Source organism: Sciurus vulgaris, assembly GCF_902686455.1.
Source record: "Sciurus vulgaris genome assembly, chromosome: 12".
In the NCBI taxonomy this organism is placed as follows: Eukaryota; Metazoa; Chordata; class Mammalia; order Rodentia; family Sciuridae; genus Sciurus; species Sciurus vulgaris.
The window spans coordinates 20,771,250-21,924,682 of record NC_136473.1 but is presented as its reverse complement, the minus strand read 5'-3'; the positions used below and the strand labels follow the sequence as shown (position 1 = coordinate 21,924,682).

The 1,153,433-nt window shown below is 37.1% G+C and overlaps 6 protein-coding genes and 3 pseudogenes across 17 annotated transcripts; 5 read left to right on the top strand and 4 right to left on the bottom strand.

Moving 5' to 3' along the window:
* Positions 1-57,580: 57,580 nt before the first annotated feature.
* On the bottom strand, positions 57,581-153,088 carry PRTFDC1 (phosphoribosyl transferase domain containing 1). The gene is made up of 9 exons (XM_079106344.1): positions 152,896-153,088; positions 143,822-143,928; positions 138,538-138,721; positions 74,894-74,959; positions 64,676-64,693; positions 63,244-63,326; positions 62,719-62,765; positions 60,161-60,237; positions 57,581-58,815 (listed from the first exon to the last, which is right to left on the bottom strand). Exons 1-9 carry the CDS (start codon positions 152,941-152,943, stop codon positions 58,768-58,770), a joined length of 678 nt encoding a protein of 225 aa, XP_078962470.1. The 5' UTR covers positions 152,944-153,088; the 3' UTR covers positions 57,581-58,767.
* LOC306641277 (protein mono-ADP-ribosyltransferase PARP6-like) lies at positions 76,828-79,425 on the bottom strand. Its single transcript, XM_079106340.1, is given in 3 exon segments — positions 76,828-77,411; positions 77,414-78,192; positions 78,194-79,425. Coding segments are annotated over 3 exon segments (1,761 nt in total). The 5' UTR covers positions 78,841-79,425; the 3' UTR covers positions 76,828-77,076.
* A 24,403-nt stretch (positions 153,089-177,491) lies between the features above and the next one.
* ENKUR (enkurin, TRPC channel interacting protein) lies at positions 177,492-200,937 on the bottom strand. The gene is made up of 5 exons (XM_079107823.1): positions 200,426-200,937; positions 190,825-190,970; positions 187,649-187,872; positions 183,845-183,991; positions 177,492-180,925 (listed from the first exon to the last, which is right to left on the bottom strand). The coding sequence occupies exons 1-5, from the start codon at positions 200,500-200,502 to the stop codon at positions 180,752-180,754; spliced, it is 768 nt and encodes a 255-aa protein (XP_078963949.1). The 5' UTR covers positions 200,503-200,937; the 3' UTR covers positions 177,492-180,751.
* On the top strand, positions 180,950-214,451 carry THNSL1 (threonine synthase like 1). 9 transcript variants are annotated; one of them, XM_079107820.1, is made up of 4 exons: positions 201,194-201,318; positions 206,064-206,245; positions 207,306-207,449; positions 208,895-214,451. In XM_079107820.1, the coding sequence occupies exon 4, from the start codon at positions 208,941-208,943 to the stop codon at positions 211,185-211,187; it is 2,247 nt and encodes a 748-aa protein (XP_078963946.1). In that variant the 5' UTR covers positions 201,194-201,318; positions 206,064-206,245; positions 207,306-207,449; positions 208,895-208,940; the 3' UTR covers positions 211,188-214,451. The 9 variants fall into 9 exon arrangements, with proteins under 9 accessions (XP_078963947.1, XP_078963940.1, XP_078963946.1 ...); XM_079107815.1 differs by having other exon boundaries at positions 207,290-207,449; XM_079107816.1 differs by lacking the exon at positions 201,194-201,318 and adding an exon at positions 201,327-201,599 and having other exon boundaries at positions 207,290-207,449.
* A 127,021-nt stretch (positions 214,452-341,472) lies between these two features.
* Positions 341,473-847,931, top strand: GPR158 (G protein-coupled receptor 158). Its single transcript, XM_079107813.1, has 11 exons — positions 341,473-343,169; positions 377,207-377,312; positions 583,173-583,275; positions 596,701-596,924; positions 711,462-711,530; positions 775,505-775,614; positions 817,429-817,667; positions 833,573-833,711; positions 837,840-837,945; positions 840,693-840,839; positions 841,651-847,931. The coding sequence occupies exons 1-11, from the start codon at positions 342,268-342,270 to the stop codon at positions 843,121-843,123; spliced, it is 3,618 nt and encodes a 1,205-aa protein (XP_078963939.1). The 5' UTR covers positions 341,473-342,267; the 3' UTR covers positions 843,124-847,931.
* On the bottom strand, positions 435,828-436,775 carry LOC306641339 (WW domain-binding protein 2-like; annotated as a pseudogene). Its single transcript has one exon. The product of its transcript is annotated as a WW domain-binding protein 2-like (transcript).
* LOC306641338 (Golgi apparatus membrane protein TVP23 homolog B-like) lies at positions 506,721-540,804 on the top strand (annotated as a pseudogene). The gene is made up of 3 exons: positions 506,721-506,777; positions 539,955-540,307; positions 540,636-540,804. The product of its transcript is annotated as a Golgi apparatus membrane protein TVP23 homolog B-like (transcript).
* LOC306641442 (serine/threonine-protein kinase Nek6-like) lies at positions 592,480-593,435 on the top strand (the record flags this gene model as incomplete). Its single annotated transcript, XM_079106493.1, has 1 exon — positions 592,480-593,435. The coding sequence occupies one exon, from the start codon at positions 592,480-592,482 to the stop codon at positions 593,140-593,142; it is 663 nt and encodes a 220-aa protein (XP_078962619.1). The 3' UTR covers positions 593,143-593,435.
* A 234,677-nt stretch (positions 847,932-1,082,608) lies between the features above and the next one.
* Positions 1,082,609-1,091,473, top strand: LOC306641440 (DET1 homolog; annotated as a pseudogene). Its single transcript has 2 exons — positions 1,082,609-1,082,702; positions 1,089,740-1,091,473. The product of its transcript is annotated as a DET1 homolog (transcript).
* The last annotated feature ends 61,960 nt before the right edge of the window (positions 1,091,474-1,153,433 follow it).

Below are 1,153,433 nucleotides of genomic sequence, written 5' to 3'. Positions count from 1 at the left end.
AGGCACAATATGAATCATCCGTGTCGAGTGTTTGCCAAAATAGGAAAAACTGAGGTGAAAAAGCGATCAGAGGAAGAGTCCTGAGATGCTCCTCTGTGACCAGAGCTGATTTGAAGCGTTCAGTTTATTTCTAAGGATCATATTTTAATAAGGAGTGACAGCAAATAAAGATCAATTCAATAAGGAAGGGGGGAAAGAACCACATTCCATGAAGAATAGTTGAAGGCTCTAAGGATGCAGAGCCTGAAAACATAAGTCTAAAAATACAGTGGTGTTTAAGTATCAGCCGAATCTTTCCTCTAATAAGAAATCCTGTAAAAGAAGTATTATATTTGTACCCTCTTCTCTGGAGGGCAGGACCATTCATGGATTCTTTCAACAAATGTGTTGAGTACCTACTGTGCATCTATTAAGCAAGGTTTTGGAAACACAGAGTACCACATCAATCCTTCCTACCCCAAGGAACATAGCTGAATGGAACGAAGGACCAGTTCCAGCCTTCCGTAGGTTGTATTTTGCGTATTTTGTGGCAGCACTGTTTCCTTCTATCTGGAATTGTTTACCGTCCTGACTTATGGCCTGTGTGTTCACGTCGCCATTCAGTGTAAATCTTTCAAAAGCCTCCAATTTCATTTACGATAAAATCCAAAAGGGACCCAAAGGCTCATTCGCAAATTTCCGTATATTTTCAATATTGTCTTCCACTATACACTCCACACTCCAGCAGCTGAAAATTAATTTCTGTTCTCTGAATGCTCTTTCCTACTGATCCACCATAATAACTCAGTCACCACCCACAACATGAAGCCTTCCATGACTCCACCTGGCTACGTGGCATGAGCCCTTCCTCTGGCTCCCAGGGCACCCAGTGCCACTTTGTTACTCGTCCCAGTGCATGGTGACTGTCTGTTCACTTATTCTCAGCATCAGGCAGGGCAGATGGCATAGAGTTGGTCCTCAACAAGTGTTCGCTAACTATATCAATGAATAAATGATACATAATCACTCCGGTAGTTCAGATGGCCCCAACAGACAGTTGTCACCAAAGATTAAAATATCATTGACTTTCAACTTTGGATAACGAGTCTCAATAAGGGAATATGAGAGATGTCCTTGGAAATTTTACTTCTTCTAAACTTAAGCTAGAGGGGTCATAAGCAACCGGGTAACAGGAAGCACTCCCGTAAACTCTTATCACAGAGATGTAAGAGGAGGCGATGAATTGTTGACAGTCACTTTCAGAAGGTTATCTCCATTTGCTGCTCTGTAAATTGTCCTCACATTGCAAGGGACACTAGCATTTCCCTCCTGTGTGAAGGCTGGCACAGTGCAGTCCGTGCGTTGGGTCAGTAAAACAATCTCACATGAAGAGCAGCACGTTGTCGGTGGGTTGTGCCAATCTGGGAAAACAGTGCTTCCTTTGAGAGACACAAAGAGCCACTGTCCTTTACTCTCTCTCTCTCTCTCTCTTTTTTTCTTCTCCAAAAACTGTTAAGAGTCCAAAACTCACTGTGGAGATCACAAATGCTCCTGGAAGACTGAGCAGAGGGCTCCAGTCATGGCACCTGTAGAATTTCAGCCAAAACCAGTCCACAGGACACAGCCTACAGATTAGGGCAGTCAAGCCTCCTTTTTGCCTAGACTTTAATCTGAAAGAACTCCACCAAAAACAGAAAGTCCCTTTTCTCTCAGCATCTATCTGTTCCAGACTGTTCATCCTCGTCAACAGAGTGAAGCAGGTCCTGCATGCCACAGTGTATTCTTGGAAATGTTTACCCACATGCCAGTGTTTTCCATGACACTGCCACTCCATTCTCTTAATATAAAAGCCTTAGGAATTATTTAAGTGGAGACTTGGTGACCATCTATACAGTGAGTTCTATGTTACCTGGGAAGTTGGACTGGTTAACCACTAAGATCCCTTCCTGGACGTGAAACTAGGAGATTGGAAGAGGGAACATATAATTCATGCAAATCTGTGGCAACCCGGTGGTCACATTAATATCTAAATGGCTGAAATGTGCATAGCACTGCCATGAGTTCAAGTGAAGAGGACAAGGGTCATTAGGAGAGAAGGCTTAAGGGGCAGTGATACTGTTAAGAATTTACATAAGAAACTTCCACTGGGCACTTGCCATATGTCAGGCGTGGCTGGAATCATAAAGATGAAACTCAGATTGCTTTCAGACGAGTAGTGAAAAGAGACACACCTGGCCATTACAATAACATGACATCGGTGGCTCTGTACTTATGAACTATGTAGGTGGCCAGGAGGAGCTAACCCAGTCTGGAGGCAGCATAAAAGAAGACTGGTTGAGTGAGGTGACAAGTTAATTTAGGCTTGAGAATGAATAACAAGTGCATTTGTTTGGAAGGAAGGCATGGGAATATGTTCCAGGTAGAGGACAGAAAAAGCAACCAATGAAGTGTGAGAGATCGTAGCAGACTCAGTGAGCTGCACATAGCTCCTTGGCATGGTGGACTTGGAGGATTCATGTGAAAAGAGGACAGGAGACCCCCTGGAGAAATTAAGGCCGACTAGACTATGAAGAACCTCCTGCCTTGGGGAACAAGGGAACAAGGAATCTGCCAGTGACCTGCAGAGGGGCAAGACTTCAGAGAAGGAAAGAGATCAGAGGCAGTGGACATTCCAGCCTCATTATCCCAAGCATGGCAGGATTGACTGAAAGGCCTATGTAAGCCAGGGCAATAGACTTCTCAAGAAAGACAAGAATCCCTTTCCCTCCATTCCCAGTTATACTCGAGTATAGTGAGCCCTCTGTATTCTTGGGTTCTCCAACATGTGTACTCCACCATGTACAGATTTTTCTTGTCATCATTTGCCAAAAAAAATAGCATTACAATCATTTACACAGCAATGATATTAGGTATCATAAGTCATACAGAGATGGTTTGAAGTCTGTGGGAAGATATATGAGGTTATATGCAAATAAGATTTTAAATAAGAGAATTGAGCATCCATGGATGTGGGCATGCACAGGAGGTTCTAGAATCAATACCCCGTAGACACCAAGGGATGGTTTACTATGTAAGACCCTGGAATTATGTCCTAAGACATGGGTGTAAAATTCTCAAGTAGTTAGATATCTTAGTAACCTGGATTAGGGGTCAGAGAATATGTGATCAAAAAAAAATATGGCAGTCACGGAGCAAGCTGGCGGGTGAGCCAGGCCGCCTACATCTCGGGGGTAGGCGGCGGGCAGCTATACCGTCCAGTCAGCAGGCCAAGGACAGACGTCATAACTGAGTGACTCCGCCTGACCCCTGCACCTAGGTCGGTGCCATCACTGGTTGGTCACAGTTGTGGAGTGACCTGGCGGGCGAGTCAGGCGGCTTGTATCGCGGAGGTAGCAGGCGGGCACCCAACCCACATGCCTTGCGGTGCTGGGCAGCGGGTAGCCAACCCGCCCAACCACCAGGCCAAAGACAGACGCCATCACTGAACAACCCTGCCCGACCACCACGATGAGGTTTGTCCCCATCACAGAGTTAGCCAGACACTTCTTTATAGGCTGGTGCAGGCATTTTGAATTACTCCTGAGGGCGGGGCCATCATCATTGGAAGGGCAGCTCCCTTCTTGAGAAGCCTACAGGAGGCTAGAGGACCTTTGACAAGACCCAGGAGCCAAGGAGAGGAGGTATTGAGAGACTCAGGACCAACTCAGAGCCACCAGGGAATATACTCCACCTGAAGGCTACCATCCCTAGAAGGCCAGCTTCCTCGTGGAGCACCGCATTATCAAGTTCCTCCAAGACTTCAGGCTACTGAAGGCTAAGAGGTGAGTTATTGGAAATCTATAGAGACAATGTTAATCAATAGAGGAAATCTGCAATATCCCAGAGATTCACTATTAGTGGGGTAGACACCTGAACAATATGAGAAAACAAGGGAAGAAAATGTCCCAAACAAACCTAGATGGTATAGCAATAAAATCCAATGACAGCATGGTAGAAGAAATGTCAGAAAGGGAGTTCAGAATATACATAATCAAAACAATCAGGGAAGCAAACAAGGAGATGAAAGAGCGAATGCAGGCATTGAAGGAGGAGATGAAAGAGCAAATGCAGGCATTGAATGATCGCACCAATCGACAGTTAAAAGAGCAAATACAGGAAGCAAAAGATCATTTCAATAAAGAGTTAGAGATATTGAAAAAAAAAACAAACAGAAATCCTTGAAATGAAGGAAACAATAAACCAAATTAAAAACTCCATAGAAAGTATAACCAATAGGATAGACAGTTCTTCTGGAAGACAGAACCTTAGATATCAAACACAAAATATTTAATCTTGAAAACAAAGTTGAACAAACAGAGAAGATGGTAAGAAATCATGAACAGAATCTACAAGAACTATGGGATATCATGAAAAGGCCAAATTTAAGAATTACTGGAATTGAGGAAAGCTTAGAGAAACAAACCAAAGGAATGAACAACCTATTCAATGAAATAATATCAGAAAATTTCCCAAATCTGAAGAATGAAATGGAAAATCAAGTTCAAGAGGCTTATAGGACTCCAAATATACAAAATTACAACAGACCCACACCAAGGCACATTATAATGAAAATACCTAACATACAAAATAAAGACAGAATTTTAAAGTCTGTGAGGGAAAAGAACCAAATTACATTCAGGGGGAAACCAATACGGATATTAGCAGATTTTTCAATCCAGACCCTAAAAGCTAGAAGGGCCTGGAACAACATTTTTCAAGCCCTGAAAGAAAATGGATGCCAACCAAGAATCTTATACCCAGCAAAACTTACCTTCAAATTTGACGATGAAATAAAATTCTTCCATGATAAACAAAAGCTAAAAGAATTTACAAAAAGAAAGCCAGCATTACAGAACATTCTCAGCAAAATATTCCATGAGGAAGAGATGAAAAACAAAGAAGCAAATCAGCAAAGGGAGGAACTATCCTAAAGGAATTGTCAAATAAAGGAGGAACCAAGTCGTGTCAAAAATAAATAAATAAATAAATAAATAAATAAATAAATAAATAAATAAATAAAATGAGCCAAATGACCAGGAATACAAAACATATTTCAATAATAACCCTGAATGTTAATGGCCTGAACTCATCAATCAAAAGACATAGACTGGCAGATTGGATTAAAAAGAAAGATCCAACAATTTGCTGCCTGCAAGAGACTCATCTTATAGAAACAGATACCCATAGACTAAAGGTGAAAGGATGGGGAAAAACATACCATGCACATGGACACAGCAGAAAAGCTGTAGTATCCATCCTCATTTCAGATAATGTGGACTTCAAACCAAAGGTAGTCAAAAGGGATAAAGAAGGACATTTCATACTGCTTAAGGGAAGCATAAATCAGCAAGACATAACAATCATAAATATCTATGCCCCAAACAGTGGCTCATCCATATACATCAAACAAATCCTTCTCAATGCCAGAAATCAAATAGACCACAACACAACAATACTAGGTGATTTTAACACACCTCTCTCACCACTGGACAAATCTTCCAAACAAAAAATGAACATAGAAACCATAGATTTCAATAACACAATCAATAATTTAGACTTAACGGACATTTATAGAATATACCACCCAACAAATAATGAATACTCTTTCTTCTCAGCAGCACATGGACCCTTCTCTAAAATAGACCATATATTATGCTACAAAGCTACTGTTAGCAAATACAAGAAGATAGAGATAATACCTTGTATTCTATCAGATCATAATGGATTGAAATTAGACATAAATGACAGAGTTAAAAACAGAAACTACTCCAACACCTGGAGATTAAATAATACGCTATTTGTATGATGAATGGATAACAGAAGACATCAGGAAGGAAATTAAAAAATTCTTAGAGGTAAATGAGAACAAAGAAACATCATATCAAAATCTCTGGGATGCTATGAAAGCAGTTCTTAGAGGAAAATTTATTTCTTGCAGTGCATTCAATAAAAGAAAAAATCAACAAATAAACGACCTAACACTCTGGCTCAAAGCCCTAGAAAAAGAAGAACAGAGCAACACCAAAAGTAGTAGAAGACAGGAAATAGTTAAAATCAGAGCTGAAATCAATGAAATTGAAACAAAAAGAATTAAAAAAAAATTGACAAAATAAATAGCTGGTTCTTTGAAAAAATAAACAAAATTGACAAACCCTTAGCCACACTAACAAAGAGAAGGAGAGAAAAAACTCAAATTACTAAAATTTGGAATGAACAAGGAAATATCACAACAGACATGATTGAAATACAAAACATAATTAGAAGCTATTTTGAAACACTATACTCCAACAAAATAGAAAATCTCGAAGACATCAACAAGTTTCTAGAGACACATTAATTACCTAAACTGAACCAGGAGGACATACACAATTTAAATAGTTCAATTTCAAGTAATAAAATAGAAGTCATCAAAAGCCTACCAACAAAGAAAAGTCCGGAACCACTTGTTCTCAGCGAGTTCTATAAAACCTCTAAAGAAGAGCTCATTCCAATACTCCTCAAAGTATTCCATAAGATAGAAGAGGAGGGAACCCTCCCAAACTCATTCTATGAAGCCAATACCACCCTGATACCTAAACCAGACAGAGACACATTGAGGAAAGAAAATTTCAGACCAATATCCTTAATGAACATTGATGCAAAAATTCTCAACAAAATCTTAGCAAATCGCATACAAAAATATATTAAAAAGATAGTGCACCATGATCAAGTGGGTTTTATCCCAGGGATGCAAGGTTGGTTCAACATCTGGAAATCAATAAATGTAATTCACCATATCAATAGATTTAGAGTCAAGAATCACATGATTATTTTGATAGATGCAGAAAGAGCAGTTGATAAAATACAGCACCCCTTCATGCTCAAAACACTGGAAATAATAGGGATAGTGGGAACATTCTCTAACATTGTAAAGGCCATCTATGCTAAGCCCATGGCCAATATCATTCTAAATGGCAAAAAACTGAAAGCATTCCCCCTAAAAACTGGAACAAGGCAGGGATGCCCTCTTTCACCACTTCTATTCAACATTGTCCTCGACACTCTAGCCAGAGCAATTAGACAAACCAAGGAAATTAAAGGGATACGAATTGGAAAAGAAGAACTCAAACTATCACTATTTGCTGAAGACATGATTATATATTTAGAGGAACCAGAAAATTCCACCAGAAAACTTTTAGATCTCATAACTGAATTCAGTAAAGTAGCAGGATATAAGATTAATGCTCATAAATCCAATGCATTTTCATACATAAGTGATGAATCTTCAGAAAGAGAAGTTAGGAAAACTACCCCATTCACAATAGCTTCAAAAAATAAATAAATAAAATACTTGGGAATGAATCTCACAAAAGAGGTGAAAGCCCTCTACAATGAGAACTACAGAACACTAAAGAAAGAAATTAAAGAAACCCTTAGAAGATGGAAAGATCTCCCATGTTCCTGGATAGGCAGAACTAATATTGTCAAAATGGCCATACTACCAAAAGTGCTATACACATTCAATGCAATTCCGATTAAAATTCCAATGACGTACCTTATAGAAATAGAGCAAGCAATTATGAAATTCATCTGGAAAAATAAGAAACCCAGAATAGCTAAAGCAATCCTTAGCAGGAAGAGTGAAGCAGGGGGTATTGCAATACCAGAACTTCAACTATCTACAAAGCAATAGTAACAAAAATGGCATGGTATTGGTACCAAAATAGAAAGGTAGATCAATGGTACAGAATAGAGGATACGGCAGACACAAACCCAAATAAATACAATTTTCTCATACTAGACAAAGGGGCCAAAAATATGCAATGGAGAAAAGACAGCCTCTTCAACAAATGGTGCTGGGAAAACTGGAAAACCATATGCAACAGAATGAAACTAAACCCCTACCTCTCACCCTGCACAAAAATCAACTCACAATGATTCAAGGACCTCGGAATCAGACCAGAGACCCTGCATCTTATAGAAGAAAAAGTAGGTCCAGATCTTCAACTCGTTGGCTTAGGATCAGACTTCCTTAACAGGACTCCCATAGCACAAGAAATAAAAGCAAGAATCAATAACTGGGATAGATTCAAACTAAAAAGCTTTCTCTCAGCAAAGGAAACTATCAGTAATGTGAAGAGAGTGCCTACAGAGTGGGAGAATATCTTTGCCACTCATACCTCAGATAGAGCACTAATTTCCAGAATATATAAAGAACTCAAAAAACTCTACACAAAGAATACAAGTAACCCAATCAACAAATGCGCTAAGGATATGAACATACACTTCACAAAAAAAGATCTACAAGCAGTCAGCAAACATATGAAAAAATGTCCAACATCTTTAGTAATAAGAGAAATGCAAATCAAAACTACCCTAAGATTCCATCTTGCCCCAATTAGAACGGCAATTATCAAGAAAACAAGCAACAACAGGTGTTGGCGAGGATGTGGGGAAAAAGGTACACTCATACATTGCTGGTGGGGCTGCAAATTAGTGTAGCCACTCTGGAAAGCAGTATGGAGATTCCTCAGAAAGCTTGGAATGGAACCACCATTTGACCCAGCTATCCCACTCCTTGGCCTATACCCAAAGGACTTAAAATCAGCATACTACAGAGATACAGCCACATCAATGTTCATAGCTGCTCAATTCACAATAGCCAGATTGTGGAACCAACCTAGATGCCCCTCAATTGATGAATAGATAAAGAAACTGTGGTATATATATACCATGGAATATTACTCAGCCATAAAGAATAATAAAATTGTGGCATTTGCAGGCAAATGGATGCAGTTGGAAAATATCATGATAAGTGAGATAAGCCAATCTCAAAAAATGAAGGACGAATGATCTCGCTGATAAGCAGATGATGACACATAATGGGGGGTGGGAAGGTGGCAAGAATCGAGGAAGGAGGGACTGCATAGAGGGATAAGATGGGTGGGAGGGGTGGAGGGGGAGAAAAAAATAACAGAATGAAGCAAAAACTATTACCCTAGGTAAGTGTATGATTACACAAATGGTATGCCTTTACTTCATGTACAAACAGAGAAACAAGATGTATCCCGTTTATTTATAATAAAAATGAATTTAAAAAAATGTATATATGACATTTTTTAACACCACAGTTTGTGGATTGATATTTATACCTAATATATGTCTATATATGTAATATATGTATATGTATAATCTTATTTAGGCCTCAAAATAACTTTATACATGAAGCAGTATTATTCCTGTATTATAGTAATTAAAAATGGAAGTTACATAAAGAATTAAAAAAATGAAATATTCTCATTCAAACACTTTATTTTACAACTGAGGCTAAAAAGGTTTTGAAAAATCTAAATGAATCTTTAAGTTCAAAGACCAAGCCTAGAGAAAAGCCTAAGGATGCTAACTTGCTTTTATTGACTGACTGACTGACTGATTGATTGCAGTGCTGGGCCTTGTGCATGGTAGTCATGCACTCTACCACTGAGCTACATCCCCAGCCCAACCTAACTTGCATTTTTAAATTCTAAATTTTATCACTAGTGCTTTCCCCTTTATAAGGCAGGCACATTTCGTGGAGACATTGTACTTTTTTTTTTAAATTTTTTTTTCAGTGCTGGGAATTGAATCCAGAGATTCGTGCATGCTGAGGTGCTTTACCGCTGAGCTACACCCCCAGCCCAAATATTGCTTCTTGTTATTTATTTATTTATTTGTTTGTTTATTTTTAAGAGACAAGTTGCTATGATGCCCAGCTGGCCTTGATCTTCTGGGTTAAAGTGATCCTCCTGCATCAGTCCCCCCAAATAACTGGAACTACAGCTACTTGAAATTTAAATAATATAAGATGATAGGAACATCTAGGGCAATAAAGGCCCTTCCTGAGTCTAATTGGGTTAATTAACCTCTTCCTGAAAAATTTTCTGTCCTGCTTTTCCGTAGAAGAACAGCAAATAAAAAGAGAAGGAAACTTCTGGAAGGGTTGCTGTTGATGATGAGGCAAGAAGGGAACCCAAAAGTCCTGTAGCCTGGGGACAATGACACAAGACCTGTGACAGTGACTTGAGCTAGCTGGTGGGCCAGGGACAGACATTCCAGCTCTGTTACAAAACTCTTGGCTGAAGAAAGAAACTACTAAAAAAAGCCCACTAGGTGCCAGGAACCCTCACCTGTGTAATCTAATTTAATTGAAGTAAGAATACTGTGTGGTAGGTGTTATTGCCACTTCATGGGAGAGAAAACCAAAGATCAAAATGGTTAAGCTCTTGTCAGTCAGAGAGCTAGAAACTGGAAGGGCTGAGATTCAAAACCAAGTCTTTCCTAAACTTCACCCACTTGCTTTGGCTTTAGTTCCTTCACTCCCAGACCCCCTCATTATTTTCTATACCAACCACCCTCAGTTTTTCTACTCGTAGAAAGGGTGGAGGAAAGGGCTAGAAAATTGAGTGAGTAAATATGAAAATGTTTTGTAAGAAAAAGGTGTAAAATAAAGGGAAAGAATTCTTGGGGTAGAAAGAAATGTGGGGGTAGGAGAAGCATTAGCTCCAGGGCCCCATACTCAGCGGCAACAATCAGAAGCATTTCAATTCCATTACTAGAACAGGAGGGGCGGGAGCAGAGAAAACATGCTGTACTTTCCAGTGACTTTTTTTTTTTTTTAAGGAAAAAAAAAAAAAATCCTTGGTGAACTAATCTTGAACGTGAGGAACTGTTCCTTTGTTGTCCAGCTGCTGCCTTTGAATCCTGTGTTTGTGTTACCGACAATTGCCACGGAAGTGTTTAATTTCATTTATTTATTATTCATATCCCTCCAACTTCCAAAGATCAATGCTGGGCATGGAAGTAAAGCGTTTAAAATTTTTATACTCTAGATCTTATCTAAACGACTTGGTTTTGCTGATATGTCCGTTTAAAAATTACGGAGCTAATACAACCATCAGTGTGGAGGGTCAGGCTGCAGCAGTTGACTCGAAAATTAAAGTATTTGGATGTGACACCGAGGTCTCATGCCAAGGACATACTGATCTGCAACTGAAGAGCTCAAACAGGAGAGTCACAATCTTATTCTCTTCTATGTCGCAGAGATGCTCTGCTGATTTAATCTCTTTCATCTGCCTTGCAGCTCCCAAATCCACAGTTATTTTGAAACCATGCAAAGGCCTGGGAGCAGTGAAGAGCCTGCTCCCGGGGACAGGAACGCGGCTGGGACCAGAGATCCCTGCGGACTCTTTGTTCGGTCAGCAGAGGATTCTCTCGGTGGCCAGCTGAAGGCCTTTTCTTTGTGTCGTGATTGACAGACATGAATTAAATATCACCCTCCTGAGCTTTCTGATTGGTGAATGGTGACGTATTATAAGAATGACTTGAGAAAATGGTGCTTCATGATGGTGGGGCGGGGGGGGGCAAGACCAGAAAAGCAGGGTTTTTTTCAGCTAATTCTGAACTGACAAAATAGCAGAGCCCCTGATTCTGGGTCCTGTTTTTTTTTTTTTTTTTGGCTGGGTCTGCCTGTTCAGATCCTGAAAGGGATGATTCTGGAATGGCCTCGGAGAAGAGAAAGGATGAAACCAAAGGAAGTAAAAATTTGAAAAAGAGAAGAGGATGTGTTTTCTTTACTGACGTTTCTGCAAATGTGCTTCCAGCGTTTTGTTCTAAAATGGGCCTGGTATTGTCCCTGAGGCTTTCCCCTGCATCCCCACCCCCCCAGCTCAATTTATCAGCAAGGCAATTAGTATTCCTTAGGGCAGTACTATGTGCAGCAGAGACCATGCTATTCCCAGCATACACTGCACAGCCTTGGGCGTAAACAGCTCTGCGGACACAATGCTCTGGTTTCGAACGGGCAGAAGCAGTGTGATAAGAAAGTACAGAGAGAAATGGGAGAGTAAAGAAAGGCATCCCAGAATTCTAGATGATGCAGCATAAATGTGGCTAATTAGATGAGGAGGGAGTCAACAGGGTGCAAGGTGATCCCAACAAACTTGATATCTAGTCTAAGAACCAAGGAGGGGTTTGGGTGCATGCAAAGTAAGGTGTTTGAGTTGGCTTAGATGGTGAACCCTTAGAACAGAAAAGGGTTCTGAAAGCATGATTATGTGCACCTGTAGTCCCAGCTACTTGGGAGACTGGGGCAGGAGGATGCTTGAGCTCAGGAATTTGAGGCCAGCTTGAAACCGGTCTCAAAAACAAAGCCATAAAACAGAAAGGAGTGATTGTAATGGTAACTCTCACAGTGGATGGGAACTGCATTTTAAGTCTGCCTTTATATTTTGCACATAATGATGTTTTCTGATGCATCTAACATATATTTCAAAGTGAGAGCAGATAGGGGTCTTAGGTTTGCCAAGTGGGTTTGCTAGGCGGATTTGTTACCAGTAACACTGATGGAAGAAAACATGAAGGCAATTTTTTTACCCACCTTCTAATAAATATTGGGGTGGGTTTTTTTGTTTTGTTTTGTTTTGTTTAATGTTGAGGTGAACACAAAGATTTCTTCTACAAGATGAGAAGAAAGGAGAAGTATTTAAATGTTGGCCAGACTTTGGATAGTAAAAAGGTGACTTGTGCAAATAGTTTCCTTGCTGGGAACTTCTTCCTAGGTCTGAAAATTTAGTATCAGTTTTAGGCCAAGGGGTCAGGGACAGGCTCAGAATCTTCAACTACGACAACTTAAGGGGCCAGGTTCAGGTGAGTAGGTGAGAATAGGATGAAGTTACCCAGCTGAATTGCAGAATCCTAAACCAGGCATTGCCATGGGTCAACTGGGAAGGGAGGTGTAGTACAGGGATTAAGAAATTCTGGGCGGAAAGTTTGGAAAGCAGTTCCAAAATCCTGGCAAGAAATAGGAGACCATAGGACCAGAAATAGGCTTGAGCCAATGAGTTCACTTGGTCTGAAATCTGGAATGTCCTTGAAGAAGCAAAAGTGGACCTTGGCATGGACAAGTTGGGGAGGTGAGGTGACTCATGGCTCTGGTGGGACGTGTTGGCGTTGGTAGTGAAGAGAGAAGCCCAAGGTCAACATGCAGGAGTGCAAAGCTAAGGGGCTAACCACTTACCTTCTTTGACTGCTGGGGGGTATCATTCTTCTTTGGGGATTAAAGTGTAGGAATTTTCATGTCCATGAAAATTATAATCTAGGTAAGTTCTTATTTAAAGACTGAATAATTTGAGTTAAACTGCTGGCTACAGTGGTAAACAGATGCCTGCTTGTTGAGCATTAATGCACCAGTGCCAGCTCCAGGGAGCCGTCCTACACTGGAAGAAAATGTGAGGAATAACAAATATGCTTTTTCAGTAGATCAACAGCTTGCTGAGCTGCAACATGGTGCATCCACCCCCTCTCCACCATATTATTTTTTCCCTTTGCTAAAGCACACTATGTTGCTAGGAAGATTTGTTAGCTATGTGTTTCTTCGGTTCCCTCATGAATCCAAACAGTTCAGTTCTAAAGTCTTGGATATGATTTCTGTCTCAAAATGCCACCAAAGGGAATAGGATTATTAATTGTAAGAGAGGTGGGCTGGGCAATGGCAGAGTGTCTTTGCTTGCGAGGGCTAATCCTAACCCTCAACGTGATGGTATCAGGAGGTGAAGCCTTCCAAGGGCCACGTGGTGGGAACTTGGTCTTCAGTGTGGCAATGCTAGGAAGTGATGGCTCTAAGCAAGAGGTCCTCAGATCACTGGGGGGCACTTCCCTTAGGTGGAGTTCTTATGGGGCCTTGAATTAGTTCTTATGAGAGGGTTGTTGTAAAAGAGCAAACCTATCTCCCTCTATCTTGTCTTCCTATATTGTGACATGATTTTTCCCTCTTACATGTGCTTCCACCACTGTGATTTCATCTGCCATCAGGTCCTTATCGGAGCTCAGCCAGTGCTGGTACCTCAAACCTGTAGATCTGTGAGGTACCAGGGGATTGACCACAGGGGTGCTTAACCACTGAGCCGTATCCCCAACCATTTTTTATTATTTTGAGACATAGTCTCACTAAATTGCTTAGGACCTCACGAAGGCTGGCTTTGAACTCATAGTCCTCCTGCTTCAGCCTCCTGAGCCGCTGGAATTACGGTGTGTGCCACTGTGCCCCCTTTTAAAATAAAGTTACTCTACCTCAGGTATTTATACTAATAAACACTGGACTACTACAGGAAGTGATTAGGTCATGAGGATAGAGAACTCATAAATATTAATGCCCTTATGAAAGAGACCTGAGAAAGCCCTCCTTTTGCCACGTGAAGACACAGGAAGAAGATGCCATCTATAAATTAGGAAGTGAGTTCTGAATAGACCCTGAATCTGCCAGCACCTTGAACTGATACTTCCTAGCCACTAGAAGTATGAGAAATAAATTCTGTTGTTTTTAAGCCACCTAATCAATGGACTCTAACACTTAATTACCTCTTTAATAACTCTATCTCCAAACACAGTCACATTCTGAAGTATTAAGGGTTAGTACTTCGACATATGAATTTGGGGATGAGGGACACAATTTAGTGCATAACATTAGAGTCTTAGTGCTATGAGCTTCCCTGAATGCCCAAGAGATACAATTGGGGTCTATAAGATTTATGGACCTATAACTAGTCAATTTTCATCTCAGCAATCACACATCTATTTAATATCATACCTATTATTATCATACACCCATATAATTGTCATGTCAATATCAATAAATATTTACTGAAAGAATGAATAACTCTCTGTCTTCTAAAGACTCACCCTTCCTCATAAGAAGGATTTGACAGTTGAGAGGGAGGCCAACCTCTCAGGTTACTCTGTGGATTGCCTCCGATTGAATGAGTTGCTGGCAGTCTCCAGTGGACTATCAAGCTTCATAAATAATTCAAATTAAACAACCATTGTCAAAATAAATTAATAGAGTGCTCTTTATGACATAGTCACTTCAGTTTCCTTAAATCTGTTGGTTCATTCACCAAAAATGTCAACACTAAGGCCTGAGGCTGCCTATCATGAGTATAAGATTCTCTCCTAGGGATGGAGGGAGAAATTCTAGAAAAAGAATCTCCTTCAAAATGTGAGTCTCCTTCTGTGAAAGATAGCAGATTGGCAGGGATGGAAACAGGAAATTTTAATTTCAAGTCCAATCCAGTTATTGGGCCTACTCCACACAAATTTGCTGGAGTAAACCTGACTGAACTGTGAGTCTCACCCTAAAGGATTCTAGCAAGATTTTGTTGGCTGTAGCCTTGGAAGACAAGGCTTTATTCCGGGAACAGTTTTTCCTTGGCTAATATTTCATTATAGTCACAGCAGCCATGAGACAATGTTAGGAACACCTCTAAATCAGCACAGTACTTAGCAGGATGGGCAAAGTTTGAGTCAGAGCCAGGAGAAGAGATGAGGAATTCACTTCTGTAATATCTAAGTATCAAGGTTGGGAGGATTCTTTTTTTCGTATTGTGATAAAGTATGCATAATATAAAATGTACCATTTAACCATTTATAAGAGTACAGGTCTGTGGCATTAAGTGAATTCACATGGTTGTATGATTATCTGTAGAGCTTTTTCATCTTCCTCAACTGAAACTCTGTACTCATCAACATTAATTCCCCACCCCCAGTCCAATATCCCCAGGCAACCCCCTGTTCTACCTGTGTCTCTCTAAATTTGACTCCTCTGGGTACCTTAGGTAGGTGGAATCGTATAATACTTGTCCTTTGGAGACTGGCTTACTTCACACAGCATAATGTCTTCAAGGTTCATCCTTGTTGTAGCATGTGTCAGAATTTCCATCCCTTCTAAGATTGGACAATTTTCCATTGTATGTGCATACTGCATTTTGTATATCTACTCATTCATCAATGAATGCTTGGATTGCTTCCACCTCTGGGTTATGGTGACTAGTGCTGCGGTGAACATGGATGTACGAATGTATGTTCAGGTCTCTGCTTTTAATTTTTTTTTTTTTTTTTTTTTGCAGTGGGGTGGTAATGCCAAGAAGTTAGGTTGTTGGTTGGGTTGTTTCTTAAAGCCAATCCTCTCAGCCCATCCTCAAGCCAGGAGGGAACCACAAGGACAAATGGGCACAAGCAGCCCTAAAACTGAGGAGAAATTGGGAAAATTGGGTGAACAAATGTCAGAGAAAGGAATCTAAGAAGTAGGAATTCTACCTTTGACCTTCTGAAAGATTGTTTACCAGGAAGCATTTCTGCTTTCATATTAAATATTACCTGTTTTAGTCAGTCCTGTGACTAAAGGACCCGACCAGAACAATTGTAAAGGAGAAAAAGTTTGAGGGCTTATGGTTTCAGAGGTCTCAATTCATAGACAGCTGGCTTTATTTCTCAGGTCTCCAGGTGAGGCAGAACAACATGGCGGAAGAATGTGGCAGAGGGAAGCAGCTCACATGATGATCAGAAAACAAAGAGAGAAGAAGACTTCACTCTCCAGATACAAAATATATACCCCATAGCCATGCCCCCAATGAACCACTTCCTCCAGCCACACCCCACCTGCCTCCAGTTACCACTCAGTTAATCCCACCAGGGATTAATTCACTGATTAGGTTAAGGTTATAACCCAATCATTTCTCCTATGAACCTTCTTGCATTGTCTCACATGTGAGCTTTTGGGGGACACCTCACATCCAAACCATAACATTACCTGTTGATCCCATAGCTCCACATCCGTTCTATTTTACCATGTGTTCCACTTTCTACATTGGAGGTTATTTATACATGTAAGTTTCCTATTGAACTGTAAACTTCCTCAGGGCAGTAACTGTGCTTCCTACATCTTAGAAGCCCCAATAGCACCTACTTCAATCTCAGGAGCATGCTTGGGGTCAATAAATATTTACTAAACAGATGAAACTAATATTTAACATTAGATAAACAGATCTGCTTACTCATTTCCTGGAGTTCTTCAAAGAAAGCACCACACTCATGTCAACTTATATGTTATTAATAGTAATTGAGTAACCAGAGGAAGTAATGATACCATTGCGGGAAAAAGGAGGAAAAATGTCTGAAATATATGCAATTCCAGGTCTGCTGTAAGTAGATATTGGAGAAATATCTACTAGATATTGGAGAAAATCTAGAGAGAACTCGGGAAAGATTAGCAGAAAAATGAAGACTCTGGAAGCTGTCAGGTGATAAGCAGTTGAATGAATTGACTATTTAGCTTGAAAGAGAAGAAGACATAAGGGCAGAAGCTTTATAAGAGCTTGCAAATACTTAAAATTGCTTTCTTGTAGAAGAGGAAGCAGATTTCCTTTTGCTTCAGAGGTAGGTTCAAGACCAATAGGTTTAAGAACAAGGAGACAAGATTCAATATGAGAGAACTGTTAACCTTTTAAAGTTGAGCTCTTCAACAGTGGAGAAGACTTTTAAAAAGATAGTGAGTTCCTTGTCAGTACAGACGGTCAGAAATGTGGAAAGGGAAATCTAGACTAGACCCCATAGATTTTTGTTTTGACCATCATAATTTTTATTTCTAAGTTTCTACTAGTTTCTAAAAAGAAAATGTCCTGTTCGGTTTCAAGGATGCAATATCCTTTTTTGTTTCTCTGAGGATATTAATCCTGTGTCCTCAGAAAAAAAGAACTTCTGCTTATTGGGTTTGGTATCACCCTTCAGGATACTGGCTTTTCTCAGTTGACATTCTTATCTGTGAACTCATATTCTTGCTGGAGTCTCCTGATAGCCTCTCTGGTTGCTTTCTCTACTTCCTAGCATTCTCAAGCAGCAGGGAATCTACCTATTGACAGGTGAGGGGATGCCAGTAGTTTGTCCTCTGGATATGGGATTCCTCACTATTTTTGGTTGTTTCCAAGGCATTCTTCCAGAGTTTACATTATTGCTCTTCCCTGAGGTCAGACACATCTCTTTGGAAAGGAGGAATCAGAGCTTGGCCCATCCAATGCGCCAATGTACTTTTGAAACCAGTCAACCGTTTTTCTCTGGGCTCCCCTCTTGCTCCCTGTAACTGCCTCCTGCCAGCTTGAAGTTGGGAGCTCAGAGTATTCTAGAATGATTTCTTCCTTCAATGATAGCCTTTTGCTTTTTGAAAAACAACTTCCTCTATTGATCAGTCCTGCCTGCCCTTTCTTATTTAGGAATTCCTTTTTCTTTCTGGTCCATCAAGAATATCCCTTCCTGTTCTCCAGTTATTTTATGGGTTTATTATTTTAAACATGTAATCTCTTTTCTGTCATTTTTAGGCATCTGTGCTCATTTAACCATCTTAATCCAATCTCCTGTTCCTTCCAATTCTAAATGTAATGATTTTCTGAATGCAAAAGGCAAAGTAAACAGAAAATGCACACAAATAAGAGAAATGCAAATCAAAACTACCCTAAGATTTCATCTCACCCCAATTAGAATGGCGATTATCAAGAACACAAGCAACAATAGGTGTTGGCAAGGATGTGGGGAAAAAGGTACACTCATACATTGCTGGTGGGGTTGCAAATTAGTGCAGCCACTCTAGAAAGCAGTATGGAGATTCCTCAGAAAGCTTGGAATGGAACCACCATTTGACCCAGATATCCCACTCCTTGGCCTATACCCAAACGACTTAAAATCAGCATACTATAGAGATACAGCCACATCAATGCTCATTGTGCTCAATTCACCATAGCCAGATTGTGGAACCAACCTAGATGCCCTTCAGTTGATGAATGGATAAAGAAACTGTGGCATATATATACAATGGAATATTACTCAGCCATAAAGAATGATAAAATTATGGCATTTGCAGGCAAATGGATGAAATTGGAGGATATCATGCTAAGTGAGATAAGCCAATCTCAAAAAACTAAAGGACGAATGATCTTGCTGATAAGCGGATAAGGACATATTGATGTGGGTAGGAGGGGTTAGCGTTAGGGTTAGGGTTAGGTTTAGGGTTAGGGATAAGGAGGGTGGTAAGAATGGAGGGAGAAAGGAAAAGAGGGGGTGGGAGGGGTAGGGGGGGAAAGGGAAAAAAATAACAGAATGAATCAAACAACATCGCCCTATGTAAATTTATGATTTTTAATAAAAAAAAGAAAAGAAAAAAAAGAAAATACACACAAAAAAGAGCTCATTTTAAATCTGTGATTTCTGATTATAACAATAATAACACAGAGACAAAATCCAAGATCATTTATAATACCAACATCAAGCAGCATAGTACTAATGACCATCGATGTTTTGAAATATACATGAAATATACATGCATACCCATACACTCCATTTATATGTACATACACACATCTGTGTATATAATGAACAAATACATAACTTACTATAAATATATATTGATATTTATGCTACTGTTGCATGCATAGATATATGGAATGAGAATAAACTCTCCAAATAACCTTAATTATACTTGCGTTCCCTCTTAAACAGTTATGTGATTATTTCAATTATCAAGGCAAGCATAAACTGCTGGTTACCTTTTTTCTGAACCCTTTTATTTTTTTCTCATTTTCCTGTATCTTGTGTTCTTCTTTTACACGCTAACAGAGGCTTTGTTTCCTTTCCTATGTGTATGCAAGGTGTAGCACACTCAAAAACAGGGCACCCTAGGTAACTGGAATAACACGTCCACATTGCTTTTCTAAATGAATCACTTTGTGTGTGTGTGTGTGTGTGTGTGTGTGGTGTTGGGGATTGAACCCAGGGCCTCGGGCATGCTAGGCAAGCACTCTACCAACTGAGCTATCTCCCCAGCCCCCTCCAGCCACCTTTTTTTTTTTTAAATCAAAGGAACTGTGAATGCAGTTTTATAAATCTAATAGTGACCCCAAGATGGTTTTCTTAAAAAGCAGAAGCCTGGCACCATGGTGTGTGCCAGGACCTGTAGTCCCAGTTACTTGGGAGGCTGAGGCAGGAGGATCACTTGAATCTGGGAGTTTGGGGCCAGCCTGGGCAACATAGCAAGAAACCCATCTTGAATCAATCAATCAATCAGAAGATGCCACCCCAACACAGTCCTGTTCTCTAAAGGTATCTGCTTTGACACAGCTTCCTGTGGCCTTTTCTCCATAATTCTAAATAACATGTTTATGTTGCTATTGTTTTGGATTTAGACAATTATGGAATTTAATCATCTATTAGATGAGGATTTGGTTTTCTGCTCTCCCTGCTTCTCATTCTTTCTGACTTATATAATAATTCTTGGGGAAATCCATCTTCAGAGTTTACATTATTGTGACCATGTACATTATTTTTTGGCTAAGGCAAGTAGAATAGCATGATTATATTCCTTTTCCTATTCAATTTTAAAATATGTTCCTGGAGTTATTGACTCTTTAATACCTTTTTTAAATTATGTAATCATTAATTTTAAGCGCTCCAATAGCTCTGTAATATGCCCCTTGATTCTATTTTCCACTCAATCAAGTGCATCAGTTTTTGTTTCAAATCTGGGAGCTCTCCTGCCTGGATCTGGACTGGTAGTTTTCCATACTTCCTTTATAGCTGTCATCCTGTGTTGGATTCTGGGCTTCCTATAATTTTACCCTAACTTTCCCAAAGAATATCATTCAGTATTTTGTCATTATACTTGGTTAATTTGACTGGATATAGAAGTCTAAATTTAAAAAAAAAAAAAGTTCCCTCAGATTTTTCTATGTACTCACAGATGATAATTTAATGCTGTTTTATTTTTTGACAATTTTTTAACTTTTTTTTTTCTCTCTCTCTCTAGAAAATTATAGGATTTCCTCTTTATTTTTTAGGTTGTGAAACTTCCCAGTGATATTTGTGATTTGGGTCCTTTGCAGTAGGCCTTCCACATCTCAAATTGAGAATAACTTTTTGTTACCTGTATGTGGGAGTGGGAGAGTGAGGTGGGGTAGGTAGCCTTTGTGGCTCTATGAAGACAGGCAGAGAAGCTGCACTGCATATGCAGACTTTCTTCCAACACGTAGCCCTCCTTATCCCTGGGGTATATGTTCCAAGGTGTTCCACAGCTGCCTGAAAGCAGGAGAGTGCCAAATCCTGTATTTATTGTGTGTTTTTCCTGTACAAATGTACCTGTAGTGAAGTTTAAGTTATATGTTAGTCACTGTTAGAGATTAACAACAACTAATAATAAAAATAGAACAATTATAAGATTGTACTACAATTCAAGTTATTTTATATTTAGGAATGATGTCCAGAGTTTTCCATTTAACATTTTTGGGACTACAGTTGACTACAGGTAACTGAAGTCACAGAAAGTGAAACCTTGGATAAAGGGATAATATCCCATCTATATTTTCAGTTTATACTGCATATAACTTTCAATATTATTTGACGATTCTAAAACCTGAGGCTTTCTATGAATCTGGGAGGGCAAACTGTCTCTTTTTAATTTGTTGTTCTTCTTTGCAGGCACTTCAGGTAGTTGGGGTTTCCATGCTGGATTGCTATCTCCCTCCCTTTTCCTGTGTTTAAAAAAAAAAATTGTTAATCTATTAGTCATTTGGTCTTTTCAACCTTTTACTGTTTTAATTCTGATATTTTATTAGACTTATTTAGCTTGTGTCAAACCCACCCTATTTAATCAAAAGTCTAAAGAGCGTTCAGTGAGAGTCTTTGAAACTTGAAATGGCCATGTTTGCTGAGGAGTTATGGGGGACAGGACAGGACAGGACAAGGAGCAGGGATATATGGTTTCTTTTTTCTTTAGTAAACTTAAGTCATTGGCCCCTGGCAGTGAATGATACAGACAAGATCATCGACTAGCCTGAGGTCCTATCTGTTGCTGAATCACCATCCCCTCTGTGTTAGTCAGCTTTTCAAATACCTGGGAAAAACAACTTAGAGCAGGAAAGATTTATTTTGGCTTATGATGTCACAGCTTTCATTCTGCAGTCAGCTGGTTTCTAGGCAGAAGCATCATGGTGGAAGGGCATGGCAGAAGAAAGCTGCTTAGCACCTGGCAGCCAAGAAGTAGAGAGAGAGAGAGGAAGGGGCAGGGGCCAGGATATAGACCCCCAAGGACACACTCCCAATGACCTGCTTCCTCCAACCAGATCCCACCTCTCACAGTTCCCAATAATTAATCCAATAGTGAGGACATGATCCAATCACTTTCTCAAAGCCCTACCTTTGAATATCGCTGCCTGGGAAACAAGACATATTAATCTTTGGGGGAACACTTCATATCTACACACTTTAAATACCCCCTTGGGTGTTAACAATTAAGGTATCCATTGCTGCAGACACATGGGCTGACCAAGCACTACAGAGGTAGGAGTTGCTGAGTGCCAGCATTTGCAACTCTGCTATGAGATCATAACCCTATGTTACTTCATCTTCAGGCTCTAAACATCGCCTTTTTCTCTTTCTTGAAAACTTCAGCAAAAGCAAGAATAAAATAAAATGCTTGCCACTATAGTTTGCTTGTATCTAAGATGATTCATTTGTCATGCTTTCTGTAATATGAATACCCTTCAACTCTCCTAGAGTTGATAAGAACCCAGGATAGAGTCAAATCACTTGGGTTTGAATTCTGGTTAATTTTTTATTTATTTATTTATTTATTTTTTTAGATATAACTTGTTAATCTTGTGACCTTGTGTAAGATAATCTCTATGCCTAAGCTTCCTAATCTGTGAAATGGGGATACAATATGAATCAGCTCCCAGGGTCCATAGCAAATATAAAATTTAAAAATAATGTCACTCATTTAAAGTAATATATAGGTGCTTGCTATGATTATTGCTGTTGTTATTTCAAATGACAGGATGTTGGAAGTGTTACTTTTGGTTTTCAAGAAGCCCATTAGAGATAAAACAGAATGGTGTGGAGTCACAGGTATTGATCAAATATAAACTGTGGAGCTAATTTCTTAGCATTCAAGCCTCAAATGACATATAAGGGAGTCCTTTTTGAAGACCCACCATATCCATTTTCTATATTAGTTTTCAATATTTTCAAGACAAAACTTCAAGTATGCCTAATAAAGCTGCACACTATACTCCATGCATGAACTGAATCGGTCAAGGAGATGCTTTGTGTGAACACGCAATATTCCTGTATTTCCTTTTTCCTTCTCTTCAGGAAGTCCCCTTTCTCATCTGGTTCCTTTCCTATAAATAGCTCCAATATGCTTGGAAGGACAAAACTAGTTTTAGGTTTGACTGAGAAGCTGTGCAGTATTGAACTCTTGCCCAACACTGAGGAAAGGTAGGAAGTTCATGGAGGTTGGAGGAGGTCAGCAAGAACTAGCAGACTTATCATTGTCCTAACCTTGATTTCCTTCCCAAAGGAGGATCCCTAGAGTGCTGGAAAGACCATGATCCAGTGTCTGTTGGATCCATGTTCCAGTTTGATTCCTAATTCAGTTTCTCACAGTTTTATAAACTGTGCTTTCTTCACCTATAAAATAAGTACTTCTTCTCAGTGTTGTAGTGTAAAAAGGAGTGAGTTAGCATATGTCAAAATTGTTTGGTATAGCCTAGAATCCCTTTAGTTTTATTCTTTGCTCCTTTCCCACTAAATGTAATTACCAGTTCATAAATACATCTTCCATCTTCCCATGGAAAGATGGGATCTGGCCCAGGCAACACCAGAATGCACAGGGTTCTGCTGAGATTATACTTATAGGACATTCATTTTTGAAGGATCTGCAGAGGTAAAATTTTTCAGGGCTATCCTTAATGATCTCTGATAATGGTTTGTTTTGCTCAACAATTCAATCATGTGCATCTAATCAATTTAGCAGTATTTTTTAAAGCCCTGGCCAGTGTGCTGGGTAGTACAGAGGACATAAAGGAAGAAGAAAAGAGCTTATAACTTTGTGAAAGAAGCCAGAAAAAGTAGACAAGTAATATGGAGCAAAACCAAGTAGTAGACCATGGACCAAAGTCTGGAGATATGTTGTAGTTCAGGGAAGAGAGACTGAGCTTTGCTGGCCTTGTTCACTCACCTGTGCAGTAGAGCCTAGAGTTCAGTGGAACTGTCATCACCTCTTCCAGAGATACCTGGGGTTTGGGGGGTTACCTGCTAGTATAGGATGGGGTCTGGGGCCTTCTGGGAATATGTGCACATGCTGATTTATCTTCTGGAGCCAGAACACTTTCCTAGCTCAATGTTGTTTCAGAACAGGGTTGTTTTCTCATCTTCAGGGGAAAAAAAAATCCCCAAAGGGAACATGTTAGTGGATACAGCAAGTTCTTTTCAGAACATATTTTGTGCCAGGCTCAACTGCCTACTGATTTTTAATTTTGCTAATTTGCTAGAAGTAGGGCTTCAATTTTATAGCATGAAGTCTTCTCTAGACCACAGATTCCGTTTCTGCCTCCTTCCCCACCCAATTTTGCTCAGAGAGGAGGGGAGGCTTCTGTTTCAGGCATCAGTAAAATACTTGACACATCCATATTATTTCTCGTTCATTTAACTTTAAACCCCCTGAAAATGCAACTAAAACTAGCAACTTTGTGCCCTTCAGTTAAGGTTATGGTTGTTGGAAGTAGTGGTTGATTATCAGTAAATGCCTTTTTTCCCTTTCCACTTGCGTAAGGATTGGAAGATAGACTTTGCCATGCTAAATTCTGCTTTCCTTCTTTACTTCTACCCTTGACCTGATTTAACCCACAGTAATATTATTTCTCCTTAATTTGATCAGGCAATTTCCCATACTGGAAAATTCCTAGTTTATGTTTTATGGATAAATAAAGGCAGATCTGTGTAGGAAAGATATTAATTTCTTGGTTCTGGCTTCCCTCTTCAATTGCAGTATCTCTGAAACTCTTGAAAGTCCACACCAATTTTCTTTTTTTCTTTTGGTGCTAGTTGGTGTTTCACATGTGTTTACAAACAAGGCTTTCCAGAGTTGGCTTTGTTTTCTCTTCTACTTTGGCTCCCTTAGGAGATGTCATCTTCGAAGTTGCGGCAAAGCCCTCTGTTTCAGCAAAGGCCCCGACACTGGGTGAGCTATTGGGGCTGCCAACTGCTGCTGAAGCCACTGGCTACCACTGAACGCATTGTTACTCCAGGGTTGCTGTGCCTGATGTTGCGGTGTACCTGCCAACATCATGCTGAGACAGTGCCATTCTGATGGACCCACTTGCTGCCCATGGACATTACCCCCACTGCTAGTTCTGGGGTACATTCTACAACTCCTAATAGGACAGCCACCACAAAGTAGGTGCTGGTCTGGGAGCTGCAAAAGCTGATTCTATATGCTGCTTCTTGGAGTGACAGTTTCATGGTGTCCATAATGCCCTATGCAGAAATGGTCTAATAGAAATAGGGACAAACCTTTCTGTAAACTTTAGGGTCACAGAGTAGGGTTGCTTTATGCTCCCAAAATCTCACAGAGTTTTGCACTTCCCATTTTGCTTGCCTTCTTCTCTTCCCCCAGTGAGATTCTGATGCTTGTTCACTAAGGATGAACCATTAGAAACGTCTATATTCCAGACCCCATACTATTTGTACCTATCACGTTGAACAGTTTGGTTTGAGCCAAACCATTGAGTAATTTCTCAGGGGAGATACTGTTCCTCAAACCATCAATCTACCTCCAATCCTCCTTCCAATCTCCAACCATGAGCAGTTTGTAAACCTATTTTTGTTGCAAAGAGGTATGACAGTATGATTAATAAAGGACTTTCAAGGATAAAAATAAATTTCATTATGATAAAATTATGTGGAGAGTGGAATGGATATAAATTCAAGGTGAAAAAGAAAACAGGATGTCATCTTTCTAAGTATTAAACAACAGTTTTCATATATATTTTAGTGGATGAGAATGGGTATTAAATCATCTACATAGTTAGATTCCGTCGGATGCATGTACAAGTGATATGCAGTTTCAGTTTCAAATATTAACATTTAAAGTCCACTGGAAATTACATCCTTGGCAACTATTAAACTTATGTTGAAAAAATTTTAATGTTGTCTTTAAAATAGCTGAAAAAGTGCATAGCTTTTCTTTTGTGGGTGAGTTGGGGGGAGTTGTGAACAAAATGTTTAAGGACTTTAGAGTGTTTTGCAAATATACTCTGAATGACTATTTTCTATGACTTCCTTTCATGTGTTGTTTATCCATATATATATTTTATATGATAAATGTGTTTAAATACTAAATCGAAATACTGGTGACCGCAAGTAGACTGCAGATTACCAGTTACTAGATCAAGGAGCTCATCCTGCAGGGAACCACGTCAACATTTCTATTTTAAAGCCTGATCTGTTCTCATTCTCTCTTGCCTCCTCCTCCTCCTCCTTCTTCTGTTCTGTTTTGTAGTGTTTAAAAAAGGAGGAGGAGGAGGAGGAGAGGAGGGAGGAGAAGGAGAAGAAGAAGAAAGAAAGAAAAACAGAGAAGTAGCAAGGAGGTTGGGTGGGAAGGGGACATAGTTAGCCTTCTATGTGAAGTTATTTTTATTGTCACTCCACGTTTCAAATATTAGTTGAGATGAAAGAATTGTGAATAAAATTGGAAACTTGGTTATCAAGAGCACCTTTCCTAATTGGAAAAAAAAAAATAACTGTCACAGGAAAAAGTGGTTCACAGGGACACTCTTTCCAAGACTATATTTATGCTCTTCTTTGTTGGTTGCAAGAGAAATAGTTTGCAGAGGTTAGAGATGGAGAGAAGATAGGGAGTTCATTCAGCAAAGGAGTTGCAGAAAATCGGGGTCTTTAGGAACCGTGGTTAAGTATAACATTCTTTTGCTAAAGCAATCACAGCCAGCAGAAGGTCAATTTCTGCCTGCAGCAGGGACAACTGAATAAAGGCTTTTCATGCCAGAGGTGCTGCACAGAGTTGAGCATAAGCCTCACAAGGCTTCAGACTAAAGAAAAAACTGGGATTGAGTTTAGTTCCTTTTCTCCTTTGCCGTGGCAATGAACACAGAATCACATTTAACAGTGAAAACTGGAAATGTAGCTAATCAGGATATCTTAACATCTACGTATTTGTGTACAACTTAAATAATGTTCTAAATTTTACTTACTCCAGATTTATTGGCAAATTTTGATGAATTGCTTGTTAGACATATTCCGTTAGGTATCTACACACCATTTTATATTTATATGTACATATACATATAGATACACTGATATGTTTGATGGCAAATGTTTAGCTTACAGCTTCTCATGCAAGATATTCTGTCAATTAACACTACAGTCCTAGGTTAAACCCAAAATGGTTGGTTTGCTTTATGTAACAAAGTCTTCAAATGCTATTGCTTATCAACCAAAATCGTAGGCACTGTTCTGAAGAGAAAATGATCAATGTTTCCAGGACAACCCTTGCAGAGCCAAGCCTCAACGGTCACATCTAAACACCCAGACAGAGGTGGTGGCTGCAGTTGCTTAGTCCCAAAATAGACGTTTGGGATGGGCCCATTGCCTGTCTTCCTAGACTACCTCTTCTAGTTTGAAAGCAGGCTAGAAATGGCCTGGGAGCTCTTCTGATGGTTTAAATATGTGTCCTCTGGTAGGGGGGCCAAATTAAACCGAAAGAACCACACAGTGTTTTCAGAATCACTTTGCAGTTACCATGCTGTTAAATGACCAGTTTGGACACAGATTCTGCTGCCTTAGAGCAAAGCCACATCTGGCAATGTGGGTATGACTGTCCCCTCTGCTCGGGAGTCAGAAAGTTATGAATGAAGTTTCCTTGTAGAGATTGGAAATTGTTACCCCCAAAGCCTCACCTCTGAGTAGCCCAGAGGTATGTACATCAAAGGGGGCCTCTATTTGCTTGTTTTTCTTAGCCAAGTGGGAGGAGGAATGTTGGAGAGCTCAGGACATTCCCAGAGAACGGCAGGGCCCTGAGTTGGTATGTTGTTCCCAATTCTTTTCTGAGGCTGATAAACTGGCTCGGGCACAACTGTTCACAGCTGCATGTAGGATGTCGCAGGGGACACAATGGCTGCTGTGTGTGCTAGAGTACAAACAGTCCCACACAGGACCAAGCCTGGGAAACAATGGGGCCACAAAGAACCTTCAATATAATGCATTCATTTCCTGTAATAACATTGGACTACGGGAGGCCCAGGGGGCCAATTCTACCTGACCAAGAGACCCTCCACTGGACATATCATTTTAGAAGCTCACTGCTCATTAAAATGAAAGACACACGTAGAAAGAAGGGAGCTAGCAAGTGATTGGTTCTTTTTATTTGTTCTGCGGAGCAAGATATAATTAAAACTATATATTTTTATGCCCAGATAAAACAGTGTGGTAAAAGTACTGTAGAAATGCTAGAAGCTATTTCAATTTTAAGTCCTTCTGACACTAAATGCTCATGATTCACCATTCCTGCTAAAAATACTGGCACGAGGCACAAGGGGCTTCTTTACTTCTCAGCAGCCCTGGCTGTTATTTGAGCTTCCATCCTCAGAGGGGAAGAAGCCTCCATTGGGAATTGATTTAAGAGAGTCTCCCTAATAATAATGCTAATGAGAAGAGCTAACACCTACTGAGCTCTTTTTATGTAACTGGCCCAGGGTTTTTTTTTTTTTTTTTGGTGGTGCTGGGGATGGAACCAAGGCTGTGTGTCCCTCCCACTGAGCCACATACCCACTCATGACCCAGTTCTAATTGCTGGAATTTTCACAAGAACCCTTTGATATGTGTTCCATTAACAACCCCAGGTGAGAAACAGAGGCCTCTGGAGTTTAAGTAACTTACCCAAGTTCACACCTAGGGAGCCTTGTCAAATAGGCACCAAGGGCCTCCCAGGAAGGCCCTTTGCTGAGGGGCATTCCACCAGACCAGGTGGCTGCCTCACCCCATGTCTGCGAATGGCACAGACAGCTCTCCCTTGAGACAGGCCATTGAGAGGGCTCCCAGGGGAGGAAGCATTTTGGGGAAGAAGGAGCTTCTTGCAAGGAACCTGGTGTTCTTTTGTGTCTGAGAAAGGAACATTTGGAGTTGCAATCCCAATAACAAGGCTGCTCACCTCCAGGGATGGCAATAAAACATAGCAGGGGATCTTCCAGGGATCAGCTCAGAAAATCATCCAGGTGCTGTCACTCAGCCATTAAATATTTCCTAATATTTAATGTGCCTCAAAAATGTTCAAGATGTTGGGGAAGTCTTGGCAGGGTCCAGAGTGGCAGTGGGAAGAGAGAGGGCAGGCTGGAAGGAACAGCATAGAAACAGAAACGCTATGGATGCATTATCCTTTGGAACTAAAAGAGACTTTAGAAGTCATTCAGCCATTTCCTCATTTTATTATTGAGAGGCTGAGGGGCAGGAGGCCAGTGCCCCAGCTAATACCACTCAGGTGGTTGGATACAGGGCCAGGATTAAAATTGAGGTCTGCTCCCTGCACCTGTGTGAAAGAATAAACCCAGTTAGTACATGGATTACTTACTTAAACTGAAAACTGAAGGCTGTCCTAATTAATATCTTGGCAGGGATATGTCAGAAAAGAAATAGAAAATATAATTCCTCCCATCCCAAGACTTGTGATTTCTCTTGTGGACACACGCCATACATACATTCATACATACATAAATGTAACTGCTGGTGGATATAAGTAGACATTTACCTCATGACTCCGGTAAACGTGTCAGAACAGAGAAACTTGAGGGATAATCTGGTTAGGATGGTGGTAACCCAGGAGGAAATAGATAAAAGGGATGTGAGTTGGAAGAGAGAAAGTAAGAAGCATTCAACGTGGAAATGGCATTTGTGCCAAAGGATAAAGCAGAAATGGGTGACACCCTTGCTCGTAGGCAGTGAACAGGTTTGTTTGGCTGGTCCAGTGACCGTGTATCAACAAGTAATGAGAAATGACCTCATGAAGAGAAACCAGATTTTAAAACATTCCTGTCATAACTTGAGGCAGCTAGCTGTCTGACATTTGAGACACTGAAGAATCTGCCCTGGTTTGATAGCTAAGGAACTAAAACAGTTATAGGCACAAAAGAAAAAGAAAAAGGAAGCAAGCAAGCAAGCAATTACCTGCAGTTTCCCAGCAGGCCACATTAGCAACCATCAGTAATTGTAATGCTGTTAACTGAGCTACATGAATCATTGCAGAATGGTGATGGGGTTACTTACTATATAGTCCAGGTGTGCTACTGTTTCCAGGGATATGATGGACACATCCTAGGCATGTTTTTTTTTGTTTTTTTTTTTTAACAGGAGTGTTTTGTCATAATAATTCCAGTAGAAAATCATCCTTTTTAATGTCATTGAAAAGTAAGGAGGCCCAGGAATTCTTGGAGGACGTAAATAATCAATAGATACTTCATGGATATTTAAAAAAGAGTGAATACAATCCCATGCCTGTAATCCCAGCTACTGGGGCGGCTGAGGCAGGAAGATTGCAAGTTGAAAGCCAGCCTCAGCAACTTAGCGAGGCCCTATGTGACATAGTGAGATCCTGTCTCAAAATAAAAAATAAAAAGGGCTGGGGATGTGGCTCAGTGGTTAAGTGCCCCAGGATTCAATCCCTGGTTCCCCCACTGCCCACCTCCAAAAAGAAAGAATACAGTTACAGGGCTTATTCTCCCTGTCACTGACTCAAGCAGAGAAACAGGCATCTGTTTATTACGACTCTTCCTGCGCTGCTGGCCATGCAGCATTTTGTCTGTCTTGCCCTTAATTAGTGATTGTTTTAATCAGCTTTCCATCTCGGTGACAAAATACCTGAGAAAATTAGCTTAAAAGGAGGAAAAGTTTATGGTTTTCCTAAACTTTCCATAACCATTGGCTTATGGTTTCAGTCTATCACTGCTGGGTCTTATTGATTTTGAGTCTGTGGCATCATGGTGTGGTGGTGGAGGCTGCTCACCTCATAGCAGCCAAGAAGCAAATAGAGAGAGAGAGAGAGAGAGAGAGAGAGAGAGAGAGAGAAGGAAGGAAGAGACCTGAATCCCAAGGCACAGCTTCAATGATCTAACTTCCCCCCATTAGGCCCCACCTCTTAAAGTTTCCACCATCTCCCAATAGTAATAGCACCACAGGTTGGCAACGAGGTCTTTTGCATCTGGACCTTTGGAGATGTTAAGATTCAAACCATACTAGGTGTTCTCTCTCCCTGCAGAGAAGCAACGATATTGCATGAATACTGGCATGTTCTTGCGTTGGACGTTCTGGCTACCACTTTGTAGAGCACATCAGGGGGCAAACCTCAGTGGGAAGCAGAAGTCACAGCCAAGGGCTCCAGAAGCAGAGGGACTTGAGAAGCCCCGTGAGGAAAGCTCCAGTTGTTCTTTTTCATTTGCCCATTCTCCTCTGATCAGTCAGCAGGCAGGCTTTTCCCTCAAGCTCTAAACTAGAACAGATGGGAAGGATCTAAGGTACCTGAAAAAGGACATGAGCAAAGAAAAGCTTTGCATTTTAATAAGAAAGCTATCTGGTCTTTGTCGAAGGACAGAATGAACAGGGCTGACCCCTACTGAGAGGGAACTGAGGATTATGGGAAAAGAGTGTGTTTGCATTAAAGTAGGCCAGACCATCACATCAGTTTATTTAGAATAAACCAAATCAGTTAAATAAACATGTGTTGGATACTCAGCATGTGTTGGAAACATTTAAAACATCTTTGAAGAACCTTAATATTTTTCTCTTTCCAAAATGCATTTGTTACATTGGATACCTGAAGTTTAGAAGTTGATATATTTTGAAACTGATATTTTTTTTTTTAGTGCTTTTTTCTTCTTTTTTCTTTATTACTATCCCCTAGTTCTTCATTAACCTTGTTTTCTTCCAATGTCTGCATGGCTAAATTATGAGAAGCCAAGGAATGGCTTGGATTGGGGATATACTAGGTGGCCTGCCACATTGCCAGCAGCCATACAACCCAAGGAACATTCGACCTTCTATCAGCTGGAGACTCTTGGAGGCAGAGGAGCAGCTAAACCTCCTCATCTGCCTCTTTTCTTTTCCCCTCAATCCTGGTGACAGTTTTGCAGGTTCACAGTTTGGGGCTGTGTTAATGTGGGAGCTCACAGTCCTGTAGAATTTGGTATGACAGTTCTTGGTCCTAAAAGGATCTTGGCAAGAAAGGAGGAAGAAGGAAAAAAATGGGAGCTTTTTGGAATAGTGGTTTCTCCTCCAAAGGAAGAAAGTATCGTGAGGGTGACTGACTTAATCCCAGTTTAAGAGAGCTGAAGACCAAGGAGGATGTAAATCATCCAGCCTGGGGTACCTTATTCCTAAATTTCTGTACTAAGCACCAGCCAACTTGAGTATCAATCTAGGAGAGACCTATTCCCTACATTATATGAGTCTTTCCTATAACAGGCTGCAGACCAGAATCAGAAGGTTCTGGAAAGTGGAGAGAGCATACAGGGAGAGTCAGAGGAAAGTGTGTGCTAGTCAGGGAGTGGAGTCCGTTTTGACTTTGCCAAGTTATTTAACTTTCCCAAGCCTCATTTTACTCATCTGAAAAATGGGAGGAAATTCAGAGTAGGTTCTGGAGGCAGACCAATGAAAATTTTCCTCACTTTCTAGTGGTTTGACCTGGAGAAATGACTTCCAATCTGTTGTTGGCTCTTTGCGGTTCCAAAATCCATGGATATTTGTCACTGCCTGCAGCAACAACTTGCACGGGTCTTATGAGTGGTGGAGTGGAAACTGAGGCACTTCTATCTTTCTCTTTAGTGCACTGCTTTCTTGCTTGTTTACTTATAGAGGATAGAGGAAATGAGGTTTACTTGCTTTGAGAGGAGAGAGAGAGAGACTTTGCTTAAGAGAGAAACTTGCTACGCCTTAAAGTCCTGCATCCTGTGAACTAAGGGAACTAAGGGTACGTCTACCTAAGGTGCCCTAGTGATGCGTCTCAGTTCTCAGTTCTGCGATCTGCCTTCCTCCGCTTCCCCTACTCGCTGCTGCCCCGCGTGTGTCTAGCTACTTCCGTGTGTTTTCTTCTAGCTGCTGCGTGTGTCTTCTTCTCTGGCTACTGCCCCGCCGCGTGTCTTCTGCTACTGCTTTTCTGCTAATGGCTGCTGTCCGTGTGTTTCCTTTCTTCTGGCTGCTGTTCGTGTCTCTGTCTCACTCCACCTACGCTTACATCACCTCCAGGAGGCAGAGAGCAGGGCCACGCCTCTTACGCAAAGATTAGGCAAGACGCTTCCAGCAGGCAATTAGTGCTCGGGAACACATGCGCATACATTGTGTGCGTGGACGAGAAAATCACCTGAGTGTGCTTATGTCAGTTAACCTCCTCACTGCCGATGTGATCAGGCACCATCCCGGCACCGCCAACATGGCACAGCCCCCAACACCAATCTTCCAAAGTTATTTCCTCTTGTGTAAAATGAGGCAGAATGATTATTATCTACCTTGAAGAGTTGTAAGAATTAAATAGCACATATGAAATGTTTAAGACATTGTTTATACATGGTGTTCAGTAGATATCAGCAATGTATGGTAATAGAAAGGGTTGAAGATTAGACAAATGCATTCAAAACACCAAGTTATCTGCCATACGGAGGGCGGTTAATACGTATTAGATCTCATACGACTTGGAGCAACCCAATAAATATTTGTTGAACAAATGCCTGAAGGAGGAAGTGTTCTTTTTTTTTTTTTTTAGCGGTTAAACATTTACTTCATTTATTTATTTATTTATTTATTTATTTATTTTATTGTAAACAAATGGGATACATGTTGTTTCTCTGTTTGTACATGGCACAAAGGCATACCATTTGTGTAATCATAAATTTACATAGAGTAATGTTGTTTGATTCATTCTGTTATTTTTTCCCTTCCCCCCACCCCTCCCACCCCTCTTTACCCTCTATACAGTCCTTCCTTCCTCCATACTTGCCCCCCTCCCTAACCCTAACTCTAACCCTAACACTAACCCGTCCCTCCCCCCCCATTATGTGTCATCCTCCACTTATTAGCGATATCATTCGTCCCTTGGCTTTTTGAGATTGGCTTATCTCACTTAGCATGATATTCTCCAATTTCATCCATTTGCCTGCAAATGCCATAATTTTATCATTCTTTATGGCTGAGTAATATTCTATTGTATATATATACCACAGTTTCTTTATCCACTCATCAACTGAAGGGCATCTAGGTTGGTTCCACAGTCTGGCTATTGTGAATTGAGCAGCTATGAACATTGATGTGGCTGTGTCTCTGTAGTATGCTGATTTTAAGTCCTTTGGGTATAGGCCAAGGAGTGGGATAGCTGGGTCAAATGGAGGGTCCATTCCGAGTTTTCTAAGGAATCTCCACACTGCTTTCCAGAGTGGCTGCACTAATTTGCAGCCCCACCAGCAATGTAAGAGTGTACCTTTCTCCCCACATCCTCGCCAACACCTGTTGTTGCTCGTATTCTTGATAATCGCCATTCTAATTGGGGTGAGATGGAATCTTAGGGTAGTTTTGATTTGCATTTCTCTTATTACTTGAGATGTTGAACATTTTTCCATATGTTTGTTGATTGCCTGTAGATCTTCTTCTGTGAAGTGTCTATTCATTTCCTTAGCCCATTTGTTGATTGGGTTATTTGTATTCTTCGTGTAGAGTTTTTTGAGTTCTTTATAGATTCTGGAGATTAGCGCTCTATCTGAAGTATGATTGGCAAAGATATTCTCCCACTCTGTAGGCTCTTTCTTCGCATTGCTGATAGTTTCCTTTGCTGAGAGAAAGCTTTTTAGTTTGAATCTATCCCAGTGGTTGATTCTAGCTTTTATTTCTTGTGCTATGGGAGTCCTGTTAAGGAAGTCTGATCCTAGACCAACAAGGTGAAGATTTGGGCCTACTTTTTCTTCTATAATCTGCAGGGTCTCTGGTCTGATTCCGAGGTCCTTAATCCATTTTGAGTTTAGTTTCGTGCATGGTGAGAGATATGGGTTTAGTTTCATTCTGTTGCATATGGATTTCCAATTCTCCCAGCACCATTTGTTGAAGAGGCTATCTTTTCTCCATTGCATATTTTTGGCACCTTTGTCTAGTATGAGAAAATTGTATTTATTTGGGTTTGTGTCCGTGTCCTCTATTCTGTACCATTGATCTACCTTTCTATTTTGGTACCAATACCATGCCGTTTTTGTTACTATTGCTTTGTAGTAGAGTTGAAGATCTGGTATTGCAACACCCCTTGTTTCACTCTTCCTGCTAAGGATTGCTTTAGCTATTCTGGGTTTCTTATTCTTCCAGATGAATTTCATGATTGCTTGCTCTATTTCGGTAAGGTACGTCATTGGGATTTTAATTGGAATTGCATTGAATTTGTATAGCACTTTAGGTAGTATGGCCATTTTGACAATATTAATTCTTCCTATCCAAGAACATGGAAGATCTTTCCATCTTCTAAGGTGTTCTTTAATTTCTTTCTTTAGTGTTGTATAGTTCTCATTGTAGAGGTCTTTCACCTCTTTTGTGAGATTGATTCCCAAGTATTTTATTTTTTTCGAGGCTATAGTGAATGGGGTAGTTTTCCTAATTTCTCTTTCTGAAGATTCATCACTTATGTATAAAAATGCGTTGGATTTATGGGCATTGATCTTGTAACCTGCTACTTTACTGAATTCACTTATGAGTTCTAAGAGTTTTCTGGTGGAATTTCCAGGTTCCTCTAAATATATAATCATGTCATCAGCGAACAGGGATAGTTTGAGTTCTTCTTTTCCAATTCGTATCCCTTTAATTTCTTTGGTTTGTCTAATTGCTCTGGCCAGAGTCTCAAGAACAATGTTGAATAGAAGTGGTGAAAGAGGGCATCCCTGCCTTGTTCCAGTTTTTAGGGGGAATGCTTTCAGTTTTTCACCATTTAGAATGATATTAGCCATGGGCTTAGCATAAATGGCCTTTACAATGTTAGAGAATGTTCCCACTATCCCTATTTTTTCTAGTGTTTTGAGCATGAAGGGGTGCTGTATTTTATCAAATGCTTTTTCTGCATCTATTGAAATAATTATGTGATTCTTAACTTTAAGTCTATTAATATGGTGAATTACGTTTATTGATTTCCTGATGTTGAACCAACCTTGCATACCTGGGATGAAGCCCACTTGATCATGGTGCACTATCTTTTTAATATGTTTTTGTATGCGATTTGCTAAAATTTTGTTGAGAATTTTTGCGTCGATGTTCATTAAGGATATTGGTCTGAAATTTTCTTTCCTTGATGAGTCTCTGTCTGGTTTAGGTATCAGTGTGATATTGGCTTCATAGAATGAGTTTGGGAGGGTTCCCTCCTCTTCTATTTTATGGAATACTTTGAGAAGTATTGGAATGAGCTCTTCTTTAAAGGTTTTGTAGAACTCGGCTGAGAACCCATCTGGTCCCGGACTTTTCTTTGTTGGAAGGCTTTTGATGACTTCTTCTATTTCAGTACTTGAAATTGGTCTATTTAAATTGTTTATGTCCTCCTCGTTCAGTTTAGGCAATTCATATGTCTCTAGAAACCTGTTGATGTCTTCGAAATTTTCTATTTTGTTGGAGTATAGATTTTCAAAATAGCTTCTAATTATGTTTTGTATTTCCATCCTGTCTGTTGTGATATTTCCTTGTTCATTCCGAATTTTAGTGATTTGGGTTTTCTCTCGTCTTCTCTTTGTTAGTGTGGCTAAAGGTTTATCAATTTTGTTTATTTTTTCGAAGAACCAACTATTTATTTTGTCCATTTTTTGTATTGTTTCTTTTGTTTCAATTTCATTGATTTCAGCTCTGAGTTTAACTATTTCCTGTCTTCTACTACTTTTGGTGTTGGTCTGTTCTTCTTTTTCTAGGGCTTTGAGCTGTAGTGTTAGGTCGTTTATTTGTTGAGTTTTACTTCTTTTATTAAATGTGCTCCATGAAATAAATTTCCCTCTAAGTACTGCTTTCATAGTGTTCCAGAGATTTTGATATGATGTTTCTTTGTTCTCATTTACCTCTAAGAATTTTTTAATTTCCTTCCTAATATCTTCTGTTATCCATTCATCATATAATAGCATATTGTTTAATCTCCAGATGTTGGAATAGTTTCTGTGTTTTACTCTTTCATTTATTTCTAACTTCAATCCATTATGATCTGATAGAATACATGGTAGTGTCTCTATCTTCTTGTATTTGCTAACATTAGCTTTGTGGCATAATATATGGTCTATTTTAGAGAAGGATCCATGTGCTGCTGAGAAGAAAGTGTATTCGCTCTTGGTTGGATGGTATATTCTATAAATGTCCGTTAAGTCTAAATTATTGATTGTGTTATTGAGATCTATGGTTTCTTTGTTCAATTTTTGTCTGGAAGATCTGTCCAGTGGTGAGAGAGGCGTGTTAAAATCACCTAGTATTATTGTGTTATGGTCTATTTGGTTTCTGAAATTGAGAAGGATTTGTTTGACGTACATGGATGAGCCACTGTTTGGGGCATAGATGTTTATGATTGTTATATCTTGCTGATTTATGCTTCCCTTAAGCAGTATGAAATGACCTTCTTTATCCCTTCTGACTAACTTTGGCTTGAAGTCCACACTATCGGAAATGAGGATGGATACTCCAGCTTTTTTGCTGAGTCCATGCGCATGGTATGTTTTTCCCCATCCTTTCACCTTTAGTCTATGGGTATCTTTTTCTATGAGGTGAGTCTCTTGCAGGCAACATATTGTTGGATCTTTCTTTTTAATCCAATCTGCCAGTCTATGTCTTTTGATTGATGAATTCAGGCCATTAACATTCAGGGTTATTATAGAGATATGATTTGGTTTCCCGGTCATTTGGTTCATTTTTTAAATTTTATTTATTTATTTCTTTGACACAACTTGTTTCCTCCTTTATTTGACAATTCCTTTAGGATATTCCTCCCTTTGCTGATTTGCTGCTTTGTTTTTCATCTCTTCCTCATGGAATATTTTGCTGAGAATGTTCTGTAATGCTGGCTTTCTTTTTGTAAATTCTTTTAGCTTTTGTTTATCATGGAAGGATTTTATTTCATCGTCAAATTTGAAGGTAAGTTTTGCTGGGTATAAGATTCTTGGTTGGCATCCATTTTCTTTCAGGGCTTGAAAAATGTTGTTCCAGGCCCTTCTAGCTTTTAGGGTCTGGATTGAAAAGTCTGCTGATATCCGTATTGGTTTCTCCCTGAATGTAATTTGGTTCTTTTCTCTCACAGCTTTTAAAATTCTGTCTTTATTTTGTATGTTAGGTATTTTCATTATAATGTGCCTTGGTGTGGGTCTGTTGTAATTTTGTGTATTTGGAGTCCTATAAGCCTCTTGAACTTGATTTTCCATTTCATTCTTCAGATTTGGGAAATTTTCTGATATTATTTCATTGAATAAATTGTTCATTCCTTTGGCTTGTTTCTCTAGGCCTTCCTCAATCCCAATAATTCTTAAATTTGGCCTTTTCATGATATCCCATAGTTCTTGGAGATTCTGTTCATGATTTCTTACCATCTTCTCTGTTTGTTCAACTTTGTTTTCAAGGTTAAATATTTTGTCTTCAATGTCTGAGGTTCTGTCTTCCAGGTGTTCTATCCTATTGGATATGCTTTCTATGGAGTTCTTAATTTGGTTTATTGTTTCTTTCATGTCAAGGATTTCTGTTTGGTTTTTTTTCAATATCTCTAACTCTTTATTGAAATGATCTTTTGCTTCCTGTATTTGCTCTTTTAACTGTCGATTGGTGCGATCATTCAATGCTTGCATTTGCTCTTTCATCTCATCGTTTGCTTCTCTGATCATTTTAATTATGTACATTCTGAACTCCTTTTCTGTCATTTCTTCTGCCATGCTGTCATTGAGTTTTATTGATGTAACATCTAGATTTGTTTGCATCATTTTCTTTCCTTGTTTTCTCATATTGTTCAGGTATCAGTTGACCGCTGAGATATTGCAGATTTCCTCTATTGACTTACAATGTCCCTGAAGATTTCTATATATATCCCCCCTTAGCCTTCAGTAGACTGAAGTCTTGGAGGAAGTTGATAATGCGGAGCTCCACAAGGAAGCTGCCTCTCTAGGAGTGGTGGCCTTCAGGTGGGGTATAATCCCTGCTGGTGGGCAGAGGTGCCTCCACTCGTTGACCAATGGTCATCCAAAGGGGACCTAGGCTGCGGGCTGAGGCAAGGCCTGTTTGGGCCTGAGTCTCTAGTTTTACCGTCCTTGTGGGGAAACCTCACCCGGCAGGGAAGACTCACCCGGTGGGGAGGTCTCGCTGGTCAGTACCCTCCTAGAGGTTCCCCTCAATTACAGCTACCGCCTGGGCTGGGCTGCCTTCCTCTGCAAAGTTCTCAGGGGCCCGGCCCTACCTCCTGGGCCTGGGAGCCTCACCCTTCGCAGATGAATCTCCTTAGGCTGCCCCTCCTCAGAGAATATGCCCGCAGGCCTGGAACCTTCACTCCGCCCTAAGCCTGTCTCTGTGCGGCTCTTCCACCCAGAAGCCTCCTAGATCCTGGGACCCTGCTCTGCCCCTAATTGCCTGGCTATGCGGCCCCTCCTCTGAGCAGCCACCTGGGGCCCCGTACAATCTCTCTGAGTCCCAGAGACCCGCCACATGCCTCTTCCTCCAGACAGCTGCCCAGTATTCCGGTGCGGTCACTAGGAGTCCAAGAAACTCACTGCGTGCCTCCACCTCCCACCAACCACCCGTAGCCCTGGGCAATCAATCACTCTGAGTCGAAGTGACCCTCCCCGTTCCTCCTCCTTCTCCAGATAACCCCCCGAGTGTTCAGGAGTGGTCGCTCTGAGTGGCTCTGAATCCACGGGACCCGCTGCACGGGTCCTATGGGCAACCGCCCGGAGCTCTTGGTGCGGCCACTCGAGACCAAGCGACCCACCACGCTTCCTCTCCAGGCAGCCCCCCTGTGTTCAGGCGCTGTCACTTTAAGTCCAAACAACTCACCACTCGCCTTCTCCTCTGAGCAGCCGCCTGGAGCGCTAATGCAGTCACTGCGAGTCCAAAGGACCCGCCGCGCTTCTCCTCCTCCTCCGGGCAGGCCCCGGGGTTCAGAAGTGGTCTGAGTCCAAACAGCTCGCCACGCAGCCTCTCCTCTGGCAACCGCCTGAAGCTCTGGTGTAGTCACCCCGAATCCAAGCGGCCGCATTCCTCTTCCTCCTCCTCGTCCTCAGGGCAGGCCCCGGGGTTCAAAAGCGTCGTTCTGAGTCCAAACAGCTCGCCGCGGAGCTTCTCTTCTGGCAACCGCCTGTAGCTCTGGTGCAGTCACTCCGAATCCAAGTGGCCACGCTCCTCCTCCTCCTCCTCAGGGCAGGCCCAGGTGTCCTGAGTCCACACAGCTCTCCTCGCCACTCCTCCCCTGGGCAGCCGCCGGAGCCCCAGTGGTTGCTCCGAGTCCCAGTGCTGTGCCCGGAAGTGTTCTTATACTCTAAGTATATTAGCTTTCTATTTGCTATAACATATTACCACACATTTAGTGACTTAAAACAATTCAAATTTATTATTTTATGATTTTAGAAACCAGAAATCCAAAAGCACTTTCATTATACTGAAGTCAAGGTGCCAGGAAAGCTGTGTTTCTTTTAGAGACTCCAGGGGAGAATGTTTCCTTTCATTTTTTGGTTTCTAGAGACCTCTTGCATTTCTTGGTTTGTGTCCTCTTCCTCCAGCTTCCAAGTCAAGAGTGCAGGATTTCCTAATTTCTCTATGATTCTGAATCTCTCGTATCACTTCTCCTTTGATCCTACTCTCCTACCTCCTACTTATAATGACCCTTGGGATTACATTGAACCCATCTGGATAATCTGGGATAATCCCCATCTCAATGTCCTTAATTTAATCATACCTGCAAAGTCCCTTCTGCCTGGAATGGTGGCATATGAACAGATTTGGGGAAGCACGGTGTGGCCATCCTTGGGGGCATTATTCTGTTGACTACAGAAGGAGTGAGTAAATGGCATGTTGCACATGAACCTCCTTCCAGAGCCTCTGTTCACCATGTGACCTTGCCTGATGTGTCTCGCACTGAACAATTCTGCCTGGATCGTATATAAATTCCAAAGGCATTTGATTTCTCAATGGATCTTGCCAACTTCTAGCACTTTAACAATCTTGCGTCAGAGAAAAGGGTAGTTTATGATGAAGGTAAACATCTCTAGCTATCTCTTGAGCTCTACTTTGTTCCAAGTTATTCTGAGCATCTTGAGATTTGCTCTTACCAATAGTTTACCTAGCATTTATTATGGAATTATGCATCATAGCCACATGGCAAGGGGGCCCATTTGTCTCTCCTGGGTTTCCAGATGAGTAGAGCTAGGGCTAGAAAAGATCAGAATTAGAGCTCAGAATTAGAAACTCAGCCCTGCGGAAGTCAGAATGGCTTGAATTCTAAATATTGGTATTTTATTTCTTTGCCTCTAACTGGAAAAGAAGGGTAGAGCCTATTGGGTCTTAACTGTTGGCACTGTAACGTGGAGTTACGGTTTGGTGAGATTAAAATGCTCTTTGTTCCCTGTCCACTGGCATACTTTCTAATTTGCATCTAACTTAAAGGTTGCTACAAAAGGAATGTTTTTGAACTTGTCACTCTGAACTAGCAAGAGCATAGGACCTTTTCAATGACTTTTCCCTTGGTGTAGAAATGAGTTATCAAGACATTCTGGCTTTCTGATTAAAATTGGAACTTCTTAAAAAAAAGTTTTAAGACTATGATCAGTTCAAAGATGGTTGCCAAAACAATTTGTACTTTAAAAACAAAACCCATCTGTTCAAACTAAAACAACTCCACAACTCTTTTAGCCATAGTTTGGATAAGGGTAACTTAAAAAACTAAGATTTTTATACCCTTATGACAAAATCAAGATTCAGACAAATATTACCTGGTGTATCAGTAAGCTTTCCATTGCTATAACAAAACACTTGAAAATAATCAGCTTATAAAGAAAAAAAGTTTTATTTTGGCCCATAGCTTTAAAGATTTCAGTCCATGATCAGTTGATCCTGTTGCTCTTTTAGGCCTGTGGCAAGGCAGCACATCACGGTGGTCAGCACTTGGTAGGGCAAATTGCTTACCTCATGACAGCTGGAAAGGGAAGAGAGAGAGAGGGCACAAGAGAACAGAGTCTCACAATTTCTTCAAGGTCGCACTTACCAATGACCTACAACTTCTCACAAGGCTTGTCTTAGAGGTTTCCACAACCTTCCATTAGCACTAAGCTGGGAGCCAAACCTTTAACATATGGGTCTTAGAGGGACATTTCAGAACCCAAACTATAGTACCTGGACCTAGAAATATTTAATAATTATTTAAAAGCTGTTGTGAAAAGCAAGGACTGAGATGAAGAGAATATTTAGAGATGAGTGACAGGAAAAATGTCAACATGAAGTATTTACATATGGCCATATGTAAACGTATGTATAATACTAAGTGATAAGAAATATTTATATATATGTATCTATACCTATAGATATAGATAGATATAGATATATATAGATATAGATAGATATAGATATAGATATATAGATATAGATAGATATATAGATATTCTCTCTGAACTGAATCCTCACACTAACACAGGGAGTGGGTATTATCTCTATTTAACTGAAGTGCAGAAAAGTTAAGCCACCTGTTAGTTGATGACAAACCTGGGCTCAAACACAGGCCTTCCTATTTCCAAAACCTGTACCCTTAACTTCCTGCCTTGTATACTGCCAGTACATACTGTGAAAGGTGGAATAAATGATTTAGTTCACCTTCTTTATTTTAAGTAGGAGCTCCAGAGAGGTAAAATGATGTATTAATAACATAGTTGGTAAGAGGTTGGGTGAAAGAGTAGAGTGATTTCTAGTAAATTTGCTGCCATTAGTTTCTAAGGAACATGAAGATGACTTTTTTCCTCTCTTAGCTTTTATACTTGAGGAAATAAATGTATCTCTGGGGTTGCAGAGATTGGGAAGAATATTCCTTTGATCGGGCAGCATAGACCTGAGTGAGTTAGCTGAGCTATCACTTTGGAGCTGAAGGGATGACCTGCCCTCTATTAGGCACAACTGTCGAGCTTTGGCTGGAGTAGCAGTGGACCATGAAGGCAGGGCAGAAAGCCAGGAGCAGGCTGGGAATACCAAGAAGCTATGGTTGGAGCCCATAGCAATGGGGTGAGCTCAGGTCCAGAAGTCTGGAGAGCAGACAAGAATCTTCCTGGGCCAAGACCCGGTGCACTGAGACTAAGCAGTTGGAACTTCCTTTAGCTCCTGAAGCACCAGCACCCAGCAGGCCAATCAGGCAGCCTGGCATGTTGCTCTGACGCAGCCTCTCTTGGGTCCTGTATGTGAGAGCCCTGGGCCAGAACTGCTCACAGGCCAGTTCCTTGTGAGCAAGCTTACATAGCATGTCCCTCTGTACTTTGGGAAATATCACACTCACGGGATTGCTGGTTCATTTCCATAAATGAGGCAAAAATCTGTTATTTAAAAAAATATGCCTTGTTATCCAACTAGTTTTGAGTTGGTGCTCAAGATCAGTGTTAGTTAAATATAATCATTTTGGGGATGCTTCACTGATTTTTACAGGGCCCATGTTTAGAATACTAAAGAGTCACATTAATGAGACATGTTCATAAAGGGTCAATGTCTTGCCATCTATTAAAGAATAAATATATGTCACATGAATGAATGAGCCTGAAACGACACAACGAGAAGATATATGCCTTTCAGAGGTCTAGTAATTCCATAAAACTCCTTTATTCGAACTTTAGGAGGCCTACATAAACCCAAAGGAACTAGGAACTCATGGATAGTGAAATACTTAGTATATACTGTCTGGGCAGTGAAGAAACCATCCATTCCTGTCCTTACAAAAATGAAACTTAGGTACTGGGGTGCAATGGCAGAGCACGTGTGTAAGCATGCCAAGGCCCTGGCTTCCGTCCCCACCCACCACCGCCCCCCCCAAAAATAAAAGAAACAACAACAACAACAAAAAGAAACAGATTTAATAAAGCGATTTGGGGGAGAGTAGTAAACAGAGTGCGGGTAGGAACTCCTGATGAAGGGCAATTTCAGGTCCTTGCTTCACAGACTCCAGCTCAGAAAAGGGTCTGCTCAGTTGCCTAAAGCCTATGTGTACCAGCAGCAGGTTAGGGAATGAGTGAAATGCCAGATTCTCAAATGTTGCGTGTGGGAGCATCCCAAACAGGATTTTTAGTCACTTGGATTCTGTCCCAAACACCCACAAAACAGAAATGGACCTCAGTGCAAGAGGGAAGAGCAGACCTTTTGAAGAGAGCACATAGCTAGTCCCTTGCTTCTTTCCAAGTCCTCTTTAGATTCATTCATCTAAAAATGAATCTTCCATCCCATTCTGTAGGTGAGTGTAGGTATGAACTAATTGCAATTTTCAATAGATTTTTAAAAAATAGAGTGCTGAATTGTTTTCATATTTCATTTCTAAAAACTCTTCTGTCTGAAATCTGGGAATTTCTAAAAGCCAATCAGATTTGGACAGGGTAAATGATGTAACATCTTCGGTGCTTAGCAAAGCAAAACAAAAAAACAAAACAAAACAAAAATCAAGTGCATGTGTCATCTTTAGGACATTTTGAGACAACAACAGGTTTTTTCATTCCTTCCTCACCACAATGGGAAAAAAAAATTTAAGTGGATTTTTTTTATAACTTTATTTAGTATTGTATGTGGTGCTGAGGATAGAACCCACTGCCTCACGCATGCTAGGCAAGCGTTCCACCATTGAGCCATAATCTCAGCCCCATAATGAGAAATTTTAAAGTAAAATAAACTTTGGAAATAAAAAACTTTTCTGGGAAAATATTAATGTATTTAGAATTATGATAACAAACATAACAAAATTTACCACCTTAACCAATTTTTTGTATCTTATTAATTTTTATTTCTTGATTTTTTAAATTTTTACGGAATGCATTTTGACTCATTGTACACAAATGGGGTACATCTTTTTGTTTCTATGGTTGTGCACAATGTAGATTCATACCATTCGTGTAATTATACATGTACATAGGGTAATGATGTCTGTCTCATTCCACCATTTTTCATACTCCCCCTCTCATTCCCTCTACATAATCTAAAGTTCTTCCATTCTTTTCTCACCCCTAGCTCCCCCACCTTCATTATATATCATCATCCACTTATCAGGGAAAACATTCGGCCTTTGGTTTTTGGGATTTCATCTTACTCCAATTAGCATGGCTTCTATCAAGAACACAAATCATAAGAGACATTGGCATGGGTGTGGGGAAAAAGGCACACTTGTACATTGCTGGTGGAGTTGCAAATTGGTGCGGCCACTCTGGAAAGCAGTGTGGAGAATCCTCAGAAAACTTGGAATGGATCCACCTTTTGACCCAATTATCCCACTTCTCAGTTTACACTCAAAGGACTTAAAATCAGCATACTACAGTAACACAGCCACATCAATGTTTATGGCAGCTCAATTCACAATGGCTAGCTTGTGGAACCAACCTAGATGACCTTTTATTGATGAATACATAAAGAAACTGTGGCATATATACACAATAAAACCATAAAAACCATAAAAAAGAACAATATTATGGCATTTGCACCTTAACCATTTTTAAATGTCCATGCAGTTCATTTATGTTAGGTATTTACATTGCTGAGAGACATATATATATAACTTTTGCATCTGGCAAAACTGAAGCCCTAAATCCAAAGCAACAGTTCACCATTTCTCCCTCCCTTCAGCCCCTGGCAAACACCATTCTACTTTCTGTTTTTCTGAGTTTACCTACTTTAGATATCTCATGTAAGAGGAATCATAATGTTTGTCTATTTGCGAAAGACTTATTTCACTTAAGATAGTGTCTTCAAGGTTCATTCAAGTTCATTTATGTGACAGGAACACCTTTTGTAAGGCTGAATAATATTCTGTATTCAGTTGTATGATGTATGCCACATTTTGTTTATTTATTTATCCCTCAATGGACATTTGAGTCATTTTCCCCTCTTGGCTACTATGAATAGTTTCTCCTCTTAACAAAAAAAAAAAATACAAAGGAATAGTAATTTCTTTTTTTTCCCCACATTTTTAATTGGTGCATTACAATTGTACATAATGATGGGATTTGATTCTATGAATTTGTACATGCACAGGATACAATAATGTAATTTGGCAGATATCACTCCTCGGCACTTCTCCCCTCCCTCCCGACCTCTCACCCCTTGATCCCTTTTCTCTACTGTTTTCCCTTTGATTTTCATGATATCTGCACCCACCTTTCTTTTCCTCTTTCCTCTCTAGCTTCTACATATGAGAGAAAACATACTCTTGGCCTTCTGGGTTTGACTTATTGAACTTAACATGTTGGTCCCTTGTTCCATTCATTTTCCTGCAAATGACATATTTTCATTCTTCTTCATGGCTGAATAAAACTTCACTGTGCATGTATACCACATTTTATTTATTCGTGTATCTATTGACGGACACCTAGGCTGGTGCCATAGGTTGGCTATTCTGAATGGTGTTGCTATAAACATAGATATGCTTGTATTACTGTAGTATGATGACTTTAATTCTTTAGGATAAATACTGAAGAGAGGTATATCTGGGTCATATGGTGGTTCCATGCCTAGTCTTTCGATGAACTTACATACTGATTTTTACTAATTTACCATCCTACAAACAATGGAAAAGTGTTCTTTTTTCTTCACATCCTCTCCAGCATTTATTATTATCTGTATTCTTGAGGACTGCCATTCTAACTGGTGTGAGATGAAATCTCAGTGTAGTTTTGATTTGCATTTCCCTAATTGCTAATGATGTTGAATATTTTTTAATATAATTGTTGGCCACAAATAGTAATTTCTTAAACTGGGATACTGTGTTGCCCAGAGAAGACCGAGGTATTTAATGTCTCACTGAGGGATGGAGATGAGGGAAGAGAGATGCTGGTCGCCCTTTGAAAAATTACCAATGCCTGAAACTATGCCAAGACCTCAAAGAATTTTGCCGGAAGCATCTCAAGTGTATGGGCTAGTTTTCCCTCAAAACAAGACAAATTATTTTAAACCAAAACTACTTTCCTTTTGGACTTGTTGAAACAATTTAGTCTTTAATGAAACATTATGGAAAAAAGATTGAATTAGGATGCAGAAATATTACATTTATTAAAACACTTTAGACCACCAGATATTAAGTGACCCATACACTTTGTAGGAGGCGAAAATACTCTCAGGTAGAGATAAGCATGAAGCATCTTTCGCTGAACACCTTATTTACAATCAAATGTAATGATTGATGATCATCCTATATTGGATGTGAACATTTTTCTGCTAAAAGGCATTTTCATCATTTTAAGTATCAAGGGCCAATTATTTATCTCTTTGTTAGCTCAGTTTGATTATAGTGTATTGGTTACCTCCTAAAGTATTGTTTTTTTTCCAACAAAAGGGAAATGCAGACACATGGAGAATGACTTGAACTATGTTATTCCTTTTCTACCTAAAGAAACAACAGTGGAATATTTTACAAGGATCTCTAAGAGTATGTAATTCTTTGCAGACAACAGGCTTATTTCCCTACTTCCAATTCAAAGCATAATAAGCCACTAAGCAAAAACATTAACATTTCCAGGGACATGTTTTGAGACCATATCATGTGCAGTTTATCTCTATTTTAAGAACTGAGTCAGAAAGGATGTGAAAAACATTTAGGTAGAAAAAAAGGAGTTGATAAAATCTAGAGGTACATTTTGCAAAATCTGATCCTTATCTTCTTTTTAATGATTGTCGAAGAGACCACAAAAATTCCATGATATAAATTTCTCTAAAAGAAATATTCTGTATATAAAGTATGTAACGCTGATATTTTGTTCCTTCTCATTCCCAATTATTTCTAGTTTTCTTTTTTCAAGTTTGGACCAACTCTGAACAAATAAATAGAAGAGATTTAGGAATCAATCATTGCAGAAGTTTATGGTGCAATGTTTGACCAAGTCCCTGCATGTGTTACTCTTTTAGGAAAAATTTAAGTTGCCAATGTTCGACTACATGAAGAGAGCAACAACTCAGAAAAATGAAAGCTTGCCAATCGCAGAAACATGTTGTCCAGAAAAATCACTGATTGTAAAGAATACCATCTCTCCTTATATAAGCTACCAGATGTTGTTGAACCGAATTTTTAAAAGAAAAAGCTTATGAGTCATAGGGTGCGACTACAGTTAAGCAGTTTAGCGACTCGGTTAATTAAAGCACGTTGTGGTATGTGTGATAAACAATGTTATAAAATGAGGAAATGTAGATTTTGCACCCAACAGGATTGAATTATTGAAAATGCTATTTAAGTTATAGACTTGAATGGTATTGAAACTAGATGCTATGTAAGTGAATAGTGCTATAGACCTGGTATGTGATAAAAATCAAAACTACATTAGGGACAATAAATCTAAAATGCCTTGAGACACATTTTGCTTTTGATAATCCTAAGGATAACTTTATCAAGATATATGCACAAAGAGAAGTTCATCAACATAGATATTTTAAACACCAGTAAAAATTGCCTTTGATCCTTGCTCATGAAAATCTTACTAGCTTAACATAGTTGAAAGGACATGAAAGTGAAGCCACCACTTCCATGACCTTGCACTCTTTTTTTGCACCCCAAGGCACATTTTAGAAGAATCTTTTTTTTTTTTCCCTGCAGTGCTGTGGATGAAACCCAGGCAGGGCCCTGCACATGATAGACAAGTGCTCTACTACTGAGCTATACCCCAGCTCCATTTATTATTATTATTATTAGTAGTAGTAGTAATAGTAGTACTAGCAGGGATTGAACCCACAGATGCTTAACCACTGAGCCACATCCCCAGCTTTTTAAATTTTTTTTCTATTTTTGAAACAGGGTCTTACTAAGTTGCTCATGGCTTCACTAAGTTGCCGAGCCTGGCTTTGGACTTGTGATCCTCTTGCTTTAGTGTCTGACCAGAGAATTGAGAAAAATATCCTTTTTGGAGTGAAATGAACCTTTCTTTCCAGTGGAGATCAGGAACCCTTGGACTTGATTCTCAAGAATGGAGGTGCCCCCCTTTACCTCCTACCTTTTCAACTGAATCCCGATACACCCAAATCTCTGCCCCAGTCTTAGATCTCCTGTTAAGTTCTTTATTCTTTCTTTAGGGGCCAAATTTCACTTTCTTCTTTGCAATTTTCTTCTCTGTCTTTATCAAGTTTTTATAATAAAAACTTGTTATTCCTGGAACGAGTGCTGGTACTCTAGAAAGTCAAATTAATTATTAGGTTAATAGAACAAAATAACTTTGTTAGCTCCATTTCATTCAATCAACAAATATTTAGAGATACCATTTGTCAAGTTGATGAAAGTCTTCCTGATTTACTGAAAGATTTAATCAGGTAATGATGTTGGATTTTGGAAAAGTTATTTTTGTATTTGTTGAAATGATTATAAGGTTTTCCTTTTTTAGGTTATTAATATGATGAATTATATTGATTTTTGGATGTTAAATCAACCTCATAATCTTAGAATAAATCCCACTTGGTCATGATGCTATTCTTTTTTATACATATTGAATTTAACTTACTGATGCTTTGTTTAGAAATTTTTGCATCTATGTTCATGAGGAATTTTGGTCTATAATTTCTTTTCCTTGTAATATTTTGGCTGGTTTTTATCAAGGTAATATTGTTCTCATAGAATGAAAAGTATTCCTTCCTTGGTAATTTTTCCTAAGAGTTTGTGTATAATTGGTATCATTTTATCCTTGAATGATTGGTAGGATTCACCAGGAAAATTCTCTAGACACAAAGTTCTTTTCTGTGAGAATTAAATTAAAATTTCTTTAATGCCTACTGATCTGGTTGGGTTTTGTTTCTTTTCAATTGAGCTTTGAGAGTTTAAGCCTTTCAAGATAAATCTATTTTATCTAAGTTATCAAATTTATAGGTGTATAAGATTGTTAATTACATTCTCTTATTATCCATTTAGTATCTGTATAACCTGTAGTAATGTAACTGCTCTCATTCCTAATATTAGTAATTTGTGTCTTGTTAAAAGACAAAAATTACAACCAATTTTAGTTTAAAGATCTTAATTGACTTGGCTTTGTGATTCTAGAATCAGGCAATATTTCATTCCAGAAAATTGAATAAATAATTCTGATGGGCCAAGCAGGGGAGATTGGTTTAATAGACAAAAAAAAAAAGCTAAAGAAAGCAGAAACCAAAAAAAAAAAAAAAAAAAAAAAAAAAAAAAAGAGCTAATTGGTCATTTCAGAGCTAAATTCTTTATAAGATAGGAACAGGGAGACAGAACAATAGAAAAATAACTGATTTGTTAGCATCAGCTTACTTTTTTGGGGTAAGGACTGAAACTTTTGGAACTTCATTACAACTGGACTGTTTAAGAAATTTGTCTGTTTTTCCCCATTTCTTGGAAGATCAGATTGGTTTTGGTTGTGGTGATGTGGAATTTAAGCATGAGTAACTACATTTTGATTTTTTGTCTGGTCTCTTGGGGCCTGGTGTAGGAGCTTAGTTCAAAACAATGGCCTCCTGTATTATTTGAGTTTTCTTTCTGTAGTTCCCCCTGACCATTGTGCCAAGATTTTATTAGTTTTATTAATCGTTGAGTCCATTTATATATTCATGGATTTTATTATTTTTTGATGTGATTTATTATTGATTTTCTTTCTGATATTTACTATTTCTTATCTCCTACATACTTTGTAATTAATTTGTTCCTTCTTCTAGTACTTGAGGTGAAACTGAAGTTCTTAAGTAATTCAGGCAAAAGCAGAAATAACCTATTTAAAAGCTTTCTTTTCTAATGTAGGTGTTTGGTGCTTTAAAACTTCACTTACTATTCCTGTAGCTGAATCTGACAAATTGTGGTATGTTGTGCTTTCATTTTCATTGATTCAAAATAATTTATTCTCCTTCTGATTTCTCAGTTGTTCCATAATTTCACTCTGTTACTTAGTTTCTAAATATTTTGCAACTTTCCAGAAATAGATCTTTGTGTTATTGATTTGTAATTTTATTTCCTGGTGGTCAGGGAACATATTAGATATTGCTTAAGTCCCTTAAAATTTTTTTCGAGATTTTTTTCAGACTATGGCATATCTCTGTAGATGTTCTATGTGCCCTTTAAAGGGCATAGAGTGTGCTATAGATGTCAATCAGGAAAAGTTGATCTATATTATTATTTAAGTCTATTACATCCTGACTGATTTTAGACTTGCCTGTCCTATCAATTATTGAGAGAGGATGTTGAAACCAATGACTGTAATTGCAAATTTGTCTATGTCTCCTTGTAGTTGTTGGGTTTTGACTCCTGTATTTTGAAGTTCTTTTATTATGTGCATAAACATTTAGGATTGCTATATCCACTTGACTGCCTTATCGTATCTTTCTTTATCTGTCAATATTCTTTGCTCTGAATTCTACTTTGTCTGATAATAAAATCACTTCAGCATCCTTTTCATTAGTATCTGCGTGATGTGACTTTTTCATATATTTACCTTCAACTAATCTGTGTTTTTATACTTAAGTTTGTATCTGATAGGAAGAATTAGGTCAGGCCTTGGACTTTTATTCAACCTGTGCCTTATAAATGGGATGTTTAGACCAGGGACTGAAGTACAAAGTTTCAATAATTTACCAGAACAGCTCACAGTCCTCGGGAAAATACTTATTTTTACTGGTAGACTATAAAAGATACACATGAAGGCTTGTCAGGCCCTCAGCACGGTGTTCATTAACCTGGAAGCTCTCCCAATTCCATAGCGTAAGAGTTTATAAAAATCTCAGTCTCCAAATTGCCCCCCAACTCCCCAGCCCCCCCTAGCATTTAGTGTATGGGACCAAAAGTTCTGACCTTCAAATCAGTTAGTCTTTCTGTTGACCAGTCTCATTCTAACGGTATTCCAAAACCCACCCTAAGTCACCTCATTAGCATAGGGGGTTTCCTAAGGAGTAACAAAAGACACACCTCTCACTCAGGAAATTCTGGGAATTTTAGAAGCACTGTGCCAGGAACTGGGCACAAAGACCAACCGTATCTCTTACTCTGCCATACCATTCTTCCTTATGGTACATATTATATAGTTTACATACATTTATATAGTACATACTATATTGAAAATGAATTTTGTGTATCATATTTATAATCTTACATATTATTTATAACATAAATAAATACTATATATGATGTATAAATACTATTTAGCATTTAATAGGTAAAATATGTCTTTAGATCTGATATATATATCAATTTATTATATATCGTTTATATATACACATATACATATATACATATTACATATATAAATAGCATAGCTAGTTATACTGTTGTGTCAAGAATCTTCCTCCTGCATAGTTTCTTGTCCAAATAATGATGTAATTTCTTTATATAAAAATAGAACCTCGGGCTGGGGAGACAGCTCAGCTGGTGGAGTGCTCGCCTCGCAAGCACAAGACCCTGAGTTTGATCCCCAGTACTGCAAAAAAAAAAAAAAAAAAAAAAAAAATAGAACCTCAAAAATTCTAAAATTTCAGTATGAATTCACATGTATAGAATGCTTGGTAAGCAAAAATTATTTTACCATTTGTTATACTGTAAACTTATGCAATTTAGTAGAAATAAAACTTCTCTTTGAAAGTCTTCATAATTTATTCCACACACTATCAGTAGGCAAATGTGTTTCTATCTGGATAATCAAGGTATATGTATTGTCTTGTGGGTTTTTTTTTTTTTTTTTCTTTTTTTTTGTCATCTTGTATTTTCTCATTTGTGGCTAGGTAGTATTCTGTGAGTCTCAAAAATCAGCATAAGCAGGTATCTTTTCAATTATGTATTATGATTACTGAAAAACCCTTCACTGATCTTATAGGAAATGTGCAGCACACACAACTTTTCTGCGTGAAATTATATTTTTTGAAGGTGGTCACAGCAATATGTATAATCCATTCCACTTGATATTCTTAGAATATGATGTTACTATCCCTCTGACAATGTGTGCTTCCTTCCTGTGTCTGTCCCCTGCCTTAACTTACAAAAGGTTGCAGAAGTGATCCGGCCATATAAAAGGCAATATGGCTTCCTCTCTCTCTGGAAGACATGTTGTGCTTTCTCTCTTTCTCTCTTTCCCTGCCTTTGGAACACAACCACTATGTTAAGAGGAAACCTGAACCACATGAAGAGTTGCATGTAAGAGTTGCAACTGAACGATTCTGCTTAGTCCCCAGCTGACGGCCGTCATCAACCAATAGACATGCGAATACATATGACTTCCGGTTAGAGATATCCATGGAACATTCTATGATAAGGGAAACGTCTTGTGTTTGCCCTGTCTAAAATGATAACATACTACCACATCAGGTTATTGAGCAATTACAACATTGCTAGGGTGAATGAGAAAGTGAAATTTTAATTTTATTTAACATGAATTTAAATAACTATATACTTACCTTTCCCACTCACAGCTGCATCATTACTCAACATACACTAGGCTCTGGTTATAAATGAGGTCACAGTAACACAGGCTTAATTCTCCTACTTGAAAAATGTAGAATTTCAACACCCCACTCTGTCTTCATGTTTTCTACTTATTCTGAGAAAAATCTATTGTGGTAGAAAAATCTTCCTACTCCTGGAGGGGATATTGCAAACAACGGCAAAAAGCAAACAAACCATCTTGGTTGAGTAAAGTAAAAGAAGATACCCTTTTTATAAAAAGGCACCCTTCCCTGAGGGCTGATGGCAGTCATCAGCCAGGGTCCATGGCTGACAAGTGTGGCATGGCCTTCCTGGGCTCTGTGTCCTGACACAGGGCACCAGCTACACAGGCTGCACAACTTAACATGGCAGCTGTGCTTTCTCTAGACTGCTCTGGACTTTCTCTGTGTCTGTCAACATTCTCTCTGGGCTCCTTGAGGAGGCCTATGGCACACCAAGTCTCTGGAGGGTGAGGTTCTGGGTTGTGTACACTCCAGGCTCGAGTTCTCTTTAAACTGTAGAGCCCTTGTGGTCCTAACATGGAGCTGTTTTCCGGTTCCTACTTGCACCAAACTTTGCCACAATCCTTAAGAAAATGTGGAGAACAGCCTGTCAGTTCAACTGTGCAGTATAAAGGCTACAAGAAACCAGTTCCTTTGAATGGTGTCTTTGTCTTTTGCTTTGCAAAGGGTTCAGAAGCAGTCATGGGGTATGTATGAGTTGGAGCTACCAAAAGACACATGAGCCCTTATCTCTGCACACCTCCCACATTAAGGTACAGATTCCCTTTTCTTAATAGTTTCCTTCCATCCTGGAACCAGCCTGTCCACTAGTCCTCATGGGTCAACTTGGGATCCAAAGGTACTCCAAGACAGCAAAGTAAGTAAAACTGCCCAATGCTATCTTTGCCTAAATTAGCCAGACTACTGGGTGGAGACTGTGCTTTAGGGTTACAATTTTCTAGAACTGGACTACTTCTATTACAAAAAGGACAGAGCCCTGCCTCGTCCCTTAAATCATCCTTAAATCACCGACAGAGATAAACAGCCTGAAGCGGGCTGCAGATATCCCCAACCCTCCTCCAGGGTACCTTATGGAACCCCGACCTCACCCTGACCAGAGAGACATCCAGGCAGGTCTGGATGTGGGGATCCCCTGGAGAGGGAAAGGTCCCCCCTGGAGTCACACAGCAAGCAGTCTCCGCTTCACCCCCACCTCCAGGAGCAGAGCCCCTTGGGTTCTGCCAAGCCTCTGCAGTTCACCCTGCTGTGGACCCTCTAACTAGCCCTTCCTCCCTTCCACCCAACCAAACCTTTGTCAGTCATCTTGAGGGGAAGGAAGGGAGGGGAGTGGAGAGAAAGGGCCATCAGGTCTCCGGCTGCCTGGGTTCCCATTGCACACATCCTCTCCCTGAGGGAGAAGCCCGACTCCATTAGCACTTATTGGTGGCCTCTGCCGTTAAATGGGCGTTGTATTGTCAGAAAACGGTCCTTCCTAATATTTATCGTTCCTAGTATTTATACTTATTTATTTCCTTTATCTGCTGATTGTCTCCACATATTAAACTGAGGACAGGATCGAAGTAGATGCTCAATAAATATGTGTTATTCTAGACATGGTGGCATATGCCTATAATCCCAGGGACTCCTAGGGCTGAAGCAGAAGCATTGCAAGTTCAAGGCCAGCCTCAGCAACTTAGTGAGGGCCTAAGCAATTGAGTGAGATCCTGTCTCAAAATAAAGAATAAAAAGGGCTGGGGATGGGACTCAGTGGTTAACTACTCCTGGGTTCAATCCCAGGTCCCCAAAATAAACATGTGTTAAATGAATAAATGAATGAATGATTGACAGGACAGCCTACAAGACCCTGTAATGAGCTAATGCTGCATCTCCTACCCTCCTTAGGGCAATCTCCTACCCTCTCCTCTCTCTGACTCCATTCCAATCTTTCCTCCTCTTTGCTGTTCCTCAAATACACCAAGCATTTTCCTGAAGTGGGGGCTTTGGCGGCTGCTGGTTCCACCTGGACATTCTTTTCCCAGAGGACTGCATGGTAAACTTCTCATTACTCAGTTCCATCCCAAAAGGTCACCTTCCAAAGAAGCTCTTCCCGAATACCCCACTGAACAACCTCCCATCTCCATCACTCCTTTTCTATTTCATTCTGATCAGACAGCACTTAGAGCTGTCTGAAACTGTTTTGCATATTTCTTGTTTTCTTATTTACCTGGCTGTACATACACATTGTAAAGTTCACTCCAAGAAGGCAGGAACTACAGCTGTCTATCTTGGGTCCAAACTGTCTTCCCAGTACCAATGATTGGGGGAGGAGGAGCCCAATACCAAAAGGAGCTGGAAACCATTTTGTCCATGATACCAGGTCTCTGGAGCTGGGATGTTACTTTCTCTCTTCACTGGGAAAATACAAGTTTGTTCCAGAGGAAGCTGAGCAAATGCCTGACTATGCTCTGAAAGGCTGTTTTCATAGCCTTGGAAGAGCCAACACATGGAAAACCATGTTACAGTCAAAGACAGCCAAGGATTACACAAGGCACACTGGGATTTGACTATTTGCAGTTCACATTTGGGGGTACACAGTTCAACATATGGTTCCAGTCCATGTAAGAAAAGGACAATTTATAATGAAGAGTTTTGATTTGTTTGGAAATTATGTTGATTATAACTGAATCAAAATCTCCCAATAAAACACACACACCCACATCCCCCCCCCCCCCCCACTAATTGGCTTTGGAACACTGAGTTAATAAGTAGATTTGTTGTTAATCAGGTAATAAGCTCTTACATTTTTGTTGTAAGATGAATAAACTCAGTGGTATTAAAAACTAGAGTTTTGCAAGTGAAAAGGAAATACTATTCTTCCCAAGATGCCTTACTTGTATATTACTGTAAAAATATTGTTTGATAGGAAACAAATTGTAGGGATGGTTAAACTTCTTATGTATTTAGCGTTTCTTCTTCTTCGGTCTTAACTATACAAGTTCTCAAAATCTTGTAAAATAGATCAATATCTTTTCTAATCTGAATAAACACACAATTCTCAAAAATGATACCAATGCTTATAAAAATTCAATGTGTGTGTGTTTGTGTGTGTGTATTTGGTACTGGGGATTGGACATATGTAGTTATAACTGAATCAAAATTTCCCAATGAAACACACACACCCTTGGCCCCCCACTAATTTAATTTGGTTTAGAACACTAAAATAATAAGTGGACTTGTTGTTAATCATTGAATTCATATACACTGAATTCAATGTGTGTGTGTGTGTGTGTGTTATTTATTTATTTTTTTGGTACTGGGAATTGAACCCAGGGTATTCTACCATTTAGCTACATCCCCAGCCCTTTTTATCTTTGAGACAAGAGATTAAATTGTCAAGGCTGGCCTCAAACTTTCGATCCTTCCTGTCTCAGTCTCCTTAGTCACTGGGATTACAGATGTGCGCCACCACATGTGGTAAAATTCAAGATTTTAAGAAAATCTTTTTGTACTATATAATGTATAGATGATTTGTATTAAGATCATATGTGTGCCTGGATTTTTCTAGGTCTTCTGATAAAAATGTGGCATGGTAGAAAATTATGTTTAGAACATTAATTCTGATATTTCAAGAAATTGGCCAGCTTTATACATATTATTAATCTGTAACTTGGGTACTAATTCTTCTATTGAGCAAACTGGAGGGATTCCCTTTGCTGACTCCCTCCCTTGGGATATCTTTCTTATTTCTTTATTTTTATTTTTACAGACTGCATTTTGATTCATTGTATACAAATGGAGTACAACTTTTTGTTCTTATGGTTGTACATGATGTAGACCATTCGCATAGTCATACATGTACATAGGGTAATGATGCCTGCTTCATTCCACTATCTTTCCTTCCCCTGCCCCCTCCCCTGCCCTCAATTCCCTCGACACAATCCAAAGTTCTTCCATTCTTTTCTTCCTTGGGATATCTGGGTGTGGTTTGTTTTCTTCTTGGACTGAAACAAAGATATGCAGAAAAATCTTCCCTTACAACTAAAATTCCTTGTTCTTATAAATGAGCCTGGGGGAGGGGAGGCCCAGGCTCATTTATAAATTAGCCTGGCTTAATCATTTGCTTATATTTTTAGTGCATAAATTGGATTTAAACCAGGTTAACAAAAATAAAGCCACAGGATAGCATTGGCAGTGGTGTATTGAAGTTACTGGCTCATATACATTTTAATAGCTAAAAGTACACAGAAAATATGAAGGTGGAAGGACAAACAGTTAGCAATTATGAAATGTAACAAGTTTTCTTTTTCTTTTTATTAGTTTAAAAGAAGCTGGAACCTAATAACAATACACCACATATGGCTCAGAACCAAACAAAGGCTGCTTATTATTATCATTTTTTTGCATTTATTTCTTTTAGAAAGTGAGGAAAAACAGCTCTATTGGCATTCCAATTTATTTTCAATTAAAATCCCCATAAATTAGAAAATGTCGCAGACAAGAATGATAAACAACAACCACAAACGTGTTATTTGGAAAAAAAAAAACTTATAGGTATGCTTGTCTCCTGTAGTACCTCGGATTGTGCAATTGGTCTCATAAGGACACTTAGGGAAATAATTCAACCTCTGTTCCTCTTTCGGACAAGACTTAATAGTGTCTTGCCCTTTGATGCAAATAAGAGGAAAAATTTATACTTGCTTAGTTTAGTGCATTGAAAACAGTCCCCACTCAATTCCGCCATTTGCTCAGGTCCCGCACGGATGAAAGGATGCAGCGTAGGAGCCAGGGCCTTGCTGCCATTGTGTCTTTTCTCATTAAAATGCAGAGTATTAAACACAGTTGAGTACATCCATGCATACACGACACACTGTCATCACATACCGGAAGCTCCGATCAAGAGCACTAAGCAAAGGCTCATTTCATAACATCATTAAGATTCATCGTACCCTGCGTTTCTGAAAGGCTTTGTCACAGCAGATAATGATGTCCTGTCAGAAAGGCACAAACAGGAATTTATACTAAGTTATCCTTTCCCTCCTTTTTTAGTATGGGAATCTAGCTGCATTCCTAGTATGTCGGCTTAGGACTTACATTAAAAGGTTTCCCAGTTCTTAATAGTATAAAATATTACAGAATTAGGGTGTTAAAAAAAAAAGTTAGGTGAAAAATATTTGAGTAACTAGGTGGGGTATTCCTGGGAATGGTAGTCAAGCATAATGACTATCAAAACAAAAGAAGGTGTAACTCAGGAGTGTGAAGGTGGAGAGAACTTATGAGTCATTAGGTGGAGTGTTGAATTTGGAACAAGTCAAATAAAAGCACTGCTTTCTTTTCCTTAAGAACCTTTGGTACTCTTTATAGCTCAGAAAAGAAAGCTCTCACTTAAAACATTTTTCTTTTACATCCTGCTGAGTGAAGTCGCCCGGGGAGACAGACTTTACTGGCTGGCTTCCTGAGTGTAGTATAGTAGTGAGAACGATGTTATGGGGAGGTCGATGGTATGAATTTGCTTCTTCAGACTCGATATTTTTCTTTACCGTGTTCATTGATCACGCATATGTGCTGAAACAATAAGGGATTTACACGTATCAGTTTCTTAACAAAATACAAGGTACAGAAAATGTGATGTAGCAATAATAGCATGCCACCCTCTGTTGGTTTTTGCTCATTTAAACATGTATGTGTGTATTTTTGCATAAAATCTAAAGAGGCCCATCCAAATACTTGGTGAAAGGTTCTTTGTTTTATTATTATTATTATTGTTATTTGGTATTGGAGATTGAACCTGGGGTACTTTCACACCGAGCCAGGTTTTATGTTTTATTCAGAGGCAGGTTCTTGCTAAGTTGCAAGGTTGGCCTTAAACTTGTGAGCCTCCTGCCTCAGCCTCCGGAGTTGCTGAGATTATAGGTGTGCACCACTCTGCCCAGCTTCTTTGTTATTTTAGTTCTTAGCCCAAATTGAATTTGGTTCCCCAGGTACCCAAAACCAGAAACACCAAGGGTTCAGCATGCTTATCCCTGATGGAGACAGAAATCTCCTACTAGTGACAGCTGCTTGGGTAAATGGAGAAATAACAGTGGAAATGAAACATGGACTCTTAATCACCCCTTTCTGGGTAGCAAGACATGGGTTAGGAATGTTTTTATTGCAAACAACAGAAATGGAGTCAGGCTAATGTAGGCTAAAAAAGGGTGTGGGAGGGTTATTGGTAGGATGCCAACAGAATCCAAGGAAGAGCTGAGCAATGGAATAGGTGGAAGGCAGGAACAAGGGTGTCTCAGACTGGCCCATGGTGCTTGGGGGTGCTCTCTGGGGCTTATGTCCAAAGACCTTAGGTCTCTGTGACTTTTGATTTAAGTATCTAATTTCTAGGAGTAAGATACTGATTGCTCCATTTTGGGTAAAATGTCTACTTCTACATCATTCAGGATTGATCAGGGCCACAAACTGGGCCACACTGGGGGTCCGTGTCTGTGGGTTGAATCCATTTCCCCAAAAGCAGTAATAATAGTAACAAGCTGCATGCCACTGTAATTGGAACCTGTTAGACTTCAAGTACTGACATGAACCACTTTAGAGAATATTAGTTATCATTATGATTGATTGGACATAGTCAATAACTATGGAGAAAAATCAATGTGGAGCCATAATTGTGTTTTTTTGCTTCCTATTTCTTTACTACAAAATAGAGATCATCATCATTTGCTTCCATCATCCTAATCCCAACCTTGCAGGGTGGTAGGAGTGAACAGGGAGTACAGATGCAAATTGCCCAATATATCAGGACACAGAAGAGACCCAATAAATAATGATTACTAGTATTACTATTTCATTGATTTGTTAAATTGATGTCGCTGTTAAATTCTTGTGGAAAGAGGATTAGGGCTTAGCATGTAAGACTTACATTCAGATCTCTGAAGTATTCATTGTAATCTAAGGCATATCCCACCACAAATAAGTTTGGAATCTCAAATCCCGCATCTTAGCAGAAAGAGAGAGAAAAAAAGAGTACATAAGTCTAATGTCACCATATGCTGTTTTTGGCACTTAAGCAGTGAAGACTTTGCATTTGGACAGAAGTAAGAAAGACTCATGGTGAGCAATGCACATGACAAGCCCAGTAGGAACCTCGGCCAGAAGGACTACTTGGAGAAATAAGGCAAATAAGCAAACATATGTGACTGGACTCCTAGTGCACAGCGCTGAGGAAGGGCTCAAGAAGCTCAGTGGCTAAGAAGTGTGTGAGTGAGTCATGTGGCCCTGTTGTTCCAAAGCAGGCAGTATGTAATGACATACTGCCAAAGAAAATTCTCTGAAAAGCATTAAGGGCAGTTCAAACAGAAAGTATCACAGTACTGCAAACATGAACAGGTGCCCAGATCGCAGCAACTGGGAAGCAGTTCTACAGAATCAGTGTTCTGGGTTGGTTAAAGGGCTGGAGAGCAAAACCTGGGGGACAAGATGAAGGGAATTGGGATAGTTCAGGAAGAGAATGCTAAGGCTTATTTTAACGCTGGTCTTTGAGTCCACAATGCAGAGGTTATTAATTAGCTCTTTATCTCTAATGAGGGCAGAATAAGAGGAAATGGATTTAAATGCAGCACAAGGTACTTAGGGTGAGTAAAAGAAGACTTTATTGAAAGGAAGGAGATTTTTTTTTTTTATTGAAAAGGGTTCTTAAGAAACAGACAAGAGCTGTCCTTCTTCAGAGGTCCTGAGACAGAGTAAATGTGCCTTGGTCTAATGAGTTTTCAAACTTTTTCAGTGTTTTGGGATCTTACAAGTTTATTTATTACAGTATAACAGAGAAGAGATGGGCTTGCTTAATTTATTAAATGGTACTTGGTACTGCTGGTGGGCTTATAGACAGTTAGCTCCCTGCTGATTACACCCCACCATTTCCATTCCTATGACCAAAGACTCTCTCATGGAGACACCAACGGGTTCCTACATACTGAATGTGCTAGAGGTGCATTTTCTAGGGGACCCAATTGCAGGATCACTGGTCAGGAAGCCTGTCTGATTCCTCCAAACTGCAGAGTTTCTTGCAAAAAAATAAAGAGGAGAAAAGTGCCCCATCACTCAATGGCAAAGGAGTGCAGCTCCTACACTTACATCTGCAACTGCCATTACTGAAAACAGATTGCCTGGGTTCAATCTTGGCCCTACGGCATGGCTATGGCCTATTTAACATCACTGTGTTCCATTTCTTCACCTGTTAAGTGGGTATAACAACAGCAGCTACCTTTAGAGAGCGGTTGAAAGAATGAAACAAATTACCTGTGTAGCTCCCTGAACAGTGTCTGGCACACCACCAGCTTTTTCTAGTGTCAGCTGCCATTATTTTACTTATGGTATTGTCATAAGTCACATAAGACAAGAAATTTGTAATAATTGGATATGTCTGAAATGACTCTTTTTCAACTTCATTTCAATTATTATCTCAATCTTATATGATTTCCTTATAAAATTTCTGTTTGGTAAACTTAATGACATACAGATTAGATTCCTGAAGCCACAACCAATGGGAACACACGACTGCGTCTGTCTGCACAGAACTGACAAGGTCTAGAGTCAGTACATCCAGCAGAGGAACGAGACTTGTTTTTAGACTAAAGAGTCACTGGCACATGACCCATCCATACGGTGCCTGTCTCTGATGTTTGTTCAGCTTGCTGATGAGAACTGTAGCCAAATTATCCCAGGGGCTTTAGAACAAATGTAAGTTATAAAAATCAAGCTGAATTCTTCCTTATGCAAGTGAAAAAAAATTGCCTCTAGTGTTAGAATAATAAATAATCTGGCTGCTTGTTTATCGTTTCTGGCATCAAAACTAGTCCTATCATGGGAGGAGGGGGAAAGTGGCCTAGATGAAGAAAGCTCTCTAGAACACGTGTCTGAAAGTGTGAAGACGGTACCTAGAGATATCTGCTCCGCCTCTTCTCTTTAGAGGTGGTTGGGAGAGATCTCATATTCCCCCTCCTGTGTGCTAAAATTCAGACTGGCTAAAGGTCACCATTGTGCATTGTCTGTAAATAGTTTCTGAAGGTGGAATGAGGAGCCTTCTAAACTCTTTCAGTGCCTCTGTGACTGATAGCAGCCAGGCAGGAATCCTGTGTCTGAAACAGCGCAGCACGGTAACTGTTCTTCCGCCTGGAAGCTGATCAGCTAAGTTCTTTGAAGTTAAGGTGCTGCATGAAACCAAAACATAATAATATCCAATGCACTGGAGTTTCTGTGAAAGATGCAAATGAGTTTTAAGATCCTCCTTTTTAAAGGGTCCTAATCTCCATAAGGTGGAGAAGATAATTTGTGGGACTATCAGTCCTACAATTTTCTGATTGCCAGAAAATGCGGAATCAATTATTCTTAAGCAAAAAACAAAACACTACCCCCCAAACCCAAAAAACATACCAAAAAACAAACAAACAAACAAAAAACCCCAAACCCAAAAACACTTACAGTCAGGTCTAAAGCCATCACTTCTAGGTGTTCTCTTTACCAACAAACTGTCATTAAAACAAAACAAAAGAAAAAAAATTGTTTCAGTGATTCCAATAAAGTATGCATTGCAGATAGAATTAAACATCATTGAAGTACGTATTTTTTTTCCCTTGAGCCTGTGGAGCATCGTTACAACCCTCTTTTAATTTCTGCCCTTGCTGCTGTGGCACTACATCAATGGTTCAGGATAAAAAGAAGAGAGCCCAGCAATTGCACAGGGGCTCATGCAGCTGCTCCTGGAAACGGCTTATGGATGGTCAAGAGGGGCTCAGAAACACAGCAGAACACGTCCTTTCCCCTTTCCTCTCTCAGGGTAGCAATCAAATGGGCTATTTTTCAGTGTGATCAAATCATAACACTCTGGGATAAAGGGCCAGTGATTAGGAGTAGACATGCTTTTGGAGAAAAACCATTCTGTGTTAGGATCCCTCTTGGGCTTGTTTGGAAGAACAGAAATCAGCATGCTGTGAATGTCTTACTCACCTGGCTACCTTAATCATGTTGGGCTTGTATTTCTCTATGCTGGTGAGCAGGGCTTTCATGGTCCTTCCAGTTCCAACGACATCCTTTGCAAAAGGACAGACAAATTCAGTAAAGTGCATTTGAGCAGCATAATAGCTTTCTCATCCAGAGAGATTTTCCTTGTTAACAATGCATCATAATGACAAATGCCATCTGACTGCAATCAAGGAAGCAGAGTTGGTTCTGTTTTCTTAGTTACTTCTCTCTGGAAGCTGGGTTTTGGGGGCATATACTGGTGAATATTTCCTTGCATCCTTGAGCTGTGTTGAAGGGGCAAATTTGGCCTTTGGAGACCATGTGCAGCTTCTCCTGGTTGAGTATATTGGGACTCACGCATGCACATTCAAGGCCTAAATTTGGCCCTGAGGTTATGTAACACAATACATGACACATGAATTTTCATGGACATGGGATGTACATCTGAATACACTGAATGGATAAGCCACCTCCTCCTTGTCCTCCCCACTCACTAGGGGATTCTCTGGCTGGGAAGTGAGATGTGTCTGGGCAGCAGCTGGTGACAGCCTGTGAGTTCTGAGGGTCTGCGGCTGCAGTGGGCCCAGGCTCATCTCTGCTGATGAGCTGCTGCTGCTGCAATTTATTGTCCTTGGGACAGAAATCAGCTGTCAGGAGCTGATTATCCACACAACAGGTCTGAATTTAACCAGGGGTGGGCAATTCGTTTGGCTGGAGGGTCCACGCCACGGGTTGTGTGCAGTCAGAACTGAAGACACAGAAGGCGCATTCAGGCAATTGTGGAACAAAAGCCCGAGATCAGCTCGCCTGAATTTCTGTCAACTGATAAGGCAGGCGCGCTCCTGAAGGAATCATGGCCATTTGCTGTATCAGTTTACTGCTGCCATAGACTAGCTCTTTTTGTTCCTTTTTTTTTCTTTTTAACAGAAAAAAAAAAACAAATTTAAAAGGTCATAGTTTTCCCTTAGATTGCCATTTTAAATAGGTTTTATTTATGATTTTAAGGCTGCAAGTACTTGAAAATTGATGCAAATCATTAGAGGACATTAGCAGAATCCTGAATTAAGGGTAAAGAGAGTTCTAACCTTAATTTTACTGTTAAATAAATTTGATTCTGGGGGCTAATTTACTCTTCTCTACTACTGTCTGATTCACAAATAGGTATAAGAACCAATTTAGTCATGCATGAAATTGGATATAAAACAGGATAAAGTACCACACAGCTATTACTGGAGAGCTTCGATTCTGAATTATTTGAAGCTAGCAATTATAGTTGGCCCCTATTTGATAAATGTGGAGAACTACACACAGGGGGACTTGGTAAATCCTTGGCCAATTCAATAGCAAGTCGTACATTTTAAAACTCACCCTTAGGTTCATGCAACTCCTAAACACGGAAAAGGAAAAGCCAGCTTACCTCAACAATGAGGACATTCTGAAATAAACAAAACCCATACTTTAGAACATGATGACAATCTGGCTCATGAGATAAACACAAGCTTGGCTTAGTTAGAATCTCAGTTTGTGTAGTAGGTTTTTCTCCACCCGTCTAACCCCAATGATTGGAGGTAAGCTAGGTATTTCAGAAGCAGTTTAGCAATCCTTCTTGAATTACTTGGAGTTACAGTTTTAGTATGTATATTCAGGTTAGGAGCAGGCTTATCTTAGACCATAATACCTGTCTGAAAAGCCATCCATAAAGTGATCCCACTTCAGTAACTCTGCTCTATGTCCCCACTCAGCATTTCTTTGGGATGCAAAGCTTACTAAGGTTTCTCCAGGAAAACAAGTCAACATAAACTGAATCACTAATGGAAGCGGTGGTGGGGAGAAACACATATCCGCTGTGACTGCTCTGTCCAGTGATGCCACCCAAATCCCCAGGGACTTAGTGTTTACCCTGGGATTTTCAACCCTGAGGAAAGGGGTGGCTAGAGGGCGCTGTTAGGGGTCTGGTATAGATTCTTGGTGACACGATTAGATCCCTTGCTACATGCTAGTAAGGCATTCATCTACTTCTCCCTGCTTATGCTTGTTTTTAATTTCTTGTTTGATATCTATCTTCCCCACTAGACTCTAAACTCCACTTGGTAGGGATCATGTTTGTCTTGGGTACAACTGTATTCCCAGACTCGGCCATAATGCCTGCATATAGATACTCAATCATTATTTTTGAATGAAATAATAATAACTGATTAAGCTTATTAATGAGTTCATATCAACCAATTAATTGAATTAGTAGTAACATGTCAATGCTGTCCCAACAAATTAAAATATGACTGTTAATATGCCATTCCAATGAACTCTGTTGAGAATATTCCCTCAAAGTAATAGAATTTTTTTTCTTTCTTTGGATTACCTTTCATTTACCTGATTTATATAATATTTTAGAAATTGGACCAAATCTTAGACAGTAGGTATCTAAGTTCTTTCTATTGCAAAAGATTTAATTAATAAAAATGCTAACCACCCACTCAACAATTCTGCTAAATCTGTACCACATGTCACATATTCTTCCATAGAAATATCCTTCTGGAAGTGTTTTTCTCTCAGGCCTGGTATTTGTATTAATTAAATACATTAAAAATTTAATTTTATTATTAAGATGCAAGATTATATTGTCCACTTTGGAGTGGGGCAAGCCATCATATCCCCTATTCTAACAGTCATATTGATAGAGGAGTCCCTTGGCATTTTGAACATGATTTGCTATGACTTTAAACATTACTCCGTAGCAGTTAGTTGGAATGCGTGTTTTTCATTTGATTGAGGCTTATCAACCAAGCCTACTGGCCAACCAGGAAGAATTTCATGGTTAATTCGCTGGCTCACAATCTTTTTCTTTCAATTTTAAGAAGAAATATCTTTCTAAAATATGTTAGTGTGCATTCTTTTCTAATTAAGCAGAGTATACTGAAAAGAATTTGACCTGATTTTTTTTTTTCTTACGGTGCAGAATATTGCAAAACAGAAGTGTCATCTTTGAAAAGATTAGCTACAACTTTTAGCAAACAGTGGTGGTTGGGAATTGGGACTTGGATGTGTACCAATCCTGAGATATTTTGTCAAAATTACTCAAACACCTTTTAAGATTAAAAGGTTTGGCAGGGTGTGATGGTGCATGCCTGTAATGTCAGCTACTCAGAAGGCTGATGCAGGAATATCCCAAGTACAAGGCCAACCTGGGCAACTTAGTAAGACCTGGTCTCAAAACAAAATTTTAAAAAAGGCCTGGGGATGTGGTTTAGAGACAGAATTCTTGCCTACCACATGCAAGGGCCTGGGCCCTGTATTCTGGGGGTGGGGGATTAAAAAATTAAAAAAAAACCACTCCACTCCCACATCACCTCTCATCACACCCAATTTTGCTTCCAACAGGCAGTCACGTTTATTTCTTTTAGGTGTTTTTCTGGCTACTACTTTTGTATATCTAATATATATATATATGTATATATGTGTGCATGTATGTATATATACACATACATGTATATATGTATACACACATTATAAATATATAAGATATATTATAAAAATATGTATTTTTACATTACTGTGGATTGAATCCAGGGCTTCAAGCATTCTAGGTAAGCAAGCTCTCTACCACTCCAAGCTATGCCCTCAGCCCAGTATATATTTAAACATATGCTTTGTTTTGGGCACAATGGCACATGCCTGTAAATCCAGTTCCTTGGGAGGCTGAGACAAGGGAGATCACAAGTTTGAGGCCAAACTCGGCAACTTAGCAAAACTCTGTCTCAAAATAAAAAATAAAGAAGGTTGGGGATGTAGCTCAGTGGTAGAGTGTCCCTAGGTTTAATCCCTAGTACCCTTTCTGCACATATAATAAATATAGGTTGCTAGTTTAAAAAAGTGTTTTCAAGTATAAATATTCATTTTTAAATTATAGAAAGTGCACATATTATAATATATAAAATACATGTATACTTATAAAAGACAGTTTATACTTTCTATAATATATAAATAAAAATCACATAAAGTTTGAAAACAGAACATATAAAGATTTTCTAATTTTTGTGTATGTGTTTGTAATGTTGGGACTAGAAACCAAGGTCTTGTGCATGCTAGACAAGCACTCTACCACCGAGCTATCCCCTAACCCTAAGAGTTTCTAAATTTTTGATGTATATTTAACTGTTTAAGAAATGAAAAAAAATGTTTAGGTACTTTAAAATTAATTAAAGTCATGACATTTTCTATTATGCATATCCACAATATTATCACATCTAACAAAAATAATGCTTGGATATCATATAAAGTCAACTACATAGTCAAATTTTTTTAGTTGTCCTTAAAATGGCCTTTGTGACTTGTTTGTTCCATCTGAGACCATGCATCTGATCTTGCTATGGTTTCAATGTGTCCCCCTCAGTTCTTGTGTGGGAAACTTAATCCCTAATTCAAGGATGTTGGAAGTTAGGGCCTAATAAAAGGTGATTAGGTCCTGAGTGCTCTGCCCTCAAGAATGGATTTTTGTCATTTTGCAGGAGTGGGTTAGGTGTTATGAGACTGGATTATTATGAAAGCAATTTAGGGCCTCCTTTTCTTTTTTTTACTCTTGCTCTCTCTTGCCCTTCTGCCTTCCACCATGGAATGATGTAGCATGAAGGTCCAAGAGTACAGAAGATGTAACTATCCTAACTTTAGGAAAAATTTTCACTAGTGTCTAAAGGACCTAATCTCTTTATATTTTAATGTACCAAGAAGAGATCCAAGAGCCAAAGGACTAGCATATAGTAATTGCTCAATAAATGCCTGTGAAATGAATGAACAATTTTGCCCACACTTCTTTTACTTTGTCTAGTTCATTCTACTTTTGATGTATTGCCTCCATATTTCCTTAATGATTTGAAATTTCCTCTTAATCAAACTATAATTCAAAAAAAAAAAGAAAAAAAAACTATAATTCAGGTCTACAGCTTTTAATTTTGGACTAAGCAATCTTCTAAAATACCCATTTTTTTGAGTGGGCAACCTCGGAAAATTTTTTCTGAACACGCTGTGCTTTGGAAACACTTCCAATCTGATAACTCTGATCACTGAATCTGAGATGTTTGCCAGTTACTGTCTTAGTCATCTCATCACACCTAGCTCATTCCCTCCCAGAAAGCCAGTAAAATCTGCAGCCTGGGGGCTGCAAAATCCTGTGGGGACTCTCTAGAATGTGTTCTTCCTTTGCTATTGCATGAGTCTGATCAAAGCTAGTCACATTAAGTTCCCTAGCGAAGAAGCAAGCAAGAAAGGAGAGAATCAGACAAATTCTAAACGATTTTCTTAAAGAGGTTATTCCTATTTTTAATCTTTTAAAATAAAATGATTAGCAAACCACACTGTCTAATCTGCAGCAATGCAGTTTTGCAGCTGTGGTCACACTACTCTGAGGGCCACGGAGTCGTGAAGATGAGCTGTATAGTGATGCCGAGCATGAGTAGGAGTGTGACTATAAACCTCACAGAGAAAGGAATGTAGTCCAGCATTTCATTTTATGTGATAATTCACAAAATTGCCAGAACCATCCGTCAGTGGGTATTTCCATTATTGTTCTCAGCCTAGTCAGATCCAAAAAAAAGGAATGATTTAAACAGTTTAGGCAGCCAAGGGGGGAATTTTGGCAAGTTCCGATGCTTCGTTCTGGCATTTGATTAGAAACTTCTTTGGGGGTGGCGGTGGGGGGGAGCATGTCTCCTGAAATCTTGCACTCAACCTGCACATCTGTGTCTCCCTGTTGCCAGACAGGGGTCTGTTTCCCTGCGTTTGGTTTTATTCCACCCTTTCAGAGATTTCTCTTGAACATGAATAAAAATCTTGCTTTAATGGATACACACATTTTATGAAGTGCCAGGATTAAATCAACTTTGAAAAAAAATCAGCCAGTGAGCACGTCGTGCAGACAGCTCAAAACACACCAAGTAAAATGCTTTTAACATTGTGAACCGAAGAGGCCATTTAACTTAATTGTTAGGGCTCCCTCTATTCAACAGCAATGACCTATTTAGAACCATGACTCAGCCAGCTTCTCTTGAAAGCAGAAGAAAGGAAGAAGAGAGAGAGAGAGAGAGAGAGAGAGGGGTGTGGGCATGGGAGCTGTCTAGAGACTCCTTTATCTAAATATTTTAACTCCTATGTCTTTAGAGAGTTCCAGAAATGACATAGTAGTTACAGGGTGGAGGATCCTGCTAACTCCAAGCATGGCAAAATGATGTAGGTGAGTTGCTTCCCCATGTTCTACAAAGTTCTTTCATAAACAAACTTCATGTAAAAAAAAATGCTTTCTATCTCACTTTGTTTTTGATGCTGCTCTTCCTCCGCAGTGCGGTGCTCATCCAATGCACCTGCTCAGGTTACTTCCTCTCCCTTCTCACCCTTCATTCTTCCCTCGGTCACGTTCCTTCTTAAACACAGCTCCACGATGTCACCTCAGCTCAAGAGCTTTGTGGCTTCCCTTTATTTTTCTGAGCAGGTTCAACTCAATGTATTCTATACACCAAACCCAATATACATTTTCAGATGTTTTCTTATTATTTCCCTGTTTCTGACTCATTTCCTGCATTCATGCTGGTCCCCTCCTGTCTAGCTCTCCTTCTTTCCCCTTCTTCCCCCATTCCACCACACTTTTCCTCCCTCTTCTGTGTTCTTTCCAGATCTTCTAGTCCCAAGTAAGAAATGCACCCTCCTTTCTCTAAGATGATTGCAATCCCAAGGAATCCTTCCTTTTTGGATTTCTTTAAGACCAAGGAAAGACTACTGGAGCTCTTCTCTGGGTGCTGAAAATTAAATAAGAGAAGATGTGTACAAGTGGCTTGCAGATAATAACAATGATAAATGTAACTTCGATATAAATTTGGTGGTGGAAAAACCGTATGATGACCACATGAGTAGGGGTAAGTGAGGTGATGGCTTATTAACAACCTTTTCATCCAGGGCAGACATTTATCAAAGTTTCAGACTTTCCTTTACAACTATTAAGACAAAGACCCGATAATTGTTGAGTGCCTCTTCCTTTAAATTTTTTTTTTCTAGTGACTACCTATTTTTCATGATAGAAAGATTCTAGGAGGCCTCTGAAAGTTCTTTCCTTAAAAACATTTTTTAGTTGTTGATGGACAAAATACCTTTATTTTATTTATTTATTTTTATGTGGTGCTGGTGATTGAACCCAGTGCCTCACACATGCTAGGCAAGTACTCTACCACTGAGCCACAACCCCAGTTCTGAAAGTTCTTTTTCAAAGTCCAACTCCCAATGGACAACCTTTCACCAGCAGGCTGAAGGATGGCTGAACAGCGCAGGTCACGCGAATGCCTTTATCTGTTCAAGCAAAAGGACATTCCAAAAGTTGAGTCAAACTTTTCTTCGCTTCTCCCACCCTGAGCTGTGTAGCATTTACTTCCTCAGTCCTTTGAATCTCTTGCAACACCAAAGCTCTTGGGTCCCTACAAAGAGACTACTCCCTCCCTCCCTCAACACTTCTCCAGTGCTAACCTAGACAGCTGGTTAATGTGCCCTTTGGCTTGACCTCGGCCTTCATTTAACTTGCACTACCCTCCAAACCAAAGCAGCCAAAGAGATCTTAAAATACAAACTGGATCCCATCACTTGCCAAATGCAAACTTGCCAATTTGGCTAAAATTTACGATTTGTTCCTGCCACATCCTTTTTCCTGAAATTAATTGAAAACTTCTTTTCGATTGCTATGTGAGAGGATCATGCACTCGCTATTCACCAAATATTTATCCCAACCTGCTGTGGACTCGGCCCCGTGCGATGCTGGAGAGAGGATGGGGAATAACATAGACATGGTGCCTGCCCACTTCACGCTGACTTTCCAGTGGGGAGACAGGAAAATAAAAGCCCCAAATAAATACTACGGGTTGTGGAAATATAAGGTAGAAAGTCATAAGCAGGTTGGAGGAGAGGACAATGAAGACAGATAACTTATAGGGAGGACATCAAACATACATCAAAGAGAGTCCATAAGTCACAGGATTGGGGTAACAGAAAACTTCATCAAAGCAGACAAGCATCAGGAAAACGAAATTGGTATGTCAAACCTCTTCTAGCCATAGTTAATTATAACCCCTTAAGGGAATTACTGTTTCAAAACCATGTCACAACTGTTTCTTGTGACCAGGTCAACATGACCCTCACAAAGAAAATTTGCTGAAGGCTGTACCAAGGGTAATAAACCTTTGCATGGTTAAGGCAAGAACAAAGGAACCCAAATCCTGCAGAAAGCCCGGACCTCTGCAAAAGCTATGCTTTTCCCTTGGGAGACGGTCTGCTCAGAGCCTCTACTGAGCATCCTTATCCTCACTCTCTCTAATAGACTCCTGCCTGTTACTCTGAGTGCCTTAATTGAAGTATTTCCTGTGGGATCACAAGAAGTGGTCACTGTGGATCTCCATGGTCACTTTGGCTCTGGGGATCTCCCCTACAACAAAGATGGTTATAATGAAAACAGCACACACCCAGAGAGATTAACCAGGCAGGGCTAGGAAGGGTATAGAGGGCGAGATACTGAACTCACTTTAGACAACAAGTTAGGGAAGGCCTCCAATATTGAATGAGATATTTGGGTTGAGATCTGAAGGGTAGGAAGAAAACAGAGACCAGAGAGAAGCCACAGACTGTCCAAGGTTTTGGCAGAAAGGGGTTTAGCCAGTGCTGTGAAGAGAGGGCCAGTGATGGAAAAAGATGGGCTATGGAGAGGCAGGGCCAGATCACACAGGCTACGGTGAGGAACTTGGATCATATTTGCAGAAGCACGGGGAGTAGGGTTGCCAAGTAAAAATACAGAATATCCATCTACCTCTGAATATCAGGTACAACAAAAATTTTTTAGTATAAATATGTACCAAATATTGCAGGGGACACACTTATACTAAATATGCATGGGGGATCTTTTACTAAACCTTTGTTCATTATTTAAAATTCAAATTTAACTAGGCATCTTTTGTTTTGTTTTCACTAGTCTGACAACCCTAATTAAGAGGCCATTGAATGGATTTCAGTTGGCAAGTGATGGAATCAATTTGCATTTTGAAAAGATCCCTTTGGCTGCTTCTGGGAGAATGGTCTGGAGGGTAGCTAACATTAAGGGAAGGTAGAAGTTCAGGGACATTAGTTAGGCAGTAGAGCAGCTCCAAAGGAGAGAGGTGGCCTTGCCCTAGCCTCTCAAACCTTGATGTAGACAGGAATTGTCTGGGATCTGGTTCAAATGAGAACTTTAATCCAGCAGATCTGGGGTGGGATCTGAGATTCTGCATTTCTAATAAGCCTCCACATGGCTCTACCTTGCTAATTCTTAGACCAAAGGTCAGCAGACTACAGCCTGTGGGTCAAATCTGGTCTTGCTGCCTATTTTTGTCAATAAAGTTTTATTGAAACACAGTCACATATATTTGTTTTGATAGTGTCTACATGCCTGCTTTTACACTTTAACAGCAGAGTTGAGCATTTTAAGAGAAAATGGCTAAAATATTTACTATCCAGTCCTTTATAGAAAAAAATTTGCTGCTCCCTAACCTGGACTTTGAGTAGCATGGGTCAAGACTTGGGTGACAAGCAGGGAGATGAGAAGAGTGGATGGATTCGATATATTTGAAAGTGTATGGTGTGACATGCATGGCTCATCTAGCATTCCCTTCTGATTGGAGCTGGGCACCCGGAACTGCACAGTCACTAAACTCAAGTTGCTGTGACAGTTGATAACCTGACTAATCAGCGTTGATTCATCTTAGAAATATTTACCTGGTGCACTCTAAGCCCAAGGAGTTCTATTTGGCACATGTTTAAACATATATAGAAGTGCATCTATCCACACACAGAGAGTGTAAAGGTACAACTAAATGGTACCTAGGAACCTGGAAGAAATCATTTGTCATGTCAGTCAAAAATTAAAGGCAGATTCCTGCTTGTATGTGCCTGGTTTTCCAGCTCTTCTGCTTTCCCACAGGGACTGCTTTCCCACAATCTCTGCTTTCCCACAGGGGTCTCTGCAATACTCACAGGAGGAAATGACAAAGCACAGAGCTGTCACCCCTTCTGCTGAGTCCATTCCTAGTAAGAGATACCCTTTCCTCTATTTGCTCTGGCCCTGCCCCCTCCCCCATTCCAGCTCTTAAAGGGAATATTCAGTTGTGCTCACTTATGAGGAAAATCACTTTAAAAAGGTGGGGTGGGGGGGTTGGGGAGATAGCTCAGTTGGTAGAGTGCTTGCCTTGCAAGTACAAGGTCCTGAGTTCAATCCCCAGCACTGCAAAAAAAAAAAAAAAAGGTGGGGGGGGGTACATTTTATGAGGAAGGAGAGAGGAACACAATTCTATGTGCAATTTTTTTTCTTGGCATTTATTGGGGACTCTTAATTAAGAGTTGGCACTTTGACAGACTTCATAGCAAAAGCACAAGGCAAGATATTTCCCTGTGTAATAAACCTGTAAGGTAACCTCACACAACAAAGTGCTAATATGACTTACCATTTAAAGACCACTCCAGGGTTGTGTAAGGTTATGAATTTCTGGAAATTGCTTGGAGTATTTTAGTTTTCTAGGATGTTGTTTTATGCACTCATAGAGTAACATCAAATGATGGTCTGGTGACGCCTTAACAATATCAAGTTAACTCCAATTGCCATGGAACAAAATTTATTATCAGATGACACTTTAATACTTGGAACTGCCAATGCTGTCTCCAGAATTAGGGGAAGTAAGCTGTTTTGTAGTCAGAGTCTTTGTGGTTCTGTATCATTCCCATTATGATACATATTTTTATTAAATGTGGCTGCTACTCTTTGTTTCCCATCCGGAGATTGTGTAACAATAACAACCGCAAGTATGAGAGATTAAGCTTGTGTAATAGACTGATCCATTTGACTTAGAAAGCTGAATGTGTTGGAGGATAATGAATACAAGATAGGTCAGTACAGGTGAACAAAAACAAATTCTGCTTTGCTAGTCGCTTTCATTCACAGTAAATTTGCATTTCAAATCACATTCCACAAAGATCATCTGCTTTATGAAACAACTCTTCCTTCCAATTTAAGTATTTATGTCAGAATCCAAATCCAGTCTTTTCACTTCATAATTAGGCATTAGCAGCTTTGGAACTCCAAGGTAAAATTGGAAGTATGTTTTTCCCCATAATCTCATAGATTACTTTGTAATATTGGGGGGAAAGGCAAAGGCCTAAAAGGTGTGTTCTCAAGTTTTTATTCTTTCCTCCCTCGATTTTGCACATTCAACAAACTTGTTTAAATTTCTTACTATGTAGTGCCCAGTGCTGAGGCATAATTAGAGATAAAAAGCAGACCAACACCGAGATACCTTCCTTTTCAGAAAGAAGGTGCCTGAAAGGATGAGCAAGGAGGGCCAGAATTTTTGCTATCTGAAAAAAATTGGAATTGGAAGCTTGGAGAAGGATTGGGTCTGCCTTGTGTCCTGGAAACATTCTAAAAAGCATATTTTAGAAGGAAGAAATCATTAAAAGGACACACAAATCTATTTGCACGAATTAGCAAACCCCGGAGTGAATCTGAAATGCATTGCAAGTGCTAACCTGAAATGAAGGTCACTGATATCCCCAGACATCAATGTGTACTGAGCAGAGTACATTAACAAACCTTTCCAGCCAGTGTTGAAAGATCCTCGCCTCCAATTATCTGCATCTGGCCCATGGATTGGTCATTCTACAGGGAAAAAAAAAAAAAAAAAAAAAAAAGATAATATTTTATTGCACAAAAAAACCTTTAAAGCATATTTCCCATGTACCCAGGGGCTAGATTGCTTCTTACAAATACAGCACAAATAGCTAGCACAGACTCATGGTTGCCTATGGTTACCAAGAGCCACTCTCCTGCACTGTGCTTGAGACAAAGCCTCTAATGACTGGCAGCCAGAGACTGAGCCTGGAGGGGGGATGGAGAGCGCAGAGGGAAAAAAATAACCTAATTTTGAAGTAAAATGCCACGGAAGATGTTTGAACCTGTCCTGAGGCAGACAGAATTGTAGATAACAGTCAGACTCCTGGACTTTACTCAGGTGGAGGGGGCTGGGGAAATAAAGCATTTGCCAACAAGCCCTACTTATGGGCCTGCAGTAGAGACCAATCAGATTCTGGTTCCCTGAGAGACTGAGGATTCCTCTACTCCTTGCCCTTGGAGTCCAGCCCCTGATTTGATGTCAAGGGCAATTCTAGCAGGCTGTGGAGTTAAGAAGTATTGCACTCAGACCTTCTGACATAAATGACTCACCCTCAGGAAATTTCTGTAGTTCTGGGAATATGAAACCCAGGACCATACTTAGAAGACTTTTTAATTCAAATCCTCTTAGGATTTATGATTATTCACTTTCACAATGTTTGTGTATAGTACATTATCCTTCCCTAATACAACCTCTTAAAACAAATAAAAATGGATTATTATATAGTGAGGATCTCTACAGAACAGAGACAAAACAGGAAACAGAACTGGCAACTTGTCATCTGGCTCATTAGAGACACCCGTGAAAGGAACTGAAGCAGATAGACTCAGGGAGTCTGCTTCATGACCAAGCAAGAATGCGGTGATGTTGCTATTCCTCAATCTCAACGATAGCCTCAGGGCGAAGACCATATAGGCACCATATGTGCATGGTGCTGATCCAGGACACTTCTTCGGTTATTGGTATAAACAGTTGTTCCTTTTGCCAGTTCAGCACTCTCTTCCCTAGTCCTGGCAAGCAGGCCATCCCTCTTTCTAGGGGAGTCCATTCCATAGGGTTCTGGTAGGGCCGGACCTCACCGACGCACACCAATCATCAATGCCAGAGGCTGTGCTCAGCCTCTTCCCTTTACTAGTTACTTTCCTTAAGAATTTTCTGGGACTGGTTCAAATTAGATTCTGTCGCTTGCAACTGAGAATCCTAGAATCTAGAGGTATAGTTACTTTGTCAGTGTTATTGGTCATTTGGGAAGGGAAGAGGTAGCCAAACCACTAATAGGACAGTTTTGACAATGAAGCACCCTTTGTCTTTTTACCTTCCTGATCAAAAGGTGGCGGGAAGAAGACCTCAAAGTTTTTTACTTCTTTTTTTTATACTTATTTATTTATTGATTTTTTAAAATTGTAAACAAATGGGGTACAACTTGTTTCTCTGTTTGGACATGAAGTAGAGGCAGACCATTTGTGTAATCACACATTTACATAGGGTAATCGTGTTTGATTCCCTCCCACCCCTCCTACCCCTCTTTTCCCTCTATACAGTCCTTCCTTCCTCCATTCTTACCTCCCTCCCATCCCCCATTATGTATCATCATCTGCTTATCAGCGAGATCATTCATCCTTTGGTTTTTTGAGATTGGCTTATCTCACTTAGCATGATATTCTCCAATTTCATCAGTTTTTTACTTCTTGGTAAAGCATTTCTCCTCACTGCAGAGGACTGGAGGGAATGCATGAAGGCAAAGACAGAGGCTTACCCTACATTACCTAGTAGCTCATCCTGAAGGGGGTCCACTTAATTAGATTAAAACTAGCAATCTTCTTTTTTTTTTTTTTTTCCCAGTCCACAGCACCTTCCATTTTATTGTTTTATTTACAGAGTGAAGTCAATTGGGCAAATCAAGGGTTGGAATCAGTCTGGGCCATCCAAATGTGGAGTGGTTCCTGGGTCAGTCTCCACCATGAAGGCTGTCTCTTCTATCCTTTTCCTGTCCCTTAACAATGGCCCCTTGATTCCTCAGGGCAGTCTCACCTGCTGCTCCTGAGCCCTTTAATGAGGGCAGATGGATCCTGGGGAACAGGGTGGTATGAGGGCTGGGGCCCCCTCAGTTTGTGTAAACCTGAGTTCCGATCACTCGCATGATTTCCTTCTGTATCTTGGGGTCCTGAGTATTAATGTTGGCATCGCCCACCTGACCATCCTCATATACAAAGAAGAACCTTGTGCAGACATGGTCGGACACAGGGCACACCCAAATGTTCCCATGCTTCTGGAGGTCCTTAGATGTAATCACTTCACAAAGTGCTATACAATTTAGATTCCGACTCTGCAGGAACCTTGACTGAATGGATCGAGTCTGGGGGATGGTATTCATCCTGTTATATCTCTGGACCAGCTCATCCTTGGAGGGCATCCTGTGCTGTCCTTTTCCCATTCCTGCAGTTTGGTGTAGGATGCATTGACCAGCCCATTGCGCAGGATTGAATGCCAGTTCTCGATGTGGGACCCATGGAAGGCAAAAGTGCTGCCATAGAGCTTCTTGGCGGTCCGGAACTGAGCCTCCTTGGCAGGAGGGCTGCTCAGCAGGAGGAACTGGTGTGAGGTGTGCATGAACTTCAGCTGCCTGCTGAGAGGTAGTTTGACAATGTGTGACCTGTTGCTAGAGATGATCCACTGCAGGAGAGGATGAGCCAGGGGGTCCAGCTTGTCCATCTGCTTCTTGATTTCTAAATATGAGCCCTGGGTCATCTCCCAGATGGACATTACACTATCCAGAGCTTTCTGAAGCCGCTCATAATTTTTCTTCTTAGGGTTAAAGGCCAGAGTCTTGGGATCAGTGGGGTCCACCACAGAGGGGTAAGGCTCAAAGATGATACTCTTTCTAGGGGATTCCAGAGCTGCCCTACACATGGCCACCAGCAGATCCACCACCTCTGCTCCAGTAGCCACCTCCTCTGCAGCTCCAGACATGACCCCCAGTGTGTAGAAGGAGAAGACGCACAGTTCACGAGTGCAGACAGCTGGCTTGAGCATGGAACCATTCTGGAAGACATGCTGCTCATCACACACAACACAATATTCATTCAATGTTGGAATCCTCTGCTCTGCATACTTCATGATCTTGACAAGGAATCCATACTCCAGAGTGGGAATATTCTTGCAGTGACCACTGACCTGGGGGCTGGGAGGGTAGCCAAACACCTCCACTTTGGGGTTCTTTAGTACAGGAGATGGAACGGTTCATGAGGCGCCCAACTCGAAGCTCTGGTACACCCAGCTTGCCTTTCAGCATGGAATCCTGTATGATGGGGAAGCTGGGAGACTTGGGGATGGGTGAGAAGATGCTGAGGCCAGCTCGGAACTTCTTGATGGTACCACTTGCCTTGAACCAACTGTGCCTCTTCTCCTGCTGGGTCTTCAAGAAATCGTTGCTCAGATGTTTCCATTGTTGGGATGTGAACATACCCAGGATCTTTTTCAACTGAAGACCCAGTCCAAACCCTTCCTTATTTGATGGCTGGAACACCTCAATTGATGGTTCTGGTCCATCGAGGTACTGGGAGAGAGAAAATCGCAGCCTTAACACAATAGGTTCTGTCCGGAGGACCTTCCAGGCTGTAGATACTTCCTCATCGAGGAAGCTGATGTTGATGTGGAGATCAATGTCCACGTCATCGATAGTTCCATATTCTCTGATGGATACAGAGTTCTCACTGTAGATCTCCTTCACAGCTTCAATGTCAGAATCGAGCTGTGGGTGTCGATACAGGTCAGCAGCACAGCTCCCCTGAACTCCATAGAGAAATTTCTCTGATTCATTATCTCCTTCTGAATCATCATCATTCCAGAACTGGCCTTTGATGTCCATTGGGTCAGTAGGTCACACACACTTCCAGGTCAGTGCTAGGCAGCACCCCTCCATACCACCAGCTGAACCCAGACCAACAAGATGGGCATTTAGGAGGCCACAAAGAGAGACAAGGGAGGGAGGTGATGTTAGGAGCAACTGGAGATCGGCTGGGGATATCAGGCTCTGCTATTGTGGTAACAGGTCACTGTTATGTATACACATTCACTTTTATGTGTCCTTCTTTAACGGTAATGAACCATGCTGGGTGCAGTGGTGCAGGCCTGTGATCCCAGCGACTTGGGAGGCTTCAAGAGCAGCTGAGAACCAGAATAAGAAGATCTGGGGTTGGGCTTGTGAACTTTGAAAATAAACAGTCAAGTGCTGATCTGGATGATCACAGAGGAATAAAGAGGGAGGCACTAATGTCCAGGCTGGGTTGTCTTGGGGGAGAGTGGTAGGATGACAGCCTCACAGGCCAGAAGTAGCATTTCAAGGTCTTTAACACTGTAGAAGTCAAGAAAAACTCAGCATCTTTCCAAGGGCTGTTGCTGCTTGGTGTCTGGGCGACCCCGGGCCGCGCGCGGCCGCCGCTGAGGGGACGAGCGGCCCCTAGCAATCTTCTTATAGGAACTGATCTCAAAAGGAGAAAAGTCACAGAATAGCCACAATTCACTGATCCTTGGCTGTTTTTGTACAGGTGAATGCAATCTTACAGCCACAAGCAAGCAGTCAAACAGTGGTTAAGAACTTGTCAAAAATGTCAAAGGAAAACATTGCTTTATTACTTCTAGGAGCTGAGATACAGGACTTAACATGGGAGGACTATCTGCATATTAGACCCGACTATGTTGTTACTAGCAGCAGAAAAAATAAAATTTCAATACCTTCAGGGGACTGGGGTATACAGAATTGGATACAAGTACTAAACCACAAAGTTTAATGTAACCAATGAGACTTATTCTGCCAGATCAAAGTAAATTTCACAATAATGCTACTGTTTTCATCTCCATTCTATTGAATGTATATCTCCAATCTACTGGTTTTTAGTTTTCTTTTTTTTTTTTTTTTTGGTTTGTTAAAAACAAAAAAAGATTTTAGAAAGCTAAATAATGTGTTCAAAGTTATACAGTTAGTGTGTCATCAAGAAAGTCTTATTTACAAAGGCCTTCCTTAGTCTCTTTCTAAACATGTTTCAAATATTAGATTTGTTGTCATTAACCCATCTGGAACCTATCTGAGAGTGTATATAGTCAATTATTCCAATAGCATTTATTGAATTGCTTATTACTTTTCCTACTGGTTGGAAATGTCATTTTTATCATATCATATCATGCATATCATGCTCTATGTAAAGGTCAGTTTCTATATTCTTTCAATCTAACATGCCTATTCTAACATTAATTAATATAATGTGTCCAATGAGTTAATGTAACTTTTCAATTAATTGTAAATAGAAAATAACCTGTCTAGTCCAATACTCAAATGATATTTTTAAAAAAATTATCATAGCTTTCTAATATGTCTTAGTATCTGGTAGGGTAAATCTCAATTTTTTGTTGTTCTAAAAAACTGTCTTGGCTATTTTTGTACATTTTTATTCCTGTCTGGTGGGTTGTTTTGAAGATAAAATGAATTAATACATATGGAACACTTAGAACTGAGCATGACACGTGGTCTACACTCAGCACACCAGATACTCAATTTTATAGTTTAGATCATAAGTGTCCCCATGTGCTAAAGGTTTGGTTCCCAGTGTGGTATTATCAGGAGGTGGCAGAACCTTTAAGAGGTGAGGCCTAGTGGGAGGTCTTCAGGTCATTGAGATATGCCTTTTAAGGAGGTCGTGGGACCCTACCTCTTCCTCTTTCTCTTCTTGGTTAAAAGGTGAGCAGGCTTGCTCTGCCACATACTCCCACCATGATGTGCTGCCTTGCTATAGGCCCAAAAGCAACAGGGCCAACTGATGGTGGACTGAAACCTCTAAAACTGTGAGGCAAAATAAACCTGTCGTCTTTATAAGTTGACTGTCTCAGGTATTTGTTATCATAATTGAAAGCTGACTAATACACTCAGTAAATATGATTAACTTCTTTTTCTTCTCTTTTCAAACCCAGGGAAATGGGTTACTCCTTAGTCCTCCACAGGTATACCAGAGTCTGGGACTCCTGCCGGGATGTGAAAGGAGACTTAGAGGTCCAGCTTCTCCACTCACAGCTTCCTACAAACTTTGTTGCTCTCATTCCATTAGGCTGTCATCTAACAACCTGGTGACTCTACTCTTGAACCTTTAGAGTTCTGTGTAGCCACACCCCTACTGGTCATTGATATTCCCTTCAAAGGCATTTAGAGGATCATCATCTTTATTCTGCTGAGTCAGTGCCCGTGGTTGATCAGTTTCCCCTTTTAAGTCATGTTGACATCTCTTGTCCATCGAGGTCTTCTCCCTCTGCTTTTGGTCCTTATTTTATTTTTTCATTCTTACTTCAGCAGGGTTTCAGGAGGGAATAAATTCAATTGCTGGTATCCAATCCACTGCATTTATTCATTCATGATCTCTTTGGAATGGTTCAAAACTATCCTACATTCTTAGGATTGATGTTTGCTTTAAACATCTTTTTTCTTTTAATGATTCTTGGGATTGAACCGGGGCCTTGCACATGCTAGGCGAACGCTCTACCACTAAGCCACATCCCCAGTCCAACATCATTGGTTTTGATTTGATAACATTTTATTGGGGATTATTCATCTATTTTCATAAGTAAGACTAGACTATAATTATCTTTTGCTGTCTTTGTGGATATTTAGAGCCAAGTTGTGTTAGCCTCACAGAAGAGATTGTCTTGTCTTTTTTTCCTATGCTCTGAAAGAGTTTTTAACAAGTAGACTTATCTGTTTCACTAAGGTTCTGTTCATCTCCAGTTTACAAATGAGGATATTGAGACAATGAGAGTTTAAGAATCTTTCCCAGGGCTGGGGATATAGCTCGGTTGGTAGAGTACTTACCTCGCAAGCACAAGGCCCTGGGTTCAATTCCCAGCACTGAAAAAAAAAGTCTTCCCAAAGATGTGCAGATAGTGAAGGAGCCCAAGATTTGCCTGGCTCACATTACTACTGTTGTAACCCTTATCCTCTCCCACCCCAATATCTCCAGAAAAAAGGAGCACAAAGTGAGTACATCTTTGAGAGCAGCATGGAGATGGAATGGGCCTGGCTGAAATAAGGCATAAAAGCTGAAATGGCTAGGAGAAATCAGTATCTTGGTAGAAATTCTGGTCCCTAAAGGTACATGGGTTTATTTACACACTAAAGAAAATCCCTGCCATTTAGTTTGGGTATCCTTGGAAGAAATATTTTGGAAATTACTAGGAGACCTGATCGGTAGATACTGCACAGCACACGCACAAACAGCCCAGGAGGTAAGGCAGTTCCTCACATAGACAATTTGGACAGTTTAGATAATGCTTAGGAAAAACAAAAAAAACAAACTGAGGAAGAGAAACTATTGTGGATATACTGTCCTTCTTCTTTCCTAGAAGAGGAAAACCAAAGAAAATAAATAAAAGAACCACTCTATTTCTCAAGTCAGAGTGACTTGCTGCAAAATCGACATGCACAAAACCATTTTTCAGTATTCTCCACCTCCAGAGTCACTTGACTTGCTTTTCCCGCCCCCAGCTATTCCTCCTGATCTTTCCTCCTGGGCCCATTGAGGACATTGGTACCATATCAGATGGACAGAGGTGCCACACAGAAACCAAAACATTTCATTGTAAGAAGCTTTAATGGGCCAGGTGTGGTGGGGCACACCTGTAATCCCAGCAACTCTGGAGGCTGAGGCAGGAGGATCACAAGTTCAAAGCTAACCTCAGCAACTCAGTGAGACTCTATCACAAAATAAAATATAAAAAGGGCTGAGGAGGGCTGGGGTTGTGGCTCTAGAGGTACAGCGCTCGCCTAGCACATGTGAGACCCTGGGTTCCATCCTTAGCACCACATAAAAATAAAATAAAGGTATTCTGTCCACCTATAACTAAGTAGATATAATCTTAAGAAAAAAAGAAAAAAAAAGGGCTGGGGATGTGGCTCAGTGGTTAAGAGCCTCTGGGTTCAATCCCATGTACCAAAAAGAAAAAAAAAAAAAAAAAAAAAAAAAAAAAAGCAGCAGCTTTAATGTCAAACTGGAGAGTTTCTAATTAAAACCTTGCAAAGGGCTCAAACAGATTAAAAAAAAAACAAAACTCAGAACATTGGCTACCAAGCCAGATCATTAGGACAGGTGAATTGGTTTCAGTATTCCCAGCTGTACAAGTATTGGTTGGTATAGGACATGACTCTTAGTTGGGTCCCTCAGTCCTTTAAGCTGCCTGGGGTGACAGTGTACAGAGTGGAGGGCAGTGTCCTGAGCGGCTATGGCGTTTGCACCTGGTCCTGGCTTCGGCAGCTCCACTTGTCCCTGTTGTGTTTATTGGATTCAGAGCAAGACACTGGCGGAAATGTTCTGCTACCAAAATAACTAAATAAGTTTGAAAACCATCATGCTAAAGCTTCTCCGCTCTACCCTGAAACTTACCTTCTTTTCTATTTCCTATTCATTTAAATCTTTTAGCTCTGAGATCCTTTTTTGTTTAGAAACTCATTTTTACTATCTCTGCAGAGTGAGTCACGAGAAAGGAGACCATGGAGATTAAAGGAATAGGTAGCTGGTGTCCACGTACCCTGGGACAAGCATGTCTGGGTTCCAGGCACAACTTCACCTTTTATTAGTTTATGACCTTGAGGAAGTGATTTAACCACTCAGGGCTTCAGTTTCTATGTAGAAAAGAGAATATTCATGGTCTCATAGGATTATTGGAGGATCGAATGAATGAATATGCATTAAGCACTCAGGAAAGTGCCTGGCACTTTTCTACTTTGTTAACAGTACCTAAAGTTTGTCTTGACTTCTTGCCATCTAACTTTGGTCTTAGAAACTGGCATACCTGCTTTGCTTCCTAACCTTGGCTTTGTGACTTGCTCTTTGTTCGTTCACTGAGCACATTGTGAATACACGTAAGCCACGTGCTCTGTGGTTGGGGTTTACTGTGTCTGATGGCAATAAGGGAGGCATGTGGTTAAGAAGGACTGAGATATTTTCATTGCCACTCTGTATCATGGCTATTGTTGAGAAAAGCCCATCTATGTGTTTTCTTGGGGTTTCTCGTGACTGCCCAGTGGGCCATTTGGTGGGTATAATTTCCATCATTTCACTTGTCTGTTTTCATCAATAGACAGAAACCACCTGGCGATCCCTGGAGTACCCATTTTTGTACTTAGCAGCATGCACCATAGATTCATGATGGTCATTCTACAGAGCCACGGGTAGTCAGTAGAGCATGGAGTTGACTGGAAACTGCTCTACCAGATGGTGGTAGGCGGGCTGAGGCGGTGTCTCAGTGTTAGCGTGTGTGCTGAGCACGCGCAAAGCCCTGGGTTTGATTCCCCAGCACCGCATTAAAAAGGGAGGCTGGAGTTGTAACTCAGTGGTTTATAGCCTTTACCAAGCATGTGCAAGGCCTTGGGTTCAATTCCCAGCACTGCAGGATATAAAAAGAAAAGATGGCAGTGGAAGCTATCCCACAGGACACGAGCATGGGTGGCCTAGTTCCTGATATTTTCCAGTCCTGGCTACATTTTCAATTTTGGTATCATAAAATTCTTCCCTAAAAATCTACCACGTTAGCTTAAGAGAATTTAAAGTAGATTTATGCCACTTGTCAACAAAAGAACCTTGTCTAAGATAACGCTCTAATTTGTAGGACAAGTCATTAATATGCATTCTGACAATTACGGAGTTACCTGTTCCTTGTGACCACCTCTGATGAACACCATGGGCCACAGGAGGCCCGGGGAGTGCCGGCACACATCGCGCTGTTCTGTCCTCCGTGTTCTTGCTCATGCCCATCTTGCCATCTTTCTCCACCTGGGTAATTCTTACTTTTTCTTTAAGACTTAGTTTTGGCATCTTCTCTTCTAGGAAGTTTTCCTGGAATCCCCGGACTTCATCTGCATCTGTGTCCCAATAACACTCTATGCATATCTGGATGTTAACAAGCCATGACTGAAAATTTCTGTGAATGTTGAAATTGCCAGGGGAAGGAAAAGTTCCAGCATCTTGGTCTGTTTCCATCCTAACAGTCTCCCCAGTGTGGGCACTTTGTCTCATTCAGCATGTGCTGAGCCTTCCTGAAGCACCTGAGCATACATGTTTAGTACATTTTTTAATACTTCTACCCCCACCCACTTTAACATGAAGTGTATGCAAGCAGCCCTTGATTTTTCTTGTTTTAAATACGGTTCCCAGACCGCTGAAAGAAGCTTATTGCTCAAAGGGAGATAAAAAAAAAAAAAAAAAAAAAAAAAAAAAAAAAACCCTCAAAATTAAAAAAAACGAACACACAGGAGAAAATATCTATAAAAAATTGAGGACAGCTGGGTGCAGTGGTGCACACCTGTAATTCCAGTGGATCCCGAGACTGAGGCAGAAGGATCACGAGTTCAAAGTCAGCCTCACCAATAGCGAGATGCTAAGCAACTCAGTGACACCCTGTCTCTGTGTAAAATACAAAATAGGGCTGGATGTGGCTCAGTGGTTGAGTACAACTGAGTTTGATCCCCAGGACCCGCCCCCCAAAATATTGAGGAACAGAAACAAAGCAGACTTGAGCCTCTTGGAAGATGGGAAGATAAACAGCACAGATCTTCCTCTGTCACACCTGAGTGATTCCACTTAACTATATATCATTGTCCTCATTACCATTATTTTATTTTATTTTTTGCGGTGCTGGGGATTGAACTCTGGGCCTTATGCTTGTAAGGCAAGCACTCTACTAACTGAGCTATCTCCCCAGCCCCCATTATTTTATTATCTTACTTTCCAATCTCCTCGATAAATGCAAAAAGCTCTGTGAATTCTGAACATTAAAATATGAAAGTATGAATTATTGATATTTTAATATCAGCAATTCACTGGATGATTCATAAAGGATATATTTTAAAAGACAATCATTTTTAACCAGAAAAAACAGACATATGTTACTGTGTACAATTTAGTTCATTGGAAAGTAGGCATCCCATTTGCAAAGTCCCTGACTTTGGTGTGCCTAACTTTGCAAAAGCGATGTGAATTTCTGCATGGACAAAATGGCTTTCTGCTTAGTGACAATGATTTATTAGTCTATTGTGATTGGTATTCCGCTCCACCCAGTCTCCAGGAGGGTACTGGTTAACTTAGAGTAATCCCCACCCGACAAAGAAAGGCTCTTTCTTTATGAGAAATAAAGAGATGTTGGATCAAGAAAGGACCACAATGATATGATGAGGATATAGGCTAAAAGGAAGAATGAAGGGTCACCAAGAAAAAAGGACAAAGAGGAGGAGGGGAGCCAATGGGCTTCACCTCGATTTTGTTCTAAAAGATCCCAGGAAAAAGGAAACTCAGTTTAAAAACAGATTCAGAGACTTCGCTTTACATGAACTTTGTTTTAAACCTTGAAGCAGGATATCCTTCTGTTTTGAACCTTGGTATGGACTTCTTGTTTTGATTTAAATTATGTTTTAAAATCATGGAGCAGGACAAACAAGCCGAGCCTCTTGACACATCTGAATGACCCCAAAGACTTTAGTCAAGTCTGTTTGAAAATGGAGATGGCCACGTGCCAGTGGTGACTCTTTCTTAAATGACCCTTTTCTGTGCCCAATTTTCCCCCCTCAATAACCCAGGGAAGAATTTTAACTTTAAAAAATAATCAAATAAGGGGCTGGGGCCCTAGCTCAGTTGGTAGAGTGCCTGCCTCGCATGTACAAGGTCCTGGGTTCCAACCCCAGCACCACACGCCGAAAGAGGGGAAGAAAACAAAAGAACATTGTTGTTGAACAGCAATGAAATCCTGAACCAGCTCTCATGAACTTGTTTTAGACTGCTAGGGAATGGAAGGGTGATAAGGAAGAGCCAAAGGAGGAATCAGAGGCAGATCCCATGCTGGGAAACATCCGGGACACACACCACTTTTTGGCACTAGACTAGATCTATCTTCATTCCCACCCGACTTTAGTCTAGATCCAAAAAAGTTCAGCTCTGTGTATCACTTCTCGGCTCTGGCTCTTTCTAAAGATGCCTTTGCCAGAAAAATGAAAGTTCAATTTTGTCACAGCAATGGGCATCCACCCCCAAAACCAGATTAGAGGGCCCCTCCATATCACAAGTTCCAAAACATAAAGACATTTTTTTTCTTTGAAAGTTCTGTAACAGATTGAGCTAATGGGAATTGGATAAGAGGGACATATGTGTTGAAGTGGGTCTCTCCCTTTCTTCCAGAGCCAAGTTTGTTGCTGGTGGAGATGGTGATGAAGAAAAGAACCACCTACCTGGGGAGGTCAGACAGAGGGAACAATATTTTCCAACTGGCCACCCTAAATCACCCAGGGTAGATGTCCTAACAGGCCAAGTTCCCCAGATAATGGCGCTTCCTCCTATTTCTTGGCTCATTGGTCATAGTCTTGGAATCTGAGTCAGAAAAGGAAGGCACGGAGGAGAAGAACCTAGCTGCTCCAGACCCCTCAGGAGCGGAGGACTTTGGATGATATTAACCTGTCAGTAGGTTCACTGATTCTGAATCCCATCCTGGGTTCGGTGGGTCCAGTTCCCACCCAAAAGCCCTGGTCTCCAGCTTATGCCCCACCTGCCCAGCAGATACATGGCTCCCTTCATGCTTAAAACCTGTGGGGATGAGCCCTGCACTTTCAGTTAGTTTCTAGGTCAGGGGATATGGATAGAAAAATGAGCCCAGGAGCTTGGGCAAAGTTATTTAACACTTGGGGTAACACTGATGTGCCCAGGGCAAGCATATCTGCATTTACTCTTGCCCTGGGCACATCAATGTTAGGGCCAAGCTCCACTGTTAGAATCATGAGCTGAGCACTTATAAGGACCAGGCACATCCTTACCATGAATCCTAAAACAAGCTGATGAAGTGTGACCCAGCAATTGCAGTCCTTGGTATTTCTCCAAATGAGTTGGAAAAGTTATCTGTCTGAAAAACTGCTCATGGATGTTTGCAGCAGCTCTATTCATAACTGCTAAAACATAGGAGCAACCAAGACATCCTTCAGTTAGGTGGATGGAAAAATAAACTGTGACACATCCTGAAAGTGGACTATTATTCAGCACTAATAAGAAATAAGCTATTGAGTCATGGAAATAAACAAAGGAAATACAAATGCATAATACAAAGTGAAAGAAGCCAATCTGAAAAGGCTTCATACTGTATGATCCCAACTATGTGACATTCTAGAAAAGGCAAAACTATGAAGACAGAAAAATTTCAGTGGTTATCAGGGGACGGCAAGGAGAGGAAAGAGGGAATTGCTAGAGTACAGAGGATTTTTAGGACATTAAAACTATGCTCTATGATACGATAGTGTGGATATATGTCACACAATCGTTCATACCCACAGACCCCACAACATAAAAAATGAACCCTAATGTAAACTATGGACTCTGGATGATAATGACCTGTCAATGCAGGCTCACCAATTGTAAGGAATATCCCACTCCAGTACAGGATGTTGTCAATGGGGGAGGCTGTGTATGGGCGGGGGGCAGGGGTATGTGGGAAATCTCTGTACTTCTAAATCATTTTTCTGTGAACCTAAAACCATTTAAAATTATCAAATCTGTTTCTTCAAAATCCTATGAAGTAGCACTTATTGTTGTCACTCCAAATGTTAAGTAACTTTGCCCAAGGTCCCATGGCTAGAATGTGATGTTACTGGAGCCAGAGATGAGATTAATGAACGCCCCCACCCCTACCCCTGCCCACTGTGGTCAACTTGTTCCAAAGCCTCCACCTGACCAGCACATCCTACAGCTTCTCTCTTGGTACTAATCACAATCTGCCTTTCCATGTGACTGAACACTATATTCCCTCTCTTCCAGAGCTTCCTAGTGTTTTGAGCATGAAGGGATGCTGTATTTTATCAAATGCTTTTTCTGCATCTATTGAAATAATCATGTGATTCTTAACTTTAAGTCTATTGATATGGTGAATGACATTTATTGATTTCCGGATGTTGGACCAACCTTGCATCCCTGGGATAAAACCCACTTGATCGTGGTGCACTATCTTTTTAATATATTTTTGTATGCGATTTGCTAAAATTTTGTTGAGAATTTTTGCATCGATGTTCATTAAGGATATTGGTCTGAAATTTTCTTTCCTTGATGAGTCTCTGTCTGGTTTAGGTATCAGTGTGATATTGGCTTCATAGAATGAGTTTGGGAGGGTTCCCTCCTCTTCTATTTCATGGAATACTTTGAGGAGTATTGGAATGAGCTCTTCTTTAAAGGTTTTGTAGAACTCGGCTGAGAACCCATCTGGTCCCGGACTTTTCTTTGTTGGTAGGCTTTTGATGACCTCTTCTATTTCATTGCTTGAAATTGATTTATTTAAGTTGTGTATGTCCTCCTCGTTCAGTTTAGGCAATTCATATGTCTCTAGAAACTTGTTGATGTCTTCGAGGTTTTCTGTTTTGTTGGAGTATAGATTTTCAAAATAGCTTCTAATTATGTTTTGTATTTCACTCGTGTCTGTTGTGATATTTCCTTGTTCATTCCGAATTTTAGTACTTTGAGTTTTCTCCCTCTTTCTCTTTGTTAGTGTGGCTAAGGGTTTATCAATTTTGTGGGGATGTCATCTGAGGAGATTGTGACTGGGTATGTCTGGGGTCCAAGAGTCTGCATTTCAACGGGCAATGGGGCTGCTGCAGATCCACAGGCCACCCTCGAAGTGGCCATGAGTCTATTTCACTCATGCCAATTTGCTGGCTAAGTTCAGGGCATACCCTGCGTCTTATCATGTTTATACCCTGCTGATGCTCCCCCTCCACCCAGAATGTCTCTCTGCCACATCTCTGACTGTCAAAAATCATAATCACAAGGAGACAGCCAAATTAAGGTCTACTGCATTACAAACTATCACCTGAACTTCACCCACCACTACTGTCAGTCAAAATGGATTCCTCCGCCAACCTGCTTCCTTCCCATTTAGCACCAATTATGCAGACTTGTTACTTCCTGCTTGCACTAGTTACTCCGTGTTCATTGTACATATATGCATCTGCTCACTTTTGCTGCAACTTGAGGCGAGGGACTTTATATCTCTCTTCCTTATAGGCGCCTCTCCACCCTGAGCAGCCTGACTTTGTCTTTAATTTACTCCTGTGCCCACCTCCTTTCCTTTTATGAAAAATAAAAGAGGAAAAGGCAATTCCATAAATATTTATCAGGGCTGAGTGGGTGAGCACTTTACATATGGCATTTAAGTTAAACCTCACAACAGTCCAAAAGGGAGGGCGTCACTGCCCCCACTTTATAGAAGAGGGGTCTCGCATCAGGGAGTTTAAGTTAAGGGGAGGACAAAATGGAAGCCTCTCTTATTACCACATCATACTCTTCTACACAGGAGGCATCAATATATTCATCCTTATATCTTTGTAAACTAAAAAGTAATGTCATATGTTTAAGGCACACCTAGAAGGCAGTGGTATGTTTATGAAACTCAAAACAATCAAACTTAAAACTAGTCAATGATTTCTAGATTAAATGCAATCACATAAGGAAAAAAAAAAGGAATTATTATGATCAGTGGTAATGCCTGATTTAACCAATTAATTACTGAGATACTTTAATAAACTTACTTCTCATTTACTACCACCTGCCTGATATGATCTGAATGTTTATGTCCCTCCCCAAATTTACAAGTTTAAACCTATCTCCAATGGGATGATACTAGAAAGTGCACCTTGTGAGGTGATGAGCTCATGAAGGCAGAGTCCTCATGAATAAGATTAGTACCTGTATAAAATGGGACACTGAGAGCTGCCTTGTCCCTTCCACCAAGTGTGCACACCGCGAGAAGGTACAATCTAGGAACCAGAACTGAATCTGCAGGATCCTTGATCTGGGACTTCCCAGCCTCCAGAACTGTGAGAAATAAACTTCGGATGCTTATAAGCCACTTCATCTATGGTATTTTATTACAGCAATCTGAACAGTCTAAGATAGTGCCTCACCTGCTTCTCAAGTTAATGTAAGGAAAATATTACCAATATGTGCAAATACTATGAAAAATATATCAAAATTTTCAAGTGCAAAAAGAATTTTTTAATGATATCTTTAGGCATAATACAGAGCGAAATATACTCAAAATAGAAAACTAGGTGAAGACCACATAACAAGTGTTCCATCTCCTGTTATTGTTTTTTAGATTTATGGTCTTTGGTAGAACTTCTTCAGGTATCTAATGAGACATGGATGATATATAAAGAGGTCAGAGAGTAGAATAGAATGCTTCTAGAACCACCTTTCATTTTTCAGAATAAGAAAATATGGTTTATTTGATGTAGGCATGCTGATTGGCAGTGCAGGCTTGCAAATTCCTTCAGTATTGAGTCATGTCTTCAAAACTGGGTGGGGCGCTGAGTTATTAAATTTTTTCTTTTCCTCTGGAGACCAGGGCTTGGAAAGCTGAAGACTACATGTGAAATGAGTTGGGTGGTCTCGGGAAAATTCTGTGTAAACAGCATTGCTCATCTAAAAGTAGCACAGAACACTGCACATCTGTCTGTCCATATTATTCCAGCAGAATCTGGACTCCATTAATGTGCCTGAAGGATAAATTAGTCTCTAATAAATGTTTTTGTAATCACAGTGAAAAGGAAGCTTCGGGACACCAAAGGAAATGAGGCTGCTGTACCGATGTGTTGGCGGAAGCCTGGAAGAGGCTGGAGGAGGAGTGGGAGAAGGAAGGAGACCACAGCTGCATCTGACTTGGAAGGGCTGGGCCTTCTCTAAAAGGGAAAAGGCGGTTCCCGGTAAGTGGCTCCTGTATGGTCCTTATTCTAGCCTGCCAGTGAGAAATGCAAAGTGCCCTTGGGAGGCAGACTCTGCTCTTGGTTTTTGTGTAATAATCTAAGAACAGCACCTCAATGGACATGCGGCAGAGGCTACGGACCAGACACCCTCTGTGCTGTGAAGGTCAGGCACGGCCACAGGATATGGCTTAATAAGGGCACCTGGGCTGGGTTGTTTTTGCATCCAGGTATTGTTAGTCCTGTCCTTGTCAAGTATGTGTTGTCACTGGCTGATGAGCACAAGGTTCTTCGTTTTATTTGGAAAGAATTAGAAGTTCAATTGAGTCAGTTGTGGCAGGGAAGAGAGACCAAGAGGATAAAGGGAGCTATGGACTCCCTTTTGTGCTGGCTCCTTTGACAATAAACTGGTTGAACTACTTTCATCAGAGACTGAAAGGTTTTGAGAGAGGTTGCCAGGTGCAGTGGCACACACCTGTGATCCACCTGTAATCCTGGGCACTTGGGAGGCTGAGGCAGGAGGATCCCAAGTCTGAGGCCAGCCCCAGCAACTTAGTCAGGTCCTAAGTAACTTAGTGAGACCCGCTCTCAAAACAAAAAATAAAAAAGGCTGGGGATATGGCTCTGTGGTTAAGCGCCCCTGGGTTCACTCCATGGTGCAAAAAGAAAAACAATTTTGAAAGGTTAAAGCCAGAAGTAAGGTATGTTCAGTGTGTTCAGGACTGTTTAGGGCCCCCAGCCTCTGTGGGAAACCCAGCTCTGCCTTGAGTTGGAGGACTGGCAGCTTTGCAAGGACTCCTGTCGCAGACATGGTCACTTACAATAGGCACTGTCAAACAAAGGTTTCACAGATGACCCAGATGAGGGTCCTCAGGCAGAAACACGGAAAGCAGGAGCTGCAGCAGGGGCTGTTGGAGGGAGTGGCAGGTGCTCAGTGGTCACTGCAGCTCACACATAGGCGGACCCACTTGAGGACCCTGAGAAATAATGGGAGAATCCTTGTTTGGATTGGGAAGGTGGGAAAAATTCAACCAAATTCAGTGTACTATGGGCATACTTGTAAAAGGATCCGATTTTGTATTTATTGCCTGGTAATGAAGGCCAAAGGTTAATACTACATGGAAGATGACATTGGGTTTTGGCATTTCAGGTGTTTATTCTTATATGATCTTCCTTTGATTATGTAAAATTCATTTCCTCTAAAATTCAGTGATATCCCTAACACATGGAATCTGTGAAACTTCTTCCTGATATGGCAGCTTGTCTTTAAATTAAATTATCAATTAATGTACTTTGCAGAGCTGGGTACTAAACCCAAGGCCTCATGTATGTTAGGCAAGTGCTGTACCTCTGAGCACTTTTTCTCATTTTTTCTCATTTCAAAACATTTGAAGAAAAAAATTTACTATTGTTGTAGTTTTAACATTTCATTATACTTTGGACAAGTCACTTTGACTGCTGCAACTTGCCAAGATGGAATAACAAAAACCAGATTTATCCTCTTTCCTAAAAAAAAAAAAGACTCTGAGACAACAGTTTTGAGACAGTGGGTGTCAGGCAACAATGGACAGCAATTTTTGAGAAACAGAGATGAAGTGGCTCTATGATGACTCTAGCTTATTGTCTTGATAGGGCTATCAGGCCACAACATAGGGAAGGAAAACCCAGGCAGTTCCCACGGACTGTGTGTGTGGAGGAGACAGAGCTGAGAGTCCAGGAAGACCGAGGGAGCTGGAATTTCAAGGACACAGTACTAGAGAGGAGAGAGCTGACCAGAAAGAGAATTCAGCAGAGTCCTCAGCAGACTGGCAGATGCATATGAGAAGTCTAGGAAAGAACTCCCCGTTCCCCCGCAACCTGAAAGATTGGAAGGAACAAGGCTTGATTCAAACAAGACACAGAAAAATACCTCTTCCCATGAGTAGAGTACTCTGGCAAGTCTTGCCCCAGTAATGAAGAATAATAAGCCCTAGAAGGAGGATATGCTCTGGACCCATCTAGTAAATCATAGAAACAAAATCTAAAACAATCAAAGTGCTTCCAAGTAACTTAACTGCAACCTAAATGAGGTTCAGGTATATTTATAGGAATAAAACATGTATCCATCAAAAAGCACATGAAAACATGCTCAACATCACTAATCATTAGAGATGTGCAAATCAAAACCATGAGATATCACCTCACACCCATTAAGATGGTTACTTTTTAAAAAAAAAAAGTGAAAAAAAAAAAAAAGAAAAATAGCAAGTGTTGATAAAGGATGTAGAGAAATAGAAACCCTTGTGCACTATGGGAGGTCATGTAAAATGCTCCAGGTTTTGTGGCAAACATAAGGGATGTCCCTCAAAAAATAAAAATACTCTATTATATGATCCAGAAATCCTATTTCTGGGTATAATTCCAAAAGACATGAAAGCAGGATGCCAGGGAGGTATTTGCCCACCCTTGCATCATTCATAACAGCCAAAAGGTGAACTCAAATATCCATCAAGAGATGAACAGATAAACAAAGTGGGGCCTGTGCATATAATGGAATATTATTCAACCTTAACAAAGCAGGAAATCCCGTCACATGCCACAAGGATGAATTTTAAGGATATTATCGTCTGTGAAATAAGCCATTCACAAAAAGACACATATAAGTTATCTAAAGTAGGTAAACTCAAGATAAGCAAAAAGTAGAATGGTAGTTTCCAGGGACACAGAAGAGAGGGAAATGGGTTATTGCTGTTCAGTGGATAGGGTTCCAGTACTTCAAAGTGAAAAAATTCCAGAAATCTGTTGCACAACCATCTGAATACACTCAACACAATTACACTATGTACTGAAAATGGTTAAAAATTCAATTTTATGTTGTGTGTTTTTTTTAGCACAATTAAACATGATTTTCAAAATCCATTCCATGCCAGGATACAATTCACAATGTTTGACATCCACTGAACGATTACCGGGCATACACAGGCAAGAAAATGAGGAGAATAATCAATCCATCCAAACTGACCCAGAACTGACCTAGATGTTAGAATTAGAAGACAAGGACTCTAAAACAGCTATTAGAATTGTATTCTGTGTTTTCAAACAACCACATCATGAACTGCCATGATGTGAAGAGAGTCACGTGACAGGAATGGTGGGCAGGTCCCAAATGACAGTCAAAAATAAATAGGGGCCTCAGGCACATGACCTCAGGAAAATGAATTCAGCCAACAACCCGAAGGACCTCTGTAGTGATATTTTCCCTAACTCCATGTAGCCAGCTGACAACCTTGATTTCGACCTTGAGAGACCCTGCCGCAGAAACCAGATGCCAGATTTCTGGCTCATGAAAATAGTGACATAATAAAAGTATATTGTCTTAATACATTCAGTTTGTAGGAATTGGTCATGCAGTAAAAACAAATTAATACAACTGGAAAGGATGAACTGTAGACTAGATACTGTAGAAGAAATGATTCGTGAGCTGGAGAAGAGAAATAGAATAAGCAAAATGGAACAGAGGAAGAAAAAGAATGTTAAAAAATGAAAAGATCTTCAGTGAGCTATGGGCTAACTTCAAGATGTGGCCTAATGTATAATGAGAATTCCTGGGAAAGGGAAGTGGAGAAGAAAACCATTAGAAGAATGGCTGTAAAATTTCCAAATTTGATGACAAGTGTGAATCTACAGATCCAAGAAGCTCAATGGAGCCCAAGGTCAAGTAACATGAAGAAAACTATGTCAAAACATGAAAACCACAACCGTAGACTTTTGGCTAAAAACAATACAAGTGTTAAGGTAGTGGACCAACACATTGAAGGTACTGAAAAGAAAACTGCCAACCCAGAAGTGTTTACACAGCAAAGATACTGCTCACAACTGAAAGTGAATAAAGAACATTTCAGACAGAAGCTGACGTCATTCATCACCAATAAATAGGTTCTACAAAGAATGTTATAGGAAAAACCTCAGGCAGAAGGAAAACAATATTAAAAGGAAATTATGGATATTCTTAAAGGAATAAAGAGCATCAGACATGATTATTAAATATAAATGATTCTTCTCTTGCTGGGGAGATAGCTCAGTTGGTAAAGTGCTTGCCTTACAAGCACAAGGCCCTGGGTTTGAGCCCCAGCACCACAAAAAAAAATAAATAAATAAATAAAATAAAATTTTTTTTTCTCTTTAAAAACAACTTCTAAATTTGAAAACAGTTTTAAACTTAAAAAAAGATTCAGTGCTAGTATACAAAGGGTTGCTGTATCCCCTCACCCAGTTTACTCTACTTAAACATCTTACATGACTATGATACATTTTACCACAACTAAGGGACTAACATTGGTACATTATTACTTCCATTTCTCTTTCAGTCAAGTTGTGCATTACCAAGACAGAAGTTATGGGATCAGAATTTGGGTGAATTAACTGTGTTCATATTCGAGAAAGAAGACTCACTTCAAATTCAAACAGTTCAGAAGGAAAGTATCCAACCTTAACAAAAAGAAAAAAAAAAAGAGTTTTATGGGCCCATGACTTAATAAATAATAATATATATTAATAAAGTCTTTGAAAACACTGGTTCTTTTCATTTTTGTATAACTAGAAGAATATCAGTTTCATTAATTACAATAACGCTACTACTAATAATAACTAACGTAACCTTCATGGTGATGGATGCTGTCTTGGATTTTACTTATTTGATTAAATAATTGGTAGAACCAGAATGTGGATCTAGGCCTCCCACGTAGCAAAGTCCTCAGGTTTGACCACCACGTTCAACTTCAGGCAAATAATACAAATCAACTTGGCAAAGGTCTATGGTCAAAAATGAACATCCACAGGCTCCTGACTTATCAAGTCTACTGGAAATACGATAGGGCAAGACAGAGGAAGTGCAAAACTGCCTGCCTCCTGATAACATTTCTGTGGCCCTTGGAGGAAAGATTAAAATAGGGCACCTCCGCTGGTCTCTGGCTATTGGGAGCACTGCTTATGCTGTGAGTCATGCTCTTGGAACTCTGCCTCCGTGGACACTGACCATTGACCGTCACTCAAAGTCGCACGACAGGAGACAAGGTGGGTTGCTCTGTCAGGTCATGTGTAGTCCCCCACTTCCACTTCATGCCATTCAGGTTTCTATGAAAACACCTTGGGATCAATCCAGGCTTGTGAATGAGTCAAAGTGGCCAAAACCCGGGTTCCTACTTGGCTGTATCCAGAGATGCCTCATTTTGAGGTTTTATGGAAAATGTTACTTTAAAATGTTTCAGTGTTGAAAGTTCAAGTTTAAAAACCCTCAGCCTCTTGGAAGATACAGTGTAGTTACTAAGACTGTGGCTTTCGAGCTTGACAACTTGGGTTCAAACCCAGGCTGTGCTACTTGTGGACTAGATACCTTGGGCCTCACATACAGCCTGGCTCAGGGTGGGCATCAGAAAATGGTCATGATGAGCTTGAGGGGGATCAGGTTAAAATTCAGAAAAAGAAGGGGCCATGCCTGTGGTTCGTGAGCTGAACAAGACTTGGGGTTTGACTTCCCAGATGGGTTTGATAAGTAAACAGAGGGGCTTACCTGTCGGACCAGGCAAGTATTCTACAATCTCTGGATGCTCTTTAGCAAAAATTCAGTCCCTCTCTCATGTAAGTGTGAAAACTAAGGTCTAGGGAAGTTACGCCTTGTACCAAATTTAAACCAGAAACCTGTATCCTATAAGCCACTCTGCTTCTATATCTCTGTAGGGTTTTTTCTTTCTTCTGGAAATTTTTAAACTTTCTTATTCAAATATATAAAGTAGTTTCCTATGTTTGAGTCAGAATATGTGGGAGGCAGTGCAAGGGAGGCCTGGTGTGAGCTTAGGGAAATAGTCCAGTTCTGGAATAGAAGTGAAAGGAAACCTAAAAACTTGGGCGGAAGAGGTTGGGGGAGGGGGAGACAAATTAAAAAATGAAAATCAATATTACAACGCAATTTTTAAACCCATCACAGCAACAATATTAGTATGAACCTGCTATATAAAAATATTTCCCACATAATAGTTTTCAGGTCACTTCAAGTTATGCAACACGTATTTTAATCTAAAAATAAAAGTAGTTCTTTCCCCTTCTTTCTTTTCCTGCACCGACACGGTGAAAACGCTCCAGCCTTGACTGACCCTCTAACCACATTGTGCTCATATCACATAAATAGAGAAGGAGCCTCAGGTCCTGGAAAACAGGGGTCTGGAAGTCAACAGTAGGTGCTCTGGAGTCTTTGATTATGGAGAAGTGGCCTTTGCTCAGAGCCTCCTTGAGAGAATCCCAGAGTTCACAAAGATCATCTCCTGAGGTTGTCATGCTAGCTTTAGTCTGTTCCCAACAGAAGGGGAGAAAAAGACTAGAGAAAATGTGCCTATTTGAAATCACCACCGAGGAAAGACAGGGCCATTCACACTGTCGTGGGAAGCACTGGCTTCAAGCACAGAAAACCCATCAGAAAAGGAAAAAGTGCTGCAATGCGTCCTGTGAAATCCAGGTCGTTCCAAACACACAACCAAAGGACAAACTACTGTAGGCATTAAAATAAATAATAAATACAACTGAGAGCCCTGCAAACAAAGTCTCCTCCTTAGTGGTTAAAGGGCTTTCCCATTCCCCGTCAGCCAAACAAAATAGAGCAAAAATACTCCGGTTACCTGCTATTTATTTCTTAGGATGCTTTCCTGTTAGCATTTCCTCCTCCCATCAGAAAGAAGAAGGCTGTTAGTACTCTGGATCAAAATTAGGCAAAGAGATGTTTTAACCCAACTCCTTGATGGCAGGAAGCCCTGTTAGCATTTTGATAGAGTGAGTCAGTCAGCACTCGAGGCCTTCCATGGAATGATAAGAGAGCCATGAGCAGTTCTAGAGTGTCTAGAACTTGATGGAAATCCAGGGCTTCTCTGTAAGAATGACCTGTTTTTCCCAAGAAATGCAAACTAAAAAAAAAAAAAAAAAAACAAACAAACCAGTGAGTTGGCACTTTCTGCCTACAAAATTGAGAAACAAATTAAAGACATAGAGTGATAATATCTGGAGGTGGCGACAACATGAGAAATAAACACTTTTCCAAACTGACGGTTGGAAATAACACATTAAATACAAATGCTTTGCAAGGAAAATAATGTATCAAAAGCTTTCATTACATTTGGTTTTAGGAGGTAGCCTAATGAAATTGTCAGAGATGTACCTGACATTATGAATAAGGATATTTATCACAGTGCTATTTATGATGCAAGAAGACTTTAAGCAGTCTAAATATCTGGTAATAAATACTGAAAAAAAAAATCTGTAAATATATGTATATAATGGAATGCTTGCTAGTCATTGAAAGGGATATTGTAAAGTACTCTTTTTGATACGTGTCTAACTCAGGAATTTCTCAGGTAAATGTGATAGGAGGCTCATTTGAACTAATTTAAATGGAAAGATGATTGATTAAAAGGAAGAGTTGAACAACCAAGCTTAGAAAGGCAGGATGCCAGACAGTTTGAGTGACGGGGACACTCTAGAACCAGGGATGTGGACATTGGGAGCCTCTTCCTTTAGTCTCTGCTTCCACTCCAGCTCTAAACTCACTTTCTAACCAAGAGGAAAGGCTTTCTCAATCTAAATTTCAGTGTGAAAAATTCCAAGATGCGATTGGTCTGACTTGTATCATATGTCTATGCCTTGGACCAATCATTGGTATCTATGAGCTATAACGATTAGCCAACCTCATATTGGATATCATTGCAGACTGACTATTTTTTTTGCCTAAAATGCATATGCTGAAATCCTAATCCCCAGTGTGACACAATAATGACCTAAGGTTGCTGGGAGATAATTAAGGCATCTACGGTTCAAAAAGGCTCTCACCAGAATCCAACCATGCCAGCACCGTGCCTCCAGAACTGTGAGAAACAAATTTCTGTTGTTCATAAACCATAAGTCTATGGTGTTTTGTTATAGCAGTCTGAACAAATACTAGGCTGCTATAACAGAGTACTTAAAACAAAGTACTAACACAGGTAATTACACTTACATCAACTGCTGTGCTCCAGGAGGTCATTTGGATCCCCAAGAGAACAACACTAGAGTGGATAGAATATCACAGTCAGGTCCATTTTGGAAATTGCTGGGACAGAGGAAGTCAATCTGTGTCTGCCACAACTTCAGGTGATAATAGTACTTGTCAGTTCTTTCCACAATAGTTAGTCTTCTTGTGAGGTCAAGGAACAACTTTGTTTCACTTCATTGCAAGTAAAGGTATTCCTTTATGACCAGGTGGTTAGGATTGTACTCTTGGAACTGTACATGACCTTCTGCAGCTACACTGTTCATGTGGGGCCAGAATGAGCTGTTACCACTGACAAAGGATAGCACCCTCCACAAAACATAGCAGGTAAGAACTGGCTATAGGAAAGACTTACCTATCAGATTAAAATCTAACAGAGCAGTTTGAATATATACTAAATTCCAACTAACCAGAAAGTGGACTATATCATGCTATCATTGGAGATGCCCTACTTGAACCAGGTATTTTAGAGAGAGAAAATACAACATAACTCTCTAAAATCCAAATTTTGAAGACAATAGAGACAGATGACTATGACAAATGATGGTCATTTTAAACACATTACCACAATAATACAATGTCCTAATTCAGTTACAGAATAGCTGACAATGTTGCAGGAAATCTTTTGAATTGCACAATAATGCTCTTTTTGTAGATTTTCTTTATTATCAACATGGGCATCTGTAGACTCTATTGGTATTGGGGATTTAGAGAGTTAGTAGAAAGTAAATTGGAAATGAATTCAGATTTCATTTAGGAAGAGAATAGTGGATATGTAGGGACTGCTAGCTGGAAACTGGTTAAAAATCAATTAAAACAATTTTAGTCATTCTATACTCCTGATCAATAGGTAGAATTCCACAGGTCATCTAATTTACTGATGCAACCTAACTCTCCTTTATGAAAACCAACTCCTTTATTGGATACCATTTCCCACATTGTTCCCTGAAGAGAACTATTTATATCTTCAGAATTTTTCTTCCAAATGCAAACTCTGGTGAACACCTAACCTAATACTGAGGAGATTCGAGAAAGAGAAATTGCACTAGTGTGGCTACTGACAGCCACACTGCTGGGGCAGTGTGGTTTACAAAGATGAGAGGGAATCAAAAGGTCACACAAAGGCTGTGGCTTTGTGGCTACCATATTATATAACCTCAGACAACTTGGAATTTTTGCATCTGAATTTTTCCCATCAACTTTTGCAGTGCCAGAAAGTTGCACTTGCACTCCAAGCAAATTAATGCAAAGGGAACACCTCAGACCTTTCTAGAATCTTGAGTAGAGACAGAAATAGAAGGAATGTGCCAACTAATTTTGTGAGGATAATTTGATAAAAAAACAAAAACAAAAAAAAAAAACCCTCTGGCATGAATAGCTCTTTATTCTTTTACATATTCTTATCAAATTCATTCCTTGAAAAAAAAATCATACAAACCAAATCAACAAATCAATATAGTATTATTTGGAAGCCAGTTAATGTGAATTTTAGTTCCTAAATTTTATACATGGCTATTTTTAGAATTAAAAAACCAACTATCTAGATTAAGAGTTATTTACAATGACTCCTCAGGATGAACATTTTATATAAACAAAGTCTTGGCATAAAGGCTATATTTAAAAAGAACACTGTTTTCCAACGTACATCACTAAGAAAGAAGTTTATTTCATGGCGACTTGTCACTGACAGGTGTTTAAAATTAGAGTTTGCAATTCTGTATCTGAAGGTTGGAACTTACACTATCAAATGTCAAAGGAATAATGACTTAGAAATCAAAGTCTACTACTGGAAATATGCCTAATTTTCTAAAATTCTTCAGAATCCTATGCCTCAGATAGCATCACAGTTTAATAGAACATTGTATCTTGGTTTTTTTTTTTATGAATCTATGTATCACAAGGTCACAATTAAAATCCATCTATTGCTTCTTGTTACTTGAATGGCTGAGCAGGGTAAGATCAAATCAGTAAGAGAGGGAAACTGCAACTACATAAGAAAGAAACTCAATGGGTGTTTCTTTGTTGGCATAATTTCAGCAATTAGAGGAGTAAAAGAAATGAGTTGGCATGGAAACATGAACACGTTGTCATCATGGGATGAAAACAGAAGTTGTAGATGGAAAGTTGCTTTTAAGAAGAAATGACTCCCAGGGCCTTCACTGCACTAAAACTAACAGGAATTTTGTGAACAGCTGAAACAGCACAACTTCATCTCTAACTTTCCACATGTTGTACTGGTCACGTGTAGAATCAATGTGGTGTTTCATCACTCTGCATTTGCAGTGAATTTCTCTTCCCAGGCACATGAGTATCCAACTCCCCAACAGATGGCCAAAGGCAGGGCGACCTGTCACAGGTACCCACCCCCAAGAGCCAAAGTCCCAGAATTTCATCACAAATCTTACTGCAATTCCTGCGACATTTATCTGTGGAGTGGGTAGTTGTTAGGAGGAGGCTGGGAGCAGAGGAGAAGACTGTGTTCTAGTTACAGTCCCCTCCCTGCACAGCTGGCGTTGCTACCGGCAATGAAAACTGCTGTATTGAAGGGGTGAAAGACGGCGGCTTGATGGCTTAGAGCAAGAGATGAATTACTCATCAAAGCTGCCAGTTTAGCTGGATGGGAGAAGGACAGAGATTGCCCAGGAATTTTTTTTCCCCTTAATCTTTAAATTGCTCTTTTGGAAAGCAACAATTCACATTCTAGTTAGGCATTAATCCCTGCCTGGCTTGATTGGCCAACTCATAGAGCTGTGGACTGATGCCAACAGCTCACTATTGTGGGGCCCCAGTTTATTTTTATCTGCTCCATGGCCACAGACTGCACCTTAACTACAGTAGGGCATCCTGAAAAAAAAAGTGCCTGTCTGCTGGAACCTTAGATCAGGAAGGAATTCTAGTCTAGCTCAGTCCTTTTACAGACAAGAGGCCCAGTGAACTTCTCCAAGTCTAGAATCTCGACCTTATCAATTCCAATTCAGTGCAAACTGTCTATTTTAGGAAAGGAGATTTTTCCTAGGTGTTCCAGGGGAAGCTGACTTTTACATTTTCCTTCATGCTTAGACCAAAGAGAAAAACATTGAGGCATAGAAAGATTTCTTCTCTCACCACAGAGTGACAAGGTACAAAGAAGCAGGCCTTGTGAGCAAAAGCAAACAATGTATACTAACAAGAGTAGCTGAGTACTTTCTCCCTCACTGTCTTTGTACTGACATAATAGTTGGCTTAGAGATTCATTTATTTATTCTTTCCACAAATATCTGTTGATTTTAAGAAGGCTATAAAAGGTGGAGTAGGTTATTTGGCACAAATTTTCTCATATAAACAGAATAGCAGATACAGAGATTGTTGTGGAAAATGAGGATTGAATCATTCTCCCATACTGAGTAAATTATTAAGCATGTTTTATAAGTTGAAGACTAAGAAGGCAAATAGTAGAATACTATTTGTTAAATTTTCCTAGGTGCTCCAGAGGGTGGGTTCACTTGGTGACAAATTCACTGAGCTATACATTTCTTTGGTTTGGACACTTTGTGATATGCATGTCCCATGTCAATACAAAGGTTTTATTTTTAATGTAGACAATAGGAAGTAAATAACAGGCACAATCTCTGTTCTCGAGGAACTTCAATTTTAATGCAATCATTCTGTAATATTTATGGAAAAAGAAGTTCTGGAAGAGCATGAAGCCTTCCAGGGTTGGTCTTGGCAGAAGCAACAGTAGGAACTCATTTTCCTGGTTTGATATTCTTTCCATTCTGTGCTTCCTCAGGTCAGCAGTGTGATGTTCTGCATAGGGCCACCTCTGAAGAGGGCTGCTGAGAAAATGTACCATTTATTCTTTGTTGACCTGGTACTAGTCTTTCTAAAGTTTAAATTGAAACTTTTAGTCTTTGGATTAAATAACCAGTAAAGTTCTGAAATTTAACAGAGATGCCTCAATTTGATAAAGCTTATCCAATAGGAATAAAGGAAGTTGCCTCAATACCCTGACTGGGTTTCAAATTTATACCATCGAGATTCTCTTTTGTTAGAAATTTTTTTAATTTTAATATCTGCAAGTCTGAGAGTCTCCTTAGCATTTTCAAAGTTAACAAAGGCTACCATGGGGAAGTATTCACTTCTGTTGTTGTTTGCTGTGTTAGGGATGGAACCCAGGGCCTCATGCATGCTGAGCAAATGCTCTGCTACTGAGCAACATCCCAGCCCTGGGAAGAATCCACTTCTGAGGAACATGTCACACTATCATGCATCTTCATTGAGATGTCTCTCCCCATAGGTGTTCATATGACCAAATATGACTTTCCATCACAAGGCTGGGGGTGTAGTTCAGTGGTAGAGTACTTGCCTAGCATGCATGAGGCCCTGGGTTCCATCCCAGTACCACACACATACACACACACACACAAAGAGCAAGTGGTACCACAGGGCCCCTGCAAGGCTTTGAGGCAGGCAAGCCAGTACTTGTGATATAAGGACACATCAGAGGCATGCCAGACAGTTGCACAGAAGTCTGGGAACACCTCAGGCCCATGGCACTGGTCACCTTCTCTACCACCTCTTGGATTCTGCTTCTCAGAATTAATAGTCCAGAACATCTAGGAACATCCCAGAATATATCTGAACTTGTAGGGACGTCTAACCATCCCAGAAGTACCCAGAAAAGACTAAACCATGATTCACGCAGATCACCCTTACTTGGTCCTTTACCTATACAACTGATTCCTTCTGATGTGGGTTCCTCAAGTCCTATCCTCCCCCTAAACCCAGTTTTTTGTTCTTTAGTCCATCTCTTCCACAATATCAATTTCTATCTATATGCTCATGGCTCCCTGTTTTATTTTCATCTGTTGCCAAGATAGGTCTACAGTACCAAGGTTTGGCTTCCTAATGGCCCACTGGAAACCTCCATACATATGTGTATGTATGAGAGTGTCTGCTTTCTTGCTGGAAGTTTCTTTACCCTGTGTTCCTTCTCTTAGCAATGGATCATTAGCTATCAGATGACTTAGCCAGAAACTCTAAGTCATAAAATTCCCTTTTATCTACCATATTAAATCAGTTATCTATTAACTTAGTCACCTAAATAATGGTGTTAGTAGTTGTTTCATTACCTATTTCATAATAGTCTGAGAAAAATTATAAAATCCACATGAATCACTTATATGGTGCCCAAATAGTAAATAGTTAATGAATTAGTTCTAACTAGTCCTATTAACTGCTTTGATCAGATGGATAAGTAGATAGCAACACACATATAGATAAATTGATATGTAGATACACAGAAACAATTCGGGACTAGTGTCTGGCACTTTAGGTTAATTATTCATTCAAAAATATTTATAGTGTACTCCTATGGCTAGACACTCTGGTTCTGGGGATACCTTAGTGAACAAAACCTTGTACCTACTGTCAGGTACCTTATACTTGAGATAAGAGAGACAGGCAATACATATATAAATAAACAATATATCATTCATTAATAAATTATATCCAGAAAATAACAGAATAAGAGGGACAAAGGACAGAGGATACTATTTTAGATACTCTCTGATATAGTGGTATTTAAGAAGAGATCTGAAGGATGCAAGAATACCTGTATTTCATTTCATCCTGCTTATAATTTTTAAAAGTATTATTATATCTTCTTTATAGGCAAGAAACTTATGGTTCATAAAGACTGTTATTTGTCCCCCCTCAAAGTATTTCCAAAGTCTCAAGTTAAGGCTTCAGTTTCTGTCTGCTGTCCTTCCATCCTTGCCTTAGTTTAGAGCCTCTGCACGTTTTGCCTGGATCATTCCAACAGACTCCTAACTCACCTTTCCATCCTGGACTCGTCTGTCTCCAAAGGCTTACCTTATAATGACCTTCTACAACACACATGGGCTCTATCAATTCCTTGTTGGAAACCCTTCCATGTTTTCCTATGTTCTGGACTGAGAGGGTCAAGGTCAACTCCTCAGAGGCACACCGGGCTCATCTTCGTAGACTGGCTACCTGGTATATCCCACGCATACAGCGCTCCATCTATTCCAGATTCAGGCTTCCTTCTTCCTGCCCCTGTGGATGCCGTGTGTGGCTGTGGATTTGGTTTCTCAGCTCTAATTTCGCATCTCCTCTTGGTGGTATGGAGACCCCTGTCAACTGACTTCTTCAATGACGTTCATAACTCAGCTGAGAGAGCCTCCCCAACCCCATCTGCTCCCATGCTTTGCTTATATATTTCATTAATAGTTCTGATTACATTGTTACTGACAGGTATTCTCCGAAGTCAAGAGAGACCAGGTCCACCCATCTTATGAGAGTCCTGACATACTGAATATAAAGAAATCTTAAGCATTACAGAAGCATAGTGTACTTTGAATTTTTACATCACACACACCCTCAAACACAGATGGAGTATGCTGACACCTGGAACAAATGACCTGTGTGAATAAATGAATGTCTTACGTGTGGAACAAAGAGAATATCTCTCTTGATAACATGGACAGAATATAAAACAGAATATAAAACACACAGAAGGACCACAAAAGGCTCTCTCTAAATTATTTTATGTATATCTGCGCAATGCTAAGGGGTCAGTTAACTGGAACATTTTTATTTGTCAAAGAAATAAAAAGGAGATTGCTGTAAGAACTCATTTCATAGGAGCGACTGTGGCTACAAAGGTCATGTGCAAGGGGTTTTCCTCAAGTGAGAGCTGGCTTGAGGCCTATGAGCTGCTCACTCCCATCTGGGCATTGCAGGCTCTGATTCTGAAAGGCAGACAAGAATCTGCCACAGGAGTAGAGGAAGGGACAAGATGTCAGAAGTTCTTGATACTTTTCTTGGTTTTGTCATTATTTCATTTCTCCATATATGTCTGGAGTATAGGCATACAGTTATATCCACTTAGGATATAAAGCAGCTTATGTTTTACTCCCCTGAATATAAAAGTCATAAGAATCCACTATAGAAAAATGGGATAATGTAGATAAGTATAAAAATGGAAAACTACTTAAGAAACAGGGACTGAGAGATCATGAGCTTGAATGAGTTAGAATTTCTGCAGGATAAAAGCATTCATCTTAAATCACTTCTAGGTCAATTCCTCAAAAGAAATAATTTCTGTTAAAATAGGAACATAATCATTTCGAAGTTATTACCCTTCACTTGAGTTCAGAATATCCTGGGTAGTTTCACCAATACTACTGAAGAAGTTATATTCTTTCAAATGAAATACTTAATAATAATAAAAAAAAAATTTGGAGTGTTGTTTTCTTTCTCTTTCTATCCTTTTTTATTTGAAAACCACAACCAAAGTCATTTCAAAGTGAAGTATTCTAACCAGCATAAATAGAGAACACAGAATAAAAGACTATTTCATTCTGGAGCCAGACAACAAAATGTCATGACCTTTGTCCTAAGAGTTTGATTTTCAGAAAATTTTCTTTATAGAGTTTTCTAGCAATCAAGTGTTTGGAACATTAAATGTGGGAAAATTTTACTTGAGGGCAACACTGCTTTCTAGGATGTGGTCCAAGATATTTAAAACGAATGTTGAATAGGGCCTTTTATAATAGTTTCACTGAGTATTGCTATATCCACAGTGAAGTCCCCTGAGGCTTAGAGCTACATCATGCGCTTGTACCCCCACCATGCCCTACAGATACCCTCAGTTCATTTTGTTGAATTGCATTCGATTGAATATGCCTTTTTTTTTTTTTTTTTTAAAGAACTGGAGGGTTACTATATTGTATTTCAAGGCAATATTTTATTGCAATGCTTCTTTACGTATTTTGTTGTTTTTCATAATCTCAGCCAAAAAGAACTATATTATCAAGAGCTAAATGTCTAGTCTTCCTCTCCCCTATAGGACTCTTGGCATCAGCCAGGGTTAGAGGGACTGAGCACTAGATTCCTCCATGTGTTACTGTGCATCTCACTGGACCTGAGACCTACTTACACTCTGTCTCTGGTAACTGAGATCCAGTTAAAAACAATGGAAAACAGTGGACAAACATTGGAAAGTTAACCCTTCTTCCAAACAGCCCCTTTGATTCCAACTACCTTGAGAAAAACAGATCTCTGGCAGGGGTAAGTATGCAGGAAACAGGGCAGCTTTTTTTTTTTTTTTTTTTTTTTTTTTGGTACTGTGGATTGAACTCAGGGTCCCTTGACCACTGAGCCACATCCCCAGCCTTATTTTGTATTTTATTTAGAGACAGGGTCTCACTGAATTGCTTAGCACCTCACTTTGCTGTGGCTGGCTCTGAACTCATGATCCTCCTGCCTCAGCCTCCCAAGCCACTGGGATTATAGGCATGCACCATCGCCCCTGGAGAGGGCAGCCATTTCAAACATAAAATTTCCACCCTGGGATATTCAAACCTGCAGAAGACATTCAACCTTTCTGAGCCTCAGTTACCTCATGTTAAGTGGGGAGAAGAACATCTACCTGCCTACAGTGAGCAAGACCTGGGGTTCAACCAGCACTAGGAAAAAAAAAAATCTACCTCAAAGATCAGAAAGAGATCTTGCAGGACTTTTAATAGGTACCTGGGACACAACTTCATTTTTATTATAAAATATCCATTACCCATCATCTCTGAGTTCAAGATTCATTTGTTTGTACTTTGGCTTCTCTTCATACAAGGCTGAGTCCATCTGAGCACAAGGATGGAGTATGACTTATTTTCCCCCAAAATTCATAGGATCAAGCAGAAACAGATGCAGAGACTTCCAGCAAATGTTACTTAATAGATGAATTTTAAAATATTGCACATATTTCTTCTTAATATTTATAGCTTTATATAGGCCAGAAAACATCCCTTTAATAGTGAGAGATGAATATGCTACCCTTGGAACTATATTTAGATTTAAAATGCTTCTGTTACATATTTTATCTTCTCTATTGAAAAATACCTGTTCATCTCATCTCATCTCACTTTCTAGTCCAAGTCCATGAAACCCTTAGCACCTGAATGAATTTAGGTGGGAGTCTAATTTAGCAGTTCAAGGGCTTTTCTTAGTGCCCATAGCCAGACCTTCCTATGGACTTGTATGCAGATATAGTCCAATGAAACAAATAAGCTTATCCAATATGGTGAACAATGGTGGAAGCTAGGAATTCATGAAGTGTGTGAAGAATAATCACTCTTGACAACTCACATGTATTTTAAGGACTAGGGAAAGAAGGTGGCTTTGGTTGAAGAAAGAAGATTGCATTAAAGTCAGGAAACCTAAAGCTTACCTTTCATTTTACAAGTCGAGTGACCACAGGCAAGTCAGCACATAACTCAAAGATTCTTTATATTCAATCTGTCTATAATGAAAGTAATTATCCCTATCTTAAAGATGCTAGAAGATTAAGATAATGTACGTGAAAGCAAAGTGTATGACGTCAGTAAACACTGTCATTGATGTTAGTTGAATGTGAATCAATTAAAAATCTCTCAGTATGAGAGAGAATATTTTTCTCTCTTTGGGAATGTGTACTTATAAATCCATCCAGCTTTCATAAAACCTAATACAATCTATAAAAAAGCAAGTCTACAAAATCATTTAATCTTACTTATTTTACTACAAAAGGATTCCTTACAAATTAAACCACCATTGGATTCCATGAAATAAAAGTTGAACTGGAGGCAATTAAAATTCAACACAATTTACAAAAACAGTTATTAATACTTGACTTTGCAGATATTTAAAAAAAAAAAAAAAAAAAAAAAAACCCTGAAAAGGAACTGTGATCTCCATCTCACGAAGAGCTAGCTATCTAGAGAGTTAGGGAAATTTTTTTTTTTCCAGATTGCTTAAACATTGTACATCTATACATTTATCAAATCCTAATTAAAATATGCTGACCTCAAGAATAAAAAAAGTAAGATTTGTAATTACTTAAAAAATCAGTTCTTTATACAATTTTCAGATACCAATTTTGGTATATAATTCAGTGAGCTATGACAAATACATAGAGTCATGGATTTGTCACCATAATCATGACACCATGCTCCCATCACCACAAAGAGCCCCTTTGTACCTCTGTGTTTCCTTCCCCTCCACTTGTCACCTCTGGCAAACAATGTTGTGCTTTCTGCTATGACTTTTTCTTTTTTTGGTTTCATTTAGTCATAGTCATACAGTCTGGCTCCTTTAGTCAGCATACAGTATTTGAGATTTGCTCATGCTGCCATTGGTTTCACTTCTTGCATGTACCTCATTCCTGTTTATTGTTGACTGTAGTATATTCATGGATTTACCATGGTTTGTTTATTCCTTTACCCGTTCATGGACATCTGCAATACTTCTATTTTGATTTCTCATGAATAAAGTTACTATGAATATGTATTCACATACCTTGGTGTGAAAAAAAAAAAGTTTTCATTTGGATAAAAATATGTAGGAGAAGGATTGTGAATGACATGGTAAGTATAGATTTAGTTTATAAGAAACTGTCCAAGATATTTTCAAGGTGGCTGACTTGTTCTACATTCCCACCAGCAGTGTATGAGGGTTCTGACTTCTCCACTTTCTCCCCAATAATTGTTACTACTTGACCTCTTTATTTCTAATTGGATAACTTCTTGGTCAGTGGCATCCTAGTGAATGTGAAGTGGTATCTTAAGAGTTTGATTTGTGTTTCCTTGATGACTAATAATATTGAGAATTTCCCAGATTCTCATTAGCCATTCTTAAATCCCTTTGGGTAAAGTGCCTGTTCAAACCCTTTGCCAATGTTTAAAAAATGGATTCTTTGTCTTCTTTTTAATGAGTTGGTAAGAATGCTATATGTCTAGAAAAGTGACCTTTATCAGATATGTTTTGCAAATATTTCCTCCCAATTGGTGCCTATGCTTCAAACTTTGACATCACCCTTGACACCTGTCATTCTCTTTCACCTCCCACCCAATCCTCCTGGCTCTACTGTAAAATGTCTCCAGAATCTGCAGCAACCTCTTCTCTGGTCTGCCTGGTTTTGCCTTTGCCCCTCCATTTTCAAACCATAAATCAGATCATGTCACTCTTTTACTAGAAAACTTTATTATGAGGAAAGCTACAGATGGTTATAAAAGTAGAAACCAGACTTGACAAGTATACAAGGCATTCTTTTCATTAAATAAAGGATGTCAAATATGGCATAAAAAAAAAAAAAAAACTAATCCTATTTACCCTTGAAATTTCAGGCATTTTATGGAGAGAATACTGACTTTTCTAGGTCTTCCCAGTTTGCAAAGCAGAATCATAGTACAGGAACTCTATGCTGAAACAGAGATAAGCCAATACTTAGCTTCCTCTTGTTGGTTCAAAGTTAATTTAGCTAAGAAGAATGTGTAATACTGTCAGGGAATAATGTTGAGCAATCTTGGGGTTCTTACTGTTCCTCTTAGTTTGACCCTTTAGGTGACAGCATGTGTATTTATCAGATTTGTGAGATGATTAATTATTCAAATTTTAATTGCAATAGTTAACTGTTGAGTGTAATCACTGATATGCTTGTTACTATGATTTCAAACACTTTAACCTGGAATAATTCTTTATGCCCAGATACTTGGTTAAGTAAAATTCTACTATGATCATGACATATAGAGGGGTTAGAATCAAGTCAGGCGGGGGTTTCAAGATGGCGGCCTAGAGGGTGGCTGCATTTCATGTTGCTCCAGGACTCAGGATTCAAAAGAGGAGATATTGGGACGCTTGGGACCAACTCAAAGCAGCCGGGTGACTCTCACCCCCTGGGGAGGCATCCCGGATGGGACAGTGGTCCCGGAACGCAGGAAACTTTGTGAAGTAGAGCTGCCGGCGAGATGCCCCTCCCCCCGCTGGAGCAGTGAACTCCGACAGCTGGGAGCGCCGTAAAGGAGGCCGCTCGGCACAGCGCTGGGACTCGGAGCCACCACTGGGGCTCCGGCGGCTGCCCAGGGGAGGAGTGGCGAGGAGAGCTGTGTGGACTCAGAACACCGGGGCCTGCCCTGAGAAGGAGGAGGAGGAACGTGGCCACTTGGATTCGGAGTGACTGCACCAGAGCTGCAGGCGGTTGCCAGAGGAGAAGCCGCGCGGCGAGCTGTGTGGACTCAGAACGACGCTTCTGAACCCCGGGGCCTGCCCTGAGGACAAGGAGGAGGAAGAGGAGCACGGCCGCTTGGATTCGGGTGACTACACCAGAGCTACAGGCGGTTGCCAGAGAAGGGGCTGCGTGGCGAGCTGTTTGGACTCAGACCACTTCTGAACACCGGGGCCTGCCCAGAGGAGTAGGAGAAGGAGGAGGAGGAGCGCGGCGGGTCCTTTGGACTCGCAGTGACTGCATTAGCGCTCCAGGCGGCTGCTCAGAGGAGAAGGCGAGTGGTGAGTTGTTTGGACTTAAAGTGACAGCTCCTGAACACAGGGGGGCTGCCTGGAGGAGAAGCGTGGTGGGACGCTTGGTCTTGAGTGGCCGCACCAGAGCTCCGGGCGGTTGCCCAGAGGACCCGTGCAGCGGGTCACGTGGATTCAGAGCCACTCAGAGCGACTGCTCCTGAACACCCGGGGGGTTATCTGGAGAAGGAGGAGGAACGGGGAGGGTCACTTCGACTCGGAGTGATTGATTGCCCCAGGCTACGGGTGGTTGGTGGGAGGAGGAGGCACGAAGTGAGTTTCTTGGACTCCTAGTGACCGCACCGGAATACTGGGCGGCTGTCTGGAGGAAGAGGCCTGTGGCGGGTCTCTGGGACTCAGAGCGATTGTTCGGGGCCCCAGGTGGCGGCTCAGAGGAGGGGCCACACAGCCAGGCGATTAGGTGCAGAGCAGGGTCCCAGGATCTAGGAGGCTTCTGGGTGGAAGAGCCGCACAGAGACAGGCTTAGGGCGGAGCGAAGGTTCCAGGCCTGCGGGCATATTCTCTGAGGAGGGGCAGCCTAAGGAGATTCATCTGCGAAGGGTGAGGCTCCCAGGCCCAGGAGGTAGGGCCGGGTCCCTGGGAACTTTGCAGAGGAAGGCAGCCCAGCCCAGGCGGTAGCTGTAAATTGAGGGGAACCTCTAGGAGGGAACTGACCAGCGACACCTCCCCACCGGGTGAGTCTTCCCTGCCGGGTGAGGTTTCCCCACAAGGACGGTAAAACCAGAGACACAGGCCCAAACAGGCCTTGCCTCAGCCGGCAGCCTAGGTCCCCTTTGGATGACCATTGGTTAACAAGTGGAGGCACCTCTGCCCACTAGCAGGGATTATACCCCACCTGAAGGCCACCACTCCTAGAGAGGCAGCTTCCTTGTGGAGCACTGCATTATCAACTTCCTCCATGACTTCAGCCTACTGAAGGCTAAGGGGGGATATATATAGAAATCTTCAGGGACATTGTAAGTCAATAGAGGAAATCTGCAATATCTCAGCGGTCCACTGATACCTGAACAATATGAGAAAACAAGGAAAGAAAATGCTGCAAACAAACCTAGATGTTACATCAATAAAACCCAATGACAGCATGGCAGAAGAAATGACAGAAAAGGAGTTCAGAATGTACATAATTAAAATGATCAGAGAAGCAAACGATGAGATGAAAGAGCAAATGCAAGCATTGAATGATCGCACCAATCGACAGTTAAAAGAGCAAATACAGGAAGCAAAAGATCATTTCAATAAAGAGTTAGAGATATTGAAAAAAAACCAAACAGAAATCCTTGACATGAAGGAAACAATAAACCAAATTAAGAACTCCATAGAAAGCATATCCAATAGGATAGAACACCTGGAAGACAGAACCTCAGACATTGAAGACAAAATATTTAACCTTGAAAACAAAGTTGAACAAACAGAGAAGATGGTAAGAAATCATGAACAGAATCTACAAGAACTATGGGATATCATGAAAAGGCCAAATTTAAGAATTATGGGGATTGAGGAAGGCCTAGAGAAACAAGCCAAAGGAATGAACAATTTATTCAATGAAATAATATCAGAAAATTTCCCAAATCTGAAGAATGAAATGGAAAATCAAGTTCAAGAGGCTTATAGGACTCCAAATACACAAAATTACAACAGACCCACACCAAGGCACATTATAATGAAAATACCTAACATACAAAATAAAGACAGAATTTAAAGGCTGTGAGAGAAAAGAACCAAATTACATTCAGGGGGAAACCAATATGCATATCAGCAGATTTTTCAATCCAGACCCTAAAAGCTAGAAGGGCCTGGAACAACATTTTTCAAGCCCTGAAAGAAAATGGATGCCAACCAAGAATCTTATACCCAGCAAAACTTACCTTCAAATTTGACGATGAAATAAAATCCTTCCATGATAAACAAAAGCTAAAAGAATTTACAAAAAGAAATCCAGCATTACAGAACATTCTCAACAAAATATTCCATGAGGAAGAGATGAAAAACAAAGAAGCAAATCAGCAAAGGGAGGAATTATCCTAAAGGAATTGTCAAAGAAAGGAGGAAACAAGTTGTGTCAAACAAATAAATAAACAAAATTTTAAAAATGAACCAAATGACCGGGAAACCAAATCATTTCTCTATAATAACCCTGAATGTTAATGGCCTGAATTCATCAATCAAAAGACATAGACTGGCAGACTGGATTAAAAAGAAAGATCCAACAATATGTTGCCTGCAAGAGACTCACCTCATAGAAAAAGATACCCATAGATTAAAGGTGAAAGGATGGGGAAAAACATACCATGCACATGGACTCAGCAAAAAAGCTGGAGTATCCATCCTCATTTCCGATAATGTGGACTTCAAGCCAAAGTTAGTCAGAAGGGATAAAGAAGGTCATTTCATACTGCTTAAGGGAAGCATAAATCAGCAAGATATAACAATCATAAACATCTATGCCCCAAACAGTGGCTCATCTATATATGTCAAACAAATCCTTCTCAATTTCAGAAACCAAATAGACCATAACACAATAATACTAGGTGATTTTAACACGCCTCTCTCACCACTGGACAGATCTTCCAGACAAAAATTGAACAAAGAAACGATAGATCTCAATAACACAATCAATAATTTAGACTTAACGGACATTTATAGAATATACCATCCAACCAAGAGTGAATACACTTTCTTCTCAGCAGCACATGGATCCTTCTCTAAAATAGACCATATATTATGCCACAAAGCTAATGTTAGCAAATACAAGAAGATAGAGACACTACCATGTATTCTATCAGATCATAATGGATTGAAGTTAGAAATAAATGAAAGAGTAAAACACAGAAACTATTCCAACATCTGGAGATTAAACAATATGCTATTATATGATGAATGGATAACAGAAGATATTAGGAAGGAAATTAAAAAATTCTTAGAGGTAAATGAGAACAAAGAAACATCATATCAAAATCTCTGGGACACTATGAAAGCAGTACTTAGAGGGAAATTTATTTCATGGAGCGCATTTAATAAAAGAAGTAAAACTCAACAAATAAACAACCTAACACTACAGCTCAAAGCCCTAGAAAAAGAAGAACAGAACAGCACCAAAAGTAGTAGAAGACAGGAAATAGTTAAACTCAGAGCTGAAATCAATGAAACTGAAACAAAAGAAACAATACAAAAAATTGACAAAATAAATAGTTGGTTCTTCGAAAAAATAAACAAAATTGATAAACCTTTAGCCACACTAACAAAGAGAAGACGAGAGAAAACCCAAATCACTAAAATTCGGAATGAACAAGGAAATATCACAACAGACAGGATTGAAATACAAAACATAATTAGAAGCTATTTTGAAAATCTATACTCCAACAAAATAGAAAATTTCGAAGACATCAACAGGTTTCTAGAGACATATGAATTGCCTAAACTGAACGAGGAGGACATAAACAATTTAAATAGACCAATTTCAAGTACTGAAATAGAAGAAGTCATCAAAAGCCTACCAACAAAGAAAAGTCCGGGACCAGATGGGTTCTCAGCCGAGTTCTACAAAACCTTTAAAGAAGAGCTCATTCCAATACTTCTCAAAGTATTCCATAAAATAGAAGAGGAGGGAACCCTCCCAAACTCATTCTATGAAGCCAATATCACACTGATACCTAAACCAGACAGAGACTCATCAAGGAAAGAAAATTTCAGACCAATATCCTTAATGAACATCGACGCAAAAATTCTCAGCAAAATTTTAGAAAATTGCATACAAAAACATATTAAAAAGATAGTGCACCATGATCAAGTGGGTTTCATCCCAGGGATGCAAGGTTGGTTCAACATCAGGAAATCAATAAACGTAATTCACCATATTAATAGACTTAAAGTCAAGAATCACATGATTATTTCAATAGATGCAGAAAAAGCATTTGATAAAATACAGCACCCCTTCATGCTCAAAACACTAGAAAAAATAGGGATAGTGGGAACATTCCTTAACATTGTAAAGGCCATTTATGCTAAGCCCATGGCTAATATCATTCTAAATGGTGAAAACTGAAAGCATTCCCCCTAAAAACTGGAACAAGGCAGGGATGCCCTCTTTCACCACTTCTATTCAACATCGTTCTTGAGACTCTGGCCAGAGCAATTAGACAAACCAAAGAAATTAAAGGGATACGAATTGGAAAAGAAGAACTCAAACTATCCCTGTTCGCTGATGACATGATTATATATTTAGAGGAACCTGGAAATTCCACCAGAAAACTCTTAGAACTCATAAGTGAATTCAGTAAAGTAGCAGGTTACAAGATCAATGCCCATAAATCCAACGCATTTTTATACATAAGTGATGAATCTTCAGAAAGAGAAATTAGGAAAACTACCCCATTCACAATAGCCTCGAAAAAAATAAAATACTTGGGAATCAATCTCACAAAAGAGGTGAAAGACCTCTACAATGAGAACTATACAACACTAAAGAAAGAAATTAAAGAACACCTTAGAAGATGGAAAGATCTTCCATGTTCTTGGATAGGAAGAATTAATATTGTCAAAATGGCCATACTACCTAAAGTGCTATACAAATTCAATGCAATTCCAATTAAAATCCCAATGACGTACCTTACAGAAATAGAGCAAGCAATTATGAAATTCATCTGGAAGAATAAGAAACCCAGAATAGCTAAAGCAATCCTTAGCAGGAAGAGTGAAACAGGGGGTATTGCAATACCAGATCTTCAACTCTACTACAAAGCAATAGTAACAAAAACGGCATGGTATTGGTACCAAAATAGAAAGGTAGATCAATGGTACAGAATAGAGGACACGGACACAAACCCAAATAAATACAATTTTCTCATACTAGACAAAGGGGCCAAAAATATGCAATGGAGAAAAGATAGCCTCTTCAACAAATGGTGCTGGGAGAATTGGAAATCCATATGCAACAGAATGAAACTAAACCCATATCTCTCACCATGCACGAAACTAAACTCAAAATGGATTAAGGACCTCGGAATCAGACCAGAGACCCTGCAGATTATAGAAGAAAAAGTAGGTCCAAATCTTCACCTTGTTGGTCTAGGACCAGACTTCCTTAACAGGACTCCCATAGCACAAGAAATAAAAGCTAGAATCAACCACTGGGATAGATTCAAACTAAAAAGCTTTCTCTCAGCAAAGGAAACTATCAGCAATGCGAAGAAAGAGCCTACAGAGTGGGAGAATATCTTTGCCAATCATACTTCAGATAGAGCACTAATCTCCAGAATCTATAAAGAACTCAAAAAACTCTACTCCAAGAATTCAAATAATCCAGTCGACAAATGGGCTAAGGAAATGAATAGACACTTCACAGAAGAAGATCTACAAGCAATCAACAAACATATGGAAAAATGCTCAACATCTCTAGTAATAAGAGAAATGCAAATCAAAACCACCCTAAGATTCCATCTCACCCCAATTAGAATGGCGATTATCAAGAATACGAGCAACAACAGGTGTTGGCGAGGATGGGGAGAGAAAGGTACACTCATACACTGCTGGTGGGGCTGCAAATTAGTGCAGCCACTCTGGAAAGCAGTGTGGAGATTCCTTAGAAAACTTGGAATGGACCCTCCATTTGACCCAGCTATCCCACTCCTTGGCCTATACCCAAAGGACTTAAAATCAGCATACTACAGAGATACAGCCACATCAATGTTCATAGCTGCTCAATTCACAATAGCCAGACTGTGGAACCAACCTAGATGCCCTTCAATTGATGAGTGGATAAAGAAACTGTGGCATATATATACAATGGAATATTACTCAGCCATAAAGAATGATAAAATTATGGCATTTGCAGGCAAATGGATGAAATTGGAGAATATCATGCTAAGTGAGATAAGCCAATCTCAAAAAGCCAAAGGACGAATGATATCGCTAATAAGTGGAGGATGACACATAATCGGGGGGGAGGGAAGGGTTAGTGTTAGGGTTAGAGTTAGGGTTAGGGAGGGGGGCAAGTATGGAGGAAGGAAGTACTGTATAGAGGGTAAAGAGGGGTGGGAGGGGTGGGGGGAAGGGAAAAAATAACAATGAATCAAACAACATTACTCTATGTAAATTTATGATTACACAAATGGTATGCCTTTACGCCATGTACAAACAGAGAAACAACATGTATCCCATTTGTTTACAATAAAAAAAAAAAAAAAGAATCAAGTCAGGCATAATATCTCTTATCTGAGTTGTCATTTCTGCCAGAAAAGACCCTTTCAAGTTAGTCTAAGGTTTACAAAAGCTCTATTAGAATATATTTTTATTCAATTCATATAGTCAAATGCTAATAAAGATAATGCCACTTAGGGCAATGATTTGTAAGGCAGATTTTAGAATCTATCTCTAATATAAGAACTAGAACTCACATGAAGGGCAGGAAGCACAAAGCATCTGCAGATTCAAGATGCACAAATACTTGAGTCCCATGTGGAGAAATTGGAGTACCATGTTTTTTTGGTTATTGTTGTTTTTAAATTGGGTTAGATTTTTAAATTCAAGGACTAATGAACTTTTATGTTCCCTTTGGAGAAATTACTTGACTTCTGAGAAATGTCTATTCTGTTTGAATTTTTTTAAAGTTGATAAATTGAATGACCATGAACTGTAATATAAAAAACTAAATCCAAAACCCTCACTGCCCTATGAATCTCTTGGCTAAAGTGTTCCAAGATTATAGTCTCAAGTCAGATAGAAAAAAATTAATTGTAGAACCAGGCCTTAGAATCATGTATTTATGTAAGAAGACAAAGATAATAATAAAAACAAGTAAACATTGTTCTAGGACACAGAACCCATTTGCTAAATTTTCCAATATTTTATTCAAGAGTAGAAATATTTTATTTCTACCAGAAATATGCCACTTTGGCCTGAGTTACTTTGAATATAGAAAGTCATGATGCATTTTCAAAAAATCATTTCTTAGGCATATGCTTTCTGCTTTCTATTTTGTGAATCACATGGACACAGGCTCTCAAGTGCGAGTGTATGAGAGTAGGAATGAAAGCAGATCAAAGGTGAGCTTAAGGCCTTTTAGTGCCTCACAAACACATACTTCTTGGCCTGCCAACATTCTTAGGCAGCAAGGTGTTCTGTTCTCAGCATCCCAGGGGTGTTGTATTATCTTAACCTTACACATGCTTCGATCTGGTTTAAAGAGCAGAGTTTAAGAGAAGTCAGTGAAATTTATTTTGGAATATATCAAGAAAATATGACCTTGAGACCTGCTCTGCTTCTTACAAGGTCCCAGGCCATAATAAATGTCTTTCAAAGAATAGTTTTAAAACCTGTGGTTCTAGCCAACCTCTTGCCCAATTAAGTTCATATCAATAGATGCTTCCTCTTTGCTGCATCAGAGCAAGTAGACTGTACTTTAGGCCTAAATAAGACATAATAATAATAACAATAATAACAACAATGATAAATAATTGTTATTTACTGATCTCATGTTTGGAAGAGACAATACTAAAGTTCTTCCATATGCCACTCAATTTCTTGCTCAATAAAAAGACCTTTCATGAGATATGCATGATTAGTCTTATTTTACAGATGAGAACACTAAAATTCAAAAAGGCTCAGTAGCTTGGCATCCAAAATTTGCATGATACTGGAATTTGTACCAGATACATCTTTATTCTAAAGATCATACTTGTGGCTTTTTTGCGTTGCTTTTTATTATGCTTGCCTTTCCAAGACTTCTGACAACGTGTGGTTCTGGGAAATGGCTCATCTAGCTCTGCTAACATGCTTCTAAATGAATAAAAGATTCAAAAAGCATGTCAGATCAATGTAAATGGCAAGACCAGAGCTTCTTATTTTCCTTTTAATGACCCTTTCCACAGTGGACTTCCATCACCCTGGAAGCAAGGTTAGAATCGCATATGCCTTCTAGACAAGGAGACATTTCAGTGTTTCACGCCATTTCCTATGACTGGTTGTCTAGATTAGGTGCATTGTGAACACATCATGGTTTGCTGAGCCCTTATCAATGTCACCAACAAGTTCCACTTGGCTAAATTAAATCCATTTTCAGTTTTTCTGCCATATCTATCAACTGCATCTGTTGGTTGACTGGATCCTCCTCCACTTGGCTTCCAGGACATTAATCCTTGGTCACTCCTTCTCACAGTCCTTTACTTGGTTTCATTTTTTCCTTCCAGTTTCTAAGTCTTTGGCTCAGTCCTTACGACTCTCTATCTATCCTCACTCCTGGGGTCAACCATTCTTTATCATGACTTTAAACCCCTTCTATCCACTGGTAATTTTAAACTAATAACTTCACCTTCAGCCTCTTCCCTGAACTCCAGACTGGTACATCCAGCTTCCTGTTCACCTTAGATGTCTGAAACCCAACCCTAGATTTCTTCTTCCAACTCTCCTCTTACCACACCCATCTCCATTTTAGTAAATGAAAACTTAGTTGATAATCTTTGCTCAGGTCAAAAGCCTTGGAATCATGTTAATGTCTTCCAGTCCAAATTCATCAGTAAATCTGGGTGGTGGCTTGTCTTTACCTCTAAGATAGATACAGAAGCCAGTCCCTCTGTAACTATGCTGGTTCAAACTGTCTCTCACTCTCACTACAGTTGCTGCACTAGCCTTCCACATGTCTCCTGGCTTCTACTTTCATTGGCTTTGCTCTATTCTCAACACAATGGACAGACTAATTCTCTAAAACATATGGCAGTTGGCACTACTCTGCTCAAAACTCAGTAGACTTCCCACTTACTCAGAGCAAAAGGCCCCCATTACTTCTCTCAATCATCTATTAGATTTTGATTGCTTCTTCTTGGGCTGCCTTTGCCTTTCTTCAACTTGCCAAACACATTCCTGCCTAAGGGTCATTTCACTTTCTACTTCCTCTTCTGGTAGCGGACTTTCCCTATCTCCATGGTCTGCTCCTTTGTTTCCTTCCAGTCTCTGCTTCAAATGGTCCATACTTTAGAAACCACCTTCCCTGACCCCCTCCAGCCCACTCCATGTCTCTGACCCAGCTTTATTTTTCTGACTACTGTTTTACTATTTGACATGTTTCATATTTTCCTGTTTTATTTTCAATTTCCTGTCTGTTTAATCTAGAATATAAGCTCCAAAATGGCAAGAAATTTGTTTTGCTCAGACATATATTCTTGGCACCTAGAACAGGTTCTGACCATGGTATAACTGTCTGTGGAGGGAATGGATTATGCAGATTTGTACTTATTAGAACCCCCAATAGCATCCATCATCTCCTCTTTCCTGACTAGGCTGTCCCTTTCATCTAAACTTCAGACTTTCCCTTACAGCCCACATGCCATATGCCACATGGCAAATATTTATGAGTTCCCATCACCCAATAGTTCCTTGCTTCCGGTGCCACTGAGGACCCAGACTCTAGCCTTCTTTTCTCTCTGCCATCTCAGTAATTAGCTGAGTCCTTATACTCATCTTCTCAATGTCCCACAAAGATTGCCACAATTCTAGGAGTCACTTATAGACAAACTAACATCTTGCTCAAAAAAGAGAGATTTCTTCCCATCATCTATTTTTCTCTAGGGAAACAAATCATTCCTTCTGGGAAGATTCTCAGCAGGTTTCCCTTTACTATGTCAAATGTTCATTTCTTCAGGAAATCAAGGTGCGGGCATTAGTAGCCTCTGTAGTGGAGACTAAGAAATGTGGTAGTGAAGGTTACTGGATAGGAAACAAGAATATCTGCTGCATATATATGTACATATATATATATATTTATTTATTTATTTATTTTATTGGCACCAGAGATTGAACCCAGGGGCACTTACCAATGAGCCACATCCCCAGCCCTTTCAAAAATATTTTATTTAGAGACAGGGTCTCACTGAGTTGCTTAGGGCCTTGTCAAGTTGTTGAGGCTGGCACTGGGATTATAGGTGTGCACTGTTGCATCAAGCTTCAGTGCATATATTTTTGACTTCTAAAAATTTTTTTTCTCCTCTTATTTGTCTTTTCTTATTGTTATAGTCTTATTCTTGCTTTAAAGATACCAATATCTTCTTCTGTCTTCACGGGAATATTAAATATAATATTTGGAAGTTTTCTTCTGTTCCCTGCTTTATCTCTAACTTCTTGAGCTTCCTTTTACAAGCTTGTTTTCTTCCTGATTTTGCTTTGTTTGATTGTTCTTTCATATTACAGACTGTTCTCCTTGTTTGTCTTTTTATACTTAAATATGAGACACCAGAAGCACCTCCTGGAAGGTTTTATATGTCCATCAGGGGCAGAGATTGGTGACAAATGGATTTACTAGCAGGTTCTCAAGCAAGCAATGTCTTTTTCAGTGATGGTTTCCCAAATGCAGTACGTGCAGGTGTTTTTCTTTAGGTTCATTTAGTTTCTTCAAAGAACACTCATCAATGGGGGCTGGGGCTTATGATATGCATGCTGCTAAGGAAGGGTGCTGATAGTTCTAGAAGCTATTAGAGGGATTGTAGCTGAATCTCCCCACACCTCTGCTTTAATTGGTGTCCACACTTTTGAAAATTTTTAAATTCATTTTCTTCTGAAAAATTAGTCTTCAGGTTCCTGCAACAGTGGAGGGGGGTGAGGTTGAGTGGGAGAGGAGAACAGTTACCAGTTGAAGTGGGTTTAGGGACCAGGGAATCCACATGGTCTACGAAGACATCAGCGCACTATCTGCTGTGCCTGAGTCTACAGAGTGCTGAACCTACAGATCTTGAAAGCCAACCTCAACATTTTATAAAAGAGGAAAGGAAAGCCCAGAAAAATGAGCTCCTTGCCACAGTGAATCTTGGTTGTTGGGTCCTTCTCCTGGGTGGCAGAATGGAGAGGCTCCTGTACCTTTGTGCTCTCAAGTCAGGCTGCCTAATTTTGCACGGCAGTTTCACTCTCAACCAGGGCTGTGATCCTGGGATGGTTTCTTAAACCTCCTGTGACTTGCTTTCCTCCCATGTAAAATAGGAATAAAATAACAGCTCTCAAACTCATGATGTGCACTACTGAATTAATATTTTTAAAACACTTAAAATGGTACTTTCACACAATAATCAATTAATCAATATTGTTATTAGTTTGTATATCTAACTAAGCTTTAACAAACCTATATATAGTACTATTGTACTAAGAAGATTTTAGTTTAAGGCATGTAAAAGACAACTTATTCTAGTTGGTTTGTTCTGCCTATAGAATAGTCTAATAATTCAGTTGGCAAAGGAAAATGACTGTCCTTGGAAAAAATCTACATTCAACCATCCATTTGATCTATGTTAAAATATATTCAACAAAAGAAACATTGAATTACATAATCGTTTTCACAATAAATATATTCACTAATCTTCTAACATTACTGACACTTCTCTTTCAAGAGTGTTACCTAAAAGCATCTAAAATATTAATTTTTTGCAGGTCCAAATTGACCTGCACTAAAAGTAAGTGGGTTTTGATTTAAATATAGGAATAAAACTAGGACATGTTTCTTTCACAGTTAAGTCTTTCCCTGTCTACAACACAATAGGTACAAGTGATTTAAAGAAATAAAAGCATGTAGAAGAAAATGCAGTAAAGACCACAATTGACTTCCCTGTGTGATCTGGGCTCTGAAATTGGTGGGATAAGTGATGTGTTAAAACGCTATTTCCAAGCTAATAAGTTTTCTTTGAGGAGGAGGGACATCATACTTTTTCTTAGACGCCTTAGCTTTATGTGCCTGCGCATGCGTTTTGCAGTGCTAGGCCCTTACAGGTTGGGGCAGCCTGACTCTGCCTTTCAGCTGCTTGTCCTAATTAAAAGAGGCTCTCCACACACAGGTTTGTAGGGCCCCAATGTTCATCCCAGTCCTTCAGCAAGGACTCAGGAGAGCTGCAGAGAGGAAGGAGTAATTCCGGGCTTCTACACGTCACATGCCGACCAACACTTCCCATTACTGTGTTAGATGAGCATTTTTAGCAAAGGCATCGCTGACTCATCACCAGCTGCAGGTCCACCAGACCTTTCCTGAAGCAGCCCTGCCTGTTATCGCTAGCAGTGGCCTGAGCTGCGGGGCCCTTGACGTATTGTTGGGCCCTTTTCCTCACTGACAGTCATCCTGTTTTTATGGCATTATTCTCTAATTTCGCAGTGTCTGAATTTCATTTGTTGTCAAGGAGAAAAAAAACGCTAGGCAGAAAGACAAACAAATTAAAAAAAAAAAAAAACTATTTTCAAAACTATCCTCCATGTGAATATCAAATCGATAAGGAGAAAATTAAATAGTCCTTGCCCTTGAATGTCATGGATCCCAAGCATTTTATTATGTGTTGGAATTACCTAAGTCGTTAACAATGATAATGTGCTTAATAAGGGCACACTCATAAAGAAAAGCATACTGTAGTTTAAAACAAAAATAAAGCCATTAAGTTCAAACTATTTTAGTACAATGATCATCATAAAAGATTTGTAAAGAGATTATTTTCCCTTAATTTTTTCTCCAAGCTATTTTATTATATAATCGACTTTTTCACTCCAAATTCACATTATTTCCTGGTAATTCGACTACTGTGTAAAGTTCATGTGTTTTATAAAATACATATGGAATATGTAATTTCATAAAGACTATTATGGTCTTGATGCTAAGTTTTATATTCTTCATTAGTTATAAAATGTTGTTAAAATAGCCCAACTTATAAAATAAGGGCAATTATTTTGTTGCCAATAATTATTTTTGTGCAGAAAATTATAAATTATGTAGCCATAATAAATAAAATACCTTTTCAAAACAGACCAGGTACAAATAAATTGATAGACAACCTAATTTGTGTGTGCATACATCATGCTGATTCCATGGGACCAGCATGCTTTCAAATGATAAATGGGCAGAAATGCAGATCCCCAAAATATTTTTGGCACCTGCAGGCATCTGATGCAATCAATACTCTTGTACACACACTTTCTTATAGGTCATGCCCTGTCTGGTTTCCAGATTCTACAGCTTTCTCTCCTAGCAAGAGATTCCTACTCCCATTTACCTATTGGTCCAATCCCACAGAATCTCTAGGAACAAACCTGACTTTATTTGGGACTAGAACTCTTTGGACTTGCTAGGCACGCTACCAGAACCTACCAGCAGGTACTCAGTATCATGCTTCTTGTGCTGGCTTTGACCTTTCTGCTTGTTCTCAAGATCCAGTACCCACTGTGTGTTCTGGATTTGTGCCTGGTCCTATTGGCTGTGCCTAAGTCCCTTCTTGGAAGCTTGCCCTGCATACCTAAAGAATTGGGGAGCTTCCTTCTCCTGCTCATCTACCTCCTAGGGATTGGAGTCTTTTCCTTTCCCTCAGCTCCAAGATGAAGCTGTGCTGTTGTAATTCAAAGTCCTGATTCAGAAGTGAAGCAGAGCTGAACTCCTTAGCCATGTATCCTTAGGAATCCAACTAACATGAGTGGTCTTGATGTCCTCAAATGAAAAGGAGATGTTATTAGGAGTCTTCTGAGGGTTTAATGAGTTAATACATATAGAGCTCTTAAAACAACAGTTGTCCATAAGTGCTCAGTGAATTTTTGGTTTTATTTGTAGTAGAAACCACTTACACAAGTTGGTAGAGACCACCTACCTGGTACTTGGAGCTCCAAAGGCTGTTGTCTTTCATTATCTTTCTATTAAACCTACACTGGACTTCAACTTTCATCTGCAGTCAAGTGAGTCCATTCCCCAAGATGCCCCATTCCAAGGCTAGCCTTTGTTTCTTGTGCTGAGTTCAATCCCAACCTGTTGTAGCTAGCTGCATTATTTGGTTGTCTCTATAATTTAATAATCACTGCTGCATTATTCTCTCTCTCTCTCTCTCTCTCTCTCTCTCTCTCTCTCCCTCCCTCCCTCCCTCCCTCCCTCTCTCTCCCTTTGGTACCAGGGATTGAATGCAGGGGCACTTAACCACTGAGTCACATCCCCAGTCCTTATTTGTATTTTTTTTTTTTTTTTTTTTTAGAGACAGGGTCTCATTGAGTTGCTTAGGGCTTCACTAAATTACTAAGGCTGGCTTTGAACTCACAGATCCTCCTGCCCCAGTCTCCCAAAATGCTGGGATTACAGGTGTGCACCAATGTGTCCAGCTTGCATTATTCTCATATTTGCCCTCTCAGGGTTTGCTTTTCATAAGGAAAGGCAAACCCTAGCAAGTATCTCTACAGAAAATTAACTTCAAATATAAAAAAATGTACATTAGTAAAATGTATGGATATTTATAAATAAAGAGTATAAGGAGCAATTGCTAAAAATGTTAACATTAATCTTATTATTCACATGGACTTTGTTTCACTTTTAAAAACAGCAAAAAGCTGGGTGTGGTGGCATGCGCCTGTAATCCCAGCAACTGGGGAGGCTGAGGCAGGAAGAGACCAAGTTCAAAGCTAGATTCAGCAATTTAGTGAGGCCCTAAGCAACTTAGCAAGACCCTGCATCAAAATAAAAATTGTTTTTAAAAAAGGGCTGGGGCTGTGGTTCAGTGGTAAAGAACCTCTGAGTTCAATCCCCAGTACCCAAAAAATAAACAAACAAATCAACAACAAAAACTTTTACTTGATAGAATTAGAAATCTCATGTAAACTTGCCTAGAGCAATGCTAGGTGACCTTTCTGTTAGCCGAGCTAGATATTTACTTTATGCCAAGTTTCTTCATCCCTGCATCCAGAAAGTCAGTAGTAAATATATCTCAAGAACCAAAAGTTAAGGAGGAAACAGGTAATGCCATGAATGTAGCAGATATTTCAGTGTCTGTCCAGACATGACACAGAAAATACATTTTGGTTTTTATACTTTTAAGGCTTAATGTGGGTTGAATGATTCAAACTCCCAAGGCCTATCCCTGCATTATTCTTTAGTAAATAAGTCTTCCTCTGAAGACTACAAAACTTTAAGACTTTTAATTTTTATTAATTCCAAATTACACATTATTTTTACATTTTAATAACTCAAAAATCAGGATGTATCTTAACCCATGACATGTCATGGCTTCACTTTTTCTTTCTTAGTGATACAAAAAGTAACAGTGTACTTTATAGTTTTAGATGTAATGAAATATGATAAAATTTGGAATTTCTTTTGTCTTTCATTCTCCCTTTTCTATTCTTTTATCTTCTACTTTACTTTCACTCTGTTCTCACATGTGTGTGTGTGTGTGTCTGTCTCTGTGTGTGTGTGTGTGTGTGTGTGTGTGTGTGTGCGTGCCTACACAACTGCTTTGGACCAATTCAGCACCCCTGATGAACTGGGAACTCTTTTCCAGATAAGCCAATCTCCAAAGAATTGCAATCCTGTTTTCTCATTCTAAGCCCAAGATGAGGCTCTGCTAAGGACAGATTGCCTAGCTCCAAAAGAAAAGGAGGCACCTTTTCAACTTAAGGTACCCTTCCTACTTGGAAAGGCCGGTGTAGGGTGAAGTGAGAATTACTATGTACCCTGGCTTTGGTAATCCATCCTGTTCCCATTCCTCATTAGCATGGATGGTCAAGGACTGACTTAAATCCTTTGTTTTTTAACTATGGGAACAAGAGAGAAAAAAATGAATTTTTACATTTCTCTTCCCTCATGGGAATAGGTTTGTGGCCAACCCTTAGCTCTAATATGCCTCTTTAATACTGATGCCAGCTTCCCCCGGGGCCCATGTCCCTGTGTGGCAAATCTCTCAGTCCTACAGGGTTGTGATTTGAGTTGTATTTTAGCTCTGAAAAAACTTTCTCTGGATGTCGCCCCCACACCAGCATTACTAATTAATACAAAGCAGTGCACATTCAGACAACCACGGGGATGGATCTAGGGCAACTCCAGCCTGCTTAAAATAGAATTCCTTCTCAACTCTTAAAATCTTGAAGTTTACAGAAGATTTTACTTTTCTTGCAAGTTAATTAGCCAAATTAGAGGAAAACAAAGAAATCAGAGTGTTGCACCCTGAACTACACCTTATCCTCACATTGCATTGTATATCAATTAATGAATCTTAAATCAGGGCAACATTTAAGAGAGAGAGGGGGAAAAAAAAAAAAAAACAGAAAAAAAGCTTGGCCAATAATACACCCACATACAAAAAAAACCGGCTGAAAAGTCACTTGCTGGCACCTAACAATACTCCATCTTCTCTCAAATCCTGTTTCTCCATTCTAAGCCTCTTAGAATAGATATTTTAAAAGGCCTCCTACCCCTACCCTGTTTGGGCTTTCTCAAAATACACTCAATTGGGGAGCTCAAGGGGAGAGAAATTATGCCAGTTTCTCTTTGATTCAATTCTCTACATGCTCGGGAGGGAGTAGGGAGCTTGGAGCTCAAGGCTCCTTTGCAATCCTGCCAGAAGTGGCTGCCCAGAGTACAGCAAACTTCAAGTGAATCCAGAGAGAGCAAGCAGGTGTAGTGAATATGTTTAATCCTTTTGGAATATATCCATGACATAGGGGAGAAAGATGGGAAGAAAATCGTGGGTTTCCCATGCTCTACAAGGAAAACCTAGTGTCAATATTTATTATTCCTTTTCTTAGAAGGTACTTCTTCACAGTTTATTTACACAAAATGTACAACATTTTAGGGAAAAAAATAAGCATTTGATCATCTATTTGCAGACTATCACTCTTCTAGCAATTTTAGGAAGTGGCTTACCTGGTTAGGTAAATGTCAAAATAAAGCTCAGGAGAACATGATGCTGATTCACCTGGGGAAAATTTCTCTCCTTTTAGTCTAATTCATCTCAACACATCTCTAAGGAGAGAGTATGTTTTTGTGTTCACAATCCTGAGTGCTGGAGTCATACTCGGGTTTGATTATTAGATCCTCCACTGGCTAACTGAACTTTTGCATGTTATTTAACACATGAGGCATCAGTTTCCTTATCTGCAAAGTGAGTGTAATAAGATTACCTAATTGCTTCTCATTTTGGGTCTACCGTTGAATCAATTGAGTTTTGAGTTTCCTTTATTCTTTATTCTTTTTTTTTATTATTCCTTTTCATCCTCTCTACTGTTTTAGAAATCATACATAGCCTTTCTATTCTTTTAGATGTTGTCCTTGAATTTTTAATAGGCACACTTAAGTCTGTAAGTGAATGACATCTCTATGCTCACTTAAATTAGAACATGAGATGATTTTACTCTGATCATCACGTCCCACTTATAACCAGGTATTGACTGATATTGTAATTCCAGCTTGCGTGCTATATCACCAAAATCTGTCATAATCAATATTGTTATTTCATTATTACTTTAACCAATCAATTTTTTTTTCTGATTTACCTACATGCTTGTCACTTTCCATATCACATTCATTCTTTTGAATTTGATTTCCTTCTTAATAAAATACATTCTTTGGAGAGTGCATTCAGCCAGTGAAGTTTTGGAGAAATTCTTTTAGACTATGATTACTATTTTTATCTGACACTTACAAGAGAGTAAAGATGAGCTGAGAATTAACTCTAAGTTAACAGTCACTTTCTCTTGTTATGTTGACCATACTACTCCATGTCTTCTGATTTCTGTTATTGCCCTTGAGAAATCTGTTAATAGTGGGAATTCCTTGATTGGAAGTCTTTCATTTTTAAAATATTTGTTAGCTGTTGACAGACTTTTATTTTACTCATTTATTTATATGTGGTGCTGAGAATTGAACCCAGTGCCTCACACATGCTAGGCAAGCACTCTACCAGTAAGCCCCAGCCCTGGCAGTCTTTCTTTTCTCTCCAGGTGTCTGTACAATCTTCTGTTTGACTCTGGTGTTGTTTTCAGTTTCCCTGTGACACATCTAGGCAAGGTCTCACTGTGTCTCCTGACACTGAATACGCATGTCTTTCATTGACTCTAGTGTAGGATTAGACCTTATCTTTTTTTTTTTTTAATATTCTTTAGTTGTCAATGGACCTTTATTTATTTATTTATATGTGGTACTGAGGATCTAACCCTGGGTCCCACACATGCTAGGCAATTGCTCTACCACTGAGCCACAACCCCAGCCTAGACCTTATCATTTTATATTTATTTATTTATTTATTTTGGTGTTGGGGATTGAACCCAGGGCCTTGTGCATATGAGGCAAGCACTCTACCAACTGAGCTATATTCTCAGCCCCAGACCTTATCTTTTTAAAAACTGTCTCCCCCATTCTCTCTAGCCCTTGCTGATGGAATTCCTATGTGACATATTTGGGGTTTTCCAGTCTATCTTTCAGGTATCCTCTCTTTCTTATATTTTGTTTCTATCCATGCTAGCTTATGGGTCATTTTTTTTTTTAAGATCTGTGTTCCAGTTCAAAATTTATACCAACAACAACATTTAATCTACTGTTTACTCTATCTTATTCATTCAATTATTATCTTTCTTTCCTCTGGTAAACATTCTATTATTTCATTTCTGAAAGTTCTCAATTTTTCTTTTCATGTCGTCTTATCTTTTCTTTAATATTCCTTCATTTATGTATTTAGTCATGATATGCACTATTATTTTGTATTCTCTTTCACATCATTTATTTACCTATCTTTGCTATTGCTTTCTACCAGCCAATCTTACCTATGGTGGATTGTTAATATGCATCATTGGTAACTTTGATTTGTACACTCAGGTTAAGTGAGGAGTTATCTACAGCAATCCTACTCATATAGAGATGTTGTCTGCAGAAAGGTTTTGGACTTGCTTCTACCAGGAACTCTGGGTGCATCAAGGCCTGACACCAATTCCAATATTAAAATCTCAGGCTGGAGTTTCTCAGATGACACAGGAAAGGTAAATTTAAAAACTTCAAGTTCACATATGGTACAAACTTACATTTAAAAATTGCCCAGGGGCCAGGCAAGGTGTCACATGCCTACAATTCCAGTGACTCGGAAGGCTGAGGCAAGAGGACTGCCAGTTGTTCAAAGCCAGCCACAGAAACTTGGTGAGGCCCTAAGCAACTTATGAGACCCTGTCTAAAATAAAATATTAAAAGGGCTGGGGATGTAGCTCAGGGGTTAAGCACTCCTGGGCTCAATCCCCAGCACATCTCCCCACCCCTAAATAATCCAGGATATATTTTACTTTCCCACCCCAGCTCAGGTCAAAGAAAGACAAGCTAGCTTCTTAGGGTCTTCCATTACAGAAGGGTGGATTTTTCCCAGGGGTGCATCAATGTGGACACTGGCTTTGTGTAAGAGTATCAGTCAACTTCTAGTTTTATCTGAGTCCAAGGATTTATCGTCTGTCTCTGCATGAGTGTTAAACCAGGTAACTGACATACTTCCTCTCCACCCCTGCTTCTGGGAGGACACAGTTTACAACTACCTTCTGATGTTCATGCTCTTTGTTTCTACCCCTTGAATATACCTTTGCTTCTGGTGAGCTCAAGAAGGCATTTAAAAGGCTTTTCAAATTATATTTCACCTACTATTTTTTATGTGTTTGCAGTGGATTTTAAAGTTATCCACAGTATTCCATAAAATTGCCAACCAAACTGTGCCAAGGCACATGCATGTATGGGTTTGAGAAAAAGGAAATATTTTTTAAATGTGATACAGTGGTAAAACATAAATACGTGCTCATGAAATATGGTGTACTTTTAGAACAGCTGAAAAAGGAAGCCTCACGTGTGGGTAAACTCTTATGAGAGATAAGGGATACTCATCTTTTTTGTTAAACACTGAATATCTTCATAAATATTGTTAAGACAAACTACTAAGTAAAGCCACTTGCATGCACGACGGATATCATCCATGTAGTGACTTTTCTCTCATGCAATCTTTGGGTTTTCTCAAGGAAGTTTACTATTTCTTAAAAGCAAATGATTATAAGATGATAATATTAATTATATGTATGTACTTAATATTTCTCCTACATATATTATAGGAGGAAAATATAACCAACTCGTTTATCGATGTTAGGAAATACATTAATATCTCATGGAACAATAAAGTTTTGTGGAAAAACCTAAAAAATTCTCTGAGGAATGTTTATATGCACAAAGGCACAGGCTTGAGAGGCTGATGGGTCCAGGCTCTGACACAATATTGGCTATACGACATTAGGTTAATCTCTCTGATCTCCTGTTTGCTCGTGGGTAAAAGAAGTGACACCTTGCAGGATTTCAGTCAGGATTAGATGAGATAATGAATTATTCGAGCAAGTGCTGATAGAACATTTAATAAGAGAGATAAAAGGAAGGATAAAAACAAAAAAGGGAGGGAAAGAGGAAGGAGAACTTGAAAGGTTAAGGAATTCAGGTTGCTAATGTGCTCTCATTTCATCGAAGAACAGTATATTAGCTACACCCTCCTATAAATTAGTCTAATGCTATTTCTCTTTTTCTTTCTTTTCTTTTCTTTTTTTTTTTTTTTAGAATGGGCTTAAAAAACAAACTTTATTTCAATTACCAAAAAAAAAAAAGTCAACTTTGAAACATTTAGAAGATCTCAATTTAACTCATATAGTCACATAACTCAAAACAGCAAACAAAAACAGTTTCATGTGCTTAACCACTTTTAATAATGAAATTTTAAAAAGAGGAAACAGACTCCCACACAGTTTAGGAGCTATTTAGGCAAAGCAAATATTCCTTAAGCAAAAAGACAGCATTAAAAACTAAAAACTGGGTTGGGGATATAGTTCAGTTGGTAGAGTACTTGCCTCTCATGCATCAAGGCCCTGGGTTCAATCCCTAGCACCACACACACACACACATCACTAAAAACTAAAAATCCATGAAGGGAATGGAGGGGGGAGGGGAATAGGAAAGACAGTAGAATGAATTTAACATAACTTTTCTATGTTCATATATGAATACACGACCAAGGTAACTCCACATCATGTACAACCACAAGAACGGGATCCTAATTAGAACAAGTGATGCTCCATGTATGTTTAACATGTCAAAATACACTCTGCTGTCATGTATGTCTAAAAAGAACAACAAAAAAGACAAAAAATGTTTTTTATTAAAAAAACCCCACAAATCCTCAAATTTACCAAAAATGTCTCTTGAAGCCTTTGATACACATTTATTCGTACATGAATAAACAAAGATTTTAATATAAAGGAAATCAAGTCTGGGTGCTCACCCTTTGTTCTAGCACAATCTCCTGCCTTGCCTTCAGTTTTGGCCCCACACCTCTCACACCACAGTACCACCTGTGCTGTGCTGGTGTGTGTTCAACCTGATCGGCTTACTCTAAGCGAGACCTTGAGCTCCCACTCACAGATCCTGTCTGTGGCTCCCTATTCCCTTAGAGGTTTGCACAGCCTTATATTAGCATTGTAAATGAGCTTGGGAATTTCAGGTATCCAAAGGTAAGTATATATACACAATTCTGTTTTACTGCACAGGTCACAATATGTAGCAGGTGGTTATATAATCAACAATAAGTTAAGATGAATATTTATAATTTAGACAAAAACATCAACTTTGTCCCTAACTACCAATAAACAACACAAATTGCCAGTATACAAAGGCTGTGTTTGTTCTTCGGTACAGTCCTGAGGGCTCATACCACTTAAAGTATGTTAAATATAGAACTCATGACACATTTCTGGTCGCATTAGACATGAAGCACAGGACACAAGACCTTAAGTATCTTATACTCATGAGTTGTCTGTGCCATGTATGTAACGGAAAGGCCACTTTTCAGATAGTTACTCAATCACATTTGCCTCTTAAAAATTATTAGCATGCCAGTTTCTAAGTAATCCTTTCTAGATTGCTAACATTCATTCAAATTCATTTCATGTCTCATGGAAAGTTTAATATAACAAGAAAGAGAAATCAAATTGCCCAGAGCCCTTCGATGTTTGTAGGCATGGTCCCTTAGTAAACTGTGGAGGACATTAGGCAACTGACCTCTCTGGGAAAAGGGCTTTCAAAGTGACTTATGAATGCTAGTGGCTGGAATGAGAAGATGCACAGCCTTCAGTAAACTTTCATCTTTCTATCCTTATAAAGAAATCTAAGGACTGGAGATGTGGCTCTGTGGTAGTGTTTGCCTGGCATGTGTGAGAACCTGGGTTCAATCCCCAGCACCACAAAGAAATAAACAAATGAATAAAAAAACAAACAAAAAGTACATATGCACACAAAACAATCAACATTATTAAAAAAAAAAAAAAAGAAATTTAAACAGAATCATCAAGCAACAGGGTAGGAAAGAACCAAACTACACCATGTTTTTGACCAGCATCTACAAGAGTGCAGAGTCCCAGAACTTCTAAAGCAATCAGCAGGATACTTGAGTGACCACTGTTCCTTCCCAGATGTTTTTCGAGATGTCTGTGTCCTATGAATAGGCTTGGAGGTATGCAAAAGCACTAAATGCCCTCAGAAGAAAGTGGGCTAGTCCTGTTACCTTACTTGATGGTACTTATTAGTTTAATGTTTTTATTGGTCTCTACCCTTGGGTATATGCAAAGAGCTCAAGTGTGTAAAGGGACGGTCAGCTCAAGCCTAATCTGACACAGCAGTTAGTTCATCTCTGGGTGGGGACAGCTTCCGTGCCCTGGATGGACAGCTGTTCATGTCATAGCCCAGACTATGAATATGAGTTTCCTGTCCATTTCTGAACAAATTTAATTAGGGGAAGCCCTGTCTGAGTGAGCAGTCAGGCAGTGTTTTACATGAGATATTCATTCAGGATATGATCTGAGTCGCTTTGGTGACAAACAAGAGGAGAAATATTTGATAAGAAGGGAAGAGACGTCACGATCATCCTTGAGTCCTACATGACCTAAGGTGTGAGACTGGATGAAGGTGGTGAAGATTTAATGTCAACTACTGCCTTCCTCTTCCCTTAGAACCCTGGGTAGGAGCCCCCACATCCTGGCCCCAGGGAAAAAAATGGTGATTTGAAAATATCTATCTAGACATAGCAATAATGACCACAATGTCCCTGGAGTTTTAGAAGTACAAATGTTTATTCTAAACTAGTACCACATAAACATGAGTTAACAGGGTATATAAGCCTCAGAATGTGTGCCTATAGGTGAAAACCTTGGTAAAATAAAGCAAGGTTGTTTGGAGAAATAGACAATGAAAAGTTAGAGCAGTACAGTTTAATTTGACATGGAGTATGGTGCTATTAGTTTCAGCAAGATCAACTATGTTCAAGGTCATAGAATAAGCCTCCACAAAATCAAAAGGATTAAAATCTCATATTCTGTAAATTTACGCAACAGAATTAAGCTAGAAAAATATAGAAATTCTGGAAAACCCCTCAAATATTTGAAAATTAAACAACATGAAATAACCAATGAGTGAAAGAAGACATCACAAGAGAAATTAGAAAATAATTGAACTGAATGAAAATAACAATATATAAAAAATAAGTGGGATGTAGCTAAAAATGTACTTAAAGTAAAATTTATAGCATTACATATTCATATAAGAAAACAAGAAAGGTCTCAAATCTATGACCCATGCTGACATCTAGGAACATAAAGGCAATTAATCCCAAAGCAAACAGAAGGAGGGAAATAATAAGATAAAAGCTAAACTGGTTTTTAGAAAAAGTATAAATTGAATGAACTGAAAAAAGTAAGATAATAAAGAAAGCCACAGCCGATAAAAAAAAATTGTCAAACCTCTAGGCATATTAGTGAAGAAAAAGCAAAAGACAGACTATATGATTTAATAATACCAGGGATGAAAGAGAAGATATCACTACAGACCCTACAGACATCAAAGATAATATAAAATATTATAAGCCTCTTCATGCCCTTAAATGTGAAAACAAACTTACATAAAATATACAAATACCTTGGAAGACACAAACTATTAAAGTTCACTCAAGAAGAAAAATAACTTGAGCACAACTCTATCAATTTTAAAAAACTGAATTCCTAGTCTGAAAAACTTCTGACAAAGAAAACTCCATGTCAAATGGTTTTACTGGTATGAAAATGGGGGGGGGGGGGGGAACCCAGCTCACTGACTGGAAAATATATTCAAAACACATATCTACCTCACGATTCACAAAGTATGTGAAAAACTTTCAAAACTTGATAATAAAAAACAAATAACTCATTTTTTTAAATGGGCAAGATATTTGGACAAACACTTCACTAAAAAGCTATAAGAATAGCTAATAATCACATAAAAACAGGTTCATCAGTATTCATTGAAGGAATGTAAATAAAACCACATGAAAGGCTAGCACCTATTCAAATAGGTAAAATAAAGGAAAATAAAGAAAAAGTAATGATAGTAAGTGCTGTCAAAATGTGGAACAATTAGAACCTACATATTGCTGCAGAGAATGCAAAAGTATTCAATTACCTTGGTAAAAAGTTCGAAAATTTTTTATACACACTCATCATATGACCTACCTGTTTTGCCACTAGATATTTACTCAAGGAAAAAGAAGACACAAGGTACACAAAAACCTGCTTGTGATCATTTACAACACTTTGTTCATAATCACTCCATGTATCCTTCAGCTAATGAATGGATTAAAAACCTGCTATATCCATGTTATGGAAACCTGCTTAATAAAAAGAAATGAACTGCTGATATATACAATGTGGACGAACCTCAAAAGCATTATATCAAGATTTACAGAATTACTAAGGCTACAAGGTGTGATTTACATGACATTACAGAAGGAGAAAACTCTAGAGACAGAAAGCACATCAGTGATTGCCAGGGTGTAGGGGTTGTGGGAGAGGCTGGCTGCAAAGGACACAGGGTATTTTTTTGTGGTAAGGAACTGTTCTATACAAGATTATCAAAGTTATCAAGATTTACATGACTGCATTTTTTGAAACTCACAGAACTGTGAACTAAAAGGGATGAATGTTACTACATATAAATCACTCCCCAATAAGCCTGGTTTTCATATAAAAAAATATTTTAAGGGGCTTTTTCAGAGCTGTTTATTAGGAACAAGTGTAATGAGGATCAGGGCCAAATGAACAAGAGAAAAAAAAAATCTCATAAGAAGAGGGCACGGCTACTTAATCCAAGGTGAAGGGGAATTAAAGAGAGAAAAAAATTTCTAGACAGGATGGAGTCAATGAGCTAGGATTAAGGTGTTTGTAACAAATGAGCTTCAACCCAGCCTTAGAGATCATCAGGAAGTAGAGTGCATATCTTAAGAAATGAGAAGAATTTGCATCTGCGTTAGACCTGAGGCAACTGAGTCACCTGAAGAGTGGGGTAAGCTAAAATGGTCCTTGGGATTGCTGAGCTCAGGTGTACATATTCTGAATAATCCTTGCCACCTAAGTGTAAGTCAAACTTATAAATACAGTAGGAAATTACTCCCAAGATTAGATGACTAGTCAGTTAACTTTGATTTCATCAAGAAGTAGATTATGCTGGGTGAACATGACCTAATCAGGCGATCTTTAAAAGACAGGCTGGGCCCTTCCTGAATGGAGATTTTCCCACCTGGCTTGAAGAAGCAAAAGTTACCTTGTGTGTGAACTGCAAAGACCTGAGGGCAGCTTCTAGAAGCACTGAGAGGTCTTTAGTGTCCAATCACCAAGGAATTCTAACAACAATCAGTGATCTTGGAAAAATGACCACAACCCTCAGATGATCAAAACCTGAGCCAACACTCTGTCTTCAGCTCAGTAAGACTGAGCAGAGAACCCAGACCTCTGACCCAGAAAAACTGCAAGATAATAAACTTGTGTTGGTTTACACCATTAAGTTCATGGTGATTTTGTTATATAAACAGAAAGTCAATTCAAAGACTCATTAATGAATTAAAATGCTGTCAAGCTAATTTAATCAATGAGAATATTTTCATGGCTTTGACCCCAAGAGATTCTCAAACAACAGTAAGAAAGTTTTAATGATTTGCCATGCATTGAATCAAAAAGCATCACAAAAGTTAACATTATAAAGAGAAGCCTAAGGGGACCATATCTTGGAGAATAAGTTCTGTCCAGTGGTGGCCACAGAAAGCCCATCATAAACTGGTGGAATGGTCTTCCACTGGAGGTTCCTTGGCTTGGTATCCTCACACTTGATAATGTGCTATCTCTACAGGCTTCCCTTCTTTATCACCAGTCCATGACTGCAGATACCCAAGTACACTGTCTCCTCTCTGGGCTGGACACCCTCCCACAGGTCTCCAGGGCCAAGAGCACATCCAGGGCAAAAGGATATCAGCATTCACAGAACTTTCTTAACATTCTCATTTCTGAGGCCGGGCACCAGGAAATAACCACATTAGCTTTATCACCATAAAAGAATGTATGAATCATTCCTCAAGGCTATCTCTGCATATGTGAAAATAGGAAGTTTTATTTTTCTTCCCCCCAAGAATATTTTCTGAATCCTCATAGTAGATTGTGATAGTCTTACAAATTAAAAAAAAAAAAAATTACATTCTTTATTTTCACTTCAATTTTTAAAAATTACACATTTTCATTATTAGTACTTTTATACAGACATTATTAATTTTAAATATCATGCAGTAAAAATGGAACCTATAATAGCTTACCTTGTAACTCTTTAGCCTGATGAAATCAACCTTCATAGAGACAAATCGATCTGAATTTCGGCTGATGTTCTTAAGGTGTTCTACAAGATCAGCACAGAATTTGTAACCACCTTTAAGTACACACAGGACCATAATGTCGCAGTATCCTATGTCTTTCATTATATCCTTTGCCAGCCGCTCAATTCTGAAAGCAGTTAAGGGATAAAAGACATATTAAAGTGCAACTATTTCTGAGTGTTTTTGTTCCTTTAATAAAAATGCATGATGTATTAAACAGATTACTCAGGGGAGTGTGGAGAAAAATTTGGGAAACAGGAAAGCTTTGTTAAAGTTGGACACAGAGTGTTCAAAACATACTTCTGATAGCTGCATCATTAATGGTACATTCTTGGCACCTCATGTCACAAAAATGATTAAGGTATAAAGTACAATGTCAAAGAACTTGCATGATATTATTTTATCACCATGGTGCCTCGTTGTTAACCTCAACAATGTTATGATGGCATCTGATGACACGCTCACTTTATGGCAGACAGAAAGGAAATGGAGAGTGACTCACTCACCTTACTTTATAGGAGACTGGAGGAAAAGTCAGGCCCGTTGGAACCATCAAAAGAATAATGTGTCTTGCATTCAACAGAGGCAGCACGTCGCCTATGTGAAAGGTACAACTGCCACAGGCAGTGTTTCCATGGAGCACAATGCAAAGGAAGCCCCCTGGAGTTGTGCAATAGCAGCAGCCTTGGTCAGCTGCCTTGAGCTAGCTGGAACTGTTCTTGTATCTGTTTCTAGTTGTCTGTAAGTCCACTGCCCGTGGACCATATAACATCAAAATGTAAATGAAGGCAGGATCTAAGACACACACTTTTAAAAAAAAATTCCCACTGGCACTTCAAACAAATAGAAATAGATTAAAATAGATATAACTAAGTTATACATATAATATTGTATTACATGCATTTGACATATACTATATATAGCATAACATATTTTATGTGTATATGTGTGTGTGTATATAGATATAGATATAGATATAGATAGATAGATAGATATATAGAGAGAAAATGGTAACCATAGTTTCAGGCAGTGTTTCTCAAAACATGATCATCAAAAAATGTATATCAGGGATGGGGTTATGGCTAGGTGGTAGAGCTCTTGCCTTGCATGTGCAAAGGCACTGGGTTCGATCCTCAGCACCACATAAAAATAAAGATATCGTGTCCATCTACAACTAAAAAATATTTTTAAAAAAAGAATGTATATCAGAATATCTGGTATGCTCCTTAAAAAGGGACATTTTTTTCCAGCATAGTGGACTAAGGGGGGTTAACATCTTGTCTACAAGCAAAGAACTACAAAGCTGGACAAAACTCAAACACAGCCATTTTAGCATTCTAGAAATCAACCAAAGGCATATAGCAAAGCAGACACTCATGAAAACACTGAATACTGGATAGAAGTCTGTGGCACTCTTGCCTGGGGTGCCCATCACCCCCAACTCCCACCCCCAGCTGTTGTTTACCCATGTTGTTCAACCAGCACAGGATTCTGCCACAGGGAATTCACTTGATGGGGAACCCTGTAAGCTCGTCTGGCCACATCAGGAGCATGGCTCCATTACCCTGAACTTGTAGTCTCCATTATGCAATGAACTGGCAAACCAGTTGGGATCTGATAGGGGGTTCCAGGGGACTGGAGTCACCAGGCAAGGGTACACAATTATTTCTTCATATATGTCAAGTGGACCAGAGGCTTGCATGTATGTGAATGTAAGAGAGCTGGGAGTGGGTGAGAGGGGTGGGAATAAAAATCAGGGAAGACTTGAAAAAGGTTGGCTGGACACTTGAACCTGTTTGCCAGCCCCCAGATACATCCAACAACAGAGAGGAGCCTTCCTGTCTCTAAGTGGTCACTAACCACTTGTAGACTGAACACTGTGCTATTTAAACACAGGGGGAAACCCTAGTAAGCTGGCCTTAAAAATAAAACCAAGAAAATCAAATGGCTCAGTCATCAGAGACCACACATTGTGGAAGAAGAAGACAAGAAAGAAAGAAAGAACAACAGCAGTGAGTAGAAAATTGTTACAAATAAGATAAATATTAAACTGTATCAACTACTGCTTTCAATGTGAAAGATCTAAATACACCAATTAAAAGATAAAGAATGTCAGAGTGGATAAAATAGAGTCTCCACTACATGCTGCTTACAAGAAGCCTACTTTGAGGAGATAGATTAGTAAAGGGATGGAAAGACAGGCCATGTTAACACTAACCAACAGAAGCTGCAGTAGCTATGCTAAGTTCAGACAGTAGAATTCAGAGCAAGGAAAATGATCAGGGATAAAGACAAATTATATAATGATCAAGGGATCAACACTCCAAGAAGATATAACAATTCTTAATGTGTATCCTCTTAACTACAGAGGGCTCAAAAAACACACAAAACTGCAAGGAGAAATAGACAAACCCAATATTGTGCTTGGACATTCCATAGTCCCTCAGTGAGCAACTGACAGACCCAACAGACAGAAACTCAGTAAGGACATAGCTGAATTGAGAGCACTATCAACCAACTGGATCTAACTGACATGTACAGAATACTTCATCCAATAACAACAGAATACACTTCTTCATAAATGATACCAATCAGAAAATGAAAAGACAAGCCACAAACTGGGAGAAAATATTTGTAAATCATATATCTGATAAAGTATTTGTGTCCAAAGTATATAAAGAACTCTTAAAACCCAATAAGAAGACAAACAATTGAATTTTTAAAAATGACAAAAAACTTGAATAGACATTCTCTCCAGAGAAGACACGAACAGTATATTAATGATTAGGAAAATACAAATTAAAACCACATCAAGATATCATTATATATTATCAGAATGGCTCTAACCCAGAGGACAGACAGTACAAAATGTTGGAAAGTATGTGGAGAACGGAGAACCTTCCTATATTGCTTGTGGGAATGGATAATGGTGCAGTCACTTTGGAAAATAATTTTCAGTTTCTTAAACTTGCCAGAAAACCCAGAATTCCACTCCAAGGAATCCATTTAAGAGAAATGAAAAGATACATCCACACAGATACTTGTATGTAAGTGTTCATAGAAGCATTATTCATATACTCAAAATTGGAAAACCACCAGCGACTCAGGAGGCTAATGGCAGGAGGATGGTAGTTCAAAACCAGCCTCAGCAACTTAGTGAGACCCTGTCTCAAAAGATAAAATAAAAAGGGCTGGGGATGAGGCTCAGTGATTAAGCACTTCTGGGTTCAATCCCTGGTACCAAAAAAAAACAAAAAAAAAACCAAAAATGTCCATCAACTGGTGAATTGACAACTAGATAATGCATGATTTTATTTAAATGAAACATCTAAAAAAACAAATTTACAGCCAAAGAAGGCAGATTAATGATTGTCTGACATCAGAGGTGAGCGCAGGGGTGAACTGCAAGTAACATTTTTAGGATAATGGAAGTTGTAAAGCTGAATTGTGAAGATGGCTACCCAAGTATAAAAGTTCCCTAAAATCATCAAATCATTCACCAAACTGAATTTTGTAGTATATAAAGTTTACCTTAATGTTTATTTTTAAAGTGAGAATGGACATTCCTGGTCCTCAACCCAGACTACTGATTCAGGGTTTCTAGACATAAAAATGTGTTCACAGAGTAATTCTCCTATACAGGGAGAAGGCCCAGGGTCATTTTATCCTGGACCAAATAATGTTTTAGATCTGGATGCAATTAAAATTCATAAAATTCAAGTAAAAAAAGCAAAAAAAAATGTTTAAACCAGGGGCCTCTCAAACTGCTATTAAGGGAAATCTCTTCTCAGACATTATGAAGAAGTGAACAATATAGTCTCCCTCTGCATAAATAAAGTTAGTTTAATTGCTTAAGGCAAGCAGGTCCCCTCTGCCATTTTCTGTATTTTAATAAGCTAATGTTTGTTTTCAAGTGCCAACTGGGAGAGTTACCAATCTGGGAAATGCAACATTTCCCAAGCTTATATGATCATGGAACTTTTCTCCCCTCTGAGAATCAGGCTTATAGTCCATGGAAAAGTCATCTCAGGCCACAAGAAACCTCAAACTAGAACTTATTTTAATAACATATTATAAGTTGGGAAAATAAGCAAAGTGCAAATCTTATGTAAAATCTTAGAACCTTGATGAAGGAATGAGAATTCCATTTGCTTACTGACAGGATTGGTGGAAAGATAATATCCTGGTAAGGTGACCATTTAGTGTTTCTCAAACTTTGTTTTGTTCTGAGGACTCAGTTCATAAAGTTACATTTTAACTCATAATTATATAACAGATTAAGGAACTGTAGAGGCAGAGGAACTAAACTATACAACTTGAGGGAAGGATAGATGGGGGTTCCCAAAGTCTCAGCTGGCTCCTACTCCCTACAGCCTTCCCCATTTAGAAATCTGGGCCTCTAGAGAATCTGTAGGATTCCAGAGAGTGCCTGATAAATACCAGGAAACTTGCTTTCCGTATAAATATGAAGTCTTAAGTATTTCGACCTTTGTCCAATAACTTAAAGGTATAAGAACCTCTTGAATCAAGACAGTTTTGTTAAAGGGTATGACCTATAGATCCTGATGCTGGTGTTGGGCTGAATTAGAGGTGGACCTTGAAAACCAAGTGTAAATGCACATGATGTAGGGGCTTCGAGAGAAAATGTTGCCTTTGGAAAAGCTAGCAGGCTGCAAAAACCCAGAGGATGTCAATGTAGATGCGCAGGAAAGAACTAGAAATAGTATGCTAGAAATAGTTTTCTGCAGATAGTTTTAAACTGCAAATATTGTCATTACCAAAACATTACCACTGGCCAGGAAATGCAGTAGTCCAAAGACTGGCTGACCAGGATACTTGTTCCAAGAGAAATGAAAGGGGAGGACAAGGTCACCTCTTGGCTCTTTCTGATTAACTCAAGGGTCTATGAAAGGCATGAGACAAAGATTTTGGGGTAAAATCAGTGCTTTCCCAGCACCCATTTCCATGTCTCTGTATAGGACATTGTCCATGTGAGCCTGGTACTTACAACAGCTGTGTGTATAGCCTTTCTAGTACTCCCCTTGGACAAATGTCCAAGGATACCATTCAGTGAAAGCATAAATTCATTGCATTCCAAATTTGCTGTCCTATAAAAGGTTCTATCACCCTAAAAAGGGCTTGAGACTAGGGCACCCAAGTACATTATAAGATTCACACAAGAGTGGGCCAGCATGGGACCAAGGTTGCCACAAAAAGTACCACTCACCTGTCCACAATGATGCCATGAGGTATGAGCACATATTCCAAATCTCCATAATAGTGCTGTGGGTACGTGAACAAATTTAAGTCATACCCTGGCCAGTTGTCTGTAATCTGTAAATTAAATTATTTTGGTTATGGTATTTTTCATTGGAAATTTATTTTTAAAACATAAATAAACAGCAAGAACAATAAAATTATGGTTGAAAAACAAACCAAAGATAGATCTACAGATCTCAATATAGCCTTAAATTATATTCTCTCAAACTATGAAAAGCTCAGTTGGGAAAGGTCATTTGTTTACTGCTAAAATGAAAAGAATGCTCCATTCCCAAATACCGGCATCATACAATAGAAGCATAAACTTGATGGCTTATAGCTAACCTGATAAAATTGTTTAGAAAAAAGGACATATGTGTAAGTGCTAGAGGTTTAGCTCAGTGAGAAAATGCTTGCCTAGCATGTGTGAGGCCCTAGGTTTGATCCCCAGCACTGTAAAAAGAAAACAAATAAATATAATATATATATATATATATGTACACACACACACATATACATACATACACACACACACATAATTTATATCTAAATTATAAAATATAAATAGGACTTTTTTGATATTGGGGATTGAAACCAGGTGCACTTTACCACAGAGTTACATCCCTAACCATTTTTAATTTTTACTTTGAGACAGGGCCTTACTAAGTTGTTGAGGCTGGCCTCAAACTTCTGATCCTTCTGCTTCAGCCTCCCAATTTGCTGGGACTGCAGTATATGTATAACACTGTTATGGTAATTTATTACATAAAGATATATGTCATTACATTTCTATTCACTGTCAATGTCTCATCTGCCTGAGAAAGGTCATCTATGAATAACATATTCCTTCCAGCGTTAAGAGTGGACCTAAACTTTTAACTGGTCCAGTCAATAAAGTAAAGACTTTAAAAGGATGTACTATGGTAGGAACTTAAGTCAGTCCTTTCTGGGAATGTGATGGTCCAGAAAACTGGCCTACTCATGGAAAGACTGATAACAAGTCTTTACCTTGTTTAAGACTCAATGTGCAAGTTTCATGGTCAGAATAATAGAGACAGAGGAGAAAATGAAGGTGAAAGTGGAATTACATCATTTAGAAAGGATGCAATAATGAAAGCATTATCTACTCAAACCATCATATACTCAAACATGCAGTAGCTATATACTGACTTCTTGTTCTTTCTCCTGTATACTTTCACCAGATTCCTCTGTCCAGCTATCAGCTTTCAAAGGGCTTTCAAAGCCCTTTATAATGCTGGCCTTCATCATCCTAGTTTTCCAGGCCAACTCCCTACACCCCTTCCCTCCTCAGATGGGTGTCCAGTCATGATTCTTCCTAGCTCAATCTGTCCTGCATCTGCATCCTTTGCCTTCTTCCCCCTCTACCTCTGTATTCCAAAGAAGTTCAGTCAGCTCCCACTTCTTCCTGGAGGCCTTGCTGGCTGTTCCCACCCTCTGATCTTTTCTTCTCAAATTCCTGGTGCCCCTTATAGCCCTCTGTTCTAACAAAGTCTCCAACCAAGGTCCATGGGGGACCTTCTTGCTCCATCTATTCTGGTACTTACGCCATCTAATCTGCTGTTGGTTTAGAGTCCCTTCATTCAGTGCTGGGCCACTGCCCTGATTTCTACTCTTCATTCATTCAGGGCTCAAATCCAGTTCCCCTTTGCTGAGGTTTTGGAAGGGGACTTGAGGTCCAGCCTGCATACACTCCCATTGCAGTTCTAGTTTCTGAACCGCCAGGCAAACCAAACTCATGCTATTTATCCCTCCTCTATCTCAGTAAAGACCAGCTCATTCTTCCACTTGCTCAGACCAAAACCTTGAAATGGTCTCTGATTCCTTTCTTTCATCCTCCTCATGCAGCCTTAATAGCTCAGCCTGTCTTCAATTCATTCCTTCAATATTTAAGCAGGACCAGTCCTGAGTACCTCTGCTGCAATCTCTCTACACCCATCCTGGCCCATGCCACTGTCATGTCTCCCCAGACTACCGCAGTAGCTGCTAAACTTGCCTTCCTGATCCACTTGCAGGCCCTCCATGTGGCAGCTGGAGCGCTCTTTTTAAAATGTACATCATTATCCTAGCAGACTTGTGCTCAAATTTTGAGAGTTTATCATTTCACTTGGAATAAAATCCAAAGTCTTTGCCAGGGTCCATACGGGTCTATCTCTCTGATGTGTCCCCCAGAGCCTTCTTCATCCTTCACTCTACTTCAACCATTGTTCTCCTTGCTGATCTTTACATCTGCCAAGCATGTTCCTGCCTCACGAACCTTGCACCCGCCATTTCTGAAGTCTACAGTATATTTCCACTGACTGTTCGTGTGGCTTGCCCTTTACTTCTTCCAAGTCTTCATTCAATGCCACCTCTACAGAGAGACCTTTCATGACCACGTACATAAAATGGCACCTCTCCTTCCCCACCCTCTCTGTATCCTTCTTATCCAGCTTTACTTTCCTTCACAGCACTTATTACCATTGGATGTGACATGCATGTGCATGTGTGTGTGTTCTGTCTTGTCTCCTCCCACTGAAATGTTAGCTCCTTCTGTTAGAGACTGTATCTTATTCTTTATTCAATTCCCAGTGCCCAGATCACTGACCTGGAATAAGGTAAGTGCCCAAAAATGTTCAATGAATGAATGCATGATTGTCTCCACCCACATGCTACCCAACTATCTGAACTTCAGTCTCAACTCTCAGTTTGTCTCCTTGCAATAAAGAACACCACTGTTCAAGGCTCTGGAGATTCATATCTATCATATCTATTGGCAGACCCAGGGCCAACGTGTGGGTGTCATCTGCATACTTGAAAAGCATCGCATTTGCTCTACCTCTGCCAGGAAACTGGCTTTTACCCTGAGGATTCCTTGGGCTGCTATAACCCCTGACACTAGAGCAGCTGGTCAGAGCCTGGCCTAACAGCTGCACTCGAGAGATCTCTAGCCTTTAGAAGAGCCTCTATCAGGCACAGTAAAGACCATCCAAGGACCCTGAGGAGCACCGTCCCCCATGGAGACCATCTAAACATTTTCTGGCTCCCCTTCTGGACCACACGCACTATCCACTCTGCTTCCTTTCACCCTGCTACTGGCGACACTATTAACTAAGGGTCTTCTGAGTTCATTATTTTCACTGTGCAAATCCCTTGTTGCCCTCTGATCAGACTGAGTCTCAGAGACGACTCCAAGTTCAAGAGATTTGTCTCTTACTACTGTGATGTTAGTGAAATCACTTATTCTTTCTGAGACCCAATTCCCTCTCCTTTAAGTAAGACACAATAATACCTATGGACAGGGATGTAGTAAAAACAAGAAGCAGCAGAATAAAGTACTGAGAGTATCTAGCACATTAGCATAGAACAAGTGCTTAAGAAATAATGCAAAAAAGAATGCTAAGAAAAGGGAAAAGATGATTTTAAAAAATGACAAACCTACGCATAAAAATTATAATGGCAATCCAGAACTCAGAGGCAACAGAAAGGCAAGAGCATAGACTTAAAAGTCTACACACATCTGGGTCAAGTTTGTTAGCCATGGAACCCTGGGCACATTAACATCTCTGAGTTTCAATGTATTCATCTATAAAATGAAGTCAATGCTTGCATCATATGGTTACTGTGAGGATTAAATGAGGGAGATAATGGTTATAAGACATATCAGTATTTGGTTTATAGTACTTACGCAATAAATGTTAACCATTTAGATGTACTGAAACATAACTGTTTAGTTACAAATTATATAGTTTAGTTCATTTACAGAAGTACCTCAAATCATCAAGAATACAAATAATAAATACTGGCAAGGATGGGGGGAACACTTATATATTGCTGATGGGACTGCAAATTAGTACAACCCCTGGGAAAATCAGTATAGAGATTCCTAAAAGCACTGGGAATGGAACCACAATATGACTCAGCAACCCCACTCCTTGGTATTTATCCAAAAGAACTAAAATCATCGTACTATACCAATACATGCACACCAGTGTTTATAGGAGTGCAATTCACAACAGCTAAGTTATGGAATCAGCTAGGTATTGGTCAACAGATAAATGGAAAAAGAAAATGGAGTTCTACTCCATTTTACTCCAATGAAATTATGTCATTTGCTGGTATACTGATGAAAGTAAAATAAGTAAAATAAGTGAAAATCAGAAAGTCAAGAGTTGGAAGGTGTTGTTCCATCTGTGGAAACTAGAGACAAAAAAAGAAATAAAAAATGGATCTCAGGAAAATAGAAAGGAGACTAGTAGAATAGAGGAAGGGGATGGAGAGGAAGGGAGGCAGGGAGGAAAGGAGAGTTACTGGGAAATGAAATTGATGAAATTATGTTATATGCATGTATGAAATATGTCACAATGAATCCCACTATTATGGATAATTAAAATGCATGAATAAAGCATTTTAAAAATTAGTAAATATTTTTTAAATGAGTCAAATAATTAAAAATAAAGAAGTGACTCAAAGCTATTTGCCAAAGTCTTATTACCTTAGTGAAAGCTGTAAATTTCAAGTGGAAGAAATTTATTTCCCTAAAACTATTCTAGAATCCCAATTGGCCATTACTCCCAATTAATCTGAAATGGTGCTTTCAATGTTGAGATTAAAGACAATGAGAGATGAAGGAATTACTGGTTATGTTTTTTTTTATTCAAGGTGCAGGCAAATTGTGTGGCAAATAAGTCTACTCTTGGAGGAACGGAGGGTGCTCTGCACCTTAGATAATTATGTTATTCACTTGCTTTTTTAAAAACCACAACAAGAAACCATTAAATAGTTTCAGTATCAGAGATAACAGGCTCCAAGTTTATTCAGCACAATGCTTTCTCTGTTCAAAGAGGCAAAACATCACCAAGCTGGGCAAGTGACAAACACATTAACTGACTCACTTTATACAGCGTTCAAATCCCAGAACTAATTCTCTTGTTCTCATTTGAGGATACACTGAAAACCCTCTTTCCGAGTCATTAAAAGTTGTTTTTTTCACCCTTAGACTATTTCTTGCAAGTTTAATTTTTCCTTAGAGAGAAAATAGTTTGAAAACATACACTACCAGCTACTCTCCGCTTCTGCTCACTTCTGAGCTCCACACACTTGACCCCCATCTCACCTGCAAGCCACTGACACTGGTTTTCAGGCTCACCAGCAAAGAGGAAAGGAGTCTCATCCCTTGGCCCTGATTCGAAGAATCCCAGAACATCAGTTGGCCCAGTCCAGTTCCAGGAAGGGTGGAGCTCTGTGAGGGGAAGCCCACCTCAGAATCATGCTCCTGGAAGAATGAGTAGAACCTGTGCTAACGGCAGGGCCCCATGTTCTGCCAGGAGAGGAATGAGAGGGTTTTGACAGATCACATAACACCTTGTATTCCACAGGCCTGCCTCTTTGTGGTGGGTTCAGCATCCAGAAGGTAAAATTCATAACAACCAAGTAAAGCTGTACCTATCCCTGGTTTTGCCTCTCCATCCCCATGGAAAGAGGAGAGAGGGAGAAGAATCAACTGTAAGAGAAACAGAAATTTTAGACTTGTACTGCTACCACGTGCACAAATGTAGGTACTAACCCTCGTTCTTTTGATAATGCTTTTGCAAAAAAAAAAAAAAAAAAAAAAAAAAAAACAGAAGCAAAAATATCTAATAACCTGACCTCCAAAAGCCAGGTGGGGCAGATAACATCTTTTCTTTTCCTGAGAAGTAACAATGCGGCACCAACCAGGAGTTCAGTGACCTTACTAGCTCCAGATCAAGTAATGACCAATTCTGTGCAAAATTTTTCAACTCAGGGGGTACACACATCTCTTATTTAACAATTAGTATATACTATCATTTGTTGTTAATAATCTACTAATGTTCTACCTGCCCAATTTAATAAAAAGTCACTTGTGAGCAAGAGCCATCTTAAATCTCTTAATAATTCTCTTCTCTTGGAAAATTATACTTGTCATGTTTAAATCATCTGGTTCTATTCATCACCAAGTTTCTGCCAACTCAGAGTGTTCTTTTCCACCTCATTTCTGGACAACTCTTTGAATGATTTACTCTAGTGCCTACCCTGAAGATCCTTCCAACTATCCTAGCTTATAGCTCCTCACCTGTCCTACAGCAAGTTACTTCATCCTAACTCCACCTTAGCAATGCATTCACACAGCCCCTCAGCCACTGGGAGCATCCCCACCACTAGAATTCTCCCCTGGAATCACAGTTCCCTATGCAGCATAGTATTTGAAAGCTGGTTCAAATTCTGCTTATGCCATTACTAGTTATAGGACCTGGATAATCTGCACACATTCTCTCAGTGCCTAATTTCTTCTTCCATAATAAAATGGAGAGTTATAACTGACCTATCTCACAGATTTGTGAAGATTCAATGAATAACAGTAAAAGCACATAGGAAGCGCTCCATAGATGTTTGCTATTATACCCTTTTTCTCACTGGTACTAAAACTTCCTTTTGATATTTTTGTACCTTACTTTTTAGGGCTCTCTATTTTACCCTCTCCAGCTTTCCTTTCCTTCCCTATCTTACATAAGCTTCCTTCAATCAGCACCTTGAATTTTCTCTGAACTTGACTTGCCTGCTTATTTCCAACTTGAGGTTAATCTAATTTTCCCAAATTCTACTGCAGACAGTGACATAAATGCAGGGGCCATTTCCATCATACAATGATTATTTTTGGTGGGCCCTCATGCAGTTTAGCAATTATTCATCAGCTCCAAGCCCCACAGGAGCAGGTGCAGACTGTGTCTCCTCTCCCTGTCCCCCTCACCACTTCTCTGCATCTTGCCTGCAAAAGGGCCTCTACTGATAATAATAAATTGGGCTATTTACACTGTTATCTCATTTGCTTTTCAGGCTTCAGTAATCTACCTATCTGATTAGTGTATCTAGGTTTATTTTGTTCTTTTTTAAGCATACCTAGTATTATATGGTAGTGCAAAATGGTAAATATTCAAACATGGGATGGTTGTTTAAAGGATTCTCACCACTAATGGGTTTGTAATTGTTAAACCCAAAGGCCTCTTTCCCATCTTTATCCTACTGGCTCTTCCTGTAGCATCTGACACTATTGGTGACCTCATGACCCAACCCCCATCATAGAACTTTCCTTTGGGCATCTACCTGCTGCCCTACTGGCTGACTGTTCTCTCCCATGCTGCTGTTCCTACTTGGTGCCTTTATCTCCTCCTTCACCCCTCTTATATTTGGGGCTTTCCAGGTATCTATTCTTAATAGTTTTTACTTTCTTCATTTTTATAGGATGTCATCATTCACTCTTAAACATTAAATATTACTTTTGTTGATGATTTCCAAATCTGTTATTCTCAGGAATTCAATTATGAATTTCAAATTACCTATAAAGCACCCCCACCTGTGAGTCCTACAGACTGAACTGAGTTGAACTTAATGATTTCCCCTTTTCACATTTTTATCCCCTTCCCATTCGCCCCACCCCTCCTCCTGTCCATCCTCTTCATAGCAAGTGGAGTGATTTTTGAAAAAACAAATCGGATGCCCTGATTCCTTTGCATTTGGTATGTAGCCCTGTGTCCTGAAATCCTCACATGGCTACCTCCTATCTACCCTTCTGATCTCAGCTCAAATGTCACAAAAAGGCTATCCCGATCACCTGAGCATAATCATTGATCCCCATCCCTCCTTCAATTTCTCTCTACGCTGCTACCCTCTTTCAATTGCACACAGTTGAAATTACCTCCTTTATGTGCTTTCAAGTTGCTTGCTTGTGTCCCTCCTCTAAAACACGAGTTCCATGAAGGCCAGGTTTTTGTCTTGCTCCTGCCGTATGGCCAGAGCCTAAAACAAAACACCCCTTGGAACCCAGCAGAACAGTCAACATGTGTGGCATGAATAAATGACCTCCAACTTGAAGAAGGAAAGGTCCTTCTGTTGAATTAAGAACTGAGCAACAGGCCTGACTCAGTAGCTCAGACCTGTAATCCCAGTGACAGCGGAGGCTGAAGAGAGGATGGCAATTCAGGCCAGCCTCAGCATTAAGTGAGAATCTCAGCAATTTAACAGGACCTGTCTCAAAAAAAAAAAAAAAAAAAAAAAAAAAAAAATTAAAAGGTCTGGAGATGTTGCTCAGTGGAGAAAGGCCCCTGGCTTCAATTCCCAGTACAAAAACAAACTAACAAACAAAAAAAAACCTCCCACATATTTCAACCTAAACAGTTCTATTGGAGTGGAGGTGTTTCTTTACCCCATGCTCTCATTCTAATTCAGCTGATTCATTTTCACAGATTATCTGTGGATTACAAAATGAGCTCTGAAAGAACCATCACCACCTTTCACACTAAACCTGACAAGGTCAAAACTACCACCCCTATCTCCCATCCCTCCAGCCGGACAAACTACCAAATATTTCACACACATCATCTCCAGTTCTCTCCACAGGCCCAGCTTGCTTTTCTCACTTTTCCAGATGAGGCCTGGGGCACTCCGCTAGTTTGCACCAGCACTTGTGCACAAAGCCCCACCCCGGGTTCAAAGGCTCCAAAGCTCCAATTCCGTCCAGGAGAGCTCCTTTAATAAAGGGAGCTACTTTATTTCCTAGCTGCTCTCAGGAATCCTCAGTTATCTTTTCTGAAAACAAAACTTGAAGCCCACACTGGAGGAGTCAGGATGCAACACAAAAAGGAGAGTAGCCAGAATGGCACGCGAGGGTCTTTGCAGACCCGCCCGCTCGCAGAAGGGACTCGTGGAGGCTAGTAGGAGTGGGGACCCGCACGACGCAGGCTAATCGCCCGGGTAGCGGATTCCTGGTCAGGGACGGAGGGGGGACATTGAGAACCAGGGGTAAAGGGACGTCGGTATTAGGCACTTCGTCAGTTTGGGGGCGGGGAAGGGAGGATTGGGTTTGAAGATGGAAAGGATCCCCGCCGGGAGGGAAGAACAAAGCAGTGGCCCGCTCTCTCCCGAAGGCATTTCAGGCATTTCATCTAAAAGGAGGGTGCCAAGAAGGGAGGGGAGGGGAGCGAGCCGGGAGCGCACGACTCGGTCCCGAAATCGGGAGTTTGCATTTACCACGACGCCTCGCCCGCAGTCTGGCGCCTCCTCAGTGCTCCCGGCCATGTTTCTCCCGGGGAAAGCGGGAAGGAAAGACCGGCGCGGGAAGGATCCAGGAGGCCGGGGCCGGGCTGGGGGATGGGACGCAGGGCTGGGGCTGGGGCCGCCCCGCCCTCGACCAGCCGGCGGGAAAGCGGGGCCTGGCGCGGCGCCAGCGCCTCGGCCGCTGCGCCCCCTACCCGGGCTGGTCCCCGGGGCGCGGCGCGGGAGCAGCTGCGGAGCAGCGCCCGCTCCACCTGAGCGCAGGCCGGGGGCGCGTCCCAGGCGGCCGCCGCCTGCCGCGTGTCCGTCTGCGAGCCCGCGAGCCCCGCCGCCTGCTCGCGCCCCGCAGGGACTCGCAACCAGGAGGCTGCCGGCGGCTCGCTCTTTACAGAGAGAGAAAGCGCTCCCTCGTCCCCCTGCCCTCCCAAATCCGCCGCCCCAGCCCCCGGGCTAGCAATCTCTTTGACTCCTCCCTACCAGTTTTTATGCGCTCGTTTGTCCCCAGTAAATGCAAGAAAGAGCCGCGATTCCGCGGGTTTTCAAGTACTGTTTTGGACAAAAAGTATCCTGGATGGTTTCTTCCAGCCTCCGGGCCAGGAGTCGGAAAGAGCCACACGATTGCTTTTACCTTGGACCATACCCGCGGCGATCGGCTTAGGGCCGTTCTTAAAACTCCGTTCCGGGCCGGGGGCAAAGAGGTTGTTACAAATGAGTGTATCTGCTTCACCACTTTCATAAGACCAGATGGTCAGATTTTAATTGTTTCGGGTTGCAGCTGAAAACCACGACTCTCCTTTGGTTAGAAATCTTTGTTTTATGAATCTGTTGTTCAATCCAAACCCCAATATCAGTTCTCTCCCAGCCCGACGCCCCGGTTCTTTGTCTTTTCCTCCAGTGTCCTGCTTTCCCCGTATTGTATTCATTCCTCTGGTCTCTGACATCTCCTCAGGTGTCACACACAGCCCGGCTTCGGTTTGAAGCCCTGAACTGAAGACAGATCTCTTGACTCAGCCTCTCCAAAACTCTCTGTTAAATCTTGGAATTCTGGCAACACGGCGGGGAGAAGAATGCTGATTTTGCGGGGTTTGAAGGGAAAGTAGTTATCAATCAGTTCATGTCGCTCTGGATTGGAAAAATAGTCATTCAGACGTGGTGGCCTCACCAAGCTTAGCACCGCTGGCCTTTGTGTCTTCTCAACGTTATGTGCAGTGCAAGGAAGACGCCCCAGGGGTCCCCAAGATTAAGCAACAGACATGGACTGGCTGCATAAATGGGAGATGTTTCCTGGTGCAGAAGTAAACGGTTTTCCTCAGTCATTGTCCGAGGCCCTTATTTTTGAACCATTTCTATAGTCTCTTATCTCTCTTCCCAAAAATAAAAGACTATCTTCTATTTTCATTTTTCAAAGACCAGGCCTAGAAATCATATTCATAGCCAATGTCCCTGAATTGTTCAGGAACTGAAAAGATCTACCCTGGTGATGATGAAACTTTTGAGTTCACTAGACTGGTTAATGACGCTTTGCTGGCCACACCCCTTCACTGGTTATGATGGAGAAGATCTGTAGGGGGATCAGAATTCAGTACTGCTCAGAGACACCCAGAAGATGCGCTGTGTGTGGTTCACAAACCATACTTAAGATGTGGTTTGTGGGCTGGGGAGATAGCTCAGTTGGTATAATGCTTGACTTGCAAACACAGGGCCCTGGGTTCGATCCCCACCACCAAAAAGAAAAAGATGTAACACTTGAGTACCTTACCACTTCAGTATCACACTGAGCCTCTTATGGCTCTTATGCATGAGCCACACTGGAGACTTCAAAATATGTCCCAGGACTGGGGATGGAGCTCAGAGGTAGAACTTGTGTTTAGCATGTGTGGGATCAATCTCCAGCATGAAAGGAAGGTAGGGAGAGAGAAAGGAAGGAAAGGAGGAAAGAAGGATAGAGAAAAGAAAAGGGGAAAAAAATCAAAAGAGTAGTTGCAACATAGAAATTAAAAAGCAACCACTGACCAGCCCCTGGCACTATGGAAGATACAAGGGAAATGGTAGATAAATCTTTTTTCCTTGCAAAGACCATTAATTTAAACAGAAAACCCAATAGGTTCATATTGAAAAAAATGTAACTTGTTTGAAAGAAAGCAGGAATTTTATGAATGTGCATTTGAGAACATCCATATAGACACAATTCATAAAGACCAAAGAATGGTTGACAAGTATTTTTTAAAAATCAAATTCATTTTATTTATTACCTTTGTATGTTATAATTATATTTTGTATGTTCTGATTATACTTTAATACTTTGGACAGCATTAATTAATTAATAAGACTTGATATCAAATAGTATTTGCAAAGACCAGTATTGAAGAATAACAACTCATTTGTTCAGGCTTTATTCTAAATCCCTCATTATAGGATTTAGAGGCAAAAAAAATCTTTTTAAATCTCAAATTTTTGTTACATATCTAGTGGTATAGCTTCGGAATAGGATTCCAGTTTTTCTAGCAACAATCCATATGACTTCAATGAGTCTAAGCCAGTTATATGAATGTAATATACTTCAATTTTCTCATCTGAAAGGGAGGAATACATTTCTTTTCTACTACATATGACAATGAGACTAATGTGAGATAACGTGAGAGAATTTGCAAAATGTTATGGAACTGTAAAATATTATTAATTGGAGATGCTGTCAAAAAATTCATGCCCAAATATAAAATTATTCCATGTGAAAATATTAGGGAATTGACTTTTAAAATTGATGTGACTAATCAGGGAGAGTGATAATCTGAGGAAAATCTGGGACCGATATGAACATACATACAGAAAAATGAGAAAATTATTAAAATAATAGAATTTTCCATTAAAAATGATGTTTTAGCTTAGACTGTACATTTTCTAATAATTCTATGAAGGATGTGCAAGAACAAAGATGTGCATCTTTGCAAAGTTAGTAACTACTAAGTATGTTTGCATTTCTTTGGCATTCTCTTTACCTTCTTTTAGTTGTAGAGTCTTTGCATTTTAACTTCTAAAATTATCTTGTGCCCTATCATGGTGAAAACGCAAATATTTATAATTAACTGAATTCTCCAGGCTGGAGAATTTTTACTTTTTTTTTTTAATTTTTTTACTTTTGTCCTGTAAGTACATACAAATCTTTTGACATTTTGGTAGTTCTTTGGCTTTTGCCAGTATGAATCTGTTCTTGAAGGAACAATTCAATCTATTCACCTAGGTATTCATAGCCAGTTGCTTAGTGACACTAGATTGGAAATTCAGAAGGGCATTTAATTCTAAGTCCTAAAACATAAAATAAATAAATAAACTTTTAGCCTGGGAATTGTGTTGAAATACATAAACATCTGAAACTTCATGACTCAGATTGTTAGTCACAGAGTTACTGGTTAGAATCTGGACGAAATCCACTGTGGACAAAGGCCAGTAATAATGATGATGATATTTTGCTTTTCCATAGTGCTGAACAAAACACTCTGCAAATGCTACAAGCACAAAAGAAAAAGTGGCAGGATATTTTCCTGTAAACACTCAGGCTAAGTAAGAATCTTGCTAACTTTTTAATTTTTCCGATCTATATAAATACAGCAAAAAGAAATGCAGTTGCAAATAATTACAACAAAAGCCAACTTAAGCAAAAGGCTCATTAGTATTCGATTAACATAGTAACCCTTCTTTCCTAGCCTCTTGTTTGAAGCAGACTGAATCCAATGTGTATAGTCCTAGAGTGTTAAAAAAAAAAAAAAAAAAAAAAAAAAAAAGGCTCCCTAGTAGTTCATACTCATAAAGCCAGGGGAATTACATTTTGTATTATTATACTTTCGTTAGTAATTAACCTTCCAGTTGAGAACGCACAGGATAGATTGAAGACTGCTCTCTTGCAATAATGTCAAACATGAGCAATATCATCAGCAGTAAGTGCTGGGCTGCTTCAGAGATATCCTCCCACTATCTTCCCATCTGACCGGAACAGGAATTGGATAGCTTCAGAGAAAAAGAATAATGTGTCCATGTGTTCCTCCAGATCTCAGAGTCCTGGCAGCCAACCTCAACTCTCTTGGCCACTATAAAGCAGTCACTGAAAGGACACAGCTGCAGAAACTAGGGACTAAGCACTAAATAAATCCACAGGGTTGGAGGCAGAAATTACATACATGACCCTAATATAGTGCTCTGTGGCTACAAATGAATAGATTAGCACCTAATGATGCTGTGGCAGCTTGTGCAAAATTAGTTGATGCCTCAGCCGGTGCTGAGTTTGGAAAGATGTCCACTTTGAAAAACAAAACAAAACAAAAACCAAAAACCATACAGAAAACAAGGGGCCTCCTTAATCAAAAGTAACTTTGGCTGACATGGTAGGGAGACTAAGGACCAACTTGAATGGAAAAGGAGCTGTTTATTCTCTTAGCTATAGGTACATCTCTTCGTATCAGAGTTGGTGTATAATACTCACTGGTACAGTTATTGCCAGGTTCTGAGTTTGCATTTTAGAATAAAGGTAGGGAAGTTTGTGAAACCTGTTGGGGAGACGTGGTTTAAGGAAGACGTGGTTTAAGAAACTGAGAAAGCAAAAGATTGAACATTGATAACACTTCCCCAAGTGTTTTAATTTCCTTTTTTTATGCTTGAGGAAGACAACGCTATGATTCACTAGGTCTGAGGAACAATAAGATAATTAAAGTTAAAACAGACCTCGGTGTTGTAGGATCTCTAGAAGACTTTGATATGCCAATATACACTGTCAATGTTCAACAAGACTTTTACAAAATGAATTGTTTCTTAAACTTCTTTTGACAATGGAAAACTTTTTAGAGGGTGGGCAAAGTTTTTAAAAATTGCATTATTATGAAATATTTAAATTCATGGTTTTATTGTTATCTCCAAATAAGAGGTATATAGGGTCTTAAAGACACATTAAAATGAATATTTTCAGTATAAGAATTTTTTCAAACTGTTTATTGGTATTATTTCTTTTCGAAAATGTGCAATAGGGCTGAACATTATGGCACATACCAATAATCCCCATACTCAGGAGACTGAGGCAGGAGGATTGCAAGTTCAAGGCCAGCCTGGGTAATTTAGCAAGAACTTGTCCTAAAATAAAAAAAACAAAAAGGGCTGGGAATGAAGATCAGTAGCGGAGTGCGTGTATGGTCCTGTGTTCAATCCTCAGCATTGCAAAAAAATAAAATAATAATAATAATAATTAATAATAATAATGACCACAGGAGCTTAAATGGACATGGTGTAGGCCTTTTTCAAACTCTGAAAGACTTTGGCTTTCTTTATAGTTTGGGACAGGCTTCAAGTTGGTGTGAATCTTTGTATTTGTCCTAGGAAACAAGGAACTTTCCGCCTGCATTCTTCCCCACCTGCCACTAATCAGCCTTCTGAGTAGCAAGAGAGATAAATCCTTCTTCCTGTGGCAATTCCCTTTTGCATCTCTTAGGGAAAATGCAGTGGCTTGCAAAGGCAATTGTTTTTAAACATGGCCAGCATGTAGAATAACCTGGTGAACCAGGAAGCAAAGCAGAGATGCACGATCACAGGTCACACAAAGGTGTAGGCAGGCTAGACTTGTGGTCTACACATCCAGCTCCCTTCACATTCAGAACAAGGGGAGTCTGTTGCAGCACCCAAATGAATAATCCTGTGGTTTACACGTGGAAATACAGAGTTCTTTGTATTTTCTAACCAGGGATCTCTTAACTACACTTACTCCTTCAGTAGTACCTGTACAATTCGTAGCAGTTTGAACCTGACTTGCAGAGGGTCCAATTTGCTAAGTTTTAGCCATTCTGTTTATAACTTTAGAAAAGAAAATTAGAAGGCATTTTTCTATTTTAAATCAGTATATGAAAATTGTCAAGCTTGAAAATATAGAAAAAAAAAGTAAAATATAAAGATGTTGTTATCTTCTAATTTTGTGAGTCTGGAAAATTTATCTTATATAGTTGTAGCAAAATGCTTGCTTTTTATTCTCTGCTTTGCACTCCAAGTAAAATAAACATATACTACAAGTGTTTTTTCCATGGTATAATGAACATCATTTGAAATAGCAATGCCATCATTTATTTAGCCATTCCCCAATATACTTATATTACTCACGAATTTTGATTTTATAAATACATATAAATATGTGTTTTTGTAATATAACATTTATATGCATTCTATTTCTGAAGGATAAATTCTCCAGAAATGGAATTTCTAAGTGAGAGGGTATAAATATTTTAAGACTCTTGATATAGATTGCTAAATTTAGCTTACGATATTAATGTCTTTCTTCAATGAAAAACTAAAGTAACTCTTATGGGATCTTTAAACTAAAAGTGAATAAAATTGTATTGTTAAAATGAGGTTTGAAAGAAAAGAATATTAGCTAACATGTTAGAAACTTAGTAATTGGAACTAATAAGAAAAGTCAGTTTGAATTTGTGATTAATTCTTCACTGTAAACTACTTTAAGACAATGTGTTTTTAACGTTGTAGTTCATATAGTAATACCTAGACTAATGAAAAGTTTATGTGCTATTTCAGGCTTTGGGCTCAAAGTCAGACAGACTCAGTTTCAAAACCAGACTCTACCACCTGAGCTTGGACAAATTTCTTAGCTTTATTTTCCCCATCTGTTCAATGAAGATAATGTCAGTTTTTTGTTTCTTAATATTATTGCGAGGCTTATATAAGGCAATGTACTCAGAGTCCCAAGTACCCAATGGGTGCTTGATATATTTTATCTATTATTAAAACTGGATAATTTTAAATGGAATTCCTGGTGAGTTAGGATTTGTGTTAATGAAGAGATCAGCTGAATTGTTTTTTAAAAAATTAACCTACAATCTATAAAAGCTTCTTTATGTAAACAAGTTAACATTTTTCAGTGAAGTTCTTTTATTTCTGGTATTAGCAACTTACACTCTTATAGCATATGATTCTGGTGTGTGTGTGTGTGTGTGCGCGCGCATGTGCGCATAAAACAAAAATCCTCAATGAGAAATGTTCCTGTTGGGATAAAATGTAGCTCAGTGGAAGAGTGCTTGCCTAACAAGCATGAGACCCTGGGTTTGAACCCCAGCACTGCAAAATTAAAAAACATAAAAGAAAGAAAGAAACTAAGAAAAACTCTCGTTTACCTGTTTAGTATACTAATAGTGATGGATTCTTCTGAATTTGGGCCTATTTATTTATTTATTTCAGTACTGAGTGCTCTTCCACTTAAATATATCCCCAACCCTTTTATTTTTGAGTTAGGGTCTCCTTTAATTGCCCAGGAATCTTAAACTTGTGATCCTCCTGCTTTGACTTCCTGAGTAACTGGGATTAGGGTGTACCACTGTACCCAGCTCAGATCTATTTTTAAAATTATCTCTTCCTTAGTTTTTATTTTATATTAGAAATAAAAAATAGCTTGATATAATGCTCTTAATGTTTGAAATATAAAGAACAAAAAAAGCTAACTTCAAATAAATTACTATATACTTCAAAGAAGCTCTATATCAACAATAAACATATCATTAATCTCAATATTTATAGTTTATTTCTAAGGATCAAGTGTAACTGGATCAAATTAAAATTTTTTGGGGGTGGGGTGGTGGTACCAGGAATTAAACTCTGGGGGATTTAAGCACTGAACCACATCTCCAATCCATTTTTGTTGTTTTGGTTTTTGGTTTTGGGGTTTTTTTGAGATAAGGTCTCACTAAGTTGCTGAGGCTGGCTTTGAACTTGTGATCCTCCTGCCTTAGCCTTCCAAGCTGTTGGGATTACACACCATTACGCCAGCCTCAAATTAAAAATTCTAAATTAAAAATCAAATGGAAATGTTTTCTAAATGTCTCTTTAAGAAAGAATTGGGGAAGATGTTATACATACAGAAAGGTCATCCCTCCCCAGAGGCAGAAGTGCTGTGAATTCAGCATTTGGGCTGAAGCAGCTTTCTGCTTCCATATGCCATTTCAGATGCTATTTGGTTGGTGTGGGCCATGGTTTTCTTGCTTTTGCACTTACCTTACCTTAGATTTTCCACTGTTTTTCAGCTCAGTAAAACCATCTTGATTTTTCTGAACCTGAACTTTAAGCCAATGTTGTCATTATCTGACTGTTTCTCAACTTGAGGAAAAAAAGTCAATCAAACTCTCTTTGATTCAAACCAAACTCACAAAAACAAACACCTCTAAATGTCACATAGGTAAGAACTTTCCAAACCACTTTAAATTAAGGTGATTTTTGAGGAATAGGACACTCAGGAGAATCTATTTCTGCTGTGCAGGTGGTTCATGCCTGTAATCCCAACAGTTCAGGAGGCTGAGACAGGATGATTGCAAGTTCAAGGCCAGCTTCAGCAATTTAGTGAGACCCTGTCTCAAAATTTAAAAAATAAATAGACTTAAAGGGCTGGGGATGTGGCTCAGTAGTTAAGTGCTTCTGAGTTCAATCCTTGATACCACTCCCCCAAAAAAGAATCAGTTTGCATAGTAAAGTCAAATGCTTAACCAAGAAATGATTTCTTTCAACATCCAAGATTGATGTCATTGGCTTTTCATTCTCCGATTTCTCTGCATGTTCAGCACAATTAGCCACAGAACTAACACCCAGGTCACCTTTTACAGAAAATAAAGAAATTAGAGATGGCTGACTCAGGCTTCTCTGTGGGTCTGGGGATTTTGCCAGAGCTTAAGTGATATAGACAGACTAACTTAAAAATTATAAATGTCATACCTGGACTTTGTGTCCATTACCTTTTCACCTTGATAGTTAAGTCATATTATTTTGTTTTTTTCCTGGTGCTGGGGTTGAACCCAGTGCTTTGCGATGCTAATCAAGTACTCCATCACTGAGGTACACCTACAGCCTTCATCTTATCTCCTTTATTATGATTGTGTGTGTGTGTGTGTGTGTGTGTGTGTGTGAACTTTCTGCATTCTTTTTCAACATTTTTTTCTAAACCTTAAAACTAGTTTGTATTTCTGAGTTCTTGCCTTAGGCATATTTTTTGTGATCAATCCAGTTAAGTAAGACAACTGATTGAATTTTTCAAAGTAGCAGGGTTAGGGGCTACAGGTGTAGCTCAGTGGTAAAACATGTGCTTAGCATGCATGAGGCCCTTGGGTTCAATCCCAGGCACCAGACGGACTTGAAAATGGTAAACACCGCAAATGGTTATTGAGGTTGGTATGTGGGTAGTTGGAAAAGCTAACACATAGATTCCCAGTGATTTTTCTTATTCTTAGGGACATCAGACATTTTGAGAAGATTTTTACAAATCTCTTTCTACATCTTCTTCTTTTAAAAGAAAAATGAATAGGAAAACTCCGACATTAAAAGCAAATCACTCCGGACGTGGTGGCTCATTTGTGTAATCCCAGTAGTTTGGGAGGCTGAGGCAGGAGGATTGTGAGTTCAAAGTCAGCCTCAGTAAAAGCCAGGTGCTAAGCAACTCAGTGAGACCCAGTCTCTAAATAAAAAATTACAAAATAGGGCTGGGGATGGGGTTTAGTGGTCGAGTGCCCCTGAGTTCAATCCCTGATACCCCTCCCCCCAACAAAGCAAATCATGAAAAATATAAAATGATGGAACCAAAAATTCTTAAAAGCCAAGTATGCTTTTTCAATAGAGGCAAATAAAGAACATGGTGGAAATAATGACCAAAGACTACTCCCCCATTCCACACAGCACGTTCCATGGACGTCTAAAGATGGATGGAGAATGTGAGAGTCTTCCCTGTCTTCTTTTAAGAGCTACAGAGAGCTCTGCCATGCTGTAGTTCTCTAGGTTTGGGAGTTGAGAAGATGTGGGCGATGGGGTGCCCACATATCCACATTTTACATATATGTACATTTCCGTACGTTTTACCTGGCTTTATACCAGGGTTTCTCCACATTACATTGTGGACATTGGAAGTGCTATAATTCGTTGTTCTGCAGGTTTCTTATTAATTGTATTTGTATGTGTATATATATAAATTAAAATATATATAAATTATAATATATTCATAAGTATTTAGTGATTTCACTGGCTTTGGGCCATTAGAAGCCAGTAGAACCCCCACTTATGACGACCAAAAGTGTGTTCAGGAAGTGCCAAATGTTCCCAGGGCAGGGGGAACAAAGACATCTCTAGTTAAGAACCACTGCTCCTAGATTAATAGCTTCTCTACTGGCTTTAGTTGTTTTTTCCCCTGATTTTAGGAGGTTAAGGAAAATATTAGGCCCATAGCTAACAGACCCAGGTCTTCTTGGATCTGTAACAATAGGAGAAGAGTTTGTGGGAGAGGTTTCATTCTTTAATGCTTCTTGGATTATAGGAGCAAGAACATAAAAAAAGATTTTGTTTTAAATATAGAGAAACATAAATGAAAGTTCAGGTCCAAAAGCAAAACCAAAATTTGGCAACTCCCCTTTCTTTTTATAAAGGCTCAATCGTTTTCTGTTTTCTCCTCACCCCTCAAAATAGGAATTTGGAGTTTATAATATTAATAGACCTCTGAGGGTCATTAATGTTCTTCCTTTTCATATAAAGAAAGGTGAGTCTCAGGAGGCTGAGCGACACACTTAAGACCACGTGCAGAAGGCTGTTTTAAATCCACGAAGCTTCAAGCAGGATTCCAGAATGAACTCGCCTTCTGAGACCTGCCTGTAGTGTAGAGATGTTTACCCTGAGGTGAGCAAGCCGCTGTCTGGGTGAGCAGCCTGCTGTCGTGGGAGACCTGGAATGAGGACTCCCACCACAGAAGTCTGCGGAGACCTGCCTCTGCCATTAACTGCACCATCTGGGGACGCAGTCCTGAGGGTCATTTCCTCCAGGGGGAAAATGAGAACCGCCACGATTGATGTGACCATTGTGATGACTGCATTAGTGCCTTTGTCATTTTCATCCCTTTTACTCCTCTGTCCTCCTTTCCCTTCCTTCTCCACTGGTGCATTCCTCGCAAACACCCAGGGCCTCCGATCACAGCCCTCCTGTGCTTGTCCACTCTCGTTCTGAATCCCAGCACTCTAGAGAGGTTTTTGGAAATTAAGTTCACAGTCATGGTAAAATTAGCTTAGAGCTATGATTGGCAATTTCTTACTACTCAAAAACGATTTCTTTAAATTTCCAAGGGCTTTAGTTATCTATGAATTTAAGAAATCAAGTTTTCTGTGATCAGGGACAGAGTAGGGGTGGGAGTAATATTAGAGATCATCTAATTCAGCAAGGGTTCCTTTTTTTTTTTTTGGTACTGGGGATTGAACTCAGGGGCACATGACCACTGAGCCACATCCCCAGCCCTTTTCTGTATTTTATTTAGAGACAGCGTCTCACTGAGTTGCTTAGGGTCTTGCTAAGTTGCTGAGACTGACTTTGAACTTGAGATCCTCCTGTCTTAGCCTCCTGAGCTGCTGGGATTACAGGCATGTACCATCATGCCAGGCAAGAATTACTTTTATTGATGCTCAGTTCTTTGGAGGGCACCCCGTTTCATTTTTGATCAGTTTCAATTATTGATAAGTTCTCATCCTGCTCTCCCTCTACTTTTTTTTTTTTTTTTTTTCTGGAAAAACACTAGTTGCACCTTTTCCCTCATTCTTTAAGGAGTTATATGGCCTTCAGCAAGTCATGAATCTATAGTTACTGCATCTAAAAATGTCACAGGGTTGGTTATGTAGCTCAGTTGATTATGTAGCTCAGTAGCCCTGTGTTCAATCACTAGCACCCCTAACTGCACAACAAAACAAAAAGAATTTTGTACCTGAGTATGTCAAATACAAAATAATGAAGCTAATCCATAGCCACTCAACCATCTGAAACCTTTTCTCATTTCTTACATTTAGTGAGGGTTGCATAACTTGGAAGGGTACAAAATCCCCAGTGATCTAAACTTTCCATTAAAGAATACTATGAATATGAATATTAAAGCTTCAGAATAAGAGATCTGACTGAGAAAATGGATTATATTTGCTTTTGCCTGTGCTAGATCTGAAACGGCCCTCTAAGGCCCGTGTGTTAAAGGCTTGGTCATCAGTCTGGGATGCTTCTGGGAGGTGGTTGAACCTCGACAAGGTGAGGCCTAGAGGGAAGAAGTTAGGTTATTGGGGTGTGCCCTTAAAGAGAATATTGGGATCCCAACCCTTCCATTCTCTTCATTTCTCAGTGACTTGAGGTAGATATCTCTCCTCTGCCATATGATCCTGCCATGGCCCAAAGCAACAGGGTCAAATTGCCAGGGACTGAAACTTCTGAAACCATGAACCAAAATAAGCCTTTCCTCTTATAAGGGTATTTATCTCAGGTATTTTTTCACAGAGATAAAAAATTGATTAACACAGCTTTTGATAATATTTGGAGACTTTATAATTTGGATTTGGAATGTCTCTGAACTTGGTTTCCAAATGATGGCACAATTAGGAGGTGGTGAACATTTTAGGAGGTGGGGCTTAGTTGGAAGAGGTAAGCCTTGGAAGGGTGTATTTGTCCCTGGATCCTTCCCAGCATTCTACTTCATGACTGCCATGGTAACTTTCCTTTCTCATGCCTTTCAGCTCTGATGTTTCTGCCTTGCCATAGACCTATAAGCAATGGAGTCAGCTGATCATGGCCTAAACCTCTGAAACCATGAGCTAAAATCTTTCCTCCTTTGAGTTGATTTTTCTCAGGCATTTTATCATAGCAACAAAAAGATGGCTAACACACTCACTTAATAGAGGATGCTTGTAAGAATACCCTAAGAAGAATACAACCAGATTCATCATCTTCTTCCAGAAGAATATAAATGTTAAGTGTACTCCAAAGAGAATATAATTGGAAACTTCTGGGTATGACCAGAAGACAAAAACTTGAAACTGTCACTTATGTGATTTGTTCTTTTGACATGTATACCCCCTTCATAATAGTTGAGAAAATGAAATCTGTGCAAAGTGCTTGATAATAAAGTGACCAACAAAGGAGAGATTCCATTATGTGGAATGTGCAATTTTCTCATGAACTTCAAAAGCAGTATCAACTTTCTCTTGAACTGCAACACCTTCCAGCTTTCTGCAGCCCTTTCCCCAGTGCTGTGGGCCTTTTTCTGGACCTCAGAAATACCTTTCATCTGAGACACTTGCCAATGTCAACCAAGCAGCCTGTGCTGCCAGCCCAGTTTCCTGACGCCCTTTCCACTATTCCTTTGTACGGTCTTGCTCAGATAGAATATAGGGATCAAACTGGATGGAATATGGGACAAGAAGGATACTAGAGATTAAGGGAAACCCTAGTAGGGTGTACTTCAGGTGCCCTTTAGAAGCCTGAGTTTGCTTATGTTCAGGCCTGAACATCCACTCTCCCCAATTAGTACATCTATAGCCAATCATTAGTGATGAGATCTCAGACCCTTCCCTAATCTCTCTGTGCCTGTTTCCCTGTCAGTAAAATAGGATGATAATCTTAAATTATAGAGTTATAATGAGGACTAAATTAATTTAGGTTAAGCATTAAAACACAGACCCTTATAAATGCTATCTGTGTTTGCTAGTATTACTAGAGATGAAATGTGACCATGTCTCTTTTTCATTTTATTGGCTATTCAAGGCTTTGAAATGCTGTGATCACTTAGTTATCTTTAACCTAACTTAATAAGCAAATTTGCTCCCTATTATGAGCAAGATCCATTGCTTTTTTCATCATAACAGGCCAGGAAGATTCCAGATTCTGTGGGTTCCGAGTTCAGTTTCTGTATCTGCAAATTCAAAGCTTCTAAGTCTTCTATCCTGGTGTGTGTGCGTGTAAGTGTGTGTGTGCGTGTGCGCACGTGTGTGTATCTACGCACACTAAAGAGTGGCAGAGATGTATCCAGCTGGTCTGGACTGGCCATTCTTCTGTCATTACTCTACATAATGAAGCCGTGTGATTTCTTTCATCATGTGCAGCTGGTACCACCTGGTCTGCCTTTAATGGACATGATGCCCAGAAATGATGAAAGGCTTTGGCTCTCATAAATGAGAATATCCCTTCAGATGTGCTGAATACTCTCCGTGAAGGTAGGGCATGAAAGATCACGGATTTTATTTCTTTTCTTTCTTTCATTAAGCCCTAATATTTTCCAATGCTTTACTCTTTGCTTAATTCTCTATTCAGGGACTTGAACGGATTTTACAATAGTCTTTTCAGCAGTCTCATCATTATCCTGCCCCTTCTTTATGCCTTTATTTGGACAGTAGTAACCCTTGTATGCGTGAGATATATATTGTCTAAATAATTATGACCTGACACCCAGGACTGAAAGAGATGAGCCATAACCAAAAGACATAAGGAAATATAATAAAGCAATACATTTTTCTAAAAGGATCTAAACAGATTCCTGTAGATGAGTCCTCTGGTAGCTCTGATCATCATTGTGACACTGCAAATAGTAGAAAATATTTACAGAAATTGTCACAAGCTAGACTTTTAAAAGCCTATCTGTAAGTAAGCTTTTGGGTTCTCACTGGCTTTGTTATCAGGAACAGGTTTTCCCAAGCCCAAAGGCGAGGACCTCCTCTGTGTCTCTTTTGCTTTGTCTTTTACACTCATCCTTTTCCAGGGCTGATGCCCAAGGAAGCAGATCATAAACCTAACCATTCTGTGGTGCTCCTTCCTGGGAGGTCTGAGAAGGCACAAATGGGACGTCTGGCGGAGCCGACACAGTAGACTTAGAAAGTAGGAAGAGCCTTCCATTTTCCCGATCTCCTTCTCACAGATGCCCACAGCCCTGCTTGTTAGGTGGCTGATGAGTTATGTTGTCTAAGCTCCTCCCTGTGGTGTTGCACCTAGACCTGCCTGGCCCACTACTGCTGCACATGTAACTGGTCAGTCTCCTCCCCTACCCCTACTCCTCTGTTTGACTCTGACTTCTGCTGGGGCTTCTCTATTCATTGGGCTAAGCTAGTTCAGTAGTGTTTGATAAGACTTGATGGTGAAATTTCTGACACTGTAGCAAGGTGATGAAGGCAGGTAGGATGTTTGAGAATCCTTAGTACCACCTACTCACCCCACATTTCTCTCAGGGCACTCCTGTATGCAGGACTAGCTACCTTTGGAGGCACAAAAGATATATCACATAGGGTCACTCACTCTCTCTCTACTTTCTCGGCCCTTGCATTTGACTTCTTTGTAAGTAGCAAGACAAATGTTTCCAGTTCTTAAGTAAGCCCAGGTGTTTTTTTGTTTTGTTTTGTGTGTATGTGTGTGTGTGTGTAGTACCAGGGGTTGAACTCAGTGAAGCTTTACCATTGAGCTACATCCACAGCCTATTTATCTATTTATTTATAGATAGTGTTCCATTAAGTTGTCCAGGCTGGCCTCAAATTTGCAATTCTCCTGCCTCGGTCTCTCAAGTAGCTAGGATCACTGGTGTGCTCACCATGCCTGGCTCCAGGTTACTCTTTTAGCTATGAAGGCTCACAACTCATCACTCTGTAAGTCATGGTTGATGAGAATGAAGGGTTACATGCTTAAGACATGAGGAACATGTCCTCTTCTGTAGGTCTATCACAGAACTACAGAATCCACGGATCCCTTTCTATAAATGAGCTTGTAAAAAAAAAAAAATTACACAAAAAAGAAAGAAAATGGAAAAGGGGGCCACGATGCTAACTTTTCTAACAGAGTACAAATTGGAGTTTTGCTGTATTTTTTCTTTGCTTTAATAAGATTGTAGCATATACTCTTCTCCCCACCCCCCCACCCCTTTGGTAGCAGATACTTTCCAAAGAAAAATACAGAGACCAGGGAGTTTGGAAAAAAAAAAAAAAAAAAAAGGCTGGAGAGGGCCTTTTGTTTGCAAAAATACAAATAAAAATACTTTTCAAAACTGCTACTTAAGTGCTGTCAATAGTTACAAAGCCCCTGGAACCAATGAAGTTTGTCAAGTAGAATTATATCTTCGGCCTTTATCCTTTCTTATCATGAACATTCTTTTACCATTCCCCAAGGAATTCTAAAACTGTTCTAAGAAACTTTTGCATCATCCTAAACTTGCATCTGCTCAGCTTGATTGCCTTAGTTAAAAAAAATAAAATAAAACCTTACTCTTTAATATCATTTTGCATAGCAACATCCCAAACATAGCAAACACGATGATGCATGGAAAATACAAAGAGTCTGGGAGAAATACAGCTATGGAGGGACTGGGCATGTATTCCCAGAAACCACTTGAGGACAGTGGAGTTGCTCTCCCATGACAGCTGTAAGGGTCCCCGCCCATTCATGGTTCTCATTTCCTGAGGCTCTTCCTTAGCAATTCTTACAAACAAAGTTTTATTTTATTCTGAAATCAGGTGAAAAGGAAAAAAAATCAATGTTTATTGAAAGAAGAAAAAATCCTTTCAAGATGATGTGTACTCCCATAAGGATGGACTGCATATTTTAGAAGTATAGTAAGTTCTAAAATGGTTACCATAGGAACAAAACTTTCCCCCCATTAAGTGGAAGGATAATCACTGTAGTAAATTTCCACTCAAGTGTCTAAGTTACCCAAATTAAACATCAGTTGGAATTCAAACCCAACTGATTGTCTATTTGAACCCAGCTGATTGTCTATTTGACTGTCTATTTGAAAGGTGTGTGTTAGATGAGGAAGAGGTAAGAGAAACTGTTTTCCTTCAGAACATTCGCACACCCAATAATCATACTATAGGTCTACTAAACACTCAGCCTCAATTTCCCAGGAAGGCATCGTGCCCGGTCTCAACTGAGGTCTGCTGAACAATATCACAAGATTCTCATCCTAGATCCCAAGGACTTGTTCTGAAGAAGACAGCAAATACAACATGCCACCCTATAAATGGATATGAGGGTTATGATTATGGAAGCCTTCTACAATGAACTGGCTCTGAGCGAGGTCTTAAAATATGGGGTCATATCTAGGAAGAGCAGCACGTGCTGGTGGAAGAACCAGTGCCACCTTCCTTTTCTCCTAAGATGCACAATTCTTATATTTGTACATCTCTGAAATCATGCTGCTTTAGAACTGATGGTGTCTCCTAGTCACTCTCAACTAGATGGCAGCTATGATGTAAGCAACATTAGACACACATGAGCAAACTTGGTCATTGTCACTTCTGCTGAGTTTCACCCATGATTGACTCTATGTACATTAACTGACATTTAAAATATCTTACAAAGGATTAGATTACTCTTCATTCCTGACACAAAAGTCTTGTATATACAGCAAGATGTGGAAGCAGGCTGAGTGGTAAAGTTTGATATTAATTGAAGGAAGTGGCCTTCATGGAGGAATTGACCATTGTCATCAAGGACAGAAGAGGAGTCAACAGTTTGGAATAAAACTCCCAGAGACAACTGTAGAGGCCTTTTGTATGACAAGTTGTATCATTGTCCCGGCTCCCCAGTGGCACAGAAGATATGGCAAAATAAGGACACAGACACTTCTGAGTGAAGAAGTGATTTTACTGAGTCCACTGTTAATGTAAGATTTTTTATGATTGCCTCCGCCTTCATCTTTTTATATTATGAAAGAACATGAAGAGGATGTTTGAAAAACTACATTACCAGCTCATTTTTCTAAGTTGTGTACTGTCAAAAACTGTAAGAGGTCACTAGCTTGAATTAGGCTCTTATACTAGGATAAACAGGACCAAACCAATAGAGTTTAGTCACAGTAACTGAAATTTGGTTGATCACAGGAGACCCTGTAGCTATGAGCTATGTAGGTTGTAATCTACTTCACTGGGTTCTATGCTGCAATTTGATTTTTCTAAAAAGTTATCTGATCTTCTTGTTGGTTAGAGTTCTCAGAACCTGCTCTGATTCTAGATACTGCCCAATTTGTGAATTTTTTTTCTCTCAAATGAACTATTAGATTTTTAAAAAAAGAGTACATGAAGAAAAATTGCTCAACAACAAAAAAAGCTGTTTCAAAAATAAAAATAAAAATCCCAAGAGATAAGAAAATGTGAGTTTGTTAGAGACTTTTTTCCCTTAGTGGTATATAAGAAAATAATAAATCTTACTATGAAGAAATTTTAGATTCAATAATGTGCAAGTATGCAAAATGATGAATAAATGAAGTATGATCTCTTATAACATATAGTAGAAATGTAGAAGTTTAATATGCAGAGTAGGGGCAGGGCAGAAATCAAATTCCATAAGATCCCTATTAAATATTAATAAATATAATACTTTTGGAAATTCTTTTTATTAAAGTTGATTAACTGTCTATAATATTGAGTTCTGATGTAAATTTTAAAAGAATTTAATAACAATAATAGTTTAAAAATCTATTTTGAGAAATTTGGCCTTGATGTGTGTATTAAAAGGACTGTAGTTATAAAATATCTAAAGATTCACTATAATTTAATTCTATTTATATGAAAAGTAACTTAGCTGTTGAAAACACCATCTTATTAATCAATGCCAGATAATACTCAAAGTATTTTTATGTCTCATGAGATATAACAGGAACATAAAACTAAATGACAATGCAACAATATATCTTTTATGAAGGGGATTATTCTGATTAAGGCATTTGGCTTACATTTTTACTTTTGAGAACTTTCCCTTTTTAACTTTTAAAAAAGTATACTGGTCCACTGTCATTAACTTGCTTGGCTAACACTGAAATAAGAAATTTTGAAGACTTAGAATTTTGGCATATTTTTCATTTTATTTTTTATGTTATAAAATGTACCTAGAGGAAACAGTCTTTTAGGATTTATTACTGTATTTTAATTCCCCAAAGGTGTGTCAAAGGAATTTTTAAAAAGGTTTTGGGTGCATTTACAAAGGAACAAAGCAACTTAATGGTACAGTAAAGTGGTAGTCCAAATTCTAAGATGTTATGATTTGAGGCCCAACTCACCAATCTCACTGTTTAGACCATCTATTCGCATAAGACACTCATGTTAGCCAGTGCTGGACATCATCTTACCATGTGGGTGGCAGCTGCCTGTCATCTCCATAATGCTGAAGGAAAGCCAGGGAATTTGTTTCAAAGCATTTGTCCAGATTAAACCACATGTGGCCTCCAGGGTGCTCTGGGCCTAAAGCCGAAGCCTGCTGGCTGTGTAGAGCCATCAAGCTTATCCAGGAAAAAAAAAAAAAAAAAAAAAAATGGACTGTCTCCTCAAAGCCAATAAAGATAAAAGAAACTTGGTTTAGTCCAAAACAGCACAACTCATGGGTGGGAATTGCACAAGATTAAGGTTTGTCCTCTGTGTTGGCCCAGAAAAACCAGGGAATAGGAAATTAAAAAAAAAAAAAAAGAAATGTAGACAGCTGCTGAGTCCCTCTGTTTTTTGTTTTCCTTGCTTAAAAGAAACTTTAATTGAACAGTTAGCTTTGTCTTAACTCTTTTGGTAACTAGGGGGCTGTAAGCACATAATAGCAAACTCTGGTTGTTATGTCCCCTTAGGTGATACTACAATCATTATCATATCATTGGAATAGAATTCTATAAAAGATAGGACTTGATAGGATTTCTGTATCTTAGAGAAGTTCAAGTCCTCATAACAGTCATTGAATAAGGAAGCGTGTAGGTGATAGATCGGAAAGCTGTTGACCCTCGTTATCCTGTGGCACACCATTTGGTAAATTGTCACTTGGACTGTCATAAAAGAAAAGCCACATGCCTATCCTACCCCTTCCAGGAAACTAGTTGGAAAAACTGAGATTACTGTGGCAGGTTAACTGCTTCTAGCAAGATAGTGTGAAAGAGAAGGATCCAAGCACCAAGAGTACAGTTTGCATGGAGAGGTGAAAGTGAATAGAGGAAATTCTATTGTGTGCCAACCAAGGTTTTCTCTGTATGTAGCCTGCAATCTAAAGTTAATAAATGAGTGCCTTCCCGGTATTTGGAAAGGCTGTCAAGAAAGAGAAAAACATAAAACACTGGAAGAGATAGACCCAATACAAGCCCCACCACCAGGATGTTGAAAGCAAATCTCAGATGGTTTCAAGAAATCCAGACAGGAAAATTCAACGCACTGTGGCCCAGGGCAGGGCAGGATCCCACATTCATGGCCTCTCTTCCATCCACAATGAAAACATAGGCACTTTGAAAGCCAATAAAATCATTGCTTCCTTAATGAGATCCACACTATTGATAGTGTGTGGCTGATAATGAATGAGACAACAAAAAAGCTATTCCTAACATGAATGCTTATAGTGATATATGATGTCTGTTTTGGCAGGAGTCTTCTGATCTCCAGAGACTGAAAAAAGACAACCAAGGATCTGTCAAATAGGTGTAATTCTCCTCTATATACATCCATGATTATTTTTATATTATGCATATAATATAAAATTCCATATACAAATATATGGAATATTATTTAGAAAGATACATGAAAATTGGTCCTTGTGGTTGCTTCTGAGAATTCAGTGGCTATAAGAAAAGGGCATAAGGGATTATATTCTCCTTATTCACCTCTGGTTAAATTATAAATTTTGGACCATGTGTATATACCACCCAATCATACCCATGTTAAAAAAAAAAAGTTCCTAATAAAATTACAAGTGCACCTTGTAACTTTTGACTCAGTTATTTCTAGTCTGGGAATAATATCCTACAAATATATCCAAAATGTACAAAATGATGTGTTTTCAAGTTCATTCTCTGCAGCATTGCTTTTAATAGCAAATATTAAAAGAAATGAAACAATTTAATTACCCAACAACAGAGCACTGGTGAAGTATATTGTATTTATTTATGCAATTCAAGAGTGTACACTCAGAAGAAATATAGAACATTCTGTATTGACGAAAAATAGTTCTAAAATATTACTAACTGAAAAAGGCAAATATTATTGCATACTCTCATTTGAATTAAAACAAAAGTGAAAGGGATACAAATATGCATGTTATATAACTATATATGTATATGTGTTTATATGTGCCCTTGTTTTTATAAAATATTTCTGAAAGTAATTAAATTATAACATTGGTTGTTTCAGGGAAGGGAGAACTTGTGGCAGAGGTTTGGGGGTGGGATGAATCTTTTTTTTTTTTTTTTTCTGGTGCTGGGGATTGAACCCAGGGCCTTGTACTGGCAAAGCAAGCACTTTACCAACTGAGCTGTATCCCCAACCATGAATACTTTTTATTCCAAAAGAATTCCACATATATTTTCTACATCAGCAGTGTCATTTCAATAAGTGTTTTCTTGCTTCATAGATCACACTCAAGTGCTTAAGGCAAAACACTTTTACTTATCCAGTCTTATTTCTTATACAAGCAGCATTCTTTAGAGCAAAAATTCTGCAGCTCAAGGTCATATCTGCATGTGAAGTTTTCAAAAATAATATGTGCATGACCTTTTTATACCAATCTAGTGGAATGATGTTTTTCAGTTTGCAGGTATAATTGGCATTCACTTACTCAGGTGCTAGTTTCACTTCTGTTTCATCAGGTACATGATGGTGTGAAGAAAAAAAACATGCTACCACCTCTGACCTCACTCAACATTTTTTTTTTTTTTTTTACTATGAAGACACAGCTCTGTTGTGGGTGGTCTCATATCACCCTAGGAATACAGATCATTGAGAATGCTCTTTTATAATTGGGACCACTCTTTGTAGACAAAAGGACATATCTCTGTTTCTTTTTTTATTTTTCTCCTCCCATCCCTCTCCCCTTCTCTCCTTTGCTCTCCTGAAGTCCCTATTGACTTTCTTTTAGCATTAGTTTCTTAGATTGTTTATTTAAAATATTTAGAGTGAGCAATACCCTGTGGTCAACAACCTCAAATTATTAAAGAAGAAATTTTCATTCCCAAAGACCTAAAAATCAGTGATGTTTTTGCTTTACTTAACATTCTTTCTAGTGTGGCAGTTGATGGTTTGGGGTTGGAAAGTGTTGGGGCAATTCATGGGCTCTGAATCTGTGTTTTCTAGCACTCTGATCAGTTTGAAGATGGAACTTTTGTTAGCGCTAAGTTGAAAATAGTATTATATAGTTTAGTTTTATAGTTATAGACAGAACTCGAAAGAGGGTTGTACAAAATAAAGTTCAATTTCTTTGTTTTACAGATGAGGAAACAGTGATTTTCCAAGTCATAGAATAATATATTAGAGTACAACATGCTGATTTAAAATATATATCATCGCGTCTCTCATAAGAAGTTAACCCTCCAAAAGTTATCCTGCTCTTTTTGTTGCTTATCCTTGTTTGTTTCTTACTTGGAGTAACTGGTGTTTATAAATTGTTATGGTTTAGATATGAGGTGTCCCCCAAAAGCTCATTGTGTGAGACAAAGCAAGAAAGCTTAGATGTGGATTGGGTTATGAGAACCTTAACCTAATCAGTGCATTAATCCTCTGATATGGATTAACTGGATAGGTTGTGGCTGGAGGAGGTGGGTTATTGGTGTATATCTTTGGGGTACATATTTTGTCCTTGGTGAAGGGCATCTCTCTCTCTCTCTCTTGGCTTCCTTATTGCATGTCCTGAGTCACTTTCCTCTACCACATTCTTCTGCCATGATGTTTTGTCTCACTTGGGGTCCAGAGTAATGGAGTTGGCCATTATGGACTGAGACATCTGAAACTGTGAGCCCCCAAATAAACTTTTCCTCCTGTAAAATTGTTTTTGTCAGGTCTTTTGACCACAGGAACAAAAAAAATCTGACTAAAACAAACAATCACCTTCTATGATTTACTAAGAACTTGGGAATAAGAGAAATGAGATGGTCCTCTCGAGACTTGTGATATTAACAAGCATTAGCCTCCTTCACTACTTAAAAACATTCTTGCACTATCAAAGTTCCCTTCCATGGATGTTCAAACTGTATTAATATGGATTGTATAAATTGACACATGGAGTCATCTGCTCATGTTGTGGCATTGACCAATGACATTACCCTGTCTAGAGAGATAAAAGGATTTCAATGGGTGACATTGGAGTACAAATATAAAACAGAGCAGGGGCACCAGTGTAGATATGGCCCTGAATCTTGCTAACAGCAGGGGAGAGGAAGTCTTAGTAAGGTGTTGAGAATTTCTTCTGACTTCTTTGGCCACTAACCTGTGTTTTATCTACTTATTCCAAGTCTCCCATCAGATTTCCAAATGGTAGAGTGTGCATTCATTGACTTATCACTTTGTCCCAAGGTAAGAATCTTATTTGTTATTATGAATTATCAAATTTATCACTCTAACCTAGATCAGTTTCCAGACTCGAATCTGTCCTCCTATGTCTCAATCTAGCTCTTGACCAACCTAAATTTACAACTGAATGTCACAGAATTGTTGTAAGCATAACATATCCATAATGGCATTCTTGATTTCTTTATATCCTCCTCCAATCTTCTCTAGATTTCCTCAACTCAGAAAATGGCACCCCAACTTCCTGGTTGCTCAACTCAGAATTTAGTTGTTATCCTGGAAACTTTCCTCTTCCTCTCCTTTCATCCACAACCAAGTTATATTTTACCTCCTAAAAATATTTCTAGAGGTCAACAACTGAGCTTCATCTCTCTTACTGTAAACTTGGTCTGTACCATCATCTTTTCCAACTGAACTGTGAACTCCCTCGTCTCCCTTACTCGTTCTCTGGTCCACTTTAATCCACGTAGTAAGGGGCTACTTAAAATAGATTACAGGGTTTGGACATTTAGCTCAGAGGTAGAAAGCTTGTCCTAGCATGTGCAAAACCCTGGGTTGGATCCCCAAATACATATATACGTACTTACATAAATATAAATGTAGTTTGCAATCATGCTACCTCTCTGCCTAAAGTACATGAATGACCCTGCTCTTTTTTCATCTTCAGTTAGTACCTTTGTCCCAATGGCTGCCTCCCTTCTATGGGTGTCTCAGATCCTTTGCATGTTATTCTGCTTCAAATTCTTTCCCCTCTGCAGTTTTTCTCTTCCCACATCACCAAATTTCTACTAAAATTCTTCAGTCTAATTTTAGATGTTAGCTCCTACAGAATCTGATTTAGGACTCCCTTGATATTTTCTTGTATAATATCCTATTTTTTTCAAAACACCAAATTAAATTTATAGTTATAAGTGCATTTGTGTGATTTTATTTATGTCTTCCTTGCATAACCTATTTTGTTCACTTCCTACGTGCCCAGCTACTAGAAGTTTGTGGCATTAATAGCCAATATTTGTTGAACAACAATGAATGAGCTGTGTGAGCTGAGGAGATTATTATAGAATAATCTATATTTCTTTTTCTTTTGACTCTATTCTAGCCTAAGTACCTTCGATTATGATTTGTTTTCTTTATATCTTGACCCTGGGAGATAATGTACTGACTGAATTATTTAGGTGAGAGATGTTTCTTAAAGACTGATGCTCAGGTTCAAGTGCATTGTTTATTTCGTATGCAGTTTTTCTCTAAGGTCCTGAGAAAAATTTGAATTGTACTCCCAGACTTGAGATCAGGTCCTGAGCTCCATTATTAATTCACTAGTAAATATTACTCATTAGGGCCTTTATTGGAAGCAGTCTTGCAGATCTTTTCCCTCAACCGACTCTGGCACAATTACTTAAAGTTTACCTTTCATTTTGGAATGTCTGTTCTGAGGTACTTAGAAAGGATTGCCAAAATTTGGCCAGTTCTAAAGATAGAAGTTACTGGATTAGAGTTGTGATCATCTGTGTTGTGCCACTTAGGAGTTTAACCAGGCTAGGACAATCTTAGGTTAGACTCGTAAGCCTTTCAGTCAGGTCCTCTCCTGCAACCAGATTTTATTGGTTTGGCAAATTCTATTGACAGTATTATAACAGGCCTAGTGCCAACTGGACAAAACTACTACAGAACTGCAAGAATATTTACTAAGAATTGTTTGCAAAAAATTTAGTCTTTCTGACTAGGCTGTTAGAAAAATATTGTTTCAGTCATTCTCATCAAAATGCTACAAAGTATAGTTATTAGTTAGTCTTACAGAAAGTGTAGCAGAGAAGATCTCATAGCATAGTCAGTGTCTGAACTGAGACATGAACTTGAGACTGCCTCACTCCTTGCCCCTGAACTCTTCACTACTGCATGAAATTGCCTCTTCCTGATTTGATCATATACCAACTGTTTGGTATGGTATCACCTGGCTTATTTGGAAACAAAAAATTCCCATCCTTTGATTTATGTCATGAGAAAAAATGCTACTGGGTCATTAAAATACACATTTGGATATTGTTCATGAATTTATTCAATAGAAGATTTTTTTACTATCTTCTATATACCAGCTATTTTATAGTATCTAAGGAATGCAGATAAAAGATATATCATAGCTTTTTCCCCCCGAGAAACTTGCAGTCTCACGGGGAGCAGAAAAATATCCAGATACATATAATACAACATGATCAATGCTGTAACATAATGCTGGATTCTAAGGAATCAAAGAGGGGGTGCTACAGAAAATGTGATGTGAGCTGACCCTTGAAGGTCAGGGATTTGCCTAAGTAGATTCCCAGGAGAGAAAGAAAAGGCTAGTTTTCTGGGCAGAGAAAACCATGTGTGTAAGATCTGGGAGGCCTAGAACCTCAGTGTTAATTAGCACATTGGTTACAAAGGTAGGGGAAAGGCTGCATTTGCAAGACTCAAAGCAGAGAGATCATAGCAAAAGAACAGATTATATCCAATCTTTATTCTTCCACTCAGGAGTCTTTGGAACAGACAGAAACCAAGCCAAACTAGCTGCAGTAATATGTTTGACCTTTTAGGCTCAGGTTGTGTACCACAATGAGGACTGCGATCTGTTTTTTCACTCATGATCTTAAGAGAATCTGATCAGTAACTGGTTGCCTGAGTCAGGGTCTATGGCTCCTCTGACTGATGGGATACCCAGAAAATGGGCAGGAAGGGAGAGAGAGAATGGAGAGACTCTGCACTGTACCTCTCCAATGTTGGGGGTCCCAGGGTAGGGAATGCCCTCCTAGGAACAGACAGGCACCCTAGGAAGACTGAGTGACAAAGGCAATGAAGTCCATCTAGCACAACATTGTGGGTCATGGAAGAAACATCTGGACTTTTTAGTGAACTTTTACAGAAAGCAAGAAAAAAAATCTGTTAAAGTCACAGTTATCATTTTAATATTTAAGGCAACTCCTACTCACAACTCCAAAGCATAACATCCATAAGGCTGAAATTTAGAGTATTTTTGCATCATTACTGATTGTTAATTATTTAAAAATAAGTACGTATAGCAATAATTTTACAAATAAAATGCTCCTCTAAGCATCTTACTCCTAACTCTGGCGGGGAAGGCTGCTGTACCAGGAGAGACACTAGACAAAAAGAGATTGAGTCTCTGAGTGACATGGAATACAGGGCACACCCCACCTTGTTCACATAGGACAGTGATGGAAATGAGAAGTTTAGCTTTTTGTTATCAGACAACTAAGAGCTGGGTTGCTTTGCTAAGCAACTGCAATCACTCACTCAGAGAATGTAGCAGGCTGGTATGCAACCTTCCTAAGCCTGGCCCTCTCGTGGTGCTCCCCAGCTCTGCATAGGTTAGGAGTCACCCAGTCTGAAAGTCTGGGTTTCTATACAACAGTGTGGAAGGGGTCTTATTGGCTCATTTACAGCATAGTACTGTAATGTAAGCAAGAACTGAGTTTCTATTATAGTTATGTTAATAATATATTTTGGGTTTACTGTTGAAACTGTTAGCCTACCCTCAATAGTATTTTGGGTGAGAATTTATCATATACCATCCTTTGTATTTATCAAACAATATCCTTTATTTTCTGTCTGCTCTAGGATTAATAAAGGAATGAAAAACATGCACTTTAAATTGCACCAAAGGATGTAAAAACAGTTTAAAATGAAATTTCAAAATAGTTATATGTAAACATTTAAAGGAAGGTTTTCAACAATGCGTTCAAATTCTGTTTATAAAAAAGCTTGAAAAGGACTGTCTATAGAATAAAAATCAGTGTAAGTAGTAGAAAATGTCATATTTCACTGACATGTTATAGTTTCATGTTTTACTAACTTTTCTTAATTTAACATTTCATAAAAGAATCTTTTCCTTTTTAGATATGTATAGATTGGTTTCTTATTTTCAGTGAATGACAGCTCCATTTACATGAACTTATTGCTAAATAGATTACATAATCTTATTAAAAGTAATTTTAGAATTCACAAAATAGATAACAGAAAAGGACCCAAATGAAAAACATAACACAGTTTAGTGAAATATGCACAGTAAATTAGGGAAAAAAGCAGAATATCAATGTTTCATAAGTCAGTGTGAGAGACTACTCTCTTCAATCATCCCTCATGATGACTTTTATAAGTCGTCTTCTTGATTTTGTAAGTTATCTTCTTAAATTTGTTCCTTCACATATAAGCTTTTCATCATATATTGTGTTCTGAATAGTGAAAATATTTGCAGTTGGGAATAACAGCAAATGACAAAGATTACCTTAGAATCTATCTTTTAAATTGCAGAGCTCAGAAACAATATATAGAAACACATCACAGTAGAAAAAAAGCATATGCTTCTATTTTCAATTCAAAATATAATTTTTAAAGTTATGTTCTTTGTATTGTGCAGTCCAGAAAAAATACTGAAGTTCTGAGTGTTGGTTATTTTTCAGGGTCTGAAAATTAATGTTTATGTGAAACAAGTACATCATAATAATGAATTATATTACAGAATTGGAACACATAACCTCGAACTTTAATGGTTTGCTGATAGGTAGAAAATGTGAAACTAATAAAAACTTTTTTTCTTTTTCACATAAGTAAATAATTCAATTGTTCTTTAAACATTGCTTAAGCATTTTGATAAAGACTATTATTCCCTTCATAGTATTTTTCTCTTTGAAAAACTTATGGTTTCATTTTTATATCTTCCATGTTTTTCCTACATTAAATTACTATGCTTTAAAAATCCATTATTATTTATTAGCAATATAAATAATTTTGTGCTTTTCAATTACACCAATGTCATGTTCTAGCTGTTTCATTTCTTTTTCCAGCTTCTGTTTTCGAATCTTCTTGGGTACGGAGTCTATGAAGACTGAGAGGGACTGGAACTCTTTGTGCACCTCTTCCCAGTTCTTTTTCAGCCCCTGAAAATGTACACAGAACTGAAGATATTGAAGCAAACTGCAAAAGTAAGTAAATGGTAAAGAAGAAACTGTACTGATAACAAAAATTATAAATAGGTAAAAGAACTGATGAAAATAACTTTTAAAATGATACGTATTTACCGGGGACTTGGCCACAGTAGTGAAAAATATTATACCGAGGCCAAATTCTGTCCTTGATTGTCTGCTCAGTCCCCATTGGGAGTATTTATTTGTTCTGTTTTTAATGTTACTGTACTTGTTTTTACCATCAAATACGCATATGCAGGGTTATGAGTGCTATGGAACTAAGCTGATAGCAGAAATTTTGTTAAAAACCAATAACTGAGAATTGATACTTCCAAGAAAAGGACATTTTTAAACAGGAAATTATGTTTTATGAAATTTTTACTTTTTTCTTCAGATTTTTTTAATCCTCATTTTTCAATAGAGAAATCACACCAGAAGACTTGATTCTAACTTGCACGGCCATATTTTCTTAAATTTGACAAAATGCGATTGTAAAAATGCCAAAAATCAATTTTGCAAAAGATGATCATTTATATATCTTTCCAATATATTAGAAAGAAGTTGTCCTCCATATAGCCAAGGGATCTATACTTCCCATTAACGTATTCTAGGAATGACTGGAATGTCATTAAATGTATCCTATATGCTAATTCAATAATGTAGTTAATGTTTTATAGTCTCAGAAATCAACAAATTCAAAATTAGGGGTCTCTTAGGAGTTGTAAAGGTTATTTCTATCTAGTCCTAGTTATCATTTCTTATCACAGTGCACTAGGGGGCTCCACTGACAAAACGATCTTAAACTTCTTCAATGAATTAACACTCTCATCATTCATTATAGGCACAGATCATTTTACTATCATGAAAGAAAAAAAGTAAAACAGATGGTATTATTTAAAATATTGCCTGGAAAACATGGTCCTTGAAAAACCATCGCCATAGCTTTAGGTTTAAAAGAGGTTTAGAGGTGTCTTATATAATAAAGCCTCATAATAAGATTCATAGTACAAATTCACACTTGTGGAAAGTTTTTGGGGACAATGTACATTTCAATGATAAAGTTCCCTGCTTAGGTAAAAATGGTGACAGAATAGGGGACACTGTATAGAACAGAGTTATTGGGGGAAAGGGCAACTGTCCTTTGCCCCTAATTGAGTGAGACTTTATCAAAGACCTGGGAAAAGGAAAGACAGAGGGGAAAATACCCAGGTTAAATTCTAAAAAGAGGGAGATGGGTTGACATAATTCACAATTGTCTCAATAGGGCATAAGACATATTCCAAAAAGAAAGCCTCAAAAGGATTCTATTTCTTCATGGTCTTTCATTATGAAATGTGAAATATGTTCTCATGGTGCTCCACAGGGGTGCCTGTTGCAGAGAGAAATCTATATATGTATGCACTTTCAAATATCAAAGGTTTTTCATAGCTAGTTGGGTGCTATTTCCATATTACTTGTGGTCACAGCAGCTATACTTTTTCTCTGGATTTTCTTTTAGAGGACAGTTTGCTTTTATCTTTTTTTTTATCTTCTAATATATACAACAATGTTTGGATCAAAGTCAACAGATAGAGACGGAAACTAAATATAACATTTCGGATTATGTTGAAGTAGCCTCCTTGCTGCTTTTAAGATACCCCCACCTTTTTTAAAAAATTATTTTATTTAAAAAAAAAAAAAGTCTTTTATCTATTGCAACAAAGCTCCGCCCTCTCCCCAGGACCCACCACATGCTGGGCAAGCACTCTGCCACTGAGCTACAGTCCCAGCTCTTTCTATTATTTTTATTTCTTAATTTTTCTCTCTTCCATTTTAAAGCTGAAATAATATTGTTAATTTTGAAAAAATTAGGAAAAGTGGTCATATCATAAGGAGAAGTGGTCATAAGAAATGCCTTTCATTTCATGTTCCTTTTGTACCTACCATGCCCTCAGACATTCTCCATCTTCTTACCCTGCTCACTGATGAGGGGTGAAGGGCAGGAGTTGATTCCTATGGGCTGTCCCCCTGGTTCTTGTGCCCTTTGGCTTCTGACTGAGTTTGGCCAAAGCAAGCATGGTGGGGAGGGAGAGAGGCTGGGGCATTTCTTCCCCCTTTCCGACACTGCCTGGATGCTAGTTCTAGCTGCACTGACTGTGACAGGTGGCCCCTCTTCAGGCCCAGCTTTTACTAGGTCCTGATAACCCCATCACCAGTCCCTGCCTTTCAAGCCCAGGTGGTGGTAGATTCCCCTGTTCTTAGTCCTGGGCACCCTCAGTGTCCCTTGATGGCGTCATCAATCCTACTTCACTTCTGGAAGAAGTTCCTTAAATTCTCTTTAGAACCCCAGCTGAATGTGCTTTCTATTTCCTGCTTCTTCCTTTTGGTACCTCCTATACCTCTCATGGAATTTGCAATCTTTAGGGAGACAGAGACACCAAATGCAGTCAGCCCTCCAAAATGAGGGTTCTGCTCCCATGAATTAATAGGAAAGATTTAAAAAATTGGTTAGGAATAGTTTCAATTATTCTAGAGCTCCATCTAGTGAAAAATATCTAATTTTATGGGCCTTATTTTTATTAATGGACATTTATTTCTTTTATAAATTTGGAGGCATAAAAATGAAAATAAAAACAATTTTTTTGCCTTATTTATATGTTTGTTGTAAGAGAAGGTGGGCTTCCTTACGATGCAAGTACGCTAAGTTGGAAACAGTAATATTCAGTGAGTTCCTATATTAAAATTTTTGATCTCCCAGAGGGTCAACTTTGCTGCATTGAGTTTGTGACTATATCCAAAAGAGATCGTTCTGACTTCAAAGTGCTGGCTTCAATAACCAAGTAGGGCTGATTGGAAGGTCTTTCAGAGGTGTTCTAAAGACTTACTCACGAGTATAAATCACAGAACACTTACCTGCAGAACTGCGTCCCTCTCTTCATCAGAGAGCCTTTTCATTGCTGCTTTCTTAAGGTTTTCCTGGATATAATTGTCATATTCTTCTTGGGCTTTCTTTATTTCCTCATTTCGTTTACATATGTATTCAGGTGTAATACCGTAATCCTGTAAGGATTTTTTAGGAAAAAAAAACCCAATATTCTGAATGCAATCTTACATAAGTGCATAAAGCGACCAATGACTGGAGAAAGAAAATTCATTCAAAAACATTGAACATGACAAAATTTAGTGGCTTCCCCATGGAGAACTAGTTGATTCCATCTTTTCAAACTGAGTTGTTGTTTTTCCCTTTTCTGTATGTTTCCAGTGCCTGTTCTCATGACTCGATCCTTTACCCCTAAGAGTTGACTTTTCTTTTCTTTATATTATGTGCTTTAGCTTTTACCTAGAAATCTCTCAAGTATCTTTGAGGTCTCTCTTTCATGGTCTTTTTAAATAAAAGAAGACAAATGTGCCCAAGACATTAGAAAAGTAAGTTCTTGAATCATGTGAAGCATCTCAACTTTAAGATAAAATTGACCTGGGGACCCTAAGGTTATTTTTAGAAAGGCAAAATACATTTTTAGATTCCTGGGCTGCTTAGAAGGACTGACAGTGAAGACATCAGCTGTGATTCTTTTAGATTAGCGAAATTGATGTCATTGTCTGCAGAAACAGAATGACTCCATGTTCACTCTTCAAAAAGTATTGAGAAATGTATGTGGTGAAAGGTGTAATAGTCAATAACAAAGGCAAATTTCTGCTCTCATGGAATTTGCGCTCTGTGGTGAGAGAGATTCATCAAAACCAGACTGCAGTCAGTCCTCCATATTTGAAGGTTCTGTATCCATGGATTCAACCAACCATGGATAGAATATATTTTTGAAAAGGCATGTACAGAGTCTTTTTCATGTCATCCCCCAAACAATATAACAACTACTTACATAGCATTTACATTTGTTTTGAATTTATCAGTAATCTAGAGATGATTTAAAGTACACAGTAGGATGTACATAGTTTATATACAAACACTACACTGTTTATGTAAGTGGCTTGAGAATCTGCAGATTTGGGTATCCACAGGGGACCTTGGTGGACATTCCATGTGGATACCAAGGAAGCACTGTATGAAATAAAAGAAAGCAGAATAAAGGTTAGAAAGGTTAAAGAAAATAACAGAGGCCACTTTAGAGACCCTCTGAGGAAGCAGCTGCTGAGAAGCCTGGTAGTCACTGAAGTTATTCCCAATGTTCTGGTTCTTCTCCTCCTGAGCATTTGGTAGACCAACATTTTCCTGCTCTCGTTGAAGTAAAATGTAGCTATGTAGCTTGACTTGTCCAGTGTGCGTAGAGGTATCAGTGAATAACCTGCCATGTTGTTCTTCTGTTGGGCCTAGTGACAAGCAATGTTCTGGGTTTTCTGGGTCCAAGAAGGACAAGAAGCAGGACCTCTAACAACCCTCTATGAGCAAAATAATAAAACTTTATTTATTAACAAATAATAAAACTTTGTTGCTTTGATTTACTGGAATTTTGGGGTTGTCACCTCAGTGTCACCTAACCCATCCTGACTGAAAAAGGGATAGAAATCCTATATATAAGAGTGTTCTGGAAAGTCACACTGCCCTATACAAATAAACTCTGAGAGCACAGTATTTTGGTTGTTAGTGCAGTAATAAACAGATCAATACACTTCAGAAAACACTGAGGGAAAGAGCTCATTATAGCTCAGCACAACTGATATTCATAATGTTGATTCTGTAGCCTCACACAAGACTAAATTATATTTGGTAGACTGTTTAAGAAAGGGAATAGTGGGATACATTTTGGGGAAAAAAATCTGATAAGTGGACAAAAGCTTCAGTGATCTGATATATTCTAGGTGTTGAATCACTGAAAGTAGGTGTATACTATTAACATTAATAAGTGCATATAATATTCATTCTTTGTTGTACTTTTATTAAGTACCTAGGTATTGCATTAAGTTCTTTATCTACTTTACATCATTTAATCCTCAGAACAACCAATGACTTCTTAGAGATCACAGAAGTAGAATGTTGCAGTGTCAGGATTTGAAATAATGTCTCACTGCTATTGCTATAGACCTCATGTAATCATCCTTCAGTTTGTTTTCACAAATTGTTTATCAATATACAAATTTATTTGGAACTAAAACATGAAGTTTACTCAGTTAAACAAATGCTTTGCTTTTAAAAGTTTTATTTACTATCTGATTTATTAATAATAGATTTTTAAAGTTTAACCCTGATAAGTGAAAATTAAGTGGAATAAGTCTTTCATGAGACCTGATTACTTAGTCAGTGACACCAAGAGGATGGTAGGTGCACAGTCTTGTCATGGTTCGGTAAACAAGCACAAGTAGATTAACCTGGTGTTTTTCTGTTTCCATGACGGATTCTCCAAATTTTCTGTTCAAAACTGAAAATATATTGAAGTGGAGAGGTGAAGCACAGAGCATTCAAGATGCGGACAGAGTGTGTGCAGGAGGTGGTGGCATAACCACCAAGGAAGAGTTTCTGTGTGATCGTAGAGAAATAATAAACCGGAGTGACTTTAAGAAGCCAGGAGAGAAAATCTGCAGTTTTTCCCAAGAATGAGACAAGGGCTATGAGCCCCTTCCTGGGGCCAAGGAGGAAGCATCGAGAGGAGCCTTGAGACACTGTCAGCATGTGCGGCCAACTCCGAGTTTCCTGCTACAATTTTTCTAGTGGTGATCTTAGTCTACCGAGTGTTTCACAGAAAATAAGTTGTGCTCTCTGAAAAATGGCCTTGAGCGCTCTGTTCTGATTGGCCACAGCACTGGATTTATCACGGTAGATCTCTGGACTACTTCAATGCAAGACCCTTATATATCACCAATGGCAATTTTTCTTTTTCCTTCCTGTCTCCCCCTTTTTTTTCTTTCCTTCCTTGCTTCTCCCCTTCCTTTCTTCTGTTCCTTCCTTTTCTCTCCTGTTTCTTGCCACAACTCACTATTCTTTTTCTTCAGGATTTTGGACTCATTTTAACATGTTTCAAGCACTTTTTATGCTTTATAAGTATACTAAGTATACAAAGTAAAACAGGATTTGAAAGCTTTTCTTTGTAAGGTTTTTATTTCAAAGATCGTCTATATCTACAGCAGTAAACCCAAGCGTCTATAATGCCTACCAATGAAATTATATGCCCAGCTTATAAATACCATTTCCGATAGAAATGAAGGACCTGAAGGAACTAGATTGTTTTAAAGTGCTCTCAAGGCTTTGCATCAAACGAAAAACAGATCAATATACTCATGTTAAAATAGTAATGTGAATGATTTAAAGTACACTGATGGGATGGATAGCTCTAAAGCTGTACTTCTCTTCATTTCTCTCATTCTACTACCAAATTATTGCAATTGAACAACTACATCTTAAGATCTTCTGAAAGGTCATTCCTTCTAGCTATAGTAGTGATTGTGCTTTTAGTGACATTTTCACCTCACCCCAAATTAAAATCTTTCAGAAAACATTTGTTATAATTATTAAATATATCAATAACTGAAATTAAAGAACACAATTATAAATTTCATCCACTGAACTCTGTGGTATTGTTCATTACAATTTCTCTGTAATCATCATGTTAGATTTGGACCAAACACAGATTGCTGAGGAATGGGAGTGGGCAATCTAGATAATTTGTTCAGTGAAAGCACTATTAATGATAACATAGACAGTTATGAGGAATACCACATTTGAGTTATTCAAGTCTTAGTTCTCACATTAAACATGACAAAGGCTACCTTTTTATTGATGTACTTTGGAACTAGTCCTGAAGTTTCAAGATCATGCTTGTCCCCAGTTCTTTTGTCAACATAAATTGGCTTAGGCTTTTTAGCCACTCCCATGATGACATCAGCTGCATTTGTATTTATAAAATTTTTTCCACTCTGTATTCCCATAACTGGATGGTCAGTCCTCAGTGGTACAGCAGGCTTCTTGGGCTGATTCCTATCAAATTTTTTCTCTGTTAAATATAACATTTCCTTGTTAACATTAAGTATCAACATTGCTACTCAATACTACTTTTAATATCCAGATACTGGGGTTCCATTAATAAATTCAAATCCAGTAAAAAGTTCTTTTCTTATCCCCAAACTTATTAAATTGTGTACATTAATTATGTACAGCTATTCATATGTCAATCATACCTCAATAAAACAGTTAAAATGTTAAGGAATCAAAATACAAAAATATTAAGTGCAACATAATCATTAATATGTTGAAAAAGAGTATAAAATCTTAGAAGGATGAGCATTGTAAATTATATGCTAGCTCACTAATACATTTTTACTGACTATTATTAAATATATTTTTATAAAGACTACAATAATAAATGGTCAGTTCTGTTTAAAGTGCTTATATAAGAAACACTAAAAACTTCTGAGGGCTATCAATATTACCAATAATTGCTTCTGCAAAGGAAAATCACTGTAAAATCACCAACTAAATAAACTGAACTTGATATAGTGAAAGGCTAAGAATCTATGGATTTTTTTCATCAAAGCTATTGTTATAATAATGTATAGAAAGCATGTAATAGCTGTATACCCAAAACACAGCTTAGCAAATAAAACATCACCAGTATAGTTGAAATTTCTTATCCACTCCTCCCTGACTGCCTCTCATTCTACTTCCTAGAATGTATCTTATTTCTTTATACAGCATGCTTTTTATTAATCACAGATGAAATTATTTTTACACAATATCTTCAGCTCAGCCATTCCAACCAATCTGTTCTGGTATAGCTACATCGACATGGTTTGTCCAAATGCTAAAATGTAAAGTACTTATAATTTATTTCCAAGAACTGAAGGCAAGGTCTTACTCCAATCTTAAGCTCATCACAATTTCTAGGGACTTTGACTTTATCCATTTCTACATTGTTTGACCTTGTTTGTTCATGGGTTTATATAACTTCTATTATGAGAAAAACAATACCTTTTTGTTAGAAGTCTATGGACTGGATTAATCTCATCAGAGGCTGAATTGAATTCCTAATCCCAGCACCTCAGAATGTGAGTATCTTTGGAATTAAGGTCCAAAGAGTTAAGATGAAGGGACTATAGTGGCCCTTAATCTGAGTGGTCCTCATAAAAGGAAATTTGGACAGACATTCATAGAGGGGAGACCATGTGAAGACACAGAAAAGAAAACCATCTATCTCCAAGCCGAGGAGAAATGCCTTAGAAGAAACCAACCCTGCTGACCTCTCAGTGATGGACTTCTTGCCTCCAGAATTACTATGTCTCACTGGACAGTTTTGAAGTTCTTGCAACACTCTGATTTTGTGTGTGTATGCATGGCACTTGGGATTGAATCCAGCGCCTTGTACATGCTAAATATACACACTACCACTGAGCTACATCCTCAGCTTTAAACCTGAATGTCTTAGTTATTCTTCAGGATAGTTAAAATTTGCATTTGCTTTTTGCTTTACAATATTTATGAGAGAAGAGATAGATTTCAGGAAGAAGCCTTATTTAGTCAGTAAGACTTATTTTTTCATTTATGTGATATATAGAACAGTTGTATTATGTAATATGCTTAGCCCTAGGGACATATGAGGTCCCAAGAAATATTGCTGGTCTTAAGGCATTGAAAATAATCAAACTCTATTTTAAGATTTTCCAGTGTTTTCAAAAGGTGTTAGTCACAAAATGCCAAGATTCCACTAGAAGAAAATAGAAAAAAGACTTTGGAAGTCACTAATTATGCATGAATTTTGTATTTTAGACTTGCTTCTTTCATCTTTCCTGACAATTACCTTACCCTTTATCATGGGGTATGGGTTATTTGAGAGGGTTATGGGACATAAAACATTTCCACAGGGCGATGTACTTTCACTTTTGCCAAAACATACACCCCTATCTGGGCTTGAGCCGTTGCATTATTTCCTTGATCCCAGTAGACATAAAAAGGTCAACATTTTACAGAGATAGACCAATTTGTCTCTTTTCTTTACTGCCCTAGGACATCAAGGAAGACATACATAGGATGGGAAGAATTTGCTTCTGTGCATACTTTGACACATATCCATTTCCATACACTCTCTATTTTCCTAATAGCCTTCTTTCCTGATATCAATATACTCTATGACTAGAATCAAGCACATAACTTTTGAGGTCCACTACAAAATGAAAACACAGGGCTGCATGATCAAAAATTTAAGAATTTCAAGATGGCAAAAGCAGAGCACTAAGTCCAATATGGTATCCTTCTAAACGCAGGGCTCTGGGCCACTGCATGGGTGGCACATTCATGAAGCTGCACTCATTCATGAAACCTCTTCCGTACTTAAGGGGTGTGCTTTGTGGTCACAGAATTCTGGGAAAGCAAAAGCCTATACTCAAAAGTGAGCCTGGTATTGCTTTGCTTTAACAACTGGTAGTAACAATTGCAATTTTTACCTCTTGGAAAAAAGACCAGAGAAAGAGCTTGGGGTGTAGCTCAGTGGTAAAGCACTTGCCTAGTATGTGCAGGGACCTGGGTTTGATTTCTGCACCAAGAAAAAAAAAATCAACAAAATTTAGATGCTGGGCAATCTTGCTTGTTAATCAGAAAGTATCTGGGGTTTTGGACTTCTAAAAATAATGTTGTATTTAATTGAAGACACATGAGTAGGGATTAAATGATGAGGCACATAATGCTAGAAGTGGGGCTCTACTGGATAATCCAAGATGTACTTCAAGATGCTTGCCCTATCAAAACACTATTTTGGGGGCAACTTATCACTCCCCACTCTCTTTTTCTACTATATTCTCTACTTTTACTTTCTTCTGGCCACCCAAATTCTGTTTACTATGAGATAAAGTTGCTATTACCTATTCACATTTAATATTTGTTGGCAATAAAATAATTTTAGTTAAATTAGCTTCTAATATTTTTAATATTAAAAAGAAAGAGTGATAAAACCTACTGGGTGGTAGAGTTTTTTCCTTCGAATGCTTCTTTAGGAAATCCTTTGGAGAAGGTACTTCAACTTTAGCTGGTCCCATAGTTTTCATTGCAGTTTTAATTTTTTTCATGTCATTTTTTATAGTTGTCTTAAAAATTGATTTGTACCTGGAATTAAATTTATAGTCACAGTGTTTATTTTTCTCGTAAAAATATTTAAAGTTTAAAAATAGGTATACATTTCTAATTTACATATGTCTATATTCATATGGAGAAGGAGAGCAATAAAGCAACTGATATGAGCTCTGAGAATCAGGCTTATGAAATCTAGTTGGAAGCACTGGTCTGAGAAAGAGGTACCAGGGCAAAGATATTGAACACAATATTTTCTTATTATCCTCTGAACATCAGTAGCATGGGTTGTGATGTACCCTCTGTCATTCCTGATATTAGTAATTTGTCTCCTCCCTTTCTCTCTCCCCACTCTGATTAATCTTGCTAGAAATTTATTAATTTTCTTGACCTCAAAGAACCAGAATTTTATTGATTTTCACTAATGGGCACATGTTCTCCATTTTTATGATTTCTGCACTGATTATTATTATTTCTTTACTTTAGATTTAATTTTCTTTCTTTCTGTAGTTTCTTAAGGTACAAGTTTAGGTATTTGATTTTAAACCTTTTTCTCTTTTTCTAATATAGGTTTTTGTTTGTTTGTTTGTTTTGTTAGGGATTGAACTCAGGGGCACTCGACCACTGAGCCACATCCCCAACCCTATTTTGTATTTTATTTAGAGACAGGGTCTCACTGAGTTGCTTAGCACCTCACTCTTGCTGAGGTTGGCTTTGAACTCTTGATCCTTCTTCCTCAGCCTCCCAAACCACTGGGATTACAGGTGTGTGACACTGTGCCTGGCTCTAATGTTTTTAAAGCTATAAATTCCCTCTTAGCACTGCTTTAGCAACATCCACAAATTTTAATCTATCATGTTTAACTCAACCCAAAATACCTTTAAATTACATTTTAATTTCTTCTTTGAGAAGTTTGTTTAGATATGTTTGTTCAGTTTTCAAATATTTGGGGTTTCCAGATATCTTTCTAAATGATTTCTAATTTATTTTCCTTATAGTTAGAGAATATACTTTATGTAACTTCAATCCTTTTAAAATTTGTGATACTTGCTTGATGACACAAAAATACGGTCCAGTCTGGCTAGTGTTCTGTAAACACTTGAAAAAAAATATATTATGCTAATCGTGGATGGAGTGCTTTTTAAATGACAATTAGATCAAACTGGTTGAGGATATTTTAAAGTGCACTTACTGTTTTCTTGTGATTTCGTACCTTTTCTATTTCTGAAAGACAGATATTGACATCTCTTGACTATAATTGTGGATTTGGTTATCTCTTCTTTTAACTCAGTTTTTACTTCATATATTTTGAGGTGCTGTTAGTGTTGCTTTATCTTCTTTAAAAACTGACCATACTTCATCATTATAAAATACATTGTTCATTCCTTTAAAATTCTGTACTCTAAAATCTACTCTGTTTGATATCATTATAGACACTCCAGCATTCCTTTGATTGATGATATATGATTTTCCATTCATGGAGTTTTTACTTATCTGTGTCTTAATTTTTAAGAGTCATTTCCTTACAATCAATATAGAACTTTTAACCAATCACTTATATTTGGTATATTTAGACCATTCACATTTAATGTAATTTAATAAGTATGTTTGTTGTTAAATTTTACATGCTGCTATTTCCTACATATCTCATTGATTATTGCTTCTCTCTATTCTGCCTTGGTTTTGTTTAATTTTGTTGCTTTACGGTATACATGTTTAACATTTCATAGTTTACCACCAAGTATATACCCTTCATATTTGCTTTAAGATTTGGGGCAGGGATATAGCTCAGTGTAGAGTGCTTGCCTAGCAAACATGAGGCCCTGCACTGCTGAAACAAAACAAAATGCCCCAAACAACCACCACAAAAACTTACAAAGCAACACTCATCTGCACCTTTGTCCTAGTATTGTCACATATTTGACTTCTCTCTGTGTCAAAAACCTCATAATTCATTGTATTTAAAAATACAGCCAAACATATTTTAAAGGGATTTGAAAAAAACTTTCATATTTACCCATAAATTTACCATTTCCAGTAGTCTTCATTCTGTTGTGTTACTCTAAGTCGCCAAATGATACCATTCCCTCAGCACAAAGAATTTTTTTAAATTTCTGGCTTTCATTGTTTCCCAGCAAGAAATGTGCTGTCCTTTTTTCTCTTCTGTATGTGATATTTCTTTTTTCTCCTCTGGCTGCATTTTAAGATTTTTCTCTTTATTACGAGTTTTAATAAATTTGATTATAATGTCCCTTGACATTATAATCTCTTCGCGTCCTCCTCCTCCTCCCCCTCCTCCTCCTCCTTCTCCTCCCCCTCCCCCTCCTCCCCCTTCTCCTCCTCCTCATTCTCCAAGTGTTCCATTTCTCCAGCTTCCCCTCCTTTTCTGTGATTACATTTAGACCTATATTCTGCTGCTTGATATTCTCTATAGCTCACCAGTACTCTGTTCTTCTTTTCAGACTTTTTTCTCTGTGTTTAATTTTGCATTGTTCCATTCTTGTCTTCAAATTCAACTATATTTTCTTCTTCAGTGTCTTAGCCACTATTAATCCCATCTGGTATATTATTTCCATTTTGGACTTGGTATGCTTTATGTCCAGAAGTTAAGATTTGGATCTTTGGGTTATTGTTGGTTCCTCTTCCATTTCTCTCCATATCTTCTTTTAAAATATGTTTTATTCCTTCTAATTAGTTATACATGACAGTAGAATGCATTTAGGCAATTTGATATATCATACTTAAATGGAGGATAATTTCTCATTTTTCTCATTGTACATGTTGTAGAATCACATCAATTATGCAGCCATGTATGTACATAAGGTAATAATGTTTCATTCTACTATCCTTCCTATCCCCATACCCCTCCCCCCCCTTCATTCTCCTCTACCTAAAGTAACTCAATTCTTCCCTAGTGCCTCACCCCCCTGCATCCTTATTGTGAATTAGCACGTACATATCAGAGAAAACATTCAGTGTTTGGTTTTTTGGGATTGACTTATTTCACTTAGCATGATCTTCTCCAGTTCCATCCATTTACCTGCAAAGGCCACAATTTGATTCTTCTTTAAGGCTGACTATATATGCCAGTTTCTTTATCCATTTGTCTATTGAAGGGCATCTAGGTTGGTTCCATAATTTAGCTATTGTGAATTGAGCTGCTATAAACATTGATGTGGCTGTTTGTAGTATGCTGATTTTAAGTCCTTTGGGTATAAACCAAAGAGTAGAATAACTGGGTCAAATGGTGGTTCCATTCCACGTTTTCTAAGGAATCTCCATACTGCTTTCCAGTGTGGCTGTACCAATCTGCAGTTCCCCCAGCAATGTATTAGCGTTCCTCCCCCCCGCCTCACCACCCCCACGTCCTCGCCAACATTTATTTTTGCCTGTATTATTGATGATTGCCATTCTGACTGGAGTAAGATGAAATCTTAGAGTAGTTTTGATTTGCATTTCTCTAATTGCTAGAGATGTTGAACATTTTTCATATATTTGTTGATTGACTGTATTTCTTCTTTTGTGAAATGTCTGTTCAGTTCCTTAGCCCAAAAGCAATCACGAAACGCATTTGTAAAAATAAGAAAACCAGAATAGTCAAATCAATTCTTATCAAGAAAAGTGAACCAGAAGACATCACAATACCAGACCTTGAACTATACTACAGAGCTACAGTAACAAAAACAGCATGGTATTGGCACCAAAACAGATACATAGACCAATCGACAGAACAGAATATTCAATCAATGGTGCTGGGAAAAATTGCAAGCCACATGTAACAAAATGAAATTAAACACCTATCTCTCACCCTGAATGAAACTCAATTCAAAGTAGATCAAAGACTTAGGCACTAGAACAGAGACCTTGTGCCTAATAGAAGAAAAAGTAGGCCCAAATCTTCACCATGTCAGCATAAATGTGAAGGATTCAAACTAAAATGCTTCTCCTCAGCAATAAAAACAACCAATAATGTGAAGAGAGAGCCTACACATTGGGAGAAAATCTTTACCAACATGCACCTCAGATAAAGCATTAATCTCTAGTACACATAAAGAACTCAAAAAACTTAACATCAAAAAAAACATTTCTCAGCCTGGTGTGGTAGAGGCAGGAGGATCAAGAGTTCAAAGCCAGTCTTGTGACCCTGTCTCTAAATAAAATACAAAACAGGGATGGGGATTTGTGGCTCAGTGGTCAAGTACCCCTGAGTTTGATCCCCAGTACCAAAAACAAAACAAAAAACAAAACATTTCTCTCCATATCTTGATTCTGCTTTCCAGTACCTTTCTGAACACATGACGAATAAATAAAACAGCTGTTTTAATGTCCTTGTCTATCAATTCTCTCATCTATGTCATTTGTATGTCTGTTTCATATTGACTAATTTTCCATGTTATGCTTTGTATTTTTATGTTTCTACATATGCCCAGTGGTTTTTGATTAGATGTTGAACACTGAATTTTATAAAATTGATTACTCAGTTTTTCTCTTTCCTTCTTTTGGTATTTTAAAAAAATTTTTCTTCAGCTTTATTCTGGGATAGTTATAGCCAGAAACAATGTGGCCAGTTTAAAGTTTGCTTTTTAAGTGTTACAGTAGGTCCAGAAGAACTTTTAGTCTAGTGTTGACCCCTCAACTGAGGTAATATACTTCTGAGAGCTTCTCTCAATGTTCTGTGTAGTAGGAGGGGTCTCCACTGACTGTTGGAAACATGAATTTTACCTGGCACTGCAGTTTTCTTGTGGTGATTTCCTTGCCTGCACTCATTCTCTCCTCTCTGGTACAATGTACTGAATTCTAGTGACTTGCCTTCCCAAACTCTAAATTCTCTCCCCTTACAGGGAGAGTCCTAGGCTTTGTTTAAATTCTCTGTATGGAGTGTGTTAGGACAATTGTAGGATTTGCCTCATTCATTTCTTTTATTTTAGGGAAGAATGCTCTGGGCTTCCTATTGTCTAGTGTTTGAAATTTATTATTTCATATATTTATTTCAGGTGTTCTAGTTGCTTAAGATGAGAGGTTAAATTCCATCCCTAGTTGGAAGAAGTTCAGCTGTACTACTTTTAACAATTAGTAATTTGTATTCTCTTCTCCCATAAATTTCCAGATAAATTTATTTGGAAAACCACTGATTTGTTGTTGTTGTTGTTGTTGCTTTTAGGGGCCTTTCCTCAATCTTGAACTCATGGCCTAAATTGAATGAGTTCATTAGACACCTTCAGGAAATAATATTCAGGTCAAATATATGCTTTAAAATTCCAATGGAAGTTGGGAATGGAAGAAATAGTGTCATAATTAATGACATAATTTCCTGAGTGAAACAATATATGTCTACTCCTTCCTCTTTTTAAATTGCAATTTTATGATTCAAAATGGTTTTGTGTATGTGAACCAAGAACCTACTCATCTGTTATAAAAATATTCTATTTCATATGAATGATAATTTTTAATTTTTCCAAATTAATTATAAAAATAAATGAATAAAATCTAAACTCTGTTCATCTTTCCAAATTTTCAGAATAAATTGTTTTCTTTCTATTTCTGTATGAATTGCAACTGGATTTTAGAACTTAATGTGGTATTTTTTTCTTGTCAGTTTATATGAAGCTTACTCTTTCTTCTAAATAGTTGCATTTTATTCTATTTTCTGAATGGTGTAGTTTTATTATAAAGATCTAGGAGGTAACTTTATTAGATAACCAGCTCTATTTTCTATTTATTATTTGATACGGGCTGGAGCAATTGATTATTGTCATCTTCAATAAATATGCCACAACTAAATCACATTGTCAACATGAACCACATAATAAGTCAGATCATTAAGACCCCAGGAACACATTTTTGTAATATCACAAAAAAATGACTGCTCAAAGTTTGGGATAGTTTGAAAGAAATTAATTGGGACTTTCTTTTCCCCTGATGGGTGAAGATGGGCAACTGAGTAACAACTGTCTCTGTGTATTTTGTGTGGATCAACAAACTCTGGATATTAGACTCTATTAGAAAGTCCTCCAAATTATTTCTTGAGGAGAATGTTTGCATGTACATCAATACTCCATAAGCTCACCTATGGGCATTGAAGTGAGTCTTTAATTCAGTCTCACAACTATATCAAGTAATTAATTTTTCAAAAACAGATACTAATTCTATCTCTAGCCTGGTTAGTTATCAAAGCTATGCTCTGTACTTTGGTAACAAAACTGTATGTCATTGAGTATAATTATTATTTTGCTGCTGTGAAATACCTATTGCAAGTTAGGTACTGTTCTATGATTTTCACAATAATTATTTAATTCTCAAAACAACCCTAAGACACAAGTAATATTATCCTAGTTTTATGGAAAACAGGCCTGTAAAGTTGATGTGAGTAGGGAGAACAAGAGCTGAGACAGAGGCATACATCTGATATTAAGGCCCAGATCTTTAATCAGTCTGCACACTGCCTGAATAAATAAAACTAGTAAGCACCTTTTGCTTCAATAGTGTGCATATTTTTAGTCTTCTGATGATTTATTATGTAGCATGTACTTTCATTATTTATACACATACTTTGTTCTAATGTATTGGGACAGATTTCAAAGAAAATGGGAAATGATGACAGTACTAACACACCAAACATACTGTTAATAATACTAGTAATAACATTCTTTTTTATTATTACTGGATATCCATCTTGACTAACTTTTTAAAAACTAAAATTATACACCCCTTTATTTTACCTGTGTCCTAGAAGACAGTCTTATTCTTTAAGAATTTGAGTCATAGTGTCTGCTTAAGATAACAGACAGATACAGACTAATACACTTTCCTTCTAAAAACAATTTCTTATACTACAATATATTATATGTACTGCTTAAGATATTAAACCTTACTTTGTAATCGAATAAACTTCTAAAAAAAGTTCACTTACCTGCAAATTTCCCTGGCAACAAATTCTAAAGAATGGTGTTGGCATATTTTATTCTCTCAACATCTTAAGTTATATATAAAATTCCAGAGAAATGTGCTAATACCTCTTACTATGTGTTATATTATCTATAGAAATCTAAATGAGAGGTAACAACTCAAAATAAATAGCAAGCCAGTAATTGTATATGGTAGCTGCAATTTCCCTTGCTAACAAAAATCCCGTTTATGTCCTTCCCCTCATCCATATGTTTGAAAGGGAAAATTGCCTTTTGGATAATTTGAATTATCCCTTCCATTATAGTTTTCCAGATTTTTAATTCTTCTACATTACTCAAGTGATTCTAATAATTGTACCATATCTTCATTTGTAGAACTCTTTTTCCTGGTGATTTTGAATCTTTTAGATAAAAAGCAAGGTCTAACTGTGTGTGTTGTATAAGCATGAGAAGAACATTTGGATAAAAGTAATGCAAGAGATAAAAATGTGTTTTATTATTGTGGAAAGCTGCAGATTGCCTAGCCACATGAGAAATATGAATAGTAGCTTCTGAAATTAACCATAAGACTCTGCGACCATAGATTATAACAATGGTAATTTTAGCATAAAATATAATTATGCCAAAAACAAAGATTTTGGAATTTTTTTTATTTCTTTGAATATAAGTTCATTAAAAGATCTGCTGCTTTCCTCAATTAATATCTTCCCTATAATAAGTCAGCAAACTAAATAGGAAAGATCCTCAGGATAAAAATGGCAATGTCATCTAAGAATTCATAATAGTTAAGAAACAGATTGTTCAGCAAAGTCAGATACATAACCAGACTTGAAAAAAGAAAATGTTATAAAGACTTCAGAACTCTTAGGGTATAATATTACATAATATAATATAATATAATACTTATATAGGTATAATATTATGTAGGTATAATATTACAGATTGTTGCTGAGAGCGAAAACTGACTTCACCCTAACAGAACCTGTTCTTTTGACACACTTTTAGATGCTTTTAATTTCCTCTCACCTTGAGTCCTTTTTCTACATATTTCTTCAGAATAAAAGCTAGGCAAGGAGTTTGTGCTGCCATTCCAACATTTCCAAGAACTAATATACTAGGGCACTGTTATACATAAGAGCTCAGTTAAAACTTTCCAAATGATTATTCTTTTAAGCTTTTTTGAAGAAAGTTTAAATGCAGTAAAGCTTTTAAATTTATCAAAGAACATAATACCTATCTAAGAAAAATCTTAACATTCAAATTTAGTATTCCATAGAAGGTACAATCTATCAAGGTGTTACAGAGAGAAGGAACTTTATCTTGTAAAGTATACAGGAATTTTGGATCAAAAAGTTGGGTCAGCAGTACATGATTTGAACATTCATAAACTCTGAAAACTGTATCATAGTTCAGTTTACACTCCTCTTTTCTATTTCTACTAAATTTTAAGATCTAATGGAAATACAATAAAGATATTGCTCCAATTAAAACCAGATACTCAGGTTTAAAATTGAAGGACTTGCCCATTTGTTGTTGCTACACACCCCAAGCAAATGTTAAGTAAAAATAATTGATCATCATTCTCAAAAGAGTACTTAGAGACTATCTAATCCACTTGTTTTATAGATCAAAAAACAAATGAAAACTTATTCAAGACCCCCAAAATAACTAGTTTCAGAACTTAATTTTTAGCCTAGTGCTCTTTTAAAGGTAGTCTTGACATACATAAGGAAAAGGATAAAGATAAAAGAAAGGACATATTTCAAGTCCTATGAGGAAAGAGATTTTCTCCATCAGTTAACTTCTTTTCTCTCCATAGATTTGAGTTCTAAGAAGTACTTACACAGGCGAGTAAATGGAGTGTTACTGGTGGTTCCCTTTATGAGATTTGGGTGAAATTAGTGGGTCCTAACAATTATGTTAAAATTTTAACTAAATTGCATATTTCTGGGTCTCGTCAACCATTATTCCTTCGAGTATGCCATTAAACCTGAGAAAGACCTTAAAATCTATTCTATCTACTTTGTTTAACCAATTAAAAAATTGAGACTCAAAAACAAATGGGAATTTATTTTTTACAGTAATCTTGGGGGGAAAATACTCTGCCTTTAGAGGAGCAGTACTGCAGTTAGAAATACAATACTGAGTTCCTGAAATCAAACATCAAATGTCCTCACACAGAATAATAAAACTGATTTTTTTCTTTTGAATAACAACATGACATAGTACGCTATTTTGTACAACACATCACGTACAATTAGATAAATTACAAAAATGACAATGTATTAACAGGAGATGAGCTGTAACCCAATAAAATGACCATCTTACAGCACTGGCCTGTCATGTCCTCAATTGTGAAATGCTAAACACTTCAGATTTTTCGACCTCTAGGAAGTGGTCATCCAAGGCTACTTCACTGAGACAAAAATATATTTTATTTTCTTAAAGTCCATCCATATTCCAATAAAATCATACTGATATTGGTTTTAAAAAAAAGTCCTGTGTTATGTATGCTTAGTTAATCTGGACGTGGAATCATTATTTCCCATTCTGGTTTCAAGTGATAATCTTTGCTTACCCACATACCTAGGAGGCTGAGGCGGCTCCTTCAAGTCACTGGGTATGAGGTTATAAATGCTCTCAGTAAAGCACGATGAATCCATGTTCACCAAATGACTTCTTAACTCCTGTCCTCAACTTTTCTCACTATACCAGTATCTCTGTCCCTTTCTTCACCCCTTCCCCTTTCTTTTTCTTGCTTCCTTGCCTTCTGAAGGAACTCAGGTTTCTCTTTCACAAAATTCCCCCCTTTGACCCCTTCTTAGCTGTTCTCTCTTGGGAAGAAAAGAAAATACCCTTTCCATTCCTCCCAGGAATGCTTAGCGTTGTTGACCATGCGGTTGCTGTAGCAACAGTTACTAGGCGACGGGAAGTGGAAGGCCGCATTGCAACCAGGTTGCCTCCTATCGTCTTTCTGCAACGCTTTTTCCTGTCTGAGATATTCATACGGAAGCCCTTGTGCCTCTGGAAGTAAAAGGATGAAAACAGTGTCCCTTAGAAATTTTGCTTTTTTTCTCGCTTCGTATTTTTGGAGACAAAAAACACCACAGCCAAAAGGTCAGGGAGTGCGCAGGCGTCACGCACTAAAGCCCCAGTGCGCAGGCCCCAATCCTGGCGGGGGCCAGGCGAGCGGTAGCGGCGGAGTTGACCCGCGGGCCAACGTGGAGAGCCGGGCGTGGGAGGGGAGGAGCCCAAGGAGGTTGGAGGGCGGAGCGCTGGGAGAATCACGTGCTCGGCGATCCGAGGTCGGGCGTGGGGCGGGGACGCGCAGGTCGACGCAGGCGCAGAGGCCACGGCGCGGGGGCGGGCCTGCTGAGAGCCGGGGTTGCGGGGCTGTCTACCGAGGCGGTACTGGCGGTTTATGGACCCTTCTTCCCATTTCCTTTCCTTTCTCCCGTCTTCTCAGTGTGATTTTCTTGGTGAGTTACTGGAGGAGAAAGAAAGGAAAAGTAGAGACCAGTCCGTTCCCATCGCATGCCTTCCTCCCATGGTTCCTTCTTGCCGCTACTCAGTTGTAATCTCCACCCTGCGCCTATTCTACCTGCTGCTTCTATCCGAGGCTCCTCGGAAGCCCCCCTCCCCGCGCAGCCCTGCCCAGCCCCGGTACAAGTGCACGCCCGCCATCCCGCCTCCACCTGCTCCATCCACCTGTGGCGCCCTTGCCCTCCCCTTGGCCTTCTGCGCTCTCCTGCGCTACCCGGTGAGCCTCCGCCCCGGCTGCCCTCTGGGCGGGCCCTTCCCTTTAGTCGTCTGCAGACCAGTGCGCGAGCAGCGGAAACTGGGAGCCTTGTAAACCGAACCTTGAATTTTTGCCCATGTTTTTATTTTTTAATTTTCGTTCTGAGAAGCGGTTTTATGCCATTTGGAACCAGTCTTCTTTTGGTCTATTCACATGTGACTACTGAAACTCTTTTAGAAGCCTTTACTCGAGCCTTTAAAAGACATTTTGGTTATGTGATTTGGTAAGGTAGATGTATGACTCTGAACCAGCTTTTCAGAGGTCACATGACCAGGGAAATAGATGTGCCCATAGAAAAGGGAGAACATCGAATTTGGGGTTCTTACTACCTGGTGACTTGTGGAAGGATTAAATAACATGCTTGGCAAACTTTAGTTCCTACCTCAGGCTTTGCTAAATGTGTAGATCCTTATTTGGGGCCCTTACTGAATTTCCTTAGGTAGAATAAATTTAGTTTTTTTCTTATTAAGGTTGATCGGATTTTAAATTTTATTCTGGGCGTTTAACAAACATTTCAGATGAATGCTCTTTTGGGGACGATTCTCCTGATATTTTCACATCAGATTTTGTCTTCCAAATAATTTTAGATGAATTTAGATGTAAGTTTAGACCAATTTGTACCACTTTGCCCCTTTCTTTTCCCTCTGAGTATTTTTGTTTAGCATGTAAAGAGAAAAATTATTTGGGGAATTTTTCCTGTACTTGTTAAGATGTGAACAAAAGATTCATAGAATGGTAACACTGTTAGCCAAGTGGATAAAATGCATTTTGCGCGCGCACACACACACGCGCGCACACACAATCATCACTGGGCCTCGAGCATGCTAGGCCAGTGCTCTACCACTAAACCACATCCCCAGTCCCAAGGCTTTAACGTTTTCCAATCGGAAGGAACCCTTAGTATCGTCATATCCTGAAAGACCCAGTAAACATCAACTGGTATTAGCCTTGATTTCCAGGGTTGACAGAAATAATTGCACTAATATCAATTTATTTATTATGATTTTAAGACTACTGGATAGAGGGGTTGGGGATATGACTCAGTTGGTAGAGTGCTTTCCTTGCAAGCACTAGGTCCTGGGTTCAATCCCCAGAACCTCAAAAAACAAACCAAAAAAAAAAACTGAATAGAATTTGCTTAACTGTAGCATATAGAATTCACAGTCATGATGAAAAATCTTGTTTGTAAAAGAACTTTGTTTCCTTAGACATTTGGTCTAATTCTGATTGCCTTTTGAAAGTGTGTTTAAACAGTATATTTCGAATTTTTATAATTCCCTCAGGATGACAGTACTGTTCAAGAAAATGCCTGTGTCCAACATCATGTCTATAGGTAATGAGTACTGGGGTACAGCTTCAGGAGTTAGACTCTACAATACTATAGGCCTTTGCAGGCTGCATAGTCAGCTCTGCCACTGTAGCTCAAAAGCAACCAAATATAATATTAAATAAATGAACATATGAAGGAATCAACAAATGAGCAAAGTTGTATTTCAGTGAAACAATTTACAAAAACAGCAATGGGACAGATTAAGTGGATAGATTGTAATTTGTGCAGATAATCTAGTGTAAATGGTATTGTACATCAGCAGATTAGGGTTTTTTGCTAATGATTTGAATCTATTTAAATAAAAATGGCTGTAGATAGTGATATAAATAAGAGTTTGAAAGGAAAATAAACCCCTCATAAAAGTAACTAGAACATTTTTAATTATAATATTGAAAGGGTACTTAAAAATCTTTTCATTCAAATACTTAAGACTATTGGTATGGACCATTAACAGCAGGACTAACAATAGATGACTAATGACAGGAAAAGCTTGATGAGATTCAATATAAAAACAAAGATAAGTGATGAACTTGTAAAATGACTGTAAGATCTTTGTGATTACGCTGTGGCCTTAGACTGTGTGATTCTTCCACCAGCTCTACCTCTCTGTTTCCTGGGAAGTAGGGGACTAACTGAAGGCCTGTTAGGTTTTGGGTCTGTAGTGAGCAGAGCCTTACCTCCCCTTGGCTAGTATATCCCTGGTGTACTTCCATCTTATTGTTATTACTTATTGAAAAACTGTTGCCATAAAAGTGCAGTAAATTTAAATAATTTTTGAAAATGTCAGTACTCTTCATAAAAAGATAATGAACTAGATGTAGAGAGTCACTTTTCTGAGAAATTTAAAAAAGAGATTGTATTTAGAATGATCAGCATACTTATGGCAAAGACTTTCTTTCAGTAGATCCTTGAACTACAGCTAGTTTTCATGAAATGATTTTTGAAGTGTTATATCTTGTGTTTTGGAAAGTCATATAATAGCAAGCAAATCTTTTTAAATTTATTGCACATGCTAAATAATTTTTATTAAACAGGGTTTTGAGGAGTCCCCAGATAATTTTATAGTAAATTGAAAAATTCTTATGATTTTGCGAGTAAAAATTGACATGTTAGAGTATAATTTTAGTTGATTAACATCTAATGGTAAATTTAAAATATTGTAAATAGGTTGCTGAAAACTATTATGTACTTCATGTTTAAATATGTAAGCGTAGTAGCATTTATAGGAAAAATTTAAGTTTCTATAATTTAAATTATAAAAATTTAAAAAATTTAAGTTCTCTATAATTTTTCCTCTTGAATTCTTTAATTTTGGTCAGCTTGTCACAGTAAAATTGTCAAAATCTTGGGCCTGAGGTCTCATGATACTTAAGTTCATAGGTACAGGTGGACATTCTGGTTTTGTTTCTTAAAGCTCTCTTACTGACATGCCCTGTCTTTTTATTTACCTTTTGGATGAAAAGTGTCTTTTATATCTATAAAGGATCCATTAGAATTAGTGGCTCAGAAAACTTCCACTGTAAGATGTGATCAATAGGGAAACATTTAAAAATTACTAATATGAGGAGTTGGGACTGTAGCTCAGTGATAGAGCTCTTGCCTAGCATGTATGAGACCCTGGGTTTGAGGCCCTGGGTTAGATACCCAGCACTGGGGGGAAAAATAATTTGTAATGGAGTTGCATAGAAATCTATGGAATTAAGGAATGTAAAGCATTTTTGTGGAGAACTTGCTTTACAAAAAATATTTAGAATTAGCACTATAGTGAAATCTGATTACTGATGTTCAAAATACTTGTTTTGCTTTGTTTTTTGCAGTACTGAGGTTTGAACCCAGAATCTCATACATCCTAGGCAAACACTTTACCACTGAGCTATTATCCCCAGTCCTTTATATTTTATTTTTATTTTATTAAAATAAACTTAGGGTCTCAGTTAGTTCCCTAGGCTGACCTTGAACTTGTGATACTCCTGCCTTCTGAATAGCTAAGACATTTGTTTTTCAATAGTTTTGGGGTTTGACTCTTAAATGATTGCCTTCCATTTCAATTCATATAGTTTTTGCCTTTTGAAGAAAAATTGCTTATTCATGACCACTATAATGAAGAACATATTAAAATATTAATAAATGAAAAGATTTAAATAAAAAGTTTTGAATAAAAGAAAAATAATACCTCACTATTCATGAATTCCATATTTTTGATCTCCTACTTGTTAAAATATATTTGTAACCTCCAAGTCAACACTGAGTACCACTGTTTAAAAAAAAAATCATTCCTGAACAAATGCAAAGCAGTGAAAAATTTGGTGTCACATGCGTGTTCCTACCTGAGGTCAAACACGGTGATACTGTCTTCTTGTTCTCATATTATAAATGAATGCCTTTTCCACATTCTATTTAGTGCCACATTTTCCACATTTTTGTGTGTTTAGTGAGTGACTTTGGTAATTGGTCCCTAAGCTAATGCTGAAGTGCTGTGTGCAAGAATACTGTGATGTGCCTTACAGAGAAAACAGGTTTGTGCGATTACCTTCATTCAGGCTTGAGTTATAGTACCATTGACTGAGTTCACTGTAAGGGTTGAAGAGTGTAAATAAGATGTCTTTAAAAGGAAACACACATAAAACAAGGTTATATGTTGGATGTGTGGGCAAGAATCTTGTGACCAGAGGCTCACAGGAACCTAACCCTGTTTTTCCCCTGGGAATAATGGTTCAGTAGGCACTAATTCAACAACAGTGGAGACTTTATTGGACATAATTACCATGAATAATGAGAATCAATAGTATTACCTCTTAAGTAAAAATCCAGTTTACAGGATGTTACACGTGGGTGCATTATCCATATTCTTTTGTCTTCGTTAGCTTAAAATAGACTTGTATCAAAGTTCTAAAATTAATCCGTGGTTAAATGTTACAAAATAAAATTTGGGGTATAGCTTAAAATTCAATTCATCTGATACTTGTTATATGCTGTAGCACTTAACTGCCTTCAGCTAGTCTAAGGAAGAGTTAGTCAAAGTATGTTGGTAGAGAATTTATAAATTGAACTGCCATAGTTTTCTCTTTCAATTCATATCTATTTTGCTTCCCCAGTCTTTTGAAAAAGGGAAATGAGAAAATAAAAAATGAGAAGGCATAAGGGAAGTAAGAAAAAGAAAAATTGTAATGTTTGCCTTACAGTCTTCTCTAAATGAAGTTGATGTTAAATATTGTAGCAACCAGCATAAAGTGGAAGATAAAAGATTCAGTATCCGTAAAACAAACCAGTTACTCAGGTAATTCTTAATAATTCCTGATACAGAGATCAAAAAAGAAAGTTACGAATTGTGAACACAAAAGGAGACACTGTAATATTATAAGCAGGAGCTTCTTGAATAGGTTAATTAGGCTGTTTTATATAGTGCCCTTATAGCATGTAGTACTAAGGCGTACAGTCCCAGAATGCAGTTTAGTAAATGGCTGTTATGGTTCAATTCTCTCTGGTCCTTGGATTACTCCAGGGAAAGGATCAGACTCTGCATAGCAAAATAGTTCTTAATGCAGGGATGATTACTACTGTTTTATCTGAAGGTTTATAAACAAACGAAACTATAAAAACATATGCCTAGGCTTGTGCTTGGATATTCTGATTCAAGTTACATGTTCTTAGTCCATTGTCATCCAGTGACAACGATTGTTACTATATATTAATAGTCTTCCGTGCTAACCACTATGATATATGTTTTGAATTTATTATGGACCCATTTTAAAGTTAAGAAGTACTTGTGGAACTGGGGTTATAGCTCAGTGGTAGAGCGCTTGCCTAGCACATGTGAGGCACTGGGTTTGATCCTCAGTGCCAAATAAATAAATAAATAAAAGTTATTAAAAAGTAAGAAGTACTTGTGTGGCAGATGCTTTATTTAGGCTTTATGTATATATTATGCAAATCATGAAGTGATTCAGATGAATAAGACACTCCGAAAGAACAATTCAGGCATTTCATAGCTTTAGTCTGTCTGATTTTTCCCCCCTCTGATTAAATCACTAAAATTTCAGGTGTATTTGTTAATATTTGGTTATATTGTCTTTTTAAAACCTGATGATAGAAATACTTTCAGTACTGTTCAGTAAATTTATTTTCTATGACAAATACAAATGTTGAAAAAGAAAAACTAGTATCTTAATCTTCTAGTAATAGATATGGGGAAACATGAAAAGGTGAATTTTTCTGTCTTTTAAAAATTTCAGATGGATTTTTAAATAATAAGGTCTTTACATTGTAGAGTTTTATGATACTGAATGCAGTTAGGATTAACTTGAAATTTTTTCCCTTACAGATTCTGTTTTTTTCAGAGATCACCTTTGCTCCAGAATCAACAAACTTCGTCTAAGATTGGTTCCTGTATGTCCCGTGTTTACAAGTTAGTGGAGTTAAGCCATGCACACACAAGCTGAAAAGTCAAATAAGGAAATGAGTTCTTTCTTTTGACAGTTCTTGTAAGTTAAACCAAGAATTAGCTTAAAACTGTTTAAGCATTAAATTACCAGTTTAGCTTAATCAGTAGCACATGATTTAATTTTTTCAAAACATTTAAATATACCCTTTAATATTTGGTGTGACTTAGTTATATATTGGTTCTATTAGAGAACATGTGAAAAGCCCCCACTGTGTGTGTGTAAAGTCACTTCAATATGAGTGAGTATCGCAATAATTATTTTTTGCAGGGGTTACTAGGGATTGAATCCAGAGGCCCTTAGCCACTGAGCCACATCCCAGCCTTTTTTAAAAATTTTTATTTAGAGACAGGGTCTTACTGCGTTGCTCAGTGCCTTGCTTTTGCTGAGGCTGGCTTTGAACTCATGATCCTCCTGCCTTAGCCTCCCGAGCCTCTGGGATTACAGGTGTGTGCCACCTCACCTGTCTTGCAGTAATTATTAAATTGCATTTTACGTGATAAAAAATTGACTTACCTAGCATACTTACCACAGAGTATATTTCCAGAGACAGGGACTTGATCAGTATGGAGAATTGTAGAGGATCTTTAGATGCCAGAATAATTTTTTCCTTTCATCATTGTAAACCTCCCTGAATTTCTTGGCTATCTTCTCTGGAGTCCGGAATTTGAGTTAAATCTTGCCACTAATAATGTTATAGGAACAAAACCAAAAATGATGGGCCCATGCAGATAAGTTATAGACATAGCCTCTGACTTTATTGATGAGTATTAACTTTTTCTTAACTGTTTGCATATTATACTTTCGCTTTTTTAAGACCTTCAGTGTGAATAATATGTAAGAATTATTCTTAATGTGTATGTAAAAAGCACATAGGAAAGAAAATGTCATACATTTGTCTGTAGTTTAGAAAATTAAGCATTTTATAAGCTAATATGTTCTTTTATTCTAGTTTTCTATTGTGAATTCTATAATAATAAATTGGTAAGTAATATGATAATACATCAACCTGTTCATATAGCTAGAGATACTGAATATACAGAATATTGTTGACTTCGGTGATTACAAGTTATTAGCACTCCAACTGCAAATTCTCTTGGTATCTGTTATAAAATATATAAACCAATAAACCATAGAACAATTTTTGTTACAGCATTCCATAAAAGTACATGCTATTTTGATTTAGTATATAGTCTAAAAACATCTATGATATGACATTTTCTGATTAAGTTTTCTGTTTATAGTTACTTTTTTGTGCTGGGAATCATACTTTTTGAGGTGTTTTTTTCAAGTATATTTGAGATTTGAAATGATAATGAAATATGTGAGAATTTGAATCAGGATTTTTTTTAACTGTCCCATATACTTAGAAGATTTTTAAACAGTATATGGGTAGTGGGCATGGTTATATTCAGTCCTATCAGTATTTTAATAAGTTTGTTGATCTCAGTAACCAGATGTCTCTTTTATTTTCATGTCTTTAAAAGGGCTGAACCCAATTATTAGGTTTGCTTGGACAGAAAAGTGAAGAGAATGCTCCATTTTAACCGATATCAGCATCTGAAACAGATAATACAGAAATGTTTTTCTAGTATACATGTTAAAACAGATAAACGTGCACCGCTATTTCTTTCAAGAACTGTTGCACTCACAGAATTAAGGAAGTCATGGTGTTCAACCCACTCTCTTTTGGGAGACAAAAATATTATCCTAATGGGACCTCCTGGTGCTGGGAAAACAACAGTAGGCAAAATAATAGGGCAGAAACTAGGTTGTTGTGTCATAGATGTGGACGATGATATCCTTGAAAAAACCTGGAATATGAGTGTGTCTGAAAAATTACAGGATGTCGGCAATGAGCAATTTTTAGAAGAGGAAGGAAAAGCTGTTTTAAACTTCTCTGCATCTGGAAGTGTGATTTCCCTTACTGGGTCCAATCCCATGCATGATGCTAGCATGTGGCATCTGAAGAAAAATGGCATAATTGTATACCTGGATGTACCCCTGATGGATATAATTAGCCGTCTAAAACTAATGAAGATAGATAGGATTGTAGGTCAGAATTCTGAAACATCTGTGAAAGACTTACTTAAGTTTAGGAAACAGTATTATAAGAAGTGGTATGATGCTCGAGTTTTTTGTGAAAGTGGAGCTTCCCCAGAGGAGGTAGCTGACAAAGTACTGAATGAAGTTAAAAGATACCAAGATGTGGACTCAGAAACATTCATTTCAACAAGACACATTTGTCCTAAAGACTGTGAACAGAAGGTTTCAACAAAATTCTTCAGCGAAGCTGTGATTGAGGGCTTAGCTTCTGATGGTGGACTGTTTGTTCCTGAGAAGGAGTTCCCAAAATTAAGCTGTGGGGAGTGGAAAAACCTAGTCGGAGCAACCTATGTAGAAAGAGCACAGATACTGTTGGAAAGGTGTATACATCCTGCAGACATACCTGCTGCCAGATTGGGGGAAATGATTGAAATTGCTTATGGGGAAAATTTTGCCTGCTCAAAAATTGCTCCCATCAGGCACCTTTCAGGCAACCAGTTCATCTTGGAATTGTTTCATGGACCAACAGGATCATTTAAGGATTTATCTTTACAGCTTATGCCTCATATTTTTGCACATTGCATTCCACCAAGTTGCAATTACATGATACTTGTAGCTACTTCAGGAGACACAGGGAGTGCAGTCTTAAATGGTTTTAGTCGTCTTAATAAGAATGATAAGCAAAGAATAGCTGTGGTCACATTTTTTCCTGAGATTGGAGTAAGTGATTTTCAGAAAGCACAAATAGTTGGCAGTCAGAGAGAAAATGGATGGGCAGTGGGTGTCAAGTCAGATTTTGATTTTTGCCAGACAGCTATAAAAAGAATTTTTAACGATTCTGATTTCACTGGCTTTCTGACTGTGGAATATGGAACAATATTAAGTTCAGCTAATTCCATAAACTGGGGCCGACTGCTTCCTCAGGTAGTTTACCATGCTTCTGCCTATCTTGATCTTGTTAGCCAAGGGTTTATTTCTTTTGGAAGCCCAGTAGATGTCTGTATTCCCACAGGAAACTTTGGAAACATATTAGCAGCAGTGTATGCCAAAATGATGGGAATCCCTATTCGAAAATTTATTTGTGCGTCCAATCAGAACCATGTTTTGACCGATTTTATAAAAACAGGACATTATGATCTAAGGGAAAGAAAATTAGCTCAAACTTTTTCACCATCAATAGATATTCTCAAATCTTCAAACCTGGAGCGACATTTACACTTGATGGCTAATAAAGATGGACAGTTAATGACAAAATTATTTAATCAGTTAGAAAATCACCATCACTTCCAAATTGAAAAGATTCTAGTTGAGAAACTTCAGCAGGATTTTGTAGCTGACTGGTGCTCTGAAGGAGAGTGCCTGGCAGCTATTAACTCTACCTATAATGCTTCAGGATATATTTTGGATCCACACACAGCTGTTGCAAAAGTGGTTGCAGACAGAATGCAAGACAAAACTTGCCCAGTGATTGTCTCATCTACAGCTCATTACTCAAAGTTTGCACCTGCTATTTTGCAGGCTTTAAAGATTAAAGAAATCAACCAAACTTCATCAAGTCAGCTTTATTTGTTGGGTTCGTACAATGCATTACCTCCACTACATGGAGCTTTATTAGAGAGAACAAAACAGCAAGAGAAGATGGAGTATCATATTTGTTCAGCTGATATAAATGTCTTGAAGAGTCATGTGGAAAAACTAATCCAAAATCAATTCTTAGGAAAGTTCTCTGAGTAGAATATCTTTTCTTGGTGATAAGCATGCAATAATAAATCTCAAGTTGATTTGGAGTACAACAGCATTTGTTTCTATGTAAATGTACACATATATATGTATATATTTTTGTTAATTTTTGGAACTTCAGTGGCCTAATTTCTAGGACTGATCATCATACCTACACTGTACCTCTTTCAGTCCTTAATCTAGAAGTGACAACTGGTGGCATAGTGCATGGAACCTTTTGCTATCATGCTTTGCTTTGTGCTCTTGAGGGGTATATCAGTTTCTACTCCCTCATCCCCACTTTTAATGGACCAAAATGTATTCAGTTTTGCACTTTAAAATATTTAAGTTCAGTTGTTAAGTGCTACACTTGTAACCATTTACTATTTCTCTATTGGCTAGAAAGCTTTTACTGCTCAAAATAGCTAACTTGTTTGGAGGAAGTAGTAAGTTTATCTGGTAAGGTTAGGGCCACTATTTGTAACCATTTTCAAACTCCGTTTTGGACTAGAATTAATTGTGTGTATCCTACACTGTCTAAATTAGGTAAGTTCTCTGTCCTTCACTCCTCTTTGTTTAGTTAGGGGGATGAAGTTTGAAAAGCAGACAGTATTTAAATCCAGGATGTAACAGTCATCTACTTAGCAGTAGATATAGAAATAAAATTACCTATTTCGAGAGGTCAGTTCTCCAAAATTAAGTGTCAATAAAGATATATATATATATATAGTTATAGACAGCAGCTTTCCCATATTATTGGAATCCATTTCTGTATAATTGATCTATCGACCCTTCAGTACACAGTGTTTGTTTTGTGTGTGTTTTTTGTTTTATGGCAGCTATGCAAACACTGACTAATGCACATATTTAATTTGCATTACTATGTATCGACAATAGATTTTAACTAAGATATTTGAAAATTTACTGCATATTTTATTTCTGAATTAAATATTGTCGCTGAAAGGACCCATTAGTGTATGGGCTACTCTCAACCACAAGATGGCATGCCTAACATAATTTGTCTTTCATGATAACATTCTGCCTCATTTTCTGGGAGAATTACCTCCATGAAGAAATAATATTTAAAAGTTGTAATGATGAAAAGATTTCAGCAAGTTAATAAGCAGGAACAGTTTTTAGGAAGTGTTAAATTATGTTAACATTAGATCTTTGACTTCACTTCTATAATGTAAGTTATAAAGTTAAAAATAGAAAACCAAGAAAAATAATGGAAGTTTCAAAATTCTGCACATATTCATGCATGTATGCTTTTTTTCTTCTTTTTTCCTCTGGTGGTACTAAGAATTGAACCCAGGGCCTTGCACATACTAGGTAAGCATATCCTCAGCTGTATCCCCAGCTTTTTGAGGCAGGATATCACCAATGCCAAGCTGACCTTGCATTTGTGATCCTTCTTCCTCAAACTCCTCAGTAGCTGGGATTATGGGCATACACCACCACTCCTAACTGACTGTGTATTCATTATTTTATAATTTAAAGATATTTGTTTCAGTAGATGATATGTTTAGAATATGCATCTGAATGTTCACTGTGTATGAGAATGCTCTATTTTTGTGAAAGTGGGAAGGACAGTGAAAAAAAAAGACTGATTTCTGTCCTGAAGAACTGTAGTTAACAAGAGAACACAAACATCGAATCGTGCAACACGAGTTACTGCAAGATAATATTTGAATAAGTGAAAATTGAGTGATACTGCTAATTGCTAAAACATTTTAAAGGAAATGATTGTTAAGAATGATCAGAATAGGTTTCACAGAAGACATCCTGAGATGAGACTTGAAATGGGAAGATTGTCTAGGTGAAGAAAGGGGGAGACATTCTTGGCAAAGGCCACATTAGCAGGGGAAGTAAAATGGTCAGGTTCACCAGCATTTATTTGTGGTTACTTCACTCTTCCACTGTTTAAAATTGTCATTTCATGTCTCCATTTCTTGAAAATATGGCCTTCCACTTTCAGCCAGCAACCTTGTTTGATTTGAGAGGAACAAGTTACCATGAATGACATCTCTCAGCCTCCCCTCATTAAGTGTATAAATCTGCTATGCCCATTAACATCCTTTCTTCCTTCCCTTTGATGGATTCCGGAGCATTCCTCCTTCCTTCAGAGAGCAGTCTCTTCAGATACACCTTGTAACTTGTTCCCTTGTCTTCAACTTCTCCCATCCAGTGGAACCTTTCTGTGGCATTTAGATGCTCTCTGCATTAAGAGCAAAACCTCTCAACACTCACATTTCCCTCATCTATTTTTCTTTATGCCCCAACCAAAATTCTTCAAAGAGTTATCTACATACAGGGTTTCCATTTTCTTATTTCCTTCACAGTGTATAAAATGTGTATAGTTGAAGGATGAATAATAAATACCTAAGTACTCAACCACCTCCTGAGCCATGAAGAATAGAATATCACTCAGACATTTGGTTCCTGCTGTGGTTTGTCTTTGATTACATTCACTTACCTCCTCCAGAGGTAACCACTATCCAAATGTAATCATTCCCTTTTTTAAAAATTGCTTTGCTTTGTTTAGTTTTGACTTTTTGAATTTTATCTAAATGGACTCATACTGTATTTGTGATTCTGTGACCTATTTATCTCAGAAACTTTAAAATTCATCCAGTAAGATGAATTAAGCCATAGTTAATTGATTTTTATTAAATAATAATCTATTGTGTGAATGTCACTACCTATTTCCCAATTAGTGGGCATTTTGTCTAATTTGTATCTTTTAAAGATAAATTTTTGTAAAGTTTGTGTTCAAAGTTAGTGAATATGGACTTCCAATCATCTGTGATTCTTTATGATATATAAAACTAGTTTTCAGATCTTGACATTATGCAAAATGTATGGGTCATTTATGAAATGAGTAATCAATTTTTAGTCTATGGTTATAATTATAGCTTTAACTATCTTTGAAATTATTTTACAGTATCAAATATAGTAAATTTGTAAGATTTTTGAGAAATATGAAAATTTAAAGTTACATATTTTGGAAATCATAAAAAGTTTCAATCAAAATAGAGTTAAGACAATAAATTTGTACAAGATTTCAGTTAGAGTTTAATAGCGATTCACTTTCAGAAATAATCATGGATGGCATTTATTGTTTCTCGCAATCCATTAAATCACTTATAAACATAATTCAGACTACTTAATGTAAGTTTTAAAAAAAGTAACTTTATGTGAACATCAACCCTATGAAAATATTATATTGTTTTTGTCTCCATCCAGGAACATGAATAAAATCTACATATGAAATAGTTATTTGAGTGGTCCCCTTTTTGTGCACTCCAACCACTAATATTAGTTTTATCTCTTTAAAACTTTACCTTTAAAAACAAATAGACTCTGGGCTGGGGATGTAGCTCAGTGGGTAGAGTGCTGACCTGGCATGCGCGAGGCCCTGGGTTCAATCCCCAGCACCACCAAAAAAAAAAAAAAAAAATACTCCTTCAAAAACAAGCTCTTTTGACTCAAGGAACCAAAGCCAAGGAAGTTGCCAGTGTCATGGAAAAGGGGACTTGTCGAAGTCAAGAAACCAAGCAATATTTTGATCAAAGTCCCACATCAAAATTTGGGGTTGCTTCCTATAGAAGTATGCCTTATTTAAGTTTATCATTTTTCCTTTAAAATGCAGGGTTATGAGTGGCAGGTAAATTTAATTTACAAATATTAGTGATTTTAAATATAACCCACAATGTATCTCCCCTCCCCCCTTTTTTAAAACTTTATTATGGTGTTGGAAATTGAACCTAGGTATGTGATACCATTGAGCTATATCCCCAGCCTTTTTTAAAATTTTGAGATGGGGCCTCACCAAGTTCCCCAGATTGGCCTTAAACTTGTGACCTCCTGCCTCAGGCTCCTGAGTAGCTGGGATTACAGGTGTGTACCACTGCACCTGGCTCACAACGTATTATTATTTGGGGATTAAACTTGGACACTCAACCACTGAGCCACATCCCAGCCCTATTTTGTATTTTACTTAGAGACAGGGTCTGAGTTGCTTAGCACCTCACTTTTGCTGAGGCTGGCTTTGAAGTTGAGATCCTCCTACCTCAGCCTCCCAAGCCACTGGGATTACAGGCATGCACCACTGTGCCTGGCTTCACAATGTATTATTATTTTTTTAAAGTATTTTTTTAGTTGTAAATGGATGCAATGCCTTTATTTTATTTATTTTTATGTGGTTCTGAGGATCTAACCCAGGGTCTCACACATGCTAGGCAAATGTTCTGCCACTGAGCTACAACCCCAGTCCTGCAATGTATTATTTTTAATGAACAAATTATATTTGGAGAATGATCCTGAAATGATTCAATACCATCTAATAGTAAACAATGGTATCTTGTGAAATTTTTTTTAAGAGAATGCTGTATTACCATTTTTCAAAGTGGGAACTTTAGATATTCCGGAGCTCATAAGAGATGTCAAAATTAGAATAAAGTCTCTAGGAACCATTTTGTACAACAAGAAGTAAAAATATTTTGAACAGCAAACTGTCTTCTTAGTATTCCCTGAGGCATATGCTAATTTTAAATGACTAATATTATTTCACACTAAAAGAGACTTACTTATATTCATGATGATCTTAAAATGTTTAACTATATGCCCAACAATACAGTTTTTTTGAAATCAGGTGGTAAATAACTTGCAGCATGCTTGGCAGTACTGGTCTCAGGTATATAATCCATGTACATCAGTTTCTTTAAAGAAAAAATTTAAATGTTTGTAACACTCATGTTTTCATTGAATGAAAAGTACTTTTGAGGAAAGAAAAACTTTTTGTATAAGATTTACAGTTCTTTGAGGAAAGAATTTGAATATTTTCAGTTATTACCTAAGATAACTGTTGTTTGGTCAAATGAAACGGAGCATCATCTAATTGTGTTACCCAAAAACTCAGTCCTTATCCCTGATGCCAATCAAATAACAAGGACACAGTTTTGAGAAAAAGGAAAAAGAAGTTTTATTGCTTTGCTAGCAGAGGAGAAACAGGGGACTCCTATTCCAGAGGCTGTGATTCTGCCCATCCAGGGAAACAGAGGACTTTTAAAGAGGTGATTTGAAGGCTATATTCCTTGTTCTCTGCCCAGAATTGTAATTCACTTGTTAATTTGCAAGGTAATCATTTCTGAGATCTTCTGGTGCCATCCCCAATTACTTGGTTCCTGTGATGGATGTGTGCTCAAGGACAGATAATTCTGCCTAGGATGGGGGAAGTAATCCTGTTTCCCTGGAGACTAGGGAGGGGGAAGAGGAAGAGAAAGAAACATGGCCCTTTTAAAAATAAGTTGTGGTGGCAGCAAAACCAGGACTACATTCAAGCATAAAGTCAACCACAGTTAACAGTAGGACCTAAAATTAATATTTTGTTTTTACTTTGGCACAAAAAAAAAAAAAAAAAGATTGTCAAGGACACCTTTTTTGCTCCATTGATCTGAAAATTGAATTGTCTTTTATTTCTCTGATCTAATTTTAGTTAGTGCCAGCATCTGTTAACACTGATTATAATTGTCAAATATTTTGCTAACATTGATAAATTTAATAACATTAAAAAGCAGCATTAACAGAATTAGGAACCGTAGAAAGAAAAGGGCAAATAAACTGGTCTTGGGCTCAGGAGTGGAGGTGGATGTGGGGTGAGATAAGCTGGCAAGGGGGTCTTTGATCTCTATAAGCTATGTTGGTATCAGAACTGATATGAGAGTTTTTGAGAGAGGGAAATTTATTTTTGAATTTCTACTGCAGGAAACAGTGTAACTTACCAAAATTTTATCAAAAGATTATATTCCAGACATTAATTTGGTCTTTTCTAGATAATTAATCTTCTGTACCTCAGTCTTTCTGTGGGTCATAGATGAGCAATACTTATCATTTGCCCCATTCTGTGGAGAACAATGACTATTGGTGTTACCAAAAGCTCAGTCCTTATCCCCGATGCCAATCCAATAATGAGGACACGGTCTTGAGAAAAAGGAAAAAGAAGGTTTATTGCTTTGCTAGCAAAGGAGAACAGAGGGGACTCCTGTCCCAGAGGCTGTGATTCTGCCCATCAGCAGCAACAGGGAGCTTTTAAAGAGACGATTCAAAGGCTACATTCCACACGTTCTCTGTTGAAGCTGTAATTCACTTGTTAATTTGGGAGAGTTATTTCTGAGACCTTCTGGTACCATCCCCAAAGTCTGGATTACTTCTTTCCTATGGTGGGTGTGTACTCAAGGACAGATAAATCTGACTAAAATGCAGAAGAAAGATAATCCTGTTTCCCTTGAGATTAGGGAGGTGGAGAGATTATGGAGGAGCAGGGAGAGAGGAAAGAAATATGTCCATTTAAAAAATAAGTTTCAGTAGCAAAGCAGCAAGGGCTATATTCACAGCATAAAGTGAAACACTGTTACATTGAGATCAATATCTGGACCATCTTTGAAGTAAAGTTGCTATGTAAATAATTGCTATGTAAACTGGACTATTTTGTAGTGACCTGGAAATTAATTCCTCAGTTGGGAATATATGCCCTTGCTCAGAAATGCTAGACTACTCAGCCAACTTGATACAAATGGTGACTGTTATGGTTTAGAAGTGAGGTTTTCCCCAAAAGCTCCTGTGTTATTGCAGAAATTTTTCAGAGGTAAAATTATTGTATTATGAGAGCTGTAACCTTATCAGTCCATACTAGTTGGAATGAACTAATGGGTTGATAAATGTAGGCAGGTGTGGCATGGCTTGAGGCATTGGGTCATTGGGAGAGTGGGGAAGGTGTTGCTGTGCCTACCTGACCACATGATTTAGAAGCCTTTGGAGCTGGTTAGCAGTAAGAGTTTGGAAAAGTTTGGAGATATAGACTGGAGAAGCTGTAGAATATTGGAAGTGAAATTTGTAATGAACAATTCTGGTGGGACCTCAAAAGACCAGAATGCAGACAGTAAAAATCATGCTTATGAGGGTTCAGAAGAGAATGTGAATTCTATTGAGAATTGAACTAGAGGACACTCATGTTATATTGTGGCAAAGAACTTATCTATATTTTGTCCATGTCCTGAGACTGTGTGGGGTCAAATTTAAAGGTGATGGACTAATCCGGTGGAGAAAATTTCAGGGCAGCATAGCATTCAGGCTATGGCATGGATATTGCTGGCAGCATTTAGCCAAGTTTATTTTGATTATCAGGAACAGAGAGCAGAGCAGAAGGATTTTTAGAATGTGCAGTTTGGCCAGAAAAGAGCACATAAATTTGGGACCAAGGAAGGTGTGGTTGTTGAAGAGATGGTCACAACTAAAAAGAAGTAAAGTACTTTCTACAGAGAACATAGAAAAGATCCCTTGAGGGCATCTCAGGAATTGGCAAGACCACATTTATTGCAGGCTCAAGGGTATAAAAGTGAAAGTGAAAATTCCTTTGAGAGAGACCTTGGGGACACCCTGGTTTCACAGGGGAGGAGAGGTGGTTGGGAAGTTGTTGATCATGCTCAGCTGCCCAAGCAAGCACTCAGGCTGTTGCAGCCTTGGTTCAAGGTGGCCTGCTCCCGAGAGGGTGATGCATGAAGCTGTGAAGGTGAGATTGAAACTGGAATGGAGACAGGCAGGCTAAGAGAGAGAACATGAGTGCTGCAATGAACAAGGTCAATGGGGTGGGACTGCTCAAGATCTTTGGAGAGAACATCTCTCTACCATGTGCCCCAGATACCAGAGATGGAGCTATAGAAATGGCTGGATTTTCGGTCTTTCTTTGAACCCATCCCTTTTTTCCAAGACCCTATTCTTTCCTTTGGGAATGGAAATATTTACTCTGTACCATTATATATTGGCTATATGTAACTCATTTTTTTTTTATTTTTTATTTTTACAGTGCTTACAACCCTGTAAAAGTTTGCCTTGAGTTTCAAAAAGACTTCAGACTTGGACATTTGGGCAGTATTGAAACTGTTAAAATTATGGGACTCTTGGAAATGGACTAAGTACATCTTGCATTGTGATATGGCTCTGAGTTTTTGGGAGGCCAGGGACAGAATGTTATGGTAAAACTCCTGTATTAGTGCAGGAATATCCAGAAGAAAAATGATTGAACTAATCAGTTTATTCTAGTTTGAATGGATTAACTGGGTGATAACTTTAGGCAGGTGGGTATGGCTGGAGAAGGTAGGTCACTGGGGGCATCCCTAGAGGTGTTAATTTTCTTTGTGCCCCTTCTCCTTTCTCTCTCTCTGCTTCCTGGCCATCCTAATAGAAAAGTGCTTCTACACCATGCATTTCTGCCATAATGTCCTGCCTTACCTAGGGTCCAAAGCAATGGAGTTGGGCCACCATAGACTAAACTGAAACCATGAGTGAAAACCTCTAAGTTGTTTTTGTGAGGTATTTTGGTCACATCAATGTAAAACTGACTAACACAGTGGCCTATTTCTTTCAGAAGGCAGATGGTTTATCCTGGGGAAGTGGATTTCAGAATATATAATATGTCAGAATCAATTTGGGTGCTTATTAGAACTACTGATTCCCCAGGCTAATCGTTAGAAGTTCTGGTCCATTAAGTCAGAAATGGGGCCTGGAAACTTGCATTTTTAAAAATCATTGTTAATTATGTACAAATACTCATAACCACATATTTACAATTTTAGCCATTTTTAAGAATATAGTTTAGTAGTGTTAATTTTATTCATGTTGCTGAGCAACCCAGCTCCAGAACTCTTCATCTTGCAAACCTGAATGATACCCATTAAACACCTCCCTATTTCCTGTCATTCTCAGCCCCAGACAGCCACCATTCAACTTTCTGTACCTGTGAGTTTGAAACTTGAGATACTTCATACAAGTGGACTCTCACCGTGTTTGCCTTTTTGGGACTGACTTTAACTTAGCATAATGTCCTCCAGGTTCATGCATGTTGCTTAAGCTTGTTCATCTATTCATCTGACTCTGGGCCTATGGATCGCCTCCTCATTTTGGCTTATTGTGAATAATGCTGCTATGAACATGTGCATACATATACAAATACAGCCATACTTTCAAGACCCTATTTTCAATTTTTTTTGGATATATATCCAGAAGTGGAGTTTCTGGATCAAAACATTATTCTATTGATTGTCATACTGTTTTCCATAGTAGATATACCATTTATGTTCCCACCAGTGCAAATTTGTATTATTTTTTACTTTAAAATTTTTTTATTTGTTCTAATTAGTTATACATGACAGCAGAATGCATTTCAATTCATTGTACATGAATGGAGTTCAACTTTTCATTTCTCTGGTTGTATACACGATGTAGGTTTATACCATTTGTGCAATCACACATGTACCTAGGGTAATGATGTCCATCTCATTCCACCATCTTTCCCACCTCTATGCCCCCTTCCCTCCCTTCACTCCCCTCTGCCCAACCAAAGTTCCTCCATTCTTCCCTTGACCTAACCCCATTATGGATCAGCATCCACATATCAAAGAAAACATTTGGCCTTTGGTTTCTTGGGATTGTCTTATTTTTCTAAGCATGATATTATCCAACTCTACCCATTTACCTGCAAATGCCATAATTTTATTCTCCTTTAAGGCTGAGAAATATTCATATATATATATATATATATATATATATATATCACAGTTTATCCATTCGTCTATTGAAGGGCATCTAAGTTGGTTCTACAGTTTAGCTATTGTGAATTGAATTGCTGTAAACATTGATGTGACTGCATCACTGTAGGATGTTGGTATAGACTGAGGAGTGGGATATCTGGGTCAAATGGTGGTTTCATTTAAAGTTTTCTAATGAATCTCCATACTGCCTTCCAGAGTGATTGCACCAATCTGCAGTTTCACCAGTAATGTATGATGTACCTTTTCCCCCAAATCCTCACCAACACATTGTTGCTTGTACTCTTGATAATTGCCATTCTAACTGTAGTGAGATGAAATCTTAGAGTAGTTTTGATTTGCATTTCTCTAATTACTAGAGCGTTGAACATTTTTTCAGGTATTTGTTGATCAGTTGTGTATTTTCTTCTGTGAAGTGTCTGTTCAGTTCCTTAGCCCACTTATTGATTGGGTTATTAAATTTGTATTGTTGTGTCTTAAAATAAAAAGCTATACATATATCTGAAAAGTAAATTTTTAAAAGCTAAAATATAAAACCAGTTCCCTGAATATACTCCTTCCCATACCGCTCCCCAGATGTAATCACTTCCAAATCAGCTGTTGCCTCTGGCATTTTTCCTCCATATTTGTGGATAGCATGCTATACTGCAGTTTTAAAGGTTAGCTTTAGATATGAACTATTCATATTCTTGTATGAAAGATTAATATTTAGTTCTACCCTACTGTCCTATATCACTACTCTCTCATTTTCTTACCTCCCATTTTCCTAATAATAGATAAAATTTGGATTAGATGAAAATTAGTGTTTGCATTATTAGCAATTATGAGTATTACCTTCATTTGAATTATATAGAATAGTATTTCATTTTATTTCATTTTGAAGTTAATAATTATGGTATTTATTCCATTTGTTTAACTCTATGTGTAGCAAATTCATCTCAAACTTTTTGCCAGATGCACAATGTTCATGATTCTAATTTCATTAGATAATCTAAACAATTTTATGTTTTCATTGAAGATTTCCTTCTTGTAGCTCTCTATCCTATTTTAAGGCAGACTGTACAATATAAAACTTCTAAGTACAGTGGAACTTAAAATGTATGGCCTGAATTCATTTATTTAATATTCATACTTATGTATCTACATATCTACTATCTAGATATAAATGTACATCAATATCTATATATATGCATACATACATATAAAGTAAATGAGCATCTATTCATGAAAATAGGGTAGAAAAAGAACAAGTAAACCCACATAAAGATTTAAGAATAAAGGAAAATCCAAGTAACATGATCGAAGTACATGTCTTCATCAATCACAACTGTAGATTGTGGATATAAAAGTTAGGCAAAAATCAATGAAAGCCTTCTGTGACAATCAGTCAGCTATGTAGAATTTGTAGCAAAGACATTTATTATTTGTAGTTTGATCTTATACATCATTTGTATCAGTAAAATGATTATAAACTATATGCATATACACTCTTTTTTTCAGAGAGCCACCAACTCCCACTGTACTAAATATATGTCAAACACATACTATTATCTCTCTAAAATCTGGAGACTTTTGAATTCTAAAATGCATTTGCCCTATAGGTTTAGATAAGGGATTATAAACCTGTTCATTTTGGCATAATGTGATTTTCTAATGTAATAGAAAAAAATGGGATAAAATAATATTTCTATTGGATAAAATGGCCTTATTAGAATGATTGTACATTCAAAAGTGGAAAAATTTAGGATTATTATATTTATTCTGAATTTTATAAGACTCAAGTCAAGTTACAGAAGTTTTCAGGAAAAATTTTATTTGCCCTTGGTGTTACCTTTTCTCTGGAACTATCTAACATGCTTGATATTTTAAATATAATTGATTGACATAATATTTAAGAAACTTCCAAAATCAACATAGGTCATTTTCAGAAAATGCACCATTTCTTGTAAAATCCACATATGTGTACAGTACTCCTCTGTTGAAGTAATGTAGTTTAATCCTGAAAGATCCTAATATCTTTTTTTCCCCCATAGGTTTCTGTGTATTTTCCAGAAAAAAGTCATTAGTTCAATGGATACTGCTTTTTCTCTTAAATATTATAGCCTGCTATGAAGAAACACAAACTTTTCTCTTGAGAAAAGTTGACTATAACAATATTTTACTGGCAATAGAGAGAAGGAAAATATTAGTTTAAATCAGGTCAAGAGCATGAAATTCCTTCTATGTGCCAAAAGCTGTACCAAGATGAAATTTTATTTTAGGGAGAAAACAATCAAAGTTCAAATTATCTTTTAAATGTCCAGGTCATTCTTATTTAAAGAGGGAAAAATGCACAGGATCTTTATAATTTTGAAAATTATTACATAGTTTATATAATTTCCCCAAGACCTTAGAAAGGTCTTGAGGAAATTATAGAAAGGGCAGTAGTTCCAACTGAGAGGTTCAGAAATTACATTTTGTCCTTGTACACAGAGTTGATCAGACTTACAGATCCCATCTCCTATTAGTTATGAGAGAATAATGTACAAACAAGAATATAAATTTATTGACTTATAGTGGTTGATACATTTTGACAGGTGACTATAGATTTCATCTTCCCCATTCAGGACTTTACATCCTTTATATAAAGGTGTCTAAGAAAGAGAACAAAGTCAGTTGTTTTCTGATAAATGTGAAGTCAAACCAAAGAGAGAAGGATCAATCTAGGAGATATTTCATTCACAATTGTCTGCAGCTGTCCCATAATAAAGAATATCTCTTTAGGGAACGAGATATTCTTACCTATTTGACTCAAGGTCATTCTTTGGACAGTGCCAGACATTTTACTGCTAACTCGTCATGTTTGGGTCTCGGTTCACTAGACTTCAAAGTCACACATACTTTGGTTGAAATTTTTCAGATATGTTGCAAAACAAAAAAATTATAGCTCTGGTCTTTGGGAAGCTTATGGAGAACTTAGGCAAGTAATTCATCTTATTACTATCCAGCATGTTACATATTGTAATCAGAACCAGACAGAAGCACAGCTGCCCAAAGAAAGCTAATTACATATTTGGCTCCTTTCAAAGTGATGTTCTTTATTTGTTTGACTTTTTTCTGGGGAGACCACTGACCTCTACCTCACACGCAGTGTAGAGAAGGATGGGCAAAACGTCCACTGGTGAACGGCCCTAAGCAAACTTGTATAGGCCAACTAGCAAAATAAAAACATGGAAAGTAACCAATTCACCTCTTTGAAAAGAAAGTTTAGAGTTCATTTATTGCTATTCGAGCATATTGTCAGGGCATTTTAGCCTTCTCATTGCTTGAGGTTTGTCAGTGTTGGCCTCCCAACCACACAGTGTTGATAAATAGTTTTCTCCATCTGCAATATTCTGAACGGTGTTTAAGTCTTCTTGAAGACTGGTTCTCTGGATACTTGCCCGGCTGACTCTTCCCTAATCCACTTCCAGCTGTGATGGTCTTTTACACCTGAAGCTGTGTGATGGTAGCCATCAAGAGAGAAATCAAATCAGGTTCAGGGATAAAAGAAGGCATTCTGGAGGAAATGATCACATACATGGGAGTCAAAGTTTAAAGGTCAGGTGATAGTCACATAGGCAAATTAGTGGCCGGAGGGTAAAATATGGCTTAGCGAATGGTATATATATTGTTCAGTTTGCCTGAAACAGAGTGTCTGTATGGGGTTGTGAAGATAAGTAGGAAATCAGGCAGGATCCATGAGTTGACATCTCTCTGAAAACTAAGAAGTGTCACTGAAGAATTTTATGTAAAATAGCACAATCCTCTTTATTTTAGAAAGCTCATGTTGGTAAATGAGTAAGGGTAGAGGAATTAGACTTTTGCTCCTGAGAGCAATTAGGAGGCAAAGAGGAAGACAGTTTCAAGAAATATTTAGGAACTAATGTTATATGATTTGGTGATGGATTAGATGAAAAGGGCATCGAGAGAGATGCTGTCCTGGAAAGTACATGGATGGTCTCACCATTCTCAAGGATGGAAAATATAGGAGGAGATACAGATTTGGTGAGGAATGGAGTGGGGAGGCAATTTTGTTTTATATGTCTAACTTATTAAACATTTAATTTTTATTTTTTCTATCAGATCTTAAAATAGATGATTTCCAAAGTCTCTTTAGGGAAGAGAAAGAAAAATGACTCAAATACTAATAAAAACTGAGAGTTTGGAGAACTTTTACCTCCAAATGAATTTCTATTTCTTCCTCCAACTTCTAAACCTGTTTGCTCTTCTTTCCTTTTGCCTCTCCTTCTTACGTTTTCCTAAAAGTGGCTTCCTAAATCCCATCCATCCACCTAACAGCCTTTTCAAATTAATAATTCAGGATTTACTTCACATTATTGTTCCCAGAGCAACAACATACCTGTTCATTTCAGCTTTAGTGTTTATGTGCTATTTCTAACCCTTCTATGGTTAACTTACTCAAATCCTGAATTTCTGTCTTAAAAAAAGTTATTTTCATTATTTAATTACATGTTTATTTTAGAAATTCAAATTTATCGGTGCCTGCCACAATATCTATATATTATTCTCTAAAGGTAAATTCCTAGTTACTTGATTTCTTGGTGTACTCATTCTGTTAACCAGCAGGAAAATAGATCCTCAACAGATTATTGAATTTCAAGCTTGTTGGGTAGAATTTTTTAAACTTTTAACTTGTGGGCACTTTCTAAAGTACATAAAAGAATAAAATATGTCAGATCTCTCTGGGTACCATTTTTCTTCACTATCTACTCCCAACTTTTTATGTGCATTTTTAATAGGATAAGATATCATATGAAATGATGATTTCCTTTTAAATGATGCCATTTACTTTTTTGATGGTTGGGAAAAATGATAGAAGTCTGAAAATTGTCCAAAAAATTCCCATAAAGTTTATGCTCAAGTAACATGGAAACACACTACATTATTGATCTTCTAGAGCTGACTATGCCCATATGTGTGATAGGCATTTTTAATATTACATGAATTAGACTTTAGACATTTTGTTAAATGCTAAGTGTTATCAAGAGTATAAAGATACTCATTACAGTGACAGTGAGCACTTTTCTCATCTGTACAGATGTCTGTTTCTTAATTTATAAACTTGATATATACCTGTTATAGAGATATAATAAAATAATGCGTGTGAAAAGATTTTTAAAATATTATGAGTACTATTATTGTCTTACATTTTTTGAGAACTTACCTTAGGGGAGCAGTGATTTTTTTTTTTTTTTTTTTCACGAACAGCTTCCTTTTCTGGGAATGATTTTTTAAAAAAATATTTTACTTTAGTTGTAGGTGGACAAAATACCTTTGTTCTATTTTTATATGGCGCTGAGAATTGAACTCAGGGCCTCATGCGTGCTAGGCGAGTGCTCTACCACTGAGCCACAACCCCAGCCCTCTGGGAATGATTTTAATGTCACCAAGTACAATCCCGACGAACTGAATGAGGAGGATTTCTGAAATGAATACCAAAAGAACTGCTAAATATGATTTTTACTCCACATTTCTATTTCAAATTATTTTTTATAGTTACCAAATGGTATCTATTTCTTATAATGTCAACTATGCAGAATGACCTGGAATTACTTGTTCAGGACTAGGAATGAGAAAGATTCAATAGTTGTCAAAGGTAGTATGAGTTATTTAATTAGAATGTTTATTCTGAGAATTGCTGAGATCACTTTGATAATTTGTTTGCAAAACAGATGTCTCTGCAATGAGCTCAACATTTTATTGCCATGAATTATGATAGTCATTTTAGCAGAACATTGCTTTAAATTATTTACTCTGTTACTATATAGATTTTCAAAAATACCTTTGAGAAATGAATTTCAAGTTACATTATAATTTTAAGTGCTAGAATTTTTAAAGCTTTAAATTCTTTTCTTATATTTGGATCTTGGTGATGATATCTGCTTTAAAAGCAAATTCATTCAACTTTTCTTGACTATTCCAAGTCAGTCTTTTAATAGGGACAGTTTTTATCTTGTATTCTCCTTTAGAATGGTCACTAATTGTCCTGAAATTTGCTTTGTCTTCCCCTATGTGCAGTGTATAAATGGGTGTCAAGGTTTTAAACTGAAAGGTATTATTTTATTAACCTGTCACTGCATAACTGTTAGTTGTTACTATAACAACTAAGATAATCAATTTATACAGAGAAAATGTTTATTTTGTCTCACAATTTCTGAGTTTCAGAGTTTCAGTCCATGGTTGGTTGATTCCATTGCTTCTGGGCCAGAGATGAGGCAGCACATCATGATGTGATTTGTGTGGTAAAGCAAAGCACTCCTCTCATGGCTGGACGTGAAATGAGAGAGAAAGAGACCAGGGCCCAATGTCCCATCGAGGGAGCACCCCAGTGATTGGAAGATCTCTCAGAAGGTCCTACCTCTTAAAATATCCACCATCACCCAATAACATCAAGGTGTGAACTTTAGCACATGAACCTTTGGGAAACATTCCAAACCTAAATTATAGCAATAACAAATGACCACAAAACTTGGTGACTTAAAATAGCCACCATTGGTTGACCCTGTGGATCAGGTATTCAGGCAGAACTCAGTGGAGATGATGGTCTTTGTTCCACATGGTGCTGGCTAGGAAAGCTCAGGTGGAGCTGGAGGATCCAGAATAGTTCCCAAGCTCCCAAGTGTGGGCCTTAGTGCTGGCTGTTAGTTCATACCTCTTTTTTCTTCCTGTGTCTTTTCACATGGTTTCCCATCCTCCAGGGCCTCTCTTCTCTTGCGACTTTTCTCTCCAGAAGGATAGCTTTTCTATAGTTGCTGGGTTTCAAGAGCAGAAGCAGAAGCTACTTGACCTCTTAAGGTGCAGAACATCACTTGCAGTATGTTCGACAGGTCGAAGCAGGTAAACAAAGCCACAGACGAAGGAGTGGACTCAGGGAGGCATGATGCTTTGGAACAATTGAAAACACTACCATAGTTATATAGGATGATTTTTTTCAAGAGGAATTCCCTTAAATCATGAAGACATGATTTCTTGGTCATGAGTTGAAAATTTTAATACTAAAATGAAATAATGTTGAAAATAATGCTAATTTCCAAACCTAATGATCGTTTGACCATTTGGTCTATCTTCCTTACACAAAGATGGAATACTGTCTTTCTTCCCACAATAAGAACTTGGTGTGCTTAAGCTCAGAAAATACATAAGTTCATGCCTTTTAATAACCAGCTTTCAAAATTTAACAAGATTGTAGACATCTATGTCAATAAATATGAAAATTATTTTAAATGGCTTAATAGAAGTTTATATAGATGTACAATAAAACATTTAATTCCTCCCCTTCTGATAATATGTATTTATTTATAGTTTTGGCTATTTCAAATAACACTGTAATGAGCATCCTTTTGCATTAGAATCATTCATAGAAGGGAATTCTAAGATAAGTGGTATAAACATTTGAAATTTAAAGAACTTTTTAAAATTTGTTCTTTTTAGTTATACATGACAGCAGAGTTACTTTGACATATCATACATATATGGAGTGTAACTCCCCATTTTTGTGGTTGTACATGATGCGGAGTTACACTGGTTGTATATTCATACATGAACATAGGAAAGTTAGGTCCAATTCATTCTACGGCCTTTCTCATTCCCGTAACCCTCTTTTCCTCCCATTCCCCCGTCCAACCTGGTGAACCTCCACTTTTCCCCATACCACCCACAACTATCATGAGTCAGTGTTCACGTATCAGAGAGGTTATCATTTGAAATATTTTTTTGAGACTAGGCCAATCCTTTTAATCATTAATTACTCACATGTACCTTCAGTTCTTTTTTAAAAATTTATTTGTCCGGAGCCGGCAGGTCATGCGCCCTGCCTTGCCTCAAGGTCAGGCGCTTTGACTCATGGTCACGCCCCCTGCCGTGCCTCATGCTGAGCTAAGATGGCGCCTGCCAGATGCTGGCGGGGCGTGCCATTACCTGTTTACACACCTGTCAGACTATACCAGGTGCATCACACTAGATTGCGTGGTGCTTCATGATTGGACAATTACACTTCCTTATTGGAGTTCTGGCGCGAGACTAGTCTTGCCTTCGCGCGCTTTACTCTGATTGGTTTCTGTACTTTATATTAACTGTGTTAATTCTTCTAATAAACGAGACTTGATCAGGCTTTTGTCTTGTCTCCATTTCTCGTGTCTCTTGTCTCTTTCAATCCCAGCACCCCGCTCCAGGTACCCGTTGATGTCCTGCAGGCCGGGGCATTTATTTATTTTGATTTATTGTGCACAAATGGGGTACAACTTTTTTCTCTACTACGCGAAGTAGAGTCGCACCATTTGTGTAATCATACATGTACATAGAGTAATGATGTTTGTCTCACTCTGTTATTTTTCCTTCCCCTCACCCCTCCCCATTCCTCTTTTTCCTCTATACAATTCATCCTTCCTCCACTCTTGCCTCCCTCCCACCCCCACTTATGTATCATCATCCGCTTATCAGAGAGATCATTCGGCCTTTGGTTTTTTGGGATTGGCTTATCTCACTTAGCATGATATTCTCCAACTGCATCCATTTACCTGCAAATGCCATAATTTTATTCTTCTTTGTGGCTGAGTAATATTCCATTGTGTAGATATACCACAGTTTCTTCATCCATCAATTGAGGGGCATCTAGGTTGGTTCCACAATCTATCTATTGTGAATTGAGCAGCAGCATTTGAAAATTTTAATTCTGTCCAGCAAAGCAGCTGTTCCTGTCTTGTGGTTTCCATGGTTCGACAAGAAACTGCAGTCTTTCAGATGTTTCCTTGTGTATCTTCCCACACCCCACCTGTTTTCAGGGTTTATCTCTGTGTCTTTTATTTTCAGCAGTTGAAATATGTTGGTTTTCTCTGAATTTATCCTGTTTGAAGTTTATTGTGCTTCCTGAATATGTAAATTTATGCCTCTCTCCAAATTTTGCTAAGTTTCTGGCTATTACTTTAATAATTTTTTCCTGTCCCAATTTCTTTCACTCATCTTTTTAGAATTTTGGTTACATGTGCATTAGACATTTTGATGTTATCACATAGGCCCTGAGGTTTCATTGTGGTTTTTTTTTGTTGTCTTCAGTCTTCTCTCTCCCTATTCTTCACACTAGATAATTTCGATTGATGACTATAAAGTCTATGGACTTCTTCCTGTTATCCCCATCCTTCTTAAGAGCCTACCCAGTGATTTTCTTATGTATTTTTCAGTCCTAAACCTTCCATTTGGTTCTTTTCCTTGTTTGTTTTTTCCTCTGCAGAGATTGCCCCTTTTTTGAGGGACATTCTACAAGGTACCAGTCTCCACTATTCAAAAATGCCAAGGTCATGGCTGGAGACATAACTCAATGGTGAAGCACTTGCCTAATATATGCACAGCCTTGAGTTAAATCCCTAGCACACACACAAAAATTAAATTAAAAGGCAAGGTCATAAGAGATACAAATTATGGAACTATTCAAGATTAAAGGGAACAAAAGAAACATGACAACTAAAAAAAAAAACCTGTGATCTTCTACCAGAAATTATTTTTCTTTTTGTAGGTCGTTTGATAAAATTTGAATACTGTACATTAAATAAGAATATTATATCAAGGTTAATTTTCTGAATTTGATAATTGTGATGTGGCCATGTAAGAGAAAGCCCTGGCTATTAGGAAACTCATATGAAGTTTTAAAATATATATATTTATATTTATATAATTTTTATAACTTTCTTTATTTTGTTCTGAGGATCAAACCCAGTGCCTCACATGTGCTAGGCAAGCACTCTACCACTGAACCACAACCCCAGTCCTATTTATATAATTTATAGAAAAAAAAAGAAGCACCATCTGTAACTTACCCTGAAATATTTCAGGAAAATATTATTTTACACTGAGAAAAGGAGAGAGAAAAATGGAGAGAGAGAGAGAGAGAGAGAGAGAGAGAGAGAGAGAGAGAGAGAGAGAGAGAGAACAATTCTGAACTACTAAGGACAATATTGGGACAATAAAATTCGAGAAGAGTATTTGGATTAGTAGCAGCATATAAATGTTAGTTTCCTGAATTTGGAAGTTGTGGTACAGCTTTATATGAGAGTAACATTGTTGTTTTTGAAATATTAAAGGATAAGGAGGCACCAAATTAAAGTTTGGAAATTTGAGAAGAGAAAAATAATTACTTACAATTCCACCACTTTAATCTAATTGTGGTTACCATTTTCCTTTTTCTTTATATTTTTTTAATGTAAAAAAGAAAAGTGATGCTTTAAATTTTTGCCAACAATAAAACTTTTTAAAAATGCTGGAATTTCTCAAAGCTATTGAAATAAATAATAACAAAATTTAGTCAAATAACTTCAAAATATCATTAGTTATTCATGTTCCTATATTACTAAATGACCTACCCTGAACTGAGATTTTATTTTAAGGATAAGACTTCTATTTCTTGACATTTTATGGGAAATGAAGATATTATATTAGCATAATAATTTTAAAAATGTAAGTTGTAGTAGTGAGGAAAATAATATGATTATTCCATAAAAAAACTCTCCAAGAAATATATAGCTGCAAATATTTATAGAATACAGTATATTTACCATAAAAGTATAAGCATAACTGATAGAATGATGATCAGTTACCATGATTATGTAAATCAAACATTATTTCCAGAAATTAAAAAAATCAGTTTTGGTTTGATTTAGCATTGATTAAAATTAAAAATTTTCTCACTGTCCTTTCGGTCGACTGTAAAATAATTAAAAAGTATGCAAGAGGATGTAGAATACTGCTTAACAAATGCCATGAGAGCTTGATTAATTAATATGATTCAGTTTGGCTATTTTATCTTCTTCACAGAGGAAAAAAAGAGATATCTTGTGGTAGAATAATCAAAATGATATTAGAAGTCATATCTTTGCAAAGCCACAGTCATCTATTAAAAGTTGAAGCACATTCTACCAAAATCAGAATCATACTCATTGATAAAAAAAAAAAAAAAAAAAAAGAATTCATGACCAATAGTGCCTGTAGGTTTTTGATGAGAACTGTCAGTCCTTAGAACAGTTACCTCCATTTCTCATGTGTGTGGGAAGTTCTAATCCCATAACCTAATTTTTTCTTTCGTCTAATAATCTCAGTGCTGTAGTTTGGTTCACGAGTCTCCCACAAAGGTCCCGCATTAAGGCTTGGTTTCAAGGTGGGGCTATTGGGAGGTGGAACCTTGGAGAAGTGGAGCCTAGTGGAAGGTCTTTATGTCATTGGTGGTATGTCCTGGATAAGGACTGTGGGACCCTGGCCCCTGCCTCTTCCTCTGCTTTGATTTCTGACCATGAGTTGAGCAGTTTTGTCCCACCACACGCTCCCACCATAATGTACCTTGTCACAGGCCCAAAACAAGTGGGCCAACAGTTCATGCACTACAACCTCCCAAACCATGAGCCCAAATATCCCTTTCTTTTTGCAAGTTAGTTATCTCAGGTGTTTCATTATCAGAGTGTAAAACAACACACTGTCTGAGATCCTTGAGGTATAAGAATATTGATATCCTGAGATATAAGATTTTTTCCCTATATACTTTAGAAGCAACACCGTCGCTAGATCACCTTGTATCCAAAATCCTGGCTGTAACCCCAGCTTTGGGACTTAAACTCTATATGTCTTGGTTTCTTCATTTAGAAAACACACAAATAAAAATAACTGTTTATTGGGTTGTGAGGATGGCATGAGATAGTAAATAGAAAGCAATACAATCCTTTTATCTCTGCAAAAGCATGGATGGCTCTCTCATAGGATGAGTTTGAAATAATCTTGTTCCATAAAACATTAAAATTGTATTATACCTTCCCATGATCAGATCGACTTTTTTAACTGAACTCAGTTCTGTTTTATCCCAAACAGTTTATTAAAGTGCCCAAAGAACTTTGTTAAAAGGTTTTTGTCCTTGAAAGTAAGTCCTATGTTATTTTCTATCTCCTAGAAATTCAAGACAGTAGTAGAAGCTTTTTTTTATTTTTTAAGGTGGGAAAAGTGAGAATTTGCCATTTGCAAGCTAATTTGTGGTTTGAGACAAACCACTAGACTCTTTACTTTTCACCAAATGAAATTATATTTTTGGCAACAAGACGGGGTGATCCACTGAATCTGTAAGCAGTTTAAGTATTGTCTATCCAAATTCTTACAGTTTGAAGAACAGAAAAATCCATTTTTATTTCATAAATTTAATCCAGTGTAAACACAAACTTTCAAGGTTTGTTCATAGATGCTAATTACTCTCTTCAGTTTTTCCAAGATGAGGCTATTATTGGATGTCAGCAGTAGGATTAAACCTCAGGAGCATGTGAGGCCACTGGAAAATGCTCCATTGTCTCATTCTTTCTGGGTCACTCAGTTCTTGATTATCCAGACTAATTGTGGGCAGGGAAAGCATGAATAATTGAATTGTACAGACAAACTCTTGTATCTTATTTTGGCTGAAGATCTCACTCGTCTCAACCCCATTTTCCCCCCAGAAGAGCTAACAAGTAAGGCGGAATGGTCAGTTTCCTGTCCTCACTCTATTTCCTCTGTTCTTTCAAAGAAGTATGGACAAATGACAAGGCATCACGCACCCAAGTTCCCCGTTTCCTCTGCCATAAAGGAGCCATATCAACAATGAGAGAAAAATCAGGGAATTTACGTAATAATTCCTTGAATAAAGTAGACCTGCCTATTCTAGAATTTTCAGGTTCTAAAAAGGAAGACAGATCTTGAGCTTGAGTTTGACTTCTGGCTTTTCCTTTTCTTGACCACTTTCTTACAGTCTTAAAGACTATTCCCCTTTGTCCCATGATAGCTTTTTTTTTGGCACCTCAGAAGTAACAATGGAAATAAACATTGACGATCTCAGCAGTTTTTGTAACACACACATAGCACGAAAGGAAAGCATATATAATGGAGTTGGTTAGGCCTTATTTTAATTTGTTTTATTTTCCACTAAATATTTTTCTGGCCATAATTTCTCTGTTTTTGTAGTTTTGTCTTTCATCTCCATGAAACACAGTGTCTGAAACATTCTTCAAGGTCAAAACCCTGTTCCTCCTTAAACCCCCACCTCTACACCACAGAGAAAGTGGTATCATACTGGTAGCACAAATGGCTTCCCCACAGCTCTTCTGGAGATCTTCTGTGGGAGCAATTAGGAAAGTCCCACATCTGCATCTGGTTCTCTCACAAAACCACAGGTCATGGGGTGGAAGCAAGCCAAGGAGTATTGGCAAGAAGAGGAAGAAAGGAAAGAGCTGAGATACAGAGGACTTTTAATTGATAAGTGGGAAAATAAGCACCTAAGCTACAAATGTCAGCCTCAGGTTATAGGGACGGCCAAAAGAAGCACGTTAGAGGACCAGCACTGGGAGTCTATCTCCACATGGCCTAGAGAGGGTATCTAAATTCAAGTTCAGGATGTTCATAAGCATTGAAAAGTATCCATAAGTCTTATCAGTTTCTGAAAGCAAAACTGGGTTCTGAATCAGCATTCCAAGGCAAGCAGGGACAAGCAGAAGATCAGCAGGTCCAGGTCCACATGAGGAAGAACAATTAAGCAGAAAGAAAAACAAGCCCAGGCCCCAGTCAGGGGATTCACACCAAGCAGAAGATGCGGATGAGAAGCAGAGTCCTGCACAGGCAATGGTCCAAACCAAGAGCCAAAGCAAATTAGATTCAGCGCATGAGCCAAGTCTCAGCTGTTCTCAGCCCTGGTTTTATGGCCGTTTGAGGGGTGTGATCAGGCTAGGGTTTCACAACATGCTGGGAATCAAGGAGAGGCTGGGGTTCTTCCACAGTCATTCTTAGATGTCGCAGTCGATTCTGGTAGAGGTCTTTGGGTATGTCCTTGCCCCAGTGATTTGGGATAAAGGCAAAATTTCATTTTTTTTTCTTCATTTTTTTCTTAAAGGCAGATTCACATCAACTTGGAAATGTCTAGTGTTTGCTAGAAAAAGAGGAAATGGAAATGGAAATGAGAAGAGAGGAGGAAGGAGGAGAAGACATTCAGTGTCTTCTAGGAGGCTGTACATATAGAATAGTGATTAAGAATGCTGGTTTCATAGTACCGATGCCTTTATTTAAATGTCATTTCTACCATTTACTAGCTGAGTGACCAGGGCAAGTTACCAAAACTCTTTATGTCTCATCTGTAAAGCGAGGACAATAAAAGTATCCTTCAAGACGCTATTGGAGCTGGATATGGTGGTGAATGCCTGTAATCCCAGCAGCTCGGGATGCTGAGGCAGGATGATTTCAAGTTCAAAGCCAGCCTCAGCAACTTCCAAGGCTCTGAGCAACTTAGTGAGACCCTGTCCCAAAAGAAAAAAATAAAAGGGGCTGGGGCTGGGGCTCAGTGGTTAGGTGCTCCTGGATTTAATTCCAGGTACCAAATTAATTAATTAATTAATTGAAAAAGGTTATTGGAAGGATTTACCCTAAATTGCTTAGAAGGGTACCTTGCATAAAATAGTTACTCCATACATTCTAGTTGTATTTTTGTTCTCTAGGGGCATATTCTTGTAGGTAGTTATTGATCAAAAACTCTTTAAGGTGCTGGGCAAACTATGCCAAACAAAATATACATAGGAAATAATAATTAAACAATTTAGGAATCTAGAAAGGGTCTGTAAATCGAAATTCATGGAAGGTAAAAAATGACAGCAAGTGACATGAGATGACAGGAAACAATCATTCTACTAGTTAAGTTGTGAAAATGGAAAGAGGGAGGGCTTCTTGGAGAGACCAATAAGAGAAAGCATGTCCTCATGAGAAACATTTTACTGTAATGACAGGAGCAAGTGGTGACAGGAATGTACAGAGGAGACACTGAGACCTAGGATTACATACTTGGGTTTATGGAGAGTGTCTTAAAATGATGTAATGGTGTCAAAAAGAACAAAGGAACTCTTTTAAAACCAATACTCCCTCTGAGAATTGGACAAAATATTAAAAATATGTTTGATTGGAAAGCTAACATGACGGTGAGGATTTCCTGGGCCAAAATTCAAGAGAGAAGGGGCCTCAGAGAGATGAAATCATTGGTGTCATGGTTACCTCTCGAGGCTTTCTGACGGCGGAAGCCAGAGCTGAGAGACAGAGCGAAGCTTTGGACTGTTTCATGGAATGGAGGAACAAAAATTGGGAAAACAAATCTGTGGGGTGAAGTTTAAGGATCCAAGGAGGAGAGTCCCTGATAAGTCCTCCAGGCTTTCATTTGGAATCCTCAATGTAGGTTTTGCTATTCATGAGCCTTAGTTCTTCCACAGAAATTTCAGGGTATATTTGTTGAATTCCTCAAAAAAATCTGGTCAGAATTTTGATTTTGTTAAGTGAATTAATTGGGGAGTTGACATCTTTATAATAATAAGTTGCCCTTTCCAAAGACCTGGAATGCATCTCTCTTTATTCAGCTCATTTGGATATCTTTTTTGAATTTTACACATTTCTCTTCAGACATGTGTTGGTCAGCTTTCCATTACTGTAACAAAATACTTGAAATAATCAACTTAAAAAGAGAAAAGGTGATTGCTGCACTGATGTCATGAACTACAGGGAAGTGAAGACAGATGCAAGTTCACACAGTGAACATATGTGTGTGCCAGGGAATGAGGAACAGATATGACATAGATTTGGAACACTCTCATTTATGCCCCTTTCCCTAGTAAGACAAGAAACAAAGACACTTAATGTAGAATAAAGATCACAAGTAAAGTCAAATTATCAAATGTTAAGTATGTACCCTACTTAATTTTCAAAAGGTTAAAGGGCATTTTCTGATGGTGAGGCTGTCATTAAAATTAGCACAACCGTCATCTTTGCACTGGTGAATTGTGATATAGTAAATTTGTTTGTAATTCAAAGTTTACACTTGCTTTTAACGGAAGATTTACATTCCTGCGTATATGCCTTATAGGCACTAACAGAAAATCAGATAGTTTATTATCTATAGAATTTAAAAGCTTCTAGACTTAAAAAGAGTAACACAAATACTATATAAACAAAAGCATAAAACTGAATGTAGTTGTAAATCTTACCCAAAGAAAAAAATGATTTCAGAAGTTCATAGTCTTTTTTTCTATTCCTGAAATATGCCTACTCATTTTTCTTCTGATTTGTTAATAGAGAATAAACGTTTCCACAATTTGAGATAAAATTTGAGATGCAAATCTTCCTGGGAGAATCACTAAATATATTCATATTCCCACAAAACTGCATTGGGTTCTTTTGTGAATGTTCAGGAGAGAGGCCACCAAACCACTGAAGCAAACAGGGCTGAAGCAGGAATCTAGAGAGGCCCCAGACAAATCTGGTTTCACCAGCTGACCATTCTTAAAGCCTCTTCCCTGATCTCTGAAATGATTCTGTTTCATTGTTAGGACACCTAGTGGCTTGTAGCCATATCTGCATCCACAAGACATACATTTATAAAGTAATGTTGGTTATGATTTTTAAAACTGAGAAAAAATTTAACATTGGTTACAAAATCCCAACTTTAGTCCTAGAAAACAGATCAGAGAGCTCTGATGTACAAAGAGGATGGACAGGCAGGGTCTCTTATGGTAGACTATAATAAAATGATAGTATAAAAATGTGAGAAATGCAAACAGTTTGACAAGAAAAAGCAAACAAAAAATGTACCTAAATCAAGCCATTTCCACCTGGAAAGTAGAGATAAATATACAAAAAGTTCAATCTTACAGATCCTGATAGGAGGTGGCCTCATTTGGGCCTTCTAAATTTTCCTTTATCATATCTTTTTTATAAGAATTAAAGATTTTTATCCATTATGACAAGATGTATAATGTTGACTGAACATTTCTAAATTTTCAGTAATACTTATCTAGTGAATACATTTATGTCAGTCATGTTTTTAATAAGTAATGGAGAAAATAAAATGTAAGGAATCTAATTTTCAATTAGGCACTGATTATCTTCAAAAAATTTTTTTTGTAAATTGGAAAATTATACTATACTAAAATTATACCATTGACTGTACTTATGGGGTATAAAGTAATATGATGATATATGTATATGATGTGGAATGATTAAGTCAAGCTAATTCACATATTCATCACCTCAAACACTTATTTTCTTGTGAGTGTGTGGTGAGAACATTTGAAAGTTACCCTCTTAGCAATTTTGAAATATACTACACATTGTTAGCTGAAGTCACCATGTTGGATAATAGATATCAAAAATTGTATTCCTCCTGTTTAAGTGAAACTTCATCCTTTGACCAACATCTCCCCATTTTCCCCACCCGGCAGCCTCTGGAACCATGATCTACTCTCTGCTTCTTTGAGTTTGTTAGATTCCATATGTAAGTGAGATCATATAGTGTTAGTCTTTATGTAGGCACCAATATTCAAACTTCTTCTACTATCAACAGGTAAATGAAACAGCTCAATGGAGCTAGGTGATTTAAGGTTCATAGAACAGTAATATATCAACAGTACTACCTTGTTTTGTTATTGTGCCATAGTTGACTCAATCAATTTTCTATCTTTGGTGGATTAAGTAGTTTAAACTTATTTATTTATTTAATTTTATTTTTTTGGTACTGGGGTTTGAACCCAGGGGTGCTTAACCACTGAGCCACATGTTCAGCCCTTTTTTGTATTTTATTTAGAGACAAGATCTCACCAAGTCACCTAGGGGCTCTCTAAGTTGCCTCAGCAACTTAGAGATCGTCCTGCCTCAGTCTCCCCAGCTGCTGGGATTACAGGTGTGTGCCACTGTGCCCAGCAGTTTAAAATATTTGACTGATGCAAATGACCCTTCAATGAGCATCCTTGCCCATAAACCTTTATTCACAGCACAGATTTAAAAAATTATAATGAAATATTTAAGACACACAAAAAGTACAAATCATAATAAAAGTACTTGTGTACTCACTGCCTACCATAAGAAATTAAACTTTACCAATAGCTTTGAAGCCCCCATACATACTTCTTGATCTCCTTTCTTACTCCAGTGGTACCCTCCTCCTGACATCAGTGTTTGTCATTTGGATTATTTTATTGCTTCACTACTTGGTGTGCAGCTCTAAGCCGAGTATACAGTAACCATTTAATGTAACTTTTTCAGATTGCAAATATAATGCATGCTCATTGGAGGGTCGGTAATAATTGTTTTAAAATGTACGCTGTTTCTATGTTTACAAACATAGGAACTTGTTTCTCACCTCATTTAATTGCATTGCTTCCCTTTCCCCATTTCAGAGATGAAGAACAGAGGTTCTGAGAGATGAGTAAATACTTTCATATCTCCTGATTAGCAAGGGAAGGAACCAGAACTCACATCTGGATCCTTTGGTTCCATGTTCCGTGGTCTTTCTGTTAAAATATCCTGCTGTGGTGCCACCATTCTCCCTTATTAAAATCCCTAGTCAGTGACAGCTCTTGTTTCTCACTCTTCTCCTTGCACCCTTGTGACCTCTTTTTCAATTCAAATGCCAAGTTTCATGTTTATTTAAAACAGATTTTGCTTGTGTGCCAAAATTGTATAAAGAGAAGAAATACAATGTAGCAGTTGCGGGCCCCGCTGGGTGGTGCACACCTGTAGCCCCAGTAGCTTGAAAGGCTGAGGTAGGAGGATCCTGAGTTCAAAACCAGATTCAGCAATGGCGAGGTGCTAAGCAACTCAGTGAGACCCTGTTTCTAAATAAAGTACAAAGTAGGGCCAGGGATGTGGCTCAGTGTTGACTACCCCCGAGTTCAATCCCCAATACCAGAAAAAATTTAAAAAAATCATATTACCTTTCTTGTCAAGCTTAACCTGATGTTCTCTGAAAGACCTGCACATCAAAATGGTGCTTGAACTGCTCCCACATAGTATGACCTCTGTCCAAAGGCATGAAGCTCTCCCACTGAATTCAGGGAGCAAAGAAATTGGCAAAAAAGAGACTTTCCTTACGATGACTCTCTAGATTTGACCTGAAATGGAATGTCATCAATTTAACAGAGAAATCTACCAGGGAAAAAAAGTCTTTTTTTTTTTTTTTTTTTTTTTTAATTTGGCACTCTATTTCTTTTTGAGTGGCTGATAAAATGATATAAGGGAGCTCTTTTTTTGTATCCTCAGTTGCTTTCCCTTTCCCTTTCATTGATGTTATCTCAAAATATTATGATTCATCTGTCTATTCTTGCAGTGCCATCTGCTATCTAAGTTTTCTTTCGGGGAATTCAGGCCACCAACTGAAGCAACTCTGGCATTTCAGGTGTGAAGAAGACTCTGATGTTCTTATGGGATAGTTGTTTTCTGCTGGTGTCAATTTATTATATTGCTTTTACATAGACGTTGGTGAGGAAGATGTATCATTATCATTTCATCATCATCATCATCATCATCACAATAAGGGTCACAGAGGGTGTTGACTATAACCCTGGTGCCATCTTTAGACTCCTTGAGCATAAATACTATTATCTTCACTTTACAGCTGAGGGGACTAAGGCTTAGCAAGGTGAGTCGCCTGGCCGGAGTTCACCCTGATAGTGAGAGACAGAGTCAGATTTTGAATCCGGGTCTGTTGGAAATCGAAGTCTGTATTCAGCAAAGAGAAAGGTATTGGTGAAGCAGGTGTGTGTCATGAACTGCAGGCCTTACGGAGATGACAATATCTGCCTAATACCCTAGGAGGTCCCAGTTCAAAGAGAAGGAAAAACACGTACAAGAAAACTTTCAGTGCAGTGTTAGTTATGATGACTGAGGGGCTAGCAACCCTTCAAGTGAGCCTGGGGAAGATGAATTTGGGGGGAAACTAGGGATTTAAGAGGGCCTTGAAAAGATAGACTTCATCAGCTATTGATAAGGATTAGTTCCATAAAGAGAACATAAAAATGTTAAGTCTTGGGCTAGAAAGGGGCACATTGGTAATTACATCATTAAGATAAGAAGATCAGATGATCTGAGAGGTGTTGTTTAGAGGGAGAAATACCAGGAAAGCCAGAGGTCACTTTGTGGAAGGACTGAAATCCTATTAAGAGCACAGGGTTGCAAGACTTAGTGAAATGTTAATGCTAATGGACTTATTAATGCAAATGTTAATGCTAAAGGAAGTGACTTATATCCCAAGTGGCTAATGGCCCTTGTGGTAACACTGGGATGTCAGTATGGAAGTATTTGTTCTGTGTATTAATGGTGCAATGACAAACTCTGTCACCTCGAATATCACATCCAGGACATGCTCTTGCTGAAGCAGGTACCTGCAGCTACGATGGTTGTCAAGAATGGCCATTATGGAAATAAGCCACGTGGGTTCTGGAATCAGCACATATGGGGCACCTGAAGATGAATAATCATACCTGGAGAAGGACTGGTCTCACTTTTTTCAGATCAAGATTACTGTCAAGTACAATGTGGGTTTGTGGACTTATCCCGGATTTTAAAACAGACTAAGAGGAAAACTGGTGAAATCTAAATAAAGCTTATCATTTTGCTAATTAAAAAAAAAAGGGTTGTAATTTCAATTTGTAATTTCAAATTGTAGTTGGGCTAATTGCAAACATCTAATTGTAAAGAGCTTTGATTTAAATGATACATTTTTCTGTGCAAATAACATGAGTGAATCAACAACTCAATTATCCAAGTAATGGCAAAGTGTCATCCATTATGTTTGTGTTGATTGTGCTCTTGTGTGAATTTTTTCACTTATTAATATGGTGAAACTGGATACTATAAGTATGGAATACATCAAATAATGTATTAATTTCATGAGAGGATCCAAAAATATTCTGCCAAATTATTTTGATGATTCCTGTAATGACTAAAACCTTTCAAATTCTTAATCCTTTTTTTCTCACGTCATTTGCTTGACAAGGAAAAACAAAGAGTTAAAAAGAAAAAGTAGGGTGTTTCCCATGTCTTACTATACATAAATTTTTATTATAAAATCTTTTTCTAAAGATGACTCTTTTTTCTCCAAATAAAAGATTATTGAACTAAAAAAAAAAAAAAATGAAAAAAGATTAGTGTCAAGGAGCACTTTTCTAAGCTCAGGAAGACATATTTTACTTGGCAATAAATTCTCCCCAAAAGCTTAAGTACCATAATTAATAGTATTTGATAAAAAGTAAAGACAAAATGAGATATATAATAGAATATTTACATAAGCTTAAAATACATTCATCCAAAGCAATGCACACTTTTGTAAAATCATGTACTTCCACAAAGATACAGACTAAACTCACCAGAATGTCTGCTTGGGGAAGGGGAGGGGAATGGGGGTAAGAGTGTTGACTTATAAGAAGTTTTGACTTGAAAAAACAGTCAAGGCTTGTAAAGTTCAAAGCTAATACTGTGTCAGAAACAGATAAGTAATTCAATCCTCTGCACCTATGATCCAAATTAGTGTTCAAGCATGCACACACACACACACACACACACACACACACACACACACACAATGCCCTTAAATTGCTTTTCGGTTCTTGCCTTAAAACTCTGGGAAGATTAAGAACACCAGGTTTATCTTGGTGGCCCTTTTTGGAAACAATAAAGTGAACAAATACAGTGGCTACATAATGAGTCTAGACTTCTAGATTCTGGAAAAATCAATACCAGGATGCTGCTGCTAAGTCTACTATATCAAAATTATAACTCTTATGTTAATCCTTCTGTGGGACAATGAAATGGTCTTAACTTTTAGCAGCCAAGCACACACAAAAAAGTTGCTGCCTCAGGACACTGCTGGTGGCTAGGTTTTAGAATCTCCTCTCCTCCTGTCCTGACATGCATTCCTGTCCAGGAAACACCCTGCATGTGTCTTTGAGTGACCCTACTCACTGAATCCTGGAGAATGTGAAGTTAGGCATTTATTTCAGATCAGCAGAAATCTGATGACGCAAACGTCTCCTCCTGGCATATACATATGCACACGCACATAGGGCTGCAGATGTAGCTCAGTGATAGAGCCCTTGCCTAGCATACGCAAGGACAGGGGTTCAATTCCCAGCATGGTAAAGGAAAAAAAAAAAAAAAATCACACACACACACACACACACACACACACACACACACACACACACTCATGCTAAAACAGTGCCTGTCTCTTTCCAGCCTGAAGTTAGATCCACAAATCTCTCTTGCATATGTTAGCCTCCGCAATGCCAAGCCCTAAGAGTAGGCCTGGCAGGAAGCCAGGAATCCTCTAATGCATGCCACTTGGGTTGAAGCAATTCACACCCAGCGCCAACTGGTTAATTATTTCCCTTCTCATTCAGAAATACCTTATGGCTGTTTTTACCTTTCTCTCCCCTTCTTTTCCTTTATCAAATAAAGCAGAGATTGGCTCTTCCCTTTGGCCCAACTCCATGCTGATTAGAAATGAGGGAGCTGATTCATGACTTAGAAGGTAGCCAACAGGAAAGAGAACCAAGACTCAAAGGTCGATGGAGACCTGGAGGGACCCTCTGAGACTCGTACACAAACCAAATACTCCAGGAAACCAGGCAGAGCCCACTTTTCCCACAAGTCCCTGCTTCAGATTTTGATATTCCCCTTTTTACCTTAAATTTCTATTTATGAGGACACTGATTGATATTCATTTTTGTCTTGCTTTCTCAGTATAGTTTTATACTATGGATAGCAGACCTGTAAAAGCATAAAGAAAAATTTATATTGCAAATAACCACTGGCAGCTTTCCACCTCTTCATGAGGGGAGGGGTCTGTGTCCCTCTCTGCGCTATCTCCAGGACCTTAGACCAGTGTCGGGAGCACACACTACCAGGAACAATAAATGCCAACAAACACTTGTTGCATGAAACTACAGTCTGGTGGGAATAGGAGGATATACTAGTCACTGTTGACTTAGGGACAAGACTGAAAAAATCCCAGAGGAACTGGACCTGTTTCACCACTTTGCCTGGAGCAGCCTTGTATGAGTTTTGTAGGGCGGGAGGTGATAAAGCCCTGTTATCAATACCTGGTTGTCCTAGGTGAGTGGGAGTCTAATATATGCAGCCCTTTCATCTGCCTGGGCTTTTCTCCTTCGTGAAGGCGGGGTGCCTGGGAAGCTTGCACAGCAGACCTGTCTGTACAAGGAAGCCAAGGTAATAGGATGCTCTGGAGTTTAATCCTACCAGAGGAGAACCTAAAGGTGACTCAGAGTCTAAAAATGTTTTGTGCAAACAGACCAGGTGCCAGTCTCCTGGGTAATTTGGCTGGGCTGGAACAGGCTCCAGATGAGGAATGCGGGTCTCCATTCTCATAATACAGCTCCACTAAGGAGCCAAAGAATACCTCAACTAGAAATCAGTCCAGACTGCTTTAATTTCTCAAATAGATCAGGAGCAGAAAACACACTTCTCATTCTCCACAAGTAAGGTCTAGTGAGAAAAAATAATACGCAAAAGCCTTAAACACAAATGAATGGAAAAAAGCACATTACCCACCTCTCCACATGTTTCCCATGTACACATACACACTGCATCAAAAATCCAAAGCTGAAGAAATCCAAACAAACAGCCAAAGCATTGGAAGTCTCATATGCCCGACCAATTGTAGGAAAGAACCATAACACCTCTCCCTCTAAAAGAACACAAGGAAAACCCACAAAGGATCATTCCTCTCAAATGATAACTCTGTACCACCTAATGCTTAACAAGGACTCCATACAAAACGGATCTCACATTCAAAATTGACTTGAAATTGAACTTTGGGAAAAACAGCAGTGAATAGGAATGAACAGGTTGATGCTTCTGGTATTTCTTCACTAAAATATGTTTAGATGTAATGTGCAAAAACTAGGATAATTTAATGAGAATTTCTCAGGCAGAGCAAAAGCTACACGGCTTTCCCAGAAACATGTTACAAGTTCCTTGAGATGCTTGAGAATGGGTAGCCAATAAATCATAATAAAATCACAGTATTTGACAAAAAAAAAAAAAAAAAAAAAAAATGCAATGCCACTTCCCCAGAAGGAACAGTTTCAACTTTTTTGTTGTTTGTGGGGGGACTGGGAGTAGAACCCAGGGGTGCTTTATCCCACTGAGCTATATCCCCAGTCCTCTCTTCAGTTTTTATTTTGAGACAGGGCCTCACTAAGTTGCTAAGGCTGCCCTTAAACTTGAAATCCTCCTGCCTCAGTCCCAGAAGTTGCTAGGATTACAATTGTGGGCCCCTGTTCCAATTTTTGCCACTTGACTTCATAAAACTTTGGAGGCGGAATCTAAACTGAATGGTATGTAATCCACACTGATAGCAAGGTAGACCCCAGCCTAGCAGTGCATGGGGTGAGATGTGGTATCAACGACTCATATTTCTTTAGATGAGAAGAGAAAGTCTCTGAAGTCCCTTGGTAGACTATTTGCCCAGATGCAAAACCTTTTAGCATAAGAATGTCAGTATTATGTGGACAGCCACCTCCAGGCATCCTCTGTTTTCATGCTCCATGGCAACCAGTCTCCATGGGAAAGTCAAGGTGCCAGACACCTGTGACAAGGGCCTGATCACCGAGATGGTTTGCAGGTGTATGGTGGGTGGCTGCCAGACACATCCAGGTGCGGGAACTAAACCTATCCCATGGGCAGCACTAAAAGCAAATCCCGTGCCTCTTCCCCTGCCACTGTCCCTGTCCCTGTGTGTGTGTGTGTGTGTGGCCCCTTCTGACTCTTTTGCGTCCTCCATACCTGGCCTCTGGAGGAGCTAGAGCGGCAGTTGGCATTGTAAAACCCTCCAGCCTGAAGTGGCTCTTTGTGCCTCTCTTTGTTTTTCACTTTCTGGTTGGTCCTGGTCTTCCTTGCTCATTTCCAATTTGCGAGAGGAGGGGAGCGCAGAGGAGAGGAGAAAAGAGAAAGGGAGAGGAGAGAAAAAAAAGCTCTGGCGCTCTACAAGCTTTGGTGACTTTTCCTTTGGACAGGATGGCCAAAACAGCTAGGTTGTTTTCCAAGTTCTGGTGGCAGTTAAGGCTAGTCTCAAAAATATGGTAAAATCAAGTTTTTATTCAGATTTTTCCAACAACGTCTTTCTTCTCCGCTCTCCAATCTACAAATTTCCCTTGTCCACCAGACATCCCCATAGTCAGTGACCTTCAAACACCCAAGGTACTGCTCCGTCTGGAACCTAGGTCTGTTCATTCCTTTTTTCTTTCATCCCTGTCTCTTTGGTCTGAGAAATTGAGTATAAGGTGTGATTGTTCATCTTATTTGTTTATATTTGCAGTGCTGGAGAATTGAACCCAGGGTCTCATGCACATAAGGCAAATGCTATACCACTGAGCTACACCCCCAGCCAGCCCAGGTGTAAATGTTTGAATGAATGTACATCACTGGGTTATAAACTCCAGCTGTTCGCCGCTGTTGCCTGAGTATTTAGAATAGTTCATGGCACACAGTAGGCATTTGGTAAATATGTGCTGGATCAAAGGATGCAAAATTGTGGATTGTCAAGAGGACCAGCAGCAGCTTAACGCCCTCAGGGTATTTGTGCAAAAAGAATCCTATACCAATAACCACTACACCAGTACTTGTTAACTGCAGCTTCCAGGTTACTCCATGTAGTCTCAGGCTAAGACATGTGTACTTCCAGCAGCTTGATGGTCTCATGTTTGATGGGTTTTTGTTCAGAAATCTCTCTGGAACCCCACCAGTGACATCATTTTGAGAACCTCTTTTTTTTTTTTTTTTTTTTTGCTTATAAATAAGCCTAATTCTGCACATGTAGTCATTCTCCTCTTGAGTGACATGTTTTTGTTCTTTCCTCCTTCCCGCTGATATTCCTTCACTTACAGGAAAAACAAATAAATGTGTCTGTTATTTTTTTAAAAAATAGGGACTCGTGGAATGTTTGAGGAAAACCTTGGGTTTGCATGGCTATTCCCTGTCTGGGAGGAGGTGGATCTGCCTCTTGCCATCTGTCCCCCTCTGCTTTTCCTCTTTATGTGTCTCTCCTGAGTGGTTGTCCTGTTTCCTGAGGCAGGAGACTGTCTGCAGGCACAGCTGGGAAGGAAGCTCTGGCCAAGCACTCAGGCTGATGATGTCTCTGGAGCTGGCTTTCTGGCAGCCAGTGACACAGCAGGTCTGGCCTCATCCATTACTAATTGTTGACACTTGTTTAGGGAGGAACATGTTAGTAACAGCACACACCTTGTCCGACCATGCTCAGGCCTGGGCAGAGAAGACCGGTGGTGACTCATATGTCGGAAGAGAGCCCGGTCACCTGGGCTGCCTGAAAATGACATGGAAGGCAGAGCCAGGAGCAGCAGAAGCTCCCCCTTTCCTGCAGTCAGCCTCCCTGTCTTCCCTGTCCTCCATCCCGTCTGTCCTCCAGCCCTGCCATGCATGCCCCCTCCCTGAAGTCAGCTTCCCTATTGCCACCTTAACATAGGCTGCAGCCACAGGGGGTGGCGCGCCTCTCTCTGTCACTTGCTTTTCACTCCTTGGTGCTTTTACATCTCATTCCTCTGCCTGTCCTCTCAAGTCTATATTGATTTGGTCTTATTCATGCTTCAAAGCCCAATTCAAGCATTTTCTCTTCTTTGAAATTTCTCCTGCTTCCTTTTGCTATGGGGAAGCCGTTTGTGTAAAGCCACACGCCGGGGGCCATTTTAATATTGTGCTGCAGTTGCCCGCAGGTGTCTCGGTGTCTAGCGCTGCGTTCATCTCGGTGTCTACTTTACCTACCAAGGGTTGGTGTGTAACACACCCATAAATAGCCATGAGCTGATTGTGGAATGAGCCAGACATTCCACACTGGGTGACAAATGACACTGGTTCAATAGATGGAACCTGTGTGGATGTTTGGAGCACAACATCTGCAATGCCAAAGAGCTTTCCATCTTCAAGAGCCCCCTCACATCTGTTCAGCTCTTCCCAGAGAAAAAGCCTCATATACTTGGGGTTAGGAGTGATCTTGCTGGTCTCCAAGCACAGTGATTGTTGTTGGGAGGGACCCGCCACCTGGAGAGTGGCAGATTTCATTGATCACTGTGTTTGCACCATGTCAATGATTAATTTTCCTGGAATTTTTCATATTGTATGTTAGAAATACCGAGACTGAAAAATCAGTGCTTGCAGTTAGGAGAAACAGCTATTGAGTTTCAGATGGCGGTGTTCATTCCTGGAACAGGGAGGAATCACATGATGAAGACTCCAATTTCCGCCAAGTAGGAGGGCTAAAGTGGAGGCAGAGAATGCCAGGAGATTCTTGTAGTATTTCAGGCAAGAAGGTCACAGGGGGCTAGGCTAGGCTGCCAGTGTGAGAGAAATGGAAGAGTTTGTCCAAAAAGGCTCATTCCAGTCTTTTGGAAGGTCATTTATAATGCTCCAAAGAGGAACAAAGGTTAGAATTGTGCCAAGATAAAGAGAGTATCCAAAGAAACAACTCCAAGGAAAGAAGGATTTTTCTATCATTGGAAGAAAATCATAGAATTTTCTTTATATTATGAAAGCATAATGCACTTAGATTGTGTTTAGATTCCCCCTGGCAATATCTAATTTCTTGAATGATAAGTTGAATTGATGTATCACTTAAGCTTCGTGGCATTGGCGATGATCTCAAGGCATCCAAAGAAACCATGGGCCCTATTTCCCAGAATTATTTAATCTGATCTTGAGTTGTCCCAACAGGCCTGCTTTTAACAACAATGATGGGTTTTATTTCCAAATAAGAAATTTTATTCAAAAGTATTGTGTTTTTTCTTCTATGATAGCCATGTATCATTATTGGAGAAGACACGGGTAATGCATTCAAAGAATACCAAAATGATGATCTTTTTACCCTGATTCTCTCTTTGCCTGAGGCTGGAGGTACATGTGGGAGGTGGTAAAAAGGGAATGAATTCCATGGGAAAACTGAACTTCTCTAGACCTCAAGTGCCTCTAAGTACATATCGCCATCTTCTTAGACCTGGAGGAAAGTTGATTCCCCAGGCCTACTTTCTGCTCTTTCTGCCATTTGATCCTATTAAGGTTTGAATCTTGAATGTCCCTTAAAAGCCCATGGGAAGGCTTGGTTCCCAGCCTGTGGTGCTATTGGAATATGGTGGAACCTTTAAGAGGTAGGGCCTATCAGAAGGAGGTTAGGTCTCATCAGGTGGATGCCCTGGGAAGAAATACTGGGCTGCCAGTCCCTTCCTATTTTTTATTTATTTTTTTTTATTTACTTCTCCACTACCATGAGGTGAGCTCAACCATGGTGTTTCCACCATGATGTGCTTTCACAGACACAAAAGCAATGGGACAACTGACCATGGACTAAAACCTACAGAACTGTGAACCAGAATAAAACTTTCCTTTTTAAAGTTGATTATCTCAGGGATTTTGTTATATTAATGGACTATACCTATTCCCACTCCCTATTGTGTGAGTTTGGGAGTGTTGGGAGTGAGTGGCTTCCTAGGAAGGGGCTTCTGGGTGCATCCATGTTAGAACAGAGAAGCTTTGACTCACCCATGGGGAGATGAATTCATATTCTCCATAACCCCTGAAGAGTCTCCAAGCACTTTCCTTCTCTGAGGTCATAAAAGTGCTTCAAGTAGGAGCTCATAGACTTTTTTCCTTCCTTCCTTCCTTCCTTTCTCTCTCTTTCTTTCTTTCTTTCTTTCTTTCTTTCTTTTTCTTTCTTTCTCTTTTCCTTTCCTCTTTTTTTTTTTGTGCCCGGGATTGAACCCAGGGCCATATAACCACTGTACAACATCCCCAGTGTTTAAAAAATATGTTTACTTAAAGACAGGGTCTCACTAAGTTGATGAGGCTAGATTTAAACTCATGATCCTCCTACCTCAGCCTCTTGATCACAGACTCTTAAAAAGTGAAAGGTAGGGCATCTCATTTAAATTCTCATCAAGTACAGGAATCCCCTTCCTATTATCCTTGCCAGATAGCACCAATTTCTACAAACATTACCAGAAATAAAGAAATCAGAACTGTTTACACCACTCACTATTGTACACTTCAAAGGCCAAACATTTCTTTAAGCTAAAGTCTAATTTAAAATGAAGTGACATTATGGAAAATTTATTTACTTTATGGTGATGTGTTTACCCTTGAAGATAATTCTGTTTTAGACTGCACTGAAACATACATAATATTTTAGGGAAGAGGCAGAGGGCTCGTGATCATCCTGAAATTATGTACAAAATCATGTGCTCTTTAATATTTTTTTTCTGGAAGTTGGGCCAGAGCTTTTATGAGATCCTTTAAGTCTAAGGGTCCCAACTGGTTCGGTGACGTCCCGAAGAGCTGCGTGAAGTTGAGGATGTGAGGCTTAACGGAGCGTGGACGGGGCCTCGCTCAGAGGGAGACTCACTTGATCCCTGCCTGGTCACTTGTCCAGCGTGCCAGGCTTTCTCTTTCACCCAGAATAAGTCCTTGTTCCTAAGCGCAACGAATGTGCAATCTGTCCCTAGGCCAGCCACGCGGAAACGTGATGCCATTGGGCTTTTGTTTCAGCTTTGGCTCTCTTTTCTCAGGCGTGTCAGCCTGTCTGCGCCCTGACTTCTCTACGTCAGCACCGCCCCACTGGGGCACAGGCACGAAGATAATGGCGGTGTTTGTGGAGTTGGAGTGTGTCACTCGGGTTTTCAGACAAAGGGATGGCAGAATCTCATGCATGACTAAGTCATCATCCTGCACACCGGTTCAGGAAGAGGAAATGACTGGGGCGCATCACTCAGAGGGTGTCTCTCCTCGTCCTTGGGGCGAGTTCCTCCAAACAAACACTCAAAGGGACACTTTCCCCTCTCCTCTTCAGTCGCAAGCCTATGGAGGGGTTACATCATCTCTGGGTTGATTTACCTTAAAATACTTCAGCATAATCTACACCCTAGGAGGAGTGAAGAGGCATTTGAAGTATCCTAATCAGGCATCCACATTCCAAAGTGGTTAGTTAGCATTTAAAATACCCTAATTAGGGATCAAAACTTCAGAGGCCGTTACTTAGCACTTCAAATATTGTTACTGAAATCTACACAGAGGATGTGTTCTTCAGCATATGAGATGTTAGAAGGGAAATTTTCATTCGTGGAATGGGTGGTATTCAAGTGATGCAGTTGGCTGGAAAGACAATGGTGTTTCCTGCCATTCCGGCCTGAACGAGGTTTAAGAATGTAGCAAGCTTAAGATAATGCCTCCACAGATAGACTGGAGGTCCAGGGCCCCAGGCCACCTGCAATCTCTGCATCCCTGCTCCCATTATTTATGCAGGACTCTGTGTTTCATCTTTAGGCTATGGTGACATTCCATGGCAGCACTTCTAGCACAGGGCGCTTATCAGAGGTGTCTGGGGACAGAGCAGAACAGGTGAAAGGACAGTTTCTGTGTAAACCAGCTAGTGAGGTAGGGAGAGGAGAGGCAGATAGGCTCCACCTATGGACAACTGCTTTACTTGTCCATGGTTCCAGGGAGTGAGCACATGGGCAACACTAGGTCTCAAAGAAAAGAAAAGATAAACAAACTAAAACCACATACATATGAATCAAATTTCTCCTGTCCTGTTCGGGATCCTTCAAGAGTTTTCAAAGCCACTGTGTTAAATATTTAATTTAGCAATGATGCATCCGTTGCTATAGCTACTTCCGTGCATCGGCAACTATCACTTCCCCCCAAATAATGTGTTGCTTTGTTTTGCTTCATGTACACACTCCATTTCATGGCCCAAACAAGCTGTGATTATTTCTTTCCTTAGGACTTTCACATATCCTGTTTTCTTGGCCAGAAACATTCCCCCACCTAATGCTCTGCTATGTGGTAACTGTGTGAATTTGCTAAGCCACTTACCATTTCTAAGCTTCAATTTTTCTCATCTGCAAAATGGGGGCAGGAACTACTGGATTCCCACTAGATAATTAAGAAGGGGCTCAGTGCTTGACAATGGAAAATTCATTTTGTGATCCTTATTTTTATAGTTGGTCACCTAGGTAATACTAACTTCATGAAAACTCATCTCAAGAGCTTTCCTCTCTAGGAGGTTTCTCTGGCCCTGTGCCTGCTTCATGCTCCTACAAAGTCTGGCCAACTTCTATGGAAGTGTGTACCATGTTCTACCGTACATTTCTTTCTATGTGTTAATCTTTACCTAAAAACTATTAGCTTCTCAAGGGCAGGAACTGTGCCTTGCCTTATGTCCCTAGAGCCTAGTATATAATAAATACTTAATTGGTATTTAATAAATGAATGAACAAGTGCATCAGCTAATTGGCAACACCTGGTTCCATGAACAGAGACACCTGGGAGGGGACTTTGAGAGTAGCCATGCCATGGTTGTATGGTAGTGAGGAAGAAAAGGAGAAAACCAAGTGATTTGGAAGTCACAGATAGACTTTAGCTGCATAACTGGAAGCATTTCTGTGACTACTAAAAAACAGAATGGATACCCCTGTGGAATATTTTTTTCCCTCCAAAGATTAACAAAAGTTAGTAAATTGAATTCATCTACTAGATAAGAGATTTGCCTAGGAAGTAATAACTATCTCTAACATTCCATGATGATTCCATATAAGAAATAAAGTTTTGTGAACACAGTCACAAGTGAATATTTAGACTTTATTGCATATTGATTCTGTATTTTAATATCCTCTCTCTTCTCCTAAGTACACTTTCAGCTTTTGAATGATCTGTATTTCTTTTCAAATCAATTCTGTTATGTTTATATGTACTTATCCTGTATGTAGCAAATATATAAGGTAGTTTTATTGACAAGATGATATATTCTGTGAGATTTCTCCTTGGCTGTTGGGAAATGGATATAGTGTTGTAAATTATTCATATAAAATTGTTGGATTTGGGGCTACTTACTAAAAGCACAGGGACAGCAGGAGAAGATGTTTTTGTTTTCAAATCAGAATGGTTTGAACCCCAGCTGGATTTAAAACCCAAAATTAGGTATATCTCAAGTTGAACTATACAATGCCATTAAATGCTGAAAAACTTTAAAAGCCTTCAGAGAATTGTCCAACTCAAAATAAATCCAACACCCAAACTATTTTTTCCAATGCCAGCTGTCAATTAAACGGGGATCATTCTCAAATTGTAGCTGTGTTCCAGCCACATAACCAGGAAACTACCCACGTTGCCTCTGAGGTAAATCTTTCTACTCACTGATGAAGACAGAAGGGAGTTTTGCACTAAGCAGACAGACTTTTTATCTTGGGAACAGGTTAAAAAAAAAGATTTAATCTACTCAACAAGAATGATCTTCCCATTTTTGTTTTCAAAATAAGATAATGGTAGCACTTTTAGATGTTTTAGTAAATTTTCCCCTGAAATTTCTTTATAAAAGAAGCTGATCATTCCAAATATTTATATCTCGTAAACAATTTTTCTTTCTTTATGGATTTCTCCCTATTATCAGCTGGGCTAGTATCTAAGATAGGACAAAAAATATGCCTATAGATGTTTCTTTTCAGCACTATGTAGAATGAAGACAAAGATAAGAAGCTAAAATAAATAGATTCGAATCATTTTGAGAATTATCTGACTTGACTCCCTGTCTAGGGTATATGAACAGAACATTGGCTATATCTTGAATCCACCTGAACCCATGTAGACAAGATTTATTGACATTCAACCTTAAGAATTTTCCTTGGCTTTGGCAAAAGATAAGTACGCTATTGTTCTTCATGATAAATGTGACAACTAGTCACACCTTGCAGATTACATTAAGAGGGCTAAAATTCCTAGCAAAAACCTGTGTGTAACTAAGAGGCTTCATAGCCACTAACAGAAACAAGCCATTATATAGTTTCTGCAGGCATTTTATTATTTGAAAATTTACATCATATGGTGCTTAGGACAGGTTGATGATAAACTCCATTAGGTTTCTCAACAGATTTCATGTTGTATAAAGTTGACAAGATAATGACATTTCCAATCTCAGTATACCAAGATTCCTTTTTTGTTTTCTTTTCTAATATGCCATGCCAACAATAGAGGGAATAAAATAACATGAAACATATCAACGGCTGGATAATGACATTAATCTTAGAGGAATGCCTTTCTCAAAATTCTATGTCATTCTGACTTTTTAATGGAAAAATTTTAAGGAATCAAAAGGGAATGTCAGGGTGAGAATGTTTTTAACCAGAGGAATAGCTTGGATTTTAGAAAACTGTGTTATAGCAATTATTGCCTTTTTAGCATTTAATAGAATTAGAATTTCACTTCCTGTTTAAAACTTCCTTGCTTAGAAAGCAAGAGAACAAGGAAGAAAAAGGAGAATTCCTTCATTAAAGTCTGGCTGAAAATTTGCCTTAAGATTCTTTATCTCTTTCTGAAGAATAATATTTATTTTTGAATGTATATCAAGTTCCCTAGAAATAATGTTCCTAAGTATGGAATTTTCTTATATTAAGCCATCTCATAAGACTAGAATATTGGTGGCTATGAGAAAGTTAGGTATTTTAATTATTTATTTCTTATCTTAAATTCTGAAATCAAAATAGCCTTGAGCTTTAAGTAGGCATCCTACACCTCAACATTTCCCAACTATTGATGGAAAAGAATAACTCTGCTTTATAGGAAATAAGAAAATAGTTTTCTCCTGAACCAAATGTGGGTGATTTTGGCCTGGGTATATGAATTCAAGTTACCCCGAATGACATGTTCCACCATGGAAGAGGTTACATAAAGATTGTAGTCACAGGACAAAAGTCATAAGTCAAAACATTTACCAACTAATTGTGGGAACTTCAGGTACAGGTGGGCCATAGCAAGGAAGGGAAATTCCTTCTGTAGTTTCAAATGTTATCTTATAGCATTCTTGGCTTTAGGGCTGGTGGAGGCTAGAGGTCGGCTAAGCTCAGTGATACATTCTGAGAAGCTTATCAATTAGTTGGGAGAATGATAAGTCAGATAGAAAAGTCAAAGCAAACGGCTATTAAAGGGCACAAGATAGTCCAAGATAATTTTGGCTCTTGACCTACAACATTCCATCTCTCCACGGTCACAGTGTTCTGGAAAAACAAGGTCTACCTGCCTGCAGGATCTTTAATAGAGGTTCACCTTCTTTGGAAAACTTTAGTTCATGTGACATTTTGGGAAGAAGTACATCAGTGTATTTTAAAGCAGAGACATATTAAAAATGAGCTTGTTTTGAGTTCTGTTTTATAGGGCCTGAATCATATTTTCTGTCCATTCAGGACGCTGGGGAAGTGACACACTTGCCATTTAGGTCCTCTCAGTTTCTTTGTTGTTTCTTAAAGCCATGCTAAGTTGCCTGTTGAATACTACTTGAGCAACCTCATTCTACTGTTGAGAAACACTTCACCCTGTGGTTGTTCTCTGGTTCCTACTACCAATACCCTCGACTGCTAGAGTAGGACTCTCTTTACATTTTTTTCTTAAATATGTTTATCTATATTGATGTGGTGTCTAAATGTTTAAAGTAGATGCCTCAATCATTTCTTCCCACGGAATAATTTCCCTCCTAAAACCAGTAACATTTGTCGAGCTAAGGAAGGTACACAGCCAAAATACCTCTCTGTAATTATAGAAAACCATAATGGCCTTCTAAGTTACTTATGTGGTTATGTGCTTTAAATAGGGTTGGGAGGGAGGAGGTGGGAATGGAGAAGGCTGAATCTTTGTCTATGGCCTAGTGACCTCCACTGGACACACAACTCAGAGAAAGATACTTATAGAATGGCAATATTTGATGCATACTTTTATTTTCTGCCCTTGAATATCTGAGTTTTCTTTTAGTAAAAGCACTTACGGGTAAGAAAGCAAAAAGAATATGAGAAAAACCCACAATAAGATCTCTGCTACAAAATGGTGGTTGTGGTCAAAAAGTGTGTGTGTGTGCATGCATGTGTATAATCACATGTGTATATAATCATGTGTTATGTAGACAAATATTGTGTTCTCTGTATATATGCACACACACGCATATATACACAAGATCAGATTCTTAACAACCCCTTCTTTGGTTACAATGGCACTCAGAGCAATTACTTTAAATTAAAGGTAATTTTTTTCATTTTAACAAAAGAATTGAGGATGTTTACTTTGAAAATATGATGATGTGGAGGTGGTGAGGAGGGAGTAGAGGGGACCAGAGAGATGTTTTCAGTGTGAAAGATTTGTCCCATGGCAGAGAAATTTGACTCTGAGAGATGATGTGAGGCAGATGTAAACTGTTGAGGAAAGAGTGAGATCCAATGTGGAGAAGTCATAGTGAAGAATACTTTTCTCAAAATGTGGAAGGACTTTCTACCACATCAAGCTGCCTGAAGTGGACTGAATTGAAGTATCACTTTTCTAGGGCGCCATGAAGAGAACTTGTGCATCAGGTGGGGAGATGGCCTCTGAGATTCCTTCTGCCATAAAGTTGGGTGATTCTGTTTTTTAAAATACAAATAATATGCACAGGCTTTGTACTGAATTTCCCTCTGGACTCTTAATTTTTTTCAGAATTCTGGCTGGAGTCAATGGTTATTAGAAGAGCAGCTTGCTTAAAGGACTGACTTTGTCTCCTATCCATCCCAAAACCATAAGTGTGCTATTCAGATGCCCCAGACTAGGTATGGTCTAGCCAGATGTTCTGAATGAATGTCTCAAGGGAGACAGTGTACATTTTCAACATCAGTGTCAATGAAATGCATTACATTAACACACTCAAAAGAGAAAAATAAAAAATAAGAATATGAGTGAACTTAAAATAAATTCGTTCACCAATAGAAGGCAGGCTAATAGCTGATTAATATGTAACAGTAGCAAGAACTAATCTTTGACTATTATTATTTGAATGCCTATTGTCACAGTTTTGTCTCATTCTATCTTCATAATTTTATGAATTAGTTACAATTATTAGCCTAATTTCATAAATGCAGAGGTGTTAATTACTGCCCAATCACAAAACTAACATTCAAAACTGTATCTGTCTTCCTCCACTCCCGCCAGTCTTAACTCAGAAGAGATTGGGGCTTCCAGATATTCTAGGTGGCCGCTGTCCAAGTGAATCACGCTCTCTGTGGAAGGTCTTTGACCAAGAACTTGGAAAGATCACACCAGTCTCAGTCATACAATCTCAGCACCATTTAGAATTTTGGAAACCATAATGTGATCTACATGTAAATAATAATATATATAACAGTTAAGGAGGAGATAAAGAAATTAGGAATTTGAGATTATTTAAGTTAACTGGGAGAAATTTGAGGAAGTAGACCAAGGTGTACTATTCATTGCAGCTAATAATATACTCTCTCTTTTTCTCTGAAGATAAAATTAAAAATTTTTGAGAGAAATGGTTAGGTCCAATATGAGGAATAAGTTTTTGGAAGAGAAAATTGTAGAATTTAGGAATATATTACAAGGAAAGTTATGACTTTAATTACTTATATGAACCGATTTGTGCTTTGACTACATAAATGACTACATGACAATTTAAAAAGTCAGTGAAGAAGAAAAAGTCTGAAATTACTGCTTATTATCATGTAGTCCTTTTTTTTTTTTTTCGTACTTTCTGAGTTTGGTTTACTTCACTTAACATAATGTTCTCAAGTTCCACCCATTTTCCTGCAAATGACATAATTTCATTCTTCTTTTTTTATGAAAATCTTTTTTATTTTTATAGACTGCATTTTGATTCATTGTACACAAATGGGTACAACTTTTCATTTCTATGGTTCGTATAGTCTTTTTAAATACATTTTTGTTTTTTTTTTAAATGTTTAGTTATAGATGGACACAATATCTTTCTTTATTTATTTTTATGTGGTGCTGAGGATTGAACCCAGTGCCTCACATGTGCTAAGCAAGTACTCTACCACTGAACCACAACCCCAGCCTCTCATATAGTCTTAAAAATAAAAAAAATAAAAAAAGTAAAAACTTTCTTGCTTTTGAATTAGTTATATGAAAAGAAAATCAGGACCTGCTTTGCTTTTTCCAAATGACTGTGCTTTGACATCAGTGGCACTTTGGAAAGCAACATGAGCTCACACTTTCGTGTTTTTATCCCACTCCTGTTGACCAATGTCTGAGTTGGAAGGTTAAATGGAGGTTATTCAGGTTGTCTCCCGCTGCCCCCTGATGCTTTTGGATGACTGTTCTGGTTCTCCGACTAAAAAGTACAATTGTCTCCAGTCTGCGTGCTAGGTAAATCTGGGTAAGGGTCTGCGATGAGCTTGGCTCTCTTAGCAACAAAAATAAATCAAAACATGTAAACCCCTGGGAAACCACTGAATGTGTGATATACCCATGTAATTCCATGATTCTTTCATTCCAAGATAAAATACTAACTAGTAGTTTCCAATAGGAAATTGGGATGTTAACCCCTTGAGAAAGCTGACAGATCTGTCCCCTGGGAATTGATAAAACTTGCTGCACTCCAAGAAAGAGACCTACAAGCGCCCTCCAGCATTTGCCTTTGCCTGATGTACTTTCCAGGTTGTCTTTTGTTTCCTCTGCTATGGGCTGGGGTCAGTAAGACCCTTCACCTCTGGGTGGGAGTGAATTCTGATACAGTTTGGGCTCCCAGTTTCTCAGTGGGAGCCAGACTGAAACTAGTCTTCAGGGAATACTACAATCTTGTTTATCTTCCCTTGGCCCCAACTCTACTTTCCACTAATTCCCCCTGTCCTGCTTTTGCCCTCTTAAGCCAAAACTCTCTTGAAGGAGAATCCTCATCTCAGGCTGTGCTTCTAGGAAGCCTGAACTGAGATACTTGGGCATTGCTGAGTTTTTCTATGCTAGAGTACTTAACTCTGATTGAAAGAATGCTGCACCTTTAAAAGCTTCAATACCATTTTTTTCCTGAGCTTATGTATGTCAGTGCTTTGTTTGTTTGTTTAGAACTAATTCTGGTTTCTTCCTTTTCATGTAGGGACAGATCACATTAGAGTGAAGGTGGGGTATTAAACACTTGTCACAAGCTGGAATTGGCTTCAAAAAGTTTGTTCCTACTGTCTAATTACTGACACAGTAAATGGCTTAATGTCTTCTCTTTGGTTCTCTGCTTTTTACCATATATACATGTTGAGGTATCTTCTTTAAGAACCTGTCTGGAAATTCTTATTTGGTGTCCATGATCACCGTAGTTCTGTGTCCCCAAGGTCCCCAAGCGCATGGAGGATAGCTGTTTCTTTTCCTCTCATTTTTCTTCCCCAAGGGGAAGCATCTTCTGTGGTTTTCTCTTTAGCTCAGCCACACGCTGGTTCTTAAATCAGGCTCCAAAGGAGATTGCGATGATTGCACTGAAGCCCTATAATTATGCCATTCTGTGTCACCCTGAAGCAATAACACAACAATTCCCCAAACTGAAGAAGGAAAGAAAGAATATAAAACTGTTTTTTTCCAAAGGGAACCAAACTTAAAATTGGGAAGAAAAGTTTCTCCAAAATTTTAGCACATTATTGGCTGCTAGGATAAAGTATCTGAGGGAAACTGTCAAAAGATTACAAATTTAGTTTCTATCAGTTAATCATTTGCAGTTTGCAGTCTAGGCAGGTAGACAAAGTCTACCACAAAAAGATTAAAAAAAAAAAAATGGAAAAGCCTTGTAGGAACATTTACAGGTTCAAAGTCTACCGATTAGTCCACATGGACAATGCAGACAATTTCATGCTTTCCATTCCATGTCCCCCTTCCCCCACCAGCCCCCAGTGTGGACTGAGACTTGCAGGCAGCGGAAGAATAATGGGAGAGTGACTTCAAGATTCATCACTAGGTTCTTACTAAGCTGTGGAGCCTTCCTGACACGTATTTAAGAGAGCTCTTTGCTCTTGCTACCTGTCCCCTCCCACCCCATTCGAGTGGGGTTAGCTTGTGACTTATGTCTTTGGCTACTTAATTTCTTTAGCTTCCTATGTCTGCCCATTGATAAATCCTGACTCTGTTCTCCAAATCTTCATAACTTTCCCTTCTACAGACCCTAACTACTTACCTTCCTCCTTTTCCACGTAGCCTTTGTTTACATGAGTTATAATGTCACTGGTAAATGGTATTGTACCAGTAGCTGGCATAATTGTTGTGTAGAGTCATGTGACTCACTAGAAAAACTCTAAGTATTCATTTGCATGCTTCCAGTAGTCTCAATCATTCTAGTCTTCTTGCCTCTATCTCCCCAGATTATTCTCCTCCCAAACACTGCCTTGTGATCCCTCAGATGGTATAGGTCTTAGAAAGAATATAAGTTCAAAGAGGTACTTGTTCTGTATCTGGAAGAGACACCTCTGTTTTCTTTCAAATTTTAGTATATTCTTGAAACGTTCCCTTATCCAGGTAGTTATTTCTTATTAACACCACTTTACCAAGTAATGTTCTCTTCCTCAAACGGCAAATATATTTTCCATGGTAAAAAATGCAAATGTCTTTTTATGTGTAAAACACATCCATTTATAGATACCTGCAAATGAGCAGATAAATTCTGTAAAGTACAGAATCCCATTCCATTTATGCTTTAACACTGAAAATTATTTGGGTCATTTATAAGCAATGGGAGCTGAACTAAGGAGAGTAAAAATAAAACTCAACAAATGGTAACTCATTTTTTTTTTTTTTTTCTGTTTTGTCTGCCTTGCAAAGTCATTGGAGCAAAGATTTCAAAGTCCATATATTAGTTTGGCTTTTATTGGAAAAACTCGTTTTCATTAGGCAATGCATTTGTTGGCACTGTCACTTTTTTTTCTTTTCTCATTTTTGATCTTTGAGATGAGTGATTGGCTGAGTCCTGTGCTGCCCTCCTGCCAGAGAGGCAAGTGAAATGTGTCCTTGGCATAACCCCACTTTCCCTTTTTCAGCCTTTATTTTCTCTCCCTCCCTTCATTCCCACTCCTGCCTGCCAGTGCATCTACCTGTCACTCATCCCCTCCTCTTGGTTAGTGTTGCAAACTCCCTTTTAGACAATTACAAAAAAGTAAGCTGTCTCTCTTCTCAGAAATAATAGCATCTCCATATAAACTTACTTCCCTCTGATTATAAACTCAATAAACACTCATTTAAGTAGGGTTTTTGGAAATAAAAAAAAATTTAGAAAGACTAGACTATGTAGGGCAATTTTAACTGTCATTCAGAGATATTTAGGATTTCTGTGCCTTTACTGTTTTTTTCTAGTTAAAATAGTTGAGATCATTTTGTATATTTGTTCTCTAATATGCTACTTTTCACTTAACACCAATTTTGGAATCATTTTCCAAGTCATTAGAATTATGACTAAAGCATAATTTTAAAGAATTCATTATAATAATAATATATCCTGCAGATTCTTTCTTTTCTTTTTTTTTCTTTTTTTTTCTTTTTCAAACCAGGATTGAACCCAGGGGTGCTAAGCCACTGAGCCACACCCCCAGCCCTTCTTATTTTTATTTTGAGACAGAGCCTTGCTAAGTTGCTGAGGTTGGCTTTGAACATGGGATCCTCCTGCCTCAGTCTCCAGAACCGTAATAGAAAATTTTTGAAGACTTGAAGAAGAAGTCTTTTTTCAACACTAAATTGCAGGAATTGGATAAAAACAGTAGATATAATTTTGAAGGAGAAAAGGGTCTTGCTTTATTTACTTGCTAAAAAATGTCAACTACCTTTGAGTATGTGCAGAGCCAGGAACGCGTGAAGCAAATGCCTATACTGGGACTAACAGGTAAGATAAGGGTGTGGTGAAAGGTGACCGGTTTTCGGCTAGTGAATTGAGATGAACTGCTTCCTAGCTTTTTATTCTGTATTCATCATTCTGAAATGGAAGCCTGTCCCTTCTATGCATGTTGATGTAGTTAGTGCTCTCTCCTGTCAAATTTAAATACAGAGTATGGCCCCTCACTGATTTTTTTTTTTTTTTTTTTTTTTTTAAAGAAAGGAGTAAATTCAAGAATTAAGTTTTCTCCTAAGGGAGATGTGTCCGAGGCAGAAGTGAATTCTGCCAACTTCCATGGTTGGTCCTTCAGATGACAGTATTTTTTGGAAGTTCTTCCCAGCAGAGATCAACAGAAGGACCCTGCCTCCCTCTAGTGGCCAGCACCACCAAGCAAACGGGATGATTCGGTCCAGGGAAGTCCACAGGCCGAGTCTGTGTCCTTAAATGCCCTCCTGAAATAATGAAAGCTGTGTTTCTCCAGGAGCCCCTTCTTCCTCCACGGAAGTTTTTGTCTTTAGCAAGCCATCTGTGGCTATTGCTGCCATAAGACAAGACATCAGGGCAGGATTTTGTTTTTCTCCAGGGCAGCATCCTGGCTTCTTTCTTTTAGTTAATTCAATAGTCTACTGAGTTATGTCTTGTTTGTGACTTGTTCTGTCCAGATTTACTTCATGTTGTGTCATGGACAAGAAGCATTCCTAAAACTAACAGGACAAGAAGAATTGTTAATACCAACAGGGGACAGAATAGACCAGCTAGGAACCTGACAATGCTTACGTAATCCATGGAGAAAAGCCTCAAATGCTCACGCTTTTTGTAAATTCAAAATTTTAGTAACATAGAGAAATACAGAAGAGAATACTACAAGCATTACTAGAAAACTCTTGTTATATCCTTTTTTATTTTCATGTTTCCAGGTGCCTCAGATAGCCAGACAGCTATTTTAAGAATGAATTGGGAAACTTCCCTGTGTGCACAGTCTAAATCCTTTACTGATCTCTTCATGTGCATATCTAGAAGTCTGACCGTGGCAGGTGAGGCAACCTGCTTCCTGACAGAGTACCCACCTACCTACTTTCTACCTATCTGCCTACCTACCTACTTATCTACTTAACACAATCTTTTGGAAAACTCCGGGTCTAGGTTTTCTTCTTTGTTCAATTAGAGAATTGAACCAGTTCTCCCAGTTCTAAGAACAGTATTTAGTTGCTTCTTAGAGAACAACCTAGAGGAAGATCATTCTCTTTTCTCCATTGTATACCACCATCATTACCAGCTCATGATCTAAAGCAAATTCCATCCACGGAAAAGGAAATATTTCCTTTTTCTAATTTCTTACTCAAGTGTCCCCTAAATGTTCCACTGCTGTTTCAACCAGGGCATCTGAACATCTCAGTCTGTACTTGTTAAAAAAAAAAAAAAAAAAAAAAAGAAAAGAAAAAGAAAAAGAAAAGAAAAAAAAAAAAGCAACTTGCTGGAACTTGATGTGCATCTGCAATGGGTGAAGACAAATGTGCCCATCTCATGGCGACCTCCAGAATGAGATGACTGGATTCAAGTTCTTTGCCTTTTATTGAAATGAAGATCATAGAGCACACTATAGTTCTGACCTGTGCAAATACAACAAGCACTTCAGTCCAGAAACAGTTTCACTTTTTTTTTTTTTTTTTTTTTTTTTATTAGGCTGGGCTTTCAGTATGTGTTTGAAGGAGAGCTATTTATGGGCTTGCAAACAAAGTGCTGAAGGAAAGGAATTTAAAGGATGTTCGTAATCGAATGAATTCAGGGGGTTGTATTTCAAGAGGCTAAACTGCACTTTAACCCTTCACCTCCTGACCCACGTCATGCTGTTCCTCCCTGGCCTGGGAGAGATGGCGGATCAGGCGCTGGGGGAGGATTCGCTTGCATGGCCTTGAGAAAGTTGCTTCTTCAGTGTGCTGGCCCTTGTCCTGACTGATGGTGACCTCCTGACAAATAAGGAAGGAAAAGAAGTTCAAGACGAGAAAGTCCTTTTGGTGGGGTGCACTCATGCTGACTGGGTTATTTGAACCTCATTCCAGACTTGGTGTTTTCGGGGGCTGGGGATGTGGCTCAGTGGTAGAGCACTTCCTTAGCATGTGTGAGGCACTGGGTTTGACTTTCAGTATCACATAAAAATGAATAAATAAAATAAAGGTATTGTGTCCATATACAATTAAAAAATTAAAAAAATAAAAGAGTTGGTGTTTTCAGAATTTAGTCATGGGGAAATAATGTATGAATTATTATTACTATTATTATTTTGGAAATAAAGTGGATGATAGCTGTGTTAGCAATGCCCAATATTAAGTAAAACCACTGTCGATTTTAAAACCAAAACAATTTGTTAGCTAAAGGTATAATTAGCAGGTGAGGCTTATTTGAATGCCTGCAGGATCACCTCTTTCCCTCCTTAGGCACCGAGAATGACTACTGATGTCAAAGTCTTTTTAGTTTGATTTTGTCCTGCTATTCACAACTTAGTCTTTTGCCATCTCGCAAGCCTGGGTTAGGGAACATTAAAAAAATACCTATTTTTTATTTAAGTGGATGGTTACCTTTTTAAAAGTTTAATGAGGGAGGTGGTTAACCCTCCCGCTAGAACAGGGCTGTACCATGATTCCCAAAATACTTGCACATGATGTTAATAAAAGATGTTCCCGAAAAAGGTTTTGTGCTCGAAAGAATTTCGTTAGCATTTCTCAAAGAGAACAAAGTACTCCCTGTTTTCACTGAAACCTCAGCTGACCCTGCTGCTGTCTCATCCCATGACTGGAGATAGAAGGAATGAGAGCATCCTTGTGCCCCCTGGCACTTGGACTTGGTCAGAGTAAAGTTGCGGGTCTGTTGCTAGGGAGTATGTGCCTCTGGATCAAATGATTAGATGCCAGTGTTGAAGAAGGGCTGCATTCAGAGGTGCAGGCAGCCTGTTGTGCATTAGTCTCAGCCATTTCCCAGGCTGCCTGGTGTTCATGCTGCTGCTGCTAAGTCATACTGGGCAGGAAGGCCTTGTCCTGGTCTCTGCTCTGGCTCTCTTTCATCAGATACCCTCCCCAAAGGGAAGCAAAATGATACCTACTTAGAGCCTGTGGCCCTTCTCCTTTTTAAACGAGTGGTGCTCAGAATGTGGTCTCCAAAACAGCAGCATCATCACTTTAGGAATTTGCCTGAGATGCAAATTCTTGGACCTTAACTCAGAACTACGGAATCAAAAAATCTGAAGGATGCACCTAACAATCAGGGTTTTAGTAACTCTCTTGGAGATAAAGATGCTTGCTCAAATTTAAGATCTATTGTTCAAATCTAGACCATCTTCTGGGACTCCTGACACCCAGGAATAACCTGTTGGATGTCTGTGAGTCCACCTCCAGGGCTTGTGGAGGCCTCTTTCCTAGGTCTGAGAAGATATGTACTCCAGTGTCCAAAAGCAGCTCTCCCAGGAAGGTTCAGAGGTAGCCAGAGCTTGAGCTGGTGGTTTATATTCATATCTGGTATATCTGGGTCATGATCAAAGTAAGTTTTTCAGAGTGTGAGGATAGAGTATAATTGAAGTTTGTTAGTTTGATTTAACTTTTAAATATTTAGACATATGGTGTACAGGTCTCCACTTTTACTCTTGTCCTGGTCTCTGTAAATGTTAGAGGCGGACCTGCTGCTAAAAGTTTGTTATTTGTTTCATTTGTTTGCTCATTTTTATATTAATTTATTTGATGTCTATCTTTTTATTTATACTATTTGAGGCATCCTTATCATTATCTTTATTTCTTTAATCATGATTTCTTTCAGTTCTTTGAACAAATTTAAGATGGCTACTTTGAAGTCTTTTTCTGTTGCTTGCCTGGTGCATTGGTCATACCTGTTTTTGTTGTTGTTTGTTTTTTGGGATTTTCTTTTTGCGTGTCTTGTAATTTTTTTTGGTTGGAAATTGAACATACGGCAAACACAATACTTGCTGTGTCCTAGAGCTTGTTATTGTTAGTTGCTTGTTTATTTGTTTCATGTCTGACTGGATCATCTTAGTGAAGGCACCCCTCTCCCCTATCACCTCCCCACCAATACACACAGATTGTTAAGCTTCTGATTTTGCTTCTCAGGGAAGTGCAGCTTTGTGATGCCTATAGTCAATGTTCTGTGATGACAGAACATTGTGTAAGGCAGTCCTCTTCCCTTTTCTTGACCATTCATAACTGTTGGCCCCAATCAGTTATCACCGATTGCACTATTGTTTCCTTCTTTTTTTGTGGTGGTGGAGGGACTGGGGGTTGACCTAGGGCATTTAACCACTGAACCACATCCCCAGCCCTTTTTTGTACTTTATTTAGAGACAGGGTCTCACTGAGTTGCTTAGGATCTTGCTAAATTGCTGAGGTTGGCTTTGAACTCTTGCTCCTCCTGCCTCAGCCTCCTGAGCCACTGTGCCCAGCTACACTACTGTTTTAACAATGTCTTTGGAACCAAAATTGCTCTATAGGCAAAGATAGATAAAATCATGTTCAGGTTCCTTAGAAGAAACAATTCCTGGGGTCATTGTTTGATATTATTCCAATCTCAGAATGTGTCTGTCCAGTCATCTCCTTTCCCAGCTCTATAGAAAATTAGCCTGTCTACCCTTTAACTGTGTCTTTGCTGAAACTACAAATCTCCTCCCAGTTGTCCCCATCACAACCTCCTCTGTACTTGAGAACTCTCTTGGGCTTGAACTTCACTACATTCTGCCTCAAATGAAGTCAGTTTTCTTGAGAAGAGAATAGGATTTTCAAATCAGCTTCTCCTTGCCAAGCAAAATCTCTGAGCTAGGGATCTGGAGCTGAGAGTGGGGACAATGTCACCCTTTTCTCTGGGGGACACCACTGCTTTCGGACGTGAGCCATTTGGTGGTGTGTGGGTGGGAGGCAGTATCTTGAGGTCTTCTCAGTTTTCTTCTCTGAACCAGTACCTCACAAGCTGTTCCAGGAGTGATGGGAGTTTCATTATTTTTAGCAGTATTGCACCCAAAGTGAATCCTGCCTGCCATGAGTGGAGGCTGAAAGGAACCCCCAATTCTCCAGCGCATTTACTCACAACTTGACTTCAGAAACAGGATGCAGAAATGCTGATGTCCTGTTCTTTCTGGGAAGAAAGGCCTCCAATTGAGAGCAGATGAACAAGGGATCCCTGAGTTCTTGATTCTACCAGCAGTAGAGTCTGCTTTGAGGAAATGTGAAGGACTCAGATAACACACTCTCCTTTTTCTCCCTGAGTTTTCACAGATTTTTCTTGAATAGGTGGTTCTTCATTTGCTGCATGCCAGTAGGGCTTTTTTAAAAATAATTATCTCAGATTTCACCGGAATGCATGTCTACAGAACTTCCATACGACAATGCCTGACGTTGCTCTTCCTATTAATTTATTTGCACATTCTATTGATTAGCTACTGCGTGTCAGGTGTTATAGTAAGTATTTGGAATGTGGTGGTGGTGAAAGAGGACATGGTTCTTTAGTTTGTGATCTAACTAGGTATTTGGCAAAAGGGAATTCAATAAATCTTTAACAAATAAAGAATGGCTAACAAGTGTTTTTCTTCCTATAATAGCCTTGTTCTTTTGGGGTGTTTGCCCAATCTTCTTCTAATCCCAACTATGTTGAATGAGTGTCAGTGGCTGTTACTGTTATTATTCCCTGTTATTTTTTTCCCTTTGCCTTTGGTGACCTTCAATAAGGGTTTAAAAGTGTACTTTTATCAAAAGGTCACAGGCTTGGTAACTACAATGGCATATTCTTAGCATGGTACTGGCCAGGAAAAATGTGATTTGGGGTGGTGTAGAAGACCAATCTGTACTCTTTCCCCTGGGATTCTCTAATTTACTTTTTTCTTCCAGCATCTGATTATGTCCTTTCCAATGACCCAGAATGCGCTTTCTTTCTGATTATTATTGTCCTCTTAGGGAGACACTACAAAAAAGTTGGGACTGAAACTATGATAAGAGGAAAAGTGAAGTGTGTGGTCCCAGAAAACTAAAAGAAGAATCATAATGACCAGAAAAGAAGCATAGTAAAGTTTCTTTTCTTGAACTTTGTTTGTATATTCAGGTCAATCAAAAATGTTTTTGGAATAAATCCTGAAATAAATATTTCAGTACATAAAAGGGATAGAGTACAGCTAGTCAATAGATTTTCTATCTACCTAGCAGTGTGAACTTCAATATTTTTGTTAGAGTTGGATATAATATTTTGTATCAATAATTCCCACCACTAAGAGCCTGTCAGTCTGGAATGAGGTGAGTAGTTAATGGGACCAGAGGAGGACATGGGATGGGTATAGGTTGGAAAAACTCTTCCCCCAAATACAGATTTAACTTTAGGGAATGAATTGGGTGCTTCCAGAAGCCTGCTGCGTAAAACTATGATCTCAGTAAATTCCAAAATGAGAATGTTCCCTCCTCTAGTTCATTATGTCTCTGTTTCTGCTCTGAACTAAGGTACAACTAGACCCAATAAAAAAAATGTTATTTGAGTGCCTAAATAAGCAACCCTGGGAAGTGATATTCTCTAGACACAAAATGGAGCTCTGATTCTCTTCCTGCAACTTGGGAAATTCAGGCAAGGAAGGATTGGATTGGCTATTGAATAAACTTTTCCTAGAATGACCAGGGTAGTCTCATGTTCATGTGATTTTGTTTTACATAAAAACAGTTCATCAAATATATAATTTTACTTTTACACTTTCCCAAGAATTTTCATACCCTTAACTAAACAAAAATTGTTATGCATATATTTATTCTTTTAATCAATTCAACAAGCACTTTATGGTGCTAATATGTGCCAGACATGGTTTCAGGTACTCAGATAAAGATGGTAAGATATGGAGAATCACGGCTTCTGGGACAGGAGTCCCCTGTGTTTTTTCTTTGCTAGCAAAGCATTTAATCTTCTTTTTCCCTTTTCTCCAAACTGTGTCCTTGTTATTGAATTGGCATTGGGAACAAGGACTGAACTTTCAGCAACAAATTTGGTACCGCAGATGGGACTTGAGAGCAGCCCCTGCTTCAGCTTTCTTGGGCAGGCCTGGCTCCCCAAGGAACCCCACATCCATGCTGAGGATTCATGGTGCTGGCGAACTTGTTGAGAACCAACTGCAGGAGAGTTAGGAGATGGGTTAATTTGCCTCGGGTAGAACCAGAGGAGCTGTTCCTGAGTAAAGGGAGGGACTGAGAGGCCGTGCCAGCAGCTGTCAAACCTCCTTTTGCTTCAGGAAACTCCTGCCTTCTCTCCCTGGACAGTACAGGTTGCTTCATTGTGGTTCACTCTGAAAAAAAAAGAAACTGAACTCAGTAAAGTCATGATAACTTTGACCATTTGTTAAGTCCCCCGGTGTGTGTGCCAACACCCTTGATTCCACACATCTGGTTCCTCTTCATGGGAACATCTGGTCCCTTTTTGTGGGGACATCTGTGGTGCCACTGGTGTAGGAGTCATGGTTAAGCAGGCCTCAAGAACCTAGGGATACTTCTATTCTAGGTTCTCATCTGTTTGTTGGCCTTGGGCTTGGGAATTCCTTCCGGTTGTCTGTTTTGTTTGTATCTGCTACTGCCCCTTTTAAGACAAGGCCAATACTGCATTGATCCTATAGGTAGTCTCTTGGGAAAGATCTTGGCTGGTCAATTTAAAGGTCCCCATCTGTTGGCCATGGTTTTGGGGCTCCTCTCTAGTTGTTTCTCTCTGTGTTTCTTTTTTGTACAATCTTGCAATTGGAGTTGGTCTGTCAGAGGTAAAGTATGTTTAAGAAATGGCCACCTATATGTATAAGCCTGACTAAGATAATATTTTACTCTAATGATCTGGCTTTTGAATAGCTTTCTGGATTATTACATAATCTTGCAGTTGGAGTTGGTCTGTCAAAGGTAAAAGAAGTGGTTGGGAGTGGTGGCACATTCCTGTAATCCCAGTGGCTTGGGAGGCTGAGGCAGGAGGATCACAAGTTCAAAGCCAGCATCAGCAACAGTGAGGGGCTAAGCAACTCAGTGAGACTCTGTCTCTAAATAAAAGGGCTGAGGATGTGAATTAGGGGTCAAATGCCCCGAGTTCAATCCCAGCACCACTATCTCTCTCTCAAAAAAAAAAAAAAAAAAAAAAGAAGAAAACATAAGTGGAAGAAATTTATATGTGCAGGTCTGTCTGTTTTAAAGGTCCCCACCTGTCAGTCCTGGTTTTGGTGATCCCCTCTCTCATCTGTGTTATTTTGTAACTGTTTCTAAACCTATAAGACATGGGCTGTGCTGCGTTGATCTCACCAGTAGTCTCTTGAGCAGAGAGATCTTGTTGAATGGGCCACCTATACATATAAGCCTGTCTAAGACAAAGATGGTTTACGGTAACTCAATCTGACCTTTGAATGGTTTTTCTGGACTATTATACAATCTTGACATTGAAGTTGGTCTGCCAAGAATAAAATATATCAAAGAAATTCTGTATGTACCGGCATTTATGCAGTTGCATGATAAGAGGTCTGAACCATCAGGAACTAAGTTGAAGGTGCCAAAAAGCACTGCCTCTGGTGTGTAAGGATAGCTGGACACAAGATAGGGTTGAAAAGATTTAAATCTTTTAAACCCAGTGCTGTACTCCCAGCACTATTTCTCAGCCTGGTCCCAGGCAGCCACAGATCATCTCACTGTGGTCAAGGACATCAGCCCTAAACTGGGGGGAAAAAAATCCCAGAAAAGCTGCCTGGGTTGCAGTGAAATAGCCAAAGAGAACATGGCCTCTGCCCTGCCGTCCAGCCCTTTTGCCCATGGGGAGTGGAGGCTGCTGGCCACAAAGGATGTGGCAGTAGGTTTCAGCACTGTTAGTTTATGACCTGGGAACAGGAGTAGTCTCCCCTTTTGAGATCTGACAGGCAGCTCATTTGGCCAAGAGATATCCATCACTGGGGCAAAGCAGTTCTTGCTGTAACCGTATCCCATCAAACTAAATGCCTGGGGAGAGTGGCGGAATAAATAACTGCACCCAGAAAAGGAAAAGATGGAAACTAAGGTCAACGCATGTTTTGTAGGCAGCCTCTGCAGAAGAATCTGCAAGGAAGCCTAGGAAAGGATGGAAAGGGCCACCTCCACTGCATATCAATATGCCTAATATAAGAAAAAGGTCCAAAAGGAGCCCCTGGGTACAATTGACAGTGGGGAACTCACTTAAAGTTGATGACATCATGATAATGATAAGGCAGACAGGTCAGGCTCAAAAATATCCTGTGCTCCAACTCTTTGAATGCTACCTGGGAGAGAAAAGATGAAGTTCCAGTTTTTGTATATGCCAGACTGATGCCTCTCCTAGATGAATTTTTTTTTGTGTAAATTACATGCACAGATACCATTCATAAAGATTGTTTCAGAATATGAATTTAAGAAAGGGTTTGTAACTAAAAAAATATAAGAATGTTATAGGTATGGAAATATTTTAGTATGGAAAATTAGAAGGTAAATGAAATGTTTCTCTATGAGAAAGTATTTTGTCTGGTATAGTAATATTCTTGGGCTAAAGTCCAAGATGAAAGAGGACAAAACTAAGGATGTAAAGAAGTTGTGAATTTTTAAGTTGCAGAAGGTTTGCAGAAGGTAAGTCTCAAGAAGTTTGTGTTTGTGTTTAAATTGGCTATAATTAGCACAAAGTTATTTGAACTTTAATGTACTGATATGAAGCAAAGTCTGAAACACTGATCTTTTCTTTTCTATCAAGATAATTTTCTTGTATTTTTTAGCTTTTATTATGTGGGAAAACTAAGCCTTAAAGGAATTAGGGTTTGTACCTGTTTTAAACTCTTAAACATGCTTACTTTGTAACTGGTTAAACAAACAATTGTTATTTAGGTTATAACAACATAGTCAACACCTGAAATATATGTGACTAGGTGTATGTATGCATCTGAGAACTGTATCTGTCTAAGCCTCATCTAAGAGTTATGTAAAAGTTTATAAAATGAAGGTTTATGTAAGTTTATGAGCAAGATAACCAATAAGTACTCTCTCTTTTATACATTGTATCTGACATAGATGGACCACACTATCATTTGAAGACCCATCTTATATCTGGCTGCTTTGACTAAATCAATTTCTGATCGTTAACACTATTTCCTAAATGTATAAGAGATTTAAGGCTATCTTTTTATTTTTGCTAGTACTGCAAACCCATTCAGACCTGTGATTATTGCTACTGTACACTATGGATTCTAAATTGTACTTTAAAGGTCAAACTTAATTAAATGCAAAGCTTAGGGGATAGCACTTCACCACATTGGTGTTCTGCAAACTATAATTATGTGTAGCAATAGTCTCAGGTTAGTACAGACATAACAAACTTGGTTGGTATTTATTCATGTCATTTGATGTTTTATAGCTGGGTAAAGTAATCTGTTGTCAATAAGGTATATATACAACTTTGTGTTGCTCTTCTCACTGCAATAGGAATTTAAGTGTATTTTTCAAAGGTAATAAGCAGAGCCTGATCTGTTTAATGGTGACATTGTAAAACATGGAAGCATTTTGCCACTTTTCCACAAAAAGAAAGTTAAGCTAATAAAAAAAATGATGGTAAGATATAGTCTCTGACCTGAGGAAGTTCACTGTCTGATGTATTAATGAATTCATATGATCATAATTACAATTTGACAATCTTCACAAAATGCTGGTGGGAGAGGGTTGAGGGAATACACACAGAAAGAGCCTAATTTTGACTGGGTTGAAGGGCATTTCAGAGAAAGCTTATTCTGGAAAAATTCTGTCTCAGCATAGGAGAACTGGCTTGAAGATGCCCTGAACAGAAGAAATAGGCTGATGGATCCAGGATTATGTAGAGTGGAATTTATTGGGGACATATTGACAGAGGTATGGTCCTGGGTGGCGGGAAGGCCAGTGGATCCCTGGGAGTCAGAAGCAGAGGGAATATATACTGACAAAAGTGACTTCATCTCAACCAAATATCAAAGACTTCAGGTACCGTTTGGGTGCCGATGGTGCCAGGATCAAGTCATAAAGCTTCACGTGTTGTTCTTACGGCTTTGTTTATTCATAGTATGCTGGGAAACTACACAACAAAGACCTACCATCTTCAGGAGCAGTCATGGCAAAGCAACTCAAGATGGCTTCTAAGTCAGGTCAAGCTGAATCCTGACAAGGATTCTTAAAGGAGAGGACACTAAACTTGATTCTTCAGAGATTGGGAATACCTAAAGACTAGAGGTTGGGTAAGGGCATTTTGGATCTAAGGCCAACCTACATACAGACACAGAAGTGAGGAACCCAAACACTTCATTTTGGAGAACTGCCAGAACTGGGTTTATTAGATCACTAACGTGCAAGGTGAGAGATGAGAAATAGTGGTGCTATCCTGGAGAATCTTTTATGACTCATTAAGGAGATTGGACTTTTTTCTCTAGGCAAAGAGGAGTGATTGGAGTGTTTTAATGTGGTGAGGGGCATGGCCAGGTTGTTAGCCTTGTGTAAAATGGATTGGTGAATTGAGGACAATACCAGAGATTGTTAACTAATAAGTGATTAGGAAGGGTAAGATTTGAGAAATAGTGTAAATCTGTAAGAACCGGAGACTGAATGTAAGGATGACAGAGGGGGAGTAACCATGATCATCAAAACACACAAGCCCCACAGCCAGTCTCATCTTAGGAGTAAGCTCAGTAACATGTGTGTTGTGATAAGCTACCTGTGGTCCCTCCTGTGGCTCCAAATACCTTGGATTGAAAACCCCATGCCTGGAATTGTATTTTATTTTTTTAAATTTCTTCACATCTTAAAGTTTCCTCTCACCCCACCTGCAACCAAGAATCTATAATAAAAGGTAAAAATGACTAAGAAGCAAATATCTTTAAGATCTGCTAATGTGTTAGCTAGAAAAAAATTGTTAAAAATGTTGAGCAGAGGTTTTTATAGATTATAACCGGATTATCTAAGTGTATAGTTTGAGGGTATGTTTCTTTCTCTGGAGTTTTTTCACGATTGAACCTTTAAAAAAATGAATCTTTTTTGTCCTTTTTCTTTTTTTGAGAGGAGGAGATGAAGAAGTAAAACCAAAGGTATGTTTCCCCTAGCAACTTGATTTGAGCTATCATAGCATCACTAAGCAAAAATAGCAACTTAATTAAAGAATACAGCTCTGTGGAACTTTGCCAGCCTGCTGGGGAAGGTCAGACTACTCCAAGAACCACACAGAGGGTCAACATTTCAGAACTGGATAGGAATTTGCCTGAGGTGTAGACTGTTTAATGAATCCAACAAATGTTCTTTATGTACCTTCTATGAACAGTACAAGCAAAAACAAACGTTTCTCTTTTCTGAAGCTCTTGTTTTAGTTGGAGTTAGGGGGTGGGGAGAGAGAGAGAGAGAGAGGATAAGATGCAAGAGAAGGAAGAGGAGGAGGAAAGAATTTCAGATGGTAAGACGTGTTATGTAGAAAGGAAAACAGGGTAAAGGAGCAGTCAGTGACTGGTGGGGACAGAGGCAGTGTAGAGTGAGGGCATTGCTCATAGCAGGATTTTAGTGACTTGAATTACCCAGTCACATTTGACTTCTGGAGTGGATCACGCTTTAGCAACCACTTCCTGTATTCAACATGACTTTTTCTTAAGAATTGTAAAATTAAAAGAAGAATCATAATGACCAGAAAAGAACCATAGTAAAATTTTTCTTTTCTTGAACTTTGTTTACCTATTCAGGCCTATCAAAAACTTTTTAGTAAATCCTAAAATAAATATTTCAGTACATAGAAGGAAAAAAAGTGCAGCTATTCAGTAGATTTTATACCTACCTACAGTTTGAACTTCAGTCCTTTGGTTATAATCTGATATCATTATATTTCATGTAAATAATTTTCTAGTAATGATTAAAATGAATATTTATGCAATGGGAAGATCTACAAAAAGTAAGATTTAGGAAACTATGAAATAGTGCCACAATTTTTTTCTGAATTCATTCTTTAGTTTCAAAACAGTTTATCAATTAAAATGAACACATTTGAAGTTAAAAGATATCACTAAAATTTAATAAAATACTTCATGTGTGAAGTATTTCATTCATATATGAACTAAAATTTGTATCTATCAAAAACTAGATTTTAGCTCATAGTTGTTTCCTTGTTGCATTATTTTATTTTATTTTTTGGTATCAGGTATTGAGCCCAGGGGTGCTTAACCACGGAGCACATCCCCAGCCTTTTTATTTTTTGAGACAGGGTCCTGCTAAGTTGCTTAGGGCCTTGCTAAATTGCTGAGGCTGGCTGTTAACTCACAATCCTGCCTCAGCCTCACAAGGATGTACCACTGAGCCCAGCTTATTGTTTTATAATTTAAGTACTAAATGAAGACAAAAATCCACAAGTAGTCACATCAAATGACAAACCTGAAAGTAAAAATTCATCCTTATAAGCATTGTGCTATTTTTGCTTATTGAAAAATCTACTGTTTAAATGCAAGAACATATGGTACACAGAGATTAAAGACATGTATTTCACTTAAACTGAGCTCAAAAGATTTTGGAGTGGCAAAAACTTACTATCTAAAGGAACAATTGTAGCTCAGCCTGAATGTGTTACTTTTGGGGGCCAGCTGTGTAACTGGATTTATACAAATTTAATTCCATGGGGAATACAATGTGTATTCAAGGACAAGTTATAAAAATGTGATAATTTGACACTTGAATGCACACACACACACACACACACACACACACACACACACAGAGTTTTGGGGATTGAATTCAGCAGATGCTCCACCACTGAGCTATATACCCAGCTCTCATTATTATTATTATTATTATTATATCTCAAAACTGAGTCTTGCTAAATTGCTCAGACTTCTTTGAACTTGCAATCATCCTGCCTTGGTCCCTTAGTAACTGGGATTCCAGGTGTGTGCTCCATGCCCTGTGACACTTACATATATTATTAATACACAATAATAAATTGCCACAATTGCTCAAAACTTAAAACAGCTAATGGCCCTTTTGGGGAGAGTGTTAGATTATTATTGACACTTTAAATTTGCTGGTGAAGGTGATTAAAAAATGCAAACTGATTTTTGTCAGATTTTTTTCCTTATTTATTTATTTGATGATACCTGGGATTGAAACCAGGAACACTTTGCCACTGAGCCACATCCTCAACTCTTTTTTACGTTTTTTTTTTTTTTTTAAACAGGGTCTCCCTAAATTGCAGATGCCTCAAACTTGTGATCCTCCTGCCTCAGCCTCCATCGTTGCTGAGGTTACAGGCATACTCCATAGCTTGGGATTGGTTAGATTTCTTTCTGCTTTTCAATTCCCCAGAGGTAATGTCGCTCTTATCATCCGCACTCTGAGTTTAAGGACTCCAGTTGCTCTTCTGTTTTTGTTATGAGTTTTCCTAAATTCTCCTTCCCACCTACCTGGTACCTAAAATTCTCTTAATTTATTTCACTGTGATGCAAGACCTTCGGAGGGCACACCTGGATTAGTAAGTATGTCTTGGTCCTGGTGATTAGATGTAATTTATTTATTTTTCTTGTGGTGTTGGGGACTGAACGCAGGGGGCGCTCTTCCACTGATCTACATCCTCCCCTGCTCCCTGACGCCCCCCTTTGTGTGTGTGTGTGTGTGTGTGTGTGTGTGTGTGTGTGTGCGCGTGTGTGTTGTTGTTGTTGTTTTGTTTTTTTTTGAGATCCAGTCTTGCTCATTAGCTGAGACTAGCCTGGAATTTGTGATCCTTCTGCCTCCGCTGCAATTAACAGGAGTGCGTCACCCTAGCCATAGTTTTTATTTTAATCCGAAAGTCTATCCGAGTCCATCCTGGGAATAGAGACATTCATTCTTCCATTCATTGATTCCATCTGTCTAATAATCCCATAATATGGGCCAATAAAGATGGCAGGGTTGTGTCCTAAGGGAACGAATCGCACAGTCTCTGGAAGAGACAGCCACGCGGAGCAGCAATTGACAGGCGGCACGACGAGGGCTGGGCGATTATTCCCAGGGAACCCGGGGCTCTGTGAGGGGCTGGTGGATGGGGAGCTGATAGGCGACACACTGGGGACGAGGGGCTGTCGATCATGTGTCTCAGAGCCTGCGCTGTCGTCTGTGCTTCACCGCCGAGGTGGGTTCTGCCCGCGCCGGTTACTCCGAAAAGACTCATTTCCGCTGCCTTGGGAGACAATAAAGAGGAAAGTGGCTCACCAGCGGGGAGAGGAGGGATGGAGAGATTGTGTGATCCTCTGCAGGAAAGGCAGAACCTTCTTCCTTAACAAACACCCCCGCCCCCACCTCCTGTGGTGACTCTCTTCAGAGTCCTGCTTCCTGAGAGGGGCTTTGATATGAAATGCAGCATGAATCTCCTTCGCATGAATTTCCTATTAATTAGCACAGTACTTCCTCTCTGCGTAGACGCTGGCATGAGTTTCCATGATCCGAGGTAACTGAACTCTTGCCAAACTGTCTGTCTTGCACCTGCTTTGCATAATGTGCTTTGTCTGAGGTTGGACTTGGGCAGAGCAACTGGTTCTGGGACACTCTCCCTGGAGGAGAAGATTTTGTAAGCTGTGGTATGTGAATGGTTGCTGCCAGCGAGTCAGAGCACATTCCAGTAGGGTAAGGCTGGGAACTGGATGAACTGGGCTGGCCTTGGTTTATGCATCTTGTAACTGTTTTCTTTGGAGCCTGGGGGAGAGGGAAAGGCCAAGGAAAATAGTTTGAATAAGACAAGTCTTGAGAAGCCCTGTGCTCAGTCATTTCAAGTCAGTGTTGACATAGCCTCTTTGACAAGGGGCATGGCCAAAGACTGATGGTCAGCTAATTAGCATCTGAAAGCAATGGCAGGAAATGGAACAGAGGCAGGCTCCGCACAGCTCCACCAGTTGGAAAAGAGAATGAGAAGAAGGGTAACTATCCATCCTTGCTTCTACCTCCTCCTCATCATGAAGCTCGACTACCTGATAAATGTCAGTTGAGTCAACAGAAGTGGATAATGCCACTTGTGAACTATATGGTATGGAGAAAATTCACTTTTCTGGACCTCAGTTTCCCCTTCTGAATACTGATGGGTCTTTTTGATCTGGAAGATCTCCCTTCTTGTGCTGAGACTATGGTTTTCAAATTCAGTTCTGACCTGGGTCGGGGATGAGGAGGATGTGGTGGGCAAACGAGCTGATATGTAGAGATCCCTCATTTGCCTGTGTTTTGAGGAGCTGAGAAGCTGGTGAGCAGGAGGGGCACTGGCCGTCATTTGTTCAGAAAGGGTTTATTCTTACATCCAAGCAATCACAGGTTGGCTCTTGAAGAAGAACAATGCGAGGCCCTTGCTCTCAAGACATATTCATATAGATGATAAATGAAAAACAACTCAGGATTAAATAAGTGCAGCCTCAGTACCCTCACAGGAAAGCATCACATGAAGAGACGTCCACTGAATGTCAGGGAGAACAGGTTGTCAGAATGCAAAGTGTACTGATTCATTGCTCCAGAAACATCTACCGGGTAACAGTACTAGAGCTCTTTGGGGGAAAAGAGAAGTGGCAGGAGTTTGAAAACTGGGATGAATAAGGCCAAGGTCATAGGGGGCTATGTCTTAGAACAAAGATGGGGAGAAAAAAACAACCCCCAAAAAATGTTCCTCAGCCACACACTGTGTCCTCTAAGCTGGGTTGCCAGGAGGCCCATGGGCAGCCCCTCTAGGACTGTCTGTTGCAATGAAGGGAACTAAATTGCAAGAGCTGCCAGATTAGTGCCCTCCTCCTGGGGTCCACACATCTGCTCACAGGACAAATTTTTCCCACCTCCCACAGCGTGGCTCAGTAAAGGACTCCAATAAAGAAGTCACAGGAAGTACAGTCTGTGTCCACTGGGGCTGAACATGCTGGCAAGCTGAGCTTGGAGTCACTCCTCCATCTCTACAGGAACACCGAAGCAACCCGCATCGCTGCCTCCCTCTGGGTAACTGCTTCTTTTTACTCCTTCCCCATTGTAAGAAAAATGCAGCTCATTTCGGGTCCCAAGACAGCTCAGATTCTTGAATCCAGGGGAGCAAGCACTCTGGGGTGCCTGGTCTGAGTAATGACCCCAACGAACGCACCACCCAGAAAACCACTCTGGACACGGGAACTCACACAGGAGATTTTATTAGGCGGACGACCAGAGTGTTCGCTCTCAGGACTGGTGGGGGAGAGAGAGAGAGAGAGAGAGAGAGAGAGGGAGAGAGAGAGAGAGAGAGAGAGAGAGAGAGAGAGAGAGAGAGAGGGAGAGAGAGAGAGGAAGAGAGAGGAAGAGTTAGAAAGAGAGAGAGATTGAGAGAGAGAGATTGAGAGAGGGAGAGAGGGAGAGAGAGAGAGAGGAATTTCATGGGCTAATGATAATTGGGCCAATTGCTGAGGAGGAAGTTCGCAGGTTAGCCACAGGACCAATGGCTGCTGTGAATGTTCACAGGCTGATGAGCGGACCAATGGCTGGCTAGGCTGTTTGCAGACTGATGAGCTGGGTTGTAAACTGGTGTGTGTCGGGTGAAGGGGCAGAATAATGGTGGCAGCACAAGGGCAGATCTGATGTCAATACCCACCACCAGCTTATCAGACCCATTGGCTATTTTGGCCCCTTGAATCTCATCTCCAGTGCCTGAGACACTGGGTTACCTGTCTAAATGTCTAGGACAAGTTCTTGGTACCTATCTAGTTTGTATCTCATCAGCTGTGACCCAGGGAGGCCTATTCCTCCACCATAGAAAGGCTTATTCCTCTTTCAGAGAAAGGAGTGTGCACAGAATTTTTCCTCCAAGAAGTCTCTGCTGCATTCCTGCTGCTATCAGAGTATGTCTGCCTTTTTAATTACTCACAAGCAGAGCAGTCTCCTCTTCTGTTAACCTGGGGTGGACGGTGAATTCCTGAGGACAAGAACAAGGTCCTACAGTCATTTCTGCTTTCCAGGCATGGAACATGAAACATGGGATATTTCTGAAACTCCATAAACCTTTTTAAGTGGGGGCAGTGAATGAGTGGTCACTCAGGGTTATCTGCAACAAAGGGGTAAGAGAGAGTAAGGAAGTCAGGACAGGCATAGGGTGAGACTTTATCCGTGGCGTTCTGTCTCTCCTCGGCCCCACAGAAGACCCAAATCTGCTGTATGAAACTCATTTTCTTCACACATATTTCCTATTAATGAACACAATTCTTCCTCAACAGATGAGTTGGCCAGGACCTGCAGAATCAGAGCTATTGGAGTATTTGCCAAGCCGTCCATCTTGTGCCTGCTTTGTAAAATGCCCTGTGTGGGTTGCCTAAGAAATGACACTTGGCTTCTGCTTTGACAGGAACATCTCAACCTTTGCGGATCCTTCCATGTCATAGATTTTGCACTCTTGGTCTTCCCAAAGCCCAGTTTCAAGATCACTTTGCACTCGTGAATGAGCTTCTCATGAGTGGGAGGAGTTATCCTTTGAGGCAGGGTTGTCACATTCAGGGATGTCAACCACTAACTATTTAACAACCACCAGCCCTTCCTCATGCTTACTGGAGACTCTGTTTACAGTATGTCCCCCGTCTTGTCATTCTAATGGAATAGACATCAACAACAGGTCACAGGCAAGTCTGAGTACCCAGTTCCTCTCTCCCCAGTTGCAGTCTTTTCTTCTCTGAGGGAAAACTCATTTCTGTTCCCTGAAAGCCACTTTTTAACTCATTGTCCATTGCCTTAAGCGGAATACCACGATTCACTTACTGAAGTTTGGATAACGAGTCCCGGGGCGTGGGGGGGGGGGCAGTGTTTGAATATATTACAATACCAAAATTCCTCTTGATTTAAAAAACAAATAAATCAGCCAGGTGAGGTGGCACATGCCTAAAATTCCAGTGGCTCAGAAAGCAGCTGAAGAAAGGATTGCCAGTTCAAAGACAACCTCAGCGATTTAGGGAGACCCTGTCTCAAAATAAAATATGAAAAAGGGCTGGGAATGTGGCTCAGTGGTTAAGCACCCTTGGGTTCAGTCCCTGGTCCCCAAAAACAAAATAAAACAAACAAAAACTAACCAAATAAACCCAAATTTACAGACATTGTCTCATTCCTCTTCATTTTGAAATAAAGCCAAATATTTACTTAGATACTCTATTTATCCTCCTGGAGAATGTCCTGATTTGGGGCACTTAAGGAAGATGAAGTCATATTCAGGTGCTGAAATTCACACTGGGTTAGAAGGAGACTCATCCTGTGACTCTTTCAAGTGTATTTGGTTCTGATTACAAATGTATTTTTAAAGTTTTCTTAAAAAAAACCCAAAGCTCTTCATAGTTATAAACAGTCTCTAGGACTTATGAAACACAATAGTTTTTTGTTTTTTGTTTTTTTTTTTTTTTAGATGTGGATGGTAAAATGTCAGAGTTTTCATAATTGTTGGTTATAAAAATCTGTGTGGACATGTGTTTTTTATTAAGATATAACCTCATACACCATCCATTCATAACACATTACTGACTCTGCTGCCCCTATTAGCAGCTGGAAAAAGAAATGGAAAATCGAATTGGAAATGAATTTATGTATTCATTTAGCTTGGCTAATTAACTGCTGAAATAATGTCCCCGCTTCTTAATGGGCCTTCCACTTGATGGATAAGGCAGATGCCCCAGACGAGGTGACAGCTCAAAAAGGCACCTGGCTTATGATAATGTTTGTCAAATACATGACAGGAAAAAGCAGGTTGGAATGTTCTATCTGCCAACAAAGTAGATGCTGCCAAGCCTGGAGGCAGTTGACTGACAGCCTGTTTAAACTGAGGCTGCTTACATAATAATAATAATAGCATTTTTTAGTCTTGATAATGCTAATGTATGCAAATTCATAGGCAATACATCCCATGAGACTATTGTGGACATGAAGTCTAACTGTCCGAATACAGGGAAAGCTGGAGAATCCAGGGACAAAGTCTGAAACTTGATTGAATATGAGTTAAATTTGTCTTTTGGGGAAGGGGGAAAGGCAAATTATCCATGTCGTTACAGTTTCGTCAATTGTCAGCTTGCTGAGACCACCTCTAGCTTGCAATGGAAAAAACATTTTTTTAATTAAAGATCTTTTAAAAATGAAATGTATATATTTCTGGCCTTTAAAAACCTGACTGGTGTTAATTTAGAACATTTCCATTTGCTTCTCTTGGATATTACAAAGTTAATTGTGTTAAGTTGGAATCATTTACCTTCCCAAGAATGCCAGAAAGTATATATTATGGTGTAGATTTGGTGTCCCCCAAAAGGGGGACAATGTGTGAGACATTGCAGGAAGGATTAGAGGTGAATGGTTGAGTTATGAGACCCTTCACCCAATCAGTGAATTAATTCCCTGATAGGGATTAACTGAATGGTGACTGTAGGCAGGTAGGGTATGACTGGAGGAGGTGGGTCATTGGGGGCATGCATTTGGGGTATATATTTTGTCCCTGAAGAGTGGCACTTTCTCTCTGCTTTTTGGTTCAAATCTCTGAGCCCCTTTCTCCACCATACTCTTCCACCATGATGTTCTGCTCACCTCCAACCCTGAGGAATGGAACCAGCCGTCTATGGATTGAGACCTCTAAAACCATGAGCCCCGAAGTAATCCTTTCCTTCTCTAATTATTCTTGTCACGTTTGTTTGGTCACAGCAACAAAAAAAGCCGATGAAAACGGTATGTAAAAGGTAAATATTGTCACTTTTGTTTTGCAGTGGGGAAATTGACATTCAGAGAAATGTTGGCCTCCACTCAGTTTATTTTTGGAGCAACAGGAAGAATTTGCCCCTCTGATTTCCAGTAAATGCATTTAAAAAAATATCTTCCTCACTAGGTGACAGGTTAGGGGTGCCATAACACTGACCATGCTGATCATCTAGATCTACTGGAGCTGGAGAAGGGATGTGGACCTCTTTCTCAGATGTAGTGAGGGAAGAGCAGCTCTCAGCCCATGAGTGAAGACTTCAGGTATCTCCTTTCCTTTCTCAGTTCTTTCTGACAACACTGTTCACTAAGATTCTAATCAGAGTTTTATCCTTCTCAGCCTTTTACTGCTTTCTGAATACAATAGAATATTGGACAGATGTGTTAGGAGACAGACAGATGAGGGTGGTGGAACACAAGGTGAAGAGAATAATTCTATAAAATGGGCCCCTTGTACTGATCCCACGTGCTTTCTTTCCAAGAAGCAATTTACCCTGCAGCCCTGCCTGACCTAACTAGACAGAATATGTCACATTCCTCAACCAACTACCTGATATCTGCAGGAGAAATGCAGGCCAGAGATAATGTTGATGGGAGGAACCCAGGAGATTTTGGTGATCAGATCCTGAGACTCAGGGAGGATAAGGATAATTTCTCCTAAAAATAAAATTCGTAAGAAAGTAAGATTTAGAATCCAATTAGAAATGGTCAGAATGGGCCAAGGTGACCTAGAGTTGCCATCGCAGTGGGTACTTGAAAGTATGATGTCACCCTGCTGTCAGTCTAAAGTCCAGGTGGACCTGGGTGGGACTGGAAATTTCTTTGGGATCCCCAATAAAACTGGAGTTCTGGAGAGGCAAATTGTCCCCCTTCTCTCTGAAAGAACCTTCCCACCTTGAGAGTGATCCCTTTCCATTTTCCTATTCCTTCAATAAACTCATTCCTGTTACTCTGAGTGACATATCTGAAATCTTTCTGACTTGATTGTAAGAATTGGAGTTTGAAAGGGGGTCTTCAAGCTGCCTCAGTTTCTTGGAAGGCCCCAGTTCTGTAACAATATGATCACAGCTAGTTTTAGGGCACTACCTACCCTATATGCGCAGTGTAACACCTGCATTTATTTATTTATTTCCTACCACAGTCTCCTAAATGGGTCACATTATCCTCATTTTACAAATGAAGAGCCACAACACAATGAGGCTAAATAACTTTTTCATGCAACTGATAAGTGAAGATCAGTGACTTGAATTTAAAGAGCAGGCTTGAATGCCTGTGGTCTTACTGCTTGTTCTTCCCTTGTCACTCCTGTTCTGAAGGGAATCGTACTGGGGTTCACTGTCAGATGGCCTACCACATATTTGCCTTCAGTTTCTATAGGGATGTTTTTTAACAATGATTTCTTCTAAAATACTGAAACTCAGGTCCTTCCTACAGATATTCTGATTTAATTGGCCTGAGTTGGTAGACAGGGAAGTTTTAAAAAGCTCTCTGCATAATTCTAACATTGAGAGTTATCATAGGATATCAGAAATGAGATAGAACTCATTGTCACCAACTCTCCTGGAGTCCAGCTGATCCAGGATTCCCAGCGGTTCCCATGTGGTGCTTTCTTCACTCTTAGGGTCACCTTTGCTGTCAGTCATATGCAATGGATCAGGTCAAGGAAAGAGCCCTTTAGTGGTGTTGCCTATTTTGACCATAATTTTCTTCATATTTATATTTAAAATTTATATTTATCTTGCTGTGGATCTTCACTTGTGGAGAGCGACAATGATACTACCTGTTGTCTCTCCTGGCTATTTATAAGACAAATATAAATTTATCATTTGATGTGGCATGAGGAGTTCAGTTTGGAATCTTTTAAGTGCCTCCATCATTTGTACCTCCATTATTTTGTGGGTGACCACCGTGCTCAGTTGAGGAAAGCCTTCTAACTGCTGTTTAGGTCTCTTTTGAAGATTACTAAGGGAAAAGTTCTCTTCCTTATAATGGTTTGCTAATTTCAGTGAAGTGCTATTGATGTCCCAATCTTTACTAATCCCAGTTTTGACTTTAGTTGATCAGCTTATAAACTCATTAAGGGCAGATTCCTTAATCTTAGAACTATTCTCTCCAATTTTAACAGTGATTGGATTAAGTTTCTGTTTTAGTTCATTTTATGTTACTATAACAAGATACCTGAAAGTGGATAATGTATTAAAAAAGGTTGAGTCAGTTCACAGTTTTAGAGATTGAAAGCCTAATCATTCAGCCTCAATTAAGGACTTCTGACTACATCATAGTATAGCAGATGGCATCATGATGAGAGGAGAGAGCTGTCACATGGCAAGACAGGGAGTAAGAGGGATTCATAGACCAGGCTTGCTATTTTTCTTTTTATAACAACTTGCGCTTGCAGGAACAAACTAGGACCCTTCAAGAACTATATTTATTCCTTCCAAGGATTATATCCCTAATGACCTATCAATTTGCCACTGGGTCTCATCTCTTAAAGGTCATACCCCTCACTCCCATGTTAGGGACCAAGATTCCAGCACATGAACCATTGGGAGGTACATTCAAACCATATCCAAATCATAGCAGATGAAATAATGTTGGGCAGAGAACATGACAGCGACCAGGAGCCATTAGCTTAGAGTCAGTAGTAATTTTAAGAGAAAATTGAATTCTGTAACTTTCCTTCAGGGTGGTGTAGAAGGGAAGTAGTAATTTGGTTGTTATTTCTATTTTGTTTCCACTTTTATCTCCAACCAGGCTATAATCGGTAAGGACCAACAAGAAAAATGGCCAGTGGAGCAGAGATGTTCACCTTCTTCTAAATCTTAGGGCCAGTGTATTCTAAAAAGGAATTCAAAACTACTAGTCCATAGTGGGATTTTTGTCAGTTGGTATAAAAGAGGGTAGAACAATGGATTTTTTGATCTCTCTTGTCATTTCCCAATTTAAGACGCTTTGAGGGGCTGGGGATGTAGCTCAGTGGTAGATCGTTTGCCTAGCATGTGCAAGGTCCTGGGTTCGATCCCCAGGACCACCCACACATACACCCAGAAGACACCCTGTGATGGTTCTCTATTGCCTGGGACCCATTTGTCTGATTTCTCTTCTCCTCTCCAGGTCCCATCTCACCCTGTTCTTCACCACAATCCATACGTGCCATGGCTGCAGAACATGCCTTGCAGCCTCACACGCATTGGTCTTCTTTTAAGATGTCCTTTAAATTCACACGGCCCTGTCCCTCTTGCCCATCTTTTATGACCCAGCTCAAGCCTTTCCTCCTCAGTGAAGGACTTCCTGTCACCTTCCCCAGTCATCTCCCATTATCACTCACCAGACAGTACCCTAGTCGCCACTGTGTCTGAGTGCTGACGACACTTTCTCACAAATTCCTCCTTAGATGACCAGTTTACCTTATGGATCTCTGAACACTCCTGACTGTAGATACAAAGGCCCTAGTGCTCAACCCTGATTTGGCACAGATACAGTGTGACTTTTGGCAAGATGCTGACATCTTAGTTTCTTCACCTATGAAATAGGGATATTAATAGGATTGTAGAGGAGATAAAAGAGGTGCTGCATACAATAATGCATTAGGAATAAGCAGATAATTAATATGCATGGTACATAATGACAACAACTTTTACATTAACCAACATAACTAATGCAGCACTTATGTTGGGTTCTAGCCTAAGGGATTTACATACTTATCTCTCATTGATCCTCTGTGTGAAACTATTACTATTCCTATGCCTAATTATAGATTAGAAAACCAAGATTAAGTAACTTTCCCACCGTCACGCAGTTTGTAAGGGATAAAGATGAGATTTGAATCTAGGTAGTTTTGCACCAGAACCCATGCTATTCAAGTGATCAATGTATTTGAATTATTATGCAGCAAAAATGTGAGTAAAATCTACAAACCAATCTCAGCCTGGTAACCAAGGGCCAATGAATCAATCCACAGGGAAATTCTGTACCTGGTCAGCCTTATTGGTCAGATCTAACCCTGAGGATTATTTCCAGTCCCCTTCCTTACACACAGACCAAGACACAGGCAAAGGAAGCCTCTTTTCATCTTCATGGAGTTCCAGTTTGTTTCCAAATAAGCAAGAAACTAAAAGCTCAGTATCCACAGAGGTTGTACCTATTATCCTGACATAGAAATTGCTTAAGGAGAATGTTTGATAAAGAATAGAAAGTCAACTTACAAAAACAAGCAGAAAACTAAGTCTGGTCTCTGCTCTGTGAGCCTCGCACTGAGACAATGTGGCTTGTGGTACTGCATTTGGCAAGTCCATTTACACTGGGGAGGGAAGAAGGCACATTTCAGTTCAGGATCTTGCGTTCCAGGTGGTGGGGAGCCCTCTCTAGAGCCATAGCACAACACTTCACCACTAGGGGGTGCCTAGACATTTCAGATAGCTACCAGGCAAGTAGTCCTTTCAGGATATGAGCTTTCCAGCTGTCCTGAGCATCAACTGGGGGAAATGCTGCTATAGGATTGAATGAGGTCAGCTTCAGCCTTTCTGAGAGATTCAGCAATCCTGTAGCCAATCCTTTCTCAGTGACCCATGTAGCAGTCCCTCCCAACCCCAGCTCCTCAGACTCATCCTTAGATGGGTGGCTCCAAGGGGGCTTGGAGGAAGACAGTGGTCCTGACCCAGTTCTTACTTGACATAGACTGGATCTTTCTCGTGTCTTTGTCCGTGTCCTTTCCTGTTCCATCAAACAGGATGTCAGGTAAATCTAAAGAACAGCCCTTCTAGAAAACCAGAAACTGAGCCAGAATTAGAGTAAGACAAAGAGGCAGGTCTACGTTTGCAGGACCCCGAGAGTGAGAGTCGACTTTCATTTTATGCCCAAGGCAACTATCTTGAGTTCTCTTAGTCACATCCCTGATTTGCCATTGTGCCAGGTACCCAGTAGCATTGAAAAACTTTGTTTATTTTTTGCTGCTCTTTTAATATCTCACTTCACATCCCTCCACCTCCAACCTTCTAAACCCCATATATCTTCTTGTTCATTCCTGTTAAAGCATTGGTTGATAAGGAATAACGTGGATTTCCTAATTAAGGGCATTGAGAATAAAAGTAGATAACATTTATTCAGAGATTACCATGTCAGGCCCTCTTGTAAGTGCTTTGCAAGTATTGACTCAATTAATTCTCTCAACCATATAGTGAAGAAGGCATCTATGGTACAGATAAGTTAATTAAGGCACAGAGAGGTTAAGAAAATTGCCCAAGATCCCCACGGTAGACGGTGGAGTCACAATTTGGTTCCGGGGAGTCTATATTGCAGAGCCTTGACTCTCAGCCTTTATATGTTGCTTCAGAGATCTGAAATACTGGACTGTGGGTTCCTAGGGGGCAAAATGGGGTTGTGATTTCATGGTTTTAATGCGGATCCCCAAGTGATGTCTACTTGCAGGCTGGCCATGACAGAGAGCTGCTGACCCCGGGTTTACGTTTGAACAGATTCTTCTTCTTCTTCTGAATAAATGGTTTGGCCTCTTAATATGGACTTATTACAACCCTAAAAACTGGATTTACTTGTATCTTATTCTAATCTGGTTGCCACAGATTGTTGAGAAGTCTAGGAGGGAGGAGCCATATTTTACTCATATTTCCATTTCCCATAACTCTGACCCTCAGGCTTGGTGAGCTCACTAGATGTTGTTCTACTGGAATTTGACTCCTTTTGTCTTTATCTTGAATTCTGGGCTGTGGCAAAGCTGCTTTACTGGAACAGGAAGATGACCACGTCCTGCCCTTCATCAACCTTCTTTTCTTTCCTCTTCCCCACTTCTAAACAAGGGCTGCATGTTTTCTTTATTCAGATTTTACATGTTGGGATTGGTTCTTTCTGATAATTGTAACAGAGAATAATATATCATGCATTTTTGGTTATATCTTTTGAATGTATATGAGTAAAAAGGGCTAGAAAAAAATCTACCTTTTATTTCTAGTTGCTTGCTTTCAATCCAAATGTTATTATCTATCAATTTGAATGCTTTTTCTCTGCCTCTTGCTTGCTTCTCTCCCCTTAGTGTCCTTTTATGGGCATTGCAGATCATTCATTTTGTTCTCCAATTGCTGATCCTCAACTTTCTGACAAAACTTCCTTCCCATCCAAATACGATTTTAAAGATAGAGGTCTGTTGAACAAATACATAAGTCCCAGGAATCTCCAGGATGCAATTATGTCTCCTGAGCAACTGAGTCTCTGAGGGACCCTAGATTCTTAAAGGAGAAAACAAGGTCAGTAGTATCCAGAACAATCTAGAACCCTTAATCTGACATGGAGCAGGCAGGATCTCTGGACCGGGACACTGAGCCAGAGATGCTCTTTTCCAGGTTGTGGGTGAAAAGGCCTCACTTGCTGCATGTGGTTTTTCCAGTCCATGCCTGCTGCAGACATTCACATGGTCTTTTATCTTCTGCCGCCCTGTTTCAAACACATTGAAAATAACTTTCTCCATATCACCCTCCATATGGTGGTACCTGATCAACCCCGCAGATCTTTCTTTGTTCTGCATCCTGTCATCACCTAAATCCTAACACTTAATTAAGGACTTTTCCGGAGTTGCTCTATAGAACTAGAATTTTTTTAGAATCGTTTTTTGAAATAATGACTTTGTGAGGATCTGGAAGATTATGGGTAATTTCCTACAGTTGTATATTTTAAACAAAATTTGGCTTTTGTATTATTTTGGTATCTGTGAATCTGTTGCTTTATAAAAATCCTCCAGATTCTCTCTGCATGATGTTTTTTCTCATTAAAGATGCAGACCTAGCATCCTTGGTGTCCCCTTCTGTATACCTCTGTGGTTGTCAGCAACCTGCTGAAGGTGAGGGTCTCCCAAAAGGGGACCTAGGAATTATCTACACTTTACAAAGATCCGTTAGTATCTGGAAACAATTTACCTTACCAATTAAGGCATGCATTCTGCTATTCTGCAAAGGCTCACTCCCTAGACCTAGTTTTTGGGGTATGGGTCCTGAAATTCTTTCTTTGCCATACTTACGTAACCTTCCTGATTGTGCATCTGGAACCTCCCTTTGTGTGCCCTGGAATTTCGGGACCAAGGAATTTTCCACTATCTCCTCTTACACATTTCCCATGGACCGGCCTAACTCCTTTACTGCATTCCCTTTCTGTATCTTTTAGGCTCTGCCTGTGGTGCTTCACAAATTTTCCAACTAACTAAATTGAAACTGGCTCATATGAATGCTGGAGGAATGATTAAATGCATGGAAGCATTTAATAAATATCGCCTTTGAAAATGATCGCTTTTCTGATTTTCTCATGACAATGATGAACCTCTTTCAATATTTCTTTATGCCTATGAATAGATTATCAAAATGGATTGAGCATATTTTTTAAATCTCAGTTCCTACTAATATTGACAAAACACCTATTTTTAGTTTGCTAAGGAAGTAGCTTCAATTGGGAAAGGTGACTTAAAAAAAGAAAGAAAGAAACCCTAACTGAAATATAATCAATTGGAAAAGGATTTTGATGAATTATTTCATTTTTCTTCTATGAAACACAGAAAATAATGGGAACAGGAAAGTGGAAAGGGCTGCTCATCAAAAAATGTTTTAAGAAATTTTCTGGCTTCTATTTCAGAAGGTTTACATTGACATTGCTAACAGACAAACGAAGAAAAAGGAAATGTGGCTCATTAGTTGGTATTTTTTGAAAGACTGATTGATAATATTTTCATGTATTTGAGACAATCAAGGACAGAAAGCAATGTCACAGGATATGAGTTACTCCCCATGATGGTGGAGAGTCCAGTTGATACATTGGGACCTATTTTCTATCAGTCATGTGATGTGTCGCTGTATCCCTCCCACAAGCTTCCTTCACGTCCCTTTCTCTGATTTTTTCACATGACTGACTTCTTGTTAGTAGGGCCTTTTCCTAAATTTTTTTCTTCCTGATAATCTAGTCATACTGTGCTTACACAAAGGCAAGTGCTAGAAATGGGGATTTCAGGACAGGACACAGCCTTCCTCCTCCTTTGAAGGGGTAATGGCTTTATTCAAGACAGTTTACACTAGGTCTTAACAACTTATGTAAGTCACCAATGGTCTTCCTTTTCTAGATTCTAAGGCAAAACTCTATGTCACTGAGCCCAGGTGGAAAAGTCTTTCCATTTCACAGGACAGTGGTGGCACTTCTAGTTGGGGTGGTTCTTCCAAGCCCCCATCAGCCCCTTTATGGGGAATGAGGTGAGGTAGGCAAGTCTGGCAATGAATTGGTATGGACAAACTCACTAATTTGCTTTGTATTTAAAAAAAAAAAAAACTATTATTATTATTTTTTTCTACCTGTAGAAGTGGTAAGTATGACTATAAAATTTCAGGTAAAATATAAAGAATTACGTTAAAAACCCACCAAATGAGAGTGCTATTAAATTTTGGTGTCTTTTCTTCCATATTGCATTTTGTGAAAAGGAAAATATAAACACTTTACCAAATATCTGTATCTCTATACATCTGTATATCTATATCTAGACATGCCTTCATCTATCATCTATCTATCTATCTATCTATCTATCTATCTATCTATCTATCTATCTATCAATCATTTCTTTTACAAGACCAGAATCATGTCCTACATACAATTTTGTATCCTGATTTTTTTCCCTTAGCATTATATGGAGGTCATTTCCTATGTCTTTAGATAGTTCTTAGACATAATTTTTAATAGCTGAACAATAATTCAGATATGACTGTTAAAGTGATTGTAACATAGTTAATATAACTGGTCTCCCATTATTCAACATTTCAATCATTTTACTGTTATAAAGCAAAGATACATATTGTATTCTTAGTTTCATTTCTTAGGATAGATTTCTAGAAGAATAATCTAGGGGCCATGTGGTAGGAGCACTTCTGAGTATATTGCCCAGTTGCCTTGACAAAGGTGGTTGCAATTTAAAATTCCATCCTTAGTGGATGAGAATCTCAGTTCCAATGTAATTTTATGAGCACTATGTGTGTATATACATGCATGTGTTTGCATGCATGTAAACATAACTTTTCAAATGGATAAAATGGGATAGATAAGAAGAGATGGTGCCAGTTTTTAACTTGCATATTTTATAACTAGTGAAGTGAGTATTTTTATTGCAGATAATTGAATAGAACAAATGATTAGTTATTGGCCTGAATTATATTCATTTCCCTAGTGGATTTGTAAAGGCTGTTGAGAGATTTGTATATATTTTTTTCCCTCCCTGCATATTCTTTCTTATCTTAGAAGCCGAAATAAAACTAGCTTTGTACATTTAGGACTAGGCACTCCATATGTATTGAAATGAAATGTCAATCATAGAATGATCGTGACATTTCAGAGCAAATCGGATCATAAAAGCAGAGCACATAGCAGCAGAAAGAGAGGCAGGGGATAGTCTGAATCTGGCATAGCAAACAGTAGTATTGTTGGAGAATTTGAGACTAAATAAAAAATGTGAGAAGGAAATTAATAACAGTTCCCTCAGTTTCATTGGTGCTATTCTATTCCAATGAATCCAGATGCCATTAGTGAGATGGGCAGCTTCCGTATATAAAATCCCCTGGGAAGATTAGAACATCTAGTAAAGAACATTTACTCTGAACCAGCACTGGGTTTGAGTCAAGCATTTTACATTTAGGTTTCAAGCCACCTTAGCAAAAATTTAATCTTTTCTTAGTCGCAGTGCTATTAACTGCAACATGGGGATAATAATACCTACTTCACTGTGTGTCATGAGGGTGAAAAGAAAGAATTTATATAAGCCCATAGCACAGTGTCTAATGCACAGAAGGAACCCAATAAATGGTAGCTGTAATTTTGTGATCACCCAGGGTCATGAAGTGTCATCAATAGCCAGTATCTTGTGCTAAGGTCACTGTACCATGTCTCTGTGTCACTTTTGGAAAGTAAAGTCATGTTAAAATAAATTAAATTCCTTCTCATTAATATAAGTTTAACTATGTGACCTGTTCACTGGTTGATTTTACCACCCATCCCCATATGTGCCAAGTGATGTCTTTCTGAACCCAGATGGGAAGAAAAAAATGACCCAACTTGAGGAAATGCAATCAAGTATATATCAAGTGTGTTTTTTTTCACCCTTCACTCATGTTAGTCTCTGGATATGACTAATGAAATATGATAACAGACAGGGATGCAGGACCCAGAGGTCTCTGATTCCAAACTCTGTGCTTTAATTGACCACATAGTTCTTGCTGTTAATAGCATTGGGACGCTTGAATTCCTGCCTCTGACTCCTAGAACAGCTTTATTTCTATTCATTTTTCACTTATCTCATAGTTTAAACTCCATTTTAATAATATACTTTATACACACGTACATAACTTGGATACTTAAAATTTGATATTAGAAGGATTGGATATTTTTCTCCCAGCTCCACTTCCTACTCCTTTTATCCCCACAACACAAAACCCATGTGTCTGAATATTAGATATATAATTGTTAGTTAAGGGATTTACCCAAGGGAACTCAAGAACAGAGACAAAATAGGAACATTTTTGACACATGCAATTCAAATGCTCCCTAACGATAAATCACTGTTGGGATTAAAAGCAACCATCCATGTGTCTTCTTTAGCCATTCCTTTTCATTCTCCTGCACTGCCTTGGCACTGTCCTTTCATGGAAGATTGTTAATAGTCCTTTCAGATACCGCAGGAATGGGCTCCCAGGAAGGTCCCTGACCTGAGATGGACCCCCCCCCCCCCCCCCAGAGCCTGCCAGAGTGGGAGCCCTGAGCTGTGCTGGCACAGGCTGGCTCCCTGGCAGCCCTTTAGATTTCCCTCCCTCATGGTTTGGTGGGCCAGGAATCTGGTTGCCATGGCAACTTCAGCAGCCATTTCAGGCTGGAGGGAACATTCCCTAAGGCTCCTCTCCATCTGCGTGTCCTTGGCGATTTCCCTGCCTTGGGGAAGTAGGTGGGGAACCACTTCCTCCAGGGATCTCCCCAAGCTCACCGATGGTATAAACGGGCAGGGGAACTGTGTTGCCATGGCAGCAACTCCTCTAGTTCTTCCACTTGAACAAAGTCTGACTCAAGGGATCTGCCTGGTGCTCCCAACGGCAAAGTCAGCAAGGAACTGCATTATCATAATGGCTTCCACAGGATCTTTCCAAGAGAGGGATTGGCTTTGTGGGGTGGCAGCTGGAGGCTGGGCAGGGAGTTTGGCTGGAGAGGCTCTGTTCCCAGGGATCCCCCTGCCATGGTAACACTCTCAGTGGCAGGGACCAACAGGCCTCGCACCAACTAAGCCCCAGTGCTGCCTTTCAGGGCTGTTCTTGTTCTACCATGTTCCCTTTCTTCTTTTTATCAAACCCCAGAAATTCTTCTGGCATCTCCTCTCCTAATTTTTACAATCAATGTGTCAAAGCCTTTCCCCTGCTTGAGATTCATTTTAAGATATGATGCTGTCTTTACCTGTGTTCACCTTCTCTGCTGTTCACCAGAGTTTCACAAGAAATTCCCCCCCTTTTTTGGTCATAATATTTTCATCGGTGCATTACACTTATATATAATGGTGGGATTTGTTACTACATATTTATACATGCACTTGATACAACAATGTAATTGGTTATATTGGTATTCATTTATAATGATTTGTTATAATGCTATTCAGTATCACTCCACAGCATTTCCCTTTCCCTCCCCTCCGGGCCCTTTTTTCTACTCTAATGATCTCCCTTTTCTTTTACTATTTCCTTTCTAACGTCCAAAGACACAACCCATGAGTTTTTGAGTTTGGCTTACTTTGTTTAACACGATATCCTCAAGTTCCATTTGTTTTCCGACAGACGGCAATTTCATTCTTCTTTATGGCTGAATAAAATGCCACTGTGTGTATTTATCACATTTTTTTAATTCATTCATCCATTGACAGACACCTAGGCTGGTTCCATAGTTTGGCTGTTGTGAATTGTGCTGCTCTAAACATGGGTTTGCGTGTTTTGCTGTAGTATGATAACTTGAATTCTTTTGGATAAATAATGAGGAGTAACATAGCTAGGTCAAATGGTGGTTCCATTCTTGGTTTTTTGAGGAAACTTAATACTGATTTCCATAGTGGTTGTACTAAATTACAATCCCACCAACAGTGTAAAAGTGCTCCTTTCCCTCCGTGTTCTCTCTAGTTTTTATTATTTGTATTTTTGATGACTGCCAGTCTACTAAAGTGAGATGAAATCATAGTGTAGTTTTGAGTTGTATTTCCTTAATTGATAAAGATATTGAATAGTTTTAATCTATTTGTTGGCTGTCTGTATTTCCTTATTTGAGAAGTGCCCATTTAGTTCATTTTTCCATTTATTAACTGAAATTGTTTTGGTGTTAAGTTTTTTGAGTTCTTTTTATATTCTGGGTATTAATCCTATGCCAGAAGAGTAGCTAGCAAATATTTTCTCCAATTGTGTCGATTCTTTCCTCACTTCTTGTTTCCTTTGCTCTGTAGAAGCTTTTTAAATTTGATGCCATCCTATTTATTAATCCTTGGTATTATTTAGGGGTCTTAATTGAGGAAGTTTCTGCCTGTGCCTATAGGCTGGAGAGCTGACCCTACATTTTTTTGTAGGAGCTGCATAGTTTGTGGTCTAATTCCTAATTCTTTGATCCATTTTAAGTTGACTTTTGTACAGGGTGAGATAGAATGATCTTGTCTCATTCTTCTACATATGGATATCCAGTTTTCCCAGCACCATTTGTTAAAAAAGCTGTCTTTTCTCTAACATATATTTTTAGCGCTTTTGTCAAGGATCAGATGACTGTATCTCTCTGGGTTTTTCTCTGTGGCTTCTATTCGGTTCTGTTGGTCTATGCATCTGTTTTTATGCCACTGTCATGCGGTTTTCATTACTATAACTCTGTAATATAATTTGAAGACGTGCATTCTGATGCCTCCAGTGTTGCTTTCTTGGTTTAGAATTGCTCTAGGGAAAAAAAATCCCCTTTGAAAAAAAGCAGTTTTGTAGGGAAGATAATAAGGATAAAAGTGAATTACAAAAATAATTGTGAAAATGTGGAACTAATTCTCTAAGTTATGATTGCTCATCCATGTGAGGGCATCCTTTCTTTTCAACCTGCAAACCGTCTTCTTATTTTTGGGCCTGGAGCCTTTGGGAGGAACAAAGGTGGCTTTGGTGTTTCAGCATCTGGGTTTGAATCTTGTTCTAGTCTATTCTTAGCAACTGAGAGACCACAGATGAATTACATGCTCCTTCTTGGTCTCTACTTTCTTATATGTCGAAGGAGAATGTAAAATGCCTGCCTCAAGGAGTTGTGGTGAGACTCAAGAGAAAGAATACATATGAAAGTGTTTTGTCAGTACCCAGGCACTTTACAAACCTTTGTAATTTTCATCCCCATGGGAAACTCTTTGTTGATAGATTGATCTGGTTAGTCATTTAACGGATTAATATGAAGCTCCTTTTCATCTTTCCCTGTAGGCAGTTTCTGCAACCTGCACTGTTTCATCTGTGCAGTGGGAGAACACGTTTCAAAGTGCGATTTTTTTTGGAGATTAAATGAGATACAGTAGTCACAAGCAGAGAGTACCTGATCCATTAATGGGGATTATCATTATTGATTACCTACTATATTTTCTTATAGACATCTCCTCTGGAGGCTTAAGTGAGTGAGTAGCTGTGGCTGGACCTGCTTCTTTGTATTCTCTCTTATTCTAAAAGGCTGAAAATTAGAAAAATAGGGAAGAACCATAAAATCCCCCTGCAGCTAGTGACTGTGCCCCAGGACCAGGATGAAATTCTTCCAAAACCCCTTGAGGAGTATCATGGGTCAGCAAATTTGCCCCTGAATTTTGGAGCAGGGACCAATGGTTTGGTACAGATTTTTTTTGCCTCTTCTTCCTTCTTGGTGTTCTTCCGTCCATCTCAGCCAAGAGTCAGTACCCCCACAGTGACACTCTTCGGACTCTCACCCAGGCCTGCACCCTCTCAAGAGCTTCTGTGGCCTCTTAGACCTTCTCAGAGTCCCCCTTCCTCCAGGCTTACCTGACCCACCACAGGCGATTCCTTTCAAGTACAACTCAGCGTTCAGCAGCTTAATCAATAATTTATAGATAAGGCATTAAAAAGTAATGAACACTTAAAACACTGCCCCTCCCAGAAAATATTTTTGCATTTCAACTGGGGCTTTCAAAGGCTTCTCTCCTAACCCCTTGTGAAAGCTTTCATAACTACATCAGCCTGCGGTGACTGAGCGCTCCCCTCCCCGAACTACCACTAAACTTACAGCATTTCAGATTTAATTGTGCTTTAATTATTTCATGTGCTAGTCTGTTCTCCCCAGTGAGATTGTAAATTTCTTGAGGGAAGATTTTTTTTTTTAATACCAGGGATGTGTGTGCCATAAAATGAACTCTCAGTAAAATTTTTATAATTGATTAATAATGGGCAGAATTTCTTTAACCAGGAAAATGGCCTTCTAACACATGGAGGTACATTTGGAAGGTTGAATTCTCCTAAACTCCTGATTGATTCTAGCAACAACTATTTTGGGTATCCTGTCTCTATATACTTCCTCTTGGATAACCACAGTAGAATGATTCTATTTCAGTGAGGATGTCATTTTGAGTGAGATAGCTTGAAGATAATTCTTAGGATGGCTTTGTATAAATTTACACTCAAAGAGACAGGACCTGTAAATATACTGTATTCAAAATGCCTAATTATTTCTGATAAACCACTGGATATCTTAGTTCCAGGAAGACCAGGTTTAAAATAGGTCCTATTAAAGGAAGTGATGCATAATGGAATTGCATCTTCCTTATTGATTGGATATTTTTAAGATGTGCCTTTTACTCAGAACCAAAGGACAGAAAATAAGAAAAGCATAAGCCAAAATAGTTGAGTCACAGAAAAACAGCAGGTAAAAGAAAATAAATGTTAAAATTAGCTAGGTTATCTCAGTTTGCCAAGAATTTTTTTTCCCCCCTCTCAGCAATGAAAATGAGAGAATTCTTCAGTCTTAAGACTCCTCCAGAGAAAGACTGCTGGTCTCTTGTTTCTTCAGGTATAAGTTATGGAAGGAAATATTAATAATATCTCACAAAGTTTTATCAACTGTGACAAGAATATGTCAGGGTAGAGTTATTCTCAAAGGTAACATTCAATGCATCAAATTCCTTTTTCTGGTGGATAAATTAAAATGCCCTTTAAAAGTCAGAACATTAGTTCACAAGGGTCAAAGGAACACCAATGTAATGCCAAGGAGCCTGGCTTTCCACTGAGGGCTATTTGCAGAATCCAGTCATGCTTAGTTACATACTCAGATGAAAGCTAGGTAAGGAGGACTCCAGGATGAGTTTTTCCTTAAGAAATCACTAGAGGGAAAGTTGGGTACCTTGGGTCATCAGATGGGGACAGAGACTGGGAGAGAAGCAACATGGTCCCAGTTGCTTTGGCCCCCCTATTCAGAGGATGTGGGAGTAGGGTATAAAGAGGTCAATTATGCTGCTCCCAGGTTCCCCTTCAGAACTGAGGCATTCAATTTCCTAGTCTGTGGGGCTGTTGGCTATTGAGAGTTCAGGGCTAAGTCCTTCCCAGGCAATTGCCAACTATTGAAGAGAACTGCCTTGCTATGCTCAGGCCTCCTCTCTGCAGGGAGCAGCCTCCCAGTGACCTGTTGATGGTGGGCACAGGGGAGGAATCAAAACCCAGCAACTTGGGTGCTGAAGGGCCACTCCAGCTCTACTGCTCCCTGTGTGATGGCCACTGAGACCTTCTTTAAGACTGCACCACAGATCTGTTTGTCCTTTCCCAAACCTCTTTCCTTCTATCCCTCATGAGCATTAATCCCAAGAATATTCCCCACAAACTTCCTCAGACAGATCTCCAACTCAGAGTCATCCAAACTAGGACAGAACATGTTTTAAATTTTGAACTAATATCGAGACTTTTTACCAGCAAAGTTTACCCTGGATGATAGAAATCCAGAATCTTAACATGTGAGAGGGCAATGTTAGTTGATATTATAGAGGGGGACCGAAACCCAGAGAGATCAGAGGACTGAGGACATGAAGGAGATGCTGTAGTCTGGTCAGGCCTAGAACCCTGGTGGGATGACTCCCAAGCCATATCCTGCCTGACATCTCCATGATGAGAGGCAGGCAACTGATAGGTATTTGGAAAGTGACTCACTCCCTTCAGAGTAAAGAGTGATAAGAAAGACTGAACCAAAGAAGGGCCTACCCCATTTCTGCAAAGATGTTAGATTTGTGTTGAGAAGGAGCTTCAAGGAGGTATTGTGGTCCCATGGGTGCTGATTCTCCTTCAGTTTTTTTTTTTCTTTTGATGTGACGGAGCTGTGATATGAAGTGGATAATAAATGTAAAGATGAATGAGGAGCTAAAGAACCCTCTGGGCTTGGATAGCTCAGCTGGTCCCATAATAACAATCTTGGCAAGGAGGACTGCTGCCAGAGTAACAGCAGGCAAGTCACCCTGCACTCAGACAATCTGCAGAGTTAGTGTGTGACGAGGCATCCCAATGATTACACTCTCATTGTTTGGTTGGTTATTCTTACAAAACGCTTTACAGGCACTGATTCATTTCCCCCAACACCACTCACTGTATTATTGCCTTCTTTTAGGAACTGGTTCTGAATCTTTCCAGTTCAAGTCTCCCATGGTGCATGCACATTGTTGCTTTCCTTTCTAGAAAATCCCCCTTTGCTGCTTCCTAACACAATGTTCGTAGGTGGAACTGACTCCTGACACCCTCAGCCTCATCCAAAAGGGAAGGTTTGGGTCCTGAATGACCTAAACCAATCAGCTACTCCCACCTATGTTGCCATGGTGACTGTCTTAGAGATTACCTTCTTATTGCTAAACCTATGACAGTCGGTCCCTGAAACGGTGCCCAGAGCTCCGTGATCAGTTTCAGGTGGGAATGGGAATGCGTTGAATCAGAGTGGAAGGGTTGACGGCTGGGGAAATGAAAGTTTTCCCTTCTCTTAAATGGAAAGATGTGGAGCTAGGAGGTGTGGGAGTGACGCATCCATTCTGTTCATTCTGTCTTAAAGGAGCCTGACCTTAAGATGAAGCTAACACGTAGAGGAAGGTCGAGGGAAGACAATGGCCAAGACTGCTGGAGTCCTGATCAAACACATCTGATCTTCACCTTTCCTCGACACTCCTCACTTACACATGCTGTTTCTTTCCTTGGTACAGTTTGAATTGGATTTTCTGTTTCTTGCAATCAAACATATGCCACTGGACAGCTTTCGGAAAGGCCACCTCTTTCACATGGAACTCTGTTCTGGATAGCCCTAGTCAGAAATTCAGGAAGAGCAATTCCAAATAGAAAATAAAACTCTGGTCAAAAGGAAGTCAAAATATTAAAGAGCTTCCATGGATGGATTTTATGCAGTTTTGACTGAGCTTAACCTGATGCCCAAGTCCTCTAATTAGAGGTGATGTGTATTGACTTGTCTAAATATTGAGTTTTCCTAAGTTAGTCTGTAGTATTTGTGAGGACAAGGGAAATGCATCACATAAATGACTTAGATGTAACCTTACAGTGCAGAATAAATGTTTGCATCCCGTAAGTGCTTAGAAAATCAGAGTTGAACCCAAGTAAAGTCAGTTCCTGTCTTTGCCATCAGCACATGTTCTAGAAATTGAGAAGAAAGGGCCTTCCCCTTGTCACTGCCAAGCCTTGGGATATAAAGCAAACTCCTGTGACCAGACTTCTCTCCTGTTAAATCACCAGCAACCAGTTCAGGGACTGGCCTGGAGTAAACACTCAAATACTTGTTGAATAAATTCTTTTTGCATTTGGAACCACAAAACTCAAGTTGTCCCTTAATTTTGCAGAATTCTGTTTTTTCATTCCTCAAAATTCTGTTTTATTTTCACCTTTCTCTTAACATCTTCTCTTGCAAACTGATTCTCAACTATAGACTGGAATTTACAGAGGTTGGGTGCTGGGGGAAATGGGAAATAATGGTCAAAGGGCACAAAACTTCAATTAGATCTCTCTTTTTTTTTTTTGGTGATCTATTACTGCATGGAGAATATAGTTAACAGAGCACTGTACATTTCTAAATTGCTAAGAGCATAAATCTCAAATGCTCTCAGCACAAAAAGACATGAAATATTTGAGATGACAGATATGCTAATCAGTTATATTTAATTATTTCATATTGTATTCATAAGTCATAATATCACTTTGTATCTCATTAATATATACAATTGTAAATTGTCAATCTACAATAAGGAAAACAAAAACTAATTCTCAGACAATAATTTGGGGTTAAAGGTGAACAAGGAAAGAGTGGGTCTTCTTTATATTTCCACTAGCAGAGTCTTAGGTTTCCCTCCATCTGCACACATTTATTTATTCATGTAATAGATATTTTTATTGGGCATTTATTCCAGTCAGGCCCTGTGTACAAAGAGATAAAAAGATAGATGAAGTTCCTTCCCTTGTGAATTTTAGTGGGAGAATAGATACAAATAATGAAGTGGAACAAAGAAATATAAAGTGTACTTTCAGCTAGTGGTTATGTGCTCTGAAGAAAATACAAGAGGATACAGAGCTACACAGGAACTAGGTATGGGGTAGTCAAGGAAGGGCTCTTTAAACAAGTAACATTTGAACAAAGACCTAAATAACAAAGAGAAAGTCATATGTTATGGTTTGGCTGTGAGGTGTCCCCCAAAACTCATGTGTGAGACAATGCAAGAAGGTTCAGAGAAGAAACCATTGGGTTATGAGAGTCTTAACCCAATCAGTGAATTAATTCCCTGAGAAGGATTAACTGAGTGATATTTGAAGTGGCAGGGTGTGGCTGGAGGAGGTGGGCATTTGGGCATGGTTTTGGGGTATATATTTGTATCTGGCAAGTGGAGTCTCTCTCTGCTTCTCGATGTGAGCTGCTTCCTGCTGCCATGCTATTCCGCCATGATGTTCAGCCTCACCTTGAGCCCCAAGGAATGGAACCGGCCTTCTATGGACTAAGACCTCTGAAACCATGAGCCCTCAAAAATACTTTTCTTTCCTAAAATTGTTCTGGTTAGATCTTTTAGTCACAGCAGCAAAATAACTGACTAAAACACTATATTAAGATTCACAGGAAGAAAATCCAGGAAGAGGGAATAGCAAAACCAAAGCACCTGAGGTAGAGTAGATGTGATTTGTTCTGGGAGTAGCAAGAAGACTGGAGCAGTAGGAGAGGAGGTCCACGGACTGGTCAGGAGATGCATCCTGTAGGGGCGATGACCCATCTCCCTGCTTTCCTGTCACAGGAAAATGGACGAATCCTTCCCACTGGAAGCATTCTGTTTTGTTGCTCTCTGTGCCACCAATGGCTGCCTGTTTTCCCTTCTTCCTCTGGCCTCACCCTCTGTCTTTGCTGACTCCTTAATGTCACTCACCCTCTCAATGTCAGAGTGGACAAGAGCTCACTCCTTGGACCTCTCCTCTTCTCTTCCTTTCCCTTTCCTATCCTTCCCTTCCCTCTTCTCCCCTCTCTTCCTGTTCTTTCCTTCTTCATTGCTCTCTTTCCTGCCCCCTCCCCTCTGATTTTATCTATTCCCTTACCTTAAACGTCATCAGTGTAGTCACCGGCATGGGACAGCTTAGATTTACATACTGTATGTAGCTTCCTATTTTACATCCCTACTTGGATGAAATAATAAGCACCCTGAAATTAACCTCTTTCCAGGCATGTACTTCCTGAAGTTTCCTGTCAATGGCACCATCCGGTGTTCAAGCCGAGAACCAGAGTGTTATTCTTTTCCTTACTCCCCACATTCCGTTCATCACCAAGCTTTGGTTCTACCTCCAAAATCTCAAATCAGCCCCTTTAACTCCATTTCTTTTGCCACTAACCCTTCACCTCTCACATTGATTAGCTTTTCTTTCTGTTTCTGTCCTTTTTCCTGGGAACTGTGAAAAAAAATCTCTCTTCCAATAAAGAAAAGGAATAGTCTTCAAAAACAAACAAAAAAGTAAGTCAGATCGTGGGAACTCCCTGCTTACAATTCTTCAATATCTTCCAATAATTTTTATATTGTACTAAAGTGCACATAACATAAATGTACAGTGTGCATTTCAATGGCATGAAGTACATTTACGTTATTTTTTAAAAATTAATTAATTTATTTTAATTAAAAGTCATAAATTTACATAGGGCAATGTTGTTTGATTCATTCTGTTATTGTTTTCCCTTTCCCCCCACCCCTCCTACCCCTCTTTTTCCTCTATTCAGTCCTTCCTTCCTCCATTCTTACCATGCTCCTTATACCTAAACCTAACCCTAACCCTAACCCTAACCCCTCCTAGCCCCCCTTATATGTCCTCATCCGCTTATCAGTGAGATCATTTGTCCTTTAGTTTTTTGAGATTCACTTATCTCACTTAGCATGATATCCTCCAATTTCATCCATTTGCCTGCAAATGCCATAATTTTGTCATTCTTCATGGCGGAGTAATATTCCATTGTATATATATGCCACAGTTTCTTTATCCATTCATCAAATGAAGGGCATCTAGGTTGGTTCCACAATCTGGCTATAGTGAATTGAGCAGCTATGAACATTGATGTGGCTGTATCTCTGTAGTATGCTGATTTTAAGTCCTTTGGGTATAGGCCAAGGAGTGGGATAGCTGGGTCAAATGGTGGTTCCATTCCAAGCTTTCTGAGGAATCTCCATACTGCTTTCCAGAGTGGCAGCACTAATTTGCAGCCCCACCAGCAATGTATGAGTGTACCCTTTTCCCCACATCCTCACCAACACAGATTGTTGCTTGTGTTCTTGATAATCGCCATTCTAATTGGGGTGAGATGAAACTTAGGGTAGTTTTGATTTGCATTTCTCTTATTAATAGAGATGTTGAACATTTTTTCATGTATCTGTTGATTGCTTGTACATCTTCTTCTGTGAAGTATCTGTTCATTTCCTTAGCCCATTTGTTGATTGGGTTATTTGAATTCTTGGTGTAGAGTTTTTTGAGTTCTTTATAGATTCTGGAAATTAGTGCTCTATCTGAAGTATGAGTGGCAAAGATATTCTCCCACTCTGTAGGCTCTCTCTTCACATTACTGATAGTTTCCTTTGCTGAAAGAAAGCTTTTTAGTTTGACTCTATCCCAGTGGTTGATTCTAGCTTTTATTTCTTGTGCTATGGGAGTCCTGTTAAGGAAGTCTGATCCTAAGCCAACAAGTTGAAGGTTTGGACCTACTTTTTCTTCTATAAGATGCAGGGTCTCTGGTCTGATTCCGAGGTCCTTGATCCATTTTGAGTTGAGTTTTGTGCAGGGTGAGAGATAGGGATTTAGTTTCATTCTGTTGCATATGGATTTCCAGTTTTCCCAGCACCATTTGATGAAGAGGCTATCTTTTCTCCATTGCATATTTTTGGCCCCTTTGTCTAGTATGAGAAAATTGTATTTATTTGGGTTTGTGTCCATGCCTCTATTCTGCACCATTGATCTACCTGTCTATTTTGGTACCAATACCATGCCATTTTTGCTACTATTGCTTTGTAATAGAGTTGAAGATCTGGTATTGCGATACCCCCTGCTTTGCTCTTTCTACTGAGGATTGCTTTAGCTATTCTGGGTTTCTTATTCTTCCAGATGAATTTCATAATTGCTTGCTCTATTTCTGTAAGGTACACCATTGGGATTTTAATTGGAATTGCATTGAATGGGTATAGCACTTTTGGTAGTATGGCCATTTTGACAATATTAATTCTGCCTATTCAAGAACATGGGAGATCTTTCCATCTTCTAAGGTTTTCTTCGATTTCTTTCTTTAGTGTTCTGTAGTTCTCATTGTAGAGGTCTTTCACCTCTTTTGTGAGATTGATTCCCAAGTATTTTATTTTTTCTATGCTATTGTGAATGGGGTAGTTTTCCGAATTTCTCTTTCTGAAGATTCATCACTTATGTATAAAAATGCATTGGATTTATGAGCATTGATCTTGTAACCTGCTACTTTACTGAATTCACTTATGAGTTCTAAGAGTTTTCTGGTGGAATTTCCAGGTTCCTCTAAGTATATAATCATATCATCAGCGAACAGGGATAGTTTGAGTTCCTCTTTTCCAATTCGTATCCCTTTAATTTCTTTGGTTTGTCTAATTGCTCTGGCTAGAGTCTCAAGTACGATATTGAATAGAAGTGATGAAAGAGGGCATCCCTGTCTTGTTCCAGTTTTTAGGGGGAATGATTTCAGTTTTTCACCATTTATAATGATTTGGCCATGGGCTTAGTGTAGATGGCCTTTACAATGTTAAGGAATGTTCCCACTATCCCAATTTTCTCTAGTGTTTTGAGCATGAAGGGATGCTGTATTTTATCAAATGCTTTTTCTGCATCTATTGAAATAATCATGTGATTCTTTTTTTTTTGTTTATGCTTTTTTTAAATTTTTTTATTTTATTGTAAACAAATGGGATACATGTTGCCTCTCTGTACATGGCGCAAAGGCATACCATTTGTGTAATCATAAATCCACATACAGTAATGTTGTTTGATTCATTCTGTTATTTTTCCCCTTCCCCCCACCCCTCCCACCCCTCTTTACCCTCTATACAGTACTTTCTTCCTCCATACTTGCCCCCCTCCCTAACCCTAACTCTAACCCTAACACTAACCCTTCCCTCCCCCCCATTATGTGTCATCCTCCACGTATTAGCGATATCATTCATCCCTTGTCTTTTTGAGATTGGCTTATCTCACTTAGCATGATATTCTCCAATTTCATCCATTTGCCTGCAAATGCCATAATTTTGTCATTCTTTATGGCTGAGTAATATTCCATTGTGTATATATACCACAGTTTCTTTATCCACTCGTCAATTGAAGGGCATCTAGGTTGGTTCCATAGTCTGGCTATTGTGAATTGAGCAGCTATGAACATTGATGTGGCTGTATCTCTGTAGTATGCTGATTTTAGATCCTTTGGGTATAGGCCAAGGAGTGGGATAGCTGGGTCAAATGGAGGGTCCATTCCAAGTTTTCTAAGGAATCTCCACACTGCTTTCCAGAGTGGCTGCACTAATTTGCAGCCCCACCAGCAATGTATGAGTGTACCTTTCTCCCCACATCCTCGCCAACACTGTTGCTTGTATTTTTGATAATCGCCATTCTAATTGGGGTGAGATGGAATCTTAGGGTGGTTTTGATTTGCATTTCTCTTATTACTAGAGATGTTGAACATTTTTTCATATGTTTACTGATTGCTTGTACATCTTCTTCTGTGAAGTGTCTGTTCATTTCCTTAGCCCATTTGTCGATTGGATTATTTGTATTCTTGGTGTAGAGTTTTTTGAGTTCTTTATAGATTCTGGAGATTAGTGCTCTATCTGAAGTATGATTGGCAAAGATATTTTCCCACTCTGTAGGCTCTTTCTTCACATTACTGATAGTTTCCTTTGCTGAGAGAAAGCTTTTTAGTTTGAATCTATCCCAGTTATTGATTCTTGCTTTTATTTCTTGTGCTACGGGAGTCCTGTTGAGGAAGTCTGGTCCTAGGCCGACATGTTGAAGATCGGGACCTACTTTTTCTTCTATAATCTGCAGAGTCTCTGGTCTGATTCCAAGGTCCTTAATCCATTTTGAGTTGAGTTTTGTGCAGGGTGAGAGATATGGGTTTAGTTTCATTCTGTTGCATATGGATTTCCAATTCTCCCAGCACCATTTGTTGAAGAGGCTATCTTTTCTCCATTGCATATTTTTGGCGCCTTTGTCTAGTATTAGAAAGTTGTATTTATTTGGGTTTGTGTCTGTGTCCTCTATTCTGTACCATTGATCTACCTGTCTATTTTGGTACCAGTACCATGCCGTCTTTGTTACTATTGCTTTGTAATAAAGTTGAAGTTCGGGTATTGCGATACCCCCTGCTTCATTTTTCCTGCGATGGATTGCTTTAGCTATTCTGGGTTTCTTATTCTTCCAGATGAATTTCATGATTTCTTGCTCTATTTCTGTAAGGTACACCATTGGGATTTTAATTGGGATTGCATTGAATCTGTATAGCACTTTTGGTAGTATGGCCATTTTGACAATATTAATTCGGCCTATCCAAGAACATGGGAGATCTTTCCATCTTCTAAGGTTTTCTTCGATTTCTTTCTTTAGTGTTCTGTAGTTCTCATTGTAGAGGTCTTTTACCTCTTTTGTGAGATTGATTCCCAAGTATTTTATTTTTTTCGATGCTATGGTGAATGGGGTAGTTTTCATAATTTCTCTTTCTGAGGATTCCTCACTTATGTATAAAAATGCATTGGATTTATGAGCATTGATCTTGTAACCTGCCACTTTACTGAATTCACTTATGAGTTCTAACAGTTTTCTGGTGGAATTTCCTGGTTCCTCTAAGTATATAATCATATCATCCGCAAATAGGGATAGTTTGAGTTCTTCTTTTCCTATTCGTATTCCTTTAATTTCCTTGGTCTGTCTAATTGCTCTGGCTAGAGTCTCAAGAACGATATTGAATAGGAGTGGTGAAAGAGGGCATCCCTGTCTTGTTCCAGTTTTTAGGGGGAATGATTTCAGTTTTTCACCATTTATAATGATTTGGCCATGGGCTTAGTGTAGATGGCCTTTACAATGTTAAGGAATGTTCCCACTATCCCAATTTTCTCTAGTGTTTTGAGCATGAAGGGATGCTGTATTTTATCAAATGCTTTTTCTGCATCTATTGAAATAATCATGTGATTCTTAACTTTTAGTCTGTTGATATGGTGAATGACATTCATTGATTTCCAGATGTTGAACCAACCTTGCATCCCTGGGATAAAACCCACTTGATCGTTGGGTGCACTATCTTTTTAATATATTTTTGTATGCGATTTTCTAAAATTTTGTTGAGAATTTTTGCATCAATGTTCATTAAGAATATTGGTCTGAAATTTTCTTTCCTTGATGTGTCTCTGTCTGGTTTAGGTATCAGGGTGATATTGGCTTCATAGAATGAGTTTGGGAGGGTGCCCTCTTCTTCTATTTTATGGAATACTTTGCGAAGTATTGGAATGAGCTCTTCTTTAAAGGATTTGTAGAAGTCGGCTGAGAACCCATCTGGTCCCGGACTTTTCTTTGTTGGTAGGCTTTTGATGACCTCTTCTATTTCATTGCTTGAAATTGATTTATTTAAGTTGTGTATGTCCTGCTCGTTCAGTTTAGGTAGTTCATATGTCTCTAGAAACTTGTTGATGTCTTCGAGGTTTTCTATTTTGTTGGAGTATAGATTTTCAAAATAGCTTCTAATTATGTTTTGTATTTCACTCGTGTGTGTTGTGATATTTCCTTGTTCATTCCAAATTTTAGTAATTTGAGTTTTCTCCTTGTTTCTCTTTGTTAGTGTGGCTAAGGGTTTATCAATTTTGTTTATTTTTTCAAAGAACCAACTATTTATTTTTTAATTTTTCCGATTGTTTCTTTTGTTTCAATTTTGTTGATTTTGGCTCTGATTTTAACTATTTCCTGTCTTCTACTACTTTTGGTGTTGGTCTGCTCTTCTTTTTCTAGGGCTTTGAGCTGTAGTGTTAAGTCGTTTATTTGTTGATTTCTACTTCTTTTGTTGAATGCACCCCATGAAATAAATCTTCCTCTAAGTACTGCTTTCATAGTGTCCCAGAGATTTTGATATGATGTATCTTTGTTCTCCTTTACTTCTAAGAATTTTTTTAATTTCCCTCCTGATGTCTTCTGTTATCCATTCATCATATAATAGTGCATTATTTAATCTCCAAGTATTGGAGAAGTTTCTGTATTTTATTCTGTCCTTTATTTCTAATTTCAATCCATTATGATCTGATACAGTACAAGGTAGTATCTCTCTCTTCTTGTATTTGCTAATAGTAGCTTTGTGGCATAAATAATGGTCTATTTTAGAGAAGGATCCATGTGCTGCTGAGAAGAAAGTGTATTCGTTCTTTGTTGGATGGTATATTCTATATAAGTCGGTTAAGTCTAAATTGTTGATTGTGTTATTGAGATCTATGGTTTCTTTATTCAATTTTTGTTTGGACGATCTATCCAGCGGTGAGAGAGGTGTGTTAAAATCACCTAGTATTATTGTGTTGTGGTCTATTTGATTTCTGGAATTGAGAAGGATTTGTTTGATGTATATGGATGAGCCAATGTTCGGGGCATAGATATTTATGATTGTTATGTCTTGCTGATTTATGCTTCCCTTAAACAGTATGAAATGTCCTTCTTTATCCCTTCTGACTAACTTTGGCTTGAAGTCCACTTTATCTGATAAAAGGATGGAAACCCGTGCTTTTTTACTGAGTCCATGCGCGTGGTAGGTTTTTTCTCATCCTTTCACCTTTAGTCTATGGGTATCTCTTTCTATGAGATGAGTCTCTTGCAGGCAGCCTATTTTTGGGTCTTTCTTTTTAATCCAATCTGCCAGTCTATGTCTTTTGATTGATGAGTTCAGGCCATTAACATTCAGGGTTATTATTGTGATATGATTTGTATTCCCAGTCATTTGACTCATTTTTGTTTTTTTGACAGGATTTGGTTACTCCTTTATTTGGCTATTCCTTTAGGCTATTTCCTCCCATTGCTGATTTGCATTGTTGTTTTTCATCTCTTCCTCATGGAATATTTTGCTGAGAATGTTCTGTAATGCCGGCTTTCTTTTTGTAAATTCCTTTAGCTTTTGTTTATCATGGAAGGATCTTATTTCGTCATCAAATCTGAAAGTACGTTTTGCTGGGAATAAGATTCTTGGTTGGCATCCGTTTTCCTTCAGGGCTTGGTAAATGTTGTTCCAGGTCCTTCTAGCTTTTAGGGTCTGGATTGGAAAATCTGCTGATATTCTTATTGGTCCCCCCCTGAATGTAATCTGATTCTTTTCTCTCGCGGCCTTTAAAATTCTGTCTTTATTTTGTATGTTAGATATTTTCATAATGATGTGCCTTGGTGTGGGTCTGTTGTAATTTTGTATATTTGGAGTCCTATAAGCCTCTTGTACTTCTTTTCCATTTCATTCTTCAGATTTGGGAAATTTTCTGATATTATTTCATTGAATTGATTGTTCAAATTTGGCCTCTTCATGATATCCCATAATTCTTGTAGATTCTGTTCATGATTTCTTACCATCTTCTCTGTTTGGTCAACTTTGTTTTCAATATTAAATATTTTGTCTTCAATGTCTGAGGTTCTGTCTTCCAGGTGTTCTATCGTATCGGTTATGCTTTCTATGGAGTTTTTAACTTGGTTTATTGTTTCCTTCATTTCAAGGATTTCTGTTTGTTTTTTTTTTTTTTTCAGTATCTCTAACTCTTTATTGAAATGATCTCTTGCTTCCCATATTTGCTCTTTTAACTGTTGATTGGTGCGATCATTTAATGCCTGCATTTGCTCTTTCATCTCCTCTTTCAATGCCTGCATTTGCTCTTTCATCTCCTCATTTGCTTCTCTGATTGTTTTAATTATGTACATTCTGAACTCCCTTTCTGACATATCTTCTGCTGTGCTGTCATTGGGTTTTATTGATATAGCGTCTAGGTTTGTTTGGGACATTTTCTTCCCTTGTTTTCTCATATTGGTCAGATGTCAGTGGGACTCTGTGATATTGCAGATTTCCTCTATTTGCTTATAGTGTCCCTGTAGATATCCAGTGTATCACCTCCTAGCCTTCAGTAGCCTGAAGTCTTGGAGGAACTTGATAATGCAGTACTTCCGAAGAAAGCTGTCCCTAGCCCACTACTGGTTCTAGGGCTTGGAGCTGGCTCTGTGTGGAAAGGCTCTCACTGGGGGACCTGCTCCGAGAAGCTAGCCTGGAAAGGCGTTTCCTGCCGGAGGGGGCCGGGGTGCAGGCTGCTTGCGGAAGTCCCTGGCTGCCCTGTCCTGTTCCCTGAAGCAACCTGCGGGCAGGAACTAGCCGCCCTGGTTCAGGGAATTGAAGCTTGGTTCTGTGCAGGAAGGCTCTCACTGGGGGGCCTGCTCTGAGATGCTGGAGAATCTGGCCCTGTGGGAGAAGCCCATCACCGGAGTGCGCATGGATGCCTGGGGAGGACTCTAGCTGCTCTGCCCTACTCTAATAAGCCACCCGATTCCGGGCCTGCGGCCCAGGCAGCGCTTCACCAGGTGGGGGAGACTGACCCCGATGCTCTATTTTAGTCTGAGTCTCTCAATGCCTGCCTTCTTGAATCCTGGGTTCTGGAGCGACTGGAGATGCAGTCACCCTCTAGTCCGCCATCTTGGATCGCCCCGTGGATAAAGCCTGCGGCCGGGGGTTGGGGGGCTGGGGGGCAGGTCCGCCTGGAGAGGTCTCTGGCTGCCTTGCCCTGGTCCCAGAGGCTTCTTGCGGGCTGGAGGTCACCGCTGGCTTGGGGACTTGTGGCTGGCTCTGTGTGGAAAGGCTCTCACTGGGCGGTCTGCTCTGAGAAGCTAGCCTGGAAAGGCTTCCTGCTGGAGGGGGCTGGGCTGCGGGCTGCTTGGGGAAGTCCCTGGCTACCCTGTCTTGGTCCCTGAAGCAACCTGCAGGCAGGAACTCGCCACCCTGGTTCAGGGAATTGAAGCTTGGTTTTGTGCAGAAAGGCTCTCACTGGGGGCCATTTACATTATTATGTGTCCTCCCGGCCAGACGTTTTTCATCATTGAGAACTGAAATACTGTACTCATTAAACAATGACTTCCAACTTCACCCTTTCTGCAGGCCCTGAAACTCCTACTGTAATTTCTATCTCTATGAGTTTGAATATCCTAGCTACCTCACGTAAGTGGGAGTAGAATCATATACCAATTGTTCCTTTATTTGTTGTTTTTTTTTTGTTTTTTGGTGCTGGGAATCGAACCCATGGCCTTGTGCTTGAAAGGCAAGCACTTTACCAACTGAGCCATATCCCCAGCCCCAACCTATTCTTCCTTTATTTCATTTGGTATAATGTTTCCAAGTTCAGTCATGTTTTATCAAAAATTAAAATTTCTTTTTTTTTAAGGTTGAATAATATTCCATTTTATGTCTATACCACATTTTGTCTATTTATCTGTTGATGGACATTTTGGATTGTCTTTACCTTTTAGCCCTTGTAATTAGTGCTGGCAGAATATTGGTATACAAGGATCTGATCCAGTCTGTTTCCAATTCTTTCATACATATACACCTAAAGTGAAATTGCTGGATCAAATCTATTTTTAATTTTTGAGAAACCATCATACTGTGTACCACAGTAGTTATACAATTTTTTATCCCCACCAGCAATGCACAAGTGTTCCAATTTCTCCATAACATCACCAACAATTGTTAATTTCTGTTTGTTTGTTTTTAAACAGTAGCATCCTAATGGGTATGAAGTAGCATCTCATTACAATGATTTCTATAGGGTTAATGATGTGGAGCATTTTTTTCATGTAGTTATTGGTCATTTGTAGATCTTCTTCAGAGAAATGTCTATTCAGTCCTTTGTCTATTTTTGAATTGAGTTATTTATTTAGTTGTTGAGTTGTTCAAGTTCGTTATGAATTATGGATGTTAACTGTTTATCAGATATATGATTCACGAATATTTTCTTCCATTCTGTGGGTTGCCTTCTCCCTTTGTTGGTCCTGTCCTTCGATGCCCCAAAGTCTCACATGTTGATGAAGTTCACTTTGTCTATTTTCCCTTTTGTTGCCAGTGTATTCAATGTTATATTGAAGAAACCACTGCCAAATCCAATGTCTTGAAGCTTTCCCCCAACATTTCCTTCTATTAGTTTTATTAGTTCCTACATTTAGGTCTTTTGTTTGCTTTGAGTTAATTTTTGCATACGGTGCTTCAATAACTTTAAAAATAAAACCCAAACAAGATCTAGCATACTTTCTGACTTTATCTCAGCATCCCAACCTCCCCACCCCACGACATGACACCCGGGACGGCCCCCTTTCTGTGTTCTTAGCACATTAAGCTTTGGTCTGTCTCTGAACCTTCATATTTATTCTGCTCAGGTCACTCTTTGCAAGGGTGGTTCACTCTTGTCCTTCAGGTTTCAGTTCAAATATTTTGTTCTTACAGAGAGTTGAACTGGCTATTCTTTCTTTTCTAGCTCTTTCATCTATTCCCCTTTCCCAGGCCATTGTTTCTATTTCAACCCATTTCTTTCATTTTTAACATTTATAACACTTAGAATTCCTACAAATGTCATGTTGATTTGTTGGCTTGTTTCTTGTCCAACTCCTTTCCCATAAATGAGGGCATGTGTCTGCCTGGATGACTGTTAATCCCCTGTGTCTAAACACTACCTGGTGTGAGCAGGTCCTCCAAACAGTTTTGATAAATGAATGTGTACAAGAATAAGTCACTGGATGCTGGGGAAGTAGCTCATCGATGCCTTTGTCAAGAATTCTCTCTCTCTCTCTTTTCTTACTTGCTGTCTGCTAATCCTCAGAACTATGGAAAAGAAACCTAAGTCTCTCTTTTAAGATGTTCAATCAGTCTATCAGTCTATCAGTTGAGAAATTAATGGATTAAAACTGCATATTTTCCTTTATGCCTATTTGAGATACTATGGTTCAAATCTACTTAAACTCTAAAATGTGCTGTGCCCTGTTTGGATGTGACCTTCCTTTCTGTCCACCAGCTGACACATGCTGCTCTGTTGTTTCACTCTGAGAACTGATGTGCTAAACTTTTGGAGCATGATAAATGGGCTTTTCCAGAATGGAGAGGAATGGGGGTGGGGTGTGAGTGGGGGTCATGGGGTAGTGGTGGGTGTTCAGAGAAAGAGTCAATCCTGTGGGACTATCTGCCCATATGCAATATTGCATGAAAATGGTCCTTTGTTGATTGTTGCTGATAGTTATAAGGAAAGAGAAAATGTATACATAGATTCCCATTGGTGTGTAGGAAGTAATACTTCTTTAAGTCTTTCAAAAAATTACCCAGTCATGATGAATATGGAATTGGGCAATAATCATTTTTTCTGGTGGGAACTTATCTTGGCAAATAATTGCCACTGCTAAGCAAAATAAGGAGCAGTTTCTAATTTCTATTAGGTTGGAATAACAGAATAACACAATAACAGGGGTATGAGGAATGCTCCCTTTTCAAGATTGTTTAGAAAAACAAGAATATTTTCTGTAGAAGTGCAAACAATGGTTGGCCAGCCAGAAGTATGTTCTGAGTCTGATATTTATGTCCATTGGCTAGCTGATGTTGAGGAGATCCTGTATGGAGATGTCTTTGCTTTATGTGAATCTTTTCCAAATGGAGGAGGGGTCAAACTCTTTCTCCCTCTAGATTTTGTTTTATTCAGGCCCTCAACAGATTGCATTATGCCCACCCACAGTAGGGAGGATCTACTTCCTGAATTCACTGAATTCAAATACTTAATCTCATCTGAAAACTGATTTAAAAGTACACCCATAAATAAAGTTTAGTCTGGCCCAGTCAAATTGACACATAATATTAACCATTAAATATAATCTGCTTGACTCCAGGCTCTCGAAGGAAAATGCCTCATCTGATTTATCACTGATCTCTGTACTCTATGGTATCAGGGATTTCATAAACAAACATTGGTAGTAATGATAACAATAATTAATACTCATTGATTCCATACACTGTGGCCACGCATCAGGCTCTGTGAGTTATTTGTATTAACTTAGTTCTCCCAATAACTGCTTGAGACATGTACTATTAAAAGTTATGTTATCTGATGGGTAAACAGAGCTGTTCATTAACTGATATTTATGTCTATTGGCTAGATGATGTTGAGGAGAAACTACATGGATATGTCTTTATTAGCAAATATTGACCAGGCCACTGACTGTAAAGCCTATGATCTTAACCTTTACACTATAATAGTAGGTAAGAAGTAAATGTGTGTTGCCTGTTAGGTATGTGTGCCATTGGGTGGTGAATCCTATTTGACTCTAGACTTTTGATGTAAATCAAAAGGATTTACATTGGTTTTTACCAGTTTTAATCATTATTAAATTTGGAAGATTTCAAGGATATCAAGTTATGGTAAGCCTTAATGCTCATTTATTTATCATTCATTCAAATGCAAATATTCAAATATTCATTCATTCAATCAATATTTTTAACAGAAACCATGTGCCAGGTATAATAACATGACAGAGAATAAAATAAAATATGGTCTGGGCTTTGGTATAGCTTACCTTCAAGTGAGAGTGTCAGATAGGTTAAAAAAAATTATACTGATGAACACGTGAATTACTGCAAACTGAGATGTCCCATAGAAAGAGGAATAGTCCAAGTGTGCTCATAAGAGCAAGCAGTCCAGAGCAGGGTTGGGGAAGTTTCCATAAAGAAGGTGTCATTCTGATGTCCTCTGAAGAATGATTGGAGCCTACCCAGGAGACAGAGTGTGGTATGGGTGGGGAGAACAGTCTAGGCAGAGGGAGCAGCATGTCCAAGTCCTGGGCAAAAGGGACCTCAGCACATCAAGACCTACAGTAGTAAACTTGTCCACAGTGAGCAAGCTCAACTTAAAACCAAGCAAGACTGAATCCCAGCTACTCAGGAGGCTGAGGCAGGAGGAATACAATTTGAGGCCAACCTGGGAAACTTGGGGAGACTCTGTCTCAAAATGAAAACAAAAACAAACAAAAAAAAAAAAAAAGAGAGAAAAAAGGAAAAAATAATCACTGAACCAGTTTGCTGTATACCTGTATCTATCTCTATATATGTATATATATGCACAAGTCTTATCCATATAGTTTCTATAAAACTTTATTTTTTCCTCTATACATACATACTATGAGAAGTAAAATCATATGTAAGTACTATTCTATAAAATTTTTTTTTCTTTTTTTTTTAACTTGTACATGTTAAACAAGATACCTCTACCACTGAGGTTTCTATAAAGTCCTTATAAAGTTCTTTAAAATTTAAATACAATATGAACATTCTTCATGTTCATATTTCTTACCACTTTCAATAGTAGGATATTTTATTGTATGCCCCAAAATTTATTAAATAAACTCTTTAATATTGTATATTTAGTGCTGTTCATTGTAAATAACACCAAGATAAGTATTTTTGTAGAAGACTGTTTTTGTATATTTTTGATTACTTCTTTTTATATAAACATCTAAGTTTTTGAGACTTATTGTCAAATCTTACTTCTATTTATAAGCTCATATGTACTACATGATTATACATTTACCCCTTCCTCACAAACCTTACTATTTTCTCTTTGATTTTAAGTCTCTGTCAATACAAAATTCAAAAATGGCATTTATTCTTGTTTTATTTCACTCTCTTGCTTACAGCTGAGATTCTCCCTTTGAAGGAAGGGATCACATCCCTATGCAATTTCCTCTGAGATACAGTTCCATTTCTCCCTTTAGGGTTGTCCTTCTTAACCCAGACTCTGAGAAGTCTTGTTCTCTTGTCTTAACTCAGTCTGTAATGTCTTCCCCAAACAGGATTTATTCTGTCTTCTCATCCCCCTTTCTGGGACTTTTAAAATACTTTCTTGACTAAAGTCACCTCTTTGTTTTTCCATCTGAGGCTTTTTTCTATTTCTCCTGGCCAGAATTGCCTAGGAAGCTGAAAGCCTAGTTCTGTTTCTGGAGCATCCCTCAGTCCTGAGCAGAGATAGGTGAGCCTGGGAGTCCCAGGCAATTGCCCTCAATATCCTGTGCTGAGATTGCCTGGCTAGACTTGGCTAGAACACTGCTAGCTCTTTGTAATAGCTAGTGTATTCTCTGCTTCTCCTGATGGTTTTCTTTCTGTATTCACTTTCAAATGCATGCCAAGAGAGTGCCCAGCTGTAATTTCCCTGAATCATTCTTTAATTTTCACATTGCTCTTATTCTCCAAGGTCATCCATTACTTATGTGCTTCCCTCCCACCTTCCACCTCCCCTATTTCTTTCACTCTCATTCTGCTCCTGTCGGTCAGAGGTGTGAGCAATGGCTCACGTCATCCCTGGTCCCTCACGCCATCCCTGGCCTCTGATGCATCGCTTTAATGACACTGCTGACTCCTACACAGTTCTCCTAAAATTCCTCCATTAGTCATTCCTTTGGTCAGGGCTCTTCAGGTCCTTTTAAAATTCATAAATGCTCTCTGAGAAGGTGGCACATCTAGCCACTTTTTAGCTATTAGTTTGTTTAATCAACTAGGTTCAGGGAACAAGGCCATGGAGCGATTTTTAATAAAGTGACTAGGGAAATATGAAGCAATACCCTGGAAGAGAGGATTCCACAAGGAATCAGCAGCCCTGGAGTGGTTCTTTTTGGAAGTAGGAGATGCTGACAAGTGAAGAGCGACTCCAAGAGCAAACCACGTGCTAAGCTGGGTGGAAAGAATGGAGGATGATCATCCTGCTGCCATCTTGGTCTCTTCAGACTGGCTTATACGGTGGGAGGTGGGGAGGGGCAGGTTACAACCATGTGACTTAGTGTCTGAGTTAGGGCACTCCTGAGAGTGAAATGCAGAACTCTCAAAAATTATACAGGATCGACAGGTATAAATAAGGATTATCCTAGGCAAATGAAGATGCAAGACTCTCCTAATTACAGAAGGGACCACTGAGGCGTCTTTCTGCAAGGCTCGATGAAAGAGTTTTCCATTTTTTTCCAGGAACCAAATGAAAAGTTTGCTTCCGTCTACCAGGTCCTCACATACAGTCATAAGATAATTGTTCATTTGAACATTTTAAATGCAGTGATTCTTATTTGTGTATTCTTGGTTTGAAGTGAAAAGTGGAAGATGAGAACAGATTCCAAATGGAGAGACAGGTTGGGGCCCTATTGTGAAGGGCCTCGAGCCTCAGGCTGAAGAATATCAACTTAATCCTGTCTGCAGAAAGAAACGGCTAGGCGAAGGAAGCAAAGTGACCTACAGTTTACAAATATTCCACCTTCCCCTGACTGTCGTTTTGTTTTCTGTGGTTGCAGTTATCCATGGTCGACTGTGGTTCAAAAATATTTAATGGAAAATTCCAGAAAGAAACCATTCATAAATTTTAAGTCGTGTGTCATTCTGAGGGTGACTTGAGCACAAGCACTATGCTGTCATGACAATCAATCTGATGACCTCGGTAGCTCTTAAGTGACTTACAGTGGGTAGTATGCCTAGAGTGGATGATTCACGTCCTGAGTGGGAGGGAGGGATGGTGGGAGATTTTATCAACTACTCAGACAGCTTCCTGGGGATCAATGGAGAAGGTCAACAGTAGCTTAATGCTATGACACAATGCCTATGCCATTCATCCCACTTCCTCTTATCACTTAGGCATTGTATCACCTCACAGCATCTCAAGAAAGAGGACTACAATACAATAAAATACGGTAACTATGGTATATTGTCAGAATTCTTCGCTTTTATTACTAGTGATTGCTATTAGTCTCTTACTGGGCCCAATTTACAAGTTAATTTCACCATGGGTTTGTAGGTATAGGAGAAAATGTTGTATAGGTAGGGGTTGGTACTATTTTAGGTTTCAGACACCCACTGTGGGTCCCTGCGGGTCAAGGGGAACTATTGTGTCACCCCAGAGAATGAGCAGGTTTAGCATACACATCAAAAGTGGAGATATTTTTGACAGAAAGCTCAACATGACCATGGTACCAGTGAAGGTGGAAAGGAAGTGAGCAGCAAAGGAAGTCACAGATTGGGTCTTGACTGTCCCTCAGAGGCCCGTGAGTTCAAAGGCTTGTTCCCCAGAGTGTTGCTACTGGAAGGTGGTAGAACCTTTAAGAGGTGGAGCCTGGTGGGAGGTCTTTAGGTCATGGGGTTCTGCTCTTGAAGAGGACTGTGGACCCCAGTCCCTTCTTCTCTCTTTTCTTTGCTCCCTGACTAGCAGGTGAGCAGTTTTGCTTGACCACACACTGTAGCCAGGAGGTGCCGCCGGAGGCCCAAAACAATGAGGCCAACCAATCTAAGACTGAAACTGGGAGCCCAAATAAACTGCTGTTATTAAGTTGAGTACTGCAAATATGAAACCTGAGTAATGGACGGGAAGAGGTGGTTAAATGTGAAAGACCACGGAGAGCTAGAATTGATAACACTTGGTGAATTGTCTGATACGGGAAACGAAGAGGAAGGAATTGAAAATGCCTCAGGGTTTTTAAAAAAGTGATTAGGTCAAAGGCTATGCTACTAGACCAGATCAGGAACACAGGTAGAGGAACAGGATTGGAAGCAAGAGAAGTTCTCTCTTTTTAAAATAAAATTTAAAGAACGTGTATTGTGGGCCAGGGCTCTGCTGGTACTTTTCATGTTGTCTCACTTAATCTTCTCAACAACTTTCTAAGACAGATTCTGTCATCATCCTCTTTTTATAAAGAGGAAACTAAAGCACAGAGAGGTGAAGTGCCTTGCTCTGGTCCACTCAGACTCTACTATTTCTTAAAAGGAGCCTTAGACCTCTAGTTATTGACAGAATCTCTTTGCCCAAAGTTCTTGTAGTTATAACTCACAATGTCCAATGCAGTTTGAATTTAAATGTATATTAACCAAAAGTATGTAAAATTTTAACTTCCCTCTGCCAGTCTCACAAGCCACATTTAAATGCTCAGTGGCCACATATGACTAGTGGCTATCATAATGAATAATGCTACATACAACATGTACAGGAAAGAACATAGTATATATAGGGTTTGGTACTATCTGTGGTTCTACACTGAGTATTCTATTGGATAGCTATCACTTAACTATCCATCATGTCCGAAGCCAGGATGAATAACGTCATCATGTGTAAGACTCCCATTAGCTCAAACTTTGTATTCCCCAGGTCTCATTGTAGCCCTGTGAGGGACTGAATGTGTCCTCCCGAGTCACAGGTTGAAACCCTAACTCCCCTTGTGACTGTATTTGGAGATAGGTCCTGTAGGTTAAAGAAGTTTAACCTACAGATTAAAAGAGGTCATAAGAATGTGACCCTAAATGGATAGGTCTTATTTCTTTATAAGAAGAGGAACAGACATCTGAGATCCCACTCTCACTACAGAGAAAAGGTCATGCGAGGACCCAGAGAGAAGGCAACTCACTAGAAGAGAAGTCTTACCAGAAACCAGCCCTGCTGGCACCTTGATCTTGGACTTCTGGTTTTGAACACTATAAGAAAATAAATTTCTGTTGTTTAAGCTGCCCAAACTGTGGTATTTTGTTATGGCAGCTGATTAATATAATTGTTCTTTAAGAAACCCAGCCTTGAAACCAGGGATGAAGAACAGGGTTGCCCCGCTCCCATCCCTGCCTTTCTTCTGATTCTATCTTCAGTGTTCTCTTTTCTTCCCATTTGTGCAACTGCCCTAGCACTTACTCATATTTGAGATACTGAGCTACCTTTTCCCTGCTACCACTCTCAACAGCTACCTCTCTCTTCTACAGTCAATAGTAGCAACAGCATCACACTGGAAATTGCAATAAAAACGACAATTTGCTGAGTGTAAGCCAGTAACTGCACTAAGAACTTGAATTATTTAAATTTTCACCAAGACCCTGTAAAATCAATAATATTCTCACCATTTTTGAATGGGAAAACAGGCTCATATTGTTCAAATTAAGGCAAGTCCTATCTCATTTTTCCTGCCTCATTCTATCCTCAACACGTACTTGGTGCTTTCTTACGTTTTCAAGCATGGAGTCAGTTTCCCCTACTAGTCTGGAGGCTTCTTGAAGACAAGTACTGTGTCTTATTTTATCTGGTTCTTTCTACTTACCTGTTTCTCAGTGATTTGCAAACTTCTCTTTCTAGACACTATCCCTTATTGGTGATAGTCCTCAACTTTTGGTCTTAGGCTCTCTCCTCTTCTTGGTCTGCACTCTTTGCATTGTATTTCCATGGCACTTTCGACTCCATTACTGACCTTTTGCACTGTTGAGTATTGTACCAGGGACCTCAACTCTGCAAGCACTTCAGGCCTGCCAGGCATGCAGGCCAACCACTGTGTTGTGGCAGAGAGTAACCCTATGCAGAAAAATGCTGGAATCCACCAGAAAGTACTAGAATCTCTGGCAGGGCTGTAACTAAGGGGAGACAAGTGAGGTGCTTAGGGTCCAAAATTTAAGGAGGTGCACACTCTCATAATTGTGGAATGCTGAGCTTGTACTTGCATGACCCTGAAAGCGAGTTCTGGCCTTGACCTCTGGGGTGACTTCAGGAATAAGCTTCGGGTACCAATTATGTCTGCTATCATCCCAGGTATCCTTTGAAATTTATAGTTGTATAATACAATACTCTCTGCCTTATATTACACTTAGTTATGTGCAGGTCTATCCCATATTTATATCCTAAGTTTCTCCCCCACCCCCCTTTTTTTGATTGAATATAGGGACACTCTATCACTGAACTACATCCTGGTCCTTTTTATGTTTTATCTTGAGACAAGTTCTTGCTAAGGTGCTAAAGTTCTCTCTAAGTTGCTCAGGCTGACCTTGAACTTGAAATCCTCCTGCCTCAGCCTCTCAAATTGCTGGAATTTCAGGTGTGTGCCACCACACCCAGCTAAATACCAAGTTCCTTGAGAGCAGAAACTGACTCATCCTTCTAACCTCTCTTCCCCAGTGCTTTACAACATGCCACTCACAAAAAAAGTGGGTGTGATTTTTATTTGAATTCCCTCTGTCCTTGGCCTACCTTTGCAGAAGGCTATATAAGTGCTGCCATTCATTTCCTTCTGAGTTTCACCTTAGACCAGCCAAGACATAACTATAAAAGAGTTATGGACAAAAGGGAGTCAATGAAGGAAAAAAAACAGGACAGATCAATTCCAGAAACAGAGCAGAGCAGTGGTTCTCCAAGTGTTGCTCCTAGACCCACAGCATAGCTTCTCCTGGGGTCTTGAAAGACATGCAAATTCCCAGGCCTCACCCCAGACGTAACACATCAAGAGCTCTGGGAACAAGCCTAGCCATCTATGTTTCTGTAAAGCCTTTGGGTGATTCTGAGCTAGAGAATGATAGGGTAGTGAATCAGCCTTAGCACTGGAAGAGATATCTTGATATTAGCCAGAGGGAAGAAACTGTAACCTTAGGTTTCAGTCTTGTTCAGCAGCAGAGCTGAGCAAGACGGACGGACCTGGGGGAATGTGGTTCTGTTAAAAAAAGATTAGAATCTGCAGTGCTTTGATATTAAACACAGGGCTTAGTGTGTGGAGAGTTTCAATCTGTTGAAAAGAACCAAAAGGATCCTGAAGAAACTGCAGAGTGTCAGAGGACTCTCAAGTGGAAGCAAGCCTACCCAGAGGAGAGCCAAATGTCAGAGCAGACACACAAGCAAGGCAGAGGACCTGAACTTATAAACTATCTAATACTCTATTTAAAGAAAAGGAACGAATCATATGAATTTGCATATACAAATCAAATACTGATTATTTTCTTCCTTGCTAGGTTGCTTGCTTTCACAGAGCTAAGGACGAACCGAGGGCCTCATTCATGGTAGGCCAGGCTCTATCACTGAGCTACATGCCCAGCCCTTAATGACTTTTTAATTGTTTGAGATTGTGTTTCTGTCATTCCCTCAACCTGTGCCACTCAAGGCAGTCTCAATTTCTAGCCCCTCTGCCTCTATAACAATCTCATTAATTTTCAGGTATTTTCAGTTTACTCTTTATATAGAGATCCAATATCAAGACTCTAGCAGATTTGGTGTCTGGTGAAGGCCCACTTCCTGGTTCATGGGATCTTTTCACCATAATCTCTCATGGTGAAAGGGGCAAGGAAGCTCTCTGGGGCCTCTTTTGTAGAGGCACTAATCCCATTCATGAGGGCTCTTCACTAGTGACCTAATCATCTCCAGATACCCCATCTCCCAATACTACCACATGAACTGGACATGTGGATTTTGAAGGGACACAACATTCAGCTGGTAACAACATACATGGTTCATTGTTTTAGACTGTCAAGCAATTATTTTTGTAGTGTTGAGGATCAAACCCAGGGCCTAAGGCATGCCAGACAAGTACTCTACCACTGAGCTACACTGTCTTAATTACTATAGCTCTATCAAAAATTTTGTTATCTGGAGTTTAAGAACATTCTGGTTTTCAAGCTCATCTTGGCTATGCTTGGCCCTTTGTATTTTCATTTCTGTCATAAAATTAGCAACTATCATTTTATTATATTTTTATTGATATCATTTTTTTATATAAAATGTCTAGCTGGGTTTTTAGTTGGGCTTAGATGGAATCTACAGTTTCAATTAGAGGAAAGTTGATATTTTTATAATATCAGCTATTAATATCTTCTATTGGATTAACATCATCTATCTTTCCCCTATTTGGGCTTTTTAAAAATATTTGGTAGTTTTCTGTGTGGAGTCCTTGCAAATCTTTCCCTTTTCTTGAAACTGCTCTTCATTTTTTACAAATATTGCATTTTTAAACTATTTGTATCAGTAGTAAAATATGACCAAGTTTGTACATTGCCCTTGCATCTGACAAACTTTTAAAACTTATCTATTAATTCAAGTACTAATTAATCTATAGATTATTTTGGTTTCATATATATAAGCACAATAATGTTGTCATTGAGTAATGATAATTTTTATCTTCTTTTTCACTCCTCATATCTTTTAATTTCTTTTTCTTAATGTCAGAACTTTTATACAGTGATGAATAAAATATTAAGTTTGATTGCTGTACTGGAAAATTAAAATATAATTTATTTAACCCAATATTTAATTGAAGGACATTTAAATTAGTTCATTCTCTTTTCCAAAACTGTGTTGTGAGGGAGCATCTTTTCATATATATTTTTGTACAGTTGTGTCATTCATTTCTTAGAATGTGTTCCAGAATTTGTTGAAATAATCCAATTAAATGCATGAAAGTAAATAAAGCATATTTTTTAAACAAGCAGATGCAACTGTCAGAAAACAATGCATTTTCTTAGAAACTTCTTTTGTTTCAGTTATAATGGGATCATAATTATATGGAAAAAATCTACAATCTTGAAATATGAATTTAGTTAAAAGAAGTACTTTTTTTTTGTGAAATATAAGAATATCTATCTTTTTGCACTAATGGACTCCTGACTTCCTGGGATTCTAGTGTTCATATTGTATTTAAAAAAAATCTCTTTCATTGTGTCAGAACTGCCTGATCTCTTGACCTGGAGAAAAATGCATTTGTCCAGTGTTTTCTTTTGATATTGAAAAAAGAAAGCAGAAAGAAGGGAAAGGGGAGAAAGGAGAGTGAGGATTGAGGGAGGGAGAGAGAGTAAAAGGGAAAAAAAAGAAAGTGTAGATAAATGCTATGAGAACTTCTTTCCTCCACTCTCCTCCGTTTCAATGTCTCAGAGTAGATGGAAAACAGAACCATCTGTAGAAGATTCCTGGCTTTGTTCCAGAGTCTACATTCAATGACAGCATAATTCCCCAGATTTGTTCCCCTGGTCTAGTAGAAGACGTTCGTATCCCAGAGTGACTGAGATCTAAGTCCTGTTTTTTGGTGGTGCCCCAGGGAGTTAGCAAAATCTGAGCTGCTCACCTGCCAATGGGGTGGGATCTTAGCAGGGTTGTCAGATAAAACACAGGATGCCCAGTTAACTTCAAAATTCATGTAAATAATATCTTTAAAATTTTTTTTTGTAAGAGTATGACCCAGATATTGCATGGAGCAGACTTATACTAAAGAATTATTTATTTATCTGAAATTAAAAGTTAATTGGCCTTCTTAGTTTTTTATTTGTTTGTTTGTTTGTTTTACTAAATCTGGAAATCCTGGATTGCAAACACATCAGAGCTCATGTTTGTATGGGCTGAGATTCCTGTGGTCCATGCATGATCTGGCACACATATAAACACTGGCTCTGGGTCTGTATAATCAGAGCCAGTGAATATCTTAGTGATAAATAGTGTGGACAGATCCCAATGACTGTATCCCTGAATTGCACTGTTTGAGGACCTAGAACCTGAGACCAATCTGTATAGAAAAGACAAATCTTTCCAGAATGATCAAGACTGAAGTTGTGATTTGCTCATTGAGATAAAATATTAAAGTAAAAATACATTTGGTTTCTAGAATATTTAAAAGCCATATTTCCTTTACATCTGAGTTGGTTAACTGAGATTCTTAATCGGAATGATTCAAAAACAAAAATGAAGAAAAGTTCGGAGTTTTAAATTTTGGGTGGTTCACAGCTCGACTCTTGTTTCCTAATGATCAGATCTCAAGAAAAGGCTTTGTGTTGAAGGGGAGCCAAACTCAGGATTCAGGATGGACATGTGGTGACAGCTGTCTACTCTTGCATCTGAATATGTCCTCATATTGTTCCTCTGCTTTTCCTGAGGTGCCTCTGAATTGCAGAGTAGTTGGTATGGGAAATCTGCCTTGCTCAGAACTGCAGGGCATGCACTAACCTGGCTTACTCTGCTTAGTCACAAGCATTGCCCCCGCCTGCCCCTTCAGAGCTGTATGATGGCAGTGGGAGGTATTAGTCATTCTTAGTTCTACAGAATGTGGCCAGGATCAGAATCTTCAAATTCAGCTCATCTGAATGGGATCCCCATTCAGCTATGTGTGTAGGAGGTAAAAACATCTTCCATGTCATACCTATTGTTCATTACTCTAGTGCTTGGACTCCAACCTGCATGTGGTTCCCCTGTTCCTGGCGAGTTCAGCTGAACCATGAGCAATTGCAAGGACTTCTTTTGTCCTCATGACGTACAACCATAGTTTGTAGGTTACTGTTCAACCCTAGGACTGCAAAGGCCCCCAGCATACTCTTTTCAATCCCAAAGAAAGAACTTGGAGGACTGAACAGAGAGGGTTTGGACATTTTATTACTCAAATGCTCTTCAGTGGCTATAGGCTGTCCTACAATGGAGGGCTGTACTGTGCCTACAAGCTAGAGGAAGGTATAGGATAGGTTTCATGCCCACTGAACAGAAGGATTTCTTCAGATGTTTTATGAGTTTTCTTTTACTTTATAACCAAGAGCTTTGATCCTCACCTAAAGATTGAAAAGAGAGGAAGTGGCCAGTTTTCCTCTTTGTTCCTTGGTTATCCTATTCCTCAGGGTCCCTCTTATCTTACCACCTGGAACAAAAAGCTATCCTAGGCATCGTCTAGTGTTTACCCCTACAGTAACCAAGTTTTTTTCTCAGTTATTTTCCCCTAGGCTCACATCCTGAACTTGGACTTCAATGCGTTATCATTCCTATGACAAGAAAAAAAAAAAAAAAAAAAAAAACTCATAAAATTCAAGCCTAACCAGGAAAAGATGGTTTATGAAGCATAACTGAGAGATCTTAGAAGAACTATGAGGCTGAGCTGGACCACCCACACAGTGCTGCCTTTCTACCAGCTTCCCTCTGGTTTCCTCTGACCTTTGGAGGCGGTTTGTATTGATTGGTTTTGTGGAGGATGCTGCAGGGTAAGGTGTGGGAGAAGCTTTTCTCACTAAAAAGGGGATCCTGGGTCCATATTTTTACTTCAGCTGCTCAAATGACAAGTTTGAATAAGGAAAATATTCCTGAAAGAGGAATTCCTGTGGGTAAACTACATAGAGTTAGGAAAGAATTTTATTTTTTAAAAAATTAAAAATTGTTTCCTCTTCACTTCTTAATGCCTAAAAACTTACCTCTTATCCTTTGGGTCCTGTGCTTTCCTGGTCTTTGTCCCAAATTTGCCCTCATCCTGAAAGGGAGTGGATGTGAGGGTGGGGAAACCCAGCTTCTTCCTTAGACATTGTAATACAAAACCAATAAACTGGAGGAGAAAACAACTTTATCATAATTTGCAGGAAGCTCTGTTGTGGCTTTTAGGAATTCACTGATTCGGGAGTCATTTGCCAATGTCAATACCAATTCCCTTTTTTTTTTTTCCTGAGAACTACTTTTTTCCATGACTGCCAGGTCAGTTTTAGAGATAGTAACGTATATTGGTGATCAAGGAATTGCTGTGTGAAGTGTAAAATTCTCTTCCTGTATTATGCAAGATAACTGAAAGACATCTTATTATTCTGGGGTTCCAAAAACATGGCTATTTTTCTAGCTTGCTTAAACATCTAACTCTTCATCCTACCATTTCTCATCAAATAGCTGTTCACTACCACGGTTTCCTGATGTTTAAAAAATACTCTTGCAGGAGTGTTTCTCTTACTATCAGAAAGGGGCTTGATCTGATACCTCTGATGCCTTTGACGTCTAGGTAAACACTGAGATCTGCTTCTCTGGGATATCTAGCTATTTTCTTCTTCCAAGATGACTTAATGAAGGTACTTTAGGATGTCATCTTTCTTCCCTGAATTCATGCCTTAAATCTTTTTAAGGGAAAGATGCCCTTCTAGATGGGGAAAGGATCAAAACTTTGTTTTATTTTTCGCATTTGTCTGAGAGAATCCAAGAGATAGTTATCATTGTCAAAAATGTGAATTGTTTACTATTTGTGGCTAGCTTTCAGGTATCATAATTATCATAATATATATTATTAAGTAGCTTGGATTAAATTTCTGGTAACTCTTACCTGATTTCAATATTACTATTTGTATTTAAAATCCAGGAAAATTTCATCTGGGACCAGGCTGTTCTGTCATTGATCACAACTAGCTTTCTGAAAAATTATGCAGGGCCTCTGTGATCTTGCTGTGTACCCCATGCTGGAAGCTTAGCTCCCCTCCTGGTGGGGACACAGCTTCTCATTTCCTCAGCCTTCTGTTCATGACTTATGGATCAGATAGAGGATGATGTTTGCTCCATCTGGAAAGTGGGTCAGCCAGTCTTTGAGGAGACACATGAAGGCCCAGAAATAGTGCTTTAGATACAGACTATCTACATTTAGAGACTGAAAATGAAAAGAAGGACTTGACCCTTAGAAAGTGAAATTAATCTTCAGCCTGAGGTGAACAGCCGCTGTTGAAGATGAAGGCTCAGCGATGTGTTTGGCATAGGGCAAAGGATTTGCAACTGTTCTTAGCACAGGAAGGCACGGAAGAAAAATCCTTCCTAATTTCAAAAACCTCCTCCAGAGGCCTGCCTGAGCACTGAAACTTTCCACAGGTATATTGCTGGATTGGCAGGCTAAGGTCAGTGAAAAAAGCTCACTGCATGACTCAGGAAGAGAAAAGATGGTGGCACAAAAGGTAGCCTGGTAATGTAGCATGTGAGATCATTCACTTGAGGCCAAGCCCATGGAAGCAATGAAAATTGATACTAAGTTCTTCCCTTTTCTTCTCTTCCTTTTCCATTTCTTTCTTTGGCTTTTCTAACTGACCCCACAACCTTCGATTAACCATAATCCTTGGTTTCAATATACTTTCATCATTGGTGAATTCATTATCTGGTTTTATTTAGTTATTTTAAATAAGCACCTGTGAGTCCACCACCTAGTACAAAAACTTGGGCATTGATAATATTTACATTTAATTCTATGGCCCTTCCCCACTCCATCACAATAGCTTACCTCACCCAGGGAGTTTAAGCACTTCCCTGAATCCTACGTGGACAATTCCCTTGCAATTCTAGACTGCTAAACTCTTTCCCAGAGCTGATGTGCCACTTCACATTCCTATCGCTGCATGAGGGTTCATGATTCACCACATACCCATTAACATTTGTTGTTGTCTGTCTTATTTATTACAGCTCTTCATATGGGTGTGAAGTGGTATCTCATTGTGGTTTTGATTTTCATTTCCCTAATGGCTAATGAGGTTGAGCTTCTTTTCATGTGCTTATATAAGCCATTCACATATCTTCTTTGAGAAATATCTGTTAAGAGAATTGGTAGTGTTTGAAAGTTTTAAGGGAAGGGAAACATGTATTTGTGGTTTTTTTCAACAGATGAAATTAGCTTCTAACAAAGTTGGACTTTGAACTGGAGAGTGCCAATTACTTATAATGGAAAAGAGTAAACAGGTTAATAATCCAGTATGAAAGAACTGGTACTCAAGGGAGCCTGGAGTTTGATGCCTAAAATAAGTATTTGGGTTAAATATGTGTCTTAGACTGTTTTTTTCTGTTGCTATAACCTAATACTGTGGATTGAATAATTTATTAAGAAGGAAGTTTTATTCTGCTTATAGTTCTGAATGTGAAATTCGAAATTGCGTGGCAGCATCTGGTGAGTTCTTTCTTGCTGTTAGGACTCTACAGACTTCCAAGGGCATCACCTGGAGAGAGAACAAACTTGCTAACTTGAGTCTCTTTTCCTCTTAGGAAGCCAGTAATGCAAATATGAGATCCTCACTCCCACATTACCCCACCTAATTCTAATTATTTCCAAAGGTGTTACCTCTAAACACCATTATGTGAGATCATGTGGTACTTGTCTTTCTGTGCCTGGCTTATTGCATCTTAACAATACCCTCCCAAGTTCATTCATGTTGTCTCTCAAGTTTCTGCTTTCATCAGTGAGGAACTGCCATTAATAATAGTGTTCTGTATGCACGTGATGTGCATACATCATGTAGACGTGGTCTTGGGCACTTGAAGTACTCAACTTTCAAAGACTCCTGTGTCAAAATGGAAAACCAAATCCTAAATCAATTGTAAGGCCCCCAAAAAAGGAAACCCCAACTCTGTCCCATGGATGGACGGCAACCCCAATCAACCGCAGGAGGCGTCACTTGATGCAAACCGCAAGAGGTGTTTATTCCAGCGCGCTGGGACCCAACTCCAGGAGTCGAGTCCCTAGCAGAAAATCTTGTAGGTTTATAAAGGCAGAAACCACACATCGGGAGGAGTCACACATGAAAGGGGGAAAAGGGGGGACAAAGCTGCCGGGAAATTTCAAAGGGGGGTCTGGGTTTGCTGATAACATACAACATGTTTCACAATGTTTTACAATAGGGCGTAGATTCTGGTCAATAGTTTCTGGTAATCATTCTGTTTGATCACTATCTGGCTATCTGGCTCAATTTATCCTTTTATTCTCTGTTTGGGGCTGTTTCTTGGAACAGCTTTAAGGGCTTTGTTTCCATTCCTGGGAGGGTGACCTTAGGGAGTTGAGATGACTGGGAGGGTGACCTTAGGGAGTTAAGATAACTGGGAGGGTAACCTCAGACAGCTTAAAAAAATGTCCATTCTTTCATTTCCCCATTTTCTTTTCTGGTAAGTTCTAATCATGGAACTTCTGTCTCTATATACTCTTCTCCAAAGCTATTTCCTTGGCGGAGGGACTGGTATTGTTGCCTAAGCATTAGTACCTGTACAGCACTTATTCTTTCCCTGATGAAGGTGACTAGGCGATTTCAGGCAGGCAAGAGCCGAGGGGGCGGGCAACCAATTAGCAGCCCCTTGTTTGCAGTCCTTGATAAACAGTCCTTGATAAAGGCAGGTAAATTTGGTAATCAATGGCCTCCGGAGATCCTTGACATTCCATTCTTCCAGGGGCAGTCTCCAACTTGCAGAGGCAAATGACCTCATGGTTTCATTTCCTCGATTTGACCCGATCCCCTATTTCTACACTAACTACCTATTCCCAATTCTGGCTTCATTCCCCCCTTTAGCTTTAGGAACCCATAACTGCTTGTTAAGAAAATGAAAAGGGGCGTCGGTCATTCTGGCTGCTTCGAAGCTGAATGGGGGCAGCGAGGGGCAAGCAGTTTGGAGTTCCTTCTTTTTAAAAAATCGGGTCAATCGAGGGGTCCCAGGAAGAAGCCTGGTTGGAGAAGAGCAGGTTGTAAAGTCGTCTGGGGGTGGCTGCTTCTATGATAGAAGAACAAAAAGACATGAGTACTGAAATGAGATTAGCACAAAGTAAATGTTGCAGCATCTGAAATATGCCACTGAGTATCATGAAAATGACAGAAGTTAATCTCTCACCAGGAGGTGGAAGAACTGAGAAATTGTTCCCATAACTAGGCCTAGCAAAGGCTGGAGAGGACAAGGCCTTTATTTGGGGACTTTAACATTGCCATAGATGTCCCCAAAAAATATAGTTAAGCTACTTAATGTCATCTGATTTTGTAAAATATCCCTTTATTGGTATAACCTGTGTTTAGTAGAGATCTCTATACTTCTGTTACTTAGAAATAGATAATCATACTGGCAAACATAGATTAAGTCTACCTGTGTAGCTTAGGAAGGTCTGCAGGCCTTAAACTGACTAAAAACTTCTGACTCTGGCAGTTTCTCTGATAGTTATCAGGCTACATCTAAAGTTACATTTAACTATTATTTCCTTTAAATGCCCAAGAATGGCTATACTTTGGTTTTAACTGTTTTGCTGGGTGTCTAAGATCAAGCTGGTCAAATTGACCTGGTTCCTGTCTTGTTAAAGAGTCAGCTGAGTCCCACAGGGGTCACTCGTACAGAACTTAAGAGCGGCTCCTTAGCTCCACCAGTGACTTTGGTTAGGCAGGGTCTCTTGATGGGGTGACTTCCTTTAGAAACATCAAGGGATGTTTCCCCTTTTCCATGACCCTCCTCTGCAGCAGATGCACTGGATGATTTTTCATCCTCTAGTCAACAATCTCCTTGATCAGGAGGTTGTGTGACCCAGAGTTGCAACGCTCCTTAGAGAAGTTCTCTTACTCCCTGGGTTCAGGCTAACGTTGAGGGCAAGACCCAAATATGGACTTTTCTTGACCTCTGTATTTAACTCCAATTTCTAAGTTTGATCTTAATTATCCAGCAAGCCAGTCTCACCAGTCATAAATTAAGAGTAATGGGCTTTAACTTTGATGTCCATAACTTTACAGTTATTTACCCTTTTATCTAACTGGAGTCTGCATTAGTACTGGAAGTTACCACTATCTATTCTATAGGTGATGGCTTATTATCACAAGTTACCTAGGTTGTATATTCTTGAAGCAGCTACTTCTGCAAAATATTAACAGGTAACAGTTTTACAAAATGAAATTAGCAAGAGTAAAAATATATTCAGCTTGTATAATAGCTATCTTGAATTTCGATTGAGAACTACATTCTATCCCTATTTGAGATCACAGTACTTTTACAACAAGAACCAATCTTTTGACTATAACTTTAAATAAGCTGAAGTCTGGCTTATTTTGGAGTCACTCTAACATGCAGTAAGGTGGGAGGCAGAGCCTTATCTCAGGTAAGGCAGGGCTCTTTACAGATCTTAAGTGTTCTAATTCTGATGTTGATCTTTGCTTCTTCCTTAAATATCATTAAGTAGTTTACATATACTGTTTCCTGAGTCTATATAAACTTTATAATTAACACAATTTAACATAGTATCTAAAACATGAATCAAAGAAAGGCTGAAAGAGCTTTTGTTATTTCCACAATCCGAGAGTGCTGGGACTCGAACCCAGGCCTCCCGCTTGAGAGTCAGGAACTCTACGAGATGAGCTAAATGGCCTGCACTGAGAGAGCTTTTAACTTTCCTTTTGTGATTAAATGGCAAAATGTTTTCATGTTTCACAATATTAACCTTTAAACAAGTCAGACTCTAATGTTTAGAAATACATTTACACTTGAAATTCTTTATCTCAGTGTAAAAAGTAACAAATTTTACACATACCCTATTGATAGCAGGTTCTATAATAGAACATTAAATGATAGAAATAAATCTCCAATAAAATTTACTCTTTATAAGTTTAAGATTACCATTACAGACAAGTTTAATCTGGAGGATAGCAGAGCTTAATAAATTCCTTGCTTTAAAAACTTGTGGTCCTGAAAAATATGAACACATTTAATATACAACTAGTGACCATTTCACAAATACCTTGACACTTTTATCTTACCAAATTGAGTTTTTAAAGAGAAATGTATACTCTGTAACAAAGTACAATACTCTATAATAGTTGTTTAATCATAATTGTATACACCCCAATTTTTAAGACTAATTGTTCTAAAGAATAAAACTTAATAGACACAAAGTTAAGAGTAAATTAGTGTTTCAAATCCTTGTCATTTTACCATGTCATTCTACCATATAGATTAAACTTTGGTTTATATCAGAACGTTAGTATTTCACCTTAGGAAAAACCTTCAATAGTTTTAGCTGTCTCACATACATATAACCAACTTAGTTACACACAAACTTGTTGAAACTTGCCCTTTACTTACATAGACTTTCTTAGCACTTACTTAGACCCTCATGTATTTCATCACACAAGCACTTTCTTACCCAGAAACATTTCCTTTTTCCTTTTACTAAATATATTTCCATACCCAGAACCTTTTATTTTCTCTTTCCTACTCGTTGACCCCTTTTTGTTCACATTCTGAAACAACTCTTATGAAATTTCTGAATTTAGATAAATTACTCTATTTTAATAAGATTAAATATTCTGTTGTTTATAGTACTCTAATTGAAACACAGTTGAAACTTTTGGGACCCTTTGTATATAGAATTGCACTTGTTAGGACATACTCTTAGTAACCTTGTTTTTAGTTTAGTGATGACACAAAGCAAGTTTAAACCCTTTTATTTACCAACCTATGAAAACACCAATAATGTTTAAGTATGATACCCCATGGAATTCAAGGAGTTAAAAGTACTCGATGTTATTTAACAATTAGCATTTTAACTTTGTAAATTAATCAGATGTCTCTACAAACACATTAGAGTAATCCCATACATGTTAACTCTAATTCACTTATTCTGTAAAAACCAAGATATCAGACAAGTGTCCTGAACAGTATTTGCTGTCTCTTCCCTGTTGAAGAAAAGTCCTAGAAACAATTGATATTAGACATTTTATTAACATCAATATTTTATTAGCTTGACCACCTAGAGACTTGCAAGTTATTTTCAAAGACATTTTACTCTTATTAGTTTACCCAATTTGAACCTTTTTAAATCACGTGAATTAAAAGTATCTGGATCCATTTTTAAATTTTAATTTTAGGAGCGCTCAGTTTTGATACAGACAAAACATGACATCAGACAGCACAACATACAAATAACACAAAATCAAGCCCTTGTAACTTTATAGGTGAATCTCCATTGCAGTGTAACAGATGTTCAAAAACTCTAGTTGAATAAAAATAGAACTGATCAAAAAATCATGAGCTCAAAAAAACATATAATTAAAAATATAGCATTTACTTTGCTGGAGTTTTAAAGACTCTTTTTACCTTTTCTTTCCCTGGGTTTGAGACTGGTCTCCTACTGAGCCTTTAGGCTTCTTTTATTTATATTTCAATGTAAGCCTGGACTGAGATCTGGAAGGATCTAACAGGTTTTAACAGAAACTCTGTGTCTAAGGCATTTTAGCCATCTCATCCGGACAGGTTGGATGTTAAAATTATGAGACCTTATTTTTCATTACTTTTGAGACTGAAGCTACTTTGCTAAGTTACCCTTCAGGGCTGTCGGGAGGGGGAGTCCAGAGAAGGAACCTTTGGGGTCCACCCGAGAGTAGCCCGGGCCGAGAACCCCCCAGTTGTTCCAACCCTTCCTCCACCTTGTCCGCCACAAACACACAACAGAACCAGATACAGATGGGCGCCAATCTCTGATCCACCAATTGAACCCCATCAGCGCCCTTACCGACGGAGACTACCAGGCGTCCCTGGCTCTCCTTCCACCCTTAGGGCGTCCCCCAGGGCTGCAACCTGTGGCCCCCCAGGCACGTCTACCGGCCACTGTCCGGCCCCTCTCACGAGTCACCGAACGGCTGCCACCGAAACCGAAAGCGCGCTCACAGAACCAGACCAACTAACAAAACACAAGACAAAGACAGACAACTTCGGGGTACCCCTTCTTACCTCCAAGGTCGACTCCGCGGATGAGGGGGGCCGTCTTATCCCGGACGAGCCCCCAAATGTAAGGCCCCCAAAAAAGGAAACCCCAACTCTGTCCCATGGATGGACGGCAACCCCAATCAACCGCAGGAGGCGTCACTTGATGCAAACCGCAAGAGGTGTTTATTCCAGCGCGCTGGGACCCAACTCCAGGAGTCGAGTCCCTAGCAGAAAATCTTGTAGGTTTATAAAGGCAGAAACCACACATCGGGAGGAGTCACACATGAAAGGGGGAAAAGGGGGGACAAAGCTGCCGGGAAATTTCAAAGGGGGGTCTGGGTTTGCTGATAACATACAACATGTTTCACAATGTTTTACAATAGGGCGTAGATTCTGGTCAATAGTTTCTGGTAATCATTCTGTTTGATCACTATCTGGCTATCTGGCTCAATTTATCCTTTTATTCTCTGTTTGGGGCTGTTTCTTGGAACAGCTTTAAGGGCTTTGTTTCCATTCCTGGGAGGGTGACCTTAGGGAGTTGAGATGACTGGGAGGGTGACCTTAGGGAGTTAAGATAACTGGGAGGGTAACCTCAGACAGCTTAAAAAAATGTCCATTCTTTCACAATCATGAAGTAAATTCCCATTGTTCTCAAGGTAATGTGCTGACAAAAAACAGACTCTAACAACAAATGGATATATATAGCATGACATGCTTCCCTCCAGCAAGTGAAACAGACAAAATTCAGCAAAGAAAAAAAAAACTGCTTTCCATCTTTTTCTATCCACAAAGTCCCTTTTCTTCAGCAAATTTTGTTTTAAAATTTTTTTTTTGTCAGTTTTAGTTTGGATGAGAAAGGGGGTCCATTAATGATTGACTTGAATTGAGTTGGGTTTTCCATAATTTGATCTCATTTTTAGTAAGAGCTGTATTGGCCCCTTCCTGTGCTGCTGGATGTCAGATCAGTGTCATGGAAATTCATTTGGATAAGGGCTTTGCCTCAATACTTTCAAGATTTTTCAACATAAATATACTTTCCTGTCATTTTCTTCCCTTGTGGTTGGGAAATTTTTTAAGCATCTTCGTGTTTACAGAATTATTTTGTGTGGGGTGGGGAGAAAGAGAGGGACACTAGGAATTTGAGTCAAAGTGTTGTGACTATATAGTTGACACTGTGCTTAGTAGTACTTTTTAAGAAAGCACTTCAGTGGGAATGTAAGAATAGCCCGAGTCATGCCTTTGCAGTAAAAAGCAGAGGAGATGACTCTGGAAAGAGTTTGAGTGTTGTTGGAAATGATGCTGAGAGGGAGTAAGTGTTTTAGGGTAAACTGGAGGCAGATGAGAATAAACTGCTAAGTAAAAAACATAGGCATCTTGGGTAAGCTTTCTAGGTTGAAAATAGATGAACTAAAGACATCTTTTTTCCTTAGAATATCCCCAACATCTTTTCATCTATTGATATTGACTTTCTCCTCCTTCCACGTAAAATACATGGAAAAGTGTTAAGTATATAAAGACAACAGATTGTCATGCTGTAGAGTCCTACTAGCAAGAATGACCTCACCAGAAGCTGCCATGCAACTTCGAATTTCACATTCAGAGCTATAAGCAGTATAAACCTTTCTTCTTAATAAAGTATTCAATCTGTGGTATTCAAAGTGAGATCCCAGGACAAGCAGTGTCAGAATCACCTGGGAAGTTGTTAAGACTGCAGATCATCCCTCGGCAGGGTGGTGCATGCCTGTAATTCCAGACACTTGGGAGACTGAGGCAGAAGAATTGCGAGTTCAAAGCCAGCCTCAGCAATTTAGTGAGGCCCTAGCAACTTAGCAAGACCATGCCTTTAAATAAAATATAGAAAAAGAGGGCTGGGGACGTGGCTCAGTGGTTAAACACCCTTAGGTTCAATCTCTGGTACCAAAAAAAAAAAGAAAGAAAAAATGCAGACCACTTATTCTCTCTTCCAGACCTAGTGAATCAATGATTTGGGGAGTGGGATCTTTAACCTGTGTTTTGATAAAAGCTCTTTAGGTGAATCCAATATGGATTAACATTTGAGAACCACTGGTATAGTGATTAAGAGAGTGGCATTTGGAACCAGATGACTGTATTTCTTAGGACAATTCATGTTTTTTCCCATTGTTTCTTTCCTGTAAAATTTTAACAGCACCAAATTCATAGTGTTGTAATGAAGATTAAATGTGCTAAAATGTGCAAAATTCTTAAAACAGTTTTTGGTCATTCTAAGTGCTGTGCAAGTGAAGTAATAATAACAATAATTAATGATACTCTTTACTGGCACGCCCCCCCCCCCCCCCACCCCCTGCCTCAAACTAAGTTTCACAATTCAAAGCCAGGCTTTGTGTTTACCAAAGCTTTTCTTTTCATATCTTAGACTTGTTTTCCATGGCTCAAGGCAGTATTTCTCAGTATGGGCTCCTTGGATCATTTGCATCAAAATCAAACTGAGGTTCTTGTTAAAATGCAGATTTTTAAATTCTACTCAGATCTACAAATCAGAATTCTCTAGTGCTACTTCTGTATGCTGAAATTTCAAAACTACCACTCTTGGAAAAAAAAGACTATAATCTTCATTTTGCAAATGGGCCATGAGACCCAGGGATGGCATATGCTTCAGGAAACCCAGAATCTCAGTAAGACCATAAGTAATAACTAGATTTCTGGTTTTGTGCTACATCGAAAGACTATGCTGTGTCTCTGTATTTTTATTTGCTTTATCAGGAATTTGGTTGGGGTTTGTGCCATTTTGTTTCCTGAGATTCAGCATTATTTAATCTAAGAATAATGTTTACCTTGTAAGCCTAGGAGTACCAAGAACAATGAGTTCTTGGAAAATATACCTAGAATATTATTCACCACAGCTGCAATTGTTCCAATTTGGATTATATAGCTAATATATCACTTTTACTTTACAGATTAACTGAAGGGCTCAGAGAATTAGAAGCAGGTCTCTCAACTGCCTGTCTAGTATCTTTTTCCTACATCCCACTGTCCTAATTCTTGCTTTGATTTATTTTGATTTTTGGTACCGGGGATTGAATACAGGGGTGCTTTACCACTAAGCTACATGCCTAGTCTTTAATTTTTTTTTTTTTTTAATTTTGAGCTAGGGTCTCATTAAGTTGCTTAGAGCCTCACTAAATTGCTGAGGCTGGCCTTGAATTTGCAATCTTCCTGCATCAGCCTCCAGAAGTCAGTGGGATTACAGGCATGTGCCACCACACCTGGCCTAATTCTTGCTTTTAAATGACTTAAATTTTTTTTTTCCACTTATGCAGTATAGCATTAAAAAATAAAGACAGTCATGCTGGAAGAACATTGAAAATTATCATTGATTATGATATGTAGAGAGAAATACATTTATTGATATATATATAATTTTATACAGATTATATAAACAACCCTTAAGTCATTTATTAAAAACTACAACCTACAAAATATGACTTCACTTAAAATTTACAAAGAAAAATACCACCTATATTGCTCACATACTATGTAGTCTCAGCAGTTTTTTTATCTACTTTGATTTCTTTTACTTAAAATAGCTAACTTCATATCTTCCTTTTTATAATAGAATAAATCAATCATGTAATAATTCATAACTCTATTATATAGTGCTTTTTTTTTTGGTATCGGGGACTGAACCCAGGGGTGCTGTACCTCTAAGCCACATCCCCAACCTTTTTATTTTTTATTTTGAGACAGGGTCTCACTAAATTGCTTAGGGCCTCTCTAAATTTTGAGGATGGTCTTGAACTTGAGCTCCTTCTGCCTCAGCCTCCCGAGTTGCAGGGATTACAGGTGTATGTTATGTTACTGTGTCCAGCACAGATTGCTTTTTCATCAGTGCAGATTTGTTCTAAAGCAATTGAATTGACTTTTCAGGTTGTGATGTAAAAGCCTTGAGCTTTTCCACAGAGTCTACAGGTCTTGTATCCATTGTTCAATTATAGTCAAGCTCTTCCCCAGTATAAATGTGCATTTAGACAATTTAGTTCTTAATTCTGAGATGTGCACAGGAATATTTATCTACATCTACAAATTATGTTCATATAATTTCTTATCTTGATTACCTTATGATTTGCCTTTTACTTCTATTGTCAGTACTTTTGTATCACTTCAGCTTATCATAGTCATCTTCCATTTCTCTCTCCGGCTAAGGATAGAATATTTGTAGGCTTGGTGCTTTCATAAAGTAGGCCCTCTGTATAAGGTCAGATTCTCTCTGTTAGGTTTAGCTAGTCCATGACTGCCTACTATCTGATTTACTCCTCATTCTCTAGGTTTCATTTTAATTGTCACCTCCTCATGGTCTTTCTCTCCTCTCTTTATATAAGAAGCTTCCTGAACCCATACCTTGTTCTCTTTATCACTTCACGGTGTGTATTTCATGGTATTTATTAAAATATGTAATTAGCTTGCTTATTTCATTGCCTTTTTTATGTCTCTACCTTCTTGAACATAAGAGCCAGGTAGGGAGATGAAATGTCTGTTTCCAGACAATGCTTGATACACAGTAGAAGTTCAATAAACATTTGTCAAATGAGTGATAAGTCTCATGTGAGTTAGAATGGAATTTTGTAGTCTGCTTTGAGGGAATGTGTGTGTGTGTGTGTGAAATCTTGATTGCCAGTTAGAACCTTTTAAAGGATTATTTCCTTGATTGATGAATACTAAGACACAGATTGTTTACCTCAGCTTCCTTGACTCAAGCCTATTAAATGGACCAGACTTTATAAAGCATTTGGACCTGAGTGCCTTGACTTGTTTGAACCTTGATGTTCTTGAGCTTTCTGGACTAAATTGCACTCTCTTTCAGAGTTTGTGCTTTATGGCAACTTCTGACCTCAGGTGGTTATTGAGCTCTTGAAATGTGTCTAGTGTGAAGTGTCATGTGCTGTAAACAAAAACAAACATCAGATTTTAGACTTAGTATAAGAATGTAAATAGATCATTAATAATGCTTGTTTCTTATTAAAATGATAATCTTTTGGATATGTTGGGCAAAATCAAACATTATTAAAATTAATTTCATTTTTTCTTTAAGCTTTTAAAATACACTATTGAAACATTTAAAATTATTTAACATGGCATTTCCATTGGGAATTTCTAGACCCATGTAGTTCACGCCAGTTTTTTGACAATGGAGGCTGAAGGTAATCCATTGAAAGGGATTATTTTGTTGCATAAATCTCTCATAGTCTGCTCCTTTCTTGTTAGATGTTGTGTTAGTTTGTTCATTACTGGGACAAAAGACCTGGGGAAAGAAAAAACTTCAAGGAAGAAAGATTCATTTTGGCTCATGTTTCAGAGGTTTCAGTTTATGGTCAGTTGGCTCCATTCCTCTGGGCCTAAAGCAAGGCAGAATATCATGGCCGAAGGGCAAGGCAGAGGAAATCTGCTCACCTCATAGCATCCGGGAAGCCAGAGGTGGAGAGGAAGAGGCCATGTCATGCCCCATGATATATTCTCTCCAATTAGACCCTACCTCCTACAGTTACCATCACCTCCCATTAATGCTATTAATTTATTAATCCTTCAATGTATTAATCCACTATTGAGGTCATAGCCCTCATGAACCAATCACTTGCTGAAAATCCCATCTTTGAACATTACTGCACTGGGGACCAAGTCTTAAATACATGAACCTTTGGTAGACATTTCAGATTCAAATTGTAACAGATGCGCACTGGAAGGAGGAATGGCACCCCTGGATAGTGGCTCATGGGCTGCTCCGGTACCACCTAAAAGTCAAATCCTGAGACTCAGATACAGTTTGTGTCCCAAGACACAGAAATTTAACTGTCTTGTCAGTACTTCAAAACAATACTGGAATCAGAACACAGGTCTTTTGATTATGCTAAGTCATTAAATTACTTATAAGGGGACCTACTAATATAAGAATATCTTCCTTTTTAACTTAGGTACTAGAAAAATTGAAAGAATTATTAGTAAGTTATATAGATTTTCAAAAATTCAATTAATGAGGAAATTATACCTCAGATTTTAGATGGTTATATAAAAGAAAAATCATAGTGTATATTTTGGTAGATGAAGCAAACAGAAACTCATTGTGTAATTATTGCCACAAATGCTATAGTAAAGCATTAAACTGAAATGAACTTTACTTAGGAGCACATATTGCAAAGCAAAATTTAAGCAAAAAGTTGGATATGAACATGAAATCTGTTTGTAAGTAAATTCAAGCCTAATAACTATTCTTTGCATAGCTATAGAACCTACTTGGAGATTGTGAATTGCAGTTTGGAAAACTGGTTGCTATATCTTATTCCTAAAACTCTCATTACTGGCATATGAGGCAGGCTTCTCTTGAGGTAAGGAAATGGGAGTTTTAAGTAGTTGGTTCATCGTCATGACCTTCTGGTTCATTCATTAACTTGGCAAATATTTACTGAGAAAATACTATGATACAGGTATTCAATATACTACAGTGAACAAGCTTGAAAAACATTTTTGCTCCTTTGGAATTTACATTTTAGTGCCTAGGTATTGTTATGGTCTGTATAATGTTTGTCTCTAAAGGTCCATGCACTGGAAGCTTGGTCCTCAGTGTGGTGGTGGTGTTGTTGAGGTGGTAGAAACTTTAAAAGGTGGTACATAGTTAAATTAATTAGTTTATTGGGATTCTACCTCCACGAAGGGATTAAAACTTTGTTAAGAGTGGGTCAGGTTGCATGGGATTGGATTAGTTCCTACAAGAGTGAGTTGTTATAAAAAAAAGTCGGTTTAATCTCTTGCTTCCTATTCTGCTATGTGACCTCCCTCTTGCTCTTCCTTATGGTCCCAAATATGACACCATTCTCTATGTTCTGATGTGGCCAGAAGGTCTTCACCAGGGGCCAAAATGATGATGACACCTAATCTTGAACTTTCAGTCTTCAAAACTATGAGCTAAATAAGTATCTTTTCTTTATATATTATCCAGTTATTTTGTGATAGCAATACAAAACAGACTAAGACAGATGTTTCATCAACAGAATGAAATGAAATGGTACATTAAATCTAAGCAGAACTATCTTGGAATGCTATGAGTGACATTTTTGTTGGTTGGGAATTAAAAGTGAATTTGGGATGTCTACACTATTAATCTATTAACAAGCTCAAATAACTCAAACTGTTAAGTGATTTTCCAGTGGTTTAGGGGTTTTGGCATACCTATATGGTTTTTTCTTCTACTGGGATATCTCAACTTATAGCTAATCAGAAGTCTCAGTTTTTACCTACCAATTCTAGGAACATCCAGTCAGAAGAATTTCCCTTCTCGCCCAACACCGATTCATTCACTCTTTCTCATTCTTATTCACTCAGAGTCCACAAGTTATGCCCCTTTGACTTATTCTCTCCCTTATACATCTTTATGTTCTTACATTTTTCACAGGTTCCCCAATTCTGGATCCCAAGAAGAGATATCTTAAGTATAGCATTTTTTTTTTCTCTTAAAGCTCAGCCAGTAGATGTCTCCATTACTCTCTCAAAGCTGAGAGCAGCTTCAGCAAGTAGGTTTTAATCATTTCTTTAACCGTCAACAAGGAAGAGGATTTGATAATTTGCCTAAAAATGAGCAGATGCTCGAGAGGACACGTCTCCATCCTACGTCCCTCCCCTCCAGTTTCAGTCAGAAATGAAAACGACTCCCTTCTCCCTCTTTTCCAGGCAAAAGAAAAGGCTGATTTAACTAAGAATTGAAGACACCAACACCCTCCTCCTCAGTACGTCCAAGTTTCCTTCCTCTGAGCCGCCCGAAGCTCTGCTTCTCCCTCACTCCCGCCCACCCGTCCCTGTCCCACCCCTGCAGGTTTCCGAGTCATCCGTGGACGCGAGTGGGTGAAAGGAGTCTCTGCGCGGCTGCCTCCCGCGCCCCCGCCTGCTCCTCCGCCTCCTCGGTGCCGCCTCGGGTTCAGCACTGGACAGCTCCCGCCCTAGCCCAACAAATGGCAGTCAGCTGATTGACAGAGGAGCCGACCAAACAGGGAGCAAGACGGTTTGAAGCCGCCCTACAAGGGTTTGGTTGCGGCCAAGCTGCCTCTTTAAACTGGCTTTCCTCCCGAGAGCAGGGAGAGGCGGCAGTGTGGTTTGTGGCCAAACCTAAAGGCTCCAATTAATCAGCTGCCTGGCCCTCCCGACTCCAGAGAAACAGGCAGGTCTTAAAAGAAATCTTCGCTCCCTGGGACTCTCTCCTACACTCGCTGTGCGGTTCTGTGTGCGCGCTCGGTGCCTCGGGGCGAGGAGGTCGGGAGGAGCCAGAGCTGGGAGGCGGGAACGACCTGCCACGGTTGAGATGATGGAGCAGCGTCTTCGGCGGCCGCGGTGGCAGCAGCAGCAGCAGCAGCAGCGACCGCGGCAACAGCAGCAGCTCTTGAACACACCTCAATGAGAGCCGCGGTGGAAGCGGCTGAGCAGAAAGACGTAAGCAGGCTAACTATAGCCGCCAGGAGCGCGAGGGGATGTAACCTGTTCTGCTCAAGGCTGCGAGGTGCGTAATCCCGAGCGGGTGCAGCCAGCACTGCCACAGGTGATTTGATTTCCTGTAACCGCAGTTGAGCCAGCTGGGCCAATTTCGAAACATTTGTATTTTAAAGTCGTTTTGGACTGGGTGCCGTCTGGAGAAGAGGGAAGACCTCTAATGAAAGTCTTACTGTTGATAAATTGAGGACCAACATTTAAAAAGTGACTCCTCCCGTTACCTCCTTTCCTCTCTGCGAGACAGATGGGGGCCATGGCTCACCCCTTACTCCTCTGCCTCCTGCTCGCTCATCTGGAACTGGGAGCTGTAAGCGCCAGCCGCGACCCTCCGGGACGGCCGGATTCCCCTCGAGAGAAGACCCTGAGGGGGAAGCAGCACGCGCAGCAACTGGCTCGAGTCTCTGCCTCGGACCCCTCGGCTCCCTGGAGCCGCTCCACCGACGGCACCATCTTGGCGCAGAAACTCGCCGAGGAGGTGCCCATGGACGTGGCCTCTTACCTCTACACCGGGGACTCCCACCAGCTGAAGCGAGCCAACTGTTCCGGCCGCTACGAGTTGGCAGGCCTGCCGGGGAAGTCGCCAGCCCTAGCCAGTTCCCATCCCTCCTTGCACGGGGCGCTGGACACGCTGACACACGCCACCAACTTCCTCAACATGATGCTGCAGAGCAATAAGTCTCGGGAGCAGAACTTGCAGGATGACCTGGAGTGGTACCAGGCGCTGGTACGGAGCCTCTTGGAGGGTGAGCCCAGCATCTCTCGGGCGGCCATCACCTTCAGCACCGAGTCGCTGTCCGCGCCGGCCCCTCAAGTCTTCCTCCAGGCCACACGCGAAGAGAGTCGCATCCTGCTCCAGGACCTGTCCTCTTCCGCACATCACCTGGCTAACGCCACTCTGGAGACCGAGTGGTTCCACGGCCTCCGGCGCAAGTGGAGGCCCCACTTACACCGCCGAGGTTCCAATCAGGGACCCCGGGGCCTGGGCCATAGCTGGCGGCGCAGGGACGGACTTGGCGGGGACAAGAGCCATGTCAAGTGGTCTCCGCCTTATCTGGAGTGCGAGAACGGGAGTTACAAGCCTGGATGGCTGGTTACTCTTTCCGCTGCCTTCTATGGGTTGCAGCCTAACCTGGTCCCAGAATTCAGGTAGGGAGAGGAGAAAAGGGCAAAAGCAAAGTCGTCCTTCCGTTTGGAGGGTGGGCGCGTGCGTGGGGGAAGAACACTTAGTTCTCCGTGACACTTAGGTTTCCTACCGTCGGAGCAGAGACATGGGCTGAAGGATGCCCCAGGAGGGTTCATGTGTTCAGTGGCGAGAAGCCCCCACTTCTGTCAGTTTCAAGTACCCAGGGAAAGTCTTCATCTAGAATCAGTTTCCCTGGAAGCAGCCAGGGAAGGGGAAGCACTTGGTAGAGCTGAGAGGCTCCTCAGCAGCTGTATGCTTCCCTCCAACTTTCAGGATTGCAAGGAGGGGAGTTCCCCATTAGGAGTAGTGCTGCAGAATTTGCCGAGTGTGGGGTGCACCCGGCAGCAGAGTGGAGGTAGAGAGAGTTCCTGTGTCTGCCACTTTGGGTTTGCCTCTGTTTTCTGCGTGTACAGTTTAGGGGACCAGCCTGTTGTCAGTCAGTTACCAGAGCGTATAATTAAACCTGTGCTATCCCCTGGGTAGTTCTGGCGACTCAGCAGTGAGTCACTCTCAGCAGCCGAGCTGTTTCCAGGATCCTCATTTGGCAATTTAGTCAGTGTACTCCTTCTACCCATCTTCCCCCTCTCCCCGATCCATCTTCCCTTCCTGGTGCCTTCTTTCTCTTGCTCCCTGTGTTAGGCATACGTAAGGGCCTTAGAGCCCTTCGTACTCTCCACACACTTTATAAATGAATCTAACTGCATTATATTAGGGATGGAGGAGTCAGCTCTAACCAGATTCACGCAGGAAGCTGAGAGGAAACTTAAAACAGTTCTATATTTACTGTCTGGAGGCACAGTATGAGCTGAGAATTCGAAAATGAGCAGGTTTTAACTTCAGTCCTGAGAACTGCTGACCTTTGTGGTGAGAACTTGTAGAAGCAGGTCTATGAATGCAAGGAAGGAGCAGAAACTCTAGAGAGGGGTTGGGGGAGAGAAGCAGATTCTCTGGGCTCCTCCCCAGTTCCCAAGATGGGAGGCTCTGGAAAGAAGTTCTTGAGGGGCTGAGGTTGCTTCTCTACCTTTGGGAAACCTGGGGAGAAGGGAGAAAAAATTGTATGGGTATTTTTTTTTTGTCTGACACAGCAAGGATGATAGATATTAGGTCAAGTACTGTGTGGGTAAGTGAAGAAAATGAGAAGACTTGTCTTGGCATTGCCATTTACTGCTGAATGGCCTCAAACAAGTTGATTAACCTCTCTGGGCCTCAGCTACTTTTCAATCAAGTGCGAGAGTTGAACTAGATGGTCCCTAGGGATTCAGAGTTATAAAATTCTGTAGCTTTTAAGGCTGGTGACACTCGAGAAGACATAATTGAAAAACAACCCCCTTTCATTGATTCCTTATGACATTATTGTGTGTGTGTGTGTGTGTGTGTGTTCATGTTCATGAGTCTTTTAAAGATTGTATCTTAAAGCAGTAACTCACTTTCAGGATAATCTCATTTCCTCTTGATTCCTGCAGGATCCTATTAGTAAGAGCTGAGCCCAGCTTTGAATCTTTGCCATATTGTATGCTCAGAAGAAGAAAGATCAGCAGATGCAATTCACTTCCAGTAAACTGTTTATGGTCTTTAGACGGGCCTTTTCAGGGATTCTCAGATCTATCTATCTATATATGCCTTTCTGTCTGTCTATCCATCTGTCCTATTCTATTCCAACATTCACTATATATCAGGTTCTGTGTTATTTTGCAGGCACTATCTTGATCAACTCTCACCATGATCCTGTGAGTTAGGTTTTATTATTTTCTCTGTTTTACAGAAAAGAAATTTGAATCAAAGGCATTAAACTTCTCACCTAAGATGGCACAGCAGTTAAATAGTAGAGCCAGGATTTAAATTTCCCTTTATACTTTAAATCACTATGGTAAACTCTATTTTATGAAGATGGTCTTGAAGCATTGCATACATTATATCTACTGCATAAAAATAAGTGTACTTTCAAGGGTCAGATGTGAAGAATGGGGATGAAAACCATTCATTTTCAGAATTGTTTCTCTTAAGGATGGAAAGCATAGGTTGCCTAAATGAACTCAGTGCCTCCTGCCAGCCAAGGTGAAAGACTGACTAACACAGAGAGTCTGAGGGGAGAACTCACCTGCCCCCTACACTTTTTTTGTTGTTGTTGTTGTTGTTACTATACTGAGAAAACAGTTTTCTCTTTAAGTACTTCCTTAGCCATCAATGGCCATCAGCCAAGGCTCAGAGCCAGGCTATTTAGTGTCTAACTGTCTACAGAAGCTGGCTGGTCTTGACAGCTTCACAAACTGCAGAATTAGGGCTCCTGTCCTGCCTTTCAAATACTGTATTGAAAATATGTACAGATTTTAACTAGGAGAAACCTTAAAGGGATCATATAATTGCCACCTGTTGTTTCATGAAGAAACAATGGAAAGGTAAAGTGAAAAGAAAATCACATATCAAGTTTGTAGCAACAGCATACATAGGCCTTTTGCCTCTGGTTTACCCTATGCTTGGTAAATGTATGCCCGAAGCATATTTCTGTGGCTTTCTAGACCTCTGCACAAAACCTATGTTGGAGATATGTTTTATTCTCTATCATCTTTTAGGACCAAAAAAAAAAAAAAAAAAATAGCCCATAGAACATAGATGTTGATTTCAAAAAAGGATTATATCATTTATTTTACATATTTGAGATAATTCTTAAATGGGCTTTTCCTGTCTCTTCATACTTACTAGAGGAAAGGTTGTTTTTTGTTTTTGATGTTCTAAAACATGTATTCTAAAGTTCTACAATATAAGTGAATATTAATAGGTAAAGTAAGAGGATAAACCTGATGTGAATTTTTGGAAAACTGATGTAGGACTCCTAATTATGATTTTAAATAGTATTTGAACATGTAAAGTGTTATTTGCAAAAAGTCTTATCTGTAATGAAAAAAATCCACTGATAATGATTTACTTATGGAAAAGAAAAGGAGACAAAATATTGTTGTTAATACTTCCATTTAAGATCAGCCAATATTTCCCCAGATCTTGTCTATAAGCTTCAGGCATTTCAATCATATTATATTTTATTTTTTAAAAAAATGTAAATACAAAAACATGAAGTTCAAAAGTAATGTGAAGAACATGGTCTATTACCTTTTTTATATTACTGTTGTTCACTATAAAAGTCACTTGGAATAAATTTTATTCCCATCTCTTTCAGAATGACACAAATATCTTAAAATTTTAAACCTTGAATAAGACAAACATAGGAAGAGAAGTCTATTGCTCATTCCTTTTCTCCTATCAAAAGTGTGGCACTAATTTCTATTAATTAAATGTTTCTTGAGTCTATTGTTATAGACTGATAGTATAAACATTTCACATTTCATTTTCTGTCCTACCAAAAAAGAGAAAGTAATAATTCAAGGTGTTCTCTAAAATATTTATTTATGATATTAAATTTGTAATGTCCTTGTAGAGTTTTTCTTGAGGTTAGAGTTCTTTGGTTTGCATACTAATTTTTCTTTTTGGAACTTAAAGTGCTACAGAGTTGGATTCCATTTTGCCGAATTCCTAAGTCTCTTTCTTGCGGTGATTGGAATTGTTACAGTGCCTCATGTGGGTAGAAGATACTTCAGTGTTTGTTGAATTTAAATGAAAGTTGAATTCCTTTGGGAATAACTTCTTTCTTGGTGAGCTGAAAGGAATTGTGAATTTGTTGGGTTCTGTCTTTTCATTTTGTAACTGAGAAAACCGAGATGCAAAGAGCTAAAAAAATTAACTAGAAGTGGCAGAGCTCTTTTATGTCAGGTTAGAATTAATGGGAAGCAATATCCATAGAGCACCTATTTAATGGCAGATGTTTTACTGATACCACTGCCTTTAATTGGTAGATCTCTCAGGTAGTTAAAACCTCAGAAAAGTTGAGCAATCTGCTCAAGTTCACACAGCTAGTAAATCATGGAATCGAAATCAAATTTATATCTGTCTAGCTATGAAAACTCTAATTTTCCATTATAATATGGTGCTTTATACCTTTTGATTCTCAATCTTGTTTTCACTTTTCTCATTAAAAATATGGTGTTAGTTGTAGTCAATGAACGTATTTGGCCTAAATAAGTGATATATACTTATTCTTTTTTGGTGGGTTGTACAATCAGATATATTGTATAGTGAGAATAATATTAGAGTTGAGTGACAATGTTGCCTCAAGTCCCCTTTTTGTCTCTGACAGTCTGTATTATCTGTTTGGAAATCAGTGTCTGCATAATTAAAATGTGGAAATGGGATTGATGATCTTCACTTACTTTTTAACTCTGTTCTATAAGTTTTTAAGTGCCCAGTACAAATGATCAACAAGCAGTTTTGGAAACAGGGCTAATTCATGTAAATCCAGTACATTGTTAAAATGATCTTGATGGAGGAGGAATGTCAGATCGGCAGTTTGGCTTTATAATGCTCACCTTCTCATAGAATATTCACAGAAAACCCAATCAATGTATTCTGAGTTAAGTATATACACTAATGAAAATGAGAACTCCATTTCAAAATAAGAATAAACCTGAACTCAGTTTCTAGATTTTGGAAGACCACCTGAAATTTCTTTAAACTCAACTTGAGTTTTTTAGATTGTTCACAGATATTATTATAAACCAGTGTACCTCTGTAAATTTGTTGAAGATGATCAATGTTTGGCTATTTTGGAATGCTTTACTTTTGAAAACAATCCATTTTCAATTTGCCTCTCTTGTTGGCTTTATTATCATTTTTTCTTTCTTGTTGACTTTAAAACTTCAAAAAGAACCATTTATTGTGGTGCAGCAACAGCAAAGGATTATCTTGACATTTTGCAGAATATGCATTTGGAAGCTGATGTGGGATTTCTAAAACTGCTAAATAAAGAGTGTATACCTACTCTCTAGAAAGAGAATTGATGCTCTCACTAGATTGACTTTACAGCCTAAACTTCTGGATAAGTCAGTTACTTTCAACTTGAGAAAGACAGCAGTTTGCTATAACACTGTCCAGGTTTTAAGGCCTTTTGCAGTCTTTAGAGTGCTATTGAATTCAATCTATACTGCATTTTGTGATTTTATTTCCATATACTGGGATGTCAAGAAGTATGTTGTTGATGTTATTTTGCTCTTGGTTAGTACAGTAGCAAGAGAGCCTTATCTACTTTCTTTTCAGTTCTGGTTTGATGTTTGAAGGGTTATTTAAGCCAAATTACTAATAGCACACATTGGGATTTTGATAACTTTGGCAGCTTGATGGTTATTATGTGCAAATAGATGTTTCACTGGTACTGGGGCTACGCTTTGGAGAGTTCAGCCAACAGCGTTATTAAACTGTTTCCCAGCACTTACGCATTAGTGGGACTTGTTTTGCTGGTCTTTTAGCCTTATCTGTTTTGCTGCTTTTAGTAACAATTCATTTCTATGTGCAATTTCCACCTTGGCCAGGCATTTGCTCATTCAACAAATCTTTTTTCCTATAGGAAATTTACCTAAATATAAAAATATTTAGGTAAATGGCTATTTCATGAAATACTTCTTCAGTTTAAAAGATAAATCCTCTTGCTTAAAAGTCTTTCAGAATTTCTTTTCCTTCCCCCTTCTTTCCTTCAATGCCAAGTCTAGTATAGCAACCGGGACTGAATTTCTTTGTTAGACCTAAGAACGTTATAGCACTTCAAAACAATCACAGGTTGCATCTAGCTTCATTACCTTCGTTATAGGTAGAGTTTACAGAAAATACAGATTAACTTAATTGTGATCCAACCCCAAGATTGGAAAATTTATTTTTCCAAAGTAAAACTCTGTTACCTTTTTGTCCAAGAAGAATCTCTTTCTTTCACATGCATTTACATTAGAGTTACTAATACCTCTAGTTAATTGAGATTCAGTTAATTTTTATTGTTGTAACTTCCTCCATGTAAAACATGTTAACTGAAAGATGACAGTGTAGAATATTTTTCTTAGTCTGCTGAATTAGCAAAGTATCCAGTGCCCACATAACTCAAGAAACCTTAGAGTTACATAAGGCGTTGGGTATTGCTTTAGCCTCATTTTCTCACCATTTTTTGTGTTCTCTCCAATGTGTATGCCTTGTTACATCACTATTGGAAGTACTTGTATGGAATAACATTACACATGGCTTTTATCTGGGAAAGGGGAAAAGGCACGATAGTAAAGAAAAATGTATTTTTTCAATTCTAAGATGTGCTTTCTTATATTTTGATGTCTCTCATGTTGAAGTATGTCTTATGATGGATGGCATGTCATTTTCAATTGGCTTTATTTCTTTTGGTGGTACATAATATCACAGTGCATCTTATGAGTTAGTGGCATCATATTTGATGAAATATGATGTTAGAAAGTGGAAAAATAAATTCTGAGTTTTCAACTGTAAAATTCTATTATCTATAACTTATCCAAGATGCAGCAAAGTTTGTACAGATGAAAATCTGAAATGTAGTATGTGTATTACATTGCTAGCTTTCATAATAATTTTGTTTAAAAAGATGAGTTACGGGCTGGGGAGATAGCTCAGTTGATAAAGTGTTTGCCTTGCATGCACAAGGTCCTGGGTTCAATCCCTAGAACCACAAAAAAAAAAAAAAAAAAAATACATTAAAACATATGACCTTTTTTTTTTTTCTTTTGATACTGGGGATTGAACCCAGGGTCTTATACATGCTGCGCAAGCACTCTACCACCAAACTACATTTGCAGCACCACCCCCTTTTATGGGTACTGGGCATGAGCCCAGGGGCACTTTAACTACTGAGCTACATCACAAGACCTTTTTAATTTTGAGACAGTGTTTATCTAAGTTGCATGGGGCCTTGCTAAAGTTGCTAGGGCTGACCTTGAATCTGCAATTCTCCTGCCTCAGCCTCCCAAGTGACTGGGATTATAGACATGCACTTCCAGCCATTTTTAATTTTTATTTGAGACAGGGTCTCATTAAATTGCCCAGCCCATCCTTGAACTTGTAATCCTCCTACCTCAGCTCCCACATAGCTGGGATTACAGTCATGTGCTCAGTTTACATTTTCTTTTTAATGTATGTGAAATACACAAAATATTGGGCTAGAAACTATACAAACTTTAATTTTTAAATTTATTTTTATTTACTTTTAGTTATTATACATGACAGTAGAGTATATTTTGACATATTTATACAAGCGTGAAGTGTATCTTATTCTAATTAGGATTCTAGTCTTATGGTTGTACATGATGTGGACATTCACTGTGTATTCATATATGTACATAGGAAAGTTTTGTCTGATTCATTCCACTATCTTTCCTATTCCTGTCCCATCTCTCTTCCCTTCATTCCCTTTTGTCAAATCCACTGAATTTCTATTCTTCCCCTTCCCAACCCCTTATTGTGGGTTACCTTCCACATATCAAAAAAAAAAAAAAAAAAAAAAAAAAACAGAAAACAAAAAACCATTCAACCTTTGGTTTTTTGGGACTGGCTTATTTCACTTAGCATAATAGTTTCTAGATCTATCCATTTACTGGCAAAAGTCATAAAGTCATTCTTTTTTATGGCTAAGTAATATTCCATTGTATATGTATGCCACATTTTCTTTATCCATTCATCTGTTGAAGTACCAAGGTTGGTTCCATAGCTTAGCTATTGTGAATTGAGCTACTATAAACATTGATGTGGCTGTGTCACTGTGGTATACTGATTTTAAGTCCTTTGGATATATACCAAGGAGTGGTATAACTGGGTCAAATGGTGGTTCCACTCCTAGTTTTTTGAGGAATCTCCACGTTGCTGTCTATAGTGGTTGCACCAATTTGCAATCCCACAGCAATGTATGAGTGTACCTTTTCCCCACATCCTCACCAACATTTACTGTTACATGTATTCTTGATAATTGCCATTCTGACTGGAGTGAGATAGAATCTCAGTGGTTTTACATTTCTCTAAGTGCTAAAGATATTGAACATTTTTCATGTATTTGTTGACCATTTGTATTACAGAAACTTTTATTAGGTTAGGTAGGGATTAAAAAATCTTCCTCATTCCATCTGGCAAAGTATTTAACTCATACTGTGGGAAAATGCTGAGGATAGTGAGAATAAAAGACCACTGATATACTAAGAATAGGAGGCAGTAGATATGCCTTCTCTTTCTAAAGTGCTTAAAGGTTTCAGATTGGAAGTAAAAAAGTGTTTTGCAGTAATGTAACTAGTTTTGGTTACAGACTTGTGGTGGAAATGGAAATTTTTTCTTTTTCCTCTTGTTTTATGACTCAGGTCACTGGGTAGAGCAGGATTTCTTATCCTTGGAACTACTGACATTTTGGGCCAGATCATCCTTTTTAATGGGGATATCTTGTTCATTTTTTAATATTTTGCAGCACCTCTGGCCTCTACCCACTAGATATCAGTGGCAATGACCCCTTCCCCTCAGTGTGATAACCAAATGTGTCTATAGACATTGCCAAATATACCCTGGGGCAAAACTGCCTGTTTGAAAGCCACTGGTGTATCAAGGAACATATATGACACATCACGAACATAATATACTATTCTGAGGTCATTCTTATTTCAAGGATTCTGCATGTATGTGTATATGTGGGTGTATTTATATAATGTGTCTACACGTGTACTTATGTGTACATGTACACTTATATATAGTTGAATTTGTAACATTCTATTTATTTAGAATGTACGATCCTTGTGTATATAAAATCAAATGAATGAGAATTAGAAAATTTGATGAATCAATGGAATATTAATTTATATTTAAATGTAAATTGTGAATATATTTTCAGTTTTTTTCCCTTTGGATATGAGGTAGAATGGAAGACATTAGTATAGGTAGAAAGAAGACATGTGTGACAACACACACGTGTGACTGTGGATTAAATGTCCACTTTCCCATGCATTTAAAGGCCAGGTTCAAAAGTCACTTTTCCAATTCTTTTTATCACAAACAGCACTATTAAATCAATTGTTGGACCTTATCCACAGGTCCACCAAAGTAATACTGTTTAAATTCACAAAGTAGAACGCATAAAAACACGAAGGTAAAAATGACCCACCTCTCAGTCCTGGTAATGGTCAACATGTCAGTAAATGACTCCCATTGAAGTAATGTTCAACATGCCCAGTGACCACCCAAAGGAGAACTAAAAACACTTTCTTAGATCATGTCTCTATACTATCAATCTTATATGTATAAATATCCCTAGCTAAGATGTAGCTAGTGAGTTTTTCTCCAATGCCTGCACTGTCCCCCATCTCCGAGTGTGTATTTCTTTCTCTCAGTAAATTCATTCTGTGCATCACTTTGAACCATCCTTAAATATTTTTCTGTCACGATGTTAAGGACCCAGGGCCCAAATTGAGGTCCACCACCCTTTGGGGGACCTCCTCAGGACCACATTCTAGTGATATCTCGATTTATTGTAGTGTTCTTGTTTTATTTTGGCTACCTTTCTCTTTTTCCTTCTTCTTTCAGTCTTGGCTTTCCTGCCTATTGTGTCCCTTAATTCTGGGCGTTTGGGTTTTCCAGCTTCTCTGATGAGATTTCAGTCAAAGAATAAGCTATTTCTAAATGTTTCATCCTTGAATGTGAATGGATACATTGGGATATTTGAAATGTAAGGGAAGTAGAAACTGAAAATCCCAAATTCCTTGCAAAAATCAGTTTGGAACTTTTCATACTCCCAGGTTTAAACCTGCAAACTGAAATGCTTTACAGATATAATTATCAAGCGGATAAAAGATGAGACACAGTAAGCAAACACCTGGCAAAGAAATTCCTTTTCTTACCTGCATGTTTAGGGTGACATCCTACAGGTCCTTGACCTCTTCCAGACTGGCATCTGACAGGTTCTGTTATTTGGCTTTTCCTGACACACACTCGGTTGCCTTTTATGGTGCGTTCTAAGATGTCAAGGGGCTGCCTGAAGAATTGCAGGCAAGAAGTGAGATTGGAAGAGCCAAAAAGAGACCACAAAGGTCTGCAACATGAATTTTGAGGGGGCTGACTGTCCATAATAGAAAAGAAGCATAGGAAGGCATTTCTCTCATTAGTACAAAAGTTAGAATATTGGAATTATGGATTTTAGGTAATAAAATCATCACTATCTTCTCCAATATGACATCTATGTAACTTTATATTCTTTTTTCTTTCCCTATCCTCATACTGTTGTATTAACTATATTTTCATTTTTTTGTTACTTTAAATTTATATCTACAAATTTTAGATAGTCTATTCTTTACCTTTCTTCCTTTGCCTTCCTACTCTTGTAATCTATTCCAATATTTTTAGATAATTAAAAATGATACCATTAATATTCTATGATTATAGTAAAAAAAAAAAATTCTGTGTTTTGTCTATTAGTTGTCTCCGAGAGCTGAAACTTGGATAATTGAATCCATGACACTTTAGGAATGTTTCAAACTTCACTGTTCAGCAGATCATCTCTCTCTTTGATCATTTGCTCAAAACCATGCTACATTTTGTATATGTCTGCATCAGAACTTTTCGTGTATTCCTTCCTAGTCCTTGGAGTTGCTGACTGCCTGTCTTTTAATGTTAAAGAGACAAAAAGGAACCAAATGATTTATTCATTTCAAAAATCATTTAACTTCTTAAATCAATTATTCTATTTGTTGAAGAAAATTCACATTTTTGCTGGAGACATTCTTCTTGGAGTCCCATAATTTTGACAAGTTGCTTTAGGTCTTCTGCAGAACAATCATCATGGAAGTCTTTTCAAATTATTGACCTTTTGGATGGTCTATAGACGTTATCTTCTATTCTTTGAATTATCACTGTTGATTCAAGTTTCTGTCCTTTGGCTTGTTCCTACCTGTTCTCCTCTATGCCATCAGTTCTCCTAAAATGCAGTCCTTAGTTGATCATTCATTTTATGACTGAATGACTAGGTTAATTTATATCACTAGCTGGCATGGATTCTTGTGACATATGGGTAGGTCTTCTTGCTCAGTACATCTTTCTGTCAGGCTTCATTTACTTTAGGATGTCTGCAAAGGAAGTTGGCAGTCTCCGCTCCCACCTAGACCTTTACTCTAAGAGACTCTGGTAGCTCTAATAACCATTCTAGAAGCTTAATTTTGTTTCAGGCATTTCTTTCAACTCATGTACAGAATAGTTTTTGTTTTTGTTTGTTTGTTTTTTTTTTTTAGGTTGGGAATAAATGCCATCATTGTATACAAGGGAGGGGATGTGTCACCCCACGCAACTGTTTACAACAAAGTCTTTTAATTACTCTGAAGTTTGCCTCAGTTCCTACTTCTACTCTTTATATTTGCTGACTTTGAGCTTAGTATCTTTCTGGAAGCTCTGTTGGAGGAGTAGTTTCCTTCTTCTGAGCATATTCTGAGCTTAACTGCTACCACCCTGACTCATTATCAGGATGATTTTGTCAAATCCCTGGTCAGCTTCAGAATTGTACTTATTCCCTCTTGTACTTACTTTCTGTCATTTCAGTTGAATGTGGAGGGAAGAGGATAGAAAAACACAAGCTCAACTGACGATCTTGAACAGGAACTTGAACTTGGTTCTTCTGATCTGTCAGCTTATCCTTATATCTATTCATATTCAACTTTTTTATTTATTAGCTTTGTTTCCTTAGGCAAACCATTTCACCTATTTTTGTCCCAGATTTCTTTATTTAGGGAGAATAATATCAGTCATATGTAACTGCAATATAAATTGGGGAGAATAATACCAAATATTGTTTAAATGAGGGTAATTTTAGGGCATCTAGCATAATGTCTGACACATAAGAAGCACCCAATAAATGATAACTGAAAATTTAGGGTTCAAAGTAGACAAACTATACATGTAGTTTACATCTGAGTATCTAATTAAAACTCCTTTTGAAATTCAATGGGAAAGATTTTTATTGTCTTTATTTTCTGTTATTATTTCTGCATACTCTAGGAGTGTTGGCATACTCTATGTATCTTACTCTGAAAGATTACCATGTAGAGCTTCATATATAATATAAAAGTACAGAAAAATATTCAGAATTTAAAAAATCTGTACAGATTACCGGTTGTATAATATGACTTTAATATCTATATGAATAAGCCATTAGAGAGAGAGAGAGAGCAGTACACCTAAATGTAAGACATTGTTAATAAAAGATATATCTTTGCTTAGATATTGCAAATACTAACATAAATGGCATGTTAATTAAATCCCTGGTAATTCTAAAGGTACAAGACAGCTATTATATATTTTAAGACAGATTACAGTATTTACATTACACATTTATTTTCTCTGGCAGAATATGCTTTATCCTTATTTTTTTCCCCTTGCAACTCAAAAAAAGTATAACTTTGGATATATTATATGATTTCCCTAGAACTTCTCATCTGTAAGTGTTTTTACTTTTATAGGACTGTCAATAGAAGTGACTTCCTTGTTTGCATTGGGTTCCCTGATAAGGAAATACCTTAGCCCATTCAGAAATGATCATATCCAAAGAGGTACTATAAGAAACCCTGTAGATGTGTTTGTTAAAATAAATTGTAGCTCAAAATTATTTCAGCAAAGGAAAAAAACCCCACATCATGAAACATTTGTCAGCTCCCTCTGCTAGCGCAGCCGACTTGAAATATATTTTTCAGGGGGTCAATCATCTATTATTAGATTCTGAACCTTAGCAATTTTAAAAGATGTTATGCACTTAATTTTGAAAAAGTGTCACCCACAGGAGTACCAAAATACAAAGATTGTATTTGTGGATGAAGGGTCAATGTCCCATCCTAATTGACCTTATTTCATTTTACATTTCTTGGTTCTTCTTAAAAATCAAATTTGAGTTATTTCTAACATATAAAATGTACAGACCTTTTGAAGGAAAGTTTGACCTGATTGCCAAAAAGACTTCTTAGAACAAGAAGCCAGACAGATGGAAGACGAGTGTACTATGTAAAGTTTTGGCAAGCTTCTCTGGACATGTCTGCTGCAAAGTGGTGTGGGGGAGGAGAACATTTTCTTTAAGACAGACTGCTGTCTAATTCTTTTAGATGTTTTAGAGGAGATCAGGTCTTACCAATCATGTTACCACAGGAATATCAAGTCGTGATTGAAGCTGGGTAGTTATATGGTTGAAAATAGATTTAAATTAATTTCTGGCAATATTTTGGGAAGATTATTATTACATAATGGCACTAGAGAAAAAAGACTGCTAAAAATACCTCTTAAATTTGGCCTTCTAAACAAACAGAATATCTTTTGATGATAATATGCTTATATAACTAAAGCTAATTGTTTTGTAGAAGTGCAAGGGGCAAAAATGCTTCTTAAGTCTGCACAGTGGGTCACCATACAGCACTGAAGGGAAAATGTGAGTATTTATCATGAATTGTGTTCAGTCACCAATGGGCCAACTAAACAGTGTGAGATTGTAGAACACAATCATACCAACATTATCAACTTACACTCTGGTTATGGTTGTTCACATAGGTCCTGTTGAGAGTTTGGATGAAGTCTGACATCATGATGATAAAGCAACTTCTATGATTATACCACTGATATTTTCATCCTTGCTTGTTTTAAGAGACCATGCTAAAAAATACTTCTAATCAGTTTGCTGAGATATAGAGGTTTATCTTTTAGTTTTAAAAATAATTATTTACTTTCCTTCCCTGGCCCGTATCATACACATTTGTTTGAACAGATGAAAGAGGTCCACTTTGGGTCCAAATATAGATTCTTACATATGCAGGGTCTTAATAAAGTGTTGATTAACGATCAGAAGAAACCATTTGATTGGTAGAAGAGAAAAGTTTGGAAGACTTTAACATTTTTACTCTGGAGAAATTTTAGGGAGTGAAATAATTATTCTCTAGTTTTAAACCATCATTTTTTTCTATTATAAAATACGTACTTGGAAATTATGGAAAATAATGATCATTCAAAAGGAAAACAAATTCTAATTACCCACAATCTTTATGCTCAGAGATATCATTGATAACATTTGGTACATATTGCTGTAAAACATACATATTAAAATATTGTTTTCTAAAACATATCAAATGTCATTGTGTTTTGATTTATATTTCAGAATTCATTAGTTTTATACAACACTATTGTTAATGGCTGTATTTTGTGTACATGTATTCAAGATTTACTAAAAATGTAGACTTGATTTCTTATGATTAAATAATTTACTTACCAGAAGACAGAACAATTAATCATTGATTTATAAAGGTGCTAATTCCTATCCAGATTTCACTAGCAAACTAAAAAGCTAGTTTGTTACTGTTTTATAGATTGTCAGAAGACAAAAGACTTCTGGCTCAAAGAGAAAGGACTTAATTACTCTAGTTTCCCAGTTTCCAAATCTGCTCAAGTCTCATGGGGGAGGTACAAAGAGCTCATGATAAATACCTGCACATGTAATGGATTTCATTGTAGTAGGTGAATTCTGATTTCAGGGATTCTTCAATTTTATAGTAAACAGAAAAAAGCCTTCTATTTGTCTGGTGGGAGACATTACCGTACTACAAGTTTGCCTACTGCAAAACACAACCCTAGAAATGATCTAACTGAACAAGTCAGGACCTTTCATCCAACAAGATCTAGGTATGCTCCAGGACTATGCTGTACCCAACAGGTTCCTTTTGCTATATAAATTTCTCGTGATTACTTCCAGACAGATTGCTTACCTTACTGTGGTTCTATTCCTATCTTTTTTTTTTTCTTTTTAAACAAAATTGTTAAAGATTTTGAGTCTAAGGTTATGTTACTACTAGTTTGACTTTATATGATTCTATTTAAGGAATCATAAAGGTATGGTTGGAAGAAAAAGCAAATTTTTGGATTAGGCTTCATTTACAAGACTTTTACAGATTCAGATAACAATGTAAATTTAAAATATTTCCTAATAGCTGTAAGTAAGTTACTTTTGACATTATTTAGTCCTTTTAAGCTATATGTAAGACATATATATTATATATATATATGACAGTTATATTTTGTGCATAGTACTTTAGTAAAGACTAAATGAAATACTGTGTAGTAATCATTCTTCGAAAACTTAAAAGAGCTGAATGATTATAGGATTTTAAAATATGTTTTCTACATGACATATTTAATTGTGCGGAGCAGACTTTATAGAATGTGTTTACGTTGCTCACTAATCATGTAGCTTAATGTTGGGCAGGCTTAGAAATTACTATTATCTTTCTTTATTTTTCACTTTCTGGCATACCAAGTCAGTAATGATTATTGTGTATCTCTGGTGAATGTTCAGGGGTTATTTTTCCTATTTTTGCTTTAATATTAGCAAATATCATTAGAGATAGAAAAATTTGAAAGAGAAAAACAGTCTCCTAATTACTGTGATAATTGTAAGAGGGAGAGAAGGAAGTAAATAGTGACTTCAAAAGTTAATTGACCAGTAAAGAAATGGTTGTATTCAAGAGGTTTTTGTAAAAGAACAAACAAAATTCACATTTTATGTGTCCCCTATTGGTACTCATAACATTCTTTTATTAACTGTCTCACCACCAGTACAGGTTGTCAGGATATTCTTTTGTCCTATGCGACACTATATGCTTGTATTATAACTGAGAAATAAAAGAGGGAAGTGTTGCAACTGTGTAACATGCTCTGGCAGCCAGAACAACCTAACATTTTCCAGTTAGATGGTGGCCTCTACAAGTTATTAAATTAGCAGTTCCAAAACCTGCTTTTTATTTGAAGTAATCTGCAAACTCATTAGCGTCTGTCTACTTTGGAATTGCTTGAGGAATATGGTGTAGGACAGTAGATCACGTCTTAATTCCTTTGGGCAGCTCTCTTACTTTTTGTGTGTAATGTGTAAATTCTGTGAAATATTGTGTTCTGATCTTCTTTTTGGGTTACTACTGTTAACTACAGTTAGATTTATGCACAACTCCATCTCTTCCTCTTATAAGGCAAACTTTTAAAAGATCTCCATGTGCTTACTACATTGACCATACCTAAACACCTCAGTCATGGCATAATGCCATATCAGAGAGCAGAAAAAAGTAAAAAGAACCATGCATTCAGTAATGGTTATTGGGCTGATGAAAGTTCACAATACTGTATTGATTATATGCCCTACTTCATTGCTAACTCCTAATCTAACAGTCAGTGCTCAGTGCATTTTGTGTGAATGAATAAATTTTATCTTTCTTGTTTTTATTCTCATTATCTTTTAAAAAAGCATTTATTAATTTTCCTGTTTATTTTTCAATGGTGAATGTTAGATATTCCCTCATGTATTTTACTAGTGATTTTAAGAGGTGAGAATTTGACCCCTTAAAAGGGGTCCTGAATAGCAATTACTCTATGAATAGTATGCTAAAATTCACAAGTTAATGTTTCACAAAATATGTCAAAGCTAAATGTATCCTACAACACATTACACAGTACGTATTTTGGATATAGAAATGTCAGAACAATAGAAAGCCAAAATGTAAAGTTTTTTTCTTAATTTATTCTTTTTAGATATACATAAGAGTGTATTCTGACATATTATACATTCATGGAGTGTAACTTATTCTAATTAGGATCTCATTTTTCTGTTGTACATGATGTGGAGTTTTACTGGTGGTGTATTCATGTATGAACTTAGGAAAATTATGTCCGATTCATTCTACTGTCTTTGCTAGTCCTATTCCTCCCTCTCTTCCCTTTATTCCCCTTTGTCTAATCCATCCCATTATCTTTTAAAGAAGGATACCCTGTGCTTTGCATCTACATCACTCCATAGCATGGAGCCTTACATGCATAGGAGATACACACACACACATACACACACACAAACATAATCTATCTGTAATATGTGTGCAAAAAATCAATTATGGAGTATTGTGGCATGTTGACACTGAAATTTTTTCTGCTGAACATAGTCAAGTAGCTGCTATACGTAGAATGATTAAGAGATTTCAAGTTGAACACAAAGTTTTGAGTTTCTTTTTTGATACAGAGGAGCTGTGTTTCAGATAAGTTTTTTAACCTCTGGGACTCTATTTTTCAGTAACATGGAGATACCATATTTCTCAGATGGTTTCTGGAAAGTTCTTTATAACTGAAAAGTGTTACATATTTATGAAGTGTTTTATTGTTAGCATTATCTTTTTATTTTGATCTTATTCTTCCAGATCCTGTTCGGTATCTAGATCTTCTTTGGCTTTGTTCACTCAAAGACTTGTGATTCAAGTTTTAATCTACTAAAGGAAAAGTTAGTGTGATCCTGAAATAATCCAGATATCATCCTATATTCACTAAGTAAGCTGGTACCGAGCACTGTTTTGGTCAGTTTTTTTTTTTTGTTTTTTGTTTTTTTGCTACTGTGACCCAGAAGACTTGACAAGAACAATTTTAGGAAGAAAAGTTCATTTGGTGGCTTATGGTTTTAGCAGTCTTAGTCCACAGATGGCTAACTCCATTTCTAAGGGCCTGAGATGAAGCAGAACATCATGGTGGAAGTATGTGGCAGAGGAGAGCAGCTGGGAACATGGCACCAGGAATCAGAGGGAGACTACGCTCAGCTCACAAAATATATAACCCAAAGACATGTCCCCAGTGACCCACCTCCTCCAGCCACACCTGACCTGCCTACAGTCGCCATTCAATTAATCCCTATCAGGGAATTAACATTACTGATTGGGTTAAGACTCTGATAACCCAATCATTTTACCTCTAAATCTTCTTGCTTTGTCTCACACATGAGCTTTTGAGGGACACCTAATATCTAAACCATAACAAGCACCAAGGACATGGTAGACTTGCCAAGTATTTTCTCTTGGTACTAAGGCCCTGGGAGAACAGTGTTCTTTGTGTTTTTGTACTTTTTGTAGTTATGGGCTTGAGCTAAATGATAGAGACACTGGATGTTTGTGTGAACAATATTTTATCAGGGTGAGAGGCCCCAACTGAGGAAGATACCCAAAGATGACTTAAGCTAAAAGTCACTGAAATGTGAATCTAGAATCCTCTAGTTATCTGGTGAAAGAAAGGAAATCACTCTTCTTACATTTCAATAAATCTCTTTCCCAGGATTCCATCTCATTTGTAACTGGGTTATTCTGCATTCAAATAATTTTCATAATTGCTGTATATCTCATTTTTAATTCACACAACTCAGCTATAACCAGGTCTCTATTGCTGTATTGTCTTTATTATATGCCCCAAATTTCTGGGTGTGAGAATTTCTTTGAAAGATAAAGTTAAGAGCAGGATTTCAGGATCAAAGGGATGGGTAAATGTACTAAATATAAAATTGCTGTTTAGACAGACTGCATGTCTATATACCCTCCAGCAAGGATTCTGTAGCCTTGTATTCCTGTCAACTCTTGGCATTACATAACTTTCTAATTTTTTGCCAGTCTAATGAATGTGAAGTGATAGCTCACTATTGTTTTAATTTGCATTTCTCTGATTTCTAATGACCTTGAGCATCTCTTCATATGCTTGTGGGCCTGTTGTGTTTACTTTTCTGTAATCTGCTTATTTATATTCTTTTCCCATTTTCTATTCTGATTCCTATATTTTTTTCTCGGCTGCAACAGAGCTTTGGGTATTTGAAATATTTCCCTGTCAATTTTAGACACTGCAAAAGCATCTAATCTCATCTTTCAATTGTTTGTCTATAATGTCCTCCCTTGTACAGAATTTAAAAATTTCTGATGTTATTTAATCAAAATGTTGCCTTATGGATAATGCCTTTGTGGTTTATGAAGTTTTTCAATAAATCATCACAGAAATATTATCTGATGTTATCGACCGTTAGCTTTTTTCCCCCAGGTCTTGAGTTTACCTGTGTGCAGTGATATTGTGTATGGATCCAGTTATTATTTGAACCAATGTAGTGAATTATTTTTCAATGCTGTTATTCTATTTTATACAGATTACTTAATATTCATCTTTGTGTTTAAGTTTTCTTTTTTTTTGGTCCATGGCTTCGTTCGTTCACCCTAATCGGGTAGTATGTCTTAACATTTGGTTGGGCAAATTCTCCTTCTCTTTTCTTTTTAAAAGCTTTCATTATTCCTCTTAAACTTAAATAAGCTATTAAGTTTCTTAAAAATCCATCTAGAATTTTAATTGGTTATACATGAAATTTACAGCTTAGTTTGATGAGACTTGACAATTTTATTACGATCCATTATCCTCTTTGAAAGCATGGGATGTCTCCTCATTTGTTCAGATCATCTATTTTGTTCTTCATTAGCATTTTCAAATTTTCTTCATAGAGGCTTTGTGCAGTATTGATTAATTTACTGATTTTGTTGCTCTTTAAAATATATTTTTAGTTATTTTTTATTGGTGCTGTTGGTATAGAGAAATGATAATGATTTTCATTCTTTGATCTGCAAACCAACAACCTTGCTGAACTTTCTTATTGTTCTATATTTTCCAGTTCATTTTTTGCTACATAAATGGTCACATCATCTAGGTTGATTCCACACTCTGGCTATTGTGAATTGAGCAGCTATGAACATTGATGTGGCTGTATCTCTGTAGTGTGCTGATTTTAAGTCCTTTGGGTATAGGCCAAGGAGTGGGATAGCTGGGTCAAATGGAGGGTCCATTCCAAGTTTTCTAAGGAATCTCCACACTGCTTTCCAGAGTGGCTGCACTAATTTGCAACCCCACCAGCAATGTATGGAGGAAGGAAGGACTGTATAGAGGGAAAAGAGGGTTTGAAGGGGTGGGAGGGAAGGGAAAAATAACAGAATGAATCAAACAACATTACCCTATGTAAATTTATGATTACGCAAATGGTATGCCTTGACTCCATGTACAAACAGAGAAACAACATGTATCTCATTTGTTTACAATAAAAAAAGGTAAAAAAAAGGTCACATCATTTACAAATAATGATGATTTAATCTCTTCTGATCTTTACCATCTCATATCTTTTAGTTTATGTTTGTTTGTGGTACTTTCAGTAATGTATTACACAACATCAACGATACAGTAAGCATTCTTGCCTTAAAGGGAACTTCTTAAAGAATAAGTCTCTCCTTCGTATAATTTTGCTAGAGGCAAGCATTATCAAAGTTAAGAGTTTCTTTCTATTTCTAGTTTGCCAATTTAAAAAATATAGATGTTCAATTTTTTAAATGCCTTTCACATTGATTAAAGCATTTTTCTCGTTTCTCTCAAAAAATATTTTTAGTTGTAGATGGACACAATATCTTTATTTTGTTTGTTTAGCTTTTTTATGTGGCAGTAGGGATTGAACCTAGTGCCTTGTGTGTGCTAGGCAAATGCTCTACCACTGAGCCACAACCCAGTCCTCTCATTTCTTATATTGTGAATTTCATTGACATATTTTCTGGTGTTCTATGTATTGCATTGGCTCATGATGTATAATTATTTTAATATTTATTCAATATTTCCTTTAGGATTCTTGGATATATATGCATTGTTAAAATATGGCTACTGTTTTTTTTTTTCTGGGTATTGTAATAATCTTTTGGTTTGGAATAAAAATCACATGAAATGAATTAGATGGTTTCTGTTCTTTTTTATTTGTAAACAATCATGAAAACAGAACTGTTCTTTAACAGTTTGGTAGAATTCATATACAAGCCATATAGGATGGAAGCTTTTCTGGGAAGTGAATGATTAAAATTTTTATGCTTATTGTTCTATTCAAGTTTTCTGTTCCCTCTGGGGACAAATTTGATATTTTCTATTTTCTATCAATTTATACTTTTCCTCCAGATTTTTAAGTTTGTTAGAGAACAGGTAATCATAATACTTATTTTACACATTTCCTTTGTATCTTTTCACTGTTTTATTTCTGTACTTTCTATTTGCACATTTTCTTTTTAACATTGCAGGACTCCCTTATCTTTTCTTGTATCTAAAAATTTAAAAACTGTTTTGAAATAATTTTAGATTTCAGAAGATTGGAGAGATGGTATGGAAAGTCCCCAGATTCTCACCCACCTTAATGTTCTTAATTACCTTTTTAAAGAGGCTATTTCCAAATACAGTCACATTCTAAGATATTGGGGGGTGGGTACTGGGCATTGAAAGGGGCACTCAACCACTAAGCCGCATACCCAGTCCTATTTTGTATTCTATTTTTTTTTTATTTTGCAATTGGAACAGAATTTATTGATTTTATTTTTTTATTTTTGCAGACTGCATTTTGATTCATTGTACACAAATGGGGCACATCATTTCATTTCTATGGTTGTACATGATGTAGATTCATACCAGGCGTGTAATCATACATGTACATAGGGTCATGATGTCTGTCTCATTTAGAGATAGGGTCTCACAGAGTTGATTAGCGCCTCACCATTGCTGAGGCTGGCTTTGAATTCACGGTCCTCCTGCCTCAGCCTCCCAAGCCACTGGGATTACAGGTGTGTGCCACCATGTCTGGCTTCTCATATACTCTTCGCTCAGTTTTTGCGATAATATGTTTTACATAACCATAATAAAATTCTCAAAACTAAGGACTATTAGTACAACACTATTAACTAAACCACACATTTCATTCAGACTACCCCAGGTTTTCCACTTATACCCTTTTCTGTTCCAAGATCCAAAGCAGGATACATGTTATGGGCTAAATTGTGTTCTCCTTCAATTTAAATGATGAAATCCTAACTTCTACTACCTCAGAATGTGACAATATTTGGAAATAACATCTATAAAAAGGTAACTAAGGACATTAGGGTGGATTTTTTCCCATTTTAAAAATTTGTCCTAAATAGTTATACATGACAGTAGAATGCATTCTGATACATTGTACACAAATGGAGCATAACTTATCATTCCTCTGGCTATACATGGTACCGGTAGTGTAACATACATGTATATAGGGTAATAATGTCGTCTCATTCTACTGTCCTTTCCATCCCCACCCTCTGACCCCTACCCTCACTCCACTCTGCACAAAGTTCCTTCATTCTTCCCCAGCCGCCAGTCCCCCTACTTCGGGTCAGTATCTGCTTATGAGAGAAAACATTTGGCCTTCGGTTTTGGGGATTGGCTTATCTCACTTAGCATAATATCCTCTAGTTCCATCTATTTACCTGCAAATGCCATTTCATTCTTCTTTAAGGTTGAGTAATATTCCACTGTGTATATATACCACATTTTCTTTAGCCTTTCATCTGTTGAAGGGCACCTAGTTTGGTTCCATAGTTTAGTTATTGTGAATTGAGCTGCTATAAACACTGATGTGGCTGTGTCACTGTAGTATGCTGAGTCCTTTGAGTATAGACCAAGAAATGGGATAGCTGGGTCAAATGGTGGTTCCAAGTTTTCTGAAGAATCTCCATACTGCTTTCCAGAGTGGCTGCACTAATTTGCATGACCACCAGCAATGTATGGGTGTGCCTTTCCCCCTACATACTCGCCAACACTTACTATTGCTTATATTCTTGATAAATGCCATCTTGACTGAAGTGAAAGGAAATTTTAGGGTAGCTTTGATTTGCATTTCTCTAATTGCTAGAGATGATGAACACTTTTTTCATTTTTGTTAATTGATTTTATTTCTTCTTCTATGTAGTATCTGTTCAGTTCCTTAGACCATTCATTGATTGGGTTATTTATTTATTTATTTATTTATTTATTTTGGTGTTTTTTGAGTTCTTTATATATCCTGGAGATTAGTCCTCTATCTGAGGTGCATATGGTAAAGATTTTCTTCCATTCTGTAGTCTCTCCACACTGTTTCCTTTGCTGAGAAGAATTTTTTAGTTTGATTCCATCCCATTTATTGATTCTTGATTTTACTTCTTCGGCTTTCGGAGTCTTGTTAAGGAATTCGGTTCCTAAGCTGACATGATTTGGGCCTAATTTTTCTTCTATTATGCGCAGTGTCTCTGTTCTAGTGCCTAAGTCTTTGATCCACTTTGAGTTGATTTTTATGCAGGGTGAGAGATAGAGTTTTAATTTTGTTTTGTTACATATGGATTTTCAGTTTTCCCAGCATTATTTGTTGAATAGGCTATCTTTTCTCTAACGTGTTTTTGGCACCTTTGTCTAGTATAAGATAACTGTACTTATGTGGGTCTGTCTCTGTGTCTTCTGTTCTGTACCATTGGACTACACATCCATTTTGGTGCCAATACCATGCTGTTTTTGTTACTATTGCTCTGTAGTATAGTTTAAGGTTTGGTATTGTGATACCTCCTGCTTCATTCTTTATACTAAGGATTACTTTGGTTATTCTATATCTCTTATTTTTCCAAATAAATTTCACGATTGCTTTTTCTAGTTCTATGAAGAATGTCATGGGATTTTAATAGGAATTGCATTGAATCTGTATAACACTTTTGGTAGTATGGCTATTTTGACGATATTAATTATGCCTATTCAAGAGCATGGGAGATCTTTTCATCTTCTAAGATCTTCTTCAATTTCTTTCTTTATTGCTCTGTAGTTTTCATTGTAGAGTTCTTTCACCTCTTTTGTTAGATTGATTCCAAAGTGTTTTTTTTTTTTTTTTTTGAGGCTATTGTGAATGGGGTAGTTTTCCGAATTTCTCTTGCAGTGGAGCTTATGTATAGAAATGCATTTAATTTATGGCTATTTATTTAATATCCTGCTACTTTGCTGAATTCATTTATTAGTTCCAGAAGTGTTTTGGTGGAATTTTTTGGATCTTTTAAATATAGAATCATATTGTGGGCAAATAGAGTTTGAATTCTTCTTTTCCTATTTGTATCCCTTTAATTTCTTTGGTCTGTCTAATTGCTCTGGCTAGAGTTTCAAGGACTATGTTGAACAGAAGTGGTGAAAGAGGGCATCCCTGTCTTGTTCCAGTTTTTAGAGGGAATGCTTTCAGTTTTTCTCCATTCAGAATGATGTTGGTCTTGGGGTGAGGTATGTTCCTACTGTCCCTATTTTTTCTAGTGTTTTGAACTTGTAGAGGTGCTGTATTTTGTCAAATGCTTTTTCTGCATCTATTGAGATAATCATTTGATTTTTATCTTTAAGTCTATTGATGAGATGCATTACGTTTGATTTCCGTTTGTTGAATCAATCTTACATCCCTGGGATGAACTCCACTTGATTGTGGTGCACTATCTATTTAATATGCTTTTGCCAATAGAATATTATTTAAAAAAATGAAGACACAGTCAGGCACAGGGAAGTCCACATGAAGACACAGGGAGAAGGCTGTCATATACTAACCAAGTGGGGAGGCCTCAGAAGAAATCAACTCTATTGGCACCTTTATGCTGAACTTAAAAATGATTGTGAAAAACCAAAGTTTTGCTTTCACCAAGTCTCAGGTATTATTATGGCACCCTAGAAAATGAATATATCACATTACATTGGGTTGTCAAGTTTCCCTCGTCTCTTCTAATCAATTTCTCAGTCTTTCCTTGTCTTTTAGATAAAATCTCTTATCAAACATATGTTGACATTTTGAAGAATATAAGGTGTTTTTTTCAATGTCCCTCAATTTGAATTTGTCTTATGGTTTATGATAGACCGAGTTTATGAACTTTTTAAAAAATACAATAAATGGGAATCACCCTTTTCGTTACATCATATCCGAGTTCATGGTATCAATATGCTTTATTATTGGTGATGTGAACTTTGATCAGTTGGTTGAATAGTTTTTGCTAGATTTCACCCCTGTACAGTTCCTCATTTCCCTTTACCATAGTTTATTCATTAGAGTCACTAAGTCAAGCCCACACTCAAAGGGAGGTGAAGTAACTTCTTGGAAGGAGGAAGTCTTACAGACATGTTAAACACTGCAGTACTGAATGTTTGGGGGATACTTTTGAGGTTATTCAAATATCTTGTTTCTCCTTAAAGTTTTTCCCACTAATATTAGCATTTGTTAACAGGTCTTGCCAGCAGCAATGATTTCTGGAGTGTTCTAAAGATTTTCTGTTTCCCTCATTCCATCAACATTTATCAACTGAAATTCTTCTGCAAGAAAATTTCCCTTCCTCATTTGATTGATTTATGAGTATGGATATATGAGTGTTTGTGTGTGTGTGTTATGGTGCAGTGTTGTCACTTTGCTCCGACTTCTGAAACTCGGAACTCTTTTAGGTTGACTCCTTTGTCCTTCTAATGTACTTATCTCTTTGTATTAACTTTTGCCTGTTTTATATGCATTCTCAATCTTTGTATTTTCTCTTGTATGTCCTCACTTTCCTCTTCTAGAATTAAATATTTAGTTTTTTTATAAAAACATATTTCCTGATAAATGTATAGTATTTAAAACAACAAATTCCTTCTCTCTTGTCAATGTTACATAGAACTTTTTACTTGTTTCGTTTTCACCATCATTCACCCCTAAATATAATTTCAACCTAAGTGTAATGTACAAATAACTTTATTTTTCAAACAAAATATATTTGTTATCCTTTTAAGAAACTCAATTCATAATTCAATGCACTATGGGTAAAAGACATTGTATGACATTAATTTTTTTTGTAATTTGAATTTCCCTTTGCAATACAATTTGGTTTACTTTATTTTTTTATTTTTAAAAATTTATTTTGATTCATTGTATACAAATGGGGTGCCACTATTGTTTCTCTGGTTTTACATGAAGTAGAGTCACACCATTTGTGTAATCATACATGCATATAGGGTAATGATGTTTGTCTTATTGTTATTTTTCCTTCCCCCAACCCCTCTTCTCCCCTCTTTTGCTTCTATACAATCCATTCTTCCTCCATTCTTGCCTCCCTCCCATCCCTGTTACGTATCATCATCTGCTTATCAGAGAGATCATTTGGCCTTTGGTTTTTGGGGATTAGCTTATCTCACTTAGCATGATATTCTCCAACTGCATCCATTTACATGCAAATGCCATAATTTTATTCTTCTTTATGGCTGAGTAATATTCCACTGTGTAGATGGAATATTTCCACAGCTTCTTTATCCAGTCATCAATTGAAGGGCAACTAGGTTGGTTCCACAATCTAGCTATTGTGAATTGAGCAGCTATGAACATTGATGTGGCTGTATCTCTGTAGTATGCTGATTTTAAGTCCTTTGGGTATAGGTCAAGGAGTGGGATAGCTGGATCAAATGGTGGTTCCATTCCAAGTTTTCTAAGGAATCTCCATACTGCTTTCCAGAGTGGCTGCACTAATTTGCAATCCCACCAGCAATGTATGAGTGTACCTTTTTCCCCACATCCTCACCAACACCTATTGTTGCTTGTATTCTTGATAATCACCATTTTAATTGGGGCGAGATGGAATCTTAGGGGAATTTTCACTTGCATTTCTCTTATTACTAGAGATGTTGAACATTTTTTTCATATATTTGTTGATTGCTTGTTAATCTTCTGTGAAGTGTATGCTCAGTTCCTTAGCCCATTTGTTGATTGGGTTATTTGTATTCTTGGTGTAAAGATTTTTGAGTTCTTTATATATTCTGGAAATTAGCGCTCTATCTGAAGTGTGTGTGGCAAAGATTTTCTCCCACTCTGTAGGCTCACTCTTCACATTGCTGATAGTTTCCTTTGCTGAGAAAAAGTTTTTTTTAGATTGAATCTATCCCAGTTATTGATTCTTGGTTTTATTTCTTGTGCTATGGGAGTCCTGTTAAGGAAGTCTGATCCTAAGCCAACAAGTTGAAGGTTTGGACCTACTTTTTCTTCTATAAGATGCAAGGTCTCTGGTCTGATTTCAAGGTCCTTGATCCATTGTGAGTTGATTTTTGTGCAGGGTGAGAGATAGGGGTTTAGTTTCATTCTGTTGCATATGGATTTCCATTTTTCCCAGCACCATTTGTTGAAGAGGCTATCTTTCAGTTTACTTTTGATAAATATTTGGTACATGTTCTGTGAATGGGCTAAAAAGTACTTTATGAGTGATGTGATGAGTTCCATATATGACTAACAATTAAGTCCACTGATTATAATATTTAGATACTTGCTACATTTGTTCTTTTGTTTGATCTATTCATTTTTCAGAGAATACATCAACATTTCTACTTACAATTGTTGAAATATTTCTTAACTTAGGGCAACTGTTGATAAATACTCCCTACCCTCACACATGTACATACATATATGCTGTTGATGACTACATCTTGACCCACTGTTCTTTTCCCAGCATAATAAATTTCCCGTTACCTATTTCTGTGCAGGAATTTCTTGCAAAACCTAATGACATAAAACAGCATTTTTTTTTTTTTTATAATTCTGTGAGTTACAAATTTGGGTAGTTTGTTTTGGTTATATATAACTATATAACTATATCTACATCTGTATATCTATATATGTATATTTGATCATATATAATATAGTATAAAATAATGTAATATAATATAAAATAATATAATATAATATAATATACATGGGGTGGCAGGTACTGGAGGATCCACTCCTATGATTGCTTTTTCCATGATGTACTGGGCAACTGGGCTGGAACATTTGGAACAGTGGATATGTGGGCACTGCTTGGTGATCTTTCTTTCCACACAGTCACTTCATCTGGCATCTTAGTCTTCCTCACAGCAGGATAACCTCAGGATACCTTCCCTTCTTTAATGCAAAATGCACTGAACCCCTTTTAGGCAACACCCCTGCCCCCAACCCCGGTTCGTTCTATTGTGTTGACTTGAAGCAGAGATTCAGCCATCCAAAGGTGTTCCAGAAGAGGATGGAGTTTATGTGCATGGTTCCTTGAGTTAGTACCTCTTAATCTGAATGCCTGTAGAGAAACATTATTTGTCCCCTTTCTTCCCCTCCACACTCAACATAAAATTGTGGTAAAGGTATAGGATAGCAAAAATAGCACTCCAGGTCAAAAACCAGGGAAAGAGAATACAAATATCAGTTCATAGGTCCGGGCAATTCTGAAATCCACTTGAGTACTTATCACCAATTCTTTTTTTTTTTTTAATCAGGACCTAGTTCTGCTCCTTGGAAGTACTTCTCTGAAGAGCCTGGTTTTGTCCTTTGGGCACTTTAATCTATCCACTGATTTCATAGTCTCATCCTGTGGTGGTTCTTTGCTCTGCAACCTTTGCATATTTTGAAAATATTTTGCTAAGAGCAAAATGAAGATAAGAAACAGTTTTATATTCAAATCTAGCAGTCCTGAATTTTTATAGTTTTTCTAAATTTTGCTCAAAAACTGAACAGCTTCATAGCAGAATTATTCACAATAGCCAAAAGGTAGAAGAAAGCCAGATGTCCATCCACAGATGAATGGATAAAAAAAAATGTAGTATTGACATATAATGGAATATTACTCAACCTTAACAAGGAAGGAAATTATGATACACATTAAAATACTGATGAATCTTTGGGACATTATAGTAAGTCAAATATGCCAATCATGAAAATATAAATACCAAAAGATCACACATAAACGAGGTAGAGTATTCAAATTCATAGAGATGGAGAGTAGTGGAGAGTAGAATGATGATTCTACTGTAAGCACTTGGCAGTCAGAGAATGGGCAGTTGTTGCAATGGGCATAGAATTTCAACTTTGCAATATAAAAAGAGTTGCTGCTGCACAACAGCATGAATGTACTTACCATTACTGAACCCTATGCTTAAAAATGTTTACGATGGTTAGTTAATTTTAGGTACATTTTACCACAATTTTTGAAAAAGTGGAAACAACAATAAATGAGGCAGCTCTTTCTTTAGTCCATATTTTTCATTTTGTATTTCTTATAGGCAGCTAGAAAGAGCCAGGAAGTACTCTCTGTATTTGCCTAGAAACTTCCTCAGTCAGCTCTGGAAGCTCATTTTTTCACAGGTGACAGTTTGCCAAAGTTTCCGTCTACTATGTAACAAAGGTCCCCTTTCTTCTGCCTCCAGAATTGTCTTCATTGTCCAAGACTTACCAGTTTATTTCTACTTTCATTAAACATCACTGAGGCCCTTTAAGCTCTGCCTCTGCATGGTCCCAAAGCCAGTGCAATATATTATTGTTATTTTTTTTTTTTTTAATGGGAGCAACCCAAATCCAGGTACCAGATTCTGTTCTATCTATTGGTAGAAGTGAAAGACTGATGGCAGCTGGTCTAGCAGCACCTGTTTTCATCAACTTTATTTCAGCGGGACTTCTGCCCTGATATTCCATCAGTGTTAACTGAATGAACTGTTACTGCCAATATTTTTTGCAGAACCGGAGCCAGGAATTCTCAACTGAGGTAACTTGGGGAAGAAGGAAAAGCAGAATCTCAAAGCTTTCCTTCAGTCTATCCAGTCTCTCTCCATCCTTTCATCCACAGTAGTTAAAAATATTTTCTTGCTGAGATTTTCTCTTCCTCTCTCTCTCTTTGGTCATTGTTACCTTACCTACTTCTTGCTTCTTTTGAGTATTGTATATTTTCTCCAAGACTAATTTTGGCTGTGGGCTGACTTAGGAGTTGAGGAAAAAATGTAAACAAACAAACAAACAAACAAAAACGATACAGGAAGCTATGTGTGGTGGTGCACACCTGTAATCCCAGCAATTCAGGAAGTTGAGGCAGGAGGGTTGCAAGTTGAAGGTCAGCCAGAGCAACTTAGTCAGACCCAGTCTCAAATAAAGTCTGGGGATGCAGTGCAATTGTAGAGTGTTTGTCTAGCATTCATGAGGCTCCAGTACTGCAGAAATGATGTGAACCATGGAAATTTTAGTCTAGGTTTGTAGAAGCAGTAGACTAAAATAATGGAGTGAGGTAAGTGATCTGAAGAAGGGAAACATAGTGCATTCTGGGGAGAAAGTGGCTTCTAAATAAGATTTGGAGTTCAGGGAAGGCTTTAGAACAGGGTTAGAGAGAAGATAAAATTCAAGCATGGTTTAGGCAAAGGGACTCCAGTTATAAACCATCTATAAAGGAATGACTGTGTGAGAGCATGAATTCTTTTGAATTTCAAATATAATTCTAAATTATCTAGAATAAAAAAAGTATGCATGAGTGCAGAGTAGTCAGAAGTAGGAGGAGCCTAATAATGTTAGACTCAGGAGCTTGAATTCCATTCTTTTAAAAAAGTTTATTCTTTTTTGTTATATGTGATAGTACAATGTAATTTGATATATTATACATACATGAAGTATAACTTCACATTCTTGTGGTTGTACATGATGTGGAGTTACTCTAGTCATGTGTTTACATATGAACATAGGAAAATTATGTATGATTCATTCTACTCTTTCCTATTACCACCCCCTTCCCTTCATTCCCCTTTGTCTAATCCAATGAACTTCCCTTTTTCCTTTCCTCCTTATTGTGTGTTAGCATCTGCATATCAGAGAGAACACTTGGCCTTTGGTTTTTTGGGATTGGCTTATTTCACTTAGCATGATATTCTCCAGCTTCATCCATTTTCCAGAAAATGCCATAATTCCATTCTTCTTTATGGCCGTGTAATATTCCATTTATGTATGTATACATTTTCTTTATCCTTTCATCTGTTGAAGGGCACTTAGGTTGGTTTGTATTTTATTCTTTAGGAAAGTAAGAATATTGATCTTGAGCAGGAAAATGTCAGGATCAGATTTACATCTTGCAAAAAGTACATAGATAGCAGTGTAGAATATTTAAAGTATAGTGTATGATATGAGAACCCTGAAATGGAAACATTCTAAAGTCTTGGAATAGGCACTAGTCATGAATTTTGTGGTCAATTGTTTTTGTAAAATATGCAAATTTAACCTCAAAGTTCTTTTTCTACTAAAATAAGACTCCATTATACTTCCATTAGGTTGTGGGCATTTTTGGAAACCCACTAATAGGAAGGTCAGGATTACTTAGTCTGAATTTAGTAACAGCTTAAAGTAGCCTGCAGACACTTCTGTGTATAAGTAAGTTATTGGTGCCATTCAGGTACAGACTCGGCTACTGTTAATACTTTAACTGCCCCTGGTGCCTATCCTTCTGGAAGTTCTAACACACTGTGATGCAAATGTGTTCATTCTCAGTGAAAGAAGACCCCATGTGGCATAAAATTCACAACCTACAAACCAGAATTTTTAATGAGAACAGCAGCAGACAGAACCAAATGGCTATTATTAAAAATATCAGTCGGATGAGACATGATGGTCTGAATCCAGGTAGTGGTTGTAGAAAAGGAGCGGAGGGTCAAGACACAAGCAGCACGCAGGACGTGCAACTGAAGGCGCCTGGCTACTGTTGGGCCTCGGAGGCCTATTCGCTGACAAAGAGCATGAGAAGAATCGCCCAAGCTCGTTGGTTTCCGGAATCTGATGTTTCACAGCACAGGAGGGGTACCCGGGTGCTTGTGGGATACCAAGGTTGTATTCTGCACTCTGATTTTATCCATCCTCACCTTCCGGATAAAAAGCTGCCAAACAGCAGCACTTCCGGGCCCTGGGAGCTTCCCAGTGGTGCCCGCTCACCGGATGTGGGAGCAGCACTTCCGCCCCAGTGGCCCAGGTCCCTGGGGACACAGTGCGCAGGCGCGCTGGGCTCCCAGCAGGGCCTCGCCTAAACCAGCGTTCGAGGGGTGTAGGCCTTTGGGGTTCTGCTTCCGTTTTAGCTGAAGGCTTTTCCCCAGCAAGAGAATGTTTTCTTCCCACTGAATCCCCCAAGCTGCCACTTCCTCTGCAGGAAGTCTGCGGGCCTTCCCCAGAGCTTTGTAGTCTCCAGGCGCCCAGGCCAGGCGCTAATGATGAGTCAGCCCCCATTTCCCAGATGGTGAACGCATGGCTCATTACCTCTGGTGGTTTGCGCAAGGCAAGGCCAGAGTGCTTCAGGAATTGGGTTTAAAGTCTGTGCTGACGTTTTGGTTTTCATATATGAATTTGGAATCAAGGGAGAAAGCTCCCAGGGATTAAGATGCCTATTTTTGAAATCAGTTTTCTCCAGGAAGGAGACCAAATTCATTGCAGCCTTTTGTGATCCCAGTGCTAGTATGCCAGAGATTGTGGTATTTCCACTATCTTGTGGCCAAGCTCTGCCACTGTTGAGGATGTTAGCGGGAAAACTTGACCTCTTTATTGCTCACAGTTGTGGTACAAATAGAAATGCAAATTTCGATTTGTACAAATACTTCCTAAACATGATATTCAAAAGAATAATACCCAAAATGTGGTGGACAACAGTGGTTCAGTGGAAAATTTAATGACAGTGGTAATTGAGAGTGTGAAAATGAACTGCTACAATTGTCCCCTGAACAACATGGTGAGTTAGAAATGTCATCAAGGCTTTTTCTGACCCCCTATTTAAAAAAAAAATTTTAACCTGTGTTTCTACTCCCTTTCTATTTGCCCGCTTAAAATTTTCCCACCCCATAGTATCATTTCTTCAATAACACATAGTATAATTTACTTATTTATTACAGTTAATTTTTGTTATCTGTCCATCCCATACTAGAATTAAGCTCTGTAAATGTGATGGCTTTATATAGTTCCTGAAATTTAGCATCCATTCTCCATTACACTTTGATATTACTTAAAATGTCTCCTCTTTTGGTGTTGCTTTGGGGCCAGACCTGTTGTTTCATCGTTGTGTCCTCCATTGCATATCATACAGTGGTATGCACAAACAGTAAATATTTGTTAAAAGAGTGAACGAGTGAAGTAGATTAAAACACTAGGTTACTTGGCAATCCATTTATCACATGAACATTTCTTTTATGGTATTGTGGTCCACAACAATAATGTTTTGCAAACTGGGGTATGATGTGATGAAGGATTTGCATATTTTCTATGATAATTTCTGAGTTTTTATTTTAGTGATCATCTGAAAAATTAAATATACTCTGAGTTATCTTGATATCCCAAATTGGCAGGTATCATTTGTTTTTGTGTGTGTTTTGGGCATGTTAGCACTAGTGCTTTGTTATGAGTTAAAGAAAAGAGCAGAAGAAAAAAAGTAAATGAAGTCCAAATGACTATAAGCCTTTCTGTTGAAAAATTTCACAGTAGTTTGAAAGGAGAAAAGAAATGAGAGAAATGAATCACAAGATGTAAAACAGAGTTCCACGTTCCTGTTTTGAAAAGGAAAGATATAGTATTAGCAAAGCATCATCACTAATTTTCTTAATATTTAAATTTAATTAATATCAATTGAAATTTAATTTTTGTTAGTTTATATACATTTATTTGTAATATTTCTTTTTTGTGGCTGTAAGAGCTAAAAAGTGAGGAATTTGAGCCTGTTTTTGTTTTAGATACCAATATTTCAAGTTGGTGTGAGACTTTGAACATATATTTTTACTTAACAGTTATTTTTACATAACAGGGGTATTTATTTTTTTACTCAGGTTTGTGAAAATATATGTTACAAAGTAATAGGCTTTAGGAACCAGAGCACAGACTATTCAGTAGAGTCCAGGTTTGACAATTCCACGTAGGACAGGTATTTCTGTAGCTGCTGCTGCTAATAGTACTTTTGGAACTAACAAATAAGGGAGGAGTATTAGGAAAATGTAGAAAATTGCTTGAAGAAAATGGAAGTATTTTGTTAAACTTGGGACTCTGTAATTTAGCTTTTGGCTCTGAATTTGTGGGTTCTCTTTCTTAGTGACTCCTCAAATGACTAAGTGAAGTGTGGTCTTTTTATTTCCAGGTTTAAAAGAAAAAAAGGAGCACTTTTGTGAATCTCTATGCCCGGTGTAGGATATTAGGAGCTCTAAAGAGCTGTTTAAAGTTATTGTGATGGAAGATCAGAGGAAAGAGAAACTTAATTTTATGATCCTGTTCTACCCATTAACTCCCTCAACCTCTCTGTCCTGGGTCTTACAGTGGGAAATAGGAATAGAGAGAAATGAGAGGAGGGTGTGGATGTGACTTACTTTAATAAGAGGGATTTCTTTTTTTGAGCAGGTGTTTCTGAGTCAAGTTTTCTACCATGTTCAGAATAATTGTCTGAGGTTCCAGTCAATTAGAAAATACTGGGTACCTGTTATATGTCAGGCATTATATGAGAAACTGAAGACAAGGATCAATACAGGGTCCCTGATTTTGTTTTGTTGTTTATCTTCACTTGGTACACTGTAGTTAAATATAAGTGGGCAATTTAAAAAATTTTAGTAGATTTTGCTGATTTGTCTGATTTCCAAAGAGTTTGAAATTGTTAAGGGCTCAAATTGATTTGGTTGTTTCATCTTTTTCTGTTTCTAGGGGTGTCATGAAAGTTGATATAAATCTTCAGAAGGTGGACATTGACCAATGTTCAAGTGATGGCTGGTTTTCAGGAACTCATAAATGCCACCTGAACAATTCAGAGGTAAGAATATGAAAATAAAATTCTCTGAAATTAGAAACTGAAAAATGTATTACTTTTTATATGTTGTATTTGTGTGCGTGAATGAACAAAAGGCATCCTACTAAGGAAAAAAGTCTGTGCTGATCTCTATACTGCCAAGTGAACTGAAAGGTGGGGAGAAAACAAGTCTGTGCAGAGTAACAGTTCACTTGGGCACTCTTAAGAGAAAGCCAAAAGTAAGATTATGCTTGAAGTTCAATATGAGTTAAAGACTGACCCTATTCTTCAAGTGGGCTAGAAATTTAAAATAACCATGAGGTGAGGAAACAGTCCCAGGAATATCAACCAGATTATGAACACTTTTATGGAATATAATGCTTATTGAGACCTTGATGGTATTCATTCAGTTACAGTGCCATCTGCTACAATGCAATAGAGAAGACATGGCAGGGCAAAAATCAAGGAGAAAACTATATGTAGGAACCTCAAAAGGTGTATATATTTGTATGTTTTTTCTAGTTTTTAAATTCCTTTCCATACTTAATTTGATGGGATTCTGGTTGATATGGAACAGAGATCATGATTGTGGAAACATGACTGTCACTTGTCTTCAGTTTAGAGAAGACGTTATGGAATATTGATGATTTCATTTTTAATAATTTATTGTATACACAACAATGCTATAAAACAAATGTACAAAACATTCTGTGATCTTAAGTATTTGGACTGTTCCAATATTGGTCCCATCAATTTGTGAGGAAAGTCAGCTTGACTTATTTAAAATAGAATATTTCTACAAATGTGGTAATCCACATCTTTAATTTGATTTTTTGCTATTTGTGACTAGTAGTTGTACATAGTACTTAGTGTGGTTTTAAGGTAAGACATTTTACATTGGAAGGAAACTTACCATGAAGCACACCTTAAATCCGTCACATTTCCACCATGTCTCTCTGATCCCCTTCAATTTCCTCAGTATCTCACATAGCCCCACTTCTCCTCCTGCATCTCTACATAGCCAACACCATACCCACCTCTGACCAGTTGGGACTCAGTGATATACATGAGTGTCTTGTTAGCTCCCCAAAAATAAAGATCCTCTTTTTGCCTCCTTTCCCTGTATTTTGCTTGTGGTTTTGAACATTTTTGAGCCTCCAGTCTCATCTGGGTGATTCTGGAATTTCTAAAGATGTGAATTTCAATCATTAATTTGGTGAATATTATTAGTCTGATTGATTATGATCTCCATGCCAAGGGCACATAGCCACTTAATCATGGTCTTTAGCCTGGGTGAGTATTTTGCCACATGAGTCTCATTGTGGATGTTGATCTGTATGTACTCATTTCTGTATAACCTTTGTTCAGTGGTGCTCCAGGGTGATTCAATAAGCAGTCTACAAACAGGAGATAGTTACTTTTCAGTTTCTTTTTTTATGATTGCCACTTGCTAGTAGTGGTTTTGTTGTGGGTTTTGTGTCTTTATAGCACACTTATTTATTTGACTAGATGGTCATATTTCAAGAACCTCTTTCTGCTTTTGGAAAATGGATTTATTTTCATTACATCAGGAATATTAATTTTTTGGATTCTGTGTCTTTTCAAAGCTTTCAAATAAACTGTTATTTCAAGATAAAATATTATTCTCTTATGATTAGCAAAGATCAGATTGAAATATGTAAATTTTAGGATTATATGTGGGAGCATTGTCTTTATTTGATTCCTTTTGGAAAACTGGAAAAGCATATTCTACAAGAAAATTGACAGTTCCATTAATTTTACTTGAAAATGTTGTAGGAAGAGGTTCAGTAATCAGAAAATAATACGAGGACACTGGATCTGTTGAACGTACATTTTGACTTGAAATCTGTCATCTTCCAACCCCTTTCCAAATATGGGAGATGGGAGTAGGGGATTTTTGTGTCCTGGGCTGGGCCTATGAGGTTCTTGGTGATGTTATGTCTTACACAGGATTGTCACGGAACTCTTCACACTTTTTTATCACTGTCATTAGGCTTCTCTAAAGTCCTGTATGTGGTGATGTTCACTCTAGGCACCTGCAACAGCTCCATATCACATCCTCAGTTTAGTTACCAGGAGTAGAATTACACTTTCTTTTCTGGACTGATATGAATTGGAAATTAGAAGCTGGCTTCTCATGACATTTTTCTTGGGAAAATGTAAAGAAAATTCTCTTCTGGAGCATTTTTCATTAGCTTTGACTTTCCTTTGTCCATCTAATCTGATGTTACTAACGTCAAGGATCATTGTGTGAATTGGTCTATTTTGGGAAGTACTTAATATGATTCACATTTTAGGAAACAGGGTCCTTTCTTTATAACTGTGTACATCATTAGAAATAGAGGCATCATTCATGGTTCACAGTGGGTTGTATATCTTGCCAGTGTTTAACGTTCTTCTCTTGTAAGTAATAGAGGAACTCACAAATTTCAAAGTTTTAAATGAGGTTGAGCTTTTCAGTTTTTAATTTTTTTTCAGTGTTGACTGTTCATTTCCACAGTATGCTTAGGCAGAAGAGCAGGTCTGATGTTGGAAATAGATAAGTGGAATGGGACCTAATGACAAAAGGTTCAGGAAAGATTCAGTCATGGAATGGTTTGTGAAAAAAATGATTTCTCAATGACTTTAGATAGGTACAGGTTCTAGGAGGATAGTAAGTTTATTGGTGTTTTTTTTTTTTTTTTTTTTTTTTTTGATACTGGAAGTTGAACCCAGGGGTGCTGCTCTACATCCCCAGCCCTTTTTACTTTTCATTTTGAGAAGAATCTCTCTTGGTTGCTTAGGGCCTCACTACTTTGCTGAGGTTGGCCTGGATCTTAATGATCCTTCTACTTCAGCCTCCTGAGGAGCTGGGATAATAAGCATGTGCTAACTATACCTGGCAGTATTTTTTGAAGAACATATTGAAACAAGATCTGAACTGGCACTCTGCACTGGTTTTCATGATTGTATTGGCTTGTATGTCTTCACAGTTATGAAGACATAGGTCACTGCAAGTAGACTTGATTACATTTCAGTATCCACTTAGTTCCTAATCTATTTTCATACACTGAGTGCATAAAATCCTCACCTACAGAATAGTTTATTAAAAACATAAAATGAATTGTATTAGTTTTTATTTTAGAGATTTTCTTTTGCTTTGTCTCCACTCTAATAATTAATGCTGTTAATCATATTTCTATAGGAAAAATGCTTTCATCACATCTGGTATGTGTATATTTTAAATTTACACAGTGTATGCATCTTTTATTATATTTATGTATGCTCCTTTAAATTAGAAAACTTAAGATTGACATAAAGATGAAATATTTTAATGTAAATTATAATATTTTGTAAAAAATATCTTTAACAGACCAAAATTATTGACTCATACTTTTTGCAAAATTTTAGCAAGAATAATTGTGTCATCATTTTTGAAAGGTTAGTTTAACAATTATCAATGCAGTGATTCAAAGGTTAAGTTCAGTTTATTTTTATGCTAAGATTTAATATCTGTTGTAGTCGAAAAGATGCCTCACAAACACATATCAATCCAGACTGAAGGAATAAATTATTTAACATGGTTGCTAAGTTATAAGTTAATTTTTTTAGTTTTATCTACCAATTTTGCAAAGATTTCTGCACATAGCTGGCTGTTTTTTGTGTCTTACCTGATATTAATTGGTCCCTGCTAACTAATTGGAAACTGGGTATTATAATATTTTATTTCATATTATTTAAAAAATTTTATATATTTTTAAAAATTTTAAAGAGAATTTATTAAAACCAGAGAAGAAAAAAACATTTTTTATTTTTATAGACCATTTTGATTCATTGTACACAAATGGGGTACAACATTTTCATTTCTGTGGTTGTACACAATGTGATTCACAGCTTTCATGTAATCATACATGTACATAGGCTAATAATCTCAGTCTACTATCATTCCTTCCCCGCCCCTCCTGCCCCATTTTCCTATACACCATCCAAAGTTCCGCCATTCTTCTCTTGCACCCCCCCCATTCCTTCCCTCCCCCCCAGTTATGTATCATCATTCACTTAAAAGAGAAAACATTCAGCCTTTGACTTTTGGGGATTGGCTTATTTCACTTAGCAAAATATTCTCCAGCTCCATTCATTTACCAACAAATGCCATAACTTTATTCTTCTTGATGGCTGAATAATATTCCATTGTGTATAATACCACAGTTTCTTTATTCATTCATCAATTGAAGGGCATCTAGGTTGATTCCACAATCTATTGTGAATTGAGCTGCTGTAAACATTGATGTGGCTGCATCACTGTACTATGCTGATTTTAATTCCTTTGGGTATCAGCTGAGGAGTGGGATAACTGGGTCAAATGGTGGTTCCATTCCAAGTTTTCTGAGGAATCTCCACACTGCTTTCCAGAGTGGCTGCACTAATTTGCAGTACCATCAGCAGAGTATGTGTGCCTTTTCCCCCACATCCGTGCCAACACTTACTATTCCTCGTGTTCTTGATAATGGCCATTCTAATTGAAGTTAGATGAAATCTTAGGGTGGTTTTAATTTGCATTTCTCTAATTACTAGAGATGATGAACATTTTTTCCTTGTATTTGTTAATCACCTGTATATCTTCTTCTATGAAGTGTCTGCCCAGTTCCTTAGCCTGTTTATTCATTGAGTTCTTTGTATTTTTGGTGTAAAGTTTTTTAAGTTCTTTATAAATTTTGGAGATTAGTGCTCTGTCTGAAGTGTGTGTGGAAAAGATCTTCTCCCACTCTGTAGGCTCTCTTTTCACATTATCGATTATTTCCTTTCCTGAGAAAAACCTTTTTAGTTTGAATCCATCCCATTTAATGATTCTTGCTTTTTATTTCTTGTGCTCTGGGGGTCTTGTTAAGGAAGTCTGGTGATAAGCCAACATGATGAAGATTTGGGTCTACTTTTTCTTCTAGTTGGTGAAGGGTCTCAGGTCTAATTCCTAGATCCTTGATCCATTTTGTGTTGAGTTTTGTACAGGGTGAGAGATAGGGGTTTAATTTCATCTTACTGCATATGGATTTCCAGTTTTGCCAGCACCAATTGTTGAAGAGGCTATCTTTTCTCCATTGTATGTTTTTGGCACCTTTGTCTAGAATGAGAGAACTATATTTATGTGGGTTTGTCTCTGTGTCTTCTATTCTTTACCATTGTTCTGCTGGTCTATTTTGATGCCAGTACCATGCCATTTTTATTACTATTGCTCTGTAGTATAGTTTAAGGTCTGGTATTGTGATACCTCCTGCTTCACTCTTTCTGGTAAGGATTGCATTGGCCATTGTGGTTCTCATTCTTCCAGATGAACTTCATGGTTACTTTCTCTGTTTCTATGAAGTGCGTCAGTAGGATTTTAATTGGAATTGCATTGAATCTGTATAGCACCGTTGGCCACTTTAATATTAATTCTCCCTATTCAAGAACATAGGAGTTTTTTCTATCTTCTGAGGTTTTCTTTAATTTCTTTCTTTAGTGTTCTGTAGTTTTCATTGTAGAGGTCTTTCACCTCTTTTGTTAGATTGATTCCCAAGTATTTATTTTTTTGAGGCTATTGTGAATGGAGTAGTTTTCCTAATTTCTGTTTCAGAGGATTCCTCACTTATGAGTAGAAATGTATTAGATTTATGAGTTGATTTAATATCCTGCTACTTTGCTGAATTCATTTATTAGTTCCAGAAGTGTTTTGGTGGAATTTTTGAATATTCTAAATATAGAATCATGTTATGGGCAAATAGTGAGAGTTTGAGTTCTTCTTTTCCTATTTGTATCCCTTTAATTTCTTTGGTTTATCTAATTACACTGGCTAGAGTTTCAAGGACTGTGTTGAATAGAAGTGGTGAAAGAGGGCATACTTGTCTTGTTCAATTTTTCTCCATTTTGAATGATGTTGGCCTTGGGCTTAGCACAGATAACCTTTACAATGTTGAGGTATGTTCCTACTGTCACTAGTTCTTCTAGTGTTTTGAGCATGAAGGGGTGCTGTATTTTATCAAATGCTTTTTCTGCATCTATTGAGATAATCAGATGATTTTCAACTTTAAGTCTATTGATGTGATGAATTATATATATTTATTTCTGGATGTTAAACCAACCTTGCCCCCCCCAGGTGAACCCCACTTGATCATGGTGCACTACCTTTTTAATATGTTTTTGTATTCTATTTGCCAGAATTTTGTTATGAATTGTCGCATTTATGTTCATAAGAGATATTGGTCTAAAGTTTTCTTTCCTTGACGTGTCTTTGTCTGGTTTCGGTATCAGGCTGATACAAGCTTCATAGAATGAGTTTGGAAGGGTTCCCTCCTTTTCTATTTCATAGAATACTTTGGGGAGTGCTGGTTTTAGTTCTTGTTTAAAGGTCTTGTAGAACTAGGCTGAGAATCCAGCTGGTCCTGGGCTTTTCTTGGTTGGTAGGCATTTGATGGTTTCTTCTATCTCATTGCTTGAAATTGATCTGTTTAAATTGTGTCTGTCCTCCTGGTTCAGTTTGGGAGGATCATATGTCTCTAGAAATTAATTGATGTCTTCAAGATTTTCTACTTTGTTGGAATATAGATTTTCAAAATAACTTCTAATTATGTATTTCAGTAGTGTTTGTCATATTTCCTTTTTCATCATGAAGTTTAGTAATTTGAGTTTTCTCTCTCTTTCTCTTTGTTAGTGCGGCTAAGGGTTTATCTATTTTGTTTACTTTTTCAAAGAACCAACTTTTTGTTTTGTCAATTTTTAGAATTGTTTCTTTTGTTTCAATTTCATTGATTTCAGCTCTGATTTTAATTATTTCCTGTCTTCTACTACTTTTGGTATTGTTCTGTTCTTTTTTAGGGCTTTGAGATGTAAAGTTAGGTCATTTATGAAAAGTGAAAAGTGACCAGAAAAACCACTCTGGATGCAGGAACTCACGCGAGAGATTTTATTTGGCAGACGAGCAGTGCCTGCCCTGGAGAGTATATATGGTGGGGGAGCTTTTCTTAAGTAGTCGAATTTTGCAGGCTAATGATGATTGGGGAAAGTTGCTGATGAGGAAGTATGCGGGCTAGGGATCAGGCCAATGGCTGCAGAGTACAGGTTGACGCGTGGACCCATGGCTGGTTAGGATTGCAGAGTGACAAGCTGGGTTGTGAGATGGGAGCAGGAGGAATTGCTACAGTGAAGGGGTAGGGGAGCAGTAACCACTAAGGGGGTAGCCCCATGTGCCTGGGGCTCACCGCGCTTGCCTTCCCCCACCTGCACGCCCTGCACCTGACTGCCCATGAGAGAGCCCTGTGAGGTCATACAGTGCACTGGTCCTAGGTAGCCCGAGGCCCGAGGTGAGGGCCAGACTGCAGGGCAGACCTAGCACCCACCTGCTGCCTGGCAAGTCCATGCAGACAGAGTGCTGCACCAGCAGCTGCGGACTTGGCTGTGCTGGGTCCACCCACAGGGCAACCAACTTGAGTTAGCAGCCATTGCAGCTTTATATTTAATTTAGTTGTTGACTCTTTATTCTTTTCTTGAATGCGTTCCTTGCAATGAATTTTTCTCTTAGTACTACTTTCATAGTGTCCCAGAGAGTTTGATATGTTGTATCTTCATTCTCATTTACCTCTGAGAAGTTTTTTATCTCCTCCCTGGATGTTTTCTGTTATCCATGATTCACTCAATAGCATATTAATTCGTCTCCAGGTATTGGAGTAGTTTCTGTTATTTATGTTGTCATTGATTTGTAATTTCATTCCATTATGATCTGATAGAATACAAGGTAATATCTCTATTTTTTTGCATTTACTAAGGGCTACTTTGTGGCATAAAATATGGTCTATTTTAGAGAAGGATCCATGTGCTGCTGGGAAGAAAGTGTATTCGCTTGTTGATGGATGGAATATTCTATATGTGTCTGTTAAGTCTTTAAGTAATTGATTGTGTTATTGACTTCTATGGTTTCTTTGTTTAGTTTTTGTTTGGAAGATCTATCCAGTGGTGACAGCAGTGTGTTAAATTCACCCAGAATTATTGTGTTGTAGTCTATTTGATTCCTGGAATTGAGAAGGAGTTTTTTGATGTACATGGATATGCCATTGTTTGGGGCATAAATATTTATGATCATTATGTCTTCCTGATTTATGTTTCCCTTAACCAGTATGAAATGTACTTCTTTATCCCTTCTAACTAATTTTGGCTTGAAGTCTGCTTTATCAGATATGAGGATGAATACCCCTGCTTTTTTACTGAGTCCAAGTGCATGGTATGTTTTTTCCCATCCTTTCGCCTTTAGTCTGTGGGTATCTTTTTTCTATGAGATGAGTCTGCTGAAGGCTGCATATTTTTGGGTCTTTTTTTTAAAAAAATCTAATCTGTCAGTCTATGTCTTTTGATTAATGAGTTTAGGCCATTAACATTCAGGGTTATTATTGAGATACGATATGTATTCTTGGTCATTTTGGCTTATTTTGGTTTTTAATTTGACTTGGTTTCTCCTTTGATTGGCTTTTCCTTTTGTGTGGTTCCTACCTTTGCTGACTTTTACTGGTGTTTTTCATTGCTTCCTCATGGGCTGTTTTGCTCAGAATGTTCTGTAGTACAGGCGTTCTTTTTGTAAATTCTTTTAACTTTTGTTTATCATGGAAGGATTTTATCTCATCATCAAATCTGAATGTTAGTTTTGCTGGGTATAGGATTCTTGGTTGGCATCCATGTTCTTTCAGAGCTTGAAATATATTGTTTCAGGCCCTCCTAGCTTTTAGGGTCTTTTGATTGAGAAATCTGTTGATATCTGTTTTTGTTTCCCCCTATATGTAGTCTGATGCTTTTCTCTCACAGTCTTTCTCTCATGGCCTTTAACATTCCAGCTTTATTTTGCATGTTGGACATTTTCATTATAACATGGCTTGGTGTATAGCTATTGTAATTTTGTACATTTGGTGTCCTGTAGTCCCCTTGTATTTGATTTTCCATTTCATTCTTCAGGTTTGGGAAATTTTCTGATATTATTTCATTGAATAGATTATTCATTCCTTTGGTTTGTATCTCTGCCTTCTTCAATACCAATTAATTCTTAAATTTGATCATTTCACGTTATCCCATAATTCTTCGAGGTTCTATTTATAATTTCTTAAATAAAATTTATTTTCAAGATTAAATATTTTGCCTTCATTGTCTGAGGTTCTGTCTTCCAGGTGATCTAGTCTGTTGGTGATTCTTTCTATTGAGTTTTTAATTTGGTTTATTGTTTCCTTCATTTCAAGGATTTCTGTTTTTCTTTCAGAATCTTTATCTACTTATTGAAATGATCTTTTGCTTCCTTCATTTGCTCTTTTAACTATTTATTAAAATGATCATTCATTGCCTGCATTTGCTCTCTTATACTAGCCTTTATTTCATGGATCATTTTAATTATGTACATTCTGAACTCCTTTTGTGACATTTCTTCTGTGCTGTCAGTGTATTCTATTAATATAGCATCTTGGTTTGTTTGGGGTGATTTCTTCCCATGTTTCTTCAAGTTGTTTGTGTATCTACTCCTTTAGCAGTAGATCTGAGGTATTACAGTTTCTCCCTATGGGTTTATAGTGTCCCTCCAGGTCTCCAATACCTCTCCTTTAAGGGGGAAATCAGTATTAGCAGTACCCAATATAAACAATAAGCAGCCTTAAACCAAATAGCCCCTATTAAGATGTTAACAGTATTGTGGTAATAAATAGAGATGGTGAGTTTGATTATTATCTACAGCATAAACAATAGGTTTGCAATAAGGTCTACAATTTCTAATGGTGGACAAAAGGGATGGGTGGCTCATGAGATAAGTGAGTATAGACGTAGTAGATCATAGGAAGTATCAAGAAAAGGTGGTTGTTAGCATGAGAAAAGGGAGAAAGAAACTCTGAGGAAACAGATAAATAAGGGAAAATAGAGCAAGGAAACAAAAAAACTACATCAAAACTTAATATACAACTCAACCTCCCAGTCTTCAGTTCCCTAATGCATGAAAGGCACTGGATAATGAGCTTCTGGTCTCCAGCAGGTGTCCCAGGATGGAAGTTGCCCCTTTTTAAAGATGGTGACATCCACATGGGGAATAATCCAAGATGGTGACAGAGGTGTCTTGATGGGGACACGTGGGGATCGTGGTGGCTGGTGCTGTAGATTCTTGCAGAGTGGGCTGGGGCTAGTAGATCCAGTGGTGCTGTTTTACTATTTTAAAGGAATAGGTTGAAAATTATCTGAATCTCTTCATGTGGATTGTTTAAAAAACCTGATTAGGGAATTTTATTTTCAAGTTTAAGCTGTGGAGCTCTGAATATTTATAGACTTTGACAACAGAACAATAAAACACTAGAAACATTTTCAAATTTCTGTTTTCAATGTGCTCACTTTAAGAGACTTTCTTATGTATTGTTAAAATGTTACTTTTACTATGAAGGAATGGTTTATGTGCTTTTTGAAAATGTCCTGTACGTAGACACTATTGACATTTACTTATCATCACAGATGAGTTGAGCAAATTTAGAACATTTGCCTTTTAGTAAGGCATAATCCATAACCAATATTTAAGCTCAAGGACAAGTATTTTGAGATAATCAGAAAATATTTGTGTGGGAAGATTATCTGAGTCATGAAGCATTGTAAATGTTTTACAATTTGAAATAATATGCTGGGACTGGAGTTGTGACTCAATGGTAGAGAGGTTGTCTGGCATGTGTGAGGCCCTGGGTTCAATACTTCAGTACCACATATAAATAAAATAAAAGATTCATTGGCAACTAAAAAATATTAAAAAATAATATGCTTTGTAAATCTGAATGGCCAAGTGTAGATGGTAATAATTGAAATTTGAAAGCTAAGAAAAGAACCAAGTAACTACTGTCAGTATTTCTCTCTTCAAACTCCAAGTTTTTCTTCAGGATATCTCAAGTATTTTACCAGATTTGTGTCATATGAAGTATGGACTCAGTGAGGGCATTCATGTTAATCCAAGTCTCGAATATTAACAAAGCTTACCTGATTTTTTTCTCTCTCCCTCCCTCCCTGACTCCTCACCCACCCCTGCTTTCTCTTTCCTCACCAGGGATTGCACTCAGGGGCACTCGACCACTGAGCCACATCCCAGCCCTATTGTATTAAAAATTTTTTTTAGACTACATTTTGATTCATTGCACACAAATGGGGTACAACATTTCGTTTCTGTGGTTGTACGTGATGTATGTTTGCACCATTTGTGTAATCATCCATGTACATAGGGATAATGGTGTCTGTCTCATTCTACCATCTTTCATACCCCAGCCCCCTCCCCCTCTCATTTCCTTCTGTATAATCTAAAGTGCCTCCATTCTTCTCTCACCCCCCACCCCCATTATGTATCATCATCCACTTATCAAGGAAAACATTTGGCCTTTTGTCTTTTAGGATTGGCTTATTTCTCTTGGCGTGATATTCTGCAATTCCATCCATTTACCTGCAAATGCCATAATTTTATTCTTCTTTATGGCTGAATAATATTCCATTGTGTAGATATATCACAGTTTCCTTATCTGTTCATCTGTTGAAGGGCTTCTAGGTTGGTTCCACAATCTAGCTCTTGTGAATTGAGCTTCTGTAGACATTGATCTGACTGTGTTACTATGCGGATTTTAAGTCCTTTGGGTATAAACTGAGAAGTGGGATAACTGGGTTAAATGGTGGATCCATTCCAAGTTTTCTGAGGTATCTCCATACTGCTTTCCATAGTGGCTATACCAATTTGCAACTCCACCAGCAATGTATAAGTGTGCCTTTTTCCCCACATCCATGCCAACACTTATTATTGCTTTTGTTCTTAATAATAGCCATTCTAATTGGAGTAAGATGAAATCTTTGAGATGTTTTAATTCCCAGCCTATTTTGTATTTTTATTTAGAGACAAGGTATCACTGAGTTGCTTAGTGCCTTGCTTTGGCTGAGGCTGGCTTTGAACTTGTGATCCTCTTGCCTCAGCGTCCTGAGCCGCTGGCATTACAGGCTTGCGCCACCATGCCTGGCTCCTTTTTCTTTAAATAAAATTTAAACATAAACAGAAATCCTGGTGTTTTCTTCTTAGATGCCAGTTACCCTCTTAAGTACTCCTGCTTTGAAGAATACTTTTTGAGGTTTTCATATTTACTGTTCTATCCAGAATTCCTGGAATAGTTGTGTTGTCAACTCAGTCATTTCTTAATATTGCTCTAAAAGAGTTCCCCCAAATCTCTTCTTTCCTATGGAATATTTTGAGTAAGAATCTATTTTAAACAACTTTTTAAAAATCTTTTTTCCTCACACTTTTTAAACAGTGGATTATAGTTGACCATATTGAGGGGATTTATTGTTACATATTTGTACATGTGTATAATATAACAATATAATTTGACCTTTGTCACTCCCCAGCATTTCCCTCCTCTCTCCTCACCTTCTGCTTCTTATCCCTTTGTCCCCTTACTGTACTGAGCTCCCCTTGATTTTTAGGATATCCACCCCCACCTTCATTTTCCTTTTTCTTCTCTAGCTTCTGCATAAAGAGAAAACCTTCTGAGTGACTTATTTCACTTAACATGATGGTCTGTACTTCTGTCCATTGTTCTGCAAATGCCATAATTTTGTTTTTCTTTATGACTGAGTAGAACTCCATTGTGTAAATAGGCCAGATTTTCTTTATCCATTCATCCATTCATTGATGGATACCTAGACTGGTTCCATAGTTTGGCTATTGTGAATTGAGATGCTCCAAACATGGGTATACATGTATCAATGTAGTTAGATGACTTTAATTCTTCAGGGTAAATACTGAGAAATGGTGTAGCTGGGTCATATCGTGGTTTCATGCCTAGTCTTTTGAGTAGCCACCATATTGATTTCCATAGTGATTGTACTAATTTACAGTCCCACCAACAGTGTAAAAGTTAAACTAATTTTATTAGATATAAGTTAATGGATATCTAAAGACACATTTATAAAATATTAGATAGTAAGAAAGGCCACAATCATATTGAACAGAGAAAAACTGAAGTCATTTTCTCAAAAAACAGGAACAGGATGAGAATGTCCACTCTCACCACTCCTACTCAACATGGTTCTTGATACTCTAGCCAGAGCAGTCAGGCAAGAGAAGAAATTAAAGGGATATAGAGTGGAAAACAAGAAGTCAGATAATCTTTGTTTGCTGATGACATGATTCTTTAATTAGACAACCCAAAAAACTCTACAAGAAGACTTCTAGAGCTAATAAATAAATTTAGCAAAATTGCAGGGTACAAAATCAACATACATAAATCAATCACTTTATTATACTCCAATAATGAATATGCTAAAAAAAAAAAAAAGAAATTAGGAATGCTATCCCATTCACAATAACCTAAAAAAATTTTAGGAATAATTCTAACCAAGGAGGTAAAAGCCTTTGGCATTAAAATTGTAGAACACGGAAGAAAGAAATCAAAGAAGATGGAAAGACCTTCCATTTTCTTAGATAGGAAAAATTAACATTATCAGAATGGCACACTACCAAAAGCATTATGCAGATTCAGTGCAATCTCCATCAAAATATCAATTACATTCCACACTGAACTAGAAAGAAATTATTTGGAAGAAAAAGAGATCCAGATTAGCCAAAACCATCCTGAGCAAGAAGAGGAATGCTGGAGTTATCACAATACTGGACCTCAAATAGAGCTATATAGTAAAAAGCAAAACAAAACAATCAATAACAATAACAAAAAACAGCATGGGATTGACACTGTTAGAAATACTGAGATGCTGCAGGATATCAAACATGCTCAGAAAAGGGTGGGCAAGGCAAACTTTACTTCTGCTAGAGGGTGATACTGAGCCTGGCTACCAAATGTATCTGAGCTTTCATCCCTAATGCAGGACTCCCCCTAGACCTAATAGGAGCAACTTGAGATTACAGTCTACATAATTGGCTAATTTTACAATTGGGGAGGGCAAAGGGAAGGGCTATAGTTAAAATGGCTACCACTGGATCTAACATTCCAATAAAGGCTAAATAGTATATTCTGACAATGGACCATCAAACTTTCTATTTCTTACAAGTTCTCCCTTTTTCTTTTTATACCCTTTGGTTTCATTTTCATTTTTGTTCTTGTACCCTTTGGTATTGCCATCCAGCCTAGATGTATTACTTTTTTGAGGTGGAAATCACCCATGGTAATGAGTTCTCCCCATTTTAGCAGTTCAGATAGCCATACGGTGACTAGGAGCAGTTGGTAAGGTCCTTTTCAGCTTGGTTGAAACTTTTCTTGCTTCCAGGAAATCAGGTTGCCATGCTGGAAGTGATGAATTGTAAACTCCAAAAGGGGAGTATGAGCAGAAGTTCATAATAATCATATCAGCAAAAGTAAAGAAGCACAGATAGGCCTCATGTTGACTCAGAAAAAACTTGTGACTCTGATAGAGGTTTTTGTGATATTTATTAGGCACTCCTGCATAAAACCCCCTTCATTTCTGACCTCCCGGTTTTGCTTTTAGGAGGACTGACACAAATGTATACCTCAAATAAAGGAACCATTGTCTTATCTCTTAAATGTTCACGTATGGCTGTGTTTTTGTTATACTTTCCTGTCAGGTGTTTAAGACCAAGTTGGTCAAAATTGACCTTTTTTCTGTCTACTGTTAGAGTCAGCTGAGATTTGTTAGGGATCATCTTGGGAACTTGTTAGAAACCTCTTGACTCCTTCAGATTTTAATTTACCAGTTGTGCCATCTTTCAGGATGGGTCAGAGTCTTGCTGACCATAGTTGGCTTCCCTTGGAAGCATCAGGGACATTTCCCTCTCCAGTGACCCTCCTTTTTGCAGAATGTACACAGGTTGGCTTCCTGTTCTCTAGGGTTCTCTTGATCTGCCTGTTGGGAGGTCAGCTGACTCACCAGAGTTGCGAGACCTTTAGAGAGTCTCATTATTCTCTTGAGTATTGGCCAACCTAAGAGAAAGGGCCAAAATTTTGGATATTTTTCCTTGGCCCTTTTACTTCCTTCTCATTGGTTTCCAAGTTTTGATTTTAAACATAAGCAGGTCAGTTTCACCAGTAACTTTAATGTCTATAAGTTTATAGTTACCCCTTGCATTTAACTTGGGTTAGTATTAGTACTGAAAATCAGCTGTATATCCTATTCTGTCTTGTAGATGATATGTGGGTATTATCTCAAATTAACTCAGATTGTTCTGTTAAAAGGAGTACTTATTTAAAACACTAAGGCAAAAGTTATTAAGGTCTATGAGGAAAATACAAAATAAATTAAAAAGACCAGAAACATATTCAGTTTATATAATAGCTTTGAACCATGAAACAATTTCTATAATAATACTAATATATGTTTGGTATCTATTTTGTGTACATAAAGATACAAAAATTTATCAACTCAATCACATATGAGATTCTTAACACAAATTTTACTTTCTTTTAAAACTCTCTTTTTTGGGGGTACCAAGGATTGAACTCAGTGCTACTCAACCACTGAGCCACATCCTGAGCCCTACTTTGTATTTTATTTAGAGACAGGGTCTCACTGAGTTGCTTAGCACCTCAGGCTAGCTGAGACTGGCTTTGAACTTGCAATCCTCCTATCTCAGCCTATAATCTTACATATCTTTTGTAATTTACCCACACATTTACTTAGTTTTGTCCTATATTCCCTGTTTATTTTAATATCACAGTAATCTTTATAATAAAAATCTATCCTTTGAACATTAGTGAGCTTAAGTCTAACCTACTTTGGAGTCCTAACATGGAGTAGTGAGAGGCAGAACCTTATCTCAGGTAACACTGGGTTCTTGCAAATGACACAATACAACATTACATCTGAAACATGAATCAAACAAAAACTAAGAAAGTGCCATTTTTTTTTTTTTTTTGTGGAAAAAGTGGCATAGGACTTCCATGTTTTAATTGTCAACCTTTATAACAAATCAGGCTGTCTTTATTATCTTTTTTTCTATTTTTATTTTTAAATTTGTTATAATTAGTTATACATGATAGTAGAATGCATTTGAACACATTGTACACAAATGGAGCACAACTTCTCATTCTTCTGACTGTGTATGGTGCAGAGTAACACCAGTAATATAATCATACATGTATATAGAGTAATAATGTCCATCTCATTTCACTGTCCTTACCCCCACCACACACACCCTCTCCCCTCCCATCACTCTCTTCTGCCCAATCCAAAGTTCCCTCACTTCCCTCCCCTGTTATGGATCAGCATCTGCTTATCAGAGAAAACATTCCACCTTTGGTTTTTTGGATTTGGCTTTTTTACTTAGCATGATGTTCTCCAGCTCCATCCATTTACCTGCAAATGCTACAAGTTCATTCTTCTTTATGGCCGAGTAATATTCCATTGTGTATATATACCATATTTTCTTTATCCATTCATCTATTGAAGGGCATCTAGGTTGGTCCCACAATCTCGCTATTGTGAATAAAGCAGCTATGAACATTGATGTGGCTGCATCATTGTAGTATGCTGATTTTAAGTCCTTTGAGTATAGGCCAAGGAGTGGGATAGCTGGGTCAAATGGTGGTTCCATTCCAAGTTTTCTGAGGAATCTCCATACTGCTTTCCAGAGTGGTTGCACCATTTGCAGTCCCACCAGCAGTATATGAGTGCATCTTTTCCCCCATATCCTTGATAACACTTATTACTGCTTATATTCTTGATAAATGACATTCTGACTAGAGTGAGATGAAATCGTAGAGTAGTTCTGATTTCCATTTCTCTAATTGCTGGAGATGATGAACTTTATTTTATATGTTTGTTGGTCGATTTTATTTCTTCTGTGAAGTATCTGTTCAGTTCCTTAGCCCATTTATTGATTTTTTTTTTTTTTTTTTTTTTGGTGTTAAGTTTTTTGAGTTCTTTATATATCCTGGAGATTAGTACTCTGTCTGAAGTATGTGTGGTAAGGATTTTCTCTAAATACATTTAAATTTCACCCCAGTGTAAAAAGTAACACAAAATTATATATATATGTTTATGTACATATTATTATACATATATGTAATATATATGTATAATATATGTATATGTATAATATATATACATATTATTGATGACAGGTTACCTTTATCCATTTAAAGAACATTAAATGAGATAAATAAATCCTCACTTTTTTTTATTTCTATATAAATCTGGAGGAGAGCACCACTACAGACCACTTTAGTTTGGAGAACACCAGTTTGTGAAGTGATCCCCCAAGCTTTTAGATGTCTTTATATCTCTAGTCATATGTATTTAGGGTGTCTGGCAAAACCAACTCAATTCATGTTCTGAAAAACTGTTCAGAAGAGAATGGACTCCCATTAATACCTCTCTTTTAAGGGGAATACACACACACACACACACGTATGTATGTATATATATGTACATATTTGTGTGTATGTTTATAAATATATATATATATATTTTTTTTTTTTCCCCCTTCCTGGGGCAAGTTATTTCCTCCTTAAACAGAAATTTGGTTACAATAACATTGATCACCTTTCTCAGGGTCCCTTTGGTCCAAACGACCTTACTTACTTTTAGTGTTCGTATTGGGGTAGGCTTTGCTTTCTTTTCCTGGAGGCACTTACAATTGAAGCTGTTGGTCTTTGGGTGAGATGGTTATGTGTACATTTGTTTTACATAACAGAGTTTACCCCAGGAGAGGAATGGACAATCTAGCCTATATAAGAACAAAAGAATGTAAAGAACAAAACCATGCCTCATTTTTTTGCCCCAGGTTGCACTCAAGGGGTTGGAGCACAGAATATTGTAATGCCATCAACTTTAAATGAGTTCCCCACTGTCAGTTTTTCCCAGAAGCTCCTTTTGGGCCATTTTTTTTTCTACTGGGCATATATGTAGTCAATGGAAGAGGCCCTTTTCATCCTTTTCTTTAGACTTCCTGAAGATTCCTTTGCATAGGCTGCCAAAAAAACAGGTTGGCTTTTGTTTCTGTTCCTCACAGGCATTATATACTGTAAAGGCACTATCAACTGGTTGTGAGGGCACTTCTGTCTAAGGAAGTTGACCATACAGAGACTGTTAGGGACCTCTCCATACTGAAATCAGCATAGCCAAGACATAGATGCCTGCATACATGGGGACACCAAAAGACCCTTGTATTTTAGCTGTATGGGCATCAGGCAAGACTTCACCAGAAGTGTTCCCTGGCCAAATGGGGAATCCTGCCAGGTCTTAAAAGGGGAGACCATTTTTGTCCCCATGTTATAATCTAATAGTTCTGGAACCCATTACTATATCTTTTGTGACTGTCAGTTTTCACCCTCTGAATGAGATAAGATAGTTAATCACCTGGCACTCAAGGTAATGAGTGCAAATTAAGTTTTTTTTTTCCCAAATGTAAAGGCCAGACCATGAGGTTAAACATTTCTAGTCAATTCCTTTGTCCCAGCGTGGTTGGAAAATGGAAGTGGAGATGGAACCAAATGGAGGTTACAGAAAAATTCAGACTCAGGGACCGAAAGGGCACAGTCATTTAGAAAGTTATGGGCCAAGCCAACAACCTTGGTACTCTCCCAATGCCTGTGCAACATGTATTCTAACCATTAGCTCCCACATTTTCTTAATATCTGTTCATCATGGAGTTTGATCAATTCCTTTATCCAGAAGACATAAAAACCTCTGTTAGGTTCCTCTTCTCATCACAGAACCTCATCTTCTCTCAAATATTACTCCTTTTTAATAGATTACTTTACTCTTTTTACAACACTTTAATCAAAACATAGCTAAAATTATTTGTATGCATGTAGAATTACACCTGTTAGAATTTTAACCCTTAGTAACCTTGCTTTTAGGTTAAGACACAGAATGAGCAATCTTAAACCTTTTTTTTTAAGTTACCAATTTATAAAATCATATTTACTAGACCCCAATATATGTTACCTTATGGAATTCAAGAAGCCAAGAGTACTTGAATTTATACTTAGTTGATGTTTTAGTATTTTAACTTTACAAATTAATCAGATGTCTCCTCCGAGAAACACATTTATGAAGATTAATCCTGTTTAGGTTGAAACTAATTTGCCCATTTCTACCTTAGGTGACCCATGAAAACCAAGGTGTGAAAAAAGTCTAGTTAACACTTTGCCAGTTATTCCCACCAAAGAAAATTCCTTAGAAGCAATGGACATTGCACTTCAAACATTTTATAGAAACCAACACTCTGATAGACTGGCCACCTGGAGAAACATATGTGTTAGTAATTTCAAAGGGATCTTTATTCTAACCAATTTAGATGGACCCTTTGTAAAAAAAGTTTTATTTAACTGTGAACTGAAAGGCATTTAGATTCATTCATTAAATTTATGTGTACTCATTTATCTATAAGCCAATCTTGATGCCTTGTACATGATATAGACAAAAGCACATATATAGATCTGATGTATAATACACAGGTTAAAATAGAGCCTGTCACAGATTTTTATAGTATGACCCAGACATGAAAACTGTTGGTGCAAGTGGGAACATTAGAAATAGAATCTGTCAGCCGTGGTGGATGCTGAAATCAAAGAACCAGGTGGCCACTTATCCTCCATGGCAACAATCTACTCCCACTGTCACCACTTTATTTTTTCTGCTTAGGATTCTTCAAAGAAAAGAAGACTTGTACATATGGGATCTTTCCATATGCTTCCCTATTCCTAGGCCTAGAATTTTTATTCCTCATTTTTTTGGTAGGTTCCAGTAATTTAGTTTCCCGTGTACTCAACTCTCCCCCTTACTTTTGTTGGTGAGACTGGTAATACGTACAACCCGTCTGAAAAGCAGTCTGGAGATTCCTCAAAAAACTCGGAATGGAACCAACATATTACCCAGTTATTCCACTCCTTGATGTATATCCCAAAGATCTAAAATCAGCATACTTTAGGGATACACCCACATCATTGTTTATAACAGTGTAATTCATAATTGCTAAGCTATGGAACCAGCCCAGGTGCTTGTCAATAGATGAATGGATAAAGAAAATTTGGTATGTATACACAAAAGAGTTTTACTTAATCATAAAGAAGAATGAAATTATGGAATTTGCAGGTAAATGGATGGAACTGGAGAATGTCATGCAAAGTGAAATAAGACAGATCCAGAAAATCAAGAGTTGAATGTTTCCTTTGATTTGTGGAAGGTAGACCAAGATAAGGAAAAGGAAAAAGTGGAAAGGGATTCAGTGAAAATAGAAGAAATCAGTAGAGTAGGAGAAGGGGATTAAGGGGGAGTGTAGAAGGACAGGAAAAAGGAAGAAACTGTGAAAGGAATGTGGATCTGACCAAACTTTCCTATGTATATACATGAATATACCAAAGAATTTCACTTTTATGAATTTTTATAAATCACTAATTTAAAAAAATCTTTAAATAAATAGAAGAGAGATCAGTAGAGTAGAGTACAGGGAATGGGAAGGGAGAAGGGAGGGAGAAGGAAAGTATTGGGGACTGAATTAGAGTAAATTCCATGCCCTGATTGTGTAATTCTGGACCCCAACATTATGTATGATTATAATGCACTAATAAAAAATTAATGATTTATTTTACAACTATTATTCATATATCTCTAAAGCTATGTTGTCCAGTGTGATTGCTATTAGCCATATGTGGTTACAGAAAGTTAAATCATTTGAAATTGAACACAATGAAAAATTCTGGTCCCTGATTTCACTAATAGGATTTCAAGTGTTTAATGGCTTGTAGCCAGTTGCTACCATATTGAACAGGGTAGTGAATAATTCTATTCTCGAATATGGTGTAGCTAATAGTGTAGTCAAACTAGACAGGTATGGAAAACTTTCAAATCCCTTAATTATTTTGTGCAGTTGAATTAGCATTATTGCCTTCAAATTCACCAAGGGATATTTAAGGACAAATTTGAAGGGAATTTTGGTTTATGAAATCTTCTCATGATATACTGTACTGATTTAATTTAAATAAATAATGAGAACGTTACATACATTTTTACATTCCATTATTTCACATTGGAATCTGTAATAATCTCCATTATTTCACACTGGAATCTGTACCAATCTTTCAGTAAATGTCAATGACATAAATATTTAAATCCCCATTGTATTTGTAGTAAAACTTCTCTTTTCTTTTATTACCAATACAAAATGTGGTTATTTAATGTAAAGTCATACTGTCCTGTTAAATGAAAGACAATGATCAAGTGTTCATTTGTACCTAGCGCAGTGTCTGACATTGTGTTGAAATAATGGAGACAGCCCACTCTGTTGTCAGATGGCCTTCCTATAATCTTCAGCCATTGTCTTTGATGTCTTCCACTCCAGTTGCTCCAAATAAAATTGAACTTTTTTTCCTCATAGTAATATCCATTTAGATACTCAAAGACTGTTTCTAGTTACCTTTTAAGTCTTCTTTCTTCTAGACTGAATACGCTGTTGTTCAATCAGAAATCCTTGCTTTCCTGGGCTTAGCCAAAATAAGCCATAGTGCAACTCTGTGGCTCTCCATTAAAAAATTTTTTTTACTTTATTTGTAGATGGACCAAATACCTTTATTTTATTTATTTATTTTTATGTGATGCTGAGAATCAAACCTAGTGCCTCACACATGCTAGGCAAGTGCTCTACCACTAAGCTACAACCCCAGCACTCCATTTGTTTTTGAAACTGTGAAGTACTAACTTGTTTTATTTTGTTATGCAATCTTTCTAAAATTAGTATAATGTTAACCCCCTTCCTTGGGTTTTTTGCTCCTGAGTTGGACTTGAGATTCTAGAATGGTTTACAAGTTAACATTAGAATCATATAAATTGTTGAAGGAAAAGCAGGCTCTCAATTTCAGATATTTCCAACAACCAAACCAAGAGTTCACCAGTGCATATCACCATCTTATGATTGGGCAGGAGGTGGGGGGAGAGAGAGAGAGAGAGAGAAAGGGAGGGAGAGAGAGGGAATCTGTAGTTGGAAACTAAGTGACATTAAGCTATTTCTTAGTTGTCTAGATGTCTCCTCCACTATTAGAACACTGTACATCTTTCCTAAAGTGCAGTTGAAGCTACTTTGTGTGTTGTGTTCTGGTTAAATCCTATGCCACTGTGCCTATCACTGTCTCATGTAACCCATTTTTGACTTAAGTCTCCTCATATCTAATTAGGTAAACAAGGTGTTTCTGAGAACTATTTAAATTGTTCCCCCTATTAGTCTTAGTAATTTTTCATATTATTATGGTCAATAAATTACATGCTTTATTTTCTGTGAGATACCTTTCCAACAGATGAATTCAAATTCATTGTTTTTATTCAAGCAATATATATTTATCAGTACTGGGTTGAGTATACACTAGTAAGACAGAAGGAATTATAATCTAAACATAATTTCATTATAAAATTTAATTCTAAATAATTTAATTCTAAAAATTTAATTATTTAATTCTAAAATAATTTAATTCTAAAAGAATTCTAATTCTTGCACTTCTGTAAGTACAAGAATTTGTCTATTAGATTTGGTAAATAGTAAAAATGTTATACCAAATTTTGGTGAGGATATTTTCATACATTATTGGTAGGAATGCAAATTGTTATTTAACTTTCTGGCAATGTGGCAAAAAAATGTATCACCATTCAAAAGTATGTACTTCTTTGTTACATCTGTATATTTTTTACTTCTATAAGCAACTTATTAAATATTATGAAATTGTCTTAAGTGTATATGTACTAGACTCCTCATCACAGTATTATGCATTGTAGCAAAAATTTGGAAACAATGTTAAATGAACAACAACAAATTGGTCAAATAGATTCTGATGCATCAAAAATCCACAGTGCATTTAAAATGAATATCATTCTTTATTCATTGAAATGATAAAAGAAGCAGGTTCTCCAGTATAGCTTAGAAATTAATGAGACTTTTGGAATCTAGAGAAAAGTGATGTATGAGGAAAATCTTTCTGGAATGTATTTCATTGATAAATAGGGATTTGGTAATAAGCAGATACCTTTTTTCCTGGAAAGTGAGCCTTTTTAATTATTATTATTATTTTTTGGATCTTCAGGACATCAATTTTATTATGAAGTTTGTGAGAAATTTATGAAGAAATGTCTCTGCTCTACCAGAAACATGGGAGAAAGGACAGAGAAGAGCAGTGCAGGGGCAATTGTTCAGGGAAAACAGGCTCTGGTGTTTCTCCCAGGTGGGGGCAGAGGAGACTCCTGTTGGCCAGGTGGATCCACAGGTGCCTCTGACTGCGCCTGGTGCAGAGAAGCCTGAGCCAGCTTGCACACCTTGCTCCTGCAGCTGCGTGGAGTCCACAGAACTGATGCCCAGGCCCTGATGTCTGGATGCAGAGAGCACAGCATCATCTGACTTAGCTTTCCATCACACAGGAGCCACTCTCGTTCTGCCTCTGCCAAGTTTCTCCTCTCCAGTCATTGGAGCCCCTCCTTTCCTGCCACAGGGCACGCAGCAACACAGCTGGCGGAAGCAGGTGGCAATCCTCCTGCTTCCACACCTTGGGCTGCCCCGTGGAGATATCTTTGGAGGAATGGTTGGGCTTCTGAGATGCAGGGGCCCATTGGGGGCTATGCAGAGCACGTGAGTCCTTGTGTGCAGCATACGGAGATGGGTGCCAGGCATTCTGAGGTCCTTCTGCCCTGTCTGCTGGGCCTCCTCAGGGAACTGATGTTCATGGGGCAAGGGGAAGGTGGGAAGGGCAGGATCGCTGGTGCTCCTCCTTGGGAGGACGGAGCCATCAGAAGGGTCTGTGAGGCGTGGGTGAGGTCCAACCCCTGGTTGCTCAGGCCTCCCCTTGAACATGCAGCCTGGCCCCTGGCTTAGCTGGTGCTGAAGGATCAGGCAGGCGGCTGCCATATCTTCAAACTTTCCACTAGTCAGAGACACCCAAGTCTCCTATGGGTTGTAACCCATGTCCAACAGGGCTGCCATTATGGCGGGGTCTGTGCCTTTGGGGAGTGACTCACTATCCTGATGGGGTGAAGGCTCCTCACCCTCCATCAGCCATGGGTGCTGAAGGATTTTCTCTACTGTAGGGCGCTGCATGGGGTCCAGGATGAACATATTATGGATAAGCCTTTGTGCTTGGGGAGGAACACGGTTAGGAATGTGATATCTTCCCTCCTGATCTGCCTCACCATTTCTGAAGGGAAGATTGTCCTAAATGGGCATTGTCCTGTTATCATATAAATCAGAATGATGCCAAGTCTCCACACGTCGGCTGGGGGCCCCTCGTATTCTTGGTACAGGATAATTTCAGGAGCAAGGTACCCAAGAGTCTCACAGCACCTGCGCAGCTTCTGCCCAGCGCTGACCCTCAGTCTGAGGCCAAAGTCGATGAGTTTGCAGTTGCCACCCGCGTCCACCACAGTGTTTGGCACCTTCCGATCTAGGTGCACAATGCCATTGCCCTGGCAGGTGCCCACTGCACCTGCGATCTGCCGGAACACTCTCCGAGTTTCCTCCTCCTGCATGCTCCCTGGACAGGATGTAGTTGAGTAGTCAGTCCCCAACCACATGCTCCATCACCAAGTAGATGTAATCATGGGTTTCAATGACCTGAAATAGCTGGATCACTTTGGGGTGTTCCGGTGAATTCATCACCCTTGGTTTGGAGAGGGCCACTTTCCTTTTTACCTTTGCCAGGACTTTCACTGCAACCCCTACCCCAGTGAGGAGATAGTGGGCTACCTGTACCTCGAAACACCCACCACACCCAATAATCCCCAGGACCTCATAATGGTCCTGGAAGGCTGTCTCTTTGCAGGAGCTGGGCCGCTGCAACACTACACTAGTCTGACTACTCTGCCTGTGCATCCTGAGCAGGAACCCCAACTAAGGATGCTAGCTAAAAAGAAAAAAAAAAAAAAAAAAAAAAAAAAAAAAAACCAAAGCAACAAACCAAAATCAAAAACAAAACAACTTAGGACCAGACTTCCTTAACAAGACCACCAGAGCACAATAAATAAAAGCAAGAATTATTAAATGGGATAGATTCAAACTAAAAAGTATTTTTCTCGGCACAGGAAACAATTAATAATGTGAAAAGAGAGCCTACAGAGTGGGAGAAGATCTTTTCCACACACACTTCAGACAGAGCACTCTTCTCCAGAGTTTATAAAGAACTTAGAAAACTTTACACCCAAAATACAAAGAACCCAATCAATAAGTGGGCTAAGGAAATGGGCAGACACATCACAGAAGAAGATATACAGGTGATCAACAAATATATGAAAAAGTGCTCATCAACCCTAATAGAGAAATGCAAATTAAAACCACCCTGAGATTTCATCTAACTCCAACTAGAATGGTTATTATCAAGAACACAAGCAATAAGTGTTGGTGTGGATGTGGGGAAAAAGGCACATTCACCTGGTGGAGTTGCAAATTGGTATACACTCTGGAAAGCAGTATGGAACCACCATTTGACCCAGCTATCCCACTCCTTGGTTTATAACCAAAGGACTTAAAATCAGCATGCTACAGTGATGCAGCCACATCAATGTTCATAGCAGTTCAATTCACAATAGCTAGATTGTGCAAGCAACCTAGATGCCCTTCAATTGATGAATGGATAAAGAAACTGTGGTATATATACACAATGGAATATTACTCAGCCATAAAGAAGAATAAAATTATGGCATTTGCTGGTAAATGGATGAAGTTGGAAAATATCATGCTAAGTGAAATAGGCCAAATCCAAAAAACCAAAGGCTGAATGTTTTCTCTGATAAGTGCTTGACAAAATATAATGATGGGGAGTGATGGGGGGAAGAGAAGAATGGTGGAACTTTGGATGGTGTAGAGGAAAAAGGGGTGGAAGGGGGTGGGGATGGAAAAAACAGTAGAATGAAACAGACAGTATTACCCTATATATATGTATGGTTACACGAATGGCATGAATCTACATTGTGTACAACCATAGATATGAAAAGTTGTACCCCATTTGTGTAAAATGAATCAAAATGTCTGTAAAAATAAAAAAAATTTTAATAAAACAAAAAAATCCAAATCAAAAAAACCAATATCCAAAGACCACAACCACCAACCACCAACCACTAAATGCTCTAACTATCTGCGAGTCTGACAGGTCATCACCAAGAGCTTCCTGTACTTAATGGACAGAAACCCAGCCATAGCCACCCTCTTATATACCAGGTGTTTGAGGTACCCTCACAGCGATTCCTGGTGAGATCAGAGCAAGAAATGACCCAGTCATGTGTGGCCATAACCCCCCAGTGGTCATCTCACTAGTGGGCCTCCAGGACCTTTCCCAATTTTGGAAAAAGAATAAGAATGAACTCTGGAACCTTTTTGCTTTTGGGTAATAGAGACCGATGTTTGCTTTTTGAGAAATTAAAATCTGTATCATACTTTCATTGACTTTTCATTTTAAGTTTAAAAATCTGAAATAAAAGTTGACTTTGGAAGACCTCAACATGTCTATACTCAAGGTACCCCATCCCCCTTTTCTTCCAACTCCAAATAATTGGTACCAAAAGGATAGTAACAGCTCACTCACATGGTGACACTATACCAAAATTCTTTGTTTCCTAAGACACTGTGGAGCATGGTACTAATACCTATGGGCGTGAAAGAGAGGGAAGGATTCATCCTAATTTCCCCATAAAGTACTCAATGAATATATCAGTAGAAATACTGCAACCCAAAATGCAGTGGGTTGATACATTCAGTGTGACAAAGGAGAAAACGTGAAGGCTAAAAATGCTGGAGCCATCTAAAATGATCTTCAACTCTATAATTTATTAACAGAAATTAGCTTCTCCCATTTCTTTTGACCTCTCTTCTTCTTGCCAACATGGTATAGCTGGAATCTGCAGCCCACTGACCAATGTGGACAACTGAATGAAATAATGATATGAAATAATTTTTCTCCTGTGTTCTTAGAAGTATCTGCCATGGTGTCACCGGCTTGCCCTTTTACATGTTATGTCTCACTGTTGTTCATAGACTCTTCCCTGAGAGAACCTACCTTGTAGTTGTGTAGTTGATTGGGAGCTGGGGCTCCCTGCATGTTGCCTGGCATCTCGAGTGTACCATAGTGCATATTCCTGCTCTTGCAGTGGCATTTGCTCAACAGGAACTAAAGCAAAAGAACAATTGGCAAAAACAGCTCCGAGCCTTTTTAATTTTGAGAAATGTGGAATTGAACATTCCAGTTTTATGGAAATATGTGCTGGGTGATTTGTATAAGCTAGCTCACAATTAAAGGCAAGAGGGCATATACAATCTCAAAATAAAAATCTATCTTTTAAATGTTAGGTACCTATATCTGGACCGTATATGTATGAGTTGGGAGGAAGGATGGAAAGTGAATTTGAAGAACTTTGAGACTGTGAGGAGGTAGCAGATTTATGTTCAGAGATTTTCCTTTTTGACTTATGGCAAAGATTGCTAAGGCAAATGGAAACACAAAAATCAAAGTTTATGATAAGAAATGGATGAATCCATGGTAAAGTCTGTGGATAGATTTCCCCTTTCCTGATGCTTAAGCTCAATGGATTTTATGTAAGAGTCTAAAAAATAGTTTCTTATTGACACCAATAATGACTGAAACTACTGAGTAATGCTTGGTTTTGTGTCAAGAATTGTTCTATGTGAAAAAAATAATTGTTCTATGTACTTTATTTACATTAATTTAAAATCTTTGTAGTCCTCATTTTATTGATGAGAAAGCCAGACCTACAGAGGTTAAATAATTGATGTTTAATCACACAATTGATGTTTAACCACACAATTAATAGTTGGCAGATCTGGGATTGGAATCCTGATTTATCTGATTCCAGAGCCTATATATTTTTTTAAAACTGCTGTCTTATACATCTTCTTATTTCTTAGGAAACATGACCCAGACAAATTTGTTTAGAATAAGGACTGAGCATGTGGGGAGTTTTAGATTGTAAACTATATTAACTTTGGGAATTGGGCAGCAGAGATTATGGAATATTAGCCTGTGTTGGATGTCATTTAAGATATGGTGCAGATCCGATACACAAGCGGCTTCTGGGACCAGGGCTGGGCAGCCAGAGACCTCTCCAGGCAGCATTGTCCCACTCCAGCTGCAGGCTTTTTCCACGGGGCGATCCAAGATGGAAGACTAGAGGGTGACTGCATCTCCAGTTGCCCCAGAACCCAGGATTCAAGAAGGGGAGGCATTGAGAGTCTTGGACTAAAATAGAACCACGGGGTGAGTCTCCCCCACCCAGCGAAGCTCAGCTGGGCGGCAGGCCTGGATTCGAGTGGCTTATTAGAGTGGGACAGGGCAGATAGCGTCTCCCCCAGGCAGCTCAGTGCAGTCTGGTGGTGGGCTCTGCCCACAGGGACAGATCCTCCAGCCTCTCGGAACAGGCCCCCCAGTGAGAGCCCTTCTGCACAGAAGCAGCGCGGCCAGCTCCGGCCCGCCCCGCTGCCAGCTCCGGCCCACCCGCAGGTTGCTTCAGAGACCAGCACAGGGCACCAGGGACTCCCCTAAGCAGCCCAGCCCCCTCCGGTGGGAAGCGCCTCTCTAGGCTAGCTTCCCGGGGCAGACCGCCCAGTGAGAGCCTCTTGACGCAGAGCCAGCCACAAGTCTCCAAGCCAGTGGAGATATCTCCACGCAAGCAGCTTCTGGGACCAGGGCTGGGCAGCCAGAGACCTCTCCAGGCAGCATTGTCCCCCTCCAGCTGCAGGCTTTTTCCACAGGGCGATCCAAGATGGCGGACTAGAGGGTGACTGCATCTCCAGTTGCCCCAGAACTCAGGATTCAAGAAGGGGAGGCATTGAGAGACTCAGACTAAGCTAGAACCACGGGGTGAGTCTCCCCTACCCAGTGAAGCTCAGCTAGGCAGCAGGCCCGGATTCGAGTGGCTTATTAGAGTGGGACAGGGCAGATAGCGTCTCCCCCAGGCAGCTCTGTGCACTCTGATGGTGGGCTCCGCCCACAGGGACAGATCCTCCAGGCTCTCGGAACAGGCCCCCCAGTGAGAGCCCTTCTGCACAGAAGCAGCGCGGCCAGCTCTGCCCCCGCCCCGGCCAGCTCCAGCCCGCCCACTGCCAGCTCCAACCCGCCCACAGGTTGCTTCAGTGACCAGCACAGGGCGCCAGGGACTTCCCCAAGCAGCCCAGCCCCCCTCCAGCGGGAAGCACATCTCTAGGCTAGCTTCTCAGGGCAAATCACCCAGTGAGAGCCTGTCAACACAGAGACAGCCACAAGTCCCCAAGCCAGTGCTGACCTCCGACCTACAACCAGTCTCTCGAACCAGGGCTGTGCAACAAGAGACCTCTCCAGGTCTCTCTCCCTGGAACCAGTAGCGGACTAGGGGCAGCGTTCTTCGGAAGCACTGCATTATCAAATTAATCCAAGACTTCTGGCTACTGAAGGCTGGTAGGTGATACACTGGAAATCTACAGGGTCACTATAAGCCAATAGAGGAAATCTACAATATCACAGAGTCCCATTGACATCTGACCAATATGAGAAAACAAGGGAAGAAAATGTCCGAAACAAACCTAGATACTATATCAATAAAACTCAATGACAGCACAGCAGAAGAAATGTCCGAAAGGGAGTTCAGAATGTACATAATTAAAACAATCAGGGAAGCAAACGAGGAGATGAAAGAACAAATGCAGGCATTAAACCAAACGGAAATCCTTGAAATGAAGGAAACAATAAACCAAGTTAAAAACACCATAGAAAGCATAAACAATAGGATAGATCACCTAGAAGACAGAACTTCAGATATTGAAGACAAAATATTTAATCTTGAAAACAAGGTTGACCAAACAGAGAAGATGGTAAGAAATCATGAACAGAATCTACAAGAATTATGGGATATCATGAAGAGGCCAAATTTAAGAATAATTGGGATTGAGGAAGGCTTAGAGAAACAAATGAAAGGAATGAACAATCTATTCAATGAAATAATATCAAAATTTCCCAAATCTCAAGAATGAAATGGAAAACCAAGTACAAGAGGCTTATAGGACTCCAAATATGCAAAATTACAACAGACCTACACCAAGTCACATTATTATGAAAATACCTAACATTCAAAATAAAGACAGAATTTTAAAGGCCGCGAGAGAAAAGAATCAGATTACATTCAGGGGGAAACCAATAAGAATATCAGCAGATTTTTCAGTCCAGACCCTAAAAGCTAGAAGGGCCTGCAACAATAATTTACCAAGCCCTGAAAGAAAATGGATGCCAACCAAGAATTTTATACCCAGCAACACTTACTTTCAGATTTGACGATGAGATAAAATCCTTCCATGATAAACAAAAGCTAAAGGAATTTACTAAAAGAAAGCCGGCATTACAGAACATTCTCAGCAAAATATTCCATGAGGAAGAGATGAAAAACATCGATGTAAATCAGCAACGGGAGGAACTAGCCTAAAGGAATAGCCAAATAAAGGAGAAACCAAATCATGTCAAAAAACAAAAATGAGTCCAATGACTAGGAATACAAATCATATCACAATAATAACTGTGAATGTCAATGGCCTGAACTCATCAATCAAAAGACATAGACTGGCAGATTGGATTAAAAAGAAAAATCCAAAAATATGCTGTCTGCAAGAGACCCATCTCATAGAAAGAGATACCCATAGACTAAAGGTGAAAGGATGGGAAAAAACATACCATGCACACGGAACAGCAAAAAAGCTGGAGTATCCATCCTCATTTCAGATAATGTGGACTTTAAGCCAAAACTAGTCAGAAGGGATAAAGAAGGACATTACATACTGCTTAAGGGAAGCGTAAATCAGCAAGACATAACAATGATAAATATCTATGCCCCGAACATTGGCTCATCCATGTACATCAAACAAATCCTTCTCAATTCCAGAAATCAAATAGACCACAACACAATAATACTAGGCGATTTTAACACACCTCTCTCACCGCTGGATAGATCGTCCAAACAAAAATTGAATAAAGAAACCATAGATCTCAATAACACAATCAACAATTTAGACTTAACCGACTTATATAGAATATACCATCCATCAAAGAACGAATACACTTTCTTCTCAGCACCACATGGATCCTTCTCTAAAATAGACCATGTTTTATGCCACAAAGCTACTGTTAGCAAATACAAGAAGATAGAGATACTATCTTGTACTCTATCAGATCATAATGGACTGAAATTAGAAATAAATGACAGAATAAAAACCAGAAACTTCTCCAATACTTGGAGATTAAATAATACACTATTATACAATGAATGGATAACAGACCATCAGGAGGGGAATTAAAAAATTCTTAGAAGTAAATGAGAACAAAGACACATCATATCAAAATCTCTGGGACACTATGAAAGCAGTACTGAGAGGAAGATTTATTTCATGGGGTGCATTCAACAAAAGAAGTAGAAATCAACAAATAAACGACTTAACACTACAGCTCAAAGCCCTAGAAAAAGAAGAGCAGACCAATACCAAAAGTAGTAGAAGACAGGAAATAGTTAAAATCAGAGCCGAAATCAACGAAATTGAAACAAAAGAAACAATCGGAAAAATTAACAAAATAAATAGTTGGTTCTTTGAAAAAATAAACAAAATTGATAAACCCTTAGCCACGCTAACAAAGAGAAAAAGGGAGAAAACTCAAATTACTAAAATTCGGAATGAAGAAGGAAATATCACAACAGACACGAGTGAGATACAAAACATAATTAGAAGCTATTTTGAAAATCTATACTCCAACAAAACAGATAACCTCGAAGACATCAACAAGTTTCTAGAGACATATGAATTACCTAAACTGAACGAGGAAGACATACACAACTTAAATAAATCAATTTCAAGCAATGAAATAGAAGAGGTCATCAAAAGCCTACCAACAAAGAAAAGTCTGGGACCAGATGGGTTCTCAGCCGAGTTCTACAAAACCTTTAACGAAGAGCTCATTCCAATACTTCTCAAAGTATTCCATAAGATAGAAGAGGAGGGAACCCTCCCAAACTCATTCTATGAAGCCAATATCACCCTGATACCTAAACCAGACAGAGATACATCGAGGAAAGAAAATTTCAGACCAATATCCTTAATGAACATCGACGCAAAAGTTCTCAACAAAATTTTAGCAAATTGCATACAAAAATATATTAAAAAGATAGTGCATCACGATCAAGTGGGTTTTATCCCAGGGATGCAAGGTTGGTTCAACATCTGGAAATCAATAAATGTCATTCACCATATCAACAGACTAAAAGTTAACAATCACATGATTATTTCAATAGATGCAGAAAAAGCATTCAATAAAATACAGCATCCCTTCATGCTCAAAACACTAGAAAAAATTCGGGTAGTGGGATCATTCCTTAACATTGTGAAGGCCATCTATGCTAAGCCCATGGCCAATATCATTCTAAATGGTGAAAAACTGAAAGCATTCCCCCTAAAAACTGGAACAAGGCAGGGATGCCCTCTTTCACCACTTCTATTCATCATTGTTCTTGAGACTCTAGCCAGAGCAATTAGACAAACCAAAGAAATTAAAGGGATACGAATTGGAAAAGAGGAACTCAAACTATCCCTGTTCGCTGATGACATGATTATATATTTAGAGGAACCTGGAAATTCCACCAGAAAACTCTTAGAACTCATAAGTGAATTCAGTAAAGTAGCAGGTTACAAGATCAATGCTCATAAATCCAATGCATTTTTATACATAAGTGATGAATCTTCAGAAAGAGAAATAAGGAAAACTACCCCATTCACAATAGCATCAAAAAAAAAAATAAAATACTTGGGAATCAATCTCACAAAAGAGGTGAAAGACCTCTACAATGAGAACTACAGAACACTAAAGAAAGGAATTAAAGAAAACCTTAGAAGATGGAAAGATCTCCCATGTTCATGGATAGGAAGAATTAATATTGTCAAAATGGCCATACTACCAAAAGTGCCATATAGATTCAATGCAATTCCAATTAAAATCCCAATGATGTACCTTACAGAAATAGAGCAAGCAATTATGAAATTCATCTGGAAGAATAAGAAACCCAGAATAGCTAAAGCAATCCTCAGTAGAAAGAGCAAAGGAGGTGGTATCGCAAGTCCAGATTTTCAACTCTATTACAAAGCAATAGTAACAAAAACGGCATGGTATTGGTACCAAAATAGACAGGTAGTTCAATGGTACAGAATAGAGGACTCGGACACAAACCCAAATAAATACAATTTTCTCATACTAGACAAAGGAGCCAAAATTATGCAATGGAGAAAAGATAGCCTCTTCAACAAATGGTGCTGGGAAAACTGGAAAACCATATGCAACAGAATGAAATTAAACCCTTATCTCTCACCCTGCACAAAACTCAACTCACAATGGATCAAGGACCTCGGAATCAGACCAGAGACCCTGCATCTAATAGAAGAAAAAGTAGGCCCAAACCTTCAACTTGTTGGCTTAGGAGCAGACTTCCTGAACAGGACTCCCATAGCCCAAGAAATAAAAGCAAGAATCAACAACTGGGATAGATTCAAACTAAAAAGCTTTCTCTCAGCAAAGGAAACAATCAGTAATGTGAAGAGAGAGCCTACAGAGTGGGAGAATATCTTTGCCAATCATACTTCAGATAGAGCGCTAATATCCCGAATCTATAAAGAACTCAAAAAACTCTACACCAAGAATCCAAATAATCCAATCAACAAATGGGCTAAGGAAATGAACAGGCACTTCACAGAAGAAGATGTACAAGCAATCAACAGATATATGAAAAAATGTTCAACATCTCTAGTAATAAGAGAAATGCAAATCAAAACTACCCTAAGATTTCATCTCACCCCAATTAGAATGGCGATTGTCAAGTACATAAGCAACAATAGGTGTTGGCGAAGTTGTGGGGAAAAAGGTACACTCATCCATTGCTGGTGGGGTTGCAAACTAGTGCAGCCACTCTGGAAAGCAGTATGGAGATTCCTCAGAAAGCTTAGAATGGAAATACCATTTGACCCAGCTATTCCACTCCTTGGCCTATACCCAAAGGACTTAAAATCAGCATACTACAGAGATACAGTCACATCAATGTTCATAGCTGCTCAATTCACTATAGCCAGATTGTGGAACCAACCCAGATGCCCTTCAGTTGATGAATGAATAAAGAAACTGTGGCATATATATACAATGGAATATTACTCCGCCATGAGGAATGAGAAAATTATGGCATTCGCAGGCAAATGGATGAAATTGGAGGGTATCATGCTAAGTGAGATAAGCCAATCTCAAAAAACTAAAGGATGAATGATCTCGCTGATAAGCGGTTGAGGACATACGGGGGTGGGGGTTAGGAGGGGTTAGTGTTAGGGTTAGGGTTAGGTTTAGGGTTAGGGATAAGGAGAGTGGTAAGAATGAGGAAGAAAGGAATGTATAGAGGGAAAAGGGGGTAGGAGGGGAGGGGGAAGGGAAAAAAATAACAAAATGAATGAAACAACATTGCCCTATGTAAATTTATGATTTTTAATTAAAATTAAAAATTAAAAAAAAAAGATATGGTGCATAGGTATTACATAAAGTATTTGCTATGAAAATCCAGCATCTCTCTTATTGAGGAGAGGAATTAAAATTTTTATAATTGTTGAATTTGTTCTAAAGTCTAAGGTTATAAAGAAAGAGATTAAATGCATTCAACATTAACATTATAGATATTTGTTATAGGTCTTTATCTGGGGCTTTATTTTGGCCAGAATATTCAATTTTTGAATAATGATATAGTAAACAAGTAGTTAAGAATAACATATTCACTATAAGTTGAAATCAGACATGAAAATGATATTTCTGGGTTGGAGGAATAGATCAGGATGAAATTTAATAGAAATAAAGGTAAAATCCTGATATGGATCCAAAAACCTATCTTTTTGGGCATAGGAAGAATGACATAGTTTGGTTATAGTCTATGTAAACAATATTTGGGAGAAAAATAAAAAATTCAGTATGAGTCAATAGTATGGTGTGGCTGCAAAACAAAAACAAATGCCAACACAGACTTAGGTTGTTATCTAGACCTGGGGAGGTTTATGTCTTACTGTGTTCTAAACGTAGCAGAAAATGCCTGAAATAATGTGTCAAGTTTCATTTCTCATATTTTAAAATATGTATAGATAAAGTGGGACACTTTGAGAACAGAAAATAGTATTACTAAGGACTTTGAAAGCTTGTTTTTGGAAGAATCAAAGAAATAGGGGATATTTTTCTCAGGAACCATGTATGATCAGATCAGATAACTGTCTTCAGTTATCAAAGTACTTATGTGTATATTTATATTTATTCTCAAGGGTCCAGAAGCTATGCTGTGCTTTACTTAGCAAATCATAAAAGACTCTGTTTAGCTCAACATTAGTGGAACTTTTTAGTTATCTGAATTGTTAAAAAATTGAAAGTATACATTTTTTTAAACAGGAGTTTGTGAATTTGTCAGAGTTATTCAACCTCACATTGCCAAGGTGATCACTTGCTGAGGATGCATTTAGATTTAGTATTTCAACAGTGAAAGATGCCACATGACGGTTTTGTGGGGCTCATAGAAGTTTCTTGCAATATTGACTGTGTAAGTGGACTATATATTTCTTTAAGTTTCTCTGCAATCCTAAAATTGTATACTTCCATTATACTATAAAGGGAACTATTAAAAAGTGTTTCCATCAAAAGAACACTCTCATCCTTGCATTAATATTATCAATATCTTGAATTCTCACATTTTATGAGCTTTTGTTTTGCCAACCCCAATGTTTGCTCATTTTTCTCTGTGATGATAACGTATATTAACATGAATTAGGATGAATATGTAAGAGATACCATCCTTAGGTGTATGAGTTGTTTTTTGCTAACTGTCATACTCTTGTTTCAATTTATGAATGTGACTTGGTATGGTAGTAATGTCCAGTTTGAAATAGGATCCAAGGGATAGGATCTATTTTGGTTTAGATGTGAGGTATATCTCAAGAGCCCATGTGTGAGACAGTGTAAGAACATTCAGAGGTGAAATGATTGGGTTATGAGAGCCCTAATCAGTGCATTAATCCCCGATAGGGATTAGCTAGGTGGTAACTGTAGGCAGGTAGGATGTGATTGGAGGAGGTGGGTCCCCAGGAGTGTGCCTCTGGGGTATATATTTTGTCCACAGTGAGCCAAGCTTAGTCTCTTTCTGTTTCCTGGTTGTCATGTTCTGAACTGCTTTCCAATACCATGCCCTTCCACCTTAATGTTTGCCATCAGCTTGGGCCCAGAGCAATGGAGTTGGCCTTCTGTGGACAGAGACTTCTAAAACCATGAGCCCCAAGTAAACTTTTCTTCATCTGCATTGTTCTTGTCCGGTCTTTGGTCACAGTGATAAAAAAGCTGACTAAACAGGATCCATCTTCTTGGGTAGGAGTTGAAGGCTGTACATAATTGTCTGGGCATCGGTAGAAGGGCTGGTATTAAGAGAAGGGACCTATTCCTCTCAGAGAATTAGAATACAAACCAGAATACCAGAATAAAACAAAAGTGAATATGGAAGTTGCAGCTACTGTGTACAGGGATGCCAAGGGGAACCACTACATGTAGTATTTAAGTAAATTTTATGTTCTTAACCATTGCTGAAGATAAAACACCCCAAATGCTGCCAAGGTTTTCTGTGGCTTAGGAACCAGGATAGTGCTCAGTTTGAAGGTTGGAGATATATAACTTATGTAGTGGGCGTAAGAATAGGCTGGAGAGAGACCGACTTGCATATACCATCAGATATGAACTCAAAGTACCAGACTTCCTTGATCTTTTCAATTTTGGTGAGCAGTTAGTGAACAGATTTGGAATATGTAACTAAATTTATAAAGGAGCCAATCAGGGAAAAAAAAAACCTACCTATTAAACCTTTGCTTTTGTCATATTCAGTAGCAGAAAAATTGCTACTTGTCCAATTCTAGATATAAGAGGCAATCAGAATAGATAGTGAGTACCTCAGTGTGCCTTTTTGGGGGTTAAATATAACTTTGCATCATTAGCTTATGTGGGAAAAATCCCATTATGACAGCAAATCGGATCTAATCTGGCACTCCCTCTGCTACAATTATATAAAATATGGTGGAAACTTGTCAAAGCTTTCAGTGAGAAATGAGGCTACTGATGCTTGGCAGCCCCCTTTTGAGCACACTGAAAAATCATGTTGCTTAGCTACAGCCCTTGGCTGATTTAGAAAGCTTTAACTGAGTGTATTATACAAGAGTTAAACTCCATTCCTTGATATCCTTTTTTCCCCCTAAGATAAAAAGCCTATTTATCACCATGATATTTTAAAATATCTTTACTAGGTCATTTATGTGTATTCAGCCAGGCCAGATTTCCATGTATCATTGTTTTCCCTCCCCAGGGCTTATACATTGAGAGAGAACAAGTGGGTGGTTTATAATACAAGCAGAACATAAAGTATTAAGATAACTTGAAAATGCCTTTGCCCTTGAAGTAATGTGCAAGTGACTGTTAATTTCTTTTTTTTGTCATTTGAAGTTGTGTTTTCGTCTTTCCTTTAGCTTATCATAGTTTGGGTTGCTGTTATATACAAAGTGGACAAGATCATAATTAAATGTATAATATTTTATTATATTTTGATATTTAAAAATACAAACTCATATGTAGGTATGTGGAGAGATGTAGAGAACAGGGAATTTAATTGAAGAAGGAGGAATAAGAACTATAACAAAAAGCCTTTGAAAATAGAGGAATTGGGAGAAAAAACAAAAAGTTATAAATGGAGACAATTTACAGCAATTATTTCATGTGAAGTAGAAAACTGTATAAAGAGAAAAATGTTTGATGGTCAGAGTCTATTTCAATGGGATGAAAACCCTGAGGATCTCCTAAGAATTGGGGGAGACTCTAAGAGGCTTTTGATTCATGCTCTTGTCTTCAGGAGGGATTATCTTTACACTGTTCTAAATGTGTGAATATCCACTTTATTTTTATAGCTCTCCAGAAAAGAGAACTGTCCCTCAGCAATGCTTTCTATTATCTCACTATAATTATTGTAATAAAGTGAAGCCATGACCTAATCTTGATTATGTAATTATTTCGGTAGATTTTACTATTGGCTTGTCAGTACAATCTGTTTTGTGCATGCAAAGCAGTTTTTCTCTGCTGGTGCTTACAATTCCATGATCACCTGGAGGAAATTCTGCAGAGTTGATTTTATATTTACATCGGAAATAGGATAATGGATAATTGTCTCACAGGCTTGGCTCCATTATAATTCTAGTTCTGTTGAAGCCCAGAATTCATAGATTTACAAACTAAGCAACCCTATTTATAACTGTTCTTTTGTTTGTCCCAAAACCACCTCATCTGCTACCTTTTTTTTTTTTCATCTAATGTAGTCATTTTCAAAGCATGGTAATGGGAATCTTCAAGATGCTGTCCAGGAAATCTGTGAAGTTAAAATGATTGTCACAATAATTCAAAGCCATTTTATTTGCCTTTTCAACTCTTCTTTCTCTTCTGAGTGTACAGAGGTTATATAAGGTGTGATGTCGAAACAGATGGAATACAGAAAGAGATGAGAATCTGGTTGTCTTGTAATAAGACATTAAAGAGATTTGCAGAAATGTAAAACAAAGGTACACTTCTTGCTAGTTTTATTTTGAAAACAGTTTTTTTCAAACAAATTAATAAATATTTTTGAAATTTAATATTTTAATACTTAAGATGGTAAATATCAATGGTATGAGTCACATAAATAAAGCTCTGGGACACTCAATAATTTTTAAGAACCTAAAGGAGTTTCACGACCAAAATATTTGCAAGATCTGAGCTACTGACTGTGTTTTTGATGCTTATTCTACATCCTGTGCTTTCTCACTTTTCTTTACTTTGATTATTCTGCAAAAAGATCTTTACAACCTATCTTCTTTCCTAATCATTTCAGTCTCAGACCCCACTGAACTCTCAGGCCAGTGTCATCAGAATTGGTGGATGACATAAGAATAATAATCACATTAATTAAAATAGCAATCTAAAAATAAATTTAGTTTGATGTGAATTTTCACCCTAGCGAATGCATTACAAATAAAAATATTCATGTGTTATTTCAGCTACTATGTAGTTTGAATGAAAAAGATACTTTTAGGATATTTATTTATTTAATTACTTAATTTGCACTGGGGATTTAACCCAAAGGTGCTTTACTACATCCCCAGCTCTTTTTTACTTTTTACTTTGAGACAGGGGCTCACTGAGTTGCATAGGGCCTTGTTAAACTGCTGAAACTGGCTTTGAACTTGAGATCCTCCTGCCTCAGTCTCCTGAGATACTTTGGATTACAGGAGTGTGCCACCACACCCAGTTTATGATTTTTATTTTGGCTTCATGTTTTAAATAAATTTGATGAAAATACCAGAGAATGGAATATACTGTATTTTACTCTCTAAAATTTTCATATTGGAATTTTACATGTAAATTGAAAATCACATTCTAAGACCTGTAGAACACATTTTAAATATGTGTAAAGAGCAATGTATCTGTTAAACTAGTACCGTTTATTAATAACTTGAATATATGGTTGCTAGTCAGATGACCTTTTCAGGTAATGCCTCAAAAGTGTTCTGAAGATCGGTTTGAAATTTTGCACCTATCATTTGATAATCTGGTCAGCAGAGTAAAACAATATTTTGTTTTTAACAAGCAATTGTGAATTTTAGTGGTTTTTTTGTTGTTCTACAGTCAAGACATTCTTAGGACCAAATGAATTCCATGCATATATGCTGAAAGGAAAATTGATTCAGTATTTTATTCCTTTGTTGAAATAGTTCACATATTGAGGCATCTCTTTTTTTTAAGTGAGAGACATCACAGCGTTTTCTTTAAATAGTTGTAATAACTTATTGGCAGCTACACACTGATATTTTGTTATACCTGCCAAATGATGTATATGTTGGAGCTAAGGGTGGGTTAGGGAGTAAGGATGAATAGAAATAAAATGCTGCACCTTTTCTCCTAGGTCAGAGTTGATTAGATTTTGAACTATAAAAGTTCTTGGTAGCGTAGTCTCTCTGGTGTCAGTGTTAGCATTTCCTTTTCCCTCCCATATCCAGTGTTCTTGATGAATTTACCTCAGTATTTCATGAATCCATTTTCTTCTTGTTCTTACCACAGCTGACTTGGTTCTCAATCAAATCATTTCTTCCTAGGATTTTTTTTTCATAACTTTAATGATTTAAAAAATTATATATGTTTGAATTGTATAGCATGATGTGTTGATAGAATGGTACCTTGTGTAGTGGTTACTGTAGTCAAACAAAGCAACGCATTTATTTTTCTCATTACAAGAGCCCTACAATCTTTGAATCTCTTAGCTTCTTTGAATTTCTGCAGTATTCTCTGTCTTAAGTTTTATTCCTCTTTAATTCATCACTTGGATTGCTGCAAATGAAATTTTTTAAAAAAAAATTGATATGATGATTATATCATGCTGATTTTTTTTCTTGATATAGTGTTGCTTAATTCAGTTAAACGTGCTAGTTTGCATTCAGACTGCCTATATTTTTTAACCTTCCTGTATCTCAGTTTTCTGTAATTTGGGATAAGTCTATGTGTGTAAAATGCTTTGCATGGTACATTCTTTATAAATGTTAGCTATTCTCTACAGAACTTTGTGTGCTTAAAACTAGCACTTATTTATAATTGTTTCTGTTGATCTTATGTACTAGACCATAAGCTCCATAAAGGCAGAAACCACATCTTTGTTTTTTAACACTGAATTCAAGTACTATAAAAATGTCTAATAAAGGTGCTTCACAAATATTTGTATTGGTTTTCTAAATCTAAATTCCATCTCTATGTATAATATCCAGCTACCTACCTTCCTCTCTCATGTCTTTCTGCATTTATTTGCGCATGCTCTTCCTTTTGAATAACACACTATTTCCCACTTTTAAAAATTTATTTTAATTAAAAATCATAAATTTACATAGGGCAATGTTGTTTGATTCATTCTGTTATTTTTTTCCCTTCCCCCGTACCCCTCCCACCCCTCTTTTCCCTCTATACAGTCCTTCCTTCCTCCATTCTTACCACCCTCCTTATCCCTAACCCTAAACCTAACCCTAACACTAACCCCTCCTACCCCCCCTTATATGTCCTCATCTGCTTATCAGCAAGATCATTCGTCCTTTAGTTTTTTGAGATTGGCTTATCTCACTTAGCATGATATCCTCCAATTTCATCCATTTGCCTGCAAATGCCATAATTTTATCATTCTTCATGGCGGAGTAATATTCCATTGTATATATATATGCCACAGTTTCACACTTTGGCTACCTGGTAGGATCCTGCTTACCCTTTGAAGAAGCGTACACTTCTGTGACCTCTTGGTGGCCCATTCATTGCTTGAGACAGAACAGATGATGGTTTCATCCTGTTTGCCACTATTATATATTGCATGTATGTTTTATTTTAACGCATATAATACTGTACTAAAGTTTTCGATCACTAATAGTGATTAAAATAACTGCATTTATTGAATGTCTTCCCTTTCATTTTGTCTTCATACTTATGAACACACATATGTATAAAGTTATATTTATTCCTCAAACCAGTCCTAGAAAATACCTGCCATTATTCCAGTTTTACATTTGAGAAATCTTAGGTTTATAAAATTTAAGAGATTAATATAGATTATGTATCAGATAAAATTTTGACTGTTCAGTTGCTCGTACCAGAGTATCCTGAGGCAAGGCTGTGACCTAATAATACATCTCATGGGAACGGCTGTTCTTGTAGTTTATGTTTATGTGTAACATCATGTTCATGCAATAGAATATCTTTTATTGTCACTGGTTTCATCACTATTTCACAGCCATCAGAGGTTCAGGTGAATCTGCCAGGTACTCCCATTTTCTTTAAGGAATGAAAGATTCCAGGTAAACCTCTTTACTCATGAAATTTCCTAGTATCTGAAAACCTTCTTGGATATTTACATTTGAATTTGCTTTGTGTTTTACTTCATTTAAGTCACTGAAAACAGCTCCAATTAAAGATGAATAAAAGTTCAATTAAAATTAATGGTTGTAATTCTTATTAGGAAACTATTATCATAATACTATAATCAACTACTATTATTTTTAGAATCACATAAAAACTCTGCATATGCCTTAATGACTTAGTTATGTGCTTTAGTTTCTTTTGTTTTTGAGAGATGTAGTTTGTAAAAAGGGAATAAAGAATTCAGAGTAGGTGGTTCTACATACAAATTAGTGATTACTCTCAATTCATCATTGTCAAGTATTTTTGTCATTTATCTAGATTTGAAAAAATGAATGAACACATGATACTTTAAAATACTACATCTCTCTTTTTGACATATAAATAATGAGCTTTAGAAATACTATTTATCAAAATCCATATAAATCCTCCTCCACAACCAAACTACCAAATTAAAAAATTAGCTGTGTTTTTTAAAAATATTTTTTAGATGTTGATGGACCTTTATTTTATTCATTTATTTTTTATGTGTGGTGCTGAGAATTGAACCCAGTGCCTCACACATGCTAGGCAAGCACTTTGCCACTGAGCCCCTAGCTTATATTCTTGGTACCAGGTTTTGAAGTGTATATTAATGTGTACCTGGAAAACCTTACCTTTATTAATTATCAGTCTTCCATTTCTTTCTCTCCTCTCCTTCACTCTTCTCCCTCCCTTTTTTTCCTTTTCCTTTCTTTTTTAATTTCCTTGTCTCTTGTATTTTCTTCCTTTCCCTCCCCTCTCTTCTGATTTCTTCCATTTTTGCTTTTCTATTTATTGTCTTTCTTTTCATTTTTAAAAAAATCTTTACTGCCTCCCAGAAAGAGAAATGAAAACAAGATACTTGGATTTCCAGTAAGTGCTGGGCTGTGAAATTGCACAATTTGGGCCAAGGTTCTAGGAATCCCAAACATTCCTAAAATAGTGGTAGAATGTTTTTAAACAAATGATTATACTGTTAATATCTGTTAATGAATAGAATAATGCAATAAATGCCTAATTGCATATCACTAATCACAACAGTTTTATATATACTTGAAAACTAAGACATAAATGGTCAAGATTTTAAAATTTGAACTAAAATGATTACTTTGTATGTTTTCTTGCATTTTTCTGACAGCTTGTGACAGCTGCATGACTCCATGGAGGATTATGAACTATGGATTATATACTACTTTCAGAAAGTTTGTGATTTACTTTGTGGCTCATCTAGTTCTGCTTTAAAAAGCAGAAACAACTGTAAGACCCAAATGTAAGACTCAAGCAATCAAACAGAATCAAGAATGGATTAGAAAATAGGATTTATTTCCATGGAAGCCATACTAAATGCCAGTGCAAAGAATCTTCCTTAAACCCAGTAATCTACTCTGAGACTATGATCACATTTAGGTCTGTTCCTCAGAACACCATTATTAGAATATATTCTATTGGATTGCTGTACACATGTAGCTTCACACATTTTATAAGCATTTTTTGCATGATGATTAAAGAAATCTAATAAGTTGTTATGATTAACTTTGCCTGGCTGATACACACTGCCCTATATTTTCTCTACTAGAGAAGATATAAATGAATAATTTGTAGAGCTCATCTTGCTTACATGTATCTGCCAATAAATTATAAAATATTTTTTCTAGAGTATTAAATACCGGGCATGTTACAGTCAGCTGCAATAAAATTTATTTTTAATTTGGAAAAAGGAATATTTAAATTATCCTTCCTCTTCAACTTATTTTTGTATTATTTTTCCAACCTCAATTTTTAGTGGAGTGTGCGGTTTGAAAATAAATCTACCAACCCTGTAGAGTCTTTTCAGAGTTGACTGCATAATTTAAAATTTTACTTTTACAAAATTATTTCAAAATTGCAAAATTAACACTAATTCATTATAGTTTTTTAAAAAACACAGAGATGTAAAAAAAATAAATAAAAAGTTATCTTACACATTTTCTATCCCCCATTAGTCTCAAATTTTACCTTTGCCCACACCTCTCTAGTATTGGATGTGAGCTTTCTTTTTTTTTTTCAATTTGATGAGTAAAATATGTACTCAATTATTTATTCTTAATTATTTATTCAGTTTTGATTTCTCTAATAATAAGGTTAAACATGCATATGTACACATTTACATTCTTCTAAATAAACAATTCTCTGAAAAGAATGAAAGCATTTCTGGGTAGTATTAGATAATATATACTTTACTAAAATTTCCCAGTTATGATAGCTCCCTTTTTTTTGTAACAGATTGAAACCAGGGGTCTTAACAACTGAGCCACACCCCCAGTCCTTTAAAAAAATATTTTATTTAGAGACAAGTTCTGAGTTGCTTAGGCCTTGCTCAATTGCTGAAGCTGGCTTTGAACTCATGATCATCCTCTCGCCTCAGTCTCTGGAGCTGCTGGGATCACAGGCGTGCACCACCATGCCTGACCCAGGCATGGTATCTTGAAACCTAGAAATTAAATTCAGAAAAACAGGAATGGAAATGGAATGTTATGCTAGTAAAATTGAAAGCAGGTTGAATTCCTATTCATTGGATATAGTTTCATTTTCCTATTATCTGAGGCTAACAGAGATCTGGTTTTCACTGATGAACTCCTTACTTGAATCATTTCTTTTTTCTTTTTCCTGTGGTGCTGAGGATTGAATTGAACCCAGGCCGTTGTGCATTCAAGGCATGCATTCTATCAACTGAGCTATATCCCCAGCCCCTCTTACTTGAATCTTTGCAGTCAAAGGTGGATATCAAGAGATTTAAATATTATGAATACTTCTTTGTGCCAATTATCAGTTTATTTCCTCACAGCTCCAAATTTATACCCCTTTGCTATTTCTTGTGATGTTGAACCTGAACCCAGTAAACATTGCCCTTTTAACAGCTGGTATAATGTTAAGCTTCCAAGTAGATGATGTTTAAAGAGATACTTCTTAAAGAAAGGGATTTTCCAAAATGTTTTTTCATTCTTGTTCTGATGGTGAGTTGCACCATGTGGCTTGTGAGATAGTGGCTCATCTCTTCCATGGGTTTTGAAGGCACTCATGGGCAACTGGAGCAGACAGTGGACTCACATTATGGAGATTTTCACCAGCATTCCCAAAGAATGGGAATTATTATTCTCCTTCTCTCCCTTCTTTGTGTATTTTATAGTATTTTCTTTCTTGAACATGTGAAGTTTTTCTTTGTCATAGCTCATTTAACATTTCCTTCTATGAATTATATCAACTCTGTAATTTCTTGGAAGTACAGTGACTTTGGCCTTCCTGAATTCTCAGTTCTGTCTTTTCAATTCAGGAAGATGATTTGATTTACTTTCCCTGTGGTTAGGCCTGAAAAGTCTCTGTGGGCAGTAAACTAGGGCAATCATAGGTCTTAACCCTTTTCTCCTTCTCCCAGGGATTAGTCTTCTGATTTTATTTTATTTTTTAATTAAATTTTTACTGTTTTTGATTTGTTTTAATTAGTTATACATGACAGCAGAATGCATTTAGACACATTGTAAGTCTTCTGATTTTCTGGCATCAAATTTTTACGCTTTCTCTCTCCCCCAAGTATTTTTATTTATTTAACACAGTAGGGCAGATCTGTTCTTTGTTATCTCCATCAGGGTTGGAGTGGAAGTCTATTTCTGTTCTTTTTAATAACCAATTAAACAGCATTTTAACAATTAATATTTTTAAAAAGTGCTGTGTGCAGTAACATACATGTTTATACCATTGCATCTGCTTACCATTCTTTGTTGCCATATTAAATTGGAAAAGACTTCTTTGGAAAAGAAGAAGTCAAGTTATCAGTTTGCAGATGCTATGATCCTATACTTAGAAGATACAAAAAACTCAACTAGAAGACTGTTAAAGCTAATAAAAACATTAAGCCAAGTAGCAAATTATAAAACCAACATATGAAAATTAATAGTTTTCTCTTACATTAGCAATGACTCTACTAGGAAACCATTCAGAATAGCCTTAAAAAAAAGGAAACCTAAGAATAAATCTAACCAAGGAGGTGAAAGACCTTTCAATATAGGACATTAAAAAGAAATTGAAGAGGACACAAGAAGATGCAAAGACCTCTCATGTTCATAGATAAGCAGAATTAATAATGTTAAAAAGGCCATACTACCAAAAGAAATACATAGATTCAATGCAGTCCCCATCAAAATACCAATGACTTTCTTCATAGAACTGGTCAAAGCAATTCTAGCCAAATAAAGCAATGGTAGAAGCATTACGATATCTGACTTCAAATTGAACCGCAGAGCTTTAGTAACAAAGACTGTGTTGATGCTGCCATAAAAATAGACACACAGATCAGTGGTATAGAATAGAAAACAAAGACAAATTCACATATATACAGTCATCTAATCTTTTTTTTAAATTTATTTTTATTGTAAACAAATGTGATACATGTTGTTTCTCTGTTTGTACATGAAGTAAAGGCATACCATTTGTGTAATCATACATTTACATAGGGTAATAATGCTTGATTCATTGTTAGTTTGTCCTTCCCCTCCACCCCTCCCACCCCTCTTTTCCCTCTATACAGTCCCTCCTTCCTCCATTCTTGCCCCCCCTCCCACCTCCCATTATGTGTCATCATCTGCTTATCAGCGAGATCGTTTGTCCTTTGGTTTTTTGAGATTGGTTTATCTCACTTAGCATGATATTCTCCAGTTTCATCCATTTGCCTGCCAATGCCATAATTTTATTATTCTTTATGGCTGAGTAATATTCCATTGTGCACATATATATATGTGTGTGTGTGTGTGTATGTGTGTGCGTATGTATGTGTGTGTGTATGTGTGTGTGTGTGTTTCTCTATCCATTCATCAGTTGAAGGATATCTAGGTTGGTTCCACAATCTGGCTGTTGTGAATTGAGCAGCTACATTGACGTGGCTGCATCATTGTACTATGCTGATTTTAAGTCCTTTGGGTATAGGCCAAGGAGTGGAATGGCTGGGTCAAATGGTGGTTCCATTCCAAGATTTCTAAGGAATCTCCACATTGCTTTCTAGAGTGGCTGCACTAATTTGCAACCCCACCAGCAATGTATGAGTGTACCTTTCCCCCCACATCCTCGCCAACACCTATTGTTTCTTGTATTCTTGATAATCGCCATTCTAATTGGGGTGAGATGGAATCTTAGGGTAGTTTGGATTTGCATTTCTCTTATTACTAGAGGTGTTGAACATTTTTTTCATATATCTGTTGATCACCTGTATATCTTCTTCTGTGAAGTGTCTGTTCATTTCCTTAGCTCATTTATTGATTGGGTTATTTGTATTCTTGGTGTAGAGTTTTTTGAATTCCATATATCTATATATATATATATATATATATATATAGATATATATATATATATACAGATATATATATATATACAGATATATATATATATATTATATATTAGTGCTTTGTCTGCAGTATGAGTGGCAAAGATATTCTCCCACTCTGTAGGCTCTCTCTTCACATTGCTTATAGTTTCCTTTGCTGAGAGAAAGCTTTTTAGTTTGAATCTATCCCAGTGATTGATTCTTGCTTTTATTTCTTGTGCTATGGGAGTCCTGTTAAGGAAGTCTGGTCCTAAGCTGACATGTTGAAGATTAGGACCTACTTTTTCTTCTATAAGATGAAGGGTCTCTGGTCTAATTCCTAGGTCCTTGATCCATTTTGAGTTGATTTTTGTGCAGGGTGAGAGAGAGAGTTTTAGTTTCATTCTGCTGCATTATAGATTTCCAGTTTTGCCAGCACCGTTTGTTGAACAGGCTATCTTTTCTCCATTGCATATTTTGGCACCTTTGTCTAGTATGAGAAAATTGTATTTATTTGGGTTTGTGTCTGTGTCCTCTATTCTGTACCATAGATCTACCTGTCTATTTTGGTACCAGTACCATGCTGTTTTTGTTACTATCACTTTGTAGTAGAGTTGAAGTTCTGGTATTGAGATAACCCCTGCTTCACTCTTCCTGCTAAGGATTGCTTTAGCTATTATGGGTTTCTTATTCTTCCAGATGAATTTCATGATTGCTTGCTCTATTTTTGTGAGGTACATCATTGGGATTTTAATTGGAATTGCATTTAATTGCATTTTGGTAGTATGGCCATTTTGACAATATTAATTCTGCCTATCCAAGAACATGGGAGATCTTTCCATCTTCTAAGGTTTTCCTTAATTTCTTTCTTTAGTGTTCTGTAGTTCTCATCTTTCACCTCTTTTGTTAGATTATTTTTTTGAAGCTATTGTGAATGGGGTAGTTTTCCTAACTTCTCTTTCTGAAGATTCATTACTTATGTATAAGAATGCATTAGATTTATGATCATTGATCTTATATCCTACTAGTTTACCAAATTCACTTATGAGTTCTAAAAGTTTTCTTGTGGAATTTCCTGTTTCCTCTAAATATATAATCATGTCATCAGCGAACAGGGATAGTTTGAGTTCCTCTTTTCCAATTCGTATCCCTTTAATTTCTTTAATCTGTCTAATTAATCTGGCTAGAGTTTCAAGGACAATGTTGAACAGAAGTGGTGAAAGAGGGCATCCCTGACTTGTTCCAGTTTTTAGGGGGAATGCTTTCAATTTTTCACCATTTAGAATGATATTTGCCATGGGCTTAGCATAGATGGCCTTTACAATGTTAAGGAATGTTCCCACTATCCCTATTTTTTTTTTAGAGTTTGGAGCATGAAGGGGTGCTGTATTTTTATCAAACACTTTCTCAGCATCTATCAAAATAATCATGTGATTTTTGACTTTAAGTCTGTTGATATGGTGAATGACATTTATTGATTTCTGGATGTTAAACCAACCTTGTATCCCTGGGATAAAATACACTTGATCGTGTTGCACTATCTTTTTAATATATTTTTGTATGCAACTTGCTAAAATTTTGTTGAGAATTTTTGCATCAATGTTCATTAAAGATATTGGTCTGAAATTTTCTTTCCTCAATGTGTCTCTGTCTGGTTTAGGTATCAGGGTGATATTGTCTTCATAGAATGAGTTTGGGAGGGTTCCCTCCTCTTCTATTTCATGGAATACTTTGAGAAGTATTGGAATGAGCTCTTCTTTAAAGGTTTTGTAGAACTCAGCTGAGAACCCATCTGGTCCCAGACTTTTCTTTGTTGGTAGGCTTTTGATGACCTCTTCTATTTTATTACTTGAAATTGATCTATTTAAATTGTGTATGTCCTCCTGGTTCAGTTTAGGAAATTCATATGTCTCTAGAAACCTGTTGATACCTTTGAGATTTTCTATTTTGTTGGAGTATAGACTTTCAAAATAGCTTCTAATTATGTTTTGTATTTCAATCTTGTCTTTTGTGATATTTCCTGGTTCATTCCGAATTTTAGTAATTTGAGTTTTCTCTCTCCTTCTCTTTGTTAGTTTGGCTAAGGATTTATCAATTTTGTTTATTTTTTCAGAGAACCAACTATTTATTTTGTCTATTTTTCTGTTGTTTCTTTTGTTTCAATTTCATTGATTTCAGCTCTGATTTTAACTATTTCCTGTCTTCTACTACTTGTGGTGGTGTTCTGTTCTTCCTTTTCTAGGGCTTTGAGCTATAGTGTTAAGTCGTTTATTTGTTGATTGTTTTCTTCTTTTATTGAATGCAGTCTATGAAATAAATTTTCCTCTAAGTACTGCTTTCATAGTGTCCCAAGATTTTTGATATATCTTTGTTCTCATTTACCTCTATGAATTTTTAAATTTCCCCCCGATGTCTTCTGTTATTCATTGTTCATACAGTAGCGTATTATTTAATCTCCACGTGTTGGAGTAGTTTCTGTTTTTTATTCTGTTATTTATTTCTAATTTCAATCCATTATGATCTGATAGAATACAAGGTAGTATCTCTGTCTTCTTGTATTTGCTAACATTAGCTTTGTGGCATAAAATATGGTCTATTTTAGAGAAGGATCCATGTGCTGCTGAGAAGAAAGTGTATTCACTCTTTGTTGGATGGTATATTCTATATATGTTCATTATGTCTAAATTAATCTTTGAAGAGGTGCCAAAAACTTATAGTGGAAAAGAGTCTCTAGCAAATGATATTGGAAAAACTGGCTATCCATAGTAAAAGAAAAACTCTTATCTCTTAACCTGCATAAAAGTCAACACAAAATGGATCAAAGTCCTAGGAATTATACCAGAAACTATGAGACTTCTAGAAGAAAATGTAGGGTCAGTACTTCAACATACAGGGCAGGCAATGACTTCATTAGGACCCCCAAAGCTCAGGAAATAATGGTAAAAGCTAATAAATGGAATGGTATCAAATTAACGCTTCTATATAGCAAAGCATAGTGTAGAAAAAGAACCTATAGAATGGGAGAAAAATCATTGCTAATCTTCTGACAGAGGATAAATATACAGAATAAAGAACTCAAAATAGTTCACACCAAACAAACAAACAAAAACCAACCCCACCCCATCAATAAGGGGCAAAGGAACTAAATAGACACTTCTCAAATGAAGAAATCAAATGACCAACAAATACATGAAAAAAATGTTCAACATCATTAGCAATTAGGGGGATGCATATCCAAACTACCTGAGAATTCATCTCACTCCAGTCAGAATGGCAGCTGTCAAGAATATAAACAATAAATGCTGGAGAGGATGTGGAGGAAAAGGAGCACTTTTACACTATTGGTGGGATTTTAAATTGGTACATCACTATGACAATTAGTATGTGGTTTCCTCAAAAGACTAGGAATTGAGTCAGTATGTAACCCAGATACATGATTCCTCAGTATTTATACTGAAGAACTAAAGCCATCATAATACAGCAATACATGCATACCCATGCTTATAGCAGCAAAATTCACAAGAGCCAAACTGTATAACTAGTCTATGTATCTATCAATGGATGAATTGACAAAGAAAATGTCATATTTAGTAGTTTTATGTTCAGCCATGAAGAAAAATGAAATTATGTCATTGCAGGAAAATGGATGCAACTTGAGAACTTTATGGTTAAGTGAAATAAACCAAACTCAAAGTCAGAATCATATGCTTTCTCTCATGTATAGAACTAAAAGTATTGGAAAAAAAAAAAAAGAAATTGCCAAACTGTTTTTCAAAGTGGATGTATCATTAATCCTTGCTATTGTCTGTATTTTACAGTCATCTTAGTGGGTTTGAAGTTATATTTCATTGTGGCTTTAAGTGTATCCTTTTGAATTAATACAATTTTTGAGAAACCAAAAAATAAAAGATATTTACAATTTAGTTTTCCATCTAGGAACAGGGTTCTCCACATATTTTTATACTTTTACACCATTCATCAATTGATTATAATTTGCTCGATACAGTTATTTCAAGATTTGGCTGTTCTGGTGACTGGAGGCTTTGTTCCAGTGCAAAGTAAGTAAATGTTCAGTGTCCTAGTTTGTATAGATTCCTTGTTTCTAAACCAGGGACTAAACAGTATAGGAGGAAAGAAGGTGTTTGAACAATCTTTTATAGATTGCTGATTGTCATTTCCATCAGTTTTGAACTTAGTTGAAATCCCTGCATTGATACTGGCACTAAAGTGGTGGTCAGTCCTCGTTTCAGTTGTCGTCTTCTCCGTGTCTTCAAGGACACTCTAGCAAGAACATGGGCATTCACCAAATGTCATTGTGAACTGAATTTATTTTCTTCCATTCTGAGCATAGTATTCCAGAAGGATCGAGTTATCCAAGAATACTTTCCTACTATGTTATTTGCTCTATTTTCATAGTGATGTCTTCACGTATCTGATTTTGCTGAATGTTTTCCTAAAGCCAAGAACTGCTAGATCTTTTGTCACTCCCCTGCTTTACCAGCTCAGTAAAATTCTGAGATCCAAACTAATACACATAGATTATTATTAATATTTCTTCCTCTATCTTTCTACCTATGTACATAATACATAATATCTACTTCATATAGTTTTTAATAAGACCATTTATTCAATGATAGATGTTTATTTATTTTCCATTAGTTACCTGTGACTAAATTTAAAATTAATTCAAATAAAATAAAATTTAATTTCTAATCTGCACTAGTTTATTTCAAGTATTTTATGGCCATGTATGGTTAGTGAGTATCTAATGTATGGGACAGAACAGAATTGGACAGTTACTTTATTGAGGACAGTTCTATTGCATGTGCTAGCATATTGGTAGTTACTGTTTGCTCATTTCTTAAGATATTGAAGATACTATATTAAACAAAAAATTCAATAATATATATCAGGCACTTAAAACTATAATAATTAGCATTTGATATATTTTTAGTTTTAGTTATCATCTATTAAATACCAACTCTTGATAATACCAGAACTATTGACATTTAAAAAATTAGTATAATATTGAAGTTTGTATCTTCTAAGGTTTATAATCTTGGTGGAAAGATAGAACATCTGCCTTAATACAAGATAAAGAGCAAAAAATGTCAATTACTCTACTACAGATTTCCAAGAGCATCAGTTAGTCTCTTGGGATTGAAATTACTAATAGAGTATTTTATATCCTAATGAAGATTGTATTATTCCATTCAAATGACACCGTAAGTGTGAAGTAGGTGTTCTCAGAATTTAAAGATTAAAATGTTCACTTTTGACTGAGGTGCTTAGGAAAGATTTCAGGACTTAGTTCTTTAAGAACAGGAAGAATTTTGGTTAGAAATGTATGTGTTCTAGTCTGTTTTCTGTTGCTAAAACAAATTATCTGAGGCTGCATAATTTATAAATAACAGGTGCTTATTTAGCATATGCTTCTGTAAGGCCAAGAACATGGCACTGGCATCTTTTTGCTTTTGGTGAGAGCCAAGTACTGTCCCATGCATGATGAAAAAAGGGGAAGGAAAGTGTGTGTGTGTGTGTGTGTGTGTGTGTGTGTGTGTGTGTGTGTGTATGTGTGTGTGTGTGTGTTGGTGTTTAAGAAATCACATTGTGAGAATGGAAGCAAGAGACCAAGCTGAGGAAGTCAAACTTGCTTCCCAACAATCCACTCTTGAAGTAAATATCACACTCTCACTGTATCTACATTAATTCCTTATGTGCTTAGTACCTAGTGTGCCTGGTGCACTGTCTGCCAAAAGAGTGAATGCATGGTTTATGAAATTAGGGTTAAAGAAACAAGCAGAAATTTATATCATGTACTTTGTGCTGGATTTATATGTGGTAAGACATATACATTTTTCAGATATCCAAACCAAAATTTAGTACCAAGAATTGATCAATCAGTAAATATTTACTAATTGTGAGTAGACCTATCTTTCAGATGAAATTTCTTAAAATTCTTTACTTATGAGCCAAAGTTTACTTTAATGAAGATACCCAACCATTTGGACCAACTTTCTCAATGGTTTATTTTCTTATCACTTGTTGCTAGTATATTGATTAAGTGGACATATTTCCTTAAAATGGATCCTTCTTATTTTTAATAAGAGTATGAAGAAAGTGATGAGTTCTGAGCATAATTGGATTATGACTACTTTTGATGCTAAGGGCATTTCCAGAGAAGTTTTTGCTTTTCCATGTAAAAATCTTGTTATATGGTTTGTTGGACTTCAGTAAACTTAGGATGTACAAATTATTTTTGACTTTGATACAACTGAATTCTTATGGCACTGGGGGATAGTTGCTGGATGATGAAAATAAACTTTTCTATACCTAGACTCATTGAGACAGACATACCAAGGGAGGCATTTTTAAGCATTTTGTACTTAATAAGTAGTTAAGCATCCTCAGTATATCCTTAACAAATGCTGATGAATGAGTAAATGAATGGTTTGAATGAATGAAATGTTTGTATAGACTACACATGGCATTTTTTCTGAGCAAAGAACCAATTTTAATGGCCATATGGGTTTGTGGAATTTGAAGGGAAACACACACAAAAAAGGAAGCAGCAGCTGTTGATAGCATAAAACAACCTAAGACACACTTAGGGTAATTAATCCACAGATGTAGAAAAACTTGGCAGTAGACCTGGTGGTGAATCTTCATTACATTAATTAGTATCAGAAGCTAGATGGATGGAGTGTACCAGATGTTGAAATAAAATAAAATTTCAAAATCTGGACAGTAGAAAAGCTGACCATCAATTTTATGAAAAATATGTAAGCATTAATTAGAATCATAGACTTTAAAAAAACTTACAAATAGAAATGAATTTATATAGGCAAACAAATCTTCAGTATTTCTGAGTGAATTCCTTGGAAAAAACTAGATTGAAAGTAAGGTTTGTCTCTATAGTTCTTGATTTCCTTTTACTCTACTGCCAGATAAATCAAAGGAATGTGTGGAGAAGGTTAATTAAAGAAAAATACATCATGTATTAGGACTAAATTTTAACAGAAACTTTGAGGTTGACTTTCTGATAAACCCTCATGCATTCTTCCTGATTGGGATATCTTTGTTGATTTGATTGGAAACATTTAGATTTAGACTGAATTTTCCTTTACTTAAGATTAATAACAGTAATGTAAACAAGAAAAATTATTTCTATTAACTCGGTAACTTTTGAATGGATTCTCTCCCCTTTTTATTTTTATCATTTTTTGTCAATGAAATATGAGTTATTTGAGTCTTGCTGCTATATTCAGGGAATCTCAGAGAGCATATATTGTGTGGTCTGTTTTAAAACTCATTCAAATAGAAATAAATTCAGTAGGTATGCATGTTTTCTTCATTGTATTCCCCAGAAATTAGCTAATCTCCAACTTGTTAATCTACTGGATACCCAGTTCTTGGCCATACCAAATCTGGAATTCACTGTTCTGGTAACATGGCAGGTTCCAGGCCATAGTTCATAAAACTGAAGTTGAGACATAAGACAGACAGAATCAATGAGTTCCTGTTGCTGTTAGATGAAGTATAATGTTGTCATTATGACCCTCAAGATCATCCATACTAATTTTATCCAATTTAGTTAACTTCCCACCCCATACTTTCTTCTCAAGATACATTATCTTTCTAGTATGTGCTACTACTCCTTTTTCTAGCTCTTTTTAGTTACTGATGTTTATTTACCTGCTTAGAATGTTTCCTCACTCTATAGTTAAATTTACCAGTTCTTCAAAGACCTATTATCTCAATGATTAATATGAGCAAACTATATTTTGCTTTAAAATGGAAGGAGTTTTCTATATTTTGCTACTCACTTTGTTCTTTAATCATGCACTCTTTTTGTAACTTTTTGCGTATGTTTCAAAGTCCATCTCAAATGGATATTTTTGAAGACCTTTCCTAAATTACCTCTCTTATGTGAAATTCTTTAGCAAAGAGTCAAATTTAGTTGAATGCCTATGATTCTGTGTCATTCTCTACTTCTGCTCATTCTTCCAAACTAGTTTAGATATCAACTACTCTATGAAGACAGCTTGATTCTGAAGGAATACTCCTTTAACATAAGTTATCATAGCACTGAATATATTTTTCATAGCAAAATTTTGTGTCTGTAATCCCTTTTTGTCTACCATGCTCTTCTAGGATAGACTATATTATTTGTTTGTAATGTATCCCCCAGTGCCAGCCACAGATATGATGCCTGACACAAAATGGATAATCAATAATTGCTTGTTAATGAATGTTCAAAACTGTGAATCCTCCATCTCTGGTAAGATTAAGTTATTTAAGGGTATCCTTTATGTGGCTTTTATGTTTAGCATAGAAGATTATATAAAGAAAATGTAATAATTGTTACCTGTTTCTATGTGACCCTATTTAAGTAAGAAAAGGAACACTGGAGGAGACTTGATGGGCAGTAAATGTTTATAAGAATTGAGGGCCTAATTTTCCTAAGTCCAATAATTTTAGTCTTACCCCATCCACTTAGAACAAGAATCTTTTTTTTTTCTGTTTACATAATCATAGACATTTCAGGGTATAGTTATCTGGGTTTGAAAAAATAAATAAAGCCCTTTGCTAGTCTCACAAGCAAAGGAGCAAAGGCTGTAATGAATTTCTCCACGCTGCTATTATCACTACTGTTTATGGTTCATACATTTAGTAGCTACTTCATATCTTCATGTGTTTCTTTTTTTTTTTTTTTCAATATAAGTTTCCTTTTATTTTGAAATTGAAACAGCGGAATCAATTGGTTTGTGGCTAAAACAACCTTCATGGGGGAAGAAAACTGGAGTATTTATCAAAAGAACAAACTCCAAAAGTCTGAAGCCGGCTGCCCCGCCTCCCCCAGACAGAGTAAAGAACAGATTAGGGTGAGAGGAAGGGTACAATCAAATCCAAGGTGGTGAAGGCTGGCAGAGTTCCAGTAAAGTACAATTTCTTCATGTGTTTCTCAGTGATTACTTGAGATTTTGTGCTCCAATTCTCAAGTAATACCAGAGATCTATCAGGGCAGGAGCCACTACCTTTTCTTTATATAATATTCTTTTGCCCATCATATTTTAAGATAGGAGAATCCCGTATATGCTAGAAATGAAACTCTGTAGTACTACTTATCTGAGTATAATTCATATCTTAGAATATAGTGTTGATATTCAACAAGATCAGAGAAGGCATGCAGAAATTCAGACGAATCCACTGTTAAATACCTCCTTATTTCATGTCTTCATCTTTTCATAGTAGCCAAAGTACAATCCCCAAAGCAGATCTGAGTTCTCATTCTAAATCTCAAGCTCAGCCTTGGGATGTCAGACAGCTCCATCTTCAGTTATGAAACAGTGAGACACTTGAGGAGTAGGGATACTCATGACTCCAACACCATCCTGGATAAACGTCAGAAGATCATGGACAAAAAATGATCAATGAAGACAGTTTGATGCTCTTCAGAGTGTAAATAGTTGCCATCTTGGGGTCCTTACCTCTTAATGCTTGAATGTTTTCTTATCTTGAAGCTAATTAATTAGTATTTAAGTTTATTTTTCCTGGATTTCTGGTTTATTTAACCAGATCTGCATATATTTCTTTTGGGTCTGCTCTTTTCACTTTATTTCATTAATGCTACAATGCTTAGAAAAACTTTGCAATATACTCTACATTTGTTGACTCTTTGGGTATTACCTGTCTTAGTCACTGCTTCATATTTCTTCTTGATTCTAAACCATACTTCATCCCAAATAGTAGTTCTGTCCATTGTTCCTAGAGAATATAGACGTTTCTTCAAAAGCATCTTTATGTATTTGGGTGCTTTAAAGTAATGCCAGTTCAGCTAAAGGGGAAGTAAGGGAAGAGCCCAAGGAGAGAATCAGTGTGTTGATTGTCAGACAACTTGCTCTCCACACTGAGGAGACCATTATAGGTCTGGACTTCAAGGGTGGCCCTGGCCCTGGTCAGGTCTTGTGTGTGTGAGTGAGTTATAGGATCAGGAGGTCTGATTATTTCTATTAGCATATGAAATGCAGTGCTCAGTGAAGAAGAGAGGATATTTTAAAAAAGCTGCATAAATAGTAACTTTGAAACTGTCTACTTATTTCTGGAATATGACCTACTCTTCAAATAAAACTGAATTCCAGTTGATTTTTGTGTGTATGTTAAGTGGGAGGTAGAGTGTAAGACTGATTCTCATCCTTGGTTTGTGACAGCATGGACAGTCTCCAAGGTTGTGGTAAATTTTTGCTTTTAAACCTATGAATTATAAAAATATTGCTTATTACACCATTGCCACTGAATATTTATTTTATTTTTTAGTACTGGCGATTGAAACCATGGGTGCTTTACCACTGAGTTATATCCTCAGTTCTTTTTGTTTATTATTTTGAGACAGGGTCTTACTAAGTTGCTGAGGGTCTTGCTAAATTGCTGAAACTGGCCTTGAATTTATGATCCTCCTTCCTTACCATCCAAGTAGCTGGGATTTTATGTTTGTGCCACCCTGCCTGGTAGCATAAAGCTTTTTTCACCCCAAGGTGTAAACAGGGTTTATTTCACATTAATTTATTAAGAGGATTTTTTTTTTTTTTTTTAGTCAAATAGGGAATTCTCTTTAAATAACCATCTCTCCTCACTTGGGTGGCTGATCCAAGAACAAATGAGCCAATCTTTGTGTATCCAGGGGGCATGATGCTTAAAAGGGAGGGGTAGGCAGAGAGGCCGCAGTGGGTTATGAACAGTATGCTGGATTGGGGGCCCTTCTTTCTTAGCCCTCCTGGCAGCCTCCAAATGGCATGATGGATGCACTCTATGGCTCCAGTTGAGAAGCCCCTTGTAGGGGGAAGAGAGCTTAGAAGGAAAACAAATTTCAGAAACACTAGCAAGGGAACAGAGGGACTTCTTGCCCAGCCACATTGGGCTTCCCCTGAAGCCACAAACCCTGGAGGCTTATTGTAAAGCTCCTGAAGTCAGAAGTGGCAACAGAATGACCAAGAACGGGGAAGGCAGACCAGTGGAAGGAATTTGAGTCAGTTGTGGCAGCTCTTTTGGCCCACTGGAAATACATGTGGCTGGTTTGATGGAGCTCACAAGACTTGAGTGTAGAATGGCTACCAGAATGAGGGACTGGAATGCGTTAGAGCAAGTGGCCAGAGAGTGAAACAGAAACAAAGGGAACATCCCATGCTCCTAAGCATAGCCCCCCAAATCATAAGAAGGGCACTGTGGGCTTGACTATCTGGCACCTATACAGAAGCCATGGACCCTGTCTTTCTGCAACACTAGTTCCTGGTAACTTTTTAAAATCAGACTTGGGGAAGAACAAGACCCTCCCTGGCCTCCAGCCAGATGCAGTCCCACAAGGAGGAGAAGGAAAGGCCCATAAGGGTGGGAACAGGGAAATGGGCAGGGTCTACTGGGTCTTTTTTCTTCTGGAGAGTAGTAGGGAGGTGGTAAAGGCTAGCTTGTGGGCATGTAGACATTGTGTGGGTTGCCTGGGTTTTAACAAGAGATAGCAGCTGCTTTTGTGGTCTTGGACTCAACTGCAAGAGTGGAGGGGACATCAGAGCCACTGACTGGAGGCTGCATGGTGCCCAGACAGGGTGGTGGCAGGGACTGCATATATCCCATGGTGCCATCCATCATGGGGATCCTGGATAGAACTCAGGTGCGGGTGGTGGATAAGGGTTCATTCCATTGGTAGGGAATACATTCCATTGACCACTGGTGGGGGAAAGAAATAGACCCCACTGGGCTTCCATAGGCTCCATAGGAGCCTTCACTTCTGGAGGCTTGAGATACCACCTGGAGCATACCCTGACCAAACTCTATGTGCCCCCTGATGTGAAGGTTAACTTGTATGAAGCAGAGCCTTTCCAGCTACCTCCTGCTTCAGCCTTCACTGTTCCCTTGATACAGTTTGCGCCAAACACAGGCTGCTTGAGCTCACAGTCCTTCATGAGATTAAAGGACATCATGGAGAACTGTATGGCATCTTTCCCCTTGGACAGAAAGATGACCTGGTAGAGAGGTAGGGTAGTGCCCTTCTTGGTCCCTGTGAATCTCTGGAACATTTTTCATGTAATTAAATGTAAGTTCCGCGTGATCATAGGACATGAGGATATTCTCAGTGGTGTTGACGATCACTCCGCTGCCCTCCCAGTCATTCTTGTTGAGTGCCATAGTGTCTCCCATGAAACTTCTTACAGAGTAGGAAAAGGTGCTTTGAATTGGTCCCACCTTAGAGAATCCTCTTTACAGAGGTATTGGAAATTATGTTTCCAACACAATCAGCAGACCTAACTTTTTATAATTTTATTAAGAATACTGAGAAGGATGGGAGATGATGCTAATTGTGAAATCAAGTCTGAATCTTGAAAACATCAAAGAACTATTTCAGATATAGCTAAGAATTATGAAATGTTTTATAATGGTTATTTTTTACATTGTTAGGCATCATTCAATTAGCAGTATATAATTGTTATTATAAAAGAAAGATATTCTAAAGCTAATTAGAACCTCTATTTTAAAGTAGATCCTTGTTTCTGTTTGCTTCAGTTCCCCATTGTAGGACCAGACAGGGCGATTGTTGGTACATAGCTATGTCATCTCTCATGACAAACCTACTCTAAACTTTTTGAGGATCATTCCTTTAATAAAGATGGTGAATGAGTCCCTTTAGCCCCTTTGAAGGTTTTACCCTTCTTTATCCATTGGAAAAGCTCATTTACAGTCATTTCTAAGGGCTTGTTCTTTCTGAGTTAGTGGAAATGCCAGATTTGGTATTGTAGAATACAAACCACAAAAATATGAATATTATCTTTCAAGGTCATGACACTTTCCCAAAGACATATAGAGAGACTTAACTATGTATTGGAACCCAACAAATATTTCATTACCATTTCTTGGCTTGTATAAAACGATTTTTAAAAAATTGGTTTGTTTCAAATTTTGAAAATGATTTTTCAAATATTCAGTCAGAACTTCTGACTGAGACACTACCAATTGAAAAACCACTAAAGTTCTAATATTTACTGTTAGTTTAAGTCAGCAAATATGTGAAAGATTATGAGCTGACCATTATTATGGATAGAACAATAAAAAACATGGAAACTGCCCTTAAGGAGCTTAACATCTTGTTGGGTGTGGGGTTAAGTGAGAATCATGAAGCAAAGAGTACTTAGGCAATTAGTGATTGAATACTAGGAGTTCTAACTTTTAAAGCAATTAATGGTGATTCCTATAGAAACAAAATTATTTTTATACAAATTAAATGGTTACTTCTTCATTCAACTGATTGATAAATGAGGGCTTTTGGATGCAACACTTTGGCAAGCATGGGATACTTTCTGTAGTGCCTTCATTATGCTCTAGGATATTATAGAATAGGCATTCTGGTCAGTATGAGGGAATTGTATATACTTAAATATTGAGGAGTGGTCTCCAAATAAACTGATTATTCTGAAATCATTCCATTGAAAAATTCAGATTTGGTGAGGGCTGCTGCTGTCTTTTAGCCAACTTGGAAATTTTGGGGAATGTGCATCAATCTTAACAGAAAAGATCCAAGTTGTTTTTCTCTGACATTGTTTCTAGCACTAAATGGTACCATTCTCCTCTTCCTAGGAATGTTACTTGCACTTTAAATTCATTGAGATGATAATTTGTTTTTTTTTAAACTTATGAATAGTTTATTTCTAGCATTTTACAGTTCATATTGATAATTTGTTTTTTATTGAATTAAAACTTGATGGTATGTCAACTACATTATTAAATTATTACCTTAAATACCTTTGAACACTGAACTTAGTTTTGTACAAAAGTAATTTCTTTAACTGGTTATAGTGAATTTTATTTTTTTAGAAAATAATCTAAGTTTTTCTTTAGACTAGAGAAGGAGTCCCTCTTTGAGCCAGTTACTTATTGGACCTAATACTAAAATGTATTGTTTTTATACTCATAAAACCTATGAAAAATCATTTTCAAATTTATAGAGAGCTTGAATAAGGGGAACCCTAAGTCAGGGAATCCACCTTCAACTTTAAAGAGATTGGAAGGAAATTGATTCTCAGGTGATAATGTCGCTCAGAATCTTCTTTCACTTAGTCAGAGTATAATTATAGAAAGTATGTGATTTTTACAAGCCCACTGTGGAAAAAGTATTTGTAAGGTAATGACATCAAGTGTTCTGTCTTTGGATTCCTGCTATTCTGGATGCTATTTTCATCAGTCTTTCCAGTTATGTAAATGATTCATGTTCATTCTCTCTCTGCCCCTCCCTTCCCCACCTCTGCAAATTGTTCTTTTACTGAGAGCAATTCTAGCACTAACTGCTCCATGTACATAATTTTGACAAGGATGTCTTTTTTCTCTCTCATATTCTCTTACAGCTTTCAATATATCTTAGTTCATCTTTGTCTGTCAAATCACCAGGTACCTTGTTGGATGGAAGATTAGAATGGCTGAGTTTTATTTCTTAAATGCTGTTATTAGTTTTATTTTGCTACATGACAAATTACCTCAAAGTTAATTGCTTAAAAATATTAATCTGTTATTTCAGAGTTTATTAGGTCAGGTGGAGAGTCTTTGACTTAGGGTCTCCATCTCAAGATCTCAAGATTTCATTGAGGTCTGTGGTATTATCAAGAGCTTCGAGTCCTCTTCCAAATTCATAGTGGCTGTCGGCAGAAATCACTTTCTTGTGGTTATATGACTGAGGTACCTGTTTTCTTACTGAATGTCAGCCAGGAATTATCCTCAGCTTCTAAGCAGCTGTTTTCAGGTCCTACCATATATTTCTGTCACCTAGAGACTTGCCTCTTCAAAGGTAGCAGGTGAATTTCTTTCCCTTTTGAGTAACTCTTCACCAGATTAAGTCAGAACCATCCAGGATTATTTCTCATTTGACTAAAAAAATCAACTCTTTGAGGATTACATCTAAAAAAGTCCTTCATCTTAGTTGTGTCATATAACTTAATCATGGGAGTAAAACCTGTCATTTTCACTCATATTCAAGGAGAGGGGATTATAAAGGGTATTTGAAAAAGGGGGCAGGAATTTTGAGGGCCACCTTAGAATTATTTTTTCTACATATGCCATATCTTTTCAGAATGAGTTTCTGTTTTCAGCATTGGTTCAAAATAGAAATGTTGACTTGCTGGCCTGATTGCTCTGTCTAGAATTTCAAGAACTAAACTGAATAGAAATAGTGAGAGTGGACATCCTCACATCCTTGTGTTGTTTCTGATTTTAGAGAAAAAGCTCTCAGTTTTTCTTCATTCAGTGTGAGTTGACTTTGAGTTTGCATTATATAGCTTTTATAATGTTTAGGTAAGCTCTTCTATGCCTAGTTTCTCCATTGTTTTTAATATGAATAGTTGCTAATTTTTTTTTTAATCAAAGACCTTTTCTTCATCTTTTGAGATGGCCATATAGTTCTTGTTCTTAATTCTCTTTATGTGGTGAATTGCACTTATTGTTTGTGTATGTTGAACCAACCTTGCATCACTGGGATGAAGCCCACTTGGTCATGTTTATTATCTTCTTAATATGTTTTTGAATGGTTTGCTAATATTTTATTAAGGATTTTTGCATCTATGTTCATCAGAGAGATTGGTCTATAGTTTTTTCTCTAGGAAACTAGTGCTATGAGATACATTTAACTACCCAGAACACTTTGTGCTCAGAGTCAGATGGAAAAGTGTAAGCCATTTAAGAGTAAACTATGTAAGAAACTGACCATTCAGATCACTTCATCACCTCTAGATAAAGCATTCATTTATCTATTTATGCATTCAACATGCATTTAATACAGAACTTAATTGCATTAGAGGCACCATAATAATTCTTATAATTTTGTTATTCCAGTTTAAAAATAAGAATGCTTAAGTGCAACCGGTGTTCATTGAACCAGCAGGGGCCTCTTTTTAGCCTTTGAATTTGGCTGCTAGAATGATTTCTTTCTCCCTTTTTTCATTCCTGTTTTTATCATGAAAAATAGAATACATACAAATGAATGTATATAATGCATATTAATAGAGTAAATAATAATAAAGTAATAAAATGAAGACTCACGTAAATACAATTGAGCTTTAAAATAAATATTCGAAATCTCGCGAGTTTCTCCCAAACTTTTGTCTTTCCCTACCAACAAAACTATTTTTAAAGAGCTTTTATAATCTCTAAAAATAATTTCTTTGACAGTCTTCATAGTTTTACCATATATGTTTACATCTCCAATAATAAACGTTTTAGTTTTGATGTTTCAAATATTTTATAAATGCAATTTATATTTAATTTACTTAATGTAAAGTTTTTGACATTGCAGTGGATATTCTTAGCTGTTTTTATTTATTCTATTTCAGTGTTGCATACTATCATTTGACTATATCACATTTTATTTTTCAATTCTATGGTTAATGAATGCTTATACTTTTCAGTTTTCCAGTTTCTATTTTTTTTGTCAGAAGCATAGATTCAATAAACATCCTTGAAAATGTCTCACTCGTGCATGTATGAAGAATTCTAAGGAATTGAATTGCTTGACTATAGACTGTAGATATGATCCACTCTGTCATCTAGTGCTAAATTGTTTTCTAAAGTTTCTCTACAAATTTGCACTCCTACAAGTAGTTTTATGAGAGTTCCAGTGCTTAACCAGACCTTCAGTCCTTGACACTAACTGATTGACAGGAAATCTTAGTCTGTTTGGGCTGCTGTAATAATTTTCCACAAATGGAGTGGTTTTTAATCAACAAAAGTGTGTTTCTTACATTCCAGAGGCTGAGATGTAAAAGATCAAAGGTACTACTAGTTTCCGTGTTTGATGAGGGCTCCCTCTTCTGGTTCACAGATGGCACCTTCACCCTGTGTCTTCATGTGGTAGAAGGCAAACAAATTCCCTTAAAGGGCCACTGTTGAGGGCACTAATCTCACTCAAGAGGACTCCACCTTTATGACTTAGTAACCTCCCAAAGGCCCTGCCTTTTGATACCATCTCATTGGGGATTAGGTTCAACATATAAATTTTAGGGAGGCACAAACATTTAGACCATAGCAGTGGTCTAAAATAACATTTTATGGGGCTCTAAATTTTTATTTGTTGAAATGAAATTGCTAATGAGATAAAGTTTTTATTTGTATGATTATTGATCTTTGATTTTTCTGCTATGTGAAATACCTATTTTGTTTTCTTTGTTTCTTTTGGTTTGCTTAACATTGATTTGTGAGGTTTTATTATATGTCGTACATTTGAATTCTTTGATGACTTAATATAATGTAAATATTTTACCTTTTATTATGACTTGTCTTGTTTCTTCTCTTTATGGTGTCTTTGAGGAACTAAAGTTTGTGATTATAATCTTGTAAACTGTTTTCTTTATGATATGTACTTTTTGTATCTTATTTAACAAGTCTATTCTTATCTCAAAATAATAGAAACATTTTTCATAATTACTTTGAGTTTGAAGTTTAACTTTCGCATTTAAGTTCTTTATCCATTTAGAATTGATTTTTGTTAGAATATAGGAATTCATCTCATTTTTTTTCAGTTAAACTAAAGGTAGGAAAACTTTCTGTAAAGGACAGGACAAAATTATTTTAGATTTTTCTGGTCACGTGGCCTCTGTTGCAACTTTGCCACTGTAGCATAAAAGCAACCAAGGACAAAATGTAAATGAAAGGGCACTGCTGTGCTCCAGTAAAGCTTTATTTACAAAAAATAGGGGTTAGCCTGTGTTTGCCCACCTGTGAAAGAGATAACTGTTTCAGACAACTTTTTGGCATTTTGTCCCCCACTGCTGTCCAGTGCCTACTGCTTTGTATAATGTTTCCCTATTTGTGTGAGTCTGTTTCTCAGCTCTGGATTTTCCCAAAGTTTTAGTTGTCTATCCCCAGTCCAATATCTCACGTCTCTTGTTTTTGATAAAATTTGATATCTAGCTGAGCAAGAAGCTCCCTCTTGATTGGTTATTTTCAGTTGTGTCTTACCTTTTCTGGGATGTTCCTCTTCTAAATAAATCTTAAAAATTCAATAATCAAGTCTCACAAAAACTCCATTTAGAATTTGATTTTGAATTATATGGCATCCATATGGGATTACTAACAGTAGAATATTGCATTTCTCATTTCGAACACTTTGTATCACTTTTTATTTGAATCATCATTAATGTCTTAAGCTAACATTTAAAATATTCTTTAATGTCTTACTCATCACTTTAGATTTATTCCTTCCTATTTTATTTTTGTATTGCTATGGGAAATGCTTTTAAAATATAGAGTTTTGTAACTATTGTAGATACCTACAATTTTAATCCAATTTTTATGTTTGATCTTATGTGTATTTACCTGGCTATACTCTTAATAAATCAGTACTTTTTGTGTGTGGGGGGTTATACTGTTGCTTTTGTACAATAACAGTTTTGTTTCTTCCTTTCCACTCATTTTTTAAATCTTATTTTATTCTGCTGGCTACACCCTGTAGTCCAGTGTTGAATAGATGTGATAGAGAGTAGGAATCTATTTTCACTGCTTTTAAAAGAAAAATTTTACTATTTGACTATTGTATATTGTATTTGTGACAGTTTTTTATTTATTTGTAAGATATACTTTATTAGGTTAAGGAATTTGCCTTATTTTCCATTTTGTACTTGATAATCACAGTGTCTTATTTGATCCTTGATCCTTTCCCCCTATAACTCCTTCAAGGAACCTTATTTGCATGCAGCAGTAGCCATATTTCTTAGTGTCTTATCTACAGAAATTCTTTAGACCTGGACTGAAGTGTGTTCTTCCAGAGGAGAGTTGTGTATGATTTTGTTAGTGCAGTTGTTAACCATCTCGTGACCTCTTTGTAGCCTGAGACTTTTTATGCCACATGGTTAATAAGAATTCCTCCATAGGATAGACTTCTCCCCTTTTCTTCCATGGAGGCCAGAGTTTAAAACTAAGACTGACTTTTATTATTCCTTTGGTGGCACAGTTTTAGTTTGTTTTTGTTCCTATCCAGTTTCATGTTCTACAGATGTCAAAACCCTTGAAAGGTACCTGGTTTAAGGGGATATCTCTAATCTGATTCACCCTAAAAGGCCTGTAGTCTTTGTCTTGTGCTGTCCTATGCAGCTGGTTAAAACTCAGGGTCTAGGTTTGAAACAATTGCTAGATCTCCAAAGCGACTCCTGATTCCCCTGCTATTTATTGTTGTGGATTTGTGCTCAGTTCTGGCCTCTGATGAGTTCTCTTAATTTCTTGTCAACTGAGCGAGGGAGGGAGGCAAGAAAGGAGGAAAGATGGATTGTATAGAGGAAAGAGGGGTGGGAGGGGTGGGGGAAGGAAAAATAACAGATTGAGATAAACATCATTTCCCTATGTGTATGTCTGATTACACAAATGGTATGACTCTGCTTCATGTACAACCAGAGAAATGTTTGATCCCATTTGTGTATAATCCATCAAAATAAATAAATTATTTAAAAAAAGATTTTAATTAGCATTTTTTGTTGTGCTCTACCTGGAGATTATATGAACATGAATTTTTCTATATTGCCAAAACCAGTGCTTCCAATTTGACTTTACTCAAAATCATAGAGCATTGCTATGAACTAACCTACCTGACCACAGCTACACTTTACATCAATGGTTCTGTAATCTTGCTGTATGTCACAACCCACCTGGAAAGCTTCTAAAAATCCTGGTTCTCAGGGCACACTCCAGATTAGTTAGAGTATCTCAGGCATTACTAATTTTTAAAACTCCTTACAGAATTCCATTGTATAGCCAAGGTTAAGAAAAATTGTTTAAAATCTAGCTGTTCATTTTGATTCATGTCTATTCCAGTTCACCTGCTTTTTTTCACGTTACTCAACAAGATAGCTCCCTTCTAAAGCTAGCTGTCCACACTCACATAAAACACCAAGTTCCTGATACTCCTGACCTACTTCTTCATATCACTAGACTTTCTAAGAAACTAAGTTTGCTATACCTATGGTTGATTGAATAACAACATATTTGGCTTGTTTTTACTTTTCAAAACATTATTTTAAATGTCTTTCACCCTTTGCAGTGCTTTTCCTTTACAAGAAGTTTTCAGTGCAAAGTATCTTAATTTGCTAATTAATTCTGATAGACTATTTTCAGAGTCTTAGAAAATCAGTGTGTGATATGCTTAGGTTATGAATAGCTTAGCCCAGAAAATGGTGTAATTTCAGTGGGACAAATTGGAGCCAATTAACATGGAAGTTAGTTGTCTTCTTGAATAATGCAGATTTGTTGAGAAAAGCACTCTGTTTTATTTATAAAATCATCCCTGCTTTTAACTGTTATGACTGCCATAGCCCTTTTCCTTTTGGAGCAGCTAGATCAGATGTAGCAAAACAGGTAAAGTTCTGTCATCATACTGTGTTCTAGATCAGTGTATGTTAATTGACCGTAACACATTATTAAAGAATGCTGTTTTATGACTGTGTTTCTTATGATGCTCAGAACATCTACAATATGTAACAAGATTAGAAATTTATAATTATTTCTTCTGAGGAAATAATGACTATTTCTTGAAATTAAAACAAGTTTTTTCATTTTCTGGAGATTTCTTTAGGGCTTGGGACCAAATACGGTGAATAGAGTTCTTGCTACAATATTAGCAAATACTTAGCTTTACGCATTAATTTTAGAGTATACAAGATAAAAGATATTTCCCAAAGTGAACAGATGGTTTAACTAGGAATGGCAGACTTCTCATGATTTAATAGTGAGAGAAATCACATTCTTTGGGTGTGCAATCGGGCAAGTTGTTCTTTAGAAGCCTGCTATTTCTTTCTATAGTAGTGGATTATTATCATTGTTTTCCTCAAGAAAACATTGTGTGCAATAATTAATTAATGATTACAATGCATTTTGGAAAGGATTCTGAGTAACTTCTGAGTATTTTGAATTTGTATATCTGGAGAGAATGGATATGGAAAAAGGTTGGAGAAAATTTTTATTCCCAAATTATATATATATATATATATATATATATATATAAGTTGCTGAGGCTGACTGAACTTGAGATCCTCCTGCCACAGCCTACTGAGCCACTGGAATTACAGGTGTGTATACCTGGCTTATTCCCAAATTTTGTGATTGTTTTTTCTGACTTTTTTGGTAATAGATTTAGTTTCTTTATGAAGATGCTATTATAATTTTATCTCATGTTTAAAAGTTTTGTTTCTCCTATTGTACAAAAATTCTGCTGCTTTGTGATGACCATAAATGCCTAGAAGTGGCTATATGTCCAATACATCGCATGGTAAATTTTCATCTTTTGGTTTTTGGAGACATTTCTACCCTAATTGGATATGTTGTGGTATGTTTTTCAATAAAATTTTCCTACACAGGTGTTTTTGACTGTGACCCCTAATTCCCAAATCAGAGATGTAGTAACTAGTTTCCAAAGATATCTCCCTCCTTGTGAATCACACACATTGGTATTTTTGCCCCTGTCTAGTTTTTTACACATCGAATATGAACTTTCTCTGTGTAACCAGAATGTTTCCAGATTGTGTGGTACGTCTTATAAAGCTAGACTGTAAGATGCCGTTGTAGCTTCAGTTATGATTTCTTGGCATGCTTACTCTGGGAGAAGCCAGTTGCTGTGTAAGAAGTTCTACTCACCTGAGAGTTTCATGCTATATGATACCCAAAGCATCTAAATAGGTTATATGGCAAGAAGGAGAATCAATCAGTCCAGAGCTATTCTAGTTGTTCCAGCTGAAATGCCACATGTGTGAATGAAGAAATATTTTGATGGTCCAGACCAGTCAGGCCATCATATGACCCTAGACCCTGTTGTCAGCTCACTACAATTGTATTAAAGAACCCAAGCAAGAGCTGCTTAGGTGAGACTAATGCATACATACAACAGTAGGATAATAGAAATTGTTGTTTTAAGCCTGTAAGCTTAAAAATGGTTTGTTACACAGCAAAGAGAACCAGAATAAGAGGACTTAGACACTGATTGCTAAGTTGTTATCGTAATGTTTCTTCATTTTGATTACCTTTGCCAACAGTGTCATGCACATCCTTCATATACCAAGACGTTCTTCTGGTTTTTCTTTAGGTTTTATTTGTTCATTCATTTTTTAAAATTACTTTTTGATTCACTGTACATGAATGGGGTGCATCTTTTCATTTCTATGGTTGTGCATGATGTAGATTCATACCATTTGTGTAATTATACATGTATGTAGGGTAATGATGTCTGTCTCATTCCACCACCTTTCATACCTCCCCATTTCCCTCTACATAATCTAAGGTTCCTCCATTTTTCTTTCACCCCCCACCCCCATTATATGTCATCATCCACTTATCAGGGAAAACATTCAGCCTTTGGTTTTTTGTAATTGGCTTATTTCACTTAGCATATTCTCCAATTCCATCCATTTATCTGAAAATGCCATAGTTTTATTCTTGTTTATGGTAAATAATATTCCACTATGTAGATATACCATAGTTTCTTTATCCATTCATCTGTTGAAGGGCATCTAGGTTGGTTTCACAGTCTAGCTATTGTGAATTGAGTTGTTCTAAACATTGATGTGGCTGCATTATTGTAGTATGATGATTTTAAGTCCTTTGGGTATAAACCAAGGAGTGGGATAACTGGGTCAAAAGGTGGGTCCATTCCAACTTTCAAGACATTCTTGAAAAAAAATTTTCTTTAGACAGGGTCTCACTAAATTGCTTAGGGCCTCACAAAGTTGCTGAGACTAGCATTGAACTTGCAATTCTCCTACCTCAGTCTCCTGAGTTGCTGAGATTACAGGTATGCACCATCATGCCCAGCCCAAGTCAATTTCTGTTTTAGTTAGCTTTTTTGCTGCTGTAACTATAAGATCTGACCAGAACAATTGTAGAGAAGAAACAGTTTATTTGAGGGCTCATGGTTTCAAAGGTCTTAGTCCATAGAAGGCTGGCTCCATTTCTTGGGACTCAAGGTGAGGCTGAATATCCTGGCAGGAGAGAGTGGCGGAGGGAAGCAGCTCATATGATCAGAAAGCAAAGAGAGAGATAGATAGATAGATACACACTTCACTCTCCTTATAACAAAATATATACCTCAAAGCCATGCCCCTAATTTCTACCTCCTCCAGCCACACCCTAACCCTTCAGTTACTACTCAGTTAATCCCTATCAGGGGATTAATTCACTGATTTTGGGTTAAGAGTCTCACAACACAATCATTTCTCCTTTCAACCTTCTTGCATTGTCTCACATGTGAGCTTTTGGGGGATATCTCACATGCAAATAAATTATAACAATATTCTTCAAACTCGTCACAATGATATCTAACAGTTATCTATAGAAGCGCTGGAGACTATAAAGGTCTTGCTTGCTTGAAAGTAGAATTGAGGCTTTGCGACCTGTTTTTAATATTTCAAAAAGGCTAACCAGATGGTATGTTAACCAAGATAAGTAAGGCTGCCCAGTTTACTCAACACATTTCTTTGCTTTTGGCTAGATATATATCAACTTGTTAGTAAATCTTAGGGAAATGAATTATACTTAAATATAGACTTTTTTTTGTTAACTGTTTTGTTTTTATGGTAGAATGTTTTAAAGTATGGGATTCTTATAAGGAGAATAAAAAGGAATTTTTTAGTGTATGTTAGACTTTATTAATATTTCCCAATATCTACTTCTTCTTCCTTCCCTTTACCTGTGGGCTGGGCCATGTGGCTGGTTCTGGTCAATGGACAACGGTCTCTGAACAGATAAGATATGTGTTATTTCTGAACTGAAGTATTTTATTGTTGGTGGAAAACATTACACTTTCTCTTCTCTGTTGCAGTAAGTAATAAGGTGATGTGTTTCAGACAGTGAAGTTTCAAGAAGGAATGCTGATATCCTGGATCCTTAAGTGGCTATGTAGAGTCCAAAGGTTGAGCACATAATATTTTTTGTTGTGTAAATCCACTGAGATTTCAGGATGAATTTTTAAAATGTAGCTTAAGCTAACCTACTTTATTTCCCCTTTCTTAAAATAATGACCTATAGCATGAGTGGGAGTGATGGTGTATTTCACTGATCTATAAGCGTCTACCTCTGATTAGTTAATTGCAGAACGCACTCAGCAGGGCACTGAGAAAATGAAAGAACTTTTACTTGGCTGCAAATGAGAAGGGGGAGGTTGTGAAACTGGTTTCCTAAGGAATGATCCTAGATGGAACCATCTGGCAGAGTGTTAAGCTCTGCAAACAAAACTATCCTTTCTGGTTTTGTTCAGAACTGTTCATCTTTTTGTTGTTGTTCTTCAATAATCTAGTTTCCACTTGGATGCTTATATATATATATATATAAAATATATATATATATATAATCTACCTATATATTAGTTATAGGTAGACACAATACCTTCATTTTATTTTTATGTGCTGCTGAGGATCAAACCCAGGGCCTCATGCATGCTAGGTAAGTGCACTACCACTAAGTCACAACCCCAGCCCTTAAATGATATTTTTAAAATGAAAAAACTTATATCATCACCCCTCTGCTTAAAATGTTTCAGTGGCTTTACATTGCTGATTGGATTAAGATCAAAATTCTTGGACTGGTGTGACTTAACACAATTTTCTTCTGTGTTTCTCATTTAGACTACTAGATTTCTGAAGGCATTTTCTTTCTTTCTTGAAACTTTTTCTTCACTCCCCGTCCTTCCAGCCTCCTGTGGTTCTCCTGATTGATCCCACTGAGTCTTTAGATCTCGGGCCGCTCTTCACATTTAGGAATCTTACTCTAAATCATTAAGTTTCTTTGTGGGGAGGTTTTCATAGAACTGGGTTTCTTTTCTTCAAAACAGTCATCTCAGGTCTTTAATTTGTGTGTTTAAGTACAATTATTCGATGGATAGTAGTTTTGCACTTCATTAAGATAGGACCTTGTTTGTGTTTCCTCACCATTTTTTTTTGGCCAGCATTCAGAAGATGGAATGAATAATCCTTGTGAGCCCTTTACTGTGAACGACCAAAAAGTTCAAGTGGATCTGAGGAACTGAAGGGAAGAAGTGATCTGGAGTACTTTTCTGCAATTCCATATTCTGATCACTGAATTTTCTTTTATAAAGGAATTAGATTCACTTTAATGGAAATAAAACTAATTGGAATTGACTATTTTTAATATTTTAATTGTCTGTTTTATATATTAAGCTTCCAGAGTGCCCCATTTCTTTTCTTGGTAGAGAGGTAAAAGACAAAGGTAGCATATAACCTTGCAAATAAACTATAAGTAATAGTTGCTTTCAGTAAATATGTGTTGAATAAGTGAATGAAAATATTTTAGAAAATACTGTGAATAGTTCACAATCTCATTAATATTTTTGAATAATGAGTATGAGAATGATCCTAAAAAAAAGTATGTTACTGAATTTTTTTTGGTCTCTGAAGATGGTAGTGAAAATTTTAATCTGGCATCTCCTTCAAAGTCTTTAATTCATATTCACTGATTTTATCTTAACTTTACTACATGCTACTTTTACTCAGATGAAATTACAATTGCAATTACCTTTCATTTGGTTATTTAAGAAAGTACTCTTGAGAGATGTTACTTCTCTTGTGGTTTTAGTCTTTGTACTCTTTATTCAGCTTTAAATTTCAATCAAATGTGGCTAAAATCTCTTTTGTGGCATGGAAGCAAAAGTGATTACATGAAATAACAGGGTCTTAAAAACAGTCATCATAAACAAATGATATCTAAAATATTTATAAAGATTAGTTATGATTTCATGGAATTATTTTGGAACTGTATATAAAGAAGTTTGTAACCTCACCATAACTTTCACTCTCTAAAAATGTGCTTTTTAATTTGACAAACTTCTTCCTGGCAAAACCTATCCTTTATTTTAGTACTGTGGTTAAACCCAGTGTTGTTTTATGTAGAAGTAACATCTTATTTTTTACATGTTTAATGATAGGCCCAAATTCTTGGTTACAGCTTTTTTTCTACTCATTTTGAAAATGAGTAGAGAATTATTTTTTGTGTCTCCCCAAAATATCCAACATACTTTGCCAAAGGAAGTACTGAATAAATATAATTTGAATTAGTGGAAGTGCAGAAGGATTACCCAAAAGGTGGGTATTAAATAAAAATTGTTTTTTCTTATTATTTCTCTCAATTTCATTATCCCATGCCTTCTATAATTAGAAATATTTACTATAATTTACAATTTGTACATTTGAATTGTGTAGAGCACTGACAATTAGTGATGCTACCAAAGCATGAATTTTGTCTTGTTTTGTCCTTTTGTAGGCAGTAATCTTAAGTGCAATGCATGTAGCAAGTGTGTCCAGTTTATGTACTCTGATATATATCAACAATTGGTATTTCATATACCAACTTTCTGAATAGTTAGGATATCAGCTATTCAACTTGAAAATACTGTTTGTATGAACATTTTTAAGGTGCTTTGCTAGTTTTTGATTAAGAGTTCTTAACTGATGACCTATCTCTGTAACTGAGTAAGTGTTAGGATATCTGGAAAGTCTACTGTTTTATATGAAATATTGTTTATATGTGCCTTTTTCAAGGGAACATTTTTCTGGATTAGGTCAGATCATAATGAGATCTACGACTGCAAGACTCATTGAATTGTATTTGCAAAAGTGGTGAATTTTACTGTGAGTAAATTCTGCCTCAGTACAGCTAGATCTCCCTCTAAAATCTCTGAATGAAGATTCTCAATGAAAAATACTAGTAGTAGAAAGCAGGAGACTTGGAAGTATGTTCTATATAGAAAGTTCAGTTCTGCCCTTCTTTCTAAAATGCAACCACAATAGTTCCCATTTTTGTGTGAGCATCTATAGTCTCCATGGAAATGGAATCAGAAGATGGGATAAAATATAGAAGAGTAGATTAGTCATGTTGTAGCCATGATGCCATCTTGATCTTCATATGAGCACCAAATAAGGTCAATGAAATGTCATTGCTGTTCAGTAAATTCTTTTCAAAAGAACTAATGCTATATAAAAGCTGTGTTAGGAACTTCCTGAATATTAAGATGAAGAATATACCCCTGTGTTGTTTACTCTTTTTTTTTAATTTTTAATTTTAATTAAAAATCATAAATTTACATAGGGCAATGTTGTTTGATTCATTTTGTTATTTTTTTCCCTTCCCCTCTCCCCTCCTACCCCTCTTTTCCCTCTATACATTCCTTTTTTCCTCATTCTTACCACCCTCCTTATCCCTAACCCTAAACCTAACCCTAACCCTAACACTAACCCCTCCTACCCCCCACCCCCGTATGTCCTCATCCGCTTATCAGCGAGATCATTCGTCCTTTAGTTTTTTTGAGATTGGCTTATCTCACTTAGCATGATACCCTCCAATTTCATCCAATTGCCTGTGAATGCCAAATTTTGTCATTCCTCATGACGGAGTAATATTCCATTGTATATATATGCCACAGTTTCTTTATCCATTCATCAACTGAAGGGCATCTGGGTTGGTTTCACAATCTGGCTATAGTGAATTGAGCAGCTATGAACATTGATGTGGCTGTATCTCTGTAGTATGCTGATTTTAAGTCCTTTGGGTATAGGCCAAGGAGTGGGATAGCTGGGTCAAATGGTGGTTCCATTCCAAGCTTTCTGAGGAATCTCCATACTGCTTTCCAGAGTGGCTGCACTAGTTTGCAACCCCACCAGCAATGTATGAGTGTACCTTTTTCCCCACATCCTCGCCAACACCTATTGTTGCTTATGTTCTTGATAATTGCCATTCTAATTGGGGTGAGATGAAATTTTAGGGTAGTTTTGATTTGCATTTCTCTTATTACTAGAGATGTTGAACATTTTTTCATATATCTGTTGATTGCTTGTACATCTTCTTCTGTGAAGTGTCTGTTCATTTCCTTAGCTCATTTGTTGATTGGATTATTTGTATTCTTGGTGTAGAGTTTTTTGAGTTCTTTATAGATTCGGGATATTAGCGCTCTATCTGAAGTATGATTGATTGGCAAAGATATTCTCCCACTCTGTAGGCTCTCTCTTCACATTACTGATTGTTTCCTTTGCTGAGAGAAAGCTTTTTAGTTTGAATCTATCCCAGTTGTTGATTCTTGCTTTTATTTCTTGGGCTATGGGAGTCCTGTTAAGGAAGTCTTCTCCTAAGCCAACAAGTTGAAGGTTTGGGCCTACTTTTTCTTCTATTAGATGCAGGGTCTCTGGTCTGATTCCGAGGTCCTTGATCCATTGTGAGTTGAGTTTTGTGCAGGGTGAGAGATAGGGGTTTAATTTCATTCTGTTGCATATGGTTTTCCAGTTTTCCCAGCACCATTTGTTGAAGAGGCTATCTTTTCTCCATTGCATAATTTTGGCACCTTTGTCTAGTATGAGAAAATTGTATTTATTTGGGTTTGTGTCCGAGTCCTCTATTCTGTACCATTGATCTACCTGTCTATTTTGGTACCAATACCATGCCGTTTTTGTTACTATTGCTTTGTAATAGAGTTGAAAATCTGGTATTGCGATACCACCTGCTTTGCTCTTTCTACTGAGGATTGCTTTAGCTATTCTGGGTTTCTTATTCTTCCAGATGAATTTCATAATTGCTTGCTCTATTTCTGTAAGGTACATCATTGGGATTTTAATTGGAATTGCATTGAATCTATGTGGTACTTTTGGTAGTATGGCCATTTTGACAATATTAATTCTTCCTATCCATGAACATGGGAGATCTTTCCATCTTCTAAGGTTTTCTTTAATTTCTTTCTTTAGTGTTCTGTAGTTCTCATTGTAGAGGTCTTTCACCTCTTTTGTGAGATTGATTCCCAAGTATTTTATTTTTTTTGATGCTATTGTGAATGGGGTAGTTTTCCTAATTTCTCTTTCTGAAGATTCATCACTTATGTATAAAAATGCATTGGATTTATGAGCATTGATCTTGTAACCTGCTACTTTACTGAATTCACTTATGAGTTCTAAGAGTTTTCTGGTGGAATTTCCAGGTTCCTCTAAATATATAATCATGTCATCAGCGAACAGGGATAGTTTGAGTTCCTCTTTTCCAATTCGTATCCCTTTAATTTCTTTGGTTTGTCTAATTGCTCTGGCTAGAGTCTCAAGAACAATGATGAATAGAAGTGGTGAAAGAGGGCATCCCTGCCTTGTTCCAGTTTTTAGGGGGAATGCTTTCAGTTTTTCACCATTTAGAATGATATTGGCCATGGGCTTAGCATAGATGGCCTTCACAATGTTAAGGAATGATCCCACTACCCGAATTTTTTCTAGTGTTTTGAGCATGAAGGGATGCTGTATTTTATCGAATGCTTTTTCTGCATCTATTGAAATAATCATGTGATTGTTAACTTTTAGTCTGTTGATATGGTGAATGACATTTATTGATTTCCGGATGTTGAACCAACCTTGCATCCCTAGGATAAAACCCACTTGATCGTGATGCACTATCTTTTTAATATATTTTTGAATGTGATTTGCTAAAATTATGTTGAGAACTTTTGCGTCGATGTTCATTAAGGATATTGGTCTGAAATTTTCTTTCCTCGATGTATCTCTGTCTGGTTTAGGTATCAGGGTGATATTGGCTTCATAGAATGAGTTTGGGAGGGTTCCCTCCTCTTCTGTTTTATGGAATACTTTGAGAAGTATTGGAATGAGCTCTTCTTTAAAGGTTTTGTAGAACTCAGCTGAGAACCCATCTGGTCCCAGACTTTTCTTTGTTGGTAGGCTTTTGATGACCTCTTCTATTTCATTGCTTGAAATTGATTTATTTAAGTTGTGTATGTCTTCCTCGTTCAGTTTAGGTAATTCATATGTCTCTAGAAACTTGTTGATGTCTTCGAGGTTTTCTGTTTTGTTGGAGTATAGACTTTCAAAATAGCTTCTAATTATGTTTTGTATTTCACTCATGTCCTTTGTGATATTTCCTTGTTCATTCTGAATCTTAGCAATTTGAGTTTTCTCCCTTTTTCTCTTTGTTAGCATGGCTAAGGGTTTATCAATTTTGTTTATTTTTTCAAAGAACCAACTATTTATTTTGTTAATTTTTCCGATTGTTTCTTTTGTTTCAATTTCGTTGATTTCAGCTCTGATTTTAACTATTTCCTGTCTTCTACTACTTTTGGTGTTGGTCTGCTCTTCTTTTTCTAGGGCTTTGAGCTGTAATGTTAAGTTGTTTATTTGTTGATTTCTACTTCTTTTGTTGAATGCGCCCCATGAAATAAATCTTCCTCTCAGTACTGCTTTCATAGTGTCCCAGAGATTTTGATATGATGTCTTTGTTCTCATTTACTTCTAAGAGTTTTTAAATTTCCCTCCTGATGTCTTCTGTTATCCATTCATCATATAATAGTGTATTATTTAATCTCCAAGTATTGGAGAAGTTTCTGGTTTTTATTCTGTCATTTATTTCTAATTTCAATCCATTATGATGTGATAGAGTACAAGGTAGTATCTCTATCTTCTTATATTTGCTAACAGTAGCTTTGTGGCATAAAACATGGTCTATTTTAGAGAAGGATCCATGTGCTGCTGAGAAGAAAGTGTATTTGTTCTTTGTTGGATGGTATATTCTATATAAGTCGGTTAAGTCTAAATTATTGATTGTGTTATTGAGATCTGTGGTTTGTTTATTCAATTTTTGGTTGGACGATCTACCCAGCAGTGAGAGAGGTGTGTTAAAATCGCCTAGTATTATTGTGTTGTGGTCTATTTGATTTCTGGAATTGAGAAGGATTTGTTTGATGTACATGGATGAGCCAATGTTCGGGGCATAGATATTTATGATTGTTATGTCTTGCTGATTTACGCTTCCCTTAAGCAGTATGTAATGTCCTTCTTTATCCCTTCTGACTAGTTTTGGCTTAAAGTCCACATTATCTGAAATGAGGATGGATACTCCAGCGTTTTTGCTGTGTCCTTGTGCATGGTATGTTTTTTCCCATCCTTTCACCTTTAATCTATGGGTATCTCTTTCTATGAGATGGGTCTCTTGCAGGCAGCGTATTGTTGAATTTTTCTTTTTAATCCAATCTGCCAGTCTATGTCTTTTGATTGATGAGTTCAGGCCATTAACATTCAGGGTTATTATTGTGATATGATTTGTATTCCTAGTCATTGGACTCATTTTTGTTTTTTGACATGATTTGGTTTCTCCTTTATTTGGCTATTCCTTTAGGCTAGTTCCTCCCATTGCTGATTTACATCGTTGTTTTTCATCTCTTCCTCATGGAATATTTTGCTGAGAATGTTCTGTAATGCCGGCTTTCTTTTAGTAAATTCCTTTAGCTTTTGTTTATCGTGGAAGGACTTTATCTCATCGTCAAATCTGAAAGTAAGTTTTGCTGGGTGTAAAATTCTTGGTTGGCATCCATTTTCTTTCAGGGCTTGGTAAATGTTGTTCCAGGCCCTTCTAGCTTTTAGGGTCTGGATTGAAAAATCTGCTGATATTCTTATTGGTTTCCCCCTGTATGTAATCTGATTCTTTTCTCTCGCGGCCTTTAAAATTCTGTCTTTATTTTGAATGTTAGGTATTTTCATAATAATGTGCCTTGGTGTAGGTCTGTTGTAATTTTGCATATTTGGAGTCCTATAAGCCTCTTGTACTTGGTTTTCCATTTCATTCTTGAGATTTGGGAAATTTTGATATTATTTCATTGAATAGATTGTTCATTCCTTTCGTTTGTTTCTCTAAGCCTTCCTCAATCCCAATTATTCTTAAATTTGACCTCTTCATGATATCCCATAATTCTTTTAGATTCTGTTCATGATTTCTTAGCATCTTCTCTGTTTGGTCAACCTTGTTTTCAAGATTAAATATTTTGTCTTCAATATCTGAAGTTCTGTCTTCTAGGTGATCTATCCTATTGTTTATGCTTTCTATGGCGTTTTTAACTTGGTTTATTGTTTCCTTCACTTCAAGGATTTCCGTTTGGTTTTTTTTCAGTATCTCTAACTCTTCATTGAAATGCTCTTTTGCTTCCATTATTTGCTCTTTTAACTGTTGATTAGTGCGTTCATTTAATGCCTGCATTTGTTCTTTCATCTCCTCATTTGCTTCCCTGATTGTTTTAATTATGTACATTCTGAACTCCCTTTCGGACATTTCTTCTGCTGTGCTGTCATTGGGTTTTATTGATATAGTATCTAGGTTTGTTTCGGACATTTTCTTCCCTTGTTTTCTCATATTGGTCAATGGGACTCTGTGATATTGTAGATTTCCTCTATTGGCTTATAGTGACCCTGTAGATTTCCAGTGTATCACCTACCAGCGTTCAGTAGCCAGAAGTCTTGGATTAATTTGATAATGCAGTGCTTCCGAAGAACGCTGCCCCTAGCCCACTACTGGTTCCAGGGAGAGAGACCTGGAGAGGTCTCTTGTTGCACAGCCCTGGTTCCAGAGGCTGGTTGTAGGTCGGAGGTCAGCACTGGCTTGGGGACTTGTGGCTGTCTCTGTGTAGACAGGCTCTCACTGGGTGATTTGCCCTGAGAAGCTAGCCTAGAGAGGCGCTTCCTGCTGGAGGGGGGCTGGGCTGCTTGGGGAAGTCCCTGGCGCCCTGTGCTGGTCACTGAAGCAACCTGTGGGCGGGCTGGAGCTGGCCTGGGCGGGCCGGAGCTGGCCGGGGCAGGCCGGAGCCGGCCCCGCTGCTTCTGTGCAGAAGGGCTCTCACTAGGGGGCCTGTTCCGAGAGGCTGGAGGATCTGTCCCTGTGGGTGGAGCCCACCGCCAGACTGCACTGAGCTGCCTGGGGGAGACGCTATCTGCCCTGTCCCACTCTAATAAGCCACTCGAATCCGGGCCTGCCGCCCAGCTGAGCTTCGCTGGGTAGGGGAGACTCACCCCATGGTTCTATCTTAGTCCGAGTCTCTCAATGCCTCCCCTTCTTGAATCCTGAGTTCTGGGGCGATTGGAGATGCAGTCACCCTCTAGTCCGCCATCTTGGATCGCCCCCGTGTTGTTTACTTTTGATGTTCTCTAAGACAGATTCAAAAAACCTAGGCTTTATTATAGGCGTTTGCCAATAACCTGTTTAAGCAATAACTTGTGGCTTTAAGCAAATTACAGATTCTTCTTGTTTCATTTTCTTTACCTATAGAATAGGATACATTTTCTTTTTCTGTATCTCTTAATATTTAGATTCCCTGTCATTGAACCTGGTACATGGTTGATATTTCATTCATTTAAAAAATGAATCAATAGAGCCATGGGGCTGGGAGTGTAGCTCAGTGGTAGGCTGTATATTTAGCATGCACAAGGCCATAGGTTCTATCTCCAGCACACACACAAAAAACCCAGTAAATTTCTGATAACTACTAATAATTAGTTGATAGATCCATTTTGGTTTGAATAGAGCTGATGGATTATGTGGAAAATGGAAAACATGAGGTTGGATTTTCATCTATTTAGATCTGACATATATGTTCAAATATTTAAGAGTAAGTTAACCTATGATAAGATAGTATTATTCCAGGAAGCAGAGTTTGTGAAGAAGTTCTATTTCATGTTCTTTTTCCATAAAATGTTTTTAACATGATGGGACTAAGAATGATAAAAATGCATGGAAAATATTTGGAAATTGTGTGTTTTTTACCTAATGGCTGAAAAACCTGTGATTTTTCAGTCCCATCTTCGTTCCACCCTTGGCCATGTTTTGTTTTTTATTATGTCTTAGGACAGAAGGATAAAACGATGGTTTAAATTCCAGTTGCACTTTTACTGTGGGACATTTAACACATCATCTTTTTGATTTATTTTTCTTAATGCAATAACAACATTAACTAACAATATCAAACACTTACTATGGATCATTCATGTAAACTTTACCTGAGTTAAGTTACTTAGTCATTAGTAAAATCGTACAATGAAATTGCAACTGTTTTCCCCAGAAAACTGAAGAACAAACCTGATGTTTCCAGGCTCTGTCACAAATTTATGAGGATATTTTTACCAATGCAGTGAGACTCTGATAATCAGAAGTGTTCATAGGCCTTCGTAATATTTCATTGTGGTAACAGTTTTTTTAGTTTTAGTATGCGAAGGGAAACTATCATTTCTCTCGTTAAGTATCTTGAAGCTGAGCTAGAGTCTCAAATTCTATAATCTGAAAGTTCAGACTTTTGAACTTTACATTGAGAATTCAAGTTCTTTTGGTCATATTTGATGAAGAAAGAAGTAGTTCTGCTTTTCAAGCACAAAGACTTGTAGAGCTCTGTACCTTTTTGCATTGCTGATTGCTATTGATTTTATAGACAGAATCTTCATCAGGGTATAAAGTAATATACAGCAGATATCTCATTGTAGCTTCAGAAAGGTAATTTCATCACCCATTGTTACATACTTACAGTAAGAGGGAAGAATTGTTATTTAAAATTATAAGAGTCTTTCCAGGAATGTGATTTTTGCCTGAGGAACACCATATATTATTTGTGTTGTTGAAGAATACATAGTCTTCTGTTCACCCAAATGGCTTCTTTTTTCTCCTATTTGCAGGGGAAAACTTGGCACTGAATTTGGAAGTAGAACTGGTACACTTGGAATTTTCTATAAAATAGAGTGAGGAGGATTTGAAATTCCTGAAAGGCTTGTTTGAAATGTATGAGAAGGAGGAGATACGAGAAAGCCAGGCAACAAAGCAAGTGGTTTGTGCCTACAAATTATCTACTTTTGGATGTCCCTAAGGCACTCCAGACCCAACACAGCCTACTCTGATCTTTTGAATGATGCTCAGCTCCAACCTAGCTCTCCTCCATGCTCCCTGTTCCAGTGAATGACACCATCTTCCACTCATTCAAGCTAAAAATCTACAAGTTGTCTTTGACATCTCCTTCCCTATCACCTTATGCAAGTCCTATTGATATTTTGTTATAAATATTTTTGTCTGATTTTCTTTTTGTGGTACTGACAATTGAACCCATGACCTCACACATAGGTAAGCACTCTACCATTAAGTTACACCTTTAGTACTTTTTTCTTTATCACGTTTATTTAGAGACACGTTCTCCCTCAGTTGCTCCAACTTATGATCTTCCTGCTTTAGTTTCCTGAGTAGCTGGGATTATAGGTGTGTGCCACCACACCTGGTTCTTGCTTTTAATTTCTATCTAACAATACCTCAGTTCAAACTAACCCAATCTTAATTTTCTAGTAGGTCTTTTCATATTCATTGTTGTCTTCTCTGCTCTGTTCCTTTCATTGAAATTAAGAGATCAATATGCTTAGTTTTTTTTTTTTGTTTTTTTTTAATCTGTATCACTGCCTTTAGGATAAAGTCCTAAGTTCTTATCTTAACCTATAAGGTACTGCATGCTGTGGCCCTGACCACTCCTCTGTCTTTGAGGTGAACCACCACTTCAGATTTAAACTCTAGGCTAAAGCTTGTTTCTTTTGTTTGTTTTTGGCTGCCTAACTGGAACACCCTACTCATGCTTGTATACCCATACATTTTGTTGTTGCCCAAGTTTCCCTTGACCATCCTGACATTTGTCAACCCCAACAAGTTGTTTTGAACCCAAACAATTCTTTTGTTTTAAGGAATAAGTATAGGATAAACTCAGGTTAACAAGCACATTAGATAATCCCATTATGGGAAAAAGAAATTAAAATTGTATACTTTGAACTAAGAGAAAGAGAACAATCAAGGGATACTCTCCAATAAAAGGTTAGTTCTTTATCAAAACAGTATAAAAACCCCTAGACAGAAAGCCACAATGGTACCCTCTTTGGGACTCCTCCCGTGCTGTGGGAGCTTTCCTTGTTTGCTTCTAATATATCTGCTACCAAATTCTGACTGTCCATCATCTGTGTACTTCATTCTTCAGGTGCATGAGGTAAGAACCTTCCAGTGCTCACATGGCCCCATGTTACATTTTCATACCCTTCTCTTACATATTCTTGAGCTAGTGACAGTGGCTTGGTTTTCTTTTAGTTCCTCCAGTGTCCTATGCCCCTTTCTACTTTGGGATACCTATGTGTTCAGTTAACTGCTTGGATCTCTCTTTCTCCAATTTTTATGTAGTTTGTTCATTCTCTTCTTCAGTAATCTGCTCAAATAGCATTTCCTTAAAGAAGCTTATTCTGGCTTCAACCTAGGTTTGATTTCCCTGTTACGTTACTTGTTTTCATGGCATCCTATCCTGTTTTGTCAGAGCACTTATAATGGTTTCTAATTATGTATTTATTTATATGGTGGTTTTATTCATGTCTGCTTCTTCCATTGTATTTAAAATTACATATGTTTGTTTTAACCCCAATTTTTAATTCCTAGTACAATGCTAACATAAATTCAAATAATGAATGCAAGAATTGATATTATGGGAAGCCATTTTATTTACATACTGCTTGATGTCCAAAGGGTTTTCTCTTTCAAATTGTGTTTCTATAAGTGGTGATGGACATACACTATTCCATCCACTCTTATCACAAATTTATCACATGGGAGGTGAATTTAAGGGTTTAGAATGTGGCAGCAGATATCAAGGACTTTTAAATGTTGTCTGTGCTCAGGTCTATTTGAGTATGTAAGAAACACAATATTATATTATCATAATAAGTTTCTTTGTGGACAGAAATGCTCAGTAGTGTCCTTGATTGGTTCTTTGGCAATTATGAATTCTTTCTGAGTCATTTTAAACCACCTTATATCCTTTTTGCCATTAAAGAACTCAGGATAGCTGTCTAAAATTCAGGTCAACATTGGTAAATAAAGTTATCTCATTTTCAAGTCAAAGAAATATTACTGAGCTTTAGCGTAATGTAGCCCTGTAGTCCACTGATAGTAATGTAATTTAGTAATGCTGTCAGAGAGTTAAAATCATTTAGCCATGAGCTTTAAAAATTCTTGCTAAACATTTTAAGTATTAGGAACATATTGTTTGGTTATTTGCTTTTATAATTCTTTGCCACTTTTTTATTTAAAGAGAAATTTTGATTGAAGCTTATTCAGATAATGGAGATTGCATAATGTACTCTTTGCTCTGGTAGATTATTTACTTTCCATATTTTCTATCTTCCCTCCTCTGCTTTTTATTCTTCTTTACCCTCCTCTCTCTGGCCCATTTTTCTCTACCCTTACTCAAAACTCCAACTCTTATTTACATGCTTTCATGTTTAAGTCAATCTATAACTATAGAAAGAAATGTCAGTGTTCTATTTTGAGCAGGAAATTACCTTCTTAGAATGTTTATAAAAATGGATTACTTCTCTCAGGATATTCATTCATCAAGACAGAAGTTGGTCCTCCTGTACAAAATGGAATGGAAATAGAAACAGTCAAAATATACTAGGATAAACACAGCAATCAGAGATTGGTTGGGGAGTGGAAGCTTAATTTGGAGGAGAAATGTTGGCTGCTTGTAAGGCAAAGAAATAGAAACAGCAAATGTTCCTTTCAATTGCAGCAAGAGAAAAATGTTATCCAGGGATGTGCTAGTCTTTTAAAATTTTATCTAGGACTGCTTTGAACCAAGTCTGCACTACTAAAATTATATGTGAGGTACATACATATATGTCAACATCACATCATTATTTCATGGGATTTTGATCATAAATGCTAGAGAACACTAGGTGCAGTGGCACATGCCTGTAATACTAGGTACTTGGATGGTTGAGGCAGGAGGATTACAAGTTTGAGGCCAGCATGGGCAACTTAGCAAGACATTGTTTTAACTTTAAAAAAATAGAAAAATGGGCCGGGGATGTAACTTAGTGGCAAAGTGCTTCTGATTCAATTCCCTGTACCACACATGCATATACAGACAACAACACAACAACAACAACAACAACAACAAAGCCCCCCAAAACAAAAAACCCATAAACAAAAACTGGGACTGTAATTCAGATGTTCTGATTCCAACATAATTCCCCCCCCCCACCACCACACTTTTTTTTTTTTTTTTGTACTGAGGATCAAACTCAGGGGCACTCCACCACTGAGCTACACCCCCAGCCCTCTTTTGTATTTTATTTAGAGACAGGGTCTCACTGAGTTGCTTAGCACCTCGCTTTTGCTGAGACTGGCTTTGAACTCATGATCCTCCTGCTTTAGCATCCGGAGTTGCTGGGATTACAGGCGTGTGCCACCACACCCAGCTCCCACACTTTTTTATGTCACTGCTTACAAAAACTGTAATTGATTTGTGGTTCTTGGAGATTTACCTCGTATATCACCTGTCCTTCCTTATCATATTGAGTTTGCTGTATGGAATATAGTCATTGGCGCCGTTCTAGTCATACCTCCAGCACTGGCAGCCTCGTTGTCAACATAGTACATTATGCAGTCTAACTAGGGTATTGTCAGTTTCACTGAGGGAGAAGTTGTTTATTTGAAAAATGGGTTACATTTAAATATTCATCCTAAGAATATTCTAGGGCTTTGATACTGTAACTTTTTTCTCACAATATATTAAGTATTCTATTTTCTATTATATGTTGATGACTGCATTTGCCTTACTTTAAACATATTTTTGAGATGAAAAGACTTGTAAGGTAATTTACACCTATTATCACTAAAGTATTTAAAGAAGTCTGGGTAAATAGGTCTACTATAGATTTTAAGAGTTTTAGGGAGAAAACATTTATTTCCTTTCCAGTCCACTCTCTCTCCTATACCTTCTTTATACAGTGAAAAAAATGGTCTTTGTTTTGACATGATTTTTCTTTTTTGTGTGGTTTAGGAAAAGAGGCAAGTTGAAAGTACACATAGTTTCTTCTGACTGTCCTTTTGTAATTGGGGTATTTTTCTTTCCACCTGGTCCTGCTATTCAGCCCTCACTACCCACATTTTTAGTAAAGTTATTTAAAAGTTATTTACATACCTAATATTGTTTTGATTTCATTGCTTAATTCTTTGTAAATGATTTTTATTTAAGAGATAGTCATTTTTCTTCTACTGTCAGAAAAAACACAAACGTGTTTGATCAGTACAGTTTTATTAATTCATGTGGTCAATCACATTCTGTGTAACAGGTGAAGAATAAAATAGGATTGGTTCTAAAGTAAGCAAATCTTTATATCTCCAAATAGTAATGATATAAAAGGAACATAAGAGAGCTCTATTGAAGAAATAATTTAATGTGAAGATTAATTTATATGTACTTCCTCCTCCCTCAGTAGGTGTTAATTAGGTACTAACAGGGGTGATTTGAGGTAGATTGTAAAACAACTTACTCCTCAGTATTAAATACATAGACTATCATGAGGATATTGATAACAGCTGAAAAACAAATGATCAAGGTTGGTGAGTGTATATTTTTGAGGTAGTAATATGACTTACTTGATATATTTCAAAACCCAATTAATGCAGATGTATTAAAAATTAACTTTGCTTGACACCACTAACCATCAAAGCTATTTAACTGTTAGGCACTGATGAGATATTATCAAATATTTTAATTATTACCAAATGTTATAAAAATGAAAGAAACATCTTGATTGTATTCTTTGGTGTATTCTAATGAATTAAATAAACCATCAATTGTAAATATAGTTTTTTTCTTCATCATTCATATCCTAAACCCTAAATTTTGTGTGTCCTAAGAGTTATAGTGATGCAGAAACAGGAATTACTTTTAGGAAAAGAATACTGCTGGAATAACAGAAAATTATTCTTGTTTGAAAGAGTGATTGGGGCCATTTGTGTAGATAAAAATGTATTTCCATAATTTAATAACTTCTTCAGTTCTTAAATACTGCATAGCCTCTTGGTAGTAAAAGAGTACTGGGATTTTTTATTAAATCTCCTTAAAAATCTTCTAGAAAGTTCAGTTCCATAGGCATTGTTTTATAGTTCCATAGGAACTTACATAATTTGAGCTTTGTTTAGAAATACATTTCTAAAAGTGTGGTGGTCCAGGTCTACCCTCATCAGAACTGTCTGAGAAACCTGTAAAGCATACATATTTTGAAAGTCTCCCCAAAGTTTCTGAATTCCTGGCTTAATAAGAATCCTAGATGAGTCAGACAAGGTGGCACATACCTGTAATCCCAGCAACTCCAGAGGCTGAGGCAGGAGGATCTAGAGTTCAAAGCCAGCCTCAGCAAAAGTGAGGTGCTAAGCAACTCAGTGAGACTGATCTCTAAATAAAATACAAAAATATGGCTGGGGATGTGACTCTGTGGCCAAGTGCCCCTGAGTTCAGTCCCTGGTAACCCCCCCGACCACAAAAAAAGAATCCAATGTGATTAATTCTAATACCCCCAAGCATTGAGAACCACTGGATTATTGAGTAGTAATCCTTTTCCTTTTCTAGACCTCTTCCCATTGAAAACTTAAAGCTCTTTTTCTCTACTCCAATTCTTCATTAACAAATAAAATAACTGAAGAGACAAATGACTTTCACATTTATTACAATCTTTTAAAATATTCTTTCTTCACAAGCTGCCAGAAAGATTTGGGAAAAATTTCAAAAGGGAAATTGAGATGAGAATGCTTGAAATTTAAATGTTTCTAGGTCTTTTTTTCATTTTATTGCTTTAACTCAGACATTGTACTGAAGATTTGTCATGATAATGACCTGCTAGTGACAAAGCACTTATGTATTTTTTTTTTTTTTAATTCTTAAAACTAGTTAGAAGGAAATTTGGATTATGTTGTTCTGTTCTGTCATTTTACATGTGAAGAAAATGATGTTTAGCTAGGTTTTATGAATTGATTGAGATCACATTCCTAATTGTCGGCAGAACTGGTATAGGAACCCACCTATCCTGACTCCCATACCATTGACTTTTGTGAGGGCCTGTTATTATAAAGGTATTTGGAATTATTTATTGAAGAACAAATTGTTTAGTAGCTGAGACATCATCTTTGAGTTGTTATTCTTAATAGTCTCACCATTTCCCCAGGTCTGTTTCTATTTATTGTTAAGTTGTGGGCAAACAGCTGAAAAACATTTCGGTATTGAGTGAGCTTTTGTGCAGATTGTACTTTCCAGAGGAATTGGATCCCTGCTGCTTGAGGTTGAATTTGGTAACACTTTATTCCAGGTGTCAAGGCATGGTACGTTTAATTAGCATTCCCTGTAATAACACTGATCAGTGTGAATTCTGTTGATTAAACATGGACAGTAGTATTACTGTACCCTGAGCTTCAGAATCCACCCACATGCTGTTATATGCTCACTGGACTTAACTTTCTTGCTCAGTTTTGATTTATTTTTGGTACCAGAGTTTGAAGCCAGAGTTGCTTAACCACCAAACCATATCCCCAATCCTTTTTTTATTTTTTATTTTTTATTTTGAGACAGGGTCTCACTAAGTTGCTTATTTTTAGAGAGAGAATTGCTAAGTTGCTGAGGCTGACTTTGAACTTCTGATCCTCCTGCCTCAGCCTCCCAAGTCACTTGGGATTAGAGGCCTGTGCCACTGCACCTGGCAATCAGTTTTGATTTAGAAAAACAAAAATTGCTTTCTCTTTCTTCTTTTGGATTATGTTTAGTTGATCATTTTTGGACATGGTCAAAATATCCAGTGGAACTGGTGTAAGAATGTGTTTTTTTGCCTCTTTGATTCTGCAACAACTCAGTTGAGAACTTCAAATTTGAATGTCAGCATTTTTCACAGCATTCTATGGTGATAAAATCTAGAAGGAGGGCCAAGAAACATGAATATTAATTCAAACAGATCAGTTGAAAGTTTTATATTTGGACCACATCTGGAAAGCGACAAGGCAAGAGTGATACCATAAATTGAATGTGAGAGGTATCACATCCTGTGCATGAAAAATAGTAGTCCTAGAAACAGAGTCTGAGGAGCCAATAAATTGATTTTCAAACAAGAAAAATGCTTTGTGTATCAAAAAACTAAGCAAGGAATAACTGAATCAATTCCAGAGATTTTGAATCAAGAAAATGAAAGGCGAGTTGAATGAATTGGGATTAGATTTGTCACAGAAGCTGTAAGGACATAAACAAAAGAGCAGTGAACATATATCCTAGACATTTTTTTTTTTTACCCAGAGTATTACAAAAGCATTTGCATATTGATTTAATTTTAATTGAGACTTTGCAGAGAAAACTAAAAAGTAACAGGAGTTTTCAGTTGTAGTTAAAATGAATAAGATAGCACTATTCGCTCCCATAGGGATAAGAAATCATATAAAAGCTTATACCTCTGGTAGATTGATGGATATTATATTTCAAATAGCTGAATAAAAAGTCCCACATTTTTTATTGAATAGCTGACTTCATAAAAATAAAATAAAATATAAAAGTTCACCCCTCCCCCCAAAAAAAGAAAACCCCCACCCCCCAAAATAGGGAAATGAAATCAGAGATCTAATCAAGTTTGGGAACTTGGACTGCTGTGGGAGCAAATGCTGTAGCATGAGGTTGTATTGCAGATTATTGGCTTTCTGGCATGGTACTCAGTGGAGACCAGACCTAAGGTGCTATCATAAAGGGGTTAAGTCTGGACTTTCAAAGGTTCAACACTCTTCAGAGTAAAGTGGCCTAAGAAAAAAACTTCACTTCGCTGGCGAATTGAACAAAGAAATCCTTCAGACACTATGACTTCGGTTTCAAAGAGGGAAGACCTTTCTTGAGAATTTGCAACTACAGGCCGCAGGCCTGACTTCATGTGGATCTGGAGTTTAAATAACTGCTTAGTAGGAGACATTTAAACAAAGATATGTTTTAAAAATATCTATGTTTGGAGACTCCTCTATGTTGCCTAGCCAAAGGATGTGCAGATTGTCCCTGTGTTCATTTACAACTAAAAATATTTTTTAAAAAGAAAGGCACCTGTGATCCAAGACCTTGGATTCCCACAGACTGAGTTTAACCAAGTAGTATAAAAACATAATGTCCCAAGCAAATTAATGAAAATAACAACAGATTTAGATTTTCTGATACTTCAGATTTTGGTATTATCAATGAGATAATATACTTAATATGGATATAAAGATGGAAAGGAAAAAGTGAACAATAAATGAGATGTTATTAAATATAGCACACAGATTTAAAGACAAACATATTGAAATCAAATGCAATTAATAAATTTAGAAGTCAGATATGTTATACCCAGATGAAGAAAGAACTGATGAACTGGAAGATTAATAGGGAAGTTATGCAGAGTTCAAACGTAGAGGAATAGAAGAAAAATATGAGAGATTGAGACACATGGAGACTTAAATAAGAAACACTAACATATAGCTCACCAGGTAGTAGGTTAACAGAATTGAATGAGGAAGAAGCAATAGTCAAAGGAATAATGCCCTAGAATGTTCCAGGACTAATGAGTTATACAAAGGCTTATTCTAAGAAAATCAAGTGTATCTTATTTACAATAAACGAAAAGAATCCACATGGCACCATCTCATGGTAAAACTGTAAAATAATAAAAACAAAGAGTAAAGTACTGGAAGAAAAATTTCTATAGAATCAAGTACTCACAAATTTATATTTCAAGAATGAGAATTGACTATGTAAAAAGCTGAGAGTGCCTACCATTAACAGACCTTCTAAGTAGAAAATAGAGAAAAGAAAATGATCCCAGAAAGATAATTCAGATTTAAAACAATGGTGAACAAATCTATACAATTATATAAATGTGAAACTTTAATTACATCTTCAGAAAATAAATCTTATCATTAAAATTATGGACCAAATAGTATGTATGCCAGGCTCCTGGCTGATTAGGTCTAAACTCATTGTATAATTTGGAGGAGGATAAATGATAATACTACCAGCATATATAAATTTAGTGTGTGATACGCCAACCACGTTCTGATTGTTATTTGTGTATTAACCTACATTAGGGATCACAATAACCTTACGATTAGTAATGTAAGTATTAATCATATAATATTAATGTAGTTACTAATGTAATTGCTAATTACATGATAGTATCATGATTAGTAATTAGTAATGTTGTATACAGTTTACAGATGAGAAAACCAAAAGCAATACAAGTGAAACCAGATTCAAGTTCAGATGATCTGCTTTAAATCCATGATCCTCATCACTAGGCTGTACTGCTGGCAATTAATTTTAGACATTTATGCATGGCAGCATTTAAGGATATCCACTAAAATGAAACTAGTGTGTAACTATGTATTAGAGGTGAAAAGTGGAACAAGAAAAGAAAAACTGTTAGCAATTCTAAAGAAGCATAGAGATATCAGGGCAAGTGAAAAGTACAAAATAAGATGGTAAAGGTTGAATTTTTCTCATCTGAAAATCTGAAATCTGAAAAGCTCCATCATGAAACTTTCATGCATAAAGTTATTTTAAATATTGTATAAAATTACCTTATGGCTATGTGTAACATTTGTATAAAACATAAATGATATCCATGCTTACACTTGGGTCACATCCCCAAGATATCTTATTATGCATATGCAAAATTCCATAAATATGAAAGATTAAAAAAAAAAAAAATCCAGCATTTGAAACATTCTGGTTCCAAGCATTTTAAGTAAGAGATACTCAACCTGTAGGGTATTGTCAGATAAAATAGACTTGAAGACAAAAAGTACTATTGGTCTTAGAGACAGTCACTATATAATAAGTCAGATATAATAAGTCAATATATATAATTACATAGTAATTATACTTATTACATAAGTTGAAAATCTTCTTTTTTTCTGATACTCTTACTTAATTCTGTTAATTTCCCTGTAAGCATTACTGTAGCTGAATCCAATAAATTGACCTGTATTTTCATTTTTATTTAGTTCAAAATATATTTAAATTTCTCTTAAGGCCCATGGGTTATTTATAAATGTATTTAATTTAAAATTTTTGGGGGTGTTCCTGATATGTTTCTGTTTTTGATTGCTAGTTTAATTTCTTTTGGTCACAAATCATACTTTTTATGATATAGTCTTTTAAATTTGTTGAGGAAATTTGTGACCCAAAGTATGGTCTGTCCTAGTAAATATTCCATGAACACTTGCACATAAGACACACTCTGCTGTTCTTGGGAAGACTGTTCTGCTACAAGAGGATCAAACTGATTGTTAGTGTTTTTCAAATCTGTTATAGCCTCACTGTTTTTCTGTGTAGTTATTCTATCAGTTTCTTAGTGAGCTGTGTTAAAAGTCACCACTTAACAGTTGTGGATTTGTCTTTTCCTTCTTTTAGTTCCATTAGTTTTTATTTCATTTATTTTGAAGCTTTGTTGTTAGTTATATGTATATTTAGAATTTTTAGTCATCTTGGGGAATGTTTTCTTTATCATTAATTATGTACCTATGATATTTACCTCTGATATTATTTCTTATTTTGAAGTGTACTTTTTCCTGATATTAATATAGCTATTTTAGCTTTGAATAATAATGTTTGAATAATAATAATAATCTTTTTCTGTATTTTTGTCTGTATTTTAACCTTTTTATTTTTAGGATGAGTTTCTTTTCCATAGCATATATTTGAGTCTTACTATTTAATCAGATTTGACAATCTTTATTTCAATTCACATGTTTAGATAATTTACATTTATTGTGATTACTGATGTTTGGATTAAAATATAATGTCTTCCTATGCATTTTCTATTTGAATTTTTGTTCATACTTTTATATCTCTTTTATTTCTGCATTATTTATGATTCCATTTTATCTCCAGTATTGGTTTTTCACTTATAACTTTTCTTTAAAATATTTTAATGATTGCTATATGGTTTTTTCTATATATCTTACTCAGAGTCTACCTTCAAAGAATATATTCACATATAGTATAAATAAGCACATACAATAATAAATGTTGGTGTGGATGTGGGGAAAAAGGCACACCTTTACATTGCTGGTGGAGTTACAAATTGGTGCAGCCATTCTGGAAAGCAGTATGGAGATTGTTCAGAAAACTTGGAATGGACCCACCTTTTGACCTTCATCCCACTCCTTGGTTTATACCCAAAGGACTAAAAATCAGCATACTACAGTAATGCAGCCACATCAATGTTTATAGCAGCTCAGTTCACAATATCTAGACTGCGGAACCAATCTAGATGCCCTTCAACAGATGAATGGATAAAGAGACCGAGGTATATCTACACAGTGGAATATAATTCAGCCATAAACAAGAATAAAACTATGGCATTTGCAGATAAATGGATGGAATTGGAGAATATACTAAGTGAAATAAGCCAATTACAAAAAACCAAAGGCTGAATGTATTCCCTCATAAGTGGATGATGATATATAATGGGGGTGAGGGGGTGGGGGTGAGAGAAGAATGGAGGAACTTTAGATTATGTAGAGGGAAATGAGAGGGAGGAGGGGAGTATGAAAGGTGGTGAAATGAGACAGACATCATTACCCTATGTACACGTATAATTACACAAATGGTATGAATCTACATCATGCACAACCATAGAAATGAAAAGATGTACCCCATTTGTGTACAATGAATCAAAATGCAGTTTGTAAAAATAAAAAAAAAATTAAAAAATTAAAAAAAAACCCCAAAACCCCAAACTCATTTCTTTTAGCGTAGGCATACTGACAAAAAATATTTTGATTTATATAAGACAAATAGTTTTTCTTCTTTTTTCTTGAAAGATAATTTCACTAGCTATGAAGTTCTGGATTGACTTTTCTTCTTTTAGTCCTTTAAAAATGGGAGTCCATTGTAGTTTGACTTGTAGAGTTGCTTATTATTAGAAATCTACTGCAGGGAGTGGAATTGTAGCTCAATGGTAGAGCACTCTTCTAGCACATGTGGGGCACTGGGTTTGATCCTTGGCACCACATAAAAATAAATAAATAAAATAAAGGCATTGTGTTCATCTGCAACTAAAATACATTTTAAAAAATCTACTATAATTCTCACCTTTTTTTAAATCTATATAATATTTCTTTTTTGTCTGATAGCCTTCATGATTTTTTATTTTTTGGTTGTCAGCTGTTTGAAACTGATATGCCTAGATATGTGTATGTGTTGCATGCTTGCACATGCATATGCACAAGTGTGTTTTCTTTTGTTTTAATATATCTAATTGGGTTATCTAAACTGTTTGATCTGTGGTATGACATCTTTCATTAAATTTATTGTTCTTTCACAAATCTTGGGTGATCTGCTTTGATCCCCCATCTTTGTTCTTTTATTAGTTTGTGTATTTTATTGACTATCTTTAAGTTCACTGATTCTCTTTGGCTGTGTCAAGTCTACTGACTGTCAAAGACATTCTTAATTTTTGCTATCATGCTTTTCTTTGTAACATATCCATTAGATTCTTTCTTTTTAAATTTTTTTTGTAGTTATAGATGGACAGCATTGTTGCGGGCTGTGCCATGTGGGCTGCATTGGGATGGCGCCTGGCGGCCAGCCGGAGGTTGCTTTGATCACATCAGCAGTGAGGAGGTTAATTAACATAAGCACACTCAGGTGATTTATCATTGGCCGTATTCAATTAAGTCCATGCACACACGCTTGCACAGGTGTTCCCAAGTGCTCCTGCTTGTGCCTGCTCGTTTTTAACCTTTGCCGTGATAGGGCAGCTGGCTCCTCGCCTGATCTCAACTGGCATGGCCCTGCCCTCCGCCTCCTCGAAGGAATATAAGCGGGCAGTAGGCAGAAGGCAAGAGAAAGCAGCTAGCAGTAAGAAGAAGCAGCTAGAAGAAGCAGCTAGCAGAGAGAAGAAGCAGCAGCTAGCAGAGAGAAGAAGCAGCTAGAAGAAGCAGCTAGCCCTCAGATAGATAGCACCTAGTTCACAGGATGTGGGATGCACCTCTAAGAAGAAGCAACAGAACTATAAGAAGAAATAGATCTCTGATAAGCGTAGCAAGCCTTTCTTTCTCTAAAAACTTCCTGATAAGCAAAGTCTCTCTTTCTATAAGCAAAGCCTATCTTTCTCTCAAAGTTTCTCTTCCTCTAAGCAAAGTTTCTCTTCCTCTAAGCAAAGTCTCTCTTCCTGATAAGCAAAGTTCCTCTAACCTCTAAGTAAAGCCTATCTTTCTCTCAAAGTCTCTCTTCCTCTATAAATTAGTGAATATAGGAAAAGTAGTTTATTTTCAGTCCACCTCCGATAAATAACTGCACAGTTGTTGCCGCAGGTGGCGACACAGCATGCCTTTTATTGTTTTATTTTTTTAATGTGGTGCTAAGGATCGTACCCAGTGCCTCACACATGCTAGGCAAGTGCTCTGCCACTGAGCTACATCCCTAGCCCAGATTCTTTGTTGTAGTTTTGTCTGTTTGCCAAAATTACCCATCTGTTCTTACATGCTGTCTACCTTTTCCAGTAGAGCCTCTAACACATTGATAATAGTATTTTAGATTCCCTAATAATTATGACATTCCCTAATGATTCTGATATTTGAATCTGGCTCTTCAGATCATTTAGTCTTTTGACATTATGTATATTTTAAGTTTCCTTCCTTCCTTCCTTCCTTCCTTCCTTCCTTCCTTCCTTCCTTCCTTCCTTCCTTCCTATACTAGTCATTGAATCCAGCCTTATGCATGCTAGGCAAGTGCTTATCACAGAACCATATTCCTAGCCTTCTACATGCCTGTAATTTCAGCTGCTTGGGAGGCTGAGACAGGAGAATTGCAAGTTTGAGGCCAACCTGTGAAACTTAGTGAGACTCTGTCTTAAAAAAAAAAAAAGTGGAAAAAAATGGGCTTGTGGGATATGGCTGTGGTAGAACACTCACCTAGTATGCATGAGGCCCTGGGTTCAGTCTGTAGTAGCACAAAAAGAAAAGAAGAAAAGGAAGAAAGGGAAGAAGGAAGGTAGGAAGGACAGACAAACTTAGCTGAATTCTTACTGGTATATGACAGTATGTGTTAGGTAAGTAAATGCTTGTAGCTGGTACTTGTCTTCCTTTATATTTAGCATTAGAGTTTGTTGCCCGGCTAACTCAGGTCTTTAATGAGTTCAAGAAAAGTTGGTGGGGGGGCTTTCAGATAGTTCCACATTTTCTAGGATACTTTTATTATAGTAAGGGTGGGAGTGATGATCTTTCCAACTTTGTACATCTCAATAGAAGTTGACAGTATCCATCCATTGTTCCTTTTTGTAGTGCTGATCATCAAACCCTTGACTTTATACATGCTAAGTAAGAGCTCCATCTCTAGGCTATCCATTCTGTTTTAATGAGAGAATATAAAAATTTGAAATAGGTATTTCTAGAATATATTCACAAATTACCAAGTTCTTAGATCCATTTTTGCTCAAGTAAAACTCCCATTGAACAATTTTTATATTCCTTTATCTGCCTTTGCACCATTAGTGAAAGGTGAAATATCAAAATAATAACTAAAGTGTATATGGTGTCTTCTGTGTACCAAAAACCATGTTAAGCACATTTCACATATTAACTCATTTAATCCTCACAAGTTTTATGATATTTTTAAAGAAAATGAAACATTGAGGTCAATCACTTGTCAAAGATAACACAACTTCTGAATAGTAGATTTGGAGATTGAACTCAAGTTTTTTCAAGCACTTTATTGTTTCTTAAATAAAATTATACAGAGATGATGAATCAAGGTAATTAGAATTCTGAAGAGCATGTAGGCCTGCCTTTTCATTTTACAAATAAGGAATCATAAGCAGATGAATTAAATGACTTATCTAGCGCTAACTTCATAGTTTGTGACTGATTCAATGTAGAACTAAGATCCTCCATTTCTCATCCTATTTTTATTTAATAATAACATTTGATTACAAATGCAAGTATACTTCCAGTGCTCCAAGCCCAGACATTCATTTTTAAACTATTTCTCATTTGGATTAGCACTTATTTATAGGTTCAGCTAGAATGGTGGAAATGAGGGTAATTTTCAGATTGCCATTTAATTATATCACATCTATTTATATATGTCCAAGAACAGAACACATCAAAAGTTAAAATATCCATCTTTGTTCAGGCAGGGAAATAATTGAATATCACAACTAGAAATTTTCTTTTAAAAGGCCCTTTCCCTCCATTGTTTGTTCACCAGTATATTTGATTGTAGAAGATATTTGTTTCACTCAGACTTTATCAATTATAACTGACTTATTTTGTTAGTTCTCTAAAAGACTGGATTTTAAACATACAGTTCATTCATTTTCAGAGCCCTGTTCTGAACTCTTACCTTCTATTTAATACAGTTCTTGTGGAACTTTGTAGACTTTTTAAGGACAGAGTCTCTACCTTATATTCTTTTTTCTTTACCTTTATATGATGGTCACCTACATGTAGGAGACTCCTATAGTGGATCAGGAGTCAGAAAACTTCAATTATTTATCATGTTCAGTGACTTACAAGTACTTTGGCCTCTAGGAAATGTTTTACTCTTTTTGAGTGTCTATTTTCACTCCTACACTGTATGATGTATAAGGGTTAAATTATATTATTCATTAATCTCTGAGCATTTTTTGATCTCCTATTACCCCAAGACCCAATGATGGGCACTGGGACCACAGAGTTGAAGAGGAGGACATAGTCGCTACTTCCCAATAAGTGCATAGTTTAGTATGGGGACTGATGTGTAAATAATTGTGACATATGGTGAAATATATGTGTTTAATTTAGGAAGGCATATCTTAGAAAGTACAGATTTTAATAAAGGGTGGATTTAAAATATAAATATGTTTTCACTAAGTAGGTATGGAGAAAACATTTCAACAAAGTGAAAAGTAATTACACATTTTCTGTGTGCATCAAGAACTAATCAAGGGGGAGGTTTACAGAAGGTTCCTTTCATGGCTGCTCTGTGGTATGAATCCAAGAAAACAGACAGGCAGCTTCTCAGCAAGGTAGGTTAAAGAAAAAAAATGGGGGGACTTTACTGGTATGTAGTACTGGACACTCAAAGCATATTGGGGAATCAGGAGGTTGGATATAATAAAGAAGAAATCTTCAGTATCACAGCAGTGGCTGCAGCTGGAGGCATCAGTAAAGCAAGTTAAAATGGAATGGAAAGCATCAAAAACAATAGGCTAACCTACTTGGAAGGCAGAGTTTTAGGCAATGAAGAGAAAATGTATAATCTTGAAAATAAAGTTGACCATGGAGAAAAGATATGAAGAGACCATGAACAGAACTTCCAAGTAATATGTGATAACTTGAAAAAGACCAAATTTAAGATTTATTGGGGTAGATGAAGGCTCAGAGATACAAACCAAAGGGATGCACATTTTTTTAAGAAATGACATAATATCAGAAAATTTCTCAAACCTAAAGAATGAAATGGAAAATCAAACACAGGAGGCTTATAAGGACCAAATATACAAAATTACTACAGAGCTATACCAAGAAACATTATTATGACTATGTCTAACATACAGAATAAGCAGAGAATTTCAAAGGTTGCCAGAGAAAAGTGACAAGCAATGTTTTAGAGGAAAACCAAATCAGATCTCAGTTGATTTCTCAACCCAGATCCTCAAAACTAGGAGGTCTCAGAATAATATATACCAAGTCCTGAAAGAAAATGGATGTCAACCAAGAATACTAACCCAACAAAATTAAACTTCAGAATCGATGATGAAATTAAACCTTCCATGATAAACAAATTTAAAAGAATTCACTACTAGAAAACCTGCTCAACAAAATGTACTCAATAAGATATTTCATGAAGAAGAAATGAAAAATAAGAATAAAAACCAGCAAAGGGAGGAACTACACTAGAAAAATAGTCAATCAAAGGAGGAACTAATTCAAATTAAAAACCAGAAATAAATCAAATGACAAGGAATAAAATTCACCTCTCAATAATAACATTGAATGTTAATGGCTTAAACTCATCAATCAAAATACATAGACTGGCAGATTGGATTAAAAACAAGACCCAACAATATGCTGTCTCCAAGAGACTCACCTCATAAGCAAAGACATCACAGACTGAAGGTAAAAGGATAGGAAAAAAACATATCATTCACATGGATCACATAAACAAGCAGGAGTTGTGATCCTTATAAGAGATAAAGTGGACTTCAAGCTAAAGTTAGTTGGAAGGGGACTAAAAAGGACATTTTATACTGCTTATGGGAATTATATAACAAGAAATAACAATCATAAATATTTATACCCCAAACAATGGAGCATCTGTGTACATCAAAGGAACCCTTCTCGATTTCAAGAAGCAAATAGACCACAACACATTAATACTGGATTACTTTAATTCACCTTTCTCACCACTGGATAGAACTTCCAAACAAAAACTAAATAAAGCAGCTATAGAACTAAATAATACAATTAATAATTAAAACTTAACAGACATATGTAGAATATTTCATCAGTCAATGACTGAATACACCTTCTCTCAGCACCAGGATCCTTCTCTAAAATAGATCATATCTTAGGGCACAAGGCAACTCTTGGCAAATACAAAAAATTAGAGATAATATCTTGCATTTTTCCAGATCATAATGGACTAAAATTAGAAATAAATGATAAAATAAAAAAATAGAAGCTACTCTTAACACCTGGAGACTAAATAATATGCTGTTGAATGACCAATGGATAGAAGACAAAATCAGGGATAAAATAAAACAATATTTGGAGGTAAAGGAAAATGGAGATACAACATATCAAAATCTATGGGACACTCTGAAGGCAGTGATAATAGGAAAGTTCATTGCATTGAACGCATTCATTGAAAGAATAGAAAGTCAACAAATAATAACCTAACATTACATCTCAAATCCCTAGAAAAAGAAGAACAAATCAAGAACAAAAGCAGGAAATAATTAAAATCAGAACTGAAATTAATGAAATTAAAACAAAAGAAACAATTCAAAAAATTGACAAAAAGTTGGTTCTTTGAAAAAATAAATAAAATTGTAAATCCCTAGACAAGCTAATGAAGAGAAAGAGAAAACTCAGATTACTAAAATTCATGATGAAAAAGGAAATACCACAATGGACAGTTCTGAAATACAGATGATAATCAGAACCTTTTGAAAATTTATACTCTAATAAAGTAGAAAATCTTGAAGACATTGACAAATTTCTACACACATATTACCTACCCACATTGAATCAAGAGGACATAGAAATTTAAACACATCAATTTAAAGCAATGAAATTGAAGACACCATCAAAAGCATACCTTGAATGAAAAGCCCAGGACCATATGGATTCTCAGGCAAGTTCTACCAGAACTTCAAAGAAGAAGTAACACCAATCCTTCTCAAATTATTCCATGAAATTGAAAAGGAGGGAAACGTTCCAAATTAGTTCTATTAATCTAGTATCACCCTGATAACAAAACCAAAGACACATCAAGGAAAGAAAACTTCAGATCAATGAACAATGAAGCAAAAATTTTAATGGAATACTGGCAAATCACATACAAAAACATATTAAAAAGGTAGTGCAGCATGATCAAGCAGGGTTCATCTGAAGGATGCAAAGTGTTTAGATATACGGAAATCAATAAACATAGTTCTTCATATCAATAGATTTAAAGTCAGGACTTACATGATTATCTGAATAGATGCAAAAAAAGTATTTGACAAAATTTAGCAACTACTCATGTTCAGAACACTAGAAAAACGAGGGATAGTTGGAACACATCTCAACATTATAAAAGCCATATATACAAAACCCAAGGCCAACATCATTCTAAATGGAGAAAGTTTGAAAGCACTCCCCATAAAAACTGGAACAATCAGGGATGCTCTCTTTTACCACTTATATTTAACTGAGTCCTTGAATCTCTAACTAGAGCAGACAGATGAAAGAAATTAAAGGGATATGAATAAGAAAAGAAGAACTCAAACTACCATTATTTGCTAATGTCATGATTCTATATTTAGAACACCCATAAAACTCCACCAGAAACCTTCTAGATCTCACAAATTAATTCAGCAAAGTAGCAGGATATAAAATATACACCCCAAACTCAATCACATTCCTATACATCAGGATAAATCAACTGAAAGAGAAATTAGGAAAACTATCCCATTCACAATAGCCTTGAAAAAAAATTAGAATCAATATAACAAAAGTGGTGTAAGACCTCTTCAGTGAAAACTAGTGAACTCTAAAGAAAGAAGTTGAGGAAGATCTTAGAAGATGGAAAGGTCTCCTATGTTCTTGGATAGGCAGAATTAATATTGTTGAAATGGTCATACTACCAAAAGTGCTATACAGATTTAATGCAATTCTTATAAAAATTCCAATGATATTCTTCATAGAAATAGCAAAAGCAGTCATGAAATTCTTTTGGAAAAATAAGAGACCCAGACTAGCCAAATCTTCAGTGGGAAAAATGAAGCATGAGACATCAGAATACCTGACTTTAAATTTTATTGTAGAGGTATAGTAACAAAAACAGCATGGTATTGGTATCAAAACAGACATGAATACCAATGGTACAGAAGAGAAGATGGAGACAAACTACATACTGTTATCTCATATTAGACATACATAGTACATATGATGGATTTTATAGCCTCTTCAACAAATGGTGCTGGGAAAATTGGAAATCCATATGTAGCAAAATGAAATTAGACCCCTATCTCTCATGTTGCACAAAACTCAAAGTGGATCAAGGACCTAGGAATTAGATCAGAGACCCTGCTCCCACTAGAAGAAAAAGTAATCTCCAAATCTCCATCATGTCAGCTTAGAATCCAAATTCCTCAATGAGACTCCAAAAACATTTGAAGTAAAATCAAGAATCAATAAATGGAATGATATAAACTAAAAAGCTTTTTCACAGCAAATGATACAATCCAGAATGATACAATCTCTCTCCACAGAGACAGCCTTCAGAATGGGAGAAAATCTTTGTTACCTACACATCAGATACAGCATTAATCTCCAGGATATATAAAGAACTAAAAAAACTTAACACCAAAAAACAAATAACCCAATCAATAAATGGGCAAAGAAACTGAACAGACACTCATAGCAGAAGATAAATGGTTAGTCAACAAATATGTGAAAAAATGTTCAACATCTCTAGCCATTGAAGAAATGCAAATTAAACTACACTGAAATTTCATCTCACTTCCTCAGAATGGAAATTATCAAGAATACAAGCAACAATAAATGTTGGCAAGAATATGGGAGAAAAAGTTACAATCATACATTGCTGGTGGGACTGAAGATTGGTGCAGTCACTCTGGAAAGCAGTATGGAGATTCCTCAGAAAACATGGAACAGAACCATCATTTGACCAAGTTATCCTACTCCTCAGCATATACCTAAAGGATTTAAAATCAGCATTCATCAATGTTTACAGCAGCTCAATTCACAATAGCTAAGCTATGGAACTATACTAGGTACCCTTCAACAGATGATTGGATAAAGAAAATGTGGTTCATATACACAATGGAATATTATTCAGCTCTAAAGAAAGATGAAATTATATCATTTGCAGGTAAATACATAGAACTTGAGAGTATCATGCTAAGTGAAATAAGCCAGCCCCTAAAAATGAAATGTCCAAATGTTCTCTCTGATATGAGGATGCTGTCTCACAGTAAGCAGAGGGGAGGTTCACCGACTTGGACAGAGGGGAGTGGGGCGGGGATGGAGAGGGTATGGGAATGGGAAAGACAGTAGAATGAATGGGACATAATTTTCCTATGTTTATATATGAATATACAACCAGTAACTCCACATCATGTACAACCAAAACAATGGGAAGTTATATTTCATATGTGTATGATATGTCAAATACATTCTGTTGTGTATAATTAAAAAGAACAAATAAAAAAGAAGAACAGGTCAAGGCCTACTCATGAGTAATTGTGATTATTTTTAAGAAAGTACTTATGAAAGGATTATGAAAATTATAACTGGAATTTGAACACCATCTCATTTTGTTATCTGTCCTGTGGATAATAACCTTAGAAAAACACTGGTTTTAAATTCCCAGATAAGATATGAAGATAAGAGTGACAAGCTAATACTGTACTTAATTATAAGTAATTGTATCACAGAAATCTTCATTACCATGAACCATATTAACACTTTTTAAATTGCCTTGACAATAAAATCATCACACAACTGGTTAACCTATGAGTTCACAATTCCACAGCAAACATAAGGTAATACTGTGGCAAAAACAAAACTCATCCAGTGCAGAAAGAAGCAGAAAAAAAATTCAGATTGAGTATGGTTCTTTTTAGTGGTATACCTAAGGTATTTCATACTTTGCACTTGAAATAATTCCATTTCCTGTATTCTCATTTTCTCATGTGACTGAATTCCTGTTATTCTTATCTACTTGTGCAATGCCATTTGGAATATTCTGGAGAAATTTGCTTCCACAGGTTAGAATATAAGATGAAGAATATCAGGTAAATTAGATAATGATATTACATGATACACAATGTATAAATAATACTGATAGTCTGTAGAATCCATTCATAAAGCAAAAGAGGATAATTCATATTGTGGTATACCTTAAAATAATTTATCAGGGCATGACTTCAAAAGGAAAGGGAAGGACAGTAGAAAACATCTGAGGAAGAAATAGATCAATACTCAGATAAAGTGATAATCTGAAACTGTAGCTTATTTTCATGAAAGATAGAAATATGCTAGACAATCAGGTCATAAATGACTTGTATTCATGTGTATCAATTATTCAAGTATACCAGGCAAAGTATTTGATGCAATAAATATTTATTTTTTAATTTGAAGTACTTTATTTAGCTCTCTTTCACTCAGAATGTTGGGAAAATAAAAATATTGTTAGTTTCAATACACCTTTAAAATATATTTGTCACATTCTTTGAATATATTTGTCAAAACTTGCAACTAGAGATTTAGTTCATTTCATTTTTTGAAAATGTTGACCATTTAACATACTTGGCAAAGCCAGTTCTCATTGTCTAATCAATCAAATAAATCAAACAAACATTGTGATAGGAAAAAGAGTCTGATGTTATTTCTCATTTCAAAAGTACTTTATTGTGCATTTTTGTGACAGCAACTTAACTTACAAATTCTTACTCTGAGATATTTATTTATAATATGTATTCTCCCACTTTCAACCTAAGTGCTAAGGGATGATTTCTGTTTATGTTAGTTCTTCCAAATAATTATACTTTGCATAAAATTGCTCTTTGAAATGTATAATTATAGATCATATACAACATATTTCTTCTATTGCCCAAGAAGACCCAAAGTTCTGTACATTAAAAACAAAAATTTAACCAAATTATTGTAAATTTAACCAAATTATTTAATTATTTAATGAGAACAATTGGCACAATTAAAAAGTAGAGAGTTTATAGTACTACATTTTTATGCTGTTATTTTAAAATTTGCACATTGGCTTCTGCCTGAAGCTGTATTTTAACATAAATGGTATCATAATATGCATCTTTATATCATAACTTTTATATTGTGAATTGCTGTTTCTATCTTGTTAAAAAAAGAAATTTAAGTCAGCTTACAAAGACTGTACAAAGGAACAAGATAACATTCAATAAAACCAGTAGGTAAAGAAAAAATTCAGGAGAAAGAGAAAGGATAGGAAAAAATAAGATGTGTGAGGTAATATTATTCTATTATCAAGAACACAACAATAATTGGCATTGGTGTGGATGTGGGGAAAAAGGCACACTTTTACATTGCTGGTGGAGTTGCACATTGGTGCAGCCACTTTGGAAAGCCATATGGAGATTCCTCAGAAAACTTGGAATGGACCCACCATTGACCCACTTATCCCACTCCTCAGTTTATACCCAAAGGACTTAAAATCAGCATACTACAGTGATGCAGTCACATCAATGTTTATAGCAGCTCGATTCACAATAACTAGATTGTGGAACCAATCTAGATGCCCTTCAATTGATGAATGGATAAACTGTGGTATATCTACACAATGGAATATTACTCAGCCATAAAGAATAAAATTATGGCATTTGCTGGTAAATGGATGGAGTTGGAGAATATCATGCTAAGTGAAATAAGCCAGTCCCCCAAAACCAAAGGCCAGATGTTTTCTCTGAGAGGTGGATGATACATAACAGGGGTTGGGGGGTGAGAGAGTGGAGGAACTTTGGATTGTGTAGATGGAAATCTGCAAGGGAGGGAGCAGGGGAAAGAAAGATAGTTGAATGAGACAGACCTCATTACCCTATGTACATGTATGATTACACTAATGGTGTGAATTGTGTACAACCATAGAAATGAAAAGTCATACCCCATTTGTGTACAGTGAATCAAAATGCAGTCTGTAAAAATAAAAATAAATAACATTTTAAAGAAAACAAATGTTATGAGATTGCAAATGTAGGCCACAAATTTATTTTTTAATAGCATAGTAAGAGGGAAATGTGATCAATACCTGATTTATAACATTTTGTAGATTAAAACATATTAGTTGTTTAGGAGAAGCAACAGATATTAATTCTGAGTCTATACAGACATTTCTTTTGTATTTCATCATGAAGAAGCTACAGTGGTTTCAACTTCACTCTGGTATCAAATATACCCATGAGTTTCATGAGATTGCTTCTAATAACATCCATTTTTATGGTCTCAGTTGTTGGTAAATACTATACAGCTAAAATTAACATATCTTGATGGATTTAAAGGAATCATTTAAATTAATAATTCTGTTTTCTTTAGACGTCAGAAAGTCTGGAATGAACTTGTTCTTTGTTGTCTTAAAAGTAATTTTTCAAGATTACTTTTTTTTTTTTTATTATTTCCCTTTGGAAAATCTTCCCATGAGAGTAGACTGGTAACAATATTTCATTGATCTGGTTAAGGTTTTCAATGCAACTGTCCAGCCTTTCTTTTTATCACTCAATATTAGCTTCTGTATAGCAGAATTACTGAGAGAGGGAGTGAACAATTTGAGAGTAGAAAATAAATAGAGCTACATTTAGTAATGACTTAGGAGGAGTATAAAATTTGAAGCTGATAGATGAAAGAATGGGTTTTAAAGATAGTAACTTGTTATACAAATATAAGTCCTATATCATGTACAGAGTTACTTTTTATCCCCCCACCCCACACATGGTAAGAAATTTATTCCTTAGACAAAATGTACAAAATTCAGGATTCTTTATGAAATTCAGCATTCTTGGTTAGACTTACTTTTTCCAAGGATTTTCACTTTGCTTATAGCAAAGCATACCTATTTGTTCAGAAGCATGTGGTTCATTAAGAAAGCAAACAATGCTGAATAATGTTAAAAATCACAAAAGTTATAAGATTACGGGAGGAGAAATCAGTCATAGTGACTTGTCTGTGATTTCCACTATTATGAAATGAATGAGAGACTTGACCAATTACAAAGAAAGATAATACACAAAAGGTATCTTTTGCTATTGGTAGAAAATTGTCTTCTACTCTTTTCTTAATCAAGGACACAAGCTTATTGATTTCTAAATGATCTTTTGAGGTTTTTCCTTTGTGCATTAACTATAAAATATATAATCCTTTCTAATAGAGAACAGAGGAATTTGCACTACACTATTAATTGTTTCATTCCATGTGAGGGAAAAACTTGACATGGCTACTGTGTGAAGTCAAAGGAGATGTTTGACCATGGAGCTGAACCTGGTTCCGGACCCTTCCCTGTACATAGTAGATGTAGTCTTACACACTAGGTGGGCTCGGCACGCTTTAAATAAACAGGAATAATCTTTACACTCAGGTTAATCTTTGTTTAGAAGATAATGCAACAGCTAGCAAATATTTGCCCCTACTGGTGATGGTACTTTTGGATGCAAATTTCTAAGATTTGCACATCTTGACCATTTTCTTGAAAGTTTCTTCTTGTGATCACTGTATTTTTCTAGGTAATCATTTAGTATTGGAGAGACAGAGGATGCCAGAAAATCAGAAATTATTTCTTCATAGAAAGTGGTGTACTTGCTTCTGTGTCATTCTGTCTCCTTGACCCTTTTTTGGGGATTTTAAAAAAGTTCTGAAAATCTAACTTCATATGCTTTAAATGTGGTAGATTTATTTACAAATAAATACATTTTCTTTCACATTACCATTGTTGACCAACCACATTTGTATTTCTATTGTATAATCATCAACTAATAAAAGATGTATGAGATTGTAGTTATTTGAGCCAAGGGAAGGACTGCTGGTAAAAAGTAAAGAAACACGTATCTTAAGAGGGGAGATAATTTGGAAGACTTGGGAGTCACCATTATTTAACAGAATTTTTAAACAATAATAAAATTATATTTTAATAACCTTATAATTTAAAATAAAAGGAGTAAAAATCCCTTTTTATATGAGCTTAGTTTGCTCAGAAAGACATGTTCAGTTTGTAAAGTCATCTTTTTTTGAGACTTTTTGAATGTTTTATATATTTTTATTCTAATTATTCAAGATAGTAAAATGCATTTTGGCACATCATACATAAGTGGAGTATAACTTCTCATTCTTCTGTTTGGACATGGTGTACACCAGTCATATAATCATATATGCACATAGGTAATAATGTCCAATTCATTCTATCATTCCTATCCTCAAGCCCCCTCCTCTTCCTTCACTCCCAGCTGTCTAGTCCAAAATTCCTCTATTCTCTCCCCGACATTGTGAATCATTATCTGCATATCAGAGAAAACATTTGACCTTTGGTACTTTGGGATTGGCTTATTTTGCTTAGCATGATATTCTCTAGTTCCATCCATTTACTGGCAAATGCCATAATTTCATTCTTCTTTAAGGCTGAGTAATATACCACTGGTCATATATACCACGTTTTCTTTATCCATTCATCTGTTGAAGGGCACCTAAGTTGGTTCCATAGTTTAGCTCTCATGAATTGAGCTGCTGTAAAATATCAATGTTGACTGCATCACTGTAATATGCTGCTTTTAAGTCCTTTGAGTATAAACCTAGGAGTGGGTTAACTGGGTCAAATGGTGGTACCATTCCAGGTTTTCTGAGGAATCTGCATACTGCTCTCCAGAGTGGTTGTACCAATTTGCAGTCCTGCCAGCAATGAATGAGTGTATCTTGTTCCCCACAGTGTTTATTGCCAGTGTTTATTGTTCCTTGTATTCTTGATGATTGCCATTCTGACTGGAGTGAGATGGAATCTCAGTGTAGTTTTGATTTGCATTTCTCTAATTGCAGGAGATATTGAACATTTTTTAAATTTATTGATTGATTGTATTTCTTCCTCTGTAAAGTGTCTGTTCAGTTCCTATAAAGGCATCATCTTGCTCAGTTTTCTGAGTCGTGCTTGTGACTCACTGGGCTGGCTTTGATGATGATGAGTCATTTTAGAGTTTCTGGGACTAAGACTGTCTGACCACCATGGCTTTGTCTTTGGTTTGTAATCAGCAGAGAAAGTAGATAAATATTAGAGAGGATCATAGAGATAGCAAGGGGAATATGGAAAGAAAAGCCTATGATTTTAATGTAAAACTTCTAGTTGGTAAAGGGTGAATGATTTGTGCAGTAAAAGAGACTATTCTAGCAGTGTTCTAATATTGTCAAGAACTCCCTTCTTTTCCTCTGAGCACAGAAGCAAAATTCTCCACAGGGATCGACATTCTCTTTGCCTTTTAAAACATAAGGTTACAGTAGGGTAGAATATTGTCTTATTGTGATTCATAAGAGGTCATTTCCTTGATCCAAGATATCTAGCTTATCATGTAAATACCTGGAAATATAGAATGCATAGAAACTGAAAGCAAAATGAGAAGAATCATTAACTACCAACAATATTCTAACCTCTACTGGTCAATACTTAGAAGACGACATAAAAATTGCTTTGCCAATATTTTGTTTGGAGATTTTTTTTCCCTTTCCCTAGTTTTCTTCCTGTCAGTACCTCTGTGTCTCCCCCACATATAGCCTAAACCCTGAGTTATCCATCACTCTTGTTTCTGATGACCTACCTTAATTCTATTGTTGAATTCTCTGTTCAGAATACATCCTATATACATGTACTTCTCATTGCTTTCACTGTTAAGTCCATATGGTGTCCAAACCATCACAGTGTCTTATGTGGCCCTGTATGGTAGTTTCCTATTTGGTAGCTCGACCAATTTGCTTGCCCTCTGTAAAGTCTATTCACCCATCAACCTGAGTAATTGATTAAAAAGACAAATCAGATTGTATCTCCCCTGCTCAGAATAGGAGAAGAGATGGATTTCTTCCCCTTTATCCTCCAAATAAAACCTGAAAAGATTCTTTATGGTCTACTGGGACATTTTATCCTTTGAATGAGCCAAATTCTCTCCACACTGAGGGCATTTGCTTTGTCTAACATACTTTCTCCCCCAAGACCTTTTACAAAGCTCTCTTCTTTAGATCTTTGTTCAAATATCACCTCAACAAAGAGACCTTTCTTAACTTCCCTTTGAAAAAGAATGTCTTAGGTCAGGAATCCCAGAAGTAGGGATCATGTGCTCTTGTGAAAGTCATTTATTGAGAGAGAAGGGAGAAGGGAAATTAGAAAAATATTATATGAACAGGAGGAAAAACTAAGCTAAACTGAGCTGGGAACTTCTATCTGGAGATGATACATAATGGGGGGTGGGAGAGGAGCAAGAAAGGAGAAAGGAGGGACTGTATAGAGGGAAAAGAGGGGTGGGAGGGATGGGGGGAAGGAAAAAATAACAGAATGAATAAAAAATTATTACCCTAGGTAAATGTATGATTACAAAAACGGTATGCCTCTACTTCATGTACAAACAGAGAAACAAGATGTATCCCATTTGTTTACAATAAAAATGAATTAAAAGAATGAATCCAGGAAAAAAAGAAAATGGGAGAAATTAATTACATATATTTTATTTAACTCAATCTGTTAAAAAGTTATTTCAATACGTCATCAAGGTAAAATTACTAATGAGATAATTAAAATTCTTTTGTTTTTGCACTAAAAAATGAATTCAAATGAAGATTAAAGATGCTGGGTCAATCATTTTAATTACCAGGCAACATAGATATGAGTTATTTATAAACCATAATTTATCTATCTTCCCATCTAATCTATCTATAAAAGTATATCTATTTATATCTATCTATCTATCTATCTATCTATCTATCTATCTATCTATCTATCTATAACACAATGTAGATTTTAGGGCAACAGATCTAGAGTTAAATTTCTGCTTGTATTAGTAGCTGTGAATTGTTTTGAGACTCCTTCTGATGAACTGGAATGTCCCTGCAACAACAAATGAAATCTGAGAAGTTTTTATAGAATGTTTGCTATGTTGTAAATTGAAAAGTGCATGCTTACACTTGGAAGTCAGTGATATCTGGGTTAGGCATGTAACATTTCTGAGCCTCAAGTTCCTTCTGTGTAAAAGGAGTAAATAGTGTGAGGCTTATGCTTAATGGAATGCTTGATGAGACATATAGACATTCAGTAAATGCAACCTAATAATAATAATTTAGATGATGTTCTATAATGTTAATAGATTACTTCCATTTAAACATAGTTCCTATACTTTAGCTATGCTGTATGATAAGGTTTAATGCTAATGTTCCAAATGTTATAGTCTCTGTTTTATTTCTTTAATTCTGTTTTCCCATCTTATTACTAATAATTTTTTTTTAATTTTGCAAGCATCTGACATTAAAGAGTACCACCCAATAAAATAGAAAAATTTCAGAGCAAACATTTTTTGTGTATGTGTGATACTCAGGATTGAACCTAGGAGCACTCTACCACTGAGCTACATCCCCAGTACTTTTCAATTTTTATTTTAAGTTAGGGCCTTGCTAAGTTGCACTTACTGGCCTTGATCTTGAGATATTCCTGTCTCAGCCTCGCGAGTCCCTGGGATTACAAGTATGAACACTGACTCAGAACAATCTATTAAAACATGTCTTAAAAAAACAGATTTAGGACCACCAAAGCTCAGAAAATGATATCAAGTGTTAATAAATGAGATGGCATCAACTTCTGCACAGCAAGGGAGGAATGTGAAGAGCTTATAGAATGGGAGAAAATCTTTGCTATCTACTCTTCTGACGGAGGATTAATATCTAGAATATAGAAAGAACTCAAAAACCTTAACACCAAAAAACCTCAAATAACCCAGTTAATAAATAGCCAAATGAATTAAAAAGTCTTCTCAAAAGAAGATATATAAATACACGAAAGAACATTTAACATTATTAGCAACTAGGAAAATGAAAATCAAAACAACACTGAGATTTCATCTCATATCAGAATGGCAGTCATCAATAATACAAACAATAATAAATGCTTGAGAGGATGTGGAGAAAGGGAACATTTTTACACTGTTGTACAACCACTATGGAAATCAGAATGAAGGTTCTCAAAAGATTAGACATGGAACTACCATAAGATCCAGTTATACCACTTGTTGGTATTTATCCTGAAGAATTAAAGTCATCATACTACAGTGATGCATGTATACTCATGTAGCAGCACAATTCACAATAGCCAAACTATGGAACCACTTAGCTATCCATCAGCAGATGAATTAATAAAGAAAATGTGGTATGTATACACATAGTTTTTGTGTTTTTTTTTAGCTATAAAGAAAAATGAAATTATCATTTGCAGGAAAATGGGTAGAACTTGAGACCATTATGTTCAGCAAAATAAGTCAAACTTAGAAGGTCAAAGGTCATATGTTTTCTCTCATGTGGAAGCTAGAGAGGAAAAAGGAAAAGAAAGGTGGAAGGTGTGGGGATCTAATGAAAATCAAAAAGGGAAATCAGTAAAGGATTGGGGTAGGAGGAGGAAAGGTGGGGGGAATTGTTGGGAGTGATATTGGCCTAATCGTTACATTGTGTGCATGTATGAATGTATAACAACAAATCCCTTCATTATGTTCAAATATAATGCACCAATGAAAAATGTGGAAAGAAAAAGGATTCAAAGTTCCTTTGTTATTTTATAAACAATGAATTTTGACATTAAACTGACAAACTACCTTTCAGAAAATGTACTTTATTAAAAGACATTTACTGCAAATTAACATACCAGTGTTGAATTTAAGTCTAAAATGGCCCTTCTAATTCTCTTAAGGATGCAGTACAAGTTTGTTTTTTTAAGCAGCTTAAGATCCATTTTTATCTTTCTATTAATTTTTTTCCTTTTTAAAAATTTTTATCAGCTCAGCAAGAATCCTGGCTTTGAATTAAAAGGGGGGTTGTCCAAACCTATGGATAAATCATAAACTTAAACATCATGGTGAGTGTTTTTCTCAGAACTTTTGTTTCTTTTTATCCTTCTCTTTCTCCCCTCCGCCCTATCCATTCATCTGTTAGCAGACAGGTTGTTTCTCCATCTTGGCTCTTGTGAATAGTGCAGTGAATGTGGGAGTGCAGATATCTTTGTAGCCGTGTTTCCCTTCAGATGGCACAAATTGCCTTTATTTTAGTACAAATTTTGAATGAAGTGTTTTACTTTATTATATGTTAGAAGTATTCTGTATCAGTGTTGTTTTGCTGCTCTCACAAATACCTACACTTAGTGGCTTAAAACTCCATGAATATATTTTGTGCTCCTGTAGCTTAGAAATACTGACACAGGTCTCACTGGGCTAACATCAAGGTGTCAGCAGGGCCACTTTAAAGGAATGTGTAGGGAAGAATCTATTGTCTTTTGAAGCCTCCACAAATCACTTATGTTCCTTGACTTTTATGGCCTTTCTTCATCTTCAGAGACAGAATTTTACATCTCTTTGATCATTCTTTCATGTCTCTCTGACTCTCTCCCACCTGCTTATCCATGGTACTATCTCTATTTTAAGGTAAGCAACCTTAGCTGAATTCTATTTGCAACCTAATTCATCTTTACTATATAAAGTAACATTCACAGCTTCTGGGGATTAAGATGTGGGCATTTTGGGGGTTGGGTTGGGGCATTATTCTACATATCCCACATTTTTAAATAAAAATTTCCTTCATTTGAGTCGAAATCAACTAGGAACTACTGTCTGTTAGAGGTTCTTAGGCAACTTTACTTAGTAGACAAATCGTTTTAATTAGTCTCACAGTGTCTATGCAGACATACCTTTTTGCAATGAGTTAGGGTAAGAGAAACCAGTATTTTTTAAAAATTTTTTTATTGTAAACAAATGGGGTACAACTTCTTTCTCTGTTTGTACATGAAGTAGAGGCATACCATTTGTGTAATCATACATTTACATAGGGTAATGGTGTTTGATTCATTCTGTTAGTTTGTCCTTCTCCCCCACCCTTCTCACCAATCTTTTCCCTCTATACAGTTCCTCATTCCTCCGTTCTTGCCTCCCTCCCACCCCCCATTATGTATCATCATCTGCTTATCAGCGAGATCATTCGTCCTTTGGTTTTTTGAGATTGGCTTGTCTCACTTAGAGTGATATTCTCCAATTTCATCCATTTGCCTGCAAAGGCCATAAGTTTATTGTTCTTTATGACTGAGTAAAATATTCCATTGTGTATGTAGATATATATACCACAGTTTCTTTATCTATTCATCAATTGAAGGGCATCTAGGTTGGTTCCACAGTCTGGCTATTGTGAATTGAGCAGCTATGAACATTGATGTGGCTGTATCTCTGTAGTATGCTGATTTTAAGTCCTTTGGGTATAGGCCAAGGAGTGGGATAGCTGGGTCAAATGGTGGTTCCATTCCAAGATTTCCAAGGAATCTCCATACTGCTTTCCAGAGTGGCTGCACTAATTTGCAGCCCCACAAGCAATGTATGAGTGTACCTTTTTCCCCACATCCTCGCCAACACCTATTGTTGCTCGTATTCTTGATAATCGCCATTCTAATTGGGGTGAGATGGAATCTTAGGGTAGTTTTGATTTCCATTTCTCTTATTGCTAGAGATGTTGAACATTTTTTCATATATCTATTGATTACTTATAGATCTTCTGTGAAGTGACCATTCATTTCCTTAGCCCAGTTGTTGATTGTGTTATTTGTATTCTTTGTGTAGAGTTTTTTGAGTTCTTTATAGATTCCGGAAATTAGTACTCTATCTGAAGTATGCCTGGCAAAGATTTTTCTTCCACTCTTAGGCTCTCTCTTCACATTGCTGATAGTTTCCTTTGCTGACAGAAAGCTTTTTAGTTCGAATTTATCCCAGTTATTGATTCTTGCTTTTATTTCTTGTGCTATGGGAGTCCTGTTAAGGAAGTCTGGTCCTAAGCCAACATGTTGAAGATTTGGACCTACTTTTTCTTCTATAAGATGAAGGGTCTCTGGTCTGATTTCAAGGTCCTTGATCCATTTTGAGTTGATTTTTTGTGCAGGGTGAGAGATAGGGGTTTAGTTTCATTCTGCTGCATGTGAATTTCCAGTTTTCTCAGCACCATTTGTTGAAGAGGCTATCTTTTCTCTATTGCATGTTTTTGGCCCCTTTGTCTAGTATGAGAAAACTGTATTTCTTTGGGTTTGTGTCTGTGTCCTCTATTCTGTACCATTGATCTACTTGTCTATTTTGGTACCAATACCATGCCATTTTTGTTACTATTGCTTTGTAGTATTAGTTGAAGTACTGGTATTGCCATATCCCCTGCTTCACTCAACCTGATAATTGCTTTAGCTATTCTGGGTTTCTTATTCTTCCAGATGAATTTCATGATTGCTTGCTCTGTTTCTGTGAGGTACTTTTTAATTGGAATTGCATTGAATGTGTACAGCACTTTTGGTAGTATGGCCATTTTGACAATATTAATACTACCTGTCCAAGAACATGGGAGATCTTTCCATCTTCTAAGGTTTTCTTTAATTTCTTTCTTTAGTGTTCTGTAGTTCTCATTGTAGAGGTCTTTCACCTCTTTTGTTAGATTGATTCCCAAGTATTTTATTTTTTTCGATGCTGTTGTGAATGGGGTAGTTTTCCTAATTTCTCTTTCTGAGGATTCATCATTTATGAATAAAAATGCATTGGATTTATGAGCATTGATCTTATATCCTGCTACTTTACTGAATTCACTTATGAGTGAATAAGTGAATAAGTAAACTTATAAGTAAACTTATGAGTTCTAAAAGTTTTCTGGTGGAATTTCCTGGTTCCTCTAAATGTTTCATCATGTCATCAGCAAATAGTGATAGTTTGAGTTCTTCTTTTCCTATTCGTATCCCTTTAATTTCTCTGGTCTAATTGCTGTAGTTAGAGTTTCAAGGACAATGTTGAATAGATGTGGTGAAAGAGGGCATACCTGCCTTGTTCCAGTTTTTTGGGGAATGCTTTCTGTTTTTCACCATTTAGAATGATATTTGCCATGGGCTTAGCATAGATGGCCTTTACAATGTTAAGGAATGTTATCACTATCCCTATTTTTTCTAGTGTTTTGAGCATGAAGGGATGCTGTATTTTATCGAATGCTTTTTCTGCATCTATTGAAATAATCATGTGATTCTTGACTTTAAGTCTGTTGATATGGTGAATGACATTTATTGATTTCCTGATGTTGAACCAACCTTGCATCCGTGGGATAAAACCCATTTGATCATGGTGCACTATCTTTTTAATATGTTTCTGTATGCGATTTGCTAAAATTTTGTTGAGAATTTTTGCGTCGATGTTCATTAAGGATATTGGTCTGAAATTTTCTTTCCTTGATGAGTCTCTGTCTGGTTTAGGTATCAGGGTGATATTGTCTTCATAGAATGAGTTTGGGAGGGTTCCCTTCTCTTCTATTTCATGGAATACTTTGAGGAGTATTGGAATGAGCTCTTCTTTAAAGGTTTTGTAGAACTCAGCTGAGAACCCATCTGGAAACCAGTATTTTTCTCTAAATTGTTTTAATCTCCAGGTAACTCTTTGTATAGAAAAGGAATCAAAGACTTCTGGTACTGAAGTCTTTGGGTGAAGGTCTTAGTTCCAGTGGTCCCAACAACCATGCTTAGCCACCCAGCCCATCTTGCCAATCAATGAAATTAGTGATGATAAAGGACAGGAAGGGAGCTTTAAGCAGTGTTGCCATACCAGGAAGAATAAATAAAGGGATGCAGTGATCAGAGATTTGTCCTCAAGGAACTGACAGAAATGGCTAGGTTTTACAGCAAAGGGAAACAAAGGCAAGGGTTGGGGTCTGTATGAGTGAGGGGATTGCATAACTGGCAAGAATAGGTCATCTTTGTCAAGCCCCAATCTGGGCGATCTTTCTCTCAGGACTGGTTCTGTGAACCTCTGTGAAGGTCATCAGCACTTGAGTGGTGATTCATTTCCCAGGAGGTGATTGCACCTGTGGAGGTGGGTAGCCATGGTTAAGTCGTGGGGTAGCTCCTGCTTGAGGAGTGATCTGTTCTGCAAGACTACCATTGCCTGGGGTAGTTTGGTGCCTTGTCATAAAGATGCTAACCAGCTAGGCTTTTGTTCTTGGAATCTAAGGTAACTATATAAAAAACTGGTTCAGGGAAAAAAAAACTTGAAAAGGCAAATGGAGTCAGAGAGGGACAAATGGAGTTAGTTGGGTCAGTGACTGGGCCCTCCTTCCATTCTTTCATTTCAGCCATTTGTGTACTGTCAACATAAGCTTTATATGATAACTACATAGGGTTATTCCTGCCATTTTTAATACCTTCAAAATATATTATGAAAAAGGCATATGTATCTATGAATTGGACAGTTGCCAAGGGGAGGAATTTTTCAGAAACAGTGTTCCTCAGTAAAATCTGTCATATATTTCAGTTTCTCCATTTTTAAAATAAAATATTCTTATGGCCTTTTAAGATCCTATGTTCTAGTTTTAAAAGTCTAGCCCTCTAAGCCAGTTCTTAACTCTGGGTATTCATTATAAATTAAATAGAAAATGTCAATGTCTGGGCCTTACCCTTAGGGATAGTGATTTAATTGATCAGATTCTTCAAATTTTATTTCAGTCAAGTGTTCTTTCCAAAATAAAGACTTTTCAGGGTAAAAGGGATAGAATAAATTAAAGTGAATATTAGTAAGGAAACAGTGTACCTGGAATGATTGAAGAGCTTACAAATGAACACTTATTTGCTTTGAATTACTTCCTGACCTAGTTAAATGATATTCTGTATGTTGGGATTATGAGGAATTTTTGAAGAATTGGAATGGTGTGGAAAGGCAAATGTTTTTACTTTCAAAAAGGGAAAGTGGTTCTGTAATATGTATTGTAAATTGATACCTTTGCCATTTTTTAATGAGATTCTAGGATGGATTTTTAAAATTGACTTTGTTGGTTATGTATAATAAAATACATGTTTAAGATCAACTACTATTGACAAAGATATACATCTGTATTACCACTGCACAATTTAAGATGTATGGGATTTTCATCTTTCCAGAATGTTTTTCTTCCTTCTTTTCTTTCTCCTTCCTTCCTTCCTTCCTTCCTTCCTTCCTTCCTTCCTTCCTTCCTTCCTTCCTTCCTTCCTTCCTTCCTTCCTTCCTTCCTTCCTTCCTTCCTTATCTATCTGTCTGTCTATCTATCTATCTATCTATCTATCTATCTATCTATCTATCTATCTCCTCACATCCCCTGGCCAGGCAACTATTGATCTGATTTTTATCAATATAGATTTGGTTGTTCTAGAATTTTATATAAATGAAGTAATACAGTATGCACTCTTTTATGTGTGTGGCTTTTTTGTTCAGCATAATGTCTGTGTGATTTATCTGTTTAAGGCATCTATAAATAATTTATTTTTTCTATTTTTGAGTAATATTCCGTTGGTAAGCCCAAGATGTTTCCTAAGTCACTCTACTTTGACAGGACTTAATCTCAAAACTCACCTGTGAATCTTGTTAGAGGCTTTGCTATGTGAGGCATAGGATACATCTTATTCTTACATTGGTCAGTAAATTTTTTCCCGTAAATACGTAGGTAAGAAATATTTTGGGATTTGTGAGGTGCTCTGTCGTATGTTCCTAGTTTTTTTTTTTTTAAAACAATTCCTTAAATATGTAAATGCATTTCTTAGCTTGCTAGCCATTCAAAAACAGTGCAGGTCAGGTATGGCCCACAGCCTGTATTTTACTGATTCTTGCTCTAGTTCAGTGTTGTCCAGTAGAACTTTCTGTGACGGTGTGGATATCTGAGGTGTTTGTTATTACAACCACAAGTTATTTGTGGGTTGTTGAGAAAGATTCTGAAATGAATTTTGCAAATAATTTTGAACAACATGAGAAGGAAATAGCAATCACATGATACCAGAATAGGTTCTGAACAAATTATATAGGCGATTGTAATTTACTTCTTAGACTTAGTTCCTAGTTCGACAGATCAGTAAAATACAGAAATAATAATATGTGACTTGGATGAAGTTTTACAGTACCTCGTGTCAAGATGGATAAATTAGATTTGAGGACAGTTAAGATTCTTAATTGGTAAATGGTTATCATAATTAGGTCAAAGCATTGGTACTTGGAATGCCAATTCATGGTTTGTCATTAATTATTGCACTGTTCCATAAGTAACCCCTCAGTGCAAGTAACTATATAAATTAACTGAATTAAAACTTTTGCTTCTTAACTGTATCAGGTACATTTCAAATGCTCAGAAGCTATAATATCTTATAGCTGCTGCATTGAACAGAACAGATATGGAACATCTCTAATAGAGATTTCCAATAGACAGCACTACCAAAGGGAGTGCTGTTCTTCCAGGAACATGAAGAACTCTGTATGTCCTTATCTGTGCATTGTCAAATATGTCTTCTATAATTTAGATAAGGATTATACAGATAAAGAGAATATGATTATTCATTTTGTAGATAAGATAAAGCTAGAAAGGAAATGATTAAATCAGCTCTTTCTGAAAGATGACAGTACCGTTCAAGTAGTAATAATGTTAATACGTTCATATGTATTAAATGAAAATGTCATTTGTCTCTAATTTAATTAATCCCTTTGTGAGTCAAAATGCATCTTACTATATTAAGTATTCTGTGAAATCCTCAAATAATGCAATGTTTTATTTTGTTTATTAGCCTAGAAAGATGGATTAGATTGAACAAGATAAAATTTAGCAAAGATAAAAAGAAAACTCTGCCTTTTCAGTTTCCATTTTATTTACAAAATGCAAGAATTAGTGAGATCTGGCCTATAGGCAGCATGCATATAAAGGGATTGGGGGTTTTACTAGTTATACTCATTGCCTTCAGTAATATAAACTTCTGCCACCATCCCTGGTGTGAAACTATTGTAATTTAGGTTAGGCCATATATATGCACTGCCTGTATATGAAGAGGTGATAAAACATTATTGAAGTCAAATGTGAATACTGTGTTAAAACTTTTTTTTTTTTTTTTTTTTTTTTAGTATCGTGGATTGAAACCAGCCACACTCAAACAATGAGCCACATCCCCAGCCCTATTTTGTATTTTATTTAGAGACAGGGTCTCACTTCGTTGCTCCTGAGCCACTGGGATTACAGTTGTGTGCTGCCATGCCTGGCTGTGTTGAAACTTTCTAAGCAGCTTCATATTTATATTTTATAAACATGAAGTCTATAAAAGCTCTTATTAAAAGCATGATCATGGCCAAAAATTATTTCAAAAACCTTTATGTGGCGAGAGAGCTTGGTTTGGAGATACCTGGTCTTGTATTTCAAATTCACAATTTACTAAATTGTACCACCTTAGCAAGTGTCCTTGCCCTCTAGTTCTCAGTTTCCTCAACTGTTACAATATTTGGTACTGTCTGTGGTATTATTCACAGGAATATCTAAACTCGAGATGACTGAAGGGGTTAGGTGAGGCATAAAAGTTTATTCTTATACAAAATCAAGGCAACCAGAACAGGAAGTTGAAGAGGTAAGATATTTCTCTTTTTTTTTTTTTTTTTTGCGGTGCTGGGGATTGAACCCAGGGCCTTGTGCTCGCAAGGCAAGCACTCTGCCAACTGAGCTATATCCCCAGCCCGAGGTAAGATATTTCAATCCCTGACTAACATAACATTTCAGATCACTGGTTCCCCAAGGCCCTAGATTCAACTCCTACCTTTATCCCTCTTTTCTTGAGCATACTATCTAGCCTCTCTGTGCCCAGTTTTCTCTTTTGTAGAAGGATAATAATAGAACTTACCTCATGAGTTGTCGTGAAGACCTATATCTTCTTTATCTACATCCATGTGTCTATTTCTCCAAATTGTCAAAACAACTTTGCAAAGTATTGTTTGCATTTTGTAAATGAGGACCTTTTTAGAAGATTTTTCACTGTTGCAACCAGAAGACTTGATGAGAACAATTAGAGGAGGAAAAGTTTATTTTGGGGCCCATGGTTTCAGAGGTCTCAACCTATAGATGGCTGACTTTATTCCTTGGGGCCTGAGATGAGGCAAAAAATCATGGCAGGAAGGTGTGGAGAAGGAAAGGTATTGGGAGCATTGCACCAGGAAACAGAGTCTCCACTTGACAAGGATAAAATATATACTCTAAAGACATCTCCTCAGTGACCCACTTCCTCTAGCCACACCCCATCTGCCTACAGTTACCATCCCGTTAATCCCTATCAGTGAATTAATGCCCTAATTATGTTGACTCTCATAACCCAATCATTTCATTTCTAAACCTTGCATTGTCTCACATTGTTCCTCACTTTTGAGGAACATCTAATATCTAAACCATAACAAGGAATGAGGAACTTGAACATTTGTCTAAAGTCATGTTATCTAGTAGGCTAATAAGTGGATTTTAGATTATCCCTCTTTGATATTGCCTCTCAATGTGAGAGAATCATGTTTACAAAGTACTAAATAGCCTCATAAGTTCCAATCCTATAAGGAACAACACTGGTACTTTAATCCAGAAACCTTGAGATTCCTGAAGAGCTTCTGTGGCAATTCAGTAGTGGTTATGAAGTCTGTGTTTGAAGAGCTCAACCTTGCAGAGATGACATTCTAGTATTTTATAGCCCCTGACTCAGAAAGTTCTAAGAACTTCTAGCACTCCATCTGTGCAGATTCTCCCACACCTTTGATGGTGCTCCTGAAAACTCTTCATGAAATACAGTTTAGAAGCAATCATCCATACTTTGTTGTTTTTTTTACCCTATATCCCTATAGAACTTGGGAAGGTCAAGTAAGATAGAATTAATTAATGGAATCAGTTTCTTATACTTCAAAAGTAATGTGATGGAAAATCTGTTTCACTTTTTTGTAGCATTTCTTTTTCCAAGATCTTTCCCAGATACCTAGTATTACATGTTTAAATCATGTCCATTCAGTAGTTCATTCATCATCAATATTTCTTAAACTTGTAGTGTACATTTCAGGGATGTGCTAAATACTAGGGGTACTAACAAGAGTAAAATTGAATCACTGTGTTCAGGGAACTCAAAAGTATAGATGAGTCCATAACAGGCCAACAGATAATTATAATAAATAGTTACACTATAATGTAATAAAACTATGATATTTATGAACCCATAGTTCTTTGAGAATACAGAGAATGGTTTCATCCAATTTGCAGGGATCACAAAATGTGTTTTTTAGTAAGAGATGCCTATATTGTGCTTAGGAAGAGTCAGAGGTGATAAAGGAGAGAGGGATATTCTGGCTATTGGGGAACTACTTGCTTTTTTTAACTTCTCTTGGTTGTGGTTTTTACTTTTCCTTTGGTTAGGTGACTTTTTACAGAGCAGGACTAAAACAGTTAAACTAGCAACAATTTATAAGACACTCTTATGACATCATGGAATTAAATAAAAAATATAGTTCGCAGTGACTCAAGTCTCCTCACACTGTTAATGTGCTAGAGGTAGAAGTGGAGGCAAATTAACCATGGAAGAGAAGAGTTATTTTAGGAGTTGAATACTTATTTTTCATTTAACTTTGTGGCTCACTCTCCAAAAAGTTAAATTATTATAAGTGATTTGAAAATGGTATTAAAGTTTACTCTTTTTTTCTTTCTTCATTTGAAATGCCACTTTGAGATTGTCCTTTCTTTCTACTCCCTTAATTATCACCCTAAATTAGGCTTGCCACTTGACACTTGGACTTCTCCCAACTTATTTTCTTGTTATCTGTTTTTCTCTACTCTTGTTAATTTTGTATATCCCTGCTATTTTTTCCCTATTATTTCTTTAAAATGCCATTTTCACAAGATTATTTTCCAGATTAGAGATGTACAGAGACTCCTTATTGTCCACATTCTTCATTGCTTTCTTGTTTGTCTTTTAAAATCCCCCATAATTTGGCTATGCTTGGATCCTCCAACCTTAGTTTTTACTTAGAACTAATGTCTTATGGGGTTTCATCTTTTGTCAGACTGATCTCCATCTTGTCATTCATTATTCCATAAATACCTTTTTTTAAAAAATTTATTTGTATTGTAATCAAATGGGATACATCTTGTTTCTCTGTTTGTACATGAAGTAGAGGCATACCATTTGTGTAATCATACATTTACCTAGGGTAATAGTTTTTGATTCATTCTGTTAATTTAAAAGGCATCATGGATACAACTGTGAACAAGAGACATGCCCCATTGCCATGATGCATAGGGTCTGATGGAAAATACAAGAATTAATAGAATAACTAAGTAAAAGTACAGGAATATAAATTAAGTCTTTTCCTACTTTTTTTATACTACGCATGCTCATGCATGCACTCACATATATGCATGTGTGCACATGCTATACACCTTTCTCTCATTTTTATATCTTTACATATACTGAGTTAGTTACCTAGAATTACTTCCTTTTTGCATTTGTAAATATGTTGCAAGACTTTCAGAACAATATTACATGGTTCCTCTTTAGTTAAGTTCATGTTGGGCTAAAGTTACTGCATTGGTCTATAAAACTATTTAACAGGGATTTAGATTTGTTTTACATAAGGGTGGATTTTAAGACTTTAAATTGAATCAAGATAGTAATGCTGAACACAACCAGTTCTGATAACAATGGACAGGTTAAAAGTACTTTGCAACATTTTTTATTTATGAAAGAAACATGCAGATGCATGATATAAAACTTTTATCACTGTTTACTTAGGAGAGTTTTCAAATATATAAATTGGAATGGTACCAGTTGAAGTTGAAAAAAAAGACTGTTGTTTTTGACAATTTCATGTTGAAATCACCAGAAACTTTTTGTCATTTGAAAATGGTGAATATATTTCAATAAATGATGTGAAGAATTTATATCTAACTTAGAATAATAAACAGCAGAGAGATCATGGTGAAAAGTTGGAACGATATTTTCTTTGAGTTGGCATTTGAGATTGTGGTTAAGCATTGTTCTACTTCCAAAGGAAAATAATCAGTACTGCCTGACCTCATATTTGACAAATATAGAATGCAAAACAAACTCTTCTGGAAATCTCTTTTCTTCCTCCCTCTTTTTCTCTTCTCTCCCCTGCTCCTCTCTCCTTATGTTATCCTACTTTGCTACTTCTTATCTTGGTCATCCATTGACTCCAGGCTGTATTTCCTGGGTCCTTTCATTTTCTTTCAGTATTATTAACCTCATTATGATCTCTCCCTCCTGCATAGAATGATCTATAGAACTAATTATATGACCTACATTTTTAGAAGTACCTGCAACTTTCTTGCCTCACTGACTTTTGAACTCTGAGATCCTTTGTACCCATCATGCAAGTGAACTTTTCAGCTTTTGCACTTTGGAGGTTTCATGCTACTGGAGAAAATAATCTAATAACAACAATGTAAATTCATGAATTTTAATCTCAATAGTGTCCTCACTACTGTGTTAACTTCTCTAATTTCTCTCAACATTTATTTCAACATTTTACTTTATTCTCAAGCCATTAACCCAACTACCTATCTTTTCTACTGTGAGGATTATTTTATTTTCTATTATGTCCTCCCAAATTGAAGCTTATCATCTTTCCCCCAGGCCCCTCTTAGTCCTTGGAATTGGCTTATAAGTATGCATTTTTTTTTCGTTTTCTTGTCTTATTGTATAAGCTAGGACTTCAGGTATGTTGCTGAAAAGGTGTGTGGAGGATATATCATTGCCTTGTTCTTGATCTTAGCTGGAAAGCTTCTAATTTCTTAGATGTAGGAGTTTTTATAGATATTCTTCATCAAGTTGTGGAAGTTCCCTTTTATTCCAAGTTAACTGAGAGATTTTATCATGAATGGGTATTGGATGTGTTCAAATGCTTTTTATATATCTATTGATATGATCATGTGATTTTTCTTTTCTAGCTTGGTGACTTGATGGATTACATTATTTGATTTTTGAATGTTGAACCACCATTGCACACCTGGAGTAAATCTCACTTGGTTTTGATGTATAGTTGTTTTTATACATTCTTGGATTTGATTTGCTAATATTTGGTTGAGGATTTTTATGTATATATTCTTGAGTTATTGGTATGTATTTTTCTTGTAATGTCCTTGTTTTTGGTGTTAGGATGATGCTGGCTTCACAGATTGGTTAGAAAGTACTCTCTCTTATTCTATCTTCTGAAATAGACAATTGGTATTTTTTTCTGCCTTAAATTTTGGTAGAATTCGTCAGTGAAGCCATCTGAGCCTGGCTTGAATTATTGATTCAATTTCTTTAATAGATATAGGCCTGTTCAGGTTGTGTATTTGTTTATGTGTGAGTTTTGGCAGATTGTGTCTTCTAAGGAATGGGTCCATTTTATCTGAGTTGTCAAATTTATGAGCACATAGTTCTTAATTGTCCTTTTAATATTCAAAGAATCTGTAGTGATGTTCCTCCTTTTGTTTCTGTTACTAGTACAGATCGTCCCTGACTTATGGTGGTTTGACTTATCATTATTTTTTTGACAGTACACTGGTGTGAAAGTCGTGTGCATTCAGTAGAAAACATATTTCAAATTTTGAATTTTGATCTTTTCCTAAGACTATTTTCTTAAGTGTTATCCAAAAGCCTGTTTACCAAAGGTTTGGTTCCCAGGAGAAATGTTGCAAACTTTTTCTGCCAGTTATATATGTCTTTTGACTTTGCTCATTGCAATTTTATTTTGTCATGAAGAAGTTTTAATTTTGTAGTGAAATTTTTCAGTTTTTTCCTTCCAGATTTTGAGTCATAATTATAAATTTTTTTCTATAGCTTGTTTAAACCAAAATACTTTCCTCTAGAACTTGTATGATTTTGTGTGCATGCGTGTGTGTGTGTGTGTGTGTGTGTGTGTGTGTGTGTGTGTGTGTTTGGATCTCTAATATACTTGGAATTATGTGTGTCATGAGATAATGGATTTATTTTTATCTTTTCCCAAATGTCTATCCATTTGTCCCAGAATCATTTACTAATGTCTCTTCTTTAACTCCCAGTAAGTTGAGAGGTTACCTTCATCATTTACTGAAATTCCATTGAGCTTATTTCTATTCTGTTCTCTGTTTATACATCAGTATTGCACTATTTGCATTAGAGATTTTTTAAAAATATTAATATTTACTTGGGTGAGTTCCCTGGTTTGGTTTTTCCCCCAGTTTTTCATAGTCTAGTTTTCATATTCATTTTTTTCCATAAGAACTTTCGTAATTCCATTAGCATTTATTTGTATTCTTTTGGAATAGTACTAAAATTTCAAATCAACTTGGGAAAAAATGGCATCTTTATGATGAACAAGGACATCTTCCTATTTGTTCAACACTATTTTAATATCTTTTAGTGATGTTTTTAAGTTTTTCTTATAAGGACTTTGCATTTTTTGTTATGCTTATTTTTATTATTTTATTTCCTTTATTATAAATACCATTTTTTTCTACCATCATGTCTAGTCTACCAGGTTGTTGCTTGCATATAAGAAAGCTATTGATTTATTAATGTTAATTCTTGTGTTCGATAGTTTACTGATTGATTTTGTTGCTTTAATTTGTTTTAGCATTTATGCTCTATAATTTTTCAGACTCTGCAAACAAAATAGCTTTACTTGTCTTCCTATTCTAATACTCTAATTCAGCAGTTCTCAAACTTGTTTTAAGACTTCCTCTGTACTCCTAAATGTTTTTGAGTACTCCCATGACATTTTGGTTTTATCTATTGACATTTACCTTAGTTGAAATTAAGATTCTGAAAATTATAAATGTTTATTATATCATTTTAAAATAACAGTGGTAATACACTGCATGTAACAGAGATTTCTAAAAGAAAAGTAGCTTTATTTTATAGAACATAAAAGAACTATGGATAATATTGATCTTTTGTCCATTTTTATGAATCTGTTTAACATCATGCTTAAGACAGGTGGATACTTATATCTGTTTCTGCATTCAGTCTGCTACAGTGTTTTGGTTGAACTGTATGAAGGTTCTATGGTCTCATACAGCATGCAGTTGGACAACAAGGCAATATTTTAGTAAGATTTTTAGGAATTGTGGATATTCTCTTTTACACTCCAAAACTGAAATGGTAATTTCTTAAATGTTACTTGCAATGTAGAATTTGAAGCCACTGTAATATACTTTTTGCACTATGTTATAGTAAAAGTCATTACTGTGTCTTGCAGTTAGAAAGGGTCTTTTACTTATGCATAATCTTGTTACACCATGTACTAGAGATATTGTTTCACTAAATTATGCAGATATTCCAAATGATTACACATTTCACTACAAAATGTAAATAATCACATTTGTTAAGATTACCACTGATTTCATCAGAAATGTCTTTAATAGTTGGAAACTGTCAAACTTATGGTAGTAGGTACAAATTTTCCAAAACTATAATTTTGCCATTGGCAGAAAATCTCTATAGTTGTTTTCATGAAGTGGAGTCACTTTGTTCATTTTCTAGAAAATGTCTGCCAGATAGTCAATCTAAATAGCCATAATTTATTTGTCAGTTTTCCTTTCAAGGAAAATGTCCCATAAATAAGTGCAAATTCAGCATACAACTGAAACAATTATACAAGTAGTTTTTAGAAAACATAATTTGGTATGCAGCACAAGTACTATATACATACTTTATCTTCCATTGCAATGAATATGAAATATACTCAAGGATTGAGATATAATTATGTTAATTTAATTAAAAAGAAAGGTACTCAAGGATTGAGATTTTCAAATATTAGTAATTTTTGCTACTTGATCAAGGACATTCTTAAGTGAAATTGGATTTTTTCTTCTTTCTGAAGACTGACAGTAGAATAGAATAGTTCTTAGTCAAGGTTTATTCTAGGACCTTAATTAATACTAAAATGCCTGCAGTTTTAATCCCCATGCTTTTACACTGTCAGTAAAAGTGTGGATATGGTAGAAAAATCAGTATTATTGGGAGGAAACTTTTGGTATTACAGATCCATTAAAAATGTCTTGGGAATCCCTTGAGATTTGCAGATTGCATTGTAAGAATCACTGAAATAATAGATTTATCTTTTATATTTATATTTCCTCTTGCCTTTAGTATAATCTTAAACAGTACTGATAAAGTGTATGTCCTTACCTTATTCCTGATCTTAAGTAAAATATATCGTATTATATTATGGCCCATTTTTCCATTAAGATACTGTCTTTAAGACGAAGCTGTGTATGTGTGTGTGTGTGTGTGTGTGTAGTGTTAAAAAGTGTACTTTAATTCCTATTTTCCTGAGTGCTTTCTGATCAGAAATAAATACTGAATTTTGCCAAAGGAACATTTTTGTGCCATTTGTGGCAGTAATCATATCATTTTCCCCATGGATATTTTATTATGGTCTCTTAATTCTTTAATATGGTTCCTGAAATAAATTTTACTTAGTCACGATGTATACATATCTTAATATAGACTTAGATTCAGTTTGTAAATATTTTATTTAGTAGTTTTATAGTTGATATTGGTAAGTGATATTGATCTGTAATTTTTGCTTATTGTGCAGTCTTTAAGGCATTAGATTTAAATGATATATTTGCTTTATTAAGAGAATTTGGAAGGTTTTTAAAATTTTGTATAATAATTTATGCAACATTGAGATAGTCTGGTTCTTAAAGTTTTGGTAGAATTCTCTAGTGAAAACAACAGGACATGATACTTTTTAGTGGAAGTGTTTCTACTTTTACAAGACATATTACTTAAAATATTCTTGTCCTAATCTTTTTTTTTTTCTTATACATACAACTGAAGTTTCTTCAGTTACCTGTGGTTAGATGATACATTTGCTGGTAGATTCCTGAAGAAGTGATCATTTTTACTGTATGAGTTGTTCCATATTTAAAACTTTCTTATAGATTTGGTATTTGAAGGACAGTTTGGTTGGATATAAAATTATTTAATTATCTGCTTTGCTTGAACTCTTGAAAATGGTATTCTATTGCCTTGCTTTATATATTGCTTTTGAGAAGTCAGATGTCAGTCTGATTCTTTTATTGTTATAAGTTATTTGATGCTTTTCCTTGAGGTCCTGAATAATTTTCTTTAATTTCTAATGATTGTAGTTGATAGGACTTAGAGTTGATCATTGATGATCAGTTTTCCCAGGTAGCTGGTAGACTAAAGCAGAGGTTCTAAACTCTCCCAATTTGTGGTACCTATAGGATCTAAAAAATATTTTCATGGAGCTTGTAGGCCAAAAGAAATACACAGCAGTTCCCTTCATTAAGTAGTCTTCATTAATATTTATAATTTGGTGACCTCTTGAAAATTATTGGAAGAAAATAAAAACAGTGTTTCAAACTCAAATCACCTACTTTGGGGATGTATGAACCTGTTGTTGATCACTGCTTAATTTTTCAAACCTTAGATTCAAACTGGATGCTGTTCATTTCAAATTGATATTCATGTGTGCTTATTTTAATCACAACTCTTGATAATTAAACTTCACTAATATGAGAAATGTAGTGCCATGTAATTTTCAGTTTGTAAATTATTGGGAAGTAGTTGTGTGACATTCAACACATGTTAGATATTATTGTGGTTTTCTCAGAAATTGAAACTATCTCATACCATGCATGTGAATTCACTCATCTTCTGGTATGCTTCAGGATGCAGTTGGGGAACCATTGGCTTATGATCTTTTATTTCTCTAAGGTTCCTTGGTACATAATTTAAATATTAGTTATTTTCATTAATTAAGGACTCCAGTTTTGTACATATTATATATTTTTGCCTATTTTAATTACTCTCATTCTTTTTCATTTCTTTCAAAATTGACTTTTATTTTCTTTAGTATTTCATGCTAAATTTTTATTCAAGTCCATTCCTCCTTGGATATCTTGTAATTTAATTTTTATTTCTATTATTATTTTATCTTTTCTTTCTGTTTCTTTCCTGAGTTTAAAAAGTTCTTAATTGTACCATTGTTGTTTCTTCTTCTTCTTCTTCTTTTTTTTTTTTTTTTAGTTTTGGAATTTCTGGCTTTTTTGTTTTTGAATATTTGTTTGAGAATGTTTAGTTTAGAAAATGATAGTGTAGTCTTGCTTTATATTTAGGTTTTCATTAGCTGAATTGTTTTTTATCAATTTATCTTTTCTTTTTAAAGTAGCTTCGATTGTGCTTCTGCTTTCGTAAACATGGCCGATGGTTTTGATTTAACTTGTGGATTTCCAGTTCAAGAGCCATGCATTTTTGTTAGTGAAATGACATATACTTTAATGGATAGCTCCTTTGGGAGGTAGTGAGGGAAGGGGGAAGATGATTTGTCCTTCAGCTTTTCAAAAATTCATGTATCTTGAAGCTTCTTAAGTTACCATTTTGTCTTTTCTATCTCTTTGAAAAGAGAAATTCTAATTGATCCCCAGTGACTATACAGTGAGTTCTCCAGTGGGTGTCTGAACAGGTGCGTTTCCAATGGGTGCCCCCCTTGTACCTTTTCAAGACTACTTTGTAAAGTCCTTTGCATACTTTTAAGTCCTTTACCTCTAATTAACGCTTCGATACATTAGACCTTTTCCTCCAGTGTTTTTATACCTATGGTAGGCTTTTCTTTCGGAAGTTGATTGAAATTAATCATACACCTTCCATTACACTCGTCTCTCTTCCACTCAGTTTTTGTGTGGAACCTGCCTTTTCGCAGGGTGTTAAGAAGCCATTCCACTGGAAAATGGTGTTTATTTTTTTTCTACCAAGAGTGAATTTGACATTTGTAGTGCTGTCTTATACTGAAAGTGTGTTGCAACTGAATATATTTGTCAGTACATTCTAGATCTATGTATTTATGTTATTCATGAGTAGGTATGACTGAGGAGTATTAAATTTTATAAATGTAACTGTTCACTTAACTGTTCAGCTGCTGATGAACATTTTTGTTGCTTTTAGTTATTACAAGTAAACCCTTTGTGTAGAAATATGCTTCAATTTCACTTGGATAAATACCAAAGAGTGGAGTGACTGAATCTTATGGTAGGAGGATGTTTAATTTGGGGTATGAAAGATGGTGGAATGAGACAGACATCATTACCCTATGTAGATGTATGATTACACAAATGGTGTAAATCTGCATCATGTACAACCAGAGAAATGAAAAGTTGTACTTCATTTGTGTACAGTGAATCAAAATGCAGTCTGTAAAAATAAAATAAATAAATAAAAAAAAGAAATGGTCAGTTTCCTAAAGTGGGTGCACCACTTGTATCCCTAATAGCAGTGTAAATGAAGTCTGATTGCTACAAACCTTAGCAACAATATTTTTTTAATTTAAATTCTATTTTTTATTTGTTCTTTTTAGTTATACGTGACATAACTATAGTTATACGTGCCATAGTATACACATGTGGAGTATGACTTATTCTAATTAGGATCCTATTAGGTACATGTTGTGTACATACCCTGGTCATGTATTCAAATATAATGCGAGGAAAGTTATGTCCAATTAATTCTATCTGTCCTGTTCCCCTTCCCTTCCCTTAGTTCCCCTTTGTCTAATTCATTGAACTTCTATCTTCCCCTCCCCACCCTCCCTTTTAAATAATTTTCAACTTTCTAAAAATGTTTTTCTGTGTGTGGTACCAATGAATTGAACCCAGAGGTGCTTTAACACTGGATCACATTTCCAATCCTTTCTGTCTTTTATTTTGAGACAGGATCTCACTACGTTGCTGAGGCTGGCCTCAGACTTGCAGCCATCTCCAGCCTCAGCCTCCTGAGTAGCTCGGATTACAGGCAAAAAATGTTCAGTGGCATCTCAATGTGGTTTTAGTTTTCCTTTCCTCAATGACTAATGATATTGAGAATCTTCATTGTATTTATTTTCGATGAAGCATTTCTTGTTAACTTGGCTTACTTTTTAAATTGGGTTGTTTGCTTATTATTAGTTTTCAAAAAAATTTTATATTATTTGTTATTAGGTTATGAGGGCTGTTTGTATAACCTAGATACAAGCCCATTTTCAGTAACTAAAGTATTTTCTCACTGACTTTATCATACATTTTCATTTTTTTAACAGCATGATTTAATAGTACATGTTTAAGAAAGTTATGTTTTTCTGATGAATTGAGGCCTTCATTATTATGAAATTACTTTTTTGTTACTGTTAATATTGTCTTCTTTGGAAACTGAGTTTCTAGATATTAGTGTAACTCAAGAGTGGTAAAGAGAACATGGACTTGGGGAGAGGTGGTATCTGAGACAGGAAAGATGTGATTTATCAAAAAATTAAGTTAATTCAGGATAACAAGAGGCTCTTTCCATGGGGTGATCCAAGATGGCGGACTAGAGGGTGACTGCATCTCCAGTTGCTCCAGAACCCAGGATTCAAGAAGGGGAGGCACTGAGAGACTCAGACTAAAATAGATCCACGGGGTGAGTCTCCCCCACTGGGTGAAGCTCGGCCTGGGTGGCATGCCTGGATAGGGGCAGCTTATCAGAGTACGGCAGGGCAGCTAGAGTCTTCTCCAGGCAGCCCTGTGCACTCCAGCGGTGGGCTCCTCCCACAGGGTCAGCTTCTCCAGCTTCTCGGAGCAGTCCCCCCCAGTGAGAGCCTTTCTACACAGAACCAACTCCAAGTCCCAGAGCCAGTGCAGTGAGCTCTGGCCTGCAGGCAGCTTCAGGGACCAGGACAGGGCAGCCATGGACTTCCCCAAGCAGCCTGGCTCCCTCTGGTGGGAGGCGCCTTTCAAAGCTAGCTTCTCAGAGCAGACCGCCCAGTGAGAGCCTTTCTACACAGAGCCAGCCACAAGTCCCCTAGCCAACGGAGAGCTCCGACCTGCATGCAGTCTCTGGGACCAGGGCAGGGGAGCCAGAGACTTCTCCAGGCAGCCCTGCCCCCTCTGGCCTCAGGCTATTTCCATGGGGTGATCCAAGATGGCAGAATAGAGGGTGACTGCATCTTCAGTTGCTCCAGAACCCACGATTCAAGAAGGGGAGGCATAGAGAGACTTGGACTAAAATAGAGCCACGGGGTGAGTCGCCCCCACCGGGTGAAGCTCAGCCTGGAGGGCAGGCACGGATAGGGGCGGCTTATCAGAGTAGGGCAGGGCAGCTAGAGTCTTCCCCAGGCAGCCCTGCTCACTCTGGCGGTGGGCTCCTCCCACAGGGCCAGCTTCTCAGAGCAGGCCCCCCAGTGAGAGTCTTTCTGCACAGAGCCAGCTTTAAGCCCTGGAACCAGTAGCGGGCTAGGGGCAGATTTGTTTGGAAGCACTGCATTTTCAAGTTCCTCCAAGACTTCAGGCTACTGAAGGCTGGGAGGTGATACACTGGAAATCTACAGGGACACTATAAGCCAATAGAGGAAATCTGTAATATCTCAGAGTCCCATTGACATCTGACCAATATGAGAAAACAAGGGAAGAAAATGTCCCAAACAAACCTGGATACTATATCAATAAAACCCAATGACAGCACAGCAGAAGAAATGTCAGAAAGGGAGTTCAGAATGTACATAATTAAAACAATCTGGGAAGCAAACGAGGAGATGAAAGAGCAATTGCAGGCATTAAATGATCGCACCAATCAACAGTTAAAAGAGCAAATACAGGAAGCAAGAGACCATTTCAATAAAGAGTTAGAGATACTGAAAAAAACAAACAGAAATCCTTGAAATGAAGGAAACAATTAACCAAGTTAAAAACTCCTATTGGATAACCAATAGGATAGAACACCTGGAACAGAACCTCAGACATTGAAGACAAAATATTTAATCTTGAAAACAAAGTTGACCAAACAGAGAAGATGCTAAGAAATCATGAACAGAATCTACAAAAATTATGGGATATCATGAAAAGGCCAAATTTAAGAATTATTGGGATTGAGGAAGGCTTAGAGAAACAAACCAAAGTAATGAACAATCTACTCAACGAAATAATATCAGAAAATTTCCCAAATCTGAAGAATGAAATGGAAAACCAGGTACAAGAGGCTTATAGGACTCCAAATATACACAATTACAACAGACCCACACCAAGGCACATTATTATGAAAATATCTAACATACAAAATAAAGACAGAATTTTAAAGGCCGCGAGAGAAAAGAATCAGATTACATTCAGGGGGAAACCAATAAGAATATCAGCAGATTTTCCAATCCAGACCCTAAAAGCTAGAAGGGCCTGGAACAACATTTACCAAGCCCTGAAGGAAAACGGATGCCAACCAAGAATCTTATTCCCAGCAAAACTTACTTTCAGATTTGATGATGAAATAAGATCCTTCCATGATAAACAAAAGCTAAAGGAATTTACAAAAAGAAAGCCGGCATTACAGAACATTCTCAGCAAAATATTCCATGAGGAAGAGATGAAAAACAATGATGCACATCAGCAATGGGAGGAACTAGCCTAAAGGAATAGCCAAATAAAGGAGTAACCAAATCCTGTCAAAAAAACAAAAATGAGTCAAATGGGAATACAAATCATATCACAATAATAACCCTGAATGTTAATGGCCTGAACTCATCAATCAAAAGACATAGACTGGCAGAATGGATTAAAAAGAAAAATCCAACAATATGCTGCCTGCAAGAGACTCATCTCATAGAAAGAGATACCCATAGACTAAAGGTGAAAGGATGGGAAAAAACATACCATGCACACGGAACAGCAAAAAAGCTGGAGTATCCATCCTCATTTCAGATAATGTGGACTTCAAGCCAAAACTAGTCAGAAGGGATAAAGAAGGACATTACATAGTGCTTAAGGGAAGCATAAATCAGCAAGACATAACAATGATAAGTATCTATGCCCCGAACATTGGCTCATTCATGTATGTCAAACAAATCCTTCTCAATTCCAGAAATCAAATAGACCACAACACAATAATACTAGGTGATTTTAACACACCTCTGTCACCACTAGATAGATCTTCCAAACACAAACTGAATAAAGAAACCATAGATCTCAATAACACAATCAACAATTTAGACTTAACCGACATATATAGAATATACCAACCAATAAATAACGAATACACTTTCTTCTCAGCAGCACATGGATCCTTCTCTAAAATAGATCATATTTTATGCCACAAAGCTACTATTAGCAAATACAAGAAGATAGAGATACTACCTTGTACTGTATCAGATCATAATGAATTGAAATTAGAAATAAATGACAGACTAAAAAACAGAAACTTCTCCAATAACTGGAGATTAAATAATACACTATTATATGATGAATGGATAACAGAAGACATCAGGAGGGTAATAAAAAAATTTTTAGAAGTAAACGAGAAAAAAGACACATCATATCAAAATCTCTGGGACACTCTGAAAGCAGTACTTAGAGGAAGATTTATTTCATGGGGCAAATTCAACAAAAGAAGTAGAAATCAACAAATAAACGACTTAACACTACAGCTCAAAGCCCTAGAAAAAGAAGAGCAGACCAACACTAAAAGTAGTAGAAGACAGGAAATAGTTAAAATCAGAGCCGAAATCAACGAAATTGAAACAAAAGAAACAATCGGAAAAATTAACAAAATAAATAGTTGGTTCTTTGAAAAAATAAACAAAATTGATAAGCCCTTAGCCACACTAACAAAGAGGGAGTTCTTTATATATTTTGGATATTAATATCCTATCAGATGTATGATTTGAAAATACTTTCTCCCATTTCATATACTGTTTTTTTCTGTCAATTGTTTCCTTTCCTATTTATGATTTCATTTATATGTGGACTCTTTAAAAAGTTGAAACTATAATTATCAGAGAATAGAACGGTGGTTGTCAGGGGCTGGGGATATGGGAGAAATGTTGGCCAGAATGTATTATAGTTTAGATATGTGGTATCCCCCAAAAGCTCATGTTTGAGAAAATGCAAGAAAGTTTAGAGGTGAAATGATTGGGTTATGACAATCAGTCCATAATCCGTTGATAGGGATTAACTGGTAGGCAAGTAGATAACTGTAACTGTAGGCTATAGGGTGTGGCTTGAGGATGGGGTCATTGGGGCCACACCTTTGGGTTATGTATTTGTCTTTGTTATGTCAAGCTTAGTCTCTTTCTGCTTCCTTGTGACTATGTCCTGAGCTGCTTTTCTCTACCACACTCTTCTGCCATGCTGCCTCATCTCCCGCTCAGAGCAGTGGAGCTGTCTGTCTATGGACTGGGACCTCTGAAACCATAAGTGCCAAATAAATTTTTCTCTGCTAAAATTGTTCGTGTCATGTCTTTTGGTCATGGTGGTGAAAATTCTAACAAAAGCAGTGTAAAGTTTCAGTTACACAGGACGAATAAATTCTAGAGGTCTGTTGTATATCATGGTGACTGTAGCTACTAGTATTATATACTTGCAAATTGCTGAGAGAGTCCATCTTAATTGTTCCCACCACAAAAGCTTGTATGTAAGGCAATCAATTTGTTAGTTAGCTTGACTGATTCTATAATCTGTTCATAATTAACTAATTACACAATGTATATAAAAAATTTACTTTGTATACTGTAAATATAAACAATTTTTATTTGTCATTCATGCTTTACAAGTGTGGAATGAAGAAAAATCTCCCTACATATTTCAGTACTTTCTACCTTATGTACCTGTACACATATTTTAAAATAGGCATTCCGAACTCTTGATTTTGAGTCACTTGGAAAACTTGACTCCATTGACTTCTTCAGTTTTTCCATGGCCTTAAGTATTTGCTAACACACTGCCTCACAAATGGCTAATATATTGCTGTACTAAGCAGCATTTCTGCTGTAGCAGTGTCACAGCAAATGAAGTACCTCACAAGGGAGCCATTGAATTAAATGGTGCACACTGGACTCAGTCTGTTATCTCCTGTTTTGGAATAACTTCACTTTCTCAGTTTCCAGGTAAAATAAAAACTCCGTCCATCTGTGGCTAGATTTACATTCTGAAGGGTGTTTGGGATTTATGATTCTTAGAGATGGAAGGCAGGGGCAATGAGGGACTAACCAAATTCAAATCAATATATTGACTTTTATAACTGATAATATTGATGAGGCAGTTAATTACTTGTGTTCTTCATTTTTAACTATTGGGTTTAATTGGAAGGTAAAAAGTTGAGAGTGACAAAATGATTAAAAGAAATCCAAGTAAAGAATGAAGAACATATTGAAATTTCAAAATGATTTAACTTAGAATGTTAAATCTTATCATGACTACATTTAGTAAAGTGATTATAATCTTTTCAAAAATTTTTTAGAATTTATATCTATTAAGTTGTTACATAAAATCTTGTAGATACTTGTGGTGACTCTACTGCTCTCACTTAACTAATAATAGTTTGGTTGCCAGGAAACTATTTTCTAATAGTAAAGACAAAGACTTAGAGAATGTAGTGCTGACAGTGTGCCCTAAAATTAATGCTAAAGTAGACACAATTTGTTCCTATAATTTGGTTAGTGTATTGGGTCTGAAAATTAGGTCACTTGGAATTACTTGAATAAGGAGGTACAGCTTCCTGTTTTGCCAATGAAAAGAGAAATATGTATATACAGGAGTTGGTGTTTTATACCAAAGAATCCTCCAGTTTGTGATCCTAGAACCCACCTGTGACAACCCTTGGTACTGTAATTGAAATGAAGGTTCCAAAGAGAAGTATATGTTCTATGTAAATATTTGGCAACTAATATTCATTTTGTTGGAATATTTCCTGATTTTCTGGAAACTCTGAAGAATATATTGATGATATAATTATTTTTGATTTAGGAGCCACTGTGTCCAGTAAGCAAATGAAAGCTTTATAGTTTGTCAACAGAAATGAAATAATTACAGTATTATACTAAAGAAAAATAACATATGGCATTTTATACATCTAAACTTAGTAGTAATTCCACATGGGACAATTTTCCACTTAACTGTCTCTAGCTAACTGAAAATATTCTAGGATCATTCTGCCTGGTAGTTTGACTAAAATGCTTATAACTTTGTTTTGCTTCGTTGTAGATAGTATGCATACTAAGAGGCATTTTATTTCCATTGCCTTACCTGCCAAATAAATATTCAGTGGTTTCAAGATTATGTTTTGGATTCGTTAATATAGCCCTGGAATCCTACTGTGTCTCTCCTGAGGCAAAATCTTAAAGGACAAGCTGTTATCTTACATACATGACCCAGCTCCTACTTTTCTAACAGATGTAAGATTGTATAACATGTCTGTTTATTCCCTTTACCTTTTTTAAACCTTTTTCTTTCAGAAAAAACTACCCTTTTACTTCTTTTTTCTGTTCCCAACATTTCACCTCTTTTTATAATTGTCCTCAACAGTAATGACTCACATTTATTGAAAACAGAATTTTTTATGGTTGCCAGAAAAGCACAGAAGTAAAGTTACATATACTAAAATTTAATCTTAAGGGAACACAAGCTTGGGGAGGCATATCAGTGTTTCTGCTCTTCGGACAGTTTAATAAGTAAAAGCATAGTGGAGATTCAAATCAAAGAATATTGGGCTACCCTACAGATACCATGTAGGATTTGTAGCTTTTTGAAATTGATCTAATTATTTTTAAAAGTTAGAACTTAGGAGTGTTTAGGAAACAGTTTATGGTCTATGTTATTGGGGTTCAGTGGTATTCTCTGACCCTTCATTAAGAAAACCTTTCCCCTTCATAGATAAAATCAGATTGATGCAATGGTAGGGTGTTGAAGTTTGAGTGATTGGCATCTGAATGGTTAAGGGCTTAACATTAGATTTTTAAAAATTAGAACAATAGTTCATAGTGGTTGAACTCATTTTGACAAAACCATATATGCATGGAATTTGATTTACTCCATTGCAGTCTTCTTCCCTCCCATCTCCACCCACCCCGTTCTTCTTCCTCTACTCTACTGGTCTTCCTTTCACTTATTTATTTATTTTTGATTAGTGTTTTCTACATATACATAAAGGTGAACTTCTCTGTGCTATATTTATATGTGACATAACAGGATTTTGTTAAATTCCTTTCACGTTTTCTCCCCTTTCCCATTCCTCCTTCCTTTCAATGTCCTTTTTCTACTCCATTTTCTACTCTATGTCTTTACAGCATCTAATCCCTCTCCTTCTTCTTATTTGCTCTGGCTTCCATATATGAGAGAAAAGTCTACCCTTAATTTTCTTAGTCTTACTTATTTTACTTAGCATGGTGTTCTCCATTTCTATCCATTTACTGGCAAATGCTATAATTTGATTCTTTATGGCTAAGTAAGTTACCCTGTGTATCAAGAGTACATTTTCTTAATCCATTCATCTATTTATGGGCATCTGGGCTGATTCCATAGTTTGGCTATTACGAATTGTGCTGCTATAAATATCAAAGTGGCTCTATCACTGTAGTGTGCTTATTTTAGTTCATTTGGATAAGTGTCCAAGGAATGGGATATCATATGGATATCAACTGGATCATATGGTTCCTAGTTTTTCTTGCTTTCTAGAATGGTTGTACTAATTTGAAGTCCCACCAACAATGTTTAATTGTACCTTTTCCCCTACATCCCTTCAAGCATTTATTATCATTTGTATTCTTGATAACTGCCTTTCAAACTGGGATAAGATGAAATATTAGTGTAGTTTTGATTTCCACTTCCCTTTTTGCTAGAGATTTTGAACATTTTTTCATATATTTGTTAGTCATTTGTGTGTCTTCTTTTTCGAAATGTTTGCTTAGTTCTTTTGTACATTTATTGATCGGGTTATTTGTGGGGATTTTTGGTGTTACATTTTTTGTGTTCCTTATATATTCTGCATATTAATTCCCTTTCAGAGGAGCAGCAGGTCAAGATTGTTTCCCATTCTGTAGACTTCCTCTTCACACTCTTGAATCATTTCCTTTGCCATGAAGATTTTAATTTGGTGGCATCCTACTTAATGATTCTTGATTTTATTTCTTGAGTTTCATGGGTTTTATTAAGGAAGTTGGTACCTGAACCAATATGATGGACTATTGACCCCAGTTTCTTCTAGCCGTTGCAACATTTCTCGTCTAATACATATGGTCTTTGATACATTTTGAGTTGACTTTTGTGCCAAAAATAGGGATCTAGTTTCATTCTTCTACATATGAATATTCAGTTTTCCCAGCATCATTTTTAACATTACCTTTTAAAAGAACACCATTGTTTTAACCAAGGAAGAGACAAGAACTTGGTAGAGTAAAAAGGAATGTTCTACCATATTAAAGGACATCACAGTTATCACATGCCATTTTGGGTCCTATTATAATACATAGACCCAAATTATAACAAATAGAATAGTAAATGCTATTAAAAATAGTATGTTGTACCTTCTGAGTAAAATACTGCTTTCGGATCTTTCAAAAGATGTGACAGGAAATAACCTTCACCTTAGGAAAGGCTAACATCAGTGGCTCTGAAGAGAAGTTGCCAGAACTATCTATGGTTTCATTGGTATTCCTGGCCTATCTCATTTTAGGCTCTGTTTTTTGGGTTAGGGAAATGCATCATGCAAGTCTCATTCTTCACGGTGTTAGGACATGAGATTATTTTGGGAATAACTCATTTTATCAGGATTCAAAGAAGATCCTTTGCTCTTAGATTTAATCCAAAAGTGCATGAATTCATTCTGAGTTAACTTTTGTGCAGGGTGAGAGGGATCTAGTTTCATTCTTCTTCTGCATATCAAATAATAATTACTGAGAATTGTAGTTCTTGACCTGGAGAAACTTAGCCATATTTTCTGACTTTACTTCATTGTTCCTTCTAATATGCAGGAGTGGAAGTATAGATTAAACAAGACTGGGGAAGACATGATGATTATTGAAGGATACATGGGGATTTAGTATTCTACTCTATTTTGTATGTTTGAAACATTGCCTATTACCCAAGAAAAGGAAAAACAGAAGAATAAATAAAATATGGGGTCCAAAAAGGAAAAAAAAATATGATAAACAATAAAAGGTATTTTGTTAATATATGTCATCTAAGAAGAAAAGCATCTAGACCATATAATTGTGTGATTTTTAACTTAAATATTCAAAGAATGAATTTATCAGAATCACCTGGGACCTTTTAGAAAACACATTTCTGGATAACTATCCCTGGATATTTTGATTCAGTGAATCTTGGAAGGGAAATAAGTTCTCAGTGATTCTGATTTGCTAACAGGTTTGGGAGCCACTCCTTCATTAACTGGCTGGATTATGTTAGAGAATTAACTTTAGCAAAACCAGATTTTGGTGAAGACAGGAAATGATAAAACTGGTGAAGTTCACCAATTTGGTGAAATGGACAGTGTTTCTTTAGATAGAATTAGGGTACTTTTTCAGTTTTTACCCTATAATGTTGAATTACTTAGAATGAGATCTAGTGAATTCTTATTCATGGAATATTAGAGCTGAAAATTTATTTAAATATTCCCTGAACTGTCTCTTTATTATAGAAATTGAGGCTTAGAGAGAAAATGGCATAAAACTCATCTGAGTTTAGTGAATGTTTATTGGAAAGCCATAAGAAGCAAAGCATTGTGTTTGATAGGCACTTGGGACACAGAAATTACCAAGAATTGTAGTTCTTGACTTGGAGAAAGTTAGCAATGCCTTCTGACTTTGGTTTTATTGTTTCTTCTGTCATATTATGCTGCCTCTCTTCTCATTTTTCCTTAAACTTTATTTTTTTTAAAGAACAGCTTCCAGAATATATATTTAAAATAACAACAACAAAAACAAGATACAGAACAGTAATGTACAGCATATTTCCATTTGTAGTTATATTCTGTGTGTGCTTAGTCAACCTTGGGAGGATCTATAAATTGAGGGGAGAGGTACATAAACTTTTTAATTAAAAAATAGCTAATTTCAAAACATTTAAAAGATGAAATTTCCTTATAGGTTCATACTCTATTATGTTGTCAAACTATATAACACTCTTCAAAAGAGAATCTACAAGAATTTTAATTGTAAATTGAGATATGAACATTAGAAAATGGTTGTTTTTGTATTTTGAAATCTGATTGCTACTGAAAATTTTATAAAAACCATGTGTTTTATTTCATCACCATAGGATTTGAAATCATAGAATGTTCCATAGAATTTAGTCTTGTTATTTTTTTTTCCTAAATGAAATGAATAGTCCACAAGGCTTGAAATACAATGGAAAATTGCAGCCATTATAGTGAGTACAAAGTGCCTTGCTGTTTTGTATCAGGATGAGTTTTGAATCCTGGTTTATCACTTACTTTCTGTGTGTGTTTTGGCAAATAACTTTATTTCATTGAATGTAACATATATGAACAGGTAAATATTTCTGCCCTACTGGCCTCAGGAGGAATTGTAGGGATTCAAATACGAAGAGGCTTTCCAAGTCCAAGAAATAAGGAAATATTTAAAATAAACAGATATTCAGTTTTCAGCTTTCTAGAGTTTTCTGAGGAGACAGAACAACTGAGCAGCCACCAAGGACTTATTGGCTTAGAAATAGGAGGAATACATTAAAGTATGTAAACTGGATTCTTTTTTTAAAAGAATTTTTATTTTTATGTGGTGCTGAGAATTGAAACCAGTGCCTCACACATGCTAGGCAATTGCTCTACCACTGAGCTACAACCCAGCACTCTTTTTAAAAATTGTAAGAGAAAATTAAGAATACTTAAAAAAATTGTTCTTTTTAGTTAAACATGACAGTAGAATGTAATAGAATGTATCACAGTACATGGAGTATAATTTCCGATTTTTGTGGTTGTACATGATGTGGAGTTACACTGGTTGTGTATTCATAAGTGAACACAGTAAAGTTATGTCCAGTTCATTTACAGTCTTTCCTATTCCCATCCTACCTGTCTTCTCTTCATTCCCCTTTGTCTAATTCAGTAAACTTCTATTCTTCCCTCCTCACCTCCCCACTTATTGTGAGTTAGCATCTCCATATCAGAGAGAACATTCAGCCTTTGGTTTAGGGGGATTGGCTTATTTCATTTAGCATGATAGTCTCCAGCTCCATCCATTTATTGGCAAATGCCATAATTTCATTCTTCTTTAAGACTGAGTAATATTCCATTGTGTATATATATTATGTGTGGTGAGAACTATGGGAAGTAGTTGCCAGGTTGCATCTGATATTTTCTTTCATTCACTCATCCATTAATATGTTTTTAATTTTTCTAATTAGTTATAAATGGCAGTAGAATGTACTTTGACACATCATATATAAATGAGGTATAAATTCTCATTCTTCTGGTTGTACGTGGTGTAGAGTTATACCAGTCGTGTAATCATATATGCACATAGGGTAACAATGTCTGATTCATTCTACTATCATTCCTACCTCCATATCTCCTCCCCTCCCTTTAATCCCCTCTGCCTAATCCAAAGTATCTCCATTCTTTCCTTGCCACTCCTGCCTTATTGTGAATTAGCATCTGCATATCAAAGAAAACATTTGGTCTTTGGTTCTTTGGGATTGGCTTATTTCACTTAGCATGATATTCTCCAACTCCATCCATTTACTGGCCAATGCCATAATTTCATTCTTCTTTGTGGCTGAGTAATATTTCATTGTGTATATGTACCACATTTTCTTCATCCATTTGTCTGTTGAAGGGCACCTATGTTGGTTCCATAGTTTAGCTATTGTGAATTGAGCTGCTATAAACATTGATATGGTTGTGGCACTGTAGTATGTTGCTTTTAAGTCCTTGGGGTATAAAATGAGGAGTATGATAGCTGGGTCAAATGGTTCCATTCCAAATTTTTAGAGGTATCTCCATACTGCTTTCCATGATGGTGGTACCAATTTGCAGTCCCACCAGCAGTGTGTAAGTGTAACTTTTCCCCACAAACCTCGCTAATAATTCTTGTTTGTATTCTTTTTTTCATTTTTATTACAATAGTCTTTTAAAATTTTTTTTACTTTTTAAAATTTGTTCTAATTAGTTATACATGATAGTAGAATGCTTTTAGACACATTGTACACAATTGCCATTCTGAATGGTGTAAGATGAAATTTTAGTGTAGTTTTAATTTTTATTATTCTAATTGCTAGGAATATTGAACATCTTTTTGTATTTTTGTTGAGCATTCATATTTCTTCTGTGAAGTGTCTATTCAATTCCTTTGCCCATTTATTGATTGGTTTATTTGTTTTGGTTTTCCTTCAGTGTTAAGTTCTTTATACATCCTAGAGATTAGTGCTGTATCTGAGGTGCAGGTGGCAAAGATTTTCTCCCATTCTGTAGGCTCTCTCTTCACATTCTTGATTGTTTCCTTTGCTGTAAAAAAGCTTTTTAGTTTGACACCATTCCATTTATTGAGTCTTGATTTTACTTTGAGTGCTTTAGGAGTCTTGTTGAGGAATTTGGATTCTAAGCTGACATGATGGAGATTTGGGCCTACTTTTTCTTCTGGTGGGTGCTGGGTCTCTGATCTAATTCCTATTCCTAGGTCCTTGATCAGCTTTGAGTTGAGTTTTGTACAGGGTGAGAGATAGGGATTTAATTTCATTTTGCTACATATGGATTTCCAGTTTTCCCAGCACCATTTGTTGAAGAGTCTGTCTTTTCTCCACTGTACGTTTATGAAACCTTTGTCTAGTATGAGCTAACTGTATTTCTGTACATTTGTCTCTTTGTCTTCTATTCTGTGACATTAGTATTCATGGCTGTTTTGGTGCCAATACCATGCCATTTTGTTACTATAACTGTAGATATAATTTAAGGTCTGCTATTGTGTTGTCCCCTGCTTCACTTTTCCCCCTGAGGATTGCTTTGCCTATTTTGGGCCTCTCATTTTTCCAAATGAATTTTATGACTGCTTTTCCTATTTCTATGAAGAACATCATTGGAATTTTGAAAGGAATTGCACTGAATCTGTATAGCACTTTTGGTAGTACAGTTGTTTTGATAATATTAATTCTGCCTATCCAAGAACGTGGGAGATCTTTCCATCTTCTGAGGTCTCTTCAACTTCTTTCTTTAGTGTTCTGTAGTTTTCATTGTAGAGGTCTTTCACCTCTTTTTTAAATCTAAAAAAAATTCCCAAATATTTTTTTGAGGCTATTTTGAATGGGATAGTTTTCCTAATTTTTCTTTCAGTTGGATTCATCCCTGATATATAGGAATTATGGGTGTTAATTTTATGTCCTGCTACTTTGCTGAATTCATTTGTGAAGTCTAGAAGTTTTCTTGGGAGTTTTTTGGATCTTTTAACCATCGAATCATGTCATTGGCAAATAGGGATAGTTTGAGTTCTTCTTTTCCTATTTGTATCCCTTTTACTTCTTTCTTCTGTCTAATTGCTCTGGCTAGAGTTTTCAGGGTGGTGTTGAATAAAAGTGGTGAAAGAGGATATCCTTGTCTTGTTTCAGTTTTTAGAGGGAATGCCTTCAGTTTATCTCCACTTAGAAAGATGTTGGCCTTGGGTTTAGCATATATAGCTTTTACAATGTTATGCATACTATCCCTAGTTTTTCTAGTGTTTTGAACATGAAGTGGTGCTGTATTTGTCAAATGTTTTTCCTGCATCTATTGAGATGATCCCATGATTCTTATCTTTAAGTATGTTGATGTGATGAATTATGTTTATTGATTTCCACATGTTGAACCAACCTTGTATCCCTGGGATGAACCCCACTTGGTCATGGGGCACTACCTTTTTAATTTGTTTTTCTATGCAATTTGCCAGTATTCCTTTGAAGTTAATAAGCCTATTAACTTCAAGAGAACATTTCAAGTTTGTATTAATTTACAATATTTGGGATCTCTTTTGTAACTTAAAATATAAGTTAGCAAACCTAGAAACAACATCTATTTACCACAAAGGAAGAATAGTTCTTCTCCCTATTAAGAATATCAGCCATAAAGAATGATAAAATTATGACATTTGCAGGCAAATGGATGAAATTGGAGAATATCATGCTAAGTGAGATAAGCCAATCTCAAAAAGCCAAAGGACGAATGATATCGCTGATAAGTGGAGGATGACACATAATGGGGGGGAGGGAAGGGTTAGAGTTAGGGTTAGGGAGGGGGGCAAGTATGGAGGAAGGAACTACTGTATAGAGGGTAAAGAGGGGTGGGAGGGGTGGGGGGAAGGGAAAAAATAACAGAATGAATCAAACAACATTGCTCTATGTAAATTTATGATTACACAAATGGTATGCCTTTACGCCATGTACAAACAGAGAAACAACATGTATCCCATTTGTTTACAATAAAAAAAAAAAATTAAAAAAAAAAAAAAAAAAAAAAGAATATTCCAACACATTTTATGTTCCCCCAGCACCAGCATTCGGAAATAAATGACTTGGAACAACAGGAGTAAGATGGAAGAGCTGAGTTACTAATCTTTGTCTGACATTGACTGGTCTCTAGAGGATGAACTGAGCATTTGAGAATAAGTTTAGACAAAGCTTCTGGAAAGGAACTTCACTTTCTTAAGATCCACAGGATCACAGTGCCATACAGACAAGAAGCATGCAAAGAATGTTGAGCTTCAGTTATTTTTATTTCTTAATTTAAGCTTAGCATTAGAACAGAATTTTTCCCTACTTGAACTTTTGCTTTCTTTTGATTCCCTTAAAAATATAAATAAATTTAAAAAATTATAACAATTACAGTACAATCTATTTTTATTATTTCATGTTACAGAGGCCTAGTATCCAAAGTGAATGGTACAACACTGTAGGTAAGCAGAAACACATTAGAAATTTCTGCTCATTGCCTATTAGGTATTTCATAGTTATCTTAAAACCAAATCATTCAGATGCCTACGTTTTTAATATAATGTTTTTTTTTCTTCATTTTTAAGGTATTCCAGTCGTTTTCAAATTTATCATGTAAAAGGGTACCCATTCAGCGCTGTATATACATTTCTATACAATGACTTTAAGGCAGATTTAAGTATTTTTCTTAATTTTAATTGTGCAACATTTGACTATGGAGACTTTAGAGCTCATCCTCAATGTGAATGCTGTGATAAAATACTTGTTCCACTGTAATAAGTTATGGGACATGATAGAATGGAAAAGGGAAGCCAGATGAGAAAATTGATTTTCATTTAAAAGAAAAAGAATCATTGTTCACTATTTTCTAAACATCTGCCCAAATGAGAAGACACCAAAAACATTCTAGCTATGCATATAAACAGAAGTTATATATCATAATTTTTTATTCTCAAAGGATATAGCAATTGTCTTGTTTTTCCTAAGAGAAGATAGTACCAAGCCATCCTAATGACAGATAATTTTCTGGAGCTTTGATAGGTGGAATATGACTGGGCAAAGCATCTTCCTCTGATTTCATTTGAGTTTAATTTCAAGTGTCCTAGGTCAAATATATTCAGTCCACAAACTGTCTCCCACATCTAATCTTGTCAGAGTTTCTTAGGTATTACTTTATTTCTTAAATCTATACATTATAGATTAACTATGATTCCTTTATGGAACTAGAAACTATCATGTTAAGTGAAATAAGCCAGTTCCCAAAGCCAAAGTTCAAATGTTTCCTCTGATATGTGGAAGCTAATCCAAAATAAGGTGGGGGATTAAAAAAAAAGGAACAGAAGAAAGATCAATGGAGTATAAAAAGGGAATGAAAGAAAGGAAAGGAGAGATGGGATATGGAAAGATAGTGGGACAAATCTGATCTAATATTCCTGTGTAGATATATGAATATACCATAGTGAATCTTACCATCATGTGCATCCACAAGGCACTAATTAAAAAAAAAAAAAAAAAACAACTCTAACTAAATAGCAGAAAGGTCAGTAGAGTAGAGGGAAGGGAAGGGGAAGAGAAGTACTATGAACTGAATTAGAAGAAATTATATTCCATGCTTTTGTAATTATGTCAAATCAATTCTATTGTCATGTATAACTAAAAAACACTAATAAAGAAAAAAATATGATTCATTTAGGGAAATATATTAACTTTATTTGTGAATAAATTGAAAAATGTGGTTTCCTACTGAAAAACAAAGGAATATTTTAATTTATTAAAAAAACTAAGATGATCATTGCATGGAGTGCATTCAAGAAAAGAAGAAAAAGCCAATAACTAAATGACCTAACATTATATCTCAAAGAACCAGAAAAAGAACAGAACAACACCAAAAGTAGAAAAGACAGGAAATAATTAAAATCAGAGCTGAAATCAAGAAAATTGAAACAAAAAAATTCAAAAAATGACAAAGCACAAAGTTCATTCTTTGAAAAAGTAAACAAAATAGATAAACCCTTGGCCACACTAACAAAGAGAAGGAGAGAGAAAACTCAAATTACTAAAATTTATGATGAAAAAGGAAATATCACAACAGACACCCTGGAAATACATAACGTAATTAGAAGCTACGTCAAAAATCTATACTCTAACAAAATAGAAAATCTCGAAGACATTGGCAAATTTCTAGAGACATATAATTCTCCCAAACTGAACCAGGAGGACATACACAATTTAAACAGATCAATTTCAAGCAATGAAATAGAAGTCATTAAAAGCTTACCTAACAAGAAAAGCCAGGGACCAGACGTATTCTTAGCTGAGTTCTACAAGACCTTCAAAGAAGAACTTACACCAATACTCCTCAAAGTATTCCATGAAATAGAAAAGGAGGGAACTCTCCCAAATTCATTCTGTGAAGCTAGTATCACTCTGATACCAAAACCAGACAAAGATGCATCAAGGAAAGGAAACTTTAGACCAATATCGCTTATGAACATAGATGCAAAATTTCTTAACAAAACTCAGGCAAATCACACCCCCCAAAAACATATTAATAGTGCACCATGATCTAATGGGGTTCATCTCAGGGATGCAAGGTTGTTTCAACATCCAGAAATCAATAAATGTAATTCATCACATCAGTAGACTTACAGTTAAGAATTGTATGATTATTTTAATAGAGGCAGAGAAAGCATTTGATGAAATACAACACCCTTTCATGCTTAAAACACTAGAAAAAATAGGAATAGTAGGAACATACCTCAATATTGTAAAGGCTATTTATGCTAAGCCCATGACCAACATCATTCTTAATGGGGAAAAACTAAAAGTGTGCCCTCTAAAAACTGGAACAAGAGAGGGATGCCCTCTTTCACCACTTCTATTCAACATCATGCTTGAAATACTAGAGCAATTAGACAAAGAAAGGAATAGGAATAGGAAAAGAAGAACTCAAACTATCACTATTTGCCAATGACATGATTCTATATTTACAGGATCTAAAAAATTCCACCAGAAAACTTCTAGAACTCATAAATAAATTCAGCAAAATAGCAGGATATAAAATCAACATTCATAAATTGAATGCATTTCTATTAGTAAGTGATGAATCCTCTGAAAGAGAAATTAGGAAAATTACTCCATTAAAAATAACCCTAAAAAAATACTTGGGAATCAATCTAACAAAATAGGTGGAAGAACTCTACAATGAAAAGTACAGAAGACTAAAGAAAGAAATTGAAGAAAACCTTAGATCTCCCGAGTTCTTGAATAGGCGGAATTAATATTATCAAAACGGCCATACTTCCAAAGGCACTATACAGATTTAATGCAATTCCCATTAAAGTCCCAATGACATTCTTCATAGAAATAGAGAAAGCAATCATGAAATTCATCTGGAATTAAAAAAGACCCAGAATAGCCAAAGCAATCCTGGGCAGGAAGAGTGATGCAGGAGATATTACTATACCAGACCTTAAACTCCACTAGAGAGCAATAGTAACAACAATGGCATGGTATTGGCAGCAACATAGTCAAGTAGACCAATGGTACATAATAGAAGACACAGAGACAAATGCACAGTTATCTCATACTAGACAAAGGTGCCAAAAACATACAATGGAGGAAAGATAGCCTCTTCAACAAATGATACTGGCAAAACTGGAAATCCATATGCAGTAAAATGAAATTAAACCCCCTATCTCTCACTCTGTACAAAACTCAACTCAAAATGGATCAAGGATCTAAGAATTAGACCTGAGACCCTTCACCAAATAGAAGAAAAAGTAGGCCTGACTCTTCATCATGTTGGCTTAGGACCAGACTTCCTTAACAAAACCCCCAGCACACAAGAAATAAAAGCAAGAATCAATAAATGGGATAGATTCAAACTGAAAACCCTTTTCTTAGAGAAAGAAGCAATCAATAATGTAAAAGAGAGCCTATAGAGTGGGAGAAAAGCTTTTCCACACACACTTCAGACAGAGCACTAATCTTCAAAATTTATAAAGAACTTAAAAAAATTTACACAAAAATACAAAGAACCCAATCAATAAATGGGCTAAGGAAATGGACAGATACTTCAGAAGATATACAGGTGATCAATGAATATATGAAAAAGTGTTCATCTCTAGTAATTAGAGAAAGGCAAATTAAAACCACCCTAAGATTTCATCTAACTCCAATTAGAATGGCTATTATCAAGAAAACAAGCAATAATAATTGTTGGTGTGGATGTGAGGAAAAAGGCACACTCATTCATTGTTGGTGGGATTGCAAATTGGTGCAGTCACTCTGGAAAGCAGTATGGAGATTCCTCAGAAAACTTGGAATGGTCCCACCATTTGACCCTGTTATCCCACTCCTCAGCCTATACCCAAAGGACTTAAAATCCTACAGTGATGCAGCCACATCAATGTTCATAGCTGCTCAATTTACAATAGCTAGATTGTGGAACCAACCTAGATCCCCTTCAATTGATGAATGGATAAAGAAACTATGGTATATATACACAACAGAATATTACTCAACTATAAAGAAGAATAAAATTATGGCATTTGCTGGTAAGTGGAGTTGGAGAATAATATCACGCTAAGTGAAATAGGCCAAGCCCAAAAAACCAAAGGCCAGTTATTTTCTCTGATAAGTGGATGATGATACATAATGAGGGCGAGTGGCAGCAGAGCAAGAGAAGAATGGAGGAACTTTGGATTATGTAGAGGAAAATGGGGTGGGAGGGGGAGGGGGAAGGAAAGATAGTGAACTGAGACAGACATCACTACCCTATGTACATGTATGATTACATGAATGGTGTGAGTCTACATTGTGTACAACCGTAGAAATGAAAATATTGTATCCCATTTGTGTACAGTGAATCAAACTGCAGACACAAAAATAAAAAAAAAACTAAGATGAAATTATTGAAGATATTAGCAGGCAACTTGTATAAAATGACAAGAAGTAAAAGATTTATTTCAAGTTTTGGCATATTTAATAATCATAATAAAATCCCCAAAGGGTAAATAAATAATCACTTTGTGGCTAAAAAATCACTTTTATGAATTTAAATAGAGATTATATCATGAGTCAAATCTGGAACAATTATTAACATAAAAACCCCAAATGGAAAGCATTGTCTGCTTATTCTGTTATCATTTTCTGAAAATCTATAATTATCAATTTCATCCTAATGGAAACATACCCTACCCCTACCCCAGTTCACTTGATATCCTGTCGTTGTGGAACTTCAGTGCATTTGACAACTGAATTGACATGAGGAATTCCAGAGAAGTCAAGAACTGTTGTAACAGGTCAGTTTCTGTTTTAAATAAGCAATTGAATTTCTTTCATACTATGCAAGCAGAGCTAGAAAAATTGACATCTGAAGGAACAAAGATCTGAATGAGAAAAACTTGAGGACTAGATTCTAGTCATGATTGTCACTACATATCCGGTCACTTCAGCCATTCAATTTCTCTGAGACCTTGTTGCCCTATAAAGTACTATAAACATTACCTCCTTCACTACTCATAAAGTTCTTGTGAACATAAAATATGATAAAAGATATGAAAAGGAAAGTACAAGAGAAATAAAAAATATTTTTTACTCAACTCATTGCATTTATCGGTTTGATATTTCTATCCTAAAGTTCTTTTCTTATTTCCTAAAAAAATGTCAAAGTCCTTTCAAATGTATCTTCATTGCTAATGTGCAAATCATGGAATGGGCAAGATTCAATGCAATCTCAAGAAAAGGTGAGGTCAGAAGGATCTCTTGGTGTACAACTGGCTAAATGGAAAAGGTCAATGCAGATCTTTTATTTTTAAAATAATTTTCTCCATAATTACTTTTAGAAAGAATATTGCACAAATCTTTAGGATAGTGGGAGGGTTCAAGTGCTACAAATAATTTACATTTTCAGGATATAAATGCAGTCTACAGATTCCTGTGATATTATAGTGTTTCTGGAATAATCCAACACAAACTTTTGAGTTACTGAAAAGGAAGAGAGCAAATAGGTGCTATACTTGGATTTTTTGGCATAACTACATGATTTACTAATGGCTTAAACTTGATCAGATGCCAAAAATGCAACTACATTCTTGCTATTAATATTTCATTACTAATAGCTTTTTGCATAGGAATATAAATTTCTAGTCTTATGAGGAGATGCAATAATAGTTCCTTTTGTTGCTGTTATAAGGGATGGAATATTGTTTTTATAAATAATGTATTGACTTAAATTTTATTCACGAATCAGAGCTAGCACATGCTAACATAGTAACTAATGTTTCATGACTAATATGTTATATAAAAATATCACTTCTGCTCATTGCTTTGTGGACTCGTGGAATTTTCCCAAAGGCCAGAGCTTACTATTGTTTAGTGCTTTGTCCGTTACCAGGCCTCCTATCCAGATACATTCCTTTGTCTTCCTGCCAGGGAGTTGCCGAGTTTGTTTTTTCTCTTGACCCTTATAGAACAATATTATATTTTGCTTATAGCTTATGATTATCCAGTACCTTGATTGTATCATATTTGCTTCTCTGTGACTACATAATCACATTCTGAATTCCTAGTGAGATGTATCAGGAATCATTTGATCATATTGAATGTTCTCAATTTTTAGATTACCAATCCCAAATATAGTTAAATGACTCCACTATTTATTAATGGTGTGATGTTGGGAAATTTGAAGACCCTTTCTGTGCTTCTGTTTCATCTTTGGTGTAGACGCAGACAACAATAGCACCTAAAAGATTTACTTTGAAGGTTCAAAAGAGTTTTTTTAATTTTTAAATGCTAAAAATACAGTAATCACCTGATAGAAAATAGTTCCCATTGTTATTACTACCAAATGTTATGATCTTAATTGTCAGAGTACTATTGTACAAGATAGGGAGGAATAATGGAGCTGTATTTGTATATACTCAAATGTGTAAACTGGCAAGTATTTAAAAAGTAATGAAAAGTGAATCTGTATAGTTAGCTTGTTAATTATCATAACAATAAGACAAAATGTGAAAAAACAGTCTTCTTTCTTAAATTTTACATTTAAAAATTTCTTTATAGTTCTTGTAAGATGCATAGATAATGGAACCAGAAAAGAAAAATATTTGAAGAGTAAGAGCTTTGCAAATATTATGAATGATAGCAAAGAACCATTTATACCATGCTTCTTTTATTATGATTCACTTGGCTATGGTAGCACAAACTTTTGGTTGCCTTCCCAACAACCATCCCTCTGTCCTTCTTCCTTGTTAATGGAATTCTAATTCTATTCAGATATCTACTTTTTCCAAGTGCCTTGGGGTTATATTCTGATAGATTTTATATAATTTGATGCAGTATTCCCCTTGCTTGGTATTGGTTTAAACAGGGACATGTTATACAACTGTAACTAATGAGACACAAGGGAAAGGCTGCTGAAGGCATTTTGTTCTACAATATAAAAGGTCTCCTTGTCTGTGTATGGACACTATTGTGAGGGTATGATGCTGAGAACTGTTGAAGACATTTTCTGATCACTAAGTCTCAAGCTTCAAGACAAAACTTATTCATGAAAATGGCAAAGCAGTAAGATGAAGCAAAGTTGGGTCCTTGAAGATAGTGCTAAGGCACTGAATTAACCACCCTTGGAACTGCCAACTTCTTGGATTATTTTGTAAGATCAATAGATTCCTTATTGGTGTAATTCATCTGAGTTAGTGTTTTCTGATACTGCTAAAGGAATCCTAAGTGATATTATTCACCATATATTTTTCGCGTTCTTATAATATCATGTTGAGAATTATGCAAATAGAAAAAATAAGTAGCTTACAACTATGCAGGGTTCTGTTATTATAGCTTAAATTTTTAAACTGAATATATTTTCTGAAGATATAGCAATATTTGACAATTCTTAAACAGAAAAAGAACCACTTTGTATAGTGTTATCTTAGCAAGACTTCACAGTACTTTTCAACTTTTAAAATTAAGAATGACATACACTGACATATGCAGGCACAAATTGTGGTTGACACTTGAATTTTTATAACATGAGCACATCTAGATAAGCTATCATTCATATCAAGATACAGAATATCATTGGCTTTCCAGAAATCTTCCTTATGCTTCCCACAGTCAATATCATTCCTTCCAGGATAACCACTTTTCTAACACCATACATAAATTTTTCTGTTTTGGAGTGTTATTTTTTTTAAGTCACATAATATGCACCCTTTTGTGTTTGGATTCTTATGCTTAACAATTTAAAATAGAAATTTATTCATGCTGTGCATAACAATAGTAGTTTATTTCATTTACATATAATATTTTTTGCAAATATACCAGAATTTATCCAGTCCATTACAGAGGACATCTAAGTTTACTAATATGAGTGATGTAGCTATGAATATTTTCATACATGTCTTTTTATTTTTATATTTATATATTTCTGTCAAATATGTACTTAAGTGTGGGATTGCTGAGCCATAGGCAGGAAAATATTCCTTTTGGATAGATATCGTTAAAGAGTTTTCTAAAATCATTGTATTGATATAAATTTATACCAGTCATATATGAATGTAAATTTTGTTCCACATCATGAAAACATATAATATTTTTAATTTTAATTTTAGCCTATCTGACGTGTAGTGTTATCTCATTTTGGTTTCATTTTTCATTTCTCTAGTAATTTTAAACATTTCTATATGCTTGCTAGCCATTTGGGCATATTTAAGCCTTGACCTTTTTTCAAAGTGTTTTCTTTTTATTATTGATTTATATGCATTCATTATGTATGCTGGATATATATTCTTTGTCAGATGTATGTGTTGAAGTGTCTACTCACTCTATTCATGAGACCTTTGTTGGAAAAAAGATTTTCATTTCAATCATCTCCAACTTCTCAGTCTTTACCTTTATAATTACTGTTTTTCTGTTGTGACTTAAAAAAAATCTTTGCCTACTCTAAGGTTGTAAAATTCTTTTATCTTTAGAAATTGTATTACTTATTTCTATAGAGGTGTGAATGGTGGTAAATGGTGGTAAACTACATTTATTTCTAAAATATTACATTGATCCACTGGGGAAACTTTGTCATAAATCTGATCTGTTGATTGATGTCTGAATTCTATGTTGTTTAGTTTGTCTATTTTCTGTTATTATACATCACCATTTTAACAAAGTGTTATATACCTCTCCAACTTTGTTCTTTTCAAAATTGTTTTTGTCATTCTTGGAACTTTGTATTTCTATAGAAATTATAAGATGAACTTATTAATTTACACCAAAAATAGGAGAGAACAAGATGGCAGATTATGGGAACAGATGTTTCTCATAGCTCCATGACACAGGACTCAAGCAGTGGGAATACTGCTTTTCTGTGAGGTGGGTGAAAAAAGGGACTTCATTGATACTCAATATTGGACAGAGAGCCTGGCAGACTGGGAAATTTTGGGTGCATCAGACAAGGAAAAGGAACAAAATTGAAGCTGAGCTTCTGGTGGGAGTGGGGAAAATTAGTACACAAGATCAGAAAGGGCTGAAAAGTGCTAGTGCTGCAGTCTTGGTGTGAAGAATCCTGGGATCAGAGGAGCAGCCTGCCCTGGACTGACTCAGAGGCTATTTGGCTCACTGAGCTGGTGCATGAATGACATTGAGTCTGCTAATTGTGCATAGGGAGCTGAAGCTGGAGCTGTTTGGGGACTTCTGCACTGCAGTGGCACCAACTCAGACCAGGAACTTAGGTCTGTGAGTTTGGGGCTGAGTCTAATACATGAATCCAGCAGATGCCTGCCATAGGATCTAGACTGAGCCTTGCAAATCAGGAGAATTTCTGTTATGGAGAACATTTTTCTTGGGGGTAATAAAGATTGGAAAGGCTGGAGGGGAACCCGTCTCTCTCACCTTCCTTGAATTCAGCAGTGTGCAGGACCAGCAGCAGTGGCTTGAGAATCTGAATAGGCAGGAGTGACAGACATCAGGGCAGATGTTGGGAGGTCAGAAAGGGAAGTCTCCCTGAATTACAGAATTAGCAAAGGACTGGCTCACCTTTCCCATGAGTGGAGACTCCTGGGGTACAGTCTTAGAGCTGCATTAAATAAAAGATACCTGATAACTCCCTATGCAATAAAATACCTGGGATAATACAGGACCTAATCCCCATCCCTGGGAGCTTCATTTCCAGAAACTCCTCTCACCTAACCCAGCGGCTTTTATATCCTGGGAGTAGAGCTGACAACACCTTTCACTGCCTCCCATACCATCCTACTGAGAAGGGAAGCTGAGAAACAGTTTGGCACAGACAGGGAGCATATACTCTCATTGACTATTCTTACTATTCTGTTTTTGTTTTTGAATGTGTACAGATTGATATATGATACACATTTACACACACACACACACACACACGATTTATGTTTCCACTCTCTCATTTCTAGCATTTCTGAAGGTAGTTATTTTTCTTTACTCTGTTTTTTGAGGGTTAAGGTTTTTGATTAATATATGTTGGTTTTTGATTAGTATATGTTGTATTGTCTGTTTCACAACTCTGTTTCCCTTGGTTTCTCTTTCTCTCCTTTCTCTTGATAATAAATAAATTCTATTATTCTCTTTCACTCTTTCTTTAATTTGTGTACATCTGTTTTTCTTTTTCCTTCATAAACAGCACATCCTACATCACCTCTGCATCTTCCTTATTCACCTCTTAAAATTACAAGCCATTTTCTACTTTCCAATCTCCTCTTCTTTCCTTTTAATTGACTGTATTCTTAACTTCTCTTAACACTAATTGGTTTATAAAATTCCAGACCCCACCAGTAATGCTATAGCAACAATTAATTCACGAGAAGTCATAGATAAAATCCCGTTGTTCAATTTTATGACAGATATAATTCGTGTCTACTGATAGAAACTGCCGAGCTTACCATTTCTGTTTATTTTGACAATTAACATTCTAAGTGTCATAATAGGAATTAAGTACTTAATTTAGTTCTATGTATTGTACACACAGTTGGTTGCAATTATTTGGCTCTCCCCTTATCTGTGAAGCACAGGAAACTTACAAGATTACTAAAAGCTTGTAGGATAGAAGCTCTGCTGTTTCAGATCCATTCAGATATATGGGTAAACACACAAACAATATGAAAAAGCAAGGGAATGAACCATCCCAAACAAACCAGAATGATTTCATAGAAGACTCACTGATACTGCAGTGAAGGAAATGTCAGAGAAGGAATATAGAAAGTTTATATTTAAACCAATCTGCGAGATAAAAGATGATATAAGGAGTGAGATCAGAGAGAATATACAAGAAATGAAAGGTCACTTCAATAAGGAAAAAGAAGTTCTGAAGAAGAATCAATTGGAAATTCTTGAAGGAATCAATAAGCCAAATTAAAAATTCAATGGAAAGCATCCCCAATAGACTAGACCATTTGGAAGATAGATTTTCAGACAACAAAGTACATAATCTTGAAAATAAAGTTGATCATGGAGAAAAGATGTTAAGAGACCATGAGTAGAATTTTTAAGAAATATGGGGTAACATTAGAACTGGCAACTCACATACAAAATGGCAACTCACATACAAAAACACATTAAAAAGATAGTGCACCATGACCAAGTTGTTTTCATTCTAGGGATGCAAGGTTTGTTCAACATATGGAAATCAATAAATATAATTCATCACATCAGTAGACTTAAAGACAAGAATCACATGATTATTTCAATAGATCCAGAAAAAAAATTTGACAAAATATAGCATTCATTCATGATTAAAACACTAGAAAAAAGGGATAATGGAATCATACCTCAACATTGTAAAAGCTATGTACAGCAATCCAAGGCCAATATTATTTTAAATGGATGAAAGCTGAAAGCATTCCCTCTAAAAAACAGGAACAAAACAGGAATGTCCACTTTCACCTCTTCTATTCAAAATGGTCCCTGAATTTCTAGCCAGAGCAGTTAGGCAAAAGAATGAAATTAAAGGGATATCAATAGGAAAAGAAGAGCTAAAACTAGCTGTTTGCAGACAACATGATCCTATATTTAGAAGATCCAAATAACTCCACCAGAAAACTGCTAGAATTCCTTAATGAATTCACAAAAGTAGCAGGATGCAAAATTAACACTCATAAATCCATTGCATTCCTGTACTCTGAAGATGAATCAGCTGAAAGAAATTAGGAAATTAGGAAACTATCCCATTCATAGTAGTTTCAAAAGAGAAAAAAAGGCTTGGGAATTAATATAACAAAAGAGGTGAAAGACCTCTACAATGAAAATTATAGAATACTAAAGATGAAATCGAAGAACACCATAGAGATGGAAAGATCTTCTATGTTCTTGAAATGGCAGAATTAATATTGTCAAAATGGCCATACTACCAAAAGTGCTATACAGGTTCAGCTGAATTCCTTTCAAAATACCAATGATCTTCTTCATGGAAATAGAAAAAGCAGTCATGAAATTCATTTAGAAAAATAAGAGGCCTAGAATAGTCAAAGAAATCCTTAGTGAGAAGAGCGAAGCAGGAGGCATCACAATACCAGACTTAAAATCATACTACGATCTAGAGTAACAAAAACAGCAGGGTATTGGTACCAAAACAGACTTGAATACCAATGGCACATAATAGAAGAAAGAGAAAAACTCAAATAGAGTTATCTCATACTAGACAAAAGTGCCATAAACATACATTGGAATAAAAAAGATAACCTCTTCAAGAAACGGTGCTGGGAAAGCTGAAAATGCATATGAAACAAAATGAAATTAGACCTCTATCTTTCACCCTGCACAAAACTCAACTCAAAATGGATCAAGGACCTAGGTATTAGACCAGCAACCCTGCACATCCAAGAAGGAAAAGTAGGCCCAACATGCCAACATATCAGCTCAGGAACTGACTTCTTTAGTAAGACTCCTGAAGTGCAAGAAGTAAAATCAGTAGCTGATAAATGGGATAGAATCAAACTAAAAAGCTTCTTCACATCAAAGGAAACAAGACATGAAGAGAGAACCTACAGAACTGGAGAGAATCTTTGCCTCCTGTACTCAGAGCTTTAATCTTCAGGATACCTGAAGAACTAAAGAACTTAAAAATGTAAAATACACTCAGATTAAACAAAACAAAACAAAACGAATAACCCAACCATGAAATGGGCAAAGGAACTGAACAGAAACTTCACAGAAGAAATACAAATGGTCAACAAATTTATGAAAAATGTTCAACATCTCCAGCAATAAGAGAAATGTAAATTAAAACTACACTGAAATTCCATCTCACTCTAGTCAGGATGGCAATTTTCAAGAATACAAGTAACAAGTGTTTCAAGGATATGCTGGAAAGGTACACTCATACATTTTTGGTGGGACTGCAGATTGGTACTACTACTCTGGAAAGCAGTATGGAGATTCTTCAGAAATCTTGGAATGGAATCTCCATTTGACCCAGGTATCCAAAAGCCTTAAAATCAACATACTACTGTGGCACAGTCACATCAATGTTTATAGCAGCTCAATTCACATAGCCAACCTAGGTACCCTTCAACAAATGAATGGGTAAAGAAAATGTGATATGGTATATATACACAGTCATGAATATTACTCAGCCATAAAAAGAAAATAATGTATGAAATTTGCCAGCAAATAGATTGAACTGGATACTATCATGCTAAGTAAAATAAGCCAGTCCCCAAAATCCAATAGTCAAATGTTTTTTCTGATACGTGGAAGTTAACCTACAAATAAGGGGGAAGCAAGGGAAAGAATAGAAATTTAGCAGGTTAGACAATGGGGAATGGAGGGAAGGGAGGAGGATAGGAAAAGAAAAGACAGTGGAATGAATCTGACATGATTTTTCCCATGTACATATATGAAACCCACATAGTGAGTCCCACCATCATGTACATCTTTAAGAATGAGATCCTAACTAGAATAAGATATATTGCTTGCTTGTACGATTATATCAAAATAGATTCTGCTGTTATGTGTAACTAAAAAGAATCGATAAAAAATAACCCAGTAAACCTGCTGTGATTTTTCTTTGCATTTATCTGTAAATTAATATGGAAAGACCTGACATCTTACAGTGTGATATCTTCAAAGAATTAACATTTATTTTAATTTCTTTGTTTTCTCTCAGTGATGTACTATGAATTTTTATTAGAGGATCTGAACATTCTTTCTTAGATTTATTTCCAATTTTTAAAAATGTTTTAATGGTATTGTAATAACTAAATTTTTATTTCCTAGCTGGTTGTTATTACTATACAAAAATTAAATTATTAATTCTACAATTTGCAGTTTTTCAGGGTTTCTACATATATAATTTACCTTTGATTAATAACATGTTTATTTCTTCCTTTCCAGTTCTCATACTTTATATGGATGCAATTGTTTGGAGTCCCACTATAGTATTAAATAGAACTGTTGATACAGAGATAACAGACATCTTTGTTCCTATTTCAGTGGGAAAGCCTTCAATAATTCATCATTACCTTTATAGTGTGTGCAGAAGTTTCTATCTGTAAATGATTTTTATCACATTAAGGAAGTTCTTTTATTTGCTGAGCTTTTTTTCATGAAGGGCCTGAATTTTTTTTTTATTGTAAACAAATGGGATACATGTTGTTTCTCTGTTTGTACGTGGCGTAAAGGCATATCATTTGTGTAATCATAAATTTACATAGGGTAATGTTGTTTGATTCATTCTGTTTTTTCCCCTTCCCCCCACCCCTTCCACCTCTCTTTTCCCCCTATACAGTCCTTCCTTCCTTCATTCCTGCCGCCCTCCCTAACCCTAACTCTAACCCTAACGCTAACCCCTCCCTCCCCCCATTATGTGTCGTCATCATCCACTTATTAGCGATATCATTCGTCCTTTGGTTTTTTGAGATTGGCTTATCTCACTTAGCATGATATTCTCCAATTTCGTCCATTTGCCTGTGAATGCCATAATTTTATCATCATTCTTTATGGCTGAATAATATTCCATTGTATATATATATACCACATTTTCTTTATCCGTTCATCAATTGAAGGATATCTAGGTTGGTTCCACAATCTGGCTATTCTGAATTGAGCAGCTATGAACATTGATGTGGCTGTATCTCTGTAGTATGCTGATTTTAAGTCCTTTGGGTATAGGCCAAGGAGTGGGATAGCTGGGTCAAATGGTGGTTCCATTCCAAGTTTTCTAAGGAATCTCCACACTGCTTTCCAGAGTGGCTGTGCTAATTTGCAGCCCCACCAGCAATGTATGAGTGTACCTTTCTCCCCACATCCTCGCCAACACCTGTTGTTGCTTGTATTCTTGATAATTGCCATTCTAATTGGGGTGAGATGAAATCTTAGGGTGGTTTTGATTTGCATTTCTCTTATTACTAGAGATGTTGAACATTTTTCCATATGTTTGTTGATTGCTTGTATATCTTCTTCTGTGAAGTGTCTGTTCATTTCCTTAGCCCATTTGTCGATTGGATTTTTTTGTATTCTTGGAGTAGAGTTTTTTGAGTTCTTTATAGATTCTGGAGATTAGTGCTCTATCTGAAGTATGATTGGCAAAGATTTTCTCCCACTCTGTGGGCTCTTTCTTGGCATTACTGATAGTTTCCTTTGCTGAGAGAAAGCTTTTTAGTTTGAATCTATCCCAGTTATTGATTCTTGCTTTTATTTCTTGTGCTATGGGAGTCCTGTTGAGGAAGTCTGGTCCTAAGCCGACATGTTGAAGATCTATACCTACTTTTTCTTCTATAATCTGCAGGGTCTCTGGTCTGATTCTGAGGTCCTTAATCCATTTTGAGTTTAGTTTTGTGCATGGTGAGAGATATGGGTTTAGTTTCATTCTGTTGCATATGGATTTCCAATTCTCCCAGCACCATTTGTTGAAGAGGCTATCTTTTCTCCATTTCATATTTTTGGCACCTTTGTCTAGTATGAGAAAATTGTATTTATTTGGGTTTGTGTCTGTGTCTTCTATTCTGTACTATTGATCTACCTTTCTATTTTGGTACCAATACCATGCCGTTTTTGTTACTATTGCTTTGTAGTAGAGTTGAAGATCTGGTATTGCGATACCCCCTGCTTCACTCTTCCTGCTAAGGATTGCTTTAGCTATTATGGGTTTCTTATTCTTCCAGATGAATTTCATGATTGCTTGCTCTATTTCTGTAAGGTACATCATTGGGATTTTAATTGGAATTGCATTGAATCTGTATAGCACTTTTGGTAGTATGGCCATTTTGACAATATTAATTTTTCCTCTCCAAGAACATGGGAGATCTTTCCATCTTCTAAGGTTGAATTTTTTGTCAAATACTTTTTCTGCATCAAATACTGCTGGGATGATCATGTGCTTTTTGTATTATATCCTGTTACTGTTGTGAATGATATTGAATGTTTTTATCAATGTTAAACTAACCTTGTGTTTTTGGAATAAACCCAAATTTATAACAATAGATTATCATTTTATATATGGTTGGCTTCATTTTGCTTCACACATGTATAGCTTAGGAATCGGAAATGCCTTTGGGTAATGCTGCTTTTAGATCTTGGTCATTTAAGTTCTGCCTGACTTAGTAGCATTGAACTCTTGATCTTGTTTTACTAGGTCAGTAAGACTGATAAAAGCACTAGGCCACCCCTTTTGTCTGGTCTATCTCTCCTCAATACAAACTTGCAAATGTACTGAGTGTGGAAAAACACAAAATCTGTGCTCAATGGAGTGTTCATTATGATGATGTTTATTGTCTTAGGATCATGGCCCCTCAAGTCCTTACTGCTGTAGTTGCTCTCCAAAGCCTTGACATAATGTTTTTTGTTAGTTTGTTTTATTTTATAGACATCTTAGAGTTGGACACAAGAGGATTGATTTGAAAGTATATCCTTTAATAGCCAGAAATGGTAGCTCTACAATATGTATTTAAAAAAAGCTCATAAGCAGGATGAATATATTTCAGGAGGATACTCAGAAAATAATAATATATTTGCATCCTATCAAATGTATGTTAAATAGAGACATTTCAATCAAAAGAAGACTTTAAATGAATATGTCTAGTATGTTCAGGGAATTATATTAGATTAAAAATTTTAGCAGAGAACTGGAAACTAGTAGAATGAGCAAATAGAAAATATAATCACTAGTTACCTATGAATAATATTCAGATAGCGATAAAGACTGAATGGTCGATTATATTCAATTTTACATGGGCTCAACAAAATTAAATGAATCAGAAACCATATCAAGTTTTAGTCATCTGCTTATTCTTCCTACTGTAGGACAAAATTAGAATCAAGAGTTTTTGGTTGCTGCAGGACAGAAGTGATAACATTGAAGATGTTTCACTGTTTGATATAAAAGAAGAAACAATGAAATAGATGAAGAAAATCCAAAATTAGACATCCAGTGGTATCATTTTTCCATTTGTTCTTCTGCATCAGTGCCATTATACTTCTCTGTGAATTTCTTAGAAGCAGCTTTATTGCCCGAATGTTGACAGTTATCTTCTTATTGTCAGGTGACTTTGGGGCAGTGAAGAATGTCATAGGTAGACTGATAGTTGGCCTTTGGTGGAGTCATATTAATGAGGATGGAAAGAGTCGTTGGGTGTTTGAGTCAAGGAAGACAACTTCTTAGGAGAATAAAACTGTTTCAGAAACTGAATCAAGAATCTTTTTGGAACTTTAGATTATGTAGAGGGAAATGAGAGGGAGGGAGTTATGAAAAATTGTGGAATGAGACAGACATCATTACCCTTTGTACATGTATGATTACACGAATGGTATGTGTACAACCATAGAAATGAAATTATGTACCCCATTTGTGTACAATGAATCAAAATACAGTCTGTAAAAGTAAAAAAAAGAAGAAACTTTTTGTTAGGACTGCCTGCTACCCAGTGCTGTGGATGATATTTGCCATTAGTGCTCTCTTCTTCAGAGTAAAGTGGTTGGCTGCAGTTATCATGGGTGTGGTGCTATAGGGTGTCAACCTGTGTGGCTACATCAGGTGCAAAATGGGCAGCTGGAAGAATTTAACCAGCATGGCTACTTGGAAAGCAGTTTTTGGAAAGCATATCTTGGAAAGCAGTTTTTAAAACAAAACACTGGATATGATCATACTTCATGAATAGAGTATGTATGCTGTGACGATGGGGAATGGTCAAAGAGATTCTTGATTATGAACTGTTTGGAGTTCAGTCCAATTGCAAAGAGGAGAGGTTTTTATTTTATTTTATTTTATTTTTTTCACTTAAATACTTAGTATAAAAACTTTGCTGTTTTGGAACAAAGTTTTTATTTTCTTTCTCTAGTTGCTGGCACTGGGAAGTATGTTGTCATTAAAAGCATTGTCAGGATTTATTTTATGGTGTATGGATGTATGCATATAGTAATATATCTATAAATCCCAAATTAATGTGTTGATTTACATATATTACAGAGATGTTTTCATTTTGATCCACACAACATAGGATGTTCTTAGGGTATCTCAAAGGTCTGTGTGTTTACATACTAATTCTGTACTAATTCTTTCAGAAATAAGTTTGATTCCATGGTCAAGAGTAAGCACTTAGCTTGAGTATAAATTAGAAAAGTTAGAAAAAAATGTTAATTTTTCATAATGCTTTATGTTGAAATTGCTTACCTTAGACATGCACAAGTGAAAATCAAATTCAAGCTGGTAGTGTTAACTAGTTTCTAACATTGTTTTTTATTTTTATACTACAGCAAAAAATTTACTTAAGTCCTAATTAATATAAATGGAATCTTCATAGTTTTTGTTTAAAGGATATCGAGGGATTGCTGCTCTTCTATTTCTTTCATGGAAAGGATAACCAGATTTTCTTTTGGAACTTTCTAGAAACTCTTCAGTGGTCTTTGGGCTAATAAAATCTGATCTTTTATTATTAAATGAGTATTATTTATTTAAGTACTTAGCATAAATACCTAAAAGACATTTTATTATATGATTTTTTTTCTTGCTATAATGGGGATATTATAAATCAGACAATAATAATATTTCTTAAAATACAGCAATATATGTAACTGTAAACTAAACCAATTTACAAACTATTTTAGGCATCTGTAAATTATATTGTAGGTACTAATCTTTTTATTCTTTTAATCAGCAGATTATATTATGAATGTATTTGTACATTGTTAAAATATTTTAAAAGATGTTTTGTTTTATTTGGAACAAAAGTTTTCTTTACCTCTGAAAATCCCTGAACATAAATTTTGAATATTTAGAGATGGCTTAAAGAAGCTAACAATGTTCATTTTTAATTCCCTAGCAGATTAAGAGGAGCTACCAAGACATCTTACATTCATTTCCATAATGATAAGATCTAAATCTCACTCTCCTAGAATAGGAAGCAGGAAGTTTGCTAGTCATCTGATCAAAGTTTCATTTGCTTATGTTAGGAATATATTGCTTTAGTTGATTTGACAAGTGTTTTATCTATCAGAAGACCTACCTGGAGACCCATTTATCCTCAGTAAACTCCCTATTTGGCTGACAATGGCAGCAGGTATATCTCTTAAAGGGAAGGACTGATCTTCTGTGAAGCATTAGAACAAAATGTATGCAAAGTCACGAGCCTTGTGACAGAGAATATGTTTTTTGGGGGAATAAAAGTGTTTAGTTTTCCTTTTTGAATTGTAATTTATAGACGACACAGCCTGGAAAGAAAAAGATATTAATTGTTATTCCTATATAACTATAAGCAAAAAATAGATATATTCCAGAAATAGAATAAATGTCTGAAACACAAGAAAGGATTACATTTTTCCCCCCAAGAATATACACCAAGAATTTAAGTGATTCTCTTAAGATTTTGGTACTTTTTTTTTCTGTAGTGATTTTCTATGCTTTCCAAAAATTTTACAGCAAAGCTAAATTACTTTTCCTTTAAAAACAACAGTAGAGTTGTTAAGGTAAGAGTCAAAAGATGGTTAGCCAGGAAAACACATTGTGTGGGTTATTACAGAGAAAGAACATCAGGTTATTGGAATAGAAAGTAAGAAAGCAAGAGATGACAGACCTAAAAACAGAATAAGAAGTAAAATCAAGAATCAATAAATGGGATGGTATCAGACTAAAAAGCTTCTTCACAGCAAAGGAAACAATGAAGAGCATGAAGAGAGGGCCTGCAGAATGGTAGAAAATCTTTGCCATCTGCACCTCAAATTGCAAATAAAGCATTAATTTCCAGGATATAGAAAGAACTGAAAAAATTTCACACACACACACATACACACACACACACACACACACACGAAACAAAAAACAAATAACCTAAACAATAAATAGACAAAGGAGCCAAATAAGCATATCACAGAAGAAATATGGTCAACAAATATGTGAAAAATGTTCAACATCTCCAGCAATTAGAGAAATGAAAATTAAAACTACATTGAGATTTCAACTCATTCCAGTCAGAATGGCAGTTATCAAGAATACAAGTAACAATAAATGTTGGTGAGGGTCTGGGGGAAAAGGTACACTCATATATTGCTGATGGGACTGTAAATTGGTACAACCACTCCGGAAAGCAGTATGGAGGTTCTTTGGAAATCTTGGAATGGAAGATTTAACTCAATTATCTCACTCCTCAGTAAATACCCAAAGGACTTAAAAACTGCATACTACAGTGACACAGCCACATCATTGTTTATAGCAGCTCAAATCACAAGAGCTAAGCTATGGAACCAACCTAGGTGCCCTTCAACAGATGAATGGATAAAGAAAATGTGTTATATATACACAGTGGAGTATTACTGAGCCATAAAAAGAATGACTTTATGATGTTTGCCAGCAAATGGATGAATCTGAAGATGATTATGCTAGGTGAAATAAACCAGTCCCAAAAAACCCAAAGATTGAATGTTTTCTCTGATATGTAGAAGGTAACCCACAATAAGGGGTTGAGGAGGGGAAGAATAGAAAGTTAGTAGATTAGATAAAGGGGACTGAAGGGGAAGGTAGGAGGGATAGTAATAGGAAAGAGTGGAATGAATCTGACTTAACTTTCCTATGTACATAAATATCTCTACATCATGTACAATCACAAGACTGAGATCCTAATGAGAACACGATGTACTCCATGTTTGCATTAATATGTCAAAATATATTCTACTGTCACATATACCTAAAAAGAACAAAACAAATAAATAAATAAAAAGATATAGGGCATGGCCAGGCGATGTTGCAAAAAAACAATTAGGATTGACAATAAACATGGAATATCTTTGCTATCTTTCATCTAGGCTTTAAAGAAAATGCTCCCTTCTGAATTTAAAGGACCAGAGACAGTATACACGTCAGGGTTTAATGATGAAAGTGAACTGGAAGAAATAAGAACTTTGTAATTTAGCATGTTAATTTAAAGGGTTATTACCCAAGGAATAAAATAAATCATTCTCAGATGGATGTGCATGTTAGGTTTTACAAAGTTATGCTTGATTTGTATCTCCAGAGATGCTAGAAGGGAAAATAAACTAAGAGCAATAATTGCCAGGAACTCTTTCAATTATATTGCAGCTGATTGTGGAGATGGGAAAGTGAAGCCAGTTAAGGGGGTGGGTCAGAAAAATGGTTTCTTCATATTCTTAGATTTTCATTTGTTCCTGTTTTCTCAAAATGGACTAAATTTTGCATAAATGCTGTGAAAGACTGGCACAGACCTGTAAGTGTCTGGTGTCAGGCTTAAAAAGACTTGGGGGAAAAAACACTAAAAATAATGTTTTATGAATGGGAAAGGAAATGACCAGTTGGTGTATGCTAAAAAAGTGATAATAAAGGAATTTCTACTGCTGGTAATAGGGTGACCAAACACTGTGATGGGTAGTCCTACACAAATAAATCCTTAATAAAACGTATACTTGTTCTTTCTTTCTTTGATTCCCTTTTTTGGAATTTTTTTTTTTTTTTTTTTTTTTTTACTATTTCATTGTTCTTAACTATGTATTCCATAGTTATTTATCCTTTTACAGTTACTTTGGATGTTTCCCTAGAGATAATGTTCATCATTTACTTATCAAAATTGAAATTTAATTATATTCCCAAATAACACAGACATTAAAATACATAATTAACTCCTCTACCAATTTATGCTGTAGCATATTTTGACACAATATTATTATTGTTGATTTTTATAGCCAATAGCCATTTATATTTACTCACATTTAACCTATTCCTCCTCATTTTTTCCTGTAGCTTTAGACTACCATTTGGAATCATTTTCCTGTACCTGAAAAATACACACTAATATTTTTCTAGTACTGCTCTGATGCTATTAAATTCTTTCATCTTTGCTTATCTGAAAATGAGTTTGTTTCAAATTAACTATGAAGGATATAATATGCTAACCCAGCACTTACTTTCTTTTGGAATTTTGAGATGTCATTATGTTGTCTTCTGGCTTTCATGCTATCCAATAAAATAGTTAATTGTCAGTCTTGCTGTAACTTATTAGATAATGTTTCTTTCTCTTGCTGCTTTAAATTTTTTTGTCTTTGAATTTGGTTTTTACTCATTGTACTATTGGTACTATTGTGTGTGTGTGTGTGTGTGTGTGTGTGTGTGTGTGTGTGTGTGTGTGTGTTGTTTTATTTATTTTTGTCTTATTTGGGGTTAATAGTACTTCCTGGCTTGAGGTCTAAGAAGAGACATTCCTCAGGATTCACTGCTTTAAAGCCTCTGCCAACTGAAAGCACTCTTCATATTATGCAGTATTAAATTCAAATAGATCTCAAATTCTAAGGACATGAAACATTCATTACCTATGTTTTTTGTTGTTTGTTTGGGGCTGATGATCATATTAAGAACTTATTATTTTCATTTTTAAACTAAAATTTTAATTAATAAACACTATATTTATGGTATGCATGATGTTTTGATATATGTACATATTATGAATGACTAAATCTAGCTGATCACCATATGTATTACCTTGCATACTTATCTTTTTGTGGTTAGAATACTTAAAAATTTACCTCAGCAAATTTTGAGTATACAGTATATTAATGTTAGTCACTATGGGGTACAATAAACCTCTTGAACTTATTTCATTTAAAAGAACCACAGACTCCATCTGCTTTATGGTTTGTTTCATTCCTAGATAAAGTATTTCTAATTCTTTATATTAAAAAATTTAAAAAGGGGTGGGAGGAGGTGGGGATGGAAAAACAGTAGAATGAAACAGACAGTAGTACCCTATATATATATGTACGATTACATGAATGGCATGATATACATTGTGTATAACCATAGAAATGCAAAGTTGTACCCCATTTGTGTACAATGAATCAAAATGTGTCTGTAAAAATAAAAAAAATATTTTAATAAAAAAATTTTTTAAAAAATTTAAATGCCCAAACATGATACATTTGCTTCATTATTGAACATAGGAATGCCATTTTTATTTGTAACTATTATATCCTGGTAATGTGGCTGTATTTTCTGAAATGAATGCCATTTTTATATTTGACTCCATGTTGAGAGGGAAGCCAATGTCTGTGCCAAAGTCAGCTCAGCCTACTGTAATAGAATACATAAATGGGTAGTTTATAAAAATTATTTCTCACAGTTATGGATTCTAGGAAGTTTAAGATCAGAGAACAAAAAGATTCAGTGTCTGGTAAGGACCCACTTTCTGGTGACTTCTTGCTCTGACCTCACATGATAAAAGGGGCAAGACAGCTCTCTGGAGACTCTGTCTCTCTCTTTTTTAGGGCTGGGGATTGAAGCCAAGACCTTATACATGCTAGGTAAGTGCCCTACCCCTGCGCTAAATCCCAGCCTTATGCAGTCTCTTTCATAAGGGCACTTTTCTCATTCATGAGGGCTTAGTCCTTGTGCCCTGATTACCTCCCATTCATCTCCTAATACTATCATCTTGGGGGTTTAGATTTTTAATGTATGAATTTAAGGGGACACAGACATTCAGAACCAACTAAGGACAGACCTCATCTGTCATTTATTGCTACAGCAGAACATTTAGTCTGTTCACTCAGTGTTCCTTTCAGGCAATATTCTGCCAACAGAGACAAAAGGACTCTCCTACTGGTTGACCAGTGGGAGCTCTACTAAGCTTCCCTCTGATGGAGGCACTTTTCTGGCCCATCTTACTGAGTAGCAAGGTTCTCTACAAGATTTACGACTTCCATGAGAGGACAAAAGTTAACCAAGTCTTTGTAGTACTTTGACCTCTTGCAAAACCAGGTAATAAGAATACCCTGTGAGGACCCTAAATCTAAGTCTGAAAAATATTCAAATTCCTATTAACCCTGTAATATAACCATTTATATTTTCATGAATAATAAGTTTCAACATAAGCCAGATTGATATTAAAATATTACAAGTTAAAGAAGTAAAGGATTTGCCCAGTAAGCCTGGAGAGATAGCAGCTTGAGATAGTACAATGCAAATGTACTGATGATATTATAAATCTCCTTGTCTCTTCTCTCTGTCTCTCTCTCTCTCTTTTTTTAAATGGCATTACTAGCAATGGTTCTCTTGTAGAAAATCGAAATTTATTCACTACTATTGACTTTCACTGTGGTTTCCACATTGACTTATAAAAGAACTTAATAAGAACTTTCCTTATTTTACAGTCTTTGAAACCAAAGCAGAATAATATCTTTCAAAAGGTCCCTGTTCCCTAATCCAATATACATTTTCCTTATCAGAAGGAGATCCAAGTTAGAGTTGGGAAACTGCATGTGTTTTGTAAAAAAGCAGAAGGTTCAGTAACAGGCTTTTCAGGCCACCTGTAACTTGCTTTGAAGATTTCCAATAGTCAGGCAGTTGCTTAATTTATGAAATGTTAAATTCTGCTTTGGACTGTCAAGAAAATGTAATAAACTGAACTCTTGTTTATCTCACCATTTACAATCCAATTCTAATCATCTATGAAGAAATAGTTTCTGTGACGGCTCTAACAAATTATCCAAATTTGGAGACTTAAGATAGTATGTGTTTATTATCTTACTATATTGAAGGTCAGAATTCTTCAATCAGTCTCATTGGAGTAAAGTCAAGGTGATAGCTGGGTTGGTTCCTTCTGGAGATTCTAGAGAAGAACCTATTTTCTAGTCTTTTTCTACCTTTTTGGTCTGCCCACATTCCTTGGCTCATTGACTTCCTGGCATCATTCTGACTTTTGTCAGACTTCCTTCCCTGTCTTTTATCCTTCTTCACTTTAAAAGACTGTTGTGATTATATTTGGCCCACCTAGATTAGATAATCTAGGTTAAACTCCCCATCTCACGATCTTCAACTCAATCACATGTATGAAATCCCTTTTGCTATGTAATGTAAAGTGACATATTCAAGATTGGAGGTAAAGATACAGAAATTTTTAGGGGATGTCATTATTCAACCTACAGTAAGTGGAGCTACTCCAGTGTCCAGTGGAGTCAGGCTGGTAATATTTTCTGAATAAAGGAAAGATATACTTGCCTAACTGATTTGGAAATTCTGTTAATAGGTTAATATTATGGAAATGTGTCTGTCTTGCACTGTGGAAGTAGTTTGTTCTTGGATAGGCAGAATTAATATTGTCAAAATGGCCATACTAACCAAAAGTGCTATACAGATTCAATGCAATTCGAGTTAAAATTCCAATGACATACATCATAGAAATAGAGAAAACAATCATGAAATTCATTTGGAAAAATAAGAGGCCCAGAATAGCCAAAGCAATCCTTAGCAGGAAGAGTGAAGCAGGAGGTATCACAATACCAGACCTTAAATTATACTACAGAGCAATAGTAATAAAAATGGCATGGTATTGGCACCAAAATAGACAGGTACAGAATAGAGGACACAGAGACAAACCCACATAAATATTGTATACTAGAAAAAGGTGCCAAAAAACATGCAATGGAGAAAAGATAACCTCTTCAACAAATGGTGCTGGGAAAACTGGAAATTCATATGCAACAGAATGAAATTAAACCACTATCTCTCATCTTGCATAAAACTCAACTCAAAATGGATGAAGGACCTAGAAATTAGACCAGAGATCCTGCACCAAATAGAAGAAAAAGTAGGCCCAAATCTTCATTATGTCAGCTTAGAACCAGACTTCCTTAACAAGACTTCCAAAGTTCAAGAAATAAAAGCAAGAATCATTAAATGGGGTGAATTCAAACTTAAAAGCTTATTCTCAGAAAGGGAAATAATCAACAATGTGAAGAGAGAGCCTACATAGTAGGAGAAAATCTTTATCATGCCCACTTCAGATAGAGCACTAATATCCAGGATTTATGAAGAACTCAAAAAACTTTACACCAAAAGTTAAAGAATCCAATCAATAAATGGGCTAAGGAACTGGGCAGGCACTTCACAGAAGAAGATATACAAGTGATCAACAAATATATGAAAAATTGTTCAACATCTCTAGTAATTAGAGAAATGCAAATCAAAACTACCCTAAGATTTCATCTCAATAGCCCAATTAGAATGGCTATTATCAAGAACACAAGCAATAATATGTGTTTGCAAGGATGTGGGGGAAAAGGCACACTCATACATTGCTGGTGGGATTGCAAATTGGTGCAGCCACTCTGGAAAGCAGTATGGAGAGTCCTTAGAAAGTTTGGAATGGACCCACCATTTGACCAGCTAACCCACTCCTCAACCTATCCCTAAGGACTTAAAATCAGCATACTACAGAGATACAGCCACATCAATGTTTATAGCAGCTCAATGTACATTAGTTAGACTGTGGAACCAACCTAGATGCCCTTCAACAGATGAATGGATAAAGAAACTGTGGTATATCTACACAATGAAATATACTCAGCCATAAGCAAGAAAAATATTATGGCATTTGCAGGTAAATGACTGGAGTTGGAGAATATCATGCTAAGTGAAATAAGCCAGTCCCCCAAAACCAAAGACCAAATGTTTTCTCCAATAAGTGGATGCTGATACATAAAGGTGGCGGGGAGAGGATAAGGGAAGAATGGAGAAAGGTTAGATTGTGGAGAGGGAAATGGGGGGGGGTGAGGCAGGGGGAAGGAAATTAATGGAATGAGACAAACATCATTACCCTATGTACATGTATGATTACATGAACAGTGTGACTACATTGTGTACAACCAGAGAAATGAAAAGTTGTACTCCATTTGTGTACAATGAATTAAGAAAATTAAAAAAAGAAAAGTCATGATGGCAAAAAAAGTTGAATAAAATTGAATGAAGAGGTGATAATAAGGTGATGGGGCTGATTTTCCATCTTTAACTAGAGAGATGCATCTAGGACTAGCTGATGAAAAGATGATTAGAACAGATATATTTTAATTGGGTTGTCTCTAACAGACCCGTGAGTCACAGAGGGCTGATATCTTTCCTCAGTGACTATGCATTGTGAATATTCAGAAGTTCATACTTTTTAATAAAATTTAATATTTTTAAATAAAATGGAGTAATAGTTGTAAATTTTTATTGGCAGAGTTATAGTCAGAAGAGGGCTTCTGAAGAAATGGATTTTAATGACCCTTGGATCTCTTTACCTAACTAGCATATATTTTTATTTTTTTAGCATATATTTTTAATAGTCTTAATCTAGCTCAGTCAAAATTCCTCTGAATTGGTATTTTCCCCCTACCCCCTCAGTTTTCTCAAGCCTGCTCTTTGCATGTGAACATTGTATTGGAGGTATATTTGTAAAGCTACATCTTTCTTGACTTGAACCATTAGTCAATTTTATATACTAATTTAAAAGGGATTAGGACCAGGATTAGAAGTAGTGGGGATAGTGAAGAAGGTAAGGGAATGGACCTTTTTCTTTAAAAAAAATTTTTTTTTGTTGATGGACACAATACCTTTATTTTATATATTCATTTTATGTGGTACTGAGGATCGAACCCAGTGCCTCACACATGCAAGGCAAGCGCTCTACCACTGAACCATGATTCCAGCCTGAATAGAGCTTTTTCTATCTTCATTCTCCAGAGAGAAGTGTGTAAAGAAGGAAGCTGTACTTTCTATTAACTATTTTCTGAGATTTAGTTACCTTGGAGACAAGATGATTGTTTTAAGAGTCAGACCTATGTTGGAGAGCCTTTTATCAGTTATCATTGTGAGGATTCTTCTGCTGTTCTTTCCTCAACCTCCTGTATGAAACAAAATAATATATTTATTTAATATACATGTACTCATCATAGTATTTTTCCTCTGAACTTGAATTTCTTATTCATTCATTCATTGAATCATTCATTCATTCATTTATGCATACAAGTTTGGTCATCAGTTATTCCCAGCCTGAATGAGTATATTACAAATGATTTAAAATGAGTATAAGGATTATAATGAAAATTCAGCCAAAATGCTGAAAGAAAATAATCAATTCTTTTTAACCCCCACAGGTAGGTGTTAGTTTATAGAGAAGGGCAGACCTCCTACCTGTGTTCTCACTCTCAGTCTCTCTTAAATGTATCTGTGAAAGGCAGGTGTTCTTGGAATTCTCTTTAAAATTTAGTTTTCTTTGTTGTAAATAGGAAATCTAACATGAAATGAAGACATGACCTCTTTAAAGAAGTCTTCAACTCAAGCAGACTGAGGGAGGAAGGGTTATATCAAATGTGTGACAGTGTGAGCAGAAGGCATTGGGGTGGCAGTAGCTAGTAAACGACTTTATTTTGATGTGAAGTTGTCCGAGTGCCCTGGGTGGAGGGTGGCAATGCCTGTTGTGGGTTATATGGTAAAACAGTGAAATCAGACAATATAGGCTATAGTAAAGATATGAGAGGATTTCAACTTCCCTAATTGGACCAAATAATATTCTATAAAAAGAATGGGCAGGGATACAGGAGTAAAGGTAGTTATCTCCTTGCATTGGAATTTCCACTTTTCATTTGAATCAGATGGAGAGTTCTGTGTTTTAAGGGTGCTCTCCTAGACTTGGTACATTAGGGCTGCCGCACCAGTACTTTTTTTAAGTGTAGGCACATAATCACTGCTCAGAACTGTTCCAATATCTATTTCACCTCTCCCAGTGCTGTCAGAAACCCTGGACCTCCTTAACTAAAAAAAGAACTTAATATGCAGGGGGTTTCTAATACCATGACCAACAATTAATCTGATAGTTTGCTATACATGCCAGACTGGTCATAGAATATTTTGAATATTACTCCAATAGAACCCATATGATAAGGTTAAAGTAATCAATTTAATAAATGGAAAACTAATACTGTGAGTTTCAGAGCAAGCTCAGCAATGCCCCCCACTCAATAGAACACTTTTCAAATTATTTCAGATAAAAAAGTAATCTTTGAGGTAGCAATTAAATATGAATGGATATAGAAATACTTACAAAATTGTGGAATATTTCTTGGCATTCATTCTTGCTTTAAAGTGGTTTCTCAGTTTCCAGGGTCTAATTTTAGAGTTTAAGCTCTTAATATTTAATTATTTTAATATTTTAACATTATTTTAATAAGTTTATAGTATTAAGAATAAAAGACAACTTTGCTAATTGGCTGATTCTGCCTTGTTAATCATCAGAGCCTACAAGAATATCAAATGCTCAAATTACACATCCTTGTAAACCTACCCTCCCAGTAGAAAGGCTTGTGCCAAATTAAAGGTACAGGTTCTGGAGACCTCCTCCATTTCTTAGATGATAAATAATTAAATGACAATAATTTCATTTATTGATATCTGATGCAATTGACCCACGTTTTAAGGATATGTGAATTGGGAAATATGAATCAAGATATACACTGAACAACTACTCTGCATATTATTTTCTGAATTCTGCCCTTAGTTTCTTGGTCCTTAACAAAGTTATCATGAACTTACAATATAATTAAATATATACTTAGAGAAATACATTAAAATATAAAACAGATGACATGTACAGTATAGAAATGAGATAAAAGACAGTTGGAACTGGTTATTTTTAAGCTAACATTCTGCAGGTTTGCTTAAAATTTTTGACATCCTTAATATCGGAATGTTGCTGTGATTATACCTATTAGTTCTACAGTTGAACAACGTTGTTATAATTCTACAAGACTGGTAATGATACAACTATCTGTAATTTAGGGAAAATAGATTTCTGCTGTGAGTACTTTGTTCTCCAAGAAAATCCAATCTTTCATTAAATAGTTAATCTTTATAGTACTTAAACTTAGTATTTAACATTTATGGAACACTTGGTATTTGAAAAGTGCTTTAAAATGATAATGTCATACATCTCAGTTTTATAAGGTGGATTTAACCTAGTTAGAATTATAAATCTAGCATAAGTGGAGGCCATGTTTTCTGCTTTAAATAACTAAAGATTTTCATTAATGATTTTTTAAAAATAATTTTTAAATAATATTGTGGGATTGGAGGTGGGTCATCTTCACCACAACTAAGTCATGGAATTTTCAGGTCCAGAGAAATTTTTTAAAAAACTAAAGCAGTCTTTTACCAGTGTTCACTTAGTCTGTTCAGGCCTATTGAGCAATACATTTTAAGTCAATAGTGAAATATTTTTACTTGTAAAATATCCGAATATCTAGCATCAATTTAGAAAGTAAGCTAGACTTTATTCTGGGATGCTAGTTATGTATCTTACCCCATATCCTTGCCAACACTTGTTATTGCTTGTATTCTTGATAATAGCCATTCTAATTGGGGTGAGATGAAATCTTAGGGTAGTTTTGATTTGCATTTCTCTCATTACTAGAGATTTTGAACATTTTTAAAAATATATTTGTTGATTGCTTGTATATCTTCCACAAAGTGTGTGCTCAGTTCCTTAGCCCATTTATTGATTGGGTTCTTTGATTTTTGGTGTAAAGTTCTTTGAGTTCTTTTTAAATCCTGGATATTGGTGCTCTCTCTGAAGTGTGTGTGGAAAAGATTTTCTCCTACTATGTAGGCTCTCTCTTCACATTGTTGATTGTTTCCTTTGCTGAGAAAAAGCTTTTTAATTTGAATCTACTCCATTTATTGATTCTTGCTTTTATCTCTTGCACTTTGGAAGTCTTGTTAAGGAAGTCATGTCCTAAGCTGACATGATAAAGATTTGGGCCTACTTTGTCTTCTGTTTAGTGCAGGGTGAACGATAGTGGTTTAATTTCATTTTGCTGCATTTGGATTTCCAGTTTTCCCAGCACCATTTGTTGAAGAGGTTATCTTTCCTTCATTGCATGCTTTTGCACCTTTTTCTAGTGTGAGATAACTGTATTTATGTGGATTTGTCTCTGTGTCTTCTATACCATTGATCTACCTGTCTATTTTGGTGCCAATACCATGCCATTTTATTACTCTTGCTCTGTGGTATGGTTTAAGTCTGGTATTGTGATGCCTCCTGCTTCACTCTTTCAATCCTCTTGCTAAGGATTCCTTTGACTATTCTGGGTCTCTTATTCTTCCAAATGCACCATTACATTTTCCTTATGAAGTTTAGTATATTTTATAGCAACTTATAAGAATATTCAGCAAGTGGGCTGGGGATATAGCTCAGTTGGTAGAGTGCTTGCCTCAAAAGCACAAACCAGACCAGAGCAGGGCATCCAGAGAACTCTCCAGGCAGCCCTGCCCCCCTCTGGCCGCAGGCTTTTTCAACAGGGCGATCCAAGATGGCAGACTAGAGGGTGACAGCATCTCCAGTCACTCCAGAACCCAGGATTCAAGAAGGGGAGGCATTGAGATACTTGGACTAAAATAGAACCACAGGGTGAGTCTCCCCCCACTGGTGAAGCTCGGCCCCGGGCGGCAGAACTGGATTCAGGGGGCTTATTAGAGTAGGGCAGGGCAGCTAGAGTCTTCTCCAGGCAGCCCTAGGCACTCCAGTGGTGGGCTCCTCCCACATGGCCAGCTTCTCGGAGCAGGACCCCCAGTGAGAGTCTTTCCAAACAGAGCCAGCTCCAAGCCCTGGAACCAGTAGTGGGCTAGGGACAGCTTTCTTCGGAAGTACTGCATTATCAAGTTCTTCCAAGATTTCAGGCTACTGAAAACTGGGAGGTGATACACTGGAAATCTACAGGGACACTATAAGCAAATAGAGGAAATCTGCAATATCACAGAGTCCCACTGACATCTGATCAATATAAGAAAACAAGGGAAGAAAATGTCCCAAACAAACCTAGACACTATATCAATAAAACCCAATGACAGCACAGCAGAAGAAATGTCAGAAAGGGAGTTCAGAATGTACATAATTAAAACAATCAGGGAAGCAAACGAGGAGATGAAAGAGCAAATGCAGGCATTGAAGGAGGAGATGAAAGAGCAAATGCAGGCATTAAATGATCGCACCAATCAACAGTTAAAAGAGCAAATACGGGAAGCAAGAGATCATTTCAATAAAGAGTTAGAGATACTGAAAAAAAACCAAACAGAAATCCTTGAAATGAAGGAAACAATAAACCAATTTAAAAATTCCATAGAAAGCATAACCGATACAATAGAACACCTGGAAGACAGAACCTCAGACATTGAAGACAAAATATTTAATCTGGAAAACAAAGTTGAACAAACAGAGAAGATGGTAAGAAATCATGAACAGAATCTACAAGAATTATGGGATATCATGAAGAGGCCAAATTTAAGAATTATTGGGATTGAGGAAGGCTTAGAGAAACAAACCAAAGTAATGAACAATCTATTCAATGAAATAATATCAGAAAATTTCCCAAATCTGAAGAATGAAAACCAAGTACAAGAGGCTTATAGGACTCCAAATATACAAAAATTACAACAGACCCACACCAAGGCACATTATTATGAAAATACCTAACATACAAAATAAAGACAGAATTTTAAAGGCCGTGAGAGAAAAGAATCAAATTAAATTCAAGGGGATGCCAATAAGAATATCAGCAGATTTTTCAATCCAGACCCTAAAAGCTAGAAGGGCCTGGAACAACATTTACCCATCCCTGAAAGAAAACGGATGCCAACCAAGATCTTATACCCAGCAAAACGTACTTTCAGATTTGACAATGAAATAAGATCCTTCCATGATAAACAAAAGCTAAAGGAATTTACAAAAAGAAAGCTGGAATTACAGAACATTCTCAGCAAAATATTCCATGAGGAAGAGATGAAAAACAACGATGCAAATCAGCAATGGGAGGAACTAGCCTAAAGGAATAGCCAAATAAAGGAGTAACCAAATCCTGTCAAAAAAACAAAAATGAGTCAAATGACTGGGAATAAAAATCATATCAAAATAATAACCCTGAATGTTAATGGCCTGAACTCATCAATCAAAAGACATAGAATGGCAGAATGGATTAAAAAGAAAGACCAAAAATATGCTGCCTGCAAGAGACTCATCTCACAGAAAGAGATACCCATAGACTAAAGGTGAAAAGATGGGAAAAAACATACCACGCACACGGACACAGCAAAAAAGCTAGAGTATCCATCCTCATTTCAGATAATGTGGACTTCAAGCCAAAACTAGTCAGAAGGGATAAAGAAGGACATTTCATACTGTTTAAGGGAAGCATAAATCAGCAAGACATAACAATCATAAATATCTATGCCCCGAACATTGGCTCATCCATGTATGTCAAACAAATCCTTCTCAATTCCAGAAATCAAATAGACCACAACACAATAATACTAGGTGATTTTAACACACCTCTCTCACCGCTGGATAGATCGTCCAAACAAAAATTGAATAAAGAAACCATAGATCTCAATAACACAATCAACAATTTAGACTTAACCAACTTCTATAGAATATACCATCCAACAAAGAATGAGTACACTTTCTTCTCAGCAGCACATGGATCCTTCTCTAAAATAGACCATGTTTTATGCCACAAAGCTACTGTTAACAAATACAAGAAGAGAGAGATACTACCTTGTACTGTATCAGATCATAATGGACTGAAATTAGAAATAAATGACAGAATAAAAAACAGAAACTTCTCCAATACTTGGAGATTAAATAATACACTATTATATGATGAATGGATAACAGAAGACATCAGGAGGGAAATTAAAAAAATCTTAGAAGTAAAGGAGAACAAAGATACATCATATCAAAATCTCTGGGACACTATGAAAGCAGTACTGAGAGGAAGATTTATTTCATGGGGCAAATTCAACAAAAGAAGTAGAAATCAACAAATAAACGACTTAACACTACAGCTCAAAGCCCTAAAAAAAGAAGAGCAGACCAACACCAAAAGTAGTGGAAGACAGGAAATAGTTAAAATCAGAGCTGAAATCAATGAAATTGAAACAAAAGAAACAATTGGAAAAATTAACAAAATAAATAGTTGGTTCTTTGAAAAAATAAATAAAATTGATAAACCCTTAGCGACACTAACAAAGAGAAAGAGGGAGAAAACTCAAAGTACTAAAATTCGGAATGAACAAGGAATTATCACAACAGACACGAAAAACAAAACATAATTAGAAGCTATTTTGAAAATCTATACTCCAACAAAACAGAAAACCTCGAAGACATCAACAAGTTTCTAGAGACTTATGAATTACCTAAACTGAACGAGGAGGACATACACATCTTAAATAAATCAATTTCAAGCAATGAAATAGAAGAAGTCATCAAAAGTCTACCAACAACGAAAAGTCCGGGACCAGATGGGTTCTCAGCCGAGTTCTACAAAACCTTTAAAGAAGAGCTCATTCCAATACTTCTCAAAGTATTCCATGAAATAGAAGAGGAGGGAACCTTCCCAAACTCATTCTATGAAGCCAATATCACCCTTATACCTAAACCAGACAGAGACACATCGAGGAAAGAAAATTCCAGACCAATATCCTTAACATTGACGCAAAAATTCTCAACAAAATTTTAGCAATCACATACAAAAATATATTAAAAAGATATATATTCCACAGTTTCTTTATCCATTCATCAATTGAAGGACATCTAAGTTGGTTCCACAATCTGGCTATTGTGAATTGAGCAGCTATGAACATTGATGTGGCTGTATCTCTGTAGTATGCTGATTTTAAGTCCTTTGGATATAGGCCAAGGAGTGGGATAGCTGGGTCAAATTGTGGGTCCATTCCAAGTTTTCCAAGGAATCTCCACACTGCTTTCCAGAGTGGCCGCACTAATTTGAAGTCCCACCAGCAATGTATGAGTGTACCTTTCTCCCCACATCCTCGCCAACACCTGTTCTTGCTTGTATTCTTGATAATCACCATTCTAATATTACTCAGCCATAAAGAATGATAAAATCATGGCATTTGCAGGCAAATGGATGAAATTGGAGTATATCATGCTAAGTGAGATAAGCCAATCCCAAAAAACCAAAGGTAGAATGATATTGCTAATAAGTGGATGAGGACACATAATGGGGGGAGTGAGGGGTTAGTTTTAGAGTTAGAGTTAGGGTTAGGGAGGGGGGCAAGAATGGAGGAAGGAAGGACTGTATAGAGGGTAAAGAGGGGTTGGAGGGGTGGGGGAAGGGAAAAATAACAGAATGAATCAAACAACATTACCCTATGTAAATTTATGATTGCACAAATGGTATGCCTTTACGCCACGTACAAACAGAGAAACAACATGTATCCAATTTGTTTACAATTAAAAAAAAATTAAAAAAAAAAAAAAGATAGTGCACCACAATCAAGTGGGTTTTATCCCAGGGATGCAAGGTTGGTTCAACATCCGGAAATCAATAAATGTCTTTCACCATATCAACAGACTAAAAGTTAACAATCACATGATTATTGCAATAGATGCAGAAAAAGCATTCAATAAAATACAGCATCCCTTCATGCTCAAAACACTAGAAAATATTGTGGTAGTGGGAACATTCCTTAACATTGTAAAGGCCATCTATGCTAAGCCCATGGCCAATATCATTCTAAATGGTGAAAAACTGAAAGCATTCCCCCTAAAAACTGGAACAAGGCAGGGATGCCCTCTTTCACCACTTCTATTCAACATCGTTCTTGAGACTCTAGCCAGAGCAATTGGACAAACCAAAGAAATTAAAGGGATACGAATAGGAAAAGAAGAACTCAAAGGATCCCTGTTCGCTGATGACATGATTATATATTTAGAGGAACCTGGAAATTCCACCAGAAAACTCTTAGAACTCATAAGTGAATTCAGTAAAGTAGCAGGTTACAAGATCAATGCTCATAAATCCAATGCATTTTTATACATAAGTGATTAATCTTCAGAAAGAGATATTCGGAAAACTACCCCATTCACAATAGCATCGAAAAAAATAAAATACTTGGGAATCAATCTCACAAAAGAGGTGAAAGACCTCTACAATGAGAACTACAGAACACTAAAGAAATAAATTAAAGAAAACCTTAGAAGATGGAAAGATCTCCCATGTCCTTGGATAGGCAGAATTAATATTGTCAAAATGGCCATACTACCAAAAGTGCTATACAAATTCAATGCAATTCCAATTAAAATCCCAATGATGTACCTTACAGAAATAGAGCAAGCAATTATGAAATTCATTTGGAAGAATAAGAAACCCAGAATAGCTAAAGCAATCCTCAGTAGAAAGAGCAAAGCAGGGGGTATTGCAATATCAGATCTTCAACTCTATTACAAAGCAATAGTAACAAAAATGGCATGGTATTGGTACCAAAATAGACAGGTAGGTCAATGGTACAGAATAGAGGACATGGACACAAACCCAAATAAATACAATTTTCTCATACTAGACAAAGGGGCCAAAAATATGCAATGGAGAAAAGATAGCCTCTTCAACAAATGGTGCTGGGAAAACTGGAAAACCATATGCAACAGAATGAAATTAAACCCCTATCTCTCACCCTGCACAAAACTCAACTCACAATGGATCAAGGACCTCGGAATCAGACCAGAGACCCTGCATGTTACAGAAGATAAAGTAGGTCCAAACCTTCAACTTAACAGGTCTTCCTTAACAGGACTCCCATAGCCCAAGAAATAAAAGCAAGAATCAACAACTGAGATAGATTCAAACTAAAAAGCTTTCTCTCAGCAAAGGAAACTATCAGCAATGTGAAGAAAGAGCCTACGGAGTGGGAGAATATCTTTGCCACTCATACTTCAGATAGAGCGCTAATTTCCAGAATCTATAAAGATCTCAAAAAGCTCTACACCAAGAATACAAACAATCCAATCAACAAATGGGCTAAGGAAATGAACGGATACTTCACAGAAGAAGATGTACGAGCAATCAACAGATATATGAAAAAATGTTCAACATCTCTAGTAATAAGAGAGATGCAAATCAAAACTACCCTAAGATTTCATCTCACCCCAATTAGAATGGCAATTATCAAGAACACAAGCAGCAATAGGTTTTGGCAAGGATGTTGGGAAAAAGGTACACTCATACATTGCTGGTGGGGTTGCAAATTAGTGCAGCCACTCTGGAAAGCAGTATGGAGATTCCTCAGAAAGCTTGGAATGGAACCACCATTTGACCCAGCTATCCCACTCCTTGGCCTATACCCAAAGGACTACAGAGATACAGCCACATCAATGTTCATTGCTGCTCAATTCACCATAGCCAGATTGTGGAACCAACCTAGATGCCCTTCAATTGATGAATGGATAAAGAAACTGTGGCATATATATACAATGGAATATTACTCCACCATGAAGAATGATAAAATTATGGCATTTGAAGGAAAATGGATGAAATTGGAGGATATCATGCTAAGTGAGATAAGCAAATCTCAAAAAACTGAAGGACCAATGATCTCGCTGAAAAGCGGATGAGGACATATGGGAGGTAGGAGGGGTTAGCGTTAGGGTTAGGGTTAGGTTTAGGGTTAGGGATAAGGAGGGTAGTAAGAATGGAGGAAGGAAGAACTGTATAGAGGGAAAAGAGTGGTGGGAGGGGTGGGAGGGGTGGGGGGGAACGGAAAAAAAATAACGGAATGCATCAAACAACATTGCCCTATGTAAATTTATGATTTTTAATAAAAAAAGGTATTAAAAAAAAAGTACAAATCCTGGGTTCAAATCCCCAGCACTGCAAAAAAAAAAAAAAAAAAAAAAAAAAAGATTATTCAGCAAGGTATAACTTGTAAGATAATATTCAGGAATACTATTGTCATTTTTCAGATATTAGACCTTAATAATCCTTTAGGAAAGTAAGTTGTTGACTATACTTATATTGAATTATTTGGATACACTGGGGAGATAAGCGGTCCAAACCAGTAAAATTATTTGCTCATGGATTATTTTCTAGAATTTAAAAATCAGATTGAGTGCTATGCCAATATTTTTCAGGTTACAACCATGTATCTGGTTTCTATCTCTTTTTTAGATCATCTTTGAGAAGTTGTTGTTTACTCAAGGATAAATACTTTACAAAGACAAAGGATTCACCATACATTTGTATTTAGCCCTTGTTATAGCTTTTATCTGAAATGTCCCCCAAAAGCTCATGTGTTACCATCTTGTAACACTATTGGGAGTGTGACACTATTGGGAGGTGGTGGAACCTTTAAGAGATGGGACCTAGTGAAACAAAGGTCATGGAGTTGTGCTCTTGAAGTGGATATTAGGACTCTTGTCCTTTTCTCTCTCATGTGTGCTTCCTGTCTACCAAGAGGTGAGTGGTTTCCTCTGTCATGTGCTATGCACCATGATATCCTGCCTCACCACACACCCAAAGCAACAGGGCCTAGTGATCATGGACTGCAACCTCTGAAACCATGAGCCAAAATAAATATTTTCTCCTAGTAAGTAGTTTATTTCAGGAATTTTGTCACAATCACAGAAAGCTAACACAGTTATCTTTTACTACTAGAAATTATTTTATATTGAATCAAAATGTGGTTTTGATCAAAATTAGTAATGTCTTTGTGATAAGTTGAAGGATTTGGGGACTAATTCATTCATGACCAATAGGGTGCAAGAATACACACACTTTCTTTGGATGACTCAGATTGCCTGAGAGGAGACATACTTCACAACAGACCTTCCTGAGTCAGTTGTGGAAGGAGTGGAGCACAATGTCACTCCCAAATAGGAAGTTAAGAGAACTCTAAGGGAAGAGTGACTGTTTTATACATGGCTAGTAGGTGTTAGGTACAGTTTTCAGGGTATAAGAGCAGGCAACTTGTAAAAATATGGATATCTGGGCAATATTTACAGCAGTTGTATATGTCAGAATTTGAGTGTGGGTGAGTTTTAGTCTAATGGTCAGTCTGCTGTTCCAAAGAGTAAATAACAGGACTATTTTTGCTTATTTATATAACACTGTTGGAGATTATTTGAAAATGTATTACTGTATCTACACAATTCAGATATCTTAGTATGGTTTTAAAGTGTTTAGCATTTATATTTTTAATGAGTCTTCATTTTTCTCTGGCCAAAGTATTTCTGATTTCCTCAAATCAAATTTATATATCATCATCCTGGTTATTCTTTTATTTCCTTTCTTTTGAATTTATTTTAAAATCTTATAGAAGTTTGCAGTCAAACAGGTGACTTTGGTATATTCATAGAGTTGTAAAACCATCAACTGTCTACTTCCAAAATATTCTTCTCACCTCCAAAGTAAATCCTTTATCCATTAACAATCATTATGGCTGAATAATGTTCCATTTTATTGTATAGTATATATGCCATATTTACATCCTATTTTCTTAACCACTCATGAGATAATAAACATTTATATAATTTTTACTTTTAGCTATTGTGAATGATACTGCTATTAACATTCACATAAAAGTTCTTGTGTAAATATATGCTTTCAGATCTGTTAGGCATGTATCTAGGAGTGGAATTGCTAGATCATATAATAACTGTTTAATTTTTTAAAGAACTCTCAAACATTTTTTCCATAGTGGTTCTATTACATTTCTACTATCAATTTATGAGGGTGCCAATTTTTCTACATTCTTTCCAACATTTTTATTGCCTGTGCTTTTCATTGTAGTAATCCTAGCAGATAAAATATGGTATGATTTGAATTTCCCAAGTGACTATTGATGTTTAGCATCTTTTCATGTAGTTGTTGGTTTTTTGTTTTTTAATTTTTTTTGAGAAATGCTTATTCAGATCTTTTGTCCATTCTTTTGCATTGAGTTATTTTCTTTTTATTTTTGGATTGCCGGAGTTTTATATACTCTAGATAAAATTCCTTTGCCAGATATACGATTTGAAAATATTTGATCACATTCTGAGCTGTCTTTTTACTTTTTTTGCGGGGAGGGATACCAGGGATTGAACTCACGGGCACTCAAAACACTGAGCCTCATCCCCAACCCTATTTTGTATTTTTATTTGAGACAAGGTCTAACTGAGTTGCTTGGTCCCTCACTTTTGCTGATGCTGTCTTTGAGGTCATGATACTCCAGCCTCAGCCTCCACAGCTGCTAGGATCACAGGCGTGTGCCACCACACCCATCTGTTTTTTTCACTTTCTTGATGGTGTTTTGAGGCACAAAAAAATTTAAATTTGATGAAATTCAGTATACTTTTTCTTTTGATTCTTACTCCTTTAAAGGTATATTGAAGAACCCATTTCTAAATCCCAGGTCTTGAAGAAATATAGTTTCTTGAAAGATTTAGGTATTTGATCATTTTGTAGTTAATTTTTGTATCTGGCGTGTAGTATGAATAAAACATCATTCTTTTATATGTCGATACCTAGTTGTCACAGAAATCATTTGTTGGTAAGACTGTTCTTTTTCTGTTAATTATTTTTACACTCATGTAAGAAATCAATTATCTAAAAATACAAGGGATTATTTCTTGACTTAATTGTATTCTATTGTATGCCAGTCCCACACTTTTTATTTTTGGTACCGGCGATTGAACCCAGGGCCACTTAATCACTGAGCCACATCCCTGGCCCTTTTTATTTGTTATTGTGAGACAGGGCCTCACTAAATTGCTTAGGGCCGTGCTAAATTGCTGAGACTGACTTTGAACTTAGAATCCTCCTGCCTCAGCCTCCCAAGTTATTGGGTTTATAGGCTGTGACACCATAAGTAGCTCACACTATCAATTACTGTAGCTTTGTAGTGAGTTTTGAAATTCAGAAGTGTGAGACTTCCACTTTTTCAAGATTGCATTGGCTATTCTAGATCACTTGCATTTTCTTATGAATCTTAGAATTAGCTTGTTCTGCAAAAGTTTGGGATTTTGATATGGATTGCATTTGTTCTGTAGATTAATTTGGGTAGTATTGTCATTTTAAGAATCTGAGTATTTCAGGGCTGAGGATGTAGCTGAAGTATAGAACACTTACCTAGAATGTATAAAGTTCTGGGCTTGATTACCAGCACCTGGGGGAGGGGTGATGAAAAGAAGAGGAAGAAGAAAGAAGGAAGAGGAAGAATATCAAACGTTCCGTTTTTGAGTGAACATTTCATTTATTTAAATCTGCTATTTTTTTAAACTGTGAATTCTGGTTTTCAAAGTACACGTTTTGAACTTCTTTTGCTAAATTTATTCCCCAGTGTTTTATTCTTTTTGATGCTATTGTAGTAGATTCTCCTTTCTTTATCTCTTCTAGTAGTTCTTTTTGTGTGTGTGTGTGTGGCTTCCCTAGAATTTTCTGTATATGAGTTTATATCCTTTTTAGTCAAGCTGCCTTTCCTTATTTTTCTTTTCTCTCTCTCTCTCTCTCTCTCTCCCTCTCTCTCTCTCTCTCTCTCTCTCTCTCTCTCTCTCTCTCCCTCCTTCTTGCTCTTGCTCTCACTCTTTTTTTTTCCCCCTTCACTGTTTTTTTCTTTCTTTTCCTTTCCCAGTAGCTCTGTTCAGAACTTCAAGTACAATGTTGAATAGATGGAGTGATAATGGACATCCTTGTAATTTCTGATCTTAGAGGGAAAGCTTTCAGTCTTTCACCATTAAACATTTTTTGGGTTTATAGTAGACACCCTTTATCAGGTTGAGAAAGTTTCCTTCTATTTCAGGTTTGTTTGTTTTCTTTTTTATCATGAAATTTAATTTTGTCAAATGCCTGTTCCATATCTGTTGATATGATCATGGGGTCTCTGTCTTTATTACTGAGGTGTGTTACATGATTGGTTTTCATAAGTTGAGTCAACCTGGTATTCCTGTGATAAATGGCACATGTTTATGGTATGTAATTCTTTTTTATGTCTTTCAGGATTTAATTTTGTGTATTTTGTTGAGGACTGTTGTGTCTCAGTATTAAGGAATATTGATCTGTGTTTCTCTTTTCTTGTGTTGTCTTTGTTTTGGTATAAGTACAATACTGTCCTCATAAAAAGAGTTAAAAAATGTTCCTTCCTTTCTTATGGTTGGAGTACTTTGTGAAGGATTGGTATTAACTTGTCTCTAAAGTTTTGGTGATATCCATCAGTAAGTCTTCTTAGCCGGGGTTTTACTTTGTGGTAGACTTTGATCACTGACTCAATGTTTTTATTTGGCATAGGTCTCTTCAGAATTTTTGTATTTCCTCATGTCAATTTTGATAGTTCGTGTGCTTCTAGGAATTTTTCCATTTCATCTAGCCTAATTTGTTGTCATAGTCTTATTTGTAATATTTCTTCATTATTCTTTTCATTACTGTAAGGATAGTATTAAGGATTTTTCAGTCTTGGTTTTTACTATCTTTTTTTCTCTAGGTCATTCAAGTTAATGGTTTATCAATTTTGTTATGTTATCTTTTCAAAGAAGCAACCAATCAATGGACCAAAACTTTTGGTTGATTTTTTTTTTCCCTATTGTTTTTATTCTTTATTTCATTTATTTTATTTTAATACTTGTTATTTTCTTTTTTCTTCTTGTTTTACATTTAGGTCCTTTTAATTTCCTCATTTGTTAAGTTAGAAGTTTAGGTTATTAATTTCAAATCTTCATTTTTAATATAGGCATTCATAGCTATAAATATATACACTCCCTAGGTACATCCTCTGAGTTTCAATATGTTGTATTTTTATCTTCACCACAAAATATTTATAATTTGTGATATTTTGTTTGATTCATTGGTTATTTAGGAGTGTGCTATTTAATTTATGCATATCTGTGACTTTCTAATTTTTTGTGGGTTAGAAGTTGATTTCTATTCATTCTAGTGTGATCAGAGAACATACTTGGTATGATTTTAATCCTTTGTAATTTTTTGAGTCTTGTTTTGTCTTCTAAAATGTGGTCTATACTGAAGAATGTTCAATTTGCATTTAAGTAGAATGTTGTATTATGTTGCTGTTGGAGTGTTTTCTAGATTTCTGATAGATCTGGGTTGGGTTCTGTCATTCAAATCTCTTACTATTCTTTTTGAGTTTTCTATTTTTCTCTGCAGTTTTGTCAAGTTTTGTTTTCTGTGTATTTGTTCTCTGTTTCTAGTATGTGTATATATATATATATATGATTGTGATATGTATATTATTGTGTAAAGATATACAACATCGAGTTTACCATCTTGTGAATATTCAAGTATATACTGTATAGTTTGGTAGTGTCCAATATATTCACATTGTTCTGAAACAAATCAATAATCTTCTGAACTTCTTCATCATACAAATCTGAAACTTTGTATACATGAAATAACAATTCACCTTTTCCCTTTTTTCCATCTTCTGGCAACCACAATTCTACTTTCTGTTTTAGTGAGTTTGCCTAATTTAGATACTGCATCTAAGCAGAATCATACAGTATTTGTTCTTTTGTGTGGCTTATTTTACTTAGCATAATATCCTCAAGGTTCCTCCATGTTGTAGCATATAATAGAATTTCCTTCCTTTTAAAATCTTTGTAATATTCCCTTGTTTCTATATGCCCCATTTTGTTTATTAATCTCTCAAATGCTGTCTGGTTACATATATATCTCAGCTATTTTGAATAGTGCAGCTGTGAACATTGGTTTATAATGTACTTTCTCCTTTTGCTGGTTTTTACTTTTTTAAAATTTTATTTCCTTCCCATGGAATATTTTGTTGAGAATGTTCTCTAGTGCAGGCTTTCTAGTTGTGAATTCTTTTAATTCTTCTGTTTATCATGGAAGGTTTTTATTTCATGTTCAAAACTGATGCTTAATTTTGCTGAATATAAAAGTCTATTGGCATCCATTTTCTTTCAGAGCTTGGTATATGTTATTCTAGGACTTCCTAGCTTTGAAGGTCTGGATTAAGAAATCAACTGAGATCCAAGTTGGTTTCCCCCTATACATAACCTGCTACTTTTCTCTCGTGGCCTTTGAAATTCTATTCTTATTCAGTATGCTAGGCATTTTGATTACAATGTGCCTTGATGTGGGTCTATTGTAATTTAGTACATTTGGGTCCTATAAGTCTCTTGTATTTGATTTTCCATTTCATCCTTTAGGTTTGGGAAATTTTCTGATATTATTTCATTGAAAAGATTGTGCACTACTTTGGTTTATGTCTCCATGCCTTCATCTATCCTGATAAATCTTAAATTTGGTCCTTTCATGTTATCCCATAGTTGTTGAAAGTTCTGTTCATAGTTTCTTAATATCTTCTCTCTGTGGTCAACTGTACTTTCATGATTATATATCTTGTCTTCATTGCCTGAGGTTCTGTCTTCCAAGTGGTCTAGTGTGGTGGTGGTGCTTTGTATTGAATTTTTAATTTGGTTTATTGTTTCCTTCATTTCAAGGATTTTCTGCTTGTTTTTTTTTTTTTTTTTGTTTTCAGAATCTCTACCTGTTTATTGAAATGATCTTTCACTTCCTGTAGTTTCTCTCTGATTTCATTCCTTACACTGTCCTTTACTTCACAGATCATTTTAGCTACATACATTCTAAATTCCTTCTCTGACATGTCTTCCACATGTCACTGGATTATGTTATTGGAGTGTCTTGGTTTGTTAGGGGTGATTAGTTCCCTTTCTTTCTCATGTTGTTTGTGTGTCTACCCACTTAACAGTATGGATTTGAGGAAGTAGAGTTTCTACCCTGTGGAATTACAGTGTCTCTCACATTTTAGGGAGAGACAACCACCAATGCAAACAATATACAGCATTAAGACAAATAGTTCCTACTATGATGTCTACAGTGTTAATTATCACAATAAACAGAAATGATATGATCAGTTATTGCCTACAAGAAAAACAGCAAGTTTGCAAAATGGTTTACAATTTCAAGTGGTGGACAGCGAAAGAACAGAAGCGATAAAGGATGTGTTGATTGTGAGGGAGGGTGACAGAAGATAGAAGTAAAAAAAAAAATTAAAGGAAGAGTGAAAGAGAACAATAGACATTGGCTGTTAGCAGAAAAGAAAGACTAAGGGAAACAGGTAGGAGAAAACAAATATATATAATGTAAAAATTTCAAAAAAATTAAAAATAAAAAAATACAAAACAAAACTAAAATAAACTAATCAAACATCTTTGTTCACAAAAAACTAATCCATGAAAAATAACTGGCTTCAAAAATGCTAGAAATGGGAAAAAAAAGAAATATGCAAACGTATAAATATGTATGTACCATTAAGGTCACAATTAAACAAAGAAAAAGAATTTTTAAAAAGTGGGGGGAATCTTGATGGAGAGTTAAAGAATTCTTTCCAGTGGAGTTCAAAATATTCTCAGCTTTTCTTCTCAGCAGTTGTAGGTGGTATCATCTGGAGAATGATGCTCCACCTTCTGAATTGCTGGAGACAGGTAATCCATGGCAGAATTCCTGGATGCAGGGTTTAGTCTTAGGTGGGCTCCAGGCTTTTCGCTGAATGCCAACTGGTTTGGAGATTTAAATTAGTGCACCTCCAATGCCCAGTACTTGCTGGTCCGTGTTGGTAGACTGTACCCCAGAGTCCACTCATGTGGTCGGGGAGCCAATTCTTAGTCCCCTATGTCACCTGGGACCCCACATTTCCTGGTTTTGGGTTCGGTTTCCAAACAATCTCTCTTGCCCCTTCCAAGTTCCCAGCCAGATACATCTCTTCCAGCTGCTCCTAAAACAGCCAGATTGGAGAGGGAAGGGGTAGAACTTTGTAAACCTCTCTCCATATTTGATTTTCTCCTGGTCACTTAAGCACACTACGTTGTGCAGTGTGTGTTTACTGGCCTGTATTTCAGACCAAACTTGGGTTTTCCAGGAATCTGCTCCTTCAGCCACTGGTCCATACACTGGGGCTGCAAAATGGTTCCTTCCTTTATCCTCCACAAGCTGCCTAGAGAGATGGTGACTTCTTTCCCCACACACAGACACTATGCAGTGCATCTTTCAGGTTTGTCAGGCAATGTCCTTGATCTCTAAATGCTCTATACACAGACATGCCTTGGACTTCACCAAAATTCGAGTCCTTTAATTTCCTTATCCCTCCACTGTGCTCACAGAGGGGCTGCTCTGGCTGGTGCTTTTGGCCCAGCTACAGTAGTGGCTATGCTGCTGGGAGTTTTTCCTTTATTTTATTATATTCAACCTCCTGTGTCCCTAGTCTGCTTGAATGTCCAATTTTACATTCCAGTATAATTCTTCCCACACTTTTTTTTTTGTTGTTGTTGTTCACCCATCTTGTGGAGAAGCTGTCTGTCTGCTTTCTTGGTTTCATACCACAGAGCTGCCAGGAAACCCACCTCCTCTATTCTTCCATCTTGACAAAAATCTTGACAATGTTCTTTGATACAAGATTTTAAGTTCAATGCAATCCCATTTGTCTTTTTTTTTAACAGTTATTTTTTATTTATTTATTTAATTTTTTATTTTTTACAGACTGCATTTTGACTCATTGTACACAAATGGGGTAATCATTTCGTTTCTATGGTTGTACACGATGTAGATTCATACCATTTGTGTAATCGTACATGTACATAGAGGAATGATGTCTGTCTCATTCCACCATTTTTCATACCTACCCTCCCTCTCATTTCCCTTTACATAATCCAAAGTTCCTCCATTCTTCTCTCATTCCCCACACCCCCAACCCCATTATATATCATTCTCCACATATCAGGGAAAACATTCAGCCTTTGGTTTTTTGGGATTGGCTTATTTCACTTAGCATGTTATTCTCCAATTCCATCTATTTGTCTGTTTTTGATTTTGTTTGCAGTAATTTTGGAAGCCTGATGTCACAGAACTTTTTCATGCTTTCCGTTAGGAATTTTATAGTTTTAGGTCTTATATTTAGTAAATAATTTTGAATTAACTCTCATAGATGTGTAGGCATCCAACTTCATTCTTTTGCAGATGGAAATTCAATTTTCTGAGACTGTTTGTTGTAAAACCTGTCCTTTCCCTGTTGTGTTTTTGGTACCCATGTTGAAGAATATTTATTATGTGAGGGTTTATTTCTGAACTCATTCTGTTTGATTGACCTATATGTCTGTCTTTATGTAAGTATCACACTGTTTTGATTACTGTTTTGTGATTTGTTTTGAGGTGGGGTGGGTAAGAGAAGAATGGAGGAACTTTGGATTACGTAGAGGGAAATGAGAGAGGAAGGGGGTGGGTATGAAAGATGATGGATGAGACAGATATCATTACCCTATGTACATGTATGATTACACGAATGGTATGAATCTACATCATGTACAGCCACAGAAACAAAATTGTACCCCATTTGTGTACAATGAATCAAAATGCAGTCTTTAAAAATTAAAAACAAAAGTTTGAGTCCTCCAGATTTTTTCTTTTTCAAAATTCTTTTGAGTTTTGGGTTCCCTTGAGATTTCATGTGAATTTTAGGATGGATTTTTCTATTTCTGCATAAATTTGCCATTAAAAAATAGGGATTATGCAAAAATAAATAAATAGATAAGCAAAAGAAAGATCAGTAGAATAGAGGAAGGAGAATGGGGGAGGAAGGAGGGAAGGGAAAAGGGAGGAATATGAACTGAAATTGAATTCCATGCATGTACAAATTTGTCCAGATGAACCCAGCTACTATGTATAATTATAATGCTCTAATAAAAAAGTAGGGATTGTGTTGATCTGTAAGTTGCTTTGGGTAATAAAGTGCGTTTGAACAATGTAAATTTTCAGTTCATGGATATGGGATGGTTTTTGCTTTATTTGAATCTTCTTTGATTTCTTTCAGCAAAGTTTTATAGTTTTAAGCATACAAATCTTTAACCTCCTTGGTTATGATTATTCCTAAGTATTTTACTCTTTCTGATACTCTTATCAATTAAATTGTTTATTTAGATTCTATCTCTGATTGCTCATTGTTAGTGTATAAAAATGCAACTGATTTTTTTGATTTTATATTTTTCACTTTTGCTGAATTAATTTATTAGTTCTAATAAATTGACTTTTAAAAATCTTTGTCAAATATCCTTCTTTGTCTCTAGTCACAGTGTAACTCAGTGGTACACTGTCCCTGGGTTAAATCCCAGTCCTTTTTGGTTTGAGACAGGGTCTCACTACATTGCTGAGGTCCTTCCTAATTTACTGAGGCTGGCCTCAAAGTTGAGATTTTCCTATTTTAGCCTTCTGAATCACTGGTGCAAATGTGCACCCTGTGCCTGGCTATAGTCTCTTTAAACTGAGGTTCTGAAGACTGAAATAAAGAATTCATTTGTGAATGATTCTTCATTCCACATTTTTTATTCCTATCAATACAGCTAGAGTTTCTTTTACTATTTTTATGGCAGCCATGTCATAACTTTGTAATGTATGTGATTGATTTTTACCAGTCCAATCACAGTATTCATATATTTATGTTGAATTATATTTTGTCCTAACTGGTGGAAGTTCTTTCAAATTCTGCTTTTCCATCTATTTCATTATGACTCCAATAATGATAACTGTGATGAGTGCTAATGCCTGGGAATTCTTTTTATCTAAATTAAACCCTGCTTTACTACTTGTTAGATGTGTGACCTAAGACCACTTGCTTCTCTCTCCCTCTTTCCTCTTCTATTAAATGAGGATGATTATAATCAATAACATCGACTTACTGGATTGCTCTGTTATACGAATTCATATTTGTAAAGTGCTTAAAATAATGCCTAGCTTATAATGAGCATCATACCTATATTTGTAAAGGGAAATAGTTCTGTGATAGATAAGAAAATTAGGATTTAAAAAGATGAAGTAATTTTTCCAGAATATCATTATGAAGTAGTGTATCTGGGATTTAAATGAAAGTAGGTATTACTCCAAAATTCATGCTCTTAACCACTGATCTCCAAAACTGTCCTCTCAGTGCTTCATCCAAATCATTGTTAAACACATTAGAAAAAAATGTCAAGATGAAATCAGAACTATATTGTATGATCATTGAACAGTATCTTCAATTGTTTTATCCATTTCTCCATGAATTTTTAAATTTAAAAATAAACCATGTGTAATGCTTTGGAGAAATGCATGGTTATGCCTTCTCTAAATACATACATCTCTCTATCTAAATATCTATCTTTTTAATCTATCTCTGACCATAGAAACAGACTTCTTAAAAATGAAATGAGAATAAAAATTGACTCAGTGCTCATGTTTATTATCCTTTGTGCTACTTAAAATATTTTCCTGATTCTGTAGTTTGAATTATACTTTTGACTGTATTCCCACACTCAAATATATTTTAATTGGTCGGTATTTATATATATTTAATTGTATAATTTTTTAATAGGATAATATTTCTCTTCTGCCTTTACAAGTCTGTCTGCTTAAAGTCTAGGGTAACTGTCTAGGGTGATCTTACTACTCACAGATATCAGAAACACTAAGACAGCTATTTTCCCTTTAATTTATTATACTTCCATTCATATATTTTGTTTTGTTGGTCAGAATTAGTTTTAGAGCAGCAGGTAAGGTGGAACATACTAAAATCCTATTACTGAAAGAATGTGTGCAGGACATTGAATGTGTTATGCCATAGAGATTATTTAGAAGAGCATGATTTAATGCTAAAGTAAGAAAGTCTTTTAACTGATATTTCAACTGTTTCCATAAAACTGTATTTTCCTAAAGAACTTGAAAACAGTTTCATATGTAAAAGTTTTACTTTTTTTCTTATTAATGTTTTTTGGCATTTTGGTAGTGAACTAAGGACATTTAGGCATGTTGAATTTTTTTTTCCCTAGAATAACAAGGTATATTGTTTTTTATTTGTTCTAATTAGTTATATATGACAATAGAAGGCACTTTCATACATCATACATAGTGGAGTATAATTTCTAATTCTTTTGGTTGTACATGATGTAGAATCCCTCTGGTCATATAGTTATATATATACATAGGATAATAATATCTGATCCACTTTACTATTCTTTCTCCCCCATACCCTCTCCCCTCCTTTCACTCCCCTCTACCTAAAGTAACTCTACTCTTCCCTAGCTGCTGCCCCACCCACTATTCTGAATTATTATCCACATATCAGAGACAACATTCAGTCTTTGGTTTTTTGAGATTGGCTTATTTTGCTTAGCATGATATTCTCCAGCTCCATCCATATACCTGCAAATGCCATAATTTCATTCTTCTTTATGTCTGAGTAATATTCCATTGTGTATCTATACCACATTTTCTTAATCCATTCATCTGTTTAAGGGCTTCTAGGTTCATTCCATAGCTTAGCTATTGTGTCAACCTCCACTTATTAGCGATATCATTCGTCCTTTGGCTTTTTGAGATTGGCTTATCTCACTTAGCATGATATTCTCCAATTTCATCCATTTGGCTATTGTGAATTGAGATGCTATAAACATTGATGTTGCTGCATGCCTTTAGAATGCTGATTTTAAGGCCTCTGGACATATATCAAGGAGTTGGATGAATGGCTCAAATGGTGGTTTCATTTCTGAGGAATCTCCATACTGCTTTCCAGAGCGGTCACACCAATTTGCATTCCCACTGGCAATATATGAGTGAACCTTTATCCCTATGTCCTTGCCAACATTTATTATTACTTGTATTCTTGATAACTGCCATTCTGACTGGAATGAGATGGAACCTCAGTGAAGTTTTAATTTGCATTTATCTAATTGTTAGAGATTTGAACACTTTTTCATATATTAGTTGGCCATTTGTATTTCTTCTTTTGTGAGGTTCCATTCAGTTCATCTGCCCATTTATTGATTGGGTTATTTTTTTTTTGGTGTTAAATTTTTTGAGTTTTTAATATATCCTGGGGATTAATGCTCTATCTGAGGTGCATTGGTAAAGATTTTCTGCCATTCTGTAGGCTGTTTTTCAAAAATTCTTATATTTTTTTCATCTGAGAATGATAGCAATTATACCAATGAAAATGGCTTTCTTTGCAAACATTTCCTACCAATAATTAAAGAATACTCATTACCTTTTGGCAATATAGTGTTTAGTTTTGATTTAGTATTTAATAGGCAATGTGATTCCTGCTTTTTGGGTTAGCCCTATGCCCTATATTATTTAGCTGATTTGCTAATTACTATTAAAAACTCCTCCAAAATTTCACTGGGGAAATGCAGATGCATATTCATTTTCTAAATACTTGAGAGAAAGCCAAGTACTTAGTGCACACAAATATATTCTGAATATATATAATTTTTATAGAATTATTTTTTCCTTTAATATCAGCACCTAGTTCTCACTTTCTCACCACAAATAGAATAAGATGTTTTGATTCTTTGAAATGAGTCATAATAATAAAAAACAAAATTTATATAATAGGTGAAAGAGAATGGATGACTTATTTTTTTTTTTTTGGATGGGAGAGAATGGTAGTTCACTTTAAATGTCCTTATTGAAATATAAAACATTACATAAAAGAACACAACCATTAAGTATATGACATAATGAATTGTCATAAAGCAAACACTCCTACATGATTACCACTAATGTCAAGGAAAAAAAATTTACCAGAACTTCAGAGAGCCTTGTTTCCCCTATTCAAGCACCCCTTCCTATTTCCTCAATTAAATTTCTCCAGTGTCTTGATTTTAAAAAATATACATTGTATTTTCTTGTTTTTAAACATCATATAAACAGAATAATGCAGCATATATGACTAATTTAAACATTATTCGAGTGACCTGGAGATATACCCATATTGTTATACATAATACTAGTGTGTTTATTTTCAGTGTATGGTATTCTACTATATGAATATAGTACTACCATATGAATAGTGTATAGTTCTACTATATGAATGTAGTATAATTTATATCTTCATTTTGATGTAGATGAGCATTTGACCTTTTCATAGCTTGGGAATATTGTTAATAGTACAGTTATATTTGTATTCTTGTTGGGGCATGTTCATGTATCTTTCAGTTGAGAATATATCAAGGACTGAAGTAATTGTGTAATAGGATATATTCATATTGAGTAGATATACCAATTTTGTTTTCAGATAAAATCAGTTTATGTACTCATCAGTTCTATATGAAGTTTCTATTTATTTCACATTCTCACTAACACTTAAATTGAGAGTTTAAATTTTATCCATTTTGGTAGGCATGTACTGGCTATTTCATGTAGTGTTTTAATTTTAGTTATGAAAATTTATGTATATTAATGGTGTTCAACATGTTGTTTTGATATATGTATATATCGTGGTATAACTACATCAAACAAATATTTGTTAACTTGCCATTTTTGTGATGAGAACATCTAAAATCTATTCACAGCCATTTTTGAGTAGACAATATATTGTTATTGTCTGTGTTTGTTAATGACATATTGTACTATAGGTGTTCTGAATTTATTGCTTCTAACTAAAATTTGTATCCTTTTGCCAATTTCTAAATTCCCCATACCTTCTACTTCCAGGCCCTAGTAACTACATTTTGTTCTCTGATTCTATGAATTTGACTATTTTATATTGTGTATTGGTTTTTTTAATTTTTTGATGACTAATGAGGTTGAAAATGTCGAACATTTGTATGGAACTGTGCTCCTTTGAGTTATATATATCATACACACACACAATATAAGTATATATATAGTTGTGTGTGTAAATATATAAATTTGTAAACATTTTCTTTGCCTTGGATCTCCAACAGTCTTATTATCTTATATTTGGTTATTGATTTCCTTGTATTAATCTGACTTAGGGTTTGCCTCATGAATATGAGTGTAATATGCTTACGAGTTATTACCTTTTGAAATAGCACTTTTGCTCCATTCCTCCTCTCACCACTTCTCCTTTGGGTCTCCAATTATATGGATGTTAGATTATTATTATTTTTTTACCATATTGCCTATTTTCCACGGAAGGTCTTAAACTCCAGTTCATGTTTTTATCATTATGATGCTGCAGAAAACTCATACTGTGTTTCTCTCCAGCTTCTGCTGAACTTCTTAAACTTTCAACATAGGCAGATTAATAATTCAACAAAAATTTTTGATAACTGATCTCATTTCTTTACACTTTCTCTCTGGGATTTTGTACCCTTGAGACTGAGTCTTTTTGCAGCAGCCCAATTTCTTTCAGGCCTGTGAGAGTACCAAAACTTTACAGACTTCTCTGTTTCTTACCAGCTTTGTCTGTTTGGATTCTTAGACTTCCCCAGTGTTCCTTGTCAAAAAATACTGATTTTTGATGTTTTCACTGGATTCATATAAACTTATGCCTTAACTATAATGTATGTATTTTCCTTGCTTTTAATATTACATTAATTGTTATGTTACAATTTGATATGGTTTTTTAATCAACAGACATCATGACTGTTTTAGAGTGCATTTGCTTGGTTGTAAGACATACTCATTTCAACTGTCTAAACGCTACGGAATTGTTTTCCAATATGTGTATACCAGAGAATTAAACTTTATTACTTTAACTTTCATAATGAGAACTTTCTCATGTAGTCTACATGGAATTAAGAGTAAGTTAAAAGAAAAATAAGACCACTCTGAATCATATATAGAAAATTATTGGAGGTTGTAGCATTTTGTATTTTGAAAACAACTTATTTTAGAAAAGTATCTAAAGACTGACTGCTTGGAAACAAAGTCTACATGAAGCTTTAGTTATAAATGGGATGGAGCACAGTCAAACAGCTCTGATATTGCTGTTGGGCTTAAGGGTTGTATGCTCTCTGAGAGCCAGACCAGGAATTTATTCTTTGTTTTTATAACAAATGTGGTACAATGGAGTTCTGTAGGCAAAAGCTAAATTAAGTCAAGAATGCAGAGGGGTGTCCCCAGTATTTATGAAAGGTGACCAAAGGGAGTATGAGGTGTCCAAGCAGATCACTGATGAATCATGGTAAGTTTATACTTTAATGGAGAGATGTGTTTCATTTTTAGAATATATTGAACATATCTAGAATTTCCATGTGTTGAGCCTCTGGGATGATTTCTGTAGGAGGGTCTAAAAAATTGGGCTTGCTCATTGTGACATGTAATTCTGACATTTTCCTGAGTCAGTTTGATCCCCCATAAAGCATCTTGCTAGATCAGTTAGTGTGAAGTTTGCAGACTTGTAATATGTCTGTGCCAGATGCTGTGTTGCTATCCTTGAGCCCTATTTTGTGAGAGCTGGCTCCACTGACTATAACAGGAACATTTCAAAAATGAATAATAGAACAGTTTCTTTTTTAAGTTGAACTATATCAAAAAAGAAAATATTTCCTCCACCCTCCAACCCTGCCCCAGTTGATCCCACTTTTTAAACTGGGTTTTGGCAGCTACTGAATAATAGAAATAAAATGTAGTCCTTTCCTCCCTGGTGAAATACTGCATTATTTGTTAATCACGAGTACTGGTTTTGATGAAATATGAGGGTGGTAGGTGCCCTATCATTGCCTGGAGGCCTTTTAGATTTTTTTCTGTTTGAGTATTTTACTTTTGCTCTAATAAATTTGTCAATAGTAGGAAAGAAGCCACTAGATGTTAATAATAATTGATCTTTTTAGTAACAAGTCCCCCAAAATCCATTCCAAAATTGGCAGATTTGATATTTTACACTATTTCTTCAGAAGTTAACAAAGGAATAAAAACAAATAAAAGCTGCTGTGGTTGAATTCTAGAAAACTTGGTAACTATTTCATTTTGCAGTGTCAAGCTTTTCATCTTTCTTCATGCCTCTGTGGTGTTGCCATCTGCTTTTTGAATAAGGTCCAGTAAATTCAATGTAACAGGAGATTGTGAAATATTAGATAAGTCTTCTCTCAAAGCAGAGCCAAGGCATTATTTGCCACCGAAGGCCCTATCCCCATTGAGTGGTCTTGTCAAAGATCACATTATATGTGAGAAGTTTTTACTGGATTTTTATTTTATTCCACTGAACTATTTTATCTTTACGCCAGTCCTATACTCTTTTGATTACTGAGCAATGTTTAATAGTTTTAAGTTCAAAATTCTTCATGTCCTTCATTAATTTTATTTCAGTTATTTTATTCTTTTTGATGTTATTCTAAATGGGATTGTTTTTAAAACTTCCTTTCACAATATTTATTGTTAGTGTATAGAAACAACCAATTTTCATTTATTCTTTAAACATTTAATAGAATTCTGTAGTTAAGTCATCTGATTCTGGGTACTTTTTTATTGGGAAGTTTTTGACTACTGATTCAATCTCCTTACTAGTTATAGGTCTATTCAGATTTTTCATTTTTATATGGCTGAAAATTGGTAAGTTATATTTTTCTGGGAATTTATACATTTTACTCTAATCTCTTGACAATCACCTCTTATTCGTTTGGATCTAGTCTACTCCTAGGAACCTGAATTTGGTAATGGACTCTCAAGAACTCTCTGAAGTAAATCTCTGTAGATGGCTTGGTAAGGTTTATTAAAGAGGAATCTTGTATGCAGCTTCCTCACCTCATGGGGGTACTGTAACTCTTAATATAGAAAGTCCAATGTTTATTAAAGGTTACTTATGTAATAACTCTTCTTGTGGAGAAAGAAGTGCTACTTTTCTATCTTTACCCCCTTTGACTTTATTTGTAGACTTAAATACCTAAAATTAATATATTTAATATCGATATTAGATATATTTAATATCTATATTAGATATATTTAATATCTAAAGATATTAAATGATAGAATAAAATTCTGAAGTTTTTGTATTAACTGGGGCTCTTTATATTCTAATCCCCAAAAAGGAAAAGAATTATAAAAAGTAGGTCCTCAGTCTCAAAAGGGGAAACAGTTAACAGTTAAACAGTCACCATACTTAGAGATTTTTAAAATCTAGATTGACTATATTAATTTCCTAATCTTGAAAATGTATAATTTTGGTTGGGAAGTAATAGGAATTTGATAGCTAGGTAATGGAAGTTGAAGGTAGAACAAGAACGTTTAGAATGTTAACTCTAAATTTATAATCCTTAATAGAAGAATAAGCCCAAGGTCAATTTCTATTCCTAGGCAATGGTATGTAAGCAACAGGACATTAGGTTCCATGCAAAGCCCATCATCTTAGAGGTAGAGTGAGTACAATAAAAGGATGATGTACTTTTATTGATTTTTAACTGAGACTTTTTTCTTTCCTTTGAGATTAAGATAATTTTAAAAGAATGAAGCAATACTGGGAGTGTAGCTCAATGCTAGAGTGCTTACGTAGCATTGTAATTGTATTGTTAAGGGAAAAAAAGGATTAAAACAAAAAGTTCAAGGTAGTGAATAATCTATGTTGTTATGTTTTCCATAAGAAAATTAGGGAAGTTTTTTTGAACTTCAAGTGATATTTTATTTGGCAATGTTTATCTAATCAACCACATTGTTTATTAACCTTCAGTTTTATTTCAGCTCTTGAATCAGTTTAGTAGTAGAGAGGTTCTTTAATTCCAATAAACTTTCAGATTTTCCCTAAACATTTAAAATTGTTGACTGAGTCACTGTTGCAGTGTTGAGTCATATCATAAGGAAATTAGTGCAATTTTAATGAAAGCATTAACCTCCAAATTCCAGTGAGGCAAAATATTTAAAGTACTCTAATGTAGGCTCAGTATCTCTTAGTATACCTGTATATGGATATTTGAAAAATGTTCAACACCTCTAGCAAGTAGAGAAATGCAAATCAAAGCTACTCTGAGATTTTATCTCACTCTAGTCAGAATGGCAATTATCAAGAACATGAGCAACAATAAATGGTGGCAATGATGCAGGGAAAAAGGTACACTTATATATTGCCAGTCAGAATGCAAAATGGTGCAACCATAATGGAAAGCAGTATGGAGATTTCTCAGAAAACTTGGAATGGAACCACCATTTGACCCAGCTATCCCACTCTTAGGTTTATACCCCAAGGACTTAAAATCAGCATACTACAGTGAGGCAGTCACATCAATATTTATAGCAGCTCAACTCACAATAGGTAAATTATGGAACCAATCTAGAGGCCCTTCAACAAATGAATGGATAAAGAAAATGTGTGTGTGTGATGTATATGTATATGCGTGTGTATATGTATATATATGATGGAATATTACTCTGCTTTAAAGAAGAATGAAATTATGGCATTTGCTAGTAAATGGATCGAGTTGGAGAATATCATGCTAAGGAAAATAAGCCAAACCCAAAAAACCAAAGGCTGATTGTTTTCTCTGATATGCAGATGCTAATTCACAATGTGTTGTGAGGGGGTGCTAGGGAAGAATAGAGTTACTTTATATTAGATAGAGGGGAGCGAAGGAAGGGGAAGGGGTATGGGGGTAAGAAGGATAGTAGAGTGAAACAGACAGTATTTGCTCACCTACATATATGATGGTATGATTGATGTGATCTTACTATATGTACAATCAGAAAATGAGAAATTACACTCCATTTATGTATGATTAAAATGTATAAATACATTCTACTGTCATGTACAACTAATTAGAACAAATAAAAAATTAAAAAAATAAATTTCAAATAGATGCCTTCACACCTAATATTTGCAAAACCGAACTTCTAATTTTTACACCCATCTATACTATCTGCAGCCTTTCACAGATCAGTTTATGGTAACTCCATTTTTATGGTCATGCAGGGTAAAAACCGTTATGGTTGCACCATTTTGCAATCTGACCAGCAATATATAAGTGTACCTTTTTCCGCACATCCTTGCCACATCCTTTGTTTTTCTCTTCCTCTTCTATCCTGTATTTGACCCATTAGGACATCTTGATGGCTTTATGAAGAATGTTTCTACAAATTAAAAAAAAAGGCTCAGAGAGGTTAAAGAGAATAAGCCTAAATTCCTAAACTCACATGGTTAGAAATTCATGAAGTCAGAACCCAAATCTGCCTTTTCTGACTGACCACAAATACTATATTTTTCCATAATATTAGTATTTATCCAAAGTAAGTGTTGTAATTTACTTTGCTCTTTTATTTTTTTTAGTTCAGAAATATGGTTTAACCTGTTGCATACCTGGATCTTTTTTTTTTTCTTTTTTTATTTATTGTAAACAAGTGGGATACATGTTGTTTGTCTGTTTGTACGTGGGTTAAAGGCATACCATTTGTATAATCATAAATTTACATATAATGGTGTTTGTTCATTCTATTATTTTTTCCCCTCCCCCCACCCCTCCTGCCCTTCTTTTCCCTCTAAACAGTCCTTTCTTCCTCCATTCTTGTCCCCCTCCCTAACTCTAACCCTAACCCTAACCCTAACACTAACTCCCCCCACCCTCCCCCTTATGTGTCATCATCCACTTATCAGCGAGATCATTCATCCTTTAATTTTTGAGATTGGCTTATCTCACTTAGCATGATGGTCTCCAATTTCATCCATTTGCCTGTAAATGCCATAATTTTATCGTTCTTTATGGCAGAGTAATATTCCATTGTATATATATACCACAGTTTCTTTATCCACTCATCAATTGAAGGACATCTAGGTTGGTTCCACAATCTGGCTATTGTGAATTGAGTAGCTATGAACATTGATGTGGCTGTATCTCTGTAGTATGCTGATTTTAAGTCCTTTGGGTATAGACCAAGGAGTGGGATAGTTGGGTCAAATGGTGGTTCCATTCCAAGTTTTCTAAGGAATCTCCACACTGCTTTCCAGAGTGGCTGCACTAATTTGCAGCCCCACCAGCAATGTATGAGTGTACCTTTCTCCCCACATCCTCACCAACACCTGTTGCTTGTATTTTTGATAATCGCCATTCTAATTGGGGTGAGATGGAATCTTAGGGTGGTTTTGATTTGCATTTCTCTTATTACTAGATCTTTATAAACAGAATGTGCTGTATTTCAATTAAGTTGTGCAGGCATGCTCTAGGCACACAGCAGTTATTTTGTAAACACTTGCTAACTTAGTTGAAGTGACAGGTATTCATCTGCCATTTTATTTTGCTCTGGGTTAAGAACCATGTTTTCAATTATAAGATGTAATTGGATATAAGTGTGTGTTAGATAAAAAGAAATAGTATTAATGAAATAAGATATTCAAGAAGATCCTTTAGAAAGTTATTTTTTCAAAAAATTTCTTGCTGCACTTCTGATTTTAGAATAAGCATTAACTCATTATCTTGTATGCAAAAATTTTTCTATTTGATAGAGTTTTCATGATATATTAATCTGGATGCTAATCTTTTGAACTTACATTGTAAAATTATTATTTAAATTATTTAAAAATTTTTCTCAAGGGCCTCTGTTTGGGGACTTTTAAATATGTTAAATTCTGAGTTCCTTTACTAGATTATAAATGGCAGAAAGGAAAGGGTTGGACCTGGGCAGGGAAATGCAGAGAAAAAATTTTACTGTTGATTAAATGCTTGAAACACCCATTTTACTGATATGTTATTCCAATTTTAATAGTGGTTATTCCTTGCTTCTGTAATTGAATATAACAAAAATAAGGTATGCTAACCTCAGTTTTACCTGGGTAAAAGAAGATAAGATTACATTTTGGGGAGATATCTATTGTCCATTGGACATATTTGGAAAGCTTACTATAGTTTTTCATCTTTTACATCTATGTAGAATTTGTATCTGTGAAATAGATTTTAGGCACAAGGCCCTTGGAATTATTAATTCATCTGTGTTTTTCTTTTCTATATCTTCAATTTAAGTTTTATTTGTTTTATTTCATCAACTTGTGTTATTTTGATCCATATATGAAATTTTATTAACATTTAATTCATAAAAGCAATTTTCATATCTAAATTTCTATCTACCTACTTTGACAGAAATGTTCAATATGAAATGACAAAGTATTCTTATGGGTTTTGTAAATATTTCTTAAAGTGGTAAGATGATATGTGATGCATTAAAAACAGAAACTATGTCTAGTAATTTCTTTTTTCTTTTTTATTTAGTTTTATATTTTTACAGACTGCATTTTGATTCATTGTACACAAATGGGGTACAACTTCATTTCTATGGTTGTACATGATGTAGATTCACACCATTCGTGTAATTATACACGTACTTAGGGTAATGATGTCTGTCTCATTCCACTTTCATACCCCTCCCCCTCTTCCCTCTCATTTCCTTCTATGTGGTCTAAAGTTTCTCCATTCCTCTCTTACCCCCTGCCCCCCACCCCCATTATGTATCATCATCCACTTATCAGGGAAAACTAGTAATTTCTTCCTGTGGCAACTAAGTTAAAGATGTATAGCAACTGCAGCTGTAATGAAATATATTTAGAAAGAAAACTCAATTTGCTACTTCTAAAAAAATGTCTGTTGGCAAACAAACCTAAAATAAAGGTTCAAAAAAGAGATATTTTATGTCTGGAAAATGTGTTAGTTCTGTTAGCATTTGGAATGATGGATATCTGTGAAGTAAACTATGATCAATTATATTGCTGTCTTTTCTTTTTCATAGTGTATGCCAATTAAAGGCCTAGGATTTGTACTTGGAGCCTATCAGTGCATTTGCAAAGCAGGATTCTATCATCCGCGAGTCTTCTCAGTGAACAACTTTCAGAGTAAGTGCCCCTTATTTTTGTGCATATGTAAGTACATGCATATCATATACTATGGCTAGTAATTCAGATGTACTCTTAACTTTGTTGGAGTTATATGGTTAAATCCCCATCGATTTGACTTTCTTTCATTACTTAAAGAGTTTGAGCTTTGGCTTATCATTTGTGCTCTAGAGTACCACAAAAATATGTGCTTATTTTTAGGTGTATTTCAGGTTTTGAAACATTTTAAAAGCCTGGAAATAATGTATCTATTGGACAAAACCAATTGGGATTTAGTTATGTGAAGTGTTACTACAGAGATTATCTAAAATTAATTTTGCCAGTTTATTTATCAATTTGTTTACATGGGTTTTCTATACCTCATGAAAAGTTTCGAAATGGTAAGCAGCTTAAAGCAGCACAATTTGACTGTTTCCCACAGTTTTCATTGTTCAGTTTCCTACTCATGGGTTAGGTGGGTCCTCTGTTCAGATTCACTAGGCTAAAATGAAGATGTCACCTGAGAAAGGAACTTTTCTGAGGCTTAGTGTACTATTCAAAATTCTTTCAGATTGTTGGAAGAATTAAGTTCCTTGCCATGGTAGATCCCCATTTCCAGGCTAAATATCTGCTTGGGGTAAGTCTTTGCTCCTTCAAGTTGCATGAAGGTCTAGCCATCTGACCCTCTCATGATGTGGCTGCTTACTTCTTCAAAGCTACCAGAAGAACCCCACCTTCCTTCCTAAGAGTTTTCTATAACAAAATATAATCATGGGAATACCTGCCCTATCATTTTGCCATATAATGTAACCTAACCAAAGGAGAAAAATGTTCCATCATATTTATAGGCCATTCACATTCCAAGTGAGGTGATAACTGCAGAGTCAAAACATGGTCATCTTGTTACTTTAGTACTAATCCAGAAGACAAAAGTGTTATAATTTAAATATTGAATTTTATTCTCTCTGTAGAAAATGGAATATTGTTATATTAGCTTGTAGCCAGATATTGGATATAATAACTAACAAAGAGGAATGTAGTAGTGAAAAAAGGGATGGTTTCATGGAAAGTTAGGCTTTGAGGTTGCTAAAACTGGGTCATACATCTCTTTTATATAGTTATCCATTAGTTTTTGCCGGCCCTATAATTAGTATATATAGGAACATGCATCTCTACTAGGCATAATTCAAAGGGCACACTGAGACTGAGACCTGAGTGTCAATTTTAGCAAGCATGTATAGGATTATTAATGGATTGCTTTCTCTCTCTTAGAAAACACTATTCTTGGTCTTTAGATTATTTTCATTAATCTAAGGTTCTGGAAGTAAGAAAAATTTTTCTCTCTCCTCAATCATGTATTTTAGATGTATTTTAAATCATGTATTTTTGGTCTGAGTAGTGGTTGCAGAATTTTAAGATGGCTTCACAGTTTCCATTTCTACATACACTGCATAATCCCCTCTATTTAAGTGTGGATGGGACCTGTGAGTACAGTGGAATAAACACTCCCTTGCTGAGGGCTGTGTTATAAAGCAGAAGCCATGATACAGTTACTTTTATGATTATACTGTATCATATAAGAGTCAATTGTTGCATGAGGAAGGGAGGGAGGAAGGGAGGGAGGGAAGGAGAAAAAAAGAGATGTTTTTCTGATAGCTTTGAAGAAGCATGCTATCTTACCATGAGAGGACCTTGTTGGCTAGGGAGGGCAGCAAAACCCCACTGATGGTCAGCAAGAAAAGAGGAACCTCAGTTCCACAATCACAAGGAACTGAATTCTTCTGATTGCCTGGATATATGTGGAAGAGGACACTGAGCTCCCCTTGAGAATGTAGCCTAATCAAAATCTTGAATCTCGCTTGGTGAGACTCTCAGCTGAGAACCCATTTACATTATGCCCAGAGTTATAGAAACAGAAACTAGGAAGTAACAAACATTTTAATCTCCTAAATTTCCGGTAATTTATAATGCGGCCATAGGAAACATATAATGGTATGATTATATGTTTTCTGGATGGTTGTTTTTCTATGTATGTGTACCAAACCATGTCAATATCAGATTTACTTCAGCATTCTTCACATTTATGGTCAAGACATAACATGATTCAACACTAAGGATTAAGGGAATAGGTTTTAGCTTATGTTCTGTGAAGGTATTTTGTATCTGGTTTACCCACATTTGTTCTCAGCTCCCACTGTGTGACTGAAATAAAACATCTAAATATTGTAGAACTAGAGAATGACTATACCATTTGCTTATAACACTGCCAGGAGAAACTGGTTAACCTTTAACAACTTATCTTTATTTAATTTGCACACTCCTACTTTCTTCCTTATTTTAAAAGTCAGGTTTTTTTTTTTTTTAAACTGGACGTACTCTCTAAGAATAAAGGCTGCTTTTTTGCTTAAGTCTAACTCTCAAGTTGTACACATTGCAGCCATGAAAACCAGGCAGTTTTCAGAAGATGATCTATAATTGAGAATAGCTTTGATTTAGCTTTGACCTCAGTGCTTATTTAACCATAACTGACCTTCCTCCACGACAGAACAGGAAGTTACCTTTTGTTATCATTTGAACCTAGTAAAATGCTCTTTGACTAAATATATCTTTCCTGATCACCTTGTCAGGTTGCATGAAAATTCAACATTAATCATTCCTTTCCTAAAGAAAGAATACAGCAACCTGATCAGGAATATGAGCTGAAAATCACCAGGATCATCCACTAAGAACTGTGTAAACATCCTTTTTTATGTTTGTAATTTATTTTTACAATATATTATGTGTCTCTGTATTTTAATATTTTAAGCCATTTAATCACAGTATCAGTCAAATTTTATGGGCAGTTATTTTCACACATTCCTGAGGAGATGATTATGAAGTAAAGAATGACCACATGTTGTCCTGGGGCCACATATAAAGAAGGCATTGGAGACCCAAATATATGATAGCTTGTGGACAACTGCTAGCACAGTTCATGGCATATAATCAGTATTCAGTAGATGATGTTAAAAAATGAATACTTAGCAATCACCTGTAAACATTTAAACAAATGCATATAAACAAACCTCAGTGATACATGTAAAGAAATAATTGTTAAGCCCCGTTGGTCATTGGTACTGTATCTCAAATATTGAGAAGGGCAAGAGGGAGAAAGAATATTTGGGAATTAAGAGGCAATGGGAGAAATTAGTTGGCCAGTAGGAAGATTCGGACATAGAAAACAGAAAGATTGCACAGGATTAAATTTACTTAATTTATAGTTGCAAAAAAAGACACCCATTTCCACATCTTTAATAACTTGTATCCCCTTTGGAAGGAGGAACTAAGTCTATAAGAGAAAATGTAAATGTTACTGTTAAAAATCTTGTTAAAATTTGAAGCAATTTTAAAAAAACTTTATTTTAGATCTAGGCTCACAGTAAACAAAGGGCTTGTAAAGACCAACAGGGATGTGTTCAAATGACATGATGTGAAATTGTGCTGAGAGCCCAGAGACCCTGTTCCTGACATCTCTCTTGAAATTGGAAGTTATAAGTGAGCTAATAGGATCTGACATCTGGAAAGTAGCAGGATTTCAGAATAACGAAGTACTGATATAAATCTGTCTCTTCAAATCCAGGTTGTTCCCTTCCAGGTCAATGAAGTACAAGTTTGTAACAATCTCATCTTCTCCAAATTCATCTATCTTAATATGATTTCTGTCTTCAGTGAAACTACTTTTCTCGTTTTTGTGGACACATTACCAGCACTTTGGTCTTATTTCTTTTGTCTTTTGGATTGACTTCAACTTGTATATATTTATAGATTCTGGAAATTAGTGCTCTATCTGAAGTATGAGTGGCAAAGATATTCTCCCACTCTGTGGGCTATCCCTTCACATTACTGATAGTTTCCTTTTCTGAGAGAAAGCTTTTTAGTTTGAATCTATCCCAGTTGTTGATTCTTGCTTTTATTTCTTGGGCTATGGGAGTCCTGTTAAGGAAGTCTGATCCCAAGCCAACAAGGTGAAGATTTGGACCTACTTTTTCTTCTATAAGATGCAGGGTCTCTGTTCTGATTCCGAGGTCCTTGATCCATTGTGAGTTGAGTTTTGTGCAGGGTGAGAGATAGGGGTTTAGTTTCATTCTGTTGCATATGGATTTCCAGTTTTCCTAGCACCATTTGTTGAAGAGGCTATCTTTTCTCCATTGCATATTTTTGGCCCCTTTGTCTAGTATGAGAAAATTGTTTTTATTTGGGTTTGTGTCCGTGTCCTCTATTCTGTACCATTGATCTACCTGTCTATTTTGGTGCCAATACCATGCTGTTTTTGTTACTATTGCTTTGTAGTATAGTTGAAGTTCTGGTATTGCGATACCCCCTGCTTCACTCTTCCTGCTAAGGATTGCTTTAGCTATTCTGGGTTTCTTATTCTTCTCGATGAATTTCATGATTGCTTGCTCTATTTCTGTAAGGTACATCATTGGGATTTTAATTATAATTGCATTGAATGTGTATAGCACTTTAGGATATGGCCATTTTGAGAATATTAATTCTTCCTATCCAAGAATATGGGAGATCTTTCCATCTTCTAAGGTCTTCCTCAATTTCTATCTTCAATATTTTGAAGTTTTCATTGTAGAGATCTTTTACCTCTTTGGTTAGATTGATTCCCAAGTATTTAATTTTTGTTGAGGCTATTGCAAATGGAGTTGTTTTCCTCATTTCCCTTTCAGCTATTTCATCGCTTGTGTATAAAAATGCTTTAGATTTATGCGTGATGATTTTATAGCCTGCTATTTTGCTGAACTCCTTGATGAGGTCTAGAAGTTTTCTGAAGTAGTTTTTTGGATCCTCTAAATATAGAATCATGTCATCAGCAAATAGTGACAACTTAAGTTCGTCTTTTCCTATTTGTATCCCTTTAATTTCTTTAGTCTGTCTAACTGCTCTGGCTAGAATTTTGAGGACAATGTTGAACAGAAGTGGTGAAAGAGGACATCCCTGTCTTGTTCCCATTTTCAAAGGGAATAGTTTCAGTTTTTCTCCATTAAGAATGATGTTGGCCATGGGCTTAGCATAAATAGTCTTTACAATGTTCAGGTACGTTCCTACTATTGTATTATTATGTTTGTATTGTATTTCTTCTTCTGTGAAGTGTCTGTTCAGTTCCTTAGCCTGTTTATTCATTGGGTCATTTATTTATTTATTTTTCTGGTGTTAAGTTTTATGAGTGCTTTATATATTCTGGAGATTAATGCTCTATCTGAGGTACATGTGGTAAAGATTTTCTCCCTTTCTGTAGTCTCTCTCTTCATGTTATTGATTGTTTCCTTAGCTAAGAAGAAGCTTTTTAGTTTGAATCCATCCCATTTATTGATTCTTGATTTTATTTCTTGCACTTTAGGAGTCTTGTTAAGGAAGTCAGTTCCTAAATCAACATAGTGGAGAATTGGGCCTACTTTTTCTTCTACTAGGCACAAGGTCTGTGTTCTAGTGCCTAAGACTTTCATCCACTTTGAGTTGAGTTTTGTGCAGGTTGAGAGATAGGGGTTTAATTTCATTTTGCTACATGTGGATTTCCAATTTTCTCAGCACCATTTTTTGAATAGGCTATCTTTTCTCTAATGCGTTTTTGGTGCCTTTGTCTGGTATGAGATAACTGTATTTATGTGGGTCTGTGTCTATTCCCCCATTGGTTTATGTATCTGTTTTAGTGCCAATAACATGTCGTTATTGTTAATTGGCTTTTAGTATAATTTAAGGTCTGGTATTGTTATGCCTCCTGCTTCATTCTTCTTGTAAGAATTGCTTTGGCTATACTGGGTCTCTTATTTTTCCAAATGAATATCATGATTCTATTCTGCCTTTTCTATTTCTATGAAGAATTTCATTGGGATTTTAATAGGAATTGCACTAAGTCTGCATAATGCTTTTGGAAATATGGCCATTTTGACAATATTAATTCTGTCTATCCAAGAACAAGGGAGATCTTTCCATCTTCTGTGATCTTGTTTAATTTCTTCCTGTAGTGTTCTTTAGTTTTCATTGTAGAGGTCTTTCACCTCTTGTGTTAGGTTGATTCCCAAGTATTTTTTTTTTAGGCTATTGCTAATGAGGTAGTTTTCCTTATTTCTCTTTCAGAGAATTCATTGCTGATGTACAGAAATGCATATGATTTATGGGTGTTGATTTTATATCCTACTACTTTGCTGAATTCATTTATGAGTTCCAGAAGTTTTCTGGTTGAATTTTTTGCATCTTCTAAATATAGAATCATGTTGTTGGCAAATAGTGATAGTTTGAGTTCTTCTTTTCCTATTTGTATCCCTTTAATTTCTTTTCTCTGTCTGATTGCTCTGGCTAGAGTTTCCAGGACTATATTGAATGGAAGTGATGAAATAGGGTATCCTTGTTCCAGTTTTGAGAGGGAATGCTTTCAATTTTTCTCCATTTAGAATAATGTTGGCCTTGGGTTTAGCATATATAGCTTTTACAATGTTGAGTTATGTTCCCATTGTTCCTAATTTCTGTAGTATTTTGAACATGAATGGATACTGTGTTTTGTCAAATGCTTTTTCTGCATCTATTGAGATGATCCCATGATTCTTGTCTTTAAGTCTATTGATATGATGAACTATGTTTATTGATTTCTGTATGTTGAACCAACCTGTTATCCCTTGGATGAACCCCACTTGATCATGGTGCACTATCTTTTTAATATGTTTTTGTATGTAATTTGCCAGAATTTTATTGAGAATTTTTGCATCTATGTTCATCAGAGATATTGGTCTTAAGTTTTCTTGGTATGTTGTCTTATTTTGGTATCAGGGTGATGTTAGCCTCATAGAATAAGTTTGGAAGAGTTCACTCCTTTCTATTTTATGGAATAATTTGTTGAGCAGTGGTATTATTTCTTCTTTGAAGGTCTTATAGAACTCATCTGAGATTTGGTCTGGTCCTGGGCTTTTCTTGGTTGGTAGGCTTTTGATGGCGTCTTTTATTTCATTGCTTGAAATTGATGTTTAATTGTGTATGTCCTCCTGATTCATTTTGAGTAGGTCATATGTCTCTAGAAATTTGTCAGTGTGTTTAGAGAGATAAATCTGAGGGGCAATCTATGCAGTTTTTAGAAGGGTCCCAGGAGGATTGAACCCTCATTGACCACAGGGATATCCAGGTCAATAATGTATCCTTTTATTGCCTTCCTTTCTTTCTGTCTCACTCTTTCTGACCCTTTACTTATGCTTTTAGGTGTCACCTCCCAAATCAGGTATCTATGTCTTAGTCCATATTGAAGGCCCTCTTTTCACAGGACCTAGACCAAGAAAACAATTTTAACCTTGACCATAGCAAATTACAATTGAATTATGAGAACATACCTTTTTCTGTTAATACTTTATACATTTATAGTTTATGTAGAAATAATGCAATCCCTCTTTTAAAATATGAGGTAGGGCAAGGGACAGTTTTTGATGATTAAAGATTTTGTTTAGCATTAAAATTGGAGGCCTGTAAGTGTCTTCACTGTCTGTAGTCATTCATTGGTGATCTTATTCACTATCATGACTCTGACCTTCAAATATTTATTTTCAATACAGACCTTTCTCTCCCACCCCAGATTTGCATATCAAAATGCCTTTTGACATCATAATTTGGATATCTAGTAGACATCCCTAAACTGCCATGTCAAGATTGAACTTACATGGTCTTCCAGGATCTTCTAGAAAACCTTTTCCTCATGCATTCTCCCCATCTTGGTTGATGGTTACTTCATTCTGTCACTTGTTCATGCAGACACCTTAGAGTCATCCTTGACTCTTTCTTTTTTGTACTGTAGCCTAAGTAGACAACATCACTCACCCAGGCTAAAGCCTTATGCTATAGCCATCAAAAATTCCTATCGATTCCACCTTCAAACTATATCTGAATCCAGCCATTTTGTTTTGTTTTGTTTTGTTTTTACTGCTGTACTGTGGTCCAGACCATCATCAGGTTTTATCTGGCTTACTGTAATAGCTTACTGCTCCTACCCTTGATCTCTGTAGTTTATTCTCTACACAACCAAAGAAATCCTTAAACAACCCAAAATTCTGCTGTAAATCTCTAAGAGCAGGATCTAAGTTCCTACAGTGGTTCACAGTGCCCTGAATAATCTGGTCCTGTTATTTCTGACCTTATTTTCTACTACCCTCCCCCACATGCACTCTGCTTTCACTTCACCAGTCTCTGCATGTCCTTTCATGTGCCAGGTGTGCTCCCACTTGAGTATCTTTATCCTGGCCTCCTTTGCTGGGATTCTCTTCACTTACAAGACAATGTGGCTAATTTCATTATCATCTTCAAATTTTTGCTTAAATATCATTAGAATGGGACCTACCCTACCCACTTTATTCAAAATTGTGACTCCCACTGCCAGCATGTTTATTCAGCTCACTTATTTTTCCTTTTGACACTTTTGAATTTTTACATATGATCTTTTTTACCTGTTTTGTGGACTACAATATCAGGTGTCCATTTTCTCCCACTTAAACAAATTCTGTCGAAGCAGAGACTTTTGTTTTGCTCATTGATCTATTGTACTAAACCAGTGCCTGCCATTCCAAAAATTGTTGAGTTGAACAAGAATTTTTACTTTATCAAATGCTACACAGTTTGTGGTACTATTTCATCTCATATCTCTTACAAAAATGTTTCAAAGTGCCTTACAAAAATGTATATGGTACAGAATAACTAGTAAAAATAGGAAATTGGGGAAAAAATAAAATAATGATTATGAAAAAAGTTAGGGATAAGTTTAGGTCTTTTAGATTTATTGGAAATAGAACATAGATTTGGTACTGAGTCAAGAGATACTTTCAAATTTTCATTGATTAAAAATGATCACAAAATTTTACAGAGCTGAAGGACTTGTCAAATGTAGCTAAAATGTGACAATGACAATGTACCATAGTTATGTTGTAACAACTGACAGTTCAAATATGCTAATCAGTTAATTACTGCAGTAAGTAAATTTCAAGTTTAAGTGAGTCAAGTTGCTAAATGGTCTCTTATCATCCCATCTGGGAGTTTGCCAATTTAGTTAAAGTTTCTCTTTCATTTGTAATGAAATCATAGTATACAGTGTTTGGTTTGAATGTAGCCAGAACTCTTCTTAGCTGAAGAAAGAAATTGAATATTGGGTTGAGAAAGACTACCACAACTTGGAGGCTCTTAGCCCACGGATCTTCACTGCCTCTTTAAAACATGGCCATCTCACAGCAACTGAACCATCCAAACATCATCAAGTATCTGGACTTGTTTATTGTGGACAACGAGCTGAACATTGTGCTGGAGGTGGCTGATGTGGGGGACCTCTCACAGATGATCAAGTACTTCAAGAAGCAGAAGCGGCTTATCCCTGAGAGGATGGTATGGAAGTACTTGGTGCAGCTGTGCAGCGCTGTGGAGCACATGCACTCACTCCGGTTGATGCACCAAGACATCAAGGCTGCCAACGTGTTCATCATGGCCACTGGCATAGTGAAGCTTGGCGACCTAGGCCTGGGCTGCTTCTTCAGCTCTGACACCACTGCAGCCCACTCCTTCATTGGGATGCTGTACTACATGTCGCTGGAGAGGATCCACAAGAATGGCTACAACTTCAAGTCTCTCATCTGGTCCCTGGGCTGTCTGCTATATGAGATGGCAGCTCTCCAGAGCCCCTTCTATGGAGGCAAAATGAACCTTTTCTCCCTCTGCCAGAAGATTGAGCAGTGTGACTACCCACTGCTCCCAGGGGAGCACTACTCTGAGAATCTTCGAGAACTGGTCAGATTGTGTATCTACCCTGATGCCGATCAGAGACCGGACATCGACTATGTGCACCAGGTTGCCAAACAGATGCACATCTGGATGTCCATCACCTGAACATCCATGCACCATGCTTGTCAGAAGCCAACACCACTCTGCCTTACTTGAGTCCTTTCTGAAGTGACCACCTGGTAGCCTGGATTGGCTGAGACAAGGGTCCAGCAGTTCCCCCAAAGGCAGCCTTTAAAGCAGACACTGAATGCAGAGCACCAGGCAACGGGCAAATTCCAAAGTCCCTTCTTTGTACTGTTGTGGGCAGTCTCAGCTGGGTTAGCGAGAGCAGGTGGGTCAGTGAACCACCAAAGCCCCTCCCTCTGTGTCTGAATTGTAATGTAAATCTTTGGGTAATTCCTCCAGAGGCCTGGTGAAGTCTTCTCTGACAGAACAGGTGTGATTTGTGTAGTGAGCGTTTGCAAAGGTTAGCAAGTATAGTTTAGTTCTTAGTGTCTTTCCAAACAATCAAGCTGTGTGCTTCATTTACTCTGTTGTATAAAGGGATAAGTGGAGATAATTTTTTAAGTAGAGATTTTGCTAATATTATTATCTGCATTTTGCAACTTGAGGAATGAGGAGGAAAACCCAGCATCTAGCATTGAGCTTCACGAGGCGAATGGTATCTGAAAGCCACGAGCATGTGGTTTGCAGTCTGGTTTGCCACCTTCCCCTGAACACCTGCCCTGTGTCAGGCAGTGTCACCTCCTGTGATGCTAACGGTTCATTTCATGATCAGTATTAAGCACTTTCCTCTGTGGGAAGGAAGCATGGGCTACATGAAAAATCTAAGGGCTTTGCCCTTGAGTTGTTCTTTCCAAATTCTGGTTCTGCAACTTCCTAGTGTGACTTGGGTACGTTTCTTAGCTTTTTCTGAGTCTTAAGTTTCCTTATCTGTAAAATGGGAAGGATGATTTAATCTACCTTCAGGTTTGTTGACAGAATTTGAAATAAAAGATGCAAGTTAGTTAGCATATTGCAGATGATCTAACAGCGATAGCCATTCACCATTTTGAAAACTCAAGTGCATGGACCATGCAAGTTGAGAATTAAAGTGCAACTGTATTACATGTAGGAAACAAAAAAAAAAAAAAAAGATAGACTACCACACTAAACAAATAATAGCTTCCATAGATACTTTTTCCTTATTGATTTAGCTTTTCTTCTGATTCCTTTATGGTAGCTGGGTTGTTTGAGAAGTGTTTGCACATTAGGAATCATTGTCTTTTATTACTGATGTCCAGTGTCTGAAAAAGCCATCACATTTCAGTATTCTGTCTATTGTTTTTGGTGGTTTCTGATGAGAAGGTAAATTCAATCTTCATTTTTTCATCTTAGCCAGAAGGGGAAATCCTAATCTCTGCCTCCCAAATCTGATCTCAGAGTTCATACTTTATCAAAAAACAAAAAACAAAAAACAAGCCAAACCCTAAGGGAGTGAAGGTAGGGGAAGGGGGCATGGGGGAGGGAATAATAGTGGAGTGAAACAGACATTAATACCCCAAACCCTATTTTCATACCATCTTTATTCCTACTAACCACAATCATTTCTTATTTTTTTCATTTGGTTGAACTTTTATTGAAATAAAGTGTTTCTTATTACTTATTTAGCCCTTAAACCCTGAAAACTTAATTTCAATCTCTACCAGTCTTTGGAATGTACCATCTTAAAGGTCAATGAAGGATAAGACCATTAACTCTAATAGCCTTTCCTCAGTCATCATTTTTGATTGCATTCCAACTTTATCCAGTAAGTCCCAGTTTTCTGTGATCACATTGTAAATACTTCTATTTGTCAAATGTCTTCCTCTTCACATTCATCAACCATTATCTCATCCATTCTTAGATCTTTCTGTAGGCTCCTTCTGTAATACTCATCTGGTTCCTACAGTACAGTCTTGTATTATTTCTGTTTCTACTAGACTGTGAGTTGAACCTCAAATTTAATTTGTCTGAAATGGAACTTAACATATTTACTCACTCCTTCTACACCTTACTTCTTTCTTCTACTTTTCTTATTTTCTGAATAATAACTTTCTTTAAGGCATTGCTGAATTCCTAATTCCTCTTTGTATCTACCTTGTTTAGAGAGGCTAAAGAGCAATCATTGTAATTTACATGAATCATTTAATCTCCATAGTAACTAATATTTAACCAATAAGTAAACTATAAGTAAACCATGTATGCTTGACATTAAAATCCTAGAATTTTCACTGTGTAGCAGAGCACAGAGCCTTAAATAGTGATATATCCTAAATCATCAAAGAAATATTCAGCTATGCTTTTCTTACTGTATTTACTGATCAAAAGTAGACAAATACATTTTAGAAAGATTTCTTTAACAAGAATTTAAAGAAATAGGTTGGGCATAGTAGCCTGTAATCCCAGCAACTTGCAGGCTGAGGCAGAAGGATCACACGTTCAAAACCAGCCTCAACAACTTAGCGAGGTCCTTAGCAACTTAGTGAGACCTTGTCTCAAATAAAAAATAAAAAAGGCTGGGGAAGTGGCTCAGTGTTTAAGCACCCTGAGTTCAATCTCCAATAACCCCCTCAAAAAATGGTTTAAAGAAATAAGGACTTTCTGTTAACCTTTGTTATCAAAATGGTTTAAAGAAATAAGGACTTTCTGTTAAACTTTGTTATCAACAAAGTTTGTTATCAGCTTTGTTAAACATTTGTTTCAACTTTGTTCTTAACCAGAAGAACTTCTTCCCCAAATTCCTAAGTTAAACAGAGTTGTGTTATGTATTGGACTGGTACCTATTCACTAATATCTTTTATGTTAAATTTGTAGTTGGAAATAGTTGAGTTTTTTCATATGAGTTTTTAGTTGGACATTTGTTGGTGCTAAAGTCAACTCAGCAATCAAAGATAAACTTTAGGTATTCACCTTCAGAGTTAACTTAAGTTTGGTAATTTAAGAATAATCTAAAATTAAATGAAGGTTAAAAAGCAACAGTTAGTGCATAGCACGGGTATATCGTATAGGAAGTAGCAAATTATATGATAGTTTTTAAGTGTGTATTGTATTGTGCCAAAGGATGCACCATCATTAGGCAATTGTACACTGAACAACTGTTGTTTAAGTACCATTTTATCCAGGTTAGACTTAATGAACTTGGTACATGAGATCGCTAACAAATTAAGATGCAATCAAAGCCTCATTTGGATTCTGTGCCATCTAGGTCAAAAAGTTCCAAAAGTGCTAGGTATATCTATTTGGCGCATAAAATACGTCAGCTTTCTTGTCATTCTTCTGGTTTATTCTTTAATGAATGTATGTAGAATATGATTTGTGCTTTAAGGAGATTCATCATTTGGTGAGTGGTAGATGATGATATAAAAGACTTAGTAGACAGTTCTCTGCCCTCAAGGAGTTTTGTTCCCATTTTTGCTAATTTTTCTCAATTACTCTGAATGACAATTTTATAACCAAAGGGATCAAAAGAATTGTATTTGAGTTCGAAGGCAAAGTAACTCTCTCTCCTTGCAGGAGAATTGACAAGAGGTCTATAATAAATGGGAAAAGTAATAAAGAGGCAAAGATGTGTTTTGACACTGTACTTTGTCTTACCTACCTCAGAGGTGCAAATAACACTGTGGTTTTATTTGGAACTTTCAGGAAGGGGTCCAGATCATCATTTTTCAGGAAGTACAAAAGATGTATCAGAAGAAGCCCATGTCTGCCTGCCCTGCAGAGAGGGCTGCCCCTACTGTGCTGATGACAGCCCGTGCTTTGTCCAGGAGGATAAGTATTTGCGACTTGCCATCATCTCCTTCCAAGCCCTGTGTATGCTGCTTGACTTCGTCAGCATGATGGTGGTCTACCACTTTCGCAAAGCAAAGGTAAACCCAGGTACCCTGGTTATGATCCTCCTCCTTTATACAAAGGAACCTCTTCTCTTTTTATACAAATAAAATTTCCAATTTCAGTTACTTCTCTGCTAAGCAGAAAATTTTTTTTTATAACATGATTGAACTAGAACGTTTGACAAGTATATTCTTTAGCTTCCCAGGAAAAATGGGGGTTAATAATATGATACTTTTAACATTTTATTTTACACACATCCCTCCCACCAACACTCCTGGCACCACCATTTATGCATGGGGCTCCAGTGCCTCATTGCACTGAAGAACCCTCCTTTACATCTCTCTTTGTTCTTGACAGGGACTAATTCTACCTATATCCAATGTATTGTTCAGTTGTTTCACATATAGAAAGCTTATTATTTTTTTATTTCTTTTATTTCTCTTAGTCATTTTTAAGAATAATTTATTTTTAATTTTTTTACAGACTGCATTTTGATTCATTGTACACAAATGGGGTACATCATTTCATTTCTATGGTTTTGCACAATGTAGATTTCATACCATTCATGTAATCATACATGTACATAGGGCAATGAAGTCTGTCTCATCCCACCATTTTTCATGCCCCCCCTCATTTCCTTCTACATAATCTAAAGTTCCCCCATTCTTCTCTCCCTCCCCACCCCCCACCCCCATTATATATCATTCTCCACTTATCAGGGGAAACGTTTGGCCTTTGGTTTTTTGGGATTGGCTTATTTCACTCAGCATGATATTCTCCAATTCCTTCCATTTATTGCAAATGTCATAATTTTATTCTTCTTTATGACTGAATAATATTCCATTGTGTATATATACCACAGTTTCTTTATCCATTCATCTATTGAAGGGCATCTAGGTGGGTTGCACAATATAGCTATTGTGAAATGAGCTGCTATAAACATTGATATGGCTATGTTACTGTAGAATGCTGATTTTAAGTCCTTTGGGTATAAACTGAGGAGTGGGATAACTGGGTCAGAAGGTGGGTCCATTCCAAGATTTCTGAGGATTCTCCACACTGCTTTCCAGAGTGGCTGCTCCAATTTGCAGCTCCACCAGCAATGTAAAAGTGTGCCTTTTTCCCCACATCCATGCCAACATCTATTATTCTTTGTGTTCTTGATAATAGCCATTCCAATTGGAGTAAGATGAAATCTTAGAGTTGTTTTAATTTGCATTTCTATAATTACTAGAGATGTTGAACACTTTTTCATATATTTATCAATTGCCTGTATGTCTTCTTCTGTAAAGTCTGTCGAGTTCCTTAGCCCATTTATTGATTGGATTCTTAGTATTTTTGGTGTAAAGTTTTGTAAGTTCTCTAATGGAGTTTTTTGAATCTTCTAAATATAGGATCAAGTCATCAGCAAATAGTGACAGCTTTAGTTCTTCTTTTCCTATTTGTATCCCTTTAATTTCTTTGGTCTGTCTAATTGCTCTGGCAAGTGTTTCAAGGATGATATTGAATAGAAGTGGTGAAAGAGGGCATCCCTGTCTTGTTCCAGTTTTTAGAAGGAATGCTTTCAGTTTTTCTCCATTAAGAATGATGTTGGCCATGGGCTTAGCATAGATGGCCTTTACAATGTTAAGGAATGTTCCCACTACCCCAATATTTTCTAGTGTTTTGAGCATAAAGGGATGCTGTATTTTATCAAACACTTTCTCAGCATCTATTGAAATAATCATGTGATTCTTAACTTTAAGTCTATTGATGTGATGAATTACATTTATTGATTTCCAGATGTTGAGCCAACCTTGCATCCCTGGGATAAACTCCACTTGATCATGCACTATCGTTTAAACATATTTTTGTATGCAATTTGCCAATATTTTGTTAAGGATTTTTGCATCTGTGTTCATTAGGGATATTGGTCTAAATTTTTCTTTCCTTGATGAGTCTTTGTCTGGTTTTGGTATCAGAGTGATACTAGCCTCATAGAATGAATTTGGAAGGGTTCCCTCCTTTACTATTTCCTGGAATACTTTGAGGAGTATTGATTCAGTTCTTCTTTAAACATCTTGTAGAATTCAGCTGAGAATCCATTTGGTCCTGGGCTTTTCTTGGTTGGTAGGCTTTTGATGACTTCTTCTATTTCGGTACTTGTAAGTGATCTGTTTAGATTGTGTACATCTTCCTGATTCAGTTTGAGAGGATCATGTCTCTAAAAATTTGTCAATGTCTTCAGTATTTTCTATTTTGTTGAAGTATAGATTTTCAAAGTAGCTTCTAATTATGTTATGTATTTCAATGTTGTCTGTCGTTATCTCTCCTTTCTCATTATGAATTTTAGTAATTTGAGTTTTCTCTCTCCTTCTCTTTGTTAGTGTGGCTAGGATTTATCAATTTTGTTTACTTTTTCAAAGAACCAACTTTTTGTTTTGTCAATTTTTTGAATTGTTTCTCTTGTTTCAATTTCAATGATTTCAGTTCTGATTTTAATTATTTTCTGTCTTCTATTTTTGGTGTTGATCTGTTCTTCTTTTTCTAGGGCTTTGAGATGTAATGTTAGGTCATTTATTTATTGACTTTTTATTTTTTTAATGTATTAGTTCAATGCAATGAGCTTTACTCTTAGTACTGCTTTCAGAGTGTCCCAGAGATTTTGATATGTTGTGTCATTGTTCTCATTTACCTCTAAGAATTTTTTTTATTTCTTCCCTGATGACTTTTGTTATCATTGCATCATTCCATAGCATATCATTTAGTCTCCAGGTGTATGAGTAGTTTTTGTTTGTTATTTTATTGTTCATTTCTAATTGCATTCCATTATGGTCTGTTAGGATACAGGGTAGTATCTCTATTTTTTGTATTTACTAATGGTTTCTTTGTGGCATAGCATATGGTCTATTTTGGGGAAAGCTCCATGGTTTCCCCTTATATATAATCTGACACTTTTCTCTTGCAGCCTTTAAAATCCTATCTTTATTTTGTATGTGAGGTATTTTCATTATAATGTGTCTTGGTGCGGATCTGTTGTAGTTTTGTGCACCCAGTGTTCTGTAAGCTTCTGGTATTTGATTTTCCATTTCATTTTCCAGGTTTGGGAAATTTTCTGATATTATTTTGTTGAACAGGTTGTTAATTCCTTTGGTTTGTATCTCTGTGCCTTCCTCAATCCCAGTAATTCTTAAATTTGTTCTTTTCATGATATCCCATAATTCTTGGAGATTCCATTCATGACTTCTTAACATTTTCTCAGTTTGTTCAACTTTATTTTCAAGATTAAATGTTTTGTCTTCATTGTCTGAAATTCTGTCTTCCATGAGATCTATTCTATTGGTGATGCTTTCTATTTAGTTTTTAATTTGGTTTATTGTTTCTTTCATTTCAAGTATTTCCATTTGGTTTTTTTCCAGAATCTCTGTCTCTTTATTGAAGTGTTCTTTTGCTTCCTGCATTTGCTCTTTTAACTGTTTACTGGGATGATCATGCATTACCTGCATTTACTCTCTTATCTCATCTTTTGCTTCACTGATCATTTTAAGTATGTAGATTCTAAACTCTTTTTCTGTCATTTCTACTGCCATGCTGTCACTGGATTCTATTACAATAGCATCTTGGTTTGTTAGGGACACTTTCTTCCCCTGTTTTTTCATATTGTTTCTATATATTCCCCTCTAGCAGGGAAGATCAGAGAAACTGAAGTTCCCCTGCTGCAGGTTTATTATGTCCCTGCAGTTTTCCACTACCTCTCCTTTGAAGGGGAGATCAATACCAGTAGCACCCAATACAGAGAAAATGCAGCCCTGAACAAGATAGTACCTATAAAGACTTTAACATTATTGTAATGAACAGGATGAGTTTGATTACTATTTACAGTTTTACTAGTTGTGAAGAGGATGGGGAAGGGTGTAGGATGTAAGTGAGTAAAAAGAGGTACCTGTCAAAGAGCCTCCAGTCTTCTGTTGGTGTCTCAGGAAGGGAGCTGCCCTTCCCCTGATGATGGCAGGAATAATTCAAAATGCCTGCACCAGCCTCCAAAGAAGCTGGGGAGCCCCAGTGAGAGTGCACCAAGTCAGACAGAGGCAAGTACCGTGTTCCCCAGTGGTGGGGGGCAGGCAGGAGGGCTCAGCACTAGCTTCCATCCATCATTTTTTAAAATAGTAAAGGACTCAAAAGTTTCTGAGCACATTCTACCCTGAAGAATAAATTTATTCATGACTTTTTATTTGGTATATAGGATAATAGTGATCCTGGGAAGAACTTAGTTTTAGAGTCTGGTCTTTGGTCCTGTTCTGAAACATCAGAGTAGTAGAAGCATTTGTATGCTTCTCTATCAGGGGTGAATGAAATAATAAAATATTCAAGACAGAGTTTCAACCTTTTCTGAGTTCAAATGATCCTTTCATGTGGGTAAAGTTGTACCGATTGGTTTAGATTATAGAGCTTATCAAAATTATAAAGTGTTCTAGCTACAAATTTTAAAAAGAAAACAACCTTCTGTGAATGGTATCAAAGTCTCAAGTTAACATTTTTTTAAAAGGCTCTATTAAGAGTCTCAGAGAATGTATCCATTATGTTAATGTTATAGACTTCAATAGTTATTTTAAATAGATGGTTTCATTAACAGGAGCATGTAGCACAAATTAAAATCAAACTTTGAGTCAGCAAGAAAGTGCAAATAGGCAAATTGCCCTTTGTTTAACTAATACATGTTTTTCTTTTGCAACAAACTTTATTAAATTGTAAATATAATAAAAGAATAGGCAAATGGAGTTAGGCAGTATATAACCACTCTTTCCTAGATGAGATTGTTTTTTTAAAAAAAGGCAGAGCAGATCTATTTAATGAACTGCTTTGAAATGTCTCTGACATAATGAATTCATTTACATAGTGCAAAACACATAGTTCTTCGTGAATATCAATTTTTTTAATCATTAATGATTTGTGCTAAATGAATCAGTGATACAAGTGTTAGTGGAATTTTTATTGGATATTTAGAAAGTTCTGGAAAAACCAAAGTCTTAATCTAAGTTCATGTTATTTAACATTGCCAAAGTTACTAATAATTTGAATATCCCTGAACCTTCATGTGAAATGGCAGATTATTGACCAAAATACTACCTACAGAACTGCCGTTAGAATACATGTCTTTACATACCATTTCAGTGAAATTTCTAGAGTTACAAACTAGTAGGAATAGGTATACATTATCTAGTTTGAAGATGGTCACATTTTGAAGACTCACTTTCACAGAATGTAATGTAATAAGTTTATTAATTTAGTAGTAAGGAAGGAAATAAAAACCTTCCATGATGACAAAAGTTAAAAGAATTTACAACTAGAAAGCCTGCACCACAAACATCCTCAGCAAAATATTCCATGAGGAGGAAATGAAAAGCAACAATGAAAATCAGCAAAGGGAGGAATTATACTAAAGGAAAAGCCAATCAAAGGAGAAACCAAGTCAAGTTAAAAACCAAAAATAGACCAAAATGACTGGGAATATGAATCATGCTCAATAATAACCCTGAAGCCCTGAAGGTTACTCACTACTGGCTAGATCCTTCAAACAAAAACTAAACAAAAAACAAAAAAATTATAGAACCCAATAATACAATCAATAATTTAGACTTAACAGACATATATATAATCTTTCATCAATCAATAAGCAAATACATTTCTTCTCAGCAGCACATGAATCCTTCTCTAAAATATACCATATATTATGCCACAAAGTAACTCTTAGCAAATACAAAAATAGAGATAATACCCTTCATTGTATCAGATCATAATGAAATTAAATTAGAAATCAATGATAAAATAAAAAATAGAAGCTACTTTAACACCTGGAGACTAAATAATATGCTATTGAATGAACTATGGATAGCAGAAGACATCAGGGAGGAGATAAAAAAAGTTTATAGAGATAAATGAGAACACTGATACAACATATCAAAATCTTTGGGACACCATGAAGGCAGTGCTAAGAGGAAAGTTCATTGCATTGAGCTCATACATTAAAAAAATAAAAAGTCAATAAATAAATAATGAACTAGCATACAGCTCAAGCCCTAGGAAAAGAAGAAACAAATCAACACCAAAAGGAGTAGAAGGACAGGAAATAATTAAAGTCATAACTGAAATCTATAAAATTGAAACAAAAGAAACAATTGAAAAAATTGACAAAACAAAAAGTTGTCTCTTTGAAAAAAATAATAAAATTGGTAAAAATCTTAGCTACAACTAACAAAGAGAAAGAGAAAACTCAAATTACTAAAATTCATGATGAAAGGAAATTCATGATGGATACTACTGAAATACAGAGGATAATTAGAAACTATTTGGAAAATTTATACTCAAATAAAAATGGAAAAATCTTGAAGACATCAACAAATTTTTAGAGACATAATCTACCCATACTGAATCAGGAGGACATACACAGTTTTAAAACAGATCAATTTCAAGCAATGAAATAAAAGATACCATCAAAAGCCTACCAACCAAGAAAAACCCAGTATCAGACAGATTCTCAGCTGAGTTCTATGAGACCTCAAAGAACTAATACCAATACTCTTCAAATTATTCATGAAATTGAAAAGGAGGGAACCCTTCCAAACTCATTTTATGGGACTAGCATTACCCTTATACCAAAACCAAAGACACATCAAGAAAAGAAAACTTCAGACCAATATCCCTGATGAACATAGATGTAAAAATTCTCAATAAAATTCTGACAAATTGCATACCAAAGCATATTAAAAGATAGTGTACCATGATCAAGTGGGGTTCACCCAAGGGATGCCAGGTTGGTTCAACATGCAGAAATCAATAAACCTAATTCATCACATCAATAGACTTAAAGGTCAGAGCCATATGATCATATCAGCAGATGCAGTAAAAGCTTTTGTCAAAATACAGCATGCATTCATGTGTCAAAACACTAGAAAAACTAGGGATAATAGGAACATACATAACATTGTAAAAACAATCTATGCCAAACTCAAGGCCAACATCATTGAAAATGGAGAAAAACTGAAAGTATTCCCTTTCAAAATTGAAACAAGACCCGGATACCCTATTTCACCACTTCTATTCAAAACAGTCCTGGAAACCGCTAACTAGAGCAATTAGAGGAAGAATGAAAGAGATACAAATAGGAAAATAAGAACTCAAACTATCACTTATTTGCTGATGACATGATACTATACTTAGAGGAACCCAAAAAAATTTCAACCAAAACCTTTTAGAACTCAAAAACAAATTCAGCAAAGTAGCAGGACAATAAAATCAACACGTCATAAATCAAATACTTTTCTGTATGTCAGTGATGAATCCTGTGAAGAGAATTAGGGAAAACTACTCCATTAACAATATCCTGAAAAAAAAAAGTACTTCAAAAATCAACCTAACAAATGAGGTGAAAAACTTCTACGATGAAAAATACAGAACACTAAGAAAGAAATTAAGACTGTAGAAGATGGAATAATCCCCCTTGGTCTGAGATAGGCAGAATTAATATTTTCAAAATGGCCAAAAAGCATTCTACAGATTCAATGCAATTTCTATTAAATCCCAGCAACATTTCTTATAGAAATAGAAATAGCAATCATGAAATCCATCTGGAAAAATAAGAGACCCAGAATAGCCAAAGAAATCCTTAGAAGGAAGAGTGAAGCAAGAGGCATCACAATACCAGACCTTAAACTATACTACCGTGACACACAGTAACAAAACGGCATGGTAATGGCACCAGAATAGATGGGTATACCAATGGTACAGAATAGAAGACAGAGACAAATGCACATAAATAGTTATCTCTTTACCAGACAAAGGCATCAAGAACATACATTGAAGAAAAGATAGCCTCTTCAACAAATGGTGTTGGGAAAACTGGAAATTCATATGCAGCAAAATGAAATTAAATCCCTCTGTCTCACCCTACACAAAACTCAACTCAAAAGTGGACCAAGGAACTGGGAATTAGACCAGAGATCCTGCACCCAATAGAAGAAAAAGCAGACCCAAATCTTCATCATGTCAACTTAGGAACTGACTCTTAAAGCACAAGAAATAAGATCAAGAATCAATAAATGGGATGAATTAAAACTAAAAAGTTTCTTCTCTGCAAGAAAACCAATCAATAATGTGAAGAGAGAGCCTAAAGAGTGGGAGAAAATCTTTACCATGCATGCCTCAGATAGAGCACTAATCTTCAGGGTATATAAAGAACTCAACAACAACAACAACAACAAAAACAACAATAACCCAATCAATAAATAGGCTAAGGAACTGAACAGACACTTCACAAAAGAAGAAATACAATCGATCAACAAATATATGAAATAATTCTCAACATCTCTAGCAATTAGAGAAATGCAAATCAAACTGCTCTCAGATTTCATCTCACTTCAGTCAGAATGGCAGTCATCAAGAATACAAGCAACAATAACTGTTGGTGAGGATCCAGGGGAAAAGGTACACTCACTCATTGCTGATGAGCCTGCAAATTGGTGTAACCACTCTGGAAAGCAGTATGGCAATTCCTCAGAAAACCTGGAATGGAACCACCATTTGACCCAGCTGTCCTACTCTTTGGTCTATACCCAAAGGACTTAAAAACATACACATCAATGTTTATAGCAGCTCAACTCACAATAGTTAAACTATGGAGGCAACTTAGATGCCCCTCGTAGATGAATGGATAAAGAAACTGTGATATATATATATATATATATACACACACACACACACATATACAATGGAATATTACTCAGCCTTAAAGAAGAATGAAATTATGGCATTTATTGGTAAATGGATGGAGCTGGAGAATATCGTGCTAAGCAAAGTAAGGTAATCTCTAAAAACCAAAGGCCAAATGTTTTCTCTGATAAGTAGATGCTGATCCATAATGGATGGTGTTAGAAAGGGAAGAATGGAGGAACTTTGGATTGGACAGAGGTGAGTGAGGGGAGGGTAGGGGGCTTGGGGATGGGAAAGATGGTGGAATGAAATGGTCATTTTTACTCTATGTATGTGTATGATTGCATGAATGGTATGACTCTGCATCATGTACCAGAGAAATGCAAAGTTGTGCTTCATTTGTGTACAATGTGTTGAAATGCATCCTGCTGTCATGTATAACTAATTAGAACAAATTTTAAAAAATGAATAATAAATAAATATATTAATTAATTAAATAAAGTTTAAAGCAAAAGGCAGTAAGGCTGTTTTCGCACACCTCTGATTCCAGTGGCTTGGGAAGCTGAAGTAGGAGGATCGTGAATTCGAAGCCAGTCTCAGCAAAAGCAAGGTGCTAAGCAACTCAGTAAGACCTTGTCTGTGAATATACTACAAAATAAGGCTGGGGACGCGGCTCTGTGGTTGAGTGCTCCTGAGTTCAAGTCCCAGTATGCAAAAAAAAAAAAAAAAAAAAAAAAAAATGCAAGAAGGCAATTCAGAAAATAATTACAATAGTATCCATAATGTATGACAAATGCTTAAACTAAACAGTAAAAAGGCAAAAACAATTTAAGAAATAGGCAAAGAATCTGAATAGATATTTCTTCTAACAAAATATACAAATAAATCAATGTATATATGAAAAGAAAATGTATATGTGAAAGAAAATGGAAATTAAGCACACAATATAGCATAGCATTAACAAAACAATACAAAAATCCTCATAACATATATTGAGGATATGGATAAACTAAAACTTTCATTCATTGCTGTTGGAAATGTGAAATAGTACAGCCACTTGGAAAACAGTTTGGCAGTCCCTCAAAAAGTTAAAAATGCATTATGGTATGATTTAGTAATTCCTCTCCTAGTAGTATAGTATAGTCAACCGTTTTTTTTTTTTTTTTTTGGCAGTTTGAACAATTGAATTCAGGCATGTTCTACCACTGAGCTACATCTTCAACTTGAGATAGGATCTCACTAAATTGCCCAGACTGGTGGTGAACTTGCAACCCTCCTGCCTCAGTCTCCTAAGGCTGGTATTACAGACTTGTGCTAAAGTGCCTGGTTAGTAAACATGTCTACACACAAAAAAAGAGTGCACAAAAATATTGATTATTTTATAATAGCTAAAAAGTGGAAGCAACCCAACAACCTATCAGCTGATAAAAATAGGGTAAATATAATATGGAATTTCCATACAATGGAATATAATTTGTCAATGAAAAGGAATAAACAGCAATACATGGGTATGATATGGATGAGCCTTGAAAATGCTAAGTAGAAGAAAACAGTTAAAAAAAGACCACATAGTATATGACTTTCTATATATGAAACACTCAAAATAGGTAGGTTCTTAGAGATAAGAAGCAGATTAGAGGTTGTCAGGGGCTACCAGGAGGGAAGAATGGGGGAAGTGACTGCCAATGAGTTCAGGGTTTCTTTTTGGAGTGACAAAAATTTTTGAAAATTACATCTTGGTAATTGTTACACACCTCTGTCAATATACTAAAAGCTTCTGGATTTTACACCTTAAAAATTATACAAATTCAATCTAAAGCTCTTATAAATTTTTATAGGAGTTTGTTACTCTCCTTATATGATCACTTTGAAGACCTGATGAGTTAATTCATGTGAAATTCCTATACTTAGTCAATCTTCACTAAGCTCTTATCTTTTGTTGTTATATTATTTTGGGCCTCTTTGTAAAATTAATCCATGTATGCTTCTCACATTGGGGGATAAGTACAAGATTTAAAGTAGTTCCTAAGAATAAATGATTGGAAGAGTCAGTCATAGCTATTTGAGGAAGGAATCCAAGCCCTTCATAAGAGTGTATTTATAAGCATACATGTGATCACACAGATATTTCTATACTAATGATCTTCAAAAATATTTACTATGGATTTATAGTTATATGTGGCTTTTTGTCCTTTTCAAAAGTGATTAAATGGGCAACTAAACTGTAGTTTGTCTATATATCTATATCACTGGTCTTTGTAGGAAGATTCAGTTCTACCCCTTCCCTTAAAATAAGAGTTCAATCTCTTGTGGTTATCAACTATGAAATCATCAGGAATATTAAGAATCAAGATATATTTCTTGTTGTATTATTATAACAGTAATAGTTTAAAAGTTGATAATGTATAAATAAATTTGTTACTACTTTCCTGCTTTTATTTATAAAGATGGAAGATTTTCAGAACTAAAATAGCCTCTTTATCTCAAACATAAGAAAATCCAGTCCCTGAGAGATTCTGAATTGCCCAAGGTAACACAACTATATTGGGAAATTATATGTATTTGTATTTCGTCTTATTCTAGCATGTGAAAAATGAACACTGTTAGCATAATTGAATAAATTGAGGCTAAATGAAAATAAGAATAGAAAAATTAGCTGAAATCAAGGGTGAGGTTAAGATAATAAAGTGGATTTCAGGAGGGGTTATTATTTTAACCTAATGCTAAGAAGAAGAGTCTCCTTGGAGTTTTCTAGAAGCACTACTAAAAGGAGGGGGGCAGGGAAAAAGAGTCCCATGTCCCTAAAGTGAAAAGTAGTCACTGGGATGAAATTAAAATATGCCTGGCTGGCACTGAGTCTTGAAAGAAATTTCTCCTGTGGATCCTTACATCGAGAATATTGTAAAATGTAGTTAATGATAAACATCCTTACATGGAATACATGATAATTTTTATAGCTCTGTTTCTATTAATTTTCCTAAATTCATATTAATGTTTGAATGCTTAAATATAACTCAGGCAGATGAATTCTATATGGTATAATGATGTGGTCTGGTACACTATTCTTTGCTGGTTGATGTTAATTCAGGATGTTTTGGGGGTGTCTAGATTGTGCCTGGTCATATGTAGCACATATACCTTCACCAACATTATAATAGACACATGACTGTCTTTCCAGTTTCAACTACAATCAGTCTAGAACGATTCATAATTTAAATATATCGCTCATTAAAGTGATCTTGTAAAATACTAAGTGATGAGTGCAGTGGTTTTAAAGTAGTACTCAATCATTAGCTTCCCTAACACATTTGTACCACTTATTAAAGTTTAGCTTTCTCGGCATTGTGTCTAGCACTTTCTATTTTTTACCCTTCCCTTTTTCTTATTCTTCTCCCTCCATGTCTTTCTGCCTGCCTTCTTCCCTACCTTCTTCCCATTCACCATCTTCTGAGCATCCACTAAGTTCTTAGAATGATTATCTATATTTGAAATACAAAAATAAACAGGATAAACAAGATCTATACCCTTAAGGAAATTTTCTTCCAGTGTGAGGTTAGTGATGACAGACAATAAATAAATGAAGAATGCATCAGGCTATGATTAAAATGAAATAGTATCATGTGATATTGAATTCTTATGGCCACCATTTAAGTTGGACATTATCCTCATTTTACATTTAAATAAACCAAAGTATATTATCTTAAGAAACTGGTCAATGTTACTTGGGGAAGCTAGGATTGTCACTCAGATCTGTTTGACTTTATAACTTACTGTATCTTTTAGCTACTGTGCTGTACTCTTTTCTTATATGTTTCAGTGCCATTTGATCTTAAATTTAAAAGCAAATAGACCCAGCCAGCCCTGTCCCATTATAGTAATGTAAGTTGTGGATGGGCATGAATTCTTTCTTTCTCATTCCATTCTGCCTCATCAAAATTTAAATGTCCTATGTTTCATTCTTATATAAGCCTACTAATAAACGAAATAAGTTCTTCCACACCAGCAGCTTAATGACTTTATAAGTTCATTGGCTTTGCTTATTTGTGTTCCTGCATACTTTTGCATTTAATAGCATCATTTAATTCCCTTAAACCCAAAGAACAAATTATGGAATAATGTAGGGTGTGTGCGAAAATATCTGAATATCAGGGTGGGTGGTAAGGGTAAATATGATAAGAAGGGGAAGAGTAGATGAAAATACCAGAAGGGATCTCTTTCTTTTTGTGCTGCCTAAGAATATCATTTAATAACCTCCTGCTCCATCTGGTGGCAGCAATTCTGATTATGAATCATGAAGAGCAACTAAAGTGATTGTAACAAATTTGTATATGCCTTCAGAGATACAAAATACTTAATGATTACCAGACCTCAATTACCAGGTTCTCTTGAGGCACTTGCATTTACTTATGTTTATTTATAAAGCCAGTTACTTATTAAGTAGGTTAAAAATAGCTTTTAAAAATTAATGTACTGGTTATACTGATTTTCCTGCTATTTGAAAAATGTTATGCGAGACAGATCATTGGTATTTTTTCCAAATTCCTAGTATCTTAATTTTTTAAGTCCACCAAATATTATGTAAGCAAAGAACTTTACATAAGTATAAATTAATGCTTTCATTAACCATTTGTTCATGATTGTTTAGTAGATTTTCAAAAATGAATTTGATACTTGCTTGCCAATGAGAAGTTCACAGTCTAATAGGAAAAGTAATACATACAGTACAGTGTTTTGAATACTTGATGAGGCAGTAGAGAATAGCATTTAAGGTCACAGAGTTTCCTCTTCATCCATCTAGTTGCCTTTCATGGCCTACTACATGGTAGCTCTTAAACCTTGGGTGAGTCACCAAACCTCTTTTTATCTCGATTTCCTCCTTTGTAAAATGCAGGTAACAATAAATCTAACTTCCTAAGATTGTAGTGAAGATAAAATGTGTGGAATATTTATTCATTGCTTATTTCAATAATGATCTATAGAAAGTGCTTCATAAGTGTTATTTGTTATTAGAGATATACTCAGAATATAACAGTAACATAAAAATAAAATGGTCAGGTCTACCATGAGCAGTCTGGAAAGACTTCAAAGAAGTGATGAGAGAATTTGAAAAATGAATTTCACTAGTTAGACTGATGGAAGATAAGAGGGATAGTCTAGTCAGAAAGATATATATGCAAAGATATTACAGAGGATGTACACATTGGGGAAGTTAAGATATTTCAGTATGGATCCTAAAAAACCTGGCACACCATTTTGGATTTTATCCCTGTGTTAGTTAACTTTTGATTGCTATGATCAAAGTACCTGACGAGAACAACTTAGAGGAGGAATTTTATTTTGGCTCACAGTTCCAGCCGGTCAGTCCATGGTTGGCTAACCCCATTGCTCAGACCTAAGGTGAGCAGAACAATATGGTGGAAGGGCTTTGGTGGAGGAAAGCTGTTCATCTCCTACCACAAGGAAGCAGAGAAAGAATGAGGAGCCAAGGGCAAGATACAATCTCCAAGGACATGCCCCCAGTGCCCTACTTCTTTCAGCTACACCCCACCTGCCTATTGTTACTACCCAGTAATTCATTTAAGTTATTAATCCATAAAGTGGATTACAGCTTGTATAATCTAATCATCTCACCTCTTAACATTGTTTCATTGTCTAGCCCATGAGCTTTTTTTAGTGGGCGGGACACCTCATATCCAAACTATAACAGTCCAAACAGACAGTTGAGATAAATTGTTGAGCTGGCTAGAGATTTAAATATATGGGTCTAGCACTATAAAACTATATTTATAAGTCATTCACTCAGCCAGTGTTTTTTGAGGGTGCACTAAGTTCCTAGGCATTGTTTTTGGATAGTGAAAAAGACAGGCATCTGTGTGGTGCATGTGTGTGTGTGTTTGTGTGTGTGTGTATTATAGTGTGTGATATGTATGTATATAGTATCTATATTTATGTACATATAATTAACATATGTATTTATAGATATCTATATGTAGATATATATAGAGATATAGATATCTCTACATTTATAGAGTGGTAAGTGCTATGAGGGAAAGTAATAAAGTAGAGAAAAGACAGTAGAACTGGAGAGAATGGTAGAGCAGAGGTAATCTATTCAGAAGTGATTGTTCCAAGGACTTCTCTGAGGTTACAACATTTAATCTGAGCTCTCAAGTATAACCAGGATGGGGAGAGGGAAGAATAGTCGTGTGAGACTAGTGTTTCAGGAAGAGAAAGTCACATCTCTGATGGTGCCAATGTGGGAAGAGGTTTGGAAAATTCTAGAGGCCATCATGGATAGAGGACTTGAAGAGTAGGAGGTTGGATAGAAGTGAGTTGGAGATGTGGTTAGGAGCCAGTCATTCAGTATTCTAAAGCCAGAGTAAAGACTTTCATTTTATTTGAAGTGCAATTGGAGGCCACTGAAGGATTTGAAGCAAGAGAATAGATGATTCCTTTTATTGGGATCCTATCTATTGATGATCCTTTTTATTGATTATTAAATCAGTTTCTCTGGCTTCTCTGTGTAGAATAGATTAGTAAGGAATAGACATAAAAATAGGGGAAATGATAAGGCCACTGAATTAGTCTTGGTGGAGGCAGTGGCAGCAGTGGGAATAGGGAAGTGACTAAATCTGAGGTACAATTGAAGATAGAACTACAAAACTCGCTGAATTTGATGTGGGAGGTGAGGGAAAAAAGAAATATCAAGTTTGATCCCTGAGGTTTACAGCTTGGGGGACTGGGTAAGAATTGTATTATTAGTAAAGTTAGGAAGATAGGAAGTGGGGAAGAGGATTGTTTGAAGAATGAGGGAAGGAAAAATCAGAAGTTCCGTTTTAGGTATTTCAGTGTAGCTAAGATTGAAAAACTTCACAAATGGAAATACAGGATTCTAAGTTAAATTGAAATTTCATATAAATAATGAATGTTTTAGCATAAGTGTGTGCCAAATATTACATGGGGCATACTGATACTCTAGCATTATTTGTCATTTATCTGAAATTCATACTTACCTGAACTTCTGGTTGTTTATCTATGAAACTTGAGGGTTAACCTGCATATGAGAAATCAAAATGGAATGCCAGTTAAATACACAGGAAAGACCCCAGTGGAGGGGAGAGGATAGAACTACAAATTAGAAGTCAGAGTACTTTAAATATAGGAATTTAAGCTGTATGAGTGAATGAGAATTTCCACATGGAAAATATATAGAAAGGAGAAAAATAGAAGAAACACACAAGAGTGGGCTCTTCAATGTTGTAAAGTAAAATAGAATGCAAGAACCCTTTGACTATTTGATGACAGGGAAGCCAGATTAGTTTCATATTACCAAATGCAGGAGAGGAGTGTTTAAAAGGAGAGAACAGCCAACTATGGGGGTTACTACTGAGTGATAGAATACAATGAAGGAGGAAAAGATGCAATGGATTTGGCAACATAGAAGTTATTGTTAACCTTACAGTACATTTTTATACAATGGTTGAGGAAGTATAAAACCCGCATGAGCCCAAATCTTTCAAAATCCTATTTGAGAAGAACCAGAGAAATAGCTTGTTGACTAGACAGTGATAGTTAAAAACAAAAAATTCTGAGCTTTCCGAGGTTAATTTTTTGGATAAAAAGGGAATTTTAAATTATCTTTGGAATAGATGGAAGAAAAGAAAGGTCAGTGGGATGGACGAATGGAAAGTATGAACCAACCCTACAGAGACAGAAAGGAGAAAGAGATCCAAAACAGAGGGAGTTGTTAACAGTGACACATGATGCAGAGCAGCCAAGAAGAATTTGGCCTAAAATAATATATTGCTGTAACCATGCTACATTATTTTAATTATTATGTTGTTACTGGGACTGAAGTATCATAGTCTTGATCATCAAAAATCTCTAGTATATGTTTAATCTTTTCCATATAATATTTGGAAAAAGCTGCTTAAATTCAGAATTCTGTTAGAACAAGATTTTTATTTGGATTGCATTTGATAATGCAGGAACCATTGTCTATTCATATGGAAAAATTAGGCCATGCCCTTATACACAATTTACAGTAAATTCTAGATGGCATTGCAACTATTAGATTTGATGATTATGGAGTTATTGAGAACTTTTGTCTGAGCCCTTTCTGAACACTGATAGGTGCAGGAGTCTGATTACAGTGAATTTCAGAGGCAGATTGGAGATAGAAAGGTAAAGAATGTAAATAAATATACACCATGTTTCCAGAAGCTTTTTCTCTATCTGCTAGGTTAAGCAGCTAGAGGGCATGACCTAATGGCCAAACAGTAGAGGAGGGTTGAGAGAGTTTTATCTTTAAAGGTAGAAAAAAATTATAAATTATTAGAAAAGGAGAAGAGCGGGTTAGAAATATAAGGGAAACATGGAATAATAAGCAGCAGGGATCCATGAACAGCTAAGGGAATATGATCCTGAGTACAGGTGGAGCTATTTATTTTGGACAGAAGATCTGCACTTCATCTGTCACTTTAGAAGCAATGATGCTGATAAGGCAGATACCCATAATTTTGTGTTGAAACAACAAAAGAAAAGAAATTCCAGCTTAAGTTTTTTGACTGGGATTTGCTACAAGATAATTTACTGAGTGTTCTTGTTTAAAGTGTGATAGAGACTTGAGAAAACTATTGAAAATTTGGTATAGCCACTGTGGGGAAGGAAAGGGGAAGTCCAAGTGAGCATAAAGGGATTACTGAGGACGCAGGTCAAGTTGGAAAGCACAGAGGAAAGGAAGTTCTGTTAAGAGGAAGAAAAGACAAAGTTGAAAGATAGAAAGTATTAACAAAGTTAATTATATTAACTGAATGGTTATTCTCTAAGAAACTGCAAATATTTTGCAAGCTGCATTTTGCTTTATGTCCCTATGTTTTTTCTTAAAGCAGATTTCCAAAATGTTCACTCTCCACATTTGCTTAGTACACTTACAGCATTAAAATGTGTGACAATTAATTTTAGAGAAATCCCCAGGAGGAAAAGAAATAACAGTAATTAGCATCTTCAGTTACAAATGGAAAAATTGATGCCTAACCATACTCCTGAGGTCAGTCTGTAAACCAGTGTTTACTCATAATTAAATAATGTCCTGAAAATTCAAGGAAAAGAGCATACTTTATGATTCTTCAGTAGGAGTATTATAGTTGCATAGCATCCTGAGCCGATGCTGTCATAAGAGCTCGGTGTAGTTGTACTTAGGTTCATCCTCATTAAAACTAAAGCTGGGAGTTATTTCTTAAGTCATATTTTTTAATCTAGCAAAGATAAGCAAATTGTGGATTGCTGCCTATTTGGAAAAGTCATCAGAAGAAGAAGAATGTTTCATGATATGTGAAAATGATATGAAATTCAAATGCCAGTGTTCCTAAAGTTCAATTACAATATAGCCACCCTTTTTTCTACGTGTTTTTCTGCATGCTTTCTCTGACTGAGTTCATGCTCAAATGATAGAGTTGAGTAGTTACAACTCAGAAAGCATACTGGAAAGCTTAAAATATTCACTATCTGGCCATTAACAAAAAAGTTTCATCTCTCTTAAACTGTGTAAGTTGCCTAGTCCAATTTCCATCTTCTTCTCGGGGTCTCTCAGTACCTTGCTCCTTGGTGCTACACATTCACTGATGATGTACAGTACATTTTGTCTTCATGCATTCTGAAATCTCTTACTAATTTCTTATATCAGTGTTTCTCAAACTGGAGGTCCTAAACCATCCTTTGAGGGGTTGAAGAGGTCATTTGCACCATTTCCCAAAGATCTGCAGTGTTTTTTGGTCTTTTAACATTCTCTCTATCCAATTAAAATCACAGGGTTCTAAGGCTTCCTTTCCATTGGAGATTTTTAGTGATGAGCTGTCATGAATTTAGGGGGTCTATCTTCCCTTTCCATGTCTATAAAGGGCATGCTCTGTATACTTAATCTGCTCTGTATTACATAATCTGGTTTCCGGAGGTCAAAAGTCGGACCTCTTCTTGATGGGTTTTCTTCTCTGTAATATTTAAGAGAGAGAGATTTCTCTGGGGTTTCACCCCAATTTTGGTTCTGAACTCTTCCTCCAGATTACCTCTTGTGTCTTTCTTCATCATAGAGAAAAGAAATGGACTGAACACTAAGCACATGAACCTGAGACACCATCTTCAGACTGAACCGAACTCTACTTAACTCTGAGGTGTATGGTTAGGTTATTTCAAGAAAAAAGTATTGACTACACCTTCAGCTGGTTTCTTTTGTAGTAGCCAATAGCCAATAAGAGAAAACAAGGTTCTCAAACAATAGCTCCATTAACTGATTGCTAATTGACCTTTGTAGAAGCTGTATATAGGTTTCTATTATCCATATTAGAGTGACTGTTTCATTTGGAAGAAGACCAAGTTCATATGAAAATGTTTGAGTACAAGAAAAGAGCATTCTCACTGACTTTTTAATCTTGCTTTTCTACCTCTCTGAAGTTTCAGTTATCTTTGTAATGCTAATTAACAAAGTGACAATTTTTATTTACAAATATCTGGAAAAGTGCAGGATTTTGAGAAGTTAAATTTCTTTAAAGTTTGTTTACCCATTCTCATGATCTTCCCCTTTATCATTTCTCCATAAAAATTCTTAAGTTGAAGTACAATATTTTTGATACTGCTGAGGGCTCTTAAACAGAATAAATTATTTTCTACTTCAGAATAGAATATTCAGATAGGATTATTTTGACATTTCAGTAATTCAATCACTTTCTAGCTCTAGGACCCACATTTAAAATAGATTAGAGGTAGAATTCATATTCTCATTTCTAAAATATTCTGTCTCATTTTTCTTATGAAAAAATAAGAATAGGAAGCAAGGTGATGATTAATAATAGCAGAATCTTAAAACCAATTAAAAAGGCCATACCCTTATTGGCTTATGGCAATAGAAATTTAATTCACAATTATTATGGGGGCTATGATTATCCATATTTACTATTTACTTGCCTTTTCTCTTTGAGCTTGAGGACTCTTCTTTAGACATAGAATTTTCTCTTTCTACTCAACATGCTCCTTAACTGAGCATATGCAAATACTTCACTAATGCCATGGTTGCTGTGCCCTGGCTATATGCTTCTATTTAAAAGTATCTCTATTCATGATTCAGTTAGTGATGAGAAGAGTATGTGCTGGCAATGCCAACATAATCAGTGTTTCTATTATGGTTTCTTGTGATTTGAAAATTTCCCCTTCTGTTTTTGAATTCTTTCTATGATCCTCACCCTCTTAACTGATAGAAACTACTTGCCTATTTAGACCTATTATTAGACACTCACTGATGGTTGGTGACTATTTTTCATATCTTTGTGTTGGGTAGGTCTCAGTTACATCCATTGGACAGTTAATTTCAGAAGCAGCTGTTTAAAGTTGTGATGAGCTGAACCCTTCTCAAATATTACAAATGAGTTTCTTGAAATATAATATCCATGCATATATACTTTTTAAACATCATAGGTATTTGTGATATACCTCCAGGATTGGGAACCATTAACTTATACTTGAAAATGATCTTTTATGTCATTTTCTGTGACTGGATATAAACCCGAAAAATCTGTGTTTCTTATCTAGGATTGCAATGATGAGACTATTGATCTTGTGTTTGTCACAATCATATAAACCCTAAAACTTTTTTTTTATTGAAGATATTTTTTTATTAGTTGATTATTTTGTGTGGTGTTGGGAGTCAAACAAGGTACATCTCTGGACTAAGATTTTTTTTTAAATATTAAAGTTAGAACTTGACTCCCACAGAGACAAAACTGGTGGTTAACTGATTCAAAACACAAACTTTTAGCTATCTAGTTAATCAATATTTTTGGCTTTTCTTGGTCAGGGAGAAGTAAAATCAAGGAAAGTTATGTTCCTTGAAGGTTGTGAATTTCAGGGACAATGGAGCATGACTGGAGAGAGAAATGGTCCATTTGAATTGTTCTGAACTCACTTGGTGAAATTAAATTTGTGAGCTGTTAATCTCAGACCACAAAATAGCTATAAGTTTATTTAAAAATATATATGAATTTAGAGAGTACAGAATTGTGAAATATGATTTTAAAAGAAATCAAATGTGGAAGAAAGTCCTTTATTGACCTGCTCTGGGATGTTAGCAGTATGAAGTAACTAAGAGAAACAATGAACTCTGGGCAAACTGGAAAGGAGTTCTGTGGCCTTTTATTTTTTATTTTACACAAATAAGCAAACAGAGGAATGTTTGACTAAAAGTAAATGAGCAATTATGGACAATAACAAATTAACCAATAATGCAGAAGGCAAACACTAATGGTTTACCAGTGAGATGAATATGGGAAATAACAAAAAGACATGACATAGCAAAAGCAGACAGCAAATGAGAATCACATCTAAATAATAGAGGTAGCTCAGGTTCAGTTGAACCCAATACCCTTTCTTCTTTTTCTCTACCTGGGAAATCATAGATACTGCTGTGCTCCAGACCCATGTCCTCAATTGCCTAATTGATATCTTTGCTTGTATACCAGTGCATCAGTATGTGTGAAACCAACTTGTGAAATTTTGTAAAACTTACTCTGCTTCCACTCCTTTGGGAGTCAGGGATCATCCTACCATGCATCTGGCAGTCAGATAAACCCACAGCATCATTTTTACCCTTATGTTTCCTCATTCTCCACATCCAGTCTAATCACAAAGTCCTATCACTTTTGTACTTTCAAATTGATTCACTTCCCTTTCTCCTCTGCCACCATCCTAGCTAAGAACTCTTCCCTAGATTGTTATGGTACGTTCCTGCATTCATCCACATTATTCACCCCATACTTGATATCTTTTCAAAAATCAGTTTTCCTTATTTAATATCAGTTCTTTTTCTCCAAAACTGTATGATGAAGTTTTACTGCTATATCCCAAACCGTATTTAGTAGAAACAAACAACATGATTGGCATTGGTTATCATTACAACTTCAACTCTGACTCCTTTTTTTTTGTTGTTTTTCTTTTTAACTCCAGCCGTGCCCTTCTTTTACTTGATAGGATGTGCATTTCTGGGACTGGCTATCTGCTTTTTGGCATTTTCTCTATTTTCACTCCACCTAATCATCTCCTTTTTCTCCTTCACATATTTCAGACCTCAGCTGAAATCAATATCAATAAAGCCTTTCCTAGGCCCTCAGTGCTGCTCAGATTTCTTTTCTATGTCCCATTGCAGTTCTAGATAGTTTTCCTGTACAGCAAGGTTTCTTAACCTCTGCACTGTTCACAGTGGACTAGAGCTGTCTTCTGGAGAGCTTTGTTCTTGAGAGCTTTAAGTAGTATTCCAGGTTCAACCCTGTAGAAATCTATTCACTAGATGCAAGTTGTGACAACTAAAAATGTCCCCAGTGTCAAATATTCCTTGATGGGGACAAATTACTCCTGGTGGTAAAGAACCACAGATTTAGAGTAACTGCCTCTATCTCAGTCTGTGATGTATATTTTTCCCCCAGAATTGAATGCTCTATACAAAAACTGTGTGTGTGTGTGTGTGTGTGTGTGTGTGTGTGTGTGTTTAAAATAAAAGAACTGGAAAAAGTTCACTGATGGGCAATAATGTCACTACTGGATTCTAATTTTCAAACTTCATTCTTTCTTTCATGTCCAGAAGGAAATTTGAGAATTTCTTTCATAACATTATTGGAATTTCACAATAGCATAATTTTAAAATTTAATCTGATTAATTAATTAATTTTATTTGTTCTTTTTAGATATACATGATAGTAGAGTATATTTTAACATATTATACATTCATGGAGTATAACTTATTCTAATTAGGATCCCATTCTTAAAATTGTATATGATGTGGAGTTTCACTGGTTTGTATTCATATATGAACGTAGAAAAGTTATGTCCAGTTCATTCTACTGTCTTTCCTATACCCACCCCTCCCTTCCTTTTATTTCCCTTTGTCTAATCCAATGAACTTCTATTCTTCCCTCCCTTATTATGTGTTAGCATTCACATATCAGAGAGAACTTTGGCCTTTGTTTTTGTGACTGGCTTATTTGCTTAGCATGATAGTCTCCAGTTCTATCCATTTACCAGCAAATGCCATAATTTCATTCTTATTTATGACTGAATAATATTTCATTGTGTATATATATGACATTTTCTTTATCTGTTCTTTTGTTGAAGGGCATCTAGCTTCCATAGCTTAGCTATTGTGAGTTGAGCTGCTATAAACACTGATGTGGTTGAGTCACTGTAGTAAGCTGATTTTAAGTCATGTGGATATATACCAAGGAGTGAGATAACTGGGTCCAATGGTGAGTCATTCCAAGTTTTCCTAGGAATCTCCATTCTGTTTTCTAGAGTGATTGTACCCATTTACATTTCCACCAGTCTTTCCCCCCACATCCTTGCCAACATTTATTATTACTGGTATTCTTTATAATTGCTGTTCTGAGTGGAGTGAAATGGAATCTCAGTGCCATTTTAATTTGCATTTCTCTAATTGCTAGATATGTTGATAAAAATTTCTTTAGACAACATTAGTCATATGATGGGTGCTTCTGGTCCACTATTGAAAAACTCCAGGTCATTAAACTTCTCAAGAAGGGTCCTCCACTTACTAAATCTAAATAGGGACCCTAAAATCTCTTACATTCTTCATGAAATTTATGACATGTTAGTATTATTAACTGTTTGGAAGCAGCCTATATCTGTGCCATAGCTAATGTTTAAGCTTGAGATGGAGTACAAAGCCTTTTACAGATGTAACAGAAATGTATCCTGTAATTTTTGTAAGGTATTTTCTAGAAGCTCCAAGTGATTATTGAAAAAGGTAGACATAAGCACATTAATAATAAATGAGAAAGTAGATAGGAATGGTATACAGAGAAAGTGACACTTTATTCTAAATGGAATATCAGGAATGTCTTCCAAAAATGGTGAGATTTGAAACTCTTTCAAAGATGTGTAGGAATTTTGTAGATTAGAGAACAGCATTTATAAAGGTCTTGGGATTAAAAAGAACACAGTGTATTCAAAGAATAACTGTGGAAGCAGCACAGCATGTAGCTGTGGATCGTTTGATGAGGGTGGAAAGGTTGGTAGGGGCTAGAGCATGGAGAGCTTTCATGTTAACCTATGAAATTGGGATTCATATGTAGCAGAACATCCTAGTGATTCAGGAAGGGGAAAACATGGTTACATTTGTATTTTTCAGAAATCTCTCTGGTTAAATGTGGAAAGTGGCTTCAGTGGTGAAACAAATATAGAGACCACTTATGGATTTGCTATAATAATTCCCAAGAAAAATTATTAAAAATCTTACTGATCCCTTAAATCACTTTAAGGCAGCAACACTAGGAATGGAAGAAAGTGAATGTTGTCAGTGGAAATTACATTATATTAGCAATGGTGATGATAGAGAAAGAGACTAGGATGACCACCAAATTTATAATATTTTCTACCTGAGTTGGGAAACCATTAACCAAGAGAGGATAATTGAAAGGAACACATTTCAGTGAACAAAGATGCATTTGGTTTTAGACAGGTTAAGTTTAAGTCATTCATGGACCTCTAGTTGGAGAAGTCAGGACTGGTACTCATAAGACAGGTAGAACTAGAGATAGATTTGAGTGACATGGCAGGGTGTTAACTGATGCTATTGGGAAGGAACAAGGTGCCCCAGGCAATGGGCATGAAGAAGATGGGTGGATTCCAAGACCCCATACCCAGGTTTTATTGAAAAACTTATCACTTGAAGAATTTGTATTTTAAGATTCAGTAAGAAAAAGTAATCAAATCACTTTCATGTCCATTTGTGCTGATATATTTATTCTGCTGGTATCAGAACTAATGCTGAAATAAGTACTCAGTTCTATTTACAGATCTATGTGAGTCAGAAAGTCACAAAATCTTTGTAAATTTTGCAAGTCTGAGAACAGCCTTCACAATATGTACTTTTCAGACCAGAGGCACATGGTTAAAAATAGTTGAAAATAATCTAGATAAGTTATGAATTGATTTAACATTATTGAATCCAGTCTGTTCTAATGACTGTTTCTATTTTATTCTCTTGAGATTGTATTTTATCTGTAGCTTTCTATTACAGAACTTTGTGTATTTTTTCTGGTATATGGTCTTTTCCTGTTAATGATTAGATGTGCGATTATGGTCATTTTAATTAAACAAACATTCTATTTAATTATTTCATGGTTGACATACTCAAATCAAATTCTAGACTATGCTTATTGTATTAGGCTACTATTAAAAGTGTGTCTGCCAAAATCAGTTGTAAACAACCAGGTGACAAGAACAGATTCTGACATGAATTGACTTGAACGTTCAACAGTAAGTGAATTCATTTTCCCCTACAACAACCATGAGACAAATCTACAAACTTTTGTAGCTGTAGTGATATTTTAAATCAGCATATAAGATAGAGAAGATTAATCCAACAAAATTTTCTATCAGTTCTAATAATAGCAAGTGGAATTTTTGTTGGTTTGTTTTTATGATGCCCTTTGGATAAAAGACATTATCTGTGACTGGGAGAGTGCCTTATGAACTGAAAGATTATAAAAAATTCTATTCCCAAGTTAAACACAATTGAAATATATTAGCAAAAGTTCATTCCTGTGAGAATTGAATTTAAGAAGACACTAAATGGTAAATTGCTTATACCTAAGGAGAAGAGAATTCAAATTTAAAAATGGATTTATAGACACTATTTACAAAATTATTTGTGTATTCAGTAAGAAATAAACACATTGATATGTTTTAGATAATTATGGTACATTCTATTGTATATAGTGTATTCTTGAAGACAGAGCCAACACGTGCAAAGTCAAAATACAAACTCAGGTCAAAGACTGAAAAGCTTATACATTCAGTCAGCACCATGTGTATGGTACACCTAGGCTCTCACAGACTTGATACTCTGAACTCACTTTTGTCAATTTATTGCTTTTTTTTTAATGCATGTATGGTTTTCTGATCTCTATGTTTTTATAAATATCAGTAAAAATCTGACTTTCTAAGAGGAAAAAAAACTAAGCTGAGAATAAGTAAAGAAAAAAAAAAAAAAGAAAATACACATACACACACACACACACACACACACACACCACACACATACACACAGAGTCTTTTTTGAAACTCCATCTGCCACTTTGCCTGGTATTGTAGGAAGCACTAAAAAAACAAACAGCCTTGTATAAGAAGTCAATGAAACTGAGACCTGAGGAGTAAGCTAAAGTCAGCCAGGTGAATTTGGGGAGGGAAGTGGAAATAGGCCAGCATGAGGCAGGAACGGGATGAGCTGGGCAGCCCAAAGCTGGGAGGCAATGTGCTTGTAGAACTGAAGCACAATTGGGTTGGCCTCCCTCTAGGCTGCAAGAGATAACCTGGGATACGTGGGGTGCGTCCTGTGCAGGGCCTGCTTACTCTGCAAAATTTTATTCCTGTTCGTCAGAGAAAAATGATAAATTTGATTTTATGTGCATCCCTTTTCATGCTTCTTCACCTTAAATTTCACTTTGATAAATATGGCATCATGATTTTTAAAATATACTTTTTTTTGTTAATTCCCCTTTTCTTTGTACTTCACTTTACCTACTTTCCCTTATTCCCCCATGTATCTTATGTCTTTTTTTAAAATAAATATTTATTAAATTCGTATAACATGCCAGGCCCAGATACACTTTTGAATACCACTCCCCTTGAAGCTGGAGTTAGGGCTCTTATACAAGACTGTACTTTGAGTGTGTGTGTGTGTGTGTATTTTTTACCTAAACAGATTATTTGTCTCCTTATATTCTTTCCTCCCTTTCTACGTTCTTTCCTTTGTGTGTCCCCACTTTTAGTTATTACTCACGTAATAAATGGGTACATTGATATTTTACAAAATTAACTCATGAAGGAAAATAAAAGCAGTATGTGAAAGCTTTCCTGTTCATTCCCAGTCCTATTTATCTTCCTAGAACCAACCCATCTACCATCATGCCTTCCATTAATAAGGTTTTTAAGACGTTATTTCTAAAATCCTTGGAACTCATTTTTACCTGTAAATGCATCTTTTTCATTTTTCAAATAGCTGCATATTATTACATCATATACACATAGGCAACATAATGATGTTGCATATATTTTTGTGCAAACATTCAAATTGTGCTTTAGGTCAAACCCCCAAGAAATGGAGATGTTGGTACAACCAATTGTACACTTGAAATTTTGATAGATACTTCAAATTAACTACATATGGTATGCACAATTTGTGTTTCTATCATATGAAATTACTCATTTTCTAGTATTAAAAAATTTAAAAGACTGATATCAATCTAGTGGATTGATAACAAAATACATTAAGCCCACTATATTAGCGGATTCCACATCCAGGATTGAAATATCTGTGATTGAAAGTAATTTAAAAATTGTTTATACTGAGTATGTATACACTTTTTCTTATTGTTATTCCCCAAGCAATACAGTATAACAACTATTACATAGTGTTTACATTGTATTAAGTATTAGAAGTACTCTAGAAGTGATTTAAAAGTATATGAGGCTGTGGGTAGGTTATATGCAAATTTATACCATTTTTTTCTTTTTATTCTCAACTACTTTTTTTTTATTAGTTCTAATCAGTTATACATGACAGCAGAATGCATTTTGATTCATTGTACAAGAATGAAGAACAACTTTTCATCTCTCTGCTTGTACATGATGCAGAGTCACACCATTTCTGTAATCTTACATGTATATAGGGTAATAATGTCTATCTCATTCCACCATCTTTCCCCTCCCCACTACCCAATCCTTTCCCCTCACTCTCCTCCGCCAATCTAAAGTTCCTCCACTCTTCCCTTGCCTATCCCCTACCATTATGATCCATTTTACATACGTGATTTGGCATCGAATTTTATTGCCTGGGGGTGGGGTATGTATCCTGAACCAATCCCCTAAAGATACCAAAGGACACTGTATTATAATTTAATTTACATTCCCAATTACTTGTCAGGATGAGTATTTTCTCACATTTTTTACTTCTGTTTATATTTCTGTTTTGAATTTGAATTCAAGGTCTCTGTTCACAGCAGGGTAGTGGTATCCTACTTCACATGCATCTTTGTATTTCAGAGGGAAGTTAGTAAAAGGCTGATTCAGAAGCCGTAGTTCAGTTGCTATTTAAATAAACAGCCTTACAAAATTGGATTTTGAAAGTGCTAGGGCAATGTTGAGTAATACTCACAATATATGAATTCTTTCCATTTTGTGGGGGGCAAGTATTATAACCTCCCTAGCCTTCAGGCTCCTTGTTTATAAACTGAGAATGACGATGTTTTTGTGAGGGGTTAATAAATGTGAAGTGCTTAGAATAATGGCTGTTACAAGAATGTCACTGTCGTCATCGCTGAGGTCATAATTGCTGTTCTTCATACCATGCTTACTGACATTTTGTTGAAGGGAGAATTTATTTTTTATTGGGAAAATGTTTTTGTGAATGGTGAATGTTGATGGATTTACTTCTGGGTCCCTGTTTTACCCAGTATAGTGGTTCTAGCTTTTATCTACCTTTTCCTAAAAGTCAGCTTTCTGATTTCTGAAATTTATGCATATTATCTCTTTCATGGTCTTTTAAAAGGTAGCCAAAAAGAGAAACAGAGACAACTGTAGTAACAAGTTGTTTGTGAAATGAAAGAGATTTGGCTATTCTATTCTACGCCTTGATGTGATACCTACCAAGCCATGTCATGATACTTTCAATCATGAAAGCTATATTCATTTTCTCTTTTTTAAATGATAATTATTTGCTGCATATTAATTGCACAAATCTGTGGGTTTTATTGTGATATTGCTATACATTCAATATTTCCTGTTTTGTTTGTTCAAACCCCCTTCTACCCTTTCTTGCCTTCCCGCACACTCTCTCTGCTCCCCTTGGTCCCCTTCCCCTTCCATAAAGAATACTTCCACTTTCTGGCCTTCCTTTGTCATTTTTTCTTTTTCTTAGGTTTCCACATATGAGAAAATGGTGTGATACCTGTCCTCCTGGTTTTCCTTCACACGATGTTCCGTCCATCTGTTTCCCGCGACTGACATGATTTCATTCTTTGTTATGGCTGAATAATACTCCATCGTATAGCTTATTTTCTTAATCCACTCACATTATGTTGGCTAGGCTGCCTCCATATTTTGGCTATTATGAATAGTGTCACGAAAAAACCTAAGTATGCAGGTATGCTGACTTCATTATTTTTCAGATATATACCAAGTAGTGGTATAGCTGGATCATATTAGAGTTCTATTTTAGTTTTTTCAGGAAATTCCAGATCAAGTGACCTAATAAAAAAATGGGCAAATGACTGGAACAGAACTTCTCAGAAGAAATATGGCTATTCGGGAACTTTTGTGCTTCCATGTGAATCTTAGGATTGTTTTCTTCTAGCTCTGTGAAGAATGTTGTTGGCATTTCAATAGGGATTGCATTTGGTAGTATAGTCATTGAAAAATTTTTTTTTCAATTAATGAACATGAGAGGTCTTTCCATCTTCTAGTGTATTCCTCAATTTCTTTCTTCAATGTTTTTAAATTTCACTGTAGAAGTCTTTCACCTCCACAATTAGGTTTATTTCTAGTGTTTTTTGTTTTTTTGTTTTGTTTTTTTAGGCTATTGTGAATGAGATTGCTTTCCTAATTTTTTTTCCTCAGTGAGTTCATTATTGGTATGTATAAAAGCTACTGATTTTTATGTATTTATTTTGTACCCCTACTTTGCTAAATTATCACTTCTAAGAGACTTTTGGATTTTATAAGTACTTATAAAATCAGGTCATCTGCAAATAGGGGTAATTTGACTTCTCCTTTTTGAGTTCTTTTTCTTTCTTTTCTTCTTTCCAAATTACTCTCACTGAAATTTCAAGTATTATGTTGAACTAGAGCAGAAAGACTGGACACCCTTGTCTTGTTCCCCGTTTTAGTGGAATCGCTTCCAGGGTGTTTTCCTCCCCTTTCAGGATGATGTTGCCTGTGGGCTTGCTGTACATACCCTTTATTATGCTGAGGTATGATTCTTCTGTGTCTAATTATTTGGGAATTTTACCAAGAAGAAATGTTGAATTTTATCGAAGGCTTTTTCTTCATCTGTTCAGATAGCATATGATTTTTATTCTTAATTCTATTTATGTGCTCTATTCCATTTATTGATTGCATATGTTGAATCATACTTTGTAACCCTGGAATAAACCAACTTGATTATGGTATGGTATATATTTTTAATATGCTTCCCTCTATTGAATTTATTTTTGAGTATTGTCATCAAGGATTTCATCTCTTTTTTCATGAAGGACATTGTTCTATAGTTTATTTTTTTTGTCATATCCTTACCAGTCTTTGGTAGCAGAGTATTAATTGCTTCATAGAATGAGTTTGGAATTGTTTGTTTTCTTTCTATTTTAGGGAATATTTGAAGACCATGTATTAATTTTTAAAATTTGGTAAAAATTCAGCAGTGAATCCATGCAGATCCTGAACTTTTCTTTGCTGTAAAGATAAGGATTTGTCAATTTTGTTTACCTTTAAAACAACCAACTCTTTTTTTCATTGTCTTTTTGTGTTGTTTTTTTGAGTCTCATGTCTGCCTTGTTTTTTTCATTCCTTTCCTTCTAATAATTTTGACGTTTAGTTTAGTTTGTTTTGTTTTCTAAGACTTAAGATGAAGCATTAAGTTACTTATTTGTGATTTCTGTTTTTTAATTTAGGTAATAATAGATAAATACTCCCCTTTTAGTACTGTCTTTGCCTATTGCTATATCTCACAAGTTCTGGTATCTTGTGTTTCCAATTTTATTTGATTCTAGGAATATTTTAACCCCCCCCCATTTCAGTGACTTACTCTTTATTCAAAAAGTATATTGTTCAATCTTCACGTATTTTTATCAATTCTGCAGTTTCTCTTGTTCATTTCTAGTTCCTTCTTTCATGTTCTAATAAGATGCAGTAAATTATTTCTTTTTAAAAACAATTTATAAAGACTTGCTTTATAGCCTAATGTGATCTGTTTTGAAAAAAAGATCTGTGTGTTGATGAGAAGTATGTATAATTCTGCAGCTATTGGATGAAATATTCTGTAGATGTTTGTTAAAACCATTTGATCTGTAAAATCTTTCTTTGTTGATTTTTTTGGTTTGGATGATCTGTTGGTGAGAATAGGATACTGAAGTCACAAATTAATTGTCTTGGTGTCTTTCCTCTTTATGTGTAGTAGTGTTTGTTTTATAAAATTGGGGTGCTCTAATATTTGCTGCATGTATATTTATAACCATTACATCTTTTGATGAATTGTTGCTTTTATCAATATGTGGTGAGCATCTTTGTCTCTCTGATTTTGATACAATGACAGGTTTGTCAAATATAAGTTAGAGCTACTCCTGCTTGCTTTTAGATTCCACTTGCTTGGAATATCCTTTTCCATTCTTTCACTTTCAGTCTGTGTGTCTTTGCTAATAGACAAGTTTCTTATAAGCAGCAATTGTTGGGTCTTGTTTTTTAATCCAGTCAGCTAGTCTGTACCCTTTAGTTAGAGAGTTAAGATCATTTACATTCAGTGTTATTACTAAAAATAGTACTTGTTCCATGATTTGTTTGTTTCTTCCAGCTGTTTTGAATACTCCATTTTCCCCCTTTTATTCATTGTAGAGGGTTGATAAATTTTTGTATCAATGATGTTTCATTTTTCCTACTTCTCATTTGCTTATCTACTGTGCTAATGAGATATATTCTTTCTTGCTCTCTCATGAGTGTGTTTTTTTATTCTTCCTCCTTGGGGTATAGAATTTCCTAAAATATCTTTCGTAATGCTGTTTAGTGGTCATGAATTCCCTTAATTCATGCTTACATTATAAGGTCTTTATTTCTTCTTTAATTCTGAATGATAACTTTGCAGGTATAGTAATCTAGGTTGGTGGTTATTTCCTTTTTGGAGTTGAAATGTATCATTTCATGCCCTCTTGGCCTTTGGGATTTCTTCTTGGAAGTCTGCTATTATTTTGATGGATTTACCATTGATAGTGATTTGGCACTTCTGTCTTACAGCTTTTAATATTCTTTATTTATTATGTATTTTGGCAGTTTAACTATAATATATTGTGGAGAGGTTCTTTTCTGGTCATTTATATTTAGTGTTTTAAATATATCCTGTACCTGGACATCCACATCTTTTCCAAGATTTGGAAAATTTTCTGCTATTAGTTTACTGAATAGGTTTTCCATATCTTCAGCTTGTAACTATTTTCCTGCATCTATTCTAATTATATTTGTTTGTTCTTATAATAGTGTCCCAGAGATTTTATATGTTCTGTTCAATTTTTTTTATTTTCTTTCTTATTACTGTCTATATGTGAGAATTCATCAGCCTTGTCTTAAAACCCTGATATTCTTTCTTTCACTTGATCTAGTTTGTTGATGAGGCTATCAAGTGAGTTGTTGTTGTTATTTAATCTGACTTATTGAGATTTTTATTTACAAGATTTGTGCTTAAATCTTTTCAAATTCTTTATCTCCTCACTGAATTTCTTATTCATATCCTGCATTGTCTTCCTTAATTCTTCAATTGTTTTTCTTTATTCTCTTGGAATTCAGTGATCATTTTTAAAACCATTGTTTTGAATTCATTAGCCAGCTTTCATTCACTCCAGTATCTTTGGATTCTGTTACTATAGAATTATGAATTTTTATACATATCATATATCATATTGCCTTATTTTTTCATATTGTTGTTTCTATGCTGAAATTTGTGTATCTGTTGGGGAAGATTTTTGCCTCAGTTTTTATGTGAGGATCTTCTTAATGATAACTTCTTTTGATGATATAACTTGGGGTATTGGTTTGTTACATAGGGTGAAGTTGAACTCCAATTGAAATTCATAGTGTAATCAGTCTGTGGCTTCTTTAAATGTGATTTAGTGGTTTTTTTTTTTTTTTTTTTTTTGACACAATGTATTGTATTGTGGCCTGAACAACCCACTTTCTTTGTTGGTCTCACAACAGTGGAGTTCTTCTGGTTAATCCAGGTTGGGGTGGTGTAGACTGCAGAGTATGCAGTAATAGTACCCTCAGTGGTTACTATTACAATGAGAGTGAAAGCTGTGTTAGGTTATAGTTGTTTCCATGGGCACTGTTGAAATTGGCTCTGTTACTTGAAAGTGATTCTGATATTGTATGCTATAACTGTGGTGGAGGACCTAAAACACCTGCAAGTTTTATGTCCCTCCTTTAAGTAGAATGACTTACAGGAATGAGTGAGAATGGGTTGTGGGAACAGGTGGGTTTCTTTCTCTGAACTGGTTTGGGAGTGCAGCTCAAAGACAGAGCACCTGCCCAGTGTACATAAGTAAGATTATAGACTTAATGCTCAACTCAGAAGAGAGACAGAGAGAGGAGTAGATTAAAAACTGAAAAGAGGACAAAGGAAGAAATAATACAAATAGAAATAAAAAGGGCAAAATGAAGAAAGAGTAAATAAGAGGGGAAAAAATCTAAAGAAATTTTACAAATGAAATAAGATAAAAGAAAAAATAGTAAGTAAAAAGAAATATAATACAATAATAGATAGAAAAATGTTTAAAAAATTCCTCCTAGCTGAAGTTTTTGGAAACATTTATCTCTGGGTCTTACTGTACAAACTTCTCCAAAGAAAGATATGAATTAAAGGAAGTATATCTATTCATTCAGCTTGCCATTAGCAAAGGCTTGTAGTTCTTACTGTGACACAAATGTGTAATAGTGACTTGTTTGTTTGTTTAAAATATTTAATTGACAAGTAAATATTGTATATAGATTGCATAATAATGACAACCATATTAGTTAGCATATTTGTCACCACCCATGCTATACATTAGATCCCCCAAACTTGTTCATTATATAATTGAAAGATTTGCCCTTTGATCACATGCCCCCATGTTCTCTACTCCCCAGATTCCAACAAGTACTCTTCTACTCTTTTATTCGGTTGTCTATTGATGGACACTTAAGTTGATTTTCAGTCTTAGCTTTTGTGAATAATGTTATAATGAACAAGGGAGTGCAGGTATCTCTTCACATACTGATTTCGTTTACTCTGGATATACCCTGAAATGGGAATGCTTTAGTCATATGTATTTCTACCTTAATTTTTGAGCAGCACATTTCCCTTAATGTTTACACTAATATGCATTCCCATCATGTGGAGGGTTCCCTTTTCTCCACATGTTCTCCAACACTTGTTATCTCTTGTCTTTTTAATAATGTCCATACTATCAGTTATCAGGTAAAATCTCAACTTCTTTTCGTTTTTTTTTTCTCATAATTATTGTTGTTGAGCACCTTTTCATATGACAGTTGGCTGTTTGTCTGCCTTAGAGAAATTTCCATTCAGATCCTTTGATATTTTCTAATGAGGTTATTTGTTTTCATACTATTGAGTTATTTGAGTTTCTTGAACATTTTAAATACTCTTTCTCAGTTGTATGGTTTTCAGATATTTTATCCCCTTCCACAGGTTTTATTTTCATTCTGTTAGTTTTTTCCATGACTATGTGGAAGCTTTTTATTTTGAAATATTCTGTTTGTCTAATTTTGCTTTGGTTGCCTGTGCTTTTGGTGTCATATCTAAAAATCATTACCTAGACCAAAGTCATAGAGCTTGTGTCCCCCATGTTTTATTCTAGGATCGTTGTGGTTTCTGATGTTTCATTTATGTCTTTAATCCATTGTGAGTTGATTTTCATATATTGTGTAAGATTAATGACTTAATTCTAATATCCTACTGTCCTAATATGATGTCTTGAAGAAACTTTCCATTCCCCATTGTGTCTTCTTGGCACCCTTGTTGAAAATAAATTCATTGGAAATGCATAAATTTATTCTAGCCTCTATTCTGTTCTGTTTATCTATATGTTTATTTTTATGCCAATATCATGATGTTTGATTATTAAAACTTTGTAGTATATTTTAAAGTTCAGTGGTATGATAGTGCCTTGAATTTTGTTCTTTTTCTCATGATTACTTTAGCTATTCAGGGTCTTTTGAGGATCCATATGGATTTTAGGATTTTTTTTTTCAATTCCTGTGAAAAATGCCATTCAGATTTTGATAGAGATTGCTTTAGAGAGTTTAAATATTTTAACAGTACTTGTTACATGGGCTATCTTCTCCTTAATTTGTCTCCAGTTTTTTCAGCAGTGTCTTATGGCTTTCAGTGTACAGATTTTGCCACCTTGGTTAATTTATTCCTAAGTATTTTATTGTTTTTGATGTTACTGAAAATGGGGTTGTTTTTCTAATTTCTCTTTGGATAGTTTGTTGTTATTGTATAGAAACACAACTGATATTTGTATGTTGATCTTATATTCTGAAACTTTACTAAATGCATTTATTTATGATAAATTTTAAATGCAAAAATGAAGATGAAATACTTTTTTGAAAGATGAAAATTGGTGCTTAAAACATTATTTTCAACAAAAGATAGGGGAGATGGTATTCCAATTTATGATTGAATCTAGATACATTGGTTAGCTTCCATATGGGAATAGTCTCAGAGAAAACAGTCATAGTGATATTTGGGGATAAGGGAAGTCCATTGTACCAATGTCTCACTAAAAATTAAAGTTACTTGCCTACATAGAGATTATGGAAAGTGAATACAATTGAGCTAATATTCTTTGTCTTTAATAAAGTCATAAAACTTCAATAAACTTTGCCTTTAGATTTATTGACATTTTGCTTATAATCCATTTAAATATTTTTAAGATTTGCTGTTTTTAGATATACATGACAGTAGAGTATATTTTGACATATTATACATACATAGAATACAACATTCTAATTACTATCACAACCTTGTGGTTATACATGATGAGAAGTTTCATGTATACATATATGTACATAGAAAATTTTGTCTGATTCATTCTGTTGTCCTTCTGATTCCCATTTCCCAACTCTTCCCTTCTTTCCTCTTTGTCTAATCCAGTGAATTTATATTCTCCATGTCCCCTTTACTTTGTGTCAGCATCCATATATCAGAGAGAACATACAGCATTTGGAGTTTTGGGATTGGCTTATTTCGCTTAGCATGACATTCTCCAGGTCCATCCATTTACCAGCAAATGCCATAATTTCATTCTTCTTTATGACTGAATAATATTCCATTGTGGTATATATACCACATTTTCTTTATCCATTCATCTGTTGACAGGCTTCTAGGTTGGTTCCATAGCTTAGCTATTGTGAATTGAGTTGCTATAAACATTGATGTTGCTGCATGCCTTTAGGATGCTGATTTTAAGGCCTTTGGATATATACCAAGGAGTAGGATAACTGGGGTCAAATGGTGGTTCCATTCCAAGTTTTTATGAGGAATCTCCATACTGCTTTCTGGAGTGATTGCACAAATTTGTATTCCCACTTAAAATGTATGAGCGAACCTTTTTACCTACATTCTTGCCAACATTTATTACTACTTGTATTCTTGATAACTGCCATTCTGACTTGAGTGAGATGGAATCTCAGTGTGGTTTTAATTTGCATTTCTCTAATTGTTAGAGATGTTGAGCATTTTTCATATATTAGTTGGCCATTTGTATTTCTTCTGTGAAGTTCCTGTTCAGTTCATTCCATTTATTGATTGGGTTGTTTGTTTTTATGGTATTAATTTCTTTGAGTTCTCTATGTATCCTAGAGATTAATGCTGTCTCTGAGGTACAGGTGGTAAAGATTTTCTCCCATTCTATAGGCTGTCTCCTCACATTCTTCTTTGTTTCCTTTGCTGTGAAGAAGGTTTTTAGTTTGATACCATCCCATTTATTTCTTCTTGATTTTACTTCTTGTGTTTAGGAGTCTTATTGAAGAGGTATTTTCCCAAGCCATCATGGGGGTGAGTTGGGCCTACATCTTCTTCTAATATGCATTGTCTCTGGTCTAATGATGAGAGAATCACTTTGAGTTTTTGAGTTGATTTTTGGGCAGTGTGAGAGATAGGGCTTAAATTTCCTTCTACTATGTATGAACTTTCAGGTTTCCCCAGGGCCGTTTATTTAAGAGGCTGTCTTTACTCGAAAGTATGTTTATGGGCAACTTTTTTTTATTGTAAACCAATGGGATACATGTTGTTTCTGTTTGTACATGGAGTCAAGGCATACCATTTGTGTAATCATAAATTTACATAGGGCAAAGTTGTTTGATTCATTCTCTTAATTTTTCCCATCCCCCACCCCTCCCACCCCTCTTTTCCCTCTATACAGTCCTTCCTTCCTCCATTCTTACTACCCTCCTTATCCCTAACCCTAAACCTAACCCTAACGCTAACACCTCCCACCCCCCATTATATGTCCTCATCTGATGATGAGCGAGATCATTCGTCCTTTAGTTTTTGAGATTGGCTTATCTCACTTAGCATGATATTCTCCAATTTCATCCATTTGCCTGCAAATGCCATAATATTATCATTCTTCATGGTGGACTAATATTCCATTGTATATATATGCCACAGTTTCTTTATCCATTCATCAATTGAAGGGCATCTAGGTTGGTTTCCACAATCTGGCTATGGTGAATTGAGCAGCAATGAACATTGATGTGGCTGTATCTCTGTAGTATGCTGATTTTAAGTCCTTTGGGTATAGGCCAAGGAGTGGGATAGCTGGGTCAAATGGTGGTTCCATTCCAAGCTTTCTGAGGAATCTCCATACTGCTTTCCAGAGTGGCTGCACTAATTTGCAACCCCACAGCAATGTATGAGTGTACCTTTTCCCCCACATCCTCGCCAACCACCTATTGTTGCATGTGTTCTTGATAATCACCATTCTAATTGGGGTGAGATGAAATCTTAGGGTAGTTTTGATTTGCATTTCTCTTATTACTAGAGATGTTGAACATTTTTCCATATGTTTATTGATTGCTTGTAGATCTTCTTCTGTGAAGTGTCTGTTCATTTCCTTAGCCCATTTGTTGATTGGATTATTTGTATTCTTGGTGTAGAGTTTTTTGAGTTCTTTATAGATTCTGGAAATTAGCACTCTATCTGAAGTATTAGTGGCAAAGATATTCTCCCACTCTGTAGGCTCTCTCTTCACATTGTGGATAGTTTCCTTGGCTGAGAGAAAGCTTTTTAGTTTGAATCTATCCCAGTTGTTGATTCTTGCTTTATTTCTTGGGCTATGGGAGTCCTGTTAAGGAAGTCTGATCCTAAGCCAACAAGTTGAAGGTTTGGACCTACTTTTTCTTCTCTAAGATGCAGGGTCTCTGGTCTGATTCCGAGGTCCTTGATCCATTTTGAGTTGAGTTTTGTGCAGGGTGAGAGATAGGGGTTTAATGTCATCCTGTTGCATACGGTTTTCCAGTTTTCCCAGCACCATTTGTTGAAGAGGCTATCTTTTCTCCATTGCATATTTTTGGCCCCTTTGTCTAGTATGAGAAAATTGTATTTATTTGGGTTTGTGTCCGTGTCCTCTATTCTGTACCATTGATCTACCTTTCTATTTTGGTACCAATATCATGCTGTTTTTGTTACAATTGCTTTGTAATAGAGTTGAAGATCTGGTATTGCGATACCCTTGCTTTGCTCTTTCTACTGAAGATTGCTTTACCTATTCTGGGTTTCTTATTCTTCCAGATGAATTTCATAATTGCTTGCTCTATTTCTGTAAGGTACGTCATTGGGATTTTAACTGGAATTGCATTGAATCTATATAGCACTTTTGGTAGTATGGCCATTTTGACAATATTAATTCTGCCTATCCAAGGACATGGGAGACCTTTCCATCTTCTAAGGTTTTCATTAATTTCTTTCTTTAGTGTTCTGTAGTTCTCATTGTAGAGGTCTTTCACCTCTTTTGTGAGATTGATTCCCAAGTATTTATTTTTTTTCGATGCTATTGTGAATGGGGTAGTTTTCCTAATTTCTCTTTCTGAAGATTCATCACTTATGTATAAAATGCGTTGGATTTATGGGCATTGATCTTGTAACCTGCTACTTTACTGAATTCACTTACGAGTCCTAAAAGTTTCTGGTGGAATTTCCAAGTTCCTCTAAATATATAATCATGTCATCAGCGAACAGGGATAGTTTGAGTTCTTCTTTTCCAATTTGTACCCCTTTAATTTCTTTGGTTTGTCTAATTGCTCTGGCTAGAGTCTCAAGGACGATGTTGAATAGAAGTGGTGAAAGAGGGCATCCCTGCTTTGTTCCAGTTTTTAGGGGGAATGCTTTCAGTTTTTCACCATTTAGAATGATATTGTCCATGGGCTTAGCATAGATGGCCTTTACAATGTTAAGGAATGTTCCCACTATCCCTATTTTTTCTAGTGTTTTGAGCATGAAGGGGTGCTGTATTTTATCAAATGCTTTTTCTGCATCTATTGAAATAATCATGTGATTCTTAACTTTATGTCTGTTGATATGGAGAATGACATTTATTGATTTCCAGATGTTGAACTAACCTTGCATCCCTGGGATAAAACCCACTTGATCGTGGTGCACTATCTTTTTAAGATATTTTTGTATGCGATTTGCTAAAATTTTGTTGAGAATTTTTGCATTGATGTTCATTAAGGATATTTGTCTCAAATTTTCTTTCCTCGATGTGATCTGTCTGGTTTAGGTATCAGTGTGATATTGGCTTCATAGAATGAGTTTGGGAGGGTTCCCTCCTCTTCTATTTCATGGAATACTTTGAGGAGTATTGGAATGAGCTCTTCTTTAAAGGTTTTGTAGAAGTTGACTGAGAACCCTTCTGGTCCCGGACTTTTCTTTGTTGGTAGGCTTTTGATGATCTCTTCTATTTCATTGCTTGAAATTGATTTATTTAAGTTGTGTATGTCCTCCTCGTTCAGTTTAGGTAATTCATATTCTCTAGAAACTTGTTGATGTCTTCGAGGTTTTCTGTTTTGTTGGAGTATAGATTTTCAAAATAGCTTCTAATTATGTTTTGTGTTTCACTCGTGTCTGTTGTGATATTTCCTTGTTCATTCTGAATTTTAGTAATTTGAGTTTTCTCCCTCTTTCTCTTTGTTAGTGTGGCTAAGGGTTTATCAATTTTGTTTATTTTTTCAAAGACTGAACTATTTATTTTGTTAATTTTTCCGATTGTTTCTTTTGTTTCAGTTTCATTGATTTGGGCTCTGATTTTACCTATTTCCTGTCTTCTACTACTTTTGGTGTTGGTCTGCTCTTCTTTTTCTAGGGCTTTGAGCTGTAGTGTTAAGTCGTTTATTTGTTGATTTCTACTTCTTTTGTTGAATTTGCCCCATGAAATAAATCTTCCTCTCAGTACTGCTTTCATAGTGTCCCAGAGATTTTGATATGATGTATCTTTGTTCTCCTTTACTTCTAAGATTTTTTTAATTTCCCTCCTGATGTCTTCTGTTATCCATTCATCATATAATAGTGTATTATTTAAGCTCCAGGTATTGGAGAAGTTTCTGTTTTTTAGTCTGTCATTTATTTCTAATTTCAATCCATTATGATCTGATACAGTACAAGGTAGTATCTCTCTGTTCTTGTATTTGCTAACAGTAGCTTTGTGGCATAAAATATGATCTATTTTAGAGAAGGATTCATGTGCTGCTGAGAAGAAAGTGTATTCATTTTTTGTTGGTTGGTATATTCTACATATGTCGGTTAAGTCTAAATTGTTTATTGTGTTATTGAGATCTGGTGTCTTTATTCAATTTTTGTTTGGAAGATCTATCCAGTGGTGAGAGAGGTGTGTTAAAATCGCTTAGTATTATTGTGTTGTGGTCTATTTGATTTCTGTAATTGAGAAGGATTTGTTTGACGTACATGGATGAGCCAATGTTCGGGGCATAGATATTTATGATTGTTATGTCTTGCTGATTTATGCTTCCCTTAAGCACTAAGTAATGTCCTTCTTTATCCCTTCTGACTAGTTTTGGCTTGAAGTCCACATTTTCTGAAATGAGGATGGATACTCTAGCTTTTTTGCTTTGTCCGTGTGCATGGTATGTTTTTTTCCATCCTTTCACCTTTAGTCTATGGGTATCTCTTTCTGTGAGATGAGTCTCTTGCAGGCAGCATATTGTTGGATTTTTCTTTTTAATTGAATCTGCCAGTCTATGTCTTTTGATTGATGAGTTCAGGCCATTAACATTCAGGGTTATTATTGTGATATGATTTGTATTCCCAGTCTTTTGACTCATTTTTGTGTTTTTGACATGATTTGGTTTCTCCTTTATTTGGCTATTCCTTTAGGCTAGTTCCTCCCGTTGCTGATTTGCATCGTTGTTTTTCATCTCTTCCTCATGGAATATTTTGCTGAGAATGTTCTGTAATGCCGGCTTTCTTTTTGTAAATTCCTTTAGCTTTTGTTTATCATGGAAGGATCTTATTTCGTCATCAAATCTGAAAGTAAGTTTTGCTGGGTATAAGATTCTTGGTTGGCATCCGTTTTCCTTCAGGGCTTGGTAAATGTTCCAGGCCCTTCTAGCTTTTAGGGTCTGGATTGAAAAATCTGCTGATATTCTTATTGGTTTCCCCCTGAATGTAATCTGATTCTTTTCTCTCATGGCCTTTAAAATTCTGTCTTCATTTTGTATGTTAGGTATTTTCATAATAATGTGCCTTGGTGTGGGTCTCTTGTAATTTTGTATATTTGGAGTCCTATAAGCCTCTTGTACTTGGTTTTCCATTTCATTCTTCAGATTTGGGAAATTTTCTGATATTATTTCATTGAATAGATTGTTCATTCCTTTGGTTTGTTTCTCTAAGCCTTCCTCAATCCCAATAATTCTTAAATTTGGCCTCTTCATGATATCCCATAGTTCTTGTAGATTCTGTTCATGATTTCTTACCATCTTCTCTGTTTGTTCAACTTTGTTTTCAAGATTAAATATTTTGTTTTCAATGTCTGAGGTTCTGTCTTCCAGGTGTTCTATCCTATTGGTTATGCTTTCTATGGAGTTTTTAACTTAGTTTATTGTTTCCTTCATTTCAAGGATTTCTGTTTTTTTTTTTTTCAGTATCTGTAACTCTTTATTGAAATGATCTCTTGCTTCCCGTATTTGCTCTTTTAACTGTTGATTGGTGCAATCATTTAATGCCTGCATTTGTTCTTTCATCTCCTCGTTTGCTTCCCTGATTGTTTTAATTATGTACATTCTGAACTCCCTTTCTGACATTTCTTCTGCTGTGCTGTCATTGGGTTTTATTGTAATAGTATCTAGGTTGGTTTGGGACATTTTTTTTCCTTGTTTTGTCATATTGGTCAGATGTCAATGAGACTCTGAGATATTACAGATTTCCTCTATTGGCTTATAGTGTCCCTGTAGATTTCTAGTGTGTCACCTCCCAGCCTTCAGTAGCCTGAAGTCTTGGAGGAACTTGATAATGCAGTGCTTCCGAAGAAAGCTGCCCCTAGCCCGCTACTGGTTCCAGGGCTTGGAGCTGGCTCTGTTTGGAAAGACTCTCACTGGGGGGCCTGCTCCGAGAAGCTGACTGTGTGAGAACATCCCACCGCCGGATTGAGCAGGGCTAACTGGGGAAGACCCTACCTGCCCTGCCCTACTCTGATAAACCACCCCTAGCCATGCCTTCCACCCAGGCCGAGCTTCACCTGGTGGGGGAGACTCACCCCATGGCTCTATTTTAGTCCGAGTCTCTCAATGCCTCCCCTTCTTGAATCCTGGGTTCTGGAGTGACTGGAGATGCAGTCGCCCTCTAGCCTGCCATCTTGGATCACCCGGTGGAAAGAGCCTGTGGTCGGAGGTGGCAGGGCCGCATGGAAAAGTCTCTGGCTGCCCTGCCCTGGTCCAGAGGCTGCCTGAAGGTCGGAGCTCTCCATTGGCTCAGGGACTTGTGGCTGGCTCTTTGTAGAAAGGCTCTCACTGGGTGGTCTGCTCCAAGAAGCTAGCCTTGAAAGGCGCCTCCCGCCGGAGGGAGCCGGGCTGCTTGGGGAAGTCCATGGCTGCCCTGTCCTGGTCCCTGAAGCTGCCTGCGGGCTGGAGCTCACCGCGCTGGCTCTGGGACTTGGAGCTGCTTCTGTGCAGAAAGGCTCTCACTGGGGGGCCTGCTCCGAGAAGCTGGAGAAGCTGGCCGTGTGGGAGGAGCCCACCGCCAGAGTCTATGGCCACTTTTTTATAAATTAAATTATTTCTTAGTTTTACAGACACATTTTGATTCTCTAGGGTGAGATAACTGCATTTATGGGAATTTTTCTCTGTTTCTTCTATTCTGTATCTTTGGTCTTCATGTCTGTTGTGGTGCCAATACCATTCCATTTTTGTTACTATTGCTCTGTAGTGTAAATTATGGTCTAGTGTTGTGATGCCCCCTGCTACACTTTTCTCCCTGAGGATTTCTTTGGTTTTTCTGGACCTCTTAATTTTCCAAATAAGTTTCATAACTGCTTTTTTCTGTTTCTATGAATAACATCATTGGAGCCTTAATAGAAATTGCATTAAATCTGTATAGCACTTCTGGTAGTATAGCCATTTTGATTATATTAATACTGCTTAACAAAAGACATGGGAGATCTTTCCATCTTCTAAAGTCTTTTTCTAGTTTTTTTTCTTTTTAGTGTTCTGTAGTTTTCTTGTAGAGTTCTTTCACTTCTTTTGTTTGATTGATCCTGAAGTTTTTTTTTTTTTTTTTTTTGAGACTATTGTCAATGGGATAGTTTTCCTAATTTCTCTTTCAGCTGATTCATCATTATGGTGTAGGAATGCAATTCATTTATGGGCCTTTATTTTATATCCTGATGCATTGCTACATTCATTTATGAGTTCTGAAAGCCTTCTGGTGGAGTTTCTGGGGTCTTCTTTCTATAGAATCATGTTTTTGGCAAGTAGGAACAGTTTGAGCTCTTCTTTTCCTATTCATATCTCTTTAATTTTCTTAGTTTTGCCTGTTAGAGTAATCAGGCTAAGGTTTCAAGGACTATGTTTAATAGAAGTAGTAAAATGGAGCATCATTGTGTTGTTCTAGTTTTGAGAGGGAAGGCTTTCAGTTTTTCCTCATTTAGAATGATGTCGGACTTGGATTTAGCATATATAGCTTTACAATGTTGAGGCATGTGCATACTATCCCTAGTTTTTCTAGTGATTTATACTTTTGTATTTAGTTTGCCAGAATTTTATTGAGAATTTTTGCATCTATGTTCATTAGGAATATTGATCTGAAATTTTCTTTCTTTGATGTGTCTTTGATTTTGGGATCAGGGTGATACTAGCTTCATGCAATGAGTTTAGAAGGGTTCCTTCCTTTTCTGTTTCATGGAATAATTTGAAGAGTATTGATATTAGTTCTTCTTTGAAGTTCTGATAGAAATTGACTGAGAATTCATCTTGTCCTGGGCTTTCCTTTGTTGCAAGGCTTTTGATGGCATCTTCTATTTCATTGCTTGAAATTGATGTGTTTCAGTTTTCTGTGTTCTCCTGATTCAATTTGATTAGTTCATATGTCTAGAAATATGTTGATGTCTTCTTTTTTTTTTAATTGTAAACAAATGGGATACATGTTGTTTCTCTGTTTGTACATGGCTTAAAGGCATACCATTTGTGTAATCATAAATTTACATAGAGTAATGTTGTTTGATTCATTCTGTTATTTTTTCCCTTCCCCCCACCCCTCCCACCCCTCTTTACCCTCTATACAGTACTTCCTTCCTCCATACTTGCCCCCTCCCTAACCCTAACTCTAACCCTAACACTAACCCTTCCCTCCCCCCCATTATGTGTCATCCTCCACTTATTAGCGATATCATTCGTCCTTTGGCTTTTTGAGATTGGCTTATCTCACTTAGCATGATATTCTCCAATTTCATCCATTTGCCTGCAAATGCCATAATTTTATCATTCTTTATGGCTAAGTAATATTCCATTGTATATATATACCACAGCTTCTTTATCCACTCATCAATTGAAGGGCATCTAGGTTGGTTCCACAGTCTGGCTATTGTGAATTGAGCAGCTATGAACATTGATGTGGCTGTGTCTCTGTAGTATGCTGATTTTAAGTCCTTTGGGTATAGGCCAAGGAGTGGGATAGCTGGGTCAAATGGCGGGTCCATTCCAAGTTTTCTAAGGAATCTCCACACTGCTTTCCAGAGTGGCTGCACTAATTTGCAGCCCCACCAGCAATGTATGAGTGTACCTTTCTCCCCACATCCTCGCCAACACCTGTTGTTGCTCGTATTCTTGATAATCACCATTCTAATTGGGGTGAGATGGAATCTTAGGGTGGTTTTGATTTGCATTTCTCTTATTACTAGAGATGTTGAACATTTTTCCATATGTTTGTTGATTGCTTGTAGATCTTCTTCTGTGAAGTGTCTATTCATTTCCTTAGTCCATTTGTCGACTGGATTATTTGAATTCTTGGAGTAGAGTTTTTTGAGTTCTTTATAGATTCTGGAGATTAGTGCTCTATCTGAAGTATGATTGGCAAAGATATTCTCCCACTCTGTAGGCTCTTTCTTCGCATTGCTGATAGTTTCCTTTGCTGAGAGAAAGCTTTCTAGTTTGAATCTATCCCAGTGGTTGATTCTAGCTTTTATTTCTTGTGCTATGGGAGTCCTGTTAAGGAAGTCTGATCCTAGACCAACAAGTTGAAGATTTGGACCTACTTTTTCTTCTATAATCTGCAGGGTCTCTGGTCTGATTCCGAGGTCCTTAATCCATTTTGAGTTTAGTTTCGTGCATGGTGAGAGATATGGGTTTAGTTTCATTCTGTTGCATATGGATTTCCAATTCTCCCAGCACCATTTGTTGAAGAGGCTATCTTTTCTCCATTGCATATTTTTGGCACCTTTGTCTAGTATGAGAAAATTGTATTTATTTGGGTTTGTGTCCGTGTCCTCTATTCTATACCATTGATCTACCTTTCTATTTTGGTACCAATACCATGCCGTTTTTGTTACTATTGCTTTGTAGTAGTGTTGAAGATCTGGTATTGCAATACCCCGTTTCACTCTTCCTGCTAAGGATTGCTTTAGCTATTCTGTGTTTCTTATTCTTCCAGATGAATTTCATAATTGCTTGCTCTATTTCTGTACGGTACATCATTGGGATTTTAATTGGAATTGCATTGAATTTGTATAGCACTTTAGGTAGTATGGCCATTTTGACAATATTAATTCTGCCTATCCAAGAACATGGAAGATCTTTCCATCTTCTAAGGTGTTCTTTAATTTCTTTCTTTAGTGTTGTATAGTTCTCATTGTAGAGGTCTTTCACCTCTTTTGTGAGATTGATTCCCAAGTATTTTATTTTTTTCGAGGCTATTGTGAATGGGGTAGTTTTCCTAATTTCTCTTTCTGAAGATTCATCACTTATGTATAAAAATGCGTTGGATTTATGGGCATTGATCTTGTAACCTGCTACTTTACTGAATTCACTTATGAGTTCTAAGAGTTTTCTGGTGGAATTTCCAGGTTCCTCTAAATATATAATCATGTCATCAGCGAACAGGGATAGTTTGAGTTCTTCTTTTCCAATTCGTATCCCTTTAATTTCTTTGGTTTGTCTAATTGCTCTGGCCAGAGTCTCAAGAACAATGTTGAATAGAAGTGGTGAAAGAGGGCATCCCTGCCTTGTTCCAGTTTTTAGGGGGAATGCTTTCAGTTTTTCACCATTTAGAATGATATTAGCCATGGGCTTAGCATAGATGGCCTTTACAATGTTAAGGAATGTTCCCACTATCCCTATTTTTTCTAGTGTTTTGAGCATGAAGGGGTGCTGTATTTTATCAAATGCTTTTTCTGCATCTATTGAAATAATCATGTGATTCTTGACTTTAAGTCTATTAATGTGGTGAATTATGTTTATTGATTTCCTGATGTTGAACCAACCTTGCATCCCTGGGATGAAACCAACTTGATCATGGTGCACTATCTTTTTAATATGTTTTTGTATGCGATTTGCTAAAATTTTGTTGAGAATTTTTGCATCAATGTTCATTAAGGATATTGGTCTGAAATTTTCTTTCCTTGATGAGTCTCTGTCTGTTTTATGTATCAGTGTGATATTGGCTTCATAGAATGAGTTTGGGAGGGTTCCCTCCTCTTCTATTTTATGGAATACTTTGAGAAGTATTGGAATGAGCTCTTCTTTTAAGGTTTTGTAGAACTCGGCTGAGAACCCATCTGGTCCCGGACTTTTCTTTGTTGGTAGGCTTTTGATGACTTCTTCTATTTCAGTACTTGAAATTGGTCTATTTAAATTGTTTATGTCCTCCTCGTTCAGTTTAGGCAATTCATATGTCTCTAGAAACCTGTTGATGCCTTCAAAATTTTCTATTTTGTTGGAGTATAGATTTTCAAAATAGCTTCTAATTATGTTTTGTATTTCAATCCTGTCTGTTGTGATATTTCCTTGTTCATTCCGAATTTTAGTGATTTGGATTTTCTCTCGTCTTCTCTTTGTTAGTGTGGCTTAAGGTTTATCAATTTTGTTTATTTTTTCGAAGAACCAACTATTTATTTTGTCAATTTTTTGTATTGTTTCTTTTGTTTCAATTTCATTGAATTCAGCTCTGAGTTTAACTATTTCCTGTCTTCTACTACTTTTGGTGCTGTTCTGTTCTTCTTTTTCTAGGGCTTTGAACTGTAGTGTTAGGTCGTTCATTTGTTGAGTTTTACTTCTTTTATTAAATGCGCTCCATGAAATAAATTTCCCTCTAAGTACTGCTTTCATAGTGTCCCAGAGATTTTGATATGATGTTTCTTTGTTCTCATTTACCTCTAAGAATTTTTTAATTTCCTTCCTAATATCTTCTGTTATCCATTCATCATATAATAGCATATTGTTTAACCTCCAGATGTTGGAATATTTTCTGTGTTTTACTCTTTCATTTAATTCTAACTTAAATCCATTATGATCTGATAGAATACATGCTAGTGTCTCTATCTTCTTGTATTTGCTAACATTAGCTTTGTGGCATAATATATGGTCTATTTTAGAGAAGGATCCATGTGCTGCTGAGAAGAAAGTGTATTCGCTCTTGGTTGGATGGTATATTCTATAAATGTCCATTAAGTCTAAATTATTGATTGTGTTATTGAGATCTATGGTTTCTTTGTTCAATTTTTTTTGGAAGATCTGTCCAGTGGTGAGAGAGGCGTGTTAAAATCACCTAGTATTATTGTGTTATGGTCTATTTGGTTTCTGAAATTGAGAAGGATTTGTTTGACATACATGGATGAGCCACTGTTTGGGGCATAGATGTTTATGATTGTTATATCTTGCTGATTTATGCTTCCCTTAAGCAGTATGAAATGGCCTTCTTTATCCCTTCTGACTAACTTTGGCTTGAAGTCCACATTATCGGAAATGAGGATGGATACTCCAGCTTTTTTGCTGAGTCCATGTGCATGGTATGTTTTTCCCCATCCTTTCACCTTTAGTCTATGGGTATCTTTTTCTATGAGGTGAGTCTCTTGCAGGCAACATATTGTTGGATCTTTCTTTTTAATCCAGTCTGCCAGTCTATGTCTTTTGATTGATGAATTCAGGCCATTAACATTCAGGGTTATTCTAGAGAAATGATTTGGTTTCCCGGTCATTTGGTTTATTTTTTAAATTTTGTTTATTTATTTGTTTGACACAACTTGTTTCCTCCTTTATTTGACAATTCCTTTAGGATAATTCCTCCCTTTGCTGGTTTGCTTCTTTGTTTTCCATCTCTTCCTCATGGAATATTTTGGTGAGAATGTTCTGTAATGCTGGCTTTCTTTTTGTAAATTCTTTTAGCTTTTGTTTATCGTGGAAGGATTTGATTTCATCGTCCAATTTGAAGGTAAGTTTTGCTGGGTATAAGATTCTTGGTTGGCATCCATTTTCTTTCAGGGCTTGAAAAATGTTGTTCCAGGCTCTTCTAGCTTTTAGGGTCTGGATTGAAAAATCTGCTGATATCCGTATTGGTTTCCCCCTGAATGTAATGTGGTTCTTTTCTCTCACAGCCTTTAAAATTCTGTCTTTATTTTGTATGTTAGGTATTTTCATTATAATGTGCCTTGGTGTGGGTCTGTTGTAATTTTGTGTATTTGGAGTCCTATAAGCCTCTTGAACTTGATTTTCCATTTCATTCTTCAGATTTGGGAAATTTTCTGATATGATTTCATTGAATAAATTGTTCATTCCTTTGGCTTGTTTCTCTAGGCCTTCCTCAATCCCCATAATTCTTAAATTTGGCCTTTTCATGATATCCCATAGTTCTTGTAGATTCTGTTCATGATTTCTTACCATCTTCTCTGTTTGTTCAACTTTGTTTTCAAGGTTAAATATTTTGTCTTCAATGTCTGAGGTTCTGTCTTCCAGGTGTTCTATCCTATTGGATATGCTTTCTATGGAGTTCTTAATTTGGTTTATTGTTTCCTTCACGTCAAGGATTTCTGTTTGGTTTTTTTTCAATATCTCTAACTCTTTATTGAAATGATCTTTTGCTTCCTGTATTTTCTCTTTTAATTGTTGTTTGGTGCGATCATTCAATGCTTGCATTTGCTCTTTCATCTCATCGTTTGCTTCTCTGATCATTTTAATTATGTACATTCTGAACTCCTTTTCTGTCATTTCTTCTGCCATGCTGTCATTGGGTTTTATTGATGTAACATCTAGATTTGTGTGCAGCATTTTCTTTCCTTGTTTTCTCATATTGTTCAGGTTTCAGTGGACCGCTGAGATATTGCAGATTTCCTCTATTGACTTATAATGTCCCTGAAGATTTCTATATATATCCCCCCTTAGCCTTCAGTAGGCTGATGTCTTGGAGGAAGTTGATAATGCGGTGCAACACAAGGAAGCTGCCTCTCTAGGAGTGGTGGCCTTCAGGTGGGGTATAATCCCTGCTAGTGGGCAGAGGTGCCTCCACTTGTTGACCAATGGTCATCCAAAGGGGACCTAGGCTGCGGGCTGAGGCAAGGCCTGTTTGGGCCTGAGTCTCTGGTTTTACCATCCTTGTGGGGAAACCTCACCCGGCAGGGACGACTCACCCGGTGGGGAGGTCTCGCTGGTCAGTTCCCTCCTAGAGGTTCCCCTCAATTTACAGCTACCGCCTGGGCTGGGCTGCCTTCCTCTGCAAAGTTCCCAGGGGCCTGGCCCTACCTCCTGTGCCTGGGAGCCTCACCCTTCGCAGATGAATCTCCTTAGTTTCCCCCTCCTCAGAGAATCTGCCCGCAGGTCTGGAACTTTCGCTCCGCCCTAAGCCTGTCTCTGTGGGGCTCTTCCACCAAGAAGCCTCCTAGATCCTGGGACCCTGCTCTGCACCTAATCGCCTGGCTATGCGGTCCCTCCTCTGAGCAGGCACCTGGGGCCCTGTACAATCGCTCTGAGTCCCAGAGACCCGTCACACGCCTCTTCCTCCAGACAGCCGCCCAGTATTCCGTTGCGGTCACTAGGAGTCCAAGAAACTCACTGCGTGCCTCCACCTCCCACCAACCACCCGTAGCCCTGGGCAATCAATCACTCCGAGTCGAAGTGACCCTCCCCGTTCCTCCTTCTCCTCCAGATAACCCCCCGGGTGTTCAGGAGCGGTCGCTCTGAGTGGCTCTGAATCCACGTGACCCGCTGCACGGGTCCTCTGGGCAGCCGCCCGGAGCTCTGGTGTGGCCACTCGAGACCAAGCGACCCACCACGCTCCTCCTCCAGGCAGCCCCCCTGTGTTCAGGAGCTGTCACTTTAAGACCAAACAACTCACCACTCGCCTTCTCCTCTGGGCAGCCGCCTGGAGCGCTAATGCAGTCACTGTGAGTCCAAACGACCCGCCGCGCTCCTCCTCCTCCTCCTCCTCCTCCTCCTCCTCCAGGCAGGCCCCGGTGTTCAGAAGTGGTCTGAGTCCAAACAGCTCACCACGCAGCCCCTCCTCTGGCAACCGCCTGTAGCTCTGGTGTAGTCACTCCGAATCCAAGCGGCCAGACTCCTCCTCCTCTTCGTTCTCAGGGCAGGCCCCGGGGTTCAGAAGCGTCGTTCTGAGTCCAAACAGCTCGCCGCACAGCTTCTCCTCTGGCAACCGCCTGTAGCTCTGGTGCAGTCACTCTGAACCCAAGCGGCCACGTTCCTCCTCCTCCTCCTCAGGGCAGGCCCCGGTGTTCTGAGTCCACACAGCGCTCCTCGCCACTCCTCCCCTGGGCAGCTGCCGGAGCCCCATTGGTTGCTCCGAGTCCCAGCGCTGTGCCGAGCGGCCTCCTTTACGGCGCTCCCAGTTGTCCGAGTTCACTGCTCCAGCGGGGGGAGGGGCGTCTCGCCGGCAGCTCTATTTCACAAAGTTCCCTGCGTTCCGGGACTACCGCCCCATCCGGGACGCCTCCCCAACGGGAGAGACTCACCCGGCTGCTTTGAGTTGGTCCCAAGTGTCTCAATATCTCCTCTTTTGAATCCTGAGTCCTGGAGCAACATGAAATGCAGCCACCCTCTAGGCCGCCATCTTGAAACCCTCCTGTTGATGTCTTCTTGATTTACCATTTTGTTGAAGTATAGGTTTTAAAAATAGTTTCTGATTATTGTCTGTATTTCATTAGTGTCCATGGTGATATTTTTTTCATTATGAATTTTATAAATATGAACTTTTTCATTCTTTCTTTCCTTTGCTGTTTCTTTCTTTCTTTCTGAAAGCGTGGCTAAGGGTTTATCAATTTTATTGTTTGAAGAATCATCTTTTTGTTTCATTGCTTTTTTTAAATTGTTTTTGTTTCAAGTTCATTGATTTTGACCCTTATTTTAATTATTTCCTGTCTTCTGCTTTGGGCTTGATTTGTTCTTTAGTTTATAGTGCTTTAGGTTATTTATATGTTGAGTTTCTGTTCTTTTAATGAATGAACTCAATTCAATGAACTTTCCTCTTAGAACTGCCTTCATGGTGTCCCAGAGATTTTTTGTATGTTAGTGTCACTATTCTCATTTACCCATAAGTATTTTTTTCTTTAATTTCATCCTGATTTCTTCAGCTAATCATCGGTCATTCAAAAGCCTATAATTTAGTCTCCAGGTGTTAAAGTAGCTTCTATTTTTAATTTCTTGGATTTCTAATTTTAGTCCATTATGATCTGATAAAATATAAGGTATTATCTATATATTTTTGTATTTGGTAAGAGTTCTTTTGTGGCCTAGGATATGGCGTATTTTAGAGAAGCAACCGTGTGCTACGGGAAGAAAGTGTATTGATTCATTGGTGGATGTAATATCTGTACATGTCTCTTATGTTTAAGCTATTAATTGTATTTTTTAGCTCTATAAATTCTTTATTGTTTTCTTAGAGAATCTATCCAGTGGTGAGGAGGCATGTTAAAATTTCCTAATATTATTGTGTTGTGGTTTATTTCATTCCTGAAATTGAGAAGAGTTTGCTTGATGCATGTAGATGCACCATTATTTGGTACATAAATGTTTAGTATTATATTTTATATTTAGTATTATATTTTCCTTAAGTGGTATGTAATGTCCTTTTTTCCTTCTGATTAACTTTGGCTTGAGGTCCACTTAATTGATATAAGGACAGAAACCCCTGTTTGCTTACATGATCCATGTGAATGATATGGTTTTTCCCATCCTTTTACCTTCAGTCTGTGGAAGTCTTTGCTGATGAGATGAGTCTCTTGGAGAGAGCATATTGTTGGGTATTATTTTTTAATCAAATCTGCTAGTCTGTGTCTTTTGATTGATAAGTTTAGGCCATTTAAATTCATTGTTATTATTAAGATATGATTTTTCATTCCCTGTCATTTTGATTTATTTTTATTCCTTGTCATATTAATTTACTCAATTTTATTCCTTGTCATTTTAATTTATTTGTTTCTACTCCCCATCATTTTAATTTGAATTAGTTCCTCATTGTATTGACTATTCTTCTAAGTGTAGTTCCTCCCTTTGCTGGTTTTTACTTTTATTTTTCATTTCTTCTTAATGAAATATTGAGTATGTTTTATAGTACAGGCTTTCTAGTTGTGAATCCTTTTTTGTTTGTTTTTTATTTTTACAGACTGCATTTTGATTCATTGTACAGAAATGGGTTACAACTTTTCATTTCTATGGTTGTGAACAACGTAGATTCATACCATTCATGTAATCATACATGTACATAGGGTAATAGTATCTGTCTCATTCCACCATCTTTCATACCCCTGCCCCCTCCTCCCTCTTATTTCCCTCTAAGTAATCTAAAGTTCCTCCATTCTTCTTTTACCCCCCCACCTCCACCCCCATTATTTATCATCATCCACTTATCAGAGAAAACATTTGGTCTTTGGTTTTTTGGGGTTAGCTTATTTCACTTAGTATGATATTCTCCAGTTTCATCCATTTATCTGCAAATACCATATTACTCTGCTTTATGACTGAATAATATTCCATTGTGTATATACACCACAGTTTCTTTATCCATTCATCCGTTGAAGGGCATTTAGGTTGTTTCCACAATCTAGATATTGTGAATTCTTTTAACTTTTATTTGTCATGGAAGAGTTTTATTTCACCTTCAAATCTGAACCTTAATTTTGCTGGGTATGGTATTCTCAGTTGGCAACCATTTTCTTCCAGAGTTTGGTATATATTATTCTAGGACCTCTTAACTCTGAGGGACCGAGTTGAGAAATTGACTGCGATCTGGATTGGTTTCCCTCTAAATGTGAAGGGTAGTTTTTCTCTGGCAGGTTTTAAAATTCTATTCTTATTCTTTATGTTGGGCATTTTCATAATAAAGTACCATGGTGTAGGTCTGTTAAAATTTTGTATAATTGGGTCCTGTACACCTCCTGTATTTGATTTTCCATTTCATTCTTTTTTCACTTTTGTATATATTTTTGTTAGCATTTTTTAATTTTAAAATTTTATTCTAATTAGTTGTACATGAGAGTAGAATGCATTTATACATTTTAATAGATCATACATAAATAGAGTATATTCTCTCATTTTTCTGATTATACATATTGTAAGATCACACCGGTCATGCAGTCATATATGTACCTGTGGTAATAATGTCTGTTTCACTCTACTACCATTCCTTTCCTCATACCCCTCCCCTCCCTTCAATCCCCTTACCTAATATAAAGTAACTCTATTCTTCCCTATCCCTTTCCTGCCTGCTTATTGCAAATTAGCATCCACATATCAGAGAAAACTTTTGACCTTTGGTTTTTGGGTTTGACTTATTTAACTTAGCATGATATTCTCTAACTCCATCCATTTACCAGTAAATGCCAGAATTTCATTCTTCTTTAAAATTGAGTAACATTCCATCATATATGTATATAATTTTCTTTATCCATTCATCTGTTGAGGGGCATCTAGGTTGGTACCATAGTTTAGCAGTTATAAATTGAGCTGTTGTAAACATTGATATGGCTGTGTCACTGTAGTATGTTGATTTTAAGTCCTTTGGATATCAACTGAGGAGTGATTGAAAGCATTCCCTCTAAAACCTGGAACAAAACAAGTATTCTCTTTCATCACTTTTATTCAGCATTTCCTGGAAACTCTAGCCAGAGCAATTAGACAGAAGAAGGAAATTAAAGTTATATAAATAGGTAAAGGAGAACTCAAACTATTACTATATGCCAATTATATGATTCTATATTTTGAAGATCCAAAAAATTCCACCAAAAATCTTCTAGAACTAATAAATGAATTCAGCACAGTAGCAGGATATAAAGCCAATAGCCATAAATAAAAAATATTCCTATAAATAAAAAATATTCCTAGATATCAGTAATGAATCTACTGAAAGAGAAATAAAGAACACTACCTCATACATAGTCACCTAAAAAAAATAAATAAAATATTTGGGAATCAATCTAACAAAAGAGGTAAAAGACCTCTACAATGAAAACTACAGAACATGAAAAAAAGAAATTGAAGAAAACCTTAGAAGATGGAAAGATTTCCCATGCTCCTGGATCGGCAAAATTAATATTGTCAAAATGACCATATTACCAAAAGCACTATGCAAATTTAATGCAATTCCTGTTAAAATTCCAATGACTTTCTTCATAGAACTTGAAAAAGCATTCTTGAAATTTATTTGGAAAAATGAGTAGCCAGAGCAACCCATTTCATTCTTAAGATTTTGGAAATTTTCAGATATTATTTCTTTGAAAAGATTGTGCATTCTTCTGTTTTGTATCTCTGAGCCTTTTTCTATCCCAATAAATTCTATGTTTGGACTTCTCATGTTGTCCCATATTTCTTGGAAGTTATGTTCATGGTCTCTTAACATCTTTTCTCCATGGCCAACTTTATTTTTAAGATTATGTATTTTGTTTTTATTGTCTGAAACTCTATCTTCCAAGTGCTCTAGTCTTCTGGTGATTCTTTCCAATGAATTTTTAATTTGGTTTATTGATGTTTTTTTCATTTTGAGTATTTCTGCTTTTCCCCCCCCAGAATCTCTATATCTTTATTGAAATGATCTTTTGCTTCCTGTATTTTCTCCTTGAAGTCACTCCTTACATCATCTTTTCCTTACAGATCAATTTAACTATGAAAATTCTAAATTTCTTCTCTGATATTTCTTCCACTGTTGTCTGAACAGATTGTATTGATTTGTTTTGGGTGATTTTTTTCCCCTTGCTTTTTCATGTTGTTTGTGTGTCTTTGCATTTAACAATATGGTTTTGAGGCAGTAGAGTTTCTTCCCTGTGGACTTATAGTGTCCCTGAAGGTTTCCAGTACCACACAATTTAGGGGGAGACAGATAATAACTACAACCAACACAAAAAATTTACAGCATTAAGCCAAATAGCTGCTTCTTTGGCATCTACTATGTTAATCATCACAGTAAACCTAAATGATATGATCAGTTATTGCCCATTGTAAAAACAGTAAGTTTACATAAGTGTTTACAGTTTTAAGTTGTGAATATGGATGTAAAAGAAGTAATGTAGGATGTGGTGATTATGAGGGAAGGGGAGAAAAAATAGAAGTAAACAATAAAGGAAGGTTGATAAATCAACAAATATTGGCTGTTCGCAGAGGAAAAGAGTGAAAGGGAATCAAGGGAAAGAGATGAGAGAAAAAAGTGTATAAAATAAAAATTTCAAAAATAATCTAAAAATAAAAACAAAAAGAATAAAACTGATCTATTCTAAGCAAGCATCTTAGTCTTCAAAATACTGATCTATGAGAAAAAACTGCCTTCAAAAAATGCTAGGAATGAGAAAAAGAAACAGGTATGAATATGGGTAAGTGTCCATGAACCATTCAGGTCACAATTGAATGGAGAGTAGAAAGAAAAAGGAAAAAAGAAGGAAGAAGGAGGGAGACCGAGGAAGAGGAGGAGGGGAGAAGAGAAAGAAAAAAAGGAAGGAGGAGGAGGAAGAGGCAAAGGAAAGGTTCTTGATGAAAAGTTCAAAGAATTGTTTCTCTTGGATTTCAAAAGATTTTCAGTTTCCCTTTTCAGCTGTGTTAGGTGGGCTTGCTGGAGTGGGAAGGGAAGTCCTGTGAGACTCCTGGGGCAGGTTAGGCTCTTTGAATGGTGAATTGGTCTGAAGATTTTAAATCAGCATACCTCCCAGCCTGGGTAGTTGCTGGCTCACACTGGGAAACTGTCCCCCAAGAAAAACCCCTGAGTTTCACTCATCAAGTGGAGGGGCCAATTTTTGTTCCTCTCAGTCACTCATGAACTTCATTTTTTTTTTTTTTTTTTTGATTCTTGGGTTCAGACTCTGAAATCAATCAATTTCTCCCCTGCCCTTTCAAATTCTCAGCAGGCTTGTCTTTCCCAGCCAAGCATGACTCTCAGGCAGTCTTTCAAGCAACTGATCTTTCAAGTGGCCATTCTGAAGCAAAAAGTAGGAAGCCAGGTGTGTTTTCCCCTTTATAAAACCTTTTCCATATTTGATTTTCTTCTGGTACTTAGGCACACACTATGCCATGTAATGTGGGTTTGCCAAACCTGTTTTTTTGGCTTAGGACAGCTGTCAGAATTTGTTTCTCCCAACTGCCATTCCCCAGCATTGGAGGTACAAAATGGTTCCTTCCTCTGATTTCCCTAGTAGCCAGAGAAATGTGGTTTCTTTCCTACACAATAATGTTGTGCAGGACACCTCTCAGTGTAGCTGGGCAGTGCCTTGGTGTCTTCGATCTCTGATCTCTCTGTATCCAGACATACCTCAGACTTCCTTGCTGAGAACCTGCGTGTCTGAATTCTTGGTTTCACACCACAGAGCCACCAGGGAAGCGACCTTCTCTAACCTGCCATTTTAAGTCCTTCTCCTTACTTTTAGATTTTAAATGTTACCTATTTTGTTTTCTAAATTCTACCTGGGAGAAGAACCATTAAGATATTACCAATCACTGACACCCTTTAGTTACAAGGATATAACTTACTGTGTTCTTTTACTTAATAACAGTTAAGATTGAATGGAAGAAATTGAAAATTAGGGATTAAGAGGAATAAGGGAATTACTTTGATATATGTGCTTTACTTGAATAGGGCATCCCTGGATGAAATGACAGAAAAGGTGACATGAAGGTACAGATTATCTGAGGTGGGAGAGATTAGAGAATGAGGGTACAGTAAACAAGAGAAAAGCGTCTGTGATAGAGGCAAGAGGACCGTGACCAGTTCTCTGTACCTACCCTGTCTGGCTCCATTTTCCCTATGAAACCAAAAGTAGCAGTATGTTTAACCAGATATATACATATAGTTTCTTCTACTTTCCCCCATCTTCCTTCCCTTAATTTTTCTCTTCCTCTGCTTTTTAAAACTTTGTTTATTCACTAAATCATTGAGGAGTCCATGTATTAAAATAAAAACTCTCCTCTTTCCTTGAATTCTGTTCAACATTTATGTGACTTTTTTATTTAATTACTTATTTCTGTAATTACTCATTCATTTGACGGGGTACTTGGTCAAAAAAATTTGGAAGTTATGAAAAAAAAAAAGTAAAACTATGAATATTTCATAAAGCACATTTCTTTCATTTTTAGTTTACAAAAGTATGTTTCAGATATGGTTTGGCTACAATATAGGCAAATAATTGATCATTTTTAATAAGGATAGGGACCCTGAATAGAAAAGTGGTTGGAAAAATTTAGTTTTTGGCATCTTGAGTTTGAGGTAGTTCATTCAGGTGAAACAGGTGAAAATGTCATATAAGCAAGTGAAAATCTGGGTTTAGGGAAAGTAGTTGGGGATGAAGATATGTATTTAGAGTTATTTCAACAAACTTTAAAAAACTTATTTCTTTCAGAGAATTGATTTAGTAAAATTTAACTTCTATTATGGCTAAACACAATAACTTTTTAAAAATGGTACATTGTAATTTTTGGGTTTTTTTTAACATTGTCCTTATTCTCTATTGTCAAATTTCTCTACTGTTTAATTTCTCCATACACAATTATTTCACTTGTGTCTTATGTCTTTTTGAGTTGGCAATTTGTTCTAATGAATAAAATAGTATATTTTAGAACAAAGAATCCCATCACAAAGAAAGAGAACTAATTAAAACATCCATTAGCTAGTGTGACCTTTTTCAGTTCTGTAGGGAAGGGTTAGCAGTTACTATTTAATTAAAACTCATGAATTAATTATTTGAAAGTCTTTCCTAAACCATGTTCATGATATAATATATAAAACTTTAAAATATTAAGGTAATTATTTAATTGTAAACATTATAATTTGCTGATAAGCATAAAGACTAAAACAGAATGATTTAATGAAATAGAGTTGACAACAAAAATATGGACAGGATGTTTGTTAATTAATATTTCATTCCTTTTTCACTTGTCTTTTGATTAACAATTTTAAGAATGACACACTCAATAATGAACTAAATTCTATAATGCCCACTTGATGGTTCTTAATGCTCCTAAGTTTGAGGCAAGTCAGAATTCAACTTGTTCTGTATCATCTAGAAATATATAAACTATTTCAGAGATTCAGTTTTGAAATCCTGTATTCATCATCTTTATGTCCAAATAAGTTTTTTCCCCACACCATTTAGAATCCAACTTTGTTGCTTACCTGTCAGATATTATACTACTATTTTAAGTTTCTGAACTGTTTACTCTTCTTGCCAATAGGGGGACATTGATTATAACTTTTTAAATAATTTATCGACTATCTCACTGAAATTATTATGTCTGCAATCATTCATAAATGTTTTAGTAGAATCAAAATTTCTTGTTACATGTATAAAATAAGGACAGTAATAAAAGCATAAAGTAAGAATCATAAACAAGTCCTAGAATGGTTAGGCTGTCTCCAAATATCTTAAGTATGAAATGCGTCTGTTTTGTACTTTTTCTGTCATTCCGTACATTTCCAAACATGCTACAGAGGACAGAAAATGTTTCAAGACAAGCTTACCAGTACTAACAAATTCTGTTCCTGCTCTCACAATTTTTTTCTCCTTTTTAAGAAGACTGAGAAGGTGCTGATACTAACCAACACACAATTGATGAGCTTTCTGAACATTAGCATTTCAAAATAATTATACTGTGGAATTAAAAATTTCAGCATACCAAATTTTTAAAAACTTACAAGATTAAACAATGTTCAAATAATAAAGAAAAATCACATAAATCTATTGATACTTAGCAATCACATGAAAATGAACAGTTTGTGAAATTTATTTAATTTAAAATACATTTATGTTTTTAAAAAGAATAATATCAAACTAAATATTTGAGTTTATTCCATGTAGCAAATATTTCTATTTAATGACAAATTTCAAAATAATATTTTACATTTTGATTACATTCATTCCATTAGAATTTTTTCATTAGGAAGAATTTGGGGTTTTTTCAGTTATATACTTTTTATTTGAAAAATATATCTGTTAATATCAGTTGTTTTTAATGAATATTAGACAACTATGCTAATCACATAATATGTTTCAGTAATTTCCTGTCACTTTTTTTTAAAGGATATAAAATAATTTCTCCCAAGGCAGGATCTCTTTATGTGGTATTTTACTCTTCATCATTCCCTTCTGTATTTTTTTTTTTTGACATTCAGAGAATTTATCTCCATTATGCAAAATGAGTTGCTCTATTTAGCAATATTGAAAGAAAAAGGGAACTGAAGATTCCAAATGAATTTTATAAAAATAGCAGATAAATTTGCATATTTTTGTAGGGAACCCATGGAAAAATGAGGACAAATAGGAAATGATCCTTCACAGTTTTGGAAGGTATTCTAGTGGCATATTAGAAGGGAAAAAGGACTGAGAGTTAAGAGGGATGAGAGTTGTTTTGGTGTTTAATTGCTTTGGGCATGAATCCTAGGGATAAAGATGAATGAAGGTTGTCCAAAACATTCCCTCTCATGCATCTGAGTTATTCTGCATCTCTGAAACTGCGGTGAGTCATAAATTTTGAGTTCTAAAATCAGGTGAGACTGGGGGGAACCCCTTAAGTATTCACATTATCTGAAACAAAGCAGAGTCAATTGGCAAAAATCCCATATTAATTCTGCCAAACAATTATGATCATGAAAAGTTTTTGCCCAGCCAGATGATAAATCATAAGTAATAATGAATGACTTGTTATTTCTAATTTCACATGTATACAGAGTCATTGGTTTTTCTTCTTCATTTAGTGTCCTGCACTGTTCTTAAGAACATGAAACTATATATATATATATATATATATATATATATATATATATATATATATATATATATATGTCACTTTGGATTGTATTTTTGGGTGAACTTTACAAAAGGTCTTAAAATTCCTCAACATCAAACGAATTATTTCATAAAAAAATGGATTTTCTAATAAAGTCTTAGAAATGAGGAAGAATATTTAGTTAAAGCAATGTGTCAGTTTCTTTTAATATTTTCCTTAAAAGTGTCAGGAATTTTAAGTTGATTAGTAAATTTTTCATAGACTGTGAATCAAACCCTTACTTATAGTTTATTTTTAAATGCTTAATAGTGTTACCTGTTTTTGTTATTATGTAATTCCATATTGTCCTGTTATTTTTATTTTGGGAAAGAATAAAACCATGAGGATCAGATTGGATGTTCCAAGGAAATAACATTGGGAATCAGCAGCTGTGGAAAATAGTTTTCCTGGAATCTGTCATTCAGTAGCTAAGTAAGCTTAGGTACCCTGTTGACCTCACTTCCTCTATCTGCACATGAAAAATTTATGTAAAACTAACACTGAATGTCTGCTCTGTGCCCAGGGCATTATTGTCAATCTTCACAATAGTACCACAAAACTGGGCATTAGTGTACCCATTTTATAGGCAAAGAAACTGAATCTCAGAAAGTTATGCAACTTGCCCAAGGTCACACAGCTAATGAATTATTAATGCTGAGGTTACAGACTGAAAGACCTGTCAAGAGAAGGAAAAGTTTATTTTGGCTCATGATTTCAGAGATTCAGTCCATGGTGAGCTGACTCTAGCATTGGTCCCAAGATGAGAGAGAACATCATGGAGGAAGGCTGTGGTGGGAGAAAGCTACTCAGGACATGGCAACAGGAGTAGAGAGAGTTCTGCTCACCAAGAACAAACCATACCTATCTATAGTTACTGCCCAGTTAATCTGCATTGGTGGATGAATCTACTGAGTAGTTAAACCTGTCATAATCTAATCATTTCAACTCTGAAAATTCTTTCATTGTCCCACCTATAAGCTTTTAGGGGACACCTCATATCTAAATGATAATATAAACCATCTAGATAGAAAGTCTATATGTTTTAGTCCATGAATTTGTAATTATCTGAATTACTCAAATTACACTTTGAGTTTCTGTCCTGACCATATCTCTGCTTTTTTACATAGCACCCCCTTTTTAATGTCTGAAAATTCTTCTGAAAATCTAAAACTGATTTTAACTGACCACATTTTTGATAGTTGCTCCTTAACAAATTTCTGAGTCTTTAGTATTTCACGACAGATTATAAGATAAATGAACTACATGCATTCTTTCAAATTGGAGGTAGTCAATTCCTATCCACATATAATTGTTAAAATTATTGAAAAACAGTGTCCTCATACCTCTCAGTGTTAAGAATCTCTTCAGCATCACATTTTACATCTGCTTTCTAATCTATGTTGTATAATTTCAGGTGTTTAATCGGGTTTCATCAGAAGTCAGTCTGTCCATGGATTGCTCTAAAGAAATAAAAGATTTAAAAGAAAAAGTGTACCTCATGAATCATCTCCTGTAGGGTGCCTTGTTCTTTTTGTAAATGATATAAATTTATAGTGTCCTTGTTTATCACCCAACCCAATGCTAGCTTATTCCTTTCAAAATATAATACCATTGCTCTCACATTTTCTTTTAGATTCTGAGTTTTAACTGTGTAAAAATGTATTCATGCTTAGAGAAATAAATTATTGCAACAATGTGGCAACAATCAAAAGCAGCTTCAATGGTTTAGCAAGATATACATTAATTTCCCCAGAGGTTAAAAATGCTTAACAGTTATAAATGAAGTAGTTAGTCCCTTTAGAATCAGGGAAATAATAACAAACCATTTTAATTATTTTCAAAAATTCAGCCTTCAGCATTCTCATTTTATTACTTCCAATCACTTTGCTTCCTTTGGGAGGTTACATCCTAGGCAAATATTATGGAAACTGCATTTGTGCTTCATCATGTTCCTCCATACTTTTTATCTAAGGATTATGGAATTTACAAATTGACCTTGATATAATCTGATAAAATTAGCATATTATGATAGCCTTTTCTTTGTTCTATAGGTTTAACATCTGTCTTAGAAATCTTCATAAGTTAGCTCTGAAAGTTGAGAAGTGGAGAAGATGGGATGGGACTGGAGTGAGGTAGAATATGCTCACCAGTATCATAAAACTCTGAAATTATATTTATTAGGCTTTTTGGATGCTAAACCAGAGTTAGACTCAACATTATCTTCCCCAGCTTTACACTCATCTGATGATATCAGAAATAAAATCGATAATTTTATCCATTAAAATAAACAAAACTTGATATGGAAATATTAGTTGAAAGAAAGGTTTTGACTTTTTTGCATCAATAGTGTGTAATGGTAAAATTTTCTAATAGTTGAGTTGACACATTTTTATTTTTTAAAAATTGATTTATTAAAAAGTACATTGAACAACAATGTATGACCATATTTCTTTTGGAGAAATTAAAGTATTTCAGGTTTAGTTGTTCTAAAACCCAAATATATTCTCTTCTTAAAGAGAAACCATTATCAGCCTAGTATATGTCCTCTAGGCATTTGTTTATATGCATACACCTACATTTACAATGTATAGTGTTATTTTATGTATGTTTTACTTAAGTACTATCATAGCATATGTTATTGATCATCTTTAAAGAAAGATTTTCAAGAGTTCCCCATTTTACAACTCTAGTTAAAATAGCTCCATACCACCATTTCTATCTCGGGCAAAACTGCAAGGAAAATGACATTTTGTCTTGACTTTTGTTAGTTTGTTCATTATTTCCCTCATTCTTCTTCCTTTTCCAATCCTTCCTCTCTTCCATACACACTGAATGCCTCCTCTATCCTTCAGTTTAAATTTACAACAACTATACCTTAATCCTTGGCAAATCCTTGGCAAAACAAAGGCTTTGTTACAGTTAAAAGAACTTCTAATAACTGGTAAGACAGTGGTAAAAATATTTTGGGGAACATGAGGACTGTTCTGTGTCCTTGAGTCCCACTTACTAAATGGTTCCTGCTCATGCTGTGAGCCATGAAGTCAGCTCTCCCAGAGAATATTTTGAAAGGAAAAAGTGTAGGTTTATGACATACCTCACACTTGATTATGAAATAGCTTATCAGAGTTCTAATTTGTAAACTGAAATTATAGTCTTCTCTGTTCAGCCAGGAGCAAGGTGAAGCACGGTTAAGGTGTTAATTTCACAACATTTCCAGGAAAAAAGGAGACAGATTATTTGCTCTGAGAACATATACGAAATCATGTACTATTATTGCTACTGTTATGTGATAGCGATGGCTGTAACATGGGTATAGAGCCTACAGGCCCTAAAATTATCAGAAACTACTGCAGGATGGAAGAAACCATTGTATCACACACCACAGTCACAGCCCAGAGAAGAGGCTGCTGGATCCCTTCCAGGTTTTTGGCCCCTCTGGGGTCATTTTGGATTCTAGCATGAAGTGTTTTGACTGCTAGCAATATGGGCCTTTGTGGTTTTAAATTCATCACCCTATGCTGCTTTCTGACTTAAAGAATATATACATACTTATTAAGAACCAGGTATGATGGTAGCCATTTTGTTTGCTTTGTGTTTAATAAACTTGTCAGATTTAAATAGGTAAATATTAGAATACTCATTCCATGGGTGAGGCAATTGAAGTTCAGTGCTGCCTAAAGTGGTTGCTTTATAATTGACACTGAGATGGACTTAACTCCAGTCTGTCTTTTCCACTATACCCTGTAGCTCTTTGTATGTCCCTGTGTTTAATCAATATTGTGTAGATTATTTTATAAGCAGTTTGTATAATATTGTGGATTTTCAGTTTTATTTAGTATCATTTTTAGAAAATTAAAAACACAAGCCACAGAGTATTCATAATTAGGTATGCTTTGCAAACATAATTTGCCATTTTAGAAATTCTGCCAGCCAAACCTCACTTAAATACTTGTAGATAGAAGTTTTCTTTTCACTAAATTATCTACTAGCTAAAATAACTAATATCAATAAGCACTCAAATAATCAAGTCTGTTCACTGACTAAACTTGTTTCTCACTCTCAAATTTTAAAGTAACAAAAATCCTGAGTTCTTTTGAGGATTATATGAAGCATTTCTATGGGTTAAACACCCTACCAGAGGCTTTTTCAAAAAATATAATACATTCTCATGGTTTGGCTTTACAGTAACTTTTAGAGTTGCAAAATTAATTGTTATTACCTCAAGTAGTTTTCCTGTTAAGTAAGATATTTGTATGTGATAACATTTATGTACACCTTTTATATAGTATTTAATGAAAACACGGTGGTCTCAGAATGACCTGTTTTTGTGTTTATTCTCAGTCAGTATATTTACTCTGTATTGATACTTGAACTAATTGAAGCAAAATTTGTTGTTAGAAGAAAAGATTGACTTTTATTTTATATCTTGCTTTTCCTAAGCATTTTGTTACAGGAAGATGCTATTTTGAATTGAACAAGTATCTTAAGGTCATTATACATATTTATGCTTAGAAAACTAAATAAACAAAAAACCAGGAGAGTTTATTTGAAAATTGATTAAGTCTTTTGAATTTTGACTACTGAATAACATTTAAACATGTACACCAGGTGAGATACCTCTGTTATTTAATGTGATTCATGTTATTGATAGTGGAGCCATGTTAGTGATTTGGGTGATTCTATTTTAACCACTGTGGGAGATATATCATTTAGATTTCAAGACTTTATATATGTGCTTGATTTGTCCACAAGAACTATCCTGTGGGTATTTGTGAGGTGGTTTAGGGTTGGCATTTGATGTTCTTGTGGCTGATATCTCAGAAATATTGACAAGATCTTTGTGTGTGTGAATTTCTTGGATTGAAAGAATTGTCAAAGTAATGTTATAAGCTGATTAGTTTACCCAGTGATTCAAATTTATAGAATGAATTCCCATGTAGTCACTTGCAGTACCATTAAATCTATCATCACCTTTATAGTCCATCTTTTTGCCTGTTTCACTTGTTTATCTACCTGCTAGCTAATCTTCATTTATACAATATTCTTCAAAGAATGTTGTTTTGATGGATGAGGCATTTTCAAATAGGATAAATTCTTCTATGTCTAGAAAGTTAACAACAGCATTTTCATTTTGTTTTATAGAGCATCAGGGCATCGGGCCTTATCCTGTTGGAAACCATCCTTTTTGGGTCTCTGCTTCTATACTTTCCGGTAAGTAATAATCATATTATTGTTAAAGTAGTCATTTATTTTTTGTTTTGCTGATATTTTATGTATGTGTGTCAGTCAGCTTTTTATTGTGGTGACCAAATACATGAATGACTTAGAAAAGCTTACTTGAAGCTCTTGATTTCAGAAATCTCCATCCATGGTTAGCTAATCCATTGCTTTGGAGCCAAGATGAGGCAGAACCTCATGAGGGAAGGGCATGGCAGAGGAAAACTGTTCAATGATGGCATCTTGGAGGCAGAAAGCATGAGCCAGGACAGAGATATGGTCCAAGGGCCTAGTGATCTGCTTTCTCCATCCATGCCCTACTTAACTACATTCACAGCTCAGAAGTCCATTCACATTAGTAATCCAACAAATGGATTAACCCACTGATAAGGTTACAGCTCTCATAATCCAGTCTTTTTACCTTCTGAATCTTGCTACACTGCTTAACATATGAGCTCTTTAGGGAACAATTTTAGATTCAAATCATAGCAATGTGTGTTCACACATGCACACACAAATATATATGTATAATTATATATAAATATATAATGCATATGCACATATACATATATATATACACATATACATATACATACATGCATACTTATATATACACACACGTACTATAAAGCCCTTATTTATATACACATACCCACACATATTACTAAGGGCTTTTCAGATATTTACATCCTGACTCTTAACATTTGGGTGACCTTAGACAAGTTTTTTTTTTGTTTGTTTTTTGTGTTTTTTTTTTGGGGGGGGGGTGCCAGGGATTGAACTCAGGACACTCAACTACTGAGCCACATCCCCAGCCCTATTTTTGTATTTTATTTAGAGACAGAGTCTCAATGAGTTGCTTAATGCCTCACTGTTGCTGAGGCTGGCCTTGAACTAGCAATCCTCCTGTTTCAGCTTTCTGAGCTTCTGGGATTATAGGCATGTGTCACTGTGCCTGGCTCCTTAGACAAAATATTTATCATTTATAAACTTAGTTTCCTCTCCTAAAATGGAACTAATTATACTTTTCTCTTTGTGAGGAAAATTAAATTTTTAAGTAAGATAACATATGAAAGGCATATTTTGTATAAGGCTTAATATATACCATAAGTGCTGGGCATGATGGTGCATACCTGTAATCCCAGCAACTCAGGAGGTTGAGGCAGGAGGATCCTGAGTCCAAAGTCAACCTCAGTAAGTTAGCAAGGTCCTAAGCAACTCAGTGAGACTCTGTCTATAAATAAAATACATAAATGGGCTGGTGATGTAGCTCAATGGTTGAGTGGTTAAGTGTCCCTAGGTTCAATCCCCAGTACAAAAAGAAATATACATACACACACATACAAACACATACACATACACCATAAGTATTAATTTCCTTCTTCTTCCTGCTTTACCTAAATCAGGACTTTAAAACATACTAACTAGCTAATGCTAGAAAATTTCCTATACAAAAACAAGTATAAAAAATGTAATGAATGTAATGAAGTAAATGTATGTGTATTATTAGTGCTTTAGGTATCATAGTAGACTCTTGTATCACACTAGTACCTTGTTTGCAATCAGAGGATAAGTACTGATTTTACTAATACAGTCAACCCAATTGTGTTCAGCAGTTACTTTGTGCTAAGCACTGTGGTAATTTCTGGGAATATTCTATGAGCAAGATAAACTTGATTTCTTCTTCCAAGAAGCTTACAATTTATGGGCAGAAATGAGCCAGTACAATTATAATACAATGTGACAAATTTTAAGAGTCATAGCTGAATTCTGTGGAGATATTAAGGAAAACTACCTAACCAAGTGTAGGAAATAAGACATCAGTTGAGGGTCAGAGATCTGAAAGAAGCATAGTTATAGAGGATAAGGTAAAGCTGCCAGGATATCATGTTCTTCCTCCACTTCCCTGACTGGTCCCTTCATCTTGGCCTTCTTTGTTGATTATAATCTTCTCTCCTACCTCAATACTTGAGTGCCTCAGGACTCTATCCTTATAGTTTTATTAATTTTCTTTCATTTGATGATCTTACCTAGCTTCACAGTTTTAAATTTTGCTATTCATATGCTAATTACAGCTATATTTTCATCTCCAGTCTTACATTGCCCATGAACTCCAAATCATATTCAACTGCTTTCTTTATACTTCCCTTGGAAGACCCAAAAGAATTCCCTACCACATTCTTAATGGAGGTACTGATCTCTCCCTCAAATTTAATCTTCCAGTTCCACTGACAGTTACTCCTTCATTCTTATTATTCAGGCCAGATATCTAGGAGTGATACTTGGCACCTTTCCCTTTCTCACATCTATCAGAAAACCTTTCCAAATGTATCAAGAATCCCCACTTCCCACCATGTTCACTGCCATCACCTCGGTCTTAGCCAGGATGTATCTTTCTTGAATATTATTATGGTAGTCTCTTACTGGTCTCTCTTCTTCCATAACTGTGCTTTTCAATACATTATTTTCAAAATATCAGCCAGTTTAGATATAACTTTAGAGTTACCATGTCACTCCTCGAAACTCTTAAAAGTTTCTCCATTTTATTTACAGAAAAAAAAATTCCTACAGTAGCCTCTAAACCCAATCATAATTTGAACATTGTACCCTCCATTAACTCATTTTCTAATCTTCCCTAACCTAATGTTTAGATCAAGCAGTCTTGATCTTTTTATGTCTTGAGTTACATTTTCTATTTCTATTTAGAATATAAGTATATTTAGATATAATGAGTTCTATGATATGAATGTGTCCCCCACAATTCATGTGTTGGAAACTTTATCCATAATGCAGCAGTGTTGGGAAGTGGTGCCTTTTTGAGAGGTATTTAGGTCCTGAGAACTCTGCCCTTATAAAGTGTCCTTATAAAGTAATGATAAGGAACTGTGGATATAGCTCAGTTGGTAACGTGCTTGCCTCTCATGCACAAGGCCCTGGGTTCAATTCCAGCAACACACACATACACACACACACACAAAATCTAAAAAAAGAAAAGTTGTTATACAAGAGCCTATTGGAAGAAGTTTGGTTCCTATTGTGCTTCTTCCTTTTACCATCTGAAGATGCAGCAAGAAGACCCTCAACAGACATCAGATGCCAGCAGCTGATCTGACTTCCCAGGCTCCAGAACAGAGAAATAAATTTCCTAATCTTTGGTTTTATTATAGCACCCCAAATGGACTAAGAAAATCCATTTTTATCTTTCCATAAAAATAATGCATATTCTATTTTACTGGCATAAAGTTATACATAGTAATTAATAGTAGAAGCAATGTACTAGTATAAGACTATGTTTATCAGCTCTTCCTGTGCAAGTGATATGTCATGTACCATAATATCTAATCTTTCTCACAGAACTAACAGGCAAGACTTTAGTTTGGTCACAGAATCACCTAATAAGGTCATGAAAGATCTAAAATGGCCTTGCTAATCTGAAAAATAATTTTAATATATATTGCTACCATTGTCTTTTTCCTAAACTGCTGTTTTGAACCCATTTTATTTGTACCTAGTTGCCCGAAGGAACTTTAGAAACATCAAATTCAATCTGTGAACTCTTTGGTGACTTGTAAGTCTTAGAATAAAAGTCAATACTCCATGACTTATAGTGTTAGATACAGTGTGGTCTTTACCTACATCTCCAGCTTCATCTGCTAACACTTTTCTTCTGTGTTCTCCCGAGCTACCCTGACCTTTTTTCAGTTACAAATAAATATGATCTCTCTCCTAAACTAGAGGCTACTGATCTGATGGTACAAGCTCCAAAGAATCTGCTTGGTTGTGGAAGACTAAGAACAATATCCTTCATTTATAATGTTTACTTAGTATCTACAGTTATGCAACATAATACCTTTAAAGTTATTTTGGGGTGTTAGCAGAAATTTGGTTCATTTTTACTTATAGAATCTGTACTTATTCAAATCGAATAATCATATTAAAGACCATGAGCCCATACTTTTTAGAAGAATTATAAAATCTATTAAATAGATCAAGTGGGCTGGAAAAATAGGGCATTTGAAAGAATAGTAAATATTGGACAGCAAAATATTCAAAGCAATATGAGAAACTCATTCAGTATGAGATACAATTTAGAAAGTTTAATGGACTTGTACCTATGGTGATATCAAATACAGAGAAAAAGATGGGAGAAAATTGGCAACTTAACAAAAATTAAAAGAGAGTACTTATTGATAATCCTAACATGTTTTGGAGGAAGAAAACAGGAAAGGAGGCTTACCAAACAAATTCTGCTGTCAGGAACATTAAGATAGCTTATCCTGCTGACTTTATATTTAATTAGCTTCCTATTTCATCTTTTCTAAAATAGTCTTTTTTTAACTGTTTGAGATACTAATGGATAGCTCCCAAGTTTATACTTTATACCCTTATTTTTAATTAAGTTATCATCATGCTCTGAAGACAGAAGGAATCAAATTACTTAAGGAAGATTAGATATAGCATAAAATACAGGCAGGGAAAATTAGAGATTAAAATGTAGTATTGATTGAGTCTGAAAGGAGAATGATTTTATTTTACATGAGATATTGGGGAATGCTGTCTTGATAACTGACATTGAAGTCTTCAACTATGTGCATGGGTATACTTACAGAAAGCATTCTTGACAAGACTAATCTGGTCATTGGAATCAAGATACACTGGCTTCCTGCACATTTGCAGAAAGAAGTTTATAACTTTTGGTTAGATTTTTGCTATAAGGAAGAACAGTATTTAATTAAATGTTAAGGGTGATCAAGAAAACCAAATGCAAGTTGAGTATCTCTGAAACCAGCAGTGTTTCACATTTCAGAGATTCGGATCTTGGAATATTTGGATAGACTTTACCAGTTGAGCATCTATAATCTGAAAATGCAAAACCTGAAATGTTGAAGTCCAAATCTAAATTTTAAAACATTTCAGATTTTGGATTTTTTTGATTAGAGTTGTTCAACCTGAATCACCAAAAAGCCTAATCATTTGATTATGTTAATATGACTAATACCTTTCTTATATGTTAAAAATCTTACCAATTTTCTGAGTTCCTGGTGTGGACTATCCTGGAATTTCTCATGAAGGTTTTACTGAGGAGGTTACAGTTTTTTAAAATGAAGTATACTTGAATAAAATAGAATTTTTTATTTAGGGCTGGGTAACTCCATGAAAAGAGTCTTTGGGGATATTCACTGTTCTACTGTTATGCAATGAGCTATTTATTCTTTTTATGCTGCATATTGTTGTTCAGATTTGCAAGAATTAAGGTTATTTTCGACTTTTCTAAGCAATCTTAGACTACAGACAATTTCATAACAGTGCTTATATTGGAAAGTCCAAATTAGAGATTATCATCATTGTGCAGATGAGGACAAACCAAAATCTGACTAAATTTAGCATTGTTATAATTGGTAGCAGAGAGCTGAAGCATTTAAAATGTTTCTTACAGATTCTCAAAAGAGTCTCATGATTCAAAGTTCATACATTTATGGACAAATGATTAGTATTCACAATCACCTAAAAACTTCTGCATAATTTATAAAAGAAAGAAAAAAGAACTTAAAGAAAAACAATGAACATAAATGATTTTTATTAAATTATAAAAAAAGACATTTTATGAATTAATAAAATAATTATGGTAATATAAAATCAAGAAGTTTGTTTTGCTTTAATTTTCAGTTAATAAGGTAGGCTTTTTTCTTCAATCATGTTTGCTTCTTTGGTGACTGATGTGCCTGTCTGTAAAGGACACCAATACATGACAGTGAAAGCAAATTTATCTTGGAACTGTATGGCTACAATACTCATTTTCAGGTTGCCCCCCAACCCCTATCCTATTAAAAACCCTGCGAAATATTAGAACTAGAACAGACATCAAACTAAGTGGTCTTTTTTCCAACCTCTTTATTTTGCAAATGAAAGGAGAGAGGCTAAAAGAAGATACCATTCATCCAACTTTTCTCAGTTAGGTAATGAGAGAGACAACAATAGAATCTAGTCTCTTAATTCCTGGTCTACCTCTGTCTTCACTATGGTCATACCTTGCTCAGAGGGTACTAATTCAAATGGTATCAAACAGGGAACCAGGGAGCACTAGGTTCTGCCCTATTGCCTATTAAGTCTCCAAGGAAGTGAGAACCACAGAGGATGAGGCAGGGAAATTTATAATAACTCAAAATGGCCCTAAGACCCAAAGTAAAATTTATATGAGCTTGTTGTTGAGCTTGTTGATGAATCACGTTGTTGAACTATCTGAATTTTTCAATGTCCAACTACTTTACCTGTAACTATTGGAATATTATGTTTCAACCTATTATCAACTTGGTTTCAGTGGCATAAAACTTAAGTCAGTCAAGATATCATTTTTTTCTATGATGATCCCAAAACCTAAAACTAAAACTTGGATTTTTAAAAAACTGCACCGTAGAGAAAACCCTTCCAGAGGAGATGTATCATCCAGATGCATACCAGGATATTGTTTCCAGGCACAGAGCTTAAAAAAAGGTAGATAAAAGAGAGAAAACTGATAGGACATAAGGAAAGTAAGAGAATGAGACCATGAGAATATATGTAGTTAAAACAGCCAAGTATTTAATCCATTACTCTTGTTGTTTGTTTTGATAATCAAATTATTCAGATTCAGCCAGTGGGAGCCCCTTCAGACTATATCCTGAATCTTTTTCATACGACCCCTCCATTCTTTAAGGACTTTCCCACTTCCTAGTGCAATGAGATATTCCAAACTCATTTTATCCTTTCTTTCTCCCAGTCTGGGTGTCAACCTTTTCTCCATGAAGCCCTGTTCCTTGTTAGGGAAAAATGGGAGCAATTCGGTTCTGAGATAAATTTGCTTCCACAGTGATCATAGAGCAGGAAGTTCCTAATTTTATAGATAATTTTTAAGCCAATGTAGTCTGCCTCTAGCTTGGTGCCTTTTAGTTCTATTTAGATCAGTGCTGAGCAAAATAGAAAAAGAAATTGGAAAGTTAAATACAGAATGAACATAGCAATGCTGTTGAGAACACAATAGTATGGGGATAGTTGTTTTATGACAAGATAGTTTGAAAAGTATAATTCCCAAATTGCTGAAGAAGTTCAGCAATACCAGATAAAACATTGGAAACAAAGTATATCAGAGATCTAGACCACTTCCTTTGAGTGAATGTGAAAAGTGTGATGCCAAGAAAGTTTCTAGTCATTGTATATCTTTGTCTTTTTTCTATTTTGTTTTGTGTGTTTCCCTCAAGTCTTTATACTAGGACATTTACAATATTTTCAGTTGTGTTAATTCTGCTTGAGTTGATTCTGATATTCTTAGAATCTCATTAATGTTTTTATTTATTTTCATTTTCTTTCTACTCCTCTTGGCACAATTTTTTCTCTTTCTCTGTTTTTTCTCTTTTCTTTCTTTTTTTTTTTTTTTTTGCCTGCTTCTCTCCCCGCCACCCTTTCTCTGTAGTATATTTTTCTTTGTGCTTCTTTGTCTGAGGGAACATACTTTTTATAATGTGTTGAGACTGTGGGAGTTACTTTTTTGAATCTTTATCTGTTTTCCTGGATAATGACTTGGCTTTTATTGTATACTCTTTTACTGCTTCACCCTCTGTATTTAACCAGAGTATATACTGTTTTCTTTCTGATTTTTATTCATTTTTTTATTGTGATAAGATATACATGTATAAAAGTTAACCATTTTAACAATTGTGAAAAGTATAATTCAATGACTTAGATACATTGACAGTATTGTACCACCACCACCACTATCCATTTCCAGAACTTTTAAAGTATCCTGAACTGGAACTCTGTCTCTATTATCTTATTCTGCTTCCTTACCTCTGTCCCTGATGCCTCCATGAATTTGCCTATTTCATGTGGCTTATGTGGGTGGCATCATACAAGATTTGTGCTTTTGTCTCTGGATTATTTCATTTGGTATAATGTTTTCAAGATTTATCCATGTTGTATCAGATATCATAATTTATTCCTTTTTATGACTGAATAATTTTTCATTATATATACAGTCATGTGTTGCTTAATGAAAGGGGTACATTCTGAGAAATGCATTGTTAGAAAATTCATCATGTTACACACATCGGAGTGTACTTATATCAGTAAAGATGATGATTATAAAACTAGGTGAAATAATCTTATGGAACTACCATAGTACATGTGGTCAGTCATTGACTGAAAATTTTTATGATGCTCATTACTATATGAACAATGTTTTGTTTATGATTCATACACTAATGGATATTTGAGTTGTTTTACCTTTTGTCTTTTGTGAAAAATGCTGTGTTGTATTTTTCTGTACAGAGTGGCTATGAAATTTAGCCGTGCCCTGTCCTGATGGGACTTTAGGACAATTGTCATAGATGTTTACACTGTTTCTTTCAGGGGATGCTCTTTTATCCTGGTGGACCATCTAATGCCTAAGTGCCTGACAAGATGTCTCTCTCACAGGAAGCTTGTTTACACTGGAAGATTCCTTTATGGCTCTTTTTCTGACCTGTGTGCAATTGATTCCTGTCAAAATAGCTACTGTCTTGAAGACTCTTCATTGGGATAAAGTTAATTTCAGGTGTGCCACTTGGGTAAGATACCCAAGGAAGCATAATAAAAATATATGAAATAACAAGCAGTTCTTTACTCACAGTACACAAGAGAAGGAGGGCACTGATGAGGGCTGCTGGGACTGTCACGGGGTGCCTGAAAGAGATAGGCCTAGGGTCTGAGGCATTTATTGGGGTCCTGGAATTATCCAAGGAGGTTCACCATTGGGAGCTATATTAGTTGGGTATAGAGCATGCAGGTATGCATTCCATGATATCACACAATGGTTGAAAGTGGACTTTCCAAGCCCGATGCCAGTCTCTGTATTTTCTACATGGGTTATGAAGGTCAGTGGGGTGAATCAAATAGATTGTATTTACCTGTTTCATAGGGAGGTGATCACCAGAAAGCAGTTATATGAGGCTGATACCTGTACTGACCATACCGGGGAACTGAGAAAAGGCAGAAACCTGAAAATTGTGTCCAGGTGATTAATCCCTACTTCTGGTTTTAAAAAGTTAGATCTATATGCATACTGAAACAATATAAAGTTATAGGCATTTACTGCCTGCTGCTATAAATATTGGTGTATAAGTATCTGCTTTGGTGTTTGCCTGTGTATATACCTAGAAAGGGTATTACCATGGATCATATGGTAATTCTATGTTTAACTTTTTAAGACAGTATCAACTGTCTTTCAAATACCCACACCATTTTACATTCCCACCAACAATACAGAGTGCTCTCCTTTTTCTACCTCCTCAATAGTACTTGTTATTTTCCATTTAAAAATATAGCCATCTTAATTAGTGTCTATTTTATGAAAAATCATGAGGACAGCTGTGGAAGAAATAGGTTGAGGCAGTCTACCTCTTCATTTCAAATCATGTGAAGCCTAGATTCTCAGGCTATGTTATAATTTGGTGTTTGACTTCCTCCTTAATCACACTCTAGTTCTGTCTTCTTTGGCTAGTGTGCCACCAGAGGCACATCAACAAAGGTAATATGTCTCTGATTTTCTTGTCAATCTGGGATGACACTGTGTCTCTACAGGGAAAATCCCTTTGTTCCCTTTTGACTTCCATCCCCTAAAATTTAGTAATCTAGCAAACAAGTCATCATTTCTGGGCTGAAACAATGTGTCCTGCTGAGCTCTTGAAATAGAATGCACAGCTCTCAGTCTCTTCCTTCATTTCAGTGTAAATGAAACTCAGTGTTTGGATCTTCCCTTTTATCCTTTATCTCATAGTGATCTCATCCATTCTCATAACTCAGTATGCTCTCATGTCAACACCAAAATAAATCTCCAGCCCAAATATCTTCCCTCAATTTCAGACTTATGTGTGCATTTACCTATTCAAAATATCTATATGGAGTCTGATGGACATGCAGACTCAATACATCTAAAACTTAACTACTAATTCTACTACCACCACCCCTATCTAACCTGCTGTATCAGCAAGTTGCCCAATTCCAGTTTGTTAGTAATTCCATCCTTCCAGTTATTCAGGTCAAAATCATTAGAGTCATTGTAGACTTCCTTCTCTCTTCTATATCTCATATTCAGTCCCTCAGGGAATCCTGTTGGTTCCACCTTCAAAACCTTCCAGAACCTAACCATTTCATTGCATTGTTACCACTCTGGTCTGAATCACCACCATTGAGTATTAGGTTATTACAATAGCCTTCCATCTAGTCTCACTGTTTTCCATTTTGGCCTCTTATGTTCTTCTCAATACAGCAGCCAGAAATTTCTTTTAAGTTTAAGGCAGATAGTGTTAATCTTGCTCAAAACCCTGCAATAGCTCCTTATTTCATTCAGAATAAAATCTAAATGGTCTAAAAGAACTACATTACCTGTTTACCTTTTTGACTATTCTCATTGAGGACAGGGCACATACCCACTGTTTAACCCTTGCCCAGGCTGTTGTCTTTGCCTAGAACTTACTTCTTCCTGTATCTGTGTAACAACTTCTCCCATCTTGTTCATGTCTTTGTTGAATATTATACTAAGTCCTGCATGACTTGCTCATTCTGCCACATTATGTCCTTCCTGTTCTTCCTTCAACAGATTTAGAACACACCACCCTATGGTCTTGAGATGGGTTATTTTTCCAAAAGCAGTCTTAACCCACCTACCTCCATGACTAACTCTCTCATCTTCTTTAAATCTTTGCTCAAATATAGCTCTTTTATAGCTAAAAGAGTTATGAAAATAATTATTTTAAAATAAACAAGGAAAGGTTAATTCAAAATTTGTGACATTAACATGAGAATAAACCACCACATTTGCAAAGAATTCTTAATAGGACCAAATGGAGATAGATTCAGCCATGATGTGGAAGCCGAAATGTCATAATTTGGCAGTAGACTAAGAACATCATGAATGATACTGAGATTTTCTTCATAGGAACAAATGAGGAGATATGCTGGCTTTGGCAGTGATAGAGAATTTGACAGTCAGATGGTTTTATTTGAAAGAAATGGCATCTCTGCAGCAATTCTATAACTAGAATATTTTAGCTCTCATGAAAAATTCTGAAAAGAGTAAAATATCTATTAATTTCCAATTCCCTTGCTACAGTCTGAAAGTTAAAATCTTTGCTCATGGGCAAAACTTGGCAAGGACCTCTTTTTATCCCTTTTATCAGTGGTTCATATTTCTCCCTCACTAACAAAAATACATCTTGCATTTTTCCTATGTAGGCCTAAGACAAATATGTAATTATACATTTCTGAAGTCTGGTAAACTACTTTTGTTAACAAAAAGCCTAACAAATTTAGATTTAAGGTTTTAGGTATTATATAGAATATCTGATTTTAGAGGTTTTTCAGTGTCTATGGAAAATATTCCTAGAATTCTCAGACATTTGTATTAGTAGATTATAAAGACTGTGATGCTAAAGTTTATCTCTGTGGTCTTATATGTTAACAGTTTTTCATAAGAAGGCATGAAACATTTTGAGATACTTGAGAAATAATTAAGAAACTGACTGTAGACAGAAAAATAGTAGATTTCAGCAGTGTACCCTGAGAAGTAGTTTCTTCTTAAGAGCAATGGAGGAAAAAATTATAGAAGGCTTGAAACATATTTAAAATGGTTGAAAGTATTCTTTTAAAAATGACAATAAGATAAAATTTGACAACATAAATCATATTTTAAGAGTCTGAGGCTTTACAATATCTTGATAGTCACAATTCAAAAAGCTTGATATATTATTTTTAAAAAACAGCAAATAAGGAAAACTGTAAAGGCATAATGTGTACATAGAATTGTGTTATTAAAAACCCAACCTTCAAAAGATCCAGAACCAAGTCAAAATATGATTGAGAAAAAACCCTTTAGTAGCATTTAACCTGAATTTGAAAGGTCAGTGTGAAATTTTAGGAGAAGGAACAGAAGCTTTCCTAGAATACATCAGAAAAGTATCTCAATTAATATATTACTTTAGTTATACATTTATCTAAAAACTTTGGTTATTGTATATGGAATAGGAGAGAAATAGACTAAATTTTGGGAAACATAATCAACACTGTTAGATTTTTAAAAATGCTGTAAATAATAAATATATAAATTATATAATTTATAATTATAATATATACAATTATATATAAATTATATAAAGGTGAACTGAGGTTGCAGCTCAATGGAACAGCACTTGCCTTACATATAAGAGACAGTGAACTTGATCCTCAGTACCACATAAATAAATAAAGGTATTGTGTCATCTACAACTAAAAACAAAACAATATTTAAAAAATAAATTATATAAAGGAAATGTTGTTCATTGATTAGATATGAATATCTATGATCTGTCCATCCTTGGGTATGCCTAATTGAGCTTTATTTTCAATGCTGTCTCTAGGCTTTGGGGATTGCTGTACTCTGAGTCTTTCAGTCAAAGTGTGTGTTGAAATCCTAACCTCTAGGTTATGCTATTAGGAGGTGAATGAAGTCTTCATGGGGATGATTAGGTCATGAAGACCGAGCCTTTATGAATGGGATTGGTGCCTTTATAAAGATGCTTTTTACTTTTTCACTGTGGGAGGTTAGAGTGAGAAAGCTATCCATGATTAAGCAAACCCTCACCAGAGTCTACATTCGTTGGTGAATTGATCTTGACATCCATTTCCAGAAACTGTGAGAAATAAATTCTGTTTATTGAATTATGATGACTCTAGTTTGTAAGGCCCCCCCTCCAAATTATCGTATTTTGTTATAGCAGCCTGAATGGACTAAGGACTAAGACAGGGATCCTATAATATGGTTAATTCAAACAGACATTCTTGTCCTAATCCAAACCCTACCTTCAATTTAATTTTTATTTTAATAATATAACATAAACCCATAATGTTTGCCTTAATAATACATTCTAAAAATCCCATAAATTGTAGATGATGTGTTTATTCATTTATATAGAGTAAAATTGTGTGTGTGGGGGGGCAGAATATGAGCTTGTGAGGTAAAGTATAAGAAGGTAAGAGATTGACAAACATAAAATTCAGGATGATAGTTATGCTGAAGAAGTAAGGGAAGAGAATGAGATCAAAGAAGGGCAGAAAGAAAGGGAAATTTTATCTGATTTAACTCAATTTTTTTTTTCTTAAACTAAGGGGTAGGTAGGTGGCTAGTGTGTTACAATGAATTAATATTCCATTTCTAACTTTTTATCTATGATCAATTGATGATCCATTGTTTGAAATTCTGAAATGATCTAATAATTAGAGGCCTAGGATATGAAAAGGATCCAGCAAAAGAAATTGGGAATGAGCTGTCAGGGAAGAGGAAGGACCAATTTAAGTACACATGTGTTTCAAGAAGGAGGGAGTGGTAAGTTTCTTCAGATCTTGCTGATTAATCTTGTAAGAGTACAATAAGAATTTCATTGAATTTAATAATGTTGAGGTGACTTTGACCAGAGCAGTTTTGGCATGGTGATATGTGACAAAAAGTCTTACTATGATCCAAGGAACTGGAGGAGATGAAAGAGGGAGACAACAAGTAGAAACAAGTCTTTCAAGAAGTGTTGTGGTAAATAGAACTTGGGAATTTTTTTTAGATGAAAGGAATTTTGTGTTTTCATAGCTACAGAATGACCTAATAGAGAAGGAAGATGATGATGGGGGAGAGAAGTGGGTATCATCATTAGGGAAGCCCTTCAGGAGTGAAAAGCACATGAGAGCTGGTGAATACTGAGAGGGAGAATTAGATCATGACAGTTTGTTTATTGTAAAAGACATTAAAGATCTACCAAGAGACTTCCATAAATATAAGAATAAATATAAAAACCATAAATTCCATAATATAAACCATAAATTCCATAAATATAAAAACCTGGGGTCTGGAAAAAGTTAGAACTTGGAATGTCTCTAAAACATTACAATTCTGAGCTATTTGTCTCATTTTCCTGTTGTTCAGGGCTTTACATTACAGTCAGATGGTATTTCAGTGCAGTTGACGTTGGGAGCACTTATGAGCGAACTACAACATTCTAATAATTGGCAATGATTTCTCAGACTTTGTGATAATGATTCCATGGTATATAATATATTTGTCTTCATGTATCTCCCCAAACTATTGTATCCTGAATAGCAGAATGACTATAATAGAAGAACAACTCCATATGATGGAACTGTCCATCCAGTCTTAATTTAGTTCCTATTCAGACATTTTGGATCCATGTCCTCTTCAGAAGCTATCACTGTTCCACATATTTAGCTAATCTAGGGTGTCATATAGCTATCATAAAGCAAATTGAACCTTGCACATTTATTGAATTATTCTGATCTATGTGGACAGTGAGTGCAGTTCTTGAGGACTAAATTCAATTGATATGTGACATGAATTCAGAAAGAATTTTAATTAAAAATTATAAACTGAGGAGAGAGGAAGATGATGGAATAGAGAGGTTGTTTTCCTGTTGTCTCTGTTGCATGAAACCAAGAAAATCAGACAGGCAACTTTTAGGCAAGGTGGGTGAATTAACAAAAATTAAGGGAATTTACTGGAATTTAATTTTGGACTCTCAAAACAGATTGGGGACTCAGGTGATTGAATATAATAAAATAAGGAAGAAATCCCCAGCACCACAGTAGTAGTGACCATAGGCACAAGCCAGAATAAGCCCTCCATGAACACAGTAAGCAATAAGGAAATTAAAGGAACCCCCATACTCAGGAGGACCAAGGCGTGTTAGGGTACAGAGAGTTTAGAGATCAGGATCATTGCCAACTAAAACAGTAATGTGTGCTGCACAATATCCTTGTATGGGAAAGAAGCCTTCATCTCTCCCTGTGGAATAATACAGAAGACAGCTAAAGGAATCATTTGCAGCTGCAGTGCTGAGGCCAGCAGCTAGGGAGCCAATTTCTGGCAGACCAAAGTCTGGCTCGAAAAACAAGCTGGGCAAACCCATGCTCCATGACAGAGAGTTTGCCTAAGTAAACAGGAGAAAATCAAGGATGGAGAGAGATTTACACAGGGGAATTCTGGTCACAAAAACCCACCTTGCTTCCCTGTTCCCCTCCAATCCACTGCTTGAAGAATCAGCTGGAAGAGAAACACCTCACCAGGAATTCAAAAGGATGAGGGCAGGAGAGATTGAGTTTGGAGACTGAGTCAGAGACCAGGAATTGTGGGTTCCATAGTGGGCTAAGAACTGGTTCCTACGCCACATGAGTAGAACCCAAAGGAGATTCCTGGGGTGCAGTCTTTCAGCATGAACCAGCAATTGCTGGGTCCTAGAGGAGCACTGATTTAAAATCTCCAGACCAGTTGACATTCAGCAAAGAGACTGGAATTTCACCTCCAAGATTAACCCTCTCACCCTAATAACACCACCCTGAAGCAGGAGCAAGCCTCATACTTCAGAAAACCCCACCTAACTGCTGAGAAGGGAAGCTGAGAATCTTTTTAACTCTAATGGAAACAATTGTTCAATTTTTCTTCAAGATTTTTTTTTCTTTTTTTCTCTCAAATTTCTATCATTTTAAACCAGTTATTTTTCATGAATCAATTTACTGAGGACTAGTATGTCTGATTAGTATATTTCAATTTTGTCTTATATTCTTTTTTTTACTTTTTTCAATTTTTAATATTTTAAATTTTACTTTATATATATATTTTCTTTCATGTGTCCCTTGATTTCTCTCCTTTGTTCTGTTAACAGCCAACTTCTAGTATTCTCTTTCATTCTTCCTTTAAATTTTACTTCAATTTTTTCTCCTCCTTCCTCACAAATATCACATCCTGCACCAATTTTGTTCTCTCTGTCCACTATTTGAAATTGTAACGCTTTTGCAAACTTACTGTTTTTATTGTAGGCAATAACTGAAAATATTATTTCTGTTTATTGCAACAAATCTGTAGATGGCTTAGTAAGTGCTATTTGGTTTAAGGCTGTATATTGTTTTCACTGGCAGTTTTTATTATTTGTCTCCCCCTTAATGTTGAGTAGTGGAAACATCCAGGGACCCTATAAGTCTACAGGGTAGAAACTCTACTGCCTAAGATCCATTTTACTAGATAGGTAGACACACAAACAACATGAAAAAAAACAAGGGAACACATCACTCCAAACAAACTAAGATGCTCCAATAATAGTATCCAATGATACTACAGTGGAAGACTTGTCACAGGAGTTTAGAATATGCATAGTTAAACTGATCTGTGAGGTAAAGTAGTATGTAAAGTATGAAATCAGAGAGACAATTCAGGAGGTGAAAGAGCACTTAAAGAGTCGAGATTCTTAAAAAGAAATGAAGCAGAAATCCTTGAAATGAAGGAATCAATAAACCAAATTAAAAATCCAATGGAAAGCATGACCAATGGACTAGACTACTCAGAAGAAAGTTTGAGACAATGATGACAAAATATATAATGTTGAAAATAGAGTTGACCATGGAGAGAAGATGTTAAGAGATCATGAGTAGAACTTCCAAGAAATATGAAAACATGAAAAGATGAACATTAAGTTTTATCAGGATAGATGAAGGCATGGAAATACAACCAAGGGAATACAAAATTTTTTCAAAGAAATAATATCTGAAAATTTCCCAAACCTAAAGATAAAATGGAAAATCAAATACAGGAGGGCTTAAAGGACCCCAAATATACAAAATTATAACAGACCCATACTGAGGAAAATGCCTAACCCGGAGAATAAGGATAGAATTTTAAAGGCTGCCAGAGGAAAATGTGAGATTTCATTTAGAGGGAAACCAATTCAGATCTCAACAGAATTTTTCAACCCAGGCACTCAAAGCTAGAAGGACTTGGAATAATATATATCAAGCTCTGAAAGAAAATGGATACCAACCAAGAATACTATACCCAGTGAAATTAAACTTCAGATTTGAAGGTGAAATAAAAATTTTTCATGATAAAGAAAAGTTAAAAGAATTAACAACAAGAAAGCCTGCACTATAGAGCATTCTCAGCAAAATATTCCACGAAGATGAAATGAAAAAAAAAAATAGTGAAAACCAGTGAAGGGAGGAAGTACGTTAAAGGAATAGTCAATCAAAGGATAAATTAATTCAAATTAAAAACCAGAAATAAACCAAATGATTGGGAATAAAAATCAGATCTTAATAATTATTTTGAACTTAAATAGCTAAACCAATCAATCAAAAGACATAGACTGGCAGATTGGATTACAAAACAAGACCAACAATATGCTGTCTCCAAGAGATTCACCTTATAGGCAAAGACACCAAAGACTGAGGGTGAAAGGATGGGAACAAGCACATCAGACACATGGATCATGTAAACAAGCAGGGGTTTCTATCCTTATATCAGATAAAGTAGACTTCAAGTCAATGTTAATCAGAAGGGATGAAGGACATTTCATACAGCTTAAAGGAATTATACATCAACAAGACATAATAGTCATAAATATTAATGCCCCCAACAATGGAGCATCTACATATATCAAACACTTCTCAATTTGATGAGTCAAATAGACCACAACCCAATAATACTGGATGACTTTAACACACCTCTCTCATGACTGGATAGATCTTCCAAACAAAACTAAACAAAGAAATTATAGAACTCAATAATACAATCAATAATTTAGACTTAACAGAAATATGGAATATTTTATCAATCAATGCTTAAATACACTTTCTTCTCAGTAGCACATGGATCCTTCTCTAAAATAGATCATATATTATACCACAAAGCAATTCTTAATACAGAAAATAGAGATAATACCTTGCTTTCTATCAGATCATAATGGAATCAATGATAAAATAAAAAATAGAAGTTACTCTTAATCTAGAGACTAAATATATGCTATTGAATGACCAATGGATAGTAGAAGAAATCAGGAATAAAATTTTTAAAAATGTTCAGAAGTAAATTACAGTTGTGACATAAAGTATCAGAATCTCTAGGACACTAGGAAGACAGTTCTAAGAGGAAAGTTTATTGCACTGAGCTCATTCATTAAAGGAACAGAAAATTAGCCAAATAAATAACCTAACAGTACATCTCAAAGCCCTAGAAAAAGAACAGATCAACACCAAAAGCAGTAGAAGAAAGGAAATAAAATCAGAACCCAAATCAATGAAATTGAAACAAAAGAACAATTCAAAAAATCACTGAAACAAAAGTTGGTTCTTTGAAAAAAACAAATTATCCATGCTAATGAAGAGAGAGTGAAAACTCAAAATTACTAAATTCATGATGAGAAAAAGAAATAACACAACACACACTACTGAAATACAGAAAATAATCAAACTATTTGAAAAATGATAATCCAATAAAATAGAAATGATGAAGATATTGACAAATTTCTAGAGACACATGACCTACCCAAATTGGATCAGGAGGACATACACAATTTAAACAGATCAATTTCAAGATGCAATCAAAAGTCGACCAACTAAGAAAAGCCCAGGACCAGATGGATTCTTAGTTGTGTTCTATGAGATCTTCAAAGAAGACTTAACACCAGTAAGCCTCAAATTATTCCAAGAAATAGAAAAAGAGGGAACTCTTCCAAACTCATTATATGAAGCCAGCATTATGGAAAGAAAACTTCAAACCACTATCCTGATGAACACAGATGCAAAAATTCTCAATAAAATTCTGGCAAATTGCATGTAAAAACATATAAAAGATAGTACACTATGATCAAGTGGGGTTCATCCCAGGGAGGCAAGGTTGTTCAAAATATGGAAATCAATAAACCTAATTCATCATATCAATAGACTCACAGATAAGAATCATATGATTATCTCAATAGATGCAGAAAAAGCATTTGACAAAATACAATACCTCTTCATGTTTATAACACTAGAAAAGCTAGGGATCATAGGAATATACCTCAACATTGTAAAAGCTATATATGCTAAACCCAAGGCCAACATCATTCTAAATTGAGAAAAAATGAAAGCATTTCCCTTAAAAACTGGAATAAGGCAGAAGATGCCCTATTTCACCACTTCTATTCAACATACTCCTGGAAACTCTAGTCAGAACAATTAGAAGAAAGAAATTAAAGGGATACAAATAGGAAAAGAAGAGCTCAAACTACTCCTATTTACTGATGACATGATTCTATATTTAGAAGAACCAAAAAACTCCACCAGAAAACATCTAGAGCTCATAAACAAATTCAACAAAACAACAGGATATAAAATTAACACACATAACTCAATTGCATTCCTATACATCAAGGATGAATCAGCTGAAAGAGAAATTAGAAATTATCCTATTCACAATAGCCTCAAAATAATAAAATTTTGGGGAATCAGCCTATCAAAAGAGGTGAAAGACCCTTATAATGAAAACTATAGAACACTGGAGAAAGAAATTGAGGGAGACTTTAGAAAATGGAAAGAACTCCCATGTTCTCAGATAGGCTGAATTAGTGTTGTCAGAATAACTTTACTATTAAAAGCACTATACAGATTTAGTGCAATTCCTATTAAGATTCCAATAATGTTCTTCATAGAAATAGTAAAAGCACTCATGAAATTCATTTGGAAAAATTAGAGGCCCAGAATAGCCAAAGCAATCTTCAGGGAGAAAAGTGAAGCAGGAGGCATCACAACGCCAGACCTTAAATTATAGTCTAGAGCTAAAGTAACAAAAATGGCATGATATTGGCATCAAAACAGATGTGAAGACCAATGGTACAGAATGGAAGATACAGAGACAAACCAACATAAGTACAGTTATTGCATACTAGACAAAGATGCCGTAAACATACATTGGAGTAAAAAGATAGCCTCTTCAACAAATGGTGCTAGGTAAACTGGAAATCCATATGTAGCAAAATGAAATTAGACCCCTATCTCTCATGTTGCACAAAACTCAACTCAAAGTGTATCAAGGGCCTAGGAATTAGACCAGAGACCCTGCACCTACTAGAAGAAGAAGTAGGTCAAAATCTCCATCATGTTGGCTTAGTAATCAAATTTCTCAACCAGAATTCCTGAAGTGCAAAAAAATAAAATCAAGAATAAATAAATGAGATGGTATCAAACTAAACCCTTTTACACAGCAAACAATCAAGAATGTGATGAGAGAGCCTATGGAGTGGGAGAAAATATTTGACACCTGTACCTCAGAAAAAACATTAATCTCCAGGATATATAAAGAACTCAAAAAACTTAACACCAAGAGAAACAAAAACAAAAAAACCCAATCAACAAATGGGCAAAGGAACTGAACAGATACTTCATGGAAGAAGAAATATGAATGGTCAACAAAAATATGAAAAAATGTGCAACATCTCTAGAAGAGAAATTCAAATTGAAAGTACCCTGAGATTCCATTTCACTCTAGTCGGAATGGCAATTATCAAGAATACAAGTAACAGTAAATGTTGTTGAGGATGTGGGGGGAAAAGGTACACTCATATGGTGCTGGTGGAACTGCAAATTGATGCAGCCACTCTGGATAGCAGTACGAATTCCTCATTGAACTTGGAATGGAAATGCCATTTGATCTATTTATCCCACTCCTCAGCATATACCCAAAGGACTTAAAATTACCATACTTTGGTGATGTGGTCACATCAATGTTTATAGCAACTCATTTCACAATAGCTGGATTGAGGAACCAACCTAGATTCAGTAGGTGAATGGATAAAGAAGCTGTGGTATATATACACAATGGAATATTATTCAGCCTTAAAGAAGAATAAAATTATGATATTTATAAGTAAATGAGTGTAGTTGGAGAATACATGCTAAGTGAAATGAACCAATCCCAAAAAACCGAAGTCCAAATGTTTTCTCTGATAAGTGGATGATTATACATATTAGGGAGTGAGGCAGGTAGAAAGGAGAAGAATGTAGGAACTTTGGATTATGTAGAGGGAAATAGCAGGTAGGGGGCAAGGGAAGGAAAGAATGGAATGAGACAAACATCATTAACCTGTGGGCATGTATGATTACATGAATGGTGTGAATTTACATCATGTACAACCATAGAAATAAAAAGTTGTACCCCATTTGTGTACAATGAATCAAAATGTAAAAATAAAAATAAATACATTATAGCAATTCACACAGTAATACAGGTAAATAAATTCAAAAATCTATAAGAGACTAAAAAAAAAGCATTCAATGTTTTTTCCAGTTACCTGTAACTAAGGAATATGTGTCAATAATGCAGAGCATTGACATGATAAAAAGGTTGCTGTCTCATAATATGTTGTAAAAGGCTCTGACAGAATCATATGACCAAACATAGGCTAATAAAACTAGAATTGTTTCTTAAGAAATTTATGGAAATGTATGAGTAAAATGTACTCAAGATGTTGTTTTCTGGGAAAGTTAAGATACTAGCTAGTGAACACAATCTGATTTACTTAACTGAGCAGTTTTGTTTTATAGCGTAGATTGTGAAGCCTGATTATAACTGTCATTTATTAACTGTGTGAGCTTAGGTTAGTCATTAAACCTCCATTTCCTTGTCCATAAATTGGGAATAATCAATTTATTTTAGGCAATTAAATGATTATGTGTATGTAAAATGTTTAGAATACTACCTGACAGTTTTTGTGTGTTGGGGCGGGGGGGGGGGTGGTACCAGGGATTGGACTCAAGGGCACCCAGGAATTTTTAGAATACAGATTTTTCAGGGCCTGAGACCTGAGTTTCTGATTCAGTAGGTCTGGGATAGGTTGGAGAATTTGCTTTTCTATGATGTTCCAAAGAGATACTGATATACCTGGTCCATGGTTCTGGAACCACTTTGAAAACCATTGGCCAAGAGCGATGCTTTTCTAGTTAAGTGTGGAGAAGGAACAGTTGTTTATTTGGTTAAGTTTTTAAATTTCAGTCTATCATAGGTTGTTTTGGATTTTGGGAGGGGAAAATATAAATTACCAGGAAAGCATATTGAAAAAATAGACAAATGGGAATTTCTATTCTTTCAGTTTTCGAGTTGGTTTCCAGATGAATGGAAAATTTTCATTCATACCTTAGAAAAGGGAGAAAACACATAGCAAATGAAATGAATGTGAGCACTTAGGTTTCATCTTTAGGCTATTTCCATCTGTTATTTAGCAATCTTTTCTATTTATCCCTTTTTAAAATGGGGATCAAGATATATTCACACCTTCCTGGGATCAAGATGTAAATATCTTTGGATGCTATTATTCTGCCTATCACAACAATCATCAAAAACTTGAATTCAGCATATGGTTCAACTGATTTCCAGTTTAACTGGAGCCACCACAAAGCTCGAGGACATTCTAATATCCAAAGCTACATTTTCAGTATGATCTTCCAACAAGACAAAAATGAAAATGAAACAAAGCAAAACCAAACCAAACAATTCCTGTTTTATAGCACCTACTTTTTACTTGTTCTTTTTAGTTATGCATGACAGTATACATTGACATATTTATTCAAACATGGAGTACATCTTATTCTAATCAGGATTCCAGTCTTGTGGTTGTACATGATGTGGAGATTCACTGTGGTGTATTTATATATGTGCATAGGAAAGGTAAGTCAGATTCATTCCTCTGTCTTTCCTATTCCTGGCCCCTCTCCTTGCTTCCCCTTCCCCCATGTCTAATCTACTGAACTTCTATTCTTTCCCTCCATGCCTTGTTGTCTGTTAGCACCCATATATCAGAGGGGACATTTGGTTTTGTTTTTTGGGGACTGGCCCCATAGCTTAGTTATTGTGAATTGAGCTGCTGTGAATATTGATGTGACCAATGTATGATGATTTTAAGTCCTTTGGGTATGCACTGAGGAGTGGGATAACTAGGTCAAATGGTGTTTCCAAGTTCAATGAGGAATCTCCATACTGCTTTCCAGAGTGGTTGCACCAATTTATAGTCCCACCAGCAATGTATGAATGTACCTTTTCCCCCACATCCTCGCCAACGTTTACTGTTACTTGTATTGTTGATAATTGCAATTCTCATTGGAGTCAGATGAAATCTCAGTGTAGTTTTAGTTTGCATTGCTCTAGTTGCTAGAGATGTTGTACATTTTTTCATATTTTTGCTGACCATTTATATTTTACTTTTGTGAAGTTTCTGTTCGGTTCCTTTGTCCATTTATTAATTGGATTATTTGGCTTTTTTGGTGTTAAGTTTTTTGAGTTCTTTATATAGCCTAGAGATTAATGTTTTTTTTCTGAGATACAGGTGGCAAAGATTTTCTCCCATTCTGTAAGCTCTCTCTTTAACATTCCTTTTTATTGAGGGGAGGGGTACCAGGGATTGAACTCAGGGGCACCTGACCACCGAGCCACATCCCCAGCCCTACTTTTTGTATATTTTTATTAGAGACAAGGCCTCACAGAGTTGCTTAGTGTTTCCCTTTTGTGGATGCTGGCTTTTGAACCTCTATACTCCTACCTCAGCCTCCTGAGTCACTGGAATTATAGGTGTGTGCCAACATGCACATTCTTGATTGTTTCCTTTGCTATGAAGAAATTTTTTAGTTTGATTATAGTACCTATTTTTATGAATATTCAGAGTCTTGTGATTGTACATGATGTGGAGATCCCTGTGGTGTGTTTATATATGCTTCAGAGAAATTCTTTCTCCTATACAGGGATTATTTTTCCCTAATTATTTTCCAATGTCATTTAAAAATTAGAAAATTTACATAAAAAGGCCATTTCTTCCTTGACTATAAATACTTGGCCCTCAGTCCCTCAATGTCAATCATCTGTCAGAATAGCAAATGGACTCTCCCAATGAGGAATGTGCATAAATATTCTGTGTAATTTTTCACATTCCTACCTGACTCAGTTTATTCATATAAACTACTGCCTGGCCTTCAGCACATGCCTCTGATATTGAAAGTTTTGACAAAGAAAAGAAAAGCTTCCTTCTTATGCCTATTTTAAACTTCAATTCTATAGCATAAACTTGCCTTAATTTTAACAAGAAGAGTGAAGTAGGAAGCATCACAATTTCAGGCCTAAACTATACTACAGAGCAATAGTAACAAAATGGCATGGTACTGGTACCAAAATAGACATGTAGACCATTGATACTGAAGACACAGAGACAAACCCACATAAATACAGTTACTTCATATTAGACAAAGGTGCCAAAAACATACATTGGAGAAAAGATAGATCAACAAATGGTGCTGGGAAAACTGGAAATCCATATGTAACAAAATGAAATTAGATCTCTATCTCTCACTCTACACAAAAATCAACTCAAAGTGGATCAAAGACTTAGGCACTAGAACAGAGACCCTAACCTAATAGAAGAAAAAGTAGGCCCAATCTTCATCATGTCAGCTTAGGACCTGACTTCCTGAACAAGACTCCTAAAGCACAGAAGTAAAATTGAGAACCAATAAATGGGATGGATTAAAACTAAACAACTTCTCAGCAAAGGAAACAATAACAAGAAGAGAGAGCCTACAGATTGGGAGAAAATCTTTACCACATGCACCTCAGAGCACTCATCTCCAAAATTTATTAAGAACTTAAAAACTTAACCAAAAAAATAAAACAAAACAAAATAAATAACCCAATCAATAAATGAGCTAAGGAACTGAACAGATACTTCATAGAAGAAATACAACCAATCAACAAACATATGAAATAATGTTCACCATCTCTAGCAGTTAGAGAAATGCAAATCAGAACTACACTATGATTTCATCTCACTCCAGTCAGAATGGCAATTATCAAGAATACAAACAATAATGTTTTGGCTGAGGATGTGGGGGAAAAGGTACACTCATAAATTGCTGGTGCAATTGCAGATTAGCACAACTACTATGGAAAGCAGCATGGAGATTCCTCAGGAAACTTGGAATGGAACTACCATTTGACCCAGCTTTCCACTCCTGAGTTCATACCTAAAGGACTTAAAAGCAGTATACTACAGTGACAGCCACATCAATGTTTATAGCAGCTCCATTCACAATAGCTAAACTATGGATCCAACTTAGATGCCCTTAAATAGATGAATGGATAAAGATAATGTGGCACATATGAAATTATGGCATTTGTTGGTAAATGGATGGAGCTAGAGAATATCGTGCTAAGTAAATAAGCCAAACCCAAAAAACCAAAGGCTGAAAATTTCTCTGATAAGCAGATGCTAATCCATAGTGGGGGTGGATAGGGAAGAATGAAGGAATTTTGGATTATGCAGAGGGGAGTAAGGGGAGGGGGAGGGCAGTAGGGATGGGAAGGATGATAGAATGAGACAGACATTATTACACTATATACATGTATGATTACACTGATGTGACTCAGCACCATTTACAGCCAGAGAAATGAGATGTTATGCTCTATTTGTGTACAATATATCAAAATGCATACTACTGTCATGTATAACCAATTAGAACAAACTTTAAAAGAATAAGGTTGCCTTTAAATTAAAGAGGCTTCTTGTATGCCAGTGTAAAATAAATGAACTAACCTAAACTATTTTTAAAAAAGAAATAAAGAGGAAGTGCATCATTGTGATTATTTAAAAACTTGAACATTAGAAATAAAAAATAACCATTAAATGGCAGTGTTAGTTTTCGATTATAGTTAGGACTGTTTGCTTGTACCAAGAATGGAAAGCCAAAATTTTATCCATAAAAGGAAATCTTGATGTGGATTGCCTAGTTCACAGTGACAGAAATGCTGAATGACTTCCCTCTCTCTAACCCCTCCAAGCATCACCTGTTTTCCAAGGAAGAGGCAGGAATTAGGGGCAAGGATGGAGCGAATACTGTACTTCTCTTCCATTTAACCTCATTAGAATTTAATCACAAGGTCACTCCTAGCTTCAAGATCCACCAGGAAATATCTAGGGGACCACACACCCACATGAAAAACTGGGATTCTTCTCATAAGAGAGATAGGAATTATGCATATTTGTGAGATCTTTATTTCTGCCATGCATGATTTTTAAAAATTTTCTTCTAATTCTTTTTTGAATTTATGCATTTTTATAATATGTACGTGTTATCTTTATAAAAAGGAAAAAAGATAAAGAAGTCCTCTCTCTGTCTCTACTTAGCCATTAATTTAGAAAAGAACTAAGGTTACTGAGGTACTGATTATGTAACTCATATTACAGACTCATTTTGTGGAAAACTGCCTATCATTATTAATTGTATTCTTTATATAGTTCTTCTTTCTTGTTTCTTTCACTTGCTTGGAAGAAAGTAATTATGTAATAGATGTGATTCAGGCATAAAAGAAAAGGCTTTATTTAATCTATGAGGCTATTAGATAACTACTAAAGAGGAACTCACCTAAGATGTATTTTTCGTGTGTGTGTGTGTGTGTGTGTGTGTGTGTGTGTGTGTGTGTGTTTCCTAGTGACAGATCAATTCCTTTTAGGGTGCACTAATTTCAGTGCCTCAAAAACCTTTAGAGTTATTTTAAGCTGTAGTGTAGGCACACTATGTAGAGTATGCTAAGTCTGTTTTTTTTTTTTTTTTTTTTTTCTTAAATATGGTTTTACTTGTGCTTCATTCCCTTTGCCCTGGGTTTTGTTTTGATTTCAAGATAATGTTTTTTACAAATTGTTAATTTTAATCTATAACAATATGTTTAGAAAAAAAAGAGACTAAACCTTTTGTTACGCCTGAAATCCCTAGAAGTGAAAATAGTAGAACAAATTTTTTCCAAATTATTTGTTTTAAATGGAACAAGAAATTTCTGGTTATCTAGAAATCAGACGTTGCTAAAGAAGTTTAAGAAAGCTTTCCTTCAAAACTAGAATCTCATTTGGACTGTGGCTAGTACTGACTTTTGGCAAGTGATGGTTCTCATTTTATATGTTCATCTTTTAACTCTACTTAATTCACATCCCATCTTTTCTTCAACCTGCTAAGAAGCTGGTGCTGACAGGTTTCACAGGGCATAGAATGCTGGTAGGAATTTTAAAGCATTGAGAAGATTTGTATTCTGAAAACCATGTGCAAATTATATTCATAGATACGTGACTATGAATGAAGTATTAAGTTTTCAAAATAATACCAGAGTTATCATTCTAGAATGCCTCTTTGAATAATGATCCAGTTTTAGCAAACCCCTTTCTTCTCCCTACCCTCTTCATCTGTTTAACTTCTTATTATCTTTAAGGTCTTAGCTTTAAACTTTATGTTACCTGGAGAAAATTCCTTAAACTTTTGCTCCCTTCAACACCTTCTCTTTCTTCTCCTGTCTCTAACACATGGCTATATAGGATATTGATATATTCACAGTGTGACCTAACGGTGGAAAAAGGACACATTATTCAGTAAATGCTGTTTGAAACAAGGACCTCTGTGTGGAAAAATAAAATCAGATCTTACCTCACACCACAAACAAATGTTACATATATATTTGAACTACAAAGTGAAAATGTAAAAAAAACTAAACTGTTCCCAGGTGCAGTGGCACACCCTGTATTCCCAGCAGTTTGGGAGTCTGAGGCAGAAGGATCACGGGTTCAAACCAGCCTTAGCAACTTAGTGAGGCCCTAAGCAACCCAGTGAGACCCTATCTTTACTAAAATACAGAAAGGCTAGGGATGTGGCTCAGTGGTTTTGTGCCCCTGAGTTCAATCCCTGTACCAAATAAATAAATAAATAAATAGTTGAAATATAGAAGACTATCTTTGTGATCATAAATATATTTCTACAGAATGGGAGAAAATCTTTGCCACTCATACTTCAGATAGAGCACTAATTTCCAGAATATATAAAGAACTCAAAAATTCTACACCAAGAATACAAAAACCCAATCAACAATGGGTTAAGGATATGAACAGACACTTCACAGAAGAAGATCTACAAGCAATCAGCAAACATATGAAAAAATGTTCACCATCTCTAGTAATAAGAGAAATGCAAATCAAAACTACACTAAGATTCCATCTCACCCCAATTAGAATGGTGATTATCAAGAATACAAGCAACAATAGGTGTTGGAGAGGATGTGGGGGAAAAAGGTACACTCATACATTGCTGGTGGGGCTGCAAATTAGTGCAGCCACTCTGGAAAGGCAGTGTGGAGATTCCTTAGAAAACTTGGAATGGAACCACCATTTGACCCAGCTATCCCACTCCTTGGCCTGTACCCAAAGGACTTAAAAATCAGTATACTTCAGAAGATATAGACACATCAATATTCATAGCTGCTCAATTCACAATAGGACAGATTGTTGAACCAACCTAGATATCCTTCAATTAATGAATGGACTAAAGAAATGATGGTATATATATATATATATACTATATATATATATATATATACCACAATGGAATATTACTCAGCCATAAAGAATGATAAAATTATGGCAGGTGCAGGCAATGGATGAAATTGGAGAATATCATGCTAAGTGGGATAAGCAAATCTCAAAAAACCAAAGGACGAATGATCTCGCTGATAAGCGGATGATGACACATAATGGGGATGGGAGGGGCAGAAGGGAGGAGGAGGGAGTTTATAGAGGGAAAAGAAGGTGTGAGGGGTGGAGGGGAAGGCAAAAAATAACCGAATGAATCAAACACCATTACCCTATGTAAAGGTATGATTAGGCAAATGGTATGCTGTTACTCCATGTACAAACAGAAACAACATGTATCCCATTTGTTAACAATAAAATAAATTAAAATAATAATATATTTCTAAACTAGTAATTGGAAAGAAGAAACATAAAAGCAAGATTTTATTTTCAAAATTCAAAACTTCCACTGTGAAAAAATACATAGACAAAATATTATCAAAGGAAAAATTTTCAGGAAAGGAAACCCAATTGGGCAATATACATACAAAGAAATGTTCAACCTCAGGTGCAATTAAGGAAATACCAAATTTAAGTGGAGATACCATTTCACATGGATCTGTCAACTGTGGAGATGTGTGGGAACATAAAGCTAAATTGGAATTCTCACTTGTGTTTTATGCAGTCATTTTCTAATGAAAATTATCTGTATGTATACTAATTAAAAATACATAAAATACATTATATATGTGTATATATATATATATATATATGCATACACACACAACAACACAACATATAGCATGCAACTCCAAAATATATACTTTAGAGAAAAACTTAGGTTTTTTCTAATTAGGTACATTTAAGTATGTTCATAGTAATTTTACGGGGGGAATCCTAAATATGTACCAATAAGGAAAATAGAGTAAATGTATGTTCACTTTAGAAACTTTGGAAAACAAAGAAAATCATGAAGAGCTGAACTTTGTGAACATTCCCTATTTAAAATATTTTAAAATGATTGAGTTTTAGTAAAAAGTAGCATTTATAAAGACTGAAATCATAATAATAACAGAAATCTGCATGTACAGAATTTTAGCTTAAGAGAAAGCCATATTTCCTGGTAGATGTTTAAAACATTATGACACATAACACTTTTACATGAGGAGAGGTTGGCAGGGCAGGGAAGGAAGTGAATTTATTATTGAATCATGAATTCCTTTGTTCAAGCAGTGTTGAAGAGCTAGACTTTGAGCAGTCCCCATAGCATGGGGCCTCCTTAAGCACAGTTGCAACAAGTGCCTTGAAGTCTGCCTTGTCCTTTCTGGTCTGATTTCAACATTGCTAATTCAATCCCTGCTCAAAGGGGTTTTTTTTTATTATGCTATTGAATCTGCTGTGGTGTGGTCTTGCTGATTCCTAAGAACCCTTTCAGGAACCTTCCTATGGTATCTATGTATCTCTTTAGTGGTATAATTCTTCAACAAACCCACAATTTCTGCCCCCACATTACATGTACTTCTTCTTTGGCTGAATTGCAGATTTTTCATTTCTTTTGTCTCTACTTTTGTCACTGATTCTCACAGTAAAAAGCTGCCAGCAACACCCCATGCCATCACATCAATTCATGCACTGCCTTGAAATTCCTCTGCAAGATGAATTAGTCCATTACCTTTAGTTTAAGCCCTTTGAATTGAATTTATTCCTTTAAATTAAGAAAGTCAGGATATGAGAAAATGAGTATAACTTCTTTGTCAGAGTATAATGTAAAGGTCTCTAGTCTAATTCCAATAAAGACCTCATTACACTATAAAACCTCAGGAGCACAGTCTTTACTGTTGCCTTCCTATTGACATTCTGCTCTTCTTCTGACCTCCTACCAGAATTTCCCATAAAACTCTGCACACAACATTCTAAACTTCTCTAGTCTGCATCTCAAAACTTTTCCAAACTTCACTTGCAAACCAGTTCCAAAGTCTTCTGAACCACATGGTCAAGTTAGTCACAATGAAGACCCCACTTCTTGGTACCAATTTCTGTGTTAGTTTTTTATTGCTGTAACCAAAATACCTGACAAGAAGAATTTAGAGAAGTAAAAGCTGTATTTGGGCTGATGGTTTTAGAGGTCTCATTCCATTGCTCTGGGCTCAAGGTGAGTCAGAACATCGTGGTGGAAGAACTTGGTAGAGAAAATATGCTCAGCTCATGTAGCTGGGAAACAGAGAGAGTGGGGAGGTGGGAGGAGAGGGAGAAAGAACTTGAGGAGCCAGGTACAACATATAATCCACAATCCACTGGGCATAATTCCCTTGACCCACCTCCTCCAGCCACACCCTGTTTGCCTACAGTTATTACTCAGTAAGTAGTCATTTCAAATTATTAACGAATCAAATGGGTTAATTCATGGATTAGGTTATAGCCCTCATAATTGTTTCACCTCCTGCATTAACACAGGAGATTTGGGGGGACACCTTAATTCCAAGCCATAACAAGAGCCTTTAAAAGAGAGCTTTGTGCTAGTTATTCAGTCTTTTTTTTCCCCCCACTCCTTTATTCATCCACCAAATACTTATTGAACAAATATTACATGCTGTATAGGGAAATAATCCCTGCCCTCATGGAGTTTTGCATCCAAATTGGGGGGAGGATAAAATTGTAGAATTTATGAGTACTGTGAAAACAAAAAAAGGAAGAAAAAGAAAAAAATTGACTTCTACTTTTTTTTTTTTTTTTTTTTGCGGTGCTGGGGATTGAACCCAGGGCCTTGTGCTTGTGAGGCAAGCACTCTACCAACTAAGCTATCTCCCCAGCCCAGACCTCTACTTTTTCATGAACAATTATGCTCAAAGATAGCTTTTTAATTTCTCTTAAATATGCCATCAAGGAAAGACCATTTTAATATTAGTAATATTACTAAACCTTATCCAATTAATTTAACATTGTTGGTTTTTATGTTTAAGTGTGGCTTTATTTAATCTTGAACCAGTTTAGTATTTTTAAAATCAGTATTTTAAAACATGGATTTGTACAATGAAAAGGAAGTAAGTTGTAAAGAGAAAAAGGGAAGTTTGTTATAAAAATTTATTTGGGGCCAGGCATAGTGGTGCATGCCTGTAATTGCAGTGACTGAGGCAGGAGGATCACAAGCTCAAAGTCAGCCTCCACAGCAGTGAGGTGCTAAGCAACTCAGTGAGACCCTGTCTCTAAATAAAATACAAAATAGGGCTGGGGATGTGGCTCAGTGGTTGAATGCCCCTGAGTTCAATCCCCAGTATATCCCCAAATAAATTTAATTAGGGATTTTCCTCTTATCAGGTCCCCTCTATCTCTATCAGAGATAGAGAGTTCTATCTCTGCTCCTCTAAGTTAAATTAATTCACTCCTACTCTTCTCTTCCAAAAATTAATTTTGTTTTTACTTTTGTTTGGTATGAGTGTGTATATTATATGTGGGAGAGTACAGACACTGTAATGGGTAGCTCGATTAATTTTTATATGAATACATTTGTGTAACCAAATTAGAATGCTACTAACCTCCTTAAACCTCCCCATTCTCTTCCAGTTTCGACACACCAGAGTAACCACTATCCCGGTTTCTTTCAGCATAGATTCAATTTGCCTCTGTGTATGTGTGTGTTTGTGCATTGTATATAAATGTACTCATTCATTATATACAGAGTTTAAAGGAAGCGTATAAGGTGAACTTCATTCTAAATACAGGTACTTCTGTATAGCAGCGATTCTCAAACTTGGTCATACATTTCACCAGGAAGTAAGGATTTTCAAATGTCTCCAGATGGTTCTCACATGCACCCAAGGTTGAGAATCACTTTTGTAATGTGTTGAAGGTAAAACCATATGTATTTACATAATAGTGGGGCTAACTCAATGTCCAGCTAATATTAGTAAACCTGGAATTTCTGTTCCTAGATTTTAGGTTATAGTTTGGCAAAAGTAGGTTTTATATATGACTAATAATCCTCCCACAATCTTTTACCTGAGAAGCAAACCATTTTGAATTCAGGACTGTGTGGGAAGTAAATAGGGTTACCTTGCTTTTTCTGTACTATTTAGAAGAGGTTGAAATGTCATCAGATAGGTACTGGCTGGTAGAATTGTCAAATTCATGCCAATATGCATCATATCTCAAGAACTGATACTGGAGAGCAGTGAATCATTTGCTCAAGGGCTGTAGGAACTCTGGAAACCTAGAGAGTCTGAGAATGGCCCCAGAGTCTGAGAATTATTTTCATCTCATGGTCTAAGGAAGCCTTCAAGGATGACTAAGATTTTTTTGTACTTGAAAGAATACAGTTGAATTCTAAGGAATCTGGTTAAGTGTGAAGAGCAGAAACATGAAATTACTTTCATTTTAACTTGATATTGACTTAGCAGAGAGCTGACAAAAGTTATGTATTTCACTTATTGTTTTCTCAAAGTTTTCTGATTTTAGTAAAATTTTGGAAGAGTTTCATTTTACAAATGATAAATTGCAATTTTAGGTGTTTACATGTAGGAAGAAATTCATTTCAATACAGTGAAAGGAGAGTTTCACTAAAGTATAATGGGCTGAGATATTCAGTATCCAAGCTTACAATCCATTTTGCAGTGTCACCCAATGAATGCTCAGTCCGCCCTTCAGAAGAGCAACTGCCATCCATCCACTCTGGGATGTCTTTCTATGATATTAATATGTTGAATCTGTCATCCAAGAGCCCCAGGGTATTCCTTCTTGTTCTCTGAAGATCATTTGTTGGTTTGTTCCTTGCCCTTATGTATTTCCCATAGTCTAAACTAATTAACCATTGCTTTTTGAATATGCAGCATTTAACTAGAGACACGCGCTTACATGGAGCTTTTATTATAGTAGAGGAAACAAAATAAAATTAAGTAACAGATGAACATTTCAGATCATCATGGATGCTATGACGAATACAGTACAGGAGGGGGTGGTATATTGAGTCAACATTAGAAGACAAACTATGAAACTTGTGTAGGTTCCCATCCATGGATGAATGGATAAAGAATATGTGGTATACATAGAAAATGGAGTTTTATTCAGTCATAAAGAATAAAATGTCATTTGCAGGAAAATGGATGAAACTTGAGAATATTATGTTAAGTGAAATAAACCAAACTCAGTCAAGGTCCTATGTTTTCTCTTACATGTGGAAGCTAGAGAGGAAAAAGGAAAAGAAATGTCTGTGAGAGAATCTCATGAAAATCAAAGGGAGATCAATAGAGTAGAAGAAAGGGATCAGTGGGAGGGAAGAGGAAAGGAAAATAAGAAATACTAGGGAATGATATTGGCCAGATTATATTGTTATATTCTGTATATGTACAAATATGTAACAATCCCACCAATATGTACAACTATGGTGCGTCAATAAAAATATGAAAAAATAAATAAGACCACTCCAGAGGCGACATGTGATATGAGATATGATTGAAGAGAAGGAATCACTTTTCTGAACCTTTATAGCAACAACGTTCTAGGCAGAAAGAATACCTCCCAAGGCTGGAGTAGGCATTGACATATTTGTGGATGGGAAAAGGGGCCAGTGTTCTTGGAACCTATTGAGAAGGTGAGGTATAGAGAGGTAGATAGTAACTAAGTTATGAAGGGTCATGGTGGACATAAAGGAGTTTGGATTTTATTCTCATTTCTAAAGAGTAGCCTTTGAGCCCAGCGGTGATTGTCTTCACTGATTTGATTAACCAAATTTTTCTTAAAAGAAAGAATAAATTATTCTCTGGTCAAACATTTGCGATTTTTCTTTTCAATTACATGTTAACTTGATGACTAGTAGTGTTATCAAAGGAATATGTGAGAAGAACATGTGTTTGAATTCTTGCCCTTTGCCTAGATAATAATTGAGCTTGTGGTCTGTGAAAATCATTACTTTAATTGAATTTGGTTTGCTGAGAGATGGGAACTTCTTTGATAAACCTCTGTTTTATAAAATTAAAATCTCTATGTAGTGTAGATAAATATGGAAGAAAGCAGTGGTTTGAGACTTTCATTTGCTTTTAGAATTATGTTTGCTTTTTATTGATGGTCTACGTCGACTTTTCAAATCATGTGGGATTCACTACCCCAAAAAGCAGGGGGGTTGGGGGGGAAGGAAAGCATATAGCATCATTTTGAAATCCTGAAAGAAAGAAGGCAGACAATGTCCTTATTAAGTTACTCTGGAATGTGACACATACAGCTTTATACCATGATTTTATATGATCAATCTTAACTAAATAATCAACTGTGTGTTTGGAATTAAACCGTATATGCTGGTAGATTTTGTTTTCTTTGCTGACCTGTAGAACTGGTTGAGCTTATATTGAGGAAAATGCGTGTATTTAAATTTTGGTAAGGTATACACTTCATGAAGTGACTGATAACTGAACAGGGTTTACAGTTGCTCAGTTCTTGCACATGGGAGCTTATTGGCATATAAATTAAACTGCTGCAAAATATAAGAATGGGAGGAAAAATTAGGTTGCTTTGTGAGAGCAAATTAATTTGGGAATCATTTGGACATTTTATTCCTCTGAGAACAGTTTGCTTGGCGGTCTCCAGCTGTGTTTGGCATCGAGCCGCATTACATTGAAGAAAAATGAGCTTTTGAAACTGAAAATTATACAACATGCATTGCTATCCATCTAAAATGTGCATAAATTGATGGATGTTTTATGAAGTTAATTTCTGGTAGGAAGTAGAAGCCAGAAAGGGGCACAGGGAATAATAGAGTCACAGACCTGCTGTGGGCAAGCTGGACAGGAAAAATTCCCAGATTCATAGCCCAGAACATAAATAGTCAAAGGTAGCTTCTGGTAGAGAATTGCTGGGAAAGGGTTCAGGTATTAATACCAGATAATATAGGGTCTCCTCAAAGGGATGCTGCATCACACAGACTCAGGCAATGGATTGCTTATCCTTCAAGTCATAGCATAAATGCTACTTTTCAGAGGGATCTTTCCTGTGCTTTAGGTTATTTATGTTGAGTTTCTGTTCTTTTAATGAATGAACTCAATTCAATGAACTTTCCTCTTAGAACTGCCTTCATGGTGTCCCAGAGATTTTTTGTATGTTAGTGTCACTATTCTCATTTACCCATAAGTATTTTTTTCTTTAATTTCATCCTGATTTCTTCAGCTAATCATCGGTCATTCAAAAGCCTATAATTTAGTCTCCAGGTGTTAAAGTAGCTTCTATTTTTAATTTCTTGGATTTCTAATTTTAGTCCATTATGATCTGATAAAATATAAGGTATTATCTATATATTTTTGTATTTGGTAAGAGTTCTTTTGTGGCCTAGGATATGGCGTATTTTAGAGAAGCAACCGTGTGCTACGGGAAGAAAGTGTATTGATTCATTGGTGGATGTAATATCTGTACATGTCTCTTATGTTTAAGCTATTAATTGTATTTTTTAGCTCTATAAATTCTTTATTGTTTTCTTAGAGAATCTATCCAGTGGTGAGGAGGCATGTTAAAATTTCCTAATATTATTGTGTTGTGGTTTATTTCATTCCTGAAATTGAGAAGAGTTTGCTTGATGCATGTAGATGCACCATTATTTGGTACATAAATGTTTAGTATTATATTTTATATTTAGTATTATATTTTCCTTAAGTGGTATGTAATGTCCTTTTTTCCTTCTGATTAACTTTGGCTTGAGGTCCACTTAATTGATATAAGGACAGAAACCCCTGTTTGCTTACATGATCCATGTGAATGATATGGTTTTTCCCATCCTTTTACCTTCAGTCTGTGGAAGTCTTTGCTGATGAGATGAGTCTCTTGGAGAGCATATTGTTGGGTATTATTTTTTAATCAAATCTGCTAGTCTGTGTCTTTTGATTGATAAGTTTAGGCCATTTAAATTCATTGTTATTATTAAGATATGATTTTTCATTCCCTGTCATTTTGATTTATTTTTATTCCTTGTCATATTAATTTACTCAATTTTATTCCTTGTCATTTTAATTTATTTGTTTCTACTCCCCATCATTTTAATTTGAATTAGTTCCTCATTGTATTGACTACTTCTAAGTGTAGTTCCTCCCTTTGCTGGTTTTACTTTTATTTTTCATTTCTTCTTAATGAAATATTGAGTATGTTTTATAGTACAGGCTTTCTAGTTGTGAATCCTTTTTTGTTTGTTTTTTATTTTTACAGACTGCATTTTGATTCATTGTACAGAAATGGGTTACAACTTTTCATTTCTATGGTTGTGAACAACGTAGATTCATACCATTCATGTAATCATACATGTACATAGGGTAATAGTATCTGTCTCATTCCACCATCTTTCATACCCCTGCCCCCTCCTCCCTCTTATTTCCCTCTAAGTAATCTAAAGTTCCTCCATTCTTCTTTTACCCCCCCACCTCCACCCCCATTATTTATCATCATCCACTTATCAGAGAAAACATTTGGTCTTTGGTTTTTTGGGGTTAGCTTATTTCACTTAGTATGATATTCTCCAGTTTCATCCATTTATCTGCAAATACCATATTACTCTGCTTTATGACTGAATAATATTCCATTGTGTATATACACCACAGTTTCTTTATCCATTCATCCGTTGAAGGGCATTTAGGTTGTTTCCACAATCTAGATATTGTGAATTCTTTTAACTTTTATTTGTCATGGAAGAGTTTTTTTCACCTTCAAATCTGAACCTTAATTTTGCTGGGTATGGTATTCTCAGTTGGCAACCATTTTCTTCCAGAGTTTGGTATATATTATTCTAGGACCTCTTAACTCTGAGGGACCGAGTTGAGAAATTGACTGCGATCTGGATTGGTTTCCCTCTAAATGTGAAGGGTAGTTTTTCTCTGGCAGGTTTTAAAATTCTATTCTTATTCTTTATGTTGGGCATTTTCATAATAAAGTACCATGGTGTAGGTCTGTTAAAATTTTGTATAATTGGGTCCTGTACACCTCCTGTATTTGATTTTCCATTTCATTCTTTTTTCACTTTTGTATATATTTTTGTTAGCATTTTTTAATTTTAAAATTTTATTCTAATTAGTTGTACATGAGAGTAGAATGCATTTATACATTTTAATAGATCATACATAAATAGAGTATATCTCTCATTTTTCTGATTATACATATTGTAAGATCACACCGGTCATGCAGTCATATATGTACCTGTGGTAATAATGTCTGTTTCACTCTACTACCATTCCTTTCCTCATACCCCTCCCCTCCCTTCAATCCCCTTACCTAATATAAAGTAACTCTATTCTTCCCTATCCCTTTCCTGCCTGCTTATTGCAAATTAGCATCCACATATCAGAGAAAACTTTTGACCTTTGGTTTTGGGTTTGACTTATTTAACTTAGCATGATATTCTCTAACTCCATCCATTTACCAGTAAATGCCAGAATTTCATTCTTCTTTAAAATTGAGTAACATTCCATCATATGTATATAATTTTCTTTATCCATTCATCTGTTGAGGGGCATCTAGGTTGGTACCATAGTTTAGCAGTTATAAATTGAGCTGTTGTAAACATTGATATGGCTGTGTCACTGTAGTATGTTGATTTTAAGTCCTTTGGATATCAACTGAGGAGTGATTGAAAGCATTCCCTCTAAAACCTGGAACAAAACAAGTATTCTCTTTCATCACTTTTATTCAGCATTTCCTGGAAACTCTAGCCAGAGCAATTAGACAGAAGAAGGAAATTAAAGTTATATAAATAGGTAAAGGAGAACTCAAACTATTACTATATGCCAATTATATGATTCTATATTTTGAAGATCCAAAAAATTCCACCAAAAATCTTCTAGAACTAATAAATGAATTCAGCACAGTAGCAGGATATAAAGCCAATAGCCATAAATAAAAAATATTCCTATAAATAAAAAATATTCCTAGATATCAGTAATGAATCTACTGAAAGAGAAATAAAGAACACTACCTCATACATAGTCACCTAAAAAAAATAAATAAAATATTTGGGAATCAATCTAACAAAAGAGGTAAAAGACCTCTACAATGAAAACTACAGAACATGAAAAAAAGAAATTGAAGAAAACCTTAGAAGATGGAAAGATTTCCCATGCTCCTGGATCGGCAAAATTAATATTGTCAAAATGACCATATTACCAAAAGCACTATGCAAATTTAATGCAATTCCTGTTAAAATTCCAATGACTTTCTTCATAGAACTTGAAAAAGCATTCTTGAAATTTATTTGGAAAAATGAGTAGCCAGAGCAACCCATTTCATTCTTAAGATTTTGGAAATTTTCAGATATTATTTCTTTGAAAAGATTGTGCATTCTTCTGTTTTGTATCTCTGAGCCTTTTTCTATCCCAATAAATTCTATGTTTGGACTTCTCATGTTGTCCCATATTTCTTGGAAGTTATGTTCATGGTCTCTTAACATCTTTTCTCCATGGCCAACTTTATTTTAAGATTATGTATTTTGTTTTTATTGTCTGAAACTCTATCTTCCAAGTGCTCTAGTCTTCTGGTGATTCTTTCCAATGAATTTTTAATTTGGTTTATTGATGTTTTTTTCATTTTGAGTATTTCTGCTTTTCCCCCCCAGAATCTCTATATCTTTATTGAAATGATCTTTTGCTTCCTGTATTTTCTCCTTGAAGTCACTCCTTACATCATCTTTTCCTTACAGATCAATTTAACTATGAAAATTCTAAATTTCTCTCTGATATTTCTTCCACTGTTGTCTGAACAGATTGTATTGATTTGTTTTGGGTGATTTTTTTCCCCTTGCTTTTTCATGTTGTTTGTGTGTCTTTGCATTTAACAATATGGTTTTGAGGCAGTAGAGTTTCTTCCCTGTGGACTTATAGTGTCCCTGAAGGTTTCCAGTACCACACAATTTAGGGGGACAGATAATAACTACAACCAACACAAAAAATTTACAGCATTAAGCCAAATAGCTGCTTCTTTGGCATCTACTATGTTAATCATCACAGTAAACCTAAATGATATGATCAGTTATTGCCCATTGTAAAAACAGTAAGTTTACATAAGTGTTTACAGTTTTAAGTTGTGAATATGGATGTAAAAGAAGTAATGTAGGATGTGGTGATTATGAGGGAAGGGGAGAAAAAATAGAAGTAAACAATAAAGGAAGGTTGATAAATCAACAAATATTGGCTGTTCGCAGAGGAAAAGAGTGAAAGGGAATCAAGGGAAAGAGATGAGAGAAAAAGTGTATAAAATAAAAATTTCAAAAATAATCTAAAAATAAAAACAAAAAGAATAAAACTGATCTATTCTAAGCAAGCATCTTAGTCTTCAAAATACTGATCTATGAGAAAAAACTGCCTTCAAAAAATGCTAGGAATGAGAAAAAGAAACAGGTATGAATATGGGTAAGTGTCCATGAACCATTCAGGTCACAATTGAATTGAGAGTAGAAAGAAAAAGGAAAAAAGAAGGAAGAAGGAGGGAGACCGAGGAAGAGGAGGAGGGGAGAAGAGAAAGAAAAAAAGGAAGGAGGAGGAGGAAGAGGCAAAGGAAAGGTTCTTGATGAAAAGTTCAAAGAATTGTTTCTCTTGGATTTCAAAAGATTTTCAGTTTCCCTTTTCAGCTGTGTTAGGTGGGCTTGCTGGAGTGGGAAGGGAAGTCCTGTGAGACTCCTGGGGCAGGTTAGGCTCTTTGAATGGTGAATTGGTCTGAAGATTTTAAATCAGCATACCTCCCAGCCTGGGTAGTTGCTGGCTCACACTGGGAAACTGTCCCCCAAGAAAACCCCTGAGTTTCACTCATCAAGTGGAGGGGCCAATTTTTGTTCCTCTCAGTCACTCATGAACTTCATTTTTTTTTTTTTTTTTTGATTCTTGGGTTCAGACTCTGAAATCAATCAATTTCTCCCCTGCCCTTTCAAATTCTCAGCAGGCTTGTCTTTCCCAGCCAAGCATGACTCTCAGGCAGTCTTTCAAGCAACTGATCTTTCAAGTGGCCATTCTGAAGCAAAAAGTAGGAAGCCAGGTGTGTTTTCCCCTTTATAAAACCTTTTCCATATTTGATTTTCTTCTGGTACTTAGGCACACACTATGCCATGTAATGTGGGTTTGCCAAACCTGTTTTTTTGGCTTAGGACAGCTGTCAGAATTTGTTTCTCCCAACTGCCATTCCCCAGCATTGGAGGTACAAAATGGTTCCTTCCTCTGATTTCCCTAGTAGCCAGAGAAATGTGGTTTCTTTCCTACACAATAATGTTGTGCAGGACACCTCTCAGTGTAGCTGGGCAGTGCCTTGGTGTCTTCGATCTCTGATCTCTCTGTATCCAGACATACCTCAGACTTCCTTGCTGAGAACCTGCGTGTCTGAATTCTTGGTTTCACACCACAGAGCCACCAGGGAAGCGACCTTCTCTAACCTGCCATTTTAAGTCCTTCTCCTTACTTTTAGATTTTAAATGTTACCTATTTTGTTTTCTAAATTCTACCTGGGAGAAGAACCATTAAGATATTACCAATCACTGACACCCTTTAGTTACAAGGATATAACTTACTGTGTTCTTTTACTTAATAACAGTTAAGATTGAATGGAAGAAATTGAAAATTAGGGATTAAGAGGAATAAGGGAATTACTTTGATATATGTGCTTTACTTGAATAGGGCATCCCTGGATGAAATGACAGAAAAGGTGACATGAAGGTACAGATTATCTGAGGTGGGAGAGATTAGAGAATGAGGGTACAGTAAACAAGAGAAAAGCGTCTGTGATAGAGGCAAGAGGACCGTGACCAGTTCTCTGTACCTACCCTGTCTGGCTCCATTTTCCCTATGAAACCAAAAGTAGCAGTATGTTTAACCAGATATATACATATAGTTTCTTCTACTTTCCCCCATCTTCCTTCCCTTAATTTTTCTCTTCCTCTGCTTTTTAAAACTTTGTTTATTCACTAAATCATTGAGGAGTCCATGTATTAAAATAAAAACTCTCCTCTTTCCTTGAATTCTGTTCAACATTTATGTGACTTTTTTATTTAATTACTTATTTCTGTAATTACTCATTCATTTGACGGGGTACTTGGTCAAAAAAATTTGGAAGTTATGAAAAAAAAAGTAAAACTATGAATATTTCATAAAGCACATTTCTTTCATTTTTAGTTTACAAAAGTATGTTTCAGATATGGTTTGGCTACAATATAGGCAAATAATTGATCATTTTTAATAAGGATAGGGACCCTGAATAGAAAAGTGGTTGGAAAAATTTAGTTTTTGGCATCTTGAGTTTGAGGTAGTTCATTCAGGTGAAACAGGTGAAAATGTCATATAAGCAAGTGAAAATCTGGGTTTAGGGAAAGTAGTTGGGGATGAAGATATGTATTTAGAGTTATTTCAACAAACTTTAAAAAACTTATTTCTTTCAGAGAATTGATTTAGTAAAATTTAACTTCTATTATGGCTAAACACAATAACTTTTTAAAAATGGTACATTGTAATTTTTGGTTTTTTTTTAACATTGTCCTTATTCTCTATTGTCAAATTTCTCTACTGTTTAATTTCTCCATACACAATTATTTCACTTGTGTCTTATGTCTTTTTGAGTTGGCAATTTGTTCTAATGAATAAAATAGTATATTTTAGAGCAAAGAATCCCATCACAAAGAAAGAGAACTAATTAAAACATCCATTAGCTAGTGTGACCTTTTTCAGTTCTGTAGGGAAGGGTTAGCAGTTACTATTTAATTAAAACTCATGAATTAATTATTTGAAAGTCTTTCCTAAACCATGTTCATGATATAATATATAAACTTTAAAATATTAAGGTAATTATTTAATTGTAAACATTATAATTTGCTGATAAGCATAAAGACTAAAACAGAATGATTTAATGAAATAGAGTTGACAACAAAAATATGGACAGGATGTTTGTTAATTAATATTTCATTCCTTTTTCACTTGTCTTTTGATTAACAATTTTAAGAATGACACACTCAATAATGAACTAAATTCTATAATGCCCACTTGATGGTTCTTAATGCTCCTAAGTTTGAGGCAAGTCAGAATTCAACTTGTTCTGTATCATCTAGAAATATATAAACTATTTCAGAGATTCAGTTTTGAAATCCTGTATTCATCATCTTTATGTCCAAATAAGTTTTTTCCCCACACCATTTAGAATCCAACTTTGTTGCTTACCTGTCAGATATTATACTACTATTTTAAGTTTCTGAACTGTTTACTCTTCTTGCCAATAGGGGGACATTGATTATAACTTTTTAAATAATTTATTGACTATCTCACTGAAATTATTATGTCTGCAATCATTCATAAATGTTTTAGTAGAATCAAAATTTCTTGTTACATGTATAAAATAAGGACAGTAATAAAAGCATAAAGTAAGAATCATAAACAAGTCCTAGAATGGTTAGGCTGTCTCCAAATATCTTAAGTATGAAATGCGTCTGTTTTGTACTTTTTCTGTCATTCCGTACATTTCCAAACATGCTACAGAGGACAGAAAATGTTTCAAGACAAGCTTACCAGTACTAACAAATTCTGTTCCTGCTCTCACAATTTTTTTCTCCTTTTTAAGAAGACTGAGAAGGTGCTGATACTAACCAACACACAATTGATGAGCTTTCTGAACATTAGCATTTCAAAATAATTATACTGTGGAATTAAAAATTTCAGCATACCAAATTTTTAAAAACTTACAAGATTAAACAATGTTCAAATAATAAAGAAAAATCACATAAATCTATTGATACTTAGCAATCACATGAAAATGAACAGTTTGTGAAATTTATTAATTTAAAATACATTTATGTTTTTAAAAAGAATAATATCAAACTAAATATTTGAGTTTATTCCATGTAGCAAATATTTCTATTTAATGACAAATTTCAAATAATATTTTACATTTTGATTACATTCATTCCATTAGAATTTTTTCATTAGGAAGAATTTGGGGTTTTTTCAGTTATATACTTTTTATTTGAAAATATATCTGTTAATATCAGTTGTTTTTAATGAATATTAGACAACTATGCTAATCACATAATATGTTTCAGTAATTTCCTGTCACTTTTTTTTAAAGGATATAAAATAATTTCTCCCAAGGCAGGATCTCTTTATGTGGTATTTTACTCTTCCATTCCCTTCTGTATTTTTTTTTTTTGACATTCAGAGAATTTATCTCCATTATGCAAAATGAGTTGCTCTATTTAGCAATATTGAAAGAAAAAGGGAACTGAAGATTCCAAATGAATTTTATAAAAATAGCAGATAAATTTGCATATTTTTGTAGGGAACCCATGGAAAAATGAGGACAAATAGGAAATGATCCTTCACAGTTTTGGAAGGTATTCTAGTGGCATATTAGAAGGGAAAAAGGACTGAGAGTTAAGAGGGATGAGAGTTGTTTTGGTGTTTAATTGCTTTGGGCATGAATCCTAGGGATAAAGATGAATGAAGGTTGTCCAAAATTCCCTCTCATGCATCTGAGTTATTCTGCATCTCTGAAACTGCGGTGAGTCATAAATTTTGAGTTCTAAAATCAGGTGAGACTGGGGGGAACCCCTTAAGTATTCACATTATCTGAAACAAAGCAGAGTCAATTGGCAAAAATCCCATATTAATTCTGCCAAACAATTATGATCATGAAAAGTTTTTGCCCAGCCAGATGATAAATCATAAGTAATAATGAATGACTTGTTATTTCTAATTTCACATGTATACAGAGTCATTGGTTTTTCTTCTTCATTTAGTGTCCTGCACTGTTCTTAAGAACATGAAACTATATATATATATATATATATATATATATATATATATATATATATATATATGTCACTTTGGATTGTATTTTTGGGTGAACTTTACAAAAGGTCTTAAAATTCCTCAACATCAAACGAATTATTTCATAAAAAAATGGATTTTCTAATAAAGTCTTAGAAATGAGGAAGAATATTTAGTTAAAGCAATGTGTCAGTTTCTTTTAATATTTTCCTTAAAAGTGTCAGGAATTTTAAGTTGATTAGTAAATTTTTCATAGACTGTGAATCAAACCCTTACTTATAGTTTATTTTTAAATGCTTAATAGTGTTACCTGTTTTTGTTATTATGTAATTCCATATTGTCCTGTTATTTTTATTTTGGGAAAGAATAAAACCATGAGGATCAGATTGGATGTTCCAAGGAAATAACATTGGGAATCAGCAGCTGTGGAAAATAGTTTTCCTGGAATCTGTCATTCAGTAGCTAAGTAAGCTTAGGTACCCTGTTGACCTCACTTCCTCTATCTGCACATGAAAAATTTATGTAAAACTAACACTGAATGTCTGCTCTGTGCCCAGGGCATTATTGTCAATCTTCACAATAGTACCACAAAACTGGGCATTAGTGTACCCATTTTATAGGCAAAGAAACTGAATCTCAGAAAGTTATGCAACTTGCCCAAGGTCACACAGCTAATGAATTATTAATGCTGAGGTTACAGACTGAAAGACCTGTCAAGAGAAGGAAAAGTTTATTTTGGCTCATGATTTCAGAGATTCAGTCCATGGTGAGCTGACTCTAGCACTGGTCCCAAGATGAGAGAGAACATCATGGAGGAAGGCTGTGGTGGGAGAAAGCTACTCAGGACATGGCAACAGGAGTAGAGAGAGTTCTGCTCACCAAGAACAAACCATACCTATCTATAGTTACTGCCCAGTTAATCTGCATTGGTGGATGAATCTACTGAGTAGTTAAACCTGTCATAATCTAATCATTTCAACTCTGAAAATTCTTTCATTGTCCCACCTATAAGCTTTTAGGGGACACCTCATATCTAAATGATAATATAAACCATCTAGATAGAAAGTCTATATGTTTTAGTCCATGAATTTGTAATTATCTGAATTACTCAAATTACACTTTGAGTTTCTGTCCTGACCATATCTCTGCTTTTTTACATAGCACCCCCTTTTTAATGTCTGAAAATTCTTCTGAAAATCTAAAACTGATTTTAACTGACCACATTTTTGATAGTTGCTCCTTAACAAATTTCTGAGTCTTTAGTATTTCACGACAGATTATAAGATAAATGAACTACATGCATTCTTTCAAATTGGAGGTAGTCAATTCCTATCCACATATAATTGTTAAAATTATTGAAAAACAGTGTCCTCATACCTCTCAGTGTTAAGAATCTCTTCAGCATCACATTTTACATCTGCTTTCTAATCTATGTTGTATAATTTCAGGTGTTTAATCGGGTTTCATCAGAAGTCAGTCTGTCCATGGATTGCTCTAAAGAAATAAAAGATTTAAAAGAAAAAGTGTACCTCATGAATCATCTCCTGTAGGGTGCCTTGTTCTTTTTGTAAATGATATAAATTTATAGTGTCCTTGTTTATCACCCAACCCAATGCTAGCTTATTCCTTTCAAAATATAATACCATTGCTCTCACATTTTCTTTTAGATTCTGAGTTTTAACTGTGTAAAAATGTATTCATGCTTAGAGAAATAAATTATTGCAACAATGTGGCAACAATCAAAAGCAGCTTCAATGGTTTAGCAAGATATACATTAATTTCCCCAGAGGTTAAAAATGCTTAACAGTTATAAATGAAGTAGTTAGTCCCTTTAGAATCAGGGAAATAATAACAAACCATTTTAATTATTTTCAAAAATTCAGCCTTCAGCATTCTCATTTTATTACTTCCAATCACTTTGCTTCCTTTGGGAGGTTACATCCTAGGCAAATATTATGGAAACTGCATTTGTGCTTCATCATGTCCTCCATACTTTTTATCTAAGGATTATGGAATTTACAAATTGACCTTGATATAATCTGATAAAATTAGCATATTATGATAGCCTTTTCTTTGTTCTATAGGTTTAACATCTGTCTTAGAAATCTTCATAAGTTAGCTCTGAAAGTTGAGAAGTGGAGAAGATGGGATGGGACTGGAGTGAGGTAGAATATGCTCACCAGTATCATAAAACTCTGAAATTATATTTATTAGGCTTTTTGGATGCTAAACCAGAGTTAGACTCAACATTATCTTCCCCAGCTTTACACTCATCTGATGATATCAGAAATAAAATCGATAATTTTATCCATTAAAATAAACAAAACTTGATATGGAAATATTAGTTGAAAGAAGGTTTTGACTTTTTTGCATCAATAGTGTGTAATGGTAAAATTTTCTAATAGTTGAGTTGACACATTTTTATTTTTTAAAAATTGATTTATTAAAAAGTACATTGAACAACAATGTATGACCATATTTCTTTTGGAGAAATTAAAGTATTTCAGGTTTAGTTGTTCTAAAACCCAAATATATTCTCTTCTTAAAGAGAAACCATTATCAGCCTAGTATATGTCCTCTAGGCATTTGTTTATATGCATACACCTACATTTACAATGTATAGTGTTATTTTATGTATGTTTTACTTAAGTACTATCATAGCATATGTTATTGATCATCTTTAAAGAAAGATTTTCAAGAGTTCCCCATTTACAACTCTAGTTAAAATAGCTCCATACCACCATTTCTATCTCGGGCAAAACTGCAAGGAAAATGACATTTTGTCTTGACTTTTGTTAGTTTGTTCATTATTTCCCTCATTCTTCTTCCTTTTCCAATCCTTCCTCTCTTCCATACACACTGAATGCCTCCTCTATCCTTCAGTTTAAATTTACAACAACTATACCTTAATCCTTGGCAAATCCTTGGCAAAACAAAGGCTTTGTTACAGTTAAAAGAACTTCTAATAACTGGTAAGACAGTGGTAAAAATATTTTGGGGAACATGAGGACTGTTCTGTGTCCTTGAGTCCCACTTACTAAATGGTTCCTGCTCATGCTGTGAGCCATGAAGTCAGCTCTCCCAGAGAATATTTTGAAAGGAAAAAGTGTAGGTTTATGACATACCTCACACTTGATTATGAAATAGCTTATCAGAGTTCTAATTTGTAAACTGAAATTATAGTCTTCTCTGTTCAGCCAGGAGCAAGGTGAAGCACGGTTAAGGTGTTAATTTCACAACATTTCCAGGAAAAAAGGAGACAGATTATTTGCTCTGAGAACATATACGAAATCATGTACTATTATTGCTACTGTTATGTGATAGCGATGGCTGTAACATGGGTATAGAGCCTACAGGCCCTAAAATTATCAGAAACTACTGCAGGATGGAAGAAACCATTGTATCACACACCACAGTCACAGCCCAGAGAAGAGGCTGCTGGATCCCTTCCAGGTTTTTGGCCCCTCTGGGGTCATTTTGGATTCTAGCATGAAGTGTTTTGACTGCTAGCAATATGGGCCTTTGTGGTTTTAAATTCATCACCCTATGCTGCTTTCTGACTTAAAGAATATATACATACTTATTAAGAACCAGGTATGATGGTAGCCATTTTGTTTGCTTTGTGTTTAATAAACTTGTCAGATTTAAATAGGTAAATATTAGAATACTCATTCCATGGGTGAGGCAATTGAAGTTCAGTGCTGCCTAAAGTGGTTGCTTTATAATTGACACTGAGATGGACTTAACTCCAGTCTGCCTTTTCCACTATACCCTGTAGCTCTTTGTATGTCCCTGTGTTTAATCAATATTGTGTAGATTATTTTATAAGCAGTTTGTATAATATTGTGGATTTTCAGTTTTATTTAGTATCATTTTTAGAAAATTAAAAACACAAGCCACAGAGTATTCATAATTAGGTATGCTTTGCAAACATAATTTGCCATTTTAGAAATTCTGCCAGCCAAACCTCACTTAAATACTTGTAGATAGAAGTTTTCTTTTCACTAAATTATCTACTAGCTAAAATAACTAATATCAATAAGCACTCAAATAATCAAGTCTGTTCACTGACTAAACTTGTTTCTCACTCTCAAATTTTAAAGTAACAAAAATCCTGAGTTCTTTTGAGGATTATATGAAGCATTTCTATGGGTTAAACACCCTACCAGAGGCTTTTTCAAAAAATATAATACATTCTCATGGTTTGGCTTTACAGTAACTTTTAGAGTTGCAAAATTAATTGTTATTACCTCAAGTAGTTTTCCTGTTAAGTAAGATATTTGTATGTGATAACATTTATGTACACCTTTTATAGTATTTAATGAAAACACGGTGGTCTCAGAATGACCTGTTTTTGTGTTTATTCTCAGTCAGTATACTCTGTATTGATACTTGAACTAATTGAAGCAAAATTTGTTGTTAGAAGAAAGATTGACTTTTATTTTATATCTTGCTTTTCCTAAGCATTTTGTTACAGGAAGATGCTATTTTGAATTGAACAAGTATCTTAAGGTCATTATACATATTTATGCTTAGAAAACTAAATAAACAAAAAACCAGGAGAGTTTATTTGAAAATTGATTAAGTCTTTTGAATTTTGACTACTGAATAACATTTAAACATGTACACCAGGTGAGATACCTCTGTTATTTAATGTGATTCATGTTATTGATAGTGGAGCCATGTTAGTGATTTGGGTGATTCTATTTTAACCACTGTGGGAGATATATCATTTAGATTTCAAGACTTTATATATGTGCTTGATTTGTCCACAAGAACTATCCTGTGGGTATTTGTGAGGTGGTTTAGGGTTGGCATTTGATGTTCTTGTGGCTGATATCTCAGAAATATTGACAAGATCTTTTGTGTGTGTGAATTTCTTGGATTGAAAGAATTGTCAAAGTAATGTTATAAGCTGATTAGTTTACCCAGTGATTCAAATTTATAGAATGAATTCCCATGTAGTCACTTGCAGTACCATTAAATCTATCATCACCTTTATAGTCCATCTTTTTGCCTGTTTCACTTGTTTATCTACCTGCTAGCTAATCTTCATTTATACAATATTCTTCAAAGAATGTTGTTTTGATGGATGAGGCATTTTCAAATAGGATAAATTCTTCTATGTCTAGAAAGTTAACAACAGCATTTTCATTTTGTTTTATAGAGCATCAGGGCATCGGGCCTTATCCTGTTGGAAACCATCCTTTTTGGGTCTCTGCTTCTATACTTTCCGGTAAGTAATAATCATATTATTGTTAAAGTAGTCATTTATTTTTTGTTTTGCTGATATTTTATGTATGTGTGTCAGTCAGCTTTTTATTGTGGTGACCAAATACATGAATGACTTAGAAAAGCTTACTTGAAGCTCTTGATTTCAGAAATCTCCATCCATGGTTAGCTAATCCATTGCTTTGGAGCCAAGATGAGGCAGAACCTCATGAGGGAAGGGCATGGCAGAGGAAAAACTGTTCAATGATGGCATCTTGGAGGCAGAAAGCATGAGCCAGGACAGAGATATGGTCCAAGGGCCTAGTGATCTGCTTTCTCCATCCATGCCCTACTTAACTACATTCACAGCTCAGAAGTCCATTCACATTAGTAATCCAACAAATGGATTAACCCACTGATAAGGTTACAGCTCTCATAATCCAGTCTTTTTACCTTCTGAATCTTGCTACACTGCTTAACATATGAGCTCTTTAGGGAACAATTTTAGATTCAAATCATAGCAATGTGTGTTCACACATGCACACACAAATATATATGTATAATTATATATAAATATAATGCATATGCACATATACATATATATATACACATATACATATACATACATGCATACTTATATATACACACACGTACTATAAAGCCCTTATTTATATACACATACCCACACATATTACTAAGGGCTTTTCAGATATTTACATCCTGACTCTTAACATTTGGGTGACCTTAGACAAGTTTTTTTTTTTGTTTGTTTTTTGTGTTTTTTTTTTGGGGGGGGGGGGCCAGGGATTGAACTCAGGACACTCAACTACTGAGCCACATCCCCAGCCCTATTTTTGTATTTTATTTAGAGACAGAGTCTCAATGAGTTGCTTAATGCCTCAGTGTTGCTGAGGCTGGCCTTGAACTAGCAATCCTCCTGTTTCAGCTTTCTGAGCTTCTGGGATTATAGGCATGTGTCACTGTGCCTGGCTCCTTAGACAAAATATTTATCATTTATAAACTTAGTTTCCTCTCCTAAAATGGAACTAATTATACTTTTCTCTTTGTGAGGAAAATTAAATTTTTAAGTAAGATAACATATGAAAGGCATATTTTGTATAAGGCTTAATATATACCATAAGTGCTGGGCATGATGGTGCATACCTGTAATCCCAGCAACTCAGGAGGTTGAGGCAGGAGGATCCTGAGTCCAAAGTCAACCTCAGTAAGTTAGCAAGGTCCTAAGCAACTCAGTGAGACTCTGTCTATAAATAAAATACATAAATGGGCTGGTGATGTAGCTCAATGGTTGAGTGGTTAAGTGTCCCTAGGTTCAATCCCCAGTACAAAAAGAAATATACATACACACACATACAAACACATACACATACACCATAAGTATTAATTTCCTTCTTCTTCCTGCTTTACCTAAATCAGGACTTTAAAACATACTAACTAGCTAATGCTAGAAAATTTCCTATACAAAAACAAGTATAAAAAATGTAATGAATGTAATGAAGTAAATGTATGTGTATTATTAGTGCTTTAGGTATCATAGTAGACTCTTGTATCACACTAGTACCTTGTTTGCAATCAGAGGATAAGTACTGATTTTACTAATACAGTCAACCCAATTGTGTTCAGCAGTTACTTTGTGCTAAGCACTGTGGTAATTTCTGGGAATATTCTATGAGCAAGATAAACTTGATTTCTTCTTCCAAGAAGCTTACAATTTATGGGCAGAAATGAGCCAGTACAATTATAATACAATGTGACAAATTTTAAGAGTCATAGCTGAATTCTGTGGAGATATTAAGGAAAACTACCTAACCAAGTGTAGGAAATAAGACATCAGTTGAGGGTCAGAGATCTGAAAGAAGCATAGTTATAGAGGATAAGGTAAAGCTGCCAGGATATCATGTTCTTCCTCCACTTCCCTGACTGGTCCCTTCATCTTGGCCTTCTTTGTTGATTATAATCTTCTCTCCTACCTCAATACTTGAGTGCCTCAGGACTCTATCCTTATAGTTTTATTAATTTTCTTTCATTTGATGATCTTACCTAGCTTCACAGTTTTAAATTTTGCTATTCATATGCTAATTACAGCTATATTTTCATCTCCAGTCTTACATTGCCCATGAACTCCAAATCATATTCAACTGCTTTCTTTATACTTCCCTTGGAAGACCCAAAAGAATTCCCTACCACATTCTTAATGGAGGTACTGATCTCTCCCTCAAATTTAATCTTCCAGTTCCACTGACAGTTACTCCTTCATTCTTTTATTCAGGCCAGATATCTAGGAGTGATACTTGGCACCTTTCCCTTTCTCACATCTATCAGAAAACCTTTCCAAATGTATCAAGAATCCCCACTTCCCACCATGTTCACTGCCATCACCTCGGTCTTAGCCAGGATGTATCTTTCTTGAATATTATTATGGTAGTCTCTTACTGGTCTCTCTTCTTCCATAACTGTGCTTTTCAATACATTATTTCAAAATATCAGCCAGTTTAGATATAACTTTAGAGTTACCATGTCACTCCTCGAAACTCTTAAAAGTTTCTCCATTTTATTTACAGAAAAAAAATTCCTACAGTAGCCTCTAAACCCAATCATAATTTGAACATTGTACCCTCCATTAACTCATTTTCTAATCTTCCCTAACCTAATGTTTAGATCAAGCAGTCTTGATCTTTTTATGTCTTGAGTTACATTTTCTATTTCTATTTAGAATATAAGTATATTTAGATATAATGAGTTCTATGATATGAATGTGTCCCCCACAATTCATGTGTTGGAAACTTTATCCATAATGCAGCAGTGTTGGGAAGTGGTGCCTTTTTGAGAGGTATTTAGGTCCTGAGAACTCTGCCCTTATAAAGTGTCCTTATAAAGTAATGATAAGGAACTGTGGATATAGCTCAGTTGGTAACGTGCTTGCCTCTCATGCACAAGGCCCTGGGTTCAATTCCAGCAACACACACATACACACACACACAAAAATCTAAAAGAAAAGTTGTTATACAAGAGCCTATTGGAAGAAGTTTGGTTCCTATTGTGCTTCTTCCTTTTACCATCTGAAGATGCAGCAAGAAGACCCTCAACAGACATCAGATGCCAGCAGCTGATCTGACTTCCCAGGCTCCAGAACAGAGAAATAAATTTCCTAATCTTTGGTTTTATTATAGCACCCCAAATGGACTAAGAAAATCCATTTTTATCTTTCCATAAAAATAATGCATATTCTATTTTACTGGCATAAAGTTATACATAGTAATTAATAGTAGAAGCAATGTACTAGTATAAGACTATGTTTATCAGCTCTTCCTGTGCAAGTGATATGTCATGTACCATAATATCTAATCTTTCTCACAGAACTAACAGGCAAGACTTTAGTTTGGTCACAGAATCACCTAATAAGGTCATGAAAGATCTAAAATGGCCTTGCTAATCTGAAAAATAATTTTAATATATATTGCTACCATTGTCTTTTCCTAAACTGCTGTTTTGAACCCATTTTATTTGTACCTAGTTGCCCGAAGGAACTTTAGAAACATCAAATTCAATCTGTGAACTCTTTGGTGACTTGTAAGTCTTAGAATAAAAGTCAATACTCCATGACTTATAGTGTTAGATACAGTGTGGTCTTTACCTACATCTCCAGCTTCATCTGCTAACACTTTTCTTCTGTGTTCTCCCGAGCTACCCTGACCTTTTTTCAGTTACAAATAAATATGATCTCTCCCTAAACTAGAGGCTACTGATCTGATGGTACAAGCTCCAAAGAATCTGCTTGGTTGTGGAAGACTAAGAACAATATCCTTCATTTATAATGTTTACTTAGTATCTACAGTTATGCAACATAATACCTTTAAAGTTATTTTGGGGTGTTAGCAGAAATTTGGTTCATTTTTACTTATAGAATCTGTACTTATTCAAATCGAATAATCATATTAAAGACCATGAGCCCATACTTTTTAGAAGAATTATAAAATCTATTAAATAGATCAAGTGGGCTGGAAAAATAGGGCATTTGAAAGAATAGTAAATATTGGACAGCAAAATATTCAAAGCAATATGAGAAACTCATTCAGTATGAGATACAATTTAGAAAGTTTAATGGACTTGTACCTATGGTGATATCAAATACAGAGAAAAAGATGGGAGAAAATTGGCAACTTAACAAAAATTAAAAGAGAGTACTTATTGATAATCCTAACATGTTTGGAGGAAGAAAACAGGAAAGGAGGCTTACCAAAAACAAATTCTGCTGTCAGGAACATTAAGATAGCTTATCCTGCTGACTTATATTTAATTAGCTTCCTATTTCATCTTTTCTAAAATAGTCTTTTTTAACTGTTTGAGATACTAATGGATAGCTCCCAAGTTTATACTTTATACCCTTATTTTTAATTAAGTTATCATCATGCTCTGAAGACAGAAGGAATCAAATTACTTAAGGAAGATTAGATATAGCATAAAATACAGGCAGGGAAAATTAGAGATTAAAATGTAGTATTGATTGAGTCTGAAAGGAGAATGATTTTATTTTACATGAGATATTGGGGAATGCTGTCTTGATAACTGACATTGAAGTCTTCAACTATGTGCATGGGTATACTTACAGAAAGCATTCTTGACAAGACTAATCTGGTCATTGGATCAAGATACACTGGCTTCCTGCACATTTGCAGAAAAGAAGTTTATAACTTTTGGTTAGATTTTTGCTATAAGGAAGAACAGTATTTAATTAAATGTTAAGGGTGATCAAGAAAACCAAATGCAAGTTGAGTATCTCTGAAACCAGCAGTGTTTCACATTTCAGAGATTCGGATCTTGGAATATTTGGATAGACTTTACCAGTTGAGCATCTATAATCTGAAAATGCAAAACCTGAAATGTTTGAAGTCCAAATCTAAATTTTAAAACATTTCAGATTTTGGATTTTTTGATTAGAGTTGTTCAACCTGAATCACCAAAAAGCCTAATCATTTGATTATGTTAATATGACTAATACCTTTCTTATATGTTAAAAATCTTACCAATTTTCTGAGTTCCTGGTGTGGACTATCCTGGAATTTCTCATGAAGGTTTTACTGAGGAGGTTACAGTTTTTTAAAATGAAGTATACTTGAATAAAATAGAATTTTTTATTTAGGGCTGGGTAACTCCATGAAAAGAGTCTTTGGGGATATTCACTGTTCTACTGTTATGCAATGAGCTATTTATTCTTTTTATGCTGCATATTGTTGTTCAGATTTGCAAGAATTAAGGTTATTTTCGACTTTTCTAAGCAATCTTAGACTACAGACAATTTCATAACAGTGCTTATATTGGAAAGTCCAAATTAGAGATTATCATCATTGTGCAGATGAGGACAAACCAAAATCTGACTAAATTTAGCATTGTTATAATTGGTAGCAGAGAGCTGAAGCATTTAAAATGTTTTCTTACAGATTCTCAAAAGAGTCTCATGATTCAAAGTTCATACATTTATGGACAAATGATTAGTATTCACAATCACCTAAAAACTTCTGCATAATTTATAAAAGAAAGAAAAAAGAACTTAAAGAAAAACAATGAACATAAATGATTTTTATTAAATTATAAAAAAAGACATTTTATGAATTAATAAAATAATTATTGGTAATATAAAATCAAGAAGTTTGTTTTGCTTTAATTTTCAGTTAATAAGGTAGGCTTTTTTCTTCAATCATGTTTGCTTCTTTGGTTGACTGATGTGCCTGTCTGTAAAGGACACCAATACATGACAGTGAAAGCAAATTTATCTTGGAACTGTATGGCTACAATACTCATTTTCAGGTTGCCCCCCAACCCCTATCCTATTAAAAACCCTGCGAAATATTAGAACTAGAACAGACATCAAACTAAGTGGTCTTTTTCCAACCTCTTTATTTTGCAAATGAAAGGAGAGAGGCTAAAAGAAGATACCATTCATCCAACTTTTCTCAGTTAGGTAATGAGAGAGACAACAATAGAATCTAGTCTCTTAATTCCTGGTCTACCTCTGTCTTCACTATGGTCATACCTTGCTCAGAGGGTACTAATTCAAATGGTATCAAACAGGGAACCAGGGAGCACTAGGTTCTGCCCTATTGCCTATTAAGTCTCCAAGGAAGTGAGAACCACAGAGGATGAGGCAGGGAAATTTATAATAACTCAAAATGGCCCTAAGACCCAAAGTAAAATTTATATGAGCTTGTTGTTGAGCTTGTTGATGAATCACGTTGTTGAACTATCTGAATTTTTCAATGTCCAACTACTTTACCTGTAACTATTGGAATATTATGTTTCAACCTATTATCAACTTGGTTTCAGTGGCATAAAACTTAAGTCAGTCAAGATATCATTTTTTTCTATGATGATCCCAAAACCTAAAACTAAACTTGGATTTTAAAAAACTGCACCGTAGAGAAAACCCTTCCAGAGGAGATGTATCATCCAGATGCATACCAGGATATTGTTTCAGGCACAGAGCTTAAAAAAAGGTAGATAAAAGAGAGAAAACTGATAGGGACATAAGGAAAGTAAGAGAATGAGACCATGAGAATATATGTAGTTAAAACAGCCAAGTATTTAATCCATTACTCTTGTTGTTTGTTTTGATAATCAAATTATTCAGATTCAGCCAGTGGAGCCCCTTCAGACTATATCCTGAATCTTTTTCATACGACCCCTCCATTCTTTAAGGACTTTCCCACTTCCTAGTGCAATGAGATATTCCAAACTCATTTTATCCTTTCTTTCTCCCAGTCTGGGTGTCAACCTTTTCTCCATGAAGCCCTTTTCCTTGTTAGGGAAAAATGGAGCAATTCGGTTCTGAGATAAATTTGCTTCCACAGTGATCATAGAGCAGGAAGTTCCTAATTTTATAGATAATTTTTAAGCCAATGTAGTCCTGCCTCTAGCTTGGTGCCTTTTAGTTCTATTTAGATCAGTGCTGAGCAAAATAGAAAAAGAAATTGGAAAGTTAAATACAGAATGAACATAGCAATGCTGTTGAGAACACAATAGTATGGGGATAGTTGTTTATGACAAGATAGTTTGAAAAGTATAATTCCCAAATTGCTGAAGAAGTTCAGCAATACCAGATAAAACATTGGAAACAAAGTATATCAGAGATCTAGACCACTTCCTTGAGTGAATGTGAAAAGTGTGATGCCAAGAAAGTTTCTAGTCATTGTATATCTTTGTCTTTTTTCTATTTGTTTTGTGTGTTTCCCTCAAGTCTTATACTAGGACATTTACAATATTTTCAGTTGTGTTAATTCTGCTTGAGTTGATTCTGATATTCTTAGAATCTCATTAATGTTTTTATTTATTTTCATTTTCTTTCTACTCCTCTTGGCACAATTTTTTCTCTTTCTCTGTTTTTCTCTTTTCTTTCTTTTTTTTTTTTTTTGCCTGCTTCTCTCCCCGCCACCCTTTCTCTGTAGTATATTTTTCTTTGTGCTTCTTTGTCTGAGGGAACATACTTTTTATAATGTGTTGAGACTGTGGGAGTTACTTTTTTGAATCTTTATCTGTTTTCCTGGATAATGACTTGGCTTTTATTGTATACTCTTTTACTGCTTCACCCTCTGTATTTAACCAGGTATATACTGTTTCTTTCTGATTTTTATTCATTTTTTATTGTGATAAGATATACATGTATAAAAGTTAACCATTTTAACAATTGTGAAAAGTATAATTCAATGACTTAGATACATTGACAGTATTGTACCACCACCACCACTATCCATTTCCAGAACTTTTAAAGTATCCTGAACTGGAACTCTGTCTCTATTATCTTATTCTGCTTCCTTACCTCTGTCCCTGATGCCTCCATGAATTTGCCTATTTCATGTGGCTTATGTGGGTGGCATCATACAAGATTTGTGCTTTTGTCTCTGGATTATTTCATTTGGTATAATGTTTTCAAGATTTATCCATGTTGTATCAGATATCATAATTTTATTCCTTTTTATGACTGAATAATTTTTCATTATATATACAGTCATGTGTTGCTTAATGAAAGGGGTACATTCTGAGAAATGCATTGTTAGAAAATTCATCATGTTACACACATCGGAGTGTACTTATATCAGTAAAGATGATGATTATAAAACTAGGTGAAATAATCTTATGGAACTACCATAGTACATGTGGTCAGTCATTGACTGAAAATTTTTATGATGCTCATTACTATATGAACAATGTTTTGTTTATGATTCATACACTAATGGATATTTGAGTTGTTTTTACCTTTTGTCTTTTGTGAAAAATGCTGTGTTGTATTTTTCTGTACAGAGTGGCTATGAAATTTAGCCGTGCCCTGTCCTGATGGGACTTTAGGACAATTGTCATAGATGTTTACACTGTTTCTTTCAGGGGATGCTCTTTTATCCTGGTGGACCATCTAATGCCTAAGTGCCTGACAAGATGTCTCTCTCACAGGAAGCTTGTTTACACTGGAAGATTCCTTTATGGCTCTTTTTCTGACCTGTGTGCAATTGATTCCTGTCAAAATAGCTACTGTCTTGAAGACTCTTCATTGGGATAAAGTTAATTTCAGGTGTGCCACTTGGGTAAGATACCCAAGGAAGCATAATAAAAATATATGAAATAACAAGCAGTTCTTTACTCACAGTACACAAGAGAAGGAGGGCACTGATGAGGGCTGCTGGGACTGTCACGGGGTGCCTGAAAGAGATAGGCCTAGGGTCTGAGGCATTTATTGGGGTCCTGGAATTATCCAAGGAGGTTCACCATTGGGAGCTATATTAGTTGGGTATAGAGCATGCAGGTATGCATTCCATGATATCACACAATGGTTGAAAGTGGACTTTCCAAGCCCGATGCCAGTCTCTGTATTTTCTACATGGGTTATGAAGGTCAGTGGGGTGAATCAAATAGATTGCATTTACCTGTTTCATAGGGAGGTGATCACCAGAAAGCAGTTATATGAGGCTGATACCTGTACTGACCATACCGGGGAACTGAGAAAAGGCAGAAACCTGAAAATTGTGTCCAGGTGATTAATCCCTACTTCTGGTTTTAAAAAGTTAGATCTATATGCATACTGAAACAATATAAAGTTATAGGCATTTACTGCCTGCTGCTATAAATATTGGTGTATAAGTATCTGCTTTGGTGTTTGCCTGTGTATATACCTAGAAAGGGTATTACCATGGATCATATGGTAATTCTATGTTTAACTTTTTAAGACAGTATCAAACTGTCTTTCAAAATACCCACACCATTTTACATTCCCACCAACAATACAGAGTGCTCTCCTTTTTCTACCTCCTCAATAGTACTTGTTATTTTCCATTTAAAAATATAGCCATCTTAATTAGTGTCTATTTTATGAAAAATCATGAGGACAGCTGTGGAAGAAATAGGTTGAGGCAGTCTACCTCTTCATTTCAAAATCATGTGAAGCCTAGATTCTCAGGCTATGTTATAATTTGGTGTTTTGACTTCCTCCTTAATCACACTCTAGTTCTGTCTTCTTTGGCTAGTGTGCCACAGAGGCACATCAACAAAGGTAATATGTCTCTGATTTTCTTGTCAATCTGGGATGACACTGTGTCTCTACAGGAAAATCCCTTTGTTCCCTTTTGACTTCCCATCCCCTAAAATTTAGTAATCTAGCAAACAAGTCATCATTTCTGGGCTGAAACAATGTGTCCTGCTGAGCTCTTGAAATAGAATGCAACAGCTCTCAGTCTCTTCCTTCATTTCAGTGTAAATGAAACTCAGTGTTTGGATCTTCCCTTTTATCCTTTATCTCATAGTGATCTCATCCATTCTCATAACTCAGTATGCTCTCATGTCAACACCAAAATAAATCTCCAGCCCAAATATCTTCCCTCAATTTCAGACTTATGTGTGCATTTACCTATTCAAAATATCTATATGGAGTCTGATGGACATGCAGACTCAATACATCTAAAACTTAACTACTAATTCTACTACCACCACCCCTATCTAACCTGCTGTATCAGCAAGTTGCCCAATTCCAGTTGTTAGTAATTCCATCCTTCCAGTTATTCAGGTCAAAATCATTAGAGTCATTGTAGACTTCCTTCTCTCTTCTATATCTCATATTCAGTCCCTCAGGGAATCCTGTTGGTTCCACCTTCAAAACCTTCCAGAACCTAACCATTTCATTGCATTGTTACCACTCTGGTCTGAATCACCACCATTGAGTATTAGGTTATTACAATAGCCTTCCATCTAGTCTCACTGTTTTCCATTTTTGGCCTCTTATGTTCTTCTCAATACAGCAGCCAGAAATTTCTTTTAAGTTTAAGGCAGATAGTGTTAATCTTGCTCAAAACCCTGCAATAGCTCCTTATTTCATTCAGAATAAAATCTAAAGGTCTAAAAGAACTACATTACCTGTTTACCTTTTTGACTATTCTCATTGAGGACAGGCACATACCCACTGTTTAACCCTTGCCCAGGCTGTTGTCTTTGCCTAGAACTTACTTCTTCCTGTATCTGTGTAACAACTTCCTCATCTTGTTCATGTCTTTGTTGAAATATTATACTAAGTCCTGCATGACTTGCTCATTCTGCCACATTATGTCCTTCCTGTTCTTCCTTCAACAGATTTAGAACACACCACCCTATGGTCTTGATATGGGTTATTTTTCCAAAAGCAGTCTTAACCCACCTACCTCCATGACTAACTCTCTCATCTTCTTTAAATCTTTGCTCAAATATAGCTCTTTTATAGCTAAAAGAGGTTATGAAAATAATTATTTTAAAATAAACAAGGAAAGGTTAATTCAAAATTTGTGACATTAACATGAGAATAAACCACCACATTTGCAAAGAATTCTTAATAGGACCAAATGGAGATAGATTCAGCCATGATGTGGAAGCCGAAATGTCATAATTTGGCAGTAGACTAAGAACATCATGAATGATACTGAGATTTTCTTCATAGGAACAAATGAGGAGATATGCTGGCTTTGGCAGTGATAGAGAATTTGACAGTCAGATGGTTTTATTTGAAAGAAATGGCATCTCTGCAGCAATTCTATAACTAGAATATTTTAGCTCTCATGAAAAATTCTGAAAAGAGTAAAATATCTATTAATTTCCAATTCCCTTGCTACAGTCTGAAAGTTAAAATCTTTGCTCATGGGCAAAACTTGGCAAGGACTCTTTTTATCCCTTTTATCAGTGGTTCATATTTCTCCCTCACTAACAAAAATACATCTTGCATTTTTCCTATGTAGGCCTAAGACAAATATGTAATTATACATTTCTGAAGTCTGGTAAACTACTTTTGTTAACAAAAAGCCTAACAAATTTAGATTTAAGGTTTTAGGTATTATATATGAATATCTGATTTTAGAGGTTTTTCAGTGTCTATGGAAAATATTCCTAGAATTCTCAGACATTTGTATTAGTAGATTATAAAGACTGTGATGCTAAAGTTTATCTCTGTGGTCTTATATGTTAACAGTTTTTCATAAGAAGGCATGAAACATTTTGAGATACTTGAGAAATAATTAAGAAACTGACTGTAGACAGAAAAATAGTAGATTTCAGCAGTGTACCCTGAGAAGTAGTTTCTTCTTAAGAGCAATGGAGGAAAAAAATTATAGAAGGCTTGAAACATATTTAAAATGGTTGAAAGTATTCTTTTAAAAATGACAATAAGATAAAATTTGACAACATAAATCATATTTTAAGAGTCTGAGGCTTTACAATATCTTGATAGTCACAATTCAAAAAGCTTGATATATTATTTTTAAAAAACAGCAAATAAGGAAAACTGTAAAGGCATAATGTGTACATAGAATTGTGTTATTAAAAACCCAACCTCAAAAGATCCAGAACCAAGTCAAAATATGATTGAGAAAAACCCTTAGTAGCATTTAACCTGAATTTGAAAGGTCAGTGTGAAATTTTAGGAGAAGGAACAGAAGCTTTCCTAGAATACATCAGAAAAGTATCTCAATTAATATATTACTTTAGTTATACATTTATCTAAAAACTTTGGTTATTGTATATGGAATAGGAGAGAAATAGACTAAATTTTGGGAAAACATAATCAACACTGTTAGATTTTTAAAAATGCTTAATATAATAAATTATATAAATTATATAATTTATAATTATAATTATATAAATTATATATAAATTATATAAAGGTGAACTGAGGTTGCAGCTCAATGGAACAGCACTTGCCTTACATATAAGAGACAGTGAACTTGATCCTCAGTACCACATAAATAAATAAAGGTATTGTGTCCATCTACAACTAAAAACAAAAACAAATATTTAAAAAATAAATTATATAAAGGAAATGTTGTTCATGATTAGATATGAATATCTATGATCTGTCCATCCTTGGGTATGCCTAATTGAGCTTTATTTTCAATGCTGTCTCTAGGCTTTGGGGATTGCTGTACTCTGAGTATTTCAGTCAAAGTGTGTGTTGAAATCCTAACCTCTAGGTTATGCTATTAGGAGGTGAATGAAGTCTTCATGGGGATGATTAGGTCATGAAGACCGAGCCTTTATGAATGGGATTGGTGCCTTTATAAAGATGCTTTTTACTTTTTCACTGTGGGAGGTTAGAGTGAGAAAGCTATCCATGATTAAGCAAACCCTCACCAGAGTCTACATTCGTTGGTGAATTGATCTTTGACATCCATTTTCCAGAACTGTGAGAAATAAAATTCTGTTTATTGAATTATGATGACTCTAGTTTGTAAGGCCCCCCCTCCAAATTATAGTATTTTGTTATAGCAGCCTGAATGGACTAAGGACTAAGACAGGGATCCTATAAATATGGTTAATTCAAACAGACATTCTTGTCCTAATCCAAACCCTACCTTCAATTTAATTTTTATTTTAATAATATAACATAAACCCATAATGTTTGCCTTAAATAATACATTCTAAAAATCCCATAATATTGTAGATGATGTGTTATTTCATTTATATAGAGTAAAATTGTGTGTGTGTGGGGCAGAATATGAGCTTGTGAGGTAAATTATAAGAAGGTAAGAGATTGACAAACATAAAATTCAGGATGATAGTTATGCTGAAGAAGTAAGGGAAGAGAATGAGATCAAAGAAGGGCAGAAAGGGAAATTTTATCTGATTAACTCAATTTTTTTTTCTTAAACTAAGGGGTAGGTAGGTGGCTAGTGTGTTACAATGAATTAATATTTCCATTTCTAACTTTTTATCTATGATCAATTGATTGATCCATTGTTTGAAATTCTGAAATGATCTAATAATTAGAGGCCTAGGATATGAAAAGGATCCAGCAAAAGAAATTGGGAATGAGCTGTCAGGGAAGAGGAAGGACCAATTTAAGTACACATGTGTTTCAAGAAGGAGGGAGTGGTAAGTTTCTTCAGATCTTGCTGATTAATCTTGTAAGATGTACAATAAGAATTTTCATTGAATTTAATAATGTTGAGGTGACTTTGACCAGAGCAGTTTTGGCATGGTGATATGTGACAAAAGTCTTACTATGATCCCAAGGAACTGGAGGAGATGAAAGAGGGAGACAACAAGTAGAAACAAGTCTTTCAAGAAGTGTTGTGGTAAATAGAACTTGGGAATTTTTTTAGATGAAAGGAATTTTGTGTTTTCATAGCTACAGAATGACCTAATAGAGAAGGAAGATGATGATGGGGGAGAGAAGTGGGTATCATCATTAGGGAAGCCCTTCAGGAGTGAAAAGCACATGAGAGCTGGTGAATACTGAGAGGGAGAATTAGATCATGACAGTTTGTTTATTGTAAAAGACATTAAAGATCTACCAAGAGACTTCCATAAATATAAGAATAAATATAAAAACCATAAATTCCATAATATAAACCATAAATTCCATAAATATAAAAACCTGGGGTCTGGAAAAAGTTAGAACTTGGAATGTCTCTAAAACATTACAATTCTGAGCTATTTGTCTCATTTTCCTGTTGTTCAGGGCTTTACATTACAGTCAGATGGTATTTCAGTGCAGTTGACGTTGGGAGCACTTATGAGCGAACTACAACATTCTAATAATTGGCAATGATTTCTCAGACTTTGTGATAATGATTCCATGGTATATAATATATTTGTCTTCATGTATCTCCCCAAACTATTGTATCCTGAATAGCAGAATGACTATAATAGAAGAACAACTCCATATGATGGAACTGTCCATCCAGTCTTAATTTAGTTCCTATTCAGACATTTTTGGATCCATGTCCTCTTCAGAAGCTATCACTGTTCCACATATTTAGCTAATCTAGGGTGTCATATAGCTATCATAAAGCAAATTGAACCTTGCACATTTATTGAATTATTCTGATCTATGTGGACAGTGAGTGCAGTTCTTGAGGACTAAAATTCAATTGATATGTGACATGAATTCAGAAAGAATTTTAATTAAAAATTATAAACTGAGGAGAGAGGAAGATGATGGAATAGAGAGGTTGTTTTCCTGTTGTCTCTGTTGCATGAAACCAAGAAAATCAGACAGGCAACTTTTTAGCAAGGTGGGTGAATTAACAAAAATTAAGGGGAATTTACTGGAATTTAATTTTGGACTCTCAAAACAGATTGGGGACTCAGGTGATTGAATATAATAAAATAAGGAAGAAATCCCCAGCACCACAGTAGTAGTGACCATAGGCACAAGCCAGAATAAGCCCTCCATGAACACAGTAAAGCAATAAGGAAATTAAAGGAACCCCCATACTCAGGAGGACCAAGGCGTGTTAGGGTACAGAGAGTTTAGAGATCAGGATCATTGCCAACTAAAACAGTAATGTGTGCTGCACAATATCCTTGTATGGGAAAGAAGCCTTCATCTCTCCCTGTGGAATAATACAGAAGACAGCTAAAGGAATCATTTTGCAGCTGCAGTGCTGAGGCCAGCAGCTAGGGGAGCCAATTTCTGGCAGACCAAAGTCTGGCTCGAAAAACAAGCTGGGCAAACCCATGCTCCATGACAGAGAGTTTGCCTAAGTAAACAGGAGAAAATCAAGGATGGAGAGAGATTTACACAGGGGAATTCTGGTCACAAAAACCCACCTTGCTTCCCTGTTCCCCTCCAATCCACTGCTTGAAGAATCAGCTGGAAGAGAAACACCTCACCAGGAATTCAAAAGGATGAGGGCAGGAGAGATTGAGTTTGGAGACTGAGTCAGAGACCAGGAATTGTGGGTTCCATAGTGGGCTAAGAACTGGTTCCTACGCCACATGAGTAGAACCCAAAGGAGATTCCTGGGGTGCAGTCTTTCAGCATGAACCAGCAATTGCTGGGTCCTAGAGGAGCACTGATTTAAAATCTCCAGACCAGTTGACATTCAGCAAAGAGACTGGAATTTCACCTCCAAGATTAACCCTCTCACCCTAATAACACCACCCTGAAGCAGGAGCAAGCCTCATACTTCAGAAAACCCCACCTAACTGCTGAGAAGGGAAGCTGAGAATCTTTTTAACTCTAATGGAAACAATTGTTCAATTTTTCTTCAAGATTTTTTTTCTTTTTTTCTCTCAAATTTCTATCATTTTTAAACCAGTTATTTTTCATGAATCAATTTACTGAGGACTAGTATGTCTGATTAGTATATTTCAATTTTGTCTTATATTCTTTTTTTTTACTTTTTTCAATTTTTAATATTTTAAAATTTTTACTTTATATATATATTTTCTTTCATGTGTCCCTTGATTTTCTCTCCTTTGTTCTGTTAACAGCCAACTTCTAGTATTCTCTTTCATTCTTCCTTTAAATTTTACTTCAATTTTTTCTCCTCCTTCCTCACAAATATCACATCCTGCACCAATTTTGTTCTCTCTGTCCACTATTTGAAATTGTAAACGCTTTTGCAAACTTACTGTTTTTATTGTAGGCAATAACTGAAAATATTATTTCTGTTTATTGCAACAAATCTGTAGATGGCTTAGTAAGTGCTATTTGGTTTAAGGCTGTATATTGTTTTCACTGGCAGTTTTTATTATTTGTCTCCCCCTTAATGTTGAGGTAGTGGAAACATCCAGGGACCCTATAAGTCTACAGGGTAGAAACTCTACTGCCTAAGATCCATTTTACTAGATAGGTAGACACACAAACAACATGAAAAAACAAGGGAACACATCACTCCAAACAAACTAAGATGCTCCAATAATAGTATCCAATGATACTACAGTGGAAGACTTGTCACAGGAGTTTAGAATATGCATAGTTAAACTGATCTGTGAGGTAAAGTATTATGTAAAGTATGAAATCAGAGAGACAATTCAGGAGGTGAAAGAGCACTTAAAGAGTCGAGATTCTTAAAAAGAAATGAAGCAGAAATCCTTGAAATGAAGGAATCAATAAACCAAATTAAAAATCCAATGGAAAGCATGACCAATGGACTAGACTACTCAGAAGAAAGTTTGAGACAATGATGACAAAATATATAATGTTGAAAATAGAGTTGACCATGGAGAGAAGATGTTAAGAGATCATGAGTAGAACTTCCAAGAAATATGAAAACATGAAAAGATGAACATTAAGTTTTATCAGGATAGATGAAGGCATGGAAATACAAACCAAGGGAATACAAAATTTTTTCAAAGAAATAATATCTGAAAATTTCCCAAACCTAAAGAATAAAATGGAAAATCAAATACAGGAGGGCTTAAAGGACCCCAAATATACAAAATTATAACAGACCCATACTGAGGAAAATGCCTAACCCGGAGAATAAGGATAGAATTTTAAAGGCTGCCAGAGGAAAATGTGAGATTTCATTTAGAGGGAAACCAATTCAGATCTCAACAGAATTTTTCAACCCAGGCACTCAAAGCTAGAAGGACTTGGAATAATATATATCAAGCTCTGAAAGAAAATGGATACCAACCAAGAATACTATACCCAGTGAAATTAAACTTCAGATTTGAAGGTGAAATAAAAATTTTTCATGATAAAGAAAAGTTAAAAGAATTAACAACAAGAAAGCCTGCACTATAGAGCATTCTCAGCAAAATATTCCACGAAGATGAAATGAAAAAAAAAAATAGTGAAAACCAGTGAAGGGAGGAAGTACGTTAAAGGAATAGTCAATCAAAGGATAAATTAATTCAAATTAAAAACCAGAAATAAACCAAAATGATTGGGAATAAAAATCAGATCTTAATAATTATTTTGAACTTAAATAGCTAAACCAATCAATCAAAAGACATAGACTGGCAGATTGGATTACAAAACAAGACCCAACAATATGCTGTCTCCAAGAGATTCACCTTATAGGCAAAGACACCAAAGACTGAGGGTGAAAGGATGGGAACAAGCACATCAGACACATGGATCATGTAAACAAGCAGGGGTTTCTATCCTTATATCAGATAAAGTAGACTTCAAGTCAATGTTAATCAGAAGGGATGAAGGACATTTCATACAGCTTAAAGGAATTATACATCAACAAGACATAATAGTCATAAATATTAATGCCCCCAACAATGGAGCATCTACATATATCAAACACTTCTCAATTTGATGAGTCAAATAGACCACAACCCAATAATACTGGATGACTTTAACACACCTCTCTCATGACTGGATAGATCTTCCAAACAAAACTAAACAAAGAAATTATAGAACTCAATAATACAATCAATAATTTAGACTTAACAGAAATATGGAATATTTTATCAATCAATGCTTAAATACACTTTCTTCTCAGTAGCACATGGATCCTTCTCTAAAATAGATCATATATTATACCACAAAGCAATTCTTAATACAGAAAATAGAGATAATACCTTGCTTTCTATCAGATCATAATGGAATCAATGATAAAATAAAAAATAGAAGTTACTCTTAATCTAGAGACTAAATATATGCTATTGAATGACCAATGGATAGTAGAAGAAATCAGGAATAAAATTTTTAAAAATGTTCAGAAGTAAATTACAGTTGTGACATAAAGTATCAGAATCTCTAGGACACTAGGAAGACAGTTCTAAGAGGAAAGTTTATTGCACTGAGCTCATTCATTAAAGGAACAGAAAATTAGCCAAATAAATAACCTAACAGTACATCTCAAAGCCCTAGAAAAAGAACAGATCAACACCAAAAGCAGTAGAAGAAAGGAAATAAAATCAGAACCCAAATCAATGAAATTGAAACAAAAGAAACAATTCAAAAAATCACTGAAACAAAAAGTTGGTTCTTTGAAAAAAACAAATTATCCATGCTAATGAAGAGAGAGTGAAAACTCAAATTACTAAAATTCATGATGAGAAAAAGAAATAACACAACACACACTACTGAAATACAGAAAATAATCAAACTATTTGAAAAATGATAATCCAATAAAATAGAAAATGATGAAGATATTGACAAATTTCTAGAGACACATGACCTACCCAAATTGGATCAGGAGGACATACACAATTTAAACAGATCAATTTCAAGATGCAATCAAAAGTCGACCAACTAAGAAAAGCCCAGGACCAGATGGATTCTTAGTTGTGTTCTATGAGATCTTCAAAGAAGACTTAACACCAGTAAGCCTCAAATTATTCCAAGAAATAGAAAAAGAGGGAACTCTTCCAAACTCATTATATGAAGCCAGCATTATGGAAAGAAAACTTCAAACCACTATCCCTGATGAACACAGATGCAAAAATTCTCAATAAAATTCTGGCAAATTGCATGTAAAAACATATAAAAGATAGTACACTATGATCAAGTGGGGTTCATCCCAGGGAGGCAAGGTTGTTCAAAATATGGAAATCAATAAACCTAATTCATCATATCAATAGACTCACAGATAAGAATCATATGATTATCTCAATAGATGCAGAAAAAGCATTTGACAAAATACAATACCTCTTCATGTTTATAAAACTAGAAAAGCTAGGGATCATAGGAATATACCTCAACATTGTAAAAGCTATATATGCTAAACCCAAGGCCAACATCATTCTAAATTGAGAAAAAATGAAAGCATTTCCCTTAAAAACTGGAATAAGGCAGAAGATGCCCTATTTCACCACTTCTATTCAACATACTCCTGGAAACTCTAGTCAGAACAATTAGAAGAAAGAAATTAAAGGGATACAAATAGGAAAAGAAGAGCTCAAACTACTCCTATTTACTGATGACATGATTCTATATTTAGAAGAACCAAAAAACTCCACCAGAAAACATCTAGAGCTCATAAACAAATTCAACAAAACAACAGGATATAAAATTAACACACATAACTCAATTGCATTCCTATACATCAAGGATGAATCAGCTGAAAGAGAAATTAGAAATTATCCTATTCACAATAGCCTCAAAATAATAAAATTTTGGGGAATCAGCCTATCAAAAGAGGTGAAAGACCCTTATAATGAAAACTATAGAACACTGGAGAAAGAAATTGAGGGAGACTTTAGAAAATGGAAAGAACTCCCATGTCTCAGATAGGCTGAATTAGTGTTGTCAGAATAAACTTTACTATTAAAAGCACTATACAGATTTAGTGCAATTCCTATTAAGATTCCAATAATGTTCTTCATAGAAATAGTAAAAGCACTCATGAAATCATTTGGAAAAATTAGAGGCCCAGAATAGCCAAAGCAATCTTCAGGGAGAAAAGTGAAGCAGGAGGCATCACAACGCCAGACCTTAAATTATAGTCTAGAGCTAAAGTACAAAAATGGCATGATATTGGCATCAAAACAGATGTGAAGACCAATGGTACAGAATGGAAGATACAGAGACAAACCAACATAAGTACAGTTATTGCATACTAGACAAAGATGCCGTAAACATACATTGGAGTAAAAAGATAGCCTCTTCAACAAATGGTGCTAGGTAAACTGGAAATCCATATGTAGCAAAATGAAATTAGACCCCTAATCTCTCATGTTGCACAAAACTCAACTCAAAGTGTATCAAGGGCCTAGGAATTAGACCAGAGACCCTGCACCTACTAGAAGAAGAAGTAGGTCAAAATCTCCATCATGTTGGCTTAGTAATCAAATTTCTCAACCAGATTCCTGAAGTGCAAAAAATAAAATCAAGAATAAATAAATGAGATGGTATCAAACTAAACCCTTTTACACAGCAAACAATCAAGAATGTGATGAGAGAGCTATGGAGTGGGAGAAAATATTTGACACCTGTACCTCAGAAAAAACATTAATCTCCAGGATATATAAAGAACTCAAAAAACTTAACACCAAGAGAAACAAAAACAAAAAAACCCAATCAACAAATGGGCAAAGGAACTGAACAGATACTTCATGGAAGAAGAAATATGAATGGTCAACAAAAATATGAAAAAATGTGCAACATCTCTAGAAGAGAAATTCAAATTGAAAGTACCCTGAGATTCCATTTCACTCTAGTCGGAATGGCAATTATCAAGAATACAAGTAACAGTAAATGTTGTTGAGGATGTGGGGGAAAAGGTACACTCATATGGTGCTGGTGGAACTGCAAATTGATGCAGCCACTCTGGATAGCAGTACGAATTCCTCATTGAACTTGGAATGGAAATGCCATTTGATCTATTTATCCCACTCCTCAGCATTATACCCAAAGGACTTAAAATTACCATACTTTGGTGATGTGGTCACATCAATGTTTATAGCAACTCATTTCACAATAGCTGGATTGAGGAACCAACCTAGATTCAGTAGGTGAATGGATAAAGAAGCTGTGGTATATATACACAATGGAATATTATTCAGCCTTAAAGAAGAATAAAATTATGATATTTATAAGTAAATGAGTGTAGTTGGAGAATACATGCTAAGTGAAATGAACCAATCCCAAAAAACCGAAGTCCAAATGTTTTCTCTGATAGTGGATGATTATACATATTAGGGAGTGAGGCAGGTAGAAAGGAGAAGAATGTAGGAACTTTGGATTATGTAGAGGGAAAATAGCAGGTAGGGGGCAAGGGAAGGAAAGAATGGAATGAGACAAACATCATTAACCTGTGGGCATGTATGATTACATGAATGGTGTGAATTTACATCATGTACAACCATAGAAATAAAAAGTTGTACCCCATTTGTGTACAATGAATCAAAATGTAAAAATAAAATAAATACATTATAGCAATTCCACACAGTAATACAGGTAAATAAATTCAAAAATCTATAAGAGACTAAAAAAAAAGCATTCAATGTTTTTTCCAGTTACCTGTAACTAAGGAATATGTGTCATAATGCAGAGCATTGACATGATAAAAAGGTTGCTGTCTCATAATATGTTGTAAAAGGCTCTGACAGAATCATATGACCAAACATAGGCTAATAAAACTAGAATTGTTTCTTAAGAATTTATGGAAATGTAATGAGTAAAATGTACTCAAGATGTTGTTTTCTGGGAAAGTTAAGATACTAGCTAGTGAACACAATCTGATTTACTTAACTGAGCAGTTTTGTTTTATAGCGTAGATTGGTGAAGCCTGATTATAACTGTCATTTATTAACTGTGTGAGCTTAGGTTAGTCATTAAACCTCCATTTCCTTGTCCATAAATTGGGAATAATCAATTTATTTTAGGCAATTAAATGATTATGTGTATGTAAAATGTTTAGAATACTACCTGACAGTTTTTGTGTGTTGGGGCGGGGGGGGGGGGGTGGTACCAGGGATTGGACTCAAGGGCACCCAGGAATTTTTAGAATACAGATTTTTCAGGGCCTGAGACCTGAGTTTCTGATTCAGTAGGTCTGGGATAGGTTGGAGAATTTGCTTTTCTATGATGTTCCAAAGAGATACTGAAATACCTGGTCCATGGTTCTGGAACCACTTTGAAAACCATGGCCAAGAGCGATGCTTTTCTAGTTAAGTGTGGAGAAGGAACAGTGTTTATTTGTTAAGTTTTTAAATTTCAGTCTATCATAGGTTGTTTTGGATTTTGGGAGGGGAAAATATAAATTACCAGGAAAGCATATTGAAAAAATAGACAAATGGGAATTTCTATTCTTTCAGTTTTCGAGTTGGTTTCCAGATGAATGGAAAATTTTCATTCATACCTTAGAAAAGGGAGAAAAACACATAGCAAATGAAATGAATGTGAGCACTTAGGTTTCATCTTTAGGCTATTTCCATCTGTTATTTAGCAATCTTTTCTATTTATCCCTTTTTAAAATGGGGATCAAGATATATTCACACCTTCCTGGGATCAAGATGTAATATCTTTGGATGCTATTATTCTGCCTATCACAACAATCATCAAAAACTTGAATTCAGCATATGGTTCAACTGATTTCCAGTTTAACTGGAGCCACCACAAAGCTCGAGGACATTCTAATATCCAAAGCTACATTTTCAGTATGATCTTCCAACAAGACAAAAATGAAAATGAAACAAAGCAAAACCAAACCAAACATTCCTGTTTTATAGCACCTACTTTTTACTTGTTCTTTTTAGTTATGCATGACAGTATACATTGACATATTTATTCAAACATGGAGTACATCTTATTCTAATCAGGATTCCAGTCTTGTGGTTGTACATGATGTGGAGATTCACTGTGGTGTATTTATATATGTGCATAGGAAAGGTAAGTCAGATTCATTCCTCTGTCTTTCCTATTCCTGGCCCCTCTCCTTGCTTCCCCTTCCCCCATGTCTAATCTACTGAACTTCTATTCTTTCCCTCCATGCCTTGTTGTCTGTTAGCACCCATATATCAGAGGGGGACATTTGGTTTTGTTTTTTGGGGACTGGCCCCATAGCTTAGTTATTGTGAATTGAGCTGCTGTGAATATTGATGTGGACCAATGTATGATGATTTTAAGTCCTTTGGGTATGCACTGAGGAGTGGGATAACTAGGTCAAATGGTGTTTCCAAGTTCAATGAGGAATCTCCATACTGCTTTCCAGAGTGGTTGCACCAATTTATAGTCCCACCAGCAATGTATGAATGTACCTTTTCCCCCACATCCTCGCCAACGTTTACTGTTACTTGTATTGTTGATAATTGCAATTCTCATTGGAGTCAGATGAAATCTCAGTGTAGTTTTAGTTTGCATTGCTCTAGTTGCTAGAGATGTTGTACATTTTTTCATATTTTTGCTGACCATTTATATTTTTACTTTTGTGAAGTTTCTGTTCGGTTCCTTTGTCCATTTATTAATTGGATTATTTGGCTTTTTTGGTGTTAAGTTTTTTGAGTTCTTTATATAGCCTAGAGATTAATGTTTTTTTCTGAGATACAGGTGGCAAAGATTTTCTCCCATTCTGTAAGCTCTCTCTTTAACATTCCTTTTTATTGAGGGGAGGGGTACCAGGGATTGAACTCAGGGGCACCTGACCACCGAGCCACATCCCCAGCCCTACTTTTTGTATATTTTTATTTAGAGACAAGGCCTCACAGAGTTGCTTAGTGTTTCCCTTTTGTGGATGCTGGCTTTGAACTCTCTATACTCCTACCTCAGCCTCCTGAGTCACTGGAATTATAGGTGTGTGCCAACATGCACATTCTTGATTGTTTCCTTTGCTATGAAGAAATTTTTTAGTTTGATTATAGTACCTATTTTATGAATATTCAGAGTCTTGTGATTGTACATGATGTGGAGATTCCCTGTGGTGTGTTTATATATGCTTCAGAGAAATTCTTTCTCCTATACAGGGATTATTTTTCCCTAATTATTTTCCAATGTCATTTAAAAATTAGAAAAATTTACATAAAAAGGCCATTTTCTTCCTTGACTATAAATACTTGGCCCTCAGTCCCTCAATGTCAATCATCTGTCAGAATAGCAAATGACTCTCCCAATGAGGAATGTGCATAAATATTCTGTGTAATTTTTCACATTCCTACCTGACTCAGTTTATTCATATAAACTACTGCCTGGCCTTTCAGCACATGCCTCTGATATTGAAAGTTTTGACAAAGAAAAGAAAAGCTTCCTTCTTATGCCTATTTTAAACTTCAATTCTATAGCATAAACTTGCCTTAATTTTAACAAGAAGAGTGAAGTAGGAAGCATCACAATTTCAGGCCTAAAACTATACTACAGAGCAATAGTAACAAAAATGGCATGGTACTGGTACCAAAATAGACATGTAGACCATTGATACTGAAGACACAGAGACAAACCCACATAAATACAGTTACTTCATATTAGACAAAGGTGCCAAAAACATACATTGGAGAAAAGATAGATCAACAAATGGTGCTGGGAAAACTGGAAATCCATATGTAACAAAATGAAATTAGATCTCTATCTCTCACTCTACACAAAAATCAACTCAAAGTGGATCAAAGACTTAGGCACTAGAACAGAGACCCTAACCTAATAGAAGAAAAAGTAGGCCCAAATCTTCATCATGTCAGCTTAGGACCTGACTTCCTGAACAAGACTCCTAAAGCACAGAAGTAAAATTGAGAACCAATAAATGGGATGGATTAAAACTAAACAACTTCTCAGCAAAGGAAACAATAACAAGAAGAGAGAGCCTACAGATTGGGAGAAAATCTTTACCACATGCACCTCAGAGCACTCATCTCCAAAATTTATTAAGAACTTAAAAAACTTAACCAAAAAAATAAAACAAAACAAAATAAATAACCCAATCAATAAATGAGCTAAGGAACTGAACAGATACTTCATAGAAGAAATACAACCAATCAACAAACATATGAAATAATGTTCACCATCTCTAGCAGTTAGAGAAATGCAAATCAGAACTACACTATGATTTCATCTCACTCCAGTCAGAATGGCAATTATCAAGAATACAAACAATAATGTTTTGGCGAGGATGTGGGGGAAAAGGTACACTCATAAATTGCTGGTGCAATTGCAGATTAGCACAACTACTATGGAAAGCAGCATGGAGATTCCTCAGGAAACTTGGAATGGAACTACCATTTGACCCAGCTTTCCCACTCCTGAGTTCATACCTAAAGGACTTAAAAGCAGTATACTACAGTGACAGCCACATCAATGTTTATAGCAGCTCCATTCACAATAGCTAAACTATGGATCCAACTTAGATGCCCTTAAATAGATGAATGGATAAAGATAATGTGGCACATATGAAATTATGGCATTTGTTGGTAAATGGATGGAGCTAGAGAATATCGTGCTAAGTAAAATAAGCCAAACCCAAAAAACCAAAGGCTGAAAATTTTCTCTGATAAGCAGATGCTAATCCATAGTGGGGGTGGATAGGGAAGAATGAAGGAATTTTGGATTATGCAGAGGGGAGTAAGGGGAGGGGAGGGCAGTAGGGATGGGAAGGATGATAGAATGAGACAGACATTATTACACTATATACATGTATGATTACACTGATGTGACTCAGCACCATTTACAGCCAGAGAAATGAGATGTTATGCTCTATTTGTGTACAATATATCAAAATGCATACTACTGTCATGTATAACCAATTAGAACAAACTTTAAAAGAATAAGGTTGCCTTTAAATTAAAGAGGCTTCTTGTATGCCAGTGTAAAATAAATGAACTAACCTAAACTATTTTTAAAAAAGAAATAAAGAGGAAGTGCATCATTGTGATTATTTAAAAACTTGAACATTAGAAATAAAAAAATAACCATTAAATGGCAGTGTTAGTTTTCGATTATAGTTAGGACTGTTTGCTTGTACCAAGAATGGAAAGCCAAAATTTTATTCCATAAAAGGAAATCTTGATGTGGATTGCCTAGTTCACAGTGACAGAAATGCTGAATGACTTCCCTCTCTCTAACCCCTCCAAGCATCACCTGTTTTCCAAGGAAGAGGCAGGAATTAGGGGCAAGGATGGAGCGAATACTGTACTTCTCTTCCATTTAACCTCATTAGAATTTAATCACAAGGTCACTCCTAGCTTCAAGATCCACCAGGAAATATCTAGGGGACCACACACCCACATGAAAAACTGGGATTCTTCTCATAAGAGAGATAGGAATTATGCATATTTGTGAGATCTTTATTTCTGCCATGCATGATTTTTAAAAATTTTCTTCTAATTCTTTTTTTGAATTTTATGCATTTTTATAATATGTACGTGTTATCTTTATAAAAAGGAAAAAAGATAAAGAAGTCCTCTCTCTGTCTCTACTTAGCCATTAATTTTAGAAAAGAACTAAGGTTACTGAGGTACTGATTATGTAACTCATATTACAGACTTCATTTTGTGGAAAACTGCCTATCATTATTAATTGTATTCTTTATATAGTTCTTCTTTCTTGTTTCTTTCACTTGCTTGGGAAGAAAGTAATTATGTAATAGATGTGATTCAGGCATAAAAGAAAAGGCTTTATTTAATCTATGAGGCTATTAGATAACTACTAAAGAGGAACTCACCTAAGATGTATTTTCGTGTGTGTGTGTGTGTGTGTGTGTGTGTGTGTGTGTGTGTGTGTTTCCTAGTGACAGATCAATTCCTTTTAGGGTGCACTAATTTCAGTGCCTCAAAAACCTTTAGAGTTATTTTAAGCTGTAGTGTAGGCACACTATGTAGAGTATGCTAAGTCTGTTTTTTTTTTTTTTTTTTTTTCTTAAATATGGTTTTACTTGTGCTTCATTCCCTTTGCCCTGGGTTTTGTTTTGATTTCAAGATAATGTTTTTTACAAATTGTTAATTTTAATCTATAACAATATGTTTAGAAAAAAAAGAGACTAAACCTTTTGTTACGCCTGAAATCCCTAGAAGTGAAAATAGTAGAACAAAATTTTTTCCAAATTATTTGTTTTAAATGGAACAAGAAATTTCTGGTTATCTAGAAATCAGACGTTGCTAAAGAAGTTTAAGAAAGCTTTCCTTCAAAAACTAGAATCTCATTTGGACTGTGGCTAGTACTGACTTTTGGCAAGTGATGGTTCTCATTTTATATGTTCATCTTTTAACTCTACTTAATTCACATCCCATCTTTTCTTCAACCTGCTAAGAAGCTGGTGCTGACAGGTTTCACAGGGCATAGAATGCTGGTAGGAATTTTAAAGCATTGAGAAGATTTGTATTCTGAAAAACCATGTGCAAATTATATTCATAGATACGTGACTATGAATGAAGTATTAAGTTTTCAAAATAATACCAGAGTTATCATTCTAGAATGCCTCTTTGAATAATGATCCAGTTTTAGCAAACCCCTTTCTTCTCCCTACCCTCTTCATCTGTTTAACTTCTTATTATCTTTAAGGTCTTAGCTTTAAACTTTATGTTACCTGGAGAAAATTCCTTAAACTTTTGCTCCCTTCAACACCTTCTCTTTCTTCTCCTGTCTCTAACACATGGCTATATAGGATATTGATATATTCACAGTGTGACCTAACGGTGGAAAAAGGACACATTATTCAGTAAATGCTGTTGAAACAAGGACCTCTGTGTGGAAAAATAAAATCAGATCTTACCTCACACCACAAACAAATGTTACATATATATTTGAACTACAAAGTGAAAATGTAAAAAAACTAAACTGTTCCCAGGTGCAGTGGCACACCCCTGTATTCCCAGCAGTTTGGGAGTCTGAGGCAGAAGGATCACGGGTTCAAAACCAGCCTTAGCAACTTAGTGAGGCCCTAAGCAACCCAGTGAGACCCTATCTTTACTAAAATACAGAAAGGCTAGGGATGTGGCTCAGTGGTTTTGTGCCCCTGAGTTCAATCCCTGTACCAAATAAATAAATAAATAAATAGTTGAAAATATAGAAGACTATCTTTGTGATCATAAATATATTTCTACAGAATGGGAGAAAATCTTTGCCACTCATACTTCAGATAGAGCACTAATTTCCAGAATATATAAAGAACTCAAAAAAATTCTACACCAAGAATACAAAAACCCAATCAACAAATGGGTTAAGGATATGAACAGACACTTCACAGAAGAAGATCTACAAGCAATCAGCAAACATATGAAAAAATGTTCACCATCTCTAGTAATAAGAGAAATGCAAATCAAAACTACACTAAGATTCCATCTCACCCCAATTAGAATGGTGATTATCAAGAATACAAGCAACAATAGGTGTTGGAGAGGATGTGGGGAAAAAGGTACACTCATACATTGCTGGTGGGGCTGCAAATTAGTGCAGCCACTCTGGAAAGCAGTGTGGAGATTCCTTAGAAAACTTGGAATGGAACCACCATTTGACCCAGCTATCCCACTCCTTGGCCTGTACCCAAAGGACTTAAAATCAGTATACTTCAGAGATATAGACACATCAATATTCATAGCTGCTCAATTCACAATAGACAGATTGTGGAACCAACCTAGATATCCTTCAATTAATGAATGGATAAAGAAATGATGGTATATATATATATATATATATATATATATATATATATATACACAATGGAATATTACTCAGCCATAAAGAATGATAAAATTATGGCAGGTGCAGGCAAATGGATGAAATTGGAGAATATCATGCTAAGTGGGATAAGCAAATCTCAAAAAACCAAAGGACGAATGATCTCGCTGATAAGCGGATGATGACACATAATGGGGGATGGGAGGGGGCAAGAAGGGAGGAAGGAGGGAGTTTATAGAGGGAAAAGAAGGGTGGGAGGGGTGGAGGGGAAGGCAAAAATAACCGAATGAATCAAACACCATTACCCTATGTAAAGGTATGATTATGCAAATGGTATGCTGTTACTCCATGTACAAACAGAAACAACATGTATCCCATTTGTTAACAATAAAAATAAATTAAAATAATAAATATATTTCTAAACTAGTAATTGGAAAGAAGAAACATAAAAGCAAGATTTTATTTTCAAAATTCAAAACTTCACTGTGAAAAAATACATAGACAAAATATATCAAAGGAAAAATTTCAGGAAAGGAAACCCAATTGGGCAATATACATACAAAGAAATGTTCAACCTCAGGTGCAATTAAGGAAATACAAATTTAAGTGGAGATACCATTTCACATGGATCTGTCAACTGTGGAGATGTGTGGGAACATAAAGCTAAATTGGAATTCTCACTTGTGTTTTTATGCAGTCATTTTCTAATGAAAATTATCTGTATTTATACTAATTAAAAATACATAAAATACATTATATATGTGTATATATATATATATATATATGCATACACACACACACACACAACATATAGCATGCAACTCCAAAATATATACTTTAGAGAAAAACTTAGGTTTTTTTCTAATTAGGTACATTTAAGTATGTTCATAGTAATTTTTACGGGGGGAATCCTAAATATGTACCAATAAGGAAAATAGAGTAAATGTATGTTCACTTTAGAAACTTTGGAAACCAAAGAAAATCATGAAGAGCTGAACTTTGTGACATTCCCTATTTAAAATATTTTAAAATGATTGAGTTTTAGTAAAAAGTAGCATTTATAAAGACTGAAATCAATAATAATAACAGAAATCTGCATGTACAGAATTTTAGCTTAAGAGAAAGCCATATTTCCTGGTAGATGTTTAAAACATTATTGACACATAACACTTTTACATGAGGAGAGGTTGGCAGGGCAGGGAAGGAAGTGAATTTATTATTGAATCATGAATTCCTTTGTTCAAGCAGTGTTGAAGAGCTAGACTTTGAGCAGTCCCCTAGCATGGGGCCTCCTTAAGCACAGTTGCCACAAGTGCCTTGAAGTCTGCCTTGTCCTTTCTGGTCTGATTTCAACATTGCTCATTCAATCCCTGCTCAAAGGAGTTTTTGTTATTATGCTATTGAATCTGCTGTGGTGTGGTCTTGCTGATTCCTAAGACACCTTTCAGGAAACTTTCCTATGGTATCTATGTATCTCTTTAGTGGTTATAATCTCTTCAACAACCACAATTTCTGCCCCCACATTTACATGTACTTCTTCTTTGGCTGAATTGCAGATTTTTCATTTCTTTTGTCTCTACTTTTTGTCACTGATTCTCACAGTAAAAGCTGCCAGCAACACCCATGCCATCACCTCAATTCTGCACTGCCTTGAAATTTCCTCTGCAAGATGAATTAGTCCATTACCTTTAGTTTAAGCCCTTTGAATTGAATTTATTCCTTTAAATTAAGAAAGTCAGGATATGAGAAAAATGAGTATAACTTCTTTGTCAGAGTATAATGTAAATGTTCTCTAGTCTAATTTCCAATAAAGACCTCATTACACTATAAAACCTCAGGAGCACAGTCTTTACTGTCTGCCTTCCTATTGACATTCTGCTCTTCTTCTGACCTCCTACCAGAATTTCCCATAAAACTCTGCACACAACATTCTAAACTTCTCTAGTCTGCATCTCAAAACTTTTCCAAACTTCACTTGCAAACCAGTTCCAAAGTCTTCTGAACCACATGGTCAAGTTAGTCACAATGAAGACCCCACTTCTTGGTACCAATTTCTGTGTTAGTTTTTTATTGCTGTAACCAAAATACCTGACAAGAAGAATTTAGAGAAGTAAAAGCTGTATTTGGGCTGATGGTTTTAGAGGTCTCATTCCATTGCTCTGGGCTCAAGGTGAGTCAGAACATCGTGGTGGAAGAACTTGGTAGAGAAAATATGCTCAGCTCATGTAGCTGGGAAACAGAGAGAGTGGGGAGGTGGGAGGAGAGGGAGAAAGAACTTGAGGAGCCAGGTACAACATATAATCCACAATCCACTGGGCATAATTCCCTTGACCCACCTCCTCCAGCCACACCCTGTTTGCCTACAGTTATTACTCAGTAAGTAGTCATTTCAAATTATTAACGAATCAAATGGGTTAATTCATGGATTAGGTTATAGCCCTCATAATTGTTTCACCTCCTGCATTAACACAGGAGATTTGGGGGGACACCTTAATTCCAAGCCATAACAAGAGCCTTTAAAAGAGAGCTTTGTGCTAGTTATTCAGTCTTTTTTTTCCCCCCACTCCTTTATTCATCCACCAAATACTTATTGAACAAATATTACATGCTGTATAGGGAAATAATCCCTGCCCTCATGGAGTTTTGCATCCAAATTGGGGGGAGGATTAAATTGTAGAATTTATGAGTACTGTGAAAACAAAAAAAGGAAGAAAAAGAAAAAAATTGACTTCTACTTTTTTTTTTTTTTTTTTTGCGGTGCTGGGGATTGAACCCAGGGCCTTGTGCTTGTGAGGCAAGCACTCTACCAACTAAGCTATCTCCCCAGCCCAGACCTCTACTTTTTCATGAACAATTATGCTCAAAGATAGCTTTTTAATTTCTCTTAAATATGCCATCAAGGAAAGACCATTTTAATATTAGTAATATTACTAAACCTTATCCAATTAATTTAACATTGTTGGTTTTTATGTTTAAGTGTGGCTTTATTTAATCTTGAACCAGTTTAGTATTTTTAAAATCAGTATTTTAAAACATGGATTTGTACAATGAAAAGGAAGTAAGTTGTAAAGAGAAAAAGGGAAGTTTGTTATAAAAATTTATTTGGGGCCAGGCATAGTGGTGCATGCCTGTAATTGCAGTGACTGAGGCAGGAGGATCACAAGCTCAAAGTCAGCCTCCACAGCAGTGAGGTGCTAAGCAACTCAGTGAGACCCTGTCTCTAAATAAAATACAAAATAGGGCTGGGGATGTGGCTCAGTGGTTGAATGCCCCTGAGTTCAATCCCCAGTATATCCCCAAATAAATTTAATTAGGGATTTTCCTCTTATCAGGTCCCCTCTATCTCTATCAGAGATAGAGAGTTCTATCTCTGCTCCTCTAAGTTAAATTAATTCACTCCTACTCTTCTCTTCCAAAATTAATTTTGTTTTTACTTTTGTTTGGTATGAGTGTGTATATTATATGTGGGAGAGTACAGACACTGTAATGGGTAGCTCGATTAATTTTTATATGAATACATTTGTGTAACCAAATTAGAATGCTACTAACCTCCTTAAACCTCCCCATTCTCTTCCAGTTTCGACACACCAGAGTAACCACTATCCCGGTTTCTTTCAGCATAGATTCAATTTGCCTCTGTGTATGTGTGTGTTTGTGCATTGTATATAAATGTACTCATTCATTATATACAGAGTTTAAAGGAAGCGTATAAGGTGAACTTCATTCTAAATACAGGTACTTCTGTATAGCAGCGATTCTCAAACTTGGTCATACATTTCACCAGGAAGTAAGGATTTTCAAATGTCTCCAGATGGTTCTCACATGCACCCAAGGTTGAGAATCACTTTTGTAATGTGTTGAAGGTAAAACCATATGTATTTACATAATAGTGGGGCTAACTCAATGTCCAGCTAATATTAGTAAACCTGGAATTTCTGTTCCTAGATTTTAGGTTATAGTTTGGCAAAAGTAGGTTTTATATATGACTAATAATCCTCCCACAATCTTTTACCTGAGAAGCAAACCATTTTGAATTCAGGACTGTGTGGGAAGTAAATAGGGTTACCTTGCTTTTTCTGTACTATTTAGAAGAGGTTGAAATGTCATCAGATAGGTACTGGCTGGTAGAATTGTCAAATTCATGCCAATATGCATCATATCTCAAGAACTGATACTGGAGAGCAGTGAATCATTTGCTCAAGGGCTGTAGGAACTCTGGAAACCTAGAGAGTCTGAGAATGGCCCCAGAGTCTGAGAATTATTTTCATCTCATGGTCTAAGGAAGCCTTCAAGGATGACTAAGATTTTTTTGTACTTGAAAGAATACAGTTGAATTCTAAGGAATCTGGTTAAGTGTGAAGAGCAGAAACATGAAATTACTTTCATTTTAACTTGATATTGACTTAGCAGAGAGCTGACAAAAGTTATGTATTTCACTTATTGTTTTCTCAAAGTTTTCTGATTTTAGTAAAATTTTGGAAGAGTTTCATTTTACAAATGATAAATTGCAATTTTAGGTGTTTACATGTAGGAAGAAATTCATTTCAATACAGTGAAAGGAGAGTTTCACTAAAGTATAATGGGCTGAGATATTCAGTATCCAAGCTTACAATCCATTTTGCAGTGTCACCCAATGAATGCTCAGTCCGCCCTTCAGAAGAGCAACTGCCATCCATCCACTCTGGGATGTCTTTCTATGATATTAATATGTTGAATCTGTCATCCAAGAGCCCCAGGGTATTCCTTCTTGTTCTCTGAAGATCATTTGTTGGTTTGTTCCTTGCCCTTATGTATTTCCCATAGTCTAAACTAATTAACCATTGCTTTTTGAATATGCAGCATTTAACTAGAGACACGCGCTTACATGGAGCTTTTATTATAGTAGAGGAAACAAAATAAAATTAAGTAACAGATGAACATTTCAGATCATCATGGATGCTATGACGAATACAGTACAGGAGGGGGTGGTATATTGAGTCAACATTAGAAGACAAACTATGAAACTTGTGTAGGTTCCCATCCATGGATGAATGGATAAAGAATATGTGGTATACATAGAAAATGGAGTTTTATTCAGTCATAAAGAATAAAATGTCATTTGCAGGAAAATGGATGAAACTTGAGAATATTATGTTAAGTGAAATAAACCAAACTCAGTCAAGGTCCTATGTTTTCTCTTACATGTGGAAGCTAGAGAGGAAAAAGGAAAAGAAATGTCTGTGAGAGAATCTCATGAAAATCAAAGGGAGATCAATAGAGTAGAAGAAAGGGATCAGTGGGAGGGAAGAGGAAAGGAAAATAAGAAATACTAGGGAATGATATTGGCCAGATTATATTGTTATATTCTGTATATGTACAAATATGTAACAATCCCACCAATATGTACAACTATGGTGCGTCAATAAAAATATGAAAAAATAAATAAGACCACTCCAGAGGCGACATGTGATATGAGATATGATTGAAGAGAAGGAATCACTTTTCTGAACCTTTATAGCAACAACGTTCTAGGCAGAAAGAATACCTCCCAAGGCTGGAGTAGGCATTGACATATTTGTGGATGGGAAAAGGGGCCAGTGTTCTTGGAACCTATTGAGAAGGTGAGGTATAGAGAGGTAGATAGTAACTAAGTTATGAAGGGTCATGGTGGACATAAAGGAGTTTGGATTTTATTCTCATTTCTAAAGAGTAGCCTTTGAGCCCAGCGGTGATTGTCTTCACTGATTTGATTAACCAAATTTTTCTTAAAAGAAAGAATAAATTATTCTCTGGTCAAACATTTGCGATTTTTCTTTTCAATTACATGTTAACTTGATGACTAGTAGTGTTATCAAAGGAATATGTGAGAAGAACATGTGTTTGAATTCTTGCCCTTTGCCTAGATAATAATTGAGCTTGTGGTCTGTGAAAATCATTACTTTAATTGAATTTGGTTTGCTGAGAGATGGGAACTTCTTTGATAAACCTCTGTTTTATAAAATTAAAATCTCTATGTAGTGTAGATAAATATGGAAGAAAGCAGTGGTTTGAGACTTTCATTTGCTTTTAGAATTATGTTTGCTTTTTATTTGATGGTCTACGTCGACTTTTCAAATCATGTGGGATTCACTACCCCAAAAAGCAGGGGGGTTGGGGGGGAAGGAAAGCATATAGCATCATTTTGAAATCCTGAAAGAAAGAAGGCAGACAATGTCCTTATTAAGTTACTCTGGAATGTGACACATACAGCTTTATACCATGATTTTATATGATCAATCTTAACTAAATAATCAACTGTGTGTTTGGAATTAAACCGTATATGCTGGTAGATTTTGTTTTCTTTGCTGACCTGTAGAACTGGTTGAGCTTATATTGAGGAAAATGCGTGTATTTAAATTTTGGTAAGGTATACACTTCATGAAGTGACTGATAACTGAACAGGGTTTACAGTTGCTCAGTTCTTGCACATGGGAGCTTATTGGCATATAAATTAAACTGCTGCAAAATATAAGAATGGGAGGAAAAATTAGGTTGCTTTGTGAGAGCAAATTAATTTGGGAATCATTTGGACATTTTATTCCTCTGAGAACAGTTTGCTTGGCGGTCTCCAGCTGTGTTTGGCATCGAGCCGCATTACATTGAAGAAAAATGAGCTTTTGAAACTGAAAATTATACAACATGCATTGCTATCCATCTAAAATGTGCATAAATTGATGGATGTTTTATGAAGTTAATTTCTGGTAGGAAGTAGAAGCCAGAAAGGGGCACAGGGAATAATAGAGTCACAGACCTGCTGTGGGCAAGCTGGACAGGAAAAATTCCCAGATTCATAGCCCAGAACATAAATAGTCAAAGGTAGCTTCTGGTAGAGAATTGCTGGGAAAGGGTTCAGGTATTAATACCAGATAATATAGGGTCTCCTCAAAGGGATGCTGCATCACACAGACTCAGGCAATGGATTGCTTATCCTTCAAGTCATAGCATAAATGCTACTTTCTTCAGAGGGATCTTTCCTGACCATCTTATAAATATCTCTGCTATTGTTTTCTGTCACTGAACCTATGTTAATTTGAAACCATTTCTTTATGTTAATGTATTTACTATCTCTCACTTACTAAATTAAGCACAATTTACACAGGGTCATGCTTTCTTGATCAGTGTCCCCAGTACTTGTTTGGCAGATAGTAGGAATATACAATCTGTTTGTTGAATGAATATACAGAACCTGGATGGAAATAGTCTGAGAACTGCTGTGGATTGGGTTATGCAGATTAAAGTAGATTCAGTCAGGATGTTTCTACAATAAACTACCCTCCCTAGGACCTTTGCCAGGTGCACTGAGTATCTACCATTTGTCAGGCACTTTATGTATGTTATCCTAAATAAGGTGAATCAAGGTAACTCTAAGATTCAACCAAAGCCCTGAGTCATACAATAATTTAGAACCACATATAGAGAGTTGCCCTGGTACCAGCACTGGCACCATGGGTCAGTGTGGGGCTTACATTGCAGGTCTTGTAGGCCTCTGTACACTGAAAATAAGCTGGCTTATTTTCCCTGTCTCTGCTGATCAGAGATGCCCTACAGTTAGTTGATTTTAAATATTGGGAGATTAGCCTGCAAAAAACTACAGTGTGCAAACTAAGAGGCCTAGAGGTAGTAACTTCCAAGGACATGTTCTATAGGCAGGGGCACCTCTACTGCCAAGGGAATAGATTGAGAGTAAATTTCAAGCAAGGAAAAGCTTTGAGTTACATTTATATCTTCTCTTCCTTGCACATACACCTTTCACATAGGTGCTGACATAAGATTCTTTCCTACCGACTTTAGTATGTTTATTAGTCAATGTTTTATCACTAACAAAATACCTGAGATAGTCAACTTATCAGAAGAAAAGGTTGATTTTGGTTGTGGTTTTGGAAGTTCTAGTCCACAGTCAATTGCTCCATAGCTTTGGGCCTATACCAAAATAGCACATCATGGTGGGAGTGTCTAGTGTAGGAAAACCACTCCGATCATGAGCTGAGGAACAAAGAGAAGAAAGGATGGACCCAGGTCTGACAGAGCCCTTTCAGAGCACATACCCTGTGACCTAGGCCTCTCTTCTTCATTTGGGTTCAACTCCATGATTTCAGTGATTACAGTTTTTGTTTATTAATTTATTATCCTTTGTTTAGCACAGTGTATATCCCATGAATTCAAATACTTGTAGAATAAATGAATGATTGAATGACAGAATAAATGACTTAGTGTGACAGAATGACTGACCAAATACCCTTGCCTTTTACTAAAACTCATAAGACCTCCCATTTAACTTGCTTTGATCCTCATTATCTCTAAAGGATTTATTGCTTCAATCCTCTAGCCTAAGCATGGAACTAATCTTTTATTTGTTTGGTTCGTTCCTTACTTCTTGGACCCTGACCAGCTTCCATATGGTAAACACTATTTTATAATACATCATTTATGAGATATCATTAGCTATCCCATCACCTGCAGAGCCAAGACCAACAAATGTAGTTTTCCCATCTGCTGTCATCTAGGGTCTTCCCACTGAGACCTTCTCAGAAAGGTCTTCTTCCTTTAGTGACCACATCATTGAAAAACCTGTTGTTTAACATCTCACTTCCTCCATACAGGAGTGCGACTTTTTCCTAATGACTTAACATGTTATTTTAGCTCAATATTCTAACTCTAAAATATGCAATTATTTTATCCTTAATGGGAAAAAAATTATACTATCATTTGTAATATGTGCACTGGATTGGAAACCTGAGTCCTAGTTCCAGGTGAACCATTAGTTATGTGAACTACAGATGGTTAAGTGTGGAGCTGAGAGCATCAGCTCTAAAATAATACTGTCCAGAACTAAATCCCACCCTCACCACTTACTAACCCTACAATTATAGGAAAATTAATTTTTCTGTCTCACTTTCTTTACATGTAAAAAGGGAGTAGTAAAAGTATCTATTTCATAGGATTTTTCTGAATATTAAATGATATAATATTGTGAAGCTTAGAACATTGCCTAACAAATAATAGACATTATATCAACAATAATTCTTATTTTGATGGTGACAATGAAAAGTATAGCCTACCTTTCTATTTTTTTTTTTTTTTTTTTTTTTTGTTGTTGTTCTTTGCTTTTCATTTTTTAAGTCAAGGAGAAATGTGAGATAAGTTCTAAAGAATCTTCCAGATTCAACCAGATTCAAGTGTCATTGCTGCTCTAAGCACATCATTCTAAGCATGTAGAATAATATAACTGCAGGCAAATCCCAAACAGTCTTCTGCTGACAAACAAGCCATTTGTACACTTGCCTCATGCTTTAAATAAGATCAGTTCTTCAGAATAGAAGTTCTTCATTCATTTCTGTCTCCAAAGTTCTAAGCTTACAGGTTTACCCGCATGTCTTCCTCTTCTGACTCTCCAGGTGCTTTTGTTTCTCTCACCTTGGATACCTTTTGCACCTTTTACTTCAGTTCCATCCATCTTCCACACCATTGCCAGGATGAATTTTCAAAAACTTAAATACAGTTATGTTACTCTGTTGGTGAAAACTTTTCAGTGGTTTCTTATGAACTGTATGTAGAATGAAGTCTTACCTCCTTGATATGGTATATAAGACCCTCAATAACTTGACATTCAGTCCTCATACCTGGCCTCTCCCTGACACCTTCAACTTTATCCTTTCTGCATCAGTGAATAAGATGTTTGTGCCTTCCTGAAATCAAAATGCAATCCTGGGCATTTGCCTCATGTAGTCACCTCTTCCTTGTCTTCAACCAAGTAATTCCTTCTTGTGCATTAAGGCTAATTTTAGGTTAGACCTCATCAAGGATGTCTAGACTCAGGCCTACTTCTCTGTGCACGCCTCTCTACCAAAACCCCTTGTCTTCGTTTTTAAAAGGATTTGGGCACAGCTTTATCACTTCCTTAAGACTCTGCATTATTCTATGGCAAATGCAGATCTTAGTTGTCTTTAATTTCAAAACCCAAAGTTCAGCACATTTTAAGCAAACAATGTTAAACTGTTTTGTATATAAAAACTTGATGCTGGTTCTACAGGTATCACAAAATTGTGGTTTGTCTTTAAATGCTGTAGCACTATCATAGCCAGTCAGAGGGCAACTTTTGTATATATGCTACCCAAAATAATCATCAAAGAGGCATTACAGAGAATGTCTAAGGCAAGAATAGCATTAAGGGAATTATGTCTTCCATAAATATTGCCTTCAAAGGTGTCATTCTATGAAGCCTCATGAAGTTATAGGCATGTAGGAATCATTCAAAAACTGCCCTCCAGAAAGTGAGTTCTAACTCATGCTGAAATGGTGGGTATCCATTGACAGAGTCATAATCTAACCAAACAGCAGGATGACTTAAAGAAGTGTATGAACATATAAAGGAAGAGGATGGTAATTTTTGAAACATCCTATTGTATTTTTTGTGAAGCAATAGAAGTCAACAGGCTATGTATATAGTAGACCACTTTGAAAATACAGTTTATTCTGTGACATTTTAAAATATAGGTGGGACCATGTCACTTAAAGTACATCAATAACAATGAAAGAGTTACACTGATGACTGACTGATGTCCTTTTAATCCTGTGATGTATATAAAACAAGCATTTTGAAAAAATATAGAAATCTGTCCCTAAAACTAAAATCACTCAGAAATTACAAAGTAGAAAAAAGAGAATTTTTAGAAAGTTCATAGAGAACTTTCAACAGAAAAAAGAGTAAAATTAGTTCAGATATTAAAACAGCAATTTAGTATAGAAATCAAAATAAATTTTGTAGGAATAATGATCATAACTAGTCTCTTAAATGTATCCCATATGGTTTTGTGGTTTCATAACTTGGCCAGAAATGAACCACAAATTTGCCTTGGAACTTCTTAACAGCTATCACAAAGTGGAAACATAGTTACATGATTTAGAGCTTGCCTGAGATAAAAACAAACTACATTTAGCATATGTGTTCCCCAGACTGAATCCCAGAGATTCTTAAGAAGAGACAGCTCTGCTGGATGTTATTCCAACAAATGCAGAAATGAGTTTCTAGGGGTATTTCCTAAAACAATTATCAGTGAGGACTGACAACATGACACTAAAATGCCATTCAGCAAAATCTCTAAGGGTCTGATCAATGTTGCTTTAGCATGCAGAACTCTAATAGTGTGCTTCGATTGAGTTACTTAGGAGTAGCTAGAAGAATATATGATGATTACTTCTTTCAACTTTTGTTACATATTGGTTGACATAAAATGATGTACTCTAATACTCAAAGTTCAGATATTATGTATTATTATTTGAAGATCAATTTCATAGAAGGTGCTTGGCTGAAGTCTATTTTATCAAAATATATCACACAAGTTAGACTAGGCCATGATGTGGTAACACACAACACAAAACCCCAGTAGTTTAAAATGAGAACTTTTGCTTCTGGTTAATGCCACACATCTGTTATAGGTTACCCTGGCTCTCATCTATATGCTTACTGTCCTCATTCTGGGACCCAGGCAAATATATGGACATTGCTAGCTATTGGGACAGATGGAAAAGAGAATGTAACAAAGCACACACTAGCTCTTAAATCGTCTAACCAAAAGTCATAAGGTCATTCCTAATATTAAGAGGGAATGTATGGATAATTTTACCATTGTCTGAAAGGAGACAGACAGAAATTTGTAAATGGACTAATAAAAACTACACCAAGTTGAGCCACCCTTTAAAAAAAATCTCATCTTTCAGAATGAAGAGAGAACAAGGAAGTATACACACTTAAGGCCATTTAGTATTTCTTTAATACTACTCATAGAACCTGAGCAACTGACAACCCAAAGTATGTGCTACAAAATAGTAAATTTCATGTTGTGTTTTGTATAATTCTAGAAATCCATGCCATGTTCATGTTTCACAGATTCTACAAAATTTAAATATACATCTGTCTATGAAAATAGGCTTATAGCACTCTTCAAAGCAAATTATATATGACAAAACAAGCTCTATTAGGAAAAATCTCTTAAAATTCTAATAATATTGCAACAATTAACTGACATGACAGTAATCACTCAGAAACATTATTTTAAGAAAAAACTACCAGTGTCATCAGTTAATTTCTTTCTATGGCAAAGGAGGAAGAAGGAAGTTCTGAAGTTTCTTTGGCTCACTAAAGTAGTCAAATATTTATAATTTCTTTAATCTGGGTCTCCAGTTTGAATACTGTTACTCAAGACAATTGATTTGAATATTTAGTGAGAAAGGACCTAAAATATTAAAGTTATACTTCCTGCAGTATGGCTGTCCTGTGGCCACATATGAAACTTAATAAGGTAAGCTTTTTTAAAGATATGAAAAAAACAGAATAATTACAGCTACAAATTTTGACCCTAATTCCTGTATGAAACAAGGAATATAGGTGGTGTTTTTCTGACCATTTTGGTCTTCAACTTCACTTTAATTTTTAGAATTAGATACTAGATTTTATTTTAGTTAACCACCTTAGCAATTGAATAACATCTGAGTTCTATTTGTAATAAAGAAGAGGAATTTTGATTGGACCATCAACCCAACCATATTTATGAATACACCATTATTTGATATAATAGTCCAAGAGAGAACAAAAAATATGTCTCTTAGAGAGCTAATAAGTTATTTCCAAAGCTGATATTGTGGAAGATATTTATATTTCAACTATGCTAACTTACTAAACATGTTGTAAATCCTTCCTTTTTACTTATGATATCTTTGCATATGATATTTTTATATATGATACATAAATGAAATCAAAGGTAATAATAATATTATCTGGTAACTTGGACAGGTAAAAATCTAAGTGTTTATATGAATTTTGAAGATTCCCATCAATTTAAGTTTAGCAAAAAGCATGAATCTTGCTGACAAAAGTAATGACAGAGAATGTACTATAAATATGAGAATGAATTTTCATCCTCAAGTGAAAACTTTCCAAAATGTATTCCCAAAAGTCACTGCATCCTACATAGATTAATAGTATAAAGAAGAGGATAACAGTTATTCAAGTTGAAGTAGCCTGGGTAAAAGGTGATAGTGACCCAGAGACAAATTTGCTTGATCTTTTCCTTAGATCCTTACAAATAACCCCCCAGATATCACAACAACACCGAGTTTAATAACAAGTAATTAGTTATCATAAAAAGTAGTGAGTCAGAAAATCTGAAGTTTAGTCCTGGTCTGGCCATTTGTACAATTTGCACACATCACAGTCTTTGGGTTATCAGCCACTTTATAGGATGGGAGAGTTGCATAATAGGTAGTCTCAGAAGCCCATTTCACTTCTTTCAGTTTTAGAAAATGTCCAGAAATATTCAGATGAATAATTTTAATTAGTTTCTATCAATACTGTTACCCTCAAGTAGGAGGCCAGAGCTTGGCATGGTCATACTATGTAACAAATCCATCCCTATTTAAGATATAGGAATGTTCAAAAATAAGAAAAGAAAAAAGATGTAGAAATATATTTGAGTGTTGTTTTCAAGAAAATCATAGGCTTTCTTTTTCATAAAGAGAGATTCAAAAGAGTAACAGTCTTCTTTTTCCTTGTATCCCAGGACAATAATGCCAACTTTGATCAAGTTTTCCTTGGCTTTGCTAATAAATTTTGAATGTTGGGGGTAAATGAATGATGAAGAAAGAGATCTAGGTTAAATTCTGTCTTGAAGGAAATTAGATCTGTTTCATTTAATTCACTGTAAAGATATAACTGTGAATTAAAGAAGGCTAATACACTATTTACTACTTATACATGTTTTATTTTATTTTGTTTTATTTATTTTGAAATGAAGACTGACTGGTTTCTAACTCCTGGGCTCAAATTCCTCTACTGCCTTAGCCTCCAAAGTAGCTGGGACTACAGGCATGCACCACCGCACCTGACACTTCTATACAAATTCTAAAGCTTATAAAGTAAGATTATACATTATTTATGGATACATATAAATGGAAAAAGAGTAGAAAGACATGTTTTGGATGGTATACATCAAATTAATTTTAGTGCTTGCCTCTAGAGAATGTAGAAGACAGAGGAACTATGAAGGGGATTCAGAAGTTTCTAATTAATTTGGGTGGTTTTATTTTAAAATTAAAAGTAATAATGGCAAATATATATACATGTGTTAATTTCCATGGTGAGAAACTGGCTATTCAATTTCTCTATTTTTTAATTTCAAAAACTAAAAAATGGTAGTAAAGAGTACTCTTTAGAACTGAGCTGAACTGGATGGATCAAGTGGAACTGCCAGGTTCAGGGTAGGTTATTAAGGTAACAAGACAAAATATAAGAGTCAAGTCTTTGATCATTTAATATAAGCAAGAGGCTAACACAAAGAAAGTACCAGGAAAGAACCATCTTCCCACTATTTCATTTTTGTCCAGGGACTGGCACTAGGCACAAGGATCAGATGGATCAGCATAAGCATGAGGAATTGTCTCATTGAATCAAGAGGCCTGAATGAAAGACCCCTGCAATGTTATGAGCTCAGTGGTTGGGTGCAGGGTTAGGAATAGAAAAGTACTGAGTACTGAGTCAGAGTGAAGGAAATGTCTTCAAGTTTCTCTGATTAGGAGACCTCAGGGAGGGAGGTATTTATGCTAAGAATACAGATGTTAACAGCTTGACTGGCTATGGAGTTGATCCCTTCATATCTGTAGTCCATCAAGACAGTGCATCAAGTTTGGGGTAGGGAAGGCACGTGTCTCTCACAAGGTTTGTCAGGTAAAGCCTTTGTAATTTTCTGTGGTTACACCTGAAATATTATATACAGGTTTAGATTTCCCAAGTTCTAATGTTTTTCTGCTTTAAGAAAGTCATGTAAGAAATAAATAGTTAACTTAATCTTTAGGGACTTCAGTACCTTACTTTCAGTGATGAATAATAGAATGACTAAAGCAGAGATCAACAAGGAAATAGTTTCAATCAACTAGACTTATCTGATATCCATAAAATACTCCCCTAAGGTCAGGAACAAGACAATGATGTCCACTTCTATTCAACATGATGCTGGAGGTTCTAGCTAGAGCAATTAGTCAAGAAAATGAAGTATAAGGTAGTCAATTTAGAAGCAAGAAGTAAAGCTCTACCATTTGCAGATAAAAAAATCCTATAAAAAAGTCCATTAGATCTAATAAATAAGTTCAGCAAAGGTATAGGATACAAGATCAGTATTTAAATTTATTTTCCTATAGTAGCAATGAACAGTCCTACAATAAAAATACTTTCATTTAAAATAACATAAAAATAATAAAAATTTACAAATAATCTAACAAAAAATTGTAAAAACCTATACTGAAAATTATAATATATCATTGAAAGAGATTAGGTACTTGTGATTTGGAAAACTGGATATAATTAAGATGGAAATACTCTCCAAATTCATCTGTAGGTTTAATGGAAGGCTATTTAAAAGTTCAGTTGTCTTTTTGCTAAAATTCCCAAGCTGATCCTAAAATTTTTCTGAATGTGAAAGAGCCCAGAATTTCTGAAAGAACTTCCAAAAATAGAATAAATTTGGAAGACTCACACTTACTAAATTCTATCAAACTTACTACAAAACAACACTGATCAAGAGAATGTGGTACTGGCATAAAGACAGGCATATAGTCAATGGAATAAAATTTGGAGTGCTCCAAAATAAACTCTCACATTTATGATCAATTGATGAGAATTTGAAGACAAGTTAAGTGGGAAGAGAATAGTTATTGCTGGAAGACTTGGATATAGATATGCAGAATAATGAAATTGGACACTTACCTAAAACCATTTAAATTATTAAACTAAAAAAAATCAAAGGTCTAAATTGAAGAGCTAATACTATATAACTGTTGGAAGGAAACAAAGCTATAAATCTTTATGACCTTGAAAAATATGATCTAAGAAAACTGTTTCTTAGAAATGACACCAAAACTACAAGTGACGAAAAAGATAAAATAGATGTTAAACTTATCAAAATGAAAGAAAGAAAAACAAAATTCTGTTGCAAATTATACCATCAAGGAGAAAAGAAAGCACACAACACATAATGAGAGAAAATATTTGCACATCATATGTCTGATAATGGCTTATATCCAGAAAATAAAATGAACTCTAATAATTCAACAATTAAAATATAATTCTCTAATGAAAAATAAGCAAATATATACAAATATATATTTCAGATGATAAATGCAAATGACCAGTAAGCACAAAAAAAGATGATCAATATCATTACTCTTTAAGGAAATGCAAATCAAACCCACAATGATATACTACTTTACATCCACAAGGATGACTGTGGTCATAAAAATGGGCAATAACAAATTTTGGCAAGGTGGTTAAAAAATTGGAAACCCTATACATTGCTGGTAGGATTGTAAAATGGTGCCATTATTTTCTAAAACAATTTGAAAATTTTTCAAAATGTTAAACATAGTAGTTACCACATGGCTCAACAATTACATGCCTAGTTATATAACTCAAAGAAATGAAAACACAAAACTTGTACATGAACATTCATTGCTGCATTATTCCTAATAGACAAAAAGTAGAAGTAACTCACATTAACTGAAAATGAATAGACAAAATGTATTATATCCCTACAATGGAATATTATTCATCAATAAAAGGATATGAAGTTCTGACGCAAGCTAAAACATGGATTTACCTTGAAAACATAATACTAAATCAAAGAACACAGTTTCAAATGACCATATATTGCATTATTTTATTATACAGATTGTCCAGAATTGATTTATAGAGATAAAGAGTACATTAGCAGTTGCCTATGGCAGGGAAGAAATAGAAAATAACTGCTAATAATTGTGGGATTTCTTTTGGGGGTGTTGAAATGTTCAAAGATTATGTTGATTGTACTATTCTGTGAATATAGTTAAAAAAACTCTGGGACACTTTAAATGACTGAATGATATGACATGTTAATTATATTGCAATAAAGCTGTTCACAAAAGTCTTATAGCCATTCTGGTTTTAATAACAGAGTTGCTTAAACTGAAATAACCTTCAACAGTTATAAACTGTGGGAAACATAAAACCACAACCATTTGAAAAAACTTGAAAACTATCAAAAGCAGGCAGAAACAGAAAGGAATTCAACCGTGGAGTTAGGGCACAGTACTGGGTGGGGCCTATATTTGTTTTCTCCATAGGGCATTTCCTAGTTTATACAGTGCATGGAAACTTAAGCAAAAAGCTGCAATCTGTCTTCAGTTTCAGATGATGAAGTTCAGTTCTGCTAAAGAAACTGGAAATTGAGTGGGTAAATTGTAAAATGGAGAGAGCCACAGGAGTAGGATGTATCCAACTGAGTCCAATCACAAGACCAGAGCAATAATTTGGAGAGTGGCAGTTTATATAAAGAGTTATTAAACTGTGATGGGGGAGCAACTATAAAGATATAAACAGAACTCTAACATCCCAGGGCTAAGGGAGAATACCTTTTTTTTTTTTTTTTTTCAGTGCTGGGAATTTGAAACCAGGACTTATGCTTGCAAGGCAAGCACTCTACCAACTGAGCTATATCCCCAACCCCTAGGAAGAATACCTAAAGAAGGATAAACTTGGCCAGGGACTCCATCCCTAAAACTAGGGTTCAGGCCTGGCAGAGAAACTTACCAGGTGTTTTAGTCAGTTTTGTTGCTGCTGGGACTAAAAGGACCTGACCAGCACAATTGTAGGGGAGGAAATGTTTATTTGAGGGCTCACAGTTTCAGAGGTCTCAATCCATAGAAGGCTGATTCCATTCCTTGGGGCTTGAGGTGAGGCAGGACATCATGCCTGAAGAGTGTGGCAGAGGGAAACAGCTCACATGATGATCAGAAAGCAGAGAGATGGAGAAATCTCCACTTGCCAGATACAAATATATACCCCAAAGCCACACCCCCATTTACCCCCTCATCCAACCACACCCTACCCTTCAGTTACCACTCAATTAGTTAACCCTATCAGGGAATTAATTCACTGATTGGGTTAAGACCCTTATAACCCAATCATTTCTCCTCTGAACCTTCTTGTATTGCCTTACACATGAGCTTTTGGGGGACACCTCACATCCAAACCATAACATCAGGTTACCCAGGCAGAATTTGTCCACAGTTGCTAGGCAAGTAGGCAACAACTATCTGAGGCCCAGGTGAAGAAGATCATGCATGCCAAGAGGCAAGGCCTTGGAAACCTACTCACAGATCCGGGAGCACTTGAGCAAAGATTGCCAGACAGGTAAAAGGCAAGCCCCAGCTATATGTTATCTACAAGAGATATAGTTTAGATATAAAAATGCAGATAGGATAAAGGTTCAATGATTGAAAAAGAAATCATAGGAAAATTAGAGTTGTTGTGTTAATATCAGACAAAATAGGCTTCAGGAGAAAGGAATTGAGAGATAAAGAGGGATATTCTATCATAATGCTTAAACTATCCATCATGAAACCATGATAATTATAAATATTCATACATATAATAACAGAACTTCAAATGCATGAATAAAAATTGATAATTTAAAACAATAGATTTATAATCAAGTTAGAGATTTTTACAGCCCTATCTCAATAATAAATAATACAAAAAATACAGATATACTAAAAAAAGTGATGTATAAGATTTGAAAACATTTGATATAACTGTTATATTTATATATCTAATATATATCATATATATATATATCTAATATATATATATATATACACACACACACACACACATTTTTTTTTATACTGGGGATTAAACCTAGTGGTGCCGAACCACTGAGCAACATCCCTAACCACTTTTTAAATTTTTTCTTTGAGACAGGGACTCACTAAGTTCCTCAGAGTCTTGCTAAGTTGCTGAATCTGGTTTTGAACTTGCAATCCTCCTGCCTCGCCTCTTGAGCCACTGGAGAAATATATGGTAGTCCTGAATTAAATGCTGTCAATTATTTCCAAATTGGTATCATTGCAGTTGTAATCAAAACCCCAACATACTTTACCTGTAGTAATTGACAAGTTGATTCTAAAATTTGTATGAAAAAGGATCTAGATTAGCTAAATCAATATTTTAAAAGGAACAAAGGTAGAGAACTTATACTATCAGATTGCCAGAGTTACTCTAAAGCTACAGGATTCAACACAGTGTTAATTGTTCTGAGGGTGTATAAATAGCTCAGCTGGACAAAACAAAGCATCCAGAAATAGATCCACACATATAAAATCAATTGACTTTTTAGAAAGTCTTCAAAGTAATTAATTCAACAGGAAAAGTAAAGTCTTTTTAACAAATGGCAATGAAACAACTGGATAAACGTATGGGGAAGAATGATTACTTGCCTTGTTGGGTTAAGCAACAGTTTTTTTGGGAAGACACACAAATTACTGAACATAAAATATAAAGTGAATAATATAGAATTTATGGAAATTAAAGACTTCTCATCAGAAGTCATTTTTTAAAAAGTCTTTAGTTGCAGGAAGGGAAAGGTGGCTAACTGCTCTGGAATTTTGTCTGGATGCTTAAGCATTGCCTTTAACAGTTTTGTTCTTTTACTAGCATGCACAAAACAAAAGCATAAAGGAAGGATTACCAATACAAATGCAATACCAAGAAATTGTGGTAAAACATATTAATACCACCATAACTTATTGGTGAAGATTGACATGCAGTTCAAAGAAAGGCCAGGAATCTTATCATGGCTTGGTCTACTAACTGCCTTTTGGAGAAGAGTCACTCTTAAAATGGCCTTCTTCATTCTTGGTCACTGGGGACATGGCTTGACCTTTCAGTTTCAATAGTTTTCCTGTTTTGTGCAGTGGGCATTGGTTCTACTTCCTAGATCAGCCTTCTGGAATAACGAACAGGGAGTTTGCTGGGCAAAGAAAGGAGAATTCTCTGAGAATAATAGCAGTTAGACAGGCATAGAGTTATGGAAGTTATATGCTCATGTAGGGCAGAACTTTTCCAGGTAATATTAAGACCCAAGAGATGGCCAAGGATTTAAATCTCTGAGGACAACCAGAGTTGAAAGATAATAGAGTAAAAGCAGTAGAGAAATTAAGTTAGGGTACACTGAATTGCAAAGGGGTGTGGCAGGAATTAAAGGAAGTTGATGTCAGAAAGCAGATACTTCTGTGGACAAGAAGTACCTTACAATTTGGCTTATAGAGACATGGATGGGGGGACTTATTGGATGAATGAATTTCAAATGGAGAAAATATTTGTCTAAGTATAGAAAAATAGTTAAGTGTATGAATTGTGCTCATTTTGAAATGCTTGGGTTGTGGAGCAATCAGTAATTTGACTTTTGCAAATAAGGCAGTGTAACTTTTGGTGAACAAACAATTTTTGTTATTATAAAGAGAAAACATTCTCTGAAAATGTTGACAATTTATGATAATTCCACCTTTTATATCTTTAAGCTATGCCATCATGGGTATGTCACTTAACCTCCTAGGATCTCAGTTTAGGAAGAAAAGAAAATCAAGTATGTAATAAACAACAAAAACCCTATATACATGTTAGTTTTTATTATTGACTATGCTTATGTGTTAAAAGAACTCTTTTCTGAAATACAAAAAGTAGAGGATTAAAGAAATCCATTTGTTATAGATTATTGAGAAATTCTGAAGAGCCCTTATGGCAACCTACAGTTAGACACTTATTTTCAGCTCCTTTTATTTTGAGCTGAGTAATAAGAATGTACCCTTTTAAAAGGGATAAGGCAATGAGTCAGACTGAGGGAGCTTGCAAAGAACTCCCGCATCACAGGAATTTTGTATCATTTATGTTAATTCACCATTGAGAGAATTTATAAGGGTCTGGTAGAATCACCTAATTTCACTTTAAGCAGGAATAAAAAGGGTTTTACATTGATATTTTAAAAATAGAGGAGAAATGATTATACCAACTTTAGTTATACTAGCGTTTCTTTTTCTTATCCCAAGGAAAGAGAGAAGGGAGGAATATTAATTTGAGTTCTCTAGGTGTATTGGAAGATGGTTAGAATGAGCAGCTCAAAGTCACACATTTAGTAAGTGGCAGAGCAGTTCCTTGTGTCCACAAATCCTATAATCGCTCCACTATCCTATCTTGCTTCTCAAGAAGTATAGTCATACCTACGTATTTGGTGGGATTGGTTCCATGACCCCCTATGGCTACCAAAATGCAGATACTCAAGTCCCTTATATAAAATAGTATAGTATTTGCATGTAACCCATGCACATCCTCATGTATACTTGAAGTCCTCACTACATCACGTATACTACCTAATATAATGTAAGGACTATGAAAATACTTGTTATGCTGCATTGTTTAGTGAAAAAGTATTTACATGTCCTTTACATATGTAATTTTTGTTAATTCTGGGAATCAAACCCAGGGCCTTTCAGATGCTAGGCAAGCATGACTTCTGAACTATACCTGTCAGCCTCTGATGCAACTTTTTAGAAAGTTTTTGATCAGCAGTTGATTGAATCTGCAATATGGAAACCTCAGATAGGAAAGCCAACTGCATATTCTTATTTTTGCCCATGATATTGAGAATTGGTACTGGCAATGGAAACTTCTCCATAGAAGGAGAAATACAACTAACAGGTCAATTCTGAGCCTGGGTTGTGACTATAGGTTGTATCACTATTTTAGATTTTTAGTTTCAGTTATAGTTTATGGAACCTATTGTGTTATATGTTTTCTACACTTCCTTCACCTGAATTGGGAATGAGGACCATTGATATAAATCTGTGTACTCTAAACAGAAAGATAATTGTTGTTTTTCCAGTGAATGGTCTATGTGAAATTATCAGTGAAAAGAATGACCACAATACTAAACTGAACAGATAGGCCATTGACAGGGACAGGAGTGACCTAAGAATCAGAATTCTTTTGTATTCTGTTCTGGACTTTAAAACAGCTTTTGCCCATAGTTACTTTTTGTATATTGTGTCTGTTCATCATTCTCTAAATGTTCCTTCTCTAAATGTTATAAACTTCAACTCTTTCTGGGAATTCTGTTGCTCATTGAGGTCTGGGGTTCTGAGATACTCTAAATTCTCTTGTGTAATCTTCTGTATCTTGCCTGCTCCACATAATGTCACCTCACAGTTATTACCTATGGTATTTTCTACATGTCACTCTCTGTTACCTGATTCTTAGAAATCATCCTCCATAACCCATTTTAAGAACCAGGCATTTATGGTGATAACAATGAATCAGTTGAAAATCCTTTCATACATCTTAATTCCTTTATAATAAGAGTGATGTATTCTCATTGTTAGGAACATCAATTTGTACTAGAGCACATGAGTTAAAGATTAAGTTTTCTTCCTCCCTGCCTCCTCAATCTCACCTAACCTGGGATAAACTGTCTTAATAGTCTATTGAGTATTCTCCAGGCATTCCTTTTGATATGATCAGATTTTAATATTTCTTTGCAACTTTTTTATTATTTAAGTATTTCTTTTAAAGATGTTTTCACAACAGCAGACTCAGATCTACTTAATTATTTAAAATTTCATGTGTTTTCATTTTGTAAATGTAACATGAATTACCGTATTTAACCTGCCCCTTATCAGTGGAAAATAGCTTCACTGTTTATGCTCTTACAAAGTGTTTTAGTGAATATTTCTGGATATATATCTTTGCCTACTTTGGATAAGTGTGTATGTAAGGCATTTTTCTAGAAATAGAATTCCTGCTGCATTTTAGTAGTTCTCCGACATTTTCCCTACCCTTCCGTAGGCTTAGTCTGAACTCTGGCTCTCCTAGTTCCACATATGGCTTCCTTCTGGGCTGTAAGCTTGTACCAGCAGCCCTGAGCCCTTATTAAGTTAAAAACACCTGTGGATCCTTAGAAGAAGGAAAGAAAGGAGGGAGAGAGGTGGGGAAGGAAGGAAGGAAGGAAGGAAGGAAGGAAGGAAGGAAGGAAGGAAGGAAGGAAGGAAGGAAGGGAGGGAGGGAGGGAGGGAGGGAGGGAGGGAGGGAGGGAGGGAGGGATGGATGGATGGAAGGGTGAAGCAAGAAGACGTAGGTGGAGGAAGTGGTGGTGTGGAATGGAATAAGAGAAAGCGATTTTGTTTATTCAGGTTATCCTTTGACCTTACTGAAGTCAGAATTTCCATGAGTGTAACCTGGACTTCCACATATTTTAAAACTGCCACAGGTGGTTCTGATGTTCAGTAGAGTTAAATGTCACTGAACTGGTTCCTGGTTTTTAGTTTTTTCCATGATTGTGGCTACATCTTTCGGACTCAGTAGTTTAGTCTCTGGAATGTCACTCTTTCCTTTCACATTTTCTCTTCATGAATTATTTTAGTCTTTTTAAGCATTCATTTACCCATTTGTTAAACTCACTCTTTATATTTTTCGTTTCTTTTAAGTTGAACATTATTTTTTACCATATAAACAATATTATTCAGTCAATCCCTTCCTTGTTCACTGCACTGAACATGTTGGCCATAGTTCTAAGGCACCAGGCATTCTAGAACATTCATCCTCCAACAAAGACCACCACATTGACCTTTGTATTCTTATCTTTCTTATATAATGATAGGCAATAAAGTGAAATTACAATGATCTCAGGCCCTATACTCAGCCCAAGATTAAACCCCAACTCTGCCCTATTTTAGCCATGTGACCTTGTATAAATTCCTCAGCTTCCCCATAAATAAAGTGGGGATAATAATAATTGTGTTGGTAAGCTTTCCACTGCTTTAACAAAATACCTGAGGTAATCGACTTTATAAATAGGAAAGTGTTATTTTGGCTTACCATTCTGGATATTTTAATCCATGGTTACTTGACCTTTTTGATTTTGGGTCTGTGATGAGCCAGCATGTCCTGGTGGGAAGCATATAGTGTAGCAGAGCTGCTTACTTCATGACTTCAGTTTAAAAGAGAGAAGAAGACAAGGTTCTGGGGTCCTACTATACTTTTCAAAGTATAGTAGCCCTATACTTTAGGAGCCCTGCCACTAGGATCTGCTCTCTCACAATAGCATTGAGAATCAAGCCTTTAACACATGAGTCTTTGGGGGATATTACAGATCAAAGTCGTAGTATCACACCCCTGAACCCCACAAAGCTCATTCATATCAATCTCATAAGCAAAAATGCATCCAGCCTATCTCCAAGAGTTTTCAAAGTCTTAACTGTTCCAGCATTGCTCAAAAGACCAAATACAAAATCTCCTGAGACTCTAGGCAAACTCAGCTGTGAGCCCCTGTAAAATCAAAAGGAAAAGGAAATTTATATATTTCCAAAATACAATGACACAGGGTAAACATTTCCACTCCAAAAGAAATGAATAGGGAAATAATGAGAGATGGAACCAAAGCAATACTGAAACCCCATAAGAAAAATATTAAATTCTGAGCATACTAGTTTCTTTTTTTTTTAAATTTTTTTTTACAAACTGCATTTTGCATTGTACACAAATGGGGTACATCATTTTGTTTCTATGGTTATGCACAATGTAGATTCATACCATTTGTGTACTCATACATGTACATAAGGTAATGATGTCTCATTCCACCATTTTTCATATCTCCCTCCCTCTCATTTCCCTCTATGTAATCTAAAGTTCCTCCATTCTTCTCTCACACCCCTACCTCCCTACCCCCATTACATATCATCATCTACTCAGGGAAAACATTTGGCCTTTGGTTTTTTGGAACTGGCTTATTTCACTTAGCATGATATTCTCCAATTCCATCCATTTATCTGCAAATGCCATAATATTCTTCTTTATGGCTGAATAATATTCCATTGTGTATATATACTACAGTTTCTTTATCCATTCATCCGTTGAAGGGCATCTAGGTTGTTGGTTCCACAATCCTAGCTACTGTGAATTGAGCTGCTATAAATATTGATGTGGCTATGTTACTGTAGTATGCTAATTTTAAGTTTCTAATCAATAAAACACATCAACATTAAGAAAATATCACCTCCATGGTGAAGTTATTAAAGATTATGACTTCCATCTTGCTAGCAGATTCTCTCTGGCTTCGATGAAGCAAGCTGTCACATTGGAAAGGTCCATGAGCAGTCAGCAGCCAACAGCCACCAAGGATGGAGGGCCTTAGTTCCCCAGTTCTCAGGGAACTGAACCCCAAAAACAAATGTATGAACCTGAAAGTATATTCTTTCTCCAGGGAACTTGGATGAAACCATAGCCTGGAGCAATAGCTTGATTGCAGTCTCAGGAGACACCCTGAGACAGACATTGCCTGAACTGCTAACTCACTGAAATTGTGAGATAAGAAATAGTATTGTGTTTTAAGCCACTGAATTTGTGGTGGTTTGTTACATACAAATAACAAATACACCCGGTTCCCCTGCTTTTACTTCATGTTAAAAGCTCTGCTTCTGCTTTAAGGAACTCAGATTGCTTTGTTTCTTTCCCTTTCCCCATATACTCCATTCTCAGCTCTACCACATTCAAAAATCTTCTTTTATGTTAGTATTTGAAGTAGAAGAAGACAAAATAGATTGTTAGTTCAAATGTGACAAATATCAAAAGTAATTCTCATGATAGTAATAAAACTGGCATTTTTCCATTGTTCTATTGTTTATTAAGTGCTTCTACAGACACTGATTTTTATTAAACTGTTGGAGAAACTGAAGACCAGAGAATTTAAGGGGTTTGTCTCAGTCCTGTGTCCCTTTAGTGGTAGAGCCTAGACTGGTATTTTAGGTGACTAACTCAAATTTCTGTTCCATCCACTGCATTAGGCTGCAGCCACCCCACCCCCAAATTTCTCCTGACTGGTTAGTAAATCATATATTTGCATTATTTTGTAAATGAGCTTTCTTTAATTTAAGGTATTTTTTGTTTTATCAATTTTTTTCTCTTGTCTACTTTATATATAGTTGTCTGACTTAAGCTAATTAGTTCATTCTGTGTGTATGTATATTTAACTCTAAACCAGGTGTATCATTCTATCAGCAATCAAAACAAATCATTGCAAATATTTTGTATTCTGAACAAAGAGATAAAAAATGTCCTATTTTCTAATGGCCCTTCATTGCCATCTATTTATCAACTCCCTTATAATGTTGTAGGGTTTTATTTTTGCCCATTACAAAAAAAGAAAAAAGGCAAAAAACTCAACCAGGAAATCATTGATCATATTTAGAACACATTTGTTTCTGGCTTGTCCATTTCCCAAGAGAGATATCTTTCCCTTGTCTTCCAGTTATTTTAACTCACAGATATAATACCATTTTTAGCATTTTAGGAGAGGATTCAAAAGGTTTAAATTTATGTTCACATTACCTGCATAGATCATACTGAAACATTCAGTTATCCTATGCTTTCTGGCTTCACTTTCTGAATTTTGCCCACTTCAGCCAGCCTTTGCTATTAAAACTGTGGTCCCAGGTCCAGTAGGATCAGCATCCTTTAGAAGGTTGTCAGAAATGCAGAATTTTGGGCTCCATTCCAAACCTACTGAAACACAGTGTGCATACTAATGAGATTTCCAAGTGCTTCATTGGCACATGAACATTTAAGAAGCACTGTTCTAAACCCCTTTGTGGCAGAGATATGAGAGCTCCATACCCACACAGGGGCACCACTTCTTGTCCAAATTGTATCCCTTCCTCAAACCATTTTATTACCATCTACTACCAGAAAGTGGTTGTAATGAGCAGACAATGTATTCAAGGAGCCTTTCTGGTTGTGCAATGCACAAACTGTGCAATCACATGCAGAGGCCCTGCCTCACTGCATATTCCTTCAAACCAAAACAAAGTACTTCACAGGAATTATTCTATTACACTAGCCATATTTCTGTTACTTCTAAGGCCTCTAAATTTATTTAGCTATTTCAGCTTTTACTTGTGATACCTAACAAAATCATCTATTTTCTAAAGTTTAAGATCTTGTACTTGTTTGACAGCATGATGATATAAATGTTACTTCCCATTTATTTGGGAATTTGTTATAGGTATTGGAGTTGTTTCTTTTTTTAGCTTAACCTTTTTTTCTGATCATAGCAAAGTTGTAAAATAGGCAGGAGTATATACCTAATATTATATCCACAGGGTTACCACCATCAATACTGTTAACAGTGTGACATATGTATAGATGTGTGTATATCCATGCATATCTCACATTTATATTATGATATTTGTTTATATTATTCTGAATTAATACTTAATACACATTTACAGTAAAGTTTTGAGCTAGTGTAGTTTTAACTATAACACTGATCACAATATTTACCATTCTCTTCATTAGTGTGTATTACTCTCTGAAGAATATGCAATTTGCTCATAAGAGCATCAGAGGAAAAAATAGGAAGTAGAACCATAACTTTACATTTCTGTTGTTTTGCTTTATGATAATTATGGAAAACATGATTTTGGATGAACTTTTTAAGAGAAGAAAAAGTACAATGTATTTTCCCTTTAAGTTTTTATGCATAACCCATATTGCTTTGTTTTCTGGAATAAATTAAGGGTAGTAAGGAAAATAAGTAGAGTATAAGTGTACTTTCATTTATGTGCATGTGTGTGTGTGTCCCTGTGGACTTATATATACAAATGAATTTTAAGCATAACCAATATCACACCATGTACTTCATATATTTCATGTGGTCCTTAATTTTTTCAGTGGAAATCCTAATAGTTTCTCATATTTAATATTTTTGAGGACATTGTTGTTAAGGATGACTTAATCTTTTATCATAAATTATAAAATATTATTGTCTCAATGTAAATTGAGAGGTTATGAAAGTTTAAAACAAAAATAGTCATGTGCTTCTGTTATTTCGTTGTTCGGATGGGCTATTTCTGTGGAGTGCCTTTCTTTGTTGCAAGAGGGGGAAGCTGAGACCAGGAAGGGGACCTGTGTTTTCTTTCATCACCCTCCCAGCACACCTTTTCTATCCACCTTGCTGTATTTTTAATAGAAAAAAAATACACATACTGAAGGGCTTTGGATAAAGACCCTGTAAAGACAATCTTATATAAAAATATTTTAATATAATATCTCTGCTGAAATGACTCATTTCCAGCCTTCTACTTCAGAAGATAGCCAACCTGCCTAGATTAAGTACAGGGTTTTAATATTAGATATTTCCAAGTGTTATTTTTGTGAATTAAACTCCACCAAGATTAAATCAGTTTACTTCTTCACTTGGTCATTATTGATTGTTGGCAGCATAGCAGACTTAAGAGGAAAATATTTTACTAGCAGGCCTTTTCCTTGTAGAAGCAGAAGGGAATTATAGTACAAATTCTTAAAGCACCACAAGTTCTTCAAATCCTTATCAAAGGACAACTTCATCAACAAAAATCTTGCCACCAGCATCAGTACTATGCATCCTACTACCCAGTAATTTTTTTTCAATAAGTAAAAACTGTTCTTACAACCCCTACTAACAGAAATTCCAAAGCATGTAATACTTCATTCACCCATTTAAGTGATTTAATTCACAACCAGTTTCACTGAACTGAAGCAAATAACACTTCGGAAGCCAATTTAAAAAGTAGAATTGCTGTGTTCAACACTATTACTCAGATTCTTAAAATATCAGGCCTAAAACATGAGCTTCACACCTTTTACTCTCAGAGCTGTGGGAACAGCTTGGGACTGTGCTGGCTTCTGACCATTGCACCTCCCAAGCATTCCTCTTTTAAAAGTGTTGGGTGTTGAGTTATATGTGCTGAGCAGACAGTGGTTTCTGTCTCTTATGCTATGACTATACTTGCAAAAACCATTATTCTGTTTTAAAAATTCTACTTTGTGCATATTTGAAGCCTAATTAATAGGCTTTTCTTTTGTGGTTCCCTCTGCCCTCATTAGCTGTGTTCAGTATACAGAGTGTAGGCAATCAAGCAGACCTTGAAACTTGGTGAAAAATCACATTTGATGAAATAGGAAAATAATTCATGCAGATCTGCTGGTACATGAGGGCAAAGCTTGGAAGGCCATCTCCACAAACAGCAATGCTTTATAAAAACTCAGTGCCTAAGATCTCAAAAACCTTAATACCAACCAGCAAACAAATAGCCCAGTCGATAAATGGGTAAAAGAATTGAACACGCCCATCTCAAAAGAAGAAATACAAATGATCAACAAATATACAAAAAAATGTTCAACATCACTAGCAATTAGAGAAATTTAAATTAAAACTATTCTGAGATTTCACTCCAGTCAGAATGGCAGTTATCAAGAATACAAGTAACAGTAATGTTGGTGAGGATGTGGGGGGAAGGTACACTCATACATTGCTGATGGGACTACAAATTGTTGCAACCACTCTGGAAAGACGTATGGAGATTCCTCAAAAACCTAGGAATTGAAACATCATTTGAGTCAATTTTCCCACTCCTCAGCATATAGCAGCCAAAGGATTTAAAATCAGCATACTACAGTGACACAGCCACATCAATGTTTATAGCAGCACAATTCACAATAACTAAGCAATGGAACCAACCTAGATGCTCATTAACAGATGAAGAAATATGGTATATTTATATAAATATGGTATATTTATATAAATAAAGAAATTATGGTATATATAATGTAATATTACTCAGCTGTAAAGAAGAATATAATTATGGCATTTGTTGATAAATGGGTAGATCTGGAGACTAACATGCTAAGTGAAATAAGCCAATCCCCCAAAACCAAAGTTCAAATGTTTTTGCTGATATGTGGAAGCTAAACCACAATAAAGAAGGAAAGGGGAAGAAGTTCAGTTCAGACAAAGAGGAATGAAAGGAAGGAGGAGAAGATAAGAAGAACCAATTAAAAAAAAGAAAAAACTCAATGCCTAACGTAACCCACCACTAAAATCAGCCAAATGAATTTTGTAAGCATCTGGAAACAATTGGTATAATTAAGAACCAGGACCATAAAATATACACAGAGCTACATTAGGCCTTCACACTTTAGACTTACTTTCAAAGAGAGCAGAGGAACCACACTTCTAGGAAAATCATAGCAAGTCACTAAGAGACTGCATTAAAGAAAAATGGATACATTTGATGTGGCAACTTCAGCTGCTGACTTTGAATATGCCTCTATCTTTTCTCCTACCCTCTTAATCTGGGATTCCTTATTCTACAGCACCTATAATTTATAATCTATGTCCATTTATCCAACAATTATGCATGCTCTTCAGTCCTTAAGTTACTCCATGAACTGGGTGGTACACATATATTCTACTTCTTACACATATGATACAATATCTTTATATCTATCATTAGCCTCTGGTATTGGAAAGAATATGGAGATGGTTTTACCTTGGACTCTATATTTTGAATTATGCCTTCAGCAGTACTTCTAGTACAGAACTTTATGGGTTCTGGTTTTAAAACTATTTTAATAATTGGGAAAATCAGTTAACTCTATTAAAATTTGGTCTCTTTTTCTTTAAAATGAAGATAATGAAGTGTATCTTAGACACTAAACATAGGTAATGTGTCTAGATTAGTGATCAGCATGAATGTATTAAATGTGTGGATCCATTTTCTGATGCTATAATAGAATACCACAGACTGGATCATTTATAATTTTGATTCCTGGGAAGTCCAAAAGTATGAGACTGGCATCATGCTGTGTCATAGTAGGCCAAAAAGCAAGCAAGCACTAGCAAGTCAAAGAAAAATCAGACCAAATTTATCCTTTTAATAAGGAGCACACTCCCTCGATAACTAATCCATTCCTGCCATGCAGCCTTAATCCAACCATGAGGACAGAGCCCTTATCACATTTTAAAGACCCTACCTCTTACTATTGTTGCAATGACAATTAAATTTCAACATGAGTTTTAGAGGGGACATTATAGCCATAGTAGTGGCTACAATTATTGTTACATAAAAATGACAACTATCAGTATGATATCTGTAGAATCATCATCATTCATAAATTTTTCAACTTAGTGGCTTGGTTTTTCTCCATCTCTTCTCCTCCTTCCAAAGTCATTTATGAAATGTTGTTAACTTGAGCTTTGAGAAAGGTTATATATTTTATAATAATCTTGTTAAACTATGTTTAACAATGTAAAGTTAAATATTGGGGTTTGAAAGTCCTTGAAGCTTTGTATACTTTGGGTTTTGTTTTTTTCTAATTATACAGTATATTAACCACTATAAATTGAATATGAATCGGATCCTCTATGCAATTTATACCCAGTATATCAAAAAATGAACTTAATCTTTCTTCCCTTCTCACTTCTCTCTCCTTTCTTTCTTTCCCTTCCTTCTTTCCTCCTTTCTAAAAGTCTCATTCCTTCCACATGCATGTATTAGTTATTAGTATTATACCAGGGAATGGGCATGCAATTTTGAATGACATAGTTACAATTCCTTCCATCATGTTTTTTATAAACTAGCGTGGAAGACTCATTAAATAAATGAATTGCAGATACAATTATTTCAAAATAGTTGATGAGTGCAATGAAAGAAAATTTAGTATTCAATGAGAGTAAATAACACACAAATAAGATGGAGATCTAACTGAGAAGAGTCATGGAAGCTGAGACAGGAAGGATGAGGTGGGGAAGTTTCTAGGTAGAAGTATCATAATTTTCCTCAGACTTATGCCTCCTTTTCTTTTTTTATCCTCCTCTCAGTCACCTAGTCTTAAAATCTTCACATATCTGGCATTTTGCTATCTTTTTGCCTCCACAAACAATCAGCTGCCCAGTGTTTTCTTGGTTCAGCATTTTCTTTCTTCTAGTTCCATGAAAGATTAAATTCCCAATTATATATTAGTTACATCCAACTGCACTTTTTCCTGTAGCTTTATTATTTTTTTTCACTCAAAAGTATTTATTGAGATTTTCTTCATGCCAGAACTCCGTTAGCACCAGTGTCACAGAAGTAGACAAGATGGACATGGGAGCCACAGAGCCTGCAGCCTACTGGAGGGGAGAGAGGGTTAAGAAGTAGGGACTATGTGCTAAGCCATGGGAAGGTCCTCCTAGAGTTGCATAAAGAACGTTCAGTCAAGAGAGACTGCGCGTGGAAAAATTGGAGGACTTGGATAGGTGGAAAGTAATGATGCAGTTGAGATGAGCTGGATTCGATTGTGAAGGGCCTTGCCAGCCATTTAAATAATACTGGCTTTTTCCTAAGAATGCTGACAGCCATCGAAAGGTTTTAAGTAGGACAGTGAGGTGATCAGAAACATCCCAGTGGCTTACATTTGGGGACTGAAGTGAGAACACTGGGATAAGACAGGGGAAAGGAAGTTTGGTAGGAAGATAGTGAACTCATGTCCTTTCGTTTTTTTTCCTTCCACCTGTTCTCTCACATTCAGTCTCTTCCCCTTCCATAACCCAGCTAATCTTTTGACATGCTGCTGCTGGCACACTTCTGATCTTGACTCAAAATTAATGGTGTGTCTACTGCTCATGGAATAAATAAAATCTCATGCTCATGGAATAAAATCTCATGGAATGAAATAATTTCCTCACCCTATTAGTCAGTGGTTACCATAACCTAGCCTCGTCTCTATTTTATGGCTTTATTTCTAGTATTCCTCTTTAGAGCCTGACTGTAACTGTACACTCCACACTCTGGAACTTTCTCACAATATGTGTCACTTTGGGTTCCCTCCCCCTTTCCTGTTTACCTACAAATTTAAATCTGTTCCTCCTCAGGTTCTTGCTCAGATGTCAGCCCTCCCAGTAGAACTTCATTAGTTTTTGCTGAAAGTAATTTCCCCCTCCCCTAAATCCTTACACTGCAGTTCACAGGATAATGATATTGCTCACCTTCCCTGCTAATAGAGCCATTTGGAGAGACAGAACCCCATAGTTTTCTTGTGAGCGTGAATTCTGGAGTCAAACTGCCTGCATTCAGATCCTGTCTCTGACACTTCCTAGCTATGAGACCCTGGGGATAGCACTTAAATTTTCTGTTCCTCAATTCTGTAAAATGAATCTCCCCAATTTACAAGTGTTGTGAGGATGAAGTGGTTACATATATGTAAACATGCTTTGTGTCTAGCATACATTAAGTACTATATAAATATTTAGTATGATCATACCATTAATTTCATCATTTACATGTAATATCCGCTCTACTAAATTATAATCAATTTGAGGATCTAATCCACATCTGATTTTTTTATGACTTCCAAATCCTTTACTTCCCTGTACAGAGTAAGTATCAAAAATTAGAATTAGAACACAATGATTAGTGAATACTAATCAGTTTTCCTATGCAACTTAGTGAGACCCTCTCTCAAAATTAAAAACATAAAAAAAGAGCTAAGGTTATGGCTCAGCACTCATGAGTTCAATCCTGGGCACTCCCCCAAAATAAGAAAATAATTCATTAAAATGATGGTATATAATTATACTATTATTAAAATGGTAACATTAGAATAAAGAATAAATATATCAACTCTCTAAATAATATTAGCCAATTCTATGGAATAGTCAAAATTCCAGGCACTGTTTTCTTACCCCACATTATTGCATTTAAACTTAAATAGGCCCAGGATGAAGGGTTATTGTTTTGTGTATTTACAAATGGGTCACCCAAGGCATAGCAAGACAATGTTAAGTAATTTGCCTGATCACACAACTAGTAAAGAATAGAACTAGGACCACCACATTGCCCAAAGTACAAATTCCTGTTCATTATTTGCTGAACTGTTTCTAGTAATACATTTTATTAAATTCACTAGGATTTCACTTTCTATGACTTTTTTTGGTGGAGGCACAGGGAATTGAACTCAGGGGCACTAGACCACTGAGCCACATCCCCAGTACTCCTTATATTTTATAGAGAGACAGGGTCTCACTGAGTTGCTCAATGCCTCACTTTTGCTGAGACTGGCTTTGAACTCAATCCTCCTATCTCAGCCTCCTGAGCCTCTGGGATTATAGGCATGCACCACTGAGCCTGGCTTCTATGACTTTTTAAATGTATACCTCATCCATGAATGCTATAAAAAATTGATCGATTATTCTTTTAATTATTTCTAACTTAGTCTTCCCTCAAGCCCTCAAATTCTTCATCTGTGAGATGAAATTTGAAGGTGTATCAGTAGTTCCCAGTTGATGAATAATTATTTTAAAATAAAAAATATGTAAAAATCTGCATTATAGTTGTTTACCTTTGCTCATTAATTTGCTCACCCAGAGATAGCTTACTGTATAACAGTAAGTTTTACAGTAACTCACAAGATTATTGCAGTCTCAGAAGTCCACTGTTGTAGAATAATTTCTAAAGCCATAACTTGTGGAAATTTTTGAGATTTTATGTGTTCTGGATTTTAGATTCCTGTCAGTCTAGTACTAATCTATATTTCTCTCAGTCATAAAAGGAACATATATACTCTCTGTTTTCTGTTTGTTTTCCTCCTAAGTTTTCTTTCTTTTTTTCAGCTTAGATTTCTTAATAAATAATGGAGCTTGCTTTGCAGAACTCATAATTATTGTTGGATTCTCATGCTAAGGAAATAAGTATAAAATATATGAGCTAAAACAGAATGCAAATTTATAGAAATTTAACCTGTTTTGTGAAAATAGTAAATAAAAGAAGGTTTATATCATTTTTAAATGTTGTTGAATCTAAACATTTTCCTGGTAAATTCTGAAGGCAAATCTTGATCTGTACCTTTACCATACCTAGTGAATTGGAAAATTAAAATTCTGTATGTAAGTGTGGCCCCCTGGTATGAAAAAAACAAAAATAATACTCAGGGTTTTAGCAGTGGGTATATTTTCTGTTATGATAGTCTTGATTTCAACAGGATCAGTTCAGGCCAGCTGCTCCAACAGTATAATACAGATCTGCATTTTTCAACAGCATTAATCTGTTAGCACTACACAGAGCTCTTTAGGCATGGTCAAACCGATTCTTATTCTGCAAGATCTTGCTGAAAATCAAACAGCACCATATGAAAGGTGTTAGAATGCCTTGCAGTTATCTCTTGGCTACACCAGCCCCACCACCACTGAGAATGGGACACTCATTTCTTAATGGTCCTACTGAAACTGTACAGGCATTTACCTTTGTGTCTTATATCAGCAACACATACCACAAATACCAAAATGTTTAATTATTACTTGTTGAATGAAAAGTCTGGAGTGAGAGCAAGGAATTAGTGAGTTAATGGATCCAAATACTAAGAGGTAAAAATGAGCTGGCTACAGAGACACATGCCTGTAATCAGTGCTACTCAGGAAGCTGAGGCAAGAGTTGTTCAAAATCCACCTGGCCAACTGTGAGATCCTGTCTCAAAATAAAATGAAGATGCTGGGGATGTAGCTCATTGGTAGGGTGTTCGCCTACCATACATAAAGCCCTACTTTGATCCCCAGGAGTCCAAATGAAGAAAAAGAAGTGAAAATGGAATGAGGGATTATTTGGAGGTGGGTGCAGTCTGGGGTGATCTTAGGAATCTTAGGGCTACCTCAGATAGCAGAAAGGTATTGTAGGTGGGAATAGGTGAGGCTGTGGTGGAGAGTGGCAATGGGAGCCCACCTGGCTTGCCTGTACTGGGAAGTGAAAAGAGGTTAAGTTTGGACTACTGAAGACATAGAAAGGGTTAATGGAAACTCCTCAGTGTTGGATATAAAGAATTTATATTTTATTTAAAGGCAAAAACTAATTTGAAGCAGAGGCTGTAGTTTTTCAATCAGGACAATGAATGATTAAAGGAACATTTTAAAGAATTATTCAAATGAGCATGTGCTTATATAAAAACTCACATGCATGAAACATCGGGTTATGAAATACTAACTTTGTGGTCATCAGCTGATCCTGAAGTTCTCTTTCTCTGTGTTCTCATCCCACAGGTTGTTATTTTGTACTTTGAGCCAAGTACATTCCGCTGTATCCTCCTAAGATGGGTCCGTCTCCTTGGTTTTGCCACTGTTTATGGAACTGTCACTCTCAAGCTTCACAGGTATATTTTATTAGTCTTTCATTCCTTTGGACAAATCAAATTGGTTTCACATGTTTGTAAGCTAGGTTGGCCACTTAAGTGGTTTAATTTCAAGAATTTGGATAGCAACATGATATTTTTTTTCAATTTCAAGGCAATTATTTTAAAGTCTCTAGGAAAATCTTTAATACAACAGAACACTTTGATGCTTTAATAAAATGTCATCAATTATGGAAAGGGTTAGTTCTGAAAAAAGAATGTTAGAATGTTACATAGTATTTAATAGCTAAAAACAGCTGAAATATCGATTCATGTCTGACTTACCATAGAATCCTGTATAGAAGAATTCAGCTATATGCTTGCTTGACAAAAACTACTTGCCTGCATTCCCAATTTCCATGCTCCAGGGTAATCCTGCTGATCAGTTCTATGAGAAAAATTCAAAAAAATACTTTCTTGGCTTTCCTCCTTAACTAGTGTGCTTCAGTGATGATCAATCTTGAAAATGAAGAATACTATAAATTCCCTTAGACTTTGTTTCAAAATTAAGTACTCTAAGAATGGAGGCAATAAAACTAATTACCTACAGAGTCAGGGGTCAGCTTCAAATTATTCAAGACTTTTTTCTTGCCTCCAGTTTCTAAGTTTAAACAAAATCTCGGTGATATTGTACCAAAGGGCTTAGGAGAAAACAGAATTCTCCAGCAGGATTAGATGTAACCCTATAGAAAAAACCCTTTGTATGAATTATCTTTAAAGCTGTTTTGATAAACCATGGTAAGCCATTCATGCTAATTTGGTAATAAGCATTTCTCAGTAAAAGTCTTTGAATATGGCTCTGTGTTATATAATGGTTTATTTTAGATATGATATGCTTCAGAAACATATATGTCTTTAAACATCTACCCTTTCAACCTTTTTAAAAATGTGATAATTACAGCACATAGGAACCTCTATTTCTCCTTTCTTTTCCTTTCCTGTGTTTCTCTCCCTCCCTTGCCCCCTGTTTTTTAAAAATTTTGATTTGTTGTACACATATGGGATACAACTTTCATTTCTCTGGTTGTACAGGAAGTAGAGTCACACCATTTGCATAATCATACATGTACATAGGGTAGTGATGCTTGTCTCATTCTATTATCTTTCCTTCCCCCCACCCACTCCCCACCCTCATTTTCCTCTATACAACCCATCCTTCCTCCATTTTTGCCTCCCCCCAACCCCCCATTTGTATCATCATTCACTTAACGGAGAAATCATTTGAACTTTGGTTTTTTGGGGATTGGCTTATTTCACTTAGCATGATATTCTCCAACTCCATCCATTTACCTGCAAATGCCTTAATTTTACTTTTCTTTGTGGCTGAATAATATTCAACTGTGTACCTCCCTTCCCTTTCTCTTTTCCTCCCCTCCCCTCCCCTATCCTACCCTTCCTCCCCTCCTTCCGTCCTTCTTTTTGGTACTTAATTATAGAGAATGCTCCAGATTATCTTTTTGAAACAAATGTGAATATTCTTGATTCTCAAGATTTCTTCGTTATTATACATGGTAAATTACAAAAAATATTGGACTGAATTTGAGGAGGTCCAATTTAAACCTAAATTTGGTCTCATATCTAGGAAATGAAGGCCTGTCTTCATTATAAAGGAAAGGCTGCGATAATCTAAAATGTTCTTTCTGGCTCTCCCTTTACTGGTTCACATCACAACATGTTTTGCTCCTGTGCCCTTTTACTGTTCACATACCTTCCATATTTCCATCCCTTATTTTCAACATACTCACCAAAGAAGATGAAAAAAATCAATGACAGCATTTAGTATACTATAACCCTTCTAGAAATTCTGAAAGAATAGGTCCACTGCAGTGTTTTGAAAATTACCTCTCACCCATAGTCTAATACTTTGTGTCTGTTGGGGTCCCTATTGTAATACTTTGGCTGCTTTATAGTTTTCTTATTTATTTGTCTTTTTCACTTTAATTTACTCTCTCCTTGAGAGTCTTATCACTGAACTCCCAGCACTCAACACAGTGACTGACTGATCCATGAAAGGTGTTTAAAACTAAAATGCTTCTCAGCAAAGGAAAGAATCAACAGTGTGAATAGAGAAACTACAGAAGGGGAGAAAATCTTTACTACAAGCACCTCAAATAGTGCATAAATCTCCAGGGTATAAAGAACTTAAGAACTTAACACTAAAACAAACAAACAAATAAACCAATCGATAAATGGGCTAAGGAACTAATAGACACTTCACAGAAGAAATACAATCCATCAACAAATACATGAAAAAATGTTCAACATCTCTTTCCAATTAGAGAAATGCAAATATAAACTATGCTAAGATTTCATCTCATTCCAGTTAGAATGGCAATTATTAAGAATACAAGCAACAATAAATGTTGGTAAGGAATTGGAGAAAAGGTATACTCATATATTGCTGGTGAGACTGCAAATTGATAAGCAGTATGGAAAGCAGTATGGAGACTCCTCAGAAAACTTGGAATGGAACCACCATTTGACCCAGCTATCCCACTCCTTGCTCTATACCCAAAGAACTTAGAATTAGCCTACTACAGTGATATAAATATCAATGTTTATAGCAGCTCAACTCACAATAGCTAAACTATGGAACCAACCTAGGTGCCCTTCAACAGATGAATGGATAAAGAAACTGTGGTATATATACACAATGGAATATTACTCAGCCTTAAAGAAGAATGAAATTATGGCATTTGCTGGTAAATGGATGGAGCTGGAGAATATCATGCTAAGTGAAATAAACCAATCCCAAAGAACCAAAGACCAAATGTTTTCTTTGATATGTGGATGCTATTTCATAATAAGTGGGGGTGCTAGGGAAGAGGAGAGGTAAATTGGATTAGACAGAGGGGAATAAAGGGAGGGAAGTGGGTGTGGAGGTAGAAAGGACAGTAGAATGAATTGGACATTATTACCCTGTATGCATATATGATGACATGACTGGTGTAACTCTATACCATGCACAACCAGAAGAATGAGAAGTTATACTCCATTTATGTATGATGTGCCAAAATGCATTATACTGCCTTGAATAATTAATTAGAACAAATAAAAAACACACTAGTAGATGAGTGAATGAATGAAAATGTCAGATGCAACCTGGTAACTATTTCCCATAGTTCTCACCACACAATGTATTCACATTCCCTGAATTACTGTGTGCTGCCTCATGGTGTCCTCAAGTGTCTGGAACACATAACCCTGTATTATGGGAAGGACATTTGGTAGAATTTGAGCACAGTATTAAATAGCACTGAATCTAAAGTGGTAAAATTACTTCCATTCTGATTCTCTTTCAGTCCTTCTGATTATTTCCAGGAGAAAGACAGAACTAGTAGGTTTTATCACCTGTTTGATAGTTGATAATCTTTTGGAACAAAGAGCAGATCAGGCTTCAAGTTCAGAGCTTTTCACTGCAATTTGCTTTCTTATGAAAGATTTATTATCTTTGTTTTACTCTTTATATTTTATAGTTGTTTTCCATTTATGAAAATTGTTATCTATTAATTTTTCTTTAACATAGCAATATAAAACTTCCTTTAAAATATTATAAAGAAGAAACAGAAACTGACGTAAGGAAACTATTAGCTTGTTCACAGATAATCTTAAGGGTGGAATTTGAGAAACTAGTCTACTTTCTCATCTCTTGTTTATTTTAAGGACTGGAACTAAAACTATTTTCTCTCTTAACTATGTGACTCTAGAAGTCATTGCAGTGAAAAATTACTCCACTAAGAAATTAAATTGACTGGAAACTATTTCTAATTTAATGAGCTGAATTATTCTTATCCTGTTATGAACCATATGGCTTTACTATTCTGGATTTTATTTTCCATATTGCTTAAATTTAGCTGGTTATAATATTGTTTGTCTATAAACTGAACAATCAGCATCCCAAAAAATGTGAGCAACTTGAAAGAAGGATGAGCTTTGGATTAGTGCTGCACTTTGCCCATGTTAGTGAAGGGAGCCACAAGATATGTTCTTAGTTGGTATTCCTGAAGAGTCAAGCAGCCTGTTGCTCTGATTAAAGGACTTCCAAGCTTTTCAGGAACAAGATGAAGAAATGCACAAATCCTGACAAACCAAATTTGAATTTCACTTCTATATCTTTATACTGACAAGAATAAAATAACATCTGAGAATTAGACTTCTCATCTATAAAATGGTTTAATATCTCACCTGAAAAGTTGGAAATAGTAAATATAATTTGAATGTATGTAAATATATTAGTTTGGAATTTGGGTTTGCATACCACAGGAACTGACATTAAACATGAAGGGAATTCACTGGAACCATATGGGAAAGGTCACAGAATTAACATGAAGTTACAAAGTCAAGCTGTAGGAGGATCTGAACCAGAGTAAGCTGGTTATCAAAGTAGCCTTAGCTAAGGGATAATGTCTCTTGAATGCCATAGACCATTTTCACAGGAATTTCATTTTTCATTTAAAGATTTTTTTAAAGGTAAAAATAAGTCATACCCCTCTAGGCAGGAAATAAATTCTAAGGAAATTATTTGTATAAAATGACTGTTACATTTCCCTGAATGTAGGATTGGCAAGAAAGACCTGAGTTTTTGTTTTATTCCAGTATTTCCCTCCAGCCATAGTAGAAATATTGAATATTTCTTTCTCTGTCACCTGGTGTTGTGCAGATTGATCATAGTGTTTATAGAATTCCTAGAGCACTGAAAATTAAAGCAAACTTGAAGAAGACATAGGATCTCATTGTATCTCTAGAAATGGTAGTCTTTAGTCTGGAAAGGGAACTTAAAAGCTGCATTAACTTTTATCAAATCTCTGACTTCTTTCTCTGGTGTTCTCTTCCCACATTTAAATTCATGCAGTCAAAGAGTATCATAACAATCCAAAGGAAAACAAGGAAAAGACCTTTGATTATTAACACAGTACAACACAAAGGTGCACAAAGTTGGGGTGGGGTCAGGGTGGAATGCTCTGTCCTTTCTTTGAGTATTTTAGCACTGACATAGTTTAGAATCACCAACATTGGTGATGATCCAAAACAAACCAAATTTTATTTGTTGGTTGGTTTAGTTATTTATAGTGCTAGGGATCGAATGCAGGGCCTTACACATGTTAAGCACGTGCTCTACCACTGAGGCACACCCCAGCCCCAGGCGGACGTAAAGTTATCTTTATTATGCCCTTTCATTTTCTCCAGACAACAGGGTCCCTTATTGGCAGGCCATCCATGAATGCAATTTATCTGAACCTGAAAGTGTATCTCTTTGGAGAAAGAAGAGTGGAATCAGCTTTTGCTAGTTCAGTATCAATCATAAGGGAGAAAAAAAGAACTGAAATAGGCAAAAACAAAGAGGATTCATTTATAGAAAGGTGTTTGCTTCTGTTACCAGAGATAACTTTGACTTAGTACATGAACAGTGTCAGGTGGATCTAAACAGACGTCTTACACTTCTGTGGATACCTGCTAAGCTAGTTTTTTGTCTGTTTTTAAACCTCAGTCTAGGCTCAGACAAGCCAGGATATCTTCAGAAGGCAACATGAAGAAGCAATTTAAATGAAAGGGGATAGAGGAGATTTTAAAACAATGCTGAAAAAATATTTTCCTATTCCCTATAATAATGTTTCTGAAAACACATTAACTTTTCCTTTTTCTAAGGCTAATCAAGAAAAAAACAAAGCACTTTTTTTGTACTGTTTTTAAGATGAATATTTAAATAAGCTATGAAAAGCGTTTTCTGGCTCTGGACTGGGATTTGTCATTTCATGCATTATTCAGCTTTCCTTGCTCTGGGTACAACCCGTAGCAGTTTTCTCTGCTGTGCTCATTAGCACCAAATATTTACAGTTTGTGGGAAGGTTTAGTTTTTATGTTTTAGTTTGTTTCCCAGTAAATTTTAAAAAGTGAAAGGGAGATATTTATATTTGTTTTATATATTTTTCTAAGGATACATGAAATATAATAAGAACTTAACTTTTTATAAAAGCAAGTCTGTAGCTAGGTATGAAAAAGCATGAGCCTGTAATATATTGAAGATTGTCTCTTTTAGCTTAACTTGTGACAACCATAGGTGGCAGAGAATTTTAAATGGAACTTTAGCAAATGCCTGAGTGCCATTACCTTATGGACTTAGGATAGACCAATCTGCCTTAACAGATCATTAAACAAGGTATTAGTTAGCTCTCATTTATGAAAGCTGCAAAATAATAGCATTCATTCTTAGATGGCTAGGTAAATGCCTATGGACATCAATAACACTCTACTAAAAGTCTGCTTGGATTTACTCCTGCACACATGAATGGTGGTTAATATCTGTGTTAGTCTGTTACTATAACAAAATATCTGAGGCAGGATGACTTTATAGAGAAAAGTAATTTATTTGTCTCACAGTTTTGGAAGCTGAAAATTCAAACTGCATAGTGCTACCACTGGCAAGGGCCCCAGGGCATAGGACATCACATCTCAAAAAAGGAAACCAGAGCTCAACATGGGGCTCTTTATTATCTATTATTCTCTTAATAACAACCCGTTCTCAGAAATAACTCTGGGTCCCATGAGAACTGCTCTAAAACTTCCTAAAGGCAGCACCCCAAAGACCTTACGACTCCCACGAGGTTCTACACCTCCCATATACCCTCACTGGAGATCAAGCTTCCAAGACATGAACCTTTGGGGGACACTCTCAAACAATATTCAAACCATAGCAAAGTCCCAAGGCATGACCCATCATGACCCATAGTGTTTTGTTTTGTTTTGTTTTGTTTTATTGAGGGGGATGGTACTGGGAATTGAACCCAGGGGCAGTTTATTGCTGAGCTACCATGAAGTAATTTCAAAATGGTCTTAGGCAGTTGCCTACCTCAGCCAAAACAATACAACATAAAGTATCTTATGAACACATACTTGTGGATATTGCATTTGACTAGAAATTGAACAGCTTGCCACATGGCAATGATGTAGATTCCTGGCCACCAATTTTGCTGAGCTCACCGTGGTTTCTCTTCTTCACTGTCTGCATACTCTGAGATGTAGAATACCTTCAGATGTAGAATTACTCATAGCAGCATTTCTTAAGAGCCACGTTATTCACTAGAGAGAAGGGATTCATTGCAGGTAAATGGGTGGAACTGGAGAATATTATGCAAAGTGAAATAAGCCAGTCCCCCAAAAACCCATGGCTAAATGTTCTCTCTGATATGTGGTTGCTAACCTTCAGCAAGGGAGGATAGGAAGAGGAAGATAGAAGTTCAGTGGATCAGACAAAGTAGAATGATGGGAAGGGAGAAGGGATGGGATAGGAAAGACAGTAGAATGAACTGGACATCACTTTCCTACATTCATATATGAGTACACAACCAGTATAACTCCACATCATGTACCATCACAAGAATGGGATCGTAATTGGAATGGGTTTTACTCCATGTATGTATAATATGTCAAAATAAGCTCTACTGTCATGTATATCTAAAAACAACAAATAAAAATAATAATTGAAAAAGAGAGAAAAGGGATTCATGCATATGAGGAAGGTCTTTCTTCCTGCCAGTGAGTGCACTGTTTGCACAGGAAGCTGAGAAAATTCCAAATCCAAAGAAAGTTACTTAGCTTCAGTGGCAAATTGGAAAATAGCTGAGTCTTTCCTCATGCATCTGTGCTTCTAATATACTAAAAAAAAACTAAATGTCTTACTCAAAATGACATGCTTAAGACAAATTTTTAAGGGATGATGGATTAAATTGATGTTTTAGAACTCTGGTACTGGCACTTTCAGAAATTAAAAAAAATAGTTTCGTGAATGACTTGACTTTCTCTTTTCCTGTTTAATAACTCATTAAGTGCCACTGTGGGCTTTCTGAGATTAAGATTTAAACTGTCTCACTGGAGACATTTTTATTATTTTAAATCATGTTTAATGACACAGGAAATATCAGAAGTCATTTGGTTCTTAACAAATATAAATTTACTTTGTAATTTCATTAATTAAGGAAATATTGGTGTGGAATATACCATAGAGACTCACATTAGTTCAGAGACTATTTGTGTGCTATCATGTTTCTATCTAATTCTCAGAAACTGTGCAGTCAGATACCTTAGCTTTCCAGACCCTACATTTTTGTCATTCCCATCACTCATTAAAAAAGTAAGGACCTTGAAAACATGAGCAATAAGCAAGTGATGCTTTCTCACTTCTTCCTATACTCATCTATCCCTTGTGGCATCTTCACAATCTGTCTGGAGCTACCTTAGTCTGTGTCCCTCCTCATACATAGCTAGCTGTTCTGGATGGCTCCCACAGGAGCCATGGAGGGAAACCCCTAAGCTTCAAAGAATTTTTAATTTTAAAATCTTCAGCCAGAAGATAATTCCCTCTACTCATTCCTCCCTACTCTGCTCCCTCCAATGACTTCTTTTTTAAAAAACATTTTGTTGTAGATGAACATGGTACCTTTATTTTATTTGTTTTTATGTGTTGCTGAGAATCGAACCCAGTGCCTCACACTGAATAACCTAATGTTAGTATTATTTTTTTGGTCAGTCTATTCATGTCACTTTCAGAAACTTAGAAATTTTTAGTAAAATAAAATTAAAGAAAATTTCATTTTAGTTATTCTTCCTTTGAGAACAGATTACTATTAGATATGAATAAATTGGAATGTAACTCACCCAGAAAACGAAGATTTAAAGCTTTACTTACTTTGTCTAACTTCAGATATCCTACTTCCTTTATTGTAAGACACATATCTTAGATATGCACTTTATTTTTAACATCTATGCTCAGTCTTTTAATTGTGAGCTTCTAGTTTTTAAATGTTTATTCTTTGTTAGAAGCTCTATATACAAATCTTGTATGTTCTCAAGTGAAAATATTTCTCCATATGTGAAGAAGATAAGAGAATAATTGAAAATGAAAATTAATTCATTCATGCAGCAAAAATAAGGGGAGCAAAACTTCTTTAAAAGTCAAGATTATTTCTTTCCTTGATGTGTTTTTGTCTGGTTTGTGCAACAGGGTGCTACTGGCTTCTAGAATAAATTTGGGAGTGGCCCCTCCTTTTCTGTTGCATGGAATAATTTGAAGAGGATTGGCATTTGTTCTTCTTTAAAGATTTGGTAGAAGGCAGCTGAGAATCCATCTACACTTGGCCATTTCTTTGTTAGAAGGTTTACTTTCTTTTTTTTTTTTTAATTGCTGCTTAAATTTCATTGTTTGATATTGATCTGTTTACATTTTCTATATTTTCATTTCAATTTGGGCAAGTCATATGTGTCTAGAAATTCATCAATGTCATCTAAAATTTCCAATTTATTTAAATATAATTTTTCAAAATAGTCTCTAATGATCCTCTGGATTTCAGAAATATCTGGTGATATCACCATTTTCATCTCTAATTGTGTTGATTTAGTTTCTCTCCTTCTTGTGGTTTTTAGCTAAGGGTTTATCAATCTTGCTCATTTCAACAAAGGTGCCAAAAATATATGTTGGAGAAAAGATAGCCTTTTTAACAAATAGTGCTGAGAAAACTAGATGTTATAAGAATGAAATTAGATTCCTATCTCTCACCCAGCATAAAAATCAACTCAAAGTGGATCCAAAGACGTAGGAATTAGACCAGAAATTGCAACCTCTAGAAGAAAACATAGACTCAATACGCCAACATTTGGCACAGGTACCAAATTCTTAGTAACATTCCTATAAAGCTCATGAAATAAAAATCAAAGATTAGTAAAGTTGGATGGTATCAAATTTAAAAGTTCTTCACATGAGAGTAAACAAGAGCATAAAAAAAGAACCTACAGAATGGGAGAAAAATCTTTGCTACTCATCTTTCTTTCTCCTCCTCCTCCTTTTTTTTGGGGGGGTGGGGTATGGATTGAACCCAGGAACCCAGGGCACTTTACCACTAAGCCACATCACTAACCATTTTTATTTTTTATTTTGAAACAGGGTCTCACTAAATTGCAGAGGCTGACTTTGAACTTGCAATTCTCCTGCCTTAATCTCCTGAGTTGCTTGGGGTTATAGGCATGTACCAGTGTGCCCAGCTTACTAGCTATTCTTCTGATAGGGGATTAGTATCCAGAATACATAAAGAACTCAAAAGACTTAATACTAAAAACAAACAAACAAACACAACAACAACAACAAATAACCTAATCAATAAATGGGCAAATGATCTAGAGACATACATTTTTTCAAAAGAAGAAGTACAAATGGTCAACAAATATATGAAAAATGTTCAATGTCCTCAGAAATAAGGGAAATGCAAATCAAAACTGAACTGAGAAACAATATGTATCCCATTTGTTTACAATAAAAATAAATTGAAAATTGAATGGAGATTTTATCTCACACTAGTTAGAATGGCAATCATTGAGAATACAAACAACAATAATTGTTGACAAGGATGTGGGGGGAAGGTTCACTTGCACATTGTTGGTGGTACAGCAAATTTCCACCTTGGAAAGTAGTATTGAGATTCCTCAAAAGACTAGGAATGGAACCACTATATGACCCAGTATTTGCGTGGTATCTATCCAAATGAATTAAAATGCAAATACCACAGTAACACCTTCATACCAATGTTTATAACAGCACAAATCACTATAATCAAGCTATGGAACCAGCCTACATGCCTGTCAACAGACAAATGGATAAGTAAAATGTGGTGTGTATATACACAATGGAGTTTTACTCAGCCATAGAAAAGAATGAAATTTTACATTTGCTGGTAAATGGATAAAACTAGAGAACATCATGCTAAGTGAAATAAACCAGACTCATAGAGTAAAGGGTGGGACTTTTCTTTCATTTGTGGAACTAGAGAGAAAGAAAAGTAGTATCTCATGCAATTAGAAGGAAGACCAGTAGAGTAAAAGGAGATCAAAGGGAAAAGGGGGCATGGGGAAGTACTAGGGAATGAAACCTACCAAATTATGCTATGTCCATGTGCAGATATACCACAAATAATCCTGCCTTTCTATATAATTATAATGTGTTAATTGAAAAATAACAATAGAAAGGAGATCAGTAGAGTAGAGCAATTGAATCAGGGAATGGAGGGAAAAGAAGGTACTGGAGAATGAGATTGACCAAATTACATGCATGTACAAATATGCCATGATGACTCCCACTATTAAGTATAATTACAATGCACCAATAAAAAATAAAATAAAAGCCAAGGGGAAATAACCTGATTCTGTAAGCTGTTTACTATCACCACCTGCCTGCAGCTGTCACCTGTGCTATTACCTGAACCTAGAGTCAGGACCTTGTAATGTTGGAGGATTGGTACACTATGACCCTTCCAATGCAACAGCAGCTCATTTGGTCTCAGACCATTCTGCTGTCCTTCACCCAGAATCTGCACATATCCAGTCCAAAATATCAGAGTTGTGCCAATAGGGAATTTAATACTGGAAGTACAACTATTGTAGATATTCCTGGAAAGACATGAACTACCAAGAATGACTCAAGAGAAAACAGAAATTAAACATCTGCAATAAGACATTGGATTACTAATCATAAAGTTTACCACCAAAAAAAAAAAAAAAATCCCAAGACTAGATAGCTTCATCAATGCATTATACTAAAGACTTAACACAGTTCTTTATAAATCATTCTGAAAAACAGATGAGGCAATACTTCTCAACTTCTTCTAAGAGACCATTATTACTCTTAATTGCAAAATCAGATAAATGTATCACAAGATAATAGAGCTATAAACCAATATTCCTTATTAATATTGGTACAAAACTTCAACAAAAGATTAGCAAACAGAATCCAGGAATCTCAAAAAGGATTATATATCATGACTGGGTGGAATTTAGCCTAGGAATGCAAGAATGATTCAACTTACAAAAAAAATCAATGTAATAGAGAATATAATGAAAGACAAATCCCATATGATCCAGAAAAAGAATTTGAAAAAATTCAACAAACTGGGAATGTAAGAAAACTTCCACAACTTGATAAAACCCGTCTATACAAAAACCCATAGCTGACATGTTTAGTAATGAAAGACAGAAGTTTTATCCCTTAAAATCAGGAATAAGATGAGGATGTAAGTTTTTGTCACTTCTATTCAACATTCTGTTGAAAGATTTTGCCTTAGCATTTAGGCCACAAAAAGAAATAACCAATAAAAAGATGGAAGAAAGAAGTCAAACTATCTCTGTTTGCAGATTACATGATCTTACTATAGAGGAAATTTGTAAAGAATGCACTGAAAAACTTACTAGTAGTAATAATAGTTTACCAGTCTTACAAGAGACAAGATCAATCTATAAAAATCAATTGTTTCTCTATACTAGCAATACACAAACTGAAACTCAAAGAAAAATTAAATTTAGAATAGTATAACAATAAATTTGTAAAAATTAACACTGACCTGTGAGCAGGTACAATGAAAACTATAAAACATTGTTGAAAGAAATTAAGACCTAAATAAATGGAAAGACATTTATGTTAGTGGTTTGGAAAACTTAGTATTGTTAAGATTGCAATATTCCCCAAATTGATTCAATATAATTACTATTTTAAAAACCCAGCTATCATTTTTGCAGAAATGAACAAGTGGATCCTAAAATTCATGTGGTAATGCAAAGAGCCTAGAATAGCTAAAATAATCTTATAAAAGAAGAACAAAGTTGGAGGACTCACACTTCCTGATTTCAAATTTTACTCCAAAGCTACCACAAGCCAGAGAGTGTGATATAGAATAAAAAAAGAAATATAAATATATAGAGTAGAACTGAGCATCAAGAGTCAAACCTATAAGTTTATGGTCAGTTTAATTTTTTATAAGGCTGCTAAGACAATTCAGTGAAGAAAGATAGTCTTTTCAGTGATGTTGCTGGAAATTTTGATACCCACATGCAGGGACAGTTAGATAGTCCAAATGAAAAAACAAAGTTGTTCCTCTACCTTACACCATATACAAAAACTTAGTTTCAAATGGATCGAAGATCTAAATGTAAGAATTTAACTATAAAACTTTTGGAAGAAAACAAGTATAAATATTCATAACTTTGGGATAATAGAAAAGCACAAGCAATGAGGGGAAATTGGCCTTTAAAATTTTAAATTTTGTGCACCAAAAAACACTATCAAAAAGGAAAAATAAAGTTCAAAGAATGGGGAAAGATATTTGCAAGTTATTTAATAAGGGTCAGGTATCTAGAATATAAAGAATTATAACCAACAACTAAAGGACAAATTTTAAACCCAATTTTAAAAATTAAAATACAGCTTTCCAAATAAAATGTGTAAATGGCCTATATATTGAAAAGATGTTCAATGAAACTAGTAATTAAGACAGGATTTTTTAAAAAATTATAGTTTTCAATAATAATAAGTATACAGTGAGATAAGACACATAGTATCCTGGAGAGTGTTAATCAGTACTCCACTATATTTAGCAAAATGTATTAAGAGCTTTTTAAAAACAACTTTTTAACTTTCTGAAATCTAAAGAAAACATGAAGGTGGCACAAAATAAGGAAATCATTTGATTAAATGGTTGTGTGCTATCAAAGATCGTGCTATTTAAAAATGCAGAAATTTATACAACAGTGCTCAGGATATCAAATATGGAACAAAGCAAAATATGATTGTATATTATAATCCTAATATTATAAAATATTTTATATTTGTATAGAAATATACTAGAGAATAAAATTGACCTGAATTCTGTTTATACATAACTGTGGTTTTCATTTCATCCTTTATGTTTACAATTTTCTAATTTTATACTTTGACCATACATTATAGTTTTAATGAAGGAATCAATTTGCATGTATAAATAGATGAATCTTCGTTATAGTGTATAACACTAATGATTTATAATAGGCAAAACAAGGTAGAAGGCATTTTGGGACCTGCAAAGAAATTTAAATCACAGGGTATAAATCTAGTACTGAGACAAAGTATAAATAATTAAGTAGCACAACAACCAAAGAGCAATCGCAACAGTACCTAATTAATTTTAATTAATCCAAGTTTTATAGACAACTGAAAGTTCTTCTTTGTCAACATTAATAAGACCATCTGCACTTTTAAAAATATTATCAAACCCAACAGTGGTTTTGTACTGACACAGTTATCACCTACATTATATTGGTGGTTGCAGACCCTGTTTGCTGGCTAATAAATCTTGCATATTTTACTGTGGGTTAAGGTCAAGGTGAAAATAAAGGTTACTTTAGGATTTTTTAAAGGCTACTTTAAAACATTTCCTTTTTTTATTTTTACAGACTGAATTTTGATTCATTGTACATAAATATGGTTCAACTTTTTGTTTCTATGGTTGCACAGGATGTAGAGTCACACCATTTGTGTAATCATGTGTATATAGGGTAATGTTGTCTGTCTCATCCCACCATTTTTCATATCCCTGCCCTCTCCTCCCTCTCATTTTCCTCTATGAAATCTAAAGTTCCTCCATTCTTCTCTTACCCCCACCCCCACCCCCATCATGTATCATCATCCACTTATCAGGGAAAACATTCAGCCTTTAGTTTTTTGGAATTGGCTTATTTCACTTAGCATATTCTCTAGTTCCATCCATTTGCCTGCAAATGCCATAATTTTATCCTTCTTTATGACTGAATAATATTCCACTGTGTATATATACCATAGGTCCTTTATCCATCCATCTGTTGAAGGGCATCTAGGTTGGTTCCACAATCTAGCTATTGTGAATTGAACTGCTATAAACATTGATGTGCTTGTGTTACTGTAGTATGCTAATTTTAAGTCCTTTGGGTTTAAACCAAGGAATGGGATAACTGGGTCAAAAGGTGGGTCCATTCCAAGTTTTCTTAGGATTCTCCACACTGCTTTCCACAGTGGCTGCACCAATTTGCAACTCTACCAGCAATGTAAAAGTGTGCCTTTTTCGCCACATCCACACCAACATCTAATATTGTTTGTGTTCTTGACAATAGCCATTCTAATTGGAGTAAGATGAAATCTTAGAGTTGTTTTAATTTGTATTTCTGTAATTACTAGAGGTATTGAACACTTTTCCATATATTTATTAATCACCTGTATATCTTCTTCTGTAAAGTGTCTGTCCAGTTCCTTGGCCCATTTATTGATTGGGTTCTTTGTATTTTTGGTGTAAATTTTCATAAGTTTTTTGTAAATTTTGGAGATTAGTGCTCTATCTGAAGTACCTGTGGAAAAGATTTTCTTCCACTCTGTAGGCTCTCTCTTCACATTATTGATTGTATCCTTTTCTGAGAAAAAGCTTTTTAGTTTGAATCCATTCTATTTATTGATTCTCGCTTTGATTTCTTGTGCTTTGGGAGTCTTGTTAAGGAAGTCTGATCCTAAGCCAACATGATGAAGATTCGGGCCTACTTTGTCTTCTATTCGGTACACGGTCTCTGGTCTAATTCCTAAGTCCTTGATCCATTTTGAGTTGATTTTTGTGCAGGGTGAGAGAGAAAGAGAGGTTTAATTTCATTTTACTGCATATGAATTTCCAGTTTGCCCAGCACCATTTATTGAACAAGCTCTCTTTTCTCCATTGTATGTTTTTGGCTCCTTTGTCTAGTATGAGGTGACTGTATTTATGTGGGTTTGTCTCTATATCTTCTATTCTGTACCATTGGTCTGCCTGTCTATTTTAGTGCCAATACCATGCTGTTTTTGTTACTATTGCTCTATAGTATAGTTTAAGGTCTGGTATTGTGATGCCTCCTGTTTCACTTTTCCTGCTCAGGATTGTTTTGTCTATTTGAGGTTCTTATTCTTCCAGATGAAGTTCACGATTGCTTTCTCTATTTCTGTGAGGAATGCCATTGGGATTTTAATTAGAATTGCATTGAATCTGTATAGCGCCTTTGGTAGAATGGCCATTTTGACAATATTAATTCTGCCTACCCAAGAACATGGGAGATCTTTCCATCTTCTAAGGTTTTCTTCAGTCAAGCTGTCACTATTTGCAATGAAATAATTATTTTAGAGGATACAAAAAACTCCACTAGAAAACTTCTAGAACTAATAACTGAAGTCAGGAAAGTAGCAGGATATAAAATCAATATGAATAAATCTAATGCATTTCTATTCATAAGCGATGAATCCTCTGAAAGAGAAATTAGGAAAACCACTCCATTCACAATAGCCTCAAACTAAATAAATAAATAAAATACTTTGGAATCAATCTAACAAAAGAGGTGAAAGACGTCTACAATGAAAACTACAGTACACTAAAGAAAGAAATTGAAGAAAACATTTATTTTATATAGAACTAACATCTAAACTAGGTGAAGATACTAATGTGCAACTATTCTTTAAGAAGCTAGTAGTTTTTCTAAATGATCACACATGTTCAGTAGGGGAATGTGACTGATCAAATTATGTACATGTACAAATGTGGCATAAGGTATCTCCCTGTTACTTATGATTATAATGCACCAGTAAAAAAATAACAATGGAAACCTCATATTTGCAAAGAACTTTGTTACCTTTTTGTAGTCCCCCATATCTGGTACCATTTCATTTCTATAAATTTATGTCAAAAAGACTGAAAAGAAAGAGCCACAGGTCTTATTAAATTAAACTGAAATTGTCCTTGGAAAGAGAAACCGTTTTTACTATTATCATTTCTAGTACATCCTAATCTGGGCAATCTTGATTAAAAAGAAAACAGATTTTATAAGCTTTCCTTTATGATATTCCTAGGACATACTTACGTGTGATTAACTTATATTTCCAGGAAAAGACTTTTTTCACATTGCAAAACTAAATCTTCAGTTATAAGTAAGAACAGATCGAGATTTAACTATCAACATTAAAATGGTGTCATTTTAGAATTTTTTATTGTTTAATATTTTGTGGGAGGCCATGAATTTGGACTGAGCACCTGCACTGGCCCCACCAGATCAAACCAATATGGAATTTAATCACAGTAACTGAGCTTACTTTTTGCAGAAGGACTTGTAGCCAGTTAGCCTAGTGAACTGTAAGCAACTGGATAAGCTGTAACCAGTCAACTGGCTGATTAACTAGGCCGAGGTCAATTAAGATGTTTTCTATGTTTCCCTTCTGTTTTCCTCTAAATGCTGTCCGATCACATTAGTCGTTGAAGTTCTCAAAACCTGCTCTGCGGTTGTCCCCGGTTGTCCCCGGCAGTCTCCCCGGGGCCTTCCAAGGCTCCAGTCGCCCTTCTTCAGTTCCTCTGCTCCCCTGAGGAGCTCATTCCCGTCTAGGGGCAGCGGCCGTGGCCAACCCACCTGGGCGCCTGGGGTGCTCGGCTCTCTCTGTTCGGCTGCAGCGCAGTGTCCCCTGAACTGGCGGGTCTGGAGCAACCGGTGCCAACCATCTGGGGCCCCGATCGGAGCAGAAGACCCTTGGCCTAGCACGCGGCAGTGGGCGGCAAGGTTCAGCCAGGGCGACCGTTGATGGTGGGTGCTGCAGGACTCCAGCTGCATTAGTTCCGGGCACTGAGCAAGGATTTTTTTATGCCATATTCCTAGAAGCATTTTATATCCAATCTCTATTATCAGTTGGTCAGTGTTATGAATCAAGAGAACAATGAAGATAAAATTAATACAAACCAAAGATATTGCTCACAAATATCTAAAAATGGGATCAGACGTTGAGAGTGGCCAAGCTTCTGGGAAGTCATCTGATGAAATCCAGTTGCCTACAGAATTTAAAGAAATGGTTATCCCTACCTACAGGTATCAAAATACCTGATGGATATCTGGAAAAGTTGCAGATCAACAGTCCACCATTTGATCAACCATTGAGCTGGAGGTTTTACAGAGCTTTCTTATTTTTACTTGCAGTCAGAAATTGGGCTTGGGAAAATGGAAACCTACATAAAATTGGAAAAGTTTGGAAAGGGTATATATGCAACAGTTTATAAAGGAAGAAGTAAGCTGACAGAGAATGTGATGGCATTAAAAGAGATCTGTTTGGAACATGAAGAAGGCACACCCAGTACAGCTATAAGAGAAGTTTCACTCTTAAGAAATTTAAAACATGCAAACATAGTAACCTTACATGACATTGTTCACACAGATAAATCTTTGACTCTGGTCCTTGAGTATCTGCTGTTTACATACCAAATTCTACATGGGTTAACTTATTGTCACAGAAGAATGGTGTTGCATCGAGACTTGAAGCCACAGAACCTTCTCATTAATGAAAAAGGGGATTTAAAGCGAGCAGATTTTGTTATCAGCACCTCATATTATAGAATCATGCATGGTAGAAGATTCATTTAAAGTGCAAGATAGACCGAATTTTAACAAAAAGAAACATGAGTATTTGAAATGCAAAAGGAATATCAAGGACCATCAAACATCTACTTATGTCTGGGAATATTCTGAGTGCTTTAAGTTTTTCCTCTAACTTCTTTAAAGGAAGCAAAGTAAATTTTATCTTCTTACAGCTAGAAAATAATTTTGGCACTATGACTTATGGACAAAAGGAAAACATCTTTAGCTTTGATTAAGATAAACTAAACACCTACACCAATACCAGGACTAGCCAGATCCACATCAGTTTCCATAAGACCTAGTCACGTGATATTATCACACTATGGTATCAGCCACCTAATGGGCTTGGTTCTGCAGAGTACTCAACACAGATTAACAAGTGGAACTCCATCTCAGGAAACTTGGCCAGGTGTTACTTCAAATGATGAATTCAAGAACTACAACTTTCCAAAATATAAACCACAGCCTCTAATTAACCATGTACCCAGGTTAGACTCTGAAGGAATTGAGTTGTTAACAAAATTTCTAGTTTGAATCTAAGAAAAGGATTTCAGCAGAAGAGGCCACGAAGCATGCATACTTTCAAAGTCTGTGCCCAAGAACACCTGCTTACCATAAAGCATGTCAGTAGTTTGAAAGAGATTCAGTTGCAAAAGAACCTGGGGTTTTGAAATTCTTCTTACCCAGAGACAGGACATGGGAAGAACAGAAGACAGCATGCTATCTGATAACATGGTCAAGCCCAGCCCCCAGCCTTTCTTACTAATCAAGGACTCAGATCTGGAGGCAATTTTTTCTTTTGGTGGACTTGGAATCTCCATTTGTCTACACTGTCCTCTTCCCAGTGGAGTGTTTTTATTTCAGACTATAGTAGATTGTGTTTCTATTTGTCATAGTGTGATGCTTTTTTGTACAGTCATTTTTAAGGTCTTCTCTGCCATTAGAGTCAGTAGGTTACAGCTATTGATGTAACTGTAGCTGCAATTTTTTGTGCAGGACTGAGAAACACAGTGCATTACTTATTGTTGAATCATTGCTTCTAAATACTATTGCCTGTTTATTTAACACAAAAGTTGAAGCCCAAAGAAGTTGCAGTGGCTGTATTATGTGTGAATGCATCTGTTTCTCCTCACAAGTTGGCTTTCTACTGCATATTTTGTTTGTTTTTTTAAAATTAAACGCAGTTTTCCCTGGAATGTATATTTAGTTTGCTTAACAGTAAAATAAGTGAGCCATGTTGAACACTCTTAAAAAAAAAAAAAATCCTGCTCTGGTTTTCAGAGCTGCACAATTCATGAATCTTTTTTGTTTTTGTTTTATTAAAGTAAACTAAACTAAATTTAGTTGTTTTAAGGAATTTTTTATTTAACACTGTCTACAAAGCCATGCAATTAGTGATGCTTCTGTTTTGAAATTGTAATAAAAATGTTAATTTATATAATGATGCCGGTAGACATCTATAATAAGTTTGTTTTCAGAGTATTATCTAAAATCACATTGTTTTATACTTAAATGTTATTTTTTAAAGATTTATTTTTATTGTAAGCAAATGGGATACATCTTCTTTCTCTATTTATACATGAAGGAGTGGCATATGTGTAATCATACATTTACATAGGGTAATAGTTTTTGATTCATTCTGTTATTTTTTCCTCCCCCCCACCTCTCCCACCCCTCTATTCCCTCTATACAGTCCCTCCTTTCTCCATTCTTGGCCCCCTCCCACCCCCATTATTTGTCATCATCTGCTTATCAGCGAGATGATTTGTCCTTTGGTTCTTTGAGATTGGCTTATCTCACTTAGCATGATATTCTCCAATATCATCCATTTGTCTGAAAATGCCATAATTTTATTATTCTTCATGGCTGGGTAGTATTCCATTGTCATATATACCACAGTTTCTTTATCCATTCATCAATTGAAGGACATCTGGGTTGGTTCCACAATCTGTCTATTGTAAATTGAGCAGCTATGAACATTGATGTGGCTGTATCTCTGTAGTATGTTGATTTTAAGTCCTTTGGGTATAGGCCAAGGAGTGGGATAGCTGGGTCAAATTGTTGTTCCATTCCAAGTTTTCTAAGGAATCTCCACACTGCTTTCCAGAGTGGCTGCACTAAATTGCATCCCCACCAGCAATGTATGAGTGTACCTTTCTCCCCACATCCTCGCCAACACCTGTTGTTTTTTGTGTTCTTGATAATCGCCATTCTAATTGGGGAGAGATGGAATCTTAGGGTGGTTTTGATTTGCATTTCTCTTATTACTAGAGATGTTGAACATTTTTTCATATATCTGTTGATTGCTTGTACATCTTCTGTGAAGTGTCTGTTCATATCCTTAGCCCATTTGTTGACTGGGTTATTTGTATTCTTGGTGTAGAATTTTTTGAGTTCTTTATATATTCTGGAAATTAGTGCTCTATCTGAAGTATGAGTGGCAAAGATTTTCTCCCACTCTGTAGGTTCTCTCTTCACATTACTGATAGAAAGCTTTTTAGTTAGAACCTATCCCACTTATTTATTCTTGCTTTTATTTCTTGTGCTATGGGAGTCATGTTAAGGAAGTCTGATCCTAACCCGACACATTGCAGATTTGGACCTACTTTTTCATCTATAAGATGCAAGGTCTCTGGTCTGATTTCGAGGTCCTTGATCCATTGTGAGTTGATTTTTGTGCAGGGTGAGAGATAGGGGTTTAGTTTCATTCTGTTGCATATGGATTTCCAGTTTTCCCAGCACCATTTGTTGAAGAGGCTATCTTTTCTCCATTGCATATTTTTGGCCCCTTTGTCTAGTATTAGAAAATTGTATTTATTTGGATTTGTGTCCGTGTCCTCTATTCTGTACCATTGATATACCTGTCTATTCTGGTGCCAATACCATGCTGTTTTTGTTACTATTGCTTTGTAGTATAGTTGAAGTTCTAGTATTGCGATATCCCCTGTTTCATTCTTCCTGCTAAGCATTGCTTTAGCTATTCTGGGTTTCTTATTCTTCCAGATGAATTTCATAATTGCTTGCTCTATTTCTGTGAGGTATGTCATTGGAATTTAATTGGAATTGCATTGAATGTGTATAGCACTTTTGGTAGTATGGCCATTTTGACAATATTAATTCTGCCTATCCAAGAACTTGGGACAACTTTCCATCTTCTAAGGTCTTCCTCAATTTCTTTCTTCAATGTTTTGTAGTTTTCATTGTAGAGATCTTTTACCTCTTTGATTAGATTGATTCCCAAGTATTTTATTTTATTTTTTAAGGCTATTGCAAATGGAGTTGGTTTCCTCATTTCCCTTTCAGATGTTTCATCGCTTGTGTATAAAAATGCTTTAGATTTATGCGTGTAGATTTTATAGTCTGCTATTTTGCTGAATTCATTGATGAGGTCTAGAAGTTTTCTGGAAGAGGATTTTGGATCCTCTAAATATAGAATCATGTCATCCGCAAATAGTGACAGCTTAAGTTCCTCTTTTCCTATTCATATTCCTTTAATTTCTTTAGTCTGCCAAATTGCTCTGGCTAGAGTTTCAAGGACAATGTTGAATAGAAGTGGTGAAAGAGGACATCCCTGTCTTGTTCTTGTTTTTAAAGGGAATGCTTTCAGTTTTTCTCCATTATGAATGATGTTGGCCATAGGCTTACCATACATAGCCTTTACAAAGTTCAGGTATATTTCTACTATCCCTATTTTTTCTAGTGTTTTGAGCATGAAGCGGTATTGCATTTTGTCCAACGCTTTTTTTGCATCAATTGAAATAACCATATGATTCTTATCCTTAAGTCTATTGACATGATGGATTACGTTTATTGATTTACAAATGTTAAACCATCCTGCATTCCAGGGATGAATTCCACTTGATCATGGTGCATGATTTTCTTAATATGTTTTTGGATACAGTTTGCCAATATTTTGTTAAGGATCTTTGCATCTATATTCATCAAGGATATTGGTCTAAAATTTTCTTTCCTTGATGTGTCTTTTCCTGTTTTGGGTATGAGGGTGATATTAACTTCATAGAATGAGTTTGGTAGGCTACCCTCTTTTTCTATTTCCTGGAATACTTTGAGAAGTACTGGAATGAGTTCTTCTTTGAAGGTCTTATAGAACTTAGCTGAGAATCCATCTGGTCCTGTGCTTTTCTTGCATGGTAGGTTTTTAATGGCTTCTTCTATTTCATTGCTTGATATTGATCTGTTTAAATTGTGCATGTCCTCCTGGTTCAGTTTGGGAGGCGCGTATGTCTCTAGAAGTTTGTCAATGTCTTCGGTAGTTTCTATTTTGTTGGAATACAGATTTTCAAAGTAGCTTCTCATGTGATGCCTATCGTGATATTTTCTTTTTCATCGTGAATTTTAGTAATTTGAGTTTTCTCTCTCCTCTTTGTTAGTGTGGCTAAAGGTTTGTCTATTTTGTTTACTTTTTCAAAGAACCAACTTTTTGTTTTGTCAATTTTTTGAAGTGTTCCTTTTGTTTCAATTTCATTGATTTCAGCTCTGATTTTAATTATTTCCTGTTTTCTACTACTTTTGCTGTTATTCTGTTCTTTTTCTAGGGCTTTGAGTTGTAATGTTAGGTCATTTAGTTGTTGACTTTTCATTCTTTTCTGGAATGCACTCCATGCAATGAATTTTCCTCTTAGTACCACTTTCATAGTGTCCCAGAGATTTTGATATGTTGTATCATTATTCTCATTGACCTCTAAGAATTTTTTTTATCTCTTTCCTGATGTTTTTTGTTATCCATGTTTCATTCAATAGCATATTTTTTAGTCTTCAGGTGTTGGAGTAATTTCTGTTTTCTATTTTGTCATTGATTTCTACTCTCAGTCCATTATGATCTGATAGAACACAATGCAGTATCTCTGTTTTTGTATTTCCTAAGGGCTGCTTTGTGGCATAACATATGGTCTATTTTCGAGAAGGTTCCATATGCTGCTGAGAAGAAAGTGAATCTGCTCGTTGATGGATGAAATATTCTATATATGTCTATTAAGTCTAGGTTATTGATTGTGTTATTGAGTTATATGGTTTCTTTGATTGGTTTTTGTTTAGAAGATCTATCTAGTAGTGACAGCAGTGCTTTAAAGTCACTCAGAATTATTGTATTCTGGTCTGTTTGATTCCTGATATTGAGAAGAATTTGTTTGATGTACAGGGATGCACCATTGTTTGGGGCATATTTATTATCATTATGTCTTCCTGATTTATGGTTCCTTTAAGCAGTATGAAATGTCCTTCTTTATCCCTTCTGACTAACTTTGGTTTGAAGTCCACTTTATCTGACATGAGGATGGAAACCCCCACTTTTTTACTGAGTCCATGTGCGTGGTAGGTTTTTTCCCATCCTTTCATCTTTAGTCTGTGGATGTCTTTTTCTTTGAGAGGAGTCTCTTGCAGGCAGCATATTGTTGGGTCTTTCTTTTTAATCCATTCTGCCAGTCTATGTCTTTTGATTGATGAGTTTAGGCCATTAACGTTCAGGGTTATTATTGAGATATGATTTGTCTTCCCACTCATTTGGGCTTATTTTTGGTTTTTAACTTGGCTTGATTTCTCCTTTGAGTGGTTTTTCTCTAAGGTAGTTCCTCCCTTTGCTGACCTCCATTGTTGTTTTTCATTTCCTCCTCATGGAATATTTTGTTGAGAATATTCTGTAGCGCAGGCTTTCTATTTCTATTAAAGTAAATTCTTTTAACTTTTGTTTATCATGGAAGGATTTTATTTCATCTTCAAATCTGAAGGTTAGTTTTGCTGGGTATAGGGTTCTTGGTTGGCATCCATGGTCTTTCAGAGCTTGAAATATGTTGTTCCAGGCCCTTCTAGCTTTTAGAGTCTGGGTTGAGAAGTCTGATGCTATCCATATTGGTTTCCCCCTATGTATAATCTGATGCTTTTCTCTCGCAGCCTTCAAAATCCTCTCTTTATTTTGAATTTTAGGCATTTGCATTATAATGTGCCTTGGTGTGGATCTGTTGTGATTTTGTGCATTTGGTGTTCTGTAAGCCTCTTGTATTTGATTTTCCATTTCATTCTTCATGTTTGGGAAATTTTCTGATATTATTTCATTGAATAGGTTGTTCATTCCTTTGGTTTGTATCTCTGTGCCTTCCTCAATCCTAATAATTCTTACATTTGGTCTTTTCATGATGTCCCGTAGTTCTTGGAGATTCTGTTCATGATTTCTTATCATCTTCTCTGTTTGGGCAACTTTATTTTCCAGATGAAATATTTTGTCTTCATTGTCTGAGGTTCTGTCTTCCAAGTGGTCTAGTCTGTTGGTGATGCTTTCCATTGAGTTTTTTATTTGGTTTATTGTTTCCTTCATGTCAAGCATGTCAAGGATTTCCATTTTTTTTTTTTAAGAATCTCTATCTCTTTGTTGAAATCATCTTTTGCTTCCTGAAGTTGCTCTTTCAACTGCTTATTGGTATTATCATTCATTGCCTGCATTTGCTCTCTTTATCTCATCCTTTGCTTCATAAATCATCTTAATCATGTATAATCTGAAGTCCTTTTCTGACATTTCTTCTATCATACTGTCATTGGATTCTACTAATATAGAATCTAGACTTGTTTGGATTATTTTCTTCCCTTGTTTTTTCATGTTGTTTATGTATCTTCCCCTCTAGCAGTGCAGATCTGGGGTATTGCAGATTTCCCCCTATAGGCATATAGTGGCCCTATAGGTTTCCAAAACCTTTTCTTTAAGGGGAGATCAATATTAGCAGTGCCCAATTCAGACATTATGCAATCCTAGACCAAAGAGCCCCTATGAGGACAATAACAAAATTGTCATAATAAAGAGAATGAGTTCAAATATTATCTTCAGTATAACAAACAGATTTGCAATAAGTTTCGAATGGAGGACAAAGAGGATCCAGAGGGATGTAGGATGTAGCTGTTAATGGGATAAGAAAAGAATATACAGAAGTTCTAGATAATAGAAAGGGTGAGAGTGTAATCAAAACAAATTGGATGTTAGCATGCAAAAAGGGAGAAGGAGACTCTGAGGGAACAGGTAAACAAAAGGAAAAGAGAGCAAAAAAAGTAAATAAATAAAAACTTAAAATTCTTCCATAAGGAGAGAAAAGAAAATCTACAGTGTATCAGTCATGTAGTATTCAAACCTTCGGGTCTTCAGTAGCCTGATGCAGGAGAGGTACCTGACAATGAGCTTCAACTCTCCAGCAGGTGTCTCAGGATGGGATTTGCCCCACCTAAAGATCGGAGCTAGGGCTTCCAGGATTATCCAAGATGGCCGCTCTGGCTGTCAAATGTGTTAGCAAATGGGGAGCTGTAGCTCAGGGTGTGGACGTGGTCAGGCAGGAGTCCTGGAGGTCAGGTGCAATCAGTCGGTCTGGGGTCCTGGTGATAGGGCGCAGTAAGTTGGTCTGGGGGTCCTGGTGGCAGGGAGCAGTCAGTCGATGTGAGGTCCCTGAAAGCAGGGAGTGATCAGTCGGGCTGAGGGATCCTGGAGACGGGCTCAGTCAGTCTGGCCAGGGGTCCTACAGGGCCTGGTTGTTGTCTCAAAATGGCGACAGCCACATGTAATCAAACCTTCAGGTACTGTCACAGTGAACTTCCAGGCAAGAGCAGGCAGCTGGTGCTACACTGGCAGTCTGGGATCAGTTCGTTGACTGTTGTCAGAGGATAGGGAGGTGAACCTCATGCGGTACTTGATGAATAGGTGTAAGGCAGGCGATGGATAGGCAAGAAGCAGGCAAATGGTGGATGATAGGCATCTGACAGTGAACAATCTGCACTCAAAATAGGCGTTGATATGCTAGCAGACTGCAGGTGATCACAATAGACAAATGAGGTAAACAGCAGCTGATCAATAAGCAGCAAAAACTGCCTCACCAAGAAACAGATATCCTCTGCTGGAAACCAGAGTTACAGAGGCATAAGGAATGCAGCCTCCCTCTAGTCTGGATTCTTGGATCTCCACCTGCATTTCTCTAATTACTAAAGATGTTGAACATATTTTCCTATATCTCTTGATTGCTTGTAGATCTTCTGTGAAGTGTCTGTACATTCCCTTAGTCCATTTGTTGATTGGGTTATTTGTATTCTTGGTGTAGAGTTTTTTGAGTTCTTTATAGATTCTGAAAATTAGTGCTCTATCTGAAGTATGAGTGGCAAAGATATTCTCCCACTCTGTAGGCTCTCTCTTCACATTGCTGATAGTTTCCTTTGCTGAGAGAAATCTATGTAGTTTGACTCTATCCCAGTTATTGATTCTTGCTTTTATGTCTTGTGCTATGGGAGTCCTGTTAAGGAAGTCTGATCCTAAGCCAACAAGGTGAAGATTTGGACCTACTTTTTCTTCTATAAGATGAGGGTCTCTGGTCTGATTTCAAGGTCCTTGATCCATTGTGAGTTGATTTTTGTGCAGGGTGAGAGATAGGGGTTTAGTTTCATTCTGTTGCATATGGATTTCCAGTTTTCCCAGCACCATTTGTGGAAGAGGCTATCTTTTCTCCATTGCATATTTTTGGCACCTTTGTCTAGTATTAGAAAATTGTATTTATTTGGATTTGTGTCCGTATCCTCTATTCTGTACCATTGATCTACCTTTCTAATTTGGTGCCAGTACCATGCTGTTTTTGTTACTATTGCTTTGTAGTATAATTGAAGTTCTGGTATTGCGATACCCCCTGTTTCATTCTTCCTGCTAAGGATTGCTTTAGCTATTCTGGGTTTCTTATTCTTCCAGATGAATTTCATGATTGCTTGCCCTATTTCTGTGAGGTACGTCATTGAGATTTTAATTGGAATTGCATTGAATGTGTATAGCACTTTTGGTAGTATGGCCATTTAACAATATTAGTTCTGCCTATCCAATAACATGGGAGATCTTTCCATCTTCTAAGGTTTTCCTTGATTTCTTTCTTTAGTGTTCTGTAGTTCTCATTGTAGAGGTCTTTCACCTCTATTGTTAGATTGATTTCCAAGTATTTCTTTTTTTTTCTTTTTTTTTTTTTTTGAGGCTCTTGTGAATGGGGTAGTTTTCCTAAATTCTCTTTTGGAGGATTCATCACTCATGAATAAAAATGCATTAGATTTATGAACATTGATTTTATATCCTGCTACTTTACTGAATTCATTTATGAGTTCTAGAAGTTTTCTGGTGGAATTTTTTGGCTCCTCTAAATATAAAATCTTGTCATCGGCAAATAGGAATAATTTGAGTTTCAAGGACAATATTGAATAGAAGTTGTTAAAAGAGGGTATCCCTGCCTTGTTCCAGTTTTTAGGGGGAATGCTTTCAGTTTTTCACCATTTAGAAGGAGTGCTGTATTTTATCAAATGCTTTTTCTGCAGCTATCGCAATAATCATGTTATTCTTGACTTTAAGTCTGTTCGTATGGTGAATTACATTTATTGATTTCCAAATATTGAACCAACCTTGGATTCTTGGGATAAAACCCACTTGATCATGGTGCACTATCTTTTTAATATATTTTTGTATGCAACTTGCTAAGATTTTATTGAGAATTTTTGCATCAATGTTCAATAAGGTTATTGGTCTGAAATTTTTTTTCCTCCATGTATCTCTGTCTGTTTTAGGTATCAGGGTGATATTGGCTTCATAGAATGAGTTTGGGAGGGTTCCCTCCTCTTCTATTTCATGGAATACTTTGAGAAGTATTGGAATGAGCTCTTCTTTAAAGGTTTTGTAGAACTCGCTGAGAACCCATCTGGTCCCAGACTTTTCTTTGTTGGTAGGCTTTTGATGACTTCTATTTCATTCTTTGAGATTGATGTATTTAAGTTGTGTATGTCCTCCTGGTTCAGTTTAGGTAATTCATATGTCTCTAGAAACCTGTTGATGTCTTCAAGATTTTCTATTTTGTTGGAGTATAGATTTTCAAAATAGCTTCTAATTATGTTTTATATTTCAGTCATGTCTGTTGTGATATTTCCTTGTTCATTCAAATTTTAGTAATTTGGGTTTTCTCTCTCCTTCTGTTTGTTAGTGTGGCTAAGGGTTTATCAATTTTATTTTTTCAAAGAACCAACTATTTATTTTGTCAATTTTTTCTATTTTTTTCATTTCAATGTCATTGATTTCAGCTCTGATTTTAGCTATTTCCTGTCTTCTACTACTTTTGGTGTTGATCTGTTCTTCTTTTTCTAGGACTTTGAGCTGTGTTGTTAGGTCGTTTATTTGTTGATTTTTTCTTCTTTTATTGAATGCGATCCATGAAATAAATTTTCCTGTAAGTACTGTTTTCATAGTGTCCCAGAGATTTTGATATATCTTTTTTCTAGTTAACTCTAAGAATTTTTAAATTTCCCTCTTGATGTCTTCTGTTATCCATTCATCATACAATAGCGTATTATTTAATCTCCAGGTGTTGGAGTAGTTTCTGTTTTTTACTCTGTCATTTATTTGTAATTTCAATCTATTATGATCTGATAGAATACAAGGTAGTATCTCTATCTTCTTATATTTGCTAACATTATCTTTGTGGCATAAAATATGGTCTATTTTAGAGAAGGATCCATGTGGTGCTGAGAAGAAAGTGTATTCACTCTTTGTTGGATAGTATATTCTGTATATGTCAGTGAAGTCTAAATTGTTGATTGTGTTATTGAGATCTATGTTTTCTTTATTCAATTTTTGTTTGAAGGATCTGTCCAGTGCTGAGAGAGGTGTTTTAAAATCTCCTAGTAATATTGTGTTGTGGTCTATTTGGTTCTTGGATTTGAGAAGGATTTGTTTGACGTACATGGATGAGCCAATGTTCGGGGCATAGATATTTATGATTGTTATGTCTTGCTGATTTATGCTTCCCTTAAGCAGTATGAAATGTCCTTCTTTATCCCTTCTGACTATCTTTGGCTTGAAGTCCACATTATATGATATGAGGATGGATACTCCGGCTTTTCTGCTGTGTCCATGTGCATGTTATGTGTTTTCACATCCTTTCACCTTTAGTCTGTGGGTATCTCTTTCTATGAGATGGGTCTCTTGCAGGCAGCAAATTTTTGTATCTTTCTTTTTAATTGAATCTGCCAGTCTATGTCTTTTGATTGATGAGTTCAGGCCATTAACAGTCAGGGTTATTATTGAGACATGATTGTATTCCCAGTCATTTGGCTCTTTTTTTTTTTTTTTTTTTTTTTTTGACACGACTTTGTTTCTCCTTTATTTGGCTGTTCCTTTAGGGTATTTCGTCCCTTTGCTGATTTACATCATTGTTTTTCATGTCTTCCTCATGGAATATTTTGCTAAGAATGTTCTGTAATGCCGGCTTTCTTTTTGTAAATTCTTTTAGCTTTTGTTTATCATGGAAGGATTTTGTTTTGTCGTCAAATCTGAAGGTACGTTTTGCTGGGTGTAAGATTCTCGATTGGCATCCGTTTTCTCTCACCGCTTGAAAAATGTTGTTCCAGGCCCTTCTAGCTTTTAGGGTTTGGATTGAAAAATCTGCTGATATCCGTATTGGTTTCCCCCTAAACGTAATTTGATTCTTTTCTCTCCCAGCCTTTTAAATTCTGTATTTATTTTGTATGTTAGGTATTTTTATTATAATGTGCCTTGGTGTGGGTCTGTTGTAATTTTGTGTCCTGTAATTTGGAGTCCTATAAGCCTCTTGTATTTTATTTTTCATTTTATTCTTCAGATTTGGGAAATTTTCTGATATTATTTCATTGAATAAATTATTCATTCCTTTGGTTTGTATCTCTGTGCCTTCCTCTATCCCAATAATTCTTAGATTTGGCCTTTTCATGATATCCCATAATTCTTGTAGATTCTGTTCATGATTTCTCACTATCTTCTCTGTTTGGTCAACTTTGTTTTCAAGGTTAAATATTTTGTCTTCAGTATCTGAGGTTCTGTCTTCCAGGTGTTCTATCCTATTGGTTATGCTTTCTGTGAAGTTCTTCATTTGGTTTATTGTTTCCTTCATTTCAAGGATTTCTGTCTGATTTTTTTTCAGTATATCTAACTCTTTATTGAAATGATCTTTTGCTTCCCTCATTTGCTCTTTTAACTGTTGAGTGGTGCGATCATTCAATGCCTGCATTTGCTCTTTGATCTCATTGTTTGCTTCTCTGATCATTTCAGTTATGTACATTCTGAACTCCCTTTCTGACATTTCTTCTGCCATGCTGTCATTGGATTTTATTGCTATAGCATCTAGGTTTGTTTCGGGCATTTTCTTCCCTTGTTTTCTCATATTGCTCAGGTATCTATCCCTCTAGTACTGAAACTCTGAGATATTGCAGATATCCTCTATTGACTAATATTGTCTCTGTAGATTTCCAATAACTCTTCTCTTAGCCTTCAGTAGCCTGAAGTCTTGGAGGAACTTGATAGGAGGCCTTCAGGTGGGGTATATTCCCTGTCAGTGGGCAGAGGTGCCTCCATTTGTTGACGAATGGTCAGTCAAAGGGGAACTACACTGCAGACTGGGGCATGTCTGATCTGGGCCTGTGTGTTTGGTTCTACTGCCCTGGTGGGAAAGCCTTGTCCAGTGGGGAAGACTCACCCAGGGGGAAGTTTTGCTGGGCAGCTCTCCTCCAAGAAGTTCCCTTCAGTCCAGAACTATCACCTGGACTGGGAAGCCCTCTTCTGTGATGTTCCCAGGGATCCTGACCTACTTCCTGGGCTGGGGAGCCTGGCCCTGCAAGGGACTCCCTGGCTGAGCGGCTCTCCTCTGCTACGTTCCCTTGGTACTGGAGCTACCGCCTGGGCCTCAGACCCTCACTCTGCCATTGAATCCTCTTACTGTGCGGCCCTCCTCTGCAATGCTCCTGGTTGACTGGGTTCACGGCTGCAGCAGGGGAGTCTCACTGAGCCACTCTACTCCACAATGTTCCCTGCGTTTCAGGACTACTGCCCCATCAGGGAGCCCGCCCAGTGGGAGAGACTTACCCAGTGGCTCTGAGTTGGTCCCAAGTCTCTCAATACCTCCTCTTCTTGACTCCTGGGTCCTGTCAAAGGTCCTCTAGTCTCTTGTAGGTGTCTTAGGAAGGGAACTGACATTCCAATGATGATGGCCACGCCCTCAGGAATAATTCGAAAATACCTGCACCAGCCTATAAAGAAGTTGGGGAGCCCCAGGAATGGTGCGCTGAGTCGGCACAGAGGCAATTGCAGTGTCCCTCAGCAGTAGGGGGTGCAGGCAGGCAGGCTCAGCAATGGCGACCGACCTCGGCGTGGGGGTCAGGCAGGGTCGCTCAGTGATGACATCTGACTTTGGCCTGGTGGTTGGGCATGCTGGCTGCCCACTGGCTAGCTCTGCAATGCAGGTGAGTTGGGTGTCCGCTGGCTAGCTCTGTGATGCTGGTGGCCTGAGTCACCGCCAGCTCGCTCTGCGGCTGCGACCAACCAGTGATGGCACCCGACCTCACTAAATGTTATTTTAAATAGAAAAAGGCTAAATTTTAAAAATATCTAATCATGGAATAATAATTTAATTTAAAATCTTTCTTCTGCTTAATCAGTGCTAAATAATTGAAATATAAGGGCAGAATATATTCTAATAGGTAATTGGCATAAGATGGTCCTACAATTCATGATTACTCTGGTTATAAGGAAAGGAACAAGCATATGATTCCTAAACTGATTTCTTCTTGATCTTCAGAAAGATTGAGCATCTGCATATTGTTTGACATGATTTTCTGTAGTAAGTCAGAGATGGAAGGGCAGTGAGAAGGGACCAGTAGTGTCCATATTGAAATCTGTTTCTCAGGGAGCTTTTGTGCCAAAATTTTCAAAACTTAGCATATTTGCAACACAGTGCTCTCAAGTGATCTGCAATCTTGTTACAAATGAAATAGCTTCAAAGGTGTGATTTAAGAACCAGGTGTTTATGCTGAGTTAAAGTTGGTCTGATTTGAGGTCAGTTAGCATTGTTGACCTCTATTTAAGGGAACCAGGCAACTGAAGATTTGTCCATTTTGTTGATCTTTTGATTTTGGTTTGTTGGTTGTATTATTTTATATTCTTCACTCTAACATTATTTCCTTCTGCTTACTTTGTGTTTAGTTTGCTCTTCACTTTTAAAAATTTCCTTACAGTAGGAGGTTAGGTTATTGATTTTATTTCTTCTTATTTTATAGAGACATTTACAATTATAAATTTCCCCCCAGTTACTACATCTGCTGCAACCCCTAAGTTTTGAAATATTGTTTTCATTTTTATTCATTGCAATTTATTTTCTAATTTCCCTTGTTATTTCTTTCTTAACCCACTGGTTAAGAGTGTTTTGTTCAATTTCCATACATTTGTAAATTTATCACTGTTTCTTCTGTTATTGGTTTCTTTTTATAACTTTTTTTTAGTTGCCAATTGATCTTTTATTTATTTATTTGTTTTTATGTGGTGCTGAGAATGGAATCCAGTGCCTCACACATTGTAAGCAAGTGCTCTACCACTGAGCTACAACTCCAGTCCCTGTTATTGATTTCTAATTCAGTCCACTGTGATCAGAAAAGATACTTTGTATAATTTCAATGTTTTTAAACTTATTCAAACTTATTTGGTGGCCTAAGGTATCCTCGGTAAAGTTCCATGTGCTCTTAAGAAGAATGTGTATTCTATTGTTAAGTGAAGTATTCTACAAATCAGATCTAGTTTGTTTAAAATGTTGTCCAACTCCTTTGTTTTTTTATTGTCTAGATGTTCAATCCATTATTGAAAGCAGAATGTCAAAGTCTCCTATTTCAGTTTTCATCAAACTATTTTTCTCTTCAATTCTATTAGAATTTTCTTCATATATTATGGTCTTTGATGCTTGGTGCATATGTATTTATAATCTTTTGGGTTCTTGATGAATTGACACTTTTATAATTATATAATATTATTTGTATCTCTTAACAAATACTATCTTAAGTTTATTTTATCTATTAATACAGCTATCCTAATTGCTGTCCTTTGGTTATTATTTGCATGGCATATCTTTTGCCTTTCTTTTACTTTTGACCTATTTGTTCCTTTGGACCTAAAGCAACTCTCATATATAATAGATAGTAGAATCTTTATTTAAAAAATTCATTCTGCCATCTCTACATTTTAAAAATTTTGCTCTAATTAGTTATACATGACAGTAGAATGCAATGTACACATGGTACACAAATGGAGCATAACTTCTCATTCCTCTGACTGTACAGGGTGCAGTCACACCGGTAGTGTAGTCATACTTATGTATAGGATAATAATGTCCGTCTCATTCCACTGTCCATCCCACTCCTTCACCCCCTCCCCTCCCCTCCCCTCCATCATCTCTGTCCAATCCAAAGTTCCTTCATTCTTCCCTACCCACCACCCCCCATTATGGATCAGCAGCCACTTATCAGAGAAAACATTGTGTTTTGGGGGTTTGGCTTATTTTGCTTAGCATGATATTTCTCCAGCTCCATACATTTACCAGCAAATGCCATAATTTCATTCTTCTTTAAGGCTGAGTAATATTCCATTGTGTACACATACACATACCACATTGTCTTTATCCATTCATCTGTTGAAGGGCACCTAGGTTGGTTCCATAGTTTAGCTATTTTGAATTAGCTGCTGTAAACATTGATGTTTCTGTGTCACTATAGTATGCTGATTTTAAGTTCTTTTGGTGTAAACAGAGGATTTGGATATCTGGGTCAAATGGTGGTTCCATTCCAAGTTTTAATTGGAGAGTTGAATTAGTTCACATATAATGTAACTACTCATGAAGAAGGACTTCTTCATTTTCCAATTTTTAAAAATCTCTTATCTGTTTTTGTTCCTCAATTTTTCTATTACTGCCTACACTTATGGCAAATCAGTATTTTCAAGCATATCATTTAGGTTCCCTTCTCATTTGTTTTACAGTTGTCTTATTTACTTAGTGGTAGCCCTGGGAATTACAATGAATACCCTAAATTTATAAAAATCTAATTCAAGCTAATACCAGTTTCAATACTATATGGATACATTCCTCCAAAATAGCTCTGTTCCCCCTTTTTATATTGCAAATTATACTATTAAGCATTATATGCTCATCAATATAACTTATACTTGTTTTATGCAGTTGTGTTATATAAAGGAAAAAAGAGGATTTACAAACCTAAAGTACATTAGTACTGACTTTTATATTTGCTGAGTTACCTTTACCAGTGATCTTCATTTCTTCATGTTTGTTTGATTTCCTGTGTAGTAGTCTTTAATTTTAACCTCAAGAATTCCCTTTACCATTTCTTGGAGTGTGTGCTCACTAGAAACAAACTCCCTCAATTTAAATTTTTTTTAAAATTGTTAATTTCTCCTTCATATTTAAAGGAGAATTTTAACCACATTTGGGATTCTTTTTTAATATTTTTATTAGTTGTTGATGGATCTTTATTTTATTTATTTATTTATTTATATGTGTTGCTGAGAATCAAACCCTGTGCCTCACACATGCTAGGCAAGCGCTCTACCACTGAGCCACAACACCAGCCCCAACATGTGGGATTCTTGGTTGTTGTGTAGATTTGTGTCTGTCATCAAATTCTAACTGTTATAGCCACTATTTTTTTCTACTTTGGTGTTATTAGAAGGAATTTAACTTTTTAAAACATTTATTGGCACATTATATTTATACATAATAGTGGGATTCATTGTGAGATAGTTATACATGCACATAACATAATTTGCTCAATTTCACTTCCCCATAACACCCCTTATCTTTTCTCTCCTCCCTCCCCTTTAATTTCCTTCATCTACTGTATGGGGCTTCCTTCCATTTTCACAAGGTAACCCCCCTTTTTTTCTCCTTTTTTCTCTCTAGCTTCCACAAATGAGAAAAAAACACATGACCCTTGACTTTCTGAGTCTGGTTTATTTCACTTAACATGATGTTCTTTCAGTTTCATCCATTTTCCTAAAAATGACATAATTTTATACTTCTTTATGACTGACTAAACCCCATACCACATTTCTTTACCCATTCATCTGTTGATAGACAACTAGGATGGTTCTATAATTTGGCTATTCTGAATTGAATTGCTGTAAACATGGGTATGCATGTATTTCTACAGTATACTGACTTGAATTCTTTCAGATAAATACTAAGGAATGATATAGCTGGGTCATTTGGTGGTTCCATTCCTAGTCTTTTAAGGAATCTCTTTACTGATTTACACAATTGTAGTAATTTGCAATTCTAAAAACAAAGTAAAAGTGTTCCATTTTCATTGCATCCTCAGCAGCTTTTATTACTATTTGAAGTAAAATGAAATCTCAGTGTTGTGTTGATTTGTATTCCCCTAACTGCTAGAGATGTTGAACATTTTTTCACATATGTGTTGATCATTTGTATTTCTTCTTTTGAGAAATGTCTTTTTAGTTCACTTGCCCATTTATTGAATAGGTTATTTGGTTTTTGTTGGTTAAACTTTTTGCATTCTTTATATATTCTGAATGTTAATCCTCTGTCACAAGGGTAACAGGCAAAGATTTTCTCAGATTTTATAGGTTCTTTCTTCATACTCTTGTTTCTTTCACTGCTCAGCACCATCTTAATTTGATGCCATCCCATTTATTAATTTTTTATTTCATTTCCTGAGCTTTAGGAGTCCTTTCAAGTAAGTCATTGCCTAATCTTATATGCTGGAGTGTTGACCCTGTGTTTTATTCTAGCATCCGTGGAATTTTTAGTCTGATTCCTAGGTCTTTGATCCATTTTGATTTGACTTTTGTGCAGGATGAAAGATAGAGATCTAGTTTGATTCTTCTACATATGAATATCCAAGTTTTCCTTCATCACTTGCTAAAAAGACTCTTTTCTCCAAAATATTTTTTACACCTTTATAAAGGATCAGATAACTATGTCTGTGTAGGTTTGCCTCTGTGCTTTCTGTTTCACTGGTTTTTGTGTCTGTATTTGTGTCAGATTCATGCTCTTTTACTTACTATATCTCTATAACATAATTTGAAATTCAGTATTATGATGCCTGTAGCATTGGTATTTTTACTCAAAATTGTTTTAGTTAATCTGGGTTTTTTATTCTTCCATATGAGTTTCAAGATTTTTTTCTGTTTCTGTGAAGAATGCCATTGGTATTTTAATGGAGATTGTATTGAATTTGTAGATTACTTTGGTTATTTGTCCATTTCAATAATATTAATATTGCCTATTCATGAACATGGGAGGTCTTTCCATCTTCTGGTGTCTTCAATTTCTTTCTTCCTTGTTCTGTAATTTAAATGTAGAGATCTTTCACTACTTGGTTAGATTTATTGCTAGGATTTTGTTGTTGATAATGATGACGGCTTGTGTGTGTGTGTGTGTGTGTGTGTTAGCCATAATTCCTTCAGATTTCTTTCAGATTCTTTTCTTTCTTGTGTGTTCCTGAGACTCCTATATTATGCGTATGTTGTTATGCTTGATGCTATACCACAGGTATCCTAGACTCTATTCAGATTATCCGTTCTTTTTGTTTGTTTGTTTGTTTCTAATTCATGTATAAGGATAAGTGAGGTTTGAATCAGTTTAGCTAGAAGGGATGGTAATCAAAATTGTGAGTATTTTTTTACAGAGGAAAGTACTTGGGAAATGCAGCATGTTTGGAGAAGAAGATTCATGTGCTTTTAAAAGATGGTATGTTTCTGAGTCAGCTGATAGTTCTCTTTTAGTAACCTAGTATAATTGAAAAAAGTACTCACATGAGAGTAAGAGGATCATTTTGTAGTGATTCTGTTATTCACTGACTGTGACTTTAGATAAAGGACTCTCCTGCTAGGCCTCATAATTCTTTCCTGTTTTTAATAGTATCAGAATAGATAATCCCAACATTTTTTCCAGGTCTGACAATCTAAGATTTAACCTATAACAGCCTTGCAACTTTACCAGCCTTCCCTCCCTTCTTTACTTTCTTCCTTTTTTAAAATCATTTCTTTTTATTCTATCTACCTACAATAAGGTGAGAAGAAGAACAATGTGCAATATGAAAACTTGCACAGATCACTGAAATAGATAAAAACATACATATTTGGGAGACCCAGTTGTGAGTTTTTCTTTCTTATAATAGCAGTAACAATGTACACAAAATAATCTTGTTGGAACTTCATGTCTGAAAAATGTCTAAAGCTTATTTCTATCCAGGTTATACCTATGTTTGTAATGCTTGCCTAAAATCTATCCAGTGACCAAAAAGTATTTTTAGTTAACTTCTGAAAATGAGATTTTGAAAACTTGTTGAAAAGGTTGATGAAGTTGGTCACTATTGAAAACAGAATGTCAAGCAGCAACCTGAAACCCTTCTTGTGCAGTTTACTTTCCAGGTTTTTTTTTTTTTTTTTTTTGTCAAGAATTGAAAGACTTTACATTCACAATAGATACCCATCTCCTCATAACTTTTATAACAAGCATTTATTGAATTTCTATGAAGATAGGAGGATACATAGAACTTAAACTCAAATGGAGAACTTACAAATGTTAGTATTATTGCAGATAAATTAATAGATGGAATGACTCAAAGATGTATATGTTCATTCATTTTTGTAAATAAAAGAGGTACTGGAAATTCACAAACAAATGCAAATCTTCTGAAAGTGGAAAACTTACTAGCAACTTTAACTTCTGGTGCTAACATAATAAAAACTCAAAGATCTATCTAGAAGGCTAGAGCAGCCTATTGGAAAGGTTCCTGTACCCATTTTAGGCCTATTGGGAAAAACAATTTAGAGCAGAAATTCTTAAACTTAAACCTTCATTGTCATTAGTTGGAGGGTTTGTTAAAATAGTTGGTTGGTCCTCCCTCCAGTTTATGGCTTAGTAGTTCTGTAGGGATCTAAGTATTTTCATTTCTAACAAGTTTCCAAACGATATTGGTGCTACTGATTTGGGAACCACAGGTTAGAACAAACATTTAAACTGAGTCATGAAGGGATAGGTAGGAGTCAGCTGAACTTTAAGTTTGTATTGTTTGGAGGAGCAGCAAAGAGGAAGGCTGAGCAAAGGCTCAGATAAACAATGCCTGCATGTAATCCAGAGGGATCTACAGGACTGTGGGAAGGAGAAATTGGTGAGAGATGAGGCCACCAAAGTGAATAAGAACCCACATTTAAAAGCTTTTCACATAGGACAGAGGCACCTATGACTTGGGTGAGTACACTTGGAAGAATTGTAAACATGGAAGTAACATGATCAGAAGTACAAGATGGAAGGATCAGATGGCTTCTGTACAGAATATGGACTGAAGGTGGGCAAGACTAAGAAGGAGACTAGTTAGGAAGCTACGATGGGAAAAAGGTGGTGACCAGGAGTTATGCAGTGACAGTGAGGATGGAGGAAATAGAATTTGAAAGATAATTAAGGAATAGAAATTAGAGTATTGATGATTTATTTTATTGCTGGAATATGGGTGAGGAAGAAAAATCAAAGTTTATTTCTACGTTTTTGCTTTGTGCAATTAAGTTGTACTATTCACTAAGATAGACCTATCAGAACAAAGTGGGTGGAAGGAGGACAGAGTGGAAGGGGGGCTGATTTTATTTGGGGATCTGCTCATGTCCAATAGACGATTGAGTATATAGATATTGGGCTCAGAAGACTGATTTGAACTGAAGATATAGATTTAGGACTTATTGGCAGATAGTTGGCAAATGAAATGTGGTGACAGATGAAGTTGTTTAGGTGTGATAGAGAGAATGAGAATAGAAATTGTGACATTTAGTAGATCCTTGAAAACACTGCCATTTAAAGGGAAGTCTGAGGAAGAGGAATCTGCAATAGAGACTAAAAAGGAGCTGACAGGAAGAAAATCAGGATAATGTGGCACAAAGGAAGCTGTGCACTTCAATCATGCCAAAAGCTGGAGAGAAATCAAGTAAAATAAAATGTGAACAGTACCAATTGCATATGCATAAGTTAATTAATAACCTAAGTACAACTCCTTACAGTGAAGTCATATGAGTTCAAACCAGAAGTGTGTAGGAAGTGAGAAAAGTAGGGGCAGATAAGTATAGTGATAGATAATTCTTGGATTGCCCTTTTTCTTCATCATTTCAGCATAATTTCCATGAATTTATCTGTTATTGACAATGAGAACTAAAATTATACTTTAAATATACCATTATAATAAATTCTGGAAATATCTAGCAGTCTTATCATATATACTTCTTCAGAAATAGTAAGTCTTCTGAACAGATGGTTTCCTAAAGATTTACCTTTGAAAAAAATAGTGGAAAGGTCATCTATATTGGAAGTTTAATGACGATTTCTTTTTACAGCTGTATTTCATAAAAACACATGTCTAAGTATTCTTTTTTTAGAATTTGGATTCTAGGAGTGAGCTTGTATAAACAAGTGCTCACATTTTAAAGGTATAGCAGAATTTCTTCATTTTATTTTAAGGGGCTAGAAAAGTGCATCTTATCCAATTTTACAAAAAACCTATATACTGAAATACTTAGGTTTAAATGCAGAGTTGTGTTATATTTCCTATTATTTTAAAGCCAGTAAAATCAATAATGGGAGACTCATGAGGGCTTTGCTTTGCTTTTTCATCTCTGGAAATTAGATTATGGGATCTATGGCAATCTTGAATTCTCAGGATATACAATAAATACCCAAAGGGTCATGTGGGAAACATGGGCATTTCTGATAATTTAGAAGTATAATTTTTTGATTAAAAGATTACCAAAGTTAGATCTTATAGATTCACTCTGTAATCAAAGTTCATCTGATTAAGGAAATAGTCATTTAATGAACCCATTATTAACTGTTTGAGGTTTAGTGTTTCAGTGAGAATTATAAAATCTTCAAGTGTCAGAAAATGAATGATTTTCTACATCTTTGCCATAGAATCAAAATATAGATAATAACTACTTTTTCTCTAAAGCAGTGATTTTCAACCTGATAAAATTTCTTGTAAAACTCCCTAAGAGTTCCTAAATATCAGAGACCAAATTCCTTCTGCCAGCAGTTCTACCTGCCATCCCCAAAGATAACTTATATTTCTCTGCTTTATACTTTGTGATTCCCTTCATCTAGAATACATCCTACCTTGTTATGATATGATATGATACCTTGATATGATAAGAATCATATCTTATGCCTCCCTTGTTGCTTAGCACGATACCTAATGCATGATTGTTACTATTTGTTCATTATAATTATCCTTCAGATATTCTAATTAAGTAAAGCTAGAATTTGCAATAATATTTTTCTTCCCTAGACAAAATACAGAAGACCAGAAAAATAGGTCAGGTTTTCTCTGTTGAGAGCCTTCATAATTCCTAATTTAGATTTCATTCAGTTATAAGCAGAAATGATTATGTGTTCCTAGTGATGCATGCCTAGTGAAACATACATAGCATATTTCTTCACAGAAATAGTATAGGAACTGGAAAAAATCTTAATTTTACGAAATATTTCTGCCATTTTTTGTGGAGTTCTTTTGAGTCTTTTGATCTGCTAATTACAATGGAAGACTTTTTATCCAAAATATTTGGGAGTAATAATTGGTCAATTCATTTATATGGTTGGTTAAACAAAAAGGCATTAGAGAAGTGTATATAATAATTCCCCACTCTTTTTGGCTATGTGTCATATTTTTAGATTTTATTGTTCTCTTTGTAGCCTAAGTCACTAAAATGTATTATCTACTACACTGTGTTGCAGTAGTTACATTAGATTCATGATGTGTGGGTTCTTTAAATAGAAATAAGAATCTAGAATTTTTTGGAAGAAATTTGCATGTAGAATCTTCCTAGATTTAAACGTTTACTGACTATCCCTATATGTTGGTTTATGTTAAACCAAAATTCTGTGAAAAAATGTCAGCGTGGCAGTAGAGAGTTAAAATCTGCTGAGAATATTCTATGGATGAAATTGAAGAATGAGTGGATAGAGGATTCCTATAATAAGGTTAGATTTTGTCTTCCCACAATATTTAAAGGAGGAACAATATTAAGATATCATTTAATCCAATAGTTCTTAACACTGACTATTTGAGTCATATATACAGAAAATGCTCCAAATTTTTTAAAAATCACATTTCTTAAAGGTCATCCTAATCTTCATTACTGCAATGATCTTATTCAATTAACCTAGTGCTTAAATATCCCTCTTATTGTTTTTATAATCCTTTGTTATTCTTTTTGATAATATGATAAAATGACTATGAAGGAAGATCACCTGAAATTTTGTCCAGAAAATACTTGTAATAATATTCTCTTATGAAAACAAATAATTGGTTCAAGGAAGAATTTGACTTAATATAATATTTTAAAACCCAACTACTTAACTTTCAGAACTATTTTTTGATCCTCCAGAAACCCTATTATTTGGGCAGTGTTTTTCTATAGATTTTTCTAAAGTCTTCAGAATTTTTCTTGAAATAATATATACGTTCAAAAGCATTCCATCAGGTATGAATTTCCTGACCCAATGGCTTCTAATGAAGATATTTAACTATCGGAAGGTAAACTAAAATGAAATACAAATATGAACTGTTTCTGGTTTTTCTCATATCTAAACTCCAAACATGTGAGCTTTGGTGGGTTTAAATTTTATATAGAAAAATAAGATAATTTATTTTAGAGTTTTAATTTCTCTTAGATTTGCTTTCACACTTGCTCTTCTGTGTTTCCAGGGTTTTGAAGGTGTTTCTTTCACGAACAGCACAACGAATTCCTTACATGACTGGTGGCCGGGTCATGAAGATGCTGGCAGTAATACTCTTGGTAGTGTTCTGGTTTCTCGTTGGCTGGACTTCATCAGTATGCCAGAATTTCGAGAGGCAGATTTCACTTATTGGCCAGGGGCAAACATCTGATCACCTCATCTTCAATATGTGCCTCATTGACCGCTGGGATTACATGACAGCAGTTGGTATGTGATAACTGATAACATGTGATTGTCTTGTCCTTCTCTCAGTAGCATTAAAATTGACTTCTTTAAACCTTTGCCAAATCTTTTTACAAAACATAAAGAAATTTTTACCTAATCTGGTTGTGGTAGAACAACATTATGAAAATGACTGTGATGACATATGGAATGCAAACATTTTCTGGAAGTTTCCATTCTTTTTCAAAGTTATGTAGCTTTGTTGAAAAAAAAATAGAATTAGGTAAATCAGAATGGAGAAATGCTATGAATAAATAAATAAATGAATGAATGAATAATCTCATCAGTTGGCCTCCAGTTTGATTACTAGTAGTTATCATCTTGACATGTCTTTAGTTGGAAGGAAAAATAAGAAACATGTTATTTTTTCTATCTTTTAGGCCTGTGATGCACCAGATTTGGTATATAGGGCACTCTTTGTGAAGAGATTGCCTCTGAAAAACTTCAGATTCATTTTTCTTTCCTATGCTTATCTCTAAAGAAAATTTACAAGTAGTCCCCTCCAGATTAAATATTATATAAAGATCAAGCTATGCTATTGGGGGGTAGCAAGAGTTATGTGGCAGAGAAACTGGAGAACTTAGAGGAACTACATCGTAACTTAGGTTAAAAATACAGGTTACTTTACCATCACCCCAATTTTTGAAAAATAATACAGAGATACAATAGAGAGGGGTAAACAATACAGAGGTACAAAAAGCAAATAATATGAAAATATATTTATTATTTTGTTGTTCACTCAATAAACCATAGGACAAACCTTAATTTTGAAGGTCATCTATAAAACATACTAATCTTGGATGCAAACATATCTAATAAAATATGTATTTATTGGATTTCAATTCAAATGTAGAATATGTTTCTCGGCAAGATATTTTGGAATCCTTATGGACCTGAATCTATAATGAAATAATGTGGGCATGTAAAGGGAATGGTTATAATTATAATACATACACTTTATCATTCAACAATATGGCTTTCAAAAGATAAAGCAGAAAATAAGGTAGGAAGCAATTCTGATTTTGACTTTAGTCTTAATATGAAAACAAGTTGATTAATATAAAATGTCTACTTAGTATAAACCTGTTTCCTTATTTTATATGCTTCAATGCAAACTAACCAAAGTAAGCAAAGTCATTTCCTTATATTACTATGAAGAAAAATCCACTAGTTTTCTGCTGTTTTATTAAAAAAAAAAAAAACTCAAAATACATGTGTAACACCAACAATCAGATAGCATGACCTATCCACATAGCATTTTTTACCCATTGGCTTTGAGATGTATTCAAGATCTTTTTAAAGTTTATATTGCTCTCTGAAGAGTGTATACATTTCTATATGTATACCTTAGGAATACAAAATTGACAACATTCTGCAATTCATCTTAAGTGAACTTTATCAAAAACTGGGAATTTCATAAAATTAACAATTCACAGGGTACCTGTAATTCCTCTAGTGCTGCATTGAACACTTTTTTGGAGATAGACAATATTCAAAAACCTTATGCTTTTCATCGGGTAGCTTACCATTGGTTAATATAAATAAATGATAATTGTTACAAATTTTTTTTAAAAAGCAAAATCAGGTGGCAAAGAGTCTTGATGCATTAACAGTTCAATAAAGGAAGTTAAGAGTTTGGATCAAAACCAAGGAATCTTTATAAAGAAGTTCCTTGAGCCATGCTTAATATTTAGGCTACCATAAAGAAGTGTAAAGAACATTCTATTTGATAGAAATAGTGGCAGATGGAGGTGGGCGGGAATTATATGAAACATGAAGGAAATGTCTAAGTAGAAAAGGGTTGAAATACACTGTAAATGATGCTGGATGGTGGTTTATTTTTATATTTTTTTATTTGTTCTACTTAGTTATACATGACAGTAGAATGCACTTTGATACATCACATATAGATGGAGTTTAATTTCTCATTGTTCTGCTTGTACATGATGTAGAATCCCACTGGTCATATAGTCACATATATATGTAGCCACAGTGGGTGGCTATTTATTGAAAACATCTAAAAGGAATTTAAAGAATCAGGAAAGCAATATGAGGTATCAGTAAATTCAACCTTGATTGCTTTCAGAATATGTTTTTTTAAAAAAGAGAAATGTGCCAAATTCAGAGTGTTGATTGGAATTATATTCTGAAAGCATGGCCCTATGAGCAGCATCCCTGGGAACGTACTAGAAATGCAGTTCAGGGACACATTTCGGACTTTCTCAGTCAGACACTCTGGGACCTGGGGTCCATCAATCTGCTTAATAAGTACTCCAGGTGAATCTCATGGTTCTGTAACATATAGGACCACTGACTCCAAGGAAATAATCAGATGAACTTCCTGGATCATAATGATCACTAATCTCAGTTCAACTTTGGCTGTTTCATAACATTTTTATAGTTACCCTGATGAAGGACCCCTGGAACATTTTCAAGTCTGATATCTTTCCTCAGACCTAGAAACAATTCATATTTCTTTTTCTCTTAGTAGATGAACTGTACTTGAAAAAACAAATAAGAGCTATCAGATCTTAAAATTCTTGCCTATGTATGTGTAAATCTTCCTATATTTATACTTATTCATATTTTTTCTCCCATACATTATCTTAGCAGACATCTGTGCCACTCTCAACCAACACTTAAATCCCTTCATTTCAGTGATCTCTCTCACTTTGTAAAGGCTTTCTGCCATCTTAAACTCTTCTACCTCCAAAATCACTCACTGAAGAATTCCATTCTGACCACAATGTTCCTAACTCATTTGCTTAACTACTACTCCTACAATAGCTCTTCAGTATCACAGAATATTTTCATTATATAGTCACATGCCACATAATGGTATTTGGTTAATGGCAGTCTGTATATACAATGGTGATCCCATAAGATTATAATGGAGCTGAAAATGTATTACCTACTGATGCAGTAGCCATCATACATTATAGTGCAGTGCATGACTCATGTTCATGGGGATGCTTGTGTGAACAGACCTACTGTACTGCCATTCATTCACCACATACCACTAAGTACAGAACCTCAAATTTGATAATGATCATAAATGACTGCTAATGGATTACATATTTATCATAAAATACTTTTCATTGTTATTTTAGAGTAGACTCCTTAAAGATTACTTTAAAACATTGTGCTGTGTTATCTGAGAAACAGCCTTATGCAGCTCATATTTACAGTCTCTTGATTGTATCAAGAGGCCACATCAAGTGACTGACCTATCTATATAGTACACTTCATGATGTTCACACAATGACAGAATTGCCTAACAACACATTTTTCAGAACATATCCCCATCATTAAACAATGCATAAGTATACTGCCAATAAATTCTGCCCTCCTTCAGAGAAAAAACTTAATAGGTAGCAATTTTTTCCACTAGTGGTGAGGGAACTATGAAAAGCAATGGACATTTTTTTATACATTAATTCTTGATAATTTTGGGAAAAGGTACATAGAGAGCAAAGGGAACTGATCCTACTTCCCAGCCCTGAGGGAGGTCACTCAGGACAAAATGATTGACAGCTTGAGAGGGCTGCAGAGAATGCAGTCCTTAGCAAGAACCAGGTCTCCATTCAGGTAAGATAGTTAGAGAAACTAAAAGAAGAAATAGATGGTGGAGCTAAAGCCTAGGTCATGACTTTAGGAATTAGGCTGAAGTATCAAGACTTGAGAGAAAGGAATTCAACCAGTATCAGGACTCTAGTGATAAGGGTACAGGAACCAAGAGGGAAGAGGAAGTTAAATAGTGAGATGGTGATGTTTTTATTATCTTCCCATCAGTGTCTTTGTCCTGTCACCCTAGGACTTGTCTTGAAAAACATGAGCCAGGAGTTTTCTGTAATTTTTTTTTTTTTTTGTGGGGGGGTACCAAGTGCCCAGGGGCACTTAACCACTGAGCCATTTTTATTTTTTTATTTCAAGACAGTCTCTTACTAAGTAATATAGGGCCTTCCTAAGTTACTGAGGCTGGCTTTGAACTTGTGATCCTTCTATCTCAGCCTCCACAGCCCCTGGGACTACAGGCATGCGCCACCATGCCCAGCTGCTGTAATTTTTTTACACTATCCTGTATCAATTTTTATTTATTTCTCTTTAAGCATGTATCATTAAAATATTCTACATCTAATGTCTCTTAATTTGATGTTTTCTAATGTGTAGCAAAAGTGTCTTTTATATTTCTACATTCCAATTTCTTTAAGTTGTTTACCATCAGATTATTTTTAATATCCAGATTGCTATTTAAGAATAAATTCTTATATATTCAGTTAGCTCAAAAAACTGTACTGAAAGCTGATTTATTCCCCGGTTTTATGCAGAAAGTTTTTTATGCAGAGCAGGGACCATGGAGAGGTAGAAGGTGAGTTTTACCTTGAGGCTGTGGGAAATCTTTGCCAAGAAGTTGCGTAGACTTACAGTAGTGTCAAGAGTCAATAGGAAAGAGTGATGGTAAATATATTAGCAAACTTGCATTATGAATCAGCTTTATCTTTATAAAATGATGTAATTTATTAGTACAAAATAAATTACTGTTTGAAAGAGTAAAATATTCATTTTTTCACTGAAGTAGAACTCTAGTTAGAAATGTAGATCATAGCCTAGCACAGTGGGACACGCCTGTAATTCCAGTGGCTCAGGAGGCTGAAGCAGGAGGATGGCAAGTTCAAAATCAGCCTCAGCAACTTAGTAAGGCTCTAGGCAACTCAGTAAGACCCTGTCTCTAAATAAAAATATAAAAAGGGGTGGGGATATGTGGCTCCAGTGGTTAAGTGCTTCTGGGTTCAATCCCTAGTACAAAAAAAAAAAAAAAAATAGATCCTAAAATTAAAGAATGGGTCCTTTTTGTTTTTGCTTATTGCACACAGATATTCCAAAACTGCTAAGATGCATGATTTTCCTATCACAGTATTTTAGAAAGAAGAAACAGGTAGAGAAAATAACTTGGAAAGTTTTCTGAATCTCTGAGCATCAATTTCTCTTTGAGGTAGTGATTTAAAACATAGAAGGGAAAAAATGACTTTCAGAATCCCATTGTTATTTATGTCTGTTTATAATTTTCAAAAATCATTGTCCTGTAAAAAAATTTGTGAGATAAGCTTTAATGGAAAGCAAATAAGGATATAAATTCTTCAACTGTGGAAGACAGATGGATCTTAGACAATGTGAGAAATACTTCACAGTAGTCAGTTTTTTAAAAACTAAATTATTTGTATGGTAGAAAGAGAATTTTAAAATTTGTATGTTCCAAAATATTTCTAAATCAAATTAGAATTTCTATTAAAAGTTAAACTGCATACTTCTTTGAAATTATTTGTATCTCAAGTAAAATAATACTGTAGTACTTATTATTTGACTTGATACTTTAATTTTTTAGTACATTTAAATATATTTTCTGTACAGTTCTAAAGGGAAAACAAAGTTTTCCTCCATTAGCTCATCCCTCTTTCCTCTCCCAACCTAGATACCTGCATATTTCATTGTTCAGTGCTTCACCCTGTATCCCTGACACCTAACAAATTATCTGTCAGTTATAGGTTCTTGATAAATATTTGCTAGAAGAACAAAGAATGAGCTCAGCTCCCTTTCCAGTTCCAGTAACCAAGAAAAATTAGAATAAGTAAGCACATTTTTACTTTACTTATAACAAACAATAAGACTGCAAAAAAGTGACTGATAGATGATAATGTCAAGGACATTTATAACTTCTACTCCATGGCTAACTCATGGCAACCATTGAACTTGCCTAAGTTTTCAGTTTCTTCTGGAAGTTAGGTGATGATAATCGAATGTGATGAAATGGAACATAATTGAGACTAAAGCTGTTTTACTGCCCTCTCTATCCTAGCTCAAGAATATAGACAAGAAGCTCTGTGTAGGCCTGTTTTTATCATCTATCTTCTGTTATTCTGTCTTTCCATATCACTGATATGGCCTAGTTTTTCTCAATAGCGTTTGCATGTTGTAATAATTATTCTCTGACAAAGGCCCTGTTGTAAATTAACGTCCATCAATGCCTAAGCTGTCTTACAGTCTTGAAAATTCCTTAAAGTTTGACAACCCTTATTACAAATTTTATTCACCAAGTTGGGAAGAAAGACATGGAGAAAAATCTAAGCAATAACTGAACTGGATTGAGAGTCTTGGATTCACATTTCATTTGGGAATTTTAAAATATTTGTGCTCTCAGTGAATTCTGACATTGGTTATCCCATGTTCAAAAATACTAGTTGCTGTGAATTTTGTATGGAATATTTTCACTACAGAAAATATGATCTTTATTTCTTTCTTCTTCATTGACATGTTCTTCTTTGTACTCCTCCCTCTTGGTATAATATTTTAAATACATGTAATAGACGTGATGTTCAGTAATTAAATTAGTCATATACCAATGTTTGGAACTGAGGCAAAGGTAGTTAACACTTTTACTAAGTTTAAGGGAAATTCTGAAATAGTATTGTTTCTGAGGATTTAAACAATTATCTAGAAGATTAGGTGACATTATTACAGATGAGATTTGAAATAGGTATCATTTAATGAGTATTGAGGAAAGTATATTAGTCTTCATCTGTCTTAATGTTCTTGATTAAGGTTCATGACATACATTTATTTTATTGTATTCTAATGTGCCCATGCCTTCATCCATGCTGCATTACTTGTTACTATTTTTAAGATATTTTTAAAAATTTCATTCAAAGGATAAAAGCCTAACCCCTCTAACAGTTTGCCTTGGCTTGGGCTATAACACTAGAAACTATACCTACTTTTTCAAGGGCTTGCTTGTTTGTTTCCACAATGATTGAGGTGGGTGTTATTTTCTTATTTATCTACCTCCTCTTCTGAAAAATATTCTGCTTCTTTGAGGAGTAGTCAGTTATATAATGCTAAAGTACAGAAAGAAAATTTATTAATACCTTAATTTTGGAAGTTAAAGAAATTCTGTCATAATTGTGGGGATTGTCTTGGAATATATGATTCCAGTTCCACAATCTCGGGCATGACCTCCTACTAGACCTACCCCTTAAAGATTTTACCACCTATCAATAGTGGCACAGGCTTACCACCAAGCCTTGAACACATGGGCTTTGGGGGGACCTTTCAGATCCAAACTATAGCACAACTCCCTTGTGAAACCCTAGAATTTTAAGTGGAAAAAAGAAGAAGAAGAAGAAGAAGAAGAAATCTCTCTTTTGTTGCTTGAATAGAGATAACCCATACAGTAACTCAGTTGTCAGAAAGATTTGAGTGATCCTTTTCCTTGTGTTGAAAGAAATATCATAGTAGAAATAACAAACTGTTGATTCGTATTGCTGTAAGTTCCAGTGTGGTGTTATAAGCCCTGGTTCTGATATCTGCACTAATATTAGAGTCTAGCACTATCATTTCATCTAAGAAGAGGTATAACATGTAGGAATAAAAAGATTTGAAGGTCTTTCCTTTTTCAGCTCACCAAAATCATTCCTAGTAGTAGTCAAACCTTGGAGTAACTTTAATAAGAAAGAAACCATTGGCCAATAAAACAGCAGATTTTTAATGAACCTCATTTAGTCATCAAGCAATATCCTAAGCCAAGCCTAAGCCACCAAATAATCTCAAAGGCTTTAGAAGCTGCAAAATTATGCTAACTTCTGAGGAAGGTTAAACTTTAACTTTTAAGAAAAAAATGATGCTAGAGATATAAAATTAAGGTATAAAATAAAATTATTTATTCTCTCTGCCCTTCAGCATCATTCAGATAACCCCATCTCAAAGAACTAATACATTTTTCTATAGAGGTAGAATGTAAATAAATAAATGACCAACAACCCTCATCAGTCATTCTTTAAAAATACTCAGATTAACTGCTGAAAAGCTATTTGTGAATTTCTAGTGATATAATCCAGGCAAAGGCAAAAAAAAATTGTCAATGCTGTTAAGCTTTCATAAAAGATCAGAAATTAAAAATACACTTGTAAATGATAATAAATAATTCTAAATTCTGCTACCTACCCAAATAATAATGTTTGTGTACATGCCAAAGAGGAGTAAATGAAAAAAAATATTATGGAAGACATAATATGCCACTCTGACCTTGACCCTATCCCCTAAATGTCTCTCATCTTAATCTGTCTGTGAGTTCTCCACATCCATGATCTTTAATGTGTGTCCATAGGTTCTGAAGTCTGGATTTTGCCAAAGTTCTGTCACCCCTTATTAATCTTTTAAAATTCTAAATGTACATGCCAGAAAGACAGAGAAAAGCCTATTTTCTCTGTATTTAAAATGCAGTAGAGTCTGTGGAAAAAAAAACTTGGTTCAAGTTCTAGAAATATGTGAAAAGAAGCAATAAAGAAAAGGGAACCTAAAAATGTGTGACTGTTTCCAGCAGTTCTTGCCTCAGAGAGCTCTCTAGCAATGAGTGGGCAAGAGAATAGAATAAACAGGTCACCATCTGACTTACAATCTTTGTATGATTAACTAAGCATATTATTCCTCAGTATTCCCACAATAAGCTTGATACAAACTTGAAATTTCAGCATTCAGAATTTTATCACCCTTCTTTTTAAAGAAGTTAAAAGTTCTGTAATAAAAACTTCACAAATATAGATAATGTACAGAATGCATTTAGCATGGGCCTGGTACATCCAACAGATGTTAACCATGCAATCAGATCAACTGAGGAGACAAAAAGCACTTTCAAGTAGAACTCTGATGACCACAGGCTATTCAATTCCAATTAACATATGAGTTTAAATAATAAACAATTGCTGCTTGAAAAAAAATACTTCCAAGATTTCATCTATGCCACTGTTAGTAATAGACAAAGAAGAAAGAAAGAAAGAAAGAAAGAAAGAAAGAAAGAAAGAAAGAAAGAAAGAAAGAAAGAAAGAAAGAAAGAAAGAAAGGAAGGAAGGAGAAAGAAAAGGAAGGAAGAAGAAAGAAAAGAAAGGCAGAGAGGGAGGGACAGAGAAGGAAGGAAAGAAGGAAAGGGAGGGAGGGACAGAGGAAGGAAGGAAGGGAGGGAGAGAGGGAGGGAGGGAGGAACAGAGGGAGGGAAAACCCTCAGCCCAAGGGTATAATTTAGGGAGCACCAGCCACGAACCAGGAGATGAGGGTTCTAGGCCCTGTCTTGCTTTTCACTGAGTGAGTACAAGTGGAGGGGAATGAGCTTCTTTACAGGCAAGTCTTTTTTTTTGTTCTCTTTTTATTTTTTTTAATTTATTTTTATTGTAAACAAATAGGATACACGTTGTTTCTATTTGTACATGGAGTAAGAGCATACCATTTGCATATTCTTATATTTACATAGAGTAATGATGTGTGATTCATTCGATTATTTTTTTCCTTCCCCCCACCCCTCCCACCTCTCTTTTCCCTCTATTCAGTCCCTCCATCCTCCATTCTCATCCCCCTCCTACCTCCCATTAAGTGTCATCATCCGCTTATCAGTGAGATCATTCCTCTTTTGGATTTTTGAGATTGGCTTATCTCACTTAACATGATATTCTCCAATTTCATCCATTTGCCTTCAAATGCCACAATTTTATTATTCTTTATAGCTGAGTAATATTCCATTGTATATATATACCACAGTTTCTTTATCCATTCATCAATTGAAGGGCATCTAGGTTGGTTCTATAGTCTGGCTATTGTGAATTGAGCCGCTATGAACATTGATGTGGCTGTATCTCTGTAGTATGCTGATTTTAAGTCCTTTGGGTATAGGCCAAGGAGTGGGATAGCTGGGTCAAATGGTAGGTCCATTCCAAGTTTTCTAAGGAATCTCCACACTGCTTTCCAGAGTGGCTGCACTAATTTGCAGTCCCACCAGCAATGTATGAGTGTACCTTTTTCCCCACATCCTCTCCAACTCCTATTGTTGCTTGTATTCTTGATAATCACCATTCTAATTGGGATGAGATGGAATCTTAGTGTAGTTTTGATTTGCATTTCTCTTATTACTAAAGATGTTGAACATTTGAACTTGGGCATCAATCTAACCAAAGAGGTAAAAGATCTCTACAATGAAAACTACAAAACACTGAAGAAAGAAATTAAGGAAGACGTTAGAAGATGGAAAGATCTCCCATGTTCTTGGATAGGCAGAATTAATATTGTCAAAATGGCCATACTACCAAAAGTGCTATACAGATTCAATAAAATAGGATAGGCAGAATTAATATTGTCAAAATGGCCATACTACCAAAAGTGCTATACAGATTCAATACAATTCCAATTAAAATCCCAATGATGTACCTCACAGAAATAGAGCAAGCAATCATGAAATTCATCTGGAAGAATAAGAAACCCAGAATAGCTAAAGCAATCCTTAGCAGGAAGAATGAAACGGGGTATCGCAATACCAGAACTTCAACTATACTACAAAGCAATAGTAACAAAAACAGCATGGTACTGGCACCAAAATAGATAGGTAGATCAATGGTACAGAATAGAGGATACAGACACAAACCCAAATAAATACAATTTTCTAATACTAGACAAAGGTGCCAAAAATATGCAATGGAGAAAAGATAGCCTCTTCCACAAATGGTGCTGGGAAAACTGGAAATCCATATGCAACAGAATGAAACTAAACCCCTATCTCTCACCCTGCACAAAAATCAACTCACAATGGATCAAGGACCTTGAAATCAGACCAGAGACCCTGCATCTTATAGAAGAAAAAGTAGGTCCAAATCTTCACCTTGTTGGCTTAGGATCAGACTTCCTTAACAGGACTCCCATAGCACAAGACATAAAAGCAAGAATCAATAACTGGGATAGAGTCAAACTAAATAGCTTTCTCTCAGCAAAGGAAACTATCAGCAATGCGAAGGGAGAGCCTATAGAGTGGGAGAATATCTTTGCCACTCATACTTCAGATAGAGCACTAATTTCCAGAATCTATAAAGAACTCAAAAAACTCTACACCAAGAATACAAATAACCCAATCAACAAATGGGCTAAGGAAATGAACAGACACTTCACAGAAGAAGATGTACAGGCAAGTCTTAAAGCCCGACTCTGCCCATCCCATGCCCATCCCTTGTATCTCCCTGATTCCAGAAAGCTGATGAAGCAGACATTCAGCCTCCATTGTCCTAGTTATGAAATATATTGCAGGTCCACCTTTTTATGTATACTTCTCTATGCCAAAGCTGAGTCAAGGCCAGAAGAGTAACTGCAGCTCACTCACCACCTGCTTCCCCACCACATACACTTGCAAAAATGTCCCTCCTCATTACATGCTCTGATGAAGTCACTTCTAACTCTAAAATTCTATCAAATATCATTTACATTTTTTAAATTCATGTAACCTCATTATTGTCCTTATTTTTATCAAAGAAAAGACAAATAGGCAGCCAGAGTATAAATTTCCATATGCCCATTTAGTCCTAAAAGTCTGGAATTTGAGATTTTCTCAAGAATTATTGAAGTTATTCAATTTAATACTCAATGATAACCTTTAAACTGTCCACTGTGTTATAAGAATAAAAAGAAAACAGGCTATCCTAGGTGGAATCATAAATAATTTTTTACTTTGTTCATGAATTTTCTAAGTAGATAGGATTTAGAGAAAATAGAAGAGGGGAAACAAAACCTGAATGTTTTATCAATTATGCATTTAATTGTGCTATTTTAAAATAACTTCTAAGGGGATAAGGAGGAATAGAATGTTATTAATAAGAAATGCCTTTACAACATGACTAACAAGAGCACCCCAGTCTGAGCAGTTTTTGTACTTTGCAATTGTTCTCATCTTGGCCCTCGTGGGTGGTTTCAGATCACAGAGCTGGGACATTTTCAGTGTCACAGAACTGATACTAATTTCTACTTCTTCGCTTGCCCCAGGCCTTTGGAAAAATAACTTGAAATTACTTTCATTATGGTATGTTAAATTTTAAAAGGCTATGGTAGTTAACTTTTAGACTGTTATCCCTTATAGATTAAAAATAAAATACCTAGGTTTTCTAAAAGCCTTATTTGGATCTTGAAATATAAATGCAATTCCCTTCTTAACTATATTCATGCCTCCCATCAGAATCATTTAACACCAGAAATTATTTCTAAAGCAGAAGCATAACATATATTTCAACTCCCACATAAAAACACTGCAAAATTTGGTAACATATGCATATTTTCTTTACTAATTGCAGGGTTAGTCTGAAGTTAATTATATGAAACTGATTTTTTTTCTAAGAACAACCTTTATATATCATATTTGGTTTAATTGGTACTTTGAATAATAAATTGTTTTTCTGTGAGAGCATGTTATTTGATACTCTTAATGAAATGATTTTAATTTTCAGCTTAGCTATTGTGAGAAATATTATTTTGTCTTATAGTTTTAAATATAATTCTCCATTGTGGCACACTGATTAACTACTTTCCTATTTTGAATCTTTGGTATAACATATAAGCACTGCAATAACCAGCAGAAGATACTGTTTTTATAATGCAGCTACCTGTAAATTCTTTAACTGCAGCAGATTTTTTGTGCTGCTGGGGTTTTTTCCACATATTTTATTGGTGCATTATATTTGTACATATTGATAGGATTTGTTGTTACATATTTGTACATGCACACAATGTAACAATATAATTTTTCCAGTGTCATTCCCCAGCACTGTTTCTTTTCTTTTTCTTTTTTTGAGGTTATTTTAATTTTTATTTTTTAAATTTCTTTTTAATTCTTTTTATTTTTACAGACTGCATTTTGATTCATTGTACACAAATGGGGTATAACTTTTCACTTCTATGGTTCTGCACGATGTAGATTCATAATAGTATTTTGAATTCATCATTCTTTTCTGCTAAGCACAGAACCCCACACTTGTTGTGTGTCAGTGAATAGAGATTGTCATGTTAGTAATAATGCCAGCATCATCTTTAGGTCATTTTTAGTCTGAAACACAAGAGACAAAAGAAAATTTAACAGACTTTATTTGAGCAAAAAATGATTTATGAATCAGGAAGCACCCAAACCAAAAGGAGGTTGTGGGCTTCACAACAGCAGCCTGATCATAGAACTAAACAAAGAAGCAAATTAAAAAAAAAAAAAAAAACTACTTTATTGGATGCAGCTGGGCATTTGTCTTATTTGGGTACAGTTGGAAAGGATGGCCCACATTATAGAATGAGTCAACTAGTTAGCTGTTATTGGCTGAGGTTCAATTCAAATTTAATCAGTTACAAGGAATGCCTCTAAATTAAGTTTCAGTTTGCTTATGTAAGGTTCCATGAGACTTCCAGGTGAAGCAACACCACCAGTGTAACAGCCTCCTGCTTATTTTGCTTCAACAAGCCCTGCAGTGTTATCTGGAGTGGCAAGGTTATATAACATCTACATCTCTGGTGATTTAACATGAAATTAATATCAGAGTCATTCAATTCAACAAATATTTACTAAGACTTATGTATTTGGGCTCCATATTGTTTCTACCACCTGTGTAGGCCAAGAGAGAAAAGATCACTGGAAGACTCAGTTCTTGTCTTGAAAGACGCCATTAGGGTGATTAGAGGAGGGTGTTGACTAATAAGACCCCTTGAAAATTTTTCTCCATTACACATTATATGGCACTATTCTCTGCTTCGTGTTGTACAGATAGTTAAACAAAATAAGAGCTAAGTGGGAAAAAAAATCCAGTGTAGGTTAAGATCATTCCAGGCAGCTTTGTGAAGGAGGTGGTACTTGAGTATGGACATTGAAAAATTGGCTAAGATTTGCAACTGGAGTTAAGAGGAAATTTTCACTGGGAGAAATGGTGTGAGCCATGACTCAGTTAAGACCAATCTTTGGAGTATTTAGCAGACAATGAGACATCATAGGTCTGCTCAAAGTGTTTATGTTGGGGAGCAGTGGGAGATCATTTAAATATATAGTATGAAGTCATGTAGAGGGCTACAAATGGCAGAATGAATGACTCATAAAATAATAGTGAGCCTCTGAAGATGTCTGAGTGAAGATGCAATTGATGCCTCACAAAAAGCTAAGGCTCAGAGAAACTACAAGTCAGGATTTGAGAAATACATGAGTAAAAAAGGATAAAGTCAAGCAATATGGGGAGCTAACGTGAAGCCTGAGCAGCAGGAAAGTCTTAGAAGTAAGAACATGTCTGCCTGAACAGGAAGTCCCTAAGAGTCTTCCTTTGGGGACAGATATTATATTAACATCTAAATAAACCTTCTAATGGAGATCACGTTAACCCAAATGGATAGGCAGAGATGTGGACAAACCCTAATATGATCAAAATGAAGTTTCAGAAAAATGAACTTGTCCTTCTTATGATGAATGGATTAGTACAGTGTGAAGCCAGTTGTCGAGGGTCATTGAAAAATAATTTCAACAAATAAGAAGTGAACTAATAGGGACTTTGATAAAGATTATAATTGTATGCCTTGAGAGAAATCAATAAATATGAAAAATAACTAAAAAAAAAAAAAAAAAAGAAATGTAGAAGTGAAAGGCAGCTCTGAGATTTCAAACCTGGTTACAGAAGGCAAGAGTGGTGCCACAGACAGTTGGAAAGGAAATCATATGTGAATATAATTTTGCTGGTTTTCTTCATTCAACCCAATAGAGCTTGACTGGAAATAACATTCACAACATATGGCCTGTGGTCACCATAGTAAATAATTTGAATTGATGCTAAATCTCATGGAGAGTTTGGAATGAAGTGTCCATTCCACCCCCTGCTTCAACTTGGCTCTATCAGGTTTTAGAGTAGCTCTGTTTTCAATATTTGGGACACTTCCTACTGTTTAAACGATAGTAGAAACATGCTGAAATATTGGCAGATAAAATCTTGGTTTTTGGATGGATGATCGGTGTTTCAAATGGAGATCAGCATTTCAGTATACAAGAAAGCTACATGTAAGTAATGCCTCAGGTGAGATGTTTTGTCTAAATTAGAGCTTTCTTCTTAATATTTAGATTCTATCTTCCAATAAGGTTATGTCACTAAGATAAAATGGGTTATAAGAATTACTGGTTTTAAAAATTATTGCAATGCTTAGTTTGAAAAAAATTCAAATGAGAAGTTTAATAATAAGAACCATTTAACAACTACTATGTGTCAGAAATTATGTTGCTTTATATGAAGTTTTTATTTAATTAACAAATAATCCTAGGAGGCATGTACTTTCATCATCTTTATTTTTCAGATGAAGTTATGATCACAGAAGTTAAGTAAATTGCCTAGGATTAGTCAAAGTTAGTTAAGGATAGAGGCAGGTTCAGACCTAACATCTAGTATGGTTCTGAATTCCTTATTCTTAGCTGCGATGCTGGTTTCAGTGATCAAACTAGGTGATTGTGATTTTACTAAATCTTTCAGCACTCCACCCACAAAAGATATGATTTTTGTCATGTGTGAAGAAACAATGTTTCCTTTATAAAAATAAACCACTGAATGGTTTAGCAACCTATGTTCTCATATTTCTGGCAATGGCTATTTGTACTTTCTGAATTGGGCTCAGTGCAATAAAAACTTAAATTTCTAGAAGCTGTATATAAATATATTACAAGCTAGTTTTTTTTTTTTTTTTTTTTTTTTTTTTATAACTTTCTTAAGACCAAGATCCTACATGAACGTCCTAAACCTAGGTTGGGAATAAGAAAAATTACTTTACAAATGTTCTAGGAAAAATACAGATATCAGCAAAAACAAAACTGAGAATTCAAATGCTGTTAAAAACAATGACAAAGTATACCTTTGAAAAGATCTGTATATTAAATAAAATTAAAAATAAATATATGGTATCTGTATTTATATGTGAATGATACTTTGTAAGCATTTCTAAATTTATGCTTCTATGACAGACAAAATGCATGCTAGAGAACTTATACTTTGTTTTTGTTCACCTGTGAAACTAATGGGAAATTGTTTGTTTGTTCTTCACAGCTGAATTTTTATTCCTTTTGTGGGGTGTTTATCTCTGCTATGCAGTGCGGACAGTCCCATCAGCATTTCATGAGCCACGCTATATGGCTGTTGCAGTTCACAATGAGCTCATTATCTCTGCTATATTCCATACAATTAGGCAAGTGATCTGTAGAGCTAGTAAATAACTGTTTTATTTTTCTGATATGTTGCAGTTTAATTTAAATAGAAAAATTGGATAAGATGTATAATGGAAATATTTAGGAAGCGTAATGTTTTATAAGTTGACTAATTTGTTCCAGAAATGGCAAATGAATAGTTTTGTTTTTACCCTTTTCCTCCCCATTTTGCTTTTGTTCCATCATTTATTTTGAAGGTTAAATCAATGATATTGTATTATGTTAAATCACTTACAGAATATTGTGTATAAATGATATTATTTGTTATGAAGATATAAGCAATGCACATATATAATTATACAGCAGATATAGATAACCCATCTGTTTTTATTCATATTTCATACAGTGGCTTATACTTTCAAAATCTTAGCAGTTAATTAGACAATTTATGAGTGTATTCTATTGAATTCAAAACAAATGAAAAAAATCTTCTATCCTGTGACTGGATTATTGTATGCAGTGGGTTTCTGTCAAAACCACATTTTAACCATGATTTTTGGGGTTAAGAACGTATAGTCCAGCCCTTTCTTTTGTGCTATCCCATGCATTCTCTATAGCAGATGAATATGAAGAAGGGGGAAAGTGGCATTTAATGAAGCAAACAAAATGATTTATCTTTTGAGAATTTTCCCTTGCTTCATATTTGAAAATGAAATGAAAACTAAGGGTGGAACTGAAAAAAAAATTCTATTATTTGAAAAGCAACAAAAATGTCATACAATTGCCTGACAGATATTGAAAGTTAGGACACACTTAAGAATGTAATTAGAAATTTTGGATATCTTTGCCCTTAGTGGAAAGAGAAAATAAATCCTTTTTCTTTGGTTTTAACTCCTTTGGTGGCATTCAGATGTCCTTGGAAATCAGTGAGAATGGGAGCCAGGTTGGGAACTGTAAGTTGTGCAGGTTTCTCAGGATGCTTATTTATCACTTTAGTCAATAGTCAGAAAATACTAACTCGCACCTTTAGGAATACAAGATGCTGAAGACACATCTAAGTTAAGACTTAGGCATAGCCTACATGTCTTAAACTTTTCAGTAAGAAAAAGAGATGTCTGTAATGTGACTACCCTGGAAACGGGAATCAGAGAAACTGGCTTCCTAACTTTGTCTTACCTCTCTCAAGAAAGAGTAAAGAATCAGAGGAGAGAAAGAGATTAGAAGGAAGAAGGATGAGAATGAAATATGAGACCATAAAGATACAAAGTGAGGAATGCTCTTCTTAAACTAGAGTTTCAGCATCTGAAAAGGGACGCCCTTGGTCCAGAATGTAGGGAGCATCCAAAGACACCATGTCCTAGTCCCAAGTGTATCTCCAATACACTTTTCATTTCTCCAAGATACAGACTGTCTTCCACACGAAGCTGCTTTTTTGTATTTTGTTTCTAGAACATCAAGCACGTTTCAAGATCTAATCATCACCTGAATATTTACAAATCTGAAAGAAGATACTATTCCTGATGAGTTTAAATGTCTTCGAACGTCAGCATGTGACTTTGTAGTACAATGTGTTTTCCACTTTTGCCCCACATTAAACTTCTAACTTCGTTAGAAGCAAATTAATTGCCCAAGTTAATTTTTTTCAAATCATTACATAAATATCCTTTTATACTCTAGATGTACTCTGTTCAGTTTTCACCATCAAATTTTCAGTAAATGTCAAACTGTAAACTGACCCAGATCCTTTCAAAAATAGGCAAGGTAAAATTTGCCTTAAAGATAGTTTTTTAATTTAGTCAAAAGATAATAGATGGTCATTACAGAAAAATCGTAAGTTAAAAGAAGTAAACCTCTTAGTCAGACCACCTACAGATATGTATTATTAACATATTAGTATGTAACTTTTAGATGTTTTTATATTTCTGTCTATATTTATAACAATACTGTGTTTTATAACCATAAGGGACCAAGGAATTTGAATTATAGTTTAACACAGTAAATCTGCAAAACATTGATTTGGGGAGGAGTGGGTAGGAAGCAAGTATTAGGCAAAAATAATTAAAGAAATCAAGTATGCAATATGCACAATATCATATTTACCTATGGACTTAATTCATACATGCTATATAGTTCCAAGAATAAGAAGCAATAATATAATAATAATTTAAACCAACTGGGTCTATTTTGGTAATTTTCTTGAACTAAATAATATTAAATAAGACTTCCAACATCAGAAAAGATATTATTAATATAACATGTCTTCTTTCTTGTCTGTGTAAAATATAAAATTATATGTGTGTATATGTATCTGTATATACATGCATATATAAATAAATTAAAATGACTACATATTATACATAGATTTACTTGCATTCTTTCCAAATTGTCAGATAACACGAAAGAGAATAATAGCAAAGAACTAAGTGTAAAAGTGCGGAAGACCTTTTTCCCAGTATGTTCTACTCCTTTACTTATTTTTAACTACTGCAAAACCTGATTTTTCTCAAGGTATTTCTAGTTGTAACTGCAGTAATTTAAAATTGATTAATTTGAAGGTAATTATTGTCAGTAGATTTCAATTATTATTTGAAGATTCACTATTTTAACCTAAAATATATACAATTCAATCATCATTCTTTCTAGATATATCTTGCTAGCTATGTTACATATATATCTTATATTCTTACATGCTTCAGAGACTATAACTTGTTGCTTAGTATGATGACCCTATTTTAATGCTTAAAAAAAATCTCACATGACCCAGGAAAACAAACTGTATCAAAAGTATGTCATGTATAACTAAAAAGAACCAAGAAAAAGTATATCATCCCTGAACAAAGAGAATGATGTCATATTGAAAGCATGTGTAATTTAAGGCCACTGGTCTCAAACAGGAGTTAGAAAAGATGATAATACAGAAAAAACTTTCTAATGATATGTGAGATAGCATAAGAGTTTTGCACTTGTGTATGTTACAGATTTATTTTGTTTATATCTCCAGAAGCCTGGGAAAATAACTCCCCATTTTGGATCATTTTTGTATTTCCATTTTAGTATGATGTCCTAAAACATGAGGAGAAAGAGAAAATGAGGCATAAATCCCCTTAAGAACAATTTGTTTTAAATATTTAATTAACAAAATTGTCATGAGTGTGCTATAATGCAGATATAAAAGTTTGTTTCCCTTTTTTGCCAAGCATATCATTTGTTTTGTGATTATGATATCATGAGCATTTTCATAGGATCTTCACTTTTCAAATTTGATGATGTATACCATTGAAACAAAATTCTCTAAATCCAAAGCAGTAAAATCTCATGTTTAGATTTTATGGATAAATAGTAGATAGGATAACATTTGGATGTAATTGCAAAAAAAAAAAAAAAAAAAGTCTTATAAAGCAATGCCTGGTTTCTGCATAAGGATGAGTCATTAAAACGCAAACTTTGGTGAACCTGTTAATTTACAAAAATAATCCAAAATTACTAGAGTAGACCTTGGTACTGAATTCCTCCTCCCTGACTCAGAACATAGCTTTACAAATTCCACAGTAAGATGATAAATAACTATTACATTTTTAATTATTTAGGACAATATGACAGTTTAGAACAACTAAAAATTTTACTTTAAAAGATTTATCTTACTAACCATTAGCATGTTAATTTATCCACTGCATTGTTTAAGCCTTTGGGATCATTCACAAAGACAGATAACTATCCACTCTTTTTTATCTTAATTCTAATTAATGTTTTTAACTATAGAATATTAGAATTTGGACTTATTCGGAATGTGCTCTATAACCCAAATTTGCTGAAACCACTAGTTTGTAACCTACTCTTCTTTTCGATTCTTGTCTATTTATTGTTTTAGTTTTCCAGAATCAACTTACATCTACAATAATAATCTTGGTAAATGTGCAGCACATATGTATGTATATATTCTCCTTCTTAGTACTGATAATCTCAAATAATAATTAGTGTTGATATCTTATGAATTCAGTAAAGGTTACTTAAACCCTTATTCTGCCTGTGATGAAAAGATAATGCTACAGAAACAGCAAACAAAATTTTTCTTTTTAAAAATAAACTGAGCAAAAGATTTTGCAAATATTCTGGTGGTGTTAGTAGAATTCTTAATTTTGGATTGCTAACTAGAATAATTCTCATTTCAGATTTGTTCTTGCCTCAAGACTTCAGTCTGATTGGATGTTGATGCTGTATTTTGCACATACTCATTTGACTGTGACAGTCACCATTGGGTTGCTTTTGATTCCAAAGGTATTCTAACACTTAAGTTTTCTTGCAAGACAATTATTTTAAAAGTGCATGGAGTTGTTGCTCCTTTTAAAAATATCTCACAACATAGACAAAGGGAAGCATGGAAATTTGCTCATACTATAAAAAAAGTTTTTAAAATTCTTTCCTCTAGAAACTGGGTATGTTTTCATTTTAGACTCATAAAACATCTTAAATAATTTTAAATGCCTTAATTTATATCAAAATTTATCATCTTTTCCCAAATATTTTGATTTCTACTTATGTTTTAATTATTATTGTTAGATGGCTTTCATTGTAGCTATAACATCAAGATCATTTTTTCAAAGACCTAAGAATCCTCTTCAGATTCATATTCAAAGAGGCATTGTGTTTAAAACATTTTCAGAGAATTTTGTATAAATTGAAATAATTATAAAATTATTTATAGAAGAATCTCGATAATGATAGACTGACAAAATCTTATCGAGGCAGCATAATAAAGTGGGGGAAAAATGGGCCAGGACTCAGAAGATAGGAATTCTGAACTTATGCTACACCATAAATTAGCTGTGTATTATAATGTTAGCCTAGATTTTGATCTCTTTGTTTCCGTTTCCACATCTATAACATGATAGCAGTAAAGCTACTTAGAATAAAATAAGATATTGGAGTTTTGTGAGATAACATATTATAAAAATTAGAGAAATACTATTATTTTTTCCTTTTATGCACATAGAAACACAATAATAGAACATTATATATTTTATCAGTACTGTACAACATAATATTAGCAAAGCTAAAATCAGAGTTGTGATTTGTCTTTCATTCTAGACTTTATCTCAATTCTCCCAATTAACTAAAATGTTAAGTTTCAGCCAAATTGCAAAGGCCACTTGTAAACAGAACAAAATACCTATTTTATTCCCTACTTGACTTAAATTAACTAGCCACAGTTTCATATATTAGTCTGTTACTATCATTTATCTTAATGTTATTATTATATTCTTATTTCAATATTTTACGTAATACCATTATACATAATAGATGGATGGATACTCAGACTATTCATTCAATAAATAGTTATTGAACTTCAAAGAGAATTGAAAACATATGTTGAGTTAGGGTTAGGGAGGGGGGCAAGTATGGAGGAAGGAACTACTGTATAGAGGGTAAAGAGGGGTGGGAGGGGTGGGGGGAAGGGAAAAAATAACAGAATGAATCAAACAACATTGCTCTATGTAAATTTATGATTACACAAATGGTATGCCTTTACGCCATGTACAAACAGAGAAACAACATGTATCCCATTTGTTTACAATAAAAAAAAAAAAGAAAAAAAAAAAGAAAACATATGTTCATACAAGAAGCTTGAATATGAATGTTTATAGAAGCATTACTCATAATCTAAAAAAAAGAAGCAATCCAAATTTCCAAAGTAAAATAAATGCCTAAGTAAAATATGGTATCCATACAATAAAATATTATTTGTCAATAAAAAGGAATGAAACTTGGACACATGCTACAACCTGTACAAACCTTAAAAACATGACGACAGATTAATAAACCAGACTCAGAAAGTCACATATTATATGATTCCATTTATGTTAAATGTCCAGAATAGGCAAATCTGTAGAGACAGAAAGTAGACCAGTGGTTGCCACAGCAGGGAGAAGGAGGAATAGCAATGATAACTTACTGAGATCAAGGATTCTTTTGGGGGTGATGAAAATATTATAGGATTAATAGTGATTGATGATGGTTATACAACCTTGTGAATACACTCACAAACACTAAATTATATACTTCAAAATTGTAAATTTTAATATATGAATTATATCTCAATAAAAAGATAAATTTAAAATATTGGGGGGTTTTGGTAGGCACTGTTCTATATCCTTAAAATAAGAGTAATGAATAGATAAGTCTGTGCTCCCCTGGAACTTATATTCAGGAGGCAGGGTTCAGGGGACAGACAAGATTAACAAATAATATAAATATTTAAAATAGTATTTGGATAAAGTCCTAAGGAAAAAATAACAAAGAGGAAATGTGTTAATTTCAGTGAATGTTTTCACTTAAACTTAGATACCATTCACCCAAGAACTCTAGGCTAAGAGGATACTGTGTTCCAGAGTAATCTCATGTGTTGTTCAAGATCTCATCGATGACAGAATTGAAACTGGAATTAGATATCCTATTTTGAAAGTAAATTTTTGAACCTATGTGTAGCATACTGAAAGTCACATCTCTGTCACTAGTATGACTTATGCCTATAATTGAAATACATCCTCACCTAAGTTAAGCAAAGTGACAAACATAGGAGACCCCATTGCTCAAAAAAAAAAAAAAAAATCCCAACAAACAAACCAACCAAAAAAAGCCTCCCATCCTCCCATCCACCTGCCAGTGGGTCTACACTGCTCCTCTTAGGCAACATTTCTTTGGCTGCTTCTACTTATTTTCATTTTCAAAAAGGCAGATATTTCATGGAAGCAGAGTAATGTAAGTTGATACTGGGAACCTAGGAAATGAACAAGGGTGGAACTTGGAGTCAGAGAGGGAGCCAAGTGCTAATATTACCTCACTGAGAGCTCCAGCCTCTAACATGGAAAGCAAAACAAAAATATAGCAGCAAATCATTGGAAACTGTTTAGTGAATGAATTTATCAAACTGAAGAAATGATGTTCATATTAGCACATTTAGAAAATTATTGTGCTGTATCTATGGTGGGTTAATGCCTACAGCTCATATTGAATATCTATTGCAGTTTTCACATTCAAGCAATAATCCACGTGATGATATTGCCACAGAAGCATATGAAGATGAGCTAGATATGGGTCGATCTGGATCCTACCTGAACAGCAGTATCAATTCAGCCTGGAGTGAGCACAGCTTGGATCCAGAGGACATTCGGGTAATGCTGGTATATCTTCTTTCCTGTTTCAGATTAGGTCCAATTAGTCCCATTGATACAGGCAAATGTGTATGGGCTGGTATATGCACGCACATGTGTGCATGTACTCATGTTGGTATATACAGTATTAGTATGTTTGTGAACTGAAGACATCGAATGCAGAGTTAATTAAGTGATAAAATGTGCAATTGGAATGCACATGCTATTTCAAGTCTTACAGTAGCCTGGGCAAATATTATACTTTTGACAGACTTATAGGTAGTCATAATGATGAACTGATTATACATGCTCTAAAATATGAGTTTATAACAACTTGGTAATGGAAAGGTAGAGTATACCTGTGATCAGAGAAACTAAACTGGATTGTTTAACATAATGTGTGTTAACATATCAGCATCTGAAGAAACGAGGCCTTTTAGCAGTCTATGAACTGTTGACCCCTAAAACTAATCTAGCATCAGGAACTTTATCAAATGGCTATATGATGCTTCCAACACTATTCTGGAATATGGCTCATTGGTCCTGGTTCAGCTTGGTTCACACAAATTGAAAGTTCAAACTCCTTGCTCTGTGATGCAATAGTAGAATGCATGAGTTCATGTCTTCAAGTTCAAATTTTATGTAAAACTAAACACAAACTAATTAGAAAGTGGGAATGAGGAGAAAATTGATAAGTGCAGATGTTAACAAAAGTTGTAGAGCAGTGTCCCTAAAGAACTTAAACTTATTGAATTCCAGTACCATTCAGTGAAATTATCTGGTGAAAACACTCCACTGAATACCTTTTTTGAATTTGCTCTTCTTCTGGCAGGATGAGCTGAAGAAACTCTATGCCCAGTTAGAAATATATAAAAGGAAGAAGATGATTACAAATAATCCCCACCTCCAGAAAAAGCGGTGCTCGAAGAAGGGCTTAGGCCGTTCCATCATGAGGCGCATCACTGAGATTCCAGAGACTGTCAGCAGACAGTGTTCCAAAGAGGACAAGGACACGGCAGACCATAGCATGGCCAAAAGTACAGCCCTTGTCAGGAAGAACCCACCAGAGCCTTCAGGTAATACAGGGAGACCCAAGGAGGAGTCCCTGAAAAACAGAGTCTTCTCACTCAAGAAATCCCACAGCACTTATGACCATGTCAGAGACCAACCGGAAGAGTCCAATAGCCTACCAACAGAGAACCAAGAAGAGGAGGCTACAGAAAATTCCACACTGGAATCTCTTTCAAGTAAAAAACTAACACAAAAACTTAAAGAAGACAGTGAGGCGGAGTCTACAGAGTCAGTGCCTTTGGTGTGTAAGTCAGCAAGTGCTCACAACCTCAGCTCAGAGAAGAAGCCTGGGCACCCACGCACATCTATGTTACAAAAGTCCCTTAGTGTCATAGCAAGTGCCAAGGAGAAGACTCTGGGACTCACTGGGAAATCCCAAACATCAGGTGTAGAAGAACGTGCTAAATCCCAGAAAACTCTGCCAAAAGATAAAGAGACAAACAGAAAGTGTTCAAATTCAGATAACACAGAGACTAAAGATCTTGTCCCCCAAAACTCCAGTCACTTGGAGGAACAAAGAAAGCCTCAGAAATCTGGGATCATGAAACAACAAAGGGTCAATCCCCCTACTGCCAGTTCCGACCTGAGCCCAGGCACCACCCAGATGAAGGACAACGTTGACATTGGGGAAGTGTGCCCGTGGGAGATTTATGACCTGACCTCTGGTCCTGTGCCTTCAGAAACAAAAGCTCAAAAACACGTATCTATTGCGGCTTCTGAAATGGAAAAAAATCCAATGTTTTCCTTAAAGGAGAAATCTCTCCACAAGCCTAAGGTGGCTGAAGGATGTCAGCAGTCCAGTCAGAAGAGCATAGATAAGGCTGAAGTGTGCCCTTGGGAGAGCCAGGATCAGACTTTTTTTGAAGATGAAAAACATTTGATTTCCAAGACTCCAGTTCTCCCAGGGAGAGCCAAAGACGAGAGTGGAGGTCAGCCCCGGGCAGCCACTGTGCGTGCTGGGCCATATGAGGAACTGCCCCCAAAAGTCACAGCATCAAAAATAGAGAATGAAAATCTCAACCAAATGCGAGAACAGGAAAAGACATCTTTCTCCGTGGAAAATGCGCCTGGTTCCTGTAACCCAAGTAAAAACTCCCAACAGCCCTTAACATCACGAGCTGAGGTGTGTCCTTGGGAGTTTGAGGCCCCCAGTCATCTAAGTGCTGAAAGAAGTGTAACTTTACCGTCCTCTTCAGCTTTAAGTACAAATAAGATAGCAGGGCCTCGGAAATAACAGATCTGGGACTCTTAAAAGTGTAGTATCCCCAGGAAGAAAAGAAAGAAGAAACTCCAAATGTGATATAAGAATCAAGAATTCCCACAGAGTATTTTGTCAGTCAAGGGAAATATGACAGATAGTAAGGGCAGGTGAAAGGCATGGGCTGGAGATGACTAGGTGCAACACATCACAGTGCAGAAGTCATACTTCAGTCAAGAAAAGTCATTCCCCAGTAAACTAGGAAAATCTTCACATTCATCACATCTAAGGGAATGTCCTGCACATCTGCCCCGATCTATCTTTACCCGTGGGACTTTGAAGAGCCTAAGCAAGATGAGCCAGTAGACAGAAGATGTATGATTTTGTCAAAGAAAAAGTTATAGATAGATATATATGACAAATTCTAAGTAGCTGAGTGAAAAGACCTTACTTTACCTATTTAACCTTGATAGCACTGCTAACTTAATGCATCCCAAAAATATCTTTTATATTAATGATTGCTCTCATTTTCTTATAAATGTATGTTTCAGTACATTGTTGTGTCTCATATTCAAGCATTCCAGATTGTATAATTTTTGCAAATAACTTTGATATTATGTGACACAACATATTTATGCAATCTGCAGCTACTCAATTGTTATTGCAACTTACAGAATACCTGCTATCAACTTTAGTTGATTCTTGAATACAGTAAGCTTTCTCTGGCTTAAGAAGCCATAACAGTTATGATAAAAACTTTTAGTTTGGGCTGTGGTTTGTATATTGTGAATTTGGATTTGACTTTATTATTTCACTTTATGATTTGTTATACAGTCTTAATCAGGGTTTTTTATACAAGTTGAGTTACTTATTTTGCACTTCTTGTTAGGATTCAGAAGCTTTATTATTACTGGAGATCAAGTGGTCCTACTTAGTCATGTCTCCATAAGTTAAGGACAACTTATCCATTGTTTGTTCAAAATCAGAGATCATTCCAATTAATTGTCCCTTTACTCTCAGTATTTCATACTTAGCAGCATTTCCTAAGGAAGAAGCTAAGAGTGAGAAAAATACACTGTGCATTATTTTTATCATTGGAAAGGGAAGACTCTAGGAATGATGAGAATTATAGCATTAATACAGATAGATCCAGGAAATTTGCCTTTCAAGTGAGGACAGAAAGACAGCTCCTAATAGCACTTTCAAGGGATTATTTTTTTAAAGAGAAAAATTAATGATAGCATCAATATCATTATATGGATATATTTTATTATGCATACTGAAAATATATTTTAAATTACCTTAAACTATTTATTCTCATAAAATTTTATTCATCATTTCAACTAGGGATAGAATTTACTGGGCTCAATCCCAAAGAGATTTTATAACCTGATTAATTCAAAGACTATAAGGTGGTATGGGTTCTTCATTCTCCCACACATGAGAATCCTTCAAGTCCTGCAAATTGCCCTTGCAAACCACCTTACTCAAAATGTAAAGTCTAATATTATTTGCAAGGCAAAACAGCCTGCAAAGTATATCTTACAAAACTTACAGCATTCCACACTGATCTCTTGGCATGAAAATCCTAAGCTGCTGACTTAATTCTACTGATGACCATGCAGTGAGATTCCAAAGCTCAGTCTCATTTATTTAAAGGCAAATAACTTAAAAATAGAGCCCAGACTTTGCTTTCTCTCACTCTAAACCCTGAAGTATCAACTGCATATTTGGCCAGGATATTTCCAACCTAAATAACTGCTTTTCATTTCATAAGCAGCAAGGGAAACATGCTAGGAGGATAAAAGATGAGGAAAAGAAGTCAGAAGGTGGCTTCAAGGCTGTTCTTAGAGAATTTGATCCTCAGTGGAAGTAAAAACAGAATTCTCTGTGTCCGTCATCAATATTTTCTCAGTGATTTTATTCAGGAGTATGCGAGCATGTGCCCTTTTGCAAAGCTGTGCGTGAATCTTCCTCACCCATTTGCTTGCTTTGTGCAATACTCAGGTTGGTGGGGTAGGTATGAAGAGCTATAGAAATTCTATTTTAAAGTGTTGCCTTCATTTCTTTCTTTCATCCCTTCCTTTTTTTAGTCAATGTCTATCTTTCTATCTTCTTGAATTTCTTAGAATACTACTTTAAGGTATATTTGTGGACTTGGTTTCAAGTTTCTAGACCCACATGCTTGTTTCACTTATGTCTGAGATTTCTTAGCATTTGATTCACTTTTAAGAATTAAGCAGTCAAGCGTCAATGACTTTTATTGCACTTCAGGATGATCCTGCTACAGATGTGGCTTAAAAAAAACTTGCCAAATTATACCTTAGTGACATTCTACAGTCCATAGATTATTCTCTACCAGCATAGAACAGTGAAAATGCCTAGGGTCTTTCCTAGAGTTTCATTGCCATTATTAATCACCAGGAGAAGTTAAAACTTACAATTCTGGAGGTTATTTTCCCAGACTGATAACAATAAAGTGAATAAACACTGTTAGAGTCTCACAAACATTTGTTAGGTTGTCCTTCTCAATGCATGTGCAGGCTGCATCCTGTCCTTGTTTTTATGCCAGGGTTTATAAATAAGTAGATTTATATCAATCTTAATAGAACTGTATATTTTATGCAAGAATTAAATGCTTTACGACATGAATTATAACCCAACCCATTGTAAACTTTGGTGGCAATATGGATTTGACACTCGACAGTTCTCTTGTATTTGCTTCCTAGGTTTCTGCATGCAAGTGATGACAGGTAGGACTGAAAAAACACTGCCTTTGACTTCTAGCATTTAGCAACTGAGAGTTGTAGAGTCAACAAAGCTGTAAGTCTCTTCACTTAACCTGTGATTCTTCTGAAACTCTTATCTGAAACCTACAGCATCCCACCATGAAATATTTGGTAAATTTATGTCGTGATGTGTGGCAGCATGTAAATAATTATAACTTCTCTGCAATAAAACATATTTATATGAAAGTTACTTGTCATGATTTGTGTGTCCATCTGTCAGAAATGGAATTTATTTCACCCAACTCACTTTAGAAAGAATTCCACATAGATCCTTGGTTTTGGTACCCTTATGCACACATTGCCTTATCTTGCCTATCTAGAGAAATAGGTGATTAGCCAAATATGGTCTCAAACATATAGGTAATCATTTAGCACCATTAAAACCCATCAGCACTGGACTAGTGGTTTTGATTTAAGGTCTGCCCAAATAGGAACTAATTCAGCTACCTTTTTGTGTTTGTTGTTATTGGTTTATTCTGCAGACATACCAGGCAGTCTGCTAAGCAGTGATGATAGAAAGATAAATGAGACCTCCAAGAACATTCAGGCCCATAAAAGTATCCAGTCACTGGTAGGATAATACACAGATGAGCATAATTAAGTCAAGGAATCAGGGAATTCAAGTTCCCTGGAAGTTACTTCTGCGAAGGCATCAGGTATGAAGAGGAGCATGTAAGGCTAAAGGTGACTATGCACAGCTTGCATGCCAAGCTTTATTTAACTGAAACTTGATGCCGTCATACTGGATGCTATCAAGAAGTTTTCAACAGAGGCAGGATCAAGTTGCATATTAGAAGGATCATACAGGGAGCATCCCAGAAATGGAATGAAATGGAAAGACACTAGAGGTTAGAAGTGACTAATTAGACCAGTTAGAATTCTAGCATGACAGTCACAGTTGGGAACATGATGGCCTAAGCAGGGGAGGAAAATATTGCTGTTTATTTCATCACATCACATCTTCAAATGCATTTACTATTGTCATGTGAAGTGAGAAAAATCAGAATACTTAGATAATTATGGCAGATATCATGTTTGTTGACATTTTGGCTTATTTCAAAAATTAAAAACCCTCTCTGAAGACTGATACACCTCATACCTTCTGCCTGTGAGAAATCTGTAGAATAGGATCCCCATTCATGCTATGGGAGGCCTTGAAGCTAAACTGGGTTGGGAAAGGAAAGAGCCACTAAAGGGCTCATTGCAATATGGACTTCAGTGCCTATCTGGAAGTGGTAATTTTCAGAAGCATCTCCAGAAACAGAAACAGGAATGAAAAGAGGGTGGAGAAGGGAGCTGCCTCCCCTACCTAATCCCTGCACCCCTCTCTCCTCAAATGAAGCATAGCATTGCTGCTTCCCATCTGTTCATATTGTGTGCACCTGATGCACAGAACTCTTGTAGAATCTGTGGTTGTGTGGCTGCAGCGCTTTGAACACCCTGAAAGGGCTAACACAAAATTATTTGGGGATTAACAAAGCATGAAAGTTAAGTCTGCTGTGGGTTCTCATGTGAGGAAGAAGATATAGGCTTTTCAGTTACTGGTGAAATTGTTCAGTTGATGTCTGTATTACTTTTTCCATACATATTCATAGTGCTAGTCATTGTTTCTTTGTTCTAAATTTAGAATCTTTCTGTTAAAAAAATGCCTAAGGGAAATAAGTCTACCAGAAATGTACTTTATCATACAAAATATAATAATGTAAACCTATTGTTCAAAACAATGCAAGTTAGTAAAGATTTTATTTCAGCATGTTCCATTCTTTTCCCCTGAATAGTTATAAAGGCAAAAATAATATTTGTCTTATTTTGGTTATTTTCTCTTCAAACATTTGTTTCTAGGAAAGCACAAGGGCCAAGTTCAAGCACATTGAATGTTCTAATTTAGTGTTAACTGGTTAGAAGGCAGATAATGAAATGTATGAATTGACTTATAATTTCTCTCTCTATTCCTGTGATGTAAAAATAATACATTGTCAGAAACAAAACTGTCTGATGAAATGGAAATGGAAAATGAGATATAAAAGTGGGAAGGAAAAGTTCTGTACTACCCAGTAGCCATCTTCCTAGAAAGAAAAATAAATTAAGTACAAATAAAAAGTTCATGCCAGTTCTTGTAGAACATACTCCTGCTTTAATTCAATCAGCAACAGAAAGTGGGGGTGAAGGGGGATGCCCTCTTTTTTGCCTACAGGAAGAAAATTACACAGCATTTCCCCAGATATTCCCAGTGATTTCTTACTTCCATGTCTTTCGTATTTGCTCTTTGGTTCACCTAAAATTCTTTTTCTCCCCCCTCTTCCTATCAGCATCTTATGTCTGCTTCAATACAAGAGTGATCATATACTTTATCATATAAAGAAAACTTTTGAGAGTAAAAGTGCAGTATTAAAAATCACAGCTGGACAACAGCAGACTCTGGGCTATCCCAGACAACCCAGGATGTTTATTTGTTTGCCATATTTATGGAGCAACACGAGTGCCTCTGCTACCTCTGTGGAGCCTTTCCCAGTGCCCCAAGCAAGGATGAATCCTTGTGGCTCACCATAGAAACTTGCTTAAGTCCAATACTGCATTAGCTTGCAGTTTAGTTACATACTCCCATAGAGTAGCTCCTAAATAAAGAGCTCCTTCACAGCAGGAATTTGTTTCATTCATTGCTATGTCCCCAGTCTCATGTAGTGTGCTTTTCTATGAGTTCAATAAATATTTCTCAAATTGTGATTATTGATCAGTAGTCATTTCTTAAAATATGCTTAAAGGGAAAGAGTTATTCTTACTTCAGAATTTCTAAAATGTTGAACATTAATCTTTCATATCAATTCTGGATGTTCCTGGAAAATCCACAGATTATGACTGAATCACATTAACTGTGACTCTCCAGTTCATATTGATTTGCCTTCATAAGGAAGGAGAAGTCTAAGGTTTAAGCCATAGCCTAGTTTTTCAGAGCTATAAAAGATATTTCCATATGTCTAAGAACTATTTAATTAAGCTATAGGAACTTGATCTTAGTTATTAGAACACTTTTTGGGATTGGCTGGGACTATATAAAACATCTACATAAAGAAAGATTCTCATGCTAGGCTGTTGAATATTTCTGAAAAACAAGACATTTATTTTGAACAAATAACATTGATATTTGACTTGAGTTTCTCTTTAGTATGTTTATAATTTTGTTATATAGAATGTTATGTAGAGGTAGTCATAATATGCATGCATATATTATATATGTGTTCCATGGGTGAACTGAAATATATGTTACATGTAAATATATATACACACACAACTTGTTGGTAATTGGAAAATTATATAAAAGACATCAAAATTTGCCATATAACAGATACTAAAATATTATAAAAAATATTTTCTTCCTTTTACATCTTAAAGATTTGTAGCTATAAGCACATACATTGAATAATTTAATTTATGGATTTATCCTTCTGCTTCTTAAAATACTGGTTACATATGTATTAAGGAAGTGGATTTATTATTGTCCTCAGACCAAATGTGGTGTCAGAAAAATGTAAATAAACAGGGATTGAACCAGAGTCAAAAAGTAGCCTGTCTTTCCTGGCACATGAGAAAACTGGAACACCACGTTCCAGACCTCAGCTTCAGAACCACTTGAATGTGCATGAGTCTGTCCCCGAACCATTTTCTGGAACACAGGAAAACTGGTAAGGCTTTATTCAAGTACACATGGGCAACATCGTTTTTTTATAACCCTGGTAACGATGCAAGAAAGCATCTATTTCTCAACTGCGACGGAATCCTACCTGTGTTGTCACCTGCAGGTCACCTGCAGCTGTGCACCTTCCTCAAAGGTTAGGAACCTAGCAGGCAGGGAAAAGCTAAAGCAAAGCACATTCTTCTTCCTTTAACAACCTACTTGATTTCATTGTATTTCTATGAATTTTAATGATTAAAAACACAAAACAAATGTAAAAGCATATAGGAACAAATTGTAAAACAAATTTTCAAAGGCCACGTTGGGAGGTATTTCATAGTTATTTTATTATATGTAAAACAGTGGTAATTACTGCTGGTATCAAAGAGTAAGGTTTTGTTTGGGAAAATCTCTTCAACTTCCCATGTTTACATTTCTTAAAAATCAAAGGTTTGAATGAGATGGCATCTCAGGGTCCTTGTAGTTCAATGACTAAGATCACATGTACATGTGTACGTGTGTGTGTATGTAGAAGAGATTTCACTTCAGGTTAAATTGCTTTGCTAGAATGAATATAGCTAAGCAAATCCTTCACACCAAGTAAACATTAGGAAAATTTTAAATAAGCTAAATAAGTCACACACATGAAAAAGAGCAGAGAGTTATCCACAGTCTTCAGTCCCCTTGATTTTTTCTTTTATATATTTTGTACTAAGTTGTAGAGTTCCCTGAGGTTCTAGGGAAAAAAGTTGTGGGAAATTTATTTCAGAAGCAAAACGAAGCCAGCCTCAGGCCTGAATCAGCAGCTAGAGAGCTGTTTGCTTTCCAGATCCTCTTTGCTGAATTTCTTACTGTGACTTAGTCTTTGCTGGGAATGGATAATTCTGCTTTTTCAAGCAGCAGTTACTCTTGGTGTCCTTCATATAGTCTTGAAAGTTGGGTCAAAAGATTTTTGGAAGACCAACCTTTAAGTTTTTCACAGTCCTAAAAGTTAAGGGAATCAAATATAATAAGTATAAAATTTAACTATGTAGGAAAGTTTATGGATAATTAATCCATAGAAAGTCAATTTCGCGTGACAAATCCTACCCTGCCAAGTCATATTCTCCTTTGATGATGTACTTAATTACAGTTTGGAGAACAGACCATCATTACTGATCAGAAGTAGCCTAAATAACCCAAATAATGTGCTACATTTTGCTTTCTCCGCATTATTGTTTGCAACTTTATTTAAACATGAAAAGGAGAGCACAAACTTAAAAATGATTTAGTTTTCCTAAGATTCAGCTCATTTTACAGATATTCACTAATATCTCATTACTTCTCTATACATTGAAAGAACAACTTTCTTCCAGTTGAACTATACACACAAATGCCTCATGATCCTTTTGTATTACATTTCTGAAGTAGTTGTTCCCTGCTATTTCATAAAACTATGCTTAACCTAAGAAATTTTTATTCTTTGATCACAAAGAATAGGTAAAATACTGTGAATGGAATAAAAATGGATCCACTGAAAGCCTGCATTATGTAAGTAGTGAGTTTTGTTCTCCATGAATATTTGTAGCAACCAGCTGATATATGAAGATTAAAATTAGAATAAAAGTTTTTTCTTATTTTGAAATTCCTTCCTAGTTTCCAATTGAAATTAATGAAACTTAAGCTTCTGGATCATTTGGCCTGGGACCAGAACACAGAATTTTTATTTTTTTCTTTTTCTTTCTTTCTTTTGTGTGTGTGTGTGTGTGTGTGTGGTAATGGGGATTGAACCCAGGGCCTTGCCTATGCTGGACAAAGCACTCTACCACTGACCCACATCCCTGGCCAAAATTGGCATGAATTTGAAATTTGAGATGCTGAGTGACCTGAGGTTGGACTTTATGGACTCTTCCAATAGACAGTTTTGAAGGGGCAGTGTTATGTCCAGGAAGCTCACTCTTTCTCTTAAAGGAAATAGGTATCCAAGAATGCTATAGCAGACAAGTACAAGCACAGCTAATGGCAAGAGAAGAAGGAGGGAGGGGATAGCATTAGGCAAAGAGTTGATGTTGACAAAAACATGAATGGACCCAGCTTGAACCTCAGTCAGTAAGGGGTTCCGTCTATCTCAGACAGCAACTTTGATGTCACATATAACATGATTTGAATAGCCTTCCACTGAAGGAAAGAGTCCTGCATTCCAAGTCCTTATTGTAGGCACCTGGAGTAAATCTAGTGACATGAAATTGTATTTTCAACTTCAAACAATAGCTGCCCTCAACCTGGAAAAGACATATTGTAAAATGAAAAAGCTAATCAAGTCCTCTTAATTTTAAATGATTTGGGGTTTTAAATTATATTTTGTATGTACCCATTGGACTTGTTGACAGGGACTGTGAATTCTGCCATTATTTTTAACTTCTTAGTAATCTAATCCTGGGACAGTATGGGGACATAGAGTGTCCTAAAATAAATTCTATGTTTCACAGCCTCTTTTAGTGCTACATAGAGCCAGTTGACTAAGTTCTCTTAGAAAGGTGTAAGCAAGAATGTTTTATGTGACTTCAGATGTATCCTTAATGGTAAACAAGCATGCCTATGATTCTGCCTATTTTTGTTCCTGGCAGCTGGAATTCTCATAGGCATCTTGTACCCTGATCTGAAATGTGCACATTGAAGATGACAGAAAACAAAATAGAAGGATCCTGGTTCCTTATCACCATACCTCCCCTGGACTACTTTCCTGAAGATTTTGAATTGATTAGAGAAAAATAAATCTCTATTTTTGAAAGCCACTTACTTTGCTTTTGTCACTTGAAGCTAAACCTCATCCTAATTCATAAATATACTAGTACTTACTGATCCCTCAACCACAGATCCTTCCTTTTGGGTCTCGACTTTCAATACATTGATTCCTAGATCATCAAAACTATTTTTTCATTTAATTTTGGTAGTGCCTGTTAAAATCACATTTCTGTACTCTTTTGTTCAGTAAATCTCTAGGGACTTTTTTTCTTTAGAACTGTGTTGCAGATGGTTCTTTCCTAGTGAACCATCATTGTTTTCTCCAATCCAAAATAAACCCTACTTTTTAATCTCCTCCCTTGTATTTAAATAGAAAAAGTTTTGAATTCCTAATTTCTATTGCATCAAAAAATTTCACAGAGGGTATGACCATATATGTTTAAGGAGAGAGAAGCTTGCATTATTGTTCCCAATTATCTACTGTCCTCCTTGGAAGTCCTATGCTTCCCATTGCTTCACAACGTGCAGTGCCCCACTGGTGGTGGATATACTTCCACTCACATGGATTGCTCATGTAACTTGCTTTAAACAGCAAAATGTGGTCAGAAGTGACACATACCACGTCTTTTCTGAGCAGAAACTTTGATAGTTCTGTTCTTTCCTTCACAACAAAGTAAATCTGTGAAATTACAAATCCAACTGTTGGCAAAAGACCATCAGAATATTTGCTGTCCTCCTAGGCTAGGGCATACATGGGTTCAAACTGAGTTCACTCATATTTATTTTCCTTGTCAAGGCTACTCCTTTAGCCTGGATCCCAATCAGGATGACACTTGGAGCACAGATAAGCAGCGTTGCTGGCACGTTGCAAACATCACGTAACAAGAATGAGAGATAAGCCTTTTTCATTGCAAGAGACTGAGATCCATGAGTTATTTGTCTACACATAAAGAAAGCTGACTGATACGAAATTGGTGCCAAGAAATGGGGTACTGCTATAAGAACAACAAGGAAAATGCAACGTTGACTTTAGGACTAGCAGTGGGTATCCAGAAAACTGTGACTAGAAGTTGACATTATTAGTGGCAAAATAGCTAGTAAAACTGTTATTTGCAATAAATTTGGGAAGTAAATAATGTCCTTAATGAGCTTGTATCTTCAGACAAAAACTGAGAAAAGAAGGCTGGAATGATGTGTTGGTAAACCACTGGCTGAATTTGACAAAACACTGTAAGAAATAAACAAGCTCAGAAAAAAAAAAAAAAAAAAAAAAATGGCTGCTTTCTAAGCAGAAAAACAAAAATGGAGGTTAAAAAAAACTCAGACATTCTGGAACTTGTGAATCTGGGAAGTAGAACTATTCTCAACTCCAACTGGTGATAGTTAAAATGTTTTAAGCCAGAAGGTTGTTTAGCCTTAGTTTTGGTGCAAAGACCTATGACTAAATTGAGTTGGTCCCCAATAAATCTCTTCAAATTAATAAAATGGTTCATGAAAAAAGTAAGGGCATACCTCTCTTACAAAAGCCTATTAAAATGAACATACCAATCAATTAATCTAAAAATAAAAGCCTATCTTAGAAAGAATTGCCTGAGTGATTATTGGGCATGGTGATAATAGACATGAAATGAATAAAAGGTAGATGGATTTTTTGAAAGATATTTACAGGATAAAAACAGGTAGTTTTATAATTTATCCATAATCATTTAAGACAGGAAGGGTCATTATTAATTACATTCAGGCAATAGACATAAATCAAGGGTTCTGGGGAAACCAGTATATATTAACTACTCTAAGAAAAAGAGACTGGTTGTTTGAGACACAAAATGACATTTGGGTCCCCTGCCTTTCATAAGCAAAAAGAAACCTGCTTTACCTCCAATGATATATATTCTCCAAAGTCATATTCACATGTAGCCAAGGAGAATCGTGGAGAAGGAAGGACTTCCTAGATGGTTATGTCAAAGAGTACAAAGGATATTAAACAGGGAAGCTACTTCCAGGAACAGATTCATTTTCTATTCAGGAAACATTCCTCCTCCTGGGGTAGGAAGATGCCTTAAAACCTTCCCCATGGGATTTTTTCATTGCCATTGGTCCATGACGACTGTATGTTCTGCCTCATTACCACCCCGCCCACCCTCACTCACATCCTTATCTTTTCAGAAAAACCATAATTATTTTGTCTGTTCTTTTCCACTCCACTCTTGTTTTGGGAGATGCTTGAGTGTGCCTCCTGAAAGCACATTAACTCAAGTCTTACTTATTCCCATTACTTTTATCAAGAGATTTTTTTGTTTTTTTCCCAGATTCACTTAAAACACACAATTATGGTAATATAGTTGCTTCACTTCCATACCACACATTAAATAGAATTACATTTTTTAGTTCCTATTACGATTTAGCAGCTATACTAATTCGTCTTTTTAGTTAAGAGAAGCATAGATGAAGAAAGTTTTATCTGGACCTGGTAAGGTGACAACCATGAGACGATGGACTTTGAGCTTGATGCAGTGCCTAAATACAACTCTTACAGTGTCTTTCCTGTGAAGGGGGTGAGTATACTTTGATTAATGAAGGGAGAATACAAGTTGGACTGCTGTAGAATGCACTGTTGTTCCCATCATTGAAGCTTTCCTTGTCATGAACACACACCACACAAACACACACACACACACACACACACACACACACACACACACACACACACACACACCCTTACACTTTGGTACATGACTCGCAGGGAAGCATTCCCCTTCCCATTGACCTCAGTCTTAGCCATTTTCAGAGCTTTAAGAGTCTTCATATCCTTGTGGCTTAGTTGTTCTCTATCTGCCGCAAGAATAGCAAGTTCTAAATTGAGATTTTTTTTCCTTTGGCCTAGATCTCAGAATAAAAAAAGCACATGGAACAGAGCCAGGCAGAGCCCAGAAAAATCACAGCTGTTCCAAAACCAACACATGACATGAGCAAAATATAAAATTTAGTTTCATGCACCACCATGAATTTAGGGTTGTTTGTTACCACAGCACAATCCAGTGAAAGCTGACTGATACTGAAAATCTGTTCATACAATTTGTTGATCAAACTGCAGCCTAAACTCTTATCAACCATGCAAGTGTGTGTGTAAGGGGGATAACATGATAAATAGGATAATTATTGAGATAAGTGACCTTTGATAGGTTAGAAACCATCTTATTAATGATGACGAATATTCTGTGAAGACTCCAAGTCTTAATTCCGTTCTACCTGCCCCTTAAGGGTGATAAGTGACTGGAAGATCCATTTTTAGTTCAAATTTTGAGTTGACTCTTGTCCTAGCTGTGTTAGGTATTCTGAAGGTCAGAGATACCAAAGATCTGAGCTTTATCCTGAGTGAACATCCTCATGGAGAGACGTGGGTATAGAGAAAGCCTTAAGTTTATAAGGGTGCTGTTTTAGCCAATTTTTTTTTTCACTATGACCAAAAGACCTGACAAAAACCATTTTACGGGAAAATTTATTTAGAGAGCATGTTTCAGAGGTCTCAGTCCATAAACAATCAACTCTGTTTCTCTGGGTCCAAGGTAAGGCAGGACATCATGATGGAAAGGTGTAGAGGAGGAAAGCAGCTCAAAACATGGCCACCAGGAAGCAAAGAGAACCTTGCTCACTGTCCCTCAAAGGAACATTGACAGTGACCTACCTCCTCCAACCACACCCTATCTGCCAGCTAATCCACTCAAGTGGATTAATGCACTAATTAATTTAAGATTCTCAAGGGCAATCATTTCACTCTAAACTTTCTTGCATGGTCTCACACATGACCACAAGTGATCTTTCGGGAATCATCTCATGCCTAAATCACAACAGGCACATCAAGAAGAAAAAAATTACAAACTGAAGTGATCTGCTTCTCATGATGAAATTTTTACTCTAACACCCAGATTTGGGGTCATTGAATTGAATTTTCTGTCTAGCTTTAATCAAATTACCTGATAGCCACCCTTTCTTAAAAGTAGCATTACAATGAAGAAGGAACGTTGGAAAATAACAAGTGAGTAACTCTGAAGCTTTGGTCTTTGTCCTATAAGTTTCATTCCCTAGGTCCAAGATAGTCAGGGCATGTTTGGACCTACTTATGTTACATCTAATAAAATTTACCAGCTTGGAATTCAGAATATATATGTGAACCTATAGCGCGGGAGGAAGGTGATAGGGCCCCATTTCTCATGCCTCATTGATAACCATATGCAATAGTTGGTTCCAAGCTGTAGTCTGAAGTTCAGCAAAGTGATTTGTAAACCTCCATAAAGCTCCCCAACAATCAAGAATCTAAAGTGAAATCCAGAAGAGACCTGAGCAGGGTTTATCAGAAGGATTTTAAGGTACTATTTCCTAGAAATAGTTATTTAAGATTAACATTTGAATTAGGCAATCCAATCTATCTGGGAGAGATTCTATCCAATATTGAATTCAGGCAAGAAGATACTGAAATGACAGTATTTTCTCAGAGTTTCAATATTTCTTTCTAAGTCACAGTTCAGCCTTCTACCCTGAGCTAACATTCTTTTCACACCTAGTCAGTTCAATGAATTTTTATTTAGTTCCTTCCATGATCAGAAAACTGAGTGTTGAAGAACATGAACAGTCACCATTTTTAAGATGCTTAATATTTTTTCTGAATCCTTTCAATCCTAAGGTGTGCCAAAGAACAGAAAATTGCTTATGGATTAGGATTCAAATCTTGAGACCAATTTGTAAGTGCTAAAAACCCAGCAAATATATTAATATTTTGGTAAAACCTTGGACCTCTTGTTTATTCACCTTATCTGCAGGACTCCTGGTAAGCTTCCTCCAGATGAATGGGTCTGGCCATGAAAAGCTGGAAATATTTGCTTTCCCAAGATTCTGTTCTTTTAGCTAACGCTTGACCTTTGTGGAGCATCTTAAGCATCCAGGATATAAAAATAACCTGGCATTTACATAGCACCTCTCTTCTGCTCCACTCAAGAACTCATTGTTACAGGAATTCTCACAGGCATTTTACTTACCAGCTTCTCTCCGGAAGGTGCTTTGCATTTTAAGGCCTAATCTTATTTATTTTCATTTTCTTGGTTTAATCAAGATTTTGTATGCTTGTTTTAAAACACACAATGATAGTAATCCAAGTGCTTCATTTGTATTAAGTGAAAACAAAGTTCAGCAGGTTCGGTATTGTGGTCAGGATGTAAGGTGTCCCCCCAAAAGCTCCTGTGTTAATGCAGAAATATTCAAAGGTGAAGTGGTTAGATTATGAGAGCTATAGCCTAATCAAGTAGAATGGACGGGCTAGGTGGTAGTTGTAGGCAGGTAGGAAGTGGCTAGAGGAGGTGGGTCACTGGAGGTGTGCCTTAGAAGGGTGCTTCTTCCACGTGGCCCCTTGCCCTCTCCCTCTCCCTCTGCTTCTTGGCCTTACCATGAGCTGAGCAGTTTTCTTCCACTAATCCCTGCCCCATGATATGCTGCCTCACCTTAGACCCAGAGCAATGAGTGGGCCTTGTATGGCCCAAGACCTCTGATACCATGATCCCCAAATAAACTTTTCATCTTCTGAATTGTCCTTGTAAGTGTTAGTTTGGTTACAGCGACACACAAAAAAAAATGACCAATGTCCAGTGTGGACAAAAAAAAAAAAAAAAAAAAAAAGGCTGATATAACTAGATCAGCTTGTTAAACCCTAATCCCCATAGCATCAAACTGAGACATATTAGAAAAGGAGCAATAAAAGAAAAACTAAGAGGCAATGAGGAAGAAACGAAAACAACTAATAAGGACAGCTGAAACTGTGGATTGAAAAAATAATGGTTACCAAAGTGCATGTTGTTTTAGTCATCTTTTTTGCTACTATGACTAAAAAGCCTGACAAGAACAATTAGAGGAGGAAAAATTTACTTGGGGGTTCACAGTTGCAGAGGTCTCAGTCCATAGACAGCCAGCTCCATTCCTCGGGGCTGGAGGTGAGGGTGAAGGAGTGGCAGAGGGAAGTGGCTAAAGACATGATCAGGAAGAAGAGAGAGACTCCACTCACCAGATACAAAATATATACCCTACAATCCCCCAACAATCTACCTCCTCCAGCCATAGCCTACCTGCCTTCAGTTACCACTCAGTTAATCCCCATCAGGGGATTAATTCACCAATTGGATTAAGGATCTCATAACATAATCGTTTCACCTCTGAATGTTCTTGCCTTATTTCACACATGAGCTTTTGAAGGACTCCTAATATGTAAACCATAACACATCAACTAACCACAGCACTAAGGAGTCCCAACAAGCAGGGTGGTCTGGGCTTCTCAAGTGTAGAAACAAAAAAAAGTCATAATCTTAAACTATGTAACAATCATGATACTGTAGCACAATGATTATACATATAATCAAGTAACATGATCACTCTGCAATTCTTTAAGACACATACCTGTATACGTGTCCTGTGTAGATAAAACGGGACTCCAATCTCCAAACTTACATTGTGATTACTATAAAAAGTGTCACATGCACTAAAAGAAAATGTACTCTCTTTCTGAGGAATTCACAAAGATAAAACAAATTTAACACAAACATCATAAAAATATATATTTGTTAATTGAATCCTGTGGCAGCTGGTTCTAAAGGAGTGACAGAAGCAGTTTTCTAGAAAATTTTGATTATATAAATGGAAAAACCCAGTTATCATCACTAAAATCAACTTTTTTTCAAATTTTCAAAATAATATGTTTTCAAATTTTTAAAATAATATGTTTTCAGACCAATGTATAATAAATAATTAACTGTTTTATGGAAGAATTACTGGACACTTAGATAGCCAGAGAAAGTATAGTTTCCTGTCTTGAACATTGTCATCTTTTTACTGGCCTGTACTCCTCCGGGAGACAGAGACAACTTAGATTTGCCAATTATTCGTAGAGCATTTTTGTTTCTTCTAATTTAAGCGGTTTCCTTTTTATTTATAAGCATTCATTATTTTTCACTGGGGGATCATCTTTAGTATGATGATGTTTATTTAAATCATATTTCTGCACTGCTCTTGAGTCTGGGTGTAGCAGGAGTTTGCTGGGTTCTCTTGGGAAAAGGGAAATGGATCTTGGTGTCTGTTTGGTGTACTCTGGAGCTTTGGAGTCACGGCCACCCAATGGCCTGCTTGGTTTGCTCACTGGGCCATTGGTAGATGAGCAACTTCAGTCTACTGTACTGTCGTCCGTGTACCCTGGACCCCCAGAAACTCACTCCATATTTAGAAATCCCAAGCTTCCTGGTTTTTTGCCCCTGATCCCAGGGTTGTGCAGCCTTCTGTAAGTCTCAGCAGCTCCATGTCTCATACCTCCACATCTCATCACTAAGGAACACTGTGGGGAGCCATCCACAACTCCTGTGAGAACCAGGTGAAGTTCCAGCCATAGCCAGGAATATCTGGCCTCAGGAACTCACTGTCAGATATTGACTGTTGGAGAATGCCTGAGTCACCTGGTTTCCTGCATTAGCTCACAGCTGAGGTTCCAGGACAGGCACCTGGAGATGGGAGTGACCTGCTAGAGCCAAATGGCCTGCTTACCTCCAGCCCCCATCCTGTTTTTCTCCAAGAAGCTCCTTCCTGTCCCCTTTGATCTGTACTGCTACAAATAAAGCGAGCGCAGCCTCCTTTGTTAGAGCCAGACCCTGCTGGATGGCTCAGTTGGTCATGTCCTTGCTTCAAAATTATTCTTGCCTTTATTTCTGATATGTATATTTCTTAGCTTTTATTTCACAGCCAGCCCATCCCTCCGGTGGGAACCCTTTCCCTCACCCCTGCGGGACGTGTTCGAGAAAACACAAAGACCGCTGGATCTCTGCATTCCAAATATTGACCTTGAGGATCAGAAGCACTTCTCCACTCAACCATCTGTGGTCTACTCCTATCATCAGGCCACCCCAGGGTGTGTTGGAACTATTCGTATGTGCAGTTCCTCCCAAAGATTCAGAGCCTCTCTCTGCCACACCACCCCTTACTCCTAGGAAATTCTATGAACCTAAACATTTTGGTCTCTTCCATACCTCTCTGGGTTTTATAAAGCCAACTTAGATTGGGTAGCAGGATGAGATGGGTATTTGTTCTTGGTCTCTCTCTCTCTCTTCCCTTTCTCTTTTCTACAATCACACCCGACTACAAGGGGCAGACTTCAAAATTTTTCCTTGTCTTACATCATATTTTCTTCCCATTCACTGAGTAAAAGAAATATCTCCTTTATCTTTAAGAAATAAACTATTATTCAGGTCCTCCAGGTCTAAATCAATTTAGAAAATCCCCCTTCCACGTATAAAGCTAGGACTGTGTAAAGGTTAATTTGAATTGTCAGCTTGATTGGATTAAGAGATGCTGATGATTAAGAGGCCTCTGGGTGTGTTGATGAGGGCATGTCTAGGAGTGGTTGGAATGTGGGATAGTGTGGGCAACACCACCCCAAAGGATGATGGCTTAGACAGAATGAAATTTGGAAGAACAAGGAAGCAGATGCAGATGCAAGCTCAGCTCTTCTTGTCATACTTGATTGCTGCTTTGATGGTCTGAGGATATAGAACTCTTGCTTCTTCACTCTTCCAAAGTGGACTCTGCCAGTGATTCTCCAGGTAGTTTCCACAAGCCTTAGTCTAACTAGGTAACACTGTTGATCCCTCTTGTTCTGGGGCTTCTGCCTCTTGGACTGCGCAGCTACTGGTTCTTCCAGCTCTCCAGCTGCAGGCAGCCATTGTGGACTACCCAGCTTCTGGTCTTGTAAGCCAATCTAATAAATTCCCTTTTTGTAATCATACCTCCTGTTGCTTCTGTTCCTCTAGAAAGAACCCTGACTAATACAGGCTGTAAGCCTGTCCTTTCGTTACAAAATGTCCTTGGAGTGGCACAAGTTCAGTGTTAGTCCTTTCTCTTTAGACTACTTATCATGAGCCCCATTTTAAGAAAATGACCATATCAGACTTGTTAGGGAGAATGGTAATTTTCAAAGTACAAAAGAGAAAAATATGTTAATTTGTAAAAACAAAACCCCATTACTTAAATATTGAAAGCACAAAGCTACAGAAATGAAAGTTAATAACTCAGTGAGTGATAAGTTCAGTTTCCAAAGACAGGAACTGGCAAGCCTCATTTGTGCAACACTAAAGGGGAAAGGGTTCCTGAGCTGCAAACGTTGAACCTTCTCCAGAAGACTGTCTGCTCACCTTATGTCAGACTTTCCTGATGTCAAGGTCTCCTGGGTACTCTGCCCTTCTCTGCTTTCTGTGATTCAGTATCTGTCCTATTTTTTTTTTTTTTTTTTTTTTTTGAGAGAGAACTCTTTCTGACACAATCAAGCCTTCTGCTAATTTTTCCCTGTATTTTTCTGGAGATGGTGTTTCTCCCTCTTTCATACTGCTCTATGGCATGGTTTTCCTCTTTTATTAAATATTTATGATTTCTCCTTACCTCTTGGCATAACAATCCCCAGAAATGAGTTCTTGTGTGGTTTGCCATAGTTCAGTCTCTTAGTTCTCTTTCTCTCACACACTCTCTCAATTTTATCGATTCTCAACAATGATCCATGATTGTATTCCAATAGCCACAATTCACTTTTAAATAATTCTATTTTCAGAAATTTCTCTCTGCCTCCCTGTAGTATCCTTTTGCCAGTAGGATAATGTGTTTTTGTTTCTTAAACACAATGCTTCCTAACATGGTATGTTTGGGTCCAGAAGGGGCCCACCGTGCCCCCACCTGAGCACCTTGAAGAGGAGACTGTATAATGAACAGTGTCTGGTTGAAAAAACTTCCCAACTCAGAGATCACACCTGAAATGAGTGGAGCCAGCTTGCACACAAGCTGCTATCCCACATGGCAGCAGGACTGGTGGAGGCAGGAGTCACAGAGTTGTTATGAACACCATCATGACTGAGCCAGAGCTGGAGAAGGACAGACAGCTGGCGGTGGGAATGCAGGGCCTAGTTCTTGGATGGGGACAGCCCTTCACGGAGCCTCCCAGGGGTAACTGGAAGGACCACGGCAGGGCTGGCATCCCTGAAGAGCCAGAGGGGTGAGCTAGGTGATGACATTCTTGACCTGTTGGGTCACCCCCTTCTCACTCTCAGGCCGGGGATCCACGTGGCATGAAGTCAGTACACTCGGAGCTGCCTCATCTGCTTTCATGCCAGGCAACTGTCTTCCTAAGTTGTTGAGCAGTGTGTACATTTTTTTCCCAGTAACACTTTTAGTGAAATAATTCCAATTTACATTTAAGCTTTCCGGTTTTTTGTGTATGTGTAATGTGATTAGACCATTAAAAAATATTTCACAGACCTGGTGATTAAAAACTAAGACTAAAAAAAAAAAAAAAAAGGAATTTCTCTTTTGACATTAGGTTGTTGGGTACTTAGTCATTCTGTTATAGTTCCTCTGAGACTGGAGGTGTTTTCATTAAGAAAATGCAAAAGAAATACATCATAACACTGGAACCAAGATCTTTGGTCAGGGACAAATGTCAGTGGGTCAATTAAAGGCCAAATTTTAACCACCTTCAGGGGTCCTTCCACCTGCCATCTTAACAATTCCTAGAAGTCTGCCAAGTATAGTAGAGAGTATATGGATGCTGTATTTGAGTCTAGACCTAAGATGAAAATCACAGCTCTAAAAATTGCTATGTTACATGTCACATTACTTCATTATCCTCATCATTATAATGAAACTGACAAACATATGTTCTGACCAGTATGTCAGGTTCTGTACCAAGCACCTTACATGAATTAACCCCGGGGATAGGTAAAAATGTGATATCACTCTGAGGCCTAGAAAAGTAAAGAGAATTGTCTTCTGTCTTCCTCTAAATTCCATCTCTCTTCCTCATCTTGCTCCCCTGGACAGTAGAATTAACACCCCTAATCCCAGTCCCCCACCACTACCACACAAACAACTGAATGCTGGAAAAGAAAGTATCATGTCCTCTCCAAACATGAGAGAGATTTCCATCACTGCAGGGACTAGCCTGTATAGATGAGGAAGTTGGAAATAATGCTACCTTCTCCCATCTCAAATACAAATTTGCTGTCTTTGAGGAATCCCAACCAAACTATAAATTGAAAAGGAATTTTAGAGCATTCAAATTAAAAAAGGTCACAGGCCTTGCTGAAGCAAAGTTGATGGGATATTTACCTTATGATCCATATGGGACAAATGATAATACTCTAGGGGATCTCACTTCAAGCAAACTTTGTGCATAAAAATCTAGATTTACTTAATATAATTCAGGAATTGTTTTTCACTTTCCAAGAGACTTCAGGAACATAACCAACTCTCCCAATATTTTTAAAACTTTTTGAAAAATGCAATTGATATTCGATTCTCTACTAATACATCTTGTTGTAAAAAATGGTTTAGACCTATTATTCTCTGAAATGATTTATATTTGAATTATGTTTCTAGATTTATGACATCCAGATATTTTACATATTCTTTTGCCTTGTTTTCTAGAATGTCTTAATATATAACTCATAAAAGTAAAGTGTGAAGCCTCTCTAAAAGATGTCAAGAACCTTAAAGCCAATGACCTTTCATAAATCTACCCAGAACAAGGGAAAAGGTCACACCAAGGATTTTGGCACATATTTGGGCAAGACTTTGAGTCGCTGGCCAATGGCTAATAATGTGAAGTTTGTTTGGGCATGGGGTTTATTATGCTATGAATCTTGCTCCTTTGAAAAGAACAGATGGAACTCACAGGTCTTCTAATGGTGGCTCCCACAGAAAACCTCTCCTACAATTAAAAGTCTGTACTTGGAGAGCAGCATTATAGTATGGCAGACAAGGAAGAGATTCAAATGAAGGTCTTAAAACCACAGGCTCTTAAAAGAAATAAACTTCAAAAAGGATTGTTGTCTCCACCATCTAGTGATTGAAATGCATTTGAGCATATTGCTTGATGTTTTTGGCTTCTAGTTATTTAATTTATTATATGGTGTAATGGCTAAGTTTGCATCAGTTCATTAGGCTACAGTGCCCAGTTGTTTGGCTAAACACTAGACTAGCTATTGCTTTTAAACTATTTTGCTGGTACCATAAATACCTATTCAGTTGACTTTAAGTAATAGAGAATATCCTTGGTAATATGGATAGGCCTCATATAATCAGTTGTTGTTCTAAAAGCAAAAACTGAGATATCCTAGAAAATAATTCTGTCTCAAGACTGTAATATAGAAATCTTATCTGAGATTTCAGCCTGCCAACCTTTCCTACAGACTGGCCAACCCCTAATTCCTTAAAGTAAACTCTTCTCCCTGTGTATTAATCCATTTTCTGCTGCTATAATAAAACATCTGAGGCTGTGCACTTTTTAAAGAAAAAAAGTTGATTTAGCTCACAGTTTTAGAAGTTGAAAGTCCAAGATCAGACAGCACTACTGGTTCAGCCTCAGATGAAGGCCTTGTGACAAATGATCTCATAATGGTGGGTTGGGAGCACTTGTGGAAGAGATCATCTGATGAGGCAGGAAGCCATAGAGGGATTCAACTTCCAGTCTTACTCTTTTATAACAACACACAAGAAATACCTCACTCCATGAGACCAGCATTAATCCTTCTGAGGATTAATGGACCTAACTACTTTTCACCAGGTCACACCTTTTAAAGATTCCAACATCTCAATACTCCACAATGGGAACTAAACTTGCAATGAACCTTTGAAGGACAAACCACATCTGAGCTGTGACATTATCTATCTTCCTATCTATCTATCTATCTATCTATCTATCTATCTATCTATCTATCTACCTATCTTTCTACTATCTATCAATCATACATCTTCTGATACTGGGTTTGGTAGTGAGAATAGTTTTGTTGTTGTTGTTTTGCAGTGCTGGGAATTAAGCCCAGGACCTGGTGCGCATCAAGTACTTTACCACTGAACTACACCTTCAGTCCTAATAATGACTCTAGAAACAGAATCACGGAATTTTATTTTTTTGGTACCAGAGATTGAACCCAGGGGTGCTTAACCACTGAGTCACATCCCCAGTTCTTTTTATATTTTATTTAGAGACAGGGCCTCATTGAGTTGCTCAGGGCCTCACTGATTTGTTGAGGCTGGCTTTGAACTCGCCATCCTCCTGTCTCAGCCTCCCAAGCCCCTGGTAGTATAGGCATGTGCCACCACCACCAGTGAGGAACAGAATCTTAAGGATGAATTTTCTGAGCTGGCTTTTGGGTTTCTAGAATTACCTCTCTAATTTCATTAGATTTTAAGCCACTAATAAGTGATAAAGAGGTCACTCATGAAACAGGTGTGATATTGACAAAACATCACCATTTGGTATTCCTAATCAAATACAAGAGGAAAGGTTCTGGGAGAACACATAATCAATACATTAGAATATTTTGTCAAACTAATATGCACAAAGAGATTGGTCATTTACTCCTAACTGCTCTGGAAAAAAATGTAGAAAAGAAAGGATGAATGCAGAGATTCAAACTCTAAGCTCTGGGACCATGTAAATGAAAAGACTCAAATTTTGTTGAGTCTTCTTTACCAAAGAAACCACCCTTCTATCTCCATCTAAAGAGATTAGTCTTGCTTTCTATATCTTCCCAGAAAGAAACCCTTATATCCTACACACTCAGAGCTGATATTTATGAAATGCAAACCTGGAGTTTCTTCCAGTATGTGACTGAATTGCAACACAAATTGGATTCCCAGCTTTACAGGATATAGTGATAGCATTGATTAGGAAGGTATGAAGTTCTGAAAATTGGAAGGGAATATATGTGTAGATCTGGGGACACTGAACTCCTAAATTATGTTGACTTTTTTTTTTTTAACCATGAAAACTGAACTTCCAGCTCCATCTTGGAAGGTTAATCCTGCTTTGCCTCACAAATTGTGATGGTTTCCTCTGAGGAAGTTGCCTTGCCAGACCCTAGACCTATGGCAAGATTTGAGTTCTACTGGGATCCAAAAGAACAGGGCCAAAGTGTGACCCATGAAGAAGACTATGGTACTCCAAAAGACCGCATGATTTTCCTGAATTGTATAGACAGTATCAGGAGAATGTGTGAAAATGGATATTAAATGTGAGGGATAATATTAAAAGAAACATAAAATTGGATCAGGTTGAATTTGTCGATCCAGGCTCACTAGGCAGAGATTCTGCATTTAATATTGTAGCTCAGAGTTATAAAAGGCTATGAACTCGCTCTCATTACAGGGTACAAAACATGTCACTGTGGTCCTCCATCAGAGTAGGGTCTTATGAAGCTCAAGCGATTAATGAAGTCTTAGCTCAGGAATGTCTCAGAGTGGCCCCAGTGGGTTCTAAACCTATCATGTGGTTATTTTCCTAGTTATAAGCTGCATAATTAGAATAAAAATACTCAGCAACTGGCAGAATCTCCTTATTGTTTCTCTGACCTATGGAGTGAGGGCTCTCATAGTAGGAAAGGGGAGGTAAATGGCAGTAGGACTGTCCCAAATGGAATATAGTAGACCAAAAGTAACACTGCATTTCTGAAAAGATTGCAGAGATTAGTGGCATCAAAAATAAACAAACAAACAAACTTGAGGTACAGAGGGGTGATGATTCCCACCACATCACCATTCAACACCCCTATTTGGCCTCTACAGAAGACAGATGGAGAATTGCAGTGGATTAGCATAAACTGAACCAGGGAGTGATTCTAATTACAGATGATGTTCCAAATGTAGTTCCCTTGCTTGCACAAATTTACACATCTCTTGTACTTGTTGGGCAGATATCAATGTGACAAAAGATTTTTTTGTCCCTACTTGTTAGTAAAGACAGACAGAATAAGTTTGCTTTTGGTTGATAAGGCTATAAATCCCTTTGCTGTCCCACTTCAGGGGTACATCTGTGTTTTAGCTCTGTATCATAATTTAGTACGAAAGGAAATCCATCACCTCTCTTTTCCACAAGACATCACTTTGGCCCCTTATATTGATGATATTATGCTGTTTGGACCTGGTGACCTACTTTAGCTTATTGATATTTATAAGAGAGTGGGAAATAAATCTGTTAAAAAATTCAAGTACCTTCCATTTCAGGAAAACTGGGGAGGGAGATCACTGGTGAGCTATCCCTTCTAAGGTGGAAGATTGTTGCCTCTGACTTCACCCCACTAATCAAGAAGTGTAATGCCTAACAGTTCTCTTTGAATTTCAGAGCAGCATATCACTCATTTAGTGTGTTACTTCAGCCTATTTACCAAGTGACCCAGAAATCTGCTAGTTTTGAGTGAGGCCCAGAACAAGAGAAGGCTCTGCAACGGACTCAGGATGCTTTGCAGGCTGCTCTGCTACTTGGACCATATAATCCGACAGATCCAAATCCAACAGTGCTTGAATTATCAGTGGCAGATAGAGATACCGTTTGGAGCCCTTGGCAGTCCCTAAAAGGTGAATCGGGGTGAAAACCTTTTGAATATGGGAGCAAGACCCTTCATCCCTTTGTGTTTCATCACTTTCCTTCTGAGAAAAAGCTTTTAACTTGCTACTGGACTTTAGTGGAGACAATATTTTAATATGGGCCATCAAATTACCATGTATCTGAACTGGCCATCATGAACTGAGTGTTGTATGACCCACTAAACCACAAATCTGCATGTGAAAAGCAGCACTCCATCATTAACAAAATAAACACACACACGTTATGGTTTAAATATGAAGTGCTCTCCAAAAATTCATTCAAGGTAACACAAAAACATTCAGAGGAGAAATTATTATATCACAAGAGCTTTGACTTAATCAGTGGATTAATCCAAAGATACGGATTAACTAGGTGGTCAATGTAGGAAGGTAAGATGTGGCTAGAGGAAATGAATCACTGGGGGATGCCTTTGGGGTTTATACTTTGTCACTGGTGAATGGAGCTCGCCCTATCTATCTATCTATCTATCTATCTATCTATCTATCTATCTATCTATCTATCTCTCCTTCCTGGTTACCATGTCCTGACCTGCTTCCTTGTGCCATGCCCTTCTGCCATAATATTCTGTCTCTCCTTGGGCCAAGAGTTATAGAGTGGGAAGACCATGAATTGAACCTCTGAAACCATGAATCAAAATAAACTTTTCCTCCTTCAAGTTGTTTTTGTCAGGTCTTCTGGTCACAGCAAACACACACACACACACACACACACACACACACACACACACACACGACTTGAGTAGACCCTGAAGTTACAAGTACAATAGTATCACCCCCAAGTGTCAATGATGCTCACTCTTTCTGCATTATCTTTTCCACCCTAGTCCATCTCTGACTGCCCAGGGAGTACTGTATGTTTAGTTGACTGAGGAAGAGGAAAATAGGGCTGAGTTTACAGATGGTTCTGTGAAATATTCAGACAGCCCTTTCTGAAATACCCTTGGAGAAAGGTGACGGCTATCCTCCCAGTGGGTGGAACTTCAGGCAACATACCTGCTTATTCACTATGTTGGAAGGAGACGTGGCCAGAAGTACAATTGTGTTGCAATTGATGGACTGTGGCCAATAGTTTGGCTGAAGAACTGGAGAATTGGAAAGAGAATGTTTGGAAAATTGGTAAAAAGAAGGTCAAGGAATTAGACCAGAAACCCTGCAACTGCTACAAGAAAATGTAGGCCCAACACTCCCCCTTGTCAGCACAGGAACTGACTTCCTTAACACAACTCCTAAAGCACAAGAAATAAAATTTTAAAAATCTATAAATGGGATGGCATCAAATTAAAATGCTTCACAGCAAAAGAAATAATTAAAAGTATAAAGAAAGAGAGTAAGAGAAAAATCTTTGCCACCTGCTCCTCAGGGCATCAATAGCCAGAATATATGAAGAACAAACATAACACTAAAAAAATATAATGACCCAACTAGTAAACGGGCAAAGAACAAAACAGACACTTCTTAAAAGAAGAAATACAAATGGTCAACAAATATATGAAAAAATGGAAAAAATGTTCAACATCTCTAGCGATTAGAGAAATGCAAATTAAAATTACATTGAGATTTCATCTCACTCTAGTCAGAATGGTAATTATCAAGGATACAAATAACAATAAATGTTAGTGAAGATGTGGGGGAAAAAGTACATTTATACATTGTTGGTGGGACTGCAAATTAGCACAAGCACTCTGGAAAGCAGTATGAAGATTTCTCAAAAAACTAGGAATGGATCCACTATATAAGCCAGGTATCCCACTCCTTGGTATGTAACCAAACGATTTAAAATGAGTACACTACACCGATGTAGCTACATCAATATTTATAGCAGCATAATTCATGATAGCCAAGCTATGGAACCAACCTAGATGCCCTTCAACAATGACTGGACAAAGAAAATATGGTACATATACACAATGGTATATTATTCAGACATAAAGAAGAATGACATTATGACATTTGCAGGTAAATGAATAGAACTAGAGATTATCTTGCTAAGTGAATAAGCCAGTTCCAAGAAGTCAAAGGTTGAATAATCCAAAATGGGCTGGGGGAAAGACGATTAAAAAAAAAATAAAAGATCAGTGAAGTAGATTAAGGGAATCAAGGGACAGGGAGGAGGGATGGGATAAGGGAAGAACACTAAAATGAATCTGACCTAACTTTCCTATGTATATACATGAATATACTACAGTGAATCTGTATATACACAAGACCCTAATTAAAAATAAATTATAAATAGCAGAAAGATCAGTAGAGTAGAGGGAAGGGAACATGGGGAGGGAGAAGGGAGAGGGAAAGGGAAAGTATTGGAGACTGAATCAGAACAAGTTACACCCATACTTTCCCAATTGATTCAAAATGATTCCTAATGTTATGTATAACTGAAAATAACCAATAAAAAGGAACACGGCTCCACCCCATCCCACCCCCAAAATAAAGAAGATCTTGGGGACATTTGTGAATAGACTTTCTAAATGAGCAAAAAAAAAAAAAAATGTGAAGGTATTTGTGTCTCATGTGAATAATTATTACGAAAGGATGATCACAGCAGAGGAGCACTTTAATGATCAAGTGGATAGGGCAGTCTGCTCTGTGGATACCAGCCAGGTTCTTCCACTCATTCTTACACCATAAGCTCATGAACAAAGTAGTTGTGGAGCAGGAATGGAGTTATGCATGGACTCAGCAACATGGACTTTCCCTCACTAAAACCATTGCGGTCACATTTACTGCTCAGTTTACCAGTAATGGAGACCAACACTGAGTCCTCGGCATGGTATTATTCTTCATATTCAGTCACCTACCTGGTGGCTAAATATACTGGATCACTTTCATCATGGAAAGAGCAATGTGTTGTTTCTATCAGAGTCTTGATTCCGGATATAGATTTACCTTCTCTGCATTCATATTTGTGCCAATACTATCATCCGTAGATTTGCAGAACGGCCAGTTCATCATAATGGTGTTCCACACAGCATTGATCAAGCAGGGAATCACTTCAAAACAGGAGAAGCCCAGCAGCAGGCCTGAGCTTAGGTGATTCACTGATCTCACCATGTTCCCAGCCATCCTGAAGCCACCCGGTGTGTGAGAACAATGGAAAGACCTTTTGAAGACTCCATTACTGTCCTAACTAGGTGATAACGCATTACAGAGCTTGGACAAAGTTCTCCGGGAGGTTGTGTGTGCTCCGAATAAGCTTCCGGTTCTGGCGCCATTCCTCTCAGAGCCAGAATTCTCAGGTCCTGGAACTGAGGTGTGGAAATGGGAGTGGCACTACTCGCTGTTCCCCGCAGTGATCTAGTACCCAATATTTGTTCTGTCTCCACGACCGACTGCTCCGATGACCTAGAGGTCTCCATTCCAAGGGAAGACACAACAATGATTCCACTGAACTGAAAAGGAAGCCTGCTGCCTGGCGGCTTTGAGCTCCTCAGGACTCTGAGTTTACAAGTTAAAAGGAGAACACGCTGCACTGACTGAGAAAATGGATCCTGATCACCAAGGAGACACTGAACTGCAACTACAAAATGTGGTTAAGGAAGGGTCTGCCTTGAGAACAGGAGCTCCTTTAAGGTATCTCTCAGAGTGACCATGTCCTGTGATTTAACTCTGTGGAAAGGTACAACAAACCCATTCAGGCCAGACTACTGAATGATCCAAACTTTTCAGAAATGAAGGTTTGGTTCATATTCCCAGGCAAAGAACCGTGACCAGCTGAGGTATTTCTGAAGGTGATGGGAATACAGAATGAGTGATAGACAGCCTACGAATTTACAAAGACCAGCTACAACCACATGAGTTGTTGCAGAAACAAAGACCGTAATTGAAGTACTATTAAATTTACATTACTGCATTTATATTATAGAACATCAAGAAGAGCAATCACCAAAGGATTTTGCAGGCTTTCTTGAGGAAAGATTGGTGTGTGTTTGATTTTATGTAGGATTGTTATTTCATTTGAATAAGAGAATGACTTTGTCATTGTCTTTATTTGCAGATCAAATGTGGTTTAAGTAGACGTGTGTGGATGCCACATTGACAAAGGACAGTCAGCAATTGTTCATTTTGTTTCAACTTAGATGTAATACGGTCCCCGGTTGCTTGGTCAAACATTAATCTAGATGTGGCCATGAAGGCATTTTATAAGTGTAATTAACATGTACAACCAATTGACTTTAAATAAATTACTCTCATCATTATGGATGGGCCTTATCCAGTTAGATGAATGCCCACTTAATGTTTTCCCAACTCAAGACTATAGCCTAGAAATCCTGCCTTAGCTTCCAGATTGCCAGCTAGCCTGCCCTTTAAATTTCAGACTTGGGGGGTTTTCAAGATGGCGGACTAGAGAGTGGCTGCATTTCATGTTGCTCCAGGACTCAGGATTCAAAAAAGGAGATATTGAGAGACTTGGGACCAACTCAAAGCAGCCGGTTGGGGTCTCTCCCATTGGGGAGGCATCCCGGATGGGGCGGTAGTCCCGGAACACAGGGAACCTTGTGAAGTAGAGCTGCCCGGCGAGACACCCCTCCCCCCACTGCAGCAGTGAACTCAGACAACTGGAAGCATCGTAGAGGAGGCCGCTCAGCACAGGGTTGGGACTCGGAGCAACCACTGGGGCTCCAGGCGGCTGCCCAGAGGAGGAGCTGGGGGGATAGCTATTTGGACTTAGAGCAACCACTCCTGAACGCCGGGTCCTGCCCGGAGGAGGAGGAGCGTGGCTGCTTGGATTCAGAGTGACTATACCAGAGCTACGGGCGGTTGCCAGAGGAGGAGCTGCGTGGCGAGCTGCCTGGACTTAAAGCTACCGTTCCTGAACACCGGGGCCTGCCCAGAGAAGGAGGAGGAGGAGGAGGAGCCCCGCAGTGGGTCATTTGGACTCACAGTGACTGCGTTGGAGCTCCAGGTGGCTGCTCAGAGGAGGAGGCGAGTGGTGAGTTGTTTGGACTCAAAGCAACTGCTCCTGAACACCGGGGGGCTGCCTGGAGGAGGAGCAGGGTGGGTTGCTTGGTCTCGAGTGGCCGCACCAGAGCTCCGGGCGGCTGCCCAGAGGAGGCGTGCAGCGGGTCACGTGGACTCAGAGAGACTCAGAGCGACTCAGAGTGACCGCTCCTGAACACCTTGGGGGCTACCTGGAGGGGGAGGAGGATCGGGGCGGGTCACTTGGACTCCGAGGGACTGCCCAGGGCTACGGGCAGTTGGCAGGAGGAGGAGGCACGCAGTGAGTTGCTTGAACTCCTAGTGACCACACCGGAACACTGGGCGGCTGTCTAGAGGAAGAGGCATGTGGCGGGTCTCTGGGACTCGGAGCGATTGTACGAGCTCCAGGCGGCTGCTCAGAGGAGAGGTTGCATAGCCAGGTGATTAGGTGCAGAGCAGGGTCCCAGGACCTAGGAGGCTTCTTGGTGGAAAAGCCGCACAGAGACACGCTTAGGGGCAGACTGAAGGTTCCAGGACTGGGGGCAGATTCTCTGAGGAGAGGCAGCCTAAGGAGACTCGTCTGCGAAGGGTGAGGCTCCCAGGCCCAGGAGGTAGGGCCGGGCCCCTGGGAACTTTGCAGAGGAAGGCAGCCCAGCCCAGGCAGTAGTTGTAGATTGAGGGAACCTCTAGGAGGGGAACTGACCAGCGAGACCTCCCCACCGGGAGAGTCTTCCCTGCCGGGTAAGGTTTCCCCACAAGGACGGTAAAACCAGAGACACAGGCCCAAACAGGCCTTGCCTCAGCCCACAGCCTTGTTACCCTTTGGATGACCATTGGTCAACAAGTGGAGACACCTCTGCCGACTAGCAGGGAATATACCCCACCTGAAGGCCACCACCCCTAGAGAGGCAGCTTCCTTGTGGAGCACCGCATTATCAATTTCCTCCAAGACTTCAGCCTACTGAAGGCTAAGAGGGGATATACTAGAAATCTTCAGGGACATTGTAAGTCAATAGAGGAAATCTGCAATATCTCAGCGGTCCACTGATACCTGAACAACATGAGAAAACAAGGGAGGAAAATGCCCCAAACAAATCTAGATGTTACATCAATAAAACCCAATGACAGCATGGCAGAAGAAATGACAGAAAAGGAGTTCAGAACGTACATAATTAAAATGATCAGGGAAGCAAATGATGAGATGAAAGAGCAAATGCAGGCATTGAATGATCTCACCAATCGACAGAAAAAGAGCAAATACTGGAAGCAAAAGATCATTTCAATAAAGAGTTAGAGATATTGAAAAAAAATCAAACAGAAATCCTTGAAATGAAGGAAACAATAAACCAAATTAAGAACTCCATGGAAAGCATATCCAGCAGGGTAGAACACCTGGAAGACAGAACCTCAGACATTGAAGACAAAATATTTAACCATGAAAACAAGTTGAACGAACAGAGAAGATGGTAAGAAATCATGAACGGAATCTACAAGAACTATGGGATATCATGAAAAGGCCAAATTTAAGAATTATTGGGATTGAGGAAGGCTTAGAGAAACAAACCAAAGGAATGAAAAATCTATTCAATGAAATACTATCAGAAAATTTCCCAAATCTGAAGAATGAAATGGAAAATCAAGTTCAAGTGGCTTATAGGACTCCAAATACACAAAATTACAACAGACCCACACACCAAGGCACATTATAATGAAAATACCTAACATACAAAATAAAGACAGAATTTTAAAGGCTGTGAGAGAAAAGAACCAAATTACATTCAGGGGGAAACCAATACGGATATCAGCAGATTTTTCAATCCAGACCCTAAAAGCTAGAAGGGCCTGGAACAACATTTTTCAAGCCCTGAAAGAAAATGGATGCCAACCAAGAATCTTATACCCAGCAAAACTTACCTTCAAATTTGACGATGAAATAAAATCTTTACATGATAAACAAAAGCTAAAAGAATTTACAAAAATAAAGCCAGCATTACAGAACATTCTCAGCCAAATATTCCATGAGGAAGAGATGAAAAACAAAGAAGCAAATCAGCAAAGGGAGGAATTATCCTAAAGGAATTGTCAAATAAAGGAGGAACCAAGTCGTGTCAAATAAATAAATGAATGAATAAATAAAATTAAAAAAATGAACCAAATGACCGGGAAACCAAATCATATCTCAATAATAACCCTGAATGTTAATGGCCTGAATTCATCAATCAAAAGACATAGACTGGCAGATGGGATTAAAAAGAAAGATCCAACAATATGTTGCCTGCAAGAGACTCACCTCATAGAAAAAGATACTCATAGAATAAAGGTGAAAGGATGGGGAAAAACATACCATGCACATGGACTCAGCAAAAAACCTGGAGTATCCATCTTCATTTCAGATAATGTGGACTTCAAGCCACAACTAGTCAGAAGGGATAAAGAAGGACATTTTATACTGCTTAAGGGAAACATCAATCAGCAAGATATAACAATCATAAACATCTATGCCCCAAACAGAGGCTCATCCATGTATGTCAAACAAATTCTTCTCAATTTCAGAAACCAAATAGACCATAACACAATAATACTAGGTGATTTTAACACACCTCTCTCACCACTGGACAGATCTTCCAGACAAAAATTGAGCAAAGAAACCATAGATCTCAATAACACAATCAATAATTTAGACTTAATGGACATTTATAGACTATACCATCCAACTAAGAGCGAATACACTTTCTTCTCAGCAGCACATGGATCCTTCTCTAAAATAGACCATATATTATGCCACAAAGCTAATGTTAGCAAATACAAGAAGATAGAGACACTACCTTGTATTCTATCAGATCATAATGGATTGAAGTTAGAAATAAATGAACAAGTAAAAAACAGAAACTATTCTAACACCTGGAGATTAAACAATATGCTATTATATGATGAATGGATAATAGAAGATATTAGGAAGGAAATTAAAAAATTCTTAGAGGTAAATGAGAACAAAGAAACATCATATCAAAATCTCTGGGACACTATGAAAGCAATACTTAGAGGGAAATTTATTTCATGGAGCGCATTTAATAAAAGAAGTAAAACTCGACAAATAAACGACCTAACACTACAGCTCAAAGCCCTAGAAAACGAAGAACAGACCAGCACCAAAAGTAGTAGAAGACAGGAAATAGTTAAACTCAGAGCTGAAATCAACAAAATTGAAACAAAAGAAACAAAACAAAAAATTGACAAAATAAATAGTTGGTTCTTCGAAAAAATAAACAAAATTGATAAACCTTTAGCCACACTAACCAAGAGAAGACGAGAGAAAACCCAAATCACTAAAATTCGGAATGAACAAGGAAATATCACAACAGACATGATTGAAATACAAAACATAATTAGAAGCTATTTTGAAAATCTATACTCCAAAAAAATAGAAAATTTTGAAGACATCAACAGGTTTCAAGAGACATATGAATTGCCTAAACTAAATGAGGAGGACATACACAATTTAAATAGACCAATTTCAAGTACTGAAATAGAAGAAGTCATCAAAAGCCTACCAACAAAGAAAATCCGGGACCAGATGGGTTCTCAGCCAAGATCTACAAAACCTTTAAAGAAGAGCTCATTCTAATACTTGTCAAAGTATTCCATAAAATAGAAGAGGAGGAAACCCTCCCAAATTCATTCTATGAAGCCAATATCACACTGATACCTAAACCAGACAGAGACTCATCGAGGAAAGAAAATTTCAGATCAATATCCTTAATGAACATTGACACAAAACTTCTCAACAAAATTTTAGCAAATCGCATACAAAAACCTATTAAAAAGATAGTGCACCATGATCAAGTGGGTTTCATCCCAGGGATGCAAGGTTGGTTCAACATCAGGAAATCAATAAATATAATTCACCATATCAATAGACTTAAAGTCAAGAATCACATGATTATTTCAATAGATGCAGAAAAAGCATTTGATAAAATACAGCACCCCTTCAGGCTCAAAACACTAGAAAAAATAGGGATAGTGGGAACATTCCTTAACATTGTAAAGGCCATCTATGCTAAGCCCATGGCTAATATCATTCTAAATGGTGAAAAACTGAAAGCATTCCCCCTAAAAACTGGAACAAGGCAGGGATGCCCTCTTTCACCACTTCTCTTCAATATTGTCCTTGAAACTCTAGCCAGAGCAATTAGACAGACCAAAGAAATTAAAGGGATACGAATAGGAAAAGAAGAACTCAAACTATCCCTATTTGCTGATGATATGATTATATACTTAGAGGAACCAGGAAATTCCACCTGAAAACTTTTAGAACTCATAAGTGAATTCAGTAAAGTAGCGGAATATAAGATCAATGCACATAAATCTAATGCATTTTTATACATAAGTGATGAATCTTTGGAAAGAACATTCAGGAAATCTACCCCATTCACAATAGCTTCGAAAAAAATAAAATACTTGGGAATCAATCTCACAAAAGAGGTGAAAGACCTCTACAATGAGAACTACAGTACACTAAAGAAAGAAATTAAAGAAAACTTTGGAAGATGGAAAGATCTCCCATGTTCTTTGATAGGAAGAATTAATATTGTCAAAATGGCCATACTACCTAAAGTGCTATACAGATTCAATGCAATTCCAATTAAAATCCCAATGACGTACCTTACAGAAATAGAGCAAGCAATTATGAAATTCATCTGGAAGAATAAGAAACCCAGAATAGCTAAAGCAATCCTTAGCAGGAAGAGTGAAGCAGGGGGTATTGCAATACCAGATCTTCAACTCTACTACAAAGCAATAGTAACAAAAACAGCATGGTATTGGTACCAAAATAGAAAGGTAGATCAATGGTACAGAATAGAGGACATGGACACAAACCCAAATAAATACAATTTTCTCATACTAGACAAAGGTGCCAAAAATATGCAATGGAGAAAAGATAGCCTCTTCAACAAATGGTGCTGGGAGAATTGGAAATCCATATGCAACAGAATGAAACTAAACCCATATCTCTCACCAGGCACGAAAGTAAACTCAAAATGGATTAAGGACTTCGGAATCAGACCAGAGACCCTGCAGATTATAGAAGAAAAAGTAGGTCCAGATCTTCAACATGTTGGCTTAGGACCAGACTTCCTCAACAGAACTCCCATAGCACAAGAAATAAAAGCAAGAATCAATAACTGGGATAGATTCAATCTAAAAAGCTTTCTCTCAGCAAAAGAAACTATCAGCAATGCGAAGAAAGAGCCTACAGAGTGGGAGATAATCTTTGCCACTCATACTTCAGATAGAGCACTAATCTTCAGAATCTATAAAGAACTCAAAAAACTCTACACCAAGAATGCAAATAATCCAATCGACAAATGGGCTAAGGAAATGAATAGACACTTCACAGAAGAAGATCTATAAGCAATCAATAAACATATAGAAAAATGTTCAACATCTCTAGTAATAAGAGAAATGCAAATCAAAACCACCCTAAGATTCCATCTCACTCCAATTAGAATGGCGATTATCAAGAATACAAGCAACAACAGGTGTTGGCGAGGATGTGGGGAGAAAGGTACACTCATACATTTTTGATGGGGTTGCAAATTAGTGCAGCCACTCTGGAAAGCAGTGTGGAGATTCCTCAGAAAGTTTGGAATGGAACCACCATTCGACCCAGCTATCCCACTCCTTGGCCTATACCCAAAGGACTTAAAATCAGCATACTACAGAGATACAGCCACATCAATGTTCATAGCTGCTCAATTCACAATAGCCAGATTGTGGAACCAACCTAGATGTCCTTCAATTGATGAATGGATAAAGAAAAAGTGGTATATATATATACAATGGAATATTACTCAGCCATAAAGAATGATAAAATTATGGCATTTGCAGGCAAATTGGAGAATATCATGCTAAGTGAGATAAGCCAATCTCAAAAAACCAAAGGTCGAATGATATCGCTAATAAGTGGATGAGGACACATAATGGGGGGAGGGAGGGGTTAGTGTTAAGGTTAGAGTTAGGGTTATGGAGGGGGACAAGAATGGAGGAAGGAAGGTCTGTATAGAGGGAAGAGAGGGGTGGGAGAGGTGGGGGGATGTGAAAAAATAACAGAATGAATCAGACAACAATACCCTATGTGGATTTATGATTACACAAATGGTATGCCTTTGCGCCATGTACAAACAGAGAAACAACATGTATCCCATTTGTTTACAATAAAAAATAAATAAATTTCAGACTTACTAGTTCCCACAATCACATGAGTCAATTTCTTTAAATTGTATATAACACATGTATATGGGTTTGTGTGTGTATACACATATATGCATATGTATAATCTGTTGGTTCCTTTGGCTTGCTACAAGAATTAAATGAAATAATATGTATGAATGCAGTAAGCCTTCAATAAATTATGATGGCCGTGGAAGTAATTACTGTTCTAAACTCTCACACACACCTTATAAAGTATTTTTTAGCCACACAGACAGCAACAAGGCAGTTTCAAAAATTTTTAAATATCTTTCCTTCAAAGAACTTCAATGAGTCCAACAACTTGTGCAGTTCACAGATCCTTGTAGACAGATCATTTCATCTCGGCCTTTTAAACATGATCCATCACTCTTCCTGGACAGACAGACACAGGGGATGTGGACAGGGAAGGGGAATGCTACAACCCGACCAATGGTGTTGGAAGTAACTCAGAAACCTGGGAGAATTGTAAGGCACAGTGTCACATGAGGTCTCTTTGTCAGAACCAAGGGGCAAAGTCCAAAACCAAATCATAAACGGGCCCAAACAGGAGAAAACCAATAGCTGAAGCCAAATGGATCACAGGGCAAGGGTGATCTATATTTATCAAGGGGCTCTAAATCAGACTCCTGTCAGCAAAAAGAAATTACAGTAGTAATTTACACCAGGAAAATTCAACATGAACATTATTAACTAGTAGAAAGGGATTAACTTATAATAAATGTAAAGAGAATTCTTAATAATATAATAGAGGTAAAGAGAACTCTTAACAACCAAAAGACCTGATGAGAACGATAGAGGAGGAAAAGTTCATTTGGGGGTTCACAGTTTCAGAGGTCTTAGTCCATCGTGTGGGGCCCACGGTGAGGCAGAACATCATGGTGGAAGAAGATGGCAGAGGAAAACAGCTGGGAACATGGCACCAAGGAAGCAGAGAGAGCAAGCTGCAATTAACCAGGACAAAACAGATACCCCAAAGGCACAGCCCAGGGACCCACCTCCTCCAGCCACACCCTGCCTACCTATAGTTACCACCCAATTAATCCTTATCCAGAATTAATGCATTGATTAGGTTAAACCTTATAAGCCAATCATTTCACCTCTAAACTTTCTTGCATTGTCTCACACCTAAGCTCCTGGGAGACACCTCACATCTAAATCACAACAGAAGCCATAAGGAAGGATGGCTGGCAGGAAACTGCCCATCAGGGATGCTGGTGGAACGCTGGGAAGCCTCACCCTGGGTTGGCAACAGAGGGTCACCACTGGGTCTCTCTCTGTCTCTCTCATCCCACAAAGTAGGAAAGCCACCTGCTCTTAAGGACATTGCCAGAGGTGGCTATGGCCATGCCCTGATAGCCAAAAATAAAAATTAAAAAATAAAGCTCTGAAAAGAAAAGAGAAAGTCTCTTCCTGTTGTAGCATTTTTTCTATCCACTCTAGCCTATCAAGTATTAGGATTTCTCCAACTCAGGAAAATTTTAGGCTCCTTCCCTAGTAGCACAAAGCAGGGCAAAGGAGGGTAGATTTGAAGCTGACATTGGTAACATGCACACAGTAGGTAAAAATGAAGGTGGAAGAAATGTCCTGAATCCACTATGATGATTTTCAATGTCATGCTTATGACCCCGGACAGGGAATTCTGGGACTAACTAGTAGAATATTGTAGACACAACAGTTCTTTGCAGTTAATCTGGGTCCAAGCATATACTGCAAGTTTTCCAAGGCTGCTCCCTTCTCCCCTGTTCTTAAAATAAATATAATACTCTGGCTCCCTATTTGTCTCAACAGATTGGTCTAAGATCTAATGAGTCTGCAGTGTGCTCTGGGCCAGAGCATCATTCCTACAACTGGTAACTTTCCAAAACATAAGCTCAAACTGAACAAGGGAGATTTGGAGTAAACATTGGCTACAGGAGCATATAAATCCAATTGGAATATTTTAAAATTTAGTAAATCGTTAGCTATGAATCGTATGACTTTACTTTCCAACTCAATCAGTCAAACTAGTCGAACTGGTTGCTAATGCAATTTGATTTTACTTCCTAACCATGTAATCATGTGATAGATGAGTTGAGAGACTGGGAAATCTTGTCCGATAAAATATTTATCAACTAAAGCCTCAAAGAACTCATTTAAGTATAATAACTCAATATAATAACTCAATATTCCTCCTTCTACTACTGAAATGGGGTTAATCTATGTTTGGTTAATTGGAGTTGCATACAACAATCTACCCACATGACCAAGAAACCTCTCAATTAGGCTACAAGCTGGAGATGTCCTGCTTGTTAACTTCAAGACTAGGTTGTTCCTCTTTTCTGGCCTGTAGGCTTATTTTCCTGAACCAAACTAGTTAATCTACGCTTCATCCAGCTCTTCGTTCAGTGCAGAAGGACGGTTTTTAACAGAAGAAATAGTTTAGCAAGGACAAAAGATTATGAGAAGGCTACAAAGACTAAAAGAGAGGCCTTCGATTATGTGGGTTAAACATTAACTTCAAGAGATATTTAGAATAAGTACAATCTGTGTGCCCCTGAACATCCTGGGCAGGACTTATAATGGTCACACTGATATTGCCTAATTAATTGTGTCACATGTATATTTCAGAATGTGTTGGAATGACATGCTAGACGGAAGATGTAAAGTGAGTAATATAAATCCTACGTGCCTGTTTCAGTTCATCTCAAAATTTTGTGTAACTTTAGGCAAAGTACCCATTAAAGCCCAATCTGTTTATTCCTGAAGTGAGAATGTTAAAGGATGACTAGTCCACACAAAAAAGAGACACTCCCCACCGGAAGACAACCGTCAGCTTTTATTATTAGGAAGATGTACTTAAGACTATGCGATTAGTCAGAATTGCTCTTTTCCTGACTACACCTGATTATAGTCACCTTCGAAAAGAGTTGCATTTAAATGAGTTTGAAAGGGAAACCGCCTTCAGCTGCATAATTCACCTCACATCAAGGCAATAGCATATGATGCAGCAGACCAGCTTCATGCACTTATTTTTATTTTTCTTTATTTTAATCTGAAGAATGCAGCGATTATTTTAAAGCTACAAGCAATCATGCCAAGTGTCCAGGTTTCTTCAGCATACGACAGGCTGAGAGTCCAGAATGAGTTGAAGGCTCTATTTTTAGTTTTTAGTTAAAGGATAAAAATCAGACCTTCCTGTGGGAATCATCTATTCTGAGTCATGCAACACCATCAGGCCAGAATAAAATAGCTCTATAACCAAAGCATTCATTACCTGTGAAATAAAGAAACAGCAGCTTTAAAGATTCTTTTCCCCATAATCCCAAAACTTCTATGTCATTGTGTAAGATGGCATGATGTCCTTAGCCAGTGCAAATGGACCAAGAAGAGGATTTTGCAGTTCAATGGGAAAAGAGAGGGATCATCCTTTATAAAAAATTAAAACTCAAAGATTATTTAAAGCAATTTGTCACAAATAGTATTCATTAAATTGTATAAAAAACATCTGAACTTTCTGCCCAACTAATATGTCTGTGATTCTTTGTTCAAGGATAGAACACACAAAACATTTGGTTACTCCAATAATGTACAGCATGTGATCACAGAAACAATATTCAAGATTGTCTAGGTGTTATGGATTCACACACAGGTTCAAATATCATCTGATTGGAACCCCTTTACTTTTAAAGTGAAGTAGGTAAGATCCATAGAATTTTGACAAATTGCTCCAGTCAACTGACAAATTAGTGGCAGAGCAGGCTCTAGAAAGTATAAAGCAAAAATGTGAGAAGACTAATGGTTAAAGAAAGAGCAGAAAGAACTATAGATAATAGGAAGGCAGAATGTAGCTTCATAGCTGGAAGGCGCAATAGAGACCCTTTATTCTGACTCACTCATTTTCCAGATGAAATGGGACAAAATAAAGTGCTTGCCTAGCAACATTCCCAGGTTAATGACAGAGCACACTAGAACCTGGGTCTCCTGATCTTTGCCTGAGGATCTTTCTACTTCACTACCAATGGGATTCTTCTCAGGCAAAATTCTAGAATAGATTATTAAACAGATGGCTTGGGAGCATTTTAAAAAGAAGGTCATCATTAGCAAACAGCATGGGTTCAGTTAGACAAGTAAGTCATGCCAGGCTAACCTCATTTCCTTTTTGATACAGTTACAAACAAATGTATACATTATTGTAGTATGCCAAAGTTGGGGGTACTCCACCAGAATCCAGATGAAATGTATTTACCTAGCTTGTGGTCGTTGCCAACCTATCTTGGTCTATATTTTTCTTCAACTTGTTTCCCTGATCTATGATTTTTTAAAAAAAACTCTATAATTCTCTACTTCTCTAATACTGGGACCATCCAGTGAGATCCGCACTCCTTCCTTTTTAATTCGTACACTTAGGAACCTTTACTTCACCAAATTGGAGATTTAGGATTTATATGATTGTAGAATAGTAAATATTGTTCTGTTTGTGAATAGCAAATATTGGGGAGAAGACACAAAAAGTAGATTCCATCGTAGGAAGACACTGGGAGGTTCAGGCTCACCTGGCAGTTTTTCTAGTGCTGCTGGGTCGACACTACATGCCAAGATCCCCAGGAAGGAAGGAAGACCACATCACCAGGTGATATGTGCAGAGATGGAGATCTCTCAGAGTGCAATGAAACTAAGTTAGCAAGTTCTTCCACTGATTATCATGGAATAATTAATAATGGTATTATTTTAGAAATGGACAGTAGATAAACATTGAGTAGTTTTTCAAAATTTTCCAGTGGAAGAAGGGGCTTTAATCAACATAAGTCTTTGTTGAATCTCTACTTCAACTTGAGCTTGGAAAAATTGCCTCCCATCAGTAAGCCAGAAGGCAACATGAGGTTACCTAGACTAGGGAGTGTCACAGGATTTTGACTTCCATAAAACATTGCCAAAGACCCCCATGATCTCCACATTATTTATTGCAACCAGATTTTGAGACACGGCCTGTCTTGACCAATGGCTCCACAAGTTGACTGCAGTGTATTGTGTTCAATTGACAACCTGGATGAAAACACATGCAATAATGATCAAACTAAAAGCTAAATAATTCAGTGTTGACTCAACTTTCTAACAATTAAAAGATGTTAAAGATCTGTGCAAAGATGGTTTGATCTGTGCAAAGATGGTTAGCCCCAGGAGGGAATCAATTCCCGTGGCTGGAGGCAGTAGAATAGAGGCTGGGAGAAGGTTGGAGAAGACACACCAAAGGAGATTTAATGCATCTGTGAGACAATGGAGTTAACTAATCTTTAAAAAATCTTTCTATTTTGTAATTAAGTTATTCTAAAATACAGGTCCATAAATATATCTGAAATGCAAATGCCTACTACTTAGTAATGGTTAGGAAAAGTAGCGTTTGTTTCTTTGTTCATTATCCTCCTGGTTTTTGCCTGTCCAAGGTGACACATGCCTTAGGAGTCCAATATGCTCAAGACCTGGATGAATAACTCAGAGGAGACCAGCCAGCAATGGGGAGTCTCTAGGTTAAAAAGGTGAGAGTGAGTCACTAACAGATGCAGAAGCTGTATTTGCATGACAATGTTTGGATTAGAGAAGAGCCCAGAGAAAAAATGATCTATTTCTTCTGATACCATTGTTTAGGGGAAATATTACTTAAAGGCGGAAACTGGGAGTAAAATATGCTTCCATGTTCAATCAAAGAACTTATAATGAGACATTTCCTAATATTTTAAAAATAAAAATGTCCAGAATCTTTTTAAACTAATATACAGTAAAAGGAACTCTTTTTCTGTAGATTTTGAAAAGGAGTCACAGGATGATAGCTCTGTGAACACTGCTAAGTATATATCTATATAATTTCTCAGATGGTCAGAATCCCTCCTGCCAGGATCAGTTTTGACTACTCAGAAATTTTCTAACATTTGCAGTATGCTCCTACTTTCTACATTCAAGATAATGCAAGCAACAAAATTAGAAGACATTATCCTTTTAATTATTGGATTCCCTGGCTCATGATAGAAGAAATACATGTCAATGATGTGTTAGCATACAATGTGGCAGGCAAGTGGACAAAGAATTAGTAGAACTGTGTTCTGTCCAGGTCCCAGGCTTTCTTAGCTGCCTGCCTCCAGACAGTCATGCTTTTTGTAGCATTCTTGTCTAAGTCTCACATTCTCTGTGAATCCCAATATTGAGGGGAAGGATTCTTGAAGGTTGGGATATTTGTGCCTGAAAGATGAAGAGAATTCAACTGTATGCAGAGGTTTTTAGGCAGACCCAGAAATAATCGGAAGGGTTTTCAGGGAAGCCACAGTCTGAGATCATGTTCCAAGAATTTAAAGGAGTCTGGTGTAATTGTGAGTGACAGGAGAGAAGGATGGAGAAGTTGGAAGGAGTCAGATCATTCACAGTCGTTGCCACATAAGGAGGTTTGGTTTTTTCCAAGCACTCTGTAAAACAATAAGGGATTTAAGCAGGGAAAGATGATATTTCCTGAGTTATCATTTTTAAAACTTTATCAAGGCATTGTATGTAGAATAGGTTGCAATAGCTTGAGCAACACAGTAAGTAGAAAGACTGGCTATGTTGCAAATGAAGTTGCCCAAGCAAGAATAACAGAGTTTTCAGTAAGCGTAGAGAGGGGAACAATGCATGGTGGCACATGCCTATAATCCTAGAAGCTCAGGAGGCTGAAGCAGGAGGATCACAAGTTCAAAAGCAACCTCAGCAAAAGTGTGAGTGACACCCTGTCTGTGAATAAAATACAAAATAGGACTGAGGATGTGGTTCAGTGGTCGAGTTCCCCTGAGTTCAATCCCTAGTACCCCCTCCCCCCAGAAAAAAAGGAGAAGAGGGAAGAAGTAGAAGATTGCGATACATTTGGAGGTAGAGCTGATAAAATTTGTAGCTAATAACTGAGCTGTTACCGTATGAATAACCCAAATAAAGTATAAATGGGCTTGAGAGTCTGTATATCTATAGAAATGCAAGGCATTGATATTAATATTGCAACACAGAACAAAATATGTGATTTAGGGTATGTCTTCTTGGTAAACATACATGTCAAACTTACTTCTGAACATAAAGAGAAAAGCTTCACGTATATACATTTTTCCCATCAAGAAATTGAGGGGCTGTGATGGGTCCTATCAGTGGGCAGTCCAGAAAATCATCAAAACTAATTACTGTTCCAATTACTCTCCACTGTAACTCACTTACCATAGGCAGGTTAGAGCTGCTCCTGGGCAGCACCTTGAACTCACCAGAGCCATCCAGAGCCCATGACTGGTTTTCAAGGAGGACATGCCAACCCACACTCAGGGAAGCCACTAGAACATTTTTGATAGCCTTTCTTCTTTTACAAGGAACTGGGATTTGCAAAAGATGCATTCATAAAGCCAAAATAACCATGCAATTTTGAAAGCCCCAATTTGTAATCGCACAGAAAAATTAAGTGGTTTGTTATATGAATTTATTTAGTTATTTAATTATTTTTTGCTCTGAGAGGATGAGGGTTATTGAGACATAGCCAGAAATCATAAAGGGCTTAGGGCTACCCTGACTCTAAAAGATGCTGAATAAACTCAGTTCTATTTCCACAGCTTCTATAGAACCAAAATAAATCATCAGCAGTCTGTACATTAATTTATACATACACACTGTACCTTCTCTAACTGAAAATAATTCTCACAACAGATTGAATTCAATATGCTTTCCCTGAAGATGTTATTCTGAAAAATAGAAGTGCTATTACCTAAAATAAAAAAAAAGATAAGAATATTAATGGCACAGTGATTTTATTGCCTCCATGTTATCTCTAGTTATGTTTCTCTCAAACTTTCTAATTACAAAGTGAGCCAAATAAGTATGTTAGTTTAATCAGAAAATACTTGGTAGAATTCTTATATTTGAGCCAGATTTCATTCACAAGTTGGAAACTAACAACTGTAGTCTTGGAAGAGTCTTTGGGATATTTGAGGACTTTTGGGGATCAGTATTTACTTTCAAGAGATTTCAAAGTAGAAAATAGATACTGGTATAAAGTGTACAATGTGAAATCCCTTTCAAATCGCATAGATACATGTTTTTCTGTTATGCCACAAAAGATTACATAAAAAGATTGTACCGTCATGTTCGACTAATTAGAATTAAAAAATTAAAAAATTTAAATTTAAAAAATTTCCCTTAAAATAAAGGTAAAATAAAGACAAAAAGATAGTTTGTGAGAGTCCCAGCCCAGTGCCTCCAGGTGAGGAAGGCCCAGAGACCCAGGCCCAGACCAGCCGAGCCCCAGCCAGCCCGCAGTCTAGCACCTGTGCTGCAGTTGACAATCTGTCAACCTGTGGAGGAGCTTCTGCCCACTAGCGGGGATTATACCCCATCTGGAGGCCACTATCCCTAGAGGGGCAGAATCCTTTTTGGGTCACTGCATTATCAAGTTCCTCCAAAACATCAGGCTACTAAAGACTAGGAGGTTTGAACAGTACTGTATAGTTTTATTGTAGATTTTTTATTAGTAGTAATATTATAATTATTCCTAATTATACCTACTATTAGTTCTCCTTTTCTTTCATTAATATTTTTCTCATCCTCTCTGTTTTCCTCTTATCTCTCTGTCTCCTTGGAGACTCTCTGTCCCTTTTCACATGCTAACAACCAATTTCTTTTAATTCCAATTTCACTACTCCTATGAAATAGTAACCCTATAGACAGACTTCTTATCTCATTAATAAGTGATAATCCTCTATGTCCACCTTTAAAAATCATGGTCCTTATTCCAAACCTATTGACTAAGCTGTAGATAAAAAGTCAAGTTCATAATCTCTGTTTATTAAGAAAATATCATTAATATCTTAAAAAGGGACAATTTGAGTTAAGGATGCATATTGCTTGTATGGTATGTTGCTAATATTGATCTCTCACTTCAAGGTAAGGTATTGGAAGCCTGCAGGGACACTATAAATCTATAAGGGGGAAAATGTAATACCTCAAATTTGCACTCCTAGAGGGGAAGCTACATGAGCAATATGAGAAAACAAGGGAAGAAAGCCTCCCAAACAAATCTAGATGCTACATCAATAAAATCCAATGATAGCATGGCAGAAGAAATGTCTGAAAGGGAGCTCAGAATGTACATAATTAAAATGATCAGAGAAGCAAACCATGAGATAAGAGAGCAAATTGCAGGCATTGAATGATTGCACCAATCAACAGTTCAAAGAGCAAATGCAGGAAGCAAAGGATCATTTCAATAAAGAGATAGAGATTCTGAAAAAAAATGAAACAGAAATTCTTGCAATGAAGGAAACAATAAACCAAATTAAAAACTCCATGGAAGGCATAACCAATAGACTATGACACCTGGAAGACAGAACCTCAAACATTGAAGACAAAATATTTAATCCTGAAAGCAAATTTGACCAAAGAGAGAAGATAGTCAGCAATCATGAACAGGATCTCCAAGAATTATGGGATATCATGAAAAGACCAAATTTAAAAATTATTGGGATTGAGAAAGACACAGAGAAACAAGCCAAAGAAATGAACAATCTATTCAATGAAATAATATCAGAATATTTCCCAATCTGAAGAATGAAATGGAAAATCAAATACAAGAGGCTTACAGGACATCAAAGGTACAAAATCACAACAGATCCACACCAAGGCACATTATAATGAAAATGCTTAACACACAAAATAAAGATAGAATTTTAAAGACTGCAAGAGAAAAAAAAATCAAATTACATTCATGGGGAAACCAGTACAAATATCAGCAGTTTTTTCAACCCAGACTCTAAAAGTTAGAAGGACCTGGAACAACATTTTTCAAGCTCTGAAGGAAAATGGATGCCAACCAAGAATTTTATACCAAGCAAAACTAACCTTCAGATTTGACAACAAAATAAAATCCTTCATGATAAACAAAAGTTAAAAGAATTTACAAATAGAAAGCCTGCACTATAAAACATTCGCAGCAAAACAGTCCATGAAGAGGAAATGAGAGAAAGCAATGTAAATTAGCAAAGGGAGGAACTACCCTAAAGGAATAGCCAAATAAAGGAGAAACCAAGTCAAGTTAAAAACCAAAAATAAGCCAAAATGACTGGGAATAAAAATCATATCTTAATAATAACCCTGAACGTTAATGGCCTGAACTCATCAATCAAAAGACATAGACTGACAGATTGGATTAAAAAGAAAGACCCAACAATATGCTACCTTCAAGAGACTCATCTCACAGAAAAAGATACCTACAGACTAAAAGTTGGAGGATGGAAAAAAACACATCATGCACATAGACTCAGCAAAGAAGCAGGGGTATCCATCCTCATATCAGATAAAGCAGACTTCAAGCCAAAATTAGTTAGAAGGGATAAAGAAGGATATTTCATATTGCATGAGGGAAGCATAAATCAGCAAGACATAACAATCATAAATATTTATGCCTCAAACAGTGGCTCATCCATGTACATCAAAAAAAATCCTTCTCAATTCCAGGAACCAAATAGACCACAACACGATAATACTAGGTGACTTTGACACACCTCTCTCACCACTGGACAGATCTTCCAAACAAAAATTGAACAAAGAAACCATAGATCTCAATAACACAATCAATAATTTAGACATAACAGACATATATAGAATATTTCATCCATCAATGAGTGAGTACATTCTTCTCAGCAGCACATGGATCGTTCTCTAAAATAGACCATATATTATGCTACAAAGCTACTCTTAGCAAATACAAAAAGATAGATACTACCTTGTATTCTATCAGCTAGAATGAAGTTAGAAATAAATGACAAAATAAAAAACAGAAACTACTCCAACACCTGGAGGTTAAATAATATGCTATTGAGTGGTGCATGGATAACAGAAGACATCAAGGAGGAAATAAAAACAAAATCATAGAGGTAAACAATAACAAAAATACAACATATCAAAATCTCTGGGACACTATGAAAGCAGTACTAAGAGGAAAATTCAGTGCATGGAGTGCATTCAATAAAAGAAGAAAACGTCGACAAATAAATGACCTAAAATTACAGTTCAAAGCCCTAGAATAGAAGAACAGAGCAACACCAAAAATAGTAGAAGACAGGAAAGAGTTAAAATAAGGTTGAAATCAATGAAATTGAAAAAAAAAGAAACAACAAAAAAAATTCACAAAATAAAAAGTTGGTTCTTTGAAAAAATAAAATTGATAAACCATTAGTCACACCAACAAAGAGAGGGAGAGAGAAAACTCAAATTACTAAAATTTGGGATGAAAAAGGAAATGTCATGGCAGACACTATTTAAATACAAAACATAATTAGAAGCTATTTTGAAAATCTATACTCCAACAAAATAGAAAATCTTGAAGACATCAACAGGTTTCTAGAGACATATGATCCACCCAAACTGAATCAGGAGGACATACACAATTTAAATAGATCTATTTCAAGAAATGAAATAGAAGAAGTCATCAAAAGCCTACCAACCAAGAAAAGCCCAGGACCAGCTGGATACTCAGCCTAGTTCTATAAGACTTTCAAAGAAGAGTTTATTCCAATACTTCTCAAAGTATTTCATGAAATAGAAGAGGGAACCCTCCTAAACTCATTCTATGAAGCTAATATCACCCTGACACCAAAACCAGAAAGGGAAACATCAAGGAAAGAAAATTTCAGACCAATATCCTTAATGAACATACATGCAAAAATTCTTAACAAAATTTTAGGAAATCAGATATTAAAGCATATTAAAAAGATAGTGCACCATGATCAAGTAGTTTTATCCCCGGGATGCAAGGTTGGTTCAACATCTGAAAATCAATAAATGTAATTCACCATATCATCAGACTTAAAGTTAAGAATCGCACAATTATTTCAATAGATGCAGAAAAGGCAGTTGGCACTCCTTCATGCTCAAAATACCATAAAAAATAAGGATAATAAAACACTCCTCAATATTGTAAAAGCTATCTATGCTAAGCCCACAGTAAACATCATTCTAAATGGAGAAAATCTGAAAGAATTCCTCCAAAAAACTAGAACAAGGAAGGGATGCCCTCTTTCACCACTTCTATTCAACATTGTCCTTGAAACTCTGGCCAGAGCAATTAGACAGACCAAAGATTAAATTAAAGAAATACAAATAGGAAAAGAAGAACTCAAACTATTCCTATTTGCCAATGACAAGATTTTATTTTTAGAGGAGCCGAAAAATTCCACTAGAAAACTTCTAGAACTCATTACTGAATTCAGTAAAATAGTAGGATATAAAATCAGTGTTCATAAATCTAATGCATTTTTATTCGTAAGTGATGACTCCTCTGAAAGAGAATTTGGGAAAACTACCCCATTCACAATAGCCTCAAGAAAAATAAAATACTTGGAAATCAATCTAACAGTAGAGGTGAAAGACCTCTACAATGAGAACTACAGAACACTAAAGAAATAAATTAAAGAAAACCTTAGAAGATGGAAAGATCTCCCATGTTCTTGAATAGGCAGAACTAATATTGTTAAAATGGCCATACTACCAAAATTGCTATACAAATCCAATGCAATTCCAATTAAAATCCCGATTACATACTTCATAGAAACAGAGCAAGCAATCATGAAATTCATTTGGAAGAATAAGAGACCCAGAATAGCTAAATCCTTAGCAGGAAGAGTGAAACAGGGGGTATCACAATACCAGAACTTCAGCTATACTACAGAGCAATATAACAAAAACAGCATGGTATTGGCATCAAAATAGACAAGTAGATCAATGGAACAGAATAGAGGATACAGAGACAAACCCACATAAATACAGTTTTCTCATACTCTACAGAGGTGCCAAAGACATACAATGGAGAAAAGATAGCCTGTTCAACAAATGATGCTGGGAAAACTGGAAATCCATATGCAGCAAAATGAAACTAAACTCCTATCTCTGCACAAAACTCAACTCAAAATGGATCAAGGACCTTGGAATCAGACCAGAGACCCTGCACCTTATAGAAGAAAAAGTAGGTCCAAATCTTCATCATGTAGGCTTAGGACCAGACTTCATTAACATGACTCCCATAGCACAAGAAATAAAAGCAGGAATCAAAAATTCACATAGATTCAAACTAAAAAACTTTTTCTCAGCAAAGGAAACAATCAACAATGTGAAGAGAGAGCCTACAGAGTGGGAGAATATCTTTGCCACACACACTTCAGATAGAGCACTAATATCCAGAATCTATGAAGAACTCAAAACACTTCACGCTGAGAATACAAATAACACAATCAACAAATGGGCTAAGGAAATGGACAGACACTTCACAGAAGAAGATCTACAAGCAATCAATAGATGTATGAAAAAATGTTCAACATCTCTAGTAATAAGAGAAATGCAAATCAAAACTCCCCTAAGATTCCATCTCATCCCAATTAGAATGGCGATTATCAAGAATACAAGCAACAACAGGTGTTGGCGAGGATATGGGGAAAAAGGTACACTCATACATTGCTGGTGGGGTTGCAAATTGGTGCAGCCACTGTGGAAAGCAGTGTGGAGATTCCTTAGAAAACTTGGAGTAGAACCACCATTTGACCCAGCTGTCCCACTCCTTGGCCTATATCCAAAGGACTTTAAATCAGCATACTACAGTGATGCAGCCACATCAATGTTCATAGCTGCTCAATTCACAATAGCTTGATTGTGGAACCAACCTAGATGCCCTTCAATTGATGAATGGATATACACAATGGAATACTACTCAGCCATGAAGAAGAATAAAATTATGGCATTTGCAGGTAAATGGATGCAGTTGGAGAATATCATGCTGAGTGAGATAAGCCAATCTCAAAAAACCAAAGGCTGAATGACCTCTCCAACAAGCAGATTATGATACATAACAGGGGGTGGGAGGGAGGAAAGAATGGAGGAAGGATGGGTTGTATAGAAGAAAAAGAGGGATGGGCAGGGTGGGGGGAAGGGAAGGAAAAATAACAGAATGAGACAAACATCATTACCCTATGTACAGGTATGATTACACACATGGTGTGACTCTACTTTATGTACATCCAGAGAAACAACAGTTGTACCCCATTTGTTTACAATGAATCAAAATAAATAAATTATTTTTTAAAAAAGAATTAATTACAATGAGGGACCCCTCTGCTACAAAAGGGGGAGATGAGGATATTTCAGAGCCCAACACAGGGATAATAGCTACTTAGCTTAAAAATGTTCTGGAATGTTCCTGGTAGAAAAGTGAGATTTAAATTTAGCCCAGAAAAAAATGAATAAATAGGAGATGTCTAGGAGAAAGGGGAAACAGAAAGTGTAGTGAGTGACTTCTCTACCAGGTGACTCCAAAGTCATCATCTATGAGAGACTCTAAACTTGTTTGTCTTGAAAACCTTTTTCAGTGTCTAGTCCAATTCCCCATTTTAACAGGTTCTTCCAAATACCCCAGTGCCCTTCCTTCCTATGTTGGGACTACCAGGTTAATTTCTATGTGTCCTTAAAGACTCAGCTCTAGACATCTTTAAATTCCTTGTTGAAGCTCCTTCATTATTCCTGGCCTTGCTGGTCTTTTCTCCCTTAGTGTTTTTCTGTGACACTTCAATTACATTTTCTCCACCCTTCCCTCAGTCCCCAACAGATGGTGAGCCTGCTGAGGGCCATGCCTGAATCATATTTATCTTGATGACCTGGCACCTCTCAACATCTGGCATTTGATGTTCTGTGAATCCTGAATGAATACAGGCATGCTTTTAAGAACCCTCCAAAAAGCTTTCGCTAGAAAAATGTATACTTTTAAATTTTTTTCTGTACTCCTATATGCAGAAAGAACTCAATAGATGGTCATAAGACAGTACCCTTTTGAAATTTGAGAAATTTTGTCAAAAGGGTTTTCAAAATCTTGGCAAAATTTAGAGTTCAATAAGAATCCATTGGAACTTTGGGGACTCAAATCTTTATCAGAACTCACAGTGGTCACTTCTTGGGGATTCTTGTGCTTGAAAATATAATTATATTTTCTGGATAGATTGCTTTTCCTTATCACTATATGTCACCTTAACAAAAGAGATTTATGGGCCATATAAGTAAAAACAAACATTAAATTGTGATTTCAAATTGTACATTTTGATAGTGAAATTAATATGTCAAGGCTTTATGTGACTGATGAATGATTAAAACTTTGGTTATCTAATTCACTTTTTGATGATTAAAACTGTTATCTCATTAAAAAAGATATTTCTTGAAGTTAGCATCAATTACTAACAGCAAAGTAATTGTTCTAGTCTTTTTTAAAAGTAATTAAGCAGTATTAGAAATAGCAATGAAAAGTTTCTTACCTTGTTATAAATTTACTCTCAACATGATAATATGAAGTCACCTTATAAAATATTTCAAAAATACAGACAAATTATATGTATAAAGAAGTATTTCACATCATTATTTACAATAGCAACATACTATAAGAAATCCATATACTCAGAAATAAGGAATTGATTAAATTTTGGACTATACTCTCAATCAAGTATTATAAAACCTTTTAAAAATTATGGTTATATAGACTATGCAACAGTAAAAATAACTTATGGTATGTTAGTAAATAATGAATAAGTTTTATTATCATTTGGACAAATGAATTCAATAATGCAAAAAAGGAAAATGCTCTTATTGCTTAGGCCAATTGTCTAAACTGGGTGAGAATTTTGAATCAACATGAAAGCAGTATAGTGTATATGCATGGACTTTTCCCAGATCCTGAGTGTCTTCTTTAAAAGAATATAATTATTCTGAGAAACAGAATCACTACTAGTAATATAGAAGGAGTTTATTGGAGGGGTGAGATTTTTATGGCATTCTGGTTGCTGATAGAGGAGTCTGGACAGTGCTATTGTCTCTGTATTCAATGTCCAACCTGAAGTCTCTGTAGCATGGCCTTACCAGAAGCTGGGAGAAAAGCTAAGGAAACGAGAAGCCTGTAGACAAACAAATTCCTGAAATCAGTCTCCACTCATGTCCCTGGGATTGGACTTTCTGTCACTTGCAATCTAAAAAAATTTAACCATAAAAGTAGATTAATCTTGGCTTTGCCAAGTGTGATTATTTTGTAGATTCCTAATTCTGGACCTATTTCGCAGTAAAATCCATGGATCTGAAAGACTGACAATTTATTCCAGAGATCAACTAGGCAGGATATGGAATGAAACTGGAAGGACCAAAGGAGTTAAAGATTATAGGAGGTCATAGAAGAGAAAATAAGAATAGGGACATTGAAAAGTGGCAGTTTTGAGACCTTGAGAGTCTAAAGAGAAGATTATCCATGTCCATTGAGGAACTTGGATATCAGCTGCACAGAGTGTAGAAGCCACTCTGGAATCTCTCCTTTCTGTGCACTCTGCGTGGACTACAAAGTAGGACTGAGGCATAACCCTTGGTGAAAGCTGCTTCGCGCATTCTTCTCTCTGTTCTGGCCTGCTAAGACAGGCATGGGGCTGTAAAGCACTCACTACGCAGACAAGAGGACATCAAGGCCAAGTCCTACTTTGACGTACATGCCTTCCCTTCATGTTCATATAAAAATCCACAAAAATAGAAACCAAGAAAACAAAGGACAGCTCTTTGTAAAACCGAGGTCTTGTTATCTATTATGCCTTTGTATCTGGTTGAAGTGGACATCATACATGATATTGCATAACTATTTTTCTTCTCTGTCAGTTAATGGAAATGACCTAATGCTCTCTGATCATTCCCCTCTGAAATGGACTTCCTCTCATTCCAGTGCCCTGCTCAGTGTATCTTTGCCCTCAAGACTCCTAACAAAATGTTCGCTGTAAACGTACCATTGTTAGAGAGGGAAGCTTTGGCTTGAGAGGTCTTTGTCCCTGAATCTCTGGTTTATGTCTCTCTGTCCCTGAGAAGGAAGCATGATGTGTAAATCAAAGTCACCCCTGGGGTTCAACATGTGTTCACAGTTTTTCTTTCTAATTTTTTATGTTACCTTGCTATCCTGGTGTTGCCTTGAAAGTCTCAAAAGTAACACTTAACAAGATTCACAATTCTCAAAAATGTTTGTTATATCTTTTATTTCTCCCTAATTTGTTATAGAAGGAATTAGTGAAGGCTTGCGATAACAGAATTAAAGATAAAAATAAATGAATGAAACTGGACAAGGACAGAAATGGTGGAGAAATGGGTTGCTACTCAGATCAAGACTGCATCTCACCTACCACGCATTTTTTAATGTCCTGAGAAACTGAGCTGAATATTTGGGTGAGTTTCCACAACAAAAATGCGGAACTGATTATCATCACTAACACTGACTCTTTACAGTTGCTCAGGGGAAGATTTTCAAAAGAGACTTTAATGGAATAAGATTATCTTCCCATCATCCATATTGAATTACGAATGGATTTTTCTATTTGAAGACATGTTAAGGAAAATTTTCCTAGCGGGTCAACATGGTCAAAAGCGCTGATTGATTCACACGCCCTGAGTCAGCATTCTCAGGTGCCTTGAGGACATAAGCTCTCTAGTGGCATGCATGACCACTTGGGAATAAAAATAAAGTTGCCGGGGTTCAGGGTTGATAACCTTTCTGTTTGTACATTTCCACAGAAGTCCGTGTCTTTCAGCACATGGGAGCAGGGAGTTCAAATAGACAATTTTATAGGCAGAACTGAATGTGATCAGAAATACTAATCAGCTTTTATGCCGATTCATCAGCTCACAGTGAAACAAACTGGCACAAATGCACCCAAGAACCATTTACATTCATTATGTATGTCCTCAGGTGAATTTTTTATGGTAATATGAGATTTTAATATAATAAAATTACAGCAGGGCTAAAATTACATGTACAGTATCCTGCATTTCAGAATAGCCAGCCTGGTTACTCCTGAGTCATAGATTTTTATTGTTTGTTTGCTTTGGGTCTTTTTTTTTATTCATTTTTTTTATTTTTTACAGACTGCATTTTGATTCCTTGTCCACAAATGGGGTGCGACTTTTCATTTCTATGGTTGTGCACGATGCAGATTCATAACATTTGTGTAATCATACGCGTACATAGAGTAATGATGTCTGTCTCATTCCACCATTTTTCATACCCCTCCTCCCTCTCATGTCCTTCTACATAGTCTAAAGTTTCTCCATTCTTCTCTCACTGCCCACCCAGGAACATCTTCCCCTGAAACAGACACGATGGTCAAGCTAATGCAGTTTTTACCACTCAGTAACTTTCTCCCACCTCTTTCACATTCTCATTATTTTTAAAATCTGTTTCCACTATGAAGCAGATAATTTTTAGGATCGAGTTCATCATCACACCATGGATATTTTTTTTTTTTTGGCTCTTTAAAGCTGTGATGGATGGATCTGCCACTTGTATAGGTACAGCAAAAGGGATTTCCTCCTGTGTGGGAAACTTGAGTTTAGCAAAGGACTGAGCCTCCACGTGTCTAAGGTGGGCTGAGATGGGGATAGACAAGGGGATAGACCCTCAGGACAGTAGGACTTTCAAAATGAGAGAGGTGGGCGGCGCGAACAGTACCACTTTGATATGAGGGAAGCCGAGGAAACCGTGCTATGCAGCAGCCAGTCCTAGCTCAGAGCTTCAGAGAGGTAGATAGTTCAGAATATGCCCGGTGCTGATGAAGGACTCAAGGAAAGAGAAAAAGACAAACAGAAAACACTGCTGAAGCGGGGCTTGTGACTTCTGCTGCGCAACCGGGTGTCCACGAAACCAAGGGCAGCCGGGCTGCTGTTGGACAAGCAGCTTTGGAGACAGGACGGTGCGGCCACTGTGGCCAGGTTCTTCCTGCGCCTGTTCCCACCACCAGCCCTGGAGGCGGAGGAGAACACGCTCAGGAAAACCGAGTATTTTTGTCAAGTTCAAGGAGCAGGACCTGCAGAGCTGAATTGGCAGAGGAATATTGTCAACTGGTACCTCGTATCCAAACCATAACAATAATGGTACCTCAGTGTGTTTGACCATGGATATTTGAGTTGTTTTATGCTTAAGGCTATTATGAATAGAGATTCTATGAATATTATTGTCCAAGTATCTTTTTTTCTTTTCTTTTTTTTTAGTTTGTTCCAATTGGTTACACATTATAGTAGAATGCATTTTAACACATTGTACACAAATGGAGCATAACTTCTCATTCCTCTGACCATACTTGGTGCTGAGTCACACCAGTAGTGTAATCATACATGTATATAGGGTAATAATGTCTATCCCATTCTACCATCCTTCCTATCCCCACCACCCTACACCTCCCCTTATTCCCCTCTGCATAATCCAAAGTTCCTTCATTCTTCCCTACCCAAACCCCACTATGGATCAGCATCAACTTATCAGAGAAAACATTTGACCTTTGGTTTTTTGGGTGATTGGCTTATTTCCCTTAGCATGATATTCTCTAGTTCCATCCATTTTCCAACAAATGCCATCATTTCATTCTTCTTTAAGGCTGAGTAATATTCCATTGTGTATATATACCACATTATCTTTAGCCTTCATCTGTTGAAGGGCACCTAGGTTGGTTCCGTAGTTTAGCTATTGTGAGTTGAGCTGCTATAAACATAGATATGGCAGAGTCATTGTAGTATGCTAATTTTGAGTCCTTTGGGTATAGATAGATCAAGGACTGGTTCAAAAGGGGGTTCTATTCCAAGTTTTCTTTTCCAACCCTTAGATTGCTAAGGGTTGCCTTGGCTACTCTGGGTCTCCTATTTTTCCAAAAGAACTTCATGATTGCTCTTTCCAGTTCCATGAAGAATGTGATTGGAATTTTAATAGAAATTGCATTCGATTTGTATAAAACTTTTGATAGTATGGCCATTTTGACAATATTAATCCCACCCATCTAAGAACAAGGAAGATCTTTCCATCTTCTAAGGTTTTCTTTAATTACTTTATTTATTGTTCTGTAGTTTTCATTGTAGAGGTTTTTCACCTCTTTTGTTATGTTGATTCCCAAGTTTTTTTGTTTGTTTGTTTGTTTTTGAGGCTATTGTGAATTGGGTAGTTTTCCTAATTTCTCTAGCAATGTATTCATCGCTTATGTATAGAAATGCATTTGATTTATGGTATTGATTTTTTATCATGCTACTTTACTGAATTCATTTATGAGTTCTAGAAAATTTCTGGTGGAATTTTTTTGGATCTTCTAAATACAGAATCATGTCATCAGCAAATTGTGATAGTTTGAGGTCTTCTTTTCCTGTTCATGTCTTTTAATTTCTTTCATTTGTCTAACTGCTCTGGCTAGAGTTTCCAGGACTATGTTGAATAGAAGTGGAGAAAGAGGGCATCTCTGTCTTGTTGCAATGTTTAGAGGGAATGCTTTCAATTTTTCTCCATTTAGAATGATGCTGGCCTTGGCCTAGCATAGATAGCCTTTCCAATGTTGAGGTATGTTCCTACTATCCTTAGATTTTCTAGTGTTTTGAACATGAAGAGATTTTGTATTTTGTAATGCTTTTTCTGCATCTATTGAGATAATTATATGTTTCTTGTTTTTGAGTCTATTGATGTGGTGTTAATACACATTTATTGATTTTTGTATGTCAAACCAATCTTACATCCCAGGGATGAACCCCACTTGATCATGGTGCACTATCTTTTTAATATGTTTTTAATATATGATTTGTCAGAATTTTACTGAGAATGTTTGCTTCTATGTTCATCAGGGGTGTTGGTCTGAAAAATTTTCTTTCCTTGATGTATCTTTGTCTGGTTTTGGTATCAGGGTGATACTAGCCTCATGGTATGAGTTTGGAAGGGTTCTCTCCTTTTCTATTTCATGGAATAATTTGAGGAGTGCTGGTTTTAGTTCATTTTTAAAGGTCTTGTAGAACTCAGCTGAGAATCCATCTGGTCATGGGCTTTTCTTGGTTGGCAGGTTTTTGATGGTGTCTTCTAGTTCATTGCTTGAAATTGATCTGTTTAAATTGTGTATGTCCTCCTGGTTCAGTTTGAGTGGATCATATGTATCTAAAAATTTGTTGGTGTCTTCAAGATTTTCTATTTCATTTGACTGTAAATTTTCAAAATAGTTTCTAATTATCTTCTGTATCTCAGTAGTGTCCATTGTGATATTTCCTTTTCATCATGAATTTTAGTAATTTGAGTTTTGTCTCTTTCTCTTTGTTAGCATGGCTAAGGGTTTATCAATTTTATTTATTTTTTTAAAGAACCAACTTTTCATTTTGTCAATTTTTAAATTGTTTCTTTTGTTTCAATTTCATTGATTTCAGCTCTGATTTTAATTATTTCCTGTCTTCTGCTGCTTTTGTGTTGATCTGTTCATGTTTGTCTAGGGCTTTGAGGTGTAAAGTTAGGTCATTTGTTTGTTGACTTTTTATTCTTTTAATGAATGAGCTCAGTGTAATGAACTTTCCTCTTATCACTGCCTTCATAGCATCCCAGAGATATTTTGTATTGGTGTTCTCATTTACCTCTAAGTATTTTTTTACTTCCTCCCTGATTTCTTCTTTTATTTGTTCATCATTCAATAGCATGCTTTTTAGTCTCCAAGTATTGGAGTAGCTTCTGTTTTTTATTTCATCATTGATTTCTAGTTTCATTCTGTTATGATCTGATATAGTGCAAGGTAGTATTTATATTTTTTTGTATTTGCTGAGAGCTGATTTGTGGCATAACATTGGTCTATTTTAAAGAAGGATCCATGTGCTGCTAAGAAGAAAGTGTAGTCATTTGTTGGTGGATGAAATTCTCTATATATGTCCATTAAGCCTAAATCATTGATTGTACTATTTAATTCTATAGTTTCTTTGTTTAGTTTTTGTTTGGAAGATCTATCTAGTAGTGAGAGAGGTGTGTTAAAGTCACTTAGTATTATTGTGTGGACTATTTGATTCTCAAAATTGAGAAGTGTTTGTTTGATTGACATAGATGCTCTATTGTTTGGGCCATATATATTTATGACTGTTATGTCTGTTGATGTATGATTCCCTTAAGCAGTATGACACGACCTTCTTTGTCCCTTCTAACTCTGGTTTGAAGTTCACTTTGTCTGATATGAGGATGGAAACCTGTGCTTGTTTACGAAGTCCATGTGAGTGATATGTTTTTTCCCAACCTTTCACCTTCAGTCTGTGATTGTCTTTTCCTAGAAGGTGAGTCTCTTCAAGACACATATTTTTGGGCCTTTTTAAAAAATCTAATCTGCCAAGCTATGTCTTTTGATTGATGAGTTTAGGCCATTAACATTCATGATTATTATTGAGATATGACTTGTATTCCCAGTCATTATGGTTTCTTTTTGATTTTTAATTTGACTTAGTTTCTCTTTTGATTGACTTTTCCTTAGTGTAGTTCTTCCCTTTGCTGGTTTTCATTTTTTTTCCATTTCCTCTTCATGGAATATTTTTCTGAGAATGTTCTTTAGCGCACATTAGGGAAGTTATTTTATCTTCTTAGTTTTCTGAAAGTGTTTATGAAAATGAGTGTTAAATTTTGTCAGATGACAAAATTTTGTCTGCATTTATTGAAATAATCACATGTAATTTTTCTACTTTATTTTGTCAATATGATAATTACATTACTTTTATGCACAAAATCAACTCACATTCCTAGAATAAAACTCACTTGGTTACAATATATTATCCTTTGGATATCCATTGATTCAATTTGCTAATATTGTGTTAAGAAATTTTTTGATCTATTTTAATGAGTAATTTTGGTCTGTAAGTTAGTTTTCTAAAGCAACATTTGTCTGTTTTTGGAAATACTGACTTTATAATAAGTTGGGATATGTTTTTCTTCTATTTTCAAAGAGTTTGTGAAGGAAAAATATTATCAATTTCTTAAATGTTTCATAGAATTCACTAGTAAAACCATCTGGGCCTAGCATTTTGTTTGTGGGAAGATTTCAACTCAAATTTAATTTATTTAATAGATATGTACCTTCCATTTTTCTATTTCTCGTGATGTCAGTTTTGACCATTTAAGAAATTTTCCATTTAATCCAAGTTGACAAATTTTTTAGCTTGACGTCATCAATCCACTTAACATAAGTAGGATTTGTAGTGGGCTTCTGTCATTTTCATATTAATTCAGCTTTTTTACATTTTCCCCTATTTTTCTAGCTTACATGGTCTGATTTCTATTGATTTTTCACAAATGCAGTATTTCCTTTTACGGACTTTGTTCATGTTCTGTTTCATTGATTTCTTGTTCTGATTTTATTTTTTCCTTTCTTCAATATAATTTGGATTTACTTCTCTCTTTTTCTTTCTAGCTTCTTAAGATGTAAGATAGATCTTTAGATTACTCTTCTTTTCTAAAATAGTATTTTGAAGTTTTTAATTTCCATCCACACTGGTTTAGCTGCATCCTACAAATTTTGATACATTGCATTATCTATTATTGTTCAGTTGAAAATATTTTCTGATTTTCCCTTTCTATTTCTTCTGTAATAAAATGGGTTGCTTAGAAGAGAGTTGTTTAATTTCAAAGTATTTGGGGATTTTTCAAGATATGCTTCTGTAATTGCATTGTTCTTAGGAAATATAACCTGTACAATTTCAATCGTTTTATATGCATTAATAATTGTTTTATAGTTCAGCAAATGGTTTATCCTGGTCAGTATTCTATACATACTTTTTAAAAATATGTATTGTTTTTGTTAGTTTAGGTTGATTGATTGTTTTGTTCTAGACATCTAAATACTTGCTTATTTCCTTTGTCTACATATTCAATCAGCAACAAAAAAGAGATGTGTTGAATTTTACAATTAATCTGTATTCATTTCTCCTTTTAATTTTGACCATTTCTTATTCATACATTTGAAGCTCTATTTTTATGTGCATATGCATTTAGGAATGTGACATTCTATTAATGAATGACTCCTTTATTGGTATAAAACTTCCCTCTTTGTACATAGCAATATTCCTTGTCTTGAAGTCTACTTTGACTAATGTTATCATAGCAACTCCATCATTTTGTTATTCATATTTACATGGTAAATATTTCCCATCCTTTCATTTTACCTATCTGTATCTTTTGTTTAAAGTGGTTTCCTTCAAGTTAACTACAGCTGGACTTGGCATTTTTATCCAAACTGAATCTCTGCTTTTTAATAGAGCACTTACACCCACTTATATTTAATGAGGATCTTAATATGGAAACTTCAAATCTACCATCTTACTCTTTGTTTTATTTGTAACATCTGTATTTCATTTCTTCTTCCCCCATGGCCTGCCTCCTTTTGGATTAATTTAAAATTTTTTAATATTCTATTTTTTTATTTGTAACATCTGTATTTCATTTCTTCTTCCCCCATGGCCTGCCTCCTTTTGGATTAATTTAAAATTTTTTAATATTCTATTTTATCTCATGTATTGGCTTATTAGGTCTACTCTTTGAATTCACTTTTTGACTGGTTGCCTTAAGTTTTCAATATGCATCTTTTACAGACTCTGAATTCAAATAATATTATACTACTTAATATTTAGTAAACAACACAAATAAACAACAATGCTTCAATTTTCTCTGACCTTTGTGCTATTGTCATACCATTTATTTCCATGTTATAAACCCAATAATACATTGTTAATATTTTTCTGTTAAACACACAAGTATACGTTAAAGAATGTAAAAAAAAGAGGGTAAAATGCACCACATGCTCACTGAGCGCCATTCCTTTGTAGATCAGCGTTTCCATCTGGTGTCATTTTTCTCCACCTGAGGGACCTCTGGAAGTCCATGATTTCTGGCAGCGAATTTTCTCAGCATCCTATTTGCCTGAAAAGTCCTTTATGTTGCCTTTGTTTTTGAAGGTTATCTTCATTGGATATGAAGTTATTGGTAGAGAGTTGATTTGCTTTGCTTCATGTTTTTCCACATTTAAAGATGCGTCGGGCTGTCTTCCGTCACTGGGAGAGGCCTGTGGTCCTGTCCTTGCTCCTGATACACAGTGCCTGTCCTCAGCTACTGACTGCTGTCCAAATTTCCTCCAATTCGCTGTTTTTTAACGATTTGGTTGCGGCATGCCCAGGCATGGTTTTGTGTGGGAGTTCAATCTTTAGGAAGTTTGTTGAGCTTCATGTATCTGTGACATCCTAGTTTTCATCAAATTTGGATAATTTCAGCTATAATTTTCTAAAAAATTAATTCCTTTTCTGGTCTCCTCTATTTTGGTGGCACTGAGCTTGCATATTTCCACTACTTGATATTCCATAGGTCACTGAGATTCTTCTTTTCTTTTTCTTTTTATTTTCTCCATACCTCCATTTGGAGAGTTTCTAAAGCTCTGTGTTGAACTCCTCTACTGTTTTCTTTTGTAGCAATTAATCTACTGTTCATTGCCTTCAGTAACTACTTCACTTTAAATTTTGCTTTTTCATCTCTGTAAATTCCATTAGTTTCTTTTTAAATGTGTTTTCCATAGCTTATCTCATAATATTCATATTTTCTTTTAAATTCTTTGGTGAATTCATTATAAATAGTCAAAAGTCTTAGCTGCTAGTTTTATCATCTCTATCTTTTCTGAATCCTGGACATGTTCTTTCCAAATTATGGATGCATTTTACTACTCCTTCTGTGTCTCCTAAGTTTTTATTGGAAGCTGAGTTTTGTGATTAGTTTGATGTTTGAGTACTAGATTTTGTTGGTTTGAAGAGGTGTGTAAGACTTTGCTCTATAATGCAATAAAACTACTGGAGAATCAACTTAAGTCTTTTGAAGCCTGTTTCAAAGCTATATTAGGGCATCTATAGTGCTGCCTTTACTTTAGGGATAGTTTTACCCTTGTACTAAGCCATGACCTTTCAGGAGACTCTACTGAATGCTCCAGTTGTTCACTGGACTCTGGGAAATTTAAACATCTCCCAGTCAGGTGAATGGTGGGAATCCTTCGACATACAGATCCCCCACCATTCCTGGCCTCGTGGCATTTACCCTCTACCTGCGCAATTTACTATTCCACAACACTAGGGTGCTCTCCATCATCTACACAGAACTCTTTCTCTGCATACCCTCTTCCTTTCTGGTATTTTACACTGCACATTCCAGTCATCTCAACCCCTACGGTCTCTGGTCTTTGTTTTCTCAACTGAGGAAGACCGTGCTCTTCTCGAGTTTCTCCTACCTGGATGGCTGCCCAGAAAGTGCCTCCTGGCAGAAAGCCTGGGTGATGTAGAGCCCACTCTCTTCATTTCTTTTCTCTCAAGGATATCAGTCATTTATTGCATTTTGCCCAATGTCTGAAAACAGTTTTGAGTTGTTTATGGCAGGACATCTAATCCGATGCCAGTGACTTCGTCATGCTGTGGGTGAAACATTCACTTAAAAAAAAAAAACCAAAATCTAAAGAATTGCCTAATTAAAGATATAGCAGAAAAAGTCAAATTGTCATTGTGCTCTTTCTAATTACAGCATAGAACTAAGGGAGGTTTTATCTTAGGATTTTGTATAACTACAAAAAGAAACAGTAGTCCTTCTTTTTCTCTTAGCTATTCCACAAAATGTGGAAAGAGAAACCAGATGTAGACACTTTTATGAAAGTTAAGGAGACTTCTGTTGGAAATTTGCATTTAGAGTGTCTTATTATTTTATTAAGCAATTCTATTCTGCCATAAAGTAAGAATCCCACTAAGGACAGATTTTATTGTTCTATTTTATAATGGACAGGGGAGTGTCTAATCCCTACCAGACAATTATAAAGAACAGTTTTTCTGCTCTATCTTCGCCTCTTTCTTTTTCATTTGATTAAGCTTTAATGAGTATTTGAGGTCCGGTTCAAGCCCATTTCTCCAGGGGTCTTATCCTACTATTTCATCCCTATTTTAGTTATGATAAAACTAAGCAACTTCCAAAAACAGAGACAAAATACAGAGCCTCGAAGTATTTGGAAATTTCTCTCTCAGCTAAAGCAGGGCAGTTCCTTCCAAGGTCCCTCTCAAATCATTGTGTCATAATCCCTCAGATGCAGCTGTGTCTTCCAGAATAGCCAGTTTTGAGGGAGAAAATACAGTGGAGGAGAGCACATCCACATGGATTAAGTCCCAAACTCACACACTATTGGGGGGAATTTTATCACAGAGCCATTCCTATTACAAGGTAGGATAGACATGTCATCTATCTGGAAAGCCACAGTATGGCTACATTGACATATAGGGAGGGATGGATGGTGTTTTAGTCAGCTTTTTCATTGCTGGTTGACCAAACCTGAAAAGAACAATGTAGAGGAGGAAAAGTTTATTTTAGTTCATGGTTTCAGAGGTTCAGTCCATAACTCTGGGCCAAGGTAAGACAGAATATCATGGTGGAAGGGTGTGGCAGAGAAACGCAGCTCACAACATGGTGGCCAGGAAGCAGAGCGCTCCACTAGGGACAAAATATAAAACCCCAAATCCCAACCCCTGTAACCTATCTCCTCCAGTCACATGCTGCCTGCCTACAATTACCACCTGGTTAATCCATATCAGTGGATTAATTCACTGATTAGCTTACAATTCTCATAATCTGTTCACCTCTGAATGTTCTTGTATTGTCTCACACATGAGCCTTTGGGCCACACCTCATACCTAAAACATAACAGATGGATTTTGGTAGACAGATAGCATTTTCTGATTGTTTATAGTGTTATAATATCTACTTTTCAGATTATGGTAAAGATTAAGTGAGATAGCATTTGCAAATACCTAGAAGAGTGTCTGAACACACAGTTGGAATCCAAGAAATTAGGGAAACACACACACACACACACACCAGTACACACACACACCCCAGTACACACACTTCCCTTGCTCTCATCTCTCTCTTTTCTCACTGTTCTCCTTTCTATGGAATATTCAACAGCAAACAATGTGCACCTAAGAGGTACTAATACATATTTTATTGCATATCACCACAAAAGAGCAATTTCCTTTCTGGCGAAGAAGCTCAGTCCCCCAAGTACAAGTATAGTATTCCATAAATAATAATCAACTTAGATGAAAAAGAAAATTCAGGCAGCATGACAGTCAGAAGAGTATAATACTTTTCTTTCTTTTTCTCATCTTTATTTTATTTTTTTAATTTAAGAATATTTTTAGGGATTCACAAACTAATATGCAATGATAAAAAGCACCTCTCTAGGAATTTCCATATTAATTCAAATTCTCCCACAGCTAGTGTGGGGCTTTAAACAAGTCATTTGATGAGCTTGGTCCTAATAAAATAAAATAAAATACTAATAATAACAATAATAATAATTTATGAGAAATTACTGTACTAGCACTACAAGGTCACTTTTATATTTTGTTTTATAATCAAGCTAAAAAAATTTAAGTAACTTGTCTAAGATTTCTGAGCAATGCAGCAGTTTTAGCATCAACCTACTTATCCAGATGTCTTGCTCTTAACCAAATGGGGAGATCAGACTAGCTTATCTTTCAGGTTGTATAAAGCTCTAAAATTCAATGACTGGGAATTTGGGTCAAGGAAAGATCAAAACAGAAGACAGCTGCCTAGAAAATACCACAATAAAAGCTATTTTTTGACTCAGGCAAATAACATTTGCCGCTCAACTGTGCCATTTAGCATATGTTAAGGTACACAGAGTCTAAAATAACATGCTCTTAAAACTGTTTTCTTTCTCTTACATTCATGGATCAGGACACTTGAAAGCAAGGAAGAATTTCATCAGGGTCCATGATTTTGGAATTCCCCCAACAGAACTTATCCATGAATTACCTGTCCACATCCTGATATGGAACCTCTCCATTTATTCTTTATTGCATCCAATTGTTTACTTTTCCACCCTCTGACTCCTCTATCAGACAGCTCTCTCCTTGGAGAAAGGTTCATTTTTTTAGAGTCTTCTCAAAGGCCAGGGTGGCTGATTTCTCTTGCAGATTTGTATTTCTAAGCATCCTCCTGAACTCGGGTCCATTTCAGAGACCCTTGCTGTCCACTGACTATCTTGGCATTACCAAGCCATACACCTTAATTTTATGTGAATGTGCAATTTAGCAAATATTTCACCAAAGACATTTGCAGTAGGACTCAACAGTGGTACCTATACTGAAAATCCAACAAGTAATCTGACTTGGTGCTCAGCTACAGTCACCTGTGCTGCTATGTATTTCACCCTCATATCACCATGTATCAGAAAGTCTGCCACGTACTTTACGTTCTTTATACCATTAATCCTCATAAAAATAATATGTGGTAGACATTATCTGATCTTTGGAATATTTGCCTCCTTTATCTCCATTATAGACCTGCTTGCCACCTTAAAATACCCATTTCTAATCTTCCCAGGATTTGGCCTTCTTTTGACTTATAAAACATTTTACTTATAAAATCATTTTTAACTGGTGTAAACCCAAATTTAACCCCACAATAGCATAAAGGAAAATAACACAGAACAAGGGACAAACTATAGTTATTATCCAGTCAGAATCCAAATGAATAAACAAATTAATTAAATAAATAAAGGTCTAACATGGGGCTTTGGCTCTAAAGCAATTCATTTATCTATTTAATCATGCAATTTATCTATCCAGCTCCAGACACAAGATGACAGATGAGGCATGTCTTGGGCTGAATGCCCAAGTGAATATGTTCTGCTTGAGACCTGTCATGCCGGAGTCAATGTGTAAGAATTTTTTAGTCTCAAAATAAATATGTATTTTTCTTTATACCTCCCAAACTGTATATGTGTCTTCTTTGACATTACTGTATTAAGGAGGGGAACGGAGGTATAGCTGAGTGTTAGACTGTGAGCTTAGTATGCATGAAGCCCTGGGTTCAATTCACAGCACCAAAAATATAAATGAATGAATAAGAAGGGGCAGGGGAGAAAGAACCCCTATGGTAGAAAGGGGGAGCCGGGGCACCAAGCTCACTAACAAAGACACCATTTGGAGGACCTCCTGCTCAGAGACCCTCCAGTTCAGAGCTGAGTCTCAGGAGGGCATGCTGTAGTGATGGAGTATCTTGCATAGACAGGGAATGGCACCGTGTTCCTTATAACACCGTGGCTTGGCCTTTTTTGGACACACACAGCAACACTGTTAGCACAGATTTTCCTGGTGAAGTTCCTTACAGTGCTTTCTCATTTGTGAAATAGGTTCATGTCTTTACTTAAGGACAGAGGCTCTTGCTCATGGTCATTACAGAAGCAAAGATTTTAAAATAATGGAGCAGTTACTTAACACTAAGTAGTAAAAACATTATGCACAAAAATGACGTCAACAGGCAGAGGAACACTGCAGTAAGAGCAGTGTACCATTTAGGTAACTAAATCTTGCAAGGTTTGCAGGAAAAGGAATGGAAGAAATAATAAGGGAAACCAAACCATCTTTCTTAGTTTTTAAAAATGATCAACTATATCTACCTACCTACCTATACCTACTTATCTACCTACCTAATTTCACAAAACAGTTAAAGCAAAATAAAATATTCATAGTTAAACAGAAAAATATGAAATAATCAGAGTTAGGAAAACTCTCAACAAAAGAGAAATGGTCAGGTTAAAGTTTGGAACAGATCTTCATAGTTATGCCAGTGTATCGGCAAGAGGAAATGTTTCCTTTATGCCAAAGCTTATATAATAACTTTTACTAAATCTTGAAATATAGAACACTGAGAAATGAATGATATTATTAACCATTTCCTTCCTTAAATGTAGCAACGAAGGTGTGTAGGCTCTTTCTTTTATTATTCCTGTGCTATTCTCTGGATCTGGAATATCCTCCAAAGTCCTATGGGAAGGAGTCTTGTCCAGAGACCGTGGTGCTATTTAGAGGTGATGGAAACTTTAAGAGGTGGGACCTCATAGAGGTCTTAAGGTCCCTGAGGGCTTGCCCTTGAAGGGGTTAGCAGTACCCCGGCCCCTTCCTATTCTTCTTTCTTGTTCCCACCATGAAGTTAGTGACTTTGCTCTGCCACATATTTCACACCATGATGTGCTGCTTTGCCTCAGGCCCCAAACAATGGGATCAATCAATCATGGACCCAAATGTCAAAAAACTTGATCCCAAATAACTGTTTTCTCTTTCCAAGTTCATTGTTTCAGGTATTTATTACAGTAAGAGAAAGCTGCCTGACATGCCCTGAAAGTCAGCTGGAGGCCTATTGCCAAGCTAAATCAATGTAGTTTCATCGGCAGGTCTCTTAGCTTCAGTTTATCTAGGGGAAAATTTCTAGTATTTCCAGCTGAATCATATTTTTTTTCTATTTTACATAGGTATCTGGTCGCTCTTTGGAGACTCTTGATGAAAATCTGAACTGATGACAGGTTGAGATTACTTTCCCAAGGAAGGTAGAGATGTGTGGTAATGTGTGACAACACAACCTTTCGAGGTGATGCCGGCTGATAAAAAGACATTTTCTGAAAATGGAGGCAGCTTACCAGGGCTCTCAACTGAACAGACAGGCACTGAATCCCTCTGTAAAGGCTTAGGACATGAATGGACAACTGGCCAGCAGCAGAAGACCTAAAACTAGCTGTGCTGCCTTGGAAGGTGAGGGCTTTGCACAGCCTAACGGTGAGTTCGCATCCCTCCTGTGCTCCTGTGGATGAGGTCCCCTCATTAAACAACACGCCTTGCCTGGCACAGTGGCGCAGGCCTGTAACCCCAGTGTTTTGGGAGGCTGAGACAGGAGGATCCGTGAGTTCAAAGCCAGCCTCAGTAATTCAGTGAGGCCCTAAGCAACTCAGTGAGACCCTGTCTCCAAATAAAATATACAAAAGGGCTGAGGATGTGGCTCAGCACCCCAGGGTTCAATTCCCTGTAGGGGGAAAAAAAAAAAAAGAACCTATTTACAGAGGGGACCAGACTCAGTCTTGCTTATCCTGAGTAGCAGTTTTCAGTTCTCTGCTAGCTTTGGAATTTTCAAGCAAGCCAATCACATCCTCCTGCAAGAACCAAGTGGCACCCCACCTCTTGAGGTCCCCAAGGCCCATGGTTCTCCATTCCATTTCCCCATGCAGCCTGGTTGTGGCCCTTATGGCAATCCATGGCCCCAAAGTTATGACCCCAAATTATAGACACAGCCTGGTCACCTTCAGCCACCAAAAGGCATCCCTAGACCAGCAGCAATATCCTATGGTGCTTTGACCCCATTTTCTTCTGTTATTCCCAGCTGAAGACCCTGCTCCTCCCCCATATTTACAAATTTTCTCATTCCTTGTTTTATTCTCTTTTCCTCCAATTTTTGTATTCCCCACCCCTCCGTGCTTCTCTACAGGGGTATTTTCCATTGATAAAAGTGATTTCTCTGTCACAGTTGTGTGCATTCTAGTGATAAACAACTCTTTTCCTACCAATGTGCTCTCAACCTATGGCGATCAGACCACCTGCATCAGAACCACCTGAAATCTTTCAGATAATACTGATTCTTGGACCACACTGGTCAGAATCTCTGAAAGGGGATCCTGAGGGTTTGCATTTTACTATGCTGTCTTAGGGCTGCTGACCTAAACACTTGCTGATATGAGAACAGTTACATCAGTGACTGTGTCACACAGCCAATTCCAATGTACCCGAAGGTGAGACCCACCAGAAAGTCGAGCTGGGTTGGGGGCCTAAGGACAAAAGCTGCGTGCTCTAATTGCTCCCCCTGTTTTGTGGGGCACTCTGTGTAAGAGGTTCTGTTGTCTTACACTCCCACCTGACACATAAAGATGGAGAGACTAAAAATAGATCCCACCTGCCCAGAACATCCCCAAATTGGGCTGCTCTCTTCTCCCTGATGGTGTAGTCCAAGGACATCGCTCCAGATACATTTGTTACCAATTGTTCTTGCTGAGAAGTGACACATGGGTTCAGACAGCAGTGTGACCTCCTTGTTAAAAGACCTGTGTGGGGAAAACAACTCAAACTGCAATTGTAATCAAGCCTAGTGACATTATATGTAAATTAACTGAGAGATTTACCAATTCAGAACACATTTTGACATAATTCGGTTTTCTATTTTCATAAAAATTATAGTTTACTAAACTGTATTCCATTTCATAAATTATTTTTGATTGTAAAAACAACTTGAACCAAAAACAATAAGCAAAGAATGATCTTTACATATACTCAATTTTAAGTTGTTTTAGGAAACAATGTAAGTCAGTGGCCTAAAACTAATGTGTGCATGAGAATATTCTAGGAAACAAGTATAACATAGTATCTGAATGTTTTGAAGGCTAGTTCTGTTTCTGTATCAGTCAGCATGCCCTACAGAAATAGGACCAATAGGACACACACACACACACACATTCATACATATTTGTTAATGAAAAATAGAAAAAAAAAAGAGAGAAAATTATTATGGGGAATTGATTGATGTGGCTATGGAGGCTGAGGAGCTCCAGCATCTTCCATCTGCAAGCAAGAAACCCAGGAGAGCCAGTGGTGCGATTCAGTCCAATTTTGAAAGCTGAGGGCCAGGGGAACTGTTAGTGTTAATTCCAATCCAAGGGCAGGAAGGATGAGCTGTCAGTTCAAGCAGTTAAAAAAAAAATGAGACAAATTTCTTTTTCCTTTGTCTTTTATTCTATGTAGGCCCTCAAAGAAAGTGGTGATGCCCACCCACAATGGGGAAGCAATCTACTTTACTTCCTCTACCAGTTTAGATTCCAATTCCCCCCGGAAACATCCTCACAGGCACACCCAGAAATAACAGTTCATCTAGTGACCCAGACAATTTGGCACATAAAATTAACTTCTCATCTAGTTATTAGCACGGAGCAAATTACTTAACCTCTTTATGTCTCGATTTCTCCAATTGTGAAATGGACATAGTTATAGTAGGTATCTCGTAGTATTCTTCGAAGGTGTAAATTAGTGTGTGTTTGTGTCTCTGTGTGTGTGTGCTTTGGGAAAGTGTCTGTCAAACAATGCATGATTAATATGTGCTATTTTTCATAGAGATTACTGGATTGAACTTTCAAAGACTTGATAAAATAAGCCCAGAGTAGATCCCAGGAGTCTACATTTTAGATGATTATTTCTTCTCATTCTGACACCCGTAGCTTCTGGACTATCATTTAGGAGGTGGTAATCTAAATCCTTGGTCTTCAGAAGAATAGGCAAGTGAGTGAAAGAGATGATCCACTGGGCCTTAGGAGCTTGTAACTCTGCTATTCTGTTTACCTTCTTTGTCCAAAACCAAGAAATTTGTCTTAATGGTACTTTAAATATTAGCTGACACTGGGTCCCTCTCTAGTCTTATATGGTTTGGGTACCATGTAAGGGACACAAAGAATTTCCTACCAGGAGAGAGTGGGAGTCCCACAAGAGAGGGTCTGATGGGGGTCCCCTGGCTGATGGTTATCTATCAGTGCACTGTGATTGATGGGGTTCTGATTATAAATGTCCCCATGAGGCCAAGGGTTGGAGGCTTGGTCACCAGCCTGTGACATCAGTGGGAGGTGTTGGAACTATTAGCAGGTGGTCCTAACAGAAAGAAGCTAGGTCCCTGGACGCATGCCCTTGAAGGGGATATTGGAAGTCCATCCCTCCCCTCTCTCTTTGCCTCCCAGCCACCATGAGGTGAGCAGCTTCACTCTGCCATGTGCTCCCGCCATGATGTTCTGCCTCACTACAGGCCTTAAACTGATGAGCCAACTGAGCACGGACAGAAGCCTCTGAAACTGTGAGCCAAAGTAAATCCTTCCTCCTTTTAAGTTGTTTATTTCAAATATTTTGTCTCATTGATATAAAGCTAACACAGTTATCAATTGCAATCTATATTTACTCCAAATGAAATGAATCTATAAACTGCATGTATCTAATTAAAAAGAGATGTATCTTTACACAATAAACACTGATTTGAAAGATTTTTGCTATGAGACTATGCATCAATGATAATGCTGAAAATTTCAGCAAAAGTGAAGAATGAGAAAATGGCAGCCTGGCCATTTGCCTTGGTTTTCACATGATTCCTCAGCCAACCACATTTCCAATTAAAGCATCTCCATATAATTAATCTGAGGGAAAAGGTCCCCAAAGATGCACTTACCAAGAACACTATTTAAAATATGAATTACTTCTGCTTTCATTAGTGATTATTTCATCCCAAGTATATGCCATGCCTTGGTATACAAGGAATGTTACCAGTGCAATTAAAAGGTTTAGAGTAAATTTTTAGATGCAATATTATTTTTGTCAACTATTAAATTCTTATTTATAGAGATCAAAACCAAGTAGATTATCTTTTTGAGTTGGGAAAAAAATGATCATCTCACTAGAAGTAAAGTATAGAAGTGCAGTATGCAATCTACTACATGTATTTTAGATTATGTTACTTCCTTGGAGCATAACATAAAATTAAAACCAATTACTCAACCTGAGCCTAGTTGCAATAGACTTCTCCTTTCTGTTTGACCTGAAATGCTTCTATAATGAAACTCCTTGATAAGACATCTGAGTATATTTTCTGTAGGCAGAAGTCGATTTTCCCTTATGCTTGGGAAACGAAAAAAGAAAATATTGGGTAGGAAGCGTTAAATAGGAAGCAGATAAAAATTGGTGTGATTGATGACCTCATTGCGAGCTAAAAATAATTTTTTTCAAACCAACTGGTTTCGAAAGACCTTTACTGTGTTGTGTGTAACTCTTTGCAATTTTTTTTAACTCTTTGCAATTTTATCAAGGAGTCGTCCTTGCAATTTGTACCTAATACACACTCATTGTTAAATGGACATCAGCCTCCAGTTTAATACTGTGTGGAGTGAGGGGTCAGAGAGAGATTGTGTTAATCAGCTTTTCATCACTGTGACCAAAATACTGACAAGAACAACCTAGAAGAGGAAAGGTTTGTTTTGGCTCATGGTTTTAGAGGTTCTGTCAATGATTGGCTAATTCCATCGCTCTGGAGCTAAAGTGAATCAGAACACCATGGTGGAAGGGCGTGGAGGAAGAAAACTGCTTAGTTCATGGCAGCCTGGAAGCAGAGAGACAAAGAGGAGAGCCAGGAACAAGAGATAGTCCCCAAGGCCATGCTCCAGTGACCACTCCTCCAAGCAATCACACTCCACTGCCTACAGTTACCATCCTTAGACCATTCAAATTATTTATCTATCAAATGAATTAATCCACTGATGAGATCACAGCTCTTGTAATCCAGTATTTCTACTTCTGGACATTGCTACACTACCTAAAATATGAGCCATCTAGGAGACATCAAAGAGCCAAACCACAACAGAGATGAACTTCTTTAGTTTTTCGTGGTACAGAAAGTATCATATAAACCACATTGTTCAGATCTTTAGGGAGCACATTGGCCTCATTGGCCTGAGCCTTGGTATTTGTATTTTATGACATTTACTGAGAGCTCAAAAGCATGCACTATACCTCTGAACTTTTAAGTGGTTTTTATATCTTCTGTTCTGTAGTATTACACTCACTGCAGTAACCTGCCTATCAAAATCAAATATTGGTTCATGGTTATAATTATAGGCACAAACCTAAGGCAGCAAAGCTTAAAATTAAGTTGAATCATATGAATTTCCATTTTTGGAAACCAGAAATAAGAAAGAGAGAGACACAGAGAGAGAGACAGAGAGAGAAAGAGAAAGGAAGATTGATTGATCAGCTCTCAAGCCAGGCAATCCTGAATTCAGGTTAGAATCCAGGGCAGTCTGACCCCAAAGCCAGCTCCTACACTGTGAATGTTATGCCTCCATTTATCCTCCTCATATATAAGATATCTCTAAAATCTTGGGCTAAAATTCTCATGAGCCGAAACTAATCATACAAGAAACCTCTGCAAAGAGAGGTTTCACTTCACCTTTTAAATTCTTTGATGGGGTATATATTCACTTCCTAAAAGTGATCTAGGCCTATCAAGGTCCAGATATTTATGAACTTTGAGAAATAAAATTGATGTATAAATGTGCAAACCATAGTTCAACCAAAATAATGATTTTTGCTTCAAGATTGATCTTTGTGGGAGCCTGTGCGTTCACTCCCCAGTTGAGGTTATTGTCTGAAACATAGCTGGCATGGCTGTTGGTATTACCCTGAGAGTGCTAACAAAAATCATTTTCATTCAACAAGACCCTGTCTCTAAATAAAATATTTAAAAGGCCCAGGCTCAGTGGTTAAATGCTCTTGGGTTCAATTCACAGTGAAAAAAAAAAAATCATGATTAAAAACATCAGGAAGAATGAACGCTTTATCAGAGTTTAAAGGAAGAATTGGTAGTTCTAAAAACTGTGATAAATCCCAAGGGAGTTTACAGATTAGTTTAGCAGGACAATTATAACTGTGATTATTGAGTAGCAAGTGGGAGAAACAATGGAATAAGAAACCATTGTGAATTGATTGGATCTGGGTATTTGTTATCTATCCCATCCTATTGCCTAAGAAATACTTAAATTCTATGTTTTATCAAACTTTTCTAAAATTTGGACAGGAAAGACTGAAACTGTTTGACCTGTGTCCCCTGAGCGTTTGGTATGTGAAGGCTTTCTCCTGCCTGGGGGACCCCAAGAGGTGCCCTTCCAAGCACACCCCACCCAGTTTTTCCTGCTAATAGGAGACAGAAGTGAAAATCAGGAGGGTCATTCTTTATTTCCTTTCCCTCCCCAAAGTCACAGCCTCCTGTTTACCCTGGGTGTCAGTGTTCTCGGCTTAGTGAGCAACCAAGAGCTCAATTCACAGCCCTCTCCTCACCAGCAGCCCTCCTCACGTCGTCTTAGATGATCCCCAAGAAGTTAACCTGGAACCCAAGACTGTAGTGTCATGAATGGGAGTTAGCGTTCTTTCGAAATGTTTCTTATCCACAAGCATCCATCTCCATACAAATGACAATACAGTGATTCTATCTTAGAGGGACCTTCAGATTAGATGCAATTAGACTTTCATATCAGTTTTTATTGGTCTGGGTAAGACAGGCCCATACATTTCCTGATAAAACCTGGTTCCTGTAGCTCATCTTGTATTCCTGATCTCATAGACCAGCAGTCATGAGGTAGCTCCTCCATGCCACAGGGTAATCTGATTGTTGGAAACAAGAAAGGTAGAATTAGAGCTGGTGTGCCAGAAAACGTACCTGGACTGTCTCCTCTTGTATAACAACCAACACTGAAGCCATACGTATAGAAGGGGGTGTTCTGCGTGGAGGTGGTGATACCGCCTTTTACCAGTGACAAGTTCTGCTTCCTCAAATGTTGAAGTTTGAACATTACAGAAGCACACCAAGGCAAGCATATGAAGCGGGTTTTACTTAAAGGTAATAATACAGACTTCACCCGGGAGGAGAAGGAGGCTATGGCTGATGTTCTAGAGTCCCCAGGAAGTGAGCGTGCCCTACATCTTTTATAGGTTAGGGTCTCTTTTGTTCTCCTTTTCTCTCCCCACTTATCTCTCTCCTTCCTGCCTACATGACTAGGCCCAGGAGATGCCGATGACATAGCAAAGATGGTGAGAAGCAGTTGGCAGGGGAAGGGTCACAGGGAGGATTCAGGCAGGTAGGGGCCCAGGGGCCATTAATTAGCAACTCCTTGCCTACAGCTTTTCTGGGAGAGGCAGTTAGGCAGGTAACCTTGGTGATCAAAAGGGCTCTGTGGACACTGACATTCCAGTCTCTCAGAGGCGGTCTCCAACCTCCCAGACTCTGATGGCCTCCATTCCTTGATTTGACCAGATTCCCTATCCTAACCTCGCTGCCTGTCCTCAATTCTGGCTTCAATGGTATCTGTTGGGTGTGTTAAAAGAGAAAAGGGTTAAGGACAATTAACATCAAACCCACTGAGTTTAGATGAAGTGAAATGATACAGGAGAGGGCACAAATGCAGGTGAAATACACTGAGAATTCAGGCTTGGGTCATAGTGCGACCAACTCGCCAGGACTGGCAGGCCCAACTTATATTTGGGGTTGCATGGCTCCAGAGATGGTTTTCAATGGATTCTGGACAAGAGAAACAGTCATTGCACATGGTTCAACTTAATTAAGATTTTCCCCCTGAGGACTGTCTTCCACGACCCCACAGAGCTCCAGGGAGTTCCTCTTACACCAGCCCTGCCTAAGCACTGCCAGTGGTTGGGTGGTCTCTTGCTGGATCCTGTATTTTGTCTTGTCCTTTAACTCTGTAGTTTGTCTGTATTCAAATCCACTGTGTCTAGTTGAGGGGAGGAAGGGTCCCACTTAGGTGTTGCTATGGCTTGGTGCCTTTCTCAGTTCCCACCCCCAGGTCACAGTGGACCCCAGAGGGATCCACAATAAGAGATTTTTTGTAAACTAGACTAGGACAGCAGAGAGGATACCTGTGGCTGGATCTGGGATGATGGGGACCCCTGTCTTGGGCTCTGATTCTAATCACAGCTGAGTGTCTGCCTTCCTTGTCTAGACATGTGACAGCCTTTTCCTAAACCTTCCCGTGGTGATTAGGAAACTGGAGAAAATATTACATATATTACATGGTTCTCTGGACCATGTACTTTTGTTTTTGTTACTTTTTTTTTTTTTTTTTACAATGGCTGTAAATAGTGTACCTTGAGAGGCATTTTGAGATCAAAAGGGTTTACCTTTGCAATCATTTTCCTTCCTTGCCAGGTTTGGGGCCACTCTTTGGCATCAGATACATGCTGTTATGATATTGCAATCTATTGGGATAAAAATAACTCATGATGTCAAACCCTCAGCCCAGGAGTGCTGCCCTCTGGAGATCATCCATGAGACGGGGAGGCCGGGTGGGCCAGGCCCAGAGCCTCTGCAGAGACAAAAATAGAGCGCTAATGGCCTGCAGTGACATGGAAGAGAGTGGGAAGTGGACAGATACATTTATAAAGAAAAACGTCTCTGAGCATCTGCTAGATCCCCATTCTTTTATTTTTCCCGGGTCTATTTCTGGCTTCTATTTCCACAGCATGGGCGGCTCCTCAAAATAGCCTTTCTCCTGTCCACCCTGACCTCCAGCCAAGCTCTGAAAGAAGGTGGCCGAGAATAATGTTTATGTGTCTGGAGTTCTAATTGAAAAACATTCCCCCCCAAATGGAAGGAAACAGGGAAGGATCTCATCACAGTCCACTCTGCCCAACTTTCGGTTTTGCATCTTCACGGTGGAACTCAATACAACAGCGTCCCCACGTGGCTGATGCCCAGAACTGCAGGGATAAGCGGGCTGCGCCTTACAGGAATTCTCTGACTCAAAAGCAAAGGTTAAGAAAGCCAGATTTCAAAATTTTATAACCTCTGGTTAAAGTAGCTGAGACTAGCTTCTTCCTTCTGTGATTCTCTAGACCAACAGTTGACAGTTTATAATCTACTACTCAACGTCATGGAGAGGTCTCACCTGAATATCAGTTCATAATACTTAGAAGGAGGATGCTGGACATGAATTTGGAAATAATGCCCAGAAATAGAAAAAAAAAAAAAAAAAAAAAAAAAAAAAAAAAAGCATCATCTTGCACTCAAATAATATTCTTATAAAGAAAATTTTACTTGGAAAAACATTAATGTGATCATTTTGTGTTCATAGTGTAACCCAACCCCTCTTATTGTTATTATTAACCACTAAAGATCTTAAACTCATTAATCAAAATTCAAGCTATTTTTCCTGGGAATTGAACCCAGATACTCTACATTGAGCTACATCCTCAGTTCACCTGACCTCCCCCCACTTTTTAAAAATTTTGATACAGGTTCTCACTAGGCTGTTGAGGCAGGCCTTAAACTTGAAATCCTCCTGTCTCAGCATCCCAAGTAACTGGTTGTTTTAGACAGCCTTTTTTTGCTGCTGTGACTAAAAAACATTACAAGAACAATTAAAGGAGGAAAAGTTTATTTGGGGGCTCATGGTTTCAGAAGTCTCAGTCCATAGACAGCTGGCTCCATTCCTCAGTGCTTGAGGTGAGGCAGGATGACATCAAAGGCATGCCACCAATGCCCACCTCCTCCAACCACATCCCACCTACCTTCAGTTATTCAGCTGATCCCATCAGGGGGATTAATTCACTGATTGGGTTAAGACTCTCATAACCCACTCATTTCACCTTTGAATGTTCTTGTCTTGTCTCACACATGAGCTTTTGGGGACACCTAATATCTAAACCATAACACTGGGATTACAGGCATGTGTCACTATGCCCAGTTTCTCTTCCTCTCCTCCCCCTGCCTCCCTCCTTCTCCTCTTCTTCTTCTTCCTCTTCCTCTCCTTAACCTTCTCCTCTCTCCTCCCCTCCTCCTTCTTCTTCTCCCTCAAATTTCCCTATATACAAATCTGAACTGGAGGAAGCAAAAGATTAGATTTTGATTCTTCCTGAAGTGATAAAGATAAAAGTACCCAAGATTTTCTATGTTCATATCTTTGATGCAGCCACAAGAATAGAGTTTTATTTCTCCTTTTAATATGCAAATGATAAGCCTCACAGAATGCAAGTAAGCAGTTTTATGATTTGCACAATAAGCCAGATTTGACCCCAAATCTGAGTCTATCTCTAAAGATACTAACCAAAAAACTTGTCAGAAGAATAAATGTCATAATTCACTTTATGCTGCCGTAACAGAATACCTGAGACTGGATATTTCCAATGAATAGAAATTTACTAGAGGCTGGAAAATTCAATGTCAAGGTGCTGGCAGCTGGTGAAGGCTTCCTTACTGCATCATCACCTCATCACATGGCAGAAGGCAAGAGGGTAAGAAAAGACATGAGGGGGCAAAACTCACCCTTTTACAAGGCCACCCACTAGAACAGAGTCCTCGTGGTCTGATGACCTCTCAAAGGATCCACTTCTAAACACTGTTACAATGACGATTACATTTCAACACGAATTTTGGAGGGGAAAAACATTCAAACCATAAGAATAAGGGAGGAGATGCCTCCCCAGGAGGAGGGAAGCTTTTATGATTCACATTCTCAACTCTGCCTGGTCAGGAAATTAAAGTGTTAAAACTTCTGGTGGTTCAGGTATAACCCAATAGAGAAGCTACCAAGGGAGGTCTAGTGGCTTCCAAAATAAGGCCTCCAAGGTGGCACCTGCTATGATTCTAAAATATCTCAGACTTGCAGGCTTTAAAATATGATGTGTGGATTTCCCAGAGGTGTTCAGTCTCTGGAGGACAAAGTTGCATTCGCAGCACTTGAGAGACTGATCTATAATCCAGAACTCCAAATGTACAGTGAGAAAAAAAAAAAAAAAAACTGCTAAAATGAACTTGAAATGTTCTTTCTTCCTTTTCTCCTTGTAGAAAGACTATATTGAAAGAGAAATTATATTTGGAAAGTGGTTTGGTGATCATGGAATCAAAGTGTTGGGGGTGAGGGTGAGCTATAATAGCCTGGCTAAACCCATCTGGGATGTCTATTATCTTATCTTAGGTCAGGTTCCCCAGAAGAGGCAGACCCAGAAAAGGATTCATGCGAACGTGGCGAACGTGATTTTTTTTTTTTTTTTTTTTTTGGCAATACTCAAACTCAGTATCGAACTCAGGGCCACACACATGCCAGGCAAACGTTTTACCACTGAGTCACATCCGCAGCCCATGAAAGCGATCTTTTTGAATGTGTTTCAGGAAAAACTGGTAGGTGAGGGGGAATTGAAGTAGGAATGGGAAGCAAGACTGAGTATTCCAAGCCAAGTTCCTGGGAAAGTAATTTTGGTGCAGTCTCCCAGAAGAGCTCTGGGGGTAGTGCGGTTCCTACATCACACTGCATCAGTTAGGGCGGAGGAAGCTGGAGGACGTATACTCCTGCACCCACAATCAGGCTCTGGTCACCCAAACAGAAGCCAGCCTGACCTAGGGTCAGCTCTCAAAGAGACGCAGGCTGTCAGTGCAGGATCTGGCTTTTGGAAGTGGAATGTACTAGAAAACCAAATGCAAAAAATGGATCTCAGTGTGACTGGCTGCATCTCTCCTATGAGGCCAATGCGCCCTCTCCTGGACTGTTGTAGGGATGCTGTGTCATAGATGTTCCCTCATACACCCTGAAGGGCTTTGCCTTCCTTTGACATGTCCAGGTTACTGAACTCAGACATAACCTACATCCACCCTTTTATCAAATAGAACTCATGAAGACTGAATCTACGTATAGTTGAGCTCGATGTTTGCGTGTCCTAAGGAAAACCTCAATGTCACCTGATTTAGGGGAGTGTTCCCCAGAGGTCTGAGTGTTTAAAGGCTTAGTCCTCAGGGTGGTGCTGTTGGGAGGTGGTGGAAGCTTAGGGGGTGGAACCTAGTGGGAGGTCAATAAGACACTGGAGGGAGGTCCCTGAAAGGGATTGTGGGACCTGCCACTTCATGTCCTGCCCTTTGCTTCCTGTTCCAGGAGGAAAGCAATTTCCTCTGACATATGTCCCCACCATGATGTACTGCCTTGTTAGAAGCCCAAAGCAATAAAGACACTCTATGTAGGACTGGAACCTCTAAAGCCAAAATATTTTTTTTTCTTTATAAGCTAATTATCTCAAAATATTTTGTTACAGTAATAGGAAGCTGACTGATAAGATCACCCCAGGTCTTACAGCCTATGTGGCATAAAGTAGGAAAAAAGGGGACTGAGAGCTACATAGATAACAAAGGCTATGGAGTGGTCCACCTCTCTTCTCCCCACACTGTGGGACCTGAATTATGTGACAGGGGGTGATAGTTATTTAAATGAAGAAGATGGAATGTTTATTGTGTCCTTCCTTTCTCTGAGATGACAACTCCAGGTTCATTTCATCTTTGACTCTGATAGACCATGAAAGGAAATTATCCCCATAAAAAGACTGTGTAGGACCAGAGCTAATGATATGGAACACCCCACAAATGCCCTTTGCCTGTGTCTGCCAGGTCTTGGAACCCTACACAAAAAGATTTGGATTTGCCAAATTCCTTCTTCCATCAGCCTCATGTAAGGAGTTCAACTTTTTCTATAATATTTTACCCAACCCTTTCCCTCCCCAAACTCACACACTTCCACCCTGGAGCCCCCTCTCCAACATCTTCCCCCCTTCCCCTCATTGTGGGTAGAATTGAATTTTATTTGATCCTCAAATAAATTTATTTTTCTTTACAAGTGTAAGGAAATTGTTCTTTTTTTTTATTATTTTTACAGATTGCACTGTGATTCATTGTACACAAATGGGCTATATCGTTTCGTTTCTGTGGTTGTGCACAATGCAGAGTCATACCGTTCCTGTAATCATACCTGTACACATAGGGTAAGGATGTCTGTCTCATTTAGGAAATTGTTTTTTATGAGAGAAGAGCAATAATTTTCAACCTAGATATTCCTAATATTCTTCTACCGGAGTCTAAATTGGAAAGTTATTTAAATCAGGCATCTGGGAGTTTCTATCCAGTTTTGTCAGAGTGTAGGACCAGGCTTGAGCTGGTGAACACAAGATCTGACATCCCTTTGTTTCAGATAGAAGATGAAGTTAAGGGAGTTAAGAAATGGGTTGGTTAGCAAAACAGAATTGTGATGCTTGAGGGTGGATGGACGTACTGCCAGAAGAGGAGAGCATTGCCGTTGAAACCAGGGGCCTTGGCTGGGCTGGATTCCAGGCTCTGCTCTTCCCTTTCCCTGGCTAACAGGAGACTTAGAAGCATGGCTGGCTGGGGACATGTAACTTCAGATCCTGCTCTAGGACTCAGAAGCCCAGGCATGGACTCTTCTCTTGGATTAGTTTGGTAGACAATATATGGTTTAAAATTTTTTTTTCATTGAAATGTTATTTCCATATTGTATGGTCAGTGCCCTGACAATGGAGGGCCCTTTGTCGGACTTGAGACTTCACCTTAGCTGATCTGTCCACCAGTGGGACCAATTGGTTGCCCAGAAATCCCAAATCTTGGCAGACACAGGTGCTTGGGAGCCCATGGTCCAGATGTCAATTATTGCCTGGTTATAATAGCCTGTTCTTAGGCCTTAGCCTGTTCTACATCAGGCTAAGTCTTTAGCCATCCCTGAGTCTTTAATTCCAGTAACATAGGTAGTATTCTACTCAAGTGCTCAATCCTCCAAAATTCCACTCTTTCAAACCTTTTCATCCTCGGACTCATAAAACTTGAGATTATTTTCTCCTGTGTATTGTTTCTATTATGTATGTGCCTCAACTTAATTTCATTGATTACTTCTGCACTTAGGGAGTGCTTTTCTGTGCTTCAATTTCCCCATCTATAAACTGGGGGTAATAATAAAAGTGAGTTGCTGTGCTGATTAAATAAGCTGATCATATGAAAACAGAACCACTTACAGAGTAGATGTTCAAAAATGTTAGCAATGAAGATGATAGTGTTTATTGTCACCATAATAGCCTGATGAAATCTTAATATTTTGGAATGACTGATTAGATTAAAAATAATTAGCACTTATCCTGAAGCCCAGTGACTTGAAAACACAGTTCTGAGCCCTGGCCCCCTCTAAGGATTATCCTGTCATTTGTGGGCTCACATGATCTCCTCATGACCTTCAAACCTCACCTGCCTGTTGGACTAAAGCCCAGATGAAGTTAAATCAGAGCCACCCAAAGACAATCAGAAGGAAAGGAAGTTGCCAATAATTGTATTACTGCTGTTTCAGAATAATAATGGTTTCTCCTGCTGTGCATGCTTTAAAATTATCTAAATTTGAGTGTAAGGAATGACAAGGAGCTCCCTGTTGCTTGATGGTAGCACTGGTTGTGTACACCAGGAAACATGGAACCTCTTGAAATTCTTTGAAGGTCAATCAAAATCATGTCATCAGTCACCACTGATGGGTTCTGATATTATGGCATGGTTTGGTTCTGGTGATTTTCCCTACATTATTCTATGATACATATATCTCTCAAAAAAGAAAAAGAAAAACTTTCAGAAGGAGCTCATTAATCTGCATTTCTCTTATCTTCTTTCCTGGGTCTTCACAGGCCCATTGGAGCTCAGTTTGGGTGATAGCATCACCTGAGGACCTGCAATGAGTCCCTCCCCAGGTTTTCAGACTCAAAAACTCTGCCCAGAGAGAGATTGCATGTTAAACAAGACCCTTACGTTATTCTAAAGCGAGTGTCATCTGCTTTTAGTATTTAACTGTCACATAGGAATAGACATTATTGAATTAGAATATCATTAATCTTCACTGACACCCAGACAATAATTTTATTGTGGTTTCCATCTGGAAAGTCCCTTAAGGCTCATGTGTTGAAGGCATTGTCCCAATGCAGCAGTGTTTGTAAGTTATTGAATAAGGAGGGCTCTAACCTCATCAATGGATTAATCCATTGAGAGATTCCTAATTTGATAGTATTTGGGAGGTAGTGGAAACCGTAGGAGTTGAGACTTCATTACAGGAAGTGAGTCACAGAAGGCATGCCATGGAAGGGTATCTATTGTCCTCAGCCCTTTTCTTGCTCTTTCTTTCTGTTTCCAGGCTGCCATGAGCAGTTTTCTTCCACTATACCCTTCCCCCATGATTTTCTGCCTCACCTTGGGCCCAAATCAGTGGAGCTAGCTGATCATGGACTAAACCTCTGAAACAATAAGCTGAAATAAATTTTTCCTCCTTTAAGTTGTTTTTCTCAGGTATTTTGTCACAGTGACAAAAAAAAAACTGACTAGCACAAATTCATTCTGTTTTTAGGTTTACAAGTCACCTCCATGCTGTTTTTCAAAATGGCTCTACCAATTTACATTCCTACCGACAGTGTCCACTGGTTCCAAGTTCTCTATATCCTCATCAATACCTGATATCTTTGGTCATTCTAATTATAGTCATTCAAATGAGCATGAGGTAACATCTCATTGTGGTTTTGATTTGCATTTCCCAGATGATTAGTGATGAATATTTTTCTATATACCTGTTAGCCTTTTGTATTTTTTTTTTTTCCTAGAGAAATGTCTATTTAGGACCTTTGCCAATTTTTACATTTTTTTATTATTTCCTGTTTTGTCATTGTTTTATCATTTTAATTTAAAATATTAATTCTTTTTAGGCTATATGACAGGTGGAGATAATTTTGTTAAGACAAAGTAAATCACAGGAGACAGAGTGACAATTTATGTGGAGAGATTGTATGATCTTTCTAAAAGGGGCATTTGAGGAAGGATCTTAAAAAATAAAATGAGGGAGTAGGCCCCACAGCGGAGTGAGGAAAAGAGATTTCTAGGCCACGATGAAAGCAGGTGCTGTGCCCCTGTGGTTGGCATGCACTTCAAGTGATGAAGGTCATCCAGAGGCCAGCGTGGTGTCATAGGATGAGCAGGCGAGGAAGTAGCAATGGAGGGAGAACATGAGCAGTGAGCGGTGGCAGGCCCAGCTCATGGTGGGCCTTGTACACAACTGGAAGGACTTTGGCTTTGACTCTGAGCAAAACGGGAAACCACAGAAGGATCAGAGCGAAGAGAAATGTGCTGAGATATGTTGGAAAGGATCACCGAGCCTGCTGTGAGGAGAGTAAAACGAATGCCAAGAAACGGATGGCAAGGACTCGGGGCTTCAGAGAAACCACAGAAAAGCCACACGCATCCTGATCTCATTATCAGAAACAAGTCAAGCAGGGAAAATGCAATAACAGGGAAATGAAGAGCTTCATAAAACACACCAGAGGTTACAGGGCAAGGATTCATAACCCCAAAAGCTGTTTTAAAGCTAAAATCTATGTGAAAACTCTGCCATCCATGCTCCCCTTTGAGTGGGGCTGACTCCACATTAATTATGTGGCAGTCACCAAAAGCTCATGGATGGAGAGAGAGCCACCAGCTGACTTTGCTTGACATTCAGCCTCTTCCAGCCAGGACTGGTTTTGTTTGGCCAACTGGTACCCAAAGTGACATAAAATATGGGCAGAAATGTGTCACAGAATCTTTTTAATTTTTTCCTTTTCCTCTGTTTCACAACTAACACTCTCTCTCTCTGTCTCTCTCTCTCTCTCTGTCTCTCTCTCTCTCTCTCTCTCCCTCCCTCCCTCCCTCTCTCACTCTCCCTGTCTCTCTCTCTCTCCCTCTCTCCCTCTCCCTCTCCCACTTCCTCTCCCCCTCCCTCTTCCTCTCCCCCTCTCTCTGTCTCCATTCTCTTTTTTCTTCCTCTGATTTCTCTTCCTTCTCATAAACTCCCTCATTGTCTTGAAAAAATAATGTACACTCACTTTGAAAAATCTAAGCATGCTTAAAAGTACAAAAGAGTTTTATTTTTAAAAACTACCACATAGAAATAAACATCAATAACATTAAACACACTGATAAAAAGATGAGAAAAACTTGGTAGCTTAAGATAACACAAATATGTTAAATTATGGTTCTGTAGGCCACAAGTCTGAGGTGAGTCTCCCTGGGTTATAAACAAAGTGTCTATTGGGCTATCCTCGTTTCCGGAGTCACCGTGGGTGTGTCCATTTCCTTGCTTTTTCAGACTCCAGAAGCCTCCTTCTAGGGGCCCCTTCCTCTACCTTCAAAGCCAGGAATGCAGTATCTATGTGGCCCTGACTCCTAGGTCACATTGTTTTTCCAACACACCAAAGAAAGATACTCCTCTCCTCTCTTAAGACTCATTTGATTACATTGGGCCCACTCATGTAATCCAGCATAATTTCCCTATCTCAATGTCCTGAACCTTGGTCACATCTGCCTTGGAAGATAACACAGTCACAGTTTCTGGGAACTAGGATATGGACACTTTTGGGGGGCCCTTATTCTGGCTACCAGATAGATACACAAAGTGCTTTTATAAAAAGGCAATATACTGTATTTGTTATTTTTGAAAAGAGTTCAGTTTCACTCTAAATTAACAGATTTCAGAATTAAGCATTGCAGAGAAACACTCTACAGTCCTGCCATGGTGTGCTAAGTGGCAGATGTAATTACAGAGAGCTAAGAGGTTGGCATCAAGGGCCAAAAATCTGCACAGCAACAAAACAAGGTGCCATGCAAAATTTATGTAGTGTTGAAATCAACACAAGTGAGGTGTCTTTTTTTGAAATATCAACTAATTTACTTCAATCCATATTCCCTCTTATCTCTAGGCCCTATCATCCCCCTACCACCACTGCCAAAAACAAGCTGTAAGCTAATCTAGTTTTTAGCTTTTCAGTTTTCAGTATTTAGACCTGATAGGAATGAAAAGAAGTTAAAACATAGACAATGTCTGAGCGATTGCTGTGTTATGGTTATTATGGTTGGATACAAAGTATCCTCCAAAAACCTGTGTTGAAGTCTTGTTCCCCAATGCAGAAATGTTCAGAGGTGAGGTTTTGGGAAGTGATAGGATTATGAAGGTTCTAACCCCATCAGTGGATTAACCCATTGATAGGTGTAATGGTTAATTTGAATAGTCAGCTTGATTGGATTAAGAGATACTGACGATTAAGAGGCTTCTGGGTGTGTCAATGAGTGTGTGTCTAGGAATGATTGACATGTGGGATAGCCACCTGAAGTGGAGACTCTCCCTAAGCATGGGCAGCACCATCCAATAAGACAGTGACTTGGATGGAATAAAAGTTGGAAAAACAAGGAAGCAGATGCAGATGCAAGCTTAGCTCTTCTTGAATGGGTTCTTGATTGCTGCTTTAATCATCTGAGGATATCAGACTCTAACTTCTTCTCTCTTCCAAAGCAGATTCTGTCAGTGATTTTCCAGGGAGTTTCCAGAAGCCTTTGGCCTCAGACTGGGGTGGCACCATTGATCCCTCTTGTCCTGGGGCTTCTGCCTCTTGGACTGCGCAGCTGCTGGTTCTTCCAGATGTCCAGCCTGCAGACGGCCATTGTGGGCTATCCAGCTTTTGGTCATGTAAGCCAATCTAATAAATCCCCTTTATATGATCATACTTCCTGTTGATTCTGTCCTCCAGATAACCCTGACTAATAAAATAGCTGAATGGACTATTGAGAGGTGGTGGAAACTACAGGCAAGTGGGGCATGGTTGGAAGAAGGAGGTCACTGGGGTTTGCCCTTGGGAATGATCCTTTTCTCTTCCCCTCCCCTCCTCTTTTTCTCAGCTTCCTGGCAACTGTGAGTTGAGGGGCTTCCCTCCACAATTCTCTTCTACCTTGATATTTCTGACTTAGAGCCAGACGATCAAGAGCCAAAGTCTCTGAAACTGTGATCCATAATAAAGCCTTTCTCCTGTAAGTTGTTCACATCAGGTATTTTCAGCATGGTTATGAAAAGTCACTTCTTCCTCCTCTTTCATCTCTCACTCTGTGCTAACATGAGGTATGAAAGCCCAGCCAGGTGGCAAGGTCTACTAGGAGAGAAGCAAAGGTCCTATCAACCAAACCCCAGCTGAGCTCCCAACCTGCAGCCTGCATCAGCCGGAAGCCAGGGAGGTCAGTGAAGACATCTGGAACCTCCCAGACATCCTGGTGCTCCAGCCAACATGGTGTTAGAAAAGCTGGTGGTGAACCTACAATATTCTGAGACGTTACATAGTGTTGATTTACGTCACTGTTTTGGGTGTGGTTTGTTATGCATCGATTAAGTAAGTGAAGCAGTATGAGGATGCTGGTGGAAAACAAGTCTTCAGTGAACGTAGAGAAACAAGCCAGTGATTCCTTATCACTCTACCGACCTGGAGCCTGGACACATCCGCTAGCCCAACCCCACCTTCCATTGTCCTCACCTTTTTGAAGCCCACACTTTGGGTCATGATCAGACCTAGGCAAAATCCTTGTATTCTCCACCACCTCCCTGAAAGGTCCTTTTACTATTTTGATGTTCTGAGGCCACTGCCTCTTATAGACCCTTGAAGCGGCAAGTGTTTCACTTTCCAAATTGCCCCACACCCCACAGTGATTTGGGAGGTGAGACAGATGTCCTCCATCCCTTACAGCAACTCCAGATTCTTCCCTTCCCCCTCTCAAGTTCTGATGCCCTCAGACTGCACCGCTGTTGTCACCCTGCCTGGAACATGGGGGTGCCCTCCCACACAGCGGAGCTCCTCTCCCTGGCCCTCTCTTCAGTGCCGTGCCCATCAGAGTCTGTGGTGACCACAAAGGCCTCTTCTAACCCGACCCCTCCCTTCCTTGCTTTCCTTCCTCTGGGGCTCTGTGCTCCGTCAGCCCTAGCTTCTCCCTCCATCATGCCTGCCTCCTGTCATCCCAGACTATCAGTCCCCCTGGATCCCTTTCTGACTTGTGCTGTGTGGACACTTGGAGCTCAGGACAGGAAGCCAAGGGGGAGGGGAGGATTGATCTGGCTTTGAATATGCTGAATGTGAAGGTTCGTGTTTCATCCAAGCGGGTGACATGGAGTCGCCACATCCAGAGGAGGACACAGAGTAGGAGTTATTGATATCCACGTGGCAGCTGCAGCCAGGTGACACGGGTGACCCAGGGAGAGTCTTCAGAGTGTCAAAGGATGAAATCTTGGGAGAAAAAAAGACTAAAGTGGACAGAAAGTGGTGCTTGTGAGGTGGGCAATAAGAAATAGCACTTGAAGTCAGGAGAGAATGGTGCTGCGGAGACTGAGGAAGCCAGTGCTGGACGGAGACAAAAGGGGTGAGAAATGTAGACAGGCATTCACGCACTCTGGAGGTGCCCTGGGTGAGCCACAGAGGCCCCTCGTTAGTCAGTCTTAGCCAGCTGCCTTCAGATCTCCCTCCTTTGTGTGGCTATGTGAAGGTACGTGGTCTGAAGATGTAGGACCTGGGAGTGGAGGAGTTAAGGCGGTGACCTTATTTTAAACATCTTTAGGTAGGGATGAATTGTGCCCTAAGTATTATGGGATGAATTGTAACTCTAACCCCCGGTACCTCAGAATGTGATTATATTTGAAGATAAGTTCTTTTTAAATGTGTTCTAATTAGTTATACATGACAGTAGAATGCATTTTGACACATCATTTGTAAATGGAGTATAACTTCTCATTCTCCTGGTTGTACATGGTGTAGAGTTACCCTGGTTGTGTAGTCATATACGCACACGGTCATAATGTCCGATTCCTTCTACTATCATTCCTACCCCCATGTTCCCTCCCCTCCCTTCACTCCCCTCTGTCTATTCCAAAGTACCTCTCTTCTTCCCTAGCCATCCACCTCTTATTGTGAATTAGCATCGGCAGAGCAAAGAAAACATTTGACCTTTGGTTTTTGGACTTATTTCGCTTAGCATGATATTCTCCAGTTCCACCCATTTACTGGCAAATGCCATGATTTCATTCTCCATTAAGGCTGAATAGTATTCCATTGTATATAGGGACCACATTTTATTTATCTATTCATCTGTTGGAGAGCAACTAGGATGGTTTCATAGTTCAGCTATCATGAGTTGAGCTGCTACAAACATTGATATGGCAGAGTCACTGTAGTATGCTGATTTAAAGTCCTTTGGGTATCAACCGAGGAGTGAGATAGCTGGTTCAAATGGTGGTTCCATTCCAAGTTTTCTGAGGAATCTACACACTGCTTTCCAGAGTGGTTATACCAATTCCAAGTCCCACCAGCAATGCATGAGTGTACCTTTTTCCCCACAACTTTACTAACATTAATTGTTGCTTGTATTTTTAATAATGGCCATTCTGACTGAAGTGAGATGGAATCTCAGTACAGTTTTAATTTGCCCTTCTCTAATTGCTAGAGAGAACCTTCAGAATGGGAGAAAATCTTTCCAAAACTCACCTCAGATAGAGTACTAAACTCCAGAATATATGAAGAACTCAAAAAACTTAGCACCAAAAAGAAACAAATAACCCAATCAATAAATGGGCAAAGGAACTGAACAGACAGGGTTGGGAGGGGCAGAGGACACTCCCAGCTCAGCTCTCTCCCTCTTACCTCCTGTTAGGTCAGTACTTCCTGTATATGTGGGAAGAGGACCCCCTGCCCCCAGCCCCAGTCTTCAGAAGATACTGAGCTGGGTGTGGGGAGTATATGCCTTTAATCCCAGCTATTTGGGAGGCTGAGGCAGGAGGATTGCAAATTTGAGGCCCACCTGGGTAACTCAGCAAGACCTTGTCTCAAAATAAAAATTTTAAAAAGGGTTGGGGGTGTAAATCAGAGGCAACAATGCTCCTTCCTGGATTTAATCTCCATTACCACAAAGAAAACAAAAAAACCAACAAGATGCCGAGCTACCCATGCCCAGCCAGACTTCTCACCACTTAGTGAGACATGGACCCCTGCCTCCCAGAACCCATGCCTCCATTGACCCCACCCTCCAGGAACTGGGACCCTGGAATTATCTACCTACAAGTCTCAAGTCCACTTCCAGCATCTTTGTTTCTCTCCATCTCCAAAACATGGAGAGAAACAAAGATGCTGGAAGTGGACTTCCAGGGTCCATCTTTAGGAGGGCCAGGTAGGCTTTCATGGAACCTGGATTTGAAGCTACGACATCCTCACAGTGTAAGTCGTGGGTGAGAAGAGAAGCGACTGGGCGATAGGTTAGGGGCACAAAGCTGATTCTCTTTGCAGGTTGGCATTCTGTCATTTAATATTGAAGAATGTGTTCTGAACTCAAACCTGGCTTTCTACCTCTTTATTAAGCTCTTGTTAAGGTAGAAAAATAGAACATATTTTATGTAAGAGTGTGATTTACTGCTTTAAATGTTGGACATATAGTATGTGGGCCTATATGTCAGTCAGCTGTCACTGTGACAAAATACCTGAGGTTAAATGAGGAAAGGTTCATTTTGACTTGGGTTTCCGAGAGTTCAGTTCATGGTAACTTGACCACACTGCTTTGGGCCTGTGGTGGCTAAGTATATCCTGGCAGAAGCACATGGTAGAGCAGCTCAGTTAACTTCATGGAAGCCCTTCAAGGGCACCCCGTCCCCCATTAACCTAATTTAGTCACTGACTCTGAAACAACCCTTCTAGGGTCAAAGCTAAATCATTCATCTGTTTATTCCTTTTCCCTGGATTTTAGATCATGATGGCCAAACTTGTCATTTCTTCCATAGAGCATTCTATGATGATATTCTCAAATAAAGGATGATAAATTAATATTGGGATTTTCAATATTTTCCCTCTGTGTACCCACCAGAAGAGGAAAAATGATGGATGTCCTTTTGTTATTAACTCAGTGATGTGGCATTTTTGTTCTTGTTTTTTTCAATATTCTGGCAAGCCACACTGTAACATTTTTCCCCTTCCAATCCTAATCCCATGATGATTGTGTCTGAATGAAACATCTATCTTAGTTTCAATTAATTCAGAAGCATTAGGTCACTGGCCATCGACAGTGTTCCTTTTTTGTCTGGTTCTTTTCCAGTTTTATGTGCAGTGACTGAGTCTGGTCAGCAGATGGCAGCGGACATCTTGTAAGAAATTATTTAGGTTGTGTGAAATAGAAAGAAAAAGGGAAAGAAAGAAAGAACATACGGGTCTCATGGGGAAGTAGGCGACTTCCTTTCTTATAGGAAAGGGGAATGCACACTTCTTATAGGATCTAGTTCTTGTTTCATGTGCCCCTTTCTACCCAATCCTACTCAACTCATTCTGGAGAAATTGTTTACCATGAGGTGTTTCATTAATGACATATGCAAATCAGAGCATTCAGGGTGGGGGCGGGGAGGGCTTGAGGCCAAGGTATCTTGGATCACAATTGATTTCCCTGACTCTTGGTCTCCCAGGAAGGGCCGGGCTGGCTGAGTGGCACTGGGCCCCTCTGAATGTCCCACTCTGACCTGCTTTCGACTGCTGCAGCTTTTCTGTCCTGCTCTGTATGCACCAGGCATCCCCGTCTGGCTCCTGGTTCCAGAACCCAGCCCTCCCCCAGGCAGCCCCTGCATGCGAGGAGACAGCCAATTTAACCTGCCGAGTCCTCATCTCTCTTCATATCTGGCGGTTGCTATGGCAACCCCCAAGGCTCCTCTGGCTTTCTCAGTGACTGACCAGGCCTGGAAAACCATTCTGGAATTAACAGGGCTATACTGGGGGGATATTTAATGAAAGAGCAGTTTGACTCAGTTTTAATGCTGCTCAATGAAATAGCAGAGACGGAAGTGTTGTGGAATAGAAAGGGGTCCCTGTTACCAGAAGGATGGGAAGACTTCCGAGGTTGCAGGGCAATGTTCCCATCCTGCCTTGCTTCTTCATCTTCTCACAAGAAGAGCTCCACATCATAATTAGTGGGGCGATTCTTCAACACCGTGGGGAATTTCAGAAAATTTTCTATGATCTGATAAACACATAATAAGGCTATTTTCCTTCTTGAAAAGAGGAAAACAAAACCTAATGCATTTTTCTCACGGGAAAATGTGAGGAAATATCCCTGACAATGTAGATCTAAATTTTACCTGCACTGCATGCATTGATTCTTCCAAATTCCAGGGCCTATTGTGGTAGGCAGCTTCTAAGATGCCCTGGTGAGCCCACCTCTGGGCATTCTTTCCCCTTCAGCACGACCTGGATGCATTGATATGCTTCCAATGAACCGAGCAGCAGAAATGACGGGATGTTACTTTTGAAATGAGATGCAACAAGACCACGTGTCCAGGATGCTCTCCCACACTGTGTTGCCTGCCTCCCTGACTGCCATGTCATGAGAACAGGCAGGCAGCGGTAGAGTAGCCCAGGCAGCCAAAACGAGGGCCTGCCCACAGCCATGAGAGAAAAGCTGGAAGTGGACATTCTGGCCCCAGGTTCACCTTGGGATGAACCAACCTCATGAGGAACTCATTCAGAGGACGGGGCTAAGTTGCACCTGGAGTCCTGATCCACAGGAACTGTCAGAAAAGCAACGCGTGCTGTTTCAGTCACTGGGTTTTGGAGGATTTGTTACATAACAATGGATAACTAATGCAGCCGTTTTGTTTTTCTCTTGCTTCCGTGGTTGGAGCTGTTGTTACCAGAGTGTGCTCTTACGCTCCACCGGGAAACACTCAATTCCAGGCAAGTGCCTTAAGGAAGTTACCAACCCTCTCCAAGCCTATTTCCTCATCTATGAAAAACAAATTAAGGATCAGATGAGTTCATCCATCTGCCTTTAGTATCTGTTGGGGATTGAATATCAAAATCTGTGGATGCTCATTTCCCTTATATAAACTGGCATAATATTTTCATATAATATATATATACCCCAATATACTTTAAATCATCTCCAGATTGCTTAAGATACCTGATACAACTTAAGTGCTATATATATAGTTGTCATACAATATAGGTCATGGAATGATGACAGGGAAAAAATCTGTACATGTTCTGTACAGATGCAATTTAAAAAAATTTTATTTAATATTTGGAATCCATGAATGCAGAACCCATGGAAGACAAATATATTTGTAAAGATCTTAGAACATATATGACTCAAAGAAAATACTTAACAAATTATTATCATTCTTATTGATCATAAATTATTCATTTTTCTATGCAACTCTCTAAGTTTATATCTGTAATTTACCAGTAACTGATTTTCTTCCCCACTAAATTGGCAAAAACCTAGCAATTGCATATATATATATTTCTTAAACCCTACTGTATATATATACATATACATATATACATATGTATATGTATATATATATACACTGAAGTGGAACTGTTCAGATGTAACCTAAGTGACTTGCAAAGGTGCTGTGATCCCAGCATCTCTGTAAGTCTATAAATTCTGTCTTAAACCCTCAGATTTAAGATGCACGGACTCTGTCCCAAAGAATGGCAGAGCCTGTGTATCCAGGAGGAAATAGAACTATCAAGGAGAAATTTTGTGGACAGCACATAATTTTTAGGAATAGACAAGACAAATATATCTCTGATGGACTTGAAGTGAAGATAGGAGGGAGCCATAAGGCCACAAGGATGGACCAATTCACAAGCCTTGGAATGTAGGTAGGGGCACTCTGGGCAGTAGCCCCCTGTATTCAGCTTCCTGCCACCTCCTGCACTCGTGCTCAAAACAGGAAACTACGGAGCCACCCCGAGGAGAGAAGAGCCACTCGGATGTGTGAGGTGAGTGCAGGGAAGCAAGGGCACTTGAGTTGAGAAGTTCATGAGGCCCCCTCCAGGATGCCAGTCCTACTTTGTCAAAACTGATATTAACACAAATAACTGCAGTGGCTGTATCTGCTTCCACTTGATCTCACTTAGAATGTGCATCATGACTAAGAAAATGCAGGGATATAATGAAGTTAATTCGTTCCCAAGCTAATAAATCCTAACACACCAGGTGTCGATCGCAGGCCTCAAGTTAGGGAATGTGCTGCTGGTGGCAGTGTTGTATTACAAATATTTATTGAACAGGTGAAGTATAATAACTGACTCTTTAAGGTAGATACTATTAGAATCATTTTCCAGAAGAATAAAACTAAAATGTAAGGAAGTCAGGTCACTTGCCCAGACAGACACAGGTAGTTCAGGGCAGAGCTGGAACACAAAATTCACCAGACGATTAGTGGAATCTGCTTTCTTAAACCCTAGAGGAGACAGACTCTTTGGGGTATTTTTCTGAGGTTCAGCCTCAGGTTGATTGGAAGCCCCTGTTCTGCTACACTGCAGAAACTTAATCTCAGTCAAAAACACTTGGCATTGTCCTATTTCCAATGGCTGTATTTTAGTTTATTGGGGGAACTTAAGCAAAAGGCAATATTTGGGAGGTAGGTGTCAGTGGAAAATAGGGGCATTGGTCATCAAATCACGCACGCTTTTGCTGCTTTGTTCTGACAAATTGTGCTCAGGTCTGACCCCCACCCCAACTTGCCCAAGGTCCCTTAGGTACTTAGGAAACACTAGTCAACTCTGAAGGCTGGTGTTTGGGAGACTCTGTGAGACCATCACCCTAACCCTGCCCCCACATGGCGTCGTTTAGGCTTAGTCTAGATCTGCCCCCTCCTCAGTTTTCTGGTTGCCAAAGGCCAAGGGGAAATAAGTCTTCTCAGACCTTCTCCCGCCAAGCCCACTTGGCAAGATTAAAGCCTTTGGGTGGGATCAGTGTGGCATGCAGGAGGCAGCTAGGAGCTGGGCTCTGTATATTTTCAGACTTCTGCCCATTTACCCCACCCAGATATACTAAGGAAAGGCTGACCACTATCTGGACTTTCATTTATACCCCAATAACACACAGAGCTTCCCCAAGAGGACTCCCCCCAAGGTTTTATTTTAGAAAATTCAGACTCCCTTTTTCAAAGATTTTGCTGAAAATCTTTCCAGTGTGTGTGTGTGTGTGTGTGTGTGTGTGTGTGTGTGTGTGTGCGCTTTCCCTGAAGGCCACGGGTACTCTGGAACTTTGAGGATGTTGCTGCACCATCATAATCAACAATGTCACCATCACCATTACCGCCACCACTGATGGCCTCCCTCCTCTTGCCTCACGATGTTGTGTGATTTGCATATATCTCTAGTTACATGTTTTGAGGTCAGTAACTGGTGGCCCAGTGGCAGAATAAATTTCTGACTGCTGCCATGGCCAACTCCTAGTGGTCACCTCCCAGATCATGTCACTCATTTAGTTTGCTGCTAAGCCCCAAAAACATTGCCATATATAGACCTTGATGTGATGGGCATGCCTAGGTACAGATCTTCCTTGATATGCACAATATATCTATAATTTGCCCATGTTTCTGAAGCATCTCTGCCCAAGAATGAATTTCGAACAAGAGTCTTTAGAATTCACTGAAACACATGAAATCCAGGACCCTGGGGCTGGTCACCCTGACTCTCAGAAGTGTTCCTGCCCCTCACCAGCCAATGGTAACTTAATTCTCTCTCTTCTCCCAGATGCTGTGTCCATTTGAGGCAGGTGGAATTTGTGATAGAATCTTCTCAAACTCTCACCCCTCCCCAATATCCAAAAACAAAACCTCCATGAATTTGTGCCTAACATTTTATCCTAAAGTTTGGAAAAAAGAAAAGAAGAAAAAAAAAAAAAAAAAAACAAAACAAGACCCAGATAAAATATTTTCTAAATGAGATAATTCATTTAGGCACTGACAGCCATTAGTGCATCATTATGAATTAATTTACCAAATTAGTCAATCTATTTGGTCCAATAATCAGATCAAGCAGATAGCAGGTCAGTCTGCTCTGGTTTGATTAATTAGATGACTAGAAAGATCAGATGATTTGATCAGCTTAATCTAATGCTTGTTCGAAGCATTCACAGAACTGAAAGTGAAAGCCCACAGTGCATGGTGAGTCTAGCTGGGTGTGCTTGGGGCATTGGCTGGTGATTAGGGGCTGCCTGGGATCTGGGCTCTGTTCCCTGCTTAGGGTTTAGAAGTCCTGCAATTTCAGACTTAGGGCTAAGCAACCAGGTTTCTGGACTGTATTAGTTTCCTGTGACTGCTATAACAAATACATGCAACTTTAACAGTTTAAAACAACACAGGTATATCCTTGCATTTCTGGAGATCAGAAACAGGTCCTGGGGGTTAAACTCCTGCTGTCAGCACAGCCACATTCCTTATGGAGTTTCCTGGCCTTTTCTAGCCTCTGGAGGCCACCTGCATTCTTTGGTCCATGACCTCATGACTCTCTTTCCATCATCACCACATCTCTCTAACCTTCCTGCCTGCCTTTTTTACTTATAGGAACTCTCTTGTCATCACATTGGGCTGACCCAGAGAATCCAGGATGATCTCCCCATCTCAAGAACCTTGGCTTAGTCCCTTCTGCAAAATCTCTTCTGCTATGTAAAGGAACATATCCACAGGTTACAGGATTAGGATGTGGGCATCTTTGGAAGTTCAGCTTTCTGCCTCCTTCAACATTCTAAGGCCACTTCCAGATTTTCATTCAGAAGCCATGATGGCATGTCTGGTCCCTTGCAGATACCTCTATGCTTATGGAATACTGAAAGATCTTGTGAGAAAAAACCACCCACCCCTGATTCTACCACTGCTCCTAAAGCTCTTAAAGGAATCCTTCTGCATTAGGACATGGCTTCCAGAAAATTCCAGCTACCATAAAGAAATATATAACCTAGAGGGATCAATAACATGCCTCCCTTAACCCCTATCACCTATAGAAGATGAGGGGTTGGTTTATCAAATTATTTATGTTTAAGAGATGAGGTAATTAATCCCATGCTTTAAGGAGATCCAGTGATAATGCTCAGCTTGGGACTCTTGGCCTCAGACTTCACAAAAGGCAAAACTCATTCAACTTTTGTTACTTCTGCCACAAAATGTTAGCAAAGGATAGGGTCCAACAAAGTCTCAGCTGTCTTGAAGCGTGTGTGTGTGTGTGTGTGTGTGTGTGTGTGTGTTAGATATACACAAAATCTTATGTGTTTCTCATGATTCACGGTGAAGGGCCCTATCCTTGAAAACTGGAGATAAAGTCTATAAGGGTGAAATTAAAACAGATTAATAAATGTTATCTCCTAAGTGAATGGGGAATGAGGTGGAAGTTAAAAATTGGCTGGCTTTTTAAGCAAGTTATGTTAGTTTGTTCAGTCACCATAACAAGGTATCACAGAATGGATGACAGAAAACAACAGAAATTGATTTCCTCACATTTCTGAAGACCACACCTCTGAGATCCAGGTGTGGGCAGGGCTGGTTTCTTCTGAGGCCTCCCTCCTCAGCTTACAGATGGCCATCTTCTCCCTGTGCCTTCGCACGGCCTTCCCTGCAGGTTATCTGTGTTTTGATCTCTTCTGGTAGGGACTCTAGTCACACAGGATCAGGGCCCACCCTGGTAACCTCGTTTTACCACGATCACCTCTTGCAAGACTATCTCTGAATTCACTCAGTAGAACTCAGAAAATCAAATAGGAGGAAGCAACAGAGGAGGAGAGGTGATTAGTACATGTATTTGTGGAAGGGAGACTCAAGAGGGGACTGAAACAGACAAAAGAGAGTTTAATTTACCCTTAAGTAGAGGGAAAGCACCAGAGAGAGGGATGCTAGAGAATAAGGAAGCTCTCAGGTGCCTCTGGGTGATTCCCTAATAAAAGTGTAGTTTCAAGGGTTTTAGGTCTTCTTGGTCTATATTCTGTTTGTCATAGCACTTGTTGTGCTATGACATACTTCAAGAGCCCCCAGAAAACCAGGCACAGTGGCACGCACACCTGTAATATCAGCACTCAGGAGGCTAAAGCAGGAGGATAGCAAGTTTGAGGCCAGCCTTAGTAATTCAGCAAGGCCCTAAGAAAATTAGCAAGAACCCATCTCAAAATGAAAAATTCAAAAAGGGCTGGGGATGTAGTTCAGGGGTAAAGTGCCCCTGGGTTCAATACTCCATACCGGAAAAAAAAAAAAGAGAGAGAGAGAAAAATAGTATCCAGAATATGTTTGTTCACCTCCATGATTAAAAACTATTACCTCATGTACATATATGACTGCGTGACTGATATGATCCTACAATATGTACAATCAGAAAAATGAGAAATTACCATGTATGTATGATTTATCAAAATGCATAAATGGATTCTACTGTCATATACAACTGATTAGAACAAATTTTTAAAAAATAACAAAAACTTCAATTTTAGCCTACTATTATGAGTCAATCAGTGAAAATGAAGGAGACCTATAAGCACTTACCTCCGTGGAGACAGAAAGCTCTGACCTTATATGAGCATCATCCTGAAACCTCTCTACTTTAATTTCCTCCTCTATAAAAAGAGACGATATCCTGGATGATTCTAAAATTCGATTATCTAGTGGTTTAGAAACACAAATCTACTTAGGACTCTAGAAAAAAATCAACTTATGCTTCTCAGGGAAATATTACATTTAAATCATGGCTACACAGTAGCTAAATACCAAATGAGGGTGAATGCCAAAAAGGAAAGCAATTAGCACAATAATCAACCAATACACTCTTTGCATTCTATGATCATTAATGCTAATCACTTCCTTAACGTAATTGCCACCCATATTAGTTTTCTAGGGATGCCATGACAAAGCATTACAAACTGCGTGGCTTAAACAACACAGATTTATTGTCTCAGGTTCTGGAGAGCATGGTATGGGGCAGGGTTGGTTCCTTCTGAGGACACTAGGACCCTAACTCCAAATCAAATCACCTTCTGAGGTACTGAAGGTTAGAACCTTAACATATAAATTTGGAGAGAGATACACCTTCAGTGAATTTAAAAAAAAAGGCAGGCAGGGGGATATTTAACTCTCTCACCTCCTCCATTTCAAAAGACAGACTTTGACTGAATCCACATTTACCTATACTTTCTGTAATGTCACTTATAATCAATTCTTAAATCAAAAGCAATTTTTTCAAAAAGAAAACTTTCTAAATTCACTAAACAATAATTCTTGATTATAAGATGATTTCATGTCTGCATAAAATCTGTTTGCCTCTGGAATTGTTGGACTCCTTCTAGCACATCTGTGTTGGTTTCTCCAGTTCATGTATTCCTTAGGGGCAGAGGTGATTTGCAGAATGCCTTCCACTTAAGGAATCCTTGAAGCAACAGTGTAGTCAGCCCTCTGTACCTAGGGGTTCTGCCTCTGTCTTTAACAGACCTCAGATCAAAAATATTCAGAAAAATATGTTGTGTCTACTCTGGACTTGTACAGACATTTTTAGGTCACTGTTTCCTGAACAATATGGTATAGTAGTTATTTACATAGCATTTGCATTGTATTAGCAATTGTACATGATCTCGGCATGACTTAATGTATGTGGGTGGACTGCATAGGTTACATATAAATAATATGCCATAGATTTTGGTATCTGCAGGGGTAGGGAGATCCTGGCACATCCCTTTTGGATACCAAGGGATGACTACCTATTTTAGAGCACCTGTTGATGAGGCACCTGTGAGGACCTGAACCAGCCTTTGCTGGTACCTCGGAGCAACTTCAATTTAGATGTGCTTGGAAATTTGGGGAATCTAACTCCCATCTAGACTCACTCAGCTTTCTTCAGAGCAGTATTTACAATAAAAATGAATATGTCTTTATTCCTCTTTTATCTTGCAGTGAACATTAACAAGACCTGCTCCCCTTTAATTCTTCACTTTAGGTTTCAAGGGAGTAATATTGCTGTAAATGTCACAGTAGAATAGTGACATTTTCTGGTAACTTAAGAATTCAAGGTGGCCACAACTTCTCCCACAATTTAGGAACACCAGATTGTAATATGGACCTTTAAAAGAAATACATATGTTTAGCATTTGGAAATATTCCTTTAATTCTGGTTTGAAGCTTTCTACTGTGAACATTTAATATCTGATTTCTTAAGGGCATAACATTTTAAAACCAGATTTATAATGAATATCTCATTAAGCATTATCTGGTTAACATCCTCAAAGAAAATCAAATTTCAAAGGAAAAATAAACTTTCTGGATAGACTGAAGAACTGGGGGGACATCTTGTGGCCAATTTTATTAAAGATTTTTTTTAAACGAGATATTCTGACCCCACAAAATACAGTGCACAGTTACAATGTGTTACTTAACTGTACAAGGTTAAAAAGATCCTTAAAACATTACCTGTGTTTGGAGGAAGTTATCAAAATAGAAAGGGAGCTATTGAATATGGCCTGGCCTCCTTTTATTTATTTATTTTTTTTGATAAGAGAAATCCAGATATTTTGTGAAAAATATTAAAAACACAGACATAAATTTCCATTGTATTAGCAATTGTACATGATCTTGGCATGATTTAATGTATGTGGGAGGACTGCATAGGTTACATATAAATAAAGAGCCATTTTCAACTTGAACAGGCAGAGATTTTGGTATCTGCAGGGGTAGGGAGATCCTGGCATCAATCCCTTTTGGATACCGAGGGATGACTACCTCAGTAGTCATCAGTGATGATACAGCTCAGTGGTAGAGCAGGCACTTAACATGAAGGAGGCTCTGGTTTGATCCCACCACCATCAGAAAAGGAAAGAGCACAATACCTTTCTGCAGGTTCCTCATCAACCTGCAGCTGCTGGCGCCCAGTTGTCCTAAGGTAAGGAGAGCACAGGTAGGGATGAGCATGCCCAGTGAGAGCACACAGGACAGGAGAGCTTTTGAAGTCTGACCAGAGGATTTGGGCATCTAGACCAAGAATATTCAGTAAAAAAAAAAAAAAAAGTCAATCCTGCAACAAAAATGCTGACTTAATGCAAAAATTTAAAAAATAAGTAAAACAAAAACAAAAAAATAGGGAATGAATAATAGCCAATGAATGGAAAACTACCAACAACTTTCTTATATAAATATATGTACATATGGACATACATATACACAAACACATCAACATTTACACAAATACCTAATAAAATACATTTAAATATAGTTCCAAAACTCAGTTTTTCTGACCAAATTCATTGTGAAAAATCTTTCCACATGAATGAATGTCACCCGCATTGTCCGTAAGGGTTGCCAAGTTCCATGTTCTAGTGGTATCACAGCTGACACATCAATTGTCATCTGTCATCAGTTGCATTGAACATTTTATTTGTTGGCAAGTTATGTGATGATTGACGATCTTGTACTTTTTCATGCTTTCCTGAAATGTTGGCATATGATTTCCTTAGAAATGGGACATTTTTTAAAAAAATTCAGTCTTTAATTATCTAATTATGTTTGAGATAAAATACAAATAATAGAGATGACTTTATTCCATTGGAAAATGTAGATGCCAGGACCACGCTAATGTTGAAGAACCAGACAGTAGGTTGCCTCGGGAATCAAAGCAGCCATTCCAAGAGGAGAGATACACAATGAACACCTGGCTCCTAGTACCAGCACTGGACAATGGGGACTTGGTTGAGTGGCACTATTTGTTTGCTTTCCTTTTTGTCTTCATACCCACAAATAAACACATGAAAAGACACTCACTGTAGATTAGGGAAATAAAAATGTAACCATAATGCAGTACCTCCAACAGTCTTAAGAGAGCCTATTATGATGGTTAAAATTAAAAAGACACTCTACCAAGTGTTGATAATAACAGGAGCAACTGGAACTCTCCTAACTGGTTGATGGGAGTGTAGGGAGGTGCTACTAGTTTAGAGAACTAACCATTTTCTTAGCAAAGTTAAACATACTCCCATCACAGGACCTGCCATTCCATGCCTAGGAATTAACCCAACCAAAAAAAACAAAAAAAAACAAAAAAAAAAACATATTTCCACACAAAGACTCGGACATTAATGTTCATAGCAGGTTCTCATTATAACTCCCAAAGTGGAAACACCCAGATGTCCTTGTATATTTACTTACAATACAACCATATAATGGAACACAACTCCAGACTGAAAAGAGCAAATGACTGATCACATGCAATGGGGAAAATTTCAAAATCATTACTCTGAAATAGTTCATCGCAAAAGAGGACATACTATAGGATTTTCCTTATACCAAATCCTATAAAATGCAAACTAATCTGGAGTGGCAGCAGGTCAGTGGACATTTGGGATAGTGGAAAGACAAACCAAAATGTGACATGAGGATTTGGGGGGAAATGGAAATTTTTTGTATCTTGGTCATGAAAATATATATCTGTCAATGCCTACTGAGCTACATGCTTAAAATGGAAATAGCTTATTGTGTCTGTTATGCCTCAATAAAACTGATAAATATATGTGAAGTTTGAAAGTAAAGACATAGAAAAACACTTAGCAAAAGAAAACATACCACAAAATGAGGGCTTTAAGGCAGGAAGCACTAGTAAGATAAAGAAGACTATTTCATAATGATAGAAGAATCAGTAGCTCAGAAAGGCATAGTTGTAAGTCAATATGTACATAATACCATACCCTCATAATATTAAAATGAGATAAAATTTAAAGGTAAAATAAAATACTGAAATTTATGATTGTATTTAAATATATTTTTAACTTTTCATATTTTTAAATTTATTTTTATTGGTGCATTACAATTATATATAATTATATATATATATATCTAATATATATATAGTAGGATTCATTATGCCATATTCCTACATGCACATAATTTGATCAATCCTCTTCTCCAGTACTTTCTCTTTCCCTCCCCTCCTCCCTTCCCCAGATCTACCTGCTCTACTCTACTGATCAACCTCATAATAATAATTATTATTTTATCATTATGTTAATTATCATTAGATATATAAGTGAGAAGTACTGTGGAATATTTGTACATGGACATAGCAAGTTTTGTATTTGGAGATTCTTATCACACTTTCTTCAGTAACTGATACACTAAGCAGACAAAAAAGTAAGTAAAGCTATAAAATATTAAAACAAAGTCAATAAATTTGAGTGATTTGACATTGGTAAGAATAGGAACCCCAAATTGCATGATTGTCATTATTGTCACCCAGAATAGTTTACGAAATGGTCCATTTACTGGACCATAGGACAAGTCCCCATATATTTCAATAAAGAAAAGGGGATCTCATGAACACAGAAGGGAAAGGAAGTATAGTGCAGGAGGAGGAGAGAGGGAAAGAGGCTATGGAATGGAATCGACTGAATTGTGCTATGTGTACCTCTGAATATGTCACAATCAATCCCAGTTATATGTATAATTATAATGTGTCCATTTAAAAACATAAATAGAAGAAAGACCAGTAAGGTGCAGGAAGAGGGTCAGGGGGAGAGAAGTTAGGAAGGAAAGGGAAATACTGGGAAATAAAATGGAACAAATTAAGTTCTATGCATATAAAAATATATCACAATAAACCCCACTGTTTATAATGCACTGATAAAATCATAGTAGAATTTTAACATCATGGAGAGTATGTTCTGTGCTCACAGTAGAAATAAGTTTGAAATATTTATTATGAAGAATCATCAAAAATGTTCTAATGTTTAAAATTAGATGATACATTTGTATATAACACATTCGACAAAGAATTAAAAAACACTGAAATTTAGAAAATAATTAAAACAATGAAGTACAGTTAAATTCTAATTAATTCTAATTAAATTACAAAGAAATAATTGGAGAAAACAGAAATAGAGCATTCTAATGTGTGTGACAGATAAAATTTCACTAAAGGACTTTAAATACATGTATTAGAAAAGAAAAACTGAGAACAAATGATTTGGGGACTTTAGTCCCCAAAACCAAACTAAAGTGTGAGCAAAGTAAGACCAAATAATATAGAAAGGAGGAAAATTAGAAGGAAAAGAGTGTGATTTAAAGATAACAAAGATACAGCAGCAAAAATTAATAAAACAAAAAGTTGATTATTTGGAAATATGAATAAAATTTATAAGTTCTTAGAAGAGATTATTTTTAAACAAGTAATTATAAAATTTCGATATCAGGAATGGAAAAAGAAAACTAATAATAAATGAAAACTCTACACTAAGAAGTTAACAATGGCAGATCCATAAAAGACATACCAACAAATTGCAAACAAAATACAAAACTAGAATATCAATGAGAAAATAGGAAATTTGAGCATTTAAATAATTAAAGAGTTATTACCATATTTTAGATGTGATAACATAATTTAGTTAACTGAAAAAAATACTTATCTTGTCGACATGCATACCAAAACATTGCTGTACGAAATTATATAATATCTCAGATTCGCTCCAATATCATACTGAGTACACAAAGGAGTAGATACATAGAAGAGGCAAGACTGGTCACATGTTGCTGGCCATGTTGTTGTTGAAGTGGGTAATGGATACATGGGATTCACTAAAGTACATCTACATTTGTGATGTTCAAAATGTTCCATTGAAAGAAAATTTCAAAAGGTAATTTGAACATGATATTTATAAATTTAATAATTCAGATAAAATGGAAAAATTCCCCCAAAATATTGTCAACCAAAACAGACACAAGAAATAGAAAATAAATATTGTTACATTTTAAAGAATAGAAGTCGTTTTTAAAGAGCCCTTGGCTCCCAAACAAACAAATAACAAAACTTCTGATGCCCATGACTTGTCTTGCAAATTCCTCCATGTATTTCCAATTAACCAATGTTAGATTTTTCTAGTGAATAGAGAATGAGAACAATATTTAATTTTATGAAACTAGCTTAATCATGAGAGTAAAATCTGACAAGGACATTAAAAGAAAGGCAGATAAATTATAGACAAATCTGCTTCACAAATAAAGATGCAAAAAATTTTTAACAATCCATTATAAAATCTAACCCATCAATAAAATTAAAAAAGAAGGAAGAAGGAAAAAGTTAGGAAGGAAGGAAGAAATGTAGAAAAAAAAAGTTGGACTAATTCCAAGAATGCAACTTTTATCGCTCAAAAATCCCTCAGTGTTACTCATCTCATTAAAAGAATAAAGGAAAATATTATATGGGTATCCCAATAAATGCAGGGAAAGTAGAAGATAAAATTTAACAAATATTCATGATAAAATCCTACACTCCTCCATTCTACAAACTGAGTTTCCAAAGGGAGCCAAGATAAAATTCTTATTTGACTCCAAGAAGAATAAACTAAAATGAATCAAGAGTATATACAAAATATCTTCTAATATCATTGTACAAAACCCTAGAATTACAGTTTTTTCCTGAAATCAGAAATGAGACAGGGATGCTCATTATCACCAGTTGTAATTAACATGGTACTGAATATCCTGGTCAGTACCTTAAGGCTAGAAAAGCAACAAACATACAACAAAAAAGATAAGAATTGAAAAGGTAGAAATAAAAATGTAATTTTCATTTGCATTATTAGTACATTAAAAAGACACAAAGTATATGCAGATAATTCATTAGAATTAATAATTAATTTTCAGTAAGGTCATGGCTTTATAAGGCCAATATGCAAAAGGCAATTGCATTTTATTTGACCAACCTAATTTAAAATATTTTAGAATGACACCATTTATGGCAGCATCTCAAAATATAAAATAACAAAAATGCAGCAAAACATGTATGCCCTGTGGACAAAATGTTACTAAACACTAACATAAACTTTTAAAAATACAAGTCTATGAAGGACTAAAATAAGTTCATGAATTGGAATATTCAACATTGGAAGATGTCAGTTCTCTTATGTCAATCAATAGACTCAATATAACCTTGATCATAGTCCCAGCAGAATGTTTTCCAGAAATTGACAAGATGATTCTAAATTTATGTAGAAATGCAAAGAACCAGAATAACCAAGAAACCTTTTTAAAAGAATACATTTGAGAGACTTATTCTACAATGCACACTTTTAAAAAAGATGATATGATCTATACTAATTACAATTTATAATCTAAACATTCACCATGAAATTAAAAAAATTAATAAACAAAAAAAGCAGAAAACATAATGAATAATGAGGATTAATAATAGAACTGCACTCTGAGATAACAAGGGTTTTGGAATTAGCACTCAAGGACTTTAAGACAACTATTATAAATATGGCAAAAACTTAAAAACAAATTAATAGTCTGATGGGATTTCTCATCCAAGAAATAGAAACTAGAAAAAAGAACCAAATGAAAATTCTAGGACTAAAAATCACAACATCTAAAGTGAAAAATATTTACAGTATGGGCTCAAGAGATTACATATCAGAAGAAAAAAATCAGTGTTTTTAAAGACAGATCAATAGAAATTATCCAATTTGAAAAACAGGGGAAAAAAAGAAATGGAGGGGGAAAAATAAGAACAGAATTTCATCCCAACATTTGTGTAATTGGACTACAGAAGGAGAGGAGAAAAGAAACAATTATGAAGAAAAAATGACTGAAACTTTCTAAAAGGTGGTAAAAAATCAATTCACAGAAACAAAAGAACAGCAAATCCCAAAAAGGAAAAAATATGAAAACCCCACCTAAACTGACAAGCATCCAGAGAGAAATATATACCCAGGGAGCAAGGATACAAATGACAGCTGACTTCCATTAGAAACAATGGAGGGAGAATGTGATGGAATGCTTAAAACTGACCTGTCGGCTGCAGCCTCTGTCTCTAAAATATTAGACCTCTAAATTGAGCTTGAGGTAAAGACTTTTCCAGATGAATGGGAGTTGAAAGGTTATGTGGACAGTTGACTAGCACAACACAGGAGATATTAAAATAAGCCATTTGGGCTGAAAAGAAAATACTTCAAATGGAAATCTGCATCTACAGGAAAATATGAAGAGCACTGGAAATGATAAATATATAGGTGGATATAAACAAGTTATTTTTTTCTTCCTTTAACTTACTTTTAAAACAACTAATCATTTGAAGTGAACAAAATAACATTATTGGGGGTTTTACGGAATATGTCAAAATAAACAACAATGGTAGCACAAAGTTCAGCTAGTGGCAAATAAAACTGTGACTGCCATTAGTTGCTTTTATTTTATGTGTTGTTATATGATTTTAACTCCAGATAAACTAAGATAAGAATGCATATTAATCCCCAGAGCAACCATTAAACACAGAGAGAAGCAATTACTTCTGTTTTTCTATAGCCTAGATGGGTAACTATTGAGTAAATCTGTAATAGATTTCAAGATGACCAGAAAAGTACAAAATCTCCAACACATAAAAATGTTTGAAGAGATGGAAATGCTTCATTATCCCATTTTGATTATTACATATTAAATGGCTATAACCATAATGCACCCCATTAAAATGTACAAATATTTTTATGCCTCAATGCAAAAATTTTAAAACAATAAAATCAGATATATAAATAAAAAATCAGAGTTAAATCTCCAAAACAGTAAATTAAATGAAACACTATATTAATTTTCTAGGGTTGTCATCGTAAAGCACCATAAGCCAGGTAGCTTGAACAATAGAATTTTATTGTCTCATAGTTTTAGAGTCCAGAGTTTAAAATCAAGGTGTCAACTGTATAGAGGGAAAAGAGGGGTTGGGGGGTGGGGGAAAGGGAAAAAATAACAGAATGAATCAAACAACATTACCCTATGTAAATTTATGATTACACAAATGGTATGCCTTTACTCCATGTACAAACAGAGAAACATGTATCCCATTTGTTTACAATAAAAAAAAAAAATCAAGGTGTCAGCAGGGCCATGCTCCCTCTGAAGGCAGTGGGACAGAATCTGCTTCTGAAGGTCTCCTGTTTCTCTAGTTCCTTGACTTGTGGCAGAGTAATCCCCATCTTCACTTGGTGGTCTCCCTGTGGTCAATGTCCCTTCTGCATTGTGATTGATAAGTTGTACAACTACAATTGTAAAAAACATGTCTCAGAAAATGGACCAAGAGTGAACTGAGATTCAAAATATCAAGGACTGTTCATTGCTTCTCATTGCATTAGTTTTTGCCTTTGATTTCTAGGGGAGTCCCTTTAACATGACTGTATCCACTCATGGCCACTAGATGGATCTCTACTCAAAAACACTGGCTTTGTTTCCTTTTCCTTCCAAAATGCAAAGTAAATTACATTAGTGTTTGACCTGTTCTCTTCTTCCAAAATATGTGTTTTTTAAATGAGTTTCTAAAATCAAAATCAGTAATCATGAATATCTAATACTTGAAAAAAAACTTCTCTTTTATTTAAAATTTCTATTTTAAAGAAGAGGAACATTTGTTACAATGGAAATTTTCCACTGGGTCAGGCAAAGGAGTGGCTCCAGCCATGAGTTCCTGCCCTCCCTCCCTCCATCTGCCTCTGTCTCTCGCTCCCTGCCATAGTTTGGGAGTTAAAGGGCCATGTGTTAAAGGCTCAGAATTGGAAGGCTGTGGAAATCTTTTGGAAGCAGGCCTACTGAGAGGTTTTAGGTCACTGGGGTCATGCACTTGAACGGAACGGTGGGACTCCAGATCCTTCCTGTTTTTCTCTTTCACTTCCAGGACTCCATAGGCATTGTTGAAGTGAGTAGTTCTGTTACAGGGTTGGGACCTTCCAGGAAACTGGGATGGCACAAAGGCTCCCCTTCAAGCCCAGATTCTTGGGATCGAGTCAGAAAGATTTTAGTCATGTTGCTCACAGTAACAGGCATGAATTTCTTAGAATGGATGGAAAAGGGGAAATGGGGACACTCTCGAGGGAGAGAAAGGGTGGAGAGGGACAGCATGTCTCCCCATTTTTACTGGGGTCCCAGAGAAGTTTCCAGAAAGTCCCGCCTAGGTCCACCTCTTGATTTTTGACTGACAGCAGACTTTCAAGTCCCAGTTACCAAGACCACTCTAGGTCCCTTTGGTTCATGCTGACTGGCTCTAAATGGAACCTGTTCTTACAGATTTGATGGTTAGGGGGAATCATCCTTGTCTCCCTGAGTTCCAGGATCTGATCTGTGTCAGGGTCACAAAATACCCCCACTTAGGGTAATGTGTGTGCTTCTTATCAGCATAATTTCAGGCCTGCATTTCTCCTGCAGAGAGCAGGTAGTTTGCTGAGGAACATAGCATATCCTGTCCACTTAAACTGGATAATGCTGCAGGTAAATTGCTTTTCAAAGGTGAAAGCATGTGAGGGTCAGCACAGTGGGCCCCATTTAAAGAATCATCCCCTCAACCTCATGTTCCCACCACTCACGTCCACCTGTCCTCTCTCCATTTTGTTCCACCACACATCACCACATGCTCCCTCCTGGGATGCCCTAAAGCAATGGAGCCAACCATTCACAGATTGGAAACTCCAAAACCATGAACCAAAATAAACTTTCCTCTTTTGAAAATGATTATCCCAGGTGTTATAATAATAGAAAACTAATACACCCTCTCTTTCTTCCTCTTCCCTCCCCTCCTTCCCTCTGTTTATTTTTTGCTTCTTTCCTTCTTTGGCACTATGGCCTTCTGCCTCCCGAGTATCCACAGTAAAAGAACCCAGAGGCTAGCACTCTAGGACAATGTGGCACTGGTTCAGTGTCTAGTCTAGCGACTCTAGTGACTTCCTCCGCTTGGGTGAGTTTTATAGTGCCTGCAGAGACACTCATCAGTGCCTGACCTCATGCTCTCTGACATTTTCTAGCCAGTGGAACAATTGTTCTCCCAATCATGAAAAGAAGGGTCAGCAAATTCAGGGGCAAGTTGCAGTTCAAGCAAAGGGAAATATGGAATTGAGTGCTTCCGTCACATCTTTATTGGTATCATCCTCTGGTTCTGTGCCCACAGCAAGTTACCTAGCAAACACTGTGTCTCAGATTCTTTGTTTGTTTGTTTGGGGAGGGGGGGTGCTGAGAATTGAACCCAGGACCTCATGCATGCTAGGCAAAAGCTCTATCATTTTTCTGTGGTTGAAAGAATTCATTTCCAGAGCAAGAAGAAAAGATGAACTTAAAGTATACTTGGTCATAAGCTGTGGTTGCACATAAGGTTTCTCATATAACTAACACTCCCTATCATCATAAGAGGTTTCTTGTAAGATGTGGAAGTAGCAGACTAGAGAGGGGAATCACATGGGTTATTTTCATCACATAAGGAACCATGTTCAGAAGTCATAACTAATATTCCAGACCACCACACTATATTATTTCTGAAAATTACTTACATTGCTTAAGGCTTTCTTGTCAGATTTCCAGAAATCAGACTTGAGTTTGCATAAAGCATCCTACTTTGTTCCTGAACCCTAAGGACTTCATTTAATTGTCTTTGCAAATCTGCAACAACTTCTTTTAATTTGAATGGAGTGCTCAGTCCCTGATGTATACAATGTGTCTGAAAACTGTGACACTATGAGTCACCTCCTTTAAAAAAATGTTTCTTTTGACTTTTGGAGACCACATTCTTCTAGTTTTCTGACTATTTCTCTGGATACTGGGTTTCCTGTATGACTTATTCTGAGTTGACTTGTAGACTTTGTGATAATGAAAGATTCTGTAATCTATTCTTAAAATACATAATCATAATCAAGTGTTGCCCCTGCCATCAGAGGCAATCACTGTTCTGGTATTTCTCTAATTAGATTGATTGGTTTTTGTCTATCATAGAACTTCACAGAAATAAAAACAAACAGTATGGTCCTTCTGATTGCAGGGTGATAGCCTACCAGTAATAAGTGATCCATTCCTATTACCTTATCACATAGAGCACAGATACTGAAGAACAAAGTGGGATTCACGCTTCCTGGTTTCAGGATTTACTATGAAGCTACATCAGTCACAACAATATTATATTGATGAAATTATAGACACGGAGGTCAAGGGAACAGATAGAGATTCCAGAAGTAGAATCCCATGTAGTCAACAGAGGTTTTTATTTTGGTAGAACATATATAACATAAAAATTTCCATTTTAACCACTTTTAAGCCTACAGTTCAGTGTCATCAATACATTCACAATGCTGTACAACCAGCATCACTATTTCCAGAAATTTCCATCATCCCAAAAAGAACTCTGTACCTATTAGACAACAATTCCCCATTATCACAGTTAAAAACTATTCTGTGTCCATGAATTATCTCATTCTCAGTAGCTGATGTGAATGGGATTATATAATATGCATCTGATTTATTTCACTTAGCATAACATTCTCAAGGTTCATCCATGTAATGTGTCAGAATTTAATTTTTTTTAAGTGTTGAATAATATTGCACAGTATGTATGCACTACAGTGTTTATCCATTCATCAGTTGGTGGATATTGGGATGTTTCTACCTTTGACTATTATAAGTGATGCTGCTACAACATTGGTGTTTATCTATTTGAGACTTGCTTTTAACTCTTTGGGGTGTATATCCAGTATATCAACATATTACTGGATAATGTTCAACTTTTTGAGGAATTTCCAAACTGCTTTCCACCATGGTTGCACCATTTTACATTTACATTAGCAAGGCACAAAGGCACCAATTTCTCAACATCCTTGTCAATGATTTTTGTTTTTCTAATAATAATAATAATAATAATAATAGCCATATTAGTTGGTGTAAAGTGGTACGCTTTGGTTTTGATTTGCATTTCTTTGATAATTAGTGATACTGAGTATCTTATCACATACTTAGGGCCATTTGTATGTCTTCTTTGGAAAATGTCTATCCAAGTCCTTTGTTCATTTTTGGATTGAACTGTTTTTGTTGTTGAGTTGTAGGAGTTCTGAATATATTCTGCATAAAATTCTCTTGTCAGAATGTATGATTTGCAAAAATTTTCCCCCATTCTTCAGGTTGTCTTTAATAGCATCCTTGAATACACAAAAGTATTTGATTTCGAAGAAGTCATATGTGTCTATTTTTTCCTTTGTTGCCCACTTTTGTTGTCCTATTTCAGAAATCATTGCCAAATCTAATATCATGAAAGTCTTCCCCTGTTTTATTCTAAGAATTTTATAATTTCCACTCTTACATTTAGATGTTTGACCCATTTTGTGTTAATTTTTTTATATATAACATAAGACAAAGATCCAACTTCATTGTTTTGTATGTAGGTATCTATTTTTCTCAGCACCAATAGTGAAGACAGTCAACCAGTTTTTGACAAAAATTCAAAGGATATTCAATGCAGAATATCAAAATATCATCCTTGAACAATTGGGCATCCATACACAATGGACAAATGGTGGTCTTTTCACAAAATAATGGTCTTTTTGCAATTACTGTTTATATCAAAATATGAACCTGGACACAGAAATCACACAAAAATAAACTAAAAATGATTCACAGACTATATGTAAAACGGAAAACTACAAAACCTCTAGAAAAAGTTTAGTAGAAAATCTATGTGACTTTGGGTTTGGTGATGAGATTCAGAGATACTACCAAAGACCCAACCATGAAAGAAATATTCATAAGTTGAATGTTTTAAAATTAAAAAAATAATTATCTATATAGTAACATCCAAAAGAATAAACTATGTAGGGATAAACTAACCAAGGAAATGGAAGACTCACACACCAAAAACTACAACGCTTTGCTGAAGAAAAATAAAGAGGACCTGAATAAATGGAAAAGCATCCTATGTCCATGGATTAAAAGACTTAATATTGTTAAGGTAACAATTCAGTGAGTGAGAGATTCAATGTAATCCCTCTAACAATTCCAATGGTCTGTGTTTGAGCAAATGGAAAAACCAATCCTCAAATTTATATGAGTTGTAATGGACCCACATAGCCACAACAATATTGAAAAGAGAAGACTTACTACAAAGTTACAGTAATCAAAACTACAGCGCTGGCATAAAGATAGACATATAAATAATGGAATAGAAATGAGAATCAAGAAATAAAGCCAGTATCTATGGAAAACTGATTTTCAACAAGGGTGAAAATTATTGTTTCATTTATTGGGGGAAAGAATAGGCTCATCAGCAAGTGTTGCTGGGACAATTGAACATCCACATGTATAAGAATGAAGTTAGACTCCTACCTTAATGTACAAAAATTAAGAATGGACTACTGACACAAATGCAAGGGCTAACTACAAAATTCTTAGAAGACATGGGGGTGAATCTTAATGACCTTGAAAAGAGTGATAAATTCTTCTATTTGACACCAAAATCTTGAATAACCAAAGAAAAAATGATGTTAGATTTTCTAAAAACTAAATACTTTTGTACGCGAAAGGCTATCATAAGCACAACCATAGAATGAAAAGTTGTATCCCATTTGTGTACAATGAATCAAAATGCAGTCTGTAAAAATAAAAAAAGAATAAAAAAAGAAGAGAAAAAAGTAAAGTGAAAACACAACCTACGGAATGAGAGAAAATATTTGCAAATAAAATAATTGACATTGGCCTCATAACCAGAATATATAAAGTCTATAACTCAATAGCAAAAAAAAAAAAAAAAAAAAAAAAAAAAAAAAAATTAAAACGGCCAAAACTTACAGAATGGAAGAAAAATTTTGAAAATCATACATCTGACAAGAGGTTAATATATAGAATACATAATGAACTTAAGCAACTCAATAGCAAACAAGAACATTAACAGAAACTAAAGTTTTAAAATTGGCTGAAGATCTAAATAGAGATTTCTGAAAAGAAGACAAACAAATGGCCAACAGATGTGTGGAAAATGCTCAATATTATTGATCATTAGGGAAATACAAATCAAAACCATGATGAGTTACCACCTCACCCCAGTGAGAAAGTCTATTATCAAAAAGACAAAGCACAAGTGTTGTCAAGGATGTGGGGAAAGAGGAACACTTGTGTACTGTTGTCCCAGATATAAATTAGTATAGACATTAGGAGAACACCACAAATGTTTCTCAAGTAACCAAAATAGAGCTACCAGTCAGTCCCATTGCTGGTTTTATACTGAAAGGAAGTTTAATTAACATGTTGAAAATAAACCCCTCCCAAGGTGATTGTAGCCCTAGACACAATAGCCAAGATATGGAACCAACTTAAATGTCCACCAACAGAAGAACAAATAAAGAAAATATGGCACATATATACACAATACTATTCAGTCATCAAAGAGCACGAAATCCTGCCATTTCTGATAACATGAATGAATCTGGAGGACATTAAATGAAAAAGTAATGCACAGTAAGATAAGCACTCATACACCATATGATCTCACTCATAGGTGGAATCTAAAAAAGCTGATCTCATAAAAGCTGAGGACGAAATAGACACAGAGAAGAAGAGATGGAAAGGGGGAAAACGGGACAATGATCAGTTGCGACAATGTTGTCGTTTGACAGGAGAAATAAATTCTGTTGTTCTATTCACAACAGAGTGAATATAGTTAATGATAATGTCTTATAATCTTATAATGTTTTATAATCTTATAATCTTCTAACATTTAAGTTGATGGACATTTAAGTTAAGTATAATGTCTTATAATTAACAATAATGTCTTATATATCTCAAAATAGTTAAAAGAGAAATTTTTACTAACCATAAAGAAGCAATAAAAGTTTAAGATGGCGAATATGTTAATTACCTTGTGTTGATCACTATATGATATATACGTGAATCAAAACATCACATTATGCCTTATAAATATGTCAATGCAAAAAATTTAATACATTAAAAAAGAAAAAAATGGGCAAATAAGATATGTGAAAGGCCAACAATCACATGAATGTGTGTTCAACATCACTGGTCCATAAGGAAATGCAAATAAAAATTACAAGACACCACTTTGCATGGATGATGATTGCTATAATTTTCTAGAAAACTGAAAATAACAAGGGTTGACAAGGAAATAAAGAAATAGAAACCCTCACACATTCCTCATGGAAATGTAAAATGGTACAGCCTGTATGTCAAACAGTTTGACAATTTCTAAGAAATTTAAACATAAAATGATCATATGACTCAGAAGTTTTAATCTTTGGTATATACCCAAGAAAAATGGAAACTTAAGTCCACACAGAAACTTGTTCATGGACAGTTATAGCATTATGCATGATAGCTAAGAAGTGGAAACAAACTAAAAAACCCTCAGTGGATAAATGAATAAACAAATATATATATATATATATATATATATATATATATATATATCAGACACAAGAAGGAATGAAATACTAATTCATGCTACAGCCTAGATGAATCTAAGAAATATGTGAGGAAGCCATACCTAAAATGTCACATACTGTATGATTTCCTTTTCAAAATGTTTTATTAGTGCATTACAGTGATACATAATAGCAGGGTTCAATTGTACATACTCATACATGCATGGAATATAATTTGCTCCATTTCAGTACCCAGTACTTCCTCTTTTCTTCTCTCCCCATTTCCCTTTCTCTACTAATCTTCTTCTATTTATTTATTTATTGTTTTTTAACTGGTGTTTTATGGATAAATATAAAAATGGAATTTAGTGTGACATATTCATATAAGCACATAGTATGATTTTGTCAATTTCATTCCATGGTTCCTCCCTATTTCCATCTTGTCTCCTTCCCTTCAAACCCCTTCCTCCCCTTCACCAATCTCCCTATCTCCCTCCTATTTTCATGGGATCTACACACACACACACACACACACACACACACACACACACACACACACTCCTTTCCCTCTTAACTTTCTCTAGCTTCTTCAGATAGGAGAGAACATTTGGCTTTTGACTTTCTAGCTTTTTTTGACTTTTGCCTAGTATGACTTCTTTAATTCCATCCATTTACCAGAAAATACCACAATTTCATTCTTTTTTTAATGCCTGAGTGAAACTCCATCATGTGTATGATTTCTTTTTTAAGAAATATTCATCAAAGACAAGGAAAGTCCCATAGCAGACAGCATCACTATTGAATTCCACCAAATATTTAAAGGTGAATGATCACTCATGTTTTATAAAGAAGAAAGAAGGGGGAATTAGGGGCCAGAGAGGGAAAAGGAAAAGAAGAAGAGGAAGAGGAAGATAAGCAACAGCAGCGAACACTTCCCAACTCTTCCTCAGAGGCCAGTATTACCCTGGTACCAAAAGCAGACAGAGATCATTAGAAGAGAATCTATTCACCAATATCCTTTATGAATATGGAGGCAAATATCCTTGACAAAATACTAGCAAATTGAATCCAGCAATATGTAAAAAAGAGTATGACATATATACACACAATGGAATATTGTCCAACATAAAAAGGAATTAATTCCTGATACATGCTACAATATGAATGAACCTAGAAAGCATTATACTAAGTAAAAGGAGTCAAAGACCAAAAGTCACATTTTATGATTTCATTTATATGAAATCTGCAGAATAGGTAAATAATAGAAACAGAGGGCAGGTTGGCAGTTACTACCAGGTAGGGGGAGGTAGTAGTAAGCACTTCACAGGTATGGGGTCTTATATTGGGATCATGACAATGTTATGGAACTAGATGGAACTTGCAATAGCACAACACTGTGAATGCACTAAATGATACTGAATGGTTGATTTATACCATTTGAGCTTTGCCAATATTGTAAAAGGAGTACATACCCTAAACATTTAATGACACCAAGATAATTTAACAGGAAAATAAGAGTTTTTCAACAAATGGTTCTGAGTAAACTGGATATCTGCCATGCTAAAGATGAAGTTTGACCCCCTAGTTCACATCATATGCAAAAAGTAACTTAATGGATCATGGACCTAAATTTAAGGACCAAAAGTACAAACTCTTAGAAGAAAACAATAAGGGCAAATCTTGATTTTCTGATTAGGCAATGGTGTTTTAGATATGACATGAAAAGCACAAGTGACAAAGAAAGAACAGAAAAAATGTGTCTCGTCAAAAGTTTGAAGTTTTGTGCTTTGCAAAGTACCATCAAGGAAAGATAAAGACAAACTCACACAATGGGTGAAAATATTTTACAAATCATACATGTGATAGGGAACTGCTATGCAGAATATACATTAAAAAGTCTTACAACTCAACTACAGAAAGATAAACAACAAAATTTTAAATTGGCAATAGATTGGAATAGACATTTCTGCAAAGAAGATCTACCTGTGGCCAATAAGCATGTGAAGAGATGCTCAACAACATTAAAAATCAGGAAGATACACATCAAAACGACAATGAGAGAGCACTTCATCCCCAGGAGGATGGCTGTAATTTAAAAAAGAAAAAGGAAAGAGAAAAACAATGTAGGAGGAGAGGGGTACAAAGAGTAGGAGGAGTGGGGAGGGGCAAGATGAGTCAGGGGAGAGGGAAAAGGGACAGAGAAGGAGGAAGGAAAGGAGATAAATAGCAAGTGCTGGCAAGAATGTGGAGAAACTGGCTCTCTCCATACCTCATTGGTAGAAAAGAAAAATGGTGAAGTCATTGTGGAAATTCAATAGTTCCTCAAAGAGTTAAACAAAATGTTATCATATGACCCAGCAATTCCAGGCATATTCCCAAGGAAACTGAAAACGAATCTCCACATGAAAATTTGCAAATAAATGTTCATAGCAGCAATATCAACAATAGCCGAAAAGTATAAAATCCCAAATATCCATCCACTGATGTATAGATACATAAAATGTGATATGTCCATAAAACGGGATGTTAATCATAAAAGGGAATGAAATGCTGACACAGGCTACAACATGTATAGAACTTAAAGACATAATTCTGAATGGAAGAAGATAGAAAGGAGTACATAGTGTAAGATCATATTTATATGAACTGTCCCAAACAGGAAAATAAATAGACATAGAAAGTGGATTAGTGACTGTCGTGTGCTAGAGCCAAGGGGGAATGGGAGTGACTTCTTTGGGGAGTAAAGAAAGGTTCTGGAATTAAATGGTGATAGCTGCACAACTCTGTGGCTACAATAAAATCTACTGAGCCATATGCTTTAACAGGGTGAATTTTATGGTATATGAATTGTATCTCAAAGTTCCTATTTAAAAAATGAGTCAAAGGATATGAAGAGGGACTGGGTCTGTGGCTCAGTGGTAGAGCACTTGCCTAGCTTGTGTGAGGCACTGGATTGGATCCTCAACACCACATAAAAATCAATAAATAAAATAAAGGTATTGTGTCCAGCTCCAATTAAATATACATATAAAGAGATACCTCAGCAGAGAAGACAAGCAGATGGCAAATAAACATATCTTACAAGTAGTTAACATCATTTTCCATTAAGAAAATGTCAATTAAAACAACAAGCTTTAACTACACACCTAGTAGAATGTCTATAATCCCCAAACCTAAGGATACAAAGTAACAGGAACTCTCACTCATTGCTCCTGGAAATGTAAAATAGAGCAGTCACTTTAGAAGACAGCTTGATAGTTTTCTGCAAAGCTAAATATAATCATAGGATATGATCCAACTATCATATTACCCAACTGACACAAAAAATATGAACATGCAAACACTAAAATATGAATGTTTATAGCAGTTTTATTCATAACTTCTCAAATTTGAAAGCAACCAGACTCTTCTTCAATATAAGAATGCCACAAGCTGGTACATTTGTAGAGTAGAATATTGTTCAGTAATAAAAAGGAATAAGCCATCAAGCCACACAAAGATGAATTATAAATGCATATTTATGGATTTTTAAAAAAATCCCATCTGAAAAGGCTACAGACTTTTGTTTCATGAATGACATTCTAGAAAGGCAAAACTAAAAGCAGTAAAATCAGTGGCTTGTCAAGGGTTCCAGGGAGAGGGAAGCAAAAGAAACAGTGAATAAGCATTGTACTCTAGATGTCATGTAGAGTACCTGTAATGAAAGTAAATATAAATTTATTTTATCAGAAAGTAAATACAAATTTAAAATAAAAAATAAAAATAAATATTAAAGAAAAAAATACATGAATGGTTGGTGGTGGTAAACAGATTTCTTGCTGTGAGAGCTAGGTTACAGTTAAGAAAGTTTTCGATAAAATCTAGAAAAATTTGAGTCAGGAAGGTCAATACTAACTCATGTTTAGTTTAACCAAGTTATCCGCATTTAGAGAAAAATATTGATACATGTATATTCATGACTTAGTATGTGCATAAGTACTTCTTTGAGTCAGCTGAGAGGACCTTTTTCTGGGGAGGGGTACTGGGGGTTGAACTCAGGGGCACTTGACTACTGAGCCACATCCCCAGTCCTGTTTTGTATTTTGTTTAGAGACAGGGTCTCACTGAGTTGCTTTTGCTGAGGCTGACTTTGAACTTGCGATCCTCCTGTCTCAGCCTCACCAGCTGCTGGGATCACAGGCGTGCACCACAGCTCCCGGCTCCATACCAACTCAAACCAACTATTGTGTATAGGTGACCATCAACCTTGATTAACTCTTTTTCCTTTCTCACTACCCTTCCAGACCTTCCCTGAACAATTTTTGGCAGATAGACAAAACCATTTTTAGTTCTCAGATAAACTACTTTCTCTGTTGACTCCACACTTCTGATGGAGGAAGACTGACCACAAGCAAGCTCAGCACATTTATTATGTAAGTTTTATCATTTAAGTGGGTTATTGTGGGAAAGTGTTTTCAAGGCAAGCAGGGGCAAGGTCATGAGCATGAGCAGCCCAATCATGATTGTCAGCTTGCACCCATAAGTTTCTACCTCCCAGCAGCTGAAACGCGAGGTTAAAAACAGAACAGCTCTGTGGCTGGTACAGAACCACCTACTGCACAGGATGTCACCAGAGCAACTGGGTTATCTCTTTGGCATCTTCCCACTGAGAGTTCACCAGATGGGCGTCACCTCTGTCACAGGACAGTAAGAAACCCATAGTTCAGTCGCTATGTCATCTACCTTTAATGTGTGGGCTGTAACACAGTGAGTTCCTCGTCAATGGTGAGGAGGGAGAAAGAGCATGGTTACAATGTAAAAAACCTGACCCATTCTACGGCAGGCAGTGATCAAGGTCAGCATCATCAGGGGTAAGTCATGTTGACCGAACAGCACTTCACCTCCATAAACTTCCTCCCCCAATTTATAATCTATTTGATCATAAGAATAACACCAGACAAACTCAACTGGAAGTACAATGCACAAAATATCCAGCCATTAAGTGTTCCTCTAAATTGTCAAGGTCACCAAAAACAAAGTCTGAAAAAAAATGCCACACTATAGTCAAAGGAAATATGAGGACTGAATGTAATATCAGGTCTGGATGGAATCTTGGAGCAGAAAATGGACATTAGGTAAAAACTATGAAAACCTGAATAAGAAATGAACTTCAGATAACACTGCACTGATAATGTTGGTTCATTAACTATGACCAAAGTGTCATTGTAACGTAGGCTGTTAATAACGGGAAACAGTGGAGCCTGTGGGAATTGGGTACCACCTTCATAGTTGTTCTGCAAATCTAAAATTTCTGAAATTTAAAGCTTATTTTTAAAAAGAAAGAATATGAAGCATGGACCATATCCTTTAGCATTGTTGCCGGGCTGGCTGATTTTCTACGCAATTGGTTTGATTGAAATGTGAAATGGTGGGGAAACTTCACTGATAACATCATGGCTTCCCTGGAATTTGTAAAAGGTGACTTTATCATAGGAGCTAACTCTTCACAGCACTTGAGACGCGATCTTTATCCAGACATAGGGATGAGCCTAATGTGTATCAAAATGGCAAGTGGGAGAGTGAACGCCCACTTAAACTCTAGAGAAATACTGGGACAATTTGTGATGGACCATGTACGTCGTTTTGTGGAAGAACAAATTGGTAAAAATGAGGTCACCATGTGATGCTCCTTCTCCCTCTGTGACAGCGATTTTCATCCATTTCTGCAGTTGAAACTTTGCTCTGTAGTGTAATCTGTAAGAGCATATACCAGGAGTATCATTGTTCTGCTAGATCAAAGGTAAGACATTTTAAATATGTATCAATACGCACCTAGTGCTGTGCTGTGTGTCTCTGTGAATTTCATTCATTTCACAGGTTATTTGACAATGTTTAATCATCAAGCTAAATTCAGATGGTAATTTCTTCCTCTACATTTCTCTTTAGAAATAACTTAAAGTCTTTCTCCCCTCATTTAAATGCTAATAACTTTGGCACTGTTGAAAATGGTGTGATAGCTAATTTAATTATTTTTCATCATCAGGATCAATAATTATTCAAAGGTTGTCCATTATGCAAGGCACCACATTAGCCATGTCTAATTTCTTCCCTCCTCTTTGCTCATGCAACAATGAGTGGATATTTTGTTGTCTTTATAGAATAGTCTTCAGCATAGTTTGTCTGTGTTTCAGTTAATCCTGATTCAGAAGTAAGGTAATAATGTTAAATTCAGGTTGACAAAAAAATAGTTATGGGTTAATGTTCATATTATATGGATGAGCACAATTTTGAATTATAAGAAGTGATTTGATTTCAATTCATCCTGCATTTCAGATCTTATTGGATCTATGCTTCATGAACATTAGCATTACATTTTTTAAAAGATATTATGATGCTATAACCCTATTTCAGAACTATAAGCAAGTTATTTTCACCTAAATTTGATTTTTAACTGTCTGAATATACAAATGCTATTTATGTTTTTGTAAGACATATTTCTCTATCAGAAATTTGGTGACTTTAATATTAACATTTAAGCAAATATAATTATTTTTTAACAGGGGTAGTTTTAACAGTTTTAAACAGAAGAGTTTAAGTCAGATCTTCAATATGAAAATGTAATTGAGGAAGAGATACTTAAATTTTAATGTAAAATTGCAAGCCTAATTTTGCTGAAGATCATGGATAAATATGTGTTCTAATGAATCGTGGGTAGCAGAGTCACCAATGATATGTAACTTAAGAAAAACTAAATTATTAGATTTTTGGTTACATACTTATTTCCAAAGAGAGTATTAATGTCAAGCATATTTTCCTATAGTAAAACCCAAAGTGACTTGGGAACTTTTAGGCCCCAGAGATATTTATGAAAATTAGCTTGTCACAGGCACTAGGGAATTATCCTGAAGAAGTTAAAGTGGAATTGTCTGGCTCATTATTATCAGTGACTGAGGTCCAGGGAAACTAATTTGCTTCCTGACACATTGTTTGATTTAGGGACTGAATGACTCATACCAAATTGAAGACCTCAGGGTAATGCTGCATGCTTAATTCCAAAGATAAGCTAGGCTCTTAGTTCAAAGATAGTCTACAGAAATGACTGACAAATCAAGAAGACTATTAGTGAAGTTTAAATTATAAAGTCTGGGTTGAGAACTGTGATTAAATATGGACTAGTCCCAATTAATCACAAAGTAAGCTAGTTTTCCCCCTGATTTTCTTCACTCTTTCTGACAGTAGTCATATAATGAAGTGATAGAAAGGATTTTCAAAGAAACCTAAACAGCATTTCAGGTTGGAAAGTTCTTTCAATACATGGAACTTACTAGAACCTAAGAAATTTTCATGCAATATCTTAGTTGATTTCAGTTGCTGTAACAGAATTCCACAGACTAGGTAATTTATGAAGAATAAAGGTCTATTTAGTTCATGATTCTGGAAGCTAGGAAGTCCTAGAGCATGGTGCCAACATCTGCTTGACTTCTGATACATCATTACATGGCAAAAGAAAGCAAGTCATAGAGGTCTCATTTTTACAACAAAGCCGCTTTTGTGATAATACACTATTCCATTAATCTAGTAATTCACGAATGGATTAATACATTCATAAAGGTATAGTCCTCATGACCAAATCATTTTCCAAAGGCTCCACCTTCAAATAATAATATATAAATTTGGAAATTGAACTTCCAACGCATGAATTTGAGGAACATATTCAAACCAGAGCAGGCAGCATCCAACTTAAAAAAACAACACATATCCAAAGAAGGGATACTTCTGTTGCTCCCCACCCTTGACTACCTGCTGCCAAATTGTAAAGAAAATTGAAAATTTCATAGAGTCCAGAAGAATGAAACTAAATCAGGCAGAAATAGCTTGGGCAAAATAGAGCTCCAAAACTTCCCTTCTCATTTAACTTTGAAAAAACTCTGATATTCCATTAATTTAGAAATACACTGAGGAAAAATATTCATTCCCTATTTTTTTTCAAAAAAAAAATTGCAGCTATTCCTGGGGTGTTGAAGGGCTATTACTGTGAAAGTAATTATCTGAATCAATTTGCTTGGCGCCTAGTGCCTAATGGAGACCAAAACGTGCCAAGGGAATGAGCAATTTAATAAGAAGGAATATGGAAAATAATGAATTGGATTCTGGGTAACTTTGGAAGAAAGAACTTGAATGGGAACAACAATTAGGACTCAAGACAGCATTAAGAAGTGTTCAGAAAAGAAAGCAGGAAAAACTGCCAAAATAACAAGTATTTTGATTTAGGTTTGTCCTGTAATAAAATTGATAAACTATAAAATCAATCAATCTCTTCTCTCTCTCTCTCTCTCTCTCTCTCTCTCTCTCTCTCTCTCTCTCTCTCTCTCTCTCCTTCCCTCCCTCCCTCCCTCCCTCTCTCTGTCTCTCCCCCCTCTGTTTTCACTCCAGCATTTGTTCTTTGATAGCAACTCAACCACCAAGGACCATTTGCTAGGGAAATGTGTTTGAGTTCCAAGCAACCTAATTGTATGTGAACTCAGACCTGCATTTCTTGAGTAAATTAAGGGTGGGATCACATGCACATAACCCTCCCAAGAAACTTCTTTATAAATAATTGTTTCTCTTGTGCATTTATTTTCCTCTCTGTGACTAATGGTACCAAAGGGGGTCAGCTGTTCTGCTTGACTGCCGCTTTCTGAGCTGGCATTTTGTGATGAGAGATGACCAGATGACTCAAATAACAAAAGGCAATCTCTGTCATTCATTGAAACTCTTTCTGGGTAAGGAAAAAGAAGAGGCCAGTGAAACGAGACTTATTTTTCAGGTTTCAGAAGCAAATGCTAAGGAAAATATTAGCAAACCCATGGGGAGATTACCTCTTTCTCAACCCTAGAATTGAATGCTTCTATAACTGAGAACAGTTCACAAATGGTCTATTCTTACTGACTTTCCATTTCAGTTGTCAGCCTAGGAACATTAGAGATCTTGATATTTGATTTTTTTCCTCGCTCTGCACTAAGCCTTAATTTAAATTTTCTTATTTAAAATTAGCTAATTAAATAAAATCAAAGTTCATGGCAATAAGAGTGATCCATTAAACAGTTGATAGAATCTCTTAAAAGAAAAAGGCAATATTAAAGAATAGTCAGGTTCTCTGAAATGAGCAGATTCCAGAGTCTGTATCCTAAAACAAGATGGGCAGTTAAACAATATAAGATTTATAATCCTCTTAGTAAATGATGCTTGTTGACTAGAATACTTTTAAGCCTAATTCCTCAACCTGTTAGTTTAAGGTGAACTTGGTACATTTAAGAGGGCAGCTGGATACATGAGTCAATAGAAGTAGACTATTTTCAAAGCTACCAAAGGATACTTTAGATAAAAATAATTACAATTTATTGAATGCTTATTGAATATGTCTAAATAGAGGAAGTTTGTATTGATAGTGTAAGAAAATATAACCTCCAACAGTTGCCAATTCACTTATTCATAAAGATTCATTGAGCCCATTATTTATGCATAATGCCAGTGTTAGCAGTTATCAGAATAATGATATATATGGTATGTATGCGTTTGTGTGTATGCATGTGTGTGTATGCACATGTGTATATGCACACACACACACATACACATACAGACATATACACACAGACATATACACACATGAAAGTGATTCGAGAAGGAGAGATTGTGCCAAAGGGTCCTGAGATGTCAGGAAAGGAGAAGGCAGAAAATTAAGAGTTGACTTTATATTGCGGAATTCATTGAGAGCTTGATAGGAATGATTTCTTGGTAAGAGTGGGTAGAAATGACTGGTATATATTCAAGACAGCATGGTAAGTAAATGTATTCATCAGTTTTATGCTACCATGATGAAATACCTGAGACAACTAACTTATTAAGACAAAAGGTCTACTTAACTCACAATTTTTGGACTTTCAAAGACATGGCACCTGTATTGCTCAGTTCTGGTGAGAAGAGCAGATGGTGGCACATTATGGTGGCAACATGCATAAGAGTAAACATATCTCAAACCAGGAAGCAAAGAGAGAAAGAGAGATGGTCGGGGTCTGACCATCCCTCCCAAGGGCATGTTTCTAATGACCTAAGGCCCTTCCATCAGGCCCTCACCTCTTAGAGGTTCCACCACCACCCAAAAGCACTCCTCTCGGACCAGGCCTTCAATCATGAACTTTTGGGTGACACCCAAACCAATGTTCAAATCATATTAAGAGCAGGAAGAGACAAATCTTTTAGATGATTTTTTTATAAAAGAAAACAAAGAGATAGAACACTGGTTTAAAAGGGAGGTGAGAAGACGAAGGCCTTTGTTTAATTTCTCATCAGGAGCATCGATATTGAGAAGGTGAGAGGAGAAGAGATTCAGTACTAAGTGGAGGAACTGACCTCAGAGGAAACTCTGGGCAGTTTGTCCATTGCCATTGTCATAGGAAGGAAGGCAGAATTATGGGCCGAGATGCAATAGACTAGTAAATTTACAAGTAGGAAGAAGTGAAAGTTCTTTTCTGATTACTTCCATCATCTCAGCAACACAGTAAGTGGAAATCAGCTAAGAGAGATGAGGGGGAAGGAGGAGTTTTAGAAGAGAGAATAGTCGAGAGTGAAGTGGCAGGGTCAGCAGGCCATTCCAAAAATCACTTGGAGTTTGTGTTCATAGAATCACAACCACTCGGACAGGATGAGTGTGCTTTTCTCCAACCGTTTTCAGCTCTTTGGAATGGACTAAGCAGAAAAGTGGGTTGAATTCTCATAAAGGTTTTGCCAAGCATGTATGATCAGGGGAGAAAGGGGCAAGGGATTTTATAATACATGCAAGGGAGTTAAAATGATGGGCCATGGAATCTAATCTGAGCAAGCAGAGAAATGAGTATTGACGGGAGATTAAAAACAGTAGAATGATAAGGCAAATGGATTGGAAATCTGTTGGAATTTCACAAATTACACAGGGGATTCTAAATGCAATACAGAGTGCCAAAATTGCATCTTCCTTTGGGATAAGGCTATAATGGTCAGAAAAACTAATTTTTCTCCTTATGCTCTTCCCTTTTTCCTCTTCCTTTCCTTTAGAAAAAATGTTTTTATTGGTGACCACAATTTATTTACTTATTTATTTATTTTAAATTTTTTTTAATTTTACAGACTACATTTTGATTTATTGTACACAAATGTGGTATGACTTTTCATTTCTAGGGGTGTACACAATGTAGGTTCACACCATTCATGTAATCATACATATACATAGGGTAATACTATCTGTCTCATTCTACTATCTTTCCTTCCCCCACCCCCTCCCCATTTTCCTCTATACCACCCTTCATTCTTCTTTCCTCCCCCACCCCCCCTCGTTATGTATCATCATCCACTTATCAGAGAAAACATTCAGCCTTTGGTTTTTTGGGCTTGGCCTATTTCTCCTAGCAAGATATTTTCCAACTTCATCCATTTACCAGCAAATGCCATAATTTTATTCTTCTTTATGGCAGAGTAATATTCCATTGTGTATATATACCACAGTTTCTTTATCCATTCATCAATTGAAGGACATCTTTGTTGGTTCCACAATCTAGCTATTGTGAATTGAGCTGCTATGAACACTGATGTGGCTGCATCACTGTAATATGCTGATTTTAAGTCCCTTGGGTGTAAACCAAGCAGTGGGATAGCTGGGTCAAATGGTGGGTCTAGTCCAAGTTTTCTGAGGAATCTCCATACTGCTTTCCAGAGTGGCTGCACCAATTTGCAACTTCACCAGCATGTATGAGTGTGCCTTTTTCCCCACATCCACGCCAACACTTATTATTGCTTATGTTCTTGATAATAACCATTCCAATTGGAGTTAGATGAAAGGTCAGGGTGGTTTTAATTTGCATTTCTCTAATTACTAGAGATGATGAGCACTTTTTCATATATTTGTTGATCACTAGAAATTTTTACATATGCTCAAAAGTATTCTTTGAACAGATAATTTACTGATGAAAAGGCATGAATCCTATGACTTGACCAACTCTGATACAGACCTAAATGCCTATTTTACCAGCTAGAGTGTACATAATGGTTAGTCGGGTTATCTTTCAAAATTAAAAAATACACGTTTTAAAGGGGAAGTTATACATCATGTGAGTTCAAGCAAACCACAGTAGACTGATGTCAGATCTATCGGTTGCTGCAATTTTCAGCAAAAGGAAAGTTTCACTCAGGCAGAAAGAGCCCCATGAAGTCAAAAGCAGATGACCAAATTGCTTAGGTTCATTTCCATCTTCCCAGGCAGGCACAGCCAGAGCCACAGCTCAGTCCTAAGTTGGGTACTTACCAGGGCAAATTAACTATTTCGGGTCAGCAGGGTACCATTGCACATAGAGCTGCAGTCATTTAAAAAGTGCTAAAATTGTGTGGCACTGACAATCTGCTACCTGCCACGGTGCAGCACAGTGCCTGGAAGTCCACGACAGATTTGAAGTCTACGGCATCTCAGGAAATTTGAGCAAAGCAGAACAAAGCGATCATCTGAGTTTCCCCAGTTATAACCTAATTTTACAGGTGGTAAGGATCAGTTTAGAGAAGCTCATAAATATAAGCTGCAAATTCAATCAAGAAAGACATTTTTCTTTTTATCTCTTATATGCATTTCTGTATTTTTTCTCAGCCATGTTGCATAGAATGTAGGAGCTAAATCAGAGACATTTATGGAAAGAAACTAACATATTCTGTGCCAGTGTTTGAAATCATAAATTGCATCTGTAAAGTTGTGGCATTCCCAGTAGCCTGTGTTATAAAAACCCTCCCCTTAGAAAGATTACACGTTCTAAAATTACACCTTTGCCTGGCCTTCATAACCTTGAACCATTGGGTCCAAAACTATTTACCTTTTTTACTCTTGTCTTTCATGAGGAAAAGGAAAGGAACTGAGATGTGAGTTACCCCACAATCGACCAGACATGTTTCATGTGTGTCTACTACACAGCAGTGTTATCGCTACATCCTCATTGGATTAGCAGAGGAAACGAGGTTTAAGATGCCTGTCCAAGTCACATATTCAAAAGTGGCTGAGCTGGAATCGGAAGACTCACTGCTTACAACCCTCCTGCTCCTTTGACCAAATCAAACAATGCAGTTCACTTCCCTTTGATGGCTCATGCTCCCCTGACTACATTTTTTCAAAGCTTTCAAGTGTTATGTGGGCTTCAGGACCTTTGGATCCTACATCCTTTGAGAAATGCTAGGGCCACATCTACTCTCATCATAGCTCCCTCTAAGCATCTGTGGCCATAAAGCAACTCAGATAAGAGCGAAGTCTTTCGGGTCAGCAAGACATAAAGAGAGTCCAAGCCCAGCCAAATGGTAGCTGGGTGACCTTGCTCTCAACTAAAAGCCTCAGGAAAAAAATTGAAAAGATACACCATTATCTTCTTTACAGGGTTACTGTGCAGATTGACAGACACCATGAATGTAAAGAATTTAGCACAGAAAAATGTTATTACGTATTATTGTATTTTCCAAATCTCAGCTGTACAGATTGGATTGTTTTAACATCATCCTGACTATTCTCTAATACCTTCTGGTGATATCTACTGTCTTCTATTTAACCTTTAATCCACCTTTGCCTCTCTAAACTGTTAAACCTTTAAAACCTGAATTGTCTTCTACTCCCTTGTATCTGCTGCACACGGCACACCTTACACCAAAATGTTTGTTGAGTTGATCTTATTTCATAACATGTTCTCTTTAAATAGCAACAGGAAGAAGAAAACACACTGTGGATTTTGGTAATGTATTTCTTTGTCTTGCTTTTTTTCTTTCTGAGCCCATATTTTGAGAGAACACCTGGGGGCAGCATTGAGTCAGCTTGCGCTTGATTGCTTGCTGTGAGCTAGAAAGAAATATGAAATCCGAAGGTAGAGGCTGACAGATAGGAAATGAATAATTCTCCATATACGTCACTGGCTTTAAAATGACTGTGCACTTTGCTACAGAAATCTATTTAAAAGCAGCAACCCTGTGCATGCCTCATGGGATCTTTTGAGGATAAATGACTCGTTTTCTCTCTAATCCTAGGTGGCAAAGCAAACTGTACATTTAACCACTTACTCACACAGCAAAATGGAGCAAATACACAAGCTACAGTAGCAAGCAAGATAAATTTAGCCTACGTTTATGATGTGAAAAGGCACATCCACAACTGTGCAGATTTAATACTTGCTTAGTAGTTAAGTCAGTTTAAAGAAACTGAATGTAAATGCTTCATTAGCCAGATTTCTGCCCTGAAATGCTAAAAAGAAGATAAGAAGCTGATGGCAGAGATTTAATTAGCAAAGCAACTTCCTAAAACATCCTATGCCCAGCACTGATTCTACACAATCTCCTGCAGCTTTAGTGACATCGCTATAAACATGTGCTTAGATGGTCTACTCATGCTCAGAACCTGGCCTCTGATTACTGCAAGCTCCTTACCAGGCAAAACTAGAGTACTAATTATCTGATAAAACAAAGTGGATTTGGACATTTCAAAAAATATTTTTAGAGGCACAAAGTTCACAGAACATCTTTTTTTTTTTTTTTTTAACAACTTGGCCCCATCTCTACCCTTCACCAGAATCTAAAGAAATAGCACACATTTTTATACCAGTGGGGTTCCCATGAAAACCAAATGGAGAATTGTGACAGGATAGATCAGTTTCTCCCTAGGTCCACACCTGATTTCTGTTATACCTTTTCCCTTATTATAGAAGGATTTATTCATTCAGCAGACATGCACTGAATACCCAAGGCATCCAGCACTGGAAAGGCAAAGATGAAAGATGTATTATCTGTGTTTCAAAGATGTTCACAGTCTAGGGAGAAAGACCACACACACACACACACACACACACACACACACACACACATAAATAATTGTGATCATACTGATTTTCTTTTAGACTTAGAACCTATTATTCTTTTCATCGCGCAACCAATTTGCACCTCAGACTATAATCTGAGAGAGCAGAGATCTCATTTTGCAGGTAATGAAAGTGAGGTCCAGAGATGGTAAGGGGATGTGGTCAAGGTCACACAGCCAGCTCCTGCAGACATTGGTTCATTTCAACCCCCTACTCTTGAATATGAGATGGTTGGGATGATGCACTCTGGTCTCATGGCTTGGACATTCCAAGTCCCTGGTAGAAATCTACCAGACATTTGTTTATTGACCTTCCTTTAATATTGCTCATGCTGTCATTTGTCCAGAGATAAATCTTACCATTATGATGTCTTTCTCAAGTCAGCTAATTTTAAAATCGTTTCATTTCTGGGATTAGTCTCTGTTGGCCAAAGTAGACCCCATGCCCTGCATGATCAGTAATCTAAGCCTCAGGGCTGGAAATGGTCTGACGGCAGGCTAGTAGACATTGGGATACTAGTGCATCTGAACTTGACCTTGCATTACTTTGCATTCTTCCCTGCCTATTTCCAATTGGCATTTTGGGGAGTGAACTTTAATGGGCACCGAAAGGTATTTGGTCAGTTTTTATTTCTATGCACCCAGTGGCATCCTGGGAAATGTTTAAGAAAAGAATCTAAAAGACAGAAAAATATCTGAAACTCTGATAGGCAGCATTTGCCAATTTCTGTGGTATAATTATTTTCACCACGGTCAATTTCAAATCAGTGTGTCCATGATTCCTGAACTCAGTCTAGGGGGGAACTGTGCACCATCAGCTCCCATTAAAAGCCAGCTCCTTCAGACTGCTGTCCCATTTCTCTGAAAGACACAGACCCACCAATGATCTACCCTCACTTCCAACCCCTAATGTTCTTGCCATAATTGAGGTATATATGAAAGATAGATTTGGCTTGTGGGTTGGATAACTGCAATTGGCAATAGGACTAATTTTAAGAAAGAATCTGAACTTGTAGGCATATATAAAGAAAAAGTTATTAAATTAAAGAAGATATAAGAAAAAAGGCAACTACACTCACCTGATAGTAATTATTATTTCAACATATGCACTTACCTCAGGTCATCTTTGTGACCATAATTGAGAACTGCTGGTAAAATTATTGTTGGTGACTTGGTCGTGAAAAGCAACAGAATCCTCGGGGTTTTAATTTGCAAGCTCAGTCAATTCTACCAAGCTCAATGCTGAAATTCATGAAGAACATAGAAACAACAGAAGGAAGAGTGAGTACACTTACAAGCAAAAATGAGAAGGTTGGGTGGCAACTTCATTGTGCATTTGCTCAGTCAGTGGATGTTTGCATCCCTCTAAAATTCATCAGCTGAAATCCTAATTCCTAATGTGATGGTATTCCTAATGTGTGGTGGGGATCTTTGAGAGGTGGTTGGATCACGAGGGTGGAACCCACAAGAATAAAAAGCAATGAGAAAGTCTGTTCTCTCCCTTCCATGTGAGCACGCAGCAAGGTCATTACCAACCATTACCAACTGCAAGGCAGAAAGGGAGCCTTCTCCAGCACCTTGCTCTTGACTTCCCAGCTTCCATAACTGTGGGAAATAAATGCTGTTTAAACCACCCAGTCTATCACGATTTGTTATAGCAGCCTGAGTTGACTAGAACAATGGGTATCGATTGAGAAGCCTCTGTGTTCCTACCTATTTATAATTTGAGAAAAGAAATTCAAGTAATGTAGAAAAGGGCAAAATTTGAAACTAAGTCAGTTGTTCTATAGAAAATTAAGCAAGTATACCCATGTTTTATTCTACTCCATGACTCTAACTCCAGGACTATGGAAAGAGTAAAAGGAACATTCTAAGCCTCAGTCTGACCTGATGGTTCCAGTCCAATGCTCGGTAATTAGTTCCCAGGAGAAGCCTCTACTTTTTCCCAGAGGAAATTCTTTAATGACAGGCTTAATTGCCGTCACCAGCCCAAACTGAGTCTGCCAGGAAGCCACAATCTCCAGAAGTTCTCAAACATCAGACTTGGACTTAGGTATTTATTCAAGATCTGAGAAAACCTTCATTTATTTCCTTCCCAGGTTCCCAACTGCTTCAGGATTGTTTTGTGGTACCCTTTACCTGGGGGACTGTGTAGGGCCTGTACTCTCAGAACCTTTCCTACAGGGTTGCTTTAATATGGGGAGTTTCTGACTGTCCCAGGCATCATATCTGGTAGTAACCCCTCAGCAGGCTCATTGTCTTCCAAATATAAGCAATCCATATACCCACTGTGAAGGAAATGGTTACCTGTCTTCCTGCCCTGCCCTAAATGATCCTGCCACCTGGCCCTGCCCCCTGCCCACCAAAAGGGCCCACCAGAAGTAACTAACTCCTCCCATGGCCTGGCTCTGCTAAGACTGTATATAAAGCCCAGAACCTTGTGGTCAGCAGTCATTTTATCCCTGAAAATGAGCCCCATCCGTTGATCCTGCCGCTGAATAAAGAGAAGCTTGCTGATCTGAGATCTGCTCCCTGCCTCCCTCACTTGCGTTCAAAGCTATGTGATAATTTGTAGGATTGCTTTCCATATAACTTTATAAAGATATACCTTTAAATATGGCCGTACAGAACTATCTAATTTTGTTTTCATTTTCCTTGCACCTTTCATTCTGCTCTTTGAATTCAGATTATGAAATATGTGCATTATCTAGAGAAATATTAATATATTTTATGGTAGTATGGATCTGCATGCTTTTAATCCTTAACGGTGTATATTAATAACCCCATATATTCTGATGCAAGGAGATTTGCTTTTTCCTATCTGCCCTGTCCGTATGAGAACACTCTCCCAACGGGCAGCTAAATTTGGATATTGGCTTGAGTGTGTCCTCAAAGGTACCTGTGCCAGAAGCTTAGTCCCCCTATATGGTGGTATTAGGGTGGTGGGACATTTAAGAAGTGGGACCTAGTACAAAGTGATTAGGGCACGTAGGCATCATGGTTGGAGAGATTAATGTAGTTCTCACAGGACTAGGCTAGTTTCCAGGAGAATGTGTTTTCATAAGCCTGGGACCTCCCCTGAATCTCTCTGGCTTCCAGTCTCACCAAACCTCTCCCTGTCATATGTGTTTCTGTCGTGATGCCACCCACAATGCTGTGAGGTAACAGAAGGTGCTCACCAGAGGATGAACTGATGGGGCCAATCAACCTTGAACTTCTAGCCTCTAAAACTATAAGCTAAGCAAGTCGGGTTTTTTTCCTATAAAGTACCCAGTTTCATTAATTTTGTTACAGCAACACAAAATGGACTAATATACCAGGGAACATTCATGATTGTAGACACTGTTCCAGACTCTTTATCTGTACATGGAGACTTGGGGTATGAAACAATGGGGAAAGAAAACTCTCTTTTTGAGCCAAGTCCCTCAAATTGATATGGAAACCAGAGACAGGAGGGAAACTGCTCTACAAATCAAGGGAATGAATAAGAATTAGTGTTATTTGCTACCTTCCCTGAGAGTTGGCATCTCACAGAGGTGTCAGTAAAGGAGTTGTGGGGTGGTGTTTTTGTGTCCTCTGACAACTGTGGGTTTCCCACAGCCTCAGGCCTAAAGTTGAGGTGGAGTCTTAGTCAAAATATTAACATCTGTTGGGAAAGACACCTGAATAGGGACAGCTCCCACACAATGGTAGATCAATTTCCCCTGAATGCTAGTGAATGTCATCCTCTCTCCATCCTCCAGGAATGGGTAGAGAAGGGGAAGAATCTTCACTTAACCAGGTTTAATCATTGGGGAATTAGACTTTGGATTGAAAAGTAATGTAGAACAGAATGAAATAAAATCTAGAGATAAACTGACAGAAATTTCTGGATTGGACTGAAGAAAAAAAATCACAGAAATGTCTAAATTATATTTTCTGCCAAGAGTGGAATTAGGTACTCAGAATAAAAAGTCAGAGATGAAGAAAGCAGTACTTCCACCTTTGAGTCTTGTCAATTGTCATGATCATGAAAATGTGTCTATCACACCTAGTAAATTTAAATTAGTTATTATTACCATACACCTCAAATGCATGCCTACCGCCCTACTTCCTAGTATGAATGTGGCTGATTGAATATTGAATCCTTTTTTCAGTCACTTAAAGACCACTAGTGTTCATGTTGTTGTAACAGAGACTTAAATATTTGTTTATTGTGTTTATATTACCTCTGACTCTTTCCAGTAGGTGATGTTAATTCCCAGTCTAAAAGTAGGGAAAAGAAATGCCTGTTTAAATAGATTCATCTTCAAAACATCAGCTGCTAGGGGGTTAAAAAGTCACTTTATATGATTATTAGCAAATATGCATTTAAATCCCTTACCCATGAGGGATTCTCAAATCTCCATATAGATTGTCTTCTGAAGTAGATTAAAAGGCACCAAGGGACACGGAGGTTGGATGTGTTTCAGCAGATCTGAGCGATGCTAGTGGGCTGATGTGTCTAGGAGGATCAGGCATTACCTCAAGCACGGATTCAAAACAGAATCGAATGTGCTTGTCTCCTGTAAGAGGACTTCCAGGGACAGAGTTCCAAAAGAGAAGGGAGGGACAGAGGAAGGGAGAGGGAAAAAGAGAAGAGGGAGGGAGAGAAAAGAGAATGAAAGAGGAAAACCTGACTAATAATTAGATTACTTTTTTAAAAAATTCAGCTTGATACATTAAGGTAGAACTGATCTTAGGTATCAGGACTTCTTTTGGCAGGATGAATTGGTACATTCAGATGAGGATAAATTGTTCCTGACAATTTAGACAAAAGCAATGAGACAAAGAAGGCACAAAATTCTTCCTTATGGAGACTTCAGCTGCTTTCCCCCAAATATTGCTACCACGACCATTTATCTTAATCTGAAATATTTGCTAACTACAAATAGTCTAGATAATATTGAAAATTTTTCTGATCTGAAAACCTTTGTCGTGTTTGTCCACAGCCTATATAATATCTGTTTTACAGTTAAAACCCTTTTAGTTTTACCATCACGAAAGCCTCACTCACGTTTTTTAAAATGCAATGTCACCTGCACTTTGCAAAGTCTCTGACATCAGCTCCAACAGCAGATCTATCATTTCTATATTCACTATTTATTTATGTACATCGCAACTACGTTCAAATTATTGTAATTATCCCTCTTCACTCCTCCTTGATAAAGTGTGAAGCCAAGTATAGGCAGGCATCGCAAGTTCTCTTTCTCTCTAGAATTGTCACAAAAGTCCTGTCCCCATCTCATCCTGCCCCCCCACCCCAACTCCCCCGCCAAAAGAGGGAAAAAATACTATGGGCTTTGGAGGAAGCATCGCTCACTGTGGGAACCCTGGCCCTCCCCGAGCCTCCCCACTGTGCCCCTAAACGTGCTGTCTGTAACCAATTGTTCCTGTTGAATAACAATGGGAGCTGCGGGGCTTTTTCCGCTTGTGCTGCAAATAGATTAGCCTGCTCCCTTTTATGTGTGCGAAGACATTACCCAGAAGCCCCCAGGATTCCATTATCAGCCGCCAACAGATGGAGCCTATCAGCGCGCTGTCAATCATCCCCCACCTGTGGATCGCGCAGCCGAGCCAAAAAATTAATTGCTTAGAAATATAAAATCGGTAGACTCAGATCGGAAAGGATTAAGAAAGGAAAGGTTAAGCAAGGGAAAGAGGAAGCCATGCTGTGCCAGAAAACCTTATCAAGTCGTGCGCTTATCTGAGCGTGTGACGCATTCAGTGTTTGATTTGGTTTTCACATATAAGAAAGACAGCAGGATTAGAACCAGAAATGTTTGGGAGTTTGGGAAGAAAAAAAAAAAAAAAAAAAAGGAGGCAATTTACAGGAAGGCATAATGCCCATTGCTTCCCACCATTGGGTCATTCATATGCGTTCTGAAGAAAAAACGCAAAAGTGGTTCTCCTCTCCCATTTTTATATTTATTGCTGGTGTCATTTCACATTTACTTTTTTGGTTTTAGTCATTGTCCTTTTTTTTTTTTTTTCTTTTAAATTTGCCATATTTTCCTGTACTAGCAGGGAGAGTAGCAGGGAGAGGTTATTTTGTCCTAATATTGGTTTCATGGAACTATTTTTCTAACTCACATATCCTTGTTTCCTATCGAGTGTGATTTTTTTTTTTTTTTTTTTTTTAAGTAAAAAAATAGTTCTGATTCTGCTGGGGAAAAATCGTTCTCACAGTGTGACCTTTAGGTCTTTATCTTTTTTTTTTTTTTTTTTAATTTCAGTTACCTGCAAAATGAAGTATGATGGCTTTGATCTCTTGCAGCTCTTAAATTGTGTGACTCTATAAATAGATTGCCTACAGTATTTAGAAATGACTTAGACATCTGGCCTATGGAAATAAGGGACATGGGAAAAAAGGAATCCCTCAAACGATTATTTGTTGGAGTGTCCAACACTGCACTCTTCCTTTGGAACTTTCTCCCGTGCAGCAACAAATGTTCTTATTACCAAGGGTAATGATCTGATCAATTTTGTCGAAGTAGTTTAGGCTATCATTACCAACCTAATTGATTAGAAGTCAATAGTTTTTGTTAATGTTTGGCCTTATGTAAATTTTAAAACGATTGTATCTTTGAGCTTGGCACAACAGAGTATTGTGTATTCTACTTTGAAACTAAACTTTTTTTTTTTTTCCCCACAAATAGACACTTAGGGGCAATTTAATTCAATTAACAATGAACAAATTCAACAAACTTTTATCACATGTCAATTGCTGGCATGTGCTGGAAATATAATACACTGACTTTCTTCAAGGTATTTAAAATCTAGTGGCTTGAATAAAAACAATTGCTTGAATAACAATAATGCTACCTCTTATTGAATACTTAATATATGTGTTTATTCACTTTATCTAACTGTGAGTGTTTACTCACTTTATCTGTTTTTCAAAACAATGCTGCAAAGTCAAATAGCCTAGTAAGGTTCACTTTGAGTTCAGATCTTTGCACAATGCACCGTGCCTGTAACACCAGATAGTATATTATATTTATAAGAGAAATATAAGGTGGAGTTCAGAGATGGACTGAAGATCAGTGTTGAGAGCACACCAAAGAAGGAATGTAGCTAGCTGATTTAAAAAAACAAAAAAAGTAAGCCAATTTTTCCTTTTGAGTAGTAACACTCCAGTGAAGTTAAATCCTCTGCCACCCTCCCATACATCGCAGATTCCCCTTCCCAACTACTCATTACCCTTGCAATTATCTTCAATACCTTCCCTTCTAGAATGTAAGCCCTCTAAGGACAGGAACAACTAATATGCTGGTAAATGCTTAGCCATCAGTTCTTTGGTGTTTCATCTCTGTGTTCAGTGCTCGCTGAGCTACCCACGTGCCAACTACTGACCAGAAAAATTCCTGAAAATTTAACAATCATCTTGTATCTCTTGGGAGCCAGTATCTCAGGATGCTCCTGATACCCGACCCCACCCCACCCCCATGTACACCGCAGGAACTGTCTTCCTTGTTTATCACTGTATCTCCAGTACTGGCATCTGATTGAACACTCAACATTTCTGTTGAATGAATGGCTATTCCTTCCATGTTGAAGCTGAAACTCAAATTTCTCTTGTCATCTTGCACTTGGTCAGGTGGTCACCATCCGTATCTGCCCAGTCCTGAGTTGAAGAGAGCTGAGAAGGCTCCGCAAATCCTCTCCCTCAGCTCATCATCACGTCCCAAGCATATGTACAGAACTGTTGCAAAAACACTCCGCATTGCATGTGGTCCTCTTGGGAAATACGGTTAAGACAGGATGAGGAAAAGTTATTATTTATGCCCTTTCAGAAAAAAAGAATGTGCAATTTAAATTTATTGTGGCTTCATCATCGCAGATGATAATATTTAAATTTATGACTCCTAAATTTTATAGGTTCAGGCCAGGTGCAGAGGCATTCTCCTAAAATCCCAGCTGTTGGAGAGTCTGAGGGTGGAGGAAACCAAGTTCAAAGCCAGCCTCAGCAACTAGTGAGACTCTGTCTCAAAATTAAATAAAAGTGGGCTAGGGATGTGGCTCTGAGGTTAAGCACCCTGGGTTCAATAACCTGTACCAAAAATAAATAAATAAATAAGAATTATAGTTTCAGCCAACACAGTTCCAGAGAACACTTCTAGTATCTTGTTGGAGAATTGACTACACTGTCTTCATCTTCATAATGTAACGGTTAGGAAAAATGACAGAAAACACCCAAGACGGTGCTCATGGCAATGCAGGCTATTGCTTACTGTCATTACTGTCAGAGGTGTACATGTCAATCCTGTCCTTTGGCTTATGAGGTCCCAGAGGAAAAAACTGTGGAGACTCCTCTGTGTGTTGTGTTCTCCTATGCCTTTCCCATGTTGTTCCCTCAATAACCCCCAAATTAAACAACGTCCCTATAGTGAACTGACTTTATAACAATATCATCAACCAGAGGGCCCAACCCTATTCAGGAAATCGTAAACAAATAAAAAATTAAAAAAACTGCTTGTTAAAAGTACGTTTAACTGTGACTCATGTATCCTCCAGACTTGTGGATAAAAAGAGAGATCCTGTAAAGCAGCTAGATTCAGGGCTTTAAAAATTCTCAGCTACTCTTTTACTTCACAAGTTGTATTTCTGCTGTTGTTAAGAACGAGAACTACAGAGTCAAACTTTCTCAGTTAAAATTCTGGTTTTGCCTTGGTCAGCTTATTAAAATTCCTCCCCTCACCTGTGAAACATGGCAAATAATTTTATCCAGCTTATTGGGTTACTATGAAGATTAAAATGTAGTGCTATGTGCATAGAGTGCCAACACAATGAACACCCTCAATAAATGCTAGCTAGCTATTCTGACACATATTTCATGCTTAGATTTGTCCTCTCGACTTAATATATTTCTTGATTTTTTTTTCAAGATATGGTTGATTTTTTTGAGATATGGTTGGTTTATTGGATCTTGGTTTTTATGTATTCTTGTGATCTCTCACTCCAGGCTATGAAATTCCTATGTAACCACCATTGGATATCTATGAAGTCTGTGGCTTTTAGCCAGAAAAAGTCACTATCTTTCTATAAAATATTACTTAAATATATCTGGATTTTGGTGGCAGAGGTCATGCTGGAAAATGATGATCTTTAAGTCCTTTGGAATTAACTCTAAAAGGAGTTTTATAATACTAAAAGTGAAAATGATCTGTCAGAGTGAATAAAAATATATTACTCAAAAAGATGGCATCTTTAGAGAATGGGTTATTTACTGTCACTGTCACCCAGGCTCATTTGCTATGGTCAATGGGGACATTCCATTTCTGGATACATAAATGAAACAGATCAAACGAGACATTTCACACAGTATATTGTTGTAGAATCAAGTGACCTGAAAGCCAGAAGACCCACATCCTCATCTCAATGGCTATTAAATTGTTGTGTGATCGTGTATAAGGCTGTTCACCTTGTGGGGTCTGCTTCCTCATCTGTAAAAGATGATGATTGGATAAGACAGTTGGCGAAGTCTCTCTAGTTCTGTGATTCCATAGTTTATGCCTATTCAGCATCATCAGCGTCGGAGATTCCTGGATTAATGGAAGTGGGGAAAGAGGACAACCTTGAATTTATATTAAATTGAGGTTGTGCATGAGGTTTATTTTTCCCTTCCTTTTTTGCTCAGACTTATCTAATATAATCAAAAGCTTTCTATGGTTCTTTCTGCAGTTTAAGGAATTCAAGAGCAGATATTTTAAAAGGAACAATTATATGATGATTGAACATTTTTTTCCATTACTTAATTCTAATTGAATACTTAAAAATCTCCTGATTCTACATCGTAGTAGATCCTGTAAAAGAGAGGATCCCATTCGATTTCCTATTGTCACAGGTTTGTTTTTTGAGTTTCGATGGAGGCTCAGTGAAGATTCACTCACTCACATTCAGAGACATGTGAATCCAAGGGATCAGAACACACTTCCCATGTGCTGGTGGACCCATTCAGTGCAAGGGTGTCATGGTTCTGTGATTCTCAACTTGCTGGCACATTTCACTCCAAATCCGAAAACTGAAGAAATGCTTCTCAGCATGCATTATTTATTTATTGACACCTCTTAATGACCTGACATTTGGTAAAGTTCCAAGAAACGAAGAGGAAACTTCTTAACAAATTCAGCACATGTTGCGATAGCTTGGCTCCTCTTATTTGCTTCATGCCTCTGCCTAATGTAATCAGAGTACCCTCTGTGAGACTCAGGGAGAAGAACACACATGACATTTCTCTGTCATCCCCAAAATGGGTCACAAACATAGGCACTGTAGACGGATGGCTTCTTATTTTAGTGCCATTAAAAAACAATGTAAACTTTCTTTCTGGTTAGAAATATATTTTAAATAACATATTATATAATAATATATTATTATAATATATTATATTATTATATTTAATTATATATTATATATTAAATAGTATATATTATATAATATCATATATTATATTATAATTACTATATATTATAAATAATATATTTTAATATATATTATTAAATATACATTTAATATCTTAATCATATACATTTATTATATTAAAAATATATTTAATGATTTTAATATAAATATAGATATATAATCATATATTATTAAATATATATTATTAAATATAATATATCTATATTAATATATATAAAATATATATTTTATATATTTATAAATAAATATATTATATTAAATATAGATATATTTATAGATATATTATATATTATATATATTTATAAATAAATCTATATTTTATACTTATTTATATATATTTCATATAAATATAGATGTATAATATATATCTATATAATATATATCTATATTATCTATATAATTATATATCTATATTTATATCTAGATAAATAATATAAATTTATAAGTAATATAAATTTAATATATTTAGTGATATATTTAAAAATATATTTAATATATTTTAAATAATATTTATTGTTTCTGATATATAGACATTTTGAAAAAAATTATAAATTGTCAAAAGTACTAAAATTACTCTGAACCCCACCAGTGAAAGATAACTATCATTAATACTGTGATATTTTTTCCTCCCAGTTTTCTAGTTTTTTCTATCCATGCATGGGTGCATGTGTATATTTTTTAAAAGACAAAACAAGGCTAATGACAGATAGCCAGATATACTGTTTTGTACTTGAATTTTCTTCTAGAATTATAGAGCTAACCTTTGCCAACATCCACAAGTACTAAAAAAGGCACTTTGTGATGGTGCCATAGTGTTCCATTATAGGATTTAACATAATTTGTTTTAATTAGCTTTCTGCTGTTACGTAAATACTTCTTATTTTTAACTCTCCTAAATAAAACTGCCCTTTGCATCAGTGTTAACAAATTATCATATGCATTTCTGACTTTTTCATTGGGAATATTTAATATCAATAGAGTTACTGGGTCAAAGGCTTTTTTCCTTCCCTCCGGCAGCCACTAAGAAGGTCTGTTTTATTGCATGCTCACCAAGACTGAATTATTTAAAATCATGAGAACTTGCATTCTTTGATTGCTAGTAGGGTGATTTTTATCTCATATGAACCTTTCTATTTTCTATGTGAGTTATCTGTATAGATCTTTTTCAAGTTCACGGTGAAACTAAGACAGTAATCTTAAAGGTCCTATATATTGCTGCATGTTGTAGTCACTGGGTGAGTGGTAGATTCTGGCTACAGAATGAAGTTACAATTTTGAGAAACTGCCAGGGCAAACTCCTAGATTACCAGCCTCACAAAGGTAGGACCCTAGGGCAATATATGTCACATGGGCAGTGAATGGATACTTTCCCTAGCTACTGAGACACCTCGCTTTTTTTTTTTTTGTGGTCCTGGGGATTGAACCCAGGGCCTTGTGCATGCAAAGCAAGCAAGCACTCTACCAGCTGAGCTATATCCCCAGCTGGACGCCTCGCTCTTGATACTGAGAATTCTCAGTGCTGAGATTAATGGCAAAACTAGAGATTCAATTTTAGGGAAAAACAAACAAACAAACAAACAAACAAAAAACACCTAAGACAATTCTCTGAACAGAGTCATCTATTTTTATTCCACAAATTTGTTAAAAAAAACACACAAACAACTTTTTGCAAGGAATGTCAAAGCCTTCCTAGGATTTACTTTCCCTATTGTGGCATGAAACTGTGGGAGACATTCTGACATTTCAGTGACAGCTATTCCTAAATGATAGGCACAAGACACAAGACAAGTCTGATACTTTGAAATCCAAGAAATATAGGAAGTAGGGACCTCCTCACTATAGAAATCTAAGGGCTATTCAGCACTTAGTTCAGGCTGTGTCAAATGCAGGACTATTAACTTCTCAATATCACAGTAATAGGGTTGTCTGATTTTTGAAAGTTCATTTTGCCTTTTTGGCTGAAGTGACCGATCCAACCATTTTGCCTTGGTGAGCAGACAAGTACTGTTAATCATTCCTAAAGCTACCCTTGGTGGTCATCTCTCTTTTTAACTACATAAGACATCTTTTTTTTTTTTTTTTTTTTTGGTCTCAAACTCAGTTTGTAATTCATTTGAGTGTTGCTTTTTCAGATTTATAGAATTTTAATTATGCCCATATATATATTTATTTATAAATAATTTATAAATTATAAATTATTTATAAATTTATAAATATATTTATAAAAATTTATATATATTATATATATTTATTTATAAATATATAATATATTTATATTTTCTATATATTATATATTTACATATTATACATTTATTTATAAATATATATTATTTATTTATTTATAAATATATATTATATATTTATATTTTATGTATATTATATATAAATAAATAAAAGACAGTCTTCAATTTAAGATTCTGACTCACCTGGATATACTGCATTACAAGGTAAGAGGAGTCCTTGTTTTATTTAATTACTCAATCAAGACACCAAGGAAGAAGGTCACATTGCTGAAAAAAGATCATGTTTGCAAAAATATTGTGTAGTTGATGAAGAAATGTTCCAGAACAAGGCTTTGCTTCTCTTGTGGTCTGTTCTAGTTAGTTCCTGGTGAGTCCCCTTAAGGTTGAAGATGTGGTCCCTGATTGTCAGTAGTATGATGAAGGGAAAAGCAAGAGAGAGAAAGAGAATCAGGAGAAAAACACTGCAAAGAACTGAAAAAGACTGGCATGGTGCTGAGCAGTGGACATGGTGGGTCCTCATCCTGCTACCAATGGAACATCAGTGGCATAGGGAGATACGCAGTCTCAGGGAATGGACCACGCTTTCTATATAGCGGTGGACTTGCTTATTGGAAAGGTGCCACACCTCCAGTGGTTCTTAACTACTGATATATATTTTCTCCAAACCTACAAACCAAAGAAATGCTTCTCAGTATGTTCCTGGGGGAAATGTACATGGGTATCAACACAAAAATCCTTCAAAAAAACCTAGTTGCTTTCTATACTTTATCACCAACGTCACCATTTTGACTTATTAATTTTCATGTTATTTAAACCACATTTCATAATTCCTTGACCATAATGCACAGATTTTTTAAAGAGCATGAGTACTCAACAAAGAAGGGAAATAGACCAGAATGATTGCCCCATTTTTCATTTAAAATTGTCAAGCCATAGTCAGTATGATTTTTGCTTGTGTTAGTCATCTTTTCATTGCTGTGAGCAAATACTCAACGAAAAAAACTTAGAGCCAGAAAAGTTTATTTTGGCTCACGGCTTCAGAAGTTCAGTCCATGGTCAGCCGACCTCATTGCTCTGGGCCTGGGGTGAACCAGAGTGTGGTGGTGGAAGAACATGGTAGAGGAATGCAGCTCAGAACATGGTGGCCAGAAAGCAGGGAGAAGAGGAGAGGGGTACAGAAGATGAACCCTTCCAGTCATGCAGGAGCATCCCACCTTCTCTAGCCATGCCCCCTCTGCCTACAGTTACCACCCAGTCCGTCCATTCAAACTCAGGTGCACTGATTAGGTTACAACTTTCACAATCTAATCATTTTATATCTGAATATTCCTACATTAACCCAGGAGCTTTGAGAGAACATCTCATATCTAAATCATAGCATTGCTCTCAGCTTATTTATTTAATTTAAAACATTTTCAAATGTTTTCTTTCACATTTACCCTAGTTTACTTATCACCTATTTTTCTTTGGCACTTTTTCTTTGCTTAAATATTATTTCCCCGATGTTAATCTGCTTGCACATTATCTTCATTTATATGAAATAAGGGTTGCCATTTCTCCTGAATCCCCTTCTCTTTCTTTTCAGTTTTTTTATTATGCTTATCAAGATAAGTTTTTTTCTCTGTCTACTTTTATGCCTTATTTTTAAAATTCTTTTCTTTTTTAGTTGTAGAGGGATACAATATTTTCATTTCATTTGTTTATTTTTAAGTGATCTGAAGATCAAACTCAATGCCTCACAAGTGCAAGGCAAGCGCTTTACCACTGAGCTACAATCTCAGCCCCAATGCTTATTTTTATTATTGCTTATTTTGACTATTCTATGATCAGAGAAACTGAAACTGGGAAAGATATCACTATCCACTAGTCTGTGCTCTGAGAAGAACGCAATACCCTTCAAATCTACTATTCTTCCATAATTTTCTTTAAATGGTAATTCACATTCTGCATGTTTGGAAAACTAATTTCATAAGAAAATTCTTTGTACACTGTAGTCTATACTTTTGCCTGCCGTGTGTCACCATTTCCAAATTCCACGATTCATCCTGATTATCACTATGTTTGGAAGTCTGACTTTCTCATTTGGGGCAGACACATTCTGTGTTCAGGTCATATCCTCTCTCCGCTCTCTGGATATGCTTCCTTTTTCTCATGTGCCCAAGACCAGCTCTCTGCCACTTTCATCAGCAACTCTTGGACAAAAAAAGGGAGCAATGACCTCGAGATCAGGTGTCAGACTTGATGAAAGAGAAGCCAGAAAGGGTCAGAGCTTATTTTGTTTTTGCAATTCCATTTTGGTTAACTGTTAATATAAAAGCCTTGATTCATGATTAAATCATTGTTTCTTAATTTTCAATTTGAGCTTATGTGCCTGCGTTCTTAATATTGCATTTTCAATGAAGTGATTGCTGATAATGTGGTTCTGGACACTTGATATCTGCATAATGAAGGATGATTACTTTCTCCTGCAAATGAATATGGGTTATCAATAAACATCAATGTCACAACCGGCAGGCAGCCATGCATGAATGAGATGTTTTCAGAATCAACTCGGAATCAGCTATCACTGCCATTTATTTTATAATGGGTGAAAACAATTGGATTAATTAAGCAAGCAGGCATTCTGCTTGTGTGGCTAATTTTAAAGAGTAGTATGCCAATTCATTGGATGTACGCACTTGACAGCCATCTGTCCTTTCATGCCTTTCATCTTAAAGAAAGATTTATACTGATTAAACAACATAAATGACAGATGTAAGTTGCACTTGTCTATACCTACTTGCTCCTCAGACATTCTTCTGTGAGTAATTTTTAAGTCTACTTAAATTACTTGGATTGGACTAATTTTTACAGACTGCTTCTGCTTTCTGATCCAGCATCTGACCTTTTTCTGAGCAATTTACTGTTTTATCTCAAATTTCCTTCTCTCTGATGATAGCAAGAGTGATCAATGTAACTCCAGAAACACCTGGATATTTACCAACTGTTCGGTTCTTTTCCATTTGGTTTCAGATCAAGTGTTGGCAATTGCGAGGCTGTGTCTATCACAGGACAGATCCTGACAAACAGTCCGTGAAAAACAGACAGCAGCTGGCTGGCTGAGAGGGGAGCTCTCTGTCTCATTGCCAGTTGCTACAACAGTCAGATCAGCAGGCACACAGTAAGTGCCCACTCAAGGTTTGGAATCCGAAATATTTAAAACGTGACACCTGTGTTTACAATTTTCCTGAGACTCTGTGTCATTTTCATGACTGTAATTCCAGTCTCTGAAGATGGCCTCAGGTGACCCGTTGGCAGTGCTCACATTGGCTCCTGTTTCCCCATCCTTACCAGTCACTCTAAGCAAGCCCCTGTGATCCCAGTGAATTTTACCTGCCAATTTCTAGATTCACTTCTGAAATCTTACAACCTCAATCCCATGAGTTCGCATGTGGCCTGTATAGCAACAGAGACCTCCTTTTCTTTTCCTTAAAGGTAAGTAAGACGGGTTCCTTTCCTCGTTGGGGCTTGACTAGGGAGTGGTGGCCGTGGCTCCTAACCTTTCTCATCATTTCTGCTCCTGTTCATTGCTTCTTCAGAGCAGAGCAAGGTCAAGGGGGCCATCAGGACTGTTTTGAGCAAAAAAATGGAATCTTGGCCAGGCCATTTCTGATGCCTGCCTGGCGAAGGAAGGACTGGCTTTGTGGCCTTGAATCACTTTACCAGGCTGTCTACACTCTATCAAGTGGACCTTTTAAAGCTACATTATTTACTTTTGTTTTCGGCTGCATTTAATTTCTGAAGACTTCCCAGGGAACACCTGCAGGTATCCTTAAATAAAATTACTGGATACGAAGCAAGACTAAGCTACACAGTACAGATTCTTGGTCTTCTGTGAAACAGTAACACTCTGGAACAAAAGGCTCTTAACTATTAAAACAGCAAATTATGGGAGCAGGAAAAACCTCATTTCTGACATCAATCACAGAGGCCCTGTCTGGGTGCTGCCTGTACTGGGACACCGCTGTCTTATGCACCAGGAGTTTTAGAGCAATAGGATTTGTTTGCTTGTGCTTCCTTCTTTATTTGAAGGAGACAGACTCTCTTGATGCCTCCATGCCACATAACTAAAACTAAGGCAATTTCTTGAGAAAGGATTTATTTTTGAAGAACACCTTCAGGCTAACTGGAAAAGTCAAGGCTAATTAAAATGTGGAATTCTGACTCCACCCTAGAGATTCTTATTCATCTATCTAAGGCAAGGCCCAGCAATCTGCATTTTGAGTAGCTGGTGGCACAGATGCAGGCAGACCTCAGTCCTCACTTTGAGAAACACTGATGAAGCTTGAAGTTCTTTGTGTGGCATTCCAGAAATACACTTCACATTTTCAGAAAAGTGAAATATTTCCTTAAATTGTCCCAAGGCAGAGGCCTCAAAGCTTTGAGGGAACAGAAATAAAAGAGAAATATATTCACCTGCTTTAATTCCTCTGCTTCATAAAAACTTTTTTTCCCCCTCCATTTCACATTTTTAGTCCTAGTGAATTACCACCTTATCCCTGGGTGATGTAAAGCAAGGGACTTGGCCTTAATAGATTCTTATTCTGGCTAAAGGGCCAATGGCTGTTTGTGAAGTAGACAGAAACACCCTAGCAAGGTAAATGTTATGCTAAGTCTTCTCCAGGGGAAGGAGTCCAAACTTGTACTGATGAGCCCTGGTCCATCCTCTCTCTGGACTCAAACATACAAGTTTTGAGAACTGCTCTCCTGGTTTCCTCCTGGTGGATCTCAGCTCAGGCTGCACGTTGGAATCATGTAGGAGAATTTTAGACAACTAATTATCTGATTTCAACATCAAACTAGGTTGTAGAGGGAATGATATCTGAGCCACTTTAAAAGGCTGAATTACTATGGAAAGCAGGCTGGGTCCTGGACTGAGTTACTCAATGATATAAGGAACAGCAGTTTTCAGGCTGAGCCTAAACCTGAATTACCAGATTTTGTAAAACAGTAGTTTGCCATAAGTTACTCTATTTCGGGTATAAATACTGAGATCCAATGATTCTATACCTTATTTGTGCAAGTGAACAACCACCATCTGCCTGTCTCAACCATAAGGCACAAAATAATAAATTGATCACACTAATAAAAATGACCACCTGTGAACTTATCAAATGAATCAGAAGCACATGGATATATGGGTGTATCAAAGTTGTATTGGAAAAAACCAACATCTTGCGTCTGGATGAGGGCAGAATCTCTAACTGGTCTCACTGCCTCTACCTTTGACACCTTCTGGCCATTTTGAGTACTAGAACCTGTTAAAACCAAGCTCAGAGATGTCACTCCTAACTCCAATCCTGCCTGTGGTTTTGTATTTCATGCAGAACCAAATCCAAAGTCCTCATACTGCTCTAGCAGGCCCCATGTTTTCTGATCCTTTCTTGCATCCCTGATGCTAACTCATCTTCTTCATCTTCCCTAGGTCCAACCTCACGGGCCCCTTTTGCATCCTCAAACCCTCAGGCATCCGCCTGCTTTAGCTCTGAGCAGCACTGATACTAAGAGCTGCTACTAAGGGCCCCAAAGACTCTTCTCCCAGATGTTTACAGGACTCCCCTCTTGTCTGTGTCAAGTCTGCTCAAATTTAGCCTTAACAAGGAGGCCATGATGATAAGCCCGAGGCCCAATATACAATATAGACTAGTCTCCTTACCTCTCTGGCCTTTGTTCCCTTCATTATTTGTCTTCATAGCACTTTTTCCTGGACGACATGCTGTATGTTTCTTTTCTGAATTTTATCTTTTCTCTTATGTTAGGAGTGTATATTTCACATCGGTCTGTGCATCTACATAATCCCAGTCAGGCCTAACATGAGACAGAATTTGATGCGTGTACCTGCACTGCTGAGTACTTGGGCCCATAGTTGGCACACAGTGCATACTTACTGGATAATTAAATGAATGAATGACTATTGGAAAACTATAAACAGTTTGGTGTGATTAAGGCATGGAGTGGGTGGGGAGGGGTAGGAAATAACCCGGGGGACAGGAAAGAATATATTTGCCTTGCACAGGAAAGGATGTGCCTCTTAGATAGATCCTTTGGTTGAGCGTGGAGAATGGAGCCAATTATTTCCTCATTATACAGCTGAAGACCTGAGACATTGGGAGTTTCTGCCATTTGCCCACATTCACCAAGTGTATGCATTAGGAAAGTTCAAACATAGCCGTTTCACCTCCCAAGTCTGCCTTCATCTCAGGTTCCTCCTCTCCCAAAGGATTAAAATAGTTTTCTGGTCAGTTGTCTTTTATTTATTGTATACTATCATCCAAAATGCAAACACCAGCACTTAAATACAGTGTTTATTCATTTAATTTCTGAATCACACACACACACACACTGTGTTGAATCATTCACACACAGGTTGGCAATTTCCTCTCCTCCTATTCTAGAAGTTGAACTCAGCTCTCAAGGGGCATGTCCCATCGCTCTGGATATGTACAGAGCATGCCTCCGGAGTTTGAATGCAGCAGCACTCACAGGACCGGCTCCATGGGAAGACTCTCAGCTGCAAAGGATGATTGAAGTTTCGATTCATGACGCCATGAGAGATCACAGGAGGAGACTGACCCTGACTAGGTGGGAGCATCTGTTCTGAGGCAGTAAAGGGTAAGAGAGAGAGGGAGAGAGGCACCGAGGTTGAGAGAGAGCATTCTAGACAGAACAGGATCAGGTAGACAGAAAGACTGCATCATACGCATTTGTCCGCTTGAAAAACAAGAGTTAGACTAATGCTTGGAACCAGTTCTCTGTTGTGCAGTATGAGGTTTCTAAGGAATTCTACCATTAGAGATAAATAAGTGCTCTTAGATCTCATTTAAATGTCTTTGGCCTCACCTAAAATCTGTTTCTTTTGCCTGAGCTTGAAAATGATGGAATTTTTTACATATGCAGATGAGTTGTGTGCTTCTGGGATTTTGAAAGGGTTCCAGTATAGTTATGCAGAAGTGTTAGGCAGATATGCAAGATCATTGTGAGGTTTTGTCTCAGTCAGTGTTGCTAATATTAATGCATTCGCTTTTGGAAAAACTGGGAAATTGAGCTAATTTTACATCTATTTAAGACAACCTTGTACTTTTTCATCTTCAAGGATTTAAAAATACCAACTAGCATTATGCTAGACATGAAGAATCTCATAATGAAAAGGCAGAAAAAAAATAAAATCACAAACACCATGATTTCCAAATATGTTTTATTTATTCATGGGTTTATTTTTAGTCCTGGAGATTGAACCCAGGGGCACTTTACCACTGAGCTATATCCCCAGTCCTTTTCATTTTTTATTTTGAGACAGGGTCTTGCTAAGTTGCTGAGGCTGATCTTGAATTTGCCATCCTCCTGCTTCAGCATCCCAAGTTGCTGGGATTATAGGCACACACCACTGTATGTATTGCCAGCTGTGTTTTAAAAGCAAACTAATGGGGTGGGATGGGGCAGGACACCACTGGAGTGTCCCTCTAATTCAAACTGGATTTTCTAAAATGGAAATTTTGCGGTAGAAATAAATTCTACATAAATGCACATATAAGACACCTAGATTTCCACCCTTTTAAAAGAATCCTCTGTGAGGTGTGTACAATAAATATGTGTGTGTGTGTGTGTGTGTGTGTGTGTGTGTGTATTTTATATGTATATATAATTTCTCCCAATTTTACAATGAGAAAAGCAGGGAAGCATATTTAACTGACTTGCCTAAATTTACATGTTTAGCTCAATGAAGGATCAGCTTGGGCTCAAGACCTGATTTCCTTAGATACCAAGTCTTTCTTCTTCAATTAGATCATGTCAAACGACAACTAAACATACTTAAGTTGAAGGAAGGCATTTTTGAAGTGTAATTATTTCCTTGGGTTGCTCTCATTTAACATGAAAAGATGACTTAATATGTCAAGATCAAAATGTCATTTTTTTCCACTGAACAATAAAGAAGATAAAAAGACCCCCACTCTCCTCTGCTGCTGCAGTACAGTATCTGGCTCATAGTAGATTCTCAGGAGTATTTACCAAAAAATGAATAAATAAGTTGGGGGTAGGACAGGAGATATGAGAAGCCTAAATTCAGATAAGATTGGGCACATTCAAGGTGGTATGACTATAGACAGAAAGTCTAAATTCCATAAAAATTTCCATTATAGACCTTAATATCCCAAAGGCCCACTGTTAAGGGCTTAGTCCTCAGGATGATGCTATTGGAAGGTGGAAGAATTTTTAAAAGTGGAGTTAGTGGGAGATCTTGGGTCATTGACTGAGAACCCTTGAAGAGGATTGTGGAAGCCCAGCCCTTCTTATTTTGCTTCCTGGACATCTGGTGAACAGTTTTGCTGCACCCTGCTCTTGCCATGATGTACTTCCTTACCACAGGCCCAAAACAATGGGATCAGCCAATCAGGAACTGCAACCTCCAAAACAGGGAGACAAAATCTTTTCTCTATGTAAGTTAATCTATTTATAAGATTATCTCAGGTATTTCATGATAGAAACAAAAGCTGACTAATATAGTATCTGTGTTTCAAAATGCTGAAGTTTGTATAGAGACTATCAGATTATTCCTGTCAACAATGTGAAACTAAGGGACCATATAGCAGAGTCAGAAATTATAAGTCACATAGCAATTTGGAACCATTCACAGAGAAAAGGAGTCAAAGTAAAGGGAAATGGTATAAATCAGTTTGCAGAGATGAGATTGTGGTTTAGGTATGGGAAAAGGAGACAGGAGAGATGGTGTGGCCAGAAAAACCTACACATAGAGAAGCAGAAGGAAGGGGAAAGAATGAAGAAAGGAGGCAGAGAGGAAGAAAGGAAAGAAAGGAGAGAGAAACAGATTTGACAGGAAGAGAGACCCTAGACTTGGTTGGCTCTTCAAGTCCCAGATTTTAACCAACATTTTCATGAAGCCCAACTTTCTTTCTTATCCTTGCAATTTCCTTATAATGTTCCAGCAGCAATCTTCCTGTGCATATCATATTTTATTCTACCCTTTCCTGTTCTATTGCAATGATACTCAAGAACTTTCACTAGAACACCATATTCCAAAACTGAAACCCACACATTTTGAATGAAACGGAGTAAAGAAGGTGTGTTCTCCGATTTTATATTAGGTGGAGACTTTTAATTTGGAACTTTGTGCCAGTGACTTTAGCAGGACCATTGCTAGCTCACCTTGTTATTTAGGGCATTTGAGCAAGTAAATGTGTCCTATCATCTTGCCAACAGGCCATTTGAATTGGTTTCCAGAGAATTTTGGCACTTTGAACTAATGAGTATTTTAATAGATTCAAAGCATTTATGGAAGAAAGTTTATTGTACAATTTCTGGAAGAATGAGAAAATATTTGACTGCCTTGAGCAAGATAAATTACTAATTTGTTAATAAATGGATAATGTCACCCTGACACCTACATGGATGAATGATTACCTCCCTTAGTCTTTTAGACACACAATTTTCTTTTTGGCTAAAACAACTATGATTTATCATAGCAGTGTCCCTGACGTAGTTATTCCCTACTCAATATATTTGATATGCAGCAAAAAAAAAAAAAAACAAACATTGTTTACCTATTACATATATACATGTGTGCCTATGCCTATACAGGGACACATTATTCTTTGAACAAATATTCATGTGTCACGCACATGATGACACTGAATGTTGTAGACAAGGGTACACAAGGTATCCTTGCTCTCAATATTTAATGACAGGTTGAGAAATGGTTTTATAAAAGGTTCTGCCAAAACATAGACAAGTTATGTTTTTCCAAAGGAGGCTAGTTTAGAGAATTCAGATTCCTTCCACATCTAGATGTCCATAAAATCTCTTAGGGGAAGTTGACTTGGATGAAATTTCTCCCTTGCTTCATTCGCATTTGTATCTACCATGTTTAGGACAAAACCAGACAAAAAATGAATGAATGAGTGGATGGATAAAGATACAAACCGGTGGAGAATTTAAATTGAAAATTTTTATATGTGTAATCTGGTATACCGCTAGGAACAACTGGTTTTGGTATGACTAATTTGAATTATAGGTTTTTTCCCCCTAGTGCTTACTCAGACACCAAAATCTCCGGCTTGATCCTTGTCTACATGCACTATACGTACCCAAAGTAGCCTTTATAGTAAAATATGCTAAATGGGGACCACTGTCCTTACCTTCTTGACAAGTCCCAGAGAATTAGTTAGTGAGAAAATCTTGATTTTCCAATATGTTTCAGCAACTCTGTCTAGCCCCCTAAATGGTTACACAGGGAGAAATGTGCAGAGCTGCTGGCTGCCTCTTTTCTAGCTCAATCCATTTCCTGCTATGTGTCACTTTAAACTCCTGACAGAGGGAAGAGTAATGTACCGTAAGGAGTCCAAGCTGAAGAAGATTCCTCCATTGCAAGTGTAGGTATTTTCTGTGGAAAAAATTGAAAACCTTCTGGCTGTAGAATATGGTACCACCTGAGCTGCATGTAGTTATCAGAGAAAATGACTTGGTCCTATTTGATGCTCATAAAATTGGCTACTCCTGACCAACATTGCGATTTCAGTAAAACCAAAGTTGTTGAGTTTTTAGAATTGACATTAATTCTGTGTCTTTAGGGAGTTTAATCTTAAAAATCATTTCTAAATTTCACTTTTAAGATAGCAGACCGGAAGTGGTGCTGCCTCCTCCCCCTCTTCTAAGTCATTTTTCAAAACACAGAGCATTGACTATAAGAATGCAAATTTCATCTTTAATAAAATGAGGAGACAGCTGTCATCCTAAACCATGATATATACAGATGGTGTTCTTTTTAGGAAGTGAAGTCAAATTTGGGTCTGGGGAAACCCAAGGAGAAAAACCTCAAAGGTGGGCAGGCTCCAAAGAATTGGCATGCAAGGAAAGTTGAAGAGATTAATATTGAATGAAGAATCATAAGCCACTGTAGAGGAAAACAAAGCTGGCCACCAAGTGGTAAGGACAAATTTTAATCAGTAATAACTATTTCAATAGGGAAAAGAGTCCAGTGTGAACTGAGCTCAACTTCAATTTGTTCAGAGATATTTTAAAAGGAGAGTGAGGGAAGGAGGTGAATGGGAACTCAACAGTCAGGCAATGAAAAATTATAAAAGTGAAACAGGATCCATCCAGGTGAAACCCACCTGGGGTTAGTTGTTCCTTATGGAGGCTAGTCAGGCTCCTAACGCCCGCCGAAGCTGGAACATAGACACCTTATCTCCAGGTGTTGTCTGGAGCACACAGTGAATTCATTTGGCAACCTCGGGTTTTCTAAAACAGGCACTTTAAGTGGGGATAGGATCGTGTTAGGGATGCAACCTCGTGCTTTTAGAAGCTATGTTCCTGCTTGTTCAAGTTTTCATAGGCCTTGGTTGAGGCTGAGAGGCTATAGATTAGTCAAAAAGAGAGCGTTTATCAACACAAAGTCAGAGAGATGGAATGTGCTATGGTAACAAAGAATGCAGACTCTTACGCTGCTTTTCTGGATTTGAATCCTGGCTCTGCTACTTTCCAGATGTGCGTTTTTGACCAAGTTATTGAACTTCAGTATCTCCATTTCATTATCTATATAATGGGGATTAATGTAGTACCTATACCACAAGGAATTCACCTTGACTAAAGAAATCATGGTGAAGTGCTTACAGTGAGGTCTAGGATCAAATACATGCTATGTAAGTGTTTCCTATAATTCCATTTTATGAAGCAGCCTATCCATGATTCAGGGGGAAAATGATACTTTATGGGGTGAATAAACCTGCAGTTACTGATCTTGGTTCACTTAGAAGTAGGAGAGGTTAAAATATTTACATGCATGTACAACTGGATGTTATAAAGCACTGCAGTGTGGGTCGTAGAATCTCTGTATGTCTAGAAAATGTCCCAGACCCCTCTCCAGCAAGGACCTTCTCTGGAAAATACATTCTTCAGAGTTGAATACCAATCCAGAGGAACCATCTCAAGATCCACACAAATATCCTATTTATAAAAATGAGAATTGAAGAAAAGAATGAAAGAGAGGTAAACAGGTAGTAAATGAATCTAAGAAGTGCTCTTTGTAATGATGTGTTATAAATAATAGCAAATATTTAATATTTATGATTAGGCCCCAATTATCATGGCATCAATATTCATAAAGTCAAAATACAAGAAGTCCACAGGAAAAATAGAAAAACAATAGAAATATGAGTTGTGGAAGATGATGTGGAAAAACTGAAAATGAATTTTTAATTCAAGAAAATAATCTGAAAGTAGACATTGTTAGGGTTTGGGTATGAGTTATCCCCCTAAAGCAACTGTGTTGATGCAGGTATGTTCAGAGGTGAGATGATTAGATTATGGCTCTAATCTAAGCAGTCCATCCTAGTTTGAGTGGACTGACTGGGCGGTAATTGCAAGCATGTGGGGCAGGGCCGGAGGAGGTGGGTCCCTGGGGACATTCCCTGGAAGCGTTTCATCTTCCTTTGGTGCCCTTTCCCGTTCTCTCTCTGCTTCCTGACCAGTCATGAATGGAACAGCGCTCCATCATGGCCTTCCACCACGGTGGTCTGTCTTACGTTGGGCACAGAGACTGGTATTGACCCACCATGGACTAAATCTCTGAAACCATGAACCAAAATAAACTTTCCTTCCTCTAAGTTGATCTTGTCAGGTATTTTGGTCACAGTGATGAAAAACTGGTCATCACAGACATAGATAATATAATTGATACAATAATATAGAAAATAGATTCAGTAAAGCAGATCTAATTAGTATAAATCAAATACTATATACAAGACAAAGTATCTTTTCCTCCCTATTATCCATGATAATAAACGACCACATTCTGCCCACAACCATAAATGGGAACAACATGGGCACATTCTTTGATTGTAATGCATGGAAAGTAGCATAGAAATCTGTGGAAACACATGGCTGGGGTTGTGGCTCAGTGGTAGAGTGTTTGCCTGGCATGTGTGAGGCCCTGGGATCAATCCTCAGCATCACATATAAGTAAATTAATTTAATTAAATAAAGGTCCATTGACAACTAAACAATATATTAAAAAAAAGAAATTTGTGGAAACAGCAACAACCATACCAAATCCACTATAAAACTGTTAAAAGAATAGCACTATTTCGTCAATACCACGTAAATAAACTTGAAAAACTGTATGTAAGGCATATTTTGTAAAAATTATAAATTATTAATACTGACAATTGATAAGATGAAAAATCTTAAAAGAATAATCACTATACCACAGTTTCTTTATCCATTCATCTGTTGAAGGGCATCTAGGTTGGTTCCACGATCTAGTTATTGTGAATTGAGTTGCTGTAAACATTGATGTGGCTGCATTACTGTAGTATGCTAATTTTAAGTCCTTTGGGTATAAACTGAGGAGAGGGATAACTGGGTCAAATGGTGGGTCCATCCAAATTTTCTGAGGAATCTCCACTTTCCAGAGTGGCTGCACCAATTTGCAACTCCACTAGAAATGTAAGTGTGCCTTTTTCCCCACACAATGGAATATTATTCAGTCAAAAAGAAGAATAATATTATGGCATTTGCAGATAAATGGATGGGATTGGAGAATATCATGCTAAGTGAAATAAGCCAATCCCAAAAATCCAAAGGCCAAATGTTTTCCTTAATATGTGGATGATGATATATAATGGGGGTGAGGGGTGGGGGATGAGAGAAGAATGGAGGAACTTTAGATTACGTAGAGGGAAATGAGAGGGGGCGGCGAGGGTATGAAATATGGTGGAATGAGACAGACATCACTACCCTATGTACATGTATGTTTACATGAATGGTATGAATCTATAGCATACACAACCATAGAAATGAAATTTTGTACCCCATTTGTGTACAATGAATCAAAATGCAGTCGATAAAAATTAAAATAGTAATAAAAAAATTTAAAAAAGAATAATCACAATTAAAGAATGTATAAGATTTGTTTAAAAGTCTGCCCAACCATGATACTCTCAAAACAAGCATGTCATACTCCGTAACATCTTAGGAAATTCCATAATATCACTAAGAAACAGAAAAATTTGAATCTTATCTACAATTTTCCCAAATGTAGAAGAAAAGACCTTCTAATTTTTTTCTTGTGGTTAACACCACACACATAATATGTGTTGGTAATACCACAGAAAAATACTGTCAAAAAGAAAATTACTAATCATTCTCACATGTGATTGATGTCAAAACCTTAAACAAGACATTTGTAAGCAGAATTCAGCAGCCTATTATAAAAATTCATTATGTGAACAAGTAGTATTTATTCTGGAAATGTAAGGGTGGCTCAGCACCAGGAAATCTGTAATATTAAATCCAACATATCAATCAAGCAATATGACCATGTCCATACATTTCAAGGAGGCATTCCATGATTTAATGTCCATTTCTAACAAATGCTTTAACAAAAAAGAAATGGACATATGTGTCCTCAACATGACTGTGTGCACACACATACAGACACATGCACAAGTCCCAGGATCATACATGTAATGTTGAAAACATCTCCATGAGAGTCAGGAACCACAGAAAGAAGTCTACTACCTATATTGTCACCATTATTTATCATTTTGCTAGTGGTGCATGCTCATGTAATTATAGGAGGGGGAAATAAAAGAGGAATACAAATTAGAAAGAGGATGAAGGTATTGCTATGGGAAGATTACATTGTTATATACTTAAAAATTCTAGAATAATTAATTTTTAAAATGTTATAAACCATAAGAGAAATAAACATGGCAACTGAATATTTGAAATCCAGAGCCTTCAACATGTAAAAACAACACTGAGTAGAATAAATCATTGATTTAAAAAGTGCATTTACAAAAGTGACTGACACTTTTCCTAAGTCAGTCAAAAATGTTTCTAGAGTTAACCAATATTCCTTGGGAGCAAAATTTCCTCAGATTTAGAACTACCGACTTGAATGTCCCTTAGTAAAAATGTTGAATAAATTATGATCTAACTGAACAATAAAACAATACAACTTAAAAAGAACAGTGCAGCTCTATTAGAACTAACATGGAAAGCACTCTAAGATGTATTGTTAAATAAGCAAAACAAGACTTGGAACAGCATGGAGATTTTTGTTAGTCATTTTACGCATTTGGAAGATTTATTAAATGAAAAAAGATTACAAATATCTATACACCTGTGCTACTTGGGAATGTGTATAGTAGTTCTGGAAGAAAAAAAAAAAAAAAAGAGAGACTCTAAAGAGAGTGCAAGTAGGTCGATGGAGTCCAAAAGAGGGAGGGTGATAGCTGACATTGCTGCAGGATCATCATTTTAACTAAGCCCCTGACATACCTGGAAAAAGTTTAGAGTGAATTGAGAAAGGTAGAGTCCTGGTGGACACATGGAAGTAAACTTGGCTTATTGTCTAAGTGACATAAAACACAAATTGTCTCATGGACCTTCTATTGCCCACAAGATTGATGCTGGCCTCATGGAATCAACTCCACTGAAGCAAATGTCTTCAACCACTTGGGAATAAGTATAATCTCCTGAGCCTCAGCTACCTGATGGCTATGAGAAGTTTCCTTTTGAATTCTTTTAGTGATTTTGAAAATCTGCTTTTTTTTTTTTTTTTTAAACAGGGACCAAGAAAAGGCAAGCAAAAGAATATTTTCTTCTAGAGAAAATAATTCAAGAAGAAACTCAAGTGCAATCACAAAGTTTAAGTAAATCTTGATTAAATTATCAATAAACGAAATAATTTTACAAAAACAAGTTTGCCCTGATAGTGTCTTGGGGATTTCTATAATATCCTTAAAAAACAGATTTTCCCATAAGAGCGATCAGGAGTTAAAAAATGTGATCTCTCTATTTTTAGGACAGAAAATGTGTTATGTTTCTGGCTCCCCTTATGGAAAATAACTTTTACTTCTACTGGCTATTTTTATATTTATTACTGAGTGGCCTGAAAATATAAAAGTGTGTTAGTTGTGTGGTCTAGTGTTCAAAATTTCTAGTTTGAAACTAGTGGCATATATTACCTATTCCAATGCCTACTATGTATTACCTATTAATTAATTTGTTTTTGGTCTCTTAAATGCAAAATATTTATTAAATGCAAATGCACAAATGTTTGATTAGGAAACTAGATTCTCACAGGCTTTAATTAGATGCTGTAGCCTTTTAGATTTAGTCTTAATAATTGCTTAACAAAGTATCCAAATTGAGCTTTGCAAAAGCTAGGTGTTTTCTTTATGATAAAGGGTTAATCCAAAGATGAAGATTCATCGTATATATGGTATATAAGTTAGAGCAAAAAGCATATTTGAAACAAAAACAGGGGTCATAATATTTATCAAGAGAATATGCATTGTGTTTTAACTGTAATAGTGCGCCATTTATTACAGTTCTATGTGACCTATAGATCATGCCAAAGATAAAAGTGGTCATGTAATGTGTGCACTTGAACTATAATCCTGAAAGACCAAACCAATCCCACTCTTAAGAAGAAATCATTAATTGCATTTATTTCTCCTGCAGGGAACTCGACGTGTCAGGAAGTCACTAACTGCTATTACCCACTTTTATTCAGATTATCAGCAAAAATATAATTTGCCAAAACATCTGCTAAATGAGAAGAGGGTTCCAGCTCACTGAAATTTTGCTTAGCGCTATAAATGTTTATAAGAGGTGAAGGACCTCCAAAAAGGAGACCCCGACTCTATCCCTCGGACCGACGGCAACCCCAATCAACCACAGGAGGCGTCACTTGATGCAAACCACAAGAGGTGTTTATTCCAGCGCGCTGGGACCTGACTCGTGACTCACGCAGGAGTGCAAGGGTCGAGTCCCTAGCAGAAAATCTTACAAGCTTATAAAGGCAGAAAACCACACATCGGGAGGGGTCGCACATGAAAGGGAGAAAAAGGAAAAGAAAAGAAAAATGGGGGAACGAAGCTGCCGGGAAATTCCAAAGGGGGTCTGAGTTGTCTGATAACATACAACATGTTTTACAATGTTTTACAACAGGGCGTAAGATTCTGGTCAATAGTTTCTGGTAATCCTACTGTTTGAGCACTATTTAGTTATCTGGCCCAATTTACTCTTTTACCCTCTGTTTGGGGCTATTTCCTGGAACAGCTTTTAGGGGCTTTTGCTCCCATCACTGGGAGGGTGACCTCAGGGAGTTAAGATAACCGGGAGGGTGACCTCAGAGAGTTAAGATAACCGGGAGGGTGACCTCAGAGAGTTAAGACAATGGGCGGGAGACCTTAGGGAGTTGAGATAAAAAAAAATGTTCATTCTTTAGAACAGCTTACAGCTTAAAAATGTTCACTCTTTAAAACAGCTTAAAAAAATGTTCATTCTTTCATTTCCCCATTTTCTTTTCGGAAAGTTCTAATCATGGAACTTCTGTCTCTACATATTCTTCCCCCAAATTATTTCCTTGGCGGAGGGACTGATATTGTTGCCTGAGCATTAGCACCTGTACAGCACTTACTCTTTCCCTGATGAAGGTAACTAGGTGATTTAGGATGCAGGGCCTAAAAGTGAGGAGTAAAAGCAGTATAACAAGGGGACCCATCAGGGTGGACATGAGGGTGGTGAACCAGGGGGACCGGTTGTACCAACTTTCAAACCACCCTTGATGTGCTTCTCGATCTCGTTGTCTTGTTTCTAGTCTTTCTCTAAGTTTGGACATGGAATCTTTTATTACACCAGAGTGATCTATGTAAAAACAACTTTCTTCTTTTAGTGAAGCACATAATCCACCATCCTTAAGGAATAAGAGATCTAAGCCTCACCTATTCTGTAGTACCACCTCGGATAGAGAGGTCAGTGACTCCTCTAGTTTTGTGATTGATTGCTCTATAGCCTTCAGATCCTCATCTACAGCTGCCCGTAATTCTTCAATGTACTGGGGAGTCTGAACAAGTGCAGCGGTCCCTGTCCCTACTCCGGCCGCTACTCCTAGGCCCAGCAGGACAGCTAAAGTGAGTGAGACCGGTTCCCTCTTCTGTCTACGGGGCTGTAGGTCGAACTCAGCCTCAAAAGAGCCTGCCTCATGGTAGATAACTCTAGGTATCAGTTGTATGAGGACACAGTAGTCTTTGGTGGTGTTGAACACTGATGAGGATACACATGGGGTCAGTCCTGTACTGCAGGCCCACCATCCGCCTACGGGGGGGGACCAGATAATAGTTGGTAGTTGTTTGAGGGCTTTCTATTATCCGGTTGCACAGATGTTTACGGTTTGCAGGAACTGTACCTAAGCAAGTACCTTGCCCAGAGACTTCTGTAAGAGTGAGCTTTCTGTTTGACCCCCAGCTACAGGAGTCATGGGAGGTGGTGTTGTTAAAGGTCCCTGAGAAGGCGATGCCTTCATAATACGGAGGACTTGACACCAGACATAGCCAGCAAGACTCAGTCAGATTAGGGTTGGAAGTGTTGAGGGCGCTGAAAGCTCCCTGTATCAAATTAAGGAGTCTCTGCCCTGTGTTCAGTACCTTGGGTGTATTTGCTGGGTTGGGGGCCAAGGGGGTTGTAACTGGCTTATTTGTTGTGGGTTGGGGGCCAAGGGGGTTGTAACTGGCTTATTTGTTGGGGCTCGGAAAACAGGCGGCCTGATATGGGCGGGTGATGACCGCTGTTCAGATAATACTAGGTTAGGTCCTACCTGGACGGTAGTTGATGTTTCAATCTTAAGCCTGATAGAGAAGGTAAATCCTTTGTCCCTCCCTGACACATAGAAACGGAATCCCCAAGTTCTCCCTTTTATCCATTCACGTGATAGCCTTCCTTTTTCCGTGAAGGAGATGTTCAGAGGGTTACACTAACCTTGGTTGTAACATTTGGCTGCCGTGAGATTTTGCTGTATGGTTATTAAATCCCAGGAGGAGGTAGGGTGGCCTCTAACAGGCTTAGAATTTCTTCTTTATTTTTGATTTCCTTCCCTGCCGAGGTCAGCAGCCCCCGCTGCCGGTAGATGGCCCCGTGGACATGGGCAGTAGCGAAGGCATACCTGCTGTCAGTGTAGATGTTAATTTTTCGCCCTTCTGCCAACCGCAGAGCCTGAGTCAGAGCTAGTAACTCAGCCTTTTGAGCCGACGTCCCCTCAGGTAGGCTGCTTGCCCAGATAGTTTGTTCATCATCCACTACCGCCGCCCCGGCTACCCTTTTACCTTCTATTATGTAGCTGCTTCCATCAGTGAACCAGGTCAGCTGAGCGTCTGGTAAGGGCTGGTCTTGGAGGTCCCTTTGGGTCCCCGTTTCTCCTGCCAGTATCTCTTGGCAGGGATGCAGCACACTCTCCTGGGTGGACGTGTCAGGTAGTAGGGTAGCTGGGTTGAGGATGGCAGGCGGCCCAAACTGCATCCTGTCTCCATTCAGTAGGAGACTCTGGTAATGCGTCATGCGGGCGTTGGACAGCCACCGGTCAGGGGGCTGTCTGATAATGCTCTCCAGGGAGTGAGGGGCAATGACCGTTAGCTTTTGTCCCATAGTTAGTTTGTCAGCATCTTTTACTAATACTGCCACTGCCGCCACGGACCTCAGACAGGCAGGCCAGCCACTAGCAACAGGGTCTAGCTTCTTGGAGAGGTAGGCTACCGGCCTCTTCCATGGCCCTAGAGGCTGGGTTAGCACCCCTCGGGCTACCCCCTTCCTCTCATCCACAAATAGGACAAAGGGCTTTGCTACGTCTGGCAATGCCAGGGCGGGGGCAGAAAGTAGTGCCTTCTTGATGTCATCAAAGGCCTGCTGCTGGTCGTTACCCCACTCAAATGAGGCACCTTCTCTAGTCAGAGGATAGAGGGGGGCTGCCAGGGTAGCAAACCCGGGGATCCACAGGCGGCAAAACCCCGCAGTCCCTAAAAATTCTCGCACCTGGCGGGGCGAGCGAGGAACGGGTATCTGAGTCACAGTTTGTTTTCTGGCCTCCGTCAGCCATCTCTGTCCCCCTTTGAGGGCGTACCCCAGGTACGTTACCTCCTTTTGGCAGATCTGGGCCTTCTTGGCAGAGGCCCGATATCCTAAGCGGGCAAGTTCTTCTAGCAGCAGTCCCGTGCCCCGTTGGCATTCCTCCTCTGTTGCCCCGGCCAGTAATAAGTCATCTACATACTGCAGAAGTGTTACCTGGGGATGGCTGGCACGGAAGTGGGCTAAATCTTGGTGGAGAGCTTCATCGAAGAGGGTTGGGGAATTCTTGAACCCCTGGGGTAGTCGAGTCCAAGTCAATTGTCCTGTTGTCCCAGAGTCAGGGTCCCTCCACTCGAATGCGAAGATGTTTTGGCTGGAAGGGTGTAGTTGCAGGCAGAAGAAAGTGTCCTTTAAGTCCAAGACAGTGTACCAAATATGATCCGGGGGAAGAGAGCTCAGCAAGCTGTAAGGGTTAGGTACAGTGGGGTGGATGTCCTGTACTCGCTTGTTTACTTCTCTTAAGTCCTGTACCGGGCGATAGTCTCCTGTGCCAGGCTTTTTAACAGGTAACAAGGGAGTGTTCCATGGTGACTGACACTTCACTAGGATACCTTGCTGAAGGAGGCGCTGGATATGGGGCCTAATTCCTTCCCGGGCCTCTTTAGTCATAGGGTATTGACGTACAGCCACAGGAGTAGATGTGGCCTTAAGCTCTATAACTATGGGTGGTCTTTCTGTGGCTAGTCCTGTTCCAGCCGTTTCGGCCCACGCCCCTGGATACCTGTTCAACCAGTTATTTATGTGAAATATTTTTGCTCCCTGTCTCTCAAAAAGTCTATGTTCATCATCCAGGCGCATAGTCAGGGCAGTAGTTATTCTCTTGCTTCGGGTCACTTCTGGGCCATCAGGGGTGAAGGTAATCTGAGCTCCCATTTTGGTTAGGAGGTCTCTCCCAAGTAGAGGTGCAGGGCACTCGGGGATGACTAGAAACGAGTGGGTTACCCGTCCCATTCCTAAGTCTACTGTTCTTCGGGTAGTCCATGAGTACTGCTGGTGCCCTGTAGCTCCCATGACCCACGATTTCTTGTGGGAGATGGGTCCAGACGGTTCGAGCAGGACCGAGTGTTGAGCCCCAGTATCCACTAAGAACTCAACTGGCTTCCCCTCCACTTCTTGTGTTACCCTAGGCTCGGGGAGGGGTTCCGAGCCCCGTCCCCGCTAATCTTCTTCTAGGGCTAATACTTTCTTGGAGGGCCCGGTCTTCTTCTTAGGACACTCTCTAGCCCAGTGACCTCTCTCCTTGCAGTAGGCACACTGATCCTTGTTTAATGGAGTGCGGTTGCCCAGGTTACCTGACCCTTTTTTAGCCCTGCCTTGTGTTTGTTCCTGGCCTCTCTCACCTACTACTGCGGCCAAAATCCGTGTTAAGTTCTTCTCCTGCTTACGATCCCTTTGGTTTTCTCTTTCCTCTCTCTCCTTTTCCTTCCTTTGCTCCTTCTCTTCCTCAGTTTCCCTCTTATGATACACTTTCTCTGCTTCCTTAACTAAATCCTGTAGGGTATAATCTTGTAACCCTTCTATTCTCTGCAACTTTCTCTTAATATCTATTGCTGACTGCCCTATAAAAGCCATGGCCACGGAGGCCCTTTGCCCCTCAGAGGTAGGGTCAAATGGGGTGTAGCGCCTGAAAGCTTCCATTAGGCGCTCGAGAAATACTGACGGGGGTTCCGTGGCCCCCTGGATAACCTCTCTTACCTTAGCCAAATTAGTGGGGCGTCTCGCTGCCCCACGGAGGCCAGCCACTAGAGTCTGGCGATAGACTGTCAGTCGCTCCCTACCTTCTGCCGTGTTGAAATCCCAGTCAGGCCTGGAGAGGGGGAAGGCAGTCTCTATGATGTTGGGGAGCTGGGTGGGTCGTCCATCTGCTCCTGGTACATTCTTCCTTGCCTCCAATAAAATCCTCTCCCTCTCCTCAGTAGTGAAAAGGGTCTGCAGTAGCTGCTGGCAATCATCCCATGTGGGCTGATGAGAGAACATTAAAGACTCCACCAGCCCGGTTAAGCGCTGGAGGTCCTCTGAAAAGGGAGGATGATTAGTTTTCCAGTTATACAAATCTGCGGAGGAAAAAGGCCAATATTGGAGGGGCTGAAGAGGAGCCGGTCCACCATCCGTTGCCACCGGCAGGGGCCCATAAGCCCTTAAGGGAAGGGCAACGGTAGTGTCGGGAACTACTCCGCGGCAGTTCCTGGTGCCCCGTGCAGGTCCTGTGGCGTCCTGAGTGGGCCCCGGCAGAGACTCGTTAAGGGGAGCAGAGGGGGTGACTGCAGGGGCCAGCGGTTCTTCTGGCTCTTCCTGACCCCCTACAGGGACCGAGGCGGGAGGGTATGGGGGAAGTGAGTCAAGGAGAAGGTGGTCAGCCTGGATTTCGGGATAGATCTTCTTGGGGGGTTCTAAGTGACTGGATTTTCCCCCAGAACTGGGAGATTGGGCGGCTAGGATCTGTGCGGCTGGCCGGGGCTTGGGTTTTGCCACCCAAGGTCGAATCCAGGGAGGTGGATTTTGCACCAGATCCTGCCAGACCACGATGTAAGGCTGCTGATTCGGATAGTCTCCAGGTTCCTTCTGAAAAACAATCTCTTTAACAGCAAGAATGACAGATAGATTAAAGGTCCCTTCTGCTGGCCATCCTACTTTAAAAGCAGGCCATTCTGAGGAGCAGAAGGTCCGCCATGGGCCTTTCTTGATCTCAACTGATAGGTCGCGACCTCTTCCTTTAACTTCAGCCCAATGGTCTAATGTCAGACTAAGAGGGGTTGTCACAGTCTGTCCCATCGTCAGTTCGTCCGTCGTTAGAGACACAAACAACAAAAATAACAACAACAAAAATGCTACAGACACGAGGACCCACCTACTCCACCTTGTCCGCCACAAACATACAACAGAACCAGAACCAGACGGGTGCCAATCTCTGATCCACCAGTTGAACCCGATCAGCACCCTTACCGACGGAGACTACCAGGCGTCCCTGGCTCTCCTTCCACCCTTAGGGCATCCCCCAGGGCTGCAACCTGTGGCCCCCTAGGCACGTCTACCGGCCACTGTCCGGCCACCCTCACGAGTCACCGAACGGCTGCCACCGAAACCGAAAGCGCGCTTGCAGAACCAGACCAACTAACAAAACACAAGACAAAGACAGACAACTTCGGGGTACCCCTTCTTACCTCCAGGGTCGACTCCGCGGATGAGGGGGGGCCGTCTTATCCCGGACGAGCCCCCAAATGAAGGACCTCCAAAAAGGAGACCCCGACTCTATCCCTCGGACCGACGGCAACCCCAATCAACCACAGGAGGCGTCACTTGATGCAAACCACAAGAGGTGTTTATTCCAGCGCGCTGGGACCTGACTCGTGACTCACGCAGGAGTGCAAGGGTCGAGTCCCTAGCAGAAAATCTTACAAGCTTATAAAGGCAGAAAACCACACATCGGGAGGGGTCGCACATGAAAGGGAGAAAAGGGAAAAGAAAAGAAAAAAATGGGGGAACAAAGCTGCCGGGAAATTCCAAAGGGGGTCTAAGTTGTCTGATAACATACAACATGTTTTACAATGTTTTACAACAGGGCGTAAGATTCTGGTCAATAGTTTCTGGTAATCCTACTGTTTGAGCACTATTTAGTCATCTAGCCCAATTTACTCTTTTACCCTCTGTTTGGGGTTATTTCCTGGAACAGCTTTTAGGGGCTTTTGCTCCCATCACTGGGAGGGTGACCTCAGGGAGTTAAGATAACTGGGAGAGTGACCTCAGGGAGTTAAGATAACCAGGAGGGTGACATCAGAGAGTTAAGACAATGGGCAGGAGACCTTAGGGAGTTAAGATAAAAAATGTTCATTCTTTAGAACAGCTTACAGCTTAGAAATGTTCACTCTTTAAAACAGCTTAAAAAAAATGTTCATTCTTTCAGAGGAAGAGCGAGTTATGCAGAGATAAGCCTGCAAGCTCCTCTGTGCTGACAGGCCCCACTGACCTCAATCTGCCAGCAAGAGTCACGGCCGCTCCTCTTTGTCAATTCTAGAAAATCAAGGTTGTTGCTAATATAACCCGATCCCCCTCATAGCTGGCAGAGACAATATAGAGCACCCTACCTAGGAGTATTAGCTAGGATGGGACCACTGTGCTCTGATGGGCAAGGGTCTGATCTGGGAAAGACCAGGTAGACAGGGACATACGGAGGTCAATATCTGGGCTGCATTTTCTCTTTCTATTAGAGATTAATGGGCACATTCTCATAATTGAAAAAGTTAATTTGCCATTTAAAAGTTCTTTTGAAAAATCAGCTGCCTGTGTAAGGCCCCCAAAAAGGAAACCCCAACTCTGTCCCATGGATGGACGGCAACCCCAATCAACCGCAGGAGGCGTCACTTGATGCAAACCGCAAGAGGTGTTTATTCCAGCACGCTGGGACCCAACTCGAGGAGTCGAGTCCCTAGCAGAAAATCTTGTAGGTGTATAAAGGCAGAAACCACACATCGGGAGGGGTCACACATGAAAGGGGGAACAGGGGGAAAAAAAAGGAAAAATGGGGAACAAAGCTGCCAGGAAATTTCAAAGGGGGTCTGGGTTTGCTGATAACATACATGTTTCACAATGTTTTACAACAGGGCGTAGATTCTGGTCAATAGTTTCTGGTAATCCTACTGTTTGAGCACTATCTGGCTATCAGGCTCAATTTACTCTTTTACTCTCTGTTTGGGGCTGTTTCCTGGAACAGCTTTAAGGGCTTTGTTCCCGTCACTGGGAGGGAGACCTTAGGGAGTTGAGATAAAACAGACAGCTTAAAAAAATGTCCATTCTTTCACCTGTTCTCTGGTAGTTGAGTCTCCATCTCCACCTTTCATACTTCCACTGATCAAAATGTACTTGACTAATAAACTGAGGAAACAAAGTTTTCTCCCAAAGAAACTTGGTTTTAATTTAAAACAAGATATGGGAGATAAAGTTGGTTTTGTTGCTTCTCTCTTTCGTTTCTGTAAAGGAATTTCTGCCCTTTTCTGCATCTTTGTCTTCCTTCTGATTTATTCTGTTGAGTTAATTTATTTATAAATTGTCTTCCATTTCTTTAACAAATACACATCAGACTATAAATTTATCTTCACATGCATCACTCAAAGCATATATCACGTATTTAAATAGGTAATGCTTTCATAGTGGTTCATTTCTAAATCCTTTTTATCTTTAAACATGAGCTTCTTGGGATGATTTTGAGTTTCTAAAACTATATTTTTGATTAATATTGTGGTCAGAAAATATGTTTATGTACTACCTATTCTCTGAAATTTCTTGAAATTATGACATAAACAAGGTCAGTTTTTGTAAACATTCCCTGTGTTCTCAAGACCTACAAATATAGTCTATTTAAAGGGAGGAGTAATAGATTTATCTCGTCTTGAGAGAAAGAAGCAGTCTCCCTATTTTTGTTGTTCAAACCTTCTAAAAGTCATTTTAAAATTTTTGTGTTGTCTCTCTGCTTCTAATAGAAATATGTTAACATCTTGTACTCTGGTTATAGTTTTGTTATTTTTTCCTAATAATATTGTCAGGATTTGTTTTGTGTATTTTAGAGATAAGTGATTAGGGAAATCAAGTTCATGACTATGATGTACATTTGGTACATTTTCCTTTTATTTTTATGTAGTATCACCCTTTGGCTTTGTTATTAATCCATTTTGGTTTAACATGTGCTATAACTTGATATATCTTTTGCTAGGCATATATCCTTAGGGTAATATTTTTATAGTTTTTCTTTTCATCCATTTGCTTTAGATATTTCTGTATCACTTGTTAGGAGCATTTAACAAGTATTTATTTATTTATTTGTGATGTTGGGGCTTGAACCCAGGGGCACTTTGCCCCTGAGCTATATCCCCAGCCCTTTTTATTGTGAGACTGGGTCTTACTAAGCTTACTTGTTAGCAGCTTATAGTCTTGCGAAGTTGCTGAAGCTGGCTTTGAACTTGAAATCCACCTATAATTTAAACTCTTAATTTTTCCAAAGGCTATTTTTAAATCTTACATTTATTATAATTACGATATTTTTAAATGTATAAATATCACTTGATTTCGTGGACTTTTTAGCACATCATATTGTAAGTATTTCTAATACAGTCTAAAATTATTCAATATTTCTGTATTCCTTTTAAACATAATATAGACCTAACATGTTTTAGCTAGATCATTATCTAGATTATTATAATCCTGATGCTTTTGATAGTAATAATAATACCCAGCATGTATGTTACCTTTACCAGGTTCCAGATATTTAAAAAAATTCTTTATGTGTTGACTCAATTCCTCCTCATAAAGATCCTACAAAGCAGATTCTACTTCTATCCCCATTAACCAGTAAAGAAACTGAGGCAAGGTGGTCAAGTGACTTACACAACACTCTATGGTTAGTAAGTGGTGACCAACAAATGAAGTGAAAAGCTTTAATTCTTTAAGGGAGAAGTGTAGATAATCTAATTTTAATACTAGAGTAGAAGAAGATTTATTAAATAATAGAAAAAAAACATAAAGTAAAATCTTGGTAAGTTATACAATATTACAAATAAAACACTTCTATTAGTTTAAATGACACCTGAAGAAAGCATAAGAGGCAAGTAGTGAACTGGAGAAGTTGTATAGCACATACTTAGAGGGTAGTGGATAGTTTTTTGGTCTATGCAAAGACTGCCTACGTATCAGTAAGAAAAGGACAAACAATCCCACCCTAACAAACTCTGCCAACAAGCACACACACACAAAAATTTTTGAAAAGTCAATTCACTAAAAAAGGAAATCTCAATGATCAACACACACAATCCCATAGATAATTCCAGAAATGCTAATTAAACCTAGGGAATAAAAGTTTGCATAAAAAGGTGATGTGTTCCTTAGTGCTTGGTGGGATTGCACATTTGGAGAACTGTTTAGCTGTACCTCGTCTGCAGGAAGTTATGCATCTTTTGCAGCTGCAGCCCATAAACACCAGTCAAGAGCCCTAGCAGCTCATGGGCACCATGAAGTCAGGTGACCAGTGGGTCAGACTGCCCCTGCCTAGAATGGAACATTAGACCAGGACACCAGAGAGCAGTGGATCCGAAGGCTCTGATGGAGGCATAAACACCAGAGGCAAGGCACCCAAAATAATATATCAAAGCATCTTAGGATGAATAAGTGAAAGGCAAGTAGCAGAAGGGAATCAGAATGCAATACCACTTATTCAAAGGTTAAAAGCAGAAGCTTTATATTTTTCTTCAAATGTTCACATTTTCTTTCTATTATTATAATAGGCACAAAAATAAAATATGAAAACCATATTCATCCTTAGAGGGTAAGGATAAACTCTAGAGAGGAAGAGAATTCTGAGGTTAATAGGATTTAAGTGTAATGTTTTATTTTTTTAATGAAGGACATAAAAAAATGACAAAATATTTGTATTAATGTAATCATTTAATCCGGGTGGAGTGGTTCTGTAAGTATGTTACCTACATTATCTATGTTTTTGGTATTTCATAATTTAAAATAGAAAATAAATAAAGTATTATGAACTGATTTGAAATTCTAATATTTTAATCCTTTAAATAAAAATTCTTTGAATCATTGTATGTTTTTCCATTAAGCTTAAATACAATAAAAAATTGATTAAGCCAGATTGAATCAACCATATAGTATTTTACCATTTGAGGACCTGGAAATTTTTCTCACACAAGGGTTACATAAAAAAAAGTTGGAAGGCATAGGATTTCTACCCTCTTTCTTACTGAATGATGCATTTTTCCCAGTAGCTGTCCCCTACCTCCAAATTAATGAAAGAAACACTCTCAGACAAACCTTCTCCCATGTAATCCTACAATCACTTACTCTGTGATTTAACTACCTACCATTTTTAATGTTCAGGAATTACACTGTCCCAACTTTTCCTGTGACAACCAAGCCTCTAACTTCTCAGGTGTTTTTCAACATTGTCATTCTCCAATCCATTCGCTCCGCATTTACCAAAAGGTTCACTGCAACATGGTTCATCTATGTATTTTCATTCAAAAAAGGAAAAAAATATTGCTGTTGTGGATCAGCAACACAGTTATGGCTGTTCTGTTAAACTTTCCAATACCTGTCTCTTGTCCATGTTTATGTATATCTATTGCCTATGCATGATAGTCTACCAAGTCCTCAGTTGGAGAGGGGACCTTTCCTTCCCAGAGAAAAATGACCCTAGGAAGACTGTCAAATGCAGCTGGTGGAGGATTGAGGTTCTGACCCAAACTCTTGGGGAAAGACCAAGACTTGGTTCTTTGGGTAATGACAGGCAGGGCTGTTTTCTGTGAAGACTCTGGGAGTGCTCACATGCTATTGATTCTTCCATCTCAACAGACAATTCTTTAACAGTGGGACTGAACCTTCTTCCAAACTGCCTGTGGTTCTGCTCTAAATAGCAATCGATAAATAGGGTCCTCATGTATATTTTACTGTCTAATGGTTGCTGACCTCCGAATCTTTACAATGAATAATTTCAGTGTTTCATAGAAATGAATGAACTAGGAGTGAGACATCGTGGGCACACTGCCCCCACGATAAGTTTGGAGTCTCCTTCTGGAAACACTTTATCATTGTCTGTGGGGGTTGGATGCCCCTGGAATGATCGGGTTTTCTCACAAGGGAGACTCCTAGCTCACACCAAATTGAGTAGCTTTCCAACCTCCAGGATGTGATTTATTTTCCTTGAGTGAGCCATCATTTGTATTCTCATTCCCCAAGCTGGCAAAATCACTCTCAGCTAAAATCCTAGAGAACATTTCTCTGCACAACAAACAGACACTTAAACCAAGCTGTTTGCTCAACAACAGATGCAGACAACAGTACGATGGAATCTGGAAGCACAGACATGGAGTACGGAGGGTGATGTGAATCTGGCCTGTGTGCAAGATCCAGATTGTGCCTTTCGGGTTTGAAAGAGCTTGTATGTGCAGCCAACATATTCTCTGTGGCAATTTCTGAAGGAAAACAGCAGACTTTTGTCTCTGGGGTAGCATAGAACACAGCTGCTGGTTTGGTTGAAGGTCACTCAAGGAGATTTATTGTCTGTGTGATTGTATTTGATTGTATCGAACTTTTTTTTTTTTTTTTAAGAAGCTGAAGGTTGAACAGCTATGACAACAGCAGCAACAAAATGCTAATAAGATTCTATTTGTAGCTAAGTTATTATTTCTGCCAATCATTCTCTCCTTTCTGAGTAAAATAAACATTCAGACCTGAAATCATGGAATCTGGAGTGGGAAAGATCTTACATGTCATCTAGAATTGTCACTCACTAATTGGAAGAATCATAATGCCTGAAAAAAGGCTATCTTACTTTCTTTTCTCTTTTTACTTTCCTGTCTTAGTCTGCCTCTCTTTATCCTCTCTTTCTCTCTCTCTCTCTCTCTCTCTCTCTCTCTCTCTCTCTCTCACACACACACACACACACACACACACACACGTCTCTGCCCCTCTGCAATGTGTTCCACTCATCAACACTGACTTAACAACAAAAGATATTATGACATATGAATTTACCTTCTTCTAGCTGAATAAACTTCCCTTTTTAGCTTGGTTTCATGCTTTTGCTGATACCTCTAGGGAGAGAAGGAAGACTTCCTTTAGTTGATGTTATTTCAAGATTTTTAGAGGTTTAGTATAAACAGCACAATGGTAGCAAAAGTGGCTATTAATTATAAATAGACCCTTATATACAAACTAAGATTGTGAATGTCTTTGGCCTGTTTTGAACACAATTCAGTATATATATATATATATATATATATGGTGGTCCATGTCTATTAATGATACTCTTGCAAGGATGCAAAACCTTCCTCAAACTGTTTAGAACTAAAAATGAATTTCATATACATTAGCATCTTGGAGCTAGTAGTCTATTGGTATGATAAACACCTCAGTTGATTTTGCTCTAGTAGAAAAAGGGCAAATTGACAGAAGGCAAATTTCCAGGTGGCAGAAGTGCCTTTAGGCACAAGATGCTTAAAATTATACTATTTGGGAGAAGTTCCTTCTAAAGTATATTCTACACTCATTTGGTTTCTTAAATAGGTGTTATGAATATAATTTAACCTTTCTTTGATGACTTGTTAACATTGTGAACACAAGTCTTCGTTTTGTACTGGGTAACAATACAGTGATGCTGTCATTGGGGGTAAAACTTTTATTATAATCAGGGTTTATAGACCCTCAAGAATTCAGATTCTGACTTTCTATCATGACTTCAAGTTTACTGATTCAATGCAGTCTCATGCACAATATTCTCAGCCTCCTCCTCTGAAACGGGGTAGTTTCCTCTCTGTTAGGAGCAAGCGTTCTTGGATGTTGACCTGGCTAAGCACTTTCCGTAATTGAAAGAATAGCAATAGCCCTGAACAAATGACTCCCAAATTTTATATCCAATTCAAAAATCAAATAAAGAGAATCTTGATTCATGGGAAATTATGAAGTAGGGGAAAAGTACTTTGAAAGGACAGCATAAGCTTCAGTGGTGGCCATTGACAGATATACTGTTCCTTTGCTTCTTTCACACCTCACACTTTGTGGTCAACAGATTTGCAATACAGCCCAGCAAGCCACAGAGTTACATCCCTTTCCTTACCTGCTCTCTGAGTGGCTGAACTACCCAACATCTGACAGGCAAAAGATGGATTAATATCATTCATGCAGAAAATGTCTTAGGACTTAAAGTATTATCATGTAAGGAAAATAGTTCTCCTTTTTCAAAAATACATTTTACATAAAAAAAAATCTATAAGACAGATGTGAGAATGTCAAGTGTGACCATCCACAGTCATTCAATTCAACATATATTCATTGAGCATCTGTTGTAGGGCAGATACTTGGGCACCCAAGTGAGTGGATGTGTAGTTTCTACCCTAAAAGCTGACAAATTAGAAAGGGAAACAAACCAACAACTATAATTCAGTGTGTGAAGGGCTATGTTAGGCAATGGAAATTGAGCTAGAAATGTAAAAAGAGAAAAATCAAATGAAGTTAAGGTTAACTTATAAATGGAATTTAAAGAAAGATGATGAGATTTAAGGTTACTTTTGACAGATACAAAAATGTGGAACTGAGAGGAGGGACAATTTTGACAAAAGTGTCAAGATGAACCAATTACAGTGAAGTGTATACACCACAAATGTGATGAGATGAAGGTTTGGAAATAGCATTGAAAGATTGAGTGGCAAACACTGGGTTGGACTTAAATCCATGTCATGATAAGGAATTTGGAAAATTTGGGGGGATGCTATGTATTTTAAATTAGGAAAGTGACAAGGTCATTTTTAGTTTTTTTAATTAAAAAAAAAATTGAAAGCACTATGGAAAATGGCCTGGAATTGAAGAAACTAGAAATGGAGAGACTAATTATGAGTTTGTTGAACTATTTTAAATAGGATTTGTTGGGGAGTGGGGTGCTGTGTTGCAGTGACATCAGGCAGACAGAGGTGGAAATGTTTTCCAGAGAGCAAAGGAGCACCAGCTGCGTTTGGCTTGAGAGTGTTGGAGAAAATGGATTTTGGCATAACTATCAGACTTCTGGTGTGTGAACCTTACTGGACAAAACCTCAAATCTGAGAGGGAAAATGCAGAATTTCAGATTCTGGATAAGATCCCCTTGGGGTGCCCATGTGCCACGCAGGCTGCCTGTTCTATGGTTCCATTTCTAGTCAGCTGGATGTATGGGTGCCCTTGGGAGTAAGATCGTGGCTGATGACAAAGACCAGGTAGCAAAGGGAAAGATGACCCATAATCAGGATACTTCTGCTGATACACTCATATGGTTTCCAAGTATTATGGAACACATCTCTACAAGTCAGGACTATACTAGAAAATGCTGGGCAGAGTGTTGCTTTCTAAGTGAACAAACAGCCAGAGAAAGAATGTGGTCAAGATTGCCCTAGGTCGAAAGAAGACAGCTGAGTTGTTCACATTGTTTTTGATGGGGTTGCACTGGTACTCACATGCCTAAACATTAGTTTCCTTGCATTTCATTTTTCATAAGGTGGCAGTCTGAAAGTATAAAAGCACAACAGAGAGAGCTTGTCCTACCTGTGCTGATTACTGTAACTGCCATTCTGGTTTTCTGTTTATTGTTTGGGCTCCCGTTATTTGGACTGAACAGCACAGTGACCACCTTGAATGACAATAACCTATTTTCCCTAGTACAGTCAGTTCCTCCAAATTTTTCAATCTTCATTTTATAAGCTTCCTGAGCTCTATTTATTACTGGGGACCCTACAGTTCTGCTTTCAAATCCTTCTCCCTTATGGCTTGGGCTTTTTCTTTTCTGAAATCCAGTTTAGCTTTTGTTAGGTAGAAAAGCACAATCAATAAACAGACACCCCCTTTCTCAGAAAGAACAGGGGCTTGGATATTCATGTCACTGCTGCAAAATATTCACAAAATCTGCTGACAGGGTACTTGGTCTGACTATGCAATCAGTATCTTCAAAGGAGGGTGGTCTGAACAATAAAGACCCTAGGCAGAGCTTGAAAAAGCCACAGAAATAGAGCCCACACCTGCCAACACCTCCACCCACTCTTTCTGAACATGAAGTCAGTGCATTTATCAGTCAAAGGACAGAATTCACAAGCAGGAGAAATGCTAACCACTATGTTATGTTCGCATGTAAAGTACCTCTGCTCTGTGTTGTTCAGGTTTTCTAAGGCAGGATGTTCTTTTTCACAAAATGAAAATGTCAGAAACCATGTTAGCCAAGTTCATATGTTTTTAGAGAACCCGGCCACAAATGCAAAGAGGCAATTTGCATTCCAGTCACGGACTGCCAGCAGTTTATTCTGGAGTTCATTCTGAGGAGGTAATGACTAGGAAAATGACAAAGAAAACTGTTACTGACCATTAGTGAGCAATCACTCTGTCATATTACTGAGATAATTTAGATAAATGCGGGGTTTCGCTGTCTCCCAGGGAGACGGGCTGCTGACGTTTTTGATAATAGCATCCTCCTTGAAGGTTGCTTTTGATAAATGTATTGTTTCATCATGCAGATGTAAAATAGTCGTGTCTAGCCTGCCTGTTGGATGTAGTAATAGCTCTTTTTAGAAGTTTTTCAAAAAGAAGTCTGTCAATTCCCCGTGCTCAGGAACACATAATGAAATGCCCCAGCGAACACTTTGCAGCCACTGTGAAAAGCAGTGTTTGGAAACATAAGGTATTTGATAAATGAATGCACAGCTTACCATATTTTTGTTCAATTGATTTCTATTATTTTAGCAGCTGCTAATTATACACTGTTGATATTTGGAAGATGGTAACAGATTTCTCTGTTCCATCTGGGTAATCCAGCATTTCAAGAATGAACTTTTCCCACCCTAATGTTAGTAGGATTTTTGACTGCCAAATTTTGAGGGCAATGATCAAACCAGGTTGAAATAAGTAGGCAGGTAGATATTTCCAAGGAAGAAGATGAAACTTACCTGGTGGTGTTTACAAAATCTTTTACCTTTTGGGGTGAGTGTTGACTTGTGTTTGTGGTGCTGGGAATCAAACCCAGGGCTTCACTCAAGCGAGGCAAACACTCTCCCACTGAGTTACATATACCCCCAGCCCCTATTTTATTTTATCTTTTGATGTCAGAGCATGCTCTCTGGTGCCATCTACATCATTTAGTGCCAAGAGAAAAATGGGAATCACTATGCTTTTTGGAGGTTGATTAATGAATGTATAAATTCTGAGAATATTTTATCTTGAGAAAATATTGAGTAAAAATGGCTATGACCTACATCCTTACTTGTAGGCAGTTACAGGAACTGTGTGGTACTTGGAATTTGTAGTTAAGTGGATCACAGCAGGTTAAGGTAACTTGAAACCAGACTGAAAGGGCTCAAGCCACTGCAATGCTCTTGCTGTGCAAACAGGCACTAACTTCAGCTTCCTCATATATAAAAGCTGGGTAAGATGGTACCTAATTTTAGGATTGTTGTGAGAATTGCATAGATAATGAATACAGAGTTGTGATGATAATAATGTTGCAAATCCCACTTTGAAATAACCAAAGGTGGTCTTACACAGATGGTGCAATATCTTTGGGGATAAGAGGTAGACTTTTTTTGCCATCCAATCATACAGGAAGATAAAGAGCTACATAGAAATAAAATACAATTAGATAAGAGGAATAGGTTCAAAGTGTTCTATAGCACAATAGGTAAACTGTAGTTAACAATAACTTATTGTATGTTTCAAAATAGCTAGAAGAAAGGATTGAATGTTCCCAACACAAAGAAGAATAAGCGTTTGAGGTGGTAGATATGCTAATTACCCCACCTGAGCATTGGATATTGAGTTAAAGATGGAAAAAGAAATTCCCATTATTAGCTCTCCTCTTTATCCCTATTTTGCTTTTTATTTTGCTCTTGCAGAAACAGCACAAACACAATGAGTTTTTCGTTCTTATTTAAAGTGGCTGATTTATTAAGATTTTGTTAAGGTGAGTGCTGCCTCTGTGAACTCAGGATGTCCTGTCCACTACAAGCACAAGCTCTCACCATCACAGAAAAGTACTTGCCAGAGGCTCCCAAGTTCCCAATTTGAAAACCTACTTTCAGTAGTTATAAGTAAAATAAAATACAAGGAATTCCCACACTATGACTGTTCTAAGTGGTGGGGGTTTTATTTATATAGAAACTATTGTATCTGATGATATCAGTTGAGGATTTCATACATATTCTTGACATTTAATTTGCTTTTACAATTTTTTAAAATATATATATATTTTTTTAGTTGTAGAGGAACACAATATTTTTATTTGCTTTTATGTGGTGCTGAGGATTGAACCCAGCGCCTCACACGTGTGAGGTAAGCACTCTACCACTGAACCACAAACCTAGTCCATCATTTAGTTCTTTAGACCCCAAATAAATGCATGGTCAGCTGATTTTTTTATATTGTCATGTGTAGTACTTTATTATTTTTATGCCTAAATAATGTTCCATTATATGAATTTATCACATTTTTTTCTTGTAACTTTTATTTATTTATATATTTTTTATTTTTTACAGACTGCATTTTGATTCATTGTACATAAATGGGTTATACTATTTTTTTCCTATGGTTGTGCACGATGTAGATTCATACCGTTCGTGTAATCATACATGTACATAGGGTAATGATGTCTGTCTCATTTTACCATCTTTCATATCTTGCCTCATTTGCCTCTACGTAATCTAAAGTTCCTCCATTCTTCTCTTCACCTCCCACACCTCCACCCTCATTATGCATCATCATCCACTTATCAGAGAAAACATTCGACCTTTGGTTTTTTGGGATTGGCTTATTTCACTTAGCATGATATTCTCCAATTCCATCCATTTCTCTGCAAATGCCATATCATTCTTCTTTATGGCTGAATAATATTCCATTGTGTATATATACCACAGTTTCTTTATCCATCCATCTGTTGAAGGGCATCTAGTTTGGTTTCACAATCTAGTTATTGTGAATTGAGCTGCTATAAACATTGATGAGGCTGCGTTACTGGAGTATGCTAATTTTAAGTCCTTTGGGTGTAAACGGAGGAGTGGGATAACTGGGTCAAATGGTGGGTCCATTCCAAGTTTTCTGAAGAATCTCCATACTGCTTTCCAGAGTGGCTGCACCAGTTTGCAACTCCACCAGCAATGTATGAGTGTGCCTTTTTCCCCACATCCACTCCAACACTTATTATTGCTTGTGTTCTTGATAATACTCATTCTAATTGGAGTTAGATGAAATCTTAGGGTGGTTTTAATTTGCATTTCTCTAATTACTAGAGATGATGAACACTTTTTCATATATTTGTTGATCACTTGTATATCTTCTTCTGTGAAGTGTCTGTCCATTTCCTTAGCCCATTTATTGACTGGGTTCTTTGTAATTTTGGTGTAAAGTTTTTTAAGTTCTCAATAAATTTTGGAGATGAGTGCTCTGTCTGAAGTGTATGCAAAAAAGATTTTCTCCCACTCTGTAGGCTCTCTTTTCACATATTTATTGTTACCTGTGCTGAGAGAAAAACTTCTTCGGTTGAATCTATCCCATTTATTGATTCTTGCTTTTATTTCTTGCACTATGGGGATCTTGTTAAGGAAGTCTGGTCCTAAGCCTGTATGTCTTCTTCTGTAAAGTATCTGTCCAGTTCCTTGGCCAATTTATTGATTGGGTTCTTTATATTTTTGGTGCAAAGTTTTGTAAGTTCTTCAGCCAAAGATTTTTGCCTTCAAAACACTTAAGGCATCTAGGATAACTTTGTACTTTGGCTATTGTTATAGTGTTACAATAAACATGGAAATGCAGATACTTCTTTAATATACTGATTTCCTTTCCCTTGTATATATATTCAGTCACACAATTACTGTACCATATGGAAGTTTTTAACAAAAACTTCATATTATTTTCCATAATGGCAGTATTAATTTGCATTCACAGCAATCCATGAATGGATAAAAAGAACTGTGGTACATTTATACAACGGAATGTTATTTGGCCATAGAACAAAAGAAATTCTGTCATTTGCAGTGATATGGATGAGCCAGGAGTTCATTATCTTACATGAAATAAGTCAGACACAGAAAGACAATGCATGTTCACACTTATATGTGGAAGCTTAAAAAGTTGATTTCATAGAAATAGAGCAGAGAATAGTGGTTTCCAGAGTTGGGGAGACTGGGTTGGAATGGGAGTGAGAATGGGGGAAGGACGGCTAACAGGTAGAGGTTGTAGTTGAATAGGAAAAACAGTTTTTAATATCCTATAGTACACCAGAAGAACTACGGTTGACAATGATTAATTGTATATTTTGAAACAGCTAGTAGAGATTTTGAATGTTCCCAAAACAAAAACATGATAAATGTTGGAGGTGAAAGATGTGCCAATTCCACTGATCTGATTCCAATGATCTGATCATTACACCTATATATGTATAGACATGTCATGCTGTACTCCACAAATATGAAGTCATTATATGTCAATCACAAAGCAAAGCTGAGTACTGTGGCATATCCCTGTAATCCCAGTGACTCGGTAGGCTGAGGCAGGAGGATCGTAGGTTCAAAACCAGCTTCCGAAATCTAGCGAGACCCTAAGCAATTTAGCGACTCCCTGTCTCAAAATAAAAAATAAAAACTGGATTGGGGCTGTGGCTCAGTGGTTGAACACCCATGGGTTCAATCCCCAATCCCCTCCCCCTAACACAAAGAAGAACAAGAAGAGGAAGTTAAAATGTTAAATTAAATTTAAAAATATTTAATAAAAATTGTTCAAGCCAGGTGGCTTAGTAGAATCAACTGGTAAGGTTGTTTCTTTATTTTGTTATTTTTAATGCTAAATCACAATTTCTTTCTTAGGCCACTTAGGACACAGCTTCCAGGTATGGGTACTGATGGTAAAAGTAACCCAGGGTATTCCAATACCTTATCAGGGTGGAGAACCACAGATACAATGATTTCCGACTTTGTTTCAATTGCCTTAGGGCCAGCACTTAATTTTCATGAAAATAATAAAATCACAAGGTAATAAAACAAATAATTACACAAGCAATCTGTACAGACAGAAACACTGTTAAGACTGAACTGTTGACCTTCATGGTAATTAACTAAAATCTTCCTTTGTCAACTGAGGTGTGAAAGATTAACTCAATACATGACGAACTCCAAACCCACAATGGCTCCTGTCTCACAGTCAAACACAAGTTTCCTACAATGACCCACTGGAGCTACCCTCCTCTTTTTTACATCTCTGATGTCATCTCCTTCTACTCTCTGCCTTGCTCACCTCTGCAGTAGCCCACCCACCTTGTCACTCTTTTGAATGGGCCAAGGTTTTATATTTCTATCCCTCCTGGAATGTCCTGTCCCAGATACCCAACTGACCAGGTCCTCATGACCTTCCGGTCTTTTCTTCAAATGACACTTTTGTAAACCAGAACCCCCTGAACACATGTTTAGAACTTGTCACCTGCACCCTACATATGTACCCAACACTTAGATCCCTATTGCCCTAACTTATTTTTTCCTGTAGGATTCCTTAGCTCCCAACACTATAACATTTACTCCCTGATCATTTTTATTATTAATTGCAAGTCTTCTACTAGAATGTGTGCTCCTCAAAAACAATGATCTTCGTTTCATAAAGATCTTGGTATATTCCACCAATATGTCTTAACTGTCTGATAAAGTGCCTGATACATAGAACTCAAGCAATGCATTTGGTTAAATGAATAAATGAAATGTCTGTCTTGACCTCTGATACCCAAATCTTGTTCAGTTCCCTGGGCAGGACCCTTAACTAGTTCTACAATTATTTCAGGCTTCCAGACTTTGGTCTTCCAATCTAGTACCTGCCTATTGTCTAAACCTGAAGGCAAATCATAGCACACAGTCTGATTCTGCTTTTGCTATTCCACAGTTGATGTAGAAGTTACAAACAGAAAAACTAAAGCAAATTACTTCAACAGAATGATGTTGTTAGCTCTACAATGTCTGGAGGTATTCCATGATACCCTCATTGCTTGATTATAGTCTCTTTTTTATCTTGGATCTTATGCTTTGAGGGATCAAGGAGCTTTATCCACACAGAAATCTTTGGACTATCTGAAGGCGGAGTGCAATTAATGCCTAGATATTGTCTATGCATATTATCTATAGTTCTGGGTTTGGATATTCACTGGGAAAAATTCCCATTGAGCAATTTATTTCTTAACTTGATTTTATCTCAAGTACAAAGCATGATGGAGATGGAGAACTCTTGGCATTAATTCTCATTCCCTATTACTTTGAATTAATAGCTTTTATTTCACCTCCACTCCTGATTCATGATCGTGTATCATATAGATCCCAGGAAACCGGCTCTACAGAAACCCATTGGAAGCAGCAAAACCCAACCTCTCGAAAAATAGTCTGATTTGAATGTTTTATTTTTCCCTTTTCCCATGATGAGCATGAGGCTGATCTGAAGGTGAAACAACAATCTTAGATGTCCAACTGGCTGAGTGAGGTTTTCCAATTTCAATATATGGTTTTAGGGAGAAAAAGTTGTCATATACATTTATCTTCAGCAAAATGAGAAAAAGAGGGGAAAATTGGAGTAAAATATATATGGCCTTGAAGACTTGTGCTCTTTTTGCTCTCCCAGGTTTGACATGTTATTGAGGAGACTTTTAGTGAAATTACAAAGCTCTCATGTGGCCCTCTCCTGCTCATCTGTAGATGGCTAAGGCGAGGAGAAATTATGTGCAGCCATAAAGTATTGACTTTTCAGTCTGCGAGGGTGTTTTCCTTCCATACAGCTACATTTGCCCCTATCCTTCATCCTTCACTTAATTTGTTGGAAGTGGTCATTCAGGGCATGACGGGGAAGGTGCAGAGGAAGAAAACACTCTTATTATTAAGGCTATGAAAACTGAAATTCAAAAGTAAAGATGGCTAGTGTTATCTGGACACTGGCCCCTGGAAGGTTCTTATTCCTGATCAATGGAGAGTGACCGAGTGGGCAGGAATAATACAGAAACAGAAGCCTTGCTACAGGGGTCTCACGCTCTGCCATGCAAGTGAGCCGGGGTGCCTTCAGCTGATGCCTCAGCCCTTGAGGGAGTGAGGACCGACTGCTCAGCTGGCCCACTGATCCTGAAATCTGTAAGCAAATATGTGCAGATGGGAGGGGAGCTTGCTCTGAGTCCTGCTCCTTCCATTCCCTGAGTGGCATCTGAAAGTGCTTCTAATTCTGTGAGAATCCTTAACATTGGTGAGGCTGGGATTTGGTGTTTTCTCTTAAAAAGCCTGGCTTTCTCTATTTTTGCCAGGGTAGGACTTAGCGCATTGGAACTGGACCTAATTTTAAAAATGAGGTCTTAATAATTTTGCACATCTTTCCTTGTCTCTTCTAAGGGTATTATTCTCTTTGTACTTGTGTGTGTGTGTGTGTGTGTGTGTGTGTGTGTGTGTGTGTGTGTGTGTGTGTGTGTGTGTGTGGTGGCGGGACTGAAACTCAGGGATTCCTGCCTGCCACTGAGCCACATCCCCAGACCTTGGGGCATTTTCTCTTTTTTAAAAAATTTTTTTCTTCTTAATGTGTTATAGTGATGCATAATAATGGGGTTCACTGACATTTTCATAATTCCATATAACAATTTGCTCCATTTGAATTCCTAGTACTTCCTCTTGCCCTCCCCTCTTGCTGGTCCCTGTTTCCCTTCCTCTACTAATTTTCCTCCTATTTATTTATTGTGTTTTGAACTGGTGCATTATAGTTACACATAAAAGGGGAATTCACTGTGAAATATTCATACATCCACATAGCATAATTTGGAGGATTAGTATCCAGAATAAATAAAGAATTCAGAAAACCTCAAAAAATCCAATTATTAAATGGGCAAATGAACTAAACAGACATTTCTCAAAAGAAGAAATGCAAATGACCAACAAATATATTTTTTAAAAATACAAATGGCCAAATAAATATATTTTTAAAAGTTTGACACGGTCAGTATCAGGGACATGCACATTGAAACTACGCTGAGATCTCGTCTCTCCCCAGGTAGAATGGCAAGCATCAAGAATATAAATAATAATAAATGCAGGCAAGGAAGTGGGGAGAAAGGAACACTTCTACATTGTTGGTGGGACTACGAATTAGTACAACCACTTTGGAAAGTAGTTCGGAGATTCCTCACGGCATATTTAATGAGCCAAATTGGCTTTTGAGGTTCTGTCTCTCACAGTACCCCTCCAGGGCAGAGGGAGGGATGCTGTCGCTGAAGAAGGCATAGATAGTATCTCTTTGGTCACTGCTGGTAGGACATCAACTCTTTGTCCTACAACTAAAGCCACAAACAAAGCTTCAAGAAGTTCTATCATCACACAAGTTTTCTATCATTCTCCAGAGCTGTGCAGACTGCTTTCCTCTGCTACGCCAGTATCAGATCAGATCACAGTGACCTCAGGCATGGATACCCCACAGTGATGGACTCAGGACAACAGTAGATACAACCACTGCAGATGTTGTTAATTCAAAGTGAAAGGAAAATTGTGCTTGGATGGTTTCGCCTCAGGCAGGTCACGACCTCAGGATAAGGAGGTTTCTGGAGATGCAATGTCTCTGGAGAACAAGGAAGAAAAGATGATATATTTGTCATATAATCTTTAGGAAGGAAACAATGAAAAGCTAATCCAATTTTGTTAATTCAGAAGCATGAAAATGAGACTTGCAGAGATGAAGTCATTTTCCCAACCCCCCAGACCCTACGTGTTGGAGCTGGGGGGAAGGAGCTTACGTTCCCAACCCTGCTCTGCTTTCTTTCCACTGAATCATAACAGGCCTTTCCTTGTACTACCCTTCTGGAGAATCCTTTTCATCCTCATGTGTGGAGGTGAAGGGCTCTCGGATTGAGTCTAAGCCACTTTTACCACAAAGAGACAGACATACCTGTCCATGTTCCAAGGCCCAGTAGCTTATGTCAGCCAAGGATTTATTTGGAAAAAGAACCACAAATTTTGCCAAGTAATGCATCCTAAGGAGGCATGAACTAAGACTCCACTATGGAACTAATAAGAATGACTTATGCTCGAAGAAATCAACATTTCTTCTCAGTCAGTGATCATCTTTCAACTCAGTCACGATAGATTCATTTTTGAGTCCCAAGAATTAACTTACAAGCAAAAATCAGGGAACAGATGTCTCCCCACCTTAACCCGGGTGTCACTGGCATGACATAAGCCAAGGTTGACATAGTTGGCAGCACTGTCCGTTGTCTGTATCTTAGTTCATATGACCACCACTGCCGGGGTTACGCAGCGTGGTGCAGGGCAGCCAACCTGTGCACCGGTCCTTGTCTAGGACACACAATTCTGCACTGGGTGGACGAGGAGAGAGTGATTGGAAAGAAGGGAGCCCACTTGATCTAGTCACTAATAGCAGAGAAACCTTAAGTCAGTTATTTCAACTTTCTGGGCCTCACTTTTCTCATCTGCAAATGGTAATTAGTAATTAGTAATTACATTAGTAATTTTATAAGGTTAAAATGATGTGACGGGTTGTACCTTTCTGTGCCTTTTGTCATAATAGAGGGAGAGATGACTTGTTCATAGAACCAGTCTTTTGGTCCATTCAAGAACTTGTCTGGCTCACTTTATGGATCATCTCTCTGCAAGAAATCTCTTAAAAAGACGAGCATCATTCTGAACATGAGCCAGAGTTGCCAGAGGGATGGCTCAGACACAGCACCTCACTAAAGTCCTCTGATTAGTACCCTGGGGAACCACCAGCAGGGTTGAGTCAGCCATGTCTCCTTCTAAATATGGGCCTGGTCGTGCTGTACCCTGATAGGGCCCCTCCCCTTGACTTCAAAGGAGTGACTTGGGCAGATGTGCACCAGAGAACTGCGTGGTTGATCACAGGCTGCATCCAGACTCAGGAAACAGCTCAGTGAACAGATTCCCCTGATTTTAAATCCTGTGACCTGTTGTCAGATGGCATGTTTAATTAGTGTTCCAATGTACAGCTAACACAGGGGAACAGAGCAAGACCGCTCCAGTGTGCATGCACATTGTCTTGGGGAAACGAATCACCTTCATAGAAATGTCTCCTGGGATGTGAAGGTGAAGAGAGAAGACTGCATGAGTCCTTTCACACACTCAGAGAAAAAATAATTCTTTGCCATTTAACACACACTGGAACATGAAATGATGAAAAACTTCTAAATTATTTTTTTATGAAACAAGAATACAGTACTACAAAAGTCAGGCAAAGATCTACAAACAGGAAAACCAAAATCTATCTTACATATGAGTCAATATCAATGGGAAAAGTTTAAATAAAATACTAATAAATGGAATTTATCAATAAACTGAGAGAACAGAACCATAGAACAAATAGGATTCAGCACAGAGAGTGAGCAATGGCTTCAACCCTATTCTCCCTATGTGAATGCTGGTTCCGCCAGTTAGTAGCTGTGTGGTCTTGGGCAAGTTGCTAAACCTTTCTGTAACCCTAATTCCTTATCTGTAGAATAGGGCTAACTATGATCCTTACCTAGTTGAATTGCTATATTGAGTAAATTACTATTATACTATATATGAAGTGCTTAGAATAGGGCCCAGAACATAACAAGTTAGTTTTCATTTTCTTTACTATTTTTCCAGGGATGATACAAGGTATGAGGCAGAGGTAATTTTTTCTCCAAAATTTCCCAATTTGCACAATTTATAAAAATGGCTTATTTTCTGTCATTTTTGAAATAACAGGCTTTTTATATTATTCTAAATATCAGGGTCTTCTCTGGCTTTCTAGCTGGTCACACTAGAAGTCTATTCATGACTGTATAGGTTATATTGTAAAAATATGTTTTAATAATGTGTATAATTGCTCCCTCACTATTACCTTAGAAATGTTTTGGTCACTGGCCCTTATTATCATTTTTAACATTACAAAGAAGGAAAACTACAAACCAATATCACTTATGGAAATCAATGTAGAAAGTTAAAATAAAATAATAGTACATTCCCTGTATTTTTATAATTTTTTAAACTTAAAAATTATTTTAACATTTGATATATTTACTATATTAATAGTAATATAGTACTAGTATAGTATACAATCGTGTACTTTCCAACTACTCAAATATGCTTTTAATTATTTCAGTATATTTTAAGTTTTCTTATAATGACTCTTCTATCTTTATTGTTAAATCAATTTATTGTTTGTTTTGTTGTTATAGTGAATTGGCACTCTTTCCCTGTTATATGTTCTAACTGGTAATTGTCCACATATAAGGATGTTGCTGGTCAATGTTATATGTTTGTTTTTTTAATATATGGCTCTCTCTCACTCTCTCTCTTTTTTAGTTGTAGTATGTTTTTTTCCCCCTTGAATTTCTCTTGACTTTTCTAGGTCATCATATCTATGGAACCACAGACTAATTTTTAAGAATCATTGCACTAAACCAATACCTCTTGACTGGAGCAAACAGATTAGATTAAACTCTCCTCTGCTCTTCTCCACCATTCCATCTCTCTATCCCTGTAGCCCATACAAAAATTAAACAATCCAGCACATTAATAAAAGCATACACGGTGTACCCTTTTAGACTAAGTGCTTACTCTTGACTTTATAGAGGATAAGTAACTTACACAATGACACAAAGCAGGTGGACGGCATAGCTAGGGTTACAAACCAGATTAAGAAATTCAAAACTTTAAACCAGAACAATTGGAAACCTCCTTTAGACTTTGAGGCAGGTGCCAATGCTCACTGTCTCTGTGTGCAATGTCTGGTTGATGAGTATCTAATCACGTAAGCACACCTGATATGTAAAATCACCTAAATATTCTGCACTTCCTGTTCAGTCTTCTGCAACAACCCCAAGGTCTAGGGAAGAGCAACAACTCATCAGCTCTATTTGCATATTGTAGACAGGCTAGGCAAAAACGATGTAGTTTTATCATCATGAAAGTCGATGCACACAAAGGACTTTTTAAGTAATTTATGACTCATCAGCTCTTTCAAAGTCCTCTTTACATCTAGCTGAATTTCAATATAAGTTGATAATAATTTTCACATTTTCCATGACTTTGTAATAATACAAATTATACAAATTTTACTTATATAAGTAAAATCAGCTCTAGTATAACTTTAGCTATCATAATCTGCCCACCAATGAATATGAACTACACACTTTCTCCCTCCATCCCCCCACAAACACTGGTGGGCTCAAAAGAAATGATCAGTCACAATACTTGCCACAAGAATTCTTACCCCACCATGTATTCATTTTTCAGGAAAACCCTTCACATAACAACTTATAAATTCACTCCCTGATGAATATCCTGGAAATGTTATCCATTTTGTTAAAAGCAATAATTAACAATGGTAAACAATGAGACATTAACTACACACCATTAGAAATCAAGTCCTTGGAAAGAAACATGGATTCTACTCACTACACGATTTGTTTTTATTTTCTCTGATCAGCACAGTTTATATATGCACAAGGCCCCTTGCAGATTTCATTTGGAGAAGTCAATGTTCAAGGGCATATTTTAAATTAATCTAACCTGTTTCTGAGAGATAAGCTAAATTAGTTCTTTAAAAGGAGGATGTGAAATGCAAACTTATGTATTCATCATTATATTTAGCTCCAAGAAATAGCCTTGCATAACCCCAAAGTGGATTTAAATGATGACTAAAACTCAGCTTCAGGCTAGAGGCTGATATAAAAGCTCTTAAAAGAATATGCGTCATGATTTTCTATAGTCATAGGTTGCAGTCAATGTTTTCAGATTTTTTTTTGCATTTACATCATCATTTAAATTATGAGAATGCAATTCAATCAGGTCAATCAATATATATTAAGTATCCTTATGTACTGTGGCTATAGAAAAACTGTATAGATATAGTCTATCTACTCAGGGAGTAAAGTCTTACTATGGAATGTGTAGCAGTTATGGAAAAATAAAAAGAAACACGGGAAGGATTAAAAATGCATGGTTTCCTAAAGTTGTGTTATGCCCTTACATTCTCTCAGTTATTTGTTTGCCTCTGTTCCCTGGTTTGATCATAGTCTGAAACCTAGTTCTTTTCAATCTAACTGGTGCCTGTAGAAACCTCAGATGTAGGGTTGGGGTATGTAGCTCCCTGTTACAGCTTGTGCTTTGCATGTGCAAGATCCTGGATTTGATCTCCAGTACTTCAAAGAGAGAGAGAGATAGAGAGAGAGAAAGAGAGAGAGAGAGAGAGAGAGAGAGAGAGAGAGAAAGAGAAGAAATCTCAGATCGAAGTCTCTTAACCCATTAGGATAGTACCATTGATTAGAGAGCAATTTTAATAAAAATACCAGCACATGAAGCGTAGGTGGCCAAAAAATTAAAAAAAGGAAGAAAAGAAAAGCTTCAGTGAAAAGAGGGAAGGAGTCTGAAGCCACTTCAGTTGGTAGTGAATTCTCCTCTGATCCATTCATTTCTTAACCAGTAGCAATCTGAAGATTGCTAGACTATAGCTCCTTGAAAGAAGATAATTTTTATGTCGATTGTCTTGGTGCCTGCCAAAGTATTTAGCACACACTAGACATTTATTATTCCCTGATGCTTGATTTTTTAAAAATATGAGCAAACAATTGAATGTGTCTCCTTGGTAAGCTTTAAAATACAAGATTAATTAGTACAGTGCAACTTTGGATAAAGCACCCAAGCAAGGAAAAGTTTTCATTTAAAACGATTTATACATCAATGCCAATATTTGCCTTTGATAGTTGGTTATACCATACATGAATAAATTAAGTACCAGAGCATCAGTGATGGAGACTGCTGTATTCTTTTGTCTTCACATGTATAAATATGAGGATTAAGGTTTTGTTTTTGTTTTTTGTTTTGCAAATGTTGTAATGGTGTTAAAAAATGTATTGATTTAAGCAAAGAAACATTACCACTCCTAGCGTTCCCCCAGGTTTTCTGGTTGGTATCGAGGCTGTGGTACATTTCATTTCCAGAGCTGCAATCTCTTGTAGGTTGAACTTGTGTTTGTCAATATAACATGTTTTTGGAAAATAAACTGTTGAAATACCTCTGGTAAATTTTAATATTCTCACTCTTGAATAATAATAATAGTAGTTTCTGATAGGAGAGTTATACATGTACCACAAAATAGAAATGATTCTTTAGAGTTTGAAATATGACTAGTTTCTCATTTATCAAGTGAAATTAAGGGATCAATTAATAGTTACAGAGACATATAGATTCCCAATGCAGCAAACTGAATAGAGATAATCCCTCCTCCATCATACAATGCATCAAAAGCTAATTTTTCTGATGTTGCATCTCAGCAGTAAGTATAGCTCTCCTTACATAATCAAAGTGGCCCTCACTAAAAAAACCTGGCCAACTCTACTGTGGATGATGCAGTACTACAGGCAAAAATTATTAGCAATCGCCCACCTGGAAGTCTGGACATTCTGAAAGAGTGTCATTATAGGAATCATTTTCGCGGAGGTTGCTATGGTTTCTGGGCTGCACTTTCTCCTCTCTCTATAGTTGGATGATTTTAGTTAATCAATGGCAAGTCACAGTGTAATCATTTTCTCTTCAGAGAACACAAGGAAAAAGAACAAGCCTGGAATCTCTTGCAAAATGTCACTGCTGACAATTTTTTTGTGAGTCACAAAAGAAAGATGTATTTTTATTCTAAATGCAGAGCAGAAAAGGAAAGTTGAGAGAAAATTGAAAGTACTTTCTAATTCAGGGGCCAGTCCTTTGAGAATTAACAGGCTGTTCACTCAGGTAATCTCCCAAGAATATTTTTATAAGGATAGTCATTTAAGGACGATACAAGGAAGAAATAGTCCCTGCCCAGAAAGAATCTTGAGATTTTATTTGCCTGTGCAAGGTGTTAGGTGTCAAGACCATAGTCAGGGATAAACATTAGTTTACCTAATATTCCTAATAAAACCTCAGGCTTCTGCAAAGTGTGATTACTGTGTTTATTAAAAGCAAATGATAGTATTCCATATTGCATGAAGTACAAGTAATTATAATAAAGAAGGGCTGCGCATGTGGCTCCGTGGTGGAGCTCTAGTCTATCAGGTGTGAGGCCCTAGATTGCATCCCCAACACTGACAAAAAAGAAAAAGAAAGATGAAAGAAAGAAAGAAAGAAAGAAAGAAAGAAAGAAAGAAAGAAAGAAAGAAAAAATAAAGAAAGGAAGGAAGGCAATAGAAGAGGCCTTCCTGCGTTCCTTCCTACATAAGGCTACTCCTTCCTTCCTTCCTTCCTCCCTCCCTCCCCCTCCCTCCCTCCATCCCTCCCTCCCTCGCTCCCTCCCTCCCTCCCCTCTCCCCCCTCCCTCCCTCCCTCCCCTTCCCCTCCTTCCTTTCCTTCCTTCTTCTTCCTTCCTTCCTTCCTTCCTTCCTTCCTTCCTTCCTTCCTTCCTCCTCCTTCCTCCTCCCCTTCCTTCCCCTTCCTTCCTTTCCTTCCTTCCGTCCTTCCTTCCTTTCTTTCCTTTCTTTCTTCGCTCTTCTTCTTCTCGCCAAAGAAACTCCAGACATCATCACAAATGACAACCATAAAAGCAGGTTTGGGAGATCATTCAGAAAACTGAATATTCAAGAATTGGCACTAACTTTCTAGTCACCAGAGTTGATTTGGCATAATTTAAGAAAATCACTCATTGGATTGCTGATGTGTTTAAAAAATCTAAAATTTGGAGCAGATTCTGGCATGAGGACGAACAAAATACAATCTTTGGCCCTCTTCATAGAGTTCATTCCACTCCTTCTCACGTCAGATGGGGGACAGCATGTGCAGAGTCATGGATATAGAGGTCTTGGAACTAGTTCAGGACTTTGTCTTGCAACATTAAAGGGGACAGGTGGTAGGAAACACAGAAGAGGGGTGTGAGGGTCTCTAGTCTTGAGGAACTCCGCTTTTGGATATTGAAATTATCAACCATTATGGGATTTAGAAGATCTTATAAAAATAAAAACAAAGTTTAATTTCCTTTTTAAATTTTGTAAGCACTAGTCAAAGTCAGAATTCAGTGACCTTACATAGACAAGTTCTATCACTCCCAAAGGTTTCAACCTGAAAGCACTTGTTTAATTAGTTCTGTACGATTTTAGTTCATATTTGAAAATAAACCCAGACTGGTATAGCTCTCTAAGAAAGGACTGTTTCCTTGTCTACATAAAGAGAAAGTCAGAGCCTTAGCATGTACCATCAGATATACAAAAGAAATAATTATATAAGATACATAAGAGAGAAGGAAGTCTCAAAGGAATGTGGGTTTAATGGGAATATTATTTTCTCTTAATTTCTTTTAACTTAAAATGAAAAAATATACAACATAGATAATCAAGAAATTCAGATTTCTCAAAAATGCCCTATGTGTTTTATTCATAATAATGTCTCATCTATTCCTGGTATTATTAGACCCTATTTTTATTACTGACTACTTGATGCATCTTATGTATGATTAATGTGGACAATAATTATGATATTGAAGTTCCTTAGGTATTAATTTCCTGGAATATCAATTTGGAAATGACAAAGTTCAACATGGATTATTTATCTGTGCTGTGGTAATTTTCAGTGTTTACTATCTGAGAAATAAATTTGGCTTTTAGAGTCCAGGATTTTGATTTTTCAACTTTTAGTTTATAAAATTCTCCATAACATGCAGTTATTTTATATCTAATTGCTGAGTTGTACCAGTTTGGGAATTGGCCACAAACTATCTCCCAACTTATGTATATTTAGCATAAAATGGTTAATTTTTTAAATGGTAAACTATAAAGTTCCTAAAAGCAAATGAAATTTCTTCTAAATAAATTACATAAATTAAATTAAAAGGAGTTGATAGCTAACATGTGGAAGTACCCAGTACTAGCCTGGGGCTGTAATTCCAGGAGGCTGAGGCAGGAGGATTGTGAGTTCAAAGCCAACCTCAGCAAAATCGAGATGTTAGCAAGCAACTCAGTGAGACCCTGTTTCTAAATAAAATACCAAATAGGGCTGGAGATGTGGCTCAGTGGTCAAGTGCCCCTGAGTTCAATCCTTGTTACCCCTCCCCGCAAAAGAGAAAGTACCCAGTACTATGTGTTAGTTTCCATCCTATGAATTTTATTACTAAAAATGAGATTCCATTATACTTTATCTTGATTGGAGTTTTTAAAAATATCTAAAGCTATGTCTCCACTACTTCATCTCCATGTCCCTGCATCATAGCACCTTAACATATAAAAGATACCTGGCATATATAGGCTGGGTAAAAGATAGATGTGTACTTCAGGAAAGAATAACCTGTTAGCAATAGAGGGTGCTCTTGGTCTCAGTTATTACCATTACGTCTATAACCTTGCAATGCTGTTATTTTAGGTTTGGCAGTAGGGCATATATCCCTGATTTGTGTGAGAAAACTGAATTTTCCCCTATTGGTTTGTCATGCAAGCTAAGAACTCCAGAGTGTATCTAGACGCGAGTTTCTATTCATGATGGCTGACTTCCTTTAAGTGCTAAGATCACGCAGGTCTTCCACCTGAGATTTCCCTGGAGTGTGTGTGTGTTTTAATACAGCATACAGCCTGTCCACTTTTAGGACTGCATTCTTTTGAGAACCTTTGATGAAAGCACATGGTATGCCCCATAAATTCAAGTTTAGTTGTGAAATAAACATTTTATGGTTTTTTTTTTTTTTTCCTGTAATAAATATCAGTTGTTCAGGTGCATACACCTTGGGAAAAACATAATCAAGTAACTACCCAATAAAATGCAGGATAGTGAAAATTGCTCACACTTCTGCTTGGGATCATTTTGCAGTCATTAAGTCTATTGTTATTAATATGTGCCACTTTTATATGCTTATAAAACCATACCTGGTTGTTACAGAATATTAAAAAAAAAAAAACATGGAAAAGCCCTAAAGTGAGCATTAAAAATTATCTACCATCAACAGCACTCAGAAATCACTGCTACTAATACATATCATATTTTCTGTTTTATACACACACCCATAAATCCACATATACACACAAAGAATTATCATATATAATTTGATGTCCCCTTTTCTCATGTATTTAATAAGGTGAGATTTACCCATTTTACTAAATAACCTTCTAAGAGGTAGTTTAATGGCTACATAATATTGTAACATGTAATTGTGCCATAATTTAATCATTCATCATTTTTAACTTTTTTATTATAAACAAATATTTTAGTGAATGTTGCTACACATAAATATCTAGGCACATCCCTAATTCATTCCTTAACAAAAATCATAATAAGTCATTTTAATGGATCAAGAGAAAATATTTTGGAAATTCTTATTGCACTCTTTTGTGGAGTCTTGCTTTAATTGAGAGATATTATAATAATTGCCACTCCCATCACCCATCTGTGAGTGTGCCTCTCCACCCTTCCTCGCTAGCAGGGAACAGTATCATGTAAACATGTGTGCAGTTTGAATTGTAAAGCATGATCTTCAACTGGCATTTCAATTTGTGCTATTGACATAGTTTAACAGTTTTTGAAGTTTTATTAATTATTTGTACATCTTCTCCTTTGTGCATTGTTCTGTCGTGTTTATATTTTGTCATTCAATTGCATTGTTCTCACTTAAATCACTCCGAAGTGAAGACATCACTCCTTGCCCTGATGTAGTTGTAGCAATTATTTTATTCTCATTTAGCATTTGCTTTGTACTTTTTAAGAATACCAATGTACACATTTTTAGATTTCCTGTTATTAATTTCAATAAATTTGATCTTTGTGATTCCTCTTTAGGTCTTATCTATTATTTCATTCCATATTTATCTTTTAGATACATCTGGATCTTTTAAGCATAAAATGAATTAAGAGCGTATAATCTACTTATTGACAACAGTTTACTAAAAGTCTCAACAGCATGTATAGACTATTCCTTTATTCATTAATTTTATGATACCACCTTTATCACATACTTTAATTTAGACATTGACATTCCTTTCTGGGCAAAGTATCAGGTTGTGTCTACCCATCTACCTTCACCTTCATCCATTTAACACATCTTTCTGTGGATCCACTATGTGTCAGGCACCACTTTAAGACAGTGGGGACAAAGTAAATATGACATATATAAAGCTATGTGCTTACATTATGACGTTCATGTTCTGATGCAGGACAGGTAAGAGAGTAGCAATACAGAATGAGTAAGGACAATGCGCATCATATTTATACAGTAATGAGTGTGGTGAAGAGAAAAATAAAACAAGAAAGAGAATAGGAAGTTTGGATATAATGGAAAAAGAAGGAATATTAGCTAAGTAAAGAACAGATGAATTCTGCAGTAAGGCAATATAATATGCTCACAGCAAGAGATGAGGTTGTCTCAACTCAGTTATACTAGATGCCTGAAAGGGTGAAGTCATAGATTGCTGAGATCATGCCTTTTAGAACCTGACACAATTGAATGGAAGCCTGCAAACCTTTGTGAACTTGCCCTTAGGAATATTATGGTCACGTGATATAATGTTCTGAACTAATTACAATGAGTGAATGGGATTCTAGTAATGTGCTGATATTTTCTGAATTTTAGTTTTTATGCTGCATCTACTACACTTTAATATGGTCTAACACGGCACTGTTGGTAAGATTATGATGCTAATTTGATAGTAAAATATACAGGCAAATTGAGTTTAAAGCTTCCTATCCCTACTCCACACTGACTCCTGCAGGTATGCTATGGTTTAGATATTAGTTGTCCTCCAAAAGCTCATGTGTGAGACAATGCAAGAACATTCAAAGGTGAAATGATCAGATCATGACAGCCTTCATCCAGTGAATGAGTCCTCTGATGGGGATTGTTTGAGTCAGCTTTTTCACTGCTGTGACCAAAAGACCTGACAATAACAATTTCAGAGGAGGAAAAGATTATTTGGGGGCTCATGGTTTCAGAAGTCTCAGTCCATAGATGACTGACTCCATTCCTCAGGGCTCAAGGTGAGGCGTGTGGAAGAGTGTGGTGGAGGAAAGTGGCTCAGGACATTGCAATCAGGAAGCAGAGAGGCACATCACTCATCAGATACAAAATACATATCCCACAGATATGCTCCCAATGCCCACCTCCTCCAGCCATACCCTGCCTGCCTTCAGTTACCATTCAGTTAATCCCAGTTATGGTTTGAATGTGAGGTATCTCCCCATTATCTCATGTGTGAGATAATGCAAGAAAGCTTAGAGGTGAAATGATTGGGTTATGAAAGCCTTAACCCAATCAGTGAATTAATCCCCTGATAGGGATTAACTGAGTGGTAACTATAGACTAGAGGTGGTAACTGTGGCTGGAAGTGGTGGGCTTTGGGGTCATGCCTTTGGGGTATGGGTATATATTTGGTGAGCTGACATTAGATTCTGTCTCCTGATAACATCCTGAGCTACTTTTCTCGACCACACTCTTCCCTACCATGATGTTCAGCTTCACCGTGAGCCCTGAGGAACAAAGCTGGTCTTCTATGGACTGAGACCTCTAAAACCATAGCACCCAAATAAAGTTTTCCTCCTCTAATTGTTCTTGTCAGATCTTTCTGTCACGGCACCCAAAAAGCTGACTAAAACAAGGTGTTAGGCACATTCACATTGATGTTATTGCTCCATATGCCATATAAACACTATACCAAACGTAGATATTCAGATAAGTATGATAATTTTGCTATAAGAAAGTTATAGCCAAAGACCAGGCTATAACTTGCATAATAATTTGGGGTTTATCCTGGAACCTTGGGAAGTTAATTGGAATTTCCTGAGTTTATAGGAATATCTTGCTATTTGTGAACTTTTCAGATCATCAAGTTTATACAAATTGATGATTCCAAAAGGGATTGTTATGCCAGAAAGACCAACTATGTAATTAGAGGATTGAGGATTTGATCCTTATGGTATCAACTCAACCTCCAAGGAAAGGAAGTGCTAGAGAGTGAATTGAATCATGTGACCAAAGGGGTCAATCAATCATGCCTACATAATGAAACCCCAATTAAAACCACGGACACTGAGACTGAGGCAAACTTCCTGATTGGTAAAAACATCCAAGTTCTAGAAGGTGAAGCATCCTAGTAGCAGAGAAGCTCTACGTGTGGGACCCTCCCAGTCCTTGACCTACATGTCTCTTCATTTAGCTTGTCCCAGTTTGTATCTTTCATAATATGACTGTAGTTGCAAGTACATGCATTTAAAAAATCTATAAGTCATTCCAGCAAACTGGACTTAATAGGGACAAGGGAAACTCTGAACTTGTAGTCAAAAGTGTGAGTAGCCTGGAGACTGCCAAACTGGTAGAACTGTGCTGTTAAACCCTGAAATGTACACTAACTGGATAATTGGCATCAAAATTATATTGTGCCATTAAAGACAGCCTAAATAAATCTTATACCAAGCATGCCAGCAGGAGTGGTGCTGAGGCCCTAGTACAGGAACATGCCCAGATATGCAAAGAAACCAGGAGGTTACTCTGACTAGATCTGAGTATGTCTTCTGCCAAAGTTTCCTTGCACTCCCATCCAGTTCCTCGTTACACCTCTTGGTGGGGGGGGGGTACCTTATCGTGTCCCCCCAAAGTCAGAATCCCCACTTACACATTTTCTTTGTCATTCCAGGCATATCTCATGATAACTCTCCCTATTTCATCCCATCAAAATAGCCTTTCCCTAGAAGAAGGCATTAGGAAGTTCATCTCAGCAAGCGAAAGGAAGCCCTTAGAATGTCAGATCTGTGGCCATGGGGTTTTGTTGCTGTGCCCTGGTGATATTGTGCCATCCAGTGCAGAGCTGCACACAGCATCATTTACAGCCACATGGCCTCTAATGGAAACCATTCCTGGCTTTCTAATTTGCACATTCAGTTAATGATCTTATCTCTGCTACTTGCAGCCACCCCATCTAGCTCTCTGCTGTGCTTTTTCTGGTATTTACAAAAAAAAAAAAAAAAAGAACAAACAAACAAACAAAACCAACCAACCAAACAAACAAAAAATCCTTTCTATTTGTCATTTTCCTTTTTTTAATCAGAAGGGAACATCTTTTATGGACTTTTATTACTCAATGGTGGGAGAAAATAAATGTTAGCTTTCTCCTAGAAAAGCTAGCACAGATAAATATTTGTGCTTTCTTCACCCTTTTCTCTACTTGGAAACAACAATGGAGGAAATCTTGGAAAAGGAACAACGATGTCTTTTATCTGAGATTCTTAAGGATCTTAGGGAGGCGGAGGACTAGAGTTCCCAAATTTCCCAGTAAGAGCACTTGAGTTGTGGGGCCACTAAGAAGAGTCTTTCCCACCATTGTCAATCCTTCAATGAGGGAAGTGACTGGAGGACACCAAGTTGTCTTTGGCTCCAGTGAGCCAGGAGTTGTCCCTTGCCTGTGGAAAAGGCAGTGTTTTCATTGTGGTTTGACTAAGGGTAGTAAAATACTGCCAGTTAGTTCACATAAAATATTTATAGTCATGATACTTGCCATACACATGTGAATTAAGTAATAACAAGAAAAAATTGTTAAAGTTTGCTTAATTGCTTCCTTCATAGTTTTGTAAGATCATAAAAAATAGTACTTATTGAAAGTATCCATATAAACGACATTATCCTTTTATGTCAGCTTACTTTGAAGTACAATAATAAAGCTGCATGCTATTTAAAACGTTTTTTCATTTGTGAGTTTACTTTGGTTCTCATGTTTAAGACCTGGATCTTAGTCAAGAACATGTTAGCTATAAGGAATTATAAGCATTATCAACTATGATAATCTTCCAATAAACTTTTATCTTTCATAAAACCATGTAGATACAATCAAATGGTCTTCAATAAGAGTGCTAAGAATCCACAATGGGGAATAGATAGCTTTTTCCATATATAGGACTGGGAAAACTGCATATTCACATGCAGGAATAAGATTGGAGACTTATCTTAGATTCCATATTAAAATCAACTCCAAATGCATTCAAGACTTTGATGGAAGACCTGAAACCATAACAGTTCTAGGAGAAAGTACAGAGAAAAAGTTTCTGAGCTTTGGCTTTGGAATGATTTCTTGGCTGTGACACCAACATGTCAGCAATGGAAGCAAAAGTTGATAAGTGGGATTAAAGAGCCTCTGCACAGCAAAGGAAGCAGTTCTCATAAAGAAAACGTATAGAATGGAAGAAAATATTTGCAAACCATATACCTGAGGAAGGGTTAATACACAAAATATGAAAGGAACTTCTACAACTCATTTGCAACAAAACTCAATTAGAAAACAGGCAAAGGACCTGAATAGACATTTCTCCAAAGAAGACATACAAATGGCCAACAGGTATGCAAATAGGTGCTAAACATCATGAATAATTGGGAAAATGCAAACTTCACACGTTAGGATGGCCATCATCAAAAAGATGAAGAAAATAAATGCTGGTGAGGATGAAGAGAAAAGGGGACTGTGGCATGCTGTGGGTGGGAATGTAAATTGGTGCAGTCACTGAGGAAAAGAGTGTGAGTTTACTCAAAAAATTTTAAAAAGAACTAACATTTGATCCAGCAATCCTAATTCTGGGTTTACTTCCGAAGGAATTGACATCAGGACCTATTAGAGAGAACTGTCCTTCCATGTCCATTGGCATTATTCACAAAAGCCATCCCATGGAAGCCACCTAATGTCCATCAATGGATGAACAATTTTTAAAAATGCAGCATTGCATACAATGAAATAGTTTTCAGCCTTCAAAGGAAGGACATTCTGTCATTTGTGTCAACATAGATAAATCTGGAAGGTATTTGGCTAAGTGAAATGAGTCAGACACAGATTACAAATATTCCATGAAACTGCTTATGTGATGAAACTAAAATAGTCAAACTCAGAGACAGAAAGTGTATAATGGTGCTCGCCATGGGTTAGAGGAAGGGGGAAATAGGGAGAAATTAAGAAACGAGTACAAAATTTTGGTTATTCAAGATGAATAAATTCTACAGATTTAAAGCACAATGCCTGTATTTCACAATACTGCATTGCATACCTAAAGATTGCTAAGAAGATAGGTTTATTCTGTGTTCATATCAACAAATAAAATTAAAAAAATAAATAAGAGGGATGGACAAATCAGATGCAGTGGTATATACCTGTAATTCCAGTGACTTGGGAGGCTGAGTTAAGAAGATCACAAGTTTGAGGCCAACCTCGGCAATTTAGAGACCCTGTCTCAAAATAAAAAATTTAAAAAATGTAGAATGCTCCAAGGTAGAATGTCCCTGGGTTAAATCTTCAGTAACATATATACCTATACACAAACACACATAAGAGGAAGAGACAAAATGTTTGGAGGTGATAGATTGGTTTATGGAATAAATTGTGATGGTTTCACAGGTGTGTATTTATCCCCCATGTACATTAAGTATGTACAGCTTTTTATCTGTCAATCCTGCCTGAGTAAAATGGTTTCAAAAGGTAAAACTGGAAACAAGATATAACCGAAAAATACCAACAAAAATATAGGGTAGTTTATTTTTAATCACATGAAATAAAATTTAAAAGGTCTAAGTATTGAAAGTTATTACATAATGGTAAACAGTTAAATTCCCCATGTAAATATGCACCCTTATTTAGCATAGCTTCAACACATGTAAAGCAAAAATACAAAATGGAGAACCCATATAATGAGAGATTATTGGCACATCTTTCTCAGTAATTGATAGGTTACTTGAGTGAATATATAGAGTATTTAAGCACAAAATGTACAAGCTTAAAATATATGTATAGAACCATTCAAGCAACATTTGAAGAACCTGCCTGTTAAAGGTGTTCATTCATTAGGCCATGAAGCAAGTTGCAACAAATTTAAAGAATTCCTATTTTATAGACAGCATTCTATAAACACAATGCAATTATCCTAGAATTCAGTAGCAAAAATAAGCAGAGAAAATCTACACATCCTAGTATTTTAAAACCAATGTATTTAAAAATAACTAAATATTTTAAAAGAAAAACTGGGTATGTAGTTCAGTAGTAGAGTGCTTGCATATTATGCTCAAGATCCTGGGTTTGATTCCCAGCACTGTAGAAAAAAGAAATCATATATACAAAGAAACATTTTAAGTGAAATGATTACAAAAATAATATCTTGAAGGAAACTGTTAAAGTTTTATTTATAGGGAAAACTATAGTCTCAATATGGGTATGTGTAAAAGAAGAATGGTCAAAAAACTAGCTACAAAAGTAATTTGAAAAGTTGAATAAAGAACAACAGAATAAACTCAGGGAAAGAAATACAGAAATGAGAGATACAGAGCATAAATGAATAATTAGAGAAGATGAAGATAAAACAGGGAGTTAGCAAAGCCACCTTTTCATTCTTTGAAAAGTTGAATGAAACTAACAAGCCTGTCTCAAAAGCCACCACCACCACCAACAATGAAACATACTGACACTAATACTCAGCATTATGAGTGAAAAGGGGATGTAACTGTAGATGCATCAGAGATTTGAACAAGAGAGAGGATATTGTGAACACAGTCAGGCCTCCATAGCCACAGGTTCCTCATACATAGATTCAAACAACCACCAATGGATAACATTTGGGAAAAAATTGCATCTGTACAGATTTTCCTGGTCATTATTCCATAAACAATAAAATGTAATAATGTTGGGATGGAGTTGTGGCTCAGTGATAGAGCACTCGCCTAGCTTGTGTGAGGCACTGGGTTTAATTCTCAGCAACCACATAAAAAATTAAATAAAATATCATGTCCATTTATAGCCAAAAAAAATTTTTAAAAACCCCAACATTTATGCAATTTATGCAACACATGCATTGCATAAGGAATCATATGTAGTAATATGTAAATTTCTGGAAGACTGTGTGGGTTATGTGCTTATTCTACACCATTTGATATGGGACTTGAGCGTATGCAGATTTTGGTGTCCATAATGTCAGGTAGCCTGTAACCAATCCTTCATGTATACCAAGGGACAACTGTATCAAGGGATAACTGTAATTCCATTTCAAATTCAACCTGAAAAGTTAAACAAATTGACAGTTAACTAAAGTCAAAAGAAATATTCAACAAAGATACATTCTTTTCTATTAAGGAAACATTTGGATGATTTCATATGTGAGATCTACCAAATATTTAAAGACCCAATTCCAAACTTAAGCAAAATTTTCCTAGAACAACAACAACAACAATAAAGTGAATGCTCTGTAACTCATTTTACAAAGCTGGCCTTGCATCCAGTGATGTGATCCAGAGACAGTTCATTTCATATCATCTTGCATGAGACATTATTACATATGCCTTCCCAACTTCTTGTTTAGTAAACTCATCTTGAGAGCTTAAATTGACCATCATGGGAATATTTACGTCACAAAAATCAACAAATGCTACAAATTTAGTGGGATCATTTCCTCTTTCATTCATTTATTTGTTTGCTTTTTCCTTTATTTCTTTTGTTCTTTCTGGAGGACTGCTTGTTAAATCTGTATCTGTATAACACTGATGACATTAATAGCAAAACTGAAAAGGACAGACTAAGATACTTGGAAATGAAATTGAACAAATTAAATTGTTATTATATGTAATATAATATATTCATGAATAATAATTATTCATCAGTAATGAATTCTGTTATGTATTATTAAAATGCAACAATTACTTTTTTTTTAAAAAAAGGACAAATTAAGAGAGAAAAGTAGAGTCCACTTTCACTTATAAAAGTGATGTCAAAATTCTGAGCAAAATACTAGCAAGTTTAGCAGTTGAGACTGGAGTTCAATTGAATAATAGAAATCTGACACATTTTATTCCTTGTTAAAATAAGAAGTCTTGAGTAAAATAAGTGCTAACAGCTTAAGAAATATTCTTATATACGCAAATTGAAACATCTTGTGGCACACCATAAGTATATACAATTATTATGTTAATCAAAACGTTTTTTCAAACATTTGAGATGGAAATGTTAATAGCCCTGATTTTATCACTCTACACTGTATATATGCATCAAATTATCACATTGTTCTTCTTAAACTTGTATAATTAAAATAATAATTAATAGAAAAAAAAAATGGTCAGGGCCATGGTCTCGTTTGCTTCACTTTTCTCTCATGGTGAAAACCAGATTGTTTCAGCTCCTACCACAAGGTTTTAGTTCTAGGTAGGAAGAACAGAACAGAAAAGTGAAAAGTAAAGTGTGCTATCTGGATCAGGAAAACAAAGGCTTTTCCAGAAATAGCCAGGCTTCTATTTACATCTCATTGCCCAAGCTCAGACACAAGGCCACTCTAGTAGAAAGGGAGACGGAATGATTATTTTACTTTGCAGTCAGTCTGAGAGAGGGCAAAGAGGAGGATTATATGCCAGTGAGTTGGCATACACTATGGGCCACAGAATGTATTAAAAATTATACATCATGACCAGGTTGTGTTTAATTCAAGAATGCAAGGCTGGTTCAACATTAGAAAAATATGCTTTATTTAGCACACTACTATATTAATGCAATTATAATCATCTCAATAAATGGGGGAAAGCTTCAAAAATTTAGCATCCACTCTTAATTATTTTTAAATTTTGCAAACCAGGAATAGAAGAAAACTGAAGACTGAAACCACAACAAACCTTTCAATGATAAAACATTAAGAGTGTTCTTTAAAATAAGGAAAAAGAAAATGCTTCTTGTCATCACCTCTTCTGTTCAATAATGTACTGATTGCCCTAAACAGGGAGTAAGAAAAAGGAAAAAAAGGTATAAAATGCAAAAAGAAACAAAATGATTATTACTTGCTTGCATAAAGGAAATAAGATTACACAGAAAATTACAAAAAATTTGCACATGAATCTATAGAATAAATAAGAATTTAGGTTAGTTGTCAGAAGTTATATCTTGGGGTGGGGATGGTAGAGTAGATCTATAGTATCTAAGCCTTGTGAGATATTTACCAAAAGTCATTAAGGAGACCAAAATAAACAGAAAGACAAGTAGTTTATCAATAATGATGTGGTTTTTTTCTTCCCAATTAGCCTATAGATTTGATGCAAACCTTAATAGACTTTTTAAGAAACCTGAGGAGCTAATTCTAAGCTTTATATCCAAAGCAAGAGCTAAGATATTCCTAAGGAGCAGTTGGAGTGTCTTGTCCTACCAAAAGACTTATTTCTAGTACATCATGATGTAAAGCATTGTTTGAGTAGATAAATCAACTAATGGTCTGATCACAAAACCCACAACTACAACTAGACAAATAAATTCAAACAATATATAACAAAGTTAGTGTTTATCAGTGGGGAAAAAAACCATTCAACATTTTCTGGGATCATTTAAAGACAAGGATTTATGCACATACCTACTCATGTACATAAAATTTTGGGGTACAGAAAGATTTCCTAAATTGAGATAAAAAAGCATATACCATAGAAGAAAGATAAAAAGGTAATATTAAAACTAAAAATTCAGGGTTTTTCAAGATGGCGGCCTAGAGGGTGGCTGCATTTCATGTTGCTCCAAGACTCAGGATTCAAAAGAGGAGATATTGAGAGACTTGGGACCAACTCAAAGCAGCCGGGTAAGTCTCTCCCGTTGGGGAGGCGTCCCGGATGGGGCGGTAGTCCCGGAGCGCAGGGAACTTTGTGAAGTAGAGCTGCCGGCGAGACGCCCCTCCCCCCCGCTGAAGCAGTGAACTCGGACAACTGGGAGCTTCGTAGAGGAGGCCGCTCAGCACAGCGCTGGGACTTGGAGCAACCACTGGGGCTTTGGCAGCTGCCCAGGGGAGGAGTGGCAAGGACAGCTGTGTGGACTCAAAACACCGGGGCCTGCCCTGAGGAGGAGGAGGAGGAGCGTGGCCGCTTGGATTCGGAGTGACTATACCAGAGCTACAGGCGGTTGCCAGAGGAGGGGCTGCATGGCGAGCTGTTTGGACTCAGACCGCTTCTGAACACTGGGGCCTGCCCGGAGGACGAAGAGGAGGAGGAGCACAGCTGCTTGGATTCGGAGTGGCTATACCAGAGCTACAGGCGGTTGCCAGAGGAGGGGCTGCATGGCGAGCTGTTTGGACTCAGACCGCTTCTGAACACTGGGGCCTGCCCGGAGGACGAAGAGGAGGAGGAGCACGGCTGCTTGGATTCGGAGTGGCTATACCAGAGCTACAGGCGGTTGCCAGAGGAGGGGCTGCATGGCGAGCTGTTTGGACTCAGACCACTTCTGAACACCGGGGCCTGCCCACAGGAGGAGGAGGAGGAGGAGGAGGAGCGCGGCGGGACATTTGGACTCGCAGTGACTGCATTAGAGCTCCAGACGGCTGCTCAGAGGAGAAGGCGAGTGGTGAGTTGTTTGGACTTAAAGCAACCGCTCCTGAACACAGGGGAGCTGCCTGGAGGAGGAGCGCGGTGGGTCGCTTGGTCTCGAGTGGCCGCACCAGAGCTCCGGGCGGTTGCCCAGAGGACGCGTTCAGCGGGTCATGTGGATTCAGAGCCACGCAGAGCGACCGCTCCTGAACACCCGGGGGGTTACCTGGAGGAGGAGGAGGAACGGGGAGGGTCATTTCGACTCAGAGTGATTGATTGCCCAGGGCTACAGGTGGTTGGTGGGAGGAGGAGGCACGCAGTGAGTTTCTTGGACTCCTAGTGACCGCACCGGAATACTGGGTGGCTGTCTGGAGGAAGAGGCATGCAGCGGGTCTCTGGGACTCAGCGATTGTACGGGGCCCCAGGTGGCTGCTCAGAGGAGGGGCCGCATAGCCAGGCGATTAGGTGCAGAGCGGGGTCCCAGGATCTAGGAGGCTTCTTGGTGGAAGAGCCGCACAGAGACACGCTTAGGGGCGAAGCGAAGATTCCAGGACTGCGGGCAGATTCTCTGAGGAAGGGCAGCGTAAGGAGATTCATTTGCGAAGGGTGAGGCTCCCAGGCCCAGGAGGTAGGGCCAGGTCCCTGGGAACTTTGCAGAGGAAGGCAGCCCAACCCAGGCGCTAGCTGTAAATTGAGGGGAACCTCTAGGAGGGGAACTGACCAGCGAGACCTCCCCACCGGGTGAGTCTTCCCTGCCGGGTGAGGTTTCCCCACAAGGACGGTAAAACCAGAGACACAGTCCCAAACAGGCCTTGCCTCACCCTGCAGCCTAGTTCCCCTTTGGATGACCATTGGTCAACAAATGGAGGCACCTCTGCCCCCTAGCAGGGAATATACCCCACCTGAAGGCCACCACTCCTAGAGAGGCAGCGTCCTTGTGGAGCACCGCATTATCAACTTCCTCCAAGACTTCAGCCTACTGAAGGCTAAGAGGGGATATATATAGAAATCTTCAGGGACATTGTAAGTCAATAGAGGAAATCTATTGCAATATCTCAGCAGTCCACTGATACCTGAACAATATGAGAAAACAAGGAAAGAAAATGCCGCAAAAAAATCTAGATGTTACATCAATAAAACCCAATGAAAGCATGGCAGAAGAAATGACAGAAAAGGAGTCCAGAATGTACATAATTAAAATGATCAGGGAAGCGAACGATGAGATGAAAGAGCAAATGCAGGCACTGAATGATGAGATGAAAGAGCAAATGCAGGCATTCAATGATCGCACCAATCGACAGTTAAAAGAGCAAATACAGGAAGCAAAAGATCATTTCAATAAAGAGTTAGAGATATTGAAAAAAAAACCAAACACAAATCCTTGAAATGAAGGAAACAATAAACCAAATTAAGAACTCCATAGAAAGCATATCCAGAAGGATAGAACACCTGGAAGACAGAACCTCAGACATTGAAGACAAAATATTTAACCTGGAAAACAAAGTTGAACAAACAGAGAAGATGGTAAGAAATCATGAACAGAATCTACAAGAACTATGGGATATCATGAAAAGGCCAAATTTAAGAATTATGGGGATTGAGGAAGGCTTAGAGAAACAAACCAAAGGAATGAACAATCTATTCAATGAAATAATATCAGAAAATTTCCCAAATCTGAAGAATGAAATGGAAAATCAAGTTCAAGAGGCTTATAGGACTCCGAATACACAAAATTACAACAGACCCACACCAAGGCACATTATAATGAAAATACCTAACATACAAAATAAAGACAGAATTTTAAAGGCTGTGAGAGAAAAGAACCAAATTACATTCAGGGGGAAACCAATACGGATATCAGCAGATTTTTCAATCCAGACCCTAAAAGCTAGAAGGGCCTGGAACAACATTTTTCAAGCCCTGAAAGAAAATGGATGCCAACCAAGAATCTTATACCCAGCAAAACTTACCTTCAAATTTGACAATGAAATAAAATCCTTCCATGATAAACAAAAGCTAAAAGAATTTACAAAAAGAAAGCCAGCATTACAGAACATTCTCAGCCAAATATTCCATGAGGAAGAGATGAAAAACAAAGAAGCAAATCAGCAAAGGGAGGAATTATCCTAAAGGAATTGTCAAATAAAGGAGGAACCAAGTTGTGTCAAACAAATAAATAAATAAAATTTAAAAAATGAACCAAATGACCGGGAAACCAAATTATATCTCAATAATGACCCTGAACGTTAATGGCCTGAATTCATCAATCAAAAGACATAGACTGGCAGATTGGATTAAAAAGAAAGATCCAACAATATGTTGCCTACAAGAGACTCACCTCATAGAAAAGATACCCATAGACTAAAGGTGAAAGGATGGGGAAAAACATACCATGCACATGGACTCAGCAAAAGAGCTGGAGTATCCATCCTCATTTCAGACAATGTGGACTTCAAGCCAAAGTTAGTCAGAAGGGATAAAGTAGATCATTTCATACTGCTTAAGGGAAGCATAAATCAGCAAGATATAACAATCATAAACATCTATGCCCCAAACAGTGGCTCATCCATGTATGTCAAACAAATCGTTCTCAATTTCAGAAACCAAATAGACCATAACACAATAATACTAGGTGATTTTAACACGCCTCTCTCACCACTGGACAGATCTTCCAGACAAAAATTGAACAAAGAAACCATAGATCTCAATAACACAATCAATAATTTAGACTTAACGGACATTTATAGAATATACCATCCGACCAAGAGCGAATACACTTTCTTCTCAGCAGCACGTGGATCCTTCTCTAAAATAGACCATATATTATGCCACAAAGCTAATGTTAGCAAATACAAGAAGATAGAGACACTAGCATGTATTCTATCAGATCATAATGGATTGAAGTTAGAAATAAATGAAAGAGTAAAACACAGAAACTATTCCAACATCTGGAGATTAAACAATATGCTATTATATGATGAGTGGATAACTGAAGATATTAGGAAGGAAATTAAAAAATTCTTAGAGGTAAATGAGAACAAAGAAACATCATATCAAAATCTCTGGGACACTATGAAAGCAGTACTTAGAGGGAAATTTATTTCATGGAGCGCATTTAATAAAAGAAGTAAAACTCAACAAATAAACGACCTAACACAACAGCTCAAAGCCCTAGAAAAAGAAGAACAGAACAGCACCAAAAGTAGTAGAAGACAGGAAATAGTTAAACTCAGAGCTGAAATCAACAAAATTGAAACAAAAGAAACAATACAAAAAATTGACAAAATAAATAGTTGGTTCTTTGAAAAAATAAACAAAATTGATAAACCTTTAGCCACACTAACAAAGAGAAGATGAGAGAAAACCCAAATCACTAAAATTCTGAATGAACAAGAAAATATCACAACAGACACGGTTGAAATACAAAACATAATTAGAAGCTATTTTGAAAATCTATACTCCAACAAAATAGAAAATTTCGAAGATATCAACAGGTTTCTAGAGACATATGAATTGCCTAAACTGAACGAGGAGGACATACACAACTTAAATAGACCAATTTCAAGTACTGAAATAGAAGAAGTCATCAAAAGCCTACCAACAAAGAAAAGTCTGGGACCAGATGGGTTCTCAGCGAGTTCTACAAAACATTTAAAGAAGAGCTCATTCCAATACTCCTCAAAGTATTCCATAAAATAGAAGAGGAGGGAACCCTCCCAAACTCATTCTATGAAGCCAATATTACACTGATACCTAAACCAGACAGAGACTCATCAAGGAAAAAAATTTCAGACCAATATCCTTAATGAACATCGACGCAAAAATTCTCAACAAAATTTTAACAAATCGCATACAAAAACATATTAAAAAGATAGTGCACCATGATCAAGTGGGTTTCATCCCAGGGATGCAAGGTTGGTTCAACATCAGGAAATCAATAAATGTCATTCACCATATCAATAGACTTAAAGTCAAGAATCACATGATTATTTCAATAGATGCAGAAAAAGCATTTGATAAAATACAGCACCCCTTCATGCTCAAAACACTAGAAAAAATAGGGATAGTGGGAACATTCCTTAACATTGTAAAGGCCATTTATGCTAAGCCCATGGCTAATATCATTCTAAATGGTGAAAAAAAGAAAGCATTCCCCCTAAAAACTGGAACAAGGCAGGGATGCCCTCTTTCACCACTTCTATTCAACATCGTTCTTGAGACTCTGGCCAGAGCAATTAGACAAACCAAAGAAATTAAAGGGATATGAATTGGAAAAGAAGAACTCAAGCTATCCCTGTTCGCTGATGACATGATTATATATTTAGAGGAACCTGGAAATTCCACCAGAAAACTCTTAGAACTCATAAGTGAATTCAGTAAAGTAGCAGGTTACAAGATCAATGCTCATAAATCCAATGCATTTTTATACATAAGTGATGAATCTTCAGAAAGAGAAATTAGGAAACTACCCCATTCACAATAGCCTCGAAGAAAATAAAATACTTGGGAATCAATCTCACAAAAGAGGTGAAAGACCTCTACAATGAGAACTATACAACACTAAAGAAAGAAATTAAAGAACACCTTAGAAGATGGAAAGATCTTCCATGTTCTTGGATAGGAAGAATTAGTATTGTCAAAATGGCCATACTACCTAAAGTGCTATACAAATTCAATGCAATTCCAATTAAAATCTCCATGACGTACCTTACAGAAATAGAGCAAGCAATTATGAAATTCATCTGGAAGAATAAGAAACCCAGAATAGCTAAAGCAATCCTTAGCAGGAAGAGTGAAACAGGGGGTATTGCAATACCAGATCTTCAACTCTACTACAAAGCAATAGTAACAAAAACGGCATGGTATTGGTACCAAAATAGAAAGGTAGATCAATGGTACAGAATAGAGGACACGGACACAAACACAAATAAATACAATTTTCTTATACTAGACAAAGGGGCCAAAAATATGCAATGGAGAAAAGAGCCTCTTCAACAAATGGTGCTGGGAGAATTGGAAATCCATATGCAACAGAATGAAACTAAACCCATATCTCTCACAATGCACGAAACTAAACTCAAAATGGATTAAGGACCTCGGAATCAGACCAGAGACCCTGCAGATTATAGAAGAAAAAGTAGGTCCAAATCTTCACCTTGTTGGTCTAGGACCAGACTTCCTTAACAGGACTCCCATAGCACAAGAAATAAAAGCTAGAATCAACCACTGGGATAGATTCAAACTAAAAAGCTTTCTCTCAGCAAAAGAAACTATCAGCAATGCGAAGAAAGAGCCTACAGAGTGGGAGAATATCTTTGCCAATCATACTTCAGATAGAGCACTAATCTCCAGAATCTATAAAGAACTCAAAAAACTCTACTCCAAGAATTCAAATAATCCAGTCAACAAATGGGCTAAGGAAATGAATAGACACTTCACAGAAGAAGATCTACAAGCAATCAACAAACATATGGAAAAATGTTCCACATCTCTAGTAATAAGAGAAATGCAAATCAAAACCACCCTAAGATTCCATCTCACCCCAATTAGAGTGGCAATTATCAAGAATACGAGCAACAACAGGTGTTGGCGAGGATGTGGGGAGAAAGGTACACTCATACATTGCTGGTGGGGCTGTAAATTAGTACAGCCACTCTGGAAAGCAGTGTGGAGATTCCTTAGAAAACTTGAAATGGACCCTCCATTTGACCCAGCTATCCCACTCCTTGGCCTATACCCAAAGGACTTAAAATCAGCATACTACAGAGATACAGCCACATCAATGTTCATAGCTGCTCAATTCACAATAGCCAGACTGTGGAACCAATCTAGACGCCCTTCTATTGATGAGTGGATAAAGAAACTGTGGAATATATATACAATGGAATATTACTCAGCCATAAAGAATGATAAAATTATGGCATTTGCAGGCAAATGGATGAAATTGGAGAGTATCATGCTAAGTGAGATAAGCCAATCTGAAAAAGCCAAAGGACGAATGATATCGCTAATAAGTGGATGAGGACACATAATGGGGGGAGGGAAGGGTTAGTGTTAGGGTTAGAGTTAGGGTTAGGGAGGGGGGCAAGTATGGAGGAAGGAAGCACTGTATAGAGGGAAAAGAGGGGTGGGAGGGGTGGGGGAAAGGGAAAAAATAACAGAATGAATCAAACAACATTACTCTATGTAAATTTATGATTACACAAATGGTATGCCTTTACGCCATGTACAAACAGAGAAAGAACATGTATCCCATTTGTTTACAATAAAAAAAAAAAACTAAAAATTCCTGTTTTTCAAATGACACCATAAGAATGTGAAGAGACCACCCCAAACTGTGAGAAGACATAAACACATATATCTAGTAAGAGACTCATATTTGGAATAGGAAAGAAGTCCCATGGCTCAATGACAATAACGAAGAGCTACAGACCAATAGACAAAAGACAATTCCCCAAAGAGGACATATGTCCAACTAATCAACAAATAAAAGATTCTCAACCCAATTGGTATTCAGGACAAATTAAAACCACAACGAAATGTCCATTGATAGGAATAAAAATCAGACCAAAAAAAATACACCATAGCCCACCATAGAGGATGTAGAACAAGTAGTGTTAATACACTGCTGGCGGGAGAATAAATTCGTGCCACTATTTTGCAGAACCATCTGGTGTTATCTAATGTATGCCATGGAGAAACTTACATACGTGTCATCTGTACCATTATTGTTTGTAATAGCAGAAAACTGAAAACAAGCAAAACGCCACTGATAGGAGAAGGAAAACAATAATACGAGAGTGGCACACAACTTTGGAAATAAACAATGCATAATCACATGCACCAGCACGTGCAGGATTCGGAAACACAAACAACAGAAGAATATATTTGAGTATTTTGGTTCAACATGTTCAAAATGAAACTATTGATTTGTTGAGATTCGTGCCTATGTGAAAAGTTACAGAAAGTCAAAGAATCATGAACTCAAAATTCAGATTTCTGGAGGCAAGAGAATAAAAACATAGGGGAAGGAGCTATAGGGATTTCAAAAGTATTGATAATGTCCTAGTTATTCCATTGGATGGAGGCCATTTGACTGATTAACTATTTTTAATCTTTGCCTAGAAAAATTCACTAAAATCCATGCCAGTATAGCTCACCAGAGTAAAGTTGTTTAACCTTTCATCACAAAAAATGCTCAGGGTAACAACAAAGTATTAAATCCTATCAAGCAGTTTACCTTGGCATTAAGCTTCAATCTAATATTTTCCAGTCTTGAACTACCACAAATATCCCATTTCATTACTTGAATAGTGTCCTGAGCATCATTATCTTCAATTTTATCAGGACCATCTCAAAATGTGGCAATTCTAAGGGCATTAAGACCTCATTTATTGAATATAATTCTCCTAACAAGTGCACTTAACTTTCACAAATGCCCTAACAGTTTCTGTGTATGCATTCAAGAAACATGATCATACACAAAGTAGAATAAACAGTGCAAAAAGAGGCTATTAAACAGGCAGTTATCAAATCAAGTCACAGTCATCCACAAAAGACTCACTCTTCTTAACAATAAAGGTGTAGGAATGGTTAAAATAATAATAATAACAACAAATAAATAACAGTTAAATGGCAAGTTCTATAAAAACAAAGCAAAAACAATGACTAGAAATATGCACACAATTTCATGAATACTGTGAATAACCTGAATAAGATTTTATTTTTATTAGAAAATATTTCATAAGTATCTCTGTAAACTCAACTACTTTTATTTGAAGACAAGTAAAAAATAGAATTTTCTTCTGAGTTATTTTACAATGAGTAGCTAAAATCAGCCGGGTGTCTTAGAAAATTTTTAGACATAGCATGGTTGTGAATCTTGCCCACACCCCTCTCTTATCTCCTATATAAAACCATTCATCATGCAGCAGAAACCATTATACGGCTATTTAACTCTGGACCCCTTTCAACAGAATCTGGTTATTCCATTAAAATTAGGCCTGAAGGCGTGCATGCTAATGCATTCATGTCTGTGTGTTAGACCGAATACTGAGAATTTCATACATACATAAAAATAATCTCACTACCATCTTATATTAATGCCATCATTCCTAAAAGAGTGATTAAAGGGCACTTTATTTTATTATATTTCCTCTACTTTTCAATTTTAGCTGTTTCTACTATGTGCAATCTGTTTTTCTTTTACCATCAAATCTCTTCTGGCCAACAAACATCCGGCATGTCAATATCGGCAGCTTGATATTTGGACTTATGCACGCAGTGCAAACAAGTAAAAGATTAAAACTGATTCTGTCAATAAGTGGTCAGGAATTTTCAAAGATCATGTGAAACCTAGGGGAATACCCTCAAGGAAGGAGTGGTCCTTTCGGGAACGGGTCAACTGTGACTTCCCGCCTGAACCACCCAAGGAGGATGCCCACGCAGGAATCTGGGACTGACAACCCCACAGACGTGCCTCTTCAATTGGCCGAAGGGCTCTGCAAATCACTTATGCCCTCATGTCAGATTGAGAAGCACATACATCTGGCACTGTTATGCTTGACTGGTGCTAGCTTGTGGCATATGAACAGCTGAAGAATAAATTTGGGGACATTATTAACCAAGGCCAAAATGTGCTGCTCTATTTCACTAGTTTAAAATAACAGTTCCTGTTTTTCTAAAACATAGTGGTCTTACTACTCTAATAAAAGCATTTCAAAGTCAGTTTACCAGTAAATTGAAAACCAAAAAACTCAAACTGGACATTTGTAATATGCATGTATCTGTTTTCCAGCAAACAAGTAAATTAATAAATTCAGATTTTTTTTTTCTTTTTTACTTCTTCTTCTATCTTCTTTTTATTTTTTTCAGTCCTGGAGTTCAAAATCAGGACCTCCTGCATGCCAGGCAAGCGTTCTATCATTGATCTATATCCCGCCCTTCAATTCAGGAATTGTAAATGGATAGTTTAAAAAGCAAGTAAGGCCTTTGAATCTGAAGAAGAGATGAACCATTTTTGTGCAGCGGTTTGTGATGATGCAAAATAAAATCCTTTAGAAAACATTTTGAAGGTCTTCCATGGGCAGATACCATCCTACATCCTGGGACAGATGGAGGCTCAAAACATGATCTCTGAAAGAATATGTAGGGCAGAGAAGGAAATCATCTATGCAAAGACTGTTCATTCTAAGGTTGAACTATCAGGAATGAGGAGGAGACAATGCATACCAGAAATTCCTAGAGACATTGTCTGAAAGACTTGCGGACTCATTGAATGTGGAAGAGGAAGGTAAGCATGATAAAAAGATGACGTAAGGAGTGTCAAGAGCTGTACCACCACTAACAGAACAAGTACAAATAGGATCAAATTTGGATGGAAAATGTGATGTTTGCACTTTGACCTTTGAATAGTTTAACTCCATTCCCCTGCAAGGGACATGTTTGACACTGTGGAGAGAAAGGAGGATTTTTTAATATTGGTTGATTATAGTAAAAACTGGGAAGAGCTACAGTTTTCTAACTCATTGGTCAACCAGCTGGTGAGAAAAAGAGAGAAGCTGTTTCCCTCATTCCTCAGCCTCCTCAGCCTCCTCAGCCTCCTCAGCTAGAGGAGGAGTTACAGGAGTCACAAGAGGTCCTCCTGACTGTACCTCCAAGGAGGTCGTCCTTTTGTACTGAACCTTGACCATGAATTCATATGGTTTCTGATCATGTTGATGCATAATACACTAAATATTTAACTTGAGGTTAAAAGTTCCTCCACTTATCCTCATCATCAGAGATGAAAAAAAATTCTCTGAAATCAATTTTGGGAAAAATATTTAACTGAATATATAATATAGTCAGTATGGTGTTGGTTGAATAATAAAGAAGAAAGATGGTGAATGATACAGACATCATTACCCTATGTGCATGTATGATTTCACAAATGGTGTGAATCTACATTGTGCACAACCATAGAAACGAAATGGTGTTCCCATTTGTGTACGATGAATCGAAATGCAGTCTGTACAAATGAAAAACAAATAAAAAATAAAAAAGAAGTGGGGTTCAAATGATCAAATTCTATTAATTTGTTATATTATGCATGAAATCATATGATTAAAAAGGTGACTTTGTTCTCTCTTTTCAAAAAACAAACTAGACTTTGGTGTGCTATTTATCATCTACTAATTACTAGAACTATATATGTTTAAATTTTCCTCCATAAAGTTCAGCCAAGAAGCAGGGATATGAGCACTTCTAAACATATATTGATAAAAGAGAACAGTTTGGTAAATCACATAACATTATATAATTTTTCATTTTCATTTGGTAGCAATAATATCACCGTCATTGGGGTAATAATTTCTATTTATTCTAATGAGCTGATAACTTTGTTCACTTATAAATAATCATAGTATAAAATAGAGGGGCTTAAATTGGGGAAAGTAAAAGGCTGTGATACCTAATTATTATGCACATTTATAATTTTAACTTTGGACTCATCTGCTCCATCCTTTTATAAATGTGCAGAATTTTGAAGTGTAGAGAATGAGCTCTTTGGCAAACTTAATAAGGTGAAACATTCAGAATATAATGACATTCCAAGACCTTTCACAAGTTGATTCATCCCCTCCTCTTAAAATGATCTAGTATAAGAATTGATGGATTTAAATTTACTTATTTATCTATTCACATTTATTCTGTAACAGGTACATAAAATGTGCACATTAATGAGGAACCTTGTAATGTTCCAATACACGTATACATTGTGTGATGTTTAAAATCAGGTTAAATAGATCTATCTCCTCAAGCTTGCATCATTTTTTTATGGTGAAAACATTCAAAATCCTTTCTTCCAGCTTTCGGAAATATTCGGTACATCTTTGTCATCTGGAGTCACCCTCGGTCCCCTTGCCACACACAACACGCAACAGGAGAGTGGCCAAAATGTGAGTCCTCAAGTTTGTGGCTTTGTGGAAACTAGTTTGGGCCATTGTTTTCTCACTAGCAGATAAGAAGGGGCATTTTAAAAAATGATTTAATTGTACACAATGTATAATACATAAATATTTGCTATTTATAAATATATTTATATATATATATTTCTACCGTCATCAGAAATATTAAACTAAATTTTGGGGTTTTGGTAGTTTTTTGGGTTTTGTTTTTGTTTTTATGGTACTGGGGATTGAACCCAGGGGCACTTTACCACTGAGCTACATTCTGTACCCATTTTATGTTTTGTTTTGAATCAGTCTCACTAAGTTGCATAGGGTCTAACTAAGTTGCTGAGGCTGGCCTTGAACTTGTGATCTTACTGCCTCAGATTCCCAAGTTGTTGGGATTATAGGTGTGCACCACCACACCTGGCTTAAATAAATTTTTTTTATTTTGAGGACTCTTACATACTTGCATATTCTGAAGTCAAAGAGATAAATAGTATTTTAGGCAAGCTTTAGCTCAATTTGTGCAAATTATAATTTAGAATTATAAGTACATTTTCAATTATTAATTTTTACATGATCATATCATTTTTTTCTTATTAATTCTGCCAAAGAGACATGAAATACTATATACACTAGAATTCTTTAAATCATCTGTAGTCTTTCTCATGGGTCTGCCATGTGTAAGAAAATATAAGAGGTAGTAAAAGAAGTACATATATACTTGGCAATACTTTCAAGTCACTCTTTTTATATATTTGGCAATATTTTCAAGTCATTCTAAATGAAACTGATAACTATTCAAATTAAATGATCAGCTCTGCTAAAGCACTTAACAAAGATGCACAGATAGTAGCCATATATTATAACTTTTGAGCTAACTGTAAATCCAACATACAGAGAAAGCAGAATATGGAGAAAGCTGGGGAAATTGAATCTTCCACATGATTGTAACAAGAAACTGTAAATATTTGGTTAGCAGATTTCATCCCTCTAAGATACCTTGGTACAAGAGTGGCACCCATTCAAGAATCATTTGATATTGGTGTTGACTGCTGGTTCTTAGCTATCGTCCCGTCTTTATTTCTTATTCCAAGTGAGGATGGAATTTTGTCCGTCATCATTTTTATTGCTTTCTTCAAAATGTATTTCACAAGAAGAATACTTCTCAAGAATTTCAGAGCTTTCTCCAAAATTTTCCAAATTTCACGAGTTTTATAATCAGCCTATGACTCAATCCGCAGTCCTCTCAGTTCTATCTTCAGAGAGTCTCAGTGGCATTTCTCAGGATGTATACCTAGGAGTTTGGAATATATGTATATTTTCTCTGAACAAAGTCTACAAAAATTAGTAGAGAGAATTAGTAGTGGCAATACTAGCGGCAGCAGTAGAATTCATATTCCACCTCCACTGAGGGCGTCCTGTGGGAAGAGCTATTGAAAACACTTCCTGTGTTGCCTACTTTGATTGTCAGCAGCAACCCTGGGAAGGGTGTCCTCTAGGTATCACCACGGAGGCACAAAATGCTTAAGTAACTTAGAGAAGGTCACATATTAGCAGGTAGCAGAAAATAATGCTGTCTCTCACCATTATCAATCTGTAGTATTAAGTTTGTCTCTAGGGTTTTGAGGGTTTTTAAAAATATTCTGTTCATTATTAATTCTGCTCAACTTATCTTTAATCACAGTATTCTTCATCTCGTCTCTACTCATTGAGTTACTATTATGTTTTTGTGATGTATGTAAATATTTTCTGATGGTCAAATTTCTTGAAATGATCTATTCTATACTTTCCTGCTAAACATTTATTGAGTCTTGTGTGTATCTAGCAAAAGTAATTAAATTATGAAAATGCTGACCTTAAAAAACTACGAGCTTAAATATAACCTCTATTTTTTCAGTTTTAAGTGGATAACTGGATATTTGTGTTTGCAATGAATAAAAACCCCAGTTGTAGAATGTATTTGTTTTCATGTCCTTCGGACACCTTAGGGACCCTCCAAACCCCTCCTTCAGTACATAAAGGTCTCTTGCTTCCAGGTAAAAAAATTAAAAGCTTCATTCCTCAGCATTATGTCTTCCAAGTCTAGAGATTAAGCTCACTTGATATCTCTGTATCTGCTGACCTCCTACAATAATAATATAGAGATCCAGTGGCAGATTTTAGAATTAAGCCTTTTTTCACCAGAAACTACTTGGCATTCAGATACTTGAATCTTATTTCCCTATCTACTTTAAATATAAAAATTCACTTAAATCACATCAAATGGGAAATGAGAAATGCTCCCTAGAGTCTATTCCTTCTGTCTAGAACAAGGACACTGATATTCTGGGTGATTCCTATTGCTCAAATGCACTAGACACCATTGCAGGATGTCTGCTGTGAAAAATAAATAGTGCCTATTTATATGCCATTAATGGAGAGATAGGGACAAAGGAAAGCATGTTAATGGGAAGAGGGCTTCAACAATTAAAGTATTTTGAGGTTAGCAGCTGCTCCTACATAGATGGCTGACTATGGATATTTACATATAGGAAGGCCTTAGAAAAATGGCAGTTGCTGGCTGCCAGACAGCAACTTGGGCCCCGAGACATGGGCCCCATGTGGTTAGGCTAATTCTTATTGCTCCCTTGATTGTCAGCCTGAGTGGGAAAAGAATAAACAGTTGTAAGGAGCTAAATTGGAGTTTTGAACTCTATAGTCTGATGCCAATCCTTTCTCCCCATTCCATCAAAAGCTGCACATACCCCTGGAGCAATAGAGTCACTCTGAGGTTGGGTCAGTTTTCAACTACGAGTCACGAGACACTGATTAGAAAACACTCCCCAATAAGTGATAAAAAAATAACTTCAAGACTGGTTGAGAGGGAGGGAGGTTTGAGAGAAGGAGGGGGGTATGAAAAATGAGACAGACATCATTACCCTATGTACATGTGTGATTACACGAATGGTATGAATCTACATCGTGCACAACCATAGAAACGAAACGATGTACCCCATTTATGTACAATGAATCAAAATGCAGTCTGTAAAAAATTAAAAGCTAAATAAAAATAATAATAATAAAAAATTGGTTGTTTGATTCTAGTCTGGTTTCATTAAGAAACATTTGATGTTGAGGAGAATAAGAATAAGAAAACAACAAAACAATAATAAATATTAAAAATTTCCTGTATTTGAGCATTTAGATCATCGGTGTTACCCTGTGGAGAAAAAAATTCTATCCCATAGATCATTAACATGAACTTGATTAATTGAGTCCATATAATTACCTTTAAAACTCTTTGGAGTAAAGATTAACCATTATAAATATTCTCTATTTGCATACATAAATGAAGCTGCTTTATCTCTACAACCAAAGCTAAGTTAAGCTATAGTTGAGTATATTGGTGTATTTTTCAGATTTTACACTTCTCAGCCATTTTCTTCTTTCTCACTCCCATTATCTGGTCTGACTTTATACTGAGCCACCTATGTCAAGCAGACCTTGCAGAACTTACTTTGGCCCCCTATTTAAGACAAAGCAATGGAGGAAAAAAAAAAAAAGATTTGGTGACTTGTTTGAGGTCAGGTGGACAGTTATCGAAGGACTTGGGTTTCCAATTGAGTCTCTAAAATCAAGACCACTGTCCTGTTTCACTTACCAGGCTGTTTATTTTTTTTTTAAATTGCAGTTATGAAATTGTAAGATTATATTTCCTCTACAGGAAAACATCACTGTAGAAGCCTACACATTCATAGTTATGGCTCATGGCTCTTTGAAACCTCAGAATTCTGAACTCTTGAACTAATGTAGCTCATTCTGAACTTGTAGGAAGGAACCATCCTGCTGTTGGACTGATCTTCTGGGTCCAATTCATGTTCACTGAAAATAGGACTGTAGCTAGGTAGAGTGCTCAGATTTTTCTCATTCAAATTCAGTGACTCTCATGGTCTTCTTCTGCCTCATATTTACAATCTACCCAGGCTTTTGTGATAAAGAACCCCTAAAGTCATTACTTTGAACCTTCAACAAGCTCTTGTCTCTTCTCAGCAATGATTGATGATCAGCATGAGATTGGCTTTGACTCCTCTTATTTTTCAAATCCTCATATTTTATAATACACATGGCCTTAAGTAATAAAGCCTTATCCAAGGAAAAATTATAGGCTATTCATCTCCTGACCATCTGTAAATCATCTTTTTTTTATCTTTCTAGCTACTTTTTTTTTGTTTATCCCCAAGTATGCTTTATGCTCTCTTCCTAAGAAATACTCCTCACCCCACCAGTTTCTGGTTTTACTGCCCAAATATGACCTTATAAACTGTTGCTGATCTTGGATTCCTTGGGGATGTCTCGGGACCTGATGCAGCACTTTTATTTGTAGCATAGAACAAAGTCTATGCATAGATATAGCCTTTCTTTGCAATTCTTAATAGTTTAAAAGCTTGGGTAATATTCAAGGAATGATTTGCAGTTCTAGCTCCTTCCTGAAAATCTGGGATGTCTTCAATGGGCCAGACTCATGACTTTATTTCAGGTCTACTTCATTGTGCCAAAGAAATTTTGATCCCATAAGTAGAAATATGAATATAATACACAAAATAACAGCTACATGGTAAGATCACAGACTCCTGAGTTATTCTATAGTAAACTTTCGTTGCAATTACCTAACCTAGCGCAGATCCCGTGAAGGCTGTTATTAATATGATTTCTACTAAATAGAACTGAGCCCTCATATTTAGTGACATCTGCCTCTTCTCTACTTATGTTGGTTTGGCCTCCTTTTACCTCTTGTCCAGTACTTTCTAATACTTTCTGTGTGATGAGGGCCCTAGCAGGTAAGATCAGGTATGGAAAAAATGTCTTCAGAAACTTTAAAGCAATGGTGGGGTTCAGGAAACTCCACCCCAAGATATGGCATCTTTGCATACTGAGTATTGTAAGCTAAAGGAAATTGAAAGAAAGGCTTGTTTGACCTTCTCTATTGAAGAACCCCCACATGATACCTGCTCTACACCCTGAAGGAAAAGACTGTCTCACAGAGAGCCCAGGAAGATCTGAACCTTGTTAAGTTCTCTTCAGTTTATTACCATGGGGCCATATTCTCTTTTTATCCAATCACATTTCTAGGTGACTGCCTGTCACTCATCAAACCTGAGCATAAAAATAGAACTTTCCCTGGGTCTTTCGGTCTTCATTTCAAAATGTTCCCATGCCACATTAATTTATAATTTGGTTATGCTTATCTCTTGTTTATCTGTCTTTTACAATAAAGGTATCAGAAAAGAACATTGTGATGGGTTAGGAAAATACAGTACTTCACCTACCCTACACAATTTTATCTCTATTGAATCCAATAACTTTTGAGAGTAGTATGTTATGTCTGTCTTCCATTTTTTAAAACTACCTTTGTAATAATTCATGATTTATTCTAACTTATAAAGCATTGGCCCATGGTGGATTGGAATTTTGTTTTTAATGACAGATGTTTTGAACAGCACAGTCTACAATAATACTCCATGTTGGCAACTTTGTGTAGCATCCTACCTGTTCCTGTGCTTTGGATACATGGTCTTAAGTATTCATAGAGCATTTACAGAAGTGTGGAGTCAACAGAGAAAGTAGCTTATATGGAGAACTAAAAATGGTCCCGTCTATCTGCCAAAAATTGCTCAGGGAAGGTCTGGATGGGTAGTGAGAAAGGAAAAAGTGACGCATCTATTTCCTACCACTCCAACACTTGACACAGTTCTGTTGGAGTAGAGGATTCAACACTTGACATGGTTCTGTTGAAAGATCATCCTTCCTCTTGGGGGCCATAGGTGTGGCATGTCTCCATGTGCAGTTTCTTTTAATACTAATAATTAATATCCTTAGATTTAGATTATAGAGAATACTGGGGACATTTCATGGTGCTGGGACACAAAATAACATACAATACAGTTTAATATTAATACTTAGATGAAATAATAATAAGCAATTATGATTTGCTCAAATTTGTAAGGAGTCTGTAATTTCTTTTAGTATACAAATTCTCTAAAAGTTGTATATAGGTATATGAGAGTGTATTCCTCTGAGCTTTGATGTGGTGTTTGGTCTTCATTGCTTTCTTAGTGTTTATGATTAAGTTTAAGGATATTTTTCCCACTTAATAAATAAATAGGTTAATCATAAGTATAATTTGTATTCTTCCTATGTCTAGTTAGAGTTTTAGTCTGCCATTGAGTACATGAAATAGAATAAATATTAACTATAAGCTACTTCCTCTATTCTTTTTTAGTAATAACAAAAAACATTCCACTGTGAATAACTAACATTAGAGTTCTTGGAAGGGGTAACTTCTACAGAAACTTAATGTCGTATTCTTTCAGGGAAATTAAAACTAAACAGAGCCTGGTGTCCTCTACCTTGTTGGAAACTGTTTTTCTTTTTAAGCTATCATACAGTAAAAACATGTTTATCGAAAAGATCATTAATTATACTCTTAAAGATTTTTTACTTAACATTTCCTTGTATTAACCATGAAATGATGTAATCAATACCAAAGAAAAAACATACAAAAAGACTCTGTGAACAATAAAGATTCAGACTCAGCCTCAGAACACTTGGTGTCTGTGTGCTGTTTCTCCACTGCTCCGATGCCTCTCATCCACCTCAGATCCCTGACAGCTGCTAGGGCTGGACCCCGGCAAAGAAGAGCCAGCTGAGGTTCATGGTCACCTATACACAATAGTTGGTTTAAGAGTTGGTATGGAACTGGGCACTGTGGTGCATGCCTGTGATCCCAGCAGCTTGGGAGGCTGAGATAGGAGGATCGCAAGTTCAATGTCAGCCTCAGCAAAAGTAACTCAGTGAGACCCTGTCTCTAAATAAAATACAAAATAGGACTGGGAATGTGGCTCAGTGGTCAAATGCCCCTGAGTTCAATCCCTGGTACCTCCCCGATCTCTTGCAAAAAAAAGACTTGGTATGGAGAAATATTTAAGATGTGGATGGACAGGATATGATGATTGCCAGGGGACCAGGGAGAGGAACAATCCTGGGGGACTTGTAGCTTTTTCTGTGAGCAGAACTATCTAAATTAGCCTCCTCCATTGAGGATGTGGGCCTTTGCTTCTGGTACGAAACTGACCCTGAGGAAGGAGTCACTCAGGGCCAGGATGCTCTGCAGGCATGAGATAGGGCTGGTGAAGAACTAAAAATAGTCCTATCTGCCAAAAATTGTTCAGGGAGAGTCTGGAGGGGTAGTGAAGAGTTAAACACTACCAGATTGAACAGGTGACTTCATTGGGTCCCTGGAGTAAGGTTTTCCTAATCTTGTGGTCGTAGAAATGCTTCTCTGACACCTAAAACAAAACCTAACACACACAAAGAGAAACAAATTTTCTCAGAAAGGAAGTAGGGACAATAGCCTAGAAAAACATTAAGAAAATATGATGAGTAATGTGTGTTCAGTGCCTTGATTTATAACAGTGACTCCTTATGTATGCCTGATAAATTTAGTTCAAATGGGGCACAGAAAACCAATTCCTTCTCCAGAGCCTTATCACATACCATCATTATAAAAGACATGCTGTCACCAAGAAGGAAAATTGTGTCCCTTTGAAACACATTTCTGAATACCTAAAGAAAAAAAAAAGAAAAAAAAAAAAAAAAAAGAAAGAACCTGCATATTTGGGAGAATTTGTTTCTAAAACAGAAAATCAAATGTGTTTTTGCAGGAATTCATTTTCTTTCTTCCTAATGACATGTAATCATTCTAACTTTATTTTGCCAGCTTTCTCTTCCACACATTTCCAAGAAACCAGTTTTAAAATGTCTATTGTTTCTTCCGCTCACAAAAATGGAGATAATTTTACCCCTTGCAGAAAGTCCACACGTAAGCCATTATATATGCCATAATTTGCATTTCCTGATGAACTAGAAATTCATATTAGAACAGGCCTTAAAAAATAAATCTGCCATGTCTTTCAACTGGCAGGGGTCAATGAGCCCTAATCTCTGTAACTAGTTGTCACTAGCATCTTCTCCGTCTTTTCTTTTTCTTTCTTTTTTTTATTTTTGCATTGCTAGGTACCGAACTCAGGTCTTGCACATGCTAGGCAAGCAATCTTCCGTGAGCTACACCCCAACCCCAAGAGGCACCTTTTCTTAAAGCAATAGGTTTTCATAAGACCAGTAAAGGGATATGTCAGGTGTCAAATCAGTTAGTATCTTGTGAGATAGAGGCTATTGTTTCCATAGACCTGAAAACTCTATTAGTTACTTATCGAATTGGCTGTAACTTTTCCTGAATAGGGTTGGAAATTTGATGCAGAATTCTTAAAGTGATTAGAATAATGAAAAGAGGAAATGCAAGAAATAGCTCTGTAAAATGAATAAGCTATTCTAGGAGGCTCCATTTTTCTGTGAGAAGCTGTTTCCCTGTTCCCAGTAAATGAATACACTGAGAAACAAGATACACAGCCTGAAAATGAGTGCCTCTCAGGACACATTTGATTTTTTTTTTTTTTTTTTTGTCTGAAAGAAGGTATAAATGTGATGTTGAAAAGAACTCAGGATATTGGGTACCCAAGCAGGCATGATATTCAGTGAAAGTTAGTCAACTTTCCATCACTATAATGAAATACCTGAGATAATAAACTTAAAAGATAAAAGGTTTATTAGCTCACAGTCCTGGAGGTTTCAATTCAAAACTAGATGGACCCATTGCTTTTGACTTCTGGCATCCCTAAAGAAAAAGGAAAGAGTAAAATCAGCACGTTCCTGAATACCTTGTGTTTGTTCCCCCAAACCTAGTCAAGTTAAGAAAACCATGAGAGCAAGCCCGGGATGGAATATCTAGATTCAACATTCCCTTGAGGTACTCGGACTTTCTCTTAAACACACTGGAAAATAGGGCAAGCTAGTATTATCTGTACAAAGCTTCTTTCTTGCATGTATGCCAGGACGGTGGTTTCTCAGAATGCTGGTTATACAAGCAAGCTAATGCTGGTGATGTCTTTGCTTCTGTAGCCTAACATATACAACCCCTCTCTCAGTGAGAGTGGCACAGAACTGAGGGCCCTGTGGAAAGGATATGTGTCACTCATCTAACTTGCCACCCCTGGACAAAATGCACCATTTGGCAAAACACAGTGAGAGATGGAGGTGCTGGCTCTTCTGCCTATCACCACTGAATTCTTCTTGGTACAGTCACCTATCTCTAGTAAGTTTACCCCAATAAATCATATGTCTTGCATGCTGTCCCCAGGCACTTTCTTGGACTTTTCAGCAGCCTATCCTACTGGCATGGCACAAATGGGCTGTGTATGTGACCATTTGCCAGATGGCAATATGGTACAACACACTGCCCACCTCATCACCAGAAAACAAAAAGAGAAAGAAGTTACTGGGATCTCATGATCCCCTTTGGTCCTCATGAGGCCCCTCCTCCTAAAGCGGGCGACTGAGACTTTAACACGGGTGCCTTTGGGACACACTCATCCAAACATAGCAAGTGAGCTCTGCTCCACACTTGTCAGATGCCAGTCAACCCCACCTGGGTGGAGAAAGTGGCCAAGTCACTTTCGAGATCTTCAGAATAAGTCTGAGATTTTATATTAAGATGTAAGTTCAATGAAGTTAAGGACTCGATCTTGAATCCTAGTGCTTAGAAAAGAACCTGCCACAGAGTAGTTGGTATAATGCTTAGTGACAGGAGGAAAGAAGAAAGGAGAGGAAAGGAGGGAGAAATCCATCAGCAGACTCAGATTCCTGGATTGTCGAGTATTAACGATCACTTGAATAACATTCACTGACTAAATCACTGGTGGGTCTTTATCAGGACTGTGCACAGTGTTTCCTTTTAGGGCTAGGGATTTGGAGACACCTTAGGGGTGGTCTGAAGTAAAAACCATGCTAAGTGATTCCAAGCTTGGGTCTTTATGTTCAGGGAGGACCAAGGTTGTAGTTCAGGGCCACCATATAGACCCTGCTCGGAAGGATCTCACACTCTAACAAGGGACCTAAGGTTCATGCATGAGTAATTACAGCCAGGTATGAAGAGACAAGGGCCCTAAGAGGGCTGCTTTAGAAGGGGCTGTGGACCGCGGTTGATTGCTTTAAAGAGTGGAACATGGGCATTGCCTGACAAGGGGACTTTTGAGCCTGACCTGGAGTTCAGATCCCACAGGGAAGCCCATGCAGAGGTAATTAGATTGTCAGACTGACTGACATCTTCCCTCCCCCATCCAGGTGAAGGACTAAAGCTATGGGCTAGGCAGAGAGTAGAAATTGCTTCAAAACACTTTCCGACTCCGGTTATCTCACCGTTCCGCAGCAGAGCCAGAAATAGTCATCAACTTCTCACATCCCAGGACAGCCTTTATTCACATTTTATGACTTCAGAAGAAATAAACCCAAATTTCACCTTTTCTCTTGGTCTTGGTTTGAGAGCAGACATTGAAGGCTGGGATGCAAAGAGGCACCAAAGTAAAGAGTCCAGTTCATGCCAGTAAACCTGTCTTGCACAACCCAATCTATCCTTTCCTTAGGACCTGAAAAGTTCTCTGTGTTAGTCACTAACCAGGGACTTTCTCCAACTAAGGGTGGCAATTTGATGTATGGTTCTAGGGTTATTTGGATAATGACAAGAGGAAATGCAAGAAATCACTTTGTAAAACGAGTCAACACGTCACCATAAAAGATCTGTTTGCAAGTTCTGATATCTTCATGACCCCTCGGATTTCCCAGTGTCCTAGTTTAAAGCTTTGCGAGTTCATGTCTTACCAGACTACTCAGATTTTCAGCCTCAAGCACACTGTGTAGACGAGTAATAAATGGGGGGAAATGGAAAGTGGGTTTTGCTTCTGAGAACGATAATGTGATGAGTCACTATTTAAATGAACCCATGGAGCTTTGCAAAGTCTTAAAAAGAATCATTTAATTGCATAATCCTGAGTCCTTAACTTTATAGTGTCTGGGAGAAATAGTCTCTGTGAAATGGTAGGAGGTAAATGTTGTCACACGTGATGCTGAAAGGAGAACAATAGCTCAAGATGTGAGGAGGAAATTGGTGTATTGGATTCTGAAATAAATTGCAGTCATCAGGAGTTCTTTGCTCCGCCTGGGAATGATGTGTCACGCAATGAGGAGCTGAAAGTACAACTGGGAGAATGTGGGTGGCTGCTTTTCACTCTGAGGAGACTATCTTGACCAAAAACACCCTGAATGATGCAAAATCAATAGGAATGGATCATCCTAAGCCTCTTTCTTCATTGTCACATTTTCCCTCCTGGGAACTGCTTTCTCTGTGCTTTGATCAACCACTTCAGGTAAATTCGATATGGTGTGAATTGGCAGCTGTGATTTTCAACCAGGGTGATTTTGTCCCACCACCATTTGCAGGGGACGTCTAGAAATGTCTGGAGACATTTTTTGAGTGTCATGATTGAGAGAATAGTACCAGCATCCAGGGCACAGGTCAAGATACAGCTAAGCAACCTACAATGCGTGGGACTGTCCCCCATTCCCACCCCAACAAGGAAGTACACAACCCCATATGTCAATAGTGCTGAGGCTGAGAAACCCTTTTTTAAGATAAAGTCGGACATTTTGTTCTTATAATTATTTGGGTGAGTCACATTTTAATGATTTCTAGGACTAAAGGGAAACCTTAATATGTAAGTAATCAATACCTGTGAAATCTATTTCTTACAAATTTATGAAAAATATTTTCCCTGCCCTAAAGAAGGAGTTATGTGTTGTTGCTATTTTCCAAAAAACTATGCATTTATAGTTAAATAAAATCATGATAATATATTCTATAGTTAACTACATGCCCTTACAAAGTAACAAAGCAAAAAATAAAAATAAAAACAATAAATACATTAAAACAATATTATTTATATGTTCAGAATTATTTCTGATTATTTTGGATATATATCAAGTTCCAGTGAAATAAATGTATTATCCTGGGAATACTGATAACCATAAAGAAAAACTGTCAGTCTCAGAGAGGGATTGCTTGGATTTATGTAAGATTCTTTGTCAGGATAAATAAAAATAGCTACCACTGTCTAAGCACTTTTTTTTTTTTTGGTAGTATCTTTCCTCAGTGCTTTGCATGATGTATTTGGAATTTTGTGTGATATGGTATTTACATGTTCTGCAAGGTAGCCACTGGTATTCTTATACTAAGGATGTGTTGTCTCATGCATACAGCGGTAAAGAAACTCACCCCAATGAGTGATTTACAGTGCATCAAATATATTTTCTATCCTACAAGGCCCTCATCCCCTTTGGGGGCCTTGTAGGTACTAATTTGGAGATAACAGAGAAGACCTTTTGAAATGGAATCCAAAGCAGAGAAACAGATCCATGTTGGCAGATGGATGTTCCGGCACAGCGAGGAACTAATTTTCTCTACCGTCTTCAGCCTGCATGATGAGAGGCCTCCCCTCCCCTGGCCCCAAATAGAAACTGAACTGAATGGAACCAAGTGACTATAATCCTAAACCAGAGTGACCATGTCCACTACAGAGGACAAAGAGAGGTGAGTCCCTGGAAGGAGGCAGGGAACACAAGGGGCTAAAATGCGAAGAAAGTGGGGAGAGAAAAGGGTGTCAAGGAAAGATGTTGGAGAGACAAAAATAAGGATCAAATGTCTTTAGGTATCTGAACTTGGAGAAGCAATACAGCAGAATATTACCATCAGGAACTCTGCCTCCGACTGCCTGGTTTACCTCCCAGTTTCATCATTTAATGGCTGTGTGAACTTGGGAAAAATAATTGATCTCTTGGTGTTTCACTCACTTACTTTCTGGGGTGCTTTATCCCCCAGATTCCTCGGTATATGGGTACTCATTTAAAATTACCCTTAAAAGTCACCTAACAGCTGACAGAACCAAGAGTCAATTCTAATTCCTTTAACTAAATATTTAGGATGTGTATCTCCTACCACGAAGTGGAACAAGAGTAGTTTGCTCATTGCTGCTCTAGAAAGGAGTAATGGGGGATGAGAGATGAACAGAGAAAAAACTGGAAGGGAAGGAATAACAGATGCTGAAAAACGAGGAAAAGAGGTCATGCAATCAGAGGGGAAATGGTGAGAAGAAGTAATAAACTGAATGTCAAACATGGGCAGAAGGAGAGAATGGTTGGTGGTTAATGACATTATATTTATGCATTTTGGCAATGGGGTAAATGAGCCTTATGAGTTACAGTATTTCTAATTTAAACAACAATTTGCAAGCTATAAATGTTTATAATGAGTATAATTTGTTCAGTTCATGCTAATAGAATAAAGTAAGACATGGTGTTAGCCACTAAGAGAAATGTTGCAGATTTACAAATGTATAATTGATTTTATTGGAACATAATTGAGAGATAAATAATTTAATTAATGTTACAATGGAGAAGAATTTAAATTTTAGATAAGCCTAAAACATAATTATGGCTGTAGTTTGCATTGGAATACCTTAGGTTCTCGCCCCAATACTGCAAAAAAAAAAAAAAAACAAAAAAATTAAAAAAAAAAAACGAAAGAAAGAAAAAAAAAATTAGGAAGTCAGAAATCCAGGTGAGGGCTACCAATGTAGCTTAGTGGTAGTGTTTGCTTAGCAAGCACTGAGACCCTGGGTTCAATTCCCAGCACCTACCCACACACAAAAAGTCCAGATGAAAAGTGACTGAGATTACTGAGGTTCTAAACATCTTACTCTAAGTACCCAGAAGAAAGATGAAAGCAATCCATGGATCATCCTTCTGACTCATGAAAAATCTTATAAAATTTCATGAAATAATCATACTCTTCTAAGGAGAACAGTAGTAGAAAGCAGGAAAACTTTTTCTTCTCTGAATAGATGAACTTTATGAAATAAAGACATTGGCAATCTCAAAAAAAACCATAGCCTGCTATATAAATGATACAAAGGTCCTTAAAATGAAGGAGAAACTCAATATAAGGAAATACACAAATACAGAATTCTAGCCTATCAGTGCAGAATAGCAGCAGAACTTCTCCCAATTTCTCAAGACAAGCACTATGTAGGTAGCTAACTAACCACAAAACGCAACCACAATGTTTTAAAGCAAAAATAGTAACAGATTTGGAGACATTACCATTAAATGCAAATTTGGGGGAATAAAGGAAAAGTACATTCGTCAACATCATGACCTGTGCATTTAGAAACAGCACAAGACCAAAAGCATTAAAGAAGATAAGAAGTCCTAACTCCTTGTCAGTCTAGCACAAGGATAGAAGCATGCACAGTTGACATAGAAATCCCCAACTGCATAAAGACTGGGTTCCAACCAGGTGTTTTCTGAACTGCACCTTCTTCCTTTACCCCACCAACATCTTCTGTTAACCTCTCAGTAGAGAGCACAGTGGGTTCTAAAGTGAATGGTAGCCCACCAAGAAGCATTGTAAGCAAGGGCAGAGACCAGAGGAGCCCTGGCCATGGGGCCACTTGTGGGGAAAGTCTTTTAGAGTCCATGCCCAAAGTAAGAAAAAAATATACACCGTTTTTTATTCTGGCATAACCATAAAAATCAATGGACAAAGCAAAATCTCCTCAATGAAGTTTATTAAGTATTAATGAATGTTTGCTAATCACTGAAATCTTTACATTAGGTGTCAATATCCATAAGGACACAGAGAGGTACTTTGGACCCTCCCCCATTCGTCTGTTCTACTGGCAAATTCTCAGTCAATTCGTATCACCTTACCATAAACAGAGCCTATGTCAACACAAAGAGGAAGCATTAGGAAGAATATTCAGAGAAAGCAATTCCTCTATGCTAGTTCTACAGAAAATTTTAAAAATCATATTTTGTTCTCCTCAAAAAAGTTGTAAGAGGCATGTGGTTGTGCATGACTGTGAACCCAGCTATGCTGCAGGAGGCTGAGGCAGGAGAATTGTAAGTTTGAAGACAGACATGGCAGCTTAGAAAGGCCCTCAAAATAAAAATGGCTGGAAATGTTTCAAAATAAAAATAAAAGGGGTTCAGATTGTAGCTCAGTGGTAGAGTGACCCTGGGTTCAAACCCCAACACAGCCAAAAAAAATTTTTTAAGAAGAGGAAATAGGAACCAGAAACTGGAAAACAAACTGGCTGAGACTAAAGTTAGAAAAAAAGAAAGTAGTCAGATATTTAAAAAATAAACGGAAGAAAATTAAAAGCATGAGGCTAAAGTTAAAATTCATAATGCAATAAAGAGCAGAATTTCACATGTAAGTTTTAAAACAGAACATTTAAACAGAAATTTAAAGCAATAATATGATGTTCAGACTTTAAAAGTGTGTTCATAATGCACAGGAAGAAAACAAAGGTGAACATAAAGAAAAAGAATAAAATACCTATATATGACAGAGACTAGATTCAACCTGATAATATTTTTGTCTGCATAAATATATCAGAATCGAGGTAAAACTTCAACCCAGCCGGAGGTTCAGAAGGAATCCTTATAACAAAACTGCTGAACACCAGACATAGAGAAAAGATCAAAAAGGGATCCCAGAGTAAAGACATCAACTGCAAAATAACAGAGCAATCTGACTGAAAGCCAGCTTCTTCAAAATAGCCCTGGATGACGGGCATCCATAGGTAAAAAAATATATATCGCCAAAGTGCTAACCAAGCAAAACAAACATAAAACACAAGAATATTAATCAAGAATTATATTTTCCATAAAAATACCTTTCAAACACATGGTTGAAAAGAAAAGGTTTTAAGATATATAAAATCAGATTTTCTAAACACATATTTAAAATAGAATGTATTTCAAGAATTTGAATGGGTGTATTTTAAGAAGAAAGCTGAAAATATGTGGATAAATACAAATGAACTCTGGAATGACAAAACAACAATGATAATCTAAGCAGTGGAGTTAAAATAATTAAAACAAGATAGAGATACAATATGCAATAGCTACCAGATGGGAGAGGGGTGATTGAAGTTAAGGTATCCTAAGAATCCTGCCTAGGTTGAGGAGAAATACCCAATAAATTTCGTCTCTGGTAAATATGAAAAACTCCAAGAGTATTCACTCAAAGAATGTTATTCTTCTAAAAATCAAAAGCAAAGTGGAGTAAATTACAATGCGAAAAGCAAAGAAGCAAATAAAAAGAGTAAAGGTGCCATTTTCAAAAGACCATAAAGCAGATCTAAATGAAAGAACAGGTAAGTGATGCTTATGAATAATCTCCCTTAGAATAGAGGCCCTGTTCTATTCACTATGTTTAGATACACAGTTCTCGGTCCACAGCACGTACTCACTAAGTTTTTTGGTGAAAGGAAAGCATGAATAAATGGATGGATCAACTAATGAATTTAGAGAAGAGATATCATAAAGATATCAATCTGAAGAAAACTCTTACCCAAATAGAATCTAGATATTCAAAGCTATTCTGCTTTAAGGCAATTAAAAATAAGTGGTGACTGTGGTATAAGTATTTGGAGAGCAACGTAGAATCTCAGCTTTTTCATTAATACTGGCATTTAGATGGTTTCTAACATTTACCTTTCACAAATTGTGCTGAAATTTTCATTCTCACACATGTAATGCATATTTCTCTTAATGCATTTTGCAGGGTAGATGCTAGTCAACATGGGTGAGCTCATAATTATGAGAATTTTATATTCTATAGACAATATTCTCTCAGTTGTACTAACAACTCTACTGAAGGAAATGGAGACTTACAAAAACCTCAGGGACAAAGGGAGCTCAAGAATCTGACCTGTCACAGTCTCCCTTATCACCACAATCCCCCTGCCAGCCAAAAGCAACTGACCAACTCCTCCCAGGACCTGGCCCTGCTAAACTCTAAAATTCAGACCCTTCCCGTAGCCTGGCACCATTTTTCCCCTTAAAAGTGTGCCCCTCCATTGCTTAAGAAAGCATCACTGATTCGTTGATTCCTATCTCTGTTTCTTTTTATTTTCGTATTCTCTTTTATTTGATTTCATCTGCCAGTTGGAAAAACAATTCCTATTTTCTTAGTTCTCTGTCAAGATGGATATTATTCAACATTTTAAAATTCATCCCTCTATCAAAAGAAAATTGCTGTTTCACTATTAATTTATTTTGTGATTTTAATATTATAAGGTATAACAGTGTTGCAAAGAGATAAACTAAGTGAAATGAATATTTCTAGAGTCACACAACCAACAAAACTGACTCATAAGGAAATAGAAAATCCAAACAGACATGACTAGCAAGAAGATTGAATCAGTAATCAAAAATATCTTAACAGAGAGATCCAGGACCAGATGGCTTAACCAGTAATCCTATGAAAAATTTAAAGAATAAACACCAATTCTCTTCAAACTCTTCCAAAACATTGCAAGAATTAGAAATATAGTAGAGAGGTAGAGTGTTTACCAAGTATGTTCAAAACCCTGGGTTAGATCCCTAGTACTGAAAACAAAAATTCTTTGAGGTTGGCACTGCTAATTTCAAAATCAGTACAAAAGCACTACAAAAAACCCTCAACAAAATACTGAACTCAACAGCGTACTGAAAAAATTACATACCATGTCCTAGTGGGACTCATTTCTGAAATGCAAGTGTGATTTAATATATAAAAAAGCAATCATTGTACTATCACACATTACAAAACGAAGGATAAAAATCATATGATCATCTCAATAGATGCAGAACAAGCAAGCATTTGACAAAATTCAACATTCCTTCATGATGAAAACACTCAACAAGGTAAGACTAGACGGAAACTATCTAAACACAATAAAGGCCATGTATGAAAGCTCATATCTAAAGTCATATGCAACTCCAAAAGACTGAAAACTTCTGTTTTAAGTTTGGGAACAAAACAAGGATGTCCACTTTGTCACTTCTATTTAATATAGTACTGGAAGTTCTCAGCAGAGCAATTAGAAAAAAAATAATAAAGAGAAATAAAGGCATCCAAATTGGAAAGGAAGAAGTAAAATTATCTGTTCATGGATGAGATGATCTCATATTATATAAAACCTGAAAGATTCCACCAAAAAAGAAACTCTTAGAGCTAATAAATTAAGTAGAGTTGAGTGCACAAGATCAACATGCAAAATTTAGTTGCATTTCTATACACTAACAATGAAAAATGCAAAAAAAAAAAGAATTAGGAAAACAACTCCATTAACAATAGCATCAACAGGAATAAAATATCGGGCATACACTTAACCAAAGAGATGGAATATATTTTACACTGAAAACTACAAAACATCACTGAAAGAAATTACACAGAACTAAATAGAAAAGCCTTCCATGTTCATGGGTTGGAAGTTTTGTTAGGCTGTCAATTCTACTCAAAGCCATGTGCCAATTTAATGAAATTTCTATCAAAATACTAATGGTGTTTTGTGATTGTTGTTGTTGAGTTTTTCTGTTTTGTTTTCTGCAGAAATTGAAAAAAAAAAATCCCAAAATTTGTGTGGAATCTCAGGTGTCTCTAAATAGCCAAAACATTCTTGCAAGAAAAACTAAATGTGAGGCCACACAAGTCCTGGTTTCAAAACTTATTATGAAATTTTCTTTCCTTGATGAGTCTCTGTCTGGTTTAGGTATCAGTGTGATATTGGCTTCATAGAATGAGTTTGGGAGGGTTCCCTCCTCTTCTATTTTATGGAATACTTTGAGAAGTATTGGAATGAGCTCTTCTTTAAAGGTTTTGTAGAACTCGGCTGAGAACCCATCTGGTCCCGGACTTTTCTTTGTTGGTAGGCTTTTGATGACTTCTTCTATTTCAGTACTTGAAATTGGTCTATTTAAATTGTTTATGTCCTCCTCATTCAGTTTAGGCAATTCATATGTCTCTAGAAACCTGTTGATGTCTTCGAAATTTTCTATTTTGTTGGAGTATAGATTTTCAAAATAGCTTCTAATTATGTTTTGTATTTCCATCCTGTCTGTTGTGATATTTCCTTGTTCATTCCGAATTTTAGTGATTTGGGTTTTCTCTCGTCTTCTCTTTGTTAGTGTGGCTAAAGGTTTATCAATTTTGTTTATTTTTTCGAAGAACCAACTATTTATTTTGTCAATTTTTCGTATTGTTTCTTTTGTTTCAATTTCATTGATTTCAGCTCTGAGTTTAACTATTTCCTGTCTTCTACTACTTTTGGTGCTGTTCTGTTCTTCTTTTTCTAAGGCTTTGAGCTGTAGTGTTAGGTTGTTTATTTGTTGAGTTTTACTTCTTTTATTAAATGCGCTCCATGAAATAAATTTCCCTCTCAGTACTGCTTTCATAGTGTCCCAGAGATTTTGATATGATGTTTCTTTGTTCTCATTTACCTCTAAGAATTTTTTAATTTCCTTCCTAATATCTTCTGTTATCCATTCATCATATAATAGCATATTGTTTAATCTCCAGATGTTGGAACATCGACGCAAAAATTCTCAACAAAATTTTAACAAATCGCATACAAAAACATATTAAAAAGATAGTGCACCATGATCAAGTGGGTTTCATCCCAGGGATGCAAGGTTGGTTCAACATCAGGAAATCAATAAACGTAATTCACCATATTAATAGACTTAAAGTCAAGAATCACATGATTATTTCAATAGATGCAGAAAAAGCATTTGATAAAATATAGCACCCCTTCATGCTCAAAACACTAGAAAAAATAGGGATAGTGGGAACATTCCTTAACATTGTAAAGGCCATTTATGCTAAGCCCATGGCTAATATCATTCTAAATGGTGAAAAACTGAAAGCATTCCCCCTAAAAACTGGAACAAGGCAGGGATGCCCTCTTTCACCACTTCTATTCAACATCGTTCTTGAGACTCTGGCCAGAGCAATTAGACAAACCAAAGAAATTAAAGGGATACGAATTGGAAAAGAAGAACTCAAACTATCCCTGTTCGCTGATGACATGATTATATATTTAGAGGAACCTGGAAATTCCACCAGAAAACTCTTAGAACTCATAAGTGATTTCAGTAAAGTAGCAGGTTACAAGATCAATGCCCATAAATCCAACGCATTTTTATACATAAGTGATGAATCTTCAGAAAGAGAAATTAGGAAAACTACCCCATTCACAATAGCCTCGAAAAAAAATAAAATACTTGGGAATCAATCTCACAAAAGAGGTGAAAGACCTCTACAATGAGAACTATACAACACTAAAGAAAGAAATTAAAGAACACCTTAGAAGATGGAAAGATCTTCCATGTTCTTGGATAGGAAGAATTAATATTGTCAAAATGGCCATACTACCTAAAGTGCTATACAAATTCAATGCAATTCCAATTAAAATCCCAATTGTGTACCTTACAGAAATAGAGCAAGCAATTATGAAATTCATCTGGAAGAATAAGAAACCCAGAATAGCTAAAGCAATCCTTAGCAGGAAGAGTGAAACAGGGGGTATTGCAATACCAGATCTTCAACTCTACTACAAAGCAATAGTAACAAAAACTGCATGGTATTGGTACCAAAATAGAAAGGTAGATCAATGGTACAGAATAGAGGACACGGACACAAACCCAAATAAATACAATTTTCTCATACTAGACAAAGGGGCCAAAAATATGCAATGGAGAAAAGATAGCCTCTTCAACAAATGGTGCTGGGAGAATTGGAAATCCATATGCAACAGAATGAAACTAAACCCATATCTCTCACCATGCACGAAACTAAACTCAAAATGGATTAAGGACCTCGGAATCAGACCAGAGACCCTGCAGATTATAGAAGAAAAAGTAGGTCCAAATCTTCACCTTGTTGGTCTAGGACCAGACTTCCTTAACAGGACTCCCATAGCACAAGAAATAAAAGCTAGAATCAACCACTGGGATAGATTCAAACTAAAAAGCTTTCTCTCAGCAAAGGAAACTATCAGCAATGCGAAGAAAGAGCCTACAGAGTGGGAGAATATCTTTGCCAATCATACTTCAGATAGAGCACTAATCTCCAGAATCTATAAAGAACTCAAAAAACTCTACTCCAAGAATTCAAATAGTCCAGTCAACAAATGGGCTAAAGAAATGAATAGACACTTCACAGAAGAAGATCTACAAGCAATCAACAAACACATGGAAAAATGTTCAACATCTCTAGTAATAAGAGAAATGCAAATCAAAACCACCCTAAGATTCCATCTCACCCCAATTAGAATGGCGATTATCAAGAATACGAGCAACAACAGGTGTTGGCGAGGATGTGGGGAGAAAGGTACACTCATACACTGCTGGTGGGGCTGCAAATTAGTGCAGCCACTATGGAAAGCAGTGTGGAGATTCCTTAGAAAAGTTGGAATGGAACCACCATTTGACCCAGCTATCCCACTCCTTGGCCTATACCCAAAGGACTTAAAATCTGCATACTACAGAAATACAGCCACATCAATGTTCATAGCTGCTCAATTCACAATAGCCAGACTGTGGAACCAACCTAGATGCCCTTCAATTGATGAGTGGATAAAGAAACTGTGGTATATATATACTATGGAATATTACTCAGCCATAAAGAATGATAAAATTATGACATTTGCAGGCAAATGGATGAAATTGGAGAATATCATGCTAAGTGAGATAAGCCAATCTCAAAAAGCCAAAGGACGAATGATATCGCTAATAAGTGGAGGATGACACATAATGGGGGGGAGGGAAGGGTTAGAGTTAGGGTTAGGGAGGGGGGCAAGTATGGAGGAAGGAACTACTGTATAGAGGGTAAAGAGGGGTGGGAGGGGTGGGGGGAAGGGAAAAAATAACAGAATGAATCAAACAACATTGCTCTATGTAAATTTATGATTACACAAATGGTATGCCTTTACGCCATGTACAAACAGAGAAACAACATGTATCCCATTTGTTTACAATAAAAAAAAAAACTTATTATGAAGTTATAGTAATCAAAACATCGTCATACTGACAGAAAGATGACATACAGATGAATGGAACAGAGTAGAGAACCCAAAAATAAATCTTCACCTATATGGTCAAATTATTTTTGACATGTACCAACACCATTTAAGGGGGAAAGAACAGTCTTTTCAACAAATGGCATTGAGAAAACTGGATATCCATATGCAAAAGAATGAAATTGGATACTTACCTTAATCCACATACAACTACTAATTAAAAATGGATCATAGATATTAATCTAAGAGCTAAAACTATACAACTCTCAGAAGAAAACATAGGACAAATGCTTTATGACACTGGATTTAGATATGGGGTTTTTGTGGGGGATAATTTATTAGAAGCCCAGGCAACAAAATTAAAATAGATAAATTGGACTACATTAAAATTGAAAGCTTCTTCCTATTAAAGGACATAATCAGAGTGAAAGACAATCTATGGAATAGGGGGAAATATTTGAAAATAATATCTGGTAAATGGTTAATAAGCGGAATATATAAAGAACTCTTACAATTCAATAATAAAAAACAATCAAATTAAAAAATGGGCAGAAACTTGAATAAACATGACACCAAAGAAGATAACAAATCACTAGAAAGTACATGAAAAAAATGTTCAATAACTTTAACTATTAGGGAAATGCAAATGAAAATCATAATGAAATACTACCTTACACCTAATAGAATGACGACTATAAAAAATATAGATGATGAGAAATGTTGGTAATGATGTGGAAAAATTTAAAATTTTGTGCATAGTTGATGGGAATGTAAAATGATGCAGCTGTTGTGGAAAATAATATGCAGTTCTTCAAAATTTAAAAATAAAATTATCATATGATCCAACAATTCCATTTCTGGATATATACATGAAAATTGGAAACAGGGTACAAGAGATATTGTACAATATTGATAGCAACATTATTCACAATAGTCAAAAGATTAGAAGCAATCCAAGTATCTGGGTATAGATGAATGGATAAGCAAAATGTGGTGTATATAGGACATGGAATATTATTCAGGTTTATAAAGGAAGGAAATTCTCTGTTTAAAGTCTTTCATGTCTTTTATTTTGCTAAAATGAATAGTTATGAAATGATTGCCAAGCATAGGAACCCACTTCGGGACATTAAAATCTGCAAAAAGCTTGAGATATTTAGGCAACTATTTGGCTTCTTCTTTTTTAAAAATTTTTAATTTGTTCTTTTTAATTATACTTGAAAGTAGAATGTATTTTGACATATCATACATACGTGAAGTATAACTTCCCATTCTTGTGGTTGTACATGATGTGGAGTTACACTGCTCATGTATTCAAGTGTGAGCATAGGAAAGTTATGTCTGATTCATTCTACTCTCTTTCCCATTTCCATTCTCCCTCCCTTCCCCCCATAAGCCCTGTCAAATCTTGTGAACTACCACATCTCCCTCCCCCTGCCTATTGTGAGTGAGCACCCACAAGTCAGAGAGAACATTCTGCCTTTGGTTTCTTCGGATTAGCATATTTTACTTAGCATGATATTCTCCATTTCCATCCATTTACTGGCAAGTGTCATCATTTCATTCTTCTTTATAACTGGGTAATATTCCATTGTGTCTATATACCATATTTTCTTTATCCGTTATCTGTTAAGGGCACCTAATTGGTTCCATAGCTTGGCTATTGTGAGTTGAGCAGCTATGAACATTGATGTGGTTGCATCACTATAGAATGCTGATTTTAAGTCCTTTGGTTATATGCCAAGGAGTGGAATAATTGGGACAAATGGTGGTTCCATTCCAAGTTTTCTGAGGAATCTCCATATGACTTTTCAGAGTGGTTGCACCAGTTTGCAGTCCCACCAGCAATACATGAGTATACCTTTTCCCCACATCTTCATCAACATTTATTGTTATTTGTATTCTTGATAATTGCCATTCTGACTGGAGTGATATGAAATCTCAGTGTAGTTTTAATGTGCATTTCTCTAATTGCTAGTGATATTGAACATTTTTTCATATATTTGTTGATCATTTGTATTTCTTCTTCTGTGAAGTGTCTGTTCAGTTCCTTTGCCCATTTATTAATTGGGTTATTTGGTTTTTCGGTGTTAATTTTTTTGAGTTCTTTATATAAAAGGAAGGAAATTCTGAAGCATACTACAATGTGGATGAAATTTGAGGACATTATGCTAAGTGAAATAAGCAAGTAAGGTTGTCACTCTTGAGAGGAAAGAAAGAAACAGAGAGAGAAAGGAAGGAAGGAAGGAAGGAAGGAAGGAAGGAAGGAAGGAAGGAAGGAAGGAAGGAAGGAAGGAAGGGAGGAAGGAAGGAAGGAAGGAAGAAGAATGAAAGAGGGTGGTGACCTGGAACTGGAGGAGAGGGAAGAATGGAGAATTGTTATTTAATGGATATCAAGTTTCAGATTCAAGAAATGAAATGAGTTTAGAAATTGTACAATGATGTCACTATATTTAACACTATTAAACTATACACTTAAAAGCCATTAAATTTTACTTCATAAATATTTTATCATTATTTTAAAAATACTTTAAATTGTGAAAATGGAAAAAAAATCTTTAAAATGTTGCATTATTTTATTCACTCTGTTGATTGTGAGCTTCTCACAATCATTTGACCATTTTCTATTTGATTTGTTTGTCTTATTGTTTCAAAGATATGTTTGATTATTGAAGAAAAAAATACAGTCATTACAAATTTTTTCTCCCAATTTGCAGTTTCTCATTTTACTTTATGAACTATTTTAATAATAGTAAAGATTAAAATACTTGTCTCAAGAAATTGGTATCTTTTCCTCCACATCATTTGAGTTTTTTTTTTTTTTTTTCATGTTTAGAAACACCTTCTTTTTAAAGATTCTAAAATAACAGATCTACATTTTCTTCAGTTACTTTCATGGCTTACATTTTTAAGCTTTAGATTTTGATCCACATGAATTTATAAGAGATATTGCATTCAGATTGATTGACTCTCTTCCAAAAGTCTAAGAATGTCTTACTCCTACCATTCGTTAAGAACATCTGTTAACAGCCTGTATTTCCCCACTAATTATGAATTCACAGTTATATTTCAGTCAATTTCTTGATCCACGGTTCTGTTCTATTGAACAGCTTATGTACTTTTCACATACTAGAGATTTATAGTTTCCAGCTGTTTTGTCAGATAGTCTTTGTTATATGTCGCTCTCTTTATGCAAATATAATTCCAGACAACTTGTGAAACACAAAAGGAAAAAAAAAAACTTAAGGGATTTGTTGATTAAATTAATAAAAATTCTTTATCAGAGTGAATCTTCCCATTTAGGCATATCGTATGCAATTCCATTAAGCCAAGTGCTTTATTTCTAAATAATCTTTCTAAAATAACTATTTTCTGCATGAAGTTCTGCTTATTTCTTGTTAGGTTTATTCCTAGGCACATTATAGATTGTTGCTATTGGGAATTTTTCTTTTAATCAAATATATTTGCTAATGAGTTCCTTTCATCCAGAGTCTATTGATCTTTTTTGTTGCTATTTTTATGTATTTTAGAAGCTTTATTAATTTTCAGAAAAATTGGATGGGAGAAAATAAGTAAATATGCAGTAAAAAAAATTCTCAAATCCGAAAAAAAAAAGAAATTTTCAGGTTGAAATGACTTACTGTATGCTGAATAGGATCAATTTTATTTTAACAACATCTAGAGCAAGTTTTGTTTCAGATAAGAAAATTACTGAAATTTCCCAAAGAGAATAAAAGAATGCTCAGTCAAGAAGCAAGGATCATCCTGACATCGTACTTACCCATCAGCAAGAACCCAACTGGATGATGACAGAAGCTTCCAAACATCTAGGGGAACGTGACAATGAGTCACTTAAAACCAAGCGTGGGGACCAAATATGGACATTTGCTGACCTGACCGGTAAGGACTGAAAATGTTGATCTCCAGTGTACCCAGGAGTGCCACAAAAGTAAACTATAGGACGAATATTTAAAGATAGCCTCCTGCATACTTCTTCCCCTTGCCAAGACCAACTAAAATGAAATTATGAGAATTTAAAATTACAAGGACAATGAGAATTAAGAAAGAGATTATCAATGCTCCATAGACTTAAACAGATTTACAGTATTTCTGGAAGGATGTCAGATGGAAATCTCATGTTGTGGGGAGGAAGAAATGCCACCATAAGACATGTTGTCAAGAGGGACTTGGAAAACCATGAAGCCAAAGCCTCCCTTTGCTTCCCTGAAAAGACTAGGGAATGAAAGACTCCCTCCCCATAGGATGAAGAAGAAGGAAACATGGGCTGAAAAATGAACAACAGAAAACCTGAGCATAGAAGAGGTCATCCCCCATTTCCCTGTGGGTACAACACAGGCCACGACATGCCTCCAGGTAGGAGATCTGAGGCTCCTGGGACCCCCTCGCTCAGGGGACTAGCCTTTTGAAATGACAGAAAACTTCAGCACACACGGAATTGCCACTCAGCTTTTCTATGCCTTGCCTTTAATATCACCAGGTCTTTAAAGAGAAGATTCAATATAAAGGGGAAAAGACCACTCTTAAAGAAGTTGAAGGAAGAGCTAAGCAGTGATCAGTGAGGAAGCACAAAGATTAGAACTTTTAAAACTCAGAAGTCTCCTCAGAAGTCTTCGAGAAGTTCAGAATATTACCCCGATTTTCTGAAGAAAGGGAGATGTGTTCATCAGCTATTTTTGTCACTGTGACCAAAATGCCCTACAAGAAAAACTTCGAGGATGAAAAGTGGATTTTGGTTCATGGTTTCAGAGGTATAATCCATGATGGCCCAACTCCATTTCTCTTGGCCCAAGTGTGGCAGAACATCATGGCAGAAGGATGGGGTGGTGGAGAACTGCTCTGTGAATGGCTGGCCAGTGAGAAGGGTGTGCTGGAACACACCCAGGGACCTACCTCCTCCAGCCACATCCCACCTGCCTAGAATTACCAACCACTCATTCAAATTTGGACAAACTGATTAGGTTGCAGCTCTCCTAATCTAATCAGTGCACCTCCTGAATTAATGCAGAAGCTTTTGGGGGACTCCTCCTATCTGAACCTTAGGGAATTAAAGTCAAGAAAATATCCTTAGGGCTGGGCATGGAGGTGCATGACTATAATCCCAGCTACTGGGGAGGCTGAAGTGGGAGAATCTTGAGTTCAAAGCCAGCCTCAGCCACTTAGCAAGGCCCTAAGGAACTCAGTGAGACCCTGTCTTTTAATAAAATGTGAAAAAGGGTTGAGAATGTGGCTCAGTGGTTAAGTACCCCTGGGTTCAATCCCAGGTACAAAAGAAAGAAAGAAAAGAAAAGAAAAGAAAAAAAAAAGAAAAGAAAAGAAAGGAGGGAGGGAGGAAGGGAGAGAGGGAGAGAGGAAGGAAGGAAGGAAGGAAGGAAGGAAGGAAGGAAGGAAGGAAGGAAGGAAGGAAGGAAGGAAGGAAGGAAGGAAGGAAGGAAAATTTCTCAAAGTTACAACAAAAACTTTCAGATTGAAAAGGTCCAGAGACTATCTATTACAAGTAATGAAAGGGTTTGAGCCCTTACATTTCCTCATACCAGAAAGGAGATAATGATTAAACTGGATAAATTAAGAAATTATTTAAGATATTAACATAACTATCAACAGAAGCTAAGATGATTTAAAATTTTCCTCTGGAAAGTGTAAAGAGCTGGGGAGAAATGGTACAAAGTACTATTTTTTTTTAATTGTCATTATAACAATTTATGTTATTTTCTTAAAACTATATATATTTTATATATATATATATATTACTTTAACAAAATGATTTAAATGATTTTTAAAACTAAAAAGCACACTTCACGAATAATGTCTGCACCCTGTGGCATATGCAGCCTTGGAAGAGTTTTGTTTGGAGACAGGGTCTCCCTAGGCTTCTGAGGCTGACCTGGAAATCGCTATGCTCTGCCTCAGCCTCTGGATGGTATCACAGGTGAGCAACCATGCACAGGCTTGAAAGACCTCAGTGACCAGTCCCCATCTTCCATCACTTCACCCATGTTTCAATTTCTTCGTACTCAAAGCTAGTTGAAAAATGACCTTAAAATTACTTTAAGAGGTCTGGTTGGCTTTTTATAGAATGCCAAGTTTCCCACAGCCAACACAGGACCCTTCTATCTGGCTCTGGTAAACAGGGCACCTTCTATAATGTGTGCTGTGAAACTCCTTTTTGTTTTTTTTAGAAAATGGCACATTTCAAGTTTGTCATGGTATCTGGTTCCAGGATTCCATTTGGCTCCAGTCTGCATGGCTTCCCTGAAGCTAGTTTCCAAGCCCTTCGTTCCTTAGGGCAGAGAAACCCTGAGTTTAATGTGTTTTCTGGAAATCCCAATTTAAAAAAAAAATGGCTGTCAGAGAACTAGAGATCAACTGATCTTAGGAAAACAAATTTTGAAGTCTGTAGAGAATATTTTCAAGGAGAAAGTAGACTTAATGCAACAGGTATCGTGACTGAGCAAATGGATTATTTTAGTGATGTGATGCAGGCATACCGTAAGAAGATTTAAAAAGTGAAAAGGAAACTAGAAACACAAGAAAAATAAAAGCTAAACAAGAAAGACATGCTCCAAACCAGAGTAAACTGAAATTGTATTGAAGGATTGAGGTAGAAGCAAAAATCAAAGTGGATGTGAATTTGAACTTGACACATGTAACATTCTCACTTGACACAGTTTTTCCTTCAAGGGTGAAATGATACTACTTGTTTCTGATGTAAACAATATAATAATAAAAACACTGGGGAAATTCCCATCTCAGCATCCACCCATGGACAAAACATTCCCTATACTGAAAGTGTGAAGTGGGGGGTGAGGTCAGGAGGAATTTTTGCTAACACTGTGGGGACTGAAAGAGAAACTATAAGGAATATTTTGTCCTCAGTCCTAGATTTAGCATTATGATGCATACAGGACATTCCTATAATCTCCTTTTCCAATAAAGTTTTGCGTTCTACTTGTGAGTATCAACAATTGATGATACTGTTTCAACGTTGGCAATAGTTGATCACGGTGATGTTCAATAACTGATTCAATACCATGGTTGCTTGCATGCTGAAACCATGCAGGACACAAGATTGTAAACTATGGTTTTTGTTTTTATTTTAAGTGAAATGGGAGATGGAAAGCACATAAGAACAATGAAATGGGATAGAGTAACTAGGGCATTGAGAGTCAGGCAGAGAAATCGAATGTGATGCAGTAACATGGGGTTCAGCGAAGGAGTTAGAGATGAAAGAAAGGTTTAACAAGAGGGTCAGAGTCTGGTTCTATTGGAGGCCAACACAGCAGTCCATGAACCTGGAATGGAGTGATTCTGTGTGTGGGTTTTCCCAGGCCACCTACATGCTGTTCTAAAAAGTATGCCATGTCAGCCAACCAGACTTCATGATCTCTGTCATGTAGATCAGGGATATAGAAAGAGATCCAAGTGAGAAAATTTGAAACACAGAAGCAATTCAATTAATAATGGCATGGCTGCTGTTATTAATCAGAAGTAATCCTGTAATTATCTAAATGAATCGTTTTCTTGATGCATTCCTTAGATTTGGAATAATGATAGAAAGAATAAATTTCCCCATTACTCAAATTTAGTAAAATATGCATTGAAGTTCTGTTTCTTTTTTTAAAATTTTACACACCCATTAAAACCGAGTGGTCCCGCAGACTGCCAAGATGGAAGTGACTTAAATTCAGTATCTTCATCGTTGCAGTCACTGTGCCATCCCTGCCTGTTTTAAAAGTACTGTTTAAATGCGGGAATGTGCAAAATCACAGAATGGGGAACTGAAAATCGTGCTGAAATGACCCTAAACTCTTGTGAACTTGTTCTTGAAAGAATGCATGCCTGATTTTAGTTGATGTGTGCCGGGGCCAATTGTGCAAATAAGAGTTCTTGATGATATGTAATGGGGGGGGGGAGTGAGAGAAGAATGAAGGAACTTGTATTATGTAGAAGGGAATGAGAGGGAGGAGGGTATGAAAGATGGTGGACTGAGACAGACATCATCGCCCTACGTACATGTATGATTACACGAGTGGTGTGAATCTACATAATGCACAACCATAGAAATGAAAAGATGTACCCCATTTGTGTACAATGGATCAAAATGCAGTCTGTAAAAATAAAAAAAAATTAAGTATTTTTTTAAAAAGAATTGATTCAAAGGTAGAATCCAATATTGACTACAGGATAATTAATAAAAATGAAATGTCTCAGAGCATATTTATATATATGTGTGTATGTTTTATATTTACAAATGTAGGTTATTAAAACTCAACAACCACCACAATAACTAGATCAATAGAAACTTTGGAAGAAAGAGGGGGAAAAGTAGTTCATCACTGATATTTTTTAAGAATTGCTGGCATGTCATAAAGATTAGAATAAGACTGACTTTCTATTAGTCTGTTTGTAGAATTCTCTATTGTGAGAGGCGTCCCTTGTCACCTGTCCCTGGCAGATTGCTTTCACCATTGTCTCCTTAGTAGACAGTTTGAAAAACTCGAAAGGATTTACAGATGGAGAAAGGTATTTACCTTGGACAAATACAAGAAAAGTGTCCAGAAAGTTGAAAAATTGGCAAGAAATACTAAAAGCAGTGTGGGCTGACTTCTGGGGGAGAATGAAATAGAGTGGTGTAGTCGAGGGATGATTTAGGGAAAAACCAGTTACTATGCCCTTTTGTAGTGATAGAGGTTAATACAGATTTTTCACAATAATAAAAATCATAAATTTTGATGTATCAGACATCTGTATAAATGCTTTACATGTATGGAGTCATTTTATTCCCATAATAATCCTATGCTGTATATGATGTAGGTACAATTATTATTCCTATTTTTTAGGCAAAATAGTGGAAGCACTATTAGGAATTGTCAGAAACAAGTTTAACTCAGATGATGTGGCTCCAGAACCTTCCTGTTAACCACTTACACTGTGAAGTTCTTGAGAGAAGGAGTAAAGACTTGAACTGCCATCACTTTTACTTTTCAGTCCAAGTGCTATGTCTCTGAACTGACATAGCATAGAGATTCAGAAAATAAGGAGTATTTGGGCTACACAAGGACAAGGTGGTGAGGTTATGAAATTGCAGGCAGATGGATAGAATCCAGAGTCATTTTACAAAACGATTATATAGGATTTCATGGTGACTAAAATCAGAAGATGAAAAGAATGAGTCAATGATGACTCAAAATTTTAGACCTTTGTAGAGCAGAAAATGAGGGTGCAGTTGACAGGGAGTGGAAAAGGAACTCGTGGGTGAATTGGTGGGTGGAAGGTGATGGTGAATTTAGCTTTAATAATCCAAGGAGAAAGTTTCAATAAACACTTTTGAAATACTGCAACACTATCAAGAAGAGGGAAAACTGGAAAAGAAAGTTTCAGAAATAGTAGAATGGGTGACATAGTTGTAATTCTACCTTCCACCTTTAGTGAGTGAGAGATTGATTGAATACTTTATACCCTTTTCATTCCACAGAGAGTTCGAGGCAGCTTACTGTAAAACAAATAAGAGATTACTATTGGTATACTCGTCAGCTCCTTTATTTTTTGATTCATCTTCCTCTTTTCCAAATAAAATGATTTCATTTTTTTTCCACTTGGTCCCTTATTTAGGCCCAACCTTTTGTTAATGAAATGATAATCATTTTAAATGAAGTTTGTGTAGTCCTTTCAAGTGTTTATCAATTGTGACTTACATTACATGTAATTTTTATCTTGCCTTGTTTTGCTTTGTTTTGTACCATATCAATTGTTAGAAGTATAAATGATGAAAATTATGTGGCAGTATTTAAATTAATTATTAAAATGATATGTATACATATTTCCCCCAGAATGCATTCAATATTTTTAATATTTTTGCTCTACTTTTGTTCACCTTTTCTATTACCCAAACAATGGGTAATTTTTGCAACATTATAGTACCTAAATATATATGTGAATATTAATAGATCTAAGGAAGAAATAAGCAGCAATTTGATAATAGTGGAGAACTCCAGTATCCCATTTTCAACAATGGATAAATTATCCAGAAAGAAAATCAATGAGAAAAAAAGAATTTAAACTATGCTTTAGGTCAAGTAGACCTACCAAACACATATAGAACATTCAATCCAAAAGCAACAGAATGGACATTATTCTCAAGCACACGCAGAACATTTTCTAGGATAAATCATATGTCACAGGGCATATCTTAACAAATTAAAAAGAGAGAAAATCACAACAAGCATTTTTTTCTGACCACAATGGTATGACACTAGAAATCAGTATCAAGAGAAAAAAAGTGGATATTTAACATATAGAAATTAAACAACATATTCCTGAAAAACCAATGGGACAAAGAAAAAAAAAAATCAAAAGGGAAAAAAAAAGTCTTGAGACAAATGAAAATGGGAAATGACACTAAAACTTTTAGAAAGCTGCAAAAGAAGTTCTAAGGCAGAGGGCTGTGGTTACAGCTCAGTGCACTTGCCTGGTATGTGTGAGGCACAGGGTTCAATTCTCAGCACTGCATACAAATAAATAAAATAAAGGTTCATTGACAACTAAAAAAAAACTTAAAAAAAAGAAGTTCTAAGGGAAAATTTACAATGATAAATACTCAGACTAAGAAAAAGAACGATATCAATTAAACTACCTTAGTTTATACTGCAAGTAACTAGAAAAGAAGAAGAAACAAAGCTCAAGTTAGTATAGAGAAGAAAGGATTAGAACAGAAAAAAAAAATAAATGAAATGGAGAACAGAAAAACAATAGCTTTCTGGTTTTTTTTTTTTTTTTTTTCAATGAAACCCAGAGGATTTTTTAAAAGATAAAATTGCCAAGCCTTGGGAACCCAGGACCAGAGGCATGGCGGGGGCGGGGCCGGGGGAGGTGCGCACCAAGCTGACTGCGGCCTCCCTCGCCCCAGCCCCTTGAACCAGGACCCGACAGAGATGTGATAGTGGATCATCATGCTTCCACTATTAAACCTTGAAGAATACAAAATAAACATGTCATTCACCGTTTGGAAAGGCGGCGGATCAGTTCAGGCAAGGCAGGTACCCACTGGCACCAGGTTCCAGTGTTCCACCAGAATGTCTTCCCTAACTTCACAGTTGTCAACGTTGAAAAACCTCCTTGTTTCTTGCGTGAATTCTCACCTGATGGACGCTACTTTATTGCTTTTTCTTCTGACCAGACATCTCTTGAAATGCATAAGTACCAGGGCTGCCGGGCAGCAGAGGACCGATTGCAGGGATGTGAGGGGGAGATCCTATTCAATGGCAATGCCCAGCGGTCAGTCAACGTCAGGGGTAGGCTTTTTGAACGCTTTTTCGTTTTGCTGCACATTACAAATGTGGCAGCCAATGGCGAGCACCTGAACCCGGAGTGTAGCCTCTTCATGGTGATTGCCGGTGTGTGATTGTGGGCTCTGCTGCCTACCTCCCGGACGAGCCTCACCCTCTTTTCCATGAGGTATATCGGAACAGTGAATCAGTGACCCCAAATCCACGGTCTCCTCTAGAGGACTATTCCCTCCACGTCATTGACCTTCACACGGGCCGCTTATGTGATACGCGCACTTTCAAGTGTGATAAAGTGGTCCTGTCACACAACCAAGGGCTGTGCTTGTATACAAACATTCTGGCCATCTTGTCTGTGCAGCAGCAGACCATCCATGTCTTCCAGGTGACTCCTGAAGGCACATTCATCGACGTGCGAACCATTGGCCGCTTCTGCTATGAAGATGACCAGCTCACTGTGTCAGCCGTTTTCCCTGCAGTACAGCGGGAGTCAGACAGGCATGGCCAATCCCTTCAGGGATCCTTTCATCAACTCCCTGAAACACCGGCTACTGGTGTACCTGTGGCGCCGAGCAGAGCAGGATGGCAGTGCAATGGCCAAGAGGCACTTCTTCCAGTACTTTGACCAGCTGTCTCAGCTGCGTATGTGGAATATGCAGCTTCTGGATGAAAACCACCTGTTTATCAAGTATACCAGTGAGGACGTAGTGACACTGCGAGTCACTGATCCATCTCAGGCATCTTTCTTTGTAGCGTACAATATGGTGACAACGGAGGTGATTGCCGTGTTTGAGAATACTTCGGATGAGCTTTTGGAACTCTTTGAGGACTTCTTGATCTCTTCCGCAATGCTACCTTGCACAATGAAGTTCTGTTTCCCTGCTCAGCTTCCAGCAACAATTTTGCAAGGCAGATCCAGCGCCGGTTCAAAGACACAATTATAAATGCCAAGTATGGAGGGCACTCAGAGGCTGTGCACCGGCTGCTGGGTCAGCTCCCCATCAGTGCACAGTCCTACAGTGGCAGCCCCTACCTGGATTTGTCTCTCTTCAGCTATGATGACAAGTGGGTGTCGGTCATGGAGCGACCCAAGACTTGTGGAGATCACCCCCTCAGGTTCTATGCCCAGGACTCTGGCCTGCTCAAGTTTGAGATCCAGGCAGGCTTACTGGGCCGCCCCATCAATCACACAGTGCGATGCCTCATTGCCTTCACCTTTCACCCTTTTGAGCCTTTTGCAGAGGACTAATGCTGAGTATGTTGTCAACTTTCATATACTACACTGCTGCACGTAGGTCCCTGACCACAGACAGGTTATCTGATCTTCCAGGACTTTGCCCCCTTATTTCAGTGGTCTCTAGAGTACATGATGCCAACTACCAGCTCTGTGGGTTCTGCACTGGTATACCTCAACATGGAACAGAGTCAGGGAGAAGCAAGGGCTCTTCCTAATGGGATTTTTAAAAATTGTATACAATACTGCTACTGATTGATTTGAAGTCCTTTTGCCTTTTCCCTGTGGGAATGCCCAGCATTAATTAACACATCAATGTTCATAGCTGCTCAATTCACAATAGCCAGACTGTGGAACCAACCTAGATGCCCTTCAATTGATGAGTGGATAAAGTCCATTTAATTTTTATTTAGCATTTTATTGCTGTGAAGATAAAAGCATTACACTTTAACCCCTTTCATGTCACTTCTTTGGCATTATGATATGCAGCCCAAAGCAGGTAAATCTTGTTTACTCATGAAAACTGTGTACAGTTTTTCCACTTACCAACAAGCAGAGCTATCTTTATAAGAAAAATTTAAAACCTTGGTATTTTCTTACTTAAAAAAAAATTGACAAGCCTTTAGCTACACTAAGAAATGAGAAACCACTTGAATAAATAAACTCAGAGATTATAACTGATACCACAGATACTCGAAGGATCATGAGAATACTGTGAACAAATATATACCCAAAAAAAATGTATAACCTAGAAGAATAGGTAAAGTCCTACAACCTACAAGACCAAAAGATGCGGAAATGCAAAGTCTTAATATTCTAATAAGTAAGGCAATTCAATCGATAATAAGAAGCATCCTGACAAAGAAAAGTCCAAAACCAAATGGCTTCAGTGGTGAAATCTATCAAATATCCTTCCAGGTGTTCATATCAATGCTTCTCAAACTCTTCCAAAATATTGAAGTGGAGGGACTATTCCCAAACTCTTCTTATGAGTCCAGTATTCCCTCAATTCTAAATACAGACAAGGTCACTACACACAAAAAAATTACAAGCTAATGTCTGTGATGAACATAAATGCAAAATCCTAAAAAAAAAAAAAAAAAAAAAAAAAACTAGTAAACCACATTGAGCAGCACATTAACATTAAAAGTGGACAATACCATGATCACGTGGGATTTATTCCTGTGATGTAGAGATGGTTCCACATAGGCAAATAAATACATGTGACAATCCTCATAAACAAAAATAATAAAATTATGTAATGATCTCAAAATTCAGAAAAACATTTGACGAAAGTCAACATCAGTTCATGAAAAAAATTCTAAACAAATTGCACATAGAAGAAATGCTTCTTAGCAAAATAATGGCCATATACTACATGCCCACAGCTAATATCATATCTGATGGAAAACTGAAATCTTTCCTCTAAGATCAGAAATAAGACAAGTAAGCCTACTCTTTCTATTCAACTCCTTCTATTCTACTCCTTTTATTCAGCTCATACTAAAGTTCTAGCCAAAGAAATTAGGAAAGAAAAAGAAATAAAAGGCATATGTATCAGAAATGAAGAGGTAAAACTGTCTTTACTGGCAGATGACCTGATCTTATGTACAGAAAACAGTAAAGTGCCTACAAAAACCTCTTACGACTAATAATAACAAATTCAGTAAATTTGCAAGATACAACATCAACATACAAAATCCAGTTACATTTCTACATCCTAATAACTATCTGAAAAACAAATTAAGAAAGCAGAGCTATTTACAAAAAAAAACTTTCTCCAAAGAGGAGAAAGATCTGTATACTGAAAAATATAAAATATTGATGAAAGAAAATGATGACACAAATAAATGGGAAGACATTCCATGTTGATGGATCAGAAGAATCAATGTTAAAATATCTACACTTCCCAGTTATCTACAGAGTTAATGCCATCCCCATTAAAAATTACAATGACATTTTTCACAGAAGAAGAAAAATATAATGCTAACATTCATATGCTGGATGGGTAAAGCAATATTATGAGGAAAAAACCTGAAGTATCATACTACCTGATTTCAAATAATACTGCAAAGCTGTAAAAATAATCTAGATGATATGGTACTGGCATAAAAATAAATTTAAAAAAACCAGTGGAACAGAACAAAAAAGGTAAGAAACAAACCCACATGTGTACAGACAATTAATTTATGACAGAGTGGCCAAAAATACACAATGAGAAAAGAATAATCTGTCCTATCAATGATGCTGGGCACACTACACATCCATGTGCAAAAGAAAAGAAAGTGGACCCTCAACTTACACCATAAACAAAAATCAACTAAAATGGATTAAAGATTTACATATAAGACCAGAAACCATAAAACTCCTGGAAGAAAACAAAGAAAAAAATCTCCTTGACATTGGCCTTAGCAATGAGTTTTTGCATTTGACTCCGAAAGCATTAGCAACAAGAACAAAAAAAAAGACAAACGGAATCATATCAAACTAAAATGATTCTGTACAGCAAAGGAAACGATCAACAGAATGAAAATACAACCTTTGGAATGGGAGAAAATGTTTGCTAAACATGTAGTAAAGAGTTAGCATCCAAAGTATAGAAGGGACTCATCCAACTCGCAATCAACGGTAACCGTGACTATGTGATTAAGGATATGTTGATCTTGATTTTCATAATCACTTCACAATATAAACATATATCACAACCCCACATTGCATTTTTTAAGTATATATGATTTTATCTGTCAATAATTTTTAATAAAGCTAGAAAAATGGATATTGGAAAAGATAAGTATAATGAATACCAACCATACAAATCATTACTTGCAATGTGTGTAGAGTTTAAAATACACATAAAACGAAAATTCAGATAACAATGATGCACAGAAAAGATGGAGGTGTTCAGTGGTACTACCCCATTTGTGTATGATGAATCAAAATGCACTCTGTAAAAATAATAAATAAATAAATAAATAAAGTATTAGGGCTGGGGATATAGCTCAGCTGGCAGAGTGCTTGCCTCTCAAGCACAAGGCCCTGGGTTCAATCCCCAGCCCTGCAAAAACAAAAAACAAAAAAACAAACAAACAAAAGAAGTATTTCCTGTTTAAGAAAAAAGGTGTTGAGGTTCTAAAAGTATTTGAAAAATGGTAAAATTAATACTTCTTTTTGCACTGAACCAAATCAGGATGTACACATTCCTGCTAGGATAAACACTAGCAGTATAGTAAACATGTGTACTTAATGTGATAAAAGAAGGGAAAATAAATATATACAGAATAATTTGGAAGTTGGAGTGGAAACATTCAAGGAGGGTGAGAGGAGTAAGGGGAAGGGTCTGTCCACACAGTGATCAGACCAGTTCAGTATGGTCTCCTCACTGCTCAGCCACCACCATGCCCATGAAAGTCTGTGCCCCATCTGGCCCCACTCTGCAGTACCTTGACTTGATTTCAAGAACGTAACTTAGGCCATGACGGTGAATTGCAACATGCATGCAGAGCTGGACAAGGACACCAAAAGTCTTTCAGCATACCTCAGATCCAGCACAAAAACAACCCTTGATGCCTTCACCCTTCCTGTGGTTCTATCCTGGTAGATGACCAGGAGCAGTAAGGTCATGGAGCATTTCAGAAAAATCTTGAGGAAGAAGGAAAAAACCTTCAAGAAAGAGGCGCAGGAGAAAAGGTAGCTCTCTTATTCAGTCAACTTTGGCTCCCTAAAGTATGGCCTGCAGAAGGACCTCTGCCACGTTCAAGGGTAGGTGTGTGGCCCAGGCCTGATGCCCTTACCCAAGGAGATGACTGGAAAGGAGTTGCTCTGAAAGCCTTCAGGGACTCAGGCCCAAGACACTGTGGCCTGGGGTGATTGTATCTACCCAGCGGGGAGATTGGTGTAGGATTATCTTGGCCCCAGGGAAGTCCCTGACTCTGTCCCCAGAAAGACAGTGGAAATCTCTTTGCCATGAACCGTCCTCTTTGCACACCTATATCAAAGGAGGTGGGGAAAGAACTGCTCTTGCTTAACTGCAGACAAAAGTATCCTTACTTGTGGGGAGTGGTGAATCAGATCACGGCCTCTGACTGACTCCTGGCTGTGTTTGCACTGGGAGCTACCTGTACAAAGGTGCAGGTTGAGATGCCCCAGTTGCTATGGTGATGCTGGCCTGAGAAGGCTCCATGCCAAACTGCAGAGCTGTTTTCAGTTGCGGTCTTGAGTTCAGCACCTTCTCCCAGGGATAAAGGATTCTGAGCAGAATAAGATGACCCTAACATCTCACCAGTCCTATGTTCTTCAGATTGCCTACTTTGCTGAAACCTTCCCACAATTAACCTTTTGATGATGAAACCTATATAATAAACTTGCTGAGAGAGCTCTGGTGTCAGTCAAACCTCACCAGGGTTTGGATACCCACCTGGCCCCAGCTTTTTCTCCCTATGTGTGTCCGTTTGTCTTTTCTTTATCCCCCATCATCCCGTGTCAGGTATATCTCCCTTAATTAATGGCCAAGTCCCCGACACCTACTCCATCACTCAATAAAACACTTTTCAATCAATCAAAAGAAGTTTTGATAATCTAAAAAAAAGAAAAAAATTTAAAAGGAAACATAAACTAATGGACCACATAAAACATGCATAAGAAGATGATGTAAACCTAGTAATATCAGTAATTACATTAACTATAAATGGATTTAACGTTCCAAGTAAGACTAAGTTTGTAAAACTGGATACAAAGCAATTATATGTGGTCGTAAAGGACATTTTGAATATAAGAAAATAGGATAAAAATGAAAAGAAGGTAATTTTGAGTAAAAAATTCTGGCACACAAAATGTACTCAATAATTCTGTTCATACAAAGTTCACACATGAGATAAAATTAATCTATGCGTTTGAGGCCAAGGATAACCTTGAACGTGATGAGGATGTTGAGGAGGCATATTCTAGAGGTCTGACCTGGAACTGCCAGTTGTGAGTGTTAAGTTCATGAGATGCATATAGTATAAACTATTTTAAGATAAATAAGCCATGGAAAAAATAGACACCAATATGCTAACAATGGTGACATTCGAGAAGTAGGAATTGATTGTGATTTTTATCTCTTTATATTTTCCTGTGTTTTCCAGAGGAAGGAGGAAGGAGAGGCAAAGGCTTTGCTTTAGACAGTAGTCTTCAAGAAGGAGAGAGATGGGTCTTCTCTTGTCATTTTCCCACACCATTAAATTAGTCTGCAGATTGGAGAGAAGTTTCTGTAGAATAGCAATGGAAGATAATTGGAATAATGAGGTTGGGACAAAATTGAGGGCTTTGATTGTTAAACAAAGTAGTTGGTACTCGATTTTGCAGGCACTGGTAGAGCATGAAACGTGCTTGTTTGTTTGTTTGTTTTCGCAGGGATCAGCTTGATCAGAGTAGGCAGCAATGGGAAGGATAAACTGGGTGACACAGAGATGGAAGGAATGGGCATAGTCCAACTGCAGGGGAATCAGGCCTCCTTCTGTACTATGGAGTCATCAGCCCTGGCAGCTCCTTTCACATTGCATAAAATGACATACTTACTCCTCTGAAGGAGGAGGCCAAGTGGGGGTTTTGGCTTAAAGCTATTATTGGAAAGTTGATAGATGGAAGTAGGAACTAGAGACTCCCGGCATGAGCTTCTTGTCAATATTTATTTCCTGGCTGGGATTCTGTCTTTGGGTCAGACTTCTATCAGAGATAAAGAGGGTTGGCAGATTCAGATGTAAAGGGCAGGGGTGGGCACACTGAAGGAAATCACCAGTATCATTGCTCTCTGAGCTAAAAGGCAGTTAGATGCAAACCTTGATTATCACTGCTCTGATTAGTGTGTTTTAGGTTTCTGTATTAGGAGACCCTATACAAAATGGTTCCTTCTATAGATCTTAGCTGGGTAAATTTCCTCTTAACTATGTCCCAAGTGGATCACAAGCACCAAAACAACTAGGATTTTCTTCTCTATTTGTTTTTGTTTTATTTTCAGTACGCATAAAAGTTCAAGCAAACCTAGACATTTTCGGCTGCTACTGTCAGCCATATTGATTTTGTGTTAGACTTAGTTCACCTGAAAGATGAAGAAATCTCCCCAAAGATAAAATTCTTATAATTGAGCCCTACGCCCTATGCCTTGGCCATCATAATTTCCCTGCTTCTCTGTAAATGGTGCATATCTTCCAGTGGTTTCTGATAAGATATGGGCCTGTTTTTATCCCTGTGTTCCATTCTCCTCTGGCATTTATCACGTTCCTGCTCCCTGAATAACTTCCCAGAAGCAAAGCATAGAGAAAGCATTGAAAAAACAGAAAAAAGAAAAGGTGTTATGCTCAGTTCTAAATGAAATTCCCCACAGAAATGTAAGAGTCAGCATAACCATTAATGCAAACTCTCCAGTATTTAAGATGCCTCTAATTTTCCGGAAACAGGTGTTTGTTTGTTTGTTTGCTTGGACTATTTGGTTGTATAGTGTTTTTGGTTTTAGTTTTTATGGTTTGTGGGCAGGGCTAGGTCTATATAAAGTCATAAGAGGCAGTTGCTACCCCCGTCAATGCCTGGTTCATTAGATCCTTTGCTTTAACCCTCCTTTCTGTCCCATTGGGCAACTCCACAAGGCCTTCGAGTCTAGGGAAAAATTTGCTCTCCACACATTATGCCACATTGGAAATGTAAGTCCCTGTGTGACCTTCTCCAGAGATTTTACTCTAAATCTTACCTTGAGCTGTAAATAGAAAAGTACTTTTCCTTCTTAAGGACGTTGACTGCATTACAGAGCTTTGGGTTTACTTGAGGTCTCTGGCTGTTTATCCTCTAACGTTTGCTCCTGCTATGGGATTTAGCTGAATTTCATGAAGGAGAAAAAATAATTATCTTGATTTGATCAAACCCATCAGAAAAGGATAAATATTGATTGCTTAGACATTGTCAGTTCCAACTCCCCAATTTCACAGGTGAGAAAACTGAAGAAGGATTTGCACTTCATATTACATGCTCAGTTCATTTGTTTCCCTCTGTGCTCCCTAGAAACTGCACTTAAATGACACTAAAAATATTTTCATATGAATGCAATGGGACAAAAAAAATGAGAGCAGTAACACAGTAACCAAAAAATTAAAAATCATCAAAAAATCAGAGGAGTGGTAAATTAACATAGCAGATCTGCAAAAGCTGAAACTTAAGTCATCATCAGAAAGCAAAAAAACAAACAAAAAAACAAACAAGGAAGCAACCTAATTAAAAGGAGAAAACCACAAAAGTCCCAGAACAGCCAAACCAGGTCACCCTAGAGTGAGGGTTACTAATTAACGAAACACACACACACACACACACACACACACACACACACACAGGTCTTCTAAATACTTCTTTTATTATCATTCTTGTAATTATGAATAGACTGCCAAGATTCATCAGATATTTAAAAAAAACTTTAAAAAAAAAACAGCAAAAGGAAATAAAGGGAACTTGGTCAAAACAGATACTGCAGGGAAAAGGGAATGACAGATTGATATTGAACTACATAATAACAACACCAGTAGCTATGAGACTAAAGTGCACATGTGTTTACACACACACACACACACACACACACACACACACACACACACACACACATGATCAGAGGGGATGGTAGGGAGTATTTTAAAATGGAAAATTTTACATCTGCTTAAGGAATCAAGATTAAAAGTACAACAAAGATATTTTTCAGACTTGCCAGATCAGAGCTCAAAACTTTGACACCCATGAACACTTTTTCTAAAAGGTACTAGAAAGCAAAGTAGCAAACCAAGGACAAAGAAATTTATGAGATTTAGGAAGCTGGGGAGATACAGTAGACTCTGAACAGAGAAAAGGCCCAAGATAGTATTGAAGGCATATCCCAGGTTGACATTCATAGAGCAGGCTTTGGAAACATTGGTCCAGGTTAGAAGAGATTAGGTGACTCAGGGAGTCATTACCATTTTACCAACAAATCCTGCAATCAATAAAAAAAAATGTATTTTTTTTACTTGTTGTGAACTGAATGTTTGTGTCCCACCAAAACTCATTTGTTCAAGTCCTAATTCCATAATGTGATAGTATTTGGAGGTGGATGATTGGGGGAAATTAGGTTTAAGTGAGGTCATAAGGGTGGGGCCTTCATGATAGGATTGATGCCGTTTTAAGAAGAGCAAGAGAGCCTGGAGCTCTCTTCCTGCCATGAGAGAACACAGTGAGGAGGTGCCCATCTTCAACTCAGGAAGGGGCTCCCATCATGGAACCAGTTCAGCCAGCAGCTTGCCCTTGGACTTCTAGATACTGAAGCAAATGCCTATTGTTTAAGGCACTGAATACTTATGGTATTTTGTTATGCTAGTGCAGCTGGTTAAGACAATTTTCCAATATATATACACTTTTGTCACTTTTCCTCTCCATCACATAAGCTTAGTAACTGTAAGAAAATACTGAATAATTCCTAATCACTTTCCACTGATTTTTTAAATTTTTTGGTGTTTAATCATTTTAACAGAATGCTTGCAATTGACTTTTTTTTTTTTTTGGTACCAGGGATTGTACCCAGGGACACTTAACCACTGAGCCACATCCCCAGCCCCAGCCCCTTTTTATTTTGAGACAGTGTCTCACTAAGTTGATCATGGCCTCACTAAATTGCTGAGGCTGACTTTGAACTTGAGGTCCTCCAGCCTCAGCCTCCTGAAACTCTGGAATTACAGGTATGTGATGTGGCACCCGGCTTTGTTTTTCTTTAGCTATTTTATTAAAATCCTAACAAATAGTATAGAATGATATTTAGCATATATTGATAAAATCTTTGTTGTATATTAACATATAAGAGATATTGATAGATTTTTTGATATTAAACCATTTTAACATACCTGGAAACTATCCTAAGGTCATTATGTTCTTTTTTTTTTTTTTTAATATACTGCTCTATTTAATTTGCTTAATTAGCTTATAAAATTGCTTGGCAATTTTTCACCTACATTTATGAGTAATCTTGTTCTATGATTTTTTTTTTAGTTTATCTATCAAAGTGAAATATTTACAAAACGATTTATTAATCTTCTCATATCTTTCTGTTCATTAGAATATTTTGAACATTGGAATTATTATTCTTTGAAAACTTTAAAATTCAAGATTTCTACAAAACCATTTGGGTCTGGTGACCTTTTAATTAGAAAATATTCTGCAATATTTTAAGTGCAGTTAATGTGATTTTAAACCAAGCAAATACAAAAGACCCATCTAAATCCATTAGAACTAAATAACCTTTTAAATCCCCAGCTCGATCATCTGTAAAATGGGCATAATATTAGTATTGATTTAATCAGGATGCTGTGAGGATTAAATGGTAATATTTATATAAACTTTAGCATAGAACTTAACAGTTAATAATCAGTAAATTGTGTCTATAATGATAATTATTATTTATAATTCACTGCAGTTCATTAAAGGAGAGTCCACAAAAGACATGTCCACATCCTAATCCCCAAAGCCTGTGAATGTGACCTTATTTGGAAAAACTGTCTTTGCAGGTACAGCTAAATTAAGCCCCTTGGGTTGAGATCACCTGAATTATCAGGGTCAGCCCTAAATCCAATAACAAATGTCTTTTTTTTAAGCTACAGAGAAGACAACCTTGTGAAGACCAAGACAGAGATAAGAAATGCCTGGAGCCACCAGAAATTAGGAAGACAAGGAGGGATTCTTCCCTGTATCCTTCACAGGAGGCATGATCTGTCAACACCTACATGACTGACTTCCAGGACTCATACAGATTACAGATTTTATTGTCTAAAGCCTTCCAGTGTGTGGTAATTTGTTACAGCAGCTATAAGAAACTAACACATCTGTTCTAATACAGTGGCTAGAAAAATGTAAATAGTTTAGGGACTTCCTTTTCAAACAATAGAGTCTTGTGAATGATGGACATTAAGGGTTGGGCTATGATAGCAAAATGCATGTGTTCAAATCCCTAGTTACTAGCAGTATGATTTTTATCAATAACTTAACTTTTCTAGTTTGGTTTCCTCATCTAAAATGCATAGAATCAAAGTACCTTGAGGGCTACTGGAAGAATAAAAGGGATAATATTTAGGATAATGACTACAACACCAAAAGCAGCCCATAAATGTTAGCCACCATCATTACCTTGATTATACATGAGCTAAAATATGTAGGCCCACAAACAGACATTTCCAACTCAATTTCTCATTCCAGTATTTTAAGGGAATTTTGGCTTTAAATTTAGAAATATCATTTTAAGAATTCTGAGGGCAACATTCAAATGTCACATTCTAGGAATGTGAAGTTTTCATCTTTTCATTTCAAAAGTGAGCCCTCTGGTTTCTCAATCATCATTATTTAATTATTCCATCAAATATATCAAATTAAAGAGTTGTTCTGTCATAACAGAAAATGATTCCAATGGAAATCCTGACACATTGAACAATAAAGCGACATGTCCTGTCATTGGTACATCATCATAAAATTAAGTGCTACTCTTTGTAAATAGTGCATACAAAATATATTGTTTAACAGATGGCTGAAGATGGCAAAATATAGGTGCCTGATAACCACAAAGGTAGGAATTTCAAGAATATATTCCAATACCAGAGTAAAATAAATCATTCTTCTTTATGCTAGAATATCTTTTCTGTGTGTGATTACAAATCCCAGGAAAGCTTGGTTCTACTGGGTCTACTGACAAATTATATACTGAAGTTTCATTTGAACAAAACTCAGCTAAGAATAGACAGCCATTCACAGGAGTGACTATTCAGGTCACTAGGTCACTATTGATTCTCTGGGCTTCTCTCTCTCTCTCTCTCTCTCTCTCTCTCTCTCTCTCTCTCTCCCCCCCCCCTCCCCCCTGCCTTTATAAATGTGATTTCCTTGATAAATTATTATTTATCATAAATGAATAATATTAATGTAAGCAACACTTAATTGATTTTGTGAGTGTATGCTTAGTTGAGAAAGAAGAAAGGGAGAAAATTAAATTCACACGCAAATCTTGAATGACTCCTTAAGCACAGTAACCTGTTAATATTAAACTGTTACAACATAAGGCATGAATGTTCTTATTGACAGTTCCCCTCCCTTTTGCAGACAGGCAATGAAATTCTCAGGTCTTTATCTTGTGCCACACAGCATTGGATTAAAGTGGTCTTCAAGATAATAAACTCTTAGCATCCTGGTTCACAAACTCAGGTCTCAATACAAATTTAGGTCTACAAAAGTCCAATAATGTTTAATAAGTTGTTTAAAGAAAAACATGACTATTCTTCTAATAAAAAGGGAAATAAACTTCAAAAAAGTTGTTGTGAGAGAGAGCTAGTGGACCAAGAATGGAATCTCCAAGGTGACTCCCTTTGACCCCATTGGGTCCCAGAATATGTCCCCACAGAGGGCTCCAGGTGGCCCTTGAAGTGTTTTCTGCCTGGTGGGGAGAGCAGGATGCTCTCTGTGTTATCCTGGCTCAGCTCCAGATATTAAGGGCCTTCAACCCAGGGATTTGGCATCTGCCAGTCTTTAAGGCAATCTGAAGCAAGTTCAAGAGAGTATTAGAAGCTCCAATCACCTGATTTATCAATTTGGACTTGATCTTACTGCCTTAAGTCCAGCATCTATCTAAACACCAGCATCAACCTAGAGGAGACCTAGATGTCAGTCTCACTTTTAAGCTATAATTTGGGGGCTTCAGGACCACCTAACCTGACCACACCCTGCACAGATTTGGCATTTGTGCCTCCTTGGAACCTGCATTTGCAGCTCCCCATTTGCCAACACATTTGGAAGCAGGTGTAGCCATCTTGGATTATCCCAGAAGCAGAAGCCACCATCTTAAGGTGGGGCAACTATCTTCCTGAGACACCTGCTAAAGACTAGAAGCTCATTGTCAGGAACCTCTCATGCGTCTGGCTACAGAAGACTGGGAGATTCGAATAGTAGATGTAGATTTTTTTCCCCTCCTTTTTGAATTTTTAAGTTTTTATTTCTTTGTCTCACTCTCTCCATTTTCCTTTTGTTTACCTGTTTCCTCAGAGTCTCTTTCTCCCTTTTCTCATAATAACAACCAACTTCTTTGGGTTCTGCTTTCACACTTCCTACGATTTTGTACCTCTATATACTCTTTTCTTATCCCATTAATACTTACATCCTACGCCCCTCCCCATCCTCTTTGTCCACCATTAGAAACTAGACCTCATTGCAAAACTATTGGTTATACTGTAGATAATAATAGAACTCACCCGCTCTGTTTATTATGACAATACAGTTCATGTCTTTATAAGGGCTATTTGTTTTAGGACTGCATATTATCTGTACCAGGTGCTGCTAATATTGATCTCCCCCTTAAAGGAGAAGTTTTGGAAACCTAGAGGTCACTGTAAGCCTATAGGGGAGAAACTGCAACAACCCAGATCTGCACTGCTAGAGGGGAAGATACATGAACAACATGAAAAAGCAAGGAAAGAAAGTATTCCAAACACTCCAAGATTCTGTATTAATAGAATCCAATGACAGCATGGTAGAAGAAATGTCAGAAAAAGAGTTCAGGATGTATATAATTAAGATGATTCATGAAGCAAAGCATGAGATAAGAGAGCAAATGCAGGCAATGAATGTTCACTCCAATAAACAGTTAAAAGAGCAACTGCAGGAAGCAAAAAATCATTTCAATAAAGAGATAGAGATTCTGAAAGAAAAAAAAAAAAAACCCAACAGAAATCCTTGAAATGAAGGAAACAATAAACCAAATAAAAAATTCAACAGAAAGCAAAACCGGGTTTTCAAGATGGCGGCCTAGAGGGTGGCTGCATTTCGTGTTGCTCCAGGACTCAGGATTCAAGAGAGGAGATATTGAGACGCTTGGGACCAACTCAAAGCAGCCGGGTGACTCTCACCCCCTGGGGAGGCATCCCGGATGGGACGGTGGTCCCGGAACACAGGAAACTTTGTGAAGTAGAACTGCCGGCGAGATGCCCCTCCCCCCGCTGGAGCAGTGAACTCGGACAGCTGGGAGCGCCGTAGAGGAGGCCGCTTGGCACAGCGCTGGGACTCGGAGCAGCCACTGGGGCTCCAGCGGCTGCCCGGGGGAGGAGTGGCGGGGAGAACTGTGTGGACTCAGGACACCGGGGCCTGCCCTGAGGAGGAGGAGAGGAGCGTGGCCACTTGGATTCGGAGAGACTGCACCAGAGCTGCAGGCGGTTGCCAGAGGAGAAGCTGCGCGGCGAGCTGTTTGGAATCAGAACGACGCTTCTGAACACCGGGGCCTGCCCTGAGGACGAGGAGGAAGAGGAGCGGCCGCTTGGATTCGGGTGACTACACGGGAGCTACAGGCGGTTGCCAGAGAAGGGGCTGCGTGGCGAGCTGTTTGGACTCTGACCACTTCTGAACCCCGGGGCCTGCCCGGAGGAGTAGGAGAAGGAGGAGGAGGAGCGCGGCGGGTCCTTTGGACTCGCAGTGACTGCATTAGCGTTCCAGGCGGCTGCTCAGAGGACAAGGCGAGTGGTGAGTTGTTTGGTCTTAAAGTGACAGCTCCTGAACACAGGGGGGCTGCCTGGAGGAGAAGCGTGGTGGGACGCTAGGTCTTCAGTGGCCGCACCAGAGCTCCGGGCGGTGCCCAGAGAACCCGTGCAGCGGGTCACGTGGATTCAGAGCCACTCAGAGGGACTGCTCCTGAACACCCGGGGGGTTATCTGGAGAAGGAGGAGGAACGGGGAGGGTCACTTCGACTCGGAGTGATTGATTGCCCCGGGCTACGGGTGGTTGGTGGGAGGAGGAGGCACGAAGTGAGTTTCTTGGACTCCTAGTGACCGCACCGGCATACTGGGCGGCTGTCTGGAGGAAGAGGCCTGTGGCGGGTCTCTGGGACTCAGAGCAATTGTTCGGGGCCACAGGTGGCTGCTCAGAGGAGGGGCCACGCAGCCAGGCGATTAGGTGCAGAACAGGGTCCCAGGATCTAGGAGGCTTCTGGGTGGAAGAGCCACACAGAGACAGGCTTAGGGCGGAGCGAAGGTTCCAGGCCTATGGGCAAATTCTCTGAGGAGGGGCAGCCTAAGGAGATTCATCTGCGAAGGGTGAGGCTCCCAGGCCCAGGAGGTAGGGCCGGGCCCCTGGGAACTTTGCAGAGGAAGGCAGCCCAGCCCAGGCGGTAGCTGTAAATTGAGGGGAACCTCTAGGAGGAAACTGACCAGCGAGACATCCCCACTGGGTGAGTCTTCCCTGCCTGGAGAGGTTTCCCCACAAGGACGGTAAAACCAGAGACACAGGCCCAAACAGGCCTTGCCTCAGCCCACAGCCTAGGTCCCCTTTGGATGACCATTGGTCAACAAGTGGAGGCACCTCTGCCCACTAGCAGGGAATATACCCCACCTGAAGGCCACCACTCCTAGAAAGGCAGCTTCCTTGTGGAGCACCGCATTATCAACTTCCTCCAAGACTTCAGCCTACTGAAGGCTAAGAGGGGATATATATAGAAATCTTCAGGGACATTGTAAATCAACTGAGGAAATCTGCAATATCTCAGCGGTCCACTGATATCTGAACAAAATGAGAAAACAAGGAAAGAAAATGCTGCAAACAAATCTAGATGTTACATCAATAAAACCCAATGACAGCATGGCAGAAGAAATGACAGAAAAGGAGTTCAGAATGTACATAATTAAAATGATCAGAGAAGCAAACGATGAGATGAAAGAGCAAATGCAAGCATTGAATGATCGCACCAATCGACAGTTAAAAGAGCAAATACAGGAAGCAAAAGATCATTTCAATAAAGAGTTAGAGATATTGAAAAAAAACCAAACAGAAATCCTTGACATGAAGGAAACAATAAACCAAATTAAGAACTCCATAGAAAGCATATCCAATAGGATAGAACACCTGGAAGACAGAACCTCAGACATTGAAGACAAAATATTTAACCTTGAAAACAAAGTTGAACAAACAGAGAAGATGGTAAGAAATCATGAACAGAATCTACAAGAACTATGGGATATCATGAAAAGGCCAAATTTAAGAATTATTGGGATTGAGGAAGGCCTAGAGAAACAAGCCAAAGGAATGAACAACCTATTCAATGAAATAATATCAGAAAATTTCCCAAATCTGAAGAATGAAATGGAAAATCAAGTTCAAGAGGCTTACAGGACTCCAAATACACAAAATTACAACAGACCCACACCAAGGCACATTATAATGAAAATACCTAACATACAAAATAAAGACAGAATTTTAAAGGCTGTGAGAGAAAAGAACCAAATTACATTCAGGGGGAAACCAATACGCATATCAGCAGATTTTTCAATCCAGACCCTAAAAGCTAGAAGGGCCTGGAACAACATTTTTCAAGCCCTGAAAGAAAATGGATGCCAACCAAGAATCTTATACCCAGCAAAACTTACCTTCAAATTTGACGATGAAATAAAATCCTTCCATGATAAACAAAAGCTAAAAGAATTTACAAAAAGAAAGCCAGCATTACAAAACATTCTCAACAAAATATTCCATGAGGAAGAGATGAAAAACAAAGAAGCAAATCAGCAAAGGGAGGAATTATCCTAAAGGAATTGTCAAATAAAGGAGGAAACAAGTTGTGTCAAACAAATAAATAAGCAAAATTTTTAAAATGAACCAAATGACCGGGAAACCAAATCATATCTCAATAATAACCCTGAATGTTAATGGCCTGAATTCATCAATCAAAAGACATAGACTGGCAGACTGGATTAAAAAGAAAGATCCAACAATATGTTGCCTGCAAGAGACTCACCTCATAGAAAAAGATACCCATAGATTAAAGGTGAAAGGATGGGGAAAAACATACCATGCACATAGACTCAGCAAAAAAGCTGGAGTATCCATCCTCATTTCCGATAATGTGGACTTCAAGCCAAAGTTAGTCAGAAGGGATAAAGAAGGTCATTTCATACTGCTTAAGGGAAGCATAAATCAGCAAGATATAACAATCATAAACATCTATGCCCCAAACAGTGGCTCATCTATGTATGTCAAACAAATCCTTCTCAATTTCAGAAACCAAATAGACCACAACACAATAATACTAGGTGATTTTAACACGCCGCTCTCACAACTGGACAGATCTTCCAGACAAAAATTGAACAAAGAAACCATAGATCTCAACAACACAATCAATAATTTAGACTTAACGGACATTTATAGAATATTCCATCCAACCAAGAGTGAATACACTTTCTTCTCAGCAGCACATGGATCCTTCTCTAAAATAGACCATATATTATGCCACAAAGCTAATGTTAGCAAATACAAGAAGATAGAGACACTAGCATGTATTCTATCAGATCATAATGGATTGAAGTTAGAAATAAATGAAAGAGTAAAACACAGAAACTATTCCAACATCTGGAGATTAAACAATATGCTATTATATGATGAATGGATAACTGAAGATATTAGGAAGGAAATTAAAAAATTCTTAGAGGTAAATGAGAACAAAGAAACATCATATCAAAATCTCTGGGACACTATGAAAGCAGTACTTAGAGGGAAATTTATTTCATGGAGCGCATTTAATAAAAGAAGTAAAACTCAACAAATAAACAACCTAACACTACAGCTCAAAGCCCTAGAAAAAGAAGAACAGAACAGCACCAAAAGTAGTAGAAGACAGGAAATAGTTAAACTCAGAGCTGAAATCAATGAAATTGAAACAAAAGAAACAATACAAAAAATTGACAAAATAAATAGTTGGTTCTTCGAAAAAATAAACAAAATTGATAAACCTTTAGCCACACTAACAAAGAGAAGACGAGAGAAAACCCAAATCACTAAAATTCGGAATGAACAAGGAAATATCACAACAGACAGGATGGAAATACAAAACATAATTAGAAGCTATTTTGAAAATCTATACTCCAACAAAATAGAAAATTTCGAAGACATCAACAGGTTTCTAGAGACATATGAATTGCCTAAACTGAATGAGGAGGACATAAACAATTTAAATAGACCAATTTCAAGTACTGAAATAGAAGAAGTCATCAAAAGCCTACCAACAAAGAAAAGTCCGGGACCAGATGGGTTCTCAGCCGAGTTCTACAAAACCTTTAAGGAAGAGCTCATTCCAATACTTCTCAAAGTATTCCATAAAATAGAAGAGGAGGGAACCCTCCCAAACTCATTCTATGAAGCCAATATCACACTGATACCTAAACCAGACAGAGACTCATCAAGGAAAGAAAATTTCAGACCAATATCCTTAATGAACATCGACGCAAAAATTCTCAACAAAATTTTAGCAAATCGCATACAAAAACATATTAAAAAGATAGTGCACCATGATCAAGTGGGTTTCATCCCAGGGATGCAAGGTTGGTTCAACATCAGGAAATCAATAAACGTAATTCACCATATTAATAGACTTAAAGTCAAGAATCACATGATTATTTCAATAGATGCAGAAAAAGCATTTGATAAAATACAGCACCCCTTCATGCTCAAAACACTAGAAAAAATAGGGATAGTGGGAACATTCCTTAACATTGTAAAGGCCATTTATGCTAAGCCCATGGCTAATATCATTCTAAATGGTGAAAAACTGAAAGCATTCCCCCTAAAAACTGGAACAAGGCAGGGATGCCCTCTTTCACCACTTCTATTCAACATCGTTCTTGAGACTCTGGCCAGAGCAATTAGACAAACCAAAGAAATTAAAGGGATACGAATTGGAAAAGAAGAACTCAAGCTATCCCTGTTCGCTGATGACATGATTATATATTTAGAGGAACCTGGAAATTCCACCAGAAAACTCTTAGAACTCATAAGTGATTTCAGTAAAGTAGCAGGTTACAAGATCAATGCCCATAAATCCAACGCATTTTTATACATAAGTGATGAATCTTCAGAAAGAGAAATTAGGAAAACTACCCCATTCACAATAGCCTCGAAAAAAATAAAATACTTGGGAATCAATCTCACAAAAGAGGTGAAAGACCTCTACAATGAGAACTATACAACACTAAAGAAAGAAATTAAAGAACACCTTAGAAGATGGAAGGATCTTCCATGTTCTTGGATAGGAAGAATTAATATTGTCAAAATGGCCATACTACCTAAAGTGCTATACAAATTCAATGCAATTCCAATTAAAATCCCAATTGTGTACCTTACAGAAATAGAGCAAGCAATTATGAAATTCATCTGGAAGAATAAGAAACCCAGAATAGCTAAAGCAATCCTTAGCAGGAAGAGTGAAACAGGGGGTATTGCAATACCAGATCTTCAACTCTACTACAAAGCAATAGTAACAAAAACTGCATGGTATTGGTACCAAAATAGAAAGGTAGATCAATGGTACAGAATAGAGGACACGGACACAAACCCAAATAAATACAATTTTCTCATACTAGACAAAGGGGCCAAAAATATGCAATGGAGAAAAGATAGCCTCTTCAACAAATGGTGCTGGGAGAATTGGAAATCCATATGCAACAGAATGAAACTAAACCCATATCTCTCACCATGCACGAAACTAAACTCAAAATGGATTAAGGACCTCGGAATCAGACCAGAGACCCTGCAGATTATAGAAGAAAAAGTAGGTCCAAATCTTCACCTTGTTGGTCTAGGATCAGACTTCCTTAACAGGACTCCCATAGCACAAGAAATAAAAGCTAGAATCAACCACTGGGATAGATTCAAACTAAAAAGCTTTCTCTCAGCAAAGGAAACTATCAGCAATGCGAAGAAAGAGCCTACAGAGTGGGAGAATATCTTTGCCAATCATACTTCAGATAGAGCACTAATCTCCAGAATCTATAAAGAACTCAAAAAACTCTACTCCAAGAATTCAAATAGTCCAGTCAACAAATGGGCTAAGGAAAGGAATAGACACTTCACAGAAGAAGATCTACAAGCAATCAACAAACATATGGAAAAATGTTCAACATCTCTAGTAATAAGAGAAATGCAAATCAAAACCACCCTAAGATTCCATCTCACCCCAATTAGAATGGCGATTATCAAGAATACGAGCAACAACAGGTGTTGGCGAGGATGTGGGGAGAAAGGTACACTCATACACTGCTGGTGGGGCTGCAAATTAGTGCAGCCACTATGGAAAGCAGTGTGGAGATTCCTTAGAAAACTTGGAATGGAACCACCATTTGACCCAGCTATCCCACTCCTTGGCCTATACCCAAAGGACTTAAAATCTGCATACTACAGAAATACAGCCACATCAATGTTCATAGCTGCTCAATTCACAATAGCCAGACTGTGGAACCAACCTAGATGCCCTTCAATTGATGAGTGGATAAAGAAACTGTGGTATATATATACTATGGAATATTACTCAGCCATAAAGAATGATAAAATTATGACATTTGCAGGCAAATGGATGAAATTGGAGAATATCATGCTAAGTGAGATAAGCCAATCTCAAAAAGCCAAAGGATGAATGATATCGCTAATAAGTGGAGGATGACACATAATGGGGGGGAGGGAAGGGTTAGAGTTAGGGTTAGGGAGGGGGACAAGTATGGAGGAAGGAACTACTGTATAGAGGGTAAAGAGGGGTGGGAGGGGTGGGGGGAAGGGAAAAAATAACAGAATGAATCAAACAACATTGCTCTATGTAAATTTATGATTACACAAATGGTATGCCTTTACGCCATGTACAAACAGAGAAACAACATGTATCCCATTTGTTTACAATAAAAAAATAAATAAATAAAATTAAAAAAAATAAAAAAAAAAGAAAGCAAAACCAACAGAACTAGATCACTTGAAATACAGAACCTCAGACAATGAAGACAAAATATTAAACCTGGAAAATAAAGTTGACCAAACAGAGAAGATGGTAATAAATCATGAATGGAAATTCCAAGAACTATGAGATATCATGAAAAGACCAAATTTAAGAATTATCAGTACTGAGAAAGGCACAGAGATACAAACCAAAGTAATAAACAATCTATTCAATGAAATAATATCAGAAAATTTCCCAAACCTGAAGAATGAAATGGAAAATCAAATACAAGAGGCTTACAGAACACCAAATGCACAAAATCACAACAGATCCACACCAAGGCACATTATAATGAAAATGCCTAACATTCAAAACAAAGATAGGATTTTGAAGGCCGCGAGAGAAAAGCATCAGATTACATATAGGGGGAGACCAATACGGATAGCAGCTGACTTCTCAACCCAGACTCTAAAAGCTAGAAGGGCCTGGAACAACATATTTCAAGCTCTGAAAGAACATGGTTGCCAACCAAGAATCCTATACCCAGCAAAACTAACCTTCAGATTTGAAGATGAAATAACATCCTTCCATGATAAACAAAAGTTAAAAGAATTTACAAATAGAAAACCTGCACTACAGAATGTTCTCAACAAAATATTCCATGAGGAGGAAATGAAAAACAACAATCGAGGTCAGCAAAGGGAGGAACTACCTTAGAGAAAAACCACTCAAAGGAGAAACCAAGCCAACTTAAAAACCAAAAATAAGCCAAATGACTGGGAATACAAATCATGTCTCAATAATAACCCTGAATGTTAATGGCCTAAACTCATCAATCAAAACAAGTAGACTGGCAGAGTGGAATAAAAAGAAAGACCCAACAATATGCTGCCTGCAAGAGACTCATCTCATAGAAAAAAGACATCCACAGATTAAAGGTGAAAGGATGGGAAAAAACCTACCACACACATGGACTCAGTAAAAAAGCAGGGGTTTCCATCCTTATATCAGATAAAGTGGACTTCAAGCCAAAGTTAGTCAGAAGGGATAAAGAAGGACATTTCCTACTGCTTAAGGGAACCATAAATCAGGAAGACATAACGATAGTAAATATTTATGCCCCAAACAATGGTGCATCCCTGTACATCAAACAAATCCTTCTCAATGTCAGGAATCACACAGACCACAACACAATAATTCTGGGTGAATTTAATGGACCGCTGTCCCACTAGATAGATCTTCCAAACAAAAATCGAACAAAGAAACCATAGAACTCAATAACACAATCAATAACCTAGACTTAATAGACATATATAGAATATTCCATCCATCAACAAGCAGATTCACTTTCTTCTCAGCAGCACATGGAACCTTCTAGAAAATAGACCATATGATATGCCACAAAGCAGCCCTTAGGAAATGCAAAAAAAATAGAGATACTGCCTTGTATTCTATCAGATCATAATGGACTGAGAGCAGAAATCAATTACAAAATAAAAAAGAGAAATTACTCCAACACCTGGAGACTAAATAATATGCTATTGAATGAAACATAGATAACAGAAAACATCAGGGAGGAGATAAAAAAAATTCTTAGAGTTCAATCAGAATATCAGATTTTGATATGTTGTATTTGATACAACATATCAAAATCTCTGGGACACTATGAAAGTGGTACTAAGAGGAAAATTCATTGCATGGAGCACATTCCAGAAAAGAATGAAAAGTCAACAACTAAATGACCTAACATTACAGCTCAAAGCCCTAGAAAAAGAAGAACAGAATAATAGCAAAAGTAGTAGAAGACAGGAAATAATTAAAATCAGAGCTGAAATCAATGAAATTGAAACAAAAGAAACTATTCAAAAAATTGACAAAACCAAAAGTTGGTTCTTTGAGAAAGTAAACAAAATAGACAAACCCTTAGCCACACTAACAAAGAGGAGAGAGAAAACTCAAATTACTAAAATACATGATGAAAAAGGAAATATCATGACAGACACCACTGAAATACAGAACATAATTAGAAGCTGCTTTGAAAAATCTGTATTCCAACAAAATAGAAACTACAAAAGACATTGACAAATTTCTAGAGACATATGCTCCTCCCAAACTGAACCAGGAGAACATACACAATTTAAACAGATCAATATCAAGCAAAGAAGTAGAAGAAGCCATTAAAAACCTACAATCCAAGAAAAGCACAGGACCAGATGGATTCTCAGCCGAGTTCTACAAGACCTTTAAAGAAGATCTCATTCCAATACTTCTCAAAGTATTCCAGGAAATAGAAAAGGAGGGTACCCTACCGAACTCATTCCATGAAGCTAATATCACCCTCATACCCAAACCAGGAAAAGACACATCAAGGAAAGAAAATTTTAGACCAATATCCTTGATGAATATAGATGCAAAGATCCTTAACAAAATATTGGCAAACCGTATCCAAAAGCATATTAAGAAAATTGTGCACCACGATCAAGTGGGGTTCATCCCTGGAATGCAAGGATGATTCAACATTCATAAATCAATAAACATAATCCATCATGTCAATAGACTTAAGGATAAGAATCATATGGTTATTTCAATTGACGCAGAAAAAGCGTTCGACAAATTACAACACCCCTTCATGCTCAAAACACTAGAAAAAATAGGGATAGTAGGAACATACCTGAACATTATAAAGGCTATTTATGCTAAGCCCATGGCCAACATCATTCTTAATGGAGAAAAACTGAAACTATTTCCTTTAAAAATGGGAAGAAGACAGGGATGTCCTCTTCCACCACTTCTATTCAACATTGTCCTCGAAACTCTAGCCACAGCAATTAGGCAGAATAAAGAAATTAAAGGGATACACATAGGAAAAGAGGAATTTAAGCTGTCACTATTTGCTGATGGCATGATTCTATATTTAGAGGATCCAAAAACCTCCTCCAGAAAACTTCTAGACCTCATCAATGAATTCAGCAAAATAGCAGGCTATAAAATCAACACGCATAAATCTAAAGCATTTTTATATGCAAGGGACAAAACAGCTGAAAGGGAAATGAGGAAAACAACTCCATTTGCAATAGCCTCAAAAAAAATAAAATAAAATGAAATACTTGGGCATCAATCTAACCAAAGAGGTAAAAGATCTCTACAATGAAAACTACAAAACATTGAAGAAAGAGATTGAAGAAGACTTTAGAAGATGGAAAGATCTCCCATGTTCTTGGATAGGCAGAATTCATATTGTCAAAATGGCCATACTACCAAAAGTGCTATCCACATTCAATGAAATTACAATTAAAATCCCAATGATGTACCTTACAGAAATAGAGCAAGCAATCATGAAATTCATCTGGAAGAATAAGAAACCCAGAATAGCTAAAACAATCCTTAGCAGGAAGAATGAAGCAGGTATCGCAATACCTGAACTTTAACTCTACTACAAAGCAATAGTAACAAAAACAACATGGTATTGGCACCAAAATAGACAGGTAGATCAATGGTACAGAATAGAGGACATGGACACAAACACAAATAAAAACAATTTTCTCATACTAGACAAAGGTGCCAAAAATATGCAATGGAGAAAAGATAGCCTCTTCAACAAATGGTGCTAGGAAAACTGGAATTCCGTATGCAACAGAATGAAACTAAACCCCTATCTCTCACCCTGCACAAAAATCAACCCACAATGGATCAAGTACCTCGAAATCAGACCAGAGAACTTGCATCTTACAGAAGAAAAAGTAGGTCCAAATCTTCACCTTGATGGCTTAGGATCAGACGTCCTTAACAGGACTCCCATAGCACAAGAAATAAAAGCAAGAATCAACAACTAGGTAGATTCAAACTAAATAGCTTTCTCTCAGCAAAGGAAACTATCAGCAATGCGAAGACGGAGCCTACAGAGTGGGAGAATACCTTTGCCACTCATACTTCAGATAGAGCACTAATTTCCAGAATATGTAAAGAACTCAAAAAACTCTACACAAAGAATACAAATAACCCAATCAACAAATGGACTAAGGATATGAACAGATGCTTCACAGAAGAAGATCTACAAGCAGTCAACAAACATATGAAAAAATGTTCACCATCTTTAGTAATAAGAGAAGTGCAAATCAAAACTACACTAAAATTCCATCTCACCCCAATTAGAATAGCGATTATCAAGAATACAAGCAACAATAGGTGTTGGAGAGGATGTGGGGAAAAAGGTATACTCGTATACTCATACATTGCTGGTGGGGCTGCAATTTAGTGCAGCCACTCTGGAAAGCAGTGTGGAGATTCCTTAGAAGACTTGGAATGGACCCACCATTTGATCCAGCTATCCCACTCCTTGGCCTATACCCAAAAGACTTAAAATCAGCATACTACAGACATACAGCCACATCAATGTTCATAGCTGCTCAATTCACCATAGGCAGATTGTGAAACCAAACCTAGATGTGGCAAATGGATGAAGTTGGAGAATATCATGCTAAGTGAGATAAGCCAATCTCAAAAATCCAAATGAGAATGGTCTCACTGATAAGCGGATGATGACACATAATGGGGGGTGGGAGAGGGGCAAGAATGGAGGAAGGAGGGACTATATAGAGGGAAAAGAGGGGTGGGAGGAGTGAGGGGGAAGGAAAAAGTAATGGAATGAATCAAACATCATTACCCTATGTAAATGTATGATTATGCAAATGGTATGCTATTACTCCATGTACAAACAGAAAAAACATGTATCCCATTTGTTTATAATAAAAATAAATTTAAAAAATTTAAAAATTAAGAAAAAGAAATTAAAGAAAACCTTAGAAGATGGAAAGATGTCCCATGTTCTTGGATAGGCAGAATTGATAGTGTCAAAATGGCCATACTTCCAAAGACACTATATAGGTTTAACGCAATTCCAATTAAAATTCTAATGACATTCCTCATAGAAATAGAGAAAGCAATCATGAATTTCACCTCAAAGAATAAAAGACCCAGAAAAGCCAAAGCAATCCTGAGGAGGAAGAGTGATGCAGGAGGTATCACAATACCAGACCGTCAACTCTACTGTAAAGCAATAGCAACAAAAATGGCATGGTACTGGCACCAAAATAGGCAGGTAGACCAATGGTAAAGAATAGAAGACACAGAGACAAACCAACACAAATTCAGTTATCTCATACTAAAGTGCCAAAAACATACAATGAAGAAAAGATAGCCTTTTCAACAAAGGGTGCTGGCAAAACTGGAAATCCATATACAGTAAAATGAAATTAAACTCCTATCTCTCACCCTGCACAAAACTCAACTCAAAATAGATCAAGGATCTAGGAATTAGACCTGAGACCCTTCACCAGCTCAAAGAAAAAGTAGACCCAAATCTTCATCATGTTGGCTTAGCACCAGACTTCCTTAAAAGACCCCCAGAGCATAAGAAATAAAAGCAAGAATCAATAAATGGAATGGATTCAAACTTTTTTTTCAGCAAAGGAAAAAATCGATAATGTGAAAAGAGAGCCTACAGAGTAGGAGAAAATCTTTTCCACATGCACTTCAGATAGAGCACTAATCTCCAATTATTAAGAACTTTAAAAACTTTACACCAAAAATACAAAGAACCCAATCAATAAATGGGCTAAGGAATTGGGCAGACACTTCACAGAAGAAGATATACAGGTGGTCAACAAATATATGAAAAAGTGTTCATTATCTCTAGTAATTAGAGAAATGCAAGTTAAAATCACCCTAAGATTTCATCTAACTCCAGTTAGAATAGCTATTATCAAGAACATAGCAATAATATATGTTGGCATGGATGTGGGGAAAAAGGCACACCATACATTGCTGGTGGAATTGCAAATTGGTGCAGCCACTCTGTTAAGCAGTATGGAGATTCTTCAGAAAACTTGGAATGGACCCACCATTTGACCCAGCTTATCCCACTCCTCAGTTTATACCCAAAGGGCTTAAAATCAGCATACTACAGTAAAGCAGTCACAACAATGTTCATGGCTACTCAATTCTCAATAGCTACATTGTGGAACCAACCTAGATGTCCTTCAGTTGATGAATAGAAGAAGAAACTGTGGAATACACAATGGACTATTACTCAGCCATAAAGATTAAAATTATGGCATTTGCTGGTAAATGGATGGAGGTGGAGAATATCATGCTAACTGAAATAAGCCAATCCCAAAAAACTAAGGTCTGATTATTTTCTCTGAGTGGATGATGATACATAATGGGGCTGGTGGCAGCGGGGGGTGGTAAGAGAAGAATGGAGGAACTTTGGATTGTATAGAGGGAAATGGGGTGGGAGGGTGTGAGGGAAGGAAAGATAGTGGACTGAGACAGACATCATTACCCTATGTATATGTATGATTACACGAATGGTGTAAATTTACATTGTGTAAAACTATAGAAATGAAAAGTTATACACCATTTGTGTATAATAAATCAAAATGCAGTTTGTAAAAATAAATAAATAAATATACATATATATATAAATTAAAAATATAAATCCAAACTATAATTTGGATTTCTGATCACCTCCTTGGGCACCCACCCTCCACCACAGCTCAGCTCAGAGACCAGCTTTGACAATTCTCTTCTACCCACGCATCCTTGAGGTCCTAACCTATGGCAGATGTTCTGCAGGTTTTTCCGAGTAGGGATCAGGGGTCAGAAGAGAGAAAGTTCAAGAGGGATTTCCTACACTGCAAGTAGTCAATTTAATAATCAAATTGACTAGAATTTTATTTTTTGAATATCATAAATATCATAAATAAAATCTCTATGTATGAAATAATGATAAGGACTATACAAGTATTTTCTTGACATTTTATAATGTGAATACTTAAATATGTAGAAAAGAGTGGAAAGAATTGTACAATAAGCACATATATATCCACTACTTAAATTCTACAACTGATAATATTTTACTATATTTTGCTTTATTATATTTTCATCTATCTACCACTAAGCTACATCTTCTGCCCTTTACATATATATATATATATATTTTTTTTTTTTTTGAGATAGGGTCTTGCTAAGCAGACCATACTGACCTCAAATTTGCAATCCTCCTGCCTCAGCCTCTAAGTATCTGAGATTATAGGCATGCACCCCAACACCTGGCTTATCCATTTCTTTCTTTCTTTTCTTTTCTTCTTTCTTTCCCTCCTTCTTCTCCTCCTCCTCCTCCTCCTCCTCTCCTTCTTCTTCTTCTTCTTCTTCCTCCTCCTCCTCCTCCTCCCCTCCTCCTCCTCCTCCTCCTCCTCCTCCTCCTCCTCCTCCTCCTCCTCCTCCTCCTCCTCCTCCTCCTTCTTTTTTGAAGCAGATATCAGTGTATTTTACTCTTAAGCATTTCAGCATGCACATGCACACAGTTTTGAAATAGGTTTTATCTGTTTCAGATTTGGGGGAGCTTCAAAATTATAAAAATCTAAAAGGATTCCAAGAGGGTTAGAGGGAGGTTGTGAATGTGAGAAACATTAATGATAGTCTTAGAAAGTTTTAAGTAGATAGAAAATAATTCTATTAAACTCATTTGTGATAAACTGGAGACCTCAGAGCTATTATAAAGGGCCTGTAAATCCATGTGAAGCCAAATTTTGTTGATGGAGACAAATTGCACATATATATATCAAGGTACATCAAATTCCTATAAGGTTGTGATGGCTAGGATAATACATGCATTTAAAGGTGTGGCTGGATTTGTGGTAATTCTTTGTCATCGTGTATTTTCTCAGATGGTGGTGGTAAAACACAGTGGCTAGCATGAAAGATTCTCAGAGATGCTTTTCCTTCAAAAGAAGACTGATTCTCCACAACGCTGCCTCTTGAAGGAGAACCTGAGAATTACAGACACACAGAATTTGGGCTGCTTAAGGCAACAATGAAGATGGAAACCCAACAACCCTGTTCGGCCACTGCCCTCTTTACTTAGGATAAGCAGGTGTTGGAAATGAGCAACTTTAATTTAACTGCCTCAGAAGTGCAGAGCATATAGCTGTTTGAGCCATCAGATCCAGGTCAAATCTGCAAGATTACACACGGACTTCTCTTTAGGTTTTAATTTTATGACAGAAATGGTAACTAAATTGTAGGAACACAGTATAAACCCTGTGTTTTGATGCTGATGGAGATCTAAAACATATTAATATTCATTTGCAAAGAGACAGGTGGGGATGGCCTTTGGCAGAAGTTAAATTCCCTACAATGGAAAATGTGGTTCTGCTGAATCTTCCTGCTTTTCTTTCTTTGGATGTACTTAATGCACCAAAGACAGAAAGATAATTTTGCCTCTATACACAGTTGATGCTTTCATTATCCAGAACTGATCTTGCTAGTCAATTCTTTCTACACATAAAAGCTGGAGTTAAATTTTTCTAAAAATGAAGATATTAATCATGCAAGTTGTAAGTGTATTTGCTAAGTGTTCTACATTTAGCCAGACTCTTCTAAACCCCCAGCTCTGCCACTTAGTACTTTGTTTATCCTTAGACTAATTATATGACCTCATGTGCCTCACTAGAAGATTAAGATTAAGATTAAAAATGGTTTTTGTCACCTAACACTGCTGTGAAAATTAAATGAGATAATGCATGGAAGTGCTTACTTGTAACATTGTTTGGCCACAGGAAACATTCAATTAAAGTTTATTATTATCAATATTATTATTATTATTAATTTATTTTAGAAGAAAAGTCTTCAGCTTTTAAATTGGTTATCAATAGAATTCCTGGCAAAATTATTTTAAAATGAAGTGTCTGTACCTTATTTTGCTATAAAATTTATTTGTTGAATGGAATCTTGCTCATTTGGTTTATCTTGAAAGCCTTTTCTAAAAATAGAATTGCTCAACCCTGGTTTAATGTAATGTGGCTGAAGAGAAGGTCTGATTACATTTGCCATACAAATTTTAGGCAAAAACTGTTTTGCCCTTGGTTATGAAATAGAACTCTGAGAGATTCCTTAATGGATGATTTATCTTCACAATAAGAAAAATTTATAACTGTCTGAAGAGGATCTTTATTCAACCACTGGGTTCTCTGGCAGATCATCTCAGAAGAGTAGCATAGATTTCTGATTAGACCCTTGTTGGTTCCTTGATTCCCATATTTGGATCTTAACTGGTCCAAAGTTGATGGGTATTAGGAAGGTAAATTCGTTATCACCTGGCAGCAAACAGTAGTTTCTTTCTAGAAGGTTCCTAAGAACCAAACAAGCATTTGCTGCCCTTCAAATTATCAAGCACAGTAACTCAACAAGGATGGTCAAAATGCATCTTGGATAAAGCATTTGGCAGAGAGGTAGATACCTAAACCACAAATATTTGAGCCTTCCAGGGTCTGTTTAGACAAAATGGAGATTTTTGTGATGTCATAAATCCATACAAATGCCTTTTGAGAAAAGTTTGTGAATGCATTATAATGACATAAAACTTGCCTATAGTTTTATGTTATACATAGTCCTCTTAATGAGGGAACCTAGAGAAATTCCTATCTGAAAGTAGAATAAAAAATAGTTGTAATTTTCTTAAACTGTTGTATTTGTTTTTATCTCAGGACACTAGAAATCAAAGCTATTCTGATTTCCTCTCCTGCCTTGGGAATGCAGCAGCCGAAATGGCCGCCCACCTGTATCTGTCCGTGCTGTTTCTACTTGGAACACGGGACTTACCAACTTGCCTAGTGGGTGGAGTCATGATGGTGGTTCTGGCCAATGAGAGTGAGTAGATTCAATATGACCAAAGCCTTTAAGGGCAAGACCCTGAAAACTTCTTCCCTCTGTCAAAGTGACAGTCATGAATGCCAATAGCTACTCCATTAGCATAGAAATCAGAAAAAAAAAAAAAAATCTAACACCTAAAAGAGAAATTATTGTCATAAGCTTCTGAGATTTTTCTAATTGCTCTTACAGTAGCAAAATCTGGTCTATCACAATTAATATAAATGTGAACAGTCATCTATACAGCCCTTCGATGGAAGGATGTTCAGTTGTTATTTTACATATCTTCATGTAATTTCTTGATCCCTTTGCCTCACCCTTGTGTTTCTTTTATCATTCAGTATAGTCAAACGTTTCCAATTTTGTAATATTTTATGCATCTTTATAAGTCACTTTTGAGAGTAGATGAGAAATAAGTCTGAGAAAGTCGTCTATTTGCATGAACCCTGGGGAAACATATCAGTATGAGTCGCTGTGGAGGATAAACCAAGCTTTGAAGCACAGCTCATCAGGAAATTCTTACAAGGAAAGCAGAGCACGAGTAGCTGCATTTCCAGAGGGCTGCGCTTGAGGGCGCGTGGAGTTTAACCTACCGTAATGCTAACATTCGGCCAGTGTGGGCGCACTGAGAAAGGAATTTTGTAAAGCATTTAGGTGGAAGTTTTTATTTGCCTGTTTTCCCATATTCAAAACATTAAAATTTTTTGTTGCTTGATTTTTCTTTTATGTAAAGTCAACTCTAAGAAAACTGACTTGAGATTTCTGATTTTTGTGTATCTGTGACATTATCTTATCATAAATTTTCAGAATCAAAGGACATCTTAATAGGGGTACATGAAGTCTCTGTTCACACAAGATTTTTTTTTAATTCTTTATTTTATTATTATTTTTAAAGGTTCTGGGGATCAAACTCAGGGCCTGGTGCATGCTTGGAAAATTCATGAAAAAGAACTATGACCTCATGCCCTAAAATTTTCTTCCGGTGCAGAATCTTAGCAAAATTGCTCAAGATTTTTCAGTCTTTATGACAACTTCCATCAAAATTAGTAATTCCTGACTTCCAAATCCTGGGATGGGCCTTCGATGTGACCCAGCTGTTGATCTGGTGACCTCATGTGAGATAACATGTTCATGGCTGGCATTATTTTAGTTATACCCCATGCCTACTTCTCCAGATGTAATTGTGTTTTAAACTGATTTGAAACTTCAGCATCTAAGGGGACAAAGAGGATAAATGATGGAAAAGATTTAGGGTCAAAGAGATTCAAGGTAATAGGTCCATAAGCAGTTTCCTTTTTAAAGCTATGAACACACATGGCAATTAACACATCACCCCAAACACAGAGAAACCAGTCTCTATAGAATTACTATTCATGAAACAGGTTAACACCATTAAATATTTTTTGAAGAATTTTGTTATTCATGTGCTCAGTTTGGGAATAATGCTTCCGGAGTGTTGACATATTGTAAGCTCTTTTGGGGGCTGTTAAATCCTTGATAACGGGAACAGGAATTGCATATAGGCTTAAAATGCATTTGATAATCTCCAAACATTCTTTCAGTCAGTAGGTTTAATCTTGTCCTTGGGGGGAAAAACACATAGGATAAATGAGAGAACACAAACTTTGGAGTCAAACAAATCTGAATTTTTATACAAACTATCAGACGAACTTGAGTTTTGTATTCTTTAACTGTAACATGGGAATAATGACAGATCATAAGGATGGGGGGAAGCTGTATGTCTTATTAAAAGTACTTGACATGTCTCAAAACAATTTAATTAATTAAATTAATCTTTTTCATCAAATTTTTGGTGTCTGATGTAAGAATGATGAACAATCTTATTTATTTAAATTATGTTTCCAATGAAAGAGTTGAAGGGTTATTTCTAGTTAATATTGTTAAAGTAGCTGCTGGAGAGTATTAATAATGAGATCAGAACAGGTCTGGGTTTGGTGTGGGAACTTAGTGGAGAACCAAAATTTATAGAATCTTCTACCATACGTGGTCCCAGCATCCCAGCTTCCCAGTGGGAATGGGGTCCTTAGAGAACATGTTGACTGTAGTCTTCAGCTTCTCATAAGCCTTCATTCCTTCCTTCCTATTTCATCTCTTCTTTATGACTCACATGATTCCAAATGAAAAGGAAATTTAGACTACAATAGACAATAGAGTAAAATCTTCCCATTCCTAAGATACAATATGAGGTTCATTTTTTAAGTTAGTCTTTTCACTAGAATAAGAAATCGTTCTGAAAAATGTTTACTTCTAGAGATTTCCCAGGTCATATGGATTTCAGGATCTGCCAAAACAACTGCACAGCTGATTAAATTGAATGATGGCAAACTTTCATTTTCATAGTAACTAGTTAAGTTCAACAAGTTATTTTTATACCAATTAAATGTGTAGCATGCACCAATAAAAAGGATATGTGTATATGAAGAAAAGTTTTCTTTACTTTCGTGTCTACTATAGGATGTAAAAAAAAAAAAAAAAAAGGCATTATTCCTGAAAATGATTACTGAAATCTTAGCAATTTTAATAACAATTTGGACCATTCTTATTTGCAGAGTAAATGCAAATAGAAATGTAAAATCCCATGAATCTGATTTCATATGCCTAATTTTTATTGAGATTTGGCTTCATCCTTGACACTTTTTGCTACAAATCTTTCATATCAGCTGGAGGATGGATGGTGACACATTCTCTCTGAAGCTTCTGCCCTGTATCTAAAAATCACTGAGAAGAGAAGAATCTTTTTCATCACCCTCTTTTTAGAGTAACTCTGGTCAAAGGACTAATTTCCATGACCATCTGATTATAACATCCTGTTTGGAGCAGGGATAGTGGTCAAAACTGATTAAAATACAACAATCAACTTGCACCCTCTTGGGTTTTACTGTAACAGATAATTTCGTGCATTTCCAATCTGGTTAGTTAAGTTTTTATAGCTAAATTGTGACCCTTTCTTTGTTCGTGTGTGTACACAGATATTGTAAGGTTAGACAAAGCTACTTCAGGGAGTGCAAGACCAGTTCGTTTTTCTGGGTTACTATCCTTTCAGTTTCACTGAGGAGCTAGACAACTGGCTCACCCCTGTTCTGATGACAAACTCCTTGAACCTCAGGCTCATCCTCCTTGTACTCTTTCTCCCTCCCCATTTCTGCTCCCTATATCTCCTCTGGATATCTGGTTCCTTTGTCCTTTTAACCTTGGGAAATTAACAGAAATCACATGAAAACCTTTGTTATTTTTATCAAGGGAAATAGATAAGCTGTGGGAAAACCTTGGAGGAAAGGGGACACAGTTCTGGTGGAAGTGAGAACCGGTAGAGGTTAAGTCTTGGCCAGAAGAGCATGCAGGCAGAAGGGCCAGCTCAGCAGCTGAACAGGAAAACCAAAGAGAAAGACCAAACTTCAATTGAAGAAGGGAGGGGAGGAGAACCCAGCAGGCTGCCACATCACAAGGCTTCAAGCTGAGAATAGGATCCTGAATGAACCAGAGGAAGGAGAGCTGCACATGTCAGTATTCTCAGGTTGTCCGATGGTTTTGTTTTTATGAATGACAAGAATAAAGCCAGAGATGCTGACAGGACTGATTCTGAAATACTTGGGATCCTTCCAGACTTGCAGGGACATATCTCATTCCATTATAGATTTATCCAAAAACTCGCTTGGATGTATTTTAGGAGGTGATATCTAAACAATGAATTTACTACTGTGTGTTTAAGCCATTTTGTAAAAGCAGAGAGTCCAGATGTCATGTGTGAATTGATATGAACCAAGGTATGACTGGAGGGACAAGCTTTGGCCCAAGATGGGCATCTAGTACACAGAGACAAAAATGACAAAGTTGAGGTGACCAAATGGTAGTTCATAATTATTCATATGACAGATCAATGAAAACCTTAGTGTGTTTTTAACTAAAAACAGAATATCAGTCTTTCAATTTCTACTGGCCTTATGGATCACAAATAGCAGAAGAAAAATAAAATTCTATATCCAGCAATTTAACTGGGCTGAAAGACTCTAGAGACTCTAGGGACGGTATGGGTTCAGAAGAGAGGGGACTGGGAAAACACTGGCACATTTTCAGGAAAAACAAATGAGATTGAAATTAGGACTAGATGACATAGTTGGGTTTTCGGGGTTTTGTTGTTTTACCTGTTTGACTCCTGCATAATGTAAACCTATGACATATACTCAAGTGGTTAGAAAAACCAGTAGAGTAGAGCACTATAGATTTACCATCACACATCATCATCATCATCATAATAATAATAATAAAAAAACATAATAATAAGATAATGAGGTACACTTCTAGAAAATCTGTATTTTCTTCTTTTCATTCCCACAAGAAATAACATTGTTGAATGAGGGAATTTGAATATATGATTTCAATCAACTCCTATTATGTTTTCATTTTGTATTCCTGAATTACAAAAAAATTATATTCATCTGGGTCATATTCACTTAGGAAAATGGGGGAGTAGGGAAACACTCACCATCGTCATCCTACGCCAAATAGTTGAAACCTCTTATTTGTTTTCTGTTATCCATTTGCCTTAATTCGTGATGATGGAAAGAACCCTGGGCTGGTGATTCTCAGCCCCAATAAAGCAAAATCTAGATATGTGATCATGAACCAGCCACCCAACCTGCTTGCATCTTCATCTCCTTGTTAATAAGAATGGAGAAATGGCACCAGACCAATCTCCTGGGATACTGAGAAGACATCCTTAAGCTTCTGTCTAACCCAGACTTTCTTTTAACTCACTGGAGAGGTGAGAGCTAAAAGCTTACCTCTATGGCTAAGAAGCAACCTTGAATTCCTGGACATTCCAGGGTGAAGAGTCTTGGGGTTACATATTAGAGATTAGACTTGCTGTTTGGGGGGACTTTGGGAGATTCAGGGTCATGTAATGGGGATATTAAAGTGAATATGGGGCTAAGGCTGCAACTCAGTGGCCCATTGGTTTGATAGCATGCAAAAGGCCCTGGGAAGGATCCCCAGAACTGGGAAAATAAATACAGTGAATGTGATCTTATTATGTAGTCAGAAATGTAGGATATCTGGGCCACATATGTAGTACCTCACTTAATCTTTATGACTGACCAGTGGGAGAGGAATTATCATCCTCAAATTATAGATGAGGAAGCTGGGATGTGTCCTACCTAAATTGTTTCTAATTCAAGATCATCAAGTGGGAAGCACAGAGCTATAATTCTCACTAGCAATTTCTGAAAATAGTTTAGATTTACAGTATGCTTTCATTAAGACCCTTTTTGTACAAGATTATTAAGGAAGCATAATGTTATTAAAATATAAATTTCACACTTACTTTGACTCTCTGTTAATCCTTAGGGTACAGCTCTGTAACACTTTAGATTATAATTATTTATATTTGTTTGTTGCCTAAACCATAAACTATTGAAGGACAGGAGCTGTGTGATAATCATCATTAGTTCTCTGACAACACAGACAATTTTTTTCAATTAAATGTTTGCTGAATAACTTGATGGATTTATGAGGGAGGAAATGAATGAATAAGTGTGCACCTTGCTAGTGTACACAAGTGTAGAGAATGACTACTTTTGATTGTGCATTGAATCCAATGTTGAGATCAGTAAACAATGCTCAATGAAAGAAAGTTATTTGATACTCCTGATATAATCTTTGGGATTTACAGTCACCAATTTTTGAGTTGTTTTCTTAGAAGTGCACATGAAACCATACTAGTTGTTGGCATTATACTACCAACCAAGAACAATGTTAAGAAGATTCTAGAAGAGATGGCAAAACTTAGAGGGATAACAAATATCAAATACAATATAGATGTCAAGATGGTCTGATTATTTCCATAGGAGTTTATACTTCTTCTTGCTTTAAATAGCAGAATAATATGTTCACTCTCCTGAGTTAGCAGGTTTTATTCTAGCAGATGGCTACAACTTGTTTTTTTTTAATAAGCTATATTTCATAGAGTATGTATTTTTGTTTAAGTATTGGAAGAAAATAACTTTATTTTAATTAATCCACAAACAGTGAGCATCATAATAACTCATTTAAGAGGCCACACAAACATTTGCCTGGTCCCAAACTCCACACCTTCTCAATCACCTCCTCCAGAATAACCTTTCTGCACTGCGATTCTGAGGTGAAGAAGCTACTAATGATGGAAGGGGGGTTCAGCTGGAGGTTTTATGCTTTATTGTTTCACTATCAATGATAATTTTATGCTAAATTAACTTGGTCATGAGATCCAATTTTTTTCCCATTTCTTCAGTTTAAACGTCTTGATTAGGGCTGTTCCATTTGCAGACCAACCCTGCTTCACAGCGCCCCACCAGGACCTTCACAATGCTCAAGGTCACTCTGGGTCTGAGTACATTCAAAAAGCTTCGTGTAAAGTGGCACAGTCAAACTGCTCTTGGTATATGGGCAGGACTTAAGGCCTCAGCATTTATTTCCTCCACTGAGGCCCCCAGGGATGGCATGACCCAACATGTGTGCAGCTGCAGAGCCACAGCTGGGGAACAGCACAGAAGAGCCAGCTGCAGGCCGTGAAGCTGCAAGCCCACCCAGGGCAGTTCTTACCCAGGATGAAATGTTCTGGCTTCCACGGGCATTGCAGCTCCTCAGCATCTCAACTTTTACAAGAACAAGACAACTGCTCCTTTATTTTTCAAGTTCCATCTTGTTCATTCATTTTTCAAGAAGCTTTTTAAAAATTTTTTAATTTATTTTATTTTCCAGACTGCATTTTGATGCATTGTACACAAATGGGGTCCACCATTTCATTTCTATGGTTGTGCACGATGTAGATTCATACCATTCGTGTAATCATGCAGTACATAGGGGTAAGGATGTCTGTCTCAGTCCACCATTTTTTTGACATAACTGCCCTACTGGTTATTTTTACTGATGCAACACGTATCAGAAAGGCAAGAGTGAAAGTCTTTCTTATATAATTTGTTGTAATAGAAGTCACTAAATATTCCCAGCCTAGCTTTTATGTAAAATATGAATGTTGTCCTTTTAAACTTGTTTCAAAACAGTTTAGCACATGATCATTAAGGAGCAGTTACCTTCTGTCTCCTAACCCATCCCATCTGAACCTTTGGTTTCATCAACCAACAGCTCCCCTTCCTGATAAGGTAGGAATAGCTTTCCTAACACCCTTCGCCTAAAGAAGACTGGGGTTCTTTAATACAGAATCTTCCTTTCAGGGTTTTTCTGAACTGTCAACTCTCTACATTCCTTCGCTCATCTTTTCCACGGAAAACGTCTCCAAGTTCCTGATTCTTTCTCTCCAGCTGGCTGCAGACAACTTTAAACTTTCTCTTTCCTTTTTGTCTATAAATTGGCCCTAGTCTTTCCTTTGTTGAAACAAATTACTCTCTTCTCCTTTTTAGTACCTCTGTTTAAAGATTTTTCTCCTTTCTGAAGCTGCTGAATTACTTGAAAAATTAACATGAACTTAAGTAAGCTGTTGTCGCAATCTGTTTGGGCAGGCATAACAAAATACCATAGACTGGGCAGCTTATAAACAACAGATATCCAGGCTGGGGCGTCCAAGGTCTAGGTGCAAGCAGACCAGTGTCTGGGGAGGGTTCACCTGGTGTATAGATGGTTATCTTCTCATCTTACATAGAAGGGCTGAGGGAATTATCTGGAATCCTTTTATAGGAGTACTAATCCCACTCGTGAGGTTTTGCCCTTGTGATGCCGTCACCAAAGGCCCAGCCTCAAACAGCCTTGAGGGTTAGGTTTCAGTATGAATTTTGGGGGGAGAGGACAAACATTCAGTCTATAGTAGCTACTACTTTTGCCTACTAAATACGCACTCGCTTTTTAAAAGTAACTCTGTTGGGCTGGGGAGATAGCTCAGTCGGTAAAGTGCTTGCCTTGTAAGCACAAGGCCCTGCGTTCGATCCCCAGCACCAAAAAAAAAAAAAAAAAAAAAAAAGTGGCTCTGTTGTGTCTCATATATATTGGTGTGTGGCCTATATACATAAAACTGCACAAATCCTAAGTATACATACTAACACATTCTCACAAAGTGCACATAGCTGTGTAGCGGCAGCTGTCCAGCTTAAGAAACAGAACATCAGCACCTGGAAGTCTCCTTTACACCTTTTCCCAGGAACTCCCGTCTCCAAAAAGAAACATCATCCTAAATTCTGTTACTATCCATTAGTTTCGCTTATTTTTGAAATTCATTTGGTGGGATCATTAATGTATCTTAGCCTTTTGTGTTTGACTTTTCTGCTCAATATTATGCTTGAGAGCTTCAACCATATTCACACGTTCCCAGCAGGACGCTCTTCTTGGCTTCCAGAACTAGCACTAGATTCAAAGCCCCTAAAGAGGAAGTAAGAGTGGGATGCTTAGGAAGTACTCTGTACTTCAAAATGTACTACTCGATGCTTCTGATATATATAGATAGAAATCTGGAGAATGTGTGTGAGCATGGATAGAAGGGTTTGGAATAATGGTGAAGATCAGGTTGAATAATAAATTCATGTATACAAGTTACATGCCAATGTAATGTATATAAGTTACACACCAACTCACTAAACTGAGATTCTACATTTAATGTTGCAGTTCAAGGTGTTAGAAAAGGTCTTTGTTAGTCAACTTCGCATTGTATGACAACAAATAATCCAAAAGGTGACCTCAGCGGAGGAAGAATTTATGAATCAAGTAGTAGGATGACTTGTTCTGTGGGCATTCCCCCCATTCTTGTCACCGCTCAGGGGTCACATTAACAAGGTACCCATCATGGCTGTGAGGGTGGAGGTAATGCATGAGCACAGCAACTTGAACCTCTACTCACCAAGGCTGATCTGGCTTCTGCCCCTGCTGAGCACTCCATCGGCCTTCAGCAGAGACCAACACTGAGTCCCGGGTATGAAACCATTCGAGTGTCTTGCCAGCTGTTTGGTAGCAGGTTGATTACAGTGGACCATTTCCATGAGCAGTGTTTGTGCTCATTCTGAATATGAACTTACCTTTCTCTAGGCAGTACTGATACCGCCATTTACCGGTGACGAGTTCTGCTCCTTCTAATGTTGAAGATTAAGCACTAGAGAAGCACGCCAAGGCAAGCATATTAAGCAGGTTTTATTTAAAGGTAATAATACAGACTTCTCCCGGCAGGAAGAATAGGGCCATGGCTGATGTTCTAAAGTCCCAAGAAGTGAGCACACCCTACATCTTTTATAGGTTAAAGTCTCTTTTGTTCTCCAGTTCTCTCCCCACTTATCTCTCCTTCCTGCCTACGTGACTAGGCCTGGTTTTGCATTAAGTGAGAAGCCATGGGCAGGGGAGGGCCAAGGTGATTCAGGCAGGTAAGGGCCCAGGGGTCATTAATTAGCAGCTCCATGCTTGCAGTCCTTGATAAAGGCAGGTAAATCTGGTAATCAATGGGCTCCAGAGATCCTTGACATTCCATTCTTCCAGGAACAATCTCCAACTTCCACAGGCAGATGGCTTCATGGCTTCATTTCCTCGATTTGACCTGATCCCCTATTTCTACACTAACGACCTATCCTTAATTCTGGCTTCAGTACCTGTGCCAAGGCCGACATCAATGGCTTTATAGAGTGCCTTATTCACCATCATGTATCCCACACAGCCTTGCTTCTGAGCAAAGAATTCACTTCACAGCAAAAGAAGTGCAGCAACAGACACATGCTCATGGAATCCACTGTTTTCCCAGTGAATTTCCCCCACCATTCCAAAGCAGTTTATTTTCTAGTGAAAGAATGGACATTTTTTAAGCTGTTTTATCTCAACTCCCTAAGGTCTCCCTCCCAGTAATGGGAACAAAGCCCCTAAAGCTGTTCTAGGAAACAGCCCCAAACAGAGAGTAAAAGGGTAAATTGAGCCAGATAGCTAGATAGTGCTCAAACAGTACGATTACCAGAAACTATTGACCAGAATCTACGCCCTGTTGTTAAACATTGTAAAACATGTTGTATGTTATCAGACAACTCAGACCCCCTTTGGAATTTCCCGGCAGCTTTGTTCCCCCATTTTTTCTTTTTTTTCCCTTTTTCTCCCTTTCATGTGCGACCCCTCCCGATGTGTGGTTTTCTGCCTTTATAAACTTGTAAGATTTTCTGCTAGGGACTCGACCCTTGCACTCCTGCGTGAGTCACGAGTCGGGTCCCAGCGCCCTGGAATAAACACCTCTTGCGGTTTGCATCAAGTGACACCTCCTGCGGTTGATTGGGGTTGCCGTTGATCTGAGGGATAGAGTTGGGGTTTCCTTTTTGGGGGCCTTCATTTGGGGGCTCGCCCGGGATAAGACGGCCCCCCTCATCCACGGAGTCGACCTTGGAGGTAAGAAGAGGTACCCCGAAGTTGTCTGTCTTTGTCTTGTGTTTTGTTAGTTGGTCTGGTTCTGCGAGCGTGCTTTCGGTTTCGGTGGCAGCCATTCGGTGACTCATGAGAGTGGCCGAACAGTGGTCGGTAGACATGCCCGGAGGGCCACAGGTTGCAGCCCTGGGGGACGCCCTAAGGGTGGAGGAGAGCCAGGGACGCCTGGAAGTCTCCATCGGTAAGGGTGCTGATCGGGTTCAATTGGTGGATCAGAGATTGGCGCCTGTCTGGTTCTGGTTCTGTTGTATGTTTGTGGTGGACAAGGTGGAGTAGGAGGGTCCTCGTGTCTGTAGCATTTTTGTTGTTGTTATTTTTGTTGTTTGTGTTTCTAACGACGGACAAACTGATGATGGGACAGACTGTGACAACCCCTCTTAGTCTGACATTAGACCATTGGGCTGAAGTTAAGGGAAGAGGTCGCGACCTATCAGTTGAGATCAAGAAAGGCCCATGGCGGACCTTCTGCTCCTCAGAATGGCCTGCTTTTAATGTAGGATGGCCAGCAGAAGGTACCTTTAATCTATCTGTCATTCTTGCTGTTAAAGAGATTGTTTTTCAGAAGGAACCTGGAGACCATCCGAATCAGCAGCCTTACATCGTGGTCTGGCAGGATCTGGTGCAAAATCCACCTCCCTGGATTCGACCTTGGGTGGCAAAACCCAAGCCCCGGCCAGCCGCACAGATCCTAGCCACCCAATCTCTCAGTTCTGGGGGGAAATCCAGTCACTCAGAACCCCCCAAGAAGATTTATCCCGAAATCCAGGCTGACCACCTTCTCTTTGACTCACCTCCCCCATACCCTCCTGCCTCGGTCCCCGTAGGGGGTCAGGAAGAGCCAGAAGAACAGCCGGCCCCTGCAGTCGCCCCCTCTGCTCCCCTTAACGAGTCTCTGCCGGGGCCCACTCAGGGCGCCACGGGGCCTGCACGGGGTACCAGGAGCCGCCGCGGAGTAACTCCCGACACCACCGTTGCCCTTCCCTTAAGGGCTTATGGGCCCCCGCCGGTGGCAACGGATGGTGGACCGGCTCCTCTTCAGCCCCTCCAGTACTGGCCTTTCTCCTTCGCAGACTTGTATAACTGGAAAACTGATCATCCTCTCTTTTCAGAGGACCCCCAGCACTTAACCAGGCTGGTGGAGTCTTTAATGTTCTCTCATCAGCCCACATGGGATGATTGCCAGCAGCTACTGCAGACCCTTTTCACTACTGAGGAGAGGGAGAGGATTTTATTGGAGGCAAGGAAGAATGTACCAGGAGCAGATGGACGACCCACCCAGCTCCCCAACATCATAGAGACTGCCTTCCCCCTCTCCAGGCCTGACTGGGATTTCAACATGGCAGAAGGTAGGGAGCAACTGACAGTCTATCGCCAGACTCTAGTGGCTGGCCTCCGTGGGGCAGCGAGACGCCCCACTAATTTGGCTAAGGTAAGAGAGGTTATCCAGGGGGCCACAGAACCCCCGTCAGTATTTCTCGAGCGCCTAATGGAAGCTTTCAGGCGCTACACCCCATTTGACCCTACCTCTGAGGGGCAAAGGGCTTCCATGGCCATGGCTTTTATAGGGCAGTCAGCAATAGATATTAAGAGAAAGTTGCAGAGAATAGAAGGGTTATAAGATTATACCCTACAGGATTTAGTTAAGGAGGCAGAGAAAGTGTATCATAAGAGGGAAACTGAGGAAGAGAAGGAGCAAAGAAAAGAAAAGGAGAGAGAGGAAAGAGAAAACCAAAGGATCGTAAGCAGGAGAAGAACCTAACATGGATTTTGGCCACAGTAGTAGGTGAGAGAGGACAGGAACAAACACAAGGCAGGGCTAAAAAAGGGTCAGGCAGCCTGGGCAACCGCACTCCATTAGACAAGGATCAGTGTGCCTACTGCAAGGAGAGAGGTCACTGGGCTAGAGAGTGTCCTAAGAAGAAGACCAGGCCCTCCAAGAAAGTATTAGCCCTAGAAGAAGAAGATTAGCGGGGATGGGGTTCGGAACCCCTCCCCAAGCCTAGGGTAACACTAGAGGTGGAGGGGAAGCCAGTTGAGTTCTTAGTGGATACTGGGGCTCAACACTCGGTCCTGCTCGAACCGTCTGGCCCATCTCCCACAAGAAACCGTGGATCATGGGAGCTACAGGGCACCGGCAGTACTCATGGACTACCCGAAGAACAGTAGACTTAGGAATGGGACGGGTAACCCACTCATTTCTAGTCATCCCCAAGTGCCCTGCGCCTCTACTTGGGAGAGACCTCCTAACCAAAATGGGAGCTCAGATTACCTTCACCCCTGATGGCCCAGAAGTGACCCGAAGCAAGAGAATAACTACTGCCCTGACTATGCGCCTGGATGATGAACACAGACTTTTTGAGAGACAGGGAGCAAAAAATATGTCACATAAATAACTAGTTGAACAGGTATCCAGGGGTGTGGGCCGAAACGGCTAGAACAGGACTAGCCGCAGAAAGACCACCCATAGTCATAGAGCTTAAGGCCACATCTACTCCTGTGGCTGTACGTCAATACCCTATGACTAAAGAGGCCCGGGAAGGAATTAGGCCCCATATCCAGCGCCTCCTTCAACAAGGTATCCTAGTGAAGTGTCAGTCACCGTGGAACACTCCCTTGTTACCTGTTAAAAAGCCTGGCACGGGAGACTATTGCCCGGTACAGGACTTAAGAGAAGTAAACAAGCGAGTACAGGACATCCACCCCACTGTACCTAACCCTTACAGCTTGCTGAGCTCTCTTCCCCCGGATCATATTTGGTACACTGTCTTGGACTTAAAGGACGCTTTCTTCTGCCTGTGACTACACCCTTCCAGCCAAAACATCTTCGCATTCGAGTGGAGGGACCCTGACTCTGGGACAACAGGACAATTGACTTGGACCCGACTACCCCAGGGGTTCAAGAATTCCCCGACCCTCTTCGATGAAGCTCTCCACCAAGATTTAGCCCACTTCCATGCCAGCCATCCCCAGGTAACACTTCTGCAGTATGTAGATGACTTACTACTGGCCAGGGCAACAGAGGAGGAATGCCAACGGGGCACGGGACTACTGCTAGAAGAATTGCCCGCTTAGGATATCGGGCCTCTGCCAAGAAGGCCCAGATCTGCCAAAAGGAGGTAACGTACCTGGGGTACGCCCTCAAAGGGGGGCAGAGATGGCTAACGGGGGCCAGAAAACAAACTGTGACTCAGATACCCGTTCCTCGCTCACCTCGCCAGGTGCGAGAATTTTTAGGGACTGCGGGGTTTTGCCGCCTGTGGATCCCTGGGTTTGCTACCCTGGCAGCTCCCCTCTATCCTCTGACTAGAGAAGGTACCTCATTTGAGTGGAGTAACGACCAGCAGCAGGCCTTTGATGACATCAAGAAGGCACTACTGTCTGCCCCAGCCCTGGCATTGCCAGATGTAGCAAAGCCCTTTGTCCTATTTGTGGATGAGAGGAAGGGGGTAGCCTGAGGGGTGCTAACCCAGCCTCTAGGGCCATGGAAGAGGCCGGTAGCCTACCTCTCCAAGAAGCTAGACCCTGTTGCTAGTGGCTGGCCTGCCTGTCTGAGGTCCGTGGCAGCAGTGGCAGTATTGGTGAAAGATGCTGACAAATTAACTATGGGACAAAAGCTAACGGTCATTGCCCCTCACTCCCTGGAGAGCATCATCAGACAGCCCCCTGACCGGTGGCTGTCCAACGCCCGCATGACGCATTACCAGAGTCTCCTACTGAATGGAGACAGGATCCAGTTCAGGCCGCCTGCCATCCTCAACCCAGCTACCCTACTACCTGACACGTCCACCCAGGAGAGTGTGCTGCATACCTGCCAAGAGATACTGGCAGAAGAAACGGGGACCCGAAGGGACTTCCAAGACCAGCCCTTACCAGACGCTCAGCTGACCTGGTTCACTGATGGAAGCAGCTACATAATAGAAGGTAAAAGGGTAGCCGGGGCGGCGGTAGTGGATGATGAACAAACTATCTGGGCAAGCAGCCTACCCGAGGGGACGTCGGCTCAGTAGGCCGAGTTACTAGCTCTGACTCAGGATCTGCGGTTGGCAGAAGGGAGAAAAATTAACATCTACACTGACAGCAGGAATGCCTTCGCTACTGCCCATGTCCACGGGGCCATCCACCGGCAGCGGGGGCTACTGACCTCGGCAGGGAAGGAAATCAAAAATAAAGAAGAAATTCTAAGCCGGTTAGAGGCCATTCACCTTCCTAAGAAAGTAGCGATTATTCACTGCCCCGGACACCAAAAAGTGGGGTCAAAAGTTGCCAGAGGGAACCAAAGGGCTGACAGGGAAGCCAAGCGGGCAGCTCAAGGACTTAATATCCTATCCTTGTTGGGGGAAAAACTGATGTCTCACCCTAAGAAGGCGGTATACTCCTCTATTAGGAACTTTGAATATTCAGAACTAGACCTTGAGGAAATGGACAGATTAGGATTTCGCCTGGAGACTCCAGAGGGGATCCGGGAAACTTCAGAAGGAAAAAGAATTCTCCCTGAAACACAGGCGATCATATTTCTCAGACACCTTCACAAGTTAACTCATCTAGGCCCAAAACATTTAAAAACTCTTGTCCAGTCTTCACCGTATTACATCATGAAGCTCGGGGAGCTTGCAGATACAACTGTAAAAGAATGCAAGTCTTGCCATATGGTAAATGCCCAGCCCAGCAAGCTACCTCACGGCAAACGGCTCCGAGGAGACCGTCCTGGGAGTTTCTGGGAAGTGGACTTTACTGAGGTAAAACCAGCCAGGTATGGATATAGATACTTATTAGTATTCATAGATACATTTTCAGGATGGGTTGAAGCCTTTCCTACCAAGAAGGAGACTGCTCAGGTGGTGGCCAAAACAATACTAGAAGACATCTTCCCGAGGTTCGGGGTGCCCAAGGTAATCGGGTCAGACAACGGCCCTGCGTTTGTTGCCCAGGTAAGTCAGGGACTGGCCAAAATCCTGGGGCTTAATTGGAAATTACATTATGCTTATAGGCCCCAAAGCTCAGGGCAGGTAGAAAGAATGAATAGAACTTTAAAAGAGGTCATGACTAAATTATCCTTAGAGACTGGCATAACAGACTGGACAGTCCTCCTTCCATTTGTTTGTTTCGGGTGCGCAATACCCCTGGCTCCCTCAAGCTAACTCCTTTTGAAATCCTTTATGGAACTCACCCCCCACTCATTACCATACAACACCTTCCTTCCCCAGAATCTTACCCCTCTCAATCTCTGTACACCAGATTAAAAGCCCTTGAGACTGTGCAGAGGGAGGTGTGGAATCGGTTGGCTGAGGCCTACAAGCCTGGAGACCTTCAGGTACCTCATCAGTTCCAGGTCGGAGACTCAGTGTACATCTGGCGTCACCGTGTGGCCAGTCTGGAACCAAGGTGGAAAGGACCATACATAGTGCTGCTTACTACTCCAACTGCAGTAAAGGTCGATGGCATTGCCCCTGGATTCACGCTTCGCATGTCAAGCCTGCACCACCACCAGACCCAACGTGGAAAGTGGAAAAATTGGACAACCCCTTCAAGCTCCGCATCCACCGTGTTCCTGCTACTATTGACGCACTTCCCGCCGATAAGTAGCCCCAACCCTCATGCCCCCCAACGACTAACATGGCAAGTCCTCTCCCAGACTGGAGATATAATATGGAGCACCACCAGGGAAAAACCCCTTTGGGCTTGGTGACCGTCCCTAACCCCAGACACCTGCGCCTTAGTAGCTGGGTTAGATAATTGGGACATCCCTACCCTGACTTCTGAGGAGGCCTGTAGACATTGGCCAACATCACCCAGGCCTTTCGGGGGAGCAGAATACCGCCTAGTTGAAGGGTACGACCCAGGATGTAGCTACCCACGTTCCCGTGACAATCTAAAACAGACCCCTTTCTATGTCTGCCCCCGGGATGGGAGGTCACGGAATATGGCAAGGACGTGCGGAGGCATAGACCATTATTATTGTGCCGCATGGGGGTGTGAGACTACTGGCAACACTTATTGGCACCCCACCTCCTCCTGGGATTTAATAACCGTACAGCAAAATCTCACAGCAGTCAAATGTTACAACCAAGGGTGGTGTAACCCTCTGAACATCTCCTTCACGGAAAAAGGAAGGCTATCGCGTGAATGGATAAAAGGGAGAACGTGGGGATTCCGTTTCTATATGTCAGGGTGGGACAATGGATTTACCTTCTCTATCAAGCTTAAGATTGAAACCCCAACTACCGTCCAGGTAGGGCCTAACCTAGTATTATCTGAACAGCGGTCATCACCCGCCCATATCAGGCCGCCTGTTTTCCGAGCCCCAACAAATAAGCCAGTTACAACCCCCTTAGCCCCCAACCTAGCAAATACACCCGAGATACTGAACACAGGGCAGTGACTCCTTAATTTGATACAGGGAGCTTTCAGCGTCCTCAACGCTTCCAACCCTAATCTGACTGAGTCTTGCTGGTTATGTCTGGTATCAAGTCCTCCGTATTATGAAGACATCGCCTTCTCGGGGACCTTTAATAACACCACCTCCCATGACTCCTGTAGCTGGGGGTCAAACAGAAAGCTCACTCTTACAGAAGTCTCTGGGCAAGGCACTTGCTTAGGTACAGTTCCTGCAAACCGTAGACATCTGTGCAACCGGACAATAGAAAGCCCTCAAACAACTACCAACTACTATCTGGTTCCCCCCGTAGGCGGATGGTGGGCCTGCAGTACAGGACCGACCCCATGTGTATCCTCATCAGTGTTCAACACCACCAAAGACTATTGTGTCCTCGTACAACTGGTACCTAGAGTTATCTACCACGAGGCAGGCTCTTTTGAGGCTGAGTTCGACCGTCAGCCCCGTAGACAGAAGAGGGAACCGGTCTCACTCACTTTAGCTGTCCTGCGGGGCCTAGGAGTAGCGGCCGGAGTAGGGACAGGGACCACTGCACTTGTTCAGACTCCCCAGTACATTGAAGAATTACAGGCAGCTGTAGATGAGGATCTGAAGGCTATAGAGCAATCCATCACAAAACTAGAGGAGTCACTGACCTCTCTATTCCAGGTGGTACTACAGAATAGGCGAGGCTTAGATCTCCTATTCCTTAAGGATGGTGGATTATGTGCTTCACTAAAAGAAGAATGTTGTTTTTACATAGATCACTCTGGTGTAATAAAAGATTCCATGTCCAAACTTAGAGAAAGACTGGAAACAAGACAACGAGATGGAGAAGCACATCAAGGGTGGTTTGAAAGTTGGTACAACCAGTCCCCCTGGTTCACCACCCTCACGTCCACCCTGATGGGTCCCCTTGTTATACTGCTTTTACTCCTCACTTTTGGGCCTTGCATCCTAAATCGCCTAGTTACCTTCATCAGGGAAAGAGTAAGTGCTGTACAGGTACTAATGCTCAGGCAACAATACCAGTCCCTCCGCCAAGGAAATAGCTTTGGAGAAGAGTATATAGAGACAGAAGTTCCATGATTAGAACTTGCCAGAAAAGAAAATGGGGAAATGAAAGAATGGACATTTTTTAAGCTGTTTTATCTCAACTCCCTAAGGTCTCCCTCCCATTGTCTCACCTCCCTAGGTCTCCTTCCCAGTAATGGGAACAAAGCCCCTAAAGCTGTTCCAAGAAACAGCCCCAAACAGAGAGTAAAAGAGTAAATTGAGCCTGATAGCTAGATAGTGCTCAAACAGTACGATTACCAGAAACTATTGACCAGAATCTACGCCCTGTTGTTAACATTGTAAAACATGTTGTATGTTATCAGACAACTCAGACCCCCCTTTGGAATTTCCCGGCAGCTTTGTTCCCCATTTTTTCTTTTTTTTTCCCTTTTTCTCCCTTTCATGTGCGACCCCTCCCGATGTGTGGTTTTCTGCCTTTATAAACTTGTAAGATTTTCTGCTAGGGACTCGACTCCTGGACTCCTGCGTGAGTCACGAGTCGGGTCCCAGCGCGCTGGAATAAACACCTCTTGCGGTTTGCATCAAGTGACGCCTCCTGCGGTTGATTGGGGTTGCCGTCGATCTGAGGGATAGAGTTGGGGTCTCCTTTTTGGGGGCCTTCACTAGAACAGTGAGATGGTTTTATGAAGACTGTTACCATGCCATGCTGGAAGATCTCTGCATCAGTGTCCAAAGTATTGTGCTATTTCTCTCATAGCCAGAGTCGCAGCTGTAGAAATCTAAGGGTGAAAACCAGAAGTGTCACCACGCACAATTACCCGTAGTCACTCACTGGAAAAAAAAAAAATCCTTATTTCCTATCCTCACCACCATATATTCTGTTGACCTAAAGGTGTTAGATCAGAGCAAGGAATACTTCCACCAGGAGACAGGACAATGATTCCTTTGAACCGGAAGCCAAAGGTGACACCTACCCCTTCAGGCTCCTCATGCCTCTAGATGAACAGGTAGAAAAGGGAGTTGCTATGCTGACCGAGGCAATTGACCCCCACTACCCAGGGTAAGTTGGGTTGTCGCTGCATAATGGGAGTAAGGAAGAGTGTGTCTGGAATGTAGGAGATTTTGTGAGGTGTCTCTTAATATTACCATGGCTTGTTATTGGTCAGCGGAAGCTGGTGTCTGTGTGGCTCACGCCTGGAGTTCCAGCTTACTCAAGGGACTGAGGCAAGAGAATCCGCCTGGTAATAGAGACTCTGTTTCAAAAACAAAGTCAATGGAAAAGATCCTGATCCAAGTGGAGCTACAAATGGCTCAAAACCTTCAGGAATGAAGGGTTATTATACCAATTAAAAAATCTATGGCTAGTCAGGTGCAGTGATGCAGTCCTGTAATCCCAGCAACTTGGGAGGCTGAGGAAGGAGGATCAGAAGTTCTGTCTAGCCTCAGCAACTTAGCAAGGACCTGTCTCAAAATGTAAATACACAGGTGCGTGCACACACAAACACACACACATACACACACACACATTTAGTACTGGGATGTAGCTCAGTGATAAAGTCTGCCTGGGTTCAGTTTCCAGTTTAAAAAAAAAAAAAAAAAGCTCTTCTGAGAAGAAGGAACTACTAAATGTGCAGTAGAAGGTGGTGATATGCACCAGCTACAAACACATAATGAATTACATAAATGAGCACGTCTGCTTGTATGTGTGTGTATCTTGTGTCTATTAAGCAAAAGTCTGCTTTCTTCCTTCTTTTATCCCTTTGCAATGTAACAGGACATATTGACTTTATATCCTAGCATTTAGGTATTGTCAACTTCACTTCAAATATCTATGTTATCAAGAAGATAGCAAAGATATCAAGGAGAAGAGCTAATATCACCCAAGGATTTTACCTACTCTTCCGGGAAGAGGGTCAGTGCACACCATTGTGTCATATTAGGTAGAAATGTGACCTTGTTATGTCTTTATCTGGAAACCAGGCACAGTTTAAGGAGATGTGTATGGGGGCCAAGTTGACAGGGAATGAACGTGTGATGGTTTATTTTATGTGCTAACCTGTCTAGACCAAAGTAACCAGATATTTGATTCAAATTATTCTAGCTATTTCTGTGCAGGTCATTTTTACAAGTGAGAGTAACAGTTAAATCAGTAGACTGTGTGAATTTGACTCCTCTCCATAATGTGGGTGGGCCTCAGCCATCAGTCAAAGGCAACCTGATTGACCTCTTCAAGAAGAAGGAATTCTGTCAGGCAGCTGCCTTTGAACTCTAACTGAAACTTTTCCTTGCGAGCCTATTTGGCATACTTTGGATGTGCCAAACCTCCACAATTCATGAGTGATTTCCTCGTGAACCAAATCCTATTGGTCTTGTTTCTTTGGAATACCCTGACAACCACAGTTCCCTATATTTCTGTGTAATGAAACTCTTAGGTTTATTATACGAAAATCATCTTGAACTGGATCATTTACTACCTTTTCTCTTTTATCTGATATGTCTGTCAGATAGGACTACTTTATTAAGCTTTGCAAAATGTTGTATATCTTTAAGTGAGTTAGTGTACTGATTTTTAACTTGTTCCCTATTTCATTAAATTTTGCTTTTATATATATTATCTCCAGGGTTGATATGTAGTATTCTCATGCCTATTAATTCTCAAGTCATTTATAATTTTCATTTTCTTCCTCTTGTGCCCAGGAATTATCCTTTTGCTATTAATGGCATTACATTTTAGTTGATTACTGGTCCATAGGAATCTAAATTTTTAGGGATTTCTTGCAATTTTATATGTAGCCTAACTTAGTCTGCTTTTTAGTGTTCTGAAAAGAATATTTCTTCTATATTGACTCTAAATTCTATTTAGATCTAAAAAAGCAATCTTGTTAATTGTTATCCTGTCATTTCTTGAAATAAATGACATTTTCCAATCATAATTGTAGATGTGTCTTTTTTTTATCTATTTTTATTTTACTTCTCTTAGTGATGTCTGGTTAGTTACATATTTATTGTAGCTATGTATGTGGCTGGTTTTCCACCCACTAAAAAATCAGCTGGCAGGATTTTTGTGTCCCCTAAAAAAAACACTTTACACTGAACCCTGCGTATTACTGCTGTTATTACTGCTACCCTGGCGTTCCTTTTGTTAATGCTTATCTTAATAGTTTATTCACCCCTTTACTTCCTATCTTTTTTGGTCATTTTTCAGGTCTTTTGTAAACAACCAATAACCAGATTCTAATTATATACCAAACCAGTCTATATTGTATTAGGGAAACGATCAATTAATACTATTGTTATTATCATATTCTTAGAGTTATTAAAGTCATTTTGTATGTTTTCTTTTTCCATGCTTTCTGGTTGTCTCTTTTGTTTCCATTTCTATCTTTGCTAGACTGAGAATTATGATTTGTTCTATTTTTTTCTCCTCTTGCTGGGACGTTGTTCATCCTAAATCCCTACATTTCTAGCATTTGTATTTTTCTAATGTAGATCCTGTTTTCTAAATTTACAGTATTTTTGTCATTTCCATATACAGGACAAGAACCTTTGCACGCGTCTACCTCTGTCCAGGTGTGGCTTGTTTTCTGAGTGAAGGGTCCTAGCACTCTCATATGTGGGCATGTTTCTGAGGCCCTGCCTCTGGCGTGAGCTCAGCCCTCAACCCTGAAGCATTAGGCTGTGGGCAAATGACTCTCTTGTCTGTGGTTCAGGAGGGTAAAGACCCATCAACCTCGATGCTTAAGATGCAGTTGCTCTGAAACCTACCCTGACACGCCTTCCATTTCCTGGGACTTCATGTCTCTGGGGCCACAGCTCTTGAGCCTGTCCTACCTGGACAGCGTGGCTGAAGACCTGTGGTTTCTTCCAGTTACATTTCTTCATAGACTTGATTCTGACCAATTTTATATTGAAGGTTCTTCACAATTTCTGTGCATCGATTAGACTCCTTTTGTTTTCCCACGGTATTGTGGATTTTGTTCATATTTGACATGATGTTTTCCTTAGGTGACTGTTGTGATAGGAGGAAAGGAGACTGCCATTTTGACAACTATCATTTCTCTCCAGGTTCCCTCTAGGTATAGGTACATATACTTCACTCAACCTCACTAATTCAAGTGAGATTCTTGCTTACATATTTGTTTGATAATTTCTTGGTACATCTTGAGGGCATTGCTTTTCCTTAAAGTCTTAATCTATCCTCATATCCAAATGTGAATATTTTCCTCCAGAATCATTATGGTCCTTAACCTGAATCTCCAATGAATAAATTGTAGCAAAAATCAGAATTTAATGCCTCTGAACTTACTACTCTTTGAGGACAGGGTAGAGTATTCATTATCTTTGTATTCTCATTGCACCTAAAATGCCTTCCCCATCGTAGACACTAACACTTGTGACCAGAATTGAATTAATCAAATGTGTGACCAGTTCCTGTTAACAGCAGAAAACTCATCTGTAAAGTGTGTTGGGCCTGACAAGTCTATGATAATTGCTTATATACTTCATTATGCAGTTTTTTTCAGAATATCAAATATTCGTTGAGAAGCATAATAAAATAAATTATACTTAGTATTGACTTTGAAAAAAAGTCTTAACTTTTGTCCTAAAATCAGATTGCAGTCTTTTTCACATCCCACAGTTTATATTAAGAAAACCAAAGAGAATATTAAAAACATTCTGACTTGCTCGTCACTTATAGACATCAGCCGATATCAGATATTTTCTTGAACAATGCTATCTACACTACACCACACACACACTTAATCTCTTGCAGAGAACGCTGCGCTGACACGCATCCTTATTTATCACAACACTGCCCCTAATCATTCACGCTGCTCAACCTCATCAGAGGTCTTTCCATCAAAGTGTGTCTCCATGGCAACACAAGCCAGATTTGGCCATTTGGTTACTGTTTGGAACACAAAGGTCACTTGAAGGTTTATGACATTTGGATTTTGGAGCACATTTCCAAAACCACAAATTCTGCAAGATTTTTGACATTTGGATGTACTCTTCTTAATAGCACTTTTCCCTTGGTGTACATACATGTTTCAATTTGGATTATGTTTGTTTATTGGAAATGAAAGCAGTCAATGTAACCAATTTTAATAAGATTCATTTTTTTTTCTTCATTACATTTATTTCCAGAAAGCAATATTTTGGGTTCAAAAGAGTGCTACATACGTAAGGAAATCATTATGAAATGTAAATTGCTAAGACTGCTAAAAATATCTCAGTGCCAAAACTAGAAAATTGATTATTGATTATTTTGTAATGTTTCTTTTACCTCAAAACACAATTACATTTTGAAATTTTACTGAAATGAAATAACAGAAGTATTCAATTTGTCAACCTACATTATCTTTTTATGTCCAAAAATTATTTAACTGGAAAGATAGAAAGAACAAATGTGTTTTCATTGAAATATGATCATTTACAAAAAAAAAAAAAACCCTGAAGATCATTTTAAGTAGAGAAGCTTTAAGTCTTTTTGTTTTTTAATTTTTTTTCTCATTTTTGATGAACACAATACCTTTATTTTATTTTTTTTATGTGGTGCTGAGGATCAAACCCCAGTGCCTTGCACATGGTAGGTGAGTGCTCTACCACTGAGCCACAACCTAGACCCAGTCTTCTGGTGCTGGGGATTGAACCCAGGGTGTTGTGCTTGGGAGGCAAGCACTCTACCAACTGAGCTATCTCCCCAGCCCCAAAGCTTTAAGTCTTTAGAAAATGTTTAAAGCTCTAAGGTCTTACAAGGAAAATTTTGTAAATTTGATTTTTGGTTTTTTTTTTTTTTTTTTTTTGCTTTTGTAGTGCCAGGGATCAAATCCAGGGTCCTGTACATGCTAGGCATGTACCACTGAGCTACGTTCACAGACCCCAAAAGGAAGGTTAAATAAAATAAAAAGTGCAGTCAATTGTGGATAGTAGACCTGGTTTCATGGATTTAACACTTTTTAAATACATCTATTTAAAATAACCATAGCTAATACTTCTAAGCATTTTTCTAAGTGCCTATTCTCTTCTACCCTGTTTTTTGTACACATTAACCATTTAATACTCACAGCAACCCTAAGAAGTAGGTGCACAGGAACTGATGCACGGAATAACTGGCCCAAAAGTATCCAGCTTCCAGGGGGATCCGGTTGAGTCCCTGAGCCATCCTACACCGAGGCTCAGATCGCGAGCTTGCCCCTTCATGATTACAAAGACTGTGGCATGTGAAGCATCACTTTTGGATCCAGTGAGCAAGAAGGGACAAGTAGGAGTAAAAAAGAAACATGGGCCTCTTTCAAGGAGCTTTTTCCAAAACCCTCTCACAGTGATTGCAGATATTGCAATTATATGAAACTGTCATATGACCCCATCTAGTTGCAAGGAAGGCTGAGAAAAAAATAAATTTTGACTGAACACATGGTCACCCTGATCAAAATCAACATCTAATAGTAAAGAAGCAAGATGGAGGCAGTTTAGAATAACCTTTACTCTGGAGCTTCCTTGTCTTACTATTGAGGCATGGACTTCGTGTACAAGCACTGTTCAACAATGTGAGCTGCTCACCCTGGCTTACCAGCACTCAGCCAGTTAGAAATATTCTGTTTTCAGCTCCTTGGTAGCTCTTGGTTTGATCTATAGGGTTTCGCTCACATAGAGATTATTTTTCTATGCAGCTCCCTCTTCTCCAGTACTCTTTCTGGAAAATTCTAGCTGCTTCAGCCTCCAAATCTGCAGGAAACCCTGTGTACTAGAACTGGCCTCAAAAAGTGTAACATGCCAGGAGCGGTGGCGCACGCCTGTAATCCGGTGGCTCGGGAGGCTGAGGCAGGAGTATTGGGAGTTCAAAGTCAGCCTCAGCAAAAGTGAGGCGCAAAGCAATTCAGTGAGACCCTGTCTCTAAATTAAACATGAAATAGGACTGGAGAAGTGGCTCAGGGGTCGAGTGCCCCTGAGTTAATCTGGTCCCTCCACTCAAAAAAAAATATAACATGCCATGAGACAATAAAAAAAAAAAAAAAAAAAAAGGCTGAAAATTTGGGAATACACAAAAATGTAATTTATAGGGATGTAAGGACAGAATCATACCTTGAGCAGCAGCAAGACAGGAGGGCCCCCGGTGTCCTAAGGCCTGATGAAATGATTTACATGTTAAGCTAGATAAAAGTGACCAGCAGCCAACCAGAATGTACCTGAGTTTTCTTCAAAACTAACATTCCAAGCTTTAGTTAGGTGGCAGTGCTCAGCACAGAACCATCAACTATCCTAATGACTGACGTGCAGGATTTGGAATGTGTGCCAGGGTCACCTAATGGGAAAGATGGCAGTTATAACCAAGGCAGCTGTTACAGACAAGATGGCTAAAGTCATGTTAGGCTGGATCCCTAAACTCTGTGTACTCAATAATTACTCTGATGGCCCAACTCAGGAGACTCTTGGGTCCCCTCTTAGCTTTCCCTATTTTAGGATATAGTTCTGGGGCAACTAGGAGCTCTTCTAACTTCTTCCTCAAACCAAGTATCACGGTTTTCAGCTGTCTGTTAACCGACATCTAAATATATGAGGTCCAGATTTCCAGTTGTTCTCTGAGAGTGACAAGCTACTCTATCATGTAAGATTCAAAAGCAGAAGTCCTCTCTCATTGTCTTTTTCACTGGGTACGTCTTGCTACATGAAACTAAAAGAAGCAGTTTCCCACTGGCCAAGTTATATGTAATACTTTCTTCATAAATCAGTTGTTTGAAAAATGGGACTTTTTTGTGTTTCTTGGTGGTGCTAAGGATTGAACGACGGCCTCTGCATGCTAAGCAAGCTCTACCCTGTGAACCACACACTCCTAGTCCAAAATCTATTCCTTATAGAAAGCTCATTATTATCAAATTTACCAAGATTTTAATCAGAATTTATGGTATAGAGTTGATAGGGAAATGATCAAAGAATTACAAATAACACCCAATATCATATGATTTGTATGTCTTTAATCTTTTGGTATAATAGAAATTCATTCCAAATCTTTGGGAAATTATATTTAATTACACTTTAAAGTTACAAATACATGATGGTATAAATCCATAATAAACATGCTATTGCATATTTGTTTTCAGCTCAAAGGAAGTTTAGTTTACTATTTTTGAGAGCTTTCAAGACAATTTCACTAATAGCTCTAAAAGTGGATGCCCTAGACTAGGATTTGCAAATCATGTCATAGTACTGCTATTTCATGCCAGCTACACTATGGAGACTTTTATAATTATAGTAAATGTATTTTAAATAATAGATACAATTACGGAACTTAGGGTAAATTATAATTCAATATTTTGTTGTTTATATTGTGCTTTTTTTTTTGTTTGTGCTTTCATTTGCTTACTGTTCCTCTAGTTATACCTAGCTCAAGGAACTGAAGATGCTGGCTCTCCTGTAGAAGAAATAACTCCCTGCGTAGAATAATTTGGTCGGTAGCAAAAAGATTGGCCAGCACAACACTCCCCTCCTATCTTGGGATCCTAGCTCCAGTGCCTCTTACCTTGTCTTATCTATCCTTCCCTCTTATCTTGGGATTAAAGTTTAGAAAGATGAGTTAACTATAGTGGGTAAACACAGGTTGGAAGGTGCTAATTTCTGGACATGATTTTTGCACTGGACAAGCATAACAGAAACAGGTTCTAGAAGGAGAGGTCACTCAAGCAGACAGCAAGCCTTTTGAAATACACATGAGGCACCCTGTGTGTAGGTGACATGGTGTCAGAGAAGGGGTTTTCTCAACAGGCACATAAGAAGGAAGCAAATTCTAAAGTGGGTGGCATTCTGAATTGGGTGAGCAAAGAGAGCTAGCATCAAGGAAAGTCTCTCAGAGTATAGCAGGAAACTCAAGGAATGGTAGGATTCAGAGCAATGAGGCTAGACTCTGGAAGCAAGACTAGAAAGAAAAAATTCAAAGTTTGTTCTCCCAGAAGGACAACAGGGACTAAGACCAGAGGTAAGGCAGAAAATCTAAGATATGAAATGAACTGGCCACAAAAGGTCCATTCATTCATTCGGAGTTTCTTAAGGAAAGCGTCCTCTAATCCATCCAGTCCCCTGCATAGTTTGATCTTGTAGATCTCAAGGAGGGAATCAGGAGACAGAGCTTTGAAGGAAAGGATTGACATTGGATGAAACCCTTGTAGGACCGGAAATCACTGGCTGCCTGCAGGTGTTTAGGTGGCTCATTCTTTAAGATCATTGTTTGAGTAGGCTAGAGAATTGGTAAGATGAAAATCATTAACAGGGGTAAACACCCGAAGCCCTAAGAGACCAGCCATAGCATCGTCTATCATATTAACTATTAGTTTCAAACAGAGTGAGTCTAGTCCTGAGGGAATGAAATTCAAAGTTTTAGATTTCAAGGACTTTTGAAGAATATAGAGTTCCAGAGCAAATAATTTTATATATATTGACAATCAGGGAGATGTTTGTCTTTCATGCCCCTCGTTTGCATTTCCCCCAGTAACAGGCATTGAGAATTCACATGTACCAGGCACTGCTGAAGCATTTAAAATATATTATTTCATTTAGTACTCCAACCCTACAGGGATGTTTTAACATTTCTATCTTAGAATAAGAAAACCAAGGGCCAAGACTACATAGCTGGTTAGTGGCTGATCAGTATTTGAACTCATCTGGGTTTGATCACACAAACATGCTGGAGGAGGGTCTTTGAAAATCCAAGTGACAAGTTTTATGGTTTCATTACAGCAGGTGTCGTGGAGGATGGTGGGATGGGGGTTGGGCAAAAATTAAATACCGTGCGGAACGGATTGCTAATTGGTATTTGTTGAATGCCAGTCACCATCAGAGCTTATGCTGGGTCCTAGGGGTACCATAACTAAACCAGATGAAGGAGTTAGGGATTCGCCATCTCAAAATATGGCAAGTTGGAATATTGATTATTTCACACAGAAATCACTTGAGGAACTGTAACTTCAAAAAGAACCATTGAAAGAATGGACATTTTTTTAAGCTGTCTGTTTTATCTCAACTCCCTAAGGTCTCCCTCCCAGTAATGGGAACAAAGCCCTTAAAGCTGTTCCAGGAAACAGCCCCAAACAGAGAGTAAAGAGTAAATGAGCCAGATAGCCAGATAGTGCTCAGACAGTAAGATTACCAGAAACTATTGACCAGAATCTACGCCCTGTTGTAAAACATTGTGAAACGTGTTGTATGTTATCAGCCAACTCAGACCCCCTTTGGAATTTCCTGGCAGCTTTGTTCCCCTTTTTTTCCTTTTTTTTCCTTTTTTTTCCCTTTCATGTGCGACCCCTCCCGATGTGGTTTCTGCCTTTATAAACTTGTAAGATTTTCTGCTAGGGACTCGACTCCTCGACTCCTGCGTGAGTCACGAGTTGGGTCCCAGCGCGCTGGAATAAAAGCCTCTTGCGGTTTGCATCAAGTGACGCCTCCTGCCGTTGATTGGGGTGGCCTTCGATCTGTGGGACAGAGTTGGGGGTCTCCTTTTTGGGGGTCCTACACCATTTGGCCTGTCCTTTCTGACACGCAGCAAGTCATGAAGATTCTTTTGGGAGAGATGTCCTCTCATGCCAATGCTAGAAAGGAACTTGTTAATTGGGGCTGCAGTGAACCTAAAAAAATGAACTCCATGTAACCTGTATCTTCCACTCAGTTCCACATCCCCTCCCCATTTATCTCTTAGTTACATCCCTAGAATTTTCTAGCCTGGCTCATAGATACATTTATCCTGTTATCCCTTCAAACTTCACTGTCTTATAAAGATGCCCACATATTTGTAAAATTAATTTAACCTTTATGCCTTTTTCCTGTCAATCAGCTCTTCTATTAATTAGGTTCCTAGTTTCAGCCAAAAATCCTAAGAATGAAGGCAGAACTATGGGGATTTGTCTCTCCCATGCACAGTCATGATTCATACTTTACGGGCTTATAGTCTAGCAGGAAATAGGCCTTTTACTAATAATGGTTTTTTTTAAAAATTGGAAATAAGAACAAACTTAGAAAAATGTTGAAAATATAGGCACCATGTGGGGGCTAACATGAAGGGAACTAACATTTCTGTATGGTTAGCTGTCGTAATTTAAGCCAAAGGGCAATCAAACATAATTCTAATGGTGATAGAAAAATCAGGAAAAAGCAGTTGGAAGGGGAGTGTGTCTGTGCGCAGGCACCAGCGGTGAGAGGAATTCACAAGAGGAAAAGGAGTTGATTGGAGGAAGAAATGTTAGGAGGGGGGGTGGGTGTAAGACAAAGGCATTTGCCTGCAGACTGGGCTGGTTTTTTGCTAGAAGCCGATTGTGCTAAAGGAGAAGTGACTGACGACCTGTGCCTTGCCCATGATGCCTATTGCGCATGTGCCGAAAGCCCATTCTGGGTGTTCCTTTTAGATGTCTGACATGACCATAATCTGTCTGAGGTCTTAAGTAGGAGATTCTCCCTTTAGGTTACTATAGGTCAAACTTGGAGGTCTATGTGCATGCTGTTTGGAATGGTTGGACAATCTTTTGTAAAACGGGATCTTGCTGTTCACACTCTGGGGAAGTGAGGTCTTCCAGTAACTGCAACCCTGAGGATGAAAGGTGGTCCTTAAACCAAAGTCAGCTCTGCTGATCCAGGTGAGGTGGGGCGTGGGACAAGGGTCCCTCATCTCTCCTGCCTGGGAGAGGAAAATGTAGTGAGTTTCTGACATGGTGAGTTGAGAATAAGAATTGTCCATTAAACGATTGGAAATATGGTTCAGATGCAATAGTGAGGGTAAGAGACCCTGTCGTGAGCCCTGGAGAACCACTTTGTGCACAACCAATGTGCACACAATGAAGAAAGGGGTTTGGGATTCTCCTACGCTTGATATTCAGTCTGTATTCAAGTCAGTCTGCCTGTGGTGTAGGGGGAAGGGGTCCTGAGAGGCAAACAAACACAATTGGTAGCAGTATCTGGTGAGTGAAACAAGGATCGCTTGAAAGTTCCCCTTTTTAAATAATAATAGCTAACATCACTTTGGACTGTTATCATTATCATCCTCAGTGAAGACAATGAGGGTCCAGGGACATAAGGAAATTCCCTGAGTGCCATCACTTCAGAGCTGATTTCCAAGATTTGAACTCAGGCCAGGGCTTTTACCACAAGCACAGATTGAAAGCCAAAGTAACGAAAACCCGGGCAGACCTCAGTGATGCCTTTTGTTAAGTGGCGGAGTTAAGCATTGCAGGGGCACAGTTTCAGGAAAGAAAATGGCAAGTGGTTACAAGAGAAGTCTGATTTTTATAAGTAAGACTTGCATCAGCAGAATGTGTTGGTTGGAGAGTCAGGGGGAGCAGTTGTGCAAGTTCGAAGTCATTATTGGCCATCTCCCTGGGGACTCATTGTCCTCCTTTCTCCCTGGGGGTTGTTGTTCTCCTTTGCCCTGGGTCTCATTTTACATATCCATCACAGATCAAGGAAAGAAAGAACCAAAAGAGTGTCCTTTCTTCAAGTCCTGGAGCAAAGCAGAAGGATGAAGTTGTTCATTTTCTCTAGAAAAGACAAAATGTGTAACTTTATACCACAAAGCTATTTGACAGGACGTGATATTAGCCTGTATCTTCCAGGGTTCAAAATATTTAAAATACATTTTGTCAGACCCTGATATCCTGAATTTATCTTATCTTCTCATCCTTCTGACTAACAAGGGTGCTCTATCTACAAGTTCATATTAAGCTCTTTTTCTCTGATTGCTCTCAGAAGAGGTTTAAAGATGGGAAAGAAATAGGTTAGGACACTGAAGCAGGCATCAGAAGATATCTAATACTGGAAAAATCCTCTTATCATAAAACTCTCCAGAGTGTCCTCTGAAGTTCATGGGAAGCCATGCCAGGATGAACTCTTTAGAAGGAAGAGCTGGTTCTTTCCTTAGCATGTGCTGGAATGGAGTGAAGTCATGGGGAAGCTAACTTTAACCTCTGTCCTCTCATCTAGGTGACACAGTCAATCTGAAAAGTCATCCTTGATAGCACTTGTAAGGATTTGGTGAGATGACACTTATGAGCTGTGTGTGCAGAGTGTGATGCTGAACAGACTTCAACAAATTCTTACCTTTTTAAAGAATTTGTTGAGGTAATATATATGAAAGCATTCTTTAAGCCTGAAGTGTTATACAAATGTATTTTGAATGCAGAAAAGAGCAAATAAAGATGGTGTGTTGCACCTACAAAGATCTCTTTTTAACTGAAATGTCAATATGAGTCTTTCCCTCCAAGTGCTTTTCTATTGCCATGCTTAATGTAACAGTATCTAAAAGCCACTTAGTATTTTCTGTGTAATGGTACCATTGCAGAGCTGAATAATAAAAGTTGCACCTTTGAAAACAATATGAAACATTTAAGCATCAATGGCCCAGCATTCTCATCTGGCTTTGTGACTTCTTATCCTCCAACATCAATGTTTCCATTGTCACTCTGCTGTTTCAGAGAACAATGCTTTCTGGACCCTTGCCTGCTGGCCATTTAAGAGATTAGGGGTATTTTTTTTTTCTCTCTCCCTTAGTCTACCACTGTGTTGATTCCCAGCTATACAGTTACCATTTGTAAATCAGTGGAGCAAGAAATTAAGGACACACTGGCAGCCCTGCCTGTGGAATACCAATAAGAACAAAAGTATAGGATTGCCCAGCTGCCTTGCTACTGCCTACACACATCCACCTAAACCCAAATAAGCATAATTATCTTAATCACCGACAAAACTAAATGAAGCACAGTAATAACCAGATTGGGAAAGATGAAATAAATTTCCTCGATTTTATCATGCAAAAATGAAGACCTGTCTTTAATGCCTTGTTTTCACGCTTTCATTCTTCGGTTAATTTAGATTTTTACTTTTGTACTATTTATGGTGGTCTGCTTTGCTTTGAAGTAAAATATCCTTCTGCCCAATGACACCTGATAATTAGGAAACAAAAGAGAGCGTTAAAATAGTTGTTCATAGCATTGTACCTGTAACTTAGTTTTTCTCTTCATTTGGAAGGACCAACATTTGGCTTCCCTGTTAGTTATTGTTCTGTTTTTGTGGGACTGGGTATCGAACCCAGGGCCTCATACATTTCCATTTCCCAGTTGTTGTACATAGCCCTGTGGATGCTCTGGTGAACTGTCCAGTTGTAAGGAGCCACTGACATGCCTGAATTCTGCCAGTGTATTATAGATGGCACCAATTTTCACCTCTCAGGAATCCAGGGCAAGCGAAGAAAGTAGTTATATGTGGGGACATGACACAAAGTCCTCAAACTCCAAATAGTTCCCTCCGTCTTTTGAGAGTGTTTCTGAATGTTCTGGAAGCAGCAAAATATTAATCATCGAAGTCTAAGATTTCCAGGGTCAGGAAATTGCCCTAACAAACTCTAAAATAGGACCGAAGACTACAACAATGAAAATCAGAGGCTGTGTTCTGTGGGGCTGCCAAGACTCCTACATATTGTTTACTGATCCCAGAGAAAGAACTTGGAGAACTTGATAGAGTTTGGACATTTTATTTCTTACACACTCCTTTGTGGTAGCTGGCAGGGACAGTGTGCAGGACAGCACCGTGCCTAGGAGAGGCGGGCATGCATACGACTCCTTCAGATGTTTGGTGAGTACATTCCTTTCCTCCATAGCCAAGGTCATTCTGCCTCCCTCCCCACCTAGAGACTGGAGACTGGAGCGGTGGTCAGTTTCCTTCCTCCTTATCCACGATAACACTTCCTTTAAGTTTTTCTTGGTTCACTGTCAGGAACTAGCATTTTCAGGCACTGGCAGGTATTTAGCCCCAACTCTATGATGAAAGAATCAACATGCAGAATGAAACCCTCGCATTTGAATTCATTAAAATTCCCTAGTATTAGAATTTATTTGAA

Bases quoted from the DNA above. Each gene is read 5' to 3' on its own strand.
- PRTFDC1 (XM_079106344.1), bottom strand. From the start codon at position 152,943: ATGGCCGGGAGCACTGAGGAGGCGCCAGACTGCGGGCGAGGCGTCGTG. The intron at 74,960-138,537 runs GTAAGCTATTAT...TTTTCCCTGTAG, and splicing joins TCAGGCTAAAGAGTTACAAG to AATGACCAATCCATGGGCCA. The intron at 60,238-62,718 runs GTAAGTGTTTTT...CTTTCTGCTAAG, and splicing joins TGATGGCTTTAGACCTGACT to ATGCGGGATTTGAGATTCCA.
- ENKUR (XM_079107823.1), bottom strand. From the start codon at position 200,502: ATGGATTCATCGTGCTTTACTGAGAGCATTTATAACCTCATACCCAGT. The intron at 187,873-190,824 runs GTAGGTTTTATC...TATATTTAACAG, and splicing joins GGAAAAAACTCTACCACCCA to AGAAAAAATTTGATAGGAAT. The intron at 180,926-183,844 runs GTAAGTGTTCTG...GTACATTTTCAG, and splicing joins AGAGGGACGCAGTTCTGCAG to GGGCTGAAAAAGAACTGGGA.
- THNSL1 (XM_079107821.1), top strand. From the start codon at position 208,941: ATGCTCCATTTTAACCGATATCAGCATCTGAAACAGATAATACAGAAA.
- GPR158 (XM_079107813.1), top strand. From the start codon at position 342,268: ATGGGGGCCATGGCTCACCCCTTACTCCTCTGCCTCCTGCTCGCTCAT. The intron at 596,925-711,461 runs GTAAACCCAGGT...TTTGTTTTATAG, and splicing joins ACCACTTTCGCAAAGCAAAG to AGCATCAGGGCATCGGGCCT. The intron at 775,615-817,428 runs GTATATTTTATT...CTGTGTTTCCAG, and splicing joins GTCACTCTCAAGCTTCACAG to GGTTTTGAAGGTGTTTCTTT.